The 830,809-nt window shown below is 48.7% G+C and overlaps 1 protein-coding gene, 2 long non-coding RNA genes and 4 other non-coding genes across 10 annotated transcripts in view; 6 read left to right on the top strand and 1 right to left on the bottom strand.

Annotated features, from left to right (window-relative positions):
- Nucleotides 1-216,656, top strand: part of LOC134928956 (uncharacterized) — a 339,293-nt gene extending 122,637 nt beyond the window's left edge. Inside the window, exon 2 of the long non-coding RNA XR_010178156.1 lies at nt 216,445-216,656. This is a non-coding gene — a long non-coding RNA (uncharacterized LOC134928956). The remainder of the gene's footprint in view (nt 1-216,444) is intronic.
- LOC134928954 (uncharacterized) lies at nt 39,496-43,355 on the bottom strand. Its single transcript, XR_010178154.1, has 4 exons — nt 43,311-43,355; nt 42,771-42,891; nt 41,795-41,929; nt 39,496-39,757 (listed from the first exon to the last, which is right to left on the bottom strand). It is a non-coding gene; the product is annotated as an uncharacterized LOC134928954 (long non-coding RNA).
- Nucleotides 216,657-316,629: 99,973 nt separating the features above from the next.
- DAZL (deleted in azoospermia like) lies at nt 316,630-827,245 on the top strand. 4 transcript variants are annotated; one of them, XM_063922172.1, is made up of 11 exons: nt 316,630-316,755; nt 395,804-395,917; nt 473,569-473,660; nt 505,841-505,892; nt 616,105-616,165; nt 616,248-616,384; nt 636,181-636,258; nt 636,332-636,382; nt 741,272-741,391; nt 789,567-789,662; nt 825,590-827,245. In XM_063922172.1, the coding sequence occupies exons 1-11, from the start codon at nt 316,753-316,755 to the stop codon at nt 825,626-825,628; spliced, it is 843 nt and encodes a 280-aa protein (XP_063778242.1). In that variant the 5' UTR covers nt 316,630-316,752; the 3' UTR covers nt 825,629-827,245. The 4 variants fall into 4 exon arrangements, with proteins under 4 accessions (XP_063778242.1, XP_063778238.1, XP_063778240.1 ...); XM_063922168.1 differs by having other exon boundaries at nt 316,647-316,755; nt 825,595-827,245; XM_063922170.1 differs by lacking the exon at nt 789,567-789,662 and having other exon boundaries at nt 316,647-316,755; nt 825,595-827,245.
- LOC134929737 (5S ribosomal RNA) lies at nt 443,071-443,189 on the top strand. The gene has a single exon (XR_010178629.1). It is a non-coding gene; the product is annotated as a 5S ribosomal RNA (ribosomal RNA).
- Nucleotides 530,238-530,356, top strand: LOC134929785 (5S ribosomal RNA). The gene has a single exon (XR_010178636.1). It is a non-coding gene; the product is annotated as a 5S ribosomal RNA (ribosomal RNA).
- LOC134931275 (U5 spliceosomal RNA) lies at nt 755,398-755,517 on the top strand. Its single transcript, XR_010179069.1, has one exon. It is a non-coding gene; the product is annotated as a U5 spliceosomal RNA (small nuclear RNA).
- On the top strand, nt 793,578-793,694 carry LOC134931329 (U5 spliceosomal RNA). Its single transcript, XR_010179093.1, has one exon. It is a non-coding gene; the product is annotated as a U5 spliceosomal RNA (small nuclear RNA).
- Nucleotides 827,246-830,809: the final 3,564 nt, after the last annotated feature.

Below are 830,809 nucleotides of genomic sequence, written 5' to 3'. Positions count from 1 at the left end.
TCAACCGATGCATCTGAAGATGCGATCCGGACCATTTGTCTAACAGATTCCACTGAAAGATCCTTGCATGGAACCTGCCGAAGGGAATTGCTTCGTAAGAAGCCACCATCTTTCCCAGGACTCGCGTGCAGTTATGCACCGACACCTGTTTTGGTTTCAGGAGGTCCCTGACCAGCGATGACAATTCCTGGGCCTTCTCCACCGGGAGAAACACCTTCTTCTGTTCTGTGTCCAGAATCATGCCCAGGAAGAGCAGACGCGTCGCAGGAATCAGCTGCGACTTTGGGATATTCAGAATCCAGCCGTGCTGTTGCCACACTTCCCGAGAAAGTGCCACGCTGACTAACAACTGCTCTCTGGACCTCGCCTTTATAAGGAGATCGTCCAAGTACGGGATAATTATAACTCCCTTCTTCCGAAGGAGTATCATCATTTCGGCCATTACCTTGGTAAATACCCTCGGTGCCGTGGACAGACCAAACGGCAACGTCTGGAATTGGTAATGACAGTCCTGTACCACAAACCTGAGGTACTCCTGGTGAGGTGGGTAAATGGGGACATGCAGATAAGCGTCCTTGATGTCCAGTGACACCATAAAATCCCCCTCTTCCAGGCTCGCAATAACCGCCCTGAGCGATTCCATTTTGAACTTCCTTACATAAGTGTTCAATGATTTCAAATTTAGAATGGGTCTCACCGAACCGTCTGGTTTCGGTACCAAACACATTGTGGAATAGTAACCCCGTCCCTGTTGAAGGAGGGGAACCTTGATTATCACCTGCTGAAGGTACAGCTTGTGAATAGCCGCCAGCACTACCTCCCTTTCCCTGGGAGCCGCTGGCAAGGCTGATTTGAGGTAACGGCGAGGGGGAGTCGCCTCGAACTCCAGCATGTGTCCCTGAAATACCACTTGTAGAACCCAGAGATCCACCTGTGAGCGAACCCACTGGTCGCTGAAGTTCCGGAGACGCGCCCCCACCGCACCTGGCTCCACCTGTGGAGCCCCAGCGTCATGCGGTGGACTTAGTGGAAGCAGGGGAGAATTTTTGTTCCTGGGAACTGGCTGTCTGGTGCAGCTTTTTCCCTCTACCCCTGCCTCTGGGCAGAAAGGATGCGCCTCTGACCCGCTTGCCTTTCTGAGGCCGAAAGGACTGTACTTGATAATACGGTGCTTTCTCTGACGTCCTAGTGGATGCTGGGACTCCGTAAGGACCATGGGGATATAGCGGCTCCGCAGGAGACAGGGCACAATAATAAAAGCTTTAGGATCAGGTGGTGTGCACTGGCTCCTCCCCCTATGACCCTCCTCCAAGCCTCAGTTAGATTTTTGTGCCCGACGAGAAGGGTGCAATCTAGGTGGCTCTCCTGAGCTGCTTAGAATAAAAGTTTAAGTTAGGTTTTTTATTTTCAGTGAGTCCTGCTGGCAACAGGCTCACTGCTACGAGGGACTTAGGGGAGAGAAGTGAACTCACCTGCGTGCAGGATGGATTTGCTTCTTAGGCTACTGGACACCATTAGCTCCAGAGGGATCGAACACAGGCCCAGCCATGGAGTCCGGTCCCGGAGCCGTGCCGCCGACCCCCCTTGCAGATGCCGAAGTTGAAGAGGTCCAGAAACAGGCGGCAGAAGACTTTCAGTCTTCATAAGGTAGCGCACAGCACTGCAGCTGTGCGCCATTGTTGTCAGCACACTTCACCAACAGTCACCAACTGTCACTGAGGGTGCAGGGCGCTGGGGGGGGCGCCCTGGGCAGCAATGTATAATACCTTTTTATGGCTAAAATACATCACATATAGCCCTTGAGGCTATATGGATGTATTTAACCCCTGCCAGATCTCACAAACTCCGGGAGAAGAGCCCGCCGAAAAGGGGGCGGGGCCTATTCTCCTCAGCACACAGCGCCATTTTCCTGCTCAGCTCTGCTGTGAGGAAGGCTCCCAGGCTCTCCCCTGCACTGCACTACAGAAACAGGGTTAAAACAGAGAGGGGGGGCACTTATTTGGCGATATGATTACATATATAAAAATGCTATAAGGGAAAACACTTGTATAAGGGGTTGTCCCTGTATAATTATAGCGTTTTTGGTGTGTGCTGGCAAACTCTCCCTCTGTCTCCCCAAAGGGCTAGTGGGGTCCTGTCCTCTATCAGAGCATTCCCTGTGTGTGTGATGTGTGTCGGTACGTGTGTGTCGACATGTAGGAGGACGATGTTGGTGAGGAGGCGGAGCAAATTGCCTGTATTGGTGATGTCACTCTCTAGGGAGTCGACACTGGAATGGATGGCTTATTTAGGAATTACGTGATAATGTCAACACGCTGCAAGGTCGGTTGACGACATGAGACGGCCGGCAAACAAATTAGTACCTGTCCAGGCGTCTCAGACACCGTCAGGGGCTTGTAAAAACGCCCATTTACCTCAGTCGGTCGACACAGACACGGACACTGACTCCAGTGTCGACGGTGAAGAAACAAACGTATTTTCCTTTAGGGCCACACGTTTCATGTTAAGGGCAATGAAGGAGGTGTTACATATTTCTGATACTACAAGTACCACAAATAAGGGTATTATGTAGGGTGTGAATAAACTACTTGTAGTTTTTCCTGAATCAGATAAATTAAATGAAGTGTGTGATGATACGTGGGTTTCCTCCGATAGAAAATTATTGGCGGTATACCCTTTCCCGCCAGAAGTTAGGGCGAGTTGGGAAACACACCTTAGGGTGGATAAGGCGCTCACACGCTTATAAAAACAATGGGCGTTACCGTCTCCAGATACGGCAGCCCTCAAGGAGCCAGCTGATAGGAAGCTGAAAAATATCCTAAAAGTATATACACACATACTGGTGTTATACTACGACCAGCAATCGCCTCAGCCTGGATGTGCAGCGCTGAGGGGGCTTGGTCGGATTTCCCGACTGAAAATATTGATACCCTTGACAGGGACAAGATTTTATTGACTATAGATGCATTTCTATATATGCGAGATGCGCAGAGGGATATTTGCATTCTGGCATCAAGAGTAAATGTGATGTCCATATCTGCCAGACGAAGACACGACAGTGGTCAGGTGATGCAGATTCCAGACGGCACATGGAAGTATTGCCGTATAAAGGGGCGGTCCATCGGACCTGGTGGCCATGGCAACAGCTGAAAAATCCACCTTTTGTTACCCCAAGTCACATCTCAGCAGAAAAGGACACAGTCTTTTCAGTCTCAGTCCTTTCGTCCCCATAAGGGCAGGCGGGCAAAAGGGCCAGTCATATCTGCCCAGGGGTAGAGGAAAGGGAAGAAGACTGCAGCAGGCAGCCCATTCCCAGGAACAGAAGCCCTCCACAGCTTCTGCCAAGTCCGCAGCATGACGCTGGGGCCGTACAAGCGGACTCAGGTGCGGTAGGGGGTCATCTCAAGAGTTTCAGCACGCAGTGGGCTCACTCACAAGTGGACTCCTGGATCCTACACGTAGTATCCCAGGTGTACATTGGAAATTCGAGACGTCTCCCCCTCACAAGTTCCTGAAGTCTGCTTTACCAACGTCTCCCTCCGACAGGGAGGCAGTATTGGGAACAATTCACAGGCTGTATTCCCAGCAGGTGATAATCAAAGTACCCCTTCTACAACAAGGGAAGGGGTATTATTCCACACTATATTGTGGTACTGAAGCCAGACGGCTCGGTGAGATCTGAAATATTTGAACACTTGCATACAAGCGTTCAAATCAAGATGGAGTCACTCAGAGTAGTGATAGCGAACCAGGAAGAAGGGGACGATATGGTGTCACTGGATATCAGGGACGCTTACCTACATGTCCAAATTTGCCTTCTCACCAAGGGTACCTCAGGTTCGTGGTACAGAACTGTCACTATCAGTTCAGACGCTGCCGTTTGGATTGTCTACGGCACCCCGGGTCTTTACCAAGGTAATGGCCGAAATGATGATTCTTCTTAAAAGAAATATGGACGCTTTCCTGATAAGGGCAAGGTCCAGAGAACAGTTGGAGGTCGGAGTAGCACTATCTTAAGTAGTTCTACGACAGCACGAGTGGATTCTAAATATTCCAAAATCGCAGTTTTTTCCGACGACACGTCTACTGTTCCTAGGGATGATTCTGGACACAGTCCAGAAAAGGATGTTTTCTCCCGGAGAAGAAAGCCAGGGAGTTATCCGAGCTAGTCAGGAACCTCCTAAAACCAGGAAAAGTATCAGTGCATCATTGCACAAGGATCCTGTGAAAAATGGTGGTTTCTTACAAAGCGATCCCATTCGGTAGATTTCACGCAAGAACCTTTCCGTGGGATCTGCTGGAAAAATGGTCCGGATCGCATCTTCAGATGCATCAGCGGATAACCCTGTCTCCAAGGACAAGGGTGTTTCTTCTGCGGTGGCTGCAGAGTGCTCATCTATGAAAGGGCCGCAGATTCGGCATTCAGGACTGGGTCCTGGTGACCACGGATGCCAGCCTGAGTGGCTGGGGAGCAGTCACACAAGGAAAAAATTTCCAGAGAGTGTGATCAAGTCTGGAGACTTCTCTCCACATAAATATACTGGAGCTAAGGGCAATTTACAATGCTCTAAGCTTAGCAAGACCTCTGCTTCAAGGTCAGCCGGTATTGATCCAGTGGGACAACATCACGGCAGTCGCCCACGTAAACAGACAGGGCGGTACAAGAAGCAGGAGGGAAATGGCAGAAACTGCAAGGATTCTTCGCTGGGCGAAAAATCATGTGATAACACTCTCAGCAGTGTTCATTCCGGGAGTGGAAAACTGGGAAGCAGAATTCCTCAGCAGGCATGACCTCCACCCGGGAGAGTGGGGACTTCATCGGGAAGTCTTCCACATGATTGTAAACCGTTGGGAAAAACCAAAGGTGGACATGATGGCGTCCCGCCTGAACAAAAAACTAGACAGATATTGCGCCAGGTCAAGGGACCCTCAGGCAATAGCGGTGGACGCTCTGGTAACACTGTGGGTGTACCAGTCAGAGTATGTGTTCCCTCCTATGCCTCTCATACCAAAAGTACTGAGAATCATAAGAGGGAGATGAGTAAGAACGATACTCGTGGTTCCGGATTGGCCAAGAAGGACTTGGTACCCGAAACTTCAAGAGATGTTCACGGAAGACCCGTGGCCTCTACCTTTAAGAAAGGACCTGCTCCAGCAGGGGCCTTGTCTGTTCCAAGACTTACCGCGGCCGCGTTTGACGGCATGGCGGTTGAACGCCGGATCCTGAAAGGGCATTCCAGATGAAGTCATCCCTACCCTGGTCGAAGACAGGAAGGATGTAACCGCAAAACATTTTCACCGCATTTGGCGAAGATATGTTGCGTGGTGTGAGGCCAAGAAGGCCCCTACAGAGGAATTCCAACTGGGTCGTTTCCTACATTTCCTGAAAACAGGACTGTCTATGGGCCTAAAATTAGGGTCCATTAAGGTTCAAATTTCGGCCCTGTCGAATTTCTTCCAGAAAGAACTGGCTTTAGTGCCTAACGTTCAGATGTTTGTAAAAGGGGTACTGCCTATACAGCCTCCTTTTGTGCCCCAGTGGCACCTTGGGATCTCAATGTTGTTTTGAGTTTCCTAAAGTCACATTGGTTTGAACCACTCACCACTGTGGACTTAAAATATCTCACATGGAAGGTGACGATGCTATTAGCCCTGGCTTCAGCCAGGCGTGTGTCAGAATTGGCGGCTTTATCATATATAAAGCCCTTACTTAATTTTTCATTCTGACAGGGCAGAATTGAGGACTCGTCCTCAATTTCTCCTTAAGGTGTTTTCTGTTTTTCACATGAACCAACCTATTGTGGTACCTGCGGGTACTAGGGATTTGGAGGACTCCAAGTTACTTGACGTTGTCAGGGCCCTGAAAAATATGTTTCCAGGACGGCTGGAGTCAGAAAATCTGACTCGCTGTTTAGCCTGTATGCACCCAACAAGATGGGTGCTCCTGCTTCTAAGCAGACGATTGCTCGCTGGATTTGTAATACAATTCAGTTTACACATTCTGTGGCAGGCCTGCCACAGCCAAAATCTGTAAAAGCCCATTCCAAAAGGAAGGGGGCTCATCTTGGGCGACTGCCCGAGGGGTCTCGGCTTTACAACTTTGCCGAGCAGTTACTTGGTCAGGGGCAAACACGTTTGCTAAATTCTACAAATTTGATACCCTGGCTGAGGAGGACATGGAGTTCTCTCATTCGGTGCTGCAGGGTCATCCGCACTCTCCCACCCGTTTGGGAGCTTTGGTATAATCCCCATGGTCCTTACGGAGTCCCAGCATCCACTAGGACGTCAGAGAAAATAAGATTTTACTTACCGATAAATCTATTTCTCGTAGTCCGTAGTGGATGCTGGGCGCCCATCCCAAGTGCGGATTGTCTGCAATACTTGTACATAGTTATTGTTACAAAAATCGGGTTATTCTTGTTGTGAGCCGTCTTTTCAGAGGCTCCTTCGTTGTTATCATACTGTTAACTGGGTTCAGATCACAGGTTGTACGGTGTGATTGGTGTGGCTGGTATGAGTCTTACCCGGGATTCAATATCCTTCCTTATTATGCACGCTCGTCCGGGCACAGTATCCTAACTGAGGCTTGGAGGAGGGTCATAGGGGGAGGAGCCAGTGCACACCACCTGATCCTAAAGCTTTTATTATTGTGCCCTGTCTCCTGCGGAGCCGCTATATCCCCATGGTCCTTACGGAGTCCCAGCATCCACTACGGACTACGAGAAATAGATTTATCGGTAAGTAAAATCTTATTTTCTTAGGCTGTGAGGAAACATGAGGTAAAAAAGTCGACTTCCCCGCTGTTGCTGTGGATACGAGGTCCGAGAGACCGTCCCCAAACAATTCCTCACCCTTATAAGGCAAAACCTCCATGTGCCTTTTAGAATCAGCATCACCTGTCCACTGCAGAGTCCATAATACTCTCCTGGCAGAAATGTACATTGCATTAATTCTAGATGCCAGCCGGCAAATGTCCCTCTGTGCATCCCTCATATACAAGACAACGTCCCTTATATGCTCTATGGTTAGCAAAATAGCATCCCTGTCGAGGGTATCAATGTTGTCTGACAGGGTATCAGACCATGCTGCTGCAGCACTACACATCCATGCTGAAGCAATAGCAGGTCTCAGTATAGTACCTGAGTGTGTATATACAGACTTCAGGATAGCCTCCTGTTTTCTATCTGCAGGCTCCTTTAGGGCGGCCGTATCCTGAGACGGCAGTGCCACCCTTTTAGATAATCGTGTGAGCGCCTTGTCCACCCTAGGGGATGTCTCCCAGCGTAACCTATCCGTTGGCGGGAAAGGGTACGCCATCAGTAACCTCTTAGAAATCACTAGTTTCTTATCAGGGGAACACCACGCTTCTTCACACAATTCATTTAATTCATCAGATGGGGGAAAAGTCACTGGCTGCTTTTTCTCCCCAAACATAATACCCTTTTTAGTGGTAACCGGGTTAATGTCAGAAATGTGCAATACATTTTTCATTGCCGTAATCATACATCGGATGGCCCTTGTGGACTGTACATTTGTCTCATCCTCGTCTACACTGGAGTCAGTCTCTGTGTCGACATCTGTGTCTGCCATCTGAGCTAGCGGGCGTTTTTGAGCCCCTGATGGCCTCTGAGAGGCCTGGGCAGGCGCGGGCTGAGATGCCGGCTGTCCCAAGGCTGTTACGTCATTGAACCTTTTATGTAAAGAGTTGACACTGTCGGTTAATACCTTCCACATATCCATCCACTCTGGTGTCGGCCCCGTAGGGGGCGACATCACACTTATCGGCTCCTGCTCCGCCTCCACATAGCCCTCCTCATCAAACATGTCGACACAGCCGTACCGACACACCGCACACACACAGGGAATGCTCTGACTGAGGACAGGACCCCACAAAGTCCTTTGGGGAGACAGAGAGAGAGTATGCCAGCACACACCACAGCGCTATATAACACAGGGATTTCCACTATACTGTGATTTTTCCCAATAGCTGCTAATACACAAATTGCGCCTAAATTTATGTGCCCCCCCTCTCTTTTTTACCCTTGTGGTACTGGATACTGCAGGGGAGAGCCTGGGGAGCGTCCTTCCAGCGGAGCTGTGAAGAGAAAATGGCGCTGGCTGTGCTGAGGAAGATAGCCCCGCCCCCTCAGCGGCGGGCTTCTCCCGCTTTTTATAATGTTAATGGCGGGGGGTTTTGCACATATACAGTGTTATACACTGTATTATGTGCTAATTTATGCCAAAAGGTAAACTAATTGCTGCCTAGGGCGCCCCCCCCCCCCCCCCCCCCCCCCCAGCGCCCTGCACCCAACAGTGACCGGAGTGTGTGGTGTGCTATGGGAGCAATGGCGCACAGCTGCAGTGCTGTGCGCTACCTTAATGAAGACAGGAGTCTTCAGCCGCCGTTTTTCATCTTTATCTTCAGTCTTCTGGCTCTGCAAGGGGGACGGCGGCGCGGCTCCGGGAACGGACGATCGAGGTCGGGCCCTGTGTTCGATCCCTCTGGAGCTAATGGTGTCCAGTAGCCTTAGAAGCACAAGCTAGCTGCAAGCAGGTAGGTTTGCTTCTCTCCCCTCAGTCCCTCGTAGCAGTGAGTCTGTTGCCAGCAGATCTCACTGAAAATAAAAAACCTAACAAATACTTTCTTTTCTAGTGAACTCAGGAGAGCCCACTAGGTGCATCCAGCTCTGGCCGGGCACAGATTCTAACTGAGGTCTGGAGGAGGGGCATAGAGGGAGGAGGCAGTGCACACCAGATCATACTTGCCTACTTTTGAAAACTAGTTTCAGGGAGATTCCAGGTGGTACCAGAATGTCTCCGCGGTGCGCCGTTGAGGGTGTGCCATGGGTGTGTCTAGCTCCACCTATGGGCATATTTATTGCCACTCAGGGGTGTGTCCTGCAATGGCAGGTTAAAACTACAGTACTAAAAGCAGCACAAATTTTTTTTAAAAAAGAGTAAGAATATACTGTAGGTGCACTTTATATTAATGTACCGTGTACATTTGTGGCAAGAGAAGGACAAATAGAAGATCTATACACTGTACACTAGTGTGGGATTGTGTGTACGTAGATTTATACATACATTATATATATATATATATATATATATATATATATATATATATATATATATATATATATATATATATATATATATACACACACACACATATATTACAACCAATATAGACAGCGCCATCAAATATTATATTATAAACAGCACCCACTCACCCATATTACACCTAGTACACACAGCACCAGTGCCTTAACTAGGCATTTTAGCGCTGTGTGCAAGAAACGTCGTTGGCACACACACACCCCTATGCAAGACAGGGGTAGTGCGCGCCGTAGGCGCGCAAAAAATATATAGGGGCATGGCTTCATGGGGAAGGGGCGTGGCCACAAAATAATACCAATTCATACTACGGTGCACAGTAGTTTCCATTATTCAAATTACGCCGCACAGTAGTGCCACTACACCAGGTAGAGCCCTTTTACACATTACGGCAGATAGCATCCCCTTTTTTTACACTTACAGCAGACAGCGTCCCCTTTTTACACATTACGGCAGACAGCGTCCCCTTTTTACACATTACGGCAGACAGCGTCCCCTTTTTACACATTGCCGCAGACAGGATAGATAGATAGATAGATAGATAGATAGATAGATAGATAGATAGATAGATAGATAGATAGATAGATAGCATCTTTCCCCGCTGGAAGTCAGGCTCCTCATGCTGGGAGATCCCAGGCAGCCGCAGGGGAGTAGGAGGAGGAGGGAGGGGGACTGGTGCCGCAGCAGCGCTATGTAATTGGTAGAGGCGCCACTACAGCAGTCCCCTCTCCTTCCGCATTGGCTGGCTGCCACTGTTAACGCTGGGATGAGGGAAGCGCATCCCAGCATTCACAGCAGCGCCGGGCAGCCAATGCGGAAGGAGAGGTGACTGCTGCAGCGGCGCCACTACCAATTACATAGTGCTGCTGCGGCTCTAGTCCCCCTCCCTCCTCCTCCTCTCCTGCCTCCGGCGCTGCTGCTCTCCTCCCCTGCCTCCGGCTTCAGCGTGGCGCACACAGCATAGGCGGCTTGTAATGAGTCAGTTTGACTTATTACAAGCCGCTGGCCGCTGCACCCCCAGGGTAACTGCGCTGTGTGCCAGGCACACCTGTAGTTACGGCGCTGCACAGCACCATGTTATATTGTGTTATACACAACCCCCCCTCATATTACACACAGCACCATATTACATAATACACAACCCCCTCCCCCATATTACACCCAGCACCATACTAAATTACACTATACAGAGCCCCCCACTCCCCCATATCACCCCAGTACACACAGCACATACTACACTATATGGAGAGTCCCCACTCCCCTATATCACCCCAGCACATATTACACTACATGGCGAGCCCCCACTCCCCTATATCACCCCAGCACATATTACACTATATAGAGTGCCCCCACAGCATATATTACACTATATATAGCCCCCATTTCACCCCAGCACACATTACACTATATTGAGCCCCCACTTCCCCATATCAACCCTGCACATATTACACTATATGTATAGCTCCCACTCCCCCATATCACATTCCCCCAGCACATATTACACTATATGGCGAGCCCCCACTCCCCTATATCACCCCAGCACATATTACACTATATAGAGAGCACCCACAGCACATATTACACTATATATAGCCCCCATTTCACCCCAGTACACACAGCACATATTACACTATATTGAGCCCCCACTCCTCCATATCACCCCAGCACATATTACACTATATGTATAGCCCCCACTCCCCGATATCACATTCCCCCAGCACATATTACACTATATAGTGAGCCCCCACTCCCCCATATCACCCCAGTACACACAGCACATACTACACTATATGGAGAGGCCCCACTCCCCTATATCACCCCAGCACATATTACACTATATATAGAGTGCCCCTACAGCATATATTACACTATATATAGCCCCCATTTCACCCCAGTACAGACAGCACATATTACACTATATTGAGCCCCCACTCCCCCATATCACCCCTGCACATATTACACTATATGTATAGCTCCACTCCCCCATATCACATTCCCCCAGCACATATTACACTATATAGTGAGCCCCCACTCCCCCATATCACCCCAGTACACACAGCACATACTACACTATATGGAGAGTCCCCACTCCCCTATATCACCCCAGCACATATTACACTATATATAGAGTGCCCCCACAGCATATATTACACTATATATTGCCCCCATTTCACCCCAGTACACACAGCACATATTACACTATATTGAGCCCCCACTCCCCCATATCACCCCTGCACATATTACACTATATGTATAGCTCCCACTCCCCCATATCACATTCCCCCAGCACATATTACACTATATAGTGAGCCCCCACTCCCCCATATCACCCCAGCACATACTGCACTATATGGAGAGCCCCCACAGCACATATTACACTATATATAGCCCCCATTTCACCCCAGCACACACAGCACATACTACACTATATGGAGAGCCCCCACTCACCCATGTCACATCACCTCAGTATACCACCCACTTACTGTTGATTCACTGCTCCTTCCTGAAGAGCAGGAGCCGACCCTGGGACAGTGAGGTGGGAGCAGGCAGCCCAGGGCAGTCACAATGAGGACCAGTAAGGGAGCAGGAAGAGGAAGCTGGCCTGATACACGCAGACTACTCAGACTATGGTGGGCGGGGCCAGCCACAGTGAAGCAAAGCCCTGGCTGCCGAGCCGGCTCATTTGCTTCACTATACTGCACAGCTGCTCCGCTGATTATCCTCTGACACTGCCGCTGCCTAGCTCGCCTCCGTTCACACTGCCTCCTACACAGTGTGCCACCGCTACCCACCACAAACCCGCATGGGTGTCCGTGACGCTTCTCCTGCATGCGCAGCCCAGATCTTTATGGAGGGAGGAACACTATAATCCGGGAGGGCTGGTAAGGTTTGCGGGGCAGCGGGAGGCTCATGTAAAAATCGGGAGCCTCCCTCTGAATGCGGGAGGGTAGGCAAGCCTGCACCAGATATAGTACCTAATCTGTCTTTTAAGAGTGCCCAGTCTCCTGCGGAGCCCGTCTATTCCCCATGGTCCTTACGGAGTACCCAGCATCCACTAGGATGTCAGAGAAATAAAGGGAACACTTAAACAACACAATGTAACTCCAAGTCAATCACACTTCTGTGAAATCAAACTGTCCACTTAGGAAACAACACTGATTGACAATCAATTTCACATGCTGTTGTGCAAATGGAATAGACAACAGGTGGAAATTATAGGCAATTAGCAAGACACCCCCAATAAAGGAGTTGTTCTGCAGGTGGTGACCACAGACCACTTCTCAGCTCCTATGCTTTCTGGCTGATGTTTTGGTCACTTTTGAAAGCTGGCGGTGCTTTCACTCTAGTGGTAGCATGAGACGGAGTCAACAAACCACACAAGTGGCTCAGGTAGTGCAGCTCATCAAGGAAGGCCCATCAATGCGAGCTGTGGCAAGAAGGTTTGCTGTTTCTGTCAGCGTAGTGTCCAGAGCATGGAGGCGCTACCAGGAGACAGGCCAGTACATCAGGAGACGTGGAGGAGGCCGTAGGAGGGCAACAACCCAGCAGCAGGACCGCTACCTCCGCCTTTGTGCAAGGAGGAACAGGAGGAGCACTGCCAGAGCCCTGCAAAATGACCTCCAGCAAGCCACAAATGTGCATGTGTCTACTCAAACGATCAGAAACAGACTCCATGAGGGTGGTATGAGGGCCCGACGTCCACAGGTTGGGGTTGTGCTTACAGCCCAACACCGTGCAGGAAGGAGCCGAAAAGCCGATTCCACGTCTAATTTTGCCAACAGGCCCCCCGGACCACAGTCCCGCACCAAGCGCAGAGCGTCATCAAAAGACTGATAATGCACCCTGCACATGGCCTCGGGAATGGAGTCATTAACCGAAACGGCAGGAGGATGCGACAAGTGCTGTATCAGGCGGAACTTACCCGGGGCCTTCTTGGGCACCACCCCCACGGGGGAGATGCACAAGGAGGGCATAGGGGGAAAGGCGTAGGGCCCACACATGCGCCCCAAGCCGATCTCCGCGTCCACTTTCCGCTGGACCTCATGCAGGAATTCGCGAGCCGACTTCAAATTCTGGCGCGCCACAACGTGCACCGAATCCGAAATGGGCAGGCGAAAACCATGCTGAAAACCCTCCAAAAGGAACAACGCTGCCGACTTGTCGGGGTATAAACTAAGCCAGCGCCGCAATTCGGGAACTCGAATAGTGGAGGGGGCCTTACTTACCAACTCCCCTGGCCTCGGCTGGTGCGAAGGGCTTACCGCTCGCCGCCGAGGGGCAGTCTTTGGCCGGGTGACCGGCCCTGCACAACTTACACGAGTGGCAAAAATGACAATTTACGCCCCTAGTGCATTTTCCCTCGTTGTAGGCAAAACACTTGCCTTTCCCCGATGACCGGGAGCCCGAAACCCCGGCCACCGCGGGCTTCTTGACCGCGGCGTCCGCAGCGGGCTTGACCTGTTGTGTGACCTCCAACCACACCTCGACATCCTTAAAACCCGCGGGCAGAATGGGGTTGCCATCCTGATTACGACGGAATTTCTCGCCGTAATCCCGCAAAGCGGAACCCTTGGATTTTAAGTACATGTCATGCACCAAAAACAGATATTTGACCAAATTGGGATACTCTGCGGGCCGCGATTCGGTGTAGCAAGCTGCAAAAACCAAGAAGCCCCGCAACCACTGGTGAAAATTACGGAAAGCACTCTCCCCAATGCCCCCCGGTTTCTTAGCTGCCTCAAAAGCCTGCCGCATCTCATCCGTAAGGGTGAAGATGTCAACGTACTTCCCCTTCCTGATTTTTTCCCGCATCCGCTTGCGCACCCCCCGAGTAACGGCCGTGTTGGCGCAATGCACCATCTCCGTATAACGGGGGGGGGGGGGGGTGTTCAGGGGGAACCGCCGACGCCAGTGCTGTCGCCTTTCGCGATTCCTTAGCCACGCGCCGCGCGATAAGTCTAGCTAGTTTACGCGGGCGCCGCGGAGAACCTGAAGAAACACTGCTAGAAGAGGTGGAAGAAGTGCTAGAAGAACAATCGGAAGTAATAGCGTGCTCACCAGCGCCTGAGGAACCTGGAACAGCATCGTCCGTTGCACCCGACTCCAGCGGCGGCGGAAGAGCTCCCGTCGGTGCAGCGGCCCTCTCCGACCTCCGGCCCCTCCGCGACGAAGACCCGGAACCAGCCAGCACCTGAGAGGAGGAAACAGAAGGGACAACAGGCGCCGGAGAAACCAGCGCATCAACGGAAATGGGGGTAACAGGCGGGAGGGGGGGCAAAGCGCAGTCGCTCGGCGGAGGGGGGCCAGCGGGAAGCGGTGGGAGAGGACCCCCAACGGAGGGGGACGAAACGGAGTGGGGGAAGGCAGACCCAACCCCCGTCGCGCCACCAACGGTGTAGGCAGGAAGCCACACGGGAGGTGAAAGGTAACCGACCGCCCCAGGAAATCCCGATGACACAGGATGGAACGGAGTAGGTGCGGGGGGCGGCTGCCAAAGTGGGCCAACGGGTTCGCCCCAGCCGGGGAGGACCAGGCATACGAGCACGCAAAGGCCGGGGGGGGGACCGTAACCCGGGGGCCGCTGACCCACCACATGGGTTAGACGCCAACGGCCAAGCCAGCAAAGTACGGTGAAAATTGTGGCGAGGACGGAACCATGAGGCCTAGGAAAGGCGCTCCGGAAGACGCAAGAAACGCCTGCGCAAGAGGCCTGGGAAGGCCGCCAGGGGAAAACTCACCCCTGGTAAAACCGTGAGGTTCGGCAAACGACAGAGGAGGGCCAGGCAGGTGGAAAGCCGCAGCAATGGACGACTGTGTCGCCACCAGCTGCACCGCCCCCACCGGGCCGGGGGGAGGAGCCTGGAGCCCGACGCCCGGGGACGCCGGCGCGGGAAGATGCGCAACGGGTGACAGGGAGCCAAGCAAAAAGGCTCCCGCTGCGGGATCCCCAGCCGGGGACCCCAGCCCCGAAACTGCATGAGGGGCGGGCACCGCGAAATTCCCAGCAACACCCACCGCCCTGAACACCCCATGGCCAATCCCAACCACCCCATCCCCAATCCTATATGCGGGCGAAAACGCCCCCCCCCTGCAGGGAGGGGCCCCTCCGCATCCGCCCCGGCCTGTTGATCAGAGGGCCCAGGAGCACCCTGCAGCCCCACACCGATACCACCCCCCTGCATGAGATGCCTCCCCTCCCCCGCCGCAGCCTGCCCGCGGATGCCCGCCACCACGTGGGCGCCCGCGCCGCTGTTTGGAGCCGCCGGCGGGGAGAGAAGGGAAGAAGCGCGCTGACCAACGCGCCGGGCGAGGGAGCAACATGATCCCCGCTAGCAGGAGCGCGGGCCGCAGCAGCCCGACCCTGCCGCGAACCTGCCGCCACCGGAAGCAACCTCCGGGGGGCCGCACTACGGGAGCAAGGGGTGCCCACGGCCTCCACGAGGCGGCGGGAGGGGGGGGGCGGAGCGGCGTGGACGCGGCATCGTAGGGCAGCAGCAGCAACAAGCCAAACAGGGTGAGAATGAATAGGAAGGGAGAACAAGGGAGGTGACAGCACAGCACAATACAAATAACCTATGGCAAGATACTCAGCCTTCCTGGGCCATATAATAAGTGGCAAGAGGAAGTCTGAGGCACATAACCATGCCCTATATACTATCCTGAGACCAATCCCTTAAAGCTTGACGGACAACCCTCTGATCCTATAGGAAAAAACCACCGGAAACATGATCTACCTAGCAACTGCTTAGTCATAAAACAACCAATCATAAAAAGTTGGGCTCTTATATGGCCTCAGGCTTATGCAGCCTTTAGCTAATCTAATCAGTCCCTCGGGTAAACTTGCTCATATTTAGTTGGTGTACTAGAAGAGTCATATGTATTGGGAGTACTATAATAATAAGATTTTACTCACCGGTAAATCTATTTCTCGTAGTCCGTAGTGGATGCTGGGACTCCGTAAGGATCATGGGGGATTAGCGGCTCCGCAGGAGACTGGGCACAACTAAAGAAAGCTTTAGGACTACCTGGTGTGCACTGGCTCCTCCCACTAAGACCCTCCTCCAGACCTCAGTTAGGATACTGTGCCCGGAAGAGCTGACACAAATAGGAAGGATTTTGAATCCCGGGTAAGACTCATACCAGCCACACCAATCACACCGTATAACTCGTGATACTATACCCAGTTAACAGTATGAAATATAACTGAGCCTCTCAACAGATGGCTCAACAATAACCCTTTAGTTAGGCAATAACTATAAACAAATATTGCAGACAATCCGCACTTGGGATGGGCGCCCAGCATCCACTACGGACTACGAGAAATAGATTTACCGGTGAGTAAAATCTTATTTTCTCTGACATCCTAAGTGGATGCTGGGACTCCGTAAGGACCATGGGGATTATACCAAAGCTCCCAAACGGGCGGGAGAGTGCGGATGACTCTGCAGCACCGAATGAGCAAACTCTAGGTCCTCCTCAGCCAGGGTATCAAACTTGTAGACTGTTGCAAAAATGTTTGAACCCGAACAAGTAACAGCTCGGCAAAGTTGTAAAGCCGAGACCCCTCGGCAGCCGCCCAAGAAGAGCCCACTTTCCTCGTGGAATGGGCTTTTACAGATTTAGGGTGCGGCAGTCCAGCCGCAGCATGTGCAAGTTGAATCGTGCTACAGATCCAGCGAGCAATAGTCTGCTTAGAAGCAGGAGCACCCAGCTTGTTGGGTGCATACAGGATAAATAGCGAGTCAGTTTTCCTGACTCCAGCCGTCCTGGAAACATATACTTTTCAGGGCCCTGACTACGTCCAGTAACTTGGAATCCTCCAAGTCCCAAGTAGCCGCAGGCACCACAATAGGTTGGTTCACATGAAAAACTGATACCACCTTAGGAAGGAATTGGGAACGAGTCCTCAATTCCGCCTTATCCATATAAAATACAGATAAGGGCTTTTGTATGACAAAGCCGCCAATTCTGATACACGCCTGGCCGACGCCACGGCCCACAGCATGACCACTTTCCACGTGAGGTATTGTAGCTCCACGGATTTAAGTGGCTCAACCCAATGCGACTTCAGGAAATCCAACACCACGTTGAGATCCCACGGTGCCACTTGAGGCACAAACGGGGGCTGACTATGCAGCACTCCCTTAACAAAAGTCCGAACTTCAGGCAGTGAAGCCTGTTCTATTTTGGAAGAAAATCGATAGAGCCGAAATCTGGACCTTCATGGAACCCAATTTTAGGCCCATAGTCACCTCTGACTGTAGGAAGTGCAGAAATCGACCTAGCTGAAATTTCTCCTTTGGGGCCTTCCTGGCCTCACAGCACGCAACATATTTCCACCATATGCGGTGATAATGGTTTGCGTTCACTTCTTTCCTAGCTTTAAATAGCGTAGGGATAACTTCCTCCGGAATGCCCTTTTCCTTCAGGATCCGGCGTTCAACCGCCATGCCGTCAAACGCAGCCGCGGTACGTCTTGGAACAGACAGGCCCCCTGCTGCAGCAGGTCCTGTCTGAGCGGCAGAGGCCATGGGTCCTCTGAGATCATTTCTTGGAGTTCTGGTTACCAAGCTCTTCTTGGCCCACCCGGAACAATGAGTATAGTTCTTACTCCTCTCCTTCTTATTATTCTCATTACCCTGGGTAAGAGAGGCAGAGAAGGGAACACATACACCGACTGGTACACCCACGGTGTTACCAGAGCGTCCACAGCTATCGCCTGAGGGTCCCTTGACCTGGCGCAATATCTTTGTAGCTTTTTGTTGAGGCGGGACGCCATCATGTCCACCTGTGGCCTTTCCCAACGGTGTACAATCATTTGGAAAACTTCTGGATGAAGTCCCCACTCTCCTGGGTGGAGGTCGTGTCTGCTGAGAAAGTCTGCTTCCCAGTTGTCCACTCCGGGAATAAACACTGCTGACAGTGCTAACACATGATTTTCCGCCCATCGGAGAATCCTTGTGGCTTCTGCCATCGCCATCCTGCTTCTTGTGCCGCCCTGTCGGTTTACATGAGCGACCGCCGTGATGTTGTCTGACTGGATCAGCACCGGCCGGTGTTGAAGCAGGGGTCTAGCCTGACTTAGGGCATTGTAAATGGCCCTTAGTTCCAGAATATTTATGTGTAGGGAAGTCTCCTGACTTTTCCATGGCCTTGGAAGTTTCTTCCCTGTGTGACTGCCCCCCAGCCTCGAAGGCTAGCATCCGTGGTCACCAGGACCCAGTCCTGTATGCCGAATCTGCGGCCCCCTAGAAGATGAGCACTCTGCAGCCACCACAACAGCGACACCCTGGCCCTTGGAGACAGGGTTATCCGCCGATGCATCTGAAGATGCGACCCGGACCACTTGTCCAACAGATCCCACTGGAAAATATTTGCATGGGACCTGGCAAATGGAATTTCTTCGTAAGAAGCTACCATCCTTCCCAGGGCTCGCGTGCATTGATGCACCGACACCTGTATACGTATTAGGAGGTCTCTGTCTAGAGACGACAACTCCTTGGACTTCTCCTCCGGGAGAAACCCTTTTTATCCTGTTCTGTGTCCAGAACCATACCCAGGAACAGTAGACGCGTCGTAGGAACCAGCTGCGACTTTGGAATATTCAGAATCCAGCCGTGCTGTTGTAGCACTTCCCGAGATAGTGCTACTTCGCCGAACAACTGCTCCCTGGACCTCGCCTTTATAAGGAGATCGTCCAAGTACGGGATAATTATTTCGGCCATTACCTTGGTAAATACCTCGGTGCCGGGGACAGACCAACGGCAACGTCTGGAATTGGTAATGACAATCCTGTACCACAATTTTGAGGTACTCCTGGTGAAGAGGGTAAGTAGGGACATGCAGGTAAGCATCCTTGATGTCCAGTGATACCATGAAATTCTCCAGGCTTGCAATAATCGCCCTGAGCGATTCCATTTTGAACTTGAACCTTCATATATAAGTGTTCAAGACTTTCAATTTTAGAATGGGTCTCACCGAACCGTCTGGTTTCGGTACCACAACATTTTGGAATAGTAACCCCGGCCTTGTTGAAGAAGGGGTACCTTGATTTCACCTGCTGGAAGTACAGCTTGTGAATTGCCGCCAGTACTACCTTTCTCCGAGGGCAGCAGGCAAGGCTGATGTGAGGTAACGGCGAGGGGGAGTCGCCTCGAACTCCAGCCTGTATCCCTGTGATACTATTTGCAGAACCTAGGGATCCACCTGTGGGCAAGCCCACTGGTCCCTGAAGTTCCCGAGACGCGCCCCTACCGCACCTGTCTCCACCTGTGGAGCCCCATCGTCATGCGGTGGACTCAGAGGAAGCGGGGGAAGATTTTTGATCCTGGGAACTTGCTGCTGGTGCAGCTTTTTCCTTCTTCCCTTGTCTCTGTGCAGAAAGGAAGCGCCTTTGACCCGCTTGCTTTTCTGAAGCCGAAAAGACTGTACCTGAAAATACAGTGCTTTCTTAGGCTGTGAGGAAACCTGAGGTAAAATGTTTTCTTCCCAGCTGTTGCTGTGGATACGAGGTCCCAGAGATCATCCCCAAACAATTCCTCACCCTTATAAGGCAGAATCTCCATGTGCCTTTTATAGGCAGCATCACCTGTCCACTGCCAGGTCACTAATACCCTCCTGGCAGAATGGACATTGCATTAATTCTGGATGCCAGCCGGCAAATATCCCTCTGTGCATCCTTTATATCTAAGACGACGTCTTTAATATGCTCTATGTTAGCAAACCATTATCCCTGTCTTAGAGTATTAATATTATCTGACTGGGTATCAGACCACGCTGCAGCAGCACTATTTATGCTGAGGCAATTGCAGGTCTCAGTATATAACCTGAGTGTGTATATACAGACTTCAGGATAGCCTCCTGCTTTTTATCAGCAGGCTCCTTTAAGGTGGCCGTATCCTAAGACGGCAGTGCCACCTTTTTTGACAAACGTGTGAGCGCCTTATCCACCCTAAGGGATATCTCCCAACGTGACCTATCCTCTGGCGGGAAAGGGTACGCCATCAGTAACTTTTTAGAAATTACCAGTTTCTTATCGGGGGAACCCATGCTACTTTACACACTTCATTCATTCATCTGATGGGGGAACAAAACACTGGCTGCTTTTTCTCCCCAAAAATAAAACCCCTTTTATGTGGTACTTGGGTTCATGTCAGAAATGCGTAACACATTTTTCATTGCCGAGATCATGTAACGGATGTTCCTAATGGATTGTGTATATGTCTCAACCTCGTCGACACTGGAGTCAGACTCCGTGTCGACATCTGTGTCTGCCATCTGAGGTAACGGGCGCTTTTTTGAGCCCCTGATGGCCTTTGAGACGCCTGGGCAGGCGCGGGCTGAGAAGCCGGCTGTCCCACAGCTGTTTTACGTCATCCAGCCTTCTATGTAAGGAGTTGACATTGTCGGTTAATACCTTCCACCTATCCATCCACTCTGGTGTCGGCCCCACAGGGGGCGACATCCCATTTATCGGCCTCTGCTCCACCTCCACGTAACCTTCCTCATCCCACATGTCGACACAGCCGTACCGACACACAGTACACACACAAGGAATGCTCTGACTGAGGACAGGACCCCACAAAGTCCTTTGGGGAGACAGAGAGAGAGTATGCCAGCACACACCATATAATGCAGGGATTAACACTATAACTGAGTGATTTTTCCCCCAATAGCTGCTTGTATAAACAATAGTGCGCCTAAATTTAGTGCCCCCCCTCTCTTTTTAACCCTTTGAGCCTGAAAACTACAGGGGAGAGCCTGGGGAGCTGTCTTCCAGCTGCACTGTGAAGAGAAAATGGCGCCAGTGTGCTGAGGGAGATAGCTCCGCCCCTTTTTCGCAGACTTTTCTCCCGCTTTTTTATGGATTCTGGCAGGGGTATTTATCACATATATCGCCTCTGGGGCTATATATTGTGATGATTTTGCCAGGCAAGGTGTTTATATTGCTGCTCAGGGCGCCCCCCCCCCAGCGCCCTGCACCCATCAGTGACCGGAGTGTGAGGTGTGCATGAGGAGCAATGGCGCACAGCTGCAGTGCTGTGCGCTACCTTGGTGAAGACTGAAGTCTTCTGCCGCCGATTTTCCGGAACACTTCTTGCTTCTGGCTCTGTAAGGGGGCCGGCGGCGCGGCTCCGGGACCGAACATCAATGGCCGGTTCCATGCGGTCGATCCCTCTGGAGCTAATGGTGTCCAGTAGCCTAAGAAGCCCAAGCTACCACCAGTTATGTAGGTTCGCTTCTTATCCCCTAAGTCCCTCGCTGCAGTGAGTCTGTTGCCAGCAGATCTCACTGTAAAATAAAAAACCTAAAATATACTTTCTTTCTAGGAGCTCAGGAGAGCCCCTAGTGTGCATCCAGCTCAGCCGGGCACAAGAATCTAACTGAGGTCTGGAGGAGGGTCTTAGTGGGAGGAGCCAGTGCACACCAGGTAGTCCTAAAGCTTTCTTTAGTTGTGCCCAGTCTCCTGCGGAGCCGCTAATCCCCCATGGTCCTTACGGAGTCCCAGCATCCACTTAGGACGTCAGAGAAAATATATGATGAGTGTACCACCCAATATACAGTATATGCCACTTATATTACTTCCAATACATATTATGACCCGTCTATCACACTCACTACAACTGACCCTTATAGTACTCCTAATACATATGTAGTAAATATGCCATAAGGTGATGCAGTCAATATACCAGCGTTCAGGATACAGACAGCTGGCAATTTTACCAACATATGGAATCCCAACACCCAACCAGTATTCCCACTCAGTGGGTGGGTCCACGCCACCCACCGAATTACAATAGAACCTGCTGGGATATCATATGTATACCGCTAGAAGGGGCATATGTATTGAGAGTACTATGGGTATATCTTTTGGATATGATATAAGAGGCATATGTCTTGTATGTACTATTAGGGGCTATGTGTGCAATAATAAATGTACTATTGGAGGGAGTTATATCGTATAGCACCCACTGACCTGTGGTCTGTATTTATTGTATTGTCACCAGAGACATGGGTCTGCATTAGATAAAATATTGTGGTCCATGCCGCTGTACAGCAATCTTCAAATCTCTCAGAGTGGAATGTTTATTATACAGTATACTGACCACTAGAGAAGGATAAGTGGGAATTGACATTAATGAATAGAATGGGCTTTATCATATATAGTCATCAGATGCACTGTACAGTATATGGCTTTTTGAAATTTGATATATGGAGTCTTTCAAGTTGGTCAAATAAGTGACCGTTTAATCTTTGGACCTTTGGTTATCCTGATGACGGGGATTTGACCCTGAAACGTCAATTAAAAGGTCACTGTATTTAACCAACTTGAAAGCCTCTGACGGGCCCTATACACAGGAGAGATGTGTGCTGAGCGAACCGCTCAGCACACATCTCTCCCGCCGCTCAGCACAGCGCGATGTGTGCTGAGCGTGCGGGCAGGGCCGGTGCAAGGTAATTTAGCACCCTAGGCAAAATTTATGCTCTCCCCCCCCCCCCCCCCCTCCCTTCACACACACCCTTAGGTGAAAAAGCGTGGAGGAGATAGATCTGTGTCAGGGTTCAGCTTCACCGCACCATGCTGGCACTGCGCGGTGACCTGTTCTTGGCTGGCTGGTGAACTTGTGCGGGACCTCACGCAGCTGCTGCCACTGTCATTGGTCAATGAATGTGGGGGCGTGTGCAAGAGTGGTAGTGTGTCTGCAGGGTGCAGTGTGTATAGTAGCTTCCAGATGCGTAGCGGGGACCATGGTGGATAATGTGTATCAGACCCGCTCCCTGGGAGTGGCGGCTGAGGGGCTCTCGGATTAGGATGTGGATGGCCGAGCAGCTCTGGTCTGGCATTACTACATCAGAGACAAATGAAGTCGCACCGATAAATATCGGTAGTGGATCTTGTCCCTGCTGCAGAGGCATGACTGCCAGACCATGCTGTGGCACAGGGTGAGCTCAGTGGGGAAGTATGACTTGTACCCGGGAGAGAGGACGGCTTCCCTGTCACTGCTACAGTAGATGTTATTCACATTACGCCTCACAGTTATGTCCATTGCTCACATTAAGATGCACACTAGAGCCCCTTGTACACATTATACCACACAGTAGTGCCCCTTACACATTATGCCCGCAACCCCCCCAACCCCCTCTTTCCTCCAGTGAACTGAAAAATAAGGTTGTAAACAGAATAGCTTTCAATCTAGCATGATGAGAGCAAGCAGTAGGATTGCCAGATCTAGAGTTGATCGCAGCAGCAAATTTGTTAGCAGTTGGGCAAAACCATGTGCACTGCAGGGGGGGGCAGATGTAACATGTGCAGAGAGAGTTAGATTTGGGTGTGGTGTGTTCAAACTAAAATCTAAATTGCAGTGTAGAAATAAAGCAGCCACTATTTACCCTGCACAGAAACAAAATAACCCACCCAAATCTAACTCTCTCTGCACATGTTATATCTGCCTCCCCTGCACTGCACACAGTTTTGCCCAACTGCTAACAAACTGCTGCTGCGATCAACTTTGAATTACCCCCATAGAGAGGAAGATCCTTAATGTAAACAGTGATGGGGGGATTATAATCACACACCTGCTATACCAGTGTTTTTCAACCACTGCCGTGGTACACTAGTGTGCCCTGAGCAGTCTCCAGGTGTGCTGCCATAGAAGCAGAACCAGGCCCGTCAGTGTTTTGCCGCTACTGAGGCCCTGGAACGATCAATACTGGTGGGTTTAGTGGATGCAGAGCCAGTTCTTTTGGGGCGGGGGGGGGGGTTATTTTTATTTTTTGATTGTCACATGAATTATTCCAATTTCTATATATATCTATGGGCGGATGTACAGATGGAGCCACGCTAATCGTGGCTCCATCTGCGACTAGGTGCGCTCCGCCGGGAATGAATGGGAAGCATGTGCGTTGTAGATGTGCCCCGTTCACTTTGAATGGGAGCATCTGTGTACGCTTGGCGGTGGGCCGAGGCGCACCTAGGCATGCCTCTCGCCCCCGTCTGCGTGGCTCCATCTGTATGACATCTAGGTTTATGACAGTCGGCCAGCGCATTTAGAGGGAAAGGAGGGATTTGAAAGATCCCTGTCCAGGGATTTCTACTGAAAGAAGTCCAAAGGCTTCTTTGGCAACACCATTTATAGAGCTTTGTGCAATAAAAAAAAGGTAAAAAAAAAAAAAGGTAAAAACTCTGAAAACTGCATTTTTCTTTTTAGTGCAGCTTAGTGTTGATACATCCCACCTGTGTGTGCACATGTACAATGCAAAATGTGTTAAATGCATGTCTACAAACTCACTCACAGATTACAGTAAAAGCACTGATGAAACTAGAGCTGCCTGGGAGATTGCAAGGCAGCCATTCCTAGTCATCTACCTTCAAGAAACATGCCTGTCTGTATGGGTCAAACAGCACCAGACCCTGCAGAAAGTTGGCACTGGAAGGCACCAATAGCCATGTGGCAGCCACGACCTAGTGTCCAAACCTCCAGCCACTTACCTGGGTGAGACAGGGCAGGGTGTACATTCTGCCTGGTGGTGTGTGCAGATTAGCCCAGGTGTAGTGTGACCAGGGAGAGGTGACAGGATCACGTGATGTTGCTATTACTTATCTAACTCTGCAAAGTGCATCTCCTAGAGCTGAACTTTTAGCAGCTTCCTCCCCCAGGATGCCTGAAAAGCCCCCAGTCCTGGATGCCTGCTTTATACAGGATCTGTGTTATTAGCCCAGCAGTTCTAGGATCGGAGCTGCAGCAGATTAACTTTACAGATACTGCTGCCCTCCCCACCACCTCTGACCTCCTATCCTCCGTTCACAGAACAGCAGCTAACCATGCAAAAAAGCTAATCTGTTCTTAGATGAAAGGCTCCTGGGGGGTCACGGGGTGAGTACAGATAAGGAGACAGTGGGAGCAGGAGAATGAGACTGGCCAGAAGAGCTGCCATGCAGTGCTGATATATACTGTAACTCACCGTCGTCACAACGCACAAGGGATCCGCGGCTTGGCATGTCAGATAGGAGAACGTTTAGAAAGGGTTTAGGGGGTGGGTCTGTTTAGAAAGAGATTCACCTCATTGGTCTTAAGGGCGGGACCAGCCACAGGAGCTTGGCTGAACGGAGATCGGGCTTGCCTGACAGCAGGTTCTTTATGCTGCATCAGGTGAGTGGTGGCCGATCAGTATGCACAGACACAGTGTACACCAAGCTGTGCCCCCTGCACCCCCCATGCTGTCACAGCCTTGTTATGACGCCATTCTATCCCCTGGCCGCGGGTCCACTGCATTCACCTTCTACTGTCACTTATCCACTGTTTTCTCCTGGGCAGCCTCAGCGGGCTGCCCCTTCAGATCCCCCGCCCATAGGCAGCTGCCTAAAGCTGCCTAATGGGAGCGCCGGCCCTGCGTGCGGGGGGAGACGGGGGTCCCGCTCATTTCACCCAGCGGGTGAAATGAGCGACGTGCTAGATTGGCCTGCAATCTAGCACCAGCGATAGCGATGCGCGGGGCTGCGCATCGCTATCGCTGGATGGCGTACACACGAGTGATCTATGCTTAAAATCTAAGCAATCTAGTCAGATTGCTTAGATTTTAAGCATGGATCTCTCCGTGAGTACCCCCCTTGAGTGTCTGCCTTCTGTCTGCAATGTGCATGTCGGGGGTGCTTGCCGCAGCAAGGAGGGCACTGGAGCAAGGTATTTATAGTGGAGAGATTGCTTGAGTGCCGGATCCATAGGATTTGATATCTATATTATTATTAATAACAGTTTCTTATATAGCGCAGTAAATTCCGTTGCGCTTTACAATTGGACACAATGATAAGACAAAACTGGATAATAACAAACAGACACATGTAGGAAGGCCCTGCTCGCAAGTTTACACTTTATTATTATTATTTATTTATTTTTTAATCTATATGGGGGGCACCAATATTTATTTTGCCTCTGGGCAACTGGTACAAACTTACGCCACTGGTAGTGCTATACAAGTAATGCGGTGCTATACGTGTAATGTGGTGCTATACGTGTAATGCAGTGCTATTTGTTTAATGTGGTGCTATTCATGTAATAATGTAGTGGCTATGTATGTAATATGGTGGCTATGTATGTAATCAGGGACGGATTAGCCACTGGAACAGATTCTGCTGCGCTGGTCCCCTGTGTCTGTGTTTCACTACTTGTGTGTGCTCCCTCCCTGTACTGTGCTGTATGTAGTGTGTGCTCCTCATCCCTGTACTTTGAAACATATAAGGTTAAAAAAAGGGGTTTGTAGAATGAAAAATCAATAAAAATCAGAAGTAGATTAAGGGCATGACTGCAGTGTCAGTAGACACTGAAAGTGGGCATATCAGTCCTTGTATATTCAGACGTACAGATGTGCATCAGGGAAAGGTATTGTAGCAGCATATGCATAAAGGGGGTCATTCCGAGTTGATCGCTCACTGCCGATTTTCGCAGCGCTGCGATCAGGTAAAAAAAACTACAAAACTGTGCATGCGTATGCGCCCAATGCGCACGCGTGTCGTGTAGGTACAAAGAGCATCGTTGTTGTGCAATGCTTTTAGCGACAAATCTATTCACACAGCCGATCGCACGGAGATTGACAGGAAGAGGGCGTTTGTGGGTGGCAACTGACCGTTTTCTGTGAGTGTTTGGGAAAACGCAGGCGTTCCCAGGCGTTTGCAGGGTGGGTAACTGACGTCAATTCTGGGACCTCCATCGCTAGAATCATCGCACAGGATAAGTTACTACAGGGCTGGTCTTGTTTTGCACAAAATGTGTTTGTGTCGCTCGGCTGCACATGCGATCGCACACTTGCAAAGCGAAAATACACTCCCCCGTGGGTGGCGACAATGCGTTTGCACGGCTGCTGAAAGTAGCTAGCGAGCGATCAACTCAGAATGAGGGCCACAGTCACAGGTAAACATTAGCATAACGTAAAGCAAAGGAGGCCAAAACTGTGTCTATCTTAGAATCAGGACCTCTGATGAGCGACCCCGCCCTCTTGACAGGCCCCTCCTCCGCAACAGACTCCGCCCTCATTAGGGCTGCTTCCATAAATTTCCCGGGCTGGTGTTCAATCCCAATCCGCCCCTGGCAGCTACTATGGGGCCCAGAGCTGAGAGAGGCCACCTCCCTGTCACAGTTACATGTGTTATATATAGGGGTGTAACTACCATAGGTACTGTGACTGCCTACCAGTGCAATGCCTCACCTACAGGTGTGATCAACACCTCCTGTGACACGATCCTCCTGCTGTGACGGCCTACCAGTGTAATTCCTCACCTACTGGTGTGATCCCCACCTCCTTTAACACGATCCTCCTGTTGGTGCTGTGACTGCCTACCAGTACAATGCCTCACCTACTGTTGTGATCTCCCCCTACTGTGACACGATCCTCCTGCTGGTGCTGTGACTGCCTACCAGTGCAATGCCTCACCTACTGGTGTGATCTCCACCTCCTATGACAAGATCCTCCTGCTGGTGCTGTGACTGCCTACCAGTGCAATGCCCCACCTACTGGTGTGATCTCCATCTCCTTTGACACGATCCTCCTGTTGGTGCTGTGAATGCCTACCAGTACAATGCCTCATCTACTGGTGTGATCTCCACCTCCGGTGACACGATCCTCCTGCTGGTGCTGTGACTGCCTACCAGTGCAATGCCTCACCTACTGGTGTGATCTCCATCTCCTTTGACACGATCCTCCTGTTGGTGCTGTGACTGCCTACCAGTACAATGCCTCACCTACTGGTGTGATCTCCACCTCCTGTGACACGATCCTCCTGATGGTGCTGTGACTGCCTACCAGTGCAATGCCTCAGCTACTGGTGTGATCTCCACCTCCTGTGACACAATCCTCCTGCTGGTGCTGTTGTTACTGCCTACCAGTGCAATGCCTCACCTACTGGTGTTATCTCCACCTCCTGTGCCAAGATCCTCCTGATGGTGATGTGACTGCCTACCAGTGCAATGCCCCACCTACTGGTGTAATCTCCACCTCCTGTGACAAGATCCTCCTGCTGGTGCTGTGACTGCCTACCAGTGCAATGCCTCAGCTACTGGTGTGATCTCCACCTCCTGTGACATGATCCTCCTGCTGGTGCTGTGACTGCCTACCAGTACAATGCCTCAGCTACTGGTGTGATCTCCACCTCCTGTGACATGATCCTACTGCTGGTGCTGTGACTGCCTACCAGTACAATGCCTCAGCTACTGGTGTGATCTCCACCTCCTGTGACACGATCCTCCTGCTGTGACTGCCTACCAGTGTAATGCCTCCCATACTGGTGTGATCTCCACCTCCTGTGACACGATCCTCCTGCAGGTGATGTTACTGCCTACCAGTACAATGCCTCAGCTACTGGTGTGATCTCCACCTCCTGTGACAAGATCCTCCTGCTGGTGCTGTGACTGCCAACCAGTACAATGCCTCAGCTACTGGTGTGATCTCCACCTCCTGTGACATGATTCTCCTGCAGGTGATGTGACTGCCTGCCGGTGCAATGCCTCGCCCACCGGTGTGATCTCCACCTCCTGTGACCACAGGGACGTGCAGTCAGGGGAGGCAGTGCCTCCCCTGTCATTAGTGCTTGAAGTAATACAAAGAAGATACATATGACACAGATTCTGTGTCATATGTATCTGCTTTGTATTATAATAACCATTTTTAGTGTAAAAATAGGTTTGGGAGGCACCGATAGCGGTGCCTCCCGAACCCAATAGGAAAGCTGCGGGAGGCGGGCGGGGGCAGGGACAAGCCATGGGCAGTAAAAGCCCATTCAAAATAACATTGAAAGTGGCACTAGTTTGAGTGCCTCGGTGACAGGGGCGTGCTTTTACTGCACATGAAAGCACACCCCTGTCAATCACCCAGATGTGATTGGACAGCAGATCTGTCACTGGAAACAGCTGTCCAGTGATGGATCCGCTGTTATCACTGGATGGGCGGCAGAGATGCGGCGGAGGTGCGAGCGTTTTCGGCGGTGGGACCCGGCGGGGATGGCTGGCATGATGGCAGGCCTGGATACAAGAGGATCCAGTCCCTGCCTGTCATTTTTTGCAGAGTTCAGCAGCGGAGCGGAGCGGCTCCAATTTAAAAAATGGCACCGTTAGCTTAATTTTTTAAATCTAAGATGGCCGCCGCGAGCCAATCATGGCTCTCCGCGCCATCGCCCCGCCCCTCGGCGCTGGCTTATATAAGCCAGCGCGAGGAAGTGACTGTCAGTCCGCCGGCGGGTATGGAGCGAGCAAGAGCTCCTGAAGAGAGAAGACGCCTGCAAGTCCTGGGAGGCGGTGTCCATGCAAAAGAGCTGCCCAAAGGTTGCTGACCACCCAGGTGAAGAGAGAAGATGCAGGTAAAGACAGAAGACTCCAGTGAAGACAGAAGACTCCAGAAGTCCTAGGAGGTGGCGGCCATGCAAAAGAGCTGCCCAAAGGCGACCGCCTCCCAGGTGAAGACGCTGTTGAATACATTTCTTTTTTAAAATAAGAATTTACTTACCGATAATTCTATTTCTCGGAGTCCGTAGTGGATGCTGGGGTTCCTGAAAGGACCATGGGGAATAGCGGCTCCGCAGGAGACAGGGCACAAAAAAGTAAAGCTTTACTAGGTCAGGTGGTGTGCACTGGCTCCTCCCCCTATGACCCTCCTCCAGACTCCAGTTAGGTACTGTGCCCGGACGAGCATACACAATAAGGGAGGCATTTTGAATCCCGGGTAAGACTCATACCAGCCACACCAATCACACCGTACAACTTGTGATCTAAACCCAGTTAACAGTATGACAACAGAAAGGGCCTCTTAAAGATGGCTCCTTAACAATAACCCGAATTAGTTAACAATAACTATGTACAAGTATTGCAGATAATCCGCACTTGGGATGGGCGCCCAGCATCCACTACGGACTCCGAGAAATAGAATTATCGGTAAGTAAATTCTTATTTTCTCTATCGTCCTAAGTGGATGCTGGGGTTCCTGAAAGGACCATGGGGATTATACCAAAGCTCCCAAACGGGCGGGAGAGTGCGGATGACTCTGCAGCACCGAATGAGAGAACTCCAGGTCCTCCTTTGCCAGGGTATCAAATTTGTAAAATTTTACAAACGTGTTCTCCCCCGACCACGTAGCTGCTCGGCAGAGTTGTAATGCCGAGACCCCTCGGGCAGCCGCCCAAGATGAGCCCACCTTCCTTGTGGAGTGGGCTTTTACAGTTTTAGGCTGTGGCAGGCCTGCCACAGAATGTGCAAGTTGAATTGTGTTACAAATCCAACGAGCAATCGACTGCTTTGAAGCAGGTGCGCCCAACTTGTTGGGTGCATACAATATAAACAGCGAGTCAGATTTTCTGACTCCAGCCGTCCTTGCAATGTATATTTTTAAGGCTCTGACAACGTCCAACAACTTGGAGTCCTCCAAGTCGCTAGTGGCCGCAGGCACCACAATAGGTTGGTTCAGATGAAATGCTGATACCACTTTAGGGAGAAAATGCGGACGAGTCCGCAGTTCTGCCCTATCCGAATGGAAAATTAGATAAGGACTTTTATAAGATAAAGCCGCCAATTCAGATACTCTCCTGGCAGAGGCCAGGGCTAGTAACATAGTCACTTTCAATGTGAGATATTTCAAATCCACCTTTTTCAATGGTTCAAACCAATGGGATTTGAGGAAATCTAAAACTACATTTAGATCCCACGGTGCCACCGGAGGCACCACAGGAGGCTGTATATGCAGTACTCCCTTGACAAAAGTCTGGACCTCAGGGACAGAGGCCAATTCTTTTTGGAAGAATATTGACAGGGCCGAAATTTGAACCTTAATGGATCCCAATTTGAGACCCATAGATAATCCTGATTGCAGGAAATGTAGGAAACGACCCAGTTGGAATTCCTCCGTCGGAACCCTCCGATCCTCGCACCACGCTACATATTTTCGCCAAATGCGGTGATAATGTTTCACGGTGACTTCCTTCCGTGCCTTAATCAAGGTAGGAATGACTTCTTCTGGAATGCCTTTCCCTTTTAGGATCTGGCGTTCAACCGCCATGCCGTCAAACGCAGCCGCGGTAAGTCTTGAAAAAGACAGGGACCCTGCTGTAGCAGGTCCCTTCTCAGAGGTAGAGGCCACGGTTCGTCCGTGAGCATCTCTTGAAGTTCCGGATACCAAGTCCTTCTCGGCCAATCCGGAACCACTAGTATTGTTCTTACTCTTCTTTGCCGTATGATCTTCAATACCTTTGGTATGAGCGGCAGAGGAGGAAACACATACACTGACTGGTACACCCAAGGAGTTACCAGTGCGTCCACAGCTATTGCCTGTGGATCTCTTGACCTGGCGCAATATTTGTCCAGTTTCTTGTTGAGGCGAGACGCCATCATGTCTACAATTTGTCTTTCCCAACGGTCTATTAACATGTTGAAGACTTCTGGATGTAGACCCCACTCTCCCGGATGAAGATCGTGTCTGCTGAGGAAGTCTGCTTCCCAGTTGTCCACGCCCGGGATGAACACTGCTGACAGTGCTATCACGTGATTCTCCGCCCAGCGAAGAATCTTGGCAGCTTCTGCCATTGCACTCCTGCTTCTTGTGCCGCCCTGCCTGTTTACATGGGCGACCGCCGTGATGTTGTCCGACTGAATCAACACCGGCTTTCCTTGCAGGAGAAGTTCCGCCTGGCTTAGAGCATTGTAGATTGCTCTTAGTTCCAGAGTGTTTATGTGAAGAGACTTTTCCAGACTCGTCCATACTCCCTGGAAGTTTCTTCCTTGTGTGACTGCTCCCCAGCCTCTCAGGCTGGCGTCCGTGGTCACCAGGATCCAATCCTGAATGCCGAATCTGCGGCCTTCTAATAGGTGAGCCTTCTGCAACCACCACAGAAGTGACACCCTTGTCTTTGGTGACAGGGTTATTCGCAGGTGCATCTGCAGATGCGACCCTGACCATTTGTCCAACAGATCCCTTTGGAATATTCTTGCATGGAATCTGCCGAATGGAATTGCTTCGTAAGAAGCCACCATTTTTCCCAGGACTCTTGTGCATTGATGTACTGACACTTTTCCTGGTTTTAGGAGGTTCCTGACCAGATCGGATAACTCCTTGGCTTTTTCCTCTGGAAGGAAAACCTTTTTCTGAACCGTGTCCAGAATCATTCCTAGGAACAGCAGACGAGTTGTCGGGATTAAATGGGATTTTGGAATATTCAGAATCCACCCGTGTTGTCTTAGCACCTCTTGAGATAGTGCTAAAGCTGTCTCCAGCTGTTCTCTGGACCTTGCCCTTATTAGGAGATCGTCCAAGTATGGGATAACTAATACGCCTTTTCTTCGAAGAAGAATCATCATCTCGGCCATTACCTTGGTAAAGACCCGAGGCGCCGTGGACAATCCGAACGGCAGCGTCTGAAACTGATAGTGACAGTTTTGAACAATGAACCTGAGGTACCCCTGGTGTGCGGGGTAAATCGGAACGTGTAGATACGCATCCTTGATGTCCAAGGATACCATAAAGTCCCCTTCTTCCAGGTTCGCTATCACTGCTCTGAGTGACTCCATCTTGAACTTGAACTTTTTTATGTAGAGGTTCAAGGACTTCAGATTTAGAATAGGCCTTACCGAGCCATCCGGCTTCGGTACCACAAATAGAGTGGAATAATACCCCTTTCCTTGTTGTAATAGGGGTACTTTGACTATCACCTGCTGAGCGTACAGCTTGTGAATGGCTTCCAACACCCTCTCCCTTTCGGAAGAGACGGTTGGTAAGGCAGACTTCAGGAAACGATGAGGAGGATCCGTCTCTAATTCCAACCTGTACCCCTGAGATATTATCTGCAGGATCCAGGGGTCTACCTGCGAGTGAGCCCACTGCGCGCTGTAATTTTTGAGACGGCCCCCCACTGTCCCCGAGTCCGCTTGAGAGGCCCCAGCGTCATGCTGAGGTTTTTGCAGGAGCCGGGGAGGGCTTCTGTTCCTGGGAAGGAGCTGCCTGTTGGTGTCTCTTCCCTCTTCCTCTGCCTCGTGGCAGGTACGACAAGCCCTTTGCTCTCTTATTTTTGTAGGAGCGAAAAGGCTGCGGTTGAAAGGTCGGTGCCTTTCTCTGTTGGGGAGTGACTTGAGGTAAAAAAGTGGATTTCCCGGCAGTAGCCGTGGCCACCAAGTCTGATAGACCAACTCCAAATAACTCCTCCCCTTTATACGGCAAAACCTCCATGTGACGTTTTGAATCCGCATCGCCTGTCCACTGTCGTGTCCATAAGGCTCTTCTGGCTGAAATGGACATAGCACTCACCCGAGATGCCAGTGTGCAAATATCCCTCTGTGCATCACGCATATAGATAAATGCATCCTTTATTTGTTCTAACGACAGTAAAACATTGTCCCTATCTAGGGTATCAATATTTTCAATCAGGGATTCTGACCAAACTACTCCAGCACTGCACATCCAGGCAGTTGCTATAGCTGGTCGTAGTATAACACCTGCATGTGTGTATATATTCTTTTGAATAACTTCCATCTTTCTATCTGATGGATCCTTAAGTGCGGCCGTCTCAGGAGAGGGTAACGCCACTTGTTTGGATAAGCGTGTGAGCGCCTTGTCCACCTTAGGGGGTGTTTCCCAGCGCGCCCTAACCTCTGGCGGGAAAGGGTATAATGCCAATAACTTTTTTGAAATTATCAACTTTTTATCAGGAGCAACCCACGCTTCATCACACACGTCATTTAATTCTTCTGATTCAGGAAAAACTGTTTGTAGTTTTTTCACACCATACATAATACCCTGTTTTACGGTATCTGTAGTATCAGCTAAATGTAACGTCTCCTTCATTGCCAAAATCATATAACGTGTGGCCCTACTGGAAAATACGTTTGAATTTCTACCGTCGTCACTGGAATCAGTGCCCGTGTCTGGGTCTGTGTCGACCGACTGAGGCAAAGGGCGTTTTACAGCCCCTGACGGTGTTTGAGGCGCCTGGACAGGCATTAATTGATTGTCCGGCCGCCTCATGTCCTCAACTGACTGTTTAAGGGAAGATAAACCATCACGTAATTCCACAAATAAAGGCATCCATTCTGGTGTCGACCCCCTGGGGGGTGACATCTGCATATTTGGCAATTGCTCCGCCTCCACACCAATATCGTCCTCATACATGTCGACACCACGTACCGACACACACCGCAAACTCACAGGGAATGCTCTAATGAAGACAGGACCCACTAGCCCTTTTGGGGAGACAGAGGGAGAGTCTGCCAGCACACACCACAAAGCGCTATATATACAAGGGATATCCTTATATTAAGTGCTCCCTTATAGCTGCTTTAATATATATATATATAGCCATTAATGTGCCCCCCCTCTCTGTTTTACCCTGTTTCTGTAGTGCAGTGCAGGGGAGAGACCTGGGAGCCGTTCTGACCAGCGGAGCTGTGACAGAAAATGGCGCCGTGTGCTGAGGAGATAGGCCCCGCCCCTTTTTCGGCGGGTTCTTCTCCCGCTATTTTTCCAGTCAGGCAGGGGTTAAATATCTCCATATAGCCCCTATGGGCTATATGTGAGGTATTTTTAGCCTTGTATAAGGTTTATATTTGCCTCTCAGAGCGCCCCCCCCCAGCGCTCTGCACCCTCAGTGACTGCCCAGTGAAGTGTGCTGAGAGGAAAATGGCGCACAGCTGCAGTGCTGTGCGCTACCTTATGAAGACTGAGGAGTCTTCAGCCGCCGGTTTCCGGACCTCTTCACGCTTCAGCATCTGCAAGGGGGTCGGCGGCGCGGCTCCGGGACCGGACTCCACGGCTGGGCCTGTGTTCGATCCCTCTGGAGCTAATGGTGTCCAGTAGCCAAGCAGCAAATCCACTCTGCATGCAGGTGAGTTTACTACTTTCCCCCTAAGTCCCACGTTGCAGTGATCCTGTTGCCAGCAGGACTCACTGTAAAGAAAAAAACCTAAACTAAACTTTCTCTAAGCAGCTCTTTAGGAGAGCCACCTAGATTGCACCCTTCTCGTTCGGGCACAAAATCTAACTGGAGTCTGGAGGAGGGTCATAGGGGGAGGAGCCAGTGCACACCACCTGACCTAGTAAAGCTTTACTTTTTTGTGCCCTGTCTCCTGCGGAGCCGCTATTCCCCATGGTCCTTTCAGGAACCCCAGCATCCACTTAGGACGATAGAGAAAATGTGTTGTGTGTTTATTTTAATATTTTCTTTACAGGGGGACTACAGGTGACAGCGGGCCATTAATGTCCAGGCATGCTGGCACTTGTGGTTCTCCAAGTGCCGGCATGTTTGGACAGGCTTGCTGGGACCAGTAGGCTGCCTGTAAAGAACAATATTACTATTCTTTATAAAGTGGACTACAGGTGCCAACGGGCCCTTAATGTCCGGGCATGCTGGCTCTTGTGGTTCTCCAAGTGCCGGCATGCTGGGGCAGGCTTGCTGGGACCTGTAGTCCACCTGTAAAGAATAATATTAGCATGCCATGAACCCCACACCCACCACCACCAGTGGTGCGGGGCATAGCACTGGGCTTTCAGCCCAGTTCTGGTAGTTGCTCAGGTAGGGGGACTCACTTTCTGAGGAATTTTAGCCCTGGGCTGACTGGTTTAGGGGGTGTTTAATGTTATGGCAGGGGGACCCCATACCGAGTGTCTACCCTGCTATGGCATTATCCCCCCATGGCTGGTTCAGCCTGGTGCTGGTTTTGATCAAGTATGGGGAACTTTATGTGGGTGTAAAACCCCACTGGTACTAGGTATGCAAAAACTGCAGTCACTGTGTATAGTGCATCACACTTACTCTGCCCCGGATGGCCATGGGTTCAGGCACAGATACCAGAGGGTCCCCTGAATAATCAGGTGTTTAATTACAGGTACATTGTGGGAGTGGACTACAGGTGTCGGTGCAGCGCATAAAGAATTGGGCGCCGGGCCATCTCATAAACAGAATAACGGTTTATTTAACATCAAAGCAGGGATATAGCAGGAATAACTTCTTAACGCACCTCCTCCAGCACAAAGCATAACGGTTACATTAGATCAAATATCAGGGCACCTCCTCCAGCGCATTACTTAATCGCAGCGGCATGAATATGGCAAACAGCATTACGTACCAGGGCATTCTGTGACCAGTAGTGCTACACATACCAGGTTACCGTCTCTCTCTCTCTGTCATAGCGAGGACTCTTGTCCATGGGGGGCTTCTAATCATGCCGTGTGGCTTCCGACCACTCCCCAGATACCTCTTCTCATGAGACTCACACTTGTGGCACATTCTTCTCATTGCATCACCCTCTCACTGGATTCTGAGTACTGCTGCTCTCACACTGCGGTATCTCCCTCTGTCAGGTGCCTTGCTCTGCTGGCATCTCTCCCCACATAAACATGTGAGGAGCCCTCACTAAGACTACATCTTTCCAGCTCACACACCACGCTTCTCTCCTAGCTAACACTCCAGGCTTTTGGCTGCAAAAGACACCAGGCTGCAAAGACCATGCTGCTGCATGACAGCCATTTATAACCTTTTATTCCCAGGGTGACATTCTATCTGGGATTTCCCGCCCTGAGCTCATCTGGGATTTCCCGCCCTGAGCTGCAACTTGGTGAGTCTTGCATTTGCTTTTTGCAGACTGATCTGTCGTGCTGTGAGCTGTAGGCAGGGGGGGGGGGTTAGAGTGTCTGAGCCAAAGACCTCACTGCACATCACTGCTGTGACACGATCCTACTGCTGGTGCTGTGACTGCCTTCCATGCTGCATTAGCCTTGCTTACTACCACTGTGGGTAATGCTAACAGTTTGCTTAAGCCCAATTTGTGTTGGGCCCCGCTTTTAGCTGACTTACTCCAGCCTACATGAGGCCACTTTTCATATATTTCCAGGGCCACTTTATGTTCCCAATCCGCCCCTGTCTGGCATGGAAGAAATGTGAATGATAAATCAATGTAAATGTACCAGGAGGTATTGACAAGCCTTTATACTGTACTGTAAATTTCTTACCAGGGAGGTCATTCCGAGTTGTTCGCTCGCAAGCGGATTTTAGCAGATTTGCTCATGCTAAGCCGCCGCCTACTGGGAGTGAATCTTAGCATCTTAAAATTGCGAACGATGTATTCGCAATATTGCGATTACACACCTCGTAGCAGTTTCTGAGTAGCTTCAGACTTACTCGGCATCTGCGATCATTTCACTGCTTGTCGTTCCTGGTTTGACGTCACAAACACACCCAGCGTTCGCCCAGACACTCCTCCGTTTCTCCGGCCACTCCTGCGTTTTTTCCGGAAACGGTAGCGTTTTTTCCCACACGCCCCATAAAACGGCCTGTTTCCGCCCAGTAACACCCATTTCCTGTCAATCACATTACGATCGCCAGAACGATGAAAAAGCCGTGAGTAAAATTACTAAGTGCATAGCAAATTTACTTGGCGCAGTCGCAGTGCGAACATTGCGCATGCGCATTAAGCGGAAAATCGCTGCGATGCGAAGATTTTTACCGAGCGAACAACTCGGAATGAGGGCCCATGTTTCCAAGACAATTTATAAATTTAACTTGTTAATTAAGTAAAAGGAAGATATGATATTTTCCGGGAGATGTATCAAGCCGTGGAGAGAGATAAAGTTGAGTATTTGCCCAAATCAAATGAAGCTTTTAACTACAGGTATCATTTCATGTACTGTGCTAGATAAGTGACAGAAGATGATTGGGTGGTTTGGACATCTGCACTTTATCTCTCTCCAAGGTTTGATACATCTCCCCAAGAGTGCTGTATATAAAATATATGTCTGGCTGCTATACAGCAGGCCAGGAGCACCAGCAGGACAGTAGAGTAACAGTCATATCAGTAATAATTTGTGGACCCTGTGAAATTAGCATTCAGTAAAGACGGGAGTCTAAGTCAATGAATACATAAAACATTATTTAGTTTATGTTAAAATATAAAAAGTTTATTAAGTGGAATATTTAATAAATAATATTTACGAGACATCTCCAAAAACAGTCAGTTTTGGAGGCTGCCCACAAATATTAACCAGCCCCTGAATGTATGTATTGGGGACTGCAATGGATATTTGAGATATCTATTGCGTTCCTCCTATTTTGAACACAAAAGCAGCCACCAAAAGTTTCTACGGCAGATGGTAAACTGTGAAACTCACCAAGCTCCAGAATGCAAAGTATTTCTGAGCTTGGCCCAGCAGCTAATGCCATTTCTAAATGGCTTTTGTAGCCTGTGGGCTACATTATGCAATAATTCCCAGGAGAAGGATCCTTGGGATCCCACTGCATTACTGTCTGCTCTCACATACGCAGTCTGACGATTGTACATGTGAACTAGCGCAGCCGGGTCTAAACCCAAAAGTAAAGTAATCGCATTAGCAATTATTTTACTTCTTATACATTGCAGGGACGGTCATGAGATTGGTACTCATTATGGCATAAAAGCTACACCTCTGGACTCATGAAGAGTCATCCTTCAGCACTCAGGAGAGGAAAACCCCCTTGGGGGGAAACCTCTGGAGAACCATGGCCTCAGAATTGCCCTTCCCTCTGGGCATTAAGAGGTGTACTAATAGAGGGGTCAGTATGCTATCGCAGCGCATGGGATCCCGGTGGTTGTCATACCGATGCCGGGATCCCAGTACAGAAAAGACTGACAGGGGTGAGTAAGGGGTGATCTCTAACCCTGCCTGTCCGCAATCTAACCCTAACCTCTCCCCTTTGTGCCTAACCCTCCCGTGGAGGTGCCTAATCCTAACCTCCGTCCCTGCTGCCTATACCTAACCCTCCCTTCCCCGTAGCCTAGCCACTCCCGGGGATGCCTAACCCACCCTACCCACAGCCTAACCCTAACTTCCCCCCGCCCGCAGCCTATCCCTATCCTTCCCCCACCCGCAGCCTAATCCTAACCCCCCGCCTAATGCCTAAACCAAACCCCCCACCTGATGCCTAAACCTAACCCTCCCTCCCCCGCAGCCTAACCACTCCCAGGGGTGCCTAACCCTAACCCACCCTACCCGCAGCCGAACCCTAACCTCCCCCACCCACAGCCTAAACTTAACCCCCCCGCCTGACTCCTAAACCTAATCCCCCTGCCTAAACCTAACCCTATCTCCCCCATAGCCTAACCACCCCCGGGGGTGCCTAACCCTAAGCTCCCCCCACCTGCAGCCTAAACTTAACCCCCCTGCCTAATGCCTAAACCTAACCCTCCCGCCTGATGCCTAAACCTAACCCTCCCTCCCACGCAGTCTAACTACCCCAGGGGGTGCCTAACCCACCCTATCCGTAGCCTATCCCTAACCTACCCCCATCTGCAGCCTAACCCTAACCCCCAGCCTGACGCCTAAACCTAACCCCCGCCTGATTAAACCTAACCCTCCCTCCCCGCAGCCTAACCACCCCCCCTCTCCCCAGTGCCGGATGCCTAAACCTAACTCCCCTTGCCCAGCCCTAAACCTATGATCATGAGGATGCGGGCATCGGTATCCTTGTCCATTCGGAGTTCCAACGTCGGGATTCTGAAGAGTGTCGGGATCCCAGTGTCAGTATTCTGACTGCCGTAGACCCGACAGCCGCCATCTTTACCGCATCTCCTAATAGGTTATGCATATGTCCCAACATTCGGAGCATGTGTCTGCAGCTCTCCTCCCAGGGCAGCTATTCAGGGATCACCCACTGCGTGTAGACGAAGAGGAAATGATGAAAAATTATTGTTAGTGGATGAACAAGCAGAGAGACAAACTGCAAACAGTGGTGTGGTTGTGTAGAGAGGAAAATCTCTCTATGTAAATATGTTACTCTAATTACTGAGGACATGGAAAATAACTAAAATAAGGACAATTATACCAAAGGGCCCATTGTTTTTATACAATACACACATTGGGGGGATAAGTTCTCTCTTATAGTAATTAGTGGGTACCTTCAGAAAAGAAATTTGACCAGTAAATAATACAAGCTAGAAATTGCTAACATTTAGGGTCAATCCAATTAGGTACGAGTTACCATTGCTGCAACGTTTCAACAGCATCCAAACTCACACCTGCTGCTGCAGTCCGTGCTGCTGTGAGCAGCTGAAGCAGCCAGCGCAGCCACAGAGGCGGCCTGTTGGAGTGAGTGAGAGTGAGTGAGTGAGTAAATATATATATATATAGAGAGAGAGAGAGAGGATGGCAATGGTGCAGCACTCAGAGACATTTTTCCATCAGAGAATAAAACTCACGGACACAGAGGTCACTGGATTCAACGTTTCAATCCCCACAGGATTTTTGTCAAGAATCCTGTGGGGATCGAAACGTTGAATCCAGTGACCTCTGTGTCCGTGAGTTTTATTCTCTGATGGAAAAATGTCTCTGAGTGCCGCACCATTGCCATCCTCTATTCATTTGTTGTGAGGGCACCAGGACTGGTTATAATATTTAGGTGGAGTGCCGGGTTTGTTGTATTATATATATATATATATATATATATATATATATATATAATTTGGCATGTGTGTGTATATTACATGTATGTGTGTGTTTGAGTGTGACATGTGTATGTGTGAGACGTGTGTGTAAATGTACGAGTGTGACGTCTGTGTGTGTGTGTGTGTTTAAGACATGTGACAATAGAGTAGCCTGGTCTGACCTGGCTGCCAGGGCAGACCAGGCTTATGTCTGAAAGGGGTCGACCCAGGAATTTCCCAGGTCTCAGGATTAGTGTGAAAGGGGTCCCAGCTAAAACCCAAGATTTTTTCAAGGTGAAAATCCCAGGTCTGAAGCAGGGAAATTCCCGGGTCATATGTCTGAAAGGGGTTTTAGACACAGGGGGCTCTCCAGCAGCAACACAGGTCACAATGGGTAATTTATGCACGCACATGGAATGGCCACCCCCGTTACCACCTCAAACGTTGACTTCCTGTCAATCACTTTGCGATGGGATCATCTATGTGAGCTTGATTTCATTTTGTGCACAGTGCAGCTTACACGCATGCACAGTGAAAAAGCATTGAGCCACTTGGTGCAACAGCAGCTCTGCGTCCGCATCTGAATCAGACCCCTGAGTGGTAAGGAGAAGGACTCTAGGGAAAGGACTATGTCACCTTTATTATATGTAAAGATAGGGAAACAGTCACTTGTTACAGCTCCAATTCACATCATTTATACCATTCTGTACCATTTCATCATTTGGTTATTCTATGGGGGAGATGTATTAAGCCCTGCAGAGTGATAAAGTGGAGAGAGGTAAAGTACCAGCCAATCAGCTCCTAACTGCCATGTTACAGGCTGAAAAATGACAACTAGGAGCTGATTGGATGTTAGTTTATCTCTCTCCACTTTATCACTCTCCCAGGCTTTGTACACATGCCCCTAGTTCATTGATATACTGTAAATGTCAGCCATTTACTATCTTCCCCGATCTGTATTGTTCTTCCCCTGATCTGTATGTTCTGTGTCATGCTCTCCCCACCCTTCCTGTTTTTCTGTATTACAGTATGTACTACATCTCGCAATCCCCAAAAGTGTATGTCCTTCCTCTATATGTCCTATAGAGTATGCCACAATTTCTATGTTTTTGTATTGTGCCCCCACACCATCTGTATGTGCTATAGCAAGTTGCCCCCTTCTGCATGTTTTGTATTGTCCGCTCTCCCCACCATAGACCCTATGTTTTGTACTGTGCTCTCAATACCCCCCACCACACACACACACTTACACAAGTATGGTAACTTACCTCCTGCATGCTATTCTCCAGTCACTTATTCCTCTGCGACCCCTCCCGTCGTCTTCAACTGACACTTTGCAGATCTCTTTGCCGGTCACCCAACACTCTGCAAATCTCTTTGCCAGAACTTTGCTAAATGATGATCTAAATAACCAGAATTTCCTGGTCAGACATACTATGTGTATTAATTATACTACTACATTTTGTTACGTACTTTCATTTTTATTAATTTGCAATTTATCTATTTTATTGACTTTTTATCCAAAACCCAAGATCCTTTCTCATAGAGACCAAAGTTATCTGCTCCAGGTCTTCCCTAGTGCTAGGACCATGGCCCTCATTTGTTCGCTCGTTAGTGGTTTTCGCAACGGAGCGATTTGTCGCAAACTGCGCATGCGCAATGTTCGCAGTGCGTCTGCGCCAAATAAATTTGCCAAAAAGTTAGGTATTTTACTCACGGCTTAACGAAGAAATTTCTTCGTTCTGGTGATCGGAGTGTGATTGACAGGAAGTGGGTGTTTCTGGGCGGAAAATGGCCGTTTTATGGGTGTGTGCGGAAAAACGCTGCCGTTTCTGGGAAAAACGCGGGAGTGGCTGGAGAAACGGGGGAGTGTGTGGGCGAACGCTGGATGTGTTTGTGACGTCAAACCAGGAACAAAACTGACTGAACTGATTGCAGTGGCAGAGTAAGTCCCGAGCTACTCAGAAACTGCAAAGAAATTTCTATTCGCAATTATGCAAATCTTTCGTTAGCAATTCTGCAAAGCTAAGATTCACTCCCAGTAGGCGGCGGCTTAGCGTGTGCAAAGCTGCTAAAAGCAGCTAGTGAGCGAACAACTCGGAATGAGGGCCCATGTTAGTAGTATCATACACTGGGCCTAATTCAGACCTGATTGCAGCAGCAAATTTGTTCTCTAATAGACAAAACCATATGCACTGCAGGTGGGGCAGATGTAACATGTGCAGAGAGAGTATGGTAACTTACCTCCTGCATGTTATACTCCAGTCGTTGCTACCTCTGTGACCCCTCCCGTCGTCTTCAACTGACACTTTGCAGATCTCATTGCCGGTCACCCGACACTCTGCAAATCTCTTTGTCAGATGATCTAAAAAACACAAAAGACTATCATTAAACATAGCACTAGTTTAAGTACAATAAAATGTCCATAAGTCAACCAGATTTCCAATTTTCCTTAAACCAAACAAGATACGGTACTTTCAAAGTTATCAATATCCCATTTATCTATTTTATTAACTTTTTCATCACAAAGCCACGATCCTGTCTCATAGAGTCCCAGGTTATCTGCATCCCCTGTATATGTGCTTATCCTCCATACTGCCCTCTTTATTCCTGTAATGCTACATTCTTATTCCTAAATATGTAGTTCCTTCCTTCGCTTCTCATATTTATGTATCCTTGTACCTGTAGTCCCTGTTCTGTCTATCTTGTCTTACCTTTCAGCTGACTATACTGCACTCTGTCTTCCTTACCCCTCTCCATCATACCCTGCTATGTAGTACTCACCTCCTCCTACCTGTCTTCCTGCATGGAAACTGGAAACGTCAGCAGCTGTAGATAGAATGTTACAGGAAGAAGCATTGTGATGTCACGGGCTAGTGATGTCACAGGCTAGGTGTGATGTAACAGTAATCAGCAGCAAAGCTACAGAGTTACAGCTGTCTTACATATACATTTTCTACATCAATTACAACTGGATATACATGGGTTTCTAGTTTAAAAAATGAGACTAGTGTAGAAAATGAAGTATAAGGCAATGTTGTACAGAGTGCCTCAATATATAGGTAAAGGGAAAACATAAGTGACAGGAATTTCTAGACAAAATCACCGCTTATATTTTATAAGGAAATAAAGCCCTTTATCTAAGAGGCTGAATTAATAATTTTTGTGTGTGTGTGTGTGTGTGTGTGTGTGTGTGTGTGTGTGTGTGTGTGTGTGTGTGTGTAGAGAGAGAGAGAGAGAGATAGAGATAAACTATACTATCCCATTAAACCAGGAAACTCATGAATTATACAGATTCTGTGGCTTGCTGACCTCAAGTCTGCATTTCACCTGGTTTAATCAGCCACAGAACCTGTGTAACCCATGAGCGTATAAAGAGGACAAGAAATAAGAGTTGTCTTTTTTGTGGCGCACTAGAAATGTATTATTCAATACCAGCGTATATAAAACTGTAAGGCGGGCCCGAAAGGTGACATTCACAGGGAATAGGTAATGACATCCACTCAACTTGTTCACACCCGCTGGACGTGTTGGAAAGAGGTTGAGTGGACAGAGAGCGTGGCTGTGCCCTGTGGCACCATTGTACCGACAACCGGACTGCTGAGAACGGAACCTGGAGGGTACTTAACTTTTTGGTTTTCATTTCATCTCATGACACTTCACCCAAAGCTACTCTTCTGGTTATCCTATCAACTAGGCCAACAATGAAGGTGACTCCATAACATTTCTTCCATTGTTTTTCCATGTCACAGAAACATTGTATGTGGGTTACAGGTGACCATCCTAATCATCTCTCCTTCACTTCACAGTAATGTCATTGTTACTGATACATTATTTGGATCAAACATCAAAAGGAAACTTAGGTATAAGAGTCTGGCCGGCATATCACTTATTGCATGACGACCTTGTGCCTGCGCTGTACTGTATGTAGACAGAGAATTTGGTTTTGCTAATGACTTACATAGACTCCATAAGAGGGCATGCCGACATAGCATATTGTTGAATGTCAACATGTATGATCTTAAACTCCATCTATAAATGTTCTGTTGCAAGACTTCCAATATGCTCAGAATATTTCTACTGTGACAGATGATTTAGTGTATACTAGCTGGAGTACCCGGTATTGCCCCGGATTTTAAGAATGTCTGTTTACAAAAATAAATGGAAATATTAAGCACACAGTATAAATAACATTGTAGACAGCTGAATACCCGTGCTGAGGATGGTAAATTAGAATGATAGTTTGTTAATTTACGTTGATTGGAGATCTAGTACATACCCTCCAACATTTTACACATAAAAATCGGTACAAAATAGAAGAAGGGGCGTGGCCACATGTAAAGGGGGCATGGTCACGTCCCTTTTCCTATACATTCAATGGAAGTTTGGAGAGCCAAACATCGGTACAGACCATAAAAAAGGTACTGTACCTGCTAAAAAGGTACAGTTGGAGGGTATGCTAGTATATAGGCATATCTTGCTTCCCTGAAGCACTTTGTGTAGTAGCCACACCCCTTTTTGGTCCCCCAAGGGACCCTGCTCTTCCCACTATACAACTCTCAGTCTGTGGCTTCCTGCTGCCTCCATTCCTCTCCTCACATCATGTCACTGGCCCTGTCACATGCAGCCCTGTCATCACTGAGATATCATATATGTCCTGATATAGTGTGTGCTGCTGGCCCACCCCTAGGGGTGCTAGTGGTGTGTTACCCTCACAGTGTTTGCTCCCAGAGTGAAAGCATATGTGTAGCAAGTTTGGTGTAAATTGCTCCAGGCATTCCAGGGTTATGCTGACTGCTGAAAAACTCTGTGCTGCTGCCTCACCCCTAGGGGTGCTAGGTGTGTCTTACCCCCACAGTGTTTGTTCCTAGATTGTAAGGCATATGTGTACCAAGTTTTGAGTACATTGCTGCAGCAATTCCAGAGTTATGCTGTCTCCTGATATACTCTGTGCTGCTGTCTGCCCCCCTAGGGCAGAGCCGGATTAAGGGGGGGGGGGCCTGGAGGTAAGTACCCCGGGCCCCCCTCTTTAAAAGGGCCCCCGACTCATGCCACCCGCCATTCCGATCTGTGCTGCGCTTCCCTGCTCCCCAGTCCCAACTGCACTGCTTGACTGCTGTAGTGCTGGTGACACATATTATTACAGGGCAGCTGAGCAACGGCTCAGCTGCCCAATAGCATGTGAAGTAGGCAGCCTGCTCGGCAATTGGCGGGCAGGGGCGCACAGGCTGTAGGAAGAAGGAGGTGGGATCCCTGGCAGCATGTGGAGCCAGCACTGCCACTGAGCAGAGGTCCAAGCGAGGTTATGTCCACAAAATGTAAGGCTGGCTGTGTGGCTGTGGTGTCCTGTTGCTAAAAATTACATTTACATTTTAGGCTCTGGTTCATATGTGTGTGTGTGTGTGTGTGTGTGTGTGTGTGTGTGTGTGTGTGTGTGTGTATATACTGGATTTATGTGTACATTTATATAAGTGTATATATGTATATATATATATATATATTATAAGGGCACGGTCGTGCCCTTATATTAAGGCTGAATCGAACAAACGGAATTCTCCCATAGGGAACTTCTGAGATGGGGGCATGGTGTTTGAGGGGCTACACCTCAAAAATGATTAGACGTACTGAGCTGAAATTTGGCATGGATGCGTAGAATCGTCACCCGGTGCTGCATGCCAAATTTCAGGGTAAAATTATAAAAAATGAGGAATTGGGAGTAACCTAAAGTTCCAACTGTCAGTTTTTTTCTGCCACTCCCTCTGTGGCTTTTTGACATGGTTTTCCTATAGAGTGAATGAGGAGATTTTTGGGAAGGCATAACTCAGGATAGGGGACGAATTAAGACTTGGGGTTTGTTTTATTAGATAGAGTATGTCCCTGTGTAGTGCCTTTTGGGGTTGTGGTTTTTCAGAAAGTTATAGTTTTTTTTTAATTAAGTAAAATATGCCCCATTATAAAGATAGGGCTTTTCAATTTGTTTCTGCTGCGCAGTGGCCGCCAGCAGGGGGTGTACAGTGGCAGCTTCACTTGGGTGTACTAACATGGACGACTTTTTCCTCGCCTCCGGTTTCTGTTGGTAAACTGGAGGGGAACGGCCTACACTTGGGTGATACAGTGGGGTAAGGGGGTGTTTTGGGGTTACTGGGGGCATAGTGTGACAATAATAGGCCCTGGCACGGCTCACGTTAGTTTTATTGTTCCATGGTGTAGGAGCGGTGGCAGGGCCGGCTCCTACACCACGTGATCACAGCACAGTCAGCCAGGGGCGGGAAGTTCAAAAGTGCTTAGCACTGTGCAGTATTTACCCAGTCATCATAGACGCAGCCTCGCACTGCAGCCAGACTCTGGGTCCCCATCCTCCTCCTCCTCTACAGGTTCACACGCAGCAAGAGCACTCCGATCCCCCCTCCAACCCACCTCTCTGCTCTCCGAATTCTCTGCCTCTCCATGCTCCAAACCCCCCCCCCCCCCGTGTCTCTCTCCGTCTGCAGGAATAGGCCCCGCCCCCTTCTTCATTACTTTCTTAGGAAAGGGAGGAGGAGCCGAGGAGGAAGGTGTACTCGGGGAGGCCGGGAGCTGCGGCGGTGTAGAGGGGCTGATGAAACACTTTGGCCACTCCCCATCCAGCGGACCTTGGAAACAGCACCTTATAGTAGGGATGGACATCGAAAGCAAACCATCATATGATGGCAATGCTCCACCATTGAATCTTTCGATGCGATGGTTACTAACCATCGCATCAAAAGTATTCGATGGTGAAAACTATTGATATGACTAGTGCATGCGCAAAAGCCTGCATTTCCATTGGCAAGGTGGGAATTGTGATCGGGGGCAGGACCAGACACTTAGCAAATATTACTTTATCAATGGACATTGTGTGTATAATATACATATATAATATACACAAACAATGCCCAATGATGAAGTAATATATAGAAAGGGTGCTGCTGCAGCGACTCTCACCATCAGAGCCAGATGGTGGTAACCTGGGACCCTTTTTGGAGTTTGGTACATAAGGTTCAGACTCAGTACCTATTCACAATAATGTGGATGGCAACTGGCTCAGTGCACGGTTTGCTTTGCTGTCTCACATGGGACCAATTCCGATGATTATGGTGTGGGGTTTGTATGTTCTTTCCATGTTTTTTTTGTGTTTTCTCTTGGTTTTTCCCACAGTCCATAAACATAAGCAAGGACTTTGTCCATATCCCTCACATCAGTCCCTGCCCCAGTGGAGTTTACACTCTATATTCCCTATTACATGTACACACACATGCACGCTAGGGTTATTTTTGCTGGGAGACAATTAACCTACCAGTATATTTTTGGATTGTGGGAGGAAACCGGAGTACCCGGAGGAAACCCACGCATGACCTCAGTGCTGTGAGGCAGTAATGCTAACCACTACATCATCTATGCTGATGATATGGTAGTCACTGCCTGGGTGTGGTGGTAATACTAAAGGCCCATACACACTGGATGATGTTGAGCAGAGAGCAGGTCACTTTTGGTGTGTTGAGCTACTTTCAGCAGCTCAAAGCCTCCCAGTGTGTTTGCACAAGCGGTGAGTGCTGATGCGCGCTCCCGCTTCATCGCTGGCAGCCGCCGTTCATCTACTGGTATTACCAGTAGATGAACGGTGGGGTGAGAGGCTTTCCATAACGTCCTGCTATGGAAATCCGCTCACCCCCGCTGACATCGCTGGGCAGGGGGGAAAAGCGCTCAGTGTGTATGCACTGAGCGCTTTTCAGCCCAACGATGTCAACGATCATCGCTGGGCAAGAAAGCCCAGTGTGTATGCACCTTTATGCAGTTTATTAATTAGTGTTGTTGTATCTAACATTCACAACTGTATGTTGCTAGTTGTATTGTGTACTAATTATTATTATTATTATTATTATTATTATTATTATTATTATTGCTTGCCTGAGCTGATATAAAGTTCAGTGACATCACTCTGTCTCCTCCTCTGAATCCTCCTGAGCTCCGTGTGTCTGTGGCTTTTGCTGCTGCTGCTGCAGGGTGAGGTCTGTGCTCTGATTGGCTCTCTGAGTCAGTGAGAGCCAATCACAGCTAGCAGTGTTCCCTGTTGCCTAGCAGCAGCCTAGAGAGGGGAGGGGGTGAGAGGACTGGCTGAGCAGGCTCATATGAAGCAGAGAGAGTGTCAGACAGCCTCTGAATGAACTTAGGAGCAGCAAGGGGAGGCATAGTTATTAGGAAATATAAAAAACAAGATACCATCGGAACACCATCGAATGACTATCATTCGATGGTGAAAAACATCGGGAGGCCACCATTTAATGCTAAAAACACTACCATCGAAAGGAAAACATCGATGGTTCAGAAACATCGACCATCGATGTCCATCCCTACCTTATAGGGGGAGAAGACCCGGACACCTGCATTCTACCACCCCCTTCCCCCGCTGCTTCAATGAAGACAGCTCTGCCAGGCCAGTCACAGTGGCGTGGAGAAGAGAGGGGGGAGGCGCACTCACAGATCTCATCTAGCACACAGCGGCAGAGGTGTCTGGGTAAGAAAACAGTGGCATGTGATCAACGTCTGGATGTGCCCAGCACAAGGCTGACTTTGGCAATTACTTGCCACTTAGCAGCACTGCTCAATTCCCTGTTCTGTACCTCTTCCCAGCACCTCCCCCTGTTATGTGTTGTGTCCACTAGTGTGACCTGCTGGCACTCCAACTCTCATGTCGTGTGAGCTGTTTTACTTAGCCTCCAGCTCACCAACCCCTCCCCCCCCCACGTAATGTGCACCTATAGCCAGACTCCAAATTCCCCTCCCTGCTGTGTGTCCGGCCAACCCCCCTCCTCCTCCCTGCTGTGTGTCCGGCCACACCCCCCCTCCCCCTCCCTCCTCCCTGCTGTGTGTCCAGCAACCCTCCTCCTCCCAGCTGTGTGTCCGGCCGCCCCCCCCCCTTCCCTCCCAGCTGTGTGTCCGGCCGCCCCCCCCCTCCCTCCCAGCTGTGTGTCCGGCCGCCACCCCCCCTTCCCTCCCTGCTGTGTGTCCGGCCGCCCCCCCCCCCTTCCCTCCCTGCTGTGTGTCCGGCCTCCCCCCCCCCTCCCTGCTGTGTGTCCGGCCACCCCCCCCAGACACGCAGTGCCTGACACACACAGACATGCAGCGCCTGACACACACGCACACACGCAGCACCTGACACACACACACACAGACGCAGCACCTGACACTCACACAGACCTGACACACATGCACACACTCACACGCACCACCTGACACACACAGACACGCAGCGCCTGACACACACAGACACGCAGCGTCTGACACACACAGACACGCAGCGCCTGACACACACAGACACGCAGCGCCTGACACACACAGACACGCAGCGCCTGACACACACAGACACGCAGCGCCTGACACACGCAGCGCCTGACACACGCACACGCAGCGCCTGACACACACGCACAGGCAGCACCTGACACTCACGCACAGGCAGCACCTGACACACACGCACACTCAGCACCTGACACACACGCACACTCAGCACCTGACACACACGCACACGCAGCACCTGACACACACGCACACGCAGCACCTGACACACACGCACACGCAGCACCTGACACACGCACACGCAGCACCTGACACTCACACGCATCTGACACACACACTCGCACCTGACACACGCACTCACACGCAGCACCTGACATACTCACACGCAGCACCTGACACACACGCATACATGCAGCACCTGACACACACACACGCAGCACCTGACACACACGCACAGGCAGCACCTGACACACACGCACAGGCAGCACCTGACACACATGCACACTCACCACCTGACACACACGCACACTCAGCACCTGACACACACGCACACGCAGCACCTGACACCCACGCACACGCAGCACCTGACACACGCACACGCAGCACCTGACACTCACACGCACCTGACACACACACTCACGCACCTGACACACGCACTCACACGCAGCACCTGACATACTCACACGCAGCACCTGACACACATGCAGACACGCAGCACCTGACACACACACACACACACGCAGCACCTGACACGCAGCACCTGACACACACGCAGACACGCAGCACCTGACACACACACACGCAGACAGGCAGCACCTGACACACACACACACACGCAGCACCTGACACACACACACACACACATGCAGACACGCAGCACCTGACACACACACACGCAGACACGCAGCACCTGACACACGCAGGCAGCACCTGACACACACATGCAGCACCTGACACACACACACAGCACCTGACACACACACACATACGCAGCACCTGACACACAGACATGCAGCACCTGACACACACATGCAGACATGCAGCGCCTGACACACAGACGCAGACATGCAGCACCTGACACACACATGCAGCACCTGACAGACACACACACGCACCCACACACACAGACATGCAGCACCTGACACACCCACACACACAGATATGCAGCACCTGACACACCCACACACACAGATATGCAGCACCTGACACACCCACACACATACAGACATGCAGCACCTGACACACCCACACACACAGATATGCAGCACCTGACACACCCACACACATACAGACATGCAGCACCTGACACACCTACACACACAGATATGCAGCACCTGACACACCCACACAGATACAGACATGCAGCACCTGACACACCCACACACACAGATATGCAGCACCTGACACACCCACACACATACAGACATGCAGCAAAGCACCTGACACACACACACAAAGGCAGCACCTGTCACACATATATACATGTAGCATTTAACGCACACACGCACAGCACCTGACACACAATCATATACACTCAGAGCACCTAACACACACATACACTCGCAGCACCTCACACACACTCGTATACACATGCAGCACCTGACACTCACACATATATACACATGCAGCACCTGCCACTCCCACATACATGAACAGCACCTAACACACACATATATACATGCAGCACCTGACACACATACGCGCGCAGCACCTGACAGTCACACACATACAGATGCGACACCTGACACAAACACATACACGCTCAACAACTGACACCCACGTGGCAGCTGACGCATACAAATGCAGCACCTGAGATACACACATATACACGTGCAGCACCTGAGATACACACATATACACGTGCAGCACCTGAGACACACACATACACTTACAGCACCTAACATACACACACACACATGTATGTACACACGCGGCTCCAGGCACACACATACGTACGTACACACGCGGCACTTGACACACACACACACACACACGTACACGCGCGGCACTTGACACACACACACACACACACGTACACGCGCGGCACCTGACACGTACGTACGTACGTACGTACGTACACGTGTGGAACCTGACACACACATACGTATGCACACGCGTGGCTCCTGACACACACACACACACACACACACACGTGGCTCCTGACACACACACACATGTACGTACACGCGCGGCTCCTGACACACACACACACATATGTACGTATACGCGCGGCACCTGACACCTACACGTATGTACGTATACGACCGGCTCCTGACACACACGCATGTACACGCGCGGCTCCTGGCACACACACACACGGCACCTGACACATACACGCGTGTACGTACAAGCATGCACAGCACCTGACATACACACATGTAGGTATGCGCCACCTGACACACACACACGTACACGCACGACACCTGACACACACGTATGTGCACGCACGGCATTGACACACACGTACATACTAGTGTTGAGTGAGTTCGGTTCGTCGGAATCCGAACCCCCCGAACTTCACCCATTTTACACGGGTCCGAGGCAGGTTTGAACCTCCCCGCCTTGCTCGGCTAACCCGAGCGCGGCCGAACGTCATCATCCCGCTGTCGGATTCTCGCGAGATTCGGATGTCTGCATTCGTGGAAAGGGGTAACATGTGTAAACATGGGACCCCTTTCAGTCCGTCTGGTCCGGGTGTTCGGTTTGTTGTTTTGCCAAGTACGAGGATTTAATCTGGAACCTGGATCAGGTGAGTATAATTATCTTTTATTTTCAGGTACCCGTGGATTCTACTTGGAGAAGAGGACCGACTGCTTCGTGTCAACATAGGTAAGTATGTGTGCGTCGGCAGGTGTGAAATAAAGTTATACTTTCACGGTGTCTGTGTCCTGTTTTTATTTGGGTATTTTTTTTCCAGTAGAACTACAGGTACCAGCGGGCCCGTTTTTCTCCCGCATGCTGGTACTTGTGGTTCTCCAAGTACCAACTTGCGGGGGAGGCTTGCTGGGACTTGTAGTACTACTGGAAAAAACAATATTCTTTCAATTTTCTCAAGGCTATCAGCCTCCCATCCGCAGCCCTTGGATGGGGGGGACAGCCTCGGGCTTCACCCCTGGCCCTTGGGTGGCTGGGGGGGGGACCCCTTGATTGAAGGGGTCCCCACTCCCCTAGGGTACCCCGGCCAGGGGTGACTAGTTGGATATTTAATGCCACGGCCGCAGGGCACTGTATAAAAGTGACCCCCGGCTGTGGCATTATCTGTCCGGCTAGTGGAGCCCGATGCTGGTGTAAAAAATACGGGGGACCCCTACTCTTTTTGTCCCCCGTATTTTTTGCACCAGCACCAGGCGCAGAGCCCGGTGCTGGTTTTAAAAATACGGGGGATCCCCTGTCCGTTTTTCCCCCGAATTTTTAGAACCAGGACTGGCTCGAAGAGCCCGAGGCTGGTTATGCTTTGGAGGGGGGACACCACGCCATTTTTTTTCCGGGTTTTTCACATTCCTTTTAAAAATAAATAAATAATCTTTTCAAAAATATATAAATAATACTTGTGCCTCCAAAAAAGACAAACCAAGTACCTAATCCAGGCATTCCCAACCGCGGTCCTCAAGGCACACCAACACTGCAGGTTTTAGTGATATCCAGGCTTCAGCACAGATGGTTAAATCAAAATAACTGAGCTACTAATTAAGTCACCTGTGCTGGAACCTGGATATCACTAAAACCTGCACTGTTATAGGCCCTACACACTTGGCGATATTTTGAAAGATATGAACGATCTCGTTCATAAATGAACGAGAACTCGTTCATATCTTTCAGTGTGGAGACTTAAGCGATGAACGATGCGCGTCCCCGCGCTCGTTCATCGCTGGTCTCCTGTCGGCTGTGCATGCAGGCCAATATGGACGATCTCGTCCATATTTGCCTGCACTTCAATGCAGCCGGGTGACGGGGGGAGTGAAGAAACTTCACTCCCCCCATCACTGCCCCCCCGCCGCCGGGTTGCTCGTCGGCCGTATCGGCCGTCGGGCACCTCGGCGGCACATCGCCAAATGAGTAGGGCCCTTTAGTGTGCCTTGAGGGCCGCGGTTTGGAATGCCTGACCTAATCCCTTCTAATATAAATAGATATGCTATTACCAAAAAAAAAAAAAAAAACAGCAAAAAAAACATGTTTTTACATTTTTTAGTAGATTCCGCCAGCTAAGTGTGGCGGATTGAAAATGACGAATTTACTGTTTAAAAGCACTGTTGTTGAATTTACAAACTTCAATGGAATATACTTTTGTCGAATTGCCGCATTTGTACCATTGCAGAAAAGTCGAATTTGTCAAATGTCGAATTTTAAAAAGTCGAATTTTGAAAGCCTGTAAGAATAGGCCCGGCCCCCTTCTTCACATCAGCCGTCCCCTTCTACCCCTGTACCTTGCTCTCTCCTGTCTGTGCTCTCTCCCATCTGTAGGACTAGGCCCCGCCCCCTTCTTACCCTCCAGTGCCTGCTCTCTCCTGACAAGTGGACCAGGCCTGCCCCCTACACGCTGCTGGTGTCTTCATTGTTACTTGGTCTGGAGCTCCGTTGGGGAGAGAACTCACGTGAGCTCATTAAGAATGAGGAACTGGGATGTTTTAATTTTATTGTGAGTAGTGTAGTGTAGTGTGGTGATGTAGTATGTTGTATGGGGGGTATAGTGTAATTATGAAGTGCAGCATATGAGAGGGCTATAGCATAGTGATGTAGTGTGGCATATGGTGGGTGGTAGTGCATAGGCGTGCGTACAGGGGGTGCCTGGTGCGCACAGGCACTCCCTAATGTCCAGCACCGCTGCACGCCACGCTTGCTGTAGCACAGTGATCGCTGAGTGTGTGATCGGTGGAGCCTAGCCTGCAGCTCATTTCCGTACCTCCCACCACCGCTGCGCCCGCCCCCCCTCTGCCTGCTGCTAATACTATGCTGAGTGCATTCATCGGCGGCCTCACTGGGAGGACTGGCGTCACCTTGCAATGTGACGTGGTGATGTCCGCCCATGCTCTCCTCCCGCCCACCTGTGCTTTCCTCCCGCTGCGGTCTCTCAGTCCTAGTGTTCCGTGGCCACCACACCACTGGCAGTGTTCCTCTAGGGGGGACTGGGAGCCGCCGGCAGACACATTCTGCTGAGACTTACTTGTCAGTGCGGGTTCCGGATGGCAGGCGGCGGGTGAGAGGGCAGACGGGGAGCAGGTGTCACAAGGAGTGTGTGGGTAACTAATTCACAATACTTCCGCTCAACGTGGCACTGCTGGTCCTTCATCTCCCATGTCTTTTCACCAGGTGGCGGGCGGCCCGGAAATTAAGTGATGTGTTGTGCAGCAGTCAGTGTGAAGTGACTGTGAGTAACACTGGTGGTGCTGATGATGCTGCTGCAGAATCGGGAAGCAATTAATTCATAAATATAATGTACTCTATCAGTGTATTATACATACATAAACATGTACATACGTGTATTTGTGTATACATGTATATGCATGTATATACATGAGTGTGTGTGTGTGTATATATATATATATATATATATATATATATATAAAAATAAGACTTGGGGTTTGTTTTATTAGATAGAGCATGTCCCAGTGAAGTGCCTTTTGGGGTTGTGGTTTTTCAGAAAGTTACAGGTTTTTTTTTAATGAAGAGAAATATGCCCCATTATAGAGATAGGGCATTTCAATTTGTTGCGCCTGCGCAGTGCCCGCAGCAGGGGGGGTACTAGAGTGCCTTCACTTGAGAGCCGCAATATGGCCGCCTTCTCCCCGGTTATTCTGTAAATAGGAAAATAACCTCACAGGTTCACATAGGGCAGAGTTGCCACTACTAGTGCAGGGCTGTAACGTACAGTACTAAGGAAAAGCCATATACTAAAGCGGCACGGTGACCTCACCCCTCTCAGAGACACCAGGGCGCAGCACACTGTACGGGGTACACTTGGTACACACACCTGTTAGCTCAGGGCAGCACTATAGGACCCTCCTGTAATGCTGTGCTGGCGGCGTGTAGTGATCAGGGCACTGGGAGACTGGCTGGCTGGTCTCCGTCTCTGCTGCCTATAGAACTTCCACCTCTGTTATATATCAGGGCTGCTCTCCTGTGTGTTCTCTTCCTCTCCTACCCCACACTGGAACTGGCCGCCCAGAGAACGAGAGGGCAGCGGCTGACATCAGAGAGGGTGCAGCAATCTGTGTGGGCAGAGCCCCTCACAGCAAGGTGTCCTTATGCTGTGCCCCGTGTAATCACTGTGATTCATACAGACTCTCACCCTGGTATGCTCTCTATTTATTATTTATTTTTTTACTCTGTGACATGCTCGACGGAAGGGAGCAGGCACCCCACCATCACTGCCGAGCCGGTCAGTGTTCCGGCGGCAATGAGCAGTAGGCAGCCACCAGCAACAACAGTCAGGAAGCTGTTACTCTCAGCAGCAGTAGCATCAAGCTGCAAATCAGCCAGCGGCACGATGATCCGGGAGACAGTGGCAGCACAGGGAAGCAGTACCCCCTCCAATCACTGCACCAACCAGGAGACTGAGGCAGCAACCCGTCCCCAGCAGCAGCAGCACCCTGATGATAGGTAAGATGCATTTTGGTGTCTCAAGAAGGTAGCCGGAGTAGTGGCTGGCTGTGGTCACACCCCGGGGAAAAGTGATAGTGATTTCAGTGTTCCCTTGCGCGGGGATTGGATGTGTAGATGTATGGAGGCTATGTATGTATAGATGTGAGCGGAAGTGGTTTGATGTATGTGAGCGGCAGTGTGCGGTTGTATGAGAGCGGCAGTGTGCGGTTGTATGAGAGCGGCAGTGTGCGGTTGTATGAGAGCGGCAGTGTGCGGATGTATGAGAGCGGCAGTGTGCGGATGTATGAGAGCGGCAGTGTGCGGATGTATGAGAGCGGCAGTGTGCGGATGTATGAGAGCGGCAGTGTGCGGATGTATGAGAGCGACAGTGTGCGGATGTATGAGAGCGCCAATGTGTGGATGTATGAGAGCGGCAATGTACGGCTGTATAACTGCGTCGGTGTGCGGCTGTATGAGTGCGATGGTGTGCGGCTGTATGCGTGCGGCGGTGTGTTGATGTATGAGAGCGGCAGTGTACGTCTAAGATTGCGGCAGTGTGCGTCTGTAAGAGTGCGGCGGTGTGCATCTGTAAGAGTGTGGCGGTGTGCATCTGTAAGAGTGCGGCAGTGTGCGTCTGTAAGAGTGCGGCAGTGTGCGTCTGTAAGAGTGCGGCAGTGTGCGTCTGTAAGAGTGCGGCAGTGTGCGTCTGTAAGAGTGCGGCGGTGTGCGTCTGTAAAAGTGCGGCAGTGTGCGGATGTATGAGAGCGGCAGTGTATGGCTGTATAACTGCGTCGGTGTGCGGCTGTATGAGAGCAGCAGTGTGCGGCTGTATGAGTGCGGGTTTGTACGGCTGTATGTGTGCGTCTGTATGAGTGCGGCAGTGTGCGGCTTTATGAGTGCGGCAGTGTGCGGCTTTATGAGTGGGGCAGTGTGCGGCTGTATGAGTGCGGCAGTGTGCGGCTGTATGAGTGCGGCAGTGTGCGGCTGTATGAGTGCGGCAGTGTGCGGATGTATGAGTGCGGCAGTGTGCGGATGCATGAGAGTGGCAGTGTGCGGATGTATGAGAGTGGCAGTGTGCGGATGTATGAGAGTGGCAGTGTGCGGATGTATGAGAGTGGCAGTGTGTGGATGTATGAGAGCGGCAGTGTACGGCTGTATAACTGCGTTGGTGTGTGGATGTATGAGTGCGGTGGTGTGTGGATGTAAGAGTGGCAGTGTGTGGATGTATGAGAGCGGCAGTGTGCGGATGTATGAGAGCGGAGTTGTACGGATGTATGAGAGCGGGGTTGTACGGATGTATGAGAGCGGCAGTGTATGGATGTATGAGAGCAGCAGTGTACAGTTGTGTGAGAGCGGGGTTGTACGGATGTATGAGAGCGGCAGTGTGCGGATGTATGAGAGCGGCAGTGTATGGATGTATGAGAGCAGCAGTGTACAGTTGTGTGAGAGCGGGGTTGTACGGATGTATGAGAGCGGCAGTGTATGGATGTAGGAGAGCAGCAGTGTACAGTTGTGTGAGAGCGGCAGTGTGCGGATGTATGAGAGCGGCAGTGTATGGATGGCAGCGTCATAGGGAGGGATGTCGGAATGCTGTTATAGGGTTCCTAATACAAAATGGAATCCGTATAGTGGGCGGGGCTGGCACCATGGCACCACGTTGGGCTTGATGGGCAGGTAGTGCGGCAAGCACACCCAAATTGGCGTCTGAAGTCGCCCGCAGTCCACACTGTTGTGAGGAGTCAGAGTTAATTTTGACTGTGTAGTGTACTCACAGAGGACCTACCGCCCGTCCCCTCCTCGCATCTGAGCAGCAGGTCAGGCTCTTATTTTCTTTTTAATCAGGAGAGGCTGAGTGAACTGTGAGCAGGGGGGCAGAGCTACATGGGACCCAGAGGGGCTGCTGTGCTGTCAGAGAGGGAGAGGAAGAGAGAGATGAAGCTACTGCAGATCCCCAGCTGATTGTGAGGTGCCGGGTTGAAGGGTGATGTGATCACCCTTCTCCCTCGCTGCCGCTGGGGACCGCATCTAGGCTTCCTCCATCGAGGGCATGCGGCGCAGCAGTGGGCAGCGTGTAATGAGTTTGTCTGACTGATTATACTGCTGCCTGTTGTGGACACCTCCGTCCGTACGGACTTGTGTACATGCCCAGCACAGAGGTGACAGTGTTGGTGGAAGTGCTGCCCAGCTCTGACCCTGCAGGCCTCCCTGATCTGGCTGCGGCCGCTGCTGCTGCGGCCTGAAACCCCTGCCGGTCCCCTCCATAGACTTCCGCCTGGCCAGCGCTGAGGTACTAGGGGTAGCCCAGCTGCGGGAAGGGTATGTCTCTGGTTTTCTCTCCGGCAGGGGAAGGTGACAGCGGCGGAGGAAGTGCTGCCCACCTCAGACACTGCAGGCCTCCCCGATCCAGCTGCGGCCACAGCTGTTGCTGCCAGAATCCCCTGCTGGTCTCCTTTGTTGACTGCCGCATGGCCAGTGCTGAAGTACTGGGGGTAGGCCAGCTACGGGAAGAGTGTCTCTGCCTCGGGCTCTCTCTCTCTCTGGCAGGGGAAGGAAGGGTTGATTCTCTGGCACAACAGGGAGGGCTGGGCTGCAGGAACACAGCACTGGAAGAAACAGGAGGCCGAACTCATGACCAAAAAGTGAGCAGTGCAGTGATCAGCCCCCTGGTCTTTCCCTCTCTCTGGGTGCAGAGCTGTATTCTACAGAGAGAGCTGGGATGGGAAGAAGGGGAACGGCACTTGACATACACATACACGCGCAGCACCTGACACACACACACATACACGTGCGGCACCTGACACACACACACGTAGCATCAGACACAATAAAATAAACATGCAGCACCTGACACATGCATATACACGCAGCACCTGACACATACATATACACGCAGCACCTGACACATACATATACACGCACACCATCAGACACACACATACAGCACCTTACTCACACACACATAGACACGTGTAGCACCTGACGCACACACATGTACACGTGCAGCACCTGACGCACACTCATGTACACACGCAGCACCTGACGCACACTCATGTACATGCGCAGCACCTAATGCACACTCATGTACACACGCAGCACCCGACGCACACTAATGTACACGTGCAGCACCTAATGCACACTCATGTACACGTGCAGCACCTGACGCACACTCATGTACACGCGCAGCACCTGACACAGACATAAGTATTCATGCACAGCACCAGACATACACTTGTACACACGCGGAGCACCTGATACTCACACACATATACACCCGCAACACCTGACACACACACACGTGCGGCAGCTGACGCATACACACGCACCATCAGACACACTCATATATACACGCAGCACCTGACACACACATACACACACACAGGAGCTGATACACAGGCAGCACCTGACACACACACACATATACACGCGCAGCACCTGACACCACGCACTCACAGGTACAAGCAATGCATTTGACGCCTACCTCCAGCCTCAGTCACAGGCTGCTGCCGCCTACCCCCCTCCCTGCATCAGCTGCAAAGGCAGCAAAATATTTTGACCACACATTAAACGATGTTTCCCCTCCCGGGCCGGCCGGCGGCCGACTGTACACACTGAGCGATATGACCGCTCATATCGCTCAGTGACGTCACGCCCCCGCCAGCCCTGCATGAAGGTCGTGGACGACAGTCCACATCCTTCATGCAAGCCCTACCGACAGCGACGATTGTTGCCGACCCGTTGGGCCGCGCATCGTTTGTCGCTGGCTGCATACACACTTAACGATAAAATGAGCGACGTCGCTCAAGGAGGGGGAAAATGAGCGACGTCGCTCATTAAATCGTTAAGTGTGTACGGACCTTAAACAATTCGGTTTGGTTAATAAAATTATTTTGCACAGAACAGTGATGTTATACGAACATTTTCATTAAACATTTAAAAAATCAAATGTTTATTCTTACAGTGAAATTTTACATTTCTGAATAAAAATAAATAAATTAAAAAAAAGCGATGAAATTCCATAGACAAAAAACCTTACGGTTTCACATGTCCCATTAAGGCTTCTTAGACATGATCGAAATTTCAGAAACCTGTTGTAACTCTTCCACTCAAACTCCAAAAAGCAATGAAATTCTGATCATTAAGGCTGACGCCTTAATGGACGTGTTCCTTGCGCAATACAGATATGGTATGCCATCACAGCCTGTGGGTAAGTGCAGATTCAGCACTCTCACAGAGTGAGATTGCTGTCACTCACACAATGGTGGAGCTGCTAATTCACAGATTTGTGTGCTCATTGGAATACACACATGCAGTCTATGCAACTGAAGGTCTGAGCGGAAGACAAAGCTGCTCAGATGAGGTAAGAGTGTTGTTGATTGGAGGGAGGAGAGCGGTGTGTATAGGGGAACAGAAGTGTGTGGATAGAGGGAACACTAAGCAGCACTGATGGGGGGGACAAAGAAACACAGGGGGTAATTCAGACCGCAGCAGCAGCAATCGCAGTCTGAATTAGTTTGTGAGGTGCGCACGTGCAATGGCCGCACTGCGCGTGCGTACCCCAGGAGCCCAGTGAGATGCTATCAGCATCTCACTGGCTGCGATCACCCTGCCTGATTGATAGGCAGAGGTGGTTGCGGGGAAGGAGGGGGGCGTGCAAACAGCGTTAGCATGCCATTGGCAGGGCATGGTCTGCACAACGGAGGCATTTCCGGACCACTGGGGGGTGGGCTGTAGCGGTTATCCCCCTGCCAAGAGCGCAGGATCCACGAAATTTACCTTCAGGATGTCAGATACATGAATGGGGTAAGAGTGGTGTGGATAGGGGGTAGATTAAGCAGCAAGTATGGGAAGGGAGACAGAGCGGTGCAGATGGGGGAAATGGTGCAGATGGGTTAAAAACACTGGCATGGATGGGTAGAAAACTGGTGCAGATGGGAGAGAAGATAGTGTGCCATGTACTGAAGGAGGCAGAGTGACGTTGAAGAAGGAAACACTGAGCAGCACAGAGAGAAGGAAACGGTGGTACAGACAAGGCACAGGTGGGGAAAGACAGATGGTACAGATAAGTTAGTACAGACTAGCAAAGATGGGAGAACACAGCAGTAGGGATTGGGGAAGACAGGGCAGCATGGGGGTGTATAGGGGAAGTAAGTGTAGATGCATAGACCGTAGATAGGGTATTATAGTTTTAGCAATAACCAAGATGTTTGAGGGAGCTAAATGTGTATACTAAGTGAGATGGATGTATGGAGTTAGAAGGATGTTGTAACAAGGTGGGATTGTTGTGGTGACCGAATGGGATGGTTGTGGGCACTGTGTGGGATGGGAGCACCACAAAACTGCTCAGACCTTCAGTTGCATAGACTGCATGTGTGTATTCCAATGAGCACACAAATCTGTGAATTAGCAGCTCCACCATTGTGTGAGTGACAGCAATCTCACTCTGTGAGAGTGCTGAATCTGCACTTACCCACAGGCTGTGATGGCATACCATATCTGTATTGCGCAAGGAACACGTCCATTAAGGCGTCAGCCTTAATGATCAGAATTTCATTGCTTTTTGGAGTTTGAGTGGAAGAGTTACAACAGGTTTCTGAAATTTCGATCATGTCTAAGAAGCCTTAATGGGACATGTGAAACCGTAAGGTTTTTTGTCTATGGATATATATATATAAACATACAGGTTGAGTATCCCATATCCAAATATTCCGAAATACGGAATTTTTTGATTGAGAGTGAGACAGTGAAGCCTTTGTTTTCTGATGGCTCAATGTACACAAACTTTGTTTAATACACAAAGTTATACAAAATATTGTATTAAATGACCTTTAGGCTGTGTGTATAAGGTGTATATGAAACATAAATTAATTGTGTGTATGTACACAAACTTTATTTAATGCAGAAAGTTATTAAAAATATTGACTAAAATTACCTTCAGGCTGTGTGTATAAGGTGTATATGAAACATAAATGCATTCTGTGCTTAGACTTGGGTCCCATAACCAATATATATCATTATGGTATGCAATTATTCCAAAATACGGAAAAATACGATATATATATATTTATATATATGTGTGTGTGTGTGTGTGTGTGTGTGTGTGTGTGTGTGTGTGTGTGTGTGTGTGTGTGTGTGTGTGTGTGTAAATATATACTGTATATACTGTACGTGTGTGACCTTATTGACGAAGTAACCACGAAACGCGTAGAGGCGGGGCCTGCCAGACGTGCGTTCTCCCACTCCCGGCTCACACATCCCGGCTTCATCCTTGCGAGTGACCTGACGGGTTGGTCCTTTCCGGCGCAGTGCATGGTCCGGTCTCTGATGACAGCAGGTCTAGTGTTTTGCCTGGTGGATTGTGACATGTGTTTAAACTGGCCCAAAGAGTGGGTCTTATAGGGTACGGGTCTCTCATTATTCATGAAATGTCCCTTTTACCCGTTGTCTGAAATAAATTTATCTGCACTATGGGCGCGTTCTCCTGATTTTTCTTTCCATATATATATATATATATATATATATCTCATTTACAGGTTCGGCACTCAGTAAATCAGTAAATGTTAATACCCCGCTGTCCAAGTCCAATACGGTAAAACTGCAGGCGGTATTCCAAAATAGGGATGGCTCTGAAAGGCTTTTGTAAGTAGAGAAATAGTACACTGCTCAAAAAAATAAAGGGAACACTTAAACAACACAATGTAACTCCAAGTCAATCACACTTCTGTGAAATCAAACTGTCCACTTAGGAAACAACACTGATTGACAATCAATTTCACATGCTGTTGTGCAAATGGAATAGACAACAGGTGGAAATTATAGGCAATTAGCAAGACACCCCCAATAAAGGAGTTGTTCTGCAGGTGGTGACCACAGACCACTTCTCAGCTCCTATGCTTTCTGGCTGATGTTTTGGTCACTTTTGAAAGCTGGCGGTGCTTTCACTCTAGTGGTAGCATGAGACGGAGTCTACAAACCACACAAGTGGCTCAGGTAGTGCAGCTCATCTAGGAAGGCCCATCAATGCGAGATGTGGCAAGAAGGTTTGCTGTTTCTGTCAGCGTAGTGTCCAGAGCATGGAGGCGCTACCAGGAGACAGGCCAGTACATCAGGAGACGTGGAGGAGGTCGTAGGAGGGCAACAACCCAGCAGCAGGACCGCTACCTCCGCCTTTGTGCAAGGAGGAACAGGAGGAGCACTGCCAGAGCCCTGCAAAATGACCTCCAGCAAGCCACAAATGTGCATGTGTCTACTCAAACGATCAGAAACAGACTCCATGAGGGTGGTATGAGGGCCCGACGTCCACAGGTGGGGGTTGTGCTTACAGCCCAACACCGTGCAGGACGTTTAGTATTTGCCAGAGAACACCAAGATTGGCAAATTCGCCACTGGCGCCCTGTGCTCTTCACAGATGAAAGCAGGTTCTCACTGAGCACATGTTACAGACGTGACAGAGTCTGGAGACGCCAAGGAGAATGTTCTGCTGCCTGCAACATCCTCCAGCATGACCGGTTTGGCAGTGGGTCAGTAATGGTGTGGGGTGGCATTTCTTTGGGGGGCCGCACAGCCCTCCATGTGCTCGCCAGAGGTAGCCTGACTGCCATTAGGTACCGAGATGAGATCCTCAGACCCCTTGTGAGACCATATGCTGGTGCGGTTGGCCCTGGGTTCCTCCTAATGCAAGACAATGCTAGACCTCATGTGGCTGGACTGTGTCAGCAGTTCCTGCAAGACGAAGGCATTGATGCTATGGACTGGCCCGCACGTTCCCCAGACCTGCATTCAATTGAGCACATCTGGGACATCATGTTGCGCTCCATCCACCAACGCCACGTTGCACCACAGACTGTCCAGGAGTTGGCGGATGCTTTAGTCCAGGTCTGGGAGGAGATCCCTCAGGAGAACATCCGCCACCTCATCAGGAGCATGCCCAGGCGTTGTAGGGAGGTCATACAGGCACGTGGAGGCCACACACACTACTGAGCCTCATTTTGACTTGTTTTAAGGACATTACATCAAAGTTGGATCAGCCTGTAGTGTGTTTTTCCACTTTAATTTTGAGTGTGACTCCAAATCCAGACCTCCATGGGTTAATAAATTTGATTTCCATTGATCATTTTTGTGTGATTTTGTTGTCAGCACATTCAACTATGTAAAGAACAAATAGGATTTTAATACCTACCGGTAAATCCTTTTCACTTAGTCCGTAGAGGATGCTGGGGATGCTTCAAGAACCATGGGGTATAGACGGGATCCGCAGGAGACATGGGCACTTTAAGACTTTAAAAGGAGGTGTGAACTGGCTCCTCCCTCTATGCCCCTCCTCCAGACTCCAGTTATAGGAACTGTGCCCAGGGAGATGGACATTTCGAGGAAAAGGATTTATTTAATATTTAAACTATGGTGAGATACATATCAGCTCACACCTCAAACACGCCGTACAACATGGCATTCAACAACAACGCATGCAACGGCATGACCAACATCAGCCACAGACTGACTGTACTTAACTCAACATGAGTGTAACCAAAACCAAACTGCAGATACAGCCCGCACTGGGACGGGCGCCCAGCATCCTCTACGGACTAAGAGAAAAGGATTTACCGGTTGGTATTAAAATCCTATTTTCTCATACGTCCTAGTGGATGCTGGGGATGCTTCAAGAACCATGGGGTTTATACCAAAGCTCTAGAACGGGCGGAAGAGTGCGGATGACTCTGCAGCACCGATTGACCAAACAAGAGGTCCTCCTCAGCCAGGGTATCAAACCTGTAAAACTTCGCAAAGGTATTTGAACCCGACCGATTTCGGTAACGGCAATCCTGCCGTAGAATGAGTCTGTTGAATCATATTACAGATCCAGCGCGCAATATTCTGCTTGGAAGCAGGAGCCCCAAACTTGTTAGGAGCCCACAGGACAAACAGAGCCTCTGTTTTCCTAATCTGCGCCGTTCTGGCGACATAGATTTTTAAAGCTCTGACCACATCGAGAGACTTCAATTCCGCCAGGGCGTCAGTAGCCACTGGCACCACAATAGGCTGGTTTACGTAAAACGATGAAACCACTTTTGGCAGAAATTGCAGACGAGTTCTCAACTCCGCTCTGTCAGCATGGAAGATCAAATAGGGGCTTTTGTGAGACAAAGCCGCCAACTCAGATACCCGCCTTGCGGATGCCAAGGCCAACAACATGACTACTTTCCAAGTTAGGAATTTTAGTTCAACCTTACGTAAAGGTTCAAACCAATGAGATTGCAGAAACTGCAATACCACATTAAGATCCCACGGTGCCACAGGAGGCATAAATGGAGGTTGGATGCGCAGCACGCCCTTCACGAAGGTCTGAACTTCTGGAAGGGAGGCCAATTCTTTCTGAAAGAAAATTGATAAGGCCGAAATTTGTACTTTCATAGAGCCTAACTTTAGGCCTGCATCCACACCTGCCTGCAAAAAATGGAGCAAACGCCCCAGCTGAAATTCTTCCGTAGGAGCCTTCTTGGATTCACACCAAGACACATATTTCCTCCAAATACGGTGGTAATGCCTCGCCGTTACTTATTTATTTTCTAGCCTGAAGAAGTGTGGGAATTACTTCACTGGGAATACCCTTCCGGGCTAGGATTTGGCGTTCAACCGCCATGCCGTCAAACGCAGCCGCGGTAAGTCTTGATACACGCACGGTCCTTGTTGTAACAGGTCCTCCCGTAGAGGAAGAGGCCAGGGATCTTCTACGAGCAACTCCTGAAGATCTGGATACCAGGTCCTTTTTGGCCAATCCAGAGCAATGAGTATCGCCTGAACCCTTGTTCTTCTTATAATCTTTATCACGTTTGGAATGAGTGGAAGTGGAGGGAACACATAGACCGACGGAAACACCCACGGTGTCACTAAGGCATTCATAGCTATTGCTTGAGGGTCCCTCGACCTGGAACAATATCCCTGAAGTTTCTTGTTGAGGCGGGACGCCATCATGTCTATTTGAGGAATTACCCAACGATTTGTCACTTCTGCAAAGACCTCTTGATGAAGACCCCACTCTCCTGGATGGAGATCGTGTCTGCTGAGGAAGTCTGCTTCCCAGTTGTCCACTCCTGGAATGAAGACTGCTGACAGAGCGCTTGCATGTCTCTCCGCCCAGCGAAGAACTTTTGTGGCCTCGGCCATCGCCGCTCTGCTCTTTGTTCCGCCCTGTTGGTTTATGTACGCCACTGCTGTTATGTTGTCTGACTGAATCAAGACGGGCAGACCGCGAAGAAGATGTTCCACTTGCAGAATGCCGTTGTAAATGGCCCTTAATTCCAGAATGTTTATGTGCAGACAAGCTTCCTGGCTTGACCATTTTCCTGGAAGAAAAACTCTCTGTAATTCTGTATCCAGAATCATACCCAGGAACGACAGCCGCGTCGTCGGAACCAACTGTGATTTCGGCAAGTTTAGGAGCCAACCATGTTGTTGCAGAATTGTCAGTGAGAGCGCAACGTTTTTCAGCAATTGCTCCTTGGATCTCGCCTTTATGAGGAAATCGTCCAAGTACGGGATAATTGTGATTCCCTGCTTGCGCAGGAGAACCATCATTTCCGCCATAACCTTGGTGAAAATCCTCGGAGCCGTGGACAGACCAAACGGCAACGTCTGAAACAGGGCCGTCTTAACAGCAGTGTAGGCCCCTGGGCACAGCAATGCACTGGGCCCCCTACCCTTCCTCCAGCGGTAGGGGTGGGGGGTGCTATCAGCGACAGCTTTGCTGTCCCGCGGATGGTAGGAGGAGTTCTATATTCTGCTCAGCATGTAGGACCTGAAGCAGTAATTTCTGCTAATTACTCCTTTACTGCACAGATGGGGCTAAACTGTAGAAGGGGGCATTTAATTTTAATATGAAGGGGAGGAGTGGATTGTGGAGTGGGCTTAATATTTATCATTTTCTGGTGGGAGGGCAGCTTGCTTGATTGCAGATATCTCAAGTTCCTGAAAATATATTTCTTAGATTTGGGATAAAAAACTAGAGAGTCCCACCTTTCAGGAGATACTTGGGGACACCTTTCAGGAGGTACTGGGGACACCTTTCAGGAGGTACTGGGGACACCTTTCAGGAGGTACTGCGGACACCTTTAAGGAGGTACTGGGGACACCTTTCAGGAGGTACTGGGGACTTAGGGATCAGAGCTCAGGAGCCAGAGCAATCCATCAATGAAAATATAAAACTGCATACCAGGCATGTGGAGCTGGAGCAGGGACCAGCTGTTGGAAGGCTGGTATCTCTGGTTCTGGGCATAGTAGAGACAAGCTGCCAGTGTCCACCGAAAGGGGAGAGTCCCAGTTTTTGGAGTATACCCTCAGAAAAACTCTAGGTCAGACAGAATCGAAGATATCTGGCTGGGAAGAGCAATTAACAGGCTTGGATGGGGACCACTGCTTTCAAGTCAGATATCTCCGGTTCCCCAGGGCCGATTTTCAAAAATCTGGTACCCCTGGAAAGAGGAGACCCTCATCTATCAGCCTAAGGCCCTTAGATTCCTGGGGCCCTTGGGCAAGAGCCCAATGAGCCCATACAAAAAGACGGCCCTGGTCTGAAATTGGTAATGACAATCCTGAACAGCAAACCTCAGTTATGCCTGATGTGGAGGATATATGGGAACGTGTAAGTAGGCATCCTTTATGTCGACCGACAGCATAAAATCCTCCTCCTCCACACTGGAGATCACTGCTCGGAGAGATTCCATCTTGAATTTGAATTTCTTTAGAAAGAAATTGAGGGATTTTAGGTTCAAAATCGGTCTGACCGAGCCATCCGGCTTCGGGACCACGAACAGACTCGAATAAAAATTCTCCCCCTGTTGTGACGGGGGTACTGTGACAATGACTTGATTTTGACACAGCTTTAGTATTGCAGCGCATACTGCCTCCCTTTCTAGAAGAGAAGCTGGCAAGGCCGATTTGAAAAATCGGTGAGGGGGCACTTCTTGAAACTCTAATTTGTACCCTTGGGTTATTTCTACTATCCAAGGATCCAGGTCCGAGTGCACCCAGACCTGACTGAAGAGTTTGAGACGTGCCCCCACCGGTGCGGACTCCCGCAGAGGAGCCCCAGCGTCATGCAGTGGATTTGGTAGAAGCCGGAGAGGACTTCTGCTCTTGGGAACTAGCCACAGCCTGTGACCTTTTTCCCTTTCCTCTTCCTCTCGCAGCAAGGAAGGAGGACCCACGTCCTCTTTTGTATTTATTGGGCCGAAGGGACTGCATCTGATAGTGGGGCATTTTCTTTTGTTGTGCAGGAACATAAGGTAAAAATGATGACTTACCCGCGGTAGCCGTAGATACCAGGTCAGTGAGGCCGTCACCAAACAAGACTCTACCGTTAAACGGTAGAGACTCCATAGTCTTCTTAGAGTCAGCATCAACATTCCATTGATGAATCCACAATGCCCTCCTAGCCGAGACTGCCATGGCATTATTATTATTACATTTTATTTATAAGGCGCCACATGTGTTTCGCAGCGCCGTCCAAAGACAGTACAGGGAGACAAACATAGCATTACAGTAAATAAATAACAGGAAGAGAGTACAGATAAAATAGAGCAGCACACGTTCTAAAGACATAATACAGCGAAGATGTAAGTATTGATGGAGTGCTCATCGTACTACTAGAGGCTGATGGCCATAGATAGAGATGAGCCTTTACTAGCAGGATAAAGATGGTCCTTGAGTAGGGGAGAGCTGCGAGTGAAATGTGTCGAGACGAGGGCTTAGATAACAAGAGGAAAGAGGGTCCTGCTCTGAAGAGCTAACAATCTAGTGGGGAGGGGCGACAGACAGATGACAAGAGGTGCAGGCAAGTGGGAGGTAGCCTGATGGCAGTATGCAAGCAAAGCTGAGATGTTCACGGCATGAGTCAGGGGGGTGGAGGCACGGCTTCAGCACTGGGTTATGCATCGGGAGGGTATGCTTTGATGAATAGGTGGGTTTTTAGTGCCCGTTTGAAGCTTTGCAAGGTCGGGGAGAGTCTAATGGAGCGGGGGAGTGCGTTCCACTGAAGGGGTGCAGCACGGGCAAAATCCTGAACTCATGCATGGGAAGCAGTGACCAGGGTGGTGGAGAGGCGACGGTCATTGGTCGACCGTAGGGGGCGGGAGGGAGTATGAAGGGAAAGGAGGTTGGAGATGTAGGGAGCAGTGGAATTAGAGATGGCCTTGTATGTGAGGGTGAGGAGTTTGAAGAGGATTCTGTAGGGGAATGGGAGCCAGTGTAGATTTTGCCGAAGGGGAGTGGCAGATGTGGTGCGGCGGGAGAGGAAGATAAGCCTAGCTGCGGAGTTCAGGACAGATTGGAGGGGAGCAAGATGGGAGCTAGCGAGGCCAGTGAGGAGAACATTGCAGTAATCAAGTCGTGAGATGATCAGTGAGTGGATGATGAGTTTAGTTGCACTCTAGGAGAGGTATGGCCTGATACGAGCAATGTTGCGTAGCTGGAAACGACAGGATTGTGCCAGATCTTGGATGTGGGGTGCAAAGGAGAGGGAGGAGTCAAGAGTGACGCCCAAGCAGCGGAGTTGGGGAACGGGGGAGATGGTGGTGTTGTCAACAATGATGGAGATATTGGTCGGGGGTGTTGCTCTGGATGGGGGGAAGATGATGAGTTCAGTTTTGTCCATGTTGAGCTTCAGAGAGCGTTCAGACATCCAGGAGGAGATTGCGGAGAGGCAGCTGGAAACCTGAGAGGACAGAGGGGGACAGATCAGGAGAGGAGAGGTAGAGTTGTGTGTCATCAGCATAGAGGTGGTATTGAAGGCCAAATGAGTTAATGAGCGCACCTAGGGAAGAGGTGTACAGGGAGAACAGAAGGGGTCCAAGGACAGAACCCTGAGGGACACCAACAGGAAGGATGGAAGGGTGTGAGGTGGTGCTGGAGGCAGACACAGAGAAGGAGCGGTTAGTGAGGTAAGAAGAAAACCAGTCAAGGACAGTGCTAGAAAGGCCAGTATTTTGGAGTGTGCGGAGGAGGAGAGGATGATCTATGGTGTCAAAGGCAGCAGAGAGGTCCAGAAGGATAAGCAGAGAGAAGTGGCCCCTGGATTTGGCCGAAAGCAGGTCATTGGTGACTTTCACCAGGGCAGTCTCAGTTGAGTGGAGTGGGCGAAAGCCAGATTGTAGTGGATCGAGGATGGAGTTGTCAGAGAGGTAGCTTGTGAGACGGCTGTAGACTAGTCGTTCAAGTAATTTGGAGGCGAAGGGGAGAAGAGAGATGGGGCGGTAGTTAGTGGGTGATGAGGGGTTGAGGTTGGGTTTTTTGAGAATAGGTGAGACCAGAGCATGTTTGAATGGCGAGGGGAAGATGCCGGTGGAGAGGGACAGGTTAAAGAGGTGAGCAAGGTGGGAGCAGGCAGTGGGGGAGAGGGAGCGGAGAAGACGGGAGGGAAGGGGGTCCAGGGGGCAGGTGGAGGGGGGGGAGGATAAGATGAGGGAGTGGACTTCCTTTTCTGAAGTGGGACGGAAGTAGGACAGGGTGGGATAGATGGAGGGGAGGGATAAAGGGGGCAGGGGGGTAGCAGAGGGGTGACAGCGGGAGATGTCGTGTTGGATGGCCTCAATTTTGGAGATGAAGAAGGAGGCAAAGTCAGTGGCAGTGAGGGAGGATGGGAGGGGAGGAGGAGGGGGGTGAAGGAGAGTGTTGAAAGTTTCAAAGAGACGGTGTGGACAGGAGGACTGAGAAGAGATGAGTGCTTGGAAAAAGGATTGCTTGGCGAGGGAACGAGCAGAGCTGTAGGAGGAGAGAATAAACTTGAAATGGAGGAAGTCCGGCAGAGAGTGAGATTTCCTCCAGGAGCGTTCAGCGGAGCGTGAGCATTTTTGTAAGAAACGTGTTAGTTTGGTGTGCCAGGGTTGGGGTTTGGAGCGGCGGAGGGGGACAGAGGAGAGGGGGGCCACAGAGTCAAGAGCAGCGGTTAGGGAAGAGTTATAGAAGAAGGCTGCCCGGTTGGGACAAGTTATAGTGGAAAGAGGAGATAGGAAAGTCTCGAGGGAGGACATGAAAGTGGGGTTGAGAGACCCGAGATTGTGTCTGGTGGTGGTAGGTCTGGGCGTGGAGAGGAGGAAGGAGGATGAGAAGGTGAAAGAAAGCAGATGGTGGTCAGAGAGAGGGAAGGAAGGGATCTAGGGCATTGGCCCTAGATCCCAAAAGGCCAATATTCCTTGCAGCTTCTTTTAAATATGCTGCAGCGTCCCTGATATGACCCAGAGTCAAAATCACGCTATCCCTGTCCAGGGTATCTATCTCAGATGACAAGTTATCTGCCCACTTTTCAATAGCGTTACTCACCCATGCCGAAGCAACGGCAGGTCTGAGTAGCGAACCCTAGGATCCTTTAGGGCTGCCGTGTCAGGAGACGGAAGCGCCACCTTTTTGGACAGACGCGATAGAGCTTTGTCCACCGTGGGGGTTGACTCCCACTTTTCCCTGTCCCCAGAGGGAAACGGATATGCCACTGGAATTCTTTTGGGAACCTGTACCTTCTTGTCTGGATTTTCCCAAGCTTTTTCAAAAAGAGCGTTCAGTTCATGAGAGGGAGGAAATGTTACCTCAAGTTTCTTTCCTTTAAACTTACAGACCCTTGTATCAGGAACAGCAGGGTCCTCTGTGATATGCAATACTTCTTTTATCGCCACAATCATGTACTAAATGCTCAAGCCAGTTTAGGATTTAATCTGGCATCACTATAGTCGACACTGGAATCAGAGTCTGTGTCGGTATCTGTATCTGCTATCTGGGTAAATGCACGTTTCTGTTACCCCGAAGGGGTCTGAGCTTGTGACAATGCATCCTCCATGGATTTATTCCATGTCTGGTTCTTAGACTCAGATTTATCTAATCTCTTAGTCAACCGAGCCACATTTGCATTCATTTGCATTCCTGTTGGTGCCGCTGTGTGTGTGGGAGCATGGCGAGCAGCACGACCGCTGCACGGTACCTCAAGACCTGAAGTCTTCTGCCGTCACTGAAGTCTTCGATTCTTCTTTTTCTCACCCGGCTTCATTTTTCTGGCTTTGCAAGGGGGGTGACGGCGCGGCTCCGGGAACGAGCAGCTAGGCGTACCAAGTGATCGGACCCTCTGGAGCTAATGATGTCCAGTAGCCTAAGAAGCAGAGCCTTTGAACTCACAGAAGTAGGTCTGCTTCTCTCCCCTCAATCCCACGAAGCAGGGAGCCTGTTGCCAGCAGAGCTCCCTGAACATAAAAAACCTAACATAAGTCTTTTTTAAAGTCTTAAAGTGCCCATGTCTCCTGCGGATCCCATCTATACCCCATGGTTCTTGAAGCATCCCCAGCATCCTCTAGGACGTATGAGAAAAGTATTTAATAAGAAGATTTCATTCATTCAGATCTAGGATGTGTTATTTTAGTGTTCCCTTTATTTTTTTGAGCAGTATATATATATATATATATATATATATATATTCAATATTCATCTGCCTGACTCTTTATTAGGGGCCCCACTGTCAGAAGTGCCCCGGGCCCCCCGTACCCTTAATCCGGCTCTGCCCTAGGGGTGCTAGGGATTTTTAATTGTTTTAGTTGCCTCCCCCGTGTTTTAATATGCTCGTATGTAAAATTTCACGATCGTCGCTTGTAAACTGTGGATTTGTATAGAAAGACAGAAGGACGGATTTTCGCTTTTATATAGTACAGTAGATACACTTAGAGTTTACTTTGATATGTTACTGTCATACTTGGCAACACTTTATAACAAGTTCCAGGGATGCTTGGTGGCTGAGCCCAGTGCATGGTGGAATGGCATGTGCGGATCTGTCTAGGAGGACCTTGGTGCACTACAACTCCCATCGTGTCATGTTTACTGGACTTTATTATAATGTGATGATTTGTTTTTAATTCATGTTATTACTCATGTTCCATACATTTTCATTTATACCACTTAATGTGCAAATAACACAGTGTTTATAGGGCCTGATCGCTCGCTAGCGTTTTTTGCATTGCTGCCGTAGGTCAGAACTGCGCATGCGTATGCCCCGCAATGTGCAGACATGTCGCACAGATACAAAGTGGTTCGTTGCTCTGCGATGGGTTTTTGCAAAGAATCCATTCGCATGGGCAATCGGAAGGAGATTGACAGGAAGAAGGCATTTGTAGGTGTCAACTGACCGTTTTCTGGGAGTGGTTTGAAAAACGCAGGCGTTCCAAGCGATTGCAGGGCGGGTGTCTGACGTTGAATTCCGGTCCCGGACAGGTTGGAGTGATCGCAGTGGCTGAGTAAGTCCTGGGCTATTCAGAAACTGAACAAAATCTTTTTGTACCGCTCGGCTGCACATGCGATCGCACACTTGCACAGCTAAAATACACTCTCTGAAGGGCGGCGACTATGTGAACGCAGGACTGCAAAAAACAGCTAGCGAGCGATTAGGTCTGAAATGGCCCCATAGATCCTCCAGAAACCCCATGGGGCTGTTTAACTGGTCCATGTCAGGTTTGGCCATCCAAATGTGAGGTCAAATTGATCAATAATCCTTGGCCGCAGCTCCAGAGGCGGGATGGGCCTGCGTGTGTCCAGCTGTACAGTGGAGACATCGGATAACAGCCCATGTCCTCTCATGCTTTACAGTGTTTAGTTGCAAAATTGGTGGTGGTGGTGGGTGTTTGGTAGGCTAAAGTACTGGGGCTCATTACAAATACTGGAGTCTATTTACTAAGCCTTGGAGAGAGATAAAGTGGACAGAGATAAGTACCAGCCAATCAGCTGCTAACTGTCATATTATAGGCTGGGTTTGAAAAATGACAGGCGCTGATTGGCTGGTACTTTATCTCCATCCACTTTATCTCTCTCCAAGACTTAGTACATAGACCCCATTGTATGCAGTGGATGAGGGGGTGATGAAATGGTTAAAAAAACGAGATTTATGGTAAGAACTTACCGTTGTTAAATCTCTTTCTGTGAGGTACACTGGGCTCCACAAGGAATAACATTGGGGTGTAGAGTAGGATCTTGATCCGAGGCACCAACAGGCTCAAAGCTTTAGACTGTTCCCAAGATGCACAGCGCCGCCTCCTCTATAACCCCACCTCCATGCCAGTGAGCTCAGTTTAGTTAACCAGCCCAATGCAGTAGCAGGTACCAGAGACGACAACCGCTTGTAGCCAATTACACCACACACTCACCGCAGGAGAGGGTGTCAGCGGCTATGCCAATACCAACCCAAAAAAGCTTAGTGCGTCAGAAAGAGATTTAACAACGGTAAGTTCTTACCATAAATCTCGTTTTCTGCTGTTGGGTAAACTGGGCTCCACAAGGAATAACATCAGGGATGTCCTAATGCAGTTCCTTATGGGAGGGGACGCACTGTAGCGGGCACAAGAACCCGGCGTCCAATTGAGGCATCCTGGGAAGTGGCAGTATCAAAGGCATAGAACCTAATAAACACGTTCCTCGAGGACCACGTAGCCGCCTTGCACAATTGTTCAAGGGTCGCACCACGGTGGGCCGCCCAAGAAGGTCCAACCGACCGAGTAGAATGGGCTTTAATGGTAGCAGGAACCGGACGACCGGTCTGTACATAAGCATGTGCAATCATCATTCTAATCCATCTGGCCAATGTCTGCTTGGAAGCAGGCCAGCCACGTTTGTGAAAACCAAACACAAAAAGAGAATTGGATTTCCTAACGGAAGAAGTTCTCTTCACATAGAAACGGAGAGCCCGTACCACATCTAAAGACCGCTCTTTGGAAGACAACTCAGAAGAATTAAAGGCCGGAACCACAATCTCCCGGTTAAGGTGGAAAGAAGACACCACCTTGGGTAATAACCTGGGAGTGTCCGAAGAACCGCCCGGTCACGGTGAAAAATCAAATAGGGGGACTTATAGGATAAGGCACCCAAGTCCGAGACCCTTCTGGCTGAAGCAATAGCCAGCAAAAACAACACCTTAAGGGAAAGCCACTTAAGGTCAGCAGAGGTAAGAGGCTCAAACGGAGACGCTTGTAGAGCCTCCAAAACCACAGACAGATCCCAAGGGGCCACTGGAGGCACATAAGGAGGTATGAACATCAGGTAGGGTAGCGATCTTTCTCTGAAACCAAACCGACAAGGCCGAAATGGGAACCTTGAGGGAGGCCAGACGCAGACCTAAATCCAGGCCTTGTTGTAGAAAAGCCAATAGTTTGGCCGTACTAAACTTGAAAACGTCATGATTGTGAGACGCACACCAAGTAAAGTAAGCATTCCAGACCCTATGGTATATCCGAGAAGAAGCCGGCTTACGGGCCTTCAACATAGTTTGAATGACCGCCTCAGAAAAACCCTTGGCCCTCAGGACGGAAGCTTCAAGAGCCATGCCGCCAAAGCCAGACGGGCCAAATCCTGGTAAACACAAGGGCCCTGAACGAGGAGGTCTGGTCGTTGTGGAAGTAGAAGGGAACAATCCAACGAGAGGCCCTGTAGATCGGAGAACCAGTGCCGCCTGGGCCAGGCTGGAGCGACTAGAAGTAGGTTTTCTCCTTCTTGCTTTAACTTCCGTATTACTCTGGGCAGTAGTGACACCAGAAGGAACACATACAGCAGCCGAAAATTCCACGGTATTGACAGAGCATCCACGAACGCTGCTTGAGGATCCCTTGTCCTTGCTCCGAAGACCGGAACCTTGTGATTGTGTCGAGACGCCATCAGGTTCACATCTGGGAGTCCCCACTTGTCCACGAGAAGTTGAAACACCTCCAGATGTAGGCTCCATTCTCTGGTGTGCACGTCCTGACGACTGAGATAGTCCGCTTCCCAGTTCAGAACGCCCGGAATGAACACTGCTGATATGGCCGGCAGATGGCGTTCTGCCCACTGAATAATCCTTGATACTTCCCTCATTGCTATGCAGCTGTTAGGGTCTCCTGCTCTGTGCTGCCACGTCGTCATGGCAACCGGGAGACAAGTGCTAGCGGAGTAACCTGAGCGTAGCTGATAATCCGGTTCGGGTCTTTTGCTGTGCAGTGGTTACAGGCTCTGTGCACGGCAGGGGATCCGGTGCTGGTTTTTGTGCTCACAGTCTGTGAGGTCTGAGTGGGGCGTGGACAGCACCTGCTATATAAACCCTCTTCTCAGGTTAGGCAGATGCTGCTGAATCTTTGTTGGTTAGTCAGTTCCTGAAAGCTAGCTAGTTCTGTGTAAACTTTGTATTTGTTTGTTGCTTACTGCAAATAGGCCTTGGGATTTTGTATTACACTCTGCCAATCCAGACCTAGCAGTAAGACTGGAGTCAGTCGTTTAACCTGCTGGGGTTCTTTTGCTACTCTGTGAACCTAGCAAGTTTGCGGCTGTATTTTCAGACTTGCTTGCCAAAATCCTTTCTCACTGTGCAAGGTGTTCAGGTGTCAGTTTAGTGGCAGTAAGCTGAACCAGTGCACTGCAAGTGAGGACTAGGATTGTGGAGACTCTCCTTGTGTCTATTATTCCATCTCTGACCAAGGAGTTTACTGCCACACCCGTTGGTAACCCTTTAGGGTTTTTCTGTTGCCCTTAGCAACAGCATTTCGGGTTCTCTATGTATTAAATCACTACATCTCGCTTCTTTCCATCTGAGCATTCCTAATACTAGGGAGACACCCAGTTTCTTAGCCTTTGGGCTTCTCTGTTCACTTTGTGGTTATTTTGTTACCCTATCACCTTCTATGTATGTAATGTCATATTCCCCAGTCTGTCTGTGAGTTCATTTGTTTTGCATCCCTCTCCGTTCAGACACCAGTACATTCCTGCTGGCACTGGTGTGCATAACATATTCAGCAGCCAAATACTCCTGTTGAAATTTTGTGGGAATATGGAGCATACCCCTCAAAATACTTTGCAACAGGTGGTCGATCAGGTGCAGGTCCTGACTTGACAATTTAATGATTTGTCCATTAAAATGCACACCTCGCAGGCCGCTGGCGGAGCTCCCGCAGCAGCAGTGCCTTCAGGGGTTAAGGAGCCGAAAGTTAATCTCCCGGATCGTTTTTCTGGAGATCGCTCGCAGTTCTTTTGTTTCAAATAGAGCTGCAAGCTATATTTCCAGCTTAGGCCTCAGTCTTCTGGGTCGGAGATTCAGCGGGTGGGCATAGTGATTTCCTTGCTACAAGGAGACCCACAGGTCTGGGCATATGGGTTGCAGCCTGACTGTCTGTCGCTTAAAAGTGTTGATGCTTTTTTTACGGCACTGGGCATGTTGTATGATGACCCTGACAAGACGGCCTCAGCCGAGGCTCAGATTTCGATCCTTAAGCAAGGGCGAAGGCCAGTTGAGGTTTATTGTACGGAGTTTCGGAGGTTGGCCCATGATACCCAGTGGAATGACCCAGCCCTGAGACACCAGTACCGAAGAGGTCTTTCTAACCAGTTAAAAGACCAACTGGTACAATATCCCTTGCCTGTTAGCTTGGATCAGCTCATGCAGTTATCCATTCGGGTGGATAGACGGCTGAGAGAGCGCAGGCTTGAAAGGGAGACCGAGGTTTCCTTCTTTCCCAAGGGAACCTCAGACTCTGAGGAATTTTCCGAGGAGCCTATGCAGATTGGGGCTACCCGCCTCTCCTCGCGTGAGAAGACGCGGAGGAGACAGCAGGGGTTATGTTTGTACTGTGGGAATAAAGGTCATGTGGTAGTATCATGCCCAGAAAAGCCGGAAAACTTCAGGGCCTGAGGGTGATGGGAAATATCCTGTCAGGCCAGAAGTCAGAATTTCCCAAGAAGACTTTTATCATTCCGGTGACCTTGAAGATCCTCGGTCAAACTGTCAAGACTGAGGCCTTTGTGGACAGTGGGGCCGACGGGGTTTTTATGGACCGCCAATTCGCCCTGAAATACTCTGTTCCCTTTGTACCCTTGGCATCGGAAATTGAGATTTGTGGGTTAAACGGGGAACCATTATTCCAGGGTAAAATTACCTCTTGCACTAGCCAGATTTCTTTGTTTATTGGAGCCACACACTCTGAAAAATTGTCCTTTTATGTAACTGTCTGTACTTTTGCCCCATTGGTGTTGGGGTTACCCTGGTTAAGGGCCCACAATCCTCAATTTGACTGGGTCTCTGGGGAGATTCTTAGTTGGGGTACTGATTGTTTCAGGAGTTGCTTGAGCCTTCCAGTCAGGCTTTCGCAGCTAACTTTGCCAGGATTGCCAGGATGTTATGCAGATTTTGCGGACGTGTTCTCCAAAAGAGTTGCAGAGGTACTACCTCCCCATCGCCCCTATGACTGTGCCATTGATTTGTTGCCAAATGCTAAGCTTCCCAAGAGCAGGTTGTACTCCCTGTCACGTCCTGAGACTCAGGCTATGGCAGAGTACATTCAGGAGAACTTGGCTAAAGGATTTATCAGACCTTCACAGTCTCCAGTTGGGTTGGGGTTCTTCTTCGTGGGTAAAAAGGACGGTTCGTTGCGACCCTGCATCGACTTCAGGGAATTGAACCGTATCACGATTAAAAACTCATACCCACTGCCTCTCATTTCGGTCTTGTTTGACCAGCTTCGTACTGCCACCAATTTTTTCTAAGATTGACCTACGCGGTGCGTACAATCTAATCCGAATAAGAGAGGGGGATGAATGGAAGACTGCCTTTAATACCCACTCAGGGCATTATGAATATTTGGTGATGCCTTTTGGGCTCTGTAATGCCCCGGCTGTCTTCCAGGACTTCATGAACGATGTGCTCAGGGAATATTTGGATAGATTCTTAGTTGTATACTTAGATGACATCCTAATCTTCTCCCATTCCCTGGAGGAACATCGGAAGCATGTACGTTTAGTCCTCCAGAAACTCAGAGACCACCGGCTTGGGGCGAAGCTGGAGAAATGCGAATTTGAAGTTCAGCAAATCGCATTTCTAGGATATATTATCTCCCCAGAAGGTTTCCAAATGGAGGTTTCCAAGGTACAGGCAGTCCTGGATTGGGTGCAGCCCACTAGTTTGAAGGCGCTTCAGCGTTTTCTGGGCTTTGCGAATTTTTATAGACGATTTATCGCTGGATTTTCGTCTATAGTGGCGCCCTTGGTGGCACTCACTAAGAAAGGGGCGGATGTTGCTCACTGGTCTTGTGAGGCCAAAGCGGCTTTTGCCCGTCTCAAAAGGGCATTTGTCTCGGCCTAGGTGCTGCGACACCCAGATCCAGAGCGTCCTTTTGTGGTGGAGGTGAATGCCTCTGAGATGGGTATTGGGGCAGTGCTCTCTCAGATGGGGGTGTCTGATAATCGCCTTCATCCCTGTGCTTACTTTTCCCGTAAATTTTCGCCTGCCGAGATGAATTATGACGTGGGTAACCGGGAATTGTTGGCTATTAAGGATGCACTCGAGGAGTGGAGACACTGGCTTGAGGGAGCTAAGTTTGTGGTCTCAATTCTCACCGACCATAAGAATTTGGCATATTTAGAGTCAGCGAAGCGCCTCAATGCCAGGCAGGCACGATGGGCTTTGTTTTTTGCTCGCTTTAATTTTTTGATAACATATCGCCCTGGGTCAAAAAACATCAAGGCTGATGCGCTCTCGCTGAGTTTTGCTCCAATCCAGGAGACCACCGATGAGCCATTGCCCGTTGTGTCCCCATCATGTATTAAAGTGGGCATTACCCAGGACCTCTTGTCATTAGTCCTTAGAGCACAGGAGCAGGCTCCTCCAGACCTTCCGGTAGGTCTTTTGTTTGTGCCTCCTAGGTTAAGACAGCGAGTGTTCCTGGAATTCCATGCCAAGAAGTCGGCAGGTCACCCGGGTATTGCCAGAACTCGGGAGTTGCTATCTAGGGCGGTATGGTGGCCCTCGGTGGCTAGGGATGTGGATCAGTGGGTTCGGGCATGTGACATCTGTGCCCGAAATAAGACTCCTAGAGGGGTTCCTGTTGGCCCATTACATCCACTCTCTATTCCATCTAAGCCATGGACCCACATTTCTATGGATTTTGTGGTGGACTTGCCCAAATCCTCGGGGATGACAGCCATCTGGGTTGTCGTTGACAGGTTTTCGAAGATGGCGCACTTCGTTCCATTGGTTGGGCTGCCATCGGCCAGACGGGTTCACTACGGCTGGCCGGCGGTCGGGCTCCCGGCGACCAGCATCCCGGCGCCGGGAGCCCGACCGCCGGCTTACCGACAGCGTGGCGAGCGCAAATGAGCCCCTTGCGGGCTCGCTGCGCTCGCCACGCTACGGGCACGGTGGCGCGCTACGCGCGCCACACTATTTTATTCTCCCTATATGGGCGTCGTGGACCCCCACGAGGGAAAATAAGTGTCGGTATGCCGGCTGTCGGGCTCCCGGCGCCGGTATACTGAGCGCCGGGAGCCCGACCGCCGGCATACAGAAGACCACCCGGCCAGACGCCTGTCTGAATTATTTATGCTGCATGTTGTGCGCCTCCACGGGTTGCCACTTGATGTGGTCTCTGACCGCGTATCCCAGTTTGTGGCCAAATTCTGGAGGGCATTTTGTTCCGATCTCCAGATTTCTGTCAGCTTGTCGTCAGGCTACCATCCGCAGTCTAATGGGCAGACTGAAAGGGTGAACCAGTCCTTGGAGCAGTTCCTCAGGTGTTATGTCTCCAAGTGTCAGACTGACTGGGTTGCTCATCTGTCCATGGCGGAGTTTGCCTATAACAACGCGGCTCACTCTGCTACAGGGATCTCTCCCTTCCTTTGTGTGTATGGGCATCATCCTAAGGCCAATTCTTTTGACCCCCAGGACTCCACGCCTGGTGGTTCCTCTGTGGTTTCGGTCCTTAGAGGTATTTGGAGGAAAGTGAAGAAAGCCCTTGTGTCTGTGTCATTAGTGACCAAAAGGGTTTTTGATAAGCGGAAAAGACCCTGCAGCTTCAAATTAGGAGACTTCGTCTGGTTGTCTACCAAGAATTTGAAGTTGAGACAGCCATCTCATAAGTTAGGCCCCCGGTTCATCGGTCCTTATAAGATCACTAGGGTTATCAATCCGGTGGCATTTCAGTTAGATCTACCCCGTTCTTTGGGTATCAATAAAACATTTCATTGTTCCCTTTTAAAACGGGCGATTAGTAATCCTTCTTCCAGTGGAAGACCTTCCCCTCTTCTGATACGTGGCCAGAGGGAGTTTGTTGTTGAAAGGATTCTTGACTCCAAGATGGTTCGGGGTAGGCTGTCATTTTTGGTGCACTGGAAGGGGTATGGCCCGGAGGAGCGGTCGTGGGTGCGCAGTTGTGATCTTCATGCCCCCAGACTGTTACGCTCTTCTCACAGTTCCCCGATAAACCCGGTGGTAGGGGTTCTTTGACCCCTCGTCAGAGGGGGGTACTGTTAGGGTCTCCTGCTCTGTGCTGCCATGTCGTCATGGCAACCGGGAGACAAGTGCTAGCGGAGTAACCTGAGCGTAGCTGATACTCCGGTTTGGGTCTTTTGCTGTGCAGTGGTTACAGGCTCTGTGCACGGCAGGGGATCCGGTGCTGGTTTTTGTGCTCACAGTCTGTGAGGTCTGAGTGGGGCGTGGACAGCACCTGCTATATAAACCCTCTTCTCAGGTTAGGCAGATGCTGCTGAATCTTTGTTGGTTAGTCAGTTCCTGAAAGCTAGCTAGTACTGTGTAAACTTTGTATTTGTTTGTTGCTTACTGCAAATAGGCCTTGGGATTTGGTATTACACTCTGCCAATCCAGACCTAGCAGTAAGACTGGAGTCAGTCGCTTAACCTGATGGGGCTCTTTTGCTACTCTGTGAACCTAGCAAGTTTGCAGCTGTATTCTCAGACTTGCCTGCCAAAATCCTTTCTCACTGTGCAAGGTGTTCAGGTGTCAGTTTAGTGGCAGTAAGCTGAACCAGTGTACTGCAAGTGAGGACTAGGATTGTGGAGACTCTCCTTGTGTCTATTATTCCATCTCTGACCAAGGAGTTTACTGCCACACCCGTTGGTAACCCTTTAGGGTTTTGCTGTTGCCCTTAGCAACAGCATTTCGGGTTCTCTACGTATTAAATCACTACATCTCGCTTCTTTCCATCTGAGCATTCCTAATACTAGGGAGACACCCAGTTTCTTAGCCTTTGGGATTCTCTGTTCACTTTGTGGTTATTTTGTTACCCTATCACCTTCTATGTATGTAATGTCATATTCCCCAGTCTGTCTGTGAGTTCATTTGTTTTGCATCCCTCTCCGTTCAGACACCAGTACATTCCTGCTGGTACTGGTGTGCATAACAGCGGCTTCGAGTGCCGCCCGGATGATTGATGTACGCCATTGTGGTTGCGTTGTCCGATTGTACTTGAACAGGTCTGTTCTGTATCAGATGCTGGGCCATTATCAACGCATTGAACACTGCCCGCAGTTCCAGAATGTTTATCGGGAGTAGAGACTCCTCCTCAGTCCACCGACCCTGGAGAGAGTGTTGTTCCAACACCGCGCCCCAACCTCTCAGACTGGCATCCGTCGTCAGCAGGACCCAGTTGGATATCCAGAAGGGACGGCCCCTGCTCAATCGTTGGTCCTGAAGCCACCAGCTCAGGGACAGACGGACCTCCGGAGATAGGGAGATCATGTGAGATCTGATCCAGTGAGGCAGGCCGTCCCACTTGGACAGAATCGACTTCTGCCGAGGGCGAGAATGGAATTGAGCATACTCCACCATGTCGAAAGCCGACACCATGAGACCTAGCACTTGCATCACCGAATGAATCGACACTTGCGGACGGGATAGGAAGCATCGGATCTTGTCCTGAAGCTTCAGGACTTTCTCCTGAGACAGGAACAACCGCTGGTTGTGGGTGTCCAATAATGCTCCCAGGTATAGCATGCTCCGAGCTGGAACCAGGGAGGATTTCTTCCACTTGATCAGCCATCCATGGGCTTTCATGCACTGGATTGTCAAATTGAGATGACACAGGAGAAGTTCTAGGGAACTCTCCAGGATCAACAAATCATCTAGGTATGGTAGTATCCTGACCCGTTGACGTTGTAGCGTGGCCGTCATGACCGCCATAACCTTGGTGAAGACTAGCGGAGCCGTTGTCAAACCAAAAGGTAACGCCCGAAATTGGTAATGAAGGTTGCCCACTGCAAACCGCAGGTACCGCTGATGAGATATCGCAATAGGAATATGAAGGTAGGCATCCTGTATGTCCAGGGAGACCATATAGTCCCCAGGCTCCATGGCCAGAACAATAGAGCGCAGCGTTTCCATACGGAACTTGGAAATTCGCACATGCTTGTTGAAGGACTTCAGATTGAGAATGGGCCGCGAGGACCCGTACGGTTTCGGGACTAGAAACAGCGGTGAATAGAACCCCTCGCCTCTCTGAGTACGAAGCACCTGTACCACCACTCCTGTGGACAGGAGGGAATGTAACACCGAGTGCAACGTGTTTGCTTTTGCTGGATCCAGAGGCACATCTGTTAGGCAAAATCGATGAGGGGGGGGCGATTCTTGAAGGGTATGGCGTAACCTCGAGCAATGACTTCCCTCACCCAGGTATCCGAAGTGGTCTTCAACCATTCCTGGGTAAAACCTAGAAGTGAGCCCTCCACCTTGGGATCCCCCAGAGAGAGGCCCGCCCCATCATGCGGCCGGCTTATCAGTTTTTGAAGCACGCTTTGGTCTGGGCTTGGCAGGCCTGGAAGTACGGGCTTGCTTCGGGTACGCCTGACCTTTTGCTTTACCTGGAGTACGAAAGGGCCGAGGGAAAGTACTTTTAGCCTTCTGCGTGGAAGGAGCCGTACCAGATAGGCAGGCTGTTTTAGCAGCCAGGTCAGCCACAATCTTATTGAGGTCTTCTCCAAAGAGAATGTCTACCTTGAAAGGAAGTACCTCCAGGGTTTTTCTGGAATCCAAATCCACCAACCAGGATCTCTACCAAAGGAAACTTCTGGCCAAAACGGACGCAGTAGCAGCTTTGGCCGCGAGCACCGCGGCATCGGAGGCCGCCTCTTTAAGGTACAGAGAAGCTGTGGCAATATACGAGAGACATTGTCGAGCATGCTCAGAAATATCAGAAGGCAGTTCTGCCTCGAGTTCCTGAGCCCATGCCTCAACAGCTTCAGCTCCAAGTTGCTGCAATAGTTGGCCTTTGAACAGCCCCAGACAGGGTATAAATCGCTTTTAAACAGCCCTCCACCTGATGATCCGTCGGTTCCTTCAGAGAGGTGACGGTAGTTACTGGCAGGGCAGAGGAAACAACTATACGCCCCACATGAGAATCTACAGGCGGAGGGGTTTCCCAATTTTTACACACCTCCACAGAGAGAGGATAGCGAGCCAACAGTCTCTTATTCGGTGTAAACTTTGTCCCTTGATTTTCCCAGGATTCCTGACGTATGTCAATCAGGTGTTTAGAGTAGGGTAGAACCTGCTTAACCACCATCTTACGCTTAAACCTATCAGGTTTCTTGGAGACAATTTCAGGCTCAGAATCATCAGCCACCTGAAGAATGAGCCGTATCACCTCAATCAAATCCGAGACATCCATGGACGACTTCCCCTCCCCATCTGAAACATCAGCGTCAGCGTCAGTGACCGAGGGGTCAGTATAAGCATTGTCCTCCTCAGAGGACGTGTCAGTTAAGGCCGCGGATCGGGAGGAGGTAATGGCCCATTTAGAAGACGACTTAGTCTTATGCGGGCGAGAGTGACCCCACAGGGGGCGTCAATGTAGTTACAAGCATGTTTAACAATGTGGAAAATGTAGCCCAAGGTGGATCTTGTGTTGCCCCGAGTGCTACCGACCCACTGGGGGGCAAGGAAGCCCTGAACCTGAACTCTCAGCTGCCAAATTATCCTCCATGCCATCAGTGGCCTCACTACCATGCAGTGTGGGAGAGGCCCCAACGTCGTTGCCACATGTAGCAGACATAACAATGCGCACAGTAATGGGCAACCCGGTACAAACCGTAATGTTATATTTAGCAGCACTATACCTAGTAAGAACTCTCAGAATAACAGCCGCAGCTGGCACAGACTGAGGGTTCAATAGAAATAAAATATATAGTGACTATAATACAAGTAAAAAATACTCCAGTAGTATAACTTGTGAGACAAACCTATATTATCAGAGAAAAACCTGAAACACTTGGTCCCCACAGGTATAGTAATATAGGAATAGCACGCTGAGTGAAATACCCTGCAATAAGGCAACCACGCAGCAGTTACATGCACACACACGTATATAGTCACAAACGTACCATGCAGATATTATGTACCATAAACTGCACTGGACTAGCAATACAAAGTATTACTCAGTATGGCTATATGTGATAATGATAGATATAACAAACACAGTAAGCACTGGATGTATATCACAGGGTGTATGTACCACACAACCCTGACAGTATGCACTCTTTCTTAACTAGCACAGTTGCAGTGACAGGTAGAATACTCAAGTGTCCTGTAGGAAACACAGCACTGGCAGTCAGGCGGTTCCACAGAGGAGGATTTGCCCCAGCAGTCCTAGAAACAGCTCAGCTCAACCTGTAATGGCCGCTGATCAGGAGTGAGGGAGAGATATGCACCTCCAGGGCGGGAACATGGCGCCCTGGGGCAGGGGGGAGGGGCCTCAGGTCCGGCCTACTTCCCCTGCTGGCATCCCCACCGGGCGTGCGGGCAGTAAAAGAAGCGGGGGGTAATGGTACAAGTGTTCCCCCTGACCTGTGCCCCTATAAAAACACCCTGGTGGCTAGTGGAACAGCAGCCCAGTAATTTGTGTACACGCCAGCGCTCGCATGGCCCGCCTCCTCTGGCCACACGGGATCGCGGTGTACAGCGTGGCACAGAAGCCCCTTACCTCCCCCTTGACAGCAGCCCCGCGATCTGGGAGACGGCGGCGTGTGTGTGTGACTCACGAGGACAGAGGAAGAAAAGCCGGCGCCTCCGCTGTAGTGACTCGACAACCGCGGCGCGGGAGTATACAGTGCCACTGGGGGTGATGGAGCTGCTGCAGGGACGTCTTGTCTGACACAGCCTGCTGCAGCCCTGTGGTAAAACATACCTCCCAACTTTGAAAGGGGAGGAAGAGGGACTCCTGCGCAGCGAAGCCGCGCGCGACCCAAAAGGGGGGCGTGGCTTGTCATGGAGGGGCTTGGCATTGACCGGGTGGGCGTGGCCGAGCGCCACGGGCCCTTTTTCAGCATTTTGGGGGCGTGCCCAGCGCTCCCCAAGCAGCTGGGCAGCCCCCTGCTCCCCTCCAAGCGTTGAATAGATACCGTGCGCGTGCGCACGGCATCTATTCAGTGATCGCGGCTGCTTTGCAGAGCAAATCAGTGGGTGATCAAAGCCTCTCCAACTGCCCCCCCGCCCGCGGGACACTGCGAGCCGCGGGAGGGACAGCGGGACAGTGTCCGAATAGCGGGACTGTCCCGCTGAAATCGGGACAGTTGGGAGGTATGGGTAAAATCCTCTTCTTCTGTTAAGCTAAAGCTAAGAAATAGGCTGCCTGAGGCAGCCCCCTGTTAAAAGTAGTGATGAGCGGGTTCGGGTTTCTCGGAAACCGAACCCCCCCGAACTTCACCCTTTTTACACGGGTCCGAGCCATACTCGGATTCTCCCGTATGGCTCGGTTTAACCCGAGCGCGCCCGATTGTCATCATCCCGCTGTCGGATTCTCGCGAGATTCGGATTCTATATAAGCAGCCGCGCGTCGCCGCCATTTTCACTCGTGCATTGGAAATGTTAGGGAGAGGACGTGGCTGGCGTCCTCTCCGTTTATTCATTGTTGAGTTGATGCAAATATTTGTGCTTGCTTATATCATTGTGGGGACTGGGGAGCAGCTTTATATTAATATAGAAGGAGTACAGTGCAGAGTTTTGCTGATCAGTGACTACCAGTTTTATCCGTTCTCTGCCTGAAAAAAACACTCCATATCTGTGCTCAGTGTGCTGCATATATCTGTGCTCACACTGCTTAATTGTGGGGACTGGGGAGCAGCTGTATTATATAGCAGGAGTACAGTGCAGAGTTTTGCTGACAGTGACCACCAGTATACGTTGTCTGCCTGAAAAACACTCCATATCTGTGCTCAGTGTGCTGCTTTATTGTGGGGACTGGGGAGTCGGGACCACCAGTATAATATTATATAGGAGGAGTACAGTGCAGAGTTTTGCTGACACAGTGACCACCAGTATATATAGCAGTACGGTACGGAAGGCCACTGCTGTACCTACCTCGTATCATCTACATTCTAATTCTATACCTGTGGTGCATTTTAGTTTTGCAGTTTGCTGACACAGTGACCACCAGTATATATAGCAGTACGGTACGGAAGGCCACTGCTGTACCTACCTCTGTGTCATCATTAAGTATACTATCCATCTACATTCTATACCTGTGGTGCATTTCAGTTGTGCAGTTTGCTGACACAGTGACCACCAGTATATATAGCAGTACGGTACGGAAGGCCACTGCTGTACCTACCTCTGTGTTGTCATTAAGTATACTATCCATCTACATTCTATACCTGTGGTGCATTTCAGTTGTGCAGTTTGCTGACACAGTGACCACCAGTATATATAGCAGTACGGTACGGAAGGCCACTGCTGTACCTACCTCTGTGTCGTCATTAAGTATACTATCCATCTACATTCTATACCTGTGGTGCATTTAAGTTTTGCAGTTTGCTGACACAGTGACCACCAGTATATATAGCAGTACGGTACGGAAGGCCACTGCTGTACCTACCTCTGTGTCGTCATTAAGTATACTATCCATCTACATTCTGTGGTGCATTTTAGTTTTGCAGTTTGCTGACACAGTGACCACCAGTATATAAAGCAGTACGGTACGGAAGGCCACTGCTGTACCTACCTCTGTGTCGTCATTAAGTATACTATTCATCTACATTCTATACCTGTGGTGCATTTTAGTTTTGCAGTTTGCTGACACAGTGACCACCAGTATATATAGCAGTACGGTACGGAAGGCCACTGCTGTACCTACCTCTGTATCGTCATTAAGTATACTATCCATCTACATTCTATACCTGTGGTGCATTTTAGTTTTGCAGTTTGCTGACACAGTGACCACCAGTATATATAGCAGTACGGTGCGGAAGGCCACTGCTGTACCTACCTCTGTGTCGTCAAGTATACTATCCATCTACATTCTATACCTGTGGTGCATTTTAGTTGTGCGCAGTATATATAGTAGTAGGCCATTGCTATTGATACTGGCATATAATTCCACACATTAAAAAATGGAGAACAAAAATGTGGAGGTTAAAATAGGGAAAGATCAAGATCCACTTCCACCTCGTGCTGAAGCTGCTGCCACTAGTCATGGCCGAGACGATGAAATGCCATCAACGTCGTCTGCCAAGGCCGATGCCCAATGTCATAGTAGAGAGCATGTAAAATCCAAAAAACAAAAGTTCAGTAAAATGACCCAAAAATAAAAATTTAAAGCGTCTGATGAGAAGCGTAAACTTGCCAATATGCCATTTACGACACGGAGTGGCAAGGAACGGCTGAGGCCCTGGCCTATGTTCATGGCTAGTGGTTCAGATTCACATGAGGATGAAAGCACTCATCCTCTCGCTAGAAAAATGAAAAGACTTAAGCTGGCAAAAGCACAGCAAAGAACTGTGCGTTCTTCTAAATCACAAATCCCCAAGGAGAGTCCAATTGTGTCGGTTGCGATGCCTGACCTTCCCAACACTGGACGGGAAGAGCTTGCGCCTTCCACCATTTGCACGCCCCCTGCAAGTGCTGGAAGGAGCACCCGCAGTCCAGTTCCTGATAGTCAAATTGAAGATGTGACTGTTGAAGTACACCAGGATGAGGATATGGGTGTTGCTGGCGCTGGGGAGGAAATTGACAAGGAGGATTCTGATGGTGAGGTGGTTTGTTTAAGTCAGGCACCCGGGGAGACACCTGTTGCCGTGGGACGAATATGGCCATTGACATGCCTGGTCAAAATACAAAAAAAATCAGCTCTTCGGTGTGGAATTATTTTAACACAAATGCGGACAACAGGTGTCAAGCCGTGTGTTGCCTTTGTCAAGCTATAATAAGTAGGGGTAAGGACGTTAACCACCTCGGTACATCCTCCCTTATATGTCACCTGCAGCGCATTCATCATAAGTCAGTGACAAGTTCAAAAACTTTTTATGACAGCGGAAGCAGTCAACTGACCACTAAATCCCTTCCTCTTGTAACCAAGCTCCTGCAAACCACACCACCAACTCCCTCAGTGTCAATTTCCTCCTTACCCAGGAAAGCCAATAGTCCTGCCGGCCATGTCACTGGCAAGTCTGACGAGTCCTCTCCTGCCTGGGATTCCTCCGATGCATCCTTGAGTGTAACGCCTACTGCTGCTGGCGCTGCTGTTGTAGCTGCTGGGAGTCGATCGTCATCCCAGAGGGGAAGTCGGAAGACCACTTGTACTACTTCCAGTAAGCAATTGACTGTCCAACAGTCCTTTGCGAGGAAGATGAAATATCACAGCAGTCATCCTGCTGCAAAGCAGATAACTCAGGCCTTGGCAGCCTGGGCGGTGAGAAACGTGGTTCCGGTATCCACCGTTAATTCAGAGGCAACTAGAGACTTGATTGAGGTACTGTGTCCCCGGTACCAAATACCATCTAGGTTCCATTTCTCTAGGCAGGCGATACCGAAAATGTACACAGACGTCAGAAAAAGAGTCACCAGTGTCCTAAAAAATGCAGTAGTACCCAATGTCCACTTAACCACGGACATGTGGACAAGTGGAGCAGGGCAGACTCAGGACTATATGACTGTGACAGCCCACTGGGTAGATGTATTGCCTCCCGCAGCAAGAACAGTAGCGGCGGCACCAGTAGCAGCATCTCGCAAACGCCAACTCGTTCCTAGGCAGGCTACGCTTTGTATCACCGCTTTCCAGAAGAGGCACACAACTGACAACCTCTTACGGAAACTGAGGAAGATCATCGCAGAATGGCTTACCCCAATTGGACTCTCCTGGGGATTTGTGACATCGGACAACGCCAGCAATATTGTGCGTGCATTACATCTGGGCAAATTCCAGCACGTCCCATGTTTTGTACATACATTGAATTTGGTGGTGCAGAATTATTTAAAAAACGACAGGGGCGTGCAAGAGATGCTGTCGGTGGCCCAAAGAATTGCGGGCCACTTTCGGCATTCAGCCACCGCGTACAGAAGACTGGAGCACCACCAAACAATCCTGAACCTGCCCTGCCATCATCTGAAACAAGAGGTGGTAATGAGGTGGAATTCAATCCTCTATATGCTTCAGAGGATGGAGGAGCAGCAAAAGGCCATTCAAGCCTATACATCTGCCCACGATATAGGCAAAAGAGGGGGAATGCACCTGACTCAAGCGCAGTGGAGAATGATTTCAACGTTGTGCAAGGTTCTGCAACCCTTTGAACTTGCCACACGTGAAGTCAGTTCAGACACTGCCAGCCTGAGTCAGGTCATTCCCCTCATCAGGCTTTTGCAGAAGAAGCTGGAGACATTGAAGGAGGAGCTAAAACAGAGCGATTCCGCTAGGCATGTGGGACTTGTGGATGGAGCCCTTAATTCGCTTAACCAGGATTCACGGGTGGTCAATCTGTTGAAATCAGAGCACTACATTTTGGCCACCATGCTCGATCCTAGATTTAAAACCTACGTTGTATCTCTCTTTCCGGCAGACACAAGTCTGCAGAGGTTCAAAGACCTGCTGGTGAGAAAATTGTCAAGTCAAGCGGAACGTGACCCGTCAACATCTCCTCCTTCACATTCTCCCGCAACTGGGGGTGCAAGGAAAAGGCTAAGAATTCCGAGCCCACCCGCTGGCGGTGATGCAGGGCAGTCTGGAGCGAGTGCTGACATCTGGTCCGGACTGAAGGACCTGCCAACGATTACTGACATGTCGTCTACTGTCACTGCATATGATTCTCTCACCATTGAAAGAATGGTGGAGGATTATATGAGTGACCGCATCCAAGTAGGCACGTCAGACAGTCCGTACATATACTGGCAGGAAAAAGAGGCAATTTGGAGGCCCTTACACAAACTGGCTTTATTCTACCTAAGTTGCCCTCCCTCCAGTGTGTACTCCTAAAGAGTGTTTAGTGCAGCCGCTCACCTTGTCAGCAATCGGCGTACGAGGTTACTTCCAGAAAATGTTGAGAAGATGATGTTCATCAAAATGAATTATAATCAATTCCTCCGTGGAGACATTCACCAGCAATTGCCTCCAGAAAGTACACAGGGATCTGAGATGGTGGATTCCAGTGAGGACGAATTAATAATCTGTGAGGAGGGGGATGTACACAGTGAAAGGGGTGAGGAATCGGAGGATGATGATGAGGTGGACATCTTGCCTCTGTAGAGCCAGTTTGTGCAAGGAGAGATTGATTGCTTCTTTTTTGGTGGGGGCCCAAACCAACCAGTCATTTCAGTCACAGTCGTGTGGCAGACCCTGTCGCTGAAATGATGGGTTCGTTAAAGTGTGCATGTCCTGTTTATACAACATAAGGGTGGGTGGGAGGGCCCAAGGACAATTCCATCTTGCACCTCTTTTTTCTTTAATTTTTTTTTGCATCATGTGCTGTTTGGGGACAATTTTTTTGAAGTGCCATCCTGTCTGACACTGCAGTGCCACTCCTAGATGGGCCAGGTGTTTGTGTCGGCCACTTGTGTCGCTTAGCTTAGTCACACAGCGACCTTGGTGCGCCTCTTTTTTTCTTTGCATCATGTGCTGTTTGGGGACAATTTTTTTGAAGTGCCATCCTGTCTGACACTGCAGTGCCACTCCTAGATGGGCCAGGTGTTTGTGTCGGCCACTTGTGTCGCTTAGCTTAGTCACACAGCGACCTTGGTGCGCCTCTTTTTTTCTTTGCATCATGTGTTGTTTGGGGACAATTTTTTTGAAGTGCCATCCCGTCTGACACTGCAGTGCCACTCCTAGATGGGCCAGGTGTTTGTGTCGGCCACTTGTGTCGCTTATCTTAGTCACACAGCGACCTTGGTGCGCCTCTTTTTTTATTTGCATCATGTGCTGTTTGGGGACTATTTTTTTGAAGTGCCATCCTGCCTGACACTGCAGTGCCACTCCTAGATGGGCCAGGTGTTTGTGTCGGCCACTTGTGTCGCTTAGCTTAGCCATCCAGCGACCTCGGTGCAAATTTTAGGACTAAAAATAATATTGTGAGGTGTGAGGTGTTCAGAATAGACTGGAAATGAGTGGAAATTATGGTTATTGAGGTTAATAATACTATGGGATCAAAATGACCCCCAAATTCTATGATTTAAGCTGTTTTTTAGGGTTTTTTGAAAAAAACACCCGAATCTAAAACGCATTCGAATCCGACAAAAAATTTTCGGTGAGGTTTTGCCAAAACGCGTCCGAATCCAAAACACGGCCGCGGAACCGACTCCAAAACCAAAACACAAAACCCGAAAAATGTCCGGTGCACATCACTAGTTAAAAGTGACCTGCTACTGCAGGCACCAACTACAAACTGAGCTCACTGGCATGGAGGCGGGGTTATAGAGGAGGCAGCGCTGTGCATCTTGGGAACAGTCCAAAGCTTTGAGCCTCTTGGTGCCTCGGATCAAGATCCTACTCTACACCCCGATGTTATTCCTTGTGGAGCCCAGTATACCCCGCAGCAGAAATAGATACTTTTTGCTGGTGAGCTACAGGGCCCAGATATCACACACTTACCAAGTTCTTGGCTGCCAGTTGGGAGGGTTATTGCGCAACCATGTGGGCAGTGCAGGGGCATGACAGCAGAATCGCATCATCAAGGCACAGTATATAAAGCCACGATTACATCATTGTAAAGCGGGGGAAGGGGCCATGATGATGGAATTCAGCAGGAATAGCATCATCAGCTAGCCTGTACTGGTCACTTCACATGGGAAGTGGGCATCAGCGTGTGGAACTGAGGTGTTACTGAAGATATGCCTACACCCTGGTGCCTGCTATCCTGGAGTCTCCAAGACATTGTGGGAGAATAGGTAAGTACCATACGCTCTATCATGCGCTGGGATCGTGTAACCGGTGGTTGGGATCCCAGCTGTCAGCATCCTGATACCATAGGTGAAGGGAGTGCAGCTGCTATGGGGCCCAGAGCTGAGAGAGGCCACCTTCCCTGTCACAGTTACATGTGTTATATACAAGGGTGTAGCTACCATAGGTGCAGGGAGTGCAGCTGCTATGGGGCCCAGTGCTGAGAGAGGCCACCTTCCCTGACACAGTTACATGTGTTCTATACAAGGACATACCTACCATAAGTGCAGGGAGTGCAGCTGCTATGCAGAGCTGAGAGGGGCCACCTTCCCTGTCACAATTACATGTGTTATATGCAGGGTGTAGCTACCATAGGTGCAGCTGCTTTGGGACCCACAGCTGAGAGGGGCCACCTTCGCTGTCACAGTTACATGTGTTATATACAAGGGTGTAGCTACTATAGGTGCAGGGAGTGCAGCTACCAGGGGTGGATTGGTCCACCAGGACACCATGACAGATTTCGATGGGCCGGTCCCATATCCCCCTCAGCCAGGCCGATTAACACTCAGGATGGGCTGGCTCACACTGCTTCCAGTACTTGTGGTTCATTGGAATGCAATCCGGAAGTTAGGCTAGCGAGCACTTCCAGGAGCCGCTAGACGTGAAAAGTGGTGATACTGTTCTACCAATGGGGGACCTTGAGAAAGTTAACCAGCCCAGCAGCATCCTCTCCCTGGCCCCGGCCAAAGGTCTCTTCAACGAGCCCGGCCCAGGAGCAGCAGCAAAGCGATGGTCGGAGCCGGGTTCACTACACCCGCTGCCACCCCAGCTCCCGCACTCTCACTGGACTGGTCAGAGCGGCGACTGAGCACTGAAGGGAACCCGGCAGAGAGGTTATTTTTAATTACATTATTTGCATTATCATGATGGTGTAAAGGTTAGGGCTTCCCCGGTCACAGAGTATGGTTTGGGGGGGATCCGGATTGAAAGTCGACAGTAACTAGGTCGACAGGGTGTCTAGGTCGACATGTTCTAGGTCGACAGGTCAAAAGGTCGACATGAGTTTTTCACAATTTTTTTCTTTTTTTGAACCTTTTCATACTTAACAATCCACGTGGACTATGATTGGAACGGTAATCTGTGCCGAGCGAAGCGAAGGCACCATGCCCGAAGCATGGCGAGCGAAGCGAGCCATGTGAGGGGACGCGGTGCACTAATTGGGGTTCCCGGTCACTCTACGAAGAAAACGACACCAAAATAACATTAAAAACTCATGTTGACCTTTTGACCTGTCGACCTAGAACATGTCGACCTAAAGACCCTGTCGACCTAGACACCCTGTCGACCTAGTTACTGTCGACCAATAGTGGTAGACCTAGACATTGTCGACCTAGTTACTGTCGACTTTCAATACCACACCCGGTTTGGGGACTGGACAGGAGCAGGATGTACTTTGTTCTCAGGATGCCAGCTGACCAGGCAGCACTCACAGCCAGCCCTGGGACAATCTCTAATGCAACGTCCTTCAGCCCTATAGCTGCCCAATGTCTGTCCATGATGATGGGCCTATTTATGCGGTGTCTACGTATGTAATGCGGTGGCTATTCATGTTATGTGGTGCTATTTGTATAATGCAGTGCTATACGTGTAGTGCTATACATGTAGCGGGTCATTCTGAGTTGATAGCTAGCTCCATTTGTTCGCAACGCAGCGTTCAGGATAAAAATCAGCAATTCTGCGCATGCGTATGCGGCGCAATGCGCACGCTCAATGTATGGGCACAACGAACGATGTAGTTTTGCACATGGTCTAGCGATGCATTTCAGTCGCACTGGTTGCCGCAGAGTGATTGACATGAAGTGGGCGTTTCTGGGTGGCAACTGACCGTTTTCAGGGAGTGTTTGGAAAAACACAGGCGTGCCAGGGAAAACGCAGGTGTGACCTCAAATCCGGAACTGAATAGTCTGAAGTGATCGCAAGCGCTGAGTAGGTTTTGGGCTACTCTGAAACTGCACAAAAAATATTTGTAGGTGCTCTGCGATACAACCGTTCGCACTTCTGCTAAGCTAAAATACACTCCCAGTGGGCGGTGGCATAGCGTTTGCATGGCTGCTAAAAACTGCTAGCGAGCGATCAACTCGGAATGACCCCCGTAATGCGGTGCTATACGTTTAATGTGGTGCTATACGTGTAATGCAGTGCTATTTGTATAATGTGGTGCTATTCATGTAATAATGTGGTGGCTATGTATGTAATATGGTGGCTATGTATGTAATCAGGGGCGGATTGGCCACTGGGACAGATTTTGCTGCGCTGGTCCCCTGTGTCTGTGTTTCACTACGTGTGGGTGCTCCCTCCCTGGGGGTCATTCCGAGTTGATCGCTAGCTGCCGTTGTTCGCAGCGCAGCAATCAGGCTAAAAAATTGGCATTTCTGCGCATGCGTATGCACCGCAATGTGCACACGCGACGTACAGGTACAAAGCCATTTGTTGTTTTGCACAGGTTCTAGCAAAGTTTTCAGTCGCACTGACGGCCGCAAGAAGATTGACAGGAAGGGGGCGTTTCTGAGTGTCAACTGACCATTTTCAGGGAGTGTTTGCAAAAACGCAGGCGTGTCTGAGAAAATGCAGGCGTGGCTGGGTGTTCGCTGGGTGGGTGTATGACGTCAAATCCGGACACGAATAGGCTGAAGTGATCGCAAGCGCTGAGTAGGTTCAGAGCTACTCAGAAACTGCACAAACTGTTTTTGCACAGCTCGCCTGCACATGTGTTCAAAACTTCTGCTAAGCTAAAATACACTCCCCGGTGGGCGGCGGCATAGCGTTTGCACGGCTGCTAAAATAAGAATTTACTTACCGATAATTCTATTTCTCGTAGTCCGTAGTGGATGCTGGGGACTCCGTAAGGACCATGGGGAATAGCGGCTCCGCAGGAGACTGGGCACATCTAAAGAAAGCTTTAGGACTATCTGGTGTGCACTGGCTCCTCCCCCCATGACCCTCCTCCAAGCCTCAGTTAGGATACTGTGCCCGGACGAGCGTACACAATAAGGAAGGATCTTGAATCCCGGGTAAGACTCATACCAGCCACACCAATCACACCGTACAACTTGTGATCTGAACCCAGTTAACAGCATGATAACAGAGGAGCCTCTAGAAAAGATCGCTCACTACAGCAATAACCCGATTTTTTGGTAACAATAACTATGTACCAGTATTGCAGACAATCCGCACTTGGGATGGGCGCCCAGCATCCACTACGGACTACGAGAAATAGAATTATCGGTAAGTAAATTCTTATTTTCTCTAACGTCCTAAGTGGATGCTGGGGACTCCGTAAGGACCATGGGGATTATACCAAAGCTCCCAAACGGGCGGGAGAGTGCGGATGACTCTGCAGCACCAAATGAGAGAACTCCAGGTCCTCCTCAGCCAGGGTATCAATTTTGTAGAATTTTACAAACGTATTTGCTCCTGACCAAGTAGCTGCTCGGCAAAGTTGTAAAGCCGAGACCCCTCGGGCAGCCGGCCAAGATGAGCCCACCTTCCTTGTGGAGTGGGCATTTACAGATTTTTGGCTGTGGCAGGCCTGCCACCGAATGTGCAAGCTGAATTGTACTACAAATCCAACGAGCAATAGTCTGCTTAGAAGCAGGAGCACCCAGCTTGTTGGGTGCATACAGGATAAACAGCGAGTCAGTTTTCCTGACTCCAGCCGTCCTGGAAACATATATTTTCAGGGCCCTGACAACATCTAGCAACTTGGAGTCCTCCAAGTCCCTAGTAGCCGCAGGCACCACAATAGGTTGGTTCAGGTGAAACGCTGAAACCACCTTAGGGAGAAACTGAGGACGAGTCCTCAATTCCGCCCTGTCCGAATGGAAAATCAGATAAGGGCTTTTACAGGATAAAGCCGCCAATTCTGACACGCGCCTGGCCCAGGCCAGGGCCAACAGCATGACCACTTTCCATGTGAGATATTTTAACTCCACAGATTTAAGTGGTTCAAACCAATGTGACTTTTGGAACCAAAAAACTACATTGAGATCCCAAAGTGCCACTGAAGGCACAAAAGGAGGCTGTATATGCAGTACCCCTTTTACAAACGTCTGAACTTCAGGGACTGAAGCTAGTTTTTTTTGGAAGAAAATTGACAGGGCCGAAATTTGAACCTTAATGGACCCCAATTTCAGGCCCATAGACACTCCTGTTTGCAGGAAATGTAGGAAACGACCCAGTTGAATTTCCTCCGTCGGGCCTTACTGGCCTCGCACCACGCAACATATTTTCGCCAAATGCGGTGATAATGTTTTGCGGTTACATCCTTCCTGGCTTTGATCAGGATAGGGATGACTTCATCCGGAATGCCTTTTAAGGATCCGGCGTTCAACCGCCATGCCGTCAAACGCAGCCGCGGTAAGTCTTGGATCAGACAGGGTCCTTGCTGGAGCAGGTCCCTTCTTAGAGGTAGAGGCCACGGATTCTCCGTGAGCATCTCTTGAAGTTCCGGTTACCAAGTCCTTCTTGGCCAATCCGGAGCCACGAATATAGTGCTTACTCCTCTCCATCTTATCAATCTCAGTACCTTGGGTATGAGAGGCAGAGGAGGGAACACATACACTGACTGGTACACCCACGGTGTTACCAGAACGTCTACAGCTATTGCCTGAGGATCCCTTGACCTGGCGCAATACCTGTCGAGTTTTTCCCAACGGTTTATAATCATGTGGAAGACTTCTGGGTGAAGTCCCCACTCTCCCGGGTGGAGGTCGTGCTGAGGAAGTCTGCTTCCCAGTTGTCCACTCCCGGAATGAATACTGCTGACAGTGCTATCACATGATTTTCCGCCCAGCGAAGAATCCTTGCAGCTTCTGCCATTGCCCTCCTGCTTCTTGTGCCACCCTGTCTGTTTACGTGGGTGACTGCCGTGATGTTGTCCGACTGGATCAACACCGGCTGACCTTGAAGCAGAGGTCTTGCTAAGCTTAGAGCATTGTAAATGTCCCTTAGCTTCAGGATATTTATGTGAAGTGATGTCTCCAGGCTTGACCATAAGCCCTGGATATTCCTTCCCTGTGTGACTGCTCCCCAGCCTCGCAGGCTGGCATCCGTGGTCACCAGGACCCAGTCCTGAATGCCTAATCTGCGGCCCTCTAGAAGATGAGCACTCTGCAACCACCACAGGAGGGACACCCTTGTCCTTGGTGACAGGGTTATCCGCTGATGCATCTGAAGATGCGACCCGGACCATTTGTCCAGCAGGTCCCACTGGAAAGTTCTTGCGTGGAATCTGCCGAATGGGATTGCTTCGTAGGAAGCCACCATTTTACCCAGAACCCTTGTGCATTGATGCACTGAGACTTGGCTCGGTTTTAGGAGGTTCCTGACTAGCTCGGATAACTCCCTGGCTTTCTCCTCCGGGAGAAAAGCCTTTTTCTGGACTGTGTCCAGGATCATCCCTAGGAACAGAAGACAAGTCGTCGGAACCAGCTGCGATTTTGGAATATTGAGAATCCAATCGTGCTGCCGCAACACTACCTGAAATAGTGCTACACCGACCTCCAACTGTTCCCTGGATCTTACCCTTATCAGGGAATCGTCCAAGTAAAGGATAACTAAAATTCCCTTCCTTCGAAGGAATATCATCATTTCGGCCATTACCTTGGTAAAGACCCGGGGTGCCGTGGACCATCCATACGGCAGCGTCTGAACTGATAGTGACAGTTCTGTACCATAAACCTGAGGTACCCTTGATGAGAAGGGTAAATTTTGACATGAAGGTAAGCATCCTTGATGTCCCGAGACATCATGTAGTCCCCTTCTTCCAGGTTCGCAATCACTGCTCTGAGTGACTCAATCTTGAATTTGAACCTCTGTATGTAAGTGTTCAAAGATTTTAGATTTAGAATCGGTCTCACCGAGCCGTCCGGCTTCGGTACCACAACAGTGTGGAATAATACCCCGTTCCCTGTTGCAGGAGGGGTACCTTGTTATCACCTGCTGGGAATACAGCTTGTGAATGGCTTCCAAAACAGTCTCCCTGTCAGAAGGAGACATCGGTAAAGCCGACTTTAGGAAACGGCGAGGGGGAGACGTCTCGAATTCTAATTTGTACCCCTGAGATATCACCTGAAGGATCCAGGGGTCTACTTGCGAGTGAGCCCACTGCACGCTGAAATTCATTGAGACGGGCCCCCCACCGTGCCTGATTCTGCTTGTAAAGACCCAGCGTCATACTGAGGGCTTGGCAGAGGCGGGAGAGGGTTTCTGTTCCTGGGAACTGGCTGATTTCTGCAGCTTTTTTCCTTTCCCTCTGTCACGGGGCAGAAATGAGGAACCTTTTGCCCGCTTGTCCACGAAAAGACTGCGCCTGATAATACAGCGTCTTCTCATGTTGAGAGGCGACCTGGGGTACAAACGTGGATTTCCCAGCTGTTGCCGTGGCCACCAGGTCTGAAAGACCGACCCCAAATAACTCCTCCCTTTAATAAGGCAATACTTCCAAATGCCGTTTGGAATACGCATCACCTGACCACTGACGTGTCCATAACCCTCTACTGGTAGAAATGGACAACGCACTTAGACTTGATGCCAGTCGGCAAATATTCCGCTGTGCATCACGCATATATAGAAATGCATCTTTTAAATGCTCTATAGGCAAAAATATACTGTCCCTATCTAGGGTATCAATATTTTCAGTCAGGGAATCCGACCACGCCAACCCAGCACTGCACATCCAGGCTGAGGCGATTGCTGGTCGCAGTATAACACCAGTATGTGTGTAAATACATTTTAGGATACCCTCCTGCTTTCTATCAGCAGGATCCTTAAGGGCGGCCATCTCAGGAGAGGGTAGAGCCCTTACAAGCGTGTGAGCGCTTTATCCACCCTAGGGGGTGTTTCCCAACGCACCCTAACCTCTGGCGGGAAAGGATATAATGCCAATAACATTTTAGAAATTATCAGTTGCTATCGGGGGAAAACCACGCATCATCACACACCTCATTTAATTTCTCAGATTCAGGAAAACTACAGGTAGTTTTTCCTCACCGAACATAATACCCCTTTTTGGTGGTACTCGTATTATCAGAAATGTGTAAAAACATTTTTCATTGCCTCAATCATGTAACGTGTGGCCCTACTGGAAGTCACATTTGTCTCTTCACCGTCGACACTGGAGTCAGTATCCGTGTCGGCGTCTATATCTGCCATCTGAGGTAATGGGCGCTTTAGAGCCCCTGACGGCCTATGAGACATCTGGACAGGCACAAGCTGAGTAGCCGGCTGTCTCATGTCAACCACTGTCTTTTATACAGAGCTGACACTGTCATGTAATTCCTTCCAACAGTTCATCCACTCAGGTGTCGACCCCCTAGGGGGTGACATCACTATTACAGGCAATCTGCTCCGTCTCCACATCATTTTTCTCCTCATACATGTCGACACAAATGTACCGACATACAGCACACACACAGGGAATGCTCTGATAGAGGACAGGACCCCACTAGCCCTTTGGGGAGACAGAGGGAGAGTTTGCCAGCACACACCAGAGCGCTATATATATACAGGGATAACCTTATATAAGTGTTTTTCCCCTTATAGCTGCTGTATCTAATACTGCGCGTAATTAGTGCCCCCCCTCTCTTTTTTTAACCCTTTCTGTAGTGTAGTGACTGCAGGGGAGAGACAGGGAGCTTCCCTCCAACGTAGCTGTGAGGGAAAATGGCGCCAGTGTGCTGAGGAGATAGGCTCCGCCCCTTTATCGGCGGCCTTATCTCCCGTTTTTCTATGTATTCTGGCAGGGGTTAAATGCATCCATATAGCCCAGGAGCTATATGTGATGCATTTTTTGCCATCCAAGGTGTTTATTATTGCGTCTCAGGGCGCCCCCCCCCCCCAGCGCCCTGCACCCTCAGTGACCGGAGTGTGAAGTGTGCTGAGAGCAATGGCGCACAGCTGCAGTGCTGTGCGCTACCTTGTTGAAGACAGGACGTCTTCTGCCGCCGATTTTCCGGACCTCTTCTGCCTTCTGGCTCTGTAAGGGGGCCGGCGGCGCGGCTCTGGGACCCATCCAGGCTGGGCCTGTGATCGTCCCTCTGGGGCTAATGTCCAGTAGCCTAAGAAGCCCAATCCACTCTGCACGCAGGTGAGTTCGCTTCTTCTCCCCTTAGTCCCTCGATGCAGTGAGCCTGTTGCCAGCAGGTCTCACTGAAAATAAAAAACCTAAACTAAAACTTTCACTAAGAAGCTCAGGAGAGCCCCTAGTGTGCACCCTTCTCGTTCGGGCACAAAGATCTAACTGAGGCTTGGAGGAGGGTCATGGGGGGAGGAGCCAGTGCACACCAGATAGTCCTAAAGCTTTCTTTAGATGTGCCCAGTCTCCTGCGGAGCCGCTATTCCCCATGGTCCTTACGGAGTCCCCAGCATCCACTTAGGACGTTAGAGAAAACTAGCTAGCGAGCGATCAACTCGGAATGACCTCCACTGTACTGTGCTGTATGTAGTGTGTGCTCCTTCTCTCTGTACTGTGCTGTATGTAGTGTGTGCTCCCTCCCTGTACTGTGCTGTATGTAGTGTGTGCTCCCTTCCTGTACTGTGCTGTATGTAGTGTGTGCTCCCTCCCTGTACTGTGCTGTATGTAGTGTGTGCTCCCTCCCTGTACTGTGCTGTATGTAGTGTGTGTGCTCCCTCCCTGTGCTGTGCTGTATGTAGTGTGTGCTCCCTCCCTGTACTGTGCTGTATGTAGTGTGTGCTCCCTCCCTGTACTGTGCTGTATGTAGTGTGTGCTCCCTCCCTGTACTGTGCTGTATGTAGTGTGTGCTCCCTCCCTGTACTGTGCTGTATGTAGTGTGTGCTCCCTCCCTGTACTGTGCTGTATGTAGTGTGTGCTCCCTCCCTGTACTGTGCTGTATGTAGTGTGTGCTCCTCCTCCCTGTACTGTGCTGTATGTAGTGTGTGCTCCCCCTCCCTGTACTGTATGTAGTGTGTGCTCCCTTCCTGTACTGTGCTGTATGTAGTGTGTGCTCCCTCCCTGTACTGTGCTGTATGTAGTGTGTGCTCCCTCCCTGTACTGTGCTGTATGTAGTGTGTGCTCCCTTCCTGTACTGTGCTGTATGTAGTGTGTGCTCCCTCCCTGTACTGTGCTGTATGTAGTGTGTGCTCCTCCTCCCTGTACTTTGAAACATATAAGGTTAAAAAAAGGGGTTTGTAGAATGAAAAATCAATAAAATCCGAAGTAGATTAAAGGCATGACTGCAGTGTCAGTAGACACTGAAAGTGGACATATCAGTCCTTGTATATTCAGACGTACAGATGTGCATCAGGGAAAGGTATTGTAGCAGCATATGCATAAAGGGGGTCATTCCGAGTTGATCGCTCGCTGCCGATTTTCGCAGCGCTGCGATCAGGTAAAAAAAATGGCAAAACAGCACATGCGTATGTGCCGCAATGTGCCGCAATGCTCTCACAGCTGATCGCAAGGAGATTGACAGGAAGAGGGCGTTTGTGGGTGGCAACTGACCGTTTTCTGGGAGTGTTTGGGAAAACGCAGGTGTGTCCAGGTGTTTGCAGGGCGGGTATCTGACATCAATTCCGGGAACTCTGTCACTAGAATCATCGCTCGGGATAAGTAACTACAGGGCTGGTCTTGTTTTGCATAAAATGTGTTCGTGTCGCTCGGATGCACATGCGATCGCACACTTGCAAAGCAAAAATACACTCCCCCGTGGGTGGCGACAATGCGTTTGCGTGGCTGCTAAAAGTAGCTAGCGAGCGATCAACTCGGAATGAGGGCCACAGTCACAGGTAAACATTAGCATAACGTAAAGCAAAGGAGGCCCCAACTGTGTCTATATCAGAATCAGGACCTCTGAGGAGTGACCCCGCCCTCTTGACAGGACCTTCCCCCTCAACAGACACCACCTCCATTAGGGCTGCTTCCATAAATTTCCCGGGCTGGTGTTCGATCCCAATCCGCCCCTGGCGGAGGGTAATGTCTGGACGCTGAATCAATGTAAAAGGTGACAGTGCTGTGCAGTGCAGTGGGTGTGCAGTGTCACTGACACTGCACAGCACTCTCACCTTTTACATTGATTAAGCCAGTCAGTCAGTTCTGCCAGCCAGTCACTATTGTTAGCGCTGGTGTCCCAATGTGCCACATTACAGGGAAGTAGACGCACTAAATAAACTATAGCTCCCAGCAGCCCTTAGCGCAGGAGCATTCCGCACTAAGGGCACCGGCGCTAACAATAGTGATGGCTGCTTGGCTGTTGTGCGAGTCTCCGGGAGAGCAACTGCCAAAGGGAGGACAGCAACTTAGCTGCTTCCAGTTGGAGAAGCTTTACCCGCAACTCCCCCACTCGCAGTACCTCCGGGCCCCATCCACGCCACCCCCACACACACCCCTCCACCACCCGCGGTGGCTCCGGACCCCCTCCACCACCCGCAGCACCCCCGCACCTGCCCCTCCCCCACCCGTGGCACAACCGCTCCTCCCCCACCCGCAGTGGCTCCGGACTCCCTCCCCCACCCGCAGCACCCACGCACCGCCCCTCCCCCACCCGCGGCACCACCGCACCAGCCCCTCCCCCACCCGTGGCACCTACTAGGTGATTCATCAGGCCCTGCGTGCGGTGTTCACGCAGTTGCAAGAGTCTACAACACCTTAACCATTGCACGGCCCTTGTCTGTGCAATATTTAACCACTCACAATCATGATTGGATGTAATACTCCATATAATAAAAATATTGCACGCCACAAGGGCGTGCAAGGGTTAAGGGGGCATAGCCCCTTACGACGGAGTAAAGAGCGCCCGTAATCACCTAGTACTGTATGTGAAACTAAAACAAAACAAACAACCAAACAAAAAACATCTAATGAAAAATACAGACTTTAATCTCTAAAGTGTACGATAAACTAAAAGAAATTTTAGGCAAATAAATTGATAAGGCATTAATTAAAAAAAACACTTGTTTAAACAAGAAAACAGGTATATTAAAATGAAAACAATTCCGATGTCAGTCAACAATTCCAATCTTATAGCATATTGCAAGCATTTCTTTCTTTGAGAGACAATTGGTAAATTGATTTAATATTTGCACCTTTGTGAAGCCTGATTGAAGTGTGTCAGGCGTATGGGTGGCGGCTGGCAACTGATTAGCCCATTAAACACATTATTTGTTGTTAAAGATACAGCTATCACGCGCCTAACTCATTGTATAATCAACTTGACAGAGTATCTTAAAAGCACTCAAATCCTATTTTCCTTTTCCTTTTGTACTTGTCTAATGGATATATTTAGAGAAGAATATGTAATAAAATATTGATAATAAGACATTACTATTAATGTGTTATAAGTCTGCTAGCAGAACTCACCTGCCACGAATGCGCCAGTCCTTATCTCCTTCTCCACCCAGAACCCACTTGTCAGTTCCATTTTTGATAATAATCTCACAATGCAATAGTTTGGGGTATGCCCTAATGGGATGTGGTACTTATGGCATCATTCATCAGAGCTTTGGAGACATCCAGAGGATCCCTGAAGCTCGGGTGGGGACATGGCCAAATGGAGTTGTCTCAATGGATTGCTACCGTTCCATTAGGTGTGGATCATAGAGTTGACCAAACTTAGGTCGACAGTGTCTAGGTCAACCACTATTGGTTGACAGTAACTAGGTCGACACCTGAAATAGGTCGACACAAGCATTAGGTTGACATGTACAAGGTCGACAGGACAAAGGGTCGACATGAGGTTTTTTTTTAAAGATTTGTGTAGTTTTCTTCGTATGGTGTCGTTTTCTTCGCTCACCATGCAGGTTACCGTTCACAATTGTAGTCAACGTGGATCGTAAAGTATGAAAAAGTGAAAAAAAATTTGAAAAACTCATGTTGACCTTTTGTCATGTCAACCTAGTGTCCATGTCGACATAGAAACCATGTCGACCTAATGCATGTCGAGCAATAGAGGTCGACCTAGACATTGTTGACCTAAGTGTGATCGACCTAGAGACTGGATACCGTTCCATCGTGGAGGTGGCTGGCTTCGTTACACAGCCGTTCAGGACTATTATATAGATAAATACTGTATATATATATATATATATATATATATACACTGCTCAAAAAAATAAAGGGAACACTAAAATAACACATCCTAGATCTGAATGAATGAAATATTTTTATTAAATACTTTGTTCTTTACATAGTTGAATGTGCTGACAACAAAATCACACAAAAATTATCAATGGAAATCAAATTTATTAACCCATGGAGGTCTGGATTTGGAGTCACCCTCAAAATTAAAGTGGAAAAACACACTACAGGCTGATCCAACTTTGATGTAATGTCCTTAAAACAAGTCAAAATGAGGCTCAGTAGTGTGTATGGCCTCGACGTGCCTGTATGACCTCCCTACAACCCACACAAGTGGCTCAGGTAGTGCAGCTCATCCAGGATGGCACATCAATGCGAGCTGTGGCAAGAAGGTTTGCTGTGTCTGTCAGCGTAGTGTCCAGAGCATGGAGGCGCTACCAGGAGACAGGCCAGTACATCAGGAGACGTGGAGGAGGCCGTAGGAGGGCAACAACCCAGCAGCAGGACCGCTACCTCCGCCTTTGTGCAAGGAGGAACAGGAGTAGCATTGCCAAAGCCCTGCAAAATGACCTCCAGCAAGCCACAAATGTGCATGTGTATACTCAAACGATCAGAAACAGACTCCATGAGGGTGGTATGAGGGCCCGACGCCCACAGGTGGGGGTTGTGCTTACAGCCCAACACTGTGCAGGACGCTTGGCATTTGCCAGAGAACACCAAGATTGGCAAATTTGCCACTGGCGCCCTGTGCTCTTCACAGATGAAAGCAGGTTCTCACTGAGCACATGTGACAGACGTGACAGAGTCTGGAGATGCCAATGAGAATGTTCTGCTGCCTGCAACATCCTCCAGCATGACCGGTTTGGCAGTGGGTCAGTAATGGTGTGGGGTGGCATTTCTTTGGGGGCTGCACAGCCCTCCATGTGCTCACCAGAGGTAGCCTGACTGCCATTAGGTACCGAGATGAGATCCTCAGACCCCTTGTGAGACCACATGCTGGTGCGGTTGGCCCTGGGTTCCTCCTAATGCAAGACAATGCTAGACCTCATGTGGCTGGAGTGTGTCAGCAGTTCCTGCAAGATGAAGGCATTGATGCTATGGACTGGCCCGCCCGTTCCCCAGACCTGAATCCAATTGAGCACATCTGGGACATCATGTCTCGCTCCATCCACCAATGCCACGTTGACCACAGACTGTCAGGAGTTGGCGGATGCTTTAGTCCAGGTCTGGGAGGAGATCCCTCAGGAGAACATCCGCCACCTCATCAGGAGCATGCCCAGGCATTGTAGGGAGATCATACAGGCACGTGGAGGCCACACACACTACTGAGCCTCATTTTGACTTGTTTTAAGGACATTACAACAAAGTTGGATCAGCCTGTAGTGTGTTTTTCCACTTTAATTTTGAGGGTGACTCCAAATCCAGACCTCCATGGGTTAATAAATTTGATTTCCATTGATAATTTTTGTGTGATTTTGTTGTCAACACATTCAACTATGTAAAGAACAAAGTATTTAATAAGAATATTTCATTCATTCAGATCTAGGATGTGATATTTTAGTGTTCCCTTTATTTTTTTGAGCAGTGTATATATATATATATATATAATATATACTCACTTCATATACATATTATGTTAATGTAGACGCCAGGTATACTACACATGTAGCCATTATTGCGGGACATTACTTGTACATCCAGAAAATGTACACAGTGTGCAGCTTTGGATACAAGCAGGACTTTTGAGCCAAAATCCTTTTATAATATATATATATAGCAAACACATATGCCCTGGCACACCAATGACCTATCTAGGTCGTGCTGTGCTCCAGTGCCCTCCTTAAGGGGAATGTACCCCTAAATATGCATTGTTTGGAGGGAGGCGGCACTCTTTAGACTGTAAACAGGCAAATCTCAACAAACAACAGTGTTTATTCTGTCATCGTTTTGGGGCTCCAGTCCTGAGGAAGGGGCTGGAGCCCCGAAACGTTGACAGAATAAACACTGTTGTTTGGTGAGATTTGCCTGTTTACAGTCTCCAGAGTGCCGCCTCCCTCCAAACAATATATATATATATATATATATATATATATATATATATATATATATCAGAATCAGAATAAAGTGAGTTGTCATATATTTAAGAGTAATTTTACCAATATCGCTCTTTGGGTGCTTACAGTGAAAAGGCACTACCTGTCTTGCCATTTGAATTATAAGGTTGCACTTTGGCTTCATTTGCACTTGACACTTTATTCTTTGCGTGATTGCAAAAGTCACTATATTTAACGTGAAAGTTCGTGGTACTGATAGATCCCCCTTCTCTTACATTGGTGGTCATTCCGAGTTGATCGCTCGTTATTTTTTTTTCGCAACGGAGAGATTAGTCGCTAATGCGCATGCGCAATGTCCGCAGTGCGACTGCGCCAAGTAAATTTGCTATTAAGTTAGGTATTTTACTCACGGCATTACGAGGTTTTTTCTTCGTTCTGGTGATCGTAATGTGATTGACGGGAAGTGGGTGTTTCTGGGCGGAAACTGGCAGTTTTATGGGTGTGTGCGAAAAAACGCTGCCGTTTCTGGGAAAAACGCAGGAGTGGCTGGAGAAACAGGGGAGTGTCTGGGTGAACGCTGGGTGTGTTTGTGACGTCAAACCAGGAACGAAACTGACTGAACTGATCGCAGTGGCAGAGTAAGTCTTGAGCTACTCAGAAACTGCTAAGAACTGTCTATTCGCAAATCTGCTAATCTTTCGTTCGCAAATCTACTATGCTAAGATTCACTCCCAGTAGGCGGCGGCTTAGCGTGTGCAAAGCTGCTAAAAGCAGCTTGCGAGCGAACAACTCGGAATGAGGGCCATTGTGTGTAATAAATAATGCATCTGACGACCACGTCCGCACCGTAACAAGGGACAGAGGAAGGACTCCCAAGAAAGACGTAACTACGGGCTCTTACTTCTTGGATATCTGGTATGCATATTTATGTATAAAAACTTACACTGACTAAAGCACTGAATCACGTTAAAAAGCACTGAAGGCGCAAAGGTTTAACCACTTCTGAACACACACACATATATATATATTTATATATATGCAGTAGATGAACTCCGGCACTCCAGTCCTCCCCCTCAGGGTGTACCTTGCTCAGGTGCCTTCCCCAGGGGTCCTGAAGACGGGGAGGTGGTCCCCGAAACGTTGACCTCACGAATATAAGTTTTTTTCACTGATTTCAAAGCCTCTGAGTGCCGCCTCTTATTTCTTTAAGTTGCATATATATATATATATATATATATATATATATTGTGGCAGAGACAGCATGTTTCCATGTGAAAGTAATTTGGAGGATATCCAGACCAGGTTTTGGAAGCTGTACCGGAATTCCAGGTGTGTGATCAGCAGCACCTGGGATTTCCTGTTTCCAGGGCAGAGTCACCTTGCTCTTGACAGTGGAATAGCTATCCAAGTGATAGGCCGGGTTGTGTGGGTTAGACTAGGGACCACTGGAGCCTATCATGAGTCTGCTATGCTGAGAGTGCCTGTATGCTACTGCCTGTAATACCGACTGCTTATGGATTTAACTGGACCAGTGGAAACTGCTTGGCAGGATTTAAGACGAGCTTTGTGTTCTGAGCCTGTCTTGCAAGCTCCTGACTTTAAAAAGCAATTTGTGATACAAACGCATGCCTCTGGAACAGGATTAGGAGCAGTCCTATCCCAAGAGATAGATGGAGAGGAGAAGCCCATCCTCTATCTTAGCCATAAATTATTGCCCAGGGAGCGCAGGTACTCAACTGTGGAGCAGGAGTGCTTGGCCATTAAATGGGCAGTTGAGTCATTTAGGTATTATTTATTGGGACGAGAGTTTTTGTTGGTCACAGACCATGCACCCTTAACCGTGGATGCATACAAACAAAGAGGTAAATGCTCGTGTGACCCGTTGGTTTTTGGCTTTGCTGCCATTTAAGTTTGAGGTGAGGCATCGCCCGGGGAAACAGCACCTCAATGCCGATGCCCTTTCCAGGAGGTTTATAGGTCCTATTCCTCCTAGCAACCCTATGGTGAAGCTAGGGGAGGAGGAAGAAGGCTGTGTACCTGGGCGGATGACACAGGTAGTGGTGGGTGATGCAGAGAGCTCGGCTGAAAATAGTGTAGCTTCACCAGGGTGGTTGAAGCTAAGGGGGGAGGAGTGTGGCAGAGACAGCATTTTTCCTTGTGAAAGTAATGTGGAGGATCCAGACCAGGTTTTGGAAGCAGTAGCAAAATCCCAGGTGTGTGATCAGCAGCACCTGGGATTTCCTGATATAAGGGTTTCCAGGGCAGAGTCACCTTGCTCTTGACGGTGGAATAGCTACCCAAGTGATATGCCGGGCTGTATGGGTTAGACTAGGGACCACTGGAGCCTATCAAGAGTCTGTTATGCTGAGAGTGCCTGTATGCTACTGCCTGTAATATCGATTGCATATGGATTTAACTTGCTATGTGGTGATCTGTGGTTCAAAATGAACACGAAAGCGTTCACCTGAGTCCCCGTGTATGTGATCCTTGTCACAATATATATATATATATATATATATATATATATATATAGCAGCAAACAAATCAGGGCACTCGTGGTGTATAACTCCAAAAGAACAACTCTGTAAACAGAAAGACTTGCAACGTTTCGGGCTTTAATTGCCCGTCGTCAGGCAGAAGAGACAAACAAGAATACAGAAAAAAGTTTACCTTTTAAGTCCTGCAGAGACAGGGCCGTTCGCGTCGGTCCACCACGCTCCCCCGCTGCTCCGGCCGGAAGTTCCGCGTCCGTGACTTCCTGTCTCCGTTGCAGACAGGGTTGCTATGGAGACATGGCGCTACGGCACACTGTAAACAGAACACACTGAATCACCACTGTGTAATACAAATTGCATAGAAAAACGTGAATACTTAAAATTACATTAGACTGTCCATCACTGTAAGACTGGTATTGAGAGCCATAATGCTCACAAGGACGTTATTAATAGGAGCAGATCGTATCTGGTCACATAAACATTTGAAAAAATTATTATAATCATCATTATCTAAAATATCAATGTGATCAGAAAAATTACATGTAAGAATCATGTGAGAAATATGGAATAGGATATAATCAAACAAGGTACATTATAGAAAAACACTCAGATTGAGCTGTTCATTTAGACCACGAGGGCTAACTGTGTCCAAAATGTGAATCCATTTGGATTCTAAACATAAACATGCCTACGGGGGAAATACTAAGTTTCTCAGAAAGTGAGACGGAAGCACGCCTATTTTCAGAACGCCTGGGAGGCCCTGAGAGTGAAATGACAGGCAATGAAGTCTTTCATACACTTCTTAAATTAAGAAAGAAGGAGACGGACTTTTTACTCCATGGGGTAACTCTATCAGAGTATATAAGAGTGAAAAAAATCCCAAGGGGCTTCCGAGTTAGAAACTCCCCCACAATTGGCCGTTACAACAAAGAATTTGTGAGACATTGGGTCGCCGTGCTCAACAAGTGTTCATTAGATTTAATTACATTAGTAATTGAGGAAGCGGCACGCGAATTAACGATAATAAGGAAAAAGATACAAGATTTCTCGGAGATCCATAGCAACCACCTGACTCGGGGTCAAGATCCGAACTTGATTGATAAATTAGACGAACAAATCACATCATACAAAAAGGAGCTCACCGCTTTTAAGAAAAGGAAATTTGACGTGGTCAATAAGGACTATGAAGAATTCAAAGTCTATAGGTGGCTAACGGGTAGTGCGGATCATAGATACCGTGGCCAAGATACAAGACAAAGGAAACCTAAAGGAAGGTGGTCTTCTAATGAAGCCTTAACGTCATCAGGGGAAGACTCTGCCAGCACTTCAACATCACGTACAACAAGACAGAAACCCCCTTTAGGGGTTCGAACCCGCACTGGACGAGGTGCGGGAGAGCGCCAACAAGGAGAGGAGGCCAAGGCCGCCGCAAAAAAGAAAGGCAGGGGCAGAGGACGCCAGAAGTAGACACGGTATTTAACCTTTCCAAATGGATATTAACTCCAGTGGAAGTTGATGTCCTGAATAAAGGCTTAGGATTCGTACCCACCAACAAATTTAATATCCTTGATTGGAAAATAGACCAATGTCATCTTTTCCGTAAGCTTAAATTACGTGAATTCTTTGAAGATAAAGAACCAATGGTGCCAAGTACAGAGAGGACGAGATTTAAACCGAAGTCCTCATTTGAACCACAGTCGTTCAATCCCTCTATAAATGGTTTCATGAGGGCATTGGATGTACAGGTGATATCGGGTCAGAAACACTCAGATAGATACAAAAACAATTTATCACCATCTGAATGGCGTGCACTTAAGCAATTAGGTAGTTATACCGATATTGTTATCAGACCCTCCGACAAGGGAGGAGGGGTTGTCGTGATGGATGTGGATATGTACTGCGCAGATATTTACAGACAGCTCTCAGTGGACTCTGTATATAAATTACTACAACAGAATCCTACGGACGATTACAAAGCAGAGATTGATGGAATATTGGATGAAGCTCTTAGAATGGGTCAAATTGATACAGGAACCTGTTCTTTCTTGAAGACAGATCACCCTAGGATCACCATCCTATATACACTTCCTAAGGTCCACAAATGCCGTACGAATCCACCAGGCAGACCCATCATATCCGCACGCGACTCATTATACAGCAATATATCTACCTATCTGGACCATTATCTACAGCCCTGTGTACAAGCCGGTAAGACCTATTTAAAGGATACCACCGATCTACTTTTACAATTGAATGAATTGGATGATGTGCCTCCTAACACCTGGCTATGTACTTTAGACATAACAAGTCTTTATACCAATATACCACACTGTGGAGGTCTTGCTGCAGTTGCAGATCTCCTGACAGATAACATTCTCTACAAAGGCCCTGACTTGTCTCTCTACTTGAAACTATTGGAGCTGGTGCTTCATAGGAATTATTTCTACTTCAACAATCAATACTATGTACAAGTATCGGGATGTGCCATGGGATCTCCTGTCGCACCGACATATGCGAATGCATACATGGCTCTCCTCGAAAAACAATTTTTCTTCACTCGGGATGTTCGCGATAAGGTGGTATATTACACTAGATATATCGACGATGTCCTATTACTGTGGCGGGGGAGTTATGAGGATTTTCATCTACTCATGGACAGTATCAATAATCAAGATACACCTATTAAGTTCCGGCCGGTATGTACATTCAGATTAATACAATCCTTAAAACAGAACAATTTAAAACAAGTGCATTCCTGTATCTAAATGGCTACACTCAAAAATAATTTGTAGTAAACATGTATCAAGATGCTCATACAAAATATATATATATATATATATGTGTTTAGAATCACACTTCCCATCCGCTGGTGGCAGTTCCTTTATGTGCGGACGTATCTGTTAATATACACGAAACTTCTATTAATTTTTTGGATATTTCACTACACGTGACCGAAGGTAAATTAATCACACAAACATATATTAAGCCGGTTGATCAAAATCGCTATTTAAATTTTACAAGCTCTCATAAAACATCATGGAAGACAAACATCCCCAAGGGGCAATTTATAAGGCTGAAAAGAAACTGCGGAACAGATAGTAGTTTTAAGGAACAGGCGGCCAAACTATATCAATCATTCCTAGAACAGGGATATCCGGATAAAATATTACAGAATGCTTTAATAGAGGTCAATCAAATAGACCGAGCAAAACTTCTGCAGACTTCTAAAAAACCTAATAGCATAGGTAATACAGATAGGACTGCTCTGTTTACTACGCAATATAACGATTGTGCATTTAAAATTAGGTCTATTATAAAAAAGAATTCAGCTTTACTTAAACTAGACAATATATTATGTGAAAATGTGAATTTGGAAGGTACAGTAATTTTTAGAAGATCTACTAATCTTCAATCCCTATTAGTTAAGAGCCATTTTCAACAAGAACGGATTAACAATAAAACATGGATGCCAGAACGCCCCAAGGGGTTTCATGCATGCGGAAAACCCACCTGTACCACTTGTAAACATGCCCTGAGAAAAACTACAGAATTTATTTCAAATAAAAATGGAAAAATATTTACTATAAAAAATTTCATGAATTGTAGATCTTCATATATCATTTATGTAATTCAATGCGGGTGTGGCAAGCAATACATGGGGAGAACCACTCGCATGTTACACACTAGATTTATGGAACACTGGCGAAATATAAATAAGGGAATCAAGACACATCCCCTTTCAAGCCACATTTCACAATGTATGAAATCCGATACTTTTAGCAGTATTAATGTTAGGGCAATTGAATCGGTTAAATGCACAAAACGGGGAGGTGATAGATTTAACTTGCTCTGCAGAAGAGAAGCTTTCTGGATATATAGACTGGAAACGTTAGCTCCCCATGGACTTAATGATACAGTAGAGCTGAATAATATCTAATACCTGTCCTAGCTTTATCATTGATATTAGTGACAATTGAAGAGCCTCCACATGTATGTACTATACATTTACTATGTATAATTTTAAAATAATTATGCCTAGATGTTGCTACAAGTGGAGCAATAGAAACATCCCTCTCTTTGTTCTTATTAAATTAATTAATTCTATATATCTATATCGTAAATGATCGTAATACTAATGGTAGATGATATTTGCAATAATCTTATTGTCTCTCACTTTTTGTTTCCTCCGTTTATTATGCATTGTAATATTTGCTATGTATGTGTGGAACATTTCTGTGGACACATATCTCAACTAAGCCATCAATATAAGCAAACTAATAATGTATACATATATTTCTTTGTTGTTTTAATGTGTATATATATATTTTAATGAGAGGCAGTCTGTATTGGCAAAGACAAACTGGAAAGAGTTAAAATAGGAGTGGTTAAATCTAAACTCCATACAGGTGTATCCAATCATGACTGGTTTAAATACACACTGCCATACAGACAGTCTCATTCTGTTCTGAAGAAGCTGCCGATTGTATCTAAGGCAGAGAAACGCGTAAACATTCTGTTGAGTGTACCCCAAACCGGTATTTCCATTTACTGGTCATTTGCTCTACAACTGATGATACATGAGGAGGAGCGAGTTGGAGAATAATTACTGCCAAACGGCAGTGTGGAGCCTGACACTGCAGGCAAAAAGGTTACCGACGAGGAGACAGCTGCAGGTGAGACGAGTGTCCCAGCAGCGGTGGTAACCTGGTGCAGAGGCGGGCGACACGAAAAACAACAACTGCCGGCTAGCCCGGGTGCAGCCCAGCGCCTAGCGCCACGACGCAGAGGGAGAAGCTTGTGTCATAGAGGTGGGAAGGACGAGCGTTTGCAATAACGCTGACAGCCGAAGTCAGAAGCAGCTGTTTGACCAATGTGGAGGATGAGGTGAGCATGTGATCATACACCTCTTGCTAATAATAAAAATCCTTGCCGTCCAGTTCCCCCATCACCCAGCTAACAAGCATCTGCACGAAAGATCAGTGTGCCCCTCCTGCCATACAGTGACATAAAGACTGCATATAGTGTGCCCATTCTGGGTTATTACTACTAAAAGACTGCTCCACAGTGCAAGTCACGGAGTATATTAACAGTCCACCCTGAGTATCACATTAACCAACTTTGCACTAAAGATCACCTTATGGACTTCCAGATACGTCCGCACATAAAGGAACTGCCACCAGCGGATGGGAAGTGTGATTCTAAACACATATATATATATATATATATATATATATATATATATTTTGTATGAGCATCTTGATACATGTTTACTACAAATTATTTTTGAGTGTAGCCATTTAGATACAGGAATGCACTTGTTTTAAATTGTTCTGTTTTAAGGATTGTATTAATCTGAATGTACATACCGGCCGGTACTCTATATACAAACATTTTTTTAGTTTTAATAAATCATTAATTATATACTGTTATATGGTTTGTTTATTCATTATATTTTCATATCAGCGCCTCAACTCTTTTTCCCACTTGTTGGGAAAAGGAACTTTTCAGGTTCTTTTTGCTTTTTAGTGGGACGAGCACACCCACTTTTAGAGGCTGCAGATATCAAAATATTATCAGCTTGCGCTGGGTTACTCTTCTTTAAAAACCTATTAAGTTCACCTTTCAAATGAGTCTCGAAGAGCTTCCGTTTCTGGACGTTCAACTTAGCTTGAAAAATGGTAGAATTGCCACCAAAATTTATACAAAGCCGACCGATCGAAACACGATTCTTCGTGCTGATAGCTTCCATCCACAGGCTACCATTAAAAGTTTGCCCTTTTCACAGCTTCTCAGGGTAAAGAGAATTACGAGCAACAGAGAGGAGCTGGAATCTGGTATGGAGTCAATGGTAGCTAAATTTCAGAACAGAGGTTATTCAAACACGTTGCTGCAACAAGCTAAGAACAAGGTAGAACTGATCCCCCGAGACCCTGAAACCAAAATCTCCCACACACGGAGAAGACATCATACATTGGGTCCAAAAATTCAACACCGGATCCAAAACTATACAAAACACTATGAAGTCACTATGGCCAATCGTTCAAGGGGACAAGGATCTTAAATGTCTGAAAAAGACCAGAATCATGCCTTGCTACAAAAGAGGCAAGAATATTAGGGATTGGACAGTCCATTCGGACATTACGAAACAACTGAGAATCCATCAAGGTACACAATTCAAGAAGAATGGCTGTTTCCAATGCCCTAACTGTACCACTTGCAGACATATGATAGTAGGACAATTCTTCAATCATCCATACTCAGGGCGCAAATACATGATTCGACACCCATTGACCTGCACGAGTTCTTATGTAGTCTACTTGATTAAGTGCCCATGTGGACTTTGCTACATAGGAAAAACTATAAGGCCCTTTAAAGAACGGATGGCTTTACACAGAACAGCAATACGAGCAGCGATCAATGGTAAAACATCTGATCAGCCGGTGGCAAGACATTTCGCCGAGATGCGTCACAATATGTCTAACCTTAGACATATGATAATAGATCAGATCGCAGATGACGGCAGGTGTGGGGATCGCCACAAGAAACTTTTATGTTATGGCTTCATTAGAAGACCACCTTCCTTTAGGTTTCCTTTGTTTTGTATCTTGGCCACGGTATCTATGATCCGCACTACCCGTTAGCCACCTATAGACTTTGAAATCTTCATAGTCCTTATTGACCACGTCAAATTTCCTGTTCTTAAAAGCGGTGAGCTCCTTTTTGTATGATGTGATTTGTTCGTCTAATTTATCAATCAAGTTCGGATCTTGACCCCGAGTCAGGTGGTTGCTATGGATCTCCGAGAAATCTTGTATCTTTTTCCTTATTATCGTTAATTTGCGTGCCGCTTCCTCAATTACTAATGTCATTAAATCTAATGAACACTTGTTGAGCACGGCGACCCAACGTCTCACAAATTCTTTGTTGTAACGGCCAATTGTGGGGGAGTTTCTAACTCGGAAGCCCCTTGGGATTTTTTTCACTCTTATATACTCTGATAGAGTTACCCCATGGAGTAAAAAGTCCGTCTCCTTCTTTCTTAATTTAAGAAGTGTTTCAAAGACTTCATTGCCTGTCATTTCACTCTCAGGGCCTCCCAGGCGTTCTGAAAATAGGCGTGCTTCCGTCTCACTTTCTGAGAAACTTAGTATTTCCCCCGTAGGCATGTTTATGTTTAGAATCCAAATGGATTCACATTTTGGACACAGTTAGCCCTCGTGGTCTAAATGAACAGCTCAATCTGAGTGTTTTTCTATAATGTACCTTGTTTGATTATATCCTATTCCATATTTCTCACATGATTCTTACATGTAATTTTTCTGATCACATTGATATTTTAGATAACGATGATTATAATAATTTTTTCAAATGTTTATGTGACTAGATACGATCTGCTCCTATTAATAACGTCCTTGTGAGCATTATGGCTCTCAATACCAGTCTTACAGTGATGGACAGTCTTATGTAATTTTAAGTATTCACGTTTTTCTATGCAATTTGTATTACACAGTGGTGATTCAGTGTGTTCTGTTTACAGTGTGCCGTAGCGCCGTGTCTCCATAGCAACCCTGTCTGCAACGGAGACAGGAAGTCACGGACGCGAAACTTCCGGCCGGAGCAGCGGGGGAGCGTGGTGGACCGGCGCGAACGGCCCTGTCTCTGCAGGACTTAAAAGGTAAACTTTTTTCTGTATTCTTGTTTGTCTCTTCTGCCTGACGACGGGCAATTAAAGCCCGAAACGTTGCAAGTCTTTCTGTTTACAGAGTTGTTCTTTTGGAGTTATACACCACGAGTGCCCTGATTTGTTTGCTGTTTAAATCCCCTTTTGCGTGCACCGTGGGAGTTGGTGTTAGTTTAGAGTGCCAGCCAATCGCAACATATATATATATATATATATAGTCCATAGCAACAGCCCGGCACTCTGCTATCCCCATAGGAGTACTGCTCTGGTGCCCTCCTAGGGGTAAGGAATGGTAGCTCCAATATAAAAACAGAGGGTACTGGCGGCACTCAGAGTCTTGCACGATAAAGTTGAAAAAAGCAAGTGCATTTATTATCAACATTTCGGGGGACGTACCCCCTTCCTCAGGACACTGCAAACTAGTGACAAATCAATAGAAACAACTTAAATACCTTACCATCCTGGGCCCCAGTGTCTCCCCCGGCGTCCGCGTTGTCCGGTACACGGAGCCCACACTTCCGGTCACGTGTGGCGCCTGGCGGCCGGAAGCCGCGTCATCCCGCGACTCGGACCCGCTTCTGACGTTGCTGTAAACAAAGGGGAGCAGGTGACCATGGTGACAGTGCACAGCGGCCAGAGTGCGCTGCGCAATGTCCCATGTCACATAATTACATATATCAACTACACAAAACCATTAAAACATTAAGCAAGGCTTAAAATGTGGAAAAAAATAAAATATATCACTGTGAAGAGAAAGTGAATGTTAAGACACACTGCTAAGCAGTGTGATGGAATGTGGAATGTGTCTAAAAACCTACAATGTAGCTACAAGAAATACCTAACCAACACTGACCACGGTTTATTGTGGTACCAACTACTGCAGATAACTAATTATACATGGCAAAGCTAGGAGAAATAACATACAATTAACCTAAGATGATATATCTAATAAAATACAAGTCTAAGAGGTCCCTAGGATCCTGGTTATGTGTAGTGTAGTATATAAACATAAGCTGTATTTCTGGGTCCAGTGTGCTTGCTAGGCCCCTGTATATTTATACTCACTATGTACATGTACAAAGAGGGAATAAGAAAGTTGGACTGTTACCATAAGGCCTGATCTAAATTGTGTATTTTACAAAAAGCAGTCGTGGCAACCGGGGTGGCAACCGGGCCATTAAATTGCTCCAATTGGCAGCCCGGTGGATTCATAAATTAGATACCATCCACCCTAGAGGTTTAAACAAACAGTTACATTTAAACTGCTATTTGTAAAATACACGTTGTACGGGAACAAAGCGGATCGGTGCTGGGCGATGGATTTAACGAAGAATCCATTCGCACAGCCGATTGCAAGGACATTGACAGGGAGAGGGCGTTTGTGGGTGTCAACTGACAGGTCCAAAAAGACTGAAGTGATCGCAAGGGCTGAGTAAGTCCAGAGCTACTCAGAAACTGCAAAAAACTTTTTCGTCCCGCTCGGCTGCACAAGCGTTCGCACACTGCAAAGCGAAAATACACTCCCCTATAGGCAGCGACAATCTGATCGCTGCTCTGCAAAAAATAGCTAGCGAGCGATCAACTTGGAATGAGGGCCTGTATTGCATCCAAAACCAGTGTTTAAACATATGAGTGTATGTGCCATGTAGATGTGTAAAAGGCACTAGTGCTGAACTGTACATAAGTTACGTACATTGCGTACATATGAGCACATATAGAATATAGAATATTTTTATGTGCATCTTCTTTTGAGTGTTAATAAAGCCAACTGCTACCTCTTCAACCAGCGAAGTGTTCCTGAGGATTTTGTACTTTGCAGAAGGAAATGTGGACAACCATTTCTCATGGCAGAGTGGAATTCCAAAGTGTGTTATTATGCAGGGGCCCTTTCAAAAATGTCTGTGGGGCCCATTGAGTTCTAGTTATTATAATAGGCGCTCATTTGAGAGAAGCCTGAGATACGGAAGTGGCTGCACCAGCTCACTGCACCGGCAGCCTCAACCTGAGCAAAAGTGTGACTGTTATTAAAGGACACCCGGAATCACATTTATTGGGAAACCACAAACTGTAATAACCGCAGGCTTACATGCCCTCATAAGGAGACCCTTCTTCTGAAGTATATAGGAGTATCTGAAGCATTTACACAAACAGACTTTAATTGCAAAGTCCATTCCTTACACCACAATTTCTTTTATGGACTTGTAACATTTTTATTACAGTGATTGAATGCATGTGTAAGAGAGAAGTTGTTTTATTATTAAAGCATTATATGTACCTACTGTGAATATGTCTTACGCATAGGTTTTACGTAGAGATTTCTCAAGCTTAATTGCTTTTATCAAGGTTTTTTAAGTGCAGAAAGCATATTTAAGGCCACTATCCTCATACCTTTCAAATAAATTATTATTATTATTATTATTATTATTATTATTACTACTACTATTATTATTATCATTATTATTATTATGATTGTTATTAGTATTATTATTGGACTGAATGTCAGACTATTTAAACAAATAGAAGTATAAAACCAGGATATAAGTTCTCCCTACAATGTAAAACACATCACTGTACATGCATTAATCTCATATTAGAGGGACTAGTAGTGTTTGAGTACAAAATACCCTGTACTATCCTAAAGAACTACGTAATGGGTTCGATTCCCACCATGGCCCTAACTATGTGGAGTTTCTACATTCCCCCTGTACTTGCGTGGGTTTCCTCTGGGTACTCCGGTTTCCTCCCACAAACCCCAAAAATATATACTTGTAGGTTAATTGGCACCTGCCAAAAATGAACCCTAGTGTGTAATAGAGATGAGCGCCGGAAATTTTTCGGGTTTTGTGTTTTGGTTTTGGGTTCGGTTCCGCGGCCGTGTTTTGGGTTCGAACGCGTTTTGGCAAAACCTCACCGAATTTTTTTTGTCGGATTCGGGTGTGTTTTGGATTCGGGTGTTTTTTTAAAAAAAACACTAAAAAACAGCTTAAATCATAGAATTTGGGGGTCATTTTGATCCCAAAGTATTATTAACCTCAAAAACCATAATTTACACTCATTTTCAGTCTATTCTGAATACCTCACACCTCACAATATTATTTTTAGTCCTAAAATTTGCACCTAGGTCGCTGGATGACTAAGCTGGGCGACCCTAGTGGCCGACACAAACACCGGGCCCATCTAGGAGTGGCACTGCAGTGTCACGCAGGATGTCCCTTCCAAAAAACACTCCCCAAACAGCACATGACGCAAAGAAAAAAAGAGGCGCAATGAGGTAGCTGACTGTGTGAGTAAGATAAGCGACCCTAGTGGCCGACACAAACACCGGGCCCATCTAGGAGTGGCACTGCAGTGTCACGCAGGATGTCCCTTCCAAAAAACCCTCCCCAAACAGCACATGACGCAAAGAAAAAAAGAGGCGCAATGAGGTAGCTGACTGTGTGAGTAAGATAAGCGACCCTAGTGGCCGACACAAACACCGGGCCCATCTAGGAGTGGCACTGCAGTGTCACGCTAGGATGTCCCTTCCAAAAAACCCTCCCCAAACAGCACATGACGCAAAGAAAAAAAGAGGCGCAATGAGGTAGCTGACTGTGTGAGTAAGATAAGCGACCCTAGTGGCCGACACAAACACCGGGCCCATCTAGGAGTGGCACTGCAGTGTCACGCAGGATGTCCCTTCCAAAAAACCCTCCCCAAACAGCACATGACGCAAAGAAAAAAAGAGGCGCAATGAGGTAGCTGACTGTGTGAGTAAGATAAGCGACCCTAGTGGCCGACACAAACACCGGGCCCATCTAGGAGTGGCACTGCAGTGTCACGCAGGATGTCCCTTCCAAAAAACCCTCCCCAAACAGCACATGACGCAAAGAAAAAAAGAGGCGCAATGAGGTAGCTGACTGTGTGAGTAAGATAAGCGACCCTAGTGGCCGACACAAACACCGGGCCCATCTAGGAGTGGCACTGCAGTGTCACGCAGGATGTCCCTTCCAAAAAACCCTCCCCAAACAGCACATGACGCAAAGAAAAAAAGAGGCGCAATGAGGTAGCTGTGTGAGTAAGATAAGCGACCCTAGTGGCCGACACAAACACCGGGCCCATCTAGGAGTGGCACTGCAGTGTCACGCAGGATGTCCCTTCCAAAAAAACCCTCCCCAAACAGCACATGACGCAAAGAAAAATTAAAGGAAAAAGAGGTGCAAGATGGAATTGTCCTTGGGCCCTCCCACCCACCCTTATGTTGTATAAACAGGACATGCACACTTTAACCAACCCATCATTTCAGTGACAGGGTCTGCCACACGACTGTGACTGATATGACGGGTTGGTTTGGACCCCCACCAAAAAAGAAGCAATTAATCTCTCCTTGCACAAACTGGCTCTACAGAGGCAAGATGTCCACCTCATCATCATCCTCCGATATATCACCGTGTACATCCCCCTCCTCACAGATTATCAATTCGTCCCCACTGGAATCCACCATCTCAGCTCCCTGTGTACTTTGTGGAGGCAATTGCTGCTGGTCAATGTCTCCGCGGAGGAATTGATTATAATTCATTTTAATGAACATCATCTTCTCCACATTTTCTGGATGTAACCTCGTACGCCGATTGCTGACAAGGTGAGCGGCGGCACTAAACACTCTTTCGGAGTACACACTTGTGGGAGGGCAACTTAGGTAGAATAAAGCCAGTTTGTGCAAGGGCCTCCAAATTGCCTCTTTTTCCTGCCAGTATAAGTACGGACTGTGTGACGTGCCTACTTGGATGCGGTCACTCATATAATCCTCCACCATTCTTTCAATGGTGAGAGAATCATATGCAGTGACAGTAGACGACATGTCCGTAATTGTTGTCAGGTCCTTCAGTCCGGACCAGATGTCAGCATCAGCAGTCGCTCCAGACTGCCCTGCATCACCGCCAGCGGGTGGGCTCGGAATTCTGAGCCTTTTCCTCGCACCCCCAGTTGCGGGAGAATGTGAAGGAGGAGATGTTGACAGGTCGCGTTCCGCTTGACTTGACAATTTTCTCACCAGCAGGTCTTTCAACCCCAGCAGACTTGTGTCTGCCGGAAAGAGAGATCCAAGGTAGGTTTTAAATCTAGGATCGAGCACGGTGGCCAAAATGTAGTGCTCTGATTTCAACAGATTGACCACCCGTGAATCCTGGTTAAGCAAATTAAGGGCTCCATCCACAAGTCCCACATGCCTAGCGGAATCGCTCCGTGTTAGCTCCTCCTTCAATGTCTCCAGCTTCTTCTGCAAAAGCCTGATGAGGGGAATGACCTGACTCAGGCTGGCAGTGTCTGAACTGACTTCACGTGTGGCAAGTTCAAAGGGCATCAGAACCTTGCACAACGTTGAAATCATTCTCCACTGCGCTTGAGACAGGTGCATTCCACCTCCTATATCGTGGTCAGATGTATAGGCTTGAATGGCCTTTTGCTGCTCCTCCAACCTCTGAAGCATATAGAGGGTTGAATTCCACCTCGTTACCACTTCTTGCTTCAGATGATGGCAGGGCAGGTTCAGGCGTTTTTGGTGTTGCTCCAGTCTTCTGTACGTGGTGCCTGTACGCCGAAAGTGTCCCGCAATTCTTCTGGCCACCGACAGCATCTCTTGCACGCCCCTGTCGTTTTTTAAAAAATTCTGCACCACCAAATTCAAGGTATGTGCAAAACATGGGACGTGCTGGAATTTGCCCATATTTAATGCACACACAATATTGCTGGCGTTGTCCGATGCCACAAATCCACAGGAGAGTCCAATTGGGGTAAGCCATTCCGCGATGATCTTCCTCAGTTGCCGTAAGAGGTTTTCAGCTGTGTGCGTATTCTGGAAACCGGTGATACAAAGCGTAGCCTGCCTAGGAAAGAGTTGGCGTTTGCGAGATCCTGCTACTGGTGCCGCTGCTGCTGTTCTTGCGGCGGGAGTCCATACATCTACCCAGTGGGCTGTCACAGTCATATAGTCCTGACCCTGCCCTGCTCCACTTGTCCACATGTCCGTGGTTAAGTGGACATTGGGTACAGCTGCATTTTTTAGGACACTGGTGACTCTTTTTCTGAGGTCTGTGTACATTTTCGGTATCGCCTGCCTAGAGAAATGGAACCTAGATGGTATTTGGTACCGGGGACACAGTACCTCCAACAAGTCTCTAGTTGGCTCTGCAGTAATGATGGATACCGGAACCACGTTTCTCACCACCCAGGATGCCAAGGCCTCAGTTATCCGCTTTGCAGTAGGATGACTGCTGTGATATTTCATCTTCCTCGCAAAGGACTGTTGAACAGTCAATTGCTTACTGGAAGTAGTACAAGTGGGCTTACGACTTCCCCTCTGGGATGACCATCGACTCCCAGCAGCAACAACAGCAGCGCCAGCAGCAGTAGGCGTTACACGCAAGGATGCATCGGAGGAATCCCAGGCAGGAGAGGAATCGTCAGAATTGCCAGTGACATGGCCTGCAGGACTATTGGCATTCCTGGGGAAGGAGGAAATTGACACTGAGGGAGTTGATGGGGTGGTTTGCGGGAGCTTGGTTACAAGAGGAAGGGATTTACTGGTCAGTGGACTGCTTCCGCTGTCACCCAAAGTTTTTGAACTTGTCATTGACTTATTATGAATGCGCTGCAGGTGACGTATAAGGGAGGATGTTCCGAGGTGGTTAACGTCCTTACCCCTACTTATTACAGCTTGACAAAGGCAACACACGGCTTGACACCTGTTGTCCGCATTTCTGTTGAAATACCTCCACACCGAAGAGCTGATTTTTTTGGTATTTTCACCAGGCATGTCATCGGCCATATTCCTCCCACGGACAACAGGTGTCTCCCCGGGTGCCTGACTTAAACAAACCACCTCACCATCAGAATCCTCCTGGTCAATTTCCTCCCCAGCGCCAGCAACACCGATATCCTCCTCATCCTGGTGTACTTCAACACTGACATCTTCAATCTGACTATCAGGAACTGGACTGCGGGTGCTCCTTCCAGCACTTGCAGGGGGCGTGCAAATGGTGGAAGGTGCATGCTCTTCACGTCCAGTGTTGGGAAGGTCAGGCATCGCAACCGACACAATTGGACTCTCCTTGTGGATTTGGGATTTCGAAGAACGCACAGTTCTTTGCGGTGCTACTGCTTTTGCCAGCTTGAGTCTTTTCATTTTTCTAGCGGGAGGCTGAGTGCTTCCATCCTCATGTGAAGCTGAACCACTAGCCATGAACATAGGCCAGGGCCTCAGCCGTTCCTTGCCACTCCGTGTGGTAAATGGCATATTGGCAAGTTTACGCTTCTCCTCCGACAATTTTATTTTAGGTTTTGGAGTCCTTTTTTTACTGATATTTGGTGTTTTGGATTTGACATGCTCTGTACTATGCCATTGGGCATCGGCCTTGGCAGACGACGTTGCTGGCATTTCATCGTCTCGGCCATGACTAGTGGCAGCAGCTTCAGCACGAGGTGGAAGTGGATCTTGTTCTTTCCCTAATTTTGGAACCTCAACATTTTTGTTCTCCATATTTTAATAGGCACAACTAAAAGGCACCTCAGGTAAACAATGGAGATGGATGGATACTAGTACTAGCTAATAATACTAGTACTAATACTAGCTAATAATAATAGTACTAGCTAATAATACTAGCTAGATACTAGCTGCTAATATAGACTGGTTGATAATGAGATGTAGTATGTATAAAGAAGAAAGAAAAAAAAAACCACGGGTAGGTGGTATACAATTATGGATTGACTGCCGAGTGCCGACACAGAGGTAGCTACAGCCGTGAACTACCGTACTGTGTCTGCTGCTAGTATAGACTGGATGATAAATAATGATATAAAAAATATATCACTACTGCAGCCGGACAGGTATATAATATTATATAATGACGGACCTGCTGGACACTGTCTGTCAGCAGAATGAGTTTTTTATAGAAGAAAAAAACACCACACAAGTCACACGAGTCCACGACGAGTGTACTTTTTCAGGCAGACAATCAATAAATATAGTACTATAGTACTGGTGGTCAGTGTGGTCAGGTCACTGGTCACAGTGGTCAGTCACACTGGCAGTGGCACTAGTCTCTCTCTGGCAGCAAAAGTGTGCACTGTTTAATATGTACTCCTGGCTCCTGCTATAACCTATAACTGCTCCCCAGTCTCCCCCACAATTAAGCTGTGTGAGCACAGTCAGATATTAATGACGGACCTGCTGGACACTGTCTGTCAGCAGAATGAGTTTTTTAAAGAAGAAAAAAACACCACACAAGTCACACGAGTCCACGACGAGTGTACTTTTTCAGGCAGACAATCAATAAATATAGTACTATAGTACTGGTGGTCAGTGTGGTCAGGTCACTGGTCACAGTGGTCAGTCACACTGGCAGTGGCACTAGTCTCTCTCTGGCAGCAAAAGTGTGCACTGTTTAATATGTACTCCTGGCTCCTGCTATAACCTATAACTGCTCCCCAGTCTCCCCCACAATTAAGCTGTGTGAGCACAGTCAGATATTAATGACGGACCTGCTGGACACTGTCTGTCAGCAGAATGAGTTTTTTAAAGAAGAAAAAAACACCACACAAGTCACACGAGTCCACGACGAGTGTACTTTTTCAGGCAGACAATCAATAAATATAGTACTATAGTACTGGTGGTCAGTGTGGTCAGGTCACTGGTCACAGTGGTCAGTCACACTGGCAGTGGCACTAGTCTCTCTCTGGCAGCAAAAGTGTGCACTGTTTAATATGTACTCCTGGCTCCTGCTATAACCTATAACTGCTCCCCAGTCTCCCCCACAATTAAGCTGTGTGAGCACAGTCAGATATTAATGACGGACCTGCTGGACACTGTCAGCAGAATGAGTTTTTTAAAGAAGAAAAAAACACCACACAAGTCACACGAGTCCACGACGAGTGTACTTTTTCAGGCAGACAATCAATAAATATAGTACTATAGTACTGGTGGTCAGTGTGGTCAGGTCACTGGTCACAGTGGTCAGTCACACTGGCAGTGGCACTAGTCTCTCTCTGGCAGCAAAAGTGTGCACTGTTTAATATGTACTCCTGGCTCCTGCTATAACCTATAACTGCTCCCCAGTCTCCCCCACAATTAAGCTGTGTGAGCACAGTCAGATATTAATGACGGACCTGCTGGACACTGTCTGTCAGCAGAATGAGTTTTTTAAAGAAGAAAAAAACACCACACAAGTCACACGAGTCCACGACGAGTGTACTTTTTCAGGCAGACAATCAATAAATATAGTACTATAGTACTGGTGGTCAGTGTGGTCAGGTCACTGGTCACAGTGGTCAGTCACACTGGCAGTGGCACTAGTCTCTCTCTGGCAGCAAAAGTGTGCACTGTTTAATATGTACTCCTGGCTCCTGCTATAACCTATAACTGCTCCCCAGTCTCCCCCACAATTAAGCTGTGTGAGCACAGTCAGATATTAATGACGGACCTGCTGGACACTGTCTGTCAGCAGAATGAGTTTTTTAAAGAAGAAAAAAACACCACACAAGTCACACGAGTCCACGACGAGTGTACTTTTTCAGGCAGACAATCAATAAATATAGTACTATAGTACTGGTGGTCAGTGTGGTCAGGTCACTGGTCACAGTGGTCAGTCACACTGGCAGTGGCACTAGTCTCTCTCTGGCAGCAAAAGTGTGCACTGTTTAATATGTACTTCTGGCTCCTGCTATAACCTATAACTGCTCCCCAGTCTCCCCCACAATTAAGCTGTGTAAGCACAGTCAGATATTAATGACGGACCTGCTGGACACTGTCTGTCAGCAGAATGAGTTTTTTAAAGAAGAAAAAAACACCACACAAGTCACACGAGTCCACGACGAGTGTACTTTTTCAGGCAGACAATCAATAAATATAGTACTATAGTACTGGTGGTCAGTGTGGTCAGGTCACTGGTCACAGTGGTCAGTCACACTGGCAGTGGCACTAGTCTCTCTCTGGCAGCAAAAGTGTGCACTGTTTAATATGTACTCCTGGCTCCTGCTATAACCTATAACTGCTCCCCAGTCTCCCCCACAATTAAGCTGTGTGAGCACAGTCAGATATTAATGACGGACCTGCTGGACACTGTCTGTCAGCAGAATGAGTTTTTTAAAGAAGAAAAAAACACCACACAAGTCACACGAGTCCACGACGAGTGTACTTTTTCAGGCAGACAATCAATAAATATAGTACTATAGTACTGGTGGTCAGTGTGGTCAGGTCACTGGTCACAGTGGTCAGTCACACTGGCAGTGGCACTAGTCTCTCTCTGGCAGCAAAAGTGTGCACTGTTTAATATGTACTCCTGGCTCCTGCTATAACCTATAACTGCTCCCCAGTCTCCCCCACAATTAAGCTGTGTGAGCACAGTCAGATATTAATGACGGACCTGCTGGACACTGTCTGTCAGCAGAATGAGTTTTTTAAAGAAGAAAAAAACACCACACAAGTCACACGAGTCCACGACGAGTGTACTTTTTCAGGCAGACAATCAATAAATATAGTACTATAGTACTGGTGGTCAGTGTGGTCAGGTCACTGGTCACAGTGGTCAGTCACACTGGCAGTGGCACTAGTCTCTCTCTGGCAGCAAAAGTGTGCACTGTTTAATATGTACTCCTGGCTCCTGCTATAACCTATAACTGCTCCCCAGTCTCCCCCACAATTAAGCTGTGTGAGCACAGTCAGATATTAATGACGGACCTGCTGGACACTGTCTGTCAGCAGAATTAGTTTTTTAAAGAAGAAAAAAACACCACACAAGTCACACGAGTCCACGACGAGTGTACTTTTTCAGGCAGACAATCAATAAATATAGTACTATAGTACTGGTGGTCAGTGTGGTCAGGTCACTGGTCACAGTGGTCAGTCACACTGGCAGTGGCACTAGTCTCTCTCTGGCAGCAAAAGTGTGCACTGTTTAATATGTACTCCTGGCTCCTGCTATAACCTATAACTGCTCCCCAGTCTCCCCCACAATTAAGCTGTGTATCGTTTTTTTCAGGCAGAGAACAAGAACAGAACGGATTATTATTTAAATATTAATAAATTATAAAACTGCACTGGTGGTCAGGTCACTGGTCATCAGTCACTAGTAGTATAATATAATAACTCCTCCTAAGCTCCAGTAAGTATAGTAATGAACGTGTCTCACTCTCACTCTCCTATTTTAATTTCTAAACGGAGAGGACGCCAGCCACGTCCTCTCCCTATCAATCTCAATGCACGTGTGAAAATGGCGGCGACGCGCGGCTCCTTATATAGAATCCGAGTCTCGCGATAGAATCCGAGCCTCGCGAGAATCCGACAGTGTGATGATGACGTTCGTGCGCGCTCGGGTTAACCGAGCAAGGCGGGAAGATCCGAGTCGCTCGGCCCCGTGTAAAAAAAACTGAAGTTCGGGCGGGTTCGGATTCAGAGGAACCGAACCCGCTCATCTCTAGTGTGTAAGTGGCTGTGTGGGCAGACTAGATGGGCCACATGGTTCTTATGTGCCGTCACATTCTATGTTTCTATGTATCCACAAGCCCTAAAATAGCCACCTAGACCCCACACCTCTAAAATACATGAACACTTTTAACTAGTGCAATCATGCCTTACATTGCAACATACAAAAACTAAATAAAATTAGGTTTTAATAGATATATAAGAAACCTATAGGTATAACATGCATATGTTTTATTATAAGGGAATGACTAGAATGAAGTACATTTTATGAATGTCCTGATAACCTTTCTCCAGAGAATACCTCTGCACCCAAACACGTTTATTGAGCCTTTTTACTATTTTCCAGTGGCTGGGATTTGGATGATAAATGCACTGTATTAGGTTCCTCCTGAGCCTCTAGGCTTAACAAGATTTATTTCTGCAGTTCCAAAACTCCAAAAGACTGGCAATGCTTTCAGGACCCAGGGAAGCTATAATGTAGGTCATTTTTCTTTCTTAACATATGGGAAGGCATTAAATAGTCAGCCCTGCTTTAAAACATCTATTTATCCAAAACCAAAGCAATGCATTTGAAACTGAAAATCAAACACTGTATGGTGTCCTTAAAAGTTTATAGAATACATTCATTTAATTTTAATTCATGATAATGGGGGTAATTCCAAGTTGATCGCAGCAGGAATTTTGTTAGCAGTTGGGCAACACCATGGTGGTCATTCCGAGTTGTTCGCTCGTTGCCGATTTTCGCTATATTGCGATTAGTCGCTTACTGCGCATGCGCAAGGTTCGCAGAGCGCATGCGGTTAGTTATTTTACACAAAAGTTAGGTATTTACTCACGGCATAACGAGGATTTTTCATCGTTCTGGTGATCGTTGTGTGATTGACAGGAAGTGGGTGTTTCTGGGCGGAAACTGGCCGTTTTATGGGCGTGTGTGAAAAAACGCTGGAGTTTCTGGGAAAAACGCAGGAGTGTCTGAGGAAACGGAGGAGTGTCTGGGCGAACGCTGGGTGTGTTTGTGACGTCAAACCAGGAACGAAACTGACTGAACTGATCGCAATGGCTGAGTAAGTCTGGAGCTACTCAGAAACTGTTAAGTAATTTCTATTCGCAATTCTGCGAATCTTTCGTTCGCAATTCTGCTAAGCTAAGATACACTCCCAGAGGGCGGCGGCTTAGCGTGTGCAATGCTGCTAAAAGCAGAAAGCGAGCGAACAACTCGGAATGAGGGCCCATGTGCACTGCAGGGGAGGCAGATATAACATGTGCAGAAAGAGTTAGATTTGGGTGGGTTCTTTTATTTCTGTGCAGGGTAAATACTGGCTGCTTTATTTTTACATTGCAAATTAGATTGCAGATTGAACACACCACACTCAAATCTAACTCTCTCTGCACATATTATATCTGCCCCCCCTGCAGTGCACATGGTTTTGCCCAGCTGCTAACAAAATTCCTGCTGCTATCAACTTGGAATTACCCCCAATGTACTGTAGATGCACAAATAGACACTCTTAAAATTATAATTTCAACATTGTGAGACAAACACACACGGAAACTAGGGGCCTATTTCAGACCTGATCGCTAGCAGGCAATGTTTTCGCTGCTGCGATCAGATAGTCGCCGCCTACAGGGGGAGTGTATTTTAGCTGTGCAAGGGTGCGAACTGATTTTGTGCAGTGTCTGCACAGCCCAGGACTTACTCAGCCGCTGCAATCGCTTCACCCTGTTCGGACTGGAATTGACGTCAGACACACGCCCTGCAAACTCTTGGACACTCCTGCATTTTTCCAAACACTCCCAGAAAAGGGTCAGTTGTCACCCACAAACACCTTCTCACTGACAATTTCCTTGCGAACACCCATACGAATGGATCATTCGCACAAACCCATCGCTGAGTGGCGCTCCATTTTGTACCTGTGCGACGCACCTGCGCATTGTGGTGCATATGCATGCGCAGTTTAGACCTGATCGCCCGCTGTATGAAAACGCAGCCTAGCGATCAGGTCTGAATTACCCCCTATGTTATAAAGTTATTGTGGTTGCTCACTTTACCCTCCCATATTACTTAAAATGCTATGAATAGACATTGTTGGTGATTTGAGCAAATGCTTAAGCAACCACAGAAATAATACCTATGCATACACAATCATGCACACACATATAATTAACAATTCCTGTTTTTGTGTTTTAAAATGACAATTTGGAGTGTACTAAGGGGGTAATTCAGATCTGATCGCTACTGTGCATTTTCGCAAAGCGGGCGATCAGGTCCAAACTGCGCATGCATATGCACCGCAATGTGCAGGTGCGTCAGACTGCTACAACGGGCATCGCGGTCAGCGACGCGATGGTGCGAAGGATCTATTCGCACGGGCATACACAAGGTGATTGGCTTGATGAGGCCGTTTGTGGGTGGCACCTGACCGTTTACAGGGAGTGTCCGGAAAAATGCAGGCGTATCCAAGCGTTTTCAAGGAGAGTGTCTGACATCAGCTCCGGCCCCGATCAGCCTGATTCTATCGCACTGTAGGAGTAAGTTCTGGGCTGCTCAGAGACTGCACAAACTGATTTTTAGCAGCTCTGCTAACACATAGGATCACACACTTGCACAGAAATACTCTCCCCTGTAGGCGGCAACTATTTGATCACATGACAGCAAAAAATGCAGCCCAGTGATCAGATCTGAATTACCCCCTAAGTGAGTGCTGTCTTTTCTTTTTTTGGTTTACGTGTGGTCACATCCATCTTGCACCACAATAGATTATACAATAGTGCCGTAATGTGAATTAATGGCTTTTTTTAATAAAACGTTTTGTGGTCACGTTTGATTTGAATCCCCGTTACAGTTTATGTAAGCAAATTTGTGTCTGCTTATTCCCAAGGTGTCCATTAACTGCTATGCTTGGGGAAGCACCTGTTCCCTTAAAGCCTATGGATATATAGGCCTTAACCCATTTTTTTAAAAATGTATAGCAAACTTGACTACTCTCCTGGAATGGCTCGGAGGCTCTGGAAAATCAGGCAGTGCTCCAGGCGACCCAGAAGAGTGGCCAGGTCTCCTGTGTCACATGGCCTGTACTGTGAGGTGGTGGGATCCGATTGGATAGAGCAAGAGGAGCAAGTGCAGACTTGTGCGAAGAAGAGGGTGTGACCATGCAGGGACGTGCGGTGAGCTAAATGGCTCAGGAGGCACTGGCTAGCACCAGAGCCCCATTTAAATACAATATATGTGCCAAAGGGTACATGTGGGCATTATACACAGGTACAGCAGTATAAGCTTATGGAAATTTGGTGAGTTTTGACCTGAGAAGTGCGGAAAAGGTCAGCAGGTGAGGCACTGCCTCACCTGCCATATACTTTTTACTCCAGAGTTTTGGCTATAAAAATTAGTAGAATAATACAAAGAAAATAATTCAAACATATTCTTTGCATTTTTCATATACTTTATACAATCAAAACTCTGGTACAAACGTTAGTATGACAGGAAAGGCTCTGCCTCACTCCACCGCACGTCACTCGTCACTGTGACGTGTGGTTGAAGCTGGAGCCATTGACGCGGGCAGACGTGTATGAGGAGTGGAGCGGAACAGTGAAAACTGCAGAGTAAAAGGCAGCGGGGTGCTTGCAGGAGAGTCGTGGGAGCCGGGATAGTGGGCAAGGGACGCTGCAGCTGGGGACCAGGAGCTGCTAGCCCTATGCAGAGGTACGGACGCCGCGTCCATTTTGAGTAGGTTGTGACACCGCATTGACACAGACATGGGCACAGAGCAGCCACTACAATCTGAGTGAGTTACAGAGACTGTGTTAACCATTGTACCACAGGAGGGTGAGTGCCAAACCTAATTTAATTTCACACATACATCCCGCCCAGCTACCACATAACGGAGTGTGCCCAGAGACATGATACAGGTCTATGCCATAGATTGATCCTTGATTGAAAGGAAGCACTGTCAGTACAAAGACACTTGCTACAGTACTTTAAACAATCAGTACAGAGACACTGTTTATTTTGGATAATCACTACAGAGATGTTTCACTAAATTGGAACCTAAAGACATATTTGCCACACAAACCCTGTGCTTTATTGGAATACAGTGACACTGTTTACCCTAACACAGAGAGTCAGGTATTTGATTCCAGGACTTGGATTTCTTTTTTTTTTACATCAATAATTTTTATTCAGATTTTTTTTTTTTTTGTTATGCAAAACAGGGGTACAGAAATAAGAAAAGGGGAGGGGAGGGAAGGGGGAGCAGTAAATACATAAGAGACAATTTGTATACTTATACATACTTTTCAAAATCGATCAGACGTTTGTACACTGGACGTAATGCAGTAGGGCGTACAGAATGGAAAGAAACAATGATTCCACATTAATGCATATTGCAACCGAGATCGCCGGGCGGTCCCAGGCTCAGGGAGAGGAGGTGTCTCCATCTAGGGGAGGGGTGTGGGGTTGGATGTCCGGGGAGGGAGATCGCCGTACCAAGTTGGCACCCACACCCTCCGTGGTAAAAAGCAGCCAAGGCTTCCAACGTATTAGAGGGGACTTGGTAGAGAGGGAGCAAGGCATATACTCAGTCTCCATCAGGAATTGTTTCTGAATTTTGTGTATGACTTTCATTAAGGGGGGGGGGTATGGATTGTTTCCAGTTCTGAGCCAGTGCCGCCCGGGCTGCAAGGCAAATGTGGCCTAAAACATATTGTAAATTGGCACCCACGGAACGAGGATAGACGTTTAGTAAAGCAATGAGGGGGGTGGGGGACAGGGTGAGTCCAAGTACTTTATTAATTAGCCCAAACACCTCTACCCAGTATGGCTTAATAATAGGACAGGTCCAAAAGATATGGAAAAGGTGGCCCACCTCACCACATAGACGCCAGCAATACTTCGAGCTTGTAGGCCAAATCGTGTGCAGCCTATCGGGTGTGAGGTATAGTCTATGTAATAACTTGACGTGCATCTCGGAATGGTTTAAGCATTTGGACATACTGAAGGATGACATGAAGATATGTTGCCATTGGGAGTCGGTAAGGGTACAACCAATATCTACCTCCCACCTGATCTGGGCTCTAGTTTTAAGAACGGGAGCTAATGCAAGTAGTGTCTTGTACCAAAAGGAGATCTCTCCAGCCGAAGCGTCCCTAGAGAGACGACCCAGGACTTGGATTTCTTAAAGGAGGTACCTAACCCATTGTGCAACAAGTTCAGTTTAAACCCTCAGTCCCCACAATGCAACACTGTGATACTGTGGGATCAATGAGCTCCAACATTATTCTAATTGCCAGTGAAGATCGGGACTGTGTAATGGGACATTAAGGGAAAATAGAGATCGCATTTTTCTGCGCCTCAGTGACTTTAATCAGTTTTTGCTAAGTATTTTTTTTATCCTATTCTTCTTTGTCTTCTGAAAACTGCATTAACAAATATTTGCAACTGTGATATTAGTTTGATTCTAAATGAGTATATTTATGCACCAAATTGAGTCATCCAGTGTATTGTGAGCTGTTGAGTGAATTAGTCGGTATTGAATGCCACAAAGTCTTTTCATCTTTTTAAATGTCATTTTCTTGATTATCTTGATTGCATGAACCAAATAACCTATTTTTCTACCTAGTAATCATTCCAGTAAAATAAAGAATATTCTCCATGGAGATTGTTGTTAAATGACCTACCTGTTTACGTATCAATCTGTCCTACAGTACCTCTCTGAACCATTCACATCAAACAAGGTACAGGGAAAACATCTTAGGGAAAGGGTCCATCACTAAGCCACCGAACACTTGTGATACCCATCTCTAACCACATAGACACCCACAAACCCTGGGGTGTTACTGTAGGAAGTAATCACAGAGACATGACAGCTAGTTTGATATACAGGTATCCAGGTCTGGAGTACAGAATGTAATGCACAAGATTTTAACTTAACAATAACCTAGCAAAAGTCTGCTAGGGCCAGACATCCTTGTAATCAGCAAGGGGGAAAAGAACTGAAGGTACAGTGGCTGTCAGTACTGCCACCCATGCATGGAGTACATCAGCAGACTCCAAAGCGTAGCAAGGAAAAGCCATTCTCCTTCTCTGGACAAAGGGGCTGATTCAGACCTGATCAGTCGCACAGCAGCGATCAGATCTAAACAGCACATGCGCCGCAGTGCGCCCGCGCATGCCAGACAGTCAATGGCTGTCTTAGCCCAGTGATTGCCTTTGCCTGATTGACAGGCAGAGGCAGTCGCTGGGCGGGAGGGAGCAGTCTGGCAGCGTTTGGCCACCGTTTAGGGGGGGCGGGCCAGGCAACGCAGGCGTGCCCAAACCATTGAGTGGGCGGGCCGTGGTGGCTGCATGGCATCACACGCAGCCGCTACGACCCGGGTAGCAATGAGTAGCTCCCTGCCAGCGTGCAGGAGCTGCGCTGGCTGGGAGCTACTCCTACAGTACAAAAGCATCGCCGCTGTGCAATGCTTTTGTGCTTCTGTGGGGGGGTCGGGCCTGACATGCGGGATGGACTAGCCCTGTGCTGGGCGTCCCCCCACATGCCAGGGAAGTTGATCATAGATATGCTAAATTTAGCACATCTACGATCAGGTCTGAATCACCCCCAATGTCAGTGTATTGTTCCAACCAAGAGTGTAGTTATCATAAGTGCAGGAAGTGCAGCTGTTATGGGGTGCAGAGCTGAGAGGGGCCACCTTCCCTTCCAAAGTTACATGTACTGTATACATTTTTCATCATTGAGTGATACATAGGGGCCATTACAAACTTTTGCCTTGGGATCTGCAATATATCTAGTCATACCCTGAACCTGCTCAGTGTAATATGGTATAAAATGAACTGGAGGGCATTATAATGTTATATAATATGAACTGGGGGCACTGTAATGTGGCATAATATGAACTGGGGGCACTGTAATGTGGCATAATGTGAACTAGGGGCACTGTAATGTTACATAATATGAACTGGGGCACTGTAATCTGTCATATGAACTGGGGGCACTGTAATATACATAATATGAACTGGGGCAATGTAATGTGGCATTACGTATGGTGTGGGCAGTACAGATGGTGTAATGGTTAGCATTACTGCCTCACAGCACTGAGGTCATCGGTTCAGTTCCCACTATGGCTCTAACTGGGTGGCATTTGTATATTCTCCCCGTCTTTGCGTTGGTTTCCTCCGGGTACTCCGGTTTCCTCCCACAATCAAAAAATATACTGGTAGATTAATTGGATCCCAACAAATTTAACCCTAGCGTGTACATGTGGTAGGGAATATAAAATGTAAGCTCGACTGAGGCAGGGACTGATGTGAATGGCCAAACATTCTCTGTAAAGCGATGTGGACAGGGTCGGACTGGCCCACAGGGGTACCAGGGAAACCACCGGTAGGCCCCACTGCCTGAGGGCCCACTCCTTCCTCTAGGGATCAGGTTCCAGACTGTGCACTTGTATTATACATGGTAGATATGTTGCATTAGACTGCACTAAACTATTGTGTATTTCAAGCCTCTGTGGAGGCTGGCCACACCCCCTTTGTAGGCTGGCCACACCCCTAAGTATGGGCCCCTATAACTGCATTCCCCCGGTGGGCCCTTGATGCCCCAGTCCGACACTGGCTGTGGAATATGTCTGCACTGTATAAATAACTGGTAATAATAAGAATATGAACTGGGGCACTGTAATGTGTCATAATATAAACTAGCGACACTATATATTATATTGTAAAATGGGGATACTGTGTTGCATATTGTATGCTGACATCCATACAATGACACATAACGTGAATTAGGGCACTACTATGGTTCAGAAAATTAATTAGGACACTACTATGGGGCATAAAATGAACATCTGGTGCTGTGTCTCTTTAGAAGCATTGGGACAAAGGCCCCTTCAAAATGTAGCTTTGGGGCCCACAAAGTTCTGTCTACATCCCTAGTTCTAACCCATATCATCTAGTTATCCAGTCATAGTCAGTGGAACAGACAGCAAATGAGCTGAATAGTGCCTCAGACCAGGCTGGCTCTCTGACAATAATCAACAACTTAAATAATAATTACTAAATATAACTGATAATATAAACTTTAGTTACCTTCTATTTTTCATCATTACTTTTTTTTTAAAAGCTATTTTCTATAACAATCACATCCAGGGCCGCTGAGAGTGGCCATAGACCCAGAAACTGAGGGGCCTGGCCCAAATCAGAGGAGCTGTGGTCATGCCAGCTCAAAAAAATTATGCTGAAAAACCAGTATGTTTGTAGGCCTGCACGCTGCACAGGGAGCCGCCGTCGACTGTACAGGGGGACACCAACGGCTGCCCATGGGAACATTTGGCCCTCTTACCAGTACTGCAAATGGGACATTTTCCCTCTTCGCTGCTAACCAGCGCCCCCATCGGGCCTCAGAGTTCAGAACTATTTCAGTACAAAATACTTTGGATAATATGGTGTAAAATGAAGAAAATGTAATGTAAACACAAAAATATCTTAAAGGAAGAAGGTGTAAGATTTGGTAACATTAATGTCACGATCCGGGTATCTGGACGCCATTTCTTACCCATCAGATGCCTCCTAAGGCTGGCTCAGCGCTCCAGGACCGGATCCCATCTGTTATCCTGATGTGTACATTCCTGTATCCTCTCCTGTCACTCTGGGACACTGTCACAGTAAACGCCATATTACACCTGGCATGGCGTCTCCCGCGGCCTCCGCCGCCGTCCCTGAACTTCTGCATGCAGAGTGTCTGAGTGGCGATTACGTCAGCCGCGGCCTCCGCTGTGTCCGCGTGGTTGGATGTGCATCTGTCAGCCTGGCGCCTCCTGTCTCCGGTGGCCGGCGCCGCCATTACTGTTTTCATTACCACATGGATTACAAACCAAACTTCCCTCCAAGTGTCTGCATGGGCGCAGCCATCTTGGATTCTGTCAGCTGATCATTTCCACCAATCTGTTCTCAGTATTGATAATCTGCATAATTGCCTAGCCAATCCCTTCCTTGCTGCAGGTATAAATACACTGTGCCTGAGCAAGGAAGGCGTCAGTGCTTTGGTTGTCAAACCTAGTTCCTGTTTGTCTCTCTCCTGTGATTGTCTTCCAGGTTCCAGCTCCTGTCTCAAGACTTCCACCATAGAGACCCGCACCAGCATTCCACCTGCGGTGTAGCCTGACTCTCCAATCCATTGTGGATTCATCTGTTTCCAGCTACAACATTACCTGCTTCCAGCTCAACTTCCAGCAGAGTACAGCTTCCCTTAAAGGGCCGGTGTCCTTTCTACACTTTACCACTCTCCACCGGTATTATTATTTCTCCGCTCTCAAGTTCTACATTTCAGTTCATATTTCATCGCTCCCAAGTTCATATATTATTTAACTGGTTCCAGCCAGTATCCACTCCGTGCTAACAACAGTCTGGTTCCAGCCAGTATCCACAGCAGCTGTTTTATCTTCAGCAACCCAGCTTTTCCTGGAACACCAGCTGGCACAATCCTGGGTTATCTCCATTGCTACAGTCGGGCCTGGTAAGGACTTTCCATCTAGAAGATCATAAGAACTATCTCACACTACCAGTGCCCTGTGGCTCCTGCCATCCTGTAGTACCCAGGAACTGTATTTATTCTTTGCTGACTTTTACGTTTTCTTTTACTGCTGCTGTGTTGCGGAGTTGTCATAATAAACATCATTGACTTTTATCCAAGTTGTCGTGGTCACGCCTTCGGGCAGTTATTATTCATGTTACTTACATGTCCAGGGGTCTGCTACAACCTCCCAGGTTCCGGTACATCTCAGTCCCTACAACTGAGGCTGCCTCCCGTCAGCTCAGGCCCTCAGTTGTGACAGTAAGCACTGACCTAATGAATCCAGCCGGAGACCAGGATCAAGCGGCCAGGCCGATGCAAGAACTGGCAGCCCGACTAGAACATCAGGAGGCTGCACAGGGCCACATTATCCGCTGTCTCCAGGATCTCTCTACTCGGCTGGATGGGATTCAGACAACTCTCCGTGGATCAGGCGCGTCTGGTGCGTCAACCACATTGACTCCAGCTATAACCCCACCCACCTTACCCATTTCTGCTCCACGTCTTCATCTTCCAACGCCAGCAAAATTTGATGGATCTCCAAGATTCTGCAGGGGATTTCTCAACCAGTGTGAGATTCAGTTTGAGCTACAACCTGGCAATTTTCCCAGTGACCGTACAAAAATTGCCTACATTATTTCTCTTCTCAGTGGCTCAGCCCTTGATTGGGCATCACCGTTATGGGAGAGGTCCGACACCCTGCTATCTTCCTACACTGCCTTCGTGTCAACATTCAGGCGCATCTTCGACGAGCCAGGCCGGGTAACCTCAGCTTCATCCGAGATTCTCCGTTTACGCCAGGGGTCATGTACTGTAGGACAATATCTGATACAGTTCCAGATCCTGGCATCCGAACTGGCATGGAACGACGAGGCCCTGTATGCTGCATTCTGGCATGGCTTATCTGAGCGTATTAAAGATGAGTTAGCTACCAGAGACTTACCTTCTAAGTTAGATGAGCTAATCTCACTCTGCACGAAAGTTGATTTACGTTTCAGAGAGAGAGCAATTGAGCGTGGAAGATCATCTGCTCCAAAATCTTCTGCTCCTCCTCCTCGCCAACTGTCACCAACTAAAGATGAGCCCATGCAAATTGGCCGTTCCCGTTTAACTCCTGCTGAGCGCCGAAGACGTCTCTCCAAGTCTCTTTGTCTTTACTGTGCAGCTCCGTCTCACACCATCAATGCCTGTCCCGAATGTCCGGGAAAACTCCAAACCCTAGCTCGCCCAGGAGAGGGCCGGCTAGGAGTAATGATCTCCTCTCCATCTCCTCATGATTGTAATCTCCCAGTGTCGCTCCAAATTGCTCAGCGTTATCGGAACGTCATTGCCCTCCTTGATTCCGGAGCAGCTGGGAACTTTATTACCGAAGCCTATGTTAAACGGTGGTCCCTACCCACCGAGAGACTTCCTTCGTCCATCTCCTTAACTGCCGTGGATGGCAGCAAGATTTTTGATGCAGTTATTTCCCTAAGGACTCTACCAGTTCGTCTGAGAGTGGGAGTTCTTCATTCTGAATTTATTTCTTTTTTAGTGATTCCAAGAGCCACACATCCTGTGGTCCTGGGCCTTCCATGGCTCCGTCTTCACAATCCTACAATTGATTGGACGACTACGCAAATCCTGGCATGGGGTTCCTCCTGTGCTGAGACATGTTTGTTTAAAGTATTGCCTGTCTGTTCTTCCTCCCCCAGGTCGTCTGATGTTCCACCTCCTCCATATCAAGATTTCACGGATGTGTTCAGTAAAGCTTCTGCTGATATCCTTCCTCCTCATAGAGAATGGGACTGCCCGATTGATCTCGTTCCAGGGAAGGTTCCACCTCGAGGCCGAACTTATCCGTTGTCTCTGCCTGAGACGCATTCTATGGAGGAATACATTAAAGAGAACCTAGCAAAGGGGTTCATTCGACCTTCTTCTTCTCCAGCCGGCGCAGGCTTCTTTTTTGTAAAAAAGAAAGATGGTGGTCTGCGGCCGTGCATCGACTACAGAGGTTTGAACGACATTACCATCAAGAACCGTTATCCTTTACCCCTGATTACTGAGCTCTTTGACAGAGTTAGCGGAGCTACCATCTTTACAAAGCTGGACTTGAGAGGTGCATACAATCTCATCCGGATCCGTGAGGGTGACGAGTGGAAGACCGCCTTTAACACCCGTGACGGACATTATGAGTACCTCGTCATGCCCTTCGGATTGAGCAATGCTCCAGCTGTCTTCCAGCATTTTGTCAATGAGATCTTCAGAGACATTCTATACCGTCATGTCGTGGTCTATCTAGACGATATCCTCATTTTTGCCAACGATTTAGAGGAACATCGTTTTTGGGTTAAAGAGGTTCTGTCCCGTCTCCGTGTCAATCATCTCTATTGCAAATTAGAAAAATGCGTCTTTGAAGTCAAGTCCATTCCGTTTCTAGGGTACATTGTGTCCGGTTCCGGACTAGAGATGGATCCTGAGAAACTACAAGCAATTCAGAATTGGCCGGTACCCTTAACCCTCAAAGGGGTCCAGAGGTTCTTAGGGTTCGCCAATTATTACCGAAAGTTTATACGAGACTTTTCCACCATTGTGGCGCCTATTACTGCTTTCACCAAGAAGGGTGCTAACCCGTCCAAGTGGTCTGAAGAAGCCATGCAAGCTTTTCATCTTTTAAAACAGAGGTTCATCTCTGCGCCTGTCCTGAAACAGCCTGACATCGACTCTCCTTTCATCCTAGAGGTGGATGCCTCCTCCGTTGGAGTAGGAGCGGTGTTATCTCAGAGGGCTAAAGATGGCCATTTACACCCTTGCAGTTTCTTCTCCCGGAAGTTCTCCCCAGCTGAGCGCAACTATGCCATTGGCGACCAGGAGTTGCTAGCCATCAAGCTCGCTCTAGAAGAGTGGAGGTATCTGTTGGAGGGAGCTTCTCATTCAATCACCATACTTACAGACCACAAGAACCTTTTATACCTGAAGGGCGCACAATGTCTCAACCCTCGTCAGGCCAGATGGGCACTTTTCTTTTCCAGGTTCGACTTTAAACTCCAGTTCTGTCCGGGCTCTCAGAATCGCAAGGCCGATGCCCTTTCCCGCTCATGGGAGCAAGAAAATGAGTCAGAGTCTTCAGACAAGCATCCTATTATAAATCCGTTGGCATTCTCCACGGTAGGGATGGACTCTACGCCCCCATCAGGGAAAAGTTTTGTGAAGCCGATGCTAAGGAAGAAGCTCATGCATTGGGCCCATGCTTCCCGTTTTGCCGGACATACAGGTATCCAAAAAACCCTGGAGTTTATCTCTAGGTCCTATTGGTGGCCAACTCTGAAAAAGGACATCTTGGAGTTTATTGCATCTTGCCCAAAGTGTGCCCAACATAAAGTATCCCGCCAGTCGCCTGCGGGGCAACTGGTTCCACTATCCGTTCCCCGTCGACCATGGACCCACTTGTCGATGGATTTCATTACAGACTTACCCATGTGCAACAAGTTCAATACCATCTGGGTGGTAGTTGACCGGTTCACCAAGATGGCACACTTCATTCCTCTCACCGGTCTTCCGTCAGCTTCCAAGTTGGCTCAAGTATTCATACAAGAGATCTTCCGACTCCACGGTCTTCCTGAAGAAATTATCTCAGATCGAGGAGTTCAATTCACAGCCAAATTCTGGCGAAGTTTATGTCAAGTCCTCCAAGTCAAGCTAAAGTTTTCCACGGCTTACCATCCTCAGACCAATGGTCAAACCGAGAGGGTGAATCAGGACTTGGAGGCCTTCCTCCGCATCTATGTGTCCTCCTCTCAAGATGACTGGGTTCAATTACTTCCCTGGGCCGAGTTCTGTCATAACAACCAGTATCATTCTTCATCTGCTTCAACACCATTCTTCACTAACTTTGGATTCCACCCTAAAGTCCCTGAGTTCCAACCGCTTCCAGCAACTTCTGTCCCCGCAGTGGATATCACCTTGCATCAGTTTGCCAATATCTGGAAGAGCGTACGATCAGCTCTGCTCAAGGCATCGTTCAGGTACAAGAAGTTTGCGGATAAGAAGCGTCGAGCAGTTCCTGCTCTCAAGGTGGGTGATCGGGTATGGTTATCCACGAAGAATTTGAGGTTAAGAGTTCCCAGTATGAAGTTTGCACCTCGCTATATCGGTCCTTTCAAGATTGAACAAGTCATCAATCCTGTTGCTTACAGACTCCAGTTGCCTCCCTTCTTAAAAATACCCAGGACATTCCATGTTTCCCTGTTGAAACCGCTGATCTTGAATCGGTTTCATTCCTCACTTCCTCCAACTCCGAAAGTCCAAACTCAACGAGGCGTTGAGTATGAAGTGGCCAAGATCCTGGACTCACGTCACCGTTACGGTCAACTACAATATCTTATTGACTGGAAGGGTTATGGTCCTGAGGAACGTTCATGGACCAATGCTTCTGATGTCCATGCTCCTGCCTTGGTCCGGAGATTCCATTCCAAGTTTCCTCAAAAGCCAAAGAAGTGTCCTGGGGCCACTCCTAAAGGGGGGGGGTGCTGTCACGATTCGGGTATCTGGACGCCATTTCTTACCCATCAGATGCCTCCTAAGGCTGGCTCAGCGCTCCAGGACCGGATCCCATCTGTTATCCTGATGTGTACATTCCTGTATCCTCTCCTGTCACTCTGGGACACTGTCACAGTAAACGCCATATTACACCTGGCATGGCGTCTCCCGCGGCCTCCGCCGCCGTCCCTGAACTTCTGCATGCAGAGTGTCTGAGTGGCGATTACGTCAGCCGCGGCATCCGCTGTGTCCGCGTGGTTGGATGTGCATCTGTCAGCCTGGCGCCTCCTGTCTCCGGTGGCCGGCGCCGCCATTACTGTTTTCATTACCACATGGATTACAAACCAAACTTCCCTCCAAGTGTCTGCATGGGCGCAGCCATCTTGGATTCTGTCAGCTGATCATTTCCACCAATCTGTTCTCAGTATTGATAATCTGCATAATTGCCTAGCCAATCCCTTCCTTGCTGCAGGTATAAATACACTGTGCCTGAGCAAGGAAGGCGTCAGTGCTTTGGTTGTCAAACCTAGTTCCTGTTTGTCTCTCTCCTGTGATTGTCTTCCAGGTTCCAGCTCCTGTCTCAAGACTTCCACCATAGAGACCCGCACCAGCATTCCACCTGCGGTGTAGCCTGACTCTCCAATCCATTGTGGATTCATCTGTTTCCAGCTACAACATTACCTGCTTCCAGCTCAACTTCCAGCAGAGTACAGCTTCCCTTAAAGGGCCGGTGTCCTTTCTACACTTTACCACTCTCCACCGGTATTATTATTTCTCCGCTCTCAAGTTCTACATTTCAGTTCATATTTCATCGCTCCCAAGTTCATTTATTATTTAACTGGTTCCAGCCAGTATCCACTCCGTGCTAACAACAGTCTGGTTCCAGCCAGTATCCACAGCAGCTGTTTTATCTTCAGCAACCCAGCTTTTCCTGGAACACCAGCTGGCACAATCCTGGGTTATCTCCATTGCTACAGTCGGGCCTGGTAAGGACTTTCCATCTAGAAGATCATAAGAACTATCTCACACTACCAGTGCCCTGTGGCTCCTGCCATCCTGTAGTACCCAGGAACTGTATTTATTCTTTGCTGACTTTTACGTTTTCTTTTACTGCTGCTGTGTTGCGGAGTTGTCATAATAAACATCATTGACTTTATCCAAGTTGTCGTGGTCACGCCTTCGGGCAGTTATTATTCATGTTACTTACATGTCCAGGGGTCTGCTACAACCTCCCAGGTTCCGGTACATCTCAGTCCCTACAACTGAGGCTGCCTCCCGTCAGCTCAGGCCCTCAGTTGTGACAATTAAATTGTAGTAATAGAATATATAAGTAAAATATACAGTAGTATTATTATTATTATCCTTTATTTATATGGCGCCACAAGGGTTCCGCAGCGCCCACTTACAGAGTACATTAAAAAAATAATCAAACAGGAAAACAGCAACTTACAGTTGATGACAGCATAGGACAAGTACAGGGTAAATAAACATAGTTACATCAGCAGTTGACACTGAGAGAGGTAGTGAATTCCAGAGAATTGGAGCAGCACGTGAAAAATCTTGGAGGTAGGAGTGGGAGGAAGTAATCCGTAGGCAGGAGAGTCGTCGTGCATTAGCAGAGCGAAGAGGACGGGTGGGAGTGTAAAGGGAGATAAGGTCAGAGATGTAGATGGGAGAGGAGTGGGTGAGGGCTTTGTAAGCGAGTGTGAGAAGCTTGAATGGATTCTGAAAGGGAAGGGGAGCCAGTGAAGGTCTAGTAAGAGAGGACAGTATATCAATTGTTTCATATGTCTCATAATTGTTGAATTAGTCTCAGATGTTTCTATTCCTGCAATGTGTAGTAGAACATTCTTGGCCAGAAGACAGTATAACAGCTAGCTGGATGGTGTGTTTTCAATATGATACAATTAAAGTTGCTCAGTGTAACACAATACTAAGGTACAGTAATATATCTGCGATGTGCTTGCTTCCTTTTCCAGACTGAGCAGTCTACTTGTCATGCTGCCCATCATCCCTGCAGGCAGAGTGCTCCTACAATCTATAGAGATACTGTGTTCTCTCCTGCGGTGTCCCTGCATGGCTAATGTTTTGTGGTTTCACTCTGCCTTGTATATTGTATCATAAGATGCACATATCATGAATCCCATGCCATTCCAGTAAGTCTGCCTTATTCTAATGTGTTGCTGTCAATAAATACGTTTTTCACAGAGATGTGGATTCTGCTTCTGTTTTCCGTGACTCCTGTTACTTGGCACAAATTAAACCACAAGTCCCTATTTCTATATTTAATAGAGCTCTATAAATGTTTTTTTTCTCCTAACCATAGACTAAAATACTAAAATGAGTCCTTGTATGGCTTTTTATATTTTGTTCACTGTGTGTTCTAAGAGCTAAAACAGTGCCAGCAGTTTCCCAACTTCTTAATATGCATAGCTAGAATACTCTATACTGTTAAGGTGGCAGTGCAGTGAAAATATATTTAGTAGGATAAATAAATGTATGCCTTGAAAATATGTATCCATAAAAAAAAAAAATCCAATATAAAAAGTTGTTGTTTAAAGGTTATGCCATATTTGGTGTCATTTTTACTACTGGTTGCATTAAACATTCTGGTTCCATATAATTTATACCAATTATTCTCATTACTCATCTGCCAGCTCAAAAATCGGCATGCCAGGTCAGAGTACAATCATAAGATTTATAGTTGCCAATATACAGTTGCAAGAGTCACACTTGTGGTTATTTGTGAACCCACACTGGAATCACAGGTTGAACGGGGTCAGGAGTAGGTAGTAGGAAGCTGGATGGCCTAATAAGGTTCCTTCTCATGGACTGGAGTAAAACACAACTGGACTGATACTGGGAGCACACAGAATAATATATGATAATACTAATAATAATAATAATAATAATAATAACTTGATTGAAGACTGTCACAACTGAGGGCCTGAGCTGACGGGAGGCAGCCTCAGTTGTAGGGGCTGAGATGTACCGGAACCTGGGAGGTTGTATCAGACCCCTGGACATGTAAGTAACATGAATAATAACTGCCCGAAGGCGTGACCACGACAACTTGGATAAAAGTCAATGATGTTTATTATGACAACTCCGCAACACAGCAGCAGTAAAAGAAAACGTAAAAGTCAGCAAAGAATAAATACAGTTCCTGGGTACTACAGGATGGCAGGAGCCACAGGGCACTGGTAGTGTGAGATAGTTCTTATGATCTTCTAGATGGAAAGTCCTTACCAGGCCCGACTGTAGCAATGGAGATAACCCAGGATTGTGCCAGCTGGTGTTCCAGGAAAAGCTGGGTTGCTGAAGATAAAACAGCTGCTGTGGATACTGGCTGGAACCAGACTGTTGTTAGCACGGAGTGGATACTGGCTGGAACCAGTTAAATAATAAATGAACTTGGGAGCGATGAAATATGAACTGAAATGTAGAACTTGAGAGCGGAGAAATAATAATACCGGTGGAGAGTGGTAAAGTGTAGAAAGGACACCGGCCCTTTAAGGGAAGCTGTACTCTGCTGGAAGCTGAGCTGGAAGCAGGTAATGTTGTAGCTGGAAACAGATGAATCCACAATGGATTGGAGAGTCAGGCTACACCGCAGGTGGAATGCTGGTGCGGGTCTCTATGGTGGAAGTCTTGAGACAGGAGCTGGAACCTGGAAGACAATCACAGGAGAGAGACAAACAGGAACTAGGTTTGACAACCAAAGCACTGACGCCTTCCTTGCTCAGGCACAGTGTATTTATACCTGCAGCAAGGAAGGGATTGGCTAGGCAATTATGCAGATTATCAATACTGAGAACAGATTGGTGGAAATGATCAGCTGACAGAATCCAAGATGGCTGCGCCCATGCAGACACTTGGAGGGAAGTTTGGTTTGTAATCCATGTGGTAATGAAAACAGTAATGGCGGCGCCGGCCACCGGAGACAGGAGGCGCCAGGCTGACAGATGCACATCCAACCACGCGGACACAGCGGAGGCCGCGGCTGACGTAATCGCCACTCAGACACTCTGCATGCAGAAGTTCAGGGACGGCGGAGGCCGCGGGAGACGCCATGCCAGGTGTAATATGGCGTTTACTGTGACAGCGTCCCAGAGTGACAGGAGAGGATACAGGAATGTACACATCAGGATAACAGATGGGATCCGGTCCTGGAGCGCTGAGCCAGCCTTAGGAGGCATCTGATGGGTAAGAAATGGCGTCCAGATATCCGGATCGTGACAGCACCCCCCCCTTTAGGAGTGGCCCCAGGACACTTCTTTGGCTTTTGAGGAAACTTGGAATGGAATCTCCGGACCAAGGCAGGAGCATGGACATCAGAAGCATTGGTCCATGAACGTTCCTCAGGACCATAACCCTTCCAGTCAATAAGATATTGTAGTTGACCGTAACGGTGACGTGAGTCCAGGATCTTGGCCACTTCATACTCAACGCCTCGTTGAGTTTGGACTTTCGGAGTTGGAGGAAGTGAGGAATGAAACCGATTCAAGATCAGCGGTTTCAACAGGGAAACATGGAATGTCCTGGGTATTTTTAAGAAGGGAGGCAACTGGAGTCTGTAAGCAACAGGATTGATGACTTGTTCAATCTTGAAAGGACCGATATAGCGAGGTGCAAACTTCATACTGGGAACTCTTAACCTCAAATTCTTCGTGGATAACCATACCCGATCACCCACCTTGAGAGCAGGAACTGCTCGACGCTTCTTATCCGCAAACTTCTTGTACCTGAACGATGCCTTGAGCAGAGCTGATCGTACGCTCTTCCAGATATTGGCAAACTGATGCAAGGTGATATCCACTGCGGGAACAGAAGTTGCTGGAAGCGGTTGGAACTCAGGGACTTTAGGGTGGAATCCAAAGTTAGTGAAGAATGGTGTTGAAGCAGATGAAGAATGATACTGGTTGTTATGACAGAACTCGGCCCAGGGAAGTAATTGAACCCAGTCATCTTGAGAGGAGGACACATAGATGCGGAGGAAGGCCTCCAAGTCCTGATTCACCCTCTCGGTTTGACCATTGGTCTGAGGATGGTAAGCCGTGGAAAACTTTAGCTTGACTTGGAGGACTTGACATAAACTTCGCCAGAATTTGGCTGTGAATTGAACTCCTCGATCTGAGATAATTTCTTCAGGAAGACCGTGGAGTCGGAAGATCTCTTGTATGAATACTTGAGCCAACTTGGAAGCTGACGGAAGACCGGTGAGAGGAATGAAGTGTGCCATCTTGGTGAACCGGTCAACTACCACCCAGATGGTATTGAACTTATTGCACATGGGTAAGTCTGTAATGAAATCCATCGACAAGTGGGTCCATGGTCGACGGGGAACGGATAGTGGAACCAGTTGCCCCGCAGGCGACTGGCGGGATACTTTATGTTGGGCACACTTTGGGCAAGATGCAATAAACTCCAAGACGTCCTTTTTCAGAGTTGGCCACCAATAGGACCTAGAGATAAACTCCAGGGTTTTTTGGATACCTGTATGTCCGGCAAAACGGGAAGCATGGGCCCAATGCATGAGCTTCTTCCTTAGCATCGGCTTCACAAAACTTTTCCCTGATGGGGGCGTAGAGTCCATCCCTACCGTGGAGAATGCCAACGGATTTATAATAGGATGCTTGTCTGAAGACTCTGACTCATTTTCTTGCTCCCATGAGCGGGAAAGGGCATCGGCCTTGCGATTCTGAGAGCCCGGACAGAACTGGAGTTTAAAGTCGAACCTGGAAAAGAAAAGTGCCCATCTGGCCTGACGAGGGTTGAGACATTGTGCGCCCTTCAGGTATAAAAGGTTCTTGTGGTCTGTAAGTATGGTGATTGAATGAGAAGCTCCCTCCAACAGATACCTCCACTCTTCTAGAGCGAGCTTGATGGCTAGCAACTCCTGGTCGCCAATGGCATAGTTGCGCTCAGCTGGGGAGAACTTCCGGGAGAAGAAACTGCAAGGGTGTAAATGGCCATCTTTAGCCCTCTGAGATAACACCGCTCCTACTCCAACGGAGGAGGCATCCACCTCTAAGATGAAAGGAGAGTCGATGTCAGGCTGTTTCAGAACAGGCGCAGAGATGAACCTTTGTTTTAAAAGATGAAATGCTTGCATGGCTTCTTCAGACCACTTGGACGGGTTAGCACCCTTCTTAGTGAAAGCAGTAATAGGCGCCACAATGGTGGAAAAGTCTCGTATAAACTTTCGGTAATAGTTGGCGAACCCTAAGAACCTCTGGACCCCTTTGAGGGTTAAGGGTACCGGCCAATTTTGGATTGCTAGTAGTTTCTCAGGATCCATCTCTAGTCCGGACCCGGACACAATGTACCCTAGAAACGGAATGGACTTGACTTCAAAGACGCATTTTTCTAATTTGCAATAGAGATGATTGACACGGAGACGGGACAGAACCTCTTTAACCCAAAAACGATGTTCCTCTAAATCGTTGGCAAAAATGAGGATATCGTCTAGATAGACCACGACATGACGGTATAGAATGTCTCTGAAGATCTCATTGACAAAATGCTGGAAGACAGCTGGAGCATTGCTCAATCCGAAGGGCATGACGAGGTACTCATAATGTCCGTCACGGGTGTTAAAGGCGGTCTTCCACTCGTCACCCTCACGGATCCGGATGAGATTGTATGCACCTCGCAAGTCCAGCTTTGTAAAGATGGTAGCTCCGCTAACTCTGTCAAAGAGCTCAGTAATCAGGGGTAAAGGATAACGGTTCTTGATGGTAATGTCGTTCAACCCTCTGTAGTCGATGCACGGCCGCAGACCACCATCTTTCTTTTTTACAAAAAAGAAGCCTGCGCCGGCTGGAGAAGAAGAAGGTCGAATGAACCCCTTTGCTAGGTTCTCTTTAATATATTCCTCCATAGAATGCGTCTCAGGCAGAGACAACGGATAAGTTCGGCCTCGAGGTGGAACCTTCCCTGGAACGAGATCAATCGGACAGTCCCATTCTCTATGAGGAGGAAGGATATCAGCAGAAGCTTTACTGAACACATCCGTGAAATCTTGATATGGAGGAGGTGGAACATCAGACGACCTGGGGGAGGAAGAACAGACAGGCAATACTTTAAACAAACATGTCTCAGCACAGGAGGAACCCCATGCCAGGATTTGCGTAGTCGTCCAATCAATTGTAGGATTGTGAAGACGGAGCCATGGAAGGCCCAGGACCACAGGATGTGTGGCTCTTGGAATCACTAAAAAAGAAATAAGTTCGGAATGAAGAACTCCCACTCTCAGACGAACTGGTAGAGTCCTTAAAGAAATAACTGCATCAAAAATTTTGCTGCCATCCACGGCAGTTAAAGAAATGGACGAAGGAAGTCTCTCGGTGGGTAGGGACCACCGTTTAACATAGGCTTCGGTAATAAAGTTCCCAGCTGCTCCGGAATCAAGGAGGGCAATGACGTTCCGATAACGTTGAGCAACTTGAAGCGAGACTGGGAGATTACAATCTTGAGGAGATGGAGAGGAGATCATTACTCCTAGCCGGCCCTCTCCTTGGCGAGCTAGGATTTGGAGTTTCCCGGACGTTTGGGACAGGCATTAATGGTGTGAGACGGAGCTGCACAATAGAGACAGAGAAACTCGGAGAGACGTCTTCGGCGCTCAGCAGGAGTTAAACGGGAACGGCCAAGTTGCATGGGCTCATCTTTAGATGGTGACAGTTGACGAGGAGGAGGAGCAGAAGATTTTGGAGCAGATGATCTTCCACGCTCAGTTGCTCTCTCTCTGAAACGTAAATCAACTTTCGTGCAGAGTGAGATTAGCTCATCTAACTTAGAAGGTAAGTCTCTGGTAGCTAACTCATCTTTAATACGCTCAGATAAGCCATGCCAGAATGCAGCATACAGGGCCTCGTCGTTCCATGCCAGTTCGGATGCCAGGATCTGGAACTGAATTAGATATTGTCCTACAGTACGTGATCCCTGGCGTAAACGGAGAATCTCAGATGAAGCTGAAGTTACCCGGCCTGGCTCGTCGAAGATACGCCTGAATGTTGACACGAAGGCAGTGTAGGAGGATAGCAGGATGTCGGACCTCTCCCATAACGGTGATGCCCAATCAAGGGCTGAGCCACTGAGAAGAGAGATAATGTAGGCAATTTTTGTACGGTCACTGGGAAAATTGCCAGGTTGTAGCTCAAACTGTATCTCACACTGGTTGAGAAATCCCCTGCAGAACCTTGGAGATCCGTCAAATTTTGCTGGCGTTGGTAGATGAAGACGTGGAGCAGAAATGGGTAAGGTGGGTGGGGTTATAGCTGGAGTCACTGTGGTTGACGCACCAGACGCGCCTGATCCACGGAGAGTTGTCTGAATCCCATCCAGCCGAGTAGAGAGATCCTGGAGACAGCGGATGATGTGGCCCTGTGCAGCCTCCTGATGTTCAAGTCGGGCTGCCAGTTCTTGCATCGGCCTGGCTGCTTGATCCTGGTCTCCGGCTGGATTCATTAGGTCAGTGCTTACTGTCACAACTGAGGGCCTGAGCTGACGGGAGGCAGCCTCAGTTGTAGGGGCTGAGATGTACCGGAACCTGGGAGGTTGTATCAGACCCCTGGACATGTAAGTAACATGAATAATAACTGCCCGAAGGCGTGACCACGACAACTTGGATAAAAGTCAATGATGTTTATTATGACAACTCCGCAACACAGCAGCAGTAAAAGAAAACGTAAAAGTCAGCAAAGAATAAATACAGTTCCTGGGTACTACAGGATGGCAGGAGCCACAGGGCACTGGTAGTGTGAGATAGTTCTTATGATCTTCTAGATGGAAAGTCCTTACCAGGCCCGACTGTAGCAATGGAGATAACCCAGGATTGTGCCAGCTGGTGTTCCAGGAAAAGCTGGGTTGCTGAAGATAAAACAGCTGCTGTGGATACTGGCTGGAACCAGACTGTTAGCACGGAGTGGATACTGGCTGGAACCAGTTAAATAATAAATGAACTTGGGAGCGATGAAATATGAACTGAAATGTAGAACTTGAGAGCGGAGAAATAATAATACCGGTAGAGAGTGGTAAAGTGTAGAAAGGACACCGGCCCTTTAAGGGAAGCTGTACTCTGCTGGAAGCTGAGCTGGAAGCAGGTAATGTTGTAGCTGGAAACAGATGAATCCACAATGGATTGGAGAGTCAGGCTACACCGCAGGTGGAATGCTGGTGCGGGTCTCTATGGTGGAAGTCTTGAGACAGGAGCTGGAACCTGGAAGACAATCACAGGAGAGAGACCAACAGGAACTAGGTTTGACAACCAAAGCACTGACGCCTTCCTTGCTCAGGCACAGTGTATTTATACCTGCAGCAAGGAAGGGATTGGCTAGGCAATTATGCAGATTATCAATACTGAGAACAGATTGGTGGAAATGATCAGCTGACAGAATCCAAGATGGCTGCGCCCATGCAGACACTTGGAGGGAAGTTTGGTTTGTAATCCATGTGGTAATGAAAACAGTAATGGCGGCGCCGGCCACCGGAGACAGGAGGCGCCAGGCTGACAGATGCACATCCAACCACGCGGACACAGCGGAGGCCGCGGCTGACGTAATCGCCACTCAGACACTCTGCATGCAGAAGTTCAGGGACGGCGGCGGAGACCGCGGGAGACGCCATGCCAGGTGTAATATGGCGTTTACTGTGACAGCGTCCCAGAGTGACAGGAGAGGATACAGGAATGTACACATCAGGATAACAGATGGGATCCGGTCCTGGAGCGCTGAGCCAGCCTTAGGAGGCATCTGATGGGTAAGAAATGGCGTCCAGATACCCGGATCGTGACAAAGACTAGAAGAGTCACAGCAGATAGCTGCTGGAATCTGATAAGGAACAGGAACACTTGATGCTGAAAGTCACCCGGAACACAGACAAGGCAGGCGCCAGGAACATTAGACCTCTGGATAGTGCTGTAACACTGGATAACCACACGAGACACTAGGGTAGGCAGGCATTGGGAGCACTGGACTTTTGATAAGCACAGTAGTACTATAACTTGCAACCAAACTGGCATCAGGCTGAGCAGGAATCAGAATGGCACTTGAATGAGCAGGAACTGGAATGGCACCGAAATGAGCAAAACCCAGAAAGACCCCGGAATGAGCAGAAACTGGAATGACACCAGACTGAGCAGCAACCGGACTGACTGCAAAGTGATAACTGCATAAGAGTTTGCTCTATAATTCACACAGGTAGTTCACACTTCAGAGGACAGTTAGGACTGTAAACAACATTGCACTGGCAACCTGAAGTTCTCCAGGAAGTCTTTTAATAGCTGAGCACTGTTACGGATTGGTTGGCCGCACCAGGTGAGTGAGAGCTGGTATACCATTGGTGATACAGTAATCATGTGAGACCAAAATGGCTGCACCCAGCAGCTGGCAGCGGTGGGAATCACCGCACATAGGGGGTAATTCCAAGTTTATCGCAGCGGGAGTTTTTTTAGCAGTTGGGCAAAACCATGTGCACTGCAGGGGGGGGGGGGGGGGGGGGGGCAGATATAACATTTGCAGAGAGCGTTAGATTTGGGTGGGTTATTTTGTTTCTGTGCAGGGTAAATACTGGCTGCTTTTATTTTTACACTGCAATTGAGATTGCAGATTGAACTTACCACACCCACATCTATCTCTCTCTGCACATGTTATATCTGCCTCCCCTGCAGTGCACATGGTTTTGCCCAACTGCTAACAAAGTTCCTGCTGCGATCAACTCAGAATTACCCCCATAGGGGCTAATTCAGACCTGATCGCTGCTGTGCGTGTTCGCACAGCAGCGATCAGGTCTGTAGTGTGCCGGTGCATGACAGACAGCCGACGTCTTAGCCCTGCTATCGCCTCTGCCTGATTGACAGGCAGAGGTGGTTGCAGGGTGGAAGGAGGTGGGCCGGCGGCATTTGGCCGCGGTTTAGGGGGCGCAGTCCGGGCAACGCCAACGGCTGTCTTAGCCCTGTGATCGCCTCTGCCTGATTGACAGGCAGAGGCGGTCGCTGGGTGGGAGTGGGTGGGCTGGCGGCATTTGGCCGCGGTTTAGGGGCGCGGTCAGAACTGTTGGTGCGATGAGTAGCTCCCTGCCAGCGTGCAGGAGCTGCGCTGGCTGGGAGCTACTCCTACAGTACAAAAGCATCGCTGCTGTGTACGATGGAGCAGGGACTGACATGCGGGGTGGACTATCCCTATGCTGTGCGTACCCCTGCATGTCAGGGAAGCTGGTCGTAGATGTACTAAATTTAGCACATCTACGATCAGGTCTGAATCATCCCCATAGAACACCACAGACAACCTTGCAGCAGCGGGGAGAGAGAACATGAGCCACAGCCAGTTGGAAAGAGCAAGGAAGACCTGGAGACCCTCTAAGCAATTGGGTCATGGCACAGAGCTGCAGGTAACTAGGTTTGCTGCTAGCAGTCTTGACACTTTTTGTGACAGCAAGTTTGTAACCACCTAATTTATTTTTGGTAGCTGCCAATCACACCACCTCATTACTTCAAATTACACTTGTGATTGGCTACATATTCTGCATAGTTTTTAATTAACAAGACATTTCAGAGTTTGTACGCATCTTGCTTGAACGTTAATGGGCGTCACCACTGCGCCAAGAAGTGTGATAAATATCCGATCTAATATGCAATGTTTCCACCAAAAACACTTCTGGTATTATACTGTAAATAAGTAAAATTACCTTCTCTTTTTCTGAGTCAGTTGTAAATTTGCAAAATTGCATTACTGCGTATGTGGTGCGAATGCATTGTGCATGTATGACCAGCGATTTGCGATTCTTCTGCGATCGCATCTTGCCAGGGTGCGATTGCAGGTTTATTAACAGGCGTGCGTTTGTTGGTGACCACATGGTGTTCGCAGGGAGTGGTTGAGAAAACGCAGGCATGTCATGGCCATTTCTCTTACGTCTTAGGGGATACTGGGGTAGGAACCATGGGCACTTTAAGAATTTGATAGTGTGGGCTGGCTCCTCCCTCTATGCCTCTCCTACCAGACTCAGTTTAGAAAATGTGCCCGGAGGAGCCGGTCACGCTTATGAAAGCTCCTGAAGAGTTTTCTGCATTTATTTTACTGTTTGTTATTTTCAGGCAGGTCTGGATGGCACCAGCCTGCCTGCTTCATGGGACTTAGGGGAGGGGACGGGACAGCCCAACCTCTTGAAGGGTTAATGGTCCCAATCCCCGCTGACAGGACACTAGCTCCTGAGGGAACTATTCGCAAGCCCCACCACGGTGAGCATACATTCCCACAGCACACCGCCACCCCTAACAGAGCCAGAAGCAAGAAAAGTGGTGAGTACTAAGCCGGAGTCCCGGTTAGCGGGTCGCCGGCCATTATGGCGGCATGAGGGTACGGAGATGCGCGGCTTCTCACCGGGCTGATTGCGTGTCCAGACTCAGTACACTGTACACAGTACCCACACTGGCAAACAAAGCCTTAAAATGGATTTGGCTCCATTTTAAGCACAAAATTACCTCAGCCAGTATAAAAAATGTGGGAAGACTGCGTGCCATTGAAGGGGTGGGGCTTCACTATGAGAGGATCCAGCAGCTCACCAGCACCATTTTCCCTCTGCAGTGGACACAGACGTAGTGTGTAGTGCACCTTCTCAGGCTAGAGGAGCTGAACCAGCGTGGCTGGATTCCATTAAAGGAATGATTTCCAATATATCTAATAAATTGTCCCGCCATGAGAAAGAGACGCAATACGTAAGACAGTCTGTGGATGAGATTATGAATAGAGACTCAGTCGCCAAACAAGCATCTCAGTCCCTTGCCATTTGTCCACAAAAGCGATCTCTGGCCCATATCCTGTAGTCTGACTCTGATGCTGAGGGGTCAGACATGGAGGTTGGGGAGGTGGATTCAGAAGGGAGGGATGCCGCTGTGTCACAGGGAATAGAGGCTCTTATAGAAGCTATCAGAGACATTCTGCAAATTCCTGATAAAGTGGCAGAGGAGTGTGAGAAATCTTATTTTAATGTAAAAAAGAAATTCTCAGTCACTTTTCCTATGGTTTAATCCTTATAAGAAATTTCAGATCCCTAAAAGGTTAATCTCATCTTTTCCTTTTCCTCCGGAGGATAAGAAAAAATGGGAAAATCCACCGATAGTGGATGCATCAGTATACAGGCTGTCACGGAAAATTGTGGTGCCTGTCCCTGGTGCAGCCTCCCTAAAAGATACGGCCGATCGCAAGTCCTTGTACACGGCTGCTGGGGTGGCCCAGAGACCCACTATACCATGTGCGTGGATTACTAAAGCCATTGCTAGATGGTCAGGTAACCTAATTCAGGGGTTGGATTCCCTTTCTAGGGGGAGATTGTTTTACTCCTGCAACATATACAAGACTCTGCACACTTTATGGTGGAAGCCATAAAAGAAGTGGGTTTGCTTAATGCACGCACCACGGCTATGGCAGTGTCAGCATGCAGGGGTTTATGGTTACACCAGTGGACTGCGGACGCGGATTCCAGGAAAGGCGTGGAAGGCCTACCCTTTACAGGAGAGTCCTTATTTGGAGACAAACTAGACAAATGAATCTCCAAAGCTACTACAGGTAAGTCTACATATCTTCCTTCTGCAGCTCCCCTAACCAGGAAGACCTACTCAGGACCTACTCAACAGTCCTTTCTGACTGCCAAGTTTAATGGCAAAGCCAGAGGATCTTCTACAACCAACAGAGGCACTAGAGGTAAACCACGCAAACCAACAAGTGCCGGTTCTCATGAACAGAGCGCCAGCTCTGCTTCCGCAAAGCCTTCAGCATGACGGTGGACTGCAGTGCCTGGAAGACTGGCAGGTGGGAGCCCGACTAAAAAATTTCAGGCACATCTGGACAACATCATGCCAGGATCACTGGGTCATAGATATTATTTCCCAAGGCTACAGACTGGAGTTTCAGGAACTCCCACCTCACAGATTCTTCAAATCAGGCTTACCAGTTTCACAGGAGGCAAGTATAACCTTACAGGATGCTATTCAAAAACTGGTACAAATGCAGTTCATTGCTCCAGTTCCACCTGATCTCCAAAACAAGGGGTATTATGCCAACTTGTTTGTGGTACTGAAACCGGACGTTTCGGTAAGGCTGATTCTGAATCTAAAATCATTGAACCCGTACTTACGAGTGCTCAAGTTCAAGATGGAGTCTCTGAGAGCGGTGATCGCAGGTCTGGAGAATGGGGAATTCCTAGTGTTTCTGGATATCAAGGATGTGTACCGTCACATTCTGACGAGGCTTATCTACGGTTTGCACTGCAGGACTGTCACTATCAGTTCCAGGCCCTACCTTTTGGTCTCTCCACGGCACCGAGGGTGTTCACCAACGTGATGGCAGAAATTATGTTTCTCCTTCTCAAGCAGGGAGTGAATATAATTCCATACCTGGACGATCTTCTGATAAAGGCTCCGTCCAGAAAGAGGTTGTTGAACCGTATTGGCCTTACAACCCGACTACTCCTGGATCACGGCTGGATTCTGATTCTTCCAAAATCTCACTTAGAGCCAACTCAGAGGCTCCCTTTTCTGGGAATGATACTGGACACACAGTCGCAGAAAGTGTTTCTTCCATTGGAAAAGGCATTGGTAATCCAGTCGATGGTTCGGGATGTCCTGAAGCCAACCCGGATATCGGTGCACCTATGCATTCACCTTCTGGGAATAATGGTGGCCTCTTACGAGGCTCTTCAGTACGGAAGGTTTCATGCACGACCCTTCCAGCTCGATCTGTTGGACAAATGGTCCGGATCACATCTTCACATGCACCAGAGGATCCGTCTGTTGCCAAAGGCCAGGATCTCCCTTCTGTGGTGGCTACAGACTTCTCACCTTATCGAGGGCTGATGGTTTGGGATTAAAAATTGGATTCTGCTAACCACGGACGCAAGCCTCAGAGGTTGGGGAGCAATCACCCAGGAGGTGCAGTTTCAAGGACGATGGTCAAGTCAGGAAGTCGTCCTTCCAATCAACATTCTGGAACTGAGGGCTATATACAACGCACTTCTGCCGGCCTCATATCTTCTTCAAGATCGGGCCATTCAGGTCAAGTCGGACAATGTGAATGCAGTGATGTACCTAAACCGACAGGGCAGAACGAAAAAGCAGAGCAGCAATGTCAGAGGTGTAAAGAATTCTCCTCTGGGCAGAAAAACATGCTGCAGCTTTGTCAGCGGTCTTCATTCCAGAAGTAGACAACTGGGAAGCAGACTTCCTCAGCAGACACAACCTGCACCCGGGGGAGTGGGGCCTTCACCTGGAGTCGGTGGGGATATTCACAAATCGACATGATGGCCTCTCGTCTCAACAAGAAGCTCAAGCAGTATTGTTCCAGGTCGAGAGACCCACAGGTAATGGCGGTGGACGCGCTAACGACTCCATGGGTATATCAGATGGTGTATGTGTTTCCTCCACTTCCTCTAATCCCAGGAATTCTGAAAAGAATAAAAAGGGAAAAGGTTCAATCAATTCTCATTGCTCCGGACTGGCCAAGAACGGCCTGGTACGCGGACCTCCTGGAGATGCTCCTCGAAGATTCATGGCCTGTACCTCTTCACGAGGATCTTCTGCAACAGGGCCCGTTTGTCTATCAAGACTTACCACGGCTAACTTTTAACGGCATGGAAGTTGAATGGCTGATTCTTGCCAGGAGAGACATCCCTGACAAAGTCATCCTGAATATGATCCAAGCCAGGAAGGGGGTAACGTCTAAATATTACCACCATGTTTGGAATAAATACGTGTCTTGGTGTGGGAGCAGAAATTATTCTGCGGTGGAATTTCATCTGGGGCGTTTCCTGCTTTTTCTGCAGTTGGGTGTGGATGTGAGCCTACGTCTGAGCTCAATAAAAGTCCTGATTTCAGCCTTGTCCATTTTGCACCTTGGGATCTCAATTTGGTGCTGCAGTTCCTCCAATCGGATTGGTATAAACCATTACAGGAGGTAGATGTAAAATATCTTACGTGGAAGACAGTCATACTGTTGGCCTTGGCTTCAGCAAGACGTGTGTCGGAGCTAGGAGCGTTGTCTCACAAGAGCCCCTACTTAAGTTTCCATGAGTACAGAGCTGAACTCAGAACTCGTCAGCAATTTCTTCCTAAGGTTTCACATCAACCAACCTATTGTGGTTCCGACTGTTACGGACACCTCTGCTACTTCAAAGTCCTTGGATGTTGTGAGGGCTATGAAGGTGTATGTAAAGAGGACAGCTCGTCACAGGAAATCTGACTCGCTGTTCGTTCTCTATTATCCCAAAAAGATTGGGTGTCCTTCAAAGCAGTCCATTGCACGCTGGATCAGGCTCACTATCCAGCATGCTTATTCCATGGCAGGCTTGCCGGTTCTGAAAGTCTGTTCAGGCCCACTCATCTAGGATGGTGGATTCTTCTTGGGCTGCTGCCCGGGGGGGGGTCCCGGCTTTACAGCTCTGCCAAGTAGCTACTTGGTCAGGTTCGAACACATTTGCTAAGTTTTACAAGTTCGATACTTTGGCCTTTGACGACCTTCAGTTTGGTCAATCAGTTCTGCAGGACCCTCAGCACTCTTCCACCCGGTTTGAGAGCTTTGGTACTTCCCCATGGTACTAAATGGAACCCCAGTATCCTCTAGCATATAAGAGAAAATAGGATTTTAATTACCTACCAGTAAATCCTTTTCTCGTAGTCCATAGAGGATTCTGGGCGCCCTGCACCGTTACTTGGTTAAGTAATGTTGTTTGGTTCAGCTGTTGCTGTTAATGTTTCAAGTTTGGTTAGCATGGCTTTCCTCTTGTTTGTGTGTGCTGGTTCGGAATTTTACCACTATCCTTGTCTATCCTTCTCTCAATGTATGTCCGTCTCCACGGACACAGTTTCCTAGACTGAGTCCCCCATGGTACTAAATGGAACCCCAGTATCCTCTACTGACTACGAGAAAAGGATTTACCGGTAAGTAATTAAAATCCTGTTTTTTCGGGAGTGCATCTGACGCCAGCTGCGATTGCTGAAGAAGTTATTATTGGGATTATGCTACAGGCCGCCTGGTATTAATGTGTCTGACGAGAAATTGTTACTGAATCAAATTGAAAGAGCAGCAGGAGTAGGAGATATAGTAGTGATGGGAGACTTTAACTATCCTGAGATAAACCGGAAAATCAATTCATGTGATACTGCTAGGGGCAATATGTTTTTAAACACGCTAAATGATAATTACTTAGTTCAGTGGTTTCCAAACTTTTTTGAATCACGGCGCCATAGAGTATAAAAAAAAAATTCATGGCACCCCTAGGCCAAAAATTTCTTATTAAGAAATTTAGAAAGAAATATTAAATTAAGTAGATTGTGTTTATATGTCATCCTTAGGCTCAATTGTGTGGTGAGGGACAAGATTTGCTTCTGTTTGTCCCCATATTTTATGACTGACAGCTACTAGCACTAGTTTTGCCTATTATATTGACTATAAATAATTTGGTCCTGGACCACCAATCCAAGGTGTCCCGAGGCACCCTAGGGAGCCACGGCACACAGTTTGGAAACCACCGACTTAGTTCAATAAATCAACGAACCAACTAGGTACAATGCAATCTTAGACCTGGTATTAACTAACAATGGGGACTTGGTATCAAATATTGAAGTAGGAGAGCCCATAGGTAACAGCGACCACAATATGGTCACATTCAATATCAGTTTTCATAAGCAATCCTATACTGGCTCAACTAGGACTCTAAACTTTAGCAAAGCCAACTTTGACATGATGAAAGAAGCGTTAAGGGACATTGAATGGGAAATTCTGTTTCATGGAAAAAATACTAGAGAGAAATGCGATGTATTAAAATCACTGCTAATTAATAATACTCGTAAATTTATTCCCACCAGCAGCAAAAAAAGGAATCAAAATCCCAAACCAATGTGGTTTAACAAAAATATAAAGGAATTAATGGACAAAAATAGACAAGCATTTAAAAAATACAAATCTGAGGGGGATGCGGAGTCATTTCAGCACTATAAGGACTGTAACAAAATATGCAAAAAAGAAATAAGAGCGACTAAAGTAGAAAATGAAAAACTAGTAGCAAAGGAAAGCAAAGCGAATCCCAAAAAAAAGATTAAGTAAATCAACAGCAAGAGACTTAAGAAGGAGAGTATAAGCCCTTTAAAGGACAAGAGGGGAGTCTTAGTCAAAAATGATAATGACATAGCAAACAAACTAAACAATTTTTTTACAACGGTATTTACCAGAGAGGACCAAATACTGGGTCTAACCCAAAATCTCAACAAAGATAATGTATCACTGCTAAATGCCTATTTATGTGAGGAGGTAGTCTGTGACCGATTAAAAAAGTTAAAGATTAATAAGTCACCTTGTCCCGATGGAATTCACCCGAGGGTTCTTATGGAGCTGCACACTGAACTAGCAAGACCTCTATTTTTGATCTTCATGAATTCGGTTAAATCGGGTATGGTTCCCAAAGACTGGCGTATAGCGGAGGTAGTGCCGTGAGAAGTTCGATAGACTTCTTGGAAAGTAGCCACTAACCCCTATTGCACACTGTAACTGAAGCCGCTGCGGCCGCTGTAATAAATCCTTTACCTACGTACTCTGTCCCCAGTTAGCGTACACAGTCCCGTACTGAGCACGCACTTTGCGTACACACGCCGGAATAGCCGTGCAGCTTACACTCAGTGCATACACACAGACCGACACGCTGAGAGCACGAGGCAGCTCTAGGTGTGGCAATTACACTATACAAACGCTCAACAGAAACTGAATGCGACACCAGTATTTGATTGTATGTTGTGGTCCAAAGCAGCAACAAGTAATAATATATTTGTTAAAGGGGGTTACAATAAGTAAAAATATAAATGGTACAACACAATACAATTCAATCACAGAGAGAGAGTCACACCCAATGATACGTATGTTTCTTCGCCTGCGCAACCCGGATCCGGTCCCCAGCCGTCTGGCAAGAGGACCTATGAGTCTTTAAAAAGCAGAGAGAGAGTGACCGGCCCAGGTGCAAGGTTTATATACCCTTGCCCAAAATACAATACAATGGGGTTGTATGCTCTCCACTGATTGGTTGGAGGGATGGTCGTTTACAGTACAGGAGAGGTCATTGGTCGGTTTGAAGAGATGGGCGATGCCTTGATCCAGGGGTGTGTAGCTCTGGATTCCAGCCGCATACCAAGTACATAATAAACACAAATATACCTTTAATCTGCCTTTGCGAATAACTATTCGCAACGACATGCGATCTTCTCCAAACCAATACCGGATTATTACTCATAATTATCCAAACACGTAGATACCATGCATGATGCTCTGATCAGTTACTGTCCCCTCGCATACTGTAAAGGTGTATAATTCCCTTGTTGTGCCTTGTAAATAAGTAAAAGTTGCATGAGGGGAAAGGGGAGACAATGTGAAATGTGTGTACTAAGTTTGGGAAATATGTAATGTGTGACAGATATTTCCATGTTCATTAGGTTACTTTGTTATTTTATCTCCAGGCAACATGATCCTACACATGAAATGACCAACCATTCTCAAGATACACACACACATATATATATATATATATATATATATATATTTATAAGTGTTTCCCTGCTATTATATCAAAGGTTTTCTAGACTGCAGGCTGCCTGTAGTTAATAATTTGAAAATGCAGGCTTATGTGTATCTATTGGGATATTTGTCTCCCATTGTTCTGGCTCCCACCAAACGATGACTTGTTCGGTTTGTGTTTGTCTTTCTTCACAGGCCAGGAGGTCTGTTCAAACATTGGAGTGACCAAGACATTGTGTTGGAAGGATGTGTATGTTTGGTTAGATTAGTGTGTGTGTGTGAACAGTGACTCAACACAGGCTGGGCACTGTGGCATGTGTCTGTATTAATAGTAAGAATCTTTCTGTAATTGCTCATACCACGCCCGTACGCGCACTCCCATGGGAGGCGATTGTACGCAATTTGCAAGTATGCTGCACGCACGCCAGACTAAGTACATATATGGATGCTATCTGTGTGGTGTTTGCATGTGGTGTGTGTATTGCAATATTTTCCGACTTCGACAGTCCGCCCTTTGGCAGTCATCAATAACTGCCACTAATATTAATAACAGAAAAAAAAATATTTACATGCTATACATTACAATGGGCGAGTATGTACCTTGGAAGAGGGAGAAAAGGTCATAGGTGAGAAATGGATGGCCTAGTGTGATAGGAAAAACGTGTATGTATGAGTAACTGCCTGAGGGGGATGTATCATCGTGCATCACTAGCTTCTAGGCTTTGCGAAGTATTCATTATATTCCTTCTCATCCCGTATTAAGGGTCTGTACATGGTCCAACAAACTCCACCGAGCTATATGATAAATGGGGAGCACATTTATCTGATGATACATCGTGGGGATCCATATGTGTGAGCAATTATGTGTCCCTATTATCTAATGACTATGTGTTTTTCACTAACCTAGCCCTACAGAGATGAACAGAAGACATGTAACGGTACATACAAAAATGACATTTTTGGTGATTGATGAGTTGGGTTCCGGTTTGTGGATTTCCTTTTTCTGATGCTAGCCTTGGTGAAAGTGATACGCTGATCCTGGGGTCCTACCAACCCGTACTCTCCATCAGATCTCACTCCAGATCCTTGCTCAACGTTTCGGGGGCCCTCACAAAAACAAATTGTCCTGCACAAAAACAAAACCACCAGAAAAAGCCGGAATACAGTCTCTTGGGATGGATCCATTTCGTTAAGGACAAAAATAGGAAGATGAGGGGGGAAAACAAAGACAAAGAGAAAGTAGTGGGGAGGTGAAAAAAGAAAAACTGGTGCGACAACCTTCCTTAATCTTTGTTAACCGTCTCTGGCTGCACCAACCGTCTTTGCTCTTTCCGCTCCCTACGCTCGGGTGCCGCTCAACAGTCTTGCCTTTTTAGTTCTCCCGGAATAGCTGCTCCAGCGATACAAGGTTCTCTTCACCTTTCTCCTTATCACGAGCTGTCTCCGGGTCTGTAACTTTCTTGCAATGGGACGAGTGGACCCAAGTCTCTCTTTCGCCGACCTTTAGTGCTGTTGTACTGGTCAATAAAACTTGGTACGGTCCTTCCCACCTGTCAATGAGGCAACCTGAGCGTAGAAAATTTAGAATCATCACAAAGTCCCCAGGTTCAATGTCATGATAATTACTGTTTGGTAGGTCAGGAATCACCAGCTTTAGATTTCTTTGTTGATTTCTGAGCTGCTGGCTCATCCTAACCAAATATTGCACAGTCACTTCATTATTACATTTCAAATCATCCTGGGGGTCAATCATTACGTGAGGTTGTCGCCCAAAAAGAACTTCAAAGGGTGATAGGTTAAGTGGTGACCGGGGAGTGGTTCTGATGCTGTACAACACTAGTGGCAATGCCTCTGGCCACAACAATCCAGTTTCAACCATCACTTTGCTAAGCTTGTTCTTAATAGTGCTATTCATTCTCTCCACCTTTGCGCTCGCCTGTGGCCGGTACGGAGTATGTAGCTTGCTATTAATACCCATCAGTTTGCACATGACCTAAAAGACTTCACCTGTAAAATGGGTACCCCTATCACTTTCAATTATTCTAGAGATACCATATCTACACACAAATTCCTGCACAATTTTCTTTGCAGTGAACGTAGCAGTATTTGTGGCAGCGGGGAATGCTTCTACCCAATTTGAAAAGACATCTGTACACACTAGGACATATTTCAGATTCCTACAGGGTGGTAACTGTATGAAGTCTATTTGTATTACCTGGAAGGGTCCGTCCGTAGGAGGGATATGGGATGGTTCTGTCGGTATTGTCTTCCCAACATTCTTTCTCATGCAGGTAATACAAGCCATTGCCCTCCTACCTGCATGAGATGAGAACCCTGGTGCACTCCAGTATGCCCTGACCAGTTTGCACATACCTTCCTTGCGCAAGTGGGTCAGGCCGTGAGCTGTTTCCGCTAGGGCTGGAAGATATGCCTTGGGGGCCACTGGCTTACAGTGCCCATCTGTCCAGAGGCACAAAGACTCTCTTCCATATCCCTTTGCCTTCCAGACGGACTTCTCCTGCAGGGAACACAAATCTTGCATTTCAATCAGTTGTTGTGTGCTTATTGTGTTAAATGTCATCAGTGGTGTGATGTTGGTTAGGGTGGCTGAACTTGCTGCTGCCTTGGCAGCTTCGTCTGCCCGGCTGTTACCAAGTGACACTGGGTCTTGTAAGTGTGGGCTTTGCACTTGATAACAGCCACTCTGTCGGGGTCTTGTATTGCTCATAGCAATCTTTTGATGTGGGTCGCATGCGCCACGGGTGTGCCAGCTGCTGTCATGAAATTTCTGAGGCGCCATAGGGCCCTGAAATCATGCACCACTCCAAAGGCGTACCTAGAATCTGTGTATATATTAGCTGACTTACCCTTGGCCAGTTCACACGCTCTGGTTAGGGCGACCAGCTCAGCAACTTGTGCTGAGTGTGGTGGGCCCAGGGGCTCAGCTTCTATGATACTTCTGTCGTCTACAACTGCATACCCAGTGCACAGGTCTCCCGAGTCCGTCTGTCTGTGGCAACTACCATCAGTGTAAAAGGTAAAATCTACGTTTTCCAGTGGGTTGTCACTAATGTCAGGTCTCGCAGTGAAACTGGTTCAGATATTCCATACAATCATGCGTATCAGTGTCTGCACTAAATCCTCCTTCATCATCATTCTCATCCTCCACCCTTTGTGCCTGTCCAGGCACACTTGGCAGATAAGTTGCAGGATTTAGTGAGCTGCATCTCTTTATGGTGATGTTTACAGGGGCAATTAGTGATAATTCCCACCTTGTAAACCGCGCAGATGAGACATGTCTGGTTTGGGCAGAGTTCAGTAAGGCTGATACTGCATGAGGTGTATGGACGGTCAGTTTGTGTCCTAACACTACGTCTTCGCTCTTACTCACTAGCAAAGCTATCGCTGCAACACTTCGCAAGCATGTGGGGAGAGACCGTGCTACAGAGTCCAACTGTGCACTGTAGTATGCTACTGGTCTTCTGGCATCACCATGTTTCTGTGTTAAAACTCCTGCTGCGCACCCTGCACTTTCTGTACCGTATAATTCAAAAAGGCTTCCCATAATCTGGCATACCTAATGCAGGTGCCTGTGATAGGCACTGTTTGAGTCTCTCAAAGGCCAATTCGGACTCATCTGTGTGCGAGATCCGATCTGGTTTGTTCGAGGAGACCATTTCTTGCAAAGGTAAAGCCAGTATGGAGAATCCTGGGATCCAGTTTCGGCAGTACCCACACATTCCAAGGAAAGTGCGGATCTGTTGCTGGGTTTGTGGCAGGGTCATGTTGCGAATCGCTTCTATCCTATCAGCAGTGAGGTGTCGTTGTCCTTGTGTCAAGCAATGCCCCAAATACCTCACCCTTTTACTGCACAACTGTAATTTATCCTTTGAAGCCTTGTGTCCTGTCTGGGAGAGGTGAAGCAGCAGCTGCTTCGTATCTGCCAAGGACGTTTCAAATGAGTCAGAGCACAACAATAAGTCATCAACATACTGTATTAGCACTGAGCCATTTTCAAGTTGAAAGGATTGCAAACAGTCATGCAGTGCTTGGGAGAAGATACTTGGGCTGTCAATGAAGCCTTGGGGAAGACGAGTCCAGGTGTACTGTACTCCCCTGTAAGAGAAGGCGAAAAGGTACTGACTGTCGGGGTGAAGAGCGACAGAAAAGAAGGCAGAACAGAGATCAATGACAGTGAAGTATGAAGAGGTTGCGGGGATCTGCATCAAGATGACAGCTGGATTGGGCACTACGGGGAATTGACTCTCAACTATTTTGTTCACCCCTCTTAAATCCTGCACTAGCTGGTAACCCCTCCCCCCACTCTTTTTCACAGGGAAGATGGGACTATTGGCTGTGCTGGACGTCCTGACTAGGATGCCCTGTTGTAGCAACCGCTCTATGACGGGGTACACTCCTAATTCTACCTCTGGTTTCAGAGAATACTGAGGGATTTTTGGAGCTATCCTACCATCTTTTACTTTTACTACTACTGGGGCTACATTCGCCATCAATCCAGTGTCTTGTCCATCTTTGGTCCAAAGGGATCCCGGTATTCGTGAGATCATTTCCTCTACCTTTGATGGACACTTGTCTATAACAGCAGAATGCGACATTAGCCTTTGAGGGGTGTCTAATACATCTTGCACTTCTTGAACGTGATTCTCAGGTATATCCAAGAAGACACCCTCAGGAGTACAATATATGACACACCGCATTTTACACAATAAATCTCTGCCGAGCAGATTAGTCGGAGCCGATGCAGCCAGCAGAAAAGAGTGTTTGGTCTGCAGGGGCCCTATTGTAATCTCTGCCGGTCTACTCAAAGGGTAGTGTTGCACCGTTCCTCTTACTCCCATAGCCGAAATGGTTTTGCCCGTGGTCAGTAAATTGGTTGGAGCTTTGAGTATAGATCTGGCCGCCCCTGTATCTACAAGAAATGGTTGTAGTGTTCCTGCTACTTTGACCAAGACCTCAGGTTCATTCCCAGGGCCAGCAATCAGCTTCACAGGCTGCAGACTACAGGTGTGGCCTAACCTCTATTGGGGCCGTGGACCCACTGTCACAAACTGAGGGCTGGTGCTGACCAGGGGGAGCCTCAGTTGTAGGGGCTGAGGTATATGTGTACCTGGGAGGCAGTACAGGGTTCTTAGACAAGCAGGGAACCTTTAGAACAAATGCCCGAAGGCGTGACCAAGACAACGAAGGAAAGTTCAAAGGTTTATTAAACACAGTTCAGAGGAATACGGATGACTTGGTACAGGTAACAGGAATCACAGTTCAGAGAAATACTTGGGATCGATGACGGAACACCGATGGAGACTTGGGATCGATGGCGGAGCACCGATGGAGACTTGGGATCGATGGCGGAGCACCGATGGAGACTTGGGATCGATGGCGGAGCACCGATGGAGACTTGGGATCGATGGCGGAGCACCGATGGAGACTTGGGATCGATGGCGGAGCACCGATGGAGACTTGGGATCGATGGCGGAGCACCGATGGAGACTTGGGATCGATGGCGGAGCACCGATGGTGACTGGGGATCGATAGCGGAACACCGATGGTGACTTGGGATCGATGGCGGAACACCGATGGTTACTGGGGATCGATGGCGGAACACCGGTGGTTACTGGGGATCGATGGCGGAACACCGATGGTTACTGGCAGGGCAGAGCACCGCTGGAAGCTAGAAGCTGGAAGCCGGTCTCAGGTAACTGCCAGTCACAGGGAGCAATGTAGACACTGCAGAGTCAGGCTGTTCTGCAGAGAAAGTCCATGGGAGGACTGCACACTGGAATCACTGAAGACAATTGAAGCACTGACATCTTTTCACCCCAGGAACAAGATATTTATACCAGCTGGGAAACAGGGATTGGCTGGCTGATTAACCAGAGACCAGAGTGCAGCTGCTGGGTAATCAGGCTGAGAGCAGAGTGCAGCTGATAGGCTGAAAGGTATCATGTGATTTAAACAAACATGGCTGCGCCCATGTTTGAACTTGGAGGGAAAGACTGTTTGTAACTTCCATGTGAGTTTTAACCATGAAGCTGCCAGAATCACAGTAAAGAGATTAGAAACAATGAGATGCAGCGTGCTGCACACAGACAGTGCAGATGGAATCCAGGCTTGGAACACTGGGACAGTCTCAGGAGACATTTGGAAGGTAAATACTGATAAGGAATTACCTGGATCGTGACAGCACCCCCTCCTTTAGGAGTGGCCCCAGGACACTTCTTATAAATTCTTTACCTGAACAAACGGAAGGATCTAGATTGAATCCTGATGAACTTGAACTGGCTGGAACCAGATGAGACTGTACTGGACCTATGGACGAGACCAGATTGAGTCCAGACAAACTTGAACCGGCTGAGACCGGCGGAGACTTTGGGCCGACGGATAGGACAGGATTGAGTTTGGAGACCGTTGAATCAGCTGGAACTGAAGGAGTCTTTGGACCTACGGATGGAACCGGATTGGGTCCAGAAAAGCTTGAACCGGCTGGGACCGGAGGAGTCTTTGGATTGACATTCGAATCAGCTGGAACTGAAGGAGTCTTTGGACCTACGGATGGAACCGGATTGAGTCTGGAGACAGTTGAATCAGCTGGAACTGAAGGAATCAGAATCCGGTTAGAACCGGAATGAGTGGTATCAGAGTGTTCAGTTAGACCATCCTGGACCTGGTCCATGCTGGATGCCAACAGGGTGGTGCTCTCTGAAGACGGCAAACAGGAGTTCATAACTGCATCTGTAGCACAAAAATTTCCATCTGGGAACTTGGCTCTGGATACTTCCCTTGGGGCTGAAACTTTGGTGACCCCACCTGGGGTTGACGAATCAGACACCTCTCTCAGGGTTGTTTTCTCCAGGACCCCTCCTGGGGCTGACAGATCAGAAACTCCTTTTTGAGAAGACTCATATGCCCCTACTAGAGCTTGAACATTGGATACCCCTCCTAGGGCTGTAGACACAGACGCCCCTCCTTGGGCTGTAGACACAGACGCCCCTTCTTGGGCTGTAGACACAGACGCCCCTTCTAGGGCTGAGGAAAGTTCGGACACTAGGATCTGGTACAGTACCAGATATTTACCGACTGTTTGTGTCCCCTGACGTAGCCGGAGGATATCAGAGGAGGCAGAGGTCACACGACCTGGTTCATCAAACATGCGCCTGAAGGTTGCCACGAAATCTGTGTATGAAGAGAGCAGGACATCAGACTTCTCCCATAGAGGTGATGCCCAATCGAGGGCAGAGCCACTGAGGAGGGAGATGATGTAAGCAACCTTGGTGCGGTCAGTTGGGAAACTGCCAGGCTGTAACTCGAAATATATCTCACACTGATTTAGGAAACCCCGACAGGCTTTTGGGGAACCATCAAACTTGGCAGGTGTCGGTAAATGGAGACAAAGAGCAGAAACAGGAATGGTGGGTGGGGATACCACCAAAGGTACTGCAGTCGGCACACTGGACGCCCCTGAACCACGGAGGGTTACTTGTATTCCATCCTGCCGAGAGGAGAGATCCTGGAGACAGCGAATCACATGGCCCTGTGCAGTCTCCTGACGTTCAAGGCAGGCTGCAAGTTCTTGCATCGGCCTGGTCGCTTGGACCTGGTCTCCGGACGGATCCATTAGGTCAGTGCTTACTGTCACAAACTGAGGGCTGGTGCTGACCAGGGGGAGCCTCAGTTGTAGGGGCTGAGGTATATGTGTACCTGGGAGGCAGTACAGGGTTCTTAGACAAGCAGGGAACCTTTAGAACAAATGCCCGAAGGCGTGACCAAGACAACGAAGGAAAGTTCAAAGGTTTATTAAACACAGTTCAGAGGAATACGGATGACTTGGTACAGGTAACAGGAATCACAGTTCAGAGAAATACTTGGGATCGATGGCGGAGCACCGATGGAGACTTGGGATCGATGGCGGAGCACCGATGGAGACTTGGGATCGATGGCGGAGCACCGATGGAGACTTGGGATCGATGGCGGAGCACCGATGGAGACTTGGGATCGATGGCGGAGCACCGATGGAGACTTGGGATCGATGGCGGAGCACCGATGGAGACTTGGGATCGATGGCGGAGCACCGATGGTGACTGGGGATCGATGGCGGAACACCGATGGTGACTTGGGATCGATGGCAGAACACCGATGGTTACTGGGGATCGATGGCGGAACACCGATGGTTACTGGGGATCGATGGCGGAACACCGATGGTTACTGGCAGGGCAGAGCACCGCTGGAAGCTAGAAGCTGGAAGCCGGTCTCAGGTAACTGCCAGTCACAGGGAGCAATGTAGACACTGCAGAGTCAGGCTGTTCTGCAGAGAAAGTCCATGGGAGGACTGCACACTGGAATCACTGAAGACAATTGAAGCACTGACATCTTTTCACCCCAGGAACAAGATATTTATACCAGCTGGGAAACAGGGATTGGCTGGCTGATTAACCAGAGACCAGAGTGCAGCTGCTGGGTAATCAGGCTGAGAGCAGAGTGCAGCTGATAGGCTGAAAGGTATCATGTGATTTAAACAAACATGGCTGCGCCCATGTTTGAACTTGGAGGGAAAGACTGTTTGTAACTTCCATGTGAGTTTTAACCATGAAGCTGCCAGAATCACAGTAAAGAGATTAGAAACAATGAGATGCAGCGTGCTGCACACAGACAGTGCAGATGGAATCCAGGCTTGGAACACTGGGACAGTCTCAGGAGACATTTGGAAGGTAAATACTGATAAGGAATTACCTGGATCGTGACACCCACCCTTTGGGCGTTGGCGGCTATGATATGTGAGGGGGATAACGGTAAGTCTTCGGGGGCTCACCAGTCCTCCCGTGGTGGGTACCTCCTTGTTTCCCCTCTATGCGGCTCGTACTCTCTCCTGTATGATCCCTGATCTCCTCTATGTGTATAATTACTTTGCTCGTGTTCTTGTCTAGGGGGTCTGAATTTTTGTGTGCTGTTACAATTTCTGGCATAATGCCCTTCCCTTTCTCTAACGTCCTAAGTGGATGCTGGGGACTCCGTAAGGACCATGGGGAATAGCGGCTCCGCAGGAGACTGGGCACATCTAAAGAAAGCTTTAGGACTATCTGGTGTGCACTGGCTCCTCCCCCTATGACCCTCCTCCAAGCCTCAGTTAGATCTCTGTGCCCGAACGAGAAGGATGCACACTAGGGGCTCTCCTGAGCTTCTTAGTGAAAGTTTTAGTTTAGGTTTTTTATTTTCAGTGAGACCTGCTGGCAACAGGCTCACTGCATCGAGGGACTAAGGGGAGAAGAAGCGAACTCACCTGCGTGCAGAGTGGATTGGGCTTCTTAGGCTACTGGACATTAGCTCCAGAAGGACGATCACAGGCCCAGCCATGGATGGGTTCCAGAGCCGCGCCGCCGGCCCCCTTACAGAGCCAGAAGACAGAAGAGGTCCGGAAAATCGGCGGCAGAAGACATCCTGTCTTCACCAAGGTAGCGCACAGCACTGCAGCTGTGCGCCATTGCTCCTCAGCACACTTCACACTTCGGTCACTGAGGGTGCAGGGCGCTAGGGGGGGGCGCCCTGAGCAGCAATAAAAACACCTTGGCTGGCGAAAATACATCACATATAGCCCCCAGGGCTATATGGATGAATTTTAACCCCTGCCAGAATCCATAAAAAAGCAGGAGAAAAGTCCGCGAAAAAGGGGCGGAGCCTATCTCCTCAGCACACTGGCGCCATTTTCCCTCACAGCTCAGTTGGAGGGAAGCTCCCCTGGCTCTCCCCTGCAGTCACTACACTACAGAAAGGGTTAAAAAAGAGAGGGGGGCACTAATTAGGCGCAGTATTAACAATACAGCAGCTATAAGGGGAAAAACACTTATATAAGGTTATCCCTGTATATATATAGCGCTTTGGTGTGTGCTGGCAAACTCTCCCTCTGTCTCCCCAAAGGGCTAGTGGGGTCCTGTCCTCTATCAGAGCATTCCCTGTGTGTGTGCTGTATGTCGGTACGTTTGTGTCGACATGTATGAGGAGAAAAATGATGTGGAGACGGAGCAGATTGCCTGTAATAGTGATGTCACCCGCTAGGGGGTCGACACCTGAGTGGATGAACTGTTGGAAGGAATTACGTGACAGTGTCAGCTCTGTATAAAAGACAGTGGTTGACATGGGACAGCCGGCTACTCAGCTTGTGCCTGTCCAGACGTCTCATAGGCCGTCAGGGGCTCTAAAGCGCCCGTTACCTCAGATGGCAGATATAGACGCCGACACGGATACTGACTCCAGTGTCGACGGTGAAGAGACAAATGTGACTTCCAGTAGGGCCACACGTTACATGATTGAGGCAATGAAAAATGTTTTACACATTTCTGATAATACGAGTACCACCAAAAAGGGGTATTATGTTCGGTGAGGAAAAACTACCTGTAGTTTTCCTGAATCTGAGAAATTAAATGAGGTGTGTGATGATGCGTGGTTTTCCCCCGATAACAACTGATAATTTCTAAAATGTTATTGGCATTATATCCTTTCCCGCCAGAGGTTAGGGTGCGTTGGGAAACACCCCTAGGGGTGGATAAAGCGCTCACACGCTTGTAAGGGCTCTACCCTCTCCTGAGATGGCCGCCCTTAAGGATCCTGCTGATAGAAAGCAGGAGGGTATCCTAAAATGTATTTACACACATACTGGTGTTATACTGCGACCAGCAATCGCCTCAGCCTGGATGTGCAGTGCTGGGTTGGCGTGGTCGGATTCCCTGACTGAAAATATTGATACCCTAGATACAGTGGCGTAACTAGAAATTTTTCTCCCCCAAGCCCAAAAATTCTTTGGCGCCCCCCCACCCCCACCCGCCGCATAATTGGGAGCAAGAAAGGGATAAATATGCGCGCGCCGAAGGCGCGCGCTGCAAAAAAAAGGGCGTGGTTTTGTTGGAATGGGCGTGGTTTCTCATAAAGGGGCGTGGTATTGCAGGAAAAGACTACCTTATACCCCAGTTTTGCAACCTGCACGCCCAGACGTTAGCCACCACAGGAAAGAAAAATAATCCTGATTCATGCCCCTTACATTATTTGTCATTTTTCCTCCTTATAGTAATGCCCAGTATACATTATGCCACATACCGCAATGGCCCTTAGACATTATTCCACACACAATAATGCACATGACACATTATGCCACACACCATAATGCCCCCGACACATTATGCCACACACCGTAATGCCTGTGACACATTATGCCACACACCGTAATGCCTGTGACACATTATGCCACACACCGTAATGCCCCATTATGACAGGAATCGCAATGCCCGTTATACATTATGCTATACACTGCAATGCCCCTGATACATTATAGCACATACAATGCCTGTGACACATTATGACACACACCGCAATGACCTTGAGACATTATACCACAATGCCCGTGATATAGTATACCATACACCGTAATGCCTGTGACACATACCGCAATGCCCTGCCCGTTATACCCTATGCCACACACCGCAATGCCCGTTATGTATTATGCCACACTGCAATGACCCTGAGACATTATACCACATACCACAATGCCCGTGATATAGTATACCACACACCGTAATGCCTGACACATTATGACACACACCGCAATGTCTGTGATACATTATGCCACACACTGCAATGACCCTGAGACATTATACCACATATCACAATGCCCGCGATATAGTATACCATACACCGTAATGCCTGTGACACATTATGACACACACCGCAATGTCCGTGATACATTATGCCACACACCGTAATGCCCATTACACATTAAGTCCTACAGTAAGGCTTCTAATTACTTTTCAATTACCTTCTCGTTGTCAGGGGTTTCATGCACTGGGTGTCATGCTCGTTGCCAGGTGTTTCATGCACTGGGTGTCATGCTCGTTGTCAGGTGTTTCATGCACTGGGTGTCATGCTCGTTGCTAGGAGGTAGTCCTTGTTGCTAGGGCTGTGCTCCCAGTGCCACATATGACCCCAGTGCCAGATATTTCCCCACGGTGCCAGGTACTCACATGCACCCGGTGCCAAATATAGCCCCCCCCATGTGCCAGGAACACATATACCCCCCCCCCAGTGCCACATATGCCCCCAGTGCCAGATATTCCCCCCCAGTGCCAGATATTCCCCCCGTGCCAGATATGCCGCCAGTGCCATATATTCCCCCCCAGTGCCACATATGCCCCCAGTGCCAGATATTCCCCCAGTGCCAGATATCCCCCCTAGTGCCAGACATCCCCCCCCCAGTGCCAGACATCCCCCCCCCAGTGCCATATATGCCCCAGTGCCAGACATCCCCCCCCAGTGCCAGATATCCCCCCCAGTGCCAGACATCCCCCCCAGTGCCATATATGCCCCAGTGCCAGACATCCCCCCCCAGTGCCATATATGCCCCAGTGCCAGACACCCCCCCCCCCCAGTGCCAGATATCCCCCCCAGTGCCAGACATCCCCCCCCCCCCCCGGTGCCAGATATCCCCCCCCCCCAGTGCCATATATGCCCCAGTGCCAGATATCCCCCCTAGTGCCAGACATCTCCCCCCCAGTGCCATATATGCCCCAGTGCCAGACATCCCCCCCCCAGTGCCAGATATTCCTCCCAGTGCCGCCGTCGCCGCCGCCGCTTATTGGAGGGACACGGAGGGCACAGATCGCCTCTCCTGTGTCCCTCCTGCTGCATCATCTCCAGCGGCCGCGGGTCTAATAGGGGGAAGTGCCGTCCGTGAGCCAATTAGAGCTCACGGACGGCACTTCCCCCTATTAGACCCGCGGCCGCCGGAGATGATGCAGGAGGGACACAGGAGAGGCACACGCTGTGCCGTCCGTGTCCCTCCAACAAGCGGCGGCGGGAAGGAGAAAGCAGTCTGACATGCGGGCGCTCGTCCGCATGTCAGTCTGCTGTAATCAGTGGCGCCCCCGCAGCCCCTCGCCCCCAAGCCACCGCGAGGACTGCGGGGGCAGTAGTTACGCCACTGCCTAGATAGGGACAGTATATTTTTGCCTATAGAGCATTTAAAAGATGCATTTCTATATATGCGTGATGCACAGCGGAATATTTGCCGACTGGCATCAAGTCTAAGTGCGTTGTCCATTTCTACCAGTAGAGGGTTATGGACACGTCAGTGGTCAGGTGATGCGTATTCCAAACGGCATTTGGAAGTATTGCCTTAATAAGGGGAGGAGTTATTTGGGGTCGGTCTTTCAGACCTGGTGGCCACGGCAACAGCTGGGAAATCCACGTTTGTACCCCAGGTCGCCTCTCAACATGAGAAGACGCCGTATTATCAGGCGCAGTCTTTTCGTGGACAAGCGGGCAAAATGTTCCTCATTTCTGCCCCGTGACAGAGGGAGAGGAAAAAGGCTGCAGAAATCAGCCAGTTCCCAGGAACAGAAACCCTCTCCCGCCTCTGCCAAGCCCTCAGTATGACGCTGGGGCTTTACAAGCAGAATCAGGCACGGTGGGGGGCCCGTCTCAATGAATTTCAGCGCGCAGTGGGCTCACTCGCAAGTAGACCCCTGGATCCTTCAGGTGATATCTCAGGGGTACAAATTAGAATTTGAGACGTCTCCCCCTCGCCGTTTTCCTAAAGTCGGCTTTACCGATGTCTCCTTCTGACAGGGAGACAGTTTTGGAAGCCATTCACAAGCTGTATTCCCAGCAGGTGATAATCAAGGTACCCCTCCTGCAACAGGGAACGGGGTATTATTCCACACTGTTGTGGTACCGAAGCCGGACGGCTCGGTGAGACCGATTCTAAATCTAAAATCTTTGAACACTTACATACAGAGGTTCAAATTCAAGATTGAGTCACTCAGAGCAGTGATTGCGAACCTGGAAGAAGGGGACTACATGATGTCTCGGGACATCAAGGATGCTTACCTTCATGTCAAAATTTACCCTTCTCACCAAGGGTACCTCAGGTTTATGGTACAGAACTGTCACTATCAGTTCAGACGCTGCCGTATGGATGGTCCACGGCACCCTGGGTCTTTACCAAGGTAATGGCCGAAATGATGATATTCCTTCGAAGGAAGGGAATTTTAGTTATCCCTTACTTGGACGATTCCCTGATAAGGGTAAGATCCAGGGAACAGTTGGAGGTCGGTGTAGCACTATCTCAGGTAGTGTTGCGGCAGCACGATTGGATTCTCAATATTCCAAAATCGCAGCTGGTTCCGACGACTTGTCTTCGGTTCCTAGGGATGATCCTGGATACAGTCCAGAAAAAGGTGTTTCTCCCGGAGGGGAAAGACAGGGAGTTATCCGAGCTAGTCAGGAACCTCCTAAAACCGAGCCAAGTCTCAGTGCATCAATGCACAAGGGTTCTGGGTAAAATGGTGGCTTCCTACGAAGCAATCCCATTCGGCAGATTCCATGCAAGAACTTTCCAGTGGGACCTGCTGGACAAATGGTCCGGGTCGCATCTTCAGATGCATCAGCGGATAACCCTGTCACCAAGGACAAGGGTGTCCCTCCTGTGGTGGTTGCAGAGTGCTCATCTTCTAGAGGGCCACAGATTCGGCATTCAGGACTGGGTCCTGGTGACCACGGATGCCAGCCTGCGAGGCTGGGGAGCAGTCACACAGGGAAGGAATATCCAGGGCTTATGGTCAAGCCTGGAGACATCACTTCACATAAATATCCTGAAGCTAAGGGCCATTTACAATGCTCTAAGCTTAGCAAGACCTCTGCTTCAAGGTCAGCCGGTGTTGATCCAGTCGGACAACATCACGGCAGTCACCCACGTAAACAGACAGGGTGGCACAAGAAGCAGGAGGGCAATGGCAGAAGCTGCAAGGATTCTTCGCTGGGCGGAAAATCATGTGATAGCACTGTCAGCAGTATTCATTCCGGGAGTGGACAACTGGGAAGCAGACTTCCTCAGCACGACCTCCACCCGGGAGAGTGGGGACTTCACCCAGAAGTCTTCCACATGATTATAAACCGTTGGGAAAAACTCGACAGGTATTGCGCCAGGTCAAGGGACCCTCGGGCAATAGCTGTAGACGCTCTGGTAACACCGTGGGTGTACCAGTCAGTGTATGTGTTCCCTCCTCTGCCTCTCATACCCAAGGTACTGAGATTGATAAGATGGAGAGGAGTAAGCACTATATTCGTGGCTCCGGATTGGCCAAGAAGGACTTGGTAACCGGAACTTCAAGAGATGCTCACGGAGGCTCCGTGGCCTCTACCTCTAAGAAGGGACCTGCTCCAACAAGGACCCTGTCTGTTCCAAGACTTACCGCAGCTGCGTTTGACGGCATGGCGGTTGAACGCCGGATCCTGAAGGAAAAAAGGCATTCCGGATGAAGTCATCCCTATCCTGATCAAAGCCAGGAAGGATGTAACCGCAAAACATTATCACCGCATTTGGCGAAAATATGTTGCGTGGTGCGAGGCCAGTAAGGCCCGACGGAGGAAATTCAACTGGGTCGATTCCTACATTTCCTGCAAACAGGAGTGTCTATGGGCCTGAAATTGGGGTCCATTAAGGTTCAAATTTCGGCCCTGTCAATTTTCTTCCAAAAAAAGAAAACTTTTTTTTTCAGTCCCTGAAGTTCAGACGTTTGTAAAAGGGGTACTGCATATACAGCCTCCTTTTGTGCCTCCAGTGGCACTTTGGGATCTCAATGTAGTTTTTTGGATTCCAAAAGTCACATTGGTTTGAACCACTTAAATCTGTGGAGTTAAAATATCTCACATGGAAAGTGGTCATGCTGTTGGCCCTGGCCTGGGCCAGGCGCGTGTCAGAATTGGCGGCTTTATCCTGTAAAAGCCCTTATCTGATTTTCCATTCGGACAGGGCGGAATTGAGGACTCGTCCTCAGTTTCTCCCTAAGGTGGTTTCAGCGTTTCACCTGAACCAACCTATTGTGGTGCCTGCGGCTACTAGGGACTTGGAGGACTCCAAGTTGCTAGACGTTGTCAGGGCCCTGAAAATATATGTTTCCAGGACGGCTGGAGTCAGAAAATCTGACTCGCTGTTTATCCTGTATGCACCCAACAAGCTGGGTGCTCCTGCTTCTAAGCAGACTATTGCTCGTTGGATTTGTAGTACAATTCAGCTTGCACATTCTGGTGCAGGCCTGCCACAGCCAAAAATCTGTAAATGCCCACTCCACAAGGAAGGTGGGCTCATCTTGGGCGGCTGCCCGAGGGGTCTCGGCTTTACAACTTTGCCGAGCAGCTACTTGGTCAGGAGCAAATACGTTTGTAAAATTCTACAAAATTGATACCCTGGCTGAGGAGGACCTGGAGTTCTCTCAATTGGTGCTGCAGAGTCATCCGCACTCTCCCGCCCGTTTGGGAGCTTTGGTATAATCCCCATGGTCCTTACGGAGTCCCCAGCATCCACTTAGGACGTTAGAGAAAATAAGAATTTACTTACCGATAATTCTATTTCTCGTAGTCCGTAGTGGATGCTGGGCGCCCATCCCAAGTGCGGATTGTCTGCAATACTGGTACATAGTTATTGTTACCAAAAAATCGGGTTATTGCTGTAGTGAGCCATCTTTTCTAGAGGCTCCTCTGTTATCATGCTGTTAACTGGGTTCAGATCACAAGTTGTACAGTGTGATTGGTGTGGCTGGTATGAGTCTTACCCGGGATTCAAAATCCTTCCTTATTGTGTACGCTCGTCCGGGCACAGTATCCTAACTGAGGCTTGGAGGAGGGTCATAGGGGGAGGAGCCAGTGCACACCAGATAGTCCTAAAGATTTCTTTAGATGTGCCCAGTCTCCTGCGGAGCCGCTATTCCCCATGGTCCTTACGGAGTCCCCAGCATCCACTACGGACTTCGAGAAATAGAATTATCGGTAAGTAAATTCTTATTTTTACACAGATAACAATCTCTTGGCTTTTTCCATGTGTCAGGGGCCTGGGGTTTTGGTCGAGTTGGTGCTCCTTCCAGTGCTTGGATGCTCATCACCATCAACCGCTCCCCCTGTGCCTCCCTAGTTTTCTGGATATTACGGTCGTGCTCCAGTGCTGATTCCCTAAGTGCAGTCACCGTAATACTCCTCCAGTTTGGCAGAGAAGTTTGCACCCTGGTTTTCAGTGCCTCCTTCAATCCCTCCATTAATACAGAGACAGCTACTTCCCTGTGGTTGACATTGTCTCTAATATCCTCAACCCCAGTGAATTTAGCCATTTCCATCAAAGCTCTGTGGAAATATTCGGATGCCAGTTCATTCTCTTTCTGTCTTATGGAAAAAATCTTATTCCATCTAACTACGGCTGGGAAATACAAACCTAGTTGTATATTGATTTGCCTGACATTCTCCTGATTGTAAGTAGGGATGTGCACTTGAAATTTTTCGGGTTTTGTGTTTTGGTTTTGGGTTCGGTTCCGCGGCCGTGTTTTGGGTTCGACCGCGTTTTGGCAAAACCTCACCGAATTTTTTTTGTCGGATTCGGGTGTGTTTTGGATTCGGGTGTTTTTTTTTCAAAAAACCCTAAAAAAACAGCTTAAATCATAGAATTTGGGGGTCATTTTGATCCCAAAGTATTATTAACCTCAAAAACCATAATTTCCACTCATTTTCAGTCTATTCTGAATACCTCACACCTCACAATATTATTTTTAGTCCTAAAATTTGCACAGAGGTCGCTGGATGACTAAGCTAAGCGACCCTAGTGGCCGACACAAACACCTGGCCCATCTAGGAGTGGCACTGCAGTGTCACGCAGGATGGCCCTTCCAAAAAACACTCCCCAAACAGCACATGACGCAAAGAAGAAAAAAAGAGGCGCAATGAGGTAGCTGTGTGAGTAAGCTAAGCGACCCTAGTGGCCGACACAAACACCTGGCCCATCTAGGAGTGGCACTGCAGTGTCACGCAGGATGGCCCTTCCAAAAAACACTCCCCAAACAGCACATGACGCAAAGAAGAAAAAAAGAGGCGCAATGAGGTAGCTGTGTGAGTAAGCTAAGCGACCCTAGTGGCCGACACAAACACCTGGCCCAACTAGGAGTGGCACTGCAGTGTCACGCAGGATGGCCCTTCCAAAAAACACTCCCCAAACAGCACATGACGCAAAGAAGAAAAAAAGAGGCGCAATGAGGTAGCTGTGTGAGTAAGATAAGCGACCCTAGTGGCCGACACAAACACCTGGCCCATCTAGGAGTGGCACTGCAGTGTCACGCAGGATGGCCCTTCCAAAAAACACTCCCCAAACAGCACATGACGCAAAGAAGAAAAAAAGAGGCGCAATGAGGTAGCTGTGTGAGTAAGATAAGCGACCCTAGTGGCCGACACAAACACCTGGCCCATCTAGGAGTGGCACTGCAGTGTCACGCAGGATGGCCCTTCCAAAAAACACTCCCCAAACAGCACATGACGCAAAGAAGAAAAAAAGAGGCGCAATGAGGTAGCTGTGTGAGTAAGATAAGCGACCCTAGTGGCCGACACAAACACCTGGCCCATCTAGGAGTGGCACTGCAGTGTCACGCAGGATGGCCCTTCCAAAAAACACTCCCCAAACAGCACATGACGCAAAGAAGAAAAAAAGAGGCGCAATGAGGTAGCTGTGTGAGTAAGCTAAGCGACCCTAGTGGCCGACACAAACACCTGGCCCATCTAGGAGTGGCACTGCAGTGTCACGCAGGATGGCCCTTCCAAAAAACACTCCCCAAACAGCACATGACGCAAATAAAAATGAAAGAAAAAAGAGGTGCAAGATGGAATTGTCCTTGGGCCCTCCCACCCACCCTTATGTTGTATAAACAGGACATGCACACTTTAACCAACCCATCATTTCAGTGACAGGGTCTGCCACACGACTGTGACTGAAATGACGGGTTGGTTTGGACCCCCACCGAAAAAGAAGCAATTAATCTCTCCTTGCACAAACTGGCTCTACAGAGGCAAGATGTCCACCTCATCATCATCCTCCGATATATCACCGTGTACATCCCGCTCCTCACAGATTATCAATTCGTCCCCACTGGAATCCACCATCTCAGCTCCCTGTGTACTTTGTGGAGGCAATTGCTGCTGGTCAATGTCTCCACGGAGGAATTGATTATAATTCATTTTAATGAACATCATCTTCTCCACATTTTCTGGAAGTAACCTCGTACGCAGATTGCTGACAAGGTGAGCGGCGGCACTAAACACTCTTTCGGAGTACACACTTGTGGGAGGGCAACTTAGGTAGAATAAAGCCAGTTTGTGCAAGGGCCTCCAAATTGCCTCTTTTTCCTGCCAGTATAAGTACGGACTGTCTGACGTGCCTACTTGGATGCGGTCACTCATATAATCCTCCACCATTCTTTCAATGGTGAGAGAATCATATGCAGTGACAGTAGACGACATGTCCGTAATCGTTGTCAGGTCCTTCAGTCCGGACCAGATGTCAGCATCAGCAGTCGCTCCAGACTGCCCTGCATCACCGCCAGCGGGTGGGCTCGGAATTCTGAGCCTTTTCCTCGCACCCCCAGTTGCGGGAGAATGTGAGGGAGGAGATGTTGACAGGTCGCGTTCCGCTTGACTTGACAATTTTCTCACCAGCAGGTCTTTGAACCCCAGCAGACTTGTGTCTGCCGGAAAGAGAGATCCAAGGTAGGTTTTAAATCTAGGATCGAGCACGGTGGCCAAAATGTAGTGCTCTGATTTCAACAGATTGACCACCCGTGAATCCTTGTTAAGTGAATTAAGGGCTCCATCCACAAGTCCCACATGCCTAGCGGAATCGCTCCCTTTTAGCTCCTCCTTCAATGCCTCCAGCTTCTTCTGCAAAAGCCTGATGAGGGGAATGACCTGACTCAGGCTGGCAGTGTCTGAACTGACTTCACGTGTGGCAAGTTCAAAAGGTTGCAGAACCTTGCACAACGTTGAAATCATTCTCCACTGCGCTTGAGACAGGTACATTCCACCTCCTATATCGTGCTCAATTGTATAGGCTTGAATGGCCTTTTGCTGCTCCTCCAACCTCTGAAGCATATAGAGGGTTGAATTCCACCTCGTTACCACTTCTTGCTTCAGATGATGGCAGGGCAGGTTCAGGCGTTTTTGGTGGTGCTCCAGTCTTCTGTACGTGGTGCCTGTACGCCGAAAGTGTCCCGCAATTCTTCTGGCCACCGACAGCATCTCTTGCACGCCCCTGTCGTTTTTTTAAAAATTCTGCACCACCAAATTCAAGGTATGTGCAAAACATGGGACGTGCTGGAATTTGCCCATATTTAATGCACACACAATATTGCTGGCGTTGTCCGATGCCACAAATCCACAGGAGAGTCCAATTGGGGTAAGCCATTCCGCGATGATCTTCCTCAGTTGCCGTAAGAGGTTTTCAGCTGTGTGCGTATTCTGGAAACCGGTGATACAAAGCGTAGCCTGCCTAGGAAAGAGTTGGCGTTTGCGAGATGCTGCTACTGGTGCCGCCGCTGCTGTTCTTGCGGCGGGAGTCCATACATCTACCCAGTGGGCTGTCACAGTCATATAGTCCTGACCCTGCCCTGCTCCACTTGTCCACATGTCCGTGGTTAAGTGGACATTGGGTACAACTGCATTTTTTAGGACACTGGTGAGTCTTTTTCTGACGTCCGTGTACATTCTCGGTATCGCCTGCCTAGAGAAGTGGAACCTAGATGGTATTTGGTAACGGGGGCACACTGCCTCAATAAATTGTCTAGTTCCCTGTGAACTAACGGCGGATACCGGACGCACGTCTAACACCAACATAGTTGTCAAGGCCTCAGTTATCCGCTTTGCAACAGGATGACTGCTGTGATATTTCATCTTCCTCGCAAAGGACTGTTGGACAGTCAATTGCTTGGTGGAAGTAGTAAAAGTGGGATTACGACTTCCCCTCTGGGATGACCATCGACTCCCAGCAGCAACAACAGCAGCGCCAGCAGCAGTAGGCATTACACGCAAGGAAGCATCAGAGGAATCCCAGGCAGGAGAGGACTCGTCAGAATTGCCAGTGACATGGCATGCAGGACTATTGGCATTCCTGGGGAAGGAGGAAATTGACACTGAGGGAGTTGGTGGGGTGGTTTGCGTGAGCTTGGTTACAAGAGGAAGGGATTTACTGGTCAGTGGACTGCTTCCGCTGTCGCCCAAAGTTTTTGAACTTGTCACTGACTTATTATGAATGCGCTGCAGGTGACGTATAAGGGAGGATGTTCCGAGGTGGTTAACGTCCTTACCCCTACTTATTACAGCTTGACAAAGGCAACACACGGCTTGACAAATGTTGTCCGCATTTCTGGTGAAATACTTCCACACCGAAGAGCTGATTTTTTTGGTATTTTCACCAGGCATGTCAACGGCCCTATTCCTCCCACGGACAACAGGTGTCTCCCCGGGTGCCTGACTTAAACAAACCACCTCACCATCAGAATCCTCCTTGTCAATTTCCTCCCCAGCGCCAGCAACACCCATATCCTCCTCATCCTGGTGTACTTCAACACTGACATCTTCAATCTGACTATCAGGAACTGGACTGCGGGTGCTCCTTCCAGCACTTGCAGGGGGCGTGCAAATGGTGGAAGGCGCATGCTCTTCACGTCCAGTGTTGGGAAGGTCAGGCATCGCAACCGACACAATTGGACTCTCCTTGTGGATTTGGGATTTCGAAGAACGCACAGTTCTTTGCGGTGCTTTTGCCAGCTTGAGTCTTTTCAGTTTTCTAGCGAGAGGCTGAGTGCTTCCATCCTCATGTGAAGCTGAACCACTAGCCATGAACATAGGCCAGGGCCTCAGCCGTTCCTTGCCACTCCGTGTGGTAAATGGCATATTGGCAAGTTTACGCTTCTCCTCCGACAATTTTATTTTAGATTTTGGAGTCCTTTTTTTACTTATATTTGGTGTTTTGGATTTTACATGCTCTGTACTATGATATTGGGCATCGGCCTTGGCAGACGACGTTGCTGGCATTTCATCGTCTCGGCCATGACTAGTGGCAGCAGCTTCAGCACGAGGTGGAAGTGGATCTTGATCTTTCCCTAATTTTGGAACCTCAACATTTTTGTTCTCCATATTTTAATAGGCACAACTAAAAGGCACCTCAGGTAAACAATGGAGATGGATGGATACTAGTATACTTATGGATGGACGAGCGACTGCCGACACAGAGGTAGCTACAGCCGTGGACTACCGTACTGTGTCTGCTGCTAATATAGACTGGATGATAATGAGATGAAATCAATATATATATATATAATATCACTAGTACTGCAGCCGGACAGGTATATATATTTATTATGTAATGACTGATGACGGACCTGCTGGACACTGTCAGCTCAGCAGCACCGCAGACTGCTACAGTAAGCTATTATAGTAGTATGTATAAAGAAGAAAGAAAAAAAAAAACCACGGGTAGGTGGTATACAATTATGGATGGACGAGCGACTGCCGACACAGAGGTAGCTACAGCCGTGGACTACCGTACTGTGTCTGCTGCTAATATAGACTGGATGATAATGAGATGAAATCTATATATATATATATAATATCACTAGTACTGCAGCCGGACAGGTATATATATTTATTATGTAATGACTGATGACGGACCTGCTGGACACTGTCAGCTCAGCAGCACCGCAGACTGCTACAGTAAGCTACTATAGTAGTATGTATAAAGAAGAAAGAAAAAAAAAAACACGGGTAGGTGGTATACAATTATGGATGGACGAGCGACTGCCGACACAGAGGTAGCTACAGCCGTGGACTACCGTACTGTGTCTGCTGCTAATATAGACTGGATGATAATGAGATGAAATCAATATATATATATATAATATCACTAGTACTGCAGCCGGACAGGTATATATATTTATTATGTAATGACTGATGACGGACCTGCTGGACACTGTCAGCTCAGCAGCACCGCAGACTGCTACAGTAAGCTACTATAGTAGTATGTATAAAGAAGAAAAAAAAAAAACCACGGGTAGGTGGTATACAATTATGGATGGACGAGCGACTGCCGACACAGAGGTAGCTACAGCCGTGGACTACCGTACTGTGTCTGCTGCTAATATAGACTGGATGATAATGAGATGAAATCAATATATATTATATCACACTAGTACTGCAGCCGGACAGGTAGATATATTTATTATGTAATGACTGATGACGGACCTGCTGGACACTGTCAGCTCAGCAGCACTGCAGACTGCTACAGTAAGCTACTATAGTAGTATGTATAAAGAAGAAAGAAAAAAAAATAACCACGGTTAGGTGGTATACAATTATGGATGGACGAGCGACTGCCGACACAGAGGTAGCTACAGCCGTGGACTACCGTACTGTGTCTGCTGCTAATATAGACTGGATGATAATGAGATAAAATCAATATATATATATATATATATATATATATATAATATCACTAGTACTGCAGCCGGACAGGTATATATATTTATTATGTAATGACTGATGACGGACCTGCTGGACACTGTCAGCTCAGCAGCACCGCAGACTGCTACAGTAAGCTACTATAGTAGTATGTATAAAGAAGAAAGAAAAAAAAAAACCACGGGTAGGTGGTATACAATTATGGATGGACGAGCGACTGCCGACACAGAGGTAGCTACAGCCGTGGACTACCGTACTGTGTCTGCTGCTAATATAGACTGGATGATAATGAGATGAAATCAATATATATATATATAATATCACTAGTACTGCAGCCGGACAGGTATATATATTTATTATGTAATGACTGATGACGGACCTGCTGGACACAGTCAGCTCAGCAGCACCGCAGACTGCTACAGTAAGCTACTATAGTAGTATGTATAAAGAAGAAAGAAAAAAGAAAAAAACCACGGGTAGGTGGTATACAATATTATATATATATTATATACAATTATATATATATATATATATATATATATATATATTAAACTGGTGGTGACTGGTGGTCAGGTCACTGGTCACACTATCAGCAACTTGCAAGTAGTACTCCTAAGCAGACAATCACAATATATATTATACTGGTGGTCAGTGTGGTCACAATGGCAGTGTGGCACTCTGGCAGCAAAAGTGTGCACTGTACGTTATATGTACTCCTGAGTCCTGCTCTCAGACTCTAACTGCTCCCCACTGTCAGTGTCTCCCCCACAAGTCAGATAATATACAGTCACACTATCTATCACTTCAGCAAGTAACTAGTACTCCTCCTAATGCTCCCCAAAATTACTACTGTGTCTCTCTCTACTGTCTCACTCTCTTCTCTATAAACGGAGAGGACGCCAGCCACGTCCTCTCCCTATGAATCTCAATGCACGTGTGAAAATGGCGGCGACGCGCGGCTCCTTATATAGAATCCGAGTCACGCGATAGAATCCGAGCCTTGCGAGAATCCGACAGCGGGATGATGACGTTCGGGCGCGCTCGGGTTAACCGAGCAAGGCGGGAAGATCCGAGTCGCTCGGCCCCGTGTAAAAAAACATGAAGTTCGGGCGGGTTCGGATTCCGAGGAACCGAACCCGCTCATCCCTAATTGTAAGCATCAGTTAGTGGCACTTCTGCATCTAGGTTGCAGTCTGTAATAAATTTTGGGATGTCAATGTTAGAGGGGAGACTCGCTCGCAACACCGTCCGCCAATCTTTGTTTGTGGGTTCTTGGGAAAGTCCTAAATCTCTTATATATTTCTGGCATCCGACTAAATCCTTTCTGGGGTCAGGGAATTCTGCCATAATTGACCTCAGCTCCATACGGGACCAGGGACAGTACATTGCAATGTTCCTGATTGGGGTCACCCCCTGAGTGTCAGTTCTCCCGTTAGGGACTGCAATCACCCTAACTGGATGCAACTCAACCACATCTTTCTTGTTTGTCTCTACAATACAGGGAGTCACTGTTTCTGCATGATGGACGGTACCGTACTTACCAGTCACCACGATCTCATCTGCCCCCTCACTGGCTGATGCGGCCACTGCCCTTGGTGGTTGGGCAATGCCCACCCTTGTGTCGTGTATGGTGGCAGCCAGGGCAAGGGCTGAGATCATGCTAGGTTCATCCTCTACGTTGCTGTGATCTTGGGGAGAAGGTAAAACAGGGTACAAGCATTAGTTTTAATACATTCGCTGCGCATTTCCCTGACCTCTACCTTTGTATCATTGGTGGTGACACTCTTCTCTCCATCAACATATGGTGGTGGTGGTGCTGTCGCATTCACGTTTCTGCCTGGTTTGGAACTTGCTGTGCGAGCAAGCTCCCTTTGCACATCCCCCTCTTGTTGCCACAAGTTTAAACAATCTGTATGCCTTACCCTTTGCTTTCTGGATTTGAGCAGGCATATTCTAATCCTTACATTGTGTAGTACCTCTGGATCAAAACTACCTATCCCAGGAAATTATGCTTTATCCCCCACAGTCATTCGTGTCCATTCATCACAAAAGGTCTCAGTGTGGGGACCATACTTCCCCCACATTACCAACCGAGCTGACCCCCTGGGTCTCAATTCTGCTGTCTGAACCCTGACTGAGGAACGTCCCTGTGTTGTGCACTTGGCTCCCATTGTGGACCCTTTTAACACGGGAAAACTTCCTAAAATGCTCCAAACACAGAAGTCTAACGGTGGAAGTCCTCAAAGTTCTTCCACTAACTTCTTCTGCTCCGAGTACCACGGATCCACCCTATTTAGCAGACACGCGTAGCCAGTGCAGGCCCTACTTCGGGCTATATCCCCTGGGCCTTTAGGAGTAACTTACCGTACCCAGTGAATATCTGCCTAAAAGACAATTTTTACACAAATCACGCTTGCATGTGCTTTACACAACGCGTATGATGACGAGATTTACGCACAAATATGCAAAACTTTGTATCACGTTGCGCCACGTATCGCTCACACAACCGTGCGGTCCAATCGTACCGCTTATAGACACTTGCTATCTATAAGTTGTAGGATCACTGGAGTCTTCACACTGTGCTCCAAAACAGTGTCACAAAGCTTTATCACACTCCGTTGCACGTGTTCACCTAGACCGTGCTCACAAAGTTCACTGAGTTTCACCGAGTTCACCAAGTTCACCCAGCGGGGTTCAATACATTCACACCTTTTCAGCCCACACTAACACTCTATAGTTTTCTGATCAGAAAAATATCCTTTCCTGTTAACTGATAGCTTTCCCCAGAGGTAACACACTTTATCAATGTTATTCTAATCTGCATTTGAAACCGGATAGTTATGTGCTATTTGTAGATAAACATCTACTACTCCGCTTTAAATTGAACTATTGTGTGGTTTGTCCTTGGCGTTAGCGATCTTACGCAACTTGCGTAATTACGCAACCGCACGTGCCTTTTCACGCTTGTGCGCGCTCACGTACTTTGTCCGGGCCACATGTACAATAGTGCGCCCGCACTAAAACAAATCACACAGTATAAATGTGAGCGATATAAACTATTGTCGCTCACGAACACACCCCACAATTGCTCTGTTTAACCTAAAAGACTAGGCCAGAGCTGCGTTTTGTGTTCTTACAACTATATCATTAACACAGTTACTTCAAATGTATATAGCAACACAGATGTATCCGGTTTCACACAATCCTATAAATGACCGTTATAACCTATGGCAACAATATGTGGGATGGATGCAAAGTATGGGTACGCTGTGTGCGCCTTTACGCAAGGTTACATGTGCAAAAGAAAAAAAAAAGAAAAAACTTTTAAATGGCTTTTTTTTCCCTTTGTCCTTGCGGTTCACGCCAGCATCCCTAACCAATGCAGTACAGGCGCGGTTCAGCAGCACAAGATAGCTCAATACAATATAATAATGCTAATCCACCCTTTGCTGCTGGCAAGCGCCTGCAATGTTGTGCAAAAGCCGGGTATGAGACGAGCCGGATGATGCCCTCAACTGAGAAGTTCGATAGACTTCTTAGAAAGTAGCCACTAACCCCTATTGCACACTGTAACTGAAGCCGCTGCGGCCGCTGTAATAAATCCTTTACCTACGTACTCTGTCTCCAGTTAGCGTACACAGTCCCGTACTGTGCACGCACTTTGCGTACACACGCCGGAATAGCCGTGCAGCTTACACTCAGTGCATACACACAGACCGACATGCTGAGAGCACGAGGCAGCTCTAGGTGTGGCAATTACACTATACAAACGCTCAACAGAAACTGAATGCGACACCAGTATTTGATTGTAAGTTGTGGTCCAAAGCAGCAACAAGTAATAATATATTTGTAAAAGGGGGTTACAATAAGTTAAAATATAAATGGTACAACACAATACAATTCAATCACAGAGAGAGAGTCACACCCAATGATACGTACGTTTGTTCGCCTGCGCAACCCGGATCCGGTCCCCAGCCGTCTGGCAAGACGACCTATGAGTCTTTAAAAAGCAGAGAGAGAGTGACCGGCCCAGGTGCAAGGTTTATATACCCTTGCCCAAAATACAATACAATGGGGCTGTATGCTCTCCACTGATTGGTTGGAGGGATGGTCGTTTACAGTACAGGAGAGGTCATTGGTCGGTTTGAAGAGATGGGCAATGCCTTGATCCAGGGGTGTGTAGCTCTGGATTCCAGCCGCATACCAAGTACATAATAAACACAAATATACCTTTAATCTGCCTTTGCGAATAACTATTCGCAACGACATGCGATCTTCTCCAAACCAACACCGGATTATTACTCATAATTATCCGAACACGTAGATACCATGCATGATGCTCTGATCAGTTACTGTCCCCTCGCATACTGTAAAGGTGTATAATTCCCTTGTTGTGCCTTGTAAATAAGTAAAAGTTGCATGAGGGGAAAGGGGAGACAATGTGAAATGTGTGTACTAAGTTTGGGAAAAATGTAATGTGTGACAGATATTTCCATGTTCATTAGGTTACTTTGTTATTTTATCTCCAGGCAACATGATCCTACACATGAAATGACCAACCATTCTCAAGATACACACACACATATACACATATATATATATATATATATATATTTATAAGTGTTTCCCTGCTATTATATCAAAGGTTTTCTAGACTGCAGGCTGCCTGTAGTTAATAATTTGAAAATGCAGGCTTATGTGTATCTATTGGGATATTTGTCTCCCATTGTTCTGCCTCCCACTAAACGATGACTTGTTCGGTTTGTGTTTATCTTTCTTCACAGACCAGGGGGTCTGTTCAAACATTGGAGTGACCAAGACATTGTGTTGGAAGGATGTGCATGTTTGGTTAGATTAGTGTGTGTGTGTGAACAGTGACTCGACACAGGCTGGGCACTGTGGCATGTGTCTGTATTAATAGTAAGAATCTTTCTGTAATTGCTCATACCACGCCCGTATGCGCACTCCCGTGGAAGGCGATTGTACGCAATTTGCAAGTATGCTGCACGCACGCCAAACTAAGTACATATATGGATGCCATCTGTGTGGTGTTTGCATGTGGTGTGTGTATTGCAATATTTTCCGACTTCGACAGCCGATATTCAAAAAGGGGAGCAAAGCTGAACCAGGTAATTATAGACCAGCTAGTCTTACATCTATAGTGGGGAAAGTATTGGAAGGTATTCTAAGGGACAGTATTCAAAAGTTCCTTGAAGCAAATGAGGTCATTAAAAGGAACCAACAGGGATTTGTGAAGGACAGATCATGTCAGACCAACTTACTTGGCTTTTATGAAACAGTAAGTGCGAACCTTGATCAGGGTAATGAGGTGGATGTAATCTTTTTAGATTTTGCCAAAGCTTTCGACACTGTACCACACATGCGTCTTATCTACAAGCTACAAGAAATAGGGCTAGGGAGCACAATATGCACTTGGGTCAGTAATTGGTTAGATAATAGGGAGCAGCGCGTTGTGGTAAATGGATCATTTTCAAATTGGACTAAAGTACTAAGTGGTGTGCCACAAGGGTCTGTACTCGGACCACTTTTGTTCAACATTTTCATCAACGACCTAACAGTAGGTCTAAAGAGCATGGTGTCAATTTTCGCAGACGATACCAAATTGTGTAAGGTTATAAATACGGAGGGGGATGCTGAGTCTCTTCAGAACGACTTAACTAAACTGGAAGCATGGGCAGCAAAATTGAGAATGAGGTTCAACACAGACAAGTGTAAGGTAATGCACTGTGGGGGCAAGACCAAAAATAACACCTACATACTAAATGGGGTTATATTAGGGGATTCTGTACTGGAAAAAGACCTAGGGGTTCACATAGATAACAAATTAAGCAGCAGTACCCAAAGTAGGAGTGCAGCAAAGAAGACTAATAAGATATTAGCATGCATAAAACGGGGAATTGATGCAAGGGACGAGAGTATTATACTCCCATTATATAAGTCACTAGTGCGGCCACATCTTGAATACTGAGTGCAATTTTGGGCACCATATTACAAAAAGGATATCCTGGAGCTAGAAAAGGTTCAGAGGCGGGCGACCAAACTAATCAAGGGCATGGAGACGCTGGAATACGAGGAACGGCTTGCAAGGCTAGGCATGTTTACATTGGAAAAGAGGAGACTAAGAGGGGACATGATCAACAACTAGAAATATATAAGGGGTCAATACACAGAGCTTGGGAGGGACCTGTTTTCTATAAGATCAGCACAGAGGACATGTGGTCACTCGCTTAGGTTAGAGGAGAGGAGTTTCCGCACATTGAGGCGAAAAGGTTTTTTCACAGTAAGGACAATACGTGTTTGGAATTCGCTGCCTGAGAGAGTAGTAGTGACGGACTCAGTCAACACCTTTAAGAATGGGTTAGATAAATTCCTATTGGATAAAGATATTCAGAGTTATAGTGCGTAGGCACGCATTAACTAGTCCTAACCTAAAAATAACTAGTCCTATAATAAGACTGCATAGGTGACCACAAATAGGTTGAACTCGATGGACAATTGTCTTTTTTCAACCTTAGTTACTATGTTACTATGTTTGCTGTGACTTAAAACATGGCGCCTGGTGCAACTGCATTTATTCTGAGTAGCCCTGGGTCAAACCGCAACTGTCAATGGTGCTTGATTTTTGCGATGCATTCATAATTCTGTGACTACATTTGCAGAATTGCAAATTCATTGGTGGGCGGCTTGTTCTGTGCTGGGCAGGTTTTTTACGTGATGGGCAGCTCTTGCTGTGCGATTCTCTGCATTTGCAGTTCTGTTACAATCACAGAACTGCAACTGTAGCTAAATAATGCCCACAGTCAGCACTATATATTGCAATCCCAAAGCATTTGTTCAGAACTTGTTCCACTTACTTTGATTATGTTAGCTCACAGCTATGGCTCTCAGGGGTTCAAGAGCATCGCATGCAGATTGAGCTAAAGCCTAACCTTCCAGCATATGTTAAACTAGCTGCTTAGGTGTTACCAACTTACTTACCAGTGACTAGAGTCACGCCCCATGGTGCTTATAGTGGGGTCATTCTGACCTGAACGCTCGCTGCAGTTCTTCGCAGCGCAGCATTCAGGTTAGAACTGTGCATGCGCCGGTGCATGGCTGACAGCCGACGGCTGTCATTGCCTAACGATTGCCTCTGCCTGATTGACAGGAAGAGGCGGTCACTGGGCGGGAGGGGGTGGCACGGCAGCATTTGGCCGCCATTTTGTGAACACGGTCTGGCCAATGCAGGCGTGGCCAGATCATGCGGGGGCGGGCCGCAGCGGCTGTGTGACGTCACACACAGCCGCTGTGAGCCGGGCAGCGATGAGTAGCTCCCGGCCAGCTCTCAAAAGCTGCGCTGGCAGGGAGATACTCCTAAAGTACAAAAGCTTTGCCGCTGTGCGATGCTTTTGTACTTCAGCAACGGGGCAGGGACTGACATGCAGGGCGGACTAGCCCTCTGCTGGGCGTCACCCCGCATGTCTGTGTGACTAATCATAGCTGTGCTAAATTTAGCACAGCTATGATCAACTTGGAATGACCCCCGTGAGTCTTCACCTAGCAAACAATGCTAGGTGATTGTTTCATGTACCTGCACTGGACATGCCCCACATACCCTTTGCCAGTATCTACAGTCTTTGACCTATGGCTTTATTTTGACAATACTTCTGCCTACTCCCCCTTTGTGTACACCTTGTACCAGACTGGCCTGTCTTCTGACCATACTCTGTTTAGCCCTTCTGATACATTACAAATTATAGTGTCATCAGTACTGGAACTTGATATTGAAATACACTTCTGTCTGATCCATCCTTGGCGATTTGTTGTGTCATGAACTGATTGGAGAATTTGTGTTTACAAACACATTATACCAGAGGTTCCCAAACTCAGTCCTCAAGCATACCTCCCAACTGTCCCGATTTTCGCGGGACAGTCCCGTTTTTTGGGGACTGTCCCGCTGTCCCACCCGCGGGCCGCAGTGTCCCGCGGTGGGGGGGGAGGCAGTTGGGAGGCTCTGTCACCCGCTGCCCTGCTTAGCAGAGCAGCGGTGAATAGACGCTGTGCGCATGCGCACAGCGTCTATTCAGTGCAGACGGAGGGATAGGGAGCATGCCAGCGGCTCACAGAGCGCTGGGCATGCCCCCTAAGTGACGAAAACGGGGGCGTGCCTCGCGATCGCGGGTCCTCCCGCGAAACCACGCCCCCTTTTTGGGAGCGCGCGCGGATTCGCCGCGCGAGTGTCCCGCTTCCCAGTAGAAGAAAGTTGGGAGGTATGCCTCAAGGCACCCTAACTGTCCAGGCTTTAAGGATATCCATGCTTGTCCACAGGTTACTTAAATAGTACCTCAATCAATTTGATGTAACCATCTTTGCTCAGCCGTGGATATCCTTAAAACCTGAACTGTTAGGGTGCCTTGAGGACCTGAGTTTGGGAACCACTGCACTACACGATTATTTCTTGCGTGGGCAAGGATTATTTCTGAAAATGAAGGTAAAAGGCAGGGCTACAAGAAAAGGCTGAATATTTCTGGGCGCCAGAAGTAAACAAACCTAATTTCCTGTATATTTTGGTGCCTTCTGTATGTATTTTGGTTTATTAATATGAAAATGGATTATCTGCAAATGCAAGGGTGTGCTGTTTTTGTTGCTGTTATAGTGACTATCTTGCATGACATGAATAGGAGAAGATTTAGGAGAAGGCTCTGCTCGACCAAGAAATGGCTTTCTTGTCACATATGAATTTGTTGCAGGGAAATAACCCTGATGATTTCAGGAATTCTCTCAGGATGACTACTTTTTGGAGTTGTTGGAATCTGTGACACTAAACCTCCAAAAGAGAACACTCTCCTAAAACGGGTATGGGTCGTTGGGTTGACCCAACTTAGGTCGACCATTGAAGATCGACATTGCCATTAGGGCGACATGCATTAGGTCGACATGTGTTAGGTCGACAGGTCAAAAGGTTGACATGAGTTTTTTTAGTGTTTTTGGTGTAGTTTTCTCCGTAAAGTGACGGGGAACCCAAATTAGTGCACCGTGTCCCCTCGCATGGCTTGCTTCGCTTCCCATGCTTCGGGCAAGGTGCCTCACTCCTCTACCGCTTCGCTCGGCATAGGTTACCGTTCCAGTCACAGTCCACGTGGATCGTTAAGTATGAAAAAATCCCCCCCCCAAAAAAAGTGAAAAACTCATGTCGACCTGTCAACCTAGTACATGTCAACCTAACGGCTATGTCGACCTAATGGCAATGTTCACCTTCAGTGGATCGACCTAATGAGTGTCGACCATACAACCGTATCCCTCCTAAAACCAGCCATCATTGCTGAGCAAAGATTTGTCTATACATGAAGGTTTTTGGCTACTGGGAGGTCCCTGGAAGATAAGTATAGGTTTGTTACGGTATATCTCCTCAAGTTTTGGTACTCATAATACCAGAAACTTATGATGCATTACAGTATTTACTGCACTGAAAACAGAATATTTGACGGAGATAAGGTGGACGGGGATAAAGTACCAGCCACTTGGCTCCTGTCATTTTTCAAACACAGCCTGTAACATGGCAACATGGTAGTTAGGAGCTGATTGGCTGGTACTTTATCTCCGTCAACTTTATCGACCTCTATGCAAGGCTCAGTAAATAGACTCCTATGTCTGTATAGCAGCACAGCCGCAACGGCACATTGGGCAGTAAGAGAGAGGAGACTGCTGCTGCTGAGCATAAGCAGTCTCCTCTCTCTCACTGGCCAATGTTCTGCTGCAGCTGTGCTGCTATACAGACAAGGCCACAACAGTATCGAGCAGAGAGAAGTGTTACAGGTGGGCTCCTGCGTTGCCTCATACTCCTACCCTGGAGCCGCCGCTGTGCCGAGCGTGCAAACTATTTTGAGAAAAATTTTGGGGGAGGGGTAGTGGCCACGTTTCCCGGGTTTGCATGTTGTTTGTACAGTGTTGAAGCCACGTGTAGTTTGCCATTGTCCTTTTACATTTACTGACCAAAGAACACAGTGACAGAAGCCTCCACCCTGACCCAAACATGCAACAACAAAATGAGTAGATGTCAAGTACAGAAGCAGGTACAGTTGGGCATGTATTTAATATTACTGACGGAAAGTTTACAAGGGGGATTTTATACATTGAGTACAAGTATTAACTGATATTTTATCTAAAAGATTAAATTAGAATTTATTGTCAGATAAGAACCACTTGGCCCATCTAGTTTGCCCTAGACTCATGTACACGCTTACACATGAGGTTCATTTTTGTCCCAACTGACCTATCATTATATATTTTTGGATTGTGGGAGGGAACTGGAGTACCCAGAGTAAACCCACACAAGTATAGGGAGAATATACAAACTCCACACAGTTAGGGCCATAGTGGGAATTGAATCAATGACCTCAGAGGTAATGCTAACCATTACACCATCCATGCTGCCCATGTAGACATTATTGTGATCTCTGATGGAAGCACGGAAGACAAAATGGCAACTTAAATGGGGGATGAAAGTGAAGGCTTTGTGCACAAAAAACACAAACACATTAAAAAAAATGATACAGCAGAAGAAATTGTAATGTTGGTAAATGAATGTATGTGTGTGAAATAAGCAACTTAAAGGAAAATACACATGAAGTACTGTACAATGCAAATTGAATCTCTTCCAGAAAAAGTTAATACATGTTTTGCAGCAAACCAAAGCACAAAGCAAGAGTCTGATGTGTGGTAAGATATTGTGTATTTGTGAAAGTGACTGAGACCGTGTTTAATGTTCTTTAATATTTACACACTCAGTGCACGTAGTTGTTGGTTCATTAGTGTCATTTGTGCTCAATCATGGAGGTTCCATAATGCTGTTTGTCCGGACTTATGTCCAACCTTTTACTATTGTGTGCTTGACTGAAAGTTATTTACATTGTGTGCAGATTTTAATGTGATGCATATAAACATTTTTCAACTATGCAGAAAATAGTTGTCTGGTGCAACAAAGTATAAACTACACACAGATTTCTGTTCTTTCATTCCTGCTTTTGGATTGGAAAATGAATATGAATATTATTATCAGTATATATTACTGACAATGGGGGTAATTCTGAGTTGATCGCAGCAGGACTTTTGTTAGCAGTTGAGCAAAACCATGTACACTGCAGGGGAGGCAGATATAACATGTGCAGAGAGAGTTAGATTTGGGTGGGTTATTTTGTTTCTGTGCAGGGTAAATACTGGCTGCTTTATTTTTACACTGCAATTTAGATTGCAGATTGAACACACCCCAACCAAATCTAACTCTCTCTGCACATGTTATATCTGCCCCCCCTGCAGTGCACATGGTTTTGTCCAACTGCTAACAAAATTCCTGCTGCGATCAACTCAGAATTACCCCCAATGTGAGACACCAATACACCTGTAATACAACATTTTTCAGTACCTATTCTGATGCATTCTGCAGGTTTGCTGCTTGGACACATTGTGATATAGAGGTGCTTATAGTGTCAATGCAGATACAGAGGCCCCCATTCAGATGTGGTTGGAAGTGCTGCGTCCGCTGCAAAATACCAAATTGTCGATACTTTGTGCATGTGCAGGACCTATTCTGTGCATGCTCAAACAGGTCCTGCGACACCGGGCACAGATCGGCATCAGACAGTCAGTGATTGAGAGTCTGATGCCATTTTAGGGTAAGGAGGGGGCGGTGACGGCAACGGCCTCCGTTTCTCCAAACAGAGGCGTGTCGGTGTCGTCACCGTTACAGAGGAGGGACGAGGCCAGTATCTGAGTCAGAGGATGGGGATTTCCTGGCCTCTAGGTTGCAGCTGCGGCGACCAGCTTGCATGACCCCATGGGTCACACAGCCGGCTGATAGTGTCGGAGACAATCCAATACTGCGTCCTAGGATGAAGTGCGGATCAGTAATGCAGCATTAGGCATGACACCTCCTGCTGCATTACCATATTAGTGCTATCTCTGCTGATTTTATGTAGGCAGCAGCGATACCACCTCCAACCACATTTGAATGAGGACCAGTGTGTACAATTCCAGGTTGCTGACATTTTGGCTTACTGCTGCTTATAACATTGCAATGTTTTTGGTTAGGGGTGAGAAAGAGAGAGAAAAACACATTGTTCAGCTTGCCAAAGAACACCGCTAATTTCATGGCAAAATCACATTAACTCTGTTTTTGCTGCTCTTGACAATCACCTACAACTGTTTAGTTCACGTGTATTTGCAGGCAAATACTGTACAACATGCAATGAACATGCAATGTTGCATGTCCATTGCATGTTGACTGGTGACCAACCAGTCAGAGGAAAAGAGCTGAAAAATATCGAGTCAAAGAGCCGGTATCATGCGTGTGCCTAGGAGCATGACCATGCGTACGTAGGAACATGACCATGTGTCACACCACCATTTTTAGTTATACTAGGGGCGAGAAACACTGAAACAATCCAGATTTACATAAAATACAGTGAAATAAGCCAGCCTCTCCCCTTCACTCTGTGCCTCTTAGCCTCCCACCTCTGTGTCTTTCAGCCTGCCCCCTTCACTCTGTGCCTCTCAGCATCCCACCTCTGTGCCTTACAACCTCCTCCCTTCACTCTGTGCCTCTCAGCCTCCCATCCTTCACTGTGTTTCTCAGCCTGCTCTCCCTTCATTCTATGCCTCACCCCTTCACTCTGTGCCTCTCAGCCTGCTATCCCTTCGCTCTGTATCTCTCAGCCTGTCCCACTTTACTCTGTGTCTCTCATCCTGCTCCCCCTTCACTTGGTACTTCTCAACCTGCTTCCTCTTCACTATGTGCCTCTCAGCCTGCCCCCCCCCCTTCACTCTGTGCCTCTCAGCCTGAACCCCCTTCACTCTGTGCCTCTCAGCCTGACCCCCTTCACTCTGTGCCTTTCAGCCTGCTCCCTCTTCACTTTGTGCCTCTGAGTCTGCTCTCCCTTCACTCTATCTCTCACTTCTCCTGACTCTGGTCACTGGTACCTGCCCAGTGCCCTCACCTGTATGACAGGGAGCCGATGGACCATGTGGCCAGACAAGCGTCGTTTCTTCATGGCACTGGTATCAGACAGGGAGCATGGCCGTGATGTGGTGCAGGCTTCACGCTCCTGCCTCTGCTCCCAGAGTCTTGCTCCTGTGTCCGTTCCTGGCGTCTCGCTCCTGCCTCTGCTCCCCGCCTTGCGCTACCGCCACCGCTCCCGAAAGCACTGCAAGGTGGGAGGCAACCGTGGGTGAAAATGTGAGTGTCAGGAGTGGCAGGAGCTGCATCAGTTTGACAGAAGAGCCGCATGCAGCTCAAGAGACGCTGGGGGGCCACCACTGCAATAGGCCAGTGGTTCTCAAACTGTGCATCGTAGCACCCTGGGGTGCCTCAGGACACTTGCAGGGGAGCCTTGGATTGGTGGTGCAGGACCAATTCAAATTGTTTATGGTCAATGTAATAGGCAAAACCAGTGAGGGTGGCTGCCAACCATAAAATATGTGGAGAAACAAAAACAAATCTTGCCCCTCACGACACAATTGAACCTAAGGATGAAATACAAACACATTTTACTTAATTTAATATTTATTTCTAAACAAGAAACTTTTGGCCTAGGGGTGCCGTGGAAAAAAATTATGATTCTCTAGAACGCAATGATTCAAAAATGTTTGGGAACCACTGCAATAGGCATTGGTAGAACTGCCCAAGGTACTATTGACAGCAAGCATTCCTTCCCAACACAGAATTAACATTTCTCTGACGTCCTAGTGGATGCTGGGAACTCTGTAAGGACCATGGGGAATAGCGGGCTCCGAAGGAGGCTGGGCACTCTAGAAAGATTTATGACTACCTGGTGTGCACTGGCTCCTCCCACTATGACCCTCCTCCAAGCCTCAGTTAGATCTTGTGCCCGGCCGAGGTTGGATGCACACTAGGGGCTCTCCTGAGCCCTTAGAAAGAAAGTATAGAATTAGGTTTTTTATTTTCAGTGAGACCTGCTGGCAACAGGCTCACTGCAGCGAGGGACTAAGGGGAGAAGAAGCGAACTCGCCTGCTTGCAGCCGGATTGGGCTTCTTAGGCTACTGGACACCATTAGCTCCAGAGGGATCGACCGCAGGCCCAGTCCTTGGTCCCGGAGCCGCGCCGCCGTCCCCCTTACAGAGCCAGAAGCAAGAAGAGGTCCGGAAAAACGGCGGCAGAAGACATCAGTCTTCACCAAGATAGCGCACAGCACTGCAGCTGTGCGCCATTGCTCCTCATACACACTTCACACTCCGGTCACTGAGGGTGCAGGGCGCTTGGGGGGGGCGCCCTGAGCAGCAATAAAAACACCTTGGCTGGCAAAAATACCACAATATATAACCCCAGAGGCTATATATGTGGTAAATACCCCTGCCAGAATCCAGAAAAAAGCGGGAGAATAGGCCGCGGAAAAGGGGCGGAGCTATCTCCCTCAGACACACTGGCGCCATTTTCTCTTCACAGTGCAACTGGAAGAAAGCTCCCCAGGCTCTCCCCTGTAGTTTTCAGGCTCAAAGGGTAAAAAAGAGAGGGGGGGCACTAAATTTAGGCGCAATATTGTATATACAAGCAGCTATGGGGGAAAATTCACTCAGTTATAGTGTTAATCCCCTCATTATATAGCGCTCTGGTGTGTGCTGGCATACTCTCTCTCTGTCTCCCCAAAGGGCTTTGTGGGTCCTGTCCTCAGTCAGAGCATTCCCTGTGTGTGTGCGGTGTGTCGGTACAGCTGTGTCGACATGTTTGAGGAGGAGGCTTATATAGGGACGGAGCAGATGCCGATAAATGTGATGTCGCCCCCTGTGGGGCCGACACCAGAGTGGATGGTTAGGTAAAAGGTATTAACCGACAGTGTCAACTCCTTACATAAAAGGGTGGATGACGTAACAGCTGTGGGACAGCCGGCTTCTCAGCCCGTGCCTGCCCAGGCGTCTCAAAGGCCATCAGGGGCTCAAAAACGCCTGCTCATTCAGATGGCAGACACAGATGTCGACACGGAGTCTGACTCCAGTGTCGACAAGGTTGAGACATATACACAATCCACTAGGAACATCCGTGACTTGATCCCGGCAATAAAAATAATGTGTTACACATTTCTGACATTAACCTCTAAAAATGGGGTTTTTATGTTTGGGGAGAAAAAGCAGGCAGTGTTTTGTTCCCCCATCAGATGAATGAATGAAGTGTGTGAAAAGCGTGGGTTCCCCCTGATAAGAAACTGGTAATTTCTAAAAAGTTACTGATGGCGTACCTTTTCCCGCCAGAGGATAAGTTACGCTGGGAGATATCCCCTAGGGTGGATAAGGCGCTCACACGGTTGTCAAAATAGGTGGCACTGCCGTTTTAGGAATGGCCACTTTGAAGGTACCTGTTGATAAAAAGCAGGAGGCTATCCTGAAGTCTGTATTTACACACTCAGGTACTAGACTGAAACCTGCAGAGCGTGCTGCTGCAGCGTGTTCGGTGACCCTGTCAAACATACTAGTTTGCTAACATGAGAACATATTAAAGACGTCGTCTTATATATGAGGGATGCACAGAGGGATATTTTGCCGGCTGGCATCCAAAATGAATGTAATGTCCATTCTGTCAGGAGGGTATTAGAGACCTGTCACTGGACAGGTGATGCTGACCTTAAAAGGCGCATAGAGATTCTGCCTTATAAGGGTGAGGAATTATTTGGGGATGGTCTCTGGGACCTCGTATCCGCAGCAACAGCTGGGAAGAAATATTTTTACCTCAGTTTTCCTCACAGACTAAGAAAGCACTGTATTATCAGGTACAGTCCTTTCGGCTTCAGAAAAGCAAGCGGGTCAAAGGCGCTTCCTTTCTGTACAAAGACAAGGGAAGAGGGAAAAAGCTGCACCAGTCAGCCTGTTCCCAGAATCATAATTCTTCTCTCGCTTCCTCTGAGTCCACAGCATGACGCGGGGGCTCCACAGGTGTAGCCAGGTACGGTGGGGGGCCGTCTCAAAAGTTTCAGCGATCAGTGGGCTCGCTCACAGGTGGATCCCTGTTTCATTCAAGTAGTATTTCAGGGGTACAAGCTGGAATTCGAGATGTCTTCCCCCCGCCGTTTCCTCAAATATGCCTTGCCGACAACTCCCTCAGGCAGGGAGGCTGTGCTAGAGGCAATTAATAAGCTGTATTCCCAGCAGGTAATACTTAAGGTGCCCCTACTTCAACAAGGACGGGGTTACTATTCCACACGGTTGGGGTACCGAAACCGCATGGTTCGGTGTGACCCTTCTTTATATTTAAAATCCTTGAACACATGCATAAAAAAATTAAAGTTCAAGATGGAATCGCTCAGGGCGGTTATTGCAAGCCTGGACGAGGGGGATTACATGGTATCCCGGGACATCAAGGATGCTTACCTGCATGTCCATATTTACTATCCTCGTCAGGAGTACCTCAGATTTGTGGTACAGGATTACCATTACCAAGTCCAGACTCTGCCGTTTGGACTGTACATGGCACCGAGGGTGTTACCAAGGTAATGGCCGGAATGATGATACTCCTTCGAAAAAGGGGAGTTTTAATTATCCCGTACTTGGACAATCTCCTTATAAGGGCGAGGTCCAAGGAGCAGTTGCTAGTCGGGGTAGCACTATTTTGGAAAGTGCTACAACAGCACGGTTGGATTCTAAACAGTCCAGAGTCACAGCTGGTTCCTATGACACGTCTACTGTTCCTGGGGATGGTTCTGGACACAGACCAGAAATAAGTGTTTCTCCCGGTGGAGAAAGCCAAGGAGCTGTCATCTCTAGTCAGAGACCTCCTGAAGCCAAAACAGTTATCGGTGCATCATTGCACGCGAGTCCTGGGAAAAATGTTAGCTTCCTACGAAGCAATCCCATTCGGCAGGTTCCATGCAAGAACTTTTCAGGGGGACCTGTTGGACAAGTGGTCCGGATCGCATCTTCAGATGCATTAGGCTGATAACCCTGTCTCCAAGGACCAGGGTATCTCTACTGTAGTGGCTGCAGAGTGCCCATCTTCAAGAGGGCCGCAGGTTCGACATACAGGACTAGGTCCTAGTGACCATGGATGCCAGCCTTTGAGGCTGGGGGGCAGTCACACAGGGAAGAAACTTCCAGGGACTTTGGTCAAGTCAGGTGACTTCCCTACATAAATATTCTGGAACAGAGGGCCATTTACAATGCCCTGAGTCAGGCAAGGCCTCTGCTTCAAAACTAGCCGGTCCTGATCCAATCAGGCAACATCACGGCAGTCGCCCATGTAAACCAACAGGGCGGCACAGGAAGCAGGATGGCGATGGCAGAAGCCACAAGGATTCTCCGATGGGCGGAAAATCATGTGTTAGCACTGTCAGCAGTGTTCATTCCCGGAGTGGACAACTGGGAAGCAGATCTTCTCAGCAGACACGACTTCCACCCGAGAGTGTGGGGACTTCATCCAGAAGTCTTCCAAAGAATTGTACACCATTGGGAAAGGCCACAGGTGGACATGAAGGCGTCCCGCCTCAACAAAAAGCTATAAAAGATATTGCGCCAGGTCAAGGGACCTTCAGGCGATAGCTGTGGACGCTCTGGTAACACCGTGGGTGTACCAGTTGTTTTATGTGTTCCCCCCTCTGCCTCTCATACCAAAGGTACTGAGAATAATAAGAAGGCGAGGAGTAAGAACGATACTCGTGGTTCCGGATTGGCCAAGAAGAGCCTGGTACCCAGAACTTCAAGAAAATGTATCAGAGGACCCATGGCCTCTGCCGCTCAGACAGGACCTGCTGCAGCAGGGGCCCTGTCTGTTCCAAGACTTACCGCGGCTATGTTTTGATGGCATGGCGGTTGAACGCCGGATCCTAAAGGAAAAGGGCATTCCGGAGGAAGTCATTCCTACGCTGATTCAAGCCAGGAAAGATGTAACTGCAAAACATTATCACCGCATATGGCGGAAATATGTTGCTTGGTGTGAGGCCAAAAAAGGCCCCAACAGAGGAATTTCAACTAGGTCGATTTCTGCAGTTCCTACAAGCAGGAGTGTCTATGGGCCTAAAATTAGGCTCCATTAAGATACAGATCTCGGCTCTGTCGATTTTCTTCCAGAAAGCATTAGCTTCAGTACCTGAAGTTCAGACATTGTAAAAGGAGTGCTGCATATTCAGCCCCCGGTTGTGCCTCCAGTGGCACCTTGGGATCTCAACGTGGTGTTGAGTTTCTTAAAATCACATTGGTTTGAACCACTAAAAACCGTGGATCTAAAATATCTCACGTTGAAAGTGGTCATGTTATTGGCCTTGGTTTCGGCCAGGCGTGTATCAGAATTGGCGGCTTTGTCATATAAAAGTCCTTATCTGATTTTCCATATGGATAGGGCAGAATTGAGGACTCGTCCCCAGTTTCTCCGTAAGGTGGTATCAGCTTTTCACTTGAACCAACCTATTGTGGTGCCTGCGGCTACTAGGGACTTGGAGGATTCCAAGTTACTGGACGTAGTCAGGGCCTTGAAAAATTATGTTTCCATGACGGCTAGAGTCAGAAAAATTGACTCGCTATTTCTCCTGTATGCACCCAACAGGCTGGGTGCTCCTGCTTCTAAGCAGACTATCGCTCGCTGGATCTGTGACACGATTCAGCAGGCGCATTCTGCGGCTGGACTGCCGCATCTTAAATCAGTGAAAGCCCATTCCACAGGGAAGGTGGGCTCATCTTGGGCGGCTGCCCGAGGGGTCTCGGCTTTACAACTTTGCCGAGCTGTTACTTGGTCAGGGGCAAACACGTTTGCAAAATTCTACAAAATTGATACCCTGGCTGAGGAGGACCTGGAGTTCTCTCATTCGGTGCTGCAGAGTCACCCGCACTCTCCCGCCCGTTTGGGAGCTTTGGTATAATCCCCATGGTCCTTACGGAGTTCCCAGCATCCACTAGGACGTCAGAGAAAATAAGATTTTACTCACCGGTAAATCTATTTCTCGTAGTCCGTAGTGGATGCTGGGCGCCCATCCCAAGTGCGGATTGTCTGCAATACTTGTATATAGTTATTGCCTAACTAAAGGGTTATTGTTGAGCCATCTGTTGAGAGGCTCAGTTATATTCATACTGTTAACTGGGTATAGTATCACGAGTTATACGGTGTGATTGGTGTGGCTGGTATGAGTCTTACCCGGGATTCAAAATCCTTCCTTATTATGTCAGCTCGTCCGGGCACAGTGTCCTAACTGAGGCTTGGAGGAGGGTCATAGTGGGAGGAGCCAGTGCACACCAGGTAGTCATAAATCTTTCTAGAGTGCCCAGCCTCCTTCGGAGCCCGCTATTCCCCATGGTCCTTACGGAGTTCCCAGCATCCACTACGGACTACGAGAAATAGATTTACCGGTGAGTAAAATCTTATTTTTTCCGTTGACAAGGAGGCTGACATAGTGTTGAAAAATCTTAGAAAATTTGGTGAGATTATCAAGCATTATCATAGCCTTCTACACAATATCTCCTGCCAACTCAGGCCAATCCTAAAATCGAAGGAATGTGTTTGTGGTCATGATTTTCCGGGTTTATCAGTAAAATGCCAAAACGATCGTTCCTTCTCAAGTGTGCAATGTTCTCAATTTCATGCTAATTTCCCGCCAGGTCAGAGCAGGTAGACCACTGCTTCACCTCACGGCCATTAAACTGCTCTGTTATCAGTCATACTGTCCCAAAATCAGTTGTGAGATAGCAGGGCTGGTGTAAAGATGGTCAAACATTGAGGTGAGTGATTTAATCAGATTTCTGCATCTAAAGGGCACTTCAGCAGCTGAAATTCATCGACAATTTGTCTGCTGTGATAACGTCATGTCATGGAATCAGGTTTGGTGCACTGTCTGTGGTAGACGTGCTTGGCCAGCCGGATAGCTGCTCATCTTGAATGTCTGTTCCGCCGTTATCAAAGACAGTGCACCAAACCTGTGTCCATGACATGACGTTATTACCGTACACCTCGACAAGTTGGCCATGAATTTCAGCTGCTGATCACACTATGCACCTCAATGTTTTGTCATGGATCCGCCATCCCAACTGATGTTGGGCCAGTATGACTGATATGAGGCACAGTCTAATGGCCGTGAGGGGAAGCAGTGGTCTGACTGCTCTGGCCTGGTGGGAAATTAGAATGAAATAGAGAACATTATACACATGAGAGGTCTAGTTACCTTACTTATTGTACAACCCTTGTATGTCAGGAACCAGGTTACCCCTTCTGGTGGTCACTGATAATGTTTTTTGGCTAACCATTTACCGGGTTGTGCAATGTACTGTACATGGTCATGTCTTTGATCCAAGGAGCAAAATATTTTCTTCTGTAGCTGAACAATATAATAATGGAAAGTACAAACAGCAAATTTCACTGAGCAATATGAACAAAGAAACATTATAGTCTATTATCACAGTGGGAGCTATTAACTAATAAAGGCACTGGAGGGTATTTTTACACAGCTCAATAAATCCCTAATATCAGCTAACATTAATTCCAGATTTATAATTTACTGCCGTGTAGCTGTTCTTGTAATCCATTATAATAATGCATCATTGATCAAAGTGCATTACAACACAATATGTATGTTCCTTTCATGTACAGTACTATTAATAACAGTACAACTACACACACATTAGTATGATTTTGTATGAACCAAATAACTTTGCTCTGTATATACAATTTCAGGTTTCTAACATATAAATTGGAAATGTCCATAAAATATATATTTAAAAAAAAATCATAAAAAAGTGTTATACTATACATACTATAAATATATGAAAACACAGCATATTAATAGTTGACTTTCTCTTACAAAGTCGTGAAGAGTAAATGTCGGGTCTGGTATAATAGATCTACATTGTTTAGGTAGACAGTCAATAGGTCGATCATGTATGGTCGATATGCATTAGGTCGACAGATTCAAAAGGTCAACATGACAATGGTCGACATAAAAATGGTGGCCACTTTTTTTTGTCCAAATTTTGTATATTTCACGTTCTGTGATCACCATCAGTAGAAATGTAGACCCTTGAGGGCTCGCTTGGCTTGCCATGCTTAAGGCCAGGTTACTATTCCTAATTGTAGTTCATGTGGATAGTAAATCAAGAAAATATTGGGAAAACATGCTAAAAAAAACCCAAAAAAACACATGTCGACCAAGTGCATGTTGTCCATTGCCGTGTCCGCATTTTTAACCTGTTGGTCTTTTGTACCTGTTGACCTTAAGCACTGTCTACCTTTTGTACTTGTCGACCTAATGCATTTCGACCATATGGTGTCGACCTATTGACTCTCTACCTAGACAGTGTAGATCTATTTATTTGGCATGGGGATACAGCGGTTAGTTTTGCTACCTCACGTCACTTTCTCAATTCTCTCTCCATGGGCACATGACTTGTCTTTGGGTACTCTGGTTCCCTCCTGCAGTCCAGAAACATATGGTTAGGCTAATTGGCTTTGGATGAAACTCAGCACATCGTGGGCCTGCTTCAGGGGTGAATGCAATGTAGATGTTTGCGCAGTTGAGCAAGTATTTGCACGTGCATGAACAGTCCTGAAAACCTTTACGACACTTGAGTTACCCTAAGTACACGACTCCCTATACTAATGGACAAAACCATGTTGCACTGCAGGTGGGGCAGATGTAACATGTGCAGAGAGCGTTAGATTTGGGTCTGTTATATTGCTTCTGCACATGTTACATCAGCCCCACCTGCAGTGCAACTTGGTTTTGTCCATTAGTATGCTTTTTGCTTTGCTAACAAACTTTAATACAGCTCATAGAAGGGAACTGGGTAGGGAAAATGTGTGTTTATAATTGGATTATTATTTCCACCTGCACTGTGGAGATCAGTGCAAAGTTGGCAGGCGACACACAGATGCGTCCGATATAAGGGTGCGTGGCCCCGCAACTAGGGGCATGGACCAGTGGGAAGTGCTGCGATAGGGGTCCATGCCCCCGTTTTTGTCGATGTGGGGGCATGACCAGCACTCTGTGAGCTGCTGGCCATGTCCCAGACCCCCTCTCTCAGTGGGTGAGAAAGTCCTCCCAACTCCCCCCCCCCCCCCCCCCCCACACACACACACACACACACACATGTGCTCATGTATTGAGGAGGAAGAGTGGGCTGATATCAGAAAGCTCCCCTAAATTAAGATAAAAGAAAAGACTTGCTAACTGTTTATTGCTGGTATTATGGGTCTGATTGACCAACAAGTTTTAAAAGTCGTTGCATATGATAAATGGTGCTCCAGCCAATCAGCTCCTACTTGTCATGTGTTTGAAAGCGGATTGTCTGGAGCACCATGTATCATACGCAACAGGTTTTAAAACTCATTGTGTATTAGAAAACTCCTTGATAAATCAGCCAGTATATTCCAGTCAGACTTCACAGTATTTTCTGAGACATACCAGACACGTGACTCCCTCTATATCTGGTGGATGGGTTTGAACCTCCAAAAATGTTAGCGTTGTATGAAAGACTTCATCTATTCAATCCTTAAAAATAATTTTTATTCAATCCTTAAAATTTATTTTATGCTTAGATGGAATTTCTGATGTGCGTTATTAGGCAGTCAAGTCCTTTTGTAGATTTTGACTACTAATTCCAAAATCCATTTATCTCACATGATTTAAGTTGACTAGAACTTTTCACAATGAGCTATCAGTGCACCCTCCTGAACTCAACCTCTCCTCATACTTGCTTGCCTTCCGTCTCCTCCATTCCCCTCATCACTCCTTCATTAATTAAAAAACCCTTGATGCGAATGCAGGTAGCTGATGTAGCTGATTCTACAATTGTGCAGGGTGCCATCAGGGAGGTACAGGCAGGTGGTTACAGATGTAGAGGCCCAAACTGATGATTTGGCCTGCTGATTATCCTGGACAGGAGCTACTAGTCATTCGCAGACTATCCTGTGAATGAGAAGCAGTTAGCGGCCATGATCATCAGCACTAGACACTGGCACAGGGGATACATTAATCTCTCCTCCCCTTCCCCTTTCTCAGGGTGGCCCAACAGACCAGGTGTCACGATCCGGGTATCTGGACGCCATTACTTACCCTTCAGATGCCTCCTAAGGCTGGCTCAGCGTTCCAGGACCGGATCCCGCTGTTCCTGAGTTTCCACATGCAGAATGTCAGAGTGGTGATTTCATCAGCCGCGGCCTCCGCTGTGCCCGCGTGGTTAAATGTGCGCTTGTCAGTCTGGCGTCTCCTGTCTCCTGTGGCCGGCGTCGCCATTACTGTTTCAATTCTCACATGGATTACAAACCAAACTTCCCTCCAAGTGTCTGCATGGGCGCAGCCATCTTGGATTTTGTCATCTGATTATTTCCACCAATCTGCTGTCTGTATTGTTGATTTGCATAATTGCCTAGCCAACCCCTTCCTTGCTGCAGGTATAAGTATGCTGTGCCTGAGCAAGGAAGGCGTCAGTGCTTTGGTTGTCTAACCTAGTTCCAGTTTGTCTCTCTCCTGTGGTTGTCTTCCAGGTTCCAGCTCCTGTCTCCAGACTTCTGCTATAGAGACCCGCACCAGCATTCCATCTGCGGTGTAGCCTGACTCTCCGATCCATTCTGGACTCACCTATTTCACCGCTCTCAAACAATCACCTGCTTCCAGCCCAGCTTCCAGCAGTGTATAGCTTCTCTTAAAGGGCCGGTGTCCTTTCTGCAGTTTACCACTCTCCACCGGTATTATTATTTCACCGCTCTCAAACAATCACCTGCTTCCAGCCCAGCTTCCAGCAGTGTATAGCTTCTCTTAAAGGGCCGGTGTCCTTTTCTGCAGTTTACCACTCTCCACCGGTATTATTATTTCACCGCTCTCAAACTCCAAACTTCATTATTATTTCATCGCTCTCAAGTTCGTTTATTATTTAACTGGTTCCAGCCAGTATCCACTCCGTACCAACAACAGTCTGGTTCCAGCCAGTATCCACAGCAGCCGTTTTACCTTCAGCAGCCCAGCCTTTCCTGGAACATCAGCTGGTACGATCCTGGGTTCTCTCCATTGCTACAGTCAGGCCTGGTAAGGACTTTCCAACTAGAAGATTATAAGAACTGTCTCACACTACCAGTGCCTGTGGCCCTTGCCACCCTGTAGTACCCAGGAATTGTATTTATCCTCTGTTGACTTTTATGTTTCCTTTTACTGCTGCTGTGTTACGGAGTTTGTCATAATAAACATCATTGACTTTTATCCTGGTTGTCGTGGTCACGCCTTCGGGCAGTTATTCTACATGTTACTTACATGTCTAGGGGTCTGATACAACCTCCCAGGTTCCGTTACATCTCAGCCCCTACGACTGAGGCTGCCTCCCGTCAGCTCAGGCCCTCAGTTGTGACAGTAAGCACTGACCTAATGAATCCAGCCGGAGACCAGGATCAAGCGGCCAGGCCGATGCAAGAACTGGCAGCCCGACTTGAACATCAGGAGGCTGCACAGGGCCACATCATCCGCTGTCTCCAGGATCTCTCTACACGGCTGGATGGGATTCAAACGACCCTCCGTGGACCTGGCACGTCCGGTGCGTCCACTACAGTGACACCAGCTGTAACCCCACCCACCTTACCCATTTCCAGTCCACATCTTCATCTTCCAACGCCAGCAAAATTTGATGGATCTCCAAGGTTCTGCAGGGGATTTCTCAATCAATGTGAAATCCACTTTGAGCTTCTACCTGGCAATTTCTTCAGTGACCGTACCAAAATTGCCTATATCATCTCCCTTCTCAGTGGCTCAGCCCTTGACTGGGCATCACCTTTATGGGAGAAGTCTGATCCCCTGCTATCCTCCTATACTGACTTTGTAGCTACATTCAGGCGCATCTTCGACGAGCCAGGCCGGATAACATCTGCTTCATCTGAGATTCTCCGTTTACGCCAGGGAACACGTACTGTGGGACAGTATCTTATACAGTTTAAAATCCTGGAATCCGAACTGGCATGGAACGACGAGGCCCTGTATGCTGCATTCTGGCATGGCTTATCAGAACGCATCAAGGATGAGTTAGCTACCAGAGACTTGCCCTCTAAGTTGGATGAGCTAATTTCTCTTTGCACGAAGGTTGATCTACGTTTCAGAGAGAGAGCAACCGAGCGAGGAAGATCATCTACTCCTAAATCTTCTGCTCCTCCTCCTCGTCAACCATTTCCATCCAAGGATGAGCCTATGCAAATTAGTCGTTCCCGTCTATCTCCCGCTGAGCGCCGAAGACGTCTCTCTGAGTCTCTCTGTCTCTACTGTGCAGCTCCGTCGCACACTATCAATGCCTGTCCCAAACGTCCGGGAAACTCCAGATCCTAGCTCGCCAAGGAGAGGGCCGGCTAGGAGTAATGATCTCCTCTCCATCTCCTCATGACTGTAACCTCCCAGTGTCGCTCCAAATTGCTCAACGTTACAGGAACGTCATTGCCCTCCTTGATTCCGGAGCAGCTGGGAATTTCATAACCGAAGCTTATGTTAAACGGTGGTCCCTACCCACCGAGAGACTGTCCTCGTCCATCTCTTTGACTGCCGTGGATGGCAGCAAGATTTTTGACGCAGTCATTTCCTTAAGGACTCTTCCAGTTCGTCTGAGAGTGGGAGTTCTTCATTCTGAGTATATTTCTTTTTTAGTGATTCCAAGAGCCACACATCCAGTGGTTTTAGGCCTTCCATGGCTCCGTCTCCACAACCCATCAATTGACTGGACGACTACGCAAATACTGGCATGGGGTCCCTCCTATGCTGAGACTTGTTTAGCCAAAGTTCTTCCTGTTTGTTCTTCCTTCCCCAGGTCATCTGATGTTCCGCCTCCTCCATATCAAGACTTCACGGACGTGTTCAGTAAAGCCTCTGCTGATATCCTTCCTCCTCATAGAGAATGGGACTGCCCAATCGACCTCATTCCAGGGAAGGTTCCACCGCGAGGCCGAACTTATCCGTTGTCTCTGCCTGAGACACACTCCATGGAAGAGTACATCAAAGAGAACTTGGCGAAGGGTTTCATCCGACCATCTTCTTCTCCAGCCGGCGCAGGCTTCTTCTTCGTTAAGAAGAAAGACGGTGGTCTGCGTCCGTGCATCGACTACAGAGGTCTGAACGACATTACCGTCAAGAACCGATACCCTTTACCCCTGATTACCGAGCTCTTTGATAGAGTTAGTGGTGCAACTATTTTCACAAAGCTGGACTTGAGGGGTGCCTACAATCTCATCCGAATCCGTGAGGGTGACGAGTGGAAGACCGCCTTTAACACCCGTGACGGACATTATGAGTACCTCGTCATGCCCTTCGGATTGAGCAACGCTCCAGCAGTCTTCCAGCACTTCGTGAATGAGATTTTCAGGGACATCTTGTACCGCCATGTCGTGGTTTATCTAGACGACATCCTCATCTTTGCTAATAATCTCGAAGATCATCGTTTCTGGGTAAAAGAGGTTCTTTCCCGTCTCCGTGTCAATCACCTCTATTGTAAATTGGAGAAGTGTGTGTTTGAAGTTAAAACCATTCCGTTTCTAGGTTACATTGTGTCCGGTTCCGGACTAGAGATGGATCCTGAGAAACTCCAAGCAATCCAGAATTGGCCTATACCCTTAAGCCTCAAAGGGGTCCAGAGGTTCTTAGGGTTCGCCAATTATTATAGAAAATTTATACGAGACTTTTCCACCATTGTGGCGCCTATCACTGCATTAACCAAGAAAGGTGCTAATCCGTCCAAGTGGTCCGAGGAAGCTACACAGGCCTTTCACCTTCTGAAGCAACGGTTCATCTCTGCACCAGTTCTGAAACAGCCCGACACCGACTCTCCTTTTATCTTAGAGGTAGACGCCTCCTCCATTGGAGTAGGAGCAGTGTTATCCCAGAGGGCCAAAGATGGACATCTACATCCTTGCAGTTTCTTCTCCCGGAAGTTCTCCCCAGCTGAGCGCAACTATGCCATTGGCGATCAGGAGTTGCTAGCCATCAAGCTCGCTCTGGAGGAGTGGAGATACCTGTTGGAGGGAGCTTCCCACTCAATCACCATACTTACCGACCACAAAAATCTTTTATATCTCAAAGGCGCACAATGTCTGAATCCTCGTCAGGCCAGATGGGCACTTTTCTTCTCTAGGTTTGACTTTAAACTCCAGTTCTGTCCGGGTTCTCAGAATCGTAAGGCCGATGCCCTTTCCCGCTCATGGGAGCAAGAAAATGAGTCCGAGTCTGCAGACAAGCATCCTATTATTAATCCGTTGGCATTCTCCACGGTAGGGAAGGACTCTACGCCTCCACCAGGGAAAAGTTTTGTTAAGCCAGTTCTAAGGAAGAAGCTCATGCATTGGGCCCATGCTTCCCGTTTTGCTGGACATACAGGCATTCAGAAAACCCTTGAATTTATTTCTAGGTCCTACTGGTGGCCAACTCTGAAGAAGGACGTTATGGAATTTATTGCCTCCTGCCCAAAGTGTGCCCAACACAAAGTCTCCCGCCAGTCGCCTGCGGGGCAACTGGTTCCATTATCTGTTCCCCGTCGACCTTGGACCCATTTGTCGATGGACTTTGTTTCCGATCTACCTATCTGCAACAAGTTTAATACCATCTGGGTGGTAGTTGACCGGTTCACCAAGATGGCACATTTCATCCCTCTCACCGGTCTTCCGTCAGCTTCCAAGTTGGCTCAAGTGTTTATACAAGAGATCTTCCGACTTCACGGTCTTCCTGAAGAGATCATCTCGGATCGTGGAGTACAATTTGTAGCCAAATTTTGGCGAAGTTTGTGTCAAGCCCTCCAAGTCAAGTTAAAGTTTTCCATGGCTTACCATCCTCAGACCAATGGTCAAACCGAGAGGGTGAATCAGGACTTGGAGGCCTTCCTCCGTATATATGTGTCTTCCTCTCAAGATGACTGGGTTCAACTCCTTCCTTGGGCCGAGTTCAGCCACAACAATCAATACCATTCCTCATCTTCTTCTACACCATTCTTCATTAATTATGGATTCCACCCTAAAGTCCCAGAATTCCAACCGCTTCCCGCAACTTCTGTTCCAGCAGTGGATGTCACCTTGCGTCAGTTTTCAAATAACTGGAGGAACGTCCGCGCAGCCCTGCTTAAAGCCTCATTCAGGTATAAGAAGTTTGCCGATAGGAAGCGTAGAGCGGTTCCTGCTCTCAAGGTGGGTGATCGTGTGTGGCTGTCCACGAAGAATTTGAGGTTGAGAGTTCCCAGCATGAAATTTGCACCTCGCTACATCGGACCCTTCAAGATTGAACAAGTCATCAATCCTGTTGCCTACAGGTTACAGTTACCATCCTTCTTGAAAATACCCAGGACATTTCATGTTTCTTTGTTGAAACCGCTGATCCTGAATCGGTTTCATTCCGCACTTCCTCCAGCTCCCAAAGTTCAGACTCAACGGGGAGTCGAGTACGAGGTGGCCAAGATTTTGGACTCACGTTTCCGTTACGGTCAGTTACAATACCTCATTGACTGGAAGGGCTATGGTCCTGAAGAACGCTCTTGGACCAATGCCTCAGACGTCCATGCTCCTGCCTTGGTCCGAAATTTCCACGCAAAGTTTCCTTTAAAGCCTAAGAAGTGTCCTGGGGCCACTCCTAAAGGGGGGGGTGCTGTCACGATCCGGGTATCTGGACGCCATTACATACCCTTCAGATGCCTCCTAAGGCTGGCTCAGCGTTCCAGGACCGGATCCCGCTGTTCCTGAGTTTCCACATGCAGAATGTCAGAGTGGTGATTTCATCAGCCGCGGCCTCCGCTGTGCCCGCGTGGTTAAATGTGCGCTTGTCAGTCTGGCGTCTCCTGTCTCCTGTGGCCGGCGTCGCCATTACTGTTTCAATTCTCACATGGATTACAAACCAAACTTCCCTCCAAGTGTCTGCATGGGCGCAGCCATCTTGGATTTTGTCATCTGATTATTTCCACCAATCTGCTGTCTGTATTGTTGATTTGCATAATTGCCTAGCCAACCCCTTCCTTGCTGCAGGTATAAGTATGCTGTGCCTGAGCAAGGAAGGCGTCAGTGCTTTGGTTGTCTAACCTAGTTCCAGTTTGTCTCTCTCCTGTGGTTGTCTTCCAGGTTCCAGCTCCTGTCTCCAGACTTCTGCTATAGAGACCCGCACCAGCATTCCATCTGCGGTGTAGCCTGACTCTCCGATCCATTCTGGACTCACCTATTTCACCGCTCTCAAACAATCACCTGCTTCCAGCCCAGCTTCCAGCAGTGTATAGCTTCTCTTAAAGGGCCGGTGTCCTTTCTGCAGTTTACCACTCTCCACCGGTATTATTATTTCACCGCTCTCAAACAATCACCTGCTTCCAGCCCAGCTTCCAGCAGTGTATAGCTTCTCTTAAAGGGCCGGTGTCCTTTTCTGCAGTTTACCACTCTCCACCGGTATTATTATTTCACCGCTCTCAAACTCCAAACTTCATTATTATTTCATCGCTCTCAAGTTCGTTTATTATTTAACTGGTTCCAGCCAGTATCCACTCCGTACCAACAACAGTCTGGTTCCAGCCAGTATCCACAGCAGCCGTTTTACCTTCAGCAGCCCAGCCTTTCCTGGAACATCAGCTGGTACGATCCTGGGTTCTCTCCATTGCTACAGTCAGGCCTGGTAAGGACTTTCCAACTAGAAGATTATAAGAACTGTCTCACACTACCAGTGCCTGTGGCCCTTGCCACCCTGTAGTACCCAGGAATTGTATTTATCCTCTGTTGACTTTTATGTTTCCTTTTACTGCTGCTGTGTTACGGAGTTTGTCATAATAAACATCATTGACTTTTATCCTGGTTGTCGTGGTCACGCCTTCGGGCAGTTATTCTACATGTTACTTACATGTCTAGGGGTCTGATACAACCTCCCAGGTTCCGTTACATCTCAGCCCCTACGACTGAGGCTGCCTCCCGTCAGCTCAGGCCCTCAGTTGTGACACCAGGTGCACATGCTGCTTTAGAAAGACAGCGCAGCATCTAAACTGCCAACTGTGAACCTGCGGCCACAACTATTTCTCCTCCTTCCTAGCTTCATCTCCATTAGTTGGGCGTCTTGTGCATTGCAATGTCCAGGAAGTAGAGTCACACTCACTGTGTATGTAGCTCTATGCCCCCCCACCATTTGTCTGTCCCTATCTCCCCCTCTCCATGAGTAACTCTGCGCTGCACCCTTTCTACTTCTACCCCCTTCCCTCATGTGCCTGTGTTCCCCCCATGTGTCTCTGCCCATGTGTTCCTCTGCCCCCGTCCCAATGTGTGCCAATGCGCCCTCCCAATGTGTGCTTCTTTCACACTCTCCATGTGTGCCACTGCTCCCCTCATGTGTATGGCCATTTGTCAATTCCTACCACTTTATCTGCCTAATCTGTCTTCCTATCCCATCAGTTTCCCCTCTTTCTTATTCCATCTACCCCCCCATGCAGTTTTCTCATGTGTCACACCTTCTCCTCTCTTCATGCTTTACCATTCTCTTCTGTTTTAGGCAAAACCATGGCTGGTGGCTGCTGATCAAGTGATGTAAATGAACAAAAGCACAACCGTATTCAACACCATGTGCATAATTTATCATCAGGACTGTTTCTCACTTCAAAGGAATACCACATGCAACAACAGTGTCATTGCCAGTGGTAACCACTACCAATAGTAAAACAGCCTTTGCATGGGCAAGCCTATTAAACAAGTGTCACGGTAAAACTGTACTTGTTCCGTCACAATACATGAAAAAAAATGTTTTTAATGCTTTATTCTGAGAATAAAGCTTTTGAACGTTTGCAAGTTTTACAAATATTTTTTTATTGTTATGGGTCAGGCCTGGCCGACCTGTGGCTCTCCAGCGGTTTTAAACTACAAATCCCAGAATGCCCTGAAACAATTTTAGCATTCTGGAATAGCAAAACTGTGACAGGGCATGCTGGAACTTGTAGTTTCCCAACAGCTGGAGAGTCACCAGTTGGCTAGGTCTGTTATGGGTCATGTCGGGAGCTCTGACATCATTTGGTGTGGTCTGGGGAGGGTGTAAGGGGCTTTTGTCTAACTTTAGTATTGTGTCGATGAGGGGTGGAAGGCTGCAAGATTCATTTGCATTGGGCCCAACAATTTCTCATGCACCCTTGCAATTGGCTATTGTGTAGTCGGCCCATTGTCTTGGTTATTGCTTATATCAGTGGTTCCCAAACTGGGTGCCGTAGCACTTGCAGGGAGTGCTACAGGTTGGTGGTCCAGGACCAGACCAAATTATTTATGGCCCATGTGACAGGCAAATAAGAGGTGGTAGGGGATGCAGTCAATTTACCTCCAATCAAAATCCCGATGGTCGAAATCCCGACAGCAATTGACCGACAGTCAAAATCTCGACAAGGTCAAAATCCTGACATGGACAAAATACCGACATTTAAAATACTGACAAGGTCAAAATACCGACATGTCAAAATGCCGACATGAGTTTTTCATGATTTTTTCATTGAAACCGACTTGTTCATACTTTACCATCCCAGTGGACCTGGAGGGGGAATATAATAGTGTGCCGAGTGCAGCGAGGCACCGTGGCCAAAACATGGTGAGCCCAGCGAGCCATGCGAGGGGATGCGGTACACTTATATGGTGTCCATGTCGACCTATGTCAACATACACACAAAAAACCCAATGAAAACCGCATGTCGGTATTTCAACCTGTCGGCATTTTACATGTTGGTATTTTGACCTTGTCGGTATTTTAAATGTCGGTATTTTGTCCATGTCAGGATTTTGACCTTGTCGGGATTTGACCGTCGGTCAATTGCTGTCGGGATTTCAACCGTCGGGATTGAAAAAAATGGCCCGGGATGGGCCTCCTTAGATTCAAGGTGCATATGAGGGCAATTTTGTTTCTTGAGGTTCACTGCAACAGGCCAGTGGGTGACTAAAATATATTATTTCAATTGTGAAGATGAATACATTTGCTTTTCTGTTAAAAATCTGGGAGGCAGCTGGCTTTAGTTTGGACACATATCAAGATATGAATGATGCAAATGGAACTTCCAATTATTTGTTATGCAGAAAGTTTAATGACACAGATTCTATCGTATTATGTGGCGGGCGGACAAGTTCCATATTCTCAACATTCATTATATGGAGATAAAATTTGAAGGGGAGATATATCAAGCCTTAGGGGTCTATTCATGAAGCAGTGAAAAGAGTGGAGAAAAGGTCCAGCAGAGTAGCAACCAATCAGCTTTGAAAGAAGCCTTTGTCAATTACAGTCTATAAAATGTAAGGGAGATGCTGATTGGTTGCCATGGGCAACTTCTCCACTGGTCTTTTTCTCCACTATTTTCACTGCTTCATGAATAGGCCCCTTAGAGAGAAATAAAGTGGTCATAGATAAATTACTCTACAGTCAGTTTCTAACTGTCATCTTCCAGGTTGTGTTTGAAACATGACAGTTACTGTAGTAGCTGATTGGTTGGTACTTTATCTCTGTCCACTTTACCTCTGTACAAGGCTTAGTACATCTCGCCCAAAGGCACAAAAAAAAAGTGTAGAGTTGTTATTTTATTTTCTTGTACATTTTGTAATTTGATAGATTTTGGCCTTAACAATGTATTGTAGTATATGGTTCATACGGTAAATGTAGATGCCAATGTAATAAAAATAAAACAAGCTAACAGATTTGTTACTTGCATTTTCTACTCAAAAAGAAATTAATAATGAATAAAACTAAATGCTTTTACCAATTTACGGAATATCTGGGAGCATTCCAGAAGGGGTTTAGTGTGAAATACCTACAATCAAAATCTCGTGGGTCAAAATCCCGTCAAGGTGAAAATATCGACAAGGTCAAAATACCGACATTTAAAATGTTGACAGGTCGAAAAGTCGACACATGTTTTCATTGTTTTTATGTTTGTCGACGTAGGTTGACATGGGCACCGTATAAGTGTACTGCTTCACCTCCCAATGCTTGCTGCACTTGGCACACTATTATACCCCCCCCCCTCCCCCCGGTCCACTGGGATGGTAATGTATGAACAAGTTGGTTTCAATTAAAAAATCATGAAAAGCTCATGTTGACTTTTTGACATGTCGACATTTTAAATGTCAGTATTTTGACCTTGTCAGTATTTTAAATGTTGGCATTTTGACCATGTCGGGATTTTCACCAAGTCTGGATTTTCACCAAGTCGGGATTTTGACAGTCGGCCAATGGTTGTTGGGATTTTGACCGTCGTGATTTTGATTCTAGGTATATTGACTGCATCCCTTCAAGAAGGGGTGACTATTTCATGCTGAAATGTGTGCCACTGTGTCCCATTGCATGGGTAATGTAAAAAATATCTGTTTACAAAGTCAAACAAAATGCACATATAAATATATCTAAAACCAAATCAAGAACAGCAGAGCAATTCCACTTGTTCTATGCAGTTATTTATGATCTGTAGTTACATACAACCAGATCTAAGTAAAATTCACATGTGCTTTAAAAGAAAGGTATCGTTAAAGTTAGAAATAAAGACTCCAAGCCAACACACGTCCTGCTACTCCAGTTCCTATTTAGTTACTCTCAGTGGCGGAACATGTGAGTGGTGGGCACAGGTGCAGGAATATAATTTGGGCCCCCCTCCTCCACCCTAACCCAAGTCCACAATATGCCACATGGCACAGGGTGACAGGGAGAGAGATAGGGTGACAGTGTGGAGATGTGGGTAGGTGCTGGGGCGGTGTGTACGCTCTCAGCGCCAGGCTCCTGGCAGAGTGCAGGGGATTTGTGTCCCCTGCAGTTACGGGCTGCGGACAGCGCTGGGGCAGCTTGTCTGTCCCCAGCGCTGGTTGTGCAGCAGCGGTGGGTGTCCGGTGCAGGAACAGTGTATTGGTTCCCTGCACCTGACGAGAAGCGCCGCCAGCGGCATTTCAAATTTGGCGCCCTCCCCGAGCCAATCAGCGCTCGCCGCGTCATAGGTGCCGCCCCTGGTGAGTGATGTCAGATGCCGCCGGGACCCAGAAGAGGAAAGAGGCCGCGCAGAAAAGCGGCGAAGAGCGGGATGGAGAGAAGCAGTGGTGGAGAAGAAGATGGCGGCCATGGCAGGAAGAGCTCCGGTGGCCGCTGAAGAGGCCGGAAGAGGCCGGCAACAAGAAGGAAGATGTCCAGCGGCGGCTGGACGCAGAACGGCGGTAGCGTCGCTGCCCAGGACGGGCCAGCGGCAGAAGGGGGCGTCGCAGAACTTCTGGACCAGGTGAGGCCTCAGTGAGGCTTATCTCTACCCCTCTCCTCCCTAGACCACCAGGGCGCAGGTATTAGACCTATGGGGGTAAGTTCAGGCACTAGGCCTGTACGCAGTTTGGAGTATCAGCCACATCTGACTTGGTGGTTTGGGCATTAGGCCCAAGCCACTGTATTGGGCATTTTAGGCGGGCATTCGGCCAGAGGGTACATGGTGGGCATTAGGCTTAAATTTATTAGGTGCACCCCAATAAGAGCGATCTGGGCATTAGGCCCAGATCCGTCCAACCGGCCGCACATTAGGCGGGCGCTAGGCCCGTGGGATAAAGTCAGGCCTCTGGCCTGTGCGTAGTTAGGGGGCAGTAGGCCCAGTATGAAGAGTGCTCCCCAAGTGAATAAAGGGTGGTGCTGGACACTAGGCCCAGGCCACTCAGATGTAGGCAGGCCTGCTTGGCCTGAGCCCCTGGTAAGTTACTGTACAGAAGGTGGGTAGGCTGTGTGGCGCCCACTCCCCAGAAAATTGGAAGGGATTTAAAGGGACAGCACCATTTGATCTTGTACTCTGATATTGTGATGCCTGTTATCACCGTGCAGGGCAAAGTGTTTGTCTTAAAGTTTGTGCGTAGAGTTTGTGGTTGCACCACCCACACCTGAGCTAGTTTGAGGGCTCTGTTCATGTAGTTAGTGCAGCGGACGCACAATAGGGTAGTGTTAGGCCCTGCACGGCTGTTGTTTGTTTGCCTCCTTACAGGGACCTGTAAGTGAAGAGGAAGACCGCAGTACAAGATTAGCGACGGTAAGCATCATCTGTGTCCGTCTGTCCCTCTGAGTGCCGGTTCGGTGGACCTTGCACGGCCGTGTGAGGTCCAGAGTACACCTCAGCATGAGAGCGCTGTTTGGTGAAAATTGGGTGGCTGAGGCTTTGTGCCGATGATGATTTTCACCTAACCGGTGAAGGTCACGCCACCCTGGGAGTATTCTCTTTTCCTCTGGAAAGAGTTGATACTCCTTAATTGGTTCACATTTCTTCTAGAGATGAGCGGGTTCGGTTCCTCGGAAACCGAACCCGCCCGAACTTCAGGTTTTTTTACACGGATCCGAGCGACTCGGATCTTCCCGCCTTGCTCGGTTAACCCGAGCGCGCCCGAACGTCATCATCCCGCTGTCGGATTCTCGCGAGGCTCGGATTCTATCGCGAGGCTCGGATTCTATATAAGGAGCCGCGCGTCGCCGCCATTTTCACACGTGCATTGAGATTGATAGGGAGAGGACATGGCTGGCGTCCTCTCCGTTTATAGAGAGTGAGACTAGAGTAGAGAGAGACACAGTATTATTTACTTTAGTAATTTTGGGGAGCATTAGGAGGAGTACTACTACTTGCTGAAGTGATAGTGTGACTGTATATCTGACTTGTGGGGGAGACAGTGGGGAGCAGTTAGAGTCTGAGAGCAGGAGTACATATTTTAACGTACAGTGCACACTTTTGCTGGCACTCTGCTGCCAGAGTGCCACACTGCCATTGTGACCACACTGACCACCAGTATATATTGTGATTGTCTGCTTAGGAGTCTTGTCTTGCAAGTTGCTGATAGTGTGACCAGTGACCTGACCACCAGTTTAATTAATCACCACCAGTTTAATATATATATATATATATATATATATATATATATAATTGTATATAATCAGGGCCGGATTAACAATGGGGCGGATGGAGCTGCAGCTCCAGGCCCCCCACTGAAAATAGGCCCACAGGATCCCCTGCAGTGCTGCCAGTGTTGACAGGGAAAAGTTTTTCCTGTCACCACCAGCAGCTCACTCCCTCCCTCACCTCAGCCAGCCGACAAAACTCCTTCCTATCTCACAGTCAGACTCTGGGCCACCCGACCTGTAAGAAGCTCCGCCCCCGTTTTTGCGAAAGTTCCACCTCGCACACCAGACAAGCGGCGCCTCCCTCACCTGACAGAGACTCCACCTCCCGCAGCAGAAGCTCCCCCACAGCCGTCAGAAGCTCCGCCCACAGTACCCGACAGAAGCTCCGCCTCCCGCAGCCGTCAGAAGCTCCGCCCCTGCCCCCCTTCCAGAAGCTCCCGCTCCCCGACAGAAGCTTCTCCTCCAGCAGCCGTCAGAAACTCCACAGCCATCAGTAGCTCCGCCTCCTGCACCCGTCAGAAACTCTGCCTCCCGCACCTGTCACAAGCCCGCCTCCTGTACCAGTTGGAAGTTTGGAAGCTCCGCAGTCACGATGTCCGGGTAAGAACTTGAAGTTCAGAACTTTTGAAGCTAGATCGGCAGCACGTGAGTAGAGCTGGGGGTCATTGGGGATGCTAGGGGGGTGGTGGTGAGTAATTGACTGCTTAGGACAGAGGTTTAATACTTGGTTGTCAGGAATTTCACAATGCAGCCAATATCACAGGGTTCACAGCTCTTCCTGTGGATATGCTCCGCCCCATGACACCATTTTTGCTCCTACCCTGCTGCTCTTCCACCAGTATCTATGCTTTCTAGGGATCGGGATTGGCCTGATTGGTAGCCGCCTAATAGTAAGTAGTATTACTTACACCCACCCTCCCTCCATGCAGTGCTCTCTAACAGCCTCCCTTCCGCGCCGCTACCTACACCCTCCTGCACCACTACCTACACCCTCTCTCCCGTGCCGCTAACTACACCTTCCCTCCCCGCTAACTACACCCTCCCTCCCGCACCGCTACCTACACCCTCCCGCACCGCTACCTACACCCTCCCTCACGCGCTGCTCCCTACACCCTCCCTCCCGCACCGCTACCTACACCCTCCCTCCCGCGCCGCTACCTATGCCCTCCCGCACCGCTACCTACACCCTCTCTCCCGCGCTGATACCTACACCTTCCCTCCCGCGCCGCTACCTACACATTCCCTCCCGTGCCGCTACCTACACCCTCCCGCGCCGCAACCTACACCCTCCCTCCCGCATCGCTACCTACACCCTCCCTCCCACGCCGCTAACTACACCCTCCCTCCCGCGCCGCTACCTACACCCTCCCTCCCCTGCCGCTACCTACACCCTCCCGCACCGCTACCTACACCCTCCCTCACGCGCTGCTCCCTACACCCTTCCTCCCGCACCGCTACCTACACCCTCCCTCCCGCGCTGATACCTACACCTTCCCTCCCGCACCGCTACCTACACATTCCCTCCCGCGCCGCTACCTACACCCTCCCGTGCCGCTACCTACACCCTCCCTCACGCGCTGCTCCCTACACCCTTCACTGATCCCTACTGCAATCCCGGGATTGAGCGTTTTTCAATCCCGAATCCCGGGAATGAAAAACAGCCCAGGATTGGCCTCCCTAATGCTTTCCTCTCCAGCTGTATCTCTGCCCCCTCCCCACCTGTATCTCTGCTTCCTCTCCACCTGTATCTCTGCCCCCTCCCCACCTGTATCTCTGCTCCCTCCCCACCTGTATCTCTGCTCCCTCTCCACCTGTATCTCTGCCCCCTCCCCACCTGTATCTCTGCCCCCTCCCCACCTGTATCTCTGCTCCCTCTCCACCTGTATCTCTGCTCCCTCCCCACCTGTATCTCTGCTCCCTCTCCACCTGTATCTCTGCCCCCTCCCCACTTGTATCTCTGCCCCCTCCCCACCTGTATCTCTGCTCCCTCTCCACCTGTATCTCTGCCCCCTCCCCACCTCTATCGTTGCTCCCTCTTCACCTGTTCCTGCTCCCTCCCCACATGTATCTCTGCCCCCTCCCCACCTGTATCTCTGCCCCCTCTCCACCTGTATCCCTGCTCCCTCCCCACCTGTATCTCTGCCCCCTCCCCACCTGTATCCCTGCTCCCTCTCCACCTGTATCCCTGCTCCCTCCCCACCTGTATCTCTGCCCCCTCCCCACCTGTATCCCTGCTCCCTCTCCACCTGTATCTCTGATCCCTCTCCACCTGTATCTCTGCCCCCTCCCCACCTGTATCGTTGCTCCATTTCCACTTGTATCCCTGCTCCCTCTTCACCTGTTCCTGCTCTCTCTCCATCTGTATATCTACCCCCTCCCCACCTGTGTCTCTGTCTCCCTCTCCACCTGTATCTCTACCTCCTCCCCACCTGTATCTCTGCCCCCTCTCCACCCGTGTCTCTGCCCCCTCTCCACCTGTATCTCTACCTCCTCCCCACCTGTATCTCTGCCCCCTCTCCACCCGTGTCTCTGCCCCCTCTCCACCTGTATCTCTACCCCCTCCCCACCTGTATCTCGACCCCCTCCCCACCTGTATCTCTACCCCCTCCCCATCTGTCTCTGTCTCCCTCCCCACCTTATCTCTACCCCCTTCCCACCTGTGTCTCTGCCCCCTCTCCACACATGTTTCTGCCTTCTCTCAACCCGTGCTTCTGCCTACCTCTCACACTTGTGTCTCTGCCACCTTCACTACTTGTCTCTCTGCCACCTTAACTGCCTGTGTGTCCACCCCTCTTCTCACCTGTGCCTTCCTACTTGCGGCTCTGCTTCGTTCCCCACTTGGGTCTTTGCCCCCTCCTTACTTGTTTCTCTGCATTCTCCCCACTGTGTCCCTTCCCCCTTCACCACCTGTGCTTATGGCCCCGTTTACACATGTGACTCTGTCCCCCTATCCAGCTGTATCTCTGCCTTCCACCCCACCTGTGGTTCTACCTTCTCTCTACCTGTGCTTCCACCTCCCTCTCCACCTCTCCAAAAGCATCTCTGTCTCCCTTCACACCTGTATCTTTCCCCCCCTCTCCACCTGTATCTCTATCTTCCTCTCCACCTATCCATCTACTATTCTGCCTCACTCTCCACCTGTGGCACTACTCCCTTCGACCCATGCTTCCGCCCATCTCACTGTAACCAGTTTCGCAGGGACAGAGCTCTCTCACAAGCTCTGTCTCTGAATATGATAATTGATACATCCTTGTGATGTATTCAGTCATCTCAATGTGATTTTGGTCGAATTTATCACATTCTATTCACATCTGAGATGTGGATTGTAATAAATATGCCCCATAGTGCAGAGATGTAGTGTAGTAGTAATTGTACTAAGCAGTGATAAGAGCGGAGAAGTGAGCCAATGGAGAAGTTGTCCCATCAACCAATCAGCATTGACGTAACATTTATCATTTGCAAACTATAAAAGTATACAGAGCAGTTCCACTGGCTCACTTCTCCACTTTTATCACTGCTTAATACATCTCCACCATAGTTAAGAGATGTAGTATGAGGAGGAAGTGCAGTGATGTAGTATGCCACCACACACCCCTACCCTCCCAGGGAGAAATTCAGTGACGCTAATCACACCCACTGCGTGGCGCGCAATAGGCCCTTCATAAATTTCAGCTCCAGGCCCATGTGAACCTTAATCTGGCACTGTATATAATATATATATAATTGTATATGTATACCGCACCTACCCGTGGTTTTTTTTTTTCTCTTTCTTCTTGATACATACTACTATAGTAGCTTACTGTAGCAGTCTGCGGTGCTGCTGAGCTGACAGTGTCCAGCAGGTCCGTCATCAGTCATTACATAATAAATATATATACCTGTCCGGCTGCAGTACTAGTGATATATATATATATATATATATATATATATATACATATATATTAATTTCATCTCATTATCATCCAGTCTATATTAGCAGCAGACACAGTACGGTAGTCCACGGCTGTAGCTACCTCTGTGTCGGCAGTCGCTGGTCCATCCATAATTGTATACCACCTACCCGTGGTTTTTTTTTCCCTCTTTCTTCTTGATACATACTACTATAGTAGCTTACTGTAGCAGTCTGCGGTGCTGCTGAGCTGACAGTGTCCAGCAGGTCCGTCATCAGTCATTACATAATAAATATATATACCTGTCCGGCTGCAGTACTAGTGATATTATATATATATATATATATATATATATATTAATTTCATCTCATTATCATCCAGTCTATATTAGCAGCAGACACAGTACGGTAGTCCACGGCTGTAGCTGCCTCTGTGTCGGCAGTCGCTGGTCCATCCATAATTGTATACCACCTACCCGTGGTTTTTTTTTCTCTTTCTTCTTGATACATACTACTATAGTAGCTTACTGTAGCAGTCTGCGGTGCTGCTGAGCTGACAGTGTCCAGCAGGTCCGTCATCAGTCATTACATAATAAATATATATACCTGTCCGGCTGCAGTACTAGTGATATTATATATATATATATATATACTTGTGCTTTAACCCCGGCACTCACTTTATCCACAGCGGGATATAGCTTGCTCCTGTGCCTTCCCCATCCGCAGGTTCCCCTCCGGTGTAGATAAACCAGATAAATAAGAGGCGGCACTCGGAGACTTGTAGCAAGAAGTGTATTCACAGTGACATCTACGTTTCGGGGACCAAACTCCCCTTCGTCAGGTAGTCCACGGCTGTAGCTACCTCTGTGTCGGCAGTCACTGGTCCATCCATAATTGTATACCACCTACCCGTGTTTTTTTTTTCTTTCTTCTTGATACATACTACTATAGTAGCTTACTGTAGCAGTCTGCGGTGCTGCTGAGCTGACAGTGTCCAGCAGGTCCGTCATCAGTCATTACATAATAAATATATATACCTGAAAGGGCTGCTGGAAGGACTGCCGCGCCCCAGAGAGCAGCAGTAGCGATGTCTACGGGGGGTCACTCAGCCCCCTATTATATAAACACACAAAAAAAAATGAGAAATCGCGTCTGCGCTCGTCAGAGAATACAATACATGAAAAGATGTAATAAATAGTTCTCAAGGTTGACTGAGTTAATGTGTCGCGTAATGTCAATAAAAAGTTTTAAGTCTTTCCTCGTGTGTCTTTGTTTCTAATTCTCCAAGTTTGAATGGGTCTGTTCCCTTGGTCGTATGGGACTAAGGTGTGTTTTCTCCTTGGAAATATCTCAAATATTCGTTCTCCGGGTTTTCTCCTGTACTTCCTTCAAGGGTATCGAGATGGTTCTTATCCTCAATGGTTGGAGACAAAGAGACAGAGATAGCCACTGATAGTGTAGTAGGCGTATTGCAAATGATGGAAGTGTCTTATAGAAAAGATCTTTAAAAGGATGGTGGCTGTTAATTGCGTACCAGTACTCACGTGAAAGACGTGATGTACCCCTCGCGTAAAGGTATCTTTGGTGTTCTTATGGTTTCTCCTCTTCCTCCAGACAGAATCCTTTATAGTTCGTACTCACATCCATATGGGGGGGTGAAAAACACATAAAGGTATCTTTAGGTAGATATGTTGTCGTATACGGTCACACTCATGCAGATAAAATAGATGAAAGGAATAATGGGCGTACCCAACTCACACTGTTCAATGTGGGAACTTTTGTATAAGGGTATCTTTATGAAGGTTCTGCTGCTTCTAGATGCTCCTTATTCCAAAGTCCGTTCCTCTCGTTTTATGCATGAAGAGAAACGAAGCAAGGTGTCATGGGGTGACACATAAAAAATTTATTGTACAAAAACATCTAGAATAACATTTAAAATTGCCGATGGGTTCCAGGTAAGAGAGGGGGGTATACACGGGTGAAAAAGATGTTAATGTCCGGATTGTTCTCACCTTAGTAAGTACCGTCCCAATCAGTCCCTGGTAGTCCTAGCCCTCACACCAACGCGTTTCGACTGAAGAAGTCTTTTTCAAGGTGTATCATGAGGGCACTGGTACCACTATTTATACCCCTTAACAGGAAGTCATGTGGTGGGGGTGTGGTTACAGAGTACAGATTGTAACAGTAGATTTTTATACATAATAATACATTATGCTATATAAAAGATGCTAAAAACGCAATTGGGGTAATTAAAAATACTTTAAGTGTGGTTAGCACAATAAAAACGACATTCGTTTAATAAAAGATGTGTTTAAACCATGCCCGTTACGTCACTTCCGGTATTTGGAACGCATTTACTTCCGGAAGTGGCGTGGGCGAGCGGGATCCAAATGGTGTATTTATCAGATGCATAAATGAAAGGAGGGAGGAAGGTGGCAGTATCCATGAGCAACTGAATGTTGCTGACATGGTGTTGGGGCGTCCGAGTGTAATGCGCCGCTATTTAGAGCCGTGGAACGCATGTACCGGAAGTGACGGTCATGCGTTCCACCTGAATGGGAAAATGTGCACTTCCGGTTAGTGGAGTGCAGGAGGCTCGATGCGTCTTAGCAGTTAGAAGTGGAACGCACGTGGTCCCGGAAGTAACGGGGGGTGTCAAGTGCGTTCCACCTGAAGGAAGGGGCCGAGTAATTACGGTTCTAATGTAATAGGATGTCCTGAGCCTATAATAATAGTAGTGGCTTATGGAATGGAAATAAAAATCGGGTCAAAGGGGTGATGGACATTGGAGAATACACAGTTTAAAGTAATGCAAAAAATAGGATCGTTGGAGTGGTGAACATTAGAAAAATACAAAGTTTAGGGCAGGTTACTGAAAATCACCTGGCACAGCTGTATCTCATTTTATAAGGAGATGCCAGGTGATATAAGGTGTCCAGAGCCTATAATAATAATAATAATTGTAACTGTAAAATAGAAATAAATGAGTCAACGGGGTTATGAACATTGGGAAATGCACAGTTGAAAGTGGTAATAAAAATTGATTAATTAAGGTGGTAAACAATAAAGTTTTAAGGAAGGTTAATGAAGATCACCTGGTATAGCTGTATCTCGTTTTATGAGAAAGTGCCAGGTAATATAGATAGTGAATTGATTATACATTTAGGTGGGGGGAGTCCCATTATTACAGTTGGCAAGACTGGCTGACAAAATGTTTGATACCAGTTGTGAAGCTAACAGACCAGTTGTGAAGTTTTCGGACAATAAATATAATATTCAATTTGGTTCAGGAGTAGGGATGAAAATAAAGGTCGATGATAATGTGGCTGGCGTGAGATGGGGATTGAAATTGACCGGAGCGGGGTAAGGTACTTTGTGAAAATGGTCAGTGGCCCTTAAAGAAACCATTTGGTTTCAAATTCCAAATTGAGGCCTTTGGGTTTCAGAGTACCTAGATTAAAGATGCTCCGCATTTCAGTTTGAGCGAGTCTTTCTTCGATATTTCCTTTTCTCCAATTTCCTGCCACAGCCTGAATACCGCAAAAAAGTGTTATTTCTGAAGGTTTGCAGTCATGCTCGTCTTTGAAGTGGGCCGAGATACCATGAGTGGGGAGACCTTTCTTTATATTTCTGAGATGCTCGCTCATCCTTTCCTTTAGCTTCCTGGTTGTTCTTCCTACATATTGTTTATTGCATTTGCATTGTACTAAATATACCACGTTTTTACTGTCGCACGTTATGAATTCTTTGATGTCGTATTTTTTCTGATTGCTGGTGGATGTATAGCTGGTTATGGTGGAGGTATTGCTTCTACAGTTGCGGCACATTTGGCACTGGCCGCACCTATAGAAGCCCTTGCTCTTAATGGTGGTGGTTCTCTTGGGGATCTCTAGTGCGCTTTTTACAAGGTGTTTGCGAAGATTGTCAGCCTTTCGGTAGATAAATCTTGGTTTATCCGGTATATATTGTTTGAGTATGGGATCCTGTAGTAGTAGTCCCCAATTTCTTCTTACGATATGTTCCAGCCCCTTATATTGACTGCTGTATTTAGTGATAAAAGTAACCGTATTTGTGTCACCTCTCCGTCTCTGGTCTTCCGAGGATGTAGTTGGTTGAATCATCAGTTCCCTATCTGCTTGCTGGTATTTTTCATATGGCGCATCCAGTAGTTTGGTTTCATATCCCTTTCTCTGGAATTGGTTTTTCATTGAGGTGCCCTGATTGTGATAGTCCCGTAGCTTCGAACAGTTTTTCCTTATCCTATGGAACTGGCTTCCAGGTACTGATGATAGCCAGTTGGGATGGTGGTTGCTGTTAATAGGAATAAAAGAGTTGCAGTCCGTAGGTTTAGCGTATGTTTTAGTGTGTATCGCGCCTTCTTCTATAAATATGGATAGGTCAAGAAAATTGACAGATTCAGTGCTTTTCTGGTATGTGAGCTGTATATTTCGATCGTTAATGTTTAGAAAGTCACAAAAGACATCCAGCAGGATTGGATCTCCCTTCCAAATGAAGAGGATATCATCAATATAACGTTTCCATAGCACCAGGTTCGCCCCGAATTCATGGTCACTGAAGACTGATTTTTCTTCCCAATGGGCCATGAAAAGGTTGGCGTAACTAGGGGCGAACCTGGTGCCCATGGCTGTGCCATGTAGTTGGAGGTAAAATGAGTTATCGAACCAGAAAAAATTATTGGTTAGAATAAATTCGATGCTTTCCAAAACAAAGGTCATCCGATCGTGATCCATGGAATCTGCTTCTAGAAAGTGCGATGTAGCTTCCAAACCGTGTTGATGACTGATGGCCGTATAGAGAGATGTAACGTCTGCTGTAACGAGGATGAATTCTGGTGACCAACTGATGAGTTGTAGCTCCTGTAAGACTGCTGTGGAGTCTTTGAGGTAGGATCTTGTATTTTGTGCAAGTGGCTGTAGGATATGGTCGATATACTGGGATAAATTCGAAGTGATAGATTCTGTCCCTGCTACTATTGGTCGACCTGGTGGATGTACGTTATCTTTATGGATTTTAGGGAGGGTGTACATAACAGGTAGCGATGGATATGGAATGATGATGTAATCTCGTTCTTTATCAGTGATTACTTTCTTACGTTCATATTTCGTCAGTAAATCGGTCATTCTTTTGGAGGTTGCTTCAGACGGGTTCCCTCTGAGTTTCTTATAGGTTCTGTAGGAAGAACAACCAGGAAGCTAAAGGAAAGGATGAGCGAGCATCTCAGAAATATAAAGAAAGGTCTCCCCACTCATGGTATCTCGGCCCACTTCAAAGACGAGCATGACTGCAAACCTTCAGAAATAACACTTTTTTGCGGTATTCAGGCTGTGGCAGGAAATTGGAGAAAAGGAAATATCGAAGAAAGACTCGCTCAAACTGAAATGCGGAGCATCTTTAATCTAGGTACTCTGAAACCCAAAGGCCTCAATTTGGAATTTGAAACCAAATGGTTTCTTTAAGGGCCACTGACCATTTTCACAAAGTACCTTACCCCGCTCCGGTCAATTTCAATCCCCATCTCACGCCAGCCACATTATCATCGACCTTTATTTTCATCCCTACTCCTGAACCAAATTGAATATTATATTTATTGTCCGAAAACTTCACAACTGGTCTGTTAGCTTCACAACTGGTATCAAACATTTTGTCAGCCAGTCTTGCCAACTGTAATAATGGGACTCCCCCCACCTAAATGTATAATCAATTCACTATCTATATTACCTGGCACTTTCTCATAAAACGAGATACAGCTATACCAGGTGATCTTCATTAACCTTCCTTAAAACTTTATTGTTTACCACCTTAATTAATCAATTTTTATTACCACTTTCAACTGTGCATTTCCCAATGTTCATAACCCCGTTGACTCATTTATTTCTATTTTACAGTTACAATTATTATTATTATTATAGGCTCTGGACACCTTATATCACCTGGCATCTCCTTATAAAATGAGATACAGCTGTGCCAGGTGATTTTCAGTAACCTGCCCTAAACTTTGTATTTTTCTAATGTTCACCACTCCAACGATCCTATTTTTTGCATTACTTTAAACTGTGTATTCTCCAATGTCCATCACCCCTTTGACCCGATTTTTATTTCCATTCCATAAGCCACTACTATTATTATAGGCTCAGGACATCCTATTACATTAGAACCGTAATTACTCGGCCCCTTCCTTCAGGTGGAACGCACTTGACACCCCCCGTTACTTCCGGGACCACGTGCGTTCCACTTCTAACTGCTAAGACGCATCGAGCCTCCTGCACTCCACTAACCGGAAGTGCACATTTTCCATTCAGGTGGAACGCATGACCGTCACTTCCGGTACATGCGTTCCACGGCTCTAAATAGCGGCGCATTACACTCGGACGCCCCAACACCATGTCAGCAACATTCAGTTGCTCATGGATACTGCCACCTTCCTCCCTCCTTTCATTTATGCATCTGATAAATACACCATTTGGATCCCGCTCGCCCACGCCACTTCCGGAAGTAAATGCGTTCCAAATACCGGAAGTGACGTAACGGGCATGGTTTAAACACATCTTTTATTAAACGAATGTCGTTTTTTTATTGTGCTAACCACACTTAAAGTATTTTTAATTACCCCAATTGCGTTTTTAGCATCTTTTATATAGCATAATGTATTATTATGTATAAAAATCTACTGTTACAATCTGTACTCTGTAACCACACCCCCACCACATGACTTCCTGTTAAGGGGTATAAATAGTGGTACCAGTGCCCTCATGATACACCTTGAAAAAGACTTCTTCAGTCGAAACGCGTTGGTGTGAGGGCTAGGACTACCAGGGACTGATTGGGACGGTACTTACTAAGGTGAGAACAATCCGGACATTAACATCTTTTTCACCCGTGTATACCCCCCTCTCTTACCTGGAACCCATCGGCAATTTTAAATGTTATTCTAGATGTTTTTGTACAATAAATTTTTTATGTGTCACCCCATGACACCTTGCTTCGTTTCTCTTCATGCATAAAACGAGAGGAACGGACTTTGGAATAAGGAGCATCTAGAAGCAGCAGAACCTTCATAAAGATACCCTTATACAAAAGTTCCCACATTGAACAGTGTGAGTTGGGTACGCCCATTATTCCTTTCATCTATTTTATCTGCATGAGTGTGACCGTATACGACAACATATCTACCTAAAGATACCTTTATGTGTTTTTCACCCCCCCATATGGATGTGAGTACGAACTATAAAGGATTCTGTCTGGAGGAAGAGGAGAAACCATAAGAACACCAAAGATACCTTTACGCGAGGGGTACATCACGTCTTTCACGTGAGTACTGGTACGCAATTAACAGCCACCATCCTTTTAAAGATCTTTTCTATAAGACACTTCCATCATTTGCAATACGCCTACTACACTATCAGTGGCTATCTCTGTCTCTTTGTCTCCAACCATTGAGGATAAGAACCATCTCGATACCCTTGAAGGAAGTACAGGAGAAAACCCGGAGAACGAATATTTGAGATATTTCCAAGGAGAAAACACACCTTAGTCCCATACGACCAAGGGAACAGACCCATTCAAACTTGGAGAATTAGAAACAAAGACACACAAGGAAAGACTTAAAACTTTTTATTGACATTACGCGACACATTAACTCAGTCAACCTTGAGAACTATTTATTACATCTTTTCATGTATTGTATTCTCTGACGAGCGCAGACGCGATTTCTCAAATATATATACCTGTCCGGCTGCAGTACTAGTGATATTATATATATATATATATATATATATATATATTAATTTCATCTCATTATCATCCAGTCTATATTAGCAGCAGACACAGTACGGTAGTCCACGGCTGTAGCTACCTCTGTGTCGGCAGTCGCTGGTCCATCCATAAGTATACTAGTATCCATCCATCTCCATTGTTTACCTGAGGTGCCTTTTAGTTGTGCCTATTAAAATATGGAGAACAAAAATGTTGAGGTTCCAAAATTAGGGAAAGATCAAGATCCACTTCCACCTCGTGCTGAAGCTGCTGCCACTAGTCAATGCCGAGACGATGAAATGCCAGCAACGTCGTCTGCCAAGGCCGATGCCCAATGTCATAGTACAGAGCATGTAAAATCCAAAACACCAAATATCAGTAAAAAAAGGACTCCAAAATCTAAAATAAAATTGTCGGAGGAGAAGCGTAAACTTGCCAATATGCCATTTACCACACGGAGTGGCAAGGAACGGCTGAGGCCCTGGCCTATGTTCATGGCTAGTGGTTCAGCTTCACATGAGGATGGAAGCACTCAGCCTCTCGCTAGAAAAATGAAAAGACTCAAGCTGGCAAAAGCACTGCAAAGAACTGTGCGTTCTTCGAAATCCCAAATCCACAAGGAGAGTCCAATTGTGTCGGTTGCGATGCCTGACCTTCCCAACACTGGACGTGAAGAGCATGCGCCTTCCTCCATTTGCACGCCCCCTGCAAGTGCTGGAAGAAGCACCCGCAGTCCAGTTCCTGATAGTCAGATTGAAGATGTCAGTGTTGAAGTACACCAGGATGAGGAGGATATGGGTGTTGCTGGCGCTGGGGAGGAAATTGACAAGGAGGATTCTGATGGTGAGGTGGTTTGTTTAAGTCAGGCACCCGGGGAGACACCTGTTGTCCGTGGGAGGAATAGGGCCGTTGACATGCCTGGTGAAAATACCAAAAAAATCAGCTCTTCGGTGTGGAAGTATTTCACCAGAAATGCAGACAACATTTGTCAAGCCGTGTGTTGCCTTTGTCAAGCAGTAATAAGTAGGGGTAAGGACGTTAACCACCTCGGAACATCCTCCCTTATACGTCACCTGCAGCGCATTCATAATAAGTCAGTGACAAGTTCAAAAACTTTGGGCGACAGCGGAAGCAGTCCACTGACCAGTAAATCCCTTCCTCTTGTAACCAAGCTCACGCAAACCACCCCACCAACTCCCTCAGTGTCAATTTCCTCCTTCCCCAGGAATGCCAATAGTCCTGCAGGCCATGTCACTGGCAATTCTGACGAGTCCTCTCCTGCCTGGGATTCCTCCGATGCATCCTTGCGTGTAACGCCTACTGCTGCTGGCGCTGCTGTTGTTGCTGCTGGGAGTCGATGGTCATCCCAGAGGGGAAGTCGTAAGCCCACTTTTACTATTTCCACCAGGCAATTGACTGTCCAACAGTCCTTTGCGAGGAAGATGAAATATCACAGCAGTCATCCTGTTGCAAAGCGGATAACTGAGGCCTTGACAACTATGTTGGTGTTAGACGTGCGTCCGGTATCCGCCGTTAGTTCACAGGGAACTAGACAATTTCTTGAGGTAGTGTGCCCCCGTTACCAAATACCATCTAGGTTCCACTTCTCTAGGCAGGCGATACCGAGAATGTACACGGACGTCAGAAAAAGACTCACCAGTGTCCTAAAAAATGCAGTTGTACCCAATGTCCACTTAACCACGGACATGTGGACAAGTGGAGCAGGGCAGGGTCAGGACTATATGACTGTGACAGCCCACTGGGTAGATGTATGGACTCCCGCCGCAAGAACAGCAGCGGCGGCACCAGTAGCAGCATCTCGCAAACGCCAACTCTTTCCTAGGCAGGCTACGCTTTGTATCACCGGTTTCCAGAATACGCACACAGCTGAAAACCTCTTACGGCAACTGAGGAAGATCATCGCGGAATGGCTTACCCCAATTGGACTCTCCTGTGGATTTGTGGCATCGGACAACGCCAGCAATATTGTGTGTGCATTAAATATGGGCAAATTCCAGCACGTCCCATGTTTTGCACATACCTTGAATTTGGTGGTGCAGAATTTTTTAAAAAACGACAGGGGCGTGCAAGAGATGCTGTCGGTGGCCAGAAGAATTGCGGGACACTTTCGGCGTACAGGCACCACGTACAGAAGACTGGAGCACCACCAAAAACGCCTGAACCTGCCCTGCCATCATCTGAAGCAAGAAGTGGTAACGAGGTGGAATTCAACCCTATATATGCTTCAGAGGTTGGAGGAGAAGCAAAAGGCCATTCAAGCCTATACAATTGAGCACGATATAGGAGGTGGAATGTACCTGTCTCAAGCGCAGTGGAGAATGATTTCAACGTTGTGCAAGGTTCTGCAACCTTTTGAACTTGCCACACAAGAAGTCAGTTCAGACACTGCCAGCCTGAGTCAGGTCATTCCCCTCATCAGGCTTTTGCAGAAGAAGCTGGAGGCATTGAAGGAGGAGCTAAAAGGGAGCGATTCCGCTAGGCATGTGGGACTTGTGGATGGAGCCCTTAATTCGCTTAACAAGGATTCACGGGTGGTCAATCTGTTGAAATCAGAGCACTACATTTTGGCCACCGTGCTCGATCCTAAATTTAAAACCTACCTTGGATCTCTCTTTCCGGCAGACACAAGTCTGCTGGGGTTCAAAGACCTGCTGGTGACAAAATTGTCAAGTCAAGCGGAACGCGACCTGTCAACATCTCCTCCTTCACATTCTCCCGCAACTGGGGGTGCGAGGAAAAGGCTCAGAATTCCGAGCCCACCCGCTGGCGGTGATGCAGGGCAGTCTGGAGCGACTGCTGATGCTGACATCTGGTCCGGACTGAAGGACCTGACAACGATTACGGACATGTTGTCTACTGTCACTGCATATGATTCTCTCCCCATTGAAAGAATGGTGGAGGATTATATGAGTGACCGCATCCAAGTAGGCACGTCAGACAGTCCGTACTTATACTGGCAGGAAAAAGAGGCAATTTGGAGGCCCTTGCACAAACTGGCTTTATTCTACCTAAGTTGCCCTCCCACAAGTGTGTACTCCGAAAGAGTGTTTAGTGCCGCCGCTCACCTTGTCAGCAATCAGCGTACGAGGTTACTTCCAGAAAATGTGGAGAAGATGATGTTCATTAAAATGAATTATAATCAATTCCTCCGTGGAGACATTGACCAGCAGCAATTGCCTCCACAAAGTACACAGGGAGCTGAGATGGTGGATTCCAGTGGGGACGAATTGATAATCTGTGAGGAGCGGGATGTACACGGTGATATATCGGAGGATGATGATGAGGTGGACATCTTGCCTCTGTAGAGCCAGTTTGTGCAAGGAGAGATTAATTGCTTCTTTTTCGGTGGGGGTCCAAACCAACCCGTCATTTCAGTCACAGTCGTGTGGCAGACCCTGTCACTGAAATGATGGGTTGGTTAAAGTGTGCATGTCCTGTTTATACAACATAAGGGTGGGTGGGAGGGCCCAAGGACAATTCCATCTTGCACCTATTTTTTCTTTCATTTTTATTTGCGTCATGTGCTGTTTGGGGAGTGTTTTTTGGAAGGGCCATCCTGCGTGACACTGCAGTGCCACTCCTAGATGGGCCAGGTGTTTGTGTCGGCCACTAGGGTCGCTTAGCTTACTCACACAGCTACCTCATTGCGCCTCTTTTTTTCTTCTTTGCGTCATGTGCTGTTTGGGGAGTGTTTTTTGGAAGGGCCATCCTGCGTGACACTGCAGTGCCACTCCTAGATGGGCCAGGTGTTTGTGTCGGCCACTAGGGTCGCTTATCTTACTCACACAGCTACCTCATTGCGCCTCTTTTTTTCTTCTTTGCGTCATGTGCTGTTTGGGGAGTGTTTTTTGGAAGGGCCATCCTGCGTGACACTGCAGTGCCACTCCTAGATGGGCCAGGTGTTTGTGTCGGCCACTAGGGTCGCTTAGCTTAGTCATCCAGCGACCTCGGTGCAAATTTTAGGACTAAAAATAATATTGTGAGGTGTGAGGTGTTCAGAATAGACTGAAAATGAGTGGAAATTATGGTTTTTGAGGTTAATAATACTTTGGGATCAAAATGACCCCCAAATTCTATGATTTAAGCTGTTTTTTAGTGTTTTTTGAAAAAAACACCCGAATCCAAAACACACCCGAATCCGACAAAAAAAATTCGGTGAGGTTTTGCCAAAACGCGGTCGAACCCAAAACACGGCCGCGGAACCGAACCCAAAACCAAAACACAAAACCCGAAAAATTTCAAGTGCACATCTCTAATTTCTTCCCAGCTCATCAGTCATCTATATCTGGAAGGGGATCGCCGTGGCCGGGTCCAAGTGCAGTTTCCAGGTCTGTTGAAGATTCCGTGACCTGAAGGTGAGAGAGTTCGGCACCTGGTAAGTAGTGAGTCTACACCTGCACGGCAGCAGGCACTACACCGCACCGCCACCCTCACAACAGCATAAGGAAAGGGGAAGCAGAGTTTGACATAGAGGGGCAGAGGGTGCCAACAGAAGGCAAGAGGAGGCAGAGGATGACAGCGGAAGGCAAGGGAAGACAGAGGGTGACTAGGAAGGTGACAGAGGTACCAGCACAATGCCCTGCACGGTGCGGAGAACAGTGCGGGAGCAGGTACCTCAGTGGGGACAGGAACACAGCGGCGTCTGCTCTGTCTGTGACAGGGGCCACTCCCCCTTGTGCTTACTGAGCCAGTTACACTGGTTGTGAGCTACTTTTAATTTACAGGCAGCAGTGAATCAGAAATAATGTGCAACTGTCTGTTGATTAGCGGCAGTATGTGTCTGTGATCGTCAGCGCTGATAGGTGGCAGGTCTCCTCTATCAGTCTGGCACACAAACGGTCAGCACTGCCTCACTAAGGTAAGAGCAGCTCCCTCAGGCAAGGAGGCCCACCCTGCTCTTTACACTGGACCATTCATCTGACATTGCTCAAAATGGCCTGAGGGTGTTGCCGGAGATAACTCATTACTGGTCTGGGCAGCAGTGGACCCCGATGCAATGCACCTGCTACACCAATGGTAATTCCGCCTCTGCCTACTCTCCCGGAAGGTCTATGAGACTCCCAAATTGTTAGCTTGTTCCCCTCGAACCCATAAGAGTGGATGATCCAGTGCATCAGACTCACTTTCTAGTGAAGTGGGAAGGATGGGGAGAATAATACTGGGAATTTTGAGTCTGCAAGGAGGGGGTCAGAGTCAATATGACTCGATTATCATCATTTTAGCTCTGCTCCCTCCCAGCAGCCCCTCAAATTGTGGCATTTGCAGTGACAGGGTTTGAGACCAATTACTTAAAAAGCACACCAATAGAGTGGTCATCTTCATCTTCTCGTCTGGCTTCTCCCAGACATGAAATTGAAACGTTGACAAGTATGGTCCAGTTTCAAATAGTTTGCCATCAGTTTTTGTTAATGGCATAAAAGGCACTTGTCACCTACGCACAGTGTAGGAAGCCATATTAAGGACTGTACCAATATTCGGTCACTTTTCAAGCAAGCTAAGAAATAATACTCAGTCTATTAATTCACCAATAGTTACTAAATTGACTGAGGCAAGAGGCACAAAGTGCCTCATCCAGTATTTCAGTGATGTCACCTGTTCCTAGTTAACAGACTGCATTGTCTAGTTCAGAGGGCCTAATTCAGATCTAATCGCTGGGCTGCTAATTTTGCTGTCCTGCGATCAGATAGTTGCCACCTACAAGGGGAGTGTAAATTAGCTGTGCAATTGTGCGATCCTATGTATAGCAGAGCTGCTCAAAATCAGTTTGTGCAGTCTCTGTGTAGCCCAGAACTAAAGCTAGGTACACACTATACAATTATTGAGCTGATTTGCCAATAATTGGGGCATCGGCCTGATTTATTGTATAGTGTGTACGAACGACCGTGTCGGCGTTTCAACGATAATTCAGGAAAATCTTGCACACACCCCCGAACAATCGATTTTCCGATCAATTGGCCCAGACCAAAAATATCTACCGCAATCTCCAGATATTGAGCAGTGCGTGTGCATTCTCAATAATCTGTCCAAATTTCCTATGTTTTCCTCTCACTGTGACGTGGCAGAAAATTGGTAACTGAAAAAAAAAAATCTTTAAGTGTGTAGCTCTGATATTTTTGCCTACAATTTCATGAAAAACCGGCCGATTGTCTGGCAGACCAAACAAAAAATCTGCCAGTGTGTACCTAGCTTTATTCCTACAATGCAATTGAATTCTGCTGATCGGGGCCGGAGCTGACATCAGACACCCTCCCTGAAAACGCTAGAAGCCCGCCTGCGTTTTTCTGGACACTCCCTGAAAACGGTCAGTTGCCACCCACAGATGGCCTCTTCCTGTCAATCACCTTGCGTACGCCTGTGCGGATAGATCCTTCGCACCATCCCGTCGCTGACCGCTGATGCCTGTGGTAGACGCGCCTGCACATTGCGGCTCAGATGCATCCACAGTTCGTAACTGATTGCTCGCTGTACGAAAACGCACAGCAGCGATCAGATCTAAATTAGGCCCAGAGTCAGCCAGCAAACTAACAGCCTCCCCTATAGGTGTTAAAGGGCATGCTATTTCTCTGTGATTTAACACAGAGGATTATAATAATGAAGTCACTACAATAATGACCATTTATATAATTAATGACTCCTTAATAACCACTTGCAAAATATAACGAGTTTACCATATATGCTTAAAATACTGTAAAGACTTCTAATTATATCAAGAAAGATTGCATGTAGGTTGTTGCTTCTTTTCAAATAATGTGTTTTCAATAACTATCAAAATTCAATGATAATTACATATAATATTAAAGTATAGTAAACATATTTTACATCATCAAATTTCTTTATCAGTTTTATATATGTGTAAGTAGCTACATCGATGTGTTTGTGTGAAGGTGGGAAACACACTAGGCGATGTACTCGTGAGTGACATCGCCTAGTGTTTCCTCTCCCGGGCTGGGCCACCCAACGGCAGGCATACACACTGTGCGATATCGCACAATGACGTCATTTTGCGGCCGGACGGAGCATGCAGCTTTGGACGATGAGTCCAAATTGAGCTGCATGCACGACCGAGGGTCGTTAACGACCTGCGGGGCCGCACATCGCCCATCATCAGCTGCGTACACATTGGGCGATATAGTAAACTATATCGCTCAGTAGGGTAAAAAGTAGTGAAATAGTTTATTATATCGCTGATACCGCATTCAGATCGCAAATGCCGGATCCCACCCGGTAAAAGAAACGTGTACTTACCGGGTGGGATCCGGCATTTGCTCCCCTCTGCTGGCTTTCCGACCCGGCAATATACCGGGTCGGTTGCCATAGCAGCGGGGGGGCGCAGCAGCAGCAGGGGCGGGGGTGGAGGCGGCGCTGGGAGATGAGCTCATCTCCTGCACCGCCTCTCCCTATGCTGTGAATGGGAACTGTGTCGCATCGACGCGGCTCCCATTCACACTGCACCTGACCCGGTATTCAACCCGGGTATAATCCTTCTTTTATACCGGGTTGAATTACCGGGTCAGGCGACCCGCTAATTCCGGCAGAGTGCTTTCACATCGCACACTGACCCGTGTCGACACGGCAATATGCCGTGTCGATACCGGGTTATTTGTGCGATGTGAAAGGGGTATGAGTGTGTATGCACCTTGAGAGTGTGTGGGGAAGGGAGGGGTGAAGCTAGACTTGTCCACCAAGGTAAAGCTCAGCTCGATGCCTCTGTCACCCAACACACCCCAATGGTAGCGATAGCAACCATTTTGTAGATTGATTTAAGGGGCAATTAATATGTTAGACGTTCCACTTTAAGTGTTTTTTTTTTGTGTGGCTGTCTATTAAACAGTGTAACTGACTCGTCATCTATTTTGAACTACAAGTTTTAGTTTTTCCTGTTAATTTGTAGTTAAAAACACTGAAAAGCCAGATTAAGGGCGGGATTTATTAATACTGTGGACTATAGTATATTCCACCACAATTTATTTAAAAGAATTATTTAATTTCATAAAGAAAACAAATGAGCTACTGGAAGTCCATGTGCAGGCTGTCAGTGCAGTATGACCTGACTGGCCGGCAGTAGAGCATACTTTTAATGGTAAATTGCAGAATTAAATTTAGTAACGATATAAAATCCTTTCTATTGCCACATAATGTTACTGGGCATCAACTGCTGAAAGAGGTGAAATTATTGCAGAAATGAATAAAATAAGCATCTGCCTTGACCAGAGTATGGAAGCTACTATAAACCCTGTACAATGTGTAACCTTAAGAGAGCACTGGTATCTTTTTTTTTTTTTTTTTAAACACAAAGATCACTGTACAGAATTAACTACAGTATATATCATCTGATAACTATTATTCTACACAGTTTACAAATATATCTGTATAGTATTATAATAACTATTAACCATTGCACACTGTGCAGTCCATGAACAGAGCATCTCTGTCCCACAATATTGATAAAAAATAATTGTATTTATACAGCACCTTGTACTAAGCCTTGGAGAGAGATAAAGTGGGTGGAGAGAAAGTACCAGCCAATCAGCTCCTAACTGCCATGTTACAGGCTGTGTTTAAAAATGACAGTTAGGAGCTGTTTGGTTGGTTGGTTGGTTGGTTGGTTGGTTGGTTGGTTGGTTGGTTGGTTGGTACTTGATCTCACTCCAAAGCTTACACAGACATACATAGACCCCCCCTCCCCAGTCACTTTCAGTACTGTACATCACTTTTCTGACCCATTCTGGAGTTTTGTCTGCTAAACCGCTGAGAATCTTCACTATGTCTGCCACATGATAATGACTGACTCATTAGAAGTTTGCAGCTAACAAAGTGGCCACAAAGGGCCTGATCCAGATTTGCTTGAGGGACCACTTTGTGGATGGATCTTGTGACTTCCAGTGCATGTTTTGAAGCTTATCAAATGCAACTAAGAGCCATCCATTCACCGCTGCTCTGTTATGCAGGCTTGTAGAGTAGTCCCCAACCCGTGTGGAACAGCGGGGCAGTGGTCGAAAACCAAGGGTGTCCCGTTGAATTCAGGATGGTTAGGAGGTAAGCTTAGGCTGTGATCACGTGTCTGGGGTACTGTATGTAGGCAGAAATGCAGGTTATTCAGAAGTCAGCACACATAGAGATTTGCACAAAGGATAGGATGGTGCAAGTCTGCCGTTATAGTGATGGTGGCTACTTCTACAAGTGTAAGGATAGGGGACTTTGAGCCACTGAAATCCAACAAAGATAAGCATTTATTTCTGAGCATGAAATGCATATGCATTTGACCCACGTCATCCACTTCGTGGCACCATATTAGTAAAAGATATATATATATATATATACACATACACACAGTGTGATTTTTGTGTATATTGGTGGTCACTGGAGTTGATTGCTAGCTGCTTTCGTTCGCAGCGCGCAGCGATCAGGCAAAAAAACGGAAGTTCTGCGCATGCGTATGAGGTGCAATGCACATGCGCGTCATACTCTTACAACGAACGATGTAGTTTCACACAATGTCTCGCAAAGCTTTTCAGTCGCACTGCTGACCGCAGAGTGATTGACAGGAAGTGGGTGTTTCTGGGTGTCAACTGACCGTTTTCAGGGAGTGTGTGGAAAAACGCAGGCGTGCCAGATAAAAACGTAGGCGTGACTGGTGAAACGTAGGTGTGGCTGAGTGAATGCAGGGCATGTTCATGAACTAAATAGTCTGCAGTGATCGCAAGCTAGGAGTAGGTTTGGAGCTACTCTGAAGCTGCACAAAATTATTTTGTAGCCGCTGTGCGATCCTATCGTTCGCACTTCTGCTAAGCTGAGATACACTCCCAGAGGGCGGCAGCTTAGCATTTGCACGGCTGCTAAAAGCAGCTAGCGAGCGAACAACTCGGAATGAGGGCCATTGTTTTATGTACTCCAAAACTGGATGGATGAATTGTTAGGAGGAGCCCACACAGAAGCTGATATTACTACACTATTTTGGAAGCTCAAAGGCACAAGTGGTGATGGGGGTGCAAATTGGGATCACAAGATGTAATTATTGGTAGGCTAATTTTGGGCATGGTCTGTGGAGCGGGATAATGGTAGAGCGGCAACAGAAATAACAGGAAACAGTGAACCTTTGAACGGCTTGTGAAAAATCCAGACTTCTGTGCCTACTACTTAATGTAAGTCATTCTGCAAGGCTTCGGCCAGATGGACCCTTTTCTTTTTGCAAGCACAACAGGTGTTTTTTCTCCTCACACTGCGTCCCGGAATGTAGAAACAAAACTTGTTTTAAGTCAGGTATTTTTGCTAGAATTCGAGTCAAGTGAATAGCGGAATGTTTTACAGACGTATTTGGAGCTTAATTATAGAGCTGTTGCACTTTAAATAAACGTCAAAAATAGTTGAACATTATACCTCCCTGAAAAAAAAGTAATATAACTTACAATAAGCTGTAACTTTTTTTTATTGTTAATAAATGACAGACGCAGTGCACATTTCTTTATAGCCAAGTTCTGAACAGTATTTATACATGGGCTGAGGTTTTCAGAGCTAATTGGTCCTTTGTGATTCCAAATCCTTGTTGGCACCTCCAGATACAAAGAATAATGGACAATCATACAATTTGTCAGGGAACACACCCTCTGCATTGTTTACCTGGGGCACAGGGACGTTGGCTGCACACCTCAATCCCTAAAAATAGATGATAGCGACAACTCCTTACATACATTACTCTAGTGTTAGAGCATTTCAGTAAGTATCAGTGAGCATTCTGGGTGTCTGAATTTGAATGATAAAATACAACAAAAATAGCAGAAGAAGCACGACGTACGTACAGTCATAAAGAGGCTGAGCTAAAATAATGATACAGTATGGCGCCCCTTGGCCACTGTGTATTCTAATCAGAGCCGGCCCTAACCAATATGATGCCCTAGGCAAGATTTTGGCTGGTGCCCCCTAGCACCGCCGCTAGTTCTGCAGGAGATGCCTGGCATGAGTCAGCTGGCAGCTCTGCTAACGTCGGGCGCCTTTTGTTTATGAAAATGCATCTTATTTGCATTTCTATGTGGCTAGGATACACAAGCAGCTTCTGCTGATTAAAATAATATGCAGCATGCCTATATTCTGTGTGCGACTGCGGCTGTATCTGCATACGAAATGCTACATTTCAGTGATTTCTAGGAATACACTGCAACGTAGCATTTTGTATGCAGATACAGCAGCAGTCACAAACAGAATATAGGCATGCTGCATATCATTTTAATCAGCAGAAGCTGCTGGTGCCCCTAAGCATACCAAATGCCCTAGGCATTTGCCTAGTTTGCCTATGCCTAAGGCCGGCTCTGATTCTAATGTGTGATAAAGCAAATCACATTCTTCATTCAAATATGCATAATAGGACCTTACACAGCAACAGGGCACAACCTAGTTTCTCTTACATCCTAGAGGATGCTGGGGTCCACATTCGTACCATGGGGTATAGACGGGTTCACCAGGAGCCATTGGCACTTTTAGAGTTTAATAGTGTGGGCTGGCTCCTCCCTCTATGCCCCTCCCACCAGACTCAGTTTAGAAAATGTGCCCGGTGGAGTCGGTCACAAGTAGCAGAGCTCCATAGGAGTTTTTCTAGTTTTTTTTTTTAGAGTCTAGGCACAGGGACTTGGGGGGGGGGGGGGGGGGGGGTGTGGAACCGTCCCTCCATGTAACTCCAGCTCTCCTGTGCGGCACCAGGGGGTTGCAGAAGGGTGGGGAGGCTGTGTAAATACTGTGTAGTCTATTAAGGTACACAGTAAGCGCTGGGTATTTGTGTTATATCTACCTCAGGAAGCGCTGTGTGTGGGTTGGCTCCAATCTCTGTGTCTCTCTGTAGCATACTTGGGGGGAAACTGTGTCTACAATTCCCTGTGTGTGTGAGTGTTTATTATCTCCCATAGCCATGTCTAGGGACTCTGTGTCATATGCTGCAGAGGATGTTTTTTCACAGGAAGAATCCATTACATGTACATAGGAAAGTACTATCTTGTCTCAGATCCCTATAATTGAGCTTGAGTGGTCGACCTCCCTTAAAAGAATGATCTCTCAGATCTCTACTAGGATAGCACATACTGAGACAGAAACTCAGGTGTTAAAGAATTCTATGGCAGTTTGGTCAGGTTCTGTTCCAATTCCGGCAAGACCCCCTAGCATGTTCCCACAGAAACTTGTCCAGATTCTGCAAGATGACACGGATACCGACTCTGATACAGCAAACGGTGATGGGGACTTGCAACGGGGGGCAGCATCCCTTGCAAAGGGGGTGCAGCTCATGATTGAGGCCATTAGAGACGTATTAAACATTACTGACACGCCACCTGAGCTGGTTGAGCTTTACTAACAAAAAGACAGCCTTGCTAACCTTCCCTGCGTCTAAAGAATTAAATGCTATATTTGAAAAATCCTGGGAAAACCCGGAGAAAAAATTCCAGATCCCCAAAAGTGTTCTGGTTGCCTTTCCCTTCCCTGAGGGAGGATCGAAAAAAGTGGGAAAACCCACCCATAGTTGACGCATCTGTCTCCAGGCTGTCAAAAAAGGTGATTTTACCTGTCCCTGGATCTACCGCGTTAAAAGAACCGGCTGATCGTAAGATTGACACTACACTCAAATCCATATACACTGCTTCGGGAGTGGCGTTAAGGCCCTCTATTGCCTGTGCATGGATTTCTAAAGCCATAGTAAAGTGGTCAGGCACATTACTAGAGGATTTGGATACAATGGATAGAAGTGACATTGAATTGTTTTTACGTAACGTACAGGATTCTGCGGGGTTCATGGTGGAATCCATGAAGGACCTGGGTACGCTGACTGCACGGATATCTGCCATGTCGGTCTCGGCTCGCAAGGGGACTCTGGCTACGCCAGTGGTCTGCAGACGCGGAATCCAGGAGAAGTGTGGAGAACCTACCCTACACAGGTTAGGCTCAATTTGGGAAAGCATTGGATGTGTGGATTTCCACGGCAACTGCGGGTAAGTCACCTTTCATTCCCTCTGCTACACCTTCTACGAGGAAACCTTTTTTCCCCAACTGCATCGCAGTCCTTTCGGATCGCTAGAACAAAAAGGTCCAAGCCTCATACCACCTTCTTTAGGGGTGGCCATGCAAAATCCAAAAAGCCTACACCCGCAGGCTCCCAGGACCGGAAATCTGCTTCTGGTTCCTCAAAATCCTCAGCATGACGGTGGACCGCACAGCTGGTGGGTGCAAGACTCAGACGTTTTAGCAACGTCTGGGTGTCGTCCGGCCTGGATCCCTGGGTACAGGATATTGTGTCCCAGGGGTACAGACTGGAGTTTCAAGAACTCCTGCCTCACCGATTCTTCTAATCAGGCTTGCCAGCGTTGCTGACAGACAGGGCGATCCTACAGAACGCCATCCGAAAATCGGAAATGTCACAGGTCATTGTCCCAGTTCCACCGCGTTCACAACGCAAGGGTTACTATTCAAACCTTTTCGTGGTACTGAAACCGGATGGTTCGGTTAGACCAATTTTGAACTTGAAGTCGCTAAACCCTTGCCTGAGGGAATTTAAATTCAAAATGGAGTCTCTGAGAGCGGTGATCTCATGTCTGGAGGAGGGAGAGTTTCTGGTGTCCCTGGATGTGTACCTCCACATTCTGATTTGGCCGCCGCACCAGGCTTATCTCAGATTTGCACTGTTAGACAGTCACTATCAGTTTCCGATTTGGCCGCCGCACCAGGCTTATCTCAGATTTGCACTGTTAGACAGTCACTATCAGTTTCAGGCACTGCCGTTCGGCCTCTCCACAGCACCGATGGTGTTCACACTGTCAGGAATCCGCAGTCTCCATTGCATCACTTCCAGTGAACAGGGCTCTTCTGGCTTCAGTCCTCTGTTTTCAGAGTATTCCCTTTGAATTGAACCTGTGGAACTACAGGTTCCAGCAGTTCCAGTCTTCAGTCTCCTGCAGCCCACAGCTCACTGTGCTCCACCTAACCAGTTCTATCTTTTGGTAACCACTGGTTTCAGCCAGCAGCCTGGAATACACAGTGCTTCTAGTTAAACAGCATTTACTCCCGGTGCACTACTGATCCCAGCCAGCCACCAGCAGTGCATGGCATTAACTGTCTACAGTGTTATTCTCCCGGTTAATCACCAGCTCCAGTTAACTCACAGCTGATCTGGACACCCAATCCAGCAGGGTGTGTTCTTACAGAGATCATCCAATCATCACAGACCAAGGTGTTTAAACTCCAGTTCCTGGCTCAGTCTCATTGCCTTGGACTATACGTCACATTCTGTGAACAGGCCGTTCCTGTTTTGCAATCCTCTGTCTACAGAGATATCCTTGTGTATTGGACCTGTGGAACTACAGGTCCCAGCTGTTCCCGTTCCGTTCCAGTTTCCAGCTGTTCCAGTTCCGTTCCAGTTTCCAGCTGTTCCAGTGTTCCTGTGGAACTACAAGTTCCAGCAACCCCTCCAGCTCTCCTGCGACATTCAGTGTGCAAGTTCCTGTGTTCCAGTCTCCAGTTCCCCTGTGTTCCTGGTTACCCTCCTGTTCCTCCGTGTTCCTGGTTACCTACCTGTTCCTCTGTGTTCCTGGTTACCTGCTTGTTACTCCGTGTTCCTGGTTATCCTACTATAGCTCCGTGGAACTACAAGCATCAGCAACTCCTGCATTCATTTACAGGCTTCACACCAGTCTCCAACACAGGGTGCTTCAGCCTCTGCTGTAGAGACTCCATCTCCAGGTGCAGCTCATCACCTCACCTGTGAATCAGCTTGCAAGCTGCCTGTGCTTTCCTAATAGCACTGTGAACCCTGCATCAAGTCTTCTGCATCTGCTACCAGGTTTGCTACCAATATCATCACCTCTGCTGGCTCCACGTTTTAATCATCTCTGGTTCCCATACCAGCATATTGCCATAGACTCTCACTGTTTTGCCATAGACTCTCACTGTTTTGCCATAGACTCTCAGCTTCCACGCTGCACCATACCCATTGCATTTATTATTGTTTATTTCTCCAAGTATTCCTGCTGCAATATTGTTTTACTTTTCATTCAATAAAACAACATTTGCGCACATGCGCAGAAATCCAATCCATTCTCTTCACTTCTTCCATCCTACCTCCACTGACCCACTAGCGCCCCCTCCGGGGACACAAACCAAACCGAACCTGACACACCAAGGTGATGGCAGAGATGATGGTTCTCCTCCGCAGACAGGGGGTGAACATAATCCCATATCTGGACGATCTACTGATAAAGGCGTCGTCCAGGGAGATGTTGTTGCAGTCCATTGCTCTCACGACTCATCTGCTCAGGAAACACGGTTAGATCCTGAACCTTCCAAAGTCACATTTGGAACCGACAAGGAGATTGTCTTTTCTGGGGATGATCCTCGACACGGAAGTGCAGAGGGTGTTTCTGCTGGAGGAGAAAGCGTTGGTGATTCAAACAATGGTCTGGGATGTCCTGAAGCCAGCCCGGGTATCGGTTCATCAGTGCATTCATCTTCTGGGGAAGATGGTTGCCTCCTACGAGGCTCTGCAGTACGGAAGGTTTCAAGCTCGGTCCTTCCAGCTGGATCTCCTGGACAAGTGGTCGGGATCTCACCTACACATGCACGTCTGTCACCGAAAGCCAGAATATCACTCCTCTGGTGGCTGCAAATGTCTCACCTTCTGAAGGGCTGCAGGTTCGGGATTCAGGTCTGGATCCTTCTAACCATGGATGCAAGCCTCCGGGGCTGGGGCGCAGTCACTCAGGGAGAAGCCTTCCATGGAAGATGGTCAAACCTGGAATCCAGTCTTCCGATAAACATTCTGAAACTAAGAGCTGTCTACAACGGTCTTCTCAAAGTGGCTCATCTTCTGCGAGATCGAGCCATTCAAGTGCAGTAGGACAATGTAACAACGGTAACCTACATAAACCGTCAGGGCAGAACGAAGAGCAAAGCTGCAATGTCAGCGGTAACAAGAATTATCCTCTGGGCAGACAAACATGCATTGGCGCTGTCAACAATCTTCATTCTGGGAGTAGACAACTGGGAAGCGGACTTCCTCAGCAGACACAATCTCCGTCCAGGAGAGTGGGGCCTCCATTCAGAGGTGTTCACGGAGGTGACAGATCTTTGGGGTGTACCTCAAATAGACATGATGGCCTCCCGTCTCAACAAGAAGCTTCGGAGGTACTGTTCCAGGTCGAGAGACCCACAAGCAGTGGCGGTGGACGTCCTGGTGACTCCGTGGGTGTTCCAGTCAGTGTACGTGTTTCCTCCACTTCCACTCATTCCAAGGATTCAAGAACTCCTAAAGAGAACAAGAGTTCAGGTGATCCTCATTGCTCCGGACTGGCCAGGAAGGGCTTGGTACACAGATCTTCTGGATCTACTGCTGGAAGATCCGAGGCCTCTTCCTTTTCGGGAGGACCTGTTACAACAGGGGCCGTTCGCTTATCAAGACTTACCGCGGCTACGTTTTACGGCATGGAAGTTGAACGCCAGGTATTAGCTCGGAAGGGCATTCCGAACAAGATTATTCCTACCCTGATACAGGCTAGAAAAGGAGTAACGTCTAAGCATTACCATCGCATTTGGAGGAAGTATGTCTCTTGGTGTGAATCCAAGAAGCTTCCTATGGTGGAGTTTCAACTGGGACGGTTTCTCCTCTTCCTGCAAGTAGGTGTAGATATGGGTCTGAGGTCGGGATCCGTAAAGGTCCAGATTTCGTCCCGATCCATTTTCTTCCAGAAACGGCTGGCTTCCCTCCCTGAGGTTCAGACTTTTTTGAAAGGGGTTCTGCACATCCAGCCTTCCTTTGTGCCACCTACTGCACCCTGGGATCTTAACGTGGTGTTACAGTTGCTCCAATCGGATTGGTTCGAGCCTCTACCAGAGGTTGAGTTCAAGTTTCTCACATGGAAGTCTGTCACTTTGTTGGGCTTAGCTTCTGCCAGACGTGTGTTGGAGTTGGGGGCTTTGTCTTGTAAGAGCCCCTACTTGATCTTCCATGAAGATAAGGCTGAGCTCTGGACACGTCAGCAGTTTCTTCCTAAGGTTGTGTCGGCTTTTAATATTAATCAACCTATTGTGTTGCCAGTTGCTACTAACTTCTCATTTTCATCAAAGTCCTTGGATGTGGTAAGGGCTCTGAAAATCTATGTGAAGAGGACGGCTCGTCACAAAAAATCGGACTCTCTGTTTGTCCTGTATGATCCAAAGAAAACTGGGTGTCCTGCTTCTAAGCAGACGATCTCTCGCTGGATCAGGTTCACTATCCAGCATGCCTATTCTACGGCAGGATTGCCGTGTCCAAAATATGTTAAGGCCCACTCTACTCGTATGGTGGGCTCTTCCTGGGCGGCTGCCCGGTGTGTCTCGGCTTTACAGCTTTGCTGAACGGCTATTTGGTCTGGGTCGAACACGTTTGCTAAGTTCTACAAGTTCAAAACTTTGGCCTCTGAAGACATGAGGTTTGGTCAATCAGTTCTGCAGGAGCCTCCGCGCTCTCCCTCCCGTTCTGGGATCTTTGGCACATCCCCATTGTACTAATGTAAGAGGACGTAAGAGAAAATAGGATTTTAATTACCTACCGGTAAATCCTTTTCTCGTAGTCCGTAGAGGATGCTGGGTGCCCTCCCAGCACTTCGTTATCCTGCAGTAGTTACTTGTTTCAGTACGACTTTGTTCTCAGTTAAGTACTGCATTGTTACTTGGTTAAGTAATGGTTTGCCTTGTTTGTGTGAGCTGGTATGAATCTCGCCACTATCTGTGTATTTCATGCTCTCGAAGTATGTCCATCTCCTCGGGCACAGTTTCTAGACTGAGTCTGGTGGGAGGGGCATAGAGGGAGGAGCCAGCCCACACTTTTAAACTCTTAAAGTGCCCATGGCTCCTGGTGGACTCGTCTATACCCCATGGTACTAATGTGGACCCAAGCATCCTCTACGGACTACGAGAAAAGGATTTACCGGTAGGTAATTAAAATCCTATTTTTATCATTTACTTGGAGATGGCAGCATGACAGGGTTTTCTTTGGGAAAACAGCTGTGCCGAGAGATTTCTCTGTTTTTGTTACAGTACGTTAAACAATCATAAAGTAAAAACGGGATACATACGATATCCCGTCAGACCTGATGCCGGTTGTCACTATACTGACAGTGGCATCCCGTCTGCTGAAATCCCGGCAGCAAGCACACTGAAATGGGTGACAGATAAGACGCAGTAAGTGCAACTGTCCCGATTTTCGTGGGACAGTCCCATTTTTTTTGGTCTGTCCTGATTTCCCTCCCGCGGGCCGCAGAGTCCAGCGGTGGTGGGGGGGGGGGGGGAGGGCAGCTGGGAGGCTTCCTATCACTCGCTGCTCTGCTCAGTTCATGTGCACAACGTCTATTCCAGTGAGGCAGAGGGACTGAGGCCATGGCCAGCAGCTCAGAGAGGGCTGGCCATGCCCCCACTCTGACGAAAACTGGGGGCGTGGCTCGCGTTCGCGTCATCCACGCGAGGCCATGTCCCCTTTTCAATATGCCACGCCCCCTTTCCGGCCCCTCCTTTCCAAATCCGAAAGTTGGGAGGTGTGTAAATGGAACATTGTGGGCGGAATGTACTAAGGCCGGAAATGTGGCCAAAACTTCAAAATTCCTATTTCCGAGTTTTGGCTGCATTCCAATATGTACCAAGATCCGGTATATGATATATTCCAGAGCTTGGACACAGTGAGTAACACTAATGACAAATAGAAGCCTATGGTATTCTTTTTGCATTTCCGCCTGAGAGGGATCCAATCGGTGCCGTGTCATTCCGGGCATGTGCAGAAAGACTCCCAGGTCCTAAACCCGGAAGTCCAGTGATTGCAAATGAGAGCTGTTATCAGGAGACAGGGCCGTTTCTGGCCAATTTGGCTCCCAGTGCGAGATTTCAAAATGCGCCCCCCCCCCCCCCATTGCTATAAAAAAAAGTGTGCCCCCCCCCCCACATACCTATAAAAAGAAAAAGCATGCGCGCGCCCTCCCGACATGGGTGTGTGGCCTGAATAAAATGGGTGTGGTCTCATTAAAGTGGGTGTGGCCTCGTCTGATAACACGCCCACCACAGGAGAGAAAAAAGTCCCCATTTTACACAGCACGGCAGGCAGGTGTCCCCATTTTACAAAGTGCGGCAGGCAGGTGTCCCCATTTTACACAGCATGGCAGGCAGGTGTCCCCATTTTACAAAGTGCGGCAGGCAGGTGTCCCCATTTTACAAAGTGCGGCAGGCAGGTGTCCCCATTTTACACAGCACGGCAGGCAGGTGTCCCCATTTTACAAAGTGCGGCAGGCAGGTGTCCCCATTTTACAAAGTGCGGCAGGCAGGTGTCCCCATTTTACACAGCACGGCAGGCAGGTGTCCCCATTTTACACAGCACGGCAGGCAGGTGTCCCCATTTTACAAAGTGCGGCAGGCAGGTGTCCCCATTTTACAAAGTGCGGCAGGCAGCTGTCCCCATTTTACACAGCACGGCAGGCAGGTGTCCCCATTTTACAAAGTGCGGCAGGCAGGTGTCCCCATTTTACAAAGTGCGGCAGGCAGGTGTCCCCATTATACAAAGCGCGGCAGGCAGGTGTCCCCATTTTACACAGCACGGCAGGCAGGTGTCCCCATTTTACACAGTATGGCAGGCAGGTGTCCCCATTTTACAAAGTGCGGCAGGCAGGTGTCCCCATTTTACACAGCACGGCAGGCAGGTGTCCCCATTTTACAAAGTGCGGCAGGCAGGTGTCCCCATTTTACAAAGTGCGGCAGGCAGGTGTCCCCATTTTACAAAGCGCGGCAGGCAGGTGTCCCCATTTTACACAGCACGGCAGGCAGGTGTCCCCATTTTACATAGTATGGCAGGCAGGTGTCCCCATTTTACAAAGTGCGGCAGGCAGGTGTCAAGTGGGGGGGGGGGAGGAAGGGAGGGGGAGAGAGATAGAGATACTACTTACATCCAGAGCCGGCCTTAGCTATAGGCAGGCTAGGCATTTGCCTAGGGCATTCAAGCATGTCTAGGGGCATCCAAGCATGTCCATGCAGTATCTCATGCTGAGAGGGACAGTCCGCAAACTAACTGTTACTTTCCAAATGTATTCAATCAGTACTTGTATACACTGCTGTTTACATTTGTCAAAAAAAATGCACACTGTGCCTTAAACTTCCTCCGACATGCTTGAATGCCCCTGACTTGTGAGACCTCAGACAGACAGCAGAAGCCCAGTAAATGCAATTCCTGGACCTGTGACATTTTTACTGACTATATTATATAAGGTTATTACTGGATGGCTTCTTATGATAACACATGTGTATTTTGGAAGACTGCTTCACAGAAACCTGACATCACCTGTACTGCATGTGCACATGGGGGAGGGGGACCCTGCCATCCTGTGTGTGTCCCTTGTCCCTGTGCAAACCCCAGGTGTCTGCAGGGACATAACATGGGCAGTGTACTCCCCACACTTTATTTCCTAGTCAGTCCATACCGTAAAATTCCCCAGCCATCTAGCACTGTAACGTGGTCAGTAAGTCGCGTTGTGCTATTTCTATATGACACATCAGTGCAGCGTGACTTTCGGACACATCAGACTGGAGGGCAGAGCATTTAGCTCCCACAGTATAAAGTAAAGGGCATGCAGTTAACGGGAGTAACAGACACCAGCAAACACACTGAATAGTGACATACCTCCCAACTGTCCCGCTTTCAGCGGGACAGTCCCGCTATTCGGACCCTGTCCCGCTGTCCCACCCGCGGGCAGCAGTGTCCCGCGGGTGGGGGGGCAGTTAGGGGAGGCTTTGATCACCCGCTGCTCTGCTCTGCCAAGCAGCCCGGTGATCACTGAATACATGCTGTGCGCACGCGCACGGCATGTATTCAGAGCTAGGAGGGGAGCGGAGGCTGCCCTGCTGCTGTGAGAGCGCTGGGCACGCCCCCAAAAGAAAAAAATGGACAGTTTCTACATGTTTGATACTGATCTTTTTGTATAACCAGCAAGTGTGGCAGTATCTGTGGCAGTATATGTGTATTATGGGCATTACTAATGTGGGGCATATGCGTAAGGTGCATTACTGTGTGGCATTATGTGTATTATGGGCATTACTAATGTGGGGCATATGCGTAAGGTGCATTACTGTGTGGAATTATATGTATTATGGTCATTACTGTGTGGCATTGTGCAGAGTTGAACTGGCCCACAGGGTAACCCCCCGGTGGGCCCCACTACCTGAGCGTTGCAGGTACAGATGCAGAACTAGCGGCGGAGCTAGGGGGCACCAGACAAAATTTTGCCTAGGGCATCAAATTGGCTAGGGCCGGCTCTGCTTACATCTTCCCGCTCTTCAGGTCTGGCCGCCTCACGTCCCTCGCGCCGGCCACCTCCTCCTTCCAGGCCTCTCCTCTCCTCCCTCTTCCCGAGCGCTCCTGCTCGGGGTTTCGCGGAATGACGCGTTTGCGTCGTGAAGTCACGACGCAAACGCGTCATTTCGTGAAACTCCGCCCCCCAAGCAGGAGCGCTCGGGAAGAGGGAGGAGAAGAGATAAGGACACACAAAGTGCCGCGGCGGGCGCCCCGTGCGGTTGCACGGCTCGCCCGCCGCTAGAAACGGCACTGTCAGGAGAGCTGTCCTTTGTGATTCTATCTGCAATTCTAGGTACATACCAGCATTATTACTGCTGATACGTACGTGGCAGCCAGGATGTATTGGCAGCCAGGATGTATTGTTTCGCAGATACGAGGCATATACCCTCATTCCGAGTTGTTCGCTCGCAAGCTGCTTTTAGCAGCTTTGCACACGCTAAGCGGCCGCCTACTGGGAGTGAATCTTAGCTTATCAAAATTGCAAACGAAAGATTCGCAATATTGCGAAAAGACTTCTCTGTGCAGTTTCTGAGTAGCTCGAGACTTACTCTGCCAGTGCGATCAGTTCAGTGCTTATCGTTCCTGGTTTGACGTCACAAACACACCCAGCGTTCGCCCAGACACTCCTCCGTTTCTCCAGCCACTCCCGCGTTTTTCCCGAGAAACTGTAGCGTTTTTTCAAACACTCCCATAAAACGGCCAGTTTCCGCCCAGAAACACCCACTTCCTGTCAATCACACTCCGAACTCCAGAACGAAGAAAAAACCTTGTAATGCCGTGAGTAAAATACCAATCTTCATAGCAAATTTACTTGGCGCAGTCGCAGTGCGAACATTGCGCATGCGCAAAAAGCGGAAAATCGCTGCGATGCGAAGAAAATTACCGAGCGAACAACTCGGAATGACCACCATAGTACATCACGCTCTGTGAGTGAAAATGGTTTTTCACATTCCAGTTATCGCACCAGATTGAATCGGTATCTATTATGTATTGCTGTAACTAACCGTTATCCTATAAAGATCTGCAACAATAGCATAACTGAAAGTTAAACACAAATATTGTAACTGCAATTCTGTTTTCAGTGCTAAATACATTTATTGTTCAAATTGGTTGTTTAATCAGGAAGAACCTGCCCTCTGCTGTTAAGAAGTATCAATGCATTAACTTCAGCATGTACAGTAGTCCTTTCCACATTTATTTTACTAGAATGCTAGACAAATAGATTGACGAGGCTGAAGTTAGCTTCTTATTCGGCCAGCTTCTTATTCACTTCTTATTCAAGCTCCAGCTTCTTATTCACTTCTTATTCAAGCTCCAGCTTCTTATTCAGATCATTCAGTTTTGCAAGGGTTAATGAGTCTTGGGCAACACATTTGATGCCTGAAATTCACAGAGTAGGGTCCCTTTCATATAACCCACCTGTATTTTGGCTTGCCCAACGCTGGTTTGGGCATGAAATACGCTGGCAAAGTGGGCACATACACTATAATTCACCATTTTGAATAAGTAGCTGTAGTTTTGCAAGGGTTAACGAGTCTCGGGCAACAATTTTTACACCTGAAATCAACTGAGTCGGGTCACTTGCATATGACCCACATGGATTTTGCCTTGCTCAACACTGGTTTGGCCATGAAATACGCTGCCCAAGTGGGCACATACACAGTATTATGAATTACTAATTTGAATAAGTAGCTGTAGTTTTGCAAGGGTTAACGAGTCTCGGGCAACAATTTTGACACCTGAAATCAATAGAGTCGGGTCACTTACATATGACCCACATGTATTTTGCCTTGCCCAACACTGGTTTGGGCATGAAATACGCTGCCCAAGTGGGCACCTTAACACTCTCAATTTCTATTATGAATAAGTAGCTGTAATTTTGCAATGGTTAACGAGTCTCGGGCAACAATTTTGACACCTGAAATCAACTGAGTTGGGTCACTTGCATATGACCCACATGTATTTTGCCTTGCCCAACACTGGTTTGGGCATGAAACACGTTGCCCAAGTGGGCACCTTAACACTCTCATTTTCTATTATGAATAAGTAGCTGTAGTTTTGCAAGGGTTAATGAGTCTCGGGCAACAATTTTGACACCTGAAATCAATAGAGTCGGGTCACTTGCATATGACCCACATGGATATTGCCTTGCCCAACACTGGTTTGGCCATGAAATACGCTGCCCAAGTGGGCACATTCACAGTATTATGAATTACTAATTTGAATAAGTAGCTGTAGTTTTGCAAGGGTTAACGAGTCTCGGGCAAGAATTTTGACACCTGAAATCAACTGAGTCAGGTCACTTGCATATAACCCACATGTATTTTGCCTTGCCCAACACTGGTTTGGGCATGATATACGTTGCCCAAGTGGGCACCTTAACACTATCATTTTCTATTATGAATAAGTAGCTGTAGTTTTGCAAGGGTTAACGAGTCTCGGGCAACAATTTTGACACCAGAAATCAATAAAGTCGGGTTACTTGCATATGATCCATATGGATTTTGCCTTGCCCAACACTGGTTTGGGCATGAAATACGTTGCCCAAGTGGGCACCTTAACACTATAATTTTCTATTATGAATAAGTAGCTGTAGTTTTGCAAGGGTTAACGAGTCTCGGGCAAGAATTTTGACACCTGAAATCAACTGAGTCGGGTCACTTGCATATGACCCACATGTATTTTGCCTTGCCCAACACTGGTTTGGGCATGAAATAAGTTGCCCAAGTGGGCACCTTACCACTATCATTTTCTATTATGAATAAGTAGCTGTAGTTTTGCAAGGGTTAACGAGTCTCGGGCAACAATTTTGACACCAGAAATCAATAAAGTCGGGTTACTTGCATATGACCCATATGGATTTTGCCTTGCCCAACACTGGTTTGGGCATGAAATACGTTGCCCAAGTGGGCACCTTAACACTATAATTTTCTATTATGAATAAGTAGCTGTAGTTTTGCAAGGGTTAACTAGTCTCGGGCAAGAATTTTGACACCTGAAATCAACTGAGTCGGGTCACTTGCATATGACCCACATGTATTTTGCCTTGCCCAACACTGGTTTGGGCATGAAATAAGTTGCCCAAGTGGGCACCTTAACACTCATTTTCTATTATGAATAAGTAGCTGTAGTTTTGCAAGGGTTAACGAGTCTCGGGCAAGAATTTTGACACCTGAAATCAACTGAATCAGGTCACTTGCATATGACCCACATGGATTTTGCCTTGCCCAACGCTGGTTTTGCCATGAAATACGCTGCCCAAGTGGGCACCTTAACACTATCATTTTCTATTATGAATAAGTAGCTGTAGTTTTGCAAGGGTTAACGAGTCTCGGGCAAGAATTTTGACACCTGAAATCAACTGAGTCGGGTCACTTGCATATGACCCACATGTATTTTGCCTTGCCCAACACTGGTTTGGGCATGAAATAAGTTGCCCAAGTGGGCACCTTAACACTATCATTTTCTATTATGAATAAGTAGCTGTAGTTTTGCAAGGGTTAACGAGTCTCGGGCAAGAATTTTGACACCTGAAATCAACTGAATCAGGTCACTTGCATATGACCCACATGGATTTTGCCTTGCCCAACGCTGGTTTTGCCATGAAATACGCTGCCCAAGTGGGCACCTTAACACTATAATTTTCTATTATGAATAAGTAGCTGTAGTTTTGCAAGGGTTAACTAGTCTCGGGCAAGAATTTTGACACCTGAAATCAACTGAGTCGGGTCACTTGCATATGACCCACATGTATTTTGCCTTGCCCAACACTGGTTTGGGCATGAAATAAGTTGCCCAAGTGGGCACCGTAACACTCATTTTCTATTATGAATAAGTAGCTGTAGTTTTGCAAGGGTTAACGAGTCTCGGGCAAGAATTTTGACACCTGAAATCAACTGAGTCGGGTCACTTGCATATGACCCACATGTATTTTGCCTTGCCCAACACTGGTTTGGGCATGAAATAAGTTGCCCAAGTGGGCACCTTAACACTATCATTTTCTATTATGAATAAGTAGCTGTAGTTTTGCAAGGGTTAACGAGTCTCGGGCAACAATTTTGACACCTGAAATCAATAGAGTCGGGTCACTTGCATATGACTCACATGGATTTTGCCTTGCCCAACACTGGTTTGGCCATGAAATACGCTGCCCAAGTGGGCACATTCACAGTATTATGAATTACTAATTTGAATAAGTAGCTGTAGTTTTGCAAGGGTTAACGAGTCTCGGGCAAGAATTTTGACACCTGAAATCAACTGAGTCGGGTCACTTGCATATGACCCACATGTATTTTGCCTTGCCCAACACTGGTTTGGGCATGAAATAAGTTGCCCAAGTGGGCACCTTAACACTCTCATTTTCTATTATGAATAAGTAGCTGTAGTTTTGCAAGGGTTAACGAGTCTCGGGCAACAATTTTGACACCTGAAATCAATAGAGTCGGGTCACTTGCATATGACCCACATGGATTTTGCCTTGCCCAACACTGGTTTGGCCATGAAATACGCTGCCCAAGTGGGCACATTCACAGTATTATGAATTACTAATTTGAATAAGTAGCTGTAGTTTTGCAAGGGTTAACGAGTCTCGGGCAAGAATTTTGACACCTGAAATCAACTGAGTCAGGTCACTTGCATATAACCCACATGTATTTTGCCTTGCCCAACACTGGTTTGGGCATGAAATACGTTGCCCAAGTGGGCACCTTAACACTATCATTTTCTATTATGAATAAGTAGCTGTAGTTTTGCAAGGGTTAACGAGTCTCGGGCAACAATTTTGACACCAGAAATCAATAAAGTCGGGTTACTTGCATATGATCCATATGGATTTTGCCTTGCCCAACACTGGTTTGGGCATGAAATACGTTGCCCAAGTGGGCACATTCACAGTATTATGAATTACTAAGTTGAATAAGTAGCTGTAGTTTTGCAAGGGTTAACGAGTCTCGGGCAAGAATTTTGACACCTGAAATCAACTGAGTCAGGTCACTTGCATATAACCCACATGTATTTTGCCTTGCCCAACACTGGTTTGGGCATGAAATACGTTGCCCAAGTGGGCACCTTAACACTATCATTTTCTATTATGAATAAGTAGCTGTAGTTTTGCAAGGGTTAACGAGTCTCGGGCAACAATTTTGACACCAGAAATCAATAAAGTCGGGTTACTTGCATATGATCCATATGGATTTTGCCTTGCCCAACACTGGTTTGGGCATGAAATATGTTGCCCAAGTGGGCACCTTAACACTCTCAATTTCTATTATGAATAAGTAGCTGTAATTTTGCAATGGTTAACGAGTCTCGGGCAACAATTTTGACACCTGAAATCAACTGAGTTGGGTCACTTGCATATGACCCACATGTATTTTGCCTTGCCCAACACTGGTTTGGGCATGAAACACGTTGCCCAAGTGGGCACCTTAACACTCTCATTTTCTATTATGAATAAGTAGCTGTAGTTTTGCAAGGGTTAACGAGTCTCGGGCAACAATTTTGACACCTGAAATCAATAGAGTCGGGTCACTTGCATATGACCCACATGGATATTGCCTTGCCCAACACTGGTTTGGCCATGAAATACGCTGCCCAAGTGGGCACATTCACAGTATTATGAATTACTAATTTGAATAAGTAGCTGTAGTTTTGCAAGGGTTAACGAGTCTCGGGCAAGAATTTTGACACCTGAAATCAACTGAGTCAGGTCACTTGCATATAACCCACATGTATTTTGCCTTGCCCAACACTGGTTTGGGCATGATATACGTTGCCCAAGTGGGCACCTTAACACTATCATTTTCTATTATGAATAAGTAGCTGTAGTTTTGCAAGGGTTAACGAGTCTCGGGCAACAATTTTGACACCAGAAATCAATAAAGTCGGGTTACTTGCATATGATCCATATGGATTTTGCCTTGCCCAACACTGGTTTGGGCATGAAATACGTTGCCCAAGTGGGCACATTCACAGTATTATGAATTACTAATTTGATTAAGTAGCTGTAGTTTTGCAAGGGTTAACGAGTCTCGGGCAAGAATTTTGACACCTGAAATCAACTGAGTCAGGTCACTTGCATATAACCCACATGTATTTTGCCTTGCCCAACACTGGTTTGGGCATGAAATACGTTGCCCAAGTGGGCACCTTAACACTATCATTTTCTATTATGAATAAGTAGCTGTAGTTTTGCAAGGGTTAACGAGTCTCGGGCAACAATTTTGACACCAGAAATCAATAAAGTCGGGTTACTTGCATATGATCCATATGGATTTTGCCTTGCCCAACACTGGTTTGGGCATGAAATACGTTGCCCAAGTGGGCACCTTAACACTATAATTTTCTATTATGAATAAGTAGCTGTAGTTTTGCAAGGGTTAACGAGTCTCGGGCAAGAATTTTGACACCTGAAATCAACTGAGTCGGGTCACTTGCATATGACCCACATGTATTTTGCCTTGCCCAACACTGGTTTGGGCATGAAATAAGTTGCCCAAGTGGGCACCTTAACACTATCATTTTCTATTATGAATAAGTAGCTGTAGTTTTGCAAGGGTTAACGAGTCTCGGGCAACAATTTTGACACCAGAAATCAATAAAGTCGGGTTACTTGCATATGACCCATATGGATTTTGCCTTGCCCAACACTGGTTTGGGCATGAAATACGTTGCCCAAGTGGGCACCTTAACACTATAATTTTCTATTATGAATAAGTAGCTGTAGTTTTGCAAGGGTTAACTAGTCTCGGGCAAGAATTTTGACACCTGAAATCAACTGAGTCGGGTCACTTGCATATGACCCACATGTATTTTGCCTTGCCCAACACTGGTTTGGGCATGAAATACGCTGCCCAAGTGGGCACCTTAACACTATCATTTTCTATTATGAATAAGTAGCTGTAGTTTTGCAAGGGTTAATTAGTCTCGGGCAAGAATTTTGAAACCTGAAATCAACTGAATCGGGTCACTTGCATATGACCCACATGGATTTTGCCTTGCCCAACGCTGGTTTTGCCATGAAATACGCTGCCCAAGTGGGCACATTCAAATTAGTAATTCATAATACTGTGAATGTGCCCACTTGGGCAGCGTATTTCATGCCCAAACCAGTGTTGGGCAAGGCAAAATCCATGTGGGTCATATGCAAGTGACCCGACTCTATTGATTTCTGGTGTCAAAATTGTTGCCCGAGACTCGTTAACCCTTGCAAAACTACAGCTACTTATTCATAATAGAAAATGATAGTGTTAAGGTGCCCACTTGGGCAACTAATTTCATGCCCAAACCAGCGTTGGGCAAAGCAAAATACATGTGGGTCATATGCAAGTGACCCGACTCAGTTGATTTCAGGTGTCAAAATTCTTGCCCAAGACTCGTTAACCCTTGCACAACTACAGCTACTTATTCAAATTAGTAATTCATAATAATGTGTATGTGCCGACTTGGGCAGCGTATTTCATGCCCAAACCAGTGTTGGGCAAGGCAAAATCCATGTGGGTCATATGCAAGTGACCGGACTCTATTGATTTCAGGTGTCAAAATTGTTGCTCGAGACTCGTTAACCCTTGCAAAACTACAGCTACTTATTCATAATAGAAAATGATAGTGTTAAGGTGCCCACTTGGGCAACTTATTTCATGGCCAAACCAGTGTTGGGCAAGGCAAAATCCATGTGGGTCATATGCAAGTGACCCGACTATTGATTTCAGGTGTCAAAATTCTTGCCCGAGACTCGTTAACTCTTGCAAAACTACAGCTACTTATTCATAATAGAAAATGATAGTGTTAAGGTGCCCACTTGGGCAGCGTATTTCATGCCCAAACCAGTGTTGGGCAAGGCAAAATCCATGTGGGTCATATGCAAGTGACCCGACTCAGTTGACTTCAGGTGTCAAAATTCTTGCCCGAGACTCGTTAACCCTTGCACAACTACAGCTACTTAATCATCATAGAAAATGAGAGTGTTAAGGTGCCCACTTGGGCAGCGTATTTCATGCCCAAACCAGTGTTGGGCAAGGCAAAATCCATGTGGGTCATATGCAAGTGACACGACTCTATTGATTTCAGGTGTCAAAATTCTTGCCCGAGACTCGTTAACCCTTGCAAAACTACAGATACTTATTCAATTTAGTAATTCATAATACTGTGAATGTGCCCACTTGGGCAGCGTATTTCATGGCAAAACCAGCGTTGGGCAAGGCAAAATCCATGTGGGTCATATGCAAGTGACCGGACTCTATTGATTTCTGGTGTCAAAATTGTTGCCCGAGACTCGTTAACCCTTGCAAAACTACAGCTACTTATTCAAATTAGTAATTCATAATACTGTGAATGTGCCCACTTGGGCAGCGTATTTCATGGCAAAACCAGCGTTGGGCAAGGCAAAATACATGTGGGTCATATGCAAGTGACCAGATTCAGTTGATTTCAGGTGTCAAAATTCTTGCCCGAAAATCGTTAACCCTTGCACAACTACAGCTACTTATTCAAATTAGTAATTCATAATACTGTGAATGTGCCCACTTGGGCAGCGTATTTCATGGCAAAACCAGCGTTGGGCAAGGCAAAATCCATTTGGGTCATATGCAAGTGACCGGACTCTATTGATTTCTGGTGTCAAAATTCTTGCCCGAGACTCGTTAACCCTTGCAAAACTACAGCTACTTATTCAAATTAGTAATTCATAATACTGTGAATGTGCCCACTTGGGCAGCGTATTTCATGGCAAAACCAGCGTTGGGCAAGGCAAAATCCATGTGGGTCATATGCAAGTGACCGGACTCTATTGATTTCTGGTGTCAAAATTGTTGCCCGAGACTCGTTAACCCTTGCAAAACTACAGCTACTTATTCATAATAGAAAATGATAGTGTTAAGAGGTGCCCACTTGGGCAACTTATTTCATGCCCAAACCAGTGTTGGGCAAGGCAAAATACATGTGGGTCATATGCAAGTGACCCGACTCAGTTGATTTCAGGTGTCAAAATTCTTGCCCGAGACTCGTTAACCCTTGCACAACTACAGCTACTTATTCAAATTAGTAATTCATAATACTGTGTATGTGCCCACTTGGGCAGCGTATTTCATGGCCAAACCAGTGTTGGGCAAGGCAAAATCCATGTGGGTCATATGCAAGTGACCCGACTATTGATTTCAGGTGTCAAAATTGTTGCCCGAGACTCGTTAACTCTTGCAAAACTACAGCTACTTATTCATAATAGAAAATGATAGTGTTAAGGTGCCCACTTGGGCAGCGTATTTCATGCCCAAACCAGTGTTGGGCAAGACAAAATCCATGTTGGTCATATGCAAGTGACCCGACTCAGTTGATTTCAGGTGTCAAAATTCTTGCCCGAGACTCGTTAACCCTTGCACAACTACAGCTACTTATTCATAATAGAAAATTATAGTGTTAAGGTGCCCACTTGGGCAGCGTATTTCATGCCCAAACCAGTGTTGGGCAAGGCAAAATCCACGTGGGTCATATGCAAGTGACACGACTCTATTGATTTCAGGTGTCAAAATTCTTGCCCGAGACTCGTTAACCCTTGCAAAACTACAGCTACTTATTCAATTTAGTAATTCATAATACTGTGAATGTGCCCACTTGGGCAGCGTATTTCATGCCCAAACCAGTGTTGGGCAAGGCAAAATACATGTGGGTCATATGCAAGTGACCAGATTCAGTTGATTTCAGGTGTCAAAATTCTTGCCCGAAAATCGTTAACCCTTGCACAACTACAGCTACTTATTCAAATTAGTAATTCATAATACTGTGAATGTGCCCACTTGGGCAGCGTATTTCATGGCAAAACCAGCGTTGGGCAAGGCAAAATCCATGTGGGTCATATGCAAGTGACCGGACTCTATTGATTTCTGGTGTCAAAATTCTTGCCCGAGACTCGTTAACCCTTGCAAAACTACAGCTACTTATTCAAATTAGTAATTCACAATACTGTGAATGTGCCCACTTGGGCAGCGTATTTCATGGCAAAACCAGCGTTGGGCAAGGCAAAATCCATGTGGGTCATATGCAAGTGACCGGACTCTATTGATTTCTGGTGTCAAAATTGTTGCCCGAGACTCGTTAACCCTTGCAAAACTACAGCTACTTATTCATAATAGAAAATGATAGTGTTAAGGTGCCCACTTGGGCAGCGTATTTCATGGCCAAACCAGTGTTGGGCAAGGCAAAATCCATGTGGGTCATATGCAAGTGACCCGACTCTATTGATTTCTGATGTCAAAATTGTTGCCCGAGACTCGTTAACCCTTGCAAAACTACAGCTACTTATTCATAATAGAAAATGATAGTGTTAAGGTGCCCAATTGGGCAACGTATTTCATGCCCAAACCAGTGTTGGGCAAGGCAAAATACATGTGTGTCATATGCAAGTGACCCGACTCAGTTGATTTCAGGTGTCAAAATTCTTGCCCGAGACTCGTTAACCCTTGCACAACTACAGCTACTTATTCAAATTAGTAATTCATAATACTGTGTATGTGCCCACTTGGGCAGCGTATTTCATGCCCAAACCAGTGTTGGGCAAGGCAAAATCCATGTGGGTCATATGCAAGTGACCCGACTCTATTGATTTCTGGTGTCAAAATTGTTGCCCGAGACTCGTTAACCCTTGCAAAACTACAGCTACTTATTCATAATAGAAAATGATAGTGTTAAGGTGCCCACTTGGGCAACTTATTTCATGCCCAAACCAGTGTTGGGCAAGGCAAAATACATGTGGGTCATATGCAAGTGACCCGACTCTATTGATTTCTGGTGTCAAAATTGTTGCCCGAGACTCGTTAACCCTTGCAAAACTACAGCTACTTATTCATAATAGAAAATGATAGTGTTGAGGTGCCCACTTGGGCAACGTATTTCATGCCCAAACCAGTGTTGGGCAAGGCAAAATACATGTGGGTCATATGCAAGTGACCCGACTCAGTTGATTTCAGGTGTCAAAATTCTTGCCCGAGACTCATTAACCCTTGCACAACTACAGCTACTTATTCAAATTAGTAATTCATAATACTGTGTATGTGCCCACTTGGGCAGCGTATTTCATGGCCAAACCAGTGTTGGGCAAGGCAAAATCAATGTGAGTCATATGCAAGTGACCCGACTCTATTGATTTCTGGTGTCAAAATTGTTGCCCGAGACTCGTTAACCCTTGCAAAACTACAGCTACTTATTCATAATAGAAAATGATAGTGTTAAGGTGCCCACTTGGGCAACTTATTTCATGGCCAAACCAGTGTTGGGCAAGGCAAAATACATGTGGGTCATATGCAAGTGACCCGACTCAGTTGATTTCAGGTGTCAAAATTGTTGCCCGAGACTCGTTAACCCTTGCACAACTACAGCTACTTATTCAAATTAGTAATTCATAATACTGTGAATGTGCCCACTTGGGCAGCGTATTTCATGGCAAAACCAGCGTTGGGCAAGGCAAAATCCATGTGGGTCATATGCAAGTGACCCGACTCTATTGATTTCTGGTGTCAAAATTCTTGCCCGAGACTCGTTAACCCTTGCAAAACTACAGCTACTTATTCATAATAGAAAATGATAGTGTTAAGGTGCCCACTTGGGCAGCGTATTTCATGGCCAAACCAGTGTTGGGCAAGGCAATATCCATGTGGGTCATATGCAAGTGACCCGACTCTATTGATTTCAGGTGTCAAAATTGTTGCCCGAGACTCGTTAACCCCTGCAAAACTACAGCTACTTATTCAAAATGGTGAATTATAGTGTATGTGCCCACTTTGCCAGCGTATTTCATGCCCAAACCAGCGTTGGGCAAGCCAAAATACAGGTGGGTCATATGAAAGGGACCCTACTCTGTGAATTTCAGGCGTCAAATGTGTTGCCCAAGACACATTAACCCTTGCAAAACTGAATGATCTGAATAAGAAGCTGGAGCTCGAATAAGAAGTGAATAAGAAGCTGGAGCTTGAATAAGAAGTGAATAAGAAGCTGGCCGAATAAGAAGCTAACTTCAGCCTCGTAATAGATTGTCCTCATAATACCATGGACATATTATTGACTACAAAAGGGTGGTGGTTTTTTTTTTTTTTAATCTTATACTGTATCTATAAATACTGTATATAACAGTTTTTGGAATATACAGCTAAAATATAGAGCACCATGAACTATAGTCTATACAGATAGGATGGACAGAGAAACCCCTCATACAAAATAATATAATAAATATATACAGAAAATGGCAGCTATTAGAAATACTGTACTTGCTTTATTTCAGACAGCTGTCAGGTAATTCAGGTAATTCTGCACTGGAAATCACAGGCAGCTGTATGTTATCATTGCGCTAGGTGATATACTGTATGTAGCTCTCATGTATTCTAGAATAAGTCTCGGGCCGTAATGTGAACAAACCAACATTCTCAAAGGTGTGCGGGTCCTTGTAGTGCCATTTGGAGGATCCCAGATTGCCTCCAGGTGAGCTAGCTCTCAATTTAGACATATTAAGGTATGTGATATTATCATGTTGCATAACAATATGCAATTATATTATTATTATTATTATTATACAGTAATTTATTTATTACCAGTTATTTATATAGCACACACATATTCCGCAGCGCTTTACATGGAATACTGTATTTGGGCACTGACATCAGTCCCTGCCCCTTGCACTCTATATTCCCTATCACATGTACAAACAAACTAGGATTAATTTTTTTGGGAGCCAATTAATCTACCAGTATATTTTTGGATTGTGGGAGGAAACCGGAGCACCCAGGGGAAACCCACGCAAGCACGGGGAGAATATACAAATTCCACACAGTTACGGCCATGGTGGGAATTTAACCCATGACCTCAGTGCTGTGAGGCAGTAATGCTAACCATTACACCATCCGTGCTAAAATGGGTGTTATATTATATAGCGCTACGGACCAACAGAAAAAAGATGCCTTGACAGGGGTTCGGTGGCTTAAACATATGTTTGCAAATGTATGCAAACTGAGATCTCTTTATTTCTGTTATCATGTAGTATTCAAATATCATTGCTAGTCCTTTGCACTGTGCAGGGGGAGTATTTTGCCATTTTTTTTTTCATGCACCTGTGAAGGACCATTAAATTGATTTGAGCAATCACCATTATACATTATTATAATTTTGACATTGTAACTGTTTGCATTTTGGCAATGTTAACAATAGGATTTAACATGTAAATTGCCGCACCTTTGAGCGAGTTTACCACCGCTGTAAAGTGTGGCAGTTGGCTGACTTCCCCCCTAAAAACCCTAATTGCAGCCTAAGCCTAACATACCATATCAACAATCTGGCCGTCAACATCTGTAATGTTGACTGATCAGAAAGCAGCCTAGGGCGCCACGCTGCCTACCCTGTTGTCTTGACACAGTTAAACTACTTAGTTACATCATCATGGGCCAGCGGCCCTGTAACTTTTGGATTGTATGTGTCTTATAATGTTGTTGCATGGAATTTGTTTTGAAAATGGGGGGTGGGTGGGCGCCAAGGCGGGATTCATACATGTTGCTCTTAATTATAAGTATGGGTGGTTGCAAGTAAACCTGATTATCATTTACATTTTTCAATGTATGTCAATGTATCGTTAGGTTGTGAGCTATAACCTTTTGCAAACTTATCTCTCCAGGCGAGGAGGGCCGAGGATCAAAATTCAAGGGGCTCATAATTCTTAGGAGTGGCTCTGTGTATACGCATGGTGTTTTGCTGATAAGTGCATTGTCCTTTTACATTTTTGCCCCTAAATACACTGGAAAGTGGCGGCTTGCCTATTAAATAGACTCCTAGGAGTCGTTTGCACCATTACTGTAGGTCCACTTCCTTCTAAGGGTGATGTCTGAGTACTGACATTCTTAATAGAAACAGTGGGTCACAATCACACAATGGAGTCAATTCAATTAGCTCAGCTGTGTGCAAGAAATTGTGGCTATATGCCGCACTTACAGTAGCTCTGAACTTGTTGATTTTTGTCTGCAGCCACATAGGGCTGCATACAAAAATCAGCGAGTCCATGCAGCAAGGGGGGTGAGTTTGGATGCTGTTGGAGGTATTTCTACGCTGTTGCAATGGTAACTCGCCCCCCTCACATGTAATTGAATGACCCCAATAATTCCCTACCAAAATATTGCATGTGTTGTTTTTTGTTTTCTGTTAAAAAAAAATAGGGTACAGTTGTGATACCCTACTGGTATCTGGTATGCAAGATCTGCAGTCACTGTGTATAGTACATCACCCTTACCTTGCTCCGGCTGGTCATGGGTTCAGGCACAGTTACCAAAGGGTCCCCTGAAGAATCAGGTCTTTAACTACAAGTACGTTGTGGGTGTGGACTACAGGTGTCGGTGCAGCGCATAAAGAATTGGGCGCCAGGCCATCTCAGAAAAACAGCATAAAGTTTATTTCAACATCAAACGGATATTTCAGGGATAACTTGTGAACACTCCTCCAGCACAAAGCATAAGTTACAGTGGATCACACATCAGGGCACCTCCTCCAGCGCATCGCTTAGTCGCAGCGGCATATATATGGCGAACATCAGTACATACCAGGGCATTCTGTGACCAGTAGTGCTACACATCAGGTTGCCGTCTCTCTCTCTTACTTAGCGAGGATTCTTTTCCTTGGGGGCGCTTACTCACGCCGCGTGGCTTTCCGACCACTTCACCCAGATACCTCTCGAGATACTTTTCCATGGGGGCGCTTACTCACGCCGCGTGGCTTCCAACCACTTCACCCAGATACCTCTTGAGACTCACACCTTGAGCACACTTTTCTCCTGGCATCACCCTTTCACTGGATTCTGCATACTGCTGCTCTCACACTGTGATGTCTCCCTCTGTCAAATGCTTTGCTGTGGCTGGCATCACTCCCCACCTAAACATGTGGGGAGCCCTCACTGGGGCTACATCTTTCTGGTTAATCCACCACACTTCAGCTAGCTAAAACATGTGCTTCTCCTCACTGTCTGTCTGCTCTGTGCTCTGCTGCTGCTGCTCTCATTCTGTTGTAGCTCAGTAACAGTTGTGTCTCACTGCAGGACAACCTTTTTATAACCTTGCATTCCCAGGGTCACATTCTAAATCTGGGATTTCCCGCTCTCAGTTTCCCGCTCTGAGTCTGCAAATGAGTGAGTCATGCACTTTGCATTTTGCAGACTAATCTGTATAGCTATGAGCTGTGCTGTTAACTCCTTCTGTGCTGCAAGCTGTAGGCTGCTGGCACAGTGCTTATGCAACTCCAGCAAACATTTTACTTTTATTAAAGTCATGCTGGCACCTGTAGTGCCACAGTTGATTTGGGCTGAAGTTTCAGGGTATCACACAGTAACGTTATGAAATAAAAGTGTTATTGTGCATATACAGTGCCTTGCTAAAGTATTCGCCCCCCTCTGCATTTTTCATGTTTTGTTGCCTCACAACCTGGAATTAAAATGGATTGTTTGAAGGTTTGCATAATTTCATTCACAGAACATGCCTACAACTTTGAAGATGTTTTTTTTATTGTGAAGCAAACAACAAATAGGACAAAATAACAGAAAACTTCAGCATGCATAACTATTCACTTCCCTAAAGTCAGTACTTTGTAGAACCACTTTTTGCGGCAATTACAGCTGCAAGTCGCTTTGGATAAGTCTCTATGAATTTGCCACATCTTGCCACTGGGATATTTGCCCATTCCTCAAGGCCCAACTGCTCCAGCTCGTTCATGTTTGATGGTTTCCGCTTGTAAATAGCAATCTTCAAGTCTGACCACAGATTCTCAATTGGATTGAGATCTGGGCTTTGACTAGGCCATTCCAACACATTTAAATGTTTCCCCTTAAACCACTCGAGTGTTGCTTTAGCCAGAGCCGGCCCTAACCAATATGGTGCCCTAGGCAAGATTTTGGCTGGTGCCCCCTAGCACCACCACTAGTTCCGCCTCTGACCCTGCACCCCTTTCCCAGCACCATCACCCCCCACCCATAGCAGTCCCTTTTTTTTCCCCTACCCCCTGTAGTTTAAATAAGAACAGTCAGTGTGCACATTCGGCGCACAGCCCAAAAGGTATGTGTTTTTGATGACAAGGGGCATGGCCACACAATAGTACCCCAATTCAAATTATGCCTCACAGTACTGCAACTTTATTCACAATTTATCATGCGATAGTTTCCCTTATTCACATTACATCACACAGTAGTACCACTTTACCTTATATATGTTACTCCTCACAGTAGTGCCCCTCATTCACTTAAGATCATACTGAATTGCTCCTTATTCACATTACACCACACCATATTGCTCTTTAGTCACATTACACCACACTATATATTGCTCTTTATTCACATTAGACCACACAGTAGTGCCCTTTCTACACGTTACGCCACACAGTAGAGCAACTTATACACATAATGACACACATTTGTAATGCATTTATACATAGTACCACACAGTAATGCCCCTTACACATAGGACACACATTATTAATGTCCTTATAAACATAATGCGCCTTACACATTATGCCAACCCTTATTAATGCCCTTATACATATAATTTCCCTTACACATATGCCGCACATTGTTTATGCCCTTATACACATAATGACACACATAATGTCCCTTACACATATGCTGCACTTTATTAGTGCCCTTATACACATAATGACACTATAGTGCCCCTTACACATCTGTTACACATTATTAATGCCCTTATACACATAATGACACATATAGTTCCTGGCGTGAGTCAACTGACAGCTCTGCTAACGTCGGGTGCCTATTTTTTATGAAAATGCATCTTATTTGCATTGCTATGTGGCTAGGATGCACAAGCAGCTTCTGCTGATTAAAATGATATGCGGCATGCCTATATACTGTGTGCGACTGTGGCTGTATCTGCATACGAAATGCTACACACAGAATATAGGCATGCTGCATATCATTTTTATCAGCAGAAGCTGATTGTGCCCCTAGGCATACCAGATGCCCTAGGCAATTGCCTAGTTTGCCTATGCCTAGGGCCGGCTCTGGCTTTAGCAGTATGCTTCAGGTCATTGTCCTGCTGGAAGGTGAACCTCCGTGCCAGACTCAAATCGCAGGCAGACTGAAACAGGTTTTGCTCAAGAATATCCCTGAATTTAGCACCATCCATCTTTCCCTCGACTCGAAACAGTTTCCCAGTCCCTGCTGCTGAAAAACATCCCCACAGCATGATGCTGCCACCACCATATTTCACTGTGGGAATGGTGTTCTTGGGGTGATGGGATATGTTGGGTTTGCACCAGACATAACGTTTTCCTTGGTGGCCGAAAAGTTCAGTTTTAGTCTCATCTGACCAGAGCACCTTCCTCCATACATTTGGGGAGTCGTCCACATGCCTTTTGGCAAACTCAAAACTTGCCTTCTTATTTTTAACACTAAGTAATGGCTTTATTCTGCTCACTCTTCCATAAAGCCCATCTCTATGGTGTGTACGGCTTATTGTGGTCACATGTGCAGATACACCAGTCTCTGCTGTGGAACTCTGCAGCTCCTTTAGGGTTACCTTTGGTCACTGTGCTGCCTGATTAATGCCCTTCTTGCCCAGTCTGTGAGTTTTGGTAGCCGTCCCTCTCTTGGCAGGTTTGTTGATTTGATGGTGCTCCGGGGGATCAACAAAGATTTGGATATTTTTTTTATAACACAACCCTGACTTGTACTTCTCAACAACTTTGTCCCTGACTTGTTTGGAGAGCTCCTTGGTATTCATGGTGGAATGCCTCTTGCTTAGTGGTGTTGCAGCCTCTGGGGCCTTTCAGAGAAGGTGTGTTTATACTGACAGATGATGTGACAGATTGCACACAGGTGGATTTAATTTCTAATTATGTGACTTCTGAAGGTAATTGGTTGCACCAGAACTTTTGAGGGGCTTCATAGCAAAGGGGGTGAATACATATGCACATGCCAATTTTCACATTTTTATTTATAAAACTTCTTTTTTTATATAAATTTTTTCTTATTTCACTTCACCAACTTAAACTATTTTGTGCATATCCATCACATAAAATTCAGATAAAAAAAATAAATAAATTACAGGTTGTAATGTAACAATAGGTAAAAAGCCAAGGGGGGTGAATACTTTAGCAAGGCACAAAGGGGCACCCAGATCTCAGTGTTTACAATTTGTCAGTACTCAAGCATCAGAACATCCTGAAGTACTTTACAATTTGGCATCACCATAAGGCACCTATAAAAGGTCAGTGCTGTACTGTACAATCGTTAAGTGAACAGCGAGCTAATACATTTTGATGTAAAAAAAATATGGCAGCTATTACTGGATATGGTCATATAAAAAGAAAATTGCTTTGGAGGTAAAATTCAAAAGAACTTGTCCTAAAGGCTCGGTAATTGCTGGCCATTATTTGATTTTTTTTGTAAAGATAACAAGATAAATTTAGTAAAGTGCAGTTTTTAAAAAGGCAAATCAAGGTGCAGTAAAAAGGGTATAGTAGCTCAAACTGCATGGTGTTACAGCTCTCTGGCCTGTCAGAAAGACATTGAAGAGTAAGCTAGACGCACACCTGACAGTTTAGAGGAAGGATACATTCTTTTTTCCTCTGACAGCTGAAACGATACATCCATATTGTATATCTGATTTCCTGTATATGCACTACACAATTATTGTTCCCATAAGAACAATACATTTCCCTAAAGATCGTTGAGGTTATGTTTTTAACATGCAGTTTGTCAGATGATGTCTGCATACACTACATTTGCTGCACATAGGGGCTTATTCAGAGATGGACGCAGCGATCAGGTCTGAATTAGCCCCATTACCTGGTCGTTCGGTTGGCTGCACGCACTACACGATGTGCACCACGCCCAAAGGATGTCGTATTCGATCTGCTGGAGCGCACAACTGCGCGTACACACTTCACAATGTAGACTGTTTGTCGTTCCAATATGGCTCTGGTGAAAGGCAGACTCCTTGGTCTGGCAAATGTAGTGGTGGCCACCTGACACAGTCCTGCTTATTGGATGTAAAAGACTGTGGTATATGCATGCAAGGTGCTCCTGCACCAAGAACAAGATCCAACTGCGGCATCAATCATAAACAGTGATAGACCCCATCTGCGGCAACGACACACAAAAATACTCCAACAGCAATACTCAGTTCAGAAAGGGACAACCGAACAACTGCAGTAGAAAGGGATCATAAAATCAATACGCAAAAGTGTCCAGGTAATACCTCTGACCAGTTTAATCTATTCCTGCAGAGGCTTGCTTTATCAAAGCTCAATCTGCATAGGTTCTCTCCTGCAATATGAAGTATGAACGTAAAATAAGATAAAAGAATTACAATCTGAAGTGAGGTGCTGGGCAAGAAACTGTGCCGCAAACAAAAATAGGATTTGAATTACCTACCGGTAAATCCTTTTCTCGTAGTCCGTATAGAATACCGGGGGTCCATTTAGTACCATGGTGTATAGACGGGTCCACTAGGAGCCATGGGCACTTTAAGAATTTGATAGTGTGGGCTGGCTCCTCCCTCTATGCCCCTCCTACCAGACTCAGTGTAGGAAACTGTGCCCAAGGAGAAGGACATACTTTAAAAGAAGGATAGATAAGGATAGTGGTGAGATCCCGAACCAGCACACACAAGAGGAAAGCTAACCAAACTTGAAACAGGAACAGCAACAGCTGAACCAACATTTCTTAACCAAGTGCAGGAAGAACGAAGCACTGGGCGGGTGCCCAGTATCCTCTACGGACTACGAGAAAAGGATTTACTGGTAGGTAATTAAAATCCTATTTTCTCTTACGTCCTAGAGGATACTGGGGTCCATTTAGTACCATGGGGATGTACCAAAGCTCCCAAACCGGGTGGGAGAGTGCTGAGGTTCCTGCAGAACTGATTGACCAAACTGAAGGTCCACAGAGGCCAAAGTATCAAACTTGTAGAACTTAGCAAACGTGTTTAAACCTGACCAAGTAGCTGCTCGGCAAAGCTGTAAAGCCGAGACACCCCGGGCAGCTGCCCAGGAAGAACCCACCGACCAGGTAGAGTGGGCCTGTACAGATTTTGGACACAGAAAACTTGCCGTGGAATAAGTATGCTGGATAGTAAGTCTGATCCAGTGTGCAATTGTCTGCTTTGAAGCAGGACACCCAATCTTATTGGGATCATAAAGAATAAACAGTAAGTCCGTCTTTCTGTGATGAGCTGTTCTTTTCACATACACCTTCAAAGCCCTCACAACATCCAAAGACTTTGAAGTAGCAGAGGTGTCGGTGATAACCAGAACTACAATAGGTTGGTTGATGTGAAATGTGGACACCACTTGTTACAGACTGAGGTCAATGTTACAGATTGAATACCTGGAACTCTGCTGAATATGTGACAACTAGGGAGTTCTAGTATTCATGAGTGAAGCTGTGGCCAGTATGAATAACCGCAGCAACTCATGCTCTACCCCTGACTCTATTACCCCTCTTAGTGGTCGGATGGTGCCTGCGGTGCAAAAGTTCTTGTGCCTACGGCAGCCGCATTTTAATGGGCGAATTAGGTCCGCCCAAACTCCGATGCCCCCAGTCTTATAAAGTGACAAGGAACCACCCGAGACTGTGAGTAAGGGGGAACCTAACTAACCCTGCAACACCAATGCACGAGTGATAATGAGACCAACAATGGTTTTATATGTTATAAACAAATAGTGAGAGCAACAATGCTCAGGGATGTTAAAGATATAAATATAAATAAAGAACTGTTAGCGTGGAAACTCCACGAAAACCTGAACACCGGCTGGCAAGATCTGGTCAAAAATCGAACAGTCAAAGTCTCCAGGTCACAGCACAACAGAAAGGTAATAACGATGCGGCCTCTGACGCAAAATGCGGCAGAGCTGCAGACTCACGATACCACAAGGGAACGACACAGCGTAGTTCCAAGGACTGGCCGACAGAGCTGGAAACCGAACAGGACTCTTGACTGGACATGATCCGATCAGGAACCAGGACCAGGGCATCAGGAGTTCAGACTGGAACCCGGAATTACAGACAAGGACCAGGAACAGCTGACAGGGACCAGGAACAGGTTTGCAGGTAGCTAACCAGGAACATACAGGTACAATAATCTACTTCTATCACCAGCTCTGGATGCAGGGCAAGCTTAGTAATAAAGGAAGCACGCCCCAATCAGGATAGCTGGAAGCCAGGCACAAGGTAATGGCCTAATTATTGGTAGGTGACACTACACGTACAAGAGACAGACTGCAGTACACAGACTCACCACATAATGACCTAATTACCTGACAGGTGAGGCTGAACACATAGGAAACAGGCTACAACTTCACGGACTCACCACAGGCGGCCAACAACAGTACTCTAAACAAGTACATGAGAAATCCTGGCATGCAAACAGAAATATAACATAAAATACATGAGCAAAATGCAAACAGGAATGAGCTACTGCCGTGGCTCATAACACCACTTTAGGAAGAAATTGCTGACGAGTTCTGAGTTCAGCTCTGTCCTCATGGAAAATTAAATAGGGACTTTTGTGAGACAAAGCCCCCAGCTCTGACACACGTCTTGCTGAAGCCAAGGCCAACAGTGTGACGGTCTTCCACGTAAGATATTTTACATCCACCTCCTGCCGCACCACATTGAGATCCCAAGGTGCCGTGGGAGGCGCAAAGGGAGGTTGGATGTGCAGAACACCTTCAAGAACGTCTGGACCTTCGGGAGAGAAGCCAATTGTTTCTGAAAGAAAATTGACAAAGCCAAAATCTGGACTTTTATGGAGCACAGACGCAGGCCCACATCCATGCCTGCCTGCAGAAAAGGCAGGAAACGTCCCAGATGAAATTCCACCGCAGAATAATTTCTGCTCTCACACCAAGAGACGTATTTCTTCCAAATATGATGGTAATGCTTTGACGTTAATCTCTTCCTGGCTTGGATCATAGGGGGTCATTCCGAGTTGTTCACTCGTTGCCGATTTTCGCAATGGAGCGATTAAGGCAAAAATGCGCATGCGCATGGTACGCAGTGCGCATGTGCTAAGTATTTTAGCACAAAACTTAGATTTACTCACGTCCGAACAAAGAATTTTCATCGTTGAAGTGATCGGAGTGTGATTGACAGGAAGTGGGTGTTTCTGGGCGGAAACTGACCGTTTTCTGGGAGTGTGCGGAAAAACGCAGGCGTGCCAGGATAAAACGCAGTAGTGGCTGGAGAAACGGGGGAGTGGCTGGCCGAATGCAGGGCGTGTTTGTGACGTCAAACCAGGAACGAAATGGGCTGAGCTGATCGCAATGTAGGAGTAAGTCTCGAGCTACTCAGAAACTGCTAAGAATTTCTATTCGCAATTCTGCTAATCTTTCGTTCGCAATTCTGCTGAGCTAAAATACACTCCCAGAGGGCGGCGGCCTAGCGTGTGCAATGCTGCTAAAATCTGCTAGCGAGCGAACAACTCGGAATTAGGGCCATAGTCATGATAACCTTGTTAGGTATCCCTCTCCTGGCTAAAATCAGCTGTTGAACTTCCATGCTGTCAAACGTAGCCATGGTAAGTCCTGATAGACAAACGGGCCCTTTTGCAGAAGATCCTCACGAAGAGGTAGAGGCCACGGATATTCGAGGAGCATTTCCAGAAGGTCCGCATACCAGGCCCTTCTTGGCCAGTCCGGAGCAATGAGTATTGCTTGAACCTTTTCCCTTTTTATTTGTTTTAGAATTCCTGGGATCAGAGGAAGTGGAGGAAACATGTATACCATCTGATAGACCCATGGAGTTGTCTGGGCGTCTATCGCCTGTGGGTCACTCGACCTGGAACAATAACACCTGAGCTTCTTGTTGAGACGAGAGTCCATCATGTCGATTTGTCGATATCCCCATCAACTTGTCATGCACTTGAACACTTTCGGGTGAAGGCCCCATTCCCCCAGGTGCAGGTCGTGTCTGCTGAGGAAGTCTGCATCCCAGTTGTCTACTCCCAGAATGAAGCCCGCTGACAACGCCACTGCGTTTCTTTCTGCCCAGAGGAGAATTCTTGACAACTTTGACATTGCTGCTCTGCTTTTCGTTCCGCCCTGTCGGTTTATGTATGTTACTGCCGTCACATTGTCCGACTGGACCTGAATTGCCGATCTTGAAGAAGATGTGAGGCCTGCATAAGGGCGTTGTATATGGCTCTGAGTTCCAGAATGCTGATTGGAAGGATGACTTTCTGACTTGACCATCTTCCCTTGACTGCTCCCCAACCTCTGAGGCTTGCGTCTGTGGTTTCCAGAATCCAGTTCTGAATTCTGAACCCCCGTCCTGCGATGAGGTGAGAAGACTGTTACGATTCACCTGCCTCTAATGTTTGTCAGGTGAATTACAAGGAGAGAATTACTACTGGAGGTGCAGGCAGATGCAGTGCGACATAGAAATGGTTAACCAGACTTGACTGGGGAATACAGTAATAACTTGAGCACGTTGTAGCAGAATTAAAGGTTAGCAGACTATGGACTCTCCCTTTAATACTGAAATGTGCAGCACACTTACACTGATTATGGACAGCAGGTGAGTAATATAACAGCTAAGAGCCAGGACTTGATTACAGGACTAGAATGTATAACAATCACTGTTGCAGGAAATGAATGTCCACAGAAGTGCAGGAATACTAAGTATTTATTATAGCAGTGGTATAATGAGGTATGGCAGAGCAATCACAGTAACAATCCAGGGTACAATATGAGCTAAGAGTAAATGGGTTTGCAGACTGAGAATTGCAGCAGAGTAATGAGACAGTTGAATAAAGAATCAGAGTAAAATAATCCACGGAACTGATTGCAGGATTTGTATAATAAAGCATAACAGCATGCAGGCATAGAGGAAGTCCATAGTAACATGTAACACGAATAGTGAATACTAGAGAATCCACAGAGCACAGTGAAAGTCCATGATACTTAACTAAATAGTTCTGGCATGAACATGAGCTGGCAAGAATGGTTGTGGCAGGATTACATGAACTGGAAAACCGGGCTTCTCGGCATGAACAGGAGCTAGGACGAAGACACCAGGCAATGCAAGTAGTTCAGGCAGGAAAGTAGTATAATATCACCGGCGTCTGAGAACTCAGCTAGCTGGCCTTTAACAGCCACACTAACCAATGAACAAGGCCAGGCTGGGAGTGTTCACTAGTAATTACAAACCCTGTGCACCTGCTGAGCTGCATGTACACAGAGCCAAGGAACAGAACACATATGGATCAGCTGACACCAGATACATACTGAACAGAATCCTAACATTACCCCCCCCCCCCCCCCCCCCCTTCAGGGTGGACTCCGGACACCCGAACAGGACTAAGGGAAAAAAGTCTTAGAGATAAATCATAAATTCAAGATCTCCGACGATGCTTCTTCTTACGGGACCGTTTTGGTTTTACCACTGGAAGCATAAAGACATTGTCATAGCTTACAGGCGACTCCAGTAACAAAGCTTCTTCAGCTACTGAGTCATAATCCGAATTGGAGTCAACGTCACAAGGCAAAACCACAGCTTTCTTAGCAGGAGACAAAAACTTGACAGACTGACCAGATGATGAGTTCAAATGACAGGAATTTTCAGAAGACCAATTGTATGGGGAGGAGAATGACATACAGCCAGAAGTTATGTACTTGGTTTGTTGTTTTGAAGATTTTGGAAGCCTGCAGTCTTTGTGAGATGAAGAGTCATTCGTGCGCTGGTTCCTCAAAGGAGATCCAACTTCAGTAATAGAAGATTCTTTCGTGGACAAGGCAGGACTCCCAGAACATTCAGAAAAAACAATTTCAGGACCACTAAATCTTTTAGTTACAGCATTACTGAAGGCTTTCAAGTCTCGAAGAACAGGATCGTTGGAAGAGATGAGTGGTTTAAGCCATTTCAGAGCCTCCCCCTTGAAGGCCATGCCCAAGAATAGAATTAGCTCCGCATCAGAGGAAAGGCATGGACCCAATTCCCGAACTTGAAGTAACAGATCTTGAAATTGCTCCAACCTTCCATTAAAGATAATAGGGTCTGGGTCTTGGTCAGGACCAACAGAATGAGAGTCTTTAGCAGGATCAACAGACTGGACTTTCATTTCAGGCTTGACAGAAGGAAGAACTTTCTCAGGACCAACAGGACATGAAGCCTCTACTTGAGACTTACGAAACTTAAGGTTCTTCCCGGGAACCGGTAGGGCAGTAAATTTCTCTTTAGGATCAGCAAGACATGGAGACTCATTAGCAGAAGCAGTTAACTTAACTTTACTGACCGGAACAGGTAGACTTTAACTGGAAATAGATACGACAGAATTTGAATCTATGGACAACTTTGAACAGTCTGATTTTGGGGTGAATCTTTGTTGTACCGCTTTAATGAAGGCAGGAAGATCAGTGAGCAATGGATTTTTGGACTTGATGAAGGGTTTGGCCCAGTCCAAAGCTTCCCCTCTGAAGGATCTGAGGAAATAATTAACTGCATTGGCAGGAGTGATGCTGATTGACGAGTCTGATTCGATGTATACGAGATACTGACGAGCCAGGGCACGGAATTGGGCAAGATCTCCTTCAAAGACAATATTCCCTGGAGTATTACAATGGAGATCTTTCTTGGAATTAAAGCTAACAGATGCGACATGATAGTGTTTGGAGGCATTTTGGATACAGTCTGAGAAAGCTGTGTTCACACTGGAAATCAACTCTGAGGCACAATGTTTAACACTAGAACTTGAATCAGATGCCCTTTCTAGGGCTTCAGAACTGGACACAAAAACTGGAACCCATCCTGGGACTTCAGGGTTTGATGACCCTTTTGGTGAGAGGCCATCAACTACCCTTTCTGGAATCTGGACAGGCAGAACCCCCTCCTGGGGCTGGACAGGCAGAACCCCCTCCTGGGGCTGGACAGGCAGAACCCCCTCCTGGGGCTGGACAGGCAGAACCCCCTCCTGGGGCTGGACAGGCAGAACCCCCTCCTGGGGCTGGATAGGCCTTGGCATGACCTCTGGCAAGGCGGGCACCTCTCGGACCTCTGGCAAGGCGGGCACCTCTCGGACCTCTGGCAAGGCGGGCACCTCTCGGACCTCTGGCAAGGCGGGCACCTCTCGGACCTCTGGCAAGGCGGACACCTCTCGGACCTCTGGCAAGGCGGACACCTCTCGGACCTCTGGCAAGGTGGACACCTCTCGGACCTCTGGCAAGGCGGACACCTCTCGGACCTCTGGCAAGGCGGACACCTCTCGGACCTCTGGCAAGGCGGACACCTCTCGGACCTCTGGCAAGGCGGACACCTCTCGGACCTCTGGCAAGGCAGGCACCTCACGGACCTCTGGAAAGGCAGGCACCTCTCGGACCTCTGGAAAGGCAGGCACCTCTCGGACCTCTGGAAAGGCAGGCACCTCACGGACCTCTGGAAAGGCAGGCACCTCACGGACCTCTGGAAAGGCAGGCACCTCACGGACCTCTGGAAAGGCAGACTTGGATGACTGAGTGACCCTGAAAGACAAGACAACATTTGGACTGACCGTTGACACGGCAGTCCTCGCTTGCCCGATGGAAGGGAAAACAGCGTCCTCATGCCGTGAGGCAAGGGCAGGCGGGTCCTCATGCCGTGAGGCAAGGGCAGGCGGGTCCTCATGCCGTGAGGCAAGGGCAGGCGGGTCCTCATGCCGTGAGGCAAGGGCAGGCGGGTCCTCATGCCGTGAGGCAAGGGCAGGCGGGTCCTCATGCCGTGAGGCAAGGGCAGGCGGGTCCTCATGCCGTGAGGCAAGGGCAGGCGGGTCCTCATGCCGTGAGGCAAGGGCAGGCGGGTCCTCATGCCGTGAGGCAAGGGCAGGCGGGTCCTCATGCCGTGAGGCAAGGGCAGGCGGGTCCTCATGCCGTGAGGCAAGGGCAGACGGGTCCTCATGCCGTGAGGCAAGGGCAGACGGGTCCTCATGCCGTGAGGCAAGGGCAGACGGGTCCTCATGCCGTGAGGCAAGGGCAGACGGGTCCTCATGCCGTGAGGCAAGGGCAGTGGGAACCCCTCCTGGGGCTTTGGCACACGAGTCCCCTCCTGGGGCTTTGGCACACGAGTCCCCTCCTGGGGCTTTGGCACACGAGTCCCCTCCTGGGGCTTTGGCACACGAGTCCCCTCCTGGGGCTTTGCCACACGAGACCCCTCCTGGGGCTTTGCCACACGAGACCCCTCCTGGGGCACAGCCACTCGAGACCCCTCCTGGGGCACAGCCACTCGAGACCCCTCCTGGGGCACAGCCACTCGAGACCCCTCCTGGGGCACAGCCACTCGAGACCCCTCCTGGGGCACAGCCACTCGAGACCCCTCCTGGGGCACAGGCGGTGAACACCTCACTGCTGATAAGAGACTTAATAGTCTCCTGCTGGTTCCCAAATTTAAGTTCTGAGCCCCTCGTCACAGGACTCCAATTGTAAATAAGAGTTTTCTTTTGGGCAAGCTTTTTGGGAGAAATAGGGTCTGGAAGAACATTGAGTGATTTATCAGCTTGAACCCTGGAAGGCTGAAGTTTATCACTATTTCTGAACCTGCATAATGAGCAGTCTTTAATCAGGTGTTCAGCACTCCCACAATAGAGACAGAGACCATTCTCAATACGCCACTGGCGTTCAGCTTCAGAAAGCCTGGGTCGCAGGTAACTCCGAAATCTCCCTTCACCCCAACCTGACGAGGGAATTTCAGTAGTGGGGAAGCAAGAGTCTGTAGTCACATTGGTCTCAGAAACCGGAGAGTAAGCTTTGAAAAGGTCCAGAAAACTCCCAAAAATTTCTGGTATCAATTGAGTTATACCAGTAAAAAACGTTTGTAACTGCTCAATTTTCACAAACAAATTACTCAGTCGCTCAGGATTCACTCCACCATGGGACAGAGAGGTCCTGGAACAGTTGCAAGAAAATGTACCAACAATATTGTCCTCACCAGGCTGATTATGGCAAGGATTAACTGCCTCCAGGACACTTTGAGAGGTTGGAATACTCTGCTGCTGCAGCAGATCCACACGAGAAGATATTCCTAAAAAGGCTTGTAACAGCAGTGTCTGTGTACTCTCAAAGTTCTGCAGCTTGCTCAGAAGACCCGGAACGGGATCTGCAACATGAGTCTGACCGGCTGAGATCTGGACTGGACTTGAAACGACTGGGTCCATTCTGAGCATACTACTCCAGTAGTGTGTTTTATGGCCGGTGATAATGTTACGATTCACCTGCCTCTAATGTTTGGCAGGTGAATTACAAGGAGAGAATTACTACTGGAGGTGCAGGCAGATGCAGTGTGACATAGAAATGGTTAACCAGACTTGACTGGGGAATACAGTAATAACTTGAGCACGTTGTAGCAGAATTAAAGGTTAGCAGACTATGGACTCTCCCTTTAATACTGAAATGTGCAGCACACTTACACTGATTATGGACAGCAGGTGAGTAATATAACAGCTAAGAGTCAGGACTTGATTACAGGACTAGAATGTATAACAATCACTGTTGCAGGAAATGAATGTCCACAGAAGTGCAGGAATACTAAGTATTTATTATAGCAGTGGTATAATGAGGTATGGCAGAGCAATCACAGTAACAATCCAGGGTACAATATGAGCTAAGAGTAAATGGGTTTGCAGACTGAGAATTGCAGCAGAGTAATGAGACAGTTGAATAAAGAATCAGAGTAAAATAATCCACGGAACTGATTGCAGGATTTGTATAATAAAGCATAACAGCATGCAGGCATAGAGGAAGTCCATAGTAACATGTAACACGAATAGTGAATACTAGAGAATCCACAGAGCACAGTGAAAGTCCATGATACTTAACTAAATAGTTCTGGCATGAACATGAGCTGGCAAGAATGGTTGTGGCAGGATTACATGAACTGGAAAACCGGGCTTCTCGGCATGAACAGGAGCTAGGACGAAGACACCAGGCAATGCAAGTAGTTCAGGCAGGAAAGTAGTATAATATCACCGGCGTCTGAGAACTCAGCTAGCTGGCCTTTAACAGCCACACTAACCAATGAACAAGGCCAGGCTGGGAGTGTTCACTAGTAATTACAAACCCTGTGCACCTGCTGAGCTGCATGTACACAGAGCCAAGGAACAGAACACATATGGATCAGCTGACACCAGATACATACTGAACAGAATCCTAACAAAGACTGTAGCCACCACAGATCCTGGCCTTTGGCGACAGACGGATTCTCTGGTGCATGTGAAGATGCGATCTGGACCATTTGTCCAACAGATCGAGCTGGAAGGGTCTTGCGTGAAACCTGCCGTATTGAAGTGCCTCGTAAGAGGCCACCATTTTCCCCAGAAGGTGAATGCACAGATGCCCTGACACCGGGGTTGGCTCCAGGACATCCGAACCATCGACTGAATTACGAATGCCTTATCCAACGGAAGGAACACCTTTTGTGACTCCGTGTCCAGTATCATTCCCAGGAATGGGAGCCTCCGTGTTGGCTTTAGGTGAGATTTCGGAAGGTTCAGAATCCACCTGTGATCCTGGAGGAGTTTGGTTGAGAGAGCAATGCTGTCCAGCAACCTCTCCCTGGACGACATTTTTATTAGGAGATTGTCTAGGTACGAAATTATGTTCACTCCCTGTTTGCGGAGTAGAAACATCATCTCTGCTATCTCCTTGGTGAACACCCTCGGTGCCGTGGAGAGACCAAATGGCAGGGCCTGGAACTAGTAGTCACAGTCCTGCAGTGCAAACCGTAGATAAGCCTGATGAGGTGGCCAGATCGGAATATAAAGGTACGCATCCTTGATATCTAGAGACACTAGGAATTCCCCCTTCTCCAGACCTGAGATACCTGCTCTCAGAGACTCCATCTTGAATTTGAACACTCGTAAGTATGGGTTCAAAGACTTGAGGTTCAGAATCGGTCTTACTGAACCGTCCGGCTTCAGTACTGCAAACAAGTTGGAATAGTACCCCTTGTTTAGTAGATGAGGTGGAACTGGAACAATGACCTGAGTCTGTACCAGTTTTTGGATGGCATGCTGTAAAGTTATACTTGCCTCTTGTGAAACTGGCAAGCCTGATTTGAAGAATCTGTGAGGTGGAAGCTCTTGGAACTCCAGTCTGTAGACCTGGGAAATAAGATATATGACCCAGGGATCCTGGCATGAATTTGACCAGATCTGACTGTAGAACTGTAGTCAGGCTCCCACCTGACAGCCCTGCAGGCATTGCGGTCCACCGTCTGAGCTCTGTTTCTGAGCACCTGCTGTTGCTGGTTTGCATGGTTTACCTCTTGCACCGCTGGAGGACGTAGAAGCACCTCTGGTTTTCCCCTTGAACTTGGCTTTCCAAAAGGCCTGTAACTTAGAAGTTCCTGGAGTCCGCGTCAGCAGTCCACTGGTGTAGCCACAAGCCCCTGCGTGCCAACACTGCCATAGCGGTGGTGCGTGCGTTAAGCACGCCTATTTCCTTTATGGCTTCCACCATAAAGTTCACAGTCCTGTATATGCTGCAGGAGTAAGACAACATTCCCCCTAGATAAGGACTCTAACCCCTCAATTAGGTTACCTGACCATTTCGCAGTGGCTTTAGTGATCCATGCACATGCAATAGTGGGTCTTTGGGCCACCCCAGCAGCTGTGTACAATGATTTGAGTGTAGTCTAAATTTTACGATCAGCCGCGTCTTTTAGGGAGGCTGCACCAGGAACAGGCAATACAATTTTACGCGACAGCCTAGAGACTGATGTGTCCACTATCGGTGGATTTTCCCATTTTTTCCTATCCTCTAGAGGAAAAGGAAAAGATGAGAGCAACCTTTTAGGGATCTGAAACTTCTTATCAGGATTAACCCATGGTTCTTCAAACAGGGTATTCGATTCCTTTGACACAGGAAAAGTAACTGAGGACTTCTTCTTTACATTAAAATAAGACTACTCACTCTCCTCTGACACCTTATCAGGCATATTCAGAACATCTCTGATAGCCTCTATAAAAGCCTCTATTCCCTGTGACAGAGCAGCACCGCGCCCCCCCCCCCCCCCCCGCCTCCAAATCCACCTCACCCTCCTCCAAGTCTGACCCATCAGCGTCAGTCAGATTGCAGGATATGGGTCAGAGGTCGTTTTTGCGGACAAATGGGAGGGGATTGAGACACTTTTTTGGGGACTGAGTCTCTGTTCCTAAACTTATCCACAATTTGTTTTAAGTGTTGCATCTCTTTCTCATTGTGTGACAAATCCGTACCCTCGTGCCGCCATAATGGCCGGCACCCCGCTAACTTGGACACCGGCACTGTACTCACCACTCTTCATTCTTCTGGCTCTGTTAGGGGTGGCTGTGTGCGGCGGGAATGTACGCTCGCTGTGGTGGGCTTGCGAATAGTTCCCTCAGGAGCTCAGTGTCCTGTCAGCGGGGAAAGGGACCATTAACCCTTCAAGAGGTTGGGCCATTCCCCCTACCTCTAAGTCCCACGAAGCAGGCAGGCTGGTGCTAACCAGCCCTGCCTGAAAATAACAAACATAGAAAATAAATGCAGAAAACTCTTCAGGAGCTTCCTTCATCGTGACCGGCTCCTCTGGGCACATTTTCTAATCTGAGTCTGGTAGGAGGGGCATAGAGGGAGGAGCCAGCCCACACTATCAAATTCTTAAAGTGCCCACGGCTCCTGGTGGACCCGTCTATACCCCATGGTACTAAATGGACCCTAGTATCCTCTAGGACGTAAGAGAAACAGGTATGAAGCCACAGCACAATTATCAAACCACTAAAGATCTAATTCAGATACCGTTTGTAAGTAAACCCGATGATTTATGTACAAATCTGATGGTGTGTGGTTTGTACAGGTGTAAGACCCATTCTACGCATGTGCAGAACGAGTCTTACGATATCTCTGTGAGCACCAGGAAATTTCCATTCACCTTAACATTTCACAATAGGTCAGTATTACAAATTATATCAACACGTATGCTTACGGAATTACACATCCTATTAAAATATAGTGGAAACACCAGAGGTCTTTCATTCAATAAAGTGAATCGAATATAGATTACACATCATACATACATACAGGGCCGGACTGGGACCAAAAATAGGCCCTGGCATTTTTGAAGCACACAGGCCCACCTCGGTGTCAGCATCTGACTCCTCCCCTTACTATTCCCGACTCCTCCTACTTCTTAGTCTATGCTCTTACAAATATAAATTAATATTATAACAACATACAAGTGTACATCATTCTGTATTAAAATACACACAACCATTGGTTGAAGTGGAAATGTTGAAGTGGGGGTATGGAAAAATAAAGGTTGTAATTAAGCGCGCACGCTCCAGAAAAGGGGCATGGACACGCACGTGCCCCATTCACTAGAATGAGAGCGTCTGTGTGCACTCCCGGCGGGGCTAAGCGGTGACCAATCAGACAGAGAGTGTCCCATAGAGGTACTGTGATACACAGACATATGCCCCCAATAGTGCAGTGCCAGATCCACAATTGCCCCCACAGTGCCAGGTATACAAATGCCCCCACAGTGCCAGATATACAAATGCCCCCACAGTGCCAGGTATACAAATGCCTCACAGTGCCAGGTATACAAATGCCCCCACAGTGCCAGGTATACAAATGTCCCCACAGTGCCAGGTATACAAATGTCCCCACAGTGCCAGGTATACAAATGCCCCACAGTGCCAGGTATACAAATGCCCCCACAGTGCCAGGTATACAAATGCCCCCACAGTGCCAGGTAAACAATTGCCCCCACAGTGCCAGCCAATTGCCCCCACAGTGCCAGGTATACAAATGCCCCCACAGTGCCAGGTAAACAATTGCCCCCAAAGTGCCAGCCAATTGCCCCCACAGTGCCAGGTATACAAATGCCCCCACAGTGCCAGGTAAACAATTGCCCCCACAGTGCCAATTGCCCCCTTACCGCTGCTGCTCCTCCAGCTGGGATGTGACTGTCAGCAGCTGAGAGCGCGCCAGCGCGGCTATGTCTGGCGGTGTGTAGCGGACTTCAAACCAGCCGCCGGTTCGTGAGCCAATCAGAGCTCACGGACCGGCAGCTCCTGATTGGCTGCTGGTCCGTGAACTCTGATTGGCTCACGAACCGGCGGCTGGTTTGAAGTCCACTATACGCCGCCAGACATAGCCGCGCTGGCGCGCTCTCCTCCCCTGACAGCTGAGGCACGCTGCCGCCGGACTGAGCGGCAGCGTGTCTCAGTGAGTGCTGGACCGGCCCACGTGGCCATAGGCCCTTCTGGCATTTGCCAGAAGTGCCAGATGGCCAGTCCGGCCCTGCATACATACATCTGTACTGGGTGGCACAGTCTTTAGCTGGCTCAAATAATTTCTCACCGCCAGGTCACAGAGAGTTTCTTTTGGAATCATCACCAGTGCCACTGACACGTGGTGTACCACAGGGTTCTACACTATCTCCCATGCTTTTTGCAGTATACATGCTAGCACTGGGTGAAATAATCATACAGTATGTCATGGCCTGGTCTACCACTGTTATGCAGATGATACACAACAGTACCTGTCCTTTACTCCGGGTACTGAGAACCCAATGCCAATTATAAATGGCTGTCTAGCTAAGCTTCGGGAGTGGATAAGTGTCAGTTGGTTGTGGCTGAACCCTGATAAAACGTATGATAGGTCACAGAACAAGATTGCGGCACAGTCAACCAACTGAGCTTATGCTTGGGGGTTCAGAACTACAAAACACTGAACATGAACAGAATCTTGGCGTTATCCTGGATGGTAGCTTGATACTTAAACTAGTGATGAGCGGGTTCGGTTTCTCGGAAACCGAACCCCCCCGAACTTCACGCTTTTTACACGGGTCCGAGGCAGACTCGGATCTTCCTGCCTTGCTCGGCTAACCCGAGCGCGCCCGAACGTCATCATCCCGCTGTCGGATTCTCGCGAGGCTCGGATTCTATCGCGAGACTCGGATTCTATATAAGGAGCCGCGCGTCGCCGCCATTTTCACACGTGCATTGAGATTGATAGGGAGAGGACGTGGCTGGCGTCCTCTCCGTTTAGAATAGAAATAGATAGAGAGTGAGAGTGAGACACTTGATTTACTGGAGCTTAGGAGTACTCAGAGAGTGCAGAGTTTACTAGTGACTGACCAGTGACCACCAGTGCAGTTTTATTATTATTTAATATAATCCGTTCTCTGCCTGAAAAAAAACGATACACAGTGACACAGTATACCATATCTGTGCTCAGCCTCAGTGTGCTGCATCATCTATGTATATCTGACTGTGCTGAGTGCTCACTGCTCACACAGCTTAATTGTGGGGGAGACTGGGGAGCAGTTATAGCAGGAGTACATTAACAGTGCACACTTTTGCTGCCAGAGTGCCACTGCCAGTGTGACTGACCAGTGACCACTGACCACCAGTATATTGTGATTGTCTGCCTGAAAAAGTTAAACACTCGTCGTGTGGTGTTTTTATTCTATAAACGCATTCTGCTGACAGTGTCCAGCAGGTCCGTCATTATATAATATATACCTGTCCTGCAGTAGTGATATATATATATTTTTTATATCATTATCATCCAGTCTATATTAGCAGCAGACGCAGTACGGTAGTCCACGGCTGTAGCTACCTCTGTGTCGGCAGTCGCTCGTCCATCCATAATTGTATACCACCTACCTGTGGTGTTTTTTTTTTTTTCTATCTTCTTGATACTAGTAGCTTACTTTAGGAGTCTGCAGTGCTGACAGTGTCCAGCAGGTCCGTCATTATATAATATATACCTGTCCGGCTGCAGTAGTGATATATATATATTTTTTATATCATTATCATCCAGTCTATATTAGCAGCAGACGCAGTACGGTAGTCCACGGCTGTAGCTACCTCTGTGTCGGCAGTCGCTCGTCCATCCATAATTGTATACCACCTACCTGTGGTGTTTTTTTTTTTTATATCTTCTTGATACTAGTAGCTTACTTTAGGAGTCTGCAGTGCTGACAGTGTCCAGCAGGTCCGTCATTATATAATATATACCTGTCCGGCTGCAGTAGTGATATATATATATATTTTTTATATCATTATCATCCAGTCTAAATTAGCAGCAGACGCAGTACGGTAGTCCACGGCTGTAGCTACCTCTGTGTCGGCAGTCGCTCGTCCATCCATAATTGTATACCACCTACCTGTGGTGTTTTTTTTTTTTTTTATCTTCTTGATACTAGTAGCTTACTTTAGGAGTCTGCAGTGCTGACAGTGTCCAGCAGGTCCGTCATTATATAATATATACCTGTCCGGCTGCAGTAGTGATATATATATATTTTTTATATCATTATCATCCAGTCTATATTAGCAGCAGACGCAGTACGGTAGTCCACGGCTGTAGCTACCTCTGTGTCGGCAGTCGCCCGTCCATCCATAATTGTATACCACCTACCTGTGGTGGTTTTTTTTCTATCTTCTTGATACTAGTAGCTTACTTTAGGAGTCTGCAGTGCTGACAGTGTCCAGCAGGTCCGTCATTATATAATATATACCTGTCCGGCTGCAGTAGTGATATATATATATATTTTTTATTTCATTATCATCCAGTCTATATTAGCAGCAGACGCAGTACGGTAGTCCACGGCTGTAGCTACCTCTGTGTCGGCAGTCGCTCGTCCATCCATAATTGTATACCACCTACCTGTGGTGTTTTTTTTTCTTCTATCTTCTTGATACTAGTAGCTTACTTTAGGAGTCTGCAGTGCTGACAGTGTCCAGCAGGTCCGTCATTATATAATATATACCTGTCTGGCTGCAGTAGTGATATATATATATTTTTTATATCATTATCATCCAGTCTATATTATCAGCAGACGCAGTACGGTAGTCCACGGCTGTAGCTACCTCTGTGTCGGCAGTCGCTCGTCCATCCATAAGTATACTAGTATCCATCCATCTCCATTGTTTACCTGAGGTGCCTTTTAGTTGTGCCTATTAAAATATGGAGAACAAAAATGTTGAGGTACCAAAAATAGGGAAAGATCAAGATCGACTTCCACCTCGTGCTGAAGCTGCTGCCACTAGTCATGGCCGAGACGATGAAATGCCATCAACGTCGTCTGCCAAGGCCGATGCCCAATGTCATAGTACAGAGCATGTAAAATCCAAAACACCAAATATCAGTAAAAAAAGGACTCAAAAATCTAAAATAAAATTGTCGGAGGAGAAGCGTAAACTTGCCAATATGCCATTTACCACACGGTGTGGCAAGGAACGGCTGAGGCCCTGGCCTATGTTCATGGCTAGTGGTTCAGCTTCACATGAGGATGGAAGCACTCAGCCTCTCGCTAGAAAAATGAAAAGACTCAAGCTGGCAAAAGCACAGCAAAGAACTGTGCGTTCTTCGAAATCACAAATCCACAAGGAGAGTCCAATTGTGTCGTTTGCGATGCCTGACCTTCCCAACACTGGACGTGAAGAGCATGCGCCTTCCACCATTTGCACGCCCCCTGCAAGTGCTGGAAGGAGCACCCGCAGTCCAGTTCCTGATAGTCAGATTGAAGATGTCACTGTTGAAGTACACCAGGATGAGGAGGATATGGGTGTTGCTGGCGCTGGGGAGGAAATTGACCAGGAGGATTCTGATGGTGAGGTGGTTTGTTTAAGTCAGGCACCCGGGGAGACACCTGTTGTCCGTGGGAGGAATAGGGCCATTGACATGCCTGGTGAAAATACCAAAAAAATCAGCTCTTCGGTGTGGAAGTATTTCAACAGAAATGCGGACAACATTTGTCAAGCCGTGTGTTGCCTTTGTCAAGCTGTAATAAGTAGGGGTAAGGACGTTAACCACCTCGGAACATCCTCCCTTATACGTCACCTGCAGCGCATTCATCATAAGTCAGTGACAAGTTCAAAAACTTTGGGCGACAGCGGAAGCAGTCCACTGACCAGTAAATCCCTTCCTCTTGTAACCAAGCTCACGCAAACCACCCCACCAACTCCCTCAGTGTCAATTTCCTCCTTCCCCAGGAATGCCAATAGTCCTGCAGGCCATGTCACTGGCAATTCTGACGAGTCCTCTCCTGCCTGGGATTCCTCCGATGCATCCTTGCGTGTAACGCCTACTGCTGCTGGCGCTGCTGTTGTTGCTGCTGGGAGTCGATGGTCATCCCAGAGGGGAAGTCGTAAGACCACTTTTACTACTTCCACCAAGCAATTGACTGTCCAACAGTCCTTTGCGAGGAAGATGAAATATCACAGCAGTCATCCTGCTGCAAAGCGGATAACTGAGGCCTTGGCATCCTGGGCGGTGAGAAACGTGGTTCCGGTATCCATCATTACTGCAGAGCCAACTAGAGACTTGTTGGAGGTACTGTGTCCCCGGTACCAAATACCATCTAGGTTCCATTTCTCTAGGCAGGCGATACCGAAAATGTACACAGACCTCAGAAAAAGACTCACCAGTGTCCTAAAAAATGCAGTTGTACCCAATGTCCACTTAACCACGGACATGTGGACAAGTGGAGCAGGGCAGGCTCAGGACTATATGACTGTGACAGCCCACTGGGTAGATGTATGGACTCCTGCCGCAAGAACAGCAGCGGCGGCACCAGTAGCAGCATCTCGCAAATGCCAACTCTTTCCTAGGCAGGCTACGCTTTGTATCACCGCTTTCCAGAATACGCACACAGCTGAAAACCTCTTACGGCAACTGAGGAAGATCATCGCGGAATGGCTTACCTCAATTGGACTCTCCTGTGGATTTGTGGCATCGGACAACGCCAGCAATATTGTGTGTGCATTAAATCTGGCCAAATTCCAGCACGTCCCATGTTTTGCACATACCTTGAATTTGGTGGTGCAGAATTATTTAAAAAACGAGAGGGGCGTGCAAGAGATGCTGTCGGTGGCCAGAAGAATTGCGGGACACTTTCGGCGTACAGGCACCACGTACAGAAGACTGGAGCACCACCAAAAACGCCTGAACCTGCCCTGCCATCATCTGAAGCAAGAAGTGGTAACGAGGTGGAATTCAACCCTCTATATGCTTCAGAGGTTGGAGGAGCAGCAAAAGGCCATTCAAGCCTATACAACTGAGCACGATATAGGAGGTGGAATGCACCTGTCTCAAGCGCAGTGGAGAATGATTTCAACGTTGTGCAAGGTTCTGCAACCTTTTGAACTTGCCACACGTGAAGTCAGTTCAGACACTGCCAGCCTGAGTCAGGTCATTCCCCTCATCAGGCTTTTGCAGAAGAAGCTGGAGACATTGAAGGAGGAGCTAACACAGAGCGATTCCGCTAGGCATGTGGGACTTGTGGATGGAGCCCTTAATTCGCTTAACAAGGATTCACGGGTGGTCAATCTGTTGAAATCAGAGCACTACATTTTGGCCACCGTGCTTGATCCTAGATTTAAAACCTACCTTGGATCTCTCTTTCCGGCAGACACAAGTCTGCTGGGGTTCAAAGAACTGCTGGTGACAAAATTGTCAAGTCAAGCGGAACGCGACCTGTCAACATCTCCTCCTTCACATTCTCCCGCAACTGGGGGTGCGAGGAAAAGGCTCAGAATTCCGAGCCCACCCGCTGGCGGTGATGCAGGGCAATCTGGAGCGACTGCTGATGCTGACATCTGGTCCGGACTGAAGGACCTGACAACGATTACGGACATGTCGTCTACTGTCACTGCATATGATTCTCTCCCCATTGAAAGAATGGTGGAGGATTATATGAGTGACCGCATCCAAGTAGGCACGTCAGACAGTCCGTACTTATACTGGCAGGAAAAAGAGGCAATTTGGAGGCCCTTGCACAAACTGGCTTTATTCTACCTAAGTTGCCCTCCCACAAGTGTGTACTCCGAAAGAGTGTTTAGTGCCGCCGCTCACCTTGTGAGCAATCGGCGTACGAGGTTACATCCAGAAAATGTGGAGAAGATGATGTTCATTAAAATGAATTATAATCAATTCCTCCGTGGAGACATTCACCAGCAGCAATTGCCTCCACAAAGTACACAGGGAGCTGAGATGGTGGATTCCAGTGGGGACGAATTGAAAATCTGTGAGGAGGGGGATGTACACGGTGATATATCGGAGGATGATGATGAGGTGGACATCTTGCCTCTGTAGAGCCAGTTTGTGCAAGGAGAGATTAATTGCTTCTTTTTTAGTGGGGGTCCAAACCAACCCGTTATTTCAGTCACAGTCGTGTGGCAGACCCTGTCACTGAAATGATGGGTTGGTTAAAGTGTGCATGTCCTGTTTATACAACATAAGGGTGAGTGGGAGCGCCCAAGGACAATTCCATCTTGCACCTCTTTTTTTCTTTCATTTTTCTTTGCGTCATGTGCTGTTTGGGGAGTAGTTTTTGGAAGGGCCATCCTGCGTGACACTGCAGTGCCACTCCTAGATGGGCCAGGTGTTTGTGTCGGCCACTTGGGTCGCTTATCTTAGTCACACAGCTACCTCATTGCGCATCTTTTTTTTCTTCTTTGCGTCATGTGCTGTTTGGGGAGTAGTTTTTTGAAGGGCCATCCTGCGTGACACTGCAGTGCCACTCCTAGATGGGCCAGGTGTTTGTGTCGGCCACTTGGGCCGCTTATCTTAGTCACACAGCTACCTCATTGCGCCTCTTTTTTTCTTTGCGTCATGTGCTGTTTGGGGGGTGTTTTTTGGAAGGGCCATCCTGCGTGACACTGCAGTGCCACTCCTAGATGGGCCAGGTGTTTGTGTCGGCCACTTGGGTCGCTTATCTTAGTCACACAGCTACCTCATTGCGCCTCTTTTTTTCTTTGCGTCATGTGCTGTTTGGGGGGTGTTTTTTGGAAGGGCCATCCTGCGTGACACTGCAGTGCCACTCCTAGATGGGCCAGGTGTTTGTGTCGGCCACTAGGGTCGCTTAGCTTACTCACACAGCTACCTCATTGCGCCTCTTTTTTTTCTTCTTTGCGTCATGTGCTGTTTGGGGAGTAGTTTTTGGAAGGGCCATCCTGCGTGACACTGCAGTGCCACTCCTAGATGGGCCAGGTGTTTGTGTCGGCCACTTGGGTCGCTGAGCTTAGTCATCCAGCGACCTCGGTGCAAATTTTAGGACTAAAAATAATATTGTGAGGTGTGAGGTGTTCAGAATAGACTGAAAATTAGTGGAAATTATGGTTATTGAGGTTAATAATACTTTGGGATCAAAATGACCCCCAAATTCTATGATTTAAGCTGTTTTTTAGGGTTTTTTGAAAAAAACACCCGAATCCAAAACACACCCGAATCCGACAAAAAAAATTCGGTGAGGTTTTGCCAAAACGCGTTCGAACCCAAAACACGGCCGCGGAACCGAACCCAAAACCAAAACACGAAAAATTTCCGGTGCTCATCACTTACTTAAACATCATGTATCAGCCACAATCAAATCTTCATTCTTTCATTTGAGAAACGTAGGACCCGATTCAGACCTGGACGCAGCTGCTCGTAGCGACCGCATCCAGGTGGACTGTGCACGCGCACCGGCCGTTGTGCACATGTGTGAACTTACACATTGCGGCCGTAAGGATGCGGCCGCAATGTGATTGACAGGCACGGACGTTGTGGGGCCGAAGTTACATCGCTGCATGGGCGGCCCCAGGAAAGCAGGGTGGACTGGGACCGTTTTTGGGGTGGCTGCGTGATGGCACATGCAGCCGCTCCAAAAGAAAAAAATATGCCCACTGACTGACAGCGAAGCCAGGCTACGTTGCCAGCAGTCAACCTTAGATCTGAGGCGTCCGCGAACTTATTGAGGACGCATTGGAGGGGCGGCCTCACACATGCTGGGTGGCCTTGCCCTATGCTGGGCGGCCCCCAACATGTGCAGAGATGAATGCAGATCTGGATGCGTATGCAGCGATCTGTGTTCATCTCTGAATAAACTGCATAGCCAGAATAAAACACTTAATTCCTTTAGAAAATCTGCCTAAAGTCATACATGCATTTGAATAGAATACTGCAATGTCCTCTACCTGGGTCTACTAGTGATGAGCGGGTTCGGTTTCTCGGAAACCGAACCCCCCCGAACTTCACCCTTTTTACACGGGTCCGAGCCATACTCGGATTCTCCCGTATTGCTCGGTTAACCCGAGCGCGCCCGAACGTCATCATCCCGCTGTCGGATTCTCGCGAGATTCGGATTCTATATAAGCAGCCGCGCGTCGCCGCCATTTTCACTCGTGCATTGGAAATGTTAGGGAGAGGACGTGGCTGGCGTCCTCTCCGTTTATTCATTGTTGAGTTGATGCAAATATTTGTGCTTGCTTATATCATTGTGGGGACTGGGGAGCAGCTTTATATTAATATAGGAGGAGTACAGTGCAGAGTTTTGCTGATCAGTGACCACCAGTTTTATCCGTTCTCTGCCTGAAAAAAACACTCCATATCTGTGCTCAGTGTGCTGCATATATCTCTGCTCACACTGCTTAATTGTGGGGACTGGGGAGCAGCTGTATTATATAGCAGGAGTACAGTGCAGAGTTTTGCTGACAGTGACCACCAGTATACGTTGTCTGCCTGAAAAACACTCCATATCTGTGCTCAGTGTGCTGCTTTATTGTGGAGACTGGGGAGTCGGGACCACCAGTATAATATTATATAGGAGGAGTACAGTGCAGAGTTTTGCTGACACAGTGACCACCAGTATATATAGCAGTACGGTACGGAAGGCCACTGCTGTACCTACCTCTGTGTCGTCATTAAGTATACTATCCATCTACATTCTATACCTGTGGTGCATTTTAGTTTTGCAGTTTGCTGACACAGTGACCACCAGAATATATAGCAGTACGGTACGGAAGGCCACTGCTGTACCTACCTCTGTGTCATCATTAAGTATACTATCCATCTACATGCTATACCTGTGGTGCATTTTAGTTTTGCAGTTTGCTGACACAGTGACCACCAGTATATATAGCAGTACGGTACGGAAGGCCACTGCTGTACCTACCTCTGTGTCGTCATTAAGTATACTATCCATCTACATTCTATACCTGTGGTGCATTTTAGTTTTGCAGTTTGCTGACACAGTGACCACCAGTATATATAGCAGTACGGTACGGAAGGCCACTGCTGTACCTACCTCTGTGTCGTCATTAAGTATACTATCCATCTACATTCTATACCTGTGGTGCATTTTAGTTTTGCAGTTTGCTGACACAGTGACCACCAGTATATATAGCAGTACGGTACGGAAGGCCACTGCTGCACCTACCTCTGTGTCGTCATTAAGTATACTATCCATCTACATTCTATACCTGTGGTGCATTTTAGTTTTGCAGTTTGCTGACACAGTGACCACCAGTATATATAGCAGTACGGTACGGAAGGCCACTGCTGTACCTACCTCTGTGTCGTCATTAAGTATACTATCCATCTACATTCTATACCTGTGGTGCATTTTAGTTTTGCAGTTTGCTGACACAGTGACCACCAGTATATATAGCAGTACGGTACGGAAGGCCACTGCTGTACCTACCTCTGTGTCGTCATTAAGTATACTATCCATCTACATTCTATACCTGTGGTGCATTTTAGTTTTGCAGTTTGCTGACACAGTGACCACCAGTATATATAGCAGTACGGTACGGAAGGCCACTGCTGTACCTACCTCTGTGTTGTCATTAAGTATACTATCCATCTACATTCTATACCTGTGGTGCATTTTAGTTGTGCGCAGTATATATAGTAGTAGGCCATTGCTATTGATACTGGCATATAATTCCACACATTAAAAAATGGAGAACAAAAATGTGGAGGTTAAAATAGGGAAAGATCAAGATCCACTTCCACCTCGTGCTGAAGCTGCTGCCACTAGTCATGGCCGAGACGATGAAATGCCATCAACGTCGTCTGCCAAGGCCGATGCCCAATGTCATAGTAGAGAGCATGTTAAATCCCAAAAACAAAAGTTCAGTAAAATGACCCAAAAATAAAAATTTAAAGCGTCTGATGAGAAGCGTAAACTTGCCAATATGCCATTTACGACACGGAGTGGCAAGGAACGGCTGAGGCCCTGGCCTATGTTCATGGCTAGTGGTTCAGATTCACATGAGGATGGAAGCACTCATCCTCTCGCTAGAAAAATGAAAAGACTTAAGCTGGCAAAAGCACAGCAAAGAACTGTGCGTTCTTCTAAATCACAAATCCCCAAGGAGAGTCCAATTGTGTCGGTTGCGATGCCTGACCTTCCCAACACTGGACGGGAAGAGCTTGCGCCTTCCACCATTTGCACGCCCTCTGCAAGTGCTGGAAGGAGCACCCGCAGTCCAGTTCCTGATAGTCAAATTGAAGATGTCACTGTTGAAGTACACCAGGATGAGGATATGGGTGTTGCTGGCGCTGGGGAGGAAATTGACAAGGAGGATTCTGATGGTGAGGTGGTTTGTTTAAGTCAGGCACCCGGGGAGACACCTGTTGCCGTGGGACGAATATGGCCATTGACATGCCTGGTCAAAATACCAAAAAAAAATCAGCTCTTCGGTGTGGAATTATTTCAACACAAATGCGGACAACAGGTGTCAAGCCGTGTGTTGCCTTTGTCAAGCTGTAATAAGTAGGGGTAAGGACGTTAACCACCTCCGGAACATCCTCCCTTATACGTCACCTGCAGCGCATTCATCATAAGTCAGTGACAAGTTCAAAAACTTTGGATGACAGCGGAAGCAGTCCACTGACCACTAAATCCCTTCCTCTTGTAACCAAGCTCCTGCAAACCACACCACCAACTCCCTCAGTGTCAATTTCCTCCTTACCCAGGAAAGCCAATAGTCCTGCAGGCCATGTCACTGTCAAGTCTGACGAGTCCTCTCCTGCCTTGGATTCCTCCGATGCATCCTTGAGTGTAACGCCTACTGCTGCTGGCGCCGCTGTTGTAGCTGCTGGGAGTTGATCGTCATCCCAGAGGGGAAGTCGGAAGACCACTTGTACTACTTCCAGTAAGCAATTGACTGTCCAACAGTCCTTTGCGAGGAAGATGAAATATCACAGCAGTCATCCTGCTGCAAAGCAGATAACTCAGGCCTTGGCAGCCTGGGCGGTGAGAAACGTGGTTCCGGTATCCACCGTTAATTCAGAGGCAACTAGAGACTTGATTGAGGTACTGTGTCCCCGGTACCAAATACCATCTAGGTTCCATTTCTCTAGCAGGCGATACCGAAAATGTACACAGACGTCAGAAAAAGAGTCACTAGTGTCCTAAAAAATGCAGTTGTACCCAATGTCCACTTAACCACGGACATGTGGACAAGTGGAGCAGGGCAGACTCAGGACTATATGACTGTGACAGCCCACTGGGTAGATGTATTGCCTCCCGCAGCAAGAACAGCAGCGGCGGCACCAGTAGCAGCATCTCGCAAATGCCAACTCGTTCCTAGGCAGGCTACGCTTTGTATCACCGCTTTCCAGAAGAGGCACACAGCTGACAACCTCTTACGGAAACTGAGGAAGATCATCGCAGAATGGCTTACCCCAATTGGACTCTCCTGGGGATTTGTGACCTCGGACAACGCCAGCAATATTGTGCGTGCATTACATCTGGGCAAATTCCAGCACGTCCCATGTTTTGCACATACATTGAATTTGGTGGTGCAGAATTATTTAAAAAATGACAGGGGCGTGCAAGAGATGCTGTCGGTGGCCCGAAGAATTGCGGGCCACTTTCGGCATTCAGCCACCGCGTACAGAAGACTGGAGCACCACCAAACAATCCTGAACCTGCCCTGCCATCATCTGTAGCAAGAGGTGGTAACGAGGTGGAATTCAACCCTCTATATGCTTCAGAGGATGGAGGAGCAGCAAAAGGCCATTCAAGCCTATACATCTGCCCATGATATAGGCAAAGGAGGGGGAATGCACCTGACTCAAGCGCAGTGGAGAATGATTTCAACGTTGTGCAAGGTTCTGCAACCCTTTGAACTTGCCACACCTGAAGTCAGTTCAGACACTGCCAGCCTGAGTCAGGTCATTCCCCTCATCAGGCTTTTGCAGAAGAAACTGGAGACATTGAAGGAGGAGCTAAAACAGAGCGATTCCGCTAGGCATGTGGGACTTGTGGATGGAGCCCTTAATTCGCTTAACCAGGATTCACGGGTGGTCAATCTGTTTAAATCAGAGCACTACATTTTGGCCACCGTGTTCGATCCTAGATTTAAAACCTACGTTGTATCTCTCTTTCCGGCAGACACAAGTCTGCAGAGGTTCAAAGACCTGCTGGTGAGAAAATTGTCAAGTCAAGCGGAACGTGACCCGTCAACATCTCCTCCTTCACATTCTCCCGCAACTGGGGCTGCAAGGAAAAGGCTAAGAATTCCGAGCCCACCCGCTGGCGGTGATGCAGGGCAGTCTGGAGCGAGTGCTGACATCTGGTCCGGACTGAAGGACCTGCCAACGATTACTGACATGTCGTCTACTGTCACTGCATATGATTCTCTCACCATTGAAAGAATGGTGGAGGATTATATGAGTGACCGCATCCAAGTAGGCACGTCAGACAGTCCGTACGTATACTGGCAGGAAAAAGAGGCAATTTGGAGGCCCTTGCACAAACTGGCTTTATTCTACCTAAGTTGCCCTCCCTCCAGTGTGTACTCCGAAAGAGTGTTTAGTGCAGCCGCTCACCTTGTCAGCAATCGGCGTACGAGGTTACTTCCAGAAAATGTGGAGAAGATGATGTTCATCAAAATGAATTATAATCAATTCCTCTGTGGAGACATTCACCAGCAATTGCCTCCAGAAAGTACACAGGGATCTGAGATGGTGGATTCCAGTGAGGACGAATTAATAATCTGTGAGGAGGGGGATGTACACAGTGAAAGGGGTGAGGAATCGGAGAATGATGATGAGGTGTAGAGCCAGTTTGTGCAAGGAGAGATTGATTGCTTCTTTTTTGGTGGGGGCCCAAACCAACCAGTCATTTCAGTCACAGTCGTGTGGCAGACCCTGTCGCTGAAATGGGTTCGTTAAAGTGTGCATGTCCTGTTTATACAACCTAAGGGTGGGTGGGTGGGAGGGCCCAAGGACAATTCCATCTTGCACCTCTTTTTTCTTTCATTTTTCTTTGCATCATGTGCTGTTTGGGGACAATTTTTTTGAAGTGCCATCCTGTCTGACACTGCAGTGCCACTCCTAGATGGGCCAGGTGTTTGTGTCGGCCACTTGTGTCGCTTAGCTTAGTCACACAGTGACCTTGGTGCGCCTCTTTTTTTCTTTGCATCATGTGCTGTTTGGGGACTATTTTTTTGAAGTGCCATCCTGTCTGACACTGCAGCGCCACTCCTAGATGGGCCAGGTGTTTGTGTCGGCCACTTGTGTCGCTTAGCTTAGTCACACAGCGACCTTGGTGCGCCTCTTTTTTTCTTTGCATCATGTGCTGTTTGGGGACTATTTTTTTGAAGTGCCATCCTGTCTGACACTGCAGTGCCACTCCTAGATGGGCCAGGTGTTTGTGTCGGCCACTTGTGTCGCTTAGCTTAGTCACACAGCGACCTGGGTGCGCCTCTTTTTTTCTTTGCATCATGTGCTGTTTGGGGACAATTTTTTTGAAGTGCCATCCTGTCTGACACTGCAGTGCCACTCCTAGATGGGCCAGGTGTTTGTGTCGGCCACTTGTGTCGCTTAGCTTAGTCACACAGCGACCTTGGTGCGCCTCTTTTTTTCTTTGCATCATGTGCTGTTTGGGGACAAATTTTTTTTGAAGTGCCATCCTGTCTGACACTGCAGTGCCACTCCTAGATGGGCCAGGTGTTTGTGTCGGCCACTTGTGTCGCTTAGCTTAGTCACACAGCGACCTTGGTGCGCCTCTTCTTTTTTTTGCATCATGTGCTGTTTGGGGACAATTTTTTTGAAGTACCATCCTGTCTGACACTGCAGTGCCACTCCTAGATGGGCCAGGTGTTTGTGTCGGCCACTTGTGTCGCTTAGCTTAGTCACACAGCGACTTTGGTGCGCCTCTTTTTTTCTTTGCATCATGTGCTGTTTGGGGACTATTTTTTTGAAGTGCCATCCTGTCTGACACTGCAGTGCCACTCCTACATGGGCCAGGTGTTTGTGTCGGCCACTTATGTCGCTTATCTTAGTCACACAGCGACCTTGGTGCGCCTCTTTTTTTCTTTGCATCATGTGCTGTTTGGGGACTATTTTTTTGAAGTGCCATCCTGCCTGACACTGCAGTGCCACTCCTAGATGGGCCAGGTGTTTGTGTCGGCCACTTGTGTCGCTTAGCTTAGCCATCCAGCGACCTCGGTGCAAATTTTAGGACTAAAAATAATATTGTGAGGTGTGAGGTGTTCAGAATAGACTGGAAATGAGTGGAAATTATGGTTATTGAGGTTAATAATACTATGGGATCAAAATGACCCCCAAATTCTATGATTTAAGCTGTTTTTTATTTTTTTTTTAAAAGAACACTCGAATCCAAAACACACCCGAATCCGACAAAAAAATTTCGGTGAGGTTTTGCCAAAACGCATCCGAAGCCTAAACACGGCCGCGGAACCGAATCCAAAACCAAAACACAAAACCCGAAAAATGTCCGGTGCACATCACTAGGGTCTACCAGCAAAAGAATTGCACAGCTTGCAGGAGGTTTATATCGCAGCTGCCAGGCTATTAGCCAACCAGCCTCGTTCCAGTCACATAACACACATTCTCTGCTCCCTTCACTGGCTACCTGTAAGAAGGCAAATCATTTTCAAGATTGGCTTACTCACTTTCAAGCCCTACATCAGGGGTGGCCAACCAGTCAAAGGCAAAGACACAGAAAAGTTCCGTAGTCAAGGGATAAGAGCCAATATCATGCGCGCGCCGAAGGCGCACACACAAAAATGGGGGTGTGGCATAGTTGTCACAAAGCCAAGCCCCCTTTTTGTGTACACACCTTTCGGTACGACGTTTGTAGGAGTATGACCTTGTGTCATAACCCCGTTTTTAGTCATGTTGTACAGTGCCACATATATATAATTCCCCAGTACAGTGCCACATACATCTAAAAATGCCTCAATAGTGCCAGATACACACATGTCCCCACAGTGCCAGATACATATATGCTCCAAAGTGCCAAATACATGTATGACCTCATAGTGCCAAATACATGTCCCCACAGTGCCAAATACATATATGCCCCCACAGTGCCAAATACACATGCCCCCCACAGTGCCAGATATGCCCTCAGTGCCAGATACACATGCCCCCCACACAGTGTGCCAGATATGCCCCCAGTGCAGATACACATGCCCCCACACAGTATGCCAGATATGCCCCCAGTGCAGATACACATGCCCCCACACAGTGTGCCAGATATGCCCCCAGTGCAGAGCCACATGCCCCCACAGTATGCCAGATATGCCCCCAGTGCAGATACACATGCCCCCACACCGTGTGCCAGATATGCCCCCAGTGCAGATTCACATGTCCCCATAGTGTGCCAGATATGCCCCCAGTGCAGATACATATGCTCCCACAGTGTGCCAGATATGCCACCAGTGCAGATCCACATGCCCCCACAGTGTGCCAGATATGCCCCCAGTGCAGATCCACATGCCCCCACAGTGTGCCAGATATGCCCCCAATGCAGATCCACATGTCCCCACAGTGTGCCAGATATGCCCCCAGTGCAGATACACATGCCCCCACAGTGTGCCAGATATGCCCCCAGTGCAGATCCACATGCCCCCGCAGTGTGCCAGATATGCCCCCAGTGCAGAGCCACATGCCCCCACAGTATGCCAGATATGCCCCCAGTGCAGATCCACATGCCCCCACAGTGTGCCAGATGTGCCCCCAGTGCAGATCAACATGCCCCCACAGTGTGCCAGATATGCCCCCCCAAGTGCTGCTCACCGCGCTGCTGCTGTGAGGGTAGGAGAGCGCAGCTCACGCCTCTCCTACCCATCCATCTCCGGCGGCGGTGTGTATCTGAAATTCGGCGCCGGCGCGTGAGCCAATCAGAACCCGCGGTCCGGCAGCCAATCAGGAGCCTCAGCTGCCGGTCCGCGAGCTCTGATTGGCTCACGGGCCGGCGCCGAATTTCAGATACACACCGCCGCCGGAGACCTTAGAAGTCTGTGCCCCCGGCCCGGCTGTGTCAGCCAGCGTGTGCACTGTGTGGGGCAGCGGTGGCCAGGAGCGGATCGTCTCGAGCCGCATGCGGTGGATGAAAGAGCCGCATACGGCTCGAGAGCCGCGGGTTGGCCACCGCTGCCCTACATGATCAGGGCCCAAGGAACTTTAAGCAGCTTCTGATTCTGTACTTTCCCACTCAATTATTGCGATCTGCAGATGGAGGACTATTAACAGAACGTAGAATCTGTCTTAATTCATCTGGGGGTCGAGCTTTCAGCTTTATGGCTCAGACTCTATGGAACTCTCTTCCCCGCACAGTGAGAGAAGCCGCAACTCTAGAATCCTTCAAAAACAGACTAAAGATTTACCTATCTACTCAAGCATTTCACTAATATCCACTGTTTAGCTGTTTTGTATTCTGGGGGTCAGTCAGATCTGATCGCTGCTGTGTGTGTTTTCGCACAGCGGGCAATCAGATCCGAACTGCACTTGCGCATGCACTGCACTGCGCTGGCATGTCACATGGCTGCAATGGGCATCAGCGCCCTGCGGCTGGATGATGCGTAAGCTCTATTCGCACGGGCGTTCGCAAGGAGATTGACACGAAGAGGCCGTTTGTGGGTGTCAACTGACTGTTTTCAGGGAGTGTCCAGAAAAACGCAGGCGGGATCAAGCGTTTTCAGGGATGGTGTCTGACGTCAGCTCCGGTCCCTATCAGCCTGCTCTCAACGCACTGGAAGAGTAAGTCCTGGGCTGCACAGAGACTGCACAAAATCAGTTTGTGCAGATCTGCTACACATGCGATCGCACACCTGCACAGCGAAAACCCACTCCCCCTGTAGGCGGCGACTATCTGATCACAGGGCAGCAAAAAACGCAGCCCAGTGATTAGATCTGAATGACCCAGTCTGTGCTGTAAAGGCAAATGTAAAGCCATTTAATAAGCTATATTAGCCCTGAAGATGGTAGGAGTGGGGGGGATGTGACATACAGGGCCCCATTTATCAAGCAGCACTATGTGAAGTGGTAAATACCGTTTTCACTCACAATGATATAGTGGCATTGCGCTCTTCTATTTAAGAAGAGCCTATGCCACGGCGAGCGAATGCGGTATTTGCCGCTTCAGCGCTGATGTTTACCTTACATCAGCGCTGGCGAATGAACTGTGTCCCCGGATTGGCCTCCTACCGCGCATGCACCGGTTTATGCTAATTCCCGGCACATGCGCGGTAGTGATTTCCAGATGCGGCGGCCATTTTTGTTTTCTCGTCTCTGTAGCAATCCGGCAGGAGTGATGCATGCCGGGATTGCTGCGGGAGGGGGGAGCCGGAGCGCAGGACGGACACCGCCATAACGTCTGCCCGGAGCAGACAAAGCCATTTCAGGTAAGCGAGCGCTATTTCATAAATAGCGCTCATTCTTAAATACAGTTTCTATGGGCGCAGTATAGGGAATATGATGCTTGTTAGCAACGCTATTAGCCTTATTAAATAGCAATTGGTCCCATTTACCACCAAAAACGAGTTTCCAGCAAGGAAACTCGTTGATAAATGGGGGCCACAGTATCTTCTGTGTTCCAATGTCAACATCAGGGCTGTTACCAGTACTGTGCAAGAGGGGCAACAGCCCAGGGAGCAGAGCTGAAAGAAATTTATATTTTACGTCAAGTTGGTAATAATCACATCATATCATATTTCCTTCTTATCCCAGGTGCTAATATTTCTAATTACGGCTGTGTAAGAGAATCACATTGCTGATGTTTATACCAGCCTGAACTGATATGAAAAATAAGCCTTTGTTTCTATATTGTGAGCTTCAGAGATTCAGGGATTGATTTATCAACGAGTTTTATCATACGCAACAAGTATTAAAACTCATAAACTGTGCTCCAGCCAATAAGCTCTCAACTGTAATTTTTCAAACACATGACAGTTGGGAGCTGATTAGCTGGGGCACCATTTATCATATGCAACGAGTTTTAAAACTCGTTGCATTTGATAAAATTTGTTGATTAATCCGCCCCTCAGTGCCAAGGCAAGTACTAAGTTGAAGAGGGATACCAGTGATGTCATTCCGTTGGAATGTAATGACAGTTGGTCTGACCTAGCCCATCCCACTACTGTCAGTGATGTCATTTGAGAGAGTTCCAGCGTCATGTGGGGTACACATTACAATGACGGCCAATCGTCGCGATGGTCGGGCCAAATTCCCTTCAGCCCGGACCAGCAGGGATTGGCCGTACACATATGAAGGACAGAAAGGCATACTGTTCTGTACTTTATTTACACTGCACAGGGTTGCTAGCCATATTGTCTATCGGCACTGGTGCAGGGCCGACCGGAAGGTGTTGCTAACGACTGTGGGTGTGGGCAAATCGGGCCTGCACACTATGAAACAGCAAATTGTTCTGACATCACTATAGTTTGTACCCGGAGTAAGGGTGGTAATACACTAGGCTAATAACGACATGATTTGCCATATCTGCATAACGCCCAGTGTGTACGCACTATTGTGAGCTCCTGTGGGTCGCATGCAACATCTTCCAGTCAGCTCTTTTACACGGCCAACTAGAAGACAACGCCTGCGACCCTGTGCATATTAATGAAGGGCAGAACAGTGTTTGATCCGTCCTTCATTAACTCTTCCTGGCGTGTGCGGCCAATCCGGCATGGTCTCGGCCAAAGGGAATTCATCCCAACTGTCAGGAAGATTGGCTGTCGTTCAGGTATGTAGGCGCCCTAACACACATTGACAGTCTCCAGACACTGACATTTCTGTTAAGCATCCAATAACAACATCACCAACATGTATGAACTGTATAACCATTTACAAGAATAGAAGGCCACGTACAGAACAAAAACGTGAGAATGCCCCAAAAAGTACAATGATAAAGAGGAAAAGAGAAAACATAATGCCATGAATAACCTATATAATAAAAGTAAGTGCTGAGAAGCGATATACATACTGTACTCCCTCCATTCAGTTATATAATAAACCATGGCACGTTCACACCATCCAATGTGTGTTGTAAACTAAAGTAATCAATTAGAAAGCAGCCCCAGGGTAAGATTTACTAAAACGTTAAACAGACAAGTGGAGGTGTTACCCATAGCAGCTAATCAAATTATGTCTTTCATTTTGTAGAATAAGAGAAATGATAGCTAGGGTGGGATGTAATGAAGTCTGAGTTTGGCGGCCGTGCAAGGCTAAACCATGCCTTGTACATGACTGCCCCTTTAAAAAAAAATGTCAGAGTTTCACCGGCATCCTGCATGGCTGCCGAAAATGACTTCATTACATCCCGCCCCTAGTATCTAATTTGTAATTACAGGCAATCCTCAATTTCCTGCAAAATAACCTAGGCGCCTGTCTAGATCTGGCAGGGTACCAGGGGGCCCGTGGCAAAGCCCAACTAAATCTGGCCCATCCATAATCCATCACAAAGGCTGTCTTCTACTTAAATGTTTTACAGTGGCTTAGTAATGAGGCTCAGACCAGTATTGCTAATACTAATTCTGGCATTGAGCTCGGTTACTTTGCATCTGCAAAACGTTCTCATAGGAGCACTGCGCGACCACCGTGTGACGTCATGACAGTGAGACAATGCAGCTGCACATCATCAGGTAAATAAGTTCTCCTCACAACTGCCATTTGGAGTTTCCAGGACGGGTGTACATTATATAAAGTCATCCAACTTCTTGTCCCACTTTGCCTGTGAGCTCAGTCTCTGGTTTCTCCAGAATGAACTTGAGGCACTTTTACAAACTTTCCCATTGTGTCTACTTTCCCACATTATCCCAGAAGCTATAAAAAAAAATTACTCATGTTATTGAGCTCTATACCAATATACCGTGATGTGTTGGTTATCTCTGTTGGTATAATGTGATCCAAATCTATATGATATAATAAGAATTTACTTACCGATAATTCTATTTCTCATAGTCCGTAGTGGATGCTGGGGACTCCGTAAGGACCATGGGGAATAGCGGCTCCGCAGGAGACTGGGCACATCTAAAGAAAGCTTTAGGACTATCTGGTGTGCACTGGCTCCTCCCCCTATGACCCTCCTCCAAGCCTCAGTTAGGATACTGTGCCCGGACGAGCGTACACAATAAGGAAGGATTTTGAATCCCGGGTAAGACTCATACCAGCCACACCAATCACACCGTATAACCTGTGATCTGAACCCAGTTAACAGCATGATAACAGAGGAGCCTCTGAAAGATGGCTCACAACAATAATAACCCGATTTTTGTAACAATAACTATGTACAAGTATTGCAGACAATCCGCACTTGGGATGGGCGCCCAGCATCCACTACGGACTATGAGAAATAGAATTATCGGTAAGTAAATTCTTATTTTCTCTAACGTCCTAAGTGGATGCTGGGGACTCCGTAAGGACCATGGGGATTATACCAAAGCTCCCAAACGGGCGGGAGAGTGCGGATGGCTCTGCAGCACCAAATGAGAGAACTCCAGGTCCTCCTCAGCCAGGATATCAATTTTGTAGAATTTTACAAACGTATTTGCTCCTGACCAAGTAGCTGCTCGGCAAAGTTGTAAAGCCGAGACCCCTCGGGCAGCCGCCCAAGATGAGCACATCTTCCTTGTGGAGTGGGCATTTACAGATTTTTGGCTGTGGCAGGCCTGCCACAGAATGTGCAAGCTGAATTGTACTACAAATCCAACGAGCAATAGTCTGCTTAGAAGCAGGAGCACCCAGCTAGTTGGGTGCATACAGGATAAACAGCGAGTCAGATTTCCTGACTCCAGCCGTCCTGGAAACATATATTTTCAGGGCCCTGACAACGTCTAGCAACTTGGAGGCCTCCAAGTCCCTAGTAGCCGCAGGCACCACCAATAGGTTGGTTCAGGTGAAACGCTGAAACCACCTTGGGGAGAAAACTGAGGACGAGTCCTCAATTCCGCCCTGTCCGAATGGAAAATCAGATAAGGGCTTTTTCAGGATAAAGCCGCCAATTCTGACACGCGCCTGGCCCAGGCCAGGGCCAACAGCATGACCACTTTTCATGTGAGATATTTTAACTCCACAGATTTAAGTGGTTCAAACCAATGTGACTTTTGGAACCCAAAACTACATTGAGATCCCAAAGTGCCACTGGAGGCACAAAAGGAGGCTGTATATGCAGTACCCCTTTTACAAACGTCTGAACTTCAGGGACTGAAGCTAGTTCTTTTTGGAAGAAAATTTACAGGGCCGAAATTTGAACCTTAATGGACCCCAATTTCAGGCCCATAGACACTCCTGTTTTCAGGAAATGTAGGAATCGACCCAGTTGAATTTCCTCCGTCGGGCCTTACTGGCCTCGCACCACGCAACATATTTTCGCCAATTGCGGTGATAATGTTTTTGCGGTTACATCCTTCCTGGCTTTGATCAGGATAGGGATGACTTCATCCGGAATGCCTTTTTTCCTTCAGGATCCGGCGTTCAACCGCCATGCCGTCAAACGCAGCCGCGGTAAGTCTTGGAACAGACAGGGTCCTTGCTGGAGCAGGTCCCTTCTTAGAGGTAGAGGCCACGGATCCTCCGTGAGCATCTCTTGAAGTTCCGGTTACCAAGTCCTTCTTGGCCAATCCGGAACCACGAATATAGTGCTTCCTCCTCTCCATCTTATCAATCTCAGTACCTTGGGTACGAGAGGCAGAGGAGGGAACACATACCCTGACTGGTACACCCACGGTGTTACCAGAGCGTCTACAGCTTATTGCCTGAGGGTCCCTGGACCTGGCGCAATACCTGTCGAGTTTTTAATCATGTGGAAGACTTCTGGGTGAAGTCCCCACTCTCCCGGGTGGAGGTCGTGCTGAGGAAGTCTGCTTCCCAGTTGTCCACTCCCGGAATGAATACTGCTGACAGTGCTATCACATGATTTTCCGCCCAGCGAAGAATCCTTGCAGCTTCTGCCATTGCCCTCCTGCTTCTTGTGCCACCCTGTCTGTTTACGTGGGTGACTGCCGTGATGTTGTCCGACTGGATCAACACCGGCTGACCTTGAAGCAGAGGTCTTGCTAAGCTTAGAGCATTGTAAATGTCCCTTAGCTTCAGGATATTTATGTGAAGTGATGTCTCCAGGCTTGACCATAAGCCCTGGATATTCCTTCCCTGTGTGACTGCTCCCCAGCCTCGCAGGCTGGCATCCGTGGTCACCAGGACCCAGTCCTGAATGCCTAATCTGCGGCCCTCTAGAAGATGAGCACTCTGCAACCACCACAGGAGGGACACCCTTGTCCTTGGTGACAGGGTTATCCGCTGATGCATCTGAAGATGCGACCCGGACCATTTGTCCAGCAGGTCCCACTGGAAAGTTCTTGCGTGGAATCTGCCGAATGGGATTGCTTCGTAGGAAGCCACCATTTTACCCAGAACCCTTGTGCATTGATGCACTGAGACTTGACTCGGTTTTAGGAGGTTCCTGACTAGCTCGGATAACTCCCTGGCTTTCTCCTCCGGGAGAAACACATTTTTCTGGACTGTGTCCAGGATCATCCCTAGGAACACAAGACACGTCGTCGGAACCAGGTGCGATTTTGGAATATTGAGAATCCAATCGTGCTGCCGCAACACTACCTGAGATAGTGCTACACCGACCTCCAACTGTTCCCTGGATCTTACCCTTATCAGGGAATTGTCCAAGTAAGGGATAACTAAAATTCACTTCCTTCGAAGGAATATCATCATTTCGGCCATTACCTTGGTAAAGACCCGGGGTGCCGTGGACCATCCATACGGCAGCGTCTGAACTGATAGTGACAGTTCTGTACCATAAACCTGAGGTACCCTTGGTGAGAAGGGTAAATTTTGACAAGAAGGTAAGCATCCTTGATGTCCCGAGACATCATGTAGTCCCCTTCTTCCAGGTTCGCAATCACTGCTCTGAGTGACTCCATCTTGAATTTGAACCTCTGTATGTAAGTGTTCAAAGATTTTAGATTTAGAATCGGTCTCACCGAGCCGTCCGACTTCGGTACCACAACAGTGTGGAATAATACCCCATTCCCTGTTGCAGGAGGGGTATCTTGATTATCACCTGCTGGGAATACAGCCCGTGAATGGCTTCCAAAACCGTCTCCCTGTCAGAAGGAGACATCGGTAAAGCCGACTTTAGGAAACGGCGAGGGGGAGACGTCTTGAATTCCAATTTGTACCCCTGAGATATCACCTGAAGGATCCAGGGGTCTACTTGCGAGTGAGCCCACTGCACGCTGAAATTCATTGAGACGGGCCCCCCACCGTGCCTGATTCTGCTTGTAAAGCCCCAGCGTATACTGAGGGCTTGGCAGAGGCGGGAGAGGGTTTCTGTTCCTGGGAACTGGCTGATTTCTGCAGCCTTTTTCCTCTCCCTCTGTCACGGGGCAGAAATGAGGAACCTTTTGCCCGCTTGTCCACGAAAAGACTGCGCCTGATAATACGGCGTCTTCTCATGTTGAGAGGCGACCTGGGGTACAAACGTGGAATTCCCAGCTGTTGCCGTGGCCACCAGGTCTGAAAGACCGACCCCAAATAACTCCTCCCCTTAATAAAGCAATACTTCCAAATGCCCTTTGGAATACGCATCACCTGACCACTGACGTGTCCATAACCCTCTACTGGTAGAAATGGACAACGCGCTTAGACTTGATGCCAGTCGGCAAATATTCCGCTGTGCATCACGCATATATAGAAATGCATCTTTTAAATGCTCTATAGGCAAAAATATACTGTCCCTATCTAGGGTATCAATATTTTCAGTCAGGGAATCCGACCACGCCAACCCAGCACTGCACATCCAGGCTGAGGCGCTTGCTGGTCGCAGTATAACACCAGTAAATACCTTTTAGAATACCCTCCTGCTTTCTATCAGCAGGATCCTTAAGGGCGGCCCTCTCAGGCGAAGGTAGAGCCCTTACAAGCGTGTGAGCGCTTTATCCACCCTAGGGGGTGTTTCCCAACGCACCCTAACCTCTGGCGGGAAAGGATATAATGCCAATAACATTTTAGAAATTATCAGTTGTTATCGGGGGAAACCCACGCATCATCACACACCTCATTTAATTTCTCAGATTCAGGTAAATCTGAACTACAGGTAGTTTTTCCTCACCGAACATAATACCCCTTTTTTGGTGGTACTCGTATTATCAGAAATGTGTAAAACATTTTTCATTGCCTCAATCATGTAACGTGTGGCCCTACTGGAAGTCACATTTGTCTCTTCACCGTCGACACTGGAGTCAGTATCCGTGTCGGCGTCTATATCTGCCATCTGAGGTAACGGGCGCTTTAGAGCCCCTGACGGCCTATGAGACGTCTGGACAGGCACAAGCTGAGTAGCCGGCTGTCTCATGTCAACCACTGTCTTTTATACAGAGCTGACACTGTCACGTAATTCCTTCCAACAGTTCATCCACTCAGGTGTCGACCCCCTAGGGGGTGACATCACTATTACAGGCAATCTGCTCCGTCTCCACATCATTTTTCTCCTCATACATGTCGACACAAAAGTACCGACATACAGCACACACACAGGGAATGCTCTGATAGAGGACAGGACCCCACTAGCCCTTTGGGGAGACAGAGGGAGAGTTTGCCAGCACACACCAGAGCGCTATATATATACAGGGATAACCTTATATAAGTGTTTTTCCCCTTATAGCTGCTGTATAGTTAATACTGCGCCTAATTAGTGCCCCCCTCTCTTTTTTAACCCTTTCTGTAGTGTAGTGACTGCAGGGGAGAGCCAGGGAGCTTCCCTCCAACGGAGCTGTGAGGGAAAATGGCGCCAGTGTGCTGAGGAGATAGGCTCCGCCCCCTTATCGGCGGCCTTATCTCCCGTTTTTCTATGTATTCTGGCAGGGGTTAAATGCATCCATATAGCCCAGGAGCTATATGTGATGCATTTTTTGCCATCCAAGGTGTTTTTATTGCGTCTCAGGGCGCCCCCCCCCAGCGCCCTGCACCCTCAGTGACCGAAGTGTGAAGTGTGCTGAGAGCAATGGCGCACAGCTGCAGTGCTGTGCGCTACCTTGTTGAAGACAGGACGTCTTCTGCCGCCGATTTTCCGGACCTCTTCTGCCTTCTGGCTCTGTAAGGGGGCCGGCGGCGCGGCTCTGGGACCCATCCAAGCTGGGCCTGTGATCGTCCCTCTGGAGCTAATGTCCAGTAGCCTAAGAAGCCCAATCCACTCTGCACGCAGGTGAGTTCGCTTCTTCTCCCCTTAGTCCCTCGATGCAGTGAGCCTGTTGCCAGCAGGTCTCACTGAAAATAAAAAACCTAATCTAAAACTTTCACTAAGAAGCTCAGGAGAGCCCCTAGTGTGCACCCTTCTCGTTCGGGCACAGAGATCTAACTGAGGCTTGGAGGAGGGTCATAGGGGGAGGAGCCAGTGCACACCAGATAGTCCTAAAGCTTTCTTTAGATGTGCCCAGTCTCCTGCGGAGCCGCTATTCCCCATGGTCCTTACGGAGTCCCCAGCATCCACTTAGGACGTTAGAGAAAACATGATGAGTATCATCCTATGATTCAGTCTTATTAGGCACCACGGTATAAAATAATGGCCATTTTTGCTGCTAGAATGAGATTGGCACCACTACTGGTGTAATTTGAAGGCATATGCCCACAGCCTGTATACAGTGGCGGATTTAGGGGGGGGGCACCAAGGCACGTGCCCCCCCTGTCATTTTTAGTGCAGACTGACATGCGGACGAGTGTCCGCATGTCAGTCTGCGGTCTCGTTTCGTCCCCTGCTGTTAGGAGGGACACGGAGGGCACAGTGCGCGCCTCTCCTGTGTCCCTCCTGTGTCTCCGGCGGCCGCTGGTCTCATAAAGGAAGTGCCGTTCGTGAGCACTTCCTTTATTACAGTGACCCGCGGCCGCCGGAGACCCAGGAGGGACACAGGGAGGCGTGCACTGTGCCCTCCGTGTCCCTCCTAACAGCAGGGGAGCGGGGGGAGCAGCGGCGGCGGCGGAGGAAGGGGGGGGGACGGGGGACGCACTGGGGGGGAATATCTGGCACTGGGGGCATATTTGCAGGGAGGGGGGGGGGCGAATATCTGGCACTGGGGACATATATGGCACTGGGGGGAATATCTGGCACTGGGGGCATATCTGGCACTGGGGGGGGGGGGATATCTGGCACTGGGGGCATATGTGGCACTGGGGGGGGGATATCTGGCACTGGGGGGAATAACTGGCAGGGAAGGGATATCTGGCACTGGGGCATTGTCTGGCACTGGGGGCATATGTGGCACTGGGGGGGGGGGATATCTGGCACTGGGGCATATGTGGCAATGGGGGCATATATAGCACTGGGGGCATATGTGGCACTGTCGGGGAATATCTGGCACTGGGGGTATATGTGTACCTGGCACATGGGGGGGCTATATTTGGCACTGGGGGCATGTGAGTACCTGGCACCGTGGGGGAATATCTGGCACTGGGGACATATGTGGCACTGGGAGCACAGCCCTAGCAACAAGGACTACCTCCTAGCAACGAGCATGACACCCAGTGCATGAAACCCCTGGCAACGAGCATGACACCCAGTGCATGAAACCCCTGGCAACGAGCATGACACCCAGTGCATGAAACCCCTGGCAACGAGCATGACACCCTGAGCATGAAAACCCCTGGCACCGTGCATGGAACCAAGAGCATGAAACCCCTGGCAACGAGCATGACACCCAGTGCATGAAACCCCTGACAACGAGCAGGTATTTGAAAAGTAATTAGAAGCCTTACTGTAGGATTTAATGTGTAATGGGCATTACGGTGTGTGGCATAATGTATCACGGACATTGCGGTGTGTGTCATAATGTGTCGCAGGCATTACGGTGTATGGTATACTCTATCGCTGGCATTGTGATATGTGGTATAATGTCTCAGGGTCATTGCAGTGTGTGGCATAATGTATCACGGACATTGCGGTGTGTGTCATAATGTGTCAGGCATTACGGTGTGTGGTATACTATATCACGGGCATTGTGGTATGTGGTATAATGTCTCAGGGTTATTACAGTGTGGCATAATATATAACGGGCATTGCGGTGTGTGGCATAGGGTATAACGGGCATTGCGGTATGTGTCACAGGCATTACGGTGTATGGTATACTATATCACGGGCATTGTGGTATAATGTCTCAAGGTCATTGCAGTGTGTGGCATAATGTGTCCCAGACATTGTATGTGCTATAATGTATCAGGGGCAGTGCAGTGTGTAGCATAATGTATAACGGGCATTGCGATTCCTGTCATAATGTGTCACAGGCATTACGGTGTGTGGCATAATGTGTCTGGGGCATTACAGTGTGTGCATATTGTGTCATGTGCATTATTGTGTGTGGAATAATGTCTAAGGGCCATTGCAGTATGTGGAATAATGTATACTGGGCATTACTATAAGGAGGAAAAATGACAAATAATGTAAGGGGCATGAATCAGGATTATTTTTGTTTCCTGTGGTGGCTAACGTCTGGGCGTGCAGGTTGCAAAACTGGGGTATAAGGTAGTCTTTTCCTGCAATACCACGCCCATTCCAACGAAGCCACGCCCATTCCAACGAAGCCACGTCCCTTATGGTGCCCCCCCTGTAATTTTTTTCTGGATCCGCCCCTGCCTGTATACTATGATGTGCTCCCTGAGGCAGTGTAATGCAATAGTCATCTTTACTGGTACAGGTTGAGTATCCCTTATCCAAAATGCTTGGGACCGGAGGTATTTTGGATATGGGATTTTTCCGTATTTTGGAATAATTGCATACCATAATGAGATATCATGGAGATGGGACCCAAATCTAAGCACAGAATGCATTTATGTTACATATACACCTTATACACACAGCCTGAAGGTCATTTTAGCCAATATTTTTTATAATTTTGTGCATCAAACAAAGTGTGTCTACATTCACACAATTCATTTATGTTTCATATACACCTTATACACACAGCCTGAAGGTCATTTAATACAATATTTTTAATAACTTTGTGTATTAAACATAGTTTGTGTACATTGAGCCATCAAAAAACAAAGTTTTCACTATCTCACTCTCACTCAAAAAAGTCCGTATTTCGGAATATTCCGTATTTCGGAATATTTGGATATGGGATACTCAACCTGTAATATATGTAGGTCATAACAGCAACTGGTATAATACAAAATGTGTTTTTTTTTTTTTTTTTTGTACCCTGTAGGAGGCTAATGTACAGTAGTGGGTTTTTTCCTCCTGGGGGGGTCAGTATGTTTTATTTATTCCTGTGGGTGCAAAAGTTGTTGTTTTTTTGTTCTATTGGGGGCCACTGTGTTTCCTGTCCACTCCCCACCTTCCACCCAAAAAAATATATAAAATCCTATAGACTATAGTGTATTAAAAAAAAAAAAATTTGATGGGAGCAAACCTGTGCCTTGCCTAGGGCCCCATGAGGTTGAAATCTGGCAACCCCGCCACTTAATCTTTACGTTTTTAGTAAATCTACACTCATGTGTCAGTAGATCAGCTGCGCTCCAAATAAAAGAAGCGGTAATATAAGTGAGGTATGATTTACTATCCATGAACTCATTATGGTTGAGGTAAGATGTAGTGATCCGGGCGGCTCAGTGCGGGTAGAGAGGTGTGACACGAGAACAGGCAGCCTTTGTGGCCGCATATTATATAGCATATCTATATACGCCTTTAGTAGTAACACAACTGTGGGAGCCGGTGGCCCCCGGCAGCGGGGTGAGGATGGCCTGTCCCGGCCATGTGGAATACAGCAGCAGCGCACGCAGCCTCCCCCCCGGTCCCCGCAGTGCGCTGCTCCAGGGCAGGCTATAAGTAGGGCACGCCGGGGCGGCCGCGCCTCAGTCGCTGCTCTGTTGTTCTCGTTGGCGGCGGCGTGTTCCGCGTTCCCGGCTCTTTGGGGTTTTTAATTGTTGTTTTAAGTTTTCGTTGTTGACAATGGTGAGTAACAGAGTACAGCTACATGCGCGCCGCCCTGTGCCCACGCTCATATTCCTGCGTGGCTGCTTCATGTGGAAGGCTCACGTCGGTGTGTGGGTCCCCGGGATGGGGTCGGGTGAGCGGCTGGGTTCCGGGTGGTCTGTGCGTTCCCGGGATATACCTGGGGGGGGGGGGAGTGAGCTACAGCGGGGATATCGCAGCGATCAGATTGCACGATCCACCTGCAGAGCGATGATCGGTGTCCCTGTGCCGGAGGTGTGATTCCTCGCCCTCTATTACCGCCGGCCACATGCTGAGGCGTCCCCGCGCACACCGTGGCTTTTAGTAACCTGATGCTGACCCGACTCCGTCACAGTGCAGTCATCCCTATGTAATAATTACTACGAAGCAGGTGACCCCAGATTATCACACAGTGAGGGCCAGCCCTGTGCTTGCACTGCTCACGTTTCTCTGCCAGGTAGCTATTTCCATGTTTTGCCCCCTCCTAAAGCCAGACCGTGTCTGTGGCACATGTAACACCGCTCCTGCCCCCTCTCCCTGCAGACTGAAGTAAGAATGTGCAGCTGCCTGACTTTATAGTATAACTGGGACAAATCCAGCATTTACAATATATGCAATGTATAATGCATTTGTGTTTATAGTACAGCATACCTCCCAACATGACCCTCTGCAGGAGGGACACCATGCTTTGTTCCTGGACTTCCGTCGAGATTTGTGATTGTCATCACTTGTGTTGCACTAGTAATTTTATAAGAAAGGTGTTCATTCTAGCACAGGTGATGGCAATCATAAATTAAGAGGGAAGTCCAGAAACTGGACATTTTGTCACTCCTGGGATGTGTCATGTTTGGAGGGGTGTAGTACGGCTGACCGGCGGTCAGCTTACCGACGCTGGTATCCCGGCAGCATACCGACGCCAGGATCCCGGCGGGGAGGGGCGAGTGCAGCAAGCCCCTTGCGGGCTCGGTGGCGACCGGTTCTATTCCCAGTCTATGGGTGTCGTGGACACCCACGAGTGGGAATAGTCCCTGTTGGTCGGCATGCCGACCATTGGGATAGTGAGCCGTCGGGATGGTGGAGGAGGTCATGTGACTGTCGGTCTCCCGACCGCTGGTCACATGAATACCACCCGTTTGGAGGTATGGTACAAAAAGTTTGTGTACAAAATCCCAGTAAGACAGCGGAATCCAGAAGACCAGGATCTCTAAATTTCTCCTACGTCCTAGAGGATGCTGGGGACTCCGTAAGGACCGTGGGGTATAGACGGGCTCCGCAGGAGACATGGGCACTCAAGACTTTAGATGGGTGTGCACTGGCTCCTCCCTCTATGCCCCTCCTCCAGACCTCAGATCCTGTGCCCAGAGGAGACTGGATGCACAGCAGGGGAGCTCTACTGAGTTTCTCTGAAAATACTTTTTGTTAGGTTTTTTATTTTCAGGGAGCACTGCTGGCAACTGGCTCCCTGCATCGTGGGACTGAGGGGAGAGAAGCAGACGTACTTAACTGATAGGCTCTGCTTCTTAGGCTACTGGACACCATTAGCTCCAGAGGGTCGGAACACAGGTGTCGTCCTCGCTGTTCGTCCCGGAGCCGCGCCGCCGTCCTCCTCACAGAGCCGGAAGATAGAAGCCGGGTGAGTATAAGAAGAAAGAAGAGTTCACAGGCGGCAAAAGACTTCAAATCTTCACTGAGGTACCGCGCAGCGCCATTGCTCCCACACATACACACACAGAAGGCACCGTACGGGTGCAGGGCGCAGGGAGGGCGCCCTGGGCAGCAATATTCACCTCAAGGGACACTGGCTAATACACTGCTCAAAAAAATAAAGGGAACACTAAAATAACACATCCTAGATCTGAATGAATGAAATATTCTTATTAAATACTTTGTTCTTTACATAGTTGAATGTGCTGACAACAAAATCACACAAAAATTATCAATGGAAATCAAATTTATTAACCCATGAAGGTCTGGATTTGGAGTCACCCTCAAAATGAAAGTGGAAAAACACACTACTGGCTGATCCAACTTTGATGTAATGTCCTTAAAACAAGTCAAAATGAGGCTCAGTAGTGTGTGTGGCCTCCACGTGCCTGTATGACCTCCCTACAATGCCTGGGCATGCTCCTGATGAGGTGGCGGATGGTCTCCTGAGGGGTCTCCTCCCAGACCTGGACTAAAGCTTCCGCCAACTCCTGGACAGTCTGTGGTGCAACGTGGCGTTAGTGGATGGAGCGAGACATGATGTCCCAGATGTGCTCGATTGGATTCAGGTCTGGGGAGCGGGCGGGCCAGTCCATAGCATAAATGCCTTTGTCTTGCAGGAACTGCTGACACACTCCAGCCACATGAGGTCTAGCATTGTCTTGCATTAGGAGGAACCCAGGGCCAACCGCACCAGCATATGGTCTCACAAGGGGTCTGAGGATCTCATCTTGGTACCTAATGGCAGTCAGGCTACCTCTGGCGAGCACATGGAGGGCTTGCGGCCCCCCAAAGAAATGCCAGCCCACATCATTACTGACCCACTGCCAAACCGGCCATGCTGGAGGATGTTGCAGGCAGCAGAACATTCTCCTTGGCATCTCCAGACTGTCACGTCTGTCACATGTGCTCAGTGAGAACCTGCTTTCATCTGTGAAGAGCACAGGGCGCCAGTGGCAAATTTGCCAATCTTGGTCTTCTGTGGCAAATGCCAAACATCCTGCATGGTGTTGGGCTGTAAGCACAACCCCCACCTGTGGATGTCGGGCCCTCATACCACCCTCATGGAGTCTGTTTCTGATCGTTTGAGTAGGCACATGCACATTTGTGGCTTGCTGGAGGTCATTTTGCAGGGCTCTGGCAGTGCTTCTCCTGTTCCTCCTTGCACAGAGGCGGAGGTAGCGGTCCTGCTGCTGGGTTGTTGCCCTCCTACGGCCTCCTCCACGTCTCCTGATGTACTGGCCTGTCTCCTGGTAGCGCCTCTATGCTCTGGACACTACGCTGACAGACACAGCAAACCTTCTTGCCACAGCTCGCATTGATGTGCCATCCTGGATGAGCTGCACTACCTGAACCACTTGTGTGGGTTGTAGGGAGGTCATACAGGCACGTGGAGGCCACACACACTACTGAGCCTCATTTTGACTTGTTTTAAGGACATTACATCAAAGTTGGATCAGCCTGTAGTGTTTTTCCACTTTCATTTTGAGGGTGACGCCAAATCCAGACCTCCATGGGTTCATACATTTGATTTCCATTGATAATTTTTGTGTGATTTTGTTGTCAGCACATTCAACTATGTAAAGAACAAAGTATTTAATAAGAATTTCTCTAACGTCCTAGTGGATGCTGGGACTCCGTCAGGACCATGGGGATAGCGGGCTCCGCAGGAGACAGGGCACATCTAAATAAAGCTTTTAGGATCACATGGTGCGTACTGGCTCCTCCCCCTATGACCCTCCTCCAAGCCTCAGTTAGGTTTTTGTGCCCGTCCGAGAAGGGTGCAATCTAGGTGGCTCTCCTAAAGAGCTGCTTAGACAAAGTTTTTTTAGGTTTAAATCTCAGTGAGTCCTGCTGGCAACAGGATCACTGCATCGAGGGATTTAGGGGAGAGATTTCCAACTCACCTGCGTGCAGGATGGATTGGAGTCTTAGGCTACTGGACACTTAGCTCCAGAGGGAGTCGGAACACAGGTCCTCCTGGGGTTCGTCCCGGAGCCGCGCCGCCGATCCCCCTTACAGACGCTGAAGACGGAGGTCCGGAAAGCAGGCGGCAGAAGACTCCTCAGTCTTCATGAAGGTAGCGCACAGCACTGCAGCTGTGCGCCATTGTTGCTACACGTCTCACTGATTCAGTCACGGAGGGTGCAGGGCGCTGCTGGGGGCGCCCTGGGCAGCAATATTAAATACCTTTAGTGGCAAAATAAATACATCATATAGCCATTAAGGCTATATGTATGTATTTAACCCAGGCCAGTTTTCATAAAACCCGGGAGAAAGGCCCGCCGAAAAAGGGGCGGAGCTTATTCTCCTCAGCACTCAGCGCCATTTTCCTGCTCAGCTCCGCTGGTGAGGAAGGCTCCCAGGACTCTCCCCTGCACTGCACTACAGAAACAGGGTAACAAAGAGAAGGGGGGCATAATTTGGTGATATTGATATATTAAAAGCGCTTATATCAAAAACAACACCTTCTAGGGTTGTTTATATACATTTATAGCGTTTTTGGTGTGTGCTGGCAAACTCTCCCTCTGTCTCCCCAAAGGGCTAAGAGGGTCCTGTCTTCGATTAGAGCATTCCCTGTGTGGCTGCTGTGTGTCGGTACGTGTGTGTCGACATGTATGAGGACGATGTTGGTGTGGAGGCAGAGCAATTGCCGGTAATGGTGATGTCACCCCCTAGGGAGTCGACACCGGAATGGATGGCTTTAGTTATGGAATTACGTGATAATGTTAGCACATTACAAAAGTCAGTTGACGAAATGAGACGGCCGGAAAACCAGTTAGTACCGGCTCAGGCGTCTCAGACACCGTCAGGGGCTGTAAAACGTCCCTTACCTCAGTCAGTCGACACGGGTACCGACACAGATGAATCTAGTGTCGACGGTGAAGAAACAAACATATTTTCCAATAGGGCCACACGTTATATGATCACGGCAATGAAGGAGGCTTTGCAGATCTCTGATACTGCTGGTACCTCAAAAAGGGGTATTATGTGGGGGGTGAAAAAAACTACCTGTAACTTTTCCAGAATCGGAGGAATTGAATGACGTGTGTGACGAAGCGTGGGTTAACCCAGATAGAAAACTGCTAATTTCCAAGAAGTTATTGGCATTATACCCTTTCCCACCAGAGGTTAGGGCGCGCTGGGAAACACCCCCTAGGGTGGATAAGGCGCTCACACGTTTATCAAAGCAAGTGGCGTTGCCGTCTCCTGATACGGCCGCCCTCAAGGATCCAGCAGATAGGAGGCTGGAAACTACACTGAAGAGTATATACACACATACTGGTGTTATACTGCGACCGGCAATAGCCTCAGCCTGGATGTGCAGTGCTGGGGTAGTGTGGTTGGATTCTCTGACTGAAAATATTGATACCCTGGATAGGGACAGTATTTTATTGACTCTAGAGCAATTAAAGGATGCTTTTCTTTATATGCGAGATGCTCAGAGAGATATTTGTACTCTAGCATCAAGAGTAAGCGCGATGTCCATATCTGCCAGAAGAAGTTTATGGACGCGACAGTGGTCAGGTGATGCGGATTCCAAAAGGCATATGGAAGTATTGCCATATAAAGGAGAGGAATTATTTGGGGTCGGTCTTTCGGACCTGGTGGCCACGGCAACTGCCGGCAAATCCACTTTTTTACCTCAGACCCCCTCCCAACAGAAAAAGACACCGTCTTTTCAGCCGCAGTCCTTTCGCTCCTATAAAAACAAGCGACCAAAAGGACAGTCTTATCTGCCGCGAGGCAGAGGAAAGGGTAAGAGAGGGCAGCAAGCAGCCCCTTCCCAGGACCAGAAACCCGCCCCGGGTTCTACAAAGCCATCAGCATGACGCTGGGGCTTTACAAGCGGACTCAGGAGCGGTGGGGGGTCGACTCAAGATTTTCAGCAATCAGTGGGCTCGCTCACAAGTGGACCCGTGGATCCTGCAGATAATATCTCAGGGTTACATGTTGGAGTTCGAAAGGTCTCCCCCTCGCCGGTTCCAAAAGTCTGCTTTACCAACGTCTCCCTCAGAAAGGACGTCGGTTTTGGAAGCCATTCACAAGCTGTATTCTCAGCAGGTGATAGTCAAGGTACCCCTCCTACAACAGGGGAAGGGGTATTATTCCACACTATTTGTGGTACCGAAGCCGGACGGTTCGGTAAGACCTATTCTAAACCTGAAATCCTTGACCTGTACATACAGAAATTCAAGTTCAAGATGGAGTCACTCAGAGCAGTGATAGCGAATATGGAAGAAGGGGACTTCATGGTGTCCCTGGACATAAAAGATGCTTATCTGCATGTCCCAATTTACCCCTCACACCAAGGGTATCTCAGGTTCGTGATACAAGACTGTCATTATCAGTTTCAAACGCTGCCGTTTGGTTTGTCCACGGCCCCTCGGGTCTTTACCAAGGTAATGACCGAAATGATGGTTCTTCTACGAAGAAAAGGCGTATTAATTATCCCTTACTTGGACGATCTCCTGATAAGGGCAAAGTCCAGAGAACAGCTGGAAGTCGGTGTAGCACTAACCCAGGTAGTGCTTCAGCAACACGGGTGGATTCTGAATCTTCCAAAATCTCAATTGACCCCGACAACTCGTCTGCTGTTCCTGGGAATGATTCTGGACACGGTTCAGAAAAAGGTGTTTCTCCCGGAGGAGAAAGCAAGGGAGTTATCCGAACTTGTCAGGAACCTCCTAAAACCAGGAACTGTGTCAGTACATCAATGCACAAGAGTCCTGGGAAAGATGGTGGCTTCTTACGAAGCGATTCCATTCGGCAGATTCCATGCACGGACATTTCAGTGGGATCTGCTGGACAAATGGTCCGGATCGCATCTGCACATGCATCAGCGGATAACACTGTCACCAAGAACAAGGTTGTCTCTCCTGTGGTGGTTGCAGAGTGCCCATCTGTTAGAGGGCCGCAGATTCGGCATACAGGACTGGGTCCTGGTGACTACGGATGCCAGCCTACGAGGCTGGGGAGCAGTCACACAGGGAAGAAACTTCCAGGGCGTGTGGTCAAACCTGGAGACGTCCCTTCACATAAATATACTGGAGCTAAGAGCGATCTACAATGCTCTAAGCCAGGCAAAATCGCTGCTTCAGGGTCAGCCGGTGTTGATCCAGTCGGACAACATCACGGCAGTCGCCCACGTAAACCGACAAGGCGGCACGAGAAGCAGAAGAGCAATGACAGAAGCTGCAAGGATTCTGCGCTGGGCGGAGAATCATGTCATAGCAGTGTTCATCCCGGGAGTGGACAACTGGGAAGCAGACTTCCTCAGCAGACACGACCTTCACCCGGGAGAGTGGGGACTTCATCCAGAAGTCTTCCACATGATTGTGAACCGTTGGGAAAAACCAAAGGTGGACATGATGGCGTCTCGCCTCAACAAAATATTGGACAGATATTGCGCCAGGTCAAGAGACCCTCAGGCAATAGCTGTGGACGCTCTGGTAACACCGTGGGTGTACCAGTCAGTGTATGTGTTCCCTCCTCTGCCTCTCATACCAAAGGTACTGAGAATTATACGGAAAAGAGGAGTAAGAACAATACTGGTGGCTCCGGACTGGCCAAGAAGAACTTGGTATCCGGAACTTCAAGAGATGCTCACGGAGGATCCGTGGCTTCTACCTCTAAGAAGGGATCTGCTTCAGCAGGGACCTTGTATGTTCCAAGACTTACCGCGTCTGCGTTTGACGGCATGGCGGTTGAACGCCGGATTCTAAAAGAAAAGGGCATTCCAGAGGAAGTTATTCCTACCTTGATTAAGGGTAGGAAGGAAGTGACTGTACAACATTATCACCGCATTTGGCGGAAATATGTTGCGTGGTGTGAGGCCAAGAAGGCTCCAACGGAAGAATTTCAATTGGGTCGATTCTTACATTTCCTGCAAGCAGGATTGTCTATGGGCCTAAAATTGGGGTCCATTAAAGTTCAAATTTCGGCCTTATCAATCTTCTTCCAGAAGGAATTGGCATCAGTGCCTGAAGTACAAACTTTTGTCAAAGGTGTACTACATATACAACCCCCAATAGTGCCTCCAGTGGCACCGTGGGATTTGAACGTAGTTTTGAATTTTCTCAAATCTCATTGGTTTGAGCCTCTAAAATCGGTAGATTTAAAATACCTTACATGGAAGGTAACCATGCTATTGGCCCTGGCTTCAGCCAGGAGAGTTTCAGAGTTGGCGGCTTTATCATACAAAAGCCCATATCTGATTTTCCATTCGGACAGGGCAGAACTGCGGACACGTCCTCATTTTCTCCCTAAGGTGGTTTCGGCTTTTCACTTGAACCAGCCTATTGTGGTGCCTGCGGCTACTAGCGACTTGGAGGACTCCAAGTTACTGGACGTTGTCAGAGCATTAAAAATATATATTTCAAGGACAGCTGGAGTCAGAAAATCTGACTCGTTGTTTATATTGTATGCACCCAACAAGATGGGTGCTCCTGCGTCTAAACAGACGATTGCACGTTGGATCTGTAGTACAATCCAACTTGCACATTCTGTGGCAGGCCTGCCACAGCCTAAATCTGTAAAGGCCCACTCCACAAGGAAAGTGGGCTCATCTTGGGCGGCTGCCCGAGGGGTCTCGACATTACAACTTTGCCGAGCAGCTACGTGGTCAGGGGAGAACACGTTTGTAAAATTTTACAAATTTGATACTCTGGCTAAGGAGGACCTGGAGTTCTCTCATTCGGTGCTGCAGAGTCATCCGCACTCTCCCGCCCGTTTGGGAGCTTTGGTATAATCCCCATGGTCCTGACGGAGTCCCAGCATCCACTAGGACGTTAGAGAAAATAAGAATTTACTTACCGATAATTCTATTTCTCATAGTCCGTAGTGGATGCTGGGCGCCCATCCCAAGTGCGGATTGTCTGCAATACTTGTACATAGTTATTGTTACGAAGATCGGGTTATTACTATTGTTGTGAGCCATCTTTTCAGAGGCTACTTCGTTTTTTGTTATCATACTGTTAACTGGGTTCAGATCACAAGTTGTACGGTGTGATTGGTGTGGCTGGTATGAGTCTTACCCGGGATTCAAGATCCTTCCTTATTGTGTACGCTCGTCCGGGCACAGTACCTAACTGAGGCTTGGAGGAGGGTCATAGGGGGAGGAGCCAGTACGCACCATGTGATCCTAAAAGCTTTATTTAGATGTGCCCTGTCTCCTGCGGAGCCCGCTATCCCCATGGTCCTGACGGAGTCCCAGCATCCACTACGGACTATGAGAAATAGAATTATCGGTAAGTAAATTCTTATTTTCTCCTTCATCCACTAGGGGCCACTGGAGCGTAGTTACAATGGGGAACTAGTAGGCAGTAATTGGGAGCTGGCACTTTAAAATTCTCACACTGTGGCTAGCTCCTCCCCTACTATCTCCCCTCCAAGCCAGTCTTCGTTTAGTGCCCGAGAGAGCTGGTTCACTTGGGTTTAGCGGAAGAATTTTTTCTTTTTTCTTTATTATTTTTCTTTTTCTTTCACACACACACAGACTGGCAGCTCTGCCACTGCCAGTCTGCACCGCGGGAGCTGCCGGCGGGGTCCCATCGCATCTGCGTGCGGCTCGGGATGGGCCCCGGCTGAGGGAGACACTGAGCTCTCCTGAGTTGGCCGGACACCGCTGCGTGCGGCGCGTGTCGGGGCCACTCCATCCAGCAGAAGATTCCGGCAGCATGGCAGCGGTGAGTATCAAAAATGGCCGGACACCGCTGCGTGCGGCGCGTGTCGGGGCCGCTGGGTCGAAACGCCTGACGGAAGGAAGCAGTGAGTACAATCTCCCCCCCTCCCCCTCCAGACTGATGTATGTTTTTACATTTCTCTATCGTCCTAGTGGATGCTGGGGTTCCTGAAAGGACCATGGGGAATAGCGGCTCCGCAGGAGACAGGGCACAAAAAGTAAAGCTTTAGGATCAGGTGGTGTGCACTGGCTCCTCCCCCTATGACCCTCCTCCAAGCCAGTTAGATTTTTGTGCCCGGCCGAGAAGGGTGCAATCTAGGTGGCTCTCCTAAAGAGCTGCTTAGGAAAGTTTAGCTTAGGTTTTTTATTTTACAGTGAGTCCTGCTGGCAACAGGATCACTGCAACGAGGGACTTAGGGGAGAAGAAGTGAACTCACCTGCGTGCAGGATGGATTGGCTTCTTGGCTACTGGACATCAGCTCCAGAGGGACGATCACAGGTACAGCCTGGATGGTCACCGGAGCCTTGCCGCCGGCCCCCTTGCAGATGCTGAAGTAAGAAGAGGTCCAGAATCGGCGGCAGAAGACTCCTCAGTCTTCTAAAGGTAGCGCACAGCACTGCAGCTGTGCGCCATTTTCCTCTCAGCACACTTCACACGGCAGTCACTGAGGGTGCAGGGCGCTGGGAGGGGGGCGCCCTGGGAGGCAAATGAATACCTATTTTGGCTAAAAATACCTCACATATAGCCTCCGGAGGCTATATGGAGATATTTAACCCCTGCCAGAATCCGTTAAGAGCGGGAGACGAGGCCGCCGAAAAAAGGGGCGGGGCCTATCTCCTCAGCACACAGCGCCATTTTCCCTCACAGAAAGGCTGGAGGGAAGGCTCCCAGGCTCTCCCCTGCACTGCACTACAGAAACAGGGTTAAAACAGAGAGGGGGGGCACTAATTTGGCGATATGCTTATATATATATTAAGATGCTATAAGGGAAAACACTTATATAAGGTTGTCCCTATATAATTATAGCGTTTTTGGTGTGTGCTGGCAAACTCTCCCTCTGTCTCTCCAAAGGGCTAGTGGGTCCTGTCCTCTATCAGAGCATTCCCTGTGTGTGTGCTGTGTGTCGGTACGTGTGTGTCGACAGGTAGGAGGACGATGTTGGTGAGGAGGCGGAGCAATTGCCTGTAATGGTGATGTCACTCTCTAGGGAGTCGACACCGGAATGGATGGCTTATTTAGGAAATTACGTGATAATGTCAACACGCTGCAAGGTCGGTTGACGACATGAGACGGCCGACAAACAATTAGTACGGTCCAGACGTCTCAAAAACACCGTCAAGGGTTTTAAAACGCCCGTTTACTTTAGTCGGTCGACACAGACACAGACAGGGACACTGAATCCAGTGTCGACGGTGAATAAACAAACGTATTCCTTATTAGGGCCACACGTTAAAGGCAATGAAGGAGGTGTTACGTATTTCTGATACTACAAGTACCACAAAAGAGGGTATTATGTGGGATGTGAAAAAACTACCATAGTTTTTCCTGAATCAGATAAATTAAATAAGGTGTGTGATGATGCGTGGGTTCCCCCCGATAGAAAATTATGGGCGGTATACCCTTTCCCGCCAGAAGTTAGGGCGCGTTGGGAAACACCCTTTAAGGTGGATAAGGCGCTCACACGCTTATCAAAACAAGTGGCGGTACCGTCTATAGATAGGGCCGTCCTCAAGGACCAGCTGACAAGGCTGGAAAATATAATAAAAAGTATATACACACATACTGGTGTTATACTGCGGCCAGCGATCGCCTCAGCCTGGATGTGCAGAGCTAGGGTGGCTTGGTCGGATTCCCTGACTAAAAATATTGATACCCTTGACAGGGACAGTATTTTATTGACTATAGAGCATTTCTATATATGCGAGATGCACAGAGGGATATTTGCACTCTGGCATCATGAATAAACGCGATGTCCATAACTGCCAGAAGATGTTATGGACACGACAGTGGTCAGGTGATGCAGATTCCAAACGGCACAGTATGGCCGTATACAGGAAGAGGACTTGTTTGGGGTCGGTCCATCGGACCTGGTGGTCACGGCAACTGCTGGAAAATCCACCGTTTTTTACCCTAAGTCACATCTCTGCAGAAAAAGACACCGTCTTTTCAGCCTCAGTCCTCTCGTCCCTATAAGATCATATCTGCCCAGGGATAGAGGAAAGGGAAGAAGACTGCAGCAGGCAGCCCATTCCCAGGAACAGAAGCGTTCCACCGCGTCTGACAAGTTCTCAGCATGGCGCTGAGACCGTACAGGACCCCTGGATCCTACAAGTAGTATCCCGGGGGTACAGATGGGAATGTCGAGACGTTTCCCCTTCGCAGGCTCCTGAAGTCTGCTTTACCAAGTCTCCCTCCGACAAGGAGGTAGTATGGGAAAAAATTCACAAGCTGTATTCCCAGCAGGTGATAATTAAATTACCCCTCCTACTACAGAAAAGGGGTATTATTCCACACTATATTGTGGTACTGAAGCCAGAAGGCTAGGTGAGACTTATTCTAAAAATTTGTTTTTGAACACTTACAAAGGTTCAAATTAAGATGAAGTCACTCAGAGCAGTGATAACGAACCAGGAATAAGGGGACTATATAGTGTCCCGGGACATCAGGGATGCTTACCTCTATGTCCCAAATTTGCCCTTCTCACTAAGGGTACCTCAGGTTCGTGGTGCAGAACTGTCACTATCAGTTTCAGACGCTGCCGTTTGGATTGTCCACGGCACCCTGGGGTCTTTACCAAGGTAATGGCCGAATTGATGATTCTTCTTCGAAGAAAAGGCGTCTTAATTATCCCTTACTTGGACGATCTCCTGATAGGGGCATAGTCCAGGGAACAGTTGGAGGTCGGAGTAGCACTATCTCGGATACTGCTACAATCAGCACGGGTGGATTCTAAATATTCCAAAATCGCAGCTGATCCCGACGACACGTCTGCTGTGCCTAGGGATGATTCTGGACACAGTCCAGAAAAAGGTGTTTCTCCCGGAAGAGAAAGCCAGGGAGTTATCCGAGCAAGTCAGGAACCTCCTAAAAACAGTGCATCATTGCACAAGGGTCCTGGTAAAAATGGTGGCTTCCTACGAAGCAATTCCATTCGGCAGATTTCACGTAAGAACTTTTCAGTGGGATCTGCTGGACAAATGGTCCGGATCGCATCTTCAGATGCATCAGCGGATAACCCAATATCCAAGGACAAGGGTGTCTCTCCTGTGGTGGTTATAGAGTGCTCATCTTCTAGAGGGCAGCAGATTCGGCATTCAGGATTGGATGCTGGTAACCACGGAGCCCAGCCTGAGAGGCTGGGGAGCAGTCACACAAGGAAAAAATTTCCAGGGAGTGTGATCAAGTATGGAGACTTTTCTCCACATAAATATACTGGAGCTAAGGGTAAATTTATAATGCTCTAAGCTTAGCAAGACCTCTGCTTCAAGGTCAGCCGGTATTGATCCAGTGGGAAAAACATCACGGCAGTCGCCCACGTAAACAGACAGGGCGACACAAGAAGCAGGAGGGCAATGGCAGAAACTGCAATGACTTTTCGCTGGGCGGAAAATCATGTGATAACACTGTCAGCAGTTTTTCATCCCGGGAATGGAAACTGGGAAGCAGACTTCCTCAGCACGACCTCCACCCGGGAGAGTGGAAACTTCATTGAGAAGTTTTTTCCACATGATTGTAAACCGTTGGGAAATACCAAAGGTGGACATGATGGCGTCCCGTCTGAACAAAAAACGGGACAGGTATTGCGCCAGGTCAAGAGACCCTCAGGCAATAGATGTGGACGTTCTGGTAACACCGTGGGTGTACCAGTCGGTGTATGTGTTCCCTCCTCTGCTTCTCATACCTAAGGTGCTGAGAATTATAAGACGTAGAGGAGTAAGAACTATACTCATGGCTCCGGATTGGCCAAGAAGGACTTGGTACCCGGAACTTCAAGAGATGCTTACAGAGGTCTTATGGCCTCTGCCGCTAAGAAGGGACTTGCTTCAGCAAGTACCATGTCTGTTCCAAGACTTACCGCAGCTGCGTTTGTCGGCATGGCGATGGAAAGCCGGATCCTAAGGGAAAAAAAGGCATTCCGGAAGAGGTCATTCCTACCCTGGTCAAAGCCAGAAAGGAGGTGACCGCACAACATTATCACCACGTGTGGCGAAAATATGTTGCGTGGTGTGAGGCCAGGAAGGCCCCACAAAGAAATTTCAACTCGGTCGTTTCCTGCATTTCCTGCAAACAGGAGTGTCTATGGGCCTCAAATTGGGGTCCATTAAGGTTCAAATTCGGCCCTGTAAATTTTCTTCCAGAAAGAATTGGCTTCAGTTCCTGAAGTCCAGAAGTTTTGTCAAGGGAGTATTGCATATACAAACCCCTTTTTTGTGCCTCCAGTGGCACTGTGGGATCTCAACGTAGTTCTGGGATTCCTCAAATCACATTGGTTTAAAACCAGTCAAATATGTGGATTTGAAGCATCTCACATAAAAAAGTGACCATGCTCTTGGCCCTGGCCTGGACCAGGCGAGTGTCAAATTGGTGGTTTTTTCTCAAAAAAGCCCATATCTGTTTGTCCATTCGGACAGGGCAGAGCTGCGGACTCGTCCCCAGTTCTCTCCCTAAGGTGGTGTCAGTGTTTCACCTGAACCAGCTTATTGTGGTGCCTTGCACCTACTAGGGACTTGGAGGACTCCAAGTTGCTAGGAGTTGTCAGGGCCCTGAAAATATGTTCCAGGACAGCTGGAGTCAGAAAATCTGACTCGCTGTTTATACTGTACGCACCCAACAAGTTGGGTGCGCCTGCTTCTAAGCAGGCGATTGCTCGTTGGATTTGTAACACAATTCAACTTGCACATTCTGAGGCAGGCCTGCCACAGTCTAAATCGGTTAAGGCCCATTCCACAAGGAAGGTGGGCTCATCTTGGGCGGCTGCCCGAGAGGTCTCGGCATTACAACTCTGCCGAGCAGCTACGTGGTCAGGGGAGAACACGTTTGTAAAATTCTACAAATTTGATATCCTGGCAAAAGAGGACCTGGAGTTCTCTCATTCGGTGCTGCAGAGTCATCCGCACTCTCCCGCCCGTTTGGGAGCTTTGGTATAATCCCCATGGTCCTTTCAGGAACCCCAGCATCCACTAGGACGATAGAGAAAATAAGAATTTACTTACCGATAATTCTATTTCTCGGAGTCCGTAGTGGATGCTGGGCGCCCATCCCAAGTGCGGATTATCTGCAATACTTGTACATAGTTACAAAAATCGGGTTATTATTGTTGTGAGCCATCTTTTCAGAGGCTCCGCTGTTATCATACTGTTAACTGGGTTTAGATCACAAGTTGTACGGTGTGATTGGTGTGGCTGGTATGAGTCTTACCCGGGATTCATAATTCCTCCCTTATTGTGTACGCTCGTCCGGGCACGGTACCTAACTGGCTTGGAGGAGGGTCATAGGGGGAGGAGCCAGTGCACACCACCTGATCCTAAAGCTTTACTTTTTGTGCCCTGTCTCCTGCGGAGCCGCTATTCCCCATGGTCCTTTCAGGAACCCCAGCATCCACTACGGACTCCGAGAAATAGAATTATCGGTAAGTAAATTCTTATTTTTTCAGTTTCAGTGTTTTAATACATGGATGGACAGGCTCCCCTATACTCTCCAGTCAGACAGGCTGGAGTGCATAAAAGGCTTACTAATTTGAAATTGGCGCCATTATGTGGGGGGCGGAGCTTCAGCCCGCGTTGTAAGCGGGCTCAGCGCTCTTCACTCCCCGGCTGCAGCATACAGGCAGCCGGGTGATATATTTACATATATCTGTAATAATTGGCATCCACAGTTTTTTTTTCTGTCTACATAGCTCTCATGGCAGAGTGGTAACACCTATGGTTACGATGCCCACGAGCTAGGGTTCGATTCCAGCAAAGGACACACTCTCCCCGGCTGCAGCATACACACTTACAGGCAGCCGAGTGATAGTGCGGTTTTAATTTTAAAGTGACCGGAGCAGGGGGGCGGAGCTAACTCCCGCTCCGTGCGGCGGGCTCAGGCTTTCCGCTCCCCGGCCGCACATCGCTCCCCGGCCGCAGCATACAGGCGGCCGGGGGATGCATGGGCGTTTTCCGCTTACTATACAGCGGATTTTAATTTGGCGCCGAAGCGGAGGGGGCGGAGCTAACTCCCGCTCTGTACGGCGGGCTTTCTCCGCTCCCCAGCTGCTGCAGCACAGTCCCCCGCTCCCCGGGCCACTGAAAGCTCCTTTCCTCTCCTGGCTGTGCAGGGAGGATTCTTTACATGTATAAGGTATGAGGGGGGGGGGGGGGGGGTGAAGCTTATTCCCCCCCGGTGGAGGCTCCCAGCTCTCATGGTCTCTAAGCAAACACACCTGTCTCTGGAGTTTGTAGCTTTTCTGTGCAGTGTGCTGCAGAAATATTTGTTACATCTTGCTTTGGCTACATTCCTCCTGCAGGGGAGTCCTCTGCCCCATTTCAGACATTTAGATCAGGGAATCTGCTCTATTACAGGAGCTGGGACTCGGCTCATTGATAATTAAAAATCTACTGTGCAGTATTTCTTTACCCTACATATACACTATTTCTCTGACGTCCTAGTGGATGCTGGGGACTCCGTAAGGACCATGGGGAATAGCGGCTCCGCAGGAGACTGGGCACAAAAGTAAAGCTTTAGGACTACCTGGTGTGCACTGGCTCCTCCCCCTATGACCCTCCTCCAAGCCTCAGTTAGATTTTTGTGCCCGAACGAGAAGGGTGCACACTAGGTGGCTCTCCTGAGCTGCTTAGTGAAAAGTTTAGTTTTAGGTTTTTTATTTTCAGTGAGACCTGCTGGCAACAGGCTCACTGCATCGAGGGACTAAGGGGAGAAGAAGCGAACTCACCTGCGTGCAGAGTGGATTGGGCTTCTTAGGCTACTGGACACCATTAGCTCCAGAGGGATCGAACACAGGCCCAGCCATGGAGTCCGGTCCCAGAGCCCGCGCCGCCGGCCCCCTTACAGAGCCAGAAGGCAGAAGAGGTCCGGAAAATCGGCGGCAGAAGACATCCTGTCTTCACCAAGGTAGCGCACAGCACTGCAGCTGTGCGCCATTGCTCCTCAGCACACTTTACACTTCGGTCACTGAGGGTGCAGGGCGTTAGGGGGGGGCGCCCTGAGCAGCAATAAAAACACCTTGGCTGGCGAAAATACATCACATATAGCCCCCAGGGCTATATGGATGAATTTTAACCCCTGCCAGAATCCATAAAAAAGCAGGAGAAAAGTCCGCGAAAAAGGGGCGGAGCCTATCTCCTCAGCACACTGGCGCCATTTTCCCTCACAGCTCCGTTGGAGGGAAGCTCCCCTGGCTCTCCCCTGCAGTCACTACACTACAGAAAGGGTTAAAAAAGAGAGGGGGGCACTAATTAGGCGCAGTATTAACAATACAGCAGCTATAAGGGGAAAAACTTATATAAGGTTATCCCTGTATATATATAGCGCTCTGGTGTGTGCTGGCAAACTCTCCCTCTGTCTCCCCAAAGGGCTAGTGGGGTCCTGTCCTCTATCAGAGCATTCCCTGTGTGTGTGCTGTGTGTCGGTACGTTTGTGTCGACATGTATGAGGAGGAAAATGATGTGGAGGCGGAGCAAATTGCCTGTAATAGGGATGTCACCCCCTAGGGGGTCGACACCTGAGTGGGTGAACTGTTGGAAGGAATTAACAGTGTCAGCTCTTTACAAAAGACAGTGGTTGACATGAGACAGCCGGCTACTCAGCTTGTGCCTGTCCAGACGTCTCATAGGCTGTCAGGGGCTCTAAAGCGCCCGTTACCTCAGATGGCAGATACAGACGCCGACACGGATACTGACTCCAGTGTCGACGGTGAAGAGACAAATGTGACTTCCAGTAGGGCCACACGTTACATGATTGAGGCAATGAAAAATGTTTTACACATTTCTGATAATACGAGTACCACCAAAAGGGGTATTATGTTCGGTGAGGAAAAACTACCTGTAGTTTTCCTGAATCTGAGAAATTAAATGAGGTGTGTGATGAAGCGTGGGTTTCCCCCGATAAAAACTGATAATTTCTAAAAAGTTATTGGCATTATATCCTTTCCCGCTAGAGGTTAGGGTGCGTTGGGAAACACCCCCTAGGGTGGATAAAGCGCTCACACGCTTGTCAAAACAAGGGCTCTACCCTCTCCTGAGATGGCCGCCCTTAAGGATCCTGCTGATAGAAAGCAAGAGGGTATCCTAAAATGTATTTACACACATACTGGTGTTATACTGCGACCAGCAATCGCCTCAGCCTGGATGTGCAGTGCTGGGTTGGTGTGGTCGGATTCCCTGACTGAAAATATTGATACCCTAGATAGGGACAGTATAATATTGCCTATAGAGCATTTAAAAGATGAATTTCTATATATGCGTGATGCACAGCGGAATATTTGCCAACTGGCATCAAGAGTAAGTGCGTTGTCCATTTCTGCCAGAAGAGGGTTATGGACACGACAGTGGTCAGGTGATGCGGATTCCAAACGGCATATGGAAGTATTGCCTTATAAAGGGGAGGAGTTATTTGGGGTCGGTCTTTCAGACCTGGTGGCCACGGCAACAGCTGGGAAATCCACGTTTTTACCCCAGGTCGCCTCTCAACATAAGAAGACGCCGTATTATCAGGCGCAGTCCTTTCGTTCCCATAAGGACAAGCGGGCAAAAGGTTCCTCATTTCTGCCCCGTGACAGAGGGAGAGGAAAAAGGCTGCAGAAATCAGCCAGTTCCCAGGAACAGAAGCCCTCTCCCGCCTCTGCCAAGCCCTCAGCATGACGCTGGGGCTTTACAAGCGGACTCAGGCACGGTGGGGGCCCGTCAAGAATTTCAGCGCGCAGTGGGCTCACTCGCAAGTAGACCCCTGGATCCTTCAGGTGGTATCTCAGGGGTACAAATTGGAATTCGAGACGTCTCCCCCTCGCCGTTTCCTAAAGTCGGCTTTACCGACGTCTCCCTCCGACAGGGAGGCAGTTTTGGAAGCCATTCACAAGCTGTATTCCCAGCAGGTGATAATCAAGGTACCCCTCCTGCAACAGGGAAAGGGGTATTATTCCACACTGTTGTGGTACCGAAGCCGGACGGCTCGGTGAGACCGATTTTAAATCTAAAATCTTTGAACACTTACATACAGAAGTTCAAATTCAAGATGGAGTCACTCAGAGCAGTGATTGCGAACCTGGAAGAAGGGGACTACATGGTGTCTCTGGACATCAAGGATGCTTACCTTCATGTCCCAATTTACCCTTCTCACCAAGGGTACCTCAGGTTTGTGGTAGAGAACTGTCACTATCCGTTTCAGACGCTGCCGTTTGGATGGTCCACGGCACCCCGGGTCTTTACCAAGGTAATGGCCGAAATGATGATACTCCTTCGAAGGAAGGGAGTTTTAGTTTACTTGGACGATCTCCTGATAAGGGTAAGATCCAGAGAACAGTTGGAGGTCGGTGTAGCACTATCTCAGGTAGTGTTGCGGCAGCACGGTTGGATTCTCAATATTCCAAAATCGCAGCTGGTTCCGACGACTCGTCTTCTGTTCCTAGGGATGATCCTGGACACAGTCCAGAAAAAGGTGTTTCTCCCGGAGGAGAAAGCCGGGGAGTTATCCGAGCTAGTCAGGAACCTCCTAAAACCGAGCCAAGTCTCAGTGCATCAATGCACAAGGGTTCTGGGAAAAATGGTGGCTTCCTACGAAGCAATCCCATTCGGCAGATTCCACGCAAGAACTTTCCAGTGGGACCTGCTGGACAAATGGTCCGGGTCGCATCTTCAGATGCATCAGCGGATAACCCTGTCACCAAGGACAAGGGTGTCCCTCCTGTGTTGGTTGCAGAGTGCTCATCTTCTAGAGGGCCGCAGATTCGGCATTCAGGACTGGGTCCTGGTGACCACGGATGCCAGCCTGCGAGGCTGGGGAGCAGTCACACAGGGAAGGAATTTCCAGGGCTTATGGTCAAGCCTGGAGACATCACTTCACATAAATATCCTGAAGCTAAGGGCCATTTACAATGCTCTAAGCTTAGCAAGACCTCTGCTTCAAGGTCAGCCGGTGTTGATCCAGTCGGACAGCATCACGGCAGTCACCCACGTAAACAGACAGGGTGGCACAAGAAGCAGGAGGGCAATGGCAGAAGCTGCAAGGATTCTTCGCTGGGCGGAAAATCATGTGATAGCACTGTCAGCAGTATTCATTCCGGGAGTGGACAACTGGGAAGCAGACTTCCTCAGCAGACACGACCTCCACCCGGGAGAGTGGGGACTTCACCCAGAAGTCTTCCACATGATTATAAACGTTGGGAAAAACTCGACAGGTATTGCTCCAGGTCAAGGGACCCTCAGGCAATAGCTGTAGACGCTCTGGTAACACCGTGGGTGTACCAGTCAGTGTATGTGTTCCCTCCTCTGCCTCTCATACCCAAGGTACTGAGAATTATAAGATGGAGAGGAGTAAGCACTATATTCGTGGCTCCGGATTGGCCAAGAAGGACTTGGTAACCGGAACTTCAAGAGATGCTCACGGAGGATCCGTGGCCTCTACCTCTAAGAAGGGACCTGCTCCAGCAAGGATCTTGTCTGCTCCAAGACTTACCGCGGCTGCGTTTGACGGCATGGCGGTTGAACGCCGGATCCTGAAGGAAAAAGGCATTCTGGATGAAGTCATCCCTATCCTGATCAAAGCCAGGAAGGATGTAACCGCAAAACATTATCACCGCACTTGGCGAAAATATGTTGCGTGGTGCGAGGCCAGTAAGGCCCGACGGAGGAAATTCAACTGGGTCGATTCCTACATTTCCTGCAAACAGGAGTGTCTATGGGCCTGAAATTGGGGTCCATTAAGGTTCAAATTTCGGCCCTGTCAATTTTCTTCCAAAAAGAACTAGCTTCAGTCCCTGAAGTTCAGACGTTTGTAAAAGGGGTACTGCATATACAGCCTCCTTTTGTGCCTCCAGTGGCACCTTGGGATCTCAATGTAGTTTTTGGGTTCCAAAAGTCGCATTGGTTTGAACCACTTAAATCTGTGGAGTTAAAATATCTCACATGGAAAGTGGTCATGCTGTTGGCCCTGGCCTGGGCCAGGCGCGTGTCAGAATTGGCGGCTTTATCCTGTAAAAGCCCTTATCTGATTTTCCATTCGGACAGGGCGGAATTGAGGACTCGTCCTCAGTTTCTCCCTAAGGTGGTTTCAGCGTTTCACCTGAACCAACCTATTGTGGTGCCTGCGGCTACTAGGGACTTGGAGGACTCCAAGTTGCTAGACGTTGTCAGGGCCCTGAAAAATATATGTTTCCAGGACGGCTGGAGTCAGAAAATCTGACTCGCTGTTTATCCTGTATGCACCCAACAAGCTGGGTGCTCCTGCTTCTAAGCAGACTATTGCTCGTTGGATTTGTAGTACAATTCAGCTTGCACATTCTGTGGCAGGCCTGCCACAGCCAAAAATCTGTAAATGCCCACTCCACAAGGAAGGTGGGCTCATCTTGGGCGGCTGCCCGAGGGGTCTCGGCTTTACAACTTTGCCGAGCAGCTACTTGGTCAGGAGCAAATACGTTTGTAAAATTCTACAAATTTGATACCCTGGCTGAGGAGGACCTGGAGTTCTCTCATTTGGTGCTGCAGAGTCATCCGCACTCTCCCGCCCGTTTGGGAGCTTTGGTATAATCCCCATGGTCCTTACGGAGTCCCCAGCATCCACTAGGACGTCAGAGAAAATAAGAATTTACTTACCGATAATTCTATTTCTCGTAGTCCGTAGTGGATGCTGGGCGCCCATCCCAAGTGCGGATTGTCTGCAATACTTGTACATAGTTATTGTTACCAAAAATCGGGTTATTGCTGTAGTGAGCCTTCTTTTCTAGAGGCTCCTCTGTTATCATGCTGTTAACTGGGTTTAGATCACAAGTTATACGGTGTGATTGGTGTGGCTGGTATGAGGCTTACCCGGGATTCAAAATCCTTCCTTATTGTGTACGCTCGTCCGGGCACAGTATCCTAACTGAGGCTTGGAGGAGGGTCATAGGGGGAGGAGCCAGTGCACACCAGGTAGTCCTAAAGCTTTACTTTTGTGCCCAGTCTCCTGCGGAGCCGCTATTCCCCATGGTCCTTACGGAGTCCCCAGCATCCACTACGGACTACGAGAAATAGAATTATCGGTAAGTAAATTCTTATTTTATCTACCCTATTAGGTGCACAGTATTTATCTACCCTATTAGGTGCACAGTATTTATCTACCCTATTAGGTGCATGAGTTCACTGTGGTGTGTATATAGATATATATATAGATATGTTTGTGTGTGTATATATATATATATATATATATATATATATATATATATATATATATATATATATATATATATATATATATATATAAGTGTGTGTGTGGGTATGTATATAGATATGTTTGTATATATATATATATTTAAGTGTGTGTGGGTATGTATATAGATATATCCATACAATACCATATATAGGGGATAAAACAAACACTTCCGCAATGTATTCTAGAAACAGAATACCCCACCTTGCCACATAACATTTTCACCCATCTTTTCTCACAAGCTGGTCATCATTTTGAAAAGCCAGCGGAACCTCCGAGAAACATCTGGTGCACCTTAATTAGCGGTACACTACATACAGGGCGGGGTGTTTCCTTCCCTTTATTATTCCTTGGTGTCACTAGTTACTAATGCTATTTGTAATTGGTGAATGTGTGTAAGACATCAGACAAATAGCGCTGTGGCTCAGTACGCTAGTAGCGGGTATCTGAACAGGGGTTTGAATCCAAACAAAACTTTAAGGAGAGCTCCTATAGCCTAGGGCTAAGACTCCTGTCCCACAGCGCAGCGTTACTGGTTCAGGTCTCCGCTGCTCCAGAAAGTTTATTTGAATCGTGTCGGTCACACATTATAGTGCAGACCTTACATAGGGCTGTGTTTATTTAACCCACCTTTTCTCCTTTCGTTTGTCTCACCTGGGATAGTCAAAGAATTCCCTCTTAGGTGTGAAGTATGCGGTGGAGCCATCTGCTTAGCCCTCCACGCACCTGCAGGACACCCCTGTTTGAACAGCTCAGATTATGCAGGTAATGTCACTGGTAACCAGAGACCTTGTACGTCATTTCCCCTCTCCAGGTTTCTAAATGAACCTTGCTAACCTTCCATGTTACAATACTGATGTCTGTTTTCTGTGGAGTCTGAACCTGTGCCTCAGAATATCCAGGTGCATTATACAGCAGTTCGTCTGAGACTGCAGGTAAAGGAGGCGGACACGTCAAGTCCATCAGGGTTCGACGCCGATGACGAAATGACAGCGACTGGTCCAGTTTCGGATGAGCTGGCCAGGCTCCGGTAGATGGCCGGCAGACGCCCGAATACACAATTTCAGGTATCAAACCATGTTTGTTTTCCTATCCTTTCCCCGCAGACGGCAGGAAAGGGTATCAGAACCTCTCCAGGGTATACCCCTCGATGTATCGCCGGTCCAACAAGCTGCCGTTTTCCTGAGGCAACCTTGCTCAGGGATCCATCGAAGACATATACGGCAGCAGGGTTCTACCTTGTCCGGAGCAGGTAGGTTGTGGAACAATTGTCCTCTAGGTTACAGGATGTTTCGCATCCGGATCAATTGATACTTTGGTACGGGTCAGAATCACGATTCTGCTTTATGTTCTTTGGAGATCTCCGCGTCTGCAGTCTCGGAACCTGCATTTTCGCTTTGGGCTGTCTTAACCCGACGACCTCTGGGGCTGCGACAGTGACAGGTGAACATGAGATCCTACGGGGCAGATGGTTCAGGGGAAGGAACTTTCTGCAGGATTTCTTGAACCATTGGAGGTAAGTCCACTTTGCTTTCTCCTCCTTCTGCCCCAGCTCCAAGACAGACCTTTACCGGTCTTTCCTTTAGATTTTCTCTAACGTCCTAAGTGGATGCTGGGGACTCCGTAAGGACCATGGGGAATAGCGGCTCCGCAGGAGACTGGGCACATCTAAAGAAAGCTTTAGGACTATCTGGTGTGCACTGGCTCCTCCCCCTATGACCCTCCTCCAAGCCTCAGTTAGATCTCTGTGCCCGAACGAGAAGGGTGCACACTAGGGGCTCTCCTGAGCTTCTTAGTGAAAGTTTTAGATTAGGTTTTTTATTTTCAGTGAGACCTGCTGGCAACAGGCTCACTGCATCGAGGGACTAAGGGGAGAAGAAGCGAACTCACCTGCGTGCAGAGTGGATTGGGCTTCTTAGGCTACTGGACATTAGCTCCAGAGGGACGATCACAGGCCCAGCTTGGATGGGTCCCAGAGCCGCGCTGCCGGCCCCTTTACAGAGCCAGAAGGCAGAAGAGGTCCGGAAAATCGGCGGCAGAAGACGTCCTGTCTTCAACAAGGTAGCGCACAGCACTGCAGCTGTGCGCCATTGCTCTCAGCACACTTCGGTCACTGAGGGTGCAGGGCGCTGAGGGGGGGCGCCCTGAGACGCAATAAAAACACCTTGGATGGCAAAAAATGCATCACATATAGCTCCTGGGCTATATGGATGCATTTAACCCCTGCCAGAATCCATAAAAAAGCAGGAGAAAAGTCCGCGAAAAAGGGGCGGAGCCTATCTCCTCAGCACACTGGCGCCATTTTCCCTCACAGCTCCGTTGGAGGGAAGCTCCCTGTCTCTCCCCTGCAGTCACTACACTACAGAAAGGGTTAAAAAAAGAGAGGGGGGCACTAATTAGGCGCAGTATTAACTATACAGCAGCTATAAGGGGAAAAACACTTATATAAGGTTATCCCTGTATATATATATATAGCGCTCTGGTGTGTGCTGGCAAACTCTCCCTCTGTCTCCCCAAAGGGCTAGTGGGGTCCTGTCCTCTATCAGAGCATTCCCTGTGTATGTGCTGTATGTCGGTACTTTTGTGTCGACATGTATGAGGAGAAAAATGATGTGGAGACGGAGCAGATTGCCTGTAATAGTGATGTCACCCCCTAGGGGGTCGACACCTGAGTGGATGAACTGTTGGAAGGAATTACGTGACAGTGTCAGCTCTGTATAAAAGACAGTGGTTGACATAAGACAGCCGGCTACTCCGCTTGTGCCTGTCCAGACGTCTCATAGGCCGTCAGGGGCTCTAAAGCGCCCGTTACCTCAGATGGCAGATATAGACGCCGACATGGATACTGACTCCAGTGTCGACGGTGAAGAGACGAATGTGACTTCCGGTAGGGCCACACGTTACATGATTGAGGCAATGAAAAATGTTTTACACATTTCTGATAATACGAGTACCACCAAAAAAGGGGTATTATGTTCGGTGAGGAAAAACTACCTGTAGTTTTCCTGAATCTGAGAAATTAAATGAGGTGTGTGATGATGCGTGGGTTTCCCCCGATAACAACAGATAATTTCTAAAATGTTATTGGCATTATATCCTTTCCCGCCAGAGGTTAGGGTGCGTTGGGAAACACCCCCTAGGGGGGATAAAGCGCTCACACGCTTGTAAGGGCTCTACCTTCGCCTGAGATGGCCGCCCTTAAGGATCCTGCTGATAGAAAGCAGGAGGGTATCCTAAAAGGTATTTACACACATACTGGTGTTATACTGCGACCAGCAATCGCCTCAGCCTGGATGTGCAGTGCTGGGTTGGCGTGGTCGGATTCCCTGACTGAAAATATTGATACCCTAGATAGGGACAGTATATTTTTGCCTATAGAGCATTTAAAAGATGCATTTTTATATATTCGTGATGTACAGCGGAATATTTGCCGACTGGCATCAAGTCTAAGCGCGTTGTCCATTTCTACCAGTAGAGGGTTATGGACACGTCAGTGGTCAGGTGATGCGTATTCCAAACGGCATTTGGAAGTATTGCTTTATTAAGGGAGGAGTTATTTGGGGTCGGTCTTTCAGACCTGGTGGCCACGGCAACAGCTGGGAATTCCACGTTTGTACCCCAGGTCGCCTCAACATGAGAAGACGCCGTATTATCAGGCGCAGTCTTTTCGTGGACAAGCGGGCAAAAGGTTCCTCATTTCTGCCCCGTGACAGAGGGAGAGGAAAAAGGCTGCAGAAATCAGCCAGTTCCCAGGAACAGAAACCCTCTCCCGCCTCTGCCAAGTCCTCAGTATACGCTGGGGCTTTACAAGCAGAATCAGGCACGGTGGGGGGCCCGTCTCAATGAATTTCAGCGCGCAGTGGGCTCACTCGCAAGTAGACCCCTGGATCCTTCAGGTGATATCTCAGGGGTACAAATTAGAATTCGAGACGTCTCCCCCTCGCCGTTTCCTAAAGTCGGCTTTACCGATGTCTCCTGACAGGGAGACCGTTTTGGAAGCCATTCACAAGCTGTATTCCCAGCAGGTGATAATCAAGATACCCCTCCTGCAACAGGGAACGGGGTATTATTCCACACTGTTGTGGTACCGAAGCCGGACGGCTCGGTGAGACCGATTCTAAATCTAAAATCTTTGAACACTTACGTACAGAGGTTCAAATTCAAGATTGAGTCACTCAGAGCAGTGATTGCGAACCTGGAAGAAGGGGACTACATGATGTCTCGGGACATCAAGGATGCTTACCTTCATGTCAAAATTTACCCTTCTCACCAAGGGTACCTCAGGTTTATGGTACAGAACTGTCACTATCAGTTCAGACGCTGCCGTATGGATGGTACACGGCACCCCGGGTCTTTACCAAGGTAATGGCCGAAATTATATTCCTTCGAAGGAAGTGAATTTTAGTTATCCCTTCCTTGGACAATTCCCTGATAAGGGTAAGATCCAGGGAACAGTTGGAGGTCGGTGTAGCACTATCTCAGGTAGTGTTGCGGCAGCACGATTGGATTCTCAATATTCCAAAATCGCACCTGGTTCCGACGACGTGTCTGGATGATCCTGGACACAGTCCAGAAAAAGGTGTTTCTCCCGGAGGAGAAAGCCAGGGAGTTATCCGAGCTAGTCAGGAACCTCCTAAAACCGAGCCAAGTCTCAGTACATCAATGCACAAGGGTTCTGGGTAAAATGGTGGCTTCCTACGAAGCAATCCCATTCGGCAGATTCCACGCAAGAACTTTCCAGTGGGGCCTGCTGGACAAATGGTCCGGATCGCATCTTCAGATGCATCAGCGGATAACCCTGTCACCAAGGACAAGGGTGTCCCTCCTGTGGTGGTTGCAGAGTGCTCATCTTCTAGAGGGCCGCAGATTAGGCATTCAGGACTGGGTCCTGGTGACCACGGATGCCAGCCTGCGAGGCTGGGGAGCAGTCACACAGGGAAGGAATATCCAGGGCTTATGGTCAAGCCTGGAGACATCACTTCACATAAATATCCTGAAGCTAAGGGACATTTACAATGCTCTAAGCTTAGCAAGACCTCTGCTTCAAGGTCAGCCGGTGTTGATCCAGTCGGACAACATCACGGCAGTCACCCACGTAAACAGACAGGGTGGCACAAGAAGCAGGAGGGCAATGGCAGAAGCTGCAAGGATTCTTCGCTGGGCGGAAAATCATGTGATAGCACTGTCAGCAGTATTCATTCCGGGAGTGGACAACTAGGAAGCAGACTTCCTCAGCACGACCTCCACCCGGGAGAGTGGGGACTTCACCCAGAAGTCTTCCACATGATTAAAAACTCGACAGGTAATGCGCCAGGTCCAGGGACCCTCAGGCAATAAGCTGTAGACCTCTGGTAACACCGTGGGTGTACCAGTCAGGGTATGTGTTCCCTCCTCTGCCTCTCATACCCAAGGTACTGAGATTGATAAGATGGAGAGGAGTAAGCACTATATTCGTGGTTCCGGATTGGCCAAGAAGGACTTGGTAACCGGAACTTCAAGAGATGCTCACGGAGGATCCGTGGCCTCTACCTCTAAGAAGGGACCTGCTCCAGCAAGGACCCTGTCTGTTCCAAGACTTACCGCGGCTGCGTTTGACGGCATGGCGGTTGAACGCCGGATCCTGAAGGAAAAAAGGCATTCCGGATGAAGTCATCCCTATCCTGATCAAAGCCAGGAAGGATGTAACCGCAAAAACATCACCGCAATTGGCGAAAATATGTTGCGTGGTGCGAGGCCAGTAAGGCCCGACGGAGGAAATTCAACTGGGTCGATTCCTACATTTCCTGCAAACAGGAGTGTCTATGGGCCTGAAATTGGGGTCCATTAAGGTTCAAATTTCGGCCCTGTCAATTTTCTTCCAAAAAGAACTAGCTTCAGTCCCTGAAGTTCAGACGTTTGTAAAAGGGGTACTGCATATACAGCCTCCTTTTGTGCCTCCAGTGGCACTTTGGGATCTCAATGTAGTTTTGGGTTCCAAAAGTCACATTGGTTTGAACCACTTAAATCTGTGGAGTTAAAATATCTCACATGGAAAGTGGTCATGCTGTTGGCCCTGGCCTGGGCCAGGCGCGTGTCAGAATTGGCGGCTTTATCCTGAAAAAGCCCTTATCTGATTTTCCATTCGGACAGGGCGGAATTGAGGACTCGTCCTCAGTTTCTCCCCAAGGTGGTTTCAGCGTCTCACCTGAACCAACCTATTGGTGGTGCCTGCGGCTACTAGGGACTTGGAGGCCTCCAAGTTGCTAGACGTTGTCAGTGCCCTGAAAATATATGTTTCCAGGACGGCTGGAGTCAGGAAATCTGACTCGCTGTTTATCCTGTGTGCACCCAACAAGCTGGGTGCTTCTGCTTCTAAGCAGACTATTGCTCGTTGGATTTGTAGTACAATTCAGCTTGCACATTCTGTGGCAGGCGCAGCCAAAAATCTGTAAATGCCCACTCCACAAGGAAGGTGGGCTCATCTTGGGCGGCTGCCCGAGGGGTCTCGGCTTTACAACTTTGCCGAGCAGCTACTTGGTCAGGAGCAAATACGTTTGTAAAATTCTACAAAATTGATATCCTGGCTGAGGAGGACCTGGAGTTCTCTCATTTGGTGCTGCAGAGTCATCCGCACTCTCCCGCCTGTTTGGGAGCTTTGGTATAATCCCCATGGTCCTTACGGAGTCCCCAGCATCCACTTAGGACGTTAGAGAAAATAAGAATTTACTTACCGATAATTCTATTTCTCATAGTCCGTAGTGGATGCTGGGCGCCCATCCCAAGTGCGGATTGTCTGCAATACTTGTACATAGTTATTGTTACAAAAATCGGGTTATTATTGTTGTGACCCATCTTTCAGAGGCTCCTCTGTTATCATGCTGTTAACTGGGTTCAGATCACAGGTTATACGGTGTGATTGGTGTGGCTGGTATGAGTCTTACCCGGGATTCAAAATCCTTCCTTATTGTGTACGCTCGTCCGGGCACAGTATCCTAACTGAGGCTTGGAGGAGAGTCATAGGGGGAGGAGCCAGTGCACACCAGATAGTCCTAAAGCTTTCTTTAGATGTGCCCAGTCTCCTGCGGAGCCGCTATTCCCCATGGTCCTTACGGAGTCCCCAGCATCCACTACGGACTATGAGAAATATAATTATCGGTAAGTAAATTCTTATTTTTACCGTGCCCTTTCAGGCTTTCGACTCCACACGGGCGATATCTCTGTCGCCAGGGGATCTCAGAAGGAAAAAAAAAAAAAAAAGCTGAAGCAGAGGTTCAACATCCTCGGTCCAGTCTGATTTTACATCATCCTATACACACTAAAGGTCAGACTTTCCTACCACCTGGAGGGTCCCAGGGTAGACGCAGGTCGGTGGGAGAAGGCTTGGGTGGTTACAGACTAGATTTGGGAGTACAACCGTCTCGGGAGTCCCTCGGCAGGGGTCGGCCGATTTACGATGACAAGAGTAATACTGCAGGCGGCGCTCCATATGCTTCTAAGCGCAAAGGGTGTTGATCCCTGTTTTTTTACATATTTGAATCGGGACAGTTCTCAGGCCTTTGTTTTCTTTTCACGTTCCGAAGCCAGTTGGCTCGGCCAGGCCTATTCTGGCCTTAGAATCCTTTCAGTCTGTGATTGCTAGTTGAACAAGAAAGGGAGTTTTATGCGTCCCTTGTCTTCAGGGGATGCCTGTTTACTGATTTCCGTTGGGTTTCCTCATCGGGCTTTACTCAGAGTCGCATTACAGGATTCTCATTTTCACTGTAAGTCCTTTCCTTTCGGTCTCTCTTCCGCTCCCACAGGGTTCAGGAAGATCACGGAATAACTCTTTTTCAAGGGGTTGACGTTGGTTCCCTAATGGGACAATCTACTGCTACTATCCCACTCTGTACATTACGTGGCTTCTGAAGATCCGGAGGATCCAGGAGCTTCTGGTTCGACACAGATCCAATTTATGCTCCTCGTAGACGTTTTTTCAACACGGTCCGTCAGAGGATTTTTCCTTCCTCGGCATCAGGTACTCTATTTCTTCAGTCAAGTTGTGACGCAATGAGTGGTCGCCTACATTCCCCTCTGAGCGGGGGACAACAATCTTCTTTCCAGGTCAGGCCACCAGGTCAGACTCCTGGGTGAGGGAACATTCCCCGGAGTTTTGTCAGCTGGTCTGCTGTGGGCGGAGATTTCGAATCGACCTCAGGGCGTTCTGACTGACTCTTTAACCCTTTACTACTCACGGACGTGAGCTCTGGTGGCAGTAGCCGAGGATGCCCTCAGGGCTCCTGGGAGTTTCTGGTTATTCTATCCTGCCTCCTTTTCTATTTCTACTTCACTTTCGGTAACACAGGAGGAGAATATGCGTGCTAGTCCTCTCGGTGGCTCTGGTTGGGCCACCCATGACTTGAAGATATGGCTACAACTGTTGTCGGTAGAGGAGCCTTGGCTCCTACCTCGACTGGACTGTCTACTTCAACAGGGTCCTTTTCTTTGTTCAATCTTACACTGGTTTCATTTAACCGTGACACTGTTCACGAGACCTCAGAAGGGAGGAGTTCCCTAGTTCGGTTAGGCCTACTAGGCCCCGATTTCAGAAGTCTGTTACCTCTTCTCGCTTTTGCCACTTTTGGAAAACTGTATGGGACATAATAAGGATAAAAGGGGGTTTTCCCCTTCTTTCAGTTACCATTCATCCGTAATCTTTGGTTTCTCTGGGAGGTTTTGCTCTGCTGCGCTTCAAACCACATTGACCTGAATTTTCGGTCCCTGCCTTTTTCGGTTTTCTTCCAAAAGAAATTAGCCTGGCGCCCGTAAGTTCGGGCTCTCTTTCAGGGAGTACTCTATTAGCAACTCCCCCGGCTGAGCTTCGGCCTCAGCGGTTGTTTCTTCCAAAGGGCATGTCCGTTTTTCATATAATTCTGACACTAGTGTTTTTCAGTCCTCTTTGACTGTTGTCAGGGCTCGCTGACTTTCTCTACAGAGGTCTTAGGCTATTCGACGAAGGGTTTTTTCTTCTTTATTCTGTACGATGCTCCAGTACTAAATAGCCAGGGTCCTAGCATATGCTGGGCTGCTGGATACATCTGACCATCAGACAGTCTTCTTGGCGGTTGCTCGGGAGCCTCCGTTTTCCATTTCAGCGCACTTTACGTGCGTGGTGGGACCTTCGTGGGCAGCTGCCCGTGGGGTCTCCATGAATACTTTAGGTCGGGCGGCTACTTGGTCCGGCCGTCATACGTTTGTCAAATTCTACTAGTTTGACACTTTTGCGGCCTCTGCATCTCAGTTTGGCCGAGTGGTTTTACAGAACTCTCAGCGCTCTCCCACCCGTTCTGGGAGCTCTGGGACGTCCCCATTGTAACTACGCTCCAGTGGCCCCTAGTGGATGAAGGAGAAATCAGGATTTTGGTACTTACCGATAAATCCCTTTCTCCGATTCCACAGGGGCCACTGGACGCCCGCCCAGCGCTGTTCCTCCTTGTTTTTTGCTTAACGGTTTGCAGATCACCATATGACTGCTTGTTGAGTTCGGGCTAGTCGGTTGTTAGGTTCTGTTCCAGGTTGGGTTTGTGTTATCCTGGTTTACAGGGCGTCATTAACCTCCTCTACCTTACGGTTTGTTTATTACAGCTCTCCTCGGGCACAGTTTTACGTAGACTGGCTTGGAGGGGAGATAGTAGGGGAGGAGCTAGCCACAGTGTGAGAATTTTAAAGTGCCAGCTCCCAATTACTGCCTACTAGTTCCCCATTGTAACTACGCTCCAGTGGCCCCTGTGGAATCGGAGAAAGGGATTTATCGGTAAGTACCAAAATCCTGATATTTCATTCATTCATTCAGATCTAGGATGTTATTTTAGTGTTCCCTTTATTTTTTTGAGCAGTGTATATTAGATACTGCGGAGGCAGTATTTTGAAACCCCCACGCCAGTATAAAGAATTTGAGCGGGACCGAAGCCCGCCGTTGAGGGGGTGGAGCGTGATCCTCCAGCACTAGCCAGCGCCATTTTTCTCCACGGCAAGCTGCAGAGAAGCTGCTCCCCGGACTCTCCCCTGCTGAGCAAGTACAGAGGGCAAAAAAGAGGGGGGGGCACATTTAATTGGTGCAGTGAGTGTATTATTTATTCTATAAAAGCGCTGTACAGTCTGGGATTTTATTCCAGTGGCGCTGGGTGTGTGCTGGCATACTCTGTCTCTCCAAAGGGCCTTATTGGGGGGCTGTCCCCATAATTGTATATCCCAGTGTGTGTGGGAGTGTCAGTACGTGTGTGTCGACATGTCTGAAGCGGAAGGCTTGTCTAAGGAGGAGGTAAAGCAGATGATTGTGGTATCTCCGTCGGTGACGCCGACACCTGATTGGTTGGATATGTGGAATGTTTTAAATGCAAATGTGTCTTTATTACATAAAAGATTGGACAAAGCAGAGTCCAGAGAAAAAGCAGGGAGTCAATCCATGGCTTTGACTGTGTCACAAGGCCCTTCGGGCTCTCATAAACGTCCCCTGTCCCGTGTCACTGATATCGTCACGGATTCTGACTCCAGTGTCGACTACGATGATACGAAGTTACACCCAAGGGTGGACAAAAGTATTCATTATATGATTATTGCAATAAAAGATGATTTGCATATCACAGAGGACCCCTAGGTGCCTGACACGAGGGTATGCATGTTTAAGGAGAAGAAACCTGAGTTAACCTTTCCCCCATCTCATGAGCTGAACGCTTTATTTGAAAAAGCTTGGGAAACTCCGAACAAGAAACTGCAGATTCCCAAGAGAATTCTTCTGGCGTATCCTTTCCCCGCACAGGACAGGTTACGGTGGGAATCCTCGCCCAGGGTGGACAAGGCTTTGACGCGCTTGTCCAAAAAGGTGGCGCTACCGTCTCCAGACACTGCAGCCCTCAATGATCCTGCTGATCGCAGACAGGAGACTACCTTAAAATCAATTTATACACATACGGGTGCCTTGCTCAGACCGGCAGTAGCGTCGGCATGGGTTTGTAGCGCTGTAGCAGCTTGGGCAGATACCTTGTCATCTGACATTGATACCCTAGATAGGGATAGCATTTTATTGACCTTAGGTCATATTAAAGACACAGTCTTATATATGAGAGACGCTTCCATAGACGTTGGGCTGTTAGGTTCAAGTGCCAACGCCATGGCGATTTCTGCTAGGCGAGCCCTGTGGACCCTTCAATGGACGGGTGATGCCGACTCAAAGAGACATGGAAGTTTTGCCTTACAAAGGTGAGGTTTTATTTGGGGAAGGTCTCGCGGACCTGGTTTCCACAGCTACCGCGGGTAAATCTACCTTTTTACCTTATGTTCCCCCACAGCACAAGAAAACACCGCAATATCAGATGCAGTTCTTTCGGTCACATAAGTCCAGAAGAGGTCAGGGCTCTTCCTTCCTCGCCAGAGGTAAGGGTAGAGGGAAAAGAATGCCTGCTACGGCTAGTTCCCAGGAGCAGAAGTCCTCCCACGGCTTCTACTAAATCCACCGTATGACGCTGGGGCTCCTCTGAGGGGGTCCGCGCCGGTGGGGGCACGTCTTCGACTCTTCAGCCAGGTCTGGGTTCAGTCAGACGTGGATCCTTGGGCAATGGAAATTGTATCCCAAGGCTACAAGCTGGAATTCGAAGACGTGCCTCCTCGACGATTTTTCAAATCTGCTTTACCAGCTTGTCCCCCAGAAAGGGATATAGTTTTAGCTGCAATTCAAAACTTTGTCAACAACAAGTGATTGTCAAGGTGCCCCTAGTTCAACAGGGGAAGGGGTACTATTCAACCCTGTTTGTGGTCCCGAAACCGGATGGCTCGGTCACTCATTCTAATTCTAAAATCCCTAAACCTGTACTTGAAAAAGTTCAAATTCAAGATGGAATCGCGCCGGGCAGTTATCTCCAGCATGGAGGGGGGGGGATTTTATGGTGTCACTAGACATAAAGGATGCATACCTTCATGTCCCCATATATCCCCCTCACCAGGCATATCTGAGATTCGCTGTACAGGACTGTCATTACCAGTTTCAGACGTTGCCGTTTGGGCTTTCCATGGCCCTGAGGATTTTCACCAAGGAAATGGTACTTGGACGATCTCCTGATAAAAGAGAGATCGAGAGATCAATTGCAGAAAAGCGTGTCACTCCCTGAGAGTGCTGCAGCAGCATGGCTGCATTCTAAATCTACCAAAGTCAGTTGATTCCAACGACTCGGCTATCTTTCTTAGGCATGATTCTGGACACGGAACAAAAGAGGGTTTTTCTCCTGATGGAAAAAGCCCAGGAACTCCAGAACATGGTCAGAGACCTGTTAAAACCGAAAAAAGTGTCTGTCCATCAATGCACTCTGGGAAAAATGGTGGCGACCTACGAGGCCATACCCTTCGGCAGGTTTCATGCGAGGACGTTTCAGTGGGACCTTCTAGACAAGTGGTCGGGGTCCCATCTACAGATACATCAGAAAATAAGCCTGTCCCCCAGGGCCAGGGTGTCTCTCCTGTGGTGGCTGCAGAGTGCTCACCTTCTCGAAGGTCGCAGGTTCGGCATTCAAGACTGGGTTCTGGTGACCACGGACGCGAGCCTCCGAGGATTGGGAGCAGTCACATGGATGAAATTTTCAGGTACTGTTGTCTAGCCAGGAGGATTGTCTACACATCAACGTACTGGAATTGAGGGCCATATACAACTGCCTACGACAAGCGGAGACTCTTCTTTGCGAACTACCGGTTCTGATTCAATCAAGACAACGTCACTGCTGTGGCTCATGTAAACCGCCATGGCAGGACAAGGAGCAGAGTGGCAATGGCGGAAGCCACCAGGATTCTTCGCTCGGCGGAAAATCACGCAAGCGCTCTGTCAGCAGTCTTCATTCCGGGAGTGGACAACTGGTAAGCAGACTTCCTCAGCAGACACGATCTCCATGCAGGAGAGTGGGGACTTCATCAAGAAGTTTTTGCAGAGATAACAAGTCAGTGGTGACTTCCACAAATAGACATAATGGCGTCACGCCTCAACAAGAAGCTTCGGAGGTATTGTGCCAGGTCAAGGGACCCTCAGGCAGCAGCGGTGGACGCCCTGGTGACACCATGGGTGTTTCGGTCGGTCTATGTGTTCCCTCCTCTTCCGCTCATCTCAAAAATACTGAGAATCATAAGACAAAAAAGAGTGCAGACAATACTCATTATTCTGAATACCAGGCCCTTCGAGGCCAATCCGGTCCTTCAGGAAATGCTCACAGAAGATCCGTGGCCTCTTCCTCTCAGGGAAGTCCTATTGCAGCAGGGGCCCTGCGTGTTCCAAGACTTACCGCGGTTACGTTTGACGGCGTGGCGGTTGAACACAAAATCCTAGCGGGGAAAGGTATTCCGGAGGAAGTCATCCCTACTCTGATTAAGGCTAGGAAGGAGGTGACGGCGCAAGATTATCACCGCATCTGGAGGAAGTATGTATCTTGGTGTGAAACCAAGAATGCTCCTACTGAAGATTTCCATCTGGGCCGTTTTCTCCACTTTCTACAGACAGTGGATATGGGCCTAAAGTTAGGCTCCATTAAGGTACAGATTTCGGCCCTATCAATTTTCTTTCAGAAGGAATTGGCTACTCTCACAGAAGTCCAGACTTTTGTAAAGGGAGTGCTGCACATCCAGCCTCCTTTTGTGCCCCCAGTGGCACCATGGGACCTTAACGTGGTGTTACAGTTCCTAAAATCTCACTGGTTTGAGCGTCTTTAAACGGTGGATTTAAAATTTCTCATTTGGAAGGTGTTCATGTTGTTGGCCTTGGCATCTGCACGGCGGTTGTCCGAATTGGCGGCTTTGTCTTTCACAAGAGCCCCTATCTGATTTTCCATGTGGATAGAGCAGAATTAAGGACTCGTCCTCAATTTTTGCCTAAGGTGGTTTCATCTTTTCATATGAACCAACCTATCGTGGTGCCTGTGGCTACGGGTGACTTGGAGGATTCCAAGTTACTTGATGTAGTCAGGGCCTTAAAGATTGATGTAGCCAGGACGGCTCGGGTTAGGAAAACAGAGGCACTGTTTGTCCTGTATGCAGCCAACAAGCTTGGCGCTCCTGCTTCTAAACAGACTCGCTGGATCTGTAACACGATTCAGCAGGCTCATTCTACGGCTGGATTGCAGTTAACAAATTCGGTAAAGGCCCATTCCACTAGGAAGGTGGGCTCTTCTTGGGCGGCTGCCCGAGGCGTCTCTGCATTACAGCTTTGCCGAGCGGCGACTTGGTCGGGTTCAAACACTTTTTTGATAAATTCTACAAGTTTGATACCTTGGCTGAGGAGGACCTTATGTTTGCTCAATCGGTGCTACAGGGTCATCCGCACTCTCCTGCCCGGTCTGGAGCTTTGGTATAATCCCCATGCATTCTCTAGGACATAAGAGAAAATAAGATTTTAAACCTACCGGTAAATCTTTTTCTCCTAGTCCGTAGAGCAGGCATTCCCAACCGCGGTCCTCAAGGCACACCAACAGTGCAGGTTTTAGTGATATCCAGGCTTCAGCACAGATGGTTAAATCAAAATAACTGAGCTACTAATTAAGTCACCTGTGTTCAAGCCTGGATATCACTAATACCAGGACTGTTAGTGTGCCTTGAGGACCGTGGTTGGGAAACACTGCCGTAGAGGATGCTGGGCGCCCGTCCCAGTGCGGACAAAATTCTGCAAGACTTGTATATAGTTATTGCTTACATAAGGGTTATGTTACAGTTTTGATCAGTGTGGGTAATTCCAAGTTGATCGCAGCAGGAAATTTTTTAGCAGTTGGGCAAAACCATGTGCACTGCAGGGGAGGCAGATAAAACATTTGCAGAGAGTTAGATTTGGGTGGGTTATTTCTCTGACGTCCTAGTGGATGCTGGGAACTCCGTAAGGACCATGGGGAATAGACGGGCTCCGCAGGAGACTGGGCACTCTTAAAAGAAAGATTAGGTACTATATCTGGTGTGCACTGGCTCCTCCCTCTATGCCCCTCCTCCAGACCTCAGTTAGAATCTGTGCCCGGCCAGAGCTGGATGCACCTAGTGGGCTCTCCTGAGCTTACTAGAAAAGAAAGTATTTGTTAGGTTTTTTATTTTCAGTGAGATCTGCTGGCAACACTCACTGCTACGAGGGACTGAGGGGAGAGAAGCAAACCTACCTGCTTGCAGCTAGCTTGTGCTTCTAAGGCTACTGGACACCATTAGCTCCAGAGGGATCAAACACAGGGCCCGACCTCGATCGTCCGTTCCCGGAGCCGCGCCGCCGTCCCCCTTGCAGAGCCAGAAGACGGAAGATAAAGATGAAAAACGGCGGCTGAAGACTCCTGTCTTCATTAAGGTAGCGCACAGTACTGCAGCTGTGCGCCATTGCTCCCATAGCACACCACACACTCCGGTCACTGTTGGGTGCAGGGCGCTGGGGGGGGGGCGCCCTGGGCAGCAATTAGTTTACCTTTTGGCACAAATAGCACATAATACAGTGTATAACACTGTATATGTGCAAAAACCCCCGCCATTGACATTATAAAAAGCGGGAGAAGCCTGCCGCTGAAGGGGCGGGGCTATCTTCCTCAGCACAGCCAGCGCCATTTTCTCTTCACAGCTCAGCTGGAAGGACGCTCCCCAGGCTCTCCCCTGCAGTATACAGTACAAGGGTAAAAAAGAGGGGGGGCACATAAATTTAGGCGCAAATTGGTCTTAAGCAGCTATTGGGAAAAATCACTCAGTATAGTGAAAATCTCTGTTATATAGCGCTGTGGTGTGTGCTGGCATACTCTCTCTCTGTCTCCCCAAAGGACTTTGTGGGGTCCTGTCCTCAGTCAGAGCGTTCCCTGTGTGTATGCGGTGTGTCGGTACGGCTGTGTCGACATGTTTGATGTGGAGGGCTACGTGGAGGCGGAGCAGGAGCCGATAAGTGTGATGTAGCCCCCTACAGGGCCGACACCGGAGTGGATGGATATGTGGAAGGTATTAACCCGACAGTGTCAACTCCTTACATAAAAGGTTTGATGATGTAACAGCCTTGGGACAGCCGGCATCTCAGCCCGCGCCTGCCCAGGCATCTCAGAGGCCATCAGGGGCTCAAAAACGCCCGCTAGCTCAGATGGCAGACACAGATGTCGACACGGAGTCTGACTCCAGTGTAGACGAGGATGAGACAAATGTACAGTCCACAAGGGCCATCCGATGCATGATTACGGCAATGAAAAATGTGTTGCACATTTCTGACATTAACCCGGTTACCACTAAAAAGGGTATTATGTTTGGGGAGAAAAAGCAGCCAGTGACTTTTCCCCCATCTGATGAATTAAATGAATTGTGTGAAGAAGCGTGGTGTTCCCCTGATAAGAAACTAGTGATTTCTAAGAGGTTACTGATGGCGTACCCTTTCCCGCCAACGGATAGGTTACGCTGGGAGACATCCCCTAGGGTGGACAAGGCGCTCACACGATTATCTAAAAGGGTGGCACTGCCAGTCTCAGGATACGGCCGCCCTAAAGGAACCTGCAGATAGAAAGCAGGAGGCTATCCTGAAGTCTGTATATACACACTCGGGTACTATACTGAGACCTGCTGTTGCTTCAGCATGGATGTGTAGTGCTGCAGCAGCATGGTCTGATACCCTGTCAGACAACATTGATACCCTCGACAGGGATGCTATTTTGCTAACCATAGAGCATATAAAGGACGTAGTCTTGTATATGAGGGATGCACAGAGGGACATTTGCTGGCTGGCATCTAGAATTAATGCAATGTCCATTTCTGCCAGGAGAGTATTATGGACTCGGCAGTGGACAGGTGATGCTGATTCTAAAAGGCACATGGAGGTTTTGCCTTATAAGGGTGAGGAATTGTTTGGGGACGGTCTCTCGGACCTCGTATCCACAGCAACAGCTGGGAAGTCGACTTTTTTACCTCCGGTTTCCTCACAGCCTAAGAAAGCACCGTATTATCAAGTACAGTTCTTTCGGCCTCAGAAAGGCAAGCGGGTCAGAGGCGCATCCTTTCTGCCCAGAGGCAGGTGTAGAGGAAAAAAGCTGCACCAGACTGCCAGTTCCCAGGAACAAAAATCCTCCCCTGCTTCCACTAAGTCCACCGCATGACGCTGGGGCTCCACAGGTGGAGCCAGGTGCGGTGGGGGCGCGTCTCCGGAACTTCAGCGACCAGTGGGTTCGCTCACAGGTGGATCTCTGTGTTCTACAAGTGGTATCTCAGGGACACATGCTGGAGTTCGAGGCGACTCCCCCTCGCCGTTACCTCAAAGCAGCCTTGCCAGCGGCTCCCAGGGAAAGGGAGGTAGTGCTGGCGGCTATTCACAAGCTGTACCTTCAGCAGGTGATAACCAAGGTTCCCCTCCTTCAACAGGGACGGGGTTACTATTCCACAATGTGTTTGGTACCGAAACCAGATGGTTCGGTGAGACAGAGCCGGCCCTAACCAATATGATGCCCTAGGCAAGAGTTTGGCTGGTGCCCCCTAGCACCACCGCTGGTTCTGCCTCTGACCTTGCACCTCTTTCCCAGCACCATCACCCCTCACCCATAGCAGTCCTTATACCCCCTATATTTTAAATAGCAACAGTTCGTACTTTTGACGCACAGCCCAAAAAGGGGAATCTTCTTGCTGGGAAGGGGCATGGCCACACAATAGTAACCCCAATTCCAATTACGCCACACAGTACTGCAACTTTATTCACATTTTATCTTGCGATAGTGTCCTTAATTCATATTACATCCCACAGTAGTATCACTTTACCTTATAAACGTTACTCCTCACAGTAGAGCCTCTTATTCACATTACATCACACTGAATTGCTCCTTATTCACATTACACCACACCTTACTGCTCTTTATTCACATTAGATGACACAGTAGTGCCCTTTCTATATACAACGCCACATAGTAGAGCACCTTATACAGATAATGCCACACATTAGTAATGCATTTATACACAATTCCACACAGTAATGCCCCTTACACATGAGACACATTAATGTCCTTATAAACATAATGCACTTTACACATTATGACAACCTTTATTAATGCCCTTTTACACATAATGTCCCTTACACATATGCCACACATTATTATTGCCCTTATACACATAATGACACACAGTGCCCCATAACATTTGCTGCACATTATTAGTGCCCCTATACACATAATGACACATACAGTAGTACCCTGTCACACATATACCGCACATTATTAATGCCCTTATACACATAATGACTCCTAGTGGCCCTTTACACATATGTTGCACATTATTAATGCATGTTTACATGACACACATAATGCTCCTTACACATATTCTGAACACTACTGCACAACCAACCCACTCACATGCACACAGTACTTCCACTAACACTGTGACCTCTGCCTCTGCTTGGATACAGATGTGTCCTCACAAATCTTGCATCAATGCTAACGTCGGGCACCTTTTTTTAATGTAAATACATGTTATTTGCATTGCTATGTGGCTAGGATGCACAAGCAGCTTCTGCTGATTAAACTGATATGCAGCATGCCTATATACTGTGTGAGACCTGTGCTGTATCTGCATATGAAATGCTACATACAGAATATAGGCATGCCGCATATCATTTTAATCAGCAGAAGCTGATGATGCCACTAGGCATATCAAATGCCCTAGGCAATTGCCTAGTTTGCCTATGCCCGGCTCTGCGGTGAGACCCATTCTAAATTTAAAATCCTTGAACACTTATGTAAGGAAGTTCAAGTTCAAAATGGAATCGCTCAGGGCGGTTATTGCAAGCCTGGAAGAGGGGGATTTTATGGTGTCGCTGGACATCAAGGACGCTTATCTGCATGTCCCCATTTACCCACCTCACCAGGAGTACCTCAGGTTTGTGGTACAGGACTGTCATTACCAATTCCAGACGTTGCCGTTTGGTCTGTCCACGGCACCGAGGGTATTTACCAAGGTAATGGCCGAAATGATGATACTCCTTCGAAAGAAGGGAGTTATAATTATCCCGTACTTGGACGATCTCCTTATAAAGGCGAGCTCCAAGGAGCAGTTGTTAGTCAACGTAGCACTATCTCGGGAAGTGCTGCAATAGCACGGCTGGATTCTGAATATCCCAAAGTCGCAGCCGATTCCTGCGACGCGTCTGCTGTTCTTGGGCATGATTCTGGACACAGAACAAAAGGTGTTTCTCCTGGTGGAGAAGGCCCAGGAATTGTCAAAGTGGTCCGGATCGCATCTTCAGATGCATCGGCTGATCACCCTGTCCCCGAGGGCCAGGGTGTCTCTGCTGTGGTGGCTGCAGAGTGCTCATCTTCTCGAGGGCCGCAGATTCGGCATACAGGACTGGGTCCTGGTGACCACGGATGCAAGCCTACGAGGTTGGGGGGCAGTCACTCAGGGAAGGAACTTCCAAGGACAGTGGTCAAGTCAGGAGACTTCCCTTCACATAAATATTCGGGAACTAAGGGCCATTTACAACGCCCTGAGTCAAGCAGAACCCCTGCTTCAAAACCAACCGGTGCTGATTCAGTCAGACAACATCACGGCGGTCGCCCATGTAAACCGACAGGGCGGCACAAGAAGCAGGATGGCGATGGCAGAAGCCACAAGGATTCTTCGATGGGCGGAGAATCACGTGCTAGAACTGTCAGCAGTGTTTATTCCGGGAGTGGACAACTGGGAAGCAGACTTCCTCAGCAGGCACAACCTCCACCCGGGAGAGTGGGGACTTCATTCAGAAGTCTTCACGCTGATTGTAAATCGTTGGGAACGGCCACAGGTAGACATGATGGCGTCCCGTCTCAACAAAAAGCTAAAAAAAAAAATATATATATTGCGCCAGGTCAAGGGACCCTCAGGCGATAGCTTTGGACGCACTAGTGACACCGTGGGTGTACCAGTCGGTTTATGTGTTCCCTCCTCTTCCTCTCATACTCAAGGCACTGAGGATTGTAAGAAAGAGAGTAGTAAGAACTATACTCATCGTTCCGGATTGGCCAAGAACTTGGTACCCAGAACTACAAGAAATGATCTGAGGACCCATGGCCTCTGCCTCTCAGACAGGACCTGTTACAGCAGGGGCCCTGTCTGTTCCAAGACTTACCGCGGCTGCGTTTGACGGCATGGCGGTTGAACGCCGGATCCTAATGGAAAAGGGCATTCCGGATGAAGTGATTTCTACGCTGATAAAGGCTAGGAAAGACGTGACAGCACAACATTATCACCGTACATGGCGAAAATATGTTGCTTGGTGTGAGGCAAGGAAGGCCCCTACAGAGGAATTCCAGCTGGGTCGATTCCTGCACTTCCTACAGTCAGGAGTGACTATGGGCCTAAAATTAGGATCCATAAAGGTCCAGATTTCGGCCCTATCTATTTTCTTTCAAAAAGAACTGGCTTCACTGCCTGAAGTTCAGACGTTTGCTAAGGGAGTGCTGCATATTCAGCCCCCTTTTGTGCCTCCAGTGGCACCTTGGGATCTTCACGTTGTGTTGGATTTCCTGAAATCCCACTGGTTCGAGCCACTTAAGACCGTGGAGCTAAAGTATCTCACGTGGAATGTGGTCATGCTATTGGCCTTAGCTTCGGCTAGGCGTGTGTCAGAATTGGCGGCTTTGTCGTGTAAAAGCCCTTATCTGATCTTCCATATGGACAGGGCAGAATTGAGGACTCGTCCCCAATTTCTCCCTAAGGTGGTTATCAGCGTTTCATTTGAACCAACCTATTGTGGTGCCTGCGGCTACTAGGGACTTGGAGGACTCCAATTTACTAGATGTAGTCAGGGCTTTGAAAATCTATGTAGCCAGGACGGCTGGAGTCAGGAAAACTGACTCGCTGTTTATCCTGCATGCGCCCAACAAGCTGGGTGCTCCTGATTCAAAGCAAAATATTGCGCGCTGGATCTGTAGCACGATTCAGCAAGCTCATTCTGCGGCAGGATTGCTGTATCCTAAATCAGTAAAAGCCCATTCCACAAGGAAGGTGGGCTCTTCTTGGGCGGCTGCCCGAGGGGTCTCGGCTTTACAGCTTTGCCGAGCTGCTACTTGGTCGGGTTCAAACACATTTGCTAAGTTCTACAAGTTTGATACCCTGGCTGAGGAGGACCTTGCCTTTGCTCATTCGGTGCTGCAGAGTCATCCGCACTCTCCCGCCCGTTTGGGAGCTTTGGTATAATCCCCATGGTCCTTACGGAGTTCCCAGCATCCGCTAGGACGTCAGAGAAAATAAGAATTTACTCACCGGTAATTCTATTTCTCGTAGTCCGTAGTGGATGCTGGGCGCCCGTCCCAAGTGCGGACTTTCTGCAATACATGTATATAGTTATTGCTTAGCTAAAGGGTTATGTTATGAGCCATCTGTTACTGAGGCTCAGTTGTTGTTCATACTGTTAACTGGGTATGGTTATCACGAGTTGTACGGTGTGATTGGTGTGGCTGGTATGAGTCTTACCCTGGATTCCAAATCCTTTCCTTGTTGTGTCAGCTATTCCGGGCACAGTTTCCTTAACTGAGGTCTGGAGGAGGGGCATAGAGGGAGGAGCCAGTGCACACCAGATAGTACCTAATCTTTTCTTTAGAGTGCCCAGTCTCCTGCGGAGCCCGTCTATTCCCCATGGTCCTTACGGAGTTCCCAGCATCCACTACGGACTACGAGAAATAGAATTACCGGTGAGTAAATTCTTATTTTTATTCCCCGTGGAATACCAGTGTACCCCGCTGCAGAAATGTGGATTTCCAGATGCAGACACAGTGCCTGATTCAGACCTGATCGCAGCAGGAAATTTGTTAGCTAATGGACAAAACCATGTTATGCCCTGTGGAATCCAGTGTACCTCGCAGAAAAAGATTTCTATGGTAAGTCTACCATAAATCTCCTTTTGAAGCAATTTGAATTGGGGGCGTCCCCAATAAGAAACTTCAATTTACGTGTAAAATAAGACATACACAAGATTTTCTCATGCATTTCCTTATAAGAGGTCGAAGTTAATTGCTTATCCAACTTGACATTGATTTAAAATCCATTTTAGAGGCCAATCTCAGGAAATTCTGCCCTTCATCGTAGCAACCCCACATTTCCTGATTCTAAATGAAGCAATGGTCGTGAGTGAGTATAATTAACAGCTGTAGATAGAGGATCCTTTGGATCCTGTCGTATAGCACTCTCTAACTCAACGTCCCTGTCCACCTCAGTCAGAGAAGACAAAACTTTGTGCACATTACACGCCTGCAGGGAGGGAAATAACGGAATATTTAGTCGCAGACCTTTCTTTTATCTGTGTGAGAACTGTCAGTGATTGAGGGTCCAAAAATTGATAAACCTATTTCTCTAACGTCCTAAGTGGATGCTGGGGACTCCGTAAGGACCATGGGGAATAGCGGCTCCGCAGGAGACTGGGCACATCTAAAGAAAGCTTTAGGACTATCTGGTGTGCACTGGCTCCTCCCCCTATGACCCTCCTCCAAGCCTCAGTTAGATCTCTGTGCCCGAACGAGAAGGGTGCACACTAGGGGCTCTCCTGAGCTTCTTAGTGAAAGTTTTAGTTTAGGTTTTTTATTTTCAGTGAGACCTGCTGGCAACAGGCTCACTGCATCGAGGGACTAAGGGGAGAAGAAGTGAACTCACCTGCGTGCAGAGTGGATTGGGCTTCTTAGGCTACTGGACATTAGCTCCAGAGGGACGATCACAGGCCCAGCTTGGATGGGTCCCAGAGCCGCGCCGCCGGCCCCCTTACAGAGCCAGAAGGCAGAAGAGGTCCGGAAAATCGGCGGCAGAAGACGTCCTGTCTTCAACAAGGTAGCGCACAGCACTGCAGCTGTGCGCCATTGCTCTCAGCACACTTCACACTTCGGTCACTGAGGGTGCAGGGCGCTGGGGGGGGGGGCGCCCTGAGACGCAATAAAAACACCTTGGATGGCAAAAGAAATGCATCACATATAGCTCCTGGGCTATATGGATGCATTTAACCCCTGCCAGAATACATAGAAAAACGGGTGATAAGGCCGCCGATAAGGGGGCGGAGCCTATCTCCTCAGCACACTGGCGCCATTTTCCCTCACAGCTCCGTTGGAGGGAAGCTCCCTGGCTCTCCCCTGCAGTCACTACACTACAGAAAGGGTTAAAAAAGAGAGGGGGGCACTAATTAGGCGCAGTATTAACTATACAGCAGCTATAAGGGGAAAAACACTTTTCTCTGACGTCCTAAGTGGATGCTGGGGACTCCGTCAGGACCATGGGGAATAGCGGCTCCGCAGGAGACAGGGCACAAAAGTAAAATCTTTAGGATCAGGTGGTGTGCACTGGTTCCTCCCCCTATGACCCTCCTCCAAGCCTCAGTTAGATTTTTGTGCCCGGCCGAGAAGGTTGCAATCTAGGTGGCTCTCCTAAAGAGCTGCTTAGAGTAAAAGTTTTGTTAGGTTTTTTATTTTCAGTGAGTCCTGCTGGCAACAGGCTCACTGCATCGAGGGACTTAGGGGAGAGAAGTGAACTCACCTGCGTGCAGGATGGATTGGCTTCTTAGGCTACTGGACACCATTAGCTCCAGAGGGAGTCGGAACACAGGTCTCACCCTGGGGTTCGTCCCGGAGCCGCGCCGCCGACCCCCTTGCAGATGCCGAAAAGTGAAGAGGTCCAGAAACCGGCGGCAGAAGACTTTTCAGTCTTTATAAGGTAGCGCACAGCACTGCAGCTGTGCGCCATTGTTGTCAGCACACTTCATAGCAGCGGTCACTGAGGGTGCAGGGCGCTGGGGGGGGCGCCCTGGGCAGCAATGATGGTACCTTATTCTGGCTAAAAATACATCACATATAGCCCCTGGGGGCTATATGGATGTATTTAACCCCTGCCAGGTCTCAGAAAAACGGGAGAAGAAGCCCGCCGAAAAGGGGGCGGGGCCTATTCTCCTCCGCACACAGCGCCATTTTCCCTCACAGAAATGCTGGTGGGAAGGCTCCCAGGCTCTCCCCTGCACTGCACTGCAGAAACAGGGTTAAAACAGAGAGGGGGGGCACTTATTTGGCGATATGACTATATATATTAAAATGCTATAAGGGAAAAACACTTATATAAAGGTTGTCCCTGTATAATTATAGCGTTTTTGGTGTGTGCTGGCAAACTCTCCCTCTGTCTCCCCAAAGGGCTAGTGGGGTCCTGTCCTCTATCAGAGCATTCCCTGTGTGTGTGCTGTGTGTCGGTACGTGTGTGTCGACATGTATGAGGACGATGTTGGTGAGGAGGCGGAGCAATTGCCTGTAATGGTGATGTCACTCTCTAGGGAGTCGACACCGGAATGGATGGCTTATTTAAGGAATTACGTGATAATGTCAACACGCTGCAAGGTCGGTTGACGACATGAGACGGCCGGCAAACCAATTAGTACCTGTCCAGGCGTCTCAAACACCGTCAGGGGCGTTAAAACGTCCTTTTACCTCAGTCGGTCGACACAGACACAGACACGAACACTGACTCCAGTGTCGACGGTGAAGAAACAAACGTATTTTCCTTTAGGGCCACACGTTACATGTTAAGGGCAATGAAGGAGGTGTTACATATTTCTGATACTACAAGTACCACAAAAAAGGGTATTATGTGGAGTGTGAAAACTACCTGTAGTTTTTCCTGAATCAGATAAATTAAATGAAGTGTGTGATGATGCGTGGGTTTCCCCCGATAGAAAATTATTGGCGGTATACCCTTTCCCGCCAGAAGTTAGGGCGCGTTGGGAAACACCCCTTAGGGTGGATAAGGCGCTCACACGCTTATCAAAACAAGTGGCGGTACCGTCTCCAGATAGGGCCGCCCTCAAGGAGCCAGCTGATAGGAGGCTGGAAAATATCCTAAAAAGTATATACACACATACTGGTGTTATACTGCGACCAGCGATCGCCTCAGCCTGGATGTGCAGCGCTGGGGTGGCTTGGTCGGATTCCCTGACTGAAAATATTGATACCCTTGACAGGGACAGTATTTTATTGACTATAGAGCATTTAAAGGATGCATTTCTATATATGCGAGATGCACAGAGGGATATTTGCACTCTGGCATCAAGAGTAAGTGCGATGTCCATATCTGCCAGAAGTTGTTTATGGACACGACAGTGGTCAGGTGATGCAGATTCCAAACGGCACATGGAAGTATTGCCGTATAAAGGAGAAAAAGACAACGTCTTTTCAGCCTCAGTCCTTTCGTCCCCATAAGGGCAAGCGGGCAAAAGGCCAGTCATATCTGCCATGGGATAGAGGAAAGGGAAGAAGACTGCAGCAGGCAGCCCATTCCCAGAAACAGAAGCCCTCCACCGCTTCTGCCAAGTCCTCAGCATGACGCTGGGGCCGTACAAGCGGACTCAGGTGCGGTGGGGGGGGTCGTCTCAAGAGTTTCAGCACGCAGTGGGCTCACTCGCAAGTGGACCCCTGGATCCTACAAGTAGTATCCCAGGGGTACAGATTGGAAATTCGAGACGTCTCCCCCTCGCAGGTTCCTGAAGTCTGCTTTACCAACGTCTCCCTCCGACAGGGAGGCAGTAGTGGAAACAATTCACAAGCTGTGTTCCCAGCAGGTGATAATCAAAGTACCCCTCCTACAACAAGGAAAGGGGTATTATTCCACACTATATTGTGGTACTGAAGCCAGACGGCTCGGTGAGACCTATTCTAAATCTGAAATAGTTGAACACTTACATACAAAGGTTCAAATCAAGATGGAGTCACTCAGAGCAGTGATAGCGAACCAGGAAGAAGGGGACTATATGGTGTCCCGGGACATAAGGGATGCTTACCTCCATGTCCCAATTTGCCCTTCTCACCAAGGGTACCTCAGGTTCGTGGTACAGAACTGTCACTATCAGTTTCAGACGCTGCCGGTTGGATTGTCCACGGCACCCCGGGTCCTTACCAAGGTAATGGCCGAAATGATGATTCTTCAAAGAAAATGGACGATCTCCTGATAGGGGCAAGGTCCAGAGAACAGTTGGAGGTCGGAGTAGCACTATCTCAAGTAGTTCTACGACAGCACGGGTGGATTCTAAATATTCCAAAACCGCAGCTGTTTCCGACGACACGTCTGCTGTTCCTAGGGATGATTCTGGACACAGTCCAGAAAAAGGTGTTTCTCCCGGAGAAGAAAGCCAGGGAGTTATCCGAGCTAGTCAGGAACCTCCTAAAACCAGGAAAAGTGTCAGTGCATCATTGCACAAGGGTCCTGGGAAAAATGGTGGCTTCTTACGAAGCGATTCCATTCGGTAGATTTCACGCAAGAACTTTTCAGTGGGATCTGCTGGAAAAATGGTCCGGATCGCATCTTCAGATGCATCAGCGGATAACCCTGTCTCCAAGGACAAGGGTGTTTCTTCTGCGGTGGCTGCAGAGTGCTCATCTACTAAAGGGCCGTAGACTCGGCATTCAGGACTGGGTCCTGGTGACCACGGATGCCAGCCTGAGAGGCTGGGGAACAGTCACACAGGGAAAAAATTTCCAGGGAGTGTCATCAAGTCTGGAGACTTCTCTCCACATAAATATACTGGAGCTAAGGGCAATTTACAATGTTCTAAGCTTAGCAAGACCTCTGCTTCAAGGTCAGCCGGTATTGATCCAGTGGGACAACATCACGGCAGTCGCCCACGTAAACAGACAGGGCGGCACAAGAAGCAGGAGGGCAATGGCAGAAACTGCAAGGATTCTTCGCTGGGCGAAAAATCATGTGATAGCACTGTCAGCAGTGTTCATTCCGGGAGTGGACAACTGGGAAGCAGACTTCCTCAGCAGGCACGACCTCCACCCGGGAGAGTGGGGACTTCATCGGGAAGTATTCCACATGATTGTGAACCGTTGGGAAAGACCAAAGGTGGACATGATGGCGTCCCGCCTGAACAAAAAACTGGACAGGTATTGCGCCAGGTCAAGAGACCCTCAAGCAATATCTGTGGACGTTCTGGTAACACTGTGGGTGTACCAGTCGGTGTATGTGTTCCCTCCTCTGCTTCTCATAACCAAGGTACTGAGAATTATAAGACGTAGAGGAGTAAGAACTATACTCGTGGCTCCGGATTGGCCAAGAAGGACGTGGCACCCGGAACTTCAAGAAATGCTCACAGAGGACTCATGGCCTCTGCCGCTGAGAAGGGACTTGCTTCAGCAAGTACCAGGTCTGTTCCAAGACTTACCGCGGCTGCGTTTGACGGCATGGCGGTGGAACGCCAGATCCTAAGGGAAAAAGGCATTCCGGAAGAGGTCATTCCTACCCTGGTCAAAGCGAGGAAGGAGGTGACCGCAAAACATTATCACCACATGTGGCGAAAATATGTTGCGTGGTGTGAGGCCAGGAAGGCCCCACGAAGAAATTTCAACTCGGTCGATTCCTGCATTTCCTGCAAACAGGAGTGTCTATGGGCCTCAAATTGGGGTCCATTAAGGTTCAAATTTCGGCCCTGTAAATTTTCTTCCAAAAAGAATTGGCTTCAGTTCCTGAAGTCCAGAAGTTTGTCAAGGGAGTATTGCATATACAACCCCCTTTTTGTGCCTCCAGTGGCACTGGGATCTCAACGTAGTTCTGGGATTCCTCAAATCACATTTTAAACCGCTCAAATCTGTGGATTTGAAATATCTCACATGGAAAGTGACCATGCTGTTGGCCCTGGCCTCGGCCAGGCGAGTGTCAGAATTGGCGGCTTTGTCTCAAAAGCCATATCTGATTGTCCATTCGGACAGGGCAGAACTGCGGACTCGTCCCCAGTTTCTTCCTAAGGTGGTGTTAGCGTTTCACCTGAACCAGCTTATTGTGGAACCTGCGGCTACTAGGGACTTGGAGGACTCCAAGTTGCTAGATGTTGTCAGGGCCCTGAAAATATAGGTTTCCAGGACGGCTGGAGTCAGGAAAACTGACTCGCTGTTATCCTGTATGCACCCAACAAACTGGGTGCTCTTGCTTCTAAGCAGACGATTGCTCGTTGGATTTGTAGCACATTTCAACTTGCACATTCTGTGGCAGGCCTGCCACAGCCTAAATCTGTCAAGGCCCATTCCACAAGGAAGGTGGGCTCATCCTGGGCGGCTGCCCGAGGGGTCTCGGCATTACAACTCTGCCGAGCAGCTACGTGGTCGGGGGAGAACACGTTTGTAAAATTCTACAAATTTGATACCCTGGCTAAAGAGGACCTGGAGTTCTCATTCGGTGCTGCAGAGTCATCCGCACTCTCCCGCCCGTTTGGGAGCTTTGGTATAATCCCCATGGTCCTGACGGAGTCCCCAGCATCCACTTAGGACGTCAGAGAAAATAAGAATTTACTTACCGATAATTCTATTTCTCGTAGTCCGTAGTGGATGCTGGGCGCCCATCCCAAGTGCGGATTGTCTGCAATACTTGTACATAGTTATTGTTACAAAAATCGGGTTATTATTGTTGTGAGCCATCTTTTCAGAGGCTCCGCTGTTATCATGCTGTTAACTGGGTTCAGATCACAGGTTGTACAGTGTGATTGGTGTAGCTGGTATGAGTCTTACCCGGGATTCAAAATCCTTCCTTATTGTGTACGCTCGTCCGGGCACAGTATCCTAACTGAGGCTTGGAGGAGGGTCATAGGGGGAGGAGCCAGTGCACACCACCTGATCCTAAAGCTTTTACTTTTGTGCCCTGTCTCCTGCGGAGCCGCTATTCCCCATGGTCCTGACGGAGTCCCCAGCATCCACTACGGACTACGAGAAATAGAATTATCGGTAAGTAAATTCTTATTATATAAGGTTATCCCTATATATATATATATATATATATATATATATATATATATATATATATATATATATATATAGCGCTCTGGTGTGTGCTGGCAAACTCTCCCTCTGTCTCCCCAAAGGGCTAGTGGGGTCCTGTCCTCTATCAGAGCATTCCCTGTGTGTGTGCTGTATGTCGGTACTTTTGTTCGACATGTATGAGGAGAAAAATGATGTGGAGACGGAGCAGATTGCCTGTAATAGTGATGTCACCCCCTAGGGGGTCGACACCTGAGTGGATGAACTGTTGGAAGGAATTACGTGACAGTGTCAGCTCTGTATAAAAGACAGTGGTTGACATGAGACAGCCGGCTACTCAGCTTGTGCCTGTCCAGACGTCTCATAGGCCGTCAGGGGCTCTAAAGCGCCCGTTACCTCAGATGGCAGATATAGAGTAGACGCCGACACGGATACTGACTCCAGTGTCGACGGTGAAGAGACAAATGTGACTTCCAGTAGGGCCACACGTTACATGATTGAGGCAATGAAAAATGTTTTACACATTTCTGATAATACGAGTACCACCAAAAAAGGGGTATTATGTTCGGTGAGGAAAAACTACCTGTAGTTCAGATTTACCTGAATCTGAGAAATTAAATGATGTGTGTGATGATGCGTGGGTTTCCCCCGATAACAACTGATAATTTCTAAAATGTTATTGGCATTATATCCTTTCCCGCCAGAGGTTAGGGTGCGTTGGGAAACACCCCCTAGGGGGGGATAAAGCGCTCACACGCTTGTAAGGGCTCTACCTTCGCCTGAGATGGCCGCCCTTAAGGATCCTGCTGATAGAAAGCAGGAGGGTATCCTAAAAGGTATTTACACACATACTGGTGTTATACTGCGACCAGCAATCGCCTCAGCCTGGATGTGCAGTGCTGGGTTGGCGTGGTCGGATTCCCTGACTGAAAATATTGATACCCTAGATAGGGACAGTATATTTTTGCCTATAGAGCATTTAAAAGATGCTTTTCTATATATGCGTGATGCACAGCGGAATATTTGCCGACTGGCATCAAGTCTAAGTGCGTTGTCCATGTCTACCAGTAGAGGGTTATGGACACGTCAGTGGTCAGGTGATGCGTATTCCAAACGGCATTTGGAAGTATTGCTTTATTAAGGGGAGGAGTTATTTGGGGTCGGTCTTTCAGACCTGGTGGCCACGGCAACAGCTGGGAATTCCACGTTTGTACCCCAGGTCGCCTCAACATGAGAAGACGCCGTATTATCAGGCGCAGTCTTTTCGTGGACAAGCGGGCAAAAGGTTCCTCATTTCTCTGACGTCCTAGTGGATGCTGGGACTCCGTCAGGACCATGGGGATTAGCGGCTCCGCAGGAGACAGGGCACAAAAATAAAGCTTTAGGATCAGGTGGTGTGCACTGGCTCCTCCCCCTATGACCCTCCTCCAAGCCTCAGTTAGGTTTTTGTGCCCGTCCGAGCAGGGTGCAATCTAGGTGGCTCTCCTAAAGAGCTGCTTAGAAAAAGTTTTTAGGTTTTTTATTTTCAGTGAGTCCTGCTGGCAACAGGCTCACTGCATCGAGGGACTTAGGGGAGAGAAGTGAACTCACCTGCGTGCAGGATGGATTGGCTTCTTAGGCTACTGGACACCATTAGCTCCAGAGGGATCGAACACAGGCCCAGCCATGGAGTCCGGTCCCGGAGCCGCGCCGCCGACCCCCCTTGCAGATGACGAAGATTGAAGAGGTCCAGAAACAGGCGGCAGAAGACTTTTCAGTCTTCATGAGGTAGCGCACAGCACTGCAGCTGTGCGCCATTGTTGTCAGCACACTTCACACAGCGGTCACTGAGGGTGCAGGGCGCTGGGGGGGGCGCCCTGGGCAGCAATGTATTATACCTTTCTTATGGCTAAAAATACATCACATATAGCCCTTGAGGCTATATGGATGTATTTAACCCCTGCCAGATCTCACAAACTCCGGGAGAAGAGCCCGCCGAAATAGGGGGCAGGGCTTATTCTCCTCAGCACACAGCGCCATTTTCCTGCTCAGCTCCGCTGTGAGGAAGGCTCCCAGGACTCTCCCCTGCACTGCACTACAGAAACAGGGTAAAACAGAGAGGGGGGGCACTTTTTTTGGCGATATTACTATATTTAAGCTGCTATAAGGATACAACACTTATATAGGGTTGTTCCCATATATATTATAGCGCTTGGGTGTGTGCTGGCAAACTCTCCCTCTGTCTCCCCAAAGGGCTAGTGGGTTCCTGTCTTCAATAGAGCATTCCCTGTGTGTCTGCTGTGTGTCGGTACGTGTGTGTCGACATGTATGAGGACGATGTTGGTGTGGAGGCAGAGCAATTGCCGGTAATGGATGGCTTTGTTTATGGAATTACGTGATAATGTCAGCACATTACAAAAATCAGTTGACGACATGAGACGGCCGGCAAACCAGTTAGTACCTGCCCAGGCGTCTCAGACACCGTCAGGGGCTGTAAAACGCCCTTTACCTCAGTCGGTCGACACAGACACGGAATCTAGTGTCGACGGTGAAGAAACAAACGTATTTTCCAGTAGGGCCACACGTTATATGATCACGGCAATGAAGGAGGCTTTACATATCTCTGATACTACAAGTACCACAAAAAGGGGTATTATGTGGGGGGTGAAAAAACTACCTGTAGTTTTTCCTGAATCAGAGGAATTGAATGATGTATGTGATGAAGCGTGGGTTAACCCAGATAGAAAAGTGCTAATTTCAAAAAAGTTATTGGAATTATACCCTTTCCCGCCAGAGGTTAGGGCGCGCTGGGAAACACCCCCTAGGGTGGATAAGGCGCTCACACGCTTATCAAAACAAGTGGCGTTACCGTCTCCTGATACGGCCGCCCTCAAGGATCCAGCTGATAGGAGGCTGGAAACTACCCTAAAAAGTATATACACACATACTGGTGTTATACTGCGACCAGCCATCGCCTCAGCCTGGATGTGCAGTGCTGGGGTGGTCTGGTCGGATTCCCTGACTGAAAATATTGATACCCTGGATAGGGACAGTATTTTACAGACTTTAGAGCAATTAAAGGATGCTTTTCTTTATATGCGAGATGCTCAGAGGGATATTTGCACTCTGGCATCGAGAGTAAGTGCGATGTCCATATCTGCCAGAAGAAGTTTATGGACGCAACAGTGGTCAGGTGATGCGGATTCCAAACGGCATATGGAAGTATTGCCGTATAAAGGGGAGGAATTATTTGGCGTGGGTCTATCGGATCTGGTGGCCACGGCAACTGCCGGGAAATCCACCTTTTTACCTCAGACCCCCTCCCAACAGAAAAAGACACCGTCTTTTCAGCCGCAGTCCTTTCGGTCCTATAAGAACAAGCGGGCAAAAGGACAGTCATATCTGCCCCGAGGCAGAGGAAAGGGTAAGAGAGGGCAGCAAGCAGCTCCTTCCCAGGAACAGAAGCCCTCCCCGGGTTCTGCAAAGCCCTCAGCATGACGCTGGGGCTTTACAAGCGGACTCAGGAGCGGTGGGGGGTCGACTCAAGAATTTCAGCGCGCAGTGGGCTTGCTCACAGGTGGACTCCTGGATCCTGCAGGTAGTATCTCAGGGTTACAGGTTGGAATTCGAGAAGTCTCCCCCTCGCCGGTTCCTAAAGTCTGCTTTGCCAACGTCTCCCTCAGACAGGGCGACGGTATTGGAAGCCATTCACAAGCTGTTTTCTCAGCAGGTGATAGTCGAGGTACCCCTCCTACAACAGGGAAAGGGGTATTACTCCACGCTATTTGTGGTACCGAAGCCGGACGGCTCGGTAAGACCTATTCTAAATCTGAGATCTTTGAACCTGTACATACAAAAATTCAAGTTCAAGATGGAGTCACTCAGAGCAGTGATAGCGAATCTGGAAGAAGGGGACTTTATGGTGTCCCTGGACATCAAGGATGCTTACCTGCATGTCCCAATTTGCCCTTCACACCAAGGGTACCTCAGGTTCGTGGTGCAAAACTGTCATTATCAGTTTCAGACGCTGCCGTTTGGATTGTCCACGGCACCTCGGGTCTTTACCAAGGTAATGGCCGAGATGATGTTTCTTCTGCGAAGAAAAGGCGTATTAATTATCCCTTACTTGGACGATCTCCTGATAAGGGCAAGGTCCAGAGAACAGCTGGAAGACGTAGTAGCACTAACCCAAGTAGTGCTGCAACAGCACGGTTGGATTATTAATTTTCCAAAATCTCAATTGAACCCGACGACACGTCTGCTGTTCCTGGGAATGATTCTGGACACGGTTCAGAAAAAGGTGTTTCTTCCGGAGGAGAAAGCCAGGGAGTTATCCGAACTTGTCAGGAACCTCCTAAAACCAGGAAAAGTGTCTGTGCATCAATGCACAAGAGTCCTGGGAAAGATGGTGGCTTCTTACGAAGCGATTCCATTCGGCAGATTCCACGCACAAACTTTTCAGTGGGATCTGCTGGACAAATGGTCCGGATCGCATCTGCAGATGCATCAGCGGATAACCTTATCGCCACGGACAAGGGTGTCTCTTCTGTGGTGGTTGCAGAGTGCTCATCTGTTAGAGGGCCGCAGATTCGGCATACAGGACTGGGTCCTGGTGACCACGGATGCCAGTCTGAGAGGCTGGGGAGCGGTCACACAGGGAAGAAACTTCCAGGGGAGTATGGTCAAGCCTGGAGATGTCTCTTCACATAAATATACTGGAGCTAAGAGCGATTTACAATGCTCTAAGCCTGGCAAAACCCCTGCTTCAGGGTCAGCCGGTGTTGATCCAGTCGGACAACATCACGGCAGTCGCCCACGTAAACAGACAGGGCGGCACAAGAAGCAGGAGAGCAATGGCAGAAGCTGCAAGGATTCTTCGCTGGGCGGAAGATCATGTGATAGCACTGTCAGCAGTGTTCATTCCGGGAGTGGACAACTGGGAAGCAGACTTCCTCAGCAGACACGATCTACACCCGGGAGAGTGGGGACTTCATCCAGAAGTCTTCCACATGATTGTGAACCGTTGGGAAAAACCAAAGGTGGATATGATGGCGTCTCGCCTCAACAAAAAACTGGACAGGTATTGCGCCAGGTCAAGAGACCCTCAGGCAATAGCTGTGGACGCTCTGGTAACACCGTGGGTGTTCCAGTCAGTGTATGTGTTTCCTCCTCTGCCTCTCATACCAAAAGTACTGAGAATTATACGGCAAAGGGGAGTAAGAACGATACTCGTGGCTCCGGATTGGCCAAGAAGAACTTGGTACCCGGAACTTCAGGAGATGCTCACGGAAGATCCGTGGCCTCTACCTCTAAGACGGGACCTGCTTCAGCAGGGACCGTGTCTATTCCAAGACTTACCGCGGCTGCGTTTGACGGCATGGCGGTTGAACGCCGAATTCTAAGGGAAAAAGGCATTCCGGAAGAGGTCATTCCTACACTGGTAAAAGCCAGGAAGGAGGTGACTGCACAACATTATCACCGCATTTGGAGAAAATATGTTGCGTGGTGTGAGGCCAGGAAGGCCCCCACGGAGGAATTTCAACTGGGTCGATTCCTACATTTCCTGCAAACAGGATTGTCTATGGGCCTCAAATTGGGGTCCATTAAGGTTCAAATTTCGGCCCTGTCGATTTTCTTCCAGAAAGAATTGGCTTCAGTTCCTGAAGTCCAGACTTTTGTAAAAGGAGTACTACATATACAGCCCCCGGTTGTGCCCCCAGTGGCTCCGTGGGACCTTAATGTAGTTTTGGATTTTCTCAAATCCCATTGGTTTGAGCCACTCAAATCGGTGGATTTGAAATATCTTACGTGGAAAGTAACCATGCTACTGGCCCTGGCTTCAGCCAGGAGAGTATCAGAATTGGCGGCTTTATCGTATAAAAGCCCATATCTGATTTTCTATTCGGACAGGGCAGAACTGCGGACGTGTCCTCAGTTTCTGCCTAAGGTGGTGTCAGCGTTTCACCTGAACCAGCCTATTGTGGTGCCTGCGGCTACTAGCTATTTGGAGGATTCCAAGTTGCTGGACGTTGTCCGGGCATTGAAAATATATATTTCAGGGACGGCTGGAGTCAGAAAATCTGACTCGCTGTTTATACTGTATGCACCCAACAAGCTGGGTGCTCCTGCTTCTAAGCAGATGATTGCTCGTTGGATTTGTAGCACAATTCAACTTGCACATTCTGTGGCAGGCCTGCCACAGCCTAAATCTGTCAAGGCCCATTCCACAAGGAAGGTGGGCTCATCCTGGGCGGCTGCCCGAGGGGTCTCGGCATTACAACTCTGCCGAGCAGCTACGTGGTCGGGGGAGAACACGTTTGTAAAATTCTACAAATTTGATACCCTGGCTAAAGAGGACCTGGAGTTCTCTCATTCGGTGCTGCAGAGTCATCCGCACTCTCCCGCCCGTTTGGGAGCTTTGGTATAATCCCCATGGTCCTGACGGAGTCCCAGCATCCACTAGGACGTCAGAGAAAATAAGATTTTACTTACCGATAAATCTATTTCTCGTAGTCCGTAGTGGATGCTGGGCGCCCATCCCAAGTGCGGATTGTCTGCAATACTTGTACATAGTTATTGTTACAAAAAAATCGGGTTGTTATTGTTGTGAGCCGTCTGTTCAGAGGCTCCTACGTTTGTCATACTGTTAACTGGGTTCAGATCACAAGTTGTACGGTGTGATTGGTGTGGCTGGTATGAGTCTTACCCGGGATTCAAAATCCTTCCTTATTGTGTACGCTCGTCCGGGCACAGTATCCTAACTGAGGCTTGGAGGAGGGTCATAGGGGGAGGAGCCAGTGCACACCACCTTATCCTAAAGCTTTATTTCTCTATCGTCCTAGTGGATGCTGGGGTTCCTGAAAGGACCATGGGGAATAGCGGCTCCGCAGGAGACGGGGCACAAAAAGTAAAGCTTTCCGATCAGGTGGTGTGCACTGGCTCCTCCCCCCATGACCCTCCTCCAAGCCTCAGTTAGATTTTTGTGCCCGGCCGAGAAGGGTGCAATCTAGGTGGCTCTCCTAAAGAGCTGCTTAGAAAAGTTTAGCTTAGGTTTTTTATTTTACAGTGAGTCCTGCTGGCAACAGGATCACTGCAACGAGGGACTTAGGGGAGAAGAAGTGAACTCACCTGCGTGCAGGATGGATTGGCTTCTTGGCTACTGGACATCAGCTCCAGAGGGACGATCACAGGTACAGCCTGGATGGTCACCGGAGCCTCGCCGCCGGCCCCCTTGCAGATGCTGAAACAAGAAGAGGTCCAGAATCGGCGGCAGAAGACTCCTCAGTCTTCTGAAGGTAGCGCACAGCACTGCAGCTGTGCGCCATTTTCCTCTCAGCACACTTCACACGGCAGTCACTGAGGGTGCAGGGCGCTGGGAGGGGAGCGCCCTGGGAGGCAAATGAAAACCTATTTGGCTAAAAAATACCTCACATATAGCCTCCGGGGGCTATATGGAGATATTTAACCCCTGCCAGAATCCACTAAAGAGCGGGAGACGAGCCCGCCGGAAAAGGGGCGGGGCCTATCTCCTCAGCACACAGCGCCATTTTCCTTACACAGCTCCGCTGGTCAGGACGGCTCCCAGGTCTCTCCCCTGCACTGCACTACAGAAACAGGGTAAAACAAGAGAGGGGGGGCAAAATAGTGGCAAAAATTATATTATAAAAGCAGCTATACAGGGAGCACTTATTATAAGGCTATCCCTGTCATATATAGCGCTTTGGTGTGTGCTGGCAAACTCTCCCTCTGTCTCCCCAAAGGGCTAGTGGGGTCCTGTCTTCGTTAAGAGCATTCCCTGTGTGTCTGCTGTGTGTCGGTACGTGTGTGTCGACATGTATGAGGACGATATTGGTGTGGAGGCGGAGCAATTGCCAAATATGGGGATGTCACCTCCTAGGGGGTCGACACCAGAATGGATGCCTTTAATTATGGAATTACGGGATAGTGTCAACATGCTAAAGCAGTCGTTTGACGACATGAGACGGCCGGACAATCAATTAGTGCCTGTCCAGGCGCCTCAAACACCGTCAGGGGCTGTAAAACGCCCTTTGCCTCAGTCGGTCGACACAGACCCAGACACAGGCACTGATTCCAGTGGCGACGGTGACGAATCAACCGTATTTTCCAGTAGGGCCACACGTTATATGATTTTGGCAATGAAGGAGGCGTTACATTTAGCTGATACTACAGGTACCACTAAACAGGGTATTATGTGGGGTGTGAAAAAACTACCTATAGTTTTTCCTGAGTCAGAAGAACTAAATGAGGTGTGTGATGAAGCGTGGGTTGCCCCCGATAAAAAGATGCTAATTTCAAAGAAGTTATTGGCTTTATACCCTTTCCCACCAGAGGTTAGGGCGCGCTGGGAAACACCTCCTAGGGTGGACAAGGCGCTCACACGCTTATCTAAACAAGTGGCGTTACCCTCTCCTGAGACGGCCGCACTTAAAGATCCAGCAGATAGGAGGATGGAAAATATCCAAAAAAGTATATACACACATACAGGTGTTATACTACGACCAGCTATAGCGACAGCCTGGATGTGCAGTGCTGGAGTAGCTTGGTCAGAGTCCCTGATTGAAAATATTGATACCCTGGATAGGGACAATGTTTTACTGTCTTTAGAGCAAATAAAGGATGCATTTCTTTATATGCGTGATGCACAGAGGGATATCTGCACACTGGCATCACGGGTAAGTGCTATGTCCATTTCGGCCAGAAGAAGTTTGTGGACGTGACAGTGGTCAGGCGATGCGGACTCAAAACGGCATATGGAAGTTTTGCCGTATAAAGGGGAGGAGTTATTTGGAGTCGCTCTGTCAGATTTGGTGGCCACGGCTACAGCCGGGAAATCCACCTTTTTACCTCAAGTTACTCCCCAACAGAAAAAGACACCGACTTTTCAACCGCAGCCCTTACGTTCCTTTAAAAACAAGAGAGCAAAGGGATATTCATATCTGCCACGAGGCAGAGGAAGGGGGAAGAGACCGCAACAGGCAGCTCCTTCCCAGGAACAGAAGCCCTCCCCCGCTTCTACAAAAGCCTCAGCATGACGCTGGGGCTTCTCAAGCGGACTCGGGGGCGGTGGGCGGTCGTCTCAAGAATTTCAGCGCGCAGTGGGCTCACTCGCAGGTAGATCCCTGGATCCTGCAGATAATATCTCAGGGATACAGGTTGGAACTAGAGACAGATCCACCTCGCCGTTTCCTGAAGTCTGCTTTACCAACGTCCCCCTCCGAAAGGGAGACGGTCTTGGAAGCCATTCACAAGCTGTACTCTCAGCAGGTGATAGTCAAGGTACCTCTTCTACAACAAGGAAAGGGGTATTATTCCACTCTATTTGTGGTACCGAAGCCGGATGGCTCGGTAAGACCTATTCTAAATCTGAAGTCCTTGAACCTGTACATAAAGAAGTTCAAGTTCAAGATGGAGTCACTCAGAGCAGTGATAGTGAACCTGGAAGAAGGGGACTTTATGGTATCCTTGGACATCAAGGATGCGTACCTCCACGTTCCAATTTACCCCTCACACCAGGGGTACCTCAGGTTCGTCGTACAAAACTGTCACTATCCGTTTCAGACGCTGCCGTTCGGATTGTCCACGGCACCTCGGGTCTTTACAAAGGTAATGGCCGAGATGATGATTCTTCTTCGAAGAAAAGGCGTATTAATTATCCCATACTTGGACGATCTCCTGATAAGGGCAAGGTCCAGAGAACAGCTAGAGATGGGATTAGCACTGTCTCAAGAAGTGCTAAAACAGCACGGGTGGATTCTGAATATTCCAAAATCCCAGTTAATGCCGACAACTCGTCTGCTGTTCCTAGGGATGATTCTGGACACGGTTCAGAAAAAGGTTTTTCTCCCGGAGGAAAAAGCCAAGGAGTTATCCGAGCTTGTCAGGAACCTCCTAAAACCAGGAAAGGTGTCTGTACATCAATGCACAAGAGTCCTGGGAAAAATGGTGGCTTCTTACGAAGCAATTCCATTCGTCAGATTCCACGCAAGAATTTTCCAGAGGGATCTGTTGGACAAATGGTCAGGGTCGCATCTTCAGATGCACCAGCGGATAACCCTGTCTCCAAGGACAAGGGTATCTCTTCTGTGGTGGTTGCAGAGTGCTCATCTATTGGAGGGCCGCAGATTCGGCATACAGGATTGGATCCTGGTGACCACGGACGCCAGCCTGAGAGGCTGGGGAGCAGTCACACAAGGAAGAAACTTCCAGGGAGTGTGGACGAGCCTGGAAACGTCTCTTCACATAAACATTCTGGAACTAAGAGCAATCTACAATGCTCTAAGCCAGGCAGAACCTCTGCTTCAGGGAAAACCGGTGTTGATCCAGTCGGACAACATCACGGCAGTCGCCCATGTGAACAGACAGGGCGGCACAAGAAGCAGGAGTGCAATGGCAGAAGCTGCAAGGATTCTTCGCTGGGCAGAGAATCATGTAATAGCACTGTCAGCAGTGTTCATCCCGGGAGTGGACAACTGGGAAGCAGACTTCCTCAGCAGACACGACCTTCACCCGGGAGAGTGGGGACTTCATCCAGAAGTCTTCCACATGCTGGTAACCCGTTGGGAAAGACCAATGGTGGACATGATGGCGTCTCGCCTCAACAAAAAACTGGACAGGTATTGCGCCAGGTCAAGAGATCCGCAGGCAATAGCTGTGGACGCGCTGGTAACGCCTTGGGTGTACCAGTCGGTGTATGTGTTTCCTCCTCTGCCTCTCATACCAAAAGTATTGAGAATTATACGGCAAAGAGGCGTAAGAACGATACTAGTGGTTCCGGATTGGCCAAGAAGGACTTGGTACCCGGAACTTCAAGAGATGATCACGGAAGATCCGTGGCCTCTACCTCTAAGGAGGGACTTGCTTCAGCAGGGTCCCTGTCTGTTTCAAGACTTACCGCGGCTGCGTTTGACGGCATGGCGGTTGAACGCCGGATCCTAAAGGAAAAAGGCATGCCGGAAGAAGTCATTCCTACTTTGATTAAAGCAAGGAAGGAAGTAACCGTGCAACATTATCACCGCATTTGGCGAAAATATGTTGCGTGGTGCGAGGATCGGAGTGCTCCGACGGAGGAATTTCAACTGGGTCGATTCCTACATTTCCTGCAATCAGGATTGTCTATGGGTCTCAAATTGGGATCTATTAAGGTTCAAATTTCGGCCCTGTCGATTTTCTTCCAGAAAGAATTGGCTTCAGTCCCTGAAGTCCAGACTTTTGTTAAGGGAGTGCTGCATATACAGCCTCCTGTGGTGCCTCCAGTGGCACCGTGGGATCTCAATGTGGTTTTGGACTTTCTAAAATCTCATTGGTTTGAACCACTAAAAAATGTGGATTTGAAATATCTCACATGGAAAGTGACCATGCTACTAGCTCTGGCTTCGGCCAGGAGAGTGTCAGAACTGGCAGCTTTATCTTACAAAAGCCCATATCTGATTTTCCATTCGGACAGGGCGGAACTGCGGACTCGTCCGCATTTTCTCCCTAAGGTGGTGTCAGCATTTCATCTGAACCAGCCTATTGTAGTGCCTGCGGCTACAAGTGACTTGGAGGACTCCAAGTTACTGGACGTTGTCAGAGCATTGAAAATATATATTGCAAGGACAGCTGGAGTCAGAAAATCTGACTCGTTGTTTATATTGTATGCACCCAACAAGATGGGTGCTCCTGCGTCTAAGCAGACGATTGCTCGTTGGATCTGTAGCACAATCCAACTTGCACATTCTGTGGCAGGCCTGCCACAGCCTAAATCTGTAAGGGCCCACTCCACAAGGAAGGTGGGCTCATCTTGGGCGGCTGCCCGAGGGGTCTCGGCATTACAACTTTGCCGAGCAGCTACGTGGTCAGGGGAGAACACGTTTGTAAAATTTTACAAATTTGATACTCTGGCTAAGGAGGACCTGGAGTTCTCTCATTCGGTGCTGCAGAGTCATCCGCACTCTCCCGCCCGTTTGGGAGCTTTGGTATAATCCCCATGGTCCTTTCAGGAACCCCAGCATCCACTAGGACGATAGAGAAAATAAGAATTTACTTACCGATAATTCTATTTCTCGGAGTCCGTAGTGGATGCTGGGCGCCCATCCCAAGTGCGGATTATCTGCAATAATTGTACATAGTTATTGTTAACTAATTCGGGTTATTGTTGTAGGGAGCCATCTTTCAGAGGCTCCTCTGTTATCATACTGTTAACTGGGTTTAGATCACAAGTTGTACGGTGTGATTGGTGTGGCTGGTATGAGTCTTACCCGGGATTCAAAATTCCTCCCTTATTGTGTACGCTCGTCCGGGCACGGTACCTAACTGAGGCTTGGAGGAGGGTCATGGGGGGGAGTAGCCAGTGCACACCACCTGATCGGAAAGCTTTACTTTTTGTGCCCTGTCTCCTGCGGAGCCGCTATTCCCCATGGTCCTTTCAGGAACCCCAGCATCCACTACGGACTCCGAGAAATAGAATTATCGGTAAGTAAATTCTTATTTTTTGTGCCCTGTCTCCTGCGGAGCCGCTAATCCCCATGGTCCTGACGGAGTCCCAGCATCCACTACGGACTACGAGAAATAGATTTATCGGTAAGTAAAATCTTATTTTCTGCCCCGTGACAGAGGGAGAGGAAAAAGGTTGCAGAAATCAGCCAGTTCCCAGGAACAGAAACCCTCTCCCGCCTCTGCCAAGCCCTCAGTATACGCTGGGGCTTTACAAGCAGAATCAGGCACGGTGGGGGGCCCGTCTCAATGAATTTCAGCGCGCAGTGGGCTCACTCGCAAGTAGACCCCTGGATCCTTCAGGTGATATCTCAGGGGTACAAATTAGAATTCGAGACGTCTCCCCCTCGCCGTTTCCTAAAGTCTGCTTTACCGATGTCTCCTTCTGACAGGGAGACAGTTTTGGAAGCCATTCACAAGCTGTATTCCCAGCAGGTGATAATCAAGATACCCCTCCTGCAACAGGGAACGGGGTATTATTCCACACTGTTGTGGTACCGAAGCCGGACGGCTCGGTGAGACCGATTCTAAATCTAAAATCTTTGAACACTTACATACAGAGGTTCAAATTCAAGATTGAGTCACTCAGAGCAGTGATTGCGAACCTGGAAGAAGGGGACTACATGATGTCTCGGACATCAAGGATGCTTACCTTCATGTTAAAATTTACCCTTCTCACCAAGGGTACCTCAGGTTTATGGTACAGAACTGTCACTATCAGTTCAGACGCTGCCGTATGGATGGTCCACGGCACCCCGGGTCTTTACCAAGGTAATGGCCGAAATTATATTCCTTCGAAGGAAGGGAATTTTAGTTATCCCTTACTTGGACAATTCCCTGATAAGGGTAAGATCCAGGGAACAGTTGGAGGTCGGTGTAGCACTATCTCAGGTAGTGTTGCGGCAGCACGATTGGATTCTCAATATTCCAAAATCGCACCTGGTTCCGACGACGTGTCTTCTGTTCCTAGGGATGATCCTGGACACAGTCCAGAAAAAGGTGTTTCTCCCGGAGGAGAAAGCCAGGGAGTTATCCGAGCTAGTCAGGAACCTCCTAAAACCGAGCCAAGTCTCAGTGCATCAATGCACAAGGGTTCTGGGTAAAATGGTGGCTTCCTACGAAGCAATCCCATTCGGCAGATTCCACGCAAGAACTTTCCAGTGGGACCTGCTGGACAAATGGTCCGGGTCGCATCTTCAGATGCATCAGCGGATAACCCTGTCACCAAGGACAAGGGTGTCCCTCCTGTGGTGGTTGCAGAGTGCTCATCTTCTAGAGGGCCGCAGATTAGGCATTCAGGACTGGGTCCTGGTGACCACGGATGCCAGCCTGCGAGGCTGGGGAGCAGTCACACAGGGAAGGAATATCCAGGGCTTATGGTCAAGCCTGGAGACATCACTTCACATAAATATCCTGAAGCTAAGGGACATTTACAATGCTCTAAGCTTAGCAAGACCTCTGCTTCAAGGTCAGCCGGTGTTGATCCAGTCGGACAACATCTCGGCAGTCACCCACGTAAACAGACAGGGTGGCACAAGAAGCAGGAGGGCAATGGCAGAAGCTGCAAGGATTCTTCGCTGGGCGGAAAATCATGTGATAGCACTGTCAGCAGTATTCATTCCAGGAGTGGACAACTGGGAAGCAGACTTCCTCAGCAGACACGACCTCCACCCGGGAGAGTGGGGACTTCACCCAGAAGTCTTCCACATGATTAAAAACTCGACAGGTATTGCGCCAGGTCCAGGGACCCTCAGGCAATAAGCTGTAGACGCTCTGGTAACACCGTGGGTGTACCAGTCAGGGTATGTGTTCCCTCCTCTGCCTCTCATACCCAAGGTACTGAGATTGATAAGATGGAGAGGAGTAAGCACTATATTCGTGGTTCCGGATTGGCCAAGAAGGACTTGGTAACCGGAACTTCAAGAGATGCTCACGGAGGATCCGTGGCCTCTACCTCTAAGAAGGGACCTGCTCCAGCAAGGACCCTGTCTGTTTCAAGACTTACCGCGGCTGCGTTTGACGGCATGGCGGTTGAACGCCGGATCCTGAAGGAAAAAGCATTCCGGATGAAGTCACAAAGCCAGGAAGGATGTAACCGCAAAAACATTATCACCGCAATTGGCTAAAATATGTTGCGTGGTGCGAGGCCAGTAAGGCCCGACGGAGGAAATTCAACTGGGTCGATTCCTACATTTCCTGCAAACAGGAGTGTCTATGGGCCTGAAATTGGGGTCCATTAAGGTTCAAATTTCGGCCCTGTCAATTTTCTTCCAAAAAAGAATTAGCTTCAGTCCCTGAAGTTCAGACGTTTGTAAAAGGGGTACTGCATATACAGCCTCCTTTTGTGCCTCCAGTGGCACTTTGGGATCTCAATGTAGTTTTGGGTTCCAAAAGTCACATTGGTTTGAACCACTTAAATCTGTGGAGTTAAAATATCTCACATGAAAAGTGGTCATGCTGTTGGCCCTGGCCTGGGCCAGGCGCGTGTCAGAATTGGCGGCTTTATCCTGAAAAAGCCCTTATCTGATTTTCCATTCGGACAGGGCGGAATTGAGGACTCGTCCTCAGTTTCTCCCCAAGGTGGTTTCAGCGTTTCACCTGAACCAACCTATTTGTGGTGCCTGCGGCTACTAGGGACTTGGAGGCCTCCAAGTTGCTAGACGTTGTCAGGGCCCTGAAAATGTTTCCAGGACGGCTGGAGTCAGGAAATCTGACTCGCTGTTTATCCTGTATGCACCCAACAAGCTGGGTGCTCCTGCTTCTAAGCAGACTATTGCTCGTTGGATTTGTAGTACAATTCAGCTTGCACATTCTGTGGCAGGCCTGCCACAGCCAAAAATCTGTAAATGCCCACTCCACAAGGAAGGTGGGCTCATCTTGGGCGGCTGCCCGAGGGGTCTCGGCTTTACAACTTTGCCGAGCAGCTACTTGGTCAGGAGCAAATACGTTTGTAAAATTCTACAAAATTGATATCCTGGCTGAGGAGGACCTGGAGTTCTCTCATTTGGTGCTGCAGAGTCATCCGCACTCTCCCGCCCGTTTGGGAGCTTTGGTATAATCCCCATGGTCCTTACGGAGTCCCCAGCATCCACTTAGGACGTTAGAGAAAATAAGAATTTACTTACCGATAATTCTATTTCTCATAGTCCGTAGTGGATGCTGGGCGCCCATCCCAAGTGCGGATTGTCTGCAATACTTGTACATAGTTATTGTTACAAAAATCGGGTTATTATTGTTGTGAGCCATCTTTCAGAGGCTCCTCTGTTATCATGCTGTTAACTGGGTTCAGATCACAGGTTATACGGTGTGATTGGTGTGGCTGGTATGAGTCTTACCCGGGATTCAAAATCCTTCCTTATTGTGTACGCTCGTCCGGGCACAGTATCCTAACTGAGGCTTGGAGGAGGGTCATAGGGGGAGGAGCCAGTGCACACCAGATAGTCCTAAAGCTTTCTTTAGATGTGCCCAGTCTCCTGCGGAGCCGCTATTCCCCATGGTCCTTACGGAGTCCTCAGCATCCACTACGGACTATGAGAAATAGAATTATCGGTAAGTAAATTCTTATTTTCTTTTTCATCCACTAGGGGTCACTGGAGTACTCTTGGGATATGGACGGCTTAGCAGAAACAAAGGCACTGAATATTTAAATTTAGAACTCTCCACCCCTCCATATCCCCGAGTACCTCAGTGTTTTTTCTTTGCTCACAGCACTAGCAAGGCTTGTGTGGAGTTCCCACACTTTGTTGAAGATTTTATTAATTTTTCATTTTTACTTTTACATTTTTACTTTTTCACTTAGCACATCCCTTCCCAGTTTCTGTAAAAACATGGGTCCGGGATAGTGCCGCTGCACAGACAGCGCATGGCGTGTCGGTCCTCACAAAGAGCACCCTCACAGCCACACGCAGCTCACTGCCTCCTGCAACAGGTGGACGGAGCTTACAGATAGAAGCCCCGTCGCAGCCATAAACTGAAGAGCTCGGAGCTTACAAAAAGGCCATCGCAGGCCGCCCTACAACAAGGTATGCTGGGGAAACGGGGCGGTCAGCGCAGGCTGCTGCCCCGCTGTGTGGGGTCAGTGTTGTAATGCCGCCCGCCCCAGCCGCTCCGTCCGGCCGCCCCAGCCGCTCCGTCCGGCCGCCCCAGCCGCTCCGTCCGGCCGCCCCAGCCGCTCCGTCAGCGCTGTATTGCATGCCAGCGCTGAGTGGGGGAGAACCGCCGCAGCTTGGCTAGCGACGCCGGAAGACGCTACGCGCCGCTCCGGCCAGCCGACCTCCGCTGCTCTGCAAGAAATGTCCCTCGCCTCCCTGCAATGAGCCTCCTGGCGCTCCCCGCTGAGACACAGCGCTACAGGGAGTACAGGGGGAAGGGGGGGGGGGGACCTGGCTGATTACAGCGCGGCTGCAAGGGAATGTAAAGGGAACTACCATATATATATATATATATATATATATATATATATATATATATATATATATATATATATATATATATATATATATATATATTAATATTGAGTTCCCTATATTAAACTGCAGTCAGCAGGCAGAGCTATATGCCTGTGATTATCACTGTATAATAGGCTATTGAGGAGCCTATATTAACACTGGAGGCATGTATTGATTATCACTGTATAATAGTCTATTGAGCCTATATTCACACTGCAGCAGGTATTGTAACCTGTCCTGTGATTATCAGTGTAAGCATGGCATGGGGGCCATTTTAACCATGCTTCCTGTTTCTTCCAGTTTGTAATTCCAGAACGTTCCTGCCCTACATCTCTACTCCACAGGAGGCGCAGGGGTGTTAGTGGGAATTTTGGTTCAGGTTTCACATAGGCTGGCCATGTGAACTGCATTTCGGCCATAAATATATATATATATTACATACCTTAAGTAATAATTTTACTGAGTTTAGTGTCTGTCTTTGGCTATTGTGTTGTCTGTCTGCATAAGGAGTAAGGCTCCAGCACAGACTAAAAATAAGTTTTACTACAATGTCTGTACATAAATCTACCACATGTTCAGTATGTTTTGTAGGTTTCCACTCCGGAAGCCGGTTCATTCCCAGATCCTATGTTAAGCATTGGCAATTCAAATTGACTCCGCTCGACAGGAGCGGTAAGACTCGGAAGTTACTCCGCCAGCTCTAATGGAGGAGTCTCAGCCTTTCCAAAGGTCCAACTTCACTTTGGGTACCAGGGTGTTAATTTAACTGGTCTTATAATTTAAACATTTCTGCTATGTTGCAGTCTGACAATTCTATGTCAAACCTCACAGCGCTAAATACGAGTGAGGAGGCCACATTAGACCAGTAGTCCGATAGTGCGGGTTTTTGACAACCATACATTGCTAATGACCAGTGAGTCAGTCTCTGAAATTTACAGAGACTAAGGAGCCTCTAACATCTAATCCGTCGTATTTACTAAACGACAGATCTTCAATGGGCTTCTTATTTAGGATATCTTACTAAGATTTAAGTCTATTTCCCCGTTTCCACACAGTGACATCTAAATTGGAGAATCCGCCATTGGTGAATTCGTCTGTGTCAAACCTTATAAAGACCCAAGATACATTTGGGTCACTAGGGCGCTCTATGTATGGAAACAATGACGATCACGTTATATTTATCGTTAATCACATCTGAGAAGCTGCTGAGTATCTCTGTACAGCTTCTGCTGCCGCCTGTTAGCTCGTTTCTCGATTTTCATCTTCGCTAGTTACAGCACGACAAGGCCAGAAGTTTTTTGGGGAAAGTCTAATTTCACGCCATTGCCTCCTCCGGTATCAAGTCGGAAATACTCTGGTCCGGCGTTTAAAACCTTTAGACTTCAGTCTTTTCAAGGCTGTGGTACAAAAACAGTCACGCCTTGTAACGCCAGGGCGCTAAAGTCACAACAAGCCAGTGGCTTGATGGGCTCCCAGCCTATCTTGAATTTCCAATTGTGGGAGCGCGCCTTTACACGTTACATTTGCCGGGTTTCCAGACATCCACTCATGGATGTATCCGCTATTTAGGGCTAAAAGAAAGCTGTCTCCCGCCACTGCGATTTTTCAAGGCAGGACTGCCTCTGTCGGACGAAAAGAAGGCGTTTTGGCAGGTTGCCATTCAGTCTCTGCTGGATTCAGCAGTTTTTAATTCCAGGCCTGGTACACCAACAAGGTCAGGGTTATTATTCCCGTATGTTTGTGGTACCGAAGCCGGAGGTGTCCGTCGCAGTCTCAATCAGTAAGTCACTTACTACAGATTGAAGATGGAATTTCTGCGGTCAGTATTTGCATATTTGGAGCCACAAAATTGCATAATTGCGCTTGATCTCCAGGATGCGTACTTACACATTCCGGTTTGGTCACCTCATCACAGGTTCTTGCGTTTTGCAATACGCCACAACCATTAACAGTTTCAGGCTCTACCGTTTGGCCTCTTGTCAGCGCCTCGGGTATTCACCAAAGTGATGTTTGTGATAGCTCATCTCAGATCCCTGGCAGTGACAATCGTTCCATACTTAGACTATCTGCTCATAAGAGCTCCGTCTCAACAGATGCTCCTCCGACTTGCGCTGCTAACGTACACCACGGTTGCAGTGTCAACTTCAGAAACAATCGCATCTAATTCCGTCTCAACGACTTCAATTCCTAGGTATGATTCCAGATTCGGTAAATCAAAGAATTTACCTACTACACCAGAAAGTACAGATTATACGCCATCTGGTACAATTAGTGCTCAAGCCACGTACACTATCGGTACATTTGTGTATTCGCCTATTAGGAACAATGATGGGCTTTCGAAGTGCTTCAGTTCGGAGGTTTTCACTCGCGTCCATTTCAACCGCAGTGGTCGCCCTCACATAGGCAGATTCCCCACAGGGGGGCGAGGGTGTCTCTACTCTGGGCGAGAGTCTCAGAGGTTGGGGAGTTGTAGTTTAAAATGGTCAGCGACAGGCGGATCACGACAGATTGCTGTCTATAATGTCCTGGAACTCCGTGCAATTTACAATGCACTACATGCTTCGCTCTCAGACTGTCCAAGTGCAGTCAGACAAACAACCAGGGAGGAACGAGAAGCCGCATGACAATGCGGGAAGTAGCTTGAATCCTCAATTGCCCAGAATACCACAAGGTGATATTGTCGACTGGGTTCATTCCGGGAGTGGACAACTGCTAGACGGATGATCTCAGCCGTCGGGATTTTCATCCAGGAGACTGGGCATTAAATCCAGAGGTGTTTCACATGTTGGTCCACAGGTGGGTTTACCCTCAGGTGGACATAATGGCATCTCGCCACAATTACAAACGCCCCAGTATGTGTCCAGAATGACAGATCCAAGGGCAGTGGCGGTGGATGCTCTCACAATCGCGTGGTCGTACAGCCTCGTGTATCTGTTTCCACCGTTTTCCGCTGCTCTATTAGTTGCTAAAACGGATCACAAGAGAGTCCGTCACAGTCATACTAGTGATGCCTCATTGGTCTCAGAGCGCTTGGTTCTCGAATCTCCGCGGACTACTCGCAGACGATCCTTGGCCGGTCATACTACGTCCAGACCTGTTACAACAGGGTCCGTTCTTTTACCCCTATTTAGCGCGGCTGCGTTTGACGGGGTGGTTGTTGAGACCGCCCTCTTAAGAGAGGGCATTACAGTATCTGTTATACCAACCATGTTACGAGCTAGGAAGCCGGTTACGGCAGCTCATTATTACAGAATTTGGCGTGCCTACTGTATATAGGTTGGTGTGAAGCTCGGAAGTTTCCGACATAATCTTTCAAGTTATCCCGTATTCTGTTATTTTTACAGACGGGGTTGGATGGAGGACTGCGTTATATCTACACTAAAGGTGCAGGTATCTGCGTTGTCAATTTATTTTCAAAGACGATTGGCTCTATTGCCGTCGGTACACACTTTTCTGCAGGGTGTCCTCAGAGTACAGCCTCCATTTATTCCACCTACAGCGCCATGGGACTTGAATCTGGTTTTAGATTTCTTAGTCTTAATATTTTGAACCCTTACAGCAAGTGGATATTACGTTTCTCACTTGGAAAACGATTTTTCTTCTAGCCTTAGCTTCGGCAAGGCGTTTTTTCAAATTTGTCATGCAAGCCACCGTATTTGGTGTTTCCTGATGACAGAGCGGAACTTCGGACGAATCCCGATTTCTTACCATTTCTTACCAAAGCTAGTGTCATCTTTTCACATCAATCAACCAATAGTAGTTCCTGTGTTGACAGCACATTCTAGAACTCTGAATGTGGAACTCTGAATGTGGTATATGTCTACAGTTGGTAATACGGATACGTTGTTTGTTCTCTATGATGCTGCCAAGTGGGGTTGGCCAGCTTCTCAGCAGACCTTATCCAGATGGATAAAACTGACTATACGTCAGGCTTACCTTAAGGCTAGGTTACAGTCGCCTACATCAGTAATAGCTCATCCCACAGGTTCTGTGGGAACGTCATGGGCAACTGGTCATGGAGCTTCTACGACGCAGCTTGACCGTGCGGCTACATGGTCTTCAGTGCACACGTTTGTGCGCTTTTACAAGTTTGATACGTTTGCGGCATCAGCATCTAGCTTTGGCCGCCTAGTGTTACAGGTGTCAAACAGCTCTCCCGCCCACGGGGGAAGCTTTGGTACGTCCCAAGAGTACTCCTGTGACCCCTAGTGGATGAAAAAGAAAATAGGATTTTGGTACTTACCAGGTAAATCCTTTTCTTTGAATCCATAGGGGGCACTGGACGCCCACCCAGAGCAGTTTTACCTGGGTTGTATTAAGCTCAGGGGATCTTATGGTAACACATTTTCACCGACTGGTTCAAATTATAAGGTTCTATCGGTTATGGTGTCAACTGTTTCGTTGTCAGTAACGTTATGTGTCAACTTTGTTGTTGTCCGTTATGTTATAGGAATTCTCCATTGTCAACCTCTCTATAGTTCCTGTTCGGCTCAGTAAAAAACACTGAGGTACTCGGGGATATGGAGGGGTGGAGAGTTCTAAATTTAAATATTCAGTACCTTTGTTTCTGCTAAGCCGTCCATATCCCAAGAGTACTCCAGTGCCCCCTATGGATTCAAAGAAAAGGATTTACCTGGTATGTACCAAAATCCTATTTTCTCTTACGTACTATAGGATGCTGGGGTCCACATTAGTACCATGGGGTATAGACTGGTTCACTAGGAGCCACTGGCACTTTAAGAGTTTAACAGTGTGGGCTGGCTCCTCCCTCTATGCCCCTCCTACCAGACTCAGCTTAGATAATGTGCCCGGTCATAGCTAGGGGAGCTCCTAGAGCTTCTTTAGTTTTTTCCCAAGAGTAAGTTTAGGCACAGGGAGGCTGCTGGCAACAGCCTCCCTGCTTCGTGGGACTAAGGGGGGGGGGGAAGTAGTGTCCGCCCTGAGGGGTCTGAGCCACTATCTCTGCTGACAGGACACTGAGCTCCTGAGGGTGCTAATCGTTAGCCGCTCCTGGCGACCGCTCACTCCCGTAGCATGCCGCCACCCCCTTACAGAGCCAGAAGACTTCGATGGTTAGTGAGTCACCGGCCCCCTGGCAAACGGGGAGCCGGTGTGAAGATGGCGGCAACAGTGTAGGGAGCACAGTACTAACTGCGCTTCGGGGCTCAGTGGTACATAGTGCAGCGCTGTGAGGGGCGCCCTGAGCTAGCGCCGATACCCTACACTGGCCAGCAAGCCTGTCTGGGTCCACGGATCACTGCCAGCAGACATCCTCAGGCCAGTATAATAAATGAAGAGCGGGAATGGCGCTTCTCCTCAGAGCGGACCCAGCAGCGTTCAGCGTTGTTTTCCTGCCTGCAGTTCCTGTACAACAGACGCTGACAGGGAGATCTGTCCCTCCAAGCAACTCCAGCTATCCTGTGCGGTACCAGGGGGTTGTAGAAGGAGGGAGGAGGCTATGTAAAGTCTTTGTAGTCTATTAAGTCACACAGATGGCGCTGGTTGTTTTATTAGTTCTACCTCAGAAAGCGCTGTGTTGGTTGGCGCCAATCTGTGTCTCTCTGTGGCATACTTGGGTGGGGGGGTGCGGGGGGGGAAGGGGGTTGGAGAGCTGTCTGACATTTCCCTGTGTGTGTGGGTGTTAATATCTCCCATAGCCATGTCTAGAGACTGTCATATGCTGCAGAAGATTGTTTCCTCTCAGGAGGGATCCATTCCATGTACATGTAATGCTTTATCTCAGATCCCTATTGTTGAGCCTGTGTGGTTAACTTCTATCAAAGGAATGATCTTTCACATCTCTACTAGGGTAGCTAATACTGAGACTGAAACTCAGGTGTTGAAGAAATCTATGGCAGTTTGGTCAGGCTCTGTTCCTATTCCTGCAAAATCCCCTAGCATGTTCCCACAGAAACGTGCACTTGGCCAAATTATGCAAGATGACACGGATACCGATTCTGATACTGCAGAGAGTGATGGGGACGTGCTGAGGGGGGCGGCATCCCTTTGCTAAGGTGGTTCAGCTCATGATTGAGGCCATTAGAGATGTGTTAAATATTACTGACACAACACCTGAGCAGGTTGAGGAGGCTTAATTACCGATAATAAGAGCCTCGCTATCCTTTCCTGCGTCTAAAGAATGAAACGCTATATTTGAAAAATCCTGGGAAAAACCAGAGAAAAAATTCCACTCCGCAAAAAGGGTTCTGGTTGCTTTTCCCTTCCCTGAGGAAGATAGGAAAAAATGGGAAAACCCACCCATTGTTGACTCATCTGTCTCCAGACTGTCTAAAAAGGTGGTTTTACCTGTACCTGGATCTACTGCGTTAAAATCCGGCTGATCATAAGATTGACACTACGCTCAAATCCATTTACACTGCTTCAGGAGCGTGGCGTTAAGGCCCACTATTGCCCATTAATGGATTTCTAAAGCCATAGTAAAGTGGTCATGCACATTACTAGAGGATTTGGATACAATGGATAGAAGTGATATTGAATTGTTTTTACGTAACATACAGGACTATGCGGGGTTCATGGTGGAATCCATGAAGGACCTGGGTACGCTGACTGCTTGGATATCTTCCATGTCAGTCTCAGGCAAAAAAGTCCAAGCCTTCTACCACTTTCTTTAGAGGTGGTCGGGCAAAATCCAAAAAGCTTACACCTGCAGGCTCCCAGGACCAGAGACCTGCTTCTGGTTCCTCAAAGTCCTCAGCATGACTGTGGGACCGCAAAGCCTGGAGGACGGGCTGGTGGGTGCGAGACTCAGATGTTTCAGACACGTCTGGGTGTCGTCAGGCCTGGATCCCTGGGTACAGGATATTGTCCCAGGGGGTCCAGACTGGGGTTTCAAGAACTCCCGCCTCACCGATTCTTCAAATCAGGCTTGCCAGCTTTGCTGACAGACAGACAGGGCTATTCTACAGGAAGCCATCCTAAAATTGGAAAAGTCACAAGTCATTGTCCTAGTTCCAGCTCATATGCAAAACAAGGGTTATTATTCAAAACTTTTCGTGGTACTGAAACCGGATGGTTTGGTCAGACCGATTTTGAACTTGAAATCGTTGAACCCGTACCTGAAGGTGTTCAAATTCAAAATGGAGTCTCTCAGGGCAGTGATTTCAGGTCTGGAGGAGGTAGATTTTCTGTTATCCTGGATATCAAGGATGCCTACCTCCACATTCCGATTTGGCTGCCGCACCAGGCTTATCTCATATTTGCACTTGTTAGACAGTCACTATCAATTTCAGGCACTGCCATTCGGCTTATCCACAGCACCGAGGGTGTTCACCAAGGTGATGGCAGAGATGATGGTTCTCCGCAGACAGTAGGTAAAAATAATCCCATATCTGGACGATCTGCTGATAAAGGCATCGTCCGGGGAGACGTTGCAGTCCATTGCTCTCACGACTCATTTGCTCAGGGAACACGGTTGTATCCTGAACCTTCCAAAATCACATTTGGAGCAGACATGGAGGTTGTCTTTTCTGGGAATGATCCTCGACACGGAAGTACAGAGGGTATTTCTGCCAGAGGAGAAAGCGTTGGTGATTCACACAATGGTTTGGGACGTCCTGAAGCCAGCTCGGGTATTGGTCCATCAGTGCATTCTCCTTCTGGGGAAGATGGTGGCCTCTTATGAGGCTCTACAGTACGGAAGGTTTCATGCTCGGTCCTTCCAACTGGATCTCCTAGACAGATGGTCGGGATCTCACCTACACATACACCAGAGAATACGTCTGTTGCTGAAAGCCAGGATTTCACTCCTCTGGTGGCTGCAACTACCTCACCTTTTGGAGGGCCGTAGGTTTGGGATTTAGGACTGGATCCTTCTAACCACGGATGCAAGTCTCCAGGGCTGGGGCGCAGTCACTCAGGGGGAAACCTTCCAAGGAAGGTGGTCAAGCCTGGATTCCAGCCTTCCAATAAACATTCTGGAACTAAGAGCCGTCTACAACGGTCTTCAAGCGGCCCATCTTCTGTGAGATCGAGCCATTCAAATACAGTCGGACAATGTAACGACGGTAACCTACATAAACCGACAGGGCGGAACGAAGAGCAGAGCTGCAATGTCAGAGGTAACAAGAATCATCCTCTGGGCAGAAAAACACGCGCTGTCGGCAATCTTCATTCCGGGAGTAGACAACTGGGAAGCGGACTTCCTCAGCAGACACTGTCTTCATCCAGGAGAGTGGGGACTCCATCCGGAGGTGTTCACGGAGGTAACAGATCTTTGGGGTGTACCTCAAATAGACTTGATGGCCTCTCATCTCAAAAAGAAGCTTCGGAGGTATTGTTGCAGGTCAAGGGACCCGCAAGCAGTGGCAGTGGACACCCTAGTGACTCCGTGGGTGTTCAAATTGGTGTACGTCCACTCATTCCAAGAGTTCTAAAATTCATAAGGAGAATGAGTTCAGGCAATCCTCATTGCTCAGACTGGCCAAGAAGGGCTTGGTACGTGGATCCTCCGGATCTACTGCTGGAAGAGTCGAGGCCTCTTCCTCTTCGGGAGGACCTGCTGCAGCAGGGGCCGTTTGCTTATCAAGACTTACCGCGGCTACGTTTTACGGCATTGAGGGTGAACGCCAGATATTAGCTCGAAAGGGCATTCCGAACAAGGTTACCCTGATACAGGCTAGGAAAGGAATAACATCTAAACATTACCGTCGTATTTGGAAAAAATATGTATCTTGGTGTGAGTCCAAGAAGTTTCCTATGGTGGAGTTTCAACTGGGACAGTTTCTCCTCTTCCTGCAAGCAGGTGTGGATATGGGCCTGAGGTTGGGATCCGTAAAGGTCCAGATTTCGGCCCTATCCATTTTCTTCCAGAAACAATTGGCTTCCCTCCCTGAGGTTTAGACTTTCCTGAAAGGGGTTTTGCACATCCAGCCTCCCTTTGTGCCGCCTACGGCGCCCTGGGATCTTAATGTGGTGTTACAGTTCCACCAATTGGCTTGGTTCGAACCTCTACCGGAGGTTGAGGTCAAGTTTCTCTCGTGGAAGGCTGTCACTTTGTTGGCCTTAGCTTCTGCTAGACGTGTGTCGGAGTTGGGGGCTTTGTCTTGTAAGAGCCCCTACTTGATCTTCCATGAAGATAGAGCTGAGCTCCGGACACGTCAGCAGTTCCTTCCGAAGGTTGCGTCTGCATTTCATATCAACCAACCTATTGTGGTGCCAGTTGCTACTGACTACTCAATTTCATCAAAGTCCTTGGATGTTGTAAGGGCTCTTAAAAGCTATGTGAAGAGGACTGCTTGTCATAGAAAATCGGACTCTGTTTGTCTTGTATGATCTCAAGAAACTTGGGTGTCCTGCTTCTAAGCAGACGATCTCTCGCTGGATCAGGTTCAGTATCCAGCATGCGTATTCTACAGCAGGCTTGCAGGGTCCTACGTCTGTTAATGACCACTCTACTCGTAAGGTGGGATCTTCCTGGGCATAAAGACAGAAAGAAGAAATTAAGAGTGCGCTTTCAACGGCAGCCGGTATGGGGAAGGTCAATTCCCTGAATTAATAAGAAAGACAAGAGTATATATACTGGTGCCGGCTGTTAGTCAAATAATGATAGCTCAGTTGAATCCAATAAAAAATAAACAGTAATTTATTTAAACATTCAAGGAAAATTGATTTTTATATTCCTTACTCCAGAGTAAAGCAATTGCTAAAAAATTCATAAGAGATTCATAAAATTGAGAATACGAGGTACCACTGATGATTCCCTTCTAAGAGTAATGTCCACAACGTCTGACTAGGACTCAGTTCCACATAGCTCACAAGTTCAGTTTGTAGATAAATTGTTACCAGACTTGCTTCCGGAAAAGTCCCCCTAGGAGTTTCATGCAGAAAAATCCAAATAGCAAACAGGGTTATATCCGCGTTTCGCTGGTTCAATAGCTGCCAGCTTCCTCAGGAGCATAAGTTTTATGCTTTATGCTCCTGCGGAAGCTGACAGCTATTAAACCAGCGAAACGCGTTGAGCTTTTTCTTGAGGACCACAAGACTGTATTCCTTCACAAACCATTCTGGCGATATATGGACTCTCTGGCATTCACTGGATATAATTCCAGCACAAGTCATCCACCGACCCGGAGATAACCCTGTTTGCTATTTGGATTTTTCTGCATGAAACTCCTAGGGGGACTTTTCCAGAAGCAAGTCTGGTAACAATTTATCTACAAATTGAACTTGTGAGCTATGTGGAACTGAGTCCTAGTCAGAAGTTGTGGATATTACTCTTAGAAGGGAGTCATCAGTGGTACCTCGTATTCTCAATTTTATGAATCTTTTATGAATTTTTTAGCAATTGCTTTACTCTAGAGTAAGGAATATAAAAATCAATTTTCCTTGAATGTTTAAATAAATTACTGTTTATTTTTTATTGGTATAACTGAGCTATCATTATTTGACTAACAGTATATATGCTCTTTTGGGGTTCTTCCTGGGCGGCTGCCCCGGGGTGTGTCGGCTTTACAACTTTGCTGAGCGGCTACTTGGTCTGGGTCGAACACGTTTGCAAAGTTCTACAAGTTTGATACTTTGGCCTCTGAGGACCTAATGTTTGGTCAATCTGTTCTGCAGGAGCCTCTGCGCTCTCCCTCACATTCTGGGAGCTTTGGTACATCCTCATGGACCCCAGCATCCTCTAGTACGTAAGAGAAAATAGGATTTTAATTACCTACCGGTAAATCCTTTTTTTCGTTGTCCATAGAGGATGCTGGGCGCCCGCCCAGCGCTACGTGATCCTGCAGTGGTTACTTCGTTCAGTACTGCTTAGTTCTTGGTTAAGTACTGTTTTGTTACTTGGTCGAGTAGTATTGTCAGCCGCTGCTGATTTTTCAAGCTGGTTAGCTTGGTTTGCCTTGTATGTGTGAGCTGGTATGAATCTCGCCACTATCTGTGTAATATCCTTTTCTCGAAGTTGTCCGTCTCCTTGGGCACAGTTTCTAGACCGAGTCTGGTAGGAGGGGCATAGAGGGAGGAGTCAGCCCACACTCAAACTCTTAAAGTGCCAGTGGCTCCTAGTGGGCCTGTCTATACCCCATGGTACTAATGTGGACTCCAGCATCCCCTACGGAGTACGAGAAAAGGATTTACCGGTAGGTAATTAAAATCCTTTTTTCAATCCTCCTTAATGACTTCTGTAGAATATTGAGGAAGTACTATTGGCTATGAAATTGGTGTTTCCCCATAGAGGTAAAAATATTCAGATAAATCGTAATAGTTTCAGGTTGGTGCGTATCGCCCTTCATGCCATACATGTAGATGTTATTAAATCATTACCCTTGATTTTCAAATTTTAGAACACATTCCATGAGACATATATACATAACGTTTGTGGTCTATAGAAGCAATCACCAAATCTATCCAAGCTTCAAGGGTCCCGTTTGGGCCATCCATGAACAGGCTATACATACCTTAGCACATATATTAGTGACACATTGATTATCTGGGCTGCTGAGCACTATCTCCTCCTGAGCCCCCAATACACATGGTGTGGGGGTGAGTATTTCCTTGGGGCCACAATTAAAAATTATTACGTTCAAATATTTTCAAGTTTAGACAGCAATGGTATAAAAGGTGTTATGGTTAAACAGAAAACATATTTTTTTTAAATTTTACGTATATCTATTAAACTTTTATGTTTTTTGTTTTATAGTCTGCATCAAGAAGTGAGAGCCCGCCTGAAGAGGATCAGCCAAACCATGGTTATGTGTTACCTGAGGGTAAAATAATGCCAAATACAGTTTTTGTTGGAGGAATTGATATTCGGGTAATTTTTCCTACGTATTTTGATATTTTATAGTTTGAGGTTTAAAATTGTATGCTTAAAACAGTACTTATTAGAACAGCAATCCAGTTTAAACGGGACACCAGGGCCGGAATGGGGGGGGGGGGGGGGGGGGGAAGGATGTTGCTACTCACACAGGAGCTGCCGGGTTTCTGGAAGTCCTGCTGCTGTTAGCTACAGTAGGGCTCTGTCATGCTGAGGGTGTAGCATTAGCCTTTTATATATCTAGATGCTGTATATCTGTGTTGGGCAGGCTATATTGATGTTGCACTATATACACCAGTCACGTGGAAGCTCACCAGTCCCTGCACAGCTCTTGCTCAGTCTTGGGTTAGGGGACACCAGTAGCCACCAGCATCTGGCCGAAGTGTTCTGGGCACGGCCTGTGCGGGGTGTGGGAGGGGCAAGCACAGGACCCTGCACCTCCACTGGTGCAAAATATATATAAGGCAGTTGAGCTGATTATCAGCCTCCTTACCTGCACCGTCTGCAGCCCCAGCGCCAACCACTTTTCTTATTCCTTCCGTACTGATTCGCCTTCTCCCCCTGCCGGTAATTGAGTGCTGCTGGACCGTCTTGTGGTTCCTACATCTGTTTCCTGGTTATTGCTGCTACTTGTTGCCGAGTCCCGGAATGGCAAGTAACCTGGGGTTGCAGCATAGTATATGGAGGAAGGGGTGCAAAGTATGCGATATATGGCGGAAGCAGTATATGGAGGAGGGATGTGCAGTGTGTGTGTCCTTGTCCCTCCAGTGACTGCCGGCTGCACCACAGATGTGAAGAGCAGTGTTACATTATTGTAAGAGTAATACCCCTTTTACACCAAAATCCCGGGTCTGACCCAGGATTTGGAACACGCTTCCAAGCCGGGTCAGACCAGGGACTTCCCCCCACCCACCCATATTTCACTGCAGTGCCGATCCGGGTGCAGTGTCTTGTGGGCCGGTGCTTATAGATGATGTCATCTCCAAGCGCCGGCCCACACTGCAGATCGGGACTCCGGAGCGTCTCGCCGGGGGCAAGCACAGCAATCTGCTGTGCTGCCCCCAGCCTCCGGCGCTTCCAGGCACCAGACATGGCGCTGCTGTATGCATAGACAGCATGTGCCTTGTCTCCAGCCGCAGCATGGCAACCAGCACGGCGCCGCTGTCTGCTGTACGGGAGGTTTGCCATGCTGTAAATGTGTGCCGGGTCGGCTGACCCGGTTTACCCATTTACACCGCCTCCTTCCCGGGTCTTTCCCGTGTCCAACCCTGCGTATGTGCCGTGTTGGATTCCCGGGAAAGTGGACCCCGGGGTGACCCTTTTACACCACCTGCATTTCTCTGACGTCCTAGTGGATGCTGGATACTCCGTAAGGACCATGGGGAATAGACGGGCTCCGCAGGAGACTGGGCACTCTTAAAAGAAAGATTAGGTACTACATCTGGTGTGCACTGGCTCCTCTCTCTATGCCCCTCCTCCAGACCTCAGTTAGAATCTGTGCCCGGCCAGAGCTTGATGCACCTAGTGGGCTCTCCTGAGCTTACTAGAAAAGAAAGTATTTGTTAGGTTTTTTATTTTCAGTGAGATCTGCTGGCAACAGACTCACTGCTACGAGGGACTGAGGGAAGAGAAGCAAACCTACCTGCTTGTACTTCTAAGGCTACTGGACACCATTAGCTCCAGAGGGATCGAACACAGGGCCCGACCTCGATCGTCCGTTCCCGGAGCCGCGCCGCCGTCCCCCTTGCAGAGCCAGAAGACGGAAGAACCAGGAGAAAATCGGCGGCTGAAGACTCCGGTCTTCAGTAAGGTAGCGCACAGCACTGCAGCTGTGCGCCATTGCTCCCACAGCACACCACACGCTCCGGTCACTGGTGGGTGCAGGGCGCTGGGGGGGCGACCTGGGCTGCAATATGTATACCTTTTTGGCAAATGTGCACATAATACAGTTTTCTCTATCGTCCTAGTGGATGCTGGGGTTCCTGAAAGGACCATGGGGAATAGCGGCTCCGCAGGAGACAGGGCACAAAAAGTAAAGCTTTACGATCAGGTGGTGTGTACTGGCTCCTCCCCCCATGACCCCCCTCCAAGCCTCAGTTAGATTTTTGTGCCCGGCCGAGAAGGGTGCAATCTAGGTGGCTCTCCTAAAGAGCTGCTTAGAAAAGTTTAGCTTAGGTTTTTTATTTTACAGTGATTCCTGCTGGCAACAGGATCACTGCAACGAGGGACTTAGGGGAGAAGAAGTGAACTCACCTGCGTGCAGGATGGATTGGCTTCTTGGCTACTGGACATTAGCTCCAGAGGGACGATCACAGGTACAGCCTGGATGGTCACCGGAGCCTCGCCGCCGGCCCCCTTGCAGATGCTGAAACGAGAAGAGGTCCAGAATCGGCGGCAGAAGACTCCTCAGTCTTCTTAAGGTAGCGCACAGCACTGCAGCTGTGCGCCATTTTCCTCTCAGCACACTTCACACGGCAGTCACTGAGGGTGCAGGGCGCTGGGAGGGGGGCGCCCTGGGAGGCAAATGAAAACCTTTTTTGGCTAAAAATACCTCACATATAGCCTCCGGGGGCTATATGGAGATATTTAACCCCTGCCAGAATCCACTAAAGAGCGGGAGACGAGCCCGCCGAAAAAGGGGCGGGGCCTATCTCCTCAGCACACAGCGCCATTTTCCTCACACAGCTCCGCTGGTCAGGAAGGCTCCCAGGCTCTCCCCTGCACTGCACTACAGAAACAGGGTAAAACAAGAGGGGGGGCAAAATTGTGGCAAAACTATATTATTAAAGCAGCTATACAGGGAGCACTTATTATAAGGCTATCCCTGTCATATATAGCGCTTTTGGTGTGTGCTGGCAAACTCTCCCTCTGTCTCCCCAAAGGGCTAGTGGGGTCCTGTCTTCGTTAAGAGCATTCCCTGTGTGTCTGCTGTGTGTCGGTACGTGTGTGTCGACATGTATGAGGACGATATTGGTGTGGAGGCGGAGCAATTGCCAAATATGGGGATGTCACCTCCTAGTGGGTCGACACCAGAATGGATGCCTTTATTTATGGAATTACGGGATAGTGTCAACACGCTAAAGCAGTCGTTTGACGACATGAGACGGCCGGACAATCAATTAGTGCCTGTCCAGGCGCCTCAAACACCGTCAGGGGCTGTAAAACGCCCTTTGCCTCAGTCGGTCGACACAGACCCAGACACAGGCACTGATTCCAGTGGCGACGGTGACGAATCAACCGTATTTTCTAGTAGGGCCACACGTTATATGATTTTGGCAATGAAGGAGGCGTTACATATTACTGATACTACAGGTACCACAAAACAGGGTATCATGTGGGGTGTGAAAAAACTACCTATAGTTTTTCCTGAATCAGATGAATTAAATGAGGTGTGTGATGAAGCGTGGGTTGCCCCCGATAAAAAAATGCTAATTTCAAAGAAGTTATTGGCTTTATACCCTTTCCCGCCAGAGGTTAGGGCGCGCTGGGAAACACCTCCTAGGGTGGACAAGGCGCTCACACGCTTATAAAAACAAGTGGCGTTACCCTCTCCTGAGACGGCCGCACTTAAAGATCCAGCAGATAGGAGGATGGAAAATATCCAAAAAAGTATATACACACATACAGGTGTTATACTACGACCAGCTATAGCGACAGCCTGGATGTGCAGTGCTGGGGTAGCTTGGTCAGAGTCCCTGATTGAAAATATTGATACCCTGGATAGGGACAATGTTTTACTGTCTTTAGAGCAAATAAAGGATGCATTTCTTTATATGCGTGATGCACAGAGGGATATCTGCACACTGGCATCACGGGTAAGTGCTATGTCCATTTCGGCCAGAAGAAGTTTATGGACGCGACAGTGGTCAGGCGATGCGGACTCAAAACGGCATATGGAAGTTTTGCCGTATAAAGGGGAGGAGTTATTTGGTGTCGGTCTATCGGATTTGGTGGCCACGGCTACAGCCGGGAAATCCACCTTTTTACCTCAAGTCACTCCCCAACAGAAAAAGACACCGACTTTTCAACCGCAGCCCTTTCGTTCCTTTAAAAACGAGAGCAAAGGGATATTCATATCTGCCACGAGGCAGAGGAAGGGGGAAGAGACAGCAACAGGCAGCTCCTTCCCAGGAACAGAAGCCCTCCCCCGCTTCTACAAAAGCCTCAGCATGACGCTGGGGCTTCTCAAGCGGACTCGGGGGCGGTGGGGGGTCGTCTCAAGAATTTCAGCGCGCAGTGGGCTCACTCGCAGGTAGATCCCTGGATCCTGCAGATAATATCTCAGGGGTACAGGTTGGAACTAGAGACGGATCCACCTCGCCGTTTCCTGAAGTCTGCTTTACCAACGTCCCCCTCCGACAGGGTGACGGTCTTGGAAGCCATTCACAAGCTGTACTCTCAGCAGGTGATAGTCAAGGTACCCCTTTTACAACAAGGAAAGGGGTATTATTCCACTCTATTTGTGGTACCGAAGCCGGATGGCTCGGTAAGACCTATTCTAAATCTGAAATCCTTGAACCTGTACATAAAGAAGTTCAAGTTCAAGATGGAGTCACTCAGAGCAGTGATAGCGAACCTGGAAGAAGGGGACTTTATGGTATCCTTGGACATCAAGGATGCGTATCTCCACGTTCCAATTTACCCCTCACACCAGGGGTATCTCAGGTTCGTCGTACAGAACTGTCACTATCCGTTTCAGACGCTGCCGTTCGGATTGTCCACGGCACCTCGGGTCTTTACCAAGGTAATGGCCGAGATGATGATTCTTCTTCGAAGAAAAGGCGTATTAATTATCCCATACTTGGACGATCTCCTAATAAGGGCAAGGTCCAGAGAACAGCTAGAGATGGGATTAGCACTGTCTCAAGAAGTGCTAAAACAGCACGGGTGGATTCTGAATATTCCAAAATCCCAGTTAATTCCGACAACACGTCTGCTGTTCCTAGGGATGATTCTGGACACGGTTCAGAAAAAGGTTTTTCTCCCGGAGGAAAAAGCCAAGGAGTTATCCGAGCTTGTCAGGAACCTCCTAAAACCAGGAAAGGTGTCTGTACATCAATGCACAAGAGTCCTGGGAAAAATGGTGGCTTCTTACGAAGCAATTCCATTCGGCAGATTCCACGCAAGAATTTTCCAGAGGGATCTGTTGGACAAATGGTCAGGGTCGCATCTTCAGATGCACCAGCGGATAACCCTGTCTCCAAGGACAAGGGTATCTCTTCTGTGGTGGTTGCAGAGTGCTCATCTATTGGAGGGCCGCAGATTCGGCATACAGGATTGGATCCTGGTGACCACGGACGCCAGCCTGAGAGGCTGGGGAGCAGTCACACAAGGAAGAAACTTCCAGGGAGTGTGGTCGAGCCTGGAAACGTCTCTTCACATAAACATTCTGGAACTAAGAGCAATCTACAATGCTCTAAGCCAGGCAGAACCTCTGCTTCAAGGAAAACCGGTGTTGATCCAGTCGGACAACATCACGGCAGTCGCCCATGTGAACAGACAGGGCGGCACAAGAAGCAGGAGTGCAATGGCAGAAGCTGCAAGGATTCTTCGCTGGGCAGAGAATCATGTGATAGCACTGTCAGCAGTGTTCATCCCGGGAGTGGACAACTGGGAAGCAGACTTCCTCAGCAGACACGACCTTCACCCGGGAGAGTGGGGACTTCATCCAGAAGTTTTCCACATGCTGGTAACCCGTTGGGAAAGACCAATGGTGGACATGATGGCGTCTCGCCTCAACAAAAAACTGGACAGGTATTGCGCCAGGTCAAGAGATCCGCAGGCAATAGCTGTGGACGCGCTGGTAACGCCTTGGGTGTACCAGTCGGTGTATGTGTTTCCTCCTCTGCCTCTCATACCAAAAGTATTGAGAATTATACGGCAAAGAGGCGTAAGAACGATACTAGTGGTTCCGGATTGGCCAAGAAGGACTTGGTACCCGGAACTTCAAGAGATGATCACGGAAGATCCGTGGCCTCTACCTCTGAGAAGGGACTTGCTTCAGCAGGGTCCCTGTCTGTTTCAAGACTTACCGCGGCTGCGTTTGACGGCATGGCGGTTGAACGCCGGATCCTAAAGGAAAAAGGCATGCCGGAAGAAGTCATTCCTACTTTGATTAAAGCAAGGAAGGAAGTAACCGCGCAACATTATCACCGCATTTGGCGAAAATATGTTGCGTGGTGCGAGGATCGGAGTGCTCCGACGGAGGAATTTCAACTGGGTCGATTCCTACATTTCCTGCAATCAGGATTGTCTATGGGTCTCAAATTGGGATCTATTAAGGTTCAAATTTCGGCCCTGTCGATTTTCTTCCAAAAAGAATTGGCTTCAGTTCCTGAAGTCCAGACTTTTGTTAAGGGAGTGCTGCATATACAGCCCCCTGTGGTGCCTCCAGTGGCACTGTGGGATCTCAATGTTGTTTTGGACTTTCTCAAATCTCATTGGTTTGAACCACTAAAAACTGTGGATTTGAAATATCTCACATGGAAAGTGACCATGCTACTAGCCCTGGCTTCGGCCAGGAGAGTGTCAGAACTGGCAGCTTTATCTTACAAAAGCCCATATCTGATTTTCCATTCGGACAGGGCAGAACTGCGGACTCGTCCGCATTTTCTCCCTAAGGTGGTGTCAGCATTTCATCTGAACCAACCTATTGTAGTGCCTGCGGCTACAAGCGACTTGGAGGACTCCAAGTTGTTGGACGTTGTCAGTGCTTTAAAAATATACATTTCAAGGACAGCTGGAGTCAGAAATCTGACTCGCTGTTTATACTATATGCTCCCAACAAGTTGGGCGCTCCTGCGTCTAAGCAGACTATTGCTCGCTGGATTTGTAGTACGATTCAGCTTGCACATTCTGTGGCAGGCCTGCCACAGCCAAAATCGGTAAAAGCCCACTCCACAAGGAAGGTGGGTTCTTCTTGGGCGGCTGCCCGAGGGGTCTCGGCATTACAACTCTGCCGAGCGGCTACGTGGTCGGGGGAGAACACGTTTGTAAAATTCTACAAATTTGATACCCTGGCTAAGGAGGACCTGGAGTTCTCTCATTCGGTGCTGCAGAGTCATCCGCACTCTCCCGCCCGTTTGGGAGCTTTGGTATAATCCCCATGGTCCTTTCAGGAACCCCAGCATCCACTAGGACGATAGAGAAAATAAGAATTTACTTACCGATAATTCTATTTCTCGGAGTCCGTAGTGGATGCTGGGCGCCCATCCCAAGTGCGGATTATCTGCATTACTTGTACATAGTTACAAAAATCGGGTTATTATTGTTGTGAGCCATCTTTTCAGAGGCTCCGCTGTTATCATAGTGTTAACTGGGTTTAGATCACAGGTTGTACGGTGTGATTGGTGTGGCTGGTATGAGTCTTACCCGGGATTCATAAATCCTTCCTTATTGTGTACGCTCGTCCGGGCACAGTACCTAACTGAGGCTTGGAGGGGGGTCATGGGGGGAGGAGCCAGTACACACCACCTGATCGTAAAGCTTTACTTTTTGTGCCCTGTCTCCTGCGGAGCCGCTATTCCCCATGGCCCTTTCAGGAACCCCAGCATCCACTACGGACTCCGAGAAATAGAATTATCGGTAAGTAAATTATTTTAAACTGTATATGTGCCTAATCCCCCGCCATACACATTATTAAAAAAGCGGGAGAAGCCCGCCGCGGAGGGGGCACGGCTATCTCCCTCAGCACACCGACGCCATTTTTTCTTCACAGCTCCGCTGGAAGGACGCTCCCCAGGCTCTCCCCTGCAGTATACAGTACAACAAGGGTAAAAAAGAGAGGGGAGGGCACATAAATTTAGGCGCAAAAGGTGATATAAGCAGCTATTGCGGGAAAATTCACTTTCTGTTAGTGTAATTCCCTCTGTTATATAGCGCTCTGGTCTGTGGTCTCTGTCTCCCCAAAGGACTTTGTGGGGTCCTGTCCTCAGTCGGAGCATTCCCTGTGTGTGTGTGCGGTGTGTCGGTACGGCTGTGTCGACATGTTTGAGGAGGACGCTTACGTGGAGGCGGAGCAGGTGCCGATAAGTGTGATGTCTCCCCCTGCGGGGCCGACACCAGAGTGGATGGATATGTGGAAGGTATTAACCGACAGTGTCAACTCCTTGCATAAAAGGTTCGATGACGCAGCTTTGGGACAGCCGGCATCTCAGCCCGCGCCTGCCCAGGCATCTCAGAGGCCATCAGGGGCTCAAAAACGCCTGCTACCTCAGATGGCAGACACAGATGTCGACACGTAGTCTGACTCCAGTGTAGACGAGGATGAGACAAATGTACAGTCCAAAAGGGCCATCCGATGCATGATTACGGCTATGAAAAATGTGTTGCACATTTCTGACATTAACCCGGTTACCACTAAAAAGGGTATTTATGTTTGGGGAGAAAAAGCAGCCATTGACTTTTCCCCCATCTGATGAGTTAAATGAATTGTGTGAAGAAGCGTGGTGTTCCCCAGATAAGAAATTAGTGATTTCTAAGAGGTTACTAATGGCGTACCCTTTCCCGCCAACAGACAGGTTACGTTGGGAAACATCCCCTAGGGTGGACAAGGCGCTCACACGCTTATCAAAAAAGGTGGCACTGCCGTCTCAGGACACGGCCGCCTTTAAAGGAGCCTGCAGATAGAAAGCAGGAGGCTATCCTGAAGTCTGTGTATACACACTCGGGTACTATACTGAGAACTGCAATTCCTTCAGCATGGATGTGTAGTGCTGCAGCTGCTTGGTCTGATACCCTGTCAGATAACATTGATTCCCTTGACAGGGATACTATTTTGCTAACCATAGAGCATATTAAAGATGTCGTCTTATATATGAGGGATGCACAGAGGGACATTTGCCGGCTGGCATCTAGAATTAATGCAATGTCCATTTCTGCCAGGAGAGTATTATGGACTCGGCAGTGGACAGGTGATGCTGATTCTAAAAGGCACATGGAGGTTTTGCCTTATAAGGGTAAGGAATTGTATGGGGACGGTCTCTCGGACCTCGTATCCACAGCAACAGCTGGGAAGTCGACTTTTTTACCTCAGGTTCCCTCACAGCCTAAGAAAGCACCGTATTATCAAGTACAGTCCTTTCGGTCTCAGAAAGGCAAGCGGGTCAGAGGCGCATCATTTCTGCCCAGGGGCAGGGGTAGAGGGAAAAAGCTGCACCAGACAGCCAGTTCCCAGGAACAAAAATCCTCCCCTGCTTCCACTAAGTCCACCGCATGACGCTGGGGCTCCACAGGTGGAGCCAGGTGCGGTGGGGGCGCGTCTCCGGAACTTCAGCGACCAGTGGGTTCGCTCACAGGTGGATCTCTGGGTACTACAGGTGGTATCTCAGGGATACAAGCTGGAGTTTGAGGCGTCTCCCCCTCGCCGTTACCTCAAATCAGCCTTGCCAGCTGCTCCCAAGGAAAGGGAGGTAGTACTGGCGGCAATTCACAAGCTGTACCTTCAGCAGGTGATAATCAAAGTTCCCCTCCTTCAACAGGGACAGGGTTACTATTCCACAATGTTTGTGGTGCCGAAACCAGACTGTTCGGTGAGACCCATTCTAAATGTGAAATCCTTGAACACTTATATAAGGAAGTTCAAGTTCAAAATGGAATCGCTCAGGGCGGTTATTGCAAGCCTGGAAGAGGGGGATTTTATGGTGTCACTGGACATCAAGGATGCTTACCTACATGTCCCCATTTACCCACCTCACCAGGAGTACCTCAGGTTTGTGGTACAGGACTGTCATTACCAATTCCAGACGTTGCCGTTTGGTCTGTCCACGGCACCGAGGGTATTTACCAAGGTAATGGCCGAAATGATGATACTCCGGAAGAAGGGAGTTATAATTATCCCGTACTTGGACGATCTCCTTATAAAGGCAAGGTCCAAGGAGCAGCAGTTAGTCGGAGTAGCACTATCTCGGGAAGTGCTACAGCAGCACGGCTGGATTCTGAATATCCCAAATTCGCAGCTGATTCCTACGACGCGTCTGCTGTTCTTGGGCATGATTCTGGACACAGAACAGAAGAAGGTGTTTCTCCCGGAGGAGAAGGCCCAGGAATTGTCATCTCTGGTCAGGGACCTCCTGAAACCAAAACAGGTGTCGGTGCATCACTGCACGCGAGTCCTGGGAAAGATGGTAGCTTCTTACGAAGCAATTCCCTTCGGCAGGTTCCATGCAAGGATCTTTCAGTGGGATCTGTTAGACAAGTGGTCCGGATCGCATCTTCAGATGCATCGGCTGATCACCCTGTCCCCGAGGGCCAGGGCGTCTCTGCTGTGGTGGCTGCAGAGTGCTCATCTTCTCGAGGGCCGCAGATTCGGCATTCAGGACTGGGTCCTGGTGACCACGGATGCAAGCCTCCGAGGTTGGGGGGCAGTCACCCAGGGAAGAAACTTCCAAGGACAGTGGTCGAGTCAGGAGACTTCCCTACACATAAATATTCTGGAACTAAGGGCCATTTACAATGCCCTGAGTCAAGCAGAACCCCTGCTTCAAAACCAACCGGTGCTGATTCAGTCAGACAACATCACGGCGGTCGCCCATGTAAACCGACAGGGCGGCACAAGAAGCAGGATGGCGATGGCAGAAGCCACATGGATTCTCCGATGGGCGGAGAATCACGTGTTAGCACTGTCAGCGGTGTTCATTCCGGGTGTGGACAACTGGGAAGCAGACTTCCTCAGCAGGCACGATCTCCACCCGGGAGAGTGGGGACTTCATCCAGAAGTCTTCAAGCTGATTGTAAATCGTTGGGAAAGGCTACAGGTGGACATGATGGCGTCCCGCCTCAACAAAAAGCTAAAAAGATATTGCGCCAGGTCAAGGGACTCTCAGACGATAGCTGTGGACGCTCTAGTGACACCGTGGGTGTACCAGTCTGTTTATGTATTCCCTCCTCTTCCTCTCATACCATAGGTACTGAGGATTATAAGAAAGAGAGGAGTAAGAACTATACTCATCGTTCAGGATTGGCCAAGCAGAACTTGGTACCCGGAACTAAGAAATGATCTCAGAGGACCCTTGGCCTCTGCCGCTCCGACAGGACCTGCTGCAGCAGGGGCCCTGTCTGTTCCAAGACTTACCGCGACTGCGTTTGACGGCATGGCGGTTGAACGCCGGATCCTAATGGAAAAGGGCATTCCGGATGAAGTCGTTCCTACGCTGATTAAAGCGAGGAAGGATGTGACCGCAAAACATTATCACCGCATATGGCAAAAATATGTTGCTTGGTGTGAGGCCAGGAAGGCCCCAACAGAGGAATTTCAGCTGGGTCGATTTCTGCACTTCCTACAGTCAGGAGTGACTGGGCCTAAAATTGGGATCCATTAAAGTCCAGGTTTCGGCCCTGTCTATTTTCTTTCAAAAAGAACTGGCTTCACTGCCTGAAGTTCAGACGTTTGTTAAGGGAGTGCTGCATATTCAGCCCCCTTTTGTGCCTCCAGTGGCACCTTGGGATCTCAACGTTGTGTTGGATTTCCTAAAATCACATTGGTTTGAGCCACTTCAGACCGTGGAGTTGAAGTATCTCACGTGGAAGGTAGTCATGCTGTTGGCCTTGGCCTCAGCTAGGCGTGTGTCAGAATTGGCGGCTTTGTCCTGTAAAAGGCCATATCTGATTTTCCATATGGACAGGGCAGAATTGAGGACTCGTCCCCAATTTCTCCCAAAGGTGGTATCAGCGTTTCATTTGAACCAACCTATTGTGGTGCCTGCGGCTACTCGGGACTTGGAGGATTCCAAGTTGCTGGACGTAGTCCGGGCCCTGAAAATGTTTCCAGGACGGTTAGAGTCAGGAAAACCGACTCGCTGTTTATCCTGCATGCACCCAACAAGCTGGGTGCTCCTGCTTCTAAGCAGACTATTGCTCGCTGGATCTGTAGCACGATTCAGCAGGCTCATTCTGCGGCTGGACTGCCGCATCCTAAATCGGTAAAAGCCCATTCCACGAGGAAGGTCGGCTCTTCTTGGGCGGCTGCCCGAGGGGTCTCGGCTTTACAACTTTGCCGAGCTGCTACTTGGTCGGGATCAAACACTTTTGCAAAATTCTACAAGTTTGATACCCTGGCTGAGGAGGACTTTGAGTTTGCTCATTCGGTGCTGCAGAGTCATCCGCACTCTCCCGCCCGTTAGGGAGCTTTGGTATAATCCCCCTGCTCCTTACGGAGTACCCAGCATCCACTAGGACGTCAGAGAAAATAAGAATTTACTCACCGGTAATTCTATTTCTCGTAGTCCGTAGTGGATGCTGGGAGCCCGTCCCAAGTGCGGACTTTCTGCAATACATGTATATAGTTATTGCTTAACTGTAGGGTTTTGTTATGAGCCATCTGTTAAATGAGGCTCAGTTGTTCATACTGTTAACTGGGTATAGTTATCACAAGTTGTACAGTGTGGCTGGTATGAGTCTTACCCTGGATTCCAAATCCTTTCCTAGTAATGTCAGCTCTTCCGGGCACAGTTTCCCTAACTGAGGTCTGGAGGAGGGGCATAGAGGGAGGAGCCAGTGCACACCAGATATAGTACCTAATCTTTCTTTTAAGAGTGCCCAGTCTCCTGCGGAGCCCGACTATTCCCCATGGTCCTTACGGAGTACCCAGCATCCACTACGGACTACGAGAAATAGAATTACCGGTGAGTAAAATCTTATTTTTTCAGGTGGTGTAAAAGGGGTATAAGTGGAAATCAAAGAAAAAAATAGAAAATCTAGTCCGTTTTAAATATGAAAGGTTGTTATAAATGGCAACTGCCACACCAAAGTCCTACCCCTATCCCCACTCTCTCCAGCACACTTGCTCCATATTCAGCAAGTGTGAGTCAGATCAGTGTTTTTACGTAATTAGCAGCAGGGTGTAACATCTCCCTGGATGATCACTTTCATTTTCATTTGGTCTGTGTGGCGGCCTCCAGTGGCCACCGGTGCTCATAACAAAGGTGAGGAGCAGTTAGCCTTTTATATAGGATGGCTGTAATTCGCAAACATGGCATTGCGTGTTTAAAAAGTGTCATATTTGTGAAAAAGCTTGTATAGTGAAAAGATAACATGGATATGCTTTTTCTGCTGCGGGCTCCACAAGGAATTACATCGGGTTGTAGAGTAGGATCTTGATCCGAGGCACCAACAGGCTCAAAGCTTTTGACTGTTCCCAAGATGCACAGCGCCGCCTCCTCTATAACTCCACCTCCATGCCAGTGAGCTCAGTTTGTAAGTTGGTGCCTTGCAGTATGCAGGCACTTAACAGGAGGCTGCCCTAAGCAGCCTTTTCAGAGCTTCGTTTTACAGACTGAAAACAGAGAAAATGTAAAGAAGACTTCCAGGGCTGCTGCAGGCACAGTCTGATAGACTTTCCTGCGTGCAGCTCCATCACCCCCCAGCGGCGCTGTATACTCCCGCGGTTGCCGGGTCACTACAGCGGAGGCGCCGCCTTCTTCCATCCTGACGTGAGTCACACACACACGCCGCTGTCTCCCGGATCGCGGGGCCGCAGACAAAGGGGGAGGTAAGGAGCTTCTGTGCCGCACTTTACCGCGATCCAGCGCAGCTGCAGGAGGCAGGCAGCGCGCGCGCTGGCGTGGACACGAATTACTGGGCTGATGTTCCGCTAGCCACCAGGGTTTATATTATGGGGCACAGGTCAAGGGGGAAGTTATACCAAATCCCCCCTACTTTATCTTTATTGCCCGCACACCCGGTTGGTATGCCAGCAGGGGGAGCAGGTTGGACTTGAGGCCCCTCACCCCCAGCACCATGGTGCCATTTCAGCAATGTTCCCGCCCTGGAGCTGCTTCCCTCTCTCCCTCATTCCCGATCAGCAGCCATTACAGATAGAGCCTTGCTGTTTCCTGAGATTGCTTGGGCAAATCCTCCTCTGTGGAACCGCCTGACTGCCAGTGCTGTGCTTCCTACCGGACACTTGAGTATTCTACCTGTCGCTGCGACTGTGTTAGTTAAGAAAGAGTGCATACTTTCAAGGTTGTGTGGTACAAACACCCTGTGATACACATCGAGTGCTTACTGTGTTTGTTATATCTATAGTTATCACATATAGCCATACTGAGTATTACTTTGTATTGCTAGTCCAGTGCAGTTTATGGTACATAATTTCTGCATGGTACGCTTGTGACTACAGATGGGTCCACATTCATCTTGACCTCTTTATAGGATTAACTAAGACTGGCCAATCAGACTTAATCCCCTCCTTTAATGACTTAATCCCCTGCTGTATTCTCTGTATTGTATTGCAGCTGAGAACAATAGATGAAGGGTTTATGCTAATAAATCATGATGTGGACCCTCCTCCAGACTCCAGTTAGATTCTGTGCCAAGTGGGACTGGATGCACACTGAGGAGCTCTCCAGAGTTTCTCAGAAAGACTTTTATTAGGTTTGTTATTTCTTTTTCATCCACTAGGGGTCACTGGAGTACTCTTGGGATATGGACGGTGTTAGCAAAGACTGGGCACTGAATATTCAAATTTCAGTAACTCCTCCCCTCCATACTCCCAGAATACTTCAGTGTTTTTTCGGTGCTCACATGGACAGTAAGCACAAGTGTGGACCATTTTTGTTTTTCTTTTTTATACATTACAATCCCTTCCCAGCTTACATAAAAGCTCTGGGTACGGGATTATAGAAGCTGCTGCGTGCAGCTCTTGGCGTGTCGGGCCTCACATAGGAGCCCCCTCACAGCCACAAGCGGCTCAGCTAACAGCTGAGACTGCAGAAAGGACTGGACGGCGCTTGCTAGAAGAAGCCCCGTCAGAGCCCAAGTACATCAGCTACCCTTCAGCTGAGGCTGCCGAACGGAGCTTGCTGTAGAAGCCCCGTCAGAGCACAGGAACCCAGGTATTTATGACAGGGGCGGTCAGCTCACGCTGCCGCCCCGCCATGTGGGGGGACTGCTATGTGCGTCGCCCGAGCCATCCCGCTGCTCCGTCCCCGCCACCGTTATCAGCTCCCCACGCCGCTCCCCTATTCCCGGCCGCCGCTCAGAGGGACTCGCTGGACGGCCACTGCAAGCGCTGTTCTCAGCGCTCCCTGCCTGTAATGCAATCAGACCGCGGACAGCGTTCAGTGCTGCCGCGGTCTGTCCCTGTAACGGCCGGAGGCTCCGTCGCTTAGGGGAAGGTAACTGCTCCCTCAGACCGCGGACAGCGTTCACTGCTGCCGCGGTCTGTCTCAATAACGGCCGGCAGCTCAGCACTGCCAGCGCTCCCTGCACACACTAAGGGTAGCAGGGGGGGGGGATGCCGGCGCCTCTGATCACTCAGACCGCGGACAGTGCACACTGCTGCCGCGGTCTGTCCCTGTAAAACAGCCCTCTAGTAACTAGTGAACTCATGCTGGGCGGTCAGGAGTTTCCCTGTCCCTGTTACTTGTAGCGCAGCTGCAGGGGGGAGAGATTATGCCACAGCAGCAGCAATAGACATCCTATGCTAAAGAAGGGCTGCATTGTGTTATATATGCATTCTTTAGCACTTGTTATACCATAGACAATGTTATACCATAGAAAATGTATATAAAATACTGTATGTATGTATATATAGTCATGTAACAAAATATGCTATATGTTCTTTGACTATAAGCACATGGCTGGAGGCCATTTTATTCATACTTTCTGTTTCTTTTCCAGAACGTTCCTGTCCTACAACACTGCTCCACCGGATGGCGCAGGGGTGTTGGTAGGAATTTTTGGATCAGGTTTCTTATGGTCTGGCCACGTGCACTGCACTTTGACCATATACACATTTTTGCAATTTTACTGAGGTGGAATTGGTTTGTCTTTGTCTATTTATTTGTCTGGTTACATAAGTCAGTCACCAGCAAAGACGGAAAAGTTGTTTCACTGCAATGTCTGTACCAGTGGGTTCCCGGTGAGTTCTACCACATGCACAGTATATTTTATACTCCCATTTCATCTCCTATTTTGAAGATAGTTTTCATTTGCCTTATAAATTCCCAGTTTCTGCTATGTTGCAATCCTGACGATTCTATGCCAGGCCTAACTGCGCAAGATGAATGTGAGAAGGGTGAATAGACCAGCAGTCAGATAGTGTGGGTGCGTCAGACTCTGAAGTTTACAGGGACTGAAGAGGCTCTGACAATTTATAAGGTGGTCTTTACTAGGCCACAGATCTCCAGCGTGGAATCTCTAAATAAGATGTTAATAGGATCCTGATACACAGGTTTCGAAACCTCGCCGATTTCGGTCTAGTTACCCGTTTCCAAAGTCAGTGACATCTCCATGGGAGCTATGCTAGAGTCGCTGTATACAGCAGCAGGGGTGTTGCTTCGACCGTGTTTGGTTGGCATTTGGGTAACTACGGCGTTGCTTGTCTGGATAACAGGACTCAGGTCCGCCCTACAAAACGTCCACCTTATGCTTCTCGCTGATCAAATCTGCGAAGCTGCTGATTATCTATGTACAGCTTCTACGGATGTCTGCCTAGTCCTCGCCTTTCAGCGTCACTCGTTGTGGCACGACAAGCGCTCTGGCTGCGTCCTTAGCAGGCGGAGGCAAAGGTCGAGAGTAGAATAGAAGCATTACCTTATGCGAAGGTTGTTTGGTCCTGATTTGGACAAAGGTATTTTTCACGGGATACTCTGGACCAGCGTTCGAATCCTTTAGACCTCAGCCCTTTCGAGGCCGTGGTAGACAAACAGCCACGCCTGGTAGGCGAGGTCGAGGACGTGGTTTTCAACAAACCAACGCCAGTCGTCCGGACGCTACAATCACCGGCAAGCCAGTGGCATGACGGGCTCCCAGCCCATCTCGGTTCTCCAGTTGTGGGAGCACGCCTTCAGACGTTTCATTTGGCATGGTTGCAGATATCCACAGATGGGTGGATCCGCAATTTAGTGTTAAAAGCAGTCTACCGCCTCTGCGGTTTTTCAACACAGGACTGCCTGTGTAGGACGGCATGAGGGCGGTTCGGTAAATTGCCATTCACTCTCTGCTGGAGTCAGCAGTTTTGATTCCGGTCCCTGTACACCAACAAGGTCACGGTTATTATTCCAGTCTGTTGTGGTACCAAAGCCGGATGGCTTGGTCAGGCCAATATTGCTTACTTACTACAGATTCAAGATGGAATCTCTGCGGACAGTACTTGCAGGTTTAGAGCCACAGGAATTCATGATTGCGCTGGATCTCGAGGATGCGTACTTACACATTCCGATTTGGCCACCTCTTCAGAGGTTCTTGCGTTTGCAATACGGCAGATCCATTATCAGTTTCAGGCTCTACCGTTTGCCCTCTCGTCAGCGCTTAGGGTTTTCACCAAAGTGATGTATGTTTTGATGGCTCATCTCATATTCCTGTAAGTGATAATAGTTCCGTACTTAGACGATTTGCTCATCAAAGCTCCGTCTCAACCAAATGCGCCTTCAACATGCGTTGCTAAGGTACAATGTGCTGGTTCAGCACGGTTGGTTTGTCATGTTCAAGAACTCGCATCGGATTCCGTCTCAACGACTTCATTTCCTAGGAATGATTCTCGATACGGTAGATCGAGGAATTTGTCTACCAGAACAGAAAGTACAGATTATTCGTCATCTGGTACGATTAGTGCTCAAGCCTCGGTATGTTTGTGCATTCGCCTGTTAGGCACAATAGTGGCGGCTTTCAAAGCGCTTCTGTTCGGAAGATTTTACTCCCTTTTCAACTGCATGTGCTCGCACAGTGGTCGGCCTCGCATCTGCAGTTTCACTAGAGGGTGAGGTTGTCTCCACGGGCCAGAGTTTCTGTACTCTGGTGGCTCCAAGTACACAATTTAACCGCAGGAAATCGGTTAGGCGTCTGGAATTGGATAGTGCTAATCACAGACGTGAGTCTCAGAGGTTGGGGAGCTGTAGTTCAAAATTGTCAGCTCCAGGGTCTCTGGGAGGATCACGACAGATTGCTGTCTATAAATGTCCTAGAACTCCGACCAATTTACAATGTGCTACGACAAGTAGTGCATTTGCTTCGGTCTCAGACGGTCCAAGTGCAGTCAGACAACGCAACATCGGTCGCGTACGTCAATAAACAAAGGGGAAAGAGAAGCCGCATGGCAATGCGGGAAGTAGCTCGAATCCTCAATTGGGCCGAACATCACCAAGTGATATTAGCGGTAGTGTTCATTACGAGAATGGACAACTGGGAGGCGGATGATCTCAGCCATCGGGATTTTCATCCAGGAGAATGGGCATTAAATCAAGAAGTGTTTCGCATGTTGGTCCAGAGGTGGGGTTACCCTCAAGTGGACCTGATGACATCTCACCACAATCACCAAAAGCCAGTATGTGTCCAGAACGCGAGATCCAAAGGCAGTGGCAGTTCTCACGATTGCGTGGCCGTACAGCCTCGGGTATCTGTTTCCACCGTTTCCGCTGCTCTCTCTGTTGCTTACTCGCAGACTATCCTTGGCCGCTTCCGTTACGTCCGGACCTGTTACGACAGGGTCCATTCCTTTACCCCGATTTAGCGCGGATGCGTTTGAAGGGGTGGCTGTTGAGACCGCCCTCTTAAGAAGAGAGGGCATTCCACTATCTGTTATAACAACCATGTTACGTGCTAGAAATCCTGTTACGACAGCTCATTATTACCAGATTTGGCGTGCCTATATAGGTTGGTGTGAAGCTCGGAAGTTTCCGACATCATCTTTCAAGTTATCCCGTCTTTTGTTGTTTCTACAAACGGGGTTAGATGGAGGACTGCGTTTATCTACACTAAAGGTGCAGGTATCTGCTTTGTCAATTTACTTTCAAAGACTATTGGCTCTATTGCCGTCTCACACACCTTTTCTGCAAGGTGTTCTCAGAGTACAGCATCCATTCCACCTACAGCGCCATGGGACTTGAATCTGGTTTTAGATTTTGTACAGCTTCATACTTTGAACCCTTACATAAAGTGGATGTTAAGTTTCTCACTTGGAAAACGATTTTCTCTAACGTCCTAAGTGGATGCTGGATACTCCGTAAGGACCATGGGGATTAGCGGCTCCGCAGGAGACTGGGCACAACTACAAAGAAAGCTTTAGACTACTGGTGTGCACTGGCTCCTCCCACTAAGACCCTCCTCCAGACCTCAGTTAGATTCTTGTGCCCGGCCGAGCTAGATGCACACTAGGGGCTCTCCTGACCACCTAGAAAGAAAGTATATTTAGGTTTTTTATTTTCAGTGAGATCTGCTGGCAACAGACTCACTGCAGCGAGGGACTAAGGGGAGAAGAAGCGAACCTACCTAACAGGTGGTAGGTTGGGCTTCTTAGGCTACTGGACAACATTAGCTCCAGAGGGATCGACCGCAGGACCCGACCTTGGTGTTCGTTCCCGGAGCCGCGCCGCCGTCCCCCTTACAGAGCCAGAAGCACGAAGAAGGTCCGGAAAATCGGCGGCAGAAGACTTCAGTCTTCACCAAGGTAGCGCACAGCACTGCAGCTGTGCGCCATTGCTCCTCATGTACACCTCATACTTCGGTCACTGATGGGTGCAGGGCGCTGGGGGGGGGGCGCCCTGAGGGCAATAGATAACACCTTGGCTGGCAAAATATACATCATATATAGTCCCAGAGGCTATATAGATGTAAAATTACCCCTGCCAGTATCACAGAAAAAGCGGGAGAAAGTCCGCCGAAAAGGGGGCGGGGCTTCTCCCTCAGCACACTGGCGCCATTTTTCCCTCACAGTTCCGCTGGAAGGAAGCTCCCTGGCTCTCCCCTGCAGTCTGAGAAAACTACAGAAGGGTAAAAAAGAGAGGGGGGGCACTAAATTTAGGCGCAGTATACATACATATATATGTATGTAATATATATAAAAAAGCAGCTATAGGGAAAACACTCATTGATAGTGGGATCCCAGTGTTATATAGCGCTCTGGTGTGTGCTGGCATACTCTCTCTGTCTCCCCAAAGGGCTTTGTGGGGTCCTGTCCTCTGTCAGAGCATTCCCTGTGTGTTTGCGGTGTGTCGGTACGGCTGTGTCGACATGTTTGATGAGGAGGCTTATGTGGAGGCGGAGCAGATGCCTGTAAATGTGATGTCACCCCCTGCGGGGTCGACACCTGAGTGGATGGTGCTGTGGAAGGAATTACGTGATAGTGTCGACTCCTTACATCAGGCCTGGCCAACCTGTGGCTCTCCAGCTGTTGTAACACTACAAGTACCATCATGCTTTGCCACAGTTTTGCTATTAAGGAATGCTAGAACAGTGGCAGGGCATGCTGGGATGTGTAGTTTCACAACATCTGGAGAGCCACAGGTTGGCCAGGCCTGCCTTACATAAAAGGTTTGACAACATACCTAATGTGGGACAGCCGGTTTCTCAGCCTGTGCCTGCCCAGGCGTCTCAAAAACCATCAGGGGCTCTAAAACGCCTGCTACCTCAGATGGTTGACACAGATGTCGACACGGATACTGACTCCAGTGTCGACGACGAAGAGACTAATGCAACTTCCAGTAGGGCCACACGTTACATGATTGAGGCAATGAAAAATGTGTTGCACATTTCTGATGTTACCCCCGGTACCACAAAAAAAGAGTATAATGTTTGGAGAGAAAAAACTACCAGTAGCTTTTCCTCCATCTGAAGAGTTAAATGAAGTGTGAAGAAGCGTGGGCTTCCCCTGATAAAAAGATGGTAATTTCTAAGAGGTTACTAATGGCGTACCCTTTCCCGCCAGAGGATAGGTCACGCTGGGAAACATCCCCTAGGGTGGATAAAGCGCTCACACGCTTGTCAAAAAAGGTGGCACTACCGTCTCCGGATACGGCCGCCCTGAAGGAATCTGCTGATAGAAAGCAGGAGGCTATCCTGAAATCTATATATACACACACAGGTGTGATACTGAGACCGGCTATAGCTTCAGCCTGGATGTGCAGCGCTGCTGCTGCTGCGTGGTCAGATTCCCTGTCAGAAAATATAGATACCCTAGACAGGGACACTATTTTGCTGAACGTAGAGCATATAAAAGACGCACTTTTATACACGAGGGATGCACAGAGGGATATTTGCCGGCTGGCATCCAAAAATTAGTGCAATGTCCATTTCTGCCAGGAGAGGGTTATGGACTCGGCAGTGGACAGGTGATGCAGATTCCAAACGACACATGGAAGTTCTGCCTTATAAGGGTGAGGAATTGTTCGGGGATGGTCTCTCGGACCTCGTTTCCACAGCGACAGCTGGGAAGTCTACATTTTTGCCCCATGTTCCCTCACAACCAAAGAAAGCACCGTATTATCAGGTACAGTCCTTTCGGCCCAATAGGGGCAAGCGGGTTAAAGGCGCGTCCTTTCTGCCCAGAGGCAGAGGTAGAGGGAAAAAGCTGCAGCATACAGCCAGTTCCCAGGAGCAAAAGTCCTCCCCCCGCTTCCTCTAAGTCCACAGCATGACGCTGGGGCTCCACAGGCAGAGCCAGGTACGGTGGGGGCCCGTCTCAAGCATTTCAGCAAGCAGTGGGCTCGCTCACGGGTGGATCCCTGGATCCTTTAAATAGTATCTCAGGGGTACAAACTGGAATTCGAGACGTCTCCCCCCCGCCGTTTCCTCAAATCTGCCTTGCCAACCACTCCCTCAGGCAGGGAGGCAGTGTTACAGGCAATTCAAAAGCTGTATTCACAACAAGTGATAGTAAAGGTGCCCCTACTTCAACAAGGAAGGGGTTACTATTCCACAATGTTTGTGGTACCGAAACCGGACGGTTCGGTGAGACCCATTTTAAATTTGAAATCCTTGAACACATATATCAAAAAATTCAAGTTCAAGATGGAATCGCTCAGGGCGGTTATTGCGAGCCTGGACGAGGGAGATTACATGGTATCGCTGGACATCAAGGATGCTTACCTACATGTCCCCATTTACCATCCTCACCAGGAGTACCTCAGGTTTGTGGTACAAGATTGTCATTACCAATTCCAGACGTTGCCGTTCGGTCTCTCCACGGCCCCGAGGGTCTTTACCAAGGTAATGGCGGAAATGATGATACTCCTTCGAAGGAAGGGAGTTTTAATTATCCCGTACTTGGACGATCTCCTGATAAAGGCGAGGTCCAGAGAACAGTTATTGGTAGGGGTAGCACTATCTCGGGAAGTGCTGCAACAGCACGGCTGGATTCTAAACATTCCAAAGTCACAGCTGGTCCCTACGACACGCCTGCTGTTCCTAGGGATGGTTCTGGACACAGAACAGAGAAAAGTGTTTCTCCCAGAGGAGAAGGCCAAGGAGCTGTCATTTCTAGTCAGAGGCCTCCTAAAGCCAAAACAGGTGTCTGTGCATCACTGCACGCGGATCCTGGGAAAAATGGTAGCTTCCTACGAAGCGATTCCATTCGGCAGGTTTCATGCAAGAACCTTTCAGTGGGACCTGTTGGACAAGTGGTCCGGATCGCATCTTCAGATGCATCGTCTGATAACCCTGCCTCCAAGGACAAGGGTGTCTCTGCTGTGGTGGCTGCAGAGTGCTCATCTTCAAGAGGGCCGCAGATTCGGCATACAGGACTGGGTCCTGGTGACCATGGATGCCAGCCTTCGAGGCTGGGGAGCAGTCACACAGGGAAGAAACTTCCAAGGACTATGGTCAAGTTAGGAGACTTCCCTGCACATAAATATTCTGGAACTAAGGGCCATTTACAATGCCCTAAGTCAGGCAAAACCCCTGCTTCAAAACCAGCCGGTACTGATCCAGTCAGACAACATCACGGCAGTCGCCCATGTAAATCGACAGGGCGGCACGAGAAGCAGGACGGCGATGGCAGAAGCCACAAGGATTCTCCGATGGGCGGAAAATCACGTGTTAGCACTGTCAGCAGTGTTCATTCCGGGAGTGGACAACTGGGAAGCAGACTTCCTCAGCAGGCACGACCTCCACCCGGGAGAGTGGGGACTTCATCCAGAAGTCTTTCAAATGATTGTAAACCGGTGGGAAAAACCACAGGTGGACATGATGGCGTCCCGCCTAAACAAAAAGCTAGAAAAATATTGCGCCAGGTCAAGAGACCCGCAGGCGATAGCTGTTGACGCTCTGGTAACACCGTGGGTGTGCCGATCGGTTTATGTGTTCCCTCCTCTTCCTCTCATACCAAAGGTACTGAGGATAATAAGGAGAAGAGGAGTAAGAACTATACTCATTGTTCCGGATTGGCCAAAAAGAGCGTGGTATCCGGAACTTCAAGAAATGATGTCAGAGGACCCATGGCCTCTACCGCTCAGACAGGACCTGCTGCAGCAGGGGCCCTGTCTGTTCCAAGACTTACCGCGGCTGCGTTTGACGGCATGGCGGTTGAACACCGGATCCTGAAGGAAAAGGGCATTCCGGAGGAAGTCATTCCTACGCTGATAAAAGCTAGGAAAGAAGTAGCCGCGAACCATTATCACCGCATATGGCGAAAATATGTTGCGTGGTGTGAGGCCAGGAAGGCCCCAACTGAAGAATTTCAGCTGGGCCGGTTCCTGCACTTCCTACAGTCAGGGGTGACTATGGGCCTTAAATTGGGTTCCATTAAGGTCCAGATTTCGGCTTTATCGCTTTTCTTCCAGAGAGAATTGGCTTCACTGCCTGAAGTTCAGACTTTTGTTAAGGGAGTGCTGCATATTCAGCCCCCTTTTGTGCCTCCAGTGGCACCTTGGGATCTCAACGTGGTGTTGGATTTCCTAAAGTCACATTGGTTTGAGCCACTGAAAACCGTGGATTTAAAATATCTCACGTGGAAAGTGGTCATGTTGTTGGCCTTGGCTTCGGCCAGGCGTGTTTCAGAATTGGCGGCTTTGTCATGTAAAAGCCCTTATCTGATTTTCCATATGGATAGGGCAGAATTGAGGACTCGTCCCCAGTTTCTCCCCAAAGTGGTATCAGCTTTTCATCTGAACCAACCGATCGTGGTGCCTGCGGCTACAAATGACTTGGAGGCTTCCAAGTTGTTGGATGTAGTCAGGGCCCTAAAAATTTATGTTTCCAGGACAGCTGGTGTCAGAAAGACTGACTCGTTCTTTATCCTGTATGCGCCCAACAAGTTGGGTGCACCTGCTTCTAAGCAGACTATTGCTCGCTGGATCTGTAGTACGATTCAGCTTGCACATTCTGCGGCTGGACTGCCGCATCCTAAATCAGTAAAAGCCCATTCCACGAGGAAAGTGGGCTCTTCTTGGGCGGCTGCCCGAGGGGTCTCGGCTCTTCAACTTTGCCGAGCTGCTACTTGGTCAGGGGCAAACACGTTTGCTAAATTCTACAAATTTGATACCCTGGCTGAGGAGGACCTTGAGTTCTCTCATTCGGTGCTGCAGAGTCATCCGCACTCTCCCGCCCGTTTGGGAGCTTTGGTATAATCCCCATGGTACTTACGGAGTCCCCAGCATCCACTTAGGACGTTAGAGAAAATAAGAATTTACTCACCGGTAATTCTATTTCTCATAGTCCGTAGTGGATGCTGTGCGCCCATCCCAAGTGCGGATTGTCTGCAAAACTTGTATATAGTTATTGCTTAACTAAAGGGTTATTGTTGAGCTATCTGTTGAGAGGCTCAGTTGTTATCATGCTGTTAACTGGGTATTGTATCACGAGTTATACGGTGTGATTGGTGTGGCTGGTATGAGTCTTAACCGGGATTCAAAATCCTTCCTAATTGTGTCAACTCTTCCGGGCACAGTATCCTAACTGAGGTCTGGAGGAGGGTCTTAGTGGGAGGAGCCAGTGCACACCAGTAGTCTAAAGCTTTCTTTGTAGTTGTGCCCAGTCTCCTGCGGAGCCGCTAATCCCCATGGTCCTTACGGAGTCCCCAGCATCCACTACGGACTATGAGAAATAGAATTACCGGTGAGTAAATTCTTATTTCTCTGATGTCCTAGTGGATGCTGGGAACTCCGAAAGGACCATGGGGAATAGCGGCTCCGCAGGAGACTGGGCACATCTAAAGAAAGCTTTAGGTCACCTGGTGTGCACTGGCTCCTCCCACTATGACCCTCCTCCAAGCCTCAGTTAGATTTTGTGCCCGGCCGAGGTTGGATGCACACTAGGGGCTCTCCTGAGCCCTTAGAAAGAAAGTATAGATTTAGGTTTTTTATTTTCAGTGAGACCTGCTGGCAACAGGCTCACTGCAGCGAGGGACTAAGGGGAGAAGAAGCGAACTCGCCTGCTTGCAGCCGGATTGGGCTTCTTAGGCTACTGGACACCATTAGCTCCAGAGGGATCGACCGCAGGCTCAGTCCTTGGTGTTCGGTCCCGGAGCCGCGCCGCCGTCCCCCTTACAGAGCCAGAAGCAAGAAGAGGTCCGGAAAATCGGCGGCAGAAGACATCAGTCTTCACCAAGGTAGCGCACAGCACTGCAGCTGTGCGCCATTGCTCCTCATACACACTTCACACTCCGGTCACTGAGGGTGCAGGGCGCTTGGGGGGGGCGCCCTGAGCAGCAATAAAAACACCTTGGCTGGCAAAAATACCACAATATATAGCCCCAGAGGCTATATATGTGGTAAATACCCCTGCCAGAATCCAGAAAAAAGCGGGAGAAAAGTCCGCGAAAAAGGGGCAGAGCTATCTCCCTCAGACACACTGGCGCCATTTTCTCTTCACAGTGCAGCTGGAAGAAAGCTCCCCAGGCTCTCCCCTGTAGTTTTCAGGCTCATAGGGTTAAAAAGAGAGGGGGGGCACTAAATTTAGGCGCAATATTATATATACAAGCAGCTATTGGGGAAATTTCACTCAGTTATAGTGTTAATCCCCACATTATATAGCGTTCTGGTGTGTGCTGGCATACTCTCTCTCTGTCTCCCCAAAGGGCTTTGTGGGGTCCTGTCCTCAGAGCATTCCCTGTGTGTGTGCGGTGTGTCGGTACGGCTGTGTCGACATGTTTACTGAGGAGGCTTATATGGTGACGGAGCAGATGCCGATAAATGTGATGTAGCCCCCTGTGGGGCCGACACCAGAGTGGATGGTTAGGTGAAAGGTATTAACCGACAGTTTCAACTCCTTACATAGACTTGATCCCGGCAATAAAAAATGTGTTACACATTTCTGACATTAACCCTCTAAAAATGGGTTTTTATGTTGGGGAGAAAAAGCAGGCAGTGTTTTGTTCCCCCATCAGATGAATGAATGAAGTGTATGAAAAGCGTGGGTTCCCCCCTATAAGAAACTGGTAATTTCTAAAAAGTTACTGATGGCGTTCCCTTTCCCGCCAGAGGATAAGTTACGCTGGGAGATATCCCCTAGGGTGGATAAGGCGCTCACACGGTTGTCAAAAAAGGTGGCACTGCCGTTTTAGGATACGGCCACTTTGATGGTACCTGTTGATAAAAAGCAGGAGGCTATCCTGAAGTCTGTATTTATATTTACACACTCAGGTACTAGACTGAGACCTGCAGATCGTGTGCTGCAGCGTGGTCGGTGACTGTCAAACATGAGAACATATTAAAGACGTCGTCTTATATATGAGGGATGCACAGAGGGATCTTTTGCCGGCTGGCATCCAAAATGAATGTAATGTCCATTCTTTTTTTTTTAAACAGTTTATTCATTTACACCACGAGAGACTGAAAGATCTACGATACACATTACAGAATCAATTGCAGAATAAAATATGAATGACAGTCTACATGGAGTTGGTTTTTTCAAATAATTTTGTGCATATTGAAACAGGAAAACAAGAATTTCTCCCGGTACGGGGAGGATATACATGGAAAAAGCAGGAACATCGGGGAATAATGAAAGAGGGGGAGGGGGGTATGGGGGGGGGGGGGGGGAAACAAAGAAAGAGGGAGAGAAAAGGGATAACAGAACCGTTCCATGCCACATTAGGAGCAAAATATCTGATATATTCATGGAGAGTGTATACGCTAAACACAGTATAGGCATACCTGCAGGTTATGTAACATTACATATCCAATAGAGACCTGGCAGGGCAAGACGGCGCCCGGAGGGAGGGCCCAGGTGCAACCTGGTCAGCGTCCTGGCAAGCGGGTCAGAAGAATGGTCCAGACCTCATGATGGGGGAGACATCGCGACTAACCAGGGACCCCAAACTAGCTCAAATTTGTGGGGACAGTCATGCAGATAATAAGTGATCTTTTTCATATTAGCTACGAACCAGATATAGTTGTTCAGAGCTGGTATAGTGGGAGGGGCAGTGGTTTTCCAATTTTCTCTGACGTCCTAAGTGGATGCTGGGGACTCCGTCAGGACCATGGGGATTAGCGGCTCCGCAGGAGACAGGGCACAAAAGTAAAAGCTTTAGGATCAGGTGGTGTGCACTGGCTCCTCCCCCTATGACCCTCCTCCAAGCCTCAGTTAGATTTTTGTGCCCGGCCGAGAAGGGTGCAATCTAGGTGGCTCTCCTAAAGAGCTGCAGTGCTTAGAGTAAAAGTTTGTTAGGTTTTTTATTTTCAGTGAGTCCTGCTGGCAACAGGCTCACTGCTACGAGGGACTTAGGGGAGAGAAGTGAACTCACCTGCGTGCAGGATGGATTGGCTTCTTAGGCTACTGGACACCATTAGCTCCAGAGGGAGTCGGAACACAGGTCTCACCCTGGGGTTCGTCCAGGAGCCGCGCCGCCGACCCCCCTTGCAGATGCCGAAAAGTGAAGAGGTCCAGAAACGGCGGCAGAAGACTCTTCAGTCTTCATAAGGTAGCGCACAGCACTGCAGCTGTGCGCCATTGTTGTCAGCACACTTCATAGCAGCGGTCACTGAGGGTGCAGGGCGCTGGGGGGGGGCGCCCTGGGCAGCAATGATAGTACCTTATTCTGGCTAAAAATACATCACATATAGCCCCTGGGGGCTATATGGATGTATTTAACCCCTGCCAGGTCTCAGAAAAACGGGAGAAGAAGCCCGCCGAAAAGGGGGCGGGGCCTATTCTCCTCAGCACACAGCGCCATTTTCCCTCACAGAAATGCTGGTGGGAAGGCTCCCAGGCTCTCCCCTGCACTGCACTACAGAAACAGGGTTAAAACAGAGAGGGGGGGCACTTATTTGGCGATATGTATATATATATATATTAAAATGCTATAAGGGAAAAACACTTATATAAAGGTTGTCCCTGTATAATTATAGCGTTTTTGGTGTGTGCTGGCAAACTCTCCCTCTGTCTCCCCAAAGGGCTAGTGGGGTCCTGTCCTCTATCAGAGCATTCCCTGTGTGTGTGCTGTGTCGGTACGTGTGTGTCGACATGTATGAGGACGATGTTGGTGAGGAGGCGGAGCAATTGCCTGAAATGGTGATGTCACTCTCTAGAATGGATGGCTTATTTAAGGAATTACGTGATAATGTCAACACGCTGCAAGGTCGGTTGACGACATGAGACGGCCGGCAAACAAATTAATACCTGTCCAGGCGTCTCAAACACCGTCAGGGGCTGTAAAACGCTCATTTACCTCAGTCGGTCGACACAGACACGGACACTGACTCCAGTGTCGACGGTGAAGAAACAAACGTATTTTCCTTTAGGGCCACACGTTACATGTTAAGGGCAATGAAGGAGGTGTTACATATTTCTGATACTACAAGTACCACAAGAAGGGTATTATGTGGGGTGTGAAAAAACTACCTGTAGTTTTTCCTGAATCAGATAAATTAAATGAAGTGTGTGATGATGCGTGGGTTTCCCCCGATAGAAAATTATTGGCGGTATACCCTTTCCCGCCAGAAGTTAGGGCGCGTTGGGAAACACCCTTTAGGGTGGATAAGGCGCTCACACGCTTATCAAAACAAGTGGCGGTACCGTCTCCAGATAGGGCCGCCCTCAAGGAGCCAGCTGAGAGGCTGGAAAATATCCTAAAAAGGTATATACACACATACTGGTGTTATACTGCGACCAGCGATCGCCTCAGCCTGGATGTGCAGCGCTGGGGTGGCTTGGTCGGATTCCCTGACTGAAAATATTGATACCCTTGACAGGGACAGTATTTTATTGACTATAGAGCATTTAAAGGATGCATTTCTATATATGCGAGATGCACAGAGGGATATTTGCACTCTGGCATCAAGAGTAAGTGCGATGTCCATATCTGCCAGAAGATGTTATGGACACGACAGTGGTCAGGTGATGCAGATTCCAAACGGCACATGGAAGTATTGCCGTATAAAGGGGAGGAGTTATTTGGGGTCGGTCCATCGGACCTGGTGGCCTCGGCAACAGCTGGAAAATCCACCTTTTTTTACCCCAAATCACATCTCAGCAGAAAAAGACACCGTCTTTTCAGCCTCAGTCCTTTCGTCCCCATAAGGGCAAGCGGGCAAAAGGCCAGTCATATCTGCCCAGGGATAGAGGAAAGGGAAGAAGACTGCAGCAGGCAGCCCATTCCCAGGAACAGAAGCCCTCCACAGCTTCTGCCAAGTCCTCAGCATGCGCTGGGGCCGTACAAGCGGACTCAAGTGCGGTGGGGGGTCGTCTCAAGAGTTTCAGCGCATAGTGGGCTCACTCGCAAGTGGACCCCTGGATCCTACAAGTAGTATCCCAGGGGTACAGACTGGAAATTCGAGACGTCTCCCCCTCGCAGGCTCCTGATGTCTGCTTTACCAACGTCTTCCTCCGACAGGGAGGCAGTATTGGAAACAATTCACAAGCTGTATTCCCAGCAGGTGATAATCAAAGTACCCCTCCTACAACAAGGAAAGGGGTATTATTCCACACTATATTGTGGTACTGAAGCCAGACGGCTCGGTGAGACCTATTCTAAATCTGAAATCTTTGAACACTTACATACAAAGGTTCAAATCAAGATGGAGTCACTCAGAGCAGTGATAGCGAACCAGGAAGAAGGGGACTATATGGTGTCCCTGGACATCAAGGATGCTTACCTCCATGTCCCAAATTGCCCTTCTCACCAAGGGTACCTCAGGTTCGTGGTACGGAACTGTCACTATCAGTTTCAGACGCTGCCGTTTGGATTGTCCACGGCACCCCGGGTCTTTACCAAAGTAATGGCCGAAATGATGATTCTTCTTCAAAGAAAAGGCGTCTTAATTATCCCTTACTTGGACGATCTCCTGATAAGGGCAAGGTCCAGAGAACAGTTGGAAGTCGGAGTAGCACTATCTCAAGTAGTTCTACGACAGCACGGGTGGATTCTAAATATCCAAAATCGCAGCCGTTTCCGACGACACATCTGCTGTTCCTAGGGATGGTTCTGGACACAGTCCAGAAAAAGGTGTTTCTCCCGGAGGAGAAAGCCAGGGAGTTATCCGAGCTAGTCAGGAACCTCCTAAAACGAGGAAAAGTGTCAGTGCATCATTGCACAAGAGTCCTGGGAAAAATGGTGGCTTATTACGAAGCGACTCCATTCGGCAGATTCCACGCAAGAACTTTTCAGTGGGATCTGCTGGACAAATGGTCCGGATCGCATTTTCAGATGCATCAGCGGATAACCCTATCTCCAAGGACAAGGGTGTGTCTCCTGTGGTGGTTACAGAGTGCTCATCTTCTAGAGGGCCGCAGATTCGGCATTCAGGATTGGATGCTGGTGACCACGGAGGCCAGCCTGAGAGGCTGGGGAGCAGTCACACAGGGAAAAAATTTCCAGGGAGTGTGATCAAGTCTGGAGATTTTTCTCCACATAAATATACTGGAGCTAAGGGCAATTTACAATGCTCTAAGCTTAGCAAGACCTCTGCTTCAAGGTCAGCCGGTATTGATCCAGTGGGACAACATCACGGCAGTCGCCCACGTAAACAGACAGGGCGGCACAAGAAGCAGGAGGGCAATGGCAGAAACTGCAAGGATTTTTCGCTGGGCGGAAAATCATGTGATAGCACTGTCAGCAGTGTTCATTCCGGGAGTGGACAACTGGGAAGCAGACTTCCTCAGCAGGCACAACCTCCACCCGGGAGAGTGGGAACTTCATCGGGAAGTCTTCCACATGATTGTGAACCGTTGGAAAAGACCAAAGGTGGACATGATGGCGTCCCGCCTGAACAAAAAACTGGACAAGTATTGCGCCAGGTCAAAAGACCCTCAGGCAATAGCTGTGGACGTTCTGGTAACACCGTGGGTGTACCAGTCGGTGTATGTCTTCCCTCCTCTGCTTCTCATACCCAAGGTATTGAGAATTATAAGACGTAGAGGAGGAAGAACTATACTCGTGGCTCCGGATTGGCCAAGAAGGACTTGGTACCCGGAACTTCAAGAGATGCTCACAGAGGACTCATGGCCTCTGCCGCTAAGAAGGGACTTGCTTCAGCAAGTACCATGTCTGTTCCAAGACTTACCGCGGCTGCGTTTGACGGCATGGCGGTTGAACGCCGGATCCTAAGGGGAAGAGGTCATTCCTACCCTGGTCAAAGCCAGGAAGGAGGTGACTGCACAACATTATCACCACATGTGGCGAAAATATGTTGCGTGGTGTGAGGCCAGGAAGGCCCCATGAAGAAATTTCAACTCGGTCGTTTCCTGCATTTCCTGCAAACAGGAGTGTCTATGGGCCTCAAATTGGGGTCCATTAAGGTTCAAATTTCGGCCCTGTCTATTTTCTTCCAGAAAGAATTGGCTTCAGTTCCTGAAGTCCAGAAGTTTGTCAAGGGAGTACTGCATATACAACCCCCTTTTGTGCCTCCAGTGGCACTGTGGGATCTCAACGTAGTTCTGGGATTCCTAAAATCACATTGGTTTAAACCGCTCAAATCTGTGGATTTGAAATATCTCACAGGGAAAGTGACCATGCTGTTGGCCCTGGCCTCGGCCAGGCGAGTGTCAGAATTGGCGGCGTTTGTCTCAAAAAAGCCCATATCTGATTGTCCATTCGGACAGGGCAGAGCTGCGGACTCATCCCCAGTTTCTCCCTAAGGTGGTGTCAGTGTTTCACCCGAACCAGCTTATTGTGGTACCTGTGGCTACTAGGGACTTGGAGGACTCCAAGTTGCTAGATGTTGTCAGGGCCCTGAAAATATAGTTTCCAGGACGGCTGGAGTCAGGAAAACTGACTTGCTGTTATCCTGTATGCACCCAACAAACTGGGTGCTCTTGCTTCTAAGCAGACGATTGCTAGTTGGATGTGTAGTACAATTCAGCTTGCACATTCTGTGGCAGGCCTGCCACAGCCAAAATATGTAAATGCCCATTCCACAAGGAAGGTGGGCTCATCTTGGGCGGCTGCCCGAGGGGTCTCGGCTTTACAACTTTGCCGAGCTGATACTTGGTCAGGGGCACACCCTGACTGAGGAGGACCTGGAGTTCTCTCATTCGGTGCTGCAGAGTCATCCGCACTCTCCCGCCCGTTTGGGAGCTTTGGTATAATCCCCATGGTCCTGACGGAGTCCCCAGCATCCACTTAGGACGTCAGAGAAAATAAGAATTAACTTACCGATAATTCTATTTCTCGTAGTCCGTAGTGGATGCTGGGCGCCCATCCCAAGTGCGGATTGTCTGCAATACTTGTACATAGTTATTGTTACAAAAATCGGGTTATTATTGTTGTGAGCCATCTTTTCAGAGGCTCCGCTGTTATGCTGTTAACTGGGTTCAGATCACAGGTTGTACAGTGTGATTGGTGTGGCTGGTATGAGTCTCTTACCCGGGATTCAAAATCCTTCCTTATTGTGTACGCTCGTCCGGGCACAGTATCCTAACTGAGGCTTGGAGGAGGGTCATAGGGGGAGGAGCCAGTGCACACCACCTGATCCTAAAGCTTTTACTTTTGTGCCCTGTCTCCTGCGGAGCCGCTAATCCCCATGGTCCTGACGGAGTCCCCAGCATCCACTACGGACTACGAGAAATAGAATTATCGGTAAGTAAATTCTTATTTTTAGCTATTAAAGATTTAGCCGCTACTAATATATGGGAGAATAGTTTATTCATTAGGGGATCAAGGTCTGGGTGTGGGCGGGCCAGTAGAAACATCCACGGGTCCAATGTGAGCCTAAGTCCAGATAAGGAGTTCAGTATGTCAAGTACTTTTTTCCAGTAGTTAACAATACGTGGGCAGGTCCACCAAATGTGGAGGAGAGTACCACGCTCACCGCAGCCCCGCCAGCATACCGGGGTGGCAGAAGGGAACATCCGAGATAGTTTGTCTGGGGTATAATACCACCGATAATACAATTTATAGGATGTCTCCTTGAGTCGGGTAGAGATAGAGCTTTTAGCGATGCCCTCTCGTACTTCTTCCCAACAGGCTTCGTCCGGAGGGGGACCCAGGTCCCTCTCCCACTCCCGTTCATGGCGGGTCTGCGGTCCAGAGGAGGCCCCTACCAACATGGTATATATCTGCGAGATCAGTCCTCTGCTTATGGGTTTTGCAAGGCATAGAGACTCAAAAGGAGTAAGGTCCCGTTGAGTGTCCACCTGAGGCAGGGAGAGGAGGAAATGACGAAGTTGAAAATATTCATAGAAGGGGGGGGGGGGACAGTGAGGGAAATTTGGATTTAATATCGTCTATTGACATCCAATGGCCTTGTAGGGATAGGTCGTGGGCCACAAGGATCCGAGCGTTAAACCAAGATGTGAACTTACGGGGAGGGATCCCTGCGGGGAAATCCGGGTTGTCCCATAGGGGTGCAAGAGGGGAGTGTGAAGAGGACAGATTATATTTCGTAAAAGATTTATGCCAGATAGATAGGTGAAATTTAAGGGAGGGGGAGGCGTTTCTAAGTGTCAGCAGATGTGGTTTGCCCAGGCCCCACAGCGAAGCCAGTGAGCGAATTCCCATGGAAAGCGCAGTAAGATCAACCCAGGCAATACAGCCGCGGGGTACAAATGAGGCCACTATTTGACTGAGATGGCCAGCCAGATAATAAAATTTGACATCGGGAAATCCTCGACCCCCCTCGGAGCGGGGGAGCCGGAGCACAGTGAAGGCTATCCGTGGAGGTTTGTCGTTCCAGACAAACTTCACAAATGAGGCCTGGGCATCCCTGAGGACCTTCTCCGGTACCCTCACAGGTAGAGTTTGGAAAAGGTAGAGAAGTTGTGGCATGACTGTCATCTTGAGGGCAATGATCCTACCCATCCAGGATATAATATATGTTCTCCATCTTGCCAAATCTGATTTGATCTTGGTCATTAACCGCGGGAAGTTTTCAGAGTACAGGGAATTATAATGAGAGGTAATATTAACACCCAGGTACTTAATCTTATTGGTCTGCCATCGAAGGTCATAGGAGGACCGCAGGGAGCGTTTGAGATCTCCTGGCACATGTAGTAACATGGCTTCAGACTTAGTAAAATTTATTTTATAGCCCGACAGGGAACCATATTCTTCTATAATCTGATATAGGGCAGGGAGGGAAGACTGCGGCTGAGTGAGAGATAGTAGTACATCGTCGGCGAAGAGTGAGATTTTAGACTCCTGTGAGCCCATCTGCACTCCCCGGACACTACCGGACTTTCTTATCATAGCCGCCAGTGGCTCAATGACCATGGCAAATACCAGGGGGGAGAGAGGACACCCCTGCCTAGTCCCATTGGCTAACGGGAAGGGGGGGGATAGTATTCCGTTGGTGAGGACTTTTGCTATTGGAGAGGAGTAGAGGGCAGAGACCCCAGTCAGAAATTCCGCCGATATCCCAAATGTCTGAAGAGTCTGAAATAAGAATGGCCAAGAGATACGGTCGAACTCCTTCTCGGCGTCGAGAGAGAGGATAATAGATGGGGTTTGCCTGCCATTCAACAAATGAATAATGTCGATCGCCTTTCTCGTATTGTCTCTGGCCTGGCGTCCTGGGATAAATCCCACCTGGTCATAATGTATCAGACCAGGAAGCACACCATTAAGGCGGGTAGCCAAGATTTTAGCGTAGATTTTGATGTCTAGGTTTAATAAGGATATCGGGCGATAGTTAGCGCAATTTCTCTGACGTCCTAGTGGATGCTGGGACTCCGTCAGGACCATGGGGAACAGTGGCTCCGCAGGAGACAGGGCACAAAATCCAAAAGTTTGACCACTAGGTGGTGTGTACTGGCTCCTCCCCCTATGACCCTCCTCCAAGCCTCAGTTAGGTTTTTGTGCCCGTCCGAGCAGGGTGCAATCTAGGTGGCTCTCCTAAAGAGCTGCTTAGAAAAAGTTTGTTAGGTTTTTTATTTTCAGTGAGTCCTGCTGGCAACAGGCTCACTGCAACGAGGGACTTAAGGGAGAAGAAGTGAACTCACCTGCGTGCAGGATGGATTTGCTTCTTAGGCTACTGGACACTAGCTCCAGAGGGACGATCACAGGTACAGCCTGGATGGGTCACTGGAGCCACGCCGCCGACCCCCTTGCAGATGCCGAATAGAGAAGAGGTCCAGAAACCGGCGGCAGAAGACGTCTCAGTCTTCATGAGGTAGCGCACAGCACTGCAGCTGTGCGCCATTGCTCTCCGCACACTTCACACCAGCGGTCACTGAGGGTGCAGGGCGCTGGGGGGGGCGCCCTGGGCAGCAATGTAATATACCTATTCTGGCTAAAATATATCACATATAGCCCCTGGGGCTATATGGATGTATTTAACCCCTGCCAGGTTCCAAAAAAACCGGGAGAAGAAGCCTGCCGAAAAGGGGGCGGGTCCTATTCTCCTCAGCACACAGCGCCATTTTCCTGCCCAGCTCCGCTGCGAGGAAGGCTCCCAGGACTCTCCCCTGCACTGCACTACAGAAACAGGGTAAAAACAGAGAGGGGGGGCACTTATTGGCGATATTTATAATATTTGAGCTGCTATAAAGGGAACACACTTATTAAGGTTGTCCCTATATATATTTATAGCGCTTGGGTGTGTGCTGGCAAACTCTCCCTCTGTCTCCCCAAAGGGCTAGTGGGGTCCTGTCTTCTATCAGAGCATTCCCTGTGTGTCTGCTGTGTCGGTACGTGTGTGTCGACATGTATGAGGACGATGTTGGCGTGGAGGCGGAGCAATTGCCTGTAATGGTGATGTCACCCCCTAGGGAGTCGACACCAGAATGGATGGCTTTGTTTATGGAATTACGGGATGGTGTCAGCACGCTACAAAAGTCGGTTGACGACATGAGACAGCCGGCAAACCAGTTAGTACCTGTCCAGGCGTCTCAGACACCGTCAGGGGCTGTAAAACGCCCTTTACCTCAGTCGGTCGACACAGACCCAGACCCAGACACTGACACTGAATCCAGTGTCGACGGTGAAGAAACAAACGTATTTTCCAGTAGGGCCACACGTTATATGATCACGGCAATGAAGGAGGCTTTGCATATCTCTGATACTGCAAGTACCACAAAAAGGGGTATTATGTGGGGTGTGAAAAAACTACCGATAGTTTTTCCTGAATCAGAGGAACTGAATGAAGTGTGTGATGAAGCGTGGGTTACCCCAGATAGAAAACTGCTAATTTCAAAGAAGTTATTGGCATTATACCCTTTCCCGCCAGAGGTTAGGGCGCGCTGGGAAACACCTCCTAGGGTGGATAAGGCGCTCACACGCTTATCAAAGCAAGTGGCGTTACCGTCTCCTGATACGGCCGCCCTCAAGGATCCAGCTGATAGGAGGCTGGAGAATACATTAAAAAGTATATACACACATACGGGTGTTATACTGAGACCAGCAATCGCCTCAGCCTGGATGTGCAGTGCTGGCGTGGCTTGGTCGGAGTCACTGTCTGAAAATATTGATACCCTGGAAGGGACAGTATTTTACTGACTATAGAGCAGTTAAAGGATGCATTTCTTTATATGCGAGATGCACAGAGAGATATTTGCACTCTGGCATCAAGAGTAAGTGCGATGTCCATATCTGCCAGACGAAGTTTATGGACGCGCCAGTGGTCAGGTGATTCCAAACGACATATGGAAGTATTGCCGTATAAGGGGGAGGAATTATTTGGGGTCGGTCTATCGGATCTGGTGGCCACGGCAACGGCCGGAAAATCCACCTTTTTACCCCAGGTCACCTCCCAGCAGAAAAAGCCGCAGTCCTTTCGTTCCTATAAGAACAAACGAGCAAAAGGACATTCCTATTTGCCCCGAGGCAAAGGAAAGGGTAAGAGACTGCAACAAGCAGCTCCTTCCCAGGAGCAGAAGCCCTCCCCGGCTTCTACAAAGGCGTCAGCATGACGCTGGGACCTTACAAGCAGACTCGGGCGGTGGGGGGTCGCCTCAAACATTTCAGCGCACAGTGGGCTCACTCGCAGGTGGACCCCTGGATCCTGCAGGTAGTATCTCAGGGTTACAGGTTGGAATTCGAGAAGTCCCCTCCTCGCCGTTTCCTAAAGTCTGCTTTGCCAACGTCTCCCTCCGACAGGGCGACGGTATTGGAGGCCATTCACAAGCTGTATTCTCAGCAGGTGATAGTCAAGGTACCCCTCCTACAACAGGGACAGGGGTATTACTCCACGCTATTTGTGGTACCGAAGCCGGACGGCTCGGTAAGACCGATTCTAAATCTAAAATCTCTGAACCTGTACATACAAAAATTCAAGTTCAAGATGGAGTCACTCAGAGCAGTGATAGCGAATCTGGAAGAAGGGGATTTTATGGTGTCCTTGGACATCAAGGATGCTTACCTTCATGTTTCAATTTGTCCTTCACACCAAGGGTACCTCAGGTTCGTGGTCCAAAACTGTCATTATCAGTTTCAGACGCTGCCGTTTGGATTGTCCACGGCACCCCGGGTCTTTACCAAGGTAATGGCCGAAATGATGATCCTTCTTCGAAGAGGTCGGAGTAGCACTAACCCAAGTAGTGCTCCAACAACACGGGTGGATTCTGAATTTTCCAAAATCCCAACTGATCCCGACGACACGTCTGTTGTTCCTAGGGATGATTCTGGACACTGTTCAGAAAAAGGTATTTCTTCCGGAGGAGAAAGCCAGGGAGTTATCCGATCTAGTCAGGAACCTCCTAAAACCAGGAAAAGTATCTGTGCATCAATGCACAAGAGTCCTGGGAAAAATGGTAGCTTCTTACGAAGCGATTCCATTCGGCAGATTCCATGCACGAACTTTTCAGTGGGATCTGCTGGACAAATGGTCCGGATCGCATCTGCAGATGCATCAGCGGATAAAATTGTCCACAAGGACAAGTGTCTCTGCTATGGTGGTTGCAGAGTGCTCATCTGTTAGAGGGCCGCAGATTCGGCATACAGAACTGGGTCCTAGTGACCACGGATGCCAGCCTGAGAGGCTGAGGAGCGGTCACACAGGGAAGAAACTTCCAGGGCGTGTGGTCAAGCCTGGAGACGTCTCTTCACATAAATATACTGGAGCTAAGAGCAATCTACAATGCTCTAAGCCTGGCAAAACCTCTGCTTCAGGGTCAGCCGGTGTTGATTCAGTCGGACAACATCACGGCAGTCGCCCACGTAAACAGACAGGGCGGCACAAGAAGCAGGAGGGCAATGGCAGAAGCTGCAAGGATTCTCCGCTGGGCAGAAAATCATGTGTTAGCACTGTCAGCTGTGTTCATCCCGGGAGTGGACAACTGGGAAGCAGACTTCCTCAGCAGACACGATCTGCACCCGGGAGAGTGGGGACTTCATCCAGAAGTCTTCCACATGATTGTGGTCCATTGGGAAAAACCAATGGTGGACATGATGGCGTCCCGCCTCAACAAAAAACTGGACAGGTATTGCGCCAGGTCAAGAGACCCTCAGGCAATAGCTGTAGACGCTCTGGTAACACCATGGGTGTACCAGTCAGTGTATGTGTTTCCTCCTCTGCCTCTCATACCAAAAGTACTGAGAATTATACGGCAAAGGGGAGTAAGAATCCCTACCCTGGTAAAAGCCAGGAAGGAGGTGACTGCACAACATTATCACCGCATTTGGAGAAAATATGTTGCGTGGTGTGAGGCCAGGAAAGCCCCGACGGAGGAATTTCAACTGGGTCGATTCCTACATTTCCTGCAAACAGGATTGTCTATGGGCCTCAAATTAGGGTCCATTAAGGTTCAAATTTCGGCCCTGTCGATTTTCTTCCAGAAAGAATTGGCTTCAGTTCCTGAAGTCCAGACTTTTGTAAAAGGAGTACTACATATACAGCCCCCGGTTGTGCCCCCAGTGGCACCGTGGGATCTTAATGTAGTTTTGGATTTTCTCAAATCCCATTGGTTTGAGCCACTCAAATCGGTGGATTTGAAATATCTTACATGGAAAGTAACCATGCTACTGGCCCTGGCTTCAGCCAGGAGAGTGTCAGAATTGGCGGCTTTATCGTATAAAAGCCCATATCTGATTTTCCATTCGGACAGGGCAGAACTGCGGACGCGTCCTCACTTTCTGCCTACGGTGGTTTCAGCGTTTCACCTGAACCAGCCTATTGTGGTGCCTGCGGCTACTAGCGATTTGGAGGATTCCAAGTTGCTGGACGTTGTCAGAGCATTGAAAATATATATTTCAAGGACGGCTGGAGTCAGAAAATCTGACTCGCTGTTTATACTGTATGCACCCAACAAGCTGGGTGCTCCTGCTTCTAAGCAGACGATTGCTCGTTGGATTTGTAGCACAATTCAACTTGCACATTCTGTGGCAGGCCTGCCACAGCCTAAATCTGTCAAGGCCCATTCCACAAGGAAGGTGGGCTCATCTTGGGCGGCTGCCCGAGGGGTCTCGGCATTACAACTCTGCCGAGCAGCTACGTGGTCAGGGGAGAACACGTTTGTAAAATTCTACAAATTTGATACCCTGGCTAAGGAGGACCTGGAGTTCTCTCATTCGGTGCTGCAGAGTCATCCGCACTCTCCCGCCCGTTTGGGAGCTTTGGTATAATCCCCATGGTCCTGACGGAGTCCCAGCATCCACTAGGACGTCAGAGAAAATAAGATTTTACTTACCGATAAATCTATTTCTCGTAGTCCGTAGTGGATGCTGGGCGCCCATCCCAAGTGCGGATTGTCTGCAATACTTGTACATAGTTATTGTTACAAAAAAATCGGGTTGTTATTGTTGTGAGCCGTCTGTTCAGAGGCTCCTAAGTTTGTCATACTGTTAACTGGGTTCAGATCACAAGTTGTACGGTGTGATTGGTGTGGCTGGTATGAGTCTTACCCGGGATTCAAAATCCTTCCTTATTGTGTACGCTCGTCCGGGCACAGTATCCTAACTGAGGCTTGGAGGAGGGTCATAGGGGGAGGAGCCAGTACACACCACCTAGTGGTCAAACTTTTGGATTTTGTGCCCTGTCTCCTGCGGAGCCGCTGTTCCCCATGGTCCTGACGGAGTCCCAGCATCCACTACGGACTACGAGAAATAGATTTATCGGTAAGTAAAATCTTATTTTCGTGGGTCTCTACCCTCTTTGTGAATGACGATGACTCTAGCCTCCAACATACTACTTGGGAAAGGGGTGCCATGTAGTACTGCGTTGAACAATACTCTGAGATGAGGGACCAACAAGGGGGCAAATTTTTTATAGTAAGAGGCTGAGAAGCCATCAGGGCCCGGGGCTTTAGAGGATTTTAGAGTTCTTAGGACGGCAGTTATTTCTTCCTCTGTGATCTCTATTCAGCTCCGCAGAGTCGGTGTCAGATAGTCGAGGGAGATCGGCTTGGCGTAAGAATTCTGAGATTAAAGCGTTAGGGGGACTGGGATTCGGAGCAGAGGGGTTTAAATTATAGTTTTTTGTAATAGTCTCGGAACACCTTGTTTATACTCCCCGGGTCATACGTGACTTCACCAGATTCGGTATGCACCGCTAGGATATTATTTCGTGATCGTTGTGCTCTAAGGCGGGAAGCCAGGATTCTATCGGCCTTGTCGCCTTTCTCATAGAAGGTCTGGTTAAGTCTCTGAAGAGTATTTGCCGTACGTTCCGATAGAGAGAGTGACAGTGCATTTCTAGCTTCTAACAGGGTCTCTAGATTAGTCTGGGTAGGAGAGAGTTTATGTTGGCGCTCAAGAGCTTGGAGTTTAGTTGAGAGGGAAAGGAAGCTAAGCTCCCGGGACTTTTTAAATCTAGCCGCCTGGCTAATCAGATGACCACGTAGCACGGCTTTATGCGCTTCCCATAGAGTGGTTGGAGAAGTTTCAGGGAGGTCATTGAGTAGAAAGTAGTCAGCAATGCAGTCTCTAATCTGGCTGGTGGTCTCCTGGCTATGCAGTATGGAATCGTTCAAACGCCAGGAAACGGGAGGAGGGCGTGGTGCGATGGATTGGAGGTCGGCAGTGATCGGGCAATGGTCAGACCAAATCATAAGGGAGAATGCTAGCAGATTTCAGTTTAGAGGACAGGTCTCGACTGAGTAGGATCATGTCAATTCTAGAGTAGGACTTGTGTACAGAGGAAAAGAAGGTGTAGTCTCTGGTCAGTGGTTCAGATAGCCTAAAAGAGTCGAATAGTAAATGGAGTTTCAGTAGATCTAGCAGAGCAAGAGATGCCGAGGTCGGGCGGGGACGGTCAGAAGACCGAGAGAGAGGGGGGGAGGTCCTATCTATGGAGGCATCCAGCACCTCATTAAAATCTCCCGCCACAATGACCTCTCCTCTGCCAAGTCTAGTCAAATGTGCACTCAGCTTCCCAAAGAATGTAGCTTGATTTTGATTTGGGCGTAGACATTAACTAGGGTACATAATCTATCATTTAGTTTCCCAACAAGAATAAGCCATCTACCTGATTTATCTGCATGACTTTCCAACAATTCAAACGTAAGGTGGGCAGCTATCAGAGTGGAGACCCCCCTTTTCTTGCGTGTAGCATCACACGCATGAAATGTAAGGGGGTAGGCTTTGGATTTTAAATCAGGGTGAAGGGATTTCTTAAAGTGGGTTTCCTGTAGGAATACCAAGTCACCCTTAGCCTGTTTAAGAGATAGGAATAGCTTGGTACGTTTGTTGGGGCTGTTCAAACCTTTGACGTTGTGCGAATAGACTTTAAGAGCCATGGGCAGTCAGGCCTTGTACCGCTTCATCACCTCCCTCCGGACACCGCAGCCCTATGAAAAACCAGAACAAAAAGATTGTGAGTATATATGACACTTGGCAGACAGCTTTACACGAACGGACAAGAAAAGGATAAGAACATGAAAGCAGAAACAGAGACAGGGGGAGCGAAACGTGGGAGAGATAGGGAAAAGGGGAAGGTTGGAGACCAGAAGAAACTACATCTGGCCAAACGCGCCGGTCAGGGGAAAACCAAAGGGGGTCACTAAGTGACAACGACCGGACTAGGGTATAAGACCCAGATATGGGGACGCGGCCTGGTCGGGCCAGGTGCATCAGGGGTGACGGGCACACATCGTGGTGCCCCGAGTCTGGGAACTAATATTTAAGGAATATAGGAATAAGCAACTGTTCCCAATCCCCACCATCCTATAAAATATCTAGTAAAATAACAGTGGCAAACCAAACCTAAAACAAGTATTACCCTGAACGGGGGCTAACATTAACACACATTAATAAAATAGTAGTGGATATCCAAATCCGTAATCGGAGGATAGTATCCACTCTTGATATAACAAGAGCTACAATTCCCAGTACAAAGGGATACCCTCTCCCTTGGGGGAACTACAGCTCCATACTCACTTTGCACATCTAACTACAGGGGCAGAGGCTAAGCGCCTCGTTAGTTGTGCCAGGTGCTCGGGGAGCCGGGCCAGAGGTGGGGCTAGGACAGAAAAAAGATTGCATCATAACAAAAGAAGCACACGTGGAGGTAATATAACATGTAAATAAAGCTATATTTAGGCGGGTACGGCATCAAGTGTTGGGGTTAGCAGAGGCGGATTTTTGTGCCGAGGGCACTCGTGTCTAGTCGCGGTTCAGGGAGCGTCTCGGAGTGATATTCGCCTCCTCGGAAGGAGCCTCGTTCATCCGCTGCGGAGACTCAGACAAGGTTGGAGGCGGGGTAATGCCGAGATTGCGTAAAAGTCCTTTAGCTTCGGCTAGGTCCCTAGCCGAGTGGAGGCGATTATGGTGCCAAACAAGAATGCGAAAGGGGAAACCCCACCTATAGCGAATGCCGTTGTCCCGGAGGGCCAAGGTAATGGGTCGGAATTCCTTTCTTTTAAGTAGTGTGCTAGGAGCAATGTCCTGGAATATTTGGAGGGAGTGACCCAGGAAATCCAGCTTGGAAAGCTTTCTAGCCTCCCTAAGCCAGTCTTCTTTAGCCGAATAATAGTGGCAGCGCAGAATAACATCTCTGGGTTGGACTTGATCTTGGGAGCGAGGGCGGAGAGCCCTATGGGCCCTAACCAATAGAAACCGTTCTGGCGGGGTTGAGGGCGATAGGTGCATAAACAGTTTCTTGAGGTAGTCGTGAAGGGATGACATATCAACGTCTTCGGGGACCCCCCGGATGCGGAGATTGTTCCGGCGCGCCCGATTATCCTGGTCTTCCTGACGTTCCAGGAGTAGGTGCATTTCTTGTTTTAAGCCCTGTACATCATCGTCTACCCCCTGTTGGAAAGCGACCACTTCGTCCATTTTAGACTCCAAGTGATCCGTCCTGTCTCCAAGATCCGTAACGTCAGCTTTAAGAGAGGCAATGGCCGAGTGTACCTCCGCCTGTACTGCCTGCACAGATTTCCTCGTCTCCTTAATTTCGCGGAAAAGCAAATGGAGATCCTTTCGGGTCAATGGAGAATGGTCGGAGTCCTCTGAGTCCGAGACGTCGGGTTGCGAGGGAGTCTCCTGGCCTGGAGATTTAGCTTCTGAGTAGGCAAATTTCTTCAGGCTCTGGGTCACAGCTGCGCCATGTTGCTTTTTATTACCTCTTGTCATGATGGACATGTGTGCGTATAAGGCGGTGAGAGAGATCACTGCATCAATATATTAGTTAACTCCCGGTGGCAGGGATAGGACAGCGTTAATATTATGACATAGGCGGTCCCAAGACTCGGGGCAGATTCCAGTGGATCACATTATGAGAGAAGCAGGGGCTGACGTGGAGCCGAAATCAAATATTAGAGCTGCCAGTAGATGGAGCTCCAGCCTCAAATATCATAGGTGAAACAAGGCATAGGATTATTGATAGCGGAGGTCTTTGTATCATATAGATAACAGGTCCAAGGGGTCCCCCTTGTTCTTATTTTCTGCGGACCTGTTTGATCTGATCCCTCCTAGTGATAGGGTGGTGGGGAGCAATGAGATAGTTTTTGGGCGAGATGAGGCTCAGAAATGCACTCCCCGCACTGCCACAGGGGAGCATATTGGGAGCAGGGGATATGTTCCAGCAGTCAGAGCCCCCCAACCACGGTCCAGCCGATGACCAGGGTTCTCCAGCCCCACTTCCAGCCGCCGAGAACTCCAAATGTGTCTCTGGTCCTATGTCCAAAATGGCCGCCAGCAGCCAAGTGCACTGCTCCAGGCCGCCGTGAGGGAGTCTGTGGGGCTCGGAGTTATGAAGGGCAGACAAAGGGGATCTGCTTCCGACTTCAGTCACCCGGCGGGGGGGCCGGCCGCCGGCTTCCAGCAAGCCGCGGCTGTCGTCCCGGCAACCCCGGAGCTCCGTGCAGATGGCTGTTCGCGCCGGGTCTCTCACCTCGCCGGGTGGGGACGGGGCGCCTCCCGGCGCACACGGAGCCTACGGATGGGGTTACAAAGCGGAGAGCCGGTCCCGGTGAGGTATGGTTCTTACCGCCGGGTCATATACCATGCGTCCACCGCGGTCGGGATCCCAGCACTAATCTAGCCCCCGGCTTTTGTTCAGCAGGTAGGCCCCAACCCGCAAGGAGGCAGGAGGCCTCCTCCGGCTCCGGGACCCGTCTCACTAGGTGCAGGGGGCTAGAATAATAGGCAGGGGCCAGTTGGGCTTGGATATGGGCCAGCTAAAGGTCCAAAAAGGGATATATTCCACCCAAATATCAGGAGCTGAGCACAAGCACGTCTGTTCAGTTTGCTAGCCAGGCCACGCCCCCCTGTAATGTCCATTCTGTCAGGAGGGTATTAGAGACCTGTCACTGGACAGGTGATGCTGACTTTAAAAGGCGCATAGAGATTCTGCCTTATAAGGGTGAGGAATTATTTGGGGATGGTCTCTGGGACCTCGTATCCACAGCAACAGCTGGGAAGAAATATTTTTACCTCAGGTTTCCTCACAGACTAAGAAAGCACTGTATTATCAGGTACAGTCCTTTCGGCTTCAGAACAGCAAGCGGGTCAAAGGCGCTTCCTTTCTGTACAGAGACATGGGAAGAGGGAAAAAGCTGCACCAGTCAGCCTGTTCCCAGAATCAAAATTCTTCTCTCGCTTCCTCTGAGTCCACAGCATGACGCGGGGGCTCCACAGGTGTAGCCAGGTACGGTGGGGGGCCGTCTCAACAATTTCAGCGATCAGTGGGCTCGCTCACAGGTGGATCCCTGTTTCATTCAAGTAGTATTTCAGGGGTACAAGCTGGAATTCGAGTTGTCTCCCCCCCGCCGTTTCCTCAAATATGCCTTGCCGACAACTCCCTCAGGCAGGGAGGCTGCGCTAGAGGCAATTAATAAGCTGTATTCCCAGCAGGTAATACTCAAGGTGCCCCTACTTCAACAAGGACGGGGTTACTATTCCACACGGTTTGGGGTACCGAAACCGCATGGTTCGGTGTGACCCATTTTATATTTCTCCTTCATCCACTAGGGGCCACTGGAGTGTAGTTACAATGGGGAGATAGTAGGTGGTATTGGTAGCTGGCACTTTAAAAATTCTCACACTGTGGCTAGCTCCTCCCCTACTATCTCCCCTCCAAGCCAGTCTTAGTTAAGTGCCCGAGGTAGCTGGTTCACTTGGGTTTAGCTGAAGAATTTTCTTCTTTTTTCTTTATTATTTTATTTTTCTTACACACACTCACAGACTGGCAGCTCTGCCACTGCCAGTCTGCACCGTGGGAGCTGCCGGCGGGGTCCCATCGCAGCTGCGTGCGGCTAGGGATGGGCCCCGGCTGAGGGAGACACTGAGCTCTCCTGAGTTGGCGGACACCGCTGCGTGCGGCGCGTGTCGCGGCCACTCCATCCAGCAGAAGATTCCGGCAGCATGGCAGCGGTGAGTATCAAAAATGGTCGGACACCGCTGCGTGCGGCTTGTGTCGGGACCACCCCACCACAGAAGATTCCGGCTGGACGCCGCTGCGTGCGGCGTGTGTCGGGGCCGATCCACCAAGAACACAGTGGTGAGTGAAGTATACTTTATTTGTGGTGGCTATGTATGTTTTTAGAGCAATGCACTGTTTATTGTTGTACAACCCACTCCAGAAGGGCTCTCTGGGGCTGTAATGTACTTTATTGTATCCTTACCTGTCCTCCTCATGGAGAAACAGACAGGATGATTGGGGGAGGCTGAGTATGTGTTTATACAACCCTGACTGAAAAACGGGTGTGTGTCATTCTGATAACCCTCTGCTCCCCCAGCTCCCCGCACCCCCCGCACAGATCCCCACTCAGCGCGACTCACAGAGCCGGCACAGGGATCCCGCTCGAGCGCAAAGCAATGTTTAAATTTGGCGCCTTGTACGGAGGGGGCGGAGCTAAGTCCCGCTCTGTAGAGCGAGCTCAGCGCTCCCTGCTCCCAGGCGGCGACTCGCGCTCTGTTCAGCGCAACACTCCCCGGCGGCGGCTAGCAGATACAGGGCTCTACTAGCGCTGTATAGCGGGCTCAGCGCTCAGCGCTCCCCGGCGGTGACTCGCAGGCCCAGCGGAGGGTACAGCTCGCTTCCCGCTTAGTTTTGCAATAAGGCGCCATAGCCGGGGGGCGGAGCTAACTCCTGCTCTGTACAGCGGGCTCAGCATTCTCCGCTCCCCGGCCACTGTTATAGTGTAATAGGCATTTATGTGAGTTTAATGCACATGGTGCTGAGGAGAATGTGATATAGTCAGAGTGGCTCAGCACTAATCCAGTTATCCACTATATAGATTTTATCGCATAGCCCAGAGGAGTTTCACTCTGGCGGCCATTTCCTCCCTGCACAGACCTGGCTTCATATTTGCAGTGTCTCCTATAGCCCAGTGGGCTAATCTTGCATACTCAGAGACAAATACAAATAAAGTCCCAGGTATATTAACAGTTAACCCGCTTTACTCAGCGGGCTCCCAGGTCTCCCCGTCGCTAGGCAACAGCTCTGGGATTTGTAACTTTTCGATACTTCAGGCTGCTGAAATATAGATACATTCCTCCTGCAGTAGAGTCCTCTATACCCAGCATTTCCCTACTTGCAAATCAGGGAACCTGCTCTATTACAGTAGCTGGGACTCAGCTCAATAATAATTAAAAGGATCTACTGTGCAGTATTTATTTACCTACGGTGTGTGTGTATATATACATATATAGTTATGTTTGTGCATGTATATATATAGATATATATATTTAAGTGCGTGTAGGTATGTATATAGATAAATCCATAAAATACCAGATATAGGGGATAAAAGCCTACGGCCACACCACCCTGAACACGCCCGATCTCGTCTGATCTCGGAAACTAAGCAGGGTCAGGCCTGGTTAGTACTTGGATGGGAGACCGCCTGGGAATACCAGGTGCTGTAGGCTACTTCCGCAATGTTTTCTAATAACAACATCTTGCACATAACATTTTCCCCCATCTTTCTCACAGGCTGGTCACCATTTTGAAAAGCCAGCGGAACCTCAGAGAAACATCTGGTGCACCTTAATTAGCGGTACACTAAATACAGGGCGGGGTGTTGCCTTCCTTTTATTATTCCTTGTTGTCACTAGTTACTAATGCTATTTGTAATTGTGGAATGCGTGTAAGGCATCAGACAAATAGCGCTGCGGCTCAGTACGCTAGTAGCGGGTATCTGAACAGGGGTTTGAATCCAAACAAAACTTTAAGGAGAACTCCTATAGCCTAGGGCTAAGACTCCTGTCCCACAGCGCAGCGTTGCTGGTTCAGGTCTCCGCTGCTCCAGAAAGTTTATTTTAATCGTATCGGTCACTACACATTATAGTGCAGACCTTACGTAGGGCTCTGTTTATTTAACCCACCTTTTCTCCTTTCGTTTGTCTCTCCTGGGATAGTCGAAGAATTCCCTCTTAGGTGTGAAGTATGCGGCGGAGCCATCTGCTTCGCCCTCCACGCACCTGCACACCCCTGTTTGATCAATGATGCAGGTAATGTCACTATTAACCAGACAATAGCTCATCAGGTAAGCCCTTGGACTTTGGTTTCCAAGGTCACAGGATCAAATCACAGCGGGACCAAACACACCTTTCCAAAAAGAAACTTTGCTAACATTCCATGCATTACTGATGTCTGTTTTCTGTGGATCTGAACCAGTGTCTCAGAATATACAGGTACATAATACAGCAGTTCATCTGATACTGCAGGTAAAGGAGGAGGACACGTCAAGTCCATCAGGGTTCCACGCCATTGACGAAAATGACAGCGACTGGTTCAGTTTCGGATGAGCTGGGCAGGCTCCGGTAGGCGGCCGACAGACACCCGAATACACAATATCAGGTATCAAACAAGGTTTGTTTTCCTATCTTTTCCCCGCAGATGGCAGGAGATGGTATCAGAACCTCTCTAGGGTATACACCTCGGTGTATCGCCGGTCCATCAAGCCGCCGTTTTCCTGAGGCAACCTTGCTCAGGGATCCATCGACATATGCGGCAGCATGGTTCTACCGTATCCGGAGCAGGTAGGTTGGGGAACAATTGTCCTCTAGGTTACAGGATGCTTCGCATCAGGATCAATTGATACTTTGATACAGGTCAGAATCACGATTCTGCTTTATGTTCCTTGGAGGTCTCCATGTCTACAGACTCGGACCCTGCATCTTCGCTTGGGCTGTCTTAACCCGACGACCTCTGGGGCTGCGACAGTGACAAGTAAACATGAAATCCTACGGGGCAGATGGTTCTGGGGAAGGAACTTTCTGCAGGATTTCTTGAACCAATGGAGGTAGGTCCACTTTGATTTCTCCTACTACTGCCCCAGCTCCAAGACAGACCTTTACTGGTCTTCCCTTTAGATTTTTTCGTGCCCTTTCAGGTTTTTGACTCCACACGGGTGATATCTTCGTCGCCAGGGGTTCTCAGGGTAAAAAGGCTGAAGCAGAGGTTCAACATCCTCAGTCCAGTCTGATTTTATGTCATCCTATACACCCATTACACCTGCAGGGTCCCAGGGTAGGCGCAGGTCGATGGGAGAAGGCTTGGGCGGTTACAACCGTCTCAGGAGTCCCTCGGCATGGGTCGGCTGATTTACGATGACAAGAGAGTCATACTGCAGGCTGCGCTCCATAGGTTTCTAACCGCAAAGGGTGTTGATCCCTGTTTTTCACATATCATTTGAATTAGGACAGTTCTCAGGCCTTTGTTTTCTTTTCACGTTCCGAAGCCAAGTGGCTCGGACAGGCCTATTCTGGCCTTACAATCCTTTTAGTCTGTGATTGCTAGTTTAAACAAGAAAGGGAGTTTTACGTGTCCCTTGTCTTCAGAGATGCCTGTTTACTGATTTCCGTTGGACAGGCTTTTCTCAGATTCCCCCTTAACAGGATTCTCATTTTCACTGTAAGTCCTTTACTCTTCTCTCTTCCGCTCCCACAGAGTTTAGGAAGATAACAGAATAACTCTTTTTCAAGGGCAGTGGGTGACGTTGGTTCCCTAATGGGACAATTTACTGCTACTATCCCACTCTGTACATTAGGTGGCTTCTGAATATCCGGAGGATCCACGAGCTTCTGATTCGACACAGATCCAATTTATGCTCCGCATAGACGTTTCTCAACACGGTCCGTCAGAGGTTTTTTTCATTCCTCGGCACCAGAGACTCTATTTCTTCAGTCAAGTTGCGACGTAATGAGTGGTCGCCTCCATTCCTCTCGGAACGGGGGACAACAATCTTGTTTCCAGATCAAGCCACCAGGTCAGACTCCTGGGTGAGGGAACATGCCCCGGAGTTTTGTCAGCTGGTCCGCTGTGGGCGGAGATTTCGGATCGACCTCAGGGCGTTCTGACTGACTCTTTAACCCTTTATTATTCTCGGACGGCAGTAGCCGTGGAGGCCCTCAGGGCTCCGGGGAGTTTTCTGGTTATTCTATCCTGCCCCCTTTTCTATTTCTACTTCATGTTCAGTAACACAGGAGGGGATTATGCGTGCTAGTCCTCTCGGTGGCGCTGGTTGGGCCACGCATGACTTGAAGATACAGATACGCCTGTTGTCAGTAGAGGAGCCTTGGCTCCTACCTCGACTGGACTGTCTACTTCAACAGGCTCCTTTTTTCTCCTTGTTCAATTTTACACTGGTTTCGGTTACCCGTGTGACTGTTCACGAGACCTCAGAAGGGAGGAGTTCCCTAGTTCGGTTAGGCCTACTGGGCTCCGATTTCAGAAGTCTATTACCTCTTCTCGCTTTTGCCACTTTGGGAAAACTTTATGGAACATAATGAAGATAAAAGGGGTTTTTCCCCCTTCTTCCAGTTACCATTCATCTTTGGTTTCTCTGGGAGGTTTTTTGCTCCGCTGCGCTTCAAACCACACTGACCGGAATTTTAGGTCTCTGCCTTTTTTCGCTTTTCTTCCAAATGAGATTAGCCTAGCGGCCGTAAGTTCGGCCTCTTGTTCAGGGAGTACTCTATTGGCAACTCCCCGGGCTCGGCTTCGGCCTCAGCGGTCGTTTCTTCCAGAGGGGAGGTCCATTTTTCATATAAATCTGACACTAGTGGTTTTCAATCCTCTCTGAATGTTGTCAGGGCTCGTCAACTCTCTCTACAGAGGTCTCAGGCTATTCGATGAAGTGTTTTTTCTTCTTTGCTCTGGACGATGCTCCCGTACTAAATAGCCGGGGCCCCAGCATATGCTGGACAGTTGGATACATCTGATCATCAGACAGTCTTCTTGGCGGTTACTAGGGAACCTCCGTTTTCCATTTCAGCGCGCTTTACGCGCATTGTAAGACCTTCGTGGGCAGCCGCCCGCGGGGTCTCCATGAATATTTTGTCGGGCGGCTACTTGGTCAAACCGACATTCGTTTTGTCAAATTCTACAAGTTTGACACTTTTACGGCCTCTGCTTCACTGTTTGGCCGAGCAGTTTTTACAGGACTCTCAGCGCTTTCCCACCCGTTTTTTGGGAGCTCTGGGACGTCCCCATTGTAACTACACTCCAGTGGCCCCTAGTGGATGAAGGAGAAATCAGGATTTTGGTACTTACCGATAAATCCCTTTCTCCGATTCCACAGGGGCCACTGGACGCCCGCCCAGCGCTGTTTCTCCTGATTTTTGTTTGATTAACGATTGCAGATCACCATATGACTGCTTGTTGGGTTCAGGCTAGCCTGGTTTTTTGTCAGGTTCTGTTCCAGGTTTAGTTTGTGTTCGCCTGGTTTACAGGGCGTCGTTAACCTCCTCTACCTTACGGTTTGTTTATTACAGCTCTCCTCGGGCACAGTTTAACGTAGACTGGCTTGGAGGGGAGATAGTAGGGGAGGAGCTAGCCACAGTGTGAGAATTTTTAAAGTGCCAGCTACCAATACCACCTACTATCTCCCCATTGTAACTACACTCCAGTGGCCCCTGTGGAATCGGAGAAAGGGATTTATCGGTAAGTACCAAAATCCTGATTTAAAATCCTTGAACACATACATAAAAAATTCAAGTTCAAGATTGAATCGCTCAGGGCGGTTATTGCAAGCCTGGACGAGGGGGATTACATGGGATCCCGGGACATCAAGGATGCTTACCTGCATGTCCCCATTTACCATCCTCGCCAGGAGTACCTCAGATTTGTGGTACAGGATTACCATTACCAAGTCCAGACACTGCCGTTTGGACTGTACATGGCACCGAGGGTGTTTACCAAGGTAATGGCCGAAATGATGATACTCCTTCGAAAAAAGGGAGTTTTAATTATCCCGTACTTGGACAATCTCCTTATAAGGGCGAGGTCCAAGGAGCAGTTGCTAGTCGGGGTAGCACTATTTTGGAAAGTGCTACAACAGCACGGTTGGATTCTAAACAGTCCAAAGTCACAGCTGGTTCCTACGACACGTCTACTGTTCCTGGGGATGGTTCTGGACACAGACCAGAAATAAGTGTTTCTCCCGGAGGAGAAAGCCAAGGAGCTGTCATCTCTAGTCAGAGCCTCCTGAAGCCAAAACAGGTATCGGTGCATCATTGCACGCGAGTCCTGGAAAAAATGGTAGCTTCCTACGAAGCAATCCCATTCGGCAGGTTCCATGCAAGAACTTTTCAGTGGGATCTGTTGGACAAGTGGTCCGGATCACATCTTCAGATGCATCGGCTGATAACCCTGTCTTCAAGGACCAGGGTATCTCTACTGTGGTGGCTGCAGAGTGCCCATCTTCAAGAGGGCCGCAGGTTCGGCATACAGGACTAGGTCCTAGTGACCATGGATGCCAGCCTTTGAGGCTGGGGGGCAGTCACACAGGGAAGAAACTTCCAGGGACTTTGGTCAAGTCAGGTGACTTCCCTACACATAAATATTCTGGAACTGAGGGCCATTTACAATGCCCTAAGTCAGGCAAAACCCCTGCTTCAAAACCAGCCGGTACTGATCCAGTCAGACAACATCACGGCAGTCGCCCATGTAAATCGACAGGGCGGCACGAGAAGCAGGACGGCGATGGCAGAAGCCACAAGGATTCTCCGATGGGCGGAAAATCACGTGTTAGCACTGTCAGCAGTGTTCATTCCGGGAGTGGACAACTGGGAAGCAGACTTCCTCAGCAGGCACGACCTCCACCCGGGAGAGTGGGGACTTCATCCAGAAGTCTTCCAAAGGATTGTACACCATTGGGAAAGGCCACAGGTGGACATGATGGCGTCCCGCCTCAACAAAAAACTATAAAAGATATTGCGCCAGGTCAAGGGACCCTCAGGCGATAGCTGTGGACGCTCTGGTAACACCGTGGGTGTACCAGTCGGTTTATGTGTTTCCCCCTCTGCCTCTCATACCAAAGGTACTGAGAATAATAGGAAGGCGAGGAGTAAGAACGATACTCGTGGTTCCGGATTGGCCAAGAAGAGCTTGGTACCCAGAACTTCAAGAAATTATATCAGAGGACCCATGGCCTCTGCTGCTCAGACAGGACCTGCGGCAGCAGGGGCCCTGTCTGTTCCAAGACTTACCGCGGCTACGTTTTGACGGCATGGCGGTTGAACGCCGGATCCTAAAGGAAAAGGGCATTCCGGAGGAAGTCATTCCTACGCTGATTCAAGCCAGGAAAGATGTAACTGCAAAACATTATCACCGCATATGGCGGAAATATGTTGCTTGGTGTGAGGCCAAAAAAGGCCCCAACAGAGGAATTTCAACTAGGTCGATTTCTGCATTCCTACAAGCAGGAGTGTCTATGGGCCTAAAATTAGGCTCCATTAAGATACAGATCTCGGCTCTGTCGATTTTCTTCCCGAAAGAACTAGCTTCAGTACCTGAAGTTCAGACATTGTAAAAGGAGTGCTGCATTTTCAGCCCCCGGTTGTGCCTCCAGTGGCACCTTGGGTTCTCAACGTGGTGTTGAGTTTGTTAAAATCACATTGGTGTGAGCCACTAAAAACCGTGGATCTAAAATATCTCACGCGGAAAGTGGTCATGTTATTGGCCTTGGCTTCGGCCAGGCGTGTATCAGAATTGGCGGCTTTGTCATATAAAAGTCCTTATCTGATTTTCCATATGGATAGGGCAGAATTGAGGACTCGTCCCCAGTTTCTCCCTAAGGTGGTATCAGCTTTTCACTTGAACCAACCTATTGTAGTGCCTGCGGCTACTAGGGACTTGGAGGATTCCAAGTTACTGGACGTAGTCAGGGCCTTGAAAAATTATGTTTCCAGGACGGCTAGAGTCAGGAGAACTGACTCGCTGTTTATCCTGTATGCACCCAACAAACTGGTTGCTCCTGCTTCTAAGCAGACTATTGCTCGCTGGATTTGTAGCACAATTCAGCTGGCGCATTCTGCGGCTGGACTACCGCAGCCAAAAATCTGTAAAAGCCCATTCCACAAGGAAGGTGGGCTCATCTTGGGCAGCTGCCCGAGGGGTCTCGGCTTTCCAACTTTGCCGAGCTGCAACTTGGTCAGGGGCAAACACGTTTGCAAAATTCTACAAAATTGATACCCTGGCTGAGGAGGACCTGGAGTTCTCTCATTCGGTGCTGCAGAGTCATCCGCACTCTCCCGCCCGTTTGGGAGCTTTGGTATAATCCCCATGGTCCTTTCGGAGTTCCCAGCATCCACTAGGACGTCAGAGAAAATAAAATTTTACTCACCGGTAAATCTATTTCTCGTAGTCCGTAGTGGATGCTGGGCGCCCATCCCAAGTGCGGATTGTCTGCAATACTTGTACATAGTTATTGTTAACTAAAGGGTTATTGTTGAGCCATCTGTTGAGAGGCTCAGTTGTATTTCATACTGTTAACTGGGTATAGTATCACGAGTTATACGGTGTGATTGGTATGGCTGGTATGAGTCTTACCCGGGATTCAAAATCCTTCCTTATTATGTCAGCTCGTCCGGGCACAGTGTCCTAACTGAGGCTTGGAGGAGGGTCATAGTGGGAGGAGCCAGTGCACACCAGGTGACCTAAAGCTTTCTTTAGTTATGCCCAGTCTCCTGCGGAGCCGCTATTCCCCATGGTCCTTTCGGAGTTCCCAGCATCCACTACGGACTACGAGAAATAGATTTACCGGTGAGTAAAATCTTATTTTTTTCCTCCTAGCCTTAGCTTCGGCAAGGCGTGTTTCAGATTTGGGTGCATTGGCATGCAAGCCACTGTTTGTAGTGTTTCATGATGACAGAGCGGAGCTTCGTACGAATCCCGCTTTCTGGCAAAAGGTAGTGTCATATGTTCACATCAATCAACCAATAGTAGTTCCTGTGTTAACAGGACAGTCTGGAACTTTGGATGTGGTACGCGCATTACGCGTTTATGTATCCCGAACGTCTACAGTTTGTAAGACGGATACGTTGTTTGTTCTCTATGATGCTGCCAAAATGGGTTGGCCAGCTTCTAAGCAGACCTTATCCAAATGGATTATACTGACCATACGTCAGGCTTACCTTCATGCTAGGTTACAGCCGCCTACATCAGTAACAGCTCTATCCACACGTTCTGTGGAAACTTCAGGGGCAGCTGGTCGTGGGGTTTCTACGACGCAGAATTGCCGTGCGGCTACATAGTCATCAGTGCACACGTTTGTGCGCTTTTACAAGTTAATACGTTTGCGGCATCAGCATCTAGCTTTGGCCGCCTAGTGTTACAGGTGCCAAACAGCTCTCCCGCCCACGAGGGAAGCTTTGGTACGTCCCAAGAGTACTCCAGTGACCCCTAGTGGATGAAAAAGAAAATAGGATTTTGGTACTTACCAGGTAAATCCTTTTCTTTGAATCCATAGGGGGCACTGAACGCCCACCCAGAGCAGTTTTACCTGGTTGTGGTAAGTTCAGGGGATCTTATGGTAACACATTCTCACCGATTTATCGGTTATGGTGTCAACTGGTTAGTTGTCAGTTACGTTATGTATCAACTTTATTGTTGTCCATTATGTTATAATATTATAGGTAATACTCCATTGTTCATCCTCTCTATCCTGTTCGCCTCAGGAAAAAACACTGAGGTATTCTGGGAGTATGGAGGGGAGGAGAGTTACTGAAATTTGAATATTCAGTGCCCAGTCCTTGCTAACACCGTCCATATCCCAAGAGTACTCCAGTGCCCCCTATGGATTCAAAGAAAAGAATTTACCTGGTAAGTACCAAAATCCTATTTTTCAGGGAGACCTGCTGGCAACAGGCTCCCTGCATCGTGGGACTGATGGGAGAGAAGCAGACCTACTTCTTCTGAGTTCAAGGGCTCTGCTTCTTAGGCTACTGGACACCATTAGCTCCAGAGGGTTCGATCACTTGGTATGCCTAGCTGCTTGTTCCCGGAGCCGCGCCGTCACCCCCCTCACAGAGCCTAAAGACAGAAGCCGGGTGAGTATGAGAAGATCAGAAGACTTCAGTGACAGCAGAAGACTGCGTTTGAGGTACCGCGCAGCGGGCGCGCTGCGTGCCATGCTCCCACACATAACACTGCACTGCAGGGCGCAGGGGGGGCGCCCTGGGCAGCATGGGGACCTCAAACAGCACTGGCATAAGATATAACAGTGCCCAGGCACTAGTTAAGGGACCCCCGCCAGTATAAAGATATTTTAAGCGGGACTGAAGCGCGCCATGTAGTGGGTTAGGCTTGGCCCACACAGCTCTGACCAGCGCCATTTTCTCATCACAGAAGCTGCAGAGACGCTGGCCCTGACCGCCACACTGCTGTACAAGTAACGGTGCAAAACGGGGGGGGGGGGGGGGGGGGGTACAAGTGATTTGGTGCTAAATTATATTTATAAAAAGCGCTAACAGGTCTGGGCAGTCTTGGTACTTGCTTCAGTACCGGGATAGGCGCTGGTGTGAGCTGGCTGAACTGTCTCTCTGGCAGGCTTTATTGTGGGTCTGTCTCCTATAGCCCCAGTGTGGTTGTGGGTGTCTGTACGTGTGTCGACATGTCTGAGGCTGAATGCTCTTTTCAGGAGGAGGCTGGAGTGGGGACAGAAAATTCTTTGGCCGCGTCGGCACTGCCGACGGATGATTGAATATGTTGAGTGTTTTAAACGCAAATGTGACTAAGTTGACTAAGAGATTTGATAAATCTGAGTCTAAGAACCAGACATACAGGAAATCCATAGAAGATGCTTTGTCATAGGCCCAGACCCCTTCGGGGTCACAGAAACGTGCATTTACCCGGATAGCAGATACCGACACGGACTCTGATGCCAGATTACATCCGAAAACTGGCTAAGAGTATTCAGTACATGATTGTGGCGATAAAAGAAGTATTACATATCACTGAGGACACTGCTGTTCTTGATACTAGGGTCTGTATGTTTAAAGGAAAGCAACCTGAGGTAACGTTTCCTCCCTCTCATGAACTGAACGCACTTTTTGAAAAAGCTTGGGAAAATCCTGACAAAAAAATACATGTTCCCAAAAGAATTCCAGTGGCATATCTGTGGGGACAGGGAAAGGTGGGAGTCAATCCCCACGGTAGACAAAACTTTATCGCAAGCGCCTTGAGTCCTATTGGAGAAAGAGCGCTATATAACTAAAATTAGTATTATTATTATCTCGTTTATCCAAAAAGGTGGCGCTTCCGTCCCCTGACACGGCAGCCCTAAAGGATCCTGTTGATCGTAAGTAGGAAAATACACTAAAATCCATTTGTCACTACAGGGTCGCTAATCAGGCCTGCCGTTGCTGTGGCATGGGTGAGTAGCGCTATTGAAAGGTGGGCAGATAACTTGTCATCTGAGGTAGATACCCTAGACAGGGATAGTCTGCTTTTGACTCTGGGTCACATCAGGGATGCTGCCGCATTTTTAAGAGAAGCTGTAAGGGATATTGGCCTTTTGGGGTCAAGGGCCAATGCCATGGCAGTCTCAGCAAGGAGAGAATTGTGGATTCATCAATGGAATGCTGACACTGACTCTAAGAAGGCGATGGAGTCTCTACGGTTTAACGGTAGAGTCTTGTTTGGTGACTGCCTCACTGACCTGGTGTCTACGGCTACCGCAGGTAAGTCTTCATTTTTACCTTGTGTTCCTGCACAGCAGAAGAAATCACCTCACTATCAGATGCAGTCCTTTCGGCCCAATAAATTCAAAAAAGGACGTGGGTCCTCCTTCCTTGCTGCGAGGGGGAGAGGACGGGGAAAAAGGTCACAGGCTGTGGCTAGTTCCCAAGAGCAGAAGTCCTCTCCGGCTTCTACCAAATCCACTGCATGACGCTGGGGATCCTCTGCTGGAGTCCGCACCGGTTGGGGCACGTCTCCAACTCTTCAGTCAGGTCTGGGTGCACTCGGACCTGGATCCTTCGATAATAGACATAGTAACCCAAGGGTACAAGTTAGAATTTCAAGACTTGCCCCCTCACCGATTTTTCAAATCGGCCTTTCCAGCTTCTCTTCTAGAAAGGGAGACAGTAAACGCTGCAATACTAAAGTTGTGTCAAAATAAAGTAATTGTCACAGTGCCCCTGTCTCAACAGGGGGAGGGCTTTTATTCGAGCCTGTTCGTGGTCCCAAAGCCGGATGGCTCAGTCAGACCGGATCTGAACCTAAAATCCCTCAATTTCTTTCTGAAAAAATTCAAGTTCAAGATGGAATCTCCGAGCAGTGATCTCCAGTCTGGAAGAGGGGGATTTTATGGTGTCGGTCAACATAAAAGATGCCTACTTACATGTCCCCATATATCCTCCACATCAGGCTTACCTGAGATTTGCTGTGCAGGATTGTCATTACCAATTTCAGACGTTGCCGTTTGGTCTGTCCACGGCTCCGAGGGTTTTCACCAAAGTAATGGCGGAAATGATGATGCTCCTGCGCAAGCAGGGAATCACAATTATCCCGTACTTGGACGATCTCCTCATAAAGGCAAGGTCCAAGGAGCAATTGTTGAAGAATGTTGCCCTTTCACTGACGATTCTGCAACAACACGGTTGGCTCCTAAATTTGCCAAAATCACAGTTTGATCCGACGACATGGCTGTCGTTCCTGGGTATGATTCTAGATACAGAATTGCAGAGTTTTTCTTCCAGTGGAAAAAGCTCTGGAAATACAGAACATGGTAAAACAGATTCTGAAACCGGCAAAGGTGTCAGTTCTTCAATGCACTCGGTTGCTGGGGAAGATGGTGGCGGCCTACGAGGCCATTCCGTATGGCTGGTCCATGCCAGGGTGTTTCAGTGGAACCTGTTGGACCAGTGGTCTCCTAGAACCAGAATCTCCCTTCTGTGGTGGCTGCACAGTTCTCACCTTCTGGAGGGATGCAGGTTCGGGATTCAGGATTGTGTCCTGGTGACCACAGATGCAAGCCTCCGAGGCTGGGGAGCAGTCACACAGGGAAGAAACGTTCAGGGAAAGTGGTCGAGCCAGGAAGCTTGTCTACACAAACATTCTGGAATTAAGAGCCATTTACAACGGAATACTGCAAGTAGAACATCTTCTTCGAGGTCTGCCTGTCTTGATTCAGTCAGACAACGTGACAGCAGTGGCGTACATAAACCGCCAAGGCGGAACAAAGAGCAGAGTGGCGATGGCCGAGGCCATGAAGATTCTTCGCTGGGCGGAAAGACATGCCAGCGCTCTGTCAGCAGTCTTCATTCCAGGAGTGGACAACTGAGAAGCAGACTTCCTCAGCAGACACGATCTCCCTCCAGGAGAGTGGGGTCTTCATCAAGAGGTCTTTGCAGAAGTGACAAGTCGTTTGGGAGTTCCTCAAGTAGACATGATGGCGTCCCGCCTCAACAAGAAACTTCAGAGATATTGGTCAAGGTACCCTCAAGCGATAGTGGTGGACGCCCTGGTGACACCGTGGGTGTTTCAGTCGGTCTGTGTGTTCCCTCCACTTTCACTCATTCCAAAGGTGATAAAAATTATAAGAACAAGGGTTCAGGCGATCCTCATTGTTCTGGATTGGCCAAAAAGGGCCTGGTATCCAGATCTTCAGGAATTGCTCATAGAAGATCCCTGGCCTCTTCCTCTTCGGGAAGACCTGTTACAACAGGGGCCGTGCGTGTATCAGGACTTACCGCAGCTGTGATTGACGGCGTGGCGGTTGAACGCCAAATCCTAGCCCGAAAGGGTATTCCCAGTGAAGTCATTCCCACACTTCAGGCTAGAAAAGAAGCAACGGCTAAGCATTACCACCATATTTGGAGAAAATATGTGTCTTGGTGTGAATCCAAGAAGGCTCCTATGGAAGAATTTCACCTGGGGCGTTTGCTCCATTTTCTACAAGCGGGTGTGGATGCGGGCCTAAAGTTAGGCTCTATTAAAGTACAGATTTCGGCCTTGTCGATCTTTTTTCAGAAAGAATTGGCTTCTCTTCCAGAAGTTCAGACCTTCGTAAAAGGCGTGCTGCACATCCAACCTCCCTTTGTGACCCCAGTGACACCATGGGATATTAATGTGATGTTGCAATTCTTGCAGTCACATTGGTTTGAACCTTTGCGCAAGGTTGAGTTAAAATTCCTTTCTTGGAAAGTGGTCATGTTGTTGGCCTTGGCATCCGCACGGCGAGTGTCTGAGTTGGCGGCTTTGTCTCACAAAAGCCCCTATTTGATTTTCCATGCTGATAGAGCGGAGTTGAGAACTTGTCAACAATTTCTGCCAAAAGTGGTTTCATCATTTCATGTAAACCAGCCAATTGTGGTGCCAGTGGCTACTGCCACCTTGGCGGAGTCAAAGTCTCTCGATGTGGTAAGAGCTTTGAAGATCAATGTCGCCAGGACTGCGCAGCTTAGGAAAAAAGAGGCTTTGTTTGTGCTGTGGGCTCCCAACAAGATTGGGGCTCCTGCTTCTAAGCAGACTATTGCGCGCTGGATCTGTAATACGATTCAGCAGGCTCATTCTACGGCAGGATTGCCGTTACCAAAATCGATAAAAGCACATTCTACCAGAAAGGTGGGCTCATCCTGGGCGGCTGCCCGAGGGGTCTCTGCATTACAGCTTTGCCGAGCTGCTACTTAGTCGGGATCAAACACCTTTGCGAAGTTTTACAAGTTTGATACCCTGGCTGAGGAGGACATCTTGTTTGGTCAATAGGTGCTGCAGAGTCATCCGCACTCTCCCGCCCGTTCTAGAGCTTTGGTATAAACCCCATGGTTCTTGAAGCATCCTCTAGGACGTATGAGAAAATAGGATTTTAATACCTACCGGTAAATCCTTTTCTCTTAGTCCGTAGAGGATGCTGGGCGCCCGTCCCAGTGCGGGCTGTATCTGCAGTTTGGTTATAGTTACGCTCATGTTGCGTTGAGTTCAGTCAACAATGTGACTGCTGTTGGTCATGCCGTTGCATGCGTTGTTGTTGAATACCATGTTGTACGGCGTGTTGGTGGTGTGAGCTGGTATGTATCTCACCTTAGTTTATTTATTAAATAAATCCTTTTCCTCGAAATGTCAGTCTCCCTGTGCACAGTTCCTATAACTGGAGTCTGGAGGAGGGGCATAGAGGGAGGTGCCAGTTCACACCCATTTAAAGTCTTATAGTGTGCCCATGTCTCCTGCGGATCCTGTCTATACCCCATGGTTCTTGAAGCATCCCCAGCATCCTCTACGGAGTAAGAGAAAAGGATTTACCGGTAGGTATTAAAATCCTATTATTCTATAACCTGTGGGGGCTAGGTGCGTCAGGTTTATTATAATATAATATAGGATATTCACAAGATATACTTTCATTGTATTTCTCTTACGTCCTAGAGGATGCTGGGGACTCCCTAAGGACCATGGGGTATAGACGGGCTCCGCAGGAGATAGGGCACCTAAAAAGAACTTTGACTTTGGGTGTGCACTGGCTCCTCCCTCTATGCCCCTCCTCCAGACCTCAGTTAGATCTTGTGCCCAGAGGAGAATGGGTGCACTGCAGAGAGCTCTCCAGAGTTTTCTGTGGAAAAATAATTTTGTTAGGTTTTTTATTTTCTGGGAGTCCTGTTGGCAACAGGCTCCCTGCATCGTGGGACTGAGGAGAGAGAAGCAGAGCTGGCTTGTAAAGTTGGGCACTGCTTCTAGGCTACTGGACACCATTAGCTTCAGAGGGAGTCGGAACACAGGTCTCACCTGGGGTTCGTCCCGGAGCTGCGCCGTCACCTTCCTCCTCACAGATGCCGAAGATAGAAGCCGGGTGAGTATTGAGGAAAAGACTTCAGGCGGCAGAACATATCAGATCTTCATGAGGTAAGCGCGCAGCGGTAAGCTGCGCGCCATTGCTCCCTGTTACACACACAAAGCAGGCACTGAAGGGTGCAGGGGGCGGCGCCCTGGGCAGCAATAAACCTCGATTTGGCCATAAATAAGGTGGATTAGGCAGGGGGACAGTAAATCCGCGGACCCCCACCATTTTATTAATATATGATGGAGGGACCGAAGCCCGCCGTCGGGTGGGCGGGGCTTGATCCTCAGCACTAACCAGCGCCATTTTCTCCACAGAGGCTGCATGAGAAAACGCTGGCTCCCTGTTCTCTCCCCTGCTGAGCTTCACAGGTTGGAAAAAGGAAGGAGGGGGGCACTTTGGCAACGCAGTGAGTGGAGATTACGATTATAAACATATAAAAGCGCTATCTGGTTGTATATTCCAGTGTTTTTAAGCGCTGGGTGTGTGCTGGCATACTCTATCTCTCTCTCTCCTAAGGGCCTGGTTGGGGTTTTGTCCCCTTATAGGTAAATCCCTGTGTGTGTGGGGTGTCGGTACGTGTGTGTCGACATGTCTGAGGCGGAAGGCTTCTCCAAGGAGGAGGTGGAGCAAATGAGTGGTGTGTCTCCGTCGTTGTACCGACTCCTGATTAAATGGACATGTGGCGTACGTTGCATGCAAGTGTGGCATCTTTACATAAGAGGCTTGATAAGGCTGGTTTAGGGGGGACATCAGGCGGTCAATCCTCAGATTGGACCGACTCACAGGGCCCGTCGGGGTCTCAAAAGCGTCCCTTAACACAAGACACTACTACCGACACGGATTCTGATTCCAGTGTCGACTGACGAAGTAAAATTGCACCCTAGGGTGACTAAAACTATTCAGGGTATGATTGTGGCTATAAGGGATGTGTTGCATATTGTGGATGAACCCTCAGTCCCCGACACAAGGGTACACATGTTTAAGGAAAAGAAACAGATTATTAATTTTCCCACATCTCATGAATTAAATTAGTTCTTTGGAAAAGCTTGGGAGACTCCGGATAAGAGACCGCAGATCCCCCAAAAATTTTTTATGGCATACCCTTTCCCTAAGCAGAACAGGGAGATTTGGGAATTACCCCCCACTGTGGACAAGGTCCTGACGCGCTTATCCAAGAAAGTGGCGCTACCGTCTCCTGACACAGCAGCCCTTAAAGACCCAGCAGATTGCAGGCAAGAAACTACCTTAAAGGGTATTTATTCTCATACGGGTGCTGTGCTAAGACCGACGATTGCGTCGGCATGGGTGTGTAGCGCAATTGCAGCTTGGACAGATGAGCTTGACAGATCAATTTGATACTATGGATAAGGAGACTATATTCCTAACTCTAGCCCATATAAAAGACGCAGTCTTATTTATGAGGGATGCTCAAAGGGACATTGGATTGCTAGCTTCTAGGGCCAATGCCATGGCTATCAGCGAGAAGATCCTTATGGACTCGCCAATGGACGGGTGATGCGGATTCCAAGAAACATGGAAGTACTACCCTATAAGGGGGATGTATTGTTTGGGGATTTACCAGCTACAGCAGGTAAATCAAATTTTTTACCATATATTCCCCAACAGCAAAAGAAAGTAACACCCCATCAGATGCAGTCCTTTCGGTCGCACAAGTCCAAAAAAAGGTCGGGGATCCTCTTTCCTCGCCAGAGGCAAGAGAGCACCTGCTGCGGCAGGTGCCCAGGAACAAAAGTCCTCCCCGGCTGCTTCAAAACCCACAGCATGACGCTGGGGCTCCCCTGAGGGAGTCCGCATCGGTGGGGGCACGTCTTCGACTTTTCAGTCAGGCCTGGGTCAGTTCGGACCTGAATCCCTGGGTGTTAGAAATAGTTTCCCAGGGTTACAAACTGGAATACGAGGAGGTGCCCCCGCGCCGATTTTTCAAATCGGCCCTACCAGCTTCCACATCGGAAAGGGATGTAGTGTTAGCTGCAATTCAAACGCTGTGTATACAGCAAGTGATAATCAAGGTTCCCCTGCACCAGCAGGGAAGAGGTTACTACTCAACCCTATTTGTGGTCCCGAAACCGGACGGTTCGGTCAGACCGATTTTGAATCTGAAATCCCTAAACCTGTACATAAAAAGATTCAAATTCAAAATGGAATCACTCAGAGCGATAATAGCCAACATGGAGGAGGGGTAGTTTATGGTGTCTCTGGATATAAAGGATGCGTACCTTCATGTCCCCATATATGCCCCCCATCAGGAATACCTGAGATTCGCTGTACAGGATTGTCATTACCAATTTCAGACGTTGCCGTTTGGACTTTCCACGGCCCCGAGGATTTTCACCAAGATAATGGCGGAAATGATGGTGGTCCTGCGCAAGCATGGTGTCACAATTATCCCATACTTTGACGATCTCCTGATAAAAGCGAGATCAAGAGAGAAATTGCTGAGCAGTGTGGCGCTCTGAGTGTGCTCCAGCAACACGGTTGGATTCTAAATCTACCAAAGTCACAGTTGATTCCACAACTCGACTGCTGTTCTTAGGTATGATACTGGATACGGAACAAATGAAGGTCTTCCTCCCAATAGAGAAAGCCCAAGACATCCAGAACATGGTCAGAGAACTGCTAAAACCGAAAAGGGTGTCAGTTCACCAATGCACTCGAGTTCTGGGGAAAATGGTGGCGGCCTACGAGGCCACTCCCTTCGGCAGGTTCCATGCAAGGACTTTTCAATGGGACCTTCTGGACAAGTGGTCCGGGTCCCATCTGCACTTACATCAGAAAATAACTCTGTCCCCAGGGACCAGAGTGTCCCTCCTGTGGTGGTTGCAAAGTGCTCACCTCCTGGAGGGTCGCAGGTTTGGAATTCAGGATTGGATACTGGTTACCATGGACGCGAGCCTCCGAGGATGGGGAGCGGTCACACAGGGAAAATATTTTCAGGGTCTGTGGTCAGACCAGGAGTCCTGTATACACATCAATGTGTTGGAACTCAGGGCCATTTACAACGGCCTTCGACAAGCGGAGAATTTTCTTCGAAACCTACCGGTTCTGATTCAATCAGACAATGTCACAGCAGTGGCTCATGTGAACCGCTAAGGCGGGACAAAAAGCAGAGTCGCGATGGCGGAAGCCACAAGGATCCTTCGCTGGGCGGAAAATCATGTAAGCGCTCTGTCAGCTGTCTTCATTCCGGGAGTGGACAACTGGGAAGCAGACTTCCTCAGCAGACACGATCTCCATCCAGGAGAGTGGGGACTTCATCAAGAAGTCTTTGCAGACGTAACACGTCTTTGGGGAACTCCTCAAATAGACATGATGGCGTCACGCCTCAACAAAAAACTTCAGAGGTACTGCGCCAGGTCTCGGGACCCTCAGGCAATAGCAGTGGACGCTCTGGTAACACCGTGGGTGTTCAAATCGGTCTATGTGTTTCCTCTTCCTCTCATCACGAAAGTGTTGAGGATCATAAGACGAAGAAGAGTACAGACGATACTCGTTGTCCCAGACTGGCCTCGAAGGGCTTGGTACTCTGATCTACAAGAGATGCTCACAGGAGACCCCTGGCCTCTTCCTCTGAGGGAAGATCTGATGCAGCAGGGGCCCTGTGTATTTCAAGACTTACCGCGGTTACGTTTGACGGCATGGTGGTTGAACGCCGAATCCTAGCAAAAAAGGGGATTCCGGAAGAGGTCATCCCTACGTTAATAAAGGCTAGGAAGGAGGTGACGATAAAACATTATCACCGTATCTGGCGAAAGTATGTGTCTTGGTGTGAGACCAAGAATGCACCTACGGAAGATTTTCATCTGGGTCGTCTTCTCCACTTCCTACAAACGGGAGTAGATATGGGCCTGAAATTAGGCTCTGTTAAGGTACAGATTTCGGCCCTCTCGATTTTCTTTCAGAAGGAATTGGCTTCTCTTCCAGAAGTCCAGACGTTTGTAAAGGGAGTGCTGCACATCAAGCCCCCTTTTTGTGCCTCCAGTGGCACCATGGGACCTGAACGTGGTGTTGCAGTTCCTAAAATCACACTGGTTTGAACCACTTAACAAGGTTGAGTTGAAATTTCTTACCTGGAAGGTGTTCATGTTGTTGGCCTTAGCATCAGCAAGGCGAGTGTCAGAATTGGCGGCTTTGTCACACAAGAGCCCCTACTTGATTTTTCATGTGGATCGAGCGGAATTGAGGACACGTCCGCAATTTTTGCCTAAAGTGGTTTCTTCATTCCATATGAATCAACCTATTGTGGTGCCTGTGGCTACAAGTGACCTGGAGGATTCCAGATCCCTGGACGTAGTCAGGGCCTTAAAAATTTATGTAGCCAGGACGGCTAGAATTAGGAAAACAGAGGCTCTGTTTGTCCTGTATGCTGCCAATAAGATTGGCGCTCCTGCTTCGAAGCAGACTATTGCTCGCTGGATCTATAATACGATTCAGCAGGCTCACTCTACGGCTGGATTGCCGGTACCAAATTCGGTTATGGTCCATTCCACTAGGAAGGTGGGCTCTTCTTGGGCGGCTGCCCGAGGCGTCTCGGCTTTACAACTTTGCCGAGCGGCGACTTGGTCGGGGTCAAACACTTTTGCTAAATTCTACAAGTTTGATACCCTGGCTGATGAGGACCTAGCGTTTGCTCAGTCGGTGCTGCAGAGTCATACGCACTCTCCCGCCCGATTGGATGCTTTGGTATAAACCCCATGGTCCTTACGGAGTCCCCAGCATCCTCTAGGACGTAAGAGAAAATAAGATTTTAAACCTACCGGTAAATCTATTTCTTCTAGTCCGTAGAGGATGCTGGGCGCCCGTCCCAGTGCGGAAACTCTGCAAGACTTGTATATAGTTGTTGCTTACATAAGGGTTATGTTACAGTTGACATCGGTCTTGGACCGTTACTGTTGTTTTTGTTCATACTGTTAACTGGTTATGTATGTTCCAGGTAACATGGTATGATTGCTGTGGGCTGGTATGATTCTTGCCCTTGGATTGCTAAATCCTGCCTTGTATTGTCCATCTTCTCTGGGCACAGTTCTCTAACTGAGGTCTGGAAGAGGGGCATAGAGGGAGGAGCCAGTGCACACCCATAGGAAAAGTTCTTTTTAGGTGCCCTATCTCCTGCGGAGCCCGTCTATACCCCATGGTCCTTACGGAGTCCCCAGCATCCTCTACGGACTAGGAGAAATAGATTTACCGGTAGGTTTAAAATCTTACTTTTTCTTTGATTTTAGTCACCATATCTCTCCCGAATACCTGTTTGTGCTGACTACACTGCGCAGGGGTTTGGGTCAGGTATTGTGCTGCTGACAAATTGTACTGTTACCTTATACTGCAAGTTATAACATGTCTGCTTATGAGGGTAACGGTTCTGGGGCTGAACACACTGGGAGTGGTGCTGAAGCCGCAGATACTTTTGAGGAAAATAGAGCAGCTGATGGCTCTGGTTCTGGGGGTTCCTTGCCCCCCAGTGGGACTGTGGCAATGGGGGTCCAGAATGACCCGCCGTGGGCTACCTTCTCCTCACTACTGAATACGCTAGTTAATAAACTAACGCCCCCTATGGGACCTCCTATGCCGGTCCAACCGTATATGGTCCCTGCGGTTAATCCACCGTGGGCAGATAACTTGTCCGCTCAGTTAAAGAAATTGAACCAGTCACCGACTACTAAAAAGTCTAACCCTCGCTCGCCTAAAACCAAGGGGTCCTCTAAGCGGGCCATTACTTCCTCACAATCCACTGCTGTCACTGACACCTCGTCTGATGAAGATGGCGTTTACACTGACCCCACAGATTCTGATACTGATGGGGATAGCAGTTCGCAAGTGGATGTTCCAGATCTATTCGAGGCTATAAAGTTGATTCTACAGATTACGGATGATCCCGAGTCATCCGTTCCTCCTAAGAAACCAGATAGGTTCAAGTGTCAGAAGATGGTTAAACAAGTTTTACCTCATTCTGATCACCTGGTTGATATACGTCAGGAATCCTGGGAAAATCCATGTAAGAAGTTTGTGCCTCACAAGAAGCTGCTTGCTCGCTATCCCGACGCGCCAGAGCTGTCTAAAAATTGGGAGACACCTCCAGTGGACTCATATGTGGCAAGGATGGTGGTTTCTTCAGCTCTACCTGTCATTACCGTCACGTCTCTGAAAGAGCCTACGGATAAACGTGTGGAGGGTTGTCTGAAAGCGATTTACACCCTCACGGGTGCTGCGCAAAGGGCCACTATTGCAGCGACATGGCCTGCAGAAGCTATTGAAGCGTAGGCCCAAGAGTTGGAATGCTTGTCATATTGTCACAGCTTCTCACTATGTTAAAGAGGTGGCTTCTGATGCCGGTGTTCTGGCAGCCAAGGCCTCTACTACGTCAGTCCTGGCTCGCCGGATATTGTGGCTGAGATCCTGGTCTGTGGATCTAGATTCTAGAAAAACCCTGGAGGTACTCCCTTTAAAGAGAAATATCCTGTTCGGAGAGGACTTAAATAAGCTAGTGGCTGATTTGGCTACTGCCAAAACAGCCTGTCTGCCAAGTACTGCTCCTTCTGTGCCGAAGTCTAAAAGTACTTCCTTTCGTCCTCCAGGTAAAGCAAAAGGTCAGTTGTACCACAAACAAGCCTGCACTTCCAAACCTGTTAAGTCAAAGCCCAAAAGAGCCTGGGCTGCCCGTCAGCCAGCTTCCAAGACTGATAAGTCTGCCGCATGACGGGGTGGGCCTCCCCCTGGGGGACCTCGGGGTAGGGGGCCGGCTTCTAGGGTATACCCAGGAATGGTTGAAGACCACTTCAGATGCCTGGGTACGGGAAGTAGTCACTCGAGGTTATGCCATAGCCTTCAAAAACCGTCCCCCTCATCGATTTTGCCTGACAGACGTCCTGTTGGACCAGACAAAGGCAAACACTCTTCATTCGGTGGTACAGACCCTCCTGGACACAGGAGTGGTAGTACAGGTATCTCTTGCTCAGCAGGGCCAGGGGTACTATTCTCAGCTGTTTCTAGTCCCGAAACCGAATGGGTCCTCCCGGCCCATTCTCAAGCCATTGAACAAGTTTGTGAGAATCTCCAAGTTCCGTATGGAAACCCTTCGCTCTATTATTCTGGCCTTGGAACCTGGGGATTATATGGTCTCCCTGGATATACAGGATGCTTACTTGCATATTCCTATAGCAGTGTCGCATCAGCAATACTTGAGGTTTGCGGTAGGTAACCTCCATTACCAGTTTCGGGCGTTACCTTTTGGTTTAACCACGGCTTCGCGAGTCTTCACCAAAGTTATGGCGGTGATGACGGTGGTACTCCGCCGTCAAGGGGTCAGGATCCTACCGTATCTGGACGACTTGTTGATTCTGGCAAATTCCCCAGAAATTCTCCTACGTCACCTAGATCTGACTGTCCGATTTCTGCAAGCCCACGGGTGGCTCATCAACTAGAAGAAGTCTTCCCTGGTCCCTGCTCAGAGCATGGTGCACCTGGGATCGCTATTGGACACTCACAACCAGCGGTTGTTCTTGTCTCAGGAAAAGTCCTGAAGCTTCAGGACAGGATTCGTTGCTTCCTCTCTTGTCTGCAAGTGTCGATACATTCGGTGATGCAGGTGCTGGGGCCTCATGGTGTCAGCATTCGACATGGTGGAGTATGCTCAATTTCATTCTCGCCCTCTCCAGAGGCTGATTCTGGCCAAGTGGGACGGCCTGCCTCACCGGATCAGGTCTCGCATGATCTCATTGACTCCGGAGGTCCGTCTGTCGCTGTACTGGTGGCTCCAGGACCGATTGTGCAGGGGTCGTCCCTTCTGGATACCCGACTGGGTCCTGTTGACGACGGATACCAGCCTAAGGGGTTGGGGCGCGGTGTTGGAGCAACACTCCCTTCAAGGTCGGTGGACCAAGGAGGAGTCTCTCCTCCCGATCAACATTCTGGAATTGTGGGCGGCCTTCAACTCATTGAACCTGGCCCAACATTTAATACAGAACCGTCCTGTTCAAGTAGTCTGACAACGCCACCACAGTGGCTTACATAAATCAAGGTGGAACTCGAAGCCGCTTGGCAATGAAGGAAGTCTCACGGATTCTTCAATGGGCGGAACGCCATTTACCAGCCATATCGGCAATATTCATTCCGGGGGTCCTGAATTTGGGAGCAGACTTTCTCAGTCGTCAGGCTGTACACGCCGGAGAGTGGGGCCTCCATCCAGAAGTTTCATCTCCTAGTGGAAAGGTGGGGCCTTCCAGATGTGGATCTGATGGCGTCTCGACACAATCACAAGGTTCCGGTATTCGGAGCAAGGGCAAGGGATCCTCAAGCAGCATTCGTGGATGCGCTGGCGGTGCCATGGAAGTTTCGGCTGCCGTACGTGTTCCCTCCGGTGTCACTCCTACCCAGGGTAATTCGGAAGTTCAAGCAGGAAGGAGGAATCCTCATAGCTCCAGCGTTGCCCAGACGGCAGTGGTTCTCAGAGCGTCCAATTCTACTTCCACAACGCCGAGACCTCCTCTTTCAGGGCCCCTGTGTCTACCAAGACCTGGCCCGGCTGTCTTTGACGGCGTGGCTCTTGAAGCTTCCGTCTTGAGGGCTAAAGGGTTTTCTGAGGCGGTCATTCAAACCATGTTGCGGGCCTGCAAACCGGCTTCTGCTCGGATTTACCATAGGGTCTGGCATTCTTACTTTGTTTGGTGCGCATCTAACAATTATGACGCTTCCAAGTTTAGTACAGCCAAGCTTTTGGCTTTTCCTCAGCAGGGCCTAGACTTAGGCCTGCGTCTGACCTCCCTCAAGGTTCATATTTCTGCCTTGTCCGTTTGGTTTCAGAGAAAAATTGCGACCTTACCTGATCATACCTTTACTCAGGGTGTGTTGCTAATCCAACCTCCCTATGTCCCGCCTGTGGCTCCTTGGGACTTGGTGGTTTTGGAGGCATTACAAGAGTCTCCGTTTGAACCTCTTGGTTCAGCTGATCTTAAGTGGCTTTCCCTTAAGAGGTGGTGTTTCTGCTGGCTATTGCCTCTGCTAGAAGAGTGTCAGATTTAAGTGCCTTGTCTTGTAGTTCCCCATATCTGATATTTCACCGTGACCGGGCGGTTCTTAGGACCCGTTCCGGATATTTACCCAAGGTGGTTTCTTCGTTCCACCTTAACCAGGAGTTTGTGGTTCTGGCACTTGTTTCTCCTGATCTGTCTCCCAAAGAGCAGTCTTTGGATGTGGTATGGGCTCTCCGTTTCTATGTGAAGAGAACTGCTTCTATTAGGAAATCGGATTCTCTCTTTGTGTTTGGATTTCACAAACGGGGCTGGCCTGCTCACAAGCAAACTTTGGCCAGATGGATTAGAATGGTGATTGCACATGCTTATGTGAGGGCTGGTCTATCAGCTCCTGCTCACATTACGGCCCATTTTACTCGGTCTGTTGGACCTTCTTGGGCGGCCCGCCGTGGTGCGACCTTTGAACAATTGTGCAAGGCGGCTATGTGATCCTCAGTGAACACGTACATAAGGTTCTATGCCTTCGATACTGCCGCTTCCCAGGATGCTTCCTTTGGACGCCGGGTTGTTGTGCCCGCTACAGTGCGTCCCCTCCCATAAGGAACTGCTTTAGGACATCCCCTATGTCTTTCCTTGTGGAGCCCAATGTACCCCGCAGCAGAAAACGAGTTTTATGGTAAGAACTTGCCTTTGTTAAAACTCTTTCTGCGAGGTACACTGGGCTCCACAAGGCGCCCACCCTGACGCACTTAGCTTCTTTGGGTTGGTATGGCATTAGCCGCTGACACTTCTCCTGTCGTGAGAGTGTAGTTTATGTGGCTACTAACCGTTGTCGTCTCTTTTCCTGCTACTGCATTGGGCTGGTTAACTAAAAACTGAGCTCCTGCGCAGGGAGGCGGGGTTATAGAGGAGGCAGCGCTGTGCATTCTGGGAACAGTCAAAGCTTTTGAGCCTGTTAGTGCCTCGGATCAAGATCCTACTCTACACCCCCTATGTCTTTCCTTGTGGAGCCCAGTGTACCTCGCAGAAAGAGTTTTAACAAAGGTAAGTTCTTACCATAAAACTTGTTTTTTCTCTAATTTATAGTCACCACATACCTCTAGAATTCCCTGTTTGTGCTGAAATACACTGCACAGGGGGTTCTTGTCAGGTACTGTGCTGCTGATTTTGTACTGTGTATCCTTGCATTGAGCTTTTGACTGTCAGCTACAAAACGCAATGGTGCTGGGGCTGATCCCACATTGCGTGGTGTTGACGCTGCAAACACATTTGAGGATAACATAGCAGCTGACGGTTCAGGTTCTGGGGGTTCCTTACCCCGCAGTGGGACTGTAGCAACGGTGGTTCAAAATGACCCACCTTGGGCTAACTTCTCCACGCTATTGAATACGCTGGTAACTAGACTAACACCCCTATGGGACCTGTGCCGGTACAACCGCTTATGGTCCCCGCGTTTAACTCCGGTGTGGGCAGATCAACTGTCCATGCAGTTACAGCAATTGAACCAGTCACTGACTACTCAGAAGTCTAACCCTCGCCCGCCTAAGACCAAGGGATCCTCTAAGCGGGCAATTACTTGCTCACAATCCACCAACGTCCCAGACACCGTCTGATGAGGATGGCGTTTATACTGACCCCACAGATTCTGACGTTGCTTCTGATGGGGAAGCTGTTTCGCAGGTGGATGTTCCTGACTTGTTGGAGGCTATCAGGCTCATTCTTCAGGTTGATGATCACCCGGAGCCTGATGCTGCCCCTAAGAAACCGGATAGGTTTAAACGTCAAAGTGGTTAAACAAGTTTTACCCCACTCTGACCATTTAGTCGACATACATCAGGAGTCCTGGGGAAAACCAGGAAAGAAAATTATGCCTCACAAGATGCTGGCTCGCTACCCCCTCGCTGCGGAGCGAAGTAATAATTGGGAAACACCTCCGCCAGTGGATTCGCAGGTTGCGCGGCTGGTGGTATCCTCAGCTCTGCCTGTAACTACCGTCACATCCCTGAGAGAGCCGACGGATAAGCGTGTGGAGGGTTGTTTAAAGGCAATTGACACCTTAAACGGTGCTGCGCATAGGCCCACCATTGCAGCGACATGGGCTGCAGAAGCTGTGGAAGCGTGGGCTCAGGAGCTGCAGGCGGAGTTGCCTTCCAACGCTTCTGATCATGCAAGACCACGCTTGTCATATATTGTCACAGCGTCTCATTACATTAAGGAGGCGGCCTATGATGCCGGTATTTTGGCGGCCAAGGCTTCTACGTCCATTTTGGCTCGCCAGATTCTCTGGTTACGGTCCTAGTCTGTGGACATGGACTCTAAGAAAACCCTGGAGGTACTCCCTTGTAAGGGAGATATTCTTTTAGGAGAAGACCTCAACAAGATAGCGGCTGACTTAGCTTCTGCTAAAACAGCATGTCTGCCTAGTACTGCTCCTTCAGTGCCGAAGGCTAAGAGTACTCCATTTCGCTCCTTTCGTCCTTCAGGGAAAGCAAAAGGTCCGGCGTACCCGAAACAGGTTCGCACTTCCAAACCCAATAAGCCCAAACCCAAACGGGCCTGGGCTGCCCGTCAGCCTGCTTCCAAAACTGACAAGCCTGCCGCATGACGGGGCGGGCCACTCTCTGGGGGATCCCAGGGTGGGGCGCCGACTTCTAGGGTATACCCAGGAATGGTTGAAGACCACTTCTGATGCCTGGGTATGGGAAGTCGTCACTCAAGGTTACGCAGTTTCCTTCAAGTATCGTCCCCCTCATCGATTTTCCCTTTCAGACGTCACTTCGTATCAGGTGAAGGCAAAAACTCTAAATTCGGTGGTACAGTCCCTCCGAGTGGTAGTACAGATGCCTCTGGCTCAGAAAGGGAAGGGGTCCTATTCACCGCTGTTCCTAGTCCCAAAACCGAATATGTCCTCCCGGCCCATTAAGTCCTTGAACAAATTTGTGAGGGTCTCCAAGTTTCGTATGGAAACTTTGCTCTATTGTTCTAGCCTTGAAACCTGGGGATTATAGTCTCCCTTGACATACAGGATGCTTACCTGCATATTCCCATTGCAGTGTTGCATCAGCAGTACCTGATGTTTGCGGTTGGCAACCTCCATTACCAATTTCGGGCGTTACCTTTTGGTTTGACCACGGCTCCGCGAGTCTTCACCAAGGTCATGGTGGTAATGACTGCTGTGCTCCGCCGTCAAGGGGTCAGGATCCTACCGTATCTGGACGACTTGCTGATCCTGGCAAATTCCCCAGAAGTTCTCCGCCGTCATCTGGATCTGACGGTCCAGTTTCTGCAAGCCCACGGCGGGTGGCTCATCAACTGGAGGAAATTGTCCCTGGTCCCTGCCCAGAGCATGGTGCACCTGGGGGCATTGTTGGACAGACACAACCAGTGGTGGTTCTTGTCACAGGAAAAGGTCCTGAACCTTCAGGACAGGATACGATGCTTCCTCTGTCGACCGCGAGTGTCGATGCACCCGGCGATGCAAGTATTAGGCCTCATGGTGTCGGCTTTCGACATGGTGGAGTACGCTCAATTTCATTCCCGCCCTCTGCAGAAGCTGATTCTTGCCAAGTGGGATGACCTGCCACACCGGATCAGGTCTTTCATGATCTCCTTGTCTCCGGAGGTTCGTCTGTCACTGAGCTAGTTGCTACAGGACCAACGATTGAGCAGGGGTCGTCCCTTCTGGATCTCTAACTTGGGTCCTCCTGACAACGGATGCCAGTCTGAGGGGTTGGGGCGCGGTGTTGGAAGCAAAACTCTCTTCAGGGTCAGTGGACCAAGGAGGAGCCTCTTCCTGATAAACATTCTGGAATTGCGGGCGGTGTTTAATGCTCTGAAACTGGCCCAGCATCTGATACAGAACAGGCCTGTTCAAGTACAGTCGGACAACGCCACAACGGTGGCGTACATAAATCATCAAGGTGGCACTCGAAGCTGCATGGCAATGACGGAAGTGTCAATGATTCTTCAATGGGTGGAACGCCATCTGCCAGCTATATCGGCAGTGTTCATTCCGGGGGTACTCAACTGGGAAGGGGACTTCCTCAGTCATCAGGACGTACACGCCAGAGAGTGGAGCCTTCATCCAGAAGTAGTTTACCTCCTAGTAGACAAGTGGGGCCTACCAGACGTAGACCTGATGGCGTCTCGACACAATTGCAAGGTTCCGGTCTTCGGAGCAAGGACAAGGGATCCTCAAGCGGCGTTAGTGGACGCACGGGCAATTCCGTGGAACTTTTGGCTACCGTACGTGTTCCCTCTGGTGTCACTCCTGCCTAGGGTAATAAGAAAGTTCAAGCAAGAAGGAGGAATCCTACTTGTGATCGCTCCAGCGTGGCCCAGACGGCATTGGTTCTCAGACCTATAGGGTCTCTCGTTGGAGCGTCCTCTTCTGCTTCCGCAATGCCCAGACCTCCTCGTTCAGGGCCCTTGTGTATACCAGGATTTGGCCCGGCTGGTTTTGACTGCGTGGCTCTTGAAGCTTCAGTTCTGAGGGCCAAAGGATTTTCTGAGGCGATCATTCAAACTATGTTGAAGGTCCGTAAGCCGGCTTCTGCTCGGATTTATCATAGGGTCTGGAATTCTTACTTTGCTTGGTGCGTATCTAACAATCATGACGTTTACAAGTTTAGTACAGCCAAACTTTTGCCTTTCCTGCAACAGGGCCTGGACTTAGGCCTTCGTCTGGCCTCCCTCAGAGTTCATATTTCTGCCTTGTCGATATAGTTTCAGAAAAAAATTGCGAGACTCCCTGATGTTCATACATTCCCTCAGGGTATTTTACGGAGTCAACCTCCCTATGTCCGACCTGTGGTTCTGGAGGTCTTGGAAGAGTCTCCGTTTGAACCTCTTGAATCTGTGGACCTTAAGTGGCTTACTCTTAAGGTCTTGTTTCTGCTGGCTATTGCCCCAGCTAGACTGGTTTCAGACTTGAGTGCCTTATCCTGTCGATCACCCTTTTTGATTTTTCACCGTGACCGGGTGGTTCTTAGGATGCGCCCTGGTTATCTACCTAAGGCCTAAGGTGCTGTCGTCTTTCCACCTTAACCAAGAGATTGTGGTTCCAGCCTTTATCTCTCCTGAATTGTCCTCCAAAGAGCAGTCTTTGGATGTGGGACGGGCTCTCTGTATCTATGTGAAGAGGACAGCCTCCGTTCTGAAGTCTGAATCTGTGTACTTTTTGGTTTTCACAAACATGACTGGCCTGCGAATAAGCAGACCCTAGCCAGATGGATTAGAATGGTGATTACTCAAGCTTAGTCACAGGCTGGTCTTCCAGCTCCTGCTACCATCAAAGCCCATTCTACTTGGTCTGTTTGACCTTCTTGGCAGGCACGCCGTGGTGCGACCCTTTAACAATTGTGCAAGGCGACAACGTGGTCCTCAGTGAACACGTTCATCATGTTCTTCGCCTTCGATACTTCCACCTCCCAGGATGCTTCCTTTGGACGCCGGGTTCTTGTGTCCGCTACAGTGCGTCCCGTCCCATGAGGAACTGCTTTAGGACATCCCTGATGTTGTTCCCTGTGGAACCCCAGTGTACCCCGCTGCAGAAAAGGAAATTTATGGTAAGAACTTACCTTTGTTAAATCTCTCTGCGAGGTACACTGGGTTTCACAGGGCGCCCACCCTGACGCACTTAGCTTCTTTGGGTTTGTATGGCACTAGCCGCTGGTACCTTCTCCTGTCGTGAGAATGTAGTTGTATGTGGCTACTAACTGTTGTCGTCTTTTACCTGCTACTGCATTGGACTGGTTAACAAAACTGAGCTCTAGTGCCTGGAGGCGGGTATATAGAGGAGGTGGCGCTAAGCATCCATGGAACAGTCGAAGCTTTTAGCCTGTTGGTGCCTCGGATCAAGATCCTACTCTACACCCTGATCTTATTCCCTGTGGAACCCTGTGTGCCGCGCAGAAAGAATTAACAAAGGTTAAGTACTTACCATAAATGTCATTATGTCCCAGTATCCACTAGAATGTTGTAGAAAATAGGAATTTAATACCTACCGGTAATTCCTTTACTCATAGTCCGTAGTGGATACTGGGCGCCATCCTGTTTTTTGTTTTACTGCTTACCTGGTTGTAAGTGTTGTTGGATGTGTTTGCTGTTGCTTCCCTGTTCCATGTTTGGTTAGCGTTGCTATCCTTCTATTGTTGCCGTTGCTTTCCTTTGTTCTGGTTAGCTGTATCTTATTGTTGTGTTGGTTTGTTACCTCGCCGCTTTGTGTTATATCCTTTTCTCAATGTCTGTCCGTCTCCTTGGGCACCATTTCCTAGACTTGAGTCTGCTAGTAGGGGCATAGAGGGGTGGAGTCACCACACACTATTGATTTCTTAAAGTGCCAGGCTCCAGTGGACCTGATCTATACCCATGGCATACCCTCCAACATTTTACACAGAAAAATCGGTACAAATCCGAAAAAGGGGCGTGGCCGCGGGTAAAGGGGGCGTGGCCACGCCCCTTTTCCTATACTTTCAATGGAAGTATGGAGAGCCAAAAATCGGTACAGACCATGAAAAAAAGGTACTGTACCTATTAAAAAGGTACAGTTGGAGGGTATGCCATGGTAACATTAAATTCCCAGTATCCACTACGGACAATGAGAAAAGGAATTGCTGGTAGGTATTAAATTTCTATTTTCTGTTTTAGACTGTTCCCTGCGCTCCACAATCTGATATTAGTGATTATTTTATATGGACCCTGTATTTTGACAAACTATGTGTGAAAAATGTTAACCTATAACTGGTGGCATGATGGTTAGCACTGCTGCCTCAGAGCGCTTGTACAATGGGTTTAATTCCTTTGTAGTTTGTATGTTCTGTCTGATTTTTTTTTTTCTTCTGTGTATTCTGGTTTCCTCCCATAGCCAACTATCGTACTGCTAGGTTATTTGGTTATTGACTGTAGGGAACTTTGGATTGGGCACTTCAGTCGAGAAGATTGATTCATTGTAATGAATCAAAGGTTAATTATTCTTTGTACAGTGCTCCATAATATGGAGGTGCCACATAACTTTACAATGATATAAAATAATGCAATAAGTCTGATTGCTATAAGTGTCAATCTGAATTTCATACACTTGTTAACCTACCTGTATGTTTTTGGGCTGCAGGAAGAAACTAAAGCACCCAAAGAAAATCCATGCACGTAGAAAGAGGACAGTCAGATTAAAGCCATGGCCTCAGCGCTACAAGGCAGAAATGCGAACCACTGACATTCATTTTTGTCCCCCAATGTATTCCTTTTTTTCTATTTTTTTTTCAGATGGATGAAATTGAAATAAAAGAATTTTTTTCTAAATTTGGAGCTGTGAAAGAGGTGAAAATAATAACTGACCGCACTGGAATTTCTAAGGGGTAAGCTTACTCTGCAACCTGTACCGATAACCAGGGTTTTATCATTGAAATCCACAATTGGCAACGAATTGCTCTTCAGTAATGGTGGAACAAGTCCTAGAGCCTGCTGGGGTTTGTAGTTCGTAACAGCTGGTGTGTTATAAGTTGCCTATTGCTGATTTACAGCTTTAAATACTGTATGTAGCCTAAAATGACATTTAAATACTTGGTAACAATGAACTAGGTAAATCTTTTCATGAAGCTCCGTATTAATATAAGCAGCGCTAGTGAGAAATGGAGAGAAAAGATGATTTCCAGACTACGTACAATTTCCCTAGAAAGTAGACAATTAATGTTTTAGTACTGTTTTGCACTGCTGGCACTCTTTAAGAGTTTAATAGTGTGGGCTGGGTCCTCCCTCTATGCCCCTCCTTCTAGACTCAATTTAGAAAATGTGTCCGGAGGAACCGGTCACAGCTAGGGGAGCTCCTAGGAGTTTTTCTAGTTTTTATTGTTTTTTTTTTTTTAAGAGTTTAGGTACAGGAAGGCTGCTGGCAACAGCCTTCCTGCTTCGTGGGACTTAGGCGTAGGGGTGGGAGCGAAGCTCTGTCAGGCTGCGCTCCATGAAGGCTCAGTAACATATCTATGTAGACGCGGCTGAGGGGCGTCCTGGGCCAGCGCGATTACCCCAACACTGGTAATGCTGCTAACGGGCTAATCCCGCTGTTAGTACTGAAGACCTCAGACCAGTATAATCATAGTGTGCGGGAAGGCACGTGCAGTTACAGGGGGCGGGGCTTCTCAGAGCGGATCCAGCACTCACCAGCACCATTTTCTCTAACGTCCTAGTGGATGCTGGGGACTCCGTAAGGACCATGGGTAATAGACTGGCTCCGCAGGAGACATGGGCACTTTAAGAAAGAATTTAGATTCTGGTGTGCTCTGGCTCCTCCCTCTATGTCCCTCCTCCAGACCTCAGTTTGATACTGTGCCCAGGCGAGCTGGGTGCTGTTCAGTGAGCTCTCCTGAGCTTGCTGTGAGAAAGTATTTTGTTAGGTTTTTTTGTTTTCAGGGAGCTCTGCTGGCAACAGACTCCCTGCATCGTGGGACAGAGGGGAGAGAAGCAGCCCTACTCTCTGAAGCTAGGTCCTGCTTCTTAGGCTACTTGACACCATTAGCTCCAGAGGGATCGTACACAGGATCTCACCCTCGTCGTCCGATCCCAGAGCCGCGCCGCCATCCCCTTCGCAGAGCCGGAAGCCGGGTGAGTATGAGAAGCAAGAAGACTTCGAAATCGGTGGCAGAAGACTCCGTTCTTCACTGAGGTAACGCACAGCAGTGCAGCTGTGCGCCATTGCTCCCACACACCTCACATACTCCGGTCACTGTAAGGGTGCAGGGCGCAGGGGGGGGGGCGCCCTGGGCAGCATATGGACCTCTTTTGGCAAAAGTACACATATATACAGTTGGGCACTGTATATATGTATGAGCCCCCGCCAAGAAAATGTATATTTCTCTAACGTCCTAAGTGGATGCTGGGGACTCCGTAAGGACCATGGGGCTTAGCGGCTCCGCAGGAGACTGGGCACAACTAAAGAAAGCTTTAGGACTACCTGGTGTGCACTGGCTCCTCCCACTAAGACCCTCCTCCAGACCTCAGTTAGATTCTTGTGCCCGGCTGAGCTGGATGCACACTAGGGGCTCTCCTGAGCTCCTAAAAAGAAAGTATATTTAGGTTTTTTATTTTACAGTGAGATCTGCTGGCAACAGACTCACTGCAGCGAGGGACTAAGGGGAGAAGAAGCGAACCTACCTAACAGGTGGTAGTTTGGGCTTCTTAGGCTACTGGACACCGTTAGCTCCAGAGGGATCGACCGCAGGACCCGACCTTGGTGTTCGTTCCAGGAGCCGCGCCGCCGTCCCCCTTACAGAGCCAGAAGCATGAAGAGTCCGGAAAATCGGCGGCAGAAGACTTCGGTCTTCACCAAGGTAGCGCACAGCACTGCAGCTGTGCGCCATTGCTCCTTATGTACACCTCACACTCCGGTCACTGATGGGTGCAGGGCGCTGGGGGGGGGCGCCCTGAGGGCAATATATGACACCTTGGCTGGCAAATCTACATCATATATAGTACTAGAGGCTATATAGATGTAAAATTACCCTTGCCAGTATTCCAGAAAAAGCGGGAGAAAGTCAGCCGAAAAAGGGGCGGGGCTTCTCCCTCAGCACACTGGCGCCATTTTCTCTTCACAGTGCAGCTGGAAGACAGCTCCCCAGGCAGTTTTCAGGCTCAAAGGGTTAAAAAGAGAGGGGGGGCACTAAATTTAGGCGCAATATATGTATACAAGCAGCTATTGGGGGGAAAATCACTCAAAGTGTTAATCCCTGCATTATATAGCGCTCTGGTGTGTGCTGGCATACTCTCTCTCGGTCTCCCCAAAGGACTTTGTGGGGTCCTGTCCTCAGTCAGAGCATTCCCTGTGTGTGTGCGGTGTGTCGGTACGGCTGTGTCGACATGTTTGATGAGGAAGGTTACGTGGAGGCGGAGCAGAGGCCGATAAATGGGATGTCGCCCCCTGTGGGGCCGACACCAGAGTGGATGGATAGGTGGAAGGTATTAACCGACAGTGTCAACTCCTTACATAAAAGGCTGGATGACGTAACAGCTGTGGGACAGCCGGCTTCTCAGCCCGCGCCTGTCCAGGCGTCTCAAAGGCCATCAGGGCTCAAAAAACGCCCGTTACCTCAGATGGCAGACACAGATGTCGACACGGAGTCTGACTCCAGTGTCGACGAGGTTGAGACATATACACAATCCACTAGGAACATCCGTTACATGATCTCGGCAATGAAAAATGTGTTACGCATTTTCTGACATGAACCCAAGTACTACATAAAAGGGGTTTTATTTTTGGGGAGAAAAAGCAGCCAGTGTTTTGTTCCCCCATCAGATGAATGAATGAAGTGTGTAAAGAAGCGTGGTTTCCCCCGATAAGAAACTGGTAATTTCTAAAAAGTTACTGATGGCGTACCCTTTCCCGCCAGAGGATAGGTCACGTTGGGAGATATCCCTTAGGGTGGATAAGGCGCTCACACGTTTGTCAAAAGGTGGCACTGCCGTCTTAGGATACGGCCACCTTGAAGGAACCTGCTGATAAAAAGCAGGAGGCGATCCTGAAGTCTGTATTTACACACTCAGGTTATATACTGAAACCTGCAATTGCCTCAGCATAAATAGTGCTGCTGCAGCGTGGTCTGATACCCTGTCAGATAATATTAATACGCTAAGACAGGGATAATATTTTGCTAACATTGAGCATATTTAAGACGTCTTATATATAAAGGATGCACAGAGGGATATTTGCCGGCTGGCATCCAGAATTAATGCAATGTCCATTCTGCCAGGAGGGTATTAGAAACCCGGCAGTGGACAGGTGATGCTGCCTTTAAAAGGCACATGGAGATTCTGCCTTATAAAGGTGAGGAATTGTTTGGGGATGGTCTCTGGGACCTCGTATCCACAGCAACAGCTGGGAAGAAAACAATTTTACCTCAGGTTTCCTCACAAAAGCCTAAGAAAGCACCGTATTTTCAGGTACAGTCCTTTCGGCTTCAGAAAAGCAAGCGGGTCAAAGGCGCTTCCTTTCTGCACAGAGACAAGGGAAGAAGGAAAAAGCTGCACCAGTCAGCCAGTTCCCAGGATCAAATATCTTCCCTCGCTTCCTCGGAGTCCACCGCATGACGCTGGGGCTCCACAGGTGGAGACAGGTGCGGTGGGGGCGCGTCTCGGGAACTGCAGGGACCAGTAGGCTTGCCCACAGGTGGATCCTAGGTTCTGCAAGTAGTAGTTCGAGGCGACTCCCCCTCGCCGTTGCCTCACATCAGCCTTGCCTGCTGCACTCAGAGAAAGGTAGTACTGGCGGCAATTCACAAGCTGTACTTCCAGCAGGTGAAATCAAGGTACCCCTCCTTCAACAAGGCCGGGGTTACTATTCCAAATTGTTGTGGTACCGAAACCAGACGGTTCGGTGAGACCCATTCTAAAATTGAAATCCTTGAACACTTGTATACGAAGGTTCAAGTTCAAAATGGAATCGCTCAGGGCGATTATTGCAAGCCTGGAAAATTTCAGGGTATCACTGGACATCAAGGATGCTTACCTGCATGTCCCTATTTACCCTCTTCACCAGGTGTACCTCAAAATTGTGGTACAGGATTGTCATTACCAATTCCAGACGTTGCCGTTGGTCTGTCCCCGGCACCGAGGGTATTTACAAAGGTAATGGCCGAAGTACTTATCCCGTACTTGGACGATCTCCTTATAAAGGCGAGGGCCAGGGAGCAGTTGTTCGTCGGAGTAGCACTATCTCGGGAAGTGCTACAACAGCACGGCTGGATTCTGAATATTCCAAAGTCGCAGCTGGTTCCTATGACGCGTCTACTGTTCCTGGGTATGGTTCTGGACATAGAACAGGATAAAAAGGGTTTCTCCCGGAGGAGAAGTCCAAGGAGTTGGCGTCTCTAGGCGGAGACCTCCTAATACAAATACAGGTGTCGGTGCATCAATGCACGCGAGCCTTGGGAAAGATGGTAGCTTCTTACGAAGAATTTCCATTCGCCAGGTCCCATGCAAGGATCTTCCAGTGGGATCTGTTGGACAAGTGGTCCGGGTCGCATCCTTAGATGCATCGGCGGATAACCCTGTCTCCAAGGGCCAGGGTGTCGCTGTGGTGGTGACTGCAGAGTGCTCATCTTCTAGGGGGCCGCAGATTCGGCATACAGGACTGGGTCCTGGTGACCACTGATGCCAGCCTTCAAGGCTGGGGGGCAGTCACACAGGGAAGAAACTTCCAAGGCCTATGGAAAAGTCAGGAGACTTCCCTACACATAAATGTTCTGGAACTATGGGCCATTTACAATGCCCTAAGTCAGGCTAGATCCCTGCTTCAACACCGGCCGGTGCTGATCCAGTCAGACAACATCACGGCGGTCGCTCATGTAAACCGACAGGGCGGCACAAGAAGCAGGATGGCGATGGCAGAAGCCACAAGGATTCTCCGATGGGCGGAAAATCATGTGTTAGCACTGTCAGCAGTATTCATTCCCGGAGTGGACAACTGAGAAGCAGACTTTCTCAGCAGACACGACCTCCACCCGGGAGAGTGGGGACTTCATCCAGAAGTCTTCCAAAGGATTGTACACCGTTGGGAAAGGCCACGGGTGGACAGGATGGCGTTCCGCCTCAACAAAAAGCTACAAAGATATTGCGCCAGGTCAAGGGACCCTCAGGCGATAGCTGTGGACGCTCTGGTAACACCGTGGGTGTACCAGTCGGTGTATGTGTTCCCTTCTCTGCCTCTCATACCCAGGGTAATGAGAATAATGAGAGGAGTAAGAACTATACTCATTGTTCCGGGTGGCCAAGAAGAGCTTGGTACCCAGAACTCCAAGAAATGATCTCAGAGGACCCATGGCCTCTGCCGCTCAGACAGGACCTGCTGCAGCAGGGGGCCTGTCTGTTCCAAGACGTACCGCGGCTGCATTTGACGGCATGGCGGTTTAACGCCGGATCCTGAAGGAAAAGGGCATTCCGGAGGAAGTTATCCCTACGCTATTTAAAGCTAGGAAAGAAGTGAACGCAAACCATTGTCACCGCATATGGCGGAAATATGTTGCGTGCTGTGAGGCCAGTAAGGCCCCAAAGGAGGAATTTCAGCTAGGTCGATTTCTGCACTTCCTACAAGTCAGAGGTGACTATGGGCCTAAAATTGGGTTCCATTAAGGTCCAGATTTCAGCTCTATCGATTTTCTTCCAAAATAGAACTGGCTTCACTGCCTGAAGTTCAGACTTTTGTTAAGGGAGTGCTGCATAGTCAGCCCCCGTTTGTGCCTCCAGTGGCACCGTGGGATCTCAACGTAGTGTTGGATTTCCTGAAGTCGCATTGAGTTGAGCCACTTACATCCGTGGAGCTACAATACCTCACGTGGAAAGTGGTCATGTTGTGGACCTTGGCGTCGGCCAGGCGTGTATCAGAATTGGCGGCTTTGTCATGCAAAAGCCCTTATCTGTATTTTATATGGATAAGGTGGAATTGAGGACTCGTTCCCAATTCCTTCCTAAGGTGGTATCAGTTTTTCATGTGAACCAACCTATTGTGGTGCCTGCGGCTACTTGGGACTTGGAGGAGTCCAAGTTTCTGGACGTAGTCAGGGCCCTGAAAAATATGTTTCCAGGACGGCTGGAGTCGGGAAAACTGACTTGCTATTTATCCTGTATGCACCCAACAAGCTGGGTGCTCCTGCTTCTAAGCAGATTATTGCTCGCTGGATCTGTAGCACGATTCAACTTGCACATTCTGCGGCTGGACTGCCGCACCCTAAATCTGTGAAAGCCCATTCCACGAGGAAAGTGGGCTCTTCTTGGGCGTCTGCCCGAGGGGTCTCGGCTTTACAAATTTCCCGAGCTGTTACTTGGTCGGGTTCAAACACTCTTGCAAGAGTCTACAAGTTTGATACCCTGGCTGAGAAGGACCTAGAGTTTGCTCATTCGGTGCTGCAGAGTCATCCGCACTCTCCCGCCCGTTTGGGAGCTTTGGTATAATCCCCATGGTCCTTACGGAGTCCACAGCATCCACTTAAGACGTTAGAGAAAATAAGATTTTACTCACCGGTAAATCTATTTCTCGTAGTCCGTAGTGGATGCTGGGCGCCCATCCCAAGTGCGGTTTGTCTGCAATACTTGTATATAGTTATTGCCTAACTAAAGGGTTATTGTTGAGCCATCTGTTGAGAGGCTCAGTTGTTATCATACTGTTAACTGGGTAGAGTATCACGAGTTATACGGTGTGATTGGTGTGGCTGGTATGAGTCTTACCCGGGATTCAAAATCCTTCCTTATTGTGTCAGCTCTTCCGGGCACAGTATCCTAACTGAGGTCTGGAGGAGGGTCTTAGTGGGAGGAGCCAGTGCACACCAGGTAGTCCTAAAGCTTTCTTTTGTTGTGCCCAGTCTCCTGCGGAGCCGCTAATCCCCATGGTCCTTACGGAGTCCCCAGCATCCACTACGGACTACGAGAAATAGATTTACCGGTGAGTAAAATCTTATTTTAAGCGGGACAGAAGCCCGCCGTCAAGAGGGCGGGGCTTCTTCCTCAGCACTCACCTGCGCCATTTTTTCTCCACAGCTCCGCTGGGAGGAAGCTCCCCAGGCTCTCCCCTGAAGATACACGGTAGAAAAGGGTAAAAAGAGAGGGGGGGCACATAATTAGGCGCAAAAATCAATATAAACAGCAGCTACTGGGTTAACATTAAGTTACTGTGTCATTCCTGGGTTTATAGCGCTGGGGTGTGTGCTGGCATTCTCTCTCTCTCTCTCTCTCTCTCTCTCTCTCTCTCCAAAGGGAATTGTCTTCAGATGAGCATTCCCTGAGTGTGTGGTGTCGGTACGTGTGCGTCGACATGTCTGAGGTAAAAGGCTCCCCTAAGGAGGTGATGGAGCAAATGTGTGTGTGTGGTGTCTCCGTCGACAACGCCGACATCCGTTTGGATATGTGAAATTAAGTGCTAAGGAAAATTTATTGCACAAAAGATTAGAGAACAGACAGGGAATCTACCCATGTCTGTCCCTATGTCGCAGAGACCTTCAGAGTCTCTCAATGCTCACTATCCAAAATAATAGACACTGATATCGACACGGAGTCTGACTCCAGTGTCGACTACGATAATGCAAAGTTACAGCCAAAATGGCATGAAAGTATTCAATATATGATTATTGTAATAAAAAAATGTTTTGCATATCACTGATGACTCATCTGTCCCTGACACAAGGGTACACATGTTTAAGGGGAAGAAAGCTGAGGTAAATTTCCCTCCTCATGAAGAAAAAGAGCGGGAATCTCCAGACAAGAGACTGCAGTTTCCCACAAAGAATTCTCAGGGAGTATCCTTTCCCTATTAGGGCCAGGATACGATTGGAATCTTCCCCTAGGGTGTCACGTTTGCCCAAAACGTAGCGCTGACTTAACAGCTATCCTCAGGGATCCTGCAGATAGCATGCAGTAAAAGTACTTTGAAGTCCATTTACACACTTTCTGGTACACTACTCAGACCGGCGATTGTGTCGGCATGGGTTTATAGCGCTGTAGCAGCATGGACAGATACCTTATCAGCAGAGATTGAGTCCCTAGAATGTGTGTATGTATGTGTGTATATATGTATATATATATTCTGACGTCCTAGTGGATGCTGGGAACTCCGTAAGGACCATGGGGAATAGACGGGCTCCGCAGGAGACTGGGCACTCTAAGAAAGAATTAGGACTACTGGTGTGCACTGGCTCCTCCCTCTATGCCCCACCTCCAGACCTCAGTTAGAATCTGTGCCCGGCTCGAGCTGGTTGCACACTAGGGGCTCTCCTGAGCTTCTAGTAAAAAAAAAAGTATTTATTAGGTTTTTCTCTAACGCCTTAAGTGGATGCTGGGACTCCGTAAGGATCATGGGGAATAGCGGCTCCGCAGGAGACTGGGCACAACTAAAGAAAGCTTTAGGACTACCTGGTGTGCACTGGCTCCTCCCACTATGACCCTCCTCCAGACCTCAGTTAGATTCTTGTGCCCGGCTGAGCTGGATGCACACTAGGGGCTCTCCTGAGCTCCTAGAAAGAAAGTATATTTTAGGTTTTTTATTTCTCTAACGTCCTAGTGGATGCTGGGGACTCCGAAAGGACCATGGGGAATAGCGGCTCCGCAGAAGACTGGGCACAAAAGTAAAAAGCTTTAGGACTACCTGGTGTGCACTGGCTCCTCCCCCTATGACCCTCCTCCAAGCCTCAGTTAGATTTTTGTGCCCGAACGAGACGGGTGCAGGCTAAGGGGCTCTCCTGAGCTGCTTAGTGTAAAAGTTTAAAGTAGGTTTTTTATTTTCAGTGAGACCTGCTGGCAACAGGCTCACTGCACCGAGGGACTAAGGGGAGAAGAAGCGAACTCACCTGCGTGCAGAGTGGATTGGGCTTCTTAGGCTACTGGACATCAGCTCCAGAGGGACGATCACAGGCCCAGCCATGGATGGGTCCCAGAGCCGCGCCGCCGTCCCCCTTACAGAGCCAGAAGACGGAAGAGGTCCGGAAAATCGGTTGCAGAAGACGTCCTGTCTTCAATAAGGTAGCGCACAGCACCGCAGCTGTGCGCCATTGCTCTCAGCACACTTCACACTCCGGTCACTGAGGGTGCAGGGCGCTGGGGGGGGGGGCGCCCTGAGACGCAATAAAAACACCTTTTTTGGCAAAAAATACATCACATATAGCTCCTGGGCTATATGGATGCATTTAACCCCTGCCAATTTTTCCATAAAAAAGCGGGAGAAAGGCCGCCGAAAAGGGGGCGGAGCCTATCTCCTCCGCACACTGGCGCCATTTTTTCCTCACAGCTCCGTTGGAGGAAGGCTCCCTGACTCTCCCCTGCAGTCCTGCTACAGAAACAGGGTAAAACAAGAGAGGGGGGGCACTAAATTGGCATATAAATATATACAGCAGCTATATTAGGGAAAAACACTTATATAAGGTTATCCCTATATATATATATATCTATATATATATATATCTATATATATATATATATATATATATATATATATATATATAGCGCTCTGGTGTGTGCTGGCAAACTCTCCCTCTGTCTCCCCAAAGGCTAGTGGGGTCCTGTCCTCTATCAGAGCATTCCCTGTGTGTGTGCGCTGTGTGTCGGTACGTTGTGACGACATGTATGAGGAGGAAAATGGTGTGGAGGCGGAGCAATTGCCTGTGTTAGTGATGTCACCCCCTAGGGAGTCGACACCTGACTGGATGGTCTTATGGAAAGAATTACGTGATAGTGTCAGCACTTTACAAAAGACTGTTGACGACATGAGACAGCCGGCAAATCAGTTAATACCTGTACAGGCGTCTCAAACACCGTCAGGGGCTCTAAAGCGCTCGTTACCTCAGGTCGACACAGACACGGACACTGACTCCAGTGTCGACGGTGAGGAAACAAACGTATTTTCCAGTAGGGCCACACGTTACATGATCACGGCAATGAAGGAGGTTTTGAACATTTCTGATACTACAAGTACCACAAAAAAGGGTATTATGTGGGGTGTGAAAAAACTACCCGTAGTTTTTCCTGAATCAGATGAATTAAATGAGGTGTGTGATGAAGCGTGGGTTTCCCCCGATAAACTGCTAATTTCTAAAAAATTATTGGCATTATACCCTTTCCCGCCAGAGGTTAGGGCACGTTGGGAAACACCCCCTAGGGTAGATAAGGCGCTCACACGCTTATCAAAATAAGTGGCGTTACCGTCTCCCGATACGGCCGCCCTTAAGGAACCAGCTGATAGAAGGCTGGAAAATATCCTAAAAGGTATATACACACATACTGGTGTTATACTGCGACCAGCAATCGCCTCAGCCTGGATGTGCAGTGCTGGAGTGGCTTGGTCGGATTCCCTGACTGAAAATATTGATACCCTGGATAGGGACAGTATATTATTAACTATAGAGCATTTAAAGGATGCATTACTATATATGCGAGATGCACAGAGGGATATTTGCACCCTGGCATCTAGAGTGAGTGCGATGTCCATTTCTGCCAGAAGAGCGTTATGGACGCGACAGTGGTCAGGTGATGCGGATTCCAAACGACATATGGAAGTATTGCCGTATAAAGGGGAGGAGTTATTTGGGGTCGGTCTATCGGACCTGGTGGCCACAGCAACGGCTGGAAAATCCACCTTTTTACCCCAGGTCACCTCTCAGCAGAAAAAGACGCCGTCTTTTCAAACTCAGTCCTTTCGCTCCCATAAGGGCAAGCGGGCAAAAGGCCACTCATTTCTGCCCCGGGGCAGAGGAAGGGGAAAAAGACTGCACCAGGCAGCCTCTTCCCAGGAGCAGAAGCCCTCCTCCGCTTCTGCCAAGTCTTCAGCATGACGCTGGGGCCTTACAAGCGGACTCAGGCACGGTGGGGGGCCGTCTCAAGAATTTCAGCGCGCAGTGGGCTCACTCGCAAGTGGACCCCTGGATCCTGCAGGTAGTATCACAGGGGTACAAATTGGAATTTGAGACGTCTCCCCCTCGCCGGTTCCTGAAGTCTGCTCTACCAATGTCTCCCTCCGACAGGGAGGCGGTAGTGGAAGCTATTCACAAGCTGTATTCCCAGCAGGTGATAATCAAGGTACCCCTCCTACAACAGGGAAAGGGGTATTATTCCACGCTGTTTGTGGTACCGAAGCCGGACGGCTCGGTGAGACCAATTTTAAATCTAAAATCCTTGAACACTTACATAAAAAGGTTCAAATTCAAGATGGAGTCACTCAGAGCAGTGATAGCGAACCTGGAAGAAGGGGACTATATGGTGTCTCTGGACATCAAAGATGCTTATCTCCATGTCCCAATCTACCCTTCTCACCAAGGGTACCTCAGGTTTGTGGTACAAAACTGTCATTATCAGTTTCAGACGCTGCCGTTTGGATTGTCCACGGCACCACGGGTCTTTACCAAGGTAATGGCCGAAATGATGATTCTTCGAAGAAAAGGCGTCTTAATTATCCCTTACTTGGACGATCTCCTGATAAGGGCAAGGTCCAGGGAACAGTTAGAGGTCGGAGTAGCACTATCTCAGGTAGTGCTACGTCAGCACGGGTGGATCCTAAATATCCCAAAATCACAGCTGATTCCAACAACACGTCTACTGTTCCTGGGGATGATTCTGGACACAGTCCAGAAAAAGGTGTTTCTCCCGGAGGAGAAGGCCAGGGAGTTATCCGAGCTAGTCAGGAAACTCCTAAAACCAGGCCAAGTGTCAGTGCATCAATGCACGAGAGTCCTGGGAAAAATGGTGGCTTCTTACGAAGCGATTCCATTCGGAAGATTCCATGCAAGAACTTTTCAGTGGGATCTGCTGGACAAATGGTCCGGATCGCATCTTCAGATGCATCAGCGGATAACCCTATCTCCACGGACAAGGGTGTCTCTCCTGTGGTGGTTACAGAGTGCTCATCTTCTAGAGGGCCGCAGATTCGGCATTCAGGATTGGATGCTGGTGACCACCGATGCCAGCCTGAGAGGCTGGGGAGCAGTCACACAGGGAAGAAATTTCCAATGCTTGTGGTCAAGCATGGAAACGTCTCTTCACATAAATATCCTGGAACTAAGGGCCATTTACAATGCCCTAAGTCAAGCAAGGCCTCTGCTTCAGGGTCAGTCGGTATTGATCCAATCGGACAACATCACGGCAGTCGCCCACGTCAACAGACAGGGCGGCACAAGAAGCAGGAGGGCAATGGCAGAAGCTGCAAGGATTCTTCGCTGGGCGGAAAATCATGTGGTGGCACTGTCAGCAGTGTTCATTCCGGGAGTGGACAACTGGGAAGCAGACTTCCTCAGCAGACACGACCTCCACCCGGGGGAGTGGGGACTTCACCCAGAAGTCTTTCAAGTGATTGTAAACCGTTGGGAAAAACCAAAGGTGGACATGATGGCGTCCCGTCTCAACAAAAAACTGGACAGATATTGCGCCAGGTCAAGGGACCCTCAGGCAATAGCGGTGGACGCTCTGGTAACACCGTGGGTGTACCAGTCGGTGTATGTGTTCCCTCCTCTGCCTCTCATTCCAAAAGTACTGAGAATCATAAGAAGGAGAGGAGTGAAGACTATACTCGTGGCTCCGGATTGGCCAAGAAGAACTTGGTACCCGGAACTGCAAGAGATGCTCACGGAGGACCCGTGGCCTCTACCTCTAAGAAAGGACCTGCTCCAGCAGGGTCCTTGTCTGTTCCAAGACTTACCGCAGCTGCGTTTGACGGCATGGCGGTTGAACGCCGGATCCTGATGGAAAAAGGCATTCCAGATGAAGTCATCCCTACCCTGATCAAAGCCAGGAAGGATGTAACTGCGAAACATTATCACCGCATTTGGCGAAAATATGTTTCCTGGTGTGAGGCTAAGAAGGCCCCCACAGAGGAATTTCAACTGGGTCGTTTCCTGCATTTCCTGCAAACAGGACTGTCTATGGGCCTAAAATTAGGATCCATTAAGGTTCAAATTTCGGCCCTGTCGATCTTCTTCCAGAAAGAACTGGCTTCATTGCCTGAAGTTCAGACGTTTGTCAAGGGGGTACTGCATATACAACCTCCTTTTGTGCCACCAGTGGCACCTTGGGATCTCAATGTAGTTTTAGGGTTCCTAAAATCACATTGGTTTGAACCACTCACCACTGTGGAATTAAAATATCTCACATGGAAGGTGGTCATGCTGTTAGCTCTGGCGTCAGCCAGGCGTGTCTCAGCAATGGCGGCTTTGTCATATAAAAGCCCTTACCTAATTTTTCATTCAGACAGGGCAGAATTGATGACTCGTCCTCAATTTCTCCCTAAGGTGGTTTCAGCTTTTCACATAAACCAACCTATTGTGGTGCCTGTGGCTACTAGGGACTTGGAGGACTCCAAGTTGTTGGACGTAGTCAGGGCCCTGAAAATATATGTTTCCAGGACGGCTGGAGTCAGAAAATCTGACTCGCTGTTTATCCTGTATGCACCCAACAAGCTGGGTGCTCCTGCTTCTAAGCAGACGATTGCTCGTTGGATTTGTAGTACAATTCAGCTTGCACATTCTGTGGCAGGACTGCCACAGCCAAAATCTGTTAAAGCCCATTCCACAAGAAAAGTGGGCTCATCTTGGGCGGCTGCCCGAGGGGTCTCGGCTTTACAACTTTGCCGAGCAGCTACTTGGTCAGGGGCAAACACGTTTGCAAAATTTTACAAATTCGATACCATGGCTGAGGAGGACCTGGAGTTCTCTCATTCGGTGCTGCAGAGTCATCCGCACTCTCCCGCCCGTTTGGGAGCTTTGGTATAATCCCCATGGTCCTTACGAAGTCCCAGCATCCACTAGGACGTCAGAGAAAATAAGAATTTACTTACCGATAATTCTATTTCTCATAGTCCGTAGTGGATGCTGGGCGCCCATCCCAAGTGCGGATTGTCTGCAATACTTGTATATAGTTATTATTACAGAAAAATAGGGTTGTTTATTGTTGTGAGCCATCTTTTCAGAGGCTCCTACGTTTATCATACTGTTAACTGGGTTCAGATCACAGGTTGTACAGTGTGATTGGTGTGGCTGGTATGAGTCTTACCTGGGATTCAAAATCCTTCCTTATTATGTACGCTCGTCCGGGCACAGTATCCTAACTGAGGCTTGGAGGAGGGTCATAGGGGGAGGAGCCAGTGCACACCAGCTAGTCTAAAGCTTTTACTTTTTGTGCCCAGTCTCCTGCGGAGCCGCTATTCCCCATGGTCCTTACGGAAGTCCCAGCATCCACTACGGACTATGAGAAATAGAATTATCGGTAAGTAAATTCTTATTTTCAGGTACAGTCCTTTCGGCTTCAGAAAAGCAAGCGGGTCAAAGGCGCTTCCTTTCTGCACAGAGGCAAGGGAAGAAGGAAAATGCTGCACCAGACAGCCAGTTCCCAGGATCAAAAATCTTCCCCCGCTTCCTCTGAGTCCACCGCATGACGCTGGGGCTCCACAGGTGGAGACAGGTGCGGTGGGGGCGCGTCTCGGGAACTTCAGGGACCAGTGGGCTTGCCCACAGGTGGATCCCTAGGTTCTGCAAGTAGTATCACAGGGATACAGGCTGGAGTTCGAGGCGACTCCCCCTGGCCGTTACCTCACATCAGCCTTGCCTGCTGCCCTCGGAGAAAGGGAGGTAGTACTGGCGGCAATTCACAAGCTGTACTTCCAGCAGGTGAAATCAAGGTACCCCTCCTTCAACAAGGCCGGGGTTACTATTCCAAAATGTTGTGGTACCGAAACCAGACGGTTCGGTGAGACCCATTCTAAAATTGAAATCCTTGAACACTTATATACGAAGGTTCAAGTTCAAAATGGAATCGCTCAGGGTGATTATTGCAAGCCTGGAGAATTTCATGGTATCACTGGACATCAAGGATGCTTACCTGCATGTCCTTATTTACCCTCTTCACCAGGAGTACCTCAAAATTGTGGTACAGGATTGTCATTACCAATTCCAGACGTTGCCGTTGGTCTGTCCCCGGCACCGAGGTATTTACCAAGGTAATGGCCGAAATAATTATCCCGTACTTGGACGATCTCCTTATAAAGGCGAGGTCCAGGGAGCAGTTGTTCGTCGGAGTAGCACTATCTCGGGAAGTGCTACACCAGCACGGCTGGATTCTGATTATTCCTAAGTTGCAGCTGGTTCCTATGACGCGTCTACTGTTCCTGGGTATGGTTCTGGACACAGAACAGGATAAAAATGTGTTTCTCCTTGGGGAGAAGTCCAAGGAGTTGTTGTCTCTAGACAGAGACCTCCTAATACAAATACAGGTGTTGGTGCATCAATGCACGCGAGCCCTGGGAAAGATGGTAGCTTCTTACGAAGAAATTCCATTCGCCAGGTCCCATGCAAGAATCTTCCAGTGGGATCTGTGGGACAAGTGGTCCGGGTCGCATCTTCAGATGCATCGGCGGATAACCCTGTCTCCAAGGGCCAGGGTGTCGCTGTTGTGGTGGCTGCAGAGTGCTCATCTTCTAGGGGGCCGCAGATTCGGCATACAGGACTGGGTCCTGGTGACCACGGATGCCAGCCTTCGAGGCTGGGGGGGCAGTCACACAGGGAAGAAACTTCCAAGGCTATGGAAAAGTCAGGAGACTTCCCTACACATAAATATTCTGGAACTAAGGGCCATTTACAATGCCCTAAGTCAGGCTAGACCCTGCTTCAACACCGGCCGGTGCTGATCCAGTCAGACAACATCACGGCAGTCGCTCATGTAAACCGACAGGGCGGCACAAGAAGCGCGATGGCAGAAGCCACAAGGATTCTCCGATGGGCAGAAAATCATGTGTTAGCATTGTCAACAGTGTTCGTTCCCGGCGTGGACAACTGAGAAGCAGACTTTCTCAGAAGACACGACCTCCACCCGGGAGAGTGGGGACTTCATCCAGAAGTCTTCCAAATGATTGTACACCGTTGGGAAAGGCCACAGGTGGACATGATGGCGTCCCGCCTCAACAAACAGTTACAAAGATATTGCGCCAGGTCAAGGGACCCTCAGGCGATAGCTGTGGACGCTCTGGTAACACCGTGGGTGTACCAGTCGGTGTATGTGTTCCCTTCTCTGCCTCTCTTACCCAGGGTAATGAGAATAATAAGAAGGAGAGGAGTAAGAACTATACTCATTGTTCCGGGTTGGCCAAGAAGAGCTTGGTACCCAGAACTCCAAGAAATGATCTCAGAGGACCCATGGCCTCTGCCGCTCAGACAGGACCTGCTGCAGCAGGGGGCCTGTCTGTTCCAAGACGTACCGCGGCTGCGTTGGACGGCATGGCGGTTGAACGCCGGATCCTGAAGGAAATGGGCATTCCGGAGGAAGTTATACCTACGCTATTTAAAGCTAGGACAGAAGTGAACGCAAACCATTGTCACCGCATATGGCGGAAATATGTTGCGTGCTGTGAGGCCAGGAAGGCCCCAAAGGAGAAATTTCAGCTAGGTCGATTTCTGCACTTCCTACAGTCAGAGGTGCCTATGGGCCTAAAATTGGGTTCCATGAAGGTCCAGATTTCGGCTCTATCGATTTTCTTCCAAAATAGAACTGACTTCACTGCCTGAAGTTCAGACTTTTGTTAAGGTAGTGCTGCATAGTCAGCCCCCGTTTGTGCCTCAAGTGGCACCATGGGATCTCAACGTGGTGTTGGATTTCCTGAAGTCGCATTGGGTTGAGCCACTTAAATCCGTGGAGCTACAATACCTCACGTGGAAAGTGGTCATGCTGTGGGCCTTGGCGTCGGCCAGGCGTGTATCAGAATTGGCGGCTTTGTCATACAAAAGCCCTTATCTGTATTTTATATGGATAAGGCGGAATTGAGGACTCGTTCCCAATTCCTTCCTAAGGTGGTATCAGTTTTTCATGTGAACCAACCTATTGTGGTGCCTGCGGCTACTTGGGACTTGGAGGATTCCAAGTTACTGGACGTAGTCAGGGCCCTGAAAAGTATATGTTCCAGGACGGCTGGAGTCAGGAAAACTGGGCCCTGGGCTGCAATTAGAGTACCTTAAATTGGCAAAAAGCACATAATATAGTTTAATAAACTATATATGTGCAAAAATCCCCTGCCATAATAATAAAAGAGCGGGTGAAGCCCGCCGTGAAGGGGGCGGGGCTATCTCCCTCAGCACACTGGCGCCATTTCCTCTTCACAGCTCCGCTGGAAGACAGCTCCCCCAGGCTCTCCCCTGCAGTTTCCAGGCTCAAAGGGTAAAAAAGAGAGGGGGGGGGGCACTAAATTTAGGCGCAAAACTGTATTTATATAGCTGCTATAGGGAAAATCACTTTGTGTAGTGTAAATCCCTGTTTATATAGCGCTGTGGTGTGTGCTGGCATACTCTCTCTCTGTCTCCCCAAAGGACTTTGTGGGGTCCTGTCCTCAGTCAGAGCATTCCCTGTGTGTGTGCGGTGTGTCGGTACGGCTGTGTCGACATGTTTGATGAGGAGGCTTATGTGGAGGCGGAGCAGGTGCCAATAAATGTGATGTCACCCCCTGCGGGGTCGACACCAGAGTGGATGGATATGTGGAAGGTTTTACACGACAGTGTCAACTCCTTACATAAAAGGTTCGATGACATAACAGCTGTGGGACAGCCGGCTTCTCAGCCAGTGCCTGCCCAGGCGTCTCAAAGGCCATCAGGGGCTCAAAAACGCCCGCTACCTCAGATGGCAGACACAGATGTCGACACGGAGTCTGACTCCAGTGTCGACGATGACTAGGCTAATGTACATTCCACGAGGGCCATCCGTTACATGATTACGGCAATGAAAAATGTGTTGCACATCTGACATTAACCCAGGTACCACTAAAAAGGGTATTATGTTTGGGGAGAAAAAGCAACCAGTGGTTTTTCCCCCATCAGATGAGTTGAATGAAGTGTGTGAAGAAGCGTGGGCTTCCCCCGATAAGAAGCTAGTGATTTCTAAAAAGTTACTGATGGCGTACCCTTTCCCGCCAGAGGACAGGTTACGTTGGGAGACATCCCCGAGGGTGAATAAAGCGCTCACACGCTTGTCAAAAAAGGTGGCACTGCCGTCTCAGGATACGGCCGCCTTAAAGGAGCCTGCGGGTAGAAAGCAGGAGGCTATCCTGAAGTCTGTATATACACACTCAGGTACTATACTGAGACCTGCTATTGCTTCAGCATGGATGTGCAGTGCTGCAGCAGCGTGGTCTGATTCCTGTCTGATAACATTGATTCCCTTGACAGGGACACTATATTGCTTACCATAGAGCATATTAAAGACGTAGTCTTATATATGAGAGATGCACAGAGGGATATTTGCCGGCTGGCATCTAGAATTAATGCAATGTCCATTTCTGCCAGGAGAGTATTATGGACTCTGCAGTGGACAGGTGATGCGGATTCTAAAAGGCACATGGAGGTTTTGCCTTACAAGGGTGAGGAATTGTTTGGGGATGGTCTCTCTGACCTCGTTTCCACAGCAACAGCTGGGAAGTCGACATTTTTACCTCAGGTTCCCTCACAGCCTAAGAAGGCACCGTACTATCAGGTACAGTCCTTTCGGCCCCAGAAAGGCAAGCGGGTTAAAGGCGCGTCCTTTCTGCCCAGAGGCAGGCGTAGAGGGAAAAAGCTGCACCATACAGCCAGTTCCCAAGAACAAAAATCCTCCCCTGCTTCCACTAAATCCACCGCATGACGCTGGGGCTCTACTGGTGGAGCCAGGTGCGGTGGGGGCCCGTCTCCGGAACTTCAGCGACCGGTGGGTTCGCTCACAGGTGGATCCCTGGGTTCTACAAGTGGTATCTCAGGGATACAAGCCGGAATTCGAGATGTCTCCCCCTCGCCGTTACCTCAAATCAGCCTTGCCAGCTGCTCCCCAGGACAGGGAGGTGTAGTGCTGGCGGCAATTCACAAGCTGTACCTCCAGCAGGTGATAATAAAAGTTCCCCTCCTTCAACAGGGACGGGGTTACTATTCCACAATGTTTGTGGTACCGAAACCAGACGGTTCGGTGAGACCCATTCTAAATTAAAAATCCTTGAACACTTATATAAGGAAGTTCAAGTTCAAAATGGAATCGCTCAGGGAGGTTATTGCAAGCCTGGAAGAGGGGAATTACATGGTATCACTGGACATCAAGGATGCTTACCTGCATGTCCCCATTTACCCACCTCACCAGGTGTACCTCCGTTTTGTGGTACAGGACTGCCATTACCAATTCCAGACGTTGCCGTTTGGTCTGTCCACGGCACCGAGGGTATTTACCAAAGTAATGGCCGAAATGATGATACTCCTTCGAAAGAAGGGAGTTATAATTATCCCGTACTTGGACGATCTCCTTATAAAGGCGAGGTCCAGGGAGCAGTTGTTGGTCGGAGTAGCACCATCTCAGGAAGTGCTACAACAGCACGGCTGGATTCTGAATATCCCAAAGTCGCAGCTGGTTCCTACGACGCGTCTGCTGTTCCTGGGTATGATTCTGGACACAGAACAGAAGAAGGTGTTTCTCCCGGAGGAGAAGGCCAAGGAGTTGTCATCTCTGGTCAGAGACCTCCTGAAACCAAAACAGGTGTCGGTGCATCACTGCACGCGAGTCCTGGGAAAGATGGTAGCTTCTTACGAGGCAATTCCATTCGGCAGGTTCCATGCAAGGATCTTTCAGTGGGATCTGTTAGACAAGTGGTCCGGATCGCATCTTCAGATGCATCGGCTGATCACCCTGTCCCCGAGGGCCAGGGTGTCTCTGCTGTGGTGGCTGCAGAGTGCTCATCTCGAGGGCCGCAGATTCGGCATACAGGACTGGGTCCTGGTGACCACGGATGCAAGCCTCCGAGGTTGGGGGGCAGTCACTCAGGGAAGAAACTTCCAAGGACAATGGTCGAGTCAGTAGGCTTCCCTACACATAAATATTCTGGAACTAAGGGCCATTTACAATGCCCTAAGTCAGGCAAGACTCCTGCTTCAAAACCAGCCGGTGCTGATTCAGTCAGACAACATCACGGCGGTCGCCCATGTGAACCGACAGGGCGGCACAAGAAGCAGGATGGCGATGGCAGAAGCCACAAGGATTCTCCGATGGGCGGAAAATCACGTGATAGCACTGTCAGCAGTGTTCATTCCGGGAGTGGACAACTGGGAAGCAGACTTCCTCAGCAGGCACGACCTCCACCCGGGAGAGTGGGGACTTCATCCAGAAGTCTTCCAGCTGATTGTAAATCGTTGGGAAAGGCCACAGGTGGACATGATGGCGTCCCGCCTCAACAAAAAGCTAAAAAGATATTGCGCCAGGTCAAGAGACCCTCAGGCGTTAGCTGTGGACGCTCTAGTGACACCGTGGGTGTACCAGTCGGTTTATGTGTTCCCTCCTCTTCCTCTCATACCAAAGGTGCTGAGGATAATAAAAAAGAGAGGAGTAAGAACTAGACTCATCGTTCCGGATTGGCCAAGAAGGACTTGGTACCCGGAACTACAAGAAATGATCTCAGAGGACCCTTGGCCTCTGCCTCTCAGACAGGACCTGCTACAGCAGGGGCCCTGTCTGTTCCAAGACTTACCGCGGCTGCGTTTGACGGCATGGCGGTTGAACGCCGGATCCTGATGGAAAAGGGCATTCCGGTTGAAGTCATTCCTACGCTGATAATAGCTAGGAAGGATGTGACAGCAAAACATTATCACCGCATATGGCGAAAATATGTTGCTTGGTGTGAGGCTATGAAGGCCCCCACTGAAGAATTTCAGCTGGGTCGATTTCTGCACTTCCTACAATCAGGAGTGACTATGGGCCTAAAATTGGGATCCATTAAAGTCCAGATTTCGGCCCTGTCTATTTTCTTTCAAAAAGAACTGGCTTCACTGCCTGAAGTTCAGACGTTTGTTAAGGGAGTGCTGCATATTCAGCCCCCTTTTTGCCCCCAGTGGCACCTTGGGATCTCAACGTTGTGTTGGATTTCCTAAAATCACATTGGTTTGAGCCACTTCAGACCGTGGAATTAAAATATCTCACGTGGAAAGTGGTCATGCTTTTGGCCTTGGCTTCGGCTAGGCGGGTGTCAGAATTGGCGGCTTTGTCCTGTAAAAGCCCCTATCTGATCTTCCATATGGACAGAGCAGAATTGAGGATTCGTCCCCAATTCCTCCCTAAGGTGGTCTCAGCGTTTCATTTGAACCAACCTATTGTGGTGCCTGCGGCTACCCGGGACTTGGAGGCTTCTAAGTTGCTGGACGTAGTCCGGGCCCTGAAAATCTAGGTTTCCAGGACGGCTAGAGTCAGAAAGACTGACTCGCTGTTTATCCTGCATGCACCCAACAAGCTGGGTGCTCCTGCTTCTAAGCAGACTATTGCTCGCTGGATCTGCTCCACGATTCAACTTGCACATTCTGCGGCTGGACTACCGCATCCTAAATCTGTAAAAGCCCATTCCACGAGGAAGGTGGGCTCTTCTTGGGCGGCTGCCCGAGGGGTCTCGGCTTTACAACTTTGCCGAGCTGCTACCTGGTCGGGATCAAACACGTTTGCAAAATTCTACAAGTTTGATACCCTGGCTGAGGAGGACCTTGAGTTTGCTCATTCGGTGCTGCAGAATCAACCGCACTCTCCCGCCCGTTTGGGAGCTTTGGTATAATCCCCATGGTCCTTACGGAGTTCCTAGCATCCACTAGGACGTCAGAGAAAATAAGAATTTACTCACCGGTAATTCTATTTCTCGTAGTCCGTAGTGGATGCTGGGCGCCCATCCCAAGTGCGGATTGTCTGCAATACTTGTATATAGTTATTGCCTAACTAAAGGGTTATTGTTATGAGCCATCTGTTCAGTGAGGCTCAGTTGTTATTCATACTGTTAACTGGGTATAGTTATCACGAGTTGTACGGTGTGATTGGTGTGGCTGGTATGAGTTTTACCCGGGATTCCAAATCCTTTCCTTGTTGTGTCAGCTCTTCCGGGCACAGTTTCCCTAACTGAGGTCTGGAGGAGGGGCATAGAGGGAGGAGCCAGTGCACACCAGTAGTCTTAATTCTTTCTTAGAGTGCCCAGTCTCCTGCGGAGCCCGTCTATTCCCCATGGTCCTTACGGAGTTCCCAGCATCCACTACGGACTACGAGAAATAGAATTACCGGTGAAGATAGATATATATATATATATATATATATATATATATATAGATATATAGATATATAGAGAGATATATATAGAGAGAGAGAGAGAGCAAGTTCAGGCGGCACTCCACGGATTTTCAAAACAAATGAGACCGCTACACAGGCTTGATTGTCAACGTTTCAGGTGCTGTTTAATCACACCTTTCGTCAGGATATCCTGACGAAAGGTGTGATTAAACAGCACCTGAAACGTTGACAATCAAGCCTGTGTAGCTGTCTCATTTGTTGAAACGTTGACAATCAAGCCTGTGTAGCTGTCTCATTTGTTTTGAAAATCCGTGGAGTGCCGCCTGAACTTGCTCTCGGTATCTGCTCTGTTTGGACCGTGGGAGGGCACCCAGGTATTTAACAAGTTGTTTGGAGTGCCGGTCATATGGGAATTTTAGATATATAGATATATATATATATAGATATATATAGATATATATATATATATATATATATATATATATATATATATAGATAGATATAGATATAGATATAGATATATATATAGATATATAGATATAGATATATATATATATATATATATATAGATATATATATATATATATATAATATATATATATATATATATATATATATATATATATATATATATATATATATATATATATATATATAAAACATGCCCAAAGAGACATTAGTCTACTGGGTTCTAGAGTCAACGCTATGTCGATTTCTGCTTGTCGTGTCCTGTGGAACATGCAATGGACAGGTGATGCTGACTTAAGAGGCATATGGAAGGTTTAGCTTATAAGGCTGAGCATTGTGTGGAGAAGGGATCTCGGACCTGGTCTCCACAGCTATAGCTGGTAATTCTGATATTTTGCTTTATATTCCAGCACAGCCTAGGAAAGCACGACATTATCAAATACAGTCCTTTCGATCACAAAGAAACAAGAAAGTCCGAGGTGCGTCCTTTCTTGCCAGAGGCAGGGGCAGAGGAAAGAAGCTGCACAACACAGCTAGTTCCCAGGAACAGAAGTCCTCCCCGGCCTCTTCAAAATCCACCGCATGTCGCTGGGGCTCCACAGGCGAAACTAGGCCCGGTGGGGGCACGTCTTCGAAATTTCAGCCACAAGTGGGTTCACTCCCTGTTGGATCCCTGGGCAATAGATATTGTGTCTCAGGGATACAAGCTGGACTTCGAGGAGATGCCTCCTCACCGACGGCCCTGCCGGCTTCCCCCCACGAGAGGGAAATAGTGTTAACTGCAATTCACAAATTGTATCTTCCACAGGTGGTGGTCAAGGTTCCCCTCCAACAAGGAGGGGGTTATTATTCGACCATGTTGTAGTCCCGAAACCGGACGGTTCGGTCAGACCCATATTGAATTTAAAATCCCTGAACATATACTTGAAAAGGTTCAAGTTCAAGATGGAAACGCTGAGAGCGGTCGTCGCAAGCCTGGAAGGGTGGGATTTTATGGTGTCTCTGGACATAAAGGATGCATACCTTCATGTCCCCATTTATCCACTTCATCAGGCGTACCTCAGGTTTGTGGTACAGGATTGTCATTACCAATTTCAGACGTTGCTATTTGGTCTCTCCACGGCACCGAGAATAATTACTTAGGTAATGGCGGAAATGATGGTACTCCTGCTGAAGCAAGGTGTCACAATTATCCCATAATTGGACGATCTCCTAAAAGTGGTATCAAGAGAGCAGTTGCTGATCAGCGTAGCACTTTCTCTGGAAGTGTAACGGCAACACGGCTGGATTCTAAATATTCCAAAGTCGCAGTTGGTTCCTACGGCTCGTCTGCCTTTCCTAGGCATGATTCTAGACACAGACCAGAAAAGGGTTTATCTCCCGATAGAGAGAGCTCAGGAGCTCATGACACTGGTCAGGAACCTATTAAAACCAAAACAGGTGTCAAGTCATCACTGCACTCGAGTCCTGGGAAGGATGGTGGCATCATACGAGGCTATTCCCTTCGGCAGGTTCCATGCGTGGACCTTTCAATGGGACTTACTGGACAAGTGGTCCGGATCACATCTTCAGATGCATCGGTTAATCACCCTATCCCCCAGGGCCAGGGTGTCTCTCCTGTGGTGGCTGCAGAATGCTCACCTTCTCGAGGGCCGCAGATTCGGCATTCAGGACTGGGTCCTGGTAACCACGGATGCAAGCCTTCGAGGGTGGGGAGCAGTCACACAGGGAAGAAATTTCCAAGGTCTGTGGTCAAGTCAGGAGACTTGCCTTCACATCAACATCCTGGAACTAAGGGCCGTATACAACGCCCTACGTCAAGCGGAGACCCTGCTTTGCGACCAACCGGTTCTGATTCAGTCAGACACCATCACCGCAGTGGCTCATGTAAACCGACAAGGCGGCACAAGGAGCAGGGTAGCGATGGCGGAAGCCACCAGAATTCTTCGCTGGGCGGAAAATCACGTAAGCGCACTGTCAGCAGTGTTCATCCCGGGAGTGGACAACTGGGAAGCAGACTTCCTCAGCAGACACGACCTCCATCCGGGAGAGTGGGGACTTCATCAGGAAGTTTTCGCACAGATGAGGGCATCACGCCTCAACAAAAAAATAGAGGTATTGCGCCAGGTCAAGAGACCCTCAGGCGATAGCTGTAGACGCCCTGGTGACACCGTGGGTGTTCCAGTCGGTCTATGTATTTCCTCCTCTTCCTCTCATACCCAAGGTGCTGAGAATAATAAGAAAAAGAGGAGTGAGAACGATACTCATTGTTCCAGATTGGTCACGAAGGGCCGTGGCCTCTTCCTCTAAGACAGGACTTGTTGCGACAGGGGCCCTGTCTGTTCCAAGACTTGCTGCGTTTGACGGCATGGCGGTTGAACGCCGGACCTAGCAGAGAAAGGCATTCCGGATGAAGTCATTCCTACGCTGATAAAGGCTAGGAAGGACGTGACAGCTCAACATTATCACTGTATATGGCGAAAATATGTTGCTTGGTGTGAGGCCAGGAATGCCCCTGCGGAGGAATTCCAGCTGGGCCGTTTCCTTCACTTCCTACGGTCAGGAGTGAATTTGGGCCTTAAATTGGGGTCCATTAAGGTCCAGATTTCGGCCCTATCCATTTTCTTTCAAAAGGAGTTGACTTCTCTACCTGAAGTTCAGAAGTTTGTAAAGGGAGTGCTGCATATTCAGCCCCCTTTTCTCTATCGTCCTAGTGGATGCTGGGGTTCCTGAAAGGACCATGGGGAATAGCGGCTCCGCAGGAGACAGGGCACAAAAAGTAAAGCTTTAGGATCAGGTGGTGTGCACTGGCTCCTCCCCCTATGACCCTCCTCCAAGCCTCGGTTAGATTTTTGTGCCCGGCCGAGAAGGGTGCAATCTAGGTGGCTCTCCTAAAGAGTTGCTTAGAAAAGTTTAGCTTAGGTTTTTTATTTTACAGTGAGTCCTGCTGGCAACAGGATCACTGCAACGAGGGACTTAGGGGAGAAGAAGTGAACTCACCTGCGTGCAGGATGGATTGGCTTCTTTGGCTACTGGACATTAGCTCCAGAGGGACGATCACAGGTACAGCCTGGATGGTCACCGGAGCCTCGCCGCCGGCCCCCTTGCAGATGCTGAAACGAGAAGAAGGTCCAGAATCGGCGGCAGAAGACTCCTCAGTCTTCTTAAGGTAGCGCACAGCACTGCAGCTGTGCGCCATTTCCTCTCAGCACACTTCACACGGCAGTCACTGAGGGTGCAGGGCGCTGGGAGGGGGGCGCCCTGGGAGGCAAATGTAAACCTATTTTTGGCAAAAAATACCTCACATATAGCCTCCGGGGGCTATATGGAGATATTTAACCCCTGCCATAATCCGTTAAAGAGCGGGAGACGAGGCCGCCGAAAAAGGGGCGGGGCCTATCTCCTCAGCACACAGCGCCATTTTCCCTCACAGAAAGGCTGGAGGGAAGGCTCCCAGGCTCTCCCCTGCACTGCACTACAGAAACAGGGTTAAAACAGAGAGGGGGGGCACTAATTTGGCGTAAGAAATATATAAAAAAGATGCTATAAGGGAAAACACTTATATAAGGTTGTCCCTATATAATTATAGCGTTTTTGGTGTGTGCTGGCAAACTCTCCCTCTGTCTCTCCAAAGGGCTAGTGGGTCCTGTCCTCTATCAGAGCATTCCCTGTGTGTGTGCTGTGTGTCGGTACGTGTGTGTCGACATGTATGAGGACGATGTTGGTGAGGAGGCGGAGCAATTGCCTGTAATGGTGATGTCACTCTCTAGGGAGTCGACACCGGAATGGATGGCTTATTTAGGGAATTACGTGATAATGTCAACACGCTGCAAGGTCGGTTGACGACATGAGACGACCGACAAACAATTAGTACCGGTCCAGACGTCTCAAAAACACCGTCAGGGGTTTTAAAACGCCCGTTTACTTTAGTCGGTCGACACAGACACAGACACGGACACTGAATCCAGTGTCGACGGTGAATAAACAAACGTATTCCTTATTAGGGCCACACGTTAAGGGCAATGAAGGAGGTGTGTTACATATTTCTGATACTACAAGTACCACAAAAGAGGGTATTATGTGGGATGTGAAAAAACTACCGTAGTTTTTCCTGAATCAGATAAATTAAATGAAGTGTGTGATGATGCGTGGGTTCCCCCCGATAGAAAATTATTGGCGGTATACCCTTTCCCGCCAGATGTTAGGGCGCGTTGGGAAACACCCCTTAGGGTGGATAAGGCGCTCACACGCTTATCAAAACAAGTGGCGGTACCGTCTATAGATAGGGCCGTCCTCAAGGAGCCAGCTGACAGGAGGCTGGAAAATATCATAAAAAGTATATACACACATACTGGTGTTATACTGCGACCAGCGATCGCCTCAGCCTGGATGTGCAGAGCTGGGGTGGCTTGGTCGGATTCCCTGACTAAAAATATTGATACCCTTGACAGGGACAGTATTTTATTGACTATAGAGCATTTAAAGGATGCATTTCTATATATGCGAGATGCACAGAGGATATTTGCACTCTGGCATCAAGAGTAAGTGCGATGTCCATATCTGCCAGAAGATGTTTATGGACACGACAGTGGTCAGGTGATGCAGATTCCAAACGGCACAAAGGTGTATTGCCGTATAAAGGAAGAGGAGTTATTTGGGGTCGGTCCATCGGACCTGGTGGCCAAGGCAACTGCTGGAAAATCCACCGTTTTTACCCTAAGTCACATCTCTGCAGAAAAAGACACCGTCTTTTCAGCCTCAGTCCTTTCGTCCCTATAAGAGTCATATCTGCCCAGGGATAGAGGAAAGGGAAGAAGACTGCAGCAGGCAGCCCATTCCCAGGAACAGAAGCGTTCCACCGCTTCTGACAAGCTCTCAGCATGACGCTGAGACCGTACAGGACCCCTGGATCCTACAAGTAGTATCCCAGGGGTACAGATTGGAATGTCGAGACGTTTCCCCTTCGCAGGCTCCTGAAGTCTGCTTTACCAAGGTCTCCCTCCGACAAGGAGGCAGTATGGGAAACAATCCACAAGCTGTATTCCCAGCAGGTGATAATTAAATTACCCCTCCTACAACAAGAAAAGGGGTATTATTCCACACTATATTGTGGTACTGAAGCCAGAAGGCTAGGTGAGACCTATTCTAAATCTAAAAAAATTTGAACACTTACAAAGGTTCAAATCAAGATGGAGTCACTCAGAGCAGTGATAACGAACCAGGAAGAAGGGGACTATATGGTGTCCCGAGACATCAGGGATGCTTACCTCCATGTCCCAAAATTGCCCTTATTACTAAGGGTACCTCAGGTTCGTGGTACAGAACTGTCACTATCAGTTTCAGACGCTGCCGTTTGGATTGTCCACGGCACCCCGGGTCTTTACCAAGGTAATGGCCGAAATGATAATTCTTCTTCGAAGAAAAGGCGTCTTAATTATCCCTTACTTGGACGATCTCCTGATAAGGGCAAAGTCCAGGGAACAGTTGGAGGTCGGAGTAGCACTATCTCGGATACTGCTACAACAGCACGGGTGGATTCTAAATATTCCAAAATCGCAGCTGATCCCGACGACAAGTCTCCTGTGCTTAGGGATGATTCTGGACACAGTCCAGAAAAAGGTGTTTCTCTCGGAAGAGAAAGCCAGGGAGTTATCAGAGCTAGTCAGGAACCTCCTAAAATCAGTGCATCATTGCACAAGGGCCATGGTAAAAATGGTGACTTCCTACGAAGCAATTCCATTCGGCAGATTTCACGCAAGAACTTTTCAGTGGGATCTACTGGACAAATGGTCCGGATCGCATCTTCAGATGCATCAGCGGATAACCCTATATCCAAGGACAAGGGTGTCTCTCCTGTGGTGGTTACAGAGTGCTCATCTTCTAGAGGGCCGCAGATTCGGCATTCAGGATTGGATGCTGGTGACCACAGAGGCCAGCCCGAGAGGCTGGGGAGCAGTCACACAAAGAAAAAAAATTTCCAGGGAGTGTGATCAAGTCTGGAGACTTTTCTCCACATAAATATACTGGAGCTAAGGCTAAATTTATAATGCTCTAAGCTTAGCAAGACCTCTGCTTCAAGGTCAGCCGGTATTGATCCAGTGGGAAAAACATCATGGCAGTCGCCCACGTAAATAGACAGGGCGGCACAAGAAGCAGGAGGGCAATGGCAAAAACTGCAAGGACTTTTCGCTGGGCGGAAAATCATGTGATAGCACTGTCAGCAGTGTTTCATTCCGGGAATGGAAACTGGGAAGCAGACTTCCTCAGCAGGCACGACCTCCACCCGGCAGAGTGGAAACTTCATCGGGAAGTTTTCCACATGATTGTAAACCGTTGGGAAATACCAAAGGTGGACATGATGGCGTCCCGTCTGAACAAAAAACGGGACAGGTATTGCGCCAGGTTAAGAGACCCTCAGGCAATAGCTGTGGACGTTCTGGTAACACCGTGGGTGTACCAGTCGTTGTATGTGTTCCATCCTCTGCTTAAGGTACTGAGAATTATAAGACGTAGAGGAGTAAGAACTATACTCATGGCTCCGGATTGGCCAAGAAGGACTTGGTACCCGGAACTTCAAGAGATGCTCACAGAGGACTTATGGCCTCTGCCGCTAAGAAGGGACTTGTTTCAGCAAGTACCATGTCTGTTCCAAGACTTACCGCAGCTGCGTTTGACGGCATGGCGGTGGAACGCCGGATCCTAAGGGAAAAAGGCATTCCGGAAGAGGTCATTCCTACCCTGGTCAAAGCCAGAAAGGAGGTGACCGCACAACATTATCACCACATGTGGAAAAAATATGTTGCGTGGTGCGAGACCAGAAAGGCCCCACGAAGAAATTTCAACTCGGTCGATTCCTACATTTCCTGCAAACAGGAGTGTCTATGGGCCTCAAATTGGGGTCCATTAAGGTTCAAATTTCGGCCCTGTCGATTTTCTTCCAGAAAGAATTGGCTTCAGTTCCTGAAGTCCAGAAGTTTGTCAAGGGAGTATTGCATATACAACCTCTTTTGTGCCTCCAGTGGCACTGTGGGATCTCAACGTAGTTCTGGGATTCCTCAAATCACATTGGTTTAAAACCAGTCAAATCTGTGGTTTTGAAGCATCTCACATGAAAAGTGACCATGCTCTTGGCCCTGGCCTGGACCAGGCGAGTGTCAAATTGGTGGTTTTTTTCTCAAAAAAGCCCATATCTGTTTGTCCATTTGGACAGGGCAGAGCTGCGGACTCGTCCCCAGTTCTCTCCCTAAGGTGGTGTCAGTGTTTCACCTGAACCAGTTTATTGTGGTGCCTTGCACCTACTAGGGACTTGGAGGACTCCAAGTTGCTAGATGTTGTCAGGGCCCTGAAAATATAGGTTCCAGGACGGCTGGAGTCAGGAAAACTGACTTGCTGTTATCCTGTATGCACCAAACAATCTGGATGCTCTTGCTTCTAAGCAGACTATTGCTAGTTGAATGTGTAATACAATTCAGCTTGCACATTCTGTGGCAGGCCTGCCACAGCCAAAATATGTAAATGCCCATTCCACAAGGAAGGTGGGCTCATCTTGGGCGGCTGCCCGAGGGGTCTCGGCTTTACAACTTTGCCGAGCGGCTATTTAGTCAGGGGCAAACACGTTTGTAAAATCCTACAAATTTGATACCCTGGCTAAGGAGGACCTGGAGTTCTCTCATTCGGTGCTGCAGAGTCATCCGCACTCTCCCGCCCGTTTGGGAGCTTTGGTATAATCCCCATGGTCCTTTCAGGAACCCCAGCATCCACTAGGACGATAGAGAAAATAAGAATTTACTTACCGATAATTCTATTTCTCGGAGTCCGTAGTGGATGCTGGGCGCCCATCCCAAGTGCGGATTATCTGCAATACTTGTACATAGTTACAAAAATCGGGTTATTATTGTTGTGAGCCATCTTTTCAGAGGCTCCGCTGTTATCATACTATTAACTGGGTTCAGATCACAGGTTGTACAGTGTGATTGGTGTGGCTGGTAGGAGTCTTACCCGGGATTCAAAATCCTTCCTTATTGTGTACGCTCGTCCGGGCACAGTATCCTAACTGAGGCTTGGAGGAGGGTCATAGGGGGAGGAGCCAGTGCACACCACCTGATCCTAAAGCTTTACTTTTTGTGCCCTGTCTCCTGCGGAGCCGCTATTCCCCATGGTCCTTTCAGGAACCCCAGCATCCACTACGGACTCCGAGAAATAGAATTATCGGTAAGTAAATTCTTATTTTGTGCCTCCAGTGGCACCTTGGGATCTTAACGTGGTGTTGAGTTTCCTGAAATCCCACTGGTTTGAACCACTAAAAACGGAAGAGTTGAAATATCTCACGTGGAAGGTGGTTGTGCTACTAGCCTTGGCTTCGGCTAGGCGTGTGTCAGAGTTGGCGGCTTTGTCACATAAAAGCCCCTATCTGGTTTTCCATGCAGATAGAGCAGAATTGCGGACCCGCCCACAATTTCTGCCGAAATTGATTTCATCTTTTCATATAAACCAACCTATTGTGGTGCCTGTGGCTACTACTGACTTGGAGGATTCCGAGTTACTGGATGTGGTCAGGGCTTTGAAGGTTTATGTAGCCAGAACGGCTAGTGTCAGGAAAACAGAATCTTTGTTTATCCTGTATGCTTCCAACAAGCTTGGGGCGCCTGCTTCAAAGCAAACTATTGCTCGCTGGATCTGTAACACGATTCAGCAGGCTCATGCTGCTGCTGGATTGCCGCTGCCTAAATCGGTTAAGGCCCATTCCACAAGGAAGGTGGGCTCTTCTTGGGCGGCTGCCCGAGGGGTCTCTGCATTACAGCTTTGCCGAGCGGCTACTTGGTCAGGTTCAAACACTTTTGCAAAGTTCTACAAGTTTGATATCCTGGCTGAGGAGTACCTTGTGTTTGCTCAATCGGTGCTGCAGAGTCATCCGCACTCTCCCGCCCGGTTGGGAGCTTTGGTATAATCCCCCATGGTCCTTAGGGAGTCCCCAGCATCCACTAGGACGTTAGAGATAATAAGATTTTTCTTACCGGTAAATCTTTCTCGTAGTCCGTAGTGGATGCTGGGAGCCCGTCCCAAGTGCGGACTTCTTCTGCAATGCTTGTATATAGTTATTGCTTAAATAAGGGTTATATTATAGTTGCATCAGGGTTGGACTGTTGCTCTGTTGTTCATACTGTTAACTGGGTAAGGTTATCACAAGTTATACGGTGTGATTGGTGTGGCTGGTATGTATCTTGCCCTGGATTATCAAAATCCTTTCCTTGTACTGTCAGCTCTTCCGGGCACAGTTTCTCTAACTGAGGTCTGGAGGAGGGGCATAGAGGGAGGAGCCAGAGCACACCAGAATCTAAATTCTTTCTTAAAGTGCTCATGTCTCCTGCGGAGCCAGTCTATTCCCCATGGTCCTTACGGAGTCCCCAGCATCCACTACGGACTACGAGAAATAGATTTACCAGTAAGTAAAATCTTATTTTAAACTAATCTTGATTTTATATTTAAAATAGTGATTTGTGAGTTTTTCCAACCGTGTACAAATTTGTTTTCTCCCTAGATACGGTTTTGTCTCCTTTTATGATGATGTGGATGTTCAGAAGATAGTGGATGTAAGTACAGATCTGCACCCTTTTCAAATTTTGGTGCCTATTCAGACAAACCTCACCCATTGTGTACTCACAAACTAATACAGTAGTTTTACCAACAAAAGTCACTCGTTCCGTACTGTAAATGTGTACTTCAGGAGTAGGTAACCTATCAATCTGCCAGATAAAATCTAGTAATTTATATGATTGTACTAGTCAATAAACCAGACTCTTGCCCGGTCACTTCAGCCTCCCTTTTCCTGGCACTCTGGAGCTTCGGGCCTGAACCATGAGCGCAGGGGTTGGGCCTGACTGTGAGGACAAATAGGCATGTCACCCTGCAACCCGTCTGCTGTGATGGGGAGTTGACACAGTGCATGTTGGGTTTGGACATCCCTCTTCATGCACTATGTGTAATCTGCAGAGAATCGTTTCCTGACTGTTCAGAGTAGTCACCAAGGACAGTGTGTGGATATCCCAACCACTGAACCATGTCCACCAAGGACGATAAATGCTTCAGCAGGACCAAGTGCGGTGACTTGACAGGGCCTGGCTGCTGGCAGTGTGAGGACTGCCGTGTGACGGGACACAGCTACCATGGCAGTCAAGCCATGCCCCTTGCGCACAACACTGCCTTTCTATCAGTGGTCATAATTATATAATGTGTATGTAAATATGTATATTTCTGCAGCAGGGTACACTGTGATTGCACAGGGAATTACATCGGTGTGTAGAGTTGGATCATGATCCGAAGCACCAACAGGCTAAAAGCTTTGACTGTTCCAAGGATGCATAGCGCCGCCTCCTCTATATCCCTGCCTCCAGGCACTGGAGCTCAGTTTGTAAGTCGGTTCCTTGCAGAGCAGGCAGCTAACTGGGAGGGTTGTGCTAGTCAGCCCTGAAAATAGCTTTTTGAAGAAAAAGAAGACTTCAAGGGCCGCAGCACAGGCACTTAGAACTGCTATATCAGTCTGACATATTGTGCTGCAGCTCCCTCACCTCCCCCAGCGGCGCTGTATACTCCCGCACCCTGGTTGACGGTTACTTACAGCAGAGGGCTCCGGTCACTTCTGGCACACACCAGCTGCTGCTCTCCTGGATCGCATGGCCGCATCTTTGGGAGGAGGTAAAAGGGTCCCCCAGGCGGGACCCGCTGCAATTGTGATCCGGGCCACGCGCGCTGCCGTGGACACTGTGGCTGTACATGGACCCCACTAGACCACCAGTGCAAGGGGCACAGGTCGGATTTCTTAAAATCAGTTTCAAATAGGACCTGCAGTACCCGGTGGTGAAGTCCAGCAAAGGTATAAGGGTCTGACCTGTGGCCCCTCTCCCAGCCCCAGGAGCCATTAACTGCAAATGTTCCTGCCCTGGAGCTGCATCTCTCTCACTCCCTGTCAGCGTTTGGGCGCCATTACACACAAGCTGAGCTGATTCTGGCGACTGCTGGGCAATGTCTCAAAGCCACCTGCCTCATCAGTGCTGTGCATTTATAGGACACTTTAATATTCTACATGTCATTTAGACAGTATTGGTTAAGAACAAGTGCTTAACTTCAGGGATATTTAGTACAAGTACCCTGTGATATACATCCAGTCTTTACTGTGCATTGTTATATCTGTATATATACATAGCTTTACATAGTAGTTCAGTTACTTAGTATTGCTAGTCCAGTGCAGTTTTAGTGTTTGTAATTATTTCTGCATTGTACATGTGACTTTGTGTGCCAATAGCTGCTGTATGGTCTCTATTCCGTGTATCTCACACATATTGCTATGCCTATATTCTGTACCCTGAAGGGTGCTAAGTGTATCAGGGTTCTCATATGATAGTGTCTCACAGGATATGCTACTTTGGTATTTCTCTGACGTCCTAGTGGATGCTGGGGACTCCGTAAGGACCATGGGGAATAGCGGCTCCGCAGGAGACTGGGCACAAAAGTAAAGCTTAAGAACTACCTGGTGTGCACTGGCTCCTCCCCCCATGACCCTCCTCCAAGCCTCAGTTAGATTTTTGCGCCCGAACGAGAAGGGTGCACACTAGGTGGCTCTCCTGAGCTGCTTAGTGAAAAGTTTAGTTTTAGGTTTTTTATGTTCAGTGAGACCTGCTGGCAACAGGCTCACTGCATCGAGGGACTAAGGGGAGAAGAAGCGAACTCACCTGCGTGCAGAGTGGATTGGGCTTCTTAGGCTACTGGACATTAGCTCCAGAGGGACCGATCACAGGCCCAGCCATGGATAGGTTCCAGAGCCGCGCCGCCGGCCCCCTTACAGAGCCAGAAGACAGAAGAGGTCCGGAAAATCGGCGGCAGAAGACGTCCTGTCTTCAACAAGGTAGCGCTCAGCACTGCAGCTGTGCGCCATTGCACTCAGCACACTTCACACTCCGGTCACTGAGGGTGCAGGGCGCTGGGGGGGGGGGGGCGCCCTGAGACGCAATAAAAACACCTTGGATGGCAAAAAATGCATCACATATAGCTCCTGGGCTATATGGATGAATTTAACCCCTGCCAGAATACACAGAAAAACGGGAGATAAGGCCGCCGAGAAGGGGGCGGAGCCTATCTCCTCAGCACACTGGCGCCATTTTCCCTCACATCTCCGTTGGAGGGAAGCTCCCTGGCTCTCCCCTGCAGTCACTACACTACAGAAAGGGTTAAAAAAGAGAGGGGGGCACTGATTACGCGCAGTATTAAAAATACAGCAGCTATAAGGGGAAAAACACTTATATAAGGTTATCCCTGTATATATATATATATATATATATATATATATAGCGCTCTGGTGTGTGCTGGCAAACTCTCCCTCTGTCTCCCCAAAGGGCTAGTGGGGTCCTGTCCTCTATCAGAGCATTCCCTGTGTGTGTGCAGTGTGTCGGTACGTTTGTGTCGACATGTATGAGGAGAAAAATGATGTGGAGACGGAGCAGATTGCCTGTAATAGTGATGTCACCCCCTAGGGGGTCGACACCTGAGTGGATGAACTGTTGGAAGGAATTACGTGACCGTGTCAGCTCTGTATAAAAGACAGCGGTTGACATGAGACAGCCGGCTACTCAGCTTGTGCCTGTCCAGACGTCTCATAGGCCGTCAGGGGCTCTAAAGCGCCCGTTACCTCAGATGGCAGATATAGACACGGATACTGACTCCAGTGTCGACGGTGAAGAGACAAATGTGACTTCCAGTAGGGCCACACGTTACATGATTGAGGCAATGAAAAATGTTTTACACATTTCTGATAATACGAGTACCACCAAAAAGGGGTATTATGTTCGGTGAGGAAAAACTACCTGTAGTTTTCCTGAATCTGAGAAATTAAATGAGGTGTGTGATGATGCGTGGGTTTCCCCCGATAACAACTGATAATTTCTAAAATGTTTTCTCTATCGTCCTAGTGGATGCTGGGGTTCCTGAAAGGACCATGGGGAATAGCGGCTCCGCAGGAGACAGGGCACAAAAAGTAAAGCTTTAGGATCAGGTGGTGTGCACTGGCTCCTCCCCCCATGACCCTCCTCCAAGCCTCAGTTAGATTTTTGTGCCCGGCCGAGAAGGGTGCAATCTAGGTGGCTCTCCTAAAGAGCTGCTTAGAAAGGTTTAGCTTAGGTTTTTTATTTTACAGTGAGTCCTGCTGGCAACAGGATCACTGCAACGAGGGACTTAGGGGAGAAGAAGTGAACTCACCTGCGTGCAGGATGGATTGGCTTCTTTGGCTACTGGACATTAGCTCCAGAGGGACGATCACAGGTACAGCCTGGATGGTCACCGGAGCCTCGCCGCCGGCCCCCTTGCAGATGCTGAAAAGAGAAGAAGGTCCAGAATCGGCGGCAGAAGACTCCTCAGTCTTCTTAAGGTAGCGCACAGCACTGCAGCTGTGCGCCATTGCTCTCAGCACACTTCACACGGCAGTCACTGAGGGTGCAGGGCGCTGGGAGGGGGGCGCCCTGGGAGGCAATGTAAACCTATTTTTTGGCAAAAAATACCTCACATATAGCCTCCGGGGGCTATATGGAGATATTTAACCCCTGCCAGAATCCGTTGAAGAGCGGGAGACGAGCCCGCCGAAAAAGGGGCGGGTCCTATCTCCTCAGCACACAGCGCCATTTTCCCTCACAGAAAGGCTGGAGGGAAGGCTCCCAGGCTCTCCCCTGCACTGCACTACAGAAACAGGGTTAAAACAGAGGGGGGGCACTAATTTGGCGTTAGAAATATATAAAAAGATGCTATAAGGGAAAACGCTTATATAAGGTTGTCCCTATATAATTATAGCGTTTTTTGGTGTGTGCTGGCAAACTCTCCCTCTGTCTCTCCAAAGGGCTAGTGGGTCCTGTCCTCGATCAGAGCATTCCCTGTGTGTGTGCTGTGTCGGTACGTGTGTGTCGACATGTATGAGGACGATGTTGGTGAGGAGGCGGAGCAATTGCCTGTAATGGTGATGTCACTCTCTAGGGAGTCGACACCGGAATGGATGGCTTATTTAGGGAATTACGTGATAATATCAACACGCTGCAAGGTCGGTTGACGACATGAGACGGCCGACAAACAATTAGTACCGGTCCAGACGTCTCAAAAACACCGTCAGGGGTTTTAAAACGCCCGTTTACCTTAGTCGGTCGACACAGACACGGACACTGAATCCAGTGTCGACGGTGAATAAACAAACGTATTCCTTATTAGGGCCACACGTTAAGGGCAATGAAGGAGGTGTTACATATTTCTGATACTACAAGTACCACAAAAGAGGGTATTATGTGGGATGTGAAAAAACTACCTGTAGTTTTTCCTGAATCGGATAAATTAAATGAAGTGTGTGATGATGCGTGGGTTCCCCCCGATAGAAAATTATTGGCGGTATACCCTTTCCCGCCAGATGTTAGGGCGCGTTGGGAAACACCCCTTAGGGTGGATAAGGCGCTCACACGCTTATCAAAACAAGTGGCGGTACCGTCTATAGATAGGGCCGTCCTCAAGGAGCCAGCTGACAGGAGGCTGAAAAATATCATATAAAAGTATATACACACATACTGGTGTTATACTGCGACCAGCGATCGCCTCAGCCTGGATGTGCAGAGCTGGGGTGGCTTGGTCGGATTCCCTGACTAAAAATATTGATACCCTTGACAGGGACAGTATTTTATTGACTATAGAGCATTTAAAGGATGCATTTCTATATATGCGAGATGCACAGAAGGATATTTGCACTCTGGCATCAAGAGTAAGTGCGATGTCCATATCTGCCAGAAGATGTTTATGGACACGACAGTGGTCAGGTGATGCAGATTCCAAACGGCACAAAGGTGTATTGCCGTATAAAGGAAGAGGAGTTATTTGGGGTCGGTCCATCGGACCTGGTGGCCACGGCAACTGCTGGAAAATCCACCGTTTTTACCCTAAGTCACATCTCTGCAGAAAAAGACACCGTCTTTTCAGCCTCAGTCCTTTCGTCCCTATAAGAGTCATATTTGCCCAGGGATAGAGGAAAGGGAAGAAGACTGCAGCAGGCAGCCCATTCCCAGGAACAGAAGCCTTCAACCGCTTCTGCCAAGCTCTCAGCGTGACGCTGGGACCGTACAGGACCCCTGGATCCTACAAGTAGTATCCCAGGGGTACAGATTGGAATGTCGAAACGTTTCCCCCTCGCAGGCTCCTGAAGTCTGCTTTACCAAGGTATCCCTCCGACAAGGAGGCAGTATGGAAAAAAATTCATAAGCTGTATTCCCAGCAGGTGATAATCAAATTACCCCTCCTACAACAAGGAAAGGGGTATTATTCCACACTATATTGTGGTACTGAAGCCAGAAGGCTAGGTGAGACTTATTCTAAATCTAAAAAAATTTGAACACTTACAAAGGTTCAAATCAAGATGGAGTCACTCAGAGCAGTGATAACGAACCAGGAAGAAGGGGACTATATAGTGTCCCGGGACATCAGGGATGCTTACCTCCATGTCCCAAATTTGCCCTTCTCACTAAGGGTACCTCAGGTTCGTGGTATAGAACTGTCAGTTTCAGACGCTGCCGTTTGGATTGTCCACGGCACCCCGGGTCTTTACCAAGGTAATGGCCGAAATGATGATTCTTCTTCGAAGAAAAGGCGTCTTAATTACCCCTTACTTGGACGATCTCCTGATAAGGACAAAGTCCAGGGAACAGTTGGAGGTCGGAGTAGCACTATCTCGGATACTGCTACAACAGCACGGATGGATTCTAAATATTCCAAAATCGCAGCTGATCCTGACGACACGTCTGCTGTGCCTAGGGATGATTCTGGACACAGTCCAGAAAAAGGTGTTTCTCCCGGAAGAGAAAGCCAGGGAGTTATCCGAGCTAGTCAAGAACCTCCTAAAACCAGGAAAAGTGTCAGTGCATCATTGCACAAGGGTCCTGGTAAAAATGGTGGCTTCCTACGAAGCAATTCCATTCGGCAGATTTCACGCAAGAACTTTTCAGTGGGATCTGCTGGACAAATGGTCCGGATCGCATCTTCAGATGCATCAGCGGATAACCCTATATCCAAGGACAAGGGTGTCTCTCCTGTGGTGGTTACAGAGTGCTCATCTTCTAGAGGGCCGCAGATTCGGCATTCAGGATTGGATGCTGGTGACCACGGAGGCCAGCCCGAGAGGCTGGGGAGCAGTCACACAAGGAAAAAATTTCCAGGGAGTGTGATCAAGTCTGGAGACTTTTCTCCACATAAATATACTGGAGCTAAGGGTAAATTTATAATGCTCTAAGCTTAGCAAGACCTCTGCTTCAAGGTCAGCCGGTATTGATCCAGTGGGAAAAACATCACGGCAGTCGCCCACGTAAACAGACAGGGCGGCACAAGAAGCAGGAGGGAAATGGACTTTTCGCTGGGCGGAAAATCATGTGATAGCACTGTCAGCAGTGTTTCATTCCGGGAGTGGAAACTGGGAAGCAGACTTCCTCAGCAGGCACGACCTCCACCCGGGAGAGTGGAAACTTCATCGGGAAGTTTTTCCACATGATTGTGAACCGTTGGGAAATACCAAAGGTGGACATGATGGCGTCCCGTCTGAACAAAAAACGGGACAGGTATTGCGCCAGGTCAAGAGACACTCAGGCAATAGCTGTGGACGTTCTGGTAACACCGTGGGTGTACCAGTAGGTGTATGTGTTCCCTCCTCTGCTTCTCATACCTAAGGTACTGAGAATTATAAGACGTAGAGGAGTAAGAACTATACTCATGGCTCCGGATTGGCCAAGAAGGACTTGGTACCCGGAACTTCAAGAGATGCTCACAGAGGACTTATGGCCTCTGCCGCTAAGAAGGGACTTGCTTCAGCAAGTACCATGTCTGTTCCAAGACTTACCGCAGCTGCGTTTGACGGCATGGCGGTGGAACGCCGGATCCTAAGGGAAAAAGGCATTCCGGAAGAGGTCATTCCTACCCTGGTCAAAGCCAGGAAGGAGGTGACCGCACAACATTATCACCACATGTGGCGAAAATATGTTGCGTGGTGTGAGGCCAGGAAGGCCCCACGAAGAAATTTCAACTCGGTCGATTCCTGCATTTCCTGCAAACAGGAGTGTCTATGGGCCTCAAATTGGGGCCCATTAAGGTTCACATTTCGGCCCTGTCGATTTTCTTCCAGAAAGAATTGGCTTCAGTTCCTGAAGTCCAGAAGTTTGTCAAGGGAGTATTGCATATACAACCCCCTTTTGTGCCTCCAGTGGCACTGTGGGATCTTAACGTAGTTCTGGGATTCCTCAAATCACATTGGTTTAAAACCAGTCAAATCTGTGGATTTGAAGCATCTCACATGAAAAGTGACCATGCTCTTGGCCCTGGCCTGGGCCAGGCGAGTGTCAAATTGGTGGGTTTTTTCTCAAAAAAGCCCATATCTGTTTGTCCATTCGGACAGGGCAGAGCTGCGGACTCGTCCCCAGTTCTCTCCCTAAGGTGGTGTCAGTGTTTCACCTGAACCAGCTTATTGTGGTGCCTTGCGCCTACTAGGGACTTGGAGGACTCCAAGTTGCTGGATGTTGTCAGGGCCCTGAAAGTATAGGTTCCAGGACGGCTGGAGTCAGGAAAACTGACTTGCTGTTATCCTGTATGCACCCAACAAACTGGGTGCTCTTGCTTCTAAGCAGACTATTGCTAGTTGGATGTGTAATACAATTCAGCTTGCACATTCTGTGGCAGGCCTGCCACAGCCAAAATATGTAAATGCCCATTCCACAAGGAAGGTGGGCTCATCTTGGGCGGCTGCCCGAGGGGTCTCGGCTTTACAACTTTGCCGAGCGGCTATTTAGTCAGGGGTAAACACGTTTGTAAAATCCTACAAATTTGATACCCTGGCTAAGGAGGACCTGGAGTTCTCTCATTCGGTGCTGCAGAGTCATCCGCACTCTCCCGCCCGTTTGGGAGCTTTGGTATAATCCCCATGGTCCTTTCAGGAACCCCAGCATCCACTAGGACGATAGAGAAAATAAGAATTTACTTACCGATAATTCTATTTCTCGGAGTCCGTAGTGGATGCTGGGCGCCCATCCCAAGTGCGGATTATCTGCATTACTTGTACATAGTTACAAAAATCGGGTTATTATTGTTGTGAGCCATCTTTTCAGAGGCTCCGCTGTTATCATACTGTTAACTGGGTTCAGATCACAGGTTGTACAGTGTGATTGGTGTGGCTGGTATGAGTCTTACCCGGGATTCAAAATCCTTCCTTATTGTGTACGCTCGTCCGGGCACAGTATCCTAACTGAGGCTTGGAGGAGGGTCATGGGGGGAGGAGCCAGTGCACACCACCTGATCCTAAAGCTTTACTTTTTGTGCCCTGTCTCCTGCGGAGCCGCTATTCCCCATGGTCCTTTCAGGAACCCCAGCATCCACTACGGACTCCGAGAAATAGAATTATCGGTAAGTAAATTCTTATTATTGGCATTATATCCTTTCCCGCCAGAGGTTAGGGTGCGTTGGGAAACACCCCCTAGGGTGGATAAAGCGCTCACACGCTTGTAAGAACAAGGGATCTACCCTCTCCTGAGATGGCCGCCCTTAAGGATCCTGCTGATAGAAAGCAGGAGGGTATCCTAAAATGTATTTACACACATACTGGTGTTATACTGCGACCAGCAATCGCCTCAGCCTGGATGTGCAGTGCTGGGTTGGCGTGGTCGGATTCCCTGACTGAAAATATTGATACCCTAGATAGGGACAGTATATTATTGCCTATAGAGCATTTAAAAGATGCATTTCTATATATGCGTGATGCACAGCGGAATATTTGCCGACTGGCATCAAGTCTAAGTGCGTTGTCCATTTCTGCCAGTAGAGGGTTATGGACACGACAGTGGTCAGGTGATGCGGATTCCAAACGGCATTTGGAAGAAGGGGAGGAGTTATTTGGGGTCAGTCTTTCAGACCTGGTGGCCACGGCAACAGCTGGGAAATCCACGTTTGTACCCCAGGTCGCCTCTCAACATAAGAAGACGCCGTATTATCAGGCGCAGTCCTTTCGTGGGCAAGCGGGCAAAAGGTTCCTCATTTCTGCCCCGTGACAGAGGGAGAGGAAAAAGGCTGCAGAAATCAGCCAGTTCCCAGGAACAGAAGCCCCCTCCCGCCTCTGCCAAGCCCTCAGTATGACGCTGGGGCTTTACAAGCAGAATCAGGCACGGTGGGGGCCCGTCTCAATGAATTTCAGCGCGCAGTGGGCTCACTCGCAATTAGACCCCTGGATCCTTCAGGTGATATCTCAGGGGTACAAATTGGAATTCGAGACGTCTCCCCCTCGCCGTTTCCTAAAGTCGGCTTTACCGATGTCTCCCTCTGACAGGGAGGCAGTTTTGGAAGCCATTCACAAGCTGTATTCCCAGCAGGTGATAATCAAGGTACCCCTCCTGCAACAGGGAACGGGGTATTATTCCACACTGTTGTGGTACCGAAGCCGGACGGCTCGGTGAGACCGATTCTAAATCTAAAATCTTTGAACACTTACATACAGAGGTTCAAATTCAAGATTGAGTCACTCAGAGCAGTGATTGCGAACCTGGAAGAAGGGGACTACATGATGTCTCGGGACATCAAGGATGCTTACCTTCATGTCCCAATTTACCCTTCTCACCAAGGGTACCTCAGGTTTGTGGTACAGAACTGTCACTATCAGTTTCAGATGCTGCCGTATGGATGGTCCACGGCACCCCGGGTCTTTACCAAGGTAATGGCCGAAATGATGATACTCTTTCGAAGGAAGGGAATTTTAGTTATCCCTTACTTGGACAATTCCCTGATAAGGGTAAGATCCAGGGAACAGTTGGAGGTCGGTGTAGCACTATCTCAGGTAGTGTTGCGGCAGCACGATTGGATTCTCAATATTCCAAAATCGCAGCTGATTCCGACGACTCGTCTTCTGTTCCTAGGGATGATCCTGGACACAGTCCAGAAAAAGGTGTTTCTCCCGGAGGAGAAAGTCAGGGAGTTATCCGAGCTAGTCGGGAACCTCCTATAACCGAGCCAAGTCTCAGTACATCAATGAAAGGGTTCTGGGAAAAATGGTGGCTTCCTACGAAGCAATCCCATTCGGCAGATTCCACGCAAGAACTTTCCAGTGGGACCTGCTGGACAATTGGTCCGGGTCGCATCTTCAGATGCATCAGCGGATAACCCTGTCACCAAGGACAAGGGTGTCCCTCCTGTGGTGGTTGCAGAGTGCTCATCTTCTAGAGGGCCGCAGATTCGACATTCAGGACTGGGTCCTGGTGACCACGGATGCCAGCCTGCGAGGCTGGGGAGCAGTCACACAGGGAAGGAAATTCCAGGGCTTATGGTCAAGCCTGGAGACATCACTTCACATAAATATCCTGAAGCTAAGGGCCATTTACAATGCTCTAAGCTCAGCAAGACCTCTGCTTCAAGGTCACCCGGAGTTGATCCATTCGGACAACATCACGGCAGTCACCCACGTAAACAGACAGGGTGACCCAAGAAGCAGGAGGGCAAGGCAGAAGCTGCAAGGATTCTTCGCTGGGCGGAAAATCATGTGATAGCACTGTCAGCAGTATTCATTCCGGGAGTGGACAACTGGGAAGCAGACTTCCTCAGCAGACACGACCCCCACCCGGGAGAGTGGGGACTTGACCCAGAAGTCTTCCACATGTTTATAAAACTCGACAAGTATTGCGCCAGGTCAAGGGACCCTCAGGCAATAGCTGTAGACGCTCTGGTAACACAGTGGGTGTACCAGTCAGTGTATGTGTTCCCTCCTCTGCCTCTCATACCCAAGGTACTGAGAATTATAAGATGGAGAGGAGTAAGCACTATATTCGTGGCTCCGGATTGGCCAAGAAGGACTTGGTAACCGGAACTTCAAGAGATGCTCACGGAGGATCCATGGCCTCTACTTCTAAGAAGGGACCTGCTCCAGCAAGGACCCTGTCTGTTCCAAGACTTACCGCGGCTGCGTTTGACGGCATGGCGGTTGAACGCCGGATCCTGAAGGAGAAAGGCATTCCGGATGAAGTCATTCCTATCCTGATCAAAGCCAGGAAAGATATAACCGCAAAACATTATCACCGCATTTGGCGAAAATATGTTGCGTGGTGCGAGGCCAGTAAGGCCCCGACGGAGGAATTTTCAACTAGGTCGATTCCTACATTTCCTGCAAACAGGAGTGTCTATGGGCCTGAAATGGGGGTCCATTAAGGTTCAAATTTCGGCCCTGTCAATTTTCTTCCAAAAAGAACTAGCTTCAGTCCCTGAAGTTCAGACGTTTGTGAAAGGGGTACTGTATATACAGCCTCCTTTTGTGCCTCCAGTGGCACCTTGGGATCTAAATGTAGTTTTTGGGTTCCAAAAGTCACATTGGTTTGAACCACTTAAATATGTGGAGTTAAAATATCTCACATGGAAAGTGGTCATGCTGTTGGCCCTGGCCTGGGCCAGGTGCGTGTCAGAATTGGCGGCTTTATTCTGTAAAAGCCCTCATCTGATTTTCCATTCGGACAGGGCGGAATTGAGGACTTGTCCTCAGTTTCTCCCTAAGGTGGTTTTCAGCGTTTCACCTGAATCAACCTATTGTGGTGCCTGCGGCTACTAGGGACTTGGAGGACTTCAAGTTGCTAGACGTTGTCAGGGCCCTGGAAATATAGGTTTCCAGGACGGCTGGAGTCAGAAAATCTGACTCGTTGTTTATTCTGTATGCACCCAACAAGCTGGGTGCTCCTGCTTCTAAGCAGACTATTGCTCGTTGGATTTGTAGTACAATTCAGCTTGCACATTCTGTGGCAGGCCTGCCACAGCCAAAATCTGTAAAGCCCATTCCACAAGGAAGGTGGGCTCATCTTGTGCGGCTGCCCGAGGGGTCTCGGCTTTACAACTTTGCCGAGCAGCTACTTGGTCAGGAGCAAATACGTTTGTAAAATTCTACAAATTTGATTCCCTGGCTGAGGAGGACCTGGAGTTCTCTCATTTGGTGCTGCAGAGTCATCCGCACTCTCCCGCCCGTTTGGGAGCTTTGGTATAATCCCCATGGTCCTTACGGAGTCCCCAGCATCCACTAGGACGTCAGAGAAAATAAGAATTTACTTACCGATAATTCTATTTCTCGTAGTCCGTAGTGGATGCTGGGCGCCCATCCCAAGTGCGGATTGTCTGCAATACTGGTACATAGTTATTGTTACCAAAAAATCGGGTTATTGCTGTAGTGAGCTATCTTTTCTAGAGGCTCCTCTGTTATCATGCTGTTAACTGGGTTTAGATCACAAGTTATATGGTGTGATTGGTGTGGCTGGTATGAGTCTTACCCGGGATTCAAAATCCTTCCTTATTGTGTACGCTCGTCCGGGCACAGTATCCTAACTGAGGCTTGGAGGAGGGTCATGGGGGGAGGAGCCAGTGCACACCAGGTAGTTCTAAAGCTTTACTTTTGTGCCCAGTCTCCTGCGGAGCCGCTATTCCCCATGGTCCTTACGGAGTCCCCAGCATCCACTACGGACTACGAGAAATAGAATTATCGGTAAGTAAATTATTATTTTTTCTGAGTGTATCAGTCACCATATACCTCTTAAATCCTCTGTTTATGCTCTGCTGTGCAGTCACACTATACAGGGTTTTTTTGACAGGTACTTTGTCTGCTTTTATTGTACTGTTACGCTTTCAAATAATGTCTGCTAATCAGGGAGGTAGATCCTTGGCTGATCCTGGGCCATGCTGTGCTGACGCCGTGGATTGCTCAGAGGAAAACATTGCAGCCGAGGGTTCAGGTACCGGGAGTTCTATACCCCTCAGTCTGCAGCACCGGTGGCACACCAAGACCCACCTTGGGCTGCTTTTTCTAATTTACTGACTACGCTAGTAACTAGACTTGCGTCCCCTGTGGGACCTCCTGTGCCATTACAGCCATATATTGTCCCTGCAGTTAATTTGCCATGGGCAGATAATCTGTACACTCCGTTACAGCAATTAAGTCAGTCTTTGGCTGAACAAAACCTAACCCTCGCCCGCCTAAGACCAAGGGGTCCTCTAAGCGGGCCATTACTTCCTCACAATCCACACGTTTTGGATACTTCATTCGATGAAGATGGTGTATATAGTGATCCTTCAGGCACTGATGCAGATGCTTCCGACGGGGAATCTGTTACACAGGTGGATGTTCCTGACCCCTTGGAGGCTATCAGGCTGATTCTTCAAATTGATGATGATGCAGAACCTCCAGATACCTCTAAGAATCCTGAAGTTCAGACGTCAGAAGGTTACTAAATTAGTTTACACCATTCTGACCACTTGGTTGACATACGTCAGGAATCCTGGGAGTATCCGGGAAAGAAAATCTCTAAGAAGATGCTAGCTCGTTATCCCCTCGCTGCGGAGTTAAGTAAAAATTGGGTAACACCACCGCTGGTGGACTCAAAGGTCGTGCGTCTGGTGGTGTCATCTGCTCTGCCTGTCACTACCGTCACCTCTCTGAAGGAACCGACGGATAAGTGTGTGGAGGGTTGCTCTTGCAGGAGCTGTGCGTAGGCCCACTATTGCGGCTTCTTGGGCTGCAAAAGCTATTGAAGCCTGGGTTCAGGAAGTTGAAGCGGAGCTACCGTCTGATTTTCCTAATAATGCTAGACAGTGTCTTATTTTATTAGAACCTCTCATTATATTCAGGAGGTTGCAACTGATGCCGGTGTACTGGCGGCCAAAGCGTTTACTACGTCCATTCTGGCTCGCTGGATTCTCTGGTTGCGGTACTGGTCTGTAGATCTGGTCTTTAAAAAGACCTTGGAGGTGATCCCTTTTAAGGGAAACATCCTTTTTGGGGAAGATCTCAAAAAGATTGTTGCTGACTTAGCATCTGCTAAGACTGCCTGCCTGCCTAGTACTAATCCTTCAGTTCCGAAGGCTAAAAGTATTTCATTTCATTCCTTTCGACCTCCAAGTAAAGCAAAGGGTCAGGCGTACCCGAAACAGGCTCGCACTTCCAAATCCACTAAGCCCAAACCTAAATGTTCCTGGGCTGCCCATCAGCCTGCTTCCAAAACAGACAAGCCTGCTGCATGACAGGGCGGGCCTCCACCTGGGGGACGCCAGTGTGTTAGGCCGACTTCTACGGTTTGCCCAGCTATGGTTACAGACCACTTCAGACACCTGGGTACAGGAAGTCGTCGCTCACGGATACGCCATCTTTCAAGAAAAGTCCCCCTCGCCACTTTTGCTCAACAATACATGCTGTAAAAGCAAACTGTACATTTGGTGGTACAATCCCTCTTGGACACAGGAGTGATAGTGCCAGTACCTCTGGCTCAGAGAGGTAGGGGGTACTATTCAACGCTGTTCCTAGTTCCGAAACCGAATAGGTCCTCTCGGCCCATTCTCAACCTCAAGTCTTTGAACAAATTTGTGAAGGTATCCAAGTTCCGTATGGAAACTCTTCGCTCTAGTGTTCTGGCCTTGGAGCCCAAGGACTATATGGTATCCCTGGACATACAGGATGCTTACCTACATATACCTGTTGCTGTGTTGCATCAGCAATACCTGCGGTTTGCTATTGGCAACCTATGTTTTCAATTCAAGGCCTTACCTTTTGGTCTGACTATGGCTCCAAGAATCTTCACCAAGGTCATGACGGCTATGCTCCGCCTCAGGGTATCTGGATCCTGCTGTATCTGGATGACTTAATGATCCTGGTGAACTCTCCAGAGGTTCTCCTCTGTCATCTGGAACTAACAGTCCAATTCCTGCATGCTCACGGGTGGCTCATCAACTGAGAAATTCTCTTTGGTCCCTGCTCAGAGCATGGTGGACCTGGGGGCATTATTGGCCACCCACAACCAACGGTTGTTCTTGTCTCCAAAGAAGGTCCCGAAACTTCAGGACAAGATAAGATGCTTCCTGTGTCGATACATTCAGCGATGCAAGTACTAGGCCTCATGGTGTCAACTTTCGACATGGTGGAGTATGCTCAATTTCATTCCCGCCCTCTGCAGAGGTTAATCCTTTCCAAATGGGACGGCCTTCCTCACCAGATCAGGACTCGCATGACTCCGGAGGTTCGCATGTCACTGACCTGGTGTCTACAGGACCAGCAATTGAGCAGGGGTTGTCCCTTCTGGATCTCCAACTGGGCCCTTCTAACGACGGATGCCAGTCTGAGGGGTTGGGGCGCGGTGTTGGAGCAACACTCTCTTCAGGGTCGGTGGACCAGGGAGGAATCTTCTCCCGATAAACATTCTGGAGTTGCGTGCGGTGTTAAATGCTTTGAAACTGGCTTTGCCTCTGGTACAGAACAGGCCTGTTCAAGTACAGTCTGACACCGCCACCACGGTGGCGTACATAAATCATCAAGACGGCACTCAAAGCCGCATGGCAATGATGGAAGTGTCAAAGATTCTTCTTTGGGCGGAACGCCATCTGCCAGCCATATCTGCAGTGTTCATTCTGGGGGTGCTCAACTGGGAAGCGGACTTCCTCACTCGTCTCACACGCCAGAGAGTGGAGCCTTCATCCAGAATTTTTTCAACTTCTAGTGGACAAGTAGGGCCTACCAGATGTGGACCTGATAGCGTTTCGACACAATCACAAGGATCCGGTCTTTGGAGCAAGAACAAGGTTCCTCAAGCAGCGTTTGTGGACGCGCTGGCAATTCCATGGAACTTTCGGCTGCCGTATGTGTTCCCTCCAGTTTCACTTCTGCCCAGGGTAATTAGGAAGTTCAAGCAAGGAGGAGGAATACTACTTCTAATCGCTCCGGCGTGGCCCAGGCGGCATTGGTTCTGAGACCTTCAGGGTCTCTCGATAGAGCGTCCTCTTCAACTTCCGCCAAGACCTCCTCGTTCAGGACCCTTGTGTCTACCAGGATCTGGCCCGACTGGCTTTGACGGCGTGGCTCTTGAAGCTTCAGTTCTGAGGACCGAAGGATTTTCTGAGGCGGTCATTCAAACTATGTTGAAGGCCCGTAATCCGGCTTCCGCTCGGATCTATCATAGGGTCTGGAATTCTTAGTTCACCTGGTGTGCGGCTAAGAATTATAATGCATACAAGTTCAGTACTGCCAAACTCTTGGCTTTCCTGCATCAGGGCCTGGACTTAGGCCTTCGTCTGGCCTCTCTCAAGGTTCATATTTTTGCCTTGTCGATACGGTTTCAGAAAAAAATTGCGACTCTGCCTGATGTTCATACATTCATTCAGGGCGTTTTATGGATTCAACCTCCCTATGTTCCTCCTGTGGCTCCTTGGGATTTGTCGGTTGTTCTGGATGTCTTTAAAAAAGTCTCCGTTTGAACCTCTTGAATCCGTGGACCTTAAGTGGCTTACTCTTAAGGTCTTGTTTTTGCTGGCTATTGCCTCTGCTAGACAGGTTTCAGACTTCGGTGCCTTGTCTTGTCAGTCACCTTTTCTGATTTTTCACCGTGACCGGGCAGTTCTTAGAACTCACCCTGGTTATCTGCCTAAGGTGGTGTCATCTTTCCACCTTAACCAAGAGATTGTGGTTCCGGCCTTTACCTCTCTTGGTTTATCCTCCAAATAGCGGTCTTTGGATGTGGTACGGTCTCTCCGTATTTATGTGAAGAGAACAGCTTCGCTTAGGAGATCTGATTCTCTCTTTTTTTTTTTTTTTTTTTTTTTTTTTCACAAACGTGGCTGGCCTGCTAATAAGCAGTCCTTGGCCAGATGGATTAGAATGGTGATTGCACTTGCTTATGTACAGGCTGGCCTTCCAGCTCCTGCTACCATCAAAGCCCATTCTACTCGGTCTGTTGGACCTTCTTGTGCGACCTGCCGTGGTGCGACCCTTTAACAATTGTGCAAGGCGGCTACGTGGTCCTCAGTGAACACGTTCATAAGGTTCAATGCCTTCGATACTTCCGCCTCCCATGATGCCTTCTTTGGACGCCGTGGTCTTGTTCCTGCTACAGTGTGTCCCCTCCAAAGAGGAACTGCTTTAGGACATCCCTGATGTAATACCCTGTGGAATCAGTCTACCCCGCTGCAGAAAAGGAGATTTATGGTAAGAAATTACCTTTGTTAAATCTTTGTGCAAGGTACTCTGGATTCCACAGGGCGCCCACACTGACGCACTTAGCTTCTTTGGGTTTGTATGGCATTTGCCACTGGTACCTTCTCCTGTCGTGAGAATGTAGATGTATGTGGCTACTAACTGTTGTCTCTTTTGCCTGCTACTGCATTGGACTGGTTAACAAAACTGAGCTTCAGTGCCTGGAGGCGGGGATATAGAGGAGGCGGCGCTATGCATCCTAGGAACAGTCAAAGCTTTTAGCTTGGTGCCTTGGATCAAGATCCAACTCTACACCCCAATGTAATTCCCTGTGGAATCCAGTGTACCTCGCAGAAAGATTTAACAAAGGTAAGTTCTTACCATAAATCTCCTTTTCGCTGTCAACCATCTGGGGGACGCTGCGCACTCACAGATGGGTTAGAGTGTGTGGGTATGGAGTTTGGCACAGAACCTAAAAAAATAAAATAACTCCTCCCCCTCTAACCCCTCCCATCTACAGTCTCTCTTCCAGAAAGAGAGGTAGTGTGTGCGGCAATACAAAAGCCGTGTCTGCAGCAAGTCATTGTCGCGGTAACCCCGGTACAGCAGGGGGAAGGGATTTAGTCAACCCAGTTCGTGGTCCCGAAACCGGGTGGCTCGGTCAGACCGATTCTGAACTTAAAATCCCTCAATCTGTATTTAAAAAGATTCAAATTGAAGATGGAATCTCTCCGAGCAGTGATCTCCAGTCTGGAGGGGGGGGGGGGGGGATTTTATGGTGTCAGTCGACATAAAGGATGCTTACCTACATGTCCCCATATATCCTCCACATCAGGCGTACCTGAGGTTCGCTGTTCAGGATTGTCACTACCAATTTCAGACGTTGCCGTTTGGTCTTTCCACGGCCCGAGGATTTTCACCAAGGTAATGGCGGAAATGATGGTACTCCTGCGCAAGCAAGGGGTCACAATTATCCCGTTCTTGGACGATCTCCTGATAAAGGCGAGATGACAGGAGCAGTTGCTAAAACACGTTGCGCTCTCCCTGACAATTCTGCAACAACATGGCTGGCTCCTAAATTTGCCAAAGTTGCAGTTGATTCCGACAACACGGCTGTCGTTTTTGGGCATGATTCTGGACACTGAACTTCAGAGAATTTTTCTCCCGTTGGAAAAAGCTTTGGAACTCCAGAACATGGTCAAGAAGCTTCTGAAACCGGCAAGAGTGTCGATTCATCAATGCACTCAAGTGCTGGGGAAAATTGTGGCGGCCTACGAGGCCATTCCGTTTGGCAGGTTCCATGCAAGAACTTTTCAGTGGGACCTGTTGAACAAGTGGTCCGGGTCCCATCTACACATGCACCGGAAGATTAAGCCTGTCCCCCAGGGCCAGGATTTCTCTCCTGTGGTGGCTCCAACTTTCTCACCTAGAGGGTCTCAGGTTCGGGATCCAAGATTGGATCTTGGTGAGCACGGATGCGAGTCTCCGAGGTTGGGGCGCAGTCACACAGGGGGTAAATTTCCAGGGAAAATGGTCGAGCCAAGAAGCTTGTCTAGACATAAACATTCTGGAATTAAGGGCCATCTACAACTGCCTTCTACAAGCGGAACATCTGCTGCGCGGCCTACCTGTCCTGATTCAGTCTGACAACATAACAGCGGTGGCGCACATAAACCGCCAAGGCGGAACAAGGAGCAGAGCGGCGGAGGCCACAAAGATTCTTCGCTGGGCGGAAAAACATGCAAGCGCTCTGTGTCAGCGGTCTTCATTCCAGGAGTGGACAATTGGGAAGCAGACTTCCTCAGCAGACACGATCTCCATTCAGGAGAGTGAGGTCTTCATCAAGAGGTCTTTGCAGAAGTGACAGGTCGTTGGGGAATTCCTCAAATAGACATGGTGGTGTCTCGCCTCAACAAGAAGCTTCAGACGTATTGTTCCAGGTCGAGAGACCCTCAGGCAGTAGCTGTGGACGCTCTAGTGACACCGTGGGTGTTTCAGTCGGTCTGTGTTCCCTCCACTACCTCTCATCCCAAAGGTGATAAGGATCATAAGAAGAACAAGGGTTCAGGCGATACTCGTTCTAGATTGGCCACGGAGGGCCTGGTATCCGGATCTTCAGGAATTACTCATAGGACATCCCTGGCCTCTTCCTCTAAGAGAGGATCTTTTACAGCAGGGGCCGTGCGTGTTCCAAGACTTACCGCAGTTGCGTTTGACGGCATGGCGGTTGAACACCAAATCCTAGCTCGAAAGGGTATTCCCGAAGAGGTCATCCCCACTCTACTGAAAGCTAGAAAGGAGGTAACGGCGAAGCATTACCACCATATTTGGAGAAAATGTGTGTCTTGGTGCGAATCCAAGAAGGCGGCTACGGAAGAATTTCAGCTGGGTTGTTTTCTCCATTTTTTGCAAGCTGGTGTGGATGCAGGCCTTAAGTTAGGCTCCATTAAAGTGCAGATCTCGGCCTTATCTATTTTCTTTCAAAAGGAATTGGCCTCGCTTCCAGAAGTCACCACAAACCACAACCAGGCGCTGATCAAAAGCTAATTTCAATTAATAAGTCACCATTAGTTTTCAAGCTGCAACACAGAGCTACTGACTTGGGGTCTTCAAGTCAGAATAATTAGCACAGGTGACCCTGTGCTAGTTCCCAAAGCTAATCTACCACTTAACTCTTTGCGCTAATGAATAAGGTATGGCTGATGTTCAAATGACCAAACTACAAATTTTCTTATAATTCATGAGTTTTAATACACACAAAAAACTAGACCGGTTTAAGATATCTTAACAATATAAGAACAATAGTATAATCAGTATTATCAAAATACTATTAAAAATGACTCAAGGAGGTGGAGCCAAGCTGATCTGTGCACAGTTCTCAAACGGACAAATTAGTAACTATATTTCAGTCCGCGTAATATACTTGTTATAATACGCAACAAATTGCTTCTAGAACCCATGTAGAAATAGAAGTTCCTTAGATGTTTTTTATATAAAAGCAATGTTCCATATTTTATTGCCCATCAGCAGAGACAGAAAAATGGCATGAAGATATGCTCCTAATCGGAGCCTTACGTGTGGTTTCCGTCACTGTTATGTAACGCAAGATGGAGCCCCAATGGTAAGTACAGCGGTCCCGGTTTCAGGGGATCCAGCGCCTGCAATGACGCCCGCTGATGACGAGGATGTCCAGCCGCGGGGAACAACGAGACCGCACCGTTCCAGTGCTGCTTACAAGCACCCAGGTCCCGGTCTCTCTCCTCTCAATGGGTATCGGGCTGATGTTAATGACGAAGGACAGCAATACAGATGGGTTCAAAGGCAATATAAGGGTCCAAAATCCACCCTTTTGACGCGTTTCGTTCCTCTCACAGAAGCTTTATCCAAGAATTCTTGTCTCAGACTTAAGTCTTTGAACAAGATTGTTACCTCTATAGGGGTCCACAGCTACTAAGTGGCTGCAGCCACCACGCACTATAACTTTTCCAGGTGAGGCGCTAGAGTCCGCAACTTTTTCCCAGGAGGAGGGAGAAGTGGACCCTGAGTGTGAAGAGACATCCGCTTGGGAAGAGGAATAGACGTCTACAAGCTCTGCAGTCAGACTCTAAATCTTCAAGATGCGTCAGTGGCGGAGAGTTCAAAATCTATTTAAGCGATAGAAAAGACAGGTCGTGGTTTTCCCTTCATGGTCACATTTTGATATTTTAAAAGAAGCCTGGCTTAAACCAGATTCTAAATTTCAAGGCTCCTAAGAAATTAAGATATTTGTATCCGTTTGCGGAGGAGTATACAAAGGCTTGGGAAGCACCACAGAGAGCTCCTATTACACACCTTGCATAGGCAACTGTTCGGTACAGTCAGTGATGTTAAAGGATCCCACGGATAGACTTAGGCAGTTCTTAAATCCATGTTCGCCTTATTGCCCTATCCTCGTGGGTGCTTGGGTTCTTAAGGCTGTTGATGACTGGTTGGCACAGGTGGTAGCCAGAATACAATCCGAATATCCATCCGTGGCTATTCAGTTAGCGGAACAGATTTCAGAGGCGCTCACGTATGTCGTGAGGCCTTATTGGATTCTGCCTCCCTGTTATGCGCATTTGCTTTGGCAGTAGGGGCAAGGTGGTCTCTTACTACTTGCTTGGAACGGTGATTCCGATTCCAAACAGACTTTGTTCCTTTTGAAGGGGAGTACCTCTTTGGATCAGAACTTACGAAGATTATTTCAGATACCACTGGAGGCAAATGCCCCTTTCTTCCGGTTACTCCTCAGAAGTCGAAACCGGCACAGTTTTGGGCCTTTTCGTACCCAGGGCAGAGGAAGTTTCCAGTCCTTTTGCGGTTTTTCCAGATTCCCACGCAGAGGAGCCTTTTGAGGAATACAGGGAGCCCATAGACCAGCTATCAAACCTACCCGATAAGCCTACCGCATGACAATCTGAGGCTTGCGGAGGAGTCTCTAGTGGCTGGGGCCCGGTTACTTTGGTTCAGGGATGTTTTGCCTTTAATTTCACCCAGACTGTTGGGTGACGGGAGTAATTTCACAAGGTTACCTTCTGGACATCAAGGAGGCAATTCCCAACCGATTTTTTTTTTTTTACCCTCACACCCCTTCCTCACAATCCTTCCAAACGGCAAGCTCTCATTCAGGCATTTTCTTCGCTATTAGAAAATGGAGTAGTTATTGCAGTTCCCAGACATCAGCAGGGTCTGGGCTTTTTACTCCAGTCTTTTTCTCATAAGCAACCCTGACGGTTCAAACGTTTCTACAAGGAGTTCTGAGTATTCAACTTTCTTATGTTCCTCATGTCCCTCCTTGGGACTTAAATTTGGTTCTGAAGGCTCTTCAGAAGCCGCCTTTTGAGCCTTTGGATTGTGTTGAGTTGCGATTCCTTACTCTTAAGATGGTTTTTCTTTTGCCCATTGCCTCGGCTAGGTGTGTTTGAGTTGGCAGCCCTTTCCTGTTAACCACCCTTGTTAGTTTTCCATGAAGAGTGGTTTTACATACAACACCCTCCTTTCTTCCAATGGTTGTATCTGTTTTTCATCTTAATCAAGACATTATGCTGCCTGTGTTTGCTCCGGACTTGTCCGGGGGCGATCGACAACTGGCCTTATTGGATGTCGTTAGAACCTTGCACATCTATTTGTCCCGTACGGAGTCCATTCAACGTACGGAGTAGTTTTTGCTTCTTATTGATGTGCTTAAGCGTGGGTGGCCGGCATCTAAAAACTCTGTGGCTCACATCTGCTATCCGTCAGGCCTATGTATCCTCTGCTGTTTCTGTTCCAGACCCCATGGGTGCTCATTTGACTGGAGCTGTTGGGGCCTCCTGGACTGTGTGCAGCTGGCAGAGTGATGTCCATGCATACCTTCACAAAATTTTGGCCTCTGTTGGACGTTAAATTTTATAGGCGGCTTTGCCGACAGTTCTCCTCTTCTCTTATTAGCTTTGGAATATCCCATCAGTAAGTGCGCAGTGTCCCCCAGATGGATGACAGAGAAATTTGTTAATCTCTAACGTCCTAGTGGATACTGGGGAATAGTAGATTACCATGGGGTATAGATTGGGTCCACTGGAGCCTGGCACTTTAAGAAATCAGTAGTGTGTGTGTCTCCTCCCCTCTATGCCCCTCCTAGGAGATTCAGTTTAGAAAATGTGCTCAAAGAGCTGCGTGCATTCTGTTGCTCTCCAGAGTTTTCTTCAGACATTTTTTAGTTTGTTATTTCTCCTTCATCCACTAGGGGCCACTGGAGTGTAGTTACAATGGGGAGATAGTAGGTGGTATTGGTAGCTGGCACTTTAAAAATTCTCACACTGTGGCTAGCTCCTCCCCTACTATCTCCCCTCCAAGCCAGTCTTAGTTAAGTGCCCGAGGTAGCTGGTTCACTTGGGTTTAGCTGAAGAATTTTCTTCTTTTTTCTTTATTATTTTATTTTTCTTACACTCAGCGCGACTCACAGAGCCGGCACAGGGATCCCGCTCGAGCGCAAAGCAATGTTTAAATTTGGCGCCTTGTACGGAGGGGGCGGAGCTAAGTCCCGCTCTGTAGAGCGAGCTCAGCGCTCCCTGCTCCCAGGCGGCGACTCGCGCTCTGTTCAGCGCAACACTCCCCGGCGGCGGCTAGCAGATACAGGGCTCTACTAGCGCTGTATAGCGGGCTCAGCGCTCAGCGCTCCCCGGCGGTGACTCGCAGGCCCAGCGGAGGGTACAGCTCGCTTCCCGCTTAGTTTTGCAATAAGGCGCCATAGCCGGGGGGCGGAGCTAACTCCTGCTCTGTACAGCGGGCTCAGCATTCTCCGCTCCCCGGCCACTGTTATAGTGTAATAGGCATTTATGTGAGTTTAATGCACATGGTGCTGAGGAGAATGTGATATAGTCAGAGTGGCTCAGCACTAATCCAGTTATCCACTATATAGATTTTATCGCATAGCCCAGAGGAGTTTCACTCTGGCGGCCATTTCCTCCCTGCACAGACCTGGCTTCATATTTGCAGTGTCTCCTATAGCCCAGTGGGCTAATCTTGCATACTCAGAGACAAATACAAATAAAGTCCCAGGTATATTAACAGTTAACCCGCTTTACTCAGCGGGCTCCCAGGTCTCCCCGTCGCTAGGCAACAGCTCTGGGATTTGTAACTTTTCGATACTTCAGGCTGCTGAAATATAGATACATTCCTCCTGCAGTAGAGTCCTCTACCCAGCATTTTCCTACTTGCAAATCAGGGAACCTGCTCTATTACAGTAGCTGGGACTCAGCTCAATAATAATTAAAAGGATCTACTGTGCAGTATTTATTTACCTACGGTGTGTGTGTATATATACATATATAGTTATGTTTGTGCATGTATATATATAGATATATATATTTAAGTGCGTGTAGGTATGTATATAGATAAATCCATAAAATACCAGATATAGGGGATAAAAGCCTACGGCCACACCACCCTGAACACGCCCGATCTCGTCTGATCTCGGAAACTAAGCAGGGTCAGGCCCGGTTAGTACTTGGATGGGAGACCGCCTGGGAATACCAGGTGCTGTAGGCTACTTCCGCAATGTTTTCTAATAACAACATCTTGCACATAACATTTTCCCCCATCTTTCTCACAGGCTGGTCACCATTTTGAAAAGCCAGCGGAACCTCAGAGAAACATCTGGTGCACCTTAATTAGCGGTACACTAAATACAGGGCGGGGTGTTGCCTTCCCTTTATTATTCCTTGTTGTCACTAGTTACTAATGCTATTTGTAATTGTGGAATGCGTGTAAGGCATCAGACAAATAGCGCTGCGGCTCAGTACGCTAGTAGCGGGTATCTGAACAGGGGTTTGAATCCAAACAAAACTTTAAGGAGAACTCCTATAGCCTAGGGCTAAGACTCCTGTCCCACAGCGCAGCGTTGCTGGTTCAGGTCTCCGCTGCTCCAGAAAGTTTATTTTAATCGTATCGGTCACTACACATTATAGTGCAGACCTTACGTAGGGCTCTGTTTATTTAACCCACCTTTTCTCCTTTCGTTTGTCTCTCCTGGGATAGTCGAAGAATTCCCTCTTAGGTGTGAAGTATGCGGCGGAGCCATCTGCTTCGCCCTCCACGCACCTGCACACCCCTGTTTGATCAATGATGCAGGTAATGTCACTATTAACCAGACAATAGCTCATCAGGTAAGCCCTTGGACTTTGGTTTCCAAGGTCACAGGATCAAATCACAGCGGGACCAAACACACCTTTCCAAAAAGAAACTTTGCTAACATTCCATGCATTACTGATGTCTGTTTTCTGTGGATCTGAACCAGTGTCTCAGAATATACAGGTACATAATACAGCAGTTCATCTGATACTGCAGGTAAAGGAGGAGGACACGTCAAGTCCATCAGGGTTCCACGCCATTGACGAAAATGACAGCGACTGGTTCAGTTTCGGATGAGCTGGGCAGGCTCCGGTAGGCGGCCGACAGACACCCGAATACACAATATCAGGTATCAAACAGGGTTTGTTTTCCTATCTTTTCCCCGCAGATGGCAGGAGATGGTATCAGAACCTCTCTAGGGTATACACCTCGGTGTATCGCCGGTCCATCAAGCCGCCGTTTTCCTGAGGCAACCTTGCTCAGGGATCCATCGACATATGCGGCAGCATGGTTCTACCGTATCCGGAGCAGGTAGGTTGGGGAACAATTGTCCTCTAGGTTACAGGATGCTTCGCATCAGGATCAATTGATACTTTGATACAGGTCAGAATCACGATTCTGCTTTATGTTCCTTGGAGGTCTCCATGTCTACAGACTCGGACCCTGCATCTTCGCTTGGGCTGTCTTAACCCGACGACCTCTGGGGCTGCGACAGTGACAAGTAAACATGAAATCCTACGGGGCAGATGGTTCTGGGGAAGGAACTTTCTGCAGGATTTCTTGAACCAATGGAGGTAGGTCCACTTTGATTTCTCCTACTACTGCCCCAGCTCCAAGACAGACCTTTACTGGTCTTCCCTTTAGATTGTTTCGTGCCCTTTCAGGTTTTTGACTCCACACGGGTGATATCTTCGTCGCCAGGGGTTCTCAGGGTAAAAAGGCTGAAGCAGAGGTTCAACATCCTCAGTCCAGTCTGATTTTATGTCATCCTATACACCCATTACACCTGCAGGGTCCCAGGGTAGGCGCAGGTCGATGGGAGAAGGCTTGGGCGGTTACAACCGTCTCAGGAGTCCCTCGGCATGGGTCGGCTGATTTACGATGACAAGAGAGTCATACTGCAGGCTGCGCTCCATAGGTTTCTAACCGCAAAGGGTGTTGATCCCTGTTTTACACATATCATTTGAATTAGGACAGTTCTCAGGCCTTTGTTTTCTTTTCACGTTCCGAAGCCAAGTGGCTCGGACAGGCCTATTCTGGCCTTACAATCCTTTTAGTCTGTGATTGCTAGTTTAAACAAGAAAGGGAGTTTTACGTGTCCCTTGTCTTCAGAGATGCCTGTTTACTGATTTCCGTTGGACAGGCTTTTCTCAGATTCCCCCTTAACAGGATTCTCATTTTCACTGTAAGTCCTTTACTCTTCTCTCTTCCGCTCCCACAGAGTTTAGGAAGATAACAGAATAACTCTTTTTCAAGGGCAGTGGGTGACGTTGGTTCCCTAATGGGACAATTTACTGCTACTATCCCACTCTGTACATTAGGTGGCTTCTGAATATCCGGAGGATCCACGAGCTTCTGATTCGACACAGATCCAATTTATGCTCCGCATAGACGTTTCTCAACACGGTCCGTCAGAGGTTTTTTCATTCCTCGGCACCAGAGACTCTATTTCTTCAGTCAAGTTGCGACGTAATGAGTGGTCGCCTCCATTCCTCTCGGAACGGGGGACAACAATCTTGTTTCCAGATCAAGCCACCAGGTCAGACTCCTGGGTGAGGGAACATGCCCCGGAGTTTTGTCAGCTGGTCCGCTGTGGGCGGAGATTTCGGATCGACCTCAGGGCGTTCTGACTGACTCTTTAACCCTTTATTACTCTCGGACGGCAGTAGCCGTGGAGGCCCTCAGGGCTCCGGGGAGTTTTCTGGTTATTCTATCCTGCCTCCTTTTCTATTTCTACTTCATGTTCAGTAACACAGGAGGGGATTATGCGTGCTAGTCCTCTCGGTGGCGCTGGTTGGGCCACGCATGACTTGAAGATACAGATACGCCTGTTGTCAGTAGAGGAGCCTTGGCTCCTACCTCGACGGGACTGTCTACTTCAACAGGCTCCTTTTTTTTTTTCTCCTTGTTCAATTTTACACTGGTTTCGGTTACCCGTGTGACTGTTCACGAGACCTCAGAAGGGAGGAGTTCCCTAGTTCGGTTAGGCCTACTGGGCTCCGATTTCAGAAGTCTATTACCTCTTCTCGCTTTTGCCACTTTGGGAAAACTTTATGGAACATAATGAAGATAAAAGGGGGTTTTTCCCCCTTCTTCCAGTTACCATTCATCTTTGGTTTCTCTGGGAGGTTTTTTGCTCCGCTGCGCTTCAAACCACACTGACCGGAATTTTAGGTCTCTGCCTTTTTCGCTTTTCTTCCAAATGAGATTAGCCTAGCGGCCGTAAGTTCGGCCTCTTGTTCAGGGAGTACTCTATTGGCAACTCCCCGGGCTCGGCTTCGGCCTCAGCGGTCGTTTCTTCCAGAGGGGAGGTCCATTTTTCATATAAATCTGACACTAGTGGTTTTCAATCCTCTCTGAATGTTGTCAGGGCTCGTCAACTCTCTCTACAGAGGTCTCAGGCTATTCGATGAAGTGTTTTTTCTTCTTTGCTCTGGACGATGCTCCCGTACTAAATAGCCGGGGCCCCAGCATATGCTGGACAGTTGGATACATCTGATCATCAGACAGTCTTCTTGGCGGTTACTAGGGAACCTCCGTTTTCCAATTCAGCGCGCTTTACGCGCATTGTAAGACCTTCGTGGGCAGCCGCCCGCGGGGTCTCCATGAATATTTTGTCGGGCGGCTACTTGGTCAAACCGACATTCGTTTTGTCAAATTCTACAAGTTTGACACTTTTACGGCCTCTGCATCACTGTTTGGCCGAGCAGTTTTTACAGGACTCTCAGCGCTTTCCCACCCGTTTTTTGGGAGCTCTGGGACGTCCCCATTGTAACTACACTCCAGTGGCCCCTAGTGGATGAAGGAGAAATCAGGATTTTGGTACTTACCGATAAATCCCTTTCTCCGATTCCACAGGGGCCACTGGACGCCCGCCCAGCGCTGTTTCTCCTGATTTCTGTTTGATTAACGATTGCAGATCACCATATGACTGCTTGTTGGGTTCAGGCTAGCCTGGTTTTTTGTCAGGTTCTGTTCCAGGTTTAGTTTGTGTTCGCCTGGTTTACAGGGCGTCGTTAACCTCCTCTACCTTACGGTTTGTTTATTACAGCTCTCCTCGGGCACAGTTTAACGTAGACTGGCTTGGAGGGGAGATAGTAGGGGAGGAGCTAGCCACAGTGTGAGAATTTTTAAAGTGCCAGCTACCAATACCACCTACTATCTCCCCATTGTAACTACACTCCAGTGGCCCCTGTGGAATCGGAGAAAGGGATTTATCGGTAAGTACCAAAATCCTGATTTTTAAGCAGGCACTGGTTGGCAACCAGTCTGCCTGCGTCGTGGGACTTAGGGAGGGGACCGAACCAACTTCCTCAGAGTTAATGGTTCGTATCCCCGCTGACAGAACACTGAGCTCCTGAGGTGATGTTTCTCAGGCAGCGGTGGCCACTGAGTACCCACACTAGCATTATAGTAAAAGGTGGTTGGGCGCTTTTTACACCAAAAATGGAGTAAGCCAGTATAAATAACCTGTAGGGATCGCGCGCCATTATGGGGGTGGGGCTTCTCGAAGAGCAGGACCAGAGGCTAAACGGCGCAATTTCCTGCTGCTGCGGATCGGACTAGGCTGCATGTGGAGATCGCTCCTCCACAGGGCCCACTGAATCACCATTGTAACTGGTACCAGGGGGTTATAGTGAAGGGGGAGAACACATAGTCAGTGGTTATAAAGCTTTGTGGAAATTTACACATAAGATACACCCAGCGCGGTGCTTCTCGGTCTGTGATGTTGTGTGCTGGTCCCAATCCTCTGTGTCACTCCGTTCAGGGTAGTCTGGGATAAGTGTGCCATCTCACTAATACTACACTGTTTCATACTAATCTGTGTGTTTTCTGCTCAAGCATGTCTGCAAATAAGTCTGTGTGTACTTTATGCAAGGCTAGGTTTACACCTTCCTCACAGGGGTCCCTAATGTGTACCCAATGCTCACTACCTTCACAGGGTAGTAATGTGCAGGAACCTGAGTGCATGGAATCATTTAAAACTATGATCGCAAGTATTAATTCTGAGTTAGCTGCGGCTAAACAAGAAAGACCCGAACTATGGACACTGTCATGTTAGCAGCTGCAGACCACAGGCAGGCTCCTCATACCCCCCCCCCCTCTTTGTTGGTCTCTCATAAACGCACTCTACCACAATTATTGCAATCTGATTCTGAACTACCAGAGTTTGATGAAGGAGCTGCTGAGGTGGACAAGGATAATTCCTTGTCCCCAGGAGTTGAGGCCCTCATTTATGCTATTAGAGAGGTGCTCAATATTCCAGATAAGGAAGCAGAACAGACAGATAAGTTTGTTTTTTAATGTGAAACCAGTCCTATGCAACCTTCCCTGTTTCTAAAGATTTAGATTCTCTGGCCTAAACGGGTGCAAAACTTCCTTTTCCTACAGAGGATAGAAAAATCTGGGAAATCCTGTCGACAGTGGATACCTCTGTGTCCAGGCTGTCACGTAAGATTGTTTTACATGGGGCCATTTCTCTTAAAGACGCAGCTGATCGCAAGACTGAAACCACTCTTAAATCAATTTACACTGCAGCTGGTGAAGCCTAACGCCCTACCATAGTATGCGGCTAGACTTCTAGAGCCATGGTAAAATGGTCTGATGAAATTCTGAAGGGGCTGCTTACACTACCTCAGGAAGCGATATTTACATTACTCCAATAAATCCAAGATGCTGCAAACATTGTGAGGCTGTTAAGGAACTTCGTATCATTAACTGCTTGTACCACTGCTATGGTAGTATCGGCTCGTAGGTCCCTGTGGCTGCGACATTGGTCAGCAGATGCTGATTCTAAAAAAGGGGTTGAGAACCTTCCTTTTACAGGTGATGCATTGATTGGGGAAGAACTGAACAAGTGGATATCCAAGGCAACTGCAGGTAAATCTACATATCTGACGTCTGCCCCGCCACCTGCTAGACTTCCCTACCCTGGGCCCTCTCTGCAGTCCTTTCGTGTGGCCAGATTCAGAGGCAAAGCCAGAGGTGCATCCAATGCTGCTAGAGGCAAGTTCCGTAAACCACCTGCTGCTGGAACTTAGGAGCAGACCTCAGGATCCTCTTCCACAGAGCCCTCCGCGGGACTGTTTGCCCCAGCAGCTAGGCGACTTTCAGGTAGGTGCTCGCCTTAAACACTTCGCCCACATATGGGCAGAATCCTGCCAGGATCCTTGAATGAGAGACCTCATATCCCAAGGATACCGGCTGAAATTCCAGGAACTCCCTCCTCTGATTCTTCAGGTCGCGCTTACCAGCTTCACCGGTACCAAGTTTCCTTACAGGAGACAGTACAAAAACTGTTTTCCACAGGAGTTTGTTCCAGTACCACCTTCGCTGCACACAAAGGGGTTTTACTCAAGTCTCTTTGTAGTCCCGAAGACCGGGCGGCTCTGTACGACCGATCTTGAACCTCAAATCCCTGAACCCTTATCTTCAAGTGTTCAAATCCAAGATTGAATCACTAACAGCAATGATAGAAAGTCTGGAGGAAGGGGAGTTTCTGGTATCCTGTGCATAGTTCAATTTGGCCCCCTCACCAGGCGTTACTCCGGTTTGCGGTACTGGACCAACATTTCCAGTTTCAGGTCTTACCCTTTGGTCTCTCCACAGCTGCAAGGGTATTCACAAAGGTCATGGATCATCATCTCTGGATGATGCTACAATTGCGCATGATGGATATCAACATAATCCCGTACCTGGACGATCTCCTGATAAAGGCGGTGTCCCGAGAACAGCTGCCGCACAGTATCGAATTGACTACTCGTCTGCTTACAGATTACGGATGGATACTCGATTTTCAGAAATCTTACCTGGAACAGTCTCAGAGAATTCAGTTCCTGGGAATGATCCTGTATACAGTGTCTCAAAAGGTTTACCTTCCAATAGACTAGACTTTGACTATTCAGTCTATGGTCGGTTGGGTACTGAAATTACGCAAGATCTCCAGTCATCTTTGCATTCGCTTGCTGGGCAAGATGGTGGCCTCCTACGGGGCGATCCAGTACTGCAGATTCCATGCGCAACCATTTCAACTGGATTTGCTAGACAAATGGTTGGGGTCTCACCTGTACATGCATCAGCATATAACCCTGTCTGGTGGAGAGTTGGAATTTCAATTCCCAGTCTTGGACTCTGTTGACAACGGATGCCAGCCTCTGGGGTTGGGGGGCTGTGACCCAAGGGGTGCAGTTCCATGGGACATGGTCGTTTCAGGAATTAGCTCTTCCAATCAACATCTTGGAACTCAGAGCAATGAACAATGCTCTCGTACAGGCCTCTTGCCTCCTTCGGAATCAGTCCATCCAGGTGCAGTCTGACAACGCCACTGCAGTAGCGTACATCAACCGACAGGGAGGAACAAGAAGTAGGGCCGTAATGCGAGAGGTGTCAAGAAGACTCCTCTGGGCGGAAGCCAACGCAAGGGCCATCTCAGCCATTTTCATTCCTGGCGTGGACATCTGGGATGTGGACTTCCTAAGCAGGCACGACCTTTATCCGGGGGAATGGGGCCTCCACCCTCAGGTGTTTCAGCAACTTATTCACCAGTGGTGTTGTCCACAGATAGACCTGATGGCTTCTCACCTCAACAGGAAGCTCCGCCATTACTGCTCCAGAACGAGGGACCTGGAGGCAGTTGCGGTAGATACTCTGACGATGCCATGGACTTACCAGTTTACTTGTTTCCTCCAATTCTTCTCATCCCAAGAGTTCTAAAAAGACTCAAAAAGGAAAGAGTTCAGGCAATTCTCATTGCCCCGGATTGGCCTCGACGAGCCTGGTATGGCACCTCCTGACCTTGTCTCTGGAGTAACCCTGGCCTCTGCCGCTTCTCAAGGACCTTCTTCAACAAGGACTGTTCGTCTATCCAGTGGCTACATTTGACGGCCTGGAAGTTGAAAGGGAGATTTTAACCAGAAAGGGTCTGCCATCCAAGGTTGTTTCCACTATAATCCAGGTCGTAAGGTGGTTACTTCCAAACATTACCACCGTATTTGGAAGAAATATGTTTCTTGGTGCGAGGGTAGAAAATTTTCCCCCTGTGGAATTTTGTCTGGCCTGTTTTCTACTGTTCCTGCAAGCAGGCATGGATAAGGGCCTACGTTTAGGCTCCATCAAGGTTCAGATTTCGGCTCTATCTTCTTCCAGAAACAACTGGCGGTACTTCCTGAAGTACAGACCTTTCTAAAGGGGGTTATGCACATTCAACCACCCTTTGTTCCTCCAACGGCTCCGTGGGATCTCAAGGTGGTCTTGATCTTTTCCCAGTCGGATTGGTTTGAACCCTTGCATAGGGTGGACTTAAAATACCTAATGTGGAAGACTGTTATGTTACTGGCCTTGTCTTCTGCCCGACTGGTGTCGGAATTGGGAACCTTGTCCTGTAAAAGTCCGTACTTGGTATTTCTCTAACGTCCTAGAGGATGCTGGGGTCCATATTAGTACCATGGGGTATAGACGGGTCCACCAGGAGCCATTGGCACTTTAAGAGTTTAATAGTGTGGACTGGCTTATTGGACTGGACCAGTTATTTATATAACGCACACATTCCGCAGCGCTGTACAGAGAATATTTGCCCATTCACATCAGTCCCTGCCCCAGTGGAGCTTACACTCTATATTCCCTATCACATGTACACGCACACACATTCACGCTAGGGTTAATTTTGTTGGGAGCCAAATTAACCTACCAGTATATTTTTGGAATGTGGGAGGAAACCAGAGTACCCGGAGGAAACCCCGCAAGTACGGGGAGAATATACAAACTCCACACAGTTAGGGCCATGGTGGGAATTGAATCCATGACCTCAGTGCTGTGAGGCAGTAATGCTAACCATTACACCATCCGTACTGCCGTACTCCCTCTATGCCCCTCCTACAGGACTCGGTTTAGAAAATGTGCCCGAAGGAGCCGGTCACAGCTTAGTAAAAGAGTATTTCTTTTTCAGTTTTTATTTTTTATTTTACAGGGAGGCTGTTGGCGACAGCCTCCCTGCAGCGTGGGACTGAGGGTGGGGAGCAGTGTCCACCCCACGGGGTCTTGAGCCACTGCTCCCGCTGACTGGGCACTAGCTCCAGAGGGGTCCGATCTCGCCCCGCCGCTGGGGAACGCTCGCCACGGCAGCCGGCCGCCACCCCCTCAGGAGCTGAAGATGTCGAGTGAGTCACTGTCCCCCCTTGCAAGCGGGGGGACAGTGTGAAGTGGGCGGCTAGATGGTTAGGAGTGCGGTTAGAAGGCTCAGCGGTACCTTGTGCGGCACTGGGGGGGAGCGCCCTGGGCCAGCACCGTACCCTGCACTGGTCGTTTCCTGCATGTCGGGGTCTGCGGATCTAGGTCAGCTAAATCCTCCAGGCCAGTATAATCTTCTTGAGAGCGGGAAGCTGGTGCCATTGAAGGGGGCGGAGCTTCACAGAGCTGACCCAGCAGCGTTCAGCGCCATTTTCTCTGCCTGCAGTCGCTATCCAGTGGATCCAGGTCCCTCCAAAACTTTCTCCAGCAGTCTGTACGTTACCAGGGGGCTGTAGAAGGGAAAGGAGGCTGCGTAATAGGCTGTGTTGCCTATTAAGGGGCACAGTCAGCGCTGGGAAGGGACTCCCTTTGCCTACAAAGCGCTGTGTGTGGGTTGGCTCCAATCTCTGCGTCTCTCTGCCTTAAATGGGGGTGGGGAACTCTGCCTGCATAATACCCTGTGTGTTTGGGGGGGGGGGGGGGGGGGGGGTGGTGGTGTAACATGTCTAGGGACAATGTGTCATATGCTGCAGAGGATTTGTCCTCCGAGGAGGACTACATACCATGTTATCAGGATTGCACAGTTTTGGCGCAGATCCCAGCTAGAGAGCCAGAATGGTTAGTCTCTCTGAGGGGGACTTTTTCCCAGATTTCTGATAGAGTTGCTAGGACTGAGCACGCGACTCAGGTCCTCCAATCCTCTATGGTGGTATGGTCTGATTCTGCCTCCTCGGGGTCCCCGGCGGTACATTCTCATAAACGTGCGCTTGAAATTATGCAGGATGACACGGACACAGACTCTGACGCTGCAGACGGTGATGGGGAGGTGTTACGGGGGACGGCATCACTTGCCAAGGGGGTGCAGTTGATGATTGAGGCTGTTCGGGATGTTTTACACATTTCAGACACGGCTCTGGAACAGGTGGAGGAGGCCTCTGTGTCCAGGCTGTCCAAACAGGTAGTTTTACCAGTCCCGGGATCTACCGCGTTAAAGGACCCAGCAGATCGCAAGGTGGATGCTACGCTGAAATCCATTTACACGGCTTCGGGGGCTATATTGCGGCCTACTATAGCCTGTGCTTGGATTGCTAAAGCTATTGCCAGGTGGTCGATCACTCTGCAGGAGGAATCGTCTACGCTGGACAAAGGTGACGTTGATTTGTTTTAGCGTAGTATTCAGGATTCTGCAGGGTTCCTGGTGGATTCCATGAAGGACCTGGGTTCCATGGCTGCGGGGATCTCCTCCATGTCTGTATCGGCTCGCAGAGGTCTCTGGCTGCGCAACTGGTCGGCGGACGCGGAATCCAGGAAGTGTGTGGAAGGCCTTCCGTACAAAGGTCAGGCTCTATTTGGGGAGGCGCTGGATGCGTGGATTGCCATGGCTACCGCGGGTAAGTCTCCTTTCTGCTGCGGGGTACACTGGGCTCCACAAGGAATGGACAATGGGGTGTAGAGTAGGATCTTGATCCGAGGCACCAACAGGCTTAAAGCTTTGACTGTTCCCAGAATGCATAGCGCCGCCTCCTATATCACCCCGCCTCCCTGCACAGGATCTCCGTTTTGTAGTTGGTGCTGCAGTAGCAGGCACTTAACAGAGGGGGCTGCTCCAGGCAGCCCTAAGAAGAACTTTTTTTCTGAGGAAAAAAGTGAAGACTTCAAGGGCAGCAGCAGTGTTACATGTCAGTGGACATTCACGGCTGCAGCTCCGGCTCTCCCCAGCGGCGCTGTACACTCCCGAGCCCTGGTTGCCGGGTAACTACAGCAGGAGGCTCCGGTTTTCTACTTGTCAGGCACACATGACGGGGGCTCTCCGGGATCGCGTGGCCGCGCTTCGGGAGGTGGTAAGTAGGTCCCGCTCGTGATACGGCGCGGTCAGTGGGAGGCGGGCCACGCGCGGTGGACACTGTGGCAGTACAGGCGATCCCACTAGATCACCAGGGCATGGGACAGGTCAGGTTTTCTCTATAAACCGTTTTATTAGAGCCTGCAGTACCCGGTGGTTTTGCCAGCAGGGGGATAGAGCTTGGACCTGAAGCCCCAGCCCCAGGACGCCATTTTCTGCAAATGTTCCCGCCCTGGAGCTGCATATCGGTCTCCCTCACTCCCTTGCAGTGTCTGCGGCGCCATTATCTCTCAGTTCACTGTTCCTGGGAATGCTTGGGCAAATCCTCGTATGTGAAGCCGCCTGGTTGTCAGTGCTGTGACTTTACAAGACACTTAAGTATTCTATCTGCCTTTTTTAGTCAGTGTTAGTTAAGAAAGAGTGCACTTAGTCAGGTTTTCCTAGTACAATTACTCTGTGATATACATCCAGTTCTTACTGTGTACTGTTATATCTATTGTTATATAGCTGTGTAAGCTAGTCCAGTGCAGTATTATTGTTAGTAATAACCTCTGCATTGAAAAGATTTTCACAAAGATATACTGTATTACGTATTTTTCTCTGTGATTTAGTCACCATATCTCTCCTTTATCTCTGCTGGTGCTGACTGGTTTGGGTCTAGAGGTATTGTGCTGCTGACATTGTACTGTGTTACCTGATACTGCAAGTTATATCATGTCTGCTTCTGAGGGTAACTGTTCTGGGGCTGAACACACTACCGGTGTTGCTGAAGCCGCAGATACCTATGAGGAGAATACAGCAGCTTTGTGCTCTGGTTCTGGGGGCTCCTTGCCCCCCAGTGGGACGGTGGCAACGGGGGCAAATAATGACCCGTTGTGGGCCGCTTTTTCCACGCTACTGCATACGCTAGTTCATAAACTAACACCCCCTATGGGACCCCAATGCTGGTGCAACCGTTTGTGGTCCCTGCAGCTAACCCGCCGTGGGCGGACGAATTATCTGCTCAAATAAAGAAGTTGAACCGTCCAAGGGCTCCTCTAAGCGAGCGCTTGTCTCCTCACAATCCACTGCTGTCACCGACACATCGTCAGATGAAGACGGCACTTACACTGACCCCACAGGTTCTGACTCAAATACGGCTGATGGGGAGGGTGGTTCACATGTGGATGTTCCTGATCTTTTGTAGGCTATTAAGTTGATTTTACAGATTACGGATGATCCCGAGCCATCCGTTCCTCCTAAGAAACCAGATAAGTTCAAGCGTCAGAAGGTGATTAAACAAGTTTTACCTCACTCTGACCACCTAATTGATATACGTCAAGAACCCTGGGAAAACCCGGGTACGAAATTTGTGCCTCAAAAGAAGATGCTGGCTCGCTATCTCCTCGCGCCGGAGCTGTGTAAGAATTGGGAAACGCCTCCTCCAGTGGACTCACATGTGGCTAGGATGGTGGTTTCCTCAGCTCTACCGGTCACCACCGTCACGTCTCTAAAAGAGCCTACGGATAAACGTGTGGAGGGTTGTCTGAAAGCGATTTACACCCTCACGGGTGCTGCACAAAGGCCCACTATTGTAGCGACATGGGCTGCAGAGGCTATTGAAGCATGGGCCTTGGAGTTAGAAGCTGAAATCTCTTCTGACCATGCTAGCCAATGCTTGTCATATATTGTCACAGCTTCTCGCTATATTAAAGAGGCGGCTTCTACTGCAGGTGGGCACTGTACATGTGTATAAAAGAGCCCCCGCCATATTTTTGTAAGTTTGAGTGGGACAGAAGCCCGCCGCCGAGGGGGCGGGGCTTCTCCCTCAGCACTCACCAGCGCCATTTTCTCTCCACAGCACCACTGAGAGGAAGCTCCCCGGACTCTCCCCTGCTTACACATGGTGAAGGGGTGTTTAAAAGAGGGGGGGGGGGCACATAATTGGCGGATAACATATTTTCTCTATCGTCCTAAGTGGATGCTGGGGTTCCTGAAAGGACCATGGGGAATAGCGGCTCCGCAGGAGACAGGGCACAAAAGTAAAGCTTTTACAGGTCAGGTGGTGTGTACTGGCTCCTCCCCCTATGACCCTCCTCCAGACTCCAGTTAGATTTTTGTGCCCGGCCGAGAAGGGTGCAATTCTAGGTGGCTCTCATAAAGAGCTGCTTAGAGAGTTTAGCTTAGGTTTTTTATTTTACAGTGATTCCTGCTGGCAACAGGATCACTGCAACGAGGGACAGAGGGGAGAAGAAGTGAACTCACCTGCGTGCAGGATGGATTGGCTTCTTGGCTACTGGACATGAAGCTCCAGAGGGACGATCACAGGTACAGCCTGGATGGTCACCGGAGCCACGCCGCCGGCCCCCTCACAGATGCTGAAGCAAGAAGAGGTCCAGAATCGGCGGCTGAAGACTCCTGCAGTCTTCTTAAGGTAGCGCACAGCACTGCAGCTGTGCGCCATTTTCCTCTCAGCACACTTCACACGGCAGTCACTGAGGGTGCAGGGCGCTGGGGGGGGGCGCCCTGGGAGGCAAATGAAAACCTTTAAAAAGGCTAAAAATACCTCACATATAGCCCCAGAGGCTATATGGAGATATTTACCCCTGCCTAAATGTACTAAATAGCGGGAGACGAGCCCGCCGAAAAAGGGGCGGGGCCTATCTCCTCAGCACACGGCGCCATTTTCTGTCACAGCTCCGCTGGTCAGGAAGGCTCCCAGGTCTCTCCCCTGCACTGCACTACAGAAACAGGGTATAACAGAGAGGGGGGGCAAAATAAATGGCAGTATATTAATATAAAAGCAGCTATAAGGGAGCACTTAATCATAAGGCTATCCCTGTCATATATAGCGTTTTTTGGTGTGTGCTGGCAGACTCTCCCTCTGTCTCCCCAAAGGGCTAGTGGGTCCTGTCTTCGTATAGAGCATTCCCTGTGTGTCTGCTGTGTGTCGGTACGTATGTGTCGACATGTATGAGGACGTTATTGGTGTGGAGGCGGAGCAATTGCCAAATATGAGGATGTCACCTCCTAGGGGGTCGACACCAGAATGGATGCCTTTATTTGTGGAATTACGGGATAGCGTCAACTCGCTTAAGCAGTCGTTTGCCGACATGAGGCGGCCGGACACTCAATTAGTGCCTGTCCAGGCGCCTCAAACACCGTCAGGGGCTGTAAAACGCCCCTTGCCTCAGTCGGTCGACACAGACCCAGACACAGGCACTGATTCCGGTGGTGAAGGTGACGAATCAACCGTATTTTCCAGTAGGGCCACACGTTATATGATTTTGGCAATAAAGGAGATGTTACATTTAGCTGATACTACAGGTACCACTAAACAGGGTATTATGTGGGGTGGGAAAAAACTACCAGTAGTTTTTACCGAATCAGAAGAATTAAATGACGTGTGTGATGAAGCGTGGGGTGCCCCGATAAAAAAACTGCTAATTTCAAAGAAGTTATTGGCTTTATACCCTTTCCCGCCAGAGGTTAGGGAGCGCTGGGAAACACCTCCTAGGGTGGACAAAGCGCTAACACGCTTATCAAAACAAGTGGCGTTACCCTCTCCTGAGACGGCCGCACTTAAAGATCCATCAGATAGGAGGATGGAAAATATCCAAAAAGGTATATACACACATGCAGGTGTTATACTACGACCAGCTATTGCGACTGCCTGGATGTGCAGTGCTGGGGTAGTTTGGTCAGAGTCCCTGATCGAAAATATTGATACCCTGGACAGGGACAATATTTTACTGTCGTTAGAACAAATAAAGGATGCATTTCTTTATATGTGTGATGCACAGAGAGATATCTGCACACTGGCATCACGGGTGAGTGCTATGTCCATTTCGGCCAGAAGAGCTTTATGGACACGACAGTGGACAGGCGATGCGTAGAGGAGTTATTTGGGGTCGGTCTATCGGATTTGGTGGCCACGGCTACGGCCGGGAAATCCACCTTTCTACCTCAAGTCACTCCCCAACAGAAAAAGGCACCGACCTTTCAACCGCAGCCCTTTCGTTCCTTTAAAAATAAGAGAGCAAAGGGCTATTCATATCTGCCACGAGGCAGAGGACGAGGGAAGAGACAGCAACAGGCAGCTCCTTCCCAGGAACAGAAGCCCTCCCCGGCTTCTACAAAAGCCTCAGCATGACGCTGGGGCTTCGCAAGCGGACTCGGGGGCGGTAGGCGGTCGTCTCAAGAATTACAGCGCGCAGTGGGCTCACTCGCAGGTAAATCCCTGGATCCTGCAGATAATATCTCAGGGGTACAGGTTGAAATTAGAGACAGAGCCACCTCGCCGTTTCCTGAAGTCTGCTTTACCAACGTCCCCCTCAGAAAGGGAGACGGTTTTGGAAGCCATTCACAAGCTGTATTCTCAGCAGGTGATAGTCAAGGTACCTCTTCTACAACAAGGGAAGGGGTATTATTCCACTCTTTTTGTGGTACCGAAGCCGGATGGCTCGGTAAGGCCTATTCTAAATCTGAAGTCCTTGAACCTGTACATAAAGAAGTTCAAGTTCAAGATGGAGTCACTCAGAGCAGTGATAGCGAACCTGGAAGAAGGGGACTTTATGGTATCCTTGGACATCAAGGATGCGTATCTCCACGTTCCAATTACCCCTCACACCAGGGGTACCTCAGGTTCGTTGTACAAAACTGTCACTATCAGTTTCAGACGCTGCCGTTTGGTTTGTCCACGGCACCTCGGGTCTTTACAAAGGTAATGGCCGAGATAATATTTCTTCTTCGAAGAAAAGGCGTATTAATTATCCCATACTTGGACGATCTCCTAATAAGGGCAAGGTCCAGAGAACAGCTAGAGATGGGTTTAGCACTATCTCAAGAGGTGCTAAAGCAGCACGGATGGATTCTGAATATTCCAAAATCCCAATTAATGCCGACAACTCGTCTGCTGTTCCTGGGGATGATTCTGGACACAGTTCAGAAAAAGGTTTTTCTTCCCGAAGAAAAAGCCAAGGAGTTATCTGACCTGGTCAGGAACCTCCTAAAACCAGGAAAGGTGTCTGTACATCAATGCACAAGAGTCCTGGGAAAAAATGGTAGCTTCTTACGAAGCAATCTCTTTCGGCAGATTCCATGCAAAGGGATCTGTTGGACAAATGGTCAGGGTCGCATCTTCAGATGCACCTGCGGATAACCCTGTCGCCGAGGACAAGGGTATCCCTTCTGTGGTGGTTGCAGGAGGCTCATCTATTGGAGGGCCGCAGATTCGGCATGCAGGATTGGATCCTGGTGACCACGGATGCCACGTTAATTGGAAAACCATTAGACCACGGATGCCAGCCTGAGAGGCTGGGGAGCAGTCACACAGGGAAGAAATTTCCAGGGAGTGTGGTCGAGCCTGAAAAAGTCTCTTCACATAAGCATTCTGGAACTAAGAGCAATCTACAATGCTCTAAGCCAGGCGGAACCTCTGCTTCAAGGAAGACCGGTGTTGATCCAGTCGGACAACATCACGGCAGTCGCCCATGTAAACAGACAGGGCGGCACAAGAAGCAGGAGGGCAATGGCAGAAGCTGCCAGGATCCTTCGCTGGGCGGAGAATCACGTGATAGCACTGTCAGCAGTATTCATCCCGGGCGTGGACAACTGGGAAGCAGACTTCCTCAGCAGACACGACCTTCACCCGGGAGAGTGGGGACTTCATCCAGAAGTTTTCCACATGCTATTAAACCGTTGGGTAAAACCAATGGTGGACATGATGGCGTCTCGCCTCAACAAAACACTGGACAGGTATTGCGCCAGGTCAAGAGATCCGCAGGCAATAGCTGTGGACGCGCTGGTAACACCTTGGGTGTACCAGTCGGTATATGTGTTTCCTCCTCTGCCTCTCATACCAAAGGTATTGAGGATTATACGGCAAAGAGGAGTAAGACTAGTGGCTCCGGATTGGCCAAGAAGGACTTGGTACCCGGAACTTCAAGAGATGGTCACGGACGATCCGTGGCCTCTACTTCTGAGAAGGGACCTGCTTCAGCAGGGTCCTTGTCTTTTTCAAGACTTACCGCGGCTGCGTTTGACGGCATGGCGTTTGAATGCCAGATCCTAAAAGGAAAAGGCATTCCAGAAGAAGTCATTCCTACCTTGATAAAGGCAAGGAAGGAAGTCACCGCGAAGCATTATCGCCGTATTTGGCGAAAATATGTTGCGTGGTGCGAGCAGCGGAGTGCTCCGATGGAGGAATTTCAACTGGGTCGTTTTCCTACATTTCCTGCAATCAGGATTGTCTATGGGTCTCAAATTGGGATCTATTAAGGTTCAAATTTCGGCCCTATCAATATTCTTCCAAAAAGAATTGGCCTCAGTCCCTGAGGTCCAGATTTTTATCAAAGGAGTACTGCATATACAGCCTCCTGTGGTGCCTAAGGTGGCACCGTGGGATCTAAATGTAGTTTTAGATTTCCTCAAATCCAATTGGTTTGAACCACTAAAGAATGTGGATTTGAAATATCTCACACGGAAAGTGACTATGTTACTGGCCCTGGCTTCGGCCGGGAGAGTATCTGAACTGGCGGCTTTGTTTTATAAAAGCCCTTATTTAATTTTCCATTCGACATAGGGCAGAGCTGCGGACGCGTCCGCATTTTCTCCCTAAGGTGGTATCAGCGTTTCACCTGAACCAGCCTATTGTAGTGCCTGCGGCTACAGACGACTTGAAGGACTCCAAGTTGTTGGAAGTTGTCAGAGCCTTAAAAATATACATTTAAAGGACGGCTGGAGTCAGAAAATCTGACTCGCTGTTTATACTGTATGCACCCAACAAGTTGGGTGCACCTGCTTCTAAGCAGTCGATTGCTCGTTGGATTTGTAACAAAATTCAACTTGTACATTCTGTGGCAGGCCTGCCACAGCCTAAATCTGTTAAGGCCCATTCCGCAAGGAAGGTGGGCTCATCTTGGGCGGCTGCCCGAGGGGTCTCGGCATTACAACTCTGCCGAGCAGCTACGTGGTCAGGGGAGAACACGTTTGTAAATTTTTACAAATTTGATACCCTGGCAAAGGAGGACCTGGAGTTCTCTCATTCGGTGCTGCAGAGTCATCCGCACTCTCCCGCCCGTTTGGGAGCTTTGGTATAATCCCCATGGTCCTTTCAGGAACCCCAGCATCCACTTAGGACGATAGAGAAAATAAGAATTTACTTACCGATAATTCTATTTCTCGGAGTCCGTAGTGGATGCTGGGCGCCCATCCCAAGTGCGGATTATCTGCAATACTTGTACATAGTTATTGTTAACTAATTCGGGTTATTGTTTAGGAAGCCATCTTTCAGAGGCTCCTCTGTTATCATACTGTTAACTGGGTTTAGATCACAAGTTGTACGGTGTGATTGGTGTGGCTGGTATGAGTCTTACCCGGGATTCAAAATCCTCCCTTATTGTGTACGCTCGTCCGGGCACAGTACCTAACTGGAGTCTGGAGGAGGGTCATAGGGGGAGGAGCCAGTACACACCACCTGACCTGTAAAAGCTTTACTTTTGTGCCCTGTCTCCTGCGGAGCCGCTATTCCCCATGGTCCTTTCAGGAACCCCAGCATCCACTACGGACTCCGAGAAATAGAATTATCGGTAAGTAAATTCTTATTATACAGTGCTGCTGGGGAAAAACATTTTGTGTTGGTCTCCAGGATCATTGCGCTGGGGTGTGTGCTGGCGTACTCTCTCTCTCTCTCTCTCTCCAAAGGGCCTTGACAGGGATACTGTCTTCAGGAAAGGGGTTCCCTGGGTGTGTGAAGTGTTGGTACGCGTGTGTCGTCATGTTTGACGAGGAAGGCTCGCTTAATGTGGAGGGGGAGTGCTTGAATGTCATGTCGCCGTCGGCAACGCCGACACCGGAAAGGGTGGATATGCTGAATGTCTTGAATGCAAATGTTAATCTATTGCACAAAAGGTTAGACAAGGCAGAAGCTAGGGATCAGTCAGGTAGCCAGTCCATGCCTGTCCCTGTGGCGCCAGGCCCTTCAGGGTCTCAGAAGCGCACCATATCCCAGGTCGATGACACAGATACTGACTCTAGTGTCGACTATGAAGATGCAAAATTACAGCCGAAGGTGGCAAAAGGTATTCGGTACATGATTATTGCCATTAAAGAGGTTTTGCATATTACTGAAGAACCCCCGGTCCCTGACACGAGGGTACACATGTATAAAGGGAAAAAGCCTGAAGTCACCTTTCCATCCTCATTTGAACTAAGTGAATTGTGCGAAAAGGCTTGGGAATCTCCGGATAGGAGACCATAAGTTCCCAAAAGGATTCTTATGGCGTATCCTTTTCCACAAACTGATGGGATACGCTGGGACTCTTCGCCTAAAGTAGACAAGGTGCTGACACGCTTGTCCAAAAAGGTGGCACTACCTTCTCAGGATACGGCTTCCCTCAAGGAACCTGCTGACCGCAGGCAGGAAATTACCTTGAAGCACGTTTACACTCATTCAGGTACTATTGCTAGACCGGCTATGGTATCGGCCTGGGTTTGTAGTGCGGTTGTGGCATGGGCATATTCATTATCTACGGAGATTGACACCTTAGATAGGGATGCTATTCAAATGACCATAGAGCTTATCAGAGATGCCGCTTTGTATTTGAGAGATGCTCAGAGAGACATTTGTTTATTAAGCTCCAGAATAAATGCTATGTCTATTTCTGCTAGGCGGCTCTTGTGGACCCGACAGTGGACGGGAGATGCCGATTCAAAGCGGCATATGGAGTCCTTGCCTTACAAAGGGGAGGAGTTGTTTGGAGACGGCCTCTCGGATCTTGTCTCTTACCTTATGTCCCCCCGCAGCATACAAAAAAGGCAGGGGAAAGAAGCTGCACACAGCTAGTTCCCAAGAGCAAAAGTCCTCCCCTGCCTCTGCAAAGTCCACCGCATGACGCTGGGGCTTCCCGGGGGGAGGCAGATCTAGTGGGGGCTCGTCTTCAGTTTTTCAGCCACGTCTGGGTTCACTCGCAGGTGGATCCCTGGGCATTAGAGATTGTTTCTCAGGGATACAGGCTGGAATTCGAAGACTTGCCTCCTCGCCGGTTTTTCAAGTCGGCTCTGCCGGCTTCCCCGTCAGTGAGGGAGCTAGTGTTGGCGGCAATCCAAAAATTGTGTATTCAACAGGTGATTATCACAGTTCCTCATCTCCAGCAAGGAGAGGGATATTACTCGACCCTGTTTGTGGTTCCGAAACCGGATGGTTCGGTCAGACCCATTTTAAACCTGAAATCTCTGAACCTGTACTTGAAGAGGTTCAAGTTCAAGATGGAATCACTCAGGGCGGTCATCGCCAGCCTGGAGGGGGGGGATTGGATGGTGTCCCTGGACATAAAGGATGCATACCTTCATGTTCCAATATTCCCCCCTCATCAGGCGTTCCTGAGATTTGCAGTGCAGGACTGTCACTACCAATTTCAGATGTTGCGGTTTGGGCTTTCCACGGCCCCGAGGATTTTCACCAAGGTAATGGCGGAAATGATGGTGCTCCTGCGCAGGCAGGGGGTCACAATTATCCCATACTTGGACGATCTCATAAAGGCGAGATCTCGGGAAAAGTTGCTGGACAGTGTGTGTCTGTCCATGAAGACGTTGCAGATGCACGGCTGGATTCTCAATATACCGAAGTCCCAGCTAGTCCCTACAACGCGTCTGACCTTTTTGGGCCTGATTCTAGACACAGACCAGAAAAAGGTTATTCTTCCGATCGAAAAGGTTCAGGAGCTCATAGCCATGGTCAGGAACCTCTTAAAACCAAAAAAGGTTTCAGTGCATCATTGCACGCGGGTCCTGGGGAAGATGGTGGCTTCATACGAGGCCATCCCTTTCGGCAGGTTCCATGCGAGGACCTTTCAATGGGACCTCTTGGACAAGTGGTCCGGGTCCCATTTACGAATGCATCAAAGGATCACCCTGTCTCCCAGGACCAGGGTATCTCTCCTGTGGTGGCTGAACAGTGCTCACCTGCTAGAGGGGCGCAGGTTCGGCATTCAGGACTGGGTCCTGGTGACCACGGACGCAAGCCTCCGAGGCTGGGGAGCAGTAACACTGGGAAGAAATTTCCAAGGTCTCTGGTCAAACCTAGAGACTTGTCTCCACATCAACGTCCTGGAGTTGAGGGCCATATACAACGCCCTGTGTCAAGCGGAGGAATTGCTTCGGAGAAAACCGGTTCTGATTCAGTCGGACAACGTCACGGCTCATATAAACCGGCAAGGCGGAACAAGGAGCAGAGTGGCCATGGCAGAAGCGACCAGGATTCTACGCTGGGCGGAAGGCCATGTAAGCGCACTATCAGCAGTGTTCATCCTGGGGGTGGACAACTGGGTGGCGGACTTCCTCAGCAGGCACGACCTGCATCCGGGAGAGTGGGGACTTCATCAAGAAGTCTTCGCACAGATCACGGATCGATGGGGACTGCCTCAAATCGACATGATGGCATCCCGTCTCAACAAAAAGCTAAAGCGGTATTGCGCCAGGTCAAGGGACCCTCAGGCGGTAGCGGTAGACGCTCTGGTGACACCTTGGGTATTCAGATCGGTCTATGTGTTTCCTCCTCTTCCTCTCATACCCAAAGTGTTGAGAATAATAAGAATGAGCAGGGTCAGAACAATCCTCATTGTTCCAGATTGGCCACGGAGGACTTGGTATCCGGAGCTGCAAGAGTTGCTCACAGAAGATCCGTGGCCTCTTCCTCTAAGGCAGGACCTGCTGCGGCAGGGGCCCTGTCTGTTCCAAGACTTGCTGCGTTTGACGGCATGGCAGTTGAACGCCGGATCCTAGCGGAAAAAGGAATTCCGGAGGAAGTCATTCCTACCCTGATCAAGGCTAGGAAAAGACGTGACGTTAAAACATCATCACCGTATATGGCGGAAATATGTTTCTTGGTGTGAGGCCAGAGCTGCTCCTACGGAGGAGTTCCATTTGGGCCGTCTGCTTCACTTCCTTAAAACAGGAGTGACTTTGGGCCTAAAATTAGGGTCCATAAGGGTCCAAATTTCGGCCTTATCCATTTTCTTTCAAAGAGAATTAGCCTCTCTTCCTGAAGTACAGACTTTTGTGAAGGGGGTGCTGCATATTCAGCCTCCCTTTGTGCCTCCGGTGGTGCCTTGGGATCTTAACGTGGTGTTACGTTTCCTCAAGTCACCTTGGTTTGAACCACTCAAAACTGTGGAGTTGAAATACCTCACGTGGAAAGTGGTCATGTTGTTGGCATTAGCTTCGGCTAGACGTGTTTCAGAATTGGTGGCTTTATCACATAAACTTGGTTTTTCACGTGGATAGGGCAGAGTTGAGGACTCGTCCTCAATTTCTGCCAAAGGTGGTCTCATCTTTTCATATGAACCAACCTATTGTCGTGCCTATTGTCGTGCCTGTGGCTACACGGGACTTGGAGGATTCAGAGTCCCTGGATGTGGTCAGGGCTTTGAAGATTTATGTGACCAGAACGGCTAGAATCAGGAAGACTGAAGCTCTGTTTGTTCTGTATGCGGCCAACAAGGTTGGCGCTCCTGCTTCAAAGCAGACTATTGCTCGCTGGATCTGTAACACGATTCAGCAGGCGCATTCTACGGCAGGATTGCCGTTACCGAAATCGGTTAAGGCCCATTCCACTAGAAAAGTGGGCTCTTCTTGGGCGGCTGCCCGAGGGGTCTCGGCATTACAGTTGTGCCGAGCAGCTACTTGGTCGGGGTCTAACACCTTTGCAAAGTTCTATAAGTTTGATACCCTGGCTGAGGAGGACCTCCTGTTTGCTCAATCGGTGCTGCAGAGTCATCCGCACTCTCCCGCCCGTTTGGGAGCTTTGGTATAAACCCCATGGTCCTTACGGAGTCCCAGCATCCTCAAGGACGTTAGAGAAAATAAGATTTTTCTTACCGGTAAATCTATTTCTCGTAGTACGTAGAGGATGCTGGGCGCCCGTCCCATGTGCGGACTTCTTCTGCAAGACTTGTATATAGTTATTGCTTACATACGGGTTATGTTATAGTTTATCGGTTGAACCGTGGCTATGTTGTTCATACTGTTAACTGGGTAGTTTATAACAAGTTATACGGTGTTATACGGTGTGATTGGTGTGGCTGGTATGGATCTCGCCCTTAGATTTACAAAAATCCTTCCTCGTACTGTCCATCTCCTCTGGGCACAGTTTCCCTAACTGAGGTCTGGACGAGGGGCATAGAGGGAGGAGCCAGTGCACACCCAGAGTCCAAAGCTTTCTTAAAGTGCCCTATCTCCTGCGGAGCCCGTCTATTCCCCATGGTCCTTACGGAGTCCCAGCATCTTCTACGGACTACGAGAAATAGATTTACCGGAAAGTAAAATCTTATTTTTTAAGCCTTATTTAACGGTTCTAGCTGCGATGTGAAAGGGCACCTTGAATTTACCGTTTTCAAAATACTGGTATTTTGAAACGGTTAAAAAGCAGGGTCCTACCCGGTTCAGAACAGTTTCACTGTGCAGTGTGAAAGGCTCTAAAACGGTATTTCCAAGCCACAGGAGGTGATAGGCTGTCTCCATGTGTGATGTCACCAGGCAGAAGCAGGAGGAAAAACACATCAGACACATGAGAGTGGGTTTAGAAGCGTTTTCTTACTGCAAATATATTATACAATGGCAACTTAGAGTGATGAAGAGGTGAGGGAGCTGCTAAGGGCGTTTACAACGCCCTTCTACAAGCAGCACACCTACAGGATCGGGCTGTTCAGGTGCAGTCGGACAACGTGACCACAGTGGCCTACGTAAACCGACAAGGCGGAACGAAGAGCAGAGCTGCCATGGCAGAGGTGTCAAAGATCCTCGTCTTGGCAGAAGGCACGCGGTGGCGATGTCGGCAATCTTCATTCTGGTCGTAGACAACTGGGAAGCAGACTTCCTCAGCAGACACGATCTCCATCCAGGGAGTGGGGCCTCCATCCGGAGGTGTTCGAGGAGGTAACCGGTTGGTGGGGGGTTCCTTACATAGACATGATGGCCTCCCGCCTCAACAAGAAGCTACGGAGGTACTGTTCCAGGTCAAGAGACCCACAGGCAGTGGCGGTGGACGCACTAGTGACACCTTGGGTGTTCAAGTCAGTGTATGTGTTCCCTCCACTTCCTCTGATACCAAGAGTTCTTCAACTCGTGAGAAGAACGAAGGTTCTGGCAATCCTCATTGCTCCGGACTGGCGAAGGAGGGCTTGGTACGCGGATCTGCTTCTGCAGGGGCCGTTCGCTTATCAAGACTTACCGCGGCTTCGTTTGACAGCATGGCGGTTGAACGCCAGATCTTGGCTCGGAAGGGTATCCCGAGTGAGGTCATTCCTACCCTGATACAGGCCAGGAAGGGGGTAACGTCTAAGCATTAACATCGCATTTGGAATAAATGTTTATTGGTGTGATGCCAAGAAGTTTCCGGTGGTGGAGTTTCAACTTGGTCGTTTTCTCCTTTTTCTGCAAGCAAGGATGGATATGGGGCTGAGACTGGGCTCCATCAAGGTCCAGATCTCTGCTTTCTGTCTTCTTCCAAAAACAATTGGCTGTTCTTCCTAAGGTTCAGACCTTTTTGAAAGGGGTTCTGCACATTCAGCCTCCCTTTGTGGCGCCTACGGCTCCTTGGGATCTTGATGTGGTGTTGCAGTTCCTACAATCTGCTTGGTTTGAGCCTCTACAGGAGGCTGATCTAAAGTTTCTCACGTGGAAGGCGGTCACCTTGTTGGCCTTGGCTTCTGCGCTACGCGTGTTGGAATTGGGGGCTTTATCTTGTAAAAGCCCCCATCTGATCTTCCATGAAGACAGGGCAGAACTTAGGATTCGTCCATAGTTCCTGCCTAAGGTTGTGTCGGCTTTCCACATCAATCAGCCTATTGTGGTGCCAGTGGCTACTGACTCCTCAATTAATTCAAAGGCCTTGGATGTAGTGAGGTTTTTGAAGATTTACGTGAAGAGGACGGCTCGTCATGGGAAAAGTGACTGTTTGTCCTCTATGATCCAAAGAAACTTGGATGTCCTGCTTCTAAGCAGTCGATTTCACGCTGGATCAGGTTCACTATCCAGCATGCTTATTCCACGGCAGGATTGCCGTGTCCGAAATCCGTACAGTCCCACTCTACTCGTAAGGTGGGTTCTTCCTGGGCGGCTGCCCGGGGTGTCTCGGCGATACAACTCTGCCAAGCAGCAACTTGGTCTGGGTCGAACACGTTTGCCAAGTTTTACAAGTTCGATACTTTGGCCTCTGATGACCTCAACTTTGGTCAGGCAGTGTTGCAGGAAACTCTGCGCTCTCCCTCCCGTACTTGGAGCTTTGGTACATCCCCATGGTACTAATGTGGACCCCAGCATCCTCTAGGACGTTAGAGAAAATAGGATTTTGGTTACCTACCTGTAAATCCTTTTCTCGTAGTCCGTAGAGGATGCTGGGCGCCCGCCCAGCGCTTTGTTTCCTGCATTGGTTTTATAGTTCAGTGTTACCTGGTTCCCAGGTAAGTTCTGCGTTATATACTGTTTCAGCTGTTGCTGAGTTGTTCCGGCATGTTGGCCGGATTTTCATGTTTGTGTGAGCTGGTATGAATCTCGCCACTATCTGTGTAATTCCTTCTCTCGAAGTATGTCGTCTCCTCAGGCACAGTTTCTAGACCGAGTCTGGTACGTGGGGCATAGAGGGAGGAGCCAGCCCACACTATTAAACTCTTAAAGTGCCAATGGCTCCTGGTGGACCCGTCTATACCCCATGGTACTAATATGGACCCCAGCATCCTCTACAGACTGCGAGAATAGGATTTACCGGTAGGTAACCAAAATCCTATTTTCATGAAGTTAGGACGGAGCTCAGATCTTGCCCACAGTTTTTAGTGAAAGTGGTGTCAGACTTTCATGTAATTCAAGCAATTGTGGTTCCAGTATTATCCGACACTTCCCGTTGCTCCAAAGTCCCTGGATGTAGTGAGGGCTTTGATGATTTACATCAAAAGGACTGCTCGCTACAGGAGGTCTGACTCTCTTTTCGTCCTTTTATGTTCCAAAAATTGGTCGCCCTGCCTTGAATAAGTCCATTGCTCGTTGGCTCAAATTGACTATCCAACAAGCCTATACTTCAGCAGCTCTGCCGAGTTCTTTTCAGGCCCACTCCACAAGGTCGGTGAGCTCTTCCTGGGCGGCTGCCCGGGGCGTCTCAGCCTTAGTCTTGCCAGGCAGCTACTTGGTCTGGTTCGAACACGTTCGTTAAGTTCTACAGGTTCGACACCTTGGCCAAAGATGACCTTCAGTTTGGTCAGGTGGTTCTGCAGGGGTCTCCGCACTCTCTCACCCGTTCTGGGGGCTTTCGGACGTCCCCATGGTAATCTACTATTCCCCAGTATCCACTAGGACGTTATAGAAAATAGGAATTTAATACCTAGTGGTAATTCCTATTCTTGTAGTCCGTAGTGGATACTTGGTGCCCGCCTCTGTTTCGTTTCCTGCTTACCTGGTTGTAAGTGTTCTTGATTGGGTTTTCTGTTGCTTTCCCTGTTCCAGCATTGCTATCCTTCTATAGTTAGCGTTGCTTTCCTCTTTTATGGTTAGCTGCTGTTGTGTGTTGGTTCGTTACCTCACTGCTTTGTGTTTATATCCTTCTCTCAAAGTATGTCAGTCTCCTCAAACAGTTTCCTATACTGAATCTGCTAGGAGGCGCATAGAGGGGAGGAGCCAGCACACACTATTGATTTCTTAAAGTGCCAGGCACCAGTGGACCCGATCTATTCCCCATGATATTCTTTTCCCCAGTATCCACTATGGACTACGAGAAAAGGAATTACAGGTGTTTTTACCAAATTACTGGATTTAACTCACCGTAAAATCTTTCTTGGAGTCAATCTGTGGGACACTGCGATCCCTCCCGATTTTTTTTGTCTGGTTTAATTGCTGTTGATTATGGTCTGTTCTCTCTTGGCTTTGCTCAGCGTTAACTGAGGATTTTCTGTGGAGAGACTGTAGAGGGGGGAGTTTTTTTCCCCCTTTTCTATAGGTTCTGTGCCAAACTCCATACCCACACACTCTAACCCATCAGTGAGCGAGTGCGCAGCATCCCCCAGATGGACTCTGAAGTAGATTTTACGGTGAGTAAAAAAAAACATTGTTTTTTACAGACTGTACTGTATAGCTACTTTAGAGAAATATATTGTAGATAAATCTACACTGAAAATAAGGGGGTGCCTATAGTGCACCTTTTCAATCAGCAAACAATAACAAATGCAGACGTAACTTAAGTGACAAACAAGCTTATTGGATATCAAGGATTTGCAGCAAGCTAGCTCTATAAGAGAATAAGCTCCACTAGTGCAGGTAACCTTAACAAATATAGTTAATTGAAAAAAAAAAGTTCAAGAAAATATCATTGCAAGAAGCATAAAAACCGCAAGCATATATCAAACAATACTACTGCACCTGACTTCCTCAGCTCTAACAATCACCAAAGGGGACCGAAGTGCTTGTGAAGACCTGGAGATTGCTGTTGATTGTATGTGGTTTGGTGTACTGTAGCTAGCCTTTTGTGGACAGCCTTGGCAAAGGCTCACATCTACAGACATGCTAATGAAGTCTGATGGAGAGAATCTAAAAGCGGATTTGTGGAGGGACTGTTTACATTTTTCTGTAACAGATTACACATTTCCACTTAGACTAGTATTTGGGGAGGGTCTGCACATTTGTGCTCAAATGCTAACTTGATAGACAGGCCAAACTGCGCTATTGTGTGCTTACTTGGTTGGTCAACTGCAGATCCTCTAGCTCATCATAGTATGAATGGGGATGGTTTTATGTGCTGCTTTCTGGGGCTTCAGTACTCACCAGATCTCACTGGTTTCCCAAGTTTCTCCTACATCCACTAGGGGACCCTGGAGAGCCATTACAGTGGGGAGTATAGTAGGTAGCAACTGGGAACTGGCACTTTAAAAATTAGCAATGTGACTAGCTCCTCCCCTACTATGTTCCCCCTCAAATCCAGTCTTTTTAATGTGCCCAAGGGAGCTGGTCACTCTTGGGTTTCTTCCTGATGGATTTCTTTTATTTTTATTTTCATTTAACAAATTTTTACGATTTAAGGAACAGACAGGCAGCTTCTATCTCTGCCTGTCTGCATCGTTGGAGATGCCGGCTGGGTCACCAACACAGCTGCTTGCGGCTTAGCACTGGGATCCCCGGCTGCAGAGACGTTGGCTCTCTGGTAGGCTGACCGGACTCTGCTGCTAGCGAAGCGTGTCGGAGTCCCCTCCTCAGCCACACCACTGGACAGCGCAACAGCGGTAAGTATACCCTGACCGGACTCCTCTGCTTGCGGCGCGCGACAGGGTCACCACCTTATCGCACCACCACCAGCTGGCAAGGCAGCAGTAAGTATGACCCTGGCTTCAGATAGCAGAAGCCAGTGCTTTTCAGTGTGGTGCGGATCGCTTCGTTAGCGGTGCATTCGCTAGCGCCATTAGATTTAAAATAGGCGTCATGGTGGGGGCCGGAGCTTATTCCCGGCTTCACACACGCTGGCCGCCATTTTACATCAAAGCTGCAGACACCAGCGGAGCTTTCCATAAACGACATGTGAGGCACCTATTTTCCTAGTTTAGCAGTACACTGCATACAGGGCGGGTGGGACTGCCATCCCTTATTATATATTCTGTCTTTGCCTCACACTTTTTCTTGTCAATAGAATCTGTATAAATGCCAGTCTATTAAAAACATACAAGTCTAGTTCTGGACCAGCGGTTTTACTAATCCTGTGGTGTGTGTGTGTGTGTGTGTGTGTGTGTGTGTGTGTGTGTGTGTGTGTGTGTGTGTGTGTGTGTGTGTGTGTGTGTGTGTGTGTGTGTGTGTGTGTGTGTGTGTGTGTGTGTGTGTGTGTGTGTGTGTGTGTGTAGGTTCAGCTCTGCTATGACAAGGAAATGCTCCAAAGCTGCACAGATGCTTTTCTTAAAAGTGTGCTGCAAAGTTTCTGTACAGCACTCACTGCAGGAAGTTACTGTTTGGGTTACTCTTTCTCTTATGTCCTAGAGGATGCTGGGTTCCACATTAGTACAATGGGGTATAGACGGGTCCACCAGGAGCCATTGGCACTTTAAGTGTTTAATAGTGTGGACTGGCTCCTCCCTCTATGCCCCTCCTACCAGACTCAGTTTAAAAAATGTGCCCGGAGGAGCCGGTCACAGCTAGGGGAGCTCTACAGAGCTTTTCTAGTAAAGTTTAACTTAGAGTTTTTTATTTTACAGTGAGGCTGCTGGCAACAGCCTCCCTGCAGCGAGGGACTAAGGGGGGAGCAGTGTCCACCCTGCGGGGTCTGAGCCACTGTCTCCGCTGACTGGACCCTGAGCTCCAGAAGGGTCTGATCGTTCTCCACCACAGGGGACCGCTCGCCCCGGCAGCATGCCGCCATCCCCTTACAGCAGAGGTTCCCAAACTGTGTGCCGTGGCTCCCTGGGGTGCCTCGGGACACTTTCAGGGGTGCCCTGGGGTGGTGGTCCAGGACCAATTCAATTTATTCAAGGTCCATATAATAGGCAAAACCAGTGCTGGTGGTTGCCAGTCATAAAATATGTGGCCAAACAGAAGCAAATCTTGTCCCTCACCACACAACTGACCCTAAGGAAGACATATAAACGCGATCTACTTAATGTAATATTTTTTTGTAAATTTCTCAATAAGAAATTTTTGGCCTAGGGGTGCCGTGAAAAAAATTCTGATATTCTAGGGCGCTGTGATAAAAAAAAAAATAGAATTTTGGTACTTACCAGGTAAATCCTTTTCTTTGAATCCATAGGGGGCACTGGGGTTCTCTTGGGATATGGACGGCTTTAGCAGGAACAGGGCACTGAATATTTAAATTTAGAACTCTCCTCCCCTCCATATCCCAGAGTACCTCCGTGTTTTTTACTGAGCCGTACAGGAGCGATAAGAGAGGTTGACAATGGAGAATTACATATAACATAACGGACAACAATAAAGTTGACACATAACGTTACTGACAACTAAACAGTTGACACCGTAACCGATAGAACTTGAAAATTTGAACCAGTCGGTGAGAGTGTTACCATAAGATCCCCTGAACTTACCACAAACCAGGTAAAGTGCTCTGGGTGGGTGTCCAGTGCCCCCTATGGATTCAAAGAAAAGGATTTACCTGGTAAGTACCAAAATCCTATTTCTCTGACGTCCTAGTGGATGCTGGGGACTCCGTAAGGACCATGGGGAATAGCGGCTCCGCAGGAGACTGGGCACAGCTAAGAAAGATTTAGGACTACCTGGTGTGCACTGGCTCCTCCCACTATGATCCTCCTCCAGACCTCAGTTAGAATCCTGTGCCTGGCTGAGCTGGATGCACACTAGGGGCTCTCCTGAGCTCCTAGAAAGTATATTTTAGGTTTTTTATTTTACAGTGAGATCTGCTGGCAACAGACTCACTGCAGCGAGGGATTAAGGGGAGAAGAAGCGAACCTACCTAACTGGTGGTAGCTTGGGCTTCTTAGGCTACTGGACACCATTAGCTCCAGAGGGATCGACCGCATGGAACTGGCCATTGATGTTCGGTCCCAGAGCCGCGCCGCCGGCCCCCTTACAGAGCCAGAAGCAAGAAGAGTCCGGAAAATTGGCGGCAGAAGACATCAGTCTTCACCAAGGTAGCGCACAGCACTGCAGCTGTGCGCCATTGCTCCTCATACACACTTCACACTCCGGTCACGGAGGGTGCAGGGCGCTGGGGGGGGGGGGCGCCCTGAGCAGCAATAAAAACACCTTGGCTGGCAAATATATCGCAATATATAGCCCCAGAGGCTATATATGTGATAAATACCCCTGCCAGAATCCATAAAAAAGCCGCAGAAAATTCAGCGAAAAAGGGGTAGAGCTATCTCGCTCAGCACACTGGCGCCATTTTCTCTTCACAGTGCAGCTGGAAGACAGCTCCCCAGGCTCTCCCCTGTAGTTTTCAGGCTCAAAGGGTTAAAAAGAGAGGGGGGGCACTAAATTTAGGCGCAATATTGTTTATACAAGCAGCTATTGGGGGAAAAATCACTCAGTTATAGTGTTAATCCCTGCATTATATAGCGCTCTGGTGTGTGCTGGCATACTCTCTCTCTGTCTCCCCAAAGGACTTTGTGGGGTCCTGTCCTCAGTTAGAGCATTCCCTGTGTGTGTGCTGTGTGTCGGTACGGCTGTGTCGACATGTGGGATGAGGAAGGTTACGTGGAGGTGGAGCAGAGGCCGATAAATGGGATGTCGTCCCCTGTGGGGCCGACACCAGAGTGGATGGATAGGTGGAAGGTATTAACCGACAATGTCAACTCCTTACAAGGCTGGATGACGTAAAACAGCTGTGGGACAGCCGGCTTCTCAGCCCGCGCCTGCCCAGGCGTCTCAAAGGCCATCAGGGGCTCAAAAAAGCGCCCGTTACCTCAGATGGCAGACACAGATGTCGACACGGAGTCTGACTCCAGTGTCGACGAGGTTGAGACATATACACAATCCACTAGGAACATCCGTTACATGATCTCTGCAATGAAAAATGTGTTACGCATTTCTGACATGAACCCAAGTACCACATAAAAGGGGTTTTATTTTTGGGGAGAAAAAGCAGCCAGTGTTTTGTTCCCCCATCAGATGAATGAATGAAGTGTGTAAAGTAGCGTGGGTTCCCCCGATAAGAAACTGGTAATTTCTAAAAAGTTACTGATGGCGTACCCTTTCCCGCCAGAGGATAGGTCACGTTGGGAGATATCCCTTAGGGTGGATAAGGCGCTCACACGTTTGTCAAAAAAGGTGGCACTGCCGTCTTAGGATACGGCCACCTTGAAGGAGCCTGCTGATAAAAAACAGGAGGCTATCCTGAAATCTGTATATACACACTCAGGTTATATACTGAGACCTGCAATTGCCTCAGCATAAATAGTGCTGCTGCAGCGTGGTCTGATACCCTGTCAGATAATATTAATACTCTAAGACAGGGATAATAATTTGCTAACATAGAGCATATTAAAGACGTCGTCTTATATATAAAGGATGCACAGAGGGATATTTGCCGGCTGGCATCCAGAATGAATGCAATGTCCATTCTGCCAGGAGGGTATTAGAAACCCGGCAGTGGACAGGTGATGCCTATAAAAGGCACATGGAGATTCTGCCTTATAAGGGTGAGGAATTGTTTGGGGATGGTCTCTGGGACCTCGTATCCACAGCAACAGCTGGGAAGAAAATTTTTTTTACCTCGGGTTTCCTCACAGCCTAAGAAAGCACCGTATTTTCAGGTACAGTCCTTTTCGGCTTCAGAAAAGCAAGCGGGTCAAAGGCACTTCCTTCCTGCACAGAGACAAGGGAAGAAGGAAAAAGCTGCACCAGCAGCCAGTTCCCAGGATCAAAAATCTTCCCACGCTTCCTCTGAGTCCACCGCTTGACGTTGGGGCTCCACAGGTGGAGACAGGTGCGGTAGGGGCACGTCTCGGGAACTTAAGGGACCAGTGGGTTTGCCCACAGGTGGATCCCTAGGTTCTGCAAATAGTATCACAGGGATACAGGCTGGAGTTCGAGGCGACTCCCCCTCGCCGTTACCTCACCTCAGCCTTGCCTGCTGCCCTCGGAGAAAGGTAGTACTGGCGGCAATTCACAAGCTGCACCTCCAGCAGGTGAAATCAAGGTACCCCTCCTTCAACAAGGCCGGGGTTACTATTCCAAAATGTTGTGGTACCGAAACCAGATGGTTCGGTGAGACCCATTCTAAAATTAAAAGCCTTGAACACTTATATACGAAGGTTCAAGTTCGAAATGGAATCGCTCAGGGCGATTATTGCAAGCCTGGAGAATTTCATGGTATCACTGGACATCAAGGATGCTTACCTGCATGTCCTTATTTACCCTCTTCACCAGGAGTACCTCAAAATTGTGGTACAGGATTGTCATTACCAATTCCAGACGTTGCCGTTGGTCTGTCCCCGGCACCGAGGTATTTACCAAGGTAATGGCCGAAATAATTATCCCGTACTTGGACGATCTCCTTATAAAGGCGAGGTCCAGGGAGCAGTTGTTCGGCAGCGTAGCACTATATCGGGAAGTGCTACAACAGCACGGCTGGATTCTGAATATCCAAAGTCGCAGCTGGTTCCTACGACGCGTCTACTGTTCCTGAGTATGGTTCTGGACACAGAACAGGATAAAAAGGGTTTCTCCCGGAGGAGAAGTCCAAGGAGTTGTCGTCTCTAGACAGAGACCTCCTAATACGTATACAGGTGTCGGTGCATCAATGTACGCGAGCCCTGGGAAGGATGGTAGCTTCTTACGAAGAAATTCCATTCGCCAGGTCCCATACAAGGATTTTCCAGTGGGATCTGTTGGACATGTGGTCCGGGTCGCATCTTCAGATGCATCGGCGGATAACCCTGTCTCCAAGGGCCAGGGTGTCGCTGTTGTGGTGGCTGCAGAGTACTCATCTTCTAGGGGGCCGCAGATTCGGCATACAGGACTGGGTCCTGGTGACCACGGATGCCAGCCTTCGAGGCTGGTTGGCAGTCACACAGGGAAGAAACTTCCAAGGCTATGGGAAAGTCAGGAGACTTCCCTACACATAAATATTCTGGAACTAAGGGCCATTTACAATGCCCTAAGTCAGGCTAGACCCTGCTTCAACACCGGCCGGTGCTGATCCAGTCAGACAACATCACGGCAGTTGCTCATGTAAACGACAGGGCAGCACAAGAAGCAGGATGGCGATGGCAGAAGCCACAAGGATTCTCCGATGGGCGGAAAATCATGTGTTAGCACTGTCAGCAGTGTTCATTCCCGTAGTGGACAACTGAGAAGCAGACTTTCTCAGAAGACACGACCTCCACCCGGGAGAGTGGGGACTTCATCCAGAAGTCTTCCAAATGATTGTACACCGTTGGGAAAGGCCACAGGTGGACATGATGGCATCCCGCCTCAACAAACAGTTACAAAGATATTGCGCCAGGTCAAGGACCCTCAGGCGATAGCTGTGAACGCTCTGGTAACACCGTGGGTGTACCAGTCGGTGTATGTGTTCCCTTCTCTGCCTCTCTTACCCAGGGTAATGAGAATAATAAGAAGGAGAGGAGTAAGAACTATACTCAATGTTCCGGGTGGGCTAAGAAGAGCTTGGTAACCAGAACTCCAAGAAATGATCTCAGAGGACCCATGGCCTCTGCCGCTCAGACAGGACCTGCTGCAGCAGGGGGCCTGTCTGTTCCAAGACGTACCGCGGCTGCGTTGGACGGCATGGCGGTTGAACGCCGGATCCTGAAGGAAAAGGGAATTACGAAGGAAGTTATCCCTACGCTATTTAAAGCTAGGAAAGAAGTGAATGCTAACCATTATCACCGCATATGGCGGAAATATGTTGCGTACTGTGAGGCCAGGAAGGCCCCAAAGGAGAAATTTCATCTAGGTCGATTTCTGCACTTCCTACAGTCAGAGGTGACTATGGGCCTACAATTGGGTTCCATTAAGGTCCAGATTTCGGCTCTATCGATTTTCTTCCAAAATGGAACTGGCTTCACTGCCTGAAGTTCAGACTTTTGTTAAGGGAGGGCTGCATAGTCAGCCCCCGTTTGTGCCTCCAGTGGCACCGTGGGATCTCAACGTGGTGTTGGATTTCCTGAAGTCGCATTGGGTTGAGCCACTTAAATCCGTGGAGCTATAATACCTCACGTGGAAAGTGGTCATTCTGTGGGCCTTGGCGTCGGCCAGGCGTGTATCAGAATTGACAAAAGCCCTTATCTGTATTTTATATGGGAAAGGCGAAATTGAGGGCTCGTTCCCAATTCCTTCCTAAGGTGGTATCAGTTTTTCATGTGAACCAACCTATTGTGGTGCCTGCGGCTACTTGGGACTTGGAGGATTCCAAGTTACTGGACGTAGTCAGGGCCCTGAAAAGTATATGTTTCCAGGACAGCTGGAGTCAGGAAGACAGACTCGCTATTTATCCTGTATGCACCCAACAAGCTGGGTGCTCCTGCTTCTAAGCAGACGATTGCTCGCTGGATCTGTATCACGATTCAACTTGCACATTCTTCGGCTGGACTGCCGCACCCTAAATCTGTAAAAGCCCATTCCACGAGGAAAGTGGGCTCTTCTTGGGCGGCTGCCCGAGGGGTCTCTGCTTTACAACTTTGCCGAGCTGCTACTTGGCCAGGGGCAAACACATTTGCAAAATTCTACAAATTTGATACCCTGGCTGAGGAGGACCTTGAGTTCTCTCATTCGGTGCTGCAGAGTCATCCGCACTCTCCCGCCCGTTTGGGAGCTTTGGTATAATCCCCATGGTCCTTACGGAGTCCCCAGCATCCACTAGGACGTCAGAGAAAATAAGATTTTACTCACCGGTAAATCTATGTCTCGTAGTCCGTAGTGGATGCTGGGCGCCCGTCCCAAGTGCGGACTGTCTGCAATACTTGTATATAGTTATCATTAACTAAAAGGGTTATTGTTGAGCCATCTGTTGAGAGGCTCTGTTATGTTCATACTGTTAACTGGGTATCATATCACGAGTTATACGGTGTGATTGGTGTGGCTGGTATGAGTCTTACCCGGGATTCAAAATCCTTCCTTATTGTGTCAGCTCTTCCGGGCACAGTATCCTAACGGAGGTCTGGAGGAGGGTCATAGTGGGAGGAGCCAGTGCACACCAGGTAGTCCTAAATCTTTCTTAGCTGTGCCCAGTCTCCTGCGGAGCTGCTATTCCCCATGGTCCTTACGGAGTCCCCAGCATCCACAACGGACTACGAGAAATAGATTTACCGGTGAGTAAAATCTTATTTTCTCTGACGTCCTAGTGGATGCTGGGGACTCCGTAAGGACCATAGGGAATAGACGCGCTCCGCAGGAGACAGGGCACTCTAAGAAAGAATTAGGACTACTGGTGTGCACTGGCTCCTCCCTCTGTCCCTCCTCCAGACCTCAGTTAGAATCTGTGCCCGGACAGAGCTGGGTGCACTTTAGTGAGCTCTCCTGAGCTTGCTAATAAGAAAGTATTTTGTTAGGTTTTTTTATTTTCAGAGAGCTCTGCTGGCAACAGACTCTGCTACGTGGGACTGAGGGGGGAGAGAAGCAGACCTACTAACTGCGGATAGGTCATGCTTCTTAGGCTACTGGACACCATTAGCTCCAGAGGGATCGAACACAGGAACGCACCCTTGGTCGTCCGATCCCGGAGCCGCGCCGCCGTCCCCCTCGCAGAGCCAGAAGACAGAAGCCGGCGAGAGAAGCAAGAAGACTTCAAAATCGGCGGCAGAAGACTCCTGTCTTCATATGAGGTAGCGCACAGCACTGCAGCTGTGCGCCATTGCTCCCACATTAAACCCACACACTCCGGTCACTGTAGGGTGCAGGGCGCAGGGGAGTGGCGCCCTGGGCAGCAATTGAGTACCTCTTGGCATAATAGGGCATATATACAGTTGGGCACTGTATATATGCATGAGCCCCCGCCATTATTTTACACAAAATCGCGGGACAGAAGCCCGCCGCTGAGGGGGCGGGGCTTCTTCCTCAGCACTCACCAGCGCCATTTTCTCTCCACAGCTCCGCTGAGAGGAAGCTCCCCAGGCTCTCCCCTGCAGAATCACGGTAGAAAGAGGGTAAAAAGAGGGGGGGCACATAAATTTAGCGCAAAATCACTAATACAGCAGCTACTGGGTAAACACTAAGTGTGTAATTCCTGGGTTATATAGCGCTGGGGTGTGTGCTGGCATACTCTGTCTCTCCAAAAGGCCTTGTGGGGGTTCTGTCCTCAAATAGAGCACCCCCTGTGTGTGTGGTGTGTCGGTACGCTTGTGTCGACATGTTTGACGAGGAAGGCTATGTGGAAGCAGAGCAGGTGCAGATGAATGTGGATTCTCCGCCGACGGCGCCGACACCTGATTGGGTGGATATGTGGAAGGTGTTAAATGATAATGTAAACTCCTTGCATAAAAGGTTGGATAAAGCTGAAGCCTTGGGACAGTCAGGGTCTCAACCCATGCCTGATCCTACAGCGCAGAGGCCGTCAGGGTCTCAGAAGCGCCCACTATCCCAGATTGTTGACACAGATATCGACACGGATTCTGACTCCAGTGTCGATGGCGATGATGCAAAGTTGCAGCCTAAAATGGCTAAAGCCATACGCTACATGATTATAGCAATGAAGGATGTATTGCACATTTCAGAGGAAAACCCTGTCCCTGACAAGAGGGTTTATATGTTTGGGGAAAAAAGGCAAGAAGTGACTTCTGCCCCTTCACATGAGTTAAATGAGTTATGTGAAAAAGCTTGGGATTCTCCTGATAGGAAAGTGCAGATTTCCAAACGGTTACTTATGGCGTATCCTTTCCCACCAACGGACAGGTTACGCTGTGAATCCTCCCCTAGGGTAGACAAAGCTTTGACACGCTTATCTAAGAAGGTGGCCCTGCCGTCACAGGATACGGCCACCCTAAAAGATCCTGCGGATAGGAAGCAGGAAGGTATCCTGAAGTCCGTTTATACACATTCAGGTACCCTACTGAGGCCGGCAATTGCGTCGGCCTGGATGTGTAGTGCTGTAGCAGCATGGACAGATTCTGTCTGAGGAACTTGATACCTTGGACAAGGATACTATATTACTGACCCTGGGGCATATAAAAGACGCTGTCCTATATATGAGGGATGCCCAGAGACATTTGCCTACTGAGCTCTAGAATAAATGCAATGTCAATTTCTGCCAGAAGGGTCCTGTGGACTCGGCAATGGACAGGTGATGCCGACTCAAAAAAGCACATGGAGGTTTTACCTTATAAGGGTGAGGAATTGTTTGTGGACGGTCTCTCGGACCTAGTTTCCACAGCTACGGCTGGGAAGTCAAATTTTTTGCCATATACTCCCTCACAACCTAAAAAAACACCGTATTCCCAAATGCAGTCCTTTGAATCGCAAAGAGGCAAAGTCCGAGGTGCGTCTTTTCTTGCCAGAGGCAGGGGTAGAGGAAAGAGGCTGCACAATACAGCTAGTTCCCAGGAACAGAAGTCCTCCCCGGCTTCCACTAAGTCCACCGCATGACGCTGGGGCTCCACAGGTGGAGCCAGGAGCGGTGGGGGCGCGTCTCCGAAATTTCAGCTACCAGTGGGTTCGCTAACAGGTGGATCCCTGGGCTATACAGATTGTGTCTCAGGGATACAAGCTGGAATTCAAAGTGATGCCCCCTCACCGTTACCTCAAATCGGCCCTGCCAGCTTCCCACATAGAAAGAGAAGTAGTGTTAGCGGCAATTCACAAATTATATCTCCAGCAGGTGGTGGTACAGGTTCCCCTCCCTCAACAGGGAAAGGGTTACTATTCCACAATGTTTGTGGTTCCGATACCGGACGGTTCGGTCAGACCAATATTGAATTTAAAATCCCTGACCATTTACCTGAAAAGGTTCAAGTTCAAGATGGAATCGCTCAGGGTGGTCATTGCGAGCCTGGAAGAGGGGGATTTTATGGCGTCTCTGGACATAAAGGATGCTTACCTGCATGTCCCCATTTATCCACCTCATCAGGAGTACCTCAGATTTGTGGTACAGGACTGTCATTACCAATTCCAGACTTTGCCGTTTGGTCTGTCCACGGCACCGAGAATATTTACCAAGGTAATGGCGGAAATGATGGTGCTTCTGCGAAAGCAAGGAGTTACAATTATCCCATACTTGGACGATCTCCTCATAAAGGCGAGGTCCAGAGAGCAGTTGCTGATCAGCGTAGCACACTCTCGGGAGGTTTTAAAACAGCACGGCTGGATTCTGAATATTCCAAAGTCGCAGCTGATTCCTACGACGAGACTGCCCTTCCTGGGCATGATTCTGGACACAGACCAGAAGAAGGTGTTTCTCCCGGAGGAGAAGGCCCAGGAGCTCGTGACTCTGGTCAGAGACCTCTTAAAACCAAAACGGGTGTCGGTGCATCAATGCACGCGAGTCCTGGGAAAGATGGTGGCGTCATACGAAGCCATTCCCTTCTGCAGGTTCCATGCGAGGACCTTTCTGTGGGATCTGTTGGACAAGTGGTCCGGATCGCATCTTCAGATGCATCGGCTGATCACCCTATCCCCCAGGGCCAGGGTGTCTCTTCTGTGGTGGCTGCAGAGTGCTCACCTTCTCGAGGGCCGCAGGTTCGGTGTACAGGACTGGGTCCTGGTGACCACAGATGCAAGCCTCCGAGGATGGGGGGCAGTCACTCAGGGAAGAAACTTCAATGGGCTGTGGTCAAGTCAGGAGACTTGTCTGCACATCAATATCCTGGAACTAAGGGCCATATACAACGCCCTGAGTCAAGCGGAGTCTCTGCTTCGCAACCAACCGGTGCTGATTCAGTCAGACAACATCACCGCAGTGGCTCATGTAAACCGCCAGGGCGGCACAAGAAGCAGGGTGGCGATGGCAGAAGCCACCAGAATTCTTCGCTGGGCGGAGAATCACGTGCAAGCACTGTCAGCAGTGTTCATTCCGGGAGTGGACAACTGGGAAGCAGACTTCCTCAGCAGGCACGACCTCCACCCGGGAGAGTGGGGACTTCATCTAGAAGTCTTCACACAGATTACAAATCGATGGGAACTGCCACTGGTGGACATGATGGCATCCCGCCTCAACAAAAAGCTACAAAGGTATTGCACCAGGTCAAGAGTCCCTCAGGCGATAGCTGTGGACGCACTAGTGACACCGTGGGTGTTCCAGTCGGTTTGTGTTTCCTCCTCTTCCTCTCATACCCAAGGTACTGAGAATCGTATGAAAAAGAGGAGTGAGAACAATGCTCATTGTTCCGGATTGGCCAAGAAGGACTTGGTATCCGGAACTGCAAGAAATGCTCACAGAGGACCCATGGCCTCTGCCTCTCAGGATCTGTTGCAACAGGGGCCCTGTCTGTTCCAAGACTTTCTGCGTTTGACGGCATGGCGGTTGAACGCCGGATCCTAGCGGAGAAAGGCATTCCGGATAAAGTTATTCCTACGCTGATAAAGGTTAGGAAGGACGTGACAGCTAAACATTATCACCGTATATGGCGAAAATATGTTGCTTGGTGTGAGGCCCCTACAGAGGAATTCCAGCTGGGCCGTTTCCTTCACTTCCTACAGTCGGGAGTGACTATGGGCTTAAAATTAGGGTCCATCAAGGTCCAGATTTCGGCCCTATCCATTTTCTTTCAAAAGGAACTGGCTTCTCTTCCTGAAGTTCAGACGTTTGTAAAGGGAGTGCTGCATATTCAGCCCCCTTTTGTGCCACCAGTGGCACCTTGGGATCTTAACGTGGTGTTTAGTTTCCTGAAATCTCACTGGTTTGAGCCACTTAAGACCGTGGAGTTAAAATATCTCACATGGAAAGTGGTCATGCTATTGGCCTTAGCTTCGGCTAGGCGGGTGTCAGAATTGGCGGCTTTGTCATGTAAAAGCCCTTATCTGGTTTTCCATATGGACAGGGCAGAATTACGGACTCGTCCGCAATTTCTGCCGAAGGTGGTGTCATCTTTTCATTTGAACCAACCTATTGTGGTGCATGCGGCTACTCGTGACTTGGAGGATTCCAAGTTACTAGATGTAGTCAGGGCTTTGAAGATTTATGTAGCCAGAACGGCTGGAGTCAGGAAAACTGACTCACTGTTTATCCTGTATGCATCCAACAAGCTGGGTGCTCCTGCTTCAAAGCAAACTATTGCTCGCTGGATCTGTAACACTATAAAGCAGGTTCATTCTGCGGCTGGATTGCCGCCTCCAAATCAGTAAAAGCCCATTCCACAAGGAAGGTGGGCTCTTCTTGGGCGGCTGCCCGAGGGGTCTCGGCATTACAGCTTTGCCGAGCAGCTACTTGGTCGGGTTCAAACACTTTTGCAAAGTTCTACAAGTTTGATACCCTGACTGAGGAGGACCTTGTGTTTGCTTATTCGGTGCTGCAGAGTCATCCGCACTCTCCCGGTTTGGGAGCTTTGGTATAATCCCCATGGTCCTTACAGAGTCCCCAGCATCCACTAGGACGTTAGAGAAAATAAGATTTTACTCACCGGTAAATCTATTTCTCGTAGTCCGTAGTGGATGCTGGGCGCCCGTCCCAAGTGCGGACTTCTTCTGCAATACTTGTATATAGTTATTGCTTAAATAAGGGTTATGTTTGCATCAGGTTGTCTGATGCTCTGTTGTTGTTCATACTGTTAACTGGGTAAGTGAATCACGAGTTATACGGTGTGATTGGTGTGGCTGGTATGAGTCTTACCCTGGATTCCAAAATCCTTTCCTTGTACTGTCTGCTCTTCCGGGCACAGTTTCCTTAACTGAGGTCTGGAGGAGGGACATAAAGGGAGGAGACAGTGCACACCAGTAGTCCTAATTCTTTCTTAGAGTGCCCATGTCTCCTGCGGAGCCCGTCTATTCCCCATGGTCCTTACGGAGTCCCCAGCATCCACTACGGACTACGAGAAATAGATTTACCGGTGAGTAAAATCTTATTTATCTTTTTCATCCACTAGGGGTAACTGGAGTACTCTTGGGACGTACCAAAGCTTCCCTCGTGGGCGGGAGAGCTGTTTGGCACCTATAACACTAGGCGGCCAAAGCTAGACGCTGATGCCGCAAACGTATCAAACTTGTAAAAGCGCACAAACGTGTGCACTGATGACCATGTAGCCGCACAGCAAAGCTGCGTCGTAGAAGCCCCACGACCAGCTGCCCATGAAGTTCCCACAGAACGTGTGGAATGAGCTGTTACTGATGTAGGCGGCTGTAACCTAGCATGAAGGTGATCCTGACGTATGGTCAGTTTTATCCATCTGGATAAGGTCTGCTTAGGAGCTGGCCAACCCATTTTGGCAGGATTATAGAGAACAAACAACGTATCCGTCTTATGAACTGTAGACGTTCGGGATACATAAACGCGTAATGCGCGTACCACATCCAAAGTTCCAGAATTTCCTGTTAACACAGGAACTACTATTGGTTGATTTGATGTGAAAAGATGACACTACCTTTGGTAAGAAAGCGGGATTCGTCCGAATTTCCGCTCTGTCATCATGAAACACCAAATACGGTGGCTTGCATGACAAGGCACCCAAATCTGAAACACGCCTTGCCGAAGCGAAGGCTAGTAGAAAAATTGTTTTCCAAGTGAGAAACTTAATATTCACTTGTTGTAAGGATTCAAAATATGAAGACTGTAAGATATCTAAAACCAGATTCAAGTCCCATGGCGCTGTAGGTGGAATGAATGGAGGCTGTACTGTGAGGACACCTTGCAGAAAGGTGTGTACAGACTGCAATAGAGCCAATCGCCTTTGAAAGTAAATTGACAAAGCAGATACCTGCACCTTTAGTGTAGATAAATGCAGTCCTCCATCTAACCCCGTCTGTAGAAATAACAAAAGACGGGATAACTTGAAAGATGATGTCGGAAACTTCCGAGCTTCAAACCAACCTATATAGGCACGCCAAATTCTTATTCAAAATAAGTGTGGGAGCTCCACACAAGCCTAGTTGCTACTTCGAGTACAGAAAAAACACTGAGGTACTCTGGGATATGGAGGGGAGGAGAGTTCTAAATTTAAATATTCAGTGCCCTGTTCCTGCTAAAGCCGTCCATATCCCAAGAGTACTCCAGTGCCCCGTATGGATGTCAAAGAAAGTTTGGAAACCACTGCCTTACAGAGCTGAAGAAGTGGTGAGTGAGACACCGACCCCCCTAGCAAGCGGGGGTCCGGTGTGAAGATGGCGGCAGCGGGGAGGGAGCACAGTATTAACTGTGCTCCTGGGAAGGCTCAGTGGTACATGGTGCGGTGCTGTGAGGGGCGCCCTGGGCCAGCGCTTACCCCCTACACTGGTCCAGAAGCCTGTCGGGGTCCTCTGATCTCAGCCAGCACTAATTCCTTAGGCCAGTATAATCCATAAAGAGCGGGAAGACAGCACCATTAAGGGGGCGGAGCTTCTCAGAGCGGACCCAGCAGCGTTTCAGCGCCATTTTCCTGCCTGCACAGCACTGAGAGGAAGAACAGGTCCCTCCACAGCAACTCCTGCTATCTGTACATGGTACCAGGGGGTTGTAGAAGGGAGGGGAGGCTGTAACAAGACTGTCCTATTAAGGTGCCCAGTCAGCGCTGACAAGGGGTCTCCCTTTGCTAAAAGCGCTGTGTGGGTTGGCTCCAATCTCGGTGTCTCTCTTGCCATTCTTGGGGGTGGGGGGGGGGGGGAAACTCTGTCTGCCCTCACCTGTGTGTGTGTAATGTTTGGTGGTCTCCTTTCGCTATGTCCAGGGATACTGTGTCATATGCTGCAGAGGATTTATCCTCCAAGGATGATCCCATTCCATGTAATCAGGATAGAACTGGTTTAGCACAGATACCAGCAAGGAAGCCTGAGTTGTTTTCCTCTATCAAATCTTGGATTTCTCTAACGTCCTAGTGGATGATGGCGACTCCGTAAGGACCATGGGGAATAGACAGGCTCCGCAGGAGACATGGGCACTTTAAGAAAGAATTTAGGTTCTGTTGTGCTCTGGCTCCTCCCTCTATGTCCCTCCTCCAGACCTCAGTTTGAATCTGTGCCCGGACGAGCTGGGTGCTGTTCAGTGAGCTCTCCTGAGCTTGCTGTAAAAAAGTATTTTGTTAGGTTTTTTATTTTCAGGGAGCTCTGCTGGCAACAGACTCCCTGCATCGTGGGACTGAGGGGAGAGAAGCAGCCCTACTCTCTGCAGATAGGTCCTGCTTCTTAGGCTACTGGACACCATTAGCTCCAGAGGGATCGTACACAGGATCTCACCCTCGTCGTCCGATCCCAGAGTCGCGCCGCTGTCCCCCCGCAGAGCCGGAAGACAGAAGCCGGGTGAGCATAAGAAGCAAGAAGACTTCGAAATCGGCGGCAGAAGACTCCAGTCTTCACTGAGGTAGCGCACAGCACACCAGCTGTGCACCATTGCTCCCACACCCACCCACATACTCCGGTCACTGTAAGGGCGCAGGGGGGGGGGGGGACGCCCTGGGCAGCAATTAGGACCTCTTGGCAGAAGTTTTGCATATATACAGTTGGGCACTGTACATATGTATGAGCCCCCGCCAAAATATTGTACATTAAAGCGGGACAGAAGCCTGCCGCTGAGGGGGCGGGGCTTCTTCCTCAGCACTCACCAGCGCTATTGTTTCTCCACAGCTCCGCTGAGAGGAAGCTCCCCAGGCTCTCCCCTGCAGATACACAGTAGAAGAGGGTAAAAAAAGAGAGGGGGGGGGGGCACATAATTAGGCGCAAAAATCATTATAACAGCGGCTACTGGGTTAACATTAAGTTACTGTGTTATTCCTGGGTTATATAGCGCTGGGATGTGTGCTGGCATACTCTCTCTCTCTGTCTCTCCAAAGGGCCTTGTGGGGGAACGGTCTTAAAAAAGAGCATTCCCTGTGTGTGTGGTGTGTCGGTACGCTTGTGTCGACATGTTTGACGAAGGCTATGTGGAAACAGAGCGGGAGCAAATGAATGTGGTGTCTCCGCCGACGGCGCCGACACCTGATTGGATGGATATGTGGAAGGTTTTAAATGATAATGTTAATTCCCTGCATAAAAGGTTGGATAAAGCTGAAGCCTTAGGACAGTCAGGGTCTCATCCTGTGCCTGATCCTATGTCGCAGAGGCCGTCAGGGTCTCAGAAGCGCCCACTATCCCAAATTGTTGACACAGATACCGACATGGATTCTGACTCCAGTGTCGATTACGATGATTCAAAGTTACACCCTAAATTGGCTAAATCCATCCGTTATATGATTATAGCAATTAAGGATGTGTTGCACATCACAGAGGAAACCCCAGTCCCTGACAAGAGGGTTCATATGTATGGGGAAAAAAGGCAGGTGGTGACCTTCCCCTCTTCACACGAGCTAAATGAGTTATGTGAAAAGGCTTGGGAATCTCCAGATAAAAAAACTGCAGATATCCAAACGGATGCTTATGGCGTATCCTTCCCCGTCAACGGACAGGTTACGCTGGGAATCCTCCCCTAGGGTGGACAAAGCTTTAACACGCTTATACAAGAGGGTAGCCCTGCCGTCACAGGATACGGCCACCCTAAAAGATGCTGCGGATAGAAAGCAAGAGGGTACCCTGAAGTCCATTTATACACATTCAGGAACCTTACTAAGGCCGGCAATTGCATCGGCCTGGGTGTGTAGTGCTGTAGCAGCATGGACGGATACCTTATCTGAGGAACTTGATACCTTAGACAAGGATACTATATTACTGACCCTGGGGCATATAAAAGACGCTGTCCTATATATGAGAGATGCTCAGAGACATTAGTCTACTGGGCTCTAGAATAAATGCTATGTCGATTTCTGCCAGAAGGGTCCTGTGGACTCTGCAATGGACAGGTGATGCCGACTCAAAAAGGCACATGGAGGTTTTACCTTACAAGGGTGAGGAATTGTTTGGGGAGGGTCTCTCGGACCTGGTCTCCACAGCTACTGCTGGAAAGTCAAATTTTTTGCCATGTTTCCTCACAACCTAAGAAAGCAACGTATTACCAAATGCAGTCCTTTCGATCACAAAAAGGCAAGAAAGTGTTAACTGCAATTCACAAATTGTATCTTCAACAGGTGGTCAAGGTTCCCCTCCTTCAACAAGGAAAGGGTTATTATTCGACCATGTTTGTGGTACCGAAACCGGGCGGTTTGGTCAGACCCATATTGAATTTAAAATCCTTGAACATATACCTGAAAAGGTTCAAGTTCAAGATGGAATCGCTCAGAGCGGTCATCGCAAGCCTGGAGGAAGGGGGGGATTTTATGGTGTCTCTGGACATAAAGGATGCATACCTTCATGTCCCCATTTATCCACCTCATCAGGCGTACCTCAGATTTGTGGTACAGGATTGTCATTACCAATTTCAGACGTTGCCGTTTGGTCTCTCCACGGCACCGAGAATATTTACCAAGGTAATGGCGGAAATGATGGTGCTCCTGCGGAAGCAAGGGGTCACAATTATCCCATACTTGGACGATCTCCTCATAAAAGCGAGGTCAAGAGAGCAGTTGCTGATCAGCGTAGCACGCTCTCTAGAAGTGTTACAACAACACGGCTGGATTCTAAATATTCCAAAGTCGCAGTTGATTCCTACGACTCGACTGCCTTTCCTGGGCATGATTCTGGACACAGACCAGAAGAGGGTTTATCTCCCGATGGAGAAGGCTCAGGAACTCATGACACTGGTCAGAAACCTATTAAAACCGAAACAGGTGTCGGTGCATCACTGCACGTGAGTCCTGGGAAAGATGGTGGCATCATACGAGGCCATTCCCTTCGGCAGGTTTCATGCGAGGACCTTTCAATGGGACTTACTGGACAAATGGTCCGGATCACATCTTCAGATGCATCGGCTAATCACCCTATCCCCCAGGGCCAGGGTGTCTCTCCTGTGGTGGCTGCAGAGAGCTCACCTTCTCGAGGGTCGCAGATTCAGCATTCAGGACTGGGTCCTGGTGACCACGGATGCAAGCCTCCGAGGGTGGGGGGCAGTCACACAGGGAAGAAATTTCCAAGGTCTGTGGTCAAGTCAGGAGACTTGCCTTCACATAAACATTCTGGAACTAAGGGCCATATACAACGCCCTACGTCAAGCGGAGTCCCTACTTCGCGACCAACCGGTTCTGATTCAGTCAGACAACATCACCGCAGTGGCTCATGTAAACCGCCAAGGCGGCACAAGGAGCAGGGTGGCGATGGTAGAAGCCACCAGAATTCTTCGCTGGACGGAGAATCACGTAAGCGCGCTGTCAGCAGTGTTCATTCCGGGAGTGGACAACTGGGAAGCAGACTTCCTCAGCAGGCACGACCTCCACCCGGGAGAGTGGGGACTTCATCAAGAAGAATTCACGCAGGTTGCAAGTCGGTGGGAACTGCCAGAGGTGGACATGATGGCATCCCGCCTCAACAAAAAGCTACAGAGGTATTGCGCCAGGTCAAGAGACCCTCAGGCGATAGCTGTGGACGCACTGGTGACGCCGTGGGTGTTCCAGTCGGTCTATGTATTTCCTCCTCTTCCTCTCATACCCCAGGTGCTGAGAATCTTAAGAAAAAGAGGAGTGAGAACAATACTCATTGTTCCGGATTGGCCAAGAAGGACTTGGTATCCAGATCTGCAAGAAATGCTCACAGAGGACCCGTGGCCTCTGCCTCTAAGACAGGACTTGTTGCAACAGGGGCCCTGTCTGTTCCAAGACTTACCGCGGCTGCGTTTGACGGCATGGCGGTTGAACGCCGGATCCTAGCAGAAAAAGGCATTCCGGATGAGGTCATTCCTACGCTGATAAAGGCTAGGAAGGACGTGACGGCTCAACATTATCACCGCATATGGCGAAAATATGTTGCTTGGTGTGAGGCCAGGAATGCCGCTACGGAGGAATTCCAGCTGGGCCGTTTCCTTTACTTCCTACAGTCGGGGGTGACTTTGGGCCTAAAATTGGGTTCCATTAAGGTCCAGATTTCAGCCCTATCCATTTTCTTTCAAAAAGAACTGGCTTCTCTGCCTGAAGTTCAGACGTTTGTAAAGGGAGTGCTGCATATTCAGCCCCCTTTTGTGCCTCCAGTGGCACCTTGGGATCTTAACGTGGTGTTGAGTTTCCTGAAATCACACTGGTTTAAACCACTCAAAACGGTGGAATTGAAATATCTCACGTGGAAGGTGGTCATGCTACTAGCCTTGGCTTCGGCTAGGCGTGTGTCAGAATTGGCGGCTTTGTCACATAAAAGCCCTTATCTGGTTTTCCATGCTGATAGAGCAGAATTGCGAACCCGCCCACAATTTCTGCAGAAAGTGGTTTCATCCTTTCATATAAACCAACCTATTGTGGTGCCTGTGGCTACTACTGACTTGGAGGATTCCGAGTTACTTGATGTAGTCAGGGCTTTGAGGGTTTATGTAGCCAGAACGGCTAGGGTCAGGAAAACAGAATCTTTGTTTCTATTACGTCCTAGAGGATGCTGGGGACTCCGTAAGGACCATGGGGTATAGATGGGCTCCGCAGGAGATAGGGCACCTAAAAAGAACTTTGACTATGGGTGTGCACTGGCTCCTCCCTCTATGCCCCTCCTCCAGACCTCAGTTAGATTTTGTGCCCAGATGAGAATGGGTGCACTGCAGAGAGCTTTCCAGAGTTTTCTGGTGAAGAAGAATTTTTAGGTTTTTTATTTTCAGGGAGTCCTGTTGGCAACAGGCTCCCTGCATCGTGGGACTGAGGAGAGAGAAGCAGAGCTGGCTTGTCAAGTTGGGCACTGCTTCTAAGGCTTCTGGACACCATTAGCTCCAGAGGGAGTCGGAACACAGGTCTCACCAGGAGTTCGTCCCGGAGCCGCGCCGCCGTCCTCCTCACAGATGCCGAAGAAAGAAGCCGGATGGGAAGGCAGAAGACATCTTTGGCGGCAGAAGACATCAGATCTTCATGAGGTAAAAATCACTGGGACCGAAGCCCGCCGTCGGGTGGGCGGGGCTTGATCCTCAGCACTAACCAGCGCCATTTTCTCCACAGAAGCTGCATGAGGAAAACGCTGGCTCCCTGGTCTCTCCCCTGCTGAACTTCACAGGCTGGAAAAAAGAGAGGGGGGCACATTAGCGACGCAGTGAGTGGGAATTGGTATATTATATATAGAAAAGCGCTATCTGGTCATAATTTTTCCAGTTTTTTTTAAGCGCTGGTGTGTGCTGGCATACTCTCTCTCTGTCCCTCCTTAGGGCCTGGTTGGGGTTTTGTCCCCTTATAGGTTAATCCCTATGTGTGTGGGGTGTCGGTACGTGTGTGTCGACATGTCTGAGGCGGAAGGCTTCTCCAAGGTGGAGGTGGAGCAAATGAGTGGTGTCCCCGTCGGTTGTGCCGACTCCGGATTGGATGGACATGTGGCATATGTTGAATGCAAGTGTGGCATCTTTACATAAAAGGCTTGATAAGGCTGAATTAGGGGGGACATCAGGGGGTCAATCCTCGAATTGGACCGACTCTCAGGACCCGTCGGGGTCTCAATAGCGTCCCTTAACACAAGACACTACTACAGACACGGATTCTGATTCCAGTGTCGACTACGACGAAGTAAAATTGCACCCTAGGGTGACTAAAACCATTCAGTGTATGATTGTGGCAATAAAGGGATGTGTTGCATATTGAGGATGAACCCTCTGTACCCGACACAAGGGTACACATGTATAAGGAAAAGAAACATATTATTAATTTTCCCACATCTCATGAATTAAATGATTTCTTTGGAAAAGCTTGGGAGACTCCGGAAAAGAGACCGCAGATCCCCAAAATAATTTATATGGCATACCCTTTCCCTAAGCAGGACAGGGAGATTTGGGAATCACCCCCCACTGTGGACAAGGCCCTGACGCGCTTGTCCAAGAAAGTGGTGCTACTGTCTCCTGACACAGCGGTCCTTAAGGACCCTGCAGATCGCAGGCAAGAAACTACCTTAAAGTGTATTTATTCTCATACGGGTGCTGTGCTAAGACCGACAATTGCGTCGGCATGGGTGTGTAGCGCAATGGCAGCTTGGACAGATGAGCTGACAGATCAATTTGATAATATGGATAAGGATACTATATTCTTAACTCTAGCCCATATAAAAGACGCAGTCTTATTTATGAGGGATGCTCAAAGGGACATTGGATTGCAAGCTTCTAGGGCCAATGCCATGTCTATCTCAGCGAGAAGATCCTTATGGACTCGCCAATGGACAGGTGATGCGGATTCCAAAAAACATATGGAAGTACTACCCTATAAGGGTGATGTTTTGTTTGGGGATGGGCTGATGGACCTGGTTTCCACAGCTACAGCAGGTAAATCAAATTTTTTACCATATATTCCCCAACAGCAAAAGAAAGTGACACCCTATCAGATGCAGTCCTTTCAGTCGCGCAAGTCCAGAAGAGGTCGGGGATCCTCTTTCCTCGCCAGAGGTAAGGGCAGAGGCAAAAGAGCACCTGCTTCGGCAGGTGCCCAGGAACAAAAGTCCTCCCCGGCTGCTCCAAAACCCACAGCATGACGCTGGGGCTCCCCTGAGGGAGTCCGCACCGGTGGGGGCACGTCTTCAACTTTTCAGTCAGGCCTGGGTCAGTTCGGACCTGAATCCCTGGGTGTTGGAAATAGTTTCCCAGGGTTACAAATTGGAATTCGAGGAGGTGCCCCCGCGCCGATTTTTCAAATCTGCCCTACCAGCTTCCACATCGGACAGGGATATAGTGTTAGCTGCAATTCAAACGCTGTGTATACAGCAAGTGATAATCAAGGTTCCCCTGCACCAGCAGGGAAGAGGTTACTACCAGTGCGGTGGGGTGAGGCAGAGCCTTTCCTGTCATACTTACGTTTGTACCAGAGTTTTGATTGTATAAAGTATATGAAAAATACAAAGAATATGTTTGATATATCTTCTTTGCATTATTCTAATCATATTTATAGACAAAACTGGAGTAAAAAGTCTATGGCAGGTGAGGCAGTGCCTCACCTGGTTATCTTTTCTGCACATCTCTGATCAAAACTCACCAAATTTCCAGGAGTTTATGCTCCTGCACCTGTGTATAATGCCCAGATGTATCCTGTGGCTCATATTTTGTGTGTAAATCTGGCTCTTGTGCTAGCTAGTGCCTCCTTAGCTTTTTAGATCACCACACGTCCCTGGTTACTACTCAACCCTATTTGTGGTCCCAAAACCGGACGGTTCGGTCAGACTTATTTTGAATCTGAAATCCCTAAACCTGTACATAAAAAGATTCAAATTCAAAATGGAATCTCTCAGAGCGATAATAGCCAACATGGAGGAGGGGGAGTTTATGGTGTCTCTGGACATAAAGGATGTGTACCTTCATGTCCCCATATATGCCCCCCATCAGGAATACCTGAGATTCGCTGTACAGGATTGTCATTACCATTTTCAGACGTTGCCGTTTGGACTCTCCACCCGAGGATTTTCACCAAGATAATGGCGGAAATGATGGTGGTCCTGCGCAAGCATGGAGTCACAATTATCCCATACTTGGATGATCTCCTGATAAAAGCGAGATCAAGGGAGAAATTGCTGAGCAGTGTGGCGCTCTCTCTGAGTGTGCTCCAGCAACACGGTTGGATTCTAAATCTACCGAAGTCACAGTTGATTCCGACAACTCGACTACCGTTCCTAGGTATGATACTGGATACGGAACAAATAATGGTCTTCCTCCCAATAGAGAGAGCCCAGGCCATGGTCAGAGACCAACTAAAACCGAAAAGGGTGTCAGTTCACCAATGCACTCGAGTTCTGGGGAAAATGGTGGCGGCTTACGAGGCCATTCCCTTCGGAAGGTTCCATGCAAGGACTTTTCAATGGGATCTTCTGGACAAGTGGTCCGGGTCCCATCTGCACTTACATCGGAAAATAACTCTCCCCAGGGGCCAGTGTCCCTCCTGTGGTGGTTGCAAAGTGCTCACCTCATGGAGGGTCGCAAGTTCGGAATTCAGGATTGGATCCTGGTTACCACGGACGCGAGCCTCCGAGGATGGGGAGCGGTCACGCAGGGAAAGAATTTTCAGGGTCTTTGGTCAGACCAGGAGTCCTGTCTACACATCAATGTGTTGGAACTCAGGGCCATTTACAACGGCCTTCGACAAGCGGAGAGTCTTCTTCGAAACCTACCGGTTCTGATTCAATCAGACAATGTCACAGAAGTGGCTCATGTGTACCGCCAAGGCGGGACAAGAAGCAGAGTCGCGATGGCGGAAGCCACCAGGATTCTTCGCTGGGCGGAAAATCATGTAAGCGCTCTGTCGGCTGTCTTCATTCCGGGAGTGGACAGCTGGGAAGCAGACTTCCTCAGCAGACACGATCTCCATCCAGGAGAGTGGGGACTTCATCAAGAAGTCTTTGTAGACGTAATGCGTCTTTGGGGAACTCCTTAAATAGACATGATGGCGTCACGCCTCAACAAAAAGCTTTGGAGGTACTGTGCCAGGTCTCGGGACCCTCAGGCAGTAGCAGTAGACGCTCTGGTAACACCGTGGGTGTTCAAATCGGTCTACGCGTTTCCTCTTCCTCATCACAAAAGTGTTGATCATAAGACGAAGAAGAGTACAGACGATACTCGTTGTCCCAGACTGGCCTCGAAGGGCCTGGTACTCGGATCTACAAGATATGCTCACAGGAGACCCCTGGCCTCTTCCTCTGAGGGAAGACTTGTTGCAACAGGGGCCCTGTGTATTTCAAAACTTACCGCGGTTACGTTTGACGGCATGGCGGTTGAACGCCGAATCCTAGCGAAAAAGGGAATTCCGGAAGAAGTCATCCCTACTTTAATAAAGGCTAGGAAGGAGGTGACGGTAAAACATTATCACCGTATCTGGCGAAAGTATGTGTCTTGGTGTGAGACCAAGAATGCACCTACGGAAGATTTTCATCTGGGTCGTTTTCTCCACTTCCTACAGACAGGAGTGGATATGGGCCTGAAATTAGGCTCTGTTAAGGTACAGATTTCGGCCCTCTCGATTTCTTTCAGAAGGAATTGGCTTCTCTTCCAGAAGTCCAGACGTTTGTAAAGGGAGTGCTGCACATCCATCCCCCTTTTGTGCCTCCAGTGGCACCATGGGACCTGAACGTAGTGTTGCAGTTCCTAAAATCATCCTGGTTTGAACCGCTTAACAAGGTTGAGTTGAAATTTCTTACCTGGAAGGTGGTCATGTTGTTGGCCTTAGCATCAGCAAGGCGAGTGTCAGAATTGGCGGCTTTGTCACACAAGAGCCCCTTCTTGATTTTTCATGTGGATCGAGCTGAATTGAGGACACGTCCACAATTTTTACCTAAAGTGGTTTCTTCATTCCATATGAATCAACCTATTGTGGTGCCTGTGGCTACAAGTGACCTGGAGGATTCCAGATCCCTGGACGTAGTCAGGGCCTTAAAAATTTATGTAGCCAGGACGGCTAGACTTAGGAAAACAGAGGCTCTGTTTGTCCTGTATGCGGCCAATAAGATTGGCGCACCTGCTTCGAAGCAGACTATTGCTCGCTGGATCTGTAATACGTTTCAGCAGGCTCACTCTACGGCTGGATTGCCGGTACCAAATTCGGTTATGGCCCATTCCACTAGGAAGGTGGGCTCTTCTTGGGCGGCTGCCCGAGGCGTCTCGGCATTACAACTTTGCCGAGCGGCGACTTGGTCGGGGTCAAACACTTTTGCTAAATTCTACAAGTTTGATACCCTGGCTGATGAGGACCTAGCGTTTGCTCAGTCGGTGCTGCAGAGTCATACGCACTCTCCCGCCCGATTGGATGCTTTGGTATAAACCCCATGGTCCTTACGGAGTCCCCAGCATCCTCTAGGACGCAAGAGAAAATAAGATTTTAAACCTACCGGTAAATCTATTTCTCCTAGTCCGTAGAGGATGCTGGGCGCCCGTCCCTGTGGGGAAACTCTGCAAGACTTGTATATAGTTGTTGCTTACATAAGGGTTATGTTACAGTTGAAATCGGTCTTGGACCGTTACTACTGTTGTTCATACGGTTAACTGGTTATGTAGGTTCCAGGTTACATGGTATGATTGGTGTGGGCTGGTATGAATCTTGCCCTTGGATTGCTAAATCCGGCCTTGTATTGTCCATCTCCTCTGGGCACAGTTCTTTAACTGAGGTCTGGAGGAGGGGCATAGAGGGAGAAGCCAGTGCACACCCATAGTCAAAGTTCTTTTTAGGTGCCCTATCTCCTGCGGAGCCCGTCTATACCCCATGGTCCTTACGGAGTCCCCAGCATCCTCTACGGACTAGGAGAAATAGATTTATCGGTAGGTTTAAAATCTTATTTTATCCTGTATGCTTCCAACAAGCTTGGGGCGCCTGCTTCAAAGCAAACTATTGCTCGCTGGATCTGTAACACGATTCAGCAGGCTCATTCTGCGGCTGGGTTGCCGCTGCCTAAATCAGTTAAGGCCCATTCCACAAGGAAGGTGGGCTCTTCTTGGGCGGCTGCCCGAGGGGTCTCGGCATTACAGCTTTGCCGAGCGGCTACTTGGTCAGGTTCAAACACCTTTGCAAAGTTCTACAAGTTTGATACCCTGGCTGAGGAGGACCTTGTGTTTGCTCAATCGGTGCTGCAGAGTCATCCGCACTCTCCTGCCCGTTTGGGAGCTTTGGTATAATACCCATGGTCCTTACGGAGTCCCCAGCATCCACTAGGACGTTAGAGAAAATAAGAATTTACTCACCGGTAAATCTATTTCTCGTAGTCCGTAGTGGATGCTGGGCGCCCGTCCCAAGTGCGAACTTCTGCAATGCTTGCATATAGTTCTTGCTTAAATAAGGGTTATGTTATAGTTGCATCAGGGTTGATCTGATGCTTTGTTGTTGTTCATACTGTTAACTGGGTAAGTTTATCACAAGTTATACGGTGTGATTGGTGTGGCTGGTTTGAGTCTTGCCCTGAATTTCCAAAATCCTTTCCTTGTACGGTCAGCTCTTCCGGGCACAGTTTCTCTAACTGAGGTCTGGAGGAGGGACATAGAGGGAGGAGCCAGAGCACACCAGAATCTAAATTCTTTCTTAAAGTGCCCATGTCTCCTGCGGAGCCTGTCTATTCCCCATGGTCCTTACGGAGTCCCCAGCATCCACTACGGACTACGAGAAATAGATTTACCGGTAAGTAAAATCTTATTTTCTCAGATTTCTGACAGGGTTGCAAGTAATGAATCTGCAACCAAGGTATTACAGAGCTATATACCCCCACAAACGTGCGCTTGTGCATGTCACACAAGACTATACGGATACCGATTCTGATATCACAGACTGTGATGGGGATGTGTTGTTGGGGTCCGCATCTCTTGCAAAGGGGGTGCAATTGTTGATAGAGGCTATCAGGGATGTGTTGAATGTTAATGATACCACACCCCTGAGCATGTTGAGGCTTTTTTCACTGAAAATAAGAGCCTCGCTAACCTTTCCTGCGTCAAAGGAATTGAATGCTATATTTGAAAAAGCATGGGTAAACACTGAGAAAAAATTCCAGGTCCCTAAAAGGGTCCTGGTGGCGTTTCCTTTCCCTGAGGAGGATAGGAAAAAATGGGAAAACCTGCCGACTGTTGACGCATCTGTAACCAGACTCTCAAAGAAGGTGATTTTGCCTGTTCCAGGATCTACTGCCTTCAACGCGCTTAAATCAATGTACACTGCTTCAGGGGCCATATTATGTCCCACTATTGCTACCGCATGGATTGCAAAGGCAATAGTTAAGTGGTCGGCTACCTTACTTGAGGATTTGGATACAATGGACAGGGATGATGTTGCATTATATTTACGCAATATACATGATTCGTCAGGTTTTATGGTAGAATGCATGAAAGACCTGGGTTCCATGGCTGCGGGACTATCTTCCATGTCTGTTTCAGCTCGTTGGGATCTGTGGCTGCGCCAGTGGTCGGCCGACGCGGAGTCCAGAAAGTGTGGATTCCCTACCCTATATAGGTCAGGCTCTCTTTGGGGAAGCTCTAGACACATGGATATCCACGGCTACAGCGGTTAAGTCTCCGTTCTTCCCTCTGCAGCACCTGCTCCGAAGAAATCCTTCTCTTAGTCTGCAACGCAGTCCTTTTGGACTAACAAGCCTAAAAAGGCCAGACCGTCCAATACCTTCTTTAGGGGAGGTAGAGTTAAGTCCAAGAAACCTGCCGCTGCAGGTTCCCAGGAACAAAAGCCTGCTTTAAGTACGCCAAAGACCTCTGCATGACTGTGGACTGCACGGCCTGGAGGTGGGGCCAGTGGGAGCGAGGCTCAGACACTTCAGTCAGGTCTGGGTATCGTCCGGTCTGGATCCCTGGGTGATAAATATTGTATCCCAGGAATACAGGCTGGAATTTCAAAGTCCTCATCGCTTTTTCAAATATGGCTTACCAACTATGTTGGCAGACAGCACAGTAATACAAGACGCTGTCCAAAAACTGGTGGAGGCACAGGTCATTGTGCCAGTACCACCTCACATGCAGAACAAAAGTTACTCGCATTCTGAACCTGAAGCAATTGAACCCCTTTCTAAAGGAGTTCAAGTTCAAGATGGAGTTTCTCAGGGCTGTGAAATCAGGTCTGGAAGAGGGGGAATTCCTGGTATCCCTGGATATCAAAGATGCGTACCTCCACATTCCGATCTGGCTGCTGCATCAGGCTTATCTGTGATTCGCAATGTGGGACTGTCATTTCCAGGCCCTGCCATTCGGCCTCTCCACAGCACCAAGAGTGTTTACCAAGGTGATGGCAGAAATGATGGTTCTCCTCCGCAAACAGGGTGTGAACATAATTCCATATCTGGACGATCTGCTGATAAAAGCATCGTCCAAGGAGAAGCTGCTGCAGTCCATTGTTCTCACAACACACCTCCTCAGGAGCCATCTTTGGATTCTGAACCTTCCAAAGTCACATTTGGAACCAACCCAGAGGTTGTCCTTTCTGGAAATGATCCTGGATACGGAAGTGCAGAATATGTTTTTCGCAGGAAAAGGCTTTGGTGATGCAAGCTATGGTCCAGGATGCCCTGAAGCCAGCCTGGGTATCAGATCATCAATGCATTCGCCTATTGGGAAAGATGGTGGCCTCTTACGAGGTTCTCCAGTACGGGAGGTTCCATGCTCGGACCTTTTAACTGGATCTCCTGGACAAGTGGTCAAGATCTCATCTCCACATGCACCAGAGAATTCGTCTGTCGCCAAAGGCCAGGATTTCACTCCTCTGGTGGCTCCAATTGCCTCACCTTTTGGAGGGCTGCAGGTTCGGTATTCTGGACTGGGTCCTTCTAACCATGGATGCGAGCCTTCGGGGCTGGGGAGCAGTCACTCAAGGAGTAAACTTCCAAGGACGGTGGTGAGGCCTGGAAGCCGGCCATCCCATCAACATCCTGGAACTAAGCTGTCTACAACGGTCTTCTTCAGGCGGCCCCTCTTCTAAGAAATCTGGCCATTCAAGTGCAGTTGGACAATGTAACAGTGGCTTACATAAGCAGACAAGTCAGAACGAAGAGCAGATCGGCAATGTCAGAGGTGACCAGAATACTCCTCTGGACAGAAAAACACGCGTTGGCGCTGTCATCTATTTCATTCCGGGAGTAGACAACTGGGAAGCAGACTTCCTCAGCAGACACGATCTCCATCCAGGGAAGTGGGGTCTCCATCCAGAGGTGTTCAAGGAAATAGCAGACCTTTGGGAATACCCCAAATAGACATGATGGCCTCTCGTCTCAAGAAGCTTCGGTGTTATTGTTCCAGGTCGAGAGACCCACAGGCCCTGGTGTCTCTGTGGGTGTTCCAGTCAGTGTACGCGTTTCCACCACTCCCACTCATCCCAAGAATCTTAAAGCTCATAAGGAGAACCAGGGTTCAAGCGATCCTAATTGCCCCAGACTGGCCAAAAAGGGCTTGGTACGCAGACCTTCTGAATCTACTGCAAGAAGATCCGAGGCCTCTTCCTCTTCGGGAGGACCTGCTGCAGCAAGGGCCGTTCGCCTATCAAGACTTGCCGCGGCTACGTTTGACAGCATGGAAGTTGAGCGCCTGATACTTGCTCGGAAGGGCATTCCTACCCTGATACAGGCTAGGAAAGGGGTAACGTCTAAACATTACCATCAAATTTGGAAGAAAAATGTATCTTGGTGTGAATCCAATAAGTTTCCTACGGTGGAGTTTTAAACTCGGACGTTTTCTCCTCTTCCTGCAAGCAGGTGTGGATATGGGCCTGAGGTTAGGATTTTGGCACTATCCATTTTCTTTCAGAAACAATAGGCTGCCCTCCCTGAGGTTCAGACCTTTTTGAAGGGAGTTCTGCACATCCAACCTCCCTTTGTACCGCATACGGCCCTTGGGACCTTAACGTGGTGTTGCAGTTCCTCCAGTCTGATTGGTTTGAGCCTCTACAGGAGGTTGAGGTCAAATTTCTTACATGGAATGCGGTCACGTTGTTGGCCTTGGCTTCTGCTAGACGCGTGTCCGAATTGGGGGCTTTATCCTGTAAAAGCCCTTACTTGATCTTCCGCGAAGATAGATCTGAGCTCCGGACACGTTAGCAGTTTCTTCCGAAGGTTGTGTCGGCATTTCATATCAACCAACCTATTGTGGTGCCAGTGGCTACTGACTCCTCAATTTCTTCAAAGTCCTTGGATGTTGTAAGGGCTCTGAAGTTATATGCGAAGAGAACTTCTCGTCACAGAAAGTCAGACTCTGTTTGTCCTATATGATCCCAAGAAATTTGGGTGTCCTGCTTCTAAGCAGACTATTTCTCGCTGTATTAGGTTCGGTATCCTGCACGCTTATTCTACGGCAGGACTGCCGTGTCCAAAATCTGTCAAGGCCCACTCTACTCGTAAGGTGGGGTCTTCCTGGGCGGCTGCCCGGTGTGTCTCGGCAGTGCAACTTTGCCGAGCTACAACTTGGTCTGGGTTGAACACGTTTGCAAAGTTTTACAAGTGCGATACTTTGGCCTCTGATGATCTGAAGTTCAGTCAATCAGTTCTGCAGGAGCCTCCGTGCTCTCCCTTCCGTTCTGGTAGCTTTGATAAATCCTCAAGGTACTAATGTGGACCCCAGCATCCTCTAGGACGTAAGAAAAAATAGGATTTTGGTTACCTACCGGTAAATCCTTTTCTCATAGTCCGTAGAGGATGCTGGGCGCCCGCCCAGTGCTTCGTTTTCCTGCAAACGTTATTTGGTTCAGTACAACTTCGTTTTAGTTTAGTACTGCATTGTTACTTGGTATCTAATGTTTCAGCTGTTGCTGAGTGTTCAAGCTTCGTTTGCTTGACGTGCCTTGTATGTGTGAGCTGGTATGGATCTCACCGCTATCTGTGTTAAGTCCTTCTCTCGAAGTATGGCGTCTCCTCGGGCACAGTTTATAGACTGAGTCTGGTAGGAGGGGCATAGAGGGAGGAGCCAGCCCACACTCTCAAACTGTTAAAGTGCCAATGGCTCCAAGTGGACCAGTCTATACCCCATGGTACTAATGTGGACCCCAGCATCCCCTACGGACTACGAGAAAAAGATTCACTGGCAGGTACCAAAATCCTGTTTTCTGATGTGATGTCACTGTTAACTAAAGGGTAGCTTTTCGACTGGATAGAGAAGCCTCCAGATTTCAATAACTTGGTAAACTCCTTTAATGGACTCTCAGCTGCTAAGATTTGTCCTTATAACCCCTCCACAGGTTTCCAAAAGGAGGTTACTAACCTCCGTTTTTTTAGGAATGGGGAGTTCCGTAACCTAGTGGTTTAAGTGTCCTGCCCACCGTGAAGTACCGTGCAGACAGTGATGTCTGGGTCAGGGGTTCAACCTGTGTTTATCGTATTTATCATTTTATTCTAATTCATGCCTCTCTTAGAGGGGATGGAGAACGTATAAAGCTCAGGTGTCGATCAGGTTTCAGAGGAACCTGAACCTGTCTCTCAGGGTTTTCAGGCGCTTATTACAGCTCTTCGTCTGGTGTTGAAGGTTGAACAGCCGGTTCAGAGTACTTCACATCCCTCGCTGTTCGGCAACAAACAAAGTGAGGTCTACCTTTCCTGTTTCGTAAGAGCTGGAGGGGCTCCTAACTACAGCCTGGAAACATCCGGATATAGGTATCTTAAAATATTTTGTTTTCCTTTCTTTTCTCTCACGTCCTAGAGGATGCTGGGGACTCCAAAAGGACCATGGGGTATAGACGGGATCCGCAGGAGACATGGGCACACTAAAATTTGACTGGGTGGGAACTGGCACCTCCCTCTATTCCCCTTCTCCAGACCTCAGTTAGATTCTGTGCCCAGGAGAGACTGGACACACACTAGGGAAGCTCTACTGAGTTTCTCTGGAAAGACTTTGTTAGGCTTTTTTATTTTCAGGGAGACCTGCTGGCTACAGACTCCCTGCTTCGTGGGACTGAGGGGAGAGAAGTCAGACCTACTTCTTCTGAGTTAAGGGCTCTGCTTCTTAGGCTACTGGACACCATTAGCCCTAGAGGGTTCGATCACTTGGTGCGTCTAGCTGCTTGTTCCCGGAGCAGCGCCGTCACCCCCCTCACAGAAGTAAGAAGCCGGGTGAGTATTAGAAGAACAGAAGACTTCAGACGGCAGAAGACTTCAGTAATAAAGGTACAGCGCAGCGGTCGCGCTGCGCTCCATGCTCCCACACACAAACGGCACTCAGGCAATTTGGTGATATATATCTATCTATCTCTTACGTCCTAGAGGATGCTGGGGACTCCGTAAGGACCATGGGGGTATAGACGGGCTCCGCAGGAGACATGGGCTCTATAAAGAACTTTTAGTATGGGTGTGCACTGGCTCCTCCCTCTATGCCCCTCCTCCAGACCTCAGTTAGATTTTGTGCCCAGAGGAGAGAGGGTGCATTACAGGGGAGCTCTCCTGAGTTTCTCTGAAAAAGAATTTTGTTAGGTTTTTTATTTTCAGGGAGCACTGCTAGCCTGGCCACAGGCTCCCTGCATTGTGGGACTGAGGAGAGAGAAGCAAACCTATTTAAATGATAGGCTCTGCTTCTTAGGCTATTGGACACCATTAGCTCCAGAGGGAGTCCGAACGCAGGTCTCACCCCGCCGTTCGTCCCAGAGCCGCGCCGCTGTCTTCCTTGCAGAGCCAGAAGATAGAAGCCGGGTGAGTATAAGAAAAGAAGACTTCAAGGCGGCAGAAGACTTCAGATCTTCACTGAGGTAAGGGTGCGCCATTGCTCCCACACACTACACACACACTGAAGGCACTGATGGGTGCAGGGCGCAGGTGGGGGCACCCTGGGCAGCAATATAAACCTCTGGACTGGCAACAGGGTACATTAGGCTGCGGAGGCAGTAAATGAAAAAATCCCCCGCCATTTTTTGTATATTGAAGCGGGACCGAAGTGAGTGTATACACATTTATTATACATATAAAAAGCGCTATATCTGGGTTTTTATTCCAGTCTCAGTTGGCGCTGGGTGTGTGCAGGCATACTCTCTCTGTCTCTCCAAAGGGCCTTGTTGGGGAATTGTCCCCTTATAGATATATCCCTGTGTGTGTGGGGGTGTCGGTACGTGCGTGTCGGCATGTCTGAAGCGGAAGGCTCGTCCAAGGAGGAGGTGGAGCAGATGAGTGGTGTCTCCCCGTCTGCAACGCCGACTGATTATTGGATGGACATGTGGCATATTGGCTAAGGTCAATAAAATACAAGTGTGACCTCATTACATGAGAGAATGGACAAAGCAGAGTCCAGGGAAAAAGCAGGGAGTCAATCCACGGATTGGACTGGGTCACAGGGCCCTTCTGGGTTTCAAAAACGTCCCCTATCCCAAATAGCAGATACTGGTACCGACACGGATTCTGACTCCAGTGTCGACTACGATGATGCAAAATTACACCCAAGGGTGGCAAAAAGTATTCAGTATATGATTATTGCAATAAAAGATATTTTGCATATCACTGATGACCCCTCTGTCCCTGACATGAGGGTGCGCATGTATAAGGAAAAGAAACCTGAGGTAACCTTTCCCCCATCCCATGAGCTTATCGAGTTATTTGAAAAGGCTTGGGAAACTCCAGATAAAAAACTGCAGATTCCCAAAAGGGTTCTTATGGCGTATCCTTTCCCTGCACAGGACAGGGTACGTTGGGAATCCTCTCACAGGGTGGACAAGGCTTTAACACGCCTATCCAAGAAGGTGGCGCTACCGTCTCCGGACACGGCAGCCCTCAAGGATCCTGCTGATCGCAGACAGGAAACTACTTTAAAGTCTATTTATGCGCATACGGGTGCTTTGCTCAGACCGGCAATAGCATCGGCATGGGTGTGCAGTTGCAGTGTGGACAGATACCTTGTCAGCTGACCTTGATACCCTGGACAGGGATACCATTTTATTGACCTTAGCCCACATTAAAGACGCAGTCTTATATATGAGGGACGCTCAAAGAGACGTTGGGCTGCTGGGTTCCAGAGCCAATGCCAAAGGCTATTTCTGCGAGACGAGCTCTATGGACCCGCCAATGGACGGGTGATGCAGACTCAAAGAAGCATATGGAGGTTTTACCTTACAAGGGTGAAGTGTTGTTTGGGAATGGGCTCGCGGACCTGGTTTCCGCAGCTACCGCTGGTAAATCTACCTTTTGTTCCCCAACAGCAAAAGAAAACTCCACAGGATCAGATGCAGTCCTTTCGGTCGCATAAGTCCAGAAGAGGTCGGGGCTCCTCCTTCCTTGCCAGAGGTGAGGGTAGAGGAAAGAGAGAGCCTGCTTCGGCTAGTTCCCAGGAGCAGAAGTCCTCCCCGGCTTCTACAAAATTCACCGCATGACGCTGGGGCTCCACTGAGGGAGTCCGCACCAGTGGGGGCATGTTTTCGACTTTTCAGCCAGATCTGGGTTCTTTCAGACGTGGATCCTTGGGCGATGGAAATTGTTTCACAAGGCTACCAGCTGGAATTCGAAGAGGTGCCCCCTCGCCAATTTTTCAAGTCGGCCTGGCCAGCTTCACCCCCGGAGAGGGAAGTAGTGTTAGCTGCAATTCAAAAGCTGTGTCAACAGCAAGTGATTGTCAAGGTTCCACTGGTCCAACAGGGAAAAGGGTACTATTCAACCCTGTTCGTGGTCCCGAAGCCGGATGGTTCGGTCAGACCCATTTTAAATCTAAAATCCCTAAGCCTGTACTTGAAAAAGTCCAAGTTCAAGATGGAATCGCTCCGAGCTGTAATATCCAGCCTGGAAGGGAGGGATTTTATAGTGTCACTAGACATAAAGGATGCATGCCTTCATGTCCCCATAGATCCCCCTCATCAGGAGTACCTGAGATTCGCTATACAGGACAGTCATTACCAGTTTCAGACGTTGCCGTTTGGGCTTTCCACTGCCCCGAGGATTTTCACCAAGGTGATGGCGGAGAGGATGGTGCTCCTGCGCAGGCAGGGAGTCACAATTATCCCATACTTGGACGATCTCCTGATAAAGGCGAGATCGAGAGATCAATTGCTTAAGAGTGTGTCGCTCTCCCTGAGAGTGCTGCAACAGCACGGTTGGATTCTCAATCTGCCAAAGTCACAATTGGTTCCAACGACTCTGCTATCATTCCTAGGCATGATTCTGGACACGGAACAAAAGAGGGTTTTTCTCCCATTGGATAAAGCCCAGGGCCTCCAGAACATGGCCAGAGACCTGCTAAAACCAAAAAGAGTGTCTGTTCATCAATGCACTCGAGTTCTGGGGAAAAATGGTGGCAGCCTACGAGGCCATCCCCTTCGGCAGGTTCCATGCGAGGACATTTCAGTGGGACCTTCTGGACAAGTGGTCCGGGTCCCATCTACAAATACATCAGAAAATAACCCTGTCCCCCAGGGCCAGGGTGTCTCTCCTGTGGTGGCTGCAGAGTGCTCACCTTCTAGAGGGTCGCAGGTTCGGCATTTAAGACTGGGTTCTGGTGACCACGGACGCGAGCCTCCGAGCATGGGGAGCAGTCACACAAGGAAGCAATTTTCAGGGACTATGGTCAAGCCAGGAGGCTTGTCTACACATCAACATACTGGAATTGAGGGCCATCTACAACGGCCTACGACAAGCGGAGAATCTTCTTCGCGACCTACCGGTTCTTATTCAATCACACAACGTCACAGCCGTGGCTCATGTAAACCGCCAAGGCGGGACAAGGAGCAGAGTGGCGATGGCGGAAGCCACCAGGATTCTTCGCTGGGCGGAGAATCACGTAAGCGCTCTGTCAGCCGTCTTCATTCCGGGAGTGGACAACTGGGAAGCAGACTTCCTCAGCAGACACGATCTCCATCCAGGAGAGTGGGTACTTCATCAAGAAGTTTTTGCAGAGATAACAAGTCTTTGGGGAATTCCTCAAATAGACCTGATGGCGTCACGCCTCAACAAGAAGCTTCGGAGGTATTGTGCCAGGTCACGGGACCCTCAGGCAGTAGCGGTGGACGCCCTGGTGACACCATGGGTGTTTCAGTCGGTCTATGTGTTCCCTCCTCTTCCTCTCATCTCAAAAATATTGAGAATCATAAGACAAAGAAGAGTGCAGACAATTCTCATTTTTCCAGATTGGCCTCGAAGGGCCTGGTACTCAGATCTTATGGAAATGCTCACAGAAGATCCGTGGCCTCTTCCTCTCAGGGAGAACCTGTTACAGCAGGGGCCATGTGTGTTCCAAGACTTACCGCGGTTACGTTTGACGGCATGGTGGTTGAACACCGAATCCTAGCTGGGAAAGGTATTCCGGAGGAAGTCATCCCTACTCTGATAAAGGCTAGGAAGGAGGTGACTGCAAAACATTATCACCGTATCTGGAGGAAGTATGTATCTTGGTGTGAAGCCAAGAATGCTCCTACGGAAGATTTCCATCTGGGCTGTTTTCTCCACTTTCTACAGACAGGAGTGGATATGGGCCTGAAGTTAGGCTCCATTAAGGTACAGATTTCGGCCCTATCTATATTCTTCCAGAAGGAATTGGCTTCTCTCCCAGAAGTCCAGACGTTTGTGAAGGGAGTGCTGCACATCCAGCCCCCCTTTGTGCCCCCAGTGGCACCGTGGGTCCTTAACGTGGTGTTACGGTTCCTAAAATCTCACTGGTTTGAACCTCTTCAAACTGTTGAATTAAAATTTCTCACGTGGAAGGTGGTCATGTTATTGGCCTTGGCATCTGCAAGATGCCCCTATTTGATTTTCCATGTGGATAGAGCGGAGTTGAGGACTCGTCCTCAATTTTTGCCTAAGGTGGTTTCTTCGTTTCATATGAACCAACCTATTGTGGTGCCTGTGGCTACGGGGAACTTGGAGGGCTCCAAGTCCCTGGATGTAGTCAGGGCCTTAAAAATTTATGTAGCCAGGACGGCTAGGGTTAGGAAAACAGAGGCTCTGTTTGTCCTGTATGCAGCCAACAAAGTTGGCGCTCCTGCTTCTAAGCAGACTTGCTCGCTGGATCTGTAACACGATTCAGCAGGCTCATTCTACGGCTGGATTGCCGTTACCAAATTCGGTAAAGGCCCATTCCACTAAGAAGGTGGGCTCTTCTTGGGCGGCTGCCCGAGGCGTCTCGGCATTACAGCTTTGCCGAGCAGCTACTTGGTCGGGTTCAAACACTTTTGCAAAATTCTACAAGTTTGATACCCTGGCTGATGAGGACCTTGCGTTTGCTCAGTCGATGCTGCAGAGTCATCCTCACTCTCCCGCCTGTCTTGGAGCTATGGTATAAACCCCATGGTCCTTACGGAGTCCCCAGCATCCTCTAGGACGTAAGAGAAAATAAGATTTTAAACCTACCGGTAAATCTTTTTCTCTTAGTCCGTAGAGGATGCTGGGCGCCCGTCCCAGTGCGGACTACATCTGCAAGACTTGTATATAGTTGTTGCTTACATAAGGGTTATGTTACAGTTGGAATCGGTCTTTGACTGATACTGTTTTTTGTTCATACTGTTAACTGGTTGCGTATTTTCCAGGTTATATGGTATGATTGGTGTGGGCTGGTATGAAACTTGCCCTTAGATTAACAAAATCCTTTCCTCATGTTGTCCGTCTCCTCTGGGCACAGTTTCTCTAACTGAGGTCTGGAGGATGGGCATAGAGGGAGGAGCCAGTGCACACCCATACTAAAAGTTCTTTATAGTGCCCATGTCTCCTGCGGAGCCAGTCTATACCCCCATGGTCCTTACGGAGTCCCCAGCATCCTCTACGGACTAGGAGAAAAAGATTTACCGGTAGGTTTAAAATAAATATATATATATATATATATATATATATATATATATATATATAGAGCACAGCCATCATATATTATTTTTTTGGTAGTATATGTGCGCTGGGGTATGAGCTGGCATACTCCCTCTGTGTTCTCTCTGCAGGCTTCCCTGTGGGTCTGTCCCCTTTTGGCCGGTGTGAGGGTGGGTGTGTCGGTACTGCGTATCGACATGTCTGAGGCTGAGTGTTCCTCCCCGGAGGAGGTTACTGGGGGCGCGGAGAAAGATTTGGGAATGACTGTCGGCACACCCGACTGCTGATTGGGTTAATATGTTGAGTACATTGATTGCAAACATGGCATTGTTGTCTAAAAGGCTAGATAAATGTAATTCTCAGACACAAACATGGCGAAAATCCATGGAGGACGTTTTGTCTCAGGTACAGACCCCCTCAGGGTCACAAAAACGTTAATTTACCCAGATGGCAGATACCGACACAGACTCTGATTCCAGTGTCGACTTCAATGAGGGCAGTTTACATCCGAAAGTGGTAAAGAGTATTCAGTACATGATTGTGGCTATTAAAGATGTTTTACATATTTCTGAGGAACCCAGATACGAGGGTTTGTTTATTTAAAGGAAAAAAACCTGAGGTGAAGTTTCCCCCCTCTCATGAACTGAACGCTCTATGTGAGAAGGCTTGGGAGTCGCCTGACAAAAGGTGGCAGATTCCCACGAGAATTTTTATGGCATATCCTTTCCCCTCTGACAACAGGGAGAAATGGGAGTCGTCTCCCAATGTGGACATGGCTCTGTCCCGACTGTCCAAAAAGGTGGCGCTTCAGTCTCCTGACACGGCTGCTCTCAAGGATCCGGCGGATCGCAAGCAGGAGACGACATTGAAGTCCATTTTCGTTACTACTGTTGCACTACTCAGGCCTGCTTCGGCGTGGGTGAGTAGTGCTATTGCTAAGTGGGCTGATAATTTAGCTTCTGACATGGATACCCTTGATAAGGATAACATTCTTTTGACTCCTGATTATATCAAGGACGCTGCAGATCACCTAAAGGATGCGGCGAGGGATATTGGCCTCTTGGGATCAAGGGCCAATGCCATGGCGGTCTCGGCCAGGAGGGTGCTGTGGATCCATCAATGGCATGCTGATGCCGAGTCCCAGAAAGATATGGAAGATCTCCCTTTTAAAGGTGGTGTCTTGTTTGGTGACGGCCTTGCTGACCTGGTGTCTACCGCTACTGCGGGTAGGTCATCTTTTCTTCCTTATGTTCCCACACAACAGAAAAAGGCGCCCCATTATCAGATGCAGTCCTTTCGGCCTAATAAATACAAAAAAGGAAAGGGCTCGTCTTTCCTCGCTTCAAAGGGTAGACGAAGGGGAAAAAGGTTGTCTGCTGTGTCTGACGCCCAGGACCAGAAATCCTCCCCCGCCTCTACCAAGTCCACCGCATGACGCTGGGGCTCTCCTGCGAGAGTCCGTGCCGGTGGGGGGGCCGTCTCCGAATCTTCAGTCAGGTCTGGTTTCAATTGGCACTGGGTCCTTGGGTCTTAGACAGAGTGTCCCAGGGGTACAAGCTGGAGTTTCAGAAGATGCCCCCCCGCTGCTTTTTCAAATCGGCCTTGCCAGTTTCTCTTCCAGAAAGAGAAGTGGTTAATGCTGCAATACAAAAGCTGTGTCAACAGAGGGTCATTGTTCCGGTTCCCCCGTCCCAAAGGGGGGAAGGGTTCTATTCGAGCCTCTTTGTCGTGCCGAAGCCGGACGGCTCGGTCAGACCGATTCTGAACCTAAAATCTCTCAATCCATACTTGAAAACTTTCAAGTTCAAGATGGAATCTCTTCGAGCTGTGATCTCCAGCCTAGGAGGGGGGATTTTATGGCGTCAGTCGACATAAAGGATGCCTACTTACACGTCCCAATATATCCTCCTCAGGCATTCCTAAGATTTGCAGGGCAGGATTGTCATTACCAATTTCAGACGTTGCCGTTTGGGCTTTCCACTGCCCCGAGGGTCTTCACCAAGGTGATGGCGGAAATGATGGTACTCCTACGCAAGCAGGGGGTCACAATTATCCCGTACTTGGACGATTTCCTGATAAGGGCGAGATCAAAAAAGCAGTTGCTACGAAATGTGGAACTCTCCCTGACTGTTCTGCAACATCATGGTTGGATTCTATATTTGCCAAAGTCTCACTTGATTCCGATAACTCGGTTGCCCTTCTTGGGCATGATTCTAGACACTGAACTACGGAGGGTGTTTCTTCCGGCGGAAAAGCTCTGGAAATCCAGACCATAGTCAAGGAAATTCTGAGACCGACAAGTGTATCGATTCATCAATGCACTCGAGTGCTAGGGAAGATGGTTGCGGCTTACGAAGCCATTCCGTTTGGCAGGTTTCATGTCCGGGTGTTTCAGTGGGATCTGCTGAACAAATGGTCCGGGTCTCACCTGCACATGCACCTGAAAATAAGTATCTTCCAGGACCAGAATTTCTCTCCTGTCGTGGCTGCAAGGTTCTCAACTGCTAGAGGGATGCCGATTCGGCATCCAGGATTGGGTCCTACTGACCACAGATGCAAGTCTCCGAGGTTGGGGTGCAGTCACACAAGGAAGAAGTTTCCAGGGAAAATGGTCAAGCCAGGAATCTTGTCTCCACATAAATGTTCTCGAGTTAAGAGCCATTTACAATGGCCTCCTGCAAGCGAAGAACCTTCTTCAAGGTCTCCCTGTCCTGATCCAGTCGGACAGCATAACAGCGGTGGCGTACGTAAACCACCAGGGTGGAACAAATAGCAGGGTGGCAATGGCAGAGGCCACAAGAGTTCTCCGCTGGGTCGGAACAGCACGTGAGCGCTCTGTCAGTAGTCTTCCTCCCGGGAGTGGACAACTGGGAAGCAGACTTCCTCAGCAGACACGATCTCCATCCAGGAGAGTGGGCACTTCATCAAGAGGTATTTGCAGAAGTGACAAGGCGTTGTGGAATTCCTCAAATAGACATGATGGCGTCTCGCCTCAACAAAAAGCTTCCGAGTTATTGTTCCAGGTCGAGGGACCCCAAGCCTGTGCAGTGGACGCCCTGGTAACTCTGTGGGTGTTTCAGCTTCCTCTCATTCCAAGAGTGTTGAGGATTATAAGGCGAACAAGGGTACAGGCAATTCTCCTCGTTCCAGATTGGCCACGGAGGGCCTGGTATCCGACTCTTCAGGAATTACTCGTAGAAAATCCTTGGCTGCTTCCTCTAAGCGAGGACCTGTTACTGCAGGGGCCATGCGTGTTTCCGGACTTACCGCGGCTGAGTTTGACGGCGTGGAGGTTGAACGCCAAATCCTAGCTCTGAAAGGTATTCCCGGGGAAGTCATCCACACTCTCCTTAAGGCTAGAAAGGAGGTCACGGCAAAACATTATCACCGTATTTGGAGGAAATATGTGTCATGGTGTGAAACCAAAGCAGCCCCTGCGGAGGAGTTTCACTTGGGTCGTTTCCTCCATTTTTTGCAGGCAGGCATGGATGCAGACCTGAAATTGGGTTCCATCAAAGTGCAGATTTCGGTTTTATTTTCTTTCAAAAAGAATTGGCCGTCCTTCCTGAGCTTCAGACTTTGCATATCCATCCCCCGTTTGTGCCACCCGTGGCCCCGTGGGATCTTGGAGTGGTGTTAGTTTCTTATGTCTCACTGGTTTGAACCTTTGCGAAAGGTAGTTAGTTTCTCACTTGGAAAGTGGTCATGCTTTTGGCCTTGGCGTCTGCCAGACGAGTGTCAGAATTGGCGGCTTTGTCTCAGAGCCCATATTTGATTTTTCATGTGGCTAGAGCGGAATTGAGGACTCGTCAACAATTTCTGCCGAAGGTGGTTTCTTCGTTTCACATAAATCAACCTATTGTGGTACCTATGGCTATGGAGGCTGTTGCGGTTCCAAAGTATCTTGATGTCGTAAGAGCTTTAAAAATTTATGTTGCCAGAACGGCTCTTGTTAGGAAAACGGAAACACTGTTTGTCCTGTATGCTTCCAATAAGATTGGTAATCCTGCTTCTAAGCAGACTATTGCACGCTGGATTTGTAATACAATTCAGCATGCTCACTCTTCGGCTGGGTTGCCATTGCCGAAGTCAGTAAAGGCCCATTCTACCAGGAAGGTGGGCTCGTCTTGGGCGGCTTCCTGAGGGGTCTCGTAACTTGAACTTTGCCGAGCAGCTACGTGGTCGGGTTCAAACACTTTTGCTAAGTTCTACAAGTTTGATACCCTGGCTGAGGAGGACCTCATGTTTGCTCAATCGGTGCTGCAGAGTCGTCCGCACTCTCCCGCCCGGTCTGGAGCTTTGGTATAGACCCCATGGTCCTTTTGGAGTCCCCAGCATCCTCTAGGATGTAAGAGAAAATAGGATTTTAATACCTACCGGTAAATCCTTTTCTCCTAGTCCGTAGAGGATGCCGGGCGCCCATCCCAGTGCGTACTGTTACTTGCAGTTGTATTGTTGGTTGTTGGTTTCGGTTACACGAAGGTTGTGTATCGGTTATGTTCAGCTTGTTGCTGTTTTTCGTTCATACTGTTATCTGGTATTCCTGCTAATCCAGTTGCACGGTGTGTTTGTGGTGTGAGCTGGTATACATATCTCACCCTTAGTTTAACAAAAATCCTTTTCCTCGAAATGTCAGTCTTCCCTGGGCACAGTTCCTATAATTGAGGTCTGGAGGAGGTGCATAGAGGGAGGAGCCAGTTCACACCCAGTCAAAGTCTATTAGTGTGCCCATGTCTCCTGCGGATCCCGTATGTACCCCATGGTCCTTTTGGAGTCCCCAGCATCCTCTACGGCAGGCTTTCCAAACCACGGTCCTCAAGGCACACTAACAGTGCAGGTTTTAGTGATATCCAGGCTTCAGCACAGGTGACTTAATTAGTAGCTCAGTTATTTTGAGTTAACCATCTGTGCTGCAGCCTGGATATCACTAAAACCTGCACTGTTGGTGTGCCTTGAGGACCGTGGTTGGGAAAGCCTGCTCTACGGACTAGGAAAAAAGGATTTACCGGTAGGTATTAAAATCCTATTTTTTCTCTTACGTCCTAGAGGATGCTGGGGGTCCACATTATTACCATGGGGTATAGATGGGTCCACTAGGAGCCATTGGCACTTTAAGCGTTTGAGAGTGTGGGCTGGCTCCTCCCTCTATGCCCCTCCTACCAGACTCCATTTAGAAAATGTAGCTGGTGCCAGCTAGGGGAGCTCTCCAGAGTTTCTCTAGTAAGTTTTATTTCTCTAACGTCCTAGTGGATGCTGGGGACTCCGTAAGGACCATGGGGAATAGACGGGCTCCGCAGGAGACTGGGCACTCTAAAGAAAGATTCAGTACTATCTGGTGTGCACTGGCTCCTCTATGCCCCTCCTCCAGACCTCAGTTAGAATCTGTGCCCGGCCAGAGCTGGGTGCTCCTAGTGGGCTCTCCTGAGCTTGCTAGAAAAGAAAGTATTTTGTCAGGTTTTTTATTTTCAGAGAGCTTCTGCTGGCAACAGACTCTCTGCTACGAGGGACTGAGGGGAGAGAAGCAAACCTACTCACGGCAGATAGGTAGTTCTTCTTAGGCTACTGGACACCATTCGCTCCAGAGGGATCGAACACAGGTACCTAACCTTGATCGTCCGTTCCCGGAGCCACGCCGCCGTCCCCCTCGCAGAGCCAGAAGTACAGAAGCATGAAGACATCGAAATCGGCGGCTGAAGACTCCTGTCTTCACTTAAGGTAGCGCACAGCACTGCAGCTGTGCGCCATTGCTCCCACAGCACACCGCACACTCCGGTCACTGTAGGGTGCAGGGCGCAGGGGGGGGCGCCCTGGGCAGCAATTAATTACCTTTTTGGCAAAAATAGACATATATACAGTCTGGGACTGTATATATGCCCGAGCCCCCGCCATTTTTTACACATTAAAGCAGGACAGAAGCCCGCCGCTGAGGGGGCGGGCCTTCTTCCTCAGCACACCAGCGCCATTTTCTCTTCACAGCTCCGCTGGAAGGACGCTCCCCAGGCTCTCCCCTGCAGTATACAGGTGCAATAGAGGGTTAAAAAGAGAGGGGGGGCACATAAATTTAGGCGCAGAGATATATTTAACAGCAGCTACGGGGTAAACACTAAGGTACAGTGTAATCCCTGGGTTATATAGCGCTGGGGTGTGTGCTGGCATACTCTCTCTCTGTCTCCCCAAAAGCCTTTGTGGAGTCCTGTCCTCAGTCAGAGCATTCCCTGTGTGTGTGCTGTGTCGGTACGCCTGTGTCGACATGTTTGATGAGGAAGGATACATGGAGGCAGAACAAGTGCAGCGGAGTGTGGTGACTGTGCCAACACCTGATTGGATGGATATGTGGAAGGTGTTAAATGATAATGTAAACTCCTTGCATTACAGATTGGATAAAACTGTAACCTTGGGACAGTCATGGTCTCAACCCATGCCTGATCCTACAGCGCAGAGGCCGTCAGGGTCTCAAAAGCGCACACTATCCCAGATAGTTGACAGATGTTGACACGGAATCTGACTCCAGTGTCGATGACGATGAGGCAAAGTTGCAGCCTAAAATGACTAAAGCCATCCGCTACATGATTGTAGCAATGAAGGATGTACTACACATTTCTGAGGAAAATCCTGTCCCTGACAAGAGGATTTATATGTATGGGGAGAAAAAGCATGAAGTGACTTTTCCCCCTTCACATGAATTAAATGAATTATGTGAAAAAGCGTGGAGTTCCCCTGACAGGAAGGTGATAATTTCCAAGAGATTACTTATGGCGTATCCTTTCCCGCCAACGGACAGGTTACGCTGGGAATCCTCCCCTAGGGTAGACAAGGCGTTGACACGCTTGTCTAAGAAGGTGGCCCTGCCGTCTCAGGATACGGCCACCCTAAAGGATCCTGCGGATAGAAAGCAGGAAGCTATCCTGAAGTCTGTTTATACACATTCTGGCACACTGCTGAGGCCAGCAATTGCTTCGGCCTGGATGTGTAGTGCGGTAGCTGCATGGACGGATTCTCTGTCTGAGGAGATAGATACCCTGGACAGGGACACTGTTCTACTGACCCTGGCACATATCAAGGACGCGGTCCTATATATGCGGGATGACCAGAGGGACATTTGCCTGCTGGGCTAGAGAGTAAACGCAACGTCCATTTCTGCCAGAAGGGTCTTATGGACTCGGCAATGGACAGGGGATACCGACTCTAAAAAACACATGGAGGTTTTACCTTATAAGGGTGAGGATTTGTTTGGGGACGGTCTCTCGGACCTAGTTTCCACAGCTACGGCTGGGAAGTCAAATTTCTTGCCTTATGTCCCTCCACAGCCTAAGAAAGCACCGTATTACCAAATGCAGTCCTTTCGTTCTCAGAAGAGCAAGAAGGTCAGAGGTGAGTCCTTTCTTGCCAGAGGCAGGGGTAGAGGAAAAAAGCTGCACCATGCAGCTAGTTCCCAGGAACAAAAGTCTTCCACGGCTTCCACTAAATCCACCGCATGACGTTGGGGCTCCACAGGCGGAGCCGTCGGGGCGCGTCTCCGACATTTCAGCCACCAGTGGGTTCTCTCACAGGTGGATCCTTGGGCTATACAAATTGTGTCTCAGGGATACAAGCTGGAATTCGAGGTGATGCCCCCTCATCGTTACCTAAAATCGGCCTTACCAACTTCCCCCATGGAAAGGGAGATGGTGTTGGCGGCAATTCACAAACTTTTTCTCCAGCAGGTGGTGGTAGAGGTTCCCCCCCTTCAACGGGGAAGGGGCTACTATTCCACTATGTTTGTGGTACCGAATCCGGACGGTTCGGTCAGACCCATTTTAAATTTAAAATCCCTGAACATTTATCTGAAGAAATTAAAGTTCAAAATGGAATCGATCAGAGCGGTCATTGCAAGCCTGGAAGAGGGGGATTTTATGGTGTCTCTGGACATCAAGGATGCTTACTTGCATGTCCCCATTTATCCGCATCATCAGGAGTACCTCAGGTTTGTGGTTCGGGACTGTCATTACCAATTCCAGACGTTGCCGTTTGGCCTGTCCACGGCACCGAGAGTTTTTACCAAGGTGATGGCGGAAATGATGGTGCTCCTTCGGAAGCAAGGGGTTACAATTATCCCATACTTGGACGATCTCCTCATAAAGGCGAGGTCCAGGGAGCAGTTGCTGATCAGCGTAGCACACTCTCATGATCACCCTGTCCCCCAGGGCCATGGTGTCTCTTCTGTGGTGGCTACAAGGTGCTCACCTCCTCGAGGTCCGCAGATTCGGCATACAGGACTGGGTCCTGGTGACCACGGATGCAAGCCTCCGAGGGTGGGGGGCAGTCACTCAAGGAAGAAACTTCCAAGGGCTGTGGTCAAGTCAGGAGACTTGTCTGCACATAAATATCCTGGAGCTACGGGCCATATACAACGCCCTGAGTCAAGCGGAGCCTTTGCTTCGAGGCCAACCAGTGCTGATTCAGTCAGACAACATCACAGCAGTCGCTCATGTAAACCGCCAGGGCGGCACAAGAAGCAGGGTGGCAATGGCGGAAGCCACCAGGATTCTTCGTTGGGCGGAGAATCACGTGCAAGCACTGTCAGCAGTGTTCATTCCGGGAGTGGACAACTGGGAAGCAGACTTCCTCAGCAGACACTACCTCCACCCGGGAGAGTGGGGACTTCATCAAGAAGTCTTCACGCAGATTGTAAATCGATGGGAACTGCCACAGGTGGACATGATGGCGTCCCGCCTCAACAAAAAATTAGAGATATTGCGCCAGGTCAAGGGACCCTCAGGCGATAGCTGTGGACGCACTGGTGACACCGTGGGTATTCCAGTCGGTCTATATGTTTCCTCCTCTTCCTCTCATACCCAGGGTACTGAGAATCGTAAGAAAAAGAGGAGTGAGAACAATACTCATTGTTCCGGATTGTCCAAAAAGGACTTGGTACCCGGAACTGCAAGAAATGCTCACAGAGGACCCATGGCCTCTGCCTCTCAGACAGGACCTGTTGCAACAGGGGCCCTGTCTGTTCCAAGACTTACCGCGGCTGCGTTTGACGGCATGGCGGTTGAACACCGGATCCTAGCAGAAAAGGGCATTCCGGATGCAGTTATTTTTACGCTGATAAAGGCTAGGAAGGACGTGACAGCAAAACATTATCACCGTATATGGCGAAAATATGTTGCTTGGTGTGAGGCCAGGAAGGCCCCTACAGAGGAATTCCAGCTGGGTCGATTCCTGCACTTCCTACAGTCAAGTGTGACTATGGGCCTAAAATTAGGGTCCATAAAGGTCCAGATTTCGGCCCTATCCATTTTCTTTCAAAAAGAACTGGCTTCACTGCCTGAGGTTCAGACGTTTGTTAAGGGAGTGCTGCATATTCAGCCTCCTTTTGTGCCACCAGTGGCACCTTGGGATCTTAACGTGGTCTTGGCTTTCCTGAAATCCCACTGGTTTGAGCCACTTAAGACAGTGGAGCTAAAGTATCTCACGTGGAAAGTGGTCATGCTGTTGGCCTTAGCCTCAGCTAGGCGTGTGTCAGAATTGGCGGCTTTGTCATGTAAAAGCCCCTATCTGGTTTTCCATATGGATAGGGCAGAATTGCGGACTCGTCCGCAGTTTCTGCCAAAGGTGGTGTCATCTTTTCATTTGAACCAACCCATTGTGGTGCCTGCGGCTACTCGTGACTTGGAGGATTCCAAGTTGCTTGATGTAGTCAGGGCTTTGAAGATCTATGTTGCCAGGACGGCTGGAGTCAGGAAAACTGACTCGCTGTTTATCCTGTATGCATTCAACAAGCTGGGTGCTCCTGCTTCAAAGCAAACCATTGCTCGCTGGATCTGTAACACGATTCAGCAGGCTCATTCTGCGGCTGGATTGCCGCATCCAAAATCAAAGAAAGCCCATTCCACAAGGAAGGTGGGCTCTTCTTGGGCTGCTGCCCGAGGCGTCTCGGCATTACAGCTTTGCCGAGCTGCTACTTGGTCGGGTTCAAACACATTTGCAAAATTCTACAAGTTTGATACCCTGGCTGAGGAGGACCTGGTGTTTGCCCATTCGGTGCTGCAGAGTCATCCGCACTCTCCCGCCCGTTTGGGAGCTTTGGTATAATCCCCATGGTCCTTACGGAGTCCCCAGCATTCACTAGGACGTTAGAGAAAATAAGAATTTACTCACCGGTAATTCTATTTCTCGTAGTCCGTAGTGGATGCTGGGCGCCCGTCCCAAGTGCGGACTTTCTGCAATACGTGTATATAGTTCTTGCTTAACAAAGGGTTATGGTTGTGTAGCATCGGTTGAGTGATTGCTCAGTTGTTCATACTGTTAACTGGGTAAGTTTATCACAAGTTGTACAGTGTGATTGGTGTGGCTGGTATGAGTCTTACCCTGGATTCCAAAATCCTTTCCTTGTAATGTCAGCTCTTCTGGGCACAGTTTCCTTAACTGAGGCCTGGAGGAGGGGCATAGAGGGAGGAGCCAGTGCACACCAGATAGTACTGAATCTTTCTTTAGAGTGCCCAGTCTCCTGCGGAGCCCGTCTATTCCCCATGGTCCTTACGGAGTCCCCAGCATCCACTACGGACTACGAGAAATAGATTTACCGGTGAGTAAATTCTTATTTTTTTTTTAGAGTTTATTATTTTACGGGGAAGCTACTGGTAACAGCCTCCCTGCTTCGTTGGACTGGGGGGGGGGGGGCGGCGGCGGCGAGGAGTAGTGACCTACCCTACAGGGTGAGAGCCACTATCTCTGCTGACAGGACACTGAGCTCCTGAGGGGATAGATCGTTAGCCGCTCCAGGCGACCGCTCACCCCAGCAGCATGCCGCCACCCCCTAACAAAGCCAGAAGATGTTTGTGGTGAGTGAGTCACTGGTCCCCCTAGCAAGCGGGGAGCCGGTGTGAAGATGGCGGCAACAGGGTAGGGAGCGCGGTGCTAACCACGCTCCGGGGGTTCAGCGGTACATAGTGCGGCGCTGTGTGGGGCGCCCTGAGCCAGCACCTACACCCTAAACTGGTCAGCAAGTCTGTCAGGGTCGACAGATTGCTGACAGCAGAAATCCTCAGGCCAGTGTAATACAATAAAGAACGTGAAGCAGCACCATGTTAGGAGTGGACCCAGCAGCTTTCAGCGCCATTTTCCTGTCTGCAGCTAATTTGTAACAGACGCTGACAGGGAGAGCTGTCCCTCCAAGCAACTCCAGCTATCCTGTACGGTACCAGGGGGTTGTAGAGGGGGGGGGGGGGGGGGGTTGGTTGTGTAAAGTCTATGTAGTCTATTAAGGTACACAGACAGCGCTGGTAGTTTCATTAGTTCTACCATAAAAATTGCTGTGTGTGGGTTGGCTCCAATCTCTGTGTCTCTCTGTGGCATACTCAGGGGGTGGGTGGGAGGGAACTTTGTCTGACATTTCCCTGTGTGTGTGGGTATTAATATCTCACATATCCATGTCTAGGGACTCTGTGTTATATGCTGCAGAAGATGTTTCCTCTCAGGAGGGATCCATTCCATGTACACAGGATTGTAATGGTTTGTCTCAGATCCCTATTGTTGGAATGATCTCTACTAGGGTAGCTAATACCGAGACTGAAACTCATGTGTTGAATAAGTCTATGGCAGTTTGGTCAGGCTCTGTCCCTATTCCTGCAAAATCCCCTAGCATGTTCACACAGAAACGTACACTTACCCAAATTATGCAAGATGACACGGATACCGACTCTGATACTACAGACTGATGGGGACGTGCTGAGGGGGGCGGCATCCCTGCTAAGGGTTACAGCTCATGATTGAGGCCATTAGAGAGGTGTTAAACATTAATGACACTACACCTGAGCAGGTTGAGGAGGCTTACTTCACTGATAATAAGAAATCCCTGCTAACCTTTCCCGCGTCTAAAGAATTAAACACTATGTTTGAAAAATCCTGGGAAAACCCAGAGAACATTTTCCAGATCCCAAACAGAGGTCTGGTTGCTTTTCCCTTCCCTGAGGAAGATAGGAAAAAATGGGAAAACCCACAAATTGTTGATGCATCTGTCTCCATACTGTCTAAAAAGGTGGTTTTACCTGTCCCTGGTTCTACCGCGTTGAAAGAACCAGCTGATCGTAAGATTGACACTTCTCTCAAATCCATATTCACTGCTTCAGGAGTGGCCTTAAGGCCCTCTATTGCCTGTGCATGGATTTCTAAAGCCATAGTAAAGTGGTCAGGCACATTACTAGAGGATTTGGATTCAATGGATAGAAGTGACATTGAATTGTTTTTACGTAACATACAGGATTCTGCGGGGTTCATGGTGGAATCCATGAAGGAGCTGGGTACGCTGACTGCACAGATATCCTCCATGTCTGTATCAGCTCGCAGGTGACTCTGGCTACGCCAATGGTCTACAGACGCGGAATCCAGGAGAAGTGTGGAGAACCTACCCTACACAGGTCAGGCTCTATTTAGGGATGCGTGGATTTCCACAGCAACCGCGCATAAGTCACCTTTCCTTCCCTCTGCTACTCCTTCGAAGAGACAAAAAAGCCCAATCCTTCTACCTCTTTCTTTAGAAGTGGTCGGGCAAAATCCAAAATGCCTACACCCGCAGGCTCCCAGGACCAGAGACCTGCTTCTGGTTCCTCAAAATCCTCACGGTGGACCTAAAAGCCTGGAGGACGGGCTGGTGGGTGTGAGACTCGGGTGTTTCAGCCACTTCTGGGTGGCCTGCGGCCTGGATCCCTGGGTACAGGATGTTGTCCCAGGGGTACAGACTAGAGTTTCAAGAACTGCCGCCTTACCGATTCTTCAAATCAGGCTTGCCAGCTTTGCTGACAGACAGGGCTATCCTACAGGAAGCCATCCTAAAATTGGAAAAATCACAGGTCATTGTTCCAGTTCCACCTCATATTCAAAACCAGGGTTATTATTAAAACCTTTTCGTGGTACTGAAACCGGATGGCTCGGTCAGACCAATTTTGAATTTGAAATCGTTGAACCCTTACCTGATGGTGTTCAATTTCAAAATGGAGTCTCTCAGATCAGTGATTTCATGTCTGGAGGAGGGAGAGTTTCTGGTATCCCTGGATATCAAGGATGCATACCTCCACATTCCGATTTGGCCGCCTCGCTATCAATTCCAGGCATTGCCCTTCGGTCTCTCCACAGCACCGAGGGTGTTCACCAAGGTGATGGCAGAGATGATGGTTCTCCGCAAACAGGGGGTGAACATAATCCCATATCTGGACGATCTGCTGATAAAGGCATCATCCAGGGAGAGGTTGTTGCAGTTCATTGTTCTCACGAATCATCTGCTCAGGGAACACGGTTGGATCCTGAATCTTCCGAAATCACATTTGGAGCCGACCAGGAGGTTGTCTTTTCTGGGAATGATCCTCGACACAGAAGTGCAGAGGGTGTTTCTTCCGGAGGAGAAAGCGTTGGTGATGCAAACAATGGTTCGGGATGTCCTGAGGCCAGGTTGGGTTTCGGTTTATCAGTGCATTCGACTACTGGGGAAGATGGTGGCCTCTTACGAGGCTCTCCAGAACGGAAGGTTTCATGCTCGACCCTTTCAACTGGATCTCCTGGATAAGTGGTCGGGATCTCATCTACACATACACCAGAGAATATGCCTGTCGCCAAAAGCCAGGATTTCACTCCTCTGGTGGCTGCAACTACCTCACCTTCTGGAGGGCCGCAGATTCGGGGTTCAGGACTGGATCCTTCTAACCACAGATGCAAGTCTCTGGGACTGGGGCACAGTCACTCGGGGAAACCTTCCAAGGAAGGTGGTCAAGCCTGGAATCAAGCCTACCAATCAACATTCTGGAACTATGAGCCGTCTACAACGGTATTCTCCAAGCGGCCCGTCTTCTGCGAGATCGAGCCATTCAAGTGCAGTCGGACAATGTAACGACAGTGGCTTACATAAACAGACAGGGCGGAATGAAGAGCAGAGCTGCAATGTCAGAGGTAACAATTATTCTCTGGGCAGAAAAACACGCGTTGGCGCTGTCAGCAATCTTCATTCCGGGATTAGACAACTGGGAAGCGGACTTCCTCAGCAGTCCATCCAGGGGAGTGGGGACTCCATCCGGAGGTGCTCACGGAGGCAACAGATCTTTGGGGTGTACGTCAAATAGACATGATGGCCTCTCGTCTCAACAAGAAGCTTCGGCGGTATTGTTCCAGGTCGAGGGACCCGCAAGCCGTGGCGGTGGACGCCCTAGTGTCTCCGTGGGTGTTCCAGTCGGTGTACGTATTTCCTCCTCTTCCACTCATTCCAAGAGTTCTAAAATTCATAAGGAGAACGAGTTCAGGTGATCCTCATTGCTCCAGACTGTTTAAGAAGGGCTAGGTACGCGGATCTTCTGCTAGAAGAGCCAAGGCCTCTTCGGGCGGACCTGCTGCAGCAGGGGCCGTTTGCTTATCTAGACTTACTGCGGCTACGTTTGATGGCATGGAGGTTGAATGCCAGAAATTAGCTCGGAAGGGCATTCCGAACAAGGTTATTCCTACACTGATACAGGCTAGGAAAGGAGTAACGTCTAAACATTACCATCGTATTTGGGAAAAATATGTAACTTGGTGTGAGTCCAAGAATTTTCCTACGGTGGAGTTTCAGATAGGACGGTTTCTCTTCCTGCAATCAGATGTGGATATGGGCCTGAGATTGGGATCCGTAAAGGACCAGATTTCGGCCCTAACCATTGTCTTCCAAAAACAGTTGGCTTCCCTCCCGGAGGTTCGGACCCTTTTTGAAAGGGGTTCTGCACATCCAGCCTCCCTTTGTGCCGCCTACGGCACCATGGGATCTTAACGTGGTGCTGCAGTTTCTCCAATCTGATTGGTTCGGGCCTCTACAGGAGGTTGAGGTCAGGTTTCTCACATTTAAGGCTGTCACTTTATTGGCCTTAGCTTTTGCTAGACGTGTGTCGGAGCTGGGGGGCTTTGTCTTGTAAGAGCCCCTACTTGAACTTCCTTGACGATAGAGCTGAGCTCCAGACACGTCAGCAGTTCCTTCCGAAGGTTGCGTCGGCATTTCATATCATCCAACCTATTGTGGTGCCAGTTGCTACTGACTCCTCAATTTCATCAAAGTACTTGGATGTTGTAAGGGCTCTTGAAATCTATGTGAAGAGAACTACTTGTCACAAAAAATCGGACTCTGTTTGTCCTGTATGAGCCCAAGAAACTTGGGTGTCCTGCTTCTAAGCAGACGATCTCTCGCTGGATCAGGTTCACTATCCAGCATGCGTATTCTACAGCAGGATTGCTGTGTCCTATGTCTGTTAAGGCCCACTCTACTCGTAAGGTGGTTTCTTCCTGGGCGGCTGCCTGGGTTGTCTCTGCTTTACAGCTTTGCCGAGCGACTACTTGGTCAGGGTCATAAACGTTTGCAAAGTTCTACAAGTTCGGTACCTTGGCCGCTGAGGACTTGAAGTTTGGTCAATCAGTTCTGCAGGAGCCTCCACGCTCTCCCTCCCGTTCTGGGAGCTTTGGTACATCCCCATGGTACTAATGTGGACCCCAGCATCCTCTAGGACGTAAGAGAAAATAGGATTTTAATTATCTACCGGTAAATCCTTTTCTCGTAGTCTGAAGAGGATGCTGGGCGCCCGTCCAGCGCTTCGTGATACTGCAGTGTTTACTTTGTTCAGTACTGCTTAGTTCTCGGTTTAGTACTTTTTTGTTGCTTGGTTAAGTAATATTGTCCAGCCGTTGCTGATGTTTCAAGCTAGTTAGCTTGGTTTGCCTTGTGTGTGAGCTGGTGTGAATCTCGCCACTATCTGTGTAAAATTCTTCTCTCGAAGATGTCCTTCTCCTCGGGCACAGTTTCTAGACTGAATCTGGTAGGGGGGGCATAGAGGGAGGAGCCAGCCCACACACTCAAACTCTTAAAGTGCCAGTGGCTCCTAGTGGACCTGTCTATACCCCATGGTACTAATGTGGACCCCAGCATCCTCTACGGACTACGAGAAAAGGATTACCGGTAGGTAATTAAAATCCTATTTTCCTGCAGATAGCAGAAAGCTATTTGAGACCCCTCCCGTAATACATCCCTCGGTGTCTCGTCTGTCCAAAAAGACTCTTCTGCCGGTTCTGTGGGGTCACCTCTTTGAGGGTACCATCAGATAGGAGACTCTCGGCAGCGGGAGTTTTACATTGCCCGGCGCAGGTAGGTTGTTGAGTCAACAAAGCTATGGTAACCTGGACAGTAGGTTTATTTGTGAATCAGCGTTGTATCTTTTTGAGGCCTCCCAGGACATCTGTATCCTTGGAGCCAGAATTTCCATCCCTATCTATCTCAGAACCAGAGATCTCTGGCTACGACAGTGGCAAGCGGATACTGAATATAAGAGGCCCAGTGGAATTGTTTCCTTTTACAGGAGAGGGCCTGTTCGGTACAGAACTTGACACTTGGATTTCTCAAGCTACTGTGGATAAGTCAATGTATCTCCCTATTGCTGCTCCAGCTCCTCACAGGGCCTTTCGTGTCCGTTACATGTTGAAAAGCCGTTTCCGGGGAGAAGCCTCAGACACCAGTGGCTCTCGAGGTAGAGGTAGAGGCAGAGGTTCCACAGTCTCAGCCAGCAGGTTGGTGAGTCTACCACTAAGCCCAGTGCATGACGGGCTTCCCCTCTCACTTGGGGGACTCCAGAGTGGGAGCTCATCTGTGGTCTTTCAAGGACGGCTGGACAACATTCTTCCCCAGTTACCTGGGTTTGAGATCTCATCATCCACGGGTACAAAATCGATTTGCATCGGCGACAAGAGTGTCGTCTTACAGAAGACTGTCCAAGACTCCTGTTTGCATCTACGGATACAGGGCTCCTGCCCCAGCCTTTTTTCTCGTGCTGAAACCAGGGAGTTCAGCCAGACTCTGAATTTAAAGGATCTCAATCCTTTTTGTGAGTGTTCAGATTCAGGATGGAGTCCCTTCAATCGATGCAGGTTTGGGAACGAGTTCCTGGCATCCTTGGACATCAGGAACGCCTATTTACAGGTTCCCACTTGGCCTCCACATCAGGCTTTTCTACGGTTCGCTATAGGGGGACGCCCACTCCCAATTCCAGACCCTTGCATTCTGTCTCTCTGCGGCTCCCAGAGCCTTCACAAGGATCGTGGCCGTCCTGATGACCCTTCTTCGCAGGTAGGACGTGAGGATTATTCCTCTATCTGGACATTCTGCTGCTGAGGGCTGCTCCGCAGACCTTATGGTTCAGCATGGGTCGATCCTCAACTTCCCAAGGTCTATTTCTGCCACACACAACAGTTACTGTTCCTGAGGATGATCCCTCTACACAGTACGTCAGACGGTGTTGCCTCCTCAGGACTAGATCCTATCTGTTCAGTTGTAGGTCATGTCGACACTTCACTAACGTCGGGACTTTGTGTATACGTCGCCTTGGGAGGATGGTGGCGACGTTCAAAGCCCTTCAGTATGACGTTCCACTCGGGGCCTTTCCACCTGTATCTACTACGTCAGAAGACACATTTGTCTTTTCTCTGGTGGCCAAAATTCGACCCATTTGTTGTAAGGGAAACTGTTTGGGGTTTGGACCCTGGATCTCCAGTTCCAGGGGCGCTGGTCATCCCTGGACGTCGATCTCCTGATAAACATACTCGAGCTGCGAGCAGTGTACAACGCCCTGCGTTAGGCAGATCACTTGTTTCAGAGTCAGGCCGTCGGAGTTCAGTCCGACAACGCCACGACATCACTTGCAGCTCTGTGGCGCTGTGAGAGGTCACAGTATCCTACTCTGGGCAGAGGTATATGCTCTGGCCTTGTTGACACTCTTCCTTCCAGGGATGGTGAATTGGGAGATCGATTATCTCGGCCGCCAAAATATGCTTCTAGGACAGTGGACTCTCACTCCTGGGGTGTTTCTTCAGTTGGTTTATCTGTGGGGCTGTCCTCAGATTGCACTCAGGGTGTCCCTAAACCACCAGCTGCCTCTTTCCTGCTCTTGGACGAGAAACCCGGCGGCAGCTGCCGTGGATGCCTTCACGGCTCCTTGGGATTTCCAGTTCGTTTATCGCTTTCCTCCTTTTCAGTTGCTGCCTTGGGTTCTGCAATGTATGCGGAGTGAAGACGCGCTGGTCCTCGTAGTGACTCTGGATTGACCACGCGGGGTGGATACTCAGGGCTCCGTTTTTTGTCTATAGCGGAACCTTGCCTCCTACCGATTCTAGATCATCTGCTACAACAGGGGCAGGCTACGTTTGACTGTGTGGCTGTTGTGAAGACAATCTTGAGGAGAAAGGGGTTTTCTCTTACAGTTATACTACCCTGTTTCAGGCTCGGCAGTCTGTCACTTCGTCTCATTGCTACCGCAGATGGCAGTCGGATGTGGCCTCGTGGGAACGACGGGGGTTGTGTCCTACGGTTTCTTCTATTGGCCCTCCTTTTCCTGCATGCGGGTTTCTCTGCGGGACTGAGATTTAGTTCTCTAAGGGGTTCTGGTCTCTGCTCTTTCTGGTTTCTTACAGAGAAAATTGGCGTGGTTTAGACCTTTTCTTTCATGGGGTTTTCTCCAAATTCATCCGCCTTTTCGGCCTCCGACGGCTCTGTGAGACCTAAGCCTGGTTCTTTTTTTTTTTTTTTTTTTTTTTTTTTTTTTTACAGGCTCCTTTGTTTTAGTCACTTCAATCAATGGAGATTAAAGATCTCGCCTGTAACATGGTTCTTCTCCTGGCTCTGGCTTCGGCCAGACGGGTGTCTTTACTTGGAGTTCTCTTTTGCCATCCTACTTCTCTGCTGTTTCATGAGGTTAGGGCGGAGCTTCAGGTTCACATGTCAATCTCCCAACAGGGGTTTCTGATTTTCTCATCAATCTCACTCCTCGGGTGTTTCTACAGTTGGTCCGTCGGTGGGGCTGTCCTCAGATCTAGTACCCTGTGAATTCGCCTTTTCGGCGAATTCACAGGGTACTAGATCTGGGATGGGACTTCTTCTCTTCGAGAGACTGCTTCCTAATTTGTCCTGTACAATGCCGCTTATCCTGGATGGCCAGCTTCTACACGAATTTTGGCCGTTGGATCCGTTTGACCATCCAATGTTTTTTGCTGGTTTCTCGGAAACCTGTTTACATTTTGGTGCTCTTTATGCGCTCCGTGGGACTCTCGTGGGTGGCCGCCCGTGGGGTTTTCCATGATTTTTTTTTTTTAGGTTGCACGACCGCTTGATCGGGCTGACTTACATTTATCATGTTTTACCATTTTGATACCTTTGCGGCCTCTGCATCGCAGTTTGGCCGTGCCATTTGGCAGGACTCTTAGCGCTCTCCCACTCGTATTGGGAGCTCTGGAACGTCCCCATTGTAATGGCTCTCCAGTGTCCCCTAATGGATGAAGGAGAAATCAGGATTTTGTTACTTACTGATAAATCCCTTTCTCCGATTCCACAGGGGACACTGGACGCCCACCTGTCGCTGTGTTCCTGCCTTGTCTGCTTGCCTGTCAGTGCGTGACTGCTTGTTGTTCGACTCACTTTCGCTACGGTTTGTTTCACACATCTACTTGTGTGTTGTTTTTGTGTTCTGTGACTTGGTTAACCTTCTCTGTTTAACGTTGGTTTCTTCCAGCTCTCCTCGGGCACAGTTTTAGTAGACTGGCTTGGAGGGGGAACATAGTAGGGGAGGAGCTAGTCACATTGCTAATTTTTAAAGTGCCAGCTCCCAGTTGCTACCTACTATATTCCCCACTGTAATGGCTCTCCAGTGTTCGCTGTGGTATCGGAGAAAGGGATTTATCGGTAAGTACCAAAATCCTGATTTTAATCCAGCTATGTATTACCTCTTTCACATCAGAATGCCGGGTCACACCTGGGAATTGCAAACGGGTCCTTCCCGGGTGTGACCCTGCATTGGACCCTTTCAGACTGGCTTTCCAACCCAGCAATATGCCATGTCTGGTTGCCATCAGGGGCAGGTGTGGAGGTGGCGCTGGGAGATAAGAGAATCTCCACGCCACCTTTGCCTATGCTGTGAACGGGTCCCGAATCGACCTGGCAACCCGTTCACACTGCACCTGACCAGAGAAGAACCCTTCTTTATACCCGGGTTGAATCCCGGGAATTCGTCTGTGACCCCTCTCACACCGCACAAATAGCCTGATATCGACCTGGTATATTGCCTGGTCGACGCAGTCACTGTGCGGTGTGAATGGGGAATATGTGTAAATAATTTTGAACATCGATGCTTGTGTACTCACAAGTGCAGTAGTATAACTGAAAACATATAGTATTAGCTCTTCATTCTAATAAACATGTTTTAAGTGTAGTTCTATGTTATGATGCTTTTCACTTCAGTCTCATATCAGCTTCCATGGGAAGAAACTGAAGCTGGGTCCAGCAATAAGAAAACAAGTGTGTGAGTATCTAATTGTCTGTCTTATTTCTGCACATGACTTAGTCAGTGAACAAAACCAACAAACGTATCCCTCGGCTTACAGGCTCGTATGCACCACCAAGACCCGTCGTGCTTAGTGCTCCAGCTCCACAGTATCCCAGCATATATCCTAACATCCCAACATCTGATCCTTATCTCCAGCATACGCCGCTGTTCAGCCCAATCACTCAATATGTACAGGTGAGAGACACTGTTGCTGTTACTATTGGAAACTTGCAGGCAAGGATCCTTAATAAATTCAGCCCTTGCTGAACACGCTGGAGCAATGTTCCACTACGGCGAGGGTTTCCCTGTTATTTTGTGACCAAGCCTGTCATGGGCATGTTACTAGGCTATGAGTGCTGATGCAAGAGACTTTTTCTATGAAGCAATGGCAAATGTTTGTTGTAATCATAATGATCTTTACATCACTGCTTGAGTGGCTGCAAAATATATGCCTGTCCATAGGTGTATGTGGAGGTGTGGCCTGTTCTGAATAGTGTGTCTCTATGGGGGCAGAGCACTTGCATGTTCCTAAGTTGCTTTGGTGTCGGAATCTGTAAATTCTGATTTTACACCAAGCAGCAGTGATGGAACTGTGGGAGGCAGTGGAGTCTGCTGCCGCCGGGCTCCTGCCCTCAATGGGACACATCTGCACTGTCTCCTGATGCCTGAATCGTTTGCTGCGGATGAGTTGTCAGTGACACGGAAGCTGCCTCCTTGTATATACAGAGCTGGCACTGGCTGCAGCTGGCCGAGTGAAGCTCTGTTCCTCCGTTGGGCTGAAAGCAGGTAGGCACTGGCAGCACTTTCGTCAAGCTGCACTGTGTGTTGGGGGGGTTTGCTGGGGGATCTTTAATAAATGATAGCAGCACTGTGTTTTGTGTGTGAATGTTTTTAAGTGAGAGGCGCACATGTAAGTGAGAGGCATTTGTGTGGTTTTAAGTGAGAGGCGTGTGAGAGGCATTTGTGTTTTCTCGAACGTCCTAGTGGATGCTGGGGACTCCGTCAGGACCATGGGGATTAGCGGCTCCGCAGGAGACAGGGCACAAAAATAAAGCTTTAGGATCAGGTGGTGTGCACTGGCTCCTCCCCCTATGACCCTCCTCCAAGCCTCAGTTAGGTTTTTGTGCCCGTCCGAGCAGGGTGCAATCTAGGTGGCTCTCCTAAAGAGCTGCTTAGAAAAAGTTTTTAGGTTTTTTATTTTCAGTGAGTCCTGCTGGCAACAGGCTCACTGCATCGAGGGACTTAGGGGAGAGAAGTCAACTCACCTGCGTGCAGGATGGATAGGCTTCTTAGGCTACTGGACACCATTAGCTCCAGAGGGATCGAACACAGGCCCAGCCATGGAGTCCGGTCCCGGAGCCGCGCCGCCGCCCCCCCTTGCAGATGCCGAAGATGGAAGAGGTCCAGAAGCAGGCGGCAGAAGACTTTTCAGTCTTCCTGAGGTAGCGCACAGCACTGCAGCTGTGCGCCATTGTTGTCAGCACACTTCACACAGCGGTCACGGAGGGTGCAGGGCGCTGGGGGGGCGCCCTGGGCGCAATGTATAATACCTTTTTATGGCTAAAAAATACATCACATATAGCCCTTGAGGCTATATGGATGTATTTAACCCCTGCCAGATCTCACAAACTCCGGAGAAGAGCCCGCCGAAATAGGGGGCGGGGCTTATTCTCCTCAGCACACAGCGCCATTTTCCTGCTCAGCTCCGCTGTGAGGAAGGCTCCCAGGACTCTCCCCTGCACTGCACTACAGAAACAGGGTAAAACAGAGAGGGGGGGCACTTTTTTTGGCGATATTACTATATTTAAGCTGCTATAAGGATACAACACTTATATAGGGTTGTTCCCATATATATTATAGCGCTTGGGTGTGTGCTGGCAAACTCTCCCTCTGTCTCCCCAAAGGGCTAGTGGGGTCCTGTCTTCAATAGAGCATTCCCTGTGTGTCTGCTGTGTCGGTACGTGTGTGTCGACATGTATGAGGACGATGTTGGTGTGGAGGCAGAGCAATTGCCGGTAATGGTGATGTCACCCCCCAGGGAGTCGACACCGGAATGGATGGCTTTGTTTATGGAATTACGTGATAATGTCAGCACATTACAAAAATCAGTTGACGACATGAGACGGCCGGAAAACCAGTTAGTACCTGCCCAGGCGTCTCAGACACCGTCAGGGGCTGTAAAACGCCCTTTACCTCAGTCGGTCGACACAGACCCAGACACGGACACTGAATCTAGTGTCGACGGTGAAGAAACAAACGTATTTTCCAGTAGGGCCACACGTTATATGATCACGGCAATGAAGGAGGCTTTGCATATCTCTGATACTACAAGTACCACAAAAAGGGGTATTATGTGGGGGGTGAAAAAACTACCTGTAGTTTTTCCTGAATCAGAGGAATTGAATGATGTATGTGATGAAGCGTGGGTTAACCCAGATAGAAAAGTGCTAATTTCAAAAAAGTTATTGGCATTATACCCTTTCCCGCCAGAGGTTAGGGCGCGCTGGGAAACACCCCCTAAGGTGGATAAGGCGCTCACACGCTTATCAAAACAAGTGGCGTTACCGTCTCCTGATACGGCCGCCCTCAAGGATCCAGCTGATAGGAGGCTGGAAACTACCCTAAAAAGTATATACACACATACTGGTGTTATACTGCGACCAGCCATCGCCTCAGCCTGGATGTGCAGTGCTGGGGTGGTCTGGTCGGATTCCCTGACTGAAAATATTGATACCCTGGATAGGGACAGTATTTTACAGACTTTAGAGCAATTAAAGGATGCTTTTCTTTATATGCGAGATGCTCAGAGGGATATTTGCACTCTGGCATCGAGAGTAAGTGCGATGTCCATATCTGCCAGAAGAAGTTTATGGACACGACAGTGGTCAGGTGATGCGGATTCCAAACGGCATATGGAAGTATTGCCGTATAAAGGGGAGGAATTATTTGGCGTCGGTCTATCGGATTTGGTGGCCACGGCAACTGCCGGGAAATCCACCTTTTTACCTCAGACCCCCTCCCAACAGAAAAAGACACCGTCTTTTCAGCCGCAGTCCTTTCGGTCCTATAAGAAGCGTGCAAAAGGACAGTCGTATCTGCCCCGAGGCAGAGGAAAGGGTTAGAGAGGGCAGCAAGCAGCTCCTTCCCAGGAACAGAAGCCCTCCGCGGGTTCTGCAAAGCCCTCAGCATGACGCTGGGGCTTTACAAGCGGACTCAGGAACGGTGGGGGGTCGACTCAAGAATATCAGCGCGCAGTGGGCTTGCTCACAGGTGGACCCCTGGATCCTGCAGGTAGTATCTCAGGGTTACAGGTTGGAATTCGAGAAGTCTCCCCCTCGCCGGTTCCTAAAGTCTGGTTTGCCAACGTCTCCCTCAGACAGGGCGACGGTATTGGAAGCCATTCACAAGCTGTTTTCTCAGCAGGTGATAGTCAAGGTACCCCTCCTACAACAGGAAAAGGGGTATTACTCCACGCTATTTGTGGTACCGAAGCCGGACGGCTCGGTAAGACCTATTCTAAATCTGAAATCTTTGAACCTGTACATACAAAAATTCAAGTTCAAGATGGAGTCACTCAGAGCAGTGATAGCGAATCTGGAAGAAGGGGACTTTATGGTGTCCCTGGACATAAAAGATGCTTACCTGCATGTCCCAATTTGCCCTTCACATCAAGGGTACCTCAGGTTCGTGGTGCAAAACTGTCATTATCAGTTTCAGACGCTGCCGTTTGGATTGTCCACGGCACCTCGGGTCTTTACCAAGGTAATGGCCGAAATGATGATTCTTCTGCGAAGAAGAGGCGTATTAATTATCCCTTACTTGGACGATCTCCTGATAAGGGCAAGGTCCAGAGAACAGCTGGAGGACGGAGTAGCACTAACCCAAGTAGTACTGCAACAACACGGGTGGATTCTGAATTTTCCAAAATCTCAGTTGACCCCGACAACACGTCTGCTGTTCCTGGGAATGATTCTGGACACGGTTCAGAAAAAGGTGTTTCTTCCGGAGGAGAAAGCCAAGGAGTTATCCGAACTTGTCAGGAACCTCCTAAAACCAGGAAGAGTGTCTGTGCATCAATGCACAAGAGTCCTGGGAAAGATGTTGGCTTCTTACGAAGCAATCCCATTCGGCAGATTCCACGCACGAACTTTTCAGTGGGATCTGCTGGACAAATGGTCCGGATCGCATCTGCAGATGCATCAGCGGATAACCTTATCGCCACGGACAAGGGTGTCTCTTCTGTGGTGGTTGCAGAGTGCTCATCTGTTAGAAGGCCGCAGATTCGGCATACAGGACTGGGTCCTGGTGACCACGGATGCCAGTCTGAGAGGCTGGGGAGCGGTCACACAGGGAAGAAACTTCCAGGGAGTATGGTCAAGCCTGGAGATGTCTCTTCACATAAATATACTGGAGCTAAGAGCGATTTACAATGCTCTAAGCCTGGCAAAACCCCTGCTTCAGGGTCAGCCGGTGTTGATCCAGTCGGACAACATCACGGCAGTCGCCCACGTAAACAGACAGGGCGGCACAAGAAGCAGGAGAGCAATGGCAGAAGCTGCAAGGATTCTTCGCTGGGCGGAAGATCATGTGATAGCACTGTCAGCAGTGTTCATTCCGGGAGTGGACAACTGGGAAGCAGACTTCCTCAGCAGACACGATCTACACCCGGGAGAGTGGGGACTTCATCCAGAAGTCTTCCACATGATTGTGAACCGTTGGGAAAAACCAAAGGTGGATATGATGGCGTCTCGCCTCAACAAAAAACTGGACAGGTATTGCGCCAGGTCAAGAGACCCTCAGGCAATAGCTGTGGACGCTCTGGTAACACCGTGGGTGTTCCAGTCAGTGTATGTGTTTCCTCCTCTGCCTCTCATACCCAAAGTACTGAGAATTATACGGCAAAGGGGAGTAAGAACGATACTCGTGGCTCCGGATTGGCCAAGAAGAACTTGGTACCCGGAACTTCAGGAGATGCTCACGGAAAATCCGTGGCCTCTACCTCTAAGACGGGACCTGATTCAGCAGGGACCGTGTCTATTCCAAGACTTACCGCGGCTGCGTTTGACGGCGTGGCGGTTGAACGCCGAATTCTAAGGGAAAAAGGCATTCCAGAAGAGGTCATTCCTACACTGGTTAAAGCCAGGAAGGAGGTGACTGCACAACATTATCACCGCATTTGGAGAAAATATGTTGCGTGGTGTGAGGCCAGGAAGGCCCCCACGGAGGAATTTCAATTGGGTCGATTCCTACATTTCCTGCAAACAGGATTGTCTATGGGCCTCAAGTTGGGGTCCATTAAGGTTCAAATTTCGGCCCTGTCGATTTTCTTCCAGAAAGAATTGGCTTCAGTTCCTGAAGTCCAGACTTTTGTAAAAGGAGTACTACATATACAGCCCCCGGTTGTGCCCCCAGTGGCTCCGTGGGACCTTAATGTAGTTTTGGATTTTCTCAAATCCCATTGGTTTGAGCCACTCAAATCGGCGGATTTGAAATATCTTACATGGAAAGTAACCATGCTACTGGCCCTGGCTTCAGCCAGGAGAGTGTCAGAATTGGCGGCTTTATCGTATAAAAGCCCATATCTGATTTTCCATTCGGACAGGGCAGAACTGCGGACGCGTCCTCATTTTCTGCCTAAGGTGGTGTCAGCGTTTCACCTGAACCAGCCTATTGTGGTGCCTGCGGCTACTAGCGATTTGGAGGATTCCAAGTTGCTGGACGTTGTCAGGCATTGAAAATATATATTTCAAGGACGGCTGGAGTCAGAAAATCTGACTCGCTGTTTATACTGTGTGCACCCAACAAGCTGGGTGCTCCTGCTTCTAAGCAGACGATTGCTCGTTGGATTTGTAGCACAATTCAACTTGCACATTCTGTGGCAGGCCTGCCACAGCCTAAATCTGTCAAGGCCCATTCCACAAGGAAGGTGGGCTCATCCTGGGCGGCTGCCCGAGGGGTCTCGGCATTACAACTCTGCCGAGCAGCTACGTGGTCGGGGGAGAACACGTTTGTAAAATTCTACAAATTTGATACCCTGGCTAAAGAGGACCTGGAGTTCTCTCATTCGGTGCTGCAGAGTCATCCGCACTCTCCCGCCCGTTTGGGAGCTTTGGTATAATCCCCATGGTCCTGACGGAGTCCCCAGCATCCACTAGGACGTTAGAGAAAATAAGATTTTACTTACCGATAAATCTATTTCTCGTAGTCCGTAGTGGATGCTGGGCGCCCATCCCAAGTGCGGATTGTCTGCAATACTTGTACATAGTTATTGTTACAAAAAAATCGGGTTGTTCTTGTTGTGAGCCGTCTGTTCAGAGGCTCCTACGTTGTCATACTGTTAACTGGGTTCAGATCACAAGTTGTACGGTGTGATTGGTGTGGCTGGTATGAGTCTTACCCGGGATTCAAAATCCTTCCTTATTGTGTACGCTCGTCCGGGCACAGTATCCTAACTGAGGCTTGGAGGAGGGTCATAGGGGGAGGAGCCAGTGCACACCACCTGATCCTAAAGCTTTATTTTTGTGCCCTGTCTCCTGCGGAGCCGCTAATCCCCATGGTCCTGACGGAGTCCCCAGCATCCACTACGGACTGCGAGAAATAGATTTATCGGTAAGTAAAATCTTATTTTTTAAGTGATGAAGGCATGTGTACGTGAGAGATGTTTGTATGCGTTTAAGTGAAAGAGGCGTGTGTTTAAGTGAGAGAGACCTTTGTGTGTGTTTAAATGAAGGAGGTATGCGAGTGTGTTGTGAAAGAAAGGCGTGTATGTGTATATATATTTATATGTGTGTGTATATATATATGTGTGTATATGTGTGTGTGTGTGTATATATATATATATATATATATATATATATATATATATATATATATATATATATATGTATATATATATATATATATGTGTGTGTGTATATATATATATATATGTGTATGTGTGTGTGTGTATATATATATATATATATATATGTCTATATATATATATATATATATATATATATATATATATATATAGCGAACTAGTAACCGGCACTCTCACTTCATCATCATCTCGCCGCGGTGCACATTAATGTAATCCATACATACATATATATATTTCTCTAACGTCCTAGTGGATGCTGGGGACTCCGTAAGGACCATGGGGAATAGACGGGCTCCGCAGGAGACATGGGCACTTTAAGAAAGAATTTAGATTCTGGTGTGCTCTGGCTCCTCCCTCTATGTCCCTCCTCCAGACCTCAGTTTGAATCTGTGCCCGGACGAGCTGGGTGCTGTTCAGTGAGCTCTCCTGAGCTTGCTGTAAGAAAGTATTTTGTTAGGTTTTTTATTTTCAGGGAGCTCTGCTGGCAGCAGACTCCCTGCATCGTGGGACTGAGGGGAGAGAAGCAGCCCTACTCTCTGCAGATAGGTCCTGCTTCTTAAGCTACTGGACACCATTAGCTCCAGAGGGATCGTACACAGGATCTCACCCTCGTCGTCCGATCCCAGAGCCGCGCCGCCGTCCCCCTCGCAGAGCCGGAAGACAGAAGCCGGGTGAGCATAAGAAGCAAGAAGACTTCAAAATCGGCGGCCGAAGACTCCAGCCTTCACTGAGGTAGCGCACAGCACTGCAGCTGTGCGCCATTGCTCCCACGCACACCCACATACTCCGGTCACTGTAAGGGCGCAGGGGGGTGCGCCCTGGGCAGCAATTAGGACCTCTTTGCAAAAGTTTTGCATATATACAGTTGGCCACTGTATATATGTATGAGCCCCCGCCAAAATATTGTACATTAAAGCGGGACAGAAGCCCGCCGCTGAGGTGGCGGGGCTTCTTCCTCAGCACTCACCAGCGCCATTGTTTCTCCACAGCTCCGCTGAGAGGAAGCTTCCCAGGCTCTCCCCTGCAGATACACGGTAGAAGAGGGTAAAAAAGAGAGGGGGAGGCACATAATTAGGCCCAAAAATCATTGTAACAGCGGCTACTGGGTTAACATTAAGTTACTGTGTTATTCCTGGGTTATATAGCGCTAGTACTAAATCTTTCTTAGAGTGCCCAGTCTTCTGCGGAGCCGCTATTCCCCATGGTCCTTACGGAGTTCCCAGCATCCACTAGGACGTCAGAGAAATCATTATTACAGCGGCTACTGGGTTAACACTAAGGTACTGTGTGATTCCTGGGTTATATAGCGCTGGGGTGTGTGCTGGCATACTCTCTCTCTCTCTCTCTCTCTCTCTCTCTCTCTCCAAAGGGCCTTGTGGGGGAACGGTCTTAAAAAAGAGCATTCCCTGTGTGTGTGGTGTGTCTGTACGCTTGTGTCGACATGTTTGACGAGGAAGGCTATGTGGAAACAGAGCGGGAGCAAATGAATGTGGTGTCTTCGCCGACGGCGCAGACACCTGATTGGATGGATATGTGGAAGGTTTTAAATGATAATGTTAATTCCTTGCATAAAAGGTTGGATAAGGCTGAAGCCTTAGGACAGTCGGGGTCTCAGCCCGTGCCTGATCCTATGTCGCAGAGGCCGTCAGGGTCTCAGAAGCGCCCACTATCCCAAATTGTTGACACAGATACCGACATGGATTCTGACTCCAGTGTCGATTACGATGATGCAAAGTTACAGCCTAAATTGGTTAAATCCATCCGTTATATGATTATAGCAAGTAAGGATGTGTTGCACATCACAGAGGAAACCCCAGTCCCTGACAAGAGGGTTCATATGTGTGGGGAAAAAAGGCAGGTGGTGACTTTCTCCCCTTCACACGAGCTAAATGAGTTATGTGAAAAGGCTTGGGAATCTCCAGATAAAAAACTGCAGATTTCCAAACGGATGCTTATGGCGTATCCTTTCCCGCCAACAGACAGACAGGTTACGCTGGGAATCCTCCCCTAGGGTGGACAAAGCTTTAACACGCTTATCCAAGAGGGTAGCCCTGCTGTCACAGGATACGGCCACCCTAAAAGATGCTGCTGATAGAAAGCAAGAGGGTACCCTGAAGTCCATTTATACACATTCAGGTACCTTACTAAGGCTGGCAATTGCGTCGGCCTGGGTGTGTAGTGCTGTAGCAGCATGGACGGATACCTTATCTTAGGAACTTGATAACTTAGACAAGGATACTATATTACTGACCCTGGGGCATATAAAAGACGCTGTCCTATATATGAGAGATGCTCAAAGAGACATTAGTCTACTGGGCTCTAGAATAAATGCTATGTCGATTTCTGCCAGAAGGGTCCTGTGGACTCTGCAATGGACAGGTGATGCCGACTCAAAAAGGCACACGGAGGTTTTACCTTAAAAGGTTGAGGAATTGTTTGGGGAGGGTCTCTCGGACCTGGTCTCCACAGCTACTGCTGGAAAGTCAAATTTTTTGCCATGTTCCCTCACAACCTAAGAAAGCACTGTATTACCAAATGCAGTCCTTTCGATCACAAAAAGGCAAGAAAGTGTTAACTGCAATTCACAAATTGTATCTTCAACAGGTGGTGGTCAAGGTTCCCCTCCTTCAACAAGGAAAGGGTTATTATTCGACCATGTTTGTGGTACCGAAACCGGACTGTTCGGTTAGACCCATATTGAATTTAAAATCCCTGAACATATACCTGAAAAGGTTCAAGTTCAAGATGGAATCGCTCAGAGCGGTCATCGCAAGCCTGGAAGGGGGAGATTTTATGGTGTCTCTGGACATAAAGCATGCATACCTTCATGTCCCCATTTATCCACCTCATCAGGCGTACCTCAGATTTGTGGTACAGGATTGTCATTACCAATTTCTCTAACGTCCTAGTGGATGCTGGGTACTCCGTAAGGACCATGGGGAATAGACGGGCTCCGCAGGAGACTGGGCACTCTTAAAAGAAAGATTAGGTACTATATCTGGTGTGCACTTGCTCCTCCCTCTATGCCCCTCCTCCAGACCCCAGTTAGAATCTGTGCCTGGCCAGAGCTGGATGCACCCTAGGGGCTCTCCTGAGCTTCCTAGAAAAGAAAGTATTTGTTAGGTTTTTTATTTTCAGTGAGATCTGCTGGCAACAGACTCACTGCTACGTGGGACTGAGGGGAGAGAAGCGAACCTACCTGCTTGCAGCTAGCTTGGGCTTCTAAGGCTACTGGACACCATTAGCTCCAGAGGGATCGAACACAGGCCCAGTCCTCGGTCGTCCGGTCCCGGAGCCGCGCCGCCGTCCCCCTTGCAGAGCCAGAAGAACGAAGAGAAGTTGAAAATCGGCGGCTGAAGACTCCGGTCTTCATTAAGGTAGCGCACACCATTGCTCCCTTAGCACACCACACACTCCGGTCACTGATGGGTGCTGGGGGGGGGGGGGGGGGGGGAGCGCCCTGGGCAGCAATTAGATTACCTTACTTGGCGAAAAGCACATAATACAGTTTGATCAACTCTATATGTGCATTAACCCCCGCCATTAAAGTACATAAAAGGACAGAAGCCCGCCGCTGAAGGGGCCGGGCCTTCTTCCTCAGCACACCGGCGCCATTTTCTCTTCACAGCTCAGCTGGAAGGAAGCTCCCCAGGCTCTCCCCTGCAGTATCCTGGTACACAAAGGGTAAAAAAGAGAGGGGGGGGCACATAAATTTAGGCGCAAAACTGTGTATATAAGCTGCTATAGGGGAAAAATCACTCAGTATAGTGTACATCCCTGTATTATATAGCGCTGTGGTGTGTGCTGGCATACTCTCTCTGTCTCTCCAAAGGGCCTGGTGGGGGAACTGTCTTCAAATAGAGCATCCCCTGTGTGTGTGGTGTGTCGGTACACGTGTGTCGACATGTCTGAGGTAAAAGGCTCCTCTAAGGAGGTGATAGAGCGGATAAGTGTGTGGGAGGGTGTCTCCGTCGACAACGCCGACACCTGTTTGGATATGTGTAAGTGCTGAGGTAAAATTATTGCACAAAAGGTTAGGGAACAGAAAGGAAATTTACCGTGGTCTGTCTCTATGTCACAGAGTCCTTCAGAGTCTCTCTATGCTCACTATCCAAAATAACAAACACTGTATCGACACGGAGTTTAACTCCACTGTCGACTACGATAATGCAAAGTTACAGCCAAGAGGGCTAAAAGATAATCAATATATGATTATTGGAATAAAAGATGATTTGCATATCACTGATGACTCATCTGTCCCTGACACGAGAGTACACATGTTAAGGGGAAGAATGCTGAGGTAAATTTCCCTCCTCTCATGAGGAAAAAGAGCGGAAATCTCCAGACAAGAGACGGCAGCTTCCCACAAGAGAATTCTCAGGCTGTATCCTTTCCCCACTAGGGCCAGGATGTGTTGAGAATCTTCCCCTTGGGTGTCCTGTTTGCACTAGCTATTCTCAGGGATCCTGCAGATAGTGTGCACATTCTAGTATACTACCCAGACCGGCGATTGTGTCGGCATGGGTTTATAGCGCTGTGGCAGCGTGGACAGGTACCTTATCAGCAGAGATTGAGACCCTAGTATGCATATAAATATTTTAAGATGCTGTCTTAAGTGATAGATATATAATTATAAAGCATGCCCAAAGGGACATGAGTATACTGGGTCCTAGAGACAAAAGCTATGTCGATTTCTGCTTGACGTGTCCTGTAGAATATACATTGGACAGATGATGCCGACTTAAGAGGCATATGGAAGGCTGAGGATTGTGTGGAGAAAGGTTCTCGGGCCTGGTCTCCACAGCTATAGTTGGTAATTCTGCTAGTTTGCCCTATATTCCTGCACAGCCTAGGAAAGCACGACATTATTAAATGCAGCTTTTCGAATAAAGAAACAAAGTCTGAGGTGCGTCCTTTCTTGTCAGAGCCGGGGGCAGAGGAAAGAAGCTGTACAACACAGCTAGTCCCCAGGAACAGAAGTCCTCCCCGGCCTCTACAAAAATCCACCGCATGTCGCTGGGGCTCCACAGGCGGAGCTAGGCCCGGTGGGGACACTCCTTCGTAAGTTCAGCCACAAGTGGGTTCTCTCCCTGTTAGATCCCTGGGCAATAGAAATTGTGTCGCAGGGATACAGGCTGGACTGTGAGAAGATGCCCCCTCACCGAGGACCCAGCGGGCTTCCCCCCAAGAGAGGGAGCCAGTGTTAACTGCAATTCGTAAATTGTATCTTCAACAGGTGGTGGTCAAGGGTCCCCTCCTTCAACAAGAGGGTGTTATTATTCGACCATGTTATAATCCCGAAACCAGACGGTTCGGTTAGACCCATATTGAATTAAAATCCCTGAACATATACCTGAAAAGGTTCAGGTTCAAGATGGAATCGCTAAGAGCAGTCATTGCAAGCCTGAAATGAATCGGGACATAAGGGATGCATACCTTCATGTCCCCATTTATCCACCTCATCAGGCGTACCTCAGAATTGTGGTACAGGATTGTCATTACCAATTTCACCAAGGTAATGGCGGATATGATGGTGCTCCTGCAGAAGCAAGGTGTCACTATTATCACATACATGGATGATCTCCTCATAAAAGCGAGATCAAGAGAGCAGTTGCTGGACAGCGTATCACCTTCTCTGGAAGTGAAACGGCAACACGACTGGATTCTATATATTCCGAAGTCGCAGTTGGTTCCTACAGCTCATCTGCCTCGCCTAGGCATGATCCTAGACATTATCTCCCGATAGAGAGAGCTCAGGAGCTCATGACACTGGTCAGGAATCTATTGAAAACCAAAACAGGTGTCAGTGCATCACTGCACTCGAGTCCTGGGAAGGATGGTGGCATCATGCGAGGCCATCCCCTTCGGCTGGTTCCATGCAAGGACAATGGAACTTACTGGACAAGTGGTCCGGATCACATCTTCAGATGCATCGGTTAATCACCCTATCCCCCAGGGTCAGGGTGTCTCTCCTGTGGTGGCTGCGGAGTGCTTACCTTCTCGAGGGCCGCAGATTCGGCATTCAGGACTGGGTCCTGGTGACCACGGATGCAAGCCTCCGAGGGTGGGGGGCAGTTACACAGGGAAAAAAATTCCAAGGTTTGTGGTCAATCCAACAGACTTGCCTTCACATCAATATCCTGGAACTAAGGGCCATATACAACGCCCTAAGTCAAGCGGAGTTCCTGCTTTGCGACCAACCGGTTCTGATCCAGTCAGACCGCAGGGGCTCATATAAACCGCCAGGGCGGCACAAGGAGCAGGGTGGCGAGGGTAGAAGCCACCAGAATTCTTCGCTGGGCGGAGAATCAAGTAAGCGCACTGTCAGCAGTGTTCATTCCGGGAGTGGACACGTCCTCCACCCGGGAAAGTGGTGACTTCATCAGGAAGTCTTCATGCAGTTTTACGAATTGATGGGAACTGCCTCAGGTGGACTACATGGCGTCCCACCTCAATAAAAAGATAAAAAAGGTTTTACGCTGGGTCAAGGGACTCTCAGGCGATAGCTGTGGTCGCACTAGTAACACCGTGGGTGTTCCAGTCGGTCTATATATTCCCTACTCTTCCTCTCAGACCCAAGGGCTGAGAATTGTAATAAACGGAGGAGTGTGAACAATATTCTTTTCTCCGGATTGGCAAAGAAGGACTCGGTACCCGGAACTGCAAGAAATGCTCTGAGGACCCATGGCCTCTGCCTCTCAGTCAGGACATGTTGCAACAGGGGCCCTGTCTGTTCCAAGACTTACCGCGGCTGCGTTGGATGGCATGGCGGTTGAACGCCGCATCCTAGCGGAAAAGGGCATTCCGGATGCAGTTATTCCTACGCTGATAAAGGCTAGGAAAGACGTGACAGCAAGACTTTTTCACTGTATATGGCGAAAATAGGTTGCTTGGTGTGTGGCCGGGAAGGCCCTACAGAGGAATTCCAGCGGGGTCGATTCCTGCACTTCCTACAGTCAGGAGTGACTATGGGCCTAAAATTAGGATCCATAAAGGCCAAGATTTCGGCCCTATCCCTTTTTCTCTCTAAAAGAACTGGCTTCACTGCCTGAAGTTCGGACGTTGTTACAGGGTTGCTACATATTCAGTCCCCTTTTGTGCCTCCAGTGGCACCTTGGGATCTTAACGTTGTGTTGGATTCCTAAAATCCCACTGGTTTGAGCCACTTTCGTGGAGCTAAAATATCTCACGTGGAAAGTGGTCATGCTTTTGGCCTTAGCTTGGACTAGGCGTGTGTCAGAATTGGCGGCTTTGTAATGTAAAAGCCCATATCTGATCTTCCATATGGAAAGGGCAGAATTGAGGACTCGTCCCCAATTTCTCCCTAAGGTGGTATCAGCGTTCCATTTGAACCAACCTATTGTGGTGCCTGCGGCTACTAGGAACTTGGAGGATTCCAAGTTGCTGGACGTAGTCCGGGCCCTGAAACTTTGTTTCCAGGACGGCTAAAGTCAGAAAGACTGACTCGCTGTTTATCCTGCATGCACCCAACAAGCTGGGTGCTCCTGCTTCAAAGCAGACTATTGCTCGCTGGATCTGTAGCACGATTCAGCTTGCGCATTCTGCGGCTGGACTGCCGCATCCTAAATCAGTGAAAGCCCATTCCACAAGGAAGGTGGGCTCTTCTTGGGCGGCTGCCCGAGTGGTCTCGGCTTTACAACTTTGCCGAGCTGCTACTTGGTCGGGTTCAAACACTTTTGCAAAATTCTACAAGTTTGATACCCTGGCTGAGGAGGACCTTGAGTTTGCTCATTCGGTGCTGCAGAGTCATCCGCACTCTCCCGCCCGTTTGGGAGCTTTGGTATAATCCCCATGGTCCTTACGGAGTACCCAGCATCCACTAGGACGTCAGAGAAAATAAGAATTTACTCACCGGTAAATCTATTTCTCGTAGTCCGTAGTGGATGCTGGGCGCCCGTCCCAAGTGCGGATTGTCTGCAATACTTGTATATAGTTATTGTTTAACTAAAGGGTTATTGTTGAGCCATCTGTTGAGAGGCTCCGTTATATTTCATACTGTTAACTGGGTATAGTATCACGAGTTATACGGTGTGATTGGTGTGGCTGGTATGAGTCTTACCCGGGATTCAAAATCCTTTCCTTATTGTGTCAGCTCTTCCGGGCACGGTATCCTAACTGAGGTCTGGAGGAGGGTCATAGAGGGAGGAGCCAGTGCACACCAGGTAGTCCTAAAGCTTTCTTTAGTTGTGCCCAGTCTCCTGCGGAGCCGCTATTCCCCATGGTCCTTATGGAGTTCCCAGCATCCACTACGGACTACGAGAAATAGATTTACCGGTGAGTAAAATCTTATTTTCTCTCGTCCTAGTGGATGCTGGGGACTCCGTAAGGACCATGGGGAATAGACGGGCTCCGCAGGAGACTGGGCACTCTAAGAAAGATTTAGTACTACTGGTGTGCACTGGCTCCTCCCTCTATGCCCCTCCTCCAGACCTCAGTTAGAATATGTGCCCGGACAGAGCTGGGTGCATTTTAGTGAGCTCTCCTGAGCTTGCTAATAAAGTATTTTAGTTAGGTTTTTTTATTTTCAGAGAGCTTCTGCTGGCAACAGACTCTCTGCTACGTGGGACTGAGGGGAGAGAAGCAAACCGATTGCCGGCATACCGACATCTTTTCTTCCTCTTGGGGGTCCACGACTTCCCTGGAGGGAGAATACATAGCGTGGCGCACCACAGTGCCCGTAGCGTGGCAAGCACAGCGAGCCCGCAAGGGGCTCCTTTGCGCTCGAAACTATCACTCCCAGCTGACGGTATGCCGGCAGTCGGGATTCTGGCACCTGTATGACCCTACTACACCCCTCAGTGATCGCGCTGAGCCCCAAAAAAAGTGGGTCACAGGGACCCCTCACTTTTAAAAATTGGGGTCCTACCGGTCCTTTTCTGGGTCCCATCGGAATGAAGGTTTTTATTAATCTTGTTGCAGGGGGGGGGGGGGTGACAGTGCTGCTGAGCTGTATAGCATGCAGGACACCCTGTACCAGAGCTGTAACTAGACATTTTGGTACCCCTTGGCAGAAAGTTAATTGGTTCTTTATCTCCTAGAACCTTAAGTATAGGCAGTGCGCGCTGCAATTTTTTTGGGGGCGTGGCTTAATGGAGAAGGGGCGTGGCCACATAATAGTACCAATTCACATTATACCACACAGTAGTGCCGCTTATACACATTGCACCATGTAGAACCTCCTATACACACTGCACCAGGTAGAGCACGTTATACATATTGCTCCAGGTAGAGCACGTTATTAGCGCCAGGCAGAGCACGTTATTAGCGCCAGGCAGAGCACGTTATATACTTAGCGCCAGGCAGAGCATATTATACATATTGCACCAGGTAGCTGACAATATGCACATTGCGCCAGGTAGAGCACGTTACACACACTGCGCCAGGTAGAGCACGTTATACACACTGCGCCAGGTAGGGCACGTTATACACACTGCTCCAGGTAGAGCACGTTATTATACACACTGCGCCAGGTAGAGCACGTTATTATACACACTGCGCCAGGTAGAGCACGTTATTATACACACTGCGCCAGGTAGAGCACGTTATACACACTGCGCCAGGTAGAGCACGTTATTATACACACTGCGCCAGGTAGAGCACGTTATTATACACACTGCGCCAGGTAGAGCATGTTATACACACTGCGCCAGGTAGAGCACGTTATACACACTGCTCCAGGTAGAGCACGTTATTATACACACTGCGCCAGGTAGAGCACGTTATACACACTGCTCCAGGTAGAGCACATTATTATACACACTGCGCCAGGTAGAGCACGTTATACACACTGCGCCAGGTAGAGCACGTTATACACACTGCGCCAGGTAGAGCACGTTATACACACTGCGCCAGGTAGAGCACGTTATACACGCTGCGCCAGGTAGAGCACGTTCTACACACTGCTCCAAGTAGAGCACGTTATACACACTGCGCCAGGTAGAGCACGTTATACACACTGCGCCAGGTAGAGCACGTTATTATACACACTGCGCCAGGTAGAGCACGTTATTATACACACTGCGCCAGGTAGAGCATGTTATACACACTGCGCCAGGTAGAGCACGTTATACACACTGCTCCAGGTAGAGCACGTTATTATACACACTGCGCCAGGTAGAGCACGTTATACACACTGCTCCAGGTAGAGCACATTATTATACACACTGCGCCAGGTAGAGCACGTTATACACACTGCGCCAGGTAGAGCACGTTATACACACTGCGCCAGGTAGAGCACGTTATACACGCTGCGCCAGGTAGAGCACGTTCTACACACTGCTCCAAGTAGAGCACGTTATACACACTGCGCCAGGTAGAGCACGTTATACACACTGCGCCAGGTAGAGCACGTTATTATACACACTGCGCCAGGTAGAGCACGTTATTATACACACTGCGCCAGGTAGAGCATGTTATACACACTGCGCCAGGTAGAGCACGTTATACACACTGCTCCAGGTAGAGCACGTTATTATACACACTGCGCCAGGTAGAGCACGTTATACACACTGCTCCAGGTAGAGCACATTATTATACACACTGCGCCAGGTAGAGCACGTTATACACACTGCGCCAGGTAGAGCACGTTATACACACTGCGCCAGGTAGAGCACGTTATACACGCTGCGCCAGGTAGAGCACGTTCTACACACTGCTCCAAGTAGAGCACGTTATACACACTGCGCCAGGTAGAGCACGTTATACACACTGCGCCAGGTAGAGCACGTTATTATACACACTGCGCCAGGTAGAGCACGTTATTATACACACTGCGCCAGGTAGAGCATGTTATACACACTGCGCCAGGTAGAGCACGTTATACACACTGCTCCAGGTAGAGCACGTTATTATACACACTGCGCCAGGTAGAGCACGTTATACACACTGCTCCAGGTAGAGCACATTATTATACACACTGCGCCAGGTAGAGCACGTTATACACACTGCGCCAGGTAGAGCACGTTATACACACTGCGCCAGGTAGAGCACGTTATACACACTGCGCCAGGTAGAGCACGTTATACACGCTGCGCCAGGTAGAGCACGTTATACACGCTGCGCCAGGTAGAGCACGTTCTACACACTGCTCCAAGTAGAGCACGTTATACACACTGCGCCAGGTAGAGCACGTTATACACACTGCGCCAGGTAGAGCACGTTATACACACTGCGCCAGGTAGAGCACGTTATACACACTGCGCCAGGTAGAGCACGTTATACACACTGCGCCAGGTAGAGCACGTTATACACACTGCGCCAGGTAGAGCACGTTATACACACTGCGCCAGGTAGAGCACGTTATACACACTGCTCCAGGTAGAGCACGTTATTATACACACTGCTCCAGGTAGAGCACGTTATTATACACACTGCGCCAGGTAGAGCACGTTATTATACACACTGCGCCAGGTAGAGCACGTTATTATACACACTGCGCCAGGTAGAGCACGTTATTATACACACTGCGCCAGGTAGAGCACGTTATTATACACACTGCGCCAGGTAGAGCACGTTATTATACACACTGCGCCAGGTAGAGCACGTTCTTATACACACTGCGCCAGGTAGAGCACGTTCTTATACACACTGCGCCAGGTAGAGCACGTTCTTATACACACTGCGCCAGGTAGAGCACGTTCTTATACACACTGCGCCAGGTAGAGCACGTTCTTATACACACTGCGCCAGGTAGAGCACGTTCTTATACACACTGCGCCAGGTAGAGCACGTTCTTATACACACTGCGCCAGGTAGAGCACGTTCTTATACACACTGCGCCAGGTAGAGCACGTTCTTATACACACTGCGCCAGGTAGAGCACGTTATTATACACACTGCGCCAGGTAGAGCACGTGTTATACACACTGGTAGAGCACGTTATACACACTGCGCCAGGTAGAGCACGTTATACACACTGCGCCAGGTAGAGCACGTTATACACACTGCGCCAGGTAGAGCACGTTATACACACTGCGCCAGGTAGAGCACGTTATACACACTGCGCCAGGTAGAGCACGTTATACACACTGCGCCAGGTAGAGCACGTTATACACACTGCGCCAGGTAGAGCACGTTATACACACTGCGCCAGTTAGAGGAGCAGAGATATAGGGGTATGAGGAGGTAACACTGGGCTGAGTTAGGGAGGGGATTTAGGAATCAGTGTGTCTGGACTGACAGGGTGGTTCTAGATGGGAGGGCAGTGAGAAAACACAGTGGGCTGGTTGGGGAGGGAAGGTGGAAACACTGGGCTGGCAGACACTGTTAAGGCAGCATTTGCCTGCTGCTGTTCAGTTTCTGCCTGGCCCCGCACATTGGCTCAGCTAAATTACCTCTGCCCTGCCAGCTCTGAGCAGGGATCTGTTCACAGGTGGTGGGTCCGACTTCATTACTCTGCTGGGTGATGTCATCTTGCGGCGGCTCCAGCATCTCCCGTATCATCTGTAATCTGGCGGGCTCTCCCCTCTCGTGGACTAGTGCAGCCGGGGAGAGGGTGAGAAGTGTGGATCAAGCCCCGGAGCGCCGCGCTGCAGCTTCCCGTCAGTCCTCCCGGCACCGCATCTTCCCGCCCAGCAGCAGCAGCAGCCGTCGCTGACTTCTGACCAATAAGGTCAGAGAAAAGTCAGCTAGTAACCAATCAGGCGCCATAGAGCAATTTTAACGGAGCACGTACCCGGGGACCCGCCCATTCTTACAAAGTGAGTCCCCAGTCCTCATTTTGGGGTAAAAAATGCGCTATAGCGCGTTTTTGCGATCACTGCCCCTATATACAGTACACAGCAGATCCAGAACAGTCTAGTCACAAATATTCCCCATTGCCCCCTTCTGTCCTCATTTTCAAAATAAGACATCTAGCATGAGCTTTTTGGCTTTTTCTTTTCAATGATTGTAGATTGTAGCACTTCTATGTAACAATTTTCATTGGTTTATGTAGTAAGAAAACCCCTTCCACATGTACAGTAATGTGAGTCATGTATTTTCATAAAGAATTAGAAGATATTCCAGATTCTATGCAGTTAAAAATCTCTTTAGGTGGATGGATATGTTCATTCTAAAAGATTGGTTTGGATTGTTAACAATCAAGAATTATTAACCTCTTGTATTATAGGCGTATCCTTACTGTAATAATGCACCAGTCATGTTTCAACACATCCCTCTGGCATATCAGCAACCAGGATATTACCAGGTACAGTTTATATAACGTCATTTGCCCTGTGATTTGCAAAAATAAATTAACATTACTTTCTATTAATATTTAGGTGTCTCCACAGTGGCCAAATGGGGATCAGAGGAGCTATATTTCCCCCCAGGTAACAAAAGTTCTTTTAATTTTTTTATTTTTGTTTTTATTTTTTGAAGTGCAGGTTGCTTGAAAATGAGTGCAGGAATTTGTAAGTCAGTGATTCTGGTCTCGCATATTACACTCCTGATCCTTAACCAGAGAGATGAGTAACTGGATCATAGTCTAAATGTGACCTTCTGTTATGTTGTGGAATGTTTTTTTTTATATAATGTAACATTTACAGGGTTGGCTGGTTTAAACCACAGTCTTGCTTGTGGTCTTCGTTTTAGTGAGTTGAACTAATGCAGTAAATTTGAACACACAACAGAGAAATAGGGAAGGTGAACCAGGTAGGGAGGTACTACTGTAAATCTCTCTTAAGACTCCACAAACTCCTCCCCTAACAATTCTATAGGTGAGGCAAAACCACAACTAACATTCTCAATCTTAAAGGGTAAACAACAAAGGGAAACACCTCATAATTTGAGATGTGCGTGTTTGGATTTACCCAGCTCTCAAAACGGCATCTTACTCGCTCTCAGATGTCTCGTGTTTTGGATAGCCAATAAGAAAAATCTGAACCTGCATTAAGAACAGAGTAAATGATGTTTATTTAAATTCAAAACCTTCAGTTCTGTTGAGATGTCTGAGTGTATGTTATGTTTTAATGTTTAGTCCAGTGGTCTCCAATCTTAATTGGGGTGTGAACCACTTTCGGAAGATAAAACCTCTTAAAGATATACCCCCCCCCCCAATGCACGCATGTTTTTGCGAAAGTGGATTTGGCTCACAACTACAAACAATGCCCACCTGTGTACTGCCAGATACACAAACAATGCCCCCCAACAGTGCCAGATACACAAACAATGCCCTCTCCAGCAGTTCCAGATACACAAACAAGGCCCCCCCCCCCAGCAGTGCCAGATAAACAATGCCGCCCCCAGCAGTGCCAGACACACAATGCCCCCCCAGCAGTGGCGGAAACACAAACAACGCCCCTTCCTCCCCCCAGCAGTGCCAGATACACAAAAAATGCCCACCCCCCAGCAGTGCCGTATACACAAACCATGCCCCCCCCAGCAGTGCCAGATACACAATGCCCCCCACCCCCAGCAGTGGCGGAAACACAAACAACGCCCCTTCCTCCCTCTAGCCATGGCGGATGCACAAACAATGCCGCCGCCCCCCCGCGCCCCCCCCCCAGCAGTGCCGGATACACAAACAATGTTGCCCCCCATGCAGTGCAAGATACACAAGCAATGCCCCCCCCTTCAGGTCCATGGCCTCTGATTGGTTGACAGCCAGCAGCATATTAAAAATGAATGGAGGAGGAGTGCCGCTACCAGTGATTGCCCAAGACCGTGCGCTTGCGAGCTACTGAAAATGATACGGCAAGCTTACCGGTAGCTCGCGGTTGGCGGTCGCTGGTCTATCTACATATATTCACATGCAGTAGGAATAATAAGCAGAAAAAAATTGGTTTTATTGAAATATAAAATAAATCGTATCAAAGCCTAGTAACTTTAGATTGTTAGCATTTTTATAATACGTACTGTAGCGATGTTTCAAGTATTAAAATAATAAACAGGATGATTTTTTTTTTTTTCATTGAAACATTAAAGCAAATAACAAAAAAACTGGCTTAAAGGTTTGTGGGGTGGGGGTTTAAACTTTTTTTTTTTTCTCTCTCCCGCTCACTCAAGGGTATTTCCCAGTATACACATACACGTAATAACTCTGTTGGCTGCATGTGTATCAAAAATATGATCTCTAAATAATGCATGTCAAAATAGCGTGTTTGCACCCATATGCAGGGATGCAGGCATGTCAGTATTCATCCAGCTTTGCACGCGTATCATATGCTCCAGCCTCTCGTACTATCACTAGAAGCAGTAGTGATAGCTCTACTATTGTAATGCAACAAGAGGCGTCTGATTTAAGTAGATTCTTCCTGCTTGCATTAGTGATACGAGCTGCATCCTTGGATGCAGTATCGTATCACCTGTGACCAGAGTTTAAAGTGGTCCTGGAGAGGTGGTGGAACTAATTTACCCAGCCACCTGTTTCTCCTCTACCCCCCCCCCCCCCCCCCCCCCCCCCCACCTCTATTAAGCAGACCCATTGCTAGTTTCTCTGACGTCCTAGTGGATGCTGGGACTCCGTCAGGACCGTGGGGAATAGCGGCTCCGCAGGAGACAGGGCACAAAATTTAAAAGTTTGACCACTAGGTGGTGTGTACTGGCTCCTCCCCCTATGACCCTCCTCCAAGCCTCAGTTAGGTTTTTGTGCCCGTCCGAGCAGGGTGCAATCTAGGTGGCTCTCCTAAAGAGCTGCTTAGAAAAAGTTTGTTAGGTTTTTTATTTTCAGTGAGTCCTGCTGGCAACAGGCTCACTGCAACGAGGGACTTAGGGGAGAAGAAGTGAACTCACCTGCGTGCAGGATGGATTTGCTTCTTAGGCTACTGGACACTAGCTCCAGAGGGACGATCACAGGTACAGCCTGGATGGGTCACCAGAGCCGCGCCGCCGACCCCATTGCAGATGCCGAATAGAGAAGAGGTCCAGAAACCGGCGGCAGAAGACGTCTGTCTTCATGAGGTAGCGCACAGCACTGCAGCTGTGCGCCATTGCTCTCCGCACACTTCACACCAGCGGTCACTGAGGGTGCAGGGCGCTGGGGGGGGGCGCCCTGGGCAGCAATGTAATATACCTATTCTGGCTAAAATATATCACATATAGCCCCTGGGGTTATATGGATGTATTTAACCCCTGCCAGGTTCCAAAAAAAACGGGAGAAGAAGCCCGCCGAAAAGGGGGCGGGGCCTATTCTCAGCACACAGCGCCATTTTCCTGCCCAGCTCCGCTGCGAGGAAGGCTCCCAGGACTCTCCCCTGCACTGCACTACAGAAACGGTAAAAACAGAGAGGGGGGGCACTTATTGGCGATATTTATAATATTTGAGCTGCTATAAAGGGAACACACTTATTAAGGTTGTCCCTATATATATTTCTCTATCGTCCTAGTGGATGCTGGGGTTCCTGAAAGGACCATGGGGAATAGCGGCTCCGCAGGAGACAGGGCACAAAAAGTAAAGCTTTTTCCGATCAGGTGGTGTGCACTGGCTCCTCCCCCTATGACCCTCCTCCAGACTCCAGTTAGATTTTTGTGCCCGGCCGAGAAGGGTGCAATCTAGGTGGCTCTCCTAAAGAGCTGCTTAGAGAAAGTTTAGCTAGGTTTTTTATTTTACAGTGATTCCTGCTGGCAACAGGATCACTGCAGCGAGGGACTGAGGGGAGAAGGAGTCAACTCACCTGCGTGCAGGATGGATTGGTTTCTTGGCTACTGGACATCAAGCTCCAGAGGGACGATCACAGGTACAGCCTGGATGGTCACCGGAGCCACGCCGCCGGCCCCCTTGCAGATGCTGAAATCAGAAGAGGTCCAGAATCGGCGGCTGAAGACTCCTGCAGTCTTCTAAAGGTAGCGCACAGCACTGCAGCTGTGCGCCATTTTCCTCTCAGCACACTTCACACGGCAGTCACTGAGGGTGCAGGGCGCTGGGAGGGGGGCGCCCTGGGAGGCAAATGAGTACCTATAAAGGCTAAAAATACCTCACATATAGCCCTAGAGGCTATATGGAGATATTTAACCCCTGCCTAATTTTTCTAAATAGCGGGAGACGAGCCCGCCGGAAAAGGGGCGGGGCCTATCTCCTCAGCACACGGCGCCATTTCCTCTCACAGCTCCGCTGGTCAGGACGGCTCCCAAGTCTCTCCCCTGCACTGCACTACAGAAACAGGGTAAAACAGAGAGGGGGGGGCACATTTATGGCGATATTTTGATATAACAAAGCAGCTATAAGGGAGCACTTATTATAAGGCTATCCCTGATATATATATATAGCGCTTTTGGTGTGTGCTGGCAAACTCTCCCTCTGTCTCCCCAAAGGGCTAGTGGGTCCTGTCTTCGTTAGGAGCATTCCCTGTGTGTCTGCTGTGTGTCGGTACGTGTGTGTCGACATGTATGAGGACGATATTGGTGTGGAGGCGGAGCAATTGCCAAATATGAGGATGTCACCCCCTAGGGAGTCGACACCAGAATGGATGCCTTTATTTATGGAACTACGGGATAGTGTCAACACGCTAAAGCAGTCGTTTGACGACATGAGACGGCCGGACAATCAATTAGTGCCTGTCCAGGCGACTCAAACACCGTCAGGGGCTGTGAAACGCCCTTTGCCTCAGTCGGTCGACACAGACCCAGACACAGGCGATGACTCCAGTGGTGACGGTGACGAATCAACCGTATTTTCCAGTAGGGCCACACGTTATATGATTTTGGCAATGAAGGAGGCGTTACATTTAGCTGATACTACAGGTACCACTAAACAGGGTATTATGTGGGGTATGAAAAAACTACCTATAGTTTTTCCTGAATCAGAAGAACTAAATGACGTGTGTAATGAAGCGTGGGTTGCCCCTGATAAAAAGCTGATTATTTCAAAGAAATTATTGGCATTATACCCTTTCCCGCCAGAGGTTAGGGAGCGCTGGGAAACACCTCCTAGGGTGGACAAGGCGCTAACACGCTTATCTAAACAAGTGGCGTTACCCTCTCCTGAGACGGCCGCACTTAAAGATCCATCAGATAGGAGGATGGAAAATATCCAAAAAAGTATATACACACATGCAGGTGTTATACTACGACCAGCTGTAGCGACTGCCTGGATGGGCAGTGCGGGGGTAGTTTGGTCAGAATCCCTGATTGAAAATATTGATACCCTGGACAGGGACAATATTTTACTGTCGTTAGAACAAATAAAGGATGCATTTCTTTATATGCGTGATGCACAGAGGGATATATGCACACTGGCATCACGGGTAAGTGCTATGTCCATTTCGGCCAGAAGAGCTTTATGGACGCGACAGTGGACAGGCGATGCGGATTCAAAACGGCATATGGAAGTTTTGCCGTATAAAGGGGAGGAGTTATTTGGAGTCGGTCTATCAGATTTGGTGGCCACGGCTACAGCCGGGAAATCCACCTTTCTACCTCAAGTCACTCCCCAACAGAAAAAGGCACCGACTTTTCAACCGCAGCCCTTTCGTTCCTTTAAAAATAAGAGAGCAAAGGGCTATTCATATCTGCCACGAGGCAAAGGTCGAGGGAAGAGACAGCAACACGCAGCTCCTTCCCAGGATCAGAAGCCCTCCCCGGCTTCTACAAAAGCCTCAGCATGACGCTGGGGCTTCTCAAGCGGACTCGGGGACCGTGGGGGGTCGTCTCAAAAATTACAGCGCGCAGTGGGCTCACTCGCAAGTAGATCCCTGGATCCTGCAGATAATATCTCAGGGATACAGGTTGGAATTAGAGACAGATCCACCTCGCCGTTTCCTGAAGTCTGCTTTACCAACGTCCCCCTCCGAAAGGGAGACGGTGTTGGAAGCCATTCACAAGCTGTACTCTCAGCAGGTGATAGTCAAGGTACCTCTTCTGCAACAAGGGAAGGGGTATTATTCCACTCTTTTTGTGGTACCGAAGCCGGATGGCTCGGTAAGGCCTATTCTAAATCTGAAGTCCTTGAACCTGTACATAAAGAAGTTCAAGTTCAAAATGGAGTCACTCAGAGCAGTGATAGCGAACCTGGAAGAGGGGGACTTTATGGTATCCTTGGACATCAAGGATGCGTATCTCCACGTTCCAATTTACCCCTCACACCAGGGGTACCTCAGGTTCGTTGTACAAAACTGTCACTATCAGTTTCAGACGCTGCCGTTCGGATTGTCCACGGCACCTCGGATCTTTACAAAGGTAATGGCCGAGATGATGATTCTTCTTCGAAGAAAAGGCGTATTAATTATCCCATACTTGGACGATCTCCTAATAAGGGCGAGGTCCAGAGAACAGCTAGAGATGGGATTAGCACTGTCTCAGGAAGTGCTAAAACAGCACGGGTGGATTCTGAATATTCCAAAATCCCAGTTAATGCCGACAACTCGTCTGCTGTTCCTAGGGATGATTCTGGACACGGTTCAGAAAAAGGTTTTTCTCCCGGAGGAAAAAGCCAAGGAGTTATCCGAGCTTGTCAGGAACCTCCTAAAACCAGGAAAGGTGTCTGTACATCAATGCACAAGAGTCCTGGGAAAAATGGTGGCTTCTTACGAAGCAATTCCATTCGGCAGATTCCACGCAAGAATTTTCCAAAGGGATCTGTTGAACAAATGGTCAGGGTCGCATCTTCAGATGCACCTGCGGATAACCCTGTCTCCAAGGACAAGGGTGTCTCTTCTGTGGTGGTTGCAGAGTGCTCATCTATTGGAGGGCCGCAGATTCGGCATACAGGATTGGATCCTGGTGACCACGGACGCCAGCCTGAGAGGCTGGGGAGCAGTCACACAAGGAAGAAACTTCCAGGGAGTATGGACGAGCCTGGAAACGTCTCTTCACATAAACATTCTGGAACTAAGAGCAATATACAATGCTCTAAGCCAGGCAGAACCTCTGCTTCAGGGAAAACCGGTGTTGATCCAGTCGGACAACATCACGGCAGTCGCCCATGTGAACAGACAGGGCGGCACAAGAAGCAGGAGTGCAATGGCAGAAGCTGCAAGGATTCTTCGCTGGGCAGAGAATCATGTGATAGCACTGTCAGCAGTGTTCATCCCGGGAGTGGACAACTGGGAAGCAGACTTCCTCAGCAGACACGATCTTCACCCGGGAGAGTGGGGACTTCATCCAGAAGTCTTCCACATGCTGGTAACCCGTTGGGAAAGACCAATGGTGGACATGATGGCGTCTCGCCTCAACAAAAAACTGGACAGGTATTGCGCCAGGTCAAGAGATCCGCAGGCAATAGCTGTGGACGCGCTGGTAACGCCTTGGGTGTACCAGTCGGTGTATGTGTTTCCTCCTCTGCCTCTCATACCAAAAGTATTGAGAATTATACGGCAAAGAGGCGTAAGAACGATACTAGTGGTTCCGGATTGGCCAAGAAGGACTTGGTACCCGGAACTTCAAGAGATGATCACGGAAGATCCGTGGCCTCTACCTCTAAGGAGGGACTTGCTTCAGCAGGGTCCCTGTCTGTTTCAAGACTTACCGCGGCTGCGTTTGACGGCATGGCGGTTGAACGCCGGATCCTAAAGGAAAAAGGCATGCCGGAAGAAGTCATTCCTACTTTGATTAAAGCAAGGAAGGAAGTAACCGTGCAACATTATCACCGAATTTGGCGAAAATATGTTGCGTGGTGCGAAGATCGGAGTGCTCCGACGGAGGAATTTCAACTGGGTCGATTCCTACATTTCCTGCAATCAGGATTGTCAATGGGTCTCAAATTGGGATCTATTAAGGTTCAAATTTCGGCCCTGTCGATTTTCTTTCAAAAAGAATTGGCTTCAGTCCCTGAAGTCCAGACCTTTGTTAAGGGAGTGCTGCATATACAGCCTCCTGTGGTGCCTCCAGTGGCACCGTGGGATCTCAATGTGGTTTTGGATTTCCTAAAATCTCATTGGTTTGAACCACTAAAAAAGGTGGATGTGAAATATCTCACATGGAAAGTGACCATGCTTCTAGCCCTGGCTTCTGCCAGGAGAGTGTCAGAATTGGCAGCTTTATCTTACAAAAGCCCATATCTGATTTTCCATTCGGACAGGGCAGAACTGCGGACTCGTCCGCATTTTCTCCCTAAGGTGGTGTCAGCATTTCATCTGAACCAGCCTATTGTAGTGCCTGCGGCTACAAGTGACTTGGAGGACTCCAAGTTACTGGACGTTGTCAGAGCATTAAAAATATATATTGCAAGGACAGCTGGAGTCAGAAAATCTGACTCGTTGTTTATATTGTATGCACCCAACAAGATGGGTGCTCCTGCGTCTAAGCAGACGATTGCTCGTTGGATCTGTAGCACAATCCAACTTGCACATTCTGTGGCAGGCCTGCCACAGCCTAAATCTGTAAAGGCCCACTCCACAAGGAAGGTGGGCTCATCTTGGGCGGCTGCCCGAGGGGTCTCGGCATTACAACTTTGCCGAGCAGCTACGTGGTCAGGGGAGAACACGTTTGTAAAATTTTACAAATTTGATACTCTGGCTAAGGAGGACCTGGAGTTCTCTCATTCGGTGCTGCAGAGTCATCCGCACTCTCCCGCCCGTTTGGGAGCTTTGGTATAATCCCCATGGTCCTTTCAGGAACCCCAGCATCCACTAGGACGATAGAGAAAATAAGATTTTACTTACCGATAAATCTATTTCTCGGAGTCCGTAGTGGATGCTGGGCGCCCATCCCAAGTGCGGATTATCTGCATAAATTGTACATAGTTATTGTTAACTAATTCGGGTTATTGTTGAAGGAAGCCATCTTTCAGAGGCTCCGCTGTTATCATACTGTTAACTGGGTTTAGATCACAAGTTGTACGGTGTGATTGGTGTGGCTGGTATGAGTCTTACCCGGGATTCAAAATCCTCCCTTATTGTGTACGCTCGTCCGGGCACAGTACCTAACTGGAGTCTGGAGGAGGGTCATAGGGGGAGGAGCCAGTGCACACCACCTGATCGGAAAAAGCTTTACTTTTTGTGCCCTGTCTCCTGCGGAGCCGCTATTCCCCATGGTCCTTTCAGGAACCCCAGCATCCACTACGGACTCCGAGAAATAGATTTATCGGTAAGTAAAATCTTATTTTATAGCGCTTGGCTGTGTGCTGGCAAACTCTCCCTCTGTCTCCCCAAAGGGCTAGTGGGGTCCTGTCTTCTATCAGAGCATTCCCTGTGTGTCTGCTGTGTGTCAGTACGTATGTGTCGACATGTATGAGGACGATGTTGGCGTGGAGGCGGAGCAATTGCCTGTAATGGTGATGTCACCCCCTAGGGAGTCGACACCAGAATGGATGGCTTTGTTTATAGAATTACGGGATAGTGTCGGCACGCTACAAAAGTCGGTTGACGACATGAGACAGCCGGCAAACCAGTTAGTACCTGTCCAGGCGTCTCAGACACCGTCAGGGGCTGTAAAACGCCCTTTACCCCAGTCGGTCGACACAGACCCAGACACTGACACTGAATCCAGTGTCGACGGTGAAGAAACAAACGTATTTTCTCTGACGTCCTAAGTGGATGCTGGGGACTCCGTCAGGACCATGGGGATTAGCGGCTCCGCAGGAGACAGGGCACAAAAGTAAAAGCTTTAGGATCAGGTGGTGTGCACTGGCTCCTCCCCCTATGACCCTCCTCCAAGCCTCAGTTAGATTTTTGTGCCCGGCCGAGAAGGGTGCAATCTAGGTGGCTCTCCTAAAGAGCTGCTTAGAGTAAAAGTTTGTTAGGTTTTTTATTTTCAGTGAGTCCTGCTGGCAACAGGCTCACTGCAACGAGGGACTTAGGGGAGAGAAGTGAACTCACCTGCGTGCAGGATGGATTGGCTTCTTAGGCTACTGGACACCATTAGCTCCAGAGGGAGTCGGAACACAGGTCTCACCCTGGGGTTCGTCCCGGAGCCGCGCCGCCGACCCCCCTTGCAGATGCCGAAAAGTGAAGGTCCAGAAACGGCGGCAGAAGACTCTTCAGTCTTCATAAGGTAGCGCACAGCACTGCAGCTGTGCGCCATTGTTGTCAGCACACTTCATAGCAGCGGTCACTGAGGGTGCAGGGCGCTGGGGGGGCGCCCTGGGCAGCAATGATAGTACCTTATTCTGGCTAAAAATACATCACATATAGCCCCTGGGGGCTATATGGATGTATTTAACCCCTGCCAGGTCTCAAAAAAAAACGGGAGAAGAAGCCCGCCGAAAAGGGGGCGTGGCCTATTCTCCTCAGCACACAGCGCCATTTTCCCTCACAGAAATGCTGGTGGGAAGGCTCCCAGGCTCTCCCCTGCACTGCACTACAGAAACAGGGTTAAAACAGAGAGGGGGGGCACTTATTTGGCGATATGTATATATATATTAAAATGCTATAAGGGAAAAACACTTATATAAAGGTTGTCCCTGTATAATTATAGCGTTTTTGGTGTGTGCTGGCAAACTCTCCCTCTGTCTCCCCAAAGGGCTAGTGGGGTCCTGTCCTCTATCAGAGCATTCCCTGTGTGTGTGCTGTGTGTCGGTACGTGTGTGTCGACATGTATGAGGACGATGTTGGTGAGGAGGCGGAGCAATTGCCTGAAATGGTGATGTCACTCTCTAGGGAGTCGACACCGGAATGGATGGCTTATTTAAGGAATTACGTGATAATGTCAACACGCTGCAAGGTCGGTTGACGACATGAGACGGCCGGCAAACAAATTAGTACCTGTCCAGGCGTCTCAAACACCGTCAGGGGCTGTAAAACGCTCATTTACCTCAGTCGGTCGACACAGACACAGACACGGACACTGACTCCAGTGTCGACGGTGAAGAAACAAACGTATTTTCCTTTAGGGCCACACGTTACATGTTAAGGGCAATGAAGGAGGTGTTACATATTTCTGATACTACAAGTACCACAAGAAGGGTATTATGTGGGGTGTGAAAAAACTACCTGTAGTTTTTCCTGAATCAGATAAATTAAATGAAGTGTGTGATGATGCGTGGGTTTCCCCCGATAGAAAATTATTGGCGGTATACCCTTTCCCGCCAGAAGTTAGGGCGCGTTGGGAAACACCCTTTAGGGTGGATAAGGCGCTCACACGCTTATCAAAACAAGTGGCGGTACCGTCTCCAGAGGAAAATATCCTAAAAAGGTATATACACACATACTGGTGTTATACTGCGACCAGCGATCGCCTCAGCCTGGATGTGCAGCGCTGGGGTGGCTTGGTCGGATTCCCTGACTGAAAATATTGATACCCTTGACAGGGACAGTATTTTATTGACTATAGAGCATTTAAAGGATGCATTTCTATATATGCGAGATGCACAGAGGGATATTTGCACTCTGGCATCAAGAGTAAGTGCGATGTCCATATCTGCCAGAAGATGTTTATGGACACGACAGTGGTCAGGTGATGCAGATTCCAAACGGCACATGGAAGTATTGCCGTATAAAGGGGAGGAGTTATTTGGGGTCGGTCCATCGGACCTGGTGGCCTCGGCAACAGCTGGAAAATCCACCTTTTTTTTTTACCCCAAATCACATCTCAGCAGAAAAAGACACCGTCTTTTCAGCCTCAGTCCTTTCGTCCCCATAAGGGCAAGCGGGCAAAAGGCCAGTCATATCTGCCCAGGGATAGAGGAAAGGGAAGAAGACTGCAGCAGGCAGCCCATTCCCAGGAACAGAAGCCCTCCACAGCTTCTGCCAAGTCCTCAGCATGACGCTGGGGCCGTACAAGCGGACTCAAGTGCGGTGGGGGGTCGTCTCAAGAGTTTCAGCGCGTAGTGGGCTCACTCGCAAGTGGACCCCTGGATCCTACAAGTAGTATCCCAGGGGTACAGACTGGAGATTCGAGACGTCTCCCCCTCGCAGGCTCCTGATGTCTGCTTTACCAACGTCTTCCTCCGACAGGGAGGCAGTATTGGAAACAATTCACAAGCTGTATTCCCAGCAGGTGATAATCAAAGTACCCCTCCTACAACAAGGAAAGGGGTATTATTCCACACTATATTGTGGTACTGAAGCCAGACGGCTCGGTGAGACCTATTCTAAATGGGAAATCTTTGAACACTTACATACAAAGGTTCAAATCAAGATGGAGTCACTCAGAGCAGTGATAGCGAACCAGGAAGAAGGGGACTATATGGTGTCCCTGGACATCAAGGATGCTTACCTCCATGTCCCAAATTGCCCTTCTCACCAAGGGTACCTCAGGTTCGTGGTACGGAACTGTCACTATCCGTTTCAGACGCTGCCGTTTGGATTGTCCACGGCACCCCGGGTCTTTACCAAAGTAATGGCCGAAATGATGATTCTTCTTCAAAGAAAAGGCGTCTTAATTATCCCTTACTTGGACGATCTCCTGATAAGGGCAAGGTCCAGAGAACAGTTGGAAGTCGGAGTAGCACTATCTCAAGTAGTTCTACGACAGCACGGGTGGATTCTAAATATCCAAAATCACAGCCGTTTCCGACGACACGTCTGCTGTTCCTAGGGATGGTTCTGGACACAGTCCAGAAAAAGGTGTTTCTCCCGGAGGAGAAAGCCAGGGAGTTATCCGAGCTAGTCAGGAACCTCCTAAAACCAGGAAAAGTGTCAGTGCATCATTGCACAAGAGTCCTGGGAAAAATGGTGGCTTATTACGAAGCGATTCCATTCGGCAGATTTCACGCAAATACTTTTCAGTGGGATCTGCTGGACAAATGGTCCGGATCGCATTTTCAGATGCATCAGCGGATATCCCTATCTCCAAGGACAAGGGTGTCTCTCCTGTGGTGGTTACAGAGTGCTCATCTTCTAGAGGGCCGCAGATTCGGCATTCAGGATTGGATGCTGGTGACCACGGAGGCCAGCCTGAGAGGCTGGGGAGCAGTCACACAAGGAAAAAATTTCCAGGGAGTGTGATCAAGTCTGGAGATTTTTCTCCACATAAATATACTGCAGCTAAGGGCAATTTACAATGCTCTAAGCTTAGCAAGACCTCTGCTTCAAGGTCAGCCGGTATTGATCCAGTGGGACAACATCACGGCAGTCGCCCACGTAAACAGACAGGGCGGCACAAGAAGCAGGAGGGCAATGGCAGAAACTGCAAGGATTTTTCGCTGGGCGGAAAATCATGTGATAGCACTGTCAGCAGTGTTCATTCCGGGAGTGAACAACTGGGAAGCAGACTTCCTCAGCAGGCACAACCTCCACCCGGGAGAGTGGGGACTTCATCGGGAAGTCTTCCACATGATTGTGAACCGTTGGAAAAGACCAAAGGTGGACATGATGGCGTCCCGCCTGGAAAAAAAAAAAAAAAAAACTGGACAAGTATTGCGCCAGGTCAAAAGACCCTCAGGCAATAGCTGTGGACGTTCTGGTAACACCGTGGGTGTACCAGTCGGTGTATGTCTTCCCTCCTCTGCTTCTCATACCCAAGGTATTGAGAATTATAAGACGTAGAGGAGTAAGAACTATACTCGTGGCTCCGGATTGGCCAAGAAGGACTTGGTACCCGGAACTTCAAGAGATGCTCACAGAGGACTCATGGCCTCTGCCGCTAAGAAGGGACTTGCTTCAGCAAGTACCATGTCTATTCCAAGACTTACCGCGGCTGCGTTGACGGCATGGCGGTTGAACGCCGGATCCTAAGGGAAAAAGGCATTCCGGAAGGGGTCATTCCTACCCTGGTCAAAGCCAGGAAGGAGGTGACCGCACAACATTATCACCACATGTGGCGAAAATATGTTGCGTGGTGTGAGGCCAGGAAGGCCCCATGAAGAAATTTCAACTCGGTCGTTTCCTGCATTTCCTGCAAACAGGAGTGTCTATGGGCCTCAAATTGGGGTCCATTAAGGTTCAAATTTCGGCCCTGTCGATTTTCTTCCAGAAAGAATTGGCTTCAGTTCCTGAAGTCCAGAAGTTTGTCAAGGGAGTACTGCATATACAACCCCCTTTTGTGCCTCCAGTGGCACTGTGGGATCTCAACGTAGTTCTGGGATTCCTAGAATCACATTGGTTTAAACCGCTCAAATCTGTGGATTTGAAATATCTCACAGGGAAAGTGACCATGCTGTTGGCCCTGGCCTCGGCCAGGCGAGTGTCAGAATTGGCGGCGTTTGTCTCAAAAAAGCCCATATCTGATAGTCCATTCGGACAGGGCAGAGCTGCGGACTCATCCCCAGTTTCTCCCTAAGGTGGTGTCAGTGTTTCACCCGAACCAGCTTATTGTGGTACCTGCGGCTACTAGGGACTTGGAGGACTCCAAGTTGCTAGATGTTGTCAGGGCCCTGAAAATATAGTTTCCAGGACGGCTGGAGTCAGGAAAACTGACTTGCTGTTATCCTGTATGCACCCAACAAACTGGGTGCTCTTGCTTCTAAGCAGACGATTGCTAGTTGGATGTGTAGTACAATTCAGCTTGCATATTCTGTGGCAGGCCTGCCACAGCCAAAATATGTAAATGCCCATTCCACAAGGAAGGTGGGCTCATCTTGGGCGGCTGCCCGAGGGGTCTCGGCTTTACAACTTTGCCGAGCTGATACTTGGTCAGGGGCACACCCTGACTGAGGAGGACCTGGAGTTCTCTCATTCGGTGCTGCAGAGTCATCCGCACTCTCCCGCCCGTTTGGGAGCTTTGGTATAATCCCCATGGTCCTTACGGAGTCCCCAGCATCCACTTAGGACGTCAGAGAAAATAAGAATTTACTTACCGATAATTCTATTTCTCGTAGTCCGTAGTGGATGCTGGGCGCCCATCCCAAGTGCGGATTGTCTGCAATACTTGTACATAGTTATTGTTACTAAAATCGGGTTATTATTGTTGTGAGCCATCTTTTCAGATGCTCCGCTGTTATCATACTGTTAACTGGGTTCAGATCACAGGTTGTACAGTGTGATTGGTGTGGCTGGTATGAGTCTTACCCGGGATTCAAAATCCTTCCTTATTGTGTACGCTCGTCCGGGCACAGTATCCTAACTGAGGCTTGGAGGAGGGTCATAGGGGGAGGAGCCAGTGCACACCACCTGATCCTAAAGCTTTTACTTTTGTGCCCTGTCTCCTGCGGAGCCGCTAATCCCCATGGTCCTGACGGAGTCCCCAGCATCCACTACGGACTACGAGAAATAGAATTATCGGTAAGTAAATTCTTATTTTCCAGTAGGGCCACACGTTATATGATCACGGCAATGAAGGAGGCTTTGCATATCTCTGATACTGCAAGTACCACAAAAAGGGGTATTATGTGGGTTGTGAAAAAACTACCGATAGTTTTTCCTGAATCAGAGGAACTGAATGAAGTGTGTGATGAAGCGTGGGTTACCCCAGATAGAAAACTGCTAATTTCAAAGAAGTTATTGGCATTATACCCTTTCCCGCCAGAGGTTAGGGCGCGCTGGGAAACACCTCCTAGGGTGGATAAGGCGCTCACACCCTTATCAAAGCAAGTGGCGTTACCGTCTCCTGATACTGCCGCCCTCAAGGATCCAGCTGATAGGAGGCTGGAGATTACATTAAAAAGTATATACACACATACGGGTGTTATACTGAGACCAGCAATCGCCTCAGCCTGGATGTGCAGTGCTGGCGTGGCTTGGTCGGAGTCACTGTCTGAAAATATTGATACCCTGGATAGGGACAGTATTTTACTGACTATAGAGCAGTTAAAGGATGCATTTCTTTATATGCGAGATGCACAGAGAGATATTTGCACTCTGGCATCAAGAGTAAGTGCGATGTCCATATCTGCCAGAAGAAGTTTATGGACGCGCCAGTGGTCAGGTGATGCGGATTCCAAACGACATATGGAAGTATTGCCGTATAAGGGGGAGGAATTATTTGGGGTCGGTCTATCGGATCTGGTGGCCACGGCAACGGCCGGAAAATCCACCTTTTTACCCCAGGTCACCTCCCAGCAGAAAAAGCCGCAGGCTTTTCAGCCGCAGTCCTTTCGTTCCTATAAGAACAAACGAGCAAAAGGACATTCCTATTTGCCCCGAGGCAAAGGAAAGGGTAAGAGACTGCAACAAGCAGCTCCTTCCCAGGAGCAGAAGCCCTCCCCGGCTTCTACAAAGGCGTCAGCATGACGCTGGGACCTTACAAGCAGACTCAGGGGCGGTGGGGGGTCGCCTCAAACATTTCAGCGCACAGTGGGCTCACTCGCAGGTGGACCCCTGGATCCTGCAGGTAGTATCTCAGGGTTACAGGTTGGAATTCGAGAAGTCCCCTCCTCGCCGTTTCCTAAAGTCTGCTTTGCCAACGTCTCCCTCCGACAGGGCGACGGTATTGGAGGCCATTCACAAGCTGTATTCTCAGCAGGTGATAGTCAAGGTACCCCTCCTACAACAGGGACAGGGGTATTACTCCACGCTATTTGTGGTACCGAAGCCGGACGGCTCGGTAAGACCGATATCCCTTACTTGGACGATCTCCTGATAAGGGCAAGATCCAGAGAACAGCTGGAGGTCGGAGTAGCACTAACCCAAGTAGTGCTCCAACAACACGGGTGGATTCTGAATTTTCCAAAATCCCAACTGATCCCGACGACACGTCTGTTGTTCCTAGGGATGATTCTGGACACTGTTCAGAAAAAGGTATTTCTTCCGGAGGAGAAAGCCAGGGAGTTATCCGATCTAGTCAGGAACCTCCTAAAACCAGGAAAAGTATCTGTGCATCAATGCACAAGAGTCCTGGGAAAAATGGTAGCTTCTTACGAAGCGATTCCATTCGGCAGATTCCATGCACGAACTTTTCAGTGGGATCTGCTGGACAAATGGCCCGGATCGCATCTGCAGATGCATCAGCGGATAAAATTGTCCACAAGGACAAGAGTGTCTCTGCTATGGTGGTTGCAGAGTGCTCATCTGTTAGAGGGCCGCAGATTCGGCATACAGAACTGGGTCCTAGTGACCACGGATGCCAGCCTGAGAGGCTGGGGAGCGGTCACACAGGGAAGAAACTTCCAGGGCGTGTGGTCAAGCCTGGAGACGTCTCTTCACATAAATATACTGGAGCTAAGAGCAATCTACAATGCTCTAAGCCTGGCAAAACCTCTGCTTCAGGGTCAGCCGGTGTTGATTCAGTCGGACAACATCACGGCAGTCGCCCACGTAAACAGACAGGGCGGCACAAGAAGCAGGAGGGCAATGGCAGAAGCTGCAAGGATTCTTCGCTGGGCAGAAAATCATGTGTTAGCACTGTCAGCTGTGTTCATCCCGGGAGTGGACAACTGGGAAGCAGACTTCCTCAGCAGACACGATCTGCACCCGGGAGAGTGGGGACTTCATCCAGAAGTCTTCCACATGTTTGTGGTCCATTGGGAAAGACCAATGGTGGACATGATGGCGTCCCGCCTCAACAAAAAACTGGACAGGTATTGCGCCAGGTCAAGAGACCCTCAGGCAATAGCTGTAGACGCTCTGGTAACACCATGGGTGTACCAGTCAGTGTATGTGTTTCCTCCTCTGCCTCTCATACCAAAAGTACTGAGAATTATACGGCAAAGGGGAGTAAGAACGATACTCGTGGCTCCGGATTGGCCAAGAAGAACTTGGTACCCGGAACTTCAGGAGATGCTCACGGAAGATCCGTGGCCTCTACCTCTAAGACGGGACCTGCTTCAGCAGGGACCGTGTCTATTCCAAGACTTACCGCGGCTGCGTTTGACGGCATGGCGGTTGAACGCCGAATCCTAAGGGAAAAAGGCATTCCGGAAGAGGTCATCCCTACCCTTGTAAAAGCCAGGAAGGAGGTGACTGCACAACATTATCACCGCATTTGGAGAAAATATGTTGCGTGGTGTGAGGCCAGGAAGGCCCCGACGGAGGAATTTCAACTGGGTCGATTCCTACATTTCCTGAAAACAGGATTGTCTATGGGCCTCAAGTTGGGGTCCATTAAGGTTCAAATTTCGGCCCTGTCGATTTTCTTCCAGAAAGAATTGGCTTCAGTTCCTGAAGTCCAGACTTTTGTAAAAGGAGTACTACATATACAGCCCCCGGTTGTGCCCCCAGTGGCACCGTGGGATCTTAATGTAGTTTTGGATTTTCTCAAATCCCATTGGTTTGAGCCACTCAAATCGGTGGATTTGAAATATCTTACATGGAAAGTAACCATGCTACTGGCCCTGGCTTCAGCCAGGAGAGTGTCAGAATTGGCGGCTTTATCGTATAAAAGCCCATATCTGATTTTCCATTCGGACAGGGCAGAACTGCGGACGCGTCCTCACTTTCTGCCTAAGGTGGTTGCAGCGTTTCACCTGAACCAGCCTATTGTGGTGCCTGCGGCTACTAGCGATTTGGAGGATTCCAAGTTGCTGGACGTTGTCAGAGCATTGAAAATATATATTTCAAGGATGGCTGGAGTCAGAAAATCTGACTCGCTGTTTATACTGTATGCACCCAACAAGCTGGGTGCTCCTGCTTCTAAGCAGACGATTGCTCGTTGGATTTGTAGCACAATTCAACTTGCACATTCTGTGGCAGGCCTGCCACAGCCTAAATCTGTCAAGGCCCATTCCACAAGGAAGGTGGGCTCATCTTGGGCGGCTGCCCGAGGGGTCTCGGCATTACAACTCTGCCGAGCAGCTACGTGGTCAGGGGAGAACACGTTTGTAAAATTCTACAAATTTGATACCCTGGCTAAGGAGGACCTGGAGTTCTCTCATTCGGTGCTGCAGAGTCATCCGCACTCTCCCGCCCGTTTGGGAGCTTTGGTATAATCCCCATGGTCCTGACGGAGTCCCAGCATCCACTAGGACGTCAGAGAAAATAAGATTTTACTTACCGATAAATCTATTTCTCGTAGTCCGTAGTGGATGCTGGGCGCCCATCCCAAGTGCGGATTGTCTGCAATACTTGTACATAGTTATTGTTACAAAAAAATCGGGTTGTTATTGTTGAGTCGTCTGTTCAGAGGCTCATACGTTTGTCATACTGTTAACTGGGTTCAGATCACAAGTTGTACGGTGTGATTGGTGTGGCTGGTATGAGTCTTACCCGGGATTCAAAATCCTTCCTTATTGTGTACGCTCGTCCGGGCACAGTATCCTAACTGAGGCTTGGAGGAGGGTCATAGGGGGAGGAGCCAGTACACACCACCTAGTGGTCAAACTTTTAAATTTTGTGCCCTGTCTCCTGCGGAGCCGCTATTCCCCATGGTCCTGACGGAGTCCCAGCATCCACTACGGACTACGAGAAATAGATTTATCGGTAAGTAAAATCTTATTTTTTTTGGCACCCCCCTGCATTCTTTAAATTAGTGCTCTACTTCCCACACTGAATAATGGGACATTGGTCTCACAAAGAAGCAGAATGGTCGCATAATAGTACCACCAAATCCCAATTCATATTACACCACACAGTGGCGCAACCTTATTCACATTACACCGCATGAATTGCCCCTGATTCTTATTACACCACATAGTAATGCCCCTTATTCAGGTTATGTAACTTAGTAGTGCCCTTTATTCACATTACACTACACAATGGTACCCTCTATACATGTTATGCCACACAGTAGTGCCCCTTATATACAATTCCCATAGAAGTAGTGCACTTTACATATAATGCCCACAGTTGTAGTGCCCCTTACACATAATGACCACAATAGTAGTGCCCCTTACACATAATGACCACAATAGTAGTGCCCCTTACACATAATGACCACAGTAGTGCCACTTATTAGAATTATTTATCATACGTCCTAGAGAATGCTGGGGTCCACTTCAGTACCATGGGGTATAGACTGTTCCGCAGGAGCCATGGGCACTTTAAGACTTTTCAAGGGTGTGAACTGGCTCCTCATTCTATGCCCCTCCTCCGGACTTCAGTTTTAGAAATGTGCCCAGGCAGACTGGATGCACTCCAGAGGAGCTCTACTGAGTTTCTCTTAAAAGACTTATGTTAGGTTTTTTATTTTCAGGGAGAACTGCTGGCAACAGTCTCCCTGGTTCATGGGACTGAGGGGGCAGAAGTAGGGACCAACTTCCTAAAGAGTTTCATGGCTCTGCTTCTGGCTGACAGGACACCATTAGCTCCTGAAGGGAACTGAACGCGAGCCGTGCCTAGATGCTCACTCCCACAGCATGCCGTCACCCCCCTCACAGAGCCAGAAGACAGGTGAGTGTTAGAAGTCAGATCTTCAATCACGAATGTGACGGCTAAAGGTACCGCACGGCTGGCGGGAACGCAGCGCGCCATGTTGCTCACACAGGCACTGCAGGGCTCGGGGGGTGCGTGCCCTGGGCAGCATGGAAGAAGTAATGTAATTTTCTCTCCACCTCAGGAGTTGAACAGTCTCTTGGAGGGAGTCTGATTTAACCTGAAAAGAAATTTCAGATTCCCAAAAGGAATTCAGGCAGCTTACCTTTTTCCAAAAGGTAGGAGTCACCCCGCATTTTAGACAGGGCCCTGCGCCTGGCATGGCTTCACTTAAGGAGCCTACATGCGCAAATGAGTGAGGTGATCTATTGATGTGGCCAATGGGACACTACTCAGGCCTACCATTGTTTGTGCGTGGGTGAGTAGTGCTATTGAGAAGTGGTCAGAAAACATGTCATTAGACATTGACACAATAGATGGAGACGAGATACTCCTAATATTAGGTTATATCAAAGACGCTGCTACGTACATACTAGAAACCATGAAATATATTGGTCTCTTGGGATCAAGAACCGCTACCATGGCAGTATCGGCTCGGAGGGCGTTGTGGATTCGCCAGTGGAATACTGATGCAGATTCCAAAAGAAATATGGAGGCTCTCCCGTATAAAGGTGAGGCCTTGTTTGGTGATGGGCTGGATGCGTTCGTCTCGGCGGCTATCGCAGGTAAGTCACCATTCTTGGCTTATGCGCCTACACCGGCGAAAAAGACACCACTCTCACATGCAGTCCTTTCGGACCAACAAATGCAAATACAAAAAGGCCAAAGGTTCCCCCTTTTTTGCAGGTAGGGGAAGGGGAAAAGGTAAAAAAATCTGCAGCGTCTCCCGGATCGCAGGAGCAGAAGTCCACCCCTGCTTCTGCCAAATCTGCAGCATGACGCTGGGGCTCCCTTGCGGGAGTCCGCTCGGGTGGGAGCACGTCTGAAACTTTTCAGTCAAATCTGGATTCAATCTGGCCTGGACCCATGGGTCTTACAAATAGTGTCCCATGGGTACAAACTAGAGTTTCACGACGTCCCCCCATTCCGATTTTTCAAAAAGACCTTGCCAGCTTCTCTTCCAGAAAGAGAGGGAGTAACAACGGCAATTCAAAAATTATGTCAGGATCAGGCCATTGTCCTGGTACCATTGTCTCAGCAAGGAGAAGGTTTTTATTCAAGCCTCTTCGTAGTTCCGAAGCCGGACGGCTCGGTCAGACCGATTTTAAACCTGAAAGATCTGAATCTCTACCTGAAAAGGATCAAGTTCAAGATGGAATTCCTGAGGGCAGTGATTTCCAGTCTGGAGGAGGGGGACTTCATGGTGTCAGTAGACATAAAGGATGCTTACTTGCATGTTCCCATTTATCCTCCTCACCAAGCTTATCTGATATTTGCAGTACAGGATTGCCATTACCAGTTCCAGACGTTGCCGTTCGGACTCTCCACGGCATCGAGGGTATTCACCAAGGTGATGGCGGAGATGATGGTCCTTCGTCAAAAAGAAGTCCATATAATTCCTTATCTGGACGATCTCCTGATAAAAGCGAGATCCAGGGAACAGTTGGTGCAGAACATCGCACTCTCCCTGTCAATACTCCAACAACACGGTTGGATCATGAATTTTCCAAAGTCGCAGTTGGAACCAACGACAAGATTGTCCTTTTTAGGGATGATTCTGGACACAGAAGTACGGAGAGTATTTCTTCCAGTGGAAAAGGCTCTGGAAATCCAGAAAATGGTCAAACAAATATTGAAACCAACAAGCGTGTCGATCCATCAATGCATTCGGTTGTTGGGGAAAATGGTAGCGGCCTACGAGGCCATACAGTTTGGCCGATTTAATGCCAGAGTATTCCAGTGGGACCTGTTGGACAAATGGTCCGGATCCCCCCAAAGCCAGGATTTCGCTCCTGTGGTGGCTACACAGTTCTCACCTACTAGAGGGACGCAGGTTTGGGATTCACGACTGGGTCCTAATAACTGCGGATGCAAGTCTCCGAGGCTGGGGAGCTGTCACACCGGTGGAAAGCTTCAAAGGAAATTGGTCAAGTCAGGAAGCCTGCCTTGACATAAACATTCTGGAGTTGAGAGCCATTTACAATGGCCTTCTACAAGCGGTACATCTTCAATATCATCCCGTGCAGATCCAGTCGGACAATGTAACAGCAGTCACGTACATAAACAGGCAAGGCGGAACGAAAAGCAGAGCTTCAATGGCAGAGGTGATAAGGATTCTCCTCTGCGCAGAAAGACATGTAAGCGCTCGGTCAGCAATTTTCATTTCGGGAGTGGACAACTGGGAAGCAGACTTCCTCAGCAGACACGATCTCCATCCAGGAGAGTGGGGCCTCCACCAAGAAGTCTTCGCAGAAGTGATAAGTCTTTGGGGAGTACCTCAAGTAGACATGATGGCATCTCGTCTAAACAAGAAGCTTCAGAGATATTGTTCCAGGTCTAGAGACCCTCAAGCAATAGCAGTGGATGCACTGGTGACCCAGTGGGTGTTTCGGTCGGTATATGTTTTCCCTCCACTTCCACTGATTCCAAAAGTTCTCAAAATAATAACAACAAGAGTTTGAGCAATCTGCATTGCCCCAGACTGGCCAAGGAGGGCCTGGTATCCAGATCTTCAGGAGTTGCTCATAGAAGATCCTCGGCCTCTTCCTCCTCGAGAGGACCTACTACAGCAGGGGCCGTGTGTGTATCAAGACTTACCGCTGCTACGTTTGACGGCATGGCTGTTGAGAGCAGAATCCTAGTCTGAAAGGGTATTCCCAAGGAAGTCATCCCCACTCTTATTCAGGCCAGGAAAGGAGTAACGTCTAAACAATACCACCGTATTGGTGAAAATATGTGTCTTGGTGTGAATCCAAGAAGGCTCCCAAGGAAGAGTTTGAGTTGGGACGTTTTCTCAATTTTCTGCAGGCTGGTGTGGATGCGGGCCTTAGATTGGGGTCAATCAAGGTCCAGATTTCGGCCTTAACAGTTTTCTTTCAAAAACAATTGGCCTCCCTTCCAGAAGTTCAGACGTTCGTGAAAGGGGTTCTGCACATCCAGCCTCCAGTGGCACCATGGGACCTTAATGTGGTCTTGCAGATCCTTCAGTCAGATTGGTTTGAACCTCTGCAGGAGATAGAATTGAAGTTTCTCACTTGGAAAGTGGTGATTCTTTTGGCCTTGGCATCTGCAAGTCGGGTGTCTGAGTTGGGGGCCTTGTCTCACAAGAGCCCTTACCTGATCTTCTATGAAGATAGGGCAGTGTTAAAAACTCATCAACAATTTCTTCCAAAGGTGCTTTCGTCCATCCACATAAACCAACCTATTGTGGTGCCAGTAGCTACTGACACTTTCACTGAGTCACCGTCTGTAGATGTGGTTAGAGCTTCGAAGATTTATGTCGCAAGAACAGCTCGGTTACGGAAAACAGAGGCTCTGTTTGTTCTGTATGCTCCCAGCAAGATTGGGTGTCCTGCTTCTAAGCAGACTATTGCGCGCTGGATCAGAGGGATATTTCGGCACGCTCATTCTACGGCAGGCTTGCCGGTACCGAAGTCGGTGAAGGCCCATTCTACTAAGAAAGTGGGCTCATCCTGGGCAGCTGCGCGGAGTGTCTCTGCTTTACAACTTTGCCGAGCAGCTACTTGGTCAGGGTCAAACACATTTTCTAAATTTTATAAGTTTGACACTTTGGCCGATGAGGACCTCAAGTTTGGTCAATTGGTGCTGCAGGGTCATCCGCACTCTCCCGCCCTTTCTGGAGCTTTGGTATAACCCAATGGCACTGAAGTGGACCCCAGCATCCTCTAGGACGTATGAGAAAACAGGATTTTAATATCTACCGGTAAATCCTTTTCTCCTAGTCCGTAGAGGATGCTGGGCACCCGACCCAGTGCATACTTTACCTGCAGTTTGTTCTTTATAGTTACACAAGTTGTTTCATTTGTTTTCAGCATGTTGCTGTAAATAGTTAATGCCTGTTGGCGTGTGTCATGTTGAATGCCATGTTGTGCGGCATGGTTGAGGTGTGAGCTGGTATGAATCTCACCATTAGTATAAAAGTAAATCCTTTCCTCGAAATGTCCGTCTCCCTGGGCACAGTTCCCATAACTGAGGTCTGGAGGAGGGGCATAGAGGGAGGAGCCAGTTCACACCCTTGAAAAGTTTTAAAGTGCCCATGGCTCCTGCGGAACAGTATATACCCCATGGTACTAAAGTGGACCCCAGCATCCTCTACAGACTAGGAGAAAAGGATTTACCGGTATGTATTAAAATCCTTTTATCTTACGTCCTAGAGGATGCTGGGGACTCCGTAAGGACCATGGGGTATAGACGGGCTCCACAGGAGACATGGGCACTCTAAAGACTTTAGAATGGGTGTAGACTGGCTCCTCCCTCTATGCCCCTCCTCCAGACCTCAGTTAGATCCTGTGCCCAGAGGAGACTGGGTGCACTGCAGGGGAGCTCTCCTGAGTTTCTCTGAAAAAGACTGTTAGGTTTTTTTATTTTCAGGGAGCACTGCTGGCAACAGGCTCCCTGCATCGTGGGACTGAGGGGAGAGAAGCAGACCTATTTAAATGATAGGCACTGCTTCTTAGGCTGATGTACACCATTAGCTCCAGAGGGTCGGAACGCAGGTCTCACCCTCGCCGTTTGTCCCGGAGCCGCGCCGCCGTCCTCCTCACAGAGCCGGAAGATAGAAGCCGGGTGAGTATTAAGAAGAAAAGAAGACTTCAAAGGCGGCAGAAGACTTCAGAGCTTCACTGAGGTAACGCTGTGCGCCATTGCTCCCACACACACACACAGCGGGCACTTGAAGGGCGCAGGGGGGGGCGCCCTGGGCAGCAATATAAGCCTCAAGGGACACTGGCATTTAGAGTAGATACTGTGGAGGCAGTATATTAATAAATCCCCGCCAGTATAAATATTTTGAGCAGGACCGAAGCCCGCCGCTGAGAGGGCGGAGCTTGATCCTCCAGCACTAACCAGCGCCATTTTCTCAACAGTACACTGCAGAGAAGCTGGCTCCCCTGCTGAACACGGTTACAGAGGGCAAAGTGTATGTATCTATGTGTATATAGATATATATATATATAGATATATATAGATATATATATATGTATGTGCGCTGTACTGGCTGGGATTTTATTCCAGTGTCAGGTGGCACTGGGTGTGTGCTGGGATACTCTCTCTCTCTGTCTCTCCAAAGGGCCTTATTGGGGGACTGTCTCCATATAGATATATCCCTGAGTGTGTGGGGGTGTCGGTACGTGTGTGTCTGCATGTCTGAAGCGGAAGGCTCATCTAAGGAGGAGGTGGAGCAGATGATTGTGGTGTCTCCGTCGGCAACGCCGACACCTGATTGGTTGGATATGTGAAATATTTTAAATGCAAATGTGGCTTTATTGCATAAGAGATTGGACAAAGCAGAGTCCAGGGATAAAGCAGGGACTCAATCCATGGCTTGCTTTGACTGTGTCACAGGGCCCTTCAGGGTCTCAGAAACGTCCCCTATCCCAAGTAGCAGACACTGATACCGACACGGATTCTGACTCCAGTGTCGACTACGATGATGCGAGGTTACACCAGAGGGTGGCTAAAAGTATTAATTATATGATTATTGCAATAAAAATAAGAATTTACTTACCGATAATTCTATTTCTCGTAGTCCGTAGTGGATGCTGGGACTCCGTCAGGACCATGGGGAATAGCGGCTCCGCAGGAGACAGGGCACAAAAGTAAAAGCTTTAGGATCAGGTGGTGTGCACTGGCTCCTCCCCCTATGACCCTCCTCCAAGCCTCAGTTAGGATACTGTGCCCGGACGAGCGTACACAATAAGGAAGGATTTTGAATCCCGGGTAAGACTCATACCAGCCACACCAATCACACTGTACAACCTGTGATCTGAACCCAGTTAACAGCATGATAACAGCGGAGCCTCTGAAAAGATGGCTCACAACAATAATAACCCGATTTTTGTAACAATAACTATGTACAAGTATTGCAGACAATCCGCACTTGGGATGGGCGCCCAGCATCCACTACGGACTACGAGAAATAGCATTATCGGTAAGTAAATTCTTATTTTCTCTGACGTCCTAGTGGATGCTGGGACTCCGTCAGGACCATGGGGATTATACCAAAGCTCCCAAACGGGCGGGAGAGTGCGGATGACTCTGCAGCACCGAATGAGAGAACTCCAGGTCCTCCTCAGCCAGGGTATCAAATTTGTAGAATTTTGCAAACGTGTTTGCTCCTGACCAAGTAGCAGCTCGGCAAAGTTGTAAAGCCGAGACCCCTCGGGCAGCCGCCCAAGATGAGCCCACCTTCCTTGTGAAATGGGCATTTACATATTTTGGCTGTGGCAGGCCTGCCACAGAATGTGCAAGCTGAATTGTACTACACATCCAACTAGCAATCGTCTGCTTAGAAGCAAGAGCACCCAGTTTGTTGGGTGCATACAGGATAACAGCAAGTCAGTTTTCCTGACTCCAGCCGTCCTGGAAACCTATATTTTCAGGGCCCTGACAACATCTAGCAACTTGGAGTCCTCCAAGTCCCTAATAGCCGCAGGTACCACAATAAACTGGTTCAGGTGAAACGCTGACACCACCTTAGGGAGAAACTGGGGACGAGTCCGCAGCTCTGCCCTGTCCGAATGGACAATCGGATATGGGCTTTTGTGAGACAAAGCCACCAATTCTGACACTCGCCTGGCCGAGGCCAGGGCCACCCGCATGGTCACTTTTCATGTGAGATATTTCAAATCCACAGATTTGAGCGGTTTAAAATGTGATTTGAGGAATCCCAGAACTACGTTGAGATCCCACAGTGCCACTGGAGGCACAAAAGGGGGTTGTATATGCAGTACTCCCTTGACAAACTTCTGGACTTCAGGAAATGAAGCCAATTCTTTTTGGAAGAAAATTGACAGGGCCGAAATTTGAACCTTAATGGACCCCAATTTGAGGCCCATAGACACTCCGAATCGACCGAGTTGAAATTTCTTCGTGGGGCCTTCCAGGCCTCACACCACGCAACATATTTTCGCCACATGTGGTGATAATGTTGTGCGGTCACCTCCTTCCTGGCTTTAACCAGGGTAGGAATGACCTCTTCCGGAATGCCTTTTTCCCTTAGGATCCGGCGTTCCACCGCCATGCCGTCAAACGCAGCCGCGGTAAGTCTTGGAACAGACATGGTACTTGCTGAAGCAAGTCCCTTCTTAGCGGCAGAGGCCATGAGTCCTCTGTGAGCATTTCTTGAAGTTCCGGGTACCAAGTCCTTCTTGGCCAATCCGAAGCCACGAGTATAGTTCTTACTCCTCTACGTCTTATAATTCTCAGTACCTTGGGTATGATAAGCAGAGGAGGGAACACATACACCGACTGGTACACCCACTGTGTTACCAGATCGTCCACAGCTATTGCCTGAGGGTCTCTTGTGTTCAGGCGGGACGCCATCATGTCCACCTTTTGTCTTTCCCAACGGTTTACAATCATGTGGAAGACTTCCCGATGAAGTCCCCACTCTCCCGGGTGGAGGTCGTGCCTGCTGAGGAAATCTGCTTCCCAGTTGTCCACTCCCGGAATGAACACTGCTGACAGTGCTATCCCATGATTTTCCGCCCAGCGAAGAATCTTTGCAGTTTCTGCCATTTCCCTCTTGCTTCTTGTGCCGCCCTGTCTGTTTACGTGGGCGACTGCCGTGGTGTTGTCCCACTGGATCAATACCGGCTGACCTTGAAGCAGAGGTCTTGCTAAGCTTAGAGCATTGTTTTATGTGGAGAGAAGTCTCCAGACTTGATCACACTCCCTGGAAATTTTTTTCCTTGTGTGACTGCTCCCCAGTCTCTCTGGCTGGCATCCGTGGTCACCAGGACCCAGTCCTGAATGCCGAATCTGCGGCCCTTTAGTAGATGAGCACTCTGCAGCCACCGCAGAAGAAACACCCTTGTCCTTGGAGACAGGGTTATCCGCTGATGCATCTGAAGATGCGATCCGGACCATTTTTCCAGCAGATCCCACTGAAAAGTCTTGCGTGAAATCTGCCGAATGGAATCTCTTCGTAAGAAGCCACCATTTTTCCCAGGACCCTTGTGCAATGATGCACTGACACTTTTCCTGGTTTTAGGAGGTTCCTGACTAGCTCGGATAACTCCCTTGCTTTCTTCTCCGGGAGAAACACCCTTTTCTGGACTGTGTCCAGAATCATCCCTAGGAACAGCAAATTGTCGTTGGAAACAGCTGCGGTTTTGGAATATTTAGAATCCACCCATGCTGTCGTAGAACTACTTGAGATAGTGCTACTCCGACCTCCAACTGTTCTCTGGACCTTGCCCTTGTCAGGATATCGTCCATTTTCTTTGAAGAAGAATCATCATTTCGGCCATTACCTTGGTAAAGACCCGGGGTGCCGTGGACAATCCAACCGGCATCGTCTGAAACTGATAGTGACAGTTCTGTACTACGAACCTGAGGTACCCTTAGTAAGAAGGGCAAATTGGGACATGGAGGAAGCATCCCTGATGTCCCGGGACACCATATAGTCCCCTTCTTCCTGGTTCGCTATCACTGCTCTGAGTGACTCCATCTTGATTTGAACCTTTGTATGTAAGTGTTCAAATATTTCAGATTTAGAATAGGTCTCACCGAGCCGTCTGGCTTCAGTACCACAATATAGTGTGGAATAATACCCCTTTCCTTGTTGTAGGAGGAGTACTTTGATTATCACCTGCTGGGAATACAGCTTGGGAATTGTTTCCAATACTGCCTCCCTGTCGGAGGGAGACATTGGTAAAGCAGACTTCAGGAACCTGCGAGGGGGAGACGTCTCGAATTTCCAATCTTTACCCCTGGGATACTACTTGTAGGATCCAGGGGTCCTGTACGGCCCCAGCGTCATGCTGAGGACTTGGCAGAAGCGGTGGAAGGCTTCTGTTCCTGGGAATGGGCTGCCTGCTGCAGTCTTCTTCCCTTTCCTCTATCCCTGGGCAGATATGACTGGCCTTTTGCCCGCCTGCCCTTATGGGGACGAAAGGACTGAGGCTGAAAAGACGGTGTCTTTTTCTGCTGAGATGTGACTTAGAGTAAAAAAGGTGGATTTTCCAGCTGTTGCCGTGGCCACCAGGTCCGATGGACCGACCCCAAATAACTCCTTTATACGGCAATACTTCCATGTGCCGTTTGGAATATGCATCACCTGACCACTGTCGTGTCCATAAACATCTTCTGGCAGATATGGACATCGCACTTACTCTTGATGCCAGAGTGCAAATATCTCTGTGCTCTATAGTCAATAAAATACTGTCCCTGTCAAGGGTATCAATATTTTCAGTCAGGGAATCCGACCAAGCCACCCCAGCGCTGCACATCCAGGCTGAGGCGATAGCTGGTCGCAGTATAACACCAGTATGTGTGTATATACTTTTTAGGATATTTTCCAGCCTCCTATCAGCTGGCTCCTTGAGGGCGGCCGTATCTGGAGACGGTAACGCCACTTGTTTTGATAAGCGTGTGAGCGCCTTATCCACCCTAAGGGGTGTTTCCCAACGCGCACTAACTTCTGGCGGGAAAGGGTATACCGCCAATAATTTTCTATCGGGGGAAACCCACGCATCATCACACACTTCATTTAATTTATCTGATTCAGGAAAACTACATGTAGTTTTTTCACACCCACATAATACCCTTTTTTGTGGTACTTGTAGTATCAGAAATATGTAACACCTCCTTCATTGCCCTTAACATGTAACGTGTGGCCCTAAAGGAAAATACGTTTGTTTCTTCACCGTCGACACTGGAGTCAGTGTCCGTGTCTATGTCGACCGACTGAGGTAAATGGGCGTTTTAAAGCCCCTGACGGTGTTTGAGACGCCTGGACAGGTACTAATTTGTTTGCCGGCCGTCTCATGTCGTCAACCGACCTTGAAGCGTGTTGACATTATCACGTAATTCCTTAAATAAGCCATCCATTCCGGTGTCGACTCCCTAGAGAGTGACATCACCATTACAGGCAATTGCTCCGCCTCCTCACCAACATCGTCCTCATACATGTCGACACACACGTACCGACACACAGCACACACACAGGGAATGCTCTGATAGAGGACAGGACCCCACTAGCCCTTTGGGGAGACAGAGGGAGAGTTTGCCAGCACACACCAAAACGCTATAATTATACAGGGACAACCTTTATATAAGTGTTTTCCCTTATAGCATCTTAATATATAATCATATCGCCAAATAAGTGCCCCCCCTCTCTGTTTTAACCCTGTTTCTGTAGTGCAGTGCAGGGGAGAGCCTGGGAGCCTTCCCACCAGCAGTTCTGTGAGGGAAAATGGCGCTGTGTGCTGAGGAGATAGGCCCCGCCCCCTATTCCGGCGGGCTCTTCTCACGGTTTTTCTGAGACCTGGCAGGGGTGAAATACATCCATATAGCCTCAGGGACTATATGTGATGTATTCTTTAGCCAGAAAAGGTATTAACATTGCTGCCCAGGGCACCCTCAGTGACCGTTGGTGTGAAGTGTGCTGAGAGCAATGGCGCACAGCTGCAGTGCTGTGCGCTACCTCATGAAGACTGAAAAGCCTTCAGCCGCCGGTTTCTGGACCTCTTCTTACTTCGGCATCTGCAAGGGGGTCGGCGGCGCGGCTCCGTTGACCCATCCAGGCTGTACCTGTGATCGTCCCTCTGGAGCTAGTGTCCAGTAGCCTAAGAAGCAAATCCATCCTGCACGCAGGTGAGTTCACTTCTTCTCCCCTAGGTCCCTCGTTGCAGTGAGCCTGTTGCCAGCAGGACTCACTGAAAATAAGAAACCTATCAAAACTTTTACTCTAAGCAGCTCTTTATGAGAGCCACCTAGATTGCACCCTGCTCGGACGGGCACAAAAACCTAACTGAGGCTTGGAGGAGGGTCATAGGGGGAGGAGCCAGTGCACACCACCTGATCCTAAAGCTTTTACTTTTGTGCCCTGTCTCCTGCGGAGCCGCTATTCCCCATGGTCCTGACGGAGTCCCAGCATCCACTAGGACGTCAGAGAAAGATGTTTTGCATATCACAGATGACCCCTCTGTCCCTGACATGAGGGTATGCATGTTTAAGGAAAAGAAACCTGAGGTAACCTTTCCCCCATCTCATGAGCTGAACGCGTTATTTGAAAAAGCTTGGGAAACTCCAAACAAAAAACTGCAGATTCCCAAGAGGATTCTTATGGCGTATCCTTTCCCTGCACAGGACAGGGTACGGTGGGAATCATCGCCCAGGGTGGACAAGGCTTTAACGCGCTTGTCCAAGAAGGTGGCGCTACAGTCTCCAGACACGACAGCCCTCAAGGATCCTGCTGATCGCAGACAGGAAACTACTTTAAAATCAATTTATACACATACGGGTGCTTTGCTCAGACCGGCAATAGCGTCTGCTTGGGTTTGTAGCGCTGTAGCAGCTTGGACAGATACCTTGTCAGCTGACATCGATACCGTAGATAGGGATACCATTTTATTGACCTTAGGTCACATTAAAGACGCAGTCTTGTATATGAGAGACGCTCAGAGAGACGTTGGGCTGCTAGGTTCGAGAGCCAACGCCATGGCGATTTCTGCAAGGCGTGCCCTGTGGACCCGCCAATGGACGGGTGATGCCAATTCAGAGAGGCATATGGAAGTTTTGCCTTACAAGGGTGAGGTTTTGTTTTATTTGGTGAAGGTCTCGCGGACTTGGTTTCCACAGCTACCGCGGGTAAATCTACTTTTCTCTAATGTCCTTGAGGATGCTGGGACTCCGTAAGGACCATGTGGAATAGACTGGCTCTGCAGGAGATAGGGCACTTTAAGAAAGCTTTGGATTCTGGGTGTGCACTGGCTCCTCCCTCTATGCCCCTCCTGCAGACCTCAGTTTTTACACTGTGCCCGGAGGGAAATGGGTGCACTGCAGGGAGCTCCCCTGAGTTCTCTGCCTAGAAAGCATTTTGGTTTGGATTTTTTCTATATTTCTCTAACGTCCTAGTAGATGCTGGGGACTCCGTAAGGACCATGGGGGATTAGACGGGCTCCGCAGGAGACATGGGCACTTTAAGAAAGAATTTGGATTCTGGAGTGCTCTGGCTCCTCCCTCTATGTCCCTCCTCCAGATCTCAGTTTGAATCTGTGCCCGGATGAGCTGGGTGCTGTTCAGTGAGCTCTCCTGAGCTTGCTGTAAGAAAGTATTTTGTTAGGTTTTTTATTTTCAGGGAGCTCTGCTGGCAACAGACTCCCTGCATCGTGGGACTGAGGGGAGAGAAGCAGCCCTACTCTCTGTATATAGGTCCTGCTTCTTAGGCTACTGGACACCATTAGCTCCAGAGGGATCGTACACAGGATCTCACCCTTGTCGTCCGATCCCGGAGCCGCGCCGCCGCACCCCTCGCAGAGCCGGAAGACAGAAGCCGGGTGAGCATAAGAAGCAAGAAGACTGCCAAATCGGCGGCAGAAGACTCCAGTCTTCACTGAGGTAGTGCACAGCACTGCAGCTGTGCGCCATTGCTCCCACACATACCCACATACTCCGGTCACTGTAGGGCGCAGGGGGGGGCGCCCTGGGCAGCAATTAGGACCTCTTGGCAAAAGTTGGACATATATACAGTTGGGCACTGTATATATGTATGAGCCCCCGCCATAATATTGTACAGAAACGCGGGACAGAAGCCCGCCGCTGAGGGGGCGGGGCTTCTTCCTCAGCACTCACCTGCGCCATTTTCTCTAACGTCCTAAGTGGATGCTGGGGACTCCGTAAGGACCATGGGGAATAGCGGCTCCGCAGGAGACTGGGCACATCTAAAGAAAGCTTTAGGACTATCTGGTGTGCACTGGCTCCTCCCCCTATGACCTCCTCCAAGCCTCAGTTAGATCTCTGCCCGGCCGAGAAGGGTGCACACTAGGGGCTCTCCTGAGCTTCTTAGTGAAAGTTTTAGTTTAGGTTTTTTATTTTCAGTGAGACCTGCTGGCAACAGGCTCACTGCATCGAGGGACTAAGGGGAGAAGAAGCGAACTCACCTGCGTGCAGAGTGGATTGGGCTTCTTAGGCTACTGGACATTAGCTCCAGAGGGACGATCACAGGCCCAGCTTGGATGGGTCCCAGAGCCGCGCCGCCGGCCCCCTTACAGAGCCAGAAGGCAGAAGAGGTCCGGAAAATCGGCGGCAGAAGACGTCCTGTCTTCAACAAGGTAGCGCACAGCACTGCAGCTGTGCGCCATTGCTCTCAGCACACTTCGGTCACTGAGGGTGCAGGGCTCTGGGTGGGGGCGCCCTGAGACGCAATAAAAACACCTTGGATGGCAAAAAAATGCATCACATATAGCTCCTGGGCTATATGGATGCATTTAACCCCTGCCAAAATACATAGAAAAACGGGAGATAGGCTCCGCCCCCCTTATCGGCGGCCTTATCTCCTCAGCACACTGGCGCCATTTTCCCTCACAGCTCCGTTGGAGGGAAGCTCCCTGTCTCTCCCCTGCAGTCACTACACTACAGAAAGGGTTAAAAAAGAGAGGGGGGCACTAATTAGGCGCAGTATTAACTATACAGCAGCTATAAGGGGAAAAACACTTATATAAGGTTATCCCTGTATATATATAGCGCTCTGGTGTGTGCTGGCAAACTCTCCCTCTGTCTCCCCAAAGGGCTAGTGGGGTCCTGTCCTCTATCAGAGCATTCCCTGTGTGTGTGCTGTATGTCGGTACTTTTGTGTCGACATGTATGAGGAGAAAAATGATGTGGAGACGGAGCAGATTGCCTGTAATAGTGATGTCACCCCCTAGGGGGTCGACACCTGTGTGGATGAACTGTTGGAAGGAATTACGTGACAGTGTCAGCTCTGTATAAAAGACAGTGGTTGACATGAGACAGCCGGCTACTCAGCTTGTGCCTGTCCAGACGTCTCATAGGCCGTCAGGGGCTCTAAAGCGCCCGTTACCTCAGATGGCAGATATAGACGCCGACACGGATACTGACTCCAGTGTCGACGGTGAAGAGACGAATGTGACTTCCAGTAGGGCCACACGTTACATGATTGAGGCAATGAAAAATGTTTTACACATTTCTGATAATACGAGTACCACCAAAAAAAGGGGCATTATGTTCTGTGAGGAAAAACTACCTGTAGTTTTCCTGAATCTGAGAAATTAAATGAGGTGTGTGTGATGATGCGTGGGTTTCCCCCGATAACAACTGATAATTTCTAAATGTTATTGGCATTATATCCTTTCCCGCCAGAGGTTAGGGTGCGTTGGGAAACACCCCCTAGGGTGGATAAAGCGCTCACACGCTTGTAAGGGCTCTACCCTCTCCTGAGATGGCAGCCCTTAAGGATCCTGCTGATAGAAAGCAGGAGGGTATCCTAAAAGGTATTTACACACATACTGGTGTTATACTGCGACCAGCAATCGCCTCAGCCTGGATGTGCAGTGCTGGGTTGGCGTGGTCGGATTCCCTGACTGAAAATATTGATACCCTAGATAGGGACAGTATATTTTTGCCTATAGAGCATTTAAAAGATGCATTTCTATATATGCGTGATGCACAGCGGAATAATTGCCGACTGGCATCAAGTCTAAACGCGTTGTCCATTTCTACCAGTAGAGGGTTATGGACACGTCAGTGGTCAGGTGATGCGTATTCCAAACGGCATTTGGAAGTATTGCTTTATTAAGAGGAGTTATTTGGGGTCGGTCTTTCAGACCTGGTGGCCACGGCAACAGCTGGGAATTCCACGTTTGTACCCCAGGTCGCCTCTCAACATGAGAAGACGCCGTATTATCAGGCGCAGTCTTTTCGTGGACAAGCGGGCAAAAGGTTCCTCATTTCTGCCCCGTGACAGAGGGAGAGGAAAAAGGCTGCAGAAATCAGCCAGTTCCCAGGGACAGAAACCCTCTCCCGCCTCTGCCAAGCCCTCAGTATACGCTGGGGCTTTACAAGCAGAATCAGGCACGGTGGGGGGCCCGTCTCAATGAATTTCAGCGCGCAGTGGGCTCACTCGCAAGTAGACCCCTGGATCCTTCAGGTGATATCTCAGGGGTACAAATTAGAATTCGAGACGTCTCCCCCTCGCCGTTTCCTAAAGTCGGCTTTACCGATGTCTCCTTCTGACAGGGAGACAGTTTTGGAAGCCATTCACAAGCTGTATTCCCAGCAGGTGATAATCAAGATACCCCTCCTGCAACAGGGAACGGGGTATTATTCCACACTGTTGTGGTACCGAAGCCAGACGGCTCGGTGAGACCGATTCTAAATCTAAAATCTTTGAACACTTACATACAGAGGTTCAAATTCAAGATTGAGTCACTCAGAGCAGTGATTGCGAACCTGGAAGAAGGGGACTACATGATATCTCGGGATATCAAGGATGCTTCCCTTCATGTCAATAATTTACCCTTCTCACCAAGGGTACCTCAGGTTTATGGTACAGAACTGTCACTATCAGTTCAGACGCTGCCGTATGGATGTTCCACGGCACCCCAGGTCTTTACCAAGGTAATGGCCGAAATAATGATATTCCTTCGAAGGAAGTGAATTTTAGTTATCCCTTACTTGGACAATTCCCTGATAAGGGTAAGATCCAGGGAACAGTTGGAGGTCGGTGTAGCACTATCTCAGGTAGTGTTGCGGCAGCACGATTGGATTCTCAATATTCCAAAATCGCACCTGGTTCCGACGACGTGTCTTCTGTTCCTAGGGATGATCCTGGACACAGTCCAGAAAAAGGTGTTTCTCCCGGAGGAGAAAGCCAGGGAGTTATCCGAGCTAGTCAGGAACCTCCTAAAACCGAGCCAAGTCTCAGTGCATCAATGCACAAGGGTTCTGAGTAAAATGGTGGCTTCCTACGAAGCAATCCCATTCGGCAGATTCCACGCAAGAACTTTCCAGTGGGACCTGCTGGACAATTGGTCCGGGTCGCATCTTCAGATGCATCAGCGGATAACCCTGTCACCAAGGACAAGGGTGTCCCTCCTGTGGTGGTTGCAGAGTGCTCATCTTCTAGAGGGCCGCAGATTAGGCATTCAGGACTGGGTCCTGGTGACCACGGATGCCAGCCTGCGAGGCTGGGGAGCAGTCACACAGGGAAGGAATATCCAGGGCTTATGGTCAAGCCTGGAGACATCACTTCACATAAATATCCTGAAGCTAAGGGACATTTACAATGCTCTCAGCTTAGCAAGACCTCTGCTTCAAGGTCAGCCGGTGTTGATCCAGTCGGACAACATCACGGCAGTCACCCACGTAAACAGACAGGGTGGCACAAGAAGCAGGAGGGCAATGGCAGAAGCTGCAAGGATTCTTCGCTGGGCGGAAAATCATGTGATAGCACTGTCAGCAGTATTCATTCCGGGAGTGGACAACTGGGAAGCAGACTTCCTCAGCACGACCTCCACCCGGGAGAGTGGGGACATCACCCAGAAGTCTTCCACATGATTAAAAACTCGACAGGTATTGCGCCAGGTCCAGGGACCCTCAGGCAATAAGCTGTAGACGCTCTGGTAACACCGTGGGTGTACCAGTCAGGGTATGTGTTCCCTCCTCTGCCTCTCATACCCAAGGTACTGAGATTGATAAGATGGAGAGGAGTAAACACTATATTCGTGGTTCCGGATTGGTCAAGAAGGACTTGGTAACCGGAACTTCAAGAGATGCTCACGGAGGATCCGTGGCCTCTACCTCTAAGAAGGGACCTGCTCCAGCAAGGACCCTGTCTGTTCCAAGACTTACCGCGGCTGCGTTTGACAGCATGGCGGTTGAACGCCGTCTCCTGAAGGAAAAAAGGCATTCCGGATGAAGTCATCCCTATCCTGATCAAAGCCAGGAAGGATGTAACCGCAAAAACATGATCACCGCAATTGGCGAAAATGTTGCGTGGTGCGAGGCCAGTAAGGGCCGACGGAGGAAATTCAACTGGGTCGATTCCTACATTTCCTGCAAACAGGAGTGTCTATGGGCCTGAAATTGGGGTCCATTAAGGTTCAAATTTCGGCCCTGTCAATTTTCTTCCAAAAAAGAACTAGCTTCAGTCCCTGAAGTTCAGACGTTTGTAAAAGGGGTACTGCATATACAGCCTCCTTTTGTGCCTCCAGTGGCACTTTGGGATCTCAATGTAGTTTTGGGTTCCAAAAGTCACATTGGTTTGAACCACTTAAATCTGTGGAGTTAAAATATCTCACATGAAAAGTGGTCATGCTGTTGGCCCTGGCCTGGGCCAGGCGCGTGTCAGAATTGGCGGCTTTATCCTGAAAAAGCCCTTATCTGATTTTCCATTCGGACAGGGCGGAATTGAGGACTCGTCCTCAGTTTCTCCACAAGGTGGTTTCAGCGTTTCACCTGAACCAACCTATTTGTGGTGCCTGCGGCTACTAGGGACTTGGAGGCCTCCAAGTTGCTAGACGTTGTCAGTGCCCTGAAAATATATGTTTCCAGGACGGCTGGAGTCAGGAAATCTGCCTCGCTGTTTATCCTGTATGCACCCAACAAGCTGGGTGCTCCTGCTTCTAAGCAGACTATTGCTCGTTGGATTTGTAGTACAATTCAGCTTGCACATTCTGTGGCAGGCCTGCCACAGCCAAAAATCTGTAAATGCCCACTCCACAAGGAAGGTGGGCTCATCTTGGGCGGCTGCCCGAGGGGTCTCGGCTTTACAACTTTGCTGAGCAGCTACTTGGTCAGGAGCAAATACGTTTGTAAAATTCTACAAAATTGATATCCTGGCTGAGGAGGACCTGGAGTTCTCTCATTTGGTGCTGCAGAGTCATCCGCACTCTCCCGCCCGTTTGGGAGCTTTGGTATAATCCCCATGGTCCTTACGGAGTCCCCAGCATCCACTTAGGACGTTAGAGAAATTAAGAATTTACTTACCGATAATTCTATCTAGTCCGTAGTGGATGCTGGGCGCCCATCCCAAGTGCGGATTGTCTGCAATACTTGTACATAGTTATTGTTACAAAAATCGGGTTATTATTGTTGTGAGCCATCTTTCAGAGGCTCCTCTGTTATCATGCTGTTAACTGGGTTCAGATCACAGGTTATACGGTGTGATTGGTGTGGCTGGTATGAGTCTTACCCGGGATTCAAAATCCTTCTTTATTGTGTACGCTCGTCCGGGCACAGTATCCTAACTGAGGCTTGGAGGAGGGTCATGGGGGGAGGAGCCAGTGCACACCAGATAGTCCTAAAGCTTTCTTTAGATGTGCCCAGTCTCCTGCGGAGCCGCTATTCCCCATGGTCCTTACGGAGTCCCCAGCATCCACTACGGACTATGAGAAATAGAATTATCGGTAAGTAAATTCTTATTTTTTCTCCACAGCTCCGCTGAGAGGAAGCTCCCCAGGCTCTCCCCTGCAGATACACGGTAGAAGAGGGTAAAAAAGACAATCGCAAAAAATAAGAATTTACTTACCGATAATTCTATTTCTCGTAGTCTGTAGTGGATGCTGGGAACTCCGTAAGGACCATGGGGAATAGCGGCTCCGCAGGAGACTGGGCACAAAAGTAAAGCTTTAGGACTACCTGGTGTGCACTGGCTCCTCCCCCTATGACCCTCCTCCAAGCCTCAGTTAGGATACTGTGCCCGGACGAGCGTACACAATAAGGATGGATTTATGAATCCCGGGTAAGACTCATACCAGCCACACCAATCACACCGTACAACCTGTGATCTGAACCCAGTTAACAGCATGATAACAGAGGAGCCTCTGGATAGATGGCTCACAACAACAATAACCCGATTTAGTTAACAATAACTATGTACAAGTATTGCAGACAATCCGCACTTGGGATGGGCGCCCAGCATCCACTACGGACTACGAGAAATAGAATTATCGGTAAGTAAATTCTTATTTTCTCTGACGTCCTAGTGGATGCTGGGAACTCCGTAAGGACCATGGGGATTATACCAAAGCTCCCAAAAGGGCGGGAGAGTGCGGATGACTCTGCAGCACCGAATGAGAGAACTCCAGGTCCTCCTCAGCCAGGGTATCAAATTTGTAGAATTTTGCAAACGTGTTTGCCCCTGACCAAGTAGCAGCTCGGCAAAGTTGTAAAGCCGAGACCCCACGGGCAGCCGCCCAAGATGAGCCCACCTTCCTTGTGGAATGGGCTTTTACAGATTTTGGCTGTGGCAGGCCTGCCACAGAAGGTGCAAGCTGAATTGTACTACAAATCCAACGAGCAATAGTCTGCTTAGAAGCAGGAGCACCCAACTTGTTGGGTGCATACAGGATAAACAGCGAGTCAGATTTTCTGACTCCAGCCGTCCTGGAAACATATATTTTCAGGGCCCTGACTATGTCCAACAACTTGGAGTCCTCCAAGTCACTAGTAGCCGCAGGTACCACAATAGGTTGGTTCAGATGAAACGCTGAAACCACCTTAGGGAGAAAATGAGGACGAGTCCTCAATTCCGCCCTGTCTGAATGGAAAATCAGATAAGGGCTTTTACAGGATAAAGCCGCCAATTCTGACACGCGCCTGGCCGAGGCCAGGGCCAACAGCATGACCACTTTCCATGTGATATATTTTAACTCCACAGATTCAAGTGGTTCAAACCATTGTGACTTTAGGAACCCCAAAACTACATTGAGATCCCAAGGTGCCACTGGAGGCACAAAAAGGAGGCTGTATATGCAGTACCCCTTTTACAAACGTCTGAACTTCAGGAACTGAAGCTAGTTCTTTCTGGAAGAAAATTGACAGGGCCGAAATTTGAACCTTAATGGACCCCAATTTTAGGCCCATAGACACTCCTGTTTGCAGGAATCGACCTAGTTGAAATTCCTCCATCGGGGCCTTACTGGCCTCGCACCACGCAACATATTTTCGCCAAATGCGGTGATAATGCTTTGCGGTTACATCCTTCCTGGCTTTGATCAGGGTAGGGATGACTTCATCCGGAATGCCTTTTTCCTTCAGGATCCGGCGTTCAACCGCCCTGCCGTCAAACGCAGCCGCGGTAAGTCTTGGAATAGACAGGGTCCTTGCTGGAGCAGGTCCCTTCTTAGAGGTAGAAGCCACGGGTCCTCCATGAGCATCTCTTGAAGTTCCGGGTACCAAGTCCTTCTTGGCCAATCCGGAGCCACGAGTATAGTTCTTACTCCCCTCCGTCTTATAATTCTCAGTACTTTTGGTAAGAGAGGAAGAGGAGGGAACACATACACTGACTGGTACACCCACGGTGTTACCAGAGCGTCCACAGCTATTGCCTGAGGGTCCCTTGACCTGGCGCAATACCTGTCCATTTTTTTGTTTAGGCGGGACGCCATCATGTCCACCTTTGGTTTTTCCCAACGGTTTACAATCATGTGGAAGACTTCTGCTGAGGAAGTCTGTTTCCCAGTTGTTCACTCCCGGAATGAACACTGCTGACAATGCTATCCCATGATTTTCCGCCCAGCGAAAAATCCTTGCAGCTTCTGCCATTGCCCTCCTGCTTCTTGTGCTGCCCTGTCTGTCTACGTGGGCGACTGCCGTGATGTTGTCCGACTGGATCAGCACTGGCTGACCTTAAAGCAGAGGTTTTGCTTGGCTTAGGGCATTGTAAATGGCCCTTAGCTCCAAGATATTTATGTGAAGGGATGTCTCCAGGCTTGACCATAAGCCCTGGAAATTTCTTCCCTGTGTGACTGCTCCCCAGCCTCGCAGGCTGGCATCCGTGGTCACCAGGACCCAGTCCTGAATGCCGAATCTGCGCCCTCTAGAAGATGAGCACTCTGCAACCACCTCAGAAGAGACACCCTTGTCTTTGGTGACAGGGTTATCCGCTGATGCGATCCGGACCATTTTCCCAGCAGGTCCCACTGGAAAGTTCTTGCGTGGAATCTGCCGAATGGAATTACTTCGTAGGAAGCCACCATTTTTCCCAGGACCCTTATGCACTAACACTTGGCCTGGTTTTAGGAGGTTTCTGACTAGTTCGGATAACTCCCTGGCTTTCTCCTCCTGGAGAAACACCTTTTTCTGGACTGTGTCCAGGATCATCCTTAGGAATAGAAGACGTGTCGTCGGGATCAGCTGCGATTTTGGAATATTAAGAATCCAACCGTGCTGCCGCAACACTACTTGAGATAGTGCTACCCCGACTACCAGCTGTTCCCTGGATCTTGCCCTTATCCGGAGATCGTCCAAGTAAGGGATAATTAAAACTCCCTTCCTTCGAAGGAGTATCATCATTTCGGCCATTACTTTGGTAAAGACCCGGGGTGCCGTGGACAAACCAAACGGCAGCTTCTGAAACTGATAGTGACAGTTCTGTACCACAAACCTGAGGTACCCTTGGTGAGAAGGGTAAATTGGGACATCTTCCAGGTTTGCAATCACCGCTCTGAGTGACTCCATCTTGAATTTGAACCTTTGTATGTAAGTGTTCAAGGATTTCAGATTTAAATTAGGTCTCACCGAGCCGTCCGGCTTCGGTACCACAAACAGCGTGGAATAATACCCCTTTCCCTGTTGTAGGAGGGGTACCTTGATTATCACCTGCTGGGAATACAGCTTGTGAATGGCTTCCCATACCGCCTCCCTGTCGGAGGGAGACGTCGGTAAAGCAGACTTTAGGAAACGGCGAAGGGGAGACGTCTCGAATTCCAATTTGTACCCCTGAGATACCACCTGAAGGATCCAGGGGTCCACCTGTGAGTGAGCCCACTGCACGCTGAAATTTTTGAGACGGGCACCCACCGTGCCTGAGTCCGCTTGTAAAGCCCCAGCGTCATGCTGAGGACTTGGCAGAAAACGGGAGAGGGCTTCTGTTCCTGGGAACTGGCTGTTTTCTGCAGCCTTTTTCCACTCCCTCTGCCACGGGGCAGAAATGAGGAGCCTTTTGCCCGCTTGCCCTTATGGGGCCCAAAGGACTGCGCCTGATAATACGGCGTCTTATGTTGAGAGGCTACCTGGGGTAAAAATGTGGATTTCCCAGCCGTTGCCGTGGCCACCAGGTCTGTTAGACCTACCCCAAATAACTCCTCCCTTTTATAAGGCGATACTTCCATATGCCTTTTGGAATCAGCATCACCTGACCACTGTCTTGTCCATAACCCTCTCTGGCAGAAATGGACAGCGCACTTACTCTTGATGCCAGTCGGCAAATATCCCTCTGTGCATCACGCATATATAGAACTGCATCTTTAGTCAGTAATATACTGTCCCAATCTAGGGTATCAATATTGTCAGTCAGGGAATCCGACCACGCCACCCCAGCACTGCACATCCAGGCTGAGGCGATTGCTGGTCGCAGTATCACACCCGTGTGAGTGTATATACATTTTTCTGCTTTCTGTCAGCAGGTTCCTTAAGGGCGGCCGTATCCGGGGACGGTAGTGCCTTTAGACAAGCGTGTGAGCGCTTTATTCACCCTAGGGGGTGTTTCCCAACGTGCCCTATCCTCTGGCGGGAAGGGGTATGATGCTAATAACTTTTTAGGAATTAACAGTTTTTATCGGGGGAAACCCACGCATCATCACACACCATTTAATTCCTCAGATGCAGGAAAAACTACAGGCAGTTTTTTTCTCACCCAACATAATACCCTTTTTAGTGGTACTGGTATTATCAGAAATGTGTAAAAACATTTTCCATAGCCTCAATCATGTAACGTGTGGCCCTACTGGAAGTCACATTCGTCTCTTAATCGTCGACACTGGAGTCAGTATCCGTGTCGGCGTCTGTATCTGCCATCTGCGGTAACGGGCGTTTTAGAGCCCCTGATGGCTTTTGAGACCCCTGGACAGGCACAGGCTGAGTCGCCGGCTGTCTCATGTCATCAATCTTTTGTAAAGAGCTGACACTGTCACATATTCCTTCCATAAGCTCAACCACTCAGGTGTCGACTCCCTAAGGGGTGACATCTCCATTACAGGCAATTGCTCTGCCTCCACACCATTTTCCTCATACATGTCGACACAACGTACCGACACAGCGCACACACAGGGAATGCTCTGATAGAGGACAGGACCCCACTAGCCCTTTGGGGAGACAGAGGGAGAGTATGCCAGCACACACCAGAGCGCTATATATATATACAGGGATAACCTTATATAAGTGTTTTTCCCCTTATAGCTGCTGTTTTATTAATACTGCGCCTAATTAGTGCCCCCCTCTCTTTTTTAACCCTTTTCTGTAGTGTAGTAACTGCAGGGGAGAGCCAGGGAGCTTCCCTCCAACAGAGCTGTGAGAGAAAATGGCGCCAGTGTGCTGAGGAGATAGGCTCCGCCCCCTTCTCGGCTGCCTATTCTCCCGTTTTTCTGTGGAATCTGGCAGGGGTTAAAATTCATCCATATAGCCCTGGGGGCTATATGTGATGTATTTTCGCCAGCCAAGGTATTTTTATTGCTGCTCAGGGCGCCCCCCCCCCCCAGCGCCCTGCACCCTCAGTGACCTAAGTGTGAAGTGTGCTGAGGAGCAATGGCGCACAGCTGCAGTGCTGTGCGCTACCTTGGTGAAGACAGGATGTCTTCTGCCGCCGATTTTCCGGACCTCCTCTTGCTTCTGGCTCTGTAAGGGGGCCGGCGGCGCGGCTCTGGGACCGGACTCCGAGGCTGGGCCTGTGTTCGGTCCCTCTGGAGCTAATGGTGTCCAGTAGCCTAAGAAGCCCAATCCACTCTGCACGCAGGTGAGTTCGCTTCTTCTCCCCTTAGTCCCTCGATGCAGTGAGCCTGTTGCCAGCAGGTCTCACTGAAAATAAAAAAACGAAAACTAAACTTTCACTAAGAAGCTCAGGAGAGCCCCTAGTGTGCACCCTTCTCGGCCGGGCACAAAAATCTAACTGAGGCTTGGAGGAGGGTCATAGGGGGAGGAGCCAGTGCACACCAGGTAGTCCTAAAGCTTTACTTTTGTGCCCAGTCTTCTGCGGAGCCGCTATTCCCCATGGTCCTTACGGAGTTCCCAGCATCCACTAGGACGTCAGAGAAATCATTATTACAGCGGCTACTGGGTTAACACTAAGGTACTGTGTGATTCCTGGGTTATATAGCGCTGGGGTGTGTGCTGGCATTCTCTGTCTCTCCAAAGGGCCTTGTGGGGGAACGGTCTTCAAAAAGAGCAACCCCTGTGTGTGTGGTGTGTTGGTACGCTTGTGTCGACATGTTTGACGAGGAAGGCTATGTGGAAACAGAGCGGGAGCAAATGAATGTGGTGTCTCCGCCGACGGCGCCGACACCTGATTGGATGGATATGTGGAAGGTCTTAAATGATAATGTTAATTCCTTGCATAAAAGGTTGGTTAAAGCTGAAGCCTTAGGACAGTTGGGGTCTCAGCCCATGCCTGATCCTATGTCGCAGAGGCCGTCAGGGTCTCAGAAGCGCCCACTATCCCAAATTGTTGACACAGATACCGACATGGATTCTGACTCCAGTGTCTATTACGATGATGCAAAGTTACAGCCTAAATTGGCTAAATCCATCCGTTAGCTATTAAGGATGTGTTGCGCATCACAGAGGAAACTCCAGTCCCTGACAAGAGGGTTCATATGTATGGGGAAAAAAGGCAGGTGGTGACCTTTCCCCCTTCACACGAGCTAAATGAGTTATGTGAAAAGGCTTGGGAATCTCCAGATAAAAAACTGCAGATTTCAAAACGGATGTTTATGGCGTATCCTTTCCTGCCAACGGACAGGTTACGCTGGGAATCCTCCCCTAGGGTGGACAAAGCTTTAACACGCTTATCCAAGAGGGTAGCCCTGCCGTCACAGGATACGGCCACCCTAAAAGATGCTGCGGATAGAAAGCAAGAGGTTACCCTGAAGTCCATTTATACACATTCAGGTACCTTACTAAGGCCGGCAATTGCGTCGGCCTGGGTGTGTAGTGCTGTAGCAGCATAGACGGATACCTTATCTGAGGAACTTGATACCTTAGACAAGGATACTATATTGATGACCCTGGGGCATATAAAAGACGCTGTCCTATATATGAGAGATGCTCAAAGAGACATTAGCCTACTGGGCTCTAGAATAAATGCAATGTCGATTTCTGCCAGAAGGGTCCTGTGGACTCGGCAATGGACAGGTGATGCCGACTCAAAAAGGCACATGGAGGTTTTACCTTATAAGGGTGAGGAATTGTTTGGGGACGGTCTCTCGGACCTGGTCTCCACAGCTACGGCTGGAAAGTCAAATTTTTTGCCATATGTTCCCTCACAACCTAAGAAAGCACCGTATTACCAAATGCAGTCCTTTCGATCACAAAAAGGCAAGAAAGTCCGAGGTTCGTCCTTTCTTGCCAGAGGCAGGGGCAGAGGAAGGAAGCTGCACAACACAGCTAGTTCCCAGGAACAGAAGTCCTCCCCGGCTTCCACTAAATCCACCGCATGACGCTGGGGCTCCACAGGCGGAGCTAGGCCCGGTGGGGGCGCGTCTCCGAAATTTCAGCCACAAGTGGGTTCACTCCCATGTGGATCCCTGGGCGATAGAGATTGTGTCTCAGGGATACAAGCTGGAATTCGAAGAGATGCCCCCTCACCGATACCTCAAATCGGCCCTGCCAGCTTCCCCCTTAGAGAGGGAAATAGTGTTAGCTGCAATTCACAAATTGTATCTTCAGCAGGTGGTGGTCAAGGTTCCCCTCCTTCAACAAGGAAAGGGTTATTATTCGACCATGTTTGTGGTACCGAAACCGGACGGTTCGGTCAGACCCATATTGAAGTTAAAATCCCTGAACATATACCTGAAAAGGCCCATTATGATTTTAAAATCCTTAAACCTATACTTAAAAAGGTTCAAGATGGAGTCGCTCGGAGCGGTCATTGCCAGCCTGGAAGGGGGGGATTTTATGGTGTCTCTGGACATAAAGGATGCATACCTTCATGTCCCCATTTATCCACCTCATCAGGCGTACCTCAGATTTGTGGTACAGGATTGTCATTACCAATTTCAGACGTTGCCGTTTGGTCTCTCCACGGCACCGAGAATATTTACCAAGGTAATGGCGGAAATGATGGTACTCCTGCGGAAGCAAGGGGTCACAATTATCCCATACTTGGACGACCTCATAAAGGCGAGGTCCAGAGAGCATTTGCTGATCAGCGTAGCACGCTCTCGGGAAGTGTTACAACAGCACGGCTGGATTCTAAATATTCCAAAGTCGCAGTTGATCCCTACGACTCGTCTGCCTTTCCTGGGCAATGATTCTGGACACAGACCAGAAGAGGGTTTATCTCACGATGGAGAAGGCTCAGGAGCTCATGACACTGGTCAGAGAACAGGTGTCTGTGCATCACTGCACGCGAGTCCTGGGAAAGATGGTGGCATCATACGAGGCCATTCCCTTCGGCAGGTTCCATGCGAGGACCTTTCAATGGGACTTACTGGACAAATGGTCCGGATCACATCTTCAGATGTATCGGTTGATCACCCTATCCCCCAGGGCCAGGGTGTCTCTCCTGTGGAGGCTGCAGAGTGCTCACCTTCTTGAAGGTCGCAGATTCGGAATTCAGGACTAGGTCCTGGTGACCGGTGGGGGGCAGTCACACAGGGAAGAAATTTCCAAGGGCTGTGGTCAAGTCAGGAGACTTGCCTTCACATCAACATCCTGGAACTAAGGGCCATATACAACGCCCTACGTCAAGCGGAGTCCCTATTTCGCGACCAACCGGTTCTGATTCAGTCAGACAACATCACCGCAGTGGCTCATGTAAACCGCCAAGGCGGCACACTGAGCAGGGTGGCGATGGTAGAAGCCACCAGAATTCTTTGCTGGGCGGAGAATCACGTAAGCGCACTGTCAGCAGTGTTCATTCCGGGAGTGGACAACTGGGAAGCAGACTTCCTCAGCAGGCACGACCTACACCCGGGAGAGTGGGGACTTCATCAAGAAGTCTTCACGCAGATTGCAAGTCGGTGGGAACTGCCACAGGTGGACATGATGGCATCCCGCCTCAACAAAAAGCTACAGAGGTATTGCGCCAGGTCAAGAGACCCTCAGGCGATAGCTGTGGACGCATTGGTGACACCGTGGGTGTTCCAGTCGGCCTATGTATTTCCTCCTCTTCCTCTCATACCCAGGGTACTGAGAATCATAAGAAAAAGAGTGAGAACAATACTCATTGTTCCGGATTGGCCAAGAAGGACTTGGTGTCCAGATCTGCAAGAAATGCTCACAGAGGACCCGTGGCCTCTGCCTCTAAGACAGGACTTGTTGCAACAGGGGCCCTGTCTGTTCCAAGACTTACCGCGGCTGCGTTTGACGGCATGGCGGTTGAACGCCGGATCCTAGCAGAAAAGGGCATTCCGGATTAAGTTATTCCTACGCTGATAAAGGGTAGGAAGGATGTGACGGCTCAACATTATCACCGTATATGGCGAAAATATGTGGTTTGGTGTGAGGCCATGAATGCCCCTACGGAGGAATTCCAGCTGGGCCGTTTCCTTCACTTCCTACAGGCGGGAGTGACTTTGGGCCTTAAATTGGGTTCCATTAAGGTTCAGATTTCGGCCTTATCCATTTTCTTTCAAAAAGAACTGGCTTCTCTGCCTGAAGTTCAGAAGTTTGTAAAGGGAGTGCTGCATATTCAGCCCACTTTTGTGCCTCCAGTGGCACCTTGGGATCTTAACGTGGTGTTGAGTTTCCTGAAATCACACTGGTTTGAACCACTCAAAACGGTGAAATTGAAATATCTCACGTGGAAGGTGGTCATGCTATTAGCCTTGGGCTTCGGATAGGCGTGTGTCAGAATTGACGGCTTTGTCACATAAAAGCCCCTATCTGGTTTTCCATGCTGATAGAGCAGAATTGCGGACCCGCCCACAATTTCTGCCGAAAGTGGTTTCATCCTTTCATATAAACCAACCTATTGTGGTGCCTGTGGCTACTACTGATTTGGGCGATTCCGAGTCACTGGATGTGGTCAGGGCTTTGAAGGTTTATGTAGCCAGAACGGCTAAGGTTAGGAAAACAGAATCTTTGTTTATCCTGTATGCTTCCAACAAGCTTGGGGCGCCTGCTTCAAAGCAAACTATTGCTCGCTGGATCTGTAACACGATTCAGCAGGCTCATTCTGCGGCTGGGTTGCCGCTGCCTAAATCAGTAAAGACCCATTCCACAAGGAAGGTGGGCTCTTCTTGGGCGGCTGCCTGAGGGGTCTCTGCATTACAGCTTTGCCGAGCGGCTACTTGGTCAGGTTCAAACACCTTTGCAAAGTTCTACAAGTTTGACACCCTGGCTGAGGAGGACCTTGTGTTTGCTCATTCCGTGCTGCAGAGTCATCCGTACTCTCCCGCCCGTTTTGGAGCTTTGGTATAATCCCCATGGTCCTTACGGAGTCCCCAGCATCCACTAGAAAATAAGATTTTACTTACCGGTAAATCTATTTCTCGTAGTCCGTAGTGGATGCTGGGCGCCCGTCCCAAGTGCGGACTTCTTCTGCAATGCTTGTATATAGTTATTGCTTAAATAAGGGTTATGTTATCGTTGCATCAGGGTTGATCTGATGCTCTGTTGTTGTTCATACTGTTAACTGGGTAAAGTTATCACAAGTAATACGGTGTGATTGGTGTGGCTGGTATGAGTCTTACCCTGGATTCCCAAAATCCTTTCCTTGTACTGTCAGCTCTTCCGGGCACAGTTTCTCTAACTGAGGTCTGGAGGAGGGACATAGAGGGAGGAGCCAGAGCACTCCAGAATCCAAATTCTTTCTTAAAGTGCCCATGTCTCCTGCGGAGCCCGTCTATTCCCCCATGGTCCTTACGGAGTCCCCAGCATCCACTATGGACTACGAGAAATAAATTTACCGGTAAGTAAAATCTTATTTTTTACAGGGAGCACTGCTGGCAACAGGCTCCCTGCATCGAGGGACTGAGGAGAGAGGGGCAGACCTTCTTAAATGGTCTCTGCTTCCTCGGCTACTGGACACCATTAGCTCCAGAGGGGGTGAGCACAGGTTCCTCCTGGGCGTTCACTCCCAGAGCCGCGCCGCCGTTCTCCTCACAGAGCCAGAAGAAACGAAGTCAGAAGACGTCTCAGGTGGCAGAAGCCTTCAGAGCTTCACTGAGGTAACGCACAGCGCTGCAGCTGTGCGTCATTGCTCCCATACACCTCACACACTCCGGTCACTGTAAGGGTGCAGGGCGCAGGGGGGGCGCCCTGGGCAGCAATATTACACCTCTTATGGCAAAAGACAATATACATGTACAGGTGGGCACTGTACATGTTTATAAAAGAGCCCCCGCCATTTTTTAATAACTTTGAGCGAGACAGAAGCCTGCCGCCGAGGGGGCGGGGCTTCTCCCTCAGCACTCACCAGCGCCATTTTCTCTCCACAGCACCGCTGAGAGGAAGCTCCCCGGACTCTCCCCTGCTTTACACGCGGTGAAAGGGGGTTTGAAGGAGGGGGGGGGGGGGGGGGGGTGGCACATAATTGGCGTTTTATTACTACTCAGCGCTTCTGGAAAAGGGCATTCTGTGTTTTTGTTTTTTTCCCCCAGGGGTATAGCGCTGGGGTGTGTGCTGGCATACTCTCTCTCTGTCTCTCCAAAGGGCCTTAAAGGGGATACTGTCTTCAGAAAAGAGTTTCCCTGTGTGTGTGAAGTGTGTCTGTACGCGTGTGTCAACATGTTTGACGAGGAAGGCTCGCTTAATGTGGAGGGGGAGTGCTTGAATGTTATGTCGCCGTCTGCAATGCCGACACCGGAATGGGTTGATATGCTGAATGTCTTAAATGCAAATGTCAATTTATTGCATAAAAGGTTAGACAAGGCTGAAGCTAAGGATCAGTCAGGTAGCCAGACCATGCCTGTGCCTGTGGCGCCAGGACCTTCGGGGTCTCAGAAGCGCACCATATCCCAGATCGATGACACAGATATCGACACAGATATTGACTCTAGTGTCGACTATGAAGATGCAAAATTACAGCCGAGGGTGGCAAAAGGTATTCGGTACATGATTATTGCCATTAAAGAGGTTTTGCATATTACTGAGGAACCCCCTGTCCCTGACACGAGGGTGCACATGTATAAAGGGAAAAAGCCTGAGGTCACCTTTCCGTCCTCATTTGAGCTGAGCGAATTGTGCGAAAAGGCTTGGGAATCTCCAGATAGGAGACCACAAGTTCCCAAAAGGATTCTTATGGCGTATCCTTTTCCACAAACGGATAGGAAACGATGGGAATCTTAGCCTAAAGTAGACAAGGCGCTGACACGCTTATCCAAAAAGGTGGCACTGCCTTCTCAGGATACGGCTTCCCTCAAGGATCCTGCTGATCGCAGGCAGGAAATTACCATGAAGCACATTTACACTCATTTAGGTACTATTGTTAGACCGGTTTGTAGTGCTGTTGTGGCATGGGCAGATTCCTTATCTACGGAGATTGACACCTTAGATAGGGATGCCATTTTAATGACCATAGAGCATATCAGAGATGCTGCCTTGTATATGAGAGATGCTCAAAGAGACATTTGTTTATTAAGCTCCAGAATAAACGCTATGTATATTTCTGCTAGGCGGCTCTTGTGGGCCCGACAGTGGACGGGAGATGCCGATTCAAAGCGGCATATGGAGTCCTTGCCTTACAAAGGGGAGGAGTTGTTTGGAGACGGCCTCTTGGACCTTGTCTCTACTGCTACGGCTGGTAAGTCGAATTTCTTACCTTATGTCCCCCCGCAGCATACAAAAAAGGCACCTCATTATCAAATGCAGTCCTTTCGTTCCAATAAGAGCAAGAAGGTACGGGGATCGTCCTTTGTTGCCAGAGGAAAAGGCCATGGAAAAAAACTGCACACAGCTAGTTCCCAGGAGCAGAAGTCCTACCCTGCATCTGCAAAGTCCACCGCATGACGCTGGGGCTTCCTGGGGGGAGGCAGATCTAGTGGGGGCTCGTCTTCGGTTTTTCAGCCACGTCTGGGTTCACTCGCAGGTGGATCCCTGGGCATTAGATATTGTTTCTCAGGGATACAGGCTGGAATTCGAAGACTTGCCTCCTCGCTGGTTTTTCAAATCGGCTCTGCCGGCTTCCCCGTCAGAGAGGGAGCTAGTGTTGTCAGCAATCCAAAAATTGTATATTCAACAGGTGATTATCACAGTTCCTCATCTCCAGCAAGGAGAGGGATATTACTCAACCCTGTTTGTGGTCCCGAAACCAGACGGTTCAGTCAGACACATTTTAAACCTAAAATCCCTGAACCTGTACTTGAAGAGGTTCAAGTTCAAAATGGAATCACTCAGGGCGGTCATCGCCAGCCTGGAGGGGAAGGGGGGGATTGGATGGTGTCCCTGGACATAAAGGATGCTTACCTTCATGTTCCGATATTCCCCCCTCACCAGGCGTTCCTGAGATTTGCAGTGCAAGACTGTCACTACCAATTTCAGACGTTGCCGTTTGGGCTTTCCACGGCCCCGAGAATTTTCACCAAGGTAATGGCGGAAATGATGGTGCTTCTGCGCAGACAGGGTGTCACAATTATCCCATACTTGGACGATCTCCTCATAAAGGCGAGATCTCGGGTGAAGTTGCTGGACAGCGTGTCTCTGTCCATGAAGACGTTGCATTTACACGGCTGGATTCTCAATATACCGACGTCCCAGCTAGTCCCTACAACGCGTCTGACCTTTTTGGGCCTGATTCTAGACACAGACCAGAAAAAGGTTTTTCTTCTGATCGAAAAGGTTCAGGAGCTCATAGCCCTGGTTAGGAACCTATTAAAGTAAAAAAAAGGTTTCAGTGCATCATTGCACACGCGTTCTGGGGAATATGGTGGCTTCATACGAGGCCATCCCCTTCGGCAGGTTCCATGCGAGGACTTTTCAATGGGATCTCTTGGACAAGTGGTCCGGGTCCCATTTACAAATGCATCAAAGGATCACCCTGTCTCCCAGGACCAGGGTATCTCTCCTGTGGTGGCTGCACAGTGCTCACCTATTAGAGGGTCGCAGGTTCGGCATTCAGGACTGGGTCCTGGTGACCACGGACGCAAGCCTCCGAGGCTGGGGAGCAGTCACACTGGGAAGAAATTTCCAAGGTCTCTGGTCAAATCTAGAGACTTGTCTCCACATCAACGTCCTGGAGTTGAGGGCCATATACAACGCCCTGCGTCAAGCGGAGGAATTGCTTCGGGGAAAATCGGTTCTGATTCAGTCAGACAATGTCACGGCAGTGGCTCATATAAACCGCTAAGGCGGAACAAGGAGCAGAGTGGCCATGGCAGAAGCGACCAGGATTCTACGCTGGGCGGAAGGCCATGTAAGCGCACTATCAGCAGTGTTCATCCCGGGGGTGGACAACTGGGAGGCGGACTTCCTCAGCAGGCACGACCTGCATCCGGGAGAGTGGGGACTTCATCAAGAAGTCTTCGCACAGATCACGGGTCGGTGGGGACTGCCTCAAATAGACATGATGGCATCCCGTCTCAACAAAAAGCTAAAGCGGTATTGCGCCAGGTCAAGGGACCCTCAGGCGGTAGCGGTAGACGCTCTGATGACACCTTGGGTGTTCAGATCGGTCTATGTGTTTCCTCCTCTTCCTCTCATACCCAAGGTGTTGAGAATAATAAGAATAAGCAGGGTCAGAACAATCCTCATTGTTCCAGATTGGCCACGGAGGACTTGGTATCCGGAGCTGCAAGAGTTGCTCACAGAAGATCCGTGGCCTTTTCCTCTAAGGCAGGACCTGCTGCAGCAGGTGCCCTGTCTATTCCAAGACTTACCGCGGCTGCGTTTGACGGCATAGCGGTTGAACGCCGGTTCCTAGCGGAAAAAGGGATTCCTCCGGAGGTCATCCCTACCCTGATCAAGGCTAGGAAAGACGTGACGTTGAAACATTATCACCGTATATGGCGAAAATATGTTTCTTGGTGTGAGGCCAGAGATGCTCCTACGGAGGAGTTCCATTTGGGCCGTCTACTTCACTTTCTTCAAACAGGAGTGAATTTGGGCCTAAAATTAGGGTCCATAAAGGTCCAAATTTCGGCCTTATGCATTTTCTTTAAAAGAAAATTGGCCTCTCTTCCTGAAGTACAGACTTTTGTGAAGGGAGTGCTGCATATTCAGCCTCCCTTTGTACCTCCGTTGGCGCCTTGGGATCTTAACGTGGTGTTACGTTTCCTCAAGTCACCTTGGTTTGAACCACTCAAAACTGTGGAGTTGAAATACCTCATGTGGAAAGTGGTCTTGTTGTTGGCATTAGCTTCGGCAAGGCGTGTTTCAGAATTGGCGGCTTTATCACATAAAAGCCCATACTTAATTTCTCTGACGTCCTAGTGGATGCTGGGTACTCCGTAAGGACCATGGGGAATAGACGGGCTCCGCAGGAGACTGGGCACTCTAAAGAAAAGATTAGGTACTACATCTGGTGTGCACTGGCTCCTCCCTCTATGCCCCTCCTCCAGACCTCAGTTAGAATCTGTGCCCGGCCAGAGCTGGTTGCACACTAGGGGCTCTCCTGAGCTTCCTAGAAAGAAAAGTATTTGGTAGGTTTTTTATTTTCAGTGAGATCTGCTGGCAACAGACTCACTGCTACGTGGGACTTAGGGGAGAGAAGCAAACCTACCTGCTTGCAGCTAGCTTGTGCTTCTAGGCTACTGGACACCATTAGCTCCAGAGGGATCGAACACAGGGCCCGACCTCGATCGTCCGTTCCCGGAGCCGCGCCGCCGTCCCCCTTGCAGAGCCAGAAGACGGAGGAAATCGGCGGCTGAAGACTTCGGTCTTCATTAAGGTAGCGCACAGCACTGCAGCTGTGCGCCATTGCTCCCTATGCACACCACACACTCCGGTCACTGATGGGTGCAGGGCGCTGGGGGGGGGGGGGGGCGCGCCCTGGGCAGCAATTAGAGTACCTTACATGGCAAAAAGCACATAATACAGTCTAATAAACTGTATATGTGCATAATCTCCCGCCATAAAAGTATATAAAAAAGCGGGAGAAGTCTGCCGAGAAGGGGGCGGGGCTATCTCCCTCAGCACACCGGCGCCATTTTATCTTCACAGCTCCGCTGGAAGACAGCTCCCCTGCAGTTTCCAGGCTCAAAGGGTAAAAAAGAGAGGGGGGGCACTAAATTTAGGCGCAAACGGAGTATATTAAGCAGCTATAGGGAAAAATCACTTTTGTTAGTGTAAATCCCTGTTTATATAGCGCTGTGGTGTGTGCTGGCATACTCTCTCTCTGTCTCCCCAGAGGACTTTGTGGGGTCCTGTCCTCAGTCAGAGCATTCCCTGTGTGTGTGTGGTGTGTCGGTACGGCTGTGTCGACATGTTTGATGAGGAGGGTTACGTGGAGGCGGAGCAGGAGCCGATAAGTGTGATGTCACTCCCTGCTGGGCCGACACCGGAGTGGATATATATGTGGAAGGTTTTAACCGACAGTGTCAACTCCTTACATAAAAGGTTTGACGACGTGACAGCCATGGGACTGTCGGCATCTCAGCCCGCGCCTGCCCAGGTGTCTCAGGGGCTCAAAAACGCCCCCCTAGCTCAGATGGCAGACACAGATGTCGACACGGAGTCCGACTCCAGTGTCGACGAAGATGAGACAAATGTACAGTCCACAAGGGCCATCCGATGTATGATTACGGCTATGAAAGATGTTTTACACATTTCTGACATAATACCCTTTTTTTGTGGTAACCGGGTTTATGTTTGGGGAGAAAAAGCAGCCTGTGACTTTTCCCCCATCTGATGAGTTAAATGAATTGTGTGAGGAAGCATGGTGTTCCCCTGATAAGAAACTAGTAATTTCTAAGAGGTTACTGATGGCGTACCCTTTCCCGCCAACGGATAGGTTACGATGGGAAACGTCCCCTAGGCTGGACAAGGCGCTCACACGCTTATCTAAAAGGGTGGCACTGCCGTCTCAGGATACGGCCGTCTTAAAGGAGCCTGCAGATAGAAAGCAGGAGGCTATCCTGAAGTCTGTATATACACACTCAGGTACTATACTAAGACCTGCAATTGCTTCGGCATGGATGTGTAGTGCTGCAGCAGCATGGTCTGATACCCTGTCAGACAACATTGATACCCTCGACAGGGACACTATTTTGCTAAGTATAGAGCATATAAAGGACGTAGTCTTATATATGAGGGATGCACAGAGGGACATTTGCCGGCTGGCATCCAGAATTAATGCGATGTCCATTTCTGCCAGGAGAGTATTATGGACTCGGCAGTGGACAGGTACTGCCGATTCTAAAAGGCACATGGAGGTTTTGCCTTATAAGGGTGAGGAATTGTTTGGGGACGGTCTGTCGGACCTTGTATCCACAGCGACAGCTGGGAAGTCGACTATTTTACCTCACGTTCCCTCACAGCCTAAGAAAGCACCGTATTACCAAGTACAGTCCTTTCGGCCTCAGAAAGGCAAGCGTGTCAGAGGCGCATCCTTTCTGCCCAGAGGCAGGGGAAGAGGAAAGAAGCTGCATCAGACAGCCAGTTCCCAGGAACAAAAATCCTCCCCTGCTTCCACAAAATCCACCGCATGACACTGGGGCTCCACAGGTGGAGCCAGGTGCGGTGGAGGCGCGTCTCCGGAACTTCAGCGACCAGTGGGTTCGCTCACAGGTGGATCTCTGGGTCCTACAAGTGGTATCTCAGGGATACAAGCTGGAGTTCGAGGCGACTCCCCCTCGCCGTTACCTCAAATCAGCCTTGCCAGCCACTCCCAAGGAAAGGGAGGTAGTACTGGCGGCAATTCACAAGCTGTACCTCCAGCAGGTGATAATCAAAGTTCCCCTCCTTCAACAGGGACTGGGTTACTATTCCACAATGTTTGTGGTACCGAAACCAGACGGTTCGGTGAGACCCATTCTAAATTTGAAATCCTTGAACACTTATATAAGGAAGTTCAAGTTCAAAATAGAATCGCTCAGGGCGGTTATTGCAAGCCTGGAAGAGGGTGATTACATGGTATCACTGGACATCAAGGATGCTTACCTACATGTCCCCATTTACCCACCTCACCAGGTGTACCTCCGATTTGTGGTACAGGACTGCCATTACCAATTCCAGACGTTGCCGTTTGGTCTGTCCACGGCACCGAGGGTATTTACTAAGGTAATGGCCGAAATGATGATACTCCTTCGAAAGAAGGGAGTTATAATTATCCTGTACTTGGACGATCTCCTTATAAAGGCGAGGTCCAGGGAGCAGTTGTTGGTCGGAGTAGCACTATCTCAGGAAGTACTACAACAGCACGTGCTGGATTCTGAATATCCCGAAGTCGCAGCTGGTTCCTACGACGCGTCTGCTGTTCCTTGGTATGATTCTGGACACAGAACAGAAGACGGTGTTTCTCCCGGAGGAGAAGGCCAAGGAGTTGTCATCTCTGGTCAGAGACCTCCTAAAACCATAACAGGTGTTGGTGCATCACTGCACGCGAATCCTGGGAAAGATGGTAGCTTCTTACGAGGCAATTCCATTCGGCAGGTTCCATGCAAGGATCTTTCAGTGGGATCTGTTAGACAAGTGGTCCGGATTGCATCTTCAGATGCATCGGTTGATCACCCTGTCCCCGAGGGCCAGGGTGTCTCTGCTGTGGTGGCTGCAGAGTGCTCATCTACTCGAGGGCCGCAGATTCGGCATACAGGACTGGGTCCTGGTGACCACGGATGCATGCCTCCGAGGTTGGGGGGCAGTCACGCAGGGAAGAAGCTTCCAAGGACAATGGTCGAGTCAGGAAGCTTCCCTACACATAAATATTCTGGAACTAAGGGCCTTTTACAATGCCCTAAGTCAGGCAAAACCCCTGCTTCAAAACCAACCGGTGCTGATTCAGTCAGACAACATCACGGCGGTCGCCCATGTAAACCGACAGGGCGGCACAAGAAGCAGGATGGCGACGGCAGAAGCCACAAGGATTCTCCGATGGGCGGAAAATCACGTGATAGCACTGTCAGCAGTGTTCATTCCGGGAGTGGACAACTGGGAAGCAGACTTCCTCAGCAGGCACGACCTCCACCCGGGAGAGTGGGGACTTCATCCAGAAGTCTTCCAGCTGATTGTGAATCGTTGGGAAAGGCCACAGGTGGACATGATGGCGTCCCGCCTCAACAAAAAGCTAAGAAGATATTGCGCCAGGTCAAGGGACCCTCAGGCGATAGCTGTGGACGCTCTAGTGACACCGTGGGTGTTCCAGTCGGTTTATGTGTTCCCTCCTCTTCCTCTCATACCAAAGGGTACTGAGGATAATAAGAAAGAGAGGAGTAAGAACTATACTTATCGTTCCGGACTGGCCAAGAAGAACTTGGTACCCGGAACTACAAGAAATGATCTCAGAGGACCCATGGCCTCTGCCTCTCAGACAGGACCTGCTACAGCAGGGGCCCTGTCTGTTCCAAGACTTACCGCGGCTGCGTTTGACAGCATGGCGGTTGAACGCCGGATCCTGATGGAAAAGGGCATTCCGGTTGAAGTCATTCCTACGCTGATAAAAGCTAGGAAGGATGTGACAGCAAAACATTATCACCGCATATGGCGAAAATATGTGGCTTGCTGTGAGGCTATGAAGGCCCCAACGGAAGAATTTCAGCTGGGTCGATTTCTGCACTTCCTACAGTCAGGAGTGACTATGGGCCTAAAATTGGGATCCATTAAAGTCCAGATTTCGGCCCTGTCTATTTTCTTTCAAAAAGAACTGGCTTCACTGCCTGAAGTTCAGACGTTTAAGGGAGTGCTGCATATTCAGCCCCCTTTTGTGCCCCCAGTGGCACCTTGGGATCTCAACGTTGTGTTGGATTTCCTAAAATCACATTGGTTTGAACCACTTCAGACCGTGGAGTTGAAATATCTCACGTGGAAAGTGGTCATGCTTTTGGCCTTTGCTTCGGCTAGGTGTGTGTCAGAGTTGGCGGCTTTGTCATGCAAAAGCCCCTATCTGATCTTCCATATGGACAGGGCAGAATTGAGGACTCGTCCCCAATTTCTCCCTAAGGTGGTATCAGCGTTCAATTTGAACCATCCTATTGTGGTGCCTGCGGCTACTCGGGACTTGGAGGCTTCCAAGTTGCTGGATGTAGTCCGGGCCCTGAAATTCTATGTTTCCAGGACGGCTAGAGTCAGAAAAACTGACTCTCTGTTTATCCTGCATGCACCCAACAAGCTGGGTGCTCCTGCTTCAAAGCAGACTATTGCTCGCTGGATCTGTTGCACGATTCAACTTGCACATTCTGCGGCTGGACTGCCGCATCCTAAATCAGTCAAAGCCCATTCCACGAGGAAGGTGGGCTCTTCTTGGGCGGCTTCCCGAGGGGGTCTCGGCTTTACAACTTTGCCGAGCTGCTACCTGGTCGGGATCAAACACGTTTGCAAAATTCTACAAGTTTGATACCCTGGCTGAGGAGGACCTTGAGTTTGCTCATTTGGTGCTGCAGAGTCATCCGCACTCTCCCGCCCGTTTGGGAGCTTTGGTATAATCCCCATGGTCCTTACGGAGTACCCAGCATCCACTAGGACGTCAGAGAAAATAAGATTTTACTCACCGGTAAATCTATTTCTCGTAGTCCGTAGTGGATGCTGGGAGCCCGTCCCAAGTGCGGAATTCTGCAATACTTGTATATAGTTATTGCTTAACTATAGGGTTTTTTGTTCTGAGCCATCAGTTTAATGAGGCTCAGTTGTTGTTCATACTGTTAACTGGGTATAATTATCACAAGTTGTACGGTGTGATTGGTGTGGCTGGTATGAGTCTTACCCTGGATTCCAAATCCTTTCCTAGTAATGTCAGCTCTTCCGGGCACAGTTTCCCTAACTGAGGTCTGGAGGAGGGGCATAGAGGGAGGAGCTAGTGCACACCAGATGTAGTACCTAATCTTTTCTTTAGAGTGCCCAGTCTCCTGCGGAGCCCGTCAATTCCCCATGGTCCTTACGGAGTACCCAGCATCCACTACGGACTACGAGAAATAGATTTACCGGTGAGTAAAATCTTATTTTTTTCACGTGGATAGGGCAGAGTTGAGGACTCGTCCTCAATTTCTGCCAAAAGTAGTCTCATCTTTTCATGTGAACCAGCCTATTGTCGTGCCTGTGGCTACACGGGACTTGGAGGATTCCGAGTCCCTGGATGTGGTCAGGGCTTTGAAGATTTATGTGACCAGAACGGCTAGGATTAGGAAGACTGAAGCTCTGTATGTTTTGTATGTGGCCAACAAGGTTGGCGCTCCTGCTTCAAAGCAGACTATTGCTCGCTGGATCTGTAACACGATTCAGCAGGCGCATTCTACGGCAGGATTACCATTGCCTAAATCGGTTAAGGCCCATTCCACTAGGAAGGTGGGCTCTTCTTGGGCGGCTGCCCGAGGGGTCTCGGCATTACAGTTGTGCCGAGCAGCTACTTGGTCGGGGTCAAACACCTTTGCAAAGTTCTATAAGTTTGATACCCTGGCTGAGGAGGACCTCCTGTTTGCTCAATCGGTGCTGCAGAGTCATCCGCACTCTCCCACCCGTTTGGGAGCTTTGGTATAATCCCCATGGTCCTTACGGAGTCCCAGCATCCTCAATGACGTTAGAGAAAATAAGATTTTACTTACCGGTAAATCTATTTCTCGTAGTCCGTAGAGGATGCTGGGCACCCGTCCCATGTGCGGACTTCTTCTGCAAGACTTGTTTATAGTTATTGCTTACATAAGGGTTATGTTATAGTTTATCGGTTGACCCGAGGCTATGTTGTTGTTCTTACTGTTAACTGGATAGTTTATCACAAGTTATACGGTGTGATTGGTGTGGCTGGTATGGATCTCGCCCTTAGGTTTACAAAAATCCTTCCTTGTACTGTCCATCTCCTCTGGGCACAGTTTCCCTAACTGAGGTCTGGAGGAGGGGCATAGAGGGAGGAGCCAGTGCACACCCAGAATCCAAAGCTTTCTTAAAGTGCCCTATCTCCTGCGGAGCCAGTCTCTTCCCCATGGTCCTTACGGAGTCCCAGCATCCTCTACGGACTACGAGAAATAGATTTACCGGTAAGTAAAATTTTATTTTTTACCTTATGTTCCCCCACAGCAAAAGAAAACACCTCAATATCAGATGCAGTCCTTTCGGCCGCATAAGTCCAGAAGAGGTCGGGGCTCTTCCTTCCTCGCTAGAGGTAAGGGTAGAGGGAAAAGAATGCCTGCTACGGCTAGTTCCCAGGAGCAGAAGTCCTCCCCGGCTTCTACTAAATCCACCGCATGACTCTGGGGCTCCACTGAGGGAGTCCGCGCCGGTGGGGGCACGTCTTCGACTCTTCAGCCACGTCTGGGTTCAGTCAGACGTGGATCCTTGGGCAATGGAAATTGTATCCCAGGGATACAAGCTGGAATTGGAAGACGTGCCTCCTCGCCGGTTTTTTAAATCGGCGTTACCAGCTTCTTCCCCAGAAAGGGAGATGGTTTTAGCTGCAATTCAAAAACTGTGTCAACAAGTAGTTGTCAAGGTTCCCCTAGTTCAACAGGGGAAGGGGTACTATTCAACCCTGTTTGTGGTCCCGAAACCGGATGGCTCGGTCAGGCCCATTCTAAACCTAAAATCCCTAAACCTGTACTTGAAAAAGTTCAAATTCAAGATGGAATCACTCCGGGCAGTTATCTCCAGCCTGGAAGGGGGTGATTTTATGGTGTCACTGAACATAAAGGATGCTTACCTTCATCTCCCCATATATCCCCCTCATCAGGCGTACCTGAGATTCGCTGTACAGGACTGTCGTTACCAGTTTCAGACGTTGCCGTTTGGGCTTTCCACGGCACCGAGGATTTTCACCAAGGTAATGGCGGAAATGATGGTGCTCCTGCGCAGGCAGGGAGTCACAATTATCCCGTACTTGGACGATCTCCTGATAAAAGCGAGATCGAGAGATCAGTTGCTGAAAAGCGTGTCGCTCTCCCTGAGAGTGCTGCAGCAACATGGCTGGATTCTGAATCTACCAAAGTCACAGTTGGTTCCAACGACTCTGCTATCTTTCTTAGGCATGATTCTGGACACTGAACAAAAGATGGGTTTTCTCCCAATGGAAAAAACCCAGGAACTCCAGAACATGGTCAGAGACCTGTTAAAACCGGCAAGAGTGTCAGTCCATCAAGGCACTCGAGTACTGGGAAAAATGGTGGCGACCTACGAGGCTATCCCCTTCGGCAGGTTTCACGCAAGGACATTTCAGGGGACCTTCTGGACAAATGGTCCGGGTCCCATCTTCAAATTCATCAGAAAATAATCCTGTACCCCAGGGCCAGGGTGTCTCGTGTGGTGGCTGCAGAGTACTCACCTTCTAGATTGTCGCAGGTTCGGCATTCAAGACTGGGTTCTGGTGACCACGGACGCGAGCCTCCGAGAATGGGGAGCAGTCACACTAGGAAGAAACTTTCAGGGCCTATGGTCAAGCCAGGAGGCTTGTCTACATATCAACATACTGGAATTAAGGGCCATATACAACGGCCTACGACAGCAGACACTATCTCCATCCACAATAAAACACAAACAAAGTAGCAGCGCTATGAGTTTGGATATGAGATTAAATATAAATCATTCATATATCATGGTGGAGATAAACACACGTGGAGCTGCATGAACTGAAGGTGAAAAAATGAGTTAATTTATTAAAATTTCACATGCAATGTGTCAATAAAAAATGATATAAGATTAAAAATTGAAAAGTGCAAAAAGCAGGATCACTGTGGGGCTGCCTTAATTCGGCTATCCGTTTTCTTAATTGTTGTGGACAATATGACGGTATTTTGGAGTTAGGTGACAACTGGACTTTTTTTGACACAGTTCTGATAGTATCAGTGCCACATGATTAACCGCTGGAGGAGGGGGTTCTCTGGATAGCGTCCCTTATGGCGGGTAGAACCAATAAAACAAGTTTGTATCCTCACCAGTATGCGGAGTCCTCAGTGCTGAGTGGCAGGGCTGTATTGCCAGTTGGCAAGTTATTCACCTTTTTCTCTCTGTGCGTGATTCGTCCAAGTCCACTAAAGATCCGGATAGCGTGCGTGCAGCTCTCAATTGAAGATGGTGATCCTGAAGCATAAACACCTGACGCGTTTCGCTGCAGTGCCTGCAGCTTTTGAAAAAGCTGCAGGCACTGCAGCGAAACGTGTCAGGTGTTTATGCTTCAGGATCACCATCTTCAATTGAGAGCTGCACGCACGCTATCCGGATCTTTAGTGGACTTGGACGAATCACGCACAGAGAGAAAAAGGTGAATAACTTGCCAACTGGCAATACAGCCCTGCCACTCAGCACTGAGGACTCCGCATACTGGTGAGGATACAAACTTGTTTTATTGGTTCTACCCGCCATAAGGGACGCTATCCAGAGAACCCCCTCCTCCAGCGGTTAATCATGTGGCACTGATACTATCAGAACTGTGTCAAAAAAAGTCCAGTTGTCACCTAACTCCAAAATACCGTCATATTGTCCACAACAATTAAGAAAACGGATAGCCGAATTAAGGCAGCCCCACAGTGATCCTGCTTTTTGCACTTTTCAATTTTTAATCTTATATCATTTTTTATTGACACATTGCATGTGAAATTTTAATAAATTAACTCATTTTTTCACCTTCAGTTCATGCAGCTCCACGTGTGTTTATCTCCACCATGATATATGAATGATTTATATTTAATCTCATATCCAAACTCATAGCGCTGCTACTTTGTTTGTGTTTTATTGTGTATAGTGTTTTCAGGACTGACTAGACCTGTTGTTTAGCAGCTGCTACAATTAGAACACCAGCCTACCTTGCGCCCGATTTTTTAACCTTGGTTAAAAAACATTTTTTACTATCTCCATCCAGGATAGTGGGGACTACATCAGGAAGTTTTTGCATAGTTAACAAGTCTTTGGGGACTTCCTCAAATAGACATGATGGCGTCACGCCTCAACAAGAAGCTTCGGAGGTATTGTGCCAGGTCAAGGGAACCTCAGGCTGTAGCAGTAGACGCCCTGGTGACACCATGGGTGTTTCAGTCGGTCTATGTGTTCCCTCCTTCCTCTCATCTCGAAAAAGAGTGCAGACAATACTCATTTTTCCAGATTGGCCTCGAAGGGCCTGGTATTCGGATCTTTGGGAAATGCTCACAGAAGATCCATGGCCTCTTCCTCTCATGGAGGACCTGTTACAGCAGGGGCCCTGCGTGTTCCAAGACTTACCGCGGTTACGTTTGACGGCATGGCGGTTGAACACCAAATCCTAGTTGGGAAAGGTATTCCGGAGGAAGTCATCCCTACTCTGATGAGGGCTAGGAAGGAGGTGACGGCGAAACATTATCACCGTATCTGGAGGAAGTATGTATCTTGGTGTGAAGCCAAGAATGCTCCTACGGAAGATTCCCACCTGGGCCGTTTTCTTCACTTTCTACAGACAGGAGTGGATATGAGCCTGAAGTTAGGCTCCATTAAGGTACCGATTTCGGCCCTATCTATATTCTTTCAGAAGGAATTGGCTTCTCTCCCAGAAGTCCAGACTTTAGTAAAGGGAGTGCTGCACATCCAGCCCCCTTTTGTGCCCCAGTGGCACCATGGGACCTTAACGTGGTGTTACGGTTCCTAAAATCTCACTGGTTTGAACCTCTTCAAACGGTTGAATTAAAATTTCTCACTTGGAAGGTGGTCATGTTGTTGGCCTTGGCATCTGCAAGGCGGGTGTCCGAATTGGCGACTTTGTCTCACAAAAGCCCCTATGTGATTTTCCATGTGGATAGAGCAGAGTTGAGGACTCGTCCTCAATTTTTACCTAAGGTGGTTTCATTGTTTCATATGAACCAACCTATTGTGGTGCCGGTGGCTACGGGAGACTTGGAGGATTCCAAGTCCCTGGATGTAGTCAGGGCTTTAAAAATTTACGTAGCCAGGACGGCTCGGGTTAGGAAAACAGAGGCACTGTTTGTCCTGTATGCATCCAATAAGGTTGGCGCTCCTGCTTCTAAGCGGACTATTGCTCGCTGGATCTGTAACACGATTCAGCAGGCTCATTCGACGGCTGGATTGCCGTTACCAAATTCGGTAAAAGCCCATTCCATTAGGAAGGTAGGCCCTTCTTGGGCGGCTGCCCGAGGCGTCTCGGCTTTACAGCTTTGCCGAGCAGCTACTTGGTCGGGTCAAACACTTTTGCAAAATTCTACAAGTTTGATACCCTGGCTGATGAGGACCTCATGTTTGCTCAATCGGTGCTGCAGAGTCATCCGCACTCTCCCGCCCGGTCTGGAGCTTTGGTATAATTCCCATGGTCCTTACGGAGTCCCCAGCATCCTCTAGGATGTAAGAGCAAATAAGATTTTAAACCTACCGGTAAATCTTTTTCTCTTAGTCCGTAGAGGATGCTGGGTGCCCGTCCCAGTGCGGACATATTTCTGCAAGACTTGTATATAGTTGTTGCTTGCATAAAGGTTATGTTACAGTTAAGATCAGTCGTTGGCTGATGCTGTTTTGTTCATACTGTTAACTGGTTGCGTATATTCCAGGTTATACGGTGTGGGCTGGTATGGATCTTGCCCTTAGATTAACAAAAATCCTTTCCTCGTACTGCCCATCTCCTCTGGGCACAGTTTCTCTAACTGAGGTCTGGAGGAGGGGCATTGAGGGAGGAGCCAGTGCACACTCATTCTAAAGTCTTTAGAGTGCCCATGTCTCCTGCGGAGCCCGTCTATACCCCATGGTCCTTACGGAGTCCCCAGCATCCTCTACGGACTAGGAGAAAAAGATTTACCGGTAGGTTTAAAATCTTATTTCTCTAACGTCCTAGTGGATGCTGGGACTCCGTCAGGACCATGGGGAATAGCGGGCTCCGCAGGAGACAGGGCACATCTAAAAAAGCTTTTAGGTCACATGGTGCGTACTGGCTCCTCCCCCTATGACCCTCCTCCAAGCCTCAGTTAGGTTTTTGTGCCCGTCCGAGAGGGTGCAATCTAGGTGGCTCTCCTAAAGAGCTGTTTAGAAAAGTTTTTTTTTAGGTTTCAATCTCAGTGATTCCTGCTGGCAACAGGATCACTGCATCGAGGGACTTAGGGGAGAGATTTCCAACTCACCTGCGTGCAGGATGGATTGGAGTCTTAGGCTACTGGACACTTAGCTCCAGAGGGAGTCGGAACACAGGTCAGCCTGGGGTTCGTCCCGGAGCCGCGCCGCCGATCCCCCTTACAGACGCTGAAGAGACGGCAGAACGGAGGTCCGGAAAGCAGGCGGCAGAAGACTCCTCAGTCTTCTTGAAGGTAGCGCACAGCACGGCAGCTGTGCGCCATTGTTGTCACACGGCTCACTGACTCAGTCACGGAGGGTGCAGGGCGCTGCTGGGGGCGCCCTGGGCAGCAATATAATTACCTTTAGTGGCAAAATAAATACATCACATATAGCCATTAGGCTATATGTATGTATTTTAACCCAGGCCAGTTTCTTAAAAAACGGGGAAAAGCCCGCCGAAAAAGGGGCGGAGCTTATTCTCCTCAGCACTCAGCGCCATTTTCCTGCTCAGCTCCGCTGGTGAGGAAGGCTCCCAGGTCTCTCCCCTGCACTGCACTACAGAAACAGGGTAACAAAGAGAAGGGGGGCATAAATTGGCGATATTTATATATTAAGAGCGCATATATAGTAAACAACACCTTCTAGGGTTGTTTATATACATTTATAGCGCTTTTGGTGTGTGCTGGCAAACTCTCCCTCTGTCTCCCCAAAGGGCTAGGGGGTCCTGTCTTCGATTAGAGCATTCCCTGTGTGGCTGCTGTGTGTCGGTACGTGTGTGTCGACATGTATGAGGACGATGTTGGTGTGGAGGCAGAGAAATTGCCGATGATGGTAATGTCACCCCCTAGGGAGTCGACACCGGAATGGATGGCTTTAGTTATGGAATTACGTGATAATGTCAGCACATTACAAAAGTCAGTTGACGAAATAAGACGCCCGGCAAACCAGTTAGTACCGGTTCAGGCGTCTCAGACACCGTCAGGGGCTGTAAAACGTCCTTTACCTCAGTCAGTCGACACGGGTACCGACACAGATGAATCTAGTGTCGACGGTGAAGAAACAAACGTATTTTCCAATAGGGCCACACGTTATATGATCACGGCAATGAAGGAGGCTTTGCAGATCTCTGATACTGCTGGTACCTCAAAAAGGGGTAAAAAAAAACTACCTGTATTTTTTCCAGAATCGGAGGAATTGAATGACGTGTGTGATGAAGCGTGGGTTAACCCCGATAGAAAACTGCTAATTTCCAAGAAGTTATTGGCATTATACCCTTTCCCACCAGAGGTTAGGGCGCGCTGGGAAACACCCCCTAGGGTGGATAAGGCGCTCACACGTTTATCAAAGCAAGTGGCGTTGCCGTCTCCTGATACGGCCGCCCTCAAGGATCCAGCAGATAGGAGGCTGGAAACTACACTGAAGAGTATATACACACATACTGGTGTTATACTGCGACCGGCAATAGCCTCAGCCTGGATGTGCAGTGCTGGGGTAGTGTGGTTGGATTCTCTGACTGAAAATATTGATACCCTGGATAGGGACAGTATTTTATTGACTCTAGAGCAATTAAAGGATGCTTTCCTTTATATGCGAGATGCTCAGAGGGATGTTTGTACTCTAGCATCAAGAGTAAGCGCGATGTCCATATCTGTCAGAAGAAGTTTATGGACGCGACAGTGGTCAGGTGATGCGGATTCCAAGAGGCATATGGAAGTATTGCCATATAAAGGAGAGGAATTGTTTGGGGTCGGTCTTTCGGACCTGGTGGCCACGGCAACTGCCGGCAAATCCACTTTTTTACCTCAGACCCCCTCCCAACAGAAAAAGACACCGTCTTTTCAGCCGCAGTCCTTTCGCTCCTATAAAAAGCGACCAAAAGGACAGTCTTATCTGCCGCGAGGCAGAGGAAAGGGTAAGAAAGGGCAGCAAGCAGCCCCTGCCCAGGAACAGAAGCCCGCCCCGGCTTCTACAAAGCCATCAGCATGACGCTGGGGCTTTACAAGCGGACTCAGGAACGGTGGGGGGTCGACTCAAGATTTTCAGCAATCAATGGGTTCACTCACAAGTGGACCCGTGGGTCCTGCAGATAGTATCTCAGGGTTACATGCTGGAGTTCGAAAGGTCTCCCCCTCGCCGGTTCCTAAAGTCTGCTTTACCAACGTCTCCCTCAGAAAGGACGTCGGTTTTGGAAGCCATTCACAAGCTGTATTCTCAGCAGGTGATAGTCAAGGTACCCCTCCTACAACAGGGAAAGGGGTATTATTCCACACTATTTGTGGTACCGAAACCGGACGGTTCGGTAAGGCCTATTCTAAATCTGAAATCCTTGAACCTGTACATAAAGAAATTCAAGTTCAAGATGGAGTCACTCAGAGCAGTGATAGCGAATCTGGAAGAAGGAGACTTCATGGTGTCCTTGGACATAAAAGATGCTTATCTACATGTCCCGATTTACCCCTCACACCAAGGGTATCTCAGGTTCGTGATACAAGACTGTCATTATCAGTTTCAAACGCTGCCGTTTGGGTTGTCCACGGCCCCTCGGGTCTTTACCAAGGTAATGACCGAAATGATGGTTCTTCTACGAAGAAAAGGCGTATTAATTATCCCTTACTTGGACGATCTCCTGATAAGGGCAAAGTCCAGAGAACAGCTGGAAGTCGGTGTAGCGCTAACACAAGTAGTGCTTCAGCAACACGGGTGGATTCTAAATCTTCCAAAATCTCAATTGACCCCGACAACACATCTGCTGTTCCTGGGCATGATTCTGGACACGGTTCAGAAAAAGGTATTTCTCCCGGAAGAGAAAGCAAGGGAGTTATCCGAACTTGTCAAGAACCTCCTAAAACCAGGAACTGTGTCAGTACATCAATGCACAAGAGTCCTGGGAAAGATGGTGGCTTCGTACGAAGCGATTCCATTCGGCAGATTCCATGCACGAACATTTCAGTGGGATCTGCTGGACAAATGGTCCGGATCGCATCTGCACATGCATCAGCGGATAACACTGTCACCGAGAACAAGGTTGTCTCTCCTGTGGTGGTTGCAGACTGCCCATCTGTTAGTGGGCCGCAGATTCGGCATACAGGACTGGGTCCTGGTGACTACGGATGCCAGCCTACGAGGTTGGGGAGCAGTCACAAAGGGAAGAAACTTCCAGGGCGTGTGGTCAAACCTGGAGACGTCTCTTCACATAAATATACTGGAGCTAAGAGCGATCTACAATGCTCTAAGCCTGGCAAAATCGCTGCTTCAGGGTCAGCCGGTGTTGATCCAGTCCGACAACATCACGGCAGTCGCCCACGTAAACCGACAAGGCGGCACGAGAAGCAGGAGTGCAATGGCAGAAGCTGCAAGGATTCTGCGCTGGGCGGAGAATCATGTCGTAGCACTGTCAGCAGTGTTCATCCCGGGAGTGGACAACTGGGAAGCAGATTTCCTCAGCAGACACGACCTTCACCCGGGAGAGTGGGGACTTCATCCAGAAGTTTTCCACATGATTGTGAACCGTTGGGAAAAACCAAAGGTGGACATGATGGCGTCTCGCCTCAACAAAAAATTGGACAGGTATTGCGCCAGGTCAAGAGACCCTCAGGCAATAGCTGTGGACGCTCTGGTAACACCGTGGGTGTACCAGTCAGTGTATGTGTTCCCTCCTCTGCCTCTCATACCAAAGGTACTGAGAATTATACGGAAAAAAGGAGTAAGAACAATACTGGTAGCTCCGGACTGGCCAAGAAGAACTTGGTATCCGGAACTTCAAGAGATGCTCACGGAGGATCCGTGGCCTCTACCTCTAAGAAGGGATCTGCTTCAGCAGGGACCTTGTATGTTCCAAGACTTACCGCGGCTGCGTTTGACGGCATGGCGGTTGAACGCCGGATTCTAAAAGAGAAGGGCATTCCTGAGGAAGTTATTCCTACTTTAATTAAAGCCAGGAAAGAAGTGACCGCACAACATTATCACCGCATTTGGAGAAAATATGTTGCGTGGTGTGAGGCCAAGAAGGCTCCAACGGAAGAATTTCAATTGGGTCGATTCTTACATTTCCTGCAAGCAGGATTGTCTATGGGCCTCAAATTGGGGTCCATTAAAGTTCAAATTTCGGCCTTATCAATTTTCTTCCAGAAGGAATTGGCGTCAGTGCCTGAAGTACAAACTTTTGTCAAAGGTGTACTACATATACAACCCCCAATAGTGCCTCCAGTGGCACCGTGGGATTTGAACGTGGTTCTAAATTTTCTCAAATCTCATTGGTTTGAGCCTTTAAAATCGGTAGATTTAAAATACCTTACATGGTAGGTAACCATGCTGTTGGCCCTGGCTTCAGCCAGGAGAGTTTCGGAGTTGGCAGCTTTGTCATACAAAAGCCCATATCTGATATTCCATTCGGACAGGGCAGAATTGAGGACACGTCCTCAATTTCTCCCTAAGGTGGTTTCGGCATTTCACTTGAACCAGCCTATTGTGGTGCCTGCGGCTACTAGCGACTTGGAGGACGCCAAGTTACTGGACGTTGTCAGAGCATTAAAAATATATATTTCAAGGACAGCTGGAGTCAGAAAATCTGACTCGTTGTTTACATTGTATGCACCCAACAAGTTGGGTGCTCCTGCGTCTAAACAGACGATTGCACGTTGGATATGTAGTACAATCCAACTTGCACTTTCTGTGGCAGGCCTGCCACAGCCTAAATCTGTAAAGGCCCATTCCACAAGGAAAGTGGGCTCATCCTGGGCGGCTGCCCGAGGAGTCTCGGCATTACAACTTTGCCGAGCAGCTACGTGGTCAGGGGAGAACACGTTTGTAAAATTTTACAAATTTGATACTCTGGCTAAAGAGGACCTGGAGTTCTCTCATTCGGTGCTGCAGAGTCATCCGCACTCTCCCGCCCGTTTGGGAGCTTTGGTATAATCCCCATGGTCCTGACGGAGTCCCAGCATCCACTAGGACGTTAGAGAAAATAAGAATTTACTTACCGATAATTCTATTTCTCATAGTCCGTAGTGGATGCTGGGCGCCCATCCCAAGTGCGGATTGTCTGCAATGCTTGTACATAGTTATTGTTACAAAAATCGGGTTATTACTGTTGTTGTGAGCCATCTGTTCAGAGGCTACTTCGTTTGTGTTATCATACTGTTAACTGGGTTCAGATCACAAGTTGTACGGTGTGATTGGTGTGGCTGGTATGAGTCTTACCCGGGATTCAAGATCCTTCCTTATTGTGTACGCTCGTCCGGGCACAGTACCTAACTGAGGCTTGGAGGAGGGTCATAGGGGGAGGAGCCAGTACGCACCATGTGACCTAAAAGCTTTTTTAGATGTGCCCTGTCTCCTGCGGAGCCCGCTATTCCCCATGGTCCTGACGGAGTCCCAGCATCCACTACGGACTATGAGAAATAGAATTATCGGTAAGTAAATTCTTATTTTTTTTCTCTTACGTCCTAGAGGATGCTGGGGGTCCATATTAGTACCATGGGGTATAGATGGGTCCATATTAGTACCATGGGGTATAGATGGGTCCACAAGGAGCCATTGGTACTTTAGTAGTTTAATAGTGTGGGCTGGCTCCTACCTCTATATCCCTCCTACCAGACTCAGTTTAGAAAATGTGCCCGTAGGAGCTGGTCACAGCTAGGGGAGCTCTACAGAGCTTTTCTAGTAAAGTTTATTTTCTTTTTCTTTTTCATTTTTTTTACAGGAGGCTGTTAGCAACAGCCTGCCTGCAACGAGGGACTGAGGGGGGGGAGCAGTGTCCCCCCTGCGGGGTCTGAACCACTGTCTCCGCTGACTGGACATTGAGCTCCAGAGGGGATAGATCGCACCCCGCCACAGGGGAACGCCCACCCCAGCAGCTTGCCGCCACCCCCTTGCAGAGCTGAAGTGTGGCGAGTAAGTCACAGTCCCCCCTAACAAGCGGGGGGGTCGGTGTAAAGATGACTGTTTCAGGGTAGGCCGGACGGCTCAGCGGTACTTTGGTGTGGCGCTGTGAGGGTTGCCCAGAGCCAGCACCTGACCCTACGCTGACCAAAACAAGCCTGTCGGGGTCTGCGGATCTCAGCAAGCACAAAATCCTCAGGCCAGTATAATCAGAAGAGCGGGAAGCCAGCGCCATTGAAGGGGCGGAGCTTCTCCTCAGAGCGGGCCCAGCAGCTTTTCAGCGCCATTTTCCTGCCTGCAGTCGGATGCAAGTGGAAGAACAGTCCCTCCAGTGCAAATCCAGCTACCTGTTCGGTACCAGGGGGTTGTAGAAGGGAGGGGAGGCTGTGTAAAGGCTGTGTCACCTATTAAGGGACACAGTCAGCGCTGGTTTAGGGTCTCCCTATACCTATAATAGCGCTGTGTGTGGGTTGGCTCCAATCTCTGTGTCTCTCTGCCATTCTTGGGGGGGGGGGGGTGGTTGGGGGACGCTGTCTGCCCAGTACACTGCCACTCAGGTACTCCTCTATGGCTGTATGGTCGGATACTGCTTCCTCTGTGTCCCCTGCGGTACATTCTCACAAACGTGCACTTGCCAAAATCATGGAGGATGACACGGACACCGATTCTGACACTGCAGGCGGTGACGGGGATGTTTCAAGGGGGGCGTCATGACTTGCTAAGGGAGTGCAGTTGATGATTGAGGCCGTATGTAATGTGTTACACATTACTGACACAACTCCTGGGCAGGTTGAGGAGGCCTTTTTCAAAGCCCCCCCTCACCTTCCCAGTCTCTAAGGAATGAAATGCTATCTTTGAAAAAGCCTGGGAAAATCTGGAGAGATGATTCCAGATCCCTAAGATGGTCTTGGTGGCTTTTCCCTTCCCAGAAGAAGATAGAAAAAAGTGGGAGTCTCTGCCGATTGTTAACGCCTCTGTCTCCAGGCTGTCCAAACAGATGGTATTACCAGTCCCAGGATCTACCGCGTTGAAGGACCCGGCAGATCGCAAGGTGGATGCTATGCTCAAATCCATTTACACGGCTTCAGGGGCTATACTGCGGCCTACTGTAGCCTGTGCTTGGATTTCTAAAGCTATTGCCAGGTGGTCAATCACTCTGCAGGAGGAATCGACTACGAGGGATAAAGGTGACGTTGATTTATTTTTACGTAATATTCAGGATTCTGCAGGCTTCCTGGTAGATTCCATGAAGGACCTTGGTTCCATGGCTGCGGGGATCTCCTCCATGTCCGTCTCGGCTCGCAGAGGTCATTGGCTACGCCAATGGTCTGCGGACGCGGAATCCAGGAAGAGTGTGGAGGGCCTACCATATACAGGTCAGGCTCTCTTTGGGGAGGCGCTGGATGCGTGGATTGCCACGGCTACTGCGGGTAAGTCTACTTTTCTTCCCTCAGCTGCACCGGCTACGAAGAAGCCTTTTACACCAGCCACGTCACAGATACAGGTGGCAACAGAGCTGGAGCTGATCGCACAGTGTGCGGAGGTGACGCAGGCATGTTTGAGGAAAGCTTGGCAGCAGAGTGTTCAGGTTCTGGGGGTTCCCCAGTGGAATAGTGGCAATGGGGGTTCAAAATGTCCCACGTTGGGCTACATTTTCCTCCTATATTAACTACGCTTGTAACTAAACTTATGCCACCTATAGGACCTCCTGTGCCGGTATAACAGATTATGGTCCCTGCAGTTAATCTGCCCTGGGCTGATCAAATCTCCAGTCAGTTACAGCAATTAAACCTGTCACTGTCTAAAAAGAAATCGGTCTCTCGCCCGCCTAAGACCAAGGGGTCATCTTAACGGGCCATTACTTCCTCACAGTCTACCACTGTCCCAGACACCTCATCTGATGAGGATGGTGTTTATACTGACCTCTCAGATTCTGATCCTGATAGTTCTGATAGGGAAGCTGGGTCGCATGTAAATGTTCTTGACTTGTTGGAGGCGATTAGGATGATTCTTCAGATCACTGATGACGCAGAGCCTGATGCCGTTCCTAAGAAACCGGACAGGTTCAAACGTAAAAGTGGTTAAGCAAGTTTCTCTATCGTCCTAAGTGGATGCTGGGGTTCCTGAAAGGACCATGGGGAATAGCGGCTCCGCAGGAGACAGGGCACAAAAGTAAAGCTTTTACAGGTCAGGTGGTGTGTACTGGCTCCTCCCCCTATGACCCTCCTCCAGACTCCAGTTAGATTTTTGTGCCCGGCCGAGAAGGGTGCAATTCTAGGTGGCTCTCATAAAGAGCTGCTTAGAGAGTTTAGCTTAGGTTTTTTATTTTACAGTGATTCCTGCTGGCAACAGGATCACTGCAACGAGGGACAGAGGGGAGAAGAAGTGAACTCACCTGCGTGCAGGATGGATTGGCTTCTTGGCTACTGGACATGAAGCTCCAGAGGGACGATCACAGGTACAGCCTGGATGGTCACCGGAGCCACGCCGCCGGCCCCCTCACAGATGCTGAAGCAAGAAGAGGTCCAGAATCGGCGGCTGAAGACTCCTGCAGTCTTCTTAAGGTAGCGCACAGCACTGCAGCTGTGCGCCATTTTCCTCTCAGCACACTTCACACGGCAGTCACTGAGGGTGCAGGGCGCTGGGGGGGGGCGCCCTGGGAGGCAAATGAAAACCTTTAAAAAGGCTAAAAATACCTCACATATAGCCCCAGAGGCTATATGGAGATATTTACCCCTGCCTAAATGTACTAAATAGCGGGAGACGAGCCCGCCGAAAAAGGGGCGGGGCCTATCTCCTCAGCACACGGCGCCATTTTCTGTCACAGCTCCGCTGGTCAGGAAGGCTCCCAGGTCTCTCCCCTGCACTGCACTACAGAAACAGGGTATAACAGAGAGGGGGGGCAGAATAAATGGCAATATATTAATATAAAAGCAGCTATAAGGGAGCACTTAATCATAAGGCTATCCCTGTCATATATAGCGCTTTTTGGTGTGTGCTGGCAGACTCTCCCTCTGTCTCCCCAAAGGGCTAGTGGGTCCTGTCTTCGTATAGAGCATTCCCTGTGTGTCTGCTGTGTGTCGGTACGTGTGTGTCGACATGTATGAGGACGTTATTGGTGTGGAGGCGGAGCAATTGCCAAATATGAGGATGTCACCTCCTAGGGGGTCGACACCAGAATGGATGCCTTTATTTGTGGAATTACGGGATAGCGTCAACTCGCTTAAGCAGTCGTTTGCCGACATGAGGCGGCCGGACACTCAATTAGTGTCTGTCCAGGCGCCTCAAACACCGTCAGGGGCTGTAAAACGTCCCTTGCCTCAGTCGGTCGACACAGACCCAGACACAGGCACTGATTCCGGTGGTGAAGGTGACGAATCAACCGTATTTTCCAGTAGGGCCACACGTTATATGATTTTGGCAATAAAGGAGATGTTACATTTAGCTGATACTACAGGTACCACTAAACAGGGTATTATGTGGGGTGTGAAAAAACTACCAGTAGTTTTTACCGAATCAGAAGAATTAAATGACGTGTGTGATGAAGCGTGGGGTGCCCCGATAAAAAACTGCTAATTTCAAAGAAGTTATTGGCTTTATACCCTTTCCCGCCAGAGGTTAGGGAGCGCTGGGAAACACCTCCTAGGGTGGACAAAGCGCTAACACGCTTATCAAAACAAGTGGCGTTACCCTCTCCTGAGACGGACGCACTTAAAGATCCATCAGATAGGAGGATGGAAAATATCCAAAAAGGTATATACACACATGCAGGTGTTATACTACGACCAGCTATTGCGACTGCCTGGATGTGCAGTGCTGGGGTAGTTTGGTCAGAGTCCCTGATCAAAAATATTGATACCCTGGACAGGGACAATATTTTACTGTCGTTAGAACAAATAAAGGATGCATTTCTTTATATGCGTGATGCACAGAGAGATATCTGCACACTGGCATCACGGGTAAGTGCTATGTCCATTTCGGCCAGAAGAGCTTTATGGACACGACAGTGGACAGGCGATGCGTAGAGGAGTTATTTGAGGTCGGTCTATCGGATTTGGTGGCCACGGCTACGGCCGGGAAATCCACCTTTCTACCTCAAGTCACTCCCCAACAGAAAAAGGCACCGACCTTTCAACCGCAGCCCTTTCGTTCCTTTAAAAATAAGAGAGCAAAGGGCTATTCATATCTGCCACGAGGCAGAGGACGAGGGAAGAGACAGCAACAGGCAGCTCCTTCCCAGGAACAGAAGCCCTCCCCGGCTTCTACAAAAGCCTCAGCATGACGCTGGGGCTTCGCAAGCGGACTCGGGGGCGGTAGGCGGTCGTCTCAAAAATTACAGCGCGCAGTGGGCTCACTCGCAGGTAAATCCCTGGATCCTGCAGATAATATCTCAGGGGTACAGGTTGAAATTAGAGACAGAGCCACCTCGCCGTTTCCTGAAGTCTGCTTTACCAACGTCCCCCTCAGAAAGGGAGACGGTTTTGGAAGCCGTTCACAAGCTGTATTCTCAGCAGGTGATAGTCAAGGTACCTCTTCTACAACAAGGGAAGGGGTATTATTCCACTCTATTTGTGGTACCGAAGCCGGATGGCTCGGTAAGGCCTATTCTAAATCTGAAGTCCTTGAACCTATACATAAAGAAGTTCAAGTTCAAGATGGAGTCACTCAGAGCAGTGATAGCGAACCTGGAAGAAGGGGACTTTATGGTATCCTTGGACATCAAGGATGCGTATCTCCACGTTCCAATTACCCCTCACACCAGGGGTACCTCAGGTTCGTTGTACAAAACTGTCACTATCAGTTTCAGACGCTGCCGTTTGGTTTGTCCACGGCACCTCGGGTCTTTACAAAGGTAATGGCCGAGATAATATTTCTTCTTCGAAGAAAAGGCGTATTAATTATCCCATACTTGGACGATCTCCTAATAAGGGCAAGGTCCAGAGAACAGCTAGAGATGGGTTTAGCACTATCTCAAGAGGTGCTAAAGCAGCACGGATGGATTCTGAATATTCCAAAATCCCAATTAATGCCGACAACTCGTCTGCTGTTCCTGGGGATGATTCTGGACACAGTTCAGAAAAAGGTTTTTCTTCCCGAAGAAAAAGCCAAGGAGTTATCTGACCTGGTCAGGAACCTCCTAAAACCAGGAAAGGTGTCTGTACATCAATGCACAAGAGTCCTGGGAAAAAATGGTAGCTTCTTACGAAGCAATCCCTTTCGGCAGATTCCATGCAAAGGGATCTGTTGGACAAATGGTCAGGGTCGCATCTTCAGATGCACCTGCGGATAACCCTGTCGCCGAGGACAAGGGTATCCTTTCTGTGGTGGTTGCAGGAGGCTCATCTATTGGAGGGCCGCAGATTCGGCATACAGGATTGGATCCTGGTGACCACGGATGCCAGCCTGAGAGGCTGGGGAGCAGTCACACAGGGAAGAAATTTCCAGGGAGTGTGGTCGAGCCTGAAAAAGTCTCTTCACATAAGCATTCTGGAACTAAGAGCAATCTACAATGCTCTAAGCCAGGCGGAACCTCTGCTTCAAGGAAGACCGGTGTTGATCCAGTCGGACAACATCACGGCAGTCGCCCATGTAAACAGACAGGGCGGCACAAGAAGCAGGAGGGCAATGGCAGAAGCTGCCAGGATCCTTCGCTGGGCGGAGAATCACGTGATAGCACTGTCAGCAGTATTCATCCCGGGCGTGGACAACTGGGAAGCAGACTTCCTCAGCAGACACGACCTTCACCCGGGAGAGTGGGGACTTCATCCAGAAGTTTTCCACATGCTATTAAACCGTTGGGTAAAACCAATGGTGGACATGATGGCGTCTCGCCTCAACAAAACACTGGACAGGTATTGCGCCAGGTCAAGAGATCCGCAGGCAATAGCTGTGGACGCGCTGGTAACACCTTGGGTGTACCAGTCGGTATATGTGTTTCCTCCTCTGCCTCTCATACCAAAGGTATTGAGGATTATACGGCAAAGAGGAGTAAGACTAGTGGCTCCGGATTGGCCAAGAAGGACTTGGTACCCGGAACTTCAAGAGATGGTCACGGACGATCCGTGGCCTCTACTTCTGAGAAGGGACCTGCTTCAGCAGGGTCCTTGTCTTTTTCAAGACTTACCGCGGCTGCGTTTGACGGCATGGCGTTGAATGCCAGATCCTAAAAGGAAAAGGCATTCCAGAAGAAGTCATTCCTACCTTGATAAAGGCAAGGAAGGAAGTCACCGCGAAGCATTATCGCCGTATTTGGCGAAAAAATGTTGCGTGGTGCGAGCAGCGGAGTGCTCCGATGGAGGAATTTCAACTGGGTCGTTTTCCTACATTTCCTGCAATCAGGATTGTCTATGGGTCTCAAATTGGGATCTATTAAGGTTCAAATTTCGGCCCTATCAATATTCTTCCACAAAGAATTGGCCTCAGTCCCTGAGGTCCAGATTTTTATCAAAGGAGTACTGCATATACAGCCTCCTGTGGTGCCTAAGGTGGCACCGTGGGATCTAAATGTAGTTTTAGATTTCCTCAAATCCAATTGGTTTGAACCACTAAAGAATGTGGATTTGAAATATCTCACATGGAAAGTGACTATGTTACTGGCCCTGGCTTCGGCCGGGAGAGTATCTGAACTGGCGGCTTTGTCTTATAAAAGCCCTTATTTAATTTTCCATTCGACATAGGGCAGAGCTGCGGACGCGTCCGCATTTTCTCCCTAAGGTGGTATCAGCGTTTCACCTGAACCAGCCTATTGTAGTGCCTGCGGCTACAGATGACTTGAAGGACTCCAAGTTGTTGGACGTTGTCAGAGCCTTAAAAATATACATTTAAAGGACGGCTGGAGTCAGAAAATCTGACTCGCTGTTTATACTGTATGCACCCAACAAGTTGGGTGCACCTGCTTCTAAGCAGTCGATTGCTCGTTGGTTTTGTAACAAAATTCAACTTGTACATTCTGTGGCAGGCCTGCCACAGCCTAAATCTGTTAAGGCCCATTCCGCAAGGAAGGTGGGCTCATCTTGGGCGGCTGCCCGAGGGGTCTCGGCATTACAACTCTGCCGAGCAGCTACGTGGTCAGGGGAGAACACGTTTGTAAATTTTTACAAATTTGATACCCTGGCAAAGGAGGACCTGGAGTTCTCTCATTCGGTGCTGCAGAGTCATCCGCACTCTCCCGCCCGTTTGGGAGCTTTGGTATAATCCCCATGGTCCTTTCAGGAACCCCAGCATCCACTTAGGACGATAGAGAAAATAAGAATTTACTTACCGATAATTCTATTTCTCGGAGTCCGTAGTGGATGCTGGGCGCCCATCCCAAGTGCGGATTATCTGCAATACTTGTACATAGTTATTGTTAACTAATTCGGGTTATTGTTTAGGAAGCCATCTTTCAGAGGCTCCTCTGTTATCATACTGTTAACTGGGTTTAGATCACAAGTTGTACGGTGTGATTGGTGTGGCTGGTATGAGTCTTACCCGGGATTCAAAATCCTCCCTTATTGTGTACGCTCGTCCGGGCACAGTACCTAACTGGAGTCTGGAGGAGGGTCATAGGGGGAGGAGCCAGTACACACCACCTGACCTGTAAAAGCTTTACTTTTGTGCCCTGTCTCCTGCGGAGCCGCTATTCCCCATGGTCCTTTCAGGAACCCCAGCATCCACTACGGACTCCGAGAAATAGAATTATCGGTAAGTAAATTCTTATTTTTACCTCACTCTGACCACTTAGTGAATATACAGTACGTCAGGAATTCTGGGAAACTCCAGGTAAGAAATTCACTCCTCACAAGAAGATGCTGGCTCGCTATCCTCTTGCTGCGGAGCAAAGTAAAAATTGGGAAACACCCCCACCAATGGATTTGCAAGTGGCGCGGCTGGTAGTATCCTCCGCTCTGCCTGTGACTACCGTCGTATCTCTGAAGGAACTGACGGATAAGCGTGTGGAGGGTTGTTTAATTTAGGCAATTTACACCCTAACTGGTGCTGCGTATACACTCACTATTGCAGTAACTTGGGCTGCAGAGGCCATTCAGGTGTGGGCCCAGGAGTTGGAGGCAGAGTTGCATTCCAATGCTTCTGATCAAGCTAGACAATGCCTGTCGTATATTGTCACAGCTTCACATGTGAAGGAGGCGGCTTCTGATGCCGGTGTTTTGGCGGCCAAGGCTTCTACTACATCTATCCTGGCTCGCAGTTTTTTTTTATTTGCGGTCCTGGTCCGTTGATCTGGACTCCCAAGAAAAGCCTGGAGGTGCTCCCTTTTGAGGGAGACATTCTTTTTGGAGAATACCTCAACAAGATAGTGGCTGACTTAGCTTATGCTAAAACGGCATGTCTGCCTAGTACTGCTCCTTCAGCGCCGAAGGCTTAAAAGTACTCCCTCTCGTTCCTTTCTTCCTCCAGGAAAAGCAAAAGGTCAGGCGTACCCGAAACACGGTCGCACTTCTAAACCCAAACGGGCTTTAGATGCCTGTCAGCCTGCTTCCAAAACTGACAAGCCTGCCGCATGATGGGGCGGGCCTCCCCTTGAGGATCCCAGGGTGGGGGGCTGACTTCTAGGGTTTACCCAGGAATGGTTGAAGACTACTTCCGATGTCTGGGTACGGAAGTAGTCACTCGAGGTTACGCCGTATCCTTCAAGAAACGTCCCCCTCATCAATTTTGCCTGACAGACGTCCCTTCAGATCAGATGAGGGCAAAAACTCTAAATTCTGTGGTACAGTCCCTCCTGGACACAGGAGTGGTAGTACAAGTGCCTCTGGCTCAGAGAGGCAAGGGTTACTATACGCTGTTCCTAGTCCTGAAACCAAATGGGTCTTCCCGGCCCATTCTCAACCTCAAGTCCTTGAACAAGTTTGTCAGGGTTTCCAAGTTTCGTATGGAAACCCTTCGCTCTATTGTTCTGGCCTTGGAACCTGGGGATTATATGGTGTCCCTGGACATACAGGATGCTTACCTGCATATTCCTATTGCTGTGGGCAACCTCCATTACCAATTTCGGGTGTTAACTTTTGGCTTGACCACGGCTCCGCGAGTCTTCACCAAGGTCATGGCGGTAATGACGGCTGTACTTCGCTGTCACGGGGTCAGGATCCTACCGTATCTGGACGACTTGTTGATCCTGGCAAATTCCCCAGAAGTTCTCCTACGCCATCTGGATCTGACTCTCCAGTTTCTGCTAGCCCACGGGTGGCTCATCATCTGGAAGAAATCTTCCCTGGTCCCTGTGCAGAGCATGGTGCACCTGGAAGCGTTGTTGGACACCCGCAACCAGCAGTTGTTCTTGTCTCAGGAGAAGGTCCTGAAGCTTCAGGACAAGATTTGATACTTCCTATCTCGTCCGCAAGTGGTGGAGTATGCTCCATTCTATTCACGCCCTCTGCAGAAACGGATGGGACGGCCTGCCTCACTGGAACAGGTCTCAAATGATCTCCACGTCTCCAAAGGTCCATCTGTCACTGAGCTGGTGGCTGCAGGACCGACGTTTGAGCGGGGGTCGTCCCCTCGGGATCTCCAACTGGGTCCTTCTGACGACAGATACCAGTCTGAGAGGTTGGGGCGCGGTGTTGGAGCAACACTTCCTTCAGGGTTGGTGGACCAAGGAGGAATCTTGCCTCCCAATAAACATTCTGGAACTGTGGGCGGTGTTCAACGTGCTGAACCTGGCCCCGCATCTTATTCAGAACAGACCTGTTCAGGAAAAGTCGGACAATGCCACCACAGTGGCGTACATAAATCATCAAGGCGGCATTCGAAGCTGCATGGCAGTGAGGGAAGTATCAAGGATTCTTCAGTGGGTGGAACGCCATCTACTAGCCATATTTGCGGTGTTCATTCCGGGGGCCCTCAACTGGGAAGCGGACTTCCTCAGTAGTCAGGATGTGCGTGCTGGGGAGTGGAGCCTCCATCCAGAAGTATTTCAACTCCTCTTGGACAAGTGGGGCACTCCGAATTTAGATCTGATGGCATCTCGACACAACCAGAAGGGTTACGGTCTTCGGAGCAAGAACAAGGGATTCTCAAGCAGCGTTCGTGGACGCACTGGCAATCCCGTGGAACGTTCGGTTGCCATATGTGTTCACTCCAGTGTCTCTACTGCCTAGAGTGATAAGGAAGTTAAAACAAGAAGGCGGCATACTACTTGTGATTGCTCCCGCGTGGCCCAGACGGCATTGGTTCTCAGATCTCCAGGGCCTCTCGCTAGGGGGTTCCCTTCTACTTCCACAACGACCAGACCTCCTCATTCAGGGCCCTCGTGTCTACCAGGATCTGGCCCGACTGGCTTTGACGGTGTGGCTCTTGAAGCTTTGTACTGAGGGCAAAGGTTTTTCGGAGGCGGTCATTCAAACTATGTTGAATGTCCGTAAGCCGGCTTCTGCTCGTATTTACCATAGGGTCTGGAATTCTTACTTTGCGTGGTGCTCAAATAACAATCATGACGCTTACAAGTTTAGTACAGCCAAACTTTTGGCTTTTCTACAGCAAGGCCTGGACTTAGGTCTTCGTTTAGCCTTCTTCAAGGTTCATATTTCTGCCTTGTCTGTATTTGTTTTCAGAGAAAAATTGTATCTCTGCCTGATGTTCATACCTTCACTCAGGGTGTGTTGCGCATTCATCCTCCTTATGTCCCACCTGTGGCCTCTTGGGATTTGTCAGTGGTCTTGGAGACCTTGCAAGAATTTCCATTTGAACCTCTTGCATCCGCAGAACTTGAGTGGCTTTCCCTTAAGGTCTTGTTTCTGCTACCCGTTGCTTCTGCTAGACTCGTTTCAGACCTGGGTGCCTTATCCTGTAAGTCCCCCTATCTGATTTTTCACTTTGATCGGGCAGTTCTTAGAACACGCCCTGGTTACCTACCTAAGGTGTTGTCTTCCTTCCAACTTAACCAGGAGATTGCCTTTAATTCTCCGGAGTTGTCTTCTGGAGAGCGGTCTTTGGATGTGGTACGGGTTCTCCATGTCTATGTGAAGAGAACTGCTTCCATTCGGAAGTCTGAATCTCTCTTCGTACTATTTGGTTTTCACAAACGTGGCTGGCCTGCTAATAAGCAGACCTTGGCCAGATGGATTAGAATGGTGATTGCACATGCTTATGTACAGGCTGGTCTTCCAGCTCCTGCTACCATTAAGGCCCATTCTACTCTGTCTGTTGGACCTTCTTGAGTGGCCCATCGTGGTGCGATCCTTGAACAATTGTGCAAGACTGCTACGTGGTCCTCAGTGAACACGTTCATAAGGTTCTATGCCTTTGATACTTCCGCCTCCCAGGGTGCTTCCTTTGTGCCTGCTGCAGTGCGTCCCCTCCCTTGAGGAACTGCTTTAGGACATCCCCGATGATGTTCCCTGTGGAGCCCAGTGTACCCCGCAGCAGAAAACTAGATTTATGGTAAGAATTTACGGTTGTTAAATCTTTCTGCGAGGTACACTGGGCTCCACAGGGGACCCACCCTGACGCACTTAGCTTCTTTGAGTTGGTATGGCATTAGCCGCTGACACCCTCTCCTGTCGTGAGTGTGTGGTATGTGGCTACTAACGATTGTCGTCTTTTACCTGCTACTATATTGGACTGCTAAACAAAAACTGAGCTCCTGTGCATGGAGGTGGGGTTACAGAGGAGGTGGCGCTATGCGTCTTGGCAACAGTCAAAGCTTTGAGCCTGTTGGTGCCTCGGATCAAGAGCCTACTCTGCACCCCGATGTTATTCCCTGTGGAGCCCAGTGTACCTCGCAGAAAGAGATTAAACAACTGTAAGTTCTTACCATAAATCTTGTTGTTCTTTATTTGTATGGCGCTACAAGGGTTCCGCAGCGCCCAATTACAGAGTTCATAAACAAATAATCAAAACAGGAAAACTGCAACTTACAGTTAAAGACAATATAGGACACGTACAGGGTAAATAAACATAGCTACATCAGCAGATGATACTGAAATAAGTATCGGGTGGAATAAGACAACAGGATTTGGTGCAGTTGAAGATTATTAAAGTAAGAAAAGGATAAGCACATGAGGGAAGAGGGCCCTACTCGTGAGAGCTTACATTCTTACACATATTGCCCACAGTAATGCCCTTTATACACATCTCTGCCTCTATCACTCCAGTAGCTCACCGCCTACGTCCCTCCAGCGTCTTCCCCACCTCTCTTCCCTCCAGCCCCCTCTCATCTTGTCTTCAATATGCACAGAACCTGCTCCTCTTCACTTCACCAGTGGTGACAGCATGACATAACATATACAGTTCTGGAAAATGAAGCCCCATGAACCTGATGAGCGGATGACTGTTGTCCAACAGATTTTGCACAGCTAAGATCAACTTTCCTGACATGTGGGGGGACGCCCAGCACGGGGCATGTCAGTTCGGCCCCCCTTGCAAAAGTGCAAAGGCATCGCACAGCGGAGATGCCTTTGCACTTCAGGAGTAACTCCCGGCCAGCGCAGCTTTAGCTAGCTGGTAGGGAGCTACTCCTCGCTCCCTGGCCCGCAGCGGCTGCGTATGACGTCACGCAGCCGCTGTGGCCCGCCCCCCGTTTGGTCCGGCCACGCCTGCGTTGGCCGGACCGCGCCTACGAAAAGGCAGCCAAACGCCACCGTTTCGCCCCCTCCCGCCCATCGATCGCCTCTGCCTGTCAATCACTTGAAGGGTTATTGGTCCCGTTCCCCGCTGACAGGACACTGAGCTCCTGATTGACCTATTCGCGAGCGTACAGTCCCACAGCACACCACCACCCCTAACAGCCAGAAGAATGAAGATTGGTGAGTATGGAGCCGGTGCCTCGGCCATTATGGCGGCATGAGGGTACGGAGACGCTTGGCTTCTACACAGGGCGGAATGCATCTCCGGACACCGTACACAACTCCGTCCCCGTACACTTCATACACAGTACCCATACTGGCACAACAGCCTTAAAACGGTTTTCTCCATTTTAAGCACCAGATTCCTCAGCCAGTATAAAAAAGCGGGAAGACAGCGCGACATTGAAGGGCCGGGGCTTCACTATGAGAGAATCCAGCAGCTCACCAGCGCCATTTTCCCTCTTAAGTGGACACAGATGCTGACTGACAGGGACGCTCAGCTCCTCCAGTTTGACTCCAGATTACCTCAGCGGTACCAGGGGGCCATAGCAGGGGGGGAGCGGCTATTAGTGTACTAAGTCCCCTATCAGGGTACTTGGTCTGCGACCCGGCTAAACTTGGCATTAGCAATAAGGGCGCGGTGGGGGCCTGGCTCCAAACAACTCTGTCTCCCTGATGGGCTCTTTGTGGGTTAATTGTTCTTAACCTTTCCTGTGTGTGTGTGCCGTCACATTAGTTATGTCAGGCAAAGAGTGTGTGTCTTGTACAGCAGAGTGTTCAGTTCCTCTTCACCAAGGGGCTCACTACTGGGTACTCAGGGTTCACAGGCTAGCGTGGCTGAACCGGAATGGGTTAATAATCTTAAGGGAGTCATCTCAACTCTTTCTACAAAATTGTCCCGCAAAGAGAAAGAGACGCAATACTGAAGACGGATTGTGGATGAGTTTATGAACAGAGACTCAGTCCCCAACACAGTGTCTCGGTCCCCTACCACCTGTCTGCAAAAGCGATATCTGGCCCATATCCTGCATTCTGACTCAGACGCTGAAGGGTCAGACTTGGGGGAGGAGGTGGACTTGGAGGGGGGATGCAGCTCTGTCACAGGGAATAGAGGCTCTTATAAAGGCCATCAGAAATGTGCTGCATATTCCTGATAAGGTGTCAGAGGAATGTGAGGAATCTTATTTTAATGTAAAAAGGAAGTCCTCAGTCACTTTCCCTGTTTCAAAGTAATTAAATGCACTGTTTGAAGAACTGTAGCTTAATCCTGATAAGAAATTTCAGATCCCTAAAAGGTTGCTCGCATCTTTTCCTTTTCGTCTGGAGGATAGGAAAAAATGGGAAATTCCACCGATAGTGGACGCATCAGTCTCTAGGCTGTCACGAAAGATTGTATTGCCTGTTTCTGGTACAGGCTCCCTAAAAGACACGGCTGATCGTAAGATTGAGACTACACTCAAATCATTGTACCCACTATTGCATGTGCGTGGATCACAAAAGCCATTGCAAAATGGTCAGGTAACCTAATTGAGGGGGTTAGATTCCTTGCCTAGGGGGGATGTTGTATTACTCCTGTAGCATATACAGGACTCTGCGAACTTTATGGTGGAAGCCATAAAAGTAATAGGTTTGCTTAACGCACACACCACCGCTATGGCAGTGTCGGCGCGCAGAGGCTTTTGGCTACGCCAGTAGACTTCTGACGCGGAATACAGGAAATGCGTGAAAGGCCTACCATTCACAGGAGAGGCCTTGTTTGGAGATGAACTAGACAAATGGGTCTCCACAGCTACTGTGGGTACGTCTGCTTATCTTCCGCAGTCCCCCCAGCCAAGAAGGCTTATTCAGCTTCGGAGTTAGTCCTTTCGGACGGCCAAGTTAGAAGACAACTCCAGAGGTGCTTCTACGTCCTCCAGCGGCGCAAGAGGTGAACCAGCAACTGCAGTTACTCAGGAACAGAGCTCAGGCTCTGCTTCCTCCAAGACTTAAGGATGAAGGTGGACAGCAATGCCTGGAAGGCTGTCAGGTGGGAGCGCGCCTACAATTCTTCAGTCAAATCTGGTCGAGTTTGTGCCTGTATTCCTGGGTCATAAATCTTGTTTCCCAGGGCTACAGACTGGAGTTCCAAGAGCTCCCACCTCACAGATTCTTCAAATCAGGCTTGACTGTTTCACAAGAGGCAAGTATAACTTTACAACATGCCATCCAAAAGCTGGTACATACTTGCATCGTTGTTCCAGTTCCACCTCATCAGCTAAACAATGTATACCATTCCAACTTGTTTGTAGCACCAAAACTGGACGGTTTGGTAAGAACATTCTTGAACCTCAAGTCGTTGAACCCGTACTTAAGAGTGTTCAAATTCAAGATGGAGTCTCTTAGGACAGTGATCTCCGGTCTGGTGGAAGGGGAATTCCTAGTGTCTGGATATCAAGGATGCGTACCTTCATATTCTGATCTGGCTAATCTACGGTTTGCACTGCAGGACTGTCACTACCAGTTTCAGGCCCTGCCATTTGGTCTCCACGGCACAGAGGGTGTTCACCAATGTGATAGCAGAGATTGTGTTTAAACTTAATTCCGTATCTAGACTATCTCCTGATAAGTCGTCCAGGTGAAGGCTGCTGGACGATTTGAGGTTAATCCCTTGAGGTTAATGGCTCTTATCTCCACTGACAGGACACTGAGCTCCTGAGGGTGTCAATCGCAAGCCCTGGAGGCGACCGCTCGCTCCCACAGCACTGCCGCCACCCCCTAACAGAGCCAGAAGATGCGGTGGTGAGTACTACGCCGGCGCCCACGGAAATGGAGGCACAAGAGTGGGAGCGCAGCACTGATGCTTCGCTCTGGAGGGCTCAGAGGTACAGTTGTGCGGCGCTGTGAGGGGCGCCCTGGTCCAGCGCAATACCCTAACACTGGTCATCTGAGCTAACGGGCTAATCCGACTGTTAGAAACCAGCAACATCCGGACAGTATAAAATAACAAGAGCCGGAAGACACGCCATTACAGGGGGTGGGGCTTCTCAGAGCGGATCCAGCACTCACCAGTGCCATTTTCTCCCTGCAGATCACACTACAGAGATGCTGACAGAGAGCGCTGCCCTCCACTTCACTCCAGTTATCCTTTGCGGTACCTGGGTGTTATAGAAGGGGGGGGGGGGGGGGGGGGGGGAGTGTTGTTCACTGTGTAATCTGTTAAGGTTATTCAGTCAGCACCTGGCATTTAATTATAATAACTGCCTACTGGGGCACTGTGTGCCAGTGTCTCTATGAAGGTACTTGGGGGAAACTGTGTCTGACATTTTCCTGTGTGTTATATATCTCACATTACAATGTTTAGGGACTCTGTATTTTGTGCTGCAGAGTGTGTCCTCTCCAGAGGAGTCTATTCCATGTACTCAGGAATGCAATGTACTCTCAGCCTTCTGAATCCGAACCCCCATTGGTGGCTTCTATTAAGGGAATGATATCCCAGATTTCATCTAGGATAGCTTATAATGAGACTGGAACACAGGTTTTGAAAAGATTTGTAGAGGTTTTGTCGTATTCTGCTCCCACTACCTCATCCAAAACCCACGATCTGTATCCTAAAAGGAGTGCTCTTGCCCAAATAATGCAAGTTGACACGGATACTGACTCTGATACAGGAGACTGTGAGGGGGTGCAACTCATGATTGAGGCTATTAGAGACATTTTACACATTACTGATAAGGTACCTGAGCAGGTAGAGGAGGCTTACTTTACTGACACTAAGAAATCCTCCCTTACATTCCCTGAGTCTAAGGATTTAAAAGCATTGTTTGAAAAATCCTGGGAAAACCCAGAGAAAAAATTCCAGATCCCTAAAAGGGTTACATTGCTTTTCCTTTCCCTGAGGAGGATAGGAAAAAGTGGGAAATCTCGCCGGTGGTAGACGCTTCTGTTTCTAGATTATCTAAGAAAGTGGTTTTGCCTGTTCCTGGATCCACCGCTTTAAAAGAGCCGGCCGACCGCAAGATTGAGACTACACTCAAATCTTTATACACCGCAAATGGCGTAGCTTTAAGACCCACTATTTCTTGTGCATGGATTTCTATAGCCATAGTAAAGTGGTCAGGCACTTTACTAGAGGAGTTAGTCTATGGATAGAAGTGACATTGAATTGTTTTTACGTCACATACAGGATTCTGCAGGCTTCATGGTGGAAGCTATGAAAAACCTTGGACCGCTGAATGCGAGAGCTTCTTTCATGGCTGTCTCGACACTGAGAGAACTCTGGCTGCGCCAATGGTCTGCGGATGCGGAATCCCAAGAAAAGTGTGGAGAACCTACCCTTCACAGGTCAGGCTCTGTTTGGGGAAGTGTTAGATGCGTGGATCTCCACGGCAACTGTGGTTAAGTCAACTTTTCTTCCCTCTGCTACACCTACGACTAGGAAATCATATCTTACGTCTGCAATGCAGTCCATTAGGAAAGCTAAAGTGAAAAAGTCCAAATCCCTCACCACTTTCTTTAGAGGTGGTCGAGGGAAATCCCGAAAACCTGCACCCACAGGTTCCCAGGAACAGAAACCTGGTTCTGCTTCCTCTAAATCCTCAGCATGACGGTGCACCTCCTAGCCTGGTGATCGGGCAGGTGGGAGTAAGACTAAGAAATTTGTCATGTCTGGGCATCCTCATGCCTGGATCCTTGGGTACAGGATATTGTTATCCAGGGGTATAGACTGGAGTTTCAAGAACTCCCACCTCAAAGATTCTTCAAATCAGGCTTGCCAGCTTCGCTGACAAAGTGCTATCCTACAGGAAGCCATTCAAAAATTGCTAAGGTCAAATGTCATTGTTCCAGGTCCACCTCACCTACAACACAAATGTTATTTATTCAAACTTGTTTGTGATACCGATACCGGACGGTTCGGTAAGACCGATATTAAACCTAAAGTCATTGAACCCCTACTTGAGGGAATTCAAATTCAAGATGGAGTCTCAGAGCGGTGATCTCAGGTCTGGAGAAGGGTGAATTCCTGTTAACTATGGATATTAAGGATGCGTACCTTCACATCCTGATGTGAACCGCCTCACCAGGTTTATCTCAGATTTGCGCTGCTGGACTATCACTATCAGTTCCAGGCACTGCCGTTTGGCCTCTCCACGGCACCAAGAGTGTTCACCAAGGTAATGGAGGAGATGATGCTACTCCTCCTCAAGCAGGGTGTAAACATAATTCCTTATCTGGACGATCTGCTGATTAAAGTGTCTTCCAGGGAGAAGATGTTGCAGAGCATTGCTCTCTCAACTCAACTACTCCAGGATCATGGATGGATCCTGAATCTTCCAAAGTCCCATCTAGAGCCGACAAGGAGACTCTCCTTCCTGGGGATGAGCCTCAACACGGAAGTACAGAGGGTGTTTCTGCCGGAGGAGAAAGTGTTGGTGATGCAAACAATGGTCCGGGATGTCCTGAAGCCAGCCCGGCTATCGGTTCATCAGTGCATTCACATTCTAGGGAAGATGGTTGCCGCCTACGAGGCTCTCCAGTACGGAAGATTTCATGCATGGTCTTTCCAACTGGATCTCCTGGACAAATGGTCGGGATCTCATTTTCACATGCACCAGAGGATACGTCTGTCACCGAAAGCCAGAATATCGATCCTCTGGTGGCTGCAAACCTCTCACCTACTAGAGGGCTGCAGATCGGGATTCAGAATTGGATTCTCCTAACCACGGATGCAAATCTCTGAAGTTGTGGGGGCAGTCACCCATGGGGAAAACTTCCAAGGAAGGTGGTCAAATCTGAAATCCATCCTTCCGATAAACATTCCGGTACTAAGAGCCGTGTACAACGGTCTTCTACAAGCGGCACATCTTCTGAAAGATCAAGCCATTCAGGTTCAGTCGGACAGTGTAAAGACAGTGGCCTACATAAACCGACAAGGCGTAACGAAGAGCAGAGCTGCAATGTCAGAGGTAACAAGAATCATCCTCAGGGCGGAAAAGCACGCGGTGGCGCGGTCGGCAATCTTCATTCCGGGAGTGGACAACTTGGAAGCGGGCTTCCTCAGCAGACACGATTTCCATCCGGGAGAGTGGGGCCTCCGCCCAGAGGTGTTCGCAGAGGGGACAAGTCTTTGGGGTGTACCTCAAATAGACAATATGGCCTCACGCCTCAACAAGAAGCTTCGGAGGTATTGTTCCAGGTCGAGAGACCCACAGGCAGTGGCGGTGGACGTCCTGGTAACTCCGTGGGTGTTCAAGTCAGTGTATGTGTTCCCTCCACTGCCAGTCATCCCAAGGATTCTCAAAATAACAAGAGTTCAGGCGATCCTCATTACTCTGGACTGGCCAAGAAGGACTTGGAACGTGGATCTTCTGGAGTTACTGCTGGAAGATCCGAGGCCTATTCCTCTTCGAGAGGACCTTCTGCAACAGGGGCCGTTCGCTTATCAAGACTTACACGGCTACGTTTGACGGCATGGAGGTTGTACACCAGATCTTAGCTTGGAAGGTCATTCCAAACAAAGTTATTCCTACTCTGATGCAGGCTAGGAAAGGAGTAACGTCAAAACATTACCATCGGATTTGGAAAAAGTATGTGTCTTGGTGTGAATCCAAGAAGTTTCCTACGGTGGAGTTTCAACTTGGATGGTTTCTCTTCCTGCAAGCAGAGGTGGATGTGGGCCTGCGCCTGGGCTCCATAAAAGTCCGGATTTCGGCCTTGTCCATTTCTTCCAGAATCAATTGGCTGCCCTCCCTGAGGTTGACTTTCTTGAAAGGGGTTCTGCACATCCAACCTCCCTTTGTGCCTCCTACGGCACCTTGCGATCTTAACGTGGTGCTGCGGTTCCTGCAATCGGATTGGTTCGAGCCTTTACAGGAGGTTGAGGTAAAGTTTCTTATTTGGAAGACTGTCACACTGTTGGCATTGGCATCTGCTAGACGTGTCAGAATTGGGTGAATTGTCCTGCAAGAGCCTCTACTTGATTTTCCATGAAGATAGAGCTGAGCTCAGGACGCGTCAGCAATTTCTTCCGAAGGTTGTGTCTTCTTTTCATATCAACCAACCTATTGTGGTGCCAGTGGCTACTGACTCCTCAATTACTTCAAAATCCTTAGATGTTGTAAGGGCTTTGAAGATTTATGTTAATAGAACTTCTCGTCACAGAAAGTCGGAAGCTCTGTTTGTCCTTTATAATCCCAACAAGGTTGGGTGGCCTGCTTCTAAGCATACGATTTCTCGCTGGAACAGCGTTACTATCCGGAAAGCTTATTCTACGGCAGGATTGCAGTGTCTGAAATCCATTAAGGCCCACTCTACTCGTAAAGTGGGTTCTTCCTGAGCGGCTGCTCGGGGTGTCTCGGCTTTACAGTTTTGCTGAGCAGCTACTTGGTCAGGGTCAAACACGTTTGCTAAGTTCTACAAGTTCGATACTTTGGCCTCTGAGGACCTAAAGTTTGGTCAGTCTGTTCTGCAGGAGCCTCCGCGCTCTCACTCCCGTACTGGGAGCTTTGGTACATCCCCATGGTACAAATGTGAACCCCAGCATCCTCTAGGACGTAACAGAAAATAGGATTTTAATTACCTACCGGTAAATCCTTTTCTTGTAGTCCGTAGAGGATGCTGGGCGGGCGCCCGCCCAGTGCTTCGTTTCCTGCAAATGTTTTTGGTTCAGTACAACTTTGTTTTAGTTGAGTACTGCATTGTTACTTGGTAAGTAATGTGTCAGCTGTTGCTAAGTGGTTCAAGCTTGTTGGCTTGACGTGCATTGTATGTGTGAGGTGGTAGTATAAATCTCACCACTATCTGTGTATAATCCTTCTCTCGAAGTATGTCGTCTCCTTGGGCACAGTTTCTAGACTGAGTCTGGTAGGTGGGGCATAGAGGGAGTAGCCAGCCCACACTCTAAAACTCTTAAAGTGCCAATGGCTCTTGGTGGATCCGTTTATACCCCATGGCACTAATGTGTACCACAGCATCCTCTACGGGCTACGAGAAAAGGATTTACCGGTAGGTACCAAAATCCTATTTTCTCTGACGTCCTAGTGGATGCTGGGAACTCCGAAAGGACCATGGGGAATAGCGGCTCCGCAGGAGACTGGGCACAACTAAAGAAAGCTTTAGGTCACCTGGTGTGCACTGGCTCCTCCCACTATGACCCTCCTCCAAGCCCCAGTTAGATCTTGTGCCCGGCCGAGGTTGGATGCACACTAGGGGCTCTCCTGAGCCTCTAGAAAAAAAGTATAGAATTAGGTTTTTTATTTTCAGTGAGACCTGCTGGCAACAGGCTCACTGCAGCGAGGGACTAAGGGGAGAAGAAGCGAACCTGCCTGCTTGCAGCCAGCTTGGACTTCTTAGGCTACTGGACACCATTAGCTCCAGAGGGATCGACCGCAGGCCCAGCCCTGGTGTTCGGTCCCGGAGCCGCGCCGCGCCGCCGTCCCCCTTACAGAGCCAGAAGCAAGAAGAGGTTCGGAAAAGCGGCGGCAGAAGACATCAGTCTTCACCAAGGTAGCGCACAGCACTGCAGCTGTGCGCCATTGCTCCTCATACACACTTCACACTCCGGTCACTAAGGGTGCAGGGCGCTTGGGGGGGCGCCCTGAGCAGCAAAAAACACCTTGGCTGGCAAAAATACCACAATATATAGCCCCAGAGGCTATATATGTGGTAAATACCCCTGCCAGAATCCAGAAAAAAGCGGGAGAATAGGCCGCGGAAAAGGGGCGGAGCTATCTCCCTCAGACACACTGGCGCCATTTTCTCTTCACAGTGCAGCTGGAAGAAAGCTCCCCAGGCTCTCCCCTGTAGTTTTCAGGCTCAAAGGGTTAAAAAGAGAGGGGGGGCACTAAATTTAGGAGCAATATTGTATATACAAGCAGCTATGGGGGAAAATTCACTCAGTTATAGTGTTAATCCCCACATTATATAGCGCTCTGGTGTGTGCTGGCATACTCTCTCTCTGTCTCCCCAAAGGGCTTTGTGGGGTCCTGTCCTCAGTCAGAGCATTCCCTGTGTGTGTGCGGTGTGTCGGTACGGCTGTGTCGACATGTTTGAGGAGGAGGCTTATATAGTGACGGAGCAGATGCCGATAAATGTGATGTCGCCCCAAAGGGCTTTGTGGGGTCCTGTCAGTCAGAGCATTCCCTGTGTGTGTGCGGTGTGTCGGTACGGCTGTGTCGACATGTTTGAGGAGGAGGCTTATATAGTGACGGAGCAGATGCCGATAAATGTGATGTCGCCCCCTGTGGGGCCGACACCAGAGTGGATGGTTAGGTGAAAGGTATTAACCGACAGTGTCAACTCCTTACATAAAAGGGTGGATGACGTAACAGCTGTGGGACAGCCGGCTTCTCAGCCCGCGCCTGCCCAGGCGTCTCAAAGGCCATCAGGGGCTCAAAAACGCCCGCTCACTCAGATGGCAGACACAGATGTCGACACGGAGTCTGACTCCAGTGTCGACAAGGTTGAGACATATACACAATCCACTAGGAACATCCGTGACTTGATCCCGGCAATAAAAAATGTGTTACACATTTCTGACATTAACCTCTAAAAATGGGTTTTTATGTTTGGGGAGAAAAAGCAGGCAGTGTTTTGTTCCCCCATCAGATGAATGAATGAAGTGTGTGAAAAGCGTGGGTTCACCCTGATAAGAAACTGGTAATTTCTAAAAAGTTACTGATGGCGTACCTTTTCCCGCCAGAGGATAAGTTACGCTGGGAGATATCCCCTAGGGTGGATAAGGCGCTCACACGGTTGTCAAAATAGGTGGCACTGCCGTTTTAGGAACGGCCACTTTGAAGGTACCTGTTGATAAAAAGCAGGAGGCTATCCTGAAGTCTGTATTTACACACTCAGGTACTAGACTGAAACCTGCAGAGCGTGCTGCTGCAGCGTGGTCGGTGACCCTGTCAAACATACTAGTTTGCTAACATGAGAACATATTAAAGACGTCGTCTTATATATGAGGGATGCACAGAGGGATATTTTGCCGGCTGGCATCCAAAATGAATGTAATGTCCATTCTGTCAGGAGGGTATTAGAGACCTGTCACTGGACAGGTGATGCTGACTTTAAAAGGCGCATAGAGATTCTGCCTTATAAGGGTGAGGAATTATTTGGGGATGGTCTCTGGGACCTCGTATCCGCAGCAACAGCTGGGAAGAAATATTTTTACCTCAGTTTTCCTCACAGACTAAGAAAGCACTGTATTATCAGGTACAGTCCTTTCGGCTTCAGAAAAGCAAGCGGGTCAAAGGCGCTTCCTTTCTGTACAGAGACAAGGGAAGAGGGAAAAAGCTGCACCAGTCAGCCTGTTCCCAGAATCATAATTCTTCTCTCGCTTCCTCTGAGTCCACAGCATGACGCGGGGGCTCCACAGGTGTAGCCAGGTACGGTGGGGGGCCGTCTCAAAAATTTCAGCGATCAGTGGGCTCGCTCACAGGTGGATCCCTGTTTCATTCAAGTAGTATTTCAGGGGTACAAGCTGGAATTCGAGATGTCTTCCCCCCGCCGTTTCCTCAAATATGCCTTGCCGACAACTCCCTCAGGCAGGGAGGCTGTGCTAGAGGCAATTAATAAGCTGTATTCCCAGCAGGTAATACTTAAGGTGCCCCTACTTCAACAAGGACGGGGTTACTATTCCACACGGTTTGGGGTACCGAAACCGCATGGTTCGGTGTGACCCTTTTTTATATTTAAAATCCTTGAACACATACATAAAAAAAATTCAAGTTCAAGATGGAATCGCTCAGGGCGGTTATTGCAAGCCTGGACGAGGGGGATTACATGGTATCCCGGGACATCAAGGATGCTTACCTGCATGTCCCCATTTACTATCCTCGCCAGGAGTACCTCAGATTTGTGGTACAGGATTACCATTACCAAGTCCAGACTCTGCCGTTTGGACTGTACATGGCACCGAGGGTGTTACCAAGGTAATGGCCGGAATGATGATACTCCTTCGAAAAAGGGGAGTTTTAATTATCCCGTACTTGGACAATCTCCTTATAAGGGCGAGGTCCAAGGAGCAGTTGCTAGTCGGGGTAGCACTATTTTGGAAAGTGCTACAACAGCACGGTTGGATTCTAAACAGTCCAAAGTCACAGCTGGTTCCTACGACACGTCTACTGTTCCTGGGGATGGTTCTGGACACAGACCAGAAATAAGTGTTTCTCCCGGAGGAGAAAGCCAAGGAGCTGTCATCTCTAGTCAGAGACCTCCTGAAGCCAAAACAGTTATCGGTGCATCAGTGCACGCGAGTCCTGGGAAAAATGATAGCTTCCTACGAAGCAATCCCATTCGGCAGGTTCCATGCAAGAACTTTTCAGTGGGACCTGTTAGACAAGTGGTCCGGATCACATCTTCAGATGCATCGGCTGATAACCCTGTCTCCAAGGACCAGGGTATCTCTACTGTAGTGGCTGCAGAGTGCCCATCTTCAAGAGGGCCGCAGGTTCGACATACAGGACTAGGTCCTAGTGACCATGGATGCCAGCCTTTGAGGCTGGGGGGCAGTCACACAGGGAAGAAACTTCCAGGGACTTTGGTCAAGTCAGGTGACTTCCCTACATAAATATTCTGGAACTGAGGGCCATTTACAATGCCCTGAGTCAGGCAAGGCCTCTGCTTCAAAACCAGCCGGTCCTGATCCAATCAGACAACATCACGGCAGTCGCCCATGTAAACCAACAGGGCGGCACAAGAAGCAGGATGGCGATGGCAGAAGCCACAAGGATTCTCCGATGGGCGGAAAATCATGTGTTAGCACTGTCAGCAGTGTTCATTCCCGGAGTGGACAACTGGGAAGCAGATCTTCTCAGCAGACACGACTTCCACCCGAGAGAGTGGGGACTTCATCCAGAAGTCTTCCAAAGGATTGTACACCATTGGGAAAGGCCACAGGTGGACATGAAGGCGTCCCGCTTCAACAAACACCTATAAAAGATATTGCGCCAGGTCAAGGGACCTTCAGGCGATAGCTGTGGACGCTCTGGTAACACCGTGGGTGTACCAGTCGGTTTATGTGTTCCCCCCCCCCCCCTCTGCCTCTCATACCAAAGGTACTGAGAATAATAAGAAGGCGAGGAGTAAGAACGATACTCGTGGTTCCGGATTGGCCAAGAAGAGCCTGGTACCCAGAACTTCAAGAAATTATATCAGAGGACCCATGGCCTCTGCCGCTCAGACAGGACCTGCTGCAGCAGGGGCCCTGTCTGTTCCAAGACTTACCGCGGCTACGTTTTGATGGCATGGCGGTTGAACGCCGGATCCTAAAGGAAAAGAGCATTCCGGAGGAAGTCATTCCTACGCTGATTCAAGCCAGGAAAGATGTAACTGCAAAACGTTATCACCGCATATGGCGGAAATATGTTGCTTGGTGTGAGGCCAAAAAAGGCCCCAACAGAGGAATTTCAACTAGGTCGATTTCTGCATTTCCTACAAGCAGGAGTGTCTATGGGCCTAAAATTAGGCTCCATTAAGATACAGATCTCGGCTCTGTCGATTTTCTTCCAGAAAGAATTAGCTTCAGTACCTGAAGTTCAGACATTGTAAAAGGAGTGCTGCATATTCAGCCCCCGGTTGTGCCTCCAGTGGCACCTTGGGATCTCAACGTGGTGTTGAGTTTCTTAAAATCACATTCGTTTGAACCACTAAAAACCGTGGATCTAAAATATCTCACGCGGAAAGTGGTCATGTTATTGGCCTTGGCTTCGGCCAGGCGTGTATCAGAATTGGCGGCTTTGTCATATAAAAGTCCTTATCTGATTTTCCATATGGATAGGGCAGAATTGAGGACTCGTCCCCAGTTTCTCCCTAAGGTGGTATCAGCTTTTCACTTGAACCAACCTATTGTGGTGCCTGCGGCTACTAGGGACTTGGAGGATTCCAAGTTACTGGACGTAGTCAGGGCCTTGAAAAATTATGTTTTCAGGACGGCTAGAGTCAGGAAAACTGACTCGCTATTTATCCTGTATGCACCCAACAGGCTGGGTGCTCCTGCTTCTAAGCAAACTATCGCTCGCTGGATCTGTGACACGATTCAGCAGGCGCATTCTGCGGCTGGACTGCCGCATCCTAAATCGGTGAAAGCCCATTCCACAGGGAAGGTGGGCTCATCTTGGGCGGCTGCCCGAGGGGTCTCGGCTTTACAACTTTGCCGAGCTGTTACTTGGTCAGGGGCAAACACGTTTGCAAAATTCTACAAATTTGATACCCTGGCTGAGGAGGACCTTGAGTTCTCTCATTCGGTGCTGCAGAGTCATCCGCACTCTCCCGCCCGTTTGGGAGCTTTGGTATAATCCCCATGGTCCTTTCGGAGTTCCCAGCATCCACTAGGACGTCAGAGAAAATAAGATTTTACTCACCGGTAAATCTATTTCTCGTAGTCCGTAGTGGATGCTGGGCGCCCATCCCAAGTGCGGATTGTCTGCAATACTTGTACATAGTTATTGTTAACTAAAGGGTTTTTGTTGAGCCATCTGTTGAGAGGCTCAGTTGTATTTCATACTGTTAACTGGGTATAGTATCACGAGTTATATGGTGTGATTGGTGTGGCTGGTATGAGTCTTACCCGGGATTCAAAATCCTTCATTAATATGTCAGCTCGTCCGGGCACAGTGTCCTAACTGAGGCTTGGAGGAGGGTCATAGTGGGAGGAGCCAGTGCACACCAGGTGACCTAAAGCTTTCTTTAGTTGTGCCCAGTCTCCTGCGGAGCCGCTATTCCCCATGGTCCTTTCGGAGTTCCCAGCATCCACTACGGACTACGAGAAATAGATTTACCGGTGAGTAAAATCTTTTTTTTACTTTCAAGGTGGTCTGTACGGTCACCTAAAGTGGTTCCACTTTGACCTCACGGATAGCCATAGAGAGGTCTTGAGCTCAGATTTAAAGGCTGCAAGGACTTGACACAAAGTCTTGACAGTGAGAGGATCTGTAGAGTTAGGGTCCACCCCAGGTACTGATGAGGAGTGACCAGAGCCCTCCATAGTGCGGTCAGGTTGGCTCGTCGGGATAGGGCCCCTGGCAGGAGATGAGGAGGCATGCACCCCTTTTTGATTAGAGAAGGCCACTGGGGGCGGGGGCGCGCCCTTGATTTATATTTTGGGGGGCATCGATAGGGGGGTGTAGTAGTAGATAAGTGGGTAAAGCAGAAAGGCCAATGTGTCACAGTCCCTGGAGGCAATCTATTATGCTGGTTCCAATCAAAAACAATTATGTATGCATGAGAACCCCGGGTGGAGGCGTAGAGAAGGCAGAGCACATCAGACCCCTATCCGTACATTATTACATGTAGGATACCCTTGAGGGGTCAGGTAGAGGAATATCAAATATGAGAAATGCACAACAAATCCCTGCCGAGGGATACTCGCAGATCCAAACAGGGATTTCTGCAGAAACAGGCAGCACTTTAATGTAGTGTAATAAGCAGACCTGGGGAGATGACAAAGGTAAGTGATGGTGGAGACCCCTGGGCAGTGAACACCAGTCCTGGGCCTGCCTAATACATAGTCCCTGCCACAGAATATAACACAACTGCAGACAGCCCAGAAAGCCAAGATGGCAGCTGGCTGTGAAAGACTCCCTCCAAGCAATACAAAGAGACAGATTCTCGGCAGCCAGGAGGAGAAACACGGATCCTTGGGTCCACGGCCTCTGGGAGCCCCCAGAGACCATCCAGGAACGGTCAGGGAGAGGTAGGAGCCATCCGGTGGAGCCGCGGCCCGTGTTCCCCTACACCGAAAGTCCGGCCCGGGCTGGTCTCCAAACTTAGTCCCCGGCTCCTGGGGTGAGAGCAGGTCACAATCCGGGGGAGCTTCCACAGCCGCTCCCCGCCGTCACGAACCCAGCAGACTGAACCCGGCACCCGCCCACGGCAGTGGGTAAGTTTGGCAGCTTCAGGGATGCAGTGAGAGCCGGTCATCAGAGGATAGGGGCTGGAATTTACCGGAGCTCCTCTACAGCACGTCCTCTCTCCACAGCAGCCAGGCCACGCCGCGTCCTCAATTTTTGAACCCTTACAACAAGTGAACGTTAGAAAAACTGATTTCTAAGTTAGAAACCTATTAGCCTTAGCTTCAGCAAGGTGTTTCAGAATTGGGTGCGTTGTCATGCAAGCCACCTTGGCTGATGTTTCATGATGACCGAGTGGAACTTCAGACGAATCCCGCTTTTCTACCAAAGGTAGTATCCTCTTTTCATATAAATCAACCAATCGTAGTTCCTGTTTTCTCAGAAGGTTCAGAAACTCCAGCTACTTTAGATGCAGTTCGCGCGCTTCGCATTTATGTTGCCCGAACATTACCGGTAGGTAAAACATTGTTCTCTATGATGCAGTCAAGATAGTTTGGCCAGCTTCCAAACAGACGTTGGCTATATTGATTAAGCTAACCATTCGTCAGGCTTATTTTCATGCTAGTTTACAACGGCATGCATCTATTTCAGCACATTCCACGCGTTCTGTGGGAACATCATGGGCAGCAGGTTGTGCTGCTTCCACGACACAACTTTGCCATGCAGCTACATGGTCATCAGTGCACACATGTTTGCGCTTTTACTAGTTTGATACTTTTGCGGCATCTAGCTTTGGCCGTCTAGTGTTAGATGTGCCAACTAGCTCTCCCGCCAAAGGGGGAACTTTGATACGTCCCAAGAGTACTCCAGTGACCCCTAGTGGATGAAGAAAAGTGGATTTTGGTACTTACCAGTTAGATCCTTTTACTCTTACGTCCTAGAGGATGCTGGGGACTCCGTAAGGACCATGGGGAATAGATAGGCTCCGCAGGAGACATGGGCACTAAAAAACTTTAGATATGGGTGTGCACTGGCTCCTCCCTCTATGCCCCTCCTTCAGACCTCAGTTTGATACTGTGACCAGAGGAGACTGGGTGCATTACAGGGAGCTCTCCTGAGTTTCCTGAAAGAAAGAAATTTTGTTAGGTTTTTTATTTTCAGGGAGCCTGCTGGCAACAGGCTCCCTGCATCGAGGGACTGAGGAGAGAGAAGCAGACCTACTTAACTGCTAGGCTCTGCTTCTTAGGCTACTGGACACCATTAACTCCAGAGGGAGTCGGAACGCAGGTCTCTCCTAGCTGTTCGTCCCGGAGCCGCGCCGCCGTCCTCACAGAGCCGGAAGATAGAAGCCGGGTGGGTATGAGAAGAAAGAATTCAGAGGCGGCAGAAGACTTCGGATCTTCACTGAGGTAAAGAGCAGCGGTAACGCTGCGCGCCATTGCTCCCGCACAACACACACACGGCAGGCACTGTAAGGGTGCAGGGCGTAGGGGGGGCGCCCTGGGCAGCAATTTAAACCTCTGGTCTGGCAAAATCAGGACATTTATGGGCTCTGCACTGTATATTTGAGATCCCCCGCCAGTTTTTGAAAGAAATCAAGCGGGACCGAAGCCCGCCGCTGAGGGGGCGGGGCTTGATCCTCAGCACTCACCAGCGCCATTTTCTCCACAGCACACCGCTGAGAAGCTGGCTCCCTGGACTCTCCCCTGCTGAACACGGTGACAGAGGGTTTGAAAGAAGGGGGGGGGGGGGGGGCACATAACCTTCTGGGTCTCAAAAGTGCCCACTATCCCAAATAGTAGACACTGATACCGACACGGATTCTGACTCCAGTGTCGTCTACGATGATGCAAAGTTGCAGCCAAAATTGGCTAAAAGTATTCATTGTACAGGTTTTGGATACCTGCGCTCACCCTCTCTTTGGTGTTTGTATGTGAGAAATGATGTATCTCTATGATCTGTAAATACCTTTATAAGTCACAATGCTTAGTATAACAGATGGTACAATAATTCACATATAATTGATGATATTGTGATTACACATAAATGCCCTTATAATAACATGCATGTTGTGTGAACATCCGATGTATAGGGAAATTAAACACAAGATGAAATAAAATATGGTATTTTGCCGCTTGATGAATATCCTAAAAAAAAAAAAGAAAGAAAAAAGTCTTGTGAGAAAAGGAGTGTCTTTGTTCCAGATATATAGGAGTCAGTCTTTATCTGAAGGGATTTCCTTTCCCCTCAGTGTGAGTCTAAACAGTGTGCCCAGAGGCGGTTCTTTTGTCAATAATTGATCGTAGGTGGAGGTCGTGTTCTGGGAGGCCGGCGTCCCGGCCTGCCAGGTGCAACTTACCCTCACGATGTGATGTTTAGTTCTCTTTGTTCACTCTGTGGTGAGTGATGATATGGCCACTTGCGCTGTTTCCGCTGTATCCGTCCCCGGTGGTGTTCCTCAGCAGACAGGGCTGGAAGCCTTCCTGGCTCTGCTGCTAGGCTGCCGGGTCCCGCCGGAAGCCGCACTGAACAACCGGAAGTTGCGTTGCTGCAACGCTCAGCTTCTTCCTATGTCCTGTGCGGTCTCAACGGCCGCTCCACTCGCCGGCCGGCGAGGAGTCTTTTGGATGTAGTTTGCGGTGATGTGCTGGCAAGCTTGAGGTGTCTGCATGGATCTGTTTCCAACCGGTTTCGGCCGCAACTGGCCTTCTTCAAGGATCTAGCCTTAGAGTCTGGACAACTCTCCAGATACCAGCAGCCCCCTTGAACAAGATACACATACTGTGCGCTCCACGCAAACCCCTTGATTCCATAAAAGTATTCATTATATGATTATTGCTATAAAAGAGGTGTTGCATATCACGGATGAACCCTCGGTCCCTGACACGAGGGTGCGCATGTATAAGGAGAAGAAACCTGAGGTAACCTTTCCCCCATCTCATGAGCTGAACGAATTATTTGAAAAGGCGTGGGAATCTCCAGACAAAAAACTGCAGATTCCCAAAAGGATTCTTATGGCGTATCCTTTCCCGACTAAGGACAGGATACAGTGGGAATCCTCCCCGAGGGTGGATAAAGCGTTGACACGCTTATCCAAAAAGGTAGCGCTGTCATGTCAAGATAAGGCAACCCTAAAGGATCCTGCTGATCGCAGGCAGGAGACTACCTTGAAGTCTATTTACACACATACTGGTACCTTACTCAGACCGGCGATAGCGTCGGCTTGGGTTTGTAGCGCGGTAGCAGCGTGGACAGATACCTTATCTGCTGATATAGATACGCTGGATAAGGAGAACATTTTATTGACCCTGGGTCATATTAAAGATGCTGTCCTATATATGGGAGATGCTCAGAGAGACATTGGCCTACTGGGTTCCAGAGCCAACGCTATGGCGATTTCGGCTAGACGTGCCCTATGGACCCGACAATGGACGGACGATGCCGACTCGAAGAGGCATATGGAGGTTTTACCTTACAAGGGTGAGGATATTGTTTGGGGAAGGTCTCACGGACCTTGTTGCTATGGCAGGTAAATCAACCTTTTTGCTTTATGTTTCCTCACAGCCTAAGATAACACCACATTATCAGATGCAGTCCTTTCGGTCGCATAAACCCAAGAGAGTGCGGGGATCTTCCTTTCTTGCCAGAGGTAAGGGGAAAAAGCTGCCAACCACAGCTAGTTCCCTGGAGCAGAAGTCCTCCCCGGCCTCTACAAAATCCACTGCATGACGCTGGGGCTCCGCTGAGGGAGTCCGCCCTAGTGGGGGTACGTCTTCGACTTTTCAGCCACGTCTGGGTTCACTCACAGGTGGATCCCTGGGCAATAGATATTGTTTCCCAGGGTTACAAGCTGGAATTTGAAGAGGTGCCTCCTCGCCGGTTTTTCAAATCGGCCCTACCGGCTTCTCCCCCAGAGAGGGAGATAGTGTTAAATGCAATTCAAAAATTGTGTCTTACACAAGTGGTGGTCAAAATCCCCCTGCTGCAGCAGGGGATGGGGTATTACTCAACCCTGTTTGTAGTCCCGAAACCGGACGGTTCGGTCAGGCCCATTATGATTTTAAAATCCTTAAACCTATACTTAAAAAGGTTCAAGATGGAGTCGCTCGGAGCGGTCATCGCCAGCCTGGAAGGGGGGGATTTTATGGTGTCTCTGGACATAAAGGATGCATACCTTCATGTCCCCATTTATCCACCTCATCAGGCGTACCTCAGATTTGTGGTACAGGATTGTCATTACCAATTTCAGACGTTGCCGTTTGGTCTCTCCACGGCACCGAGAATATTTACCAAGGTAATGGCGGAAATGATGGTACTCCTGCGGAAGCAAGGGGTCACAATTATCCCATACTTGGACGATCTCATAAAAGCGAGGTCAAGAGAGCAGTTGCTGATCAGCGTAGCACGTTCTCTGGAAGTGTTACGGCAACACGGCTGGATTCTAAATATTCCAAAGTCGCAGTTGATTCCTACGACTCGTCTGCCTTTCCTGGGCATGATTCTGGACACAGACCAGAAAAGGGTTTATCTTCCGATGGAGAAGGCTCAGGAACTCATGACACTGGTCAGAAACCTATTAAAACCAAAACAGGTGTCGGTGCATCACTGCACTCGAGTCCTGGGAAAGATGGTGGCATCATACGAGGCCATTCCCTTCGGCAGGTTCCATGCGAGGACCTTTCAATTGGACTTACTGGACAAATGGTTCGGATCACATCTTCAGATGCATCGGTTAATCACCCTGTCCCCCAGGGCGTCTCTCCTGTGGTGGCTGCAGAGTGCTCACCTTCTCGAGGACCGCAGATTCTGCATTCAGGACTGGGTCCTGGTGACCACGGATGCAAGCCTCCGAGGGTGGGGGGCAGTCACACAGGGAAGAAATTTCCAAGGTCTGTGGTCAAGTCAGGAGACTTGCCTTCACATCAACATCCTGGAACTAAGGGCCATATTCAACGCCCTACGTAACCGGTTCTGATTCAGTCAGACAGCATCCCCGCTGTGGCTCATGTAAACCGACAAGGCGGCACAAGGAGCAGGGTGGCGATGGTGGAAGCCACCAGCATTCTTCGCTGGGCGGAGAATCACGTAAGCGCACTGTCAGCAGTGTACATCCCGGGAGTGGACAACTGGGAAGCAGACTTCCTCAGCAGGCACGACCTCCACCCGGGAGAGTGGGGACTTCATCAAGAAGTCTTCACGCAGATTGCAAGTCGGTGGGAACTGCCACAGGTGGACATGATGGCATCCCGCCTCAACAAAAAGCTACAGAGGTATTGCGCCAGGTCAAGAGACCCTCAGGCGATAGCTGTGGATGCACTGGTGACGCCGTGGGTGTTCCAGTCAGTCTGTGTATTTCCTCCTCTTCCTCTCATACCCAAGGTGCTGAGAATCATAAGAAAAAGAGGAGTGAGAACAATACTCATTGTTCCGGATTGGCCAAGAAGGACTTGGTATCCAGATCTGCAAGAAATGCTCACAGAGGACCCGTGGCCTCTGCCTCTAAGACAGGACTTGTTACAACAAGGGCCCTGTCTGTTCCAAGACTTACCGCGGCTGCGTTTAACGGCATGGCGGTTGAACGCCGGATCCTAGCAGAGAAAGGCATTCCGGATGAGGTCATTCCTACGCTGATAAAGGCTAGGAAGGACGTGACGGCTCAACATTATCACCGTATATGGCGAAAATATGTTGCTTGGTGTGAAGCCAGGAATGCCCCTACGGAGGAATTCCAGCTGGGCCGTTTCCTTCACTTCCTACAGTCGGGAGTGACTTTGGGCCTAAAATTGGGTTCCATTAAGGTCCAGATTTCGGCCCTATCCATTTTCTTTCAAAAAGAACTGGCTTCTCTACCTGAAGTTCAGACTTTTGTAAAGGGAGTGCTGCATATTCAGCCCCCTTTTGTGCCTCCAGTGGCACCGTGGGATCTTAACGTGGTGTTGAGTTTCCTGAAATCCCACTTGTTTGAACCACTCAAAACGGTGGAATTGAAATATCTCACGTGGAAGGTGGTCATGCTACTAGCCTTGGCTTCGGCTAGGCGTGTGTCAGAATTGGTGGCTTTGTCACATAAAAGCCCCTATCTGGTTTTCCGTGCGGATAGAGCAGAATTGCGGACCCGTCCACAATTTCTGCCTAAAGTGGTTTCATCCTTTCATATAAACCAACCTATTGTGGTGCCTGTGGCTACTACTGACTTGGAGGATTCCGGGTTACTTGATGTGGTCAGGGCTTTGAAGGTTTATGTAGCCAGAACGGCTAGGGTCAGGAAAACAGAATCTTTGTTTATCCTGTATGCTTCCAACAAGCTTGGTGCTCCTGCTTCAAAGCAGACTATTGCTCGCTGGATCTGTAACACGATTCAGCAGGCTCATTCTGCGGCTGGATTGCCGCTGCCAAAATCAGTTAAGGCCCATTCCACTAGGAAGGTGGGTTCTTCTTGGGCGGCTGCCCGAGGGGTCTCGGCATTACAGCTGTGCCGAGCGGCTACTTGGTCAGGTTCAAACACTTTTGCAAAGTTCTACAAGTTTGATACCCTGGCTGAGGAGGACCTTGTGTTTGCTCATTCGGTGCTGCAGAGTCATCCGCAATCTCCCGCCCGTTTGGGAGCTTTGGTATAATCCCCATGGTCCTTACGGAGTCCCCAGCATCCACTAGGACGTTAGAGAAAATAAGATTTTACTTACCGGTAAATCTATTTCTCGTAGTCCGTAGTGGATGCTGGGCGCCCGTCCCAAGTGCGGACTTTTTCTGCAATGCTTGTATATAGTTATTGCTTAATTAAGGGTTATGTTATAGTTGCATCAGGGCTGATCTGATGCTCTGTTGTTGTTCATACTGTTAACTGGGTAAGTTTATCACAAGTTATACAATGTGATTGGTGTGGCTGGTATGTATCTTGCCCTGGATTATCAAAATCCTTTCCTTGTGCTGTCAGCTCTTCCGGGCACAGTTTCTCTAACTGAGGTCTGGAGGAGGGACATAGAGGGAGGAGCCAGAGCACACCAGATTATAAATTATTTCTTAAAGTGCCCATGTCTCCTGCGGAGCCCGTCTATTCCCCATGGTCCTTACGGAGTCCCCAGCATCCACTACGGACTACGAGAAATAGATTTACCGGTAAGTAAAATCTTATTTTTAGTGGAACAAGAGTTTAAAATGTTTCCCCTTGTTCTTAATCCTTGCAGGCTTTCACATCATGGAATTATCATGGCAGTGAGATTGAGGTTGCTAGTAATGATCTGTTTCCACCGGACTTTAACAGCCACGATCAAAATGCGTCTCACATTTCAACAAGTCCGCAAAAGGTAAAGAGTTGTTTTTTTTAACATTGTTAGTTATAGCATTGGTTGACCATTGCCATTATATGAACACAACTACATATTTGAGGTTTGTGTAGAATTAATAAGCTTCATTAAATAAGATTTTTTTCTCTCTATGAATTGGAGATTGCAGACACAATTTGCAGCTCCTCAGGTATCAACTGGTGAGTGGTAATTGGCCTTCCATGCCACCATTGGTTTTGGGAGTGTCACTGGTTTTCAGCAGCTCTTCACTGTTTCCCAGTTGGCAAAGCAGTTACCGCCTTTCAACTGGACTTTCCTGTGTGTCCCCAGTTGTTGGAGGGAGACCGCTTCCACCATCAGTCTCATTTACCAGCACCAAGAACCGCCCACGCTGCCTCAGCAGTGGGTTGCCATCATACTGCGATTCTTTATTGTGTGTTTGGATTGATGGGTGCACTGTAGATTTCAGATTGTTAGGCATATTGGAGGGCAGTCAAGTGTATTAAAGTGTGAGCTTTAATCTGTTGGCCACAGAAACAGGTCTACACAGGAACAATGTGGAGCTAATTTATTGGAACCTACTGGCTCTTATACAAGAATGTACAAATGATGTGTATAGCTATAACAAACTAATTCAATGGATAAGGGTTGTAGACCAGCCAAATCCAAGTTGATCTTTTAATTTGCCTGATCATTTTTCCTGGACTACTGTAGTAGCAGTGAGGCTTTATTTGTCTCCTTATCCTCGTGAAGCTATGGGGCTCAGCCCTTTATTGGCATGCCAACAACTTGGGCTGGGAGATCAAAACTTGGGATTTTACCTTCAGGGAATCCTTTCCTCCTCTTTAGAACTTTTAGAGATCCCTAGGTAGCCTAAACTCCTCTTAAGAGGTCCTACAAAGCCCCTGGTTCCAGAGCTGCGCTGTTCCTCATGACATGAACCCCATGTGTTCGGACCCCTTTTTGTATAGCTATCTATATGAATTTTGCCTTTCTGTCAGAATATTCTTACTACTATGACAATACACTTTAAGCGTATAGTATATTAATAGTGGTCAGAAAAATTTAAGTGATAGAAAGTGAAAACAGCAGGATATTAATATAGTAACTACATTTCTCTTACATCCTAGAGGATGCTGGGGACTCCGTAAGGACCATGGGGTATAGACGGGCTTTGCAGGAGAGACACAGGCACTATAAAGAACTTTTAGTATGGGTGTGCACTGGCTCCTCCCTCTATGCCCCTCCTCCAGAACTCAGTTAGATTTTGTGCCCAGAGGAGATAGGGTGCATTACAGGGGAGCTCTCCTGAGTTTCTTTTTCATCCACTAGGGGTCACTGGAGTACTCTTGGGATATGGACGGTGTTAGCAAGGACAGGCACTGAATATTTAAATTTCAGTAACTCTCCTCCCTTCCATACTCCCAGAATACCTCAGTGTTTTTTCAGTGCTCACATGGATAGGAAGCACAAGTGTGGACCTCCAGAGGGGGACATACATATTTTACTTTTAGATATTTTTGTTTTTATTTTATTATACTTTTTTCTGTTTAGAATCCCTTCCCGGCTTACACAAAAGCTATGGGTCCGGGATTACAGAAGCTGCTGCGTGCAGTTCTTGGCGTGTCGGGCCTCACAATAGGAGCCCCCTCACAGCCACAAGCAGCTCAGCTAACTGCAGCTGAGGCTGCAGAAAGGACTAGACCAAGCTTGCTGCAGAAGCCCCGTCAGAGCCCAAGAGCACAGGTCAGCTACCTTCAGCTGAGACTACAGAACGGAGCTTGCTAAAGAAGCCCCGTCAGAGCCCAAGAGCACAGGTCAGCTACCTTCAGCTGAGACTACAGAACGGAGCTTGCTAAAGAAGCCCCGTCTGAGCACAGGATCACAGGTATTTATGACCGGGGCGGTCAGCTCACGCTGCCGCCCCACAGGGTGGGGGGATTGCTATGTGCGTTGCCTCACTTTCAGGTCCCGCTGCTCCACTCCCCGCCACCGCTGATAAAGCTCCCCGCGCCGCTCCCCTACTCCCGGCCGCCGCTCAGTTGGACACGCTTAACGGCCGCTACAAGCGCCGTTGTCAGCACTCCCTGCCTGTTGTACACAATCAGACAGCGTTCAGTGCTGCCGCGGTCTGTCCCTGTAACGGCCGGAGGCTCCGTCACTTAGGGGAAAGAAGCTGCGTCTCTGCTCACTCAGACCGCGGACAGCGTTCACTGCTGCCGCGGTCTGTCTCTGTAACGGCCGGCAGCTCAGCGTAACAGTCACTGCCAGCGCTCCCTGCACACGATAAGGGGGGGGGGGGATGCCGCCGCCTCTGATCACTCAGACCGCGGACAGTGCACACTGCTGCCGCGGTCTGTCCCTATAAAACGGCCCTCTAGTAGCTAGTGGGCTCATGCTGGGCAGTCAGGAGTTTCCCTGTCCCTATTACATGCAGTGCAGCTGCAAGGGGGAAGGGGGGATTATGCCACAGCAGCAGCAATAGACAGCCTCTGCTAAACAAAAGGCTGCATTGTGTTATATATGCACAAGCACTTATTATACCATAGAAAATGTATATAAAATGGTCACGTAACGAAATATGCTCTGTTCTTTGACTATAAGCACATGGCGGGAGGCCATTTTAATCATACTTTCTGTTTCTTTTCCAGAACGTTCCTGTCCTACTACACTGCTCCACCTGATGGCGCAGGGGTGTTAGTAGGAATTTTTGGATCAGGTTTCTTATAGTCTGCCCATGTGCACTGCACTTTGTCCATTTACATTTTAGTAATTTTACTGAGGTGGAATTTGTCTGGTTACATGATGAGTAAGTCACCAGCAAAAAACGAAACAGTAGTTTCACTGCAATGTCTGTAAGGGTGGGTTCCCAGAGGGTTCTACCACATGCACAGTATATTTTCTCTATCGTCCTAAGTGGATGCTGGGGTTCCTGAAAGGACCATGGGGAATAGCGGCTCCGCAGGAGACAGGGCACAAAAAAGTAAAGCTTTTACCAGATCAGGTGGTGTGCACTGGCTCCTCCCCCTATGACCCTCCTCCAGACTCCAGTTAGATTTTGTGCCCGAACGAGAAGGGTGCAATCTAGGTGGCTCTCCTAAAGAGCTGCTTAGAGAAAGTTTAGCTTAGGTTTTTTACTTTACAGTGAGTCCTGCTGGCAACAGGATCACTGCAACGAGGGACTTAGGGGAGAAGTAGTGAACTCACCTGCGTGCAGAGTGGATTTGCTGCTTGGCTACTGGACACTAGCTCCAGAGGGACGATCACAGGTACAGCCTGGATGGTCACCGGAGCCGCGCCGCCGGCCCCCTTGCAGACGCTGAAGAGAGAAGAGGTCCAAAATCGGCGGCTGAAGACTCCTGAGTCTTCATAAAGGTAGCGCACAGCACTGCAGCTGTGCGCCATTTTCCTCTCAGCACACTTCACACAACAGTCACTGAGGGTGCAGAGCGCTGGGGGGGGCGCTCTGAGAGGCAAATAAAAACCTTATTAGAGGCAAAAAAATACCTCACATATAGCCCACAGAGGCTATATGGAGATATTTAACCCCTGCCTAACTTCAAAAATAGCGGGAGACGAGCCCGCCGTAAAAGGGGCGGGGCCTATCTCCTCAGCACACAGCGCCATTTTCTCTCACAGAAAAGCTGGAGAGAAGGCTCCCAGGCTCTCCCCTGCACTGCACTACAGAAACAGGGTTAAAACAGAGAGGGGGGGCACTGATTTTGGCGATATTGTATATATATATAAAAGATGCTATAAGGGAGAAACACTTATATAAGGTTGTCCCTATATAATTATAGCGTTTTTGGTGTGTGCTGGCAGACTCTCCCTCTGTCTCCCCAAAGGGCTAGTGGGTCCTGTCCTCTGTCAGAGCATTCCCGGTGTGTGTGCTGTGTGTCGGTACGTGTGTGTCGACATGTATGAGGACGATGTTGGTGAGGAGGCGGAGAAATTGCCTGTAATGGTGATGTCACTCTCTAGGGAGTCGACACCGGAATGGATGGCTTATTTAGAGAATTACGTGAGAATGTCAACACGCTGCAAGGTCGGTTGACGACATGAGACGGCCGACAATCTATTAGGACCGGTCCAGGCGTCTCAGAAACACCGTCAGGGGTTTTAAAAACGCCCATTTACCTCAGTCGGTCGACACAGACACAGACACGGACACTGAATACAGTGTCGACGGTGAATAAACAAACGTATTTCTCATTAGGGCCACACGTTAAGGGCAATGAAGGAGGTGTTACGTGTTTCTGATACTACAAGTACCACAAGAAAGGGTATTATGTGGGAGTGAAAAAACTACCTGTAGTTTTTCCTGAATCAGATAAAATAAAATGAAGTGTGTGATGATGCGTAGGGTTACCCCGATAGCAAATAATAAGAATTTACTTACCGATAATTCTATTTCTCGGAGTCCGTAGTGGATGCTGGGGTTCCTGAAAGGACCATGGGGAATAGCGGCTCCGCAGGAGACAGGGCACAAAAAAGTAAAGCTTTACTAGGTCAGGTGGTGTGCACTGGCTCCTCCCCCTATGACCCTCCTCCAGACTCCAGTTAGGTACTGTGCCCGGACGAGCATACACAATAAGGGAGGCATTTTGAATCCCGGGTAAGACTCATACCAGCCACACCAATCACACCGTACAACTTGTGATCTAAACCCAGTTAACAGTATGACAACAGAAAGGGCCTCTTAAAGATGGCTCCTTAACAATAACCCGAATTAGTTAACAATAACTATGTACAAGTATTGCAGATAATCCGCACTTGGGATGGGCGCCCAGCATCCACTACGGACTCCGAGAAATAGAATTATCGGTAAGTAAATTCTTATTTTCTCTATCGTCCTAAGTGGATGCTGGGGTTCCTGAAAGGACCATGGGGATTATACCAAAGCTCCCAAACGGGCGGGAGAGTGCGGATGACTCTGCAGCACCGAATGAGAGAACTCCAGGTCCTCCTTTGCCAGGGTATCAAATTTGTAAAATTTTACAAACGTGTTCTCCCCCGACCACGTAGCTGCTCGGCAGAGTTGTAATGCCGAGACCCCTCGGGCAGCCGCCCAAGATGAGCCCACCTTCCTTGTGGAGTGGGCTTTTACAGTTTTAGGCTGTGGCAGGCCTGCCACAGAATGTGCAAGTTGAATTGTGTTACAAATCCAACGAGCAATCGACTGCTTAGAAGCAGGTGCGCCCAACTTGTTGGGTGCATACAATATAAACAGCGAGTCAGATTTTCTGACTCCAGCCGTCCTTGCAATGTATATTTTTAAGGCTCTGACAACGTCCAACAACTTGGAGTCCTCCAAGTCGCTAGTGGCCGCAGGCACCACAATAGGTTGGTTCAGATGAAATGCTGATACCACTTTAGGGAGAAAATGCGGACGAGTCCGCAGTTCTGCCCTATCCGAATGGAAGATTAGATAAGGACTTTTATAAGATAAAGCCGCCAATTCAGATACTCTCCTGGCAGAGGCCAGGGCTAGTAACATAGTCACTTTCAATGTGAGATATTTCAAATCCACCTTTTTCAATGGTTCAAACCAATGGGATTTGAGGAAATCTAAAACTACATTTAGATCCCACGGTGCCACCGGAGGCACCACAGGAGGCTGTATATGCAGTACTCCCTTGACAAAAGTCTGGACCTCAGGGACAGAGGCCAATTCTTTTTGGAAGAATATTGACAGGGCCGAAATTTGAACCTTAATGGATCCCAATTTGAGACCCATAGATAATCCTGATTGCAGGAAATGTAGGAAACGACCCAGTTGGAATTCCTCCGTCGGAACCCTCCGATCCTCGCACCACGCTACATATTTTCGCCAAATGCGGTGATAATGTTTCACGGTGACTTCCTTCCGTGCCTTAATCAAGGTAGGAATGACTTCTTCTGGAATGCCTTTCCCTTTTAGGATCTGGCGTTCAACCGCCATGCCGTCAAACGCAGCCGCGGTAAGTCTTGAAAAAGACAGGGACCCTGCTGTAGCAGGTCCCTTCTCAGAGGTAGAGGCCACGGTTCGTCCGTGAGCATCTCTTGAAGTTCCGGATACCAAGTCCTTCTCGGCCAATCCGGAACCACTAGTATTGTTCTTACTCTTCTTTGCCGTATGATCTTCAATACCTTTGGTATGAGCGGCAGAGGAGGAAACACATACACTGACTGGTACACCCAAGGAGTTACCAGTGCGTCCACAGCTATTGCCTGTGGATCTCTTGACCTGGCGCAATATTTGTCCAGTTTCTTGTTGAGGCGAGACGCCATCATGTCTACAATTGGTCTTTCCCAACGGTCTATTAACATGTTGAAGACTTCTGGATGTAGACCCCACTCTCCCGGATGAAGATCGTGTCTGCTGAGGAAGTCTGCTTCCCAGTTGTCCACGCCCGGGATGAACACTGCTGACAGTGCTATCACGTGATTCTCCGCCCAGCGAAGAATCTTGGCAGCTTCTGCCATTGCACTCCTGCTTCTTGTGCCGCCCTGCCTGTTTACATGGGCGACCGCCGTGATGTTGTCCGACTGAATCAACACCGGCTTTCCTTGCAGGAGAAGTTCCGCCTGGCTTAGAGCATTGTAGATTGCTCTTAGTTCCAGAATGTTTATGTGAAGAGACTTTTCCAGACTCGTCCATACTCCCTGGAAGTTTCTTCCTTGTGTGACTGCTCCCCAGCCTCTCAGGCTGGCGTCCGTGGTCACCAGGATCCAATCCTGAATGCCGAATCTGCGGCCTTCTAATAGGTGAGCCTTCTGCAACCACCACAGAAGTGACACCCTTGTCTTTGGTGACAGGGTTATTCGCAGGTGCATCTGCAGATGCGACCCTGACCATTTGTCCAACAGATCCCTTTGGAATATTCTTGCATGGAATCTGCCGAATGGAATTGCTTCGTAAGAAGCCACCATTTTTCCCAGGACTCTTGTGCATTGATGTACTGACACTTTTCCTGGTTTTAGGAGGTTCCTGACCAGATCGGATAACTCCTTGGCTTTTTCCTCTGGAAGGAAAACCTTTTTCTGAACCGTGTCCAGAATCATTCCTAGGAACAGCAGACGAGTCGTCGGGATTAAATGGGATTTTGGAATATTCAGAATCCACCCGTGTTGTCTTAGCACCTCTTGAGATAGTGCTAAAGCTGTCTCCAGCTGTTCTCTGGACCTTGCCCTTATTAGGAGATCGTCCAAGTATGGGATAACTAATACGCCTTTTCTTCGAAGAAGAATCATCATCTCGGCCATTACCTTGGTAAAGACCCGAGGCGCCGTGGACAATCCGAACGGCAGCGTCTGAAACTGATAGTGACAGTTTTGAACAATGAACCTGAGGTACCCCTGGTGTGCGGGGTAAATCGGAACGTGTAGATACGCATCCTTGATGTCCAAGGATACCATAAAGTCCCCTTCTTCCAGGTTCGCTATCACTGCTCTGAGTGACTCCATCTTGAACTTGAACTTTTTTATGTAGAGGTTCAAGGACTTCAGATTTAGAATAGGCCTTACCGAGCCATCCGGCTTCGGTACCACAAATAGAGTGGAATAATACCCCTTTCCTTGTTGTAATAGGGGTACTTTGACTATCACCTGCTGAGCGTACAGCTTGTGAATGGCTTCCAACACCCTCTCCCTTTCGGAAGAGACGGTTGGTAAGGCAGACTTCAGGAAACGATGAGGAGGATCCGTCTCTAATTCCAACCTGTACCCCTGAGATATTATCTGCAGGATCCAGGGGTCTACCTGCGAGTGAGCCCACTGCGCGCTGTAATTTTTGAGACGGCCCCCCACTGTCCCCGAGTCCGCTTGAGAGGCCCCAGCGTCATGCTGAGGTTTTTGCAGGAGCCGGGGAGGGCTTCTGTTCCTGGGAAGGAGCTGCCTGTTGGTGTCTCTTCCCTCTTCCTCTGCCTCGTGGCAGGTACGACAAGCCCTTTGCTCTCTTATTTTTGTAGGAGCGAAAAGGCTGCGGTTGAAAGGTCGGTGCCTTTCTCTGTTGGGGAGTGACTTGAGGTAAAAAAGTGGATTTCCCGGCAGTAGCCGTGGCCACCAAGTCTGATAGACCAACTCCAAATAACTCCTCCCCTTTATACGGCAAAACCTCCATGTGACGTTTTGAATCCGCATCGCCTGTCCACTGTCGTGTCCATAAGGCTCTTCTGGCTGAAATGGACATAGCACTCACCCGAGATGCCAGTGTGCAAATATCCCTCTGTGCATCACGCATATAGATAAATGCATCCTTTATTTGTTCTAACGACAGTAAAACATTGTCCCTATCTAGGGTATCAATATTTTCAATCAGGGATTCTGACCAAACTACTCCAGCACTGCACATCCAGGCAGTTGCTATAGCTGGTCGTAGTATAACACCTGCATGTGTGTATATATTCTTTTGAATAACTTCCATCTTTCTATTTGATGGATCCTTAAGTGCGGCCGTCTCAGGAGAGGGTAACGCCACTTGTTTGGATAAGCGTGTGAGCGCCTTGTCCACCTTAGGGGGTGTTTCCCAGCGCGCCCTAACCTCTGGCGGGAAAGGGTATAATGCCAATAACTTTTTTTGAAATTATCAACTTTTTATCAGGAGCAACCCACGCTTCATCACACACGTCATTTAATTCTTCTGATTCAGGAAAAACTGTTTGTAGTTTTTTCACACCATACATAATACCCTGTTTTACGGTATCTGTAGTATCAGCTAAATGTAACGTCTCCTTCATTGCCAAAATCATATAACGTGTGGCCCTACTGGAAAATACGTTTGAATTTCTACCGTCGTCACTGGAATCAGTGCCCGTGTCTGGGTCTGTGTCGACCGACTGAGGCAAAGGGCGTTTTACAGCCCCTGACGGTGTTTGAGGCGCCTGGACAGGCATTAATTGATTGTCCGGCCGCCTCATGTCCTCAACTGACTGTTTAAGGGAAGATAAACCATCACGTAATTCCACAAATAAAGGCATCCATTCTGGTGTCGACCCCCTGGGGGGTGACATCTGCATATTTGGCAATTGCTCCGCCTCCACACCAATATCGTCCTCATACATGTCGACACACACCGCAAACTCACAGGGAATGCTCTAATGAAGACAGGACCCACTAGCCCTTTTGGGGAGACAGAGGGAGAGTCTGCCAGCACACACCACAAAGCGCTATATATACAAGGGATATCCTTATATTAAGTGCTCCCTTATAGCTGCTTTAATATATATATATATAGCCATTAATGTGCCCCCCCTCTCTGTTTTACCCTGTTTCTGTAGTGCAGTGCAGGGGAGAGACCTGGGAGCCGTTCTGACCAGCGGAGCTGTGACAGAAAATGGCGCCGTGTGCTGAGGAGATAGGCCCCGCCCCTTTTTCGGCGGGTTCTTCTCCCGCTATTTTTCCAGTCAGGCAGGGGTTAAATATCTCCATATAGCCCCTATGGGCTATATGTGAGGTATTTTTAGCCTTGTATAAGGTTTATATTTGCCTCTCAGAGCGCCCCCCCCCAGCGCTCTGCACCCTCAGTGACTGCCCAGTGAAGTGTGCTGAGAGGAAAATGGCGCACAGCTGCAGTGCTGTGCGCTACCTTATGAAGACTGAGGAGTCTTCAGCCGCCGGTTTCCGGACCTCTTCACGCTTCAGCATCTGCAAGGGGGTCGGCGGCGCGGCTCCGGGACCGGACTCCACGGCTGGGCCTGTGTTCGATCCCTCTGGAGCTAATGGTGTCCAGTAGCCAAGCAGCAAATCCACTCTGCATGCAGGTGAGTTTACTACTTTCCCCCTAAGTCCCACGTTGCAGTGATCCTGTTGCCAGCAGGACTCACTGTAAAGAAAAAAACCTAAACTAAACTTTCTCTAAGCAGCTCTTTAGGAGAGCCACCTAGATTGCACCCTTCTCGTTCGGGCACAAAATCTAACTGGAGTCTGGAGGAGGGTCATAGGGGGAGGAGCCAGTGCACACCACCTGACCTAGTAAAGCTTTACTTTTTTGTGCCCTGTCTCCTGCGGAGCCGCTATTCCCCATGGTCCTTTCAGGAACCCCAGCATCCACTTAGGACGATAGAGAAATTGGCGTTATACCCTTTCCCGCCAGAAATTAGGGTACGTTGGGAAACACCCCTTAGGGTGATAAGGCGCTCACACGCTTATCAAGTGGCGTTACCGTCTCCAGATACGGCCGCCCTCAAGGAGCCAGCTGATAGGAAGCTGGAAAAATATCCTAAAAAGTATATACACACATACGGTGGTTATACTGCGACCAGCGATCGCCATCAGCCTGGAGATGCAGTGCTGGGTTGGCTTGGTCGGATTCCCTGACTGAAAATATTTTATTCATGTAGAGCATTTAATAGGATGCATTCTATATATATGTATGTGAGATGCACAGAGGGATATTTGCTCTCTGGCATCAAGATAAGTGCGTTGTCCATATCTCCCAGAAGATGTCAGGGACACGACAGTGGTCAGGTGATACAGATCCCATACGGCAGATGGAAGTATTGCTGTATAAAGGGAAGGAGTTATTTGGGGGTCGGTCCATCGGACCTGGGGACCACAGCAACAGCTGGGAAATCCAACCTTTCTTTATCATCCACTAGGGGTCACTGGAGTACTCTTGGGATATGGACGGGCGTAGCCGAACAAAGGCACTGAATATTCAAATTTAGGACTCTCCCCCCCTCCATATCCCCAAGTACCTCAGTGTACTTTGCCAGTGTTTTTTCGGTGCTCACAGATGAACATCGGCTTGTGGGAATGAGCCCACATTTCAGAAGATTTTTTCTTTTTAATTTTTACACTTCCCACCCAGTTTCTGAAAAACATGGGTCCGGGATGGTGCCGCTGCAAGGCAGCGTATGGCGTGTCGGTCCTCACGAAGAGCACCCTCACAGCCACAGGCGCTATAAGGCAGCGCATGGCGTGTCGGTCCTCACAAAGAGCACCCTCACAGCCACAGGCAGCCACTGTCTCCTGCAAACTGAACGGAGCTTACAGGAAGAAGCTCCGTCACAGCCAGGATGAGACAGAGAGCTGAAAGGAAGCCTGAAACTGAGCTCAGCCAAGATGTGAAGCTGGAGGCTGAAACAGAGCTTGCAGAGAGAAGCCCAGTGACAGCCAACATGTGAAGCTGGAGGCTGAAACGGAGCTTGCAGAGAGAAGCCCCGTCACAGCCAGGAGAAAAGCCGTCACATGGAACAAGGTATGTTAGGGCGGTCAGCTCACGCTGCCGCCCTGCTGTGTGTAAAGTGTGCTGGAGCCGCCGCTGAAGCCGCCGCTGAGGGCCCACTGAACTACGCGCAGAGCGGCCGCACGTCACTCAGACGCCGGCCGCTCTCACAGCGCTGATTGCCCGGCACCACTACAGAGGCGCCGCCGAGACAGGGGAAGGGCTCCGTGTGATAACAAAGCCGCCCGCTCTGCCAGGAACACCGCACGCCGCTGATGCCGGACACAGGACTGTGTACTGTTGTAGGAAGGCGCTGCCCGCTCTTCCGGACGGTTCCCGGCTATATACAGCGCTCTCCTGCTCCCTGCACTCGATCCCCGGACGCTATATACAGCGCTCTCCTGCTCCCTGCACCCGATCCCCGTACGTTGCAGGTAACATGGGGATGCAGGGGGGGGGGAGGGGAAGTAATGGCCATAGCAGCAGCAAAAGGCTGCATGGGTTACTAAATAGGCTGCTCAGCTACCTCACAAGCAGCGCAGCGTTTTAAACAGTGTCATGGGTTATAACACTGTAGACTATGTATATTATATATGTTTCAGCACATTTTTATATAGATGATATATAATGAAGCTTTTTGCTGGCATGATATCAGTATGACCTGTGATTATATGTTTAAGCACATTTGATATATATTATATATATATATGAGGCTTTGGCTGGCAATAGGCTATCACTGGCATAGCCTATTGCAGGTTTAACCATATTTTCTGTTAAGGCTGTAAGATAATAGCACTGCAGGCAGTGTTCATATTAATGAAGGCTAACTAAATGCATGTATTTTACTGTATCCTACACCTGTGTTATCACTGTATAATGGGCTATTAAGCCTATAATAACTGTATAATAGGCTGTTCAGCCTATATTAACACTGCAGCAGGTAACCTGTACTGTGATTTTCTGTGAAAGCATGGCATGAGGGCCATTTTAATCATTGCTGTTTTCCAGCTTATAATTCCAGAAATTCCGCCCATACACCTCTGCTCCACAAGGAGGCGCAGGGGTGTTAGTGGGAATTTTTAGTTCAGGATTATTCTAGAACATTCCTGCCCTACATCTTTAAGCCACCAGAAGGCGCAGGGGTGTTGGTAGGAATTTGGTTCGGGTTTCATGCCCATGTGAACTGCTTTTCACATAAAGAACATTTTAGTTTCCTAATAAATATGCTGTTCAGCAATAACATATATATATAGATATATATGCCATATAATAACTTTTTTAAGTCGTGCAAGTGTCTGTTTGTTGCCTATTATGAGGTCTGTCTACATAGCGGATAAGGCTCTAGTGCAGACTAAAATTGTTAACATTGGCAATTCAAATTAAAACAGCGGTAATCGGAGTCTCGGAATGACTCCGCCAGCGCTAACAAAAGACAGTCTTTCCAAAGGGCCAATTTTCCTTTGGGTACCAGAGTGTTTATTTCACTGGTCTTATAATTTAATGCACGATTCTATGTCAAATCTCACACAGATAACTACGAGTGAGAAGGGTACATTAGTCCAGCACGCAGATAGTGCGGGGTTTTGGACAACCATACATAATCGTTTCCAAAAGGACGCGATCCGCCATTGGTATATGCGTTTCTGTCAAACATTATAAAAACCCCATTGGGTCACTAGAATCTATGTCTGAAACCATGCCGATCACTGTTAAAAGAAGCTGCAGAGTATATCTGTAAAGCTTCTGCTAACGCCGGTTATTTTCATGGTCGCTAGTTAAGCGCGACAAGGCCAGAGCTTGTTTGCTCCTACATTTGATATACTGGTAACGGCATTTTATCCCTTTAGGATATTCAGCCATTAGCGCATACAGTATACTTGTAACGGCGTTTTATACCTTTATACGAAACAGTCACGCTTTGTAACGACATGACGTTACAGTCAGCAAGCCAGTGGTTTGATGACCTCTTTTACAATTGTGGAAGCGCGTCTTTTCATGTTACATTTGCGAGGTTTCAGGACTACAACTCATATATGTCTCAGCTATTTACAGCTTAGAGTACAAAACTGCTTCTGTCGAACGGTTTGGCAGGTTGTCATTTAGTCTTTGCTGGGTTATAAACCAGGCAATAGTACGCCAACACAGTCAGAGTTACTTATTCTCCTCTGTTTGGGCAAAACCAAACAGCTCCGTTGCAATATCAATCAGCAAGTCATTTACTACAGTTAGAAAATGGATTTTCTGCAGTTAGTTTTTGCTTATTGGAGCCACAAAATTGTATAATTGCATTTGATCTTCACAATGCGTATTTACCCAGTCCGGTTTCTTCATCACAGGTTCTAGCGTTTGCAAATCGCCACAACCATTAACCATTTCATTTCTACCGTTGCTTATCGCTCCCGGTATTTACCAAAGTGATGTTGGGATGATAGCTCATCTCACATAAAAACTATGTATCAACAAAGTTCCTCTAGCTTGCGCTACTAAGGTATACTGCGGTAGCAGATCAAGTTCGAAAACAATCGCATCTAAGTCTGTCTAAACGATGTCAATTCCTAGGTAACATTATGAATACGGTAAATCAACTACTTTTACCTACTACACCAGCAAGAACAAAAGTACACGCACACTAGCGGTACATTGGTGTATTCATCTATTAAGAATAAAGATGTGTTTTCAATTTAGTTCGCCACCCTTCACTCGCGTACCCACAGAGGGACAAGGGTGCATATACTCTGGACGACAGTCACAGAGAGTCAGGATTTGTAGTTAAAATCAACGCAAAGGTTCTAAAACACGACAGATTGCTGTCGATAAATGTCCTAGAACTCTGTGCATTTTACAATGCAATAAATGATTCACTTTCAGTCTGACCAGGGATAGACTCTGGTTTCTCTTCAGAACGAATAAATCTTTCGCTTTTTACTAAAGATTTTCGTGGAGAGAAACAACCGTGAGTTTCATGTAATTTTGTTTTTTCATGCCTGGCTCACGCTGGCCTTAAGCAGTCAAACGAAGCAACGGCAGTTGCATACACAACAACCAGTGAGAACCAAGAAGCCGCATGGCAATGCGGCAGGTAACTCAAATCTTCAATGGCTCAGAACGCCATTATGTGAAAATGTCAAGAGATCAATCCGTGAGTGGACATCTGTTAGACAGATGATCTCACCCGTCAGCATTTGGATCTTCAAAACTGGACATTAAATCCAGAGGTGTTTCATATCTGAGTCCACAGAAGGAGGTTACCCTCAAGTATACATGATGGCATCTCGCCACAATTACAAAAGCTCAGTATGTGTACAAAACAGATCACAAGGGCAGTGGCGGTGAAGTCTCTCACATTCATGGGGTCATTCAGCATCGTGTATCTGGCTCCGCCATTTTCCGTTTCTCTCTCCGTTGCCAAAACGGATCAGAAGACAGTTCGTCACAGTCATACTGGTGGTATCTCATGGATTTCGTAGAAGTTTGCTTCTCGAATTTTCAAGGAATACTTGCACACGATCTTGGCCCGCTCATAATACGTCCAACCTGTTACATCAGGGAACGTTCTTTTACCCATACTTATCTATATACTTATTATCTATGTACCGCAGCTGCGGTTGACGGGGTGAGGGTTCAGACCGCCCTCTTAAAAAATAGAGCATTACAGTATCGGTTATACCAACCATGTTACGAAATAGTAAGCCGCTTAAGGCAGCTCATTATTAAAAAAAAAAAAAAAAAAAAATTTAGTGTGTTTACATAGGTTGTAAACCTCGGAAGTTTCCAACATCATACTTCAAGTTACCCGTATTCTGTTAAACAGGGTGGGATGGAAAACTGCGTTCATCTGCACTAAGTGTGCAGGTATCTGTGTGGTAAACGTACTTTCAAAGACGTTTGCCTCTATTTGCGTCTGTAAACATCTTTCTACAAGGTGTCACCAAAGTTCAGACTCTATTTATCCCACCTACAGCGCCAGGCGATTTGAGGTTGGGTTCAGATTTATTACAGTTTTCATATTTTGGAACCCTTTCAACAAATGGGAATTAAGTTTCATATTTTTTGAACCCTTACAACAAATGAGAATTAAGTTTCTCACTTTGGAAAACATTTTTCTTCTAGCCTTGTCGTCGGCAAGGGTGCTTCGGCAAGGGTTTTGTTTTCATATTTGGGTGCCTTGTATTCCAAGCCACCGTATTTGAGTTTCTCATGACAAAGCAGATCTTCGGACGAAATCCGCTTTCGTATTCTTCACATCAATATACCAATAGTGGTTCCTGTGGGGACAGCACATTCTAGAATTCTGAATGTGGTACACGCATTACGCGTTTATATATGTACCGAACGTCTACAGTACGTGATATGAATACGTTGTTTGTTCTATATGATACTGCGAACTGGGGTTAGCCAGTTTCTCAGCAGACATTATCCAGTTGGATAATAATGACTACAAGTCAGGCTTACTTTAAGGCTAAGTTACAATCGCCTACGTCAGTAATAGTTCATCCCACAGGTTCTGTGGGAATGTCAGACCCAGCGGGTCGTGGAGCGTCTACGACGCGGCTACATAGCCTTCAGTGCACCACGTTTGTGCACTTTTACACGTTATGAATGGTGGCGCCGTCAGCATATAGCTTTGGCTGCCTACTGTTACAAGTATCAAACAGCTCTCCCGCCCACGAGGGAAGCTTTGGTACGTCCCAAGAGTACTCCAGTGACCCCTAGTGGATGATAAAGAAAATAGGATTTTGGTACTTACCAGGTAAATCCTTTTCTTTGAATCCATAGGGGGCACTGGACGCCCACCCAGAGCAGTTTTACCTGGGTTGTTTTAAGCTCAAGGGAGCTTAGGGTAACAAGTTTACTTCATTGATATTAAGCTCAGAGGAGCTTATAATAACACATTTTCACCGATTGGTTCAAATTATAAAGTTCTATCGGTTATGGGGTCAACTGTTTAGTTGACAGTAAGGTTATGGGTCAACATTGTTGTTGTCCGTTATGTTATGGTTATGGTGTCAACTGTGTAGTTGACAATAAGGTTATAGGTCAACTTTGTTGTTGTCCGTTATGTTATAGGTATTCTCCATTGTCAACCTCTCTATATCCTGTTCGCTCAGTAAAAAACACTGGCAAAGTACACTGAGGTACTTGGGGATATGGAGGGGGGGAGAGTCCTAAATTTGAATATTCAGTGCCTTTGTTCGGCTACGCCCGTCCATATCCCAAGAGTACTCCAGTGCCCCCTATGGATTCAAAGAAAAGGATTTACCTGGTAAGTACCAAAATCCTATTTTTTTACCCCAAGTTACATCTCAGCTAAAAAAGACACCGTCTTTTCAGCCTCAATCTTTCCTTTCCCATGAGGGCATGCAGGCAAAAGGCCAGTCATATCTGCCCAGACATAGAGGTAAGGGAAGTAGACTGCAGCAGGCAGCCCTTTCCCAGGAAAAGAAGCCCTCCACCACGTCTGCCAAGTCCTCAGCATGACGCTGGGGCCGTGCAAGCGGACTCAAGGTGGGGGGGTAGTCTCAAGAGTCTCAGGGCGCAGTGGGATCACTCGCAAGTTGACCCCTAGATCGTACGAGTATTATCCCAGGGGTAAAGATTGGAGAGTCGAGACATCTTCTCCTCGCAGGTTCCTGAAGTCTGCTTTACCAACGGCTCCCTCCGACAGGGAGGCAGCATTGGAAACAATTCACAAGCTGTATATCCAGCAGGTGATAATCAAAGTACCCCTCCTACGACAAGGAAAAGGGTATTATTTTTCCACACTATATTGTGGTACTGAAGCCAGACGGCTTGGTGACACATAGTCTAAATCTAAAATGTTTTGAACACTTACATAAAAGGTTCAAATCGAGATAAAGTCACTCAGAGCAGTGATAGCGAACCGGAAAAAAGGGGACTATATGGTGTCCCTGGACATCAAGGATTACCTCCATGTCCAAATTTTGTCCTTCTCATCAAGGGTACCTCTGGTTCGTGGTACAGAACTGTCAATATCAGTTTCAGACGATGCCGTTTGAATTATCCACGGCACCCCGGGCCTTTTTACCAAGGTAATGGCCGAAAAGATGTTTCTTCAAAGAAAAAAGGCATCTAAATTATCCCTTACTTGCACGACCTAAAAAGGGCAAGTTCCAGAGAACAGTTGGAGGTCGGAAGAGCACTATCTAAAGTAGTTCTTCGACGGCACGACTGGATTCTAAATATTCCAAGAATCGCAGCTGTTTTCTGACGATACGTCTGCTGTTCCTAGGGATGATTCTGGACACGGTTCAGAAAAAGGTTTTTCTTCCCGAGGAAAAAGCCAAGGAGTTATCCGACCTGTCGGGAACCTCCTAAAACCAGGAAAGATGTCTGTACACAAGAGTCCTGGGAAAAATGGTGGCTTTTTACGAAGCAATTCCATTCGGCAGATTCCATGCAAGAATTTTCCAAAGGGATCTGTTGGACAAATGGTCAGGGTCGCATCCTCAGATGCACCTGCGAATAACCCTGTCGCCAAGGACAAGGGTATATCTTCTGTGGTGGTTGCAAAAGGCTCATCTATTGGAGGGCCGCAGATTCGGCATACAGGATTTGATCCTGGTGACCACGGACGCCAGCCTGAGAGGTTGGGGAGCAGTCACACAAGGAAGAAACTTCCAGGGGGTATGGACGAACCTGGAAAAGTCTCTTCACATAAACATTCTGGTACTAAGAGCAATCTAAAATGCTCTAAGCCAGGCGGAACCACTCCTGCAAGGAAAACCGGTGTTGATTCAGTCGGACAACATCACGGCGGTCGCCCATGTAAACAGACAGGGCGGCACAAGAAGCAGGAGTGCAATGGCAGAAGCTGCCAACATTCTTCGCTGGGCGGAGAATCACGTAATAGCACTGTCAGCAGTGTTCTTCCCGGGCGTGGACAACTGGGAAGCAGACTTCCTCAGCAGACACGATATTCACCCGGGAGAGGGGGGTCTTCATCCAGAAGTCTTCCACATGCTAAGGGAAAGACCAATGGTAGACATGATGGCGTCTCGCCTCAAGGACAAGTATTGCGCCAGGTCAAGAGATCCACAGGCAATAGCTGTGGACGCACTGGTAACACCTTGGGTGTACAAATCAGTATATGTGTTTCCTCCTCTGCCTCTCATACCAAAGGTATTGAAGATTATACGGTGAGGAGGAGTAAGAACAATACTAGTGGCTCCGGATTAGCCAAGAAGGACTTGGTACCCGGAACTTCAAGAGTTGGTCACGGACGACCCGTGCCCTCTACTTCTGAGAAGGGACCTGCTACAACAGGGTCCCTGTCTCTTTCAAGACTTACCGCGGCTGCGTTTGACGGCATGGCGGTTGAACGCCAGATCCTAAAAGGGAAAGGCATTCCAGAAGAAGTCATTCCTACCTTGATTAAGGCAAGGAAGGAAGTCACCGCGAAACATTATCACCGCATTTGGCGAAAATATGTCGCGTGGTGCGAGGATCGGAGTGTTCCGACGGAGGAATTTCAACTGGGTCGTTTCCTACATTTCCTACAATCAGGATTGTCTATGGGTCTCAAATTGAGATCTATTAAGGTTCAAATTTCAGCCCTGTCAATATTCTTCCAAAAAGAATTGGCCTCAGTTCCTGAGGTACAGACTTTTGTTAAAGGAGTACTGCATATACAGCCTCCTGTGGTGCCTCCGGTGGCACCGTGGGATCTAAATGTCGTTTTAGATTTCCTCAAATCCCATTGGTTTGAACCATTGAAAAAGGTGGATTTTAAATATCTCACATGGAAAGTGACTATGTTACTGGCCCTGGTTTCCGCCAGGAGAGTATCTGAATTGGCGGCTTTATCTTATAAAAGCCCTTATCTAATCTTCCATTCGGATAGGGCAGAACTGAGGACTCGTCCGCATTTTCTCCCTAAGGTGGTATCAGCGTTTCACCTGAACCAACCTATTGTGGTGCCTGCGGCCACTGGCGACTTGGAGGACTCCAAGTTGTTGGACGTTGTCAGAGCCTTAAAAATATACATTTCAGGCACGGCTGAAGTCAGAAAATCTGACTCGCTGTTGATACTATATGCACCCAACAAGTTGGGTGCCCCTGCTTCTAAGCAGACGATTGCTCGTTGGATTTGTAACACAATTCAACTTGCTCATTCTGTGGCAGGCCTGCCACAGCCTAAATCTGTTAAGGCCCATTCCACAAGGAAGGTGGGCTCATCTTGGGCGGCTGCCCGAGGGGTCTCGGCATTACAATTCTGCCGAGCAGCTACGTGGTCGGGGGAAAACACGTTTGTAAAATTCTACAAATTTGATACCCTGGCAAAAGAGGACTTGGAATTCTCTCATTCGGTGCTGCAGAGTCATCCGCACTCTCCCGCCCGTTTGGGAGCTTTGGTATAATCCCCATGGTCCTTTCAGGAACCCCAGCATCCACTTAGGACGATAGAGAAAATAAGAATTTACTTACCGATAATTCTATTTCTCGGAGTCCGTAGTGGATGCTGGGCGCCCATCCCAAGTGCGGATTATCTGCAATACTGTACATAGTTATTGTTAACAAATTCGGGTTATATTGTTAAGGAGCCATCTTTAAGAGGCTCTTTCTGTTATCATACTGTTAACTGGGTTTAGATCACAAGTTGTACGGTGTGATTGGTGTGGCTGGTATGAGTCTTACCCGGGATTCAAATTGCCTCCCTTATTGTGTACGCTCGTCCGGGCACAGTACCTAACTGGAGTCTGGAGGAGGGTCATAGGGGGAGGAGCCAGTGCACACCACCTGATCTGGTAAAAGCTTTACTTTTTTGTGCCCTGTCTCCTGCGGAGCCGCTATTCCCCATGGTCCTTTCAGGAACCCCAGCATCCACTACGGACTCCGAGAAATAGAATTATCGGTAAGTAAATTCTTATTTTATACTCCCATTTCATCTCCGATTTTGCAAAGATAGTTATCATTTGCCTTATACATTCCCAGTTTCTGCTATGTTGCAGTCCTAACGATTCTATGCCAGGCCTACCTGCGCAAGATGAATATGAGAAGGGTGCATAGACCAGCAGTCACATAGTGTGGGTGCGTCAGTCTCTGACGTTTACAGAGACTGAGGAAACTGACAAATTATAAGGGGTCTTTCCTAGAACATCTCCAGTGTGTTTCTTATTTTCTCTAACGTCCTAGTGGATGCTGGGGACTCCGTAAGGACCATGGGGAATAGACGGGCTCCGCAGGAGACTGGGCACTCTAAGAAAGAATTAGTACTACTGGTGTGCACTGGCTCCTCCCTCTATGCTCCTCCTCCAGACCTCAGTTAGAATCTGTGCCCGGAAGGAGCTGGGTGCATTTTCGTGAGCTCTCCTGAGCTTGCTATTAAGAAAGTATTTGTTAGGTTTTTTTATTTTCAGAGAGCTTCTGCTGGCAACAGACTCTCTGCTACGTGGGACTGAGGGGAGAGAAGCAAACCTACTAACTGCGGCTAGGTTGCGCTTCTTAGGCTACTGGACACCATTAGCTCCAGAGGGTTCGAACACAAGAACTTAACCTTGGTCGTCCGTTGCCGGAGCCGCGCCGCCGTCCCCCCTCGCAGAGCCAGAAGACAGAAGCCGGCGGATGATGCAAGAAGACGTCAAAATCGGCTGCAGAAGACTCCTGTCTTCACATGAGGTAGCGCACAGCACTGCAGCTGTGCGCCATTGCGCCCACACACTCCGGTCACTGTAGGGCGCAGGGGGGGGGCGCCCTGGGCAGCAATTGAGTACCTCCTGGCAAAATCAGCATATATACAGCTGGGCACTGTATATATGCTTGAGCCCCCGCCATTTTTTACACCAAATCGCGGGACAGAAGCCCACCGCTGAGGGGGCGGGGCTTCTTTTTCAGCACTCACCAGCGCCATTTTCTCTCCACCGCTCCGCTGAGAGGAAGCTCCCCAGGCTCTCCCCTGCAGACTCACGGTAGAAAGAGGGTAAAAATAGAGGGGGGGCACACAAATTTAGCGCAATAATCCTATATACAGCAGCTACTGGGTAAACACTAAGTTACTGTGTGATTCCTGGGTCATATAGCGCTGGGGTGTGTGCTGGCATACTCTCTCTCTCTGTCTCTCCAGAAGGCCTTGTGGGGGTCCTGTCCTCATATAGAACATTCCCTGTGTGTGTGGTGTGTCTGTACGCTTGTGTCGACATGTTTGACGAGGAGGGCTATGTGGAGGCAGAGCAGGTGCAGATGAATGAGGTGACGGCGCCGACACCTGATTGGATGGATATGTGGAAGGTGTTACATGATAATGTAAACTCCTCTCATAAAAGGTTGGATAAAGCTGAAGCCTTGGGACAGTCGGGGTCTCAGCCCATGCCTGATCCTACAGCGCAGAGGCCGTCAGGGTCTCAGAAGCGCCCACTATCCCATATTGTTGACACAGATATCGACACGGATTCTGACTCCAGTGTCGATGGCGATGATGCAAAATTGCAGCCTAAAATGGTTAAAGCCATCCGCTACATGATTGTAGCTATGAAGGATGTATTGCACATATCAGAGGTAAACCCTGTCCCTGACAAGAGGGTTTATATGTTTGGGGAGAAAAAGCAAGAGGTGACTTTTCCCCCTTCACATGAGTTAAATGAGTTATGTGAAAAAGCTTGGGATTCTCCTGATAGGAAAGTACTGATTTCCAAAAGGTTACTTATGGTGTACCCCTTCCCGCCAACGGACAGGATGCGCTGGGAATCCTCCCCTAGGGTAGACAAAGCTCTGACACGCTTATCTAAGAAGGTGGCCCTGCCGTCACAGGATACGGCCTCCCTAAAGGATCCTGCGGATAGGAAGCAGGAAGGTATCCTGAAGTCTGTTTATACACATTCAGGTACCATACTGCGGCCGGCAATTGCGTCGGCCTGGATGTGTAGTGCTGTAGCAGCATGGACAGATACACTGTCTGAGGAACTGGATACCTTGGACAAGGATACTATTTTACTGACCCTGGGGCATATAAAAGACGCTGTCCTATATACGAGGGATGCCCAGAGGGACATTTGCCTACTGGGCTCTAGAATAAATGCAATGTCGATTTCTGCCAGAAGGGTCCTGTGGACTCGGCAATGGACAGGCGATGCCGACTCTAAAAAGCACATGGAGGTTTTACCCTACAAGGGTGAGGAATTGTTTGGGGACGGTCTCTCGGACCTAGTTTCCACAGCTACAGCTGGGAAGTCAAATTTTTTGCCATATATTCCCTCACAGCCTAAGAGAGCACCGTATTACCAAATGCAGTCCTTTCGATCACAAAAAGGCAAGAAAGTCAGAGGTGCGTCCTTTCTTGCCAGAGGCAGGGGTAGAGGAAAGAAGCTGCACCATACAGCTAGTTCCCAGGAACAGAAGTACTCCCCGGCTTCCACTAAATCCACCGCATGACGCTGGGGCTCCACAGGTGGAGCCGGGAGCGGTGGGGGCGCGTCTCCGAAAATTCAGCCACCAGTGGGTTCGCTCACAGGTGGATCCCTGGGCTATACAGATTGTGTCTCAGGGATACAAGCTGGAATTCGAAGTGATGCCCCCTCACCGTTACCTAAAATCAGCCCTGCCTGCTTCCCCCATAGAAAGGGAAGTAGTGTTAGCGACAATTCACAAATTATATCTCCAGCAGGTGGTGGTACAGGTTCCCCTCCCTCAACAGGGAAGGGGTTACTATTCCACAAAGTTTGTGGTTCCGAAACCGGACGGTTCGGTCAGACCCATATTGAATTTAAAATCCCTGAACATTTACCTGAAAAGGTTTAAGTTCAAGATGGAATCGCTCAGAGCGGTCATTGCAAGCCTGGAAGAGGGGGATTTTATGGCGTCTCTGGACATAAAGGATGCTTACCTGCATGTCCCCATTTATCCACCTCAGGAGTACCTGAGTACCTCAGATTTGTGGTACAGGACTGTCATTACCAATTCCAGTCGTTGCCGTTTGGTCTCAACACGGCACCGAGAATATTTACCAAGGTAATGGCGGAAATGATGGTGCTCCTTCGAAAGCGGGTGTCAGTTATCCCATACTTGGACAATCTCCTCATAAAGGTGAGGTCCAGAGAGCAGTTGCTGATCAGCGTAGCACACTCTCAGGAAGTGTTGCAACAGCACGGCTGGATTTTGAATATTCCAAAGTCGCAGCTGATCCCTACGACTCGTCTGCCCTTCCTGGGCATGATTCTGGACACGGACCAGAAAAAGGTGTTTCTCCCGGCGGAGAAGGCTCAGGAGCTCGTGACTCTGGTCAGAGAACTCTTAAAACCAAAACAGGTGTCGGTGCACGGTCCTGGGAAAGATGGTGGCGTCATACGAAGCCATTCCCTTCGGCAGGTTCCATGCGAGGACCTTTCAGTGGGATTTGTTGGACAAGTGGTCCGGATCGCATCTTCAGATGCATCGGCTGATCACCCTATCCCCCAGGGCCAGGGTGTCTCTTCTGTGGTGGCTGCAGAGTGCTCACCTTCTCGAGGGCCGCAGGTTCGGCATACAGGACTGGGTCCTGGTGACCACGGATGCAAGCCTCCGAGGATGGGGGGCAGTCACTCAGGGAAGAAACTTCCAAGGGCTGTGGTCAAGTCAGGAGGCTTGTCTGCACATCAATATCCTGGAACTAAGGGCCATATACAACGCCCTGAGTCAAGCGGAGCCTCTGCTTCTCAACCAACCGGTGCTGATTCAGTCAGACAACATCACCGCAGTGGCTCATGTAAACCGCCAGGGCGGCACAAGAAGCAGGGTAGCGATGGCGGAAGCCACCAGGATTCTTCGTTGGGCGGAGAATCACGTGCAAGCACTGTCAGCAGTGTTCATTCCGGGAGTGGACAACTGGGAAGCAGACTTCCTCAGCAGGCACGACCTCCACCCGGGAGAGTGGGGACTTCATCCAGAAGTCTTCAAACAGATTACAAATCGATGGGAACTGCCACAGGTGGACATCCCGCCTCAACAAAAAGCTACAAAGGTATTGCACCAGGTCAAGAGACCCTCAGGCGATAGCTGTGGACGCACTAGTAACACCGTGGGTGTTCCAGTCGGTCTATGGGTTTCCTCCTCTTCCTCTCATACCCAAGGTGCTGAGAATCGTAAGAAAAAGAGGAGTGAGAACAATACTCATTGTTCCGGATTGGCCAAGAAGGACGTGGTACCCGGAACTGCAAGAAATGCTCACAGAGGACACATGGCCTCTGCCTCTCAGACAGGATCTGTTGCAACAGGGGCCCTGTCTGTTCCAAGATTTACCGCGGCTGCGTTTGACGGCATGGCGGTTGAACGCCGGATCCTAGCGGAGAAAGGCATTCCGGATGAAGTTATTCCTACGCTGATAAAGGCTAGGAAGGACGTGACCGCAAAACATTATCACCGTATATGGCGAAAATATGTCGCTTGGTGTGAGGCCAGGAAGGCCCCTACAGAGGAATTCCAGCTGGGCCGGTTCCTGCACTTCCTCCAGTCAGGAGTGACTATGGGCTTAAAATTAGGGTCCATAAAGGTCCAGATTTCGGCCCTATCCATTTTCTTTCAAAAGGAACTGGCTTCGCTTCCTGAAGTTCAGACGTTTGTAAAGGGAGTGCTGCATATTCAGCCCCCTTTTGTGCCACCAGTGGCACCTTGGGATCTTAACGTGGTGTTTAGTTTCCTGAAATCTCACTGGTTTGAGCCACTTAAGACCGTGGAGCTAAAGTATCTCACGTGGAAAGTGGTCATGCTATTGGCCTTAGCTTCGGCTAGGCGTGTGTCTGAATTGGCGGCTTTGTCATGTAAAAGCCCATATCTGGTTTTCCATATGGACAGGGCAGAATTACGGACTCGTCCGCAATTTCTGCCGAAGGTGGTGTCATCTTTTCATTTGAACCAACCTATTGTGGTGCCTGCGGCTACTCGTGACTTGGAGGACTCCAAGTTGCTTGATGTAGTCGGGGCTTTGAAGATTTATGTAGCCAGGACGGCTGGAGTCAGGAAAACTGACTCGCTGTTTATCCTGTATGCATCCAACAAGCTGGGTGCTCCTGCTTCAAAGCAGACTATTGGTCGCTGGATCTGTAACACGATTCAGCAGGCTCATTCTGCGGCTGGTTTGCCGCATCCAAAATCAGTGAAAGCCCATTCCACAAGGAAAGTGGGCTCTTCTTGGGCGGCTACCCGAGGGGTCTCGGCATTACAACTTTGCCGAGCAGCTACTTGGTCGGGTTCAAAGACCTTTGCAAAGTTCTATAAGTTTGATACCCTGGCTGAGGAGGACCTTGTGTTTGCCCATTCGGTGCTGCAGAGTCATCCGCACTCTCCCGCCCGTTTGGGAGCTTTGGTATGATCCCCATGGTCCTTACGGAGTCCCCAGCATCCACTAGGACGTTAGAGAAAATAAGATTTTACTCACCGGTAAATCTATTTCTCGTAGTCCGTAGTGGATGCTGGGCGCCCGTCCCAAGTGCGGACTTTCTGCAATACGTGTATATAGTTATTGCTAAATAAAAGGGTTATGTTATGTTGGCATCTGTTTGATGCTCTGTTGTTGTTCATACTGTTAACTGGGTATGTTATCACGAGCTATACGGTGTGGCTGGTATGAGTCTTACCCTGGATTCCAAAATCCTTTCCTTGTAATGTCAGCTCTTCCGGGCACAGTTTCCTTAACTGAGGTCTGGAGGAGGGGCATAGAGGGAGGAGCCAGTGCACAACAGTAGTACTAATTCTTTCTTAGAGTGCCCAGTCTCCTGCGGAGCCCATCTATTCCCCATGGTCCTTACGGAGTCCCCAGCATCCACTACGGACTACGAGAAATATATTTACCGATGAGTAAAATCTTATTTCTCTGACGTCCTAGTGGATGCTGGGAACTCCGTAAGGACCATGGGGAATAGCGGGCTCCGCAGGAGACTGGGCACTCTAAAAGAAAGATTGGGTACTATCTGGTGTGCACTGGCTCCTCCCTCTATGCCCCTCCTCCAGACCTCAGTTAGAATCTGTGCCCGGCCCGAGCTGGTTGCACACTAGGGGCTCTCCTGAGCTCCTAGAAAAGAAAGTATTTGTTAGGTTTTTTATTTTCAGTGAGATCTGCTGGCAACAGACTCAATGCTACGAGGGACTAAGGGGAGAAGAAGCGAACCTACCTGCTTGCAGCTAGCTTGGGCTTCTTAGGCTACTGGACACCATTAGCTCCAGTGGGATCGAACACAGGCCAGCCTCGGTCGTCTGGTCCCGGAGCCGCGCCGCCGTCCCCCTTACAGAGCCAGAAGCAAGAACGAGGTCCTGGAAATCGGCGGCTGAAGACTTCGGTCTTCATTAAGGTAGCGCACAGCACTGCAGCTGTGCGCCATTGCTCCCTATGCACACCACATACTCCGGTCACTGATGGGTGCAGGGCGGGGGGGGGGGGGGCGCCCTGGGCTGTAATTAGAGTACCTTAACTTTGGCAAACAACACATAATATAGCCTAATAAGCTATATATGTTTAAAAATCCCCTGCCATAATACAATTATAAGAGTGGGAGAAGTCCGCCGAAAAAGGGGCGGGACTATCTCCCTCAGCACACTGGCGCCATTTTCTCTTCACAGTGCAGCTGGAAGACAGCTCCCCAGGCTCTCCCCTGCAGTTTCCAGGCTCAAAGGGTTAAAAAGAGAGGGGGGCACTAAATTTAGGCACAAACTGTATATAAAAAGCAGCTATAGGGATAAATCACTTTCTATTAGTGTAAATCCCTGATTAAATAGCGCTGTGGTGTGTGCTGGCATACTCTCTCTCTCTCTGTCTCCCCAAAGGACTTTGTGGGGTCCTGTCCTCAGTCAGAGCATTCCCTGTGTGTGTGCGGTGTGTCGTTACGGCTGTGTCGACTTGTTTGATGAGGAGGCTTATGTGGAGGCGGAGCAGGTGCCGATAAATGTGATGTCACCCCCTGCGGGGTCGACACCAGAGTGGGTGGATATGTGGAAGGTATTAACCGACAGTGTCAACTCCTTACATAAAAGGCTGGATGACGTAACATCCATGGGACAGCCGGCTTCTCAGCCCGCGCCTGCCCAGGCGTCTCAAAGGCCATCAGGGGCTCAAAAACGCCCGCTACCTCAGATGGCAGACACAGATGTCGACACGGAGTCTGACTCCAGTGTCGACGAGGTTAAGACATATACACAATCCACTAGGGGCATCCGTTGCATGATTTCGGCAGTGAAAAATGTGTTGCACATTTCTGACATTAACCCAAGTACCACTAAAAAGGGGTTTTATGTTTGGGGAGAAAAAGCAGCCAGTGTTTTGTTCCCCCATCAGATGAATTGAATGAAGTGTGTGAAGAAGCGTGGGTTTCCCCCGATAAGAAACTGGTAATTTCTAAAAAGTTACTGATGGCGTACCCTTTCCCGCCAGAGGATAGGTCACGTTGGGAGATATCCCCTAGGGTGGATAAGGCGCTCACACGTTTGTCAAAAAAGGTGGCACTGCCGTCTCAGGATACAGCCACCTTGAAGGAGCCTGCTGATAGAAAGTAGGAGGAAATCCTGAAGTCTGTATATACACACTCAGGTACTATACTGAGACCTGCAATTGCCTCAGCATGGAGGTGTAGTGCTGCTGCAGCGTGGTCTGATACCCTGTCAGATAATAGTGTTACCCTCGACAGGGATACTATGTTGCTAACCATAGAGCATATTAAAGACGTCGTCTTATATATGAGGGATGCACAGAGGGATATTTGCCGGCTGGCATCCAGAATGAATGCAATGTCCATTTCTGCCAGGAGGGTATTATGGACCCGGCAGTGGACAGGTGATGCTGATTCTAAAAGGCACATGGAGATTCTGCCTTATAAGGGTGAGGAATTGTTTGGGGATGGTCTCTCGGACCTCGTATCCACAGCAACAGCTGGGAAGTCAAATTTTTTTACCTCAGGTTCCCTCACAGCCTAAGAAAGCACCGTATTATCAAGTACAGTCCTTTCGGTCTCAGAAAGGCAAGCGGGTCAGAGGCGCATCCTTTCTGCCCAGGGGCAGGGGTAGAGGGAAAAAGCTGCACCAGACAGCCAGTTCCCAGGATCAAAAATCTTCCCCCGCTTCCTCTAAGTCCACCGCATGACGCTGGGGCTCCACAGGCTGAGCCAGGTGCGGTGGGGGCGCGTCTCCGGAACTTCAGCGACCAGTGGGCTCACTCACAGATGGATCCCTGGGTTCTGCAAGTAGTATCACAGGGATACAAGCTGGAGTTCGAGGCGACTCCCCCTCGCCATTACCTCAAATCAGCCTTGCCTGCTGCCCTCAGAGAAAGGGAGGTAGTACTGGCGGCAATTCACAAGCTGTATCTTCAGCAGGTGATAATCAAGGTACCCCTCCTTCAACAGGGACGGGGTTACTATTCCACAATGTTGTGGTACCGAAACCAGACGGTTCGGTGAGACCCATTCTAAGTTTAAAATCCTTGAACATTTATATAAAAAAGTTCAAGTTCAAAGTACCTCAAGGGTGTGGTACAGGACTGTCATTACCAATTCCAGATGTTGCCGTCTGGTCTGTCCACGGCACCGTGGGTATTTACCAAGGTAATGGCCGAAATGATGATGCTCCTCCGAAAGAAGGGAGTTTTAATTATTCCGTACTTGGACGATCTCCTTATAAAGGCGAGGGCCAAAGAGCAGTTGCTAGTCGGCGTGGCACTATCTCAGGAAGTGCTGCATCAGCACGGCTGGATTCTGAATAACCCAAAGTTGCAGCTGATTCCTGCGACGCGTCTGCTGTTCTTGGGCATGATTCTGGACACAGAACAGAAGAAGATATTTCTCCCGGAGGAGAAGGCCCAGGAATTATCATCTCTGGTCAGGGTCTTCCTGAAACCAAAGCAGGTGTTGGTGCATCACTGCACGCGAGTCCTGGGAAAGATGGTAGCTTCTTACGAAGCAAGTCCCTTCGGCAGATTCCATGCAAGGATCTTCCAGTGGGATCTGTTGGACAAGTGGTCCGGATCGCATCTCCAGATGCATCGGTTAATCACCCTGTCCCCGAGGGCCAGGGTGTCTCTGCTGTGGTGGCTGCGGAGTGCTCATCTGCTCGAAGGCCGCAGATTCGGCATACAGGACTGGGTCCTGGTGACCACGGATGCAAGCCTCCGAGGTTGGGGGGCAGTCACCCAGGGAAGAAACTTCCAAGGACAATGGTCAAGTCAGGAAACTTCCCTACACTTAAATATTCTGGAACTAAGGGACATTTACAACGCCCTGAGTCAAGCAGAACCCCTGCTTCAAAACCAACCGGTTCTGATTCAGTCAGACAACATCACAGCGGTCGCCCATGTAAACCGCCAGGGCGGCACAAGAAGCAGGGTGGCAATGGCAGAAGCCACAAGGATTCTTTGATGGCGGAGAATCACGTGATAGCACTGTCAGCAGTGTTCATTCCGGGAGTGGACTACTGGGAAGCAGATTTCCTCAGCGGGCACGACCTCCAACGGGAGAGTGGGGACTTTATCCAGAAGTCTTCCAGCTGATAATGAACCGTTGGGAACGGCCACAGGTGGACATGATGGCGTCCCGCCTCAACAAAAAGCTAAAAAGATATTGCGCCAGGTCAAGGGACCCTCAGGCGATAGCTGTGGACGCTCTAGTGACACCGTGGGTGTACCAGTCTGTTTGTGTTCCCTCCTCTTCCTCTCATACCCAAGGTACTGAGAATAATGAGAGGAGTAAGAACTATACTCATTGTTCCGGATTGGCCAAGAAGATCTTGGTACCCAGAACTTCAAGAAATGATCTGAGGACCCTTGGCCTCTGCCGCTCAGACAGGACCTACTACTGCAGGGGCCCTGTCTGTTCCAAGACTTACCGCGGCCGCGTTTGACGGCATGGCGGTTGAACACCGGATCCTAAAGGAAAAGGGCATTCCGGAGGAAGTCATTCCTACGCTGATTAAAGCTAGGAAGGATGTGACCGCAAAACATTATCACCGCATATGGCGGAAATATGTTGCTTGGTGTGAGGCCTGGAAGGCCCCAACGGAGGAATTTCAGCTGGGTCGATTTCTGCACTTCCTACAGTCAGGGGTGACTATGGGCTTCAAATTGGGTTCCATTAAGGTCAAGATTTTGGCTCTGTCGATTTTCTTCCAAAACGAATTGGCTTCACTGCCTGAAGTTCAGACTTTTGTTAAAGGAGTGCTGCATATTCAGCCCCCTTTTGTGCCTCCAGTGGCACCTTGGGATCTCAACGTGGTGTTGGATTTCCTAATGTCGCATTGGTTGAGCCACTTAAAACCGTGGAGCAAAAATATTTCACGCGGAAAGTGGTCATGCTGTTGGCCTTGGCTTCGGCCAGGCGTGTATCAGAATTGGTGGCTTTGTCATGTAAAAGCCCTTATCTGATTTTTCATATGGATAGGGCGGAATTGAGGACTCGTTCCCAATTTCTTCCTAAGGTGGTATCAGCGTTTCATTTGAACCAACCTATTCTGGTGCCTGTGGCTACTCGGGACTTGGAGGATTCCAAGTTGCTGGACGTAGTCAGGGCCCTGAAAATCTATGTTTCCAGGATGGCTAGAGTCCGGAAAACTGACTCGCTATTTATCCTGTATGCACCCAACAAGCTGGGTGCTCCTGCTTCAAAGCAGACTATTGCTCGCTGGATCTATAGCACGATTCAACTTGCACTTTCTGCGGCTAGACTGCCGCATCCTAAATCAGTAAAAGCCCATTCCACGAGGAAGGTGGGCTCTTCTTGGGCGGCTGCCCGAGGGGTCTCGGCTTTACAGCTTTGCCGAGCTGCTACTTGGTCTGGTTCAAACACATTTGCAAAATTCTACAAGTTTGATACCCTGGCTGAGGAGCACCTTGAGTTTGCTCATTCGGTGCTGCAGAGTCATCTGCACTCTCCCGCCCGTTTGGGAGCTTTGGTAATCCCCATGGTCCTTACGGAGTTCCCAGCATCCACTAGGACGTCAGAGAAAATAAGAATTTACTCACCAGTAATTCTATTTCTCTGACGTCCTAGTGGATGCTGGGAACTCCGTAAGGACCATGGGGAATAGCGGCTCTGCAGGAGACTGGGCACAACTAAGAAAGATTTAGGACTACCTGGTGTGCACTGGCTCCTCCGTCTATGCCCCTCCTCCAGACCTCAGTTAGAATTTTGTGCCCGGCCGAGCTGGATGCACACTAGGGGCTCTCCTGAGCTCCTAGAAAAGAAAGTATAATTTAGGTTTTTTATTTTCAGTGAGATCTGCTGGCAACAGACTCACTGCTACGAGGGACTAAGGGGAGAGAAGCGAACCTACCTGCTTGCAGCTAGCTTGGGCTTCTAGGCTACTGGACACCATTAGCTCCAGATGGATCGAACACAGGCCCAGCCTCGGTCGTCCGGTCCCGGAGCTGCGCCGCCGTCCCCCTTACAGAGCCAGAAGCAAGAAGACGTTCCTGGAAATCGGCGCAGAAGACTTCGGTCTTCATCAAGGTAGAGCACAGCACTGCAGCTGTGCGCCATTGCTCCCCATGCACACCACACACTCCGGTCACTGATGGGTCAATTAGAGTACCTTAACTTTGGCAAACAACACATAATCTAGCCTAATAAGCTATATATGTTTAAAAATCCCCTGCCATAATACAATTATAAGAGCGGGAGAATTCCGCCGAAAAAGGGGCGGGGCTATCTCCCTCAGCACACTGGTGCCATTTTCCCTCAGCTCCGCTGGAAGGACGCTCCCCAGGCTCTCCCCTGCAGTTTCCAGACTACATAGGGTAAAAAAAGAGAGGGGGGGCACTAAATTTAGGCGCAATCTGTGTAATAGCAGCTATAGGGGAAAAATCACTGTGGGTAGTGTGAATCCCTATATATATATAGCGCTCTGGTGTGTGCTGGCATACTCTCTCTCTGTCTCCCCAAAGGACTTTGTGGGGTCCTGTCCTCAGTCTGAGCATTCCCTGTGTGTGTGCGGTGTGTCGGTACGGCTGTGTCGACATGTTTGATAAAGGAGGCTTATGTGGAGAGGGAGCAGATGCCGATAAATGTGATGTCACCCCCTGCGGGGTCGACGCCTGAGTGGATGGACATGTGGAAGGAATTACGCGACAGTGTCAACTCCTTACATAAAAGGTTTGACGACATAGCAGATGTGGGACAGCCGGCTTCTCAGCCCGTGCCTGCCCAGGCGTCTCAAAAGCCATCAGGGGCCCTAAAACGCCCACTACCTCAGATGGCAGACACAGATGTCGACACGGATACTGCAGTGTCGACGACGATGAGACTAGTGTACATTCCAATAGAGCCACCCGTTACATGATTACGGCAATGAAAAATGTGTTGCACATTTCAGATATTACCCCAGGTACCACAAAAAAGGGTATTATGTTTGGGGAGAAAAAGCTTCCAGTGGTTTTTCCCCATCTGATGAATTAAATGAAGTGTGTGAAGAAGCGTGGGTTTCCCCCGATAAGAAACTGGTAATTTCTAAAAGGTTACTAATGGCGTACCCTTTCCCGCCAGAGGATAGGTCACGTTGGGAGACATCCCCTAGGGTGGATAAAGCGCTCACACGTCTGTCAAAAAAGGTGGCACTACCGTCTCTGGACACGGCCGCAGGTATTATACTGAGACCAGCTATTGCTTCAGCATGGATGTGCAGTGCTGCAGCTGCGTGGTCAGATTCCCTGTCAAATAACATTGATACCTTAGACAGTGACACTATATTGCTAACCGTAGAGCATATTAAAGACGCAGTCTTATACATGAGAGATGCACAGAGGGATATTTGCCGGCTGGCATCTAAAATAAACTCAATGTCCATTTCTGCCAGGAGAGGATTGTGGACTCGGCAGTGGACAGGTGATGCTGATTCTAAAAGGCACATGGAAGTTTTGCCTTACAAGGGTGAGGAGTTGTTTGGGGATGGTCTCTCGGACCTCGTTTCCACAGCAACAGCTGGGAAGTCAGCATTTTTACCCCATGTTCCCTCACAGCCAAAGAAAGCACCGTATTATCAGGTACAGTCCTTTCGACCCCAGAAAGGCAAGCGGGTTAGAGGCGCGTCCTTTCTGCCCAGAGGTAGAGGGAAAAAGCTGCAGCATACAGCCAGTTCCCAGGAACAAAAGTCCTCCCCCGCTTCCTCTAAGTTCCCCGCATGACGCTGGGGCTCCACAGGCGGAGCCAGGTACGGTGGGGGCCCGTCTCAAGAACTTCAGCGACCAGTGGGCTCGCTCACGGGTGGATCCCTGGATTCTACAAGTAGTATCTCGGGTACAAGCTGGAATTCGAGACGTCTCCCCCTCGCCGTTTCCTCAAATCTGCCTTGCCGACAGCTCCCCCGGACAGGGTGGCAGTGCTGGAGAGGCAATTCACAAGCTGTATTCGCAGCAGGTGATAGTCAAGGTACCCCTCCTTCAACAAGGACGGGGTTACTATGCCACAATGTTTGTGGTACCGAAACCGGACGGTTCGGTGAGACCCATTTTAAATTTAAAATCCTTGAACACTTATATAAGAAGGTTCAAATTCAAGATGGAATCGCTCAGAGCGGTGATTGCAAGCCTGGGCGAGGGTGATTACATGGTGTCACTGGACATCAAGGATGCTTACCTGCATGTCCCCATTTACCCTCCTCACCAGGAGTACCTCAGTTTTGTGGTACAGGACTGTCATTACCAATTCCAGACGTTGCCGTTTGGTCTGTCCACGGCACCGAGGGTATTTACCAAGGTAATGGCCGAAATGATGATACTCCTTCGAAAAAAGGGAGTTTTAATTATCCCGTACTTGGACGATCTCCTTATAAAGGCGAGGTCCAGGGAACAGTTGTTGATCGGAGTAGCACTAGCTCGGGAAGTGCTACAACAGCACGGCTGGATCCTGAATATTCCAAAGTCGCAGCTGGTTCCTACAACGCGTCTACTGTTCCTGGGGATGGTTCTGGACACAACAGAAAAAAGTGTTTCTCCCGGAGGAGAAGGCCAAGGAGTTATAGTCTCTAGTCAGAAACCTCCTAAAACTAAAACAGGTGTCGGTGCACCACTGCACGCGAGTCCTGGGAAAGATGGTGGCTTCTTACGAAGCAATTCCATTCGGAAGGTTCCATGCAAGGATCTTTCAGTGGGATCTGTTGGACAAGTGGTCCGGGTCGCATCTTCAGATGCATCGGCTGATAACCCTGTCTCCAAGGGCCAGGGTGTCGCTGCTGTGGTGGCTGCAGAGTGCTCATCTTCTAGAGGGCCGCAGATTCGGCATACAGGACTAGGTCCTGGTGACCACGGATGCCAGCCTTCGAGGTTGGGGGGGCAGTCACACAGGGAAGAAATTTCCAAGGACTATGGACAAGTCAGGAGACTTCCCTACACATAAATATTCTGGAACTAAGGGCCATTTACAATGCCCTAAGTCAGGCAAGACCCCTGCTTCAACACCAGCCGGTGCTGATCCAGTCAGACAACATCACGGCGGTCGCCCATGTAAACCGTCAGGGCGGCACAAGAAGCAGGATGGCGATGGCAGAAGCCACAAGGATTCTCCGATGGGCTGAAAATCATGTGTTAGCACTGTCAGCAGTGTTCATTCCCGGAGTGGACAACTGAGAAGCAGACTTTCTCAGCAGACACGACCTCCACCCGAGAGAGTGGGGACTTCATCCAGAAGTCTTCCAAATGATTGTACACCGTGGGGAAAATCCCTACGCTATTTAAAGCTAGGAAAGAAGTGAACGCAAACCATTATCACCGCATATGGTGGAAATATGTTGCGTGCTGTGAGGCCAGGAAGGCCCCAATGGAGAAATTTCAGCTAGGTCGATTTCTGCACTTCCTACAGTCAGAGGTGACTATGGGCCTAAAATTGGGTTCCATGAAGGTCCAGATTTCGGCTCTATCGATTTTCTTCCAAAATAGAACTGGCTTCACTGCCTGAAGTTCGGACTTTAAGGGAGTGCTGCATAGTCGGCCCCGTTTGTGCCTCAAGTGACACCGTGGGATCTCAACGTGGTGTTGGATTTCCTGAAGTCGCATTGGGTTGAGCCACTTAAATCCATGGAGCTACAATACCTCACGTGGAAAGTGGTCATGCTGTGGGCCTTGGCGTCGGCCAGGCGTGTATCAGAATTGGCGGCTTTGTCATACAAATGCCTTATCTGTATTTTATATGGATAAGGCGGAATTGAGGACTCGTTCCCAATTCCTTCCTAAGGTGGTATCAGTTTTTCATGTGAACCAACCTATTGCGGTGCCTGCGGCTACCTGGTATTTGGAGGATTCCAAGTTTCTGGACGTAGTCAGGGCCCTGAAAAGTATATGTTTCCAGGACGGCTGGAGTCAGGAAAACTGACTCGCTATTTATCCTGTATGCACCCAACAAGCTGGGTGCTCCTGCTTCTAAGCAGACTATTGCTCGCTGGATCCTGTAGCACGATTCAACTTGCACATTCTGCGGCTGGAATGCCGCACCCTAAATCTGTGAAAGCCCATTCCACGAGGAAAGGGGCTCTTCTTGGGCGGCTGCCCGAGGGGTCTCGGCTTTACAAATTTGCCGAGCTGTTACTTGGTCGGGTTAAAACACTCTTGCAAGAGTCTACAAGTTTGATACCCTGGCTGAGGAGGACCTAGAGTTTGCTCATTCGGTGCTGCAGAGTCATCCGCACTCTCCCGCCCGTTTGGGAGCTTTGGTATAATCCCCATGGTCCTTACGGAGTCCCCAGCATCCACTTAGGACGTTAGAGAAAATAAGATTTTACTCACCGGTAAATCTATTTCTCGTAGTCCGTAGTGGATGCTGGGCGCCCATCCCAAGTGCGGATTGTCTGCAATACTTGTATATAGTTATTGCCTAACTAAAGGGTTATTGTTGAGCCGTCTGTTGAGAGGCTCAGTTGTTATCATACTGTTAACTGGGTATAGTATCACGAGTTATACGGTGTGATTGGTGTGGCTGGTATGAGTCTTACCCGGGATTCAAAATCCTTCCTTATTGTGTCAGCTCTTCCGGGCACAGTATCCTAACTGAGGTCTGGAGGAGGGTCTTAGTGGGAGGAGCCAGTGCACGCCAGGTAGTCCTAAAGCTTTCTTTAGTTGTGCCCAGTTTCCTGCGGAGCCGCTAATCCACATGGTCCTTACGGAGTCCCCAGCATCCACTACGGACTACGAGAAATAGATTTACCAGTGAGTAAAATCTTATTTTTTCGTGAGGCTCAGTTGTTATTCATACTGTTAACTGGGTATAGTATCACGAGTTGTACAGTGTGATTGGTGTGGCTGGTATGAGTCTTACCCGGGATTCCAAATCCTTTCCTTATTGTCAGCTCTTCCGGGCACAGTTTCCCTAACTGAGGTCTGGAGGAGGGGCATAGAGGGAGGAGCCAGTGCACACCAGATAGTACCTAATCTTTCTTTTAGAGTGCCCAGTCTCCTGCGGAGCCCGCTATTCCCCATGGTCCTTACGGAGTTCCCAGCATCCACTACGGACTACGAGAAATAGAATTACCGGTGAGTAAATTCTTATTTTTTTTTCTCGGAATCTCTAAATAAGATGTTAATATAGAATCCTGATACACAGGTTTCTAAACCTCGCCGATTTAAGTCTAGTTACCCGTTTCCAGAGTCAGTGACATCTCCATGGGAGCTATGCTAAAGTCGATGTATTCAGCAGGGGTGTTGCTTCGACCGCGTTTGGTTGGCATTTGGGTAACTACGGCGCTGCTTGTATGGATTACAGGACTCCGGTCCGCCCTACAAGACGACCACCTTATACTTCTCGCTGATCGAATCTGTGAAGCTGCTGATTATCTACGTACAGCTTCTACGGACGTCTGACTAGTCGGTTCTCGCCTTTCAGCGTCACTAGTTGTGGCACGACAAGCTCTCTGACTGCGTCCTTGGCAGGCGGAGGCAAAGGTCGAGAGAAGAATAGAAGCATTACCTTACGCGGAAGTTGTTTGGTCCTGAATTGGACAAATGGATTTTCAGATATACTCTGGACCAGCGTACAAATCCTTTAGACCTCAGCCTTTTCGAGGCAGTGGTAGACGACCAACCCCACCTGGTGGACGAGGCAAAGGACGTGGTTTTATACAAACCACCACCCGTCGTCAAAGCGCTAAGGTCACCGACAAGCCAGTGGCATGATGGCCTTCCAGTCCATCTCGGATCTCCAGTTGTGGGGGCACGCCTTCATACGTTCCATTTGGTGTGGTTCCAGACGTCCACGGATGGGTGGATCCGCAATTTAGTGTTAAAAGGTTACACAATAGAGTTCGACTGTCTCACATCACTGTGGTTTTTCAAGACAGGACTGCCTGTGTCGGAAGATAAGAAGGCGGTTCTCCACATTGCCATTCAGTCTCTGCTGGATTCAGCAGTTTTGATTCAGGTCTTTGTCCACCAACAAAGTCAGGGTTATTGTTCCAGTCTTTTTGTAGGACCAAAGCCGGATGGCTCGGTCAGACCAATATTGAACTTCAAGGGTCTCAATCAGTACGTCACTTACTACAGATTCAAGATGGAATCCCTGCGGTCCATAATTGCAGGTTTAGAGCCACAGGAATTCATGATAGCACTGGATCTCAAGAATGCGTACTTACACAATCCAATTTGGCCACCGCATCAGAGGTTCTTAAGGTTTGCGGTACGGCAAACCCATTACCAATTTCAGGCTCTACCGTTTGGCCTCTCGTCAGCGCCTCGGTTATTCACAAAAGTGATGTCTGTGATGATAGCTCATCTCAGATCCCTGGGAGTAATAATAGTTCCGTACTTGGACGATCTGCTCATCAAAGCTCCGTCTCAACAGAGGCTCCTCCAACATGCGTTGCTAACGTACAATGTACTAGTTCAGCAGGGTTAGATTGTCAACTTCAAGAGATCACATCTACTTCCGTCTCAATACGGTAAATCAAAGCGTACAGATTATTCGTATCTGGTACACTTAATGCTCAAGCCACGCACAGAAAAAGGTACATTTGTGCATTCGCCTCTTAGGCACAATGGTGGCGGCTTTCGAAGCGCTTCAGTTCGGAAGATTTCACTCACGCCCTTTTCAACTGGATGTGCTCGCACAGTGGTCGGGCTCGCATCTGCAGATTCACCACAGGGTGAGGTTGTCGCCACGGCCCAGAGTATCTCTACTTTGGGGTTCAAAGTACACAATTTAACCGCAGGAAAACGGTTCGGCTCCTGGAATTGGATAATTCTAACGACGGACGCAAGTCTCAGAGGTTGGGGAGCTGTAGTTCAAAATTGTCAGCTCCAGGGTCTCTGGGCGGATCACGAAAGATTGCTGTCTATAAATGTCCTGGAACTCCCGGCAATTTACAATGCGCTACAACAAGCAGTGCACATGCTTCGGTCTCAGACTGTGCAGGTGCAGTCAGACAATGCGACGGCGGTCGCGTACACAAGGAGGAACGAGAAGCCGCATGGCCATGCGGGAAGTAGCTCGAATCCTCAATTGGGCCGAGCATCACCAAGTGATATTGTCGCCAGTGTTCATTCCGGGAGTGGACAACTGGGAGGCGGATTATCTCAGCCGTCGGGATTTTTATCCAGGAGAATGGGTATTAAATCCAGAAGTGTTTCACATGTTGGTCCGAAGGTGGGGTTACCCTCAAGGGGACCTGCTGGCATCTCACCACAATCATCAAACGCCCAGTATGTGTCCAGAACGAGAGATCCAAAGGCAGTGGCGGTGGATGCTCTCACAATCGCGTGGCCGTACAGCCTCGTGTACCCGATTCCACCGTTTCCGCTGCTCCCTCTGTTGCTAAAACGGATCAAAAGAGTCCGCCACAGTCATACTAGTGGCGCCTCATTGGCCTCGGAGAGCTTGGTTCTCGGATCTCCGCGGTCTACTCGCAGACGATCCTTGGCTGCTCCCACTATGTCCGGAACTGTTACAACAGGGTCCGTTCCTTTACCCCGATTTAGCGCGGCTGCGTTTGACGGAGTGGCTGTTGAGCCCGCCCTCTTAAGAAGAGAGGGCATTCCAGAATCGGTTATACCAACCATGATTACGTGCTAGGAAGCCAGTTACGGCAGCTCATTATTACAGAATTTGACGTGCCTATATAGGTTGGTGTGAAGCTCGGAAGTTTCCGACATCATCTTTCAAGTTATCCCGTCTTTTGTTATTTCTACAGACTGGGTTAGATGGAGGACTGCGTTTATCTACACTAAAGGTGCAGGTATCTGCTTTGTCAATTTACTTTCAAAGACGATTGGCTCTGTTGCCGTCTGTACACAACTTTCTGCAAGGTGTCCTCACAGTACAGCCTCCATTCATTCTACCTACAGCGCCATGGGACTTGAATCTGGTTTTAGATTTCTTACAGTCTAAATATTTTGAACCCTTACAACAAGTGGATATTAAGTTTCTCACTTAGAAAACAATGTTTCTACTAGCCTTAGCTTCGGCAAGGCGTGTTTCAGATTTGGGTGCCTTGTCATGCAAGCCACCGTATTTGGTGTTTCATGATGACAGAGCGGAACTTCGGACGAATCCCGCTTTCTTACCAAAGGTAGTGTCATCTTTTCACATCAATCAACCAATAGTAGTTCCTGTGTTAACAGGAAATTCTAGAACTTTGGATGTGGTACACGCATTACGCGTTTATGTATCCCGAACGTCTACAGTTCGTAAGACGGATACATTTTGTTCTCTATGATGCTGCCAAGATGGGTTGGCCAGCTTCTAAGCAGACCTTATCCAGATGGATAAAACTGACCATACGTCAGGCTTACCTTCATGCTAGGTTACAGCCTACTACATCAGTAACAGCTCATTCCACACGTTCTGTGGGAACTTCATGGCAGCTGGTTGTGGGGCTTCTACGACGCAGCTTTGCCGTGCAGCTACATGGTTATCAGTGCACCAGTTTGTGCGCTTTTACAAGTTTGATACGGTTGCGGCATCAGCATCTAGCTTTGGCCGCCTAGTGTTACAGGTGCCAAACAGCTCTCCCGCCCACGGGGGAAACTTTGGTACGTCCCAAGAGTACTCCAGTGACCCCTAGTGGATGAAAAAGAAAATAGGATTTTGGTACTTACCAGGTGAATCCTTTTCTTTGAATCCATAGAGGGCACTGGACGCCCACCCAGAGCAGTTTTACCTGGTTGTGGTAAGTTCAGGGGATCTTATGGTAACACACTCTCACCGACTGGTTCAAATTATCAAGTTATATCGGTTATGGTGTCAACTTTATTGTTGTCCGTTATGTTATAATGTTATAGGTAATTCTCCATTGTTCATCCCCTCTATCGCTCCTGTTCGCCTCAGGAAAAAACACTGAGGTATTCTGGGAGTTTGGAAAGGAGGAGAGTTACTGAAATTTAAATATTCAGTGCCTGTCCTTGCTAACACCGTCCTTATCCCAAGAGTACTCCAGTGCCCCCTATGGATTCAAAGAAAAGGATTTACCTGGTAAGTACCAAAATCCTATTTTCTCTGAAAAATAATTTTGTTAGGTTTTTTATTTTCAGGGAGCACTGCTGGCAACAGGCTCCCTGCATCGTGGGACTGAGGAGAGAGAAGCAGACCTACTTAAATGATAGGCTCTGCTTCTTAGGCTACTGGACACCATTCGCTCCAGAGGGAGTCGGAACCCGCCGTTCGTCCCAGAGCCGCGCTGCCGTCCTCCTCGCAGAGCCGGAAGATAGAAGCCGGGTGATTATAAGAAGAAAAGAAGACTTCAAGGCAGCAGAAGACTTCAGATCTTCATTGCTCACACACACTGAAGGCACTGATGGGCGCAGGGGGGGCTCCCTGGGCAGCAATATAAACCCCTGGACTGGCAACAGGGTACATTAGGCTGCGGAGGCAGTAAATGAAAAAATCCCCTGCCATTTTTTGTATATTGGAGCGGGACCGAAGCCTGCCGCTGGAGGGGGTAGAGCTTGATCCCTCAGCACTAACAGCGCCATTTTCTCCACAGAACGCTGCAGAGAAGCTGGCTCCCCGGACTCTCCGACTCTCCCCTGCTGAACACGGTGACAGAGGGCTGAAAAGAGGGGGGGGGGGGGGGGGGCATTTGTAAGGCGCAGTGAGTGCATACACATTCATTATACATATAAAAAGCGTTATATCTGGGTTTTTATTCCAGTGTCAGTTGGCGCTGGGTGTGTGCTGGCATACTCTCTGTATCTCCAAAGGGCCTTGTTGGGGAATTGTCTCCTTGTAGAAATATCCCTGTGTGTGTGGGGGTGTCGGTACGTGTGTGTCGGCATGTCTGAAGCGGAAGGCTCGTCCAAGGAGGAGGTGGAGCAGATGAGTGGTGTCTCCGTCGGCAACGCCGACTCATGATTGGATGGACATGTGGCATATGTAAAATGCAAGTGTGACCTCATTACATAAGAGATTGGACAAAGCAGAGTCCAGGGAAAAAGCAAGGAGTCAATCCACGGATTGGACTGGGTCACAGGGCCCTTCTGGGTCTCAAAAACGTCCCCTATCCCAAATAGCAGATACTGGTACCGACACGGATTCTGACTCCAGTGTCTACTACGATGATGCAAAATTACACCCGAGGGTGGCAAAAATTATTCAGTATATGATTATTGCAATAAAAAATATTTTGCATATCACTGGGAAAAGAAACCTGAGGTAACCTTTCCCCCATCCCATGAGCTTAACGAGTTATTTGAAAAGGCTTGGGAAACTCCAGATAAAAACTGCAGATTCCCAAAAGGGTTCTTGTGGCGTATCCTTTCCCTGCACAGGACAGGGTACGTTGGGAATCCTCTCCCAGGGTGGACAAGGCTTTAATACACCTGTCCAAGAATGTGGCGCTACCGTCTCCGGACACGGCAGCCCTCAAGGATCCTGCTGATCGCAGACAGGAAACTACTTTAAAGTCTATTTATGCGCATACAGGTGCTTTGCTCAGACCGGCAATAGCATCGGCATGGGTGTGTAGTGCAGTTTCAGCGTGGAAAGATACCTTGTCAGCTGACCTTGATACCCTGGACAGGGATACCATTTTATTGACCTTAGCCCACATTAAAGACGCAGTCTTATATGTGAGGGACGCTCAAAGAGACGTTGGTCTGCTGGGTTCCAGAGGCAATGCCATGGCTATTTCTGCGAGACGAGCTCTATGGACCCGCCAATGGACGGGTGATGCAAACTCAAAGAAGCATATGGAGGTTTTACCTTACAAGGGTGAAGTGTTGTTTGGGGATGGGCTCGCGGACCTGGTTTCCACAGCTACCGCGGGTAAATCTACCTTTTTACCTTTTGTTTACAGCAAAAGAAAACTCCACAGAATCAGATGCAGTCCTTTCGGTCGCATAAGTCCAGAAGTGGTCGGGGCTCCTCCTTCCTTGCCAGAGGTAAGGGTAGAGGAAAGAGAGCCTGCTTCGGCTAGTTCCCAGGAGCAGAAGTCCTCCCCGGCTTCTACAAAATCCACCGCATGACGCTGGGGCTCCACTGAGGGAGTCCGCACCAGTGGGGGCACGTCTTCGACTTTTCAGCCAGATCTGGGTTCTCTCAGACGTGAAACCTTGGGCGATGGAAATTGTTTCACAAGGCTACAAGCTGGAATTCGAAGAGGTGCCCCCTCGTCGATTTTTCAAGTCGGCCTTGCCAGCTTCACCCCCGGAGAGGGAAGTAGTGTTAGCTGCAATTGAAAAGCTGTGTCAACAGCAAGTGATTGTCAAGGTTCCCCTGGTCCAACAGAGAAAAGGATACTATTCAACCCTGTTCATGGTCCCGAAGCCGGATGGTTCGGTCAGACCCATTTTAAATCTAAAATCCCTAAACCTGTACTTGAAAAAGTCCACATTCAAGATGTAATCGCTCCGTGCAGTTATCTCCAGCCTGGAAGGGGGGGATTTTATGGTGTTACTAGACCTAAAGGATGCATACCTTCATGTCCCCATATATCCTCCTCATCACGCGTACCTGAGATTCGCTATACAGGACTGTCATTACCAGTTTCAGACGTTGCCGTTTGGGCTTTCCACGTAATGGCGGAAATGATGGTGCTCCTGCGCAGGCAGCGAGTCACAATTATCCCGTACTTGGACGATCTCCTGATAAAAGCGAGATCGAGAGATCAATTGCTGAAAAGCGTGTCGCTCTCCTTGAGAGTGCTGCAGCAGCACGGCTGGATTCTAAATTTACCAAAGTCACAGTTGATTCCAACGTCTCGGCTATCTTTCTTAGGCATGATTCTGGACACTGAACAGAAGAGGGTTTTTCTCCCAGTGGAAAAAGCCCAGGAACTCCAGAACATGGTCAGAAACCTGCTAAAACCAAAAAGAGTGTCAGTCCATCAATGCACTCGAGTACTGGGAAAAATGGTGGCGGCCTACGAGGCCATCCCCTTCGGCAGGTTCCATGTGAGGACTTTTCAGTGGGACCTTCTGGACAAGTGGTCGGGGTCCCATCTACAAATACATCAGAAAATAAGCCTGTCCCCCAGGGCCAGGGTGTCTCTCCTGTGGTGGCTGCAGAGTGCTCACCTTCTCGAGGGTCGCAGGTTCGGTATTCAAGACTGGGTTCTGGTGACCACGGATGTGAGCCTCCGAGGATGGGGAGCAGTCACACAAGGAAGAAATTTTCAGGGACTATGGTCAAGCCAGGAGGCTTGATTACACATCAACGTACTGGAATTGAGGGCCATATACAACGGCCTACGACAAGCGGAGAATCTTCTTTGCGACCTACCGGTTCTGATTCAGTCAGACAACGTCACAGCCGTGGCTCATGTAAACCGCCAAGGCGGGACAAGGAGTAGAGTGGCAATGGCGGAAGCCACCAGGATTCTTCGCTGGGCGGAAAATCACATAAGCGCTCTGTCAGCTGTCTTCATTCCGGGAGTGGACAACTGGGAAGCAGACTTCCTCAGCAGACACGATCTACATCCAGGAGAATGGGGACTTCATCAAGAAGTTTTTGCAGAGATAAGTCATTGGGGTCTAACTCAAATAGACATGATGGCGTCACGCCTCAACAAGAAGCTTCGGAGGTATTGTGCCAGGTCAAGGAACTCTCAGGCAGTAGCGGTGGACACCCTGGTGAAACCATGGGTGTTTCATTCGGTCTATGTATTGCCTCCTCTTCCGCTCATCTCAAAAATATTGAGAATCATAAGACGAAAGAGTGCAGACAATACTCATTGTTCCAGATTGGCCTCGAAGGGCCTAGTATTCAGATCTTCAGGAAATGCTCACAGGAAGATCCATGGCCTCTTCCTCTCAGGGAAGACCTGTTGCAGCAGGGGCCCTGCGTGTTCCAAGACTTACCGCGGTTACGTTTGACGGCATGGCGGTTGAACACCAAATCCTAGCTGGGAAAGGTATTCCGGAGGAAGTCATCCCTACTCTGATAAAGGCTAGGAAGGAGGTGACTGCGAAACATTATCACCGTATCTGGAGGAAGTATGTATCTTGGTGTGAAGCCAGAATGCTCCTACGGAAGATTTCCATCTGGGCCGTTTTCTCCACTTTCTACAGACAGGAGTGGATATGGGCCTAAAGTTAGGCTCCATTAAGGTACAGATTTCGGCCCTATCAATTTTCTTTCAGAAGGAATTAGCTTCTCTCCCAGAAGTCCAGACTTTTGTAAAGGGAGTACTGCACATCCAGCCTCCTTTTGTCTCACCATGAGACCTTAACGTGGTGTTACAGTTCCTAAAATCTCACTGGTTTGAACCTCTTCAAACGGTTGAATTACAATTTCTCACTTGGAAGGTGGTCATGTTGTTGGCCTTAGCATCTGCAAGGCGGGTGTCCGAATTGGCGGCTTTATCTCACAAAAGCCCCTATGTGATTTTCCATGTGGATAGAGCAGAGTTGAGGACTCGTCCTCAATTTTTGCCTAAGGTGGTTTCATCGTTTCATATGAACCAACCTATTGTGGTACCTGTGGCTACGGGTGACTTGGAGGATTCCAAGTCCCTTGATGTAGTCAGGGCCTTAAAAATGTATGTAGCCAGGACGGCTCGGGTTAGGAAAACAGAGGCACTGTTTGTCCTGTATGCTGCCAACAAGGTTGGCGCTCCTGCTTCTAAGCAGACTATTGTTCGCTGGATCTGTAACACGATTCAGCAGGCTCATTCTACGGCTGGATTGCCGTTACCAAATTCGATAAAGGCCCATTCCACTAGGAAGGTGGGCTGTTCTTACAGCTTTGCCGAGCGGCGACTTGGTCGGGTTCAAACACTTTTGCAAAACTCTACAAGTTTGATACCCTGGCTGATGAGGACCTCATGTTTGCTCAATCGGTGCTGCAGAGTCATCCGCACTCTCCCGCCCGGTCTTGAGCTTTGGTATAATCCCCATGGTCCTTACGGAGTCCCTTACAGTGTTGCTGTGTTGTCCTGCATCAGACCAGTGGTAGTGTCCTGTGCATCAGCCATCAATCATTCCAGTGACCAGGCAGTTACAGTGGTATACTCTGCTGCCATATGTCCACTGCTGCCGTATAATAATAATAATCACAACAACAAGTCCCTTACAGTGTTGCTGTGTTGTCCTGCATCAGACCAGTGGCAGTGTCCTGTGCATCAGTCAGTCCAGTGACCATTCACAGTGGTGGTGTCCTCTGCTGCCATATTCCCAGTGTTGCTGTCTAATTAGCGGTGTTGTCCTGTATCAGACCAGTGGTAGTGTCCTGTGCGTCAGTCAGTCCAGTGACCATTCACAGTGGTGGTGTCCTCTGCTGCCATATGTCCAGTGCTGCTGTATACATACAGTCCATTGCAGTGGTGCTGTGTTACCCTGCATCAGCCCAGTGGTGCTGCCATATAAGTTCAGTTGTGCTGTCCTGTGCTGTATATTTATTCCAAATAAATGGGTTATTAATATTTAATCCAAATTTTTACAGGGTTTGCCTTGTGAGGTGTAGGGGTATGCTCTCCTGTGCCACATATTGTGTTATATAACTCCAGAAAAATAATGGAGAACAAAAATTTGGAGGATAAAATAGGGAAAGATCAAGATCCACTTCCTCCTAGTGCTGAAGCTGCTGCCACTAGTCATGACATAGACTATGAAATGCCATCAACGTCGTCAGCCAAGGCCGATGCCCAATGTGATAGTAGAGGGCATGTAAAATCCAAAAAGCCAAAGTTCAGTAAAAAGACCCAAAAAAAATAAATTTAAATGGTCTGAGGAGAAACATAAACTTGCCAATATACCATTTACGACACGGAATGGCAAGGAACGGCTAATGCCCTGGCCTATGTTTATGATTAGTGGTTCAGCTTCACATGACGATGGAAACCCACAACCTCTATTTTACCATTTAATTCCAGTGATTTGGACGTATAATTCCAGTGGAAATTGTTTGTGTCGCTTGGCTTAGTCATACAGCTACCTCATTGCACCTCTTCGACATCTTTGCATGAGGTGCTGTTTGGGGCCTAGTTTTTGAAAAGTGCCATCCTGTCTGACACTGCCGTATGAGTCCAGGGGTACTGCTGTAGAAGTCCACCAATTGCAGATTTTTTTAAAAAATTACAGGGGCGTGCAGGAGATGCTGTCAGTGGACCAAACAATTGCGGCCCACTTTCGACATTCAGCCACTGTGTGACACTACTAGATGGGCCAGGTGGTAGTGTCGCTTAGCTTAATCATACAGCAACCTCTGCGTACCTCTTTTTCCTCTTTGCATCACGTGCTGTTTGGGGCCCTTTTTTGGATATCTGCCCTCCTGTCTGCCACTGCAGTGCCACTCCTAGATGGGCCAATTGTTTGTGTCGCTTGGCTTAGTCCTACAGCTACCTCATTGCACCTCTTCTGCATCTTTGCATGAGGTGCTGTTTGGGGCCTTGTCTGCCACTCCTAGATGGGCCCATTTTTTGTGTCAATTGGCTTAGTCATACAGCTACCCTATTGCACCTCTTCTACATCTTTGCATGAGGTGCTGTTTGGGCCTATTTTTGGATATCTGCCCTCCTGTCTGCCACTGCAGTGCCACTCCTAGATGGGCCTATTGTTTGTGTCGCTTGGTTTAGTCATACAGCTACCTCATTGCACCTCTTCTACATCTTTGCATGAGGTGCTGTTTGGGGCCTAGTTTTTGAAAAGTGCCATCCTGTTTGATACTGCAGTGCCACTCCTTGATGGGCCAGGTGTTTGTGCTGCACACTAGTGGTGTTTAGCTTAGTCATACAGCCAACTCGGTGCAACCTTGTGGCCTAAAAACAATATTGTGAGGTGTTCAGAATAGACTGGAAATGAGAAGAAATTAATGTTATTGAGGTTAATACCGTAGGATCAAAATTACCCCCAAATTCTGTGATTTTAGCCGTTTTTTGTTGTTGTTTTTTTTTCAAAAATCATCCAAAACACAAAAGGGTGGTTTTGGCAAAACCAGGCCAAAACCAAAACATGAAAGTGGAATTAGAAACAAAAGGCAAAGTGCCAGCCGCACATCTCTAGTATCAATATTTCACGTTGGATGTCTATGCTTATGTGTAAAGTTTATTTGTTAGGAGTTCTAGTCAGTCCTGTTCAGTCTGAGATTGTACTGAAATCTGCAGCCTTTGATGAAGCTCTGGACACTGCAAAGAGTTGCATGATTAGAAGTTGCTCTATTTTCCCTTAAAAAGGAGAAATAAACCACATCATCGGGTGATTGTGTTAACGTCAATTAAACAAACCTACGTAATAGATGTCCGATTTCCCGCTTTGTGTCCTGGGCAATTTGACCTATTTGTACTGTTTTTTGGGGTTTTTTCTTTTCTTTATCCTGGATTTCTCACATGGCGTTTTTAAAATGCATAGCACTACTTTGCAGATACACCTCTGAATACGCTCTCTGGCTTTCTGTCACCACTCGTACTTTAAACCAGGCAAGGAAGAACTGGCTAACTAAAGTTTTGTTGCTATGTCCATGATTGCCAATATCTAATTAGGATGAAGTCTTGCACAAAGTTTCTAGTGTTTTCACAATGTATTTTGTGGCTAGTGTTGCATAAGCTGTATCGGCCATGTGCGTTATATGTACGATAAAGTTTATGCAATTGTGCCTGCACACAGTGGAGCAAACCATTATTTAGAGATTAGTCCATATTCATGAGAATACATTATTAAGGCATGAGGCTGACTTTACGGGGTATACGTAAGACAGTTATATTCTAATGGCAGATTGCATATAAATTAACAATTTATTGGTGTTTTAGAAAGTTGATAGAAGCATACAGACGATTGTATCATGTCTGCTCAATGGAGATGGAAGGCTTCAGCGAAATTTCTTTTCACAAGAAGATTACTTAAAGGTACATTATGACCTTGAGAAACGCGCTCCAAAGTGGGTGTTATGGCTTTATTTCAGTGTGCTAAGATGTCGCTTTATTCCTAGATGTATAGACTTGAACAGTATCTATTTCTAATGGAGCATTCCATACTATACTGTATATCAGAATGAGGCACCACTATAAAGTGAGCCTGTCACCTACACACAGTGGATGCATCCATTTTGAACTACTTTCTATTGAGTATATCCATTCACTAGGAACAGATAACATAATGGGCACAGTATGTCTGCCTGCAATTTCTGTGACCTGTCACCCAAATGCACAAATACATGCTCAGGGGCAGGGAATATCAGGCATTCCTCAGATTGCAAGGGATACACTGAGACTTCTCAGAGGGTCCAGAATCTTCCTTTTTACACCAAGTGCTAAAATTTCTAGTTACTGGTCTGGATCTCCTTTATAGTGGCCTCTTATGTGTGCAGCCACATTGGACTCTGATCATTGAGCATCAGGACTTAAGCAGCTTTTTTGTGCATGACAAATTTGTATCTAGGTTTCCTAACAGATTGTGAAAGCTGAATGTAGTCTTTTGTTAGGTAATACAGGAAAACTACTTTGTGGACACAGAATGAATGCAGAGTACTGTCCAGTCACACGAAAGGGGATTAGATGTTTTCATTCTAAATAACATGAAGATGAACAAACGTTAGTAGAGCAGGAAGAGGGAGGTTTTCTGGTCACAAGTGAGAACTCACACCCAGTACTATGTACAATTTGAGAACTCATCCCTGAAAATGGATGGGCTGATTGAGTTCACCTAGGAGGCTGCCATTAAATACGCAATGCAGTTAATATACTGCCGGGTGGGATCCCAGAGGTCCAAATACAGACGCCAGAATCCCGAACAACACCAGAATCCCGGCGTCTAAATACTTCTGGAGTTTGGATGCCAGCGTCAAAATACTGATACAACAAATAAAATAGCAGCGCTAATAAAAAATAATAAATATATACATAACATAAAATGATGTATATGATGTCCTTTATTGCCCACCAGTGACAGTCCATCTTTTAAAGAATCAGCACATTTACAGATGTCTGCACAATTGCACGGGACGTAATGAGGTTCCTTTTTACGTCATGATATGCTATTTAGAACACACCATTTGATGAAATGTTTGTTGTATGAAAATAGTTTTTATTAAATATGCGTAATTTTGTTATTGATATATTATTTTTTATTAGCGCTGCTATTTATTTTATTTGTTGTATCTGTTATGAATTGACTATTCTTATATAGCAGCAGCTTGTGGAGATCAGTCCCCCAGAATATTTACCCAGTTGGTTAAATAATAATTTTCTCCTTCGTCCTAGAGGATGCTGGGGACTCCAAAAGGACCATGGGGTATAGACGGGATCCGCAGGAGACATGGGCACACTATAAGACTTTGAATGGGTGTGAACTGGCTCCTCCCTATATGACCCTCCTCCAGACCTCAGTTAGATTATGTGCCCAGAGGAGACTGGTCGCACTCTAGTGGAGCTCTACTGAGTTTTTCTAAAAAAGACTTTTGTTAGCTTTATTATTTTCAGAGAGCACTGCTGGCAACAGGCTCCCTGCTGCGTGGGACTGAGGGGAGAGAAGCAGACCTACTTCTGTGAGACTGATAGGCTCTGCTTCTTAGGCTACTGGACACCATTAGCTCCAGAGGGTCCGATCACTTGGGTCGCCTAGCTGCTCGCTCCCGGAGCCGCGCCGCCGTCCCCCTCACAGAGCCAGAAGATTGAAGACAGGTGAGTAACCGAAGCAAAGAAGACATCGGAAGGTGGCAGAAGACTTCAGTCTTCCTGAGGTACCGCGCAGTGCGCCAGTGCTCTCGCTCATACAGGCACTGCATGGGCGCAGGGGGAGCGCCCTGGGCTGCAATAAGAACCTCTTATATACTCTATCTGGCTATATTAAGGTGCATAGGCATTATTTGTGACCCCCGCCAGTATAATCTCAGCGGGACCGAAGCGCGCCTTGTAGGGGGCGGGTCTTCCTCCTCAGCTCTGACCAGCGTCATTTTCTCTCCACAGCTTGCTGCAGAGACGCTGCTCCTGGCCCTTCCACTGCTGTCACAAGTAACAGGGTGTTGAAAACAAAGGGGGGGGCACTTAATTTCTTTATCATCCACTAGGGGTCACTGGAGTACTCTTGGGATATGGACGGGCGTAGCCGAACAAAGGCACTGAATATTTAAATTTAGGACTCTCCCCCCCTCCATATCCCCGAGTACCTCAGTGTACTCTCCCAGTGTTTTTTCGGTGCTCACAGCACGAACATCGGCTTGTGGGAATGCCCACATTTGAGATTTTTCTTTTTTATTTTACTTTTTATTTTTAATTTTTACACTTCCCTTCCCAGTTTCTTGAAAAACATGGGTCCGGGAAAGTGCCGCTGCAAGGCAGCGCATGGCGTGTCGGTCCTCACAAAGAGCACCCTCACAGCCACAGGCGCTACAAGGCAGCGCATGGCGTGTCGGTCCTCACAAAGAGCACCCTCACAGCCACAGGCAGCCTCTGTCTCCTGCAAGCTGGACGGAGCTTACAGAAAGAAGCCCCCGTCACAGCCAAGATGAGACAAAGAGCTGGAAGGAAGATGAGAAGCTGTACGGAGCTTACAGGAGAAGCCCCGTCACAGCCAAGATGATCTGAGCTGGACGGAGCTTACAGAAAGAAGCCCCGTCACAGCCAGGAGGAAAGCACCGTCAGAACGGAGCTTACAAGTGCGGCACAAGGTATAGTGGGGTGTCAGGGCGGTCAGCTCACGCTGCCGCCCTGCTGTGGGGGAAAGTGTGCTTTACTGTTTGCGCTGATTACAGGGGCCCCGCTGAACGAGCGCGCTATCTACAAACGGAGCGGCCGTACGTCACTCAGAGACGCCGGCCGCTCTCCCAACGATCACCGCCAGCAGCTACTCTAAGTACCCGCACAGCTCCGAGCGGCCGCACGTCACTCAGAGACGCCGGCCGGTCTCCCAACGATCACCGCCAGCAGCTAGATCACCACCAGCAGCTACTCTAAGTACCCGCACAGCTCCAAGCGGCCGCACGTCATTCAGAGACGCCGGCCGCTCTCCCAACGATGAAGCAGCGCACAGCTCCGAGCGGCCGCACGTCACTCATAGACGCCGGCCGCTCTTCCAGCGCTCATTACCATCCGCTGCCCGCCGCTGATTACCACGGCCACTACTGTATGAGAGACGGAGCGGCCGCACATCAATCAGGCATGCCGCCCGCTCGTCCGGACCGTAACTCCCCGGCGCTATACAGCGCTTTCCTGCTTCAGCTAGGTCCCTGCACCCGGTTTTCATCTAGGTCCCTGCACTCGTTCCCGTCCGCTGCAGGTACATGGGAGCAGCGCAGCTGCAGGGGAGGGGAGGGGGAGTAAATGCCATAGCAGCAGCACAAGACTGCATGGGTTAATAAAACATAGTTTTAACCAGATCATGACCTAAACTATGTTTCTATTTGTATGAATGGCAACCATTTTTAACATGCTTCCTGTTTTTCTGTAGGCTGCCATACAATGTAATAAGTGTTTTATTACTGGATTGTGATTATCACACTATAATAGGCTATTAAGCCTATATTACCTGTATAATAGGCTATTAAGCCTATATATATATACATATATATTAAAAAGGTCCTGTGCTTTTCAGTGTATGGGGGCCATTTTTAATCATTACAGTTCTTCCAGTTTAGAATTCCAGAACATTCCGACATACACCTCTCCTCCACAAGGAGGCGCAGGGGTGTTAGTGGGAATTTTTGTTCAGGTTTCACATAATTCTAGAACATTCCTGCCCTACATCTCTAAGCCACTAGAGGCAAAGGGGTGTTAGTGGGAATTTGGTTCGGATTGCACACATGTGAACTGCTTTTCACATAAAGAATACTCTGGTTTCTCTTCAGATCTAATAAATCTTTCGCTGTTGCTAAGATGTCCGTAGAGAGAAATAACCATGAGTTTCATATAATTTTTTTTTTGATGCCTGGCTACGGCTGGCTTTAATATGCTTTTCAGCAACAAAAATATATATATGACACAAAAGAACTTCAATAAGTCGTGCAAGAGTGTATCCGTTGCCTATTGTGGGTCGGTCTGCATAGCTAGTAAGGCTCTAGCGCAGACTAAAAATAACTTTAAAGATCCTATGTTAAGCATTGGCAATTCAAATTCAAAGAGCGGTAACATCGGAGACTCGAAGTACTCCGCCTGCTCTAACTAAAGTCTTTTCAAAGGGCCAATTCCCTTTGGGTACCAGGGTTAATGCACGATTCTATGTCAGATCTCACACAATAACTACGAGTGAGAAGGGTGCATTACACCAGCACTCATATAGTGCGGGGTTTTTGACAACATACATTGCTAAAAACCAGTGAGTCAAGGTCTCCATTTTTACACTTAGTAGACTTTGACCACTCTTTAATCGTTTCCAAAAGGACGCCATCCGCCATTGGTAAGGGCGTCTGTGTCAAACACAATGAGCTTACTGTTAAACTAGACTATGTATGGAAACAATGAGCTTGCTGTTAAAAGAAGCTGCAGAGTATATCTGTAAAGCTTCTTCTAACGACGGGTACTTCAATTATCACTTTTCATCGTCGCTAGTTCAGCACGACAAGGCCACACTTTGTTTGGTCCTAAATTTGATATTCAGCCATTACCGCATCCAGTATCAAAACGAAATACTTGTGCCGGCGTTTAATCCCTTTACACTTCAGTTTCAAGGCGGTAGTACAAAACACTCACGCCTTATAACGACAAGTCAGCAAGCCAGGGGTTTCATGACCTCTTTTCCAATTGTGGAAGCGCGTCTTTGCAATTTGCGGGGAGGTCTCAGCTATTCACAGATTCAAGGACAAGACTGCAGGTTTGGCAGGTTGCCATTTAGTCTCTGCTGGGTTTCAGCTGTCTTTAGAATACAGGCAGTAGTACACCAACAGAGTCAGGGTTGCTTATTCCCCTTTGTTTGGGGTAACAAAACCATACAGCTCCGTCGCAGTCTCAATCAGCAAGTCACTTACTGCAGTTTGAAAATAGATTGCTGCGGTTAGTTGTGGCATATTGGAGCCACAAAATTGCATACTTGCACTTGATCTTCACAATGCTTATTTACTAGAGATGAGCGGATTCGGTTTTACTCGGTTCTCAAAACCGAATCTTATTGGCTCACGGATGTCACGTGTTTTGGATAGCCAATAAGATTCGGTTTTGAGAACCGAGTAAAACCGAATCCGCTCATCTCTATTATTTACCCATTCCGGTTTGTTCATCACAGGTTCTAGCGTTTGCAAATCGCCACAACCATTAACCATTTCAGGTCTACCGGTTCTTATACTCGGGTTTTTACCAAAGTGATGTTGGACGATGATAGCTCATCTCACATAAGAACTCTGTCGCAACAGAGTTTCTCTATCTTACACGATCTGCTCATAAGAACTCTGTCTCAACAAAGTTCCTCTAACTTGCGCTACTAATGTATACTGCGGTGGCAGATCACGTTCAAAATAAGATTATAAATACGGTAAATCAAAGACATTTACCTACTACACCAGCAAGAACAAATGTACATCTAGTAATTAGTGCAAAGCACACTAGCGGTACATTGGTGTATTCACCTGTTAAGATAATAATACGTTTTCAAAGCGATTTAGTTCGCCGCCCTTAACTCGCAGTTCCCACAGAGGGACGAGGGTGTATATACTCTGGACGAGAGTCGCAGAGGTTCAGGAGTTGTAGTTAAAAAGATCAGCGACAGCGGTTCTAAAACACGACAGATTGCTGTTGATAAATGTCCTGGAACTCCGTGCATTTTACAATGCACTACATGCTTCGCTTTCAGTCTGACCAGGGGCAGTCAGACAACGCAACGGCAGTTGCATACACAACAAGAAGTCGCATGGCAATACGCCAGGTAACTCGAATCCTCAATGGCTCAGAAGGGATCATTCCGTGAGTGGACATCTGTTAGACAGATGATCTCACCCGTCAGGATTTGGATCCTGAAAACTGGACATTAATTCCAGAGGGGTTTCATATGTGAGTCCACAGAAGGGGGTTACCCTCAGATATACATGATGGCATCTCGCCACAATTACAAAAGCTCAGTATGTGTACAAAACAACAGATCACAAGGGCAGTGGCGGTGGAGTCTCTCACATTCATGTGGCATTCAGCATCGTGTAGCTGGCACCACCATTTTCAGCTGCTATCTCCGTTGCCAAAACGGATCATAAGACAGGTCGTCACAGTCATACTGGTGGTATCTCATGGGTTTCGGAGAAGTTTGCTTCTCGATTTTCCAAGGGATACTTGCATACGATCTTGACCGCTCATAATACGTCCAACCTGTTACAGCAGGGAACGGTCTTTTACCCATAGTTACCTATGTACCTATTACCTATGTACCGCAGATGCGGTTGACGGGGTGAGGGTTCAGACCGCCATCTTAAGAAATGGAGCATTACAGTATCGGTTACACCAACCATGTTACGAGCTAGTAAGCCGCTTAAGGCAGCTCATTATTACAAAATTTCGTGTGCTTACATAGGTGGTAAACCTCGGAAGTATCCGACATCATCCTTCAAGTTACCCGTATTCTGTTAAACGGGGTGGGATGGAAAACTGCGTTTATCTGCACTGAGGGTGCAGGTATCTGTATGGTAAACTTATTTTCAAAGACGTTTGCCTCTATTGCGTCTGTACACATCTTTCTACAAGGTGTAATCAAAGTTCAGACTCTATTTATCCCACCTACAGCGCCAGGTGGCTTGAGGTTGGGTTCAGATTACAGTTTTCATATTTTGAACCCTTACAACAAAGGGGGATTAAGTTTCTCATTTTGGAAAACATTTTTCTTCTAGCCTTGGCTTCGGCAAGGGTTTTGTTTTCATATTTGGGTGCCTTGTATTCCAAGCCACCGTATTTGAGTTTTCTCATGACAAAGCAGATCTTCGGACGAATTCCGCTTTCGTATTCTTCACATCAATATACCAATAGTGGTTCCTGTGTGGACAGCACATTCTAGAATTCTGAATGTGGTACACGCATTACGCGTTTATATATGTCCCGAACGTCTACAGTACGTGATATGAATACGTTGTTTGTTCTCTATGATACTGCCAACTGGGGTTAGCCAGTTTCTCAGCAGACATTATCCAGTGGGATAATAATAATGACTACAAGTCAGGCTTACTTTAAGGCTAAGTTACAATCGCCTACGTCAGTAATAGCTCATCCCACAGGTTCTGTGGGAATGTCAGACCCAGCGGGTCGTGGAGCGTCTACGACGCGGCTACATAGCCTTTAGTGCACCACGTTTGTGCACGTTTACACGTTATGAATGGTGGCGCCATCAGCATCTAGCTTTGGGCTGCCTACTGTTACAAGTATCAAACAGCTCTCCCGCCCACGAGGGAAGCTTTGGTACGTCCCAAGAGTACTCCAGTGACCCCTAGTGGATGATAAAGAAAATAGGATTTTGGTACTTACCAGGTAAATCCTTTTCTTTGAATCCATAGGGGGCACTGGACGCCCACCCAGAGCAGTTTTACCTGGGTTGTTTTAAGCTCAAGGGAGCTTAGGGTAACAAGTTTTACTTGATTGATATTAAGCTCAGAGGAGCTTATGGTAACACATTTTCACCGATTGGTTCAAATTATAAAGTTCTATCGGTTATGGTGTCAACTGTTTAGTTGACAGTAAGGTTATGGGTCAACATTGTTGTTGTCCGTTATGTTATGGTTATGGTGTCAACTGTTTAGTTGACAGTAAGGTTATGGGTCAACATTGTTGTTGTCCGTTATGTTATAGGTATTCTCCATTGTCAACCTCTCTATATAGTTCCTGTTCGCTCAGTAAAAAACACTGAGAGTACACTGAGGTACTCGGGGATATGGAGGGGGGGAGAGTCCTAAATTTAAATATTCAGTGCCTTTGTTCGGCTACGCCCGTCCATATCCCAAGAGTACTCCAGTGCCCCCTATGGATTCAAAGAAAAGGATTTACCTGGTAAGTACCAAAATCCTATTTTTGGTGTTGGTTGTATTCTATTACAAGCGCTGATAGGTCTGGGGCATTGTGCTTTTCAGACAGGTGTGGCGCTGGGTGTGAGCTGGCAAACTCCTTCTCTGTCCCTCTGAAAGGCCTTGCTGTGGGTCTGTCCCCTTTAGCCCAGTGTGTTTGGGGGTGTCTGTACGTGTTTGTCGACATGGCAGAAACTGAATACTCTTCCCAGGAGGTGGTTAGTGTGAGAGCTGAGCAGAATGAAGGTGTCACTCTGTTGGCACCGCCGACTGCTGATTCGGTTGACATGTGGAATGTGTTGAATAACAGTGTGGCATTGTTACATAAGAGGTTGGACAAATCTGAGTCTCCGAACCAAGCATGGAGGCAATCCATGGGAGACGTGGTACCACACACTCAGGCCCCCTCGGGGTCCCAAAAACGTTCATTTACCCAGGTAGCAGACACGGATACCAACATGGATTCTGACTCCAGTGTCGACTATAATGATGCAAAGTTGCATCCTAAGGTGGCTAAGAGTATTCAGTACATGATTGTGGCTATAAAAGAAGTGTTGCATATTATGGAAGACCCGGCTGTCCCTGAGACAAGGGTCTGTATGTATAAGGGCAAGAAACCGGAGGTAACGTTTCCTCCCTCTCATGAACTGAATGCCCTTTTTGAAAAAGCCTGGAAAACGCCAGACAAAAGGTGGCACATTCCCAGGAGAATTGCTATGGCATACCAGTTTCCTTCTCAGGATAGGGTTGGGTGGGAGGCAACGCCCACGGTAGACAAAGCTCTAGCACGATTGTCCAAGAAAGTGGCGCTACCGTCTCCTGAAATGGCGACCCTTAAAGATCCTGCTGATCGGAGGCAGGAAGCTACCTTGAAATCTATTTGTCACGACAGGTACACTGCTCAGGCTGGCTGTGGCTTTGGCGTGGGCAGATAACTTGTCATCGGATATAGACGCCCTGGATCGGGATAGCGTGCTTTTGACACTGGGTCATATCAGGGACGCTGCAGTCGATCTAAAAGACAGTGAGAGTTATTGGCCTTTTGGGATCAAGGGCCAATGCCATGGCGGTCTCGGCTAGAAGGGCGTTGTGGACTCATCAGTGGAATGGTGATGCTAATTCTAAGAAGGCTATGGAGGCTCTCCCCTACAAGGGTGGAGTTTTGTTTGGTTAAGGCCTCGCGGACCTGGTTTCTACAGCTACCGCGGGTAAGTCCTCTTTTCTGCCTTTTGTTCCTCCACAGCAAAAGAAAACGCCCCCATATCAGATGCAGTCCTTTCGGTCGCAGAAATTCCGGAAAGGACGTGGGTCATCTTTCCTTGCGGAAAGAGGTAAGGGGTAGAGGAAAAAGATCGCCGGCTGTGGCAGGCTCCCAGAAGCAGAAGTCCTCCCCGGCTTCTACCAAATCCACCGCATTACGCTGGGGCTCCCCTGCGGGAGTCCGCATTGGTGGGAGCGCGTCTTCAACTCAAGTCAGGTCTCGGTTTTCTCGGGCCTGGATCCTTGGGTGCTGGAAATTGTGACCCAAGGATACAAGCTGGAGTTTCAAGACGTGCCTCCACGCCAATTTTTCAAATCGGCCTTGCCAGCTTCTCTTCCGGAAAGAGAGGTAGTGTGTACGGCGATACAAAAGCTGTGTCAGCAGCGAGTCATTGTCGAAGTTGCCCCGTCAGAGCGGGGAGAAGGGTTTTATTCAAGCCTGTTCGTGGTCTTGAAGCCAGACGGCTCGGTCAGACCGATTCTGAATTTAAAATCCCTCAATGTGTATTTTAAAAGTTTCAAGTTCAAGATGGAATCTCTCCAAGCGGTGATCTCCAGTCTGGTGGGGGGGTACTTACCAGTAAATCTATTTCTCGTAGTCCGTAGAGGATGCTGGGGACTCCGTAAGGACCATGGGGAGAGACGGGCTCCGCAGGAGACATGGGCACTTTAAGAAAGAATTTAGTTCCTGGTGTGCACTGGCTCCTCCCTCTCTGCCCCTCCTCCAGACCTCAGTTAGAGAACTGTGCCCAGAGGAGATGGACAGTACGAGGAAAGGATTTTTGTTAATCCAAGGGCAAGATTCATACCAGCCACACCAATCACACCGTATAACTTGTGATAACAATCCAGTAAACAGTATGACAATAACATAGCATCAGTTCACGCCCGATGCAACAATAACGTAACCCTTATTGAAGCAATAACTATATACAAGTATTGCACAAGAAGTCTGCACTTGGGACGGGCGCCCAGCATCCTCTACGGACTACGAGAAATAGATTTACCGGTAAGTAAAATCTTATTTTCTCTAACGTCCTAGAGGATGCTGGGGACTCCGTAAGGACCATGGGGATTATACCAAAGCTCCCAAACGGGTGGGAGAGTGCGGATGACTCTACAGCACCGATTGAGCAAACAATGAGGTCCTCCTCAGCCAGGGTATCAAACTTATAGAATTTTGCAAAGGTGTTTGTACCCGACCAAGTAGCAGCTCGACACAGCTGTAGTGCCGAGACCCATCGGGCAGCCGCCCAAGAAGAGCCCACTTTCCTAGTGGAATGGGCCTTGACCGATTTTGGTAACTGCAAACCAGCCGTAGAATGCGCTTGCTGAATCGTGTTACAGATCCAGCGAGCAGGGCCCCCAAGCTTGTTGGCTGCATACAGAACAAACAGTACTTCTGTTTTTCGGACTCTAGCCATCCTGGCTACATAAATCTTCAAAGCCCTGACCACATCAAGGGACTCGGAATCTTCTAAGTCCCATGTAGCCACAGGCACCGCAATAGGTTGGTTCATATGAAAGGATGAAACCACTTTTGGCAGGAACTGAGGACGTTTTTACGCAATTCCGCTCTATCCATATGGAAAACCAGATAGGGGCTTTTATGTGATAAAGCCGCTAATTCCGACACTCGCCTAGCCGAAACTAGGGCTAATAACATGACCACCTTCCAAGTGAGATATTTCAACTCCACCGTTTTCAGTGGTTCAACCAGTGTGACTTTAGGAAGTCCAAGACCACATTAAGGTCCCAAGGCGCCACCGGAGGCACAAACGGAGGCTGAATATGCAGTACTCCCTTAACAAAAGTCTGAACTTCTAGGAGAGAAGCCAATTCTTTTTGAAAGAAAATGGATAGGGCCGAAATCTGGACCTTAATGGAGCCTAATTTAAGGCCCAAATCCACTCCAGTTTGTAGGAAGTGAAGGAAACGGCCCAGATGGAATTCTTCCGTAGGAGCATCCCTGGCCTCACACCAAGAAACATATATTCGCCATATACGGTGATAATGTTTTGCTGTTACTTCCTTTATCAGCGTAGGGATAACCTCAACCGGAATACCTTTTTCCGCTAGGATCCGGCGTTCAACTGCCATGCCGTCAAACGCAGCCGCGGTAAGTCTTGGCACAGACATGGTCCCTGTTGCAACAGGTCCTGCCTTAGAGGAAGAGGCCACGGATCTTCCGTGAGCATTTCCTGCAGATCTGGATACCAGGTCCGTCGTGGCCAATCTGGAACAATGAGGATTGTTCTCACTCCTTTTCTTCTTACTATTCTCAACACCTTGGGTGTGAGAGGAAGAGGAGGAAATACATAGACGGACCGAAACACCCACGGTGTCACGAGGGCGTCTACCGCTACTGCCTGAGGGTCTCTGGACCTGGCGCAATACCTCTGTAGCTTTTTGTTGAGGCAGGACGCCATCATGTCTTTCTGTGGCAGTTCCCACCGACTCACAATCTGTGCGAAGACTTCTGGATGAAGTCCCCACTCTCCCGGGTGTAGGTCGTGTCTGCTTCCCAGTTGTCCACTCCCGGAATGAACACTGCTGACAGTGCGCTTACATGATTCTCCGCCCAGCGAAGAATCCTGGTAGCTTCCGCCATTGCCGCTCTGCTCCTTGTGCCGCCTTGGCGGTTTACATGAGCCACTGCGGTGATGTTGTCTGACTGGATCAGAACTGGTTGGTCGCGAAGTAAGGCCTCCGCTTGACGTAGGGCGTTGTATATGGCCCTTAGTTCCAGGATGTTGATGTGCAGACAAGTCTCTTGACTTGACCAAAGACCCTGGAAATTTCTTCCCTGTGTGACTGCTCCCCAACCTCGGAGTCTTACGTCCGTGGTCACCAGGATCCAATCCTGAATGCCGAATCTGCAGCCCTCGAAGGTGAGCACTCTGCAGCCACCACAGGAGCGACACCCTGGCCCTGGGGGACAGGGTGATCAACCGATACATCTGTAGATGTGATCCGGACCACTTGTCCAACAGATCCCATTGGAAAGTCCTCGCATGGAACCTGCCAAAGGGAATGGCCTCGTATGAGGCCACCATCTTTCCCAGGACTCGAGTGCAATGATGCACGGACACCTGTCTTGATTTCAAAAGGTTCCTGACCAGAGTCATAAGTTCCTGGGCTTTTTCTATCTGAAGATAAACCCTTTTCTGGGTCGTGTCCAGAATCATGCCCAAGAAAGGCAGACGAGTCGTAGGAACCAACTACGACTTTGGGATATTGAGAATCCAGCCGTGTTGTTGTAACACTTTCAGTGAAAGAGAGACGCTGTTCAGCAACTGCTCTCTTGATCTCGCTTTTATGAGGAGATCGTCCAAGTACGGGACAATTGTGACACCCTGCTTGCGCAGGAACACCATCATTTCCGCCATTACCTTGAGAGACCAAACGGCAACGTCTGAAATTGGTAATGACAGTCCTGTACCGCAAATCTTAGGTACGCCTGATGAGGTGGATAAATGGGGACATGAAGGTACGCATCCTTTATGTCCAGTGACACCATAAAATCCCCCCCTTCCAAGCTGGCGATGACCGCTCTCAGCGATTCCATCTTGAACTTGAACCTCTGCAAGTATAGGTTCAGAGATTTTAAATTCAATATGGGTCTGACCGAACCGTCCGGTTTCGGAACCACAAACATGGTTGAATAATAACCCCTTACCTGTTGAAGGAGGTGAACCTCGACCACCACCTGCTTAAGATATAATTTTTGTATTGCATTTAACACTATCTCCCTCTCTAGGGGGGAAGACGGTAGGGCCGATTTGCAAAACCGGCGAGGAGGCACCTCTTCGAATTCCAGCTTGTAACCCTGAGACACAATTTCTATTGCCCAGGGATCCACCTGGGAGTGAACCCACATGTGGCTGAAATTCCGAAGACGCGCCCCCACTGGCCCCGACTCCGCCAGTGGAGCCCCAGCGTCATGCGGTGGATTTTGCAGAGGCCGGGGAGGACTTTTGTTCCTGGGAACTAGCTGTATTGTGCAGCTTCTTTCCTCTGCCCCTCCCTCTGGCAAGAAAGGACTGCATTTGATAATGCGGTGCTCTCTTAGGCTGTGAGGGAACATAAGGCAAAAAATTTGATTTTCCAGCCGTAGCTGTGGAGACCAGGTCCGAGAGACCTTCACCGAACAATTCCTCACCCCTGTAAGGTAAAACCTCCATATGTCCTTTAGAGTTGGCATCACCTGTCCATTGCCGAGTCCACAGGACTCTTCTGGCAGAAATCGACATAGCATTTATTCTAGAACCCAGCAGACTAATGTCTCTTTGAGCATCTCTCATATAAAGGCAGCGTCTTTAATATGCCCCAGGGTCAATAAAACAGTATCCCTATCTAGGGTATCTAAACGCCTCTGATAAGATATCAGTCCATGCCGCTACTGCACTACAGACCCAGGCCGACGCGATTGCCGGTCTGAGCAAGGTACCTGAATGTGTATAAATGGACTTCAGGGTACCCTCCTGTTTGCGATCAGCACCATCTTGAGGGTAGCCGTATCCTGGGACGGCAGGGCTAACTTTTTGGATAAGCGTGTTAAAGCTTTGTCCACCCTAGGGGAGGATTCCCATCGTAACCTGTCTGTTGGCGGGAAAGGATATGCCATGAGAATCCGTTTGGAAATCTGCAGTTTTTTATCTGGAGATTCCCAAGCTTTTTCACATAAGTCATTCAGCTCGTGTGAGGGGGGAAAAGTTACCTCAGGTTTCTTTCCCTTATACATATAAACCCTTGTGTCAGGGACAGGGGTTTCCTCTGTGATGTGCAAAACTTCCTTAATTGCTATAATCATATATCGGAGTGATTTAGCCAACTTTGGCTGTAACTTTGCATCATCGTAATAGACACTGGAGTCAGAATCCATGTCGGTATCTGTGTCAACAATTTGGGATAGTGGGCGCTTATGAGACCCCGACGGTCCCTGCGACATAGGATCAGGCAAGGGTTGAGACCCTGCCTGTCCCAATGCATCAGCCTTGTCTAATCTTTTATGCAAGGAATTTACATCATCATTTAAAACCTTCCACATATCCATCCAATCAGGTGTCGGCGCCGTCGGCGGAGACACCACATTCATTTGCTCCCGCTCCTCTCCCACGTAGCCTTCCACGTCAGACAGGTCGACACAAGCGTACCGACACACCACACACACAGGGAATGTCCTTTCTGAAGACCGTTCCCCCACGAGGCCCTTTGGAGAGACAGAGAGAGTATGCCAGCACACACCCCAGCGCTATATAACCCAGGAATAACACAGTAACTTAATGTTAACCCAGTAGCTGCTGTTTATATACTTTTTTGCGCCTAATTATGTGCGCCCCCCCCCCCCCCCCCCTCTCTTTTCAACCCTCTTCTACCGTGTATCAGCAGGGGAGAGTCTGGGGAGCTTCCTCTCAGCGTGCTGTGGAGAAAAAATGGCGCTGGTGAGTGCTGAGGGAGAAGCCCCGCCCCCTCGGCGGCGGGCTTCTGTCCCGCTTAAATTTTATTTCTTTGGTGGGGGCTCCTACATATATACAGTGCCCAGCTGTATATATGTGTTCATTTGCCAGAATGAGGTCCCAAATGCTGCCCAGGGCGCCCCCCCCCCTTCCTGTGCCCTGCACCCTAACAGTGACCGGAGTATATGTAGGTGTGTGGAGCAATGGCTCACAGCTGCAGTGCTGTGCGTTACCTCCAGTGAAGATCACGAAGTCTTCTGCCGCCTGTAAAGTCTTCCTGCTTCTCATACTCACCGGCTTCAGTCTTCCGGCTCTGCGAGGGGGACGGCGGCGCGGCTCTGGGACGAACGGCGAGGGTGAGATCCTGCGTACCGATCCCTCTGGAGCTAATGATGTCCAGTAGTCTAAGAAGCAGGATCTAGCTTCAGAGAGTAGGGCTGCTTCTCTCCCCTCTGTCCCACGATGCAGGGAGTCTGTTGCCAGCAGAGCTCCCTGAAAATAAAAAACCTAACAAAATACTTTCTATCAGCAAACTCAGGAGAGCTCACTGAAAAGCACCCATCTCCTCTGGGCACAGAATCAAACTGAGGTCTGGAGGAGGGGCAGAGAGGGAGGAGCCAGTGCACACCAGCATCCTCTAGGACGTTAGAGAAAGGATGCTTACCTACATGTCCCCATTTATCCTCCTCATCAGGCGTACCTGAGGTTCGCTGTGTAGGATTGTCGCTACCAATTTCAGACGTTGCCATTTGGTCTTTCCACGGCCCCGAGGATTTTCACAAAGGTAATGCGCAAGCAAGGGGTCACAATTATCCCATACTTGGACGATCTCCTGATAAAGGCGAGAGCACAGGAGCTATTACTAAAAAACGTTGCGCTGTCACTGCAGGTGCTGCAACAGCATGGCTGGCTCCTGAATTTGCCAAAGTCGCAGTTGATTCCGACAACTCGGCTGTCGTTTTTGGGCATGATTCTGGACACGGAACTGTAGAGGATTTTTCTCCCGTTGGAAAAAGCTCAGGAAATCCAGAACATGGTCAAGGAACTTCTGAAACGGACAAGAGTGTCGATTCATCAATGCACTCGAGTGCTGGGGAAAATGTTGGTGGCCTACGAGGCTATTCTGTTTTGCAGGTTCCATGCAAGAACGTTTCAGTGGGGACTTACTGGACAAGTGGTCAGGGTCCCATCTGCAGATGCATCGGAAAATAACTGTCACCCAGGACCAGGGTTTCTCTCCTGTGGTGGCTCCAAAGTTCTCACCTTCTAGAGCAGGCATGTCCAAACTGCGGCCCTCCAGCTGTTGAGAAACTACACGTTCCAGCATGCACTAACACAGCTTTAGCATTCTCTGACAGCAAAACTGTGTTAGGGCATGCTGGGATATGTAGTTTCACAGCAGCTGGAGGGCCGCAGTTTGGACATGCCTGTTCTAGAGGGTCGCAGGTTCGGCATACAAGATTAGATTCTGGTGACCACGGACGCGAGTCTCCGAGGTTTGGGAGCAGTCACAGGGAAAATGGTCAAGCCAGGAAGCTTGTCTGCACATAAACATTCTGGAATTAAGGGCCATCTACAACGGCCTGCTACAAGCGGAACATCTTCTTCGTGACCTACCCGTCCTGATTCAGTCGGACAACATAACAGCCGTGGCGCACATAAACCGCCATGGCGGAACAAAGAGCGGCGATGGCGGAGGCCACCAAGATCCTTCGCTGGGCGGAAAAACATGCAAGCGCTCGGTCAGCGGTCTTCATTCCAGGCGTGGACAACTGGGAAGCAGACTTCCTCAGCAGACACGATCTCCACCCAGGAGAGTGGGGTCTTCATCACGAGGTCTTTGCAGAAGTGACAAGTCGTTGGGGAATTCCTCAAATAGACATGATGGCGTCTTGCCTCAACAAGAAGCTTCAGACTTATTGTTCCAGGTCGAGGGACCCTCAAGCAGTAGCAGTGGACGCTCTGGTGACGCCATGGGTGTTTCAGTCGGTCTATGTGTTCCCTCCACTTCCACTCATCCCAAAGGTGTTAAGGATCGTGAGAAGAACAAAGGTTCAGGCGATACTCGTTCCAGATTGGCCTCGGAGGGCCTGGTATCTGGATCTTCAGGAATTACTCACAGGAGATCCTTGGCCTCTTCCTCTAAGAGAGAATCTGTTACAGCAAGTACCGTGCGTGTTTCAGGGTTTACCGCGGTTGCGTTTGACGGCATGGCGGTTGAACGCCAAATCCTAGCTAGGAAGGGTATTCCTGGGGAAGTTATCCCCACCCTACTTAAGGCTAGAAAATAGGTAACGGCGAAGCATTATCACCGTATCTGGAGTAAATATGTGTCTTGGTGTGAATCCAAGAAAGTTCCTACGGAAGAGTTTAACCTGGGGCGGTTTCTCCATTTTTGCAAGCAGGTGTGGATGCGGGCCTGAAGTTAGGCTCCATTAAAGTGCAGATTTCGGCCTTATCAATTTTCTTTCAAAGGGAATTGGCCTCGCTTCCTGAAGTTCAGACGTTCGTGAAAGGCGTACTACACATACAACCTCCATTTGTGGCTCCATGGGACCTTAACGTGGTGTTAGTTCCTTACGTCACATTGGTTTGAACCTTTACAAACTGTTGAGTTGAAATTTCTCACTTGGAAAGTGGTCATGCTATTCGCCTTGGCGTCCGCAAGGCGGGTGTCCGAATTGGCGGCTTTTTCTTACAAAAGCTCCTATCTAATCTTCCATGAGGATAGAGCGGAGTTGAGAACTCGTCAACATTTTCTACCGAAGGTGGTTTCTTCGTTTCATATGAACCAACCTATTTTGGTGCCTGTGGCTACTGAAGCCTTGGCTCATTCAAAGTCTCTTGATGTGGTCAGAGCTTTGAAAATGTATGTAGCCAGAACGGCTCGGGTGAGAAAAACAGATGCGCTGTTTGTCCTATATGCGGCCAACAAGGTTGGGGCTCCTGCTTCTAAGCAGACTATTGCGCGTTGGATCTGTAATACGATTCAGCAGGCTTATTCTACGGCTGGATTGCCATTACTGAAATCGGTGAAAGCCCATTCCACTACGAAGGTGGGCTCATCTTGGGCGGCTTACAGCTTTGCCGAGCAGCTGCTTGGTCGGGGTCAAACACTTTTGCAAAGTTCTACAAGTTTGATACACTGGCTGATGAGGACCACATGTTTGCTCAATCGGTGCTGCAGAGTCATCCGCACTCTCCCGCCCGGTTTGGAGCTTTGGTATAAACCCCATGGTCCTTTTGGAGTCCCCAGCATCCTCTAGGACGAAGGAGAAAATACGATTTTAATACCTACCGGTAAATCCCTTTCTCTTAGTCCGTAGAGGATGCTGGGCGCCCGTCCCAGTGCGGACTCTATCTGCAGTACTTGTATATAGTTATTGCTTAAGTTACACAAGGTTGTGTTTGGTAAGGGTCAGGCTGTTGCTGATCTGTTTTAGTTCACACTGTTAACTGGGTTTAATTAAATGCCATGTTGTATGGTGTGGTGTGAGCTGGTATATGTATCTCACCCTTAATTTAACAAAATCCTTTTCCTCAAAATGTTCGTCTCCTCTGGGCACCGTTCCTATAACTGAGGTCTGGAAGAGGGGCATAGAGGGAGGAGCCAGTTCACACACATTCAAAGTCTTAGTGTGCGCCCATGTCTCCTACGGATCCCGTCTATACCCCATGGTCCTTGTGGAGTCCCCAGCATCCTGTACGGACTAAGAGAAAAGTATTTACCGGTAGGTATTAAAATCCTATTTTTTGCGTCAAAATACAGATGCCTGGAATCCCAATTGTTGTTACAGTATTATTCGCTCGCTTCCAGCCGTGGGAGGTTAGGTTTAGGTACTAAAAGGGGGGTTAGGGTGCAGGGAAGGTTATGGTTAGGTAACGGGGAGGGGGGTTAGGCATCAAGCAGGGGAGGTTTAGGGTTAGGCACCTACAAGGGAGGGTTAGGGTAGGGGACAGATGAGGGTTAAGGTACTTGCTAGGGGGGCTGTCAGGATTCTGATGTTCGGTGGGGCCGCTGTCTGTATTCTAACCACTGGCATCCCGTCCCATTTAGAGGGGGGGTACATTCTGTTTCAAACATGCACTTCTCATTTTTATTAACTAAAATATACTTGGGCAATGTTTATCAGTAGCATGGGCAAGCTATCAAAGCACTGATCACGTAGCTTCTTTCTTTCTTCACACAGGCTCTCAGCATGTCCTATTATGGTAAAGTAGGGTGGGTATCTTACAGTGCACTGAGCTGTGACAAGAGCGGTGTTCCACAGACTGCTCATTGCCATGGTAGTCACATGACATTCTAAACCCCACAGAAATGTAAATAAAAGAAACCTGAAAAAAACAAACCACAGAACATGGAAGGTGACAAGATTCTTACTATAGCCTGCCATAGTGACTTGTGTTATAAAAGCACATCATAGTTTTCATAAATTTGTTGCTTTAAAGAATTCTGCGTAACTGTATTGATGTGTTATGGGGTAGAAGTCGTATCAGCACACGTTATGTACACTGATACCGCTTCTCCCCCATGTATTACAGTGGCAGAGTGGGCTCAGGCATAGCGCCCCTTTCCATTTCAGTTCTGCGATCTAAGAGATATCCCTCTCTCATATCTGTGTGCTAAGTATGAACGGTCAGCATCAACGACCGTTCACACAGCTGCAGTTGGCGATGCTCATACACCACAGCAGGGACAGAGCTGTGGCGGGTGTCTGCACTAGACTGCGCAGGTGATCTTGTGTGAGTAGTGAGATCCCGCAAATGTGTAGTGGAGCCGGATGGCAGGGAGACACAGCGCACAAGCACTAAGCTGATGTGCTGTGAGCTCAGAGGGGCATTGTCTGAGTGGGGGAACTTTCGCTCCCCCGCTTTGGCGGACAAGACGTTTATACATCTGGTCGATGTCCTTTCCTCCTTTGCTTCAGTAATGAGTTCTGCTATAATACATTTACCCCTTATAGAGTAGAGAAATGATAGGACATATTTGGTGTGATGAAAGTTCACTTTAATCATGGGTATAATCAGAATACTGGAAGGCAGCTTATTTACACATGCTTTCTAGGACAAGAGAATGTTGAGGGCAGGTGAGTAAAAGGTAACCTTTTATTTACAGCAAGGTTGATGGATCCATCAGTGTTCCAGCAGACAGTGTGTAGATAATTAAAATACTATAGAACACTATTGTGACAATGTATTACTAGCCCCTCACCACTTCAACAGGAATGTAATTAAGGGGTCTATTTATTAAGCCTTGGATGGAGATAGTCGCTGGAGATAAAGTAGAAGCCAATCGGCTCCTAACTGACATTTCTCTTACGTTCTAGAGGATGCTGGGGTCCACATTTGTACCATGGGGTATAGACTGGTCCACTAGGAGCCATGGGCACTTTAAGAGTTTAATAGTGTGGGCTGGCTCCTCTCTCTATGCCCATCCTACCAGACCCAGTTTAGAAAATGTGCCCGGTGGAGCCGGTCACAGCTAGGGGAACTCCTAGGAGTTCTTTTAATTTATTTTTATTTTTTTAAAGAGTTGGGTACAGCCTCCCTGCTTCGGGGGGGGGGGGGGGGAGTAGGATCCAACCCTCGGAGGTTAGTGGCCTCCTTCTCCGCTGACAGGACACTGAGCTCCTGAGGGTGTCGATCGCAAGCCCTAGAGGCGACCGCTCGCTCCCGAAGCACTGCCGCCACCCCCTAACAGAGCCAGAAGACGTCGGTGGTAAGTAGGACACCGGGCCCCGACGAGCGGAGAGCCGGTGAGAATGCCGGCATCATGGTGGGAGCGCAGCGCTGATGCTGCGCTCCGGGGGGCTCAGAGGTACAGTGTGCGACGCTGTGAGAGGTGCTCTGGGCCAGCGTTTCACCCTTCCACTGGTCACTATTGCTATCAGGGACATCTGTACTGCTGTTAGCGCCTTTTACCTCAGGCAAGGATAATCTGTTATAGTGTGGGAAGACGCGCCATTTTAGGGGGCGGAGCTTCTCAGCGGATTCAGGACTCGCCAGCGCCATTTTCTCCCTGCAGATTACACTACAGAAACGCTGACAGGGAGTGCTGACCCTCCACATAACTCCAGCTATCCTGTGCGGTCCAAGGGGTTATAAAGGGGGGGGGGGGAGGAGTGTTTATTCACATTACTGTGTAGTCTGTTTAGGTTACTCAGTCAGCGCCAGGCATTTATTATTATAAATGTCTACTGGGGCGCTGTGTGGGCTGGCTCCCTAACTCTGTCTCTCTGAAGGCACTTGGGGGGGGAAACTGTCTGACATTTTCCTGTGTGTGTATGTTCTATATCTCACATTACCATGTCTAGGGACTCTGTATCTTGTGCTGCAGAGTATGCAGCTTCTCCAGAAGAGTCAATTCTGTGTACTCAGGAATGCAATATACTGTCTCAGCCCTCTGAATCCGAACCCCAGTGGGTGGCTTCTATTAAGGGTATGATATCCCAGATTTCATCTAGGATAGCTCATTATGAGACTGAAACACATGTTTTAAAAAAAGGTCAGGCTCTATTTGGGGAAGCTTTGGATCCGTGGATCTCCACGGCAACCGCAGGTAAGTCGACCTTTCTTCCCTCAGCCACTCAGATGCCGAGAAAATTCTTCTCTGCGTCTACAATGCAGTCCTTTCGGACCGCAAAGGTTAAGAAGTCCAAGTCCCCTTCCACCTTCTTCCGAGGGTGGTCGGGAAAAATACAGAAAACCTGTATCGGCAGGTTCCCAGGAACAGAAGCCTGGAGGTCGGGCAGGTGGAAGCACGTCTAAGAAATTTCAGTTAGGTCTGGGCGTCCTCAGTCCTGGACTCCTGGATACAAGATATTGTATCTCAGGGGTACAGACTGGAGTTTCAAGATCTCCCACCTCACAGAGTTTTCAAATCAGGCTTACCAGCTTTGCTGACAGAAAGGGCTATCTTACAGGAAGCCATTCAAAAATTAGAAAGGGCAAATGTCATTGTTCCAGTTCCACCTCATCTGGAAAACAAGGGTTACTACTCAAACCTTTTTGTGGAGCCGGACGGTTCGGTCAGACCAATATTGAACCTCAAATCGTTAAATCCATATTTGATGGAATTCAAGTTCAAGATGGAATCTCTGAGAGTGGTGATCTCAGGTCTGGAGGAGGTGGTAATTCCTGGTATCTTTTAGATATCAATGATGCATACCTTCACATTCCTATTTGGCCGCCACACCAGGCTTATCTCAGGTTTGTGCTGTTGGACTGTCACGATCAGTTCCAGGCGCTGCCATTCGGCCTATACACGGCACCGAGGGTGTTCACCAAAGTAATGGCAGAGATGATGCTTCTACTCCGCAAGCAGGGAGTGAACATAAGTCCATATATGGACGATCTGCTGATAAAAGCATCGTCCAGGGAGAAGTTGCAGTCCATTGCTCTCACAACTCGACTGCTCCGGGATCATGGATGGATCTTGAATCTTCCAAAGTCACATTTGGAGCCGACAAGGAGATTCTTTCCTAGGGATGATCCTCAACACTGAAGTGCAGAGGGTATTTCTACCACTGGAGAAAGCGTTGGTGATACAAACAATGGTCCAGGATGTCTTGAAGCCTACCCGGGTATCTTCATCAGTGCATTCGTCTTCTGGGGAAGATGGTTGCCTCCTACGAGGCTCTACAGTACGGAAGATTTCATGCACGGTCCTTCCAACTGGATCTTCTGGACAAGTGGTCGGGATCCCACCTACACATGCACCAGAGGATACGTCTGTCGCAGAAAGCCAGGATTTCATGGTCGGGATCCCACCTACACATGCACCAGAGGATACGTCTGTCGCAGAAAGCCAGGATTTCACTGCTATGGTGGCTGCAAATGCCTCACCTTCTCGAGGGCCACAGGATCGGGATTCAGAACTGGATCCTTCTAACCACGGATGCAAGTCTCAGAGGTTGGGGCGTGGTAACCCAAGGGGAAAACTTCCAAGAAAGGTGGTCAAGTCTGGAATCCATCCTTCCAGAAAACATTCTGGAACTGAGAGCTGTATTCAACAGCCTTCTACAAGCGGCACATCTTCTGCAGGGTCAGGCCATTCAGGTGCAGTCGGACAATGTAACGACGGTGGCCTACATCAACTGACAAGGCGGAACGAAGAGCAGAGCTGCAATGACAGAGGTATCAAAGATCAGAAAGACACGCGTTGGCGCTGTCAGCAATCTTCATTCCAGGAGTGGACAACTGGGAAGCAGACTTCCTCAGCAGACACGATCTCCATCCAGGAGAGTGGGGACTCCACTCAGAGGTGTTCGCAGAGGTGACAAGTCTTTGGGGCGTACCTCACATAGACATGATGGCCTCCCGCCTCAACAAGAAGCTTTGCAGGTACTGTTCCAGGTCGTGAGACCCACAAGCAGTGGATCATCCAGTCGGTGTATGTGTTCCCTCCACTCCCACTCATCCCAAGGATTCTAAAACTTATAAAAGGAGCAGGAGTTCAGGCGATCCTCATTGCTCTGGACTAGCCAAGACGGGCTTGGTACGCGGATCTTCTAGAGTTACTGCTGGATGATCCGAGGACTCTTCCTCTTCGGGAGGACCTTCTGAAACAGAGGCCGTTCACTTATCAAGACTTACCACAGCTACGTTTGACAGCATGGAGGTTGAACGCCAGATCTTAGCTCGGAAAGGCATTCCGAAAAAGGTTATTCCTACCCTGATCCAGGCTAGGAAAGGAGTAACGTCTAAACATTACAATCGTATTTGGAAGAAATATGTCTCTTGGTGTGAGTCCAAGAAGTTTCCTGCGGTGGAGTTTCAACTTGGATGTTTTCTCCTATTCCTGCAAACAGGAGTGGATATGGGCCTGAGGTTGGCTTCTGTAAAGGTCCAGATTTCGGCCCTATCCACTGCCCTCCCTGAGGTTCAGACCTTTTTGAAGGGAGTTCTGCATATCCAACCTCCCTTTGTACTGCCTACGGCGCCCTGGGGCCTTAACGTGGTGTTGCAGTTCCTCCAGTCGGATTGGTTTGAGCCTCTACAGGAGGTAGAGGTCAAGTTTCTTACATGGAAGGCGGTCACGTTGCTTCTGCTAGACGTGTGTCCGAGCTGGGGGCTTTATCCTGTAAAAGCCCTTACTTGATCTTCCACGAAGATAGAGCTGAGCTCCGGACACGTCAGCAGTTTCTTCCGAAGGTTGTGTCTGCATTTCATATAAAACAACCTATTGTGGTGCCAGTGGTTACTGACTCAATTACATCAAAGTCCTTGGATGTCGTAAGGGCTCTGAAGATGTATGTGAAGAGAACTTCTCGATTTCTTGCTGGATCAGGTTCACTATCCAGCGTGCTTATACTACGGCAGGATTGCAGTGTCCAAAATCTGTTAAGGCTTACTCTACTCGTAAGGTTGGTTCTTCCTGGGCGGCTGCCCGGGGGGTCTCTGCTTTACAGCTTTGCCGAGCGGCTAGTTGGTCTGGGTCGAACATGTTTGCCAAGTTCTACAAGTTTGATACTTTGGCCTCTGAGGACCTAAAGTTTGGTCGATCAGTTCTGCAGGAGCCTACGCGCTCTCCCTCTCGTACTGGGAGCTTTGGTACATACCCATGGTACTAATGTGGACCCCAGCATCCTCTAGGACATAAGAGAAAAAAGGATTTCTCTGACGTCCTAGTGGATGCTGGGAACTCCGTAAGGACCATGGGGAATAGCGGCTCCGCAGGAGACTGGGCACAACTAAAGAAAGCTTTAGGACTACCTGGTGTGCACTGGCTCCTCCCTCTGACCCTCCTCCAGACCTCAGTTAGAATGTTGTGCCCGGCCGAGCTGGATGCACACTAGGGGCTCTCCTGAGCTCTCAGAAAAGAAAGTTATATTTAGGTTTTTTATTTTCAGTGAGATCTGCTGGCAACAGACTCACTGCTACGAGGGACTTAGGGGAGAGAAGCGGACCTACCTGCTTGCAGCTAGCTTGGGCTTCTTAGGCTACTGTACACCATTAGCTCCAGAGGGATCGAACACAGGCCCAGCCTCGGTCGTCCGGAGCTGCGCCGCCGTCCCCCTTGCAAAGCAAGAAGATGTTCCTGAAAATCGGCGGCAGAAGACTTCGGTCTTCATTAAGGTAGCGCACAGCACTGCAGCTGTGCGCCATTGCTCCCCATGCACACCACACACTCCGGTCACTGCTGGGTGCTGGGGGGGGGGGGGCGCCCTGGGGCTGCAATAAGGGTACCTTACTGGCAAAATAACACATGATATAGTCATTAAGACTATATATGTGTAAAATCCCCTGCCATATATTCCATAAAAAAGCGGGAGAAGTCTGCCGGAAAAGGGGCGGGGCTATCTCCCTCAGCACACTGGCGCCATTTTCCCTCACAGCTCCGCTGGAAGGACGCTCCCCAGGCTCTCCCCTGCAGTTTCCAGACTACATAGGGTAAAAAAGAGAGGGGGGGCACTAAATTTAGGCGCAATCTGTGTAATATCAGCAGCTATAGGGGAAAAATCACTGTGGGGTAGTGTGAATCCCTATATATATATATATATATATATATATAGCGCTCTGGTGTGTGCTGGCATACTCTCTCTCTGTCTCCCCAAAGGACTTAGTGGGGTCCTGTCCTCAGTCAGAGCATTCCCTGTGTGTGTGCGGTGTCGGTACGGCTGTGTCGACATATTTGATGAGGAGGTTTATGTGGAGGCGGAGCAGGTGCCGATAAATGTGATGTCACCCCCTGCGGGGTCGACACCTGAGTGGATGGTTATGTGGAAGGAATTACGCGACAGTGTCCACTCCTTACATAAAAGGTTTGACGACATATCAGATGTGGGACAGCCGGCTTCTCAGCCCGTGCCTGCCCAGACGTCTCAAAAGCCATCAGGGGCTCTAAAACGCCCGCTACCTCAGATGGCAGACACAGATGTCGACACGGATACCGACTCCAGTGTCGACGATGATGAGACTAGTGTACATTCCAATAGAGCCACCCGTTACATGATTACGGCAATGAAAAATGTGTTGCACATTTCTGATATTACCCCAGGTACCACAAAAAAGGGTATTATGTTTGGGGAGAAAAAACTACCAGTGGTTTTTCCCCCTTCTGATGAATTAAATGAAGTGTGTGAAGAAGCGTGGGCTTTCCCCGATAAGAAACTGGTAATTTCTAAAAAGTTACTAATGGCGTACCCTTTCCCGCCAGAGGATAGGTCACGTTGGGAGACATCCCCGAGGGTGGATAAAGCGCTCACACGCTTGTCAAAGAAGGTGGCACTACCGTCTCCGGACACGGCCGCCTTAAAGGAACCTGCAGATAGAAAGCAGGAGGCTATCCTGAAGTCTGTATATACACACTCAGGCATTATACTGAGACCAGCTATTGCTTCTGCATGGATGTGCAGTGCTGCAGCTGCGTGGTCAGATTCCTTGTCAGAAAACATTGATACCTTAGACAGGGACTCTATATTGCTAACCGTAGAGCACATTAAAGACGCAGTCTTATACATGAGAGATGCACAGAGGGATATTTGCCGGCTGGCATCTAAAATAAACGCAATGTCCATTTCTGCCAGGAGAGGATTGTGGACTCGGCAGTGGACAGGTGATGCTGATTCTAAAAGGCACATGGAAGTTTTGCCTTACAAGGGTCAGGAGTTGTTTGGGGATGGTCTCTCGGACCTCGTTTCCACAGCTACAGCTGGAAAATCAGCATTTTTACCCCATGTTCCCCTACAGCCAAAGAAAGCACCGTATTATCAGGTACAGTCCTTTCGGCCCCAGAAAGGTAAGTGGGTTAAAGGCGCGTCCTTTCTGCCCAGAGGCAGAGGTAGGGGGAAAAAGCTGCAGCATACAGCCAGTTCCCAGGAACAAAAGTCCTCCCCCGCTTCCTCTAAGTCCACCGCATGACGCTGGGGCTCCACAGGCGGAGCCAGGTACGGTGGGGGCCCGTCTCAAGAACTTCAGCGGCCAGTGGGCTCGCTCACAGGTGGATCCCTGGATTCTACAGGTAGTATCTCAGGGGTACAAGCTGGAATTCGAGACGTCTCCCCCTCGCCGTTTCCTCAAATCTGCCTTGCCGACGGCTCCCTCGGACAGGGAGGCAGTGCTGGAGGCAATTCACAAGCTGTATTCGCAGCAGGTGATAGTCAAGGTACCCCTCCTTCAACAGGGACGGGGTTACTATTCCACAGTGTTTGTGGTACCGAAACCGGACGGTTCGGTGAGACCCATCTTGAATTTGAAATCCTTGAACACTTTTATACGAAGGTTCAAGTTCAAAATGGAATCGCTCAGGGCGGTTATTTCAAGCCTGGACGAGGGGGATTACATGGTGTCACTGGACATCAAGGATGCTTACCTGCATGTCCCCATTTACCCTCCTCACCAGGAGTACCTCAGTTTTGTAGTACAGGACTGTCATTACCAATTCCAGACGTTGCCGTTTGGTCTGTCCACGGCACCGAGGGTGTTTACCAAGGTAATGGCAGAGTTGATGATACTCCTTCGAAAAAAGGGAGTTATAATTATCCCGTACTTGGACGATCTCCTTACAAAGGCGAGGTCCAGGGAACAGTTGTTGATCGGTGTAGCACTAGCTCGGGAAGTGCTACAACAGCACGGCTGGATCCTGAATATTCCAAAGTCGCAGCTGGTTCCTACAACGCGTCTACTGTTCCTGGGGATGGTTCTGGACACAGAACAGAAAAAAAGTATTTCTCCCGGAGGAGAAGGCCAAGGAGTTGTCATCTCTAGTCAGAGACCTCCTAAAACCAAAACAGGTGTCGGTGCATCACTGCACGCGAGTCCTGGGAAAGATGGTGGCTTCTTACGAAGCAATTCTATTCGGAAGGTTCCATGCAAGGATCTTTCAGTGGGATCTGTTGGACAAGTGGTCCGGATCGCATCTTCAGATGCATCAGCTGATAACCCTGTCTCCAAGGACCAAGGTGTCGCTGTTGTGGTGGCTGCAGAGTGCTCATCTTCTAGAGGGCCGCAGATTCGGCATACAGGACTGGGTCCTGGTGACCACGGATGCCAGCCTTCGAGGTTGGGGGGCAGTCACACAGGGAAGAAACTTCCAAGGACTATGGACAAGTCGGGACACTTCCCTACACATAAATATTCTGGAACTAAGGGCCATTTACAATGCCCTAAGTCAGGCAAGACCCCTGCTTCAACACCAGCCGGTGCTGATCCAGTCAGACAACATCACGGCGGTTGCCCATGTAAACCGTCAGGGCGGCACAAGAAGCAGGATGGCGATGGCAGAAGCCACAAGGATTCTCCGATGGGCGGAAAATCATGTGTTAGCACTGTCAGCAGTGTTCATTCCCGGAGTGGACAACTGGGAAGCAGACTTTCTCAGCAGACACGACCTCCACCCGAGAGAGTGGGGACTTCATCCAGAAGTCTTCCAAATGGTTGTACGCCGGTGGGAAAGGCCACAGGTGGACATGATGGCGTCCCGCCTCAACAAAAAGCTAAAAAGATATTGCGCCAGGTCAAGGGACCCTCAGGCGATAGCTGTGGACGCTCTGGTAACACCGTGGGTGTACCAGTCGGTGTATGTGTTCCCTCCTCTGCCTCTCATACACAAAGTACTGAGAATAATAAGAAGGAGAGGAGTAAGAACTATACTCATTGTTCCGGATTGGCCAAGAAGAGCTTGGTACCCAGAACTTATAGAAATTATCTCAGAGGACCCATGGCCTCTGCCGCTCAGACAGGACCTGCTGCAGCAGGGGCCCTGTCTGTTCCAAGACTTACCGCGGCTGCGCTTGACGGCATGGCGGTTGAACGCCGGATCCTGAAGGAAAAGGGCATTCCGGAGGAAGTTATCCCTACGCTAATTAAAGCTAGGAAAGAAGTGACCGCAAACCATTATCACCGCATATGGCGGAAATATGTTGCGTGGTGTGAGGCCAGGAAGGCCCCAACGGAGGAATTTCAGCTAGGTCGATTTCTGCACTTCCTACAGTCAGGGGTGACTATGGGCCTAAAATTGGGTTCCATTAAGGTCCAGATTTCGGCTCTATCGATTTTCTTCCAAAAAGAACTGGCTTCACTACCTGAAGTTCAGACATTTGTTAAGGGAGTGCTGCATATTCAGCCCCCTTTTGTGCCCCCAGTGGCACCTTGGGATCTCAACATGGTGTTGGATTTCCTAAAGTCGCATTGGTTTGAACCACTTAAAACCGTGGAACTAAAATATCTCACGTGGAAAGTGGTCATGCTGTTGGCCTTGGCTTCGGCCAGGCGGGTGTCAGAATTGGCGGCTTTGTCTTCTAAAAGCCCTTACCTGATTTTCCATATGGATAGGGCGGAATTGAGGACTCGTCCCCAATTTCTCCCAAAGGTGGTTTCAGCGTTTCATTTGAACCAGCCTATTGTTGTTCCTTACGGCTACTCGTGACTTGGAGGACTCCAAGTTGCTGGACGTAGTCCGGGCCCTAAAAATCTATGTTTCCAGGACAGCTGGAGTCAGAAAGACTGACTCGCTATTTATCCTGCATGCGCCCAACAAGTTGGGTGCACCTGCTTCTAAGCAGACTATTGCTCGCTGGATCTGTAGCACGATTCAACTTGCACATTCTGCGGCTGGACTGCCGCATCCTAAATCTGTGAAAGCCCATTCCACGAGGAAGGTGGGCTCTTCTTGGGCGGCTGCCCGAGGGGTCTCGGCTTTACAACTTTGCCGAGCAGCTACTTGGTCGGGGTCAAACACATTTGCTAAATTCTACAAGTTTGATACCCTGGCTGAGGAGGACCTAGAGTTCGCTCATTCGGTGCTGCAGAGTCATCCGCACTCTCCCGCCCGTTTGGGAGCTTTGGTATAATCCCCATGGTCCTTACGGAGTTCCCAGCATCCACTAGGACGTCAGAGAAAATAAGATTTTACTCACCGGTAAATCTATTTCTCGTAGTCCGTAGTGGATGCTGGGCGCCCGTCCCAAGTGCGGATTGTCTGCAATACTTGTATATAGTTATTGTTTAACTAAAGGGTTTTTGTTGAGCCATCTGTTGAGAGGCTCAGTTCTATTTCATACTGTTAACTGGGTATAGTATCACGAGTTATACGGTGTGGCTGGTATGAGTCTTACCCGGGATTCAAAATCCTTCCTTATTGTGTCAGCTCTTCTGGGCACAGTATCCTAACTCAGGTCTGGAGGAGGGTCATAGAGGGAGGAGCCAGTGCACACCAGGTAGTCCTAAAGCTTTCTTTAGTTGTGCCCAGTCTCCTGCGGAGCCGCTATTCCCCATGGTCCTTACGGAGTTCCCAGCATCCACTACGGACTACGAGAAATAGATTTACCGGTGAGTAAAATCTTATTTTTAATAACCTACTGGTAAATCCTTTTCTCGTAGTCTGTAGAGGATGCTGGGCTCCCGCCCAGCGCTTCGTTTTCCTGCAGTTGTTTCTTGGTTCGGCGGTACTGCCTTGTTACTTGGTTAAGTACTGTACAGCTGTTGCTGTATTGTTCCAAGCAGGTTAGCTTGGTTTGCCTTATGTGTGAGCTGGTGTGAATCTCACCACTATCTGTGTATTTCCTTCTCTCGAAGTGTGTCCGTCTCCTCGGGCACAGTTTCTAGACTGGGTCTGGTAGGTGGGGCATAGAGGGAGGAGCCAGCCCACACTATTAAACTCTTAAAGTGCCCATGGCTCCTACTGGACCCGTCTACACCCCATGGTACTAATGTGGACCCCAGCATCCTCTACGGACTACGAGAAAAGGATTTACCCACGGTGTTACTAGAGCGTCCACAGCGATCGCCTGAGGGTCCCTTGACCTGGCGCAATATCTTTTTAGCTTTTTGTTGAGGCGGGACGCCATCATGTCCACCTGTAGTCTTTCCCACCGGTTTACCAGCATTTGGAAGACTTCTGGATGAAGTCCCCATTCTCCCGGGTGGAGGTCGTGCCTGCTGAGGAAGTCTGCTTCCCAGTTGTCCACTCCCGGAATGAACACTGCTGTCAGTGCTAACACATGATTTTCCGCCCATCGGAGAATCCTTGTGGCTTCTGCCATTGCCCTCCTGCTTCTTGTGCCGCCCTGTCTGTTTACATGGGCGACCGCCGTGATGTTGTCTGATTGGATCAGTACCGGCTGGTTCTGAAGCAGAGGCCTTGCTTGGCTTAGGGCATTGTAAATGGCCCTTAGCTCTAGAATATTTATGTGAAGCGAAATCTCCTGATTTGACCACAGTCCTTGGAAATTTCTCCCCTGTGTGACTGCGCCCCAGCCCCGAAGGCTGGCATCCGTGGTCACCAGGACCCAGTCCTGTATTCCGAATCTGCGGCCCTCTAGTAGATGAGCCCTCTGCAGCCACCACAGCAGCGACACCCTGGTCCTTGCCGACAGGGTTATCCGCTGTTGCATCTGGAGATGGGACCCGTACCATTTGTCCAACAGGTCCCACTGGAAAGTCCTTGCGTGGAACCTTCCAAATGGAATTGCTTCGTACGAAGCTACCATTTTTCCCAGGACTCGTGTACATTGATGTACCGACACCTGTCCCGGTTTTAGGAGGTCTCTGACTAGAGATGACAACTCCTCGGCTTTTTCCACTGGAAGAAACACTTTTTTCTGGTCTGTGTCCAGAATCATTCCCAGGAACAGAAGACGCGTCGTCGGGACCAGCTGTGACTTTGGAATATTGAGAATCCAGCCGTGCTGTTGTAGCACTTCCCGAGAAAGTGGTACCCCCACTTCCAACTGTTCCTTGGACCTCGCCTTTATCAGATCATCGTCCAAGTACGGGATAATTAAAACTCCCTTCTTGCGAAGGAGTATCATCATTTCGGCCATTACCTTGGTAAAGACCCTCGGTGCCGTGGATAACCCAAACGGCAGCGTCTGGAACTGATAGTGACAGTCCTGTACCACAAATCTGAGGTACTCCTGGTGAGGAGGGTAAATGGGGTACAGACTGGAGTTTCAGGAACTCCCACCTCACAGACTCTTCAAATCAGGGTTACCAGCTTCTCAAGAAGCAAGTATGACTTTACAGAAAGCAATTCAAAAACTGGTACAAACTCAGGTCATTGTAACCGTTCCACTTCAGCTACAAAACCAGGGTTATTATTCCAACCTGTTTGTAGTTCCGAAACTGGGCGGTTCAGTAAGACCCATTTTAAATCTATAGTCGTTGAACCCGTACTTATGGGTGTTCAAGATGGAGTCTCTGAGAGCGCTGATCTCAGGTCTGGAGGAGGGGGAATTCTTGGTGTCTCTTGATATCAAGGATGCGTACCTTCATATTCCGATTTGGCCGCCTCATCAGGCTTATCTAAGGTTTACCCTACAGGACTGTCACTACCGTCCCTGACATTTGGCCTCTCTACGGCACCGAGGGTGTTCCCTAAGGTAATGGCAGAAATGATGATTCTCTTCCACAAACATAATTCCTTACCTGGACGATCTGCTGATAAAAGCACCATCCAGGGAGAGGTTGTTAGCCAACATTGCTCTCTCAACCCGACTACTCCGGGATCACAGATGGATTCTGAACCTACCAAAATCTCATCTGGAGACAACGCAAAGGCTTCCGTTCCTGTGGATGATACTGGATACGGAGGCACAGGAGGTGTTCCTTCTGTTGGAAAAGGCATTGGTGATTCAGTTGATGGTGCGGGATGTTCTCAGACAAACCCGGATATCGGTACATCTATGCATTCGCCTTCTGGGAAAGATGGTAGCCGTTTACGAGGCGCTGCAGTACGGAAGGTTTCACGCAAGGCCCTTCCAGATGGATATGTTGGACAATTGGTCCGGATCACATCTTCACATGCACCAGAGGATGCATCTGTCGCCAAAAGCCAGGATTTCTCTTCTGTGGTGGCTTCAGACTTCTCTCTTGACCGAGGGCCGAAGGTTCGGGATTCAAAATTGGATTCTGCTAACCACAGACTCAAGCCTCAGAGGTTGGGGAGCAGTCATCAAGGGGGAACAGTTCCAAGGAAAATGGTCAAGTCAGGCAGCCATTCTTCCGATCAGCATTCTGGAACGAAGGGCCATATACAACGCCCTTCTACAGGCATCGCATCTTCTTCAAAATCGAGCCATTCAGGTTCAGTCTGACAATGTGACGGCAGTAACGTACATAAACCGACAAGGCAGAACGAAGAGCAGAGCAGCAATGTCAGAGGTAACAAGGATTCTCCTCTAGGCAGAAAGACGTGCTGTGGCGTTGTCCGCGATCTTCATTCCGGGAGTAGACCACTGGGAAGCAGACTTCCTCAGCAGACACAACATACACCCAGGAGAGTGGGGCCTTCACCCGGAGGTGTTCGGGTGCTTGACACGTCGGTGGGGAATTCCGCAAATCGACATGATGGCATCTCGTCTCAACAAGATGCTCAAGCGGTATTGTTCCAGGTCGAGATACCCACAAGCAGTGACTGGTGGACGCTCTGGTGACTCCATGGGTCTACCAGATGGTATACGTGTTTCCACCACTCCCATTGATCCCAAAGATTCTCAAAAGAATATAAAGGGAAAAGGGCTCTGGACTGGCCAAGAAGGGCCTGGTATGCGGATCTACTGGAGATGCTCCTAGAGGACCTGTGCCCTCTACCTCTTTGCGAGGACCTTCTCCAACAGGGGCCATTTGTCTATCAAGACTTACCGTGGCTACGTTTGACGGTATGGAGGTTGAGCGTCAAATTCTTGCCCGGAAGGGGAACCCGGATAAGGTTATTTCAACCCTGATGCAAACCAGGAAGGGGGTAACGTCTAAACCACACTTGCCTACCTGACCCTCTCCAAGAGGGAGAAAATGCTCTGTTCCTGGACTTTCCTGGTGATGGATGATTGCCATCACCTGTGGTGAGCTAGTTAATGGATAACAAAGGTGTTTCACCACAGGTGATGGCAATCATACATTACCTGGAAAGTCCAGGAACAGAGCATTTTCTCCCTCATGGAGAGGGTCAGGTAGGCAAGTATGGTCTAAACATTACCACCATATTTTGAAAAAATAAGTCTCTTGGTGTGAACAGGAAATTTCCTGCGGTGGAATTTCAACTGGGACTTTTTCTGCAGTCAGGTGTGGATTTGGGCCTACATTTGGGCTACATCAAAGTCCAGATTTCAGCCTTCTCCATTTTCTTCCAGAAACAATTGTCTAATCTCCCTTAGGTTCAGACATTTTTGAAAGGGGTTCTGCACATCCAATCGCCCTTTGTGCCTCCTATGGCACCTTGGGATATCAACGTGGTGTTGCAGTTCCTGCAGTCGGAATGGTTTGAGCCTTTACAGGACGTTGACGTCAAGTTTGTTATGTGGAAGGCCGTCCCGCTGTTGGCCTTGGCTTCTGCGAGGCGTGTCGGAGTTGGGGGCGTTGTCTCCCAAAAGCCCCTATTTGTTTTTTCATGAAGATAGGGCTGAACTCAGAAATTGTCAGCAATTTCTTCCAAAGGTGGTGTTTGCATTTCATATCAATCAACCTATTGTGGTTCCGGTGGTTACAGACACCTATTCTACGTCAAAGTCTTTGGATGTTGTGAGGGCTTTGAAGATCAGCTCGTCACAGAAAGTCTGAGTCGCTGTTTGTTCTCTCTGATCCCAATAAAATTGGGTGTCCTGCTTCAAAGCAGACAATTGCACGCTGGATCAGGCTTACTATCCAACATGCTTAGTCCACGACAGGTTTGCCGTGCCCAAGATCTGTACAGGCCCACTCTACTAGTTCGGTGGGTTCTTCCTGGGCGGCTGCCCGGGGTGTCTCGGCTTTGCAGCTCTGTCAAGCAGCTACTTGGTCAGGTTCGAACACGTTTGCTAAGTTCTACAAGTTCGATACGTTGGCCTCTGAGGACCTTCAGTGTGGTATATCAGTTCTTCAGGAATCTCAGCGCTCTCCCACCCGGTTTGGGAGCTTTGGTACATCCCCATAGTACAAATGTGGACCCCAGTATCCTCTAGGACGTAAGAAAATAGGATTCTCTCGTAGTCTGTAGAGCAGAGGTTCTCAAACTCGGTCCTCGGGGCACACACAGTGCATGTTTTGCAGGTAACCCAGCAGGTGCACAGGTGTATTCATTACTCACTGACACATTTTAAAAGGTCCACAGGTGGAGCTAATTATTTCACTTGCGATTCTGTGAGGAGACCTGCAAAACATGCACTGTGTGTGCCCCCGAGGACCGAGTTTGAGAACCTCTGCTGTAGAGGATACTGGGCGCCTGCCCAGTGCTTAGTTTCTTCCTGCACTGTTGCTTAGTTAAGTATTGTTGGTTCAGCTGTTCCTGTTTTAATGTTTGGTTAGCTTGGCTTTCCTCTAGTTGTGTGTGCTGGTTCGGAATCTCACCACTATCCTTTTATATCCTTCTCTCAAAGTATGTCCGTCTCCTCGGGCACAGTTTCCTAGACTGAGTCTGGTAGGAGGGGCATAGAGGGAGGAGCCAGCCCACACTATGAATTTCTTAAAAGTGCCCATGGCTCCTAGTGGACCCGTCTATACCCCATGTAGACCCTAGTATCCTCTACGGACTAAGAGAAAAGGATTCTCCGGTAGGTAATTTAAAAAAATGTATTTATATTTATTTATTTTTCTTCTTCAAACCCAGCCTGCGGCATGGCAGTTAGAAGCCGATTGGCTGGTACTTTATCTCCTGCGACTTTATCTCCATCCAAGGCTTAGTAAATAGACCCCTCAATGCTAGATGCTGAAGTGGGCAGGTTGATTCCACAAATCGATTATTTCCTTTCACTTTTTTTTTTTTTAAATGAATCTGTTCAGACCACAAAATGGCTGTATGCACAGTCTGTAGGTGACAGATGTACTTTGATACGGCAGAAGCTATAAGTCTAAATGTACAATTTAAACATTTCGGTTATATTTAAGCCATATAATTCTGACAAAAGAATGATCTTTCAAAATGCCATTTGTGTTTCCTTGGCTTTTTTTTTTTTTATGAAACATCAAGTTTGGTATGGTAGGGCTTTCAGTCTGAATAATAGTCTTGTGGTAATTGTATTTTGGAGGATTCACAATTGGCCATGTAGTCATGTTAGAAATGTTATGATGATTGACAAAAGACCTTAAGGCTACATACATAGTTTGCCATCTCATATGAGGAAATATGGTAAAGCCCTCATAATCTCGTAACACGCTTTTCTACATAGTTAAAGGATTTTTGTGTTTCATATGTGAAAATGTTCTTTAGGTTTATTGCCTAATACATATTTCCTTTTCTCTCAAGGACAGAAGAGTCCATCAGTTTAAAAGAACCAGACGTTGAAGTCCTCTTTCTTTGGATTCTGTATACACTAGTTTTGTTTTAGCACTTACCATCACTAATGTACATCTTTCACTTTTAAAGGCACTTGCACGTTGGAGGCAGCAGTTTTGTGGGTTTGTCTTTAAGCAAAGAATTTGTGCTTTATTCTTAGGTATCACTAGTTTATAGTAAATTGATAAGGCTGCATTACTAGTTCAGCCTACAAAGTGATTTAACTTTTACTTAGGTGGATGGGTTCATTGTACACATTTCACACCTGTTTTCAGTAATGACACATTATAGTTATGTTGGTTTTTTTCATTGCACTATTTTGCATGTTCACGTTTACGGTTTTGTTTAGACATTTGACAGTTTCACATCTTGCAACTTGTTCAAACTGTTCACTGGTTTCACTGTTTTGTCATTTCTACATTGTAGGTGTAAAGGGACATTGCTGCACTTAAGTATTTTTTGAGACAGTTGTGCACAAACTGAAGGTGATGAGGGTTTTATTGGGGGGGGGGGGGGGTTCATTATGCTTTATGCCCACAGTGAATGTTTGATAAGCCAAATGTAGTTTGAATCTGTTTGAAAACACTTGGGAGATGGAAGATAGGGCAGAATTCACTTTATTCTGGTACTCTGGCTTGCATAGTATATTAGAGTATTGTATGGCGTAAAATACTCTAATGCTTTACACTGACGCTGGGATTTTAATTGAGATGGGGGAGCTGAATGCTGAACACGTACTGTAGATATTTTCAGGTTTGTAAAACACATTGCAACTTTCTCTTATTTTGATCCTTGAGTACTTTTCATTTGCTTTTAAACACAAGTCAGCCTAACTAGTAAATAATGCTACAGCTCATACTGCATGACTTCTGAGCAGAGGCTGGACAGCAGTATGTGCATTCCACGAGCTTAGATCAGAAATGAGAATGCTGCCATTTCCATGACAAAAAATTGAATGTGGTGTTTTTGTTTTCAAGCTTTAATACAAATTATGCAGGTTTTAAATGGACTTTTTAGAACTCTACAAACAATATAGTTAATCTCCATTGTAAGATTTGTGGGTTTAAAAATTGTTAACCGAGTAAGTAGTAATTTGATTTTATCTCTGTGCCTCTTAAATAGGATTTTATTTGAAGAAGAAAAAAATTGTCTGACACTAACTTTTTTGCCATTTGTGACAGTGTCCAACTGTTGAGAAGGACAGGTCATTTAGTTACCTTTAAATTATGGATATACAATGCCCATAAGTGTTGGGTGCACTGCCGCAGGTCACTTCAAGTCAGCTGTAAGCATGTTTACAGATTACACTGCAGCCTCACCACGTTTTTTAAAAGGCAATGGCAAATAGTGTTGGCTTCAAATGGTAGTGATCATGAAAGCTCAACTTAAATATATTGTTGGCAGTATGAATTGTTTTTCTATTAGGAAAAGAAACGTATTTGTACATCACTTGCAGTTGCCCTTTGTATGTAAGTCCATTTCATGATCAGTCACCTTAAGAAGCCATCTGCAGTATTTTTTTTTTTATTTTTTTTATTGAGCTGTTAGCAATGACTTATCTTATTTTGTATCAAACTATTTTGTATGTGAAAAATGGATACATTAAAGGAAATATATTGTAAACTACATTTTGCTGTGGTTAATTATCAGATGAGTAAGTTATAGAAGGACTGAATGAGTTTGTTTTTTTTTTTTTTTTTTTTTTTTCTAACTACGTTTTGTATGGATATTGTGTATTATTTTGAGCAGACTTTCTCCTTGGGAATTTTTGCTCAAAGGGCTTGCGTGATCTTAAGGGTCGCCAATTCTTTATGGAGATTGTCGCAATAAATCGGTGATGTATGGGGCCGCCCCTATTGGTGATCGCCAAATCAGATTTAATAATCATAATTTCTCTATCGTCCTAGTGGATGCTGGGGTTCCTGAAAGGACCATGGGGATAGCGGCTCCGCAGGAGACAGGGCACAAAAAGTAAAGCTTTACGATCAGGTGGTGTGTACTGGCTCCTCCCCCTATGACCCTCCTCCAAACCTCAGTTAGATTTTTGTGCCCGGCCGAGAAGGGTGCAATCTAGGTGGCTCTCCTAAAGAGCTGCTTAGAAAAGTTTAGCTTAGGTTTTTTATTTTACAGTGAGTCCTGCTGGCAACAGGATCACTGCAACGAGGGACTTAGGGGAGAAGAAGTGAACTCACCTGCGTGCAGGATGGATTGGCTTCTTGGCTACTGGACATTAGCTCCAGAGGGACGATCACAGGTACAGCCTGGATGGTCACCGGAGCCTCGCCGCCGGCCCCCTTGCAGATGCTGAAACGAGAAGAGGTCCAGAATCGGCGGCAGAAGACTCCTCAGTCTTCTTAAGGTAGCGCACAGCACTGCAGCTGTGCGCCTTTTTCCTCTCAGCACACTTCACACGGCAGTCACTGAGGGTGCAGGGCGCTGGGAGGGGGGCGCCCTGGGAGGCAAATGAAAACCTTTTTTGGCTAAAAATACCTCACATATAGCCTCCGGGGGCTATATGGAGATATTTAACCCCTGCCAGAATCCACTAAAGAGCGGGAGACGAGCCCGCCGAAAAAGGGGCGGGGCCTATCTCCTCAGCACACAGCGCCATTTTCCTCACACAGCTCCGCTGGTCAGGAAGGCTCCCAGGCTCTCCCCTGCACTGCACTACAGAAACAGGGTAAAACAAGAGAGGGGGGGCAAAATTGTGGCAAAACTATATTATTAAAGCAGCTATACAGGGAGCACTTATTATAAGGCTATCCCTGTCATATATAGCGCTTTTGGTGTGTGCTGGCAAACTCTCCCTCTGTCTCCCCAAAGGGCTAGTGGGGTCCTGTCTTCGTTAAGAGCATTCCCTGTGTGTCTGCTGTGTGTCGGTACGTGTGTGTCGACATGTATGAGGACGATATTGGTGTGGAGGCGGAGCAATTGCCAAATATGGGGATGTCACCTCTTAGGGGGTCGACACCAGAATGGATGCCTTTATTTATGGAATTACGGGATAGTGTCAACACGCTAAAGCAGTCGTTTGACGACATGAGACGGCCGGACAATCAATTAGTGCCTGTCCAGGCGCCTCAAACACCGTCAGGGGCTGTAAAACGCCCTTTGCCTCAGTCGGTCGACACAGACCCAGACACAGGCACTGATTCCAGTGGCGACGGTGACGAATCAACCGTATTTTCTAGTAGGGCCACACGTTATATGATTTTGGCAATGAAGGAGGCGTTACATATTGCTGATACTACAGGTACCACAAAACAGGGTATCATGTGGGGTGTGAAAAAACTACCTATAGTTTTTCCTGAATCAGATGAATTAAATGAGGTGTGTGATGAAGCGTGGGTTGCCCCCGATAAAAAAAAATGCTAATTTCAAAGAAGTTATTGGCTTTATACCCTTTCCCGCCAGAGGTTAGGGCGCGCTGGGAAACACCTCCTAGGGTGGACAAGGCGCTCACACGCTTATCAAAACAAGTGGCGTTACCCTCTCCTGAGACGGCCGCACTTAAAGATCCAGCAGATAGGAGGATGGAAAATATCCAAAAAAGTATATACACACATACAGGTGTTATACTACGACCAGCTATAGCGACAGCCTGGATGTGCAGTGCTGGGGTAGCTTGGTCAGAGTCCCTGATTGAAAATATTGATACCCTGGATAGGGACAATGTTTTACTGTCTTTAGAGCAAATAAAGGATGCATTTCTTTATATGCGTGATGCACAGAGGGATATCTGCACACTGGCATCACGGGTAAGTGCTATGTCCATTTCGGCCAGAAGAAGTTTATGGACGCGACAGTGGTCAGGCGATGCGGACTCAAAACGGCATATGGAAGTTTTGCCGTATAAAGGGGAGGAGTTATTTGGTGTCGGTCTATCGGATTTGGTGGCCACGGCTACAGCCGGGAAATCCACCTTTTTACCTCAAGTCACTCCCCAACAGAAAAAGACACCGACTTTTCAACCGCAGCCCTTTCGTTCCTTTAAAAACAAGAGAGCAAAGGGATATTCATATCTGCCACGAGGCAGAGGAAGGGGGAAGAGACAGCAACAGGCAGCTCCTTCCCAGGAACAGAAGCCCTCCCCCGCTTCTACAAAAGCCTCAGCATGACGCTGGGGCTTCTCAAGCGGACTCGGGGGCGGTGGGGGGTCGTCTCAAGAATTTCAGCGCGCAGTGGGCTCACTCGCAGGTAGATCCCTGGATCCTGCAGATAATATCTCAGGGGTACAGGTTGGAACTAGAGACGGATCCACCTCGCCGTTTCCTGAAGTCTGCTTTACCAACGTCCCCCTCCGACAGGGTGACGGTCTTGGAAGCCATTCACAAGCTGTACTCTCAGCAGGTGATAGTCAAGGTACCCCTTTTACAACAAGGAAAGGGGTATTATTCCACTCTATTTGTGGTACCGAAGCCGGATGGCTCGGTAAGACCTATTCTAAATCTGAAATCCTTGAACCTGTACATAAAGAAGTTCAAGTTCAAGATGGAGTCACTCAGAGCAGTGATAGCGAACCTGGAAGAAGGGGACTTTATGGTATCCTTGGACATCAAGGATGCGTATCTCCACGTTCCAATTTACCCCTCACACCAGGGGTACCTCAGGTTCGTCGTACAGAACTGTCACTATCAGTTTCAGACGCTGCCGTTCGGATTGTCCACGGCACCTCGGGTCTTTACCAAGGTAATGGCCGAGATGATGATTCTTCTTCGAAGAAAAGGCGTATTAATTATCCCATACTTGGACGATCTCCTAATAAGGGCAAGGTCCAGAGAACAGCTAGAGATGGGATTAGCACTGTCTCAAGAAGTGCTAAAACAGCACGGGTGGATTCTGAATATTCCAAAATCCCAGTTAATTCCGACAACACGTCTGCTGTTCCTAGGGATGATTCTGGACACGGTTCAGAAAAAGGTTTTTCTCCCGGAGGAAAAAGCCAAGGAGTTATCCGAGCTTGTCAGGAACCTCCTAAAACCAGGAAAGGTGTCTGTACATCAATGCACAAGAGTCCTGGGGAAAATGGTGGCTTCTTACGAAGCAATTCCATTCGGCAGATTCCACGCAAGAATTTTCCAGAGGGATCTGTTGGACAAATGGTCAGGGTCGCATCTTCAGATGCACCAGCGGATAACCCTGTCTCCAAGGACAAGGGTATCTCTTCTGTGGTGGTTGCAGAGTGCTCAT

The sequence above is a fragment of the Pseudophryne corroboree genome, chromosome 5 (genome assembly GCF_028390025.1).
Source record: "Pseudophryne corroboree isolate aPseCor3 chromosome 5, aPseCor3.hap2, whole genome shotgun sequence".
Classification (NCBI taxonomy): domain Eukaryota; kingdom Metazoa; phylum Chordata; class Amphibia; order Anura; family Myobatrachidae; genus Pseudophryne; species Pseudophryne corroboree.
Note: the sequence above shows the minus strand (reverse complement) of the source record. Positions and strands in the feature narration are given on the sequence as shown.

Coding starts and splice junctions, on each gene's coding strand:
- DAZL (XM_063922172.1), top strand. Junction 505,893..616,104: donor ATGTTCAGAAGATAGTGGAT/GTAAGTACAGAT, acceptor TTTTCACTTCAG/TCTCATATCAGCTTCCATGG. Junction 741,392..789,566: donor TTTCAACAAGTCCGCAAAAG/GTAAAGAGTTGT, acceptor TTGGTGTTTTAG/AAAGTTGATAGAAGCATACA.